Raw genomic sequence first — 1,153,433 nt, 5'->3', positions numbered from 1 at the left:
GCTACCATCCCACCACGGTGGCCGCCAAAACCCTCATTAATACTTTTAATTTGATACCCATATCGTACAAACAAATTCTTGGGTCACCCCTGGTCCACCTTTATGGAGATATCTCGAAACGGCGTCCACCTATGGAACTAAGGCCAACTCCCCTTTAAAATACTCATTAACACCTTTCATTTGATACCCATATTGTACAAACGTATTCTAGATTCACCCCTGGTCCACCTTTATGGCGATATCTCGAAAAGGCGAACACCTACACAACTACCACCACTTCCTTTTAAACCCCTCATTAATACTTTTAATTTGATACCCATATCGTACAAACAAATTCTAGAGTCAACCCTGATCCACCTAAATGGCGTCCACCTATAGAACTATGGCCCACTCCCTCATAAAATACTCTTTAATGCCTTTCATTTGATACACATGTCATACAAACATATTCCAGGGTTTCCCTCGGTTCATTTTCCTACATGGTGATTTTCCCTTATTTTGTCTCCATAGCTCTCATCTGAGTATGTACTGTTCGGTTACACCCGAACTTAACCTTCCTTACTTGTTTTTTTTTTTTAATTTCGAAACGGCGTCCACCTATAGAACTAAGGCCCACTCCCTGTTAAAATACTCATTAACACCTTTCGTTTGATACCCATATCGGCATATCTCATGCACTTTTTTTTTAATTTCCAATAGGTGGGAGCCGTGTGAAACATGCTGAGTGGCAACACCTAGGTAACAAACCTTCGAAGGTGATACATTATCTCTGTGCCAAATTTCATTTAAATCGGTTGAGCTGTTCCCCAGATCGTTCGGCTATACAAACAAACAAGAACTGCTCGTTTAAAGTTATAAGATATGTAATATATTCCATACAACTAAAAAGTTTCCTTTCTCACTCAAAAACCAAGTAACGAGCTTACCGTCGTGTAGAGTGCATTAGGAAGTGGCTGTCAAAACTACGCTAACCTGCAACCGGAACTAAATATGGAAAAGGAAAAACTGAGCAGTAGGCGGGTGGAATACTCCTGTAGCTTGCTTCGGTCATCATTATACCTTGGCATTTGAAATGCTTGTGGTCGTTTGAAAATAATAACAGAATCAGCAGACAGAATATTTGGAGGCACGAATGTAAAACAAAAAAAGATTGGACATTGATTAATAATGTTGGTAACATGACATACAAACACAGCCGCGTATGAAAAGAAGCAAACTAATACAAGTGTGCATAAATGTTCATATTATGTGTATGGGCCACTCCAAGTCAAAAAGGTCGGTGTTAAGAAGGTTTTCTAAATTTAAGTTTTCTATCCTTTAACAGTTTTTTAAATTACACAAAATTTTTGCCTCTGAAAATATAGTAACTAAAAGAATTGAATAAACTAAATAAAAAGAACTGAGTTATATATTATTAAAAATGTTTCTTAAAGTAATTCTTTTAAAATATTTTATAAAAAAAAATATTAGTTGATTAATACTTAAGATAGCGCGAAATACTTCAAATTTTGTGTATTCAAGAATTAAACTGTCTAGGAGCTAAAAAACTGTTTATTGTAATTTTTTCTAAGAATAAAAGCCGTAAAAAGTTATTAAAATTAAAAAATATTTTTGCTGTAAAAAATATTAATATAAATTTGTTTTTGAAAAAAATTATTTTTTTGTTATAAAATATATTAAAGATGAATAAGAAATTTAAAAATTCTTCGAACAATTATTGGAAACATCCGGTACAAAAAAATTTTAAATAATAAAAGAAAATAACTATCTTATTTAGCTGGCTCGAGGTCTGTGTTGTAAAATAAAACACCGTTGGTGATTTTTTCTTTTTTCTCAACCAATATATTTCGACTGCTCTGCGGCAATCGTCATCAGGGTTACAAAACTAATAAAAACAAAAATAATAATAAACAATTAACAAATTATCACAAAATTTTTTTATCATTTTACATCTGCACATACGTTTCATAGCACGTCTGCCCTGTGTGACGTGGAGTATGGTACTGTCTTCCTCTAAGCAAGTGTTTGTATATATGCGCGGATTTGTTCACGTCGCTCTTAAAGTTGAGTCGTATGTTAGTCGGTACGTTGTAACATTTCAAGAGTGAATCGTTTACTGTAGTTATGTTCTTGTTGCAGTATTTTGGTCTCGTCAAAGTTAGGTATATGCCCACTAGCTGCACAGTGTGCCATGAGTGCTGTTTTCTGGTTATTTTGTTGATGGCATTGTTTTAGATCGGATTTATGTTGTGATAGTCTTGTTTTTAGTTTGGACTTAGTTGTACCGACATAAATACTATTGCAAGCTTCCTCAACCTTGCCTTTACAGGGAATTTTATACACAACGTTGCTTTTGTCCATATTTGGTATAGTTGACTTCATTTTACTGAAAAATTGTTTTAAAGTATTAGACGGATTATGTGCTATTTTTGTGTTATCCTTGTTGTAACAATCAAATTTAGCCAAACGTTCTGATAATTGAGGTACATAGGCCAGCAACTTAAAATTTAATGGTTTTCCGGGTTTTTGTGTGTTATTTGGCAATTTAGCTTTTTTGATTAACCTTTTTATTGTGTGTTTAGGATAATCATTATTTCTTACCAATATGACTATTTCTTTCTTTATTTCCTTGTGGTACACTTCGTCTGAGGTAAGTAGCATTTTCCGTATACAGCCCAATGCTGTATTTACAATCATGGATTTGGGATGCTTAGAATTAAAATTTATAATTCGTCCTGAAGCTATTTCTTTCTTATCCCCTTAAGTTTTAGTCGACTGCCTTGTCTGTTTATTTCAGAGTCTAAATAAGATAAGAAAATAATTTTCCGTTATTTTCTACTTCTACAGTAAATTTTATATTCTTGTTAAAATTGTTGAGTGTGTCAAGTGTATTTTGTATCTCATTTTAACGTACTATGGCAAAGAAGTCAACGACGTATTTCGTAAGTATCCTAGTTTTATACCGCAATTTTTCCATACTACTATCCAAAAGTTTCTCCATTATTATATCCGCTATGATTGGGGATGTGGGCGCTCCCATCGGCATTCCTTTCAATTGCGTGTATATGGTATTATTAAACTTAAAATATCTGCTCTCTTTTATACAGAAAGTTGTTATCTCCATAAACAGCTGTTTGGGTATCTTTGTGTTATATATATAAAAATTATATATTTGACGACGAAAAACTTATTTCGTTCGACGTGTTATCACTTTTTCCGAGTATAACAATACAGCTGGTACTCGATACAATACAAGAAAAGTGGGTAATGATTAAAGAGTTCACAAAGATACCCAAACAGCTGTTTATGGAGATATAAGGTCGCCAAAAAATACAATTTAATGAAAGAAAATGTTTTAAATTGAAAAACAAAAAAAAAAACCAACAAAATTAATTTTCACTCAAAAAAAAATTATTACTATGGTAAAAAAAAATGTTTATTAGAAAAAACATTTTTTGTTTTTGAATTTGCCTTTCAACTTATATACATTTTAAAAAAATTTATTTCTTTTATAGGTAACGTTAAGAAAAAACAAATCGTTTGAATACCCCAAAATTAGCTTAAACTTTTCATGTTCTGGCTTCTGAAGGCTTCAAAAAACTTTTAAATTTTAGCAAAATAGTTTAATGAATCAAATAGACCTTCTTTTAAAAAAGGTTTTGGTATTATCTTAAAACCCATTGCAATTTCAAAAAGTTTAACTTAACTTACAACTCAAAACTTTGAATCATAAAAAAATTATAAAATAAAATATTTTTCAATTATCAAAATACATGTTACTTGTTTGTTTATTTATAATTTATTAAAAATACTTGAGAAAAAAAAAAATATGTATGTACTAAAGTCATGCTATAAAAATTTTAAAATTGTAAAGAAAAACAATTTTTTTGATTTGGCCCTTTTTTAGATAACTTTAAAAAAAAATAGACTAATCAGCATTGACAAAAAAACATAAGGAAATATGTTGAAACATTTGAAATGAATAAAATAAAAATAAATCACGATTTATAAAGCTACCAATTTTTTATACTCAGTTGAGCAGAGCTCACAGAGTATATTAAGTTTGATTGGATAACGGTTGGTTGTACATATATAAAGGAATCGAGATAGATATAGACTTCCATATATCAAAATAATCAGGATCGAAAAAAAATTTGATTGAGCCATGTCCGTCCGTCCGTCCGTCCGTCCGTTAACACGATAACTTGAGTAAATTTTGAGGTATCTTGATGAAATTTGGTATGTAGGTTCCTGAGGACTCATCTCAGATCGCTATTTAAAATGAACGATATCGGACTATAACCACGCCCACTTTTTCGATATCGAAAATTTCGAAAAACCGAAAAAATGCGATAATTCTTTGCCAAAGGCGGTTAAAGCGATGAAACTTGGTAGATGGGTTGACGTTACGACGCAGAATAGAAAACTAGTAAGATTTTGGACAATGGGCGTGGCACCGCCCACTTTTACAAGAAGGTAATTTAAAAGTTTTGCAAGCTGTAATTTGGCAGTCGTTGAAGATATCATGATGAAATTTGGCAGGAACGTTACTACTATTACTACATATGCGCTAAATAAAAATTAGCAAAATTGGATGAAGAACACGCCCACTTTTTAAAAAAAAAATTTTTTTAATTCAAATTTTAACAAAAAAGTTAATATCTTTACTGTATATAAGTAAATTAAGTCAAAATTCAACTCCAGTAATGATATGATGCAACAAAATCCAAAAATAAAAGAAAATTTCAAAATGGGCGTGGCTCCGCCCATTTTCATTTAGTTTGTCTAGAATACTTTTAATGCCATAAGTCGAACAAAAATATACCAATCCTTCTCAAATTTGGTAGGAGCATAGATTCTGTGACGGTAACTGTTCTCTGTGAAAATGGGCGAAATCGGTGGAAGCCACGCCCAGTTTTTATACACAGTCCACCGTCTGTCCTTCCGCTCGGCCGTTAACACAATAACTTGAGCAAAAATCGATATATCTTTACTAAACTTAGCCCACGTACTTACCTGAACTCACTTTATCTTGGTATAAAAAATGGCCGAAATCCGACCATAACCACGCCCACTTTATCGATATCGAAAATTACGAAAAATGAAAAAAATGCCATAATTCTATACCAACTACGAAAAAAGGGATGAAACATGGTAACTGGATTGGTTTATTGACGCAAAATATAACTTTGGAAAAAACTTTGTAAAATGGGTGTGACACCTACCATATTAAGTAGAAGAAAATGAAAAAGTTCTACAAGGCGAAATCAACAGCCCTTGGAATCTTGGCAGGAATACTGTTAGTGGTATTGCATATATAAATAAATTAGCAGTACCCGGCAGATGATTTTCTGGATCACCTGGTCCACATTTTGGTCGATATCGCGAGAACGCCTTCACATATACATCTAAGGGCCACTCGCTTTTAAAACCCTCATTAATACTTTTAATTTGATATCCATATCGTACAAACACATTCTAGAATCACCCTGGCCCACCCTAATGGCGATATCTCGAAAAGCCGTCCACCTATAGACCTAATGCCCACTCCCTCTTAAAATGCTCAGTAACACCTTTCGTTTGATACCCATATCGTACAAACATTCTAGAGTCACCCCTGGCCCACCCTAATGGCGATATCTCGAAAAGGCGACCACCTATATACCTAATGTCCACTCCCTCTTAAAATGCTCAGTAACACCTTTCGTTTGATACCCATATCGTACAAACATTCTAGAGTCACCCCTGGCCCACCCTAATGGCGATATCTCGAAAAGGCGTCCACCTATAGACCTAACGCCCACTCCCTCTTAAAATGCTCAGTAACACCTTTCGTTTGATACCCATATCGTACAAACATTCTAGAGTCACCCCTGGCCCACCCTAATGGCGATATCTCGAAAAGGCGTCCACATATAGACCTAATGCCCACTCCCTCTTAAAATGCTCAGTAACACCTTTCGTTTGATACCCATATCGTACAAGCATTCTAGAGTCACCCTTGGTCCACCTTTATGGCGATATCTCGAAAAGGCGTCCACCTATAGAACTAAGGATTACTCCCTTTTAAAATACTCATTACCACCTTTCATTTGATACCCATATCGTACATACACATTCTAGAGTCACCCTGGCCCACCCTAATGGCGATATCTCGAAAAGGCGTCCACCTATAGACCTAATGCCCACTCCCTCTTAAAATGCTCAGTAACACCTTTCGTTTGATACCCATATCGTACAAACATTCTAGAGTCACCCTGGCCCACCCTAATGGCGATATCTCGAAAAGGCGTCCACCTATAGACCTAATGCCCACTCCCTCTTAAAATGCTCAGTAACACCTTTCGCTTGATATCCATATCGTACAAACATTCTAGAGTCACCCTTGGTCCACCTTTATGGCGATATCTCGAAAAGGCGTCCACCTATAGAACTAAGGATTACTCCCTTTTAAAATACTCATTACCACCTTTCATTTGATACCCATATCGTACAAAAACATTCTAGAGTCACCCCTGGCCCACCCTAATGGCGATATCTCGAAAAGGCGTCCACCTATAGACCTAATGCCCACTCCCTCTTAAAATGATCAGTAGCACCTTTCGTTTGATACCCATATCGTACAAACATTCTAGAGTCACCCTTGGTCCACCTTTATGGCGATATCTCGAAAAGGCGTCCACCTATAGAACTAAGGATTACTCCCTTTTAAAATACTCATTACCATCTTTCATTTGATACCCATATCATACAAACACATTCTAGAGTCACCCCTGGCCCACCCTAATGGCGACATTTCGAAAAGGCGTGCACCTATAGACCTAATGCCCACTCCCTCTTAAAATGCTCAGTAACACCTTTCATTTGATTCACATATCGTACAACTAGAGACACCCCTGGTCCACCTTTATGGCGATATCTCGAAACGGCGTCCACCTATGGAACTAAGGATCACTGCTTTTCAAAATACTCATTAACAGCTTTCATTTGATACCCATATCGTACAAACATATTCTAGAGTCACCCCTGGTCCACCTTTATGGCGATATCCCTAAATGGCGTCCATCCATAGAACTATGGCCTACTCTCTCTTAAAATACTCTTTAATACCTTCCATTTGATACACATGTCATACAACCACATTCCAGGGTTACCCTAGGTTCATTTTCCTACATGGTGATTTTCCTTATTTTGTCTCCATAGCTCTCAACTGAGTATGTAATGTTCGGTTACACCCGAACTTAGCCTTCCTTACTTGTTTATATTAATTTTACTTTAGAATTAATGTTAAAAAATTATTGAAAAATATCTTATAAGCAGCTTAAATTTTTTTAGGGCATGGTTTACAAAAATTTGCAAAATTACTTGCTTACTTACTTAATTGGCCCTTAACCGTCTAAACGGTTATGGCCGTCCAACAAGGCGCGCCAGTCCACCTGGTCCTTCCAACGGAGTGGGGGCCGCCCTCTACCTCTGCTTCCATAGGCGGGTTCCGATAGAAACACTTTCTTGACCGGAGCATCATCCTTTATTCGCATAACATGGCCTAGCCAGCGCAGCCGCTGCGTGTTAATTCGCTGGACTGTGTTGATGTCTGCGTATAGCTCGTACAGCTCATCATTAAATCTTCTTCGGTACTCGCCATCGCCAATGCATAGAGGTTCATAAATCTTTCGAAGAACTTTTCTCTCGAACACTCCCAAAGCCGCTTCATCTGCTGTTGTCATGGTCCATGCTTCTGCCCCATACAGCACGACGGGTACGATAAGTGAATTGTAGAGTATGATTTTCGTTCGCCGAGAGAGGACTTTACTTTTCAATTGCCTACCTAGTCCAAAGTAGCATGTAATGGCAAGATTGATTCTTCGCTGGATTTCAGTGCTGATGTTGTGGCTAGTGTTGATGCTGGTTCCCAAATAAACGAAGTATTTTGCTATTTCGAAATTATGGCTGCCAACAGTAGCGTGGTTGCCAAGGCGCTTATGCGCTGACTCTTTGCTCGATGACAGCAGGCACTTCGTTTTGTCCTCATTCACCATCAAACCCATCCCATCCAATTTGCAAAATAGTTTAATAAATTAGTTCAAATAAATTATATAAAAAATAACTTACAAAGATAAAATAAATATGAAAAAAAAAAATATTAAAGTTAAGCTTAGCAAAAAAAAAAAAATCAATTGTATAAAAATATTTTTTTTTGTGATTTGCCAATTTCGTTTTGAGACGAAAATTAGCGAAAAGTTTCCACCGAAACTTGTCCAAATTGAAAGTGGTTGGTTTACGACCTTTATTTACTTACATGTATTTAAGAACATTCAGAATGATAAATTTATATCATGAGTACAGGCATTTAAAGCCCATTTGCTACTTTCTTTATCCTAATGTCTACGAACTTAGAGTTTTTTGTATTTCATTTCTCCATTTTCTAGTTCCTCATTTATTCTCTTTAATGCTTTTTGCAAATTTTTTGTTCGTCTATTTCGCTCGTTTTTTGTGCAATTTAAATTATTTTTGTTTATTTTGTGCCCAGCTTTTGTTTTCATATAAAGTTTTTTGTCTATAGAAACTTTCCGGCCCTTCCTTTGCGTTTTGTATGTTTCTCAACTGTTCTCTTCTTCCTTTCCACATACTTTTTACCTCTGCCTTCTCGTTTTTTGCTATGGCAAAGCAAATCTAAAAACTTAACATAAAATTAATTTCACAGCTATTTGCCATATTCTCGTTTGCCAACTTTTTGCATAAGGGGGCGTATGTTGGAAGAGCAAAGAAGTGAGTGTAATTTCGTTTTTCCAAAAAATGAAAAGGTTTACAAATAAATGTTTATTTCTTAATTGCATTTGTCTTTGCTTGGCAGTTAAATGCGAAAAATTTGACATTGGCAGCTTTGGCGAATGAGAAATAATACTCACTTCCGCTCTTACTACCGCTCTCTGCCTATTTAATGTTTCTGCTTGTGCATTTGTACCTTCCTATCATTTCGCATTAAAAGCGTTCGTCGCCTTTCATCATTTATTTTCTTTTTTAAGGAAACTACTTTTGATTGTTATTGTTGCTTTTTTCTTGCGAGTTACCAAAATATGAGAGATGAGTAAAAGCCTAGCGAGTACAGTGAAACCTCTCCGGACACACCGTCAGCCAAATTATGAAAGCCCGTGCTTCGGTTGATATCTTAGAGCATCAATGGAGTTGAAAGGGTATGGGAATGGGTGCCGAAATATAGAAAAATACGAAGCACTATACAAGCCCAAAAACAATCTAATTGAACCGAGATGGCCTATGCTCTACTGTACCGATCCGGTAGTAACAAGTTCGTACAAACTGGCAGAGATAATGGAAAAAACTACGCAAACTGCAGTCGTATGAACTTTTGTACTGAAAACCAGGCAGTCATTGGGGCAAAGAGGATAGTAACTGCTCACGATCAACCAAGTAGAAAAGTTGTGAAACCAAACGTAGGGCTGCAAGTTCACGCCAATCAAATTTTCATGTCTAGAAGCCGCTCTTGAGGTCGGAGGTAGATTCTAGTATTTTCCAAGAGGGCGGAGTTATTTCACAACATTGAGAGGAGTTTCCAGTTCGGTCATCGAAAAAGCTTCTGATGACTGTATGAACACATTCAGCTTATGTGAAGTCCCATAGGACCGAGCAGTTCAACCTAATCTAAATCTTACTTTTCATTAATATAAAAGCAATACTAAGTTGTCACAGACTAGCAAGGCAAGCACACATACATGCACACAGCAATAAAGAGGAGGCAACCGAAATATGAGATGCACAGCGTTTAATACTCTGACATATACACACATATACATACAAGGCAACAGTGAATATGAAATACAGAAACGAGAAATAATCAAGCAACTATTCGAGAAGGCTGTTCGTGAAAGGTATAGGCGAAGGAAAATAGGCAAACGAGGAGGAAAATGAGAGTATAAAGGCAGCGTAAGCTAAGAAATAATCAATTAGTTAAATTTTAGAACGCTGTAAGTGAAGTGCGCGCCTAGTTTAATTGTTAGCTACTACCACCACAGTAGTGTGGTAACTAAAGAACATTTTGCTATACAGAAAATCTGCGTTAATTTCATCAACAGTTCGGTGAATCTAAAGACGATGACATACGGCTCAGAATTATCGAGAATTAACTAAAATTCGTTACAGTATTTATTTGACACAAAATTGGTTTTATTCGGCGAGCTCCCTTTATTCATTTGGCCTGGTTGCCAACGTTTGCCGACATTTTTAAACGTAAACATTTTTGTTCATTCTTCCACTTTGTCCGCTTACGTGGAGTTTGATTGATTTGTTAGGAAAAAAGGTGTCAGTGTATACTGATAAGAGGCTCGTGCTAGCTCAGTTGAGGTTTTTCATTCCATTTTATAGCAAATAACTGTCCGCGTCCGGCCAAGAGAGCGTTTGCCTAGCGGAGGACAGTTTGTTCTTAAAAGTATACCTGAAACTTGGTGCATGAGAAACTGCGCGGCAAACGAAGTGTCCACCTAATAGAGATATCCATTAGAAGGGGGTTCTCTGTCTATAAAAATGTGATTTCATGCTGTGAATTAAGCAAAAAAAATAATGAAAAATATTAAATGAGCCAAAATAATAGTTTTTTTCACTTTCTATTGTATGTAATGATGAACCCAAATTTTTTACTCTTTGTCTATGTATGCGTGAATGTATGCTGTTTAACCCCCGCACCCACATAACAGCCACTACTGACAATATTATAATGCGAATTTTTTGTTATTTATTTAACTCTCGTAAAATTTCTGAACAACAAGCAAAATTAAAGAACTCAAGTGCGACAACAAAAGTAAATGCGTGCATACGAACTAACACAGCTTAATAAGAATATATGAATATGTGTATGTGCGTATTTACTCCTTTTCATGTACATATGTATTGTCTGTGAGTGTGCGTTGTTGTTTGTATGTGGGAATACTTGACGTATACGTAACAAGTAATTTTATGAGTAAACTTTTTTATGACCTCATTAGTGCTTAAATATGCTGGTTCATGTATGTTTTTATATATGTATGTGTATACGCATACATGTGCGTGCATATGATTGTGTTTGTTAAAGCTGTAAATATTTCACTTTCATAGTTTTAAACAAATACTTTTAAGTGTAAATATACCTTACTCACACGCATACATCGACACAACAATACAAAAGTGTGTGTATATGTACGTGTATGTGAGTAAACAAATTTGTGTAAACAGCTGTAACGGTAAATATGAACTCTGTCCTGGAGTTTTAATCGGCAACATTAACACAAAGTTTTGTAATCCAACAAAAAGCGCAAATTCTAGTTTTTAAAGAAAATTCGCAAAGAATTTTTTCAGATCCAAATGAATAGAAAATATATTAAACAACTATTTAAAAATAAGAAGAAATAAAAGATGTAATAATATGAATAACAAAATTAAAAAAATTTAATATTAAAAAAAATTTTGGAGAGCGGAGCCGTATGTACAAGTGGGGGAGTGATAGCGGCATCTGATCACCATAATGTGAGGCTGCATGCGACCGTCTATCATAGATCAAGCGGTTCGCTATATAAACGATACCCGCTAAGCGGATTGTGCGCTGTCCTCGCCTTGTAAAACTACACTTCAATTAAAATCTACGAAAATCTTCAGATAAAAAGACAACATCTTGCTGATGATGACCAATGCAAGTGTGGAGCGTTCGTTCCCTTTATGGGATTGACGCAGATGAACGGCTGGTTGATGTCCCTGTGATAGCAAAAGTCGACATCATCGCCACCAAAGAAATTCGGTGGACGAAACAAGGAAAAAAGCAATTAAAAATTGTTTACTGAAGTGCCAATGCAAATAAGAGCAGTTTCGGTGTCTGGTTCGTAGTGGGAAAGGTACATTGTCACCACGTACTGACTTTCACGCATATGGACAAACATCTCGCCGCTATCCAAATAAAAGCGAAATTTTTTAATAAATAATTCATCTACGCCCATGCGCCGACAGAGAAGAAAGACGATTATTTGAAAAACCTTTTATATGAACGCTTAGAGCGCTCCTACAATCGCCGTCCCCGCCATGATATGAAAGGCGTGCTAGGCGACTGGAAATGAAACCTTTCCTCATGGACTGAGGTTAACCAACTTCGCTGGTGCTCCCAACATTGCACGAGGTACATGCAGTACAACATTCATCAAGCTGCATGGCCATCACCCGATGAAATACACGCAATCTGATCGACCACGTGTGATAGTGTGATAGACGGTCGACAGTATTTTGTATGTGAGCACGATTGGAGGACCTAAGCGCTGCTAAAAATAAGGAACAAAAAATACAATAAAAGTTAAGCGACACAACAGAGGGAAGGTTTTAAGTCCGGGACAAACGCCTGTGAGAACGAAAACGGCGAACTTGTAACCGATGTCTAGAAAGTGCTTTCATTACAGAGGGAACACTTCTCTGCTCTCTTGAATGGAGACAGCGATGCACCGCACAGGGATGATGATGGAGTTTATACCCCCGACTATGTGGAGCTATTCAAATACGGCGGTGAAGAGCTGGTAATGCGCATACATCAGCTTCTTTTCAAAATATGGTCGGACGAGTGCATGACTGACGATTGGAACCTGTGTGCTCTTTGAGTAGTCCACAAGAAGGGGGATCTTGCAAACTGCACCAAATAGCGCGGAAACAGCCCTCTGAATATCGCATACAAGTCAAGCTTATTTTGCGACACATTGAAGTCCACAATGAATCGGCTGATTGGACTCTATCAGTGCGGCTTCAGACCTGATAAATCTATCACCGACCAGACTTACATTATGCGTGATTCGCCGAAAACAGCTGCGAAAAGGAAATTGCAACAGATCACCTATTCGTCAATTTCCAAGCCGCCTTCGTCCCTGCAAAACTTATATGCCTGTGCAAAATGACGTTGAGCAACACCATCGTGGCGTATGCTTACGACATTGGTAAGGGCCTGAAAGCTCGCGACGTAAATTCTGCTTACTCCAAACTGGAAAAAGAAGCAGAAAAGATGTGCTTGTTCCCAAATGAGGACAAATCAAAGAGTCATCGCATTTGCGCCTTGGCAACCACGCCACTGTTGGCAGCCATAATAGTACAAGACTGAGGGACCATTATTGACAACAAGGACAACATCAGCTTCGAAATCCAGCGAAGAATCATTCTTGCCAATAAATGCCACTTTGGTCTAGGTAGGCAATTTAAAAGTACGCATTCTGCTATATGGTGCAGAAGCATGACAACATCAGATGAGGCGGCTGTGAGAGAAAAGTCCTTCGAAAAAGATGGTCGAGCTTGTACTTTAATGGTGCTTGTTACCGGAACATAAATGATATATATGCGGCAAAGGACTACCAACAACGATGACACTCCCCACAACCTTCGGGGAGTGTCTTTATCGCTGCAACCAAACAACAAGAAGACTAAATAATGAGCTGTCTGAGCTTTACGTAGCCATCAACATAGTCAAGATACACATAGATAATAGCGCATGTTGATTTATTGGTAACCAACTTGTAGTTAGCTCGTAGTGAGTTTCCTTTCCTGCTGCTTATTCTAAAAAAAAAAAAAAAACAATAACAACTCAACTATCGTAGGAGTGCGGGTTCAAATCCCACTCTCGGGAGTAAAGGCTTTGAAAGTACTTACAAGGTATAATCGAAACAGCTGTCGCCTTGTCCGTCCTGATGTCATGTTGTTTAAATTTTTCTCAAATTATTAAATAAATTATAAAATTAAAAATTGCTTCAAATAAATTTTTTCATACATTTAAAAGCAATACGGGCAATACCCGATTAACTCATAAAAATACAAGATTTTTATTTAAAGCTAGCAGACCCGCCAAACGTTGTTCGGCCCTAAATTTGGCCTATCTGCATACATTTTAATAAGCTTTTTCCGTCTAACTCTGCCCTACCCCTCTACACTTTTTCCTAATCTTTTTATTCACTCCTCCCTCCGTCTTTTTCGCTTCATCTCCATCTTCGTCTCATTCTACCTCTTTCTCAGTCTCCTTCTCTCTTTTCTCTTCTCTCAAGTTTTTCTCCTTCTTCTTCATCGCTTATTGCCAGTCCCAGAGGGTGGTATGTATTTTGTTCCAGTCCCATTCCGAGTCTCAGTCCCAGTCTCACTCCGAGTCTCAGTCTCAGTCCCAGTTATAGTCCTAATCCCTGTCCCAGTCCGTCTCTGGTATACTTCCCGAAAAAAAAAACATCGTAAATATTAATATAGGCAAATTTATATAGGTAATTTCAGGCAAATCGAATAGGACGTATGTAAATAGGTATATGGGTATTATTAATTCTTGTCTTTATTTCGGCTTCGCATGCATATTTATCAGTTTTGCCAGGTTGATGCGACTAAATCGAATATCACAATGAACTTCAGAGCTCTCAGTAACAGCTTTCATTTGACATCTATAATACACACACATTCTAGGTGTATCCGGGTCCATGTTTTGGCCTATATCTCGAGACCCTAGTCACTCAGCGGTGTAAAACTTACTCTGTATTATAGCACACATCAACAGCTTTGATTTGTAATCCATATTATATAAACACATTCTAGGTGTATCCGGGTCCACGTTTTGGGCTATATCTCGAGACCCTAGCCTCCCAGTTGTATGAAAATTATCCTGTACTATAGCACCCATCAACAGCTTTCATTTGATATCCATATTGTATAAACACATTCTAGGGGTACTCGGGTCCACGTTTTGGGCTATATCTCGAGACCCTAGCCTCCCAGTTGTATGAAAATTATCCTGTACTATAGCACACATCAACAGCTTCAATTTGATACCTATAATGTAAAAACACATTCTAGGTGTATCCGGGTCCACGTTTTGGGCTATATCTCGAGACTCTGGCCTCCCAGTTGTATGAAAATTATCCTGTACTATAGCACTCATCAACAGCTTTCATTTGATATCCATATTGTATAAACACATTCTAGGTGTATCCGGGTCCACGTTTTGGGCTATATCTCGAGACGCTAGCCTCCCAGTTGTATGAAAATTATCCTGTACTATAGCACTCATCAACAGCTTTCATTTGATTTCCATATTGTGTAAACACATTCTAGGGGTATTCGGGTCCACGTTTTGGGCTATATCTCGAGACCCTAGCCTGCCAGTTGTATGAAAATTATCCTGTACTATAGCACTCATCAACAGCTTTCATTTGATATCCATATTGTATAAACACATTCTAGGGGTACCCGGGTACACGTTTTGATCTCAAGACCCTAGGCACGTAGCGAAAAAAGAGGTAGAAGTTGCCCGATTCTCAGACCTACCCAATATACTCACAAAATTTCATGAGCCGTTTTTTTCAGCCGTTTCGGAGGAGTTAAGTCTCTAACACCGCGACAGAAGAATTTTATATATTAGATTTCAGTAATAGAAATCAGACACTAACTAGCAGCTACTAGCTCTAACTAAGTAAAATATCAAGCCATAACGTACCAAGCAATTCGTGACAATTCTCTCTTCTAGCAACAGCAACAACTTTTCCCATCTTTTACTGTTAATCTTAGGCTCCAACTTTCCTTTTTCACTCCTGGTCTTGTTTCACAAAAGCTTCAAAAGCGGCACTTCCTATTTGGGGTACACAAAAATGTCCATCCTTTGAATTTCGCGCTGCCCCCAAAATACATGTCAAATCCTTTGTGTATACTAAACTGACTTTAATTGCGTTCCTTCCGTAAAAAGTTCGCCCAGGCGAATTTAACAAACCATATCAAATTTAAGAATCTAATTTTACGATTTGGTCACGAAAGTCAAAGCTTACTTAAATCTTTATCGTTTTGAACTTAAATTTACCTCTTTTTCAGCATTTCCTCTCGACTCTTATTTCCTTACCTTTAATTCATATTTTTCCAAAGTTACAATTACAATGTTTTGGGTCAAATTCTTAAATCAGTTGCAAATAAATACACAAATCCGTTCAAGCGAATTAATGACAACCCAATGACACAGCTCAAATTTGTATGACTCCACAAAACATTGGCCCACGTGATATGGATGGCCGCCGACCTCACAATGACCTAACCAAAAAGCAAAATTAAAATTGCGAGCCTTTCGCATTTATGTGTGTATGTATGTATATTCATTTGATATTATTATGTGTTAGTGTGCGTTTACTTGTGTGTGTGGATTTAAATGAATTTATTTGGTTGTATATGAGCTTAGTTCCGTTCGGTTGACATTGTCATTAAATAAAAGGATTTTCCACATACAAATACGGCTTTTTGCCTTTAATCTCATAAACCAATTAAAGTGCATCATTTGCTGAACGCGACTGTACTAAAGGGGGGGATTGAATATTTTTGATTGCCATTTAAGTGGAGTGGAGTAAAGAGTGATTTTGTTTTAGAGCGAGATATAATATTTACGATTGAAATATTCTTAAAGATTTCTTCCATATGGAAGAAGAGGGTGCAGCATTCGATAAATCGGCAGTAGACGTCCGAATTCGTATAGGAGGAATCAAAAGGAGAAAGAAAGTTGCATATGATCCATCAAGCAGGAAAGGCATGGACAGAAGTTCGGGGCTGCAAAATTTCTAAGATAATGTGCAAATCCTAACTGGACACTGCCTTCTTCCAGCAGATGCACGTTCTGCGATCGCTAGGACAAGGTTCCAGATACTAGGGAGCAATTAGACTAGGTCCTTGAGAACGTCTTGTATTTGCGAAGAGAACGAAGCTACTCATAAATAAATCCTAGTGCCTAATTGGGTTTTTTCTGTTTGGTCGTCAAAAAATTCTATTCACACTATAGACACATTCAGTCTATGCGGTGTCTTTATTTGACCTGCCAGTTCAAACTAACCTAACCGCATCCAGGTAAATATTTCGCGAAGGTTGCAAAACAAAACTTGAAGCAAGGAATATTAGATATATATCCGACGTTTGCCGGCCTATAAATTTAATATTTATTTTAGGTGAAACATATTTTTAAATTTGTGCTGGAGATTCAGCACCGATGGTCGCAGCACCTTTTCGAACATTTTTATTTTATTCAATTTTAAAATTTTGTTTGAAAGTTTTTCATAGCGGAAATGTAATCGGAATGCGTGCCAAGCACACTACCCTTACACAGCGAACTGTCCTAGGTTTTCGCAACATGAACTTTAAAGCTGGTTTTGTTTATCAGAGTAACTAGAGACCAGTTTGAGGAGGCTACGCACCTGTCAAAATACGAAATATGTTCTTATGACGCCAGAACATCATCTACATAATAAAGTGGGAATACTCTTAACAGACAACTGATTAGTGTGGCTCCGCCTCCCTATGATACAAAAGAGCATATCTTCAAACACTAAGAAGAGTTCCGACAAACAGAAGTTAGGCCGTTTGTACCAAGATAGCATGAAAAGGCCCTCAGTTTCAAAAGTTTACACGCGAGAAAAATTAAAGTGGCAATAATAATATAAAATTTGGAATTTAGCATTCAAATGTCGAGCTTTTTGATTTGCGGCGTTGCTCCTGACTTCTACACGTTTTCTTCTGATTTAAGTTAGCCCCTCAGAGTTTTCGAGGATCGCGTCTTTAGTCCCCGCGAAGTATTCGACTACTGAGAAATTATAAGTTTTTTCTACATAAAGTAGGCCTAGGGCGGTGTCAAACGGGATTGGCCGAGCAATTTATTTGTTTGTTCATTCTCTAGTATATGCATAGCCTTGTTTTGGTTTTTATGATCCACAATAAAGTAGTGAGACCGCCACTGGCTGTCTTTGTGTCGGCATCCTCGCTATAGTAAGGTGCCTCCTATCTGAAAGAAGTAAAAGATTTCCTGGAGTACCAAGAACTAGCTTAAAAAAATTGTCTCGGCATCCAATAGAGCGTTCAACAAATATCTGCCAGGGCCAAGAGCAACCGATAGATTACTCTTTAAAAGTAATATGGCACAGAACTGGAGCAGTTGAGTTAGATGAGCCCGATATTAAGATATAAATGGTTACAAACAAGGTACCGTGAAGGTTATTCTGCGTAGTGGTACTAATCGAGCTTCGGGTGCATTTGTGCCCTAGTAGGTGTCAAGTAGTTTCTGGGCATGGTCACTAAGTCGTCAGCATCATGCTGGTGGATTTTCCGCAAAACGGGACACGGTATTTGCAGATGTAGGCAGCGGATATCTTTTATTTCTGAAGAGGATCGTCCAAAATAACGCGAGGTCTCTCGAGAAGTATGGATTAGCTGTGTGGTGGGGGCACTTTTCTGTTACCAAGAGTACGAGGTAAACTGTATTTTTGATCAGCCAGATCACTGTAATGATCTCGTCAGTGTCATGCTGGTGGATTTTCTGCAAAACGGGACACGGTATTTGCAGATGTAAGCAGCGGACATCTTTTATTTCTGAAGAGGATCGTCCAAAATAACGCGAGGTCTCTCGAGAAGTATGGATTAGCTGTGTGGTGGGGGCACTTTTCTGTTACCAAGGTAAGAGGTAAGCCGTATTTTTGATCAGCCAGATCACTGTAATGATCGCACTGTGATCAACGCAATTATGGATGCTTTGGATGGTATGCTTTTCATTGCTCTTATGATTAGGGAATTTAATATTTACTTGGATATCCAAGCATCTATTTGAGATTCTGAGTTCAACATAGGTGCGGACGCAGATATTCTGGAAATGCCTAACAGCGTTCTCGATTTCCAGTTCCTATTTAAAAAAAAAAAAAAAAACTGGGAGGCCGTGTGCTTGTACCTGAGATTTTCGAGCAACTGACAATCGCTCAAGTCAACCTCTTTCGGTTCATGTAGTTTCAGTATTTAAAAATTGCATGCTTTTTTTGAACCACTCCTCATATTTACATTATAATTACGCACACACATGCAAAAGTTTTGTATATCCAAAATATAAATGTTATTTGAAAAGCGTAATAATACGAAAATTTTTTGATCGCATATTCTCGTGACAAATTTTTAGCTAAAGTTCAATGTAAATATAGATATGTATGTGCACAAGCCTGCGGAATTTAGCTTATTTACTGTTTATTGGCAGAAAATCTGAAATCTGTGTTTACATGCAATTCCGTTTTTAATTTAGTGAATATTTTGTAATTTTTATACCTTTCATGAAAATGAAATTGTATATTAATTTCGTCACGAAACCCAAAATTGTAAGTCCCTAAAGGAAAATAGATAGACCCACCATTAAGTATACCGAAATAATCAGCCTGAAGAGCTGAGTTGATTTAGCCATGTCCGTCTGTCCGTCTGTCTGTTTGTATGCAAACTAGTCCCTCAATTTTTGAGATATCTTGATAAAATTTGGTGAGCGCGTGTATTTGAGTGTCCGATTAGACATTTGTCGGAACCGGCCGGATCGGACCACTATAGCATATATCCTCCATACACCCGATTTTTCAGAAAAAGAGGATTTTTGTCATATCTTCCTCAATTTAACAGATTGAAGCTTCAAACTTCACCATATACTTTCGTATATTGCACATATTGTTGTATGAAAAAATTGATGAGATCGGTCGTATATATAGTATATATCCCCCACAACCGATTGTTCAGATAAGGCATTTTTCGCTATTACTGCCCTATTTTAGGAGCTAGAGGCTTCAAATTTCAGCGAATGCTTACGAATATAGCATATATTGTTGTCTGAAAAAATCATAGAGATCGGTTGTATATATATTATATACCCCTATAAACTGTAATTTTTGCGCCTTTTTTACGGCTAGAAGCTTCAAAATTCATCAAACTTCATTAAATAGTCACGTTTACGTCATATATTGTTGAAATACGTGATTCGTAGTCATAGTTTTTACACGCAGACCACAAAACACCTGAAACTTTGCATCCTCACACAAAGTACCTACCTATTTTTTATTTATCTTAAAAATCGTTTCGGTATGTACATCTGTTCACTATATATTTCTTATCTTATACATCCGATTATTTGGAGATTACGAACGGGATAAGATTATTGTTCAGCCCCATTCATGAAAGGTATGAAGTCTTGGTTTTTTTTAAATAAAGTTTTAGTTTCGGAGGCAATACGATTTAATGAAATAAAAATGTCAATGGAAAATTAAACGTTTAAGTAGAAAATTCAAATTGTATGACGGTATCTATATTTACTTCACGCTATGATCGCTCTTCTTTTAATACTAAGGAAAGGTGAGCATTGAAGTATTAGGGTGCTTAACTCTCATATATTGGCGCGCGCCAATTCCCATTCTGTAGACAAGCGACATCATAACACGCAAAGGTGATGTCCGCATACAGGTCTTGAATTTCTACCCAGAAGCTCATTACAACAAAAGCTATGCACCCACCTACCTTGACATTTTCAATATAAACTTTAACATCGAGCATACATTTTTACAGAAATTTTATAATATTCCGCAGTTTGCTCATTTAAGCGAGACTGACACAAATATCATGAAATATGAGTAAACTTTTACAATAGACCTTGCCACCGAATCCAAACTATTATACAAGAATGCAGCCGTAATCGAAGAACCCGAGGGCAGCAGCAATAAATGAATGTTTAGCGACAGCAGCGACTAGTAATGCCCTTCATTTTTTCAAATTACGATTAGACACACATACTTGTGCATAACATACAGGGTGATCCGAAATTACATTCAATACCTCGCACACGTATTCCTGGGATGCGGATCAACAAAATATATAAGATAAATTTTTTTGAGTTTAAACTAAATTTTTCGATAAATCGGTGCTCGCGGCTCTCACGTGATCCCCTGGTCACCCATCACATATCAGTCGATTGCCAGCGATCGTAGGAAGACCCCATTTGATATGCTGGAAAGGTATGAACTCCCATCTTTTCTTGTTTTTTTTTTAAGCTAGCATTTGACAATAAAAAGTTTCCCAAAACTTGAAAAAGTCTCGGTTTGTGAACTTTTTTGATATTCTAAACATTGGTTTTTCTCGAAGTTTGTGTATGCTTACCTATGCTTTTATATGTGGAATCAAAATGTTCGGAAAATTTTAGTGGGGTACACAAGTTTTGAGGCATACCAAGAATACGTGATTGATGTATTCAAATGTAATTTCGTGTCACCCTATATAGGAGTTTTCAATATGGAATAGCGATTCTGAAATGGAACGAAGTTGGGTGATGTGGGGAATATACGAAATTAAAGGCCCGTTGATGCTGCCGGGACCCAGCATAAACTACGACACCAAATTTATAAACTGATTAAGCCGTCAATACAAAGCTCCAGTTTACTGAATGTGCGCTATAACGAGGTCCAAATATTAACTCGTTACGCAATTTTTTTGGTAGCAAAGGCACGCAGATGCCTGTGTGGCGAAAAACATTGTCTTAGTTTCTCAAAAATGTCTTGCTTCGAGAAAAATAGTCTAAGAGAGCAGTGGGAGCCACATACTTCAGCTGACGACGTTATTGGATTCCGGTGCGCCAGACAGATTCATATTGCATATAGGTGCAATGCACAGATTAGGGGAACGTTATCATAAATGTATCAGAAAAGGAAACACTGCTAAGAAGAAGGAAGGAAAGTGTGACTTAAAAACATAAATGTGATGAATTCGGCACAAGGTTTAAAAAAACGGGCAGGGAGAGTAGAGAGCTTAATTCAGCAATGGGGGGTATGTTCCAATGACCAAATATGATTAACTGAATCATGAAGGGTGTCGAGAGACGATGAGAACTTTCTTGGAGCGTTCTGTCTTCGCGGTATGTATTGAAGGAAGTAAAATGATAAACTGAACCAGCTTTACGCAGGCATGAGTATAGGGCAATTATGAGATGTTTACTTCTTGAAGTACAAGCTAAAATTGATTGACTGCACTACAAGACGTGTAGGGGAACGCCGAACAGTTTTCCAAAGTTCTACGAAGCTCCCAAGTGCACCACTGCTTTTAAAGCTCTTCTGCTACCCAAATTGTGGTACCAATTGCACGGTAAATAATAATAATAATAATAATATAAAAAGCCTTTGCTTATGAAGGTTCTGAATACATAATTCGTACCTAATGAGCAACCCTTTATTCATAAAAATGTGCCACATGCCATCATATTTGAAGTTTCGCTTAGTAGTATGTAATGCTAAGGAACTTAGATGTGCTATAATATTTCGTTTTGTTTTTATTAAATTAAACTACATTTGGTTGTTGCTTTTGTTGTTATTCTTTTAGTTGCATATGAACGCAAAATATTTATTAATGTCAACGCTGAATTAAGCATAAACTTTATAACGTTTTGTATCGAACAAAACAGAGTTATTCTTTCAGAAGGACCGTTAGGACTTTCTACTTCCAGGAACCCTGGACGGACTGAGATCAACCCCGGCAAGTCAAGGAAAAGTCCGTCACATTTTGGCGCCCGAGCAGGTTAAACAAATCAAATTTTAAGATATACTTTCAGAGCATCAGAAACGAAGAGGGAAACAAGATCCACACACTTCTGGGTTAATACGACGAGGATATAAAGCATAACAATGGTAAAGGTATCGTGGGTATACTATCTCACTCGAGAGGATCTGGTAGCCTACAGCACGGAATTTGGGCTAGAGGATGGCGGAACGGTTGACGAGCTAAGAAAACGATTGGCGGCATTCATCCAAGAGGAGAAGGATAACGAGAATTTACGGGATCGATTCACACAGTTGGCAATTCGGCATGCGCGGCTAACAAATCCACAAGCGTCAAAGACAAGCAACGAACTAAATTCACCAAGAAATGATAAACAGGCAAATAGTGCACCCAATCAATTGGAGGACGGACAACCGCCGGTACATTTTATTCAGCAGCCTGGTATGTACGCAACGACAAATTATATTCAACAGCCTGGCACATATGCAACGACCATGGACAGAGTAAGGAAGTGGGGATTAAAGTACGACGGAGGCAAAGATCCCCTAGGATTCATCGAAAGAGTGGAGGAGCTAGCAGATGGGTATGAAATCAACCGCAACACAATTCCAAAAGCGCTGCCGGAGTTATTGAAGGACAAAGCATTGGTATGGTACAGGAATAACAACCGGCATTGGCAGGAGTGGGACGCCTTCAAGAAGGACTTCCTGAAGTTCTTCCTAAGCTCCCGATACTTAGAGCAATTGGAAGATGAAATTCGTATGCGCGTACAACGACAAGGTGAGCTATTTAAAGATTATGTCTTGGCACTACAAGGAATCATGCGTCACGCGGGCTACACCGAGGAGCAGAAATTAACCCGCATCTACAGAAATTCGCGCAGAGAGTACCAACTATACATAAAGCGAAGAGAGGTCAACAATCTTGAGGAGCTGGTAAGTTTAGCTCAAGACTATGAAAATATTATTCCTGACAGGGAACCAATGCGACCAACCACAAGGCCATTCATACCACGGCGGCAAGAAGGTCAGTACCAGTGTCTCCAGGCAGAACAAAGACAGGTAGAGCGAGCAGAGATCCAACAACAGCAGAGGTCAGAGCCACAACAAGAATATGTGGATACAAGAACGGCCTGCAGACGATGCGGAAGAGGTGGTCACTTCTCATACGGGTGCCGAGGCATAAGAAGAGAATTTTGCTGGATTTGTGGTAAGATAGGCGTGCTCACTCGTGATTGTTGTAGGAAGCCACAGGGAAACGACCAGAGACCACATTGGAACCGAGGGATGGGGTCTTCGGAAGTGCAACCTCGGAGAAGTTAAGCATGTTCAAATACACAAACGGCCGCATATTGGTAACAGCGTATGTGAACGGAGAAGAAGCAGTAGCAGCGATTGACACGGGAGCGACGAGGAGCTTTATAAGTGATGCAATGGCGAGAAGATTAAAAACTGGCAAATTCAAGGAAGTAAAGACACGAGTAAGAATGGGCGATGGCAGAGCAATAATAGTCAAAGAAGCGGTAGATGCGGAATTAAGAATGGGTGATAAAGTACAGAGGAACGAGATGCTAATCCTACCGGGACTGGGTGATGAGGTGGTAATTGGCACGGACTATCTGGCGAAGGTAAACTTTGAGATGAGATGTGGTGGTCAAGAAATAACGTTGAGAGTAGACGAACGGAAGCAAGAGGTAGTGACATGTACAACTATGGTCGAAACGAATAGCGAAGATTTCAGGGAACACGACCCAATGGCGGCGATAGCAACTAGCAAGACAGAAGATGCGGTGAGTAAATTTCTGAACCAAGAATTACAGGTGTTCGCAAACATGTCAGGAGTATCCAACGTGGCCACACACAAAATAGTTATGAGAGACGACCGTCCAATTAAGCAAAGGTACTATCCGAAGAATCCGAAAATGCAAGAAATTATCAACAAGGAAGTCGACGAGCTGATCGAAAAAGGTTGCATCGAACCATCGAATAGCCCGCACAGCGCACCCATAGTTTTGGCAAAGAAGAAGAATGGCAAATGGAGACTCTGCGTAGACTACCGTCAACTAAACGCAAGATCAGTACCAGACGCATACCCTTTACCTCGTATACAACATATCTTGGACAAATTAAGAAGCGCGAGATTTATCAGTAGCTTGGACTTGAAAAATGGATATTGGCAAATCCCTATGGAAGCAAGCAGCAAGCAATACACCGCATTCACAGTACCTGGGCGTGGACTATACCAATGGAGGGTGATGCCATTTGGCTTGCACTCAGCCCCAGCAACTTTTCAAAGAGCACTTGATCGTGTCATAGGACCAGAACTGGAGCCATACGCGTTTGCATACCTCGACGATATTATCATTACAAGCAAAACATTGGAAGAGCACATTGCACATTTAACAGAAGTATTTCGAAGGCTGCATAGAGCGAACCTGAGGATAAACCCGGAAAAATGTGAGTTTTTTAAGGAAAAGTTAAAATATCTAGGTCATGTCGTTAGCGAGGAAGGCATCCATACCGACCCAGACAAGATAGCAGCCATCAAAGAACTGCAACCACCGAAGAATATACGAGAGTTACGACGTTTTCTAGGAGTCGTGTCATGGTATAGAAGATTCGTGCCGGATTTTTCACAAGTATCACACCCGTTAACATCTATGCTTAAGAAAGGTAGTAAGTGGAGGTGGTCTGAAGAGCAACAATCAGCATTCGAAGCACTCAAGGCAGCACTGACGCAGGCACCGGTACTCGCTTGTCCAGATTTTTCCAGGAAGTTTAGTTTACAGACGGATGCAAGTGATTTTGGTCTTGGTGCAGTACTTACGCAAGGGTCAGGCGACGAAGAACGAGTAATAGCATACGCAAGCCGCAAGTTAAACAAGGCTGAGATGAACTACTCACCGACAGAAAAGGAGTGTTTGGCAATAGTCTGGGCAATACGAAAGATGAGGCCATACGTAGAAGGATACACGTTTACAGTAATTACAGATCACCTAGCGTTGAAATGGTTGAATGCGATAGAGAGTCCGACTGGTCGGATTGCGAGATGGGCGCTGGAACTACAGCAATACTCATTTGACGTACAGTATCGAAAAGGAAAGTTGAACGTTGTGGCAGATGCATTATCAAGACAACCGATGGACGAGCAGTTGGGTACGTTGACGATGGATGACGGAAAAGCCGAGTGTAAGTGGCTTAAAGCAAAGATGGAAGATGTAAGAAAGGCCCCGGAGAGATTCCCAGAGTACGTTATCGAGGAAGGAAAGTTGTACAGACGCATAGGAAGTCAGGTGGATGGCGAAGATGCAGTGCCATGGAAGCTGTGTGTCCCGACTTCACAGCGACGCAGAGTGCTAGAGGAGATTCACGACACACCGAGCGCAGGGCATATGGGCATCCGAAAATCGATAGCAAGAGCAACAACACGTTACTATTGGCCAGGAATGTTCAGGGATGTAAGAAAGTACGTACAGCAGTGTCACACATGTCAAATTTACAAACCGAGTCAACAGCCAGCCGCAGGTAAGATGCTAACGAAGATTGCAGAGGAGCCTTGGGCAACAGTCTGTGCAGACTTTGTTGGTCCAATGCCACGATCGAAGCATGGAAACACAATGGCACTAGTATTCTTAGACAAATTTTCAAAATGGGTAGAAGTAATACCAATCAGAAAGGCAACGACAGAATGTTTAATAAGAGGATTTCGAGAGAGGATTTTGGCACGGTTCGGCGTCCCAAAAGTATTTATTACGGACAACGGAGCACAGTTTATCAGCAGACGTTTTAAGAGATTTTTAGAGGAACTTGGCGTGAAACACCAATTAACGGCACCGTACACACCGCAGGAGAACCCGACAGAGAGGGCAAACAGGAACATCAAGAGGATGATAGCACAATTTACGGGAAAAGAGCAGAAGACATGGGATGAGTTGTTACCAGAGATAACGCTGGCATTGAATACAAGTGTATGTGAATCGACAGGTTACAGTCCAGCATACATAGTACAAGGGAGGGAACCGAGAATCCCCAACAGCCTTTACGATGAGCAGACATTTGGTACAGGTGAGAAATTAGCGAACCCAGGAGAGAAGTCAACGAGGATGAAAGAAATATTCGAGATGGTACGACGGAAGCAAGAGAGAGCATCCATGGAGCAAGCGAAATATTACAATTTAAGAAGAAGGCAATGGCGACCGGCGATAGGCGACCTAGTGCTGGTAAAGGAACATCAGCTGTCAAAAGCGGCAGATAACTTTGCAGCCAAACTAGCGCCAAGGTACAGTGGACCTCACCGGGTAATGAACTTTGTGTCACCAGTGATCGTAGAACTAGACAAAGTCTTCAGAGGAAGGAGGAGGACAGCCCACCTAAGTGAGCTGAAAGCATACCACGCAGCCGATGCCGCCGACAACAACGAATCCAGGAAGCAAAGTCATAAAGAGAGATACAAAAAGGACGCTAGTGAAGATCAAACCGCGTCAACATCGTCAAATCGAACAGCAAACAACAATCCCGAGGTACAACAACAGAGAAAGAACAGCGAGGTAGCCATTTGCGGTACGCTCACACGAGTCAGCGAAGAGACCGAGAGACAACAAGGAGAGAACCAAGAAAACAAATTACAGATCGCCAGAGAACCGGCGCATGGAACAAGATTACACCTGGGAAGGCAGTTCGCTATGGCAGCCTTAAACGAACACACACCCCGAGACAACTGCGGAATTACAGACTATTTTGTAAGATTCTACTTCAATCCGGATGAAATCGGTAGTAACGGACATGCCCAACCGAGACAGTGTCAAATTATACACGAAGAAATTTCATATCAAGAAGTACCCGGAAGTCGGATCAACGAATAAAAACTCGGTAAACTCTAACCACAATTACATAAATATCCCGTAAACATACTCTTTAACTATGCGCATGATATACCACGTTTTTTTTAAAAATCCACCACACATGGTGGGAACACCCTAAGGAAAATCCACCAGTTTTTCATTTATTTTATAGACTGGCATCATACATACCACCAACTGGAAGGGCAGCGACGAACAACAACATAGTTACAAAACCTAATTTGGTAAAAAGGATTGAGTGATACCCGCTGCCAGGAAAAGTACCGTCTAACGCGTCAGAAGGAAAACATATAAAAAACCGGGCCGCGGTAGGCCAAACAACAAAGTATCGTAAAGCGAGCAGTAATGAACACGCCAAATTATTCAAATTCTTCTGAAGAACAGAGTGAAGGGTGCGAGTGGGCCCCGTTGAGAATACGACTACGGCGAACGACACCAGCTGCCACATACGAGGACGGAAGTGGCGATGACAGCACCGAGGATTACAGGTCAGAGTCCGAGGAGTGGGCCATCGTTCGGGACCCTACCCCGATCCTCATCTCCTCGGAGAGCGAGGACGAAGACGACAATGAACCGCCACCAAAACGGCAGGGCGAGTTGTCGATACGTCAGGAAGACGAAGAGACTCAGGGCCGAGGGTTCGTGGAGTACACTCGGCGCGTCAATTTGAGAATGCGCATATATAACGCGCATGTCGAAACCGAACCCCCGGCCAAGCAAAGGATCGTAGAAGCAATATGCGAACCGCCAACAAGGAACGACGACGACACAGAAATATTAAGCCGCAAGGCCAGCGAGGTCAGCGGCAGCCTCAACCACAACGACGACATCAACGGCAGCCCCGAAGACATCAGCAGCGACGTGCTAAGCCTGACGGCAAGCAACAAAGACATCGACGACCACAACCATAACGACGGGGACGGCAGCAGTGTGGTACGCGAAATCCAACAATGGCTGAACAGCGCCCAAACCGACACGCCGGAGACGTGGGAGAACCGCTCCGGTATCCAGCCACTGCGAGAAGAACTCACCAAAGATATTCAACGACACCTACACCAGCCACAACAGCAGGCACAGAAACGACGACAGCGGTCTTTCAAACGTTTCATTGAGGGTCATCTCTACCGCGTACGCATTACGCGCACTGGGCTGGTCACGGTGAGTCTCATTGCAGAAGGTGAGGGGGGAGTGTGAGGACCCCAAAGCCGAGGACTTTGTATCCTCACAACATACACATATCTATATATTTTTGCAAATAACATACATTTGGAAATAACTTGGAATTTATACTTGAATTTTTATCACTTATATATTTTTTTGCATGAAGCACCAGAAATATACATATGTATACCTTTATGAATTATGCCCTAAATACATATATTCTGTTGTACATTGAATTTACAATTATTAAATTGAAGAATAAATTACACTTGCGCACTTTTGCACGCAAGCCAAATATTTACATTTTTCGCAAACATAAACTTTGAATATAGGATCACCCTAACATGCATTAAATATTTGGAAAGTAGATACGCACAAAACATAAAAATTCAGCGGTCGATCAACCCTTTGCACACTCAAAATCCAATGTACCCAGTTACAAATACAACATACATAATAACCTAAGTGAACGGAGATCAGCAGCAAGTCGTCAAAATAAGCGCCGCTACTAATTGAAATTTCGTTATACATATTTACGCACTAGCATACAACACACCAACGCACGCCATACAACAGAAGGCAGAAGCATTGGGCAAAGCAAAACACAACATTAAAATCAGGTGACCACAAACAAATATACAAACACACAATATATAAACCAAAGCCTGGAAGCACGGTATGAGCAAGTACAAAGGCATTGTATTCAATAAGGAGCATTATGGTGCATGGAAATTCATGGGAAGGAAATATTTACCGGAATAACAGTTGTTTTATATTGTTAATACTATTAGTTGAAAGTTGTTATTATAAAATAACCGTTTGCCTGCGTGCAAAAAATTAGTATATAAGGGCGACGAGTTCACATTGAAATTCAGAGATTAGGAGACAGGCATACGAGTCGGTAGGCTTTATCACTACCGACCAAGAGTACACCTGAAGGCTTTTTCACTTCATTTGTACTTAGAGTATACTCGTCTGGAGGCTTTATCACTCCATTCGACCGCAGAGGTTGGCCGAGGGCTTTATCACCTCCGTCACCTCTTATAGAGCAAGGAAATCAGCCTAGGAGTAGAAAGTAGAATTTTATCAAATAAATGATTTTTTATAACGTTTTGTATCGAACAAAACAGAGTTATTCTTTCAGAAGGACCGTTAGGACTTTCTACTTCCAGGAACCCTGGACGGACTGAGATCAACCCCGGCAAGTCAAGGAAAAGTCCGTCACAACTTTATTACCAATTCCATCACCCCACAATCACCCTCAAAACTATGTCACTCATCACCCTGTGGCGACTTTACAACTGAATGGTCATACGATAAATTTAATCGTGGTTCCTTTTTTTGTTGTTTCATGCAACTGACTGTTGCGACTATCTTTTGCCTAAAATCTTCATTTCAACGATATTTTATAGCTTCGTAGACCGCTGCTGCTTGTCAGTGTTTTTATTATTATTTTTTCTGTTTTTTATGACTTTTTTTAACTGTTATTTATTTGTGGTTTATTATTGTTGTTGTGATCATTTATTTTTTATTTTTTCATTTGGTAAAATCGAGTGCAGCGTTGCAATTTGCTGGTTCGGTGTAGCAGAAAAAATATTCAACTTGTGATATGTTTTTACTAGCGCAAATGTACTAGGGCGGTCCTTAAAATCAAGAAAATTTTGTATTATCTCTAGACTCACAGAGTTGGACCGAAGATATAAGAGTGTGAGAGGAGTTGGTTCCGAATTGCACTTGCATAGGTGGTTGGTGTCGTGTGACACGTTTGTAACGCGCATTGGGTATTCCGGGGCTGATTCTGGATAAGTAACTTTTAACCTATAACAGTAACAAGTATTTCAAAGTAACTTACTCTAAAATGGTTAAGCCTTTGGATACTTGCTATTGGTTGGCAGACTCGTGCGTTTCTGAGGTTAATGAAATTAAAGATCTTGGCGTGTATTTTGATAGTAAACTAAATTTTACTACTCATTTAAACTACATAATTACAAATTCTTTTGGAACACTTGCCTTTGTGAAACGCCACTCTTCTAATTTTTCAGACCCATATACGTATAAGCTTTTGTACTCGGCCTTTGTCCGTTCCAAACCATACCATTCAGTCCATATAAATCGTCTGGAGAAAGTCCAAAAGTGCTTTGTTCGTTTTGCTTTGCGCTCTCTTAACTTTACTGAACCGATTCCGTCCTACGTTGCTCGTTGTCGATTAATTAGTTTGGTATCGTTATCCGATAGGAGAACGCTTATTATCGGTTACATTTATTATTGATATTGTCTCTGGCAGGATAGATTGTCCTTCCTTACTTCAGCTAGTTAATTTTTATGTGCCCGGCAGAAATTTACGGAATTTTGTTGTTTTTCGTGTTGGACTTAACAGAACAGTCTATGGCGATAACGCTCCTTTGAATAGAATTATGTCTGATTACAACTATTTCTCAAATTTTCTGGATTTAGATTTAACGTATACTAAATCGGTTATACAGTTCAAACTAAAAACCTGTTTTTTAAGTAATACTTAATTTACATTAGTTGTACTATATTCTTAAGTGTCTGCTGTATATTAGACATACAAGTAAATGAATAAATAAATAAATAAATAACCACATCCAAGTGGAGTACAACTATGGGCGTCTCCCCAGGGAGGTTGCTTTCTTCATGTGCGAGCTAAAAGTATTTGACTTGGAGAGCAGGGTTCAGCGGACAATTTCCGGCAGAATATTCCAAAGATTTTATGTGGATGTCTCTGAAGTCCTATCGTACTCATTTGCTTCATACATCTGAGTTCTAGGGTGCTTACTTCATAGGACTTACGGAGATAACTTACTAAGTTCCTGGGAAGCGAGGTCTCTTCAATTTCAATCAAATGTCTTTTGGGCTGCCCAGGTATTTGAGAACTCTACAAAAACTGTACGTTAAGCAGTTAACGGCACTCCCTTATGGTGGGTGTAATCGCCTCAATGTGTAGATGATGTTCTGGAAGAAGGGCCTACAGTTTCCTTTAGTGTGAATCTTTTATGGTCAGCGAACATATTGGGACCGCGTAACATACAAGCGGAAGGCCAACTGCTTTTTAAGTGGTTATGAGCATTTCTTGATGTTTGGCCTAAGTGCTACAGATTTACGATTTTGTTGCGGCTCTGAACTTAAGATACAATTGCGGCTGCATACTCGCCAAAATGTAGATCTCGACTGAACGTCACACCCAGTATATTTGTACATAAGACTGTCGGTAGCGTAATGCCGTCGCATTGGAGATGTTCAGAAATAATAACGAGGTGAAAACAAGTTGTCTCTTGATTATCAAAAAGTTATCGACTTTTTATCGTCGAGTTATCCAATTTGTATCGAAAGTTTATCAATTATAGTTATCAAAAAAACTTCCGATTTGTTATAAAAGTGTTGCTAACTTATTATCAAAGAACTATCGATTTTATCTCAAAAAGTTTCTGATTTTCATTCAAAAAATTATCGATATGAAATCGAAAATTTCTCGATTTACCATCGAAAAGTTATTGAACTTTTATCGATATGTTATCCAAAGTAAACAATTTGTTATCGGAGTGTTTTATTTTTATTATCTGCGTGTTATCGATTGGCTAACAAAATTGTATCGTGTTGATACAGAAAAGCTATCAACTTCTTAGCGAAGTATTACCGATTTGTTATCGGCGTTTTATCGATTTATTTGAATGGCGATCACCGTGGTGTGATGGTAGCGTGCTCCGCCTACCACACCGTATGCCCTGGGTTCACACCCCGGGCAAAGCAACATCAAAATTTTAGAAATAAGGTTTTTCAATTAGAAGAAAATTTTTCTAAGTGGGGTCGCCCCTCGGCAGTGTTTGGCAAGCGCTCCGGGTGTATTTCTGCCATGAAAAGCTCTCAGTGAAAACTCATCTGCCTTGCAGATGCCGTTCGGAGTCGGCATAAACATGTAGGTCCCGTCCGACCAATTTGTAGGGAAAATCAAGAGGAGCACGACGCAAATTGGAAGAGAAGCTCGGCCTTAGATCTCTTCGGAGGTTATCGCGCCTTACATTTATTTTTTTCATTTATGAAACAGATACCGATGAAACTCCAATATAACATCGCTGTTAATGTTCAAACAGGGATCGTAACGGTTATAAATTTTTTTTAAAAATCGCTTTTCAGTAATAATTTTTTGAATTTTATTCTTCGCTCATCAAACAAGATTAACCCCTCAATCTTATAAGATTAATCCCTCAATCTTACTTGATGGGGCTTAGAAAATCTGTTATCAACATATCCTCCCCACATTTGAGGACCACCATAATGTTAAAAACTGCATACTTACATACATACACATCAACATATTCATGTAAACGAATATACATACAACTTAATGATATGCATTTTTTGTTAAACAAAGTCATATTCACTTTGTTGTTTTTTCCTTTTGTTGCATATTCTGCTCTCTGGGCATTTAGCAGTGGCGCGTTATTGCTCGTTGTTGTGACATATGTGAGCTTGGAACCCTTTTACTGTTACCTATTCTAGTATAGTTTAGCATATACTCTTTCATTGCTAATGCTACAAAATATTCATGTGCAACTGTAATTTTGCCATCGCCGTCACCTTTTGATATTTTGATGACATTTGAAAATTGCTTAATTTTCTTACCTGCCGCATAATCTAAGATAAACAAAAACAAATGCACATAAATTCACATTCCTTTTACATATTTATAACCACAACGTCATGCATTCACATATTTTGTATTTTTAAATTTTTGTCAAATGTCACTGCAATTTGTGTAGTCAGCAAAAAAAATTACTGCGATGACAGATAAGATTCGATATGCGGAAGTGAGCAAAGCGGAAAACGCAATAACAACAATTTCGATGGAAGGCAGATGCCATAAAAAATGTATTTTAGTGTACGCATAAGAAGTATTTAATTTAAATGAAAACAAACTTTAGTGGACCCCAAATGAAAAAAAGACAAAAAAATTAAATATTTGTCTAATTGTTGTTGAATGTTTATACGTTGCTATCTTTACTCAAGCCTCTTCCAAAGCTTACAATTGAATCTCGAACCTCTCTGTAAATGATAGACGTTGAGAATTGAGACCAAACTTTTCGACATACCCAATAAAACTACCCATTGTTTATTTATTTTAGTGAACGTAGAAATTACATAAAGGTGCTTTTAGCTGCACCTATGCAATAGAGCAAGCACGCCCAAGCAATGGCCCGTTTCGCTTCACGTGGCTGCCAACAACATCATTTTGGATCCGGCTGGCTCCCAGGTTAGGTCGAACTGGCCGGTCAATAAAGACCACACATAGACTGAATGTGTCCATTGTGTTAGCAGAATTTGTTTGATGACAAAACGGAAGAACCCCAATTAGATACCAGTACACCCATATGTTATAGAACAACTCCATTCTCTTTTCAAATAATAGCAGTTTTCTTAGCTAGCTTAATAGCTGCCTCGAGATCGGGGAACTTTGCCGCTCGTAGTAGCTACAGCCTTGAGCTGGGGAGCGCAGCACACAAACACAGAACGTACTCAACGCTTTATTCATGTAGCTCGCACTTCCCGTATCTGATGTTACTGAAGAGTTCTAACTTAGAAGCATGTGATGCCAGAAGCAGTGTCCAGTTAATATGCCCATCGTGAGCCTGAAGTCTTCTCGCTTTAGAGATATAAGCAAATTTGACAGTCTAGTGTCTGTCCTTCTTGATAGATAATATGCAACTCCTGTCTCATTTTGATTTTTCCCTAAGGAATTGCGACGTTTACCGCCGATTCATCGAGTACTGCACCCTCCTTTGCCAACTCATCGGCCTTTTCGTTTCCTTGTATCGCTTTATGGCCGGAGACCCAGTACAGATGAATAGTCCGGCCAGAGCGAGGTTTTTCCAATGCTTCTTTGCATTCTAAGACACTTCATGATGAAGTAATTTGTGAGATTATTATTAATATAATTCCTTGCAAAACTATTAATTTTGGACTTTTAATATATTTGGATCAAGATAAAAATTATTTTCGGATTTTTATTACCTGAGTCCGATAGAACTAGTTAAACTCGGACTTTTAAAAATAAAAATCAGGAAATAAAAGTTAAATCCGGAATTTTATTTTTGAAGGCCAAAATAAAAGTCCTGCTTGGAAGTCCCTTGAAGACGGTTACCGACGTGTAACCGAAATATATCGGAATTCAAAATAAAAAGTGGTGTTTTTATTAATAAATATATTGTGACGAATATTAGCATCAGTAATTGTCTTTCATCCCTAAGGTTATTAAATAAAGGCACAACAACAGAAACATTAAGCAAGCTCCATAAACACATTAATCATCCTGTACACACATACATACAAGCAGCAGAGAGATACTCACAAACCCATGTCATCATCAGCGAAGTAGTACTCACATATACGCACGCATATTTTTACACACTACAAATACACGCGCGTATGGCTGGTGACCAGGTAGTGGATTCTAGAAGAAGAATCGTCTAGACATTTGGGCAGAGAGTATAAAAGCGGCACAAGCTGAGTAATCAAAAAATCAGTTTGACTTAAGCACGCTATTGGCTGCGAACTATAAGTGTTATTGTGAAGTACTTTAAAAGTAGTCTAATAAAGACCATTTTGCATTATTGAATATTGGAGTTATTTATTCGACAAGAACGTTAGTAGAAGGTTTCAAATAAGCAGAAATACCCTAAATTCGTTACAATATATTGACCTCGAGCCAGCACACGCAAAACCAATATCTTTCTAGAAAAAGGTCGCCAAACTAATATTATATATATCTTGATGCGACTGCAGCCTAAGTCCGCCTCCGCCAAAATTTCTGCTGTTTTCTTCAGGACACCTGAAAGACATCGCAGTGATCTTTCAGCTTGTAGGATCTACTTATATCTGGATCGGCACAATAAACAGCAGTCCCAACCCCTTTGGTTAATTTGGAACCGTTACTCTGCCATTTCCGCATCGTTGAGCCTAACCTTTAACTCAAATTTAATCGTTTAATGCAACCATGGAATAACACTCATTGGCCAAAGCCTGCACGCTATCCTGTTAAATACATCAGAACCTGTGGTTTTTGGGATAGGAAGTAAGAATAGACCCTCCTTGAAGTATGCCGGTCTTAATGGTTACCTAAAATCTCAAACGAAGCTCGAAACCCGATCATAAATTCAGACAGCTGAAAGGTTTAATGAAGATTTTTATTGTGTATGGGAACTTCGACCTATAAGAAGTGTTTTTCAAAGGAGGCCATCTCTTCGGCTTTTTAAGTTGTGTCTACCTATCAACGCGACTTTGGTAGAATCAAAACTTCAGTGAAATCTGTGGAACTCTTGATCTGAGCTTTGTGTCGCATCGTTCTTGCTCTATATAATCATGCCTTATGTCTAATACATCGATGCAAAGCGGCATGTTGTTCCTAACTATTTTTTAGGAGAAATATACAGGGGATATATTTTGGAATGAATTCAAAAGTGGAATGTAAGCAATTGGCACACCTCACATTCACAAGGTGTTTCAAATTCCTTAAAATCTCAAATATCCTTCATACCAATTATTAGAAGCCTAGGATGCAAAACCTAGAATCGGGCAATTGAATCCAAAGTTCTAGTATTTGTTTGGCGTACTTCTCACGCCTCTGTGGCTCTCTTCAAAAAGGACGGCTTGTTTAATAACCGTCTGGTGGAGAGTACATTGCTAGATTTACACTTGAAACGTGAAGAAGTTGAAAAAATGTAAACCGTAAAAGAGGAGAGGAGACGCCAACACGAACGCCTACTTATCCCACTCATGAAAACGTCAGGATGAGAATGCGCTCACATCGTAAGTTATAAACCTTAACACTGCGCCAACTTCCTTACCACAAACCAAAAACTTTGCCGTCCCTAAAAGAGACAGTGTTGACAAGCGTACAGCGAGCGTATTTCTCTTTGGCTGAGTGTTAACTGTGCGCACTGTTGAAATATTAACTACACGTTGAGTGACATGTAAAACAAGCAAAATGACAAACAAACAAACAAACAAACAGGCAGACAGAATAGAAGTACATAAGCAGTAAGCATTTGGTACAACACCTACAACCAACTGAGAACGCTCGATGAAGTGGTTCTGGTACGTCGCTATATTTTACTGCGGCCATAAACAAATTCTCAAAGAAAAATCTGTTTCCTAGACGACAACGTTAAGAAAGACGACATTGCTACGTGACACACGAACTCCAGACGCGATCCTGCCGTGACTTAGCAGGCTAAGTCGCTGTATTACTTTTTAGCTGTTGCCTGTTTGCTTACTTCCTCTTGCATATTTTCATGTTTTATATTTAGCGTATATGTAAGTAGTACATGAATTGCCTGCCTTTTGCAATTGGGTTTTGGAGTTTGGGTATGCGGGGCGTGTTGTCAGATTTTACTGTTTGAAAAGTTGTGAAAAGCCAATTCCCATGTTTAATGTGCGTCATAAACTTCGTGTTACTGTCACTTCTTGTTGTCGCTCGCCGTCGTCATTTTGCAATAAGTGGACCAAGCATAAGAAAGCTGAACTGTCAAGAAGGCTATTTTTGAAACAACGCGTTTTGAATATTTATATAGCTAAAGGTCTTAAGTTTGTTTGAAACATATTTCAAGGCAAAAAAACACAAACTTAGTTGTACCACCTGCTTTTATATGATCTGTTGGCACGTTGGAAAAAACTCAATTAAGTTGAATAGTTTTAATATGACCTTTATTCAAGTGTGACCTCTTATCTTTCTTACTGCTATTCTCCTAGAGTCAGGGCTATCACAGCAGCACAAGGACTTATAGGACTAACTGCAACATTATCCCTTGCATCTTGCATCTTTCTTGATATTGTGTGGACCTTTTCTGGAGGGATAAGAATTTTCTCGAGAACGAGGAATCATTGCTCTCAGTTGAGAAGTTTGGAAAAAATTACTAAATCTGAACTACTTAGAGACAAGTAGCGTCGTTTCGCTAGATAAACGCTAACTTAAAGGAGGTCTAATACGAGCATGTGGTAGTTGGATAACGCCTAATGCTGTAACCAGAGTTTTTATTGTGCTATGGCGTCAGTGCACTCTACTGTACTACATGCCGTACTGTAGTGTACCGTATACTATTGCACCGTACCGTTATGTAGTGTACTGGACTGTGCCGTGCATACGGTACTGTACTGTTCCCTAAAGTACGGTACTGTACTTAACCGTAGTGTACTGTATCATCGTGAACTGTAGTCTTACATAGTGAATTATACTCTGCCGTAGTATACTGCACAGTAGTGAGCTGTTCTGTTGCATAGTGTACTGTACTGTACTATAAGTACCCTGGTATTCTAGCCTCCTTTCTGCTTCAACATCTTATGTCTGTGTCACTCCTAATAAGAAATATATCACTCGTAATGAAAAAATTCGCACATTTTATCAGGTATATCCATCGCCAGCGACGGGCTTATAAGCTGCTGATAATAGATCAGTGCTTATTCTTGAATCTGATCGCCTCATAATTAATCTACCATACCAATTCTTCTGCAGCTCTCCACAGCGAACCTACGTTACTTCAATAGGGCTAACTGGGCTTGCTTGCGTGAATTCACTTAGGAATCTTTCGCTGCCCTCTGCATTTCGTTTGAAAGACGACAGTTTCTGGCCACTTTATACCATTGAAGTGGGGAAACACCTCTAGTTACATATAATATTACAAAATTATTGATCTGAAAGTGGAAATCAGGGTATGGGTCTATCACCAAATTTTGAAGAGCACCTTAGTAAGAAATAATACGGAACCCTTGAATATGCATTGGCTTTCTTTGCAGAAAATTTATATTGCATACGAGCAACGATGCGCTTCTTCTTCCATCAATACAAGGGAAATTGAAGAATTCTTCAAAAAATCTCAAAGACTCTCCACCCGAAAGCCCTAGCGACATAGCTAGGCTGTTGACAAACCCCCTTCGAATTATGGGTTGTACCGAAACCATTGCCTTAGCGGTAATACCGGAGAATAGGTGTGTCAACGGTTGGCTTTTTTGTGCGGCTAGAGCGTCACTTCGACTTCAAAGCTATCGGCGCTTCATCCTATGGTTGAAGTGAGCGGTCAAAAAATAACTCAAATATACTAAATTAAAATAATAATAATATAAAGGCTCGGTATACCTAGGAGGAAAATGAAGTCCGACATTCTCGCCGAAATTGTGGTGTGCTGTTTTTAATTTTCGAACGGCATATTTGCTGAGAAGCTTTTCATAGCAGCAGGGCTTGCTGAACCGCTGCCGAGGGGCAACCATGTTTTTAGAAAATTATATAAAGTATTTTGATGTTGGCTGTCCCGTTATGTGAATCGAGTACGTTTCGATAGTTAGGCCAGCACATAAATGGTCTGTAATTATTTTAAAAAAATAATGTGTAAAGCGCGATAACCTCCGAAGAGATCTAAGGCTGAGCTTCTCTTCCAATTTGCGTCTTGCTCCTCTTGATTTTCCCTACAAATGGGCCGAACGGGACCTACATGTTTTATTCCGACTGAACGGCATCTGCAAGGCAGATGAGTTTTCACTGGAGCTTTTCATGGTAGAAATACACTCGGAGCGCTTGCCAAACACTGCCGAGGGGCGACCCCGCTTAGAAAAATTTTCTTCTAATTGAAAAACCTTATTTCTAAAATTTTGATGTTGCTTTGCCCGGGGTTCGAAACCAGAGCATGCGGTGTGGTAGGCGGAGCACGATACCATCACACTACGGTGGCCGCCATAATTATTTATTTAGATTAATTGCGCTTGAACTTTCAGCCTATTAGTGTATGTGAAGGCTTTCAATTAATCTATGTACCTCTTCGGGCTTTTCACACCATATCTCGGGAGGAAAAAGGGGCATGCTCCCTAGATGGGAGAGTTTATACCTTGGCAAGGCGACGCAATCGCAGAGAAAGTGAACAAAAGCGAGAAATTTGTATCGGATAGATTACTAAGGTGATATCGTTAACAAAAGTGACCCAGCGAGAGTTCATAGGTCCTCTCTGCTAAGATTAATGAGTTTGTCTGATAGTCTCGTTAGTGGGAGTATAGACAATTAGACTCCCTTTGACCTGAGCATGCAGTCTAGTGTTGTCTGAACGGTTTGTTTCTCTGTTACTTATGGTTTCGCTGTTGTTGGCTTTTGTGATTCCACAGAAGGGATTTGGAATAATGCTTTATCATGCTTGGCTGGGTAGTTTACCTGTTCATTATCTTCATGTCCATGATGCCCGAGAGCCCATCCCTACAAAACCTTGCTTTTGGCTCCCATGTCATTTTGAACTCGAACTTCATCACGAGCTAAAAAATATGAATGAAAGACTGCAAGGCACACAAAGTTATCTGGCGGTCTGACGTAATGATGATAATCTGCAAGGATAAGCTTTCAAGTAGACATTCTCAACCGCAGACTTCTATTGCATGGAAATCTTCCTGAAATATAATGTGGTAGCATCGCACTGGTATCGATTTCTAGAAGTTCGGACCATAGATACCCTTGCTTAGTAGCTTTACAAAATCCCAAATTTTTTTTATCTATTGTCAATTTCTAATTAACTTTTACTATTTGGCTATCAATTATTCTACCGACTTTCTTCCTGTCCTTACTCACCTGACAAACTATTCGTCCTACAAGCTTTTGCAAAGGCGTGAAAAAATTGAAGGAATATCAAAAAAAAAAAATGTATAGACCAAAAAGCGTTGAATGGGCCACATTCATAGGCATGACTAGCCTGACTAACCAATACCATTAGACAGCAAGTTGACCAAGCTATCCGGATTGAGACCAGTAGCTTTCGATTTCGGATTAGAACGGCATTAACACATGTTGACAAAGTAAACATGATATGAAACAAGCAATTTAGCAGAGTACGCGTTAAGCGCAAATGGAATGAAATTACCAGCTGAGGTCTTTGCTGTAGCCTGAAGCAAACGGTCTGTACAAAGCTTAATACCAACAAAAAACAAAAACAACGAAAAGAAGAAGTGCCAAATTGTAAGATTAGTTGCTGACATTTCGAAAATTAATGAAAGTGAGTACGCGTGTTGACAAATTAATGCACCCCCAGCCAGAAGACTCCTCTAAGCTTTGGGCAAAACGCTGATGCCAATAGACGCAAAAATAAACGATGGCAACTAATTGTGTACATTCTTGGGATGTTAAGGCAATGACCAGGCAAACTAAACTAGCTCAATTGTGGTAGGAGGTAGTAAATTTGGTAGCCAACGAAGCTCAAAGCAGAATGGAGGTGGCATTGAACAAGTATGCAAGCTCGATTTTTTCTTTCTTTATGTTAAGGGGAATTGATGCTCTTCGTAGGAATTTTGCAGCTTTGAATGACACATGGGAATTTCGTTTGATAAGCTTGTCACTTCAATACTTTTTTGTTTCTTACTGCCAAAGTATGAACATTTTGTAATATTGAGAACCTAATGGTACAGTGCTAGCCATGCAATTGTTGTTGCTAGTTGGTTGAGGTGTGATTGTTACGGTAGCAAGCGAGTATATATATAACATAATCATACATAAGTTCCTCCTATAGTATGATGCCTGAGCTTAAGAGAATTTAAGCGAACGAAGGCAAAGGACACGCTATGAATGAAATAATATGGAATTCATAATGGGATAGCATCTCTTAGGGAAGATTTGTTGCGCTGGACGATAGATCCAATCTGTAAGGCAAGGAAATATTATGATTATTGCTCTCTGCTCAAGTGAGCGATGCGTACTAAGATCTACTGTTCAACTGTGATACCAGTGGTAAACTCTGTGATCCACTACCTTTTCTTAAATAGGTACTCCCTCCTGTGTAATGAAGGTAAGCAAGCATTTCAGGCAACCAGGCTATTAGAGTATATGCAACTGTTTAATTATTGCCGTATAACACAAGTACCTTGAGTAAATCACGCACCAATATTAAAAAAGGAAATCTTATTTAGAAGGCTATAAGGTTCGAAAGATTGACTTAAAGAAACAGTGTGTAGAAGAAGGAACTGCACTTCGATGCAACTTAAGGTTCTATATCAGCATTTTATGATACACAGTCTTTCAATGGGCTCACCAAGGTACGTACGAGGGAATGCGTAAGAAACTGGGAAACACCGCAGTTCAAACAACACTCCATTGAATGCTCAAGGCAAAGACGGGCCCAGCACTGGTACCAAAACTTTTTAATCTAAGCAGGGAGAACCTCTCCCTCTGCCTCCAACTCTCACTGGGTACTATACGGAACACTGTAGTCTAAGATTTCACCTAAATAAGTTAAATCTATCCGATAAAAAAAATCTGAGGTTGAGCATGAAATGCCGGATCTCATTCTTTGCAAAAGCGTCGCTTGGCCAAGGCAAAGCGTAAATTGAATGGCTCTTAATGCCCTCGTGAATTCCAGTAAAAACCCGGAAGAGGTGCTTATAGATATTAAAAGCGTTCACATACAGCAATAGACTGAACGGTCAAGCACAATTGATTTAAATGAAGGTCGCAGTGTATTAAGGCGTAGTAATAATAATAAATTTCGGCCCTCCGATATCTTAAAGACCGGAAATAAAGCACGCCTCTTGTTAGAGGCGACTAGAAAACATACAGACCTGAAAGTTCTAAGCGCCTAGTAAATCGTTGCCGATGAAGTACGACAACGTGTTTATACCGCTTGATTCATATTTCGAAAAGTGATGCCAATATCCGTAACACTCTCCTAATCCTCCTCTTTTGCGGTTGCAACATCAACAACAACAGCACAAGATGAATTTTCCCCTTCTTTACTTTTTCAGTAAGGGCAGCGCTAATTAAATTACATATAACGTTTCGAAACGTGGATTATGGTAGTGGGATACTCAAACCATCCGATGTGAAAGTAAAACAGAAAAGCTTTTGATTTGTTCTGAAGCGTTGAGAGTGAGTTTACCCGCATACGAAGGAACAGGTCGAAAACAGTCACATATCCTGAAGATAAGCATCCGCTGGAGGCCAAAATACTGCGAATAAGAGGAGCTGCATTGTTTCACAAATATTTAGGCTTCCACTGTCATGTGAATCCAAAAAATTCAAGTGGTTGTGGCAAATCCTGTTGCTTTGGCAACGGGTGTTTGGCAACCCCAAGTTCCTCATGAAACTGAGATGACCTAAAAGGTTCAATGTGGTCATAATCAATCGTTATCGAAATATATAAATAAATACGTGTATATTCAATGAAATATGGAGTTATAACCTAAAATGGAGTGCCACTTGGAAAAGCCTTAATCATTTTTTCTAATGACTTACCTCTAAGCAACTTGCTTGCACTTATATTACTGGCTAATATGCTCCGCTGGAGAAATAATTATAGTCTGACATTACCATTAACATTAATTGGAGATTAACTACCTAAGCTGTTTCGGCCCCTTTGTAGCAACCCTACCGCGAATCGCAATAGTTCAGAACTAGAACATATCATTAAGAGATGGTGCTAGTACTTATTCTGTCACTTCGCAGTACTTTCAACTCACAATTTAAACATTTTCATGTCCTAAGAAATGGCAATTCCCTCCCTCTGCAGACCTTTTGAGCGCATTATTCACTGGTTTAGTCGTAGGCGGTTGTGAAATAGTCGGTGCATTTGAGTAATTAATTTAAATTCGTATAGCTCAGACTCAACCGATGTAGGTACAAGTAAGGCCACCTACTATCCCGGTCTGTATCCGATAATATCCAGTTAGGCGGTAGTCACCAGTAGTTCGAAACTTCGCCTTACGTTACTGTCACCCATTTTCCCTGCAGGTAATTCACGCCAATCGGGAACATCAAGCTGCATCTAGTTTTCCTCAACCTATCTCTCCGAACTACTAAAGGCTTTGCCCCTTACTCTGCTGCCGAATACTGCTTTCGGTAGGAACGCTTTGTGGTACATATTGTAATCTAATAGAGTTTGCTGACATCATTCTTTGTTTTTGCGTCCACGCTTCTACTTATTCTGAACAAAGTTTGAACTTTGAATGGCTTTTAAGTGAATAACGCTCCATCATTTTTCAAGCGCATTTCTTACAAAATTCAGAGAAACAGAGAAATAAGTTGACAAGTCCAGTTTTTGCATCAGCAGAAAGCGAATTTGGATTGCATGAGCCACGCATTATGCACAAAAAGTTTTAAAGCGATAGGTCTGCTTTAATAGAGCAGATGTTTTAACGATGCAACTACTATTTTGAAAAGGACTCAATACCACTATTTTTCAAACAATAAATAATAATAAGTACAAGCACCAATTCATATTCAAGCTCACATATTCGCTAAGCCTCCTGTCAACATATTAAATAGATTTTATGTGTAATTTTTCATATGCCATGAACTGCGTGAATTTCCTCATCCCCCGTTTAGGATAATTATATTTTCATTACGCTATTATGAATATGTACTGGACTAGCACCGCTGTTGTACACCACACGGATTGTGCACCCCTGTGGTTTATTATTATTACTTTTTTTTTTTTTTGATTCCGCCGCCAAGCCGTTTAAAATAGTTAATAAGCAAAACAGTTTTCAACTGAATGACTTATTTGTTGTTGATAAAAATAATTAAGGCGTTGGCATATATAACAATTTTGTGCATATTTACCTTTAAAAAGGCTCAGAGAAAAACAAAGGGAGCTCAGAATTCCGCAATGTTATATGATTTCAGAGAAACATACGATGCAATGGTGTCTCAACAAGCGTTCAGACTTGATGGTATCGATGCTATGACTAAGTGGAGGTTCGAAAATGCGAAAGGGAACCCTCACATTGTGTTCATGTGAAGTTGTGTTTCTACACTCAAAAATCGATTTCCTCAGAATATGTCGCCTTATACTATGTACAAACACACACCAAATTGGCAATTTATACCATTTGCGCAATATATTACGCAATTTATCATATAATAAATTGTAATAATAAATTTCCAATTAAAAAAAAATTGCGTAAGTAATTGTTTCAAACTGCAAATACAACCTTGTAATGTGTGTTTATTGAGTAGATTTAAATGTCAGTTACGCATGGCTCAACTATATGGCTGACTCATCTCAACAGCTGATTTTATTTTTTTCATTTCACTGCAGTAGGGATTGTCAAAAGAAGATGGCAAACTAAAAATGAAACCAAAACATTGAACACATTTTCTTACAACACACAAAAATTTCAAAGTTTTATATTTTCATTCCATTCGTCTAATACCAAGGCGCATATTTTGACAGTCTGAACAAAGGTATGTTGTTGCTGTATTGTGAGCCAACCAGCTATCAAATTAATACTGTGTAAGCTAAATTGAGTTGTATGAATACCACTCAATTTAAATCAGAAGTGTTCAATTTATTTTTCTGTTTGAACATAGTATTAGAAATTTTTTCCTCCATTTATTATACACATCGTTTAACATTTTCATGTCTGTACATTTACAGGACAGGTCTCTTTGTGTTTAGGAACATTTTTTGATTCAAGGTTCGATTCGAGCTCAAGGCCAGAACAAAAGTTTTTAATAATAACTAGCAGACCCGGCAGACATTGTTCTGCCCTAAATTTGGTCTATCTGCAACATCTTAATAAGCGTTTCCGTCTAACTCGGCCTCCCCCCTCTTATACTTTTCTTAATCTTTTATTCACTCCTCCCTCCGTCTTTTTCGATTCATCTATCTCTATTTCGTCTCACTCTATCTCTTTCTCAATCTCCTTCTTCCCTCTTTTCTCTTCTCTCAAGTTTTCTCATTCTTCTTCATCCCTAATTGCCAGTCCCAGAGGGTGGTATGTATTTTGTTCCAGTCCTATTCCGAGTCCCAGTCCAACTCCAAGTCTCAGCCCCAGTCCTAGTCTTAATCCCAGTCCCAGTCCGCCTCTGGTCTAGTTCCCGGAAAAAAGGATCGTAAATACTAATACAGGCAAATTAATACACCAAATTTCAGGCAAATCGAATAGGACGTACATATGTATATAGGTATGTGGGTATTATTAATTCATGTCTTTATTTCGGCTTCGCATGCTTATTTATCAGTTTTGCCAGGTTGATGCGACTAAATCGAATATGACAATGGAAATTAGTTTAAAGCTCTCACCAACAGCTTTTATTTGATATCCATATTACACACACATTGTATGGGTATCATGGTCCACGTTTGGCTCATATCTCAAGACCCTAGTCACCCAGCGATATAAAAATTACTCTGTACTAAAGCACACATCAACAGCTTTCATTTGCTATCCATATTCTATAAACATATTCTAGGGGTACCCGGGTCCACGTTTTGGCCTATATCTCGATACCCTAGTCACCCAGGAATATGAAAATTACCCTGTACTAAAGCACTCATCAACAGCCTTCATTTGATATCCATATTACACACACATTCTGGGGTTTCCGGGTCCACGTTTTTGCCTATATCTCGAGACCCTAGTCAGCAATAGGTATGAAAACTACCCTGTAGTAAAACACTCATCAACAGCTTTCATATGATATCCATATTGTATAAACACATTCTAGGGGTGCACGGGTCCACGTTTTGGCCTATATCTCGAGACCCTAGTCACCAATAGGTATGAAACTACCCTGTACTAAAGCACTCAACAACAGCTTTCATTTGATATCCATATTGTATAAATACATTCTAGGGGTGCCCGGGTCCACGTTTTGGCCTATATCTCGAGACCCTAGTCACCAATAGGTATGAAAACTACCCTGTACTAAAGCACACATCAACAGCTTTCATTTGATATCCATATTGTATAAACACATTCTAGGGGTGCCCGGGTCCACGTTATGGCCTATATCTCGATACCCTAGTCACCAATATGTATGAGAACTACCCTGTACTAAAGCACTCATCAACAGCTTTCATTTGATATGCATATCGTATAAACACATTCTAGGGGTGCCCGAGTCCACGTTTTGGCCTATATCTCGAGACCCTAGTCACCACTAGGTATGAAAATACCCTGTACTAAAGCACTCATCAACAGCTTTCATTCGATATCGATATTTTATAAACACATTCTAGGGGTGCCCGGGTCCGCGTTTTGGCCTATATCTCGAGACCCTAGTCACCAAAAGGTATGAAAACTACCCTGTACTACAGCACTCATCAATAGCTTTCATTTGATTTTCATATTGTATAAACACATTCTAGGGGTGCCCGGGTCCACGTTTTGGCCTATATCTCGAGACCCCAGTCACCCAGGGGTACGAAAAATACCCAGTATCAAAGTACTCATAAACAGAGCCTAGCCAGAATGGGATAAAAAGTATCCTTTGTCCGTTCCCTGGTTCTAAGATACCCCTCCACCAATCTTCAGCCAAATCGGCTCATCCGTTCTTGAGTTATGCGTAGTGTAACTTTCTTTTATATACTATATAGATTATTGTTTTTTTTTTTTTTTAATTTTTCTATATTTTTAATTTTTTTTTCTCGCCTTGAACTCGAATCCTTTATCAATAGGCCGATATAACAAAACCAATTGGAAAATTTTTTGTTTCAAGGAAGAAAATCTATTGTGAAAAATCATTCCAATTTGGAGGGAAACTTTTTTTTTATTTTAACGGCAAGTATCGCGAGAAGCTCTCTTGTTTGCTTAGAGGCTTAATCATTTACTCACCGTTATGCTCTGTTTTTTATTGCGAGTTTAAACTCCGATTAAAGTTTTCTGCAGTTTAACTTTGGCAATTTGTTCGATTTCATAAAATTTTGCTGCTCATTTCAGCTTAAGCGGCCCCAGTGGCAGGGTTAAACTCAAGTCAACTTTAACTGGATTTGAAACTTGCACTGAAAAACCGGGCATCAAATTACTTTTTTTACTTAATTCAAAACACAGAATTTGCATTATAAAAATTTTCATATCCCTGAAAAGTATAAAAATTATCTGAAAAATGGGCTAATTGGGCGTAATTTTACAGAACTTATTTCCAGAACCATTGAAAAGCTGGAACACAATTTTCTTCTAATTTTTTATTGAATGTTCGATTTTTGAAAAAGTGTAAATTACTTACTTAAAGTTTAAATATTGGACGTAAAATTGCAGATCTGTTTTCTCCTATTCAGGAACTCTAGAGGTAATCTTTTTATCATTTTCAGGAATTCAAAACTATTGAAAAGCTATCTTTTTATTTAAAATTTTGTTCCAAATTTTGAACTTTTAAACAAATGTTACCTCATTCGTGTAAATGCAGTTCGCAGTGATCTAAGGCCACTCTTAATGGCAGCAAACAGCTGTGTTTAGCTCTTTTGTCTACTTTTGTACTTAGAAAATCAGTTAAATGCTTCGGGAAACAAAAATTTAAATTTCGGACGGAAGTAATTTTGAAGCCAATGAAAACGCCCATTGAATCGCTATTAGGTTGATGTTGCTTTAATAAAGTTACTATTCCTCGATTCTTGCTTACCATAACGCTAGCATTTTCTGTTATTAAGCACCTCAAAGTTTTAACATCCACACCAAATTTATGCAAAGTTCTCAAAATTCAAACTACACCAAATTATTCATCTAGTAGGTTTTATACAATTTTTAAAAGAGGCTAAAAAGAGCTAAAAATATCTGAAAAAGCTTAAAGCTAAATCACAATTTTCCAAGCTAAACGAAGAAAAAAAGGTAAATCTAGCTTGAAAAAGGCTAAAATTGCAACACTGCTATCTACTTTAAACAGAGCTTACAACTTCGTTACAATATCCAAAAGCAAATAAGTGCTAAATTATAATGGAGTAACCTTACATGAACGGTTTTAGATGTAAGATGCAATTTTTTTTATTAGCTCAGAGGGATAGATATGATTTGATGGAAACTCCCATATGTCTTTAAAATATCTTCTAGGACAAAATTTTTCACATTTAAAAATATTGTTTCTAATTTCTAAAGAAAAAGGGAATATCAAACTTTTTTCCTGATTTAGATAATTAATGGTTATCCCGAAAACATTCCCACAATGATCCTCAGTTAGATAGTCTCGAAAAGTTAGCAATTAACTTCAAATGGTGCTGAATCTATCTAGGAAACAATCTGAAATGATGACAAAAACCATCCGGAAGTTGTTCTGAAATTGTACATAAGAAGTCCCGAAAAGATTCTCAAACAATACCGAAATGCTTCCGAATTGAGCCCGAAATGGTCACAAAATAGTCCAGAATACTTTAACACTGCTCTAGATAAAAAATCTTGAATATACCTATAAGACGCAATTTGTCTGAAGTTTTACTCGTTTCTTTTTCATACATATGTATGCATATACTCGTACGTACCTACATACTAGTTCACCTAACCGAGTAATTATGTACTAATGTATATATATACATATGTATGACTTCGTGCCGGCATAACTTTTGGCATGAATTCGTCACGAACTACGACAATTTTAATGAGATTTTTAATAGAGCCGAAGAAGCTATTACTATTTCCTGTCACCGATTATGCTAGCAAAACCAAACCTATTGCTATTAGAACGGTTTTCCAAATAAGTAACATACATATATATATAATAAAAAACTTGATTACTAAATTATATTAAATGATTCTCTTTTAATTTGCTAAATATTTCGGTACAACTGAAAGACAGTCCCAAATATTTTCCTCATAGCTAAACTTAACTGTGTGATTTTTTCTCTATACCCGATGTACATATGTATGTAAAATTAATTGACGAATATCTACTTACTTCGCTATATTCTACTATTTAATATGCAATCTTTCACTCTTATTATTCACTTTTTGCCTTTGCAACAACAATTTTTAGTAAAATACAACGTAAAACTAATTTTTTATTAAAAACGAACTAATTGAACCGCACTCAAATAAACTTTGCACTTCGGTAAATCACTTTGCCATTTGAACTGTTTTCCGTTCTGCAACAAGTGTTCTGTTCCGGTAAATGCAACACACACACTTCCGTTGAAATAAACGCTCAACAGCAGCAGAAGGCGTCAGTGGAGAGCCATTCCATATTTTTTATCTGGCAGCTATAAGCTAGGGTCTCTCAAATAATCATCGTAAGAAAAGTCACTCACTAATACAATGCCTCACTAGCAGTGACACGCCGCAATGAGATCTTACGAAGAGTGAAGTTTAAGCATGAATATTATTGAGGTAACTGGAAAAGGAGCATCAAGTGAGTACATACCTTAATTTTGCCAAAAAAGATATATGAAATTCGTATCTTTGTTATCCTATGTACAGTAGAGACATAAAATTGATTATGCAGAAAAATAACGAATTGATTATTTACCATGATATCAAAGAGCGTCTATCTATTCTCTTTGCTCATAAGTATATCTGCTTTAAACAAGAAATATTTGAATTTCACAAGTCTATGCAAATTTGATATGTATTTAAAACATCTGTAAGACTTATATACATTAATTGAGAGGATATTGGAAAATGTTGCATGAATAGGTATGCAATTTTTTTCGATTTAATTAATGACCATCCCGAAAACAATCCAATAATGATCCGCAGCTAATCTCGAAATAGTCGCAATTCAAATGGTGTTGAATCAATGTAGGAAACAATCTGAAATGATGATAAAAACCATCCCAAAATTATAACCAAGAAGTTCCGAAAAAATCTTCAGGCAATTCCGAAATAGCTCAGAATCGATTCCGAAATGGTCACAAAATAATCCCGAATACTTAAACACTGCTCTAGATAAATACTCTTGAATATATTTTTACTTTTTTATATCACTTTCGAATTATGCTGCATATTTCGCAAGATTCATTCGTCTCCGTTTCATACAGAGTACATAAGTATCTACTTGTACATACTAATTCGCCTAATCAGAGAATTTATACTAAATTGAGCATAAATTATCTGGCCTAGTAGAGTAATGATCATTGTTTACAATGGTAATGATGTAGTAATGTACATATATATAGGTATATACTCTATACACATGTTTGACTTCGTGGCGGCATAACTTTTGGCATGACTTCGTCAAACAACAAATTTAATGAGATCTTTAAATAGAGCCGAAGACGCCATTACTATTTCCTGTCACCGTTGGCCGACTCTTATAACGAGTAAATCAAATGCATGCAAAGCCAAACCTGTTGCTATTAGAATGGTTTTCCAAATATATTTAGCATATGTAGCTACATATGTACATATGTGTATCAAAAATTTGTATTACTAAACTATATTAATTTATTCTCTTTTAATTTGCTTAATATCTCGTTACAACTGAAACCAAGTTTTTTGCACATATGTAGCTAAATTTAACTGTGCAAGTGCTTCGTCATATTCTATGTTCATATGTATGTATAGATGTGTGTAAAATGAATTGACGAATATCTACTTACTTCGCTATATTCCACTATTTAACATGGAAACTTTCACTCTTATTGTTCACTTTTTACCTTTGCAACAACACATTTTAATAAAACACAACATAAAACAAATTTTTTTTTAAAAACGAACTAACTGAACCGCACTCAAATAAACTTTTCACTTCGGTAAATCACTTTGCCTTTTGAACTGTTTCCTTCCCTGTAACAAGTGTTCTGTTCCGGTAAATGCAAACACACACACTTTCGTTTAACACGACAGTGGAGAGCCATTCCATATTTTTTATCTGTCAGCTATAAGCTAAGGTCTCTCAAATAATCATCGTAAGAAAAGTCACTCATAATGCAATGCCTCACTAGCAGTGACACGTCGCAATGAGATCTTACGAAGAGTGACGTTTAAGTATGAATATTAATGAGGTAATTGGAAAAGGAGCATCAAGTGAGTGCATACTAGAGATATACGCCGCCGATTTCCGACGTTTTTTGCACGCCGCCGCCGAATGTCAAAAAAATAGGCGCGGCGGTGCCGGCGGCGGCGTCCTGCGCATTACTATATTTTCTCGTTTAAGACTGTTTAGGCCATTTATTTTTCATGTCGAAAATCGGTCTGATATGGTCGAAAGGGGTATCAAGGGATGCGCATCACTGCCAGTTATAAAAATCCAATTGCGAAATTTAACACTTTCTAATCGTTCAATAGTTATTTGGGAAAACAGGCGATTTCAATGCCAAGTTAACACGGATTTAGTATCACAGAATTCACCAAGTTATCAAAATAAAACACTTAAAGAAAAGTTATATAATAATTTTTGCAAAAAATTAATAAAGTAAAATGAATTTGAATAAAATGTCCCAAGTCGAACATATTTTCAAATTGTCCTCAAGTTGTTAAAAAAGCAAGTTACCCGAAAAAGGTGCCGAATTTTATATCGCGATTGGCTGAAAGAATAAGCGATATCAGTGATGCAAAATCCTTTAGTAGGCTCGAGTGGTTTAAATTCACCTTTGAAATGATTCTCAGCACATACTGAAGTTGCATATATCTTCAACACCTGTGAGAAGGGTTTGGAAAATCACTTTATTTGCTTAACTATAAAATAGCGTCTGAAATCTTAATTTTGATATTTACATTTCATTATTCAACACCCAAGTCTCCCGGTTTGACATTTCCTAAAGTTGGCGGCCCTATCCCCAACTAGTCCCTTGGAGTGAATCACATTGATGATAGTATATCAACCATGTTTAAATATGATCAACACGTTACGGCTCCTGTTACAAATGTGAATACGTAGGCACATTTTTTAACCAGGTTAGGCTTTGTCCTTCGCAAGAACACTAAAAGTGGTGAAGCAAAAGCTTTCTCAAGACAGTCGAACAAATTACCGCGTGCTCTACTACCCTAATGTCGGGGTAACTGAAGGCGGCCATCCATAATCATATCATAAGGCCGTAAACGAAGACTATTGAGGTCAATGTATCGAACACATACATCTGCAAATTTTGGTCTACGTTTTTAAACTTGTATCCACGCTTCTTGTAAAGTTTAAGTTATGCAGATGCGCCAAGGATTATACGATTTTCACCCATGAGTTACGTAATGATATCAACTTAGACTGCTTATGATTTCGAGGGCGGCATCCTTGACCGAATAGTTACTCGCTAACGTTTCAAGGTGTTTTTTTGTGGTGTAACTCGGAAGCATAGCGCGACAAAAACATCCGTCAGAAAGTCTTCGGAGCTACACATAGAGCTGCTAGGAAAGTGACGTCGACGAAGGTATGAGTGCGAAGTCGCAGTCCTATAGCTTCTGTGCTGGCATATGTTATAAGAGCCAGGATGCGTGGTAAGCGATTGGTGGTCGGGATTGCTACTGTTCGCACGTCGGGAATTGTAGCTCTTAAAAACAACCGAAAAAACTGACGGAGCCCTTTGGCGCGATCAAAAATAAGCCAGCATTGATGCTAATTGTTAAAACTGTACCACGAGAGTCATGACTATTAGTAGATAATTGATAGCCACCGTAAGTTGCCTTTGTGCGTTACCAGCATGTAGCCACAAATGATTTAAAGAAATAGTGGCGACGACGTGTATTAGAGTTAGCCCAGAACATTTCCTTCTGTGAAACTACGCTACAAAAGTGTGACCATTTTAAGTATTTCTCCCTCTCTCCGCAAGGAGCTACTCCCGAAATTTTTGAACGATCCACGAGATTTTGAGCAAAAACCGCTGATCTTTCCGAAATGGTCGAAACGTCGACTTCCTTAAATAGTACATATACACAATACTTTTATAAATATAATTTTTTTAAATTTTCGCTTTACAAGACTCCCAGATACTCATCCGCAAGTTAATGATATTGTCCCAGATCGTCAACCATACCATCAATGTCAGCAGTATGTTTCCATATTCATTAGTTGTAAACAATGTGATACTCTGATGTCCAGCTTTTCAATTCAGAGGTTTACGCCGATCAGTTTGTCGGCGCGTCGGCCACGCCGCCGCCGCCGATTAAGTGAACGGCGTAAACTTCTAACATACCTTAATTTTGCCAAAAAAGATATATGAAATTCGTATCTTTGTTATCCTATGTACAGTACAGACATAAAATTGATTATGCAGAAAAATAACGAATTGATTAATTATCAATGTATCAAAGAGCGTATATCTAGTTTCTTTGCTCAAAAGTATATCTGCTTTAAACGAAAGGTGCTTTAATTTCATAAGTGTATGCAAATTTGATATGTATTTAAAACATCTGTAAAGCCTTATATGGGCAAATCCCAAAAACTTTTACTTCTTTGGATATTCGGGTTTTACACACGGGCAAAAAACTTAAGGCCAGAAAAAAGTACAAGGACATAAAGCTTGACCTTTTGACCATCCGATCTGATGATTTTAAAAATCAAGAAAGTTATTAGTAAGTTTTTGCAGAACTTCGAAACGTAAAAAACGTCGATTTTTACACTTTATCAAGCGATACCCTTGATTTTTTTTTTCTTTTTTTGAATTTTTTCAATACCTCGGCTATACCTCGAAAAGGCGTCCACCTATAGAATTATGCCCCACTCCCTCTTAAAATACTCTTTAATACCTTCCATTTGACACACATGTCATACAAACACATTCCAGGGTTACCCTAGGTTCAGTTTCCTACATGGTTATTTTCCCTTATTTTGTCTCCATAGCTCCCAACTGAGTATGTAATGTTCGGTTAGACCCGAACTTAGCCTTCCTTACTTGTTTTTTCTCTACACCACAGTGGTATACCATCAATTGCCTCATCTTGGAATATTCACGCAAGGAAAGTTATTGTTGTTTGTACGTGGGGCAAATATACGAAATTTCCGACAAATATTGGCAATCGCCCAAAAGTTTAGAAAATTGTTTTTTTTTTTTAAACCAGATTTTATTTAAAAGTAAATGAAAAGAAACAAAAATTTGGTACAAAAATATAACAAAAAAAAATTTTTTTACACTTTTTGACGATTGCCAATTTTTGGCGTAAATTTCGTACATTTGCCCCATGTGCAAACATCAATAACTTTCCTTGCGTGAGTGCTCCAAGATGAGGCAATTAATGGTATACTACTGTGATGTAGAGAAAAAATTAACAAACGGGTATGAAATATTTGACGGTTACCCGGTTTCATATTTTTGCCGATATCTCTAAAACCGAGTTTCGGGTATCAACAAAATTTTACCTAAATATGCCCCACATAGATATGTATATCCTGATAAAATTTCAACACAATCGGTTAGAAGTGTTTAAATAAGTAAAAAAAAATTTAAGCTTTTCCGGGTTTACATTTTTATCAATATCTCCAAACAGGGATCTCGGGTATTAAAACTTTTTTACCTAAACATACTTCGTTCATATACATATCTATATGTTTTTAAAGTTTAAAAAGAATCGGTACAAAGGTGTTAAAATAAATGTGTTGCAAACTTTGCAGTAAAAAATATTTGGCGGTTATTCAGTTTTATATTTTTACCGATATCTACAAAACCGGGTCTCGTGCATCAAAAAAATTTTACATAGCTAACAGCTGCATATATTTCCATATTTTGTTAAAATTTCGATATAATCGGTATAGAAGTGTTTAAATAAATGTATATTTAGCATTGCGACCCCAATTTATATATATTTTGCTCGATCTTGTGACTATATCTTTTTGAGGCATTATATAAGACGAGTAACGGCGATGCACTATAGCTCCAATTTACTCCTCAATGTTCCTAACAAAGAGATTTGTGCGTGATACCATGTTTCAAAAAAAAAAAATTGTTTCTCCAAAAAAACCAAAGTTTGGCGGATTTCCTCATATACATTAATTGAGAGGATATTGGAAATGTTGCATGAATAGGTATGCAATTTTTTTCGATTTAATTAATGGCCATCCCGAAAACAATCCAATAATGTTTCGCAGCTAATCTCGAAATAGTCGCAATTCAAATGGTGTTGAATCAATGTAGGAAACAATCTGAAATGATGATAAAAACCATCCCAAAATTATAACCAAGAAGTTCCGAAAAAATCTTCAGGCAATTCCGAAATAGCTCAGAATCGATTCCGAAATGGTCACAAAATAATCCCGAATACTTAAACACTGCTCTAGATAAATACTCTTGAATATATTTTTACTTTTTTATATCACTTTCGAATTATGCTGCATATTTCGCAAGATTCATTCGTCTCCGTTTCATACAGAGTACATAAGTATCTACTTGTACATACTAATTCGCCTAATCAGAGAATTTATACTAAATTGAGCATAAATTCTCTGGCCTAAAAGAGTAATGATCATTGTTTACAATGGTAATGATGTAGTAATGTACATATATTGTATACACATGTTTGACTTCGTGGCGGCATAACTTTTGGCATGACTTCGTCAAACAACAAATTTAATGATACCTTTAAATAGAGCCGAAGACACCATTATTATTTCCTGTCACCGTTGGCCGACTCTTGTAACGAGTAAATAAAATGCATGCAAAACCAAACCTGTTGCTATTAGAATGGTTTTCCAAATATATTTAACATATGTAGCTACACATGTACATATATGTATCAAAAATTTGTATTACTAAACTATATTAATTTATTCTCTTTTAATTTGCTTAATATCTCGTTACAACTGAAACCAAGTTTTTTGCACATATGTAGCTAAATTTAACTGTGCAAGTGCTTCGTCATATTCTATGTTCATATGTACATTTATTTGTATAGATGGGTGTATATGAATTGACGAATATCTACTTACTTCGCTATATTCCACTATTTAACATGCAAACTTTCACTCTTATTATTCACTTTTTACCTTTGCAACAACACATTTTAATAAAACAACATTAAACAAATTTTTTATTAAAAACGAACTAACTGAACCGCACTCAAATAAAGTTTTCACTTCGGTAAATCACTTCGTAATTTGAACCGTCTTACGTTCTATAAGAAGTGTTCTCTTCCGTGTTCCGGTAAAGTGCTGCCAAGATTAATGCAAACTAAATGCTATTCGCGACATCTAGTGACGAAGGTTACACGTACAAGAAATGTCGGGAGACTGGATCGTCATTCAAATTGACAATAGCGGAGTTCCAATGAACACGGATCCAGATCGTGATAAAATCTAACTTGCAAATACAACAACAACGTTGTGTTCCTGCAACCGGAACCCGAACGTCGCTAAAACTCTATCTACATCGCCTTATTGCATTTTGGCGAAGTTTATGATAGCAATGGAAGAAAATCTCCTATACGAAACAAAGATGTTGCTAAAATAATGATTTGAAGGAAAATATTCGAAATTCAAATTGCTTTCATTGTAAACTTCTAAAATATATCAAATTTTTGCAATTAAATGGCCAATCTATATTTCTGTGCATAGCGGAGCCATATGAGGTGGCAGCACGGTGATATACGTACAACGATAAATACAAATTCCATGTACTTTGCTTTTGTAAGTCGATGAACTAATGTCAAAATCGTACTGTATCGGAAGTTGAAATGTCAAACCATATTAAAAAAGTATAAATCAGCTGATTTCCAGCTGCCGCTTGTTCCTGGTTCCGCTATGGTTTCTGTGAGGTATACACGAAAGGAATTAAGAAATTAGAAAAAAAAGAATTTGCTTGAAATTTGGTACATGTGTACCTTTTTGGTTAGGCTAAAATTTGAGAAACTGTAGAGGAAGATAGAGAGGTAGAAGAAAACCGTATTAAAAAAAGCTGGTCGGATTATTGTCTTATTCTCTTGAGAGAATGTGTATAACGACGTTTGACTGCTAAAACGTGTCCAAACATGCCGAGGGCTATAAAAAATCGCATTCTCTGTCCTCAGGCGATATTAGAAAAAAAAAAAACATGCAACACCTTCCTGCTTAAGTGTCTGTACAACAAAATAATCAAAAATCCAACAACAAAATGAAATTGCTACTGTGACTTGCAAATATCTATTAGTAGGAGTAACATTTTCATCTCTTGCTTAGATGTTATTAATATCGAGGCCATGCCAAATCTCTAGGTCCTTCGCCTGACAGTTTTGGACAAGTTTTAGCAGTCGAGAAATCATGTAAAGTTTTCCTCTTGATTACACAAAAATAACCATTTATGAATTGCTACTCCTTAAATTTGTGAGAAATATAACTAATATAAATATATGTATATTTTTTTATAACTCTAGCTGCAAACAAAGGCAGACAACCTGTCAAATCCAGCAATAGTTTGGACTATCTGCCAAATTTCTGTTTTTCGGACAAACTCAACATGAGCAAAAGATAACGTAGGATTTCAAGGTCGCAATTTAGCGAAATCTTCTAAAATTCTGAGAGTTAAATTGCTTTAGCATTTATGTGATAGCGCTTACTGAAATGGGGCTGCAGATATCTATCTGGATAATTTCGGATCTGTTAAGATATACGAATGTGTCGCTTTTGCCAGCTGTAGGATGAAACGCCAAATCGCGCTACCTGAGAATGCGTCGCCACACTTTAATTTTTCTTCGCTTTAAAGCGACTAGAGGCGGATATATATAAACGCTGGTGGCTTAAGCAAGGCGTTCTGTTGTTATCTTTAGGGAGATTTACATAAAAGCTTTTGCCGCTGCCATAGCCTTAAAGCGAGGAAAGCCAACCAAAGCGTTTATGGAAATTTGCCATAAGCAGACAGGGCTGTAGCGCTAAACTCGAATCAGCCTTGCTTGGAATTTAAACTCATACATATTAACCGAACCGTAATGATTTTTGATATCATACATACATGCATGTTATTTGAATATTTACTGTCCTTTTGATATATTTTTCCCCAAATGGCGTCCACCGGCAAGGCAGCAGCCACGGTCCATTAAAATAGCATTTTCTTAAAAAATCACAACTTCAAAATAATAAAAATTTCGGTGATTAAGCCAGTAATTAAAATGTATCAACTTTTTCGACAGCTTAACCAGAGAATTAAATTGCTTTAGCATTTGTGTGATGGCGCTTACTGAAATGGGGCTGCAGATATCTATCTGAATAATTTCGGATCTGTTAAGATATACGAATCTGTCGCTTTTGCCAGCTGTAGGATGAAACGCCAAATCGCGCTACCTGCGTCGCCATACTTTAATTTTTCTTCGCTTTGAAGCGACTAGAGGCGGATATAGATAAACGCTGGTGGCTTAAGCAAGGCGTTCTGTTGTTATCTTTAGGGAGATTTACATAAAAGCTTTTGTCGCTGCCATAGCCTAAAAGCGAGGAAAGCCAAGCAAAGCGTTTATGGAAATTTGCCATAATCAGCCAGGGCTGTAGCGCTAAACTCGAGTTAGCTTTGCCTGGAATTTAAACTCATATATATTAACCGAACCGTAATGATTTTTGATATTATACATATATGCATGTTATTTGAACATTTACTGTCCTTTTGATATATTTTTCCACCAAGGTCCATTAAAATCGCATTTTCTTAAAAAAATCACAACTTAAACTTCAAAATAATAATAATTTCGGTTATTAAGACAGTAATTAAAATGTATCAACGTTTTCGACAGCTTAACCACATCAACGAACACTACGATAAATTGCTAATTGTAAAAATTGACAACGATAACAGCTGGGTTAATTTTTTCGAGTTTTGGAGTAGACAAAAGTAAGTGAATAGCAGAATTGATAAAATTATTGCTAAGCTAATTTACGGCTGTCAAATTATGTTAGCGATCCTTACGTTAGGAAAAGAAAACCCTTTTTACAGCATTGGTGACGAAGTTATGAGGGCGTTATGTAGATAGGCTAGAATCAATTCAAAAACAGTTTTTATTTTTCACCTTGAGAAATCTTCATTGGGCTCTTCGTATAATCTCCCTTCTTACACTAATCGGTTAAAACTAATAAACCTTCCTAACCTTGCAAGTCGTGGAGAAATGCTAGGAGTAATATAAATATCAAACGGATCGTTTTCGAGCCCATTTCTTTTTAAAGCAGTTAACTTTAATGTTCCATACCGAGTCTCAAAGCATTATAAACCTATAATTCTTAAACAATGCAGAACCAATTTCCAACTAAACGAACCGTTTCTGTGTCTGTGTGAAGACTATAACTCTCACTCTAGAATATTTGATGTTTCGGACTCGCTCTTTGCCATGAAAAAAATAGTTCTATCCTCTCCTAATAAATTTAAAATCATATTTATACATTTGATCTATTTTATTTGTATATCTTTATTTCTCAGCTGATGAGTTTCTCTGTAGCTGAGCAGCCTTAGATCTCGTTGCTTAAGAAGCTACTGCCTCTCAAAAACATAAATAAAAATAAAAATAAAAATTATATATTATAAAAAAATTAACAGGATTTGCCTGGTTTCAGAGGCCCTATTGAGGGTAGTCAGTAAATAGCGCTACCAAACGGTGTTTGATACTACCAATAAATGGGCGCTTTCAGCAAACACATCTGTTGATCTGTCGTTGAGTGATAGCTTTCTGAACGCACCATTGAGTATTTTTGATCCAGTCAGCCGTTGGAATTTTATTTCAAAGTAATGAGCAGAATTTTTTTTCGTTACATCCGCTCAACCTTTTTTATATGGCTCTTAAAGTGTTGTTTGTATATAAAAATTTCCCTCTTATTATTATAGTGAAGTGTGAAAAAGAATTTAAGAAGTGCTTTTTCTTTAAATTTAAGGATTATTATTTCAATTGGCAGTTGGCTTAATTCGTCATTTATAAAAAACATTATCACTCAACTGACGGAAACATGTTTGCACCGTTTCAACTGAAAACACCCTATGGTTTCCTTCTTATTTTTACTTTGGCAGCACCTTACCGGAACAGAAACCGCGCTATAAAACGGGAAACTCTTCAAATTGCGCGAAGTGATTTGTCCGAGTGGAAAGTTTATTTGAGTAAGCGGTTTAATTAATTGTGTTGAATAGAAATTGCGATTTATATTGGGTTTTATTAAAGTGTGTTGCTAAAAAAGCAAAAATTGAATAATAGAAGTGAAGGTTTTGCATGCAAAATAGTAAAATATCAAAAAGTAAGTAAGATAGTCGTAAATTTTCAAAGTTGTTAGCATTCACATGGACATACACACATAGAATATAGCGAAACCATCTGTGTGTTAAGTTTAGCTATGTGTAAAAAAATTGGGACTCTCTTACAGTTGTACGGGATTATTTATCAAATTTGAAGAAAATTATTTAATATATTTTAGTAATCGAGTTTTTTTTTATTATATGGTTAATATACCTACTTGCATATTTGCAAATTCGTTTTAATAACCACTTGTTTGATCTTGCCTGAATATGATGAAATATAGTGCTCGTCGCAAGTCGGCTAACGGTGCCACGAAATAGACATGTATGTACATATATATGTGTATACCTTAGTAGATGAATACTCGATTGAGCGAATTAGTATGTAGGTATGTACATACATATGTACTCTTTATGAAAGGAACGAGCAAAACTTGTAAAAAAATGCATCATAAGCTGGAGTCATTGGTGCCGTATGTCGTATCGCTGTATCCGTATCCCTAACGTAATCAGCTGTTTATCGTTACGACGGTAAACCAAAACCCAATTGGTTGGCTACGATACGGTTACGACTTTAGCGGCACCAATAATCGATTGCATTGATTCTCATAAGGTTGGTCAAATCAGCTGTTAAAAGGTTACCGATACGGTTACCGATAAAGCACCAATGTCTCCAGCTTTAAGTTTGAAAGCGGTGTAAGGAGGTGGGGAATAGATGCAAGGTATTTTATTTAGAGCAGTGCAAAAGTAATACTTCGGTACCACGAATCATTCAAAGTGTTACATAGATTTCACTAAGTTAATCTCAGATTTTTGCTTATATAGATAAGTGTACAGATAATCTTGAGTAATTATGTAGGTAAACATATGTATGGAAAATATTCTGAATAATTAGGTACCTATCAGGAAAATAATTTTCGCTGCTAGAATTTAAAATGGCCTCGTGCTATTTGAAGTTGTCGATTAAAATATTAGGATACATACGGTTATGCGCGGGTGAAATATGTATTTATATGTAAATATGTATCTATGTATGTATGTATGTAGATATGTATGTTATCGGGCCTTACATTTTTTTTTATGTATGTACATATAAGCTTAATGGTATTTAATAGAGAATTCAATGAAATTTAATTAATTTAATTTTATATTTAAGTAAGATGACCATTAATTAAATGAGGGACAGAATTCCAAAGGCTTAGAAAAAAAAAACAATTTTCTTTTCATTATATCATCCAAGGATCATGTCGGGACTGTTTTTGGGATAACCTTGGAATTTAATTAAATTAGGAAAAAAGTTGCATATTCCCAAGTTCTTAGGAAATTAGAAACAATAATTTCAAAAGTAAAAAAAATCAATATCTTGCAAACTCAATTAATATACCAAACGTTCACTAATGTATGGTGTATTCTATGGTAAATAACTGAGAAAATTTTATTAAATTAAATTAAACTAAATTAGATTAAATGAACTTTAATCAAGTTAAATTAAATTAAATTGAAGTTCGCGGGTTCGAATCGAGCTCAAGGCCTAACAATAATTTTTTATCATTATTATTGTTATGATAAATTTTTTCTTATTTGAAAAATTTTTAAATTAGAATAGAAGAAAGAAAAAATTTAGACAACTGCCAAAGCTCGTTGTATAGATCCATTTCGGGAACTGCTAAATTCCTTCATCGGCAAACACAAACACCTAAGTTTTATCCATCTGTGAAGCCTTATAGCTCAACAAATCTAACAATTTAAATTAAATTAAATTAAACTGAATTAAATTAACGACAGTAGAAATAGGCTTTTTGACCATCATTTGCTTAGTGCAAAGTTAAATAAAACTCCACTACTTCGGCTCGACGTTTCGCTAAGCACCTTAGCTTCTTCAGAAGCGAAGCTGAGGAGAGAAGCTGAAGAAACTAAGGTGCTTAGCGAAACATCGAGCAGATATAGTGGAGTTTTATTTAACTTTGCACTAAGCAAATACTGGTCAAAAAGCCTATTTCTACTGTCGTAAACCATATAATTAACCGGCTAATATTCAATTAAATTAAATTAAATTGAATTAAATTATATTAAACTAAACTAAATTAAATCAAATTAAACTAAACTTAAATAAATTATATTAAAATAAATTAAATCAAATTAAATTAAATTAAACTTAAATAAATTAAATTAAATTAAACTAAATTAAATTAAATTTATGGGTTGAAAAGATTTGACCACGTATCTCAACATGCTGAAAGGTTGCTAAACATTTCTATCGAAAATCTTTTAAAAGTCAAAACACTGTCCTTCCTCCATAAATTGATACACACGAAGGAACCTGACTATCTATATCGTAAGCTTATTTTTCTGCAATCATCAAGATCGGTGCTTCTTCTTAAGCACATCAGATACCGCTCGCTAACCTCTGAGCTCAAATTCTTTGTTACTGCAATACGTCTTTGGAACTCGCTACCTACTAGTCTTCGGCTCTTAAGTAATGCTCTGCACTTCAGAAAAGAGCTAACATCATTTTTTAACGACTCTTAAACTGGATCTCAAATTGTTGTTGTTAAAATGTTCATTTCTATTCCTTTTCCTTTCTCTGTGTCTTCTTCCTTTATTTGTTAAATACTATTCAATCTATAACCAGCCAAAGGTTATCATCACTACTGCTGTCTTTTAATATTTATTAACTACTTTTCTTTAGTTTTAAGATTTACATTTACATACATAAATATTTCACTATTGTCCGCTATATTTAATTTAATTTGATTAATCTAATTTATTATTACAAATGTTCAATTTTTATAGCTCATGCTATTCATGACTAGCACTGTTAAATAATTTGTCAAAATTGTTGTGCTAGGAACAAATTTTCAAATAAATACATACATACATACATACATACATACATTAATATAAGTTCCAATTTCATGTACATATAATGATTAAATTCAGTTCAATTATATTAAATGAATTAAGTTAAATTAAATTAAATTGAATTAAATTAAGTTAAATTAAATTAAATTAATTTAACTGAATTAAATTGAAATAAATTAATTTAAATTAAATTAAAGTAAATTACATTAAATTAAATTAGTTTAAATTAAACTAAATTATATTATATTAAGTTAAATTAAATTAATTAAACTAAATTAAATTAAATTAAATTAAATTAAATGAAATTAATTTAACTTAAATTAAATTAAATTACATTAAATTAAATTAAATTAAATTAAATTAAATTAAATTAAATTAAATTAAATTAAATTAAAATTAATTTAAAATAAATTAAACTAGATTAAATTAAATTAAATGAAATGAAATTTAGTTAAATTAAATTTAATAAAATTAAATCGACTTTTGATCGAAAAGTTATATGCTTGCTATCGAAAGTATACGTTTTCGGAAACTTATAGATTTGTTATATGAGTGTTAGCAATTTTTTATAAAAAAATTATCGATTTTTTTTATCAAAAATATATCAATTTTTATTGAAAAATTACCAATTTATGTCAGCATGTTATCGATTTGTGTACATCGATTCGTTGGTTGGTTATGAAACACATACCTTCAATATAAAATCGATGACACATATATAACCCTCCGAGAGCAAACCATTAAGAAACCATTAATAAGACAATGACGAGCTGATAACAAATCGATAGCAATCTGATAATGCATGGAAATATCGATGATAGTAATTCGCTACCAATGATAAACCGATAGACAAACGATATTTTGTGGGTATCGTTCCCGATAAGAAGCCGACGTAGCTCGTATTAAAAAGTAATTTCTTTCTGGCAACCCTTTGGTGGGGTCTAGTTAATTTAAAAATATTAATTTCATAGACGTACAGCTGTATGTTTAGATATCAAACTTCACGAGTAAGCGTCAACTTTGAAACCCCTTTTTCTGAAGGGTACGATCGTACATATATATTTTTCTGAACAAATTAATAGTCCAGCTCTAATAAATTGCATTACAGTTTAGACAATATCTGGAGAGGATCGAGTTAGGGAGAATCATACATCAATATTGGGTCCCACGACATATGTGAATAGATAGGAGAAAAAAAGCGGATGATCAAGCTAAAAAGAGCGTATCCCTTGAAGCTTGCTCCGTAGATTTTCCAGTTAGATTGGGGGAGAGTAAGAGAAGGCAAAAGCTGCACATGATCGACCTAGCAGCAAAGCTTTGGAAAAGAAAGCACGTGGCTGCAAAGTGCCGTAGATGAGGTGCAGGTCTTACAACATTAAACTAACAAATTTACTCTTATCATCGAAAATTGGGGATTGTAAGGGTTAGATACCAGCTATTAGGAGTAATACAGCTATCCAATCTAGAAGCAACAATTGGCAATGGCCCTGTAAAATTTCAAGTATTTGCAATCAGGACGGAGTTATTTTATAAGATATGTACTGGTTACATCTAGGGTAACACTATGCACTTATTCAGTCTTTGTGACGTTCTCGCAGACTAGTTGAACCTAGCCTGACTAAAGGTTTCGTGCGACTTCTTAATCATCTTCTAGTGTACATAAAATAATCGCCCAGTTCTAATTTTGTTGGACTTAGTTATGGTGCAAAACAAGTTTCCTCATAACCCTTTATATCTACCGCAACTACAATAACAACATAAATAAACAAAGTAATTCTAAGTCTTCAAGTCAAACCTTAGTTTGGCCGAACATCGACACTCCTTTAGCGGTTTTACAATTTAAAGTGTTGCAGAGCTAAATTGAAAAGTCTGACTGGCCGAGTCTAAGTAAACCCTTTTGTAGCATTTTATTATCTTTAATGAAATTTCTCTAACCTTTCATATTATTATGTTTCACTCAACATTATTTAACATTTAAACATTTGCAGTTTGTCCTTTTGAGATAAATAAAAAAAAAAAGCTTTTTATCACTTACTTGCGACCCTTTTTCCACAATTTAACCAAAAATATTTTGTCCTTTCCATTTTCATTTAAAAAGCATACTACATCTGAGATACAAAACACTTCACAACTTATACGTTTTTTTCACACAAATGAGCTGTTCATGATGGTCACATGTGAGCTTAATGTTCTATCGGACTTTCAGACTTCATGTGTACTAGTCGTTAACTTACCATCAATGGTTTTGTACAAAAGTAAAAGGTCATAAAGCTTTAAGTGGTACGGGTTTTTTATGCGTTTGGGTGTTTAAAACTCTTGCAGAGTCAAATTAACATAAAATATATATTTTTTGCCCACCACTGCTTCGTTTATCTCTACGAGCGCAGTGAGAATTGCGTGTGTTTGGTGTGTGGTTAAAGGCGGCATTGTCCCATTTTTTAACTGCGCTGTCGTTGATGCAACATATGCACTTAATTGATATATGAATGATTGAATAAGTGAGAGATAAACTGAATTACTGGTTTTAAATGTTATTATAATTTTTTAGCGTATTGAAATTAAGTTCAGCAAGTTTTATGTATATTCGGGAGTCAACTGTCAATGAACTTCTGTTAACTTAAGCGAAAGTTGCATTCAATTCAATAATTTAATATCCAAGCTCCAATATTATTCGCGGCCACCGTGGTGTGATGGTAGCGTGCTCCGCCTACCACACCGTATGCCCTGGGTTCGCACCCCGGAAAAAGCAACATCAAAATTTTAGAAATAAAGTTTTTAAATTAGAAGAAAATTTTTCTAAGCGGGGTCGCCCCTCGGCAGTGGTTGGCAAGCGCTCCGGGTGTATTTCTGCCATGGAAAGCTCTCAGTGAAAACTAATCTGCCTTACAGATGCCGTTCGGAGTCGGCATAACACATGTAGGTCCCGTCCGGCCAATTTGTTGGGAAAATCAAGAGGAGAACGACGCAAATTGGAAGAGAAGCTCGGCCTTAGATCTTTTCGGAGGTTATCGCGCCTTACATTTATTTTTTTTTATTTATTTTAATATTATTCCAGAGTAGCTTTCTAGTTAGAGAACTTCAAGGTGCTTGACTGACATTGTAAGACCTACACATAATCTTGGACACTTTACAGCCACGTGCTTGAATCCACGCCTTTCCCGCTTGGTCGAACATGTGCACATTTCTCCTTCTCTTAATATCGCCCAATCTCATTGTGACGTCTACGAAGCAAGTTTTAAGGGATGCGCCCACTTTAGTTAGTTCTTCTGCTTTTTCATTCCCATCTTTTCACATATGCCCTGGGACCTAATATAGATGTATATTTCTCCCTGCACCAATTCTTTCAGATGCTGTGCTATGCGAAATTATTGCCTTAATTGCTGCTTGGCTGTCGATATAAAAGTTAAGAGGGTTTTAGTTTAAACAATTCTCTTCCAGTGTTTCTACCGCTTTGGTTACGGCTAATATTTCCATTTGGAAAACGCTACAGTAATCTGGCAGCCTGTAGGATCTGTTTATTTCCGGATCAGCACAGTATACCGCAGACCCTACTCCTTCCACCACTTTGGAACCATCTGTGTACACATGTATCGCCTCGTCCGCCATTTGAGCACCCTTTCGCCAACCAGCCACCTCTATTGTAGCTTTTTCGAGGGAGATCTTAAAGCCACAATAGGGAATCAGGTAGTCTGTTCGCCCTGTAATTGATTACGCTAAACTACTATGGCCGTATGGTCGGCGCTCAATCCAATTCTTAAGTCGAAAGAAAATTAGCATTGAATTCGATTACCTGGCATCTGGTTGAACCAAGGCTTTGCTTAGAAATCATCAAACAGAAGTAATCGGCTGATGGCATAACACTACCTAGTACTGATTTCGCCGTGCTTCTTGCATTCTACTCTTCAGAATCCTGGCATTTGCTTAACAATGTTTCTTGAGTTCAATGGGTTGCTAAGAAACCAAAGTTTGCTGATGAATCAGAGTGTGCAGAATGCCTTTGCTAGAACAACATGGTTCAGGATGCTTACCGAAGTCGAGTTTAACATATGACTATTCCAAGGATATTCAAAAAGATCTTAAAAGTATACGTAAGCTGCAGTAAAGCTATTAGTGTCCATCTCGTAAGTTCATTGTCGTCCATCTCGTACTTAAATACGACAAATTAATAATCCCTTTGCATTCAGGAGCGAACCCCAATGATTGTGAGTATAAAAGTTGAAAGTAGCAGCGGCAAAGGGCAGTTTCATTTTGTTTGATCCCCGTCTTTGTTTGATATTCTGCAGGAAATGCATTTAATCTGTAAGGAATGCGATTTAGAAACGCAATAATTTCCAACTCAAAATATCATAAATTTTCTGCTTTTCAACAAATAATTCCTCTTCCACCAAAAATCAAACGGGAGACTGCGCAAAGTGTGGAGGGAGACAAGACCAAGAGTCGCTTAAAGTACAGTGTAATTATTATTGTACGCCAAAGAAGTTATGAGTTGACTCAAGCGGCACGCAATTAATGCATACGGGGTACAAAAACACATAGAAAAAGAAAAAAATATACACAGAGGAAGGAAATTGAAAAGAAAAATTGCTTGCGTATGGAATGAGAGGGGAAAATGCTTAAAGGAAATGGTAAATGAAACACGCCACTAATCCTAATGGCATTGATAGCGCCTGCTCATAGGGGCGGACAAACATTAGACGCAGCAACAGCGTGAAGGGCGTCTCTTTGAATAACTTTCACTATCGAGCAGCGGAGGCAAAACAGTAAAACCGGATAATGCACGAACCAACTAAATTACGTTGCATGCCATATGTCCACTTACATTAATGCCAACACTCGTCAACAAAAATGGACATTAATAATAAATATGTATGTAGGTATGTGTGTTTGAGGATTATGAAAATATTCAAAGAGAGATGTTTAATAAGCGTAGACACGCTGTCGATGGCTTGTAGTCAAAGTCAGAATGCGTCTGTTTTAAATGACTATGAAAATACGATCATGTGAAAATTATGTGTTAGCAATTTACAAGTACAACAACGTCTATAGATACATAATTAGGGAGAGAGCTATGTTGAAGTTTTGAGCAACAGGATCAGATGTTTGCCTTGTATGCTATTCGTTAAAGTCATTGAACTTTTGTTGTTGAAAAGGGGCTGAACAAAAATTCGTAAGTTGCCGAGACCGTGATGAACTAACCCGAGGTGTTAGGGGGCGTAGAATATACCCGCAACATGCATGCCTGTCATAATATGCGACTAAAATACCCAATTAATTCAAGAGGGTTTTAACCCAAACCTTTCAATAGGTTGCTAGCTCAATTTAAAGCTTATCTAACCCAATGGAAGCCAAGGCTCTGGCGATCTCAAGTTTCATGGAACTAGGGTGTGAGGAGCGGAATGGCCTAGAAGGTTCAATCTGGTTCTATTAAAACGTTCCCGAGATGGTTAGGATCGTACCTTAATGGTGCTTCTTACCGATACGTACCAAAATTATATCCGGCAAAAGACCATCAACATCGATAATGCTCCCCAAAACTCTCGGGGAGTGTCTTTATCGCTACAACAACAATAACAACAGCGTAACCTGCTTAGCGTTTCTTAATGTTAAGAGAAAATATCTCGAAGCTGCGATTACTTAGTCGTCTACAACCTTGAAATTTCAAATGTAGTTCAGAAGCGATTAACACTTTTGAACATTTGACAAAAAGTTTCGCTATGTGTCTCTGATCTTGAAACCAACTTTTGGGAGACTGACAGTTGGTGTCAAGATATTTTGAAAAGTCGTAGCAAACGGCGAAATCTCACGATATATCTCTAAGAAATTTTCCACTAAGCTACAAATATGCAAACCAAAAACATAGTTCAGACTTAAGAGACAATGCACCAGATTGATAAACACCACTAGGTGGCGCACGGGTCGAGGCATTTAGAAAATGTTTAGAGTGGAGATTTCAATTTTTTTGTTATACCTAGTTTGGACGTGAAATATTAAACACATTTCAGACGCAACAGAGACCGCACAATATTTATCACAAACAGGTCTGCTAGAGGACGCGTGGAACTATTTATTAAGAAAAATTTAATAAAAGTTTGGCAATAACTTTTTAAAAGACTTTCCATAAGGCTGCATACTTAAACCTTCAAATTATTTTCGGGTTTTCAAGATGCTTTAACTTCTTATTTGAAAAAAACTTAAGTGCACATTGATTATCATCAAATCATAATATCAGTTCATACGGGCTATTCGTATACTGCAAACGAACATTTATGCGACCCCAACATATCTATGTACGCACAGGTGTGTTATAAATATGACCATTCTCTTCGTTTCACCTTAAACGATATAAAATTGAAATTTTCTGAAGACTATAAAAATGTCAACCTAACTTCTTTGTCAGTTTACATTGGTAAGGAGCAAATGCGTATATCAACGCTAATGGGAAAAGGGCACAATTTGGCGCTGGCGTGGTGCAAGTGCTTAAGATTTTGGTTCAGCTTTGATACACTTTTACATTAGCAGCAGCTCTAATATTTCTTGCATACATCAAATGTTGCCAAAAGTCATTGCCACTGATGACACATACCTACTTAGGTAGCTACACCAAATAAGAACGGTAAATGCATGTTGATGGCGACACGTGACCCAAACTGCAGCTATCAACAACAGCAATTTGTTTGTGCCACATATTTGAGTTGTTATTAAAATAAGATTGTTAAATTTTTCGCTCATTTTGTGTATGTGTGTGTGTGAATATTTAATGCTCATGTTGCAAAGTAAGCTTATAACTTAAAAAAGTTTGCTAAGACGAGGTGATATGCGTATGGCGTCCTTGAGTGCTTTCTCGCAAAATTAAGAATAAACTTTATTGAGCAAACTTTGGAATGAAACTTGTTTGATGTCACGTGACTCTTAAAACAACTAAAGCAGTAGATGTGCGAGGGAAGAAGTTGTAATAAATACCCAAAATTTGTTTTGCACTTTGTTCTCTCTGGCGACAAATATTGCGCATTAGCAGTCACAGTCACTGAGAAGTAAAAATGACACTCTATTAGACGTTTCACCCCATCTTTATAACACCACTGCTTCACTTAAATAGTGCTTAAACGTTTAACGGTTAAAGCCGTCAAACAAGGCGCACCAGTCCCTACTTCGCTGTGCCAACTGACGCCAATTGGTAACACCAAGTGAATTTAAGCCTGGTCCTTTCAGCGGAGTGGGCCGCACTCTTTCTTAGCCGGAGCATCATCTTTCATACACATACCATGGTCTAGACAGCACAGCCGCTGCCTGCATTTAAATTCGCTGGACTATGTTGATGTCTACCTAAAGCTCGTATATCCCATTATTACATTTTCTTCGGTACACGGATTCGCCAACGCGTAGAGGTCACCTAATCTTTCGAAAAACTTTTCTCTTGAACACTCCGAGAGCCGCCGCATGTCGTGTTGGCATGGCCCACGCTTCTGCGCCATATAGCAGGACGGGTACCTAAAGTCACTTGTAGAGCATGATTTTCGTTTGCCGTTTGCCGAGAGACTTTTCAATTACCTACCAAGTCCGAATTGGCAAGATTGATTCTTCGCTTGATTTCAAAGCTGATTTGTGTTAATGCTAATTCCAAAACAAAAGAAGAAGTCTTTTACTTTTTCGAAATTAGGGCCCAAGGCGTAAATACGCTGACTATTTCATGAGGCAAGTACTCCTTTTTGTCTTCATTCGCCGTCAAACTCATATTTTCCACCTCTTTTTCCAGGTTGGAATAAGCAGAACTCATCGTCGTCAGCATACACCAGTAATCTCACGCTTTTATTGAGCTGTTAAGTTCAGCAGCTAGTATAATTTTCTTGATCATCAAACTCAGACATAGCGGGATATAGGTAGTTCCTTTTTGTGCTGTCGATGGTGATGAGTGTCAATTCTTTTTCGCAGGTTATTTTTTGAAGCATATAAAGAAAATCTAGTCGATGGTATATTTACCAGTTCTAAAGCGGCACTGATAAGTTCCAATACAATACACTTGACAGGACCTTATATACGATACTTAAAAATCTTATTCCGCTATAGTTGGCGCAGCTTGCAGGATCCACCTTCTTGTAGACTGTGCAAAGAAAACTTAGATTCCAACAGTCAGCCGTGTACTCGTCCGACCATATTTTGCAAAGAAGCTAATGCATATGCCTTACCAACTCTTCGCCGCCATTTTGAATACCTCTGCAGGAAGGACGTCATCATTAGTTGCGAGCTGGGGTTATAATCCCTGTGGTCACATCGCTGTCTCCATCTAGGAGGGTAGAGCACTAACCCCTCCATGATCCAAATACTCTCGCTTAATGAGAAAAAAATATTAAATGCACCCTGCACAGCGGACAAAAGCAGAAAAAGCACTAGGAAATGAGACAAAAATTCGAAAAAGTTCCCTGAGCTATGGAAATCAATAAAGACGATTAACGCCAATGGCTATTTCCTTATCAGCTTATTGATAATCCTGCGGATTGTATAATTAAATGCGAATCGCAAACGCTGACAAGGGAAAAGAAAATTTATTTTAAATGCTGCTAGATGGCGGACGTAAATAAAAGAGTACTTAAGTGTTTTCTTTTACAAATTTACATTTATATACATATTTTCATAACAGCAATAATAACTTCGCTACCAAAAACAAGTAGAAACCAATCAAAAATATATTGATAATAATTTAAAATTCCATTTATAAATCCTTAAGCACAATTTATTATTCAACGTTTTTAATAAGCATTGTTGACGGAGGAGGTCAGTAAAATAACAAAAACAATACAAACATTGTAAGGACGTAGGCAAGTAACACTGTGCAACTACTTTTGTTGAGGTTGAAAAGGTTTCAAGTCCTCTTATAGGTTTGACATTTAACTAGTCACTTCTAATGGGGTTGAGTTAACGACGATCTTATAGGACCCATTGGCCCCAAACGACTTCTTATCAACCGGTTACGTGGACTGGTACGTTTCTATTTTTTGTTTGTTTTATCAAGTTAAGAAATTTTGGACAATGTTGGCGTATTTCAGTATTCACCTCGTAATGTCATTTATTGTTATGTAATTTGATATCATACGAAATTTAGCATGATCAAAGAGATATATAAACAGAGGCGTGCGAAAAATTTTTTAGTAATTATACTCAGTTGAGCAGAGCTCACAGAGTATATTAACTTTGATTGGACAACGGTTGGTTGTACAGGTATAAAGGAATCGAGATAGATATAGACTTCCATATATCAAAATCATCAGGATCGAAAAAAAATTTGATTGAGCCATGTCCGTCCGTCCGTTAACACGATAACTTGAGTAAATTTTGAGGTATCTTGATGAAATTTGGTACGTGGGTTCCTGAGCACTCATCTCAGATCGATATTTAAAATGAACAATATCGGACTATAACCACGCCCACTTTTTCCATATCGAAAATTTCGAAAAACCGAAAAAGTGCGATAATTCATTACCAAAGACAAATAAAGCGATGAAACTTGGTAGATGAGTTGAACTTATGACTCAGAATAGAAAATTAGTAAAATTTTGGACAATGGGCGTGGCACCGCCCACTTTTAAAAGAAGGTAATTTAAAAGTTTTACAAGCTGTAGTTTGGCAGTCGTTGAAGATATCATGATGAAATTTGGCAGGAATGTTACTCCTATTACTATATGTATGCTTAATAAAAATTAGCAAAATCGGAGAACGACCAAGCCCACTTTTAAAAAAAATGTTTTTTTAAAGTCAAATTTTAACAAAAAATTTAATATCTTTACAATATATAAGTAAATTATGTCAACATTCAACTCCAGTAATGATATGGTGAAACAAAATGCAAAAATAAAAGAAAATTTCAAAATGGGCGTGGCTCCGCCCTTTTTCATTTAATTTGTCTAGGATACTTTTAATGCCATAAGTCGAACAAAAATATACCAATCCTTGTGAAATTTGATAGGGGCTTAGATTTTGGGACGATAACTTATTTCTGTGAAAAAGGGCGAAATCGGTTGAAGCCACGCCCAGTTTTTATACACAGTCGACCGTCTGTCCTTCCGCTCGGCCGTTAACACGATAACTTGAGCAACAATCGAATATCTTTACTAAACTCAGTTCTGCAGGGCGAAATAAAAAACCCTTGAAATCTTGGCAGGAATACTGTTCGTGGTATTACATATATAAATAAATTAGCGGTATCCAACAGATGATGTTCTGGGTCACCCTGGTCCACATGTTGGCCGATATCTGGAAAACGCCTTCACATATACAACTACCACCACTCCCTTTTAAAACCCTCATTAATACCTTTAATTTGATACCCATATCGTACAAACACATTCTAGAGTCCCCCTGGTGCACCTTTATGGCGATATCTTGAAAAGGCGTCCACCTATAGAACTAAGCCCCACGCCCTTTTAAAATACTCATTGACACCTTTCGTTTGATACCCATATTGTACAAACGCATTCTAGAGTCACAATGGATCCACCTTTATGGCGATATCTCGAAAAGGCGACCACCTATACAACTACCACCACTCCCTTAAAACCTTCATTAATACCTTTAATTTGATACCCATATTGTACAAACAAATTCTAGAGTCAACCCTGATCCACCTTTATGGCGATATCCCTAAATGGAGTCCACCTGTAGAACTATGGCCCACTCCCTCTTTAAATACTCTTTAATACCTTTCATTTGATACACATGTTATACAAACACATTCCAGGGTTTCTCTCGGTTCATTTTCCTACATGGTTATTTTCCCTTATGTAGCCACTATTGCTCTCAACTGAGTATGTAATGTTCTGTTACACCCGAACTTAACCTTCCTTACTTGTTTTAATGTGATTTTACCTGATGCGATATTGATATGTTCCGATGTGATATTGGTTCAATGCGTTGTGAAATTGATACATTAGCAGACATGATATGGATTTCCAGAATCTAATTCACCTTATCAATATTTCTTTCAGGTGAACGGGTGATGCAATTTCTTTGGTTGGCAGCGTTACGCAGTCATATAATTTTGCGTGAGATTATTATTCTATATGATCGATTTCACTTTGATATGCTGAGAAATTCGACCTGATCTGGAGATTCGTAAGTACATACGTGAGAAATAATTTTGAGTAATCTTGGTTTGATTTAACATGATTTGATTAGATAAGATGTTTTCACAAGCTAAACTAAAGTGTGATGTTTTATGAGTTTGTTTTCAAATGAGAGAGCAGTAATAATTCTAATATTAAGAACTATTCGCTTACTGGTATATTTTTATTTGATATAATATAATATACGTTTGATATAATGTAATATGTTGGTTTAGGGAATTTGATTTGGCTGCATTATAAAGTGATATAGCTTTGCTTGAGATTATTGTTCCATATGATTGGGTGTTTTTCGGTTCCCCCCATAAATTCAGAAAACAAAAATTCGGAAGCACATTCTTTCAGAAAATATTAGTCAGAACCCTTTTTTCAGAAAGCCAAAATTCAGAAGTCAAAACTCAGAAACAAAAGTTCAGAAATCAAATTTCAGGAGTCAAAATTCGGAAGTTAAATTTCAGAAGTCAAATTTCAGAAGTCGAATTTCAGAAGTCAAAATTCTGAAAGAACTCAGACAGCAAAAAAAAACATTAAATTTTGCAACTTTTGAAATTTTGCTTCTGATTTTTTTTCAGCCTGGAACACAGCAACGTCGAAAGAAGGCGTTATATTCAATCGAATTATGGAATATGTATAATATCACCAAATTGGGTGGAGTCCGTACAAATAATTCCATCGACAGGTGGCACAACGTCACTCGAAGTGCGTTTGGGACGCACCTAACATATTTAATTCCATAAATAAAATAAAAAACGAACAGGCAATAATAGAAACAAAACTGCAGTAATTTTCAGCTGGAGGGGAGCCATATCGGAAACGCAAGAAAAAATATAAAGACTTTGTTTTTTTAATACTGTAAATTCAAAAGATCGCGGGTTCAAATCGAGCTCAAGGCCTAACAATACGTATTTGATCATTATTATTGTTATCATAAATTTTTTCTTAATTGAAACAACAAAAATTGTTAATACATCACAGAGCCCGGGGAAAAGTGTAAATAAATATTACACTATGGCATCATTGCCATGAAACAAGTCCAATTTTCACATCCATTCTGTAACAGATATCGCAGTGCTGTGAATATCAGTTGGCAAGAAACAGGGTAGAGGTAGAAATAATGGAGACAAACAAACAACCGCTGTCATAGCTGAATGGTTACAGCAGCTGCGCCTAAACGTTGCCGATGAACGCTTTTGCAGTTCCCGAAATGGATCTATACAAGGAGCTTTGGCATTTGTCTAAATTTGTTTCTTTCTTCTATTCTCATTTAAAATTTTCACAATTAAGAAAAAATTTATCATAACAATAATAATAAAATAATTATTGTTAGACCTTGAGCTCGATTCTAACCCGCGATCTTACAAATCAGTAGGCCGATATAACAACAAAAATTGTAAATTCATTTGAAAAAGGTAAACGCGAAAAAAATTAATTAATTACATGCTTGCTATTGCACACAATTCAAAATTTTAGATTGTACTACTTTTTCTTTATACATAATTCCTTCCAAATAAATAAACGTTTTTGAATTTTGAGAAAAATATACAGTTTTTTCTGTCGTCTGATTGCTTTCTGAATTTTGACTTCTGAAATTTGACTTCTGAAATTTGACTTCTGAGATTAGACTTCTGAGATTTGACCTCTGAATTTTGTCTTTCTGAAAAAAGGGTTCTGACTAATGTTTTCTGAAAAAATGTGTTTCTGAAATTTTTGTTTTCTGAATTTATGACGATATGACTTTGACATCATATGGTGGAACTAAAATGATTCTGATATCATTTCAGGTGATATGATATGAAAATGATATACTAACTAATGTACATATCAGGCATGCTTAACCAACGAAACGATATCATTTCATTACGATAATCAAAGTTAATAAACGAAACAAAGTCATTTCGTTAACGATAATTTGACGTTCTTAACGTTAATAAACGAAACGAAATGACTTTGTTTCGTTTATTAACGTTAATTATCGTAACGAAATGATATCGGTTCGTTGGTTAAGCATGCCTGGTACATATGATTAAGGCTTGGCGCGACGCGTCGTGATTTAGAGCTCGATTAAACAGAAATGATTACCATATCATATTATGTGATTAAAAGATTTTGGGATGTGATTTTATGACCACATCATGTGGGAAACTCTTGATACGACTTGAGATGATAAGGTGTGATATTGTCTTGGAGATAAGTGATGATGATTTTAAGTTGTTGTTGTTGTTGTAGCGATAAGAACACTCCCGAAGGCCTTGTCGATGTTGATGGTCCTTTGCCCAATGCAGTCTGGCACGTTCCGTTACCAAGCCCGACCATCTGGGGAACGATATGATTTTAAGTCATATCATGTCATGTCATTTGGATTTGCTTTTTGATGTAGGGGAAATATTAAAATTTTTCTTATAATATGATGCGATATCATTTTAATTTGAAGTGATATATTTGTGCTGAGGTGAAGCGATGATTTGTTATGATGCGATGTGATTTGATTTGGCAACATGTTAAAGATGAGGTTTCGAAATTGAATAGAGCAGTGAAGAACCATTATGCAATGTGAAGAATTCAGAACTCAGTGTTGTACAGTGTAATCAAACAAGCAAATGAAATATTTGATATTTTGCATGAATCGCCTATTGGGCTGCTAAAATACGATGCGTAAAATCCCCACGCTTCTTGTTGCTATGACAGCCGCAAGTAACACGCGAGCGTTTTAGCGTTTTGCATCTACTTAAGAGCCAATGATTTCTTTGCCACTGATTGTGGCATTCACAATTTGTCAGCAATTGAAATTCTCAAAACATATTTGGCATTAATCGTGGTAGCGCTGTTTGTCTTTCCTTTTTTTGTTGAAATTCTTTACTCACTCAGTTTGTATTATTAGCATGCCAGCAGCGTTTCTACAAATCAGCGTTTTTGCCACCGAAGAACAACAATAACCCGTACCAAAAGAGGCTTAAACATGATAACAACTCGGACCTCTCCTCCTTATAGGCATGGATGGCGTGCGTGTAAGCCTGCAGTGGAGCTTTTACTGATTTCTTTTTGTTGTTGTTGCTACTGTTGCTATTGTTTAGAATTTATAACTTGTCGTTGCTAATATATGACTCACATACAAACATAAACATAATTTGTGTGTGTTGTGACCGTATTCTCACTCGTAATCAGCCTCAATATCGCTACTGTCGCAGCGCAAACATCAACTCTACTCGGTTTCGCGGCAAGTTCATTTTTCTAGCTGATGAGGATGGTGTAGTTGCTTCGATTGTTGTTGTTTTTTGCTTTTCGATTTTTATCCCAACAGTGAATATGCAAATTCTGGTCCGTATGGAGCGTGAATATCGCGCTGGTTGGCAGCAGAAACAACAATCAACCAATCGATTGCTTGTACAGATGGTCGTGCGACTGTGTACTACAGGCAGTGGCGGCCGTTGCTGTATTGGTATTACGTAAGCAGATGGGGTTGTGACACGTACATAGATAAAATAAGAAAACCCAGTAAACTTATTGCGTTTTAGTGTTTTTTCGAAACTAGCTGGTTTTACTCTTGAAATCAAGCGATAAACCTCACCCTGATCTCTATGACTTCTTTCCGTAGCGGGTGAAGGATTGACCGGTGCTTTTATGGTAAACCCTTGACAGAGTTTGAACTACGGGCTCTGGCGCTTTCATAAAGCTCGAGTTTTAAGAAAATTCATCGAATACCCGGTGCTTTATTGGTATGATAAATCCAATGGTTTAGCATGGACCCACATCGAAATGGGATTGTTTGATCTAGCGAAATTAATATGAATATACTGAATGAAGACTTTACCCAAGTACAAACCCAGACCGTGAATATCACGCGATAAAAACGCCGCCAGGTTGACATGTAGGAACTGCTCGATCAGCATACAGTTTTTGAACTCCCATCTCAACACAATCGTTTGATCTAAAGAAGCAGAGTTTATAACTTGAGTTGAATGATAGTGAAGTTATAGCGATAGATTTCGACTGATTGTGAAGTGTTAGTGATAGTGAGAATGATAATTTTAGTGATAACGATAGTGGTGTAAAAGTAGTAGGCGTAGTGATAGTGATATTGATAGTATAAGTGACAGTGTTAGTAGTAGAGAAAGAGATAGTGATATACTATAATAATTATGATATACAGATTATTCCCGGTGGTGATAATTATAGTGATAGTCGTAGTGATAGTTGCGGTGATAGTTTGAACACTTAAGCTAACCTGGAGGAAATCAGAAGCACCAGTCCGCAAAATATAATTCTTTTATTTAAAGTTCAGTATTGCAAAGAACGCGATTTCAGTGGATTAAACACATCTCGGTCAATATTTGGTAAGACTTTGCCGAATGCAGATTTATCAGGAATGCTAGAAAAGAAGTAGTTCAGAGACTTTCAGAGCTAATATATAGGTGGGAGCTGAGATGATAGAAATAATTCCACTTAGTTTTTAGGCACTGTAAGTAGATATATCAAAGAATAGCGGTAAAGCTAGGGCAACACCACATAAAACTCAACATATAAAGATGGAACAAGTCTGGAGAGGATGAAATCTGAAGCAAGAGTAAAACCAGATTTATCAAAAGATTGAAGCATATATTAAGAGCGAAACTTTGTCCCACACAAGATCCCACCTCTCAGTGTTCGAATACAGGAATATTGCTCTCTGGCTAGAAAATTTTTGTTCACCAGAACTGATGGAGCTTGAACAGCAAAAAGCGGAAATACTGAGCGCAATATGGATCTATTCTCTTGGTTGTTGTAGTAAAAAATCCATCTTTCAAACTAAAGGAGGGATGTCGAATCCAGTGCACAGTCTTGATTGCAATGGTCACGATTTCTGGGCTAAAGGAGATAATTGCAGTGTGGTAGCAACATCACAGTCAATCCAATGTCTCTGAGTATCCAAAGCTGTCTCAAGTCTCGGTTGTTATACAACTATCGCGGTGTGATTATAAGTTTGGTTAAAGGTACGCCCACACGCCATTTCCAAGGGAGCTCGTTCTTGTTAACCGGACGGCCAAAAAAAAAAGTTGCTGATTTATCATAGCTATACATGTATCAAGTTTACATTTTAGTTTGTGGAGCTACTCAATGCAGTATTAATGTAGTTCTTACTTATCCTTCCAATATAGACCAATATCGGATTGAATTTCGAAAACCAGGTTTATTTGATCAGCTCAGTGCACTTCTGGATTTGGATGGTGACAATGAAAGACCTGCTTTTGCCTTAGACCCATCGAGTAAAAAGTAGTTCTATACTCTGAAGCAAATTTCTATTTTCCTCCAACAGGATTCAAGGGGTTGTGTGGCGCAATGGCAAATGTGTGCAGTGGCAAACGCCAGGGGTTTTGTAAATTTTTTAACACTAATTGAGCAGACGAGACTTAGGCGACCTCTTCTTTATAGAAGGAGCTGCGTAAAGGTCTAGAAGGTTAGATGTGTTTTAATCAAATAATTCTCGCTACAGTCGTATTAGTAGCAGCGTGTGATAACTTTAGAGTGTACGGTGTTTATACCGGAACTTTTGCATCTAACAGCTGTTCCTTCACTCATACTCCTCCCTTCAAAGAATATAGCCTCAATCATCAAACAAATGCTGAGCAGACTTTCCTTATCGCGTATCGTGAGGTACAACTTGTTCATCTTCCCATTTGGCAATGTCGATGAATCACTATTCTACACCGATAAGACCCAGACGAACCACCTTTAAAAAATCCTAAAAATTGTGTGCTGAATGAAAAAATGGCATAAATTTGTAAAAGTATATATGCATGAATTTATGCAAACAAAGTTAAAAACCTACAGAACCAATACTATTTGCAACTAAAAATCTATCCCAAGTGACTCTATTTCAGTTTAAACTATACGCCTTCGTTTATATTTTACCACAAACGTTAAAGATTTGTTGAAAGCTTCCCAGCAGCGTGTCCAAACGACAAGATCTTCTTCATACTTTGGTAAAGTCCCATTGCCTTAGCATCTCATTGCATGACTTGGTTTTGTTATTTCATTGTTTTCCTCTTTTTTTACTCACCCTTTTCCTATGTAGATACATAGTACACATTGAGTTAGAACAAGCGCCTAAGCGAAAAAGCTACCAATGCAATTGCATATTTCAGTTGCAAAATTACTTACCGATTTGCATATTATGACAACACACACATACATACATACTTGGATGGAAGCTGTCATAGTCTAAGAACGGTGGTATTGCCACCGATTGTGTTTTTCAAACTATTGGTTTGATTACCTCGGTGAGTAGCTAAGCACCTAATCGCCTTGCTTCAGTTTGCTATGACAGCACCCTCGTCTCTCTCCTGCATAAACTCTTCTGTTTAGTTTAGTAATACAGAGACTTGTGAGCTTCCATAGCAATTTACTGATTTTGGGAGTGCAACTATTCCCATTGTAGCTATTTTTGCTACTTCTTACAACAACAATTGTTGCTACTTCGTTCGGTAGTTTCGTTGCCTATCTCGTTGTCTGTCTGCACATACTGCCGCCTCTGTCTTCATGCAACAATTTGATAAATCTGCGACAAACCCGTTGCATGTTGCTCATACTTCTTTCAGCAACATGTTCCTAGGTTGCTTCACTGATTGTGTGTGAGATATGCTGCATGTTGCAGCGTTATACTTCAGACGTTTGTTTTTTTTATTGCTGTTGTTGCTACTCCTCTTTTTGTCGTTCCTCCTGTTTGTTGTAACGGCTGCTGCTTGTTGGACAGCTTCAGATAATAGTGATACAGCTTGTTGAAGTCCAAAAAAACATCTACTAAGATTTTGTGATTGTATTAAATTTATTTAAAACTATGCGCGTTTTTTTGTTGTTATTTGGCATTTGACATTCTTGAAAGGACAAAGAAAGGCATCGAAACGGCTTAGCTCTGGCAATGTCAGTATGTTCGAGATAAAGCAAGCATGTATTGGATTATTTGTATTGCATTGGAAACTATTATGCAAGCAACTCACATGAAGAGTACACCAACCCCCAGCGGGTTAGGAAGCCTAGAATATACCCACGGCTGGGATGCTTGTCATAAGAGGCGACCCAAATACCCAATTGAGCAGCGCAACTCTTTCTAGAGGATGCTAACGTAATTTATGGCTTATCCAACCCAAAACTCCCGAATGCTTCCCGAGATGATCGGGTTTAAACCTGAATAGTGCTTGTTACCGGAACGTACCGGATCTATATACGGTGTCTAAGCTTTGGTGATTCGGCGGGCGAATAGTTTTTTTTGCTATTATATTATTTAAGTGGACTGCGTATTATTTTAGAGAGGGAGGTTGCTATGCACCTGTTACACCTTGTATTTATTCATTGGGGGCGAGCACTGGAGGCCCCAAGGTATTGGCTGCGGGTTGAGCCACCTTGTTTTGCTTTGAAAAACCCCGCTTTGGGATAATAAACTTAAACTATGTCTTTAGAATATTTCACTAACCAGTTGAGAATTACAAGCACACTCAATGGCTAATGAAACAAACGAACGAAAAATGTTCATAGTTTAAGTCACTTAAACATACGGCAAAGGACCATCAACATCTAAAACACTCCCCAATACCTTCTTACTTACTTACTTAATTGGCGCTTAACAGTCTAAACGCTTATGGCCGTCCAACAAGGCGCGCCAGTCGCTCCTTCGCTCCGCCAACCGGTGCAAATTGGTCACACCAAGGGAGTTTATATCGCTTTCTACCTGGTCCTTCCAACGGAGTGGGGGCCGCCCTCTACCTCTGCTGGTTTCGATAGAAACACTTTCTTGGCCGGAGCATCATCTTCCATTCGCATAACATGACCTAGCCAGCGCAGCCGCTGCATTTTAATTCGCTGAACTATGTTTATGTCTGCGTATAGCTCGTACAGTTCATCATTAAATCTTCTTCTGTACTCGCCATCGCCAACGCGTAGAGGTCCATAAATCTTTGGAAGAACTTTTCTCTCGAAAACTTCCAAGGCCGCTTCATCTGCTGTTGTCATGGTCCATGCTTCTGGCCCATATAGCAGGACGGGTACGATAAGTGACTAGTAGAGTATGATTTTCGTTCGCCGAGAGAGGAATTTATTTTCAATTGCCTACCTAGTCCAAAGTAGCATTTATTGGCAAGATTGATTCTTCGATGGATTTCAGTGCTGATGTTGTTGCTAGTGTTGATGCTGGTTCCCAAAGTCTTTTACTATTTCGAAATTATGGCTGCCAACAGTGGAGCGTGGTTGCCAAGGCGCGTATGCACTGACTCTTTGTTGGATGACAGCAGGTACTTCGTTTTGTCCTCATTCAGCGTCAAACCCATCTTTACCGCTTCTCTTTCCAGTTTGGAGTAAGCAGAACTAACAGCGCGGGTGTTTAGGCCGATGATATCAATTTCATCAGCATATGCCAGTAATTGCACGCTTTTATAGAATATTGTTCCAGCGCTGATCAGGGATTATGTTTATCGCTACAACAACCATAACAACAAGAGTACACCAACCGAAACAGTTTTTTGACTCATTTCTTTGAGTCCATGTTTTTAATCGTTGGTTCAGTTGTCCTTCAACAGTTTAAAACTTTTCCAAAACCATTCCAAATGACAACCAAGTATTCCTTGTACAATATCACACTGGAATGTACACACTTTCTTTGCCCCAAGAAGATTGTTGCAGAGAGCACAGCTAACACAGTTCCCAAATACACCACTGCGACACGGGATTCACATTTTCATTGTGGTGCATCGAGAGGCTAGTTCGTAAAAAGACTAGAATGCAGAACTTTGGGGAAATGCTCCTGCCTTGAAGAGCGTGGAGCGCTGCTTGACTGGCAGATTAACGAACCTGAGGTTTTTTCAGTAGATAGTAACTTTCGGGCAGCCTCCTTATGGCAATGGCTCGGTAGCTTAATACTTAAGAAGAGTGAAAGATCTATTGCGTAGATATCAATTCCCACATTGTTATTCAGTTTGGAGCCATCCGTGATGACTTCTGAGGATTCTGGATTTGGTGTATATTGGATTTCAGATATCACGCTATGACGTGTCACTATGGGATTCTGATAAAGAGTTTATTGTCTAAAGGAAGGGCCGGAGTATTAGTTATAATCAAGTTGATGAAAGTTTTTCGAGATGATTTCCAGAATTGTGGTAAGACCAAATCAAATGTCGATCCAAGAATCCTTAGCCGCTAGAGTAATACATCCTCTCAATGGTCTGCTCCTTAACAAAATATTTATTACTAATCTTTTTTGATCACATTCAAATCGCACATTCAAAAATGGTCATTTTTAAGCTATTGCCTTGACTACGTTCTTATATCGGTTTTCAGTTAATAACGGTATCGGCAAACTACTAAACGCAGTTCTTCCTATCATTCAAGAAACAAATATCTTATATCCTTCATTGTTAATTGCCCACTCTCTATTAACTACTCTTCAATCGAATGCAACGCCTTTTTTATGCTTCCTGCAATAATAAATATTGGTTTACTCTTCTCAAAGTTGTATTGGCTAAGTGGTACAACGACTCAATGTAGCTGCTGATGCTCGTGTGGCACTTCCTTCTGCAAATTTCAAATTTCACACACATTGAATTGCCTCAGAAAGTACTTCATTTACTTCAACAATTTCTCGATAGTAAAATCGTTTGCGTGAAGAACAATTGAAGACTGATTGATTGTGTTTGGTGTGCTGACATGTCGTAATGCACACATATGCATGAATGGGTAATTCCATTTTATTCCAATTGTGCATTGATTGAACGTGACTTTTTTGTTTAAATCCGCAAAGGGAAGAACGTTCTGGACATGTGGCCTGCACTGGAGCTTGGTATCTTGTCAGGGTTGATTCTGGAGAGGTAAAAGTTTTACCTGTTACAGTATCCAGATCGAAGTTGAGCTAGAGTGACGCGCTTCTCCCCGGGGAGTTTGCTTTCCTCTGCTGCGATTTAAGGGTATTTGACTTTAAAACGTGGTTCGCCGAGCAATTCTTGGCTTAGAGGCTCGATTCCTTTTGGTGGATTACTCCGAGGACCTTGAGCTCATTGTCTTCATACGGCTGAGTTCTCAGGTGCTGGCGGATATGACTTCTAAATTCCCTGGAAGGCAGGGCTTTTTTAATCAGATAGTTTCTTTCAGTGAGTAATCATTAGGCTCGGCCACCATATCGGAGATGCATAGCACGCAAGCGGATGATAAATTGCTTTGTAAGTAGTCTTTTTCTTTACTCCAAGTGGCACAGGCAAGAGATTTTAGGATTTTATTACGGCGCTAGATTACAATTACGGATGTATGCTCGCCAAAATGTTGGTCCTGATCGAACCACACCCAGTATTTGTAAAACAGTCGGACGCACGCCAGCCGGTTCTATGTACAGGAGTGACTCGGGATTTTTCCCGACCAAGGGCTGCCATGTCAGTGTCTGAGCTCATGTAGTTTATGCGAGAGTACAAGACTCCTGAATTTAGACCATACTCTATTGGGAGAGTACAGCTGGTGCTATCTTGGAACTATTCTTGCACAGCAAGCTGCTATGGAAGTTTAATGCGGAGGACCAAGCTTCTGTTATCTTGTACTGTTGTGGGGGGGGGGGGGGGGGGGGGGGAGGGGCAATCGGAAAACGGTAAGAGCTCACTCCACTGACACATTTGCTGTACGATATGGTGGTCAAGCCGATTCATTTCTTTGGAATTCTGTTCTGGTGAAGAGCACTAGGCACTTCTTCCATGATAAAAATTTGGAAGCAGTACAGCGTGGAGTGGGGAATTACTACAGGACGAGTGGGGAATTACTACAGGACGAGAGTGTAGTAAACCTGTTTACGGATGGATCCATGCTGGACAGGAGGTTTAGCCAGAAATTTAGGCTGCGTGATCACCGCAGCGTATGTCGGGCGGTGGTCGCCGCTATAAAGGATGCGGTTGATGAGCTGCTATCCACCACTGTAACTGCTAGGGAATCTAACGCATGCGCGAGTTGAATGGTTTTGTCAGGTTAAGGTTAGCAAACGCTGAACTGTCAGCACCGTACCGTGTTTCGAAGCCTTTTTGGCTCGCTGCTGAATCCAAGCTCTCAGTGGAGCTTTAAGACTTGAACAAAGCTCATATATCAATGGTTATTTGAGTGTTAACAGGGCACTGCCAATGCGAGAACATGCGGAACGCCTTAATATACTGGATAGCCCCAGATGTGGTAGCTATATGGAGGACGACATCATCAGTCACTTTATGTGCAGCTGTACAGCCTTTGCGAGGATGAGACGAAGATAACTCGGTCAGAAGGTTTTCGTAGAAAATTTTCAAGAACGAAGTATGCCTTTTCCCAACCCAATCTAAACTAACCTAATCTCTTTCTCACTAACGAGCTTATTCTCCTTCACAGAAATAGAAGCTCCTGGGATTAAGATTTGTTGATGCTATAAGGTGAGGAGCTAATTATTGCCATAAACCAATACAAGCTTACAGATCTCAGTAATTTGAATAAATAAAATATTTGCCCAAAATATTCCCAAATCAAAAGGCTCTAATAATCAGACCACTTGACACGGAATGACTCTTTACTGTAAAAACGCAAAACTATTAATACTCAACTATATATGAACCTTCGTGCGTCAATATACGATTTCCTTGAATGTCCTTTATTTTAAGTTTTGATTGGACGTCAACTTTATGTCAGGGAAATGAGGGAAATCAATGAAATTGACAGGAGACAATGAGCTCACATCTACGTACGTATGTGTTTGTATTAGTGCATTGCGAAAATCAGCACACTAATAGCAATTTAATGTTGTTGCACATGGAGCGTGAAGCGAAAATCAAACAATAAAAACAATCACACGCATACAAGGAGAAACGTATTGTTTGCTCACAGAAACAATTGCAGCACAAAATTAATAAATTGCAATCGTGGAATGCAACACAATGCTGAAAAGGTGTAGGGGGTGAATTCAAGTTACTGCCAGCGACAGGCTCCCTTAAGCAACACCATGCAGCTAGTATGAGCGCCAAGCCGTGAGCCAGCGAGGCGAAAAGGCGAGAATGCATCGGAAACAATTAATCACTGGCTAACTTTTGTGTGCTGCCGTCGCCGCCGCCGTCATTGCTGCCAACTCGATGGTTTATCCGTTCATTTGTTTGTTCGTCCATAGCTGCCGGGCAGCGGCCGCAGTGAATTGAATCGAACACCTTGTCGCTTACAATTTATCTCGCATGTATGTAGTATTTCTTGTGCGAAGATAGTTGTGATTGTTTGCAATCGAATTGTTGGTCTCGAAATTATTGTTCGGGAACAGAAGACGTGGAAGGTGATTAAAGCTCATCTTAATAGAATGCGCTATAGAGTGCCGATTGGAAAGAAGCTTCGAAAATCCCTCTCTCCACCTCTTGCTTGGAAAAAGACACTATTCTTTGCTAAGCCACATATCAACTATAAACATTTAAAGTCTCTTAAAACATGCCTCATATTTTCATTCTGATAAAAAACTAGCACGCAATTAGCTCACCTAAGGCCAATCGAAGAAGTGGGAAAGTTCTTTTACTCCCTTTCCCTTGACAGACGGACATGGTTGAATCAAAATCTTTTTCGATTCTGATGATTTTGTTAAAGCAAGTCTATATCAGGGTGGAATACTCTTTTGTAGAAGTACATACATGCTTGGTATAAAAAATTGTTTTTCCGGGAGCTCGACCAGAGACCGATCTTTTCGAACAAATCATATTTATAGTAGGATAGAAATTTAGCTCCGCGACAGATTTTAGCTTAATTAAAAATTGGAAAACTTTTTTTTTCGGAAAGCATCGAACTGCATTTCAAATACTTTTCCTTGAACAGGTAGTCTCTCAAAGTATGGCAACAAGTCAAGCCTAACTTAGATCTAGGCACACGTTCCAAGTTTTTTTTCTCTGCTGGTTTTTCGAGTACAGCAAAATTTATGCCAACAAGAGCGCTGATGAGGTATTCAAGGAATGATCTGAAATACCATTAAAAATATATTGGCCAGATATATCATGAAAGAGAATCTGATCGACTCTACTAATTTTGTGTCGCCCTTCTTAATTTTCACTTAAAATTGGCGGGAAATACTGATGATGAGAGGGATATATTAAAAAAAATAGATATAAAATAATTTTCACGCCAGACAAATTTGATTTGGGGTAAGCAGGGGTGTTTCGATAAGTTTTCTGCCATGGAAAAAATTATCTTCAGTGTACCTTTTCGTTCTCTAAAGAGGATGGCGAACCAAGTTTCACACCCTGTCGGAAAATCAACTAAACAAACTGACTAAGTTGATGTAGGAGTAAACCAAAAAGCATTTAAATCTTCCTTCCTTCCCTGCAACGAAAAGGCAAATGCTAAAATAATCCCGAAATACCGGGATTAAAGTTCACTACTAATAAGCAATTCTTCCTTTGTTCTAACTTGACAGCAATGAGCTGCTATCAATGCTATCTTACGCTGAGAAAAGTAAAATTAAAATGCCGCTTTAGACGATTGCATAGATAAATATATAAATGATAGTTGCCCTATTTCTCCGAACATCCATAAATAGTTCACTGTTGGTCAATTGGAAAATGGATAAAGTGTATTTAGTAGTTCATTAATGAAAATAGGTATGTAGATACTTTGGAATTTATGGCTAGCACAATTAGATTTTATAACAACTGTGAATTTTCGCTGCCTGCCATTGTAGAGAACAACCCGCTGATAAGCGCCCGCAAGCCAAAGTTAATAGGAAGGAATGAACGAACAATTGAGGTCCCTTAAGCTAGCCCAACCTTTCCCGCTCAATCAAAAAACAAGACCGTACTAAATTGCACAATATTTAATGCTAATTTAATATGGGCTAAAAATATAGAGTGTTGGGCCATCTTAAATCTAAGCTAACTTAACCTTATGCCCAATCAAAAAATTAAAACGGTTTTAATTCCACCATATTTAATGCTAATTTTATACTGGTTAATTAAATTTAGTGCACTTGTTTTTTTTTTTAAATATAAGCTAGCCCAACCCAGATGCCAAATCAAAAAACGAAAACGTTTTTAATTACACCATATTTAATGCTAATTTAATACGGGTTAAAAAAATTTTTACATTTTTTTTTTTAAACATGTCGTGGGTTGGGCTAGCTTAAATCAAAGATAACACATCCCCAATCAAAAAATTAAAACGTATTTAATTACACCATATTTAATGCTAATTTAAGACGGGTTAATTAAATTTATTACATTTTTTGTTTAACATATCGAGAGTTGGGCTACCGTAAATCTAAGCTAACCCAACCCTTATGCCCAATCAAGAACTTAAAACGTATTTAATTACACCATATTTAATGCTAATTTATACGGGTTAAATAAATTTATCGCGCTTGTTTTTTTTTAAATATGATGGGCTAGCTTAAGTTTAAGATAGCCCAACCCCTATGCGAAATCAAAAACCCGCAAACGTATTTAATACCACAATATTTAATGCTAATTTAATACGGGTTAATTAAATTTATTAAACTTGTTTTTTTCAAATATCGAGAGTTTAAGCTTAAGTTTTATTATTTAAAAAAAAAACAAGTGTAATAAATTTAATTAACCCGTATTAAATTAGCATTAAATATTGTGCAATTTAGTACTGTCTCGTTTTTTGACTGGGCTGGAGGGGTTGGGCTAGCTTAAGAGACCCGAACAATGGGATGAGTGAATGAGTGAACTGAACGAATTGAAACTGATTGATTGAAATGCTTGCATAAATTCGTTCATCACCAACACCAGCAGTTTGAACAGGAAAATTTTATCGAATTGCCAGATGAAAAGCTGCGGAATACCTAATGGCTATCAGTTGATTGTTTGCCACTTGAACTCGTACAATCATTATTCAGTCTAAGTACTAAGAGAAAATTGCCACATGAAATTTATTGGCATTTAATGTTGTGCTGACTGCGCCGCTGAGAACTTTCACTTGCCAAACCAATTTCAAAGCGGATTTCAAGCAAAATGCGAATGTCGAACAACAAAAACTAGTTCACATGGTATTGCGGAGATTTTCTTGTTATTGTTTTTGTTTTTCGCTTTTGCTCTGAAATAAATTTAGTACAAAGCAATTGAATTGTATTGTAATGAATTGCAACGAATTGCAATGTACGTATATTAGAAAGCATTTTAGCATTTAAAAGTACTTAGTGGCAGTCAGTTAAAGGGCGATTGAAATGATAACAATCGCTTAACGAATGACTAAAAGTGATTTAAATGAATGTATGTATATCAGAGAAACACACATCACCATCATCATTAGTTGTGGCACGTCAACCATCCCTTCCAAATAAAAACTGACTTCTTATTTTGGAGAACAGCAATTCAAGGCAGAGTCATCTTAAGCAGTTCTTCTAAAGTAAATCAGACTGTATACGAACATCGCATAACATGCCTTAAGATGTGCTGATCTTAGAACCTTGATTCTAGCTGTGATTGGAGCCTCGAAACTCTAAAGGAAGACACCGAATAACGGCAATGTTCAAGCTGTTATGGGAGACTCAAATGCAGTAAAGAAACACCTATACTGGCAATAAAGCTAAAACACGAATCTCATTCATACTTAGGCTGCGTAGAGCGGCCTCAATATCAAACCAAGAAAGACAAACAACTCTCTTCAACATTCATACAACATACTCTTCACTAACATAACTAAATTGTCTCAGTTTCAACGTATCTCACGGCAGCCGGTTCTATGTACGAGACCGTTTCAAGTATTTTTGCAGATCAAGGTTGTCATCACATTTAATTTGTTGCGTCCCACTCACAAATTGTTATTTCGGTGCAGATTATTGCAGCGGGACTGCTCCATATTCTATTGTTCTGGGAAGGTGTTGAAGCTTACTCTGGCTGAAATAAATGGCTCTGCTGCGTGTGCCGGAAACTAATTTATTAAGGATGGGCACAATCATGTAGTTTCATTAAAACTTTTGTGGTAGCTTGCTGTTCCCGCCCCAGGGCGTGCCGTAATTTTCGTTTTAACGTCAAGCTGCACACCCAACCACACCGGGCACTTTTCCAGCGAGATCCTGTGCCAGGGACAAAATAGCACATGCGACCTTATATAATCAAAGCGCACTCACTTCAGAATTCTGTAAAATTTCGCGAGGTCAAAAAACTGGAAATACTATTGCTCATAAATGGAAGGGCCATGACCGCATGCATGCAGTCTTTTTGCGAAATTTGGTACTGCGTCCGACCAAATCTTAGGCTACCTTATTTACAACGTAGACGTAGCAAATGTTGACAATATTGAACATCTACGCCGATGGCATTACGCTACCGACTGTCCTGGATCTAAAAATACTGGGTGCGACGTTCGATCAGGAGCTACAATTTGGCGAGCACGCAGCCGCAGTCCTCAAGTCCTTCGCTGGAAGCACTTCTGGCAAAGACAAAGGAACGCTCATAGCTGCTATAAAGAAATTGGACAGCGGCTTGTATGCTACGCCTCTCCGATATAGTCGCCGGGTGTAAAACAAACACACTGGAGGATACTGCAAGCGGGCAAGGGGGTAAGAATATACCCGGGGTAGGTATGCCTGTCGTAAGAGGCGACTAAAATATCAGATTCAAGGGGTGTGTAGCGCAACCCTTTAGGTTGCCAGCGCAATATATAGCTTCTCCAAACCTAATTGTCAACCTCACCTATCCGCGGCGAATCCTGTTTCACTAACAGACGAGGCTCTGGCGACCCCAAGCTCCTCATGGATTTTGGGGGTGGGGAGGAAGGGGATGGCCTGAAGGTTTAATGTGGCCACATAAATCGTTGCCGAGATGGTCGGGCTAGCACCTTAATGGTGCTGTGGTACCGAAGCGTACCGGATCTGTATCCGGCAAAGGACCATCACATCGATAACACTCCCCAAAGCCTTCGAGGAGCAACCTTATCGCTACAACAACAACAACAACAAGCAGGCCTGTAAAAACTGCTCTCAGAACTGACACACAATATTTTCTTATGTCAGTAGAACAACATTTACACAGCGAGTCTAAACTATTCTAACGAAAAAAAAAAAAAACAGTATGTATGAATTAAAAAAAAACCAAAAACAGGATTAGCCTGGTTTCATCGGGCCACTTTGGGGCTATGCGCTGCCACAACGTACGAGAAAAAAAAAAATTGGGGGATTCCGATTATTTTAAACCTTTTCCTAACGTTCGAATCGATTAAATAACTCAAATATTCAGTATTACAAAATTGTATTTATGTAGACTACGTTGGAAGTAGTACTTTAGAGTTATACTTCACAACTAATAGCGTGTTTTCATCAAAACTGATTAGTTATTCCTCAGATTGCGTTGATTTTATACTCTCTGTTGCCTCGTTTGCATATTTCTCCAAAGGTCAGACTTTTCATGCGCATGGAACAGTTGTATCGCATATATTGTTATTTAGCTATATGAATGTGTATGTGTGAGTAACAACTTCTGATCTTAGCTGATAACTATATGTGTGTATGTGAGATATCTCTTAACTTCGAGCTGCCGGTTATGTGTGTGGAATATTCTTCGTTGCCTTGTTCATAAATGTGGCTGCTTGCTGTTTTTGTTGTTGTGATTATTTACTAACAGCATAATCATGCTGACATTCGCCACAATACAAATATCCCCGTAAGCACCTTCTTCGATTCACAAGCGCACGTAGGATAATGGTCCACGTCATAACGCAGACCTCTACAAGTACGCACATATAGAACGTTCATGTCGGCCGTTGACCATGATATAATCTGTGCGGCTTCGCATTTTTTGATCAGAAGACAGCTAAGTTACAGAGAGGTAAGTTTCAGTCCGCGACGAAGTCAAGTCATCTCTTTGTTTTAGCAGATATTTGAAAAGGCTGACTATTCCTACTATGACCGAATATTTCGGTCGAATAAAGGCATAAACGATAGTAGAACAGACTTCTTCTAATATCGCATCTGATATTAATCGTGGAAACGTCGCAATGCTCACTTCATACTTTTCGCTTACCATAAAGTTTGTTCTAGGGTGGGATTTTAAGCATTTATCTTTTCAATCAGTCGAGTAGAAATACCTTCCTATTACAAAACTACAACAGCTGGACAAAACGCTCCCAGACCGAAAGTCAGAATTTCAGTAAAAAACTTAATTCGTTCGAACCATTCAGCTACAAGCCTTCAAATCATAGTCCTTAAAAGTGTCGTAATGGTTGCCATCCAAATGCGAGTTACTGTTCTACCTTCCATTGACTTCGTTGAAAGTTGATTATATGTGGTGGCTCACTACTGGAACACAAAACCCAAAGGAAGTAAAGTGGTAGACCTTGACTTTGGCTTTGACTTGACCATCAAGTCCCCACTTGCTAAATGGAAATACATATACCGAAAAAAGGTTTGCATAATACTTAGTTTCGTAAATCCATGTCCTGATTTTAGAAAATATTCCACTACTGGCATCTTCCTTGCTATGATACTGGTTTCGCTAAGGCATATTAAATTCTCTAAAGTCGGTGTTTAACTTGCTAAAGAACCTTGCAATGCCACCAATATTTCCAGATTGTCAAAGGGGTATGAGGTTTGCAATTAGTACATGTAACATATGCAATGGAAAATCCGCTAATTAAGTTTGCAGCAAACAAAGAGATTACTCAACCCATATTTGCTAACTTTAACCCTTTGAAAACGTGTACCAGTTTGTCACTTAAACTCGTTCATCGTACCTCAAGATGTTTGTTTAGCGGATAAGGCTTTTAATTTAAAAATACCAAAACCTTAAAGTTTTGAGAATGCAACCCTCCCTTGCTACAGCTCATCCAGCACATAGTAGTGCAATCAAGTCACATCAAAAACCAACAAATCCTCATGTAAGTACATAAATCTCAAGCGCATGTAAACTTTTACATTCTAACTAATTGAAGTATTGATACGCGCCGTCATTGGAGAAGGAAGACAAGTTGTTTGAAAGGCCCAACAAATAGAAAGACAAGTAGGATTGCAAGCAATAATTGTCTTATATGTAGTACGTATAGTATTATTTGACAAATCAACTTTGTTGCATGTCAAGTGGCAATTCAAATCAACAACAAAAAACAACATGACTGTTAATATTGATATGACATTTGACTTCCCCACGAGTCCGAAATTAGTATGCCTGCAAAGGATGAAATATGCACATAGGTACGTATGTAACAGTAGTAGTGTTTACATATGAACATGCATAAGTACAGTATTGCGCAATATAATTGCAGCTTAACGTACTGTGCAGTTGGAACCACTTTTTAAATAAATTAAACAGCATTATCTGTACCCAGTTGAAAGTAGTCAATTGGATTCCTTGCCCTCCCTCATTCCTCAAAACTACTATTTAGAAAACGTGCCTCAAGGAAGATGCATCGGATATCCACAAAATTTACGCACTTAAGTGGTAAATGGCTAAACGCTAACATTGTGAAGCAATATAATTGCAGTTCCGCTTAGTTTTAAAAGAAAACCTATTTATTTCCAATTTTTTGCAGGCCGGACTTTTAAGGGTGGTTGCATTAATGACGTTAGAATAAAATAATCACCAAATCACTAATCATCAATGTAGACCTCAGCACCCCTACCGCCATGTAAGCTTTTCTCTCCACATTTGATTTAAGGGCTACTACCTATCCGAAAACGTGATCAACGGACTAAGGTTTTTAATGTTGAATTATGAACGTGCCTCCTTATGCATCTAATGCTATTCTGCTTTAGATAGCCGGATTTGCTGCCATTACAAATGAAACCATGTCATACTCCAACACCAAGCTTAGTATAATCTCAGAATTCAGTTATACAACAATGGCGCCCAACGTTGAGCCCGATGACACTAGCACTCTCACGCCCTTCTCGCTAAGCTAGCCAAACCTGCTGCCGTGCCATATCCCACCAGCGCCTTACTCCAATAGTCTTACTCAATAGCCAGTTGCACAATAATCGCGCCCAACGTGGGGCGCAAGCTTTCAATCCTGATTTTAGAGGCCTATTTCTCTATCGACTGAGCTAGCCGGCTTTGCCACCATGCCAGACGTTAGCTCAACAGCCAGAGCATTTTTTGTTTGTGTTTGTAAGGCCTGCTGAATAAGTAATCGAAATTGCACTCATAAGCTCTTCAGTAACGTGAAGAGTCGACAGAAGAAAAAGTAGCGTTGGACGTTGGCAGTCTAACCCATTGCGTTCCCTGTCACTTAGGGTATTTGACTTACAAAAAATAAATGTAGATTACAGCACCACTACTGCATCAGATGCTTGAGTTAGCCGGACTTGCTGCCATTCCAAATGAAAATATTGCAATACTCCAACACCAAGATTAGTTTTATCGCAGCATTTAGTTATACAACAATGGCGCCCTACATGTAGATGAAGACATATCATAGCACTCGTATGCCTTTCTGGCTATGGTAGCCAAATTTGCTGCCGTCGCCATACTCCAACAGCAAGCTTCGTTTTACTCACAAAGTAGCACAACAGTTGCGCCCAACACAGGGCGTAACCGTGTTTTCAACCATGCCAGACAGTTCTTGATAGTGACCCGCAGTGTGGTCTTGGTCTTATTATGTTTTAAGAAATCGAAATCGAATCTTCAAACATGCACAAAGACGAAGATTAAAGGGACAACCGCCAATATGTTCATCAATCCGTTTTCGGCTTACAGCATGCTAGATTATCTATGCCAGACTAGCAGTAACATTTTACCTCAATTTGCATTCAAGTTGCTATTTTATTGAACAACATTGTAGACTCTTACACTATTGACAGCGAGTGAAATGTACGCTTCACGCACGACTCACTTTGAAAGTCGCAGGCGAATATTTTGAACCCTGCCAAGCATTTGCGCTTACTTCCTTTCCTAAACTACCACTCCCACCACCTGCTTGTCCCTCTTCTGTAAGCAATTATTGCAACTGTTCTACATATAAAAAATTTTTTCTTTCAGTTTTTCTTTTCAATATTTTCATTCAATTTTAATAGCATGCTGATTTATTTATATATGAATGTGTGCGTGTTTGTGTATGTGCGCGCTTCGGTGCGTTTGTCGTTAAATTGATAGAATAAATGGGCATAAATTGAAATAGAAAAGCCAGTCATCCCCATGAGTATTCATTATGGCAAACTTAGATCTCATACAAGCTTTCATTCTAATGGGCAAATTGTGGCAGCAAATGTAGCTCCGCCATTCTGCTAGTCGTACTGCTAAGCAAAATAAAGCTGCCACAGTTTAGTTTATCGCTGCTTCAGCTGCACATATGGGCAATTATTTAGTACTTTGCTCAGCATTCCCCTCATCCACACTTTGCATTTGGCTTCACATCAAATATTATGAAGCACATGTCCTACATCACTCTCTTTCACCACCCCCTTTAACCGCACCCTGTGTCTATTTCATTACACTTACGCTGTTGCGGAATGAGTTGTTACTGCCACTGATTTTGTATGTTGCACGCCGAATTAGAATTGAAATAGTAAATTCTCATATTCGGTGCTGCACTTTCAAGCAAACTACTTGGAAATCTCCATTTAGATGTGAGCTTGGTTGTATGCCTTGTGTGCTTGTTTGCCCTCAAGGATATGTGAAATTTTACCAACAAACTCATTTCCTCCTCCCCTTCTGGCCCTGCTTACTTCATGTTGATCGATTTGAGGGTGAATAATTTTTTGATTTGTTAGCCACCCAATATTTTGCCTTGAAAAAGTCATGCACTTAGCTGCTCCATCCGCTTCTTCACTCGAGTGCACTTAGAATGTCCGATTCTCAACTTAGAATGACTGCGTTGTTGCCGGAGTCAATAAAATGGACAAAGTACTAATTTCTAATTAAGTATATTATCCTTTATTCAGAGTGCATCGGAATACACTCCTAATTTTGTTTTTAGGAAGCCTAATTACTTGAGCCATTTTGATACTTTTGAACCCCACATTTAAATCTTCGTTAAATAAGGTTTCAGTGTTTTGTATAACTGGCTATTGGGGTAAGGCCAGGTGGCTTACGGAATGTTGGCAAGTATTGCTAAAATATTAGAGTCTGAGCGTCGCCGAAGACTGCGTCGTGGTTTTCCCTAGAAGGGAAGGGTTAACACCTGATACGGACATACTTCCTTATTTTCACAATAACTCGTTAAATTTAAGGCACATGTGGCTTGCTGGCAAAGACTTTCCCTGTTCGGCCACCACAAAAGTTAGTTATAGAACAATGGCGCCCAACGTGCGGCGCAATCACACAATCATAGGTCTCTGAGGCTACTCTGCTTTAGCTGGCCGAACTCGCTGCCATTACAAACAAAAATAATGCCAAACTTGAACACCAAGCTTTCATTTTATCCTAGCATTAATTTATGCAACATATGCGTCCAACGTGCGGCCCGAACACAATATCCTAGTTCTCTGATTATATTCTGCTGGGCTACCTGGACTTCCTGCCATGCCAGGCGAAACTATTGCTTTACTTAGACACCAAGTTACGCTTTGTCCCAACTGTCAGTTATACCAGCAGTACGTTACACAACAATGGCTCCCAACATAGGCTCTTCATCTTACTCTCACAGTCAATTTTGGACGCCAACCATCCAAAACAGCGTGTGAGCATTCGACCCTGATTTAAAGGACCGCTTTTCTACTGACTGAGTTATAAAAATTTGAAAAATCAGAGTTAGACCTGGTGAATAATTGAAATTGCATTCATAGGTTCAAAATTTGGCGCCCAACATGGGTAACAAGCATTTGATCCTATTTTATGGGTCGTGTTCTCAACCTGCCTATCCAGGTTTTGTTCAAATCCGAGTTAAGCTTGCTAAATAATCGAAATACCAATCCTCTTAGACGTTATTAGGAATCGATAGAAGCTGCTTTAAAATATGAAAAACCGCGGGACTAGTACCGATGCCAACAAAATTACCGTTGAGCCGAGGAGCCCGCAGGTCGATATTTGTTTTCAATATATTACCATCTGAAAGAAGATAAGAAGTGACGAGCAGACTTGCTTAGCGTAATAATACTAAACCAGTTACCTCTGGATCCTATAGGGATAAAGTGCTCAAAACAAGTAGAAAAATAACTCGTTTGGGAAATTTCAGCTAAAGGTACTACATACAGAGAGCGCCTTGTAAGAATAGTTAGTAAGAGGGTGGTATTCGTACTATTTTAATAGCATTCATGGCTTCCTATTGTCGTACTCTTAACGTCGAAAGCAAGCAGTCAGTTGTTTAAATAGCACGCTCTCCTTCTTTCCTCCCGGAGGTCCCATGAAATACGCTACATCAAGATGAAGCTGGTGTTGGATGAGTTTGTTCCACAGGGCAGGTGAAGAGGTTGCTTATTTTGTGCGAAAGCTTGACACGTGCTTGACAAACAACTGGGAAATCAGACTTTAGTCTAGAAAGCTGAGAGTTTTGCCTTTATAGTATCAATATCGAAGTAGTGTCAGATTAGCGCGGATCTCTAGATTATCTGTTTTGCATTAGAAAGTGGTTGGGTAATAATTTCGTATCGGCTGAAGATTTCTTTGGATAATCCGCAGTTAAAGTTTTGGTCATTGCAGCTTTAGTGGAAAACACTCTTATCTTTTATCCGTAGTCTTCCCAACCACTGGCAACTTCTTACCAAACTGTGATCTTTCCTTAACTGCCCCACCTCTTCCTGTTGTTATTCTTATACATTTTGCTTGATTGCAATTGTTAAAATTTTGACATTCCCAACGCGTGGCTGCTAACTTCCTTAGCGAGTAGCAAACTTTTCGGCCAGCAAAACGAAGGAGACGCAAAGAATTTCCTTGAAATCAATGAGAGAGAGAAGGAGAGTGGTGGCAAGTCGAAGGGTATCAATAAATGAAGGAATGAAATGCACACAATCAAGTTTGTGACTTTCAAAATACAAACAAGCAAACAAATATGCCTATGCCCAGCTCCGCCTCTTATCTGCAGAACTGTGTGATTGCTTCTATGCCTTATGTTACCATAAATGATTGAGGCTACCATTCAAGCATACTCAGTTTATATTCATACTCGCTCAACCCTCACTCGCCAAACACTAATGCCTGTGCATAATAAATGAAGTCATTCAGAAAGAAGAAAAGGTGCATGGAATTGTTAAGCCCAGAGTTGTACCACCCCAAAGGTTTTCGCACACAATGCCCATTAAGAATTTTCTTGTATATATATGTCCACGTGTGTGTAAGTGCGTTTGCTTTTTGCCACATTTTGAAACAACTTCGTAAATGTATGCCTTTTGTAACGTTGACAGCAGCCGCCCCTCGCAGCAAACAAACACCAGCCGCACCATCTTCATCCCTTCAGCAGAAGCGAAAATGTGCATTGTAAAACTCTCGCGTGTTGGCAATTTGTCAGCACGTTTATTGACGGCGCCAAAGCTGAAGGCCGCCGACGGCATTTTATACGGCAACCAATTCGCTAAAGCTTCAGTTATGTTACGGAAGACGCTTTCAGCTTTCGGCTTGTTTTTGTTTGATGTATTTGTCAGCCCTATTGTTGATGTTATTATTATTATTATTATGTATCATGTATGTTTTTGTTTTAGCATTTCTTGTGTATTTAAAAAAAAGCGAACACGAGGGTGGGTTTATAAGTCCGTAAGAAAGGTTTCAAGTACATCACATATTTGCTCTACAACCTCGTCGGTAAAAGGGAAAGTCACGAATAAAGAGGATATTGTGACATGAGTTAATTCGGCACGCTCAGGTAGCAGCATATTCTGCCACTAGCCCGACTGCCAAGATAACAATTTGAGAGTTAGTTGCTTCGGATATGCTTCTCTGTTCTCAAAAAGGTTTTTGGATTTAATAGTGCCAACTAATAAAAATTTAAGCGGGATATCGACAGTGGGTCGATATGTATCTCCTTCGTTTGCGGAATCTAGTCTTCAACTTCTTCGTCCCAGTCTTTGTATTCTTTTTTTGTTTTTGTAATGGCAAGAGCAGTCACCAAAGGTTTAAGTTGAATAGTTTGGAAACAGAGGAAGGAGGAGATTCCCACTGAGTTGGGAGATACAGGTGGAGGAAGACTTGGTGTCTTGGTGTTCCCAATCAACGCCAGAGCGACTTGTTACGAATTGACCAAAATCGGTGGAGGTTAAGCGCAAATTAATGAATGATGATAAAAGGTTTATAAGAGCATTAAGGATACTAGCCCCACTGCCGCGAGATTTTAGTCAGCCGCTGTGACAAAAATATCTTCCGCTATAATATTCCAAACCTTTTAGCTCGATGTAGCGAGAATTCCGCTGACTGAAAGCCTTCGTCTTTTTTTTTTGCTGTCTCTGCCCTCATTTAATTTTTGCCTTTGTTTACGTCTAAGTCCAAATGCAAGTCTATGTTTAAGTCCAACCCAAAGACAAAGTCCAAAAACAAATCCAAGTCCCATTCCAAGTCAAATTCCAAGCCCGAGTCCAACTCCAAGTCCGAGTCCAAGTTCAAGTCCAAGTCCAAGTCCTAATCCAAGTCCAAGTCCATGTCCAAGTCCATGTCCAAGTCCAAGTTCAATTCCAAGTCCAAGCTCATGTCCAAGTCCAAATCCAAGTCCAAGTCCAAAGCCGAGTCCAAGTCCAAGTCCAAATCCAAGTCCATGTCCAAGTCCAAGTCCAAGCCAAGCTCGAGTCCAAGCCAAAGTCAAAGTCGAAAACAAGGTCCAAGTCCAATTGCAAGTCTTGTCCTTTTTTATATCTGTCTACGCCATCACCCTCATCATTCATGTCATTGTCTTCCTCTGGATTCCAATCTACATTATCGTCCCCATTTTCGTCTTCATCCTGGACTTGGTCTTGATATTAAATTGTATCTTTGGTTTGTCTTTCAATTATTCCCGTCTATACCTGCGGTTTTCCTTTCACTCTTTATATCTCCCCTAAATATATCTCCATACTCTAACCCGCTTCTGTTCCTCCGTCGTATATTGATTTTTCCTCTTCAGCGGATATATCGGTAAGATTGTCGCAATGACTATAACAACTTTTGCGGATACCGTGCGTCCAGGTCCAAGTCCATGTCCAAGTCCAAGTTCAAGTCCAAGTTCAAGCCCATGTCCAAGTCCAAGTCCAAGTCCAAAGCCGAGTCCAAGTCCAAGTCCAAATCCAAGTCCATGTCCAAGTCAAAGTCCAAGCCAAGCCCGAGTCAAAGCCAAAGTCAAAGTCGAAAACAAGGTCCAAGTCCAATTGCAAGTCTTGTCCTTTTTTTTATATCTGTCTACGCCATCATCCTCATCATTCATGTCATTGTCTTCCTCTGGATTCCAATCTACATTATCATCCCCATTTTCGTCTTCATCCTGGACTTGTTCTTGATATTAAATTGTATCTTTGGTTTGTCTTTCCCTTATTCCCGTCTCTACCTGCAGTTTTCCCTTCACTCTTTATATCTCCCCTAAATATATCTCCATACTCTAACCCGCTTCTGTTCCTCTGTCGTATATAGATTTTTCCTCTTCAGCGGATATATCGGTAAGATTATCGCAATGACTATAACAACTTTTGCGGATACCGTGCGACAAGCTGAAGCTATTTGCAGCCCCCATATGCATGGGACTGAGTTGATGGCGGTAATATATTTCATTGGATCCGCTCAAATTTCAGCACCGTATGAGAGTATAGAATCCGAGACAGATGCAAGCTGCTTCCCTGCCATTAGGTTTGAGTTTCCTGTGTTTGCCATTATTCTACAAATATTGGCAATAGTGTGTGCAGCCTTCTCGCAGGTTCCTAAAATGTGCTACAGAAAGGTTATTATACTGCCTAACCTCTGTTCCTATATTCTGGTCCCCAAACCGTCATATTCCTGATAATGGGAGTATTTCGATCTTCGTTATGACACAAATTTCGTTGCGAAAGTCTATGAAGCCCATATTCCTCTAGCGATTCGAATTTAGACATCACAGTTTCAGAAGGATTTTAAATTATCGACTCTTTCCAAAATCTTCTGCCTAATCAAACTCCCCTTGTTTCAAAACGCACTTACTTAAAAATATTTCTTTGGTTCATTCCAAATTGCTGTCATATTGTTTTGCTGTTGCTTTGTTACCTTGTTGTTTTTCTAACATATTTGTATACCGTTACTGGTGTTTGTTTGGTAACCAAATTTAAACGTAATTAAATGAAAATTGTTTATTTTAGACACACGCTCAGCGCTCGTCTGTGGGATGTTGATGGCTGGCAACGATGTCAATGCCACCTTCTCATTTTGGTAGCACAAACGGCTTGATTACTTGCTTTCAAACTTTGTTTCCTATAGTTGATTGTTACTAGAATATTTATAGCTGTTGTTGTTTTATTCATATCAAATACATAATATGTACACATGACGATTTGTTTTTTTTTTTTGCTTGAAAGCCATTCCGTCTTACCAACAGAATGTTTACTTTGGTTAGTAGCTTTAGCCTATGCTCTACACCCTGCACCCCGACCGTCGCTTGCCTTAGGTAATGTGAGTTTGTAAACAATCCTTTGTTGAAGTTCAAATTTAAACAGGTGTGACTACTGGCATCTCAACCTCCAGAGACTAAAGGCAAAACTGAAACCTTATAAACTTCGCTAAGGGGTGGAAATGCTCCGCTTACTCTGCATGTGTAAACTTTCCACGGAAATTGCTTAGATTGTAAGACCTTTTTACCTTCATTACAGCCTTACATATGCTTATAAGCTACTCCATTAAAGGCAGGAGAAGTTCTGATCCTATAATGCAGGCAAGTATATCATTTAAGAATCGATTTCCCATGGACAATTATGGCGACCATAATTTAAAGAAGAAGGCGTGGTAACCTGGGAAATATGCACTGATCTACCAGGAGGTATTTTCCAACAAAATATATCACAATGTCTGGGTGTTAGCTAGAGTACCCGAAGTACAAGATTTTTATTCAGGCAGCAGTGTTTGCAGACTTTGGACCGCACAGTGAACAACGCCAAACGTCGAGTGACCAGATAACGGAACCTAGCTTCAGGTGATCGATGGTTGGCGACGTTATCTGTGAAGCTAAATCTTTAGATATTTTGGCGAATATTAGCATCTCTATGTCGTCAGTAAATAATCACAACAACAAAGAAAACAGCAAGCATAAATAAAAAAAGTGTAAGGCGCGATAACCTCCGAAGTGATCTAAGGCCGAGCTTCTCTTCCAGTTTGCGTCGTGCTCCTCTTCATTTTCCCTACAAATTGGCCGGACGGTACCTACAAGTTTTATGTCGACTCCGAACGGCATCTACAAGGCAGATGAGTTTTCACTGAGAGCTTTTCATGGCAGAAATACACCCGGAGCGCTTGCCAAACACTGCCGAGGAACGACCCCGCTTAGAAAAATTGCTTTCTAATTGAAAAACCTTATTTCTAAAATTTTGATATTGCTTTGACCGGGGTGTGAACCCAGTGCATACGGTATGGTAGGTGGAGCACGCTACCATCGCACCGCGGTGACCGCCAGCAAGCAGCCACACTTATATACATGTACGCATTAAAGCAAGCAGAAAATGGACGGACGAGGTGCCCGAGAGTATAAAAGCAGCGCAAGCTGAGTTTATTCCTCAGCTCAGTTTGATTTAAACACGATATTAGTGAAGTATAATTGTAAAGTACTACCCCCAAAGTAGTCTAATAAAGACCATTTTGCAATACTGAATATTGGAGTTATTTATTCGACAATTCAGCTACTCGAACGTTAGCAGAAGGTATATAATTATCAGGAACTCTCCAAAATTCTTTGCAATATTTATAGGGATGCCGACTTACTATCGAACGTTTGTTATCTTACAAAGGTCTGGACATAATAATGGCCACTCATTTGATCGTGTTGCTTAAACCAGGGGAACCCAGTCAATAAATATAACTCTCATCGTATGTGGAGAACTAAGCCATATTTAATCTCCTCCATGGATGAGACAAGTCATGGATGACAGAGAGGTCATTTGCAAATCCTATCAAATTCAATGATTGGGTGATCACCAGTTAGCTCCACAAGCTAGATAAATTTACAAAGTTTGCATATTGCCTTTCCATTACGAACGGCCTTTGAAAACGCCAATTGTACTCTGATTGCGAATGCGGAAAGATATCAAGTTCAAGTTTTGGAGACCTACACTTAAAAACTTACGGTCTTTGCAGGATCTGACCATTGTACATTGATTCTTAGCCTGTTATTGACCATTCACATTATTGCCGAAATAAGAAAAGACCGAAGACCCAGACTAGCCATTTGCCGTTCGACAGCAGTCCTGACTGTCTTCAGTGTTGACTATCTTAGTGGTTGGCAATTGTTTCGTATTTCGGTGATCGGTGCCTTAGTCTAGCAAATAATACTAAGCGATCCCACTGATGATATTTCACAATTGAAGATCATGCTCCCTTCTTCAATGCAGACATCTGGTAATGCATAGACTTACTTACTTAATTGGCACTTAACCGTTTAAACGGTTATGGCCGTCCCACAAGGCACACCGGTCGCTTCTTCGCTCTGCCAACTGGCGCCAATTGGTCACACCAATGGAGTTTAAATCCAAGAGAGATTTATATTCGCTTACAGCAGTACCTGTTGCTGCACAGACGAGCGCGTTCTTCTTCTTCACTTCATACGTTTATCACGCATCCTAAAGTGTGCGTACAAGAAAGTACGAGTCCTCCAGACTTGTAGTTCAGAAGTACAAGCACATCCTATTACATACCAAAAGCATTCCTGAAACTTATGGTGCAACGTGTATTCCGGCGACCTAAACAAAATATCATCTAAGCCCATTCCACCTTCATGCTATGCTGCCCGAAAGCGTGCAGAGCTTCGAAGCATGCGTGGCATATTTCGAATCCTTGAGCATTTGCATTGGCTTAAATTTTTTTTTTTTTTTTTCGCTTCAACTGTTGTCACCGTGTTGTAATCGTTAATGAATTATTGTTACACCATGTGGCAATGTTGCGTTGCACGCTTGTCGAAATACATGCAAAAGGACATGCAAGCCAAATATTTTGCTATGACTTTACAAGTATGCATATGTTTAATAATAGAATTTTTTATAAAAAAAAGAATATTAATACGCGCTAGGATTTCTGTGGCACACATAAGGGTGTGTAGCCACATGCGTGTTAATATTTGGGTGAGGTTTTGAGTCCACGAAGTTAATGAATTTCTGTGCAGTAGCCGTTTGTCCCAAACTTATTTTCCTATTGCTCCCTTTGCGGCAAATGTCATACCCCATACCAAAAATTTTTCTAGGAAAATGTGTCCACCAACTTTCATTTCACGGACTTCACTTCACTACACATCACTAAGTTACTCCATTAACCATTAGTCATGCCTCACATATCAGTTGTGTCTCATCTGTGCTTGAGGTGCAATTCTAAATCAGTGGTGGCCAAAGCCGAAAGAGCTTCCAATATAAACGCCACTTTTTTCTTATAGTAGTATCCCTGCAAAAAATCTTGCGATAAATCACTAAAGAGAGCGGTCTACGATTGCTCTCTTTTGTCGACATTGCGGTATAATTGATCCCCTATAGTCCCTTTTGGGTATATTTGGCATCAGTCAGTTTGAAATTTATGTAGTCAATTGAAAAAAAAAAAAAACAATAAATAAAAAGATGATAAAAAAATTTTAAGGATATAAATCGACCAAAAAATAGAAGGCAATTTTTCCTTTAATACAGACATAGTCTTGTTGAATTTTGACTAAAAAACTTTAACAATAGCTCATGTAAAAGAATTTAGGGACTTAAAACTATAAAGGTGGAGCGCAATCTTTCAATTTAAGGCAAACCATGTACTTGGGATTAACTAATTGATTATTTAAAGTTTAAACACGCACTCTACCTTTATAATTTTAAATACCAAAATTCTTTTACAAGAGCTGTTGTTAAAGTTTTTTTATTCAAAAGTCTGCAAGACTATGTCTGTATTAAAGGAAAAATTGGCTTCTATTTTTTGGTCCATTTATATAAAGGTAGTTCTTAAAATTTTTTATCGTCTTTTTATTTTAAATTTTTTAGTACTGCCTACAAAAAGGTAATTGCAACTTTGATTAGTAATTTAAGTAATTCCTAAGTGAAAATTCTTACCTATATTATTTGTTCAAAATAGCAAGATTTAAGAGAATTAGTGGAATTTTCGCTGACAACATTAGCGAAAACAATAGAATTCCACCTCGCATCATAACAAGAGAATTCCACCTCGTTTGTCAGCTACTTAATTTGCACAGCTGAAAATCGTGGTGAAATTCGCATACGCCTGAAAGTCTAAAATAATCGTGGTGAAAGTCGCGTACGCCTAAAAGTATGCAAGGACGTGCATTGAGTTGGGCCTTCGATGAGGTGGAATTCTACAACGCCTGCAACACTCAGGAGGCTAGCCATGAAGGTATGACCTAATCTTCTAAATAGTTCGACTTATGCGTTACGTAGCTCAAATTTTTTTGATCAAACAGTGCACTGTCACCGAGTTTTAAACTATATTTCAGGTTCCAAGTATCTAGATATCCAGGAAGTTAGTTAAAAATCGATTGCAAGGTTCCCAATTTAAAAATAGTTTTCTCAATATCTCGATCCATGCGCCACCCAGCGGAATTTTTTTGATAAAATATTGCATTGTCACCGGGTTCTGACTTACGTCCCAAGTTTCATGTCTCTAGCTCATCGGGAAGCTACTCGAAAATCAATCGCAATATTCCCCCGTTTTTAAAGGATTTGCCGTTATCTTGACTAGCGCGCCACCTAGCGGAACTTTGTTTTCTATAAGTTGTATTGTCACCAGACCTCTAACTAAGTGCCAAGTTTCAAGCCTCTAGGTAACCGGGAAGTTAGTTAAAAATGGATTGAAAGATTCCCAAATTAAAATTAATTTTCCTAATATCTCGATCCATGCGCCTCCTATCGAAGTTTTTTTGATAAAATATTGCATCGTCACTAGGTTCTGACTTACGGCTCAAGTTTCATATCTCCAGCTTACCGGGAAGTTACTCAAAAATCGGTTGCAAGATTCCCCTCGTTTTTCAAGGATTTGTAGTTATCTCACTTACCGCGCCACCTAGCGGAATTGTATTGTCACCGGGTCTCTAACTATGTGCTAAGTTACCAGTCTCTAGGTAACCGGGAAGTTAGTTAAAAATGGATTGAAAGGTTCCCAAATTAAAATTAATTTTCCTAATATCTGGATCCATGCGCCACCTATCGGATTTTTTTTGATTAAATATTGCATTGTTACCGGGTTCTGACTTACGGCTCAAGTTTCATATCCCCAGCTCACCGGGAAGTTACTCAAAAATCGTTTGCAAGATTACCTGCGTTTTTCAGGGATTTTCAGGGATTTTCGTTTATCTCGATTCGTCTGCCACCTGGCGTCATTTTGTTTTCCACGAAATGTAGTGCTGTCGACTCGCAAACTATTTGCTAAGTTTCAAGTCTCTGGAGCAGCGAGAAGTTAGTTAAAAGTCGATCGCAAAATTTCCATTTTAAATTTTATTTTCTGTATATCTTGATCTATTTTCTAAGTATCAAGTATCTAGCTCAACAGGAAGTTACCGAAAAAGACTTTTCCGTGGGTCAAAAATTCATATGGAAATGAGGGGACAAACATGAAAGCGACTTAATATAAATGTAATAAAAAGGTAGCAAAAAAAAAAAACACCAACGAAATGAATAAAATAAAAAGATTAAATGTGATTGAATAGCATTATTTAAGAAAAATGTGGAGCTCTTTACCGAACTTAAAATACTAGGGCCATATGTTCCATTATCGTAATATTTGTTTTTTTTTGTTTTTTTTTTTATTATTCTACAACACCAAAACGAAAAAAATTAAGAATATTGTATTAGAGTTTAAAAAATTATAAAATTCGTAAGAATTGTCCTACAGTACCTACAGGGGAACAAAAGAGACTTGTGTAACTGTGGCTGTATGTAGAGGCACAAAGAGAATATGTCCGACGCTACCCGTATGGATGCAAAAAGGGCCTGTCGAACACTTTCCATGGGGGTACAAAGAGAAAGTGTCGAACATTGCAAAAAGGATCTGTCCGACAGTATCCGTAGGGGTATAAAGAGGTCCAGTCCTACACTACCCGTTCAGGCATAAACTGGTACAATTGGTCTCCCCTTAGGACATGATCAAACCAAAGTGAGCACTCCAACCCATATAAAGAGATCAGAACTGGCTATAGTCGCATACTCCATGGTGATTCATCCCGGATTCATCCTAGACTAGTCGCATTTTTTGCAGGGATGTGTTTACATTGAGAATATTTTATGCCTGAGATGTTTACTGCTTGAAGTATAAGCTAAAGTTGATTGACTGCTTGCTTTACTGAATCTTAGACGCTGCCGAATAGGTTTCCGAAGCTCTCGAGTGCACCACTGTTCTAAATGAAATGGAAAATATTTAATTCCTGCTCCTAATAGCTTTTATGCTTTTTCCTTTCTTATATCCCCTTTCTCGTATACCTCCGGTTTCATTTACACCTTGATCATCCCCATCATACCTCATTCCTTCAACTTGTTTTGTCTTGTTGTTCCTCTGGTTTTTGTTTACATAAATTGCTTGGAGTTTTCTCATTAATTGCTTTTATTAAAATGACAAATGTGCAAATGTCATGTGATTTCTGGCCACACGTTTTGATTTATTGGATTCGCGCCTTCATTCATAACTGTACTTTAGCATATTTTAATTACAAGCTCGAGGATAAAATGTTTTTATCTATTTTTTGTCTATAAAAATGTGACATAAATAGCCGTTGGATTTATATTTTGCAGATACATTTTTGTTTCGAAAACAAATTGCTTGCCGAGTGTCAAACTGGCTACGTACGGATGGCTTTTTATGGAACTTTGCAATAAATTTCATTATCACTTATTCATCTAAGCTCACGCCCCAGCTGGATAGGACGGCCGGTAGGCCAAGAAATCTTTCTATAAGCGCTAAGAAAAGAAATACCAGCACTGCCTCAGGCACTATAATTAAATTATGGCTAAGGAGAGAATCGTTGGTCTACAGTAGGAAAACTCAGCCTATATGAAGCAAAAGTACGCATTAGAAAGACGTTTGACTTTCAGAATACTTACACCAAGTTCAGCAAGTTCCAGCATGGAACTAACTAAAATATCAAATTGATTCAAGAGGTTGTGTAGCGCAACCCTCTCAATGGGTTCCCAGCAGCGCAATATATAGCTTCTCTAACCCAATTGTCATCCTCACCTACCCGTGGCAAATCCTGTTTCATTAACAGTTGAGGCTCTGGCGACTCCGAACTCCTTATGGATCTACGGACTGGCAGGGCTGTATGGCCTAGAAGGTTTCATGTGGTCATGCCAAATCGTTCCCGAGATGGTCGGGCTAGTGCCTTTATGGTGTTTAGGATAGGATAAGGAGGAAGAACCGTGGCCATTGCGGTAAATGAGAACAAGACTACTACTAGCTGTCAGCCAAAACAGAATGTCTTCTTCGATATAGGTGCGAACATTAAGAGCAAAAACAATGTCAGCTTAAAAATCAAACGGAGAGTAACTCTTGCCACCAAGTGGTGCTTTGGACTGAACAAAAATCACACTCAACAAATCGCTCATCATACCTGTCCAGATGTATGGCTTGGAATTATGGACGGTGTCGTGATATGAGAGAGATTGCTCTCGGAGTTTTCGGGAGTGAAGTCCTCCGGAATATTTATGGACCTGTCCGTAATGCTGACGGCACGTGTTGAAGGAGGTATAATAATGAGATGTATACGCTTTTAGCAGATATGACTATGGTGTAACGAATAAAATCCCAAATTCCAGCCAGAAATTATTTCAGTTGATACCGTAGTTTGGAAGCATAGGAAGGTGGCAACCTCTACTCAGTCAAGTGCTCCTCCACCAGCCGTTCCCAATTGCTGTCACTTATCGCGAAACAGGGATAGCTGACGTGACTTGTTATGAAACGGCCAATATAGCTTAGGCGCTTAACCGCCAATTAATGATAATGATGATCCTATTGTGGCGATTATGAGCATCACTATGCTGTTGATAAATAATCACAACACCAAAACCAGCAGGCAGTACTCTTATGTACATAGAAGGCGACGAAGAATATATCACATACACATATGTAGTCATCAGTTAAGAGAAGAAGTAGTTACTCACACATACACACGCATATGGAAGAGAAGATAAGCATAAACTACAAATATACATGTATATAGCTGGGTAACCAAGCATGAGATAAAAATGTTATCGAACCCATAAAAGCAGTATAAAAGCAGCGCAAGTTTGATTAAAAGACGCTTTTGTGAAGTACGTGATATTGAAGTATAATTGTACTACTCCTAAAATAGTCCATATAAAGACCATTTTGCAATACAGAATATTTGAGTCATTTATTCAACAGTTCAGCGAATCGAACGTTAGCAGAATGTTCCAAATAAGCAGAAATGCCCAGAATTCGTTGCACTATTTTATCTTTTTATGCTTAGTTGTACAGATTTTAATAGGACGAGGCCAAAGCACATCGGATTTTACGTTACTTCAGCTGTCACTCAAGCTAATGTAAACTAATCAGGTGCACCTTAATGTATATAAATTTACTAAGTCTCATAATGTTTATTAATTCATGTTTCTTTTCTGTCTAAAATCAAAATATATCTTTTACCTTAGCTCCCTAAAAAAATATTTGCTCGTTGCGTTGATACGTACATCTGTTATTTGTTGTAAGGATGAATGTTTTAATCCTCTTGACAAAGCTCTCAAACTGATGTGATTTAGTAAGTTTTATGAGAATAGCTTCAATAGTCTCCCACCCAACTTCCCTCCTTCCCCCTAATATGTTACCGTGCATAACATGCATTAAAGGAATGCAAAGGAATAACGGTATTTATAGTTTGAAAAATGGACACTCGAAATATGTTGACAATATGTCGTGGTATATATGTTGTTGTTGTCTTTTAGCATTAACACTAGATACGAACGGGTATGATTCATTTATTTATAATACATGTCAGAGTGACTGAGAGTTGCTGTAGAGCACAAAAAACATTTGTAGAATTTTATATGAATTAGGTATGTTTCATATTTATAAGCCAGCTGTAATGAAGAGAGCTAAACGCATCAGATTGAGTTTATGTTCCAGAACTCAAGAATTTTTATGCAGCCGGATTTAACGGAGTAAGATTGATAAGTGTCTCTGCAACACCGCCTCGGCACCGCCTGAGCTCCATGGTGTAGCCAGCTAATCCACTAATTTCAAATTTGCGCCGGTTACAATGCCCGCAATGTATATTGATCTCTCTGAATTTAAGCTTTTATAAGAAGCTTATAAGGCATTGCCAATTGACTTTAAGCAAGACCAAATGATTCGTAAGGACTGGGAGATCTCCAAGACATTTCAAATCAAACGAGCTTTCCGACAAGGCCACTCACAGGCTTGTGAACTCTGTAGCCTGATCATGGAGAAGATAATTATAGCAGAAGATCCTAACCACGTAGCTAAAATATATTATAAAAGCATAAAATTTTTGGCGTATGCTAAAGATACGGATACGACCAAGTACATTCTATCAAAGACAAAATCGGCGCATGGGCTCCTCGACAGCCGATTCACTTCAGACCTGCCCTAACGTATGGCTTGGAACAATGACAGTTGTCGAGGGAAAATAAGATGGCATTTGGAGTATTCTTGAGTAAAGTTTTATGGTTCTTTGCGTGATGACAATGACAAGTATCGAAGGAGGTCACGTTATGAGAATTGCAGAAAAACGCTGCGTTTCAGAAAATATTCCTATCGGCAATCAGAGTTGGTAGCCAAGGAAGAGGGAGCCCTACACTAAATTGGGAGGGGCCGCTGGAGGAGGAAGAATTGAATAACTTTGGTGCGCCCACTTGGCCTGAGCTGTAACGAAACAGCGGTGGCCGGCTGATTTGGATAATGGATCGGTTATAAATATGAAACGCAATTTCACTACGCATTGCTGTGGGTGGGTAGAAGAGTGATTACAAACAATATGCGAGCTGTTAGTTTACGGCTTAGGAATCAATGCAAAAATATGTGAAGAGAGATGGAGAGAGACAGGAAGAGGAGGGGTGTAATAGTGAGTTGGCAATAACTGGTGAGTTGCAAAGTACACAAAAACAAATAAGACCGAAGCATAAAATTATTAAAAGCGAAGAAGAGCGTGGAAAAGCGCCAGCATTGATGGAAGTATGTAGGGATAGTGGATGTTTATGCATTTGTGAATAAACAAAAGCTTACTAAATATAGCGGCTATGAGAGAGGATTTGAAAACACCGTTAAACATAAAGCCAAGCACACCTACATATATACATGTACCAACAACAACCAAAAGAATGTTATAAACATGCATGCATTCATTCATAAATGCATAGAGTTTATACCAGCCTGATGACACTCTTGACAAGAATCGCATGTTTATAAGCATAATCCGTACGCGAATGATGATAAATGGGCTGCAAAACGACAATCTACCAACAAATACTGAACGCTTCAGTGTCATAACAAAATGCCGCAATGGGATGTATGATGATGATGATGATAGTGATGTGGTATGTTTTAAGTGTAGTATTTTGAAAGCGCATAGATGGAAGCACCCACATCCAAACTACAGGAATAGCAATACGAGTACTAAGAAGAGTGTGGCTGAAGTCGAATCGTGGTGGGGGCGTGTTTGCATTATTTGAACGGGTGTTATGTGAATGCATAGCTAAATCCAAGATGAATGATGATATCTCATATTCAATTTCACAATAAACAAGTAAGGAAGGTTAAGTTCGGGTGTAACCGAACATTACATACTCAGTTGAGAGCTATGGTGGCAACATAAGGGAAAATAACCATGTAGGAAAATGAACCGAGGGAAACCCTGGAATGTGTTTGTATGACATGTGTATCAAATGAAAGGCATTAAAGAGTATTTTATGAAGGAGTGGGCCATAGTTCTATAGGTGGACGCCATTTAGCGATATCGCCATGAAGGTGGATCAGGGTTGACTCTAGAAATTGTTTGTACGATATGGGTATCAAATGAAAGGTGTTAATGAGTATTTTAAAAGGGAGTGATCCTTAGTTCCATAGGTGGACGCCGTTTCGAGATATCCATAAAGGTGGACCAGGGGTGACCCTAGAATTTGTTTGTACAATATGGGTATCAAAAAAAAAATTAAAAAAATTTTTTAAGTTAAACGGTTTTATTGAAAACAATAATTACATGAAATAATAATAATACGAAAAGCTAGAAAATAATTAGGTAGGTCCTAGGTACTAGTCATCACACTCCTTATCAATCTAGGGCGTTGATCAGACAATTAAATAAAAGCGTTGGACGCGTCATATTTCTATTGATAGTCATAAGTAAAATCAACTGAACCTTAATCAGGTTATGCTACGCCTCACATTTTTAGAAATTTCACGCGCCCAACGCTTTTATTTAATTGTCTGATCAACGCCCTAGATTGATAAGGAGTGTGATGACTAGTACCTAGGGCCTACCTAATTATTTTCTAGCTTTTCGTATTATTATTATTTCATGTAAGTATTGTTTTCAATAAAACCGTTTAACTTAAAATTTTTGTGTTAATTATTTTATTTTCAAGTTTTTAGTCTTTATTTAATTGCCTGTTATTTCTCATTCTATTTAGTTCATTTAGTGACTCATTATTACAAGGACTCTTTCCTGACATTTTGTTACAACCTAAGTCCTCAATACATAATCCTTCCAAAGACTTTACTCGACTGCGCCACGTATGCTTGTCCCTCCTCCAACTCCAAAATATTTTGATGTCACTTCTACTGGACTGTATGCAATATTTGTTCCAAATATGAGCCAAATCGGGCATCATAGGTCGCTTTCTATTCATGTATGTATTATGTGTTCCAAATATGGACCAAATCAAATCGGACCACAAATACGATTTTTGTGAATATCTCGATCCATGCGCCACCTAGCGGCGATTTTTTTCACAGGTCAATTTCTATTTTTGCATGTATTATGTGTTCCAAATATGAGCCAAATCGGACCACAAATGCGAATTTTGCGGATATCTAGATCCTTGCGCCACCTAGCGGAGATTTTTTTTCACAAGTCGATTTCTATTCTTGCATGTATTATTTGTTCCAAATATGAGCCAAATCGGACCACAAATGCGAATTTTGCGAACATCTCGATCCTTGCGCCACCTAGCGGCGATTTTTTTCACAGGTCGATTTCTATTCTTGCTGTATTATGTGTTCCAAATATGAGCCAAATCGGACCACAAATACGAATTTTGCGAATATCTCGATCCTTGCGCCACCTAGCGGCGATTTTTTTCTTATTATTGCATTGTCATCGGGTTCTGAACTATATTCCAAGTTTCAAGCTTGTAGCTTATCGGGAAGTTACTTAAATTTCAATTGCAAGATTCGTTCACAATGGCCGGCCTGTCAACTCAAGCTAAATAAAACCGTTTAAAAAAAGGAGCTAATGATTCTTTTAAAAGGGAGTGATCCTTAGTTCCATAGGTGGACGCCGTTTCGAGATATCGCCATAAAGGTGGACCAGGAGTGACCCTAGAATTTGTTTGTACGATATGGGTATCAAATTAAAGGTAATTATGAGGGTTTTAAAAGGGAGTGGTGGTAGTTGTATAGGTGGTCGCCTTTTCGAGATATCGCCATAATGGTGGACCAGGGGTGAATCTAGAATGCGTTTGTACAAACGAAAAGTGTTAAACGAAAGGTGTTAATGAGTATTTTAAAAGAGAGTGGGCCTTAGTTCTATAGGTGGACGCCGTTTCGAAATACCGCCATAAAGGTGGACCAGGGGTGACTCTAGAATGTGTTTGTACGATATGGGTATCAAATTAAAGGTATTAATGAGGGTTTTAAAAGGGAGTGGTGGTAGTTGTATAGGTAGCCGCCTTTTCGAGATATCGCCATAAAGGTGGACCAGGGGTGACTCTAGAATACGTTTGTACAATATGGGTATCAAACGAAAGGTGTTTATTTACTTATTTATTTATTTATTCAGTCTATGAAAATACAGGTCTTACAGACTGCCAATAATGGTAGATACAAAAAATATTAACACAAAGATAACAAAATATACATGAAAATATATGTTTACAATACATAATAAGTTCTTATGACACACAAATTAAAAGCAATTAAATAGCTAACTTTAAAATAGTTATAAAAGCGTCCCTACACATAGAAAAATCAAGCTCAATAGAAGATGAAATCCTATTGAATTCATTCAGGGCACGTGCAATTGGCGCATTCCTTCCATAATTGGTTCTAATATTGATACCATAAAACGGGCAAACATTACGAAGATCCCTCCTTGGAACATTAAAATTAATTTCCACAAGAATGTCAGTGCAGTCTACATCTCCGTGGATAATGCCAACCAAGAAAGTCAAGGAGAGAATAGTTCTCCTGGCTTCCAGGGATTTAAGATTCAAAAGGACTAAACGAGCAGTATATGGAGGAAGAGGGTATGTAAACCTTAATGACCGTAAAGCATACTTAAGAAAAACTTTTTGAACTCGCTCAAGCCTGTTGATTGAGAACTGTTGGAAAGGTCTCCAAATGATTGTAGCATACTCAAGATGGGAACGCACGAATGAGGATTAGAGTACTTTTAAAGTATACGGGTCAGAAAACTCTGAACTATTACGCCGAATGAAGCCTAGCATAGCATAGGCCTTGGCAACGATGCAATGAATATGGTTCACGAACATAAATTTTGTATCAAATACAACCCCAAGATCTTTGATTTTTTCAACAGTCTGCAACGTACTGTTAGCGATACTAAACGAACTGTTGAGATTTGAACGAGATTTTGAGTAGGTTACGTGGAAGCATTTATTTATATTTAATGAAAGATGAGATCTAATGCACCAGGAGTAAAGTTTATCAATATCAGCTTGAAGATTAATCATATCGTTGCGGAATTTACAACAGAGTAAACTTTGAGATCATCGGCGTACAACAGAAATCTAGCGTAAGAGAAGCATGAGCTAATGTCATTGATGAATAAGATAAAAAGTAATGGTCCCAAAATACTACCCTGCGGGACACCCGATGTTGCCAAAAAGGGATCTGATGATACCCCATTAATAGAGACGGCACACCATCTATTACTTAGATATGATTTTAGCCACTGCAAAAAGGTTGAATGAAAGCCAAGGCAGTACAGTTTGTGAATTAGAACATCATGCGATACCTTATCAAAAGCTTTGGAAAAGTTCGTGTAAATACAGTCGACCTGAAGACCAGATGAAAAGGCAGAGATACAATATTCACTGAACTCCACAAGATTGGAAACGGTAGAGCGACCAGAAACAAACCCATGCTGTCTCGGACAGATCAAGTGCTTCACTGAAAAATAAATCTTTTCCTTAACAACGCACTCAAATAGCTTAGAAACGGTGGAAAGCTTTGAAATTGGCCTGTAATTGCAGACATCAGTCTTACTGCCAGATTTATGAATAGGAGTTATCGAGGCGAATTTCCAAGCATCAATAAACTCACCAAAGCTAAGTGAAAAATTGAACATGATCTCTAACGGGACAACTAGTGAAGTGCATCCTTTTAACAAGCCAGCCGAGAGACCATCAATGTCAGCTTTAGTAGAGTTGCTCAGTTTCGAGATACCACTGAAGATATCCTCAGATGAAATTGACATTGAACCAAAATTTAGGGACGAATAAATTTCAGACGAGAAGTCAGACGAGGGACTAGTATCATGATAGCAAAATTAGAACTAAAAAATTCAGCAAACGCTTTAGCCACATTGTGGGGAGTGTTAGCAGGTCTGTCATTGTAGAAGACGGTGGCAGGCACAGAGGAGCGAGATTTCTTCGACTTAACGTAATTCCAGAATGCTTTCGGCTTTATATTCGTCTCAAAGCTTGTAATGTAGTTTCTGTAAAGAAACTTCTCTAGACAGTTGAAATCTTTCACATAATGTTTATATTTGGTAAGAAATAACGGGTTTTTGGTTCTTTTAAACTTTTTGAAGAACTTGTTTCTTAAATTCTTCAACTTTTTTAACCTTGTTGTGTACCATGTCAACCTATATGGTTTCCTTTTCGCAACTGGTACATGCCTCGTACACAGATCAAAGAGAGTCAACTTAAATATTTCAAAGCAATGACCAACATCAGAGATGGAAAGCAAATTGGCCCAGTCTATTTCAGCTAGATCCTGATCGAGTCTAGAAAAATCACACTTCGAAAAGTTAAATGAAAAATCATCAATTAAAGAGCGAGCTCCAAACTCATAAAATTCGAGTTTAAGAATTAGAGCAGAATGGTGCATATCCGTCAGAGCGAATGGCGCATGGCACTCAGAAAGATTAGAATGTCATTACTAATAAAAATTAATCTAATATTCTGTCGAGCCCGTTTTTGAAACTATTGATTTGATGCAAATTTAGACTTAAGATATTATCTATAACGTATACTCAAAATACTTAGAAATATTATTAGGTAACAGGCCTGACGCAGAGTAACTATGAGACCAAGAAATATCACAAAGGTTAAAATCCCCTAAAACACATAAGTGATTATCTCCTAATTTATTTAAAACTAGGGACGATATATTGTTAACATGAGCTTTGTAAATTTCTTCCAAGCTGTTCGGCGGTATGTATGATGCAACCAGATATAGAGATCCAGACTGTGGAGAACCACGGACATTGACGCAGATCTGGTCAAGGATGGTATCAGAGTTATCTAACATAATAAGGGAGGCATTATACTTGCGTTGGACAGCGATTAGTACGCCACCCCCTCTTGAACGCCCAGTTTTAGTACAATCCCTGTCCTTACGAAAAACGACGAATAGCTTGGATCGAAGAACTCAGCGTCGAAGAAATCCGAAGTAAGCCAGGATTCAACAATGACAAAAATATCGTACTCCAATTGGCAACTAAATGCTCTCAAAATGTGCGATTTAGTCCTGATACCAGAAGCATTTTGGAAATACACTTTAAGCAGTTTGTTAATTATGTTCTCATTACTGCTGGAAGCTAGGGGAACTGGAGTTGCTTTTCCACTTAAGGAAAAATGAGTAATGAGTATTTTAAAAGGGAGTGGGCTTAGTTCTATAGGTGGACGCCTTTTCGAGGTATCGCAATAAATGTGGACCAGGCGTTACTCTAGCCTTTGTTTGTACGATATGGGTATCAAATGAAAGGTGTTAATGAGTATTTTTAAAAGGGAGTGGGCCTTCGTTCTATAGGTGGTCACCTTTTCGAGATATCGCCATAAAGGTGGGCCAGGGGTAACTCTAGAATATGTTTGTACGATATGGGTATCAAATCAAAGGTGTTAATGAGTATTTTAAAAGGGCGTGGGGCTTAGTTCTATAGGTGGATGCCTTTTCGAGATAGCGCCATAAAGGTGGACCAGGGGTGACTCTAGAATGTGTTTGTACGATATTAGTATCAAATTAAAGTTATTAATAAGAGTTTTGAAAGGGTATTCCTAGTTGTAAAATTTGAAGGCGTTTTCCAGATATCGACCAAAATGTGGACCAGGGTGACCCAGAACATCATCTGTTTGATACCGCTAATTTATTTATATATGTAATACCTGGCAAGATTTCAAGGGTTTTTTATTTCGCCCTGCTGAACTTTTTCATTTTCTTCTACTTAATATGGTAGGCGTCACAACCATTTTACAAAGTTTTTTCTAGAGTTATATTTCGCGTTAATAAAACAATCCAATTACCTTACCATGTTTCATCCCTTTTTTCGTATTTGGTATAGAATTATGGCATTTTTTTCATTTTTCGTAATTTTCGATATCGAAAAAGTGGGCGTGGTTATAGTCGGATTTCGTTCATTTTTTATACTAAGATAAATTGCGTTCAGATAAGTACGTGAACTAAGTTCAGTAAAGATATGCCGATTTTTGCTCTAGTTATCGTGTTAACGGCCATGCGGAAGGACAGACGGACGACTGGGTATAAAAACTGGGCGTGGTTTCAGCCGATTTCGCCCATTTTCACAGAAAACAGTAAACGTCATAAAATCTATGCCCCTACCAAATTTCAAAAGGATTGGTAAATTTTTGTTCGACTTATAGCATTAAAAGTATCCTAGACAAATTAAATGAAAAAGGGCGGAGCCACGCCCATTATGAAATTTTCTTTTATTTTTGTATTTTGTTGCACCATAATACTATGTTCAAACAGAAAAATAAATTGAGGAAATTTCGATTTGAATTGAGTGCTGTTCATACAACTCGATTTAGCTTACACAATAGTAATTTGATAGCTGGTTGGCTCATCTCTACAGCAAGAACATACCTTTGTTCAGACTGTCAAAATGTGCGTGTTGGTATTAGGCGAATGAAATGGAATGAAAACATAAAACTTTGAAATTTTTGTGTGTTGTAAGAAAATGTGTTCAATGTTTTGGTTTCATTTTGAGTTTGCCATCTTCTTTTGACAATCCCTACTCCAGTGAAATAAAAGACATAAAATCAGCTGATGAGATGAGCCAACCATATAGTTCAGCCATGCGCAACTGACGTTGAAATCTACTCAATAAACACACTATACAAGGTTGCATTTGCAGTTTGAAACAATTTATTACGCAATTTTTTTTAAATTGGCAATTTGTTATTACAATTTATTATATGATAAATTGCGTAATAAATTGCCCAAATAGTATAAATTGCTAATTTGGTGTGTGTTTGAACCTAGTATTACTGGAGTTGAATGTTGACATAATTTACTTATATACTGTAAAGATATTAAATTTTTTGCTAAAAATACGATTTTGCTAATATTTATTAAGCGTACATATAGTAATAGCAGTAACGTTCCTGCCAAATTTCATCATGATATCTTCAACGACTGCCAAATTACGGCTTGCAAAACTTTTAAATTACCTTCTTTTAAAAGTGGGCGGTGCCACTCCCATTGTCCAAAATTTTAATAGCTTTCTATTCTGCGTCATAAGTTCAACTCACCTACCAAATTTCATCGCTTTATCTGTCTTTGGTAATGAATTATTGCACTTTTTCTGTTTTTCGAAATTTTCGATATCGAAAAAGTGGGCGTGGTTATAGTCCGATATCGTTCATTTTAAATAGCGATCTGAGATGAGTGCCCAGGAACCTACGTACCAAATTTCATCAAGATACCTCAAAATTTACTCAAGTTATCGTGTTAACGGACGGACGGACGGACGGACATGGCTCAATCAAATTTTTTTTCGATCCTGATGATTTTGATATATGGAAGTCTATATCTATCTCGATTCCTTTATACCTGTACAACCAACCGTTATCCAATCAAACTTAATATACTCTGTGAGCTCTGCTCAACTGAGTATAAAAATGCGTTAATATGTGTGTATATGTGACAGTGAAGTGTGGCTACTTGCATTGATCCTCTACTCATCGCATTTCAACTGATTTTAATGCTTTGGCAAAAATGATAACAAAGCGAAGGAGCAGAAATAAATGATGCAAGAAATAGCTAATAAAAAATTATGTAACATCAGAAGGTTGATACTAGGATAATAAAATAAATGAAAGGCGTGATAACCTCCGAACAGATTTAACCCATTAACGCCGGGGTACATAACCCGTGGACCGATTTTTATGATTTTTTATGCACAAGTTACTTTCGTCCCCTGTATGCAAAAAATGATTTAAAAAAATTTTTTATGACCACGCCCATTTCCCAGGCTGTACTTTTGAAAGTACAACCGGCATTAGTATATACTATTTTTCATGTAATCACATATTTGTTTATACAAAGCAAATGATTTTAGTTTTAATGAAATGAAAGTTCATAACATAAAAGTACACTTTCGACTTCAACATAGATTACAAAAAATCTCATAAACACAAAAAATAAGAGTAATATAAGAAAATTAGGTATGATATTGCGCGAAACAATGCAAAGCGTTTTTTTTTGCACATGGCACATGACCAAATACTCCGTTGATGGCACACGACGCAACGCAATTGTCCTGCATTTTTTTGTGGAATATGTCCATTAGTACTCCTTTCCACAGATGAAGATGGTGCACCTCTTTTTCTTGGGACTCGTGCCTTACTTTATACATTTTGTCTATGGAATTATTGATCTTGGTGTTGTCTGCTAGATGAAGGTATCTTTTTATTTCGATATAACGATCTCTAGTCATGGCTTCTGAGACTAAGGGCACACCAAGATCCTCGTCGAGCGACCAGTATGCACGTTCTGTTGGTAAGTTATGGTAACCAGTAAAAAACAAAATAGCTATAAAGACTCGCATCTCCTCAACGTCAATTCCAAACTTTGGATTATTTTTATCGGAGTGTGCATATAACATGGTTTGATCACACATGTATTGAACTATTTCGTCCGTTAAAAATTCTTTGAAAACCATAGTTGGTGTATACTCAGCAATACCCTCTTTAGTTGTATCAAATGCTTCAATATATATATTGTCATTGTATTGGATGGAGTATCTTGGACCTTTTTTAGCCATTTACAATTTCGTGTATCTATAAAAGAAAAGTAAGCAAGCAGTAAATGATTAGGGTACAAAATAGTCCATAACTAGCAAAAAGCATTGGTAACCAATTACCGATTGCTAGGTATTTCTCTGAAATGGAGTTCGATGAAGACGTTGAAGGTTGATCCTGCTTTTTTAACGGGGAGTTTATTACTGATGCTGAGCCCGTTGATTGATCACACTCAATCATATCCTCATCGATTTCGAGCTCAACACGTCCTGGCAAATCTGTTGGCAGCATGTTATCATCTAAATTGTCCTCATCAAATTCTTCGGAGTCAGTTAGTGGGTCTAGCTCGGGAGGAATGATGATAAAGTCGGGGTTTGCCACATCATTATTCTCACTATCATCACACAATAGTGCATTAACAGCTTCTGCAAGCCTTCTGAAATCATTTTTTTGCGTGGAAAGTATTTTTCGTTTTGTTGCAGACATTTCTAAATTCGGGGTGGAAAGAAGAAAATATGAGAAAAAAAAAAAAAAGTGAAAAGTTAAATATAATTCCACTTCACAAAAAACCTTCAATATAGGATGTCTACTCTTACCTTATGGAACATTTTTATAATTACCAAACTTATTCAAAACAAAACAATACACTTTTATATCACTTTATAGAAGCACATCTCTTGAAACACGGAATTTTTTTGTAATTGATTAGTTTTGACACTTCATAAATATCAAAATGTAAATCCAATGGCTTTCAAAAAATTATAAGGTGTACGTTAGACTGTCAACTAACTTTACAAAAATCGATAATTGTTTGTCCATGAAAATTTTCGGAAAGTACCCCAATTTTCTGTACTTTGTAAAGTACAGCCGGCGTTAATTGGTTAAGGCAGAGCTTCTCTTCCAATTTGCGTCGTGCTTCTTTTAATTTTTCCTACAAATTGGCGGGACTGGTTCTACTTGTTTCATGCCGACTACGAACGGCATCTGCAAGGCAGATGAGTTTTCACTGAGATCTTTTAATGGCAGAACTACACTCGGAGTGCTTGCCAAACATTGCTGAGAGGCGGCCCGCTTAGAAAAACTTCTTCTAATTGTAAAAACTTGTTTATAAAATTTTGATGTTGTTTTGCCTGGGTTGTGAACTCAGGATCTTTGGCGTGCTAGGCAGAACGCACTACCATCACACCACTGTGGTCGCTAGGATAAGTTATGTGAAATTTGAGCGCTCAGATTAAGAAAGATTAAATGCTGATGCTTAGTTGTGTCTAGAGCAGTGACCACCAAAATCAAAGCTGTCATCGTAGTAGTGGTGCTTTGGTCGTTGGTTAACGAGCAACGAGACAAGACGTATGCACGCATGTTTGTTAACACTCGTAAATATGCTATAAAAATTGTATTTCATTGCTTGAGTCTAAGAAAAAATTAAAACAAAATATATTGCTAACATTAAACAACATAAACATTCTCCACATGAGCATTTGTTTGCAAAACGTGTCTTTTGAAATGTTCAAACAAACAATGGACTATTTCAATGTTGCTACTCTGCTTGTTCGGCGACTACTAAGCGAAAAAGAATAATAATCTGTATCTGTCTCTCGTGACGACTGCCTATCCAAAATCAATTTTCGTACTTTTTGTAGCCCAGATCCGTTTCAAACCTTTTCAAACCTGCGCCGCTTTCCACTTCTTGCTGTTCATTATGGCGATCTTCAAATGCTATTTTACACTTTTGTATGACTCTGCTTCTACAAAAGCTTGTTCCACGCGTCTCGCCTTGTCTCTTTATACATTTATAACTTGGTGCACCGTTTGTGTTTGGACCGAACACACAATCTCCGTAACTTTAAGGAAGTATTTGAGATAGTTATATCGTATAGAGGCCGTTACATCCTAGAGAGGTCATCAAAGTAGCTAGTTGCGATCAGTGTCAAAGCGTTGGCCCTTAAACACTCGTCACCCGTAATATTGGATGCCACTGCACCAAAATCTCAGTCCCCCTTACGATAACAAGCTCTGAACTTCATTGTATTTGCAAACGCACGCACTCAAGGCATCATCAAACGATCGACACTAATTCACTGCTCTATTGCAGCATGTGTGACATGGTGTGTCATATTTCTACAACAAAATTTTAAAGATAGCGTTCTAAAGCCATTAACTCGTTTTTTAAAAGCTTTCACATGTGGCAAATAAATAAATAAAGGAATTTAAATGATATGTATTAAAATACTTAACGGTAAGCCTACAAAAAAAAATCACTTAACTTGAACCAAAAATTTAGTCAAATTTTGCAAGTGACAAATACATAAAAGCGCATAAATATTTACACCAACCTTCTTTGGCCTTCAATACGCACAAAAAAGTTACATAGTGACAATTTACAGTAAGTACGAGTAAAGTGCATAAAAAGCCGACGAATAACTTCCTAATTATAGTGGTAAATAAATAAAAGTCACGAGAAATTCCGCACATTCACGAAAGTTCTTCAACTACTTACTTTTAAATTACAACAACACGATAAAAGTGATGATTCAGAGCAGTGGTGCACTCGAGAGCTTCGGAATACGATACGGTGTACGCATATGTACATATCGTGTGAGCACAGCGACTGAGATGCAGCAAAGCAAGCACTCAGTCAGCTTTAGCTTGTGTGTACTTCAAGCAGTAAACATCCCATGCGTTCATTCTATGCTCAAGCATTCTCATTGTAAACATATACTACAAAAAAAAAAAAAAAATTGTGCTTGGACTTGAAAGTCTGTCGGCCTTGTGCACCACTGATTCAGAGCGTTCGATATTTTTGAGATCAATATTTGGCAGATTCATTGAAGTGCGCAAGAGATATATGTATAACTTAAAAGGAAAGATACCAAATACGACAAGCAAAGATTTGGGTGATGATGAGCACGAATTGAAATGCTTATCCAAGCTGTCGCTTGAAACGCCCATCAACATAAAGAAATGTCAAATACGGCGCAAAGCATGCGCTCTGTGTTGAGAGGGCTCGGAATGAGTTGTGTGCAATAAGAGCACGAAACAACGAACGGTTTATACTGGTTCTACTAAAGTGCCGCCAATGAATGACACTTATTTGTTAAAACAAAAAACAAAACCACAAAGCAAACAAAAAACACTAAGCCAAAGCACACAACGCTAAGCTGAGCTATATTATGAATCTTGGTTTGAGAGCTTGTTGATAAGCATTGAGGAGACTGGTTGGTTGTCAACAATACGACAAAGTGGCAAAAAGCGCAATGAAGTGTCAAACCAAAAGTGATTGTATAGAGGTGCTAGTGAATGTGGCGCGGGCGCACAGGAAAGGTAGGCTGCTAAGTGAGATGAGTTGAAGTGGTTGGCAGTTTGGTTGATGTGTCTATGTTGCCTTGATATTTCTGGGAATCACTTAAAAGCAATTTAGCATCAATGTGCCAGCCGATTACAAGCAAGAAGTAAGCAAACGATCGACAATTCACAGCAACTATGAAATAACTTAAATTTCTTGACTGGTTCATCAGTTGGCTTGGTTGAATTCTCGTCTGTACGGCTCCAGTGGTCCATTGGTTCGCTGCGTTGGCACCACCATGAGTTGGTACAAGCAATTAACACCACATACAATTTATGTTGTAAATTCAGAATAATGTTATTGTTTCTGTGGAATATTTGTACAACAACGATGACTACGACGTCGACTCATACGCAATGTATACCTCCGTTAAGCCTGTGAATTGTGTACAACATTTTCAAGTGGGCAATCAAACTCGCGCTTAATTGTATAATATTTTCAACTTTTATCTTAAATAAGCACAAAATATTAAAATCACTACGAAGAATTACTAAATTATGACAAGACTTATACACCTATGACACTGTGAGTTTAAGAGATAACGTCCTCGATAGCTCTGAATTCATATAGGTACATACAAGGTGTGTCGAAAGATGTTTTGGTGCTTATTGATTAACCTCCTGAGGGTCCTACAGTAAAATGCATACTACTCGTCAACTACAGCTAATTTTGCCAACGCTTAAGATTCAGTTACAAGTATTGTATCTCAGATTTGAGCTTTAAAGTCTCTTTCATCCTTCTGATCTACACTAAGCATTGCAGCGAAATTATGTTCTACTTAGCAGACCTGATAAGTAGGTGATGCTATCTTTTGTACGTGAGTGATCTAAAAATGCATTGAATAACGTTCTGTCTTAGGAGTGATACAGCTGTCAGATCTAGAAGCAGCAATTTGCTAGTTCTAGTATTTACCAACAGGACGGAGTTATTTTATAACATAGGTCCTGGTTTTTGATAGGGGTTTTCAGTTTTGTCGTTAAAATAAACTTCTGGTAAGACTACGGATTCATTCAGTCTATGTGAGGTCCTCATGTACCGGACAGTTCAACCTAACCTAACCTTAAGTTCGTTCTTTCACTTCTTTCACCCAGCTCCACTTTTACTTTTTCTCCCACTCCCTACCGATCTCTGCCTCGCTTTAGTTATGTACATACCTTTACCTATTCCTCTCACTTTCCCGTTCCCGAGGTGTTTCACTCTATTTTTGCCAAAACCTTTATATCCTCCCCTCTTTTTTCCTTTTTCTGTCCCTTTCGCTTTCTCTCTTCCGCACAATCTCTTCTACGCTTTCGCTCTTCCTTACCAGTACCAGTACCTTTTCACATACATTCCCTCGTCCTCTAACAATATCCGCATCTCTATCTCTGCTATACCTCTTTAAGTACCCCTCCCACTTTTCCCCTTCTTTGCTTCCACTCTCGTTTAAAAAATGTCAGCATTTAGCAATCTGTAAATAAAGTTCAATCACTTCGAACCATAAATACGATTTTTCGAAGATCTCAGTCATTGTTCAATTAAAAAAACATGTCGTAATTACTAAACTACGAAAACGCTGTCTATATCAAATCATGACATAAATAAGATTTCTTTAATTTATCGGTCTCTGCTTCACTTAACAGAAACAGTGTTCCAATTTCGATTGAACCTTTAGGTAAGGACCTAAACGCAACGCCTTTCCGTCAAAATAAGAAGAAACTGGAAGGCATAAGCGAAAAGTGAACTGAGGCAGGACTCAAAGCATCCGTCTTTAAATCCGTCTCACCTACAATCTGACTAACGCAGCGTCTTCCAAGCGGAGGTCTATGCAATAGAGAGAGCAGTCAGACTGCTGCATGACAGTACGGCCTCAGATACCAATGTAATGGTCTATGTCGACATCCAACGAGTCAGATTTCTCGCCACGTGGTTTTGCGACGGTCTTGATAGATATTGGAAATGTGGATCTTTTGTTCTTTTCAGAGGTAGCACGAGGTTCGTTTTATTAGGAAGTAATCTGGTTGGATGGTACTCACTGAGGGCATTCACAATGGACAAACATTTCTCCGAAAGGAAGTGTGGAAAACTCCCATGTACGCCCTCTTTTAACATAACCGAACCTACGACATAAGCGTGCAGACTTCAACCTACTGGCAGAGGAAATGCGTTTAAATTTTGTTTATTTAAAATGACGATTGATTTGATAGGCGAGAAGGATTGTTATTATTAACTCTATGGAGTAATTTTAAATAAAGATAGGAGATTAGCAGTAATAACTTCAGTACTAATAATTTTTTGCAAGACCCTGTATCTGATATTTATTACTGGAGCGCTTTCATTTGTGTTCTTTTTTTCATCGCTTCATCTTATCCGCCAAACCACAACCACCGCATTTTGATAGTTTAATAGATTATGCAAATAATATTTTTTAACTTAAATGTGCCTAGGTACCTCCTTACGTTTTTCTCTTTTTCGCTATAAATTCTTATCTTAATTGTCGCTCAATTTTATTTCTTGTGACATTATTTTGACAGCAAACGGACATACCAAAGATGCTTACGCATCATCTTACATGGACGACTGTCAAAGTGATGTTTGCCAAAAAAAAAAAAAACAACTGATTTTGTTCAATTCGTGTGAAAATTTAAAAAAATGTTAATCAATGGCAGAGTCGGAGTTTTTGTTTGCCTTAAGGCTCCCGATCCGTAAATTAAAAAAAAAAAATATTGTCACGGATATTAGCATCACTAAGCTATACCATCACTAAGGCGATGCTAAGGCCATGCCAAGCAGTATTTACGTCAATAATCAAATCATGTATACACATACATAAGGCAGTCGAAAGAGATGTCAGACACAGATGCATTTACTTGTACGCCTATGTGTACTCGAGAGACTATAAACTACAAACATTCACATCAATAATTCATATATCATTATGTATCTACATAAACGAATAAATAATTGCGTCTACACATATGTACGTATACGAGCATCGGAGCGGCAATGCACAAACACATGCATATATCTTATCTGAGTTGTCACAAGAGAGAGCAATAATTTGTGCACGTAGTTGTGGCTGGCGATTTTGTAGCCGAAACTAACTAGTAACTTCTGGAAATCGAAGAGCCTAGAAGTATGCAGCGTAAACTATAAAAGCGGGGCAGGCGAGTAAGAAGTAATTCAGTTTGAGTTGAGCAATCAATCAGTTATTGATTAAGCACGCAATCTGGCGGCCAATAGTAGAGTTTAATTTGAGTTATCAATCAGTTTGGTTATTAAGCCAGCGAGTAGCAAAGTATAAGTGTTATTGTGAAGTACTTAATAAAGGCCATTTTTCCATTATTCAATATTGGAGTTATTTATTCAACAGTTTAGTGATTCGAACTTAGCCGAGGATTGTAAATAAGAGGATTTGCAAGTAAATTCGATACAATATTTTAAAACATGTGCTCTCCTCTGTCGCCCTTGCGACTTTTTTGTTTGTCACTCAGCTAGCGAGCAAAGATGCGATGATTTGTAGGACTGACAGGTATGCTTAGGAACTGCACATACACTGAGTGCCCGATACTCAGTACCTTTATTTGAAGCCAAAATCGTATTTAATATGCACGAATACTTTAAAGATTTCTATGGATAAGCAGCCTTAATCAGCTTGAGCTCTTGAACGAATCTATATGTCCTAGCTACTTAGCTCTAATATCTGTTTATATATATGTCTCTCAAAATACTTGGACCCTCCAACAAAAAAGCAAATAGTATACATACCCTCTTTCCCGACTCTTTAATTAATCTTTCCTCTCGTGTGCTGGAGAATAAAATGTCGATTCTAATTCTCTGCGAATGCATCGCTCTAGTAAGGCAAATACTCTCCTAGTCAAGTGGCGCGATTCTTATATTTATTTATATGGAGTAAAATGCCTGCAGATGTACATATAAAGCCTCCACATTCAGTAACAGGCTGAAAGGTCAAGCGCAATAGATCTAAACGAAGGTCATAATGTATCAAGATATCCGAAGAGACTTAGACGGGGCTTCTCTTCCAAGGCAGATTAATTTTCACTGAGGAGGTTTTCATGGCGAAATACACTCGCTGTATTTGCGAAATTACTGCCTAGGGGAGAAACCGCTTAGAATATTTTTTTTTTTCAAAATTTTCGATGTTGCTTTGCTCGGTACTTGAAGTCAAGAAGTGCTTATAATACTGCCAATGCTGCGAGTATTCCAAGATTTGAGAGTCTCACGAGAAGTCGAGTTCATAAGTTTTCGAGTCTCGAAATACTCGCTTGTGTTTGAGAAGAAATCGTACGCTCTAGTAATAAAATTAAGCAAATTCTATCACCTAATCATAGGCACCGCGTCTATTTTTTCGTTTTTGAACTTCAGTCATATTCATATTTTAGATTTCCTCATATTTTTCCTTTATTTGCTCGTGCAACACACAAATCCCTAAATCTATGGCAAGTTGTTGCAACACCATGTTGTAACAAGTTCAACATCATGTCAGTCAGTTTTATATTTTTACGATTTTCGTCACTACTCACTGCTATTTGAATAGCTTGTTTTAATACCTTTGTCAAATATACGAGTGGAGGATGATAAGTGTTCATAGCTCTGGCTAAATAAGCGTTGATGTTTATATCTTCTGCATTTCGTTGGCAATGAAAGAAAGTAAAGCCACTATTGCGGGGCCGCTAAAACATACGCCCAATTCTGCAGTGCAAGTGAATATATCTGTTCAACCACCTATGAGATGGTTATTTACCTGCATCCTAGAGGTTTATCCATGATAGTTTTCATTCCTACATCACGTAAACCAATCAACTGACAACAAAAAGGTGACAGAACTGCTGCATCTCCTGGAAACTTTTACACGAAGCAGAGCAACGGCATTCCCTGAGGACTTAGTAATACTTTTAACTAGTAAACTCATTGCAACGTTTAGTAAGATCATAGAAACAACACTTTGGAAAAAGCTGCGGAAAGAAGACTTTGGAAAACCTTGGTATTAGAAATTGCTAGGTCACTATGGACCTTTTTTTTTTGATAGGAGTAGAAGGAGCTTCATTCTCAACTTACATTCTAATGCCACACTGATACTTCAACGATGGTATATACCAAAACGTCCCCTCTGCAAAAGCTGTCAGGATATGAATGAAGAGAAGTCGTTTCTTTCTTTCTTCCCTGATATTCATGATAGTATACGAATTCCTGAACGTACGTTTTCCGATAGTCTAGTGAAGGCAAGGGACATGGGTATTTTGCGTCTTGTAAATACGATATAGGAAAGTAGTGGTTTGTCTGATGCAAGCGATTTCAATCTAATTAGTCTAGGTATCACTGAAGGGTTAAATTAATATAATTGCAGAAGGGATATTTTTCGGTGAGGTGGCGTGTCCTCCAAATATAAACCTATTTGTCAGCCAACTGGGGTATGATTTAATTTTTTTTCTTTTTTCCTTGCGTCATTCCAACGTAAACCAAGTCTGAGTACGAGAATAACTCAGAAACAAACTTGGTCTAACGCTGTCACTCTGATAAAGGCTTCGGCGAGTATTTATGTAACAGCAACGACAACAGTGCTGTATGAAGCTCATACCGTAAAATGCATTTACTGTAGCTATTTCTCAAGTGGCTAGGAGACTTTATCATTTCGATGTCTTCATTCATACTGGTTTGTATGAAATCAGAACTGTCTCTTCGTGCGCGAAGAGTTTATGGGAGGAGCTTCATTCAAACATATCACAAATGGCCTCAGTTTAAAAGAAGCTGAGCACCTTACCCACTCGCTCCTAAAGTATGAGCGCGAGAAGCACTTGCCGTAGAGAGCTGTGTAGATGTGATAGCTCTTACTTATTTAGAATCGGGTATATAATGCCCTCTGAAGGCAAGCTCATGGTGACTTCTCTTCCAAGATTCAGTTAACTTATCAACCTCTCCCTGTTTACTTATTCATTTTGTGTGGCACAACAAATAGCAATATCGATGCTGGGAGGCAATAGCGCGGTAACATAAATGTGTTTGTGCCTTGAGGTGGAAAGAGGTGGCGAACAGATGGTTTTGTTAACCAATTTGAATTCAACTATTTTGAGAGATAATATGAAAGCTATTGTTTTTGTTGTATTTTTTTTGTAACACGCTGACACTTTGAATTTCAAAACATCAATTGTTTTTGAGCTTTATTTTTGTCAACATCTAATCCTCATGCTATTTGCAACAAAAACAACAATAAAACGAAATAAAATTGTATATATATAGGATTTAGGAGCCCTCCCGTCGGTCCTTTACTCCACTTGGTCAACGTTATTGACTTTTATTGTGGACTTTTGATATGCGATGCTTAACACAATGTATGTATGTATGTATGTAACCATGTAGGCTCATTTGAGGATATGCCTATGTAAACATGTCAGGTTTGTTGTTGCCGGGGCTTTAGCGTCCATTAACACTCGTCAAAGTGCATCAATAACACTGTTTGCAATATTTATTAGCGAATTTGTTAGCGATATGCGACTACGTTGGAACTTTGAAACATTTCACACATTGTGCCAATATTCGCACATTTAGTAATGAAATATTTTTAGTACACACATACATACATGTTTGTAAGTTTGATACATTGTGTAAATTGATATTTTTAGCATGTAAGATTGACATTTTGTGTTGAATTCGGTCTCATATATTTGATGTTGGGTATTTTGTCGATTTGTACAGTAGCAGATAGAAAGAAAGCGGCGGCCATTTTTGTAAAATTGCGGTAACTAAATTCTTCCTTTACTTTTATTCCATATATTACGAAAAAAAATTCTATAAATTTTGTAACTGAAACTATGCAAAACAATTTTAAACCCGTTTTTGAAAAAATTGTGCGAATATTCGAACTTTTTGCTTAGAGTTATCTGAATTTTTTTTAAGTATGCAGTTTTGTAGTCCAACTAATTTTGATCTTATAAAATGCAAGCTATAGATCTCCCAAAATTCGCACTGATTTTTGACAATTTTTCTTCCTGAACAAAAAAGAAAATGAAATTTTCCTAAATTCTTCTCGAATTTTAAAGTTTTTTCAAAAAAGGTTTTAAGATTGATTTGCATAGTTTCAGATTCAAAATGACCAACAGTTATTTCTGAAAATATCGAAATTAAAAAAAAAAATAAAGAAATTTAAAAAAATGGCACTGCTATTTTTCTGTGCGCTGCTGTACATGTATTATTGGCAAGACATTGCTATTATATAAATATTTGTAATCAATGTTACAGCGTAATTGATTTGAACCCATTTTACCTGGCCTTCAAACCTGAAATGGGTACATCAAAAGATTAGCTGAAATGGGCACCTCTTATTGAGTAGATACAAATATAGAGTCCTGATAGTCACAAGGTTTCTCGAGAGGTTCGTTCTCGATACTAAAATCAGAGAAATAATGTTTGAGTTATCCCAGTGGGAGAGTTTAAGGGAAAGGCCCCACGTGCATTCTAGGTTCCTCTTGGCAAGAAAGCTTTCTTCGCTCTCTATTCCATATGAAGTTTCCACGATAACTTAATTTCTAATATAATTCTTATTCGTAGGGCTGCGCCTCCAAACTTAGGCTAAGTCTAATTGAGGATAATATTATTCCCAGTAAATAATACTAGATCGGTTTTTTACGCGTTGGCGGTTAACCCGAATCCAGATGCGCACATCCCAAAGCGCCTGATCCATCAGAGAGCTGATTGTTGGTGATCTTCTCTCGAACCGCCTGAGCAATTTGTTGATAAAAAGCGTCCACAGTATAAGGATTATTCTATATCCTGTAGCGTTCCTCTGTTTACAGATTTTGCGACGATCTCATTCAGCAGCTTAATATGGAGCCGATCCAATTCGTTACGGCCGGATATACTTCAATCGAGCTGAGACTGCAATGCAGTATCGACTGACTTGCCTTTTGTGTAATCATGCTGCGCGGCAGAGAATAATGCTTCATTCTTACGCGGTTTTATATATACATCTATTAATCTCGCTAGGCTTTTGAACAGGAGAAATATATCCAACTAATTGGCCTGTAGTCTTTTGGGTGCAGTTGATTGGTTGTTTCCGCTTTCGGTATGAAGACTACTCGTGGCGTTGTTGCTGGACACGGTTCAGTTCTATGCAACTTTAAAAGTTTGTTCTAAGCCATTCATCTGCCATCTGCAAAATAGTAGGGAATATCCCAACTGGAACCGGCGAGTTTAGCTTTGCAGCATTTTTATCGCCCATTCGATTTTGGTATTTGTCACCAATCCTGGTACTGTACGCTCCATATTTAGGGTGTAGACGTCATTACACAAATCTTTCGCATCATCTTCTGACGGGAAGTGTGTGCTTAGTATCGCCTCAGGGGAGTCCCCTACTATTACTACTACTGTGTCACCATTCAACGTCGCCTTTTTATCACTCCCCGGACTGTGTTTCCTTTATATAGGACTTTGTTCAGTCTTGTCTCTTCGCTGGAGCATTCCATATCCGCACAGAAATTTTTCCATGAAACCATCTTTTATCTGTTGGTTTCACGTTTATAGATCCTCAACAGATCTGCATATTCTTCGCAGCACTTCATGCTCTCCGCAAGTTTTTCCAGCTTAAAAATCTCTTTTACCTGCCCTCTTAGAAGACTCAGCTCCGTACTCCACGATCGCGGCTTTCCCTTTAATCTTCTCAGTGTACAAGCTCTGTTGTACGCAGTTTTCAGTGCTTTTGATAAGAAGATTTTGTACTCCCTCAACTGCTCTATGGTGATAACCTCTTTAAGATGCCCCAGTCTTCCTGCTGAATACATCTGGAATTTGCAGCGACTTTTCATATAAAGATATCACCTCGGTAGAACCACAATTACTTAAAAAATTATCTATAGCTATTGCACCTTTCACGGTTAAGATTTAATCACCATAGTCACTTAAACGAAAATGCAACTTATTGACTTCTGACAACCCTCAAATGAATGCTTTGAGGTTGCAGCGAGTGCTCGTATCAAATTGATATATTTGGGAACTAATAAATAACCAAAATCAATTGCGTCCTTTTTTACGGTTGTTATAAAAAACTAACAAAGTTGGTTGCAAGTTGAGTATGGGAGTAGCTTTCGGAGTATGGTATGTTTAGAAATACTATTTTTTGTTGTTTTTCGATAACCATAAAATAGTCAATAAATTTTGCTAAAAAAATATGAAAAATAACTAAATTTGCTCCCTTCAATTCTGTTATTAAATGTTTCTCCCCTTCAAATTTCTCATTTGTTTTGTTAAGTAAATGCACCTTCAACTGAAATAGTCAGTTAACTGTGCATGTGTGTGAGCAATAAAATACATGTGCGACAATCCATTGCACGCTTCATAAATTTCTGTGAAAACTGCATCGGTTACAATGTCTTACACCAAATTGATTCCGCGGGGGTGTTATTTAGAAATATAGTGCACAGCGTCATGAATGCTGTTCATACAATCCCAACGTTTTCTGAGTACCGAAGGTCGTAGTAAGAGTTATGGACTTCGTCCAAGCTCGCAAACTATCCTTTAAATAAAACTGTCTGAAATTTGTATTTGTTTCTAGGAGGTAACGAAAAGGCCGATAAGTTATTGGATTTCGTCCGCCCAAAACATGCTTGGGTATCTGGAGTCGGGTTAACCGGTAGTATTATTTACTAGGTAACCCTACAATAAATGTTCAGCACAAAATATCTAGAAATCATACTAGATATCGTGCAAACTCCATGTGAAGAGAGAGCGAAGATAGCCTCCGTGGCACTGTAATTATCAAGAGGATGCTAGTATGCGGGTGGGCTATGCGGGTGGCCCAAACGCTCTCATTGGGTGTTTACGGCATTTGTGAAGCCTATACTTTAATATGGGATCCAAGTTTGGTTGACAGCCACACAAAAAAATACGTATACCAATTATACTTGAGGGGGTATGCAGATTATCCTTGATTAGCATATGGGAGCCCAAAAACTACACCGAAAGCAGCATTAAATGCACATCTCTCCTGAAGACCTAATGACCAAGAACATAGCGTTAATAACTTCAACAAAGCTTAAGACCACGGGGCAGCTTGAGCGCAGGCCGTATGTAAAAATATAGGACAAATGGAGTATGTGGTCCCAAGCCTGAGCTGCGAAAGCGATCCGGGAGCCAAAATAGACTTAAAAAATTGGCGCAGGGGTGCGGAAAAGGAATATCATGCCATGTTAATCCAGAAATAAGTAGATCTTACAGGTTGCTAGGCTACTGTAGTGATTTCAGGAGGAAATTATAGCCGTGAAGAAAGCAGCAGAAGTTTGTGAGGTTAGCGTTCTGAATCAGCAATTGTTGATAAGGACACTCCCCGAAGGCCCTGGGGAGTGTTATCGATGATGATGGTCCTTTGCCGGATGCAGATCCGGTATGTTCCGGTAACAAGCACCATTAAGGTACTAGCCCGACCATCTCGGGTAAGATTTGGTATGACCACATGACACCTTCTAGGCCAATCCGCCCTTCCACCTCCTAGATCCATGAGGAGCTTGTGGTCGCCAGAGCCTCGGCTGTTAAAGAAACAAGATTCGCCACGGGTAGGTGAGATTGACAATTGGGTTGGAGAAGCTACATATATATTACGCTGGCAACCCCTTGAGAGGAATGCGCTACACAACCTCTTGAATAAATTTGGTATTATAGTCGCCTCTTACGACAGGCATACCTACCGCGGGTATATTCTAAGCGCCCTAACCCGCTGGGCAGGGCTGCCTTCTAGCATCACATATTTATAAGTTAGGCATCGTCAGTAACAGCAGATATAGGAAGTGCGGGCTGCAGGCAGAAACGTTTGAGTACGTTCTGTGTTCGTGTCGCGCGAGTTAGTGCAACAGAAAATACACTACTGTACCGATAACATCATCCCATGTATGATATAGAATCAGTAGTTTACATAAAAAGTATGGTCCTCTTTAAACATTGTCTATCTATCTATTAACCATTATCAGAAACCAAAACATTGTAAGCAAAGATAAGATTTCTATTTAGACATAAACCAAATACAAACATAAACAAAACATAAACAAAACCAAATAAAATATTATCAGCGAACAAAAGATTCCTATTCAACCATTGTAAGCATAGATAAGATTTCTACTTAAACATTATCAGCAAGATCCTTTTTTTGAACATTATTAGCAGCCACTAAACAAAAGAAACCAGAGCATATAAATAGACGATTAAGCATAGAAATAAGTTAGTCTTCTATTACACTGAAGCATATGAACTTCAGTTTAGAATTCATTAAAGTACATATAGATACAAATAAAGTATATTGTTTTATTTAAAATCGAAAGTACATACTTAACTCGCGCTCTAGGAGTGTAGATTTGCCATATCTCGAGACAGCAATAGAGCTAGGACCTAGAAAACTTCTAGTAAATGCCAAGGGCGGTATGGCCTAGAAGGTCGCATGTGGTCATACCAAATCGTTCCCGAGATGGTCGGGGTTGGTACCGGAACGTACCGGATATGCATACGGCAAAGGACCATCAACATCGATAACACTCCCAAATGCCTTCGGGGAGTGTCCTTATCGCTACAACAACAACAACAACAACAACAGCAACATAGGATCTTATTGTGGTCTACAGAAAGAATGTTTCCATCAAGACCGCTATAGTTTTTAGGCTGAAGGCAGTCCATGATCGTAAGCAGGTGTACATTTTCTGCGGGTGTGTTTTCCTCATAAGTCAGCGGCTCTCACGGCTACTATCGCAACTCACTTAGATTACGGCTCACCCTCACAACTTTGTTCGAACTCATGTCTAATTCAAAGCTAACATTGGAAGTTCAATAATTGTTTGTATAAACAATTGTAATCGATTATACTGCGCGCTCTCTCTGTATAGATTTGTTGGTGTATTTTTCCTAACCATAAAAGTTTGTTTATCGTACTTGTCGCATTAGCAACGCATTCACCCACAAACAGTGAAACATAGTCAATATATTGTAATAACAACAAAATTAAAGAAAACAAAACTACAAAATATTTTACAAAAATAGCAAGGAAATGCAGGAACAAAGGTTCCACACGTTATTCACCCCGCAGGTTAAACGAGCTAAAAGGATATTCAAAGACTACGTTGGCAGTTGAGCTTGTGTCATGCACATAATTGCAGTTGTTATTACAACCGCACTTGTTTTCTTATATCTGTGTGTATTTATGTTATTGTTGCTTTTTTCATGTTTTTTGTTATTATTTCACTTTATTGTAATTGCAGCATAATGTGCGTATTTGTTGTTGCATTAGTAACAGTTTATTTTATTTGTGTTCACAATTGCTGTTGTTTTTTTTTTTTTGTGCGGCGGGTGTAACATGTGTGGTATGCATTATTGTTGTATCATGCAACATGGAAATGGAAACGGATATCGCGAACGAACATTTGCAATGCCCGTAGCGAATACAACAACACCTACTCCCCTCAAATATTTTACAGGGTGTCTAAGGTATGCGAGAGAATTGAGTGCTGATATGAAAGCTTTATGAATATGTTTCAAGTCGCAAGACCAAAAGAATATGTTGGAGAGATTACATGAGTCGATCATCCTATGTTCCTTTTGACCATATTGTGGACTTACACCAGTCGGCAGTAGGGTAACGAAGCTCATTATATACATTAGATCATCCCCGGTTGGTACAACTTCGTTTAATATCCTCTCATGCATGTTGTTGCTGTTGTAGCGATAAATACACTCTCCGAAGGTTCTAGCGTGTGTTATCGATGTTGATGGTCCTTTGCCCGATATAAATCTGGGACGTCTCGTTAACAAGCACGATTAAAGTACAAGTCCAACCGTATCGGGAACGATTTAATATGACCACATTAAATTTTTTAGACCATCGCGCCCTCTAACATTAGTTCCATTGGTAATTTGTGGTCGCCAGGACTTGTAAGAGAAACCCCTCGGGTAGATGAGAATGACAATGGAGTTGAAAATGCTGTGAAGTTAGTAGGCTTTGTATTGCGCCTATCAACCACTTCAGTCCGTCATCACTCATATAGCATGTCACTATGTAGGATTCAATGTCCAGTGAGTGAGCCGTACTTACCTCAGTCCTCACAGTTCCCTTTGCATCTCACCGTTGCGGCAATATGCCATCTACCACGGACGACTACCCCTGCAGAACTGAGTTTCGAAAAATTTAAAGCATTAACCTTTCTCTACAATTCCTCCGTCACCACCGATACTTCCATCACTCTAAGTCCGCTACTGGTTTGCGTTCCGTAGCACAGCTGTCGCAGTTGGTAAGCCTGCTGCTCCACTGTTGTCGCCCACTTTTATATTTCGCTTAGCTCTTGAGGGCCCGATACCCCCTCCTTCCCCTTCCATTCAAGTAGTCATCTAGAGGCTTCCTTTATGGCTGTAAATTCCAACTGAAAAGTGCGAGAGTGAGAAATCTTCGTAGTAGTTATCACTGCCCCACATTTCTATTGAGCGTTATGACGGTCGTTGACTCAAGGTTAAGAGCAGAAATACTGTCCCATTATCGCCTCCCTGGTCATCTAATAGAGAACTTATCTATTGTCTAATAATAACATCTCATTGTCTTTTCTCGAAATACCGGTCCTACTCGGCGGCCCTATGTGATTTAATAAAAGTTTTCACCACTCGAACCTAAAATCAGCTCTACCGCTGAAGCACCCTGTAAACACCATTCAAGCACCCCTTAGTAGCGTGGTACACACTACATAATCGACACACCATTACTGCATCCCCTTATATGATTAGGCATTTCCCTTTATCCGTAGGCCGTATTGCCACGTCATTCATTCGTTCGAAGGCGTTCAAGTTGTGCTTTTCTTTTGCCATTGCGTTTTGTTTCGCTACGGTTCGCTGCCACATGCCGCATTACAACCGCCCTTTGTCCAACTAGCCGCTGGTCTTCAAGCTACATATATTACGGGAGTCATTGTCGCTACCGTCTCCGTGCCATAGTCGACGCCGTCGTCATGTGACAGCGGACACACGCGATTTGTTATTTCCAGCGCTGTTTGTTCAGCTTTTCGTTCAGCGTAGTTGCTAGGTAGGTAGGTAGGTAGGCGGTCAACGAATGAATTGCACTTCTCATTCTTTGATTTTGGCAATTTTGCGCTGCGACTACATTCGTTGCGCTGTGGTTTTAATGGAGGCCTACCGGACACGCTTCATAATTGCATTCGCACGTATGTAAGTACATACAATTCACATACACTACCTTTATGAGCTCAAACTTATTTCTCACCTCTCTTCCCACTTCTTATTCACTTCTCATACACGTATTCATAACATGCGTTCTTGCTCGTATTTGCCATTTACAATTCAGTCTTTTCCAATAAAGTTGCAAAATCGCTTGTGATAACGTTGCGTAGCGCACGTGCACCGGCTGTCAGGATATCCCCCTTTATCGTTCTATAAAGTATTCGCAGCCTTCGTTCGCAATTCATCTCATTCAGCTGCCTTATCGAAGTAATTGCACGTTATGGTAAAATTAATTTCCGCAAAATCATTAAGAGTTAAAATACATATAACAATACAATATTATCAGTTATGAACGAATGTAAGATGGAAATGTATTAAATGAGGATATATAAACGACATTGCTGTATATAGATACAGTTATGTACAACGGTTGCGTCTGCAGATTACATCGCAAAGAGTATCACACTGATTGCCAAGGAACTCAATGTTCATATTAGTATCAGAGTATTTTAGGAAAAGGATCTTATGTGGGATGGGCTAAGTTGAATTTTTTACTCGAGATAACTCACTACTTTTTTCTTCATTGGCGCTTGTCTGTTTAAGCAGATATTTCCGTCCAACAAGACGCGCCAGTCGCTTACTCGCTGTGCAAACTGGCGCCAATTAGTAACACCAATGGAATTTAAATCGTTATCGTCCAGTAGCGCTTTCGCCAACGGGTTGAAGTTCGTAAATTTTTCGAACAACCACTATCTCGAAAACTCCCAGTGCCTTCTTTTCTATTATTATTCTGGTCCATGCTCTCGCACCATACAACATAACATGATTTTAAATTAGCCGAAAGAGGACTTTCTTTTCAATTGGCTAACAGCTCACGCTTCTCGCAATCACGCCTTTCTGCCTTTGCCTTTTCTTCCTGTAAAGGCGGCTCGCTTACCTTTTCAGATCGCGGAAGCGTTCACACACTTTTCTTATTGCGCTCCCGTTTACTGTAGACCTGTAGGCAGCGTCTTTATTTTCGTTTTCAACACGGCATACTTCATCTACCCGTTCGTTTTCCGCAGTCGCCGGTAGCTAATCTTTTCCTTGGCGGCGGTAAGAAATGCCTTAGAGAAATGCTCCCACTGCTCCTGCATTTCGTCGTGTTGACTTGTGCTCTCAGAGAGTAGGTGTAAGATTCGGGTTGCGAAATCATTCACAGTGTGTTGCGATTGCAGCCTTTTGAAATTTAGCTATCGATGTGTGTCTCATTCCATTTAGCCGCGCAGAGGCGTGCGCCTACTTTGTCTGCGACGTGATATTGACCCGAGTCGATGTTAAGTATCTAAAACACTGGAGCCATGTCGTTCGTCTATCACAGTATGGTGATCTAATTGCGTGTATTTCGATCGCGGGGACATCAATTTCCTTGATGTATATTTTTGTGCATATACCTTGTGCTTGATAAGACCATGTTCCGAGCACCCTACAAGCCGATCAGCCTCAGTCAATTAACAGAGGTTTCATTGCAGACCTAATGGTCAAAAATATGGCGCTAGCAACTGCAACAAGGCGGCGATCTAGGCAATAATCTCCGGCAGTACTTCGGTAAGAAGTGTTCGGGAGTACAAAGAAGCATTGGAAAGACTTTTCTCAGGTCGAAGCATACATTCTCCCGGTCACAAAAGGATAAGGGGTAATCAAAACGCCGAAATATTGGCAAAGAAGGGTGTCTAAGCTTTGGGCAATTGAGGGCGAGCAGTTTAATAAGAGTTATAAATGAGTAATTTTATGTGCTTGTAAGCGTATGAGTCGTGGCACAGTGGCTGACGTACCCGACCAAACGCCCGGGGTTGCGGGTTCAACTCCCACCAAGCATTACTTTTTTTAAATTTATAAATTATTATTATTAATGGACTGTATTGAGTTTATGGGGTTTTTGATTTAATGTATTCCATTTATTGAGTTGGGTAGTTTTAGTGTTATTGGTGTATTTAAGTCATGGGAGGATGCATAGCATCAGTACACCTTTATTTATTTAATTTGGGGGCGAGCACTGGGGGGCTCTGAGGCTTCGCTCTACTGAGCCACCTCATCCTCTATTTGAAGAACCCTTTAAAATGTGATATGCGAGGCGAGCACGGGACGGCTCTGAGGTATTGGCACCCTATTTTCTACAAGAAAAACCTCTATTTATTTAATTTGGGGCGAGCGTTGGGCACTCTGAGGTTTCGCTCTAATGAGCCACCTCATCTTCTATTTGAAGAACACCTTCAAAGTGTGATATGGAGGCGAGCACTGGGCTCTGATGTATTAGCACACCATCCGAAGAACCTCGATTTTAATTAAAAAACTCAAACTATGTCTTTAGAATATTTCACTAACCAGTTGAGAATTACAAGCACACTCAATGGCTACTGAAACAAACGAACGAAAAATGTTCATAGTTTAAGTCGCTTAAACATACTCCCCCCTTAGACGGCTTAGTCGTCTAATGAAACTTCCATACGAGCCAGTGATCCGGCTCGAAGGACCATGTCTAAGCTTTGGGCAATTGAGGGCGAGCAGTTTAATAAGAGTTATAAATGAGTAATTTTATGTGCTTGTAAGCGTATGAGTCGTGGCACAGTGGCTGACGTACCCGACCAAACGCCCGGGGTTGCGGGTTCAACTCCCACCAAGCATTACTTTTTTTAAATTTATAAATTATTATTATTAATGGACTGTATTGAGTTTATGGGGTTTTTGATTTAATGTATTCCATTTATTGAGTTGGGTAGTTTTAGTGTTATTGGTGTATTTAAGTCATGGGAGGATGCATAGCATCAGTACACCTTTATTTATTTAATTTGGGGGCGAGCACTGGGGGGCTCTGAGGCTTCGCTCTACTGAGCCACCTCATCCTCTATTTGAAGAACCCTTTAAAATGTGATATGGAGGCGAGCACGGGACGGCTCTGAGGTATTGGCACCCTATTTTCTACAAGAAAAACCTCTATTTATTTAATTTGGGGCGAGCGTTGGGCACTCTGAGGTTTCGCTCTAATGAGCCACCTCATCTTCTATTTGAAGAACACCTTCAAAGTGTGATATGGAGGCGAGCACTGGGCTCTGATGTATTAGCACACCATCCGAAGAACCTCGATTTTAATTAAAAAACTCAAACTATGTCTTTAGAATATTTCACTAACCAGTTGAGAATTACAAGCACACTCAATGGCTACTGAAACAAACGAACGAAAAATGTTCATAGTTTAAGTCGCTTAAACAAAGGGTGTAGCACTCTATGAATCGACGGCAGACGCCCCAATCCGTTTGGCAGAAATCAAAACGAGACAAGAGTTGCATAAGATCTTACAAACAGGAAATGCGTGGCAGAAGCGCGGAGTTGTAACATTTCTAAGATCATGTGCAAGTCATACGTCGTTAGACTAACAAAGTTGCAAACTGATTGATAGCTCAACTTAAACTGAATTACTTCTTACTTGCCTGCCCCGCTTTTATAGTTTATGCTGCATACTTCTAGGTTCCTCGATTTCCAGAACTTACTAGTTAGTTTCGCTACAAAATCGCCAGCCACAACTACGTGCACAAATTATTGCTCTCTCTTGTGACAACTCAGATAAGATATATGCATGTGTCTGTGCATTGCCGCTCCGCTGCTCGTATACGTACATATGTGTAGACGCAATTATTTATTCGTTTTATTTATTCGTAGATACATAATGATTGAATTATTGATGTGAATGTTTGTAGTTTACAGTCTCTCGCGCATACATAGGCGCATAAGTAAATGCATCTGTGTGTGACATCTTTATGTATATGTGTATACATGATTTGATTATTGACGTAAATACTGCTTATCGTGGCCTTAGCATCGCCTTAGTGATGGTATAACTTAGCGATGCTAATATCCGTGACAATATTAACTGGACACTGCCTCCTAGCGTTACATGTTTATAAGTTAGGCCTCAGTAACAGCACTTGTAGGAAGTGCGAGCTGTAGGATGAAAAAGTTCAGCACGTTCTGTGTTCATATCTTGCGCTCGCGAGGCCAAGCCTCCAGCCACTACAGGTGACAGAGTTGCCAGATATCAAAGAAACAATTAAGCTAGGTCTTAGAAAACTTCGAGTGTTTGCCATGAGGATGGAGTAGTTCTATAACATGAAGTCTTTCTACCTAATTGGTGGCTTTCCTTTGGTTGTCAAACAAATTCTGGTAACTCTATCGATGCATTCAGTCTATGTGAGGTCTTTATTGGCAGACCAGTTCAACCTAACCTAACCTGACTCACGCTTTTCAAAGTTCACGAACGAGAACTCAAGATTGCGTTGGCTTGACCAGCTGTAATAGTACATTCCATTAAGCTCTAGCGAGCCAACAAAGGAACCATATATACTGCAGGTTATATGATATGATATCCAACATAGTCTATAATAATTGTGGCATCACTTGCTCTACAATGTCACCGCTCATCCCATCTATGCAAACCTACTTACGAGGGTATATCAGAAATCGTTTAGATATGTAACATTTGATAAAAATAATTTATAAAATGAATCAACTTAATATTGTATTAAATACCTAACAAGCTAACCAACCAAGCAGAACATACTCAACAGCATGCTCACTTACAACAAAATAGCAAAAGCGCTGGCAGTGGTGGATTTGGTGGTGGTAGCTCAATATCCAACTAAGCATGAACTACATAGATAACAACATTCTCGCGCGCAGCATCCCTTTTCGAAAATTGATTATTTCGCAGTTTGGCTTTTGCACCATGTGGCATTCCCATAGGACTACCCTAACCGAGCATATCATATTGCAACATCTCAATGTTGCTACAATCGTCAACTACAATGGCGATGAATCAGAGAATAAAAAAATAATAATAAAAACAATAACAAACTCATCTAAGTACATCCGCAATCCGATGAGCGACGGGTGGTTAGGTGGGACGCCGTTGAACGCTTTGGCAGGCATCAGACATTCTTACGCATTGTCTATTAAATCGGATTTTAGTTTTACACTAATTTCTTTGGTCTAAGTCGGCTTCTCTTTTTTTGCTATTTTTGGGATATTGTATACCTTTTTTTTTGGCTGAGCTGGTATTCAGATTGTTACGCATATATTTAATACTTACAAAGAAATTCACATAAAAAAGGTATTAGCACGCTTCGATAAACTTTAATAGCAACACTGCACAAGCGAGCGCACGAGTTTGATTGAAAGTCTTTTTCGGTCTCCCTTTGAGTGCACCACATTTTTGATTAGTGTCTGCTGGTGCTTTGCTGGTTGTGCTGTGATAAAAGTTTGATCTATTCTCACTGTTTGGTATACATACGCTTACAGGGATGTAGTTTCGATTTTGCCAGGGATGGGATAAGGAGTGTGTATGGCCGAAAAATATATTGAATGTTGTGAGAAAGCTGGACCAAAGACAAAAATTTTCTTAAATAATGATAGTGAAAAATTTGTTAAATGTTACAATTATTATTATTTCCTTTAACTTTTACATATCGAAGCTCCATTTCCCAACAGAAGGATTAGCCATTGCGTCCTACGCCGATGAGTGCACGATAATGGAAACTAGTCCCGGCGCATCCATTGATATGTTATACTATTTCCCTACACTTTTCTGTGTTCATGCTCTGCCAACTTAAGGTCCCAGCTATTAGGGCGGCAGAATTTGCCAAGGGGACGGAGTTATGATGTATATTGGAGTTATTTTATAACATATGTCCTGGCATCCGATTAGGTGTTCTTCCGTTTGGTCGTAAACAATTTTCTGGTAACACTATGAACACATTCAGTCTATGTGAGGTCTTTATAGACCGGCCAGTTCAACCTAAACTAACCTTCCTACACTTTTCAGTTTTCTCACCTCGCGAAATTTGGCACTGTCATCGACTAAATCCTCGGCGACCTTATTTACAGCAAGGGCAAAGCAAATTTCGACCATATTTGACATCCACTGCGCAGGCAACATGCTACCGATTGACATACACACAAAGAAACTGGGTGTGATGTTCGTTCAGGATCTAAGAAATTTAATGTTGAACAAAGAGTTTCCGTTGAATACCCAGATTCATGGACATCCAAACACACATCTGATTGCAGAGGTTCCGCCTCCCAAAAACTTAAGAAGTCATCTTCGTGAGCACTATGAACCAATTCGGCATTAAAAAGTCAGCCGCATGATAAAAAATCAGCATGAAAAGGCCCTCGGAAACATCCGCAAAAAGTCATCGGATTACTATGCCAAAAATTTCCCGCTAAACGCCGTTCTCAAAGAGAAATGCCCTGAAATCATAGTTGAAGAAAGAAACCTCCTCAGAAAGACGTGCTCAACGTCGTTCTGTTTATTACTGTAATATGTTAAACTCTTACTTATCCAAAATCAACCCCGACATACCCAATGGAAATCCTACCTACAACGTGTCCTGACACAAACCAAATTTTCAATTGCAATGTGGAACAAACGCCTCTAACCTCATTCTTTCTGAGGTTCAACTCTTTTGAAACTGTAAGTTTCCTCGATCTTCCGTTAGAGAATATTGATGAAAATTTGGGAGTGATCGCACCGATTTAATGAGACAAACTGCTACAACAACAGCAACAATAACTTGTCGATATCGATTGTAGCCATCATGGTAAAATTACCTCTGTTGTGACTTTACTCCTCCAGCCTTGCGTCATTCAGACCCACACCGTCTCGGACAGAAAATCAGCTGTTCCGTCCTTCTACTTGCTTTGACCCGGCTTTTCATTCTCCAACTCACAAAAGCGACAGATTTGTTTGAGTGATAGAATTAACTTTCTCAGTTGATATCTTAGACCCCCCCATTATTGAGTTTGGCTAATACTCTCGTTGATTTGAGTACAAACAATTTGGCCTGTGTATGCCCTGGTGCTTTTTTGAACTTATACTTTTACTAGTAAGTGCCTTTGTGAGTTCACAGAAGGGATCTGGACCATAGAATGCTGCTATAGCACCATGCTTGGCTAGGTAGTGTAAATGTACATTACCTTCATGTCTCTGATGCCCCGGAACCCATCCTAATAAAACCTTGTTGGAGGCTCCCATATCATTTAGGGCTCCTCCGCATTCTTCCACCAGCTTAGAAGTTTTTGTGCAAGACTGCAAGGCACGGTACGGCTGCCTGGCTGTATGAAATAATGAGCAAAGCGCCCTTCTAAAACAATATCTACCGCAAACTTCTATTGCAAAGATTTCCGCCAGAAAAAAGTGGGGTAGCATCCCATAGCTATTTATTTCTTGAAATTCGGCCCATAGATTCCAGCTCCCGTTTTTCCACACAACAAATGCTTTTCCCGCAAGTCGACTTAATTAGATGCTATGATTTGGAGCAATAGGACAGCTAATTTTGATAATTTTGCATGAGATCTGGATGTCAGACATCCTCATTTCATAGGCACCTCCGGCCATTCTACCGGACTTAGGAGGTAGACTAAGTCCACCTCCGCAGCAAGGAAACATGTTGACCTACTCGATGTGCCTTCCAACTTTGCATGTGGCAGCACCATCACTCGCATAACCCCCTCTTGTTACGCCCATGCATGCGTTTTGTGTGACACTAATTCAAGCCACTTTGCCACATGCCTGGCTTTTTCTGGCTTTTTTTTCCATTGTATGTGCAACATTGATTACCGTTTTTTCTTCTTTGCGTTGTGTTTTGTCTAAAAAACCTAATTGGCTTAACATTATCCTTTGAGACATAAACTTTTTACGTAAACCATGGCTTTTATTTCATCTCGTTCAGTTTTCATTTTATTTTTTTCTCATTTGTGGTTTGGCTTTCTTTTTCCCATTTGCCAGTGTTGTTTGGTTGCGTGGCGTAGATGGGATTCTAGTCAGCTTAGAAATTGTGCAAAAATTAATTGTGTATATTTTATTGTCTACCGTTGTTTCAAATTAATCAGTATTAAGTATTTATCAGTCTCAACATAGGTTCTCACGTTTGAACAACGCTTAATGTACTTAAGACTAAGCTATTAAATTAAACGAAATTAATTTGCTAAACAATAGTTGGTAGAGAGCTTTTGAAGTTCTATGGGAACTCATGGTGAATAATTCATTTTAATTCTTTGTGATTAGGGTTTGAGGAGATCTTTCAACAATTTCTGTAATTTTTCTGTATAATTTAGAAAAAAACGCACGCATAGGACTCTTGTGATACCAAGAAGTGGATATCATTCTAATACTTACTTTGTAGTCACCGGTAGTTACATAGGTGGGAAGTTGGGAACAATGTGCATAGTCGACTTGATATGAGCGAAATCAGAAAGCAAATCGGTTAATGAAAATCAACGAGGGCAGATAAAAAATCTATGATACATATTTAAAGGAGAAAACGAAACAGCAAAGGAAACGAAGTAAATATAAATAAGAAGAAGAAACAGAAGTAGAGTGAGAAAAAGATTAGGTATGGTTGAACTGAACCGGTCCGTGAGGACCTCACATAGACTGAATAAGTCCATAGTGTTACCAAAAAAAAAAAGCAAAACCTATATTATGAAATAATTCCGTACTCTTGGCAAATACTAGAAACTTTCTAGGACCTTTGCCATTTCCTGCTTCAAGAACTGATAGCTGTATCTGTAGTCTTGGCCTGGCAAGCGCTTGGCACAAGCACAAAATATGCTCTATCGTTTCTCCATCCAATCCGCTAGAAAAAATAAAGTATAGTTGGTTGGTTGGTTGGAATGGCGCGTCCCAATTGACCCCAATTCGCGGCCGTTTTGATACCACAACTCGTCAGTTAACCAATGAAAGAGTGTTGTAAGAACACTAATAAGAATTTTCAAGCGCCTCAGGCAAACCCGTCCCCTATGTCCATCCCGTGGAGTTTATAAATTTGAGAAGCTCTTCCGGCCGGGATTTCTAAGAAACTTTATTCTGCTTCGATATTGTGCTGGGCATTCGTACAGCAGATGCTCAAGCGTTTTCTCCGCCTCCGGACACTTGCAGCTGCGACAGGAGGTGTTGCGTTCCAGTCCCATCCGTGCCGCGTGTACAATGCCCCATGAGCACCGCAACTACTCTGGATATATCCCTTCTGTTCATCTTAAGGACAGATATAGATCGTTTTTCGTTATATAATGGCCACATGCTTTTAGAAACTCTACAGGACCGCAACCGTGTCCACCCATTGTTGGCCTCGCTCAATCAGTGCTGAGGGATGCGACCCTTGATGAGTTCCAGGGACCTCCTTCACTCCTAAGATATCCAGAACCACTCCACGCTGTGCCAGCTCATCCGCCATCTCGTCACCCTGCATGTTTCGATGCCCCGGCACCCATATCAGAGTAACTATCTGCCAGCTCGCTAGAATCATTGCGCCCAACCAGATTTGATGTTATCGCCGCTGACCCGAGGGCCCCAAGAGCCGCCTGACTATCGGAGAAAATTGCTACCCTGTTACCGTTCCTATTGATATCCATTAACGCTTTACAACCCTCTTGGATAACGAAAATCTCAGCTTTAAACAAGCTTGCCGAGTCGGATAGCCGCATACATAAGGACGTGGGCGGGAGAGCCGCAAATACTCCGCTCCCACGCCGCAAGCCAATTTAGATCCGTTCGTGAAAACCTAGATGCCGAATCTATGAGCGATCCCCTCATCTTTCCAATCTTTCCTTGTAGGGAAGAGAATTGTGTAGTTTGTGTCGAAGAATGCCCTTGGTAATTTTTAGTCAGTTTTTGACGTGATGCGGTAGTCTTTAATATTGAACAGGATACGGCCGTGCCCGTATGTACGCTCCGTCCAAAGGTCCAACTCCCGAAGCCTTAGGACTCCTTGAGATGCCACTTCCTTGATAAAGAGATCTACCGGTGGGACATTGCATATCACGTTTAAAGCTTCCGAGGGGATGCTGAGGGATTATGTATTTCGCCTTTACCGCCTTCCACCATACGAGGGCCCCATATATATGAGAATTGGTCGAATAACTGCTTTATACATCCATGCCATGAGGTCTGGCCTCAGACCCTACTATAGTATAGTAAAAACCCACACCCCATGATAGTAGCGATGACAAACATCGCGGTTGCGAAGATAAAGAAAGGTAAGAAAAGACAAGAAATCGAAAGGCAAGGAACAGAAGGGAATGAAAAGGAAAAAATAAAAAATAAATGAAAAGATTTGTATTTAAAACCGAAATTGGAACCGAAACCAGGCGGCGTGTTATTAATTTTTTATCGAGGTATTAACGGTTTGTTACCGATGAGTTATCGGTTTATTTTCGACGGGAAATGAGCGTGCTATCCAAATTTTATCGATGAGTTTTCTGTTATTAACTTTCTATCTTTAACAAAGATTATGGATGAGCTATCGACTTTGCATAGAGGAGTTATCGGTTTTTAGGTGTGACAAGTTGTCGATTATTTTTACAATAATGACATAATTTTTTATCGAATAGTTTTCGAATGGTTACCGGAAAAGTATCGATTTGTTATCAAAAAGATATCGATTTATTGTCAGAAAGTTGTCTTTATGCTAATGAAAAGTTATCGACTTATTACCCGACGGTTATCGATTACTCAACGAAAAATTATGGATGTGTTATCAAAAAGTTATTGATTTACTATTAAAAACTTATCGATTTGTTATCAATTAGCCAGTTCCTTGTAGGCATGCTATCAAAAGGTTATCGATATGCTAACGAAAAGTTATCTATTTGTTATCAAAATGGTATCTATCTGTCACAAAAATTGCCAGTTTCTAACCGGAGTGCTACCAATTTATTATCAGCGCGTTATCAATTTGTTAACGACGGTCATAGGTTATAAACAGATACTGAAAGAATTTCAATATCAGATCGATGACATATGTATATGCAACCAGATATGAAACTAATTAGATGCCAAAAACTTAGCGATAATAAACCTATAACTCGATTACTATAATAAACCTCTAATAAACAGTAGAAGAAACTGATGAAGATCTCATCAATCTTGAATGTACTTGTTTCTAGTAAAGTTACATCTGTTATGGTTTAACTTTAACCTCTGGACGGGCTCTAGCTATCTTAAAAACTTTAGCTTTCTAGGCGACGAAGTTCACACATCGAACTTCACAAGCATTTGGCAACCATTCCTTTTTGTCATTATATCAACACGGAGACATTGATCTGTGTCCAAATAATTCCATAATCTTACGACACTTTCAATACAGATACTTACAGATGAAAGGCTTGAAAAGAAAGCTATGAACAAAAAAATGTAAGAAGACCACTGCAAAATCATAGAAGAAAAACTAAAATACTAGAAAAAATCTTTTAGTCAGAGAACCACAAAAAAAGGTGCTCGCTCACTCATAAAAGTAAATGAGTCAAGCATTAAAAGCAAACAAAAAGTTTGTAAATACACTGAAAAAAAGACTGGTAAAATCAACCGAAATACGGGTCAATTCAACCGAAATTTATGTCAATTTTTATCCATCGCAACAAGATGTTGAATCAACTGCGCACAAATCGTTGATTCGTAATTGACCGTTTTAGTAGCCAAAGGAACAAAAAAAGTTGTTGCGACAGTTTGCACGAAAGTACCTGTGTTGCAGCATCTGCAAGGCAGATGAGTTTTCACTGAGATTTTTTCATGACAGAGATACACTCGGAGTGCTTGCCGAACAGTGCCGAGGGGCGACCCCGCTTAGGAAAATTTTCTTCTAATTGAAAAACCTTATTTCTAGAATTTTTATGTTGCTTTGCCCGGAGTGTGAACCCAGGGTCTTCGGTGTGGTAGGCGGAGCACGCTACCATCACACCACGGCGGCCGCTATATACATACGTAAATATGTGCATACATATAGTACACAGCATACATAAGTACAAAGTAGAGAGCGCAGTGAGCGTAAAATTCTCTTTGAAGTTTGCACATGTTTTGACTGTTGATCGCTGTTGAAATGACCAGTGAGATCAGTAATGTTAACTAAGAAATCAGTTAGAATCTGTCAATTTTACGGAATTTTGTTAACTTAAGAGCGACAATTTCTCTTCTGTTGAAATGACTAATCTAATTTGTTCGCTTGACAAAGAACTCGGTCGAATTAACCATAATTCGATCAATTTCACCGAATCTCCGTTAAGTCAAGAACAACAGAACCGATTTGTTGATTTTACTAGCACCATTTCTTTCAGTGTAAGAATTGGAAAAATCAACATTGGACGCCAATCTCATCAAATACGGAGACGAATGCGGGCATCAAAAATTTGCGAGATACTTTCAATTTAAGACTGTGGTGAAGCTGTGGGTCTAATGGACGCCGCCTGAAAATGAATGAAGCATAAAAAGGTTAAATAGTAGTAAAATAGAAAGGGAGTATAAGAGATCTAAAAAGATAAAAAAGATATCCGCGCTGAGGGAGGTGAAATAAGTTTAACCCGATGTAGGTTTTATCAAAGTGGTTAAATTCATTTTAGAGCAAATTCAGTTATATAATAAAAATCGGTAAAAACATTTTCTAAAACTATCACGCTATGTGGGCCAAATTTTGGCACCAATTCCTGTGGTAGAAGGTAAAAAACGGCTAAGAAACGCTTCGCGGAACTTCATCAAACTATGGGGCCAATCGATTCAGGGGCAACATCTACGCCGTGCGTACATATAAGGGCGCCATTTTCAAGAACTGCCCACCGAATATCCAAGATGTTATACTAGCCATGCCTGTTAGATGATTTGCCGTCAGGCGGTATGTTCGGCTGTGTTTGAAAGGAGCCTTCCCATTACTGGGCCGCCTCGATAGGAAAGGATGGTCCTAATACAACAAGGACCGCTCCTATGGTGAACGGTTATTTCTAACCACATCTAACATTAAGGCGCTGAGCCCGCCTTGTCAGACAGGTAGTCGCACGGCTAAGATAAACTCAAAAACTTCACAACAAAAGAAGAATAAAAAGAAAAGGCAAAGCGTCGCGCGCTGTGAAAGAGGAAATCGCTATCACCAATGATTAACCCGACAAGCCTGCTTTTAAGATGCATAAGGGGAGCGCGAATGGGGATCCAGGATGCAAGCTAGCCGGAATAACGGAAACCACAACTCTTGGTATGCAAAGCAAAGCAAAGGGGGAAGTCTTAGCATTGAAAAGTGAGGGCGATAATGGTGCTAGAAAAAAAGACGTTGAGGTTTATACGCTAATGGGGGTTAGCGATGTGATTCAAGCTTACTCGTTGATACTAAAGGCAGCTAAGGCTGAGACCCCTGTTTCAGTGAGAAGACGATGAATGAATTTAGGAAGCAGTCCCAAATTGTGGCACAAAAGCTTGCGGCAACCCTAATGAGTGGATGTCTACTGAAAAGTGGAGTGGATATCTACTGAAAAGTTTGAGAATAGCTGCAGAGAGTTGCTCAAGAACAAGGCAAGGCAGTACAAGGCTGACGGTGGTTGAAAGAGCTCTGATCTCCATGATACGAAAGGCCAAGGTTTAGATGCCACGTGTGGTGAAGCCGAAGGATCCGCTAAATATATTGCAGCGTCAAAACCTGAACATACCAAAACGGCATTAGAACGTACTTCGTGTATTAGGACCTAAGGAAGGGGCCAGTATTACCATTTTAAAATTAATCTGGAATCTGAGAATGTGTTGCACTCGGCATCCTAAGGACAACACAGCAATACGTCAAAAGCAGGGTTAGTATAAAGGAACTTAGAGAGCTTGAAAGTGGGGGCAAATGACGAGGACATAGAAGAAGTGGGTAGTCAACTCAACCGTGCTGAGAGTCCTACAAATAACCAGAATATGCTACGGACAGAAGAGGTAGAAAGGCACCTCAAAAGCCCAAATTCAGTGGCGAAAACCATAGTCTGAGGGCAGATAAGGATACGATGAACACAGTTTTAAGAACACAATGGCGCTGCGAGTTTTACAGATAAACCTCCAACACAGTAAAGTAGCGGCGAGTGAGCTTCTCCTGATTCTTGATGTGGCGCAGGAGTCATGACTCCCATTTGGAAGAAAGGTCCATTATTACGGAATCCTGCCACTTATTCCATAACGTAGAAGCCACACTAGAATTGTATTCACTAACTGCTGCATTGAAGGTGGTGTTTCCTTTAAAGTCAGCGGATAGGCTGTGGGAGTAGATCACTATGAAGCAAAAGTTTTTTGAGATATAAATCAATTGTCAGGTTATTTTTTATGGAAAATAATTAACATCGGTCGCGATTTACTTCTGAGAGGACTTCGGCCGAGCTTCTCTCCATTTTTTACTACAAATTGGCACGGCTCGGAGCATTTTCCAAACCGTTTTCAAATGAAAACACGTTTTTTCCAAATATGCCCGGGACTTGAACCCAGAACCTTCGGTGTGGTAGGCGGTGCATGCTACCACCACAATACGGCGATCAGCTTCTTTTATAGCGACTATTTCGCCCTGTAAAGTACTGAAATTATTTGTTGCTTCGAAGTTACTCTCTCGTATATATTTCATGCCATCAGAAAATATGAGGTAAACCTGAGACTAGTTTCCTTTTGTAAGGATTTTTTTCTCTGCGCTCAAAGCTTGAAGATGCTGACCGATTAAGCTATGTCGGAATCGTAAGCAAAGGCCTGGAACCCAGTACATTACAATCTTAGATGTATAGTGCTTCCACCGGTTAGTAGGAGTAGCCTGGGTGGATGCAGAGATATGTCTCGGGGTTGTGGAGAAATATTTCCTATGTGGTTCAGAAGCTCTTTCCCTCCAAGATGACTTTCACTTCATGGGAAAAGTCATACAAAAATAATCAAAGCATGCAAGACTTGGGTTTACTAAACCGAAGGATATTAAATAGGAAAGAAAAAATAGCTGTCCCAAATCGACTGACTGCAATTTAAGTGACATCAGAAGGAAACGACAGGAACGAGCTGAGTACGACCAGCGAAAAGCTCTTGTTTACCACAAAATGGCCCATGAACAAACAAACACACATTTGTATTTTGCTGGTTCTTTATTTTGAACAGTGTGAGATTTGAAAAGGACACTAGACAATTCAGCAGGACGTAAACAAATAAATATAAATATCTAAATATGCGCTCGAAAATATTTAAGCGTTTCACCTTACGGTTAGGGCCACTTGATTGTGAATGGACGGTTGGTTAGAACAAGCACGACAACGACCGTGGTGACAGCAACAAACCGAGCCAGAAGTAATGGCAATAATAAAAAGGACAATTTTCACTCAGATGATGCATTTTTAATGAATATTTTTGTTGGTTTTTTTCACTTATTCTGTTTTTTATTGCCTGACTTCCCTGCCAGCGCCAAAAAGGGGGTCGTCCGAAAAAGTCAAAGCTCGCACACTCCAGTCATTGCTTCAATGAATCGCATGCGCTCCTTCCCTTTTCCAAAGCTACTTGATATGCTAAGAGTGCGTCTTATTTTCATTTGGCTGCACAATTATAATATTAACAAAGTTGAGTGGTGCACATTTAAATTCGTGCCTGACCAGAGACCAGGTAAGTGCGTCTTTGAACGTCATTTGGACGTGGTGGATACTTGGGCTCTTTGGTTACGCGTGTTTTATTTGAAAGTGGAGCAAATGAAGGGTTTACTACCTGTTATAAATATTTGATAGTATTGTTGTTGTCATTTGCTGTTTTGCGGCATAAAAAAAAAATAAATGTAAGGCGCGATAACCTCCGAAGAGATCTAAGGCCGAGCTTCTCTTACAATTTGCGTCGTGCTCCTCTTGATTTTCCCTACAAATTGGCCGGACGGGACCTACATGTTTTATGCCGACTCCGAACGGCACCTGCAAGGCAGATGAGTTTTCACTGAGAGCTTTTCATGGCAGAAATACACCCGGAGCGGTTGCCAAACACTGCCGATGAGCGACCCCGCTTAGAAAAATTTTCTTCTAATTTAAAAACCTTATTTCAAAAATTTTGATGTTGCTTTGCCCGGGGTGCGAACCCAGGGCATACGGTGTGGTAGGCGGAGAACGCTACCATCACACCACGGTGGCCGCCAATACTCATTTATTGTTGGGGGGTGCCAACACCAAAAAATCCTGTAGTTCGTATATAAATGCTTCTTAAGAAGTATGATTATTTCTCGATTACTTACTAGCTTTGTTTACCACCAGCACTATCTTATAGGTATAAAAGTGTTGTATAGCGCAATTTTTGGAAGCGATTGGTAGCACAATTTATATATTTTCTAACCCAGCTGTCAATCTCACCGGCGGTGAATCCTGTTTATTAAGCAATCGAGGCTCTAGCGATCCCAAGTTCCTCATTTAAGAAGGAGTTTGAATTATGTAGAAGATTCAACGTGGTCACATAAATTGTTCCCTTTACGGTGGGTATTTATTCTGGAACGTACCGAATCAATGTCCGGAAGGGAAACATCAACAGCGATAAAACTCTCTACCTTAAACCTTCGAGTGATTGAATAGCGTCGTTTGTACGCCACTTTCGTATTCTGGCAGTACTTCAGTTTCCGTTTCTCGCATCTTCTATCATGTAGTTGTCATAAAAAAAGATTCATTGAAATTAAAAAAGCTTCATTTGATTTCAAAAAGTTTCATTTGCTTTCAAAAAAGTTTAATTTATTTGAAATGGTTTAATTTAAAATAAAAAAAATTTAATTTGATTTGAAAGAAGTTTCATTTCAAAAAAGAGATAAGTTTTAAATTGATTAAAAAAAATTCATTTGATTTGAAGAAAAGCTTTTTTGCTGCACAGCGGCTGTTCCCTCAGGCGATGAAGATCTTGAAATCATAAGCATATACAAACCCCGTTACCTGCTACTCCAGGAGCTACAGCCCTGACATTAGTACTCTACACGCTGTCGAAAATCGCATAATTTAAGGCATTTCAAATACTCAGCATGAACTGTGGTAAACATTGCTGCAAGCAGACAGCAGGGGTGAGATTTTGGCGGAACAAATAGATGACAGGACGTTCTGCACTGTGAACTGAGACGACCCGACGGGTGTGGTCAGACATTTCAAAAGTCATCGAAGGATTCATCAATTGCGCTTGTTGGCAGCCGATGCTAACCCCTTCACCCGACCACCTGTCCATACTCTTCTCGTTGGAGAGATATGCGGATTGGTCACATCTGAGTGCCGCATCCTGGGCGAGAGAACGTTACCTTGTGAGACAAGAAGACTCTGGCGGCATAAACTTGCGCTTAGGATAGCTTATTATTGAACACTAGCGAGCAACACTAAATGAACTCTAACCTATCTGCCTGCACCACGGAATTCATTCCTCTGTTGAGAAATTTAAACGGCAGGCCTACAGATGCGCATATAAACATAAGCACAGCGGGTCTCTTGTACCAACACCGCCATAGAGCTTAAGGAAGACATCAATTATGAACTTTAGATGGGGCCACACTGAGGCGAGAATACTCCCCATCAGGGAGAGGCGAGTATACTCACCATCAGGGAGAGAAATGAGATGCTGACCAAACAGTTCCTGTTGAATACCCAGAAACCTGGGCATCCCAACAGACATCTGATTGATGAACCAGCACCGCCTAGGGGCTTAAGGAGTCATCTCCGTAAGCATTTTGAGGAAATACGGCACCTGAGAACCCAGCCGTATGAAGCGAAAAACACAAGCAGGTCCTTGGTGAACTCCATAAACAGGCGTCGGACCTTTATGCCAGGAATTGCCCGGTGAATCCGGTACTTAACGAAAATTATTCAAAACTCGCGGAAGAGGAACGCATACTCCCCAGGGAAACGCGTGTCACTCTTGCTCAATTTCGTTCTGGATACTGTAACATGTTAAACTCTTACCTATCCAGAATCAACTCCGACATATAAAATGTACGCCCCGCTTGCAATGTGTCCCACATGACACCAACCATCTCTTCAATTGTAATGTGGAACCAACGCCTCAAACACCCCTTTCCTTATGGTCCACCCCTGTTGAAACGGCAAGTTTCCTTGGACTCCCGTTAGGGGATATTGATGACAATTTGTGATCGGTCGCGGCTATTAGGTGGGGCGAGCATAGCTACAACAACAACAACAACATCAACTATGAACTAAGGAGATTTATTCGTCCAAGACGCGCCGTACTGCTCTCTTATATATCTGGCAAGCTTTTATCGACTTCTCATAAAAGTGATTATGTGGTACTTGAAAAATGTATATTTTGTTTTAATTTATTTTAACTATAAATATTGTAACAACTTTGGGGGGATCCTCATAATTATACACCTTCTGCTAACGTTCGAATCGCTGAACTGTCGAATCAATAACTCCAATATTCAGTATTGCATCTTTATTTAGACTACTTTGGGAGTAATATAATTACATTTCACTTAACAACTAATACCGTGTTTAAATCAAACTAATTCGTTATTCCTCAGCTTGCGCTGCTTTTTATACTCTCTGTTGCTTCGTTCCCATATTTCTCCTAAGGTCTAGACTTTTCACGAAGATGGAACAGTTGTATCGCGTAATTGGTTATTTAACTATATGCGTGTGTATGCGTTAGTAAGAACTTCGTCTCTTAGCTGATGACTACATATGTGTATGTGAGATAATTTCTTTGCTTTAAGCTGCTGGTTATGTGTGTGGAATGTTCTTCGTTGCCTTGTACATAATTGTGGCTGCTTTCCGTTTTTGTTTTTGTGATTATTTACTAACAGCATAGTGATGTCAACATTCGCCACAATATTCTATTTTTGTTATGGTTCATGGCAGCTTACGAACCATAACTTATGTATTGATATTCACTCTGGTAGCATAAAGTGTTATCAATCCAGCTAAGAGGCTAATTTGGCTGTCTAGATCAAAGAATGCTTTATACTTATACCATTGCTATATTAAAGATTGATTTGGCCGTCTCGGCGCTCGGCAATTTTTGGGTGGGGTTGCCCCTAAACTCGTACCCATCTGCTACGCCCATTCATTCCATTTTATTTGCAGGTACTTCGTCACAGTTTCTCACGCAATGCCATTTGCGCCGCTTAGAATTCCTTTCCACAAATGACCAACAGCACGTTAACTCCGTTGAAGTTCCCTACCTTTGTTTCTTCCCTTAGTAACCCCCCTGGTCACTTCATAATTTATGCATTAGAAATAATTGCTACACAATTTCCATGTTTGCTACAATTTTGCGTTGTCCATTCGGTATAATTTAAATTTCTGTGTAAAATAGTCGAGTTGTGTGTGGTTTTTTAGTTGACTATTCTTTGATCGCATTGCAAAAGGAATTTGACAAAGCTTTTTGTTCCCCTTCTGTCCAGTTTCAAACCCTTTTTCTGTTTACTTTGACTGTTTGGTGGTTGTAATTATCTTTAAGTATCTACATTAAAAATTTAATAAATAACAAATAGTACGTTAAATATGCAAATAATAAAATATTTGAAAGTTTTTGAATTTAAGTGAAGGTATCATTTCAGTTGGTGCTGTTTTTAATTGAAGATGTGAGGAATAGAATTTCTTTAAATTTTATGATGCGAAAATTTAGAAGGAATTTAATACTTCGAACGGGTAAAGAGGTCCTCAATATTAACGATATATAGATATATACAATACATATATTTTCGAGTGAAGCAGTCTTATTCTTGATATTGTAGCTTTGTCGTGCTAGTAGTAGACAGATTTCAGTCAGTAGTAGACATATTTCTGTGTCCGTAACCGTAAGGTGAAGCTTTTAAATATTTGTCCCCGAAATACTCCAAAGGATTGTTCTGAAAACGTTCGAAAGGATACTAGATATACATATACGTGAGCTTCTAGGCGAGGCTCCACTTTCCACGGCACAGCACGCATACCTGAGAGGGAAATCCACAGAAACTGCACTACATGAGGTAGTTCGAACGGTGGAAAAGTCCCTTCATCACATGCAGTTCACTCTGGCTGCGTTTGTTGTTGTAGAAGGCGCGTTTAACAATGTAAGAGCCGAAGCCATTGAGGCTGCACTCGGAAGGGCAGGGGTTGAAGAGCCACTACGGATTTTGATTTCAACCCTGCTTCGCAACCGCGAAATAACAGCAGAGCTAGGCGGAGCTAGTGTTCGCAAGCAGGTATGCAGAGGCACACCACAGGGGGGGGGGAGTGTTTTGACCTCTGCTTTGGTTGATCACCATAAATGAAATCCTAAGAAAACTTAACGCAGGAGGGGTAAAGATCGTGGGCTAAACTCAGCAGGTGGGCACAGGGATGCGGCCTTAGGTTAAATCCTGACAAGACGGACCTGCTTCTCTTCACGAGGAAGTACAAGCCACCTGCCTTCAGACTACCATTCTTAAAAGGCCAGCAACTAAATCTGTCATAGAGTACCAAGTATCTGGGACTAACAATTGACTGCAAGGTGAATTGGAAAGCATGAATCGAAGAGCGGGTACGGAAGGCCTGCATCGCCTTCTATGCCTGCAAATGCAATGTTTGGTAAGAAATGGGGACTCAAGCCAAGCATTGTACTTTGGATGTACGAGGCGGTGGTGCTACCGGATCTTACCTATGGTTCCATAGTCTGGTGGGAAGCTCTAAGTAAGAGCTACAATCTCACCAGCCTGCAAAAGGTTCAGCGCACTGCGTGCGTTGGTGCCATAGGGGCCGGACGCACTTGCACCACGGCTGCTTTAGACCCCATTTTGTACCTGCTTCCGATCGACTTGTATATACTTTGTACATCGTCACAAACCGCACTGTTGGGTGCTGGAAGGATACTCAGCAAAGGCATGGTAGTATCCTAAAGAAACTTCCGGATGGTACATGTAGTACCGAGACAGATTACTACCCTCGCAAACTGAAGTTTGAGTACGGGTGTAATACCGTCATTCCAAGCAGGAACGAGTGGAAGAGAAACCCAGGCATAAGGCTCGACGCAATCCAAATCTGCACTGATAGCTCCAAAAGGGTATCGGGAGTGGGGGCCGGAGTCTTCTCTGAGTCCCTAGATTTGTCTGCATCATTCAGACTCCCATCGCACTGCAGCGTGTTTCAAGCAGAAATCCTCGCGATTTGGCAAGCCTGCAAATCACTGGAGGGCTTGAATGTAGCTGGTAAAGTTTGCATCCTGTCGGATAGCCAAGCACCGATAAAAGTGCTTTCCTCGCCACACATTAACTCAAAATTAGTGTGGGCTTGTAAGCGACTCATATCCAGTTCATATCAGTTATCCACCAATCCAGAACTACGCGTTATCTGGGTCCCGGGTCATAGGGGGATAGAGGGTAACGAGAAGGCCGACGAGCTAGCACGCAGGGACTCATCGGAGATGAAGGAGGAAATAATCAGTGTCGAAGTAGGCATACCCTTAGCAGTAGCCAAGGGGAATATCCAAAGCTTCTACTTGAAGAAAGCACAAACAAAGTGGAATAACATCACCACCTATGCAATATCAAAATCCATTTGGCCAAACTATGATGGAAAGAGGACGAGAAGTCTTCTGAACAAATCCGAGGCTAACACACGCAAACTGATAGCAGTCTGCACCGGTAATTGGGCAGTAGGTACGCATGCGGAAAAGATGGGCATTCCGTATAACGACTACTGCAGAAGCTGCAAAAATCCAAATTCCAAGGAGACAGTAGAACACTTTATGTGTAAATGCGCGGCTCTAGCTAGAGCCCGGCTAAGGTTCCTTGGAACCCCGTTTATAGAAGACCTCAGAGGGTTATCTGTGATAGCAATCCCGAATATTCTTAATTTTGTCAACAACTCTGGCTGGTTGCAATACATTGACCGTAACATTCCGTAGGTTTTTAGACGAGTTACATGGCATCAAAACGGCTTTAAATAGCTACTTGGACGACTAGGGTCGCAGCCATTTCACCTACCTACATACCTACTCCAAAGGAAGATTTCAAATGGAAATCAACGAGTAGAGATATCACCTTCAGGATACTCACTTCAGATCAGAGCACATGTATGTATATCGACAGTAGAGGGTAGCATAGACTGGGTCGAAAAAAAAGTTGCTAATGTCGCATTCAAGTCAAGTGAATTAATTATCACTGTTGCTGACGATGCGAAATACAGGGCCGACCTAATTATAATTATGATAGCAGGAACTTAATTCGAAGACATGAATCTATGGGTAAGTAAAACTCCGATGACGTGGTTGATCAAATATTGACCGACGAAGTAGCCGCTTTTCACGCGTCATATACCGAAAGCGTTAAAGGGTGTTACAGAAAGTTTCATCAGCCTCAAACTGGAGCATTATATGAAGTACAAGGTAAGAGCAGATTGGGAATTGATATGTAAAAGGTTCCTCGAATAAAGGACAAAGTTAATGGAACATCAAAAACGTACGATTCTTCTCCTCTTCGTGTTGCTGCTGTGTATATATTTCTAGATAATTTTGGCCCCAAATTTTTAAAAACACTGCGGGGATTTGACGACAGCAAGCCTGAGGCTCTCCTGAATATGATTTAAACCAGTAAAACAAATAAAGGAACCGATAAAATATAGCGTCAGCATGTTTAGCTATTCTGAGATACAACTACTCCTAAGCAGCCATTCAGTAGTCAGCTAACCTACAAAAGACCTAACGATTGTTGCGCCCGCCTAACATGCTCCTCTACATCACAAGTGATCCGTCTGTCATTTAGCCGCAGACTACCAATGACCGGCTCGCTGTTGCGACAGAGCTTTAATAATCGATTGGCTGTTCGATTTGATATTGAACTCTTTGACAGTAAGAGCGCTGTCGAGCACTCCATAGGTCTAAATTTACGGCTAACTTCAAGTGCATGGAATAAGCGAAACACCAGCCCTACTTTCCAACTTCTAGACTTACAGTAGACAGGTTCACCATTTGAATTATCCAGCTGAGTTACTCACCACACTTCTCCAGAGGCTACGAAGCTAGTAAAGCGTAGTTTGCATATTAATTGTTTTGCTATGGCGCCGGAGTATGTACGTGGAGGTTAGGAGAATGAAACGTTCACGAAATCCCGAGCCATAAAATTTAAATTTATACACCTTCCCTGAAGCGAGGCTACCTAAACAGATACTTATCTTGATTGTTGTGTCTAAAAATGAACTACATTTCGCAGTTTCCTAGTATCTAGCTAGGTGTCTCACTCTACCAGTATTTCAATTTCTAGCACTTCTTTTTTTCGACTTCATTTATTATGCCTCTTGCTATCGCTCTCGTCTTTTATCTTTCACTCTCCTCTTCTTATTTCCCTTGCTGCTTTTTTTCTGTCATACATTTTTTTTTCTGATAATTTCTCCTATGTCTTACTCCAGCGTTTTGGAGTATATTTGGCCGGTTTCATTGATTCCCATTGAGTTGCTAAGGCAGAGTGGATACATAAGTTCAAAGATATGACTGTTTGTTGCAAATGCTGACTTCCTTGGGATGTCTCACGTACAATTTTGAAACCGTATTCCCGTTCATTTTAAAGTACGTCCAATTCTAAGCAATGCTTTTCTGTTTAATTTCATAATAAATAGCTAGTTGAGTCCTTCATCCATTTATAGGAATGCTATTGTATATTTTGTTTCATTGATATCGCTCTTATAAATTAGGATCTTCCTAAGCGAGTAGAAACCCAAACTTGTTTAAGAAACCCAACATAGTGTAACGAATTTTGGGGAATTCCTGATAATTATACACCTTCTACTAACGTTCGAATCGCTGAACTGTCGAATAAAAAAAAAATGTAAGGCGCAATAACCTCCGAAGAGATCTAAGGCCAAGCTTCTCTTCCAATTTGTGTCGTGCTCCTCTAGATTTTCCCTAAAAATTGGCCGGATGGGACCTACATGTTTTATGCCGACTCCGAACGGCATCTGCAAGGCAGATGAATTTTCACTGAGAGCTTTTCATGGCAGAAATACACCCGGAGCGCTTGCCAAACACTGCCGAGGGGCGACCCGGCTTGAAAAAATTTTCTTCTAATAGAAAAACCTTATTTCTAAAATTTTGATATTGCTTTACCCGGAGTGCGAACCCAGGGCATACGGTGTGGTAGGCGGAGCACGCTACCATCACACCACGGTGGCCGAACTGTCGAATAAATAACACCAATATTCAGTATTGCAAAATGGTCTATATTAGACTACCTTGGGAGTAGTACATCACAATTATACTTCAATAATAGCGTGTTTAAATCAAACTGATTACTGATTCCTCAGCTTTTATACTCCCGGTTACCTTGTTTGCTCATTTCTCCTTAGGTCTAGACGTTTCACGCACATGCCTTCTAGAACATTTGTATATCATGCTTGAGTATTTAGCTATATACATGTATATCTTTAATTTATGTATATGCTTGTGTATGTGTGAGTAAAACTTCTACACTTAGCTGCTGGCTACATATATGTATGTGAAATAATCTCTCAGCTTCAAGCTGCTGGTTATGTGAATTGAATATTCTTCATAGCCTGGTACATAAGTGTGGCTGCTTGCTATTTTTTTTGTTGTGATTATTTACTAACAGCATAGTGATGCTAATATTCGCCACATTAGAGTGGAGTACTCGAAGAATTTTTTGACAAAACTTCGTTCGATTCTGAACAGTAATGTCTTTAGCGAGATTTCGGACATATCTTCTACGTTTAGGATTATCAAGATTGACAAACTGATTCCAGGACTTCATATTTCAAGCCACTGTTTCAACAAATAGTTTTGATGTTGAGGTACACCACTTGAACTCTTAGTTGAGTATTACTTGCGCAATTTGGTCTAAAGCATTCTGTCAGCGATAATTCGGTATTCAATGCTTCGGTATTCATGATATCTTCTCGAGCTAAGATATCTGCCTGAGCGTTGGCTCTGTAATCTAGCATTTTCCTAATTGAAGTTTCCACACTTGCTAGAACTTTGATATAGTTAGGTTTGCTAAGCACTGTGACTCAGACTCTACTTCCTGCTGACTATATCTCAACAGCTGGAAGCAGCAAAACTCGTCTAAACCCTTTCAGCGCCAAGCATGGAAATATTTCAGAATAACACTTTACTACCAGCTCAATATAAAAACTAATATGACGTTACTTTTGCATAGAACGATATAATTAGTGTGTTTTTTATGACACGATTTCGAGTTTAATAGGTTTTCTCAGAAATGTTGACATATCAGTTGGTATCCATTTGCGACACTCAGACGTAAATATTAATTTTACAACAATGTTAAAGTAAATGTATGTGGATTTATGAGAAATTGTAAATAGCAAATACTACCAACTTAAATGTACAGAGTGTCATAAATATTATACCGAACGCAGCCCTTTCGTCGCGTGCACTCATTTAACCCTATACTTCTTCATGCAGCTAACATTTCCGTTGCTTTTATGTCACCGCGGGAATTGTTGGCAGTGCGAAAATTATTACTACTTCATTTAAAGTAGCAGATATGTACATACATATGTACATGGATATGTATGAATATGGACAAACTGATACGCACTCGTTTTTTAAAGGGTGGTCCATTAAGCAGTCTGTATTAATTAGCATTACTAGGGCAAACAAATGCTGTCTATTTGGAAATTCCGCAGCTGGGATTGACTTAGCTTTAATTTGCTAATTTTAACGAAAATTTATTCTACATAAACAGAGAGGAAGCCCAGCGGGACCTGATTAGCGCACTAAATAACCCTATAACCACAGGTTAATATAAAGTTTTTATAGGTAGTCAGATTAAGCAGCTTTCCACCAAGTTATAGAGTTAAGCTTCAACATTAGTCCCCCTATCGCTTCATACATCCGTTTCACTTACTGCGCGAGTCATAATTCCTTACCACACACAGCTGAGCTTCGAAATAGATCATGATGTCGGAGCCGGAGGGTTAGCGCAAGAGTGTGGAAATGGCAGAACATACTATATACGTGTATACAGACTTTTGCAAATTAACGGAAGGGGTCGGATCTGCTGTTAACTGTGTCGATTCAGAAACAAGTAGATCTTACAGACAGCTAGATCACTGCAGTGTATTTCAGGCCTGAATTGTAGCCGTGAAGAAAGCAGCAAAAATTCTGGAGGAAAGTGCTTAAGCTGTAGTGGTATCAATATATATATTTAGAGTCAGGCGGCGATCAAGACAATAATCTCAAACAGTATGTCATCAAGAAGTATCCTGGATGCATTGGAGTAACTTCGCTCAGGCCGGACCATATATCTTTACTGGGTTTTCCGTCACAGATGGATAGAAGGCAACAAAATGGCCGATCAGTTGGCAAAAGAGCGTGCGGCACTTGACAAATGGACGGTAGACTTCCACATTCGTTTTGGAGAAATCAAAAAGAGAGAGATGTGATTCATCAAGCAGGAAAGGTTTTTGTGGTTGTTGTTATTTCAACTATAAAGACACTCCCGAAGGTTTTTGGGAGTGTTATCGATGGTCCATTGCCGGACATAGAGCTATATCGGGTACGTTCCGGTAACAAGGCACCATTAAGGTACTTGTCCCACCATCTCGGTAACGATTAATATAACCTCACTAAACATCCTAGGCTATGCTTCTGGCATTCCATACTTAAAAATTAGGCTTCGTCAGTGACAGCAGATGTAGGAAGTTCGAGCTGCAGGAAGAAAGAAGAAAATGTGCACCTGTCATCGCAGCAATTAAGCTAGGTTCTAGATATCTTCTATATTTGCAATGAGGACGGAGTTATTCTATAACATAAGGTGCATAATTGGGGCTGTTACGTTTGGTCGTCAAACAAATTCTGGTAACCTGCCTACGTTACTTTCACATCAAGTCACTCATTACAGAAGTGCCAGAGACCGAGATCAGGATCACCACACGATCCCGTATGCCTAAATTTCTCTTTTTGTTCGTTGCTTAGTTTTTTTTTTGCTGCTTCTAACTTTTCTGCGCGGTTTAAAAGTATTGACGTGACCCCATCGGTTTCTCAAACTGTGCCCTTTCGAGCGATATCAGCGCAGAAATAACAGATAGGTAGAAACTTCGTAGCATTATGCAAATAAGTTGTCCACCTGAAAACTTTTTTTTAGAGACATAATTGGGTTGTTGTTGTAGCGATAAGGTTGCTCCCCGAAGGCTTTGGGGAGTGTTATCGATGTGATGGTCTTTTGCCGGATACAGATCCGGTACGCTCTGGTACCACAGCACCATTAAGGTGCTAGCCCGACCATCTCTGGAACGATTTATGTGGCCACATTAAACCTTCAGGCCATCCCTTCCCTCCCCACCCCAAAGTTCAATGAGGAGCTTGGGGTCGCCAGGGCCTCGTCTGTTAGTGAAGCAGGATTCGCCGCGGATAGGTGAGGCTGACAATTGGGTTTGGAGAAGCTATATATTGCGCTGGCAATCTGAAGGGTTGAGCTACTCAGCCCCTTAAATCTGGTATTTTGGTCGCCTCTTGCGACAGGCATACCTACCGCGGGTATATTCTGATCCCCCAACCCGCCGGGGGATTGGGTCTTCCAGACTGTTTGGACAATCTATTTTATTTTGCTTTTTGTAAAAATAAAAACACTCCCCGACAATTTTTAGAGAGTATTGATCTGATATGTCAACTAGCATCATTAATGTACTAAACTGAATATCTGGGAAACGATTTGATATAACTATCTTCGACGCCTGTGGATTTTGGTTGTTTCTTATGAAAGGCACACCTATCGTGCGAATGTGCTTAGCCTCATCACCCGCTGGTGCATTTGATTTATATAGATTTGGTTTCCATAGGGACTCTCACTAACTATCTCATCGAGTAGACTCCAAGACAAAACAGAATCGTGCTCCGGTCAGACAAAGATGATCTATTCGAAACTTCGATGATTCATAGCAGGGGGAGTCAGTTGCGGTTTTCACCACTTCGCCGAAATTTTCAAACACTAGGAATCAGCGGCGTCACCCTTTGCAGGGCCATAAGGTTTTCCGAGGCTGAAAGGAAATGCGCTCAAAGTCTAAGCTTATCAGACATTTTAAATTGGTAAATTTTTAACTAAAAGCAAAGCACTTTATGAACCACCCTTTATATAAACGCGATGAATTCACACACTGACACACATATCCACCTATTCTATATATCAACTATGGCGCGTATATAATTAAGCTGTCAGATTATTGTGACACATAGTACAAGTAATGGGAAAGAAAATTTAGAGCAAAAAAGGGGGATGCTAAAAGGAGCACGCAGAATAATACAGGCTGCAAGCAAAAAGTAAAAGCAGTTGAATGGAAGGCGGTACAAGGGGTGGGAGGGAATTGTAATGGGCGACCACAAAATCTGCGATACATTTTCGCAACGTAGTTTTTTGTTGTTATTATTTTTGTGGTGGTGAACCATAAAAAACCGAAATAAATTACAAAATAATAAAAAACGAAAATCAAAGAACTCTAACACATACATTCATAACAATAGTATTGCGGCACTCCCTTCCGCTTTAGGAAACATTAGAATTATACAAAAAAAGGGGTGCTAAACGAAGACTTTATAGAAATAAAGAGGGAAACTGCGTAGTTTCTGGAATGGGTAGGATGAGAAGGTATAACAAAAACTTGAGATGAGCAATGGAAAGGTGCACAAACATAAACTAATTACTTAGAACGTATTTTGGGAAGTATGTTTGAAATTGGACACAAGGTGATGCAAAAAGTTTATATTTTGTTGTGATTTGGAAACATAGGAGGAGCTCTTTTATTCTGCAGCTTAGTAAGCTTACATCGAGAAAGCTGAAAATATAAGCACTAATGCAAGGATATTCAAGGGATTTAAATAATGGATCCAAACGGCACCGAAATCAATTTGGTTGTTGTTGTAAGCCAGGTGGGGCTAAAGTAAATCAATGCCAATTAATTGTTTTACCGTTCGTTTGATTGTGCCACATGACGCAATTCAAAATTTGAAATTAAATTCAAAGTGATGTTGCTCGGAGCCATACAGAGCCAAAAGAGCCATTTCGTGCGCCCAAGGTCAATGATTTTTATATACCGGGCAGGAGTGTCCTCACTAATGAAACTTGGGAAACGAACAGACTAAGAAGACTCGCGAAGCCAACCATCTCTTTAATTGTAATGTGGAACCAACGCCTCTAACACCCCTTTCATTATGGTCCACCCGTGTTGAAACAGCAAGTTTCCTTGGACTCCTGTTGGAGGACATTGATGACAATTTGTGATCGGTCGCAACTATTATGTGGGGCGAACCACTGCTACAACAACAACAACAACTCGCGAAGCCACCTTCGCCCTTTACTGTAAACAAATTAAGGACCAGTAGCACATCAAAATTGTTTCCCTCAAATTCGCCAACATCGATTCCAGCACCTCATGCAGACGGATCTCGGACAGAACTATGTAACTTTGTGGAAAAACAAAGTTACATGTAGAAAAGCAGCGACTCATATCTGGCAAAGAAATCCAAAAGGTGATCTGACACTATATTGATCTCTTCTAGCATAGGTTAGATTGAAGTGGCCACCGTGGAGTTACCTAGACTAGTATCACTTTCTCTTTGAAGCATACTTACTTACTTACTTAATTGGCGCTTAACCGTCCAACAAGGCGCGCCAGTCGCTCCTTCGCTCCGCCAACAGGCGCCAATTGGTCACACCAAGGGAGTTTAAATCGTTTTCCACCTAGTCCTTCCAACGGAGTGGGGGCCGCCCTCTACCTCTGCTTCCATAGGCGGGTTCCGATAGAAACACTTTCTTGGCCGGATCATCATCATTCATTCGCATAACATGGCCTAGCCAGCGCAGCCGCTGCGTTTTAATTCGCTGGACTATGTTGATGTCTGCGTATAGCTCGTACAGCTCATCATTAAATCTTCTTCGGTATTTGCCATCGCCAACGCGTAGAGGTCCATAAATCTTTGGAAGAACTTTTCTCTCGAACACTCCCAAAGCCGCTTCATCTGCTGTTGTCATGGTCCATGCTTCTGCCCCATATAGCAGGACGGGTACGATAAGAGACTTGTAGAGTATGATTTTCGTTCGCCGAGAGAGGACTTTACTTTTCAATTGCCTACCTAGTCCAAAGTAGCATTTATTGGCAAGATTGATTCTTCGCTGGATTTCAGTGCTGATGTTGTTGCTAGTATTGAAGCATACTGAGGACCTGATAAACGCTATTAAGTCCATGGTATCATATTCCACCAAGTTTAGATAGATTATCTAGAAAGGGAGCTTACCGCTGAATAGTTGCAGATGAGGTGGTCCAACGTATCTGCCTTTTCGTATCCTTTACGATTCCTACAGCATCGACTATAGGGCACTCCTAGTATTTCTGCATGCCTCCCAATAAGGTAGCGCCTGGGTGGTACTCCTACAAATGAGGAAATTGTGTCTCTACTTAGGGTTTGGCGGAATCTCTTGTATTCCCTTTGGCCAGGTTTGCTTAGATATCCGCAAGCCTGGAGTTTGTAGATGTACTCTTTTAACGTTAAGGTGGCAATTTCCAAGGGGTATACTAAGCATTCTTTGTAGGGAAGAATTTGCTTTGTAAAGCCCAGGCTAACAATGTCGTCTTCTATATTGCGATCTGTGCTACGACGACGAAAACCTTTAATGTTTAGTTTGCTAACCAACTCTCCTAAACGCGCTACACTACTTCCTACTAAGTATGAGTGGAACTTAGACCTGAGGCCGAGCTTTTTTTTCGTTCGTTTTTACGCTCTTGTTATTACCACATTTAAAATTGCTACCAATTCCGTTGAGCGGACACCTCTCTTGGGCGAACAAAATTTGGCTGACGGGTGAGTGTCCGCCCAAGGGAGGTTTTACTGTATTACATCCTGATAAGGGAAAATGCTCGTAGATATATCAATGTGATGGCTGAAGTCCGATATTCCCATTACACTCTCCAAGCAACCTCTCTTATTCAGTTTTTAGCAATATGGCAACGCAACAAAATTTGGACGCGACTTTATTTAAAATTTTGAAATGAAAATTTTTGGGCGGATTAAAAATATTGCCTACAGCTAAGCTATTGCGCCGAAAAACATAAAATCGCTACCATTTAAAACGGGAAAGTAGTAGGGACAACACCAAAAAATACAAAAAAAGCTATTTTGAATACCCATTGCCTATGTGCGTTGTTGTTGCTGCTCTAGCAATTTTTATCCAATATTAATCACATCGACTGTTGTCCGCCAAATCCCCATAGGGGGTACAAACGAAAATTGAAAAGTAAAAGCGAATTGTGTGAAAAGTGAAAAGCAATGCGCTCTGCTGCATCGCTAAACTTTAAATCAGTAGCGCACAATGCCGGCGGAGCTTCGAATAGAAACATAGCTTCTGTGGTAGTAGTGCATATGTGTTTACATCAGGCATCGGCAAATTGGAAATGCAGATGTGTTAGTGAGAACGCGGTAATCGCGTACATCACTTGATGCATCGGTTTGCGTAGTTCATTCGCTCATTAGCAAGCAACAAGACAAGATCGTTTATTATATTTTTAATACGCACAACGGGAAGCAAATGGTTTATACAATTAAATACGTTGTATTTGCGCAAAAGGGTTGGTCAACATTAAACATTTTTACATTTACAAACGATCTTTGCTTGTTGCTTGCTAATAACATCGTCAACATTGCGAGCGACGCACACAATCGATGTTGCAGCGCCAAATGCTCAGTGACTACTAAACTAATGAGAATAAGAATACGCGTGAATTGAGTGTGCACAATTGTGCCACTAAATGCCGATGCCTGGTTTACATGGACAGCGGAGGACTTACGCGTGAGATGTTTACTGCTTGAAGTACACATTAAAGCAGATTGACTGCCTGTTTTACTAAATCCCTGTCGCTGCGCTCACACGACACGTAGGTGAACGCCGAAAAGTTTTCCGAAGCTCTACAAAGCTCTCGTGTGCAGCACCGCTTTAAATGACTGCGCTGAATGTCGTTGTGCGGTGCAGTTGGGTTGATCGCATTAATTTACCACTTTTTGATAGTGTGCAGTGACTGTGTGAATTGTGTGTGGAAGAGAGAGGGAGGATTTCCGCTGCTCTTATATAAAATGCGGACATTTTTCAGAACTCTTTGTGGATCAATTTTTGTTGTGTGTCATATTCTAGAAACGAATGTCTGACAAGACTTCTAACACAGTTAAAAAAGCATTTTAATGTGGCTTTTCACGGGACAATGTCTTTCGGTCCAGAGTGTGAATTCCTCCGTCTTCCTGTATTCAACCAGTCGAGTTTTATCACCCAAGATTCTTGTATGGCTTTATGCCCGTGAGTTCCAAGAGATCTTTCCCCAAGAATTTCAACCCACTTCGGCTCGTGGCGTGTCTCCTAATTTTTCTTCTCCCTTACGTCACAAAAGCACTCTTTACTACCTTAGTTCGACCGATACTAGAATACGCGTCAATTGTTTGGAACCCACGGTATCAGATTTATCGTGACAAGCTGTAATCGGATCAAAAACAGTTCCTGCTTTTTGGGTTAAGTCACTTTTCGTGGGATCCAACAAGGAATCTTCCATCCTATAATAGCCGGTTGAAGCTTATTAACCTTCCTTCCCTTGAGAGCCACAGGGAAATGTTGGGTGTATTGTTCATGGTGAAATTATTGGGGGGGGGGGGGTGGGGGGGGATTGTGAATAGCCCATTTTTACTTAGTGAGATAAAGATTAATGTCCCTTGAGGCCATCAAGACATTTTCAACCACTCTTCCTGAGTACATGCAGATCTAATTTTGAAATGCACGAAGCTTTTCATTGTTTGTGTCTGGATTTCAACAAGCACTACATCAATTTCGATATTTCAGACTCGCCTTTGTTAATAAAGAAAAGTATACTATTTAACCTAAATTAGAAAATGCTTATCTAATGCAAGCACAGGCAAATCAAAACACATAAAAGTGTGATAAGATCATACGCCTAAAAATACATTACAAAAACGTACTGGTCACTGCGTCATCTACAACATACATTTCATCTCACGAGAGCCCCCTACTGGGCAAGTAGCTCCCTCATGAGCATTTCGCGTTGGCTCCCTAAAGGGCACACAGCTCTTTTCTGAGCAACTCTCGTCCTTCAGAGATCCTCACGACGGCTGCCTGCTTGGGCATACGTATAAGAATTGATGCACAACAATCTATCCTTCTTATAAATTTATAGAATAAATATGTTATTTATATCGCATATAATACTTATTTTAAGTAAATTGAACATTTTAACTGTATAAATTTTTAAATTGTAGACTAATAAATAAATAAATAAAAAACAAGTAAGGACGGGATACCTTTTATGAATGGGGCTGAACAATAAATTTATCCCGTTCGTAATCTCCAAATAATCAGATGTATAAGATAAGAAATATATAGTGAACAGATGTACATACCTCCTTATCTTAACGATCGGTTGTATGGGATATATATTATATAGCTCCGATCGAAATGATTTTTACAGAAAATCTTCTATGATACGTTAGAATATATATCAGCAAGTTTAACGTTTTTATATTGAAAACTAAGGAATAAATGACCAAAAATATTTCTATCTGAACGATCGGTTGTATGGGATAGGTATATACTATATACGTATAGCTCCGATCAAAGTGATTTTTTCAGGATATCTTCTATGATATATTAGAATATATCACCGAGTTTCACGTTTATACTTTCTAAATTGCGACAGTAATGACCAAAATCGTCTTATCTGAACCATCGGTTGTATGGGAGATATACCGGAACCGACAAATGTCTAATATAATACAAAAATGCATCCTTGTGCCAAATTTCACTGAGATATTTCAAAATTTGAGGGAATAGTTTGCGTTCAAACAGACAGACGGACGGACAGACGGACATGGCCATATCAACTCAGTTCGTCGCCCTGATCAATTCGGTATACTTAATGGTGAGTCTATCTTCTATATTTCTCAACGTTACAAACACGGACCAAAGTTAATATACCATTTCATGTTCATGAAAGGTATAAAAAACAAAAACACTCCACGTAGATTTTATACAGTATTATCGATGACGATGGTAATATTACGGATATTGCTCCGGTGCTGCAAACAGTCAGCTCTCCGGTTTTGTATGCCGTTGAGACCGAAGCAATGACTGATGAAGCACTCCACACTTTCTTCCCATCTTCTAACCTTCAGCTGCGACAAAATTCATATCACGAAAATCATATGCGTTTTCTATGTACTCCCTAGCAAACAACGCCTCATTCCAACTAGCAGACTAATAGCCAGCTGACTTCATAGGGTGAATGACATAGTTTTGATTTAATCAATGCTTATATTTTTAGTAATCCTGCATATAAGCTTTTGTGCTCTTGGCGTGTTTGCTTGTGTATATCTAGCTTTTACGGACCGATGTCCTGTTGATACGTGGCTCATCTAGATAGATCGTCTGCTCGTCTGAGTAGAACTTCTGCGAAACCTCTGTGTCCGGAGACGCTTACCACATTCGTTGCACACGTCTAGCTTAGATAAATGATTTGATCTCAACATCACTTCCAGTTCAAAGTAGATAGTTATGAATAGCGCGAATCAAGAGAGTAAGTAAGCGGCGGGAGGGATAGCGCAGCAATAGCCAGACAGATTAATACCAATGGTAAGAAGTAGATTTTCCGCGTATAGTCTGCTGCCACTTAGCCATCCACTTTCGATACCTCGGTCAGTCGAGTCGAGTTATGGTTTGTGTTCCCAACATTTTCGCATTAATTGACCTTCCAGACTAGAATTGATAAACTGTTTTAAAATTATGAGATATAGCTGGCGAAAGTTGGGTGCTATGTTATCTCTAATTTAAGTGTGCAGGTAAATCATGCAACTCCACCGCGTTCTGCCTTATGACTTAGAATTTGAAAAAAAAGTCTATACCGTTGTCGCAGCTCTAGGATTTACATAACATTCTGTTCATATTTGCTATCGGGTTTCACAGTGAGACGTCCTGCGACGGTCCGATTAGTACCAATGGTACTCAACTTTTACAACATATATACTTACCTTAAACTTCGTGACTTCGTCAAAAACAACAACACTTCAATTCAATTTAGAGATTCATCTCCTGCTGCTTCAGCATTCTAAAACATGATATCTTTAAGTAAAGGGGTTTCGTGTGACCCAGATATCCCCTGCCTCAATATAAACTTTAAGCTTTGTTAGCTCTCTCTCCCCCCAACATGCACATTATGTGTTCTCCCTCTTTTTACTTCTATCACACGCTCTTTACTACTTTCCTTTGTCATTTACTTTTCTCTCTCTGTTTGGGTCACATAATTTTTAAATGTCGTATTTACGTATTTTGTGTGCTTTGTTGCGACCCGCAGTTTTATGTTCAATACCTACCATCCGTAGGGACATACACGAAGTAAAAAAAAATATCAAAGGATAGGAAAAAGCAAACGAGAGCTTGTGCACTTGCATTGTCCGTTTGGTAGAAAGCTCACTGAACTGAGGTGTATCCAGCTGCCGAGTATGGATATGTGATGTGGTATGAGGTGCGGGAAATTTCCTTGGGGGATTAATAAATTTGCAGTTGTCATTACAAATGGTGTCACTGTCCCTTTTAATAAAGTTGTTATATTCCCCTTTCGCTTTGGTCTACGCAAAGAAGCTTTTTGCCATTTTGTATACCTTTCATGAACATGAAATGGTATATTAACTTTGGTCCGATGTTTGTAACGTTGAGAAATATAGAAGATAGACTCACCATTAAGTATACCGAATTGATCAGGGCGACGAACTGAGTTGATATAGCCATGTCCGTCTGTCCGTCCGTCTGTCTGTTTGAACGCAAACTAGTCCCTAAAATTTTGAGATATCTCAATGAAATTTGGCACAAGGATGTATTTTTGTATTATATTAGACATTTGTCGGATCCGGTAGGATCGGACCACTATAACATATATCTCCCATACAACCGATCGTTCAGATAAGACGATTTTGGTCATTCCTGCCGCAATTTAGAAAGTATAAACGTGAAACTCGGTGATATAAATTCTAATATATCATAGAAGATATCCTGTAAAATCACTTTGATCGGAGCTATATATAGTATATATCCCATACAACCGATCGTTCAGATAGAAAGATTTTTGGCCATTTCTCCCTTAATTTCCAATATAAAAACGTTAAACTTGGTGATATTTGTTCTAATATATCATAGAAGATTTCATGAAAAAATCATTTCGATCGGAGCTATATATAATATATATCCCATACAACCGATCGTTCAGATAGAAAGATTTTTGGCCATTTCTCCCTTAATTTCCAATATAAAAACGTGAAACTTGGTGATATATATTCTAATATATCATAGAAGATTTCCTGTAAAAATCATGTCGATCGGAGCTATATATAATATATATCCCACACAACGGATCGTTCAGATAAGGGGGTTTTTTGCCATTTTTTTCTTTTATATTTATCTTAAAAATCGTTCAGGTAGGTACATCTATTCACTATATATTTCTTATCTTATACATCCGATCATTTGGAGATTATGAAAGGGATAAGATTATTGTTCATCCCCATTCATGAAAGGTATGAAGTCTTCTGCACAGCCGAAGACAGTCCCGTCTTTACTTGTTTCTTCTGCGATTTAGCAAAGCTCAGCTGCAGACATAAATTCGAGTGTATTTGAAAGCATTTTTTTTTAGCTATAAAAAGGACCTCTCTAAATTTTTAACTCTTTGTGATGTGAAGCTCACATTAAAGTAAGTTTTTTTCAAGATATTTTACATTAAATTAGTTTAAAAGTATTGAAATTAAAATTTCACATTATCCGTCCTAACTTCTCTCGGCCGTTCCATTTGATATGGAATGGTAATATAAAGGGCACTCCCCAGGGAAATATATGGATAAAGTGTATCTAAAAATTTCAGTGTACCCGTCCTTAGGTAACTTAACTCAACTTAAGTTTTTTTTTGTTTTTGTGGAAGGACGAAGTGCTTTATACCTTGACTGGGATATTTTAAGCGCATCACTGCGATACTCTCCTATTGTAGGAGTTCCATCTTCTTTGAAGTCCTACGCTCTACAACCTAACCTCTCATGGTACGAGCAATTTGCCGTACCTGGGACCGCAGTTAGTATTACTTTGAGTACGTGCGCGCGCTACGTGAGATCTATGGCTATTTTCACGCTAATGAGCTAGGCATGCATCTTCTCGTTTGCTGAGAAGTATATGTTTCATAAATCTGCTGACCGCGTGCCATTTATCGCTTCGGCAGGTTATATTATTGTTGACACTGTCCGGGGATTAGTCACCAAATATATCTACTATCCTTCTTCGCTATTGGATGAAGTGCAATCGCATTCGAAAGTGTGGTGAACATCATCTAAATTTTTGTAGTGCTGGCAGTTCGGGTTATCACCTTTTTCATTTCTATAGCGATATTTACGGAAGTAACTGTCCGGGTAGAAATTGGGTCAGGTTAAAGTCGACCTTTCCGTGTGGTCACTTCAGCCAGGGGTTCAGTTTATGAATCTGTTCCTTGGTCCACCTTCCTACGGTGTTGCTGCTTCATAGCATCCTTCTCGCACATCGGTGGCAACAGCTCTTTTTACTTGCTTCCTATCCGCTGTCGTATATTGATTTTCTTTCTTAAGCGTGAAAATATCGGGATAGCGATACCGAAGCTTTTCGGTTCTTTGCGTTTGACCGAGTTGAGGCCGGTTCGGTATTTCATTGCGTCCGCCCATATTTCTGCACCGTATACGAGTTTGAAAGCTGGGCTGATGCAAGGAGCTTCCTTGAACATGGCTTCGTACTGCCTGTATTTTCCATTAATCTATTTAGATTCGCTTTTGTGTGACACAGACTCCTCGATTGTACTCCGAAAAGGCCAACTTACTGTCTAGTTCAACCTCCATTGTTGAGGCGCGTTCCTGTTTGCTGGTCACCATCTTCATATTCCCCGAAGAATGTGCTCTATGTCGTGTCCAATCAACGAAACTGTCGTTAGTGATATTCCAGAGCGGTAATCTCTTAAGTTTCTAGTGGATATTACGGTACCTTGAAAAAGCGTTAAAATGCGTGAAGCATGTCGTTGCATCTGGCTGAGTTTGCAGTGAGATTAGTCTCTTGGATCCTGGCAATGCGGAAATGAAAAGAATCGCACAACTTTTGAAAAAAATGACGGGGCCAACGAGGGTATTGGTATCTGGCCCAGAAGGTACTCTTATCGACTTATCGCTGGGCAGTGTCATCAATTTAATGACATTCATAATAGATGGATGGGGTACAGTGAAAAATATACTTGTAACAATACGAGCACCGTACAGGTCACGTAAAACAATAACATGGGACACACCCAAATTCGCCTGTGCCATGTTCTCTGCATTGGCACTAAAGGATACGCGACGGATAGGCACGAAAACAGTACGACTGTAGCGTGACAGACGGGTGAACAGACAATGCATTGCCAATAAACATAGAGCGGAATAAAGCAGGTATACTGGTGAAAGAGTGAAATTGCAGGGCTTCGGAAAATATGCCACAGTATGCGAAGACAAAAATCCGCGCGTGTGGCAGACCTAGGGCTCTAGAAAAGTCGGGAGTACACAAACGAGCGAAGAAAGATATCGGCATTGTTTTCAAGCAAAATAAACTTACATGCTGGAGAGCGATTTGCGAGGTACTGAATAGAGAAACCTGGAAGAAGAAAAGTAATGAAGAAGATCCGTTCACCAAACGAGGCGATGAACGAGGACAAAATAAGAAATATTATGTACATTCTGTTTCCGACGCAACCACACAGGGAGGATGGTCACGCTTCACCGAACAATCGTAGAACCATTTCAGGAAGAAGATACTAAAACTCCCCTGCGCACTATGAAAACAAGTCCCAGGGCCCTGCTTTGTAGACCTGATCTGGCTATAATGTCCCTAGAATAGATCGAGCAAGAGGTTGTGAGCAGGACTCATTTTCATCACACATTACTCTGTGTAGTACAATCTACTTGATCCCGACATGGGCCGCGGGGATAGTTCCTGAAACGTCAAGGCATATCTGTGAAAAAAAGTTTCTTCTCCCTCCTGCTTCAGATATAACCGAAGTAATCGCATTCGAGATTCGAGAATTTCGCTTAGAAATATACTCACGAGATTATTATTTTTATACTCAGCTGATCAGAGCTCACAGAGTATATTAACTTTGTTCGCATAACGGTAAAACGTAACGGCATAAACTAATCGAGATAGATATAGACTTCTATATATCAAAATAATCTGGGCGAAAAAAGAAATTCATTTAGCCATGTCCGTCCGTCCGTCCGTAAACACGATAACTTGAGTAAATTTTGAGGTATGTTGATGAAATTTGGTATGTAGGTTCCTGGGTGCTCATCTCAGATGGCTGTTTAAAATGAACGAAGTCGGACTACAACCACGCCCACTTATTCGATATCGAAAATTTCGAAAAACGTAAAAAGTGCGATAATTCATTACCAAAGATGGATAAAGTGATGAAACTTGGTAGGTGCATTGATCTTATGACGCAAAATAGAAAATTAGTAAAATTTTGGACAATGGACGTGGCACCGCCCACTTTTAAAAGAAGGTAATTTAAAAGTTTTGCAAGCTGTAATTTCGCAGTAGTTCAAGATATCATGATGAAATTTGGCAGGCACGTTACTCCCATTACTGTACGTGCGCTAAATAAAAATTAACAAAATCGGATGACGAACACGCCCACTTTTGAACAAAAAATTTTTTTAAGTCAAATTTTAACAAAAGATTTAATATCTTTACAGTATATAAGTAAATTATGTCAAAATTCAACTCCAGTAATGATATGGTGCAACAAAATACAAAAATAAAAGAAAATTTGAAAATGGGCGTGGCTCCGCCCTTTTTCATTTAATTCATCTAGAATACTTTTAAGGCCATAAGTCGAACAAAAATTTACCAATCCTTGTGAAATTTGGTAGGTGGATAGACTCTATGACAATAACGGTTTTCTGTTATACTCAGTCTACCGTCTGTCCTTTCGCTCGGCCGTTAACACGATAACTTGAGCAAAAATCGATATATCTTTACTAAACTTAGTTCACGTACTTATCTGAACTCACTTTATCTGGGTATAAAAAATAGCCGAAATCCGACTATGACCACGCCCACTTTTTCGATATCGAAAATTCGAAAAATGAAAAAAGCCATAATTCTGTACCAAATATTAAAAGAGAGATGAAAAATGGTAATTGGATTGGTTTATTGACGCAAAATATAACTTTGAAAAAAAACAAAACAAATATAACTTTGGTAAAATGGGTGTGACACCTACCATATTAAGCAGAAGAAAATGAAATAGTTCTGCAGGACGAAATCAAAAGGCCTTGGAATCATGGCAGTAAATTAGCGGTACCCGACAGATGATGTTCTGGGTCACCCTTATCCACATTTTGGTCGATATCTCGAAAACGCCTTCACATATACAACTAAGGGCCACTCCCTTTTAAAACCCTATTTAATATCTTTAATTTGATGCCCATATCGTACAAAAACATTCTAGAGTCACCCCTGGTCCACCTTTATGGCGATAACCCGAAATGGCGTCCACCTATTGCACTATGGCGCACTTCCTTTCAAAATACTCTTTAATACCTTCCATTTGATACAAACACATTCCAGGGTTACCCTAGGATCATTTTGGTAAATGATGATTTTCCCTTATTTTGTCTCCAAAGCTCTCAGCTGAGTATGTAATGTTCGGTTACACCCGAACTTAGCCTTTCTGACTTGTTTCGTACGAAATCGTAAGCTGTACACAAAATATGCTATACTCAAGAGCACACTGTGTAGGCGACACTGACGTGGAATCACAATTTCCACTTCTATCTTCTTAAGAAATTGCGCAAATGTTTTCTATTATTCTAAGATAATATTTTATGTTTATTATCTTAAACTCGTCACAAAGTGAAGGTCCTTGCGCTTGTTTGCACAGTATTTTATATTTTATATATAAACAACACCATTCACATACACACACACTCGCTAGGATATTTCTAACAAATTCGTATTAGTATGTGGCATGAATCTCATTCAACTCGTCTTTGCAATTAGCGAACTTAACGCTTTGAGGCACCCGCCGGCGTCAACATCATTATAAATGAAAATTATTAACAATTTTCATCATTCTACGCAAACATAAACAAAAACAACAGCAATATCAACGACGAGAAATGAAAAATATGCAGCACGCTACTTAGGCATTTGTGCAGCTCTCAACTAACGCTTTCATTCTAAGCCACGCAAATAGCTCTTACCAGGTTGACGATTACCTGCTTGACTATGTTGAATGTGTTAGTAAAGGCTTGCGTGCGTGCATGAGTGATATAGCGCTGGACAATGTGTGTACTATTCACAAGGATATCATAATTATCCACTTTAATTGAGTATTTCCGTTGGTTTTGTGTGCTGCAAAGTTAGGTCTGTCGAAATTCAAGTACTGCTTGCCATCACTTAAGGGGTGTATGAATCTAAACCAATCTTTATACATCTCTTCCTCTCTTCCTCTACCTATCAATTTCAGTCCAACCTGTATCTCTCTATTTGCCTCTCCTTAGTCGTCTCACTCCTCTCTCTCATTCTTATTCCTATAAAATTCTTGTTTACTTACTTGCTTAATTGACACTTAACCATTTAAAAGGTTATGGCCGTTCAACAAGGCGCGCCAGTCCCTTCTTCGCTGTACTAACTGGCGCCTTCTTCCTCTGCTTCCGTAGGCGGTTTCCGATAAAATACTTTCATTCGCCTAGCCAGCGTAGCCGCTGCGTTTTAATTCGCTGGACTACGATGATGCATACTTTTTATTTGCTGAGAGAGGACTTTCCTTTTCAATTGCCTACTTAGTCCAAATTAGCATTTATTGGCAAGATTAACAGGTCGCTCCGCACCAAAACTGGTTCACAATCGACTAGTGTTGATTCCAAGGACTCACAAAAAATGCCCAGTTAGTTCGGTAAGACCTGTTTACTGTTTGCATCCTTCAAGTGGGTGTTTTTGTAAAACTAATTGTAGTAGCAAATGATGTTTGTAATGATTATTATGATGTTATTCACACAAACACACCTACTTATATTGACGCTGACATGCTCGCTGCTTTAGCACAACAGTGTACATCTTGAAGGCCTTGAGCTAAAAACGTGCGCTCTTATATAAGGGTATTAGGCTGTACCAAACAAAAACACACTTTTTTTATTTATAATAGAGTACCCAACAGACTTTGCCCGAAAATTGGTTTGCCTATATTTCTAAAGTGAGACTCGCCTCCCATCTACACTCTCCATACCATTCTCTTCAACTTGTTTCTTATTCTTGTCCATTCCTTATTCCATATAACTACCTCCCACTCCCAAAGCCGTTCCCGATTCCACTCCTCCTGCCTTTCCTACTCCAACTCCCCGTTTGTTGAAAGGGAACTATTGTACTAAGTTTCAAGCAACGTTTCTAGGCAAGAAAAGTTTTTCAAATATTAATTTGGTCAAAGACGTACTTCCTGACCAACTTTTAAGAAAAGCGCAACATAAATGCGATTTATTACTTTCCGGAAAGAAAAGTTTCTCAAATAATAAACCAGCCGAGGAGATACTCCTGTACCAAATTTCAAGTCAGGCACACCATAAATTTTTATATTTTAGCATTGGTCGGACCCTGGCTAATTTAATGGAAACTTAAGAAAGATAACGGATCAAACTGTGAATCTACAGAATGCCCAAATCCCACCGAGCATACACACAAAGATTTGTCAAAGTCGGTTCAGTCGTTTAAGAGTACGAATTGGAGTAGTAAGAATTGGAATTTTAACCAAGACGACTGTTGCTAGCTCCCATAAGAGACTGTCAGTCATCTATGTTCCTCGATATTTTCTGGAACATCGCAGGTTAACTAGTCGAGATTCACAGCTGCCGTCACATACATCAGTCTGTCTTTAGCTCTTCGGGAGACTTCTGTCTTTATAGCAGTGCATATCACAAGAATACTACAAAACAAGCAACTCAGCCCTGCTTATCTAATTATCCACTTTAGCATCAAGTTGATAAAATTTCGTGATGGGTTGTCGCTTTGACTAAAACTTGGATTCGCCCGAATGTGCTTGAGAAGTCCACTCGATTTTGGACGGAGCTGTAAATTCCGCCAAACGTCATTTGGCATAAGAGAAACATTTTTTTTTAGAGAAACTTAGTTCAGGCATTTAGGTAGGTTATCATCTTGATTTAGAAACTGCTTACGTACTTAATTAATTGACGTTTAACCGTTTAAATGGTTACGACAGTCCAACAAGGCGCGCCAGTTGCTTCTTTGCTGGGTTATTTTTTATCTTTTTCCACCTGGCCCTTCCATAGGCGGGTTCCGATAAAAAAAACCAACTTTTTTAACCGGAGCATCAACTTTCATTCGCATAAAATGACCTAGCCATAAGAGTCGCTGTGTTTTTATTCACTGGACTGTGTTGATGTCTGCATAGAGGTCGTACAGGTCATCTTTAAAACTTCTTGGTTACACACGATCACCGACGCGCAGACGCCCATAAATGGTTCGAAGAAATTATCTCACTTAGACTTCCAAAGACGCCTCAACTGAAGTTGTCATGGTCCCTGCTTCTGCACCATATGGTAGGATGGATAGCATGATTTTTGTTTGCCTTTCAATTGCCTACTTAGTCTGGAGTAGCATTTATTGGTAAAAGTGATTCTTCGCTGAAAGTTAGAGCTGATGTTTTTGTTTGAGTTAATGCTGATTCACAAATAAACGAGGTCCTTTGTCCTATTGTCAGGCATGCACCCCTCCGACCATATTTTGCGCAGAAGCTGATGCATGCGCTCCATCAACTCATCGGAGCCTTATTTGAATACATCCGCAGGCAGTCCATCAGCGCTAGCGGCTTTGTTGTGGGATCTGGTTCAACATTCTTGGTTAGTACATCGCTGTCTCTATTCTTCGCGCCATAATCTAAATACTTTCTGCACATCGGTTACAAGCTCACCGTTTGTGTTTTCCCCGGACTTAAAACCTCCTGTCTGTCGCCGTTTCCTTTTTTTTATGGTAATTTTTGCGAGCCTTATTTTTTCCGGCTAGGAGCTCAGGCTCCACTAGCTTTAAGCAAATAGCTTTGTGGTCGCTGTGTATGTAGACGTTACTGACGATCCACTTTGTTCATCTCTCTATTTCGCTACTATCAATGTATATTTCACCGGTTCATTTAGAAGATCTAGCTTCAGGGATGTAATCCTTTCGAGAAGAACTCTACCTCGATAGTTAGTTCAACTACTACTCCATACAGTTGACTATGCATTGAAGCCTCCTAAGCGGGTGTTTGCCCTGTGCTTCTATGGTATAGATGTGGCATACCAAGTTAAGAACCTTAAAAGTATTATCTTTAATCTTAAAGTATGCTGTTTATCATTTCCATCCCATTGCGATAATGTTCTGAACTTTTCTGCGATTTAAAAATAAATAAATGTAAGGCGCGATAACCTCCGAAGAGATCTAAGGCCGAGCTTCTCTTCCAATTTGCGTCGTGCTCCTCTTGATTTTCCCCTACAAATTGGCCGGACGGGACCTACATGTTTTATGCCGACTCCGAACGGCATCTGCAAAGCAGATGAGTTTTCACTGAGAGCTTTTCATGGCAGAAATACGCCCGGAGTGCTTGCCAAACACTGCCGAGGGGCGACCCCGCTTAGAAAAATTTTCTTCTAATTGAAAAATCTTATTTATAAAATTTTGATGTAGCTTTGCCCGGGAGTTGAACCCAGGGCATACGGTGTGATAGGCGGAGCACGCTACCATCACACCACGGTAGCCGCCTTCTGCGATTTGGGGACTAAAATATTTCCTTCATTGCCCGCACTGATCTTAAGTATCAAAGATTGATGTTCCTGTTTTCACTGCGAATAAAAATTCACTTCTGCAATTTCTTACGTGGGCCCCGTGGCAGACATTGACAGGCTATGAAATATCGTTAGCGGTTGTATGACTTTAGTATGAGTTATGTAAATAATTTTGGCTCCTTAGGAGTGTAGTGAGCATGTAGCATATTTAATCCCCTATAGATTACCAAGAATCCATTAGCATTTTCGATTATAATTATCCATCACTTCCCAACACACCAAAGTCAAAGTCGCACCTGAGCTTCATAATGTGGATATACAACGTATGTAAATAATTAAAACAAATTTAGAAAATATTCCAAGGCAATTACTTGTTGTTCACACCTCAACAATTTCACTACAACAATAGCAACTCCAATTGTCACATTCTTTATGGTGTCTTGCTCTCTTTTTTGTGTTGCCTGTTTTACTTATTTTCAAATAGTCAGCAACAACCAAAGACGGATTGCCGCAATACAGTGAAGCGTTTAGCGAGTCAAGGAAATAAAAAAAAACACATAAAACAACAACATCAAATGCAGTTTTTGTGAATTGTACTGAAACCGATCAAGCAGCGGAAAATTATTTCCAAGAAAATATTTATGAATGTGCATCAAACAAATCCAACAACAACAATATAACGAGAAAAACGTACGATTGAATTAACCGCAGAATGCAGACACACAAATACTACAAGAATAAGAACTATAATAACAACAGTAACAATAAAAATAACAACAACAAGTAATCAACAACAAACACAGTGGTTAAAAATAAGCAAATATGCGTAACGAGCGAAAAAGTGAAGAACATAAAATAAAAAGAATGAAAAAAACTTGGCCCAATGTAAACGAAAAAATGTTGGTAGGAAGGTAGTATGGGGGCGGTTGAATGAAAGTCTAAAAAAAAAGCTTCGGCATTCGCTGGGAAAATATTCCAAGTGTAATATGCAGCGAAGGGTGTAATTTTTTCAAGTTTCTAGTTCACAGTTTTTCTTCTGTTCTTGCTTTGATGCAATCATTTTGTTAGAACTTCTTCTACTTGCATTGTAGCACAGAGTACTTATTGTTAGGTTAGGTTAGGTTAGGTTAAACTGGCCAGTCCACGAGGACCTCACATATACTGAATGAGACCGTAGTGTTACCAGAAGTTTGTTTTAACGACCAAACTGAAAAACCCCTATCAAAAACCAAGACCTATGTTACAAAATAACTCCGTCCTCTTCGCGGGAGAATGCAGTGTTCAGTCAGTACACTCGTTCAGTGTCTACAGTCCTCTCTCTTTAATGATAAAAGCAACTTTGTTAGTCTAAGGTTGTAAGACATACACATAATTTTCGACACTTTACAGCACAGAACCCACGCCTTTCCCGCTTGGTCGATAATGTGCACCTATAGCCTTCGGTTAATCTCGCCCAGTCTAATTGGGACGTCTACGGAACAAGCTTCAAGGGATGCGCCTTTTTTAGCTAGTTCGTCCGCTTTTTCATTCCCATATGCACCTGGGACCCAATATATTGTGCTTATTGTTATTATGCGAAAATTTTGCATTTCTAAAATTGTTGATTTGTAAAAAATTTATTTGCACTTCTTGTGGGACGACATTTAGTGCACAAAGTTTGAAGCGATTATGATTTTTTAAGCTACAAGCGAGAAGTTTACAACAATGGATGGTTATAAATCTATGTCTTAAAATGCTGATTCACTGCAGTCTAACTGACTCTAGAGCAGTGATTATTTCATTTCCCAACTGTGAAAATGCGATTCACACGAAAAAAATTTAATTTTTATAGCATATTACCCATATAATTAATACTCCTATATTGCTAATAGAAAATGCTCGCAATGTGTTTTGGATGCGAAATCAAAGCAAGACAGCCTATAAAATTTTTGTGATTGTAGCAGCATAAGTGTGACAAGGAAAACTTAAATTTTGGTAAATTCGATTATTGAATACAAAAACAAAAACATGTAAACAGCAATATATCGGCACTCTGATGTTGGGGAATGTACTTAGCTTTTTCTAGCAATATAGAAGTATTACATACACACCTGCTCAAAATAATAAGTACACAGCAGTCCTTCAATTTCAAAACAAGAAAAATCCATTTTATTAAATCAATATTATGAAAATAAAACACACTTTATCCTTGTCCTATTTATTAATGAAAATAAGCAAACTTCACATTAAAGTAACGAAAAACATATTAGTTATTATTTAAAAACATTATTTGGCCGAAATTAACCTGCTCATAAAAATAGGTACAATTTTGATGAGATAGGAAATATAAAAAAAATATATGAAACAAAACTTTTCTTTTACACATTTAACATTGCTTAGTTAATAACCAGTATATCCACCTTCATTCTGAACTACTTTACCCATTCTTTTGACCATATTATTGATTAAAGTCTGGCAGGTTTCTACGGGTATATCAAACCAAGTTTTTTGAACACATTCCCATATCTGGTTTTTGTTGGAGAAAGTTTGACCTGCCAATTTCTTTCTTAAATCTCCCCACAGGTTTTCAATTGGATTTAAGTCCGGGGATTGACTAGGAAACTTCAAACATTAACGTCATGGTCCTCAAAGGATTTTTTGACCAGCCTAGATGTATGTTTTGGGTCGTTGTCTTCCTCATACACCCAGCGTAATGGCATGTTTTCCTCAGCATAGGGTAGCATGACATTTTCTAGTATGTCCTTGTAATCCACAGCTGTCGTTTTATTGGTTGTTCTGCATATAGGAACTACCCCATACCAAAAAAAAACACCCCCATACCATAACATTTCCACCTCTATGCTTCACAGTTTTTTTTGTGAAACGGATGCGGAACACGTTTCCTTTTGGGCGTCGTACATTTCTTTCCGCATCATTTCCAAACAAATTTATTTTTGTTTCGTCGTTCTAGAGTATATTTCTCCACTTTTTCGATCCTTCAGATCCGGACCAATCCAAATGTTAATCTTGTTTTTAAATTTTTTCTTCGCATTAGTGGAACTTTTCTGGCTATTCTTTCTGGTAGATTAGCCTTGCGTGAGCGGCTGCTAACCGTTTGTGCACTAACTACGTTGCTGCTATCACCTTTGATGTCTTAAAAGAAATCCTTTGAGGACCATGATGTTAGTGTTTTGAAGTGGCCTAGTCAATCCCCGGACTTAAATCCGATTGAGAACTAGTGGGGAGATTTAAGAAAGAAATTGGCAGGGGAAACTTTCTCCAACAAAAAGCAATTAAGGGAATGTGTTCAAAAAACTTGGTTTGATATACCCGTAGAAACCTGCCAGACTTTAATCAATAATATGGTCAAAAGAATGGGTAAAGTAGTTCAGAATGAAGGTGGATATACTGGTTATTAACTAAGCAATGTTAACTGTGTAAAAGAAAAGTTTTGTTTAATATATTTTTTTTATATTTCCTATCTCATCAAAATTGTACCTATTTTTATGAGCAGGTTAATTTCGGCCAAATAATGTTTTTAAATAATAACTAATATGTTTTTCGTTACTTTAGTGTGAAGTTTGCTTATTTTCATTAATAAATAGGACAAGGATAAAAGTGTGTTTTATTTTCATAATATTGATTTAATAAAATGGATTTTTCTTGTTTTGAAATTGAAGGACTGCTGTGTACCTATTATTTTGAGCAGGTGTGTATATGATATTACCAATATTAAATATTATTAGTGTTTACCACATGCGTACATACGACATGCCACGTTGCACGCTAAACAACGACTAAACCACTACAACTACGTTCATAATACTCTTACTAACACAGTCAAAATTTCAGTTTTGGAGAGCACTGCTCTAAACTTGCTACCATTGTGAATGATAACTAAGTGTGATATTTTCTGCATAGATGTCAAAATTCCAAAATGATTGGATCACCTGATTTGTAATTGACTATCGCTATCCCATTCTACATCTCTTTCTATCACCCGCTGAAGATATGCGCCGCCATATTGAACACCCTGTCAAAACGCTAAAAAGTAGCCATATTGAACATCCTGTCAGGCAGTTGACAGATAAGATATCACACTTAGTTATCAATTACAATGTTTGCTACTATTGCAAAAAATAGATCTTTGTATACATATTAAGCAGATGGTTTTCGAACAGATTTCGGGATCGCGTTGATTGGGCAGAGCACAGCACAGTCCCCTTACAATCTGAAAGAATATGCTCGTACGGCCATATTTTGAGTAATAGTTGAAGCATGTTTCTTACTCGCTCTTCGGGCATGTGTTTGAATAGTTCGTAGACTATCGTTATTGATGAAGTTGAGATATTTAAAATCTCTATTTCAGACAAGTTTCCAGGAACTTGCAGGATGGAAGTTCTTAAGTATATTAGACGTATTCTAGTAAGAGCTGAATGTTTATACAGAAAGCGATTGGCCACCTCTCCTTAAAGGCTTTAAACCGAACAGTTTGTCATCGTTCCGGTTTAAGACGTTGAAGTGCCCGATCATATTATACATGCTTCGTAGAGTTTCTCTTAAACGAATAGCTGCATTCGGGTTTAAAACTACACGTGCTTTGTAGAGTTTCTATTTAGCGAGTAGCTGCATTCGGTTTTCAAGCTCATAAAACAGTGACTCGAGCGCAAAAAGTTCGTACTGAGTGCTTTTCTTGACATGGAAGGCGCTTTCAAAAATGTCGTGCCTTTTGATATGGATAAGTTTTCAAGAGGATTGGAAATCAAGTCATCTGTGGTGCTTTTTCTCAAAATACTTTACGGTGGCGGAGGGTGAAGCAGTGGCCAAGCGAAGTGTGATAGAAGCGAATAGTCGCATTCGGTTTTCAAGCTAATAGAACAGCGTAAAAGGTTCAGAGTGCTTTTTTAACATGGAAGGCGCTTTCAATAATGTCCTGCTTTCTGCTATAGATAAGTTTTCAACAGCATTGGAAGTCAAATCATCTGTGGTGCTTTTTCGCAAAAGACTGCGGTGGCGGAGGTTGAAGTAGTGGCCAATAGAAGTGTGATAGGAGTATCACCGGTGCAGGTGGGTATTCTGTATATTCTAATTGCATGTCATGGTCGTAAAGAACTCGAATAATGGGCTGCAAACTGACGACCTAGCGCAACTAGTCAGGTGGAAAATGGGATACCTGGGTACGAGTTTAACGTCGTCTGCATCCTGAGAGCTAGCTGCAAATTTGAATAAAATTGAGCTAGTTCTATTTAACTCTAAACTAAAGAAATTTTATTCTCACCCAACGCACTTAAATAAATTTAACTTAACCGACATTTTTAACCAGCAGCAGAAGTTAAAACTTTAGTCAAATAATGGAGCGGGTAATCCCTTCTTAAAAAATAATTCCTTTCCTCCTACTCTTTTATACACCAAAATTTGCTAATTTGAAAGAATATAAAACTTTAAATATTTACGACCTTCAAGCAAACAATTTTAATCATTAGTCACAGATCTAACCAAAACGAATATAAACGAGTATTTCCAAGCGCGAACACATCAACGGATACCATCCGGATGCAAAAGAAGCAAATGAATTTCACGCTCTTCAGCACACACAACAACTGCACCGCGCGCTGTGTTGCTGCCAATGCATCTGTATTTGCCAATTCCTTCAACGAACTCGAGCAGCGATTCGCAACGCAAATACTCCAGTTTTTATTGCACCAAAGCACATTTGATGAGCTTTAGTTTGGTTCGCGCTTGGATCCTATTTTTTTTTGTATTTCTTCTGTTTTATTCTTTCCAATTTAACCACTTTTTTACAAATGTAGCTCAGCTTATTTCATCGTTATTTCTTGGTTGTATCTGATTTCCTTTCTTTTGAAGATATGTTGGTGCAACGTTCATCGCCTCTGGGTAAATTGCAGAAAATAGTGCGCAAAAAACGTATAGAGTAGAAAGAAAAAAACCTAGCCAACGACTATTCGCCGCTGAACTATTTACTATAGTTCTCACAGTTTTCTAGTGCAACTGAAAGGCAAAAAAAGGTAAAAAAAATGAGTCCTATCAGAGGCGTATGTAGATGGGTGTATCAAGTGGGGTCAGTGTCTCAAGCTAAACTGCCAATAATTTTGCACCTGGAGGGAACCTTAGGACCCTGCTAGGCCGTAAGCAACGTATCAAAGGAGATAATTCATACAGCTCGAACGTATCTCTTTTGCGGACGGTGATAGACATACGTGAATATTGATAGTACTCCTATTTGAAAAAGCAATTCTATCAGCCGCGTAGCAGAGGCCATTAGGTAAGGCAGGAAACAACTGATGGTATTGCGCTCTTTCCTATTATATGGGTAGTAAATGGCCACTTCAGGTTACTGACCTGATGCCAATATTTGGATAGTAGAAGTGCCTACGATAATGTAATTTCCAGTTTTCCTTAAATGGTTAAAAAGAGAACAATTTAGTGTTTTTTTGACTTCATCTCTTCTTAGAATAGCCACGTAGGGACAATCTTAGAACAAGAGTGTGTGGGCAATGGTTCGTTTGGCTCCGCATGGCTCCTAACAACATCACCTTAGCTCCGGCTGGATCTCAACAAAAATCAAACTGATTTCGTTTGAAGAAGAAAAAAAATAGTCAAAGCATGCATTGAAATTCAAATTTTGAATTGTGTCGGCATGCCACACAATCAAACGAACGGCAAGACAATCAATCGACATTAATTCACTTGAACACCGGCTGGCTCTCAATAAAAGCCAAATTAGTGTCGGTAGAAAAACACGTAAAATGATCATAGAGTGCTTAGGAGTTTCAAATTTTGAATTGCGTTGGTAACGGCATCACACATAATGAAAGGAACGGCCCGAAAATCGTTCGATAAGACTTTAAGTTCCGTCCTTTCTCCTCATCTTTTTGATGGTTGAAATCAAGAACATATCAGAGTACAAAACATATACTAGAGCAATTAAATTCGATGGTTAGAGTGAGAGGCCAATTACTTTGGAAAATCTCAGCAATAATATCGTAAACTATCGGCGCTTAAAAAGGTAACAACGCATGCCCCTATTTGGAATCAGGGTTTAATCGAAGCGAAGTGTGCATTTACTAGCTCTATCTAAAAAGGGCACTAGAATTCACATTTTAGAGAGACTAGGTAAGCCCCAGCATATCAAAAGCCGTGCGACTTTGAAATAATGGTAAGGTCACCCCATCAGACATAATCTTTAGCTCCTCCCGATGTTTCCCTTGCAGCAGCAAAAGACAGCCAAGGCTTTCCTATCCCTGCAGTACACCTGACTTCTCAGTACTGCTGAGTGCAGGTTGATTCCTCTAGTCTTCCGAAGGAATAGATATCTACCAGGTTCAGGTACTATTCTTTAAACATATAAAATTTAGTTCGTGGGCCGGCTACACCTCTGTACAGTAGTCAAGGAATAGAAGAAAACCACTTATAAACAAAAGCAGCACCAACAACAACACAAAAAGGTATTAATACAACAACATCAGTGTGGCATTGGCAAGCGCTATTGTAGAAGAAATTGCTAAGTGTCGGTCGGATTTCTTCTTCTGGGCTAGCAAAAACGGCGATCATTGCCGCTAGCAAATTGCAAAATTGCATACCAAACGTTCAGAGAATGGCCAAGATGCCGCTAGTGAATAGCTTGAAATTGTTGAAGACGATGGATGTGGTGGTGAGGGGCGAAAGAAGCTACGATATTTACCGGTGCAACCAGACTGCAGCTGTCGGATGTGGGATGCCTTTTGCCGCACCTTGGCTTTGCATTGCTTTGAAAACTTTTGCGCCGCTTTGGTTCAGCTTTTGGCCACATGCATAATAGGTGAGGAGTGTGAATATGAATTGTTGTTGTTGTTGTATTGTTTGTTTTTTCTTGCTCTACTTTCTTGTACGTTAAACAATTTTGTTTTTGTATTCTTTATACTTTTTTTAATCTCAATTCTTTTGTGTTTACGTTGTTTGTTCATTTCATTGCAAACTCAGCTTGAGCCTCTGAGCCTTGTAAAACTATTAGATTTTTACTTCTTTAATGATCAACATTCAGCGACAGAAGTGGGTTAATATGACTAATACGAGCCGCGAGGAGGGTGGAGAGTAATTGAGAGCAGCAAATCAGCTCCGTCATATGATTCCTTTTAAGACGGTTAGTAATAGGAGGAAAAACTTGGAAATATAAGAGGGTGCTTTCAGGTCTCGATTACATGGACTACAGTGACCCAGGCTGTTGGGTGCGCTACTTGTTTCTTTGTGTGCAGTACGCAAATTTAAGACTCTGCCCAATGTCTTACGTCTTCCGTCAGCGTAAACGATAGAGTCAAACAAAGCAAGAAAAGCGACAATTCTCATCTTAAATAAGGGACACCATGCTAGTTTGATCTTCAATATTTTGCAGTGCTGGAGACATAGGCTAGGAGACTTGTGATAACTTGCAATTGTCATTGATCGGTTGAGCTTGATAGCTTCGGGGGTTTGAATATATATAAAGCCATACTGGCTTATAAAGTGTCAAAGTTCTTACCTAAGAACTTGCATGCATTAATGAATGCTATACAATAACCAAAAAGGGTCTGGAAGCTCCCACCTTTAAGAGTAATATATTATTAGGATAACTAACTAAAGTTATTGACTCTAAGGTTAGTGTAATCTTCTATCTTTTCTAACGGCTTTTATGCGCGCTCGATCCGCCTGCTGTTTCGAATTCCATAATATTCTTTGAGGCGCTTATAAGTCGATGGAGATTGTTCCATTAATCACTTGTACAGCTGGTCCTAATACAGTGCGATAAGCGGGCTGCTCCCAGAGCTGCTGTTCGCTGTACAGCTGTTAGAACGTGTATAGGGTTATTTCCATCAGCAGTTTCATTTTGCTTTCTGTATATGCTATCATGTTTGCTATCAGATTGCCTAGCAACGATACACGTTTATATCTCAGTGACATTCCGGCTGTGTCGAGCATGCATAATGGCCGGTATACTGAAATTTAGATTGGAACCGATTGTCGGATGAAAGCACTTTGCGAAGAAATTACGCTATAATAAAAGAGGTACAATATACCACTTATGTACACATACTAGCAAAACTCGACACAAATGGAGTGAAGATTATGGCTTACGCTAATGATGTAGTGATTCTGATATAAGGTTCAATCCCTTGCGTAATAAGTCCAATAATAGGTCTTAAGGCACGTATGCGGAAAAGATGAAGATTCCCTAATTGACCACTGCAGAATTTGTAAAGGCGTATCTGCCAAAGGGGCTGATGTATAATGGAAAGATCTTCTATCATCCTTTGTCAAATTTGGTTTGGAGACAAGCCTGTTTCGGCGTAGTGCCATCTACATCATACATCCACTCTGTTGGAAAATGTACAAAATAAAATGAACCAAAGAGGATATTTGGCACTCTCTAATAAAATGCTCGGCTCTAGCTTAAACACGTCTAAGATCTGATATATATTGGAACAATTTTCCGTCATCCCTGGTCAAATTTGGTTTCGAGAAAACCCGGCTTCTGTGTTGTGTCATCATCAGTGTCAATTTTTATTCTGACCTGTTGTTGTCGTTTGTCTTGTATTTATAGTTCGTAGGTATATGAGCAGGTATTCTCAAAACTGATGCTTGTGCATATTTATGTGTATATGCTGTGTGTTCATTCAGAACCGAGAGTGGGTTTTACTGATCGATTTGTGTGGTTGACTGAGGCAGGTAAAAGTCAGTAATTCTAGCCGTTAGACCTTCTTTGTGGGTTTGTTGCAGGTAAAAGTCAGTAATTCTAGTGGTTTGACCTTCTTTGTGGGTTTGTTGCTTTGGTGCGTTTATTGTTTGGTGTTTATTTGTTTTTGTGTGTTTGTCTGTTGAACCTGTGTGATTACTTTGTATCTTGTAAACAAGTTTTAAAAGGACAAATATTGTGTCAGAAATTGTGTTTATCTGTTCGTTTGTTATTCTACCGTCGAATGTTCTCTGATTTTGTAGATTTCCATGTTTTCGAGTACGTGCAGACTTTGGCTTTTAGATTGCATGTGAAGGACCCTAACTGTTTTTTGATATTTGCTGGGGAACATTCACTAACATCCTTCGAAAGCCGCTCCCTGGAAAATCTGGGTAGATTATCGGGAATAGGTCTATCAAATGCTTTTTAATTTTATAAACTGCTAAGGCTGGTTGTTCACACAGTTGCTTCAGACGAGTTTTATGACATCAAAACGACTTTTCATTAGCTACTTGGTTGACCTGCTTCGCAGACTACCTTCCAACCTTCCACTAACATATCTTCTCTATTCCATTATCCTATGTATGTATGTCATTAGGTAGCCACACAAACCAAACTTCACTTAATTATTCTCAAGTGCCCAACTTAACTTCAAAGTCGCTTAGATTGCTGAATGGTCAAAGTCGGAGAATTTCATTAGCCTTTGCCGAAACTTCCCCTACAATATTAAACAATGTACGCAATTATCTTATGATATGGCTTTAAATGTATTATTAAAACTTCAAAGCTCCACTGATCAAATTATCAACTATGCGATCGCCGACACGAAGGAAGGTACAAAAGACCGAAAATAATCCGCACTAATTGCATAGCCATAAAATCTGACGCAAAAAAAGAAACAAAAATTTCGAATACCATTTCTCAAAGACATGACAATAAAAATGTTGATTTCAAAAGGGAGCTGACGATAAAGTAAATGCACGGTTGGATGATGAAGGACGACGACTACAGTCAGGTATGGATGAGCAATGGAAAAGTAAATGTCATCCCCATATTCATCACTCAACTTCACACAAAAATTGCATTAAAGCCGCAAACGGCTGTGGTGACGACCAAAAAGAGAGAAAAAGAGAGAAGAAGAGGGGAGAGCGAGACAAAGCAAGCGCGGATATAAAAGCAGTTTCAAACTAAGCTGATTAAGCTGCTACAGCTGAGTTTTGTCGCTTTGACAAAACTTCAGTTAAAGCAATTTCAAAAATACTAAAATATGTCTTAAAAAAATTGGAGCTGGAAGTAATAAAGTGAAGAGCAAAATATAAAGGCATAAAATCAGTGAAAAAAATATAAAAAAGAGGTTCCTGTCCCTTGAAAGTAGCGGGCAGAACGAAATACACAAAAATGGCAAATCAGCAAACTTTGCCGACGACGAGCATTTGAGTGGAGACGTCGAAAATTTTACGACACGTCGTCACGCTCTTTTGACATTTCATCTGCAATCAGCGCATTGTATGCCGTACGCTCGCACTCAACCTGCGGCAGTCACTTAAAAGTTACAGTTGGTACCAAAGAAATACAGGGTGGTCGCTTGGTACAGTTAGTGGCTGTGTTCTTTTATGAAACCCGTTATCTGTTAGGAGATCAAGGTTGTTTTCGAGGCCTGTTTTTACAATACAGGACAAAATATGTTGCACAACATATGTGAGAGGGGCAGTATTCCACGGGCTATTTGGTTACTACAGCTCCTGTAAGTTTGATGTTGGCGCCATTATCTATGCACTGGATGGGATGCTGGGAATGTTCGATAGAAAAGTTCTGCGGTAGATTTATATTCCGGCAGGTGTTGCTGTCGACGGTCCGACGGGCATGGAAGGAGCCATAATAATGAGCTGTATTAGCTCATTAAGATCCAAAGGTTTCGAAGACTAGGTCATGTTACGGGAGTGGACGAATACGCTCACTCCAAGAAAGTATTTCAGTCTACACCGCAGTTTGAAAGGCGAGGAAGGGCCTTCCACTCCCCCCTCCAATGAGTTGAGGAGGCCGATGGAAAAAATTCCGACCTCCGGTGGAGATCTGAATTGGCGTCAATTATCGCAAAACAGGGATAGCTGGCGTGAAATACATTTTCGATACCACCTTTAACCTTTTTCTGAGTTGTTATTGTTGTTGTTGAAATGGCATATATTAAGGCCGATTAGAGTGGTAACAATGTGTGTCATGTGGCGCGTATGAGTCCGGTATTAGCGGCTCCTGGAACAACGGCTCCTGGGAAACGATTTTTTTGCCACCATTGAACCATTTGCCCGTCGCGACTCCCTTATTTGTACCAGAAAGTTTGTTTTCTCTTACAACGGAAATTTCGAGCTAGTTTAGTATCAAAAGCAGCAGCGTGCAAGAGCTTAAAGGTATACCTGAGAACTGTGAATCACATATTTTGGTTCAGTTGAGTGCATTCGCAGCCCCAGAATACATCGGCATCGATCATGGAAGTCCACCAGTGGTACAAGACAAGTTCTCAATCGGGCTACGAAGGTTCACTGAGGCTCAGTCTGGGTAACCAATGCTGAGTTAGCTGTTAAGAAATTGGGCTAATCAAGTCTCTGCATCTTCAACAGTTCAGAATTTCTAAGAATAAGACGAAAATACCTCAATTTAGATCAAATTAAGTTCGTCATTAAAAAGTCATGCCAGCTATACCTGTTTCGCGATAACTGACGACAATCATTAGTACAAGAGAGGTATACCTTCCTCAGCCCGCCTCATAATTCGCATAAAATAACCTTGCCAGCGAAGCCATTGAGCCTTTATTCGCTGCACTATCTTCATATTTGCGTAAAGTTCAAAAAGCTCATAATAATACCTCAATACCCGGCGTCGGCATCATGGACAGTAGCATACATTTTCCGGAGAAATTTACTCTCGAACATTCCAATATCTCTCTCTATCTCATCTTTTCTCTACACCGTGATTCCGAGCAGAGCAAGATAGGTATAAATAGCGACTTGTAGAGCGTGATTTTTGTACGTCGAGAAAGGACTTTACCTTTCAATTGCCCACCCAGTCCAAAATAACACTTGTTGGCGAGAGTTATTCTCCGTTTAATTTCTATAGATCCAATCGAATCTTTAAAGTATTCATCTAAAGTTGATCTCTGCTCTATCCGCAAATATTTCGTTGCAAATCAAATACCAAAACCCACTGTTGCCTTTAGATATAACGTGGCACAATAGCAGATCTCCTTGAGCTTATTTAAAATATTATTCCTTAGAAAGGATGGTATCCAGATCGGTGACTTTAATACGATCAATGACCTCAATATACCTGACCGCTGTATGAATTAATCTCCGAGGGAGCTCTACATTGTATGAACAAAATGTGCAATTCAATGCCTTCTTCGTCTTCTTGTAGCACTGCTACGATCAATCCAATAGTTGCAATCACTCAAAAATTTTCATCAATATCCCATTTTGGAAGTCCAAGGAAGCAGGCAGTTTGGCCAAAGGGATATTTGTATTAGAGGCGTTCCATATTGCAATTGAAAGGATCTCGGGCTTGATTATAACTGAGAGTTTAACCTATTACAATATTCAGATCTATGTTGTACCAAATTGACACGCACTTCCCTGAGAAGTCTGCTTTTCTCAATTGCGAGTTCCGTGGATTTGACTTTAAGAACGAGGTACGCCGCGCGTTTATTCATTTCATTCATTTATTTATTTAATGCACATATAAGACATGGTCTTTTACAGTGTCATATTTGAAATGTTTACTTAATACTAGTACAAATTTATTACTTATTTATATATTTAATATTAGTTAATGACAGAGCAAGATTCGAAAAGTGAGATCAATTCAAAAAGTGAGATGAAGTAAGACAAAAGCATAGATATTTTTCATAAGTTGATTAACAAAAGATCTGGTGTACAGCTAACTTGAAGCGTTTAGGATTTAGTTCTGACTTTACTTTATTAGGCAACGCATTCCACAATTGCACAGCTTTAACGAAAAACATTCTGGATGTCACCGAGTACTTAAAGTGCGGTATAATAAGGTTGCAAGTACGAGTTGACCGCGCAAACGAAAGCTTCGAAAACAGACATTCTGGGGAATGCGAGTAAATAATATTATGTATAAAAAATAGTAGACGGCGATCAAAAAACGAAGATAAACTACATTCAAGAGTAGTTCTTGAGAAGCTGGAAATATGATCGTATTTCCTTTTAAGAAAAATATATCTGGCGCAATTATTAATTATAAGTTGATATTTCCTCATGGAACCTTTATCAAGGCAACGATATATCAGCTCATGGTACGATATTATTGGCAGTAATAGAGTTTTAACAAGTTTAAGCTTGGTATCTTCACTAATAAAATTGGCCGTTTTCCATAAATGTCTCAATATATAATATAACCTACTGATTGATGAATTTACATGATCAGCGCAAATAAGATGCTTATTTAGTATGAATCCAAGCGTTTTAACAGTCTTCTCAAATTTCACAACATTCCCATTAAGTATTATTGGGGAAACGTCATCCAACCAACAGCCATTCCAAGGAAGTGCAGATGCTTCAGTGGTTAAGTCTCTGATATTTATTTTCTTGAAGTCTCGACAATTTATGTAGTTTTCTGAAACATTAAATTCTGAGTGCATAACTAAATTATAGCTTAGAAAAATTAAGTCGTGGTCGCTAATACCACTCAGGGAAATTTGGTCAAAATGTAAGACATTAATCATATCAGAAACGCAAAAGACGTCTAGTAAACTACAATGGGGACCAAAACGAGTAGGAAGCTGGTTTACAACTTTAAGCCCTAAGCCTGACATATCTTCAAGCAAGTTTTCGGAAGGATCATTTTCAACAAGCAAATCTATATTTAAATCTCCCAACAGTAGTATATGTTCGTAAGTGGCACTTTATTTATGTATACATTGAAAGAGGTTATTTAAGTCATACGACTTATTTGGATTATACACGCATACAACAAGGCAACGCTCGTAATTATTGTAAAATTCCACCATCAAAAACTCTACAGGATCGGAATTATCTGATTTATTTATTATTTTACACTGCAACGTCCTCTTGTGGTATATCGCAATACCTCCACCTCGCTTAACGTGCTGTCTTTCATTTCTAATCAGACAATAGTCAAGAAACTGGTTATCGTTATCATTCATGTCATTTTGAAACCAAGTTTCAGTGACACACAGAACATCAACACTCACAGAGCTAAATATGTGGTTTATCGGCATAAGACTTTTCCGACTCTTTGCGGATGACTCTGAGGGCCTTTTTAGTATTATTTGAGTCAAACGGCTGTAGCCCCAAGGAATTAAAGATCAAGCGATAGTTTCAAACCGAAATCGGGTAAACCTTATCTTCTTGAAATATGTATTTCTTTTGTAACCGATTACTATTCATCCTGTACTTTTGACAAACCCTGTAATTATATTTGGAAGAAATTGATGGACGATATGCCAATTTTGGTTCATCACTCTTTTCTGGTTGTTGATTATGCAAAAAGCCGGCCAACAGTATGATCACGAATAACAACAATCGCCTCAACCCCACTCCCTCTACGCTTCCAGCAAAGTAATGCTATTGTCAAGGCTTTATGTATGACACACCAAATGTCAGCTGCAGCAATCGTCACAATCCAAATAACAATGGATGGATGAGTTTGTCGTAAGAAAAAAGTCTAGCCATAGCGCATAATTTCGTTAAGCGCGCAGCAAAAAACATGGTGACGATGGTGATGGCAAAAGCGGCCCACAGCAATCCTTTTACGGTTTTAATACGATTGATGGTCAGCGTGTTTGACAGGCGAACAAGAACGCAGATTGATGGATGCATATTAACAGGCATAGGTTTTTGTCTCCAACCAGCTAGGCAGACTGCCAAACAACCAGGCATCTTGATTTTTTTTTTTTTTTTTGTAAAAAGTACATCTTCTTCTGCGACTTTGAGCTCTTTTGCTGGCACTTTTTTGGGTTAACGCATTCTTCTTCTGCGTTTTTTTGTTACTGCTCACTCCCCCCTTGCAGAGCACAACAAATGTATCGACTGTATTTTTTGTTTTTACCTCCAACATTCATTCGTCTTCAATATTCAATTTGCGGCCTTCAACTTTTTCGTTGATCATTTCCTCCTTCTACCTCCCAACGTCTCCTGCTTTTGTTGTCGCTTCAGTTTCAGTTGGCACATCGTTGTTGGTCTACTTGAGCACTTCGTTTGTCTGTCATTCCAAAATGACGAAATGATCTACGGTTTTAGTTGACCAACTTAACGTTCGCTCATAATCATCGCCTGCGGGCATTCGCAGTTTTAGGGTCTCACACTCACATCGAAATATCAAACTCTAATCTGATCGATCGAAATGTTGAGAGGTTTGAAATTATTTTGTGAAGTTTTTTTCGCAACTAAGTCGAGCTTTTTGCACAGCAAAATCACTGCATCTTTAATAAAATCCATCATTAGAGAATAACTTGGTGTATCATTAGAGTTGGATCAAACGCATGACATTCATTTCCAAGAATATTTGTATTACCCTTTATGATAGTATTTTAGACATGCTTAAGTTTTTTTTTAATAAGAAATATCTTCTATAAAAAGCTTTGCCGGTAACAAAGTTTTGGCACCAAAGCTTGTGGGATTGATCGTTGGCATTCAGATGACTCAGTTTTGACCGTTAGCTCCAAATTAGTAATTTATTAAAATTCAATATAGAGTCACAATGATAACCCATTTCGAATATTCGTTTTCTCTCTTGCTTAGACACTAAATGATTCGGGGGGGGGGCTCCTCAGCCTCCACGCGCAGGTGTCGCTGAGAATACCTTCTTGGTCTTCCTCTTATATTCCTCTATATCTAATGTTAGTTTTCTGCCTGAAACATTGTTCAGTTCGCAATGGCTGGGAGTGATTCCTCCAAATTCCGAGTAACCTGGTGTGCTACACAACGTCTTTATGCACCGCCGTTTAAGTTTTACGTAGAAACCAAGTTCAGACAAAGCAACATATAAGGAGCAAATTTAAGTATTATCGAAAGCGGCTTTAAAATCGACCACGTGGTGCTTTGTGGTAAGGCGAAAATCTGCTCCGTTGTAGACCTACCAGGTCTGAAGGCACTCTTAAAGGTCCAATCGGTTGGCTTATGCCTGGGAAACCAGCTAACGTGGTACACCCTTGTCGCCCAAAATCTCTTCTATCGCCAGGAGCCAAAACATTTGAAGTCGTCCTGCTTCCTTCTTGCACCACAAACCTGCCACTCACTAAACATCGCATGGCTTTCAAAAATTTCATAGCACCTGCACCGCGCTAAACGCCATCAGCTCACAGATAAATTGTGTACTGAATAAAGAACCCCACAATAAGGCAGTTCTGGTTATAAAGAGTCTTTAATACAGTCAACCACAAGACGTTACTGCAAGAATCCCTCCCAGACACAAAAAGTGCACTGAAAATTATCTGTGTAGTCGGCAGGGATTAGTAAAGTTCAGAAACGTAAGAACAAAAGCTAGAAGATATGATTAAGAGGTGCCTTAGGGTGGTGTCAAATTCTCACTTTTGCTTAACTTATCGAAGCTGTTCTGCCCACCATAGGGAGTTACTATTGCGTCCTACACCGATGACTGCACGATAATGGCAACAGGTCCCGGCCCATCCATCGATGAGTTATGCTATAAAATGAGCGACTATCTCCCAAATCTTGCCTGTTTTTTCACGTCGCGAAGTCTGACATTGTCATCGACCAACTCCTCGGCGACCTTATTTAGAAGGACATGGCAAATGTCGACTATATAATACATCCACTGAATGTGACGTTAGAACAGGATCTACATTTCAGCGAGCCTAAATAAATACTGGAGGAAACTGCAGGTCTGCCAAAACACCGCGCTCATAGCTGTCACAGGATGTCTTCTTATGTCCCTAAAACTTCGATTTGGATACTTTAATAGGTTAAACTATTACTTGTCCAGAATCTACCCCGGTATACCCAATGTACATATGTACATATGTTTTGCTTGTAATGTGTCCCCACATGACACCAACCCTCTTTTCAGTTACAATGTGGTACCAACGCCTCTAACACCCTTATCTCCATGATCCAATCATGTTGAAACTGGAAGCTCTTTCGGACTCCCGTTAGGTGACACTGATTACAGGGCGAAGCATTCCTACAACAACAAGGCATCTTGATTTTTTTTTTTTTTTGTAAAAAGTACATCTTCTTCTGCGACTTTGAGCTCTTTTGCTGGCACTTTTTTGGGTTAACGCATTCTTCTTCTGCGTTTTTTTGTTACTGCTCACTCCCCCCTTGCAGAGCACAACAAATGTATCGACTGTATTTTTTGTTTTTACCTCCAACATTCATTCGTCTTCAATATTCAATTTGCGGCCTTCAACTTTTTCGTTGATCATTTCCTCCTTCTACCTCCCAACGTCTCCTGCTTTTGTTGTCGCTTCAGTTTCAGTTGGCACATCGTTGTTGGTCTACTTGAGCACTTCGTTTGTCTGTCATTCCAAAATGACGAAATGATCTACGGTTTTAGTTGACCAACTTAACGTTCGCTCATAATCATCGCCTGCGGGCATTCGCAGTTTTAGGGTCTCACACTCACATCGAAATATCAAACTCTAATCTGATCGATCGAAATGTTGAGAGGTTTGAAATTATTTTGTGAAGTTTTTTTCGCAACTAAGTCGAGCTTTTTGCACAGCAAAATCACTGCATCTTTAATAAAATCCATCATTAGAGAATAACTTGGTGTATCATTAGAGTTGGATCAAACGCATGACATTCATTTCCAAGAATATTTGTATTACCCTTTATGATAGTATTTTAGACATGCTTAAGTTTTTTTTTAATAAGAAATATCTTCTATAAAAAGCTTTGTCGGTAACAAAGTTTTGGCACCAAAGCTTGTGGGATTGATCGTTGGCATTCAGATGACTCAGTTTTGACCGTTAGCTCCAAATTAGTAATTTATTAAAATTCAATATAGAGTCACAATGATAACCCATTTCGAATATTCGTTTTCTCTCTTGCTTAGACACTAAATGATTCGGGGGGGGGGGGGGGCTCCTCTGCCTCCACGCGCAGGTGTCGCTGAGAATACCTTCTTGGTCTTCCTCTTATATTCCTCTATATCTAATGTTAGTTTTCTGCCTGAAACATTGTTCAGTTCGCAATGGCTGGGAGGGATTCCTCCAAATTCCGAGTAACCTGGTGTGCTACACAACGTCTTTATGCACCGCCGTTTAAGTTTTACGTAGAAACCAAGTTCAGACAAAGCAACATATAAGGAGCAAATTTAAGTATTATCGAAAGCGGCTTTAAAATCGACCACGTGGTGATTTGTGGTAAGGCGAAAATCTGCTCCGTTGTAGACCTACCAGGTCTGAAGGCACTCTTAAAGGTCCAATCGGTTGGCTTATGCCTGGGAAACCAGCTAACGTGGTACACCCTTGTCGCCCAAAATCTCTTCTATCGCCAGGAGCCAAAACATTTGAAGTCGTCCTGCTTCCTTCTTGCACCACAAACCTGCCACTCACTAAACATCGCATGGCTTTCAAAAATTTCATAGCACCTGCACCGCGCTAAACGCCATCAGCTCACAGATAAATTGTGTACTGAATAAAGAACCCCACAATAAGGCAGTTCTGGTTATAAAGAGTGTTTAATACAGTCAACCACAAGACGTTACTGCAAGAATCCCTCCCAGACACAAAAAGTGCACTGAAAATTATCTGTGTAGTCGGCAGGGATTAGTAAAGTTCAGAAACGTAAGAACAAAAGCTAGAAGATATGATTAAGAGGTGCCTTAGGGTGGTGTCAAATTCTCACTTTTGCTTAACTTATCGAAGCTGTTCTGCCCACCATAGGGAGTTACTATTGCGTCCTACACCGATGACTGCACGATAATGGCAACAGGTCCCGGCCCATCCATCGATGAGTTATGCTATAAAATGAGCGACTATCTCCCAAATCTTGCCTGTTTTTTCACGTCGCGAAGTCTGACATTGTCATCGACCAACTCCTCGGCGACCTTATTTAGAAGGACATGGCAAATGTCGACTATATAATACATCCCCTGAATGTGACGTTAGAACAGGATCTACATTTCAGCGAGCCTAAATAAATACTGGAGGAAACTGCAGGTCTGCCAAAACACCGCGCTCATAGCTGTCACAGGATGTCTTCTTATGTCCCTAAAACTTCGATTTGGATACTTTAATAGGTTAAACTATTACTTGTCCAGAATCTACCCCGGTATACCCAATGTACATATGTACATATGTTTTGCTTGTAATGTGTCCCCACATGACACCAACCCTCTTTTCAGTTACAATGTGGTACCAACGCCTCTAACACCCTTATCTCCATGATCCAATCATGTTGAAACTGGAAGCTCTTTCGGACTCCCGTTAGGTGACACTGATTACAGGGCGAAGCATTCCTACAACAACAACATCTCGTTAAGCTTTTCTTCATCCCAATTGATAATTTCCTCACATCAACATTTTTTGAAAAATTTTTATATCTGACGGCATTTACAAATGTTCTATACATATGTATGTATGTATGTCATTTACAGTTAAATACACTTCTCACTAAATATTTGTTTTATAAAAAAAATTGTATTTGTAGTAAAGTGGTTCAATTGACCAAAGTGGAATTTGATATGCGAAATATCTGACCTTTTGATATAAAATAGAAAAAATGCTTGGAATTTGTGTAAATATTTTATTTATGTTTATTTAAGCTTTTGTGCAACTATTTAAGTATGCGGTTAACATAACGAAATGTGTACATTTAGGTCGAAAAACTAAAAGCCCTACTTTTAATATTGCAACTACAGATGTGGTAAATTGGAATGTAAATATTTGTTTGGGTTTTTTACTTCTTGTATTTTATTTTTTATTTTTCTACCGGAATTCACTAAAAGCCTGGGAAGGTTAAAGGAAATATGAGAACCTGTTTAAACAAATATGCGATTAAAGTGCTTATGCTTATAAAGCACTGCTAAAAATCCAATATTATTAAGTTCTTGGAGCGCGCCTGTAAATATTCCACACAATTTGGACTAAAAACAAATAGTTTACATATGTACCAAAATTATGTATACAAGGAATAGCAACAAAAGGGCAATACTAAGAGACAATTTACAAAGCGTGCAGCGAGGCAGACGATTTCCCAATGTCTTAGCAGAAGTGTTGACTGATACCATATGTCTTCTCTGAGGCACCACTGTCCCTATAAACTCTAATTTCGGCCTTATATGTCAAACATTAGTATTTCAGATATAAAAAAATGTTGGAATAGCTAAACGGAAAATCACACAACAAATTAAGATTCTTGTGGAATAAGAAACAAAAAACACAAAAACAAGATTGAAAGCAAGTGCGTTGCATGTACAAATGGCTTCCTGGCATTTGGCCTCAGGGATTACGAAAGCGATATTATCTGCCATGGATATAAATATATAGGCTGTTGGGACGTAAAGATAGCGAGTTTTCCGGAACCGAATTACGAAACGGATTTTTTAAAATATGAATTTTAAGAGTCGGATTCGACTATAAAAGTGCTGATTTTCCAAGTTCCTGTTTTCAGAACGAAAGTTAAGAAATACCGGGAAAACTTGCGTTGGAAAGGCAGAAGTCGAACAGCAAAAAAAGGCACCTCTGTGGATGAATACTGACAGTTGCACTTGAAGCCTGAAGAAAAAAGCGATTGAAGGGATTGAGTAGCGCAACCCTTTTAAGGGCTATTTATGGCATCTCCCATCCAATGGTCAACTTCACGCCATGGGTAGTGAATATTATTTATTTAGCTTTTGATGCGACTTTAAAATCTTCACGAAAAGAGGATGTTAGATGACTTGGCAGGCCCAAGGTGGCCATATCATCAGTATCGAGCAAAGGACCATCAACATCAATAAAATTTCAGAAAACTTTTGAAGAGTCTCCTTATCCCCACAAGAAGAATTAAGAAGAAGAGTACTTGTCCCTATTCCAACTAACTAATTTTAATCAACGTTACATATGAACCAATCGGTTACTTCTACCATCGGATAGAGATCGCACCTCCATAACATCGCTAGTATGGATACTCAATGGTACATACATACTTACAATACCACATACTCATAGAATCATAATCCTGTAGTCCAAATGGTCGTATTGGGATCTGAAATTATTTGCAATACTAAGCTATGTATGTTTGTACGCAACCTCAGACGCTAATTTTTTGCTCTAAAGTACGTATATACAGCGATGAACACGAAAATAATAGCAGTGGTTGTTTTTATCAAATTTAGTCAATTATACTTATACCTTTCATGAACATGAAATGGTATATTAACTTTGGTCCAATGTTTGTAACGTTGAGAAACATAAAAGATAGACTCGCCATTAAGTATACCGAATTGATCAGGGCAACGAACTGAGTTGATATAGCCATGTCCGTCTGTCCGTCCGTCCGTCTGTCTGTTTGAACGCAAACTAGTCCCTCAAATTTTGAGATATCTCAATGAAATTTGGCAGAAGGATGTATTTTTGTATTATATTAGATATTTGTCGGATCCGGTAGGATCGGACCACTATAACATATATCTCCCATACAACCGATCGTTCAGATAAGACGATTTTGGTCATTCCTGCCACAATTTAGAAAGTATAAACGTGAAACTCGGTGATATATATTCTAATATATAATAGAAGATATCCTAAAAAAATTACTTTGATCGGAGCTATATATAGTTATATCACATACAACCGATCGTTCAGATAGAAAGATTTTTGGCCATTTCTCCCTAAATTTAGAAAGTATAAACGTGAAACTCGGTGATATATATTATAATATATCATAGAAGATATACTAAAAAAATCACTTTGATCGGAGCTATATATAGTTATATCACATACAACCGATCGTTCAGATAGAAAGATTTTTAGCCATTTCTCCCTTAATTTCCAATATAAAAACGTTAAACATGGTGATATAATAGAAGATTTCATGAAAAAATCATTTCGATCGGAGCTATATATAATATATATCCGATACAACCGATCGTTCAGATAGAAAGATTTTTAGCCATTTCTCCCTTAATTTCCAATATAAAAACGTTAAACTTGGTGATATTTATTCCAATATATCATAGAAGATTTCCTGAAAAAATTACTTTGATCGGAGCTATATGTATATAGTATATACCTATCCCATACAACGATCGTTCAGATAGAAAGATTTTTGGCACTTTCTCCCTTAATTTCCAATATAAAAACGTTAAACTTGGTGATATCATAGAAGATTTCATGAAAAACTCGTTTCGATCGGAGCTATATATAATATATATCCCATACAACCGATCGTTCAAATAGAAAGATTTTTAGCCATTTCTCCCTTAATTTCCAATATAAAAACGTTAAATTTGGTGATATCATAGAAGATTTCCAGTAAAAATAATTTCGATCGGAGCTATATTATATATATATATCCCATAAAACCGATCGTTCAGATAAGGGGGTTTTTTGCCATTTTTTTATATTTATCTTAAAATCGTTTAGATATGTACATCTGTTCACCACATATTTCTTATCTTATACATCGCATTATTTGGAGATTACGAATGGGATAAGATTATTGTTCAGCCCCATTCATGAAAGGTATGCAGTCTTCGGCACAGCCGAAGACAGTCCCGTCCTTACTTGTTTACATTTATTTATTTTCTAAAATTTATGAAAAAACTTCAAAGAATTTTGCTACGAAAATTCGAGTTTTCTGAATTTTTGACAATTTATTTCCACAGGGTGCTTCGATTTTCTTTCATACGGGGGCGCATGGCTTTATTTTTTCTATGAAAAATAAAAAAACTTAACATGCCTCTGAAAAAAATATTAAAAAGTCAATGCGAATTGAGAGACGCATGATTTGTACGTTGCTGGACTAACATATTTAATGGGCCACAAAACTGCGTACTCCAAAAAATGTTGAAATATCTAAATAATAATAAAAATTTCTTATGATCTCGAGTTATTTCGCAAACTTTTTGGGACTCATTTGCGGATTTTTAGCTGCGAAAATTATTGAGGCTTTTTAATTTTTTTCCGGAAATAGAAAAAAGAATTTAACTCACGAAATTTGATAAAAGTTGCCACTGCTATTTTTATGCCCGCTGCTGTATGTGTTCTATAAACACTTTCATATACATATTTTCATATGTGGCACACTACATGTTTGCTAAATCGCATGTGGCAAGCACGATTTCGAATTTTGCCTTAAATTATTTTATGGGAAATAGTAAATTTACAACTTGTTAGCGGGCGCTAGCTAAAGCTAGAAGGCGGCAAAACCACCAGCAGGGAATGGTCATATACACGTACTAAGTAGACGCTTCAATGGTCAATGGTGCAATGACAACAAGCAGAGCTCCCGGATAACACACAACCAATTGATAATGCTCCTTAAGAAGAATAAGAGGTTAAAGTCGTAAGACAAACCCAGCCCCTAAGGTATTCCTTTCGACAATCGAGTATGGCAGGAGAAGAGGGAACCTATTGATCTTCTTTGGTGTTTTTAAGTCACAAGTCTAATTATAGCATTGAGGCGATGACTGGAGCACTTTACTACACTCAAAGCCACCTAGATGAAGAAATGCTAACGGTTTTTCGGTTAACTCTTATTTTGGTTCCCCGACAACAAGTAATCTCATACCACATATGAGTCTTATGTACAAGGAATTAAGAGCTTCGATCAGAGATTGCATTTAACGTGTAAACAGAAAAAGCAATTCCGTTTTTAATGTATAACAATCGATACCCCAAAACAAAACAGACCTTTCTCAGTAAGATATATTTATTTTGAATTTTTTCTGTTTTTCTCTGTGATACATTTTTCATTTCAGTATAATCCTAACTCCTTTGCTGCATCCCTTCGAAAAATTTGTATCCCCGGAAAAGCTCCCTGCAGCTGAGCTACTCCATAAACTCCTGCACCCAAACCAGGTCTTAGGAAGTAGTTCTGTTGCATATTCCGGAAAGAATCCATCAAATTTGGTCATACTCTTGTCCGTGTGGCACATACATCGTTCGTCATGTTTTGGGCTAGAACACGACATTCGTTGACTTCGAAAATTTTACATAACTTTTATATTTCCCTGCTGTTCGCGCCCAAGGACTTCCCGCGGCTCATGCTTAACCGTTCTATCAAGTACGCTGTCCAGCAGGCCATTGCCAACTGTTGCTTGCTCTAAACGGCGTCTCCAGCTCAAACGCCACTTCAACCCATCAATACAATCTACTTATTATGGATAGAAGCAATGCCGAGAATCAGCCAAGGCCCCCGTATCGCCTTTCCTTTTTCGGCACACACACTGGCGTAAAACTGGTAACAAAAAAAAATGTTATTCCTCAACATTTTATCAGAAAAAAATAACACATTTCAATCATACATTTGTGGGGTTGTGAAGGGACAATGCTCAGGACCCGTTTTAGATAGTTTCTGGACTGTTCTAGCTTCTCAAAAGTGATCATTTGCAGATTTTTTTGCAGTAATGTTGGATTTATTCCGGTAATATTTTGAGATCACTTCGGTATTTTTTTAGATATTATTTAGGGATTAATTAGTGAATGTACTATGGATCATTTTAAGATTATTTGGAAGATAATTTGGGGATGATTTCAAAATAATTTAGGGATTTATTTATGATGATTGTGATCGTCATGGGATCATTTTAGATACATTGCAAAATAATTACTGGATGTTGTTAGCGACTGTTTCGGCATCATTTTGTTACTATTTTGGAGTAATTTAGCAGGGTTCGGAAATAATTTATGATTCGAAAATTTATCAGATTGTTTTCGTCTTAATATTGGTTTGTTATTGACAAGTTATCGGCTTGTTATCAATAAGAGCTGCCGGAATTTTATCGGTGTGAATTTACTACGGAAAAGTTATCGATACGTTGTCGAAAAGAATCGATTTCTTACTGGAACATTTCCTTTCATCTCCTTTCTTCCAATCTGTTCGTTCCTTTCCACCTTTTCACTCTTTTTCCCTTTTTTATCCTTTAATTTCCTTTTCATGTTCGTTGAACTGAACGTGACTTATATTTGTTCGGCAAACGTATTTTCTCTTTCACTGACCATTCCCTTGATTTGCTTCTCTCTGTGAAAACTGTAATAAGCAGTACCCCTGTTTAAAAGTTATTTAAGGAGGGGACACTAAAGAGCGGTTTTGATTGAAAATGTCAATTTCAGGAACTGTTATTTGCGATCTCTAGCTTAAATACATACTTACATCGAGTTTCCTACTGAAGCGCACATTTGTTACATCAATAAATTCCCTAAGATTAGCTCAACTCGCATATTTTATGTTAGCAAATTCCAAATCTTAGCTTTTCTTCATTTTTTATTACCCCCAGGAGCTCGTACTCACGTAAGTGTGGGTGGCAGGGTATTGAGTGTGCGTAAAGCACAAATTTTATGACCCAAACATATTTATAATAATATTTTTATTGTAATTGTAATAGTCGACTGGTAAACAGTTATTTGCGAAATTGCTTCTCGAAGTTTAGTTAAACCTTGATATTTATTAAGTAAGTGTCACATAAGAAGCACATTTGATTAGTGGCCAATTATGTTGGGATGTTCTTGAGTGCTTTTCAACATGAGCCTTTAATCCACGTGTGAGAAGAAAAGACATTTGGAGTCAGCACTGACTAAAGTAATTTCTTGCGTACATAAATATTCTACATCGATGATCCACGTAAGGGGCATAGCGCGTACTCCATAATCGAGCGCAGCTCTACAGAGAGAGAGAGAGAGAGGATACACATACCTCCGATGCACGGTGAGATACGCACCGCCGAACTGATGAAAATTTTTCATCCCTGCGACGTTCATTTTGCAGGGGGCAGTTCGCTGTATGAGCTTATTGAGCGATAATGGAGGGTCTCCGTATGTTGCCGCATCTCTGTATAACAACTCCTCCCAACTTCCTCCAAATTGTAAAGCTTGCCGGTTCTATGTATCCGTACCGTATCGGGAAACACAAAACTTGCCAGTGGAACGATTTATTTACACGCAGACTTACTGAACTACTTCTATCTATACGGTATCTAAAGCAACTGGAAGAGTTTATTTCATATCTAAAGGTCGATAAAAGCCCAAGAACTTTCCGAACATGTGCAACGTGAAAAACCTGGAAAGAAACTGCGGTGTAGTACCGCCATATTACAAATCGTAGCTAGTAAAAATTATTCAAGAGCTATTGTACCTACCCAAGGCCTGCGTTGTCCAGCGCGGAAGTCCTCAATAACACGAATCTTGTTAGCCACAATATCGCGTCTATCGTTACCGACTGCCCCTTGAGAAGCGGCAGTTGCAAAATCTAAAGTTGAAACGGATCTCCGCAACATCTTCGTGAGCAAAAATACTTACCTTCTTCTACCACCACCACTGGTATGCACTCCGTCGCCTATTGCGGCTCTTGCTCTCCCCGCTACTCAACTGTTGCTGACCCTTATCAGCTGTTGCCGTCCCGATACTTCCCTTCGCTACCACGGTTAATTTTTTCAGAAAAAGCATATCTCTGGACTGTTCAACACCTTTCCGGAGCAAGAAATCCAGGATCTTCTCCGAGGATGTCAATTTTTGGTAGAGATGCAACAAACTAAGTGGGGCTACATTGAAATGACAGCCCTTGGTAAGGAAAAATCCTCAGTCGCTCCTCTACATAGAACCAGTTGCCGTCGCTCTAGTTGTTTGGCTATCTCCGCAATCGTTCGCTCATCTGTCGCTCCCACTTTATTTATTGGCAAGCAAAGCTGCAGCCCTTCTAACCACTCTAACGGTGTGTGTATATATGTATCAGATCTAGGCGATCTGGGGGTTTGAGGGTTGTCTACTTGATCTTACCTCACAAATAAAGTTTTTGCTGTAGTGGGAATGAGAATACAGTGCATCATGCCCAGCTATGATCAGTATGCATCGGTAGCTACCCGCACTTATGTCGCTCGGCTTTACATTTTTTCCTACTAGTAAGGCATCTTCTTCGGTTAGTATAACAGATAGCCAGGGCTTTATTTTCCACGTCACCCTATATAACTCATCAGTACATGACATGAAGGGTTAAACTCATACTGCTGAAAAAATAGCTTGCCGTTCTGGAAATGATCTTAATGTAACGTTCTGCGATCACAAGAAAGTCACGTAACCTAGTATGTCTTTCTATGAGCGAACCTTGTAAGTGCTACACAAGACCCAATTGCTTATTTGGTTTACCTCGAAGAAGTCAGCCTTTGCATTCTTGTGGTGATCAACAAGGTGGATAGCCCTAAAGAAGGCCTGTATACTAAGGCCTACCTGCAGAACGGCAAGTTATTTTTTAGCTCAGAATTAATTTCTAAACTTTGTCAGAAATAAATGAGCTTATGTCTGGTTAACTCAGAGCTAAATAGAAACTTGGCATTCAAGCCATTGCAAGTGGGCCTAAGGGTATAACTTTGTGCCTTTAAAATTTAAATGTTAAGTGAAAACGTGGTAACAATTAAAAATTAAAAACATGTTCGTGTAGAGTTGAGCCGTGAAAGGGGCTCTACGACTAAGATCATCCATAATTTGGCAATCACCCAACTACGGGCACGCGGCGACATTAGATGACATGGCAATTGGATGTCTAAACGGGATCGTAACTGTCTTAAAGTCCGACACCGACCTTACCACTGTGGTTGTTGACTTCCTGGTGCAGAACATAAGATATCCCTCGATAGAGGAATGGAAGGAATGCCTTTACAATGGTAAGTAATGCCCCTATCAATGTACACACACAGCTTGAAAAAAGTGAGCGGGATATGGACTGTACTCAAAGCATCTGTAGGTAAAACAGCCATACTAATTTGTGTACTGTCTTACAGGCAGAGGTATATGCCTCAGAAAGGGAAGTCTGCCCAAGGCCAATATTGTCTCAAGCACCAATGTAGCGATTTTGTCGACAGTCAGGTCACTTTAAAGGCATTAGAATTCAATGTGGTAAAGTGGAATACCGTGTGGAGGCACCATGACGCCTATAATGCATCGTTTTTCTGTGTACCTGAGCACAGACATGTTGAAGGGAAAGATTGGCAGAGATTGAGAATGCGGATCTTTCTCTCCTATTTAAGTTCTTCAGAGAAAGCAACTGGTGCGCTGAGGATTTCTACGCAGTGGTCTGTTTGGATAAATGTGCCGCCATCATACTGAGAGCATTCGAGTGGAAGTGTGTGAACCTCCCACTCACGTCTCTTAACCTAACATTACTTAATTGCCTGCCAACAGTGTGCCTGCAACATCTGTGTCGAAAGATTTCTAAAAAAGAACTTAACAAAGGTCTGAGTTGGTGAAATATGATGATAAGATAACTGATTTCGCGCAGTCTCTTCTAAGGGAATAAGTTTTTGGTAGATGTTACGGCGATACGTTAAGGAAACATAGGCAAATGTGGACAAGTAGCAAAAGCAGCAACTAAACTAACAACAAGCAAAACGTCAACAGCAATGGCAACAAAAATCAGTACAAAGATTGCAGATGATCCAAAACCTCAATGAATAAACGGGCTACACGCCACTATCTCAGTAAGTCATTCTTTCAACAATCATAACCCAATCAATGTGTGGTAAACAACAACGTGCAACAGTAACACGTTACAAAAAAGTGACTCGTTTGGTGTTGCATTTCTGTGATTATTCGCTTGAAATGTTGCTACAGTTTCATCGTCGTTGGCGTCAGCGTTTGCAAGCAACAAGCAGATGCAAAAATCAACAAATCTTTACATATACAACAACAACAACAATAATGACAAAAGCAAAACTAGCAATTGTGCACAGCGTGACTGCCACTTGCTAAATGATCGTTAGTTATTGTTTTTGTTATTTTATTACCAACAACCAACCGACTTGCAACATGCCACCACACACACAACACTCGCATCACAGCATCTGAGGCAGCTAACAAACTGACATTGCATGCAATCCTATGAAACAATTGCAACTGTTCTTCAACTACTTGGTACTACTAGGCTAAATCTTTAGTCCATCAGCTGTGTTGCTATGTGCTAGTTGTTATTGTTTTTGTTGTTGTTGTTATTGTAGCACGTTTTCATATGTCAGCTTGTGTGAATTGTTGCATCTCCATCGGTCGAACGTACCACTCACTGCAATTTCATTTTGTTACCTCTTTCATTTGCTGTAGTTGTTAGTTGCTCTTTTCGTTGTTGTTGTTGTTGTTGCAGTCAATGTCTTTCTTGAAGAGGCGCCCTGCCAGCGGGTCATCACAGTTGTAAGGCGTTTTGTACGCCAAATGAACTATGCATCACCTTTTTAAAGTGTATACGAGTGCAAGTCAAGTTCAGTTGCATTTTATTTTGTTGACTCATCTAAATACATACATACATACTAGAGGTTTACGCCAATCATTTTATCGGCGGTGGCGGCGTATGCGCTATTATATACCGGCGACGGCGGCGTGGCCGTCGCGCCGGCATATGCCGCCTCTCTTACTTTACAAAGCTTGATTCCGGGGTTTTTGTCTCAAAGTCTAGCGGATCGTTCAAAAAATTTCAGGAGTAGCTCCTTGCGGATGGACTGTCCTTCGTTCACTTACTCCAGAGAGGCTCGAACCTAGCCCCGGTCTAAGAGACCCTTACTGCTGCGTCTACCGAAAAAAATTGAAGTACTTAAATGGTCACACTTTTATCTGTATGTCTCGTGCTAAGCGTAGTTTCACCGAAGGAGATGTTCTGGGCTAACTCCTAATACTCGTTGTGGACACGATTTTTTTAAATCTTTTGTGGTTCCTTGCTGGTCTCATACAAATGCGACTTACGGTTGCTATTATGGCTCTCGGTACAATTTAACGATTAGCACCAATGATGGCCTATTGTTGAGTGCGCTAAAGTGCGCCTCCAGTTTTTTCGGCTGTTATAAGAGCTATAATTTCCGATGTGCGAACAGTAACAATCCTGACGACCAGTCGTTACCACGCCTACTGACCTTCACACCACATGCCCGCACAGAAGCTGTAGGACTGCGACTTCGAACTCATACCTTCATCGACGTCACTCTCCTAGCAGCTCTAGGTGTAGCTCCGAAGAATTTCTAACGGACTTTTTTTCGCGCTGTGCTGCCGACCACTACCAGACACCTTTAAAAGTTAAGGATTAACTGTTCGGCCAAGGATGCCCCCTCGAAATGGTAGTCAGTCCAAGTATTAACTCATGGGTGAAAATAGGATAATCTTTGGCGCATCTACATAATTTTAATTTTACAAGGACCCTGGATTAAGTTTTTTTAAATGTAGACCAAAATTTACGAACGTTTGTGTTCGAAACATTGATTTCAATAGTCTTCGTTAAACCAAACCGACTTTTGGAATCTGGGTCGACCGATTTTAAGTTGAAAGATGTTAAGGTTGTATGCTTAGTCCGAACTATTGTTTTCCCGCCACTTGATGCAAGAGTTCATTATGAATAACCGCGTAGCTTCACTTTTAAGACTAGTTCGACTGTCCACTACGTTAGGGTAGTTGCATACGCGTCATTTGTTCGATTGTCTTGGGAAAGCTTTTACTTCATTACTTTGAGTGTTCCTACGTACTCACATATGTAGCAGGAGCCGTAACGTGTAGGTGATATTTAAATTTGGTTGATAGGCTATAATCAATGTTATTCACTCCAAGGCACAAGTTGGGATAGGGACGCCAACTTTAGGAAATGTCAAACCGGGAGACTTGTGTGTTGAAATATGATAGGTGAAAATCAAAATTAAAATTTCTGGCACTATTTTTAAGTTTCGCGAATAAACAACAGATGTTTGAATATAAGGCCAAGTTATTTTTCAAACCCTTCTCATACGTACATATATCCTCAACTTAAGTATGAGATAAGAAACATTTCAAAGGAGTGAACCCCTGGAACCTACTAAAGGATGTAGCATCACTGACTTCGCTTATTCTTTTAGCCAATCGGGCTATAGAATTTTCGAAAAAATCAGCACCTTTTTTAGGTAACTTGCTTCTTTTTAATAACTTGAGGACGATTTAAAGACATGTTCCACTTGGGTTTATTTGAATTCATTTATCCTCATACATTTTTTGGAAAAATTATGCAAAGTGAGCATTTAAAATTTTTAACTTTTCGTTTAGTGTTTGGTTTTAATAACTTGGTGAATGGGGTGATGCAAAGTCCGTGTAAAGATGGCATTGAATGCGCCTGTTTTTTAAATAACATTTGAACGGTTAGAAAGAGTTAAATTTCGCCCCCAGCGGGTTAGGCGGCTTAGAATATACCCGCGGTAGGTATGCCTGTCGTAAGAGGTGACTAAAATACCAAATTGATTCAAGGCGTTGTGTAGCGCAATATATAGCTTCTCCAACCGAATAGTCAACCTCACCTACCCGTGGCGAATCCTGTTTCTTTAACAGCCGAGGCTCTAGCGACCCCAAGTTCCTCATGGATGTAAGGGGTAGGTGGGCGGTATGGCCTATAAGGTTTCCTGTGGTCATACCAAATCGTTCCCGAGATTGTCCGGCTGGAACTTTAATGATGCTTGTTGCCGGAACGTATCGGATCTGCATCCGGCGAAGGACCATCAACATCCATAATACTCCCCAGGGCCTTCGGGGGGTGTCCTTATTGCTACAACAACAACAACAGTTAAATTTCGCAATTGGATTATTATAGCTGGCAGTGATGCGCAGCCGTTGATACCCCTCTAGACCATATCGGACCAATTTTCGACATGAACGATAAAAGGCCTAGACAGTCATAAATAAAATAGTAGAAAATATAGTACGGCGCCGAACACCGCCGCCACGCCGATATTTTTGACATTCGGCGGCGGCGTGCGAAAAACAACTAAAATCGGCGGCGGCGATATTTTGGAGGGGCTGAAGAGTGGTTCGCTACTTACTTGGCTTAATCTCCTTATAATTTCTTAATTTTCCGGATATTTTTTCCGTATTGGAGAGACATCAATAAAATATTTGATGCAGGTTTTAAATATTATCGAAGACCCACCTGCGTGACGCCGTGATGTTTGTTCAGACCCCGCATGAATAGCTCGTGACTTTGACCCTTCCCCTAGGCACGTCACGTTATTTATGGATCTCTGCCCTTAGTATTACTTTTTTCCTATCATTCTTCTTCCTAGTATTCTTCTCCAGTCATTTCTTGTCTTTTAAGGTTTATTTTTCCTTTTTGCTATATTTATCGTCACACTTGAATTTCTTTTACTTCTCTTCATATTTTCTTTTATATGTTTTCCTCCATAACTTATTTTGGTTTTTCTTATTCCCCCTATTTACCTTTTCCCTTTACTTTTCGTTTCCCTCTTTCTCTTACTTTTTGATATCATTTTACTTTTCTTTAACGTTTTCTCTCTCCTTTTCCCTTTTCTTTAATTTTTCCTTTTACTTATAATTATACTCAGCCGAGCAGAGGTCACGGAGTGTATTAATTTTGTTCGCATAACGCTAATCCGTAACGGCTTAAACTAATCGAGATAGATATAGACTTCTATATATCAAAATGATCTGGGCGAAAAAAGAAATTTATTTAGCCATGTCCGTCCGTCCGTCCGTCTGTTCGTCCGTCCGTAAACACGATAACTTGAGTAAATTTTGAGGTATCTTGATGAAATTTGGCATGTATGGGCACTCAGATCGGTATTTAAAATGAACGAAATCGGCCTATAATCACGCCCACTTTTTCGATATCGAAAATTTCGAACAACCGAAAAAGTGCGATAATTCATTATCAAAGACGAATAAAGAGATGAAACTTGGTGGGGGGGTTGAACTTATGACGCAGAATAGAAAATTTGTAAAATTTTGGACAATGGGCGTGGCACCGCCCACTTTTAAAAACAGGTAATATAAAAGTTTATCAAGCTGTAATTTGGCAGTCATTGAAGATATCATGATGAAATTTGGCAGGAACGTTACTCCTATTCCTATATGTGTAATAAATAAAAACAAGTAAGGAAGGCTAAGTTCGGGTGTAACCGAACATTACATACTCAGTTGAGAGCTATGGAGACAAAATAAGGAAAATCACCAAGTAGGAAAATGAACCTAGGGTAACCCTGGAATGTGGTTGTATGACATGTGTATCAAATGGAAGGTATTAAAGAGTATTTTAAGAGAGAGTAGGCCATAGTTCTATGAATGGACGCCATTTAGGGATATCGCCATAAAGGTGGACCAGGGCTGACTCTAGAATTTGTTTGTACGATATGGGTATCAATTGAAAGGTGTTACTGAGCATTTTAAGAGGGAGTGGGCCTTAGGTCTATCGGTGGACGCCTTTTCGAGATATCGCTATTAAGGTTGGCCAGGGGTGACTCTAGAATGGGTATGTACGATATGGGTATCAAATGAAAGGTGGTAATGACTATTTTAAAAGGGAGTAATCCTTGGTTCTATAGGTGGACGCCTTTTCGAGATATCGCCATTAGGGTGGGCCAGGGGTGTCTCTAGAATGTGTTTGTACGATATGGGTATCAAACGAAAGGTGTTACTGAGCATTTTAAGAGGGATTGGGCATTAGGTCTATAGGTGGACGCCTTTTCGAGATATCGCCATTAGGGTGGGCCAGGGGTGACTCTAGAATGTGTGTACGATATGGGTATCAAATGAAAGGTGTTACTGAGTATTTTAAAAGGGAGTGATCCTTAGTTCCATAGGTGGACGCCGTTTCGAGATATCGCCATAAAGGTGGACCAGGGGTGACTCTAGAATATGTTTGTACGATATGGGAATCAAATCAAAGGTGTTACTGAGTATTTTAAGAGGGAGTGGGCATTAGGTCTACAGGTGGACGCCTTTTCGAGATATCGCCATTAGGGTGGGCCAGGGGTGACTCTAGAATGTTTGTACGATATGGGTATCAAACGAAAGGTGTTACTGAGCATTTTAAGAGGGAGCGGGCATTAGGTCTATAGGTGGACGCCTTTTAGAAATATCGCCATTAGGGTGGGCCAGGGCTGACTCTAGAATGTGTTTGTACGATATGGGTATCAAATGAAAGGTGGTAATGAGTATTTTAAAAGGAAGTAATCCTTAGTTCTATAGGTGGACGCCTTTTCGAGATATCGCCATTAGGGTGGGCCAGGGCTGACTCTAGAATGTGTTTGTACGATATGGGTATCAAACGAAAGGTGTTACTGAGCATTTTAAGAGGGAGCGGGCATTAGGTCTATAGGTGGACGCCTTTTAGAAATATCGCCATTAGGGTGGGCCAGGGCTGACTCTAGAATGTGTTTGTACGATATGGGTATCAAACGAAAGGTGTTACTGAGCATTTTAAGAGGGAGTGGGCATTAGGTCTATAGGTGGACGCCTTTTCGAAATATCGCCATTAGGGTGGGCCAGGGGTGACTCTAGAATGTTTGTACGATATGGGTATCAAACGAAAGGTGTTACTGATCATTTTAAGAGGGAGTGGGCATTAGGTCTATAGGTGGACGCTTTTTCGAGATATCGCCATTAGGGTGGGCCAGGGGTGACTCTAGAATGTATTTGTACGATATGGGTATCAAATGAAAGGTGGTAATGAGTATTTTAAAAGGGAGTGATCCTTAGTTCCATAGGTGGACGCCGTTCCGAGATATCGCCATAAAGGTGGACCAGGGGTGAACCTAGAATTTGTTTGTACGATATGGGTATCAAATGAAAGGTGTTAATGAGTATTTTAAAAGGGAGAGGGCCTTAGTTCTATAGGTGGACGCCTTTTCGAGATATCGCCATAAAGGTGGACCAGGGGTGACTCTAGAATGCGTTTGTGTAATATGGGTATCAAACGAATGGTGTTAATGAGTATTTTAAAAGGGATAGGGCCTTAGTTCTATAGGTGGACGCCTTTTCGAGATATCGCCATAAAGGTGGACCAGGGGTGACCCTAGAATGTGTTTGTACGATATGGGTATCAAATTAAAGGTAATAATGAGGGTTTTAAAAGGGAGTGGGGGTAGTTGTATATGTGAAGGCGTTTTCCAGATATCGGCCAAAATGTGGACCAGGGTGACCCAGAACATCATCTGTTGGATACCGCTAATTTATTTATATGTATATGTAATACCACGAACAGTATTCCTGCCAAGATTTCAAGGGTTTTTTTATTTCGCCCTGCTTTTTCTTCTACTTAATATGGTAGGTGTCACACCCATTTTACAAAGTTTTTTCTAAAGTTATATTTTGCGTCAATAAACCAATCCAATTACCATGTTTCATCCCTTTTTTCGTATTTGGTATAGAATTATGGCATTTTTTCATTTTTCGTAATTTTCGATATCGATAAAGTGGGCGTGGTTATAGCCGGATTTCGGGCATTTTTCATACCAAGATAAAGTGAGTTCAGGTAAGTACGTGGACTAAGTTTAATAAAGATATATCGGTTTTTGCTCAAGTTATCGTGTTAACGGCCGAGCGGAAGGACAGACGGTGGACTGTGTATAAAAACTGGGCGTGGCTTCCACAGATTTCGCCCATTTTCACAGAAAACAGTTATCGTCATAGAATCTATGCCCCTACCAAATTTAAGAAGGATTGGGAAATTTTTGTTCGAATGAATCGAATGACGAACTCGCCCACTTTTTAAAAAAAATTTTTTTTTAAGTATAATTTTACCAAAAAATTTAATATCTTTACAGTATATAAGTAAATTATATCAACATTCGACTCCAGCAATGATATGGTGCAACAAAATACAAAAATAAAAGAAAATTTCAAAATGGGCGTGGCTCCGCCCTTTTTAATTTAATTTGTCTAGGATACTTTTAATGCCATAAGTCGAACAAAAATTCACCAATCCCTATGTAATTTGGTAGGCACATAGATTCTATGACGATAACTGTTTTCTGTGAAAACGGGTGAAAACGGTTTGAGGCCACACCCAGTTTCTATACGCAATCGACCGTCTCTCCTTCCGCTCGGCCGATAACACGATAACTTGAACAAAAATCGATATATCTTTACTAAACTTAGTTCACATACTCATCTGAACTCACTTTATTTTGGTATTAAAAATGGGCGAAATCAGACTATCACCACACCCACTTTTTCGATATCGAAATTTTCGAAAAATGAAAAAAATGCCATAATTCTATACCATATACGAAAAAAAGGGATGAAACATGACATTCCAGGGTTACCCTAGGTCCATTTTCCTACATGGTGATTTTCCCTTATTTGACAAAGGGTTAAGGAAAATCGTTACAAAAAACGTCGCCCTTGGTCTACAATTTGGTCATTATTTTTCAAACGTATGCGATATGGAATTAAAAACCACTTATAAACTATCTACGAAACCAACGCAGCTATAATTATTATGTATCCATGAAAATGACAATTTAGTCTTCAAACCTCTCAGCTGCGTTTGTAATGTTCGGTTACACCCGAAATCAGCCTTCCTTACTTTTTTTCAGTCAATCCATTTAACCTTGAGTAAATTTTTGGTTAGAAGTGCCTAATTAAAATTTCAATGCCTTTAATGATGAAAAATACAAAATATTTATACAGCTTTTTAAAATGGGCGCTATCTATACATAGTTGGGCCGTGTGAATAAAAAATAAGCAAAAAGATTTCCTCCTAGATTCCAGGAATGTGAACAATAAAAACACTTCCTCATTTAAATTAAAGCAATTTACAGAACGGAACATTTTTATTTTTTTTCACTCAACCCATATAACCTTGAGTCAATTTTTGATTAAAAGTGCCCAATTACAATTAAAATGTCCACCTATAGAACTAAGGCCCACTCCCTTTTAAAATACTCATTAAAACCTTTCATTTGATACCCATATCGTACAAACACATTCTAGAGGCACCCCTGGTCCACCTTTATGGCGATATCTCGAAAAGGGTTCTATCTATAGAACTAAGTCACATTCCCCTTTAAAATACTCATCAACCACTTTCATTTGATACCCATATCGTACAAACAAACTCTAGAGTCACCCCTGGTCCACCTTTATGGCGAAATCTCGAAAAGGCGTACACCTATGGAACTAAGGCCCACTCGCTTTTAAAATACCCTTTAATACCTTCCATTTGATACCCTTGTCATACAAACACATTTCAGGGTTACTCTAGGTTCATTTTCCTACATGGTGATTTTCCCTTATTTTGTCTCCAAAGCTCTCAGCTGAGTATGTAATGTTTGGTTACACCCGAACTTAGCCATTCTTACTTGTTCCAGTTAAGTTTTGCTTTTATTTTAAATTTCAATTTTACTTTTATTTTTATTTTACTTTTACTTTTATTTTTACTTTTACTTTTATTTTACTTTTACTTTTATTTTTACTTTACTTTTAATTTTATTTTTACTTTTACTTTTACTTTTACTTTTACTTTTACTTTTACTTTTACTTTTACTTTTACTTTTACTTTTACTTTTACTTTTACTTTTACTTATACTTATACTTTTGCTTTTACTTTTACTTTGACTTTTACTTTTACCTTCACCTTTACCTTTATTTTACTTTTACTTTTCCTTTTACTTTTTCTTAACTTTTACCTTTACTTTTACTTTTACCTTTACCGTTACCTTTACCTTTACCTTTACATTTACCTTTACCTTTACATTTACCTTTACTTTTACCTTTACCTTTACCTTTACCTTTACCTTTATCTTTACCTTTACCTTTACCTTTACTTTTACCTTTACCTTTACATTTACCTTTACCTTTACCTTTACCTTTACCTTTACCTGTACCTTTACCTTTACCTTTACCTTTACCTGTACCTTTACCTTTACCTTTACCTTTAACTTTACCTTTACCTTTACCTTTTTTACTTTTACTTTTACTTTTACTTTTACCTTCACCTTTACGTTTATTATACTCAGCTGAGCAGAGCTCACAGAGTATATTAACTTTGTTCGCATAACGGTAATCCGTAACGGCATAAACTAATCGAGATAGATATAGACTTCTATATATCAAAATGATCTGGGTGAAAAAAGAAATTCGTTTAGCCATGTCCGTCCGTCCGTCTGTAAACACGATAACTTGAGTAAATTTTTAGGTATCATGATGAAATTTGGTATGTAGGTTCCTGGGCGCTCATCTCAGATCGCTATTAAAAATGAACGAAATCGGACAACCACGCCCACTTTTTCGATATCGAAAATTTCGAAAAATCGAAAAAGTGCGATAATTCATTACCAAAGATGGATAAAGCGATGAAACTTGGTAGGTGCATTGAACTTATGACGGAAAATATAAAATAAGTAAAATTTTGAACAATGGGCGTGGCACTGCCCACTTTTAAAAGAAGGAAATTTAAAAGTTTTGCAAGCTGTAATTTGGCAGTCGTTGAAGGCATCATAATGAAATTTGGCAGGAACGTTACTACTATTACTATATGTATGCTTAATAAAAATTTTCAAAATCGGAGAACGACCACGCCCACTTTAAAAAAAAATTTTTTTTAAGTAAAATTTTAACAAAAAATGTAATATCTTTACAGTATATAAGTAAATTATGTCAACATTCGACTCCATTAATGATATGGTGCAACAAAAATAAGAAAAAATTTCAAAATGGGCGTGGCTCCGCCCTTTTTCCTTTCATTTGTCTAGGATACTTTTAATGCCATAAGTCGAACAAAAATTTACCACTCCTTGTGAAATTTGGTAGGGGCTTAGATTCTAGGACGGTAACTATTTTCTGTGAAAAGGGGCAAAATCTGGTGAAGCTATGCCCAGTTTTTATACACAGTCGACCGTCTGTCCTTCCGCTCGGCCGTTAACACGATAACTTGAGCAAAAATCGATGTATCTTTACTAAACTCAGTTCAGGTACTTATCTGAACTCACTTTGTATTGGTATAAAAAATCGTCGAAATCCGACTATAACCACGCCCACTTTTTCGATATCGAAAATTACGAAAAATGAAAAAATGCCATAATTATATACCAAAAACGAAAAAAGGGATGAAACATGGTAACTGGATTAGTTTATTGACGTAAAATATAACTTCAGAAAAAAACTTTGTAAAATGGGTGTGACACCTACCATATTAAGTAGATGAAAATGAAAAATTTCTGTAGGGCGAAATCAAAAGCCCATGGAATCTTGGCAGAAATACTATTCCATATATAAATAAATTAGCGGTACCCGACAGATGAAGTTCTGGGTCACCCCGGTCCACATTTTGGTCGATATCTCGAAAACGCCTTCACATATACAACTACCACCACTCCATTTTAAAACCCTTTATTCCTTTGATTTGATACCCATATCGTACAATCACATTCTAGAGTCAACCCTGGTCCACCTTTATAGCCATATCTCGAAAAGGCGTCCACATATAGAACTAAGGCCCACTCCTTTTTAAAATACTCATTAACAGATTTCATTTGATACCAATATCGTACAAATAAATTCTAGAGTCACCCCTGGTCCACCTCTATCGCGATATCTTGAAAAGGCGTCCACCTATAAAACTAAGGCCCACTCCCTTTTAAAATACTCATTAACACCTTTGGTTTGATAGCCATATTGTACAAACGCATTCTAGAGTCACCCCTGGTCCACATTTATGGCGATATCACGAAAAAGCGTTTACCTATAGAACTAAGGCCCACTCCCTTTTAAAATACTCACTAACACCTTTCGCTTGATACCCATATTGTACAAACGCATTCTAGAGTCACACCTGGTCCACCTTTATGGCGATATCTTGAAAAGGCGTCCACCTATAGAACTAAGGCCCACTCCCTTTTAAAATACTCATTAGCACCTTTCGTTTGATAACCATATTGTACAAATGCATTCTGGAGTCACCCCTGGTCCACCTTTATGGCGATATCTTGAAAAGGCGTCCACCTATAGAACTAAGGCCCAATCCCTTTTAAAATACTCATTAACACCTTTCGTTTGATACCCATATCGTACAAACAAATTCTAGATTCACCCCTGGTCCACATTTATGGCGATATCTTGAAAACGCGTCCACCTAGAGAACTAAGGCCCACTCCATTTTAAAATACTCATTAGCATCTTTCGTTTAATACCCATATCATATAAACAAATTCTAGAGTCACCCCTGGTCCACCTTTATGGCGATATCTTGAAAAGGCGTCCACCTATAGAACTAAGGCCCACTCCCTTTTAAAATACTCATTAACACCTTTCATTTGATACTCTTATCGTACAAACAAATTCTATAGTCACCCCTGGTCCACCTTTATGGATATATCTCGAAAAGGCGTCCACCTATAGAACTAAGGCCCACGCCCTTTTAAAATACTCATTAACACCTTTCATTTGGTACCCATATCGTACAACCAATTCTAGAGTCAGCCCTGGTCCACCTTTATGGATAAATCCCTAAATGGCTTCCATCTATAGAACTATGGCCCACTCCCTCTTTAAATACTCTTTAATACCTTCCATTTGATACACACGTCATACAAACACATTCCATGGTTATCCTAGGTTCATTTTCCTACATGGTGTTTTTGCCTTATTTTGTCTCCATAGCTCTCAACTGAGTGTGCAATGTTTGGCTACACCCGAACTAAGCCTTCATTACTTGTTTCCTATTCCTATTTCTTTTATTTCCATTTCAGTTCCCTTTTTCTCTTTATCTTTTTTCCTTTTTTTTTCCTTAAAATTTTCCTTTACCTTTCCCTTCTGGTTTAACTTTTCTTTAACCTTTTCCTTCTCCTTTCACTTTCACTTTTCCTTTTCTTTTTCCGTTGCCTTTTCCTAGGTTACCGGCATTCATTTTTTCATATACGCCAGTGACTTTCTTACTTAAGGGAAAACCCATTCTTATTTTTCTTTCTGCCTCACTTTTTATTTCTTACCTGTTTTTATTTTTCCTTGTAACTCCGTTTCCTTTTTCTTCTCCATCTCCATCTCCCTCTCGATCTCTATCCCCATTTCCATCTCCAATATTATCATCGCCATTTCTACCGCCATCCATATCCATCGTCAAATCCATTTTTATTTCTTCATCTCCAATAGCGTCTCCATCTCCATATCTATCTCCATTTCGATCTCTTCATCTCCATTGGTGTATGCATCTCCATTAGCGCCATCATCTACATTTCCATCTTCATCTCCAATAGCGTCTTTATAACCATTTCCATCTCCATTAGCGTCTCCTTCTCCATTTCGTTATATTCTTGTTGTTGTTGTAGAGATAAGGACACTCCCCTAAGGCCTTGGAGAGTGTTATCGGTGTTGATGGTCCTTTGCGGATGCAGATCCGATACGTTCCCGTACCAAGCACCATAAAGCCAGTACGACCATCTCGGGAACAATTTGGTATGACCACTTGAAACATTCTAGGCCATTCCCCCCTTCCCACCACCTAGATCCATCAGGAGTTCGGGGTCGCCAGAGCCTTGGCTGTTAATGAAACAGGATTCGCCACGGGTAGGTGAGGTTGACAATTGGGTTGGAGATGCGCTGGCAACATTTTGAGAGGGCTTTTTATATGAGCAGTATCCTACTTCGTTGTCTAATCTTTTTAAAAATAAAGTTTCAGCACTCAAAGATCTAGAGCTTGTGGCTTTGGGAACATTTTTGGGAAACGCATTGTGACTGTCAAAATCTTAGCTTCAATTCACAGGAATAACAAATCGTTGCAATATTTCTGGTAAAGCATTTTGCTCGAAGCGCTGTTTGGTTTCAACCTAAATGTTTTCAGAGCATTGATTTGCGAAACTGACTTGGAAAATATACTAATACTCATGACTCATACCTTTAATCAGATTAATTTCCATGCCACTAACAGCGAACTTTCGTTAGTTCCGATAACTTTGGTTTTGCTCAAAAACATAGCCTTGCATGTTTGTCTGCTCTATGTGCCCTGGACTTTTGACGCGCTAATAGTCTTATGCTAATACTTACTTACTTTTGTGGCAAGTACCAGCACGTAATTACAGGTTCACAATGGTTTGGTTTATTTATTCGCTGCTTGTTGGTTGGGGTCGTGCTGCTTAGTTAGTGATATCTACATATTTATGTTGTATGTTTGTTGTTTAAAGAACTTAGTATGTAATTTTATATTTATATTTGTACATTTGTAATCCATGATATAATTTCAAAGTCGATTTGTTGTTGTTCTTCCTCAAAGTTCTTCCATGCTATGTTGCATGTTAGTTTAAGCTGTTTTGATTTTTAACTGTTGCTTAAGTTTTGCGATTGTTCTAGAGGATTTATATTGACTACACTTTTGACTGTATATATTCAGTAATCTTATAAGAAATTTATGTTCGGCCACATGAGCGAATTTTAGTGTAAGTAATGTACGAGTATTACTTTAAAAGTTTTTGCTTGAGCTACAGTTTGGATAAAAATTATTGGGGATATTCTATATATACCATCACCGTATAAGCGTTAGTTCCTGCCTCTTGCAATATTGGCTTTTTTCCTAAATAGACAACCGCCAGGCTATAGGTAACGCCTACAGGAAACGCTATATTATATAAGCTTCACTTGTATGTATGCTTGTTTGTAACTCTCTAGGCTAGGCGCGCAAGGGAAACTTAGACCCATCTAGCGGAAATTATTGAAGACTCGCGAGATAAAACGAGTTGTGATTAATAGCGGAAACACGAACCTCTGTGCTGTGCTGCTATCAACATCAAATATCTAAGTGGATTTTAGATACTAAAACGGTATCATATTTGCCCTCAAGTGGCCCAATGAAACTAGGCTAATCCTGAATGTGTCTACACCCTTTCACCGTTAGGCATAAACGCCATCTTGCGCATAGCAGTCCAACAATAACACACAGATTGAGTTAAACACATCAGGCGAAATTAAATCCATCTGGAAGGTTCCTCTCAAAAAAGTCTGATAACAGCGAGTTTTTTCGGAGAAAACGTGAGCCATTGTGGATCCTCTCAATATCTGCAAGAGGTGATAGTTTAGTTCGACGTGCTGCCGCTTTAACCATTCCGTTATACTTCGAACTTAAGCTATGGTCCAACGCCCTTTTTTCGATTTCTATCGCCGTTCTTGCCACATTACTATTATTCCTGATCTTGTGCTTTTCATGGCATCATTGGATGGTCACCTGATTCCAATGTTATAAAGATCGAGCATTTTACTTGACAGCAGATCTACTGAGATTTTCCGTCGTCGGACACCTTCCGATAAGAGCTTGCTATTCTTTTAGAAGTTAGTGGCTAGGCTGTTAGTATATCTTTTGCGTGGGTCAGTTTAAATTTGTGTCACACTGGTGCTGCGCATAATATTGTCGCTCTAGTTACGTTAAACAAAAGCTGACGGGAAGCTTAGCCTGGGCCGCTGATGTTGAGCGTATTCGCATTAGGGCCCCGCCCACTTTAGAAACTTTAATTACCTTCTTTAGAAACTTTAACTACCTTGAAGTGCCCCTTAAAAGTAAGTTTTGAATCAATGTATACTTCAAAATATTTTAAGTAAGGCTTTGAATTTAGTCCTAACCGTAGTACACTTTGAGCTCACCAAGCCCACTTCTGTGCGTACATATCTAGTTCCATATTCGTTAGTTATTCCTTTATTCATTCTGTGGCGTCATTACATAGTGCTTTAAGCAGATCCATTTTCTTTACCATTGTTACGACGACAATATCATCAGCATAACCGACGATTTTCGAGCCTCCGGGAAGTTCGATTTGTAGCATACCGTCTAACATTACATTTCATAGCGTTGGCCCTAGAACAAATCCCTGAGGGATGCCGCCGGTGATGTTGTGCTTTCTTGGTCACTCATCCTTATAAAAGAGGAGTACACTAAAGCTCAAATAGCTAGCAATTACTCCGAACGTTGCCAAAGTTTCGTAGCGCTGTCATTACGCTGTCATAACCAGTGCACAGAGCTCATATTTAGTTTGACCTTCGGTCATGGCCTCAGCTGCTATACTGTTTTTATTGAATCTATCGTGGGTATTGATTTTCGTTATCCAAACTGACTATTTAATTTGCCACCGGGGCTTTCCAGGATCTACTGAAGACTAATAATACGCTCGATAATGTTTTTTTTTTTATCAATTTTTGTTGTTATATCGGCCTACTGATTTGTAATATCGCGAGTTAATATCGAGCTCAAGGCCTAACAATAATTATTTTTATCATTATTATTGTTATAATATATTTTTTCTTAATTGAAAAAATTTTAAATTAGAATAGAAGAAAGAAAAAATTTAGACAACTGCCAAAGCTCGTTGTATAGATCCATTTCGGGAACTGCTAAATTCCTTCATCGGCAACGTTTAGGCGCCGCTGCTATAACCATTCAGCCATCACAGCGGTTTTTTGTTTGTCTTCATTATTCCTACTTCAATTCTGGTTCTTGCCAATTGATATTCACAGCACTGCGACATCTGTTACAGAATAGTTGTGAAAATTGGACTTTGTTTATGGCGATGATGCCATAGTGTCATATTTTATTGACACTTTTTCCCCGTGCTCGCGATATTAACTCGCGATGTTTTTTTTTTATGGAATCCAACACACAAAGTGGTCTGTATGAATGGCTGGTCGAGCATCTTACCAGGTTTGAGCATAAAGGCAAGTCTCTCCTTCATGGATAAAAGCGTAGAAGGGATTCGTAAATACTGATGGTCTAGACTTATTCGCTGCTTAAAGGGTTATATTTGGCACTTCATCAGGATATGTGGACTTAGTATCGACAACTTTACAATTTTTCTTGTAGTCATTCCTACTTTCTTATTCGTAAGATTTCAATACCTTCGAGGACCTCGCTTTCAAAGATCCTGTAATCTTGTGTCGGAAAAAGTGTTTCGACGATTCTTCTCATTAGTATCGGGCATGTACATAGGTTGCGCTGATTTATGCCCTTTATTTTTAACCACTGCCGTTCTAAAAGCCAATACCCAAGGACTAAGATCAGCACTATCCACTAGTCTCTTGAAGCGCACTATTTAGGTGCTGTGTGGCTCATCATATTGTGGTGAGGGGCTCTACCACACGTGATTAGAAACACTCTGTGAAGCTGAATCCCAACCTATGATGCCATTAGCTTTTTTTTGACAGAAATACTTCAGGTCTTTGCAATCTGAACATTATTCAGGTTAATAGCTTTATAGCAACAACTTTGTATCTAAGGCCAATTGAATTGCTTTCATTTATGTATTTTAATTTTGGGTCGATAGTAAAACTTTTCTAACAAAAACATAATCAAAAGACAAACGGACATCCCGCCGTTACAGTGAATGAATGACATATTTACATTGTTTTTTTTTATGGACCAAATCAATGAAGAGTTAAATAAAAATTTTAAAGGTACTTAAAATATGAGTAAAATAATGAAGTGCACAATTCAACAGGCAAATAAAAAACTTGTGATCAATACAAGCAGTGACCGGGAAAAAGAGATATAAACGAAATCTTTAAGAACCCATACATGGACCGCAATCAAAGCACATAACCCGCATCATTTACATACGTTCAACATCATGTTTGATATGTAAACTTATGCAATCATCCATACAAACTAGCTCAAGTTATTATCCACCGATATCTGTGGCCTACAGATACGCAAAGGCGGCTTGAAACAAGCTAAAAGCTACAACGACTGGTGGTTGCTACAACAGGCGGCATGCATACATCAACCAGCAGCCGACCAGCTATCACAAACAGTTAATCATAATTTTATTGGAATCCAATGCAAAATACTCATACAAGCATGGCAAGTAGTAAAGTAGAATGGGCGTGGTGTTAAACATTTATTATAGAGTGTGATAAAATTAAATTGAGTGACAGATAAGATAAATTTAAGAACAAAAGGAGATGTGCTATAGGAGCGTCACCTCAGATTAGACCCATCTCAATATAGCCAATGCGCAGGTGCGCACAGATACGGTATGGTAAGGGTGAACTGGCCAGTCAATAAAGATCTTACATAGACCGAATGAGTTCATAGTGTAACCAGAATAAGTGTGATGACCAAGTGGAAAAAACCCAATTAAATGTCAGGACTTATGTTATACATTAACTTCATCCTCTCGTTGCCTCGATGTCTGGTAATTCTGCCGCCCTTAGTAGCTAGAGCCTTGGCCGCGAGCGCAGAACATGAAAAGAGAACATGCTCAACCGTTTCTTCCTAAATCTGTTGTCACTGCTTGGCAAATCTCCCATACACTAGATTTTCACTGTATGCCAAATCTTGGAAAAAAACGTGAAAAAAGCGCTGACACGCTTCACCTACGAGCTTTACGCAGCCATCAACATAGTCGATCGAATTCAAACACAACTGTTAGACCAGCATGACCAGTTTGAAGACGTTTTAAATTACCTTTGGTATACCGGTGGTTAAGCCCTAGTTAAGTGAGTTAGGCCGGCGCATCATGACTGCCTCAGAGCTGTCTTAACGATGCACCGGCCTTTTCCAGCTCAACCGCTTTTTATTGCCTACAATGTTCTTGTGAACGGGTACCCATCACAATGGGGGTTTGCTGCTTCGCTAATGAACTTTTACTCTTTTCGACCGCCTTAGAGAACGTATATTGTTAATCTAGTGCTTTGAGCGTTGCTTAGCTGTCCGATTATATGCAAATATCCTCGTCGCTTAACCGATTATCCAACAAGAAAAAACACCTCTACTTGGAAGATACTAGCTTAGTTTGGAAGACGAATGGATATTGCGACTTTTAGCTGTTAGGAGCAATTTTGGACCTTGCAGTGTAGAGTGAGGTTATACCCCCTTTGTAAAATTTATCGGCAGACCAATGCGTTCTTGAGGAAAGCTCTACCTTGAAACTCTTGTCAAAGCTCAATGCGGGTGACAGGTTATCTGTTGTCGCATCTACATTAGGGTGTATTCTTAATTTACCGCTGTGGCCATACAGCTTGTTTTTTCGGGCATTAGACACCCTAAGTCTAATGGTTGAGCTAGCAAGTAGCTGTCAGACGTATGTGAAGGTCTAATGGCAACTGGCTTAGAACAACCTAAGTGTTTCTCTTACCCCCGCGCATGCTGCGCACTAAATCTTGCTAAGTTTTTTGATGTTATATTGTTTTTCCCGTACTGGCCACTACATTAACACTCCTTATTCTATAATAGGTCTTATAACCCCTGTGTAAAGCCACGTCATAGGCTCCGACCTTCTAAATATTTTCATAGTTTCTAAGTAAATACATGCAAAACAAGTAAGGAAGGTTAAGTTCGCGTGTAACCGAACATTACATACTCAGTTGAGAGTTATGGTGACAACATAAGGGCAAATAACCATGTAGGAAAATGAACCGAGGGTAATCCTGGAATGTGCTTGTATGACATGCGTATTAAAGAGTATTTTATGAGGGAGTGAGTCATAGTTCTATAGGTGGACGCCATTTAGGGATATCGCCATAAAGGTGGATCAGGGTTGACTCTAGAATGTGTTTGTACGATATGGGTATCAAATTAAAGGTATTAATGAGGGTTTTAAAAGGGAGTGGTGGTAGTTGTATAGGTGATCGCCTTTTCGAGATATCGGCATAAAGGTGGACCCTGGGTGACTCTAGAATGCGTTTGTACAATATGGGTATCAAACGAAAGGTGTTAATGAGTATTTTAAAAGGGCGTGGGGCTTAGTTCTATAGGTGGACGCCTTTTCGAGATATCGCCATAAAGGTGGACCAGGGGTGACCCTAGAATTTGTTTGTACGATATGGGTATCAAATGAAAGGTGTTAATGAGTATTTTAAAAGGGAGTGATCCTTAGTTCCATAGGTGGACGCCGTTTCGAGATATCGCCATAAAGGTGGACCCGGGGTGCCCTAGAATTTGTTTGTACGATATGGGTATCAAATGAAAGGTGTTAATGAGCATTTTAAAAGGGAGTGGGCCTCAGTTCTATAGGTGGACGCCTTATCGAGATATCGCCATAAAGGTGGACCAGGGGGGACTCTAGAATGCGTTTGTACGATATGGGTATCAAATTAAAGGTATTAATGAGGGTTTTAAAAGGGAGTGGTGGTAGTTGTATAGGTGGTCGCCTTTTCGAGATATCGCCATAAAGGTGGACCAGGGGTGACTCTAGAATGTGTTTGTACGATATGGGTATCAAATTAAAGGTATTAATGAGGGTTTTAAAAGGGAGTGGTGGTAGTTGTATAGGTGGTCGCCTTTTCGGGATATCGGCATAAAGGTGGACCAGGGGTGACTCTAGAATGCGTTTGTACATTATGGGTATCAAACGAAAGGTGTTAATGAGTATTTTAAAAGGGCGTGGGGCTTAGCTCTATAGGTTAACGCCTTTTTGAGATATCGCCGTAAAGGTGGACCAGGGGTTAATGAGCATTTTAAAAGGGAGTGAGCCTTATTTCTATAGGTGGACGCCTTTTCGAGATATCGCCATAAAGGTGGACCAGGGGTGACCCTAGAATTTGTTTGTACGATATGGGTATCAAATGAAAGGTGTTAATGAGTATTTTAAAAGGGTGTGATCCTTCGTTCCATAGGTGGACGCCGTTTCGAGATATCGCCATAAAGGTGGACCCGGGGTGACCCTAGAATTTGTTTGTACGATATGGGTATCAAATGAAAGGTGTTAATGAGTATTTTAAAAGGGAGTGGGCCTTAGTTCCATAGGTGGACGCCGTTTCGAGATATCACCATAAAGGTGGACCAAGGGTGACCCTAGAATTTGTTTGTATGATATGGGTATAAAATGAAAGGGGTCAATGAGCATTTTAAAAGGGAGTGGGCCTCAGTTCTATAGGTGGACGCCTTTTCGAGATATCGCCATAAAGGTGAACCAGGGGTGACTCTAGAATGCGTTTGTACAATATGGGTATCAAACGAAAGGTGGTAATGAGTATTTTAAAAGGGAGTGGGCCTTAGTTCCATAGATGGACGCCGTTTCGAGATATCACCATAAAGGTGGACCAAGGGTGACCCTAGAATTTGTTTGTACGATATGGGTATCAAATGAAAGGTGCTAATGAGTATTTTAAAAGGGAGTGGGCCTTAGTTCCATAGGTGGAAGCCGTTTCGAGATATCCCATAAAGGTGGACCAGGGGTGACTCTAGAATATGTTTGTTCGATATGGGTATCAAATGAAAGGTACTAATGAGGCTTTTAAAAGGGAGTGGTGGTAGTTGTATATGTGAAGGCGTTTTCCAGATATCGACCAAAATGTGGACCAGGGTAACCCAGAACATCATCTGTTGGATACCGCTAATTTTTTTATATATATAATACCACGAACAGTATTCCTGCCAAGATTTCAAGGGTATTTTATTTCGCCCTGTAAAACTTTTTCATTTCATTCTACTTAATATGGTAGGTGTCACACCCATTTTACAAAGTTTTTTTCTAAAGTTATATTTTGCGTCAATAAACCAATCCAAATACCATGTTTCATCCCTTTTTTCGTATTTGGTATAGAATTATAGCATTTCGTTCGTTTTTGGTAATTTTCGATATCGAAAAAGTGGGCGTGGTCATAGTCGGATTTCTGCCATTTGTATGTAAATATTAAGTGAGTTCAGATAAGTACGTGAACTAAGTTTAGTAAAGATATATCGATTTTTGCTCAAGTTATCGTGTTAACGGCCGAGCGGGAGGAGAGACGGTCGATTGCGTATAGAAACTGGGCGTGGCCTCAACCGATTTCGTCCTTTTTCACAGAAATAAGTTACTGCCCCAGAGTCTATGCCTCCACCAAATTTCAAAAGGATTGGTAAATTTTTGTTCGACTTATGGCATTAAAAGTATGCTAGACAAATTAAATGAAAAGGGCTGAACTACGCCCATTTTGAAATTTTCTTTTATTTTTGCATTTTGTTGCACCATATCATTACTGGAGTTGAATGTTGACATAATTTACTTATATACTGTAAAGATATTCAATTTTTTGTTAAAATTTGACTTAAAAAAAAATTTTTTTTAAGTGGGCGTGGTCGTTCTCCGATTTTGCTAATTTTTTTTAAGCAACCATATAGTAATAGGAGCAACGTTCCTGCCAAATTTCATCATGATATCTTCAACGACTGCGAAATTACAGCTTGCAAAACTTTTAAATGACCTTCTTTTAAAAGTGGGCGGTGCCACGCCCATTGTCGAAAATTTTACTAATTTTCTATTCGGCGTCATCAGTTCAACTTACCTACCAAGTTTCATCGCTTTATGCGTCTTTGGTAATGAATTATCGCACTTTTTCGGTTTTTCGAAATTTTCGATATCGAAAAAGTGGGCGTCATTATAGTCCGATATTGTTCATTTTAAAAAGCGATCTGAGATGAGTGCTCAGGAACCTACATACCAAATTTCATCAAGATACCTCAAAATTTACTCCAGTTATTGTGTTAACGGGCAGACGGACATGGCTCAATCAAATTTTTTTTCGATCCTGATGATTTTGATATATGGAAGTCTATATCTATCTGGATTCCTTTATATCTGTACAACCAACCGTTATCCAATCAAAGTTAATATACTCTTTGAGCTCTGCTCAACTGAGTATAAAAAGCCTGTCTTACTGTTGCATTTAAAAACTTTTAATTTTTTGTACCGTCTTATGTAAGTTTCTCTACCTTTTTTAGTGTCTCTTGAAACTCTTCAAGCATTTGTCAAGTGATTAAAAAGTTCTACTCGATTATTTATTTGTTTCTCGCTAGTTAAGTCTGAAAGTTTGTGGTATGTGAAAACACCCTGTGGCGCATTACACTTGTCACAAAAAATTAAACGCGCGGCGAAGGGTACCATAGAAAAGTAAAAAAAGCCGCCAACACAGCCGTTTACAAATTGAGGTGCGAGAAATGAAACAATAAAGCGGCAATTGTAAATCAATAACAAAGCTGGCTAGGAAGGCTAACAATGAAAGTTGGATGCTAATGAATTTCATAGACGATTTATATACATTTTTTTTTTAAATTTTTTAAAGGAAGCAAAAGCACTAAATTATTATTGAAAAAATTAGTTCTTTTCATATTCAAAATATTTGGTATTTTTTGTTTTTTTTTTTTTTCTGAAAACGTTAGTGACAACATTAGCATCCACACTATGGGACATGTTTTCCAGAAGTACGCACACTAGGTGGCGCTCAGAAAAACACGCAAACAATAGTCGTAAATGACAACAAGCACACAAGTATGAGGTGAAGCAAGCAAAGCAAACAAAATAACAACACCTGGCAATCAATTGCTCTATAACAAATATTGGGAATGGTTGCAAGCGAACAAGAAAAACAGTAAAGCAACAACCAAACAAGACCAAGCAAACGAACAAACCAACAAACAAAGCAAATAGCTAACCAATTGACTAACCAATTCAACAATCATACTACAATCAGCCACATCACACTAAACGTTGGTATAGTAGCGGTCAAACAAATTTTCCTGGCAAACAATGGCAAGTGAAAATTGAAAACAATCAGCAAACTTATGTCGTGCACCGAATATGGGTGAGGCGCGGTTGGAGTCGGGTGGTGTTGCGCAATTGATGAGAGCTAAAAAAAAGTTAGCTTCATTCATTTAACAGCTTTTGTAGGCTAGGTTGAGGCGACAATGAAAGAAAAAATGTGATGCAGTTTCATGTATGTACTACTGTAAGTTGTGAGGGCCGAAATGCTAACGGCATACGATAGCCTGTGGCGATGCAATTAATTTGCGTAAAAAGAACATTTGAACTGAATAAAAACGTATGAAATACTGGCCATTGGTAAGCGACAACACAACAACTAGATTTACTATGCAAGCTTTACAAGCTTAGATGCAGTGGAGCTTTCATATGCACACATTTGGCATTCGCTCATACAATACAGGGTGCGAGTTGTGCAACTATTTTGAACTCAGCTAAATAGCGGTAGGTTACGTTACGTTAAGAGGGTGCGCGGGCATTACCCACATTTCCACTCGGAGACATATTTGTCCATTGTGAGTGCCCTCAGTAAGTGCAGGGTGGAGGCACATTCGTTTAACCTCATTACCTCCTAGTGGTCCTCAACGAACCACTTGTTTTCCCTGATGAACCCAAGAAGAAGCGAGACGTCCACTTTCCCAACCTCTGCCAGGCTGTCGAAAACCGTGAACCCAGAAATCTGAGCCTTCTTCTTTGAAGCGCCGGACATCGGCAGAGAAAGTGTTAGATCGAATCCTCTTCCTCCTCATCCTGACAGCTTCTACAGAGGGAGCTTGGTCGTATTCGCCACCTTCGGAGCATTGGTGCGATAGCACAATGACCTGTGATGATACGCGTAAGTACCCTCACCGCGGGTTTGTTCAGTTTGAGAAGGAAACTGGTACCTTTCCTATCCCAGCATGGCCGTAAGGACCTTGAGACTTCGCAGTCAACCCTTTTGGTTCATAGCAAGTCGGTTGTTCTCTTCTCATATTCCTCGATTCCGCCAGGAGATAACACTATGGTGGCTGTAAATCGGTACCTTTCCTAGCCATATCATCCGCGAGTTCATTCCATTCAATACTGCTGTGCCCAGGGACCCAGCAAAAGTAGAAATTGAGTTGACTTATAGAACTAGGGGTAACAAGAGGTGATTTCATTTAACACTTAAATCAAATGCTAAAAGATCATTTGCGATACAACAAAGATACAATAAGATAGGGGTTTGCCCTTGTATCAGCCTAGCTTTCTGGACATATGGATATTAAAGGTAAATGTAGACCGTTTGCGCTAGCCAGAAGGGTGTGACTGTACACTTTCTTTCATAAAATGAATCCTATGCATAACAATGGCCACTTTTAAATTTCACGAGGGCATGGTTCCCCACAAACCGGGAAATGTACTTGATCACCACTTGCAACTTGCAAGATATCAAGGCTACTTTGTGCTTCCAATAATAAAGTGAGCTCTAATATTATTGTTAGGGTGGAGCCGTGTGTAGAAGTCCACGAAAGTGGAGAAAGCTTATGATCGCCATTCACCAGTGCTATTGTTTTGCATGCGGTTCAAGCAGCTCACTACTTCCGGTCGCTTGGGGTCAAGTATCCTCTGGGTAGCCACTACATATCCGTTTAGTGGAGATCTAATGTGAGAAGGCGACAACCTGGCTAGGCCACTCTGACATAATCGGTTTAAGGGCTAGCCAGGGGATCTTTCATCAGCAGCGTCTGTCCACTACGAGGTGCGGCTGCAAGTGGGCGTCTGTCTTGGATCAAGCGGATTGCTATATAAACGTACAAGTATTATTTTCACCCCCGCTGAGCGGGTTGTGCGCTGGGCTTGGGACCCGCCACATCAAAACACACTCCAATGAAAAACAACGACAAGCTTCGGAAATAATCTTTTAAACGGTTAAGCGCCAATTAAGTAAGTAAGTAATATTATTTTGAACATAATGATAAGGGTTCTCACTGGAAATTCTGTGATAGCTATTCACGCCGCCAGGATAGGCATCGAACTCCACGATTACTGCCGCAGTTGTGTCAATGTCCGGCTCTAAGTAAGATGCAGTCAGCTACTCTCAGTCATGCAGATCTTACGGGAGTATCTAAGTTTGCTGTGTCTTTGTCTGGCTTTTAGTAAGAGGAAGTAAGCTAAGATAAGGGCTACAGGCCATTTAAGACATGACATTGAAGCCATGGGAAAATCATTTCCCTGCTCAGTACTTTCAAACTAAACTAGCCTCAGTATATGGTTTATTGGTGTCACCTAGATCATTTCATCCACCTTGTTTATGTATAGAGTAAACCGGGATAAGACACAATATTTGGTTGGCTTGTTTTCATATTAGTTCTTTAAGGAGCAGTTAAACGGAGATTTTCAAGCCACATCCAGGGAGAGAAGGAAAGGTAACCAGTGCTATTTTCAATGCTTTTAAAGTGTAAGTCGTTCGGACAGACTTGTGTGGGAAGAGATTGCCTCAGTTTTATATAAAAGCTCACCAAGCAATCTCTTGACAAGTATCAGCAATCATAATTTAGAAGTTTTTCTGATGTGTTTCATCTTTCTATACTCAGTTGAGCAGAGCTCACAGAGTATAATAACTTTGATTGGATAACGGTAGGTATAAAGGAATCGAGATAGATGTATACTATTGAACAAATATTTGATTGAGCCATGTCCGTCCGTCCGTCCGTCCTTCCGTTAACACGATAACTTGAACCAATTTTGACGTATCTTGATGAAATTTGGTACGTAGGTTCCTGGGCACTCATCTCAGATCGCTATTTAAAATGAATGATATCGGACTATAACCACGGCCACTTTTTCGATATCGAAAATTGGTAGGTGAGTTGAACCTATGACGCAGAATAGAAAATTAGTAAATTAGTAAAATTTAATTTAAAAGTTTTGCAGGCTGTAGTTTTTCAGTCGTTGAAGATATCATGATGAAATTTGACAGGAACGTTACTCCTATTACTATATGTATGCTTAATAAAAATTAGCCAAATCGGAAAATGGCCACGCCCACTTCAGTTAAATTTTAACAAAAAAGTTAATATCTTTACAGTATATAAGAAAATTATGTCAACATTCAATTCCAGTAATGAGATGGTGCAACAAAATACAAAAATAAAAGAAAATTTCAAAATGGGCGTGGCTCCGCCCTTTTTCATTTAATTAGTCTTGAATACTTTTAATGCCATAAGTCGAACAAAAATTCACCAATCCTTGTGAAACTTGGTAGGACGATAACTGTTTGCTGTGAAAATGGGCGAAATCGGTTGAAACCACGCCCAGTTTTTATACACAGTCTACCGTCTGTCCTTCCGCTCGGCCGTCAACACGATAACTTTAGCAAAATCGATATATCTTTACTAAACTTAGTTCTACTAACCACGCCCACTTTTTCGATATCGAAAATTACTAAAAATGAAAAAAATGCCATAATTCTATACCAAATACGAAAAAAGGGATGAAACATGGTAATTTGATTGGTTTATTGACGCAAAATATAACTTTAGAAAAAACTTTGTAAAATGGGTGTGATACATACCATATTAAGTAGAAGAATATGAAAAAGTTCTTCAGGGCGAAATCAAAAGCCCTTGGAATCTTGGCAGGAATACTGTTCGTGGTATTGCATATATAAATAAATTAGCGGTACCCGGCGGATGATGTTATGGGTCACCCTGGTCCACATTTTGGTCGATATCTCGAAAACGCCTTCACATATACAACTAAGGGCCCTCCCTTTTAAAATACCCATTAACACCTTTCGTTTGATACCCATATTGTACAAACGCATTCTAGAGTCACCCCTGGTCCACCTTTATGGCGATATCCCTAAACGGCGTCCATCTATAGAACTATGGCCCACTTCCTCTTAAAATACTCTTTAACACCTTCCATTTGATACACATGTCAGACAAACACATTCCAGAGTTACCCTAGGTTCATGGTGATTTTCCCTTATTTTGTCTCCATAGCTCTCAGCTGAGTATGTAATGTTCGGTAACACCCGAACTTAGCTTTCCTTACTTGTTCTTGGTTAGTTTCCAATAGCAGCTGCTCTATTAAGCAGATTCTTTTTAAAAGCTCTTCAAGCCTCATTATTCCCATATATCGCCCATTTGCTGCAACGTCGTCATAACTCAAAAAACACAATTTTCCAGGAGTGCCATTCAAAGATTTTAACTGCCATATATTGCGCATATAAAGGCGTATTTTTATAACACGTGCTAAATTTTTAACTGATCACGAAGAATTGTTTATACAACATAGATCATGATATTGGGTGCGTTTAATATGACGAGCGATATGATAGAATAAAAGTTTTTGTGAGACTTGAATTTAACATAGCCAGGTGCTCTCCCAAATTTAATACCTTGTTGTATTTTCCGTCCTACTACTAAAGATAAATCTATAAATGTAACGTTTCTGCTGTGGTAGAATCTGCCTAGAAAGCTTTGAAATGCAAGTCGTTGTAGTCTGTAGTCTGATGCTTTAAGAGCCCTCCTACACCCTTTATTGCTCAGATATTTAGACATGCATAACTCTATCGAAATTGCACACAAACTAGTTCTTTCGAATACTCATCTACGAAATCCCTCTGATGTCCATTTACATGGCTATCAACAATGAGGTGACTTTACATGTTTAGGTTTTGTCGAGCTGTCAATGCAATGAATTCACAAATTCGTAAATGACAATGCAATAAGATGCAAATGGTGATTCGAAGAGGAAAACTTTAGCTTAGGTAACATAAAAGTAGAGAAGATAAAAGGTAGTAGGTGAGGAATGGAATCTGAACGTTCTGTAAACTTTTCTAAAAGCAGACCCTTCCGTCCTCTTTTGCGTACTCTCGGGATCCCATTGCAGTAAAGAAAGTGCAGAACTGTCCCTCTTTTCAACTTAATGTGTTGGAACTTATTGGAAAAAGACACATAAGCCCCGTTGAATACGGGAAAATTAGCCTCTTGCTCAAGAATGCAATGCGTAAGATGACAATAGAGGGATTCAAATTGGGCTAAATATATTCCCTTCCAAGAATATAGTATGAGTATAGTATGAGTATAGTTTTCGGCTAGGATTAGCTTTTGAGCTTAAATAAGCATAAAATTTGTGTTTTGTTGCACTTGAGTCGTCTACTCCTTGCCGTCTGCTTTTCTTTTCTGATACCTCCTTATTTCTTTGTAAGTTTTTCCTTGGCCTGCTCCTTTGGTTTTCGCTCTCCTTTCTCTACACGCTCTCCATATTTTTTGTAAGAATTTGCTTTATGTACACTCCCTGGTATTTACTCGCGTTTCCTTTTATATTTGCATATAAAAGTAAGCTCCGTCAACATTATCGGGTATTCCGCTAGCTGTTTAAACTCAGTATAGTTCTCTCCCTATTGGAGCTTGGACGTTGTGGCAATGCATGAACCTCTCGTAGGCCAGTAAAACCAGGCTAATTCTGTTCATATATCCACACCCCGTGAGACCGCCGCTTGGCATCACGTTACGTGGAGGGGGAATTAAATCTCCCCTGCTTTTTGCAAGCGCTTTTATCTGTGCTCCTTCTTCGCATGCATCAGTCACGTCATACCCATAAGCGCCATTTCACTCTCAGTAGTCAAACAATCGATGTGTCTGCAGATAAGGCGAACTAAACTCCCCGTGGAAGGATCTTTCCTTCTATAACCCTGGACAGTGAGTCTTTCGCCGTAAGAAAGAGGGCAACTGAAACATTCGGTGTTCTGGCAGAGGGAAAATGTGGACATAAAGGATCCTTCTCAATCTTAAACTTGGTGGCGTGGTGGTAGTTTTATTTTTCGTACTTCCGCTCATGCCATTTCGATATGCTCTGGACCAACGTTAAAGTCAAAGCCCTTTCCTCGATTCCTTCCATCATTCTTGCTACTTAACTATTATTTGTGAGCATGTTGTTCTTGGAGTCTTCAGATGGTCGCTCAATCGAAATGCCATACAGATCGGCTATTTCCTTTAACAGCAGATCTGTTGGGACTTTCCGAGATCATGTGCCATCGGTGTTAAGCATTCTTCGCATAAGGGCTATACTAATTTTAGGAACTGTATCTCTCAGCACCCTGAAATGCTCTTTAAAAGTTAGTTTGTAGTCAAAGTTTTTTTCTAGATGTTTCAAGGTATGATTGGGTGGTTCTTGATAGACCATCCTTCTCCGACAATGCGTATATCAGCTTCAACATCCCCCTAAAGAGGGTAGAGAAGGGAGGAACCTTTAGAAACCCTAGGTCAACGAACTGGACTAAATTCCAGAAACATGTAGAAACAAAACTGGGACAACCCAAAGAGGTTGCTAATGTAGAGGAACTGGAGGAGTCGAATGAATTCCTAACAAGGACGCTTATGACTGCATATAACAAAGCTTGCCCTCTAAGAAGATTCAGACGAAAAGCAAAGCCGCCATGGTGGAGCAATGAGCTGAGTCTTCTAAGAAGACAGGTTAAAGAAATGTTTAAGCTCGCAAAGACCGCGGAAAGCGAAGCGTGTCGGGACGAGTACAGGGATCTACTGAGGATCTACAAGCGTGAAATTACCAGGGCGTAGAGAAACTCATGGAAAAGTTTCTGTACGGACATAGAGTACTCCAGCGAAACAGCACGGTTGAAAAAAGTCCTAGCAAAGGGAAACATAGTCCAGGGCCTAATAAAGAAAGAGAACGGGGAATGGTCACGTAATAGTGAGGAATCCCTTGAGGTGCTTCTCGATACACATTTCCCATCGGGAGACGGTTTAGAGGAGCCAGCAGATATCACTCACACTCCGATCACGGAGCTAGTAGTGCCGGGCTTGGTGCCCGATACCAAGATCGAGTGGGCAGTGAAGACGTTTTCTAAGTTTAAATCGCCGGGCCCAGATGGTATATTCCCGGCCATGCTACAAGTCTCAAGTAGGGCGGTCGTGGATGGATTAAAATAATATTCGATGGGTGCATACGACTGAATCATGTACCGCACTCTTGGAGAACTGCTCGTGTAGCTTTTCTACCAAAGGCGGGAAAGATCGGTCACATGTATTCCAAAGACTATAGACCCATTAGCTTAACATCATTTCTGCTCAAAACCTTTGAGAGGCTGATAGATGTGTACATAAAGTCCAACGTGGATGAAAAGCTGCTCTCCACAACACAGCATGCGTACACCAAAGGCAAGTCGGTAGACACCGCATTGCATAGGGTGGTAATAAGCATAGAGAAATCCCTGGAATATAAGGAGTATGCTCTAGGAGTCTTCTTGGACATTGCGGGGCTTTCAATAATGTTGAAAAATGGGCGATTATGGATGGTCTTAATTACATTAAAGTACATCCTACCTTAATCAGATGGATCGGCTGCATGTTAAATTGCAGAAAGATTACATCACAATGGGGATTGTAAAAGGCCACGAAATCAGCGGACAGGGGCACGCCGCAGGGAGGGGTGCTATCACCTCTGCTGTGGACGCTGGTCATCAACCAACTGCTCAGGCAATTCGATGAGGGACCCGTAAAACTTACGGCTTACGCAGATGACGTTGCAATTGTCATAAGTGGAAAGTGCCTTCCAGCGATTAGATCTTTGATGGATCGGGCGCTAATGTCGGGTTGAAAGTCAATGCGGAGAAGACGGATATGGTCTTGTTTACAAAGAGGTACAAGGTCCCAAATTGGACCAGGCCTAAGTTAGGAGGGGTGACCTTACAGGAGAAACGTTTCACAAAATATTTAGGAATCATCCTAGACAGTAAGCTGTCATGGAAGCTCAACGTGGATGAGAGGGTCAAGAAGGCCTCAACGGCACTCTACGCATGTAAAAGAATGCTGGGGTGTACGTGGGGCCTATCGCCCTCTCTTTCTCATTGGGTTTTTACAGCGATTGTAAGCCCTATTCTATACTATGGAGCTCTTGTTTGGTGGAAAGCCACACAAAAACAACATACCTCAAAAAATTAGAGGGGGTATGCAGACTATCAATGCTTAGGATTACGGGAGCCCTGAAAACAACCCCGACGGCTGCACTGTATGCCATTTTGCACATCCCACCTGTAGACCTGGTAGCAAAGAACAAATCGTTAACGACCGCAACCAGCTCGGTGCTTCGGGGCAGCTTGAGCGCCGACCATATGGCCATAGTAGTATAGCGTCATCAATCACAAGACGAACACACTACATGATTCCCTATCTGCGCTTCGAGGGAGATCTTAAGGCCACAATAGAGGTGGACGGTTGGTGCAAGGGTGCGCAAATGGCGGACGAGGCGATACATGTGTACACCGATGGTTCCAAAGTAGTGGAAGGAGTAGGGTCTGCGGTATACTGCGCTGATCCGGAAATAAGCAGATCCTGCAGGCTGCCGGATTACTGTAGCGTTTTCCAAGCGGAAATATTAGCCGTAACCAAAGCAGTAGAACCCCTGGAAGAGAATAGCTTAAGCTGCAACCGTGTTAACTTTTATATTGACAGTCAAGCAGCAATTAAGGCAATAATCTCGCATAGCACAGCATCTAAATGCGTGTTAAAGTGCAAGCAGTCTCTGGAGAGAATCGGGACAGGGAGAAGCATACATCTATATTGGGTCCCAGGGCATATGGGAATAGATGGGAATGAAAAAGCAGATGAACTAGCTAAAAAGGGCGCATCCCTTGAAGCTTGCTCCGCAGATGTCCCAATTAGATTGGGCGAGATTAAGCGAAGGCGAGAGGTGCACGTGATCGACCAAGCGGGAGAGGCGTGGGTTCAAGCGCGCGGCTGTAAAGTGTCGAAGATTATGTGTAGGTCTTACAACCTTAGATTAACACAGTTGCTCCTATCATTAAAAAGAGAGGACTGTAGACTCATGACGGGTACTTTGACTGAACACTGCCTTCTGGTGTCACATGCCTTTAAATTAGGCTTGGTCAGTAATAGCATATGCAGGAAGTGCGGGTTGGAGGAGGAAACAATCGAGCACGTTCTGTGCTCGTGCCCTGCATTTGCCAGGCTAAGACTCCAGCTATTAGGAGTGACACAGCTGTCAGATCTAGAAGCAGCAAGTGGCTTAAGTCCTAGGAAGCTTCTAGTATTTGCCAAGAGGACGGAGTTATTTTATAACATAGGTCCTGGTTTTTGATAGGATTTTTCAGTTTGGTCGTTAAAACAAACTTCTGGTAACACTACGGACTCAATCAGTCTATGTGAGGTCCTCATGGACCGGCCAGTTCAACCTACCTACCTTCAAGAAGGACTTTAAATTTATTTGTTAGTCACTGGTGGTGAGTACTAATTCATCCCAGTGCGCTTTGCGTCAACAATACGAATTATGTTTTATTGCTAGCCACCTTTATTCTTCCCACGAGGTCATTACATAAAGCTTAAAGCAGATACAGCTTCTTGGTCACTGCTTAGATCGCAATATCGCCTATATTGGCTCCGGGAAGGTCGATCCGTAGCCACCGGTATTGTTGTGCTTTCTTGGTCCCTATTAAGTAGGAGCAATCTGTCACTAAAACCCTCCCCGTTCCTATGGTGCGATATACGAGTGCCGATAGGAATACTTTCTGTGCCGAAAAGTCGAACCCCAATAATAAATGAAATCGAAATATTCTCTGCCCAGCCCACAATAAACCAATTACCGCGATCCATGTCACATTCACTTTAAATCCATTACTTCATAACCATCCATTGCATGGACTTGGCAACAAATTGCAACGTGACTTTAACTTGAATCTTTTATCTTGTTTAGTGCTGCTTATTTACTTCAAACAACCGGCCGACTGACCGATAAATGCTGCAACAACAACTTATAGCTGTCAACGACACTGCAATGATTTCTTCTTCATCTCCTTCTTCACCTTCACATTCCCTCATGTCCCAGCCTAACCTTAAGTAAGACTGCGAGGAATTGCGAACTTCGCTAAAAACTTGCATCTCGTCTCGTATCACAACTATCCATGTTTGACTCGAGTTCAGCAACTGTCCAGTTATAAAGACTGTTAGTGCGATGCGGCACGTTTGGGGACTAACAATTCACACGTTGAGTTAGTTTTATTTTTATTTTAACCCTCAACAGCAACCAAACCCTCGCTCCCCGCCTAAACTGAAGTGAGTGTGAATGGCATTTTGTTGCACATTATTGTGCAGTCAACAGTTTGTGATATTTCTTTCATTGTTCTTTCTCCTCGTTCTGCGTATCCTTCCTCTCTTTCTGCTTTGATCTGTTGCACTCGTAGTTAATTTTTTTAATTAAAAAGGTCAGGTCAAGTTTAATTCGCACAAAATATGCGCGCTAAAGTGTTACTGCTATCACTACCATGAGCTTCGCTAATTCCACACGCACTCGAGCTTAAAGTTCTCGTCCGTGTATCCGTTCTGCCTTCAAGCTTCTTCCTTAGAGAGGCACTTGTCCGAGTACTTCCTTTGCTGGCGCTCATTATTTTCCTCTTGTGACAGTCCTTCTCTTTTTATACTCACCGTGCTTTGCACACAGAGTATATAAACTTTGATTGGATAACGGTTGGTTGTACAGGTAAAGACTACCATATATGAAAATCATCAGTATCGAATTGGGCCATGTCCGTCAGTCCGTCCGTCTGTCCGTTAACACGATAACTTGGGTTATTTTGAGGTATCTTGATGAAATTCGGTATGTAAGTTCCTGGTCACTCATCTTAGATCGCTGTTTAAAATGAACGCCCACTTTTTCGATATCGAAAATTTCGAAAAACCGAAAAAATGCCATAATTCATTACCCAAGACGGATCAAGTGGTAGGTGGGTTGAGCTTATGACGCAGAATAGAAAATTTGTAAAATTTTGGACAATGGGCGTGGCAAAGCCCACTTTTAAAAGGAGGTAATTTAAAAGTTTTGCAAGCTGTAATTTGGCATTCGTTGAAGATGTCATGATGAAATTTGGCAGGAACGTTACTACTATTACTATATATGTGCTAAATAAAAGTTAGCAAAATCAGATGAAGAGCACGCCCACGTTTTAAAAAATAATTTTCTAAAAGTCAAATATAACAAAAAATTGAATATCTTTACAGTATATAAGTAAATTATGTCAACATTCAACTCCAGTAATGATACGGTGCAACAAAATACAACAATAAAAGAAAATTTCAAAATGGGCGTGATCCGCCCTTTTTCATTTAATTTGTCTAGAATACTTTTAATACCATAAGTCGAACAAAAATTTACCAGTCCTTGTGAAATTTGGCAGGGGCGTAGATCCTATGACGGTAACTATTGTCTGTGAAAAAAATTACCGAAATCCGACTATAACCACGCCCACTTTTTCGATATCGAAAATTACGAAAAGTGAAAAAAATGCCATAATTCTATACCAAATAGGAAAAAAGGGATGAAACATGATAATTTGATTGGTTTATTGACGCAAAATATAATTTTAGAAAAACTTTGTAAAATGGGTGTGATACATACCATATTAAGTAGTAGAAAATGAAAAAATTCTGCAGGGCGAAATCAAAAGCCCTTGGAATCTTGGCAGGAATACTGTTCGTGGTATTACATGTATAAATATTTGCGGTACCCGACAGATGATGTTCTGGGTCACCCTGGTCCACATTTTGGTCGATATCTCTAAAACGCCTTCACATATACAACAAAGTGCCACTCCCTTTTAAAACCCTCATTAATACCTTTAATTTGATACCCATATCGTACAAACACATTATAGAGTCACACCTGGTCCACCTTTATGGCGTTATCTCGAAAAGGTGTCCACCTATATAACTAAGGCCCTCTCCCTTTTAACACCTTCCATTTGATACCCATACCGTACAAACACATTCTAGAGTCACCCCTGGTCCACCTTTATGGCGATATCTCGAAAAGGCGTCCACCTATAGAACTATGGCGTACTCCCTTTTAAAATACTCTTTAATACTTTCCATTTGATACCCATGTCATACAAACACATTCCAGGGTTACCCTAGATTCATTTTCCTACATGGTGATTTTCCTTTATTTTCTCTTCAAAGCTTTCAGCTGAGTATGTAATGTTCGGTTGCACCCGAACTTAGCCTTCCTTACTTGTTTACTTTCAATTTTCTGCTATAACGCAGTTTATAACCCCTCTTAACTTCTTGGTTATTTTTTTTTATGATATCCAGAGTATTATTTAGCTCGTATGTGAAAAAGCGTGACCCCTTTGTAAAGTGAATCTTTATTAGTTAACAATAAAGTATCAAGGACTGATCTAAGTTTGCAAAACACCGCTACAATAGCAACAAGACGCTTAACTTACAAAAACTTTGGGGGATTATAATTTCTTACCGCACGTAAGTGTCGGCGTCAGCTCTGCTAAGTGAGCGTCGGTTTTGGAAAAGCTCTTCTCGAAGCCCTTAGAGAGTATTGTTGATGTGATAATCCTTTTCCAGATATGAATCGTACATGGTCGGCCACTAGCACCTTGAAAAAAACTGCAGTGCTCCATAATTCGCTTCACCTTTCTTTGCAGATGTTTGGAATAAAAGAAGACTAATTGGTTTGCACGTCACTCCACTGGAATTTTACTCTAGGTAAGGTCTTATCGCCTCCTATATTGGTTTTATAAGGGACTCATCGAAGCGCTGATACGGAATTATGTAGTTTGCTCGTCCAGTAACTGATGGCACTATACTACTATGGCCGTATGGTCCGCACTCAAGCTATCTCGAGGCACTGGGCCTAGGTACAGTTGTAACGCTTTGTTCTTTGCCACCAGATCCACAGGAGTTTGAAGAATGGTACAGAGTGCAGCCGTCGGGGTTGCTTTCAGCCGGCATACAACCTCTAATTTTTTGAGGTAGGTTCTCCTTTGTTGGCCTGTTCACCAAACAAGGACTCCATAGCATAGGACCGTCTTTAAAATTTCTGTAAATATTCAATTAGAAAGAGAGGGTCACCGATGTATTCATCACTCTCTCCTGCATTTCCTTCAACTGCAATTTCCACTATAACTTACTGTCTAGAATGTTTTTTTTTTGGTTATTTGTGCAAGGTTTCTCCTGTAGCGCCACCCCTCCTAGCTAAGTCTTGGTCCAATTCGTTACCTGCTACATCTTGGTAAACAAGACCATGCCCGTCTGCGTTGGTGGTCAACCCGACATAAGGTGACCGGGTATGCATATCTCGATCTATCAAAGAGTTTATTGTTGGAAGGCATTTTTCTCTTATGACAACTGCAATGCCATCGTGTACGCCGTAAGTTTGACGGGTCCCTCATCAAGCCGCCTGAGGAGTTGGTTAATGACCGGCGTTCATAGCATAGGTGATAAGTCTTACTGCGAGACACCGTTAGTTAGGGGCTGCCCATTAAAACCTAACCTCCCACAACCCACGAAATTCCCCATACCTTGGACCCCATTTGACTCTAAGTAGTATATGGATGCGCGCTATGTGAGCTCCATGGCTAATCTCACACTAATGGGCCAGTCAAACACCTTTTCGTTTGCTGAAAAGTATTTGCCTTACATATCTGCTGAACGTATTCCAGCTGTCATATCGGCATGTAATATTTTTGATGACACTGCCCGAGGATAGATCGCCAAATGTCTTTTCTACCCTCCTTCGTTCATAGACGAAGTGTTCGCCTTCGAAGAAGTCAGAGGAGTTTTTTCAACTTTGCTGCTACGGCAGGTGATTCTACAACCTAAGTCAAACTCCATCAACGACAATCAACCCAAGTGGCTATTTTCGCTTTTGATATAAGCAGAGCTGCTCAACCCCCGAAGTACTTAGTCACACATACACACGCATTGGCTATAAACTACAACTATACATGTACTTATATAGCTGGTAACTAACCAAACAGGAGATACAAAAGTTCTAGAAGGTGAAACGTCTAGACCTTAGGAGAAATATGCGAACGAAGCAACGGAGAGTATAAAAGCAGCGCAAGCTGAGTAATCAGTAATTCAATATGATTAACACACACTATTGTGAATTACGTGATATTGCAGTATAATTGTACTACTCCCAAAGTAATCTAAATAAAGACAGTTTGCAATACTGAATATTGGAGTGATTTATTCAACAGTTTAGCGATTCGAACGTTAGCAGAAGAGTTGAAATAAGCGGAATTTCACTAAACTCGTTACAGTATGTATGTAAATTTGAACAAAGATTTAAAACACACCACGCGGAACCCTCTAATTAAGTATTTCAAAAGTTTTGAAATTTTTAGTATTATTATTGAAACCCAAATTCTGACGATATACGCATATAGAATATGTTCCCACAAAACTTGATTCCAGAGGTCAATGTAATTTTTAGCTACTTTTAGAATTAAATTTATTGTATGTTGGTGATATAATTATTGACGTAATATTTTAAGCAAATATTTTGTAACATGAAATCAAATATTCAACTTTTTCCGACCTCAAACAATTAAAATTTTTTTAATATATTTTTTTAAATACAAAAAAAGTTTCAGTGCACATAGAATTTTGTAATTGTGATTTGCACTTCCATATACAAATTTTTCAGCAGCCCTGGAAATAAGCCTTGAACTGAGTTTGTTGATTGCTGATGGCCGTCAGTTATTTGTCCGCTTATGCTTTCGACCCCTTTGTGAATATTTTAACTCTAATTAGCTGTGATTCAATTAATTCTATCAAGAACAGATACAAGAAAATATTGCACTTCATCAGCTCCTCCACAATAATGGGAATGGAAGAATAGTAGAAAAGTGAATTTACAAAATATAGCCTAGAACAAGGCGAATTCATTATAGGTGGTGTTATCCCATCAGCTGATTGCTTCTTCTTGATAATTTTCCATACAAAGCCTTGTACAACAAAATGTCAGTTAATCGAAATCTATGAAAATTTTCTTTTGACTTGACATTCTTCTGCACGGCGAATTGGTTGAATTCGCTTTGCCACCACCTGGTATGGATTCGCCTTGGCGTAGAATATTAGAAAAGGAAAAAACAAATTGTGAAACTGAAGTACAGGCAATGACGTTGTATGGCAAGACTATTCAGAGAAATCAACAGTAGCTGTAGAAAATGGAGGACCACAGTGGGTTAACTAAAGTAAGGAAATTTAAAAACTGTTCGTGCGTGCGTCACTCTGTACTTACTCAATCGACTGCCCGATTGCCCTACTGCTGTCTGCTTTCGTTGCTATCTTAACGGCCCACAGCTATGATACTCGCACTTTTGCTATACACAACAATTTTCAACACCGTTTGACAGTAACTTCTCGCGCACACACACCCAAATGGAGTTCCACTGTCAAACTCCATTGCGTTGTGGTTTAAGGGGCCAGCCAAGTGGAAGAATCACCAACAGCTGAGCGCTCATTTTGGTAGTAGATAAGTACCTGGCACATTTCAAGTGGAAAATCTTTACACAACAACAAGAATAGTGCAAAGCAACGTGACGACAGAATAGTGAATAGAATTGAGCCAAAAATGCGGAAGCGCTCAAAAATGAAAACAAAAATAGGAAGCAAAGTGAAGAGACAACAATGAACTGCAACAGCAAGAAGGTGTCAGTTACTGGTTTAAAGCGCCTGTGGATGATCAACAGACAACAGTCGAGGTCTGACACAAAGGTAGAGAACAAAAATAGAAAATAAAAATCAGCGCGATTAAGTCTTGTACGCAGCCACGTGTAAAATGGCTTTAACAGTCACTGATCTTTAGGTAAATTGGAGTAATGAAGGAGTAGGTACATACTCGACAGAGTTTTTTCTCAAAAACTTTTGGTTACAAAGTTTGTGATTGAGGTGTGATGGAGGTGGCAACCAGCGGAAGAAAAAGGTTTGTCGAATGCTGCAAAGTAGCCTAGAGTAAACTCCGTTCATGATGGAGTATAATTTTTGTCATATTTCAAAGATTTCCCAACATCACGTGTTTGGCTTCAAATCATCGCCATTTCGCGGTGATAGCACTTGAGCTAGAGGAGGGAAGGATAAGGCTCTAATTCAAACATTCTGCAACATGATTTATAATGTTTAAGTCCTACCAGACAATGTCAGGCGGTTATTTGACGAACAGTTATAGAACATAGTCATTGCAGTAGATGTGATCGTCATACCACTCGTACAGCTATTCTCTCGTGGTATTACACGCGTATAAACCAGGTATTGAATAGAACGATCAGCAGGGGAAGTATGAACATGCGTTCTTTTACCACGTCCAGTCGAAATCTACCTCTGTTGGTATGACACATCTGGTACATAAGTTTAGATTCAAAGTACAGCCTATGGCTACTTACGGGAACATCCAAAAAGAATCGGCAAAGTTGACGCTCATAGACGATGCACGCCACATCTTTTTCGAATACGATCACTTCGCACAGCAACGGAGAAGGATGAAAGTAACATTAGCCCATCGATCCTCGGGCAGTGTCATTCATAAGATGACCTGCGGATGTTACTTGAGGGATACTCTCCTCGCAAACGGGAGAACCGCTGCTCAGTAGCGTGAGAGTAGCCAAAGAGCTCAACTAACATGCTTTCGTATCTGCAGTAATGCAAAACGCGGTCCCAGGTGCGATAAATGTGCACCTCGTTGAAGGTTAAGTCTTGGTGAGTAGCCCATCAAGGAGAAAGGGGATTTCTTTACTCGTAGAGGCTCGCTGCTACAGACCTACCCAGCCCAAAATACTTTAATTATAGGAGGTTCTCCAAAAAGGCTCTGTCATTTGTTCTGCCTATGTAAAGTTGCATCTGCAATCCCATCCATGTCATATGAACCCAATTCCCAAGTGACTAATATGAATATATGCCTTTTATTCGTTTTATGATTGACTGTAGATCTTACTTCGTGGTATAACAGTCGCATTCTCCTAACAGCTCTTTCGCTTCAAACTATTATTAGCATACATAAGCCAGTACTGAGACAAACAACCTTTGATGAGTCCGAGTGGTTTAAGGTCCTTTTTCGCAACTGTGACTTCAAGAGCAGATCCATGCCGTGCTGACTTATCAAACATCTCGTTTCCCTGTATGTTAAGATGCCCCGCACATAAATTAGAAAAACACTACGCCAACCTGCTAGTTTCATAGCCTATTCTTTAACTAACTTAACATAACTGATATTACCATTGCTGACCCGAAAGGTCAAAGAGTCATTTGATAGCAAAAATATCGAATTGAAACACGCTCGCCGAGTTTGTTAGACTCGTAGATAAGATTTTGGCCGAGAATATTGCAAAGTATCCTGCTTCTCGCCGCCATTGTGAGCTCAGAGCTAGATCGTTGAACCATCCCTAGATATTTATGTGGTTGGTTTCCGCACCGCTTGACCGCACCAGAGCTCCGTATCTTAGGGACGGGTCAGTCACCACTTTTTAAATCCTTGCGATGAGTTTTGTCCTCAGACTCCACTTTATCTCTAACGTTATTTTGCTTTGAACACCCATACGCACTTCTAGGGTCTTTGCACTATCGCATATTCTATGGTAAGTATTGACCAAGAAGAGCAAGTCATGAAAAAAATATTGATGAAGATCGCCCCTCCCGTTCTGTGTGTGATGTGCTAACGATGGATCCAGGTATCTCCGCTCATAAACTCAACTTCTTCAGTACAACCTGCAGACAGGAGTTTCATATGATCCATCACGAAGGAAAGGCGTGGACAGAAGCTCGGGACTGGATCTAGGATCAGGTGCAAATACCGTTACGCTAGACGCATAAATTTGCTTATAAATCAAAGAGAAGAGTTAAGGCGCACAATGGACATACTAACTGGACCCTGCCTTCTGGCGTCAACTGCTTATAAGTTAGGCGTCGCCTGTAACAGCAGAAGTGGGAAGTGCGATCTGCAGCAAAAACGGTTGATCACGTTCCCTATTCGCTTCTAAGAAGCTTCTAGTATTTACAAAGGGGCCGGAATTATTGTATAAGTCCGGGTACCTTACTGGGGGTTTTACCGTTTGGTCGTCAAACAAATTCTGGTAACATCTCGCACACATTCAGTCTAAGTGGGGTCTTTATTGACCGACGTGTTCAGCGTAACCTAACACTCACTCCGCAATTTCAATATATAGCCGTCTTCAGCTATGTATTCTGAACTTGCACAGCTCTGTCTTACAGCAGTCTGAATTGTAATTGGTTTATGCTGTTTGATTTAAATTTGTAATGGAATGGCTAAAAAAATAATCAGCTTTCCTTTAAATCGCCGACACTTCAACAAACGCATCACTCTAACACTCCAACATTCCAACACTTCAGCACTTCACTCACTTAACAACAACAAAAAACACTTCAAAATCAAATCTCCATATTTTGACCAGCTCAGAACTTGCTCATTTCGGAAGTTATTTTCCCAAATACTTGCAGTTGTTGCTGTTAAGCAGCGCAACTGTCTAGCGGTTCGCCTTGCAAAGTCGCCCCAACCGCGTTAGCTTGGTCGCTTTTGATGCCTTAGTTGGTTGGCTTAACTCCAGATTTGACCAGACTTCAATTGCTCACTTTGAAAACGTTTTTCTTTTTGTTTTATTTTTTCATGCTCCTTATTATTCATGTAGTTACATTCATTTAGATGCCGCTGCGAAAAGTTGTCTTAATGGAAATATTCAAATTAACGCCTGTTGCTTGCAATTAATTAATTGAAGGAGCAGGATTCAACCGCCACGCACTAACAAACAGAGCTGAGATATTGTTTCTCAAATAAAAGAAAATAAAAATGTTTTTCTTTTGCAGCAGAAGTCCTATCAAAAGTGAAGTTAATGAATTCTCTTAGTCTGAGTTGAGAAATGTGCAAATTTACTAACAAATAACGAATCGAAAGTAGCCGGAGCCAATTAATGGCTTTCCTTTGGTCTCAGGAAAGTCCTGGGACAGGCTGCTCCGCAGTCGCTTTACTTAGTGTACTTATGTATCGGAAGAAGTCATAATAGAGCGCTAGGCTCTTCATAGAAAGAGGTTTGCTATTGGAAGCTAAAAAGGGTTGCTATGGAAAGTTAAAGAACAACATTCCCGAGAACTGATAGTTGTTTCGCAAATCAAACTCACAGATGCTAACAAGGAGAAAGTAAAAATGATGAAAGTCGTAGAGGAATACAGAAAAACATTTAAGAATTAATGTGGCCTATAATTTGCAAGGATATCGATTCCTACGTGTGTTGGGTGCTTCAGGATAAAGCACAGAAGCTTATATTCCTTGAAAGGGAACCAGTAAGATGCAAGTATTGAGAGGTCCACTTTGCATGAGAAGATGGAATCGACTTTTTCATGAAATGGTTTGCGGGAATGGTTATAGATTGGAAATATGAGGAAAGAAGACTACGAAGGTGAAGCACATCAAAGCTCGAACTATATGAAGACAGTGGTTCCGTGTATTTATTTGACAAATCAATGATACGAACCTTTTATAATAAATCGTGAGAGTATCAAAGAGAGCAGCTACTTACTGGACACACATATTCCGGGTAACATGCCCGACGGACCTCAAGCAAGTGCAACAAACTGTAAATATACCCATTAGTGAGCAAAGGACTAGGTGCGCAGCTTAAACCTTTTAAGGCTTTCGGACCAGATGGGATTGTCGCTGCTCAGCTTATTTACTGTTATGAGATATCAGCTAACTGGAACTGAGGAAGGTTTATATAATACACTATGTCGCAAGGGGCACACCTGAATGTTGTGCTTCTATGAAACTTAACGGTAAACACGTTACCACGAACTCTCCTTCAAACTACCCGGAAACCGCAGTAAGGATAGGCAGGCACACAAAGGCAACGAAATCTGAATTTTCAAAGACAAATCTCTTGGGTTCACTCGCTAAATTCTGAACTAACACTAAACTGAATTCGATCTCTTCAATCCCAACAAAACCGTGTACACCTCACGTGGATTCTAAGGCACAGGGACATCGAGGAAAACTGCATTGCCGATGAACTCGCCAGGCAGGGAACGACCCCGATATCTAATGCTAAAGGAGCACATCCACCATCAAGCCGACGAAAGATGGCTACAAACACCGGGGTGTCGGACATCGAACGAAACTTGACCGAAATTGGATCCTAAAAGATGCCGTCAAACTTACACCCTAAGTAGGAATACAATTTTCACACTTCTACTAATACTAGCAGGGCACTGCCTTATAGAAAGCGTGCAGAAAGGTTATGAGCACCTTAGAAATAATATATATAAAGAGAATAATGAGGAGAAAACTCCCTTTCGCCATAATCTGCGCGAGATCGTGTAGTATGGCATCAAGGACTTGGTAGCCTATAACAGATTCTCAAAATGATTAGTGGTATGAACCAAACCTAATCTAATATGGATATGAGAGAGATGTGGGGTGCAGGGACGGGAGTTATCAAAAAAATTTTTTTGATAGTAGTTCGGAAGTACGGTTAGTTCGGAATCATTCCAGAGGTTTTTAATTTAAGACAGAGTAAAGATAACAAGAATTCGCACAACATGGTTTTGGTTCTGCTGAGGTGTGTTTACCACTGATCTGTTTCGGAAGCCTCTTTTAAGCCGTCCTAATTAATTCCTTAGTACGAATTTCTTTTTACAGTTTTCCTCGTCTTTCTCTCTTGCACCATATATTTTTGTAAATGCAACCCTAATGTACATACTGTAACGAATTTAGTGCAATTCCGCTTATTTTACACCTTCTACTAACGTTCGTATCGCTAAACTGTTGAATAAATCATTGTGAATGATGACTAAGTGTGTTATCTTATCTGTCAACTGCCTGACAGGCTGTTCAATATGGCTACTTTTCAGCGTTTTGACAGGCTGTTCAATATGGCGGCGCCTATCTTCAGCGGGTGATAGAAAGAGATACAGAATGAGACAGCGATAGTCATTTACAAATCAGGTGATCCAATCACTTTGGAATTTTGACGTTTATGCAGAAGATATCACACTTAGTCATCAATCACAATGGAATAAATAACTCTAATATTCAATAATGCAAAATGGCCTTTATTAAATTCAAACTGAATACGGACTACTCAGCTTCTGCTGCTATTATAGTCTCTGCCCAAATTTCTAAACGTTTCTTCTTTGAGAATCCTATACCTGGTCACTAGCCATACGCGCGTGTAATTGTAGTGTGTAACCATATGCGTGTGTATTTGTGAGCAAAGTAGTAACTGATGATGACATGCGTTTGTGAGAATCTCTCTGCTGCTTGTATGTATGTGTGTATATGATGATTGATTCGTTTATGTAGATACAAGTGACTGCCTGCTTTATTGTTTTTGTGGCTTCATTTACTTAGCATTGTGAATATCACTTAGTGTCACTAATATTCGTCACAATACTATTATTATACTCAGCGTGTTTTGCACACAGAATATATTAACTTTGATTGGATAACGGTAGGTTGTACAGGTATAAAGGGATCCAGATAGATATAGACTTCCATATATCAAAATCATCAGTATCGAAAAAAAATTTAATTGAGCCATGTCCGTCCATCCGTCCGTCTGCCCGTCTGTCCGTTAACACGATAACTTGATTAAATTTTGAGTTATCTAAATGAGATTTGGTATGTAAGTTCCTGGGCACTTATCTCAAATTGCTGTTTAAAATGAACGAAATCGGACTATAACCACGCCAACTTTTGCTATATCAAAAATTTCGAAAAACCGAAAAAGTGCGATAATTCCTTACCAAAGACGAATAAGGCGATGAAACTTGATAGGTGAGTTCACCTTATGACGCAGAATAGAAAATTAGTAAAATTTTGGACAATGGGCGTGGCACCGCCCACTTTTAAAGAAGCTAATTTAAAAGTATTGCAAGCTGTAATTTGGCAGTCGTTGAAGATATCACGATGAAATTTGGCAGGAACGTTACTCCTATTACTATATGTATTTCAAATAAAAATTAGGAAAATCGGACGGCGTACACGCCCACTTATAAAAAAAATTTTTTTAAGTCAAATTTTAACAAAAATTTTAATATATTTACAGTATATAAGTAACTTATATCACATTGAACTAAAGTAATTATGGTGCAACAAAATACAAAAATAAAAGAATATTTCAAATTAGGCGTGGCTCCGCCCCTTTCATTTAGTTCGTCTAGAATACTTTTAATGCCATATGTCGAACAAAAATTTACAAATCAATGTGAAATTTTGGTAAGGGAATAGCCACTATGACGATAACTGTTTTCTGTGAAAAAGGGCGAAATCGGTTGAAGCCACGCCCAGTTTTTATATACAGTCAACCGTCTGTCCTTCCGCTTCCGTTAAAACGATAACTTGAGCAAAAATCGATACATCTTTAGTAAAGTCAATTTACGTTCTTTACATACTTTATCTTGGTATTAAAAATGAAAACCGAATATGACTTAGCTTAATTCTATACCAAAGACGAAAAAAGGGATAAAACATGGTACTTGGATTGTTTTTTTGACGCAAAATATAACTTTAGAAAAAAACTTTGTAAAATGGGTGTGACGCATACCATATTAAGTACGAGAAAATGAAAAAGTTCTGCAGTGTGAAATCAAAAGCCCTTGGCAGAAATACTGTTCGTGGTACTACATATATAAATAAATTAGCGGTACCCGACAAATGATGTTCTGGGTCACCCTGGTCCACATTTTGGTCGATATGTCGAAAACGCCTTCACATATACAACTACCTACCACTCCCTTTTGTAACCCTCATTAATACCTTTAATTTGATTTTTTTGACAATCTAGAGTCACCCCTGATCCACCCTTATGGCGATGTCTCAAAAAGGCGTTTACCTATAGAACTAAAGGCCACTCCCTTTTAAAATACTCATTACCACCTTTCATTTGATACCCATATTGTACAAACACATTCTAGAGTCATCCCTGATCCACCTTGAAGGCGATTTCTCGAAAGGGCGTCCACCTATAGAACTAAGGCCACTCCCTTTTAAAATATTCATTACAACCTTTCATTTTTTACCCTGTCATACAAACACATTCCAGGGGGTAACCCTAGGCTCTACGTACTAACTTTTCTTTATTAAATTGGAAATATCAAATTTACTTGCTCGCATAAATTTTTTTTTTTTCGTTGTGTTATTTGTATATCTGTTTCTATTCGTTTTATAATATTGTAACGAATTTAGTGTAACTCCGCTTATTTTATACCTTCTACTGACGTTCGTATCTCTAACGTGTTGAATAAATAACTCTAATATTCAATAATGCAAAATGGCTTTTAATAAAGTCTTTCACAATAACACTGATACTTCACAACCAATAGCTTGCTTAAATCAAACTGATTGCCCATGCCTCAGCTGGTGCTGCTTTTATACTCTTCAGTTACCTCGTTTGCATATTTCTAGGCGTTTTTTCTTCTAGAATTTACTACTTGTTTACCAGCTATAAACTACAGATGCACGTTTATAGCTTCTCGCATAGCCAATATGCGCGATGATTGCATACTTTTATGAGTATCTCAGATATATGCATGTGTATGTGTGAGAACTACTTTGCTGATGATTGCATACTTTTGTGAGTATCTCTCCGCTGCTGCGTGTACATATGTTTAGCCATAATAATTCAATTGTTTATGTAGATTCAAGTGACTGCTTAGTATCTGCTTAGAGATGATAATATATCTTAGTGTTGCTAATATTCGTCACACTGCCTTCCACCGAAGTCTGATCGTCCTGGTCAGACAAGTTTCCTGATCTAAACGCCGCCAGACTTTCCAAAGGAACCACTTTCGTTTTGGTTCGTGGTTTACCAATGCTTTGTATGCGGTAAACTACATCGTTGATCCGTTTTACAACTTTGTATGGGCCTTCCCAGTTACACTGCAATTTCGGGGACAAACCTTCTTTCCGTTGTGGGTTGTATAACAGCACCAAATCTCTTTCCTGAAATCCTTCCGAATTACTTGCTTTATCGAATCTGGATTTCATCTTGTCACTCATAATCTTTGTTCGCTGCCTTATCAGATCGGGTATTTCTCTCAGCTCTTCTTCCAAAACACCAGTGGATTTCTTGACATTTCTCTCTGCATCGGCATCTATCCCAAACTTCAAAACAGCTGACAGTCGAAGGTCATTGCCAAAAATTACTTTTGCAAGGGTTTGGCCCGTTGTCTCATGTACATCGGTAAGTCATCAAGAATAATGGTATGCGGATATCCTACTCTTTATGCTACTTGTCCACTACTTTCCTTAAGTACTCCTCCAATGTTCTCTTGAATCGCCCACCATTCCATCGGACTGAGGACGCAATGCAGTTGTCCGTTTTTTTGGAATGCCCAACGATTTACACATTTCCTGGAACCCAGGTGATTCGAAATTCCTGCTTTGGTCAGAATGAAACTCCATTGGTACACCATACCTTGCAACCCAATTGTTTATAAACACCTCCCTCTGGTCATTTGCTGAAATAATCCATAACCACCAGTACATATTTGTTTCCGCAGTTGCCAGTAGGACATAGACCTCCGACATCCATAACGATCCTTTCAAATGGCGCACCTAAGTTATATTGCTTCATCTGGCCATGATTTCGGGTTTTGGACCCCTTCCCTCTGCTGGAAACCACACAGTTCGCAATCCACTCAGTGACCGACTGACGGCAACCAACCCAATAGAATCTCTGTTTAATCTTCTCGAGCGTCTTCGTGATTCCCAGATCACCTCCGCTTGGAATATTATGCAGCTCGATGAGCACGTCAGGAATCATTTAAAATTATCTTAATTGTTTTAATTTCTTTTTCTTTAGTTTCCTTTCTTTTCCCTTTCCCCTTTCCTTTTTTGCTTTCATTTCCTTTCGTTATACATAAATGGACAATATTTCTTCTCTAAGTTTGTTGTCACTCAACTCCTACTAAACGGCTAGACTGATTAAAAAAAATGTGTGTGTGTGTTCAAGCGGGTTTGAATATGTTTTAGATTCACAATTTGATTCAGGAACAGTTTATAGTGCGTTTCGCTTGAAATTTGGTATAGGTTTACTTTTTTGTTTTCGGAAAATGGACCAGGGTCTGATCTATTTAAAATAAATCTTATTTAAGTTGCGAACCCTGAGAGTCTTCCTGTAAAGTTTCTTTCTGGTAAGTGGGCCAGGGAGCGATCTACTCGATCAAATTCTATTCACTATTTGGTCTATTCCAACAAATTATATCCATGACTCGATTTGGCCTGAAATTTGGTATATATGTAGGTAGCCTTTTTCAACATAAGCCACTGATAGATAACTGAAGTATTCTACATAAGGGTAGACCAGGGGTCATTCTAGAATGTCTTTGTATGATATCGAAATCAAACGAAAGGGGTTAGTGAGTATTTTAAAAGGGAGTGGGCCTTAGTTCCACAGGGGGACGCCTTTTCGAGATATCAACATAAAGGTGGACCAGGGGTGATTTTAGAATGAGTTTGTACGATATGGAAATAAAAAGAAAGGGGTTAGTGAGTGTTTTAAAAGGGGTGGGCCTTAGTTCTACTGGTGGACGCCTTTTCGAGATATCGACATAAAGGTGGACCAGGGGTGATTCTAGAATGTGTTTGTACGATATGGAAATCAAACGAAAGGGGTTAGTGAGTTTTTAAAAGGGAGTGCGCCTTAGTTCCACAGGTGGACGCCTTTTCGAGATATCGACATAAAGGTGGACCAGGGGTGATTTTAGAATGTGTTTGTACGATATCGAAATCAAACGAAAGGGGTTAGTGAGTATTTTAAAAGGGAGTGGGCCTTAGTTCCACAGGTGGGCGCCTTTTCGAGATATCGACATAAATGTGGACCAGGGGTGATTCTAGAATGTGTTTGTACGATATCGAAATCGAACGAAAGGGGTTAGTGAGTATTTTAAAAGGGAGTGGGCCTTAGCTCCACAGGTGGGCGCCTTTTCGAGATATCTACATAAAGGTGGACCAGGGGTGATTCTAGAATGTGTTTGTACGATATGGAAATCAAACGAAAGGGGTTAGTGAGTATTTTAAAAGGGAGTGGGCCTTAGTTCCACAGGTGGGCGCCTTTTCGAGATATCGACATAAAGGTGGACCAGGGGTGATTCTAGAATGTGTTTGTACGATATCGAAATCAAACGAAAGGGGTTAGTGAGTATTTTAAAAGAGAGTGGGCCTTAGTTCCACAGGTGGGCGCCTTTTCGAGATATCGACATAAAGGTGGACCAGGGGTGATTCTAGAATGTGTTTGTACGATATGAAAATCAAATGAAAGGTGTTAATGAGTATTTTAAAAGGCAGTGGGCCTTAGTTCCACAGGTGGACGCCTTTTCGAGATATCGCCATAAAGATGAACCAGGGGTGATTCTAGAATGTGTTTGTACGATATGGAAATCAAACGAAAGGGGTTAGTGAGTATTTTAAAAGGGAGTGGGCCTTAGTTCTACTGGTGGACGCCTTTCGAGATATCGACATAAAGGTGGACCAGGGGTGATTCTAGAATGTGTTTGTACGATATGGAAATCAAATGAAAGGTGTTAGTGTGTATTTTAAAAGGGAGTGGGCCTTAGTTCTACAAGTGGACGCCTTTTCGAGATATCGCCATAAAGGTGGACCAGGGGTGACTCTAAAATGTGTTTGCACGATATAGGTATCAAATGAAAGGTGTTAATGAGGGGTTTAAAAGGGAGTGACCTTTAGTTTTATATGTGAAGGCATTTTCGAAATATCGATCAATATTAGGACCAGGGTGACCCAGAACATCATCTGACGGGTACAGCTAATTTATTTACATATGTAATGCCACGAACAGTATTCCTGCCAAGATTCCAAGGGCTTTTTATTTCGCCCTGCAGAACTTTTTCATTTTCTTCTACTTAATATGGTAGGTGTCACACCCATTTTACAAAATTTCTTCTAAAGTTATATTTTGCGTCAATAAACCAATCCAATTACCATTTTTTATCCTTTTTTTTGTATTTGGTACATAATTATGGCATTTTTTTTCATTTTTCGTAATTTTCGATATCGAAAAAGTGGTCGTGGTCATAGTCGGATTTCGGCCATTTTTTATACCAAGATAAAGTGAGTTCAGATAAGGACGTGAACTAAACTTAGTAAAGATACATCCATTTTTGCTCAAATTATTGTGCTAACGGCCTAGCAGAAGGACCGACGGTCGACTGGGTATAAAAACTGGGCGTGCTTCAACCGATTTCGCCCGTTTTCACAGAAAACAATTATCGTCATAGAATCTATACCCCCACCGAATTTCAAATGGATTGATAAATTTTTGTTCGATTTATGGCATTAAAAGTATTCTAGACGAATTAAATGAAAAAGAGCGGAGCCACGACCATTTTGAAATTTTTTATTTTTTTGTATTTTGTTGTACCATATCATTACTGGAGTTGAATGTTGACATGATTTACTAATATACTCTAAATTTATTAAATTTTTTGTTAAAATTTGACTTAAAAAAATTTTTTTTTAAGTGGCATGTTCGTCATCCGTTTTTTCTAATTTTTATTTAGTAATATTAAATATTAATATGAGTAACGTTTCTGCCAAATTTCATCATGATATCTTCAACGACTGCCAAATTACAGCTTGCAAAACCTTTAAAATACCATATTTTAAAAGTGGGCGGTGCCACGTCCGTTGTCCAAAATTTTACAAATTTTCTATTCTGCGTCATAAGTTCAACTCACCTACCAAGTTTCATCGCTTTATCCATCTTTGGTAATGAATTATCCCACTTTTTCGGTTTTTCGAAATTTTCGATATCGAAAAAAATGGGCGTGTTTATAGTCCTATATCGTGTATTTTAAATAGCGATTTAAGATGAGTGCCCAGGAACCTACATACCAAATTTCATCAAGATACCTCAAAATCTACTCAAGTTATCGTGTTAACGGACAGACGGACGGACGGACATGGCTCAATCAATTTTTTTTCGATACTGATGATTTTGATATATGGAAGTCTATATCTATCTCGATTTCTTTATACCTGTACAACCAACCGTTATCCAATCAAAGTTAATATACTCTGTGTGCAAAGCACGCGGAGTATAATAATAAAATTCGATTAATTCCCGAATTTAAGCTACACTTACTGTGAGAAAACAAATATATATAAATTAGATTTTTCAAATGTAAAATATTGTCCTTCTTGAAAGTCGTTTTAGAGTCCTCTTATTATTTTATCGAAATTAATTATGTGCATACAATTTAAAGCTATTGTTTAATAATGACAAAGAAGTATAACTTCTCATACGTAAGTACACGCACGCCTTTTATTATTTGTAGCGATGTAAACTTCCTGAATATTTTTAAGATAACAGACATTTAAATCGGATTAAGTTAACGTTCCATTAACACTGTTGCTCAAATTTTAGTGCACTGCCCCCAACTATGGTTCTGAAAACAGATAGAACTAATTAAGTACACGCTTTGTACTTTTCTCTATTTATTCATTAAAAATACAGCCATTGTACGCATATCACATGATCGTTTTCAAATTAACAAATCGGTTCAGTTGTGCAAATGCTTGTATATATGTATAAAAATAAACAACTACCAGGAAGTTTACTCTAGTTAGTTTGATAGAACAAAAGCTGTTTGTTCAATTTTTATTATTCTTGAAATTTTATCAAGGTATTTGCCCAAATATTTCCTCAAGCTATAATGAGCCGAGTGTATAAGTAAATTAGCATTTACTTCAATTCATTTAACCTTGATTAAAAAGTATTCTCATTCCTCAGAACTAGAGGAAAAAAACTTTTGTTTGTTTTTTATTCACACAACAAAATTTGTATAAATAGCGCCCAGAAAAATTAACTTGCTTCACTTTAAACTTAACAATCGACGGAAAGTCTTTTTAAATTGAAATAAATTTACACAGTTCTTTCGCGATCCTATTTTTCGTCCTTAACTGTCTTTTGACTAATTCACATTAGCAAAATCGCATTATAGGTGGCACTGATTGGTTAGTCCTTACATGGTATCAATACATTATAGCGACGCATATACATGCGTTGGTTCCTTAATCAATTTCGGCGTGCGTTTACAGCTACGGATTGTTTGATAAATTGAAACTGTCCATTTTGGTATATATCACGTAAATCGGATACGCCAGCTGAAACAGTGATGTAATTCGCGTGTAAATTTATCACACAATACGCAGCTGTAACCGCATGCCTAAATTGACTAAGGAACCAACGCATGTATATGATTCGCTATAATGTATTGATACCATCACTGCCACCTATAATGCGATTTTGCTAATTTGAATTAGTAAAAAGACAGCTAAGGACGAAAAACAGGATCGCGAAAGAACTGTGTAAATTCATTTCAATTTAAGACTTTTCGTCGATTTTTAAGTTAAAAGTGAAGCAAGCTAATTTTTCTGGGCGCTATTTATACAAATTTTTTTGTGTGAATTAAAAATAAGAAACATTTTTTTCCTCTAGCTCTGAGGAATAAGAATACTTTTTAATCAAGGTTAAATGAATTGAAGTAAATGCTAATTGTTTTATTCACTCGGCTCATTACAGCTTGAGGAAATTTTTGAGCAAATTACCTGATAAAATTTCAAGTAATAAAAATTGAACAAACAGCTTTTGTTCTATCATACCAACTAGAGTAAATTTCCTTGCAGTTGTTTACTATACTCAGCTGAGCAGAGCTCACAGAGTATATTAATTTTGTTCGCATCACGGTACCTTTTAACGGCATACACCAATCGAGATAGATATAGACTTCTATATATAAAAATGATCTGGGCGAAAAAAGAAATTCATTTAGCCATGTCCGTCCGTCCGTCCGTAAACACGATAACTTGAGTAAATTTTGAGGTATCTTGATGAAATTCGGTATGTAAGTTCAGGGCACCCATCTCAGATCGTTATTAAAAATTAACGAAATCGGACTATAACCACGCCCACTTTTTCGATATCGAAAATTTCGAAAAGCCGAAAAAGTACCATAATTCATTACCAAAGACGGCTAAAGCGATGAAACATGGTAGGTGGGTTGAACTTATGACACAGAATAGAAAATTAGCAAAATTTTTTACAATGGGCATGACAACGCCCACTTTTAAAAGAAGGTAATTTAAAAGTTTTGCAAGCTGTAATTTGGCACTCGTTGAAGATATCATGATGAAATTTGGCAGGAACGTTACTCATATTCCTATCGGATGACGAACACGCCCACTCTTTAAAAAAAAATTTGTTTAAGTCAAATTTTAACAAAAATTTAATATCTTTACAGTATATTATAGGTGCAACAAAATACAAAAATAAAAAAAAATGTCAAAATGGGCGTGATGGCTCCGCCCTTTTTCATTTAATAAAATACTTTTAATGCCCTAAGTCGAACAAAAATTTACCAATGCTCGTGAAATTTTGTAAGGGCATAGCTTCTACTACGAAAAATGAAATGTGAACGAAATCGCTTGAAGCCACGCCCAGTTTTTATACACAGTCGACCGTCTGTCCTTCCGCTCGGCCGTTAACACGATAACTTGGGCAAAAATCGATATATCTTTACTAAACTCAATTCACGTACCTATTTGAACTTACTTTATCTTGGTATTAAAAAAGGCCGAAATCCGATTATGACCACGCCCACTTTTTCGATATCGAAAATGACGAAAAATGAAAAAAATGCCATAATTCTATACCAAATACGATAAAAGGGATGAAACATGTTAAAAAAAAACTTTGTAAAATGGGTGTGACACCTACGATATTAAGTAGAAGGAAATGAAAAAGTTCTGCAGGGCGAAATCAAAAGACCCTTGGAATCTCGGCAGGAATACTGTTCGTGGTATTACATATATAAATAAATTAGCGGTACCAGACAGATGATGTTCTGGGTCACCCTGGTCTACAATTTGGTCGATATCTTGAAAACGCCTTCACATATGCAACTCCCTTTTAAAACCACCTCCCTTGGTCCACCTTTATGGCGATATCTGAAAAAGGCTCTACCTATAGAACTAAGGCTCACTGCCTTTTAAAATACTCATTAGCACCTTTTCTTTGATTCCCATATCATACAAACACATTCTAGAGTCACCCCTGGTCCACCGTTATGGCTATACGTCGAAAAGGCGTCCACCTATAGAACTAAGGCTCACTCCCTTTTAAAATACTCATTACCACCTTTCATTTGATACCCATATCATACAAACACTTGGTCCACCTTTATGGCGATATCCCGAAATGGCGTCCACCTATAGAACTAAGGCCCACTCCCTTTTAAAATACTCTTTAATACCTTCCATTCGATACCCATGTCATACAAACACATTCCAGGGTTACCCTAGGTTCATTTTCCTACATGGTGATTTTCCCTTATTTTGCCTCCAAAGCTCTCAGCTGAGTATGTAATGTTCAGTTACACCCGAACTTAGCCTTCCTTACTTGTTTGAATTAGAAAATATCAGCAGGTGTAAATGAAAGAAAAATTAGCGTTGATCGGTTTGTGGTTTGACTTTCACTGCGCATGCGCTTGGGCGATTTAAGTGCTTTGTGGAAATAGTGCACCGTTAGACACTTCAAATGTTGCATTTAAAATATGCATGCAGGTCGGAAAAATTAGTGCAAGTGGAATTATTATAAAACTAAATCATTTTTAATAGAAGGGCAACTTTCGAATCTACTAGATGTATGTGTTAATTTTTGTGGAAGTATGGATGTATGTATAACTGTATCCAAATGAAGTTGTTGAACAGCTTCCAGAAGATAATTGACACATTGCAAGAGTTTGAGGCGGAAATTGTAAGACTGGCTCACCTTACAAATGCGGATGTACCAGTGGAATATATGGGGAGAGTTAAAATCCAAATCATTACAAACGGATTTTGGGATTGTCGGAAAGTAATGCATACGCAAAACCCACATTCGCTGTAACGGTATCACGAGCACTAATTCAGGAAACAGCCTCGCTTTTGTGTAAGTAGCATTGAAAGTGCAATGTGGGAGGTATAAAGGCCAGACTGGAAGCGCCAAATGGATCGCAACGCCTGAGTGATATAATAATCAAATGTTTCAAACTCGGAAAGCAAGTTCACTTCGCACATCATCGGCCTTTGCGGCTCAAGGAGCAGGGCGGTCCTAGATGAAAGCTTAAGGAGATGAGCAAGAGCGAGCCAGATGCAGGGAGATTCGAGAACTTGCTTCAGCTATTGAATGCCAGATTATGTACAAAAGTCCTAACAAAATGAGGCAGTCTTACCGTCGGTGGATATGTGGATGGAGAGGAGCGTTTATTGACTGTAGACACAGGCGCATTTCATTCTATAATTTGGTTTGATTTGATCAACAGGAGAGTAGTAACATGCGTCGTTATTTGGAAGGTTGCGGTTCTTCGCAATTTCAAAGTATCAGTGTTTGTTGACTAAGTCATATTGGTAGTGGACATCTTAGTTGAGTAGTAGCATCAACATCGACGTGCAAAGAAAGATTATGCGATATACGAACAAGAATGTGCTACTCAACTTCAACTATGACAAGGGATACAGCAGTAAACGAGTGCTGGTGAAGGAATCGATCAATACCACAAAAGTCGTAGTCAGTAGACTGGGCAAAGATTGATGGAAATTCTTTTAAAGAACTAACAAACCAAAACCGCATTGACATGCGGTAAAAAGGCTGGCATTTACAAACCCACATCGATGCATCACAAGAAGAAAGGAACTTACCGAAAATAATGCATAGATGGTTTCAAGCCAGGACGCACTACTGTTGTGAAACATGAAATCGTCACTCATGATGTAAAGCTAATCCGACAAACTCTTTGAAGCATTCCATTTGCTAAACAATAGAGCATGATTTTCGTCAAAATTTCAGTGTAATTTGGAAGGTAAAACGGATCAGCGATATCTTTTACCGCGCACGAAAAATTAGGGAACCACGAAATAGAAGACGGTTGGTTCTTTTGGAAATTCTGGCCGCCTTTGGAACGGGAATATTTTCGATTAGACTTATGTGAAGGGATTCCGCTGACCACCTGTGGTTTGCTCCTGCATAGATGGGCCTCGAGTCAGCTCAGCAAACGTTGGGCGGACACCGCCTCTTGTAGGGTAGCAAGATTTTTCTGACCGGATTTGGATGACAGGAGGTCTGCCGAAATAATAGGGAATTTTACAGGACACTGCCCCATGGGAATCCATGCGATGTGCCTCAATATACTGGAAACCCTATCCTGCTGTAGCTGTATGGAGGATGATGAGGTGGAATCATCAAACCACTTTATGCTTGATTCCCCAGCTATTGCCACAACTAGACGAAAGTACTTCGGTCGCGACTACCTTGGATCTCCGGAGGATTTATTCAAGAGAGAGATCGGTATCATTCGGAACTTTATCGTTGCCACCCAACGATTTTCTAAGTAGCTATAGCTACGTCACCGTTATTTTATTGTATGTTGTATCACAACGAATCTTCATGTTGTCCAATTAAGCTTCCCCTATCAGGGCAGCTACCATCTAACCTAACCTAACCTAGGTGGAGTGGAGTTTGGCGAACATTACCAGTTTCGATACGTCACAAGCAGATGAAATAGAAAACAGCCACATACACATATACATCGAAGGCAACAGTGCAGATGAGATAAAGAGGTATAAGAGACGCAAGTAAGCAACTATATGGAAAGACTGGTCGCGAAAAGTCTGGACTGTGTCAGAAATAGGCAAATGAGGCAACTGAGAGCATAAAGGTAGCGCAGTCTAAGCAACTGCCAACCAGTTTGATTTACTCGCGCTATAAGTGAAATATCCGTTACATTTAATTGTGAAGATCTACTACCATAGTAGTTAATGAAGAGCATTTTATATGCTGAAAATTTACGTTTATTTGTTCGACACTTCAGTGATTTGAACAATAGTAGAAGAGGCCCAAGGTTTTTTTCTGAGTGTATGTATGCCAGCCCTATAAACCAAGCCAACTCCGCTCCACTCTCTTATAGTGTCCAATGAGAATAACATTAAACCTCTACACAACAGTCTGTGTTTTAATGATAAGATCTCAATTTTTAATTTTGGATTTAATGGACCTAGTTGAATTATATTTTGAGATAAACTGCAACTATACTTTTATATTATTTCCTGTTGTATACCTAAAACCTAGTAAAACTCAATCAAGTCCATAGAAGACCCCAATATTTTTTTTTTTTATTACCGTAGTGTATGCTTATGTAAATTTATATATTGAATTTTGCATAAATACACAATTTAATTTATATTACTTTCCAAAAACACAGTTATTAATTAAATCTTTGACTAAAATAAAAAACAAGAAACTTACTTGTGGCAAGGAGTGAGTGGCTTATCTTCAATCAAAAAACCTCATTTATGTGCATCATACGAGAATACCAAAGTTGAGCGCGCTAACTGGCCATCAGCTTAGCTAAGTATCTTCTTTTATGTTTAGAAAAACAAAAACGAATAGCTTTAGTATAAAATTATGCATATTTAGCTACTAAGTTTTGTTAGAAATGTGTTTTGTTGATGTTGCTACCTTTTTTACTAAATAAAACTTTCTTGCTTGTTTTTATACCTTTCATGAACATGAAATGGTATACTAACTTTGGTCCGATGTTTCTAACGTTGAGAAATATAGAAGATAGGCTCACCATTAAGTATACCGAATTGATCAGGGCGACGAACTGAGTTGATGTCCGTCTGTCCGTCCGTCCGTCTGTCTATTTGAACGCAAACTAGTCCCTCAAATTTGGAGATATCTCAATGAAATTTGGCACAAGGATGTATTTTTGTATTATATTAGACATTTGTCGGATCCGGTAGGAGCGGACCATAACATATATATCCCATACAACCGATCGTTCAGATAAGACGATTTTGGTCATTCCTGCCGCAATTTAGAAAGTATAAACGTGAAACTCAGTGGTATATATTCTAATATGTCATAAAAGATATCCTGAAAAAATCACTTTGATCGGAGCTATATATAGTATATATCCCATACAACCGATCGTTCAGATAGAAAAATTTTTGCAATTTTTCCCTTAATTTCCAATATAAAAACGTTAAACTTGGTGATATTTGTTCTAATATATCATAGAAGATTTCATGAAAAAATCACTTTGATCGTAGCTATATGTACATAGTATATACCTCTCCCATACAACCGATCGTTCAGATAGAAAGATTTTTGGCCATTTCTCCCTTAGTTTCCAATATAAAAACGTGAAACTTGGTGATATATATTCTAATATATCGCAGAAGATTTGCTGTAAAAATCATTTCAATCGGAGCTATATATAATATATATCCCATACAACCGATCGTTCAGATAAGGCGGTTTTTTGCCATTTTTTATTTTATATTTATCTTAAAAATCGTTTAGGTATGTAGATCTGTTCACTATATATTTCTTATTTTATACATCCGATTATTTGGAGATTACGAACGGGATAAGATTATTGTTCAGCCACATCAATGAAAGGTATGAAGTCCCGTCCTTACTTGTTTTTTTTATTGTGCTTTTTGTCATACTTATCTCTTCTTTCATGCACTGCTTAGCCTGTTCTTTGAATTTATTGCTACAATTTGTTAAATGAAAGGTCATCATAATATGCAACAACAACAGTTACGACATTTTTACAGAAATGGGACCCACTTGATTGTTTTACTAGCAAACAGTCAAAGGCTAACTATTTGGCACCAAATTTACGTGGGCTGCCTTTTGAGTTTCGCTGGAGTTTTGATTTTTGTTGGGGCATAAGTCTGAAGAATAGCAGTATATGCCCTAAGTTTGTTTTTGTAATAATATCTATTACATTCCTACTTCGGATATGACGAAGCTTCCATTCTCGTACCGAACTGTAATTTTGTAAAGATTAATTGTAAAATTTTGAATATGAAATGGAAATTCTGAATATGAGTTATAAGTTTCTAAATTTCAATCGCCACTTTCTGAATACATATCATTTGAAGTTTCTGAATATGAATTGCAAAATTAAGAACAGAAAATGGAAATTCTGAATATAAATGCAACTTTCGGAAAATGTTATGAAAATTCTGATAAGATTTGCAATTTTCTGAATATGAAATGGAAACTCTTTAAATGAAAAGAAAATTCTGAATATGAATTTCAACCTTCTCTATTTCAATTGCACTAAATGGCAAATTTTTTAACATAAAATGGAAATTTTGAATATAAAATGCTACTTTCTTAATATAAAATGGGGAATCTAAATATGAATTGCATTTTTATGAATATGAATTGCAACATTCTGAATATAAATTGAAAAGGCCCTTTTCTATCTTCTAAATTGTCTTCATTCTTATGCTCAGTGAATTGGATTGAATTCGTTTTGCCATCAACTTGTATGGATTCGCCTTGATTTGGCTGTGGATTTTCTGTGATATTTCTCGCAGCAGAGCAATAGCGAAATTCATTTAGGTACCCTGTGTATTAGAAGAGCCACAGAATGTATGGGATTTGCAAAAGTATCAAATTATTTCGCTCCCCACGCATTTTCTGAAAGAATGGCGATAAAAAATAAGATCTGTAAAAAAATCTGGCCATCTGTAGTGAAAAAATTCCATGGAAATTGCCCATATATTTTTTTTACCAGCGAATGTCCTTTTAAGGACTTTTCATAAGTGAAAGATTTTTTTTACGAATTCTTAAAAAATAATTTATTAAATAACCCATTTTTGAAAGTAAACCGGTACTAAATTGTCACAAAGGGCTTGGAAATATATATATAATAAACATGCATTTTAATTGTGAGCTCTAGGCGAAGCAATTTATAATTGTTCGTGACGGCAAGTTTTTGATAGTCGCTATTTAGGTAAAAAAGTCGCTATTTAGTCGCTTTAGGTAAAATTTCTATGGAATTTTTTCACTACAGATGGCCAGATTTTTTACAGACCTTATTTTTTATCCCCATTCTTTCAGAAAATGCGTGGGGAGCGAAGAAAATTAGCACTTTATTTCTGTGGGTGTTCTACTGTGTATGTACTCAGTATTTTCCGTTCATCTAGGTACATCCAACCCACTTTTTATTTAGCTCACTTACACTTACCTCCGACGGGGAGACGTCGACAAAGGATGGCACAGATCGACTTCCCTTCTTTCTCATACATACAGCTTCAGCAGAGAAGGAGAGTGTAGGTAATAATATGTCATATTTGAAACTTCGACATATTTGCCTTTTTAAGGATTCCTGTATGTACTACAATTGGTGCCTGCGTTTGGCGCGTTCTTATTGACTCCCTTTAGCCCGAAGCGGTTTTTGTAGCACAGCTCGTGAACTTAACATTAACTTCAAATTAAACCTCCTTCAATATTATATGTTTTATCGTTGGGCTTAAATGTTGGTAGAGCTCCCCTGAGTTCCAAGATCATATAGTATTTCGTCATATAAAGTCCAACGGCTGTATGACTACAACTGCTACCATATACTATGACACTCGTTATTCTCGTTCCGATACTGGGATATCAAATAACCAAGTTACCTTTAAAAACGATTTCTGCTGTTGTTGCTGTATTGTTGTAGCGATAAAGATATTGCCCGAAGGTTTTGGGGAGTGCTATTGATGTTGATGGTATTTTGCCGATTAAGATCCGCTACGCTCAGGTAAGAAACCCATTAACGTGCAAGCCTGAACATCTCGGAAACGATTTAATATGATCACATTGAACCTTCTAGTTGTGGTTGACAATTGGGTTGGAGAAGCTATAGACTGCGCTGGCAGCCCCTTCAATCATTTGGGTATTTTAGTCCCCTCTTATGACAGGCATACCAGCCGCGTATATATTTTAAGCCCTCTAATCTGCTGGGGTCCGATATAGGCTATGCTTGCAAAAATCAAAAAAAGTTAGACTACTAGACCCTCAAAAAAGAAGTTTCAAATTTAGTGGCGAAATTTTGCAACTTTTTTTCGACCCGCTTTATTTAATGCCCATTGCTACTAAGGCGCACATATTTCTATGGCATCCCACGTAAGAACCATTCACCTTACATGAGTGGTGGTTGAACGAAGCTACTCAGTCACTTGGAGGGTTGGGTAAAGCGCGCTACTCATTTCCTTTTTGTTGCTGTGGCAAGGTGAGCGCAATCGATGCATAATTAAGATTATAAAGTATTAATTCAAAATTTTTCACAAATTAATGCACATGTAATGGCTTAGAGTTACAAATAATAGTAACAAAGGTAGAAAGTATAAAAATATGCTTTGTATTAGTCGCATAGAATTTTTAGCATTTTTTTTTTTTCTCTATTTTTCTATGTAAGTACATAAATTCATTAGTATATATGAATGTATAATATACATTGTATATATTAAATTTCTCAAGCATACCCTTTGCTATTGAGCTATGTTTCTTTTTGTTTTATTTGTTTACGTAAGATACCGCCAAAAAGCAATGTTGTTGATAGGCACTTGTACAATTAATTAATTAATTAAAAATTCTCTCTAATGGTTAAATATATACGCAAATTTGTATACCTTCCATGAACATGAAATGGTATATTAACTTTGGTCCGATGTTTGTACCGTTGAGAAATATAGAAGATAGACTCATCATTAGTATACCGAATTGATCATGTCGACGAACTGAGTTGATATAGCCATGTCCGTCTGTCCGTCCGTCTGTCCGTCCGTCTGTCTGTTTGAACGCAAACTGGTCCCTCAAATTTTGATATATCTCAATGAAATTTGGCACAAGGATGCATTTTTGTATTATATTAGACATTTGTCGGATCCGGTAGGATCGCACCAGTATAACATATATCTCCCATACAACCGATCCTTCAGATAAGACGATTTTGGTCATTCCTGTCGCAATTAAGAAAGTACAAACGTGAACCTCGGTGATATATATTCTAATATATCATAGAAGCTTTTCTGAAAAAATCACTTTGATCGGAGCTATATATAATATATATCCCATACAACCGATCGTTCAGATAGAAAGGTTTTTGGCCATTTCTCCCTTAATTTCCAATATAAAAACGTTAAACTTGGTGATATTTATTCTAATATATCATAGAAGATTTCCTGAAGAAATTACTTTGATCGGAGCTGTATGCATATAGTATATACCTATCCCATACAACCGATCGTTCAGATAGAAAGATTTTTGGGCATTTCTCCCTTAATTTTGAAAGTATAAACGTGAAACTCGGTGGTATATATTTTAATATATCATAGAAGATTTTCTGAACAAATCACTTTGATCGGAGCTATATATAGTATATATCCCATACAACCGATCGTTCAGATAGAAAGGTTTTTGGCAATTTCTCCCTTAATTTCCAATATAAAAACGTTAAACTTGGTGATATTTATTCTAATATATCATAGAAGATTTCCTCTAAAAATCATTTCGATCGGAGCTATATATAATATATATCCCATACAACTGATCGTTCAGATAAGGGGGTTTTTTGCCATTTTTATACTCAGTTGAGCAGAGCTCACAGAGTATATTAACTTTGATTGGATAACGGTTGGTTGTACAGGTATAAAGGAATCGAGATAGATGAATATGAATTGCAACATTCTGAATATAAATTGAAAAGGCCCTTTTCTAGCTTCTAAATTGTCTTCATTCTTATGCTCAGTGAATTGGATTGAATTCGTTTTGCCATCAACTTGTATGGATTCGCCTTGATTTGTCTGTGGATTTTCTGTGATATTTCTCGCAGCAGAGCAATAGCGAAATTCATTTAGGTACCCTGTGTATTAGAACAGCCACAGAATGTAAGGGATTTGCAAAAGTATCAAATTATTTCGCTCCCCACGCATTTTCTGAAAGAATGGCGATAAAAAATAAGATCTGTAAAAAAATCTGGCCATCTGTAGTGAAAAAATTCCATGGAAATTGCCCATATATTTTTTTAACAGCGAATGTCCTTTTAAGGACTTTTCATAAGTGAAAGATTTTTTTTTACGAATTCTTAAAAAATAATTTATTGAATAACCCATTTTTGAAAGTAAACCGGTACTAAATTGTCACAAAGGGCTTGGAAATATATATATAATAAACATGCATTTTAATTGTGAGCTCTAGGCGAAGCAATTTATAATTGTTCGTGACGGCAAGTTTTTGATAGTCGCTATTTAGGTAAAAAAAGTCGCTATTTAGTCGCTTTAGGTAAAATTTCCATGGAATTTTTTCACTACAGATGGCTAGATTTTTTACAGACCTTAATTTTTATCCCAATTCTTTCAGAAAATGCGTGGAGAGCGAAGAAAATTAGCACTTTATTTCTGTGGGTGTTCTACTGTGTATGTACCCAATATTTTCCGTTCATCTAGGTACATCCAACCCACTTTTTATTTAGCTCACTTACACTTACCTCCGACGGAGAGACGTCGACAAAGGATGGCACAGATCGACTTCCCTTCTATCTCATACATACAGCTTCAGCAGAGAAGGAGAGTGTAGGTATGTCATATATATGTCATATTTGAAACTTCGACATATTTGCCTTTTTAAGGATTCCTGTATGTACTACAATTGGTGCCTGCGTTTGGCGCGTCCTTATTGACTCCCTTTAGCTCGAAGCCGTTTTTGTAGCACAGCTCGTGAACTTAACATTAACTTCAAATTAAACCTCCTTCAATATTATATGTTTTATCGTTGGGCTTAAATGTTTGTAGAGCTCCCCTGAGTTTCAAGATCATATAGTATTTCGTCATATAAAGTCTAACGGCTGTATGACTACAACTGCTACCATATACTATGACACTCGTGATTCTCGTTCCGATACTGGGATATCAAATAACCAAGTTACCTTTAAAAACGATTTCTGCTGTTGTTGCTGTATTGTTATAGCGATAAAGATATTGCCTGAAGGTTTTGGGGAGTGCTATTGATGTTGATGGTATTTTGCCGATTAAGATCCGCTACGCTCAGGTAAGAAACCCATTAAGGTGCAAGCCTGAACATCTCGGAAACGATTTAATGTGATCACATTGAACCTTCTAGTTGTGGTTGACAATTGGGTTGGAGAAGCTATATACTGCGCTGGCAGCCCCTTCAATCATTTGGGTATTTTAGTCCCCTCTTACGACAGGCATACCAGCCGCGTATATATTTTAAGCCCTCTAACCTGCTGGGGTCCGATATAGGCTGTGCTTGCAAAAATCAAAAAAAGTTAGACTACTAGACCCTCACAAAACAAGTTTCAAATTTAGTGGCGGAATTTTGCAACTTTTTTTTCGAACCGCTTTATTTAATGCCCATTGTTACTAAGGCGCACATATTTCTATGGCATCCCACGTAAGAACCATTCACCTTGCATGAGTGGTGGTTGAACGAAGCTACTCAGTCACTTGGAGGGTTGGGTAAAGCGCGCTACTCATTTCCTTTTTGTTGCTGTGGCAAGAAGGTGAGCGCAATCGATGCATAATTAAGATTATAAAGTATTAATTCAAAATTTTTCACAAATTAATGCACATGTAATGGCTTAGAAATACAAATAATATTAACAAAGGTAGAAAGGTATAAAAATATGCTTTGTATTAGTCGCATAGAATTTTTAGCATTTTTTTTCTCTATTTTTCTATGTAAGTACATAAATTCATTAGTATATATGAATGTATTATATACATTGTAAATATTAAATTTCTCAAGCATACCCTTTGCTATTGAGCTATGTTTGTTTTTGTTTTATTTTTTACGTAAGATACCGCCAAAAAGCAATGTTGTTGATAGGCACTTGTACAAATTAATTAATTAATTAAAAATTCTCTCTAATGGTTAAATAAATACGCAAATTTTTATACCTTTCTTGAACATGAAATGTATATTAACTTTGCTCCGATGTTTGTACCGTTGAGAAATATAGAAGATAGACTCACCATTAGTATACCGAATTAATCATGGCGACGAACTGAGTTGATATAGCCATGTCCGTCTGTCCGTCCGTCTGTCCGTCCGTCTGTCTGTTTGAACGCAAACTGGTCCCTCAAATTTTGATATATCTCAATGAAATTTGGCACAAGGATGCATTTTTGTATTATATTAGACATTTGTCGGATTCGGTAGGATCGGACGAGTATAACATATATCTCCCATACAACCGATCCTTCAGATAAGACGATTTTGGTCATTCCTGTCGCAATTTAGAAAGTACAAACGTGAACCTCGGTGATATATATTCCAATATATCATAGAAGATTTTCTGAAAAAATCACTTTGATCGGAGCTATATATAGTATATATCCCATACAACCGATCGTTCAGGTAGAAAGGTTTTTGGAAATTTCTCACTAAATTTCCAATATAAAAACGTTAAACTTGGTGATATTTATTCTAATATATCATAGAAGATTTCATGAAAAAATCATTTCGATCGGAGCTGTATATAATATATATCCCATACAATCGATCGTTCAGATAGGAAGATTTTTAGCCATTTCTCCCTTAATTTCCAATATAAAAACGTTAAACTTGGTGATATTTATTCTAATATATAATAGAAGACTTCCTGAAGAAATCACTTTGATCGGAGCTGTATGTATATAGTATATACCTATCCCATACAACCGATCGTTCAGATAGAAAGATTTTTGGCCATTTCTCCCTTAATTTTGAAAGTATAAACGTGAAACTCGGTGATATATATTTTAATATATCATATAATATTTTCTGAAAAAATCACGTTGATCGGAGCTATATATAGTATATATCCCATACAACCGATCGTTCAGACAGAAAGGTTTTTGGCAATTTCTCCCTTCATTTCCAATATAAAAACGTTAAACTTGGTGATATTTATTCTAATATATCATAGAAGATTTCCTGTAAAAATCATTTCGATCGGAGCTATATATAATATATATCCCATACAACTGATCGTTCAGATAAGGGGGTTTTTTGCCATTTTTTATTTTATATTTATCTTAAAAATCGTTTAGGTATGTACATCTCTTCACTATATATTTCTTTTTTTATACATCCGATTATTTTGAGATTACGAACGGGATAAGATTATTGTACAGCCCCATTCATGAAAGGTATGAAGTCTTCGGAACAGCCATAGACAGTCCCGTCCTTACTTGTTTCTACTGACTTACAAATTCTAGAAACGTTCTATAGCATTTTCTTGCTGAAATATCTACATACAAGTATAAGTGAAATATTACTACGTAACCATTAGTCTCACACACCCTACTAAGTTTTATTAATTTTACGCCTCTGCGCGACCCACTCTAGCAACGCACAGCCGCAAAATTGTTGTACCCGTTTTCCAAGAATGCGTTGTTGTATGTAGCTCTTAATTTGCACCGGTCAGCGCAGGTCGACACTACAATGAGTGGACAAATGTGCGTACCTCAGTTACATTGTTGGTTGGTTGTTGAGCTTTTGTTTTGCTTGGGGACGCGTAAAATGTCAATCAAATGCCACCAACTTGGTTTGCCTTTTTAGTAAAGTATGAAAGTGTGGCTAGTCTGTTTTTTTTTTACCTCCAGCTTTGTGGAGTTCACTCGAAATCTATTTACATTTTTTTGTTGTTATTTTTTAGGTCACATGCATTGCAATGTGTAGCAAAAAGTTGATTTTGTGGCAAACTTTTTTCAAATGAAAACCGAAAATCATTAATGTTTTGACGACTCAACGATGTTGTGCGGCGTACCTACGCCGATTACTGAAGGGAGCTCGAATTTTTCTCCACCTTTTGAAAATCTGCTTCTGAAGCATTTTCATCTGAGATGCAACTTAAATAGATAGATAGATTGTTGTGAGGCTATACACAGCGACCTAAAAGTATATTGTGCTCACATTCTCTTCACAGTACCTCGTCCAAGCCGAGTTTTCTGAGGAAATCCAGAATGGTGCCCGGCTTTAAAGAGTATATACGCTAATTTCTTATTACGGCGATCTAGTTATCCTTAATCTTCTTTTCGCGATGCATCGCATTCGAGAACGATGCAATATATTCACGCACTCATCGACTATTGATGATCTAATCTCAACTGAAGAAATTACCTTGAACGCGGCCTTATTGTCGGTAATTATAATGATTCTCTCATTAGCATATCCTCGTTGCTTAAGGCAATAACCTCGACCTAGAAAATGCTCAGATATTTTCCGAGTGGTACGCACATTTTGCCGCTGTTGTGCATGTGCGCATGGTTCTGCTAATGCAGACGCAATTCAAGCGTTTGAGCCTGGTGAGTGACCTTTGTACAGTCACCAGAGTTCCGCTTGATGCTACCACAGCTGCTCCATGCACCATGGTGGGTCTCACTATCATCGTGTACACCCATCTTAAGATCCTGCAATTCCCGAATTTTCCTGCAATGTGCCTACACACCATTCATCTACCACCAAGCTTCACAGTAGGGGTCTTGGGACTTCCACTAGTGATATCCCCTTGTGGTCCTAATCTGCAATTCCTCAAAATGAAGAATTTTTCCTATCTAAAGAAAGCTTCGGCAGAAATTTTTCTTGTAAAGAAATTTGTATATTCAAATTAACCACACCTTTTGCCCGCGACAGCCCACTGTGCGCTTTGTTAGCATAACTAACTTTGGCAACTCCTATTAATTACTACCGACACATTTATATACCTTTTATGAACATGATTTTTACAGAAGAAATATCAAGTGAGTACTGGTTTGGATAAGTTGGAGTTTATGTTTGCGGTAGCGTCTTTTACGTCACTCAAGTTAGGTCAAGTTGAGATCAATGCGATCGGTCACAATCAAAGAAACTCTTTCGCTAAGAAAAATTGAAGCTGTACAAAAGAACTTTTGTACCGAACTTGAGTGCAAACCCGGCAAAGGTGGCGAAGAACGATAAGCAGACTCTCCGATGGTTTTGGGGAGTTTTACCGATGTTGATGATGCTTTCTGGGATATTGTTCTAGATATTAAAACCATTAGCCCGACCATCGCAGGTTCTATTCGATATGAACACATTGAACCTTCTAGCTCATCATATCTCCTCCTTTCGTGAGGAGCATGTAGTCGATAGAGCCTCCTCTGCTAAATAAGCAGAATTCGTCATAGGTAGCTTAGGTTGACAATTGGATTGGGGAAATTATAAGGTTGCGTTACATAACCCTTTGAAAAGGTTGCCTTAGTGAACCTTTTGAACACCGCGAAGAGCTGCATCAGTTATATCGTTAAATCAAGTAAGCGGAAAAGTTGTTTAATCCCGTTAATAGCACCGCCTTTCACGTACGTACTAAGCCTACAATTATATCCTTGTCATCGTGTATGCGTTTTCCAAGTTCGGAGATTTATATTCGACAAGGAGTACCAGAGCAGAGCTTCTTTAAAAAATAGACGCGTTATACGGCGATCCGCCTAGAAGAAGAAAACGTGAGGCATCGGTGACTGGCTTTTCAGATCAAATCAAAAGAATACACCAGTTTATCATACCTATGGTCTTTAACCCATGTCAAAAGAGGCTAAGTCAGAGATATCGTCAAATTGGACGAGTCCAGCAAAACATAAATGAATTAACCTCTCCTTACTCATTTGCGATTACTGACTGGCGTCGAAATGAAATACCAAACAGATGAGAATTTCAAACTGTAGCTGTCGAGTAGCAGGAAAAGGACAGTCAACCGGTACGGAAAGAGGTTCAGGAAAATATGGCATGCATTATTCGAATTGGAATTGTCGGATTCTGCCTTACGACTGCTGCTTTAGTCCTAAGTTTACTCCTTTGTGAAGGTAGCAAAAACCATATCCCTGTCTGTAATCATGAAGTTTAGAGAACCGATGACTTTGAAGGGCCAAGACGTACCACCTGTATTGCCGAGTATTTGAAAACTAAAGACCTGTATTTGCTTACAGCAAAACAGTCAATCAACTAAGCCGATTTTCCTTATTCAAGTCTTCAAATGACATGTGTGTGCGCAAGATTTACAAAGGCGTATTTTTGAACCTGATTTGCTCAGATAAATTTTCTTTAAAATCTTGGTAGTGCTCTTTAAAATAATTTTTTTCTTTCTGAAAGGTATTATGTCTTTAGGCACAGCTGAAAACAGTTCCTCCCTTATTGGTTTTCTTTCTCTTTTGTTTTTTAATTTTCACTTTTATTATGCTTGAGTTTACCCATAAACAAAAAAAAACCGTTCGTATTGCTCCACTCATGCCATATTTCGTTTTGAATTTTATTTGGTTTTGTCATGCTCATGATGGATGGTTGGATGAATAGATTGGACGGTTGGCTGGTTTGCGCTGCCATTTAGATTTCTGAAAATTTCAAAAGTTACTTGTATTTTAATCAATTTTTTATTTACATAAATTAAATAAACCGTTTCAATTTCAAGAGAAATTTCACACAGCTAATTTATACTGGTGCTTTATAAATATTTTATTTATGTATTAACTATTGGGAGCGAAAAAAAATTTGAGTAATGTATGGAGATTTTCTTAATTTTATGCGTAGTTACGAGTAATAGTTTTCAAATAATTTGTATGGTAGGTATCATAGATTAGATTGATACGAATCTTTTGTTTACGCTCTCATATTTTCGCTCTCACGAGGGATTTATCTTCTAGTTGTTGCTGGCAACAATCACAGATAAATCCCTCGCGCCAGCTGAAGCGGGTGCCAGAACAAAAAATGTGCCAGCCAAAACGAAAAACATGCCAAACATTTTGGTAAACTTTAGTTTGACCTACAACTGTAGAATAGCGTTCAAAAATTATGGGAAAAAGGATAACAATACTTGTTTTAGTGTAAGCATTATTAGTTCGAAGGCGGAGGGTAAATATTATTTCACATTCAAAAGTTATCACTAAAAACAGGTTTTGTAAATATGAACTCCCGATGCAACCATCCATTTTGATCACAGAACCTGGAATGCCAGACATGTAGGATAAGCGCTATCCATTAAATAATGTTAACTATTATATCATAGGTCCGGTTTACTGAAATTTCAAAAGAATATATGGTTTTCACTGCGAGTTAAATGCGTTACAATATTTGACTAATTGATTTAATCGAAATGTTAGTTTTACTTAGATTTGTTTATATTTAACTCTAACTAGTCGTATTATTGTAAAATAACTTTAAGGAAATAAATATTTTATGGCTATCATTTTATTAAATGATTGAAACTATAATCGCCGAAATGTATGTCAAAAATCTCCATTTTCAGATCTATTCATTTTTGTTTGGAATGGCATCATTGATAAATGTTATAAAAAATGTGCATTTTGACAGCGCTCTGTCGAAACAAGGAGTTGCAAATCCATTAATCTATGGTACGTATGTTGATTAGTTTTAAAATCCAGTCCAGGTGAGAGAAAGATACAGAGCAAAAGGGCGATAATGTAGGTAATGTCGATGAAGCTTTTGCGATCCATAGACGGTGACGGTGTTTAAAAGAGAGAGAGAGATAGAGCACTAGCTAGCTGTGCTTTTAGTAACGGTGACACTCGAAGAGTAATGACTTAGTACTATTAGGAACGTTGATGATCGCAGAGGGATATTAACCACATTGGTTATCGACAGAGAGTGATGACGTCGGTAATGTTCTTAACTCAGGGATCGAGGATGGCTCTATGGTTTTTTTCTGTTCTCTTATATTCTCTGTTATTGTAACTGCCAAAATACTCTGAAAATTGCGGGGAGTGCTTGAGCTAGTGTGTTCTATAGTCCCAAAACAAAACCCGAAAACAAATATCAATATATTTTGAACTTTGTATGTAAAAACACTTTTTATCTTATCTGCTTAAAACTCAATCAATGCAGTCTGTATGTAATAACAAAAAAGCTAGTGACACACATTTTGTAAGCGAGATATTTGTAACAATTTGTTCGCAATCAAACTTTTTACTTTAACATATCCTCTAGGTGTAAGTTGTTTTCAACACGATATGGATTGTCAACTTTACATATGGGTAATTTAATATCAATTCGAACAATGGGAAACTTCGATTTGAATCACACTCTTCAATTTGTTAAAAGTAAATTATGATTACGGTGGATTCTTTTGCATGCGGTTCAGGCAGGTTGTTGTTATTGTTGTAGCGATAAGGTTGCTCCCCGAAGGCTTTGTGGAGTGTTATCGATGTGATGGTCCTTTGCCGGATACAGACCCGGTACGCTCCGGTAACACAGCACAATTAAGGTGCTAGCCTCACATTAAACCTTAAGGCCATCCCTCCCTCCCCACCCCAAAGTTCCATGAGGAGCTTGGCGTCGCCAGAGCCTCGTCTGTTAGTGCAGCAGGATTCGCCGCGGATAGGTGAGGTTGACAATTGAGTTTGGAGAAGTTATATATTGCGCTGGCAACCTGAAGGGTTGCGCTACACAGTCCCTTGAATCTGGTATTTTAGTCGCCTCTTAAGACAGGCATACCTACCGCGGGTATATTATGACCCCCTAACCCACTGGGGTGTTCACGCAGGTCACCACTGCCTGTGGCTTGCGGTAAAGTATCGTCTGAGTAGCCACTGTACATCCGTTAAGTGGTGAGCTAATGGAAAAAGGTGACATCCTGGCTAGACCATACCGTCATAATCGTTTTAAGGGCTAGCTTGGGGACTTCATCAGCAGCGTCTCATCACCATAAGGGGCAGCTGCAGTGGGCATATGTCTTGGCTCAAGCGGCTCGGTATATAAATGTCTATAGTAAATGGCTCAATCCAGCCGGGTTGTGCGCTGGACTTGTGATCCGCCACGTGAAATCCGACTCGAATGAAAATACCAATCAAACCTCGATAAAAAGTAACCGCCTTTTTAATGATGCCCTCGTATACCCTTTCAAGTCTTACGATTTAATGGAAAGCAGCTGGAATGTCCATTCCCTTAACGGGATTGTTGCCGATGCCCAGCTGGTTGATGTCCTTGTGAAACGATGAAAGTAAAAAGGAGAATTTAAAATTGTGAAATTTACTAGAGTGGCCATGCAAATAAGCACAGTGTAGTGGTATAGGATGTGTGGTAGCAGAGAGACTTTGTCGCCAAGTACTGTCATTCACGCCTGTGGACGAAAGTCTCACCGCTATCCGAATAAAAGCGACATTTTTTAATATCTCATTCATCTGCTCTCATGTAGCAATAGAGGAAAAAGACTAGCGCCTAGACGCACATACGAGTGCTTCCCCAAGTGCAAGCCAAGTTGCAAATGTCGTGATGGCGACTTTAACGCTAAGGTGAAAAGCTGCGTGTTTCGGCCTCACGGTCGGAAAGTTCAGCCTCCAAAACGAAACGTCCGCTAATGAACTGAGGCTAATCGACTTCACCGACTCGATACTTGGTCATAGCCAGCCTTACCCCCATCGCGAAATCAGACTTCTTATCATCCCATATAAGGTCTTGTCAACCATATTGTGCGAAAGATTAAAACCCTTCGTGAGTCGGCTGATTAGACGTTATCAGTGCGGCTTCAAACCTGGTAAATATACCATCGACCGAGCAGATTTTCCTTGGGCTGATAAGGTCCAATCATTAGATTCATAGCAGGCTTCAATCTTGCGCACAATACGCTTGACAGGGCCTTATATGCGGTACTAAGAAGGCGGGTTCCACGTTAGTTGGCCCAGTTCGCAGGATCCCCTTTCTGGGCAAAACACATTTATATTCCAATCGTGAGGCATGCACTCGTCCGACCATATTGTGCAAGGAAGATGATGCATGTGCCATACCAACATCTCGCCGCCGTATTTGAATAGGTTCACAGCCAATCCATAAGCACCTGCGGCCTTGTGGTTTTTTAATCTGGTTATCGCTATTCTGATTGCGTGATAGGATTCATCATCCCTGCGCTGTACATCGCTGTCTCCATTTAGGAGAGCAGGTTAATGTTCCCTCCATAATCTTAGTATTCCCTGGATATCGGTTGCAGTTTCGCAGTTTTCATGCTCACAAGAGTTTGTACCGGTCCTCGAGCCTTCCACCTGTTGCCTAATTTTCGGGTTAATTTTTGGGGCGTCATTTCCCGTACCTAACACCTCAACCTCCTCGAACTCACGCCTTGTTGCTTCTGCTTGTTTCTTTCTGTAAAAGCGTATCGCTTGCCTTTTTAACTTGCGGTAGCGTTCACTCAATATTCTTGCTGCGTTCGCTTTAAACGTAACCCTGTGGACAGCATTTTCTCTTTCGTTTTTCTTTCTTTGTCGCACCAGTTGTTTTTTCCTCGGTGACGTTACGAAGTCCTTTAGAGATATGCTCCCACTGCTCTTGCCTTTAGACGGGTTATCTTTCTGCAACAAAACCCTTTGTTACATAACCGTAACTGAACTTTCCTAGCAGTTCGTTGTTTTGACATGGAATGACCCATACATTATTTCGACAATTTTTCAATATGTTTTGGAAATAGTGAAAATCGAAAGAATTAAGAAGTGCATACGAGCTATGTAAGAAGAGTAACGACAATCAACACTGATAATTCGGCAAGTTTTCCACTTATGCCCACATATGCACACACACACACACTAACACACGCACACATCTACTTCGCAAAACAAGTACTTGCGCTTTTCACTTACAAAATGCGTAACTCAAAAATGTCAATATGTCATGAGGCTGTGCGTTTTTTACACGTCTGCTTTGCCTGTCATTTAACAACAACAAAAAATGCCGCTAAAATGAAATCAAAGACTTTTACAAAAAAAAAAAAAAAATAAACAACAGAAGCTTTAGCATCAAAACTTTTCCATAAACCGGAAAAAAGTTCGCACAACACAAAACAGCCAAAAGTATTACAAAACTCAGCCAAATTTGAGGATGCAGTTAAGCGGTGAACAAACACGACGAAAAAAGGACTAAAGTGAAGAGTTCCCGGTGGAGAAGGCGAGGTCTTAAGTTGGAAGCAATTCGGTAAAAAAGAGAGTGTAGAATGTAAAAGGGGGCATGCGAACCAATGATGTGATTTGATGAGAGCAAGTTAAGTGTTATGATGTTTGAAAAATGTATGCTGTCATGTGGGCAAAAGTTTAGCTCAACACATTTGCCAATGCACACAGCAACATCAACAACTAAAATGATGGTAATGGCAATAGCAATAAGAATAAAACAAGACGAGCTACGAAAAGCGCGCTTTGGAATTTTGCATGCATAAATAAAATGTTAAAGTTTGATTTGGGAAAAGGGAGTAGGAATCAGAGTGTGGCTACATGAATGTGCGGATGGAGCTGACGAGCGCAAAGTGTAAGCGAAGTCATATGTGATAGGACAGGAAGAACTAAGGGCCGCAGTGGTGAAAAATTTTGAAATGAAAGGTGAGATGTGAAATGTTTTAACAAATGAGAAATAAAGTTATTGCTGTTATAGATGTTGATGCGACAATCGTCTGAGCCCTTATTGAGTGGATTGGAAAGTCTAGCGTGCGTGATAATCCTTATTGGGTATGAATTCTATAAGTTTGGGAGTCTTGCCAAGACAAGTTCTTTTAAACGATTTGTGTTGACCAAGTTGAAGTTTCTCTTTGCAGTTCTCGAGGTCTAGGGCATACAGTCATGGCCACACCCAATTCCAAACATCCTCGCTCAAACACTAAAACATCGCCAGCAAGAGGTGTGCCTGATGTTCCTACCTTGGTTTACCGAAGAGAGAGAGAAAGTTTCGGTGATGCCTGTATTGCATAAGCTTAAAATATCGCTGATGTGGTCGCCAAGATGTGCAGCATCAAACTTGCGTCTACAGCAAGCGGTACAGATATTTCCTAAACCCGAAGTTCACGTTTTGCGCTGTTTTTGGTACACCGATTGGACTACTCTTTCAGGATGATCGTCATTTCCACCAATTTAAAAGACTACGGTTTAAATTTTTGGACACTTCATGGGGGAAGTAACGATGCCCAGCTGTTTCATCTCCTTGTGATTTCCTCCTTGCATATATTGTATTTCCAGGTCTATAGCAAAGTTGATAAACAGAGAAGGAATGAAGACCCTCAACCCCTCCGACGTACACTGCACCAAGAAATATTGCATATTGGGAGCCTAGGGAGTCCTTGTAACAAGTGAACGTTACTGAAAAGGATTGCGCCTATGATAGCATAAAAAGGTATACTTCACAACGATATAAAGTCACAATTAGTGACTATAGCGTATGCAAGTAAAAAATCGTCCATCTTTGGTCCAACAGTTGCAAAAGTATATATATTTCAATGGAAGGAACTAACAGACTCGTTCGCATAAAAGTCTTAGCCAAGCGAACGCGACCGGTGTTTAAGTATAGCAGATCATAATGCTTGGTCGGTGTTCCGAGCGGGTCCTTTCAGATCTGACTCGCACCTGTTCATGATTACAGCAAATTACAGCTTTAAATATAACTCTGCTGTGTGTCCGGACACCTACAAAATAGCGCGCCATTATTGAGTCGGTAGTGTCCAGAGAGCTTTTATCTATAATTAGTCTCAGAAGTTTCATTACAGGCGACAACCCTTGAAAAATGCATCCGTTGTCGAGGATTGAACTTAATCTCTTCCGTTAACACCGACTCTAGTATGACCAAAGTTCAGCTATTGGTGATCTCTCCGTCCTTCCAACGTTGTTGGACTCAATCGTCAGCTCTACGGCATCCACTGCTTCGTACACCAACTTAGCTGGGGTACAACTTTTATCGTTCGATAACTGTACTGTTGCTGCTACAATAATATGCCTTAGCAACTACGACCTTCAGTCGCATTTATTTGCTATGGTCTACTGCCGTTCAACTGTTGATCGCAACCCATCAGCTCATAGAAGTAAACTTCAGTACTATACGGTAAATACTACGGCAATCGGCCTAGAAATCCAGCAGGTTAAGAGGCCTTAAACCATTAGCAAGCCTCCTTGTAGGAGTATTTAGAACGACGGCATATCTGTGGTAAAAGGGAAGTAAAATCGACAGCCCTAAAAGATCGAGGGGTATAAAAAGTGGCTTTCGCCACAGCGAGCTATTACCATAGGGTAACGGTTGCTATGCATACCCGATTCACATCCGCCGAAAGACTGCCCATTTCCGACAGCTATGGAAATAAATGATCCCGCTTATCACGGCCTAGATAAGTATTTGGTAATTAGTGTCAATCATTATTTCTTCGCAATAACTGTCGCCAATTATGCTCTTTCACGCCGCTAATCGCTAGGAAGATATTACTAGTTTTCGTTGTTGTAAGGACAAGAATGCATCCCTGTTAAAGCTTGTCTCTTGATACCTCTGAAGGGCATTTCTCAATTGGCCTTGAAGCCCTCGACGAAACTGAGCTCCTCTCATAAAGTAGATCGCTGGCGCTAAATAATGAGTATTCATCTCCCATTACAGTAACCTTTGATCGCTTTCAAATATATTTTCAAATATTTACCAGATTGCAGTTCATGTCTCTTACTTTTTTGCTTACCATTCCTCTTTTTGCATGCTGTTCAGCGTTGCATAGAATTTCGCATAATTTAGTTTCAATTCAATAGCCAAGCTAAGTATGTAGCTTGAGCGTGCAAGTGGAACTAATCTAAGTCATTTCAACAGGCAAATGTTCGCCTTTCACATTCGCAAAAGTTGCTGCCAAAGCTTTGACACACAGAAAAAGTGGTTACCATACGCAGACACCAATGGCGACAACGACGACATCACTATAGAGTTGCATTTTTGCTTTGGAAGAAACGTACCAAATAACGAATTCGGTAGGTTGACTGCTCCATTGGACTGCTAGCCGTTGGGCGCACTTTTTACAATACGTTACACTTAAGTGCACAAGCTGCCAACGTTAAGAGCCAGCAGCATCACGAGTTGAGCTAGCAAACTTGAACTAGAAACGAAACTACATAGAGTTGCGCAAAGCAGTTATGTTAGCCACAAAATGTTGCATTCAACCACACTCGGTGTTCACACAAAGCACACCACAATACAGCAAACCAACTAGCAACTGGTTTTCTGCGAATGTTAGCGATAGCTCGACAATGTGCCTTTCTATATATTTTACCACAAAATGATTTTCGTTTTTTATGATTTTTATTTATTTTCTTTTCTTTGGTTTCCCTTACACATTCAACCTGCATGTTGCCATTTTCGTAATTGTAATAAATTGTGCACACTGACATTTAACTTTGAATTCTGAATTAACATTTTGTATTGTGTTGCAAATTATTATTTGAGTGCCATAATATTCTAAATATATTGTAAATTCGATGGTCCTCTCTTAGAGCAACAAATTGCATTGTAGTGTAGTTTGAGAAAATGTTGCATGCCACAGACATACCTTCACATTTCAAATTTACTTATTTGTTGTATTGTTGTGGCACATTGTTTCACCAACCAAACACCAACATCAACGGAACTGGCACAAAATGTTCGTAATTTGCCTATTCAGTTGGTGAAAGTTTGTAATTGCATTAAGAAAAAATTTGTATCGAACTAGTGTGGCTGTAAAATGAAAAATTATATTTATTTGGCACTAAATGTAAAGTGAAATTTTATTAAGATACTTACATACAACTGGGTGTATGAGAATGAGCAAGTCATAATGGATTTTTGATAATGATTTCGAGTACAGTGAATCCACATAGTCCGCTTAGCAAGTCGAGGTTTGGAGCTCTCTTTGCATTTGTCATAATTTTGTCATTGTCACTTTTTCTTTTTTCAATAAGCCTCCATCCGTGATCCAACAAAAAAAAAACTATTAAGCTCATCTATTGACAAAGAGAGATTTTGTTACAAGACCTCAACTGACTTACCGCTCCAAAAGTACTATTGCACAAGCATAGCAAAGCTTATTGTTTGTGTAAAAGTTGTAACAATTTTGTCATTATAATGTTTCTTTGTATGAATTAGAGTCTCTTAAGAACCGAGCATAGCTTAACCCTTTTCGTTTGGTATATTAACGCAGTCTAATCCTCGCTTTTTCTCTCTGGTCTGTTTTGACCGATCCAACAAATGTATTTGGACATAATTTCTATCATGAATAACACTTCTTTAAAGCTGTCCCAATTTTGTCATTATCTCTTGTTTTACTCATATGGTTCCGCTAAAAAAAAAATTCAGACGTGCTCGGTCTGCATTGAGCTTATCATTCTCACTTTCCTTCCTCTTTAATAATTAGATTTCTCAAAAAATATTAATTGACAAATTTGTTAACAACATTTTGCTAGCTATCAAATAGCCCAAATTCGAAGTACCGACATAGACCATACAAATTTATGGAAGCTTGAGTCAAAGTTTATTCTGGTTTTATTGACTGTTGTCACTATTTTGTCATTATTACTTTTCTCCCTCCTGATAAGATGGAGGAGTTATTAATTGACAATTGTCACAATTTTGTAATTTATATTGTTAGTCCTTTTAAATGCTCTAATTTGAGATTCCGGCTTTCAAAATTTGTTTAAGCATGAACGAAGTTTGATTATGCCCTCTTGTTGGCAACTGTCACCATTTTTTCATTGCTACTTTTCTTTCTCTTAATAAATTTCCATCTGAGTTCTTTATTGACAACTGTCACAATTTTGTCACTATTACCTTTCTTCTCCTTAATAAGCCTCCATTCGAAAGACCGTTATACAAATATTTTTAGAATTTGGCAGTTGTCAGTTGTCATGCTTTTGTCACTGTCACCTATCTTGTTACCTATTACAGGTTAAACTATCCCGCATCGACGAAACGCCTATAGTAATTTTTTAAGGCTTCGCGTGCCCTTGATTAAACAAGTCAAAGTACCCTCTTTGAAGTAGTCTTAATTTTGTCATTCTCACTCGTATTTTTCTTAAAATGTTGAGTTTAGCGATTGTCAATTTGGTTAGGCTTCTCCTTTTTAGTAACAGACTCCATAGACATAGACATAGAACTCGTCAAACCTTTTTATTTTTGAAACCATCAAGAGCAACTAAGGAAATCGAGAGTGCCTGGATTCTCTATTTCAGATAACTTTCTCAGATTTGCAAAAGGAACTTGTAAGAAATTTTGATTGTGCGTTAGAGCCATACATGTTCGCAAAAATTATCCACAGTCTCTCCCAGAGCTACGTCTTTACCTTGAACCCAGTATACTGAAATTTATCTAGGCTGCTGAGATTCTTGTGTAGTTCTGCCAAAACACTTCCCCACGACAATATAGCATATTACATCAGTACAGTATCTTACGGAAAAGTCATTCCTCAATCCTTCGAAATCCAAGGGAGTGTTTGCATATGTTAAGCCTGTTGAAAGTATTCGAAGCATATTCTACCTCAGCGCAATCCATTAGATTAACAAGTGCTTTCCCAGAGCACCGAATGTGGATTTTCAGGCGGTCAACTCATATACTATGGCAAAAGAGACCTGGCGCTGGATATGATCATGATTGGGATGCTTATCTCTGTCTTTATCTCTAAAGCGTTGTGTCTTCGTGATTTGTAGGGAAGGAAGAAGCGACAGCAAATCTCAATGTGGTTTGTATTTTACTACACATTTTTTCAGCCATACCCCTTACGTCTTAAAATTTTTTTGTTAGTTTCGAAAATTCAAAGGTTTCGGAGGCTGTGCGAGGACTACGGATAGCGGTGGCAGTGCTAGCAGACATTTCAAGAGGATTTCAGTCGTCCGCAAATTCTGGCAAAGCCAAGAACACATTCAGCTTATGTGAAGTCCTAATTGAGGACCAGCTCAACGTATTATTACATTGTTGTGGAAATAAAGAGTTTGAATTAGCCACCCAGTTATAACTAAGTGAATAATTCAACAAGTTGCTAGTCTTGCAACTCCGGTGTACTAGAAAAAGTTTGAAGATTGTAGTATAGTTTTCGGAAGTTAAGACTGCCCGCCTATAAAGAGGCACAAGATTGATGTGCTCAGCTAGCATTAGAGCTTCATCTTACAACTGCTTTGCATGCCATACACGCTTCACTAAATGATATTGGAAGCCGTAGGTTGGAAAAAAAAAACTAGCTAAAAGAAAAAAAGCCGACTCGTTTCTTTTCTCCAAATGAGTCATTCGGTCAAGAAGAAGTGCGAAATACCAAAGTCCCACATGACTACAAACACAAATTCGAAACCCATATAACCGAACACATTGAAAGCTATGGATGACTGAATGTCGATTTATTGTTAAGTTCTCCATTTATCTCTTCCCACTTAGCAGAGTTTACTGCAGCAGCTTCCTTTTTTGGTTCTTCCGTCAAATGATTGAAACATTCACATTCTCGTTTGCCTGCTGCCTGATGCTGCTACTCATCTGCTTATAATCGTCTAGATGACTGTTGCACTGTGTGTCTACCAATTTAACAACGTGCCAATAGCGTCAATAGCACAATTGAGACAATTCAAAATGAACCAAGAAAACCAACAAACACTAAAACTGCGTATGTTGCCTGCCGCTGGCGGCGACCTCGATTACTGCTTTGGTGGTGGTCTATTGGGACGGATTGTGAGAAACTGTTGCACACGCGCTGCACGACCAAACGTCTTTGGTAACACTGCCATCTCCATCTCTAGCACCATCTCCCTCCATCTGTCATACAATCTGCAGGCGCCTATTAAGGAATTTAGTGAGTAAGTACATATGGGCATGTACAGGTACTTAGAATGCGAATGCGAATGGAAAGGAATACAAAAATGGAAAGGTACTCTCGGATATCATTGCTAACATTTTGCACGCTTTGAAAAATGTTTAGATTTCGAAGAGTTGGCATTGATGGATAGATCACACGTACGCGTTATCGTAGCAGAGCTCAATGGGGTGATTGGTTGGACTTATGATGATTACAAGTTTTGGCGAAGTGTGCACTGTTTGGCGTCAATAAAATGACGTACTGCTCAAACGACAAATTGTTGGATTGTCTGTGTGTGCGAGCATGCATTTTGGTTGTCCCAGTCTCAGTCAGTCATTCAGGCACAAGCTGACATCTTTTCAAGTTTGACCATTGACGTCAACGATACATCAAATTAATGAACATGTTGTGACTGTGTTTGAAATATGATTAACGGTAATCAAGTGAAAGATTAAAATGTATTGTGATGAAGTAAGCCAAGTGTGGAAAGGGTAGTTGGGTGAAAGGCAAATTTTATTTTGCGTCTTCAGCAACAAATACGAAATTTGGAAGATTTGTTGGTTTATTAAAAAAAAGATGATAAACTCAGTTTATACGCAGCTTTTCAAGCTTATATTCCTGGACACTGATCTCAATGACCTCTTCCTCCTCATATTGAGAGCTCCTGCAGAGGGAGCTTGTTAATATGCACCGCCGTCGCAGTATCAGTACAATATCTCAATAAGCTCATATGGCACCTGTAAGTACTCGACCTGCAGATTTGCTTAGATTGAGATGACACCTAGTTCATTTCCTATCAAAACATGGATCTTTAAACCCACCAATCATCCAGGTCGGTCCACACGTGCCCGTAAGTACTCTCACTGCAGATTTGCTTAGATAGATTGAGAAGACATCTAGTTCATTTCCTATCAAAACATGGACCTTTAAACCCCCCAATCATTCAGATCGGTCCACACGGGCCCGTAAGTACTCTCACTGAAGATTTGCTGAGATAGATTGAAAAGACATCTAGTTCATTTCCTATCAAAAAATGGACCTTGAGACCCCACAATCATCCAGGTCGGTCCACACGGGTCCGTTGCACTAATCTCATATTCCTCTATTTTCCTCAGAAGATTACCCAGCGGTGGTCATGGGGAGCTCTCCGCCTTGCTAATGTTCATTTCAGGGACCCAGGAAAGGGAGATAATGAGATGCTTTATGAACGCAATGGAGGTTCGACACCTCTGCACGTTATCCGAATTTATAACGTTGGATTATAGATCCTTAAGACGGCCCGTCTGTCGACAAAGATCTTTATATTGGCGTCTGTAGTAGGACTGTTCTCGAACAGTCTGTCTGCTCACTCTACGGCACCTCTACCCGGAAGACACTGGATAAGTGAGGAAGTCAGTAGGACTTATTTAAGTACAGATGCCCTTAATTGCAGTCCAGATTCAGGCCTCTTTTTCCATTTTGAGTCATCTGGGTAGATTGTTATTCCCATACAACGGTATATGCCCTTTTCCTTTTCCTACGTCGAAGGATATATTATGTTCGGTTGTCGGACGTTAGCTCAGTTATGATCCCATTTAATCCTCCCTGACAGTTCTGTTAGGATATCGAATAATTATGAGGAGGATTTGGGCGAAAGCTGAGGTAGCACTTAGTTCAACACAGTGTTTAATGGCTAAGACCGAATACATACACAAAAACACATAAAGTGTTAAGCCAGCAGCTTTCCATGTCAAAAGACTGGAACGAATGTGGCGTGGTTTATCGATATGCGACGGACGAAATAGTTGTGAGCAGCAATGGTCAAGACGACGACAGTCCGGCACCAGCGGTCAGTGGTCGTAGTAGCAAGGAATCGATTGTTATCACCTGACACGACTTCCCAGGTGCATTTAAATTATAAATTCTATTAGAGCCCTATACGGCGCCATTGCGACTCAACGATAGAGCGCACATAAGCCCCAATGGATCTGTTTCATTTGGAGTCTGGAGAAGCTTTTGGTTTCAAACTTGACGGAGGTCTTAAAGACAATATTTGTGGGTGCTGAATATTTGCCAGGAGTCACAGAAAGAGGCCTTAAAACCTATCAAGCTACACTATAATTCAGTCAGAAACGCCACTCTCGGGGGAATTAAAATAAAAGAACAGACACTGGGTTTTAGGTGGTCTATATCCAAAATCGCAAGATGCTTATGACGATTACAGGCTGTAGAAAGCCACGGCACCCTTCTTATTTAAGAGGCTACATTTAAGCTTGCAGGATAGAAGCTTGGAGGCGACTGTCCGAAGGTTTTGGGTTTGATCGATGTGGATGGTCCTGTCCTTACATGTAGATTTTGGGGTCACCAAAGCCTAGGCTGATAGATGAATAGGATTCGACAAAATTAGGTGAGGCTGAAAATTTGTTTGGAAAATAAATAAATTGCGTTACAAGTCACTTCAAAGGGTTGCGCTAGGCAACATCTTGTATACCCTACATAAAACCTTGAATACCGAAAAGCGGCTTTATGGTCTTCGGTTTGAAACTTTCTTGCTCGTCAGCTAACTTCACACGACCTAGACTTTTGGTCAATTATGGGTTGCCACTACCGTTCCAGCTGTTTAAAGGGGGAGGGCGGCCAAAAGAAGTTATACGAAGTTATGAAGTTCTTGTCCTAGAACTGCATCAGCTATCTTTCTGCTAAAGTCAACCCCTTCTTCCAAGTTTTCAATCCGGTGGACTACCAGTTAATCTCTTAAAGACCTTCTACTTCAACTACCTTACAAAGAGAAACCTACAACCCCTGGTTAGTGAAAAAAACTTCTGTGTAATATTTAGCAAATTTTTATAACTTCAACGACTTTCCATAGTCTCCCTCTTCTACATTGCGCCGGATGTGACAACAGGTCAAAAGAAGGTCATCATCAACGAACCAACATCACATACGCTGTATAAAAAAAAAAAAAATGTAAGGCGCGATAACCTCCGAAGAGATCTAAGGCCGAGCTTCTCTTCCAATTTGCGTCGTGCTCCTCTTGATTTTTCCCTACAAATTGGCCGGACGGGACCTACATGTTTTATGCCGACTCCGAACGGCATCTGCAAGGCAGATGAGTTTTCACTGAGAGCTTTTCATGGCAGAAATACAATCGGAGCGCTTGCCAGACACTGCCGAGGGGCGACCCCGCTTAGAAAAATTTTCTTCTAATTGAAAAATCTTATTTCTAAAATTTTGATGTTGCTTTGCCCGGGAGTTGAACCCAGGGCATACGGTGTGATAGGCGGAGCACGCTACCATCACACCACGGTGGCCGCCATACGCTGTATGCTGTTGTTAATTATGCAACCTGCCAAGATTATGCCAACTATATCGTTCACACAAACAAGAAGTGCTCGAACTCGTGCTGGAATTAGAAAGAAGAAGAAAAGGAAAGATTAAAATAGCAAAAAGAAATTGAACTGCACGTCTCATTAAGAACTCGAACGTGCAGTTGCTTAAAGACGAGCTATGTACGTCCTTAGCAAGTGAATGAGTGAATAACGACTAAGTATCAGCAGGTCTTTGAGGGCGATGCGCTGGGCTGGCTGTTGTTAGCGATCCCTCACAAACATCATGCCATAGTTTGCTGGGCGTTTGTTTGATTGGTGGTAGGCTGCGAGGTTGAGGATTTCAGTGTGTACCCTCTACATTGTGGGTGTATAAGCCTACGCTGCTGTGCTGTTGATGTCCACGACAACTCGTTATCCTTGCCACATTATCTCATTGTATTTACTATAGGCTAAGTACTAAGTACATCTGTCGCATCTTTCGTGATGTACAGCCCGTGTGATGCTCTGCAATGAACAACGGCATGAGACAACTGTCGTGTGTTTGTAACTCAAGTTTTGTAGTATTCCAACAGCAAGTGCATGCAACATCATGTTCTCTATTTGCTTAAGTATTTTTGTAATATTAAACTGCTTATGAGCTCAAAGCTTGTTTAGTTGGCGTGGTGTGGTTGCACTTGAGCGCCATTGCATTGTGGACTTTTATGCACGCGCGCATGAGGCGTTTAAGGAGGTTCAACTATTTTTTAAGTACAACAAACATTCTGAAAAAAATCAAAGACTATTTCTATTACAGCTTATGTTGCCCTTTCCGAGCCGCTGCGTTTCCTCATTGAATTTTACCTTGTGCTTCACACACAACACCCAAGGCGGCCTTTTGGCATAACTCAAGCTATAGTACGTGGTGGATTGCCAACGACTTCAAACATGGGTCTGTATCGGTTGGTAGTCCGAGAAATAAGGTTGTCTTCACTGTTTGTCTTCTACGCTCAGTCTTAGCAAACAATTATTATTTTACACGATTTTGCGATTTTTATTTGTGCAAAAAACTGCAACATCGCTGGACGGTCATCCTAATTTAAATGTGTGCGGTTCAGGTGCAGTGTTCAACATCTGCCTCACTTCGAAACACAAGCCATGCGATCAATGTACTTAAGTTGTTGTTAGTGTGTTAGAATGCTTTCTCGCCAAGTTTGTGGTTTGCAAAGTAGCTGTTGTTCTTCGTTTCGACTGACCTTTCTTTCATTTCTTCATTTTAGCTTCAACTAATGATTTTATACCCAGTAGTGCTAGCTTACTATATAAGCATAAGTCGAGGAACCGTATTCGGTATATTGACATCTTGCCCTTATATATGTCTATTGGTCAGTATATTAAGCTTTTGTTTGTCTATTGTCTAGAATACCGTCATTGTCACCTCATCCGATATATTAATTATACCCAGCTGAGCAGAGCTCACAGAGTATATTAAGTTTGTTCGCATAACGGTACCCCCTAAGGGCATAAACTCTTCGAGAGAGGTATAGGCTTCTATATATCAAAATGATCTGGGCGAAAAAAGAAATTCATTTAGCCATTTAGTCCGTCCGCCCGTCTGTCCGTAAACACGATAACTTGAGTAAGTTTTGAGATATCTTAATGATGGTGTGTATGTTCCTGGGCAGTCATATCAGATCGCTACTTAAAATGAACGAAATCGGACTATAACCACGCCCACTTTTTCGATAACGAAAGTTTCGAAAAACCGAAAACTGCGATAATTCATGACCAAAGACGTATAAACTTTTAAAAGAAGGTAATTTAAAAGTTTTGCAAGCTGTAATTTGGCAGCTGAATATGAATGTTTGGTTACACCCGAACTTAGCCTTCCTTACTTGTTTTCCATTCTTTTAGTCCTTTAATATTTCTGTACGTCTGTCCTTCAGTCGCCTGTTTTACTTTATTTCATATATACATATGTGATAGTACCAGAAGCTTAGCTCCGGCTGTTCATAGTTTTTTCTTTGTTCTTCCCTTTGACCACTTATAAGGTGTTGTTCACTTAATCCAAGTAGATCTCCGACAACCCACCAGAGCTACTACAAACACGGATTGGTTGATAAAAGAGTGTGCTGTGACAGGTTAAGATGCTAGTTCCCACGCACACAACGTGCCTGCATGATAAGCCTGAACTTTAAGTTGTTCACCCGAAATTTTGTAGAGCATTTACGGCTGCAGCCAAATCAGTGGGAAACGGAGCGTGTTGTCATAATGGTAACTGGGCGTAATAAGCAAAAAAATTTCGTCACTGTCATTGTCGTAAGAGAAAAGCTGCTCGGCGCCATAACAGTACGTCGTGCACTCAGATAGCTAGTAGGAGTAGATCGGAAAGCCTCAAAGGAATCCACTACAACAGGCTCACATGTAGAAACTGATCTGAAATTAGTAATGGAAATTCAAACGAAATGCTATTTGCTTCTCGTTCACTGCAAGTAACAACTTATACTCGCTTGCTATTGGTCAGCTTGTCAGCTGCCCTTGATTAGGTTCAGTGAAGGCTGAGATGTTCTAACGTGTCCGTCATGCATTTTTTCCAGTAAATTTGCTTTTACTAGTTTTCTACCAAAAACTTTAAGGTTGGTACCACGTGGCAAAAATTAGCCCTAGGAGCTTGCTCCGTCTGTGTTAATGTGGAAGCTTCGAGAACAAAGTAGTGGTTGATATCCAAATGCGAAAAATGTGGAGTTACATTGCATCGGTCTGCCATGACCCATAGATTGGAAATAGGTTAAAGATAGGCCTTTAACTCTGTCCATTCCAATCACTTATTGGGACCAAAACTTTTTTTACTCTCATCCTCTGGTGCATCGTGAGGTTAATACAGCATCTGCAGACACTCACCTTATATCCTCCACTCGCGGTACATCGAACAGTACATTTGTCTCTGTAGTCGCCGGACTAAAGCTTTGTTCGTCTATCCATCTACATGTATCAAGACCGTCTGGTCCACCTCCTCACATGTAAATTTGTTAATCCAGCGTGGGGGATAAACAACTTTTGGCCGAGCTACACCTGCTTAACTGTCCATATGAAAATTTGTCGATTCTTAGCATTTTTTGCCCTATTTGTCCTATATGTCGTTTTGCTTATCCATCCGTTCGCATGACCTGTAGCTCCGTATTGGGTTTTCCAAATCACTTTGCATCCGCTACTCTTCACCCGTCACTTAATTGGATATTTTGTACAACGACTTATAACTGGTAAATATGCTCTCTGTCTTGTTTTAATATCTGGGCCCGTATTGCGTTATACGATTCGTGATCGAAATCAATATTTTAAATCGCAATAGCTTTGAAGTGGGAAATCAGATAAGAGAAACAAGTGAAATGGTGGCAACGAGTACTCAATAGTGTCAGCCGACATGGCAACTCTAACTAAGTAAAAGACGATTTGAGGAGAGAAATGAAATGAGCGAGACGAAGCAGTCTGTCTCGAACCTTGAGAACGAAACGTCGTATTTAACACAATCATAATTCGCTTATAATACATTAAAGTGTATATTCATTATTTCTAATAATAATACTTTCTTCATTTAACATTAAATAAACTAGCGTGCGTCTAATTAATTATTCGGAACTCTGACAAACGTAAGTAGATAGGCCCATCGTGTTAATATCAGAAGTGTGCGAAACCTATGCCACATAAGGATTGTCGCGTTAATAATAATTCGAGCATATTATAAAAAAATGTGAAAAATCTTTGCAACAATAAAAAGATACATAATAAACGGCATTAACGACCATGATCTCCGTAAAAAGATCTCGAACGATTACGAAAATTGCAATAAGTTGCTACGCGATATTCAAAATTATTCGGTGTACAATAACATAAAATACGAACCGCTGAACTATAAACAGAAAATCGACGAATATACGGCTACGTCCAAAAGCCAAACGAAAAATGTTGGTGAACGTGAAATACCAGCAAACGCTAAAGTAGGTGAACGCGAAACACCTAAATCGGTTAAATGCTATAATTGTTTAAAAACGGGACATATTTCAATAAATTGTTCAGAACCACAACGTGTCGAAAGATGTGAGACTTGTAAACGTACAGGTCATAAAGCAATAAACTGTAAACAAGTGAAAGCAAAACCTAAACCAAATACGACAGTGAATAAAATAAATGATGTAATTCAAGATACAAACTTGACAAAAGTAATCAAAGTAAACGATTTCGAAACAAAAGCTATCATCGACTCTGGTAGTACGTGTTCGCTAATCCGTCATTCTATAGCCGAAAAAGTGGGCAAACTTGTAGAATGTAAACGCGTCTTAAGAGGATTCGCAGGAGGCGAATATATGTGTAAAGCAAACATTTCAGTTGTACTTGAAATTGACAAAAATCATAACCAAGCCGTATTATTAGTGGTTAACGATGATCACATTGATGAAGATGTACTCCTCGGAAGAGATGTGTTTTGTAATAACAAAAATAGGCTGGTTATAGAAAACAACAAGTGTAGTTTCGAGAAATTAGAGAACGTGTCGAATATCTCAACGAATGAACGATCGGAATTGAAAGCTATTATTGAAGCAAACCGCGATATATTTTCTGAGTCTGTATCCGACCTAGGTACATGCACAGTCTCGAAAATGAATATCGAATTAACCAACGATAAGCCAATAACTTTAAAGCCATATAGAGTGCCGTTCGCTAAACGTAAAATAGTATCTGATATTGTATCTGAACTATTAACAAATCGAATAATTCGTCATTCGGAATCACCTTACGCGTCACCGGTCGTGTTAGTTGAAAAAGCCAATGGGGAATCGCGATTATGCGTGGACTATAGAGCGCTAAATAAAATTACGGTGAAACACCCATATCCCATGCCAATAATCGACGAACATTTCGCACAACTATCGGGAAATAGTTATTTTACGACATTGGACTTACGAATGGGATATCACCAAATAGAAATCGAAGAGTGTGCGAAAAAGTTTACTGCTTTCGTGACTACGGATGGTCACTATGAATACAATAGAATGCCATTTGGCCTGGTAAATGCGCCTTCTGTATTCCAACAAGTAATGAATAAAATAATTGCGAAAATGAGAGCGGGTGAAATACTCGTATACTTGGATGACGTCATAATTCCAAGTAAAACGGTTAAAGAAGGTTTATCACGTCTTACAAAATTCTTAAATATCTTACGAGAAAATGGTTTAACACTACGTTTTTCAAAATGTAATTTTCTGGCTGAAGAAATACACTATTTAGGCCACGTAATAAATAAAAATGGTATAAAACCGGGAGAAAAGAAAATAATCGCTATCAAAAACTTTAAAGTACCATCTAGTATAACGGAAACTAGACGATTTTTGGGTTTAACTGGGTTCTTCCGGAAATTCGTACAGGAATACGCGCTAATTTCGAAACCAATAACGAAACTTCTCGCGAAATCAAACGAATCTTTTGTATGGGGTCGTGAACAACAAGAAGCATTCGAAACCTTGATCGAACGTTTAAGCAACGCTCCAATTCTGGCGTTGTACGATAGGATGGCCGAGCATGAAGTACACACCGACGCATGTAGTGTTGGCCTTGCCGGTGTGCTACTTCAGTCAAACGACAATAAAACGTGGAAACCAGTATTTTATTTTAGTAGGCATTGCACGAGTGCAGAAAGTAATTATCATGCGTACGAACTCGAGGTACTCGCCGTAGTCGAATCCCTCGAACGCTTTCGAATGTATGTACTAGGCAAGCATTTTCGACTAGTAACGGACTGTTCTGCCATAGCTAAAGTCAAAACTAATAAAGAATTAAAATCTCGTATCGCGCGTTGGTGGATGAAACTTTTAGAATTTGATTTCGATATAATTCATCGCCAAGGCACACGTATGGCTCATGTCGACGCTTTGAGTCGCGCACCAGATCAGCCACCAAGCGACGTAGAACCGGCTGGGTTGGTAATGAAAGTTAATACTTCATCCGAAGACTGGCTCTTGACAATGCAGTTGCAAGACCCAACGTTATCATCGATAGTATCAGTACTTAAGCAAGAGAAGAAAACAGATCAAGACGCCCAAATTCGACAAGACTACGAAATTAAGGATCATCGATTATATCGCCGTACGAAAGATGGGTTACGATTCGTTGTACCAAAATCAGTTCGTTGGAGAGTAGTGCATTCTTGCCATGACGAAATGGGACATTTTGCACTCGACAAAACGATCCAACGAATTTCGACACATTTTTGGTTTCCTAAAATCCGCAAATACGTTAAAGATTATTTAGCAGCATGTCCAGATTGTTGCTACAACAAATCTCGTCACGGTGTGGCTGAAGGTAGGCTGCATTATAGTGAAACTGATCCCATGCCATTTCGGATCCTTCACGTCGATCACTTAGGACCTTTCGTCAAAAGTAATCGTGGAAATTGCTACGTTCTGGCAATATCCGATAGTTTTTCCAAATACCTGGTAGTGAAGCCAGTACGCAATACGAAAACCACCGCGGTAATCAACGCACTAAACGATATGACAAGCTACTTTGGACTGCCTGTCAAAATCATCACCGATAGAGGTACATGTTTTACCTCGAAGCAATTCGAACAGTTTTGTGAAAAAAATTCGATCCAACATATTAAAAACGCCGTACGTACACCTCGCGCCAACGGCCAGGTTGAGCGAGCTAACCAAACCATATTAAATTATCTTCGAACATCGACCGATAAACCGAAAGAGTGGGATTGTCATCTACGAAACGTGCAATGGTCAGTCAACTCACAGCGCAACGATACGTCAGGTTATTCGCCGAACGAACTAATTTTTAATTTTTTTTTAATTAAGCTAATTGCAGCTATTCACGATACAACCGATAATCCGAATCCGCTACCAATCGACGAAAAACGGCAACAAGCCCTTGAAAATATTAACCACGAACGAGAAAAATGGAAACGTAGGTTCGACGATAAGCACCGTACTCCGACAACATACACCGAAGGTAACCTCGTTGTTATTGAGAACGAGCCAGCAGCAACTGGCGAATCGAGAAAGCTGGAACCCAAGTTTCGCGGTCCATACGTTATTACCCGAAGCTTGGGAAACGACCGATACCTCATAGAAGATATTCCTGGTATAAAAATAACAAATCGCAAATTCTGCTCAATATTTAGTACCGACAAAATAAAGCCCTGGTGTCACAGTGCACCCGAGCTCGACGAATACGACGACGACGACGACGACCCTGGTCAAATCGAGGTCGATTTGGAGTCAGGAAAGGCCGAATTGTCAGCCGACATGGCAACTCTAACTAAGTAAAAAACGATTTGAGGAGAGAAATGAAATGAGCGAGACGAAGCAGTCTGTCTCGAACCTTGAGAACGAAACGTCGTATTTAACACAATCATAATTCGCTTATAATACATTAAAGTGTATATTCATTATTTCTAATAATAATACTTTCTTCATTTAACATTAAATAAACTAGCGTGCGTCTAATTAATTATTCGGAACTCTGACAAACGTAAGTAGATAGGCCCATCGTGTTAATAGTTTCTGATTTATCGCTTGAGTGGAATTGCTTTTCGATCACGGCTCGCGTATAACATGGTATGGGCCCTGGCATGGCTGGGAGTTAAAGGTACGCCGGTTCAATTTGACTGTTATATACTAAGCTTCAGAGCTACAGTGGTGATAAGTAATGTGCTGTCCCTCCAAAAGGAGGCCTCGAGAAACACACGTTGGAACGGTATCCCCTTTAGTTTGTGAAAGGTGGTTGTTACGAAGGTATATTGGAAAGATTTTCCGTCATCCTTTGTCAAATTTGGTTCGGCGCCAACTTATGATAGCGCAACAGGGAAAACGGTTTATCTCCAAACCAAATTTGACCAGGGATTATAGAAGATCAATCCAGTATATACCAAAAGGATGGATACAGTCGGAAAATTAACAACACGAAACGAATTAGTTGTTAAGAACCTTAAAATAAGTTGACGGTTGCTTTAGGTTGTTGCGAGTTTGTATTTATGCTAGTATAAAGTGGGGTCCGCTATTGGAAACTTGCTTTTTGCTTCAATTCCCGATTATCTGAAGTACTATATACTAGTTTAGGATTACCTTACATCGGCCTGTGCATCGGATAGATTAAACTTTTGTGTTTTTTTTTGGAGAGAACCAGCCTAGCCTAGCAGTGAATCCAATTCAACTTTTGATGAGTCACAACAATTTGAGCTGTCAGTTCATAACAGGTCTTATTTATCCTTTAAACCACATGCATCTCCATATAAAGAGATCTTAAGCATTCAATAGCCTATAAGAGTGAAGGAGGGTAGACAGTGTCAAAACTTTTGAGATATGGAATGAAGTGGTATGGAATGAAGTGGTATGGAAAAGAAATATGAAAAAGCATTCAGAGGAAGTGCAGATAGATTACAGGACGGTCCATGGTTACAGCAACAAGCGTCACAACCAGTATTCGAATGAATTCCGGGAGAAAACATTACACTGAAGCAGTACACCATAGAATTAAAACGAGGGGTGTACAGGACTTCATTAGAAAGCGAAATAAAAAAGAAGAATTCAAGTGGTTGTGTAGCGCAACCATTCCAATTTATTTTCAACCTCACCTACACGTTCCGAAACCTGATTATCTGGTAGGCGAGGCCCTTACAGTCCCAATTTCCACGCTTAGAGAGGGTTTGGATGATCTAGAAGGTTCGGAAAGTATCGAATCAATATCCGGTAAAGGACAATTACGTTAGAACTTCCCAAAACCTTCGGTGAACTAAATTGTCGCTTCAAGAAGGAGAAGAAACAAAAAATGCAAAACCAAATCAAAATCCAGGCGGCCACCGTGGTGTGATGGTAGCGTGCTCCGCCGACCACACCGTATGCCCTGGGTTCACACCCCGGGAAAAGCTACATCAAAATTTTAGAAATAAAGTTTTTCAATCAGAAGAAAAGTGAAGTGTTTGGCAAGCTCTCCGGGTGTATTTCTGCCATGAAAAGCTCTCAGTGAAAACGCATCTACCTTGCAGATGCCGTTCGGAGTCGGCATAAAACATGTAGGTCCCGTCCGGCCAAATTTAGGGAAAATCAAGAGGAGCACGACGCAAATTGGAAGGGAAGCTCGGTCTTAGATCTGTTCTGAGGTTATCGCGCCTTACACTTATTTGTTTTTTTAAATCAAAAGGCAATGTAGCACTACATGAAAAACACTAATTTCGCCAATAGCAATGAAGTTTTAACAGGGCTCTAACCCAGTACATTATTGGGCATGTCAAAAGCACTTTGTAAGAAATCTTCAGGAATTGAGAGACCAGACTAAGCGTGCTCCGCCTATCACACCGTATGCCCTGGGTTCAACTCCCGGGCAAAGCAACATCAAAATTTTAGAAATAAGATTTTTCAATTAGAAGAAAATTTTTCTAAGCGGGGTCGCCCCTCGGCAGTGTCTGGCAAGCGCTCCGATTGTATTTCTGCCATGAAAAGCTCTCAGTGAAAACTCATCTGCCTTGCAGATGCCGTTCGGAGTCGGCATAAAACATGTAGGTCCCGTCCGGCCAATTTGTAGGGAAAAATCAAGAGGAGCACGACGCAAATTGGAAGAGAAGCTCGGCCTTAGATCTCTTCGGAGGTTATCGCGCCTTACATTTATTTGTTATTAAAAGCGTCTTGAGAAGGTAAGATTAGATTGAACTGGCCGGTCAATAAAGATCTCACATAGACTGAATGTGTCCATAGTGCTACCAGAATTTGTTTGACCCCAAACGGAAGAACCCCAATCAGGACCAGGACATACGTTGTAGAATAATTCCCTCCTCTTTGCAAATACTAGCAGTTTTCTAGAACCCATCTTAATTACTGCCTCGACATCTGGCAACTCTGCCGCCCCTAATTGCTGGAGCTTTGACATGACGAGCGCAGGACACGAACTCAGAACATGCTCAGCCGTTCCTCCCTGCAGCTCACACTTCCTGCACTTGCTGTTACTGACAAGCTCAAGTTATAAGCATGTGACGCCAGAAGGCAGTGTCCAGTCAGTATGCCCAACGTGAGCCTAAAGTCTTCCCTCTTCAGAGGTATGCGCCACTTTGTGAGTCTTATGGCGTAGTCTTTGGACATAATCTTAGGAATTTTACAGCTCCGCGCTTTTGTCCAAGCCTTTCTTGGTTGATGGATCATATGCAACTCCTGTCTCCTTTTGATTGCTCTCATGCGGATTGGGATGCCTATGCACCCTCCTTTGCCAACACATCGGCCTTTTCGTTACCTTCTATCCCTTTATGACCGGGAACCCAGTAAAAATGTATTGTCCGGCCTAAGCGAAGTTTTTCCAATGCTTCTTTGCATTCCAGAACACTTCCTGATGAAGACTTGAAAAAGTATCTGTTACTTAACCAAACCTTATTGAAGCTCGCTACTGGTTATATTTCTTCATTTCCATACGCCCGTAGGCTTCCTTACTTCATTTTCATGTTTCTTATTTTAACCATAACACCATTACAATTTGTGTGCCCCAAAATTGCATTTACATCATCTATTTGCTAGATCGCCTGCAACACTGCTCTAGTTGGCCTCACGAAAATGAGGCCAACTACAATAACAAAGCATTCATGTATACTACGTAGCGGCCACATTGTTATGCCTCGCAGTTACTTTTGTTATGCCTAACAAATGCCGCTTTGTGGCAACTCTCAGTGCTTGACAGCCTCAGCCTGCACTTTTGCTGTGCGACGACCAAAACGTGTACATCGTCATTCGGCGTCAACCTCCTTGCAGCGTTGCTTGGTGACTTGCAAATGCAGGTGTTTCTCACGCTTTGCACCATTTGCATAGCATCATTTAAATATATAGACGGAGGTTGGTTGGATGTGTTTTTTTTTTTTATTGTAACTCTGCTCCATAAAAATAATAAAAATTTGCTCTCATTCACATCGTTAAAATGTGGCTATATAATGTGCGAAATGTAAATGTGCCTGTGAATTTGTAACACTTGACAAGTTTGCTTGAATGTGTTAAAGAATGCATAATTGAGCTCTGGGAATCTACCTTTTTTTTTTAGCACAGAATGCTTTGCTACTACCGATTTGATGCATGCGCATTGGGATGAAGATGGATAGTTCGCTATTCGGCCGGTAGGTATAATATCCACCAAAGGATTGAAGTTGAGTTTTCACGATAGACATTTCCTACTATGTAGCGAAAATTTCTAGTATTGAACTAGTGCATTCCGAACCAGTACTATTTCGCCTTTAATCTTTTATACTCAGTTGAGCAGAGCTTACAGAGTATATTAAGTTTGATTGGATAACGGTTGGTTGTACAGGTATAAAGGAATCGAGATAGATATAGACTTCCATATATCAAAATAATCAAGATCGAAAAAAAATTTGATTGAGCCCTGTCCGTCCGTTAACACGATAACTTGAGTAAATTTTGAGGTAAATTGATGAAATTTGGCATATAGGTTCCTGAGCACTCATCTCAGATCGCTATTTAAAATGAACGAAATCGGACGATAACCACGCCCACTTTTTCGATATCGAAAATTTCGAAAAACCGAAAAAGTGCGATAATTCATTACCAAAGAAAGCTAAAACGATGAAACTTGGTAGATGGGTTGGCCTTGTGACACAGAATAGAAAACTAGTAAAATTTTGGACAATGGACGTGGCACCGCCCACTTTTAAAAGAAGGTAATTTAAAACTTTTGCAAGCTGTAATTTGGCAGTCGTTGAAGATATCATGATGAAATTTCGCAGGAACGTTACTCCTATTACTATATGTACGCTTAATAAAAATTAGCAAAATCGGAGAAGGACCACGCCCACTTTAAAAAAAAATTTTTTTTTTAAGTAAAATTTTAACAAAAAATTTAATATCTTTACAGTATATAAGTAAATTATGTCAACATTCAACTCCAGTAATGATATGGTGCAACAAAATACAAAAATAAAAGAAAATTTCAAAAAGGGCGTGGCTCCGCCCATTTTCATTTAGTTTGTCTAGAATACTTTTATTGCCATAAGTCGAACAAAAATTTACCAATCCTTTTGAAATTTGGTAGGAGCATAGATATTATGAAGTTAACCATTTTCCTTGAAAATGGGCGAAATCGGTAGAAGCCACGCCCCGTTTTTATACACAGTCCTCCGTCTGTCCTTCCGCATGGCCGTTAACATGATAACTTGAGCAAAAATCGACATATCTTTACTGAACTTAGTTCACGTACTTATCTGAACTCACTTTATCTTGGTATAAAAAATGAACGAAATCCGACTATGACCACGGCCACTTTCTCGATATCGAAAACTACGAAAAATGAAAAAAAATGCCATAATTCTATACCAAATACGAAAAGAGGGATGAAACATGGTAATGGGATTGGTTTATTGACGCGAAATATAACTTTAGAAAAAACTTTGTAAAATGGTTGTGATACCTACCACATTAAGTAGAAGAATATGAAAATGTTCTGCAGGGCGAAATAAAGAACCCTTGAAATCTTGGCAGGTATTACATATATAAATAAATTAGCGGTATCCAACAGATGATGTTCTGGGTCACCCTGGTCCACATTTTGGTCGATATCTGGAAAACGCCTTCACATATACAACTACCACCAGTCCCTTTTAAAGCTCTCGTTAATACCTTTAATTTGATACCAATATCGTACAAACACATTCTAGAGTAACCCCTGGTCCACCTTTATGACGATATCTCGAAAAGGCGTCCACCTATAGAAGTAAGCCCCAAGCCCTTTTAAAATACTCAATAACACCTTTCATTTGATACCCATATCGTACAAACATATTCTAGAGTCACCCCTGGTCCACCTTTATGGCGATATTTCGAAAAGGCGACCACCTATAAAACTAGGGCCCACTCTCTTTTAAAAATACTCATTAACACCTTTCATTTGATACCCATATCGTACAAACAAATTCTAGAGTCAACCCTGGTCCACCTTAATGGCGATATCTTGAAAAGGCGACCACCTATACAACTACCACCACTCACTTTTAAACCCCTCAATACCTTAAATTTGATACCCATATCGTACAAACACATTCTAGAGTCACCCCTGGTCCACCTTTATGGCGATATTTCGAGACGGCGTCCACCTATAGAACTAAGGCCACTCCCTTTTAAAATACTCATTAACACCTTTCGTTTGATACCCATATCGTACAAACAAATTCTAGAGTCAACCCTGATCCACCTTTATGGCGATATCCCTAAATGGCGTCAACCTATAGAACTATGGCCCACTCCCTCATAGAATACTCTTTAATGCCTTTCATTTGATACTCATGTCATACAAACACATTCCAGGGTTTCCCTCGGTTCATTTTCCTACATGGTTATTTTCCCTTATGTTGTCACCATAGCTCTCAACTGAGTATGTAATGTTCGGGTACACCCGAACTTAACCTTCCTTACTTGTTTTATTTGCTGCCATTTGGCGAATTTTAGATGGAGATATCCAAAGCGGTAAAAATTGTCCCCTACTGTCATACTTTTGCTATAGTTCCGAACTAGTGAAAATCTAGCTATTATCGAACTTTTTCTTATTGTGTGCTTTAGTTCTAGTTCAGGACCAGACATTTATATCACTAGTTATTAAGCTTGTGGTGCTTGACCAGATACTATTATTAATGACTTCTACTATAAGAGATGTTATTCGTAAACTTTTTCTTCACGTGCTAGCAGCTTGTGGTTCTTGGCCAGTTACTTGGGTTCACGGGCTCAAAATTAAATGCGCGTTGGTACTCCAATTACATGTTGATTTCAATGGATATACGTAATGAGAGAGCTTAACGTTTTGAATGGTCTTCGTACGTTTTTTATTTTGACTTTTCTCGGTGTATTCGACCACAAATCTTTGACTAACAGAGAGTTTGTGCTTTTTTCTTTCCTTCCTTTCCTTTTTCCAAATTAGCGACCCGGGCCCGGAGAAATGACGCTGATAGCCCCTTGCTGGAGATAGATCCGATAAGTTTCGGTAACAAGCATCATATATTCTTAATTCCAACATTTCGATAACGATTTAATATGACCACATTGAACGTTCGAAAATTGGGTTGGGAAGTTTTAAAGCTTGGTATTGGGATTAGCAGCACCATGACACATCTTGTTTTAAAGTATATACTTCGGTATCTTTGAACGATATGAAACAGATTCATTAGCTTCTGTTTTTTTGTTGCACTCGCACCCTTATATTATAGGAGACACAAACTGACCCAGCGAACGTTTTTTGCCTGAGTTTTCGTTCGAAAACAAAGTGTTAAAAAATTTTTTTGTCTTGCAATTTCTCTTATTAACTTTTCTTTACTTTTATTCATTCTCTTCCCCATCCATTCCTATAGTTTTGATAGTCCTCTCCATTCTCATATTCTTCTCTTTTTCACTTTCCTTCCCCATTTCCTCTCTATCTCATTCCCTTAACACATCATTCTCTTCCTCTGTCTCATAGTTCGTTGAGCGACTCGTTACTTTTTTCCAATTCGGTTCTGGGCCCCTTGTATCGCAAACATTTCTTTATGTCTACTGCCCCGAAAGGGTGAACTGTGCACCTCCAAACACTTTTAAGCGGTTTTATTTAGCTTTACTTGACAGGCTGACCGCACGGCCGTTGTGAACGAATTTTGTATTTAAAATTTAAGTAACTTCCCGATAAGCTACAAGCTTGAAGCTTGGAATATAGTTCAGAACCCGATGACAATGCAATAATATGAAAACAATCCGATAGGTGGCGCATGGATCGAAATATTTCAAAAAATCGTATTTGTGGTCCGATTTGGCTCATATTTGGAGTACATAATACATACATGAATAGAAAGCGACACATTAAAAAAATCTCCGCCAAGTGGCGCAAGCATTGAGATATTCAAAAAAATCGTATTTGTGTTCCGAATAGGCTCACATTTGGAACACATTTTACAGACATGAATATAAAGCGACATATAAAAAAACGCCGCCAGGATCGAGATATTAAAAAAATCGTATTTTTGGTTCGATTTGGCTCATATTTGAAACAAATATTCTATACAGTCCGGTAGAAGTGACATCAAAATATTTTAGATTTCGAGGAAGGCCAAGAATTCGTGGCGCCGAGTAGAGTAGAGTCTTTGGAAGGATTATGTGACCTAGATTGTAACAAATTGTCAGGAAAGAGTCCTTGTAACCATGAGTTACCAAATTAACTAAATAGAATGAGAATCGGCAATTAAATAAAGACTAAAAACTTGAAAACAAAAGAATTAAAAAAAAATTTGTAAGTTAAACGGTATTATTGAAAACAATACTTACATGAAGTAATAATAATACTAAAAGCTAGGTCCTAGGTACACGTCAAATTTTTATTGATAGTCATATATTATGCCAACTGAAGCTTTATAAGGTTATGCTACGCCTCACATTTTTAGAAATTTCACGCCCCAACCCTTTTATTTAATTGTTTGACAATTGTTTTTGTTCGCTCGAATCGAACCTTGAATCATTTAATTGTTTGATCTATACCTAGATTGATGAGGAGTGTGATGACTAGTACCTAGGACCTACCTAATTATTTTCTAGCTTTTAGTATTATTATTACTTCATGTAAGTATTGTTTTCAATAAACCGTTTAATTTAAAATTATTATTTTTTGATTATTTTATTTAGGTACCACAAAACTCGATAAGGCAACGCCGACATTTCTTACTTACTGCATATCCTATAGAGTAAGAACCGTCTTTGTCCGCATGCACAACCTTTGCGCTTAACAGTGGAAGGCAGTTACCTAGTGCAAGATCTGCAATTGTCGTGATAACGCTAAAAGATATATTCCAAACCTCTCTTATTTTTGGAATGCTTACCTTTCAAATTAAAAAAGTAAGCCAAGTATCGGTGGCGTGCTGTGGAGTGTTATGTTATGTTATGTTAAGTTATGTCATGTTATGTTATTATTTTATATTATATTATTTTATGTAGTATTATGTTGTGATAATTTTTTTTCATGGCAATAAGGTATGCAATACTTATTACGTCATACTATGTAACGTTTGTTATGTTACGCTGCAATATTTTTTGTTACATTATGTAATGTTATGCCCTATTATGTTAGTTTTTTTGTGATGGGATACGGTCAGCACATATGTGAGGCATATACTTATGATGAAACGAGAAGACGGATGGCTAGCAAATTAGCGTGAAAGTAGCCATAGAGCTCACGTAGCGCGCACCCGTACCCGAAGTAATGCTAAACGCGCGGGCCGTGCGAAGTTAGGTTTTAGTGGGTAGCCTTTCATGGAAGAAGGGCGTCCTACACTCGGAGATCCTCGAAGTGAGGCGTAAATATCCCGGTAAGTGCATAAAGCATTTCCTCCTTCCACGCATCACAAAAAATAAATTTTGTTTTGTTAAGTCTCATGGCCACCGTGATGGGATGGTAGCGTGCTCCGCCTACCACACCGTATGCCCTGGGTTCACACCCAGGGCAAAGCAACATCAAAATTTTAGAAATAAGGTTTTTCAATTAGAAGAAAATTTTTCTAAGCGGGGTCGCCCCTCGGCAGTGTTTGGCAAGCGCTCCGGGTGTATTTCTGCCATGAAAATCTCTCAGTGAAAACTCCTTGCAGATGCCGTTCGGAGTTGGCATAAAACATGTAGGTCCCGTCCTGCCAATTTGTAGGAAAAAGCAAGAGGAGCACGACGCAAATTGGAAGAGAAGCTCGGCCTTAGATCTCTTCGGAGGTTATCGCGCCTTACATTTATTTTTATTTATAAGTCACGTTATATTAAGTTATATTATGTTGTGTTATGTTATATTATGTTATGTCATGCTATGTTATGCCATGTTATGTTGCTTTATTTTAAGTTATGTTACTTTATGTTGCATATGTTATGTATTGATTATCAATTTACTAATTCATTGATCCCGTTTAGTTAAACCAAATCAGAACCTTTCAATTTTAATTCCCTCCCCCTTCGAATTGCATTCCAATCACGTTCCAAAACAACAGCATATAGTTCAAAGTCCAAAGTCAAGCTATAATCTGAGTTTTATGTAACAAATAAGAAACCATTTTATTTCTCGTAAGTTGTAATGCGACACCTCAATGAGGGATCAACAACCTGTGTCAGTGAGACGCATCAACATCTACACCACACATTGATATGTTTATCTAACAACTTGCAGCGGCATATGAAATTTTACGAGAAAAACACAAAAAAATATAAATCAACACTTGCAATGCAGCTAATTGATTTTGATCCTTTCGATAACGAAGAGTGGCTTGGCTTTTATATAACAAATGCGACGAGTTTTGCTTTCATGCCACGCGCAGTGCAATTGTCACGTACATAAGCCTTCGCTTCATGTGTCCACGGCGAGGCAAAGGATTCGAAATTGGAAAGAAAAAAATTATGGAAATAGACTAGAAATAACGAATATTCTGCCTAATATAACGAAGAACAACATAACATAAATACACAAACAAATATGAAAGGGGAACACAACTGTTCCGTACAAATACATACATCCATAAGTCGGTGTATGTATTTGTGGCACGTGCTGCATGTCAAGTAACTCAATGCACTTTTCAATAAACAACAATTAAACGCATACCTTGCATAGGGACATGAACTCACACATACATACGTACAAATTCACTTGCATACATAAGCACACAAATACATATAAAGGCATATAGCCCTGTCGGAAACGATTATATAGATATTTGGTACAAGGTTTATGCTGCAGGTTTACACATCCTAGGTTAAACCTGGACCGATGGGGGAGGGACGCAACAAATTAAATGTGGTTACACTGAAATGATAGCCCTTGGTCGGGAAAAATTCCGAATCGCTCCGGTACATAGAACCGGCTGCCTTGGGAAGCGGTCTGGACCGATCGGCACCTTAAACCTCCTGGTAAGCAAGATCATATCCGTCTTTTCCGAGTTTGTGCTCAACCCAACATTATATGCTTAGGTATTTAAGCCGCAGCCCGATCCATCAAAGAGCTAATTGTTGGAAAGAACTTTCCGCTTATAACAACTGCAACGTCATCGCATGTAAATATTGTCTCCCAGAACATTTTGCCAAGCTGCGTGTACAATATATCCTAAACCTGCTTGTTTATTTGGAAGATGTAGAACTGACCTTCTTCGATAGGCCGAGATACAGTAAGTACCTTCCAATCCTGTGTCGGTGTGTTCGGATTCTGATTCTGCAGAAGTCGCAGTGTATCCTCCGACTTCATTACGCATGGTGTCCATACCTTAACTTTTGGTACGGTGGGGATTTGCGTTTTATCCACCACCTCAAACCGCGCGTTCGTGCCTTGCCTTTGGAGGTTTGGAACCACTTTCTCCAGCCACCGCAAGCTCGCGATTTTGTCGCACGCTATCATCTTCAAACCATTATACCATCCCCCCGAATCAAAGGTTGGAAGGGGGTTACTTGGTTGTTCCCGCATCATCTTAAGCTAATAAGCTCCCTTTCCACAGATCTCCACCTTTCAGTAGTCATTTGTCCGAAAGGACTGCTACGATCAACCAGCGCCACAGTCAGTGACTGCTTTGTCATATCACTCATCTTCTCGGGAAAATCCGAAGTCTTAGTGCTATCTCCCTTTGGCACCTCCGAGAATGCCGGAGTCTTAGCGTTACCTCCCTTTAGTACTTTCGAGAAAGCCGGAGTCTTAGTGTTATCTCCCTTTGGCTTATCTCCTACTTCCGTATTTGGCACTTCCCTCTGCCTCGCAGCTTTCGAGGTAGTTGCTACCTCGCTATTGGGGCCCATCTGTCTTACAGCTTTAGGCCTGCTTGTCTTGTATATGCAACTGCCCTAGCTCGCGGCTCTGCGACCGGGTCCTTTCTGCCTCTTGAAAGCAGGCTTGTCGCCTTCCGCCGAACGTTGCCTCTTCATTCTGCCATTCGACGCTTCTTCCTCCTCGTACCAGTTGCAGTACCGAGGGTTTTCTCGCAGCAAACCTTTTGAACTGCCTTCGACCTACTTCTACCACCTCATAACCCCGTTCCAAGCGCTCGATCTCTACTTCTGTTGGGTCGAACGCTGCTCCCAGGCGTTGGACAATTATTAGTGCTGCACGGTACTGCGAGAGAGCTCTCTTACTTCCTATGATCCGTATCGTTCTCCACTCTGCTACTCTCTTTTCATTTGTGTGATTTTCCAACACGGAGTTCCTTGAATAGCACTGCTCTCGCTCCCCTAGTCTGACGCATCGCTTAATGCAGAGTTTAATCGCGCCTATTTTTATAAGCTTTTATTTAGTTTCACTTTTGTTGTCTGTAATGGAATCTTGCAAGTTAAATTTGATACACTTCCCGGTGTCCGATTGAGCTGAAATTTTGCACACATGTATAACTCCGATGACAATGCAATATTACTTTGTTAGAATTCGATAAATTAATCGATAACACAGTTATCGGTAAAGATTTGTATTTACTTTAGCATAACAGCCTAAGTCCCATACAAACCCGCCGGTACCTATCCGTGGATTGTGATATTTGGACGTGGTGAATCACGCGTGTCACGCGTGGTGAATCTCAACGCTTGCGAAAAGCGGAGACACAACCCTTTGTGGTATTTCTGTGTATAACCAACATTGCTGAATTTTTAAGGAGTTTAACTCTGTAATCTTTTCTGTAATTTATTTTGCTTTTGGAAAAATTACCTATTTGAAAAAAGCTGGCTGAAAAATATTGGCATAACAGCTTAAGTTAAATCAAGAATGGAAAATCTTGGAAAATTTGAGCAGATGTGGCAACTACGCGCGTCCGTTGAACGAAATATTGACAATCTGCTGATCATCGCTAGGAAATTAGCGACATTCCATCAACTAAGCAGCACTTTAGCAATACTACTGTTATTATTTCGCCGCTCAAACACACACATATTAATTGTGCATTAAATCTAAAATATACAAATACACCATAATAATTTACACGGCCAAAGCCGTAATAATTTACACGGGTCATCACTTCTTTCTCTGATTCAAAATCTGAACTACCAGCGCTACCGTCAACAGCTCAGTGTCATCATTGCCAGTAGCGCCAATAACACCAAACTCGTGCCTGACACACAAAAGTCGTTTCACTCAATAGCGCAAGTAAAATGTACTACGCACTCACTACTAAGTAGCGTCAAAAATTCGCTTGGAGTAATTTCGTCAATGAGCTACCATTGAGCTGGCACCGCATTGGCGCTGGCGCCATGCAATTTACATCACTAAAATTGCGCGAATGCCCAGGCTCATGACTTTGTTAATCCAGATGGTGAAAACGAACACTCAAAGGAATGCAACCTTGCAAACAACAGCCGTCATTTTCAAAGTGTAAAAATTCTGTGATACAACGAACGCTAACGCGGTTAGGCTCTTATCGGTAAGTGTTGCATACTTTTCTGCGCACTTGATTTTGTTTTACAGATTTTTGGCGATGGAATTTTAGCTAAGCGAAAGTTGGAATATTAGCCGTGTTTTTTATACACGCGTATAGGTTAACGTTTGCGCGTGAAAAAAAAACGCCTATCCTACATAATGCTTAGGAGACCCATCTAGCTGTGTATAACATATAGCTAAATCAGTTGCGATGAATTGTGGACACACATAGAATACATAGAACAAAAACACATATTTCAGTTACATCTACGTATAATGCGTATTTGAATTTATTAGTACACATTTTATGCGCAGCAACTTCAGAGGTGTATTTAAAGTTAGGCGCTTAGCAGTCCATATAAATTATAAGCGTATAGACGTTTACGTGTAAAAAAAAAATACGGCTATTATTTTAAAACAGATTTAACACACAGAGCAGAGATCTGCAATGAGTAGTTGTAAACTGAACGCCACATAGGCCAAGTCACAATAAAATATGATTTTAAGTTAGTTAACACTGTTTGACACAATTTTATATGTGCTCTTTGTCTAAAGCCGAGTTAGGTCTTTAGCACGTATTCGAATCGAAGAACTTGACTGTTCAAAGTTGACTTCGAAGAAGCCCTGTAATGTTGATGCATTAAAAGAAATGGATAGAATGAGAAACGTTACAAATAACTAAGTAAAGTTTACGTAACTAATTTAAACAATATTTTACCCTACTAAAAATTAAAAAAAAAAATTCATATTTAAATTAAATTTAAGAAAAAGGCTTTTCTAAGAACAAGCTTCTATTACTTGTTAATAAAACGAACTAAAAAGTAAAAAATAAAATTAAAGAAAAAAAAACTTTTTTAAAAATAAGCTTTTATTATTTTGGTTAATAAAATTAACTAAAAAGTAAACAATAAATTGACTCTAAAGAAATATAACACTTTATAAGTTCATTGTAAGCTTAAACGATAATTAGGCTTTTTCGTCTGCGACAAAAAATTTCTATATTGTACATTATTATATATTTTTAACATTAAAACTTTACACCTAAATTATTAAAGCTTTCAGTTTATATCACAGTCCTAACTGTTCTAATAAAAGCGTGTTACATTGCGATAGCAAGAAAATGAGATCCTAAATGTTCTTAATTATACCATCAAAATTTAACACGTTTTTTATTAGAACAATTAGGACTGCGATATAAACTGTAAGATTTAATAATTTAGGTGTAAAGTTTTAATGTTAAAAATATATAATTATGTACAATATAGAATTTTTTTGTCGCAGACGAAAAAGCCTAATTATCGTTTAAGCTTACAATGAACTTATAAAGTGTTATATTTCTTTAGAGTCAATTTATTGTTTACTTTTTAGTTAATTTTATTAACCAAAATAATAAAAGCTTATTTTTAAAAAAGTTTTTTTTTCTTTAATTTTATTTATATCTAAATTTCCGACGGGTATATACAGACCACAACGTGCCACATGTGTGAACAAAGTGCTCACGGTTATTGGTTTGCTTTAACGAAAGCGAATTGTTGATTTTGAATTGGTCAAAAAAACATAAACCAGTACGCCCACTGAACTGACTGCAAACAAGTGAACCTAACACACACGCAGGTAGCTAGCTACAATTTGTAAACAAGCGCACATTCATATATTTGTTTTTGGTTGGCAGTGTCTCCGTATAAGCTCATGTTCACATGCCACAACACCGATGGCATTTGATGCGACTTAGTGACCCACAAAGCCAAAGTAGACGCCTACGCAACATTTGAAGTGAGTCTCGCTTTCGGTAGCAGCAGCAACTGTTAGCTTTAAGTTTTATTACAAAGCTTGCTCTTTGCCTCCCCGCCTCAAACATATATGTGCTCATTCGACCATGGTATACCTAATCCACACACTCATACAGCCAACGATGTTTCTTTCATTCATGTCATTTTTTGTTCTTACTTGAACTCATATTGCGTCCATGGCGTCAAAACGTGCATCCAATGAAAGCGATTAACGGCCAACGGCAATGTATCAACTTTTGGTGGCAAGCTTATGAACGCGTGCTGCATGTTTAATACGTACAACAAAACAAAATAACGAAAGTAATAATTGAATCAAAAGCCGACTTAAGAGCGTTGGTGGATAAGAATGCTACTTGAACTACAAATTTTCTATATATGACAAACAAGAAATACATAAAAATAAAATAATAAATGTAAGGCGCGATAACCTCCGAAGAGATCTAAGGCCGAGCTTCTCTTCCAATTTGCGTCGTGTTCCTCTTGATTTTCCCTACAAATTGGCCGGACGGGACCTACATGTTTTAAGCCGACTCCGAACGGCAGAGATGAGTTTTCACTGAGAGCTTTTCATGGCAGATATACACCCGGAGCGCTTGCCAAACACTGCAGAGGGGCGACCCCCTTAGAAAAATTTTCTTCTAATAGAAAAACCTTATTTCTAAAATTTTGATGTTGCTTTGCCCGGGGTGTGAACCGAGGGCATACGGTGTGGTAGGCGGAGCACGATACCATCACACCACGGTGGCAAACAAGAAACACATAAAAGCATAAAAAACCAATAAGAGCTTATTAAGTAAAGATAAGCTGGCGGTACTTGATTGGCAGTCGCTACTCTGTTGTTGTAGAGCTTTGTAAGTATCTGGGCACGAGCTGAAAATTAATTGTAATTGATTTTGAATTAAATTCATTCTGAACAACTGAGAACAGGTCTAAGCTTTATTGTTCTCATTGTTGTTGCATTCAACACTGGGCAGGCCATACAGGTGTATATATATATATAATCAAGGCGATCATCTAACGATAATTTGCAAAAATATGCTATCTTAACAGCGGAGGGCCAAGGGGAGGTGAAACCATGGTTTCTTGAAGAATTTGAATGAAATTATCCTTCATATGCAATACGTAACATGGATCGGATCCGAGTTTAATCTGTTTCTTCAAGGGTTTAGTGTTTTAATTAATGTTTCCACCTAGAATATGTATCAGAGTATGCCACGTCTTTCACCCGGTCACAGGATCATTAAAGGCAGTGAAAAAATAGATGAACTGATAACGGCCGGTGCATCATTAGATATCTCTGAGGCAGCCACGGTGCATCGATTATTTATCAATCTCAAGAAAACCGCAATTCGCAATTAGTGTTCTACGGGCAGCTGCAAAATTACGAAGTAAACTTGCCCTTATGTTGGGTTAGGTTGAACTGGCCGGTCCGTGAATGAGTCCATAGTTCTGCCAGAAGTTTTCTAGGACCTATGCTGATTCGAAATCTGACAGCTGTATCAATCCTAATAGCTGGAGTCTAAGTCTGGCAAGTTTTGGGTACGAGCACAAAACGTGCTCAATTGTTTCCTTTTCCAACCCGTACTTCTAACATCTGCTACAACTTACCAAGCCTAATTTAAAAGCATGTGACGCCGGAAGGCAGTGAGCAGTCACGAGTATATAGTCCTCTTTTTTTAATGATAGGAGCAACTTTGTTAGTCTAGGGTTGTAGTACCTCCACATGATCGTCGAAGCTTTACAGCCCCGTGCTTGGGTTCACGTCTTTTCCTTTTGGTCGATCATGTGCAATCTAATTGGGATGCCTTTGGCTATCCACCAAACATGGACTCCAAAGACTCCAAATTTGGCCTGACTACTGCCAGAAAAGAACAAAGATTCTACTGAATATGTCAATGCCAGGTACAGTAGCTGTATAGGGGGCGGTTGTAAGTATGCAGTCGACCATTTCCTTTGCGAGCACCCAGCCTTAGGTCCCGAATTTTAAGCGGTTCTGTACTGCCGGATTTAGGGACATTGTGAAAATGCTCCATTAAGACATCAGCAGGTATATTGATCTAACTAAATGATTTTAACTAACACTCACAGGCTACATTAAGTATTTGCTTCCATGAGAATGAACAAAAATGACTATGTACCCTCTGTCTGCCCAATAGCAGCCAATCAAGCATGATTTCTGAGAATTTATAGTGCTTCACGCTGATGGCTGCCTAACTGCACCGCAAATATCAAGGGTGGACAGAGACTTTTAGAGGACTTAAGATAGTTTAAGCTTCAACTCCACAGCATACCTCTGAGCCGTTCCGAACGGTCAACTCTACCAAGCCTGTAACACACAAAAGGCTTATTATAGACATCTGACCATACTTCCTCTACTTTAAAACATCTAACATCAGCATAGCTACATAGTAGATAGCTCGAGTACTCAAAAGTGTTTGCCTTACTTACTAATGGCTACCCTATACTTCATTGCAAGGAAAGATATATTGTTTTATTGGTTGGGCATTTTGGTTTTTTGTTGAAGCCGTGTCTAGACCAACGTGAGCTGCAGACCGTTGCTCAACCAGTCTCTTAACATTTACATTGTGATCCCAACTATGATATCGCACTGCGCGGCCATGGTTCTTAGCATGGAAATGCGTCAGTTCCGAGCCCAATATGAAGCATGATCTTTCGATACTTTAAGGGAATCTGTTGAGGTAAGAAGGTAGGAATCGTCCAAGTTAGCATTGTTGAAGTTGGAAATGGTTTAGAATTCGGTGGTAATGTTTTTGTTGTTGTTTTGAACACAAAAACAATGTTCGAATTTCTAGGCGAGTATCAAAAATATGAAGAGCCCATTCATTACCAGGCGCAGTATAAGCACTTGATAGTACCTGCAGACTTCAATGGGAACGCTTTGTTTGCCACCTTGAACCTTTAGGTCTGTAGATTTAAGTTCTATATTCTAATAGGTATGCCTTATCGCGTCATAAATTCTGAGCCGCTTAGCATGCTAGTTTAAGCCCCTTTTTCCCATTGTGGTAGCAGAACAAACCGAACTGCCCTGAATGGAATTTTGTGTTAATAAAGTCGGCTAGTCGCGGAGATTTGCTAGTTGCAAACCTCTGCCGCTCACGTACTCGTTCCTTGATACGCTTACTCGACTATCACCAGAACGAGTTAAAATGTAGCCGCTAATCCTTCAAAATCGCCACATCTCTACATGCTGTAGGAAGCTTTGAAGAGACATAAAAACTTAGAATGAAGTCGAATGAAAGATTCGACTGAGAGCTCAAAAAATGTCTCCTGAGATTAGTTCAAAAGCTCATCATAAGACATCCTTTGAACGGCTTTTTAAAAAACCTTTACATGTTACTGTATCGAGCGCTCTAGAACTAATCGGAGTGCTGAAAGGCAGCCTATTAAAAGGTTCATTGCATACGAAACCCTTCAAGCATACTCATCAAACCATTACAAAACGCATTACCACAATGCCAAAGTGCTCTTGTCAATACATTCGTACCATACGAATAAGTCAAAAACATTTACAAAATCATCAGGTTCGGATTACAAGTGACCTCCCGGTCGATCGAGTAGCAAATTGTTGTTATTTTAATACAACGCAAATCCAGCAGGAGCTCAACCGCAAACTGACAATAGCTGTTACTGATTGCAGCTACTCATACTGAAAGATGAATACGCAAACCAATAGGCACACCCTTTCCAAAATTAAACAAAATAACAGTTATTCGATACGTCAGTAGCTGAGTGGAGTTGCCAAAAAAAAAAAAAAAAAAAACAAGCAAAAAGAAAGTGGAGTAGTCAGCGAGAGAGTCTGCATTTGATGGCAATATAAAATGTTCAACGTAACACACGCCATTTCTCTACCAAATTGTGTATGATTTACATTGTCGACTGATGGGTCGGCTAGGTTGGGCACTTGCCAACGTCAAACTCAGCGCCCGCACATGAGTGCACATTTCTGCCATAAACGCACCACAATGTACCACATACTGGAGCAATAATACCAACGTGGATATGCCTCAGACGCAATCAAGTCAAGCTCAGCGAACTCCAGCTGTTAGAGTTGCGTTTGTTTTTGTGTTGCTGTTATTTTTTTTTTTTGTTGCGAGATACGGCCAGTATCATTTTGATTGTGTGAAATTCGATACGTTTCATAGTACAGTAGACGCTTACAAATTAGAAACACTTTGTTCTAATTTCTGAAAAATTCTTATTCCTGAAGGTTTTTTTATTTATATAAACCTTAAAAATTAAGTCAATTTGCATTAAAAAATTACAATGAAATTTTGTCTTATTCAATTTTATTCATAAAAACGAGAAAACATAAGATAACAAGTAAGGAAGGTTAAGTTCGGGTGTAACCGAACATTACATACTCAGTTGAGAGCTATGGTGACAACATAAGGGAAAATAACCATGTAGGAAAATGAACCGAGGGAAGCCCTGGAATGTGTTTGTATGACATGTGTATCAAATGAAAGGCATTAAAGAGTATTTTATGAGGGAGTGGACCATAGTTCTATAGGTGGACGCCATTTAGGGATATATCCATAAAGGTGGATCAGGGTTGACCCTAGAATGCGTTTGTACGATATGGATATCAAATGAAAGGTATTAATGAGTATTTTAAAAGGGCGTGGACCTAAGTTCTATAGATGGACGCCTTTTCGAGATATCGCCGTAAAGATGGACCAGGGGTGACTCTGGAATGCGTTTGCACAATATGGGCATCAAACGAAAGGTGTTAATGAGTATTTTAAAAGGGAGTGGGCCTTAGTTCTATAGGTGGACGCCGTTTCGAGATATCGTCATAAAGGTGGACCAGGGGTGACTCTAGAATGCGTTTGTACGATATGGATATCAAATTAAAGGTATTAATGAGTATTTTAAAAGGGAGTAATCCTTAGTTCCATAGGTGGACGCCGTTTCGAGATATCGCCATAAAGGTGGACCAGGGGTGACCCTAGAATTTGTTTGTACGATATGGGTATCAAAAGAAAGGTGTTAATGAGTATTTTAAAAGGGAGTGGGCCTTAGTTCTATAGGTGGTCGCCTTTTCGAAATATCGCCATAAATGTGGACCAGGGGTGACTCTAGAATGCGTTTGTACGATATGGATATCAAATTAAAGGTATTAATGATTATTTTAAAAGGGAGTAATCCTTAGTTCCATAGGTGGACGCCGTTTCGAGATATCGCCATAAAGGTGGACCAGGGGTGACCCTAGAATTTGTTTGTACGATATGGGTATCAAAAGAAAGGTGTTAATGAGTATTTTAAAAGGGTGTGGGGCTTAGTTCTATAGGTGGACACCTTTTCGGAATATCGCCATAAATGTGGACCAGGGGTGACTCTAGAATGCGTTTGTACGATATGGATATCAAATTAAAGGTATTAATGAGTATTTTAAAAGGGAGTAATCCTTAGTTCCATAGGTGGACGCCGTTTCGAGATATCGCCATAAAGGTGGACCAGGGGTGACCCTAGAATTTGTTTGTACGATATGGGTATCAAAAGAAAGGTGTTAATGGGTATTTTAAAAGGGAGTGGGCCTTAGTTCTATAGGTGGTCGCCTTTTCGAAATATCGCCATAAATGTGGACCAGGGGTGACTCTAGAATGCGTTTGTACGATATGGATATCAAATTAAAGGTATTAATGAGTATTTTAAAAGGGAGTAATCTTTAGTTCCATAGGTGGACGCCGTTTCGAGATATCGCCATAAAGGTGGACCAGGGGTGACCCTAGAATTTGTTTGTACAATATGGGTATCAAAAGAAAGGTGTTAATGAGTATTTTAAAAGGGTGTGGGGCTTAGTTCTATAGGTGGACACCTTTTCGGAATATCGCCACAAAGGTGGACCAGGGGTGACTCTAGAATGTGTTTGTACGATATGGGTATCAAATTAAAGGTATTAATGAGGGTTTTAAAAGGGAGTGGTGGTTGTTGTATAGGTGGTCGCATTTTCGAGATATCGCCATAAAGGTGGACCAGGGGTGACCCTAGAATTTGTTTGTACAATATGGGCATCAAAAGAAAGGTGATAATGAGTATTTTAAAAGGGAGTATTCCTTAGTTCCATAGGTGGACGCCGTTTCGAGATATCGCCATAAAGGTGGAGCAGGGGTGACCCTAGAATTTGTTTGTACAATATGGGTATCAAAAGAAAGGTGTTAATGAGTATTTTAAAAGGGTGTGGGGCTTAGTTCTATAGGTGGACGCCTTTTCGAGATATCGCCATAAAGGTGGACCAGGGGTGACTCTAGAATGAGTTTGTACGATTTGGGTATCAAATTAAAGGTATTAATGAGAGTTTTAAAAGGGAGTGGTGGTAGTTGTATATGTGAAGGCGTTTTCCAGATATCGACCAAAATGTGGACTAGGGTGACCCAGAACATTATCGGTTGGATACCGCTAATTTATTTATATATGTAATACCTGGCAAGATTTTAAGGGTGTTTTATTTCGCCCTGCAGAACTTTTTCATTTTCTTCTACTTAATATGGTAGGTGTCACAACCATTTTATAAAGTTTTTTCTAAAGTTATATTTCGCGTCAATAAAACAATCCAATTACCTTACCATGTTTCATCCCTTTTTTCGTATTTGGTATAGAATTATGGCATTTTTTTCATTTTTCGCAATTTTCGATATCGAAAAAGTGGGCGTGGTCATAGTCGGATTTCGTTAATTTTTCATACCAAGGTAAAGTGGGTTCAGATAAGTACGTGAACTGAGTTTAGTAAAGATATATCGATTTTTGCTCAAGTTATCGTGTTAACGGCCATGCGGAAGGACAGACGGACGACTGTGTATAAAAACTGGGCGTGGCATCAACCGATTTCGCCCATTTTCACAGAAAACAGTTAGCGCCATAAAATCTATGCCCCTACCAAATTTCAAAAGGATTGGTCAATTTTTTTTCGATTTATGGCATTAAAAGTATCCTAGACAAATTAAATGAAAAAGGGCGGAGCCACGCCCATTTTTAAATTTTCTTTTATTTTTGTATTTTGTTGCACCATATCATTACTGGAGTTGAATCTTGACATAATTTACTTATATACTGTAAAGATATTAAATTTTTTGTTAAAATTTTACTTTAAAAAATTTTTTTTTTTAAAAGTGGGCGTGGTCCTTCTCCGATTTTGCTAATTTTTATTAAGCGTACATGCAGTAATAAGAGTAACGTTCCTGCCAAATTTCATCATGATATCTTCAACGACTGCCAAATTACAGCTTGCAAAAGTTTTAAATTACCTTCTTTAAAAAGTGGGCGGTGCCACGCCCATTGTCCAAAATTTTACTAATTTTATATTTTGCGTCATAAGTTCAACTCATCTACCAAGTTTCGTCGCTTTATCGGTCTTTTGTAATGAATTATCGCACTTTTTCGGTTTTTCGAAATTTTCGATATCGAAAAAGTGGGCGTGGTTATAGTCCGATATCGTTCATTTTAAATAGCGATCTGAGATGAGTGCTCAGGAACCTACATACCAAATTTCATCAAGATACCTCAAAATTTACTCAAGTTATCGTGTTAACGGACGGACGGACGGACGGACGGACGGACGGACGGACATGGCTCAATCAAATTTTTTTTCGATCCTGATTATTTTGATATATGGAAGTCTATATCTATCTCGATTCCTTTATATATGTACAACCAACCGTTATCCAATCAAACTTAATATACTCTGTGAGCTCTGCTCAACTGAGTATAAAAATCCAGTACAATACATATCGCATGTTCTTTTTATTAAATATGTATACATATATGTATGTATATTAGAGCGGGTCAAATTTTTTGCCCATCAGCAGTAATCGTAATCTACAGATGATTCTAAGAATAATTGCTGAAGACATCATAGCTCTAAGTCCGATTTCGATGTCCCCACATTTTCAAAATAGATATTTTGCATTTGAATGTAGGGTTTGGCCAAAAAATCTTCATAGCTTCTGATAGAATTATAGGAAACATCATATTGGGCTTACTTTAAATGCATTTTACGTACATTTCAGAATCTGTATTAATATCTATAGTATTTTTGAATTTTAGTAGAGATATCAGGCTTAAATTATGAGAAATAAGCCTAAAATGAACTTTTAACTACTATATTATCATTTTTAACAAATTTCTTATGGACAATTTTTTTTCTTTACATCTAAAATAAGTTCAGAACATTTCAAAAAACTTTCATTCAGATAGTTTTGCTTTTTTCGAATTCATTTCAGTAGAAAAAAATTGTCAAAAAAAACCTATATTTTCAAGTAATAAGCAAAAATTGTTTTCTAGTAAAAAGAATTCGAAAAAAGAAAAACTGTCTGAATGAAAGTCCATTTTAGGCTAATTCCTCATAATTTAAGCCTGATAGCTCTACTAAAATTCAAAAACACTATAGATATTAATACAGATTCTGAAATGTACGTAGAATACCTTTGAAGTAAGCCCAATATGATATTTTTCCTATAATTCTATCAGAAGCTATGATGATTTTTTAGTCAAACCGTACATTCAAATGCAAAATATCTATTTTGAAAAAGTGGGGACCTCGAAATCGGACTTAGAGCTATGATGTCTTTAGCAATTTTTCTTAGAATCATCTGTAGATTACGCTTTTGCTATACTCCTGATGGGAAAAAATCCATCCATACAATTTGACCCACTCTAACGTATATATACGCTAAATCAAAACAGATCCAAAAAACAAAAACTCCAATTACAATAAATATATTTTTTCATTAAAAATACATAAAAGATCGATAGAAATACATTAAAAAAGCCAAAAATTAATCAACAACTTCATAACTAAATCCAGAGATGAGCAATGATTTTTTGTTAGCCTCATGATTCGTATTAGAAGCAGCGTTTAAAATTGATGATTTATTCAATTTGATTTGAGCTGATTCCAGATGGCGCCACATCAAATTCCAGGGCGAACCGCTTCCCTTTAACACCTTTGTCAAGCATTACCAAGCTCTGAATTTTGGTTCCTAAGGACAAAGTATTTTTTCTACGTTTATTTTGCATTTCAGCGAATTTTACTTTTAAACAAACAATGCCAAAACACGTGCACGTCTGTCGAATTTCACACAAAAACTGTACAGAGCCGTGACGAAAATCCAACGACTACCGAGCGTAACAGGAATAAATTGGTGATTTCCCTTTTTATACTCAGTTGAGCAGAGCTCACAGAGTATATTAAGTTTGATTGGATAACGGTTGGTTGTACATATATAAAGGAATCGAGATAGATATAGACTTCCATATATCAAAATAATCAGGATCGAAAAAAAATTTGATTGAGCCATGTCCGTCCGTCCGTCCGTCCGTCCGTCCGTCCGTCCGTCCGTCCGTCCGTCCGTCCGTCCGTTAACACGATAACTTGAGTAAATTTTGAGGTATCTTGATGAAATTTGGTATGTAGGTTCCTGAGCACTCATCTCAGATCGCTATTTAAAATGAACGATATCGGACTATAACCACGCCCACTTTTTCGATATCGAAAATTTCGAAAAACCGAAAAAATGCGATAATTCATTTCCAAAGGCGGTTAAAGCGCTGAAACTTGGTAGATGGGTTGACGTTATGACGCAGAATAGAAAACTAGTAAGATTTTGGACAATGGGCGTGGCACCGCCCACTTTTACAAGAAGGTAATTTAAAAGTTTTGCAAGCTGTAATTTGGCAGTCGTTGAAGATATCATGATGAAATTTGGCAGGAACGTTACTACTATTACTACATATGTGCTAAATAAAAATTAGCAAAATTGGATGAAGAACACGCCCACTTTTTAAAAAAAATTTTTTTTAAATTCAAATTTTAACAAAAAAGTTAATATCTTTACTGTATATAAGTAAATTAAGTCAAAATTCAACTCCAGTAATGATATGATGCAACAAAATCCAAAAATAAAAGAAAATTTCAAAATGGGTGTGGCTCCGCCCATTTTCATTTAGTTTGTCTAGAATACTTTTAATGCCATAAGTCGAACAAAAATATACCAATCCTTCTCAAATTTGGTAGGGGCATAGATTCTGTGACGGTAACTGTTCTCTGTGAAAATGGGCGAAATCGGTGGAAGCCACGCCCAGTTTTTATACACAGTCCACCGTCTGTCCTTCCGCTCGGCCGTTAACACAATAACTTGAGCAAAAATCGATATATCTTTACTAAACTTAGCCCACGTACTTACCTGAACTCACTTTATCTTGGTATAAAAAATGGCCGAAATCCGACCTTAACCACGCCCACTTTATCGATATCGAAAATTACGAAAAATGAAAAAAATGCCATAATTCTATACCAACTACGAAAAAAGGGATGAAACATGGTAACTGGATTGGTTTATTGACGCAAAATATAACTTTGGAAAAAACTTTGTAAAATGGGTGTGACACCTACCATATTAAGTAGAAGAAAATGAAAAAGTTCTACAAGGCGAAATCAACAGCCCTTGGAATCTTGGCAGGAATACTGTTAGTGGTATTGCATATATAAATAAATTAGCAGTACCCGACAGATGATTTTCTGGATCACCTGGTCCACATTTTGGTCGATATCGCGAGAACGCCTTCACATATACATCTAAGGGCCACTCGCTGTTAAAACCCTCATTAATACTTTTAGTTTGATATCCATATCGTACAAACACATTCTAGAATCACCCTGGCCCACCCTAATGGCGATATCTCGAAAAGGCGTCCACCTATAGACCTAATGCCCACTCCCTCTTAAAATGCTCAGTAACACCTTTCGTTTGATACCCATATCGTACAAAAATTCTAGAGTCACCCCTGGCCCACCCTAATGGCGATATCTCGAAAAGGCGTCCGCCTATAGAACTAAGGATTACTCCCTTTTAAAATACTCATTACCACCTTTCATTTGATACCCATATCGTACAAACACATTCTAGAGTCACCCTGGCCCACCCTAATGGCGATATCTCGAAAAGGCGTCCACCTATAGACCTAATGCCCACTCCCTCTTAAAATGCTCAGTAACACCTTTCGTTTGATACCCATATCGTACAAACATTCTAGAGTCACCCCTGGCCCACCCTAATGGCGATATATCGAAAAGGCGTCCACATATAGACCTAATGCCCACTCCCTCTTAAAATGCTCAGTAACCCTTGGTCCACCTTTATGGCGATATCTCGAAAAGGCGTCCACCTATAGAACTAAGGATTACTCCCTTTTAAAATACTCATTACCACCTTTCATTTGATACCCATATCGTGCAAACACATTCTAGAGTCACCCTGGCCCACCCTAATGGCGATATCTCGAAAAGGCGTCCACCTATAGACCTAATGCTCACTCCCTCTTAAAATGCTCAGTAACACCTTTCGTTTGATACCCATATCGTACAAACATTCTAGAGTCACCCTGGCCCACCCTAATGGCGATATCTCGAAAAGGCGTCCACCTATAGACCTAATGCCCACTCCCTCTTAAAATGCTCAGTAACACCTTTCGTTTGATATCCATATCGTACAAACATTCTAGAGTCACCCTTGGTCCACCTTTATGGCGATATCTCGAAAAGGCGTCCACCTATAGAACTAAGGATTACTCCCTTTTAAAATACTCATTACCACCTTTCATTTGATACCCATATCGTACAAAAACATTCTAGAGGCACCCCTGGCCCACCCTAATGGCGATATCTCGAAAAGGAGTCCACCTATAGACCTAATGCCCACTCCCTATTAAAATGATCAGTAACACCTTTCGTTTGATACCCATATCGTACAAACATTCTAGAGTCACCCCTGGCCCACCCTAATGGCGATATCTCGAAAAGGCGTCCACCTATAGACCTAATGCCCACTCCCTCTTAAAATGATCAGTAACACCTTTCGTTTGATACCCATATCGTACAAACACATTCTAGAGTCACCCCTGGCCCACCCTAATGACGATACCTCGAAAAGGCGTCCACCTATAGACCTAATGCCCACTTCCTCTTAAAATGCTCAGTAGCACCTTTCGTTTGATACCCATATCGTACAAACATTCTAGAGTCACCCTTGGTCCACCTTTATGGCGATATCTCGAAAAGGCGTCCACCTATAGAACTAAGGATTACTCCCTTTTAAAAAACTCATTACCATCTTTCATTTGATACCCATATCATACAAACACATTCTAGAGTCACCCCTGGCCCACCCTAATGGCGACATTTCGAAAAGGCGTGCACCTATAGACCTAATGCCCACTCCCTCTTAAAATGCTCAGTAACACCTTTCATTTGATTCCCATATCGTACAACTAGAGACACCCCTGGTCCACCTTTATGGCGATATCTCGAAACGGCGTCCACCTATGGAACTAAGGATCACTGCTTTTCAAAATACTCATTAACAGCTTTCATTTGATACCCATATCGTACAAACATATTCTAGAGTCACCCCTGGTCCACCTTTATGGCGATATCCCTAAATGGCGTCCATCCATAGAACTATGGCCTACTCTCTCTTAAAATACTCTTTAATACCTTCCATTTGATACACATGTCATACAACCACATTCCAGGGTTACCCTAGGTTCATTTTCCTACATGGTGATTTTCCTTATTTTGTCTCCATAGCTCTCAACTGAGTATGTAATGTTCGGTTACACCCGAACTTAGCCTTCCTTACTTGTTATATCTATTTTGTAACAAAAAAAAAAATTTGGATTCTAATGTCAGATCGTGTAATTTATTAAAAAAGTTGATTCTAATTTCTGGACATTCTAATTATTGAAGGTTCTAATTTGTGAGCGACTACTGTACCAACGGTAAATTGAGCTGGTGAGGACGTACGTAGTATTTAGTTGATGAGTAGAGAGAGATGAGGAGTTGATTGGCGTTTTAAGTAGAATCGCCTGCTGTTGTTGGTATTTGGTGAACGGATTTTGTGGAATTTACGGTTACAATAATGACAGATTTTCAATGTAAACAGTATACTTAGCACAGATACATGATTTCTTTTGGATGTGTTCACCGGGGTGTAACGAAAGTTCCACAGCGCCGCAGGCAACATTGGCAAGTGGTCTTCAATGGCACAGGTTGATTTCACAGTTGTTGAAGTAATTTTGATACCGTGAACCACTTTGTCTGCAACTTCTTCTTTATTGTATCAAATAACAGCAACAGAAGGACAATATCGGTTTAAAAAACCTTGAAAACAGCTGTTGTTTTTGTTAATTCACTTGATAATGTAGAGCTTTCAACTTGTAGCATATATTTTTCGAAAGCTTATGGAAAGAAGAATATGGTGCTATAAATCTCTGTAACAACACAAAAACAGTCTTCAGCTACTTTTAGCCCTGCTAATGGAGTTTAGAGGTCACTACGGATGTGGCGCATCTTCGGGCGCTCCAGAATGTTGAAGATTTCCCTAAAGTATGCGAGTTTTTTTTTGGCAAAGGTAAGGTGTATTCCCATCTTTTCAACAATGACATCGCGTTAAAATACATATGCTTCGAAGGCTCATGCAACCTGTCCCAATAACGAACATGTAGCCTATATTACTAGGTGATAAAGCCTGAATGTGCCCAAAGTGCTATCAAAATTGTTTTTTTGCCCGCGGGATGAATTGTCATTTTGATATTTACGCTTCCTTTTCAGCAACAAAGCCAGTCCTTATATTTATATTTGCCTGCATGGTATAAATGACCCTGGTACAAATTTTTCGTGGACTTTCTGAGTATGCTTGATCCGTACATAAACTAGCATGAATTACTCTGAATCCACTTTCCATGAATACGAGATCGATCGGTGGCATGTTGCATATGATCCAGAATATCTGTAGGTTGGCATTTTCTTGGACTTATCCTAGCCTGTTATATATTTAGTGCACTCCGACTTTCATCCATCCCATCGGTAATGGAAAGGTAAGGCTTCCTTCGGGCTATTAAGTTCGACTTCTTAAAGGTAACAACCGATGCGAACAAACTATTGTTTATTGAACGGCTTATTATCGATAACGAAATGATTGCCGTGTCATTGGTTTCTTATTGGTTTCTCTTTGGCCGAAGGGCTACAGTTGTGACATCGATTTCATATTTACGATGAATCATTGATAACAAATCGATAATATACCCAAAATGAGTTGATAACACTTTAACCACTTTTTTTAAACAAATCGATAAATTTTTGAGAGCATATCAATAACTTTTCCATAGTAAATTGCTTACAGATCAAAAAAAATCAACACCCTTTCAATAAAAACATCGATTACATGCCTATAACAATTCGGTAAACAAATTCGTTACATGTTTGATAACATACCGAAAACATTTCGATAAATAACTAACAATTCCTTTGCAATAAATCCTTAACACGATGGTAAAAAATCGACAAATCATCAATAGCCTTTGTTAGTGGTAACAAGCTTATAACACTTCGAAAACTCGCGTATACCTCATCGATAACATATCGACAACTAGCCGATAACACGATGATAACAAATTGATAACACGCCACCATGTTTCGGTTCCGACTTCGCTTTTGACTTCTTATCCTTACTTTCCTCTCTCCTTTTTCTTTATTTCCTTTCCTTTACATGCCTTGTTTAGGCTTCGCAGACGGTACGATAACCATTAACATTGTTATGGGGATTGATGAGCGCAATTTAAAGTTTCCGATTGTCTTCCAATTGTCAATCGCACATACATAAGCGGATCCTGTTACAAATATGAATGTATGTTGAATCATATGAATGTACACAAATCTATCCTGCTAGACTTTGACGTCCCCAAGCTCCTCATGGAATTAGAGGTGAGGCCGGGTTGGCCTAGAAGGTTCAATGTGGTCATATCAAATCGTTACAGAGAAAGTCGGGCTTGATGGTGCTTGTTACCGAAACGTACCGAATCTATATCCAGCAAAGGACCATCAATATCGAAAGCACTTCCCAAAACCTTCGCGAAGTGCTTTTATTACTACAACAAAAACATCGCTATGCCGTAAATGCGCTATTTTCCTCTAACAAATATTCGGTCTTTAATTTCTTATAAAAATAGGATAGAGGAGCACAGCCTTTTCATATTTACAGTGCAGATTGAGTAGATGACCCAAAAATGGTGTCAAAGTTTCAATTCTTAAGCTTCACCTTTGCATGATCTCGTAGAAAGCCGTAGAGTTCACATATGAAAATATCTTTACCAAATTTTCACTTTCTTTGCCGCCAGCCACACTGCATTCCCAAGCTTCCCTAAAGTAAATTGTGCGAAAGTTAAAACAATCTCAAAGTTTAATTTAAATACTACACACAACATAAACTTCACAACCTATTTATCACATTCGAAAAGTTAAATAAGGTCGATAAAAGAACAACAAACAAAAGCGCCAATACAAAAATTCCCTAAATCTTTACACCCAAAGCAGCACCAGCGCTTCAGTTAATATTTTCTTTCGAGTTGCTATAAAGAACTAGTGCAGGAATGTAGGTTGGTAGTAAAAAACACAAACTGCCAATAGATTCAATTGTATGGCGCTAGCACTAGACGTACGGTGAGCCACTAACACTGCGCTATCGCCCAACCTCCGCACAGCTTTGTTTGGGGTGTAGTCAGGTTACTTGAGGGACCCGTAATCTTGCTTGCTTTGAGATTCTCTACACACAGACAAACACTCACCGACTAGGAAAAGGATATAAATACGCACAAACTATAATAAATAACAACAGACGGAGTTTTAATAGTGATGGAGCGACAAGCTGGTACACAAAAGATTTTAGTACGACGCTCCACATAGTAGCTTAAGAGCAAGTTTTGAAGGAGGTAGCAACAGCACATGTGCTGCATGGGAATGGCTAAAGTAGTATGTGTTGATATACAATATTTACTGGAATTTTTGTGCTCTTTAGGTTTTTGGTTTCTTTATTTTGAAAAAAAAAAAGTATTTTCTATAGAAATGTGGGCTAGTAGGTTTTTTGATGTCCTTGCATCTTTATGTGGGGGTGAGTGTGTTTGTGCGGCGAAAGTAAATCAAGTTGAATGTGCGCACAGGCATTGTAAATGGCTGACGGCAGCAGCAGCATAGGATAAGCGAGGCTCGTAGACTTTCCCGTACAGGGTGTGAAGAAATTGAAGCTGTAATTGTTTTGCAGGGTCGACTGGGTGTTCGAACGAAACTCCGAAAAGGCATTGCTTTCTTGTGGCCACCCTTCTATTCAAATACCTCAGTACATTCCGTACATCAAAGAGGTTAGATTAAATTAGGTGAGGTTAGTTGGTGTGTATTGGAAAGATTTTGCGTCAAACTTTGTTGGTTTGGATACCAAGAGGTTTCGGCGTGACGCCATCGTTCGTGGTTCTGCGCCGAAAGCGGTTCGTCTTCAAACCCATTTTGATAAGAGCTTTCCGTAGAGCTCAGGCTCGTTTTCTTGCGAAAACTAAATAGTTAAGCGGAAAGTGACTTCCAACTCATCGTCTACAACTGACATACACGAAGAAGTGCTATACAGTATTCTGAGTTGTTAAGGCCCCTAAGGTTGTTGCCGGCAAATCCCAATTACGATATATGCTTAACGTGAGTACCTGTCAGTGGAAGACTCAACCTCAGGGTCTCAGACACGGATATAATTGCATGATCAGTCGCCCAACTATCGGTTCCATGTTGCTTTCCTCAATACTTCTTAACCGAATAATTGGTACCAACTTAGCTTTTAATCGGATGTTTCAATCACAAGTTCTTACCTTGGTATGATATGGAGTCTATCAAGCTCCCGCTATTTTAAGGGCAATGGCATCCGGTTGAAATGTAACTCCACCTTTTATTCCATTACTATTATATTCTATGTACAAGCAAATTACCGAACACCAAGTATAAAAGTGCCTATGTGTAAATGCGTTCTGCTAAACGCTTGCCATTTTGGTTGCCCAGTTGTACAGTTAAAAATGTTAAATTCAAGAAAACCCGCAATGTAAGGACTTCTTTAAACCAAATATCAATGTCAAAGGCCTTTTCGAGTTCACGATCTCTCATTTGATTTAAAATCACCAACACAGAGACTGCACAGGGATTTTAAGAGCAGGACTAATGTTTTATGATCCAACTATGTTCAAATTACGTATTCGAATGCCACACCCTGTACAGAGTTCCGCACAAGTAAGCATTCAGTTGAGCCACAGCATATCTGTGCCAAACTTTGTAATAGTTTTTGAGTTAAACTACTAGCCAACTAAATGTAAGCGAACTATGATGGTGTTTGTGTATGTACTTGCATATGTGTAAATAGCTTAAAGAAGAACAAAAGCAGGAGCAAGCTGGTATATGTACGTTTATATACCAATCAGCGATTTCAGGTAACTTTTATAAACCTTTGCTAGTATTTTAACTGAGAAAGAACTGTAAATGAGTCGGCGTGGCGTGTATGTGTGTATGTAAACTTTTTGTGTTAAACTTCTAAATAAAATAACTCATGGTCAGCATTGGTGTTGCTTGAGTTGGCATAAAAAACTTTTTTTAAGTTTACACAATATGCGCACTTAACGCTGGACACGATCTCTGGGCATAGCCCACATACTACATAGGCTAAGATGTTGAAGGCATTTTTATAGCCAGTAGCCACACCTGCGCTAAAGCTTTATCCGGCATCTTCGAAGTATGTGCGTATATCCTCTATAGCAATGCATTGTTCTTGCTTTCATGCAACTTAGCTATTTACACATCAACTTAGTTGAGAGTTAAGTTAAAATAGTTGTAGATTTTACGGTGATGAGGTTTTAAAATTCGCTAAGAAAATGTAATGCAAAAGAAAGAGAATTTCGAGGTAAAAAGTTAAAACGACTTCAAACTTTAAGTAGTCATTTCGCAATTGAGTTGAATTTATTTGAATTGCCCAAGATGATAATAAAGAAAAGTCGATGCTTAAGTAAGAAAAAGCGTTTAAACTGTTGGCCAAGCATCAGAAGGCGGCTAATATGAATGAAACAGAAATAAGGAAAGTAAGCATAAGAGTTGGATGAAAGCTTTTTCTTTTAAGAAAAGTTTTTTTAAATCCGAAATCGAATACTGCATTCATTGGCGTGACTGAGTAGATGGAATGACTTTTTTGTTGAACTTTTAAGATAAAAGCTCTAAAATTTTAGTTAGAATAAAATTTTGTTAAAATAAAATTCATTTTTTAGTGATAGAAATGTAATTGAGGTCTATAATGAAGCAAACACAGTTGTGTAAGGAAGATAAGTTAAAGCTTTTGACCAAGCTTTTTGAGTCTTGGAAAGAAAGCTTAAATATTTAGAGCATATATAAGATAGAAGTTGAATAGCGCAAAATAAATTTGAATTAGAGCTTTTTGGCAAGCTTTCAAAAAATCGTTGAGTTGCAAAATTAAGAAATTTAGTTGGATAAGCTCTGGGTGTGCTTTTGAAATTTCGCCAAAAAAAAAAAATTGTTCAAGCATGAAAAGAAAATTGAGCTGCAAACGGCACAAGTTTAAATGTCAAAGTAAAATTTTGTAAAGTTTTGTGGCAAGATTTACTATATCCGACCATCGCTTTTTGTGAGTAAAAAGAAAAATACGGTTCCATAGAGTAGAGAAATAAGTTGCTTAGTGAATACAAGCAAGAGCTTTTGAACAAGCTTTAAATGTTTCTAAAAAACTTCGTTTTAAAGAAACACAGGAATCTTGGGTAAAGTAACAAAAAAAAAAGCTAAGTTGTTGAAAAGAAATGAACTAAAGCTTTTGCTAAAAGCTTTTCCTATGGGACTCAGATGATGCAAATGCAAGCATTGGGGAGAAAATCATATGGTATAAGAAAGACGAAGCAAAAGTTTTTAGGAAAGCTTTTCAAATCTTTAATTTTTGGAAGCAAGGTAAACTCGGGATACTTATGCAGGAAATTAAAGTTCTTAAAGAAATAAAAGGAGAGCTTTTCAGCAGTCCCTTAAATTTTACAAAGCTTTCCAAGTTTTAAATATTTCTAAAAAACCTCTTTTTTAAGAAACAAAGGATGCTTGAATAAAGTTACAAACAAAGCAGAATTGTGGAGAATAGAACAACTCGTGCTTTTTGGCTTTTCAAACTTTAAAAAAAAAAATATCAGTTTTATGGGAGTCAGATGAAAGCAGGCCTGCATTGGGGAGAAAATTATGTTGAGTAAGAAAGATAAGTATGCTTTTCAAAAGTTCAAACGCTTAATTTTCGAAAGCAAAGTAAGATGTGGTTACATAAGAGGAAATTTCAGTTGTTGAAGAAAAATTATGTAGAGATGAACAGCAATCCTTTTAGTTTTCTAAAAAATAATTATTATTGATGCAACAAAGCGAAAATGCGTTGGATAAATAGAAATTTTCGGGGTTCTCGTGAAATTTTATCTGGAGCTTTTGGACAAGCTTTTAAAAGAAATGAAAAATTATAATTTATTCAAAGGAAAAGGCCATACGTCCATTTTTGGAGATGGGATGACCAGGGAAGATTCCGAAATGTACATTAGCGAGGCGGACATCTACGGACGACTAGCGCTGAGTTATCTCCTGAGGTAAGGTTGAACTGGCCGGTCCGTGACGACCTCACATAGACCGAATGGGTCCGTAGTGTTTATCTTCTGAGGAAAATCGAGAAGTATGAGATAAGTGCAACGGACTTGCTGTGTACCAACTGGGATGATTGCGAGGTCTCAAGGTTCTTATGTCAATTATTGAAGAGAAAAAGAACCAGCTTCTTTCGCAAGCTAAACAAAGCTGCAGTGATATTACTAATGGGTGCCATGAGAGGTCATTGTGCTATTGCACCAATGCTCTGAGGGTTCCGCATACTAACCAACTACCTTTGCAAAAGCCGTCAGGATGAGGAGGAAGAGGATGTGATGTCCAGTACGTTCTCTTAACCTTACCTAACCTATGGCAGTTCTAGGAATGGAGTTCTGGAGGCTATCAAGCGAGACCTCATCGGTTTAGCGCAAGTTTAATAAAACTTCGAAAAGCCATCGGCTTATGAGATGATTTTTTGTATGATTCTGAAATATTCCCACATTCCTTTACTTTTCTTCAGTAGAGCACAAAGTTTCCACGTTGAACCGCATCTCTATTTTTATGAGACTACATGATCTATTACCGATGCCCAACTGATCGCTGTTTCACTTGTGTACGAATATGTGAGAAATTCCACTTATCTAACCGTAAAAAATAGAAAATCCATTCGATCTCCTCGTAAAACGAGCATGGACAAATATTATTTATTGGGCATAATTAAATTTTCAACGCAGACATTGATCATGACGCCACAGACAGGCGTGAACAAGGGTGACAAAAAAGGCAGGCAGCGAAAACTAAATGTGTAAGAAAGAGAGAGAGAGAGAGAGAGTAATGAAGAGAAAGAGGATAGAAAATGTTCACAATACAAAGGATTAACCCAACAGAGAAGAATGATCAACGATCAGCTGGGGATCAACAAAAAATTGCTTTTCACAGCTACGAAAAAGATCTTGTAGCCCCCTGTGTACTTGGAAGCAGCACCAATATGCCGATGTGGAATTTGTTTGGGGACAAGTGCGTGTTGAAAATGCATTTTTTTCTTAATTCGTCTTTGTCTGTTTTCAAAATGCTGAGCACAACAACTTAATTGGTTGATTGCTTTGGAGACGACATCTGTCGCCCGTTTATTAGTTAGTTATCTTTGCGCTTAGCTGCTGCTGCTACATCCAACAAATTGTTACAAACTTAATTATAATTTATGGCTAGCGTTGTGGCGTTCTGGTGTGTTTGGTGATTAATTTTATATTATTTTGAGAATTTCCGAGAAATCTAAGCAAACAAAATTGTTCCCTAAAGAGTTGTGCAATGAACTGTGAACTTTAAAATATTTTGAAGTTGAAAATTTAGTTTTGATTTGAGTTTGCCTTCTGACTTTTTGCTCCGTCGGTCGCGATTACCACCTATGAGATGTTTGAAGCTTGCAACTGGGAGTTAATTTGGTATCTATCAAAACTAGAGAGATCACGATCGGTCTTTTAACATCTTTTTCCATTGCTTTATTCAGAGAGAACAGGGTTTCATTCCAAGATCTGCCTAGCCACCCTCAAGTTGTATGCATTAGCCCACCTACATTCCACTGCTTACGAAAAATCGATATAGGTCCTCCCCTCTCTACCCTCTTTTGCAGGGTGCCAGAAGTTGATATATTCGAGGTTTGAAGAGGATTGATTGGCCATTTTCATTGCTCTCAGAACTCAATGTTTGATTGTTGGTCCAACATAAGTAGAAACATTATTCTTGATCGCTGACGTATAAATATTTGAGTGTTTTCAACCTCAGATTATTGTATTCCGTGCGGCTTTGGAAAAATGTTAACGTTACCCCACCAGATGTAGAACCTAGTGCGCAGCCCACTTCCTGACAGAATACTTGACGGTTGTATTTGGGAGAGTGACACTTAAACGGTAGGAGGTTCAAGTTCCGGTTGGCACCTCAAGTCTCACACTGACTTTGAAAAATAAAACCCTGTTAACTTTCTGAAAGCAACATTTGCAGCGTCTTCTCCCTTCGCATTATGGTGCGCAGTCTAATCTGCGACTGTGATCAACCGACCTTTTGCGCCCTTTTCTTTCTACCATCCCCTTACACACAGGATAAGTTCCTGTCTCTTTTACCGCTTGATGGCATCTACAGCTAGATCCTCAGTACTATGGATAGCCTGCAAATATTTGTATAGACGTTCACATACATAATATCAGTTCTGATTCTGCCTTCCGATTTTGCGTCATAAACGTACAATCCATACACACTGAGCACAGAAATGCTTCCTTCCGATCAGAGCTATACTTCTGAGATCCCACGTCATACTCCTCAAGGCTTAAGAGGACTTAACTCGACGCGACCTGACTGTGTTTAACGTTTGTTGAATTGCTGAACCCGCTTCACAATTGGGCTGTCTGTATCCCTCAAACATCGCCGTAATAAAGTCTACGCCCTTTTCCCTTAGAACTTCTCCTTCTGAGACGTATATAAATTGCAAAAAAAAAAAAAAAATGAGAACGATGCAAATTGGAAATTAAAGTCAGCCTAAATCTCCGCCGAGGTAAATCGCGCCAAGTATTTATTTTTTAAGCTACTTTACCACAGATCACCAAACCACCGAATTAAAGGTTGGAAACGGTTAGGTTAGTTCGTTCCATATCATCTTGCTTATGACCAAAAGTGCTCTTCTTAAAAATCTCCAAATTTTGGTAGACATCTTTCTAAATGCATTGCTACGACCAATCAACGCCGCACTCAGGGAGTGCTTCTTATATTGCACATCCTCTTCGAAACAGCCGTAGTCTCAGTGTAATCATCCTTCAGCTTCTCCGGAGTCCCGCTGCCGCCCCATTTCCACATTCGCAGTCTCTGTTGTTGGCATATCACCCTAATTTCCTTATCTCCACTCTCTTATATACAATTTTCAAAAAAGTTGTTTCCACATATCTTGTCGAATCGGCAATAGTTCCTTACGCCCTGAGGCTGGGTCCTTGCTGCTTGTTGCAAGCAGGTTGAATGCCTCTAGATGATTGCAATCGCTGCATGGTAGTGCGGCAAGGCCCTTTTACTTTATGGACTCAGATACCGCTCCATAATGAAGCATATAAAAACCTTACCCTAGTTTCATCGCCCAAGTCTAACTCATCGCTTGGATGGCTTTTATCGTCCCCTGATTTTGGCTTACTTATTATTTTCTCCTTCTCCTTACCTACACCACATATAGGGAAGGCTCTGTTGAAATACTGCCGAAAATCCAATAGACAAGCTCTGCATAACAGCCTGCATTGGCAGTTATTCGTTACCGACATCACCCTGTCCTCCAGTGAGGTGAAAAGGGACAAATAATCGCTTCTTAATCACTAACGCATAGTCTTCCCAACTTTTAGGGGTACGAATCGAGCACTTCTTTATTGGTAAGCATGCATACAGGCTGCGAGGGCCCTGTCGTCGATGATGCAATACGAGTTGTACAGATATTGAAGAGAAATAAATAGTAAATTATCTTATCTGCAACTCCTCGCCGTTAAGTAGCTCTAAAAATCGCTATATGCGAGCTCTCTTTTTTTTACTCTACTAGAAGACCCGGCAGACGTTGTCCTGCCCTAAATTTGGCCTATCTGCATACATTTTAATAAGCTTTTTCCGTCTGACTCTGCCCTCCCCCCTCTTCACTTTTTCCTAATCCTTTTATTCACTGCTCCCTCGGTCTTTTTCGCTTCATCTATCTCCATCTTCGCCTCATTCTATCTCTTTCTCAATCTCCATCTCTCTTTTCTCTTCTCTCAATTCCTTCTCATTCTTCTGCATCCCTTATTGCCTGTCCGAAAGGGTGGTATGTATTTTATTCCAGTCCCAGTCCCAGTCCCACTCCGAGTCTCAGTCCCAGTCCCACTCCGAGTCTCAGTCCCAGTCCTAGTCCTAATCCCAGTAGTCCGTCTCTGGATAATATATTACTCTGTACTAAAGTACTCATCAACAGTTTTCATTTGATATCCATATTGTATAAACACTGTCTAGGCATTCACTGGCCCACGTTTTGGCCTATATCTCGAGACCCCAGTCACCCAGGGGTATAAAAATTACCCTCTACTAAAGCACTCATCAACAGCTTTCATTTGTTATCCATATTCTATAACACATTGTAGGGGTACTCGGGTCCACGTTTCGGCCTATATATCGAGACCCTGTACGTCGATCGCAACCACCGCGTGAGGTTTACGCAACTTGTGTGAAAGTTTGAACAAAATCGACCGACGCATCTCTTCAAACACCGGCGACCAACTAACACACATTTTAGCCTTTCTTTTTATATATATAAATTTTAATTTTTCAGACTTCACTATAATATTAAAACTAAATGCAGATTTTCGTTGCTTTTGAAATTCGGCTTAAAAATTGCACATGGAACAACTAAAGACTCTCCTGAATTACAAAAATGTCATAGTACCTCTAAATCGCGGGCCCCCTCAGAACCCCCCACCCTCTCGGCGGGCCTGGTGATGTGCTATACTTGATATAATTCGCTATAATATTTTTTATTGATAAGCACGTTTTTTAATTAAACACCAACCAATTACACGGAAGTATATCCGCACCACCTGAAAACTTTATTATTACGTATAAACAAATGAAAAAATTTGCAATAAAAGCATATTGCGACTATAAACTGAGATATAACCTATACTATCTCTCAAGTTAGATCAAACTACACACTGGTTGCAAAACAAATTCAAAATCGGTTCAGTAGTTTAGGAGTCCATTTGCGCCAAACATAGTGATACGTGATTTTTATATATTAAGATTTAACAAAGGGTTGGTAGCCTTTAGCAGGTTCGGGTTCAAAAACAAGGGTGGTGCCTTTTTGTAGTAGTTATAGCGCGCCTCCACGGCAGCCATTTCAATCTAATCTAACCTAATTGGTGGTGGGCAAACCAATATAGTGTTTCTTTATATCGATATTGGCACGTTTCACTTCCCACATAGTGAATTGTATTACTGGGATCTCACTGTCTACATATGCTGCTTTGTTCATTATCTCCGCGCCACAGCATATACGCTGACTGGGAAAGAACGACCAACACGAAAGTGTTTAAGTCATGTTTCCATTTAACAATTGTCAAGTCCGCGATATACCTAAGTAAATACATACCTCAAAAATATGCAAAATGACAAAACCATTCAACTTTATCATTATTTACTCCAATATCAATTAAGATAACAATAGCAACAATATTCTGTCAAAGTTCTTAAGCCCCGCAGGTTATTCGCCTCACTCAACTCAACTCGTTTTATGAGCAGATATTATCTTACACGCTTATCTCATACACAAATGAATTGTCATTTCATAATAAATTCTTTTACTCATATTTCCTACCTTTTGTTTTTGTTTTTAACTGTTATCCTGTTGTATATAGATAATTATCCACCAATTGATTGTTGGCATTTTTTGTTTGGATAACCGAATACCACACACAATTTTCAACTTGCAATAATGACACAATACAATTTATTATAAGCTTCAGTCATCATCATCATCATCGTCGTCAAGTGAGCCAATTCCAGAACCAGCTCGTAGTGTTTTGTAAGAAGAGGAAAAGGGTTAAAATGATTGTTTCGCTTCTACAACCTCTCTCCTTCATAGTCCTTCCCAGCGTATTTGCCACAGCGTATGCGCTCAATTGATTAATGATATCAAATTATACATAGTTGGACAATAATCTAGATAAGGTCAGACCAGATCATTCGCGAAAGAGGAGGAGTCGGCTACATTCCAACGATATCAATGAGATATGGGAATGCAACAAATATTTTGTTGGTACTGTTGGAATGACAGCATATTTTTCACGTAAAAAGTTTTGTGGTAATACAAACAAGAAATAGAGTTATGTTTATAGTATTGTTGTTGTTAATACATACGTGCTTATTTGTGTTTAAATACCTGCTTTGGTTATAATCCATCGATACACCACATTCAACGCGGATTCTCTTCCCTTTTTAGATGTCCTTAAAAGGAGGTGAGAAATTCTTTAGAACTGTGAATTTTCCTAATTGTAAGGCTTCAACAGCAGACCCTGTTCCAAAGACAATTAGAACCTGCAAAGGTTCTGAAACGCGTAAGCACGCTTTCGGTTTTCGTTAGTGTTAGCCCTTAATAAATACCACAACAAATAATCTCCGCAAGAATAATATTAGAGTAGGCTCCGAAGGTATATGTAAAAGCAAAATATGGGGACCATAACCCGCGTAAAGTCCCTCTCGAACGGCTAGGCCTTAGGTAATAAAGTGCTATTGGATGCGAAGTGCTTTCTGCCAGCAATATGTAATGCTTTGCTTGGTCGTTAAATCGAGACGGCAAGCCAGCAGACACGCACATAAGTTAATGCACTGCGCGTCTCCTATTACCATCACCACCAAAGAGATACACGCAGAGAGCCATCAAACTTGCTAAACAATATTAAGTATTTTGCTCGAACGGGATTTTATGCCGTTGCTTTAAAGCTTTGGCTATGAGTGATGAAAATATGTGGCGCTCGTCTTCAATCTATCTCTGTCCACTATCGTCTTCCCTGAAAATTGGAAAATAAAGAGGATGGTACAGCTACTAAATCCTGGGAAATCAACTAACGTAGGGGACTCATATCGTCCGATGACTTGCAAAATCTGGCACTGGCTCACATCAAATCCTCGGCGACCTTACAACGTGGACATGGCAAATGCCGACCCTATTGGACCTCCATGTCGATGGCATTACGCTACCGACTTTTCTCAACTTAACAATACTAGATGTGGTGTTCGATGGGAACATGCATTTTGGCGAGCATGCCGCCACAGTTGTGCCTAAAGTCCACATTCGCAAAAACTCATCAAGTCTCTTTCCGGCAGCACTTGGGTCAAAGAGAACGAAAACGAATTCTTAAAGAAACACAATGGAGGAAAATGCACGCCTGTCAAAACACAGCGCCCATAACAATCACGGGATGTCTTCTTATGCCTCTAGAGCAACATTTACAAAGTGATGCGACAATACTCCCTATAAATGAGAGAAATGAAATTCTGAACAAAGAGTTTCTCCGGAATACCCAGAAACCTCTGCATTCCATAACAAATTTGATTACCGTGGCTCCCCGGAACTTAATAAGTCATCTCCGTAACCATTTTGAAGGAATATAGCACTTAAAAAGTCAACCGCATATAGAAAAGGAGGATGAAAAGGCTCTCAGAGCAACAAGTGCTCGTTTTCAAAGACAAATACCTGGCAGAAAGCAACCTTCTCATGGGGATGTTTGTCTCTCTAGCTCAACTTCGATCTGGATAGTAATATAATTTGAGCTCTTACTTATCCAGAATAAACCCCGACATACCCAACGTAACTCAACATTTCACCAACTATATTTTCAATTGCAATGTGGAACCAACGCCTCTAACATCCTTATATATTCGGTCCTACCCTGTTAAAACAGCAAGTGATATCGGCTTCCTGTTAGAAGATATTGAAGACAATTTGTGGGTGCTCGCTCCTATTGGGTGAAGCACTGGTACAACAACAACAACAAGCCATGAAATAGCTCCCGCTCCTCTTGGTCTCGTACACCTTCAAACACAACAGATGCTAGGATGATAGTTTCTCTTATAATGAAGTAGCAAATTCCTAATGGTCAGGTGGTCCAGAGAGTTTCGCTTGCTTAATAGGTTAGAGCTCACGTACAGAATGTTTTAGTGGTTAAATGTCAGCAATATATTTTGTTTCAATTGTTTATTAGACTCAGACAATAAAATTTTATTTTTATGGCACATTTACGAAAATTTTTTTTTTTGTGTTAATAAATATGCGTACAAACTTACAGCCTAGTTGCTCGTTTACCAAAGACTAAACCACTACCACAACGTAGACTTTACTCTTACCAACACGGCCACAGTTTCAATTTTGGTGTCCACTGTTGTACATCTAACAAATCCAGCTGAACGCTGGTTCAACTGTCCAACAAAAGACTGCCACTATTTTTTTGAAAAAAGGTTTTTGCTTCAGAATTTTAATCGCTCAATTCAGAATTCTCTTTTGTTTTAGCTGCAATTGTTGTGGTTTCCAGCAATAACTTTGGTTCGTATAGCGCCTCCAGCCAAAATATATGTTTACCGCTATAGTAAGTTTACACACACACACAACTATACAACTCAATTCATAATTTGAATAATTTTTTGGAAACATTTTTTTTGAAAAAAATTGCAGTTGGATCCAAACTACCAAACAACAACTTTTTTGCGCATGTATTAGTCAAACCGTGTGAAATATTGCATAAAGGGATAGTTTTTGGTTTTTTATTTTCTTAGTAATGCGATTAATTACATATAATTAATTTGAATATTGAATAAGTGCGCAATTAATCGTTTGTAAAGCGACGTCAAACAAAGCAAAGCACAATCTCAAACAGAAACACACTCGTACACGGTACCTGACCAATCCACACAGTAGAGCAAGAGTCTTACACAACAACACTTGCTTAAACCAGCTTTGTTTGCACATATGTATTAGAGTTGATGGGAACCGGATACCCATTTGTTGATCTCCCTCAAAGAGTCAATGTTCACATAGCGCCACTAAATATATAAGCTTTTTTGAGGTCACGAAATATCATAAAAGATATGCCCGAACTTTCGTACTTCTTATAATATGCAAGTCTAAACGGAGGTTTTGTCAAATCTTGCACATTAGCTAGAGAGATAGTAAAAGCAAGCTTATAAGACGTATTTGTCAGAATCGTGCTCCACGTTGGGTGCCTGCTTTGTGTATCTGATTGTTGAGGTAAAAAGAATGTGGCATTTGATATGGTATCCAAGTCCAGCTAGCTCTGTCGACACAGCTTGGCATTCCTAATCGCAGGATATTGGATACTGGAATCAGGTCCCACGTTGGGCGTCAGTGTTTTGTATAAGGCTTGTGAGATAGTACTGACCTCACTCAATGCGCAAAGACCATCCACGATTTAATCATTCGAAGGAGACTGTGGTTTCATTCAAGAAATATTAGGCATATTTGCGCCTTTACAGACACGTCACTGTTAACGCATGTAAATTTGAAGGATTTCATCTATTTGGGAAGCGGTATAACAGCGAAATAATGTCAGCTTAACATACAGAGCGAGAACAACTCTTTGCAATAAGTGCTACTTTGGACTGAGTAGGTAACTGAAAAGTAAAGTTCTTCATGTCACTTATCATATCTGTCCTCATATATCGCTCGAAGTCATGGACGATGTTGAGAGAAGCTGAGATAGCACATGGAGTGTTCAAAAGAAAAGTTATCCGAAAGATCTGTGGAGGTATAATAATGAGCTGTATGAGCCGTACGAAGAAATAAATATAATGTCGCGAATAAAAGCCCATTGGTAAAATACTCGGTCATACGGCACCTAATTACCCGAGTCAAATTATCATCTCTATTACACATACACTCAAACAACCATTTGGTTAGAGAGTGTCAGTTTCTGACAGCTGTACAATGCAAATTATTCAAGTGCCATAATCCTCTCAAGCTTGTAACATTGATTCAAAAGCAAAGCACAAAAAAATTATTTTAAAAACCAAAAGCACAAAAAGAAGACAACAACAGCAAACAATAACAAATATAAAGCGACAAGTTTTTGTTGCTGTTAATGAACCCAAAGGTGTAGAGATTATTTGTCTGGCTGCCTTTTTGTTCTTTTTTGGTTTTGCGGGTTTTGTTGTTTTTGCATCCGTTTTTGTTTCTGTTTTACTCTTGGTGTTGTTATTGTTGCTGCTGTCACACATGCATTTTATATATGTACACATATAAATTGTTTTTGTTACCCACAAAAGTGTTGTGATTCATGCGTTTGGCGTTGGCCAGTCAAGTTTTTAATCCCCCAAAGCTTGTTGCATTTATGAATATAAATAAATTGCTCAGTTCTTCTCAACCCTTCTCTGGGATCAAAGTTGAAACAGAAATTTTGTGAAATTTTTGCAAATTATAGTTTTTTTTTTTGAAAAGTTTTGATGGCGTTATCTTATTTAAAATTAAAATTAACAAAAATTAGTTTTTTGTTTATCTAGGGTTAAGTCGGGCTTATCCAACTTGAAGCTTGACTTAAGGGCTGTCAATTCCTACTTAACCTCTCAATTTAAGTTAGAGTTTAAATGTAGTATAGCAATCATCCGTAAAGCTTCATTTGACGTTTTCGCTATCACCAACACAAGGTGACCCACCGCCAGTTAAATCGACAATTGTGAATATTTATGTACAAATCGCAAAAAGCTATTGTGAATACACGGAAATCAACAAAACAGCTGAACATGAAGAAGACAAAGATTTCATTAGCTTATTCTTATAGGCAGCCCGGCATCTCATCGTATCAGTTGTGCTTCCAAGGTCGGTGGCATGGCTTGAGTGGGAAGTAAGCTCCCACTGATCCGTTCTGCGGGGATTAGAGGATCAAATAGCTGTCTGTTGCATGAGTAGTTTCGCGGCAGCAAATATTTCTGGTCAAAATTGTTTTCGTCGCACATATGCCCGGGCTCACATGACCGGAAGTTGTTCCTGTTGTTGTGTTAACAATGTTTCACCATATTTAATGGGTGCGATCACTCGCAAATTGTCATCAAAGTCCAAAGAAACAAGCAATTTCAACCGGAGTGGGCAGTTGCTGTTGAGGCATAGGTTTCACATTAAAATTGAAAATACAACTTTAGAACATATGTATGTCGGGGTTGATTCTGGACAAGTATGAGTTTAACCTGTTACAGTATCCAAAACGAAGTTTGGCCAGGGTGACAGGTTTCTCCTTTGGTAGTCTGCTTTCTTCTGCAAGTGCGGGGTAATGTAGATTGATAACGGGGTTCATCGGGTGTGACCTTTCAAAGTTGTTTACCAATTTTATGTGGATTTTATTTTAGACTTCTGTATGCTTATTTGAATCAAACGACTCGTCATAGAGCTTACGGAGATTTTTCTCTATCCCTCTAGGAGGCGGGGCTAGATCAAGTAGTTTTTTGCTAGGGTATCCATGCTTGTGACTGTTCAGCAAAAGCTTTCTGTTCAGCATTTCGTAGTGCTCTTTAATGTTGAACTCTTTTTTCACACTAAAAAGACATCCCATGGCAGTTCTGAGTGCACCATTTTGACAGGCCTCGAGTCTTTTCCAGTGTGCGTTTTTAAAATCAGGCGATATGAGCGGAGGCCTGAGTCAATATTGGTTCGTGGCAAAGTGCTTGCAAGACGAACAAAGTCATCCATGTAGTTTTATGTTTTCGGATCTTAGGACATCAAGGAATCTTCGTAGATCTTTTTTTCTTTGAGGTTGGAAATGTGGTAATCTGTAGTAAGACAGATAACCAAATTTCGTATTTCTCTCCGTTCGACTCCGACTCTGGATCCCAAAAATATTTCCTTGCCTACCTTGGAGTTAATGTCATCGAGTACGATATTTAAATCGTGATGGCGGCGGCTATTATAATAATTTTCTAAACTCTCATAGATGCAGATGTGAACCGTCTCGAGAGACTTTTGTCAGAAGGTGGGATTGACTGTCCTTCGGGAAGCTTTAACTTTTTACATCACCCGTAAACTAAACGTTGCAATTTTCGAGCGGAAGTTGCAGCATTTGTGCTTACGAGTACCTCGAGCAGACTCCCTGTAGACCTTTCATTTTTAATGTCATAGCTTTGGCTACGTTAAGAGGGAGTGTGTGGGAATCTCTCACATTTCCACTCGGAGACATTTTTGTCCATTGTGTGTACTCTGAGCGAACGCCGGGTGGAGGCATATTCCTCCAACAAGATTCCTTCTTATTGGTCCTCAACGAGCCACTTTCTTTTTATGATAAACTTAAGTCGGAATGAAAGATCCACTTTCCCCACCTCTGTCAGACTGTTTTCTGTGCCCAGAAACCTGAGTCGTTTTGTTTGCAAATCCTGGACATCGACAGAGAAAGTGATTAATCGACTCTCCCTTAGCAAAAGTAGGGCCAGTACCTAGGCGCGGAAATAAATATTCAGTGAACACTACAAGGCGGTACCAAAATAAAATGCGAATTTAGGAGAATGACCATCAAAAGCAATGCAATTAAGTAATGAATGATATTCATACCTTTCATGGATGGGGCTGAACATTAATCTTATCCCGTTCGTAATCTCCATATAATCGGATGTATAAGATAAAAAATATATAGTGAACAGATGTACATACCTAAACGATTTTTAAGATAAATATAAAATAAAAAATGGCAAAAACCCCCTTATCTGAATGATCGGTTGTATGGGATATATATTATATATAGCTCCGATCGAAATGATTTTTACTGGAAATCTATGATATATTAAAATATATATCACCAAGTTGCACGTTTTTATATTGGAAACTAAGGGAGCAATTGCTAAAAATCATTCTATCTGAACGAACGGTTGTATGGGCTATATACTATATATAGCTCCGATCAAAGTGATTTTTTCAGAAAATCTTCTATGATACATTAGAATAAATATCAACAAGTTTAACGTTTTTATATTGGAAATTAAGGGAGAAATGGCTAAAAATCTTTCTATCTGAACGATCGGTTGCATGGGATATATATTATATATAGCTCCGATCGAAATGATTTTTACATGAAATCTGCTATGATATATTAGAATAAATATCACCGAGTTTCACGTTTATACTTTCTAAATTGCGGTAGGAATGGCCAAAATCGTCTTATCTGAACGATCGGTTGTATGGGAAATATATGTTATAGTGGTGCGATCCTACCGGAACCGACAAATGTCCAATATAATACAAAAATGCATCCTTGTGCCAAATTTCATTGAGATATCTCAAAATTTGAGGGACTAGTTTGCGTTCAAACAGACAGACGGACGGACAGACGGACATGGCTATATCAACTCAGTTCGTCGCCCTGATCAATTCGGTATACTTAATGGTGAGTCTATCTTCTATATTTCTCAACGCTACAAACATTGGACCAAAGTTAATATACCATTTCATGTTCATGAAAGGTATAAAAACTAAACAAATATGTTTGCTTTTGTGTAAGTCAAGTGTACTTGAGGTGAGTGATGGAAATCAGCTATGATACTCAAGTAAATGCCACGTTCATAAGGTTAGGATGCCAGCTGAGTGATTATTTGACTGAAAAGTGCATTGATCGCATTTGTGCGAAATATTGTGCGATTGACTAAGCCGAATATGATTGTCGAACAGCACTACAACCACCACTACCACTGAAAGAACAACCACCACCACTACAATTAACATCATAATCATGACATGCACAATTGCGAGTAAATCATTATCATTCTCATCTCCCCAGTGCTAACGAGTGGCTTGCTATACAAAATCGTTTTTATTACTTTCGTTGTCGCTTTTGTTGTCACTCAATCCGACCGGCAGCAGCTGGCAAAAGAAATCAGTTTGTACACATACATATGTAAAACTAGCTAGCGAATTTGTTAGAGAATGCAAATGTAGTGTTTGTAAACAAAAAAGTGCAACACACACACACACAGTTATGCAAGCACAAATGCTTATGGCCCATCGCCTGACAAGCCTGCGTGACATCTTACGGAAAAGCTAAGTAACTGGGGAGAGCATTCAGTGTGAAATAGAAAAGAGCGTGTAGCTCGCGAAAAACTGGGAGTGTGACGGAGAGTAATGCTTGAAAGTAGGAGAGGTTTATAAAATGGGCGTGAAAAGCAAAGAGATGCTGTGAGATTTGAGCGCTAACTTTAAAAAATTGAGGAAAATACTGGTGCAAGGAATTTGCATAGACGAAAATAAATTTTAGTAAATAATGAAATAAATGTAAAAAAATAATGCCAAACTAAATTTATCCTATGCAGGATCGGTTAGGAAGCTTATGTGCAGTGTTGGCGAAATATTCTGGACTAAATCTATCGGAAAGCAGACTTTAAAGGTCTCGGCAGATATAAGCGCTTAGTGGTCCCATTTCTTGGGCATATATGGCAAAAACGCAAATTCTGCCTGTGAAAATCACAATCATTTTTTACGGCACCAAGAGAAAATAGAATATCCTGAGAAGACCAAGCTGGTAAAAAAAAAAAACGGGAAAGCAAAGTAGAAGGCTAGACAGTCAATAGTCTGGATACCAAAACGACCCCATTTGGGCTGGCTGATTAGAAACTAATTAATGAGTACTGATTTCCTATATCGTAAGACTTATTAATGTAAGATACCCTTACAAGATTTCCCTACGATGCAGAAACCACAAACCAACACCAGAGTCTCTGTCTGATGGCGACAAATGGAAAATGTATAGAAGTCCCGATAAATAACTTCTACCGCTACTGCAGGAATATGAATTATATGAAGAGTATCAGAATCCGATTCGTAAGTAGCATGCATTCGAAAAAAATACAACATCGAAATCTAAATTAATATTTCTTAGATTGCTTAACAGGCCTTGGCGTAGAGGAGACGTACTTGGTGTTTTAAGACAGAAGCGACATTATCATGAACTGATAGTGTGAGCCTCTTTATGTTGACCGGAGCATATTCACCTGCATATTGATATCTGTAGGAATCTACCCGAAGGTTGCAATTTTAATTAAATTTTTGCGGGTCGCGGTTGCTAAGCTGTTTATAGAAAACCCATCTCACCCACCGCCTCAACGAATGCAGACAGAGGCAGACATAAACGCTCCAGGCAACTAAGACGTAATATAACGCCAGCAGGTTTTCCACAAGCTATTGGTCGGTCCACGGCAGACGGGATAACTAAGAATATCATACACTGTCACGGTCGAGCTTTCTAGCCAGGATCATTGAGTTTAGTATCAACTTTAGAAAAGAGAGAATGATGTACCGGTTATCTTTGTCAGAGTTTGATGTAGCTTCATAGTTTAATGTTAATTAACAGTTTGTTCTTAAGAATCTTTCTTTGGTTCCTGGAAGGGCTTTCAATAAAAGTATTTTGGAGCTTGACTTCCTTGCCTTTCGAAATAGCGTATCAAATCTGCCAGAATAATACCTTGACGTGCTGAAACAAATTCTATAAGATTACGCATAACTAAGTAAAAAACCTCAGCGCCCCTCATTATAGACTATTCCTACATTTGTGCTGAGAAATCCAAAATGCGGACTCTATCAGAGATTCGTTAGCGTCAAACACTGCTAGAATAACAACCGTGCAAAAAATACTGAATGTTATAAGGTTAACAAGTAGACACTCAATCGATCCCTTTAAAACCATTTTATGAGGCACTTCAAAGAACATAGGTCAATTATGTAAAAATCGCTTCATAAAGCAGCTAATTGCTTAAGCCAAGCTTAAATGGAAATTAAGTAAAATTTCTCACTGCATAAACTGTTAAGAACCATTAAAAGTTTATGCACTAACAACATGCAGCTTAATCACTTTCAATGCTCAATCAAAATGGTATTGCATTCTTTATCAATTGAATCGTAAACAGATAGCGTTAAAAGCTGAACACTTATCACATACACACACACGTACACAGACGAGCGCCGTTATAAGCCTATCGATAAGAAATAAACAGTTATGCGCCCGTTAGTCCACTATTTAGTCAAGTTCACAACCATTTTGTGAGCAAAGAGCGTGTGAGTATGAAAAACTTAATGTTTATCAGAGTGTGCAAACTCTCAACACATTTTGGCGCCCATGAGAAACTTGATTATGCTTTGTCTTTCTCTCTCTCTCTCTTGCTGTTTTCGTAGTGGGTATGCTCTCATATCAAATTAAACTCCCGCTGTGTTGCTCCATAACGTGGGGCTATCATTGCTGCTCCTATGGACGGTCGGTACCCACTGTTGCTAGCTGCTTGTAAAATTTGACTTTTGCTTTTAGTCAGCAGTGCTCTTATCATCTCACCAAATTGTACGAACAACTGCTGCTGTTGGTGAAGCGTTAGTGAATGCTTACGAGAACGACAATCATGGACGGACAGACAGACACGCAATGGTAATGCTAATGCTGGCAGTTGAGCGGTGTACGTGAACGTGAGTAGACGTTGAAAGTCACGCCGATTTTTATAACGTTCAAACGTGCATACGAGTAGAGATATATACGTATCTGTGACGACCGCGTATTTAACTCGTATGGCGAGTATTCGTCGCGTGTATATGTATATATAAATGAGTGAAGTGTGAATATACATGCTTAAAGGCATACATATGGATATGTACGTCTGTGTACAAAAAAATAAAAGAATTTCTCGTGGTCTGAGGGTGAAAAGCATAAAACTTGTTTGAATTGTTGACGGATGCTAAAGGAATAGAACGATTCATTTGTGTATGTATGTGTTTGTATGTACGTATATGTGTGTGCTCAAACTAACGCGTGCGTGTGTATGTGTATATATATCTTGATTATTGAAAAATTAATGTTAGATACAACAACAAAGTAAAGCATACGTAACAGAAAACGTGCGTTATATGCTTTCCCTTGTGCTTGTTCTAAGTATGTGAGGTAGGGAAGCAGCACATTGCTTTGCTGCTAGTGGGACATCATAAAATCTCGCAGATGTGCACTACGTTGATCCTCTGTCGTAAGTGCAGCCATTCGTTGTTGGCACGATTGCGGCTTGAAAATGGGGCGTAGACCCACAGCAATTTTTTTTGGAGTATCTATAAGATACTATTTTTCACATTTGCATATGCAAAGTTTTGCGATGCTAAATTGTATGAAGTGTTCAAATTTGCAATATAACTTTGCATATATTTTTGAGAAAGTGCATTTTGGAGTTCATACAGATACAAAAGTAGGTGGGTATCTGAAACATATTCAATTTAAAATTTGCATTTTGCATTTGTTGTGTATTTTGAAAAGAGCTCTTTGGGAGAGAGCGAATCCATATACAGATCCTAAATCAGACTTCTTTTATGACGGAAAGGCATATATGGAAGGAACTTCAAGGAATTGATACCAATGGATGCTACCCGACTATATTTCAAGCAGAAATCCGTGTAATAGAAATTTGTGGTAGAAAATGTCCACGGCGAAGCTTGTACTCGAGCGGTATCGTCATTATGTTGGACAGCCAGGTGGCGTGCCTTGCAGCCTTTCATAAGTATGCTAGTGGATGAATGCATTGGATTCATTAGTGATCTGGGGGCCAAAAGCAAGGTTTTTATAGGATTAGATTGCGGGCATTAGGAACATGAATGTAATAAACTAACAGACAGAACAACATTTTATGGTCTAGAGCCCTTCTGAGGAGACTGACGAACACTCATTGTTTACTATTTGGGACACTGTTAAATCTATCCGATGCACAAATCGGATGCTTTTGTGAGCTGCAGGAAGAAACGCCAGTTCACATTCTCTGCGAATGTGGTTCTCAAGCAGGGCGGGGACTCTATAGATGGCGTGACTCTTAATCTCTTCGTGAAATGGAGTAAAAATCTTGAAAAGGTACTTAAATACATTAAAAGTCTCCAGATATAGTAATAAGCTGAAAGGTCGGGCACAATGGATTTTAATAATAAATATTAATAATTATATTGATTGGTAGCCGCCGTGGTGTAGTGGTAGCGTGCTCTGACTACCACACCAAATATCCTAGGTTCAAGCCACTGGCTAAGCGGGGCTGCCCCTCGGCGGTGATATGGCAAGTGTATCTCTGCCAGGAAAAGCTGCTTAGTGAAAACTCGGCGTAAAAGACGTAGGTCCGCTCCTAGTTTGGGGTAGTCTTCGATACAAAATTTTTTTCCACGGCTCGTGTAAATTTTGGCTTTTATCCGGCATTTTATCTCCGATTCAGATCCCCTGTACCCCAAAATGATTGTACACGACGCTCGTTACTTCTAAGTTGGAATATTTTTGCTTTATTTGGAGTCCGTACGCAAAATCCCTGTTCGCTGCGTGTTGCTGAAATTCTCTGAATCGTTTCAGTATAAAATAACTATTCTTTAGCTTACTTTTGTCTTTGACATTTCTAATGGTGCAGTTGATGCACCATTAGTCCTGCAAAGCACCCGGTTCCATATCCTTATAAGGCTTCTTCGTAACAGAGATATTTTAGGGATTGTCTCTATGCCTCTCTATGCCTCTAACTCTTCTTTTTCGCGAGCAATTACGGACTTCAGTTCTTTCTCTAATTTTTCCGTATTTTCACATCAATTAATACTTAGTTAGGCCTTTGCTGTACGTGTCTATATCAAGGTAGTCTGCAAGTTTTTGTCCATACCTTGTTATTATTTATTTTATCACCTTTCCACTCTTTCTCTTTACTCTCTATCACATCTATTCTACTTCATCTTAAATTTCTCCCTCTTATTGTTGTCCACCCTTTATTTCATTTATCTCCCTCCCGCTGCCACTCTCACTCTTACTACTATTTTAATCTTTTTTAAACAAAATGATATTGCTATCTAAAATCAAATTTCAAGAAGTATCTGCAAGATGTGTTTTTTTAAGTGCTTACACAAGCGTTCTGGTGGTACCTTTCTATATCTCTAAGATATAAAAGTATCTGAAGGCCATTCAATGGAAATTTTCAACCCTAATGTCTTCTTATACTGAATAGCTAACAAAAGCGAAAGTTCAAGCAATATTTTAAAATTCTTGTAAAGGAATTTATAAGATACAGAAATGTCTAAAGCCCTTATTGCGACCACTTTCCGTTTGAAACTTAGCACAACAATGGTGTGTATAAGTTCTTAGTCCATATTCTAGATGTTTTGTAAAAGTAACTCTTAGATACAAAAGTATCTATAGCAGTTTTTACTTCAATCTTAAACTTAATAGCTGAAATGTAGCACTACAATAACTTAAGTGTGTAAGATGTTGAAATTTGGTATGTTACCATAATGTATCTATGAAATACAAAAGTATCTTATAGTACTCTGTATTGGAATTTTAAGAGGATAAGCTACAAATTCGTATTCTTATTGCTTAAAATAAAACTTTAGGAAATTTATATAAGTTCATAAGCGATATCTATATGTTTTGAAAAAGTATCTCTTGGATAAAAAATTACCTAGAGCAGTTTTTACTTGAAGCTTCATAGCTGTTGTTTAGTATACCAATTGCTTCAGTAAGTTGGAATCATAAAGTATCTTTGAGATACAGAAGTATCTTAAGAAGAATCGACTAAGGTGAATATCGCTGAGTTCGTATTCTAGTTGCTTAAAATAATATGCGAGTAGAGTAAGGGATTAATTCGTAAAGTATCTATAAGATACAAAAATATCTATAAGATACAAAAGTATTTATAGCTCTTTTCACAGCAAAATTGTTAAAAAAAATTGCTTAACTCATTCAGATGACTTAAAAGAACTATAGACGGAGATTTAACTTTACAAAAACACAAAGCAGCTTGACCACAAGACCTTCTACCTATGTCATGTACCGACTTCGTTTTATAAGAGCACATACACATATGTATATGTACATACCACATATATTCTAATCAAGTCGCGCGTGATTTTTGCCTATCACTAAGCAACAACAACAAATACAAAAAGTAATAAACAATTTCTTTTACAATTTTTAATTTATTTATTTTTTTCTCTAGCAAACTTTTCTTTTATTTTTGCTCGTAATTGCAGCGTCTAGCAACTTGTGTTGTCTGTATGTGCTTATAAAATCAAGAAATGTGTGCTTTCAATTTGATGCCAAACGCACGTGCTGAAAACGCACACGAGCTGACAAACACAAAATAAGCGCCAGCGAGAAATCAAACAAATAAAGACTGCGAAAGTTGCTTAAGCCCGAAAAAAAATCACAAGTTTTACGTGAACGGCGTCAGTGGAGTCATTGAAGCATTGTTGTTGTTAACTTTTGTTGTTTTCTTGCTGTTCTTACGCTGAACTTCTCCTCCACAACGCTTCCCACACAGCGGCAGAAGCAACATCATTAAAAGGTTTGCTGCATGCAAAGAGCGAACAAAAAAACAAACGAAAAATAATAACAACAAAAGCGCCGCCTTTTTATAACAGAAACTACAACAACAGTTGAACTTTAACAACAACAACACGATCAAGTCTTTGAAAGAAAAAAGAATTACACAAATAGCACGCATCCAAAGCGCATTGCGGCTAGAAAAAGTGCATAAAAAAGTGTTAATAAAAAAGTGAAAAGTAAAAACAAAAACAAAAAAATTTTAAATAAAAAAAAAAACAGCAACAAAAAGTGTACAAATTTAAGGCGAAGTTGCTTAAGTATCTAGCACTAGAAACCGCACCCGCGCGTACTAAACCAACAACATCAGCAAGCAGCAGCAGCAGTCAGCGTCTCATCAGCTGCTCGGCACCCATCACAGCACACAGCACCGCTACTTATGCGGCATGCACGCAGTATCTATTACTCAACATATCTACATTGCATTTTGCAGATAATTAGTGTAAGTTTTAATGAGCTTTTTCCACTGTCTATCATTTGATTTGAGTAGCGCAACGAATATCGTATTCTTACCCATAGCACCCCGTGGCACTTTGCACTCAACTAGCAACCCTCTTTTACCTTTACCACACTCTCCTGCGCACTGCTTCACTACGTTGCAATGAATTTTTATGATGTAATGCATATTTCAGTACTGGTATCTGCTGACTTTAAATTAAAGTTGAATTAATTTAATTTACTTTTTTTTTCATATTTATACCCAGCTGTACTTGTACACAGGGTATTATAACTTTGATTGGATAACGGTTGGTTGTACAGGTATAAAGTAATCGAGATAGATATAGACTTCTATCTATCAAAATCATCAGTATCGAAAAAAAATTTGAGCCATGTCCGTCCGTCCGTCTGTCCGTTAACACGATAACTTGAGTAAATATTGAAATATCTTCACCAAATTTGGTACACGAACTTACCTGAACCAAGAATAGATTGGTATTGAAAATGAGCGAAATCGGATGATAACCACGCCCACTTTTTATATATATAGCATTTTGGAAAACACAAAAACCTGATTATTTAGTAAATAATACACCTAGAATGTTGAAATTTGACGTGTGGGCTAATATTGAAACTCTCGATAAAAATTTGAAAAACAAAAATGTTCAAAATGGGCGTGGCACTGCCCACTTGTGATAAAATCAATTTTACAAATATTACTAGAAGACCCGGCAGACGTTATCCTGCCCTAAATTTGGCCTATCTGCATACATTTTAATAAGCTTTTTCCGTCTGACTCTGCCCTCCTCCCTCTTCACTTTTTCCTAATCCTTTTATTCTCTCCTCCCTTCGTCTTTTTCGCTTCATCTATCTCCATCTTAGTCTCATTCTATCTCTTTCTCAATCTCCTTCTCTCTTTTCTCTTCTCTCAATTTGTTCTCATTCTTCTGCATCCCTTAGGGTGGCATGTATTTTATTCCAGTCCTAGTCCCAGTCCCACTCCGAATCTCAGTCCCAGTCCTAGTCCTAATCCCAGTTCCAGTCCGTCTCTGGATAATATATTACTCTGTACTAAAGCACTCATCAACAGCTTTCATTTGATATCCATATTGTATAAACACTGTCTAGGCATTCACTGGCCCACGTTTTGGCCTATAAATCGAGACCCTAGTCACTCAGGGGTATGAAAATTACCCTCTACACAACTAAAGACTCTCCTGAATTAACAAAAATTTCATTCTAAATCGCGGGCCTCAGCAGGTTGTTTAATTAAACACCACGCAATTACGCGGAAGTATATCCGCACCACCTGAAAACATGGGTGCCACTACGTATACGTAAATTTTATTATTAGGTATAAACAAATAAAAAAATTTGCAATAAAATAATATTGCGACTATAAACTGAGATATAACCTATCCTATCTCTCAAGTTAGATCAAACTACACACGGCGTGCAAAACAAATTCAAAATCGGTTCAGTAGTTTAGGAGTCTATCGCAGCCGAAAATGTTGTGAGACGTGTTTTTATATATATATTAATTATAAATCAAAAATCGTTAAAACTATCGTAACAAAATTCTTCAGAGAGGTTGCCTTTACTATAAGGAATGCTTTGAAGAAAGATTAACGAAATCGGTTAAAGAGCTTTATATCAATGGTATTACATTTCCCAGGTAGATTTATAACAATAAATAGGAAAAACTTCAAATTTAAAAAAATGGGCGTGGCATATGTATTTGTATTATTGCGCAGCCTTGTAACACTATTAAGCACACAAAACAAACAACAACAGTATTTCAAGTGTACAGCTGGGTATGTAATGTTCGGTCTCACACGAACTTAGTCTTCCTTACTTGTTTTGTTTTTTTTTTTTTGTTCACTTTTACTTGAACTTTGCATTTTCGCATCATTGCCGCGTAAATCGAAATAATTTCGTATTTCTAATTAGCAAAGTTTCGGGATTTGTCAATATAACTTTTTTTTACATTTTTAATTATTTTTGTTTCTATTCTTTCTGCCGCTTTTCATGCCGTTTGTTTTAATGCTTTCGAATTTTTTAATTTGTTTTTTTTTTCTCTGTTTACATTTGCTCATTTGGCTTGTCAAGTGCTCGCCGCTTGTAGCTCAAGGTTAGCCTCTTATGAATGTATTTGCCGGGCGGTTAGATAGTGTTGTTGTTGTGTCGTATAAAAATAAAAATAATAATAAGTCTTATTAGCATGCAGATTACGCATTTTAGGTGTGTAGAGGGCGTTGAACTAGCTTTGTTTACGTAATTTGAGGGAAAATAAAAAAAATTCAGTAAATTATTTCTATTAAGCTTAGTTTAGGCTAGGTTGAACGGTCTGGTCTGTGGTGACCTCACTTAGACTGAGTGAGTGTTACCAGAAGTTTGCTCGATTTCCTAACTGAAAAGTACTATCCTAGGACCTATTTTATAAAATACCTCCGTCCTCCTCACATATATAAAAAGTTTTCTGGGACCTATGCGACGCGTTTCCTCCTTTAACCCGCTCTTTCCATATTAGTTATCTTTGAAAATGGGAATTGCTTAAAGCTGACGTCTCGCTGCAATACTGCTGCTCCATTTTCGTTACAAGCTTCTGTTCGATTCACCTAGAGCCTGTACGGTAATGGCATCTCAATTCGCCTCTACTCCAAAGTTGTGCATTCGTTTTAATCCTCCGCGATAAGATTTGTACTTATATCAGTATTGTGACCGCAATAATCAAGCTAGCGTTGACCGAGTGGAGGGCGGCTCGGCACTTCCGTTCAAATTTCTGCGTTGTATAAAAGCATAGAGCCCAAGTCTCATGCCAGCAGCTTCCTTTCCCACTGGTTTTTAACATTCGTATTTGCTAGTAGTGGACTCATCTTTGTCCATAGTCCACACAGCACATGCTCCGGAAAGGTAAGTTTTCACTCTAACCCTTACCTTCGGCAGAGCCGCATGCTTTCACTTGCCGGTCCTTAACCGTCTTACAAATGATAGGGGATAACCCTCATTTCCACTACCCCATCTGAGAAGGCGACATGTGAGGTGTTTTTTCGCATGTTTAAATAAGATTGGCGTACGTAGCTTTATAAGTACCTGGACTTAGCATCGATGCCTGTGCTGTTCTGCACGTTTTTCGACCGTCATTTCGAAAGAACGGTTTAGTTCGTCGAGTACGTCATCCCAAGCAGCGCAACTAATTGTTTGACCTCTAAGAAGACCAGTAAGAATTTTATTGCCTGGCGAGTCTTCATCGCGGCTTTAACTTCTGTGATGGCATATATTGGGGACACTCGATCGTCCAAATTAAAAAGAAATTGTGCTCTCTGAAAAATCTGCGTGTCTTATTAAATACCTATTGTATGCCAATCATATTACATTTCAGCTACTCTATTAAACTTTCTATCCTTCTCAGAAGAACCCTTCACACATTAAATTTGATAGCGAAACTGCTTGCCGTGTTACTCTGGGCGTCCTCTCTACTATTCATAACATTTTTTGTGATTGTTTTTTTTTTTTTTTTTTGTCGAAGCTCTTACTGTCTTCAAATTTATCCAGGTTGCTGCGCTCCGTCTCTCATCAAAACCGCATTAATGTGCCCCACGTTGGGCGCCATACTTACTTAATGTAACACTTTCGAAGGTACGCAAGCTAGGACTTCGAAAACAATCTGCCTATATTAGTTTGCACATGTCATGCCAGACTCGTGTCGACATAATTGGATTTATTCGTAAATCATATATACAGTTCAGTAGGTATTGTATTGTGAAGCCCGGAGGTACTCATAACTTCGAAATTTCAACCTATTGCATAGATTTTATCGCGGGCTTGGCGACTAAATCAAAAAAAAAAAACCGTAACGGATATTTGTCAAAAAAGATCCGAAAAGGCTCGAAAAGGTTCGAAAACGTTCGTAAAGGTTCGGTGTTAGCAACAGGCCAAATACATAAAATTGGATCTTTATCATAAACAGCGGTGGGCACCACTACATTTACACGGTTACCAAATTGAGAATGTGTTAGTAAACACGAACGCGTAGCGAGCACGAAAGCAAAATCAATTATTTATTTAGTTTGATTTCAATACTTGAACGTTGAACACGTGTCACATACACTCTTGGTACTCTGTTTTAAGCGCGCGTGCGACACTTCCTCACCATACGACCATCGAAATCAAACTAAAAGAGCTGTCGTTGATTTTCACGAAGTAGCCATTGTGCTATCGCTTATCATATACATATATGGTCGCTTACAAGCCAACCTAATAAAACCGCACTGCGTTTTTTTTAGCGCACGCAAACAAGCGGCGTTTTTTGCCCTAACCCAAATAAGCATGCGTTGCGACAATGTAAAGCACTTGCGTGCATTTATATTAGGTTGGCTTGTTAGCAGGTGCTAAGCTCACGCCCACCCCGGATCATAAAGTTAAAGTTAAAGTGAATGTTAAAGTTAAAGCGAAAGTTAAAGTTAAAAATAAAGTTAAAGTTAAAATAAAGTTAAAGTTAAAGTTAAAGTTAAAGTAAAGTTAAAGTTAAAATTTTTTTTTTTAAAGTTAAAATTAAAGTCAAAGTTAAAGTTAAAGTCAAAGTTAAAGTTAAAGTTAAGGTTATAGTTAAAGTTAAAGTTAAAGTTAAACTTAAAGTTAAAGTTAAAGTTAAAGTTAAAGTGAATGTTAAAGCTAAAGCGAAAATTAAAGTTAAAAATAAAGTTAAAGTTAAAATAAAGTTAAAGTTAAAGTTAAAGTTAAAGTTAAAGTTAAAGTTAAAGTAAAGTTAAAGTTAAAATTAAAGTCAAAGTTAAAGTTAAAGTCAAAGTTAAAGTTAAAGTTAAAGTTAAGGTTATAGTTAAAGTTAAAGTTAAAGTTAAACTTAAAGTTAAAGTTAAAGTTAAAGTTAAAGTGAATGTTAAAGCTAAAGCGAATGTTAAAGTTAAAAATAAAGTTAAAGTTAAATTTAAAGTTAAAGTTAAAGTGAATGTTAAAGTTAAAGAGAAAGTTAATGTTAAAAATAAAGTTAAAGTTAAAGTTAAAATGAAAGTTAAAGTTAAAGTCAAAGTCAAAGTTAAAGTTAAAGTTAAAGTTAAAGTTAAAGTTAAGGTCAAAGTTAAAGTTAAAGTTAAGGTTAAAGTTAAAGTTAAATTTAAAGTAAAGTTACAGTTAAAGTTAAAGTTACAGTTAAAGTTAAAGTTAAAATTAAAAATAAAGTTAAAGTTAAAGTGAATGTTAAAGTTAAAGTGAAAGTTAAAGTTAAAAATAAAGTTAAAGTTAAAGTGAAAGTTAAATATTAACTTCTCATTTATTCAATAAACGTAAAAAATTTGTTTTCTTATCGGTCATCACGCTTAAAAAGGTTAACTTGAATTAATATCAAAGACAAAACTTGAATTAATATCAAAGAAAAGAAAATGTTGCATAAATATTATAATTGCATAAGTTGATAATATGCAATAGCTTTACCGCGGCAGTCCCCGAGGGCCACACGTCCTTTTTTTATTTTAGAGTTGGCTGCCTATTGATCTTTGAGATGTGCCAGTCTGTGTTATAGCACTCTCAATTTATTCGTCATGATTTCCTTTCACTCCTATGAACAAGGCCAACTCCTCATTTGAACTCATTTCACCTCAAATCGGTACACAAAGCATTAATTTATCGAAGTAATAAAAATAAACGAGGGTGAGGTATAAAATTGTAAACAAATATTGGGAGTAAATATAAAAATACTTCATAAAGTTGCTCAATACATTTTTTTGTATATGTCGCATACGCTCGCATACAGTTTCTTATCTTATCGCACGTTGTGCTCATTTCTCACCTTTTCTTATCACAAAATGTATTTAATGATAATTAGATAATGCAATGCAGCAAGGCGTAGTATGAGTAATGTTCAATTAACTGTGAAGCGATAGATTAATAAGTAGAGGATATATATATATATTTTATTGTCAGGAAATGCGGGTATTTATGATAAGCGTCACTTGATAGGCTAGTGTTGTGTAAAAATTTATTATTGTTTACATTTTACTAGTGAGGGATAAAATTGTAAATTGTCAATATTAGTTAATATTGAAAAAAAAAAAAATTTTTTTTTTTGAAAGAAAGCAACTCTGGTTGTAAAAAAACTAGTTTATGATCGACCATAAATAAACAAATTGAAACAAACTGAATTCGATTTTTTAAAGTTTTAAATTCAAACTGAAAATTTTGTACCAAAAAAAAGCAATAAAAATGACAATAAGAAAATGATTGAAACAATTAGTAATGAAAATAAAAAAATATGCACAGAAATAAAGAGAAACAGCAATGTTGAAGCCAAGGCATCGTATGCAGCTGTAACAAAAGCGTTGCCAGAGATTAGAAAAGTTGTTCCCTTAATAGTTAAGCCAAATACAAAGCAAGGTGCTGAAAAAACCAAAAATGATCTAAACTTGAATGTCGATCCAAAGGAGCTACAAATTACAAATATAGTAGCAAGACAAAGCGGTGTAGTGATTGTAGAGAGTGCAAATGACCATGATCGTGAGAAAATAAAAAATGCTATTGAGAACAGCCTCGGAAATAACTACAATGTGAAGATTCCTATGAAAGTGAAACCAACCGTTATTGTAACTGGTATAAATTTCAAGTATGATAATGATGAGCTTACCCAGAGAATTAAACGTCAGAATAATTGTCTATCCGAAACAGATATAAAAATTGTCAAGCAGTATGAAGTTAAAAAAAATGAGAAAATTTACTATAATGCCGTACTTGAAGTGGAGGTTGAAGCTTTTATGAATATACTAGCCGGAGAAAGGCTCAATGTAGGCTGGGAGCGGTGCAGAGTATATGATGCAGTGCAAGTACTATGTTGTTTCAAATGCAAAGGCTTCAATCACAAAGCCAGTGACTGCAAAGAAAAAGAAGTATGCACGAAATGCTTGGGTGAGCACAAATATGTGGTATGCAATAAAGAAGCAATAAATAAATGCATCAACTGCATCAGGGCAAATAAAGAATTAAATTTGGGACTGGACGAAAATCACGATTCCATGGACAGAATGTGTCCTGTGTATCAACAAAAGCTCATAGCAAGGAAGAGGAAGATTGGCTATTAGCAACCAACGAGGGAATCTGTAACCACAAAGCACAAGTCAAAAACTAAAACAAACCTGCGTAACAAAGTGCTCAACTTGGACTGTATATATCTTAATATTAATAGTATTACAGCAAATAAGCTAGAGCTGGAACATCTTATAGAAATAAAAAAACCCAGCATTGTTTTATGCGCGGAAACATGTACAACAGATAAAATCATGGATTCTGAGCTATGCATTTCCACATATAAATTCATCCGCTGCGATTCCCACAGTAGACATACAGGTGGTGTTCTAATGTATGTACATGAAAATTTACAATATAGCATAGTGTGTAATAAAGCTATTGACAGGAATGTGTGGTGCATTGTCATAAAACTTAAAAAATATGCGTTAAAATGGCAAATTGGTGTACTCTATCACTCACCAAATAGCAATGATGCTGACTTCATGACATACTTAAACAATGTCATCAATGAACACCTCAGGGAATCTGACAACATTATAATAGTTGGAGATTTTAACATTAATATGAATATATCATCAACATACTCAAACCAGCTTATAAGTTTATTTGCACAAATGGCTATGGTACAAAGAATAAATTTCAACACAAGAATAACTGAGCACTCCTCTACGAAAATAGACTTACTCTTCAGCAATAATGAGCAAGTTAAAACTGAACATGTAAGTGGATATAAAATTTCCGATCATGAAACAATTCATTTCAAAGTACCAACAGCTAAATATTGCAAAATGAGAAAAGTTGCTACTGTCACCAACTGGGAGTACTATAGCGCAGAAAATCTTTTAAATCTGCTGCGAACGTGCGACTTTAGCTCTGTGTCTCATGTAGGAATAGAACGTAGAACTGAGATCCTGAACAATATTTTAACTGGAGCTATGCAAGCATTGACGTATGAGAAGAGGATCCAAATACAACTGAGGAATAAGTGGTATGACCGTGAGCTAAGGGAACTGCACAAAAGAAAAATTGAATTCTATAATACTGCTAGAAATACTGGCAACTGGGTGGATTATAATGGCATAAAAAAAAGATATAAAAAAACTGTTATGTATAAAAAGAAGAAATATATGGAAGATAAAGTGCTCGATAGTGCAGGAGACATGAAGCGGATGTGGAAGTCTTTAAAACATCTTGCTGAGCTCACCGATGACAGAAATGTCGTTAGCAAAATAGTAATTAACGGTGAATGCCTCGAGAAGGAATACGATATAGCCAATGCCCTAAATACATTTTTTATACAGAGCATAGCTGAAATTAATGATAGCATTGAAATAATTCCGATTGCGGCAGAAACAAGTGTAAATAATGCAATTGAAACTTTTCAATTCACCGACGTAGAGTTAGATGATATAATGAACATTTCTAAATCTTTTAGAAACAAATATGGTGGAAAAAAGCTTTTGTCGGAGGGGGTATTTAAAGATGCCATGATTTACATTGCTCACTTCTACAAAGATATAATAAATGAATCAATAAACAGTAGCATTGTTCCAAATTGCTGGAAAGTATCAACTATAGTACCTGCGGAAAAAGTCAAAAATACAGTAAGGCCAGAGGAACTGCGCCCAATTAATACGCTACCCGCAGATGAAAAAATTATGGAAACGGTGGTTAAAAATCAATTAGTGGCATATCTAGATAAATACCAAATTATTATACCTGAACAATCTGGGTTTAGGAAAAGCCATTCTTGCGAAACCGCACTGAATATGGTTATTGCGGAATGGAAAGAGGATATAACTGATAAGAAAGTTGTGATCTCAGTCTTTTTAGACTTAAAACGTGCTTTTGAAACTGTGGATAGAGAGGAACTGCTGAATGTTATGTTTAATAATGGGATAAGAGGAAAATCCTTGGAATGGTTCAGAAGCTATTTGAGTAATAGAAAACAGAAGACGATAATTGGAAGTGCAGTTTCACCGGTTGCTGATGTACATATTGGGCTACCGCAAGGTTCAGTATTGGCACCGCTATTGTTTACAATATATATTAACGATATTAAAGAATGCTTGAAATATTGCAATATTCGACTATTTGCGGATGATGCATTGATAACCATTAGTGAAAGAAGTGAGGGCTTTGCGGTATCGAAAATGCAAGAAGACTTAGACTCCCTTTACAAATGGCTATGCCATAGAAAGTTGAAAGTGAACGTGGATAAAACCAAAAGTATGATATTTTGCAAAAATCAAAGCATTATGGGTGCCAATACCCTTAGCAATATTACTCTGAAGATAAGAAATGTTGAAATTCAGCAAGTAGACAAGATCAAATACCTAGGAGTCTGGATCGACAAAAACCTTAGATTTGGAGAACACATAAATTATTTAGAAAACAAAATTGCAAAAAAAATTGGTTTTATGTACAGAACTTGTAAATATATTAGTCAACGACACAAATTATTAGTGTATCGATCAATTATTGAACCGCACTTTATCTATTGTCCCACAATCCTGCTATTAGCAAATGACACACAAATAAAAAAACTGCAGATACAACAAAACAAGGCAATGCGCTTAATTTTAAAATGTTCGCTTAGAACACCAAAAACTACAATGCTAAATATGTTAAACTGGCTCAGTGTAAAACAGTCGATATATTATTTCACATTGAAATTTATACATCATATGAAATTAGGAATAACACCGAATTATCTGAACGGGAGAATACATTTTAATCATGAAATACATAACTATGGAACTAGAAGCAGCGGAAATATAAGACTGCCTAGAGTAAGAACGGAGTTCGCGAAGAAGACTTTAGAATATATAGGTTATAAAATGTACAATGAATTACCAAATGCGATAAAAGACTGTGAAAATATTAATAAGTTTAAAGCAAAATTATTTTTATACTGTAAGTCATTAAGCATGTAATGTATACAATTTATTTATATATATATATATATATATATTTTTTTTTTTACCTTGAACTAGGTCTTAAAGACCGTAAATAAATAAATTATTATTATTATTATAAATTCGAATATGAGCCAAAAAAAAAATGTTCTGGATATTTAAGAACAATTCAAAATTTGCACACAGCGAGAGTTACTACGTAATATTTCTGAATTTCACTTCTTCATAAGCTAGCTTTTTGGGTGCTGAGCTTTAAACTCGAGTCCACCTGCATACATTCTGGTGTTAAGGCAGTTGCTTCTATGCACTCAGCTTTTAAAAGCCCCGCTGCACGATTTGTAATATGTCTCTTACTTTTGCTTTTTTGTTGCTCTTCCTTGCATTTGATACATACATATATAATATTCCCAAAATGTATGGGATATTTTTCGGCGTGCTCACTAAAACTTGATCAGTGAGATTAGATTTATAGCACTGCGTTATAAACAATGCTTTCGCTGTTCACCATTATTTCAATACTACATGTATATTTTTTTTTGTATGCACGCTCATATTGCTTTATACATTTTTTTTTTTTGTTATTGATATTAGCGTAAAATTAAAAAAAAATACACATCACGATGGTTACTAGGACATTTTCTGCATTTTACTTTTGCATCATCGTTTTTTTCATGTGCCGAATTGTAGTGTACCAATAATATTGGTTTTAAGGCAGAAATACCTCTATCCACTCAGAAATTTAAATGCTTCGCTGCCCATTTGCATTGCCAATAAAGCAGTGATTCAATCCAATATCACTGATCAAAGTCTGATGAGCGCGCCTAAAAATATTCCACATAATTTAGATTTAAAAACATATAGTAAATCTATGTATATCAAATTGTGTTTAAGACTCAACACCCAGTACTCGAAGTGCTAACTTATAAAGAAGTGAAATTCAGAAACATGTCCTAGTAACCATCTCATTGTGCAAATTTTGTAATTTTTCCCTAACATAAATAACAAAAAGAAAAATTAAGCAATATGAGCCTTTATCGATACTGAAATTCATAAAATAAATATGTTTTAAATAAATAGTATAACACGATATTTTATATTATAATATCAATCTAAAAAACAGATGTTAAAATCATGTTGTTAAATATTATTTTGCACTTCGTTTGAAATTATTTCATTTTCACTGCACATAATTAGAAGGAATTTTTCTATGAAAGTTATTCGATTTCTTACTCGTAATAATAACATTTGTGCCTACAAAAGGCTTACTCATTCAAATTTATTCAAAAGGTATTAGATTGCAAAACCAATTAAAACAAGTAAGAACGGGACTGTCTTCGGCTGTGCCGAAGACTTCATACCTTTCATGAATGGGGCTGAACAATAATCTTATCCCGTTCGTAATCTCCGAATAATCGGATGTATAAGATAAGAAATATATAATGAACAGAGCTACATACCTAAACGATTTTAAGATAAATATGAAATAAAAAATAGGTAGGTACTTTGTGTGAGGATGCAAAGTTTCTGGTTTTTTGTGGTCTGCGTGTAAAAACTATGACTACGAATCACGTATTTCAACAATATATGACGTAAACGTAACTATTTGATGAAATTTGATGAATTTTGAAGCTTCTAGCCGTAAAAAGGGGGCAAAAATTAGAGTTTATATGGGGTATATAATATATATACCACCGATCTCTATGATTTTTTCAGACAACAATATATGCTATATACGTAAGCATATGGTGAAATTTGAAGCGTCTAGCTGTTAAAAAGGGGCAGAAATTGCGCAAAGTTTCTTAACTGAACAATCGGTTGTATGAGATATATACTATATATACCATCGATCTCAATGATTTTTTCAGACAACAATATATGATATACACGTAAGCATTTGGTGAAATTTAAAGCTTCTAGCTGTTAAAATGGGGAAGAAATTGCGCAAATTTTCTTATCTAAACAATCGGTTGTATGGGATATATACTATATATACCACCGGTATCTATGATTTTCTCAGACAACAATATATGCTATACACGTAAGCATTTAGTGATATTTGAACATATCTAAACGATTTTTAAGATAAATATAAAATAAAAAATAGGTAGGTAATCTGTGTGAGGATGCAAAGCTTCACGTTTTTTGTGGTCTGCATGTAAAAACTATGACTACGAATCACGTATTTCAAAAATATATGACGTAAACGTAACTATTTGATGAAATTTGATGAATTTTGAAGCTTCTAGCCGTAAAAAAGGGGCAAAAATGAGAGTTTATATGAAGTATATAATATATATACCACCGATCTCTATGATTTTTTCAGACAACAATATATGCTATATATGTAAGCATATGGTGAAATTTGAAGCGTCTAGCTGTTAAAAAGGGGCAGAAATTGCGCAAAGTTTCTTAACTGAACAATCGGTTGTATGAGATATATACTATATATACCATCGATTTCAATGATTTTTTCAGACAACAATATAATCTATACACGTAAGCATTTGGTGAAAGTTGAAGCTTCTAGCTGTTAAAACGGGGAAGAAATTGCGCAAAGTTTTTTTATCTGAACAATCGGTTGTATGGGATATATACTATATATACCACCGGTATCATATCTAAACGATTTTTAAGATAAATATAAAATAAAAAATAGGTAGGTAATCTGTGTGAGGATGCAAAGCTTCACGTTTTTTGTGGTCTGCATATAAAAACTATGACTACGAATCACGTATTTCAAAAATATATGACGTAAACGTAACTATTTGATGAAATTTGATGAATTTTGAAGCTTCTAGCCGTAAAAAAGGGGCAAAAATGACAGTTTGTATGAAGTGTATAATATATATACCACCGATCTCTATAATTTTTTCAGACAACAATATATGCTATATCCGTAAGCATTTTGTGAAATTTGAAGCTTCTAGCTGTTAAAACGGGGCAGAAATTGCGCAAAGTTTTTTATCTGAACAATCGGTTGTATGAGATATATACTATATATACCACCGATCTCTATGATTTTTTCAGACAACAATATATGCTATATACGTAAGCATTTGGTGAAATTTGAAGCTTCTAGCTGTTAAAATGGGGTAGAAATTGCGAAAAGTTTCTTATCTGAACAATCGGTTGTATGAGATATATACTATATATACAACCGATCTCTATGATTTTTTCAGACAACAATATATGCTATATACGTAAGCAATCGGTGAAAATTGAAACTTATAGCTGTTAAAATGGGGTAGAAATTGCGAAAAGTTTCTTATCTGAACAATCGGTTGTATGAGATATATACTATATATACAACCGATGTCTATGATTTTTTCAGACAACAATATATGCTATATACGTAAGCAATCGGTGAAATTTGAAGCTTATAGCTGTTAAAATGGGGTAGAAATTGCGAAAAGTTTCTTATCTGAACAATCGGTTGTATGAGATATATACTATATACAACCGATCTCTATGATTTTTTCAGACAACAATATATGCTATATACGTAAGTATTCGGTGAAATTTGAAGCTTCTAGCTGTTAAAATGGGGCTAAAATTTGCGAAAAAATATATATATATACTCTATATATACTATATATACCACCATATATATACTATATATACCACCGATCTTTATGATTTTTTTCAGACAACAATATATGCTATATATGTAAGCATTCGTTGAAATTTGCAGCCTCTAGCTCTTAAAATAGGGCAGTAATTACGAAAAGTTCTTTATCTGAACAATCGGTTGTGGGGGATATATACTATATATACGACCGATCTCATAAATTTTTTCAGGCAGCAATATGTGCAATATACGAAAGTATATGGTGAAGTTTGAAGCTTCAATCTGTTAAATTGGGTAAGATATTACAAAAATCCTCTTTTTCTGAAAAATCGGTTGTATGGAGGATATATGCTATAGTGGTCCGATCCGGTCGGTTCCGACAAATGTCTAATCGGACACCCAAATACACCCGCTCACCAAATTTTATCAAGATATCTCAAAAATTGAGGGACTAGTTTGCATACAAACAGACAGACGGACAGACGGACATGGCTAAATCAACTCAGCTCTTCAACCTGATTATTTCGGTATACTTAATGGTGGGTCTATCTATTTTCCTTTAAGGACTTACAATTTTCGGTTTCGTGACGAAATTAATATACCATTTCATTTTCATGAAAGGTATAAAAATAGGTAGGTAATCTGTGTGAGGATGCAAAGCTTCACGTTTTTTGTGGTCTGCATGTAAAAACTATGACTACGAATCACATATTTCAAAAATATATGACGTAAACGTAACTATTTGATGAAATTTGATGAATTTTGAAGCTTCTAGCCGTAAAAAAGGGGCAAAAATGACAGTTTGTATGAAGTGTATAATATATATACCACCGATCTCTATAATTTTTTCAGACAACAATATATGCTATATCCGTAAGCATTTTGTAAAATTTGAAGCTTCTAGCTGTTAAAACGGGGCAGAAATTACGCAAAGTTTCTTATCTGAACAATCGGTTGTATGAGATATATACTATATATACCACCGATCTCTATGATTTTTTGAGACAACAATATATGCTATATACGTAAGCATTTGGTGAAATTTGAAGCTTCTAGCTGTTAAAATGGGCTAGAAATTGCGAAAAGTTTCTTATCTGAACAATCGGTTGTATGAGATATATACTATATATACAACCGATCTCTATGATTTTTTCAGACAACAATATATGCTATATACGTAAGCAATCGGTGAAATTTGAAGCTTATAGCTGTTAAAATGGGGTAGAAATTGCGAAAAGTTTCTTATCTGAACAATCGGTTGTATGAGATATATACTATATATATACAACCGATCTCTATGATTTTTCAGACAACAATATATGCTATATACGTAAGCATTCGGTGAAATTTGAAGCTTCTAGCTGTTAAAATGGGGCTAAAATTTGCCAAAAAAATATATATATATACTATATATACCACCATATATATACTATATATAGCACCGATCTTTATGATTTTTTCAGACAACAATATATGCTATATACCTAAGTATTCGTTGAAATTTGAAGCCTCTAGCTCTTAAAATGGGGCAGTAATTACGAAAAGTTCCTTATCTGAACAATCGGTTGTGTACTATATATACGACCGATCTCATCAATTTTTTCAGGCAACAATATGTGCAATATACGAAAGTATATGGTGAAGTTTGAAGCTTCAATCTGTTAAATTGGGTAAGATATTACAAAAATCCTCTTTTTCTGAAAAATCGGTTGTATGCAGGATATATGCTATAGTGGTCCGATCCGGTCGGTTCCGACAAATGTCTAATCGGACACCCAAATACACCCGCTCACCAAATTTTATCAAGATATCTCAAAAATTGAGGGACTAGTTTGCATACAAACAGACAGACGGACAGACAGACATGGCTAAATCAACTCAGCTCTTCAACCTGATTATTTCGGTATACTTAATGGTGGGTCTATCTATTTTCCTTTAAGGACTTACAATTTTCGGTTTCGTGACGAAATTAATATACCATTTCATTTTCATGAAAGGTATAAAAAGGCTTTAAAATATTTATCTTAAGTAAACAATAGAAACAAGTAGTAAACGAATCATGTTCTAAACAATGGAACACACAAACTTGACTCTAAGCCAGTGGTGCACAGAGCCAGCAGAACTTCGAATACAAACACTGAGTCACTGCTTGCTCTGGCGAATCTCTAACGCTGCGCTCACACGACAGTTGGATGAACGCCAAACAAATTTCCGTTGCTCTACGAAGCTCTTGAGGGCCTCTCTGCTTAGCTTTTTGTGTTCTGTTGTATAAAAACTCATATTGTTTAAAAAAAAATAAATAAAAAAAACTTAAAGGCGCGATAACCTCCGAAGAGATTTAAGGCCTTCTCTTCCAATTTTCGTTGGGCTCCTTTTTAATTTTTCCTCCAAATTGGCGGTACGTTAGGTCCCACTTGTTTTATGCCGACTCCGAACGGCATGTGCAATGCAGATGAGTTTTCACTGGGAGATTTTCATGGCAGAAATACACTCGGAGTGCTTGCCAAACACTTCCGAGGGCCGACACCGCTTAGACAATTTTCTTCTAATTGAAAAAACTTGTTTCTAAAATTTTGATGTTGCTTTGCACGAGGCGTGAGCCCAGGATCTTCGGTGTAGTAGGGAGAGCACGCTACCATCACACCACGGCGGCCGCCATTGAAGCCATTGAAATAATCAGTCAGGTTTTACCTAAAGATGCAGAGTCGTTAAGAACGCTTCAGGAGAAAGACTTTGGAGAACTTCATTAACGGAGAAAAATTTTATAATGAACTCTAGATAATCGATCCTATCTTAGTCGGCTATACGAAAATGTCTTCATCAGAATTTGCACATGAACTTTGAATTTGTTTTAAAAGTGCCATATACCATCAATTTATGATAGAATGGGGAATACTTAAACATATTCTGACATAAATAACTGTAATGAAGAAGCGTCCTACAAATATTTTGCAGAGATGGAGTGTTTTAAAAACGGAACTCGATACAGGATAAATTTTGGCTCCACGCGATGAAGATAGGGCCGAAAAGCTCTAACCATATGATTTTACTTTATTAGTGTGGCTTAAGACTAGAGTGCGTGGCTTAAGACCTATTAAGTTTATCCCCAGCGGGTTAGGGGGCAGAATATACCTGCGGTAGGTATGAGGGGACTAAAATACCAGATTCAAGGGGCTGTGTAGTGCAACCCATTCATGTTACCAGCGCAATATTTAGCTTCTCCAAACCCAATTGTCAACCTCACCTATCCACGGCGAATCCTGTTGCACTAACAGACGAGGCGACCCCAAGCTCCTCATGGAACTTGGGGCTGGGGAGGGAGGGATGGCCTGAAGGTTTAATGTGGCTATATAAATCGTTCCCGATATGGTCGGCGTAGTACCTTATGGTGCTGTGTTACCGGAGCGTAGCGGATCTGTATCCGTCAAATGACCATCACATCGATAATACTCCCCAAAGCCTTCGGGGAGAAACCTTATTGCTACAACAACAACAACAACCTATTAAGTTTACTGTACAACAGATGCTTACGAAACGCTAAATCCTGGGGAAGGCTTACAACAAGGGAAGAAAGGAATTGCGTGCATGCTGCTGTGTCTGAATAAGAGCATGCTGCAAAGCCTATAAGACCTTGCCAATTGACGTTAAGTAACGCCATTAGCTGCGCAAAGATCTAAAAAAATGATCTTTATTTTACCATGGTACAATGTATTAAAAGAGCATTCAAGTGTTTAAGACACCCGCCATGGTTATGTTCTGTATCCTCTTGATCGAATAAAGAGGCGAAATAAGTGGGTCTCTCTGTCATCGAAGAATGAAGGATGACGGATATAAATCGGAGACTTCGAAGGGTGCGTCGTCTTAAACCGTCAAACCGAGAATATCTCTTGCCAACAAGTGCTACTTTGCACTGAGTGCGCAAATTCAGGGTTAAGTCCTCTCTCGACAAAAAAAAAAAAATCACGCTCTACAAGCTGTTCATCATACCTGTCCCGATGTATAATTCTGAATAACGGACGGTGTCAAGAAAAGATAAGCGGCACTTTAAGTGTTCGAGAGAAAACTTTTCAAGAGGATTTATGCTCCGGCGGTGTGAATTCAAGTAAATGTAATGATGAGCCCCGATGGCTGTTTATACATATTTAGAAAATGAAAGCATTTCCGAGGGCACCTATGTATATTTGGAAGTAGAAGAGGGGGTATCCTTCCATTGAGTTAAGGCAAGAAGGTGCTTTTTGAAAGAGAGAGGAATATTTCATTCAGAGAGTTGCCGTTTGTTTTTATTTTAATAGATTATCGTTGTTGTTTGAACTTGCAAAAGAGGGAGCAAGAAAAAGGGCCCACACGTATTTACACGGCGTTTTAGTGATTAGAATAATTGTTGGTGTATTTAAAAAACAGAAATCCCATTTGATTGAGCATTCTCTGTTCAAAGAAGACTTTTAACGATATCAATTCACTACGAGCTTCCTTTGAGTTATCGATTCACACCTTTTAGATCTTAATTTTTAAGTACTTTTTAGCCAAATAAATTCTTATTCTTCATTCTTCACTCTGTCATCATCACATTTCTAACACAATTTTGTTTTGTTTACTTATCACTTGGTGTTACATAACATATTCAACATTAACTCGCACTTAGCCTTGAAGACGAAAATGGGACAAGTGTGTGTGTGTGAGTGTGCTCCGAACAACTACTTTTGTATGTGTGCGTATGTTGCTTACTTAGAGCGTAATTATCAACAGTAATCAGCCATATCATCAACGCTTAGCTGTGGGCCATAAAAATTTAAGTTATAACAACAACAAACACCCGTAGTGTTAGCAACATTTCTTACGCTTCATCTACACAACTTTAAGTAGGAACACCTCCATCAAAGAGACCTCAAAAGCACTAATTTCCGTATCTCGTTTGCTCACAAACTCAAACACAAATATTTGTTGGTAGCTTCAGCGCCACCCACAACAATGACAGCATCTAACTTTGTTTACTCACATTTTAGAGTTTTGGTTGTGTTTTTGTTGTTGTTAAATTTTTAATTGCCACCACCAGCACTTAGCTAATGTAATTTATGTTACATCTTAGGCTGCTCTCTAAAAGCTTTAAGTAGCTAGAATAACAGAAACTTTGTTTATGTTTGTCTAACATTGTACTTGAAATTGTGTTTACGTAAGAAAACAGTGTGTGTTAGTGTGTGTGTGTGAGCGGTGCATGCAAATAGGAAAGGCATATAAACCTAATAGACACAAAAACGTGGACTATATTATTCATTCGTTTGACTCGAATTGAACCGAGAGAGTTCAAAGAATTGAATAGCTCAAACCTTAATCAAAGAAGTAAAAAACTATACAGATTGTTGTGCGATAATGCGCTGTGACCTATAGGTCTATTGTACCCTCAATATCTTCACAGCACCTCAGTCAAGCCATGCTCTCGTAGAAAATCCTGGATGGTGTTCGGCTTTAGAGAGTGTATGGGCTTACTTTCTTGTCGTAGCGACCTAAGGATCCTTAGTCTTGTTCTGGCGACGGTATCAAACTCCAGAAGGATGTGTTTTGCAGTCTCATCTCCGCTGACGCAGAACCGATAGCGATTATTGGACCATATGGCTAGTTTGTGTATGTGGCTAATTAGTCTGCAGTGACCTACGAATATGCCTACTAGAACTCTAGACCGCTTATTGGTAGGCTAATCAGTGCTTTATATCGCTTTGTGCTCTATCCTCGTATCAATGCCCTTGCATGCCGGAGTTCTGAAATTACAGATCAGTATCGTTCTCTAGGGCGTGTCTACTGCTGCCTGAATTCTTAACTTATTGTGTGAGATCGTAGCGCCATGATGGGCTTGGGATTTATTGATTAGAGAAAGTACAAACAATTTTATCGCTATCCAGAAGGTTGGTTTCGTCGAAGGCAGAGTTGGCACTTAGTCAATCCAGAGTCAACAAGGCACCTATTTCCTTTCTAAAGTGATACACACTACTTTGTTGGTAGTATTTGGCTCAGTGGCTGAGAATTGTAACTTGTTGTGGTATTGAAGAGGAACTGTTACCAACCGCTGATTGATAGAGGGCATAGCAGGCATGATAGGATCGATGGACAGCGTGCTTATGCCGGTTGAATTGAAGGGCAGCCGGCGGAACATGGATGAACGGTGTATCGGTTGACGGACAGCTTACGATTGCTGCTGGAATCGATGATCGGGTATCGGTGAACGGTGTATCGGTTGATGATGTCGATCAGAAGAGGGGGTTACGATGGTTGAACATGACGAATCGCTGGTTGATGGAATCGATACCCAGCGTTTGCTGTTGACGAATTGGTGATTTGGTGGCTAGGCTACCGCAGGTAAGATAGCGTTAGACACACATGTGTCTGGGAGAAGTAGGGGCTAAGCACTAGGTTCCTTCACGACCAATTTCCGTACACCTCAAAAGAAGCGAACAACCGAGGTCACATACTAATCAAAAAGTCGTGGCCCTGTTCGCACTTTCTGTGATCTATCATATGTAAACTGTTTCTACTTATGTACAAGTCTATATAAACAGTTTCAGAAGTTTGCGTACTTGCTGTTAGGCGACTTTCGCTCGAAAGATTTTTGTAAGTTTCATAGTTACAGTGGTTGCAATATCAATTTTGCATGACTTTGAAATCAGTGAGTAGCCAACTAGTAATGAGGTTTTTAGCAACTGATACCTCTTTTGCAGGGGAACAAAAGGTGACATGTTGGCAATTCGCATTCTTCGCGCGCTATTTTTTCATCCGAGAAAGAGAGAGCACCTTGCATTGAAGAAGATGCCGCAATGTTTATTGGGTAAAGCGAAATTTTCCTAACACTTAGGTTGTTGCACAACAACAAGAAAATGCGTATCTCTTGACGCACTTTTTTTTATACGACTGTGTGTAAATGTTAGATTATTTGGGCTGCTACTATTTTGGTATCATCTTTGTTTCTAAATTGACTTCTATTTTGTCTATATTTCTAACCTCAAAGCGTTTAAATACAGTTTTATGAAAATTTAGAAAGATCTAAAAAAAGATTTTTTGGCTTATATAAGCCACAATATCAGTAAGTAGTCTCTGAAGAGAATCGGGACAGGGAGATGCATACATCTATATTGGGTCCCAGGGCATATGGGAATAGATGGGAATGAAAAAGCGGATGAACTAGCTAAAAAGGGCGCATCCCTTGAAGCTTGCTCCGTAGACGTCCCAATTAGACTGGGCGAGATTAAGCAAAGGCGAGAGGTGCACATGATCGACCAAGCGGGAAAGGCGTGGGTTCAAGCGCGGGGCTGTAAAGTGTCGAAGATTATGTGTAGGTCTTACAACCTTAGACTAACAAAGTTGCTTCTATCATTAAAAAGAGAGGAATGTAGACTCATGACGGGTATTCTGACTGGACACTGCCTTCTTGCGTCACATCCCTTTAAATTAGGCTTGGTCAGTGATAGCATATGTAAGAAGTGCGGGTTGGAGGAGGAAACGATCGAACACGTTACGTCCTCGTGGCCTGCACTTGTCAGGCTAAGACTCCAGCAGATCTAGAAGCAGCAAGTGGCTTAAGTCTTAGGAAGCTTCTAGTATTTGCCAAGAGGACGAAGTTATTTTATAACATACTAGGTCCTGGTTTTTTATAGGGTTTTTCAGTTTGGTCGTTAAAACAAACTTCTGGTAACATTACGTACTTAACCAGTCTATGTGTGGTCCTCATGGACCGGCCAGTTCAACCTAACCTAACCTAAGTCACAATATCACTTTCAATAAATTTAAATAAAATTTAAAATTTTAAATTACAAAAAAGCTAAATTAAAATTTCATATTAAAAACTAGAGAATTATAAAATCAGAAAGTGAACAATTTAAAAATAGCACAAAAAGTAAACTTGTATCCTAAAATTTTAGAAACATTTTATTGTTTTTGCATATAACTTAGTATGTATGCTTAGTATAAATGTTGCTCATTATTTATTGTTAAATATTTATGTATTTTTTTGCAAAAATATTTCAAAAACCGCAAACTACAAATAAAATACTTTTTGTGACACTTTTAATCGCCACAAACAATAAATTATAACAAAGCAATAAAAAAACGAACTTAAACAAAAAACTGAATTGCAAAGTCGCTATAAAAAGTTTGGCAATAGATGCATTTTTAGGCCGACATACGATAAATACAATATATGTATAGATGTAACTTTATATGTGTGCACTTGGGCTTTACACAATACACACACAGATATTTGAATACACCAAAGCTTACATTTTTGTTTTCTTTTGCCATTTGTTTAAATTGTTTTTTAGTTTTTTTTTTCCTCCCGCCAAAAAAGCATACGAATCGAGCCCAGCATGTTTACGCAAAAGCCATAGATCATAAAATTCAGATGACTGCATTTGTATGCGTGTGTAAATATGTTTACATGTTGTAGCTGGTGTAAATTTTAAACATACCATAGTAATTTATTACTTTAAACTTTAAACGGACGCACATTTCTTGTTATGCTTTATTTTATCAAGAAAATTTAAGACAATGTCGATAAGATGTCATGTGGTTAAACAAGTAGGACATTTTATTGTATATAAGCTGTTGGCAGCAACAGCCCTTTTGGTCTCATAAAAAGAGAGCATAACGTACTCTTCGTTTAAAAAGAGAAAGGAGCATGAGAGGACTCAGCGAAGTACCGTGTCGACAAACTTTCCCGGTTGCGATGGCACATCAGATAATTGGGTCCTTGTTACTCATGCTCTTTCCTCGGGCCGCGTTCTATACTAATTCATAGATAGATGGAATTCATTCATTCATTCATTTATTTAAATAAAAAATTATATATAATATGCGCAGTCAAGACATCTTTGTGCAATTATTTTATCTTCTTTTTCAAACCAAGAGGACGGCGACTGTCGACTCATAAGTCTCGCATCCATATCAACGGCGTAATATTCGTATATCAAGATAAGATCTAAAGAAACTGCCCTTCATGAACTCAGTGACATGATGAGTGGTTACATGTTAAATACAGAATTGTCAATTACTTCCGAGGGTCGAGAGTATATAGACACATCCGCAGATAGACGCAAGCAATGCTGGAGAACATGAGCATGTAAGTAGACATAGTATCGTTTCATTCCAGCAGGTTAATGGGTTTAAAATATACCAGCGGTAAGGTATGCCTGTCAGAAGAGGCGACTCAATGGTCCGAAGGTTAAAGCGGTCACACAAATCGCTCTTTCGGCAGTCGGTGTAGTCCTAGATGACACTAGTACCGGAGCTTACCTGATTCATATCCAGCAGAGGACTGCTCATATTCGCAATACTCTGCTAATTATACAGTGAGTATTCTCGCGGTTACACCAGCAGCAACAAAAAAGGTTTGCAGCGTCGATCGGCAACCAAAATAGCAGTGTAAGCGTCTTACGCCACCTATGTGGATTGGACCACTACTTGATCTTTAAGAATACGGGGTGTAGTTTGTAGCATGTAGGAACTTCACAAGGATGCAAGAAATTTTTACTCAACAATATGTGAAACCCCAAAAAGCGCCTGCTAAGTGAGAAGTCTGGACAATAAAAAGCTTAACAACTGAATACAAACCCGTGCAAAACTTTATAGATATTCAAAACAAAAAGTGCAACTAGTATAGCGATAGCATCCAGAGACTATATACATTGGTCAACACGGTCGAGCCTGTGTGTCCGCAATGTCGGCATAGCTCTCATTCTAGCTATACAATTTTGACTGTCTTTTTATGGATATGTGGGTATATGCCTGAGTAATTTGAGCTCTTTTGTTGCTGTGTGCATGTACATATTTTGACGAATATTAGCAACACTAAGGGATACTATCACTTCTAAGCCAAGACTAAGCAGTGACTTTTATGTACATCAATAAATCAATCATTATGTCTATACATATATCTGAGATACGCTCAAAAGTAGACAATAATTTGTGCAAGTATCACTCACATATACACGCGCATATGAGAAGCTATAAACGTAGTTATAGTTGGTAATTTTATAGCTGGTCACTAACTAGTAAATTCTAGAAATAGAACCGCCTAGAAATATGCCAACGAAACCAAACAGTATAAAAGCAGTTACAGTTGAGGCACAAAAAGTCAGCTTGATTTAAGCAAGCTATCAGTTGCGATGTATAAGTGTTATTGTGAAGTACTTTAATAAAGGCCATTTTGCATTATTGGATAGTGGAGTTATTTATTCAACAGTTTACTGATTAGAACGTTAGTGGCAGGTTGCAAATAAGCAGAATTGCACTGAATTCGTTACAATATGTATGGCTGTTTTCTGTCATCTGCTTGCTTTGCTGATGTTGTTGTCCACTGCTAATATTCGCCATAATATTTTCAGTTTTTTATTTACTTAAAAATTAAATTGCGTAGGGGCGTAGGGGGTCTCAAGTGTGCGCTATTTTCAAAAATGATTTAATCTCTCTATTAATGTTATCTGATTAATTTCAATAGCAACATACAAGGTAATATTAAATATAATATTGAAAACAATAAACAATCGTTATTAAGCGTAATTTATTTCACGAAGCAATGTTATTTTTTAACATTTACTTATATATATGGAAATTTATATACATATTTACATATGTATACATGTATATAGTTTATACCTTGCAAACATTTCACTTGTCTCGCTAGTCTGCGTTAAATCGTGCAATGGTGCTATGAATTTATGTCGCCACAATGTCTGATTTACTATATTTACTGAGCGCATCAGAACAAACACCCACACACACACGCAACCATAAATATAAATAATACAACAAACAAATAAATACCCATACGTTTGGGTGTATATATCAACATATTGTAAGTCAATTCCGTCGATGTCAAGCACATTAAAATAATATTTATGGTACACACTAATACAATTTCATTGTCATGAACAAAACATATATTTATTGGTAGTTTTAGTAGTTTATACATTAGGGTGTCCGATTTCAGTACCGATTTTTTGGTGCTTGCTACTGAACCTTAAGCTTTTTACCAAAGGATAACCATATATGTAGATATCTACTTAGTTAAAATAAATAATAATTTTCGTCAAGCCCTTTTACTCCAAAATATGATGTATTCGGATTAAGGTAGGATGTATGATTCTAAAAGAAATTAATATTACTAGATATGAAAATTTTTAGTTCCATGTGACCTGAAATACTTCCTGAGCACAGTAGTGTATTAAAAAGACATAAAGTACAAATCACTTGATGCTAATTCTTCGGTAGAAATTTGTTCTACGCTATTTTAGGAAAAGGGCAAATGTGTTGGCGACCGAGCAGGGTCATTTAAGTTCACTTCGGTCAGCAGCTATGGATGGAATTCTAAAGCGTTTAGTAACTTATAGATGTAGTAAGAGTTATAAGTTTGAGGTGATTTAAGGCAACTCTACAATGAATCTCATAAAAAATATTGTAGGACGAAGGCAGATCGTTCTAAAAAAAATTCTTCATTTAATAAATATTTTGTTAAAAATTGCAACAACGCGACATCGGGATGGACAACACACTGTAGCGGTGTGGCCTGGAATGTTCAACGTGGTCATATTAATCGTTCCCAAGATGGTCGAGCTTGCTATATCCTGCAAAGGACCATCAATATCGATAACACTCGCTAAAGCTTTCGGAGAGTGTCTTTATCGATACAAAAACAGAAACAAGAGTACTTACCGCTTAGCAACAACAATAACCTACATTCGTTGATTAGTTATGGTGTTTCTAAAAATATCACAGTTATTTATTAGCCATCATCCAGTGAGTTTTCTAGCTCCGGGAATGCTCTGGATCATTGAGACACAGAGTTCGTGATGTTTTCGTACATATGAGTTATGATAGGTAGATGTCGCCGTTGTGTTTCAGGCCAAGCAGCGACATATGTTTTTGAAAAAGTAGGTTTATCAAAGGCAGCGTTGCCAAAATTAACACAAGAAATTTACAAATTATCTGGCTCACAAATTGAACCAGACTTCTATCTGGATTTATCTGCCTCAAGATGTGTTTGCTGCATTTACATGCAAAGTTATTTATCTCGCTCAGGATCTTTGCAACGGGATTATGGCTATTATTGCAAAGATAGAACTAACTTGGGGAAAAAACGCACAGCCTTATGTAGACGCAAACTGCTGTCTACCCAGCACATGAACAAGAATCAAAATATAGAAAAAATCATCGAATAACATCAACAACAATTACAACAACATACAAACTTATTTCTTAGTACTTTTTTGTGCTGTTGTTGTTGCTGCTGAAGTAGCTGGGTTTCCTTGGCTAATTAAAATGCAGCGTTGATTCACAATGAATTTTTTTTATTAACAATTTCAATAAAATACTGTGCATTACCACAGGTAATTGAAAATTGTACTATACTCAAAGCTGTTGCATACCTTTGCACTTCCATACAAAGGCAGATACTTTTGTAACTATTTAAATTTGTATGTATTTATTCAATGCACGAGTGTTAAGAATTTATTAATATGCTTTTGAATAACTTTAAAGTGTTCACACTTTTGGTATAGTACGCTGTTTCATTTATAATAAAGTCATTACTTTTTTATTACATATTTTAACATGTTTTTATTATTGTAAATCAGTTTAATATACAATCATATCGGATAGATTGATAGCTTTCAATACCGAACTTGCGGGATTAAGTGCTGTTTTCTCGTGTAAACTTTAGGATTTATAGGTGTGATAAAAAATATTTTTCATATCAGGGAAGCATCATCGGCGGATGAAAAATCTGAGAGATCGGTATTTTGGCGCAAATAATGTGCTAGTTAGTTGCGCAACAAAAAAATTTGCCGCGCTTTTCTAAGTGCTTTTTTACGGGGATACTTTGCTAAGCTCACCAGAATATGCTAAGCATCTTTGTAAATACAGACTGGCACTTTTCTGATGCGACTTTTTTATTTTTCTTTTTGTGACTGTTGAACTTAGCGAACTACCCTCGTAAAAACAGACACCCTTCACAGATTAAGATGCGGCTTAGCTGGCGTTTTGTTGTACATTAGATGCTAATTAGTTGCGAAAAGAAGAATTTTGGAGGTATACTCCCCTTCGACGTGATTCATTAAGTTAGAAAATTTTGGTCCGGCAAAAGCTTGTAAATATCCTCAGAGTTGGCACATCATGTGTTCATTTTGGACTAAAATTTATCGAAAAAAGGACGCACTTAAAAAAAGGACTAACATTTCTTTCACACAACTTAGTCAGCATTATGTTGCTGATTGAAATAAACCCAAATTTTTAGCACAGTTTGCCGCTAAACCTACTCCGAGCAGATTTTCTCGGAGCTTCTCTTCTACTTTGCGCCGTTCTTTTTATCTAAAAAACCGTTAAAGGAAAGTTGGAGAAAAAACCCTAGAATAAGTATTTATTGAGTAAAAAATTTAACCCTTGTACTTTTACTCGCCTTTTACTCTCCTTCCTCAGATACAAAGTACAGATCCTGAACATTTTCAGAAAAATTGCCCTTACCATCATTGATCTGGAGTTCTTCATAACATTAGCATAATTAGGTACGATGGAGGCATATTTCGCATTTAATGAGCAGATCTGCGTCAGCTTTGTTGTTGTGACAGTTCTATATTTATAGAAAGTTATTATTTGTTCGAAAAACTCAGAGCAAATACAAGAGAAAGAGAAGTGAAAAATTAGGTGAGGTTTTTATTTTGAGGACGCAGTGTTTTGAAAAGTTAGCGCAGTGGTCGCCAAAATTGAAAATGTGGCTGTGTTAGTGAGAGTCAAATCATTGTAGTAATAGTAGTTTAGTCGTTCATTAACGACCAACGAGGCAAGACCTAGGTACGCATGTTGAGTCACCAGCACTCTCTGACCTCTGATTTAGCAAAACATATATATTAAGTGAGGTGTTGAAAATTATGCTTGCATATTTTGAAACTTCCAAAAATATTCAATTTTATTTTAACTTAAATTTTATTGAACTCTTTACTTTCATCAGTCATCTCTCTTCAAAAGCGTTATAAAACGCGCTATCAGTTGTAAATGACTTAGCCTTGTTATGGGCGCACACTCTTCGGTGTAGTCAAAGTACAATCACTTGCTTCATTGAATAATTAATTATCAGCTTATAGCGCACTCATATAAAACTCTAACTACGTATATTTTAAGTAGATTTGACTCAATAACTCAATTATAGCTTGGTGTGGGAAACTGTATGGAGCTACATATATGTACATTAGGGCGGGTCGATTTAAAAATCGCTCATTGCTCTGTGAAAATCGTATTCTAGGGATCAAAATAAGAAACTTTGCCGAAGGAACCATACCTCTAAAACGAATTCTGATGTCCCCCCCTTTGGGTCGAACTTTTTGGTAGGGGCAATTTCAATTCTACCTGCTGTGTCTTGTGGTGGCTTAAAAAAAACAACACAAGCAATTTTACGATCTGCTATTGTGTCACAGTGATACCTTCATTTTTTAAAACGGTTGAATAAAATCCCACACAACTATGTTTACGACATGCAAATGCATCACAGTGATGCCTTGGTTTTAAAAGGGGGTTGTAAAAACGCTAATTTTTAATAATTTTTTTTTAGTTTCTTTTCTATAACTAAGCTAAATTCATTTTTTCATTTACATATGTTCTGACTAAATAAATTTCTAAATTGAAAAATAAACTCCAAAAAGAAAAAACATAGGCATTTCAAAGTGGGATTTTTCAAAATTTGCCCCTACGACCCAAAGGGGGGACATCAGAGTTCGTTTTAGAGGTATGGTTCCTACGGAAAAGTTTCTTATTTTGATCCCTAGAATATGATTTTCATAGAGCAATGGGCGATTTTTTTGCCTCCCCACAAATCGACCCGACCTAATGTACATATATTATAGTATAATTAAAATTATAATCTCAAAAAAGAAAAACATAATTGAAAAAAATAAAAACTAAAAATTTGAAAAAATAACAATGACGTTATTCAGATTTTTAAGTCTATACACGCACTTGTCCAATTGTAAATGGAACTACTAATATAATATTTATAAATAAAATATTTTTTACACCGACTTCTATGGTCGTATTAGAAGAAATGATTATTTGGTTTCTAAATCAACAAACGCATTTTGTCGATCATTTGTGACCGAATGTCAAGTACGTGTAAACGAATGCTAAGCTCACCTTTACTCTCGCGTCATTTGAATTAATAATTACTTACTTCTACGACTTTGTTTTCACATTTCGTGCTCGTTTTGGCATTTTTTTATTAATATTTTTTTTCGCTTGGACTTGTTAAGTAGATTACTTGAAAAACTTGAAAAAAATCACGTTTTCATTAAGGCAAGGCGGCAGTGTGAGCGCAGGTATATTAGTTATGTTTGTATGCATATGAGATATACAATATATCCTGTAGGAAATTTTTTGTATGCATGCAATAGATGAATTTAGAATAGAACTCTTCAAAACTGAAACTGTGTTAGGGAGAGTATCATGATCGTAGTAGAAGTGGTAGTGGTTTAGTCGTTGGTTAACAAGCAAAGAAAATACAGGAATGCACGCATTGTTTGCTAAAATTAAAAAAATATTTCGTTAATATGCTATGAAAATATGTATGCAACTCACAAGGTCTCCTATTCGCTGTATCTGTTATGCTCTCTTCAAATTTTAAATTGGAAACCATGGTAGCAGCTTAAATCTTACAACTTTACATGAATACGACACTATTGTGAATTGCAACACGATTTTTACATGAGAGTATCAAATATTGAAATAAAATATAATGGTCACATTAAAAAGCTTACAATTATGTGATTGAGCTTTTGTTTTCCAATTATGTTATTTTGAAATGCATAAATCAACAACAGCCCCCTCCATAGTTGTTACTCCGCTGGTTCAGCGACGACTGACGCATTCAATACACGAAATAGCGAATCGCATTTGCACAATTGTTCTATTTTATATAAATATGTATAATTTGAATCGTGGAAATTGTGCAGAATGTTGAGTAAATTTTCATGAACCCTTTTAGAGCTAATTTCGAGACTTATTCTTAAATCCCAACTTAGACTTAAATCGGAAACGAATTTATTTAAAAAGAAAAAAGAAACAAACCCAAATGAGTTAGTTACAGACATCACAGCAGATATTGTTCTGTCCTTATTTTGCTTTATCTGGATAAGGTTTTTAACTCTTAGTCTCCTTTCCTATAACGCACGTTCACCTTTATCTTCTTCCTTTCCACACTCTTAACTCTCTCGGCGTACCTTTCTCCCTACCCGTCTTTTTATCTTCATCTCCATCTACATATCTGTAGCTCCCTCTCCCGATTACTCTATCACTCGCTCGTCATTCCCTTCCCTGTTCTTGTTGCCTCTATCAAAATTTCTAGCAATCTATTTCCTAAAAAATGTTTGCTTTGTTTTAACACTGTGATATGGTAGAAAGCTATTGCAGAATGCGCGTTGGAATGTTTGGTTCACAGCAAACACACACACAAACTGCTTTTTTTATAAACAAATGATTTACGTATAAAAAATGTTCGTAATATAAGAAATAAAGCAAGTTTTTTTTTAAATAGCACGAAAATCAATATTTCAATTTTAAAACCTCACCACTCACTTTCCCGCAGGGTATGTATATGCATACATATCATCATGGAAATATTGTTTTTTATCCAAATAATACTTTGGAATCGACTTAAATATGGGACATAAAAATATTTGCTAACAGGTACTTTAGCATGTGTGAAGATCATATGCAAATTGTTTTACTAGAAAATTTTTTAGTTGAGGGCAAATATTTGAAAATATTTCAATTAATATGGCAAACACTCATTAGATTTTGCGGTCGCTCTTTTGACCAAGCCAGGAATAGATATAAACGCTCTTACCAGCAAAAGGTATTTATATTGGGCAATGAATTTTTACCTCCAGCCACCTTAAAGGGGATATATCGATAGAGTTCTATGGGAAAGATCTTGCCAAGGTAGTTTAAGGACCAAAACATTTCTAATGAAAACCTATAGGATGAAATGAACAAATTAAGTTGGAGAAGTCTAGAAATTTTCAGTAGGAGCACTCAAATTTTTATTAATTATAAAAGCTTTGCATCAGCTTATTCAGGCAGCGTTCATTCTCTATTCCTTTGACTTATCAATCTTTCCCACCAGAGGAAAATTCCTTACTTTTCGAATCATATATTGTGACTCATAATATTTTTGAACGAAGTTAAGCTCTCTACTAAGTTATCAGTTAGGAGTAGAGAGATATTCGTGTAGAGATATATTTGAACGAAGTTAAGCTCTCTACTAAGTTATCAGTTAGGAGTAGAGAGATATTCGTATAGAGAGTAGATTTGTGTTCGAATCCGAGTGCGCCCAAGATTGGGCGCAATTTCTTAAGTTAGTATTCGCAAGTGAAAAGATTCAATGATTCTCTTAAGAAAACTCGCAAAACCCAGTACATACAAATTTTTACTTTCTTCTTATTTCCACCAAAAATTCTTTGGATAAACCTTTAAGCTTTAATGACATTGATGTGAGAACATGCTAACACGCAACTATGACCACAAACTATATAATTATTTACTTGTAACACTTGTACTAGATGGTATGTATGTTTGTAAATAATTACAGTTATTAGCAATATATCACATTTCCGTTACAGTAAGACTAAAGCTACATTCATTTATAACAAAACTAGCATTTATTTGGAATTCTTGTGGATTTTATGGCTTGGGCTTAAGAATTTATGCTGGCAGTCACGCAATCTTTCACCTTTGCTCTATATCAAATGTCCAAAAAACAAAAGTACAGCAAAACCCAAAAGAAAATGTAAAAGCAAATATGCATACAATAATCAAGAGTATAATTAAATACGAGAAAGTTTCTAATTATTGAACAAAAAACGACAGAGCTTGTCCTCTGCAAAGATTCAAGGAATAGCGCAACTGCCATGGTGGAGTAATGAGTTGAGTCTGCTTAGAGGGCAGGTAAAGGACGTTTTCAAGCTGGAAAAAGTTGCGGAATTTGACGCGTGCTGGGAAGAATATAGAGATCTGCTGTTTTTACCTTTATTGACAAAACAGCAGGTAGAAGAGGGTTTAATGAGAAAATTTCTGTGCGGACATAGAATGTCCACGAAACGGCATAACTGGGGTAAGTTCTATCTAAGAGAGATACAGTTCAGGGATTGACAAAAATTGGCAATGGGGGGAATGGTTACACAGTAGTCAAAAGTTCCTTGAGGGGTTACTTTGCACCTAATACACATTAGGAGGTCATGCGGAAGAATTGTGTTATAACGTATATACTCCTAGTATGAAGCGAGCAGTACCAGAATGGGTGACAAATACCTAAATTGAATGGACTAGAAACACTTTTGACAAGTTCAAATCGCCGGGTTCATATGGAATATTCCCTCCTACGGCTTGTTCACAACTAAACTACGTGCCGCAATCTTGGACAACGGCTCGAGTTGTCTCCATACCGAAACCGGGAAAACGAGTCATCTGCCCCCGAAAGACTACAGGCCCCTTAGCTTGACATATTTTCTGCTCAAAACCGTAGAGAGATTAATAGATTAATTTAAAACAAATATGAATGAAGCATTATTATCTCCAGCACAAAGTACATCCGACTTTAGCAAAATGGATTGTTTCCATGTTAAGTGTCCATGCGAGGCTAAAAGATCTATTATCTATTATCTTCAATGCTGTGGACGCTGGTCATCAACCAATTGCTTTGCCGGTTTAACAGACCCCCAACAATCAGCTCTCTGATGGATCAGGCACTTCGCGATGTACATGCCTGAGCATCTGGAGTCGGCTTAACCGCCATTACGGAAAACGCGGTCTAGTATAATTTGCTAGGAAATATAAGGTCTCTAATTGGACTAAGCCTAACCTTGACGTGGCAACCCTACAGGAAAATTACAACACCAAATATTTAGGCATTATACTCGATAGTAAGTTGTCGGGGCAATCATTTGTGGAAGAGAGGGCGAAGAAAGCCTCAATGTATGCATGCAAAAGGATGCTAATATGCAAGTTGAGCCTATCGCCAAAACTCGCTCAATGGGTATGAGTTTGGTATCCAGCCACAAAAAAAAACTACATAAATAATTCTACACACCCCTCTTACAGACCTAATGGCCACGAATATAGCGCTAGCAAATGCAGCAAGGCTTAAAGTCTTGGGGCAACTTGAGTGGGGGCCGTATGACCATAGCAGTATATTTCCATTAAATATAGGGCGAACCGAATACGTGGTCCTGTGCCTGAGCTTCGAAAGGGGTAAAGTTGGCGCAAGGGTTCGGAAATGGCAGAAAATGCTATGCACGTGCACACCGATGGCGGCAGGGGTCGATTCTTCCCTGAAAAAAGCTGCAGAAATTCTGGAGGAAGCGTGCTTAAGCTCCAGTCGAGTCAATATATGTAAATGTTGAGAGCCAGAGAAGTATTTGAGATAATTCGCTCAGGCCGAACCAAAAATTTACACTAGATTCCGGGTCATAAAGAGATATTAGATAACGAAAAGGCCGATGAGTTGGCAAAGGACGGTGCAGCACTCGATGAATTGACGTTAGACGTCCCACTCCGTTAGGGAGAAATCAAAAGAAGACACAAGTTGCATACGATCCATCAAGTAGGAAAGGCATGAACAAATGCGCGGGACTGCAAAATTTCGCAGATCATGTGTGTGTAATAGCTGCAGGAGGAAATGATAGAGCACATTGTGTGGTCGTGTCCTGCGCTCGCGAGGTCCGGCTTTCAGCTACTAGGGGCGGCAGAGCTACTACAACTTGAGGCAGCTATTAAACTAGGCCTTAGAAATGAGGTCTTTATTGATTGGTCATTTCAACCTAACGTAGCTTAAGTGGTTTCCGTGAATATTGCATGTTCTCCTCATTTAAAATTCCTCTAGTACATTTAAATTTTTTGCCCATTATTTTAATACGTACTTAATAAAAATTTCATATAGACAAAGTTGCTCCACTCAAACCCATAAATATGTATCACGCGCTTTCTTACCTTTTTCTATTTTAATTAAATTGACTTAGCACTTTATCACATTAAAAATTACAAAAAAACCTGTCCCACCATCATTACTTGTTTGTTGTTGCTTAATTATTGTTGACGTCTCTTATGAAGAGAAAAGTCATTTTAATATCTCAATTCCCAAAAAGCAAATGAAAAATATGTTATCAGTGGACAAACGACCTTTACAATACTTACTCTGCTCCTTCTTCATCTACTTTCCGAAAGTCTCAACAAGCACTGGCGCCACATAAAAGTCACACTGACACAAGTCACACAATATTAGTTATGTCTATCTCTATCTCTTTTATTTATTTATTTGTTAGTTACTATTCATGTTCTTAGGTCTATCCTTTTAAGCATATTATACATAGTAAGCTTATTTGGCCTCCAGTTTGTTCATATTTAAAATATTTAGTAGAATATGTATTTCTGTGAAATTGCTGTTGGTCAGCAGTAGGTGCTGTGTAATGTAGTGTTGCGTTGAGCGTTGCGCTGATTTGGAGACATAAGAATGTGGAAAATTCAGCGATTTATCACACTTGCCTGTAAATGCTACTTTGGACTAAGTAGGCAATTGAAAAGTAAAGTCCTCTCTCGCGCTTATCGTACCTGTCTTGCTTTATGATGGTACACAAACATGGTGAAAAGCAACATTGGATGAAGTGGCTTTGGGAGTGTTCGAGAGAAAATGTCTACCAATGATTTATGCAGACACCAAAGTACACCAGCAAATTGAAAGCCAACGAAAGATGATGCTTCGGCCAAAAAAGTATTCTTATCGTAACCCTCCAATGGAAGCAGAGAAAGAGGGCGGTCCCTGCTCCACCAAGTGGAAAACGATTTCAATTCCCTTGGTGTGACTTGTTTGCGCCATTACCCAACACTATTTGAGAGCCCGAACTATTGTATATTCATTTGCATTAGAATTTGTAAGTTTCAATGTAGCCTAATTTTTTTCGACCCACACATTGTTAATATTTTAAATATTTTAGAAGAATTTAATTATAACGTTCCTAGTAGAGTTTTAAAAATGTAGATATACAAAAACAATTTTTAATAGGTAAGCCACTGTGTTATTGCACTACCTTCTAAATTTCACTTGAAAATGTCTGTTTGCAGGTACTTGTTATTTGTTTTTGTTGTTTCACATGGAATTCAAAATTACTTGGTATAAAATTTGACATTTCTGTAAATTTTTTTAATTAGTGGTTAAATTTGTTTTGCTGCAATCCTTTGGTAGGTGAATGGGCGTGAGCTGTAAAAATAGAAAATTTACCTTTAGGCGTTCGAACGAGTTAACGTAAAATCTGCATGTAAACGATGTTTAAGGTCGTTTTCAGTGCGTTCATTTAGGAATTTATGTATCTAAAAATTATAAAAATTATCGTTTTCTCCATGCTAAGAAGTCGAGTATCATGACCAGATGGTCCGACTATGAGAATTAGCTGTCAACCGCTGGTGCTGTCTGGCAGGAGTACCTTGGAACTCTCCTTAACAGCAAGATGTCATGAAAGATGAATGTGCAGGATAGCGCTAGGGAAGAATCCGTTACCTTGTACTGCAGTCGATGGCCTTTCTAAAATTTCTGTACAATATCAATGTGGTGGTCAAAGCGATTATCTTCTATAGCGTTTTGTTCTGATTAAGAGCAATAGACGCTTCTTTCATTGACAAAAGATTGGAAGCAATTCAGTGTACAACACCTTTAAGGCCACTAAACGATATGCTGAAACTATACTCGGTTGAGAACGTAAGCAAGGTGACCGCAACGCGAGCGATAATACGGCAGAACGTAGTTCTGTGCGCCGGCTTCTGGTCCCGTTGCCACATTCACCATACATCTTCTCTCAAGGGATGAATGGAGCGTGGATCTTTTTTAAGGCCGAGATTCTGGTTAACCTGTTTATGGATAAATCCAGGCTAGATGAGGGGGTCTTGGAGGGTATTGGAATCAGGAACATCCACTTGCACTTCAGCCAGCTTGTAGTTAAATGCAGGCGGGAGAAATGGGAGGACTATCAAACGACGTGTCACTTCTTTTCCTTTAGGTAAACTTTGGTCAACTATAAAGGCTCTCTCAAAGCCGACTAAGCACAACGATAAAGTGTCCTCGGATGTAAAGAAGTGCGCGAGCTCTTTTTGCCTGTAATCTGTAATGCCTTTCTTGTTCGATTAAAACATCGCGCTCAGAGCTGCTGCGGGATGTTCCTTTATGTCTCCAGAACATCACAGTGCGGCAAGAATACTTCTCATAAAGGAGACAAATTAAATGCTGAGTAAACAGTTTCGTACGAAAAAGGGAGTATGATAAGGTCTTCAGAAACATCCATAAAAAGGCTTCGGACTACTATGATAAGGATTGCCTGGTAAGCCCAGTTTTTAAGGATAAATACCGTAAACTCGCAGTTGAGAAAAGCAACATCCCCAAGGAGATGCACGTCACTTTATTTCAACTTCGATCGGTATGCTGTAATAGGTTAAACTCTCGCTTTTGCAGAATGAACCACGATATGGGCAATGTATGTACCGCCTGTAATGTGTCCTTACATGACACCAAGCATATGTCTAAATGCAATATGGAACCAACACCTCTAACACACTAATAAAAAAATAAATAAATGTAAGGCGCGATAACCTCCGAAGAGATCTAAGGCCGAGCTTCTCTTCCAATTTGCGTCGTGCTCCTCTTGATTTTCCCTACAAATTGGCCAGACGGGACATACATGCTTTATGCCGACTCCGAACGGCATCTGAAAGGCAGATGAGTTTTCACTGAAAGCTTTTCATGGAAGAAATACACCCGGAGCGCTTGCCAAACACTGCCGAGGGGCGACCCCGCTTAGAAAAATTTTCTTGTAATTGAAAAACCTTATTTCTAAAATTTTGATGTTGCTTTGCCCGGAGTGCGAACCCAGGGCATACGGTGTGATAGGCGGAGCACGCTACCATCACACCACGGTGGCCGCCACACACTAATACCTCTGGTCCAAACCTGTTGAAACTGCAAGTCTTCGGAGGAGTAATAGTTGATATTGTGGGCAATTTGTGAGTGAGCGAATTTAATGGATGAGGCGAAGCAAGTGTAACTTCTTGCATAAAAAAGCTTTTTACATAAAAAAAGCACAAATTAAACCAACATTAAATCCCATTTGATTTTATAAAATGAGCTGCATTCAACCTTCTTTATCCCTATCACTTTTAGCTGCATAAAATGTTCTAGTCATTACAGCTCATAAATTTCATACCCACTTTACTGCCAACGTCTTCTTCTTACTCACGCCTTTTCCGTAAAACACGCCATCCCACTCAACTTGAAACGATCGAGATGCTCACTTTGAGCATATTTTATTTAATATTTACTATCATTTTCCAATATATTTAAACAAGTTTTCTGTGCGCCTTTCCAATTTCATTTGCACACTTGATTTTGACTTTCAGTTGCGGATTATTATTATTAATTTATTTGACTTCTAAACATTTTCGACTCATTTATTTCTTCATTCATTTTTTCGTATTAATAATTTAAATTTATTTTCGGTTTAAATATTTATTTTAAGCATTTATAGCTTAAATTTGAAAGCAAAATAATACAAATAACTTATTTGTATGCCCTCCACCTTTGATTTAACAACGATTCTGTAAATAAATAAATTTAATTTAAAAATTCAATTCAATAAATAAAACTAAACTCATTTCTCCACACCCTCCACACCAGTGGTGCACTCGAGAGCATCGGAAAACTATTCAGCGTTCACTTATGTACACGTCGTATGAGCGCAGCGACAGAGATTCCGTAAAGCAAGCAGTCAATCAGTGTTCGCTTCAGTGTTGCCAGGAAAAAAATTTCTTTGCGACTAGAATCTAGAAAAAAAGGGCTAGAAAGAGTTAAATTTCTTCAAGAAAATCCCAAACCCGTTGCAAAAAGAGCTAAAAGTATAAGTATATGTATGTATATTTTTCAATGTAAGATTTCACATTTATTTCAAATCAAACTTAAACAAAGTTATAAAAAAGGTACAGTAAACTCACAACAAAAAAATAAGGTACAATAGAGGTGCCTAAATAATACTGTTTTTATAGTTAATTTTCTATTTTTTAACAACAAAAATACGTTTTATTTTTTAACTCTTGTTTTGCCATTTGGCGTTAAGATATCATTAAAAAGTAAGAAGTATTTTTCACACTACTACAATGACGGCACGGCTATAAGTTCTCCAAAAATACGACTTGCCATAATGTTGGCCGATGAAAATTAGTTCAAATTTTTTCCAATTTTTTTATTAAATTTTTAAAGTCCTACGTGTGGTCGAATCACCATTAAAATACACGTGTGCGATATTCAAGTTTATGTTGGGACGAGATATCTTTGAAGGGCATTAGACTTCAAAATCTATGATTTTGTCCTCAGAAGATGAATTATTATTATTGCTACATTCATAAATATTTTTTGTGTTCATAAATTTTAAGAGATCGTTGTTTATTGCAAAGTCATGACAGCCTTTATTCAGCCGTTTAAGAACACTTCTTATTGTCAGAAGCGAAATCAACATAACTAAATTCATTTTGTTTCTGTGTTTGCTTTTAATTAAACTCATGTTTGAAAACGTTCTTTCAACTCCTGCATTACTTATTGGCAGCAAAAGAAATGTAAGCACAAAATCGGCAAGCTCTTGGAAAGCGTTTTTATTTAACGCGTTCTTAAACTCTTTAACCTCAAACCAAAAATTAAAGTTGAAGTCACATTTTTCCAATTTTGGAGATAGATATTTTTCCACTGCATTTCTAACCTAGTTATTTCATCAGTGCTATCCTTTTTTTTATTTGTGAAATATGAAAACAATTGAGGTTTCACAATTCTCAATGTGTCTTCAACTGAAAATAAATCTATTTTGCTAAGCGTTTCTATATTTTGCAGCAAGCGTTGCCTTAATTGCTCTATTAATTTAAGAAGTCGCGACATATATTACGTATCTTTCTTTCAATAAATTAGTCTATACATTTAGCTTCTTTTTTAGTTCGTATATATTCTTCAAAGGTACAATGAAAATAAGGTACGGGCGACAAAAATTTATTATAATCTGAAGTTAAAAGGTCGAAACTCTTAGAAGCTGACACTGTGCTGTTGCGCAAGCTCGAAAAGCAAATGTACAACCTCATGACACAGTTTATCGATTAAAGTTTTTATCAGTTGAGTACCGAGTTGCAATATCATACATAACGAAACAAATAAAACAAAACTTCGACACACATAAAACGCATTACAAATTTCACAATACGTATTGCCGAAATAGATTTGGAGCCAAAAAAGGGGCAAACATTTTAAAAAAAAAAAAAAAAGAGCTAGGAGCTAAACCGAAATTTTTGGAGCTAAACGCAAAAAAAGGGCTAGATCTGGCTCCAAAAGCGCCAAAATGGCAACACTGGTTCGCTTGTACTTCAAGCTGTAAACATCTCTTGCATGAATTTTATGCTCAAACCTTCTCCATGTAGACACATGCACACTTGTAATCGAAGCTCTTTCGGCGTTGTGCACCACTGCTCCACACGCTCAGTAATTGCCACTTCAATCTGTCTTTTTAGAGTGAAGAACTTTTCGTTTTGAATTTTCATTTTCGTAAAGCTTCATCTAATCAACCAAATAAATTCCTTTTAATTTGACATATTTGTGTGCTTTAAGTTAAATTCAAATTGACATTAAGACGCTATACAACAAGTGAAATGCTTTTTTTTTCTAGATTTAAATTTTCTTTATTTAAGTGGCAATTAAAAAAGAAAATATTCAATTTTATATTGGTTAAGATAAGCGCACGAATTTATTGCCACTCTTAATTTCACTAATTCACAGTTAGACTGCAGTTATGTGACAGCTTTTTTTATGAAAGCTTTCACGCGTTGCAGATAAGCTTATATAAATTAACTTTTTTTTGTTCGTAGAGAAATCTGGAGCAAAATGTTGTTAATTTGTATTTGGAAATGATAATTAGTTTTATCAGTAAATAATCTTTGAATTAGTTGTACAAAATTTGTATAAAAAGTCAATTATCTATTGCCTAGTTGAAATGAGGAAGCGAAATGAAATGAAAGGTAAGGGTAAGCCAATTCATTGACGTTTCTTAGCTGTGAACAACTCACATAGACTGAATGTGTCTATAGCGTTATCAGAATTTGTTTGACGACCAAACAGGAAAACCTAATTAATGGTTTTGTTATAAATTAATTCAATCCTCTTGGCAAACGCAAGAAGCTTTCTGGAACCACGAGATCTGGTAACTATGTCGACCATAGTAGCTGTAGACTTGAACTCGCGAGCACAGAACAAGAATACAGAGCGTGTTTCCTGCAACTGCTCTTACTGACACGAGCTAATTTATAAGCATTTGACTACAGAAGTCAGTATCCAGTTCGCTTTTTAGAAATATGAGCATCTTTGTAAGTCTTATACCTTTGAAATTTTACAGCCCCCTGTTCCCTTCTTTACGCCTTGATGAATCATATGCAACTCTTGTCTTCTTCTGGTTTCTTGCAAGCGCATTGAGACATCTACCGTAGATTAAAATAGTGCTGCACCTTGATTTGCCAACTCATCAGCTTTTCGTTACCTTCTATCCCTTCATGACCAGAAACCTTGTGTTGAGGTATTGTTCGGCATGAACGAAGTTGTTCATATATATTAATAAGTAAAGTAAATATTTAATTAACAATAAATTGTTGTAAAAGTCATAGCATATCCTCATAAACTAAGGCACACATAAATACAGCAAAGTTGCTTAAACATCTCTGATTTCATATAAGCAAGTACACCTACAGCAGCGAACACGAATTTAGCAGTATCAATTTTCATCCAATTTTTTCAATTAAATTGGTTTTTTTTTCAATAATTTTAGAAAAAATTTTGGTAAATTTGGTAATTTAAAAAAAAAAACATGCAAATCAATCTCAAAAACGTTTTGGAAAAAAATCAAAAATTCAGGAAAATTTTTCTGGATTTTTTTGAGGATGCAGTTTTGTAGCTCAATCAATTTCAGTCTCACGTAGGACAAGTTATATGTTTCTCAAAACTCGAATCGATTTTTGACAACTTTTTTGCCGGAGTGTGTTGTTTACACATTCGGTAAAGATGGCTGTACTTTTTTCGTACTATTCGGGAAAAAAATTGGAAAAAAATCAATGCGACTTTTGAGATACCTATAACTTACACTTTGTAGCACTAAAATTTATGGGGCAACAAAACTGCATATTTACAAAAATTCAAAAAACTTTAAAAAGAAAGTTTGAAATTTTCGTTAAATATCCGGAATTTTCGAATTTTACCGAAAACGTTTTTGAGACGGCTTTACATAGTTTTAGTTATATAACTGAAAAGTTTAATCGATGAAATTTGATAAAAGTTGCCACTGCTGTTTTCAAGTTCGCTACTATTTTCAAGTTTACTACTTACTAAATATGAGTCATTATGAGGCTTCACTAAGTTTTGTTTTTATATATATGTGTAAGTGCACTTGTTTATACAATTTCTTACAAGCAATAACAAATAATATTGTGTTAATTTGTCTACCAAATGTATGACTTCATTTGACTTATATTACACATGTAGTTCTTATATTTTGGTTCCAGTTTTGACGAGGGAAATTACTGCATCATTACAAAAACTTTTTTGAAAGCCAATTACCTATATAACATCAAGTCTGTGCCTATTTGCCATCACCATCGTATTCTTACAAATAATAAACCTAAATAATTTAGGCTCATTGGTTTTGACTAATCAAATTATCGACTTGGCCTGATTTGCCAAGAATTCGCACGCAGAAAATAGAGAAAATCGATATCGAAATTTCAACTTCTACCCGTCGTATGAGCACAACGACTGAGTCTCGACAAAGCAAGCAGTGAATCAGTTTTCGCTTGTACTCAAAGCAGTGGTGCACAACGCCGAATACAAATGGAACTTTTTTTGTAGTAGTTTGTTTTTAAAAGGCGAAAGTTTGAGCCTAGAATTCACGTGTCTGAGCTAAGCTAATACTTCAGTCTCAAACAATTACATAAACTCGAAAGAGGTAAGCATACAACTGTGAGAGCGTTTAAAGTAGAATGCAAAGCAATATTTGTTTTATTGATAGCTAGAGGGCTGTAATTCTCAACAAGTTTATGAGCAAATTATGTTTGCTTGAAAGCGACATTTTCTGCATGCTGTATACATACTCTGTACTTTAAAGTTCTGTAAATTTGCACAGAAAAACTGTCAAGACGAATTTACAGCTAAAAACTACCATCTCGGTATCTTCGGGATCCATTTGCTCTTTAATTTTTTCATCTGCGTACAATCAAATCTTTTGATACTGAAGTTTTTGCTATAAAAAAGTTTGACTCGTAGCTTTGAACTTTCTGAAATTTCATAACTCAGATCACAAATCCATTCCTTTTCAACAATTTGCTTCATGCTTCACAGCTCTAGCAGCCAGTGATTTTAGTATTTGCATTGACCACGACTTCAACCAGAAGGCCATATCCATTAAAAAGCTGTACGTCGTCAAATAAAGTTAAACATACGTTGCTTTTTCTTCAGATTTTTGGTGCAAATTGTTTTTGTGCGGCGAGTCCACAGTTCAGAACAAAGCCCAGACCACTGGATTTGAATAGATATTTATAAGTTATACGGAATAAAATAGACGCCAGTTTGAAGCTTCCTTTTATGCTGTACCCTAATTGCTGACCTTTAAAGGCGGTGCTCGGGCTAATACCAGAAGGTGCTAGTACCGAAAAGAACTGCACTCATATCCAGAAAAGTATCGGCCCTATCCGCAACACTATCCTAAACCTTCAGAGAGTTACAGCAGCAACGGCCCCAATTGGTTCAAACATAGGTACACGGACAATGGCATAATTAGTGATGATACCGGACTTTCATTTACCAGATAGGTAATGGCTCTTCTGCCAACTGTTTCGACTCCTTTTGTATGAGGTAATCAATAGAGCAATAACATCAAAAAATCTGTATGGGGGCTGTGCTCGAAAGTGCTACAAAAGGTCCGCAAAAGAATGCCCTCCTAACTAGTGGCTGCTGAGTTATCAAAATCATTAACGGTTTGCGATAGCCCTCTTCCCATCGCTTAACAAAGTTTGACGATGGATAACCCTTCCGACTGTTTAATATCGCTTTTCACCAATACTCACCCACTCCAGCATCGCTCTAATCGACACCAAAAGCTATTAGGTTGAACTGGCTGGTCCGTAATGACCTCTTATAGATTAAATGAGTCGATAGTATGTAGCTACTAGCCGCTTACAAATCCTACAAGGGATTTGAATTCTTAAGTTCAAGTGGACAGTTTTTATACATATGCCTCATTATACGCAAAGTATTTTGGAACAGTCTTATTTAAATGGGTTATTAGTCTAAGAGACGAAGTGATGTCACAGCGTGCTGCCATGAAGGGTGCAAAGGAATCCTCCTCATTTAAAAATGCTGCCAAATTTACCTTGCGATGCGCTATGGCAAGATTTCTCTCTTTACGGTTCGTAGTACTGAATTTCTTATTTTTTGAGTACCTCATTTAAAAGCTACGGTAGAATACTTTCCGAAAATATCTCAAAACTTATTTCATTTAGTACTCCCTAGCAAATCGAATGCTACATTAGTCAATCCATATTGGGGTTCCTATATGACAAAAATTTAATAAATGATCAAACGATTTTTGCAGGGTTGGATACAATAACAATATAGCTGGCATTGCTATGCCTGACTGCCGTGTTGGAAAGCATTTATCTTAAGATCACATCACTTAATAACGTTAAACATTTTTTCAGATCTTATCTGGATTCTCGTTCTAATACTTTGAGGTTCCGATACAGTTCCACAAAAAGACCAGCAAGTATGGCTTTGGAGGTATTAAAATCAACCTCTTGTTACTGCATGTGCTTCAAGTTATAGTGGTCTGTTGTCAGCAGCGAAAGTAGTATATCTGTCTCCAATCAATATCTTACTTTCCTGCATTTAAACCACAAACTTTGCTCAAAATCTATTACGTGTTAAATCTTTAAAGCTTTCATTAAATACCATTACTTCCTGCAATCACATTAAGGTAAACGGAAAGTATAAATGTTTGTAAACCTTAACTCATAAGCAAATTTATTTAACTTGAATGCTTAAGCAATTGTAGGTTTTGTTTTATATGCACAAATATTTGCTCATACCCAACGTCGGGCGCTTTCTTCTGTCACCGGCTACTCTATGCGTATATGCCAACTACAAGTGATGCGCGCCCTAAAGTGTGTAAGTCTGCTCTTATTTCTTCGACATTTACCGTTTGTTTAATGAGGAGAATGAAAAGCACTCAAAACATGTTTTATAACAAACACTAAAGTGCCAACTGACGGGATAAATAAATATCTACATGAATATATAAACATAATTGCATAAGGGCTCACATTAAGGGTATACAAATTTGAGTTTGCTAAAAGAAAATGCAAAAGAAGCAGAAAAATGTAAGTAGGGTGTGGTATGGAAAAGCTTTATATGTTTCTACATTTGTTTGTCTTTTGAAGAACTTGCAGCACAGAAAGAAAAAAAAAGAGATGTACAAAAGTATTTATTTAGCCCCACAGTAACTCGTAGTAAATAAACACTTGAAGTTTTATTTGCGTCGTCGTAAAGAGGCTGACGTGAGAATTTACTATTTGTAATTATAACTTCTTTCATACTTTTTGTGTAGTACAATACTTACTTTTTTTAGAAAATAGCGAAACTAATTATTTTATGCTTCACACAATTCGCACCTTTGCCTTCTAAACGTCTGTCCCTACCTATGTATGTTTGTATGTTGCATTTGCTTTTTAGCTAATTATTTCATTTGTCCATTTCTAAGCAAGCAAAACAATTAGCAGGTAAGGCACGTAAACACCGCCCAACGAAAATCACCTGTCCGTTTTGGCGTTATCATAATTTTACACTTCCACACCTTTTAAGCTGCCACCAATACAATTGCACTGCCTGCCTCTTGCCGACACGCAAAGTTTTCGGTGAGAGTTTGACTGAGGTGCTTCAACTCAGCCTCAAGCTCTTATATTGCCTTACGCACACATGTATGTACCTACGTGGAAATATATAGTTCTCCCTCGAAAGAAAATACTTAACTGCTGTGTGTTGGAACGATTTTTCTTCATACTGTGGCGAATGTTGACATCACTATGCTGTTAGTAAATAAACGCAATAACAAAACACAGCACGCACACACATTTAGTCACCAGCCGAAGTAGTTACTCACACACACACACGTATATGGCTAGTAGAAAAGCATAACCTAGAAATATACATGTATATAGCTGGTAACCAAACATGAGATACAACTGTTCGCGAAATTACTAGACTTTTAAGAGAAATGGGTGAACGAGAAAACCGAGAGTATAAAAGCAGCGCAAGCTGAGGAATCAGTAATCATTTTGATTTAAACACGCTTTTGTGAAGTACGTGATAGTGAAGTATAATTGTACTACTCCCAAATTAGTCTAAATAAAGACCATTTTGCAATATTGAATATTGGAGTTATTTATTCGACAGTTCAGCGATACGAACGTTAGCAGCAAGTGCAAAAATCATCGCAGTTAACCAGAATTTGTTACAATACATTTGATTTAAAGATAAAGTAGTTTGTGGTTTGGTGTTGTGCTGCCTTCAGTGTAATTTTTATTTTAGTACCAAAAATTGCACTGAAGATGGCACAACGCGCCAAGAAAATTGTTTGCTAGCGAAATTTTACAAGGGTTAATGAAAACTCGTTTCAACATAAAGCAACTACCCACCTGGTAGGAAAATCTTTAGTTAAGCTGATTATCGCTTGTATGAATAAACTAAAGACCAGAAAAGGGGCCGCTGTTGTGTGAAGATAGCGTTCTACGCTTAACATAACAAAGGTCCTGGGTTTCAAACCCAGGAAAGGCAACGCCGAAAACAGTTCCTTCGAATTAAAAAAATGTATCTAAGCGGGATCGCCCTCGGGCGGGGGTTTCACATAGAGACCGTGTGTACTTTTGCCATGAAAAAGGTTCAACGATTTTCTGAGATCGGCGGTATTTGAGATAGAGGTATATTGAAATTCAAGCGCAACCCTTTCAAGGGATTTTCAGCTCAATTTACTGCTTCTCCAATACAGTAGTTGGCCTAGTCTACCAGTGGCGAATCTCGTTTATTGAGCAGTTAAGGTGTTGGGCACTCCAAGGTCCTCATCTCTACAACTACGCATCTGCTTAGTCACCCGATCATCGAATATTTTTTCAATAATCAATTCGTTAAATGTATAACGATCTTTTCGAGCTTTGAACTTCCAAGTGAGGTCTCCCTCGGACGGCATTGGTTGAACGGTGTATACAAAGAGGCCATTATCTATCTTTACACAGCCGAGTTCAAAGCAGAATTCGATGTCAGAACTGGTATCTTCCGAGCATAGGTAAAAATCGCCCACCTCAGCCATCTTCCAAGCTGTGATACTAAAAATTGAACACTTGTGGCTTCCTATTGGAAAATTTTACTGGTAGTCAGCCTACATTCTAGCCCTCCTTTAAAATATTTCGTTTCTTCTCCTTAATATACATACTTACATATATTTTTATGCTTTGATGTACTTTGATGTACCTTTATTTAGATCTATTGCTGTGAGGGTTCATGGGTCCTCAGTGTTGTCTGAACTACTTGGTTTCTCAGTTACTTATGGTTTCCTATAGTGTTTGCCTTTGTGAGTCTAGAGAAGGTTTCCGGACCACAGAATGCTACGACAACACCCAGCTTGGCTGGATTGTCTACCTGTTCATTACCTTCATCCTCCTGACGCCCGGGAATCTATCCTAACAAAAAGCTTATTTTTGGCTCCCAGATCTACATTTGAAACTACAATTCATTCATCCATTATCTTAAAAGTAGGAGTGTGCGACTGCAAGGCGTCTAGATTGTTTGACATAATGAGGATACCTGTAGATGATAAAGCTCTTCCAAGACATTTACCACCTTAAACGGGTATTGCAAGGAAATCTGCCTGAAAAATATAGGCTAGCATCCTATTGGTATTGATTTCTTGCAGTTACGCCGTTAGATACCTGCTCCCGTTTTTTGCGTCATCAAATTTTGATCCATCCGTGAAACACTCCTCTGGGTCAGGGTCGGTATATGGATTTCGTATGAGTTCTATCCACAATGGGCTTTTCAAAGTTCCATCAGTTTCTGAGCGTAGGGGCCATAGCGTCACGTAGTTGCAATATGGAATTTTATTATAATTTCATTAGTAGGCTTGTTCCTACATTGGTTAAAAACAACGGCCGTTTTTGCAGATCAAATTACTACTGTCTCCGTCAGCCATGCATTTGTGCTTCCCTGAACGTTAGGTCTATCTTTGTGTTCTTTAGTTGATCGCTCCGTCCATCAATATGCCTTTCTGTATAGTCATCATTACACAAGTTCCCTGCTCACAAATTGAATCCACCTATGCATTCGTACTCCTCTGTTTCTTGAGCTGTCAACCTATTTCAAGGTTTTTATTTGCATTTCTCTGTTCATCCATTAATGCGCTCATCGCAATCGGCGTGTCCCGCTATTTTGCCCGTTCAAATACTCCTCTCTTTGTTCACAAAACCGTTCAAATATTTATTCATTTTTTTTTCCATCTTTCGGTCCATGAAACGTAAATGAGGTCATTCATTTACGGCTAAGTTTTCGCTGCGATTTACTGCGGTCTCTCAGTCACTGTCATAAAAGCACAAGTATATGGATATTTGAAAACTCAATTCGCTGATGGTGAGAAAGAATTTCTCAATTTCTTATGTCCTTATTTCTAAGAAGTCAAAATAATACATACTTCCGATTTGTGGTTTCAATAGGGGTTATCACATAATCAAGATTAATTATACGTAATTCGTGTGAAATAGTGAATTCAAGACGCACATCTTTGTAAATATTTTCTAACTGTGTGAAAGGTTCATTCCACTCAACCAAGATCCATGTAGAGCAACTAAGAATTTTCATATTTTTTATAATCATTATCTACATTTTAGTTTAAATCTGCACCTTGCTATATAATTTCCAACTCTAAACAGATTTATGTAGACCTTTTTTTAAGTTTTTCGCCATCATCGCTGTTATTATGCCCTGCCAGCTTATTCATAATCCCCCACCAAAACACAGCCTTATTAATAGCCCAGCTTAGCATACGAAAGCCTCAGCACTAGCACCAACAACAGTAAAATGATTTCGGTAATTTTTTTACACATTAGCTGACAGAATTTCATAAAGCGCCTATTTTTATCTGAGTCATTTTTTCGTGTTTCATTGGTGAGTGTGAATACGTACTAAGGCCTTTTGGTATGCCAATTTTTGTGTCAGGCATGCAAACAATTAACGTTGTAGTGTTAATTAATGCTGCGTGTTTATGTGGCCAAAATTAATTTCTAGCATTCGTTGGATCTACTCATTGCTTATTTGCTAAGCTGGGCAGCGTACAAGCGCTACACTTATCTAATGAAATGTGTTCATATTTTTATACCTTTCATGAACATGAAATGGTATATTAACTTTGGTCCGATGTTTGTAACGTTGAGAAATACAGAAGACAGACTCACCATTAAGTATACCGAATTGATCAGGGCGACGAACTGAGTTGATATAGCCATGTCCGTCTGTCCGTCCGTCCGTCTGTGTGTTTGAACGCAAACTAGTCCCTCAAATTTTGAGATATTTCAATGAAATTTGGCACAAGGATGTATTTTTGTATTATATTAGACATTTGTCGGATCCGTTAGGATCGGACCACTATAACATATATCTCCCATACAACCGATCGTTCAGATAAGACGATTTTGGTCATTCCTGCCGCAATTTAGAAAGTATAAACGTGAAACTCGGTGATATATATTCTAATATATCATAGAAGATATCCTGAAAAAACCACTTTGATCGGAGCTATATATAGTTATATCCCATACAACCGATCGTTCAGATAGAAAGATTTTTGGCCATTCCTGCCGCAATTTAGAAAGTATAAACGTGAAACTCAGTGACATATATTCTAATATATCATAGAAGATATCCTGAAAAAACCACTTTGATCGGAGCTATATATAGTTATATCCCATACAACTGATCGTTCAGATAGAAAGATTTTTGGCCATTTCTGCCTTAATTTAGAAAGTATAAATGTGAAACTCGGTGATATATATTCTAATATATCATAGAAGATATCCTGAAAAAAACACTTTGATCGGAGCTATATATAGTTATATCCCATACAACCGATCGTTCAGATAGAAAGATTTTTGGCCATTCCTGCCGCAATTTAGAAAGTATAAACGTGAAACTCGGTGATATATACTCTAATATATCATAGAAGATATCCTGAAAAAACCACTTTGATCGGAGCTATATATAGTTATATCCCATACAACCGACCGTTCAAATAGAAAGATTTTTGGCAATTTCTTCCTTAATTTCCAACATAAAAGCGTTAAACTTGGTGATATTTATACTAATATATCATAGAAGATTTCCTAAAAAAATCACTTTGATCGCAGCTATATGTATATAGTATATACCTATCCCATACAACCGATCGTTCAGATAAAGGGGTTTTTTGCCACTTTTTATTTTATATTTATCTTAAAAATCGTTTAGGTATGTACATCTATATATTTCATATTTTATACATCCGATTATTTGGAGATTACGAACGGATAAAATTTTTGTTCAGCCCCATTCGTGAAAGATATGAAGTCCCGTCCTTACTTGTTTTCAATTACTTTGTAGGTTCGTTCTTATGTAACTCGCAATGCTTTGGACTATGGTTGAACTGTCTGTCATTAGTAGGTAAACTTTAGTAATGAATTGTAAACCTTTTTAACCTGCTTATTAAGTAAATTGAATTTGAGTTAAACATATAATAAAGTTCTTAATTCATTTAATAGCATAATAGTAGTGATTTATGGTTGTTAGTGTGTGAGGTCAATGTGTTCATTAAATTAGCATTTAATATTTTGTTGAAAGCTTGTTATGTCAATATAGAATAGTAAGCGAGTTCTGTGAGTGGTGTTAATACGAGACAAAAAAAAAAGCCCTAAAGCTATTTAACACTAAAAGACCTAAACTTCACGTATGAGGAAGGTAGAGACGAGTTATCTGTTCGTTATCGAAAAACATCGATTCTTAATCGAAAAAGCTATTTAAGTACTAAAAGACCTAAAGTTCACTTATGAGGAAGGGAGAGACGTTTTATCCGTTCGTTATCGAAAAAGCATCGATTTTTAATCGAAAAAGCTATTTAAGTACTAAAAGATCTAAGCATCACTAATGAGACAGCGGCAGACAACTTTTCGATTCCGTATCGAAAAAGAATCGATTTTTAATTGAAAAATTATCGATTTATTATAAAAAGTTATCGATTAGCTATAATAAATTTATGAATTATTTTTCGACAAGTTATCGATACGTCATTAAAAAGTTATCGCTTTGTTTTAGAAAAATTATCCATTTGTACCGCCGTTTTATCGAATTCTTACAGAAAAGTTATTGATCGTCACAAAATTTTGTGTTGCCGTGTTATCGACCTAAAGCCATCGATTTTTATCGACAGTTATGAGTTTATTTAAAAAAAAATTCGATTTATCATCGGAAAGCTATCGATAATTTATCGAGAAATTACCAATATTATTACAAAAAAGTTATCGTTATGTTTTAAAAAACTTATCGTTTTGTTATCGAAAAGTTATCAGAGTATTATCAATAAGTTATCGGCGTGTTATCGATTTGTTATCGACAACGAGTCAGTTTGCTATGAAAAACATATCGATAAAACTTAAATATAAATTCGATGACAATTTCTAACTTGTTGATAGCAATCATCAAGTCACGCCAGCTTTCCCTGCTTCGACAATTGGGAGCACCAATGGAAGCCAAGTCTTCCTCCATCTGCCTCTTCCAATGCAGGTATCCCCTTCTAATGCTTCCAAACTGAAATGTGGAAGCGTCGAAGCGTCTTCGTTCATTGGCATAACTTGACATATCTGCGTAAAGCTCATACAGCTCATCATTGTACCTCCTTCGATACTCGCCGTCAACACCATTGACAGAATCAAAAATCTTCTGAAGAACTTTTCTCTCGAGCACTCCAAGAGCCATCTCACCTTCACTCGACACCGTCCACGATAGCGTACGATACATAAGAACAGCTATGTTGAGCGACTGGTAGAGCGTGATTTTTGTTCGTCGAGAGAGGACTTGACTTTTCAATTGCTTACTCTATTCAAAGGAGCACTTTTTGGAAAGAGTTATTCTGTTTTGCTGTTAATGCTGTTTCCCAAATGGACGAAATTCGTCAGCAGCGACGTGGTTGTCAAGGCACGAGTACGCTGATTCTTTCTTGGATGACAGCAAGTACTTCTTCTTGTACTCATTTATCGTAAGATCTCCTTTTCTTTCCCTTTATCGAATCCAAAGAAGGCAGAACTCACAGCCTTCATCACGGCGCTATCTTCTCCAGCATTATGTTAAAGAAATCGCACGAAAGGGAGTCGCTTTGTCTGAAGCCTCGTTTGGTTGGAATGGCAGGGAGAGGCCCTTAGCAGAGCCTTCATAACTTTTCAGGTAACTTGAATTCAGACATAGCAGCACACAAGCAACCTTCGGAACCCTGAAAGAAAGAGTTTAGGGTCCTGAATAATTTTTTTCTATTATCAGATATATTTAGTTTCCACTATAGTTTAATCACTTTTACACAACCACTCCAGACTAGAGCACAAATATTTGCTTAGCTTATCAAAATAATTAAATCTATTTCACTCAACCCGCCCCTCACTTTCAGACACTTGCTCGGCGCATTCGACTAAGTCCACAACATTTCACCACTTCAATACTTTCATCATACAATTATTTCGCACTCCTCCTACAAGTGTAATCTAATTTCACAAGAGAAAACAAATTTACAATTTAATTGTAAATAATGGCACAAAATAATCAACATTTAATTTTAAATTGAGGTCGAGCATCAAATGGAGACGGATGAGAGAAGAGTGACGAGTGAGACAACATTTGTGCATTATCATTGCCAGTGTTACTTAATTATTTAAATTTGATATTTGATTTGAAATTGGCTCATCGGTAGTGATGCACGTAAAGCGCAATGAGAAATCGCAGTAAACAACAACAAAAATAAAAACGGCAATAAGTCTGCGGTCAACAGTGATTTGGGATTAGAATAACAAACAGAAAAATAAAATACAGCGAAACTCTTTATAAGGGACAATTTTTTTATGACCGCGCAGCTTTAATTGTTAGACAAATTTCATACGCGTGTGTTTTATTTTTATGTTTCCATCCAAGCGGAGGCATCAGCGAAAAGAAAGAGCGCTTAGTAAGCTAGTTAGACTAATTGGAACTAGCACAGGCTCGGCGTATCGAGAAAAGGAAGTCGGCGAACATTTTTCCATATTTCATAAGCATTAATGTTGGCCGGTCCCTTGTTTTGTGGGGCACAACGTGATCTGTGATTGCGACTTCTCAGTCACAGCTGTTTTTCGCCGTGACTTTGACTGATTCAGATCAAATACCACGACGATTGCAATCAATTGTTTATATTTGCCTGCTGATTGTGCTGCAAATGGGAAGCACTGCATCTCGCAGTAAAAACCAACAGAACATTCTATGGAAACGCCCTCACTAACAGTAGATATGTACACAACATTACTGTTACTGCGACCATTAATTTTACACTGGAAATGTACTGTTTCACTGAAAGAAAAGACTGGTAAAATCAACCGAAATACGGGTCAATTCAACCGAAATTTCTGTCGATTTTTATCCATCGCAACAAGATGTTGAATCAACTGCGTATAAATCGTTGATTCGTAATTGACCGTTTTAGTAGTCAAATGAACAAAAAAAGTTGTTGCGACAGCTTTGTGTGAAAGTCCCTATGTTGCCATATAAATAAATAAATGTAAGGCGCGATAACCTCCGAAGAGATTATAGGCCGAACTTCTCTTCCAATTTGCGTCGTGCTCCTTTTAAGTTTTTCTTACAAATTGGCGGGACCCGACCAACATGTTTGATGCCGACTCCGAATGGCATCTGCCAGACATGAGTTTTCACTGAGAGCATTTCATGGCAGAAATACACTCGGAGTGCTTGCCGAACACTGCCGAGGGGCGACTCCGCTTAGAAAATTGTTCTTCTTGTTTCTAAAATTTTGATGTTGCTTTTCCCGGGGTGTGAACCCAGGGTCTTCGGTGTAGTAGGCGGAGAACGCTACATATACATACATATGAATATAGAAACGAAAATAGTAGTCACAAAACTCATTCTCAATTCTTTCAGTTGTAGCTCAGCTCATTCTCAATTTCTTCTCTCGCATGTAGTTGCCACACTTGATTGTCTCGAACAAAACTTATAGTATAAATGTTTGACGTAACATTTTAAGAAAAGAACTTGTAAGTTATAGAAAAGTAAAGGATCAAATCGCAAGAAGGTAATCCACCACTAGAGTAACTTAACATGTAATTCGGCAAGTTTAATTTTCGTAACACTTTAAGTTGAAACGATTCCAAAACAACTCAAACTTTTATTTTGTCGGAAACATTAACATTAAAAAAGAATGTTTTTTTATTATTTTATTAGATTCGTTCGCGTGAGTGAAAATTCATAAAAATTTGAACAAAATGTTACTAACTTTGGAAAAATCCTGTTCGTTCAAGCAAAACTTTTGCAACTAGAGAGTGCAATTTTGCATTTCGCTTGGACGAGAAGATGGGTTTTTTCGTTTTGTGTTGATAACTGAAAAACTAGTTTTTTATTTTTTTCCCATTTTGTGTGTTTTTTCGATTTGATGGTTTTCTTATTTTGGTGTGTTTTTTTGACAAGTGGCACCATCGTCATAAGTGCAAAGTAGAGAGCGCAGTGAGCATAAAATTCTCTTTGAAATTTGCTCATGTATTGACTGTTGATCGCCGTTGAAATGACCTGTAAGATCAGTTGCATTAACAGAAAAATCAGTTAGATTGATTAGGATTCTGTCATTTTTACAAAATTTTGTTAACTTAAGAGCGACAATTTCTCTTCTGTTGAACTGACTAAACTAATTTGCTAGCTTGACAGAGAACTCGGTCGAATTAACCATAATTCCATCAATTTCACCGAATATCCGTTAAGTCAAGAACAACAGAACCGCGTTGTTGATTTTACTAGCACCATTTCGTTCAGTGTAGCAACATATGGAATGTCTAGGCTCTAGAGTTATTGTGTCGCAACTTAATTAACTTGCCCATTGGTTCATAGAATATGTTTGAGCGTGATCAAGCTGTCACTGAAACTAACAAAGTCGCAGGTATCTACATGATTATCTGCCAACTCTAATAAACATATTACCAGCACTTTCGTATGAAGTGAGGAGTTTGTTGGCAATCACATTGGGAGTGCCGATCACATTGAATATGCTGATGATCCACAGTGCTGCAGTTCACCTTTAAGTTCATTGACTTGACAGTAGCTTCGCTGCAAGTTCAAGTTTACTTTTTAGACTGTCCCTACAGTATGAACTTACATCAGCGAACACGGGAATAGTAGTGCCAATTTTTATCAAATTTCGTCAATTTAGTTCTTTTTTTATTTAAGATAATTAAAGAGAAGATTTCAATTAATTCCGTAACTGAAATTATGCAATTTAATCTCAAAAACGTTTTCAAAAAAATTCGAAGATTTTTCGCAAATTTCGAACATTATATTTTGAGTTTTTCTGAGTATACAGTTTTGTAACCCAATCAATTTCAGTCTCCCAAAATTCGCATTGATTTTTGAAAATTTTTCCCCAAAAGGGTGTTTCACATTTTCCTCTATATAAAAAAAAATTACACTTCTTATGAAGGAAAATAAAAACCAACCTCCGAAAAAGGTTTGTCCAAAATAAATGCGAATTTCCAGGGACCTTTGTTACACTAAAATTGATCGGGCACCAAAACTGCATAGTCAAAAAAATTCAAAAAACTCTAAATCAAAATTCGAAATTTTCATAATTTTTTTTTGAGTTTCCGAATCTTTTCGAAAACTTGATATTTTTTTGCATAGTTTCATTATCGAAAATAAAAAAATATATAATCTCCGTAATTTGATAAAAAAAAAGCCATTCCCCTGTTCTCGTGTTCGCTGCTGTAGTTGTAAGCCTCACATTACTATAATCAGAAATCCTCTGCTCTGCAAATGCTTGATTTATCCGGTATCGTCTCGATCCCGTCAGTATAGAAAGTTGTCTCCATGGGCTCGTTTCACAAAAATACAAATCTTGTGATGCAATTAAATTTGTTCTGAGAATTTTTTCGATTCAGAAAAAGTTTACTTGTTTTATAAGAAACGGGCCACAGTTCTTCGAAGTTAGTGCATATGTGAACTGGAATTATGAAACGACCCTTTTTGCGAAAACAAGTTTTCGCGTAAAACGCGTTTAAAGTTTTTGTTTAGCTTGACTCTGTGTAGCGACCGGCCGTTGTGAACGAATTTTGTAATTAAAATTTAAGTAACTTCCCGATAAGCTACAAGCTTGAAAGTTGGAATATAGTTCAGAACCCTATGATAATGCAATAATAAGAAAAAAATCTCCGATAGGTGGCGAATGGATCGAAATATTTCAAAAAAATCGTATTTGTGGTCCGATTTGGCTCTAAATGCGATTTGTGAAAAAACTAAGAAAGATAGAAAACTGCGGTTTATTCCATTGGAAAGAGCGTTAATTTCCTATAAGAATCACTCAAAAAGTGAACAACGGTATTTTCGCACAATAGGGTCGTTTCATGATTCCAGGTCACATATTTGTAAAAATTTCTTTCTATATCATACTCGTTTTCGTAAACCTCGCTTAAGCGGACATTTCGCCTAAATCAAAATCACTGCGAACTTAGGTATCCGTTTTTGTGGCAATTGACTGTACATATACGAATGAAAGCAACATGCACGGGCCCTAAATTAAGAATAGTGTGTTTGGTGAGTAGAACAAACGAATGGTCGGTTGATAATTTGGAATGTGCGAACATTAAAAGGGTCGGGTTAAATACAGGGATGCACCTTAACGTTAAGCTAATCGTTTATCAAAAAATTTCCACCGTTTCCGTTGAAACACTTCGAAATATTATCGATAAAGAAATTATCAAAATAAATTGTATCTCGTTTTTAACTGAAACGAAAAGCTTTCGTTGACGTTAAAAACGTTAACAAAAACGTGATACTTTATGTTTGAATTGTGCTGGCAATGCTATAGCAATGGTGAAGCCGTAAGGTGGCAACAACGAGCGCACATACACACACAAACTCTATGTAATTTGTTTGTGTAATTCGTTGGTGGTAATGTCAAAAATACTTTGAGAAATGTTCGTACTGTCAAAATTCATGAGAAAAGTTGCAATCAGCTTGGCTAATGCTTTCACCTTTAATGACTCCGCCATCAATCAGCTTTGCCAGCATAGTTTGAAATTAATAATCAACATAAACGATTTGATTTCGTTTTGATATGGCAGAAAACGAAACGAAATCATTTCGTTAATTTGACGATCTTAACGTTAATAAACGAAACGAAATGACTTCGTTTCGTTTATTAACGTTGATTATCGTAACGAAATGATATCGTTTCGTTGGTTAAGCATGCCTGGTTAAATATTTACAGTGAAAGCAAGAAGGAGGAATAGGGCTAAAGCAAACGAGAAAGCGAAACGAATATTTGCTTAAGCGATTTGACAGCTAAGCCGTTAATGCTAACAAGCCCCAATAAAATTATGAGTTGTTAATGTTGTTGTTGTTTTTAGATAATTAGTTGACTGTTAAGTATACATTAAATAAATACCAGTACAAATATATCAAACCAAAACAACAACAACAATCATGCATGTAGGAAAAGAATATGAAAAATTTACGAAAAATAGGTAGCATGTCAATATGAGCTACACTCGCGGAAAAAAGTATTGGTACACGAAATTTTTACTGTTTTGGCTTAGTTCTTATTAAGAAAATTAATTTTCGTCAGTTTTTTTATAAAAGCATATACAAATATGTTATAAAAACAATGCAAACTAGAGTTCAAGATAGTGCGCAAAATACACTAAAATTCGAACTCCAAACACAAATCTTCAGTAAAATTTTAAACAGCAATTTTTCTTAGAATGCAGTTTTGTACCTCATTGAATTTTAGAGCAAGAAAATGCAAATATTAATCACTTAAAAAATTTCCTGATTATTGGCATTTTTTATGGAAGCTGCGTTGAACAATTTCTTGCAAATAAACTTTAGAGCGCGATTTCTTGATAAGAAAGAAGGGCTCAACTCAGCTGACATAAAAAATTGGCAAAAATCAGCAACTTTTTTCAGATGATTAAGATTTTTACTTTATTGTTCTAAAATTTAATGAGCTACAATTTTAAAATTTTACTGAAGATTCGTGTTTCGAATTTTCGTAAATTTTGCGTAGAATTTCGAAGTTTAGTTTATATTGATTTTATTACATAATTGTGCATACTTTTATAAAAAATTAGCGAAAATTATTGTTTTTAAGCAAAACTATGTGAAAACAGTAAAAAGTCAAGATGTAACAATACTTTTTTCCGTGAGTGTAAGTACGCAGTAAGGGAGTTTCAATGAAATGAGCCACGTTGGCTGCACCCCAACCCACAGTGTGAAATGTCTTTTACGTTGGGAGAGATAGCCGTCATTGACGGTCGATAGAACTGATTAGAGACGCGCTTATTTATGTTTGCTTGTAGACAGTCAGACGCGCAGACATCAAAATGAATATTTGCTTAACCCACTTTTGTGGTGTCGTAGGGGATTAATCGTTGGGCGAGTATTGCAATTGTTTGTATTGAATCGCGCAGATGTTTTAGTTTTTGGTGGTAATGAAGAGTCAGACCGTCGGATGCGTGAATTGGCACTTTTGTTCGTTGGTGCTCCATAAATGGATATTGACATATGTGCAGATTCGTGATGTGTTTAGCTGTTTATATAAAAATTTTGTCGGTACATTTTGACGGTAGAGATGAAAGAGTTATTAGGAAGTTACACATGTGAACATTAATCATATAAACAAAAGCTCAAAACCTCCGAAGACCAAGAGGGTTTTAGCTTTTCAAAAGATACATCAAGGCAGAACTATTTTGGGATGGCTTGGAGGACTAATATTACAGTTCGAAAATCAACACTGATGATGGAACAACTCCGAAATCGGTTTGTCTCGAAACCAAATTTGACAAGGGATGACGGAAATTCATTCTAATATACATCGACTAATATTTTAGTCACTTTGTGAATCGATCACTGTCGATTACTAGTTTTTATACCAGACATAGGAGCGCAATACAGACTAACATCCACCGATCATATTGTTTTAAAGACTTAGGAAGATTTCTTCAAGTCTGGTTTTAAGATTTGCTGTTGGATGAGCAGCTTGAAATACTAGCCTACCTATGTATACTGTGGCCTAGAAGGTCGCATGTGGTCGTTTTTTTGAGTATGCAGTTTTGTAGCCCATTTAATTTGAGTCCAACAAAGTTTAAGTTATAGGTTTCTTAAAATTCGCATTGATTAATAAAATTTTCTTTTCGGAGGGCGTTAGGAGATTTTCTACCATTTAAAAAATGTTCAAACTTTGTATTGGGGAAAATCTAAAACCCTCTTTGGAAATTGTCAATAATCAAAACCAACTTCGGGAGGCCTATTACATGCTCTCTGTTAGACTTAAATTGATCGGGCTACAAAACTGCATACTGAAAAGATCTGAGAACTTTCCATGAAATATACGAAATTTTTGGAAACGTCTTTGTGAGAAGCTTGCATAGTTATAGCCACGAAATCCTTAGAAATTTTTATTTCTAAACAAGTCGAAAAAAAAATTTATTTGGTTGACGAAATCTGTGCGTTATAGGTAAAATTTCGATTCCCTTTTACAACCAAACCATAACTCTAAGGTAAAAACATTCACGTATATATCGATAGATCTTCTCAAAAAGAAGTGCAGACCATTAAAAAAGTGCTAAAATATTGTACCAGAATTCTGCCAACGTTCGAATCGCTGAACTGTCGAATAAATAACTCCAATATACTTCATTTATTTAATTATACTTCAGCATCACATACTTCACAGAAGCGCGTTTTAATCAAACTTATTACATACTCCTCAGCTTGCGCTGCTTTTATACCTGTTGCTGCTGCTTCGTTCGCATATTTCTCCTAAGGTCTAAACTTTTCACGAAGATGGAGCAGTTGTATCGCATACTTGGTTATTTAGCTATATGTGTGTGTATGTTTGAGTAAGAACTTCCTCTCTTAACTGATGATTACATATGTGTATGTGAGATAATCGCGTTGCTTTAACGTGTACATGCACATAGATAAGAGTGGCTGCTTGCGGTTTTAGTTGTTGTGATTATTTCCTAACAGCATTGTGATGCTAATATTCGTCCCAATATTAATTTAAAAATAGCACCACTACCAATGTCAAACACGTATTTAAACTATGAGAATATTTACACTCACATGACGAGCGCAACATATGTTTGATGTTGCTGTGTTTAGAAAACCAGAAGAAAAGTGTGTACATAGTTGTTTTGTTGGAAGTATAGCACGAGAGTCAGCAAATATAAGTAAATGTGTAATTTGCTTTGCTGATTTTCAAAGAAATAAATAGAATGAGATGTAGGAAAAGTAAGGGAGAGGAAAAAAAAACAATGGATAGTGCGTCAAAAGAATGTGAACTTCAATTACTGGGCGAACTTTAGTTTGATTAAAAGTGGTATAGCTACTTCTTTGTTCGCTGCTGTATGTACATATAAATTGTATAAAGCTCGCATGTGAAATTTGCATAAAAAGCATATTTAAATTTTACAACCACAAAATCCATAAACATGCCATTTTAATTTATGATTTCGTGTTACTGAAATAGGAGTCGATTTGTAGTGTGGAGGACGAAAGTATGTAACCGATTCAAGTTTTATATTTAGCAAACGCTTTGAAGCATTAAAATGTCAAATGCAATGAGCTTTGCAATTCTTAGACAGAAAAAACATCTACAAAAATTTATTTAAAATTTAATTATAATTTTCATATTCCAAACACGTTTACAATTTAGCCTAGGATTACATTTCAACGTTATTAATGAATTGAGTTTAAGAAAGCATTTGAAAGGCAAAGCATATGTTCTAAATTATTTTAAGAATGTCAAAACAATAGAAATTTAGAGACTTAACCATGCATTAAAATTTACAACTAATTTCAAATAAATTATTCAGGCGAAATTTTGTGTGTGCAAATGCAATTTCAAAGGCGTTTCAATTAGGTGAGAATAACAACAAAATGCATGTAAATGGATTAAAGTGTATGTGTGTGTGTGTGTGTGTGTGTGTGTGTGAAAAGCGGCATTTGCATGAGACTTTGAAGTAACTAAAATGTACTAATAGCAGATATGTAAACTAGCTTATATTTTTATTAGGAAACCTTTGAAGCGTTTTTGAAATGAAAATGAATTTTCATTTGCTTCCATCAGCTCATTTTTTTATTTATTTTATTTGCTTATTTGACCATTTGCGTGCGTATGTAAACAATTGCGACTATTAGCTGACAACATACGCCTAAGCTCTATTGACAATGTGATTACATACATACACACATATGAGGAATAATCCCAGTCAGCATTTTAAGGTGGAAACGTATCGAAATTACAGCAAAAAAAAAAGCAAAAAAAAAGCAAAAAAAAAAACAAAGAACAACGCAGACAAGGTCGCTTGAAAATACTTCTAAACATAACATCTATAGGAAAGTCTATAGAGAATAGAAATGACTTAAACTTTTGGCAGAATTATCATGAAAGGTAACTCAAGAACTCTTCAAGCGACTTGAGCATGCCCAAAGTTGGGCGCTCAAAATGTTGACTGGGTACAAACACCTGCAGGTTGGGTGAGTCTTTTGAATTGCTTAAAGTAAACAGTGAGTGCACCATGAGGTACAATTTGAGCTCCCCAGCGAAAATCCGCCCATTGTAAACTTAGCTAACATTCGATTAAATATTTTAATAGCGTTCTATCGAAAATCAAAAATATTTGCCGATATTTCAATTGACCTTCGCAAGGGGAAATATAGTTCAGGAAGAAGTAGAGAAGAAGCCCTTGAGGTAAAGTCGGGCTTGGAGACTGATACAAAGACGGAATGATCAATGAGGATTTTCTATAAGTTTAAATCGCCGGACCCAGACGGTATATTGCCTGATGTGCTACAAACTTCGAGTAGAGCGATCGTGGAATAGCTTGGAATAATATCGAATGGCTGTAAGTCACTGAAATGTGTACCACACTATTGGAGAACCATGGAAGATAGGTCAAACGTAAAAAAAAGTATCGCAAAAATTTAGGGGAGGTATGCAGGCTATCAATGCTTAGCATTACGGAAGCGCTGAAAAAACCCCGACAGCTGCACTGTATGCAATCCTGCACATTCCACTTGTAGACCTGGTGGCGAAGAATATAGCGTTAGCAACTGCAAAGAGGATCAGTGCCCCGGGGCAGCTTAAGCGCAAATCATATACCTTTAGTAGTAAGGCGTTATCAGTTATTGGACAATCAAATCACCTTATATTATAAAGGGTAGACGGTTGGCGTAAGGCCGCTCAAATGTCAGACGAAGCGATAAACGTGTACACCGATGGTATACCATCATCTCCCCTACACGAGGGGAATCCTGTTACAAATATGAACGTATCATACACGCAGGCGAGGCTCTGGCGACGCCAAGTTCCTAGAATGCATGGCCTAGAAGGTTTGATGTGGCCATATTAATCGTTCCCGAGATGGTCGGGCTAGTACATCAATGGTGCTTGTTATCGGAACTTACCGGATCAACATCGATAACACACCCCAAGACCTTGGGGGAGTGTCTTTATCGTTAATATAACAACAACCGATGGTCCCAAAATAATGGAAGAAGTAGGGTCTACGCAATACTGTGAGGATTCGGAAATATAAAGATCCTACAAACTGCCAGATCACTGTGGTCTTTTTAGGTGAAAGTTATAACCAATATTATTAACAGCCAAACAGCAATTACAGAGCATAACACCTGGAATGCGTTAGAATGTAACCAATGCCTGGATAGAATCCTTATTGGGAGAAGCATACATCTATATTGGGTTCTTGTCGAATATCATGCGTAGGTCTTACAACCTTATAGCGTTTTCTTTTCTGAAGTAAATTGTTACCTAAGTAAATGGTAAAGCCTTAATAGAGTTACTCCTACCCCAGAAAATTGTCAATATTTATAGTGCATACAAAGAACATTTCAACTCACTATATTCACTCATATCACAAAGCGCACAAGAAGATTGCGCATTGCGCATGTAAACATTAGATCAGCTATTTTTTATGGGCAATTCTTACGTCATTTTCCTTTAGCTCTTCTTTTTCTCTCTCTTCCTTTCATTCGCTCAAACAGTCAACTGTGACGTAGATGCGCAGAACGAAGCAATTTTGAACTCGTGAATGCGCTATCTGGGTAGGTGATTTGTGTACTCATATTAACGGAGTATATGTGGAACTTAAGAGCGAATTGAGAGTTTCACAGAGTTGCACTGCCACACCGCCATTTTATACAGGGTAAAAGTGTAACGCTTTTGCGTTGCGAGCAGGCAACTATTTTCACAAAAGAACGAAATACCCCATAAAGGCGTTGCCTGTTTTTTAGAATGGAACACCAACCCTTGCTCTGCGTACAAAAAGCGTAACACTATAGCCAGAAAAGATAACGCTATTAGACTCACAAAATTGCTCCTATAATTAAAACGAAAGGACTGTAAGCTCATCGGCAGATCTGCTGATTAACTTAGGTATAGTTAGTCATAGCAGATGTAGAAAGTGCGGATTGGAGGAGGAAGCGATCGATCACGTTTTGTACTCGTGCCCTGCGCTTGAAAGGCTAAGAATACAGCTTTTGAAAGCTACTACTATTTGCTAAGAGGATTTAGTTCTTATATAACATAGGCCCATGTTTCTAATAGAGGGTTTCAGCTTGACTTGAGCAAACTTCTGGTGGACTCATTTGGTCAATGTGAGGTCCTCACAGACCAGCCAGTTCAACGTAAACTTCGGTCATCATTTTCACCAAAGTGAGTTGCACTGGCATTCTTGCCATGCATGTTTAGGTCAGGCCGATGGGCTAGGCTAAAAGAGACAACAAAAACCTTAAAAAGGCATTTAAAAGAACTGGTTTAATTTAGTATAACATAAAAATAATAACAAATTATACTATGCAGTTAGTTTTTCTATTCATCCGGCTCTGAATATGAACAGAGCAGAGCCGTAGAATAAAAGAGTGATAACATTTCATAGAATTTGCTATGAGCTACAAAGTTCTGCATAACAATGTCCAACAGAGCAAATAGCAAAAAAATTTTTATTAGAGCATAGCCTAAGAAATGCTATAACTTGCTTACGCTACGGCTCTGCTCTATGCTCAGTTCATGATCACAGCCGGAGCAGTAGCAGAGCATATTTTTCGTTGCTACTGCTACGCTGGAGTAACAAATGCAAACACTGGATAAAACCTCAAATTAATTTGGTGCAAAAATTTAATTATATATTTCTTTCTGGCTCTTTACAGTTTTACAAAAAATCTTCGTCAGCGTATAAATTGGTGGTAAGTGCATTTTTGTTTTAACTTAATTAAAAAATATTTTTCGACTTTTTTTTAACGAAATTTATCATTTTATTACCAACTCAATGCACCGCAGATATTTGCGTGTCAAAATTTGCAAATTGATTTTTTAATTTATTTCCAACAAACAGAAAAGGTGCATGGCAGGTTAAGAAAAAAAGTGACAAAAGCAACAAAAAATCTTTGCATAATAATTTTGCGCAACGTCAATACGTCAAGATAAGAAAATCCGAAACTAATGATAAAATAAAAAGAAAATATTATCAAAAGAAAATATGCAAAAAATGTTGGCAGGAAAAAAAACACAACAAGAAAAAAACTGCTTACATTTTACAGCAAATGGCCATACGTTTGTGCATTGTTGCTACATAGCATAGCATAATCATAACATATGTTTGTGCAGCATAGCATTTTCTTTGTAAAATGTTTTTAATGCTTATATAAACTTGTGCATGCACTTGCGCCTCTCCTACCCTCTGCTTATTGTATGTATGTCGCTACTAAACTGTCAATGTGACATGAAATTGATATGTGGTCACGCCGGAAATTTTGGTTATTGCTTACTACCAAAAGCGGCAGCAGCAGCCTGTACCGTGACCAACTTTGTTGAGGCTCTCTATTATGTACACAACAAAGTAAGCAACAATATGTGGAATTGCGAAAAAAAAACAAAATAACTTGCAAACTTGGATTACAAAATTTGCATAAAAAAGCAACAACATCAGTTTTTGCTCACGGTGTTGTAGCACATGTTGCACATTGGCCTAACAGGTTGCAAATCATTGCAATGCGTTTTGAAACTTTTTTTTTGTTTTTCATGTTTGCTACGCTTAGCAGCAGGTGACAGCAACTTGGGTTTTGTTGCTCAAGATAAAAAAAAAAAGTATGCACACTAGTGTGGGTCGATTTGTTTGGACGAAAGTTAACCGATATCGCGCCATCGATTTTTCGATAGGATTTGGGCTCAGGAAAAAAAGTTCCACTTTCATTTTTTTTACCTTTTTTCGACTTTTATTTTTAAGTTTTTTTCATAACCTACTTAAAATATTTTCATATGTATACCCTGTCCGACCCAAGAATGTCCGCTAAAAACATTGGCGGAAACAGTTTTTTGAAAAAAATTGAAATTTTTCTTAGTAAGTCATGAAAAAAACCTTAAAAATCAAAGTCGAAAAAAAGTAAAAAAAAGAAATTAAATTTCGCAGGCTCGAAAATTATTTTTTTGGGTATGCGTAGTGGAACTTTTTTTCCTGAGCCCAAATCCTATCGAAAAATCGATGGTGCGATATCGGTTAATAATTCGACCCACTCTAATGCACACACTTATTTTAAGAGATTTTTGTAACAGTGGTGTAGTCTGCGGAATATCCCTATTTAAGGGCCCTTAAGAATTTGTTTCTCCTACTGTTGGGCCAAAAATTTGCCAAGCTACCTTGCAGATTAGTCTTATTGCTGATCCCAACCAGTGTCCACTTGTAGCCCGAAGAATCTCATCTCACTAATGAATAATATTAATATTCGGTCTTATATCAATGAGTTTCGCTAATAGTCTCGTTGCTTGGCCTGTTTTTGTCCTGGGCAGCCTATCCAGTGTTGTCTGCTTTGTTTCCCAATTGCTTATAGTTTTCCTAGTTTGTGTCTTTGGTAGTCCATAGAAGGGCTCCAGACCATAGAATGCTGCTACAGCACCCAGCTTGGCTAGACAATTTGCCTGTTTATTAACTTAATGACCCTGATGCCCGAGAACCTATCATAAAAAAACTTGTCTTTGGCTCTCAGACCATTAAGGCCTCCAACGCATTCATCCACTTGTTTAGAAGCAGTTGTGAAAGACTGCAAGGCTTGCAAAACTGCCTGGCTGTCTGCCCTAATGAGGATAAGCCTCTCTGTAGACATTCGGTACCGGTGAACGTCTAAGTGAGGGTCAATATATGGACTCCCTATTTCGCAAAGAGTTATGTGCACAAAGGACATCTCGAAATTCCGTGAGATTCTGAGCGTGGGAACCATTGCGTCACTTAGTTTCTGGAGATCTTAGATATGCCACGCGCCATTAGGCCAGGTACATCAGAAATACAGCTTAATATTCAGCAACCACTTGTCCGAGTCTAAGGGTCACTACCACTTAAAAAATGCACTAAGTTCCAGATTCAACTGAGCCTTAAGTCCCATAGCTGGATTGCTGAGTGTTGACCGACCGTTAGACCGCTAGAAACTGCCCCCTTGGAAAAATCTTTACTGCTAAAGTTTGCTGCACAACGCCGCTTTGTTAAGATATTTGTGAATACCATTAAAAATTTTGTTAAATTCTCAAAAAATTCGCTGCAGAGGGAAAGTGTGGAGCTTTTTTTATCACTAATTAGGCGGGAGGACTTACGCAATATTTCGACGTACAAGATCAGCTCACTGAGCTTCAGGGGCACACTGGTCAGCAGTCTCGTCACTCAGACAGAACACAGCGAAATAGAAAAAAATCTCCCCTTTCTATATTGATGCGGCCCATTTCTCTTTCCAGTCAGGCAAAACCTAGGTCGAGCCGCTTTGCGAACTATTGGTTACTCCAATAATGCTAAACATAATATAGGGTATTTGATTTTCTGAAATGATTCCTGATTTTATCATTTTGAAGCTTATACTTTGTGTGTTCCATTTTTTTGAGCAAACAAGCCCACCTTCCTTGACGCCCCTATTACCGTTTCCACCGGTCATACAAGAAAGAGGTCTTCCTTTTCGCCTTGTAACTGAATGTTACCAAATGATGGCAGACGGTGACGAATAAGTGGTAACTCAAAGCGGATATGCGCAAGACATCGGCGACATAATCTATGTTGTTCTATGTGCTGGGATCAGTCGAAACTTAGCGCTGATAGATGTAACACATTTTTACGACACCATCTGCTGGTGTTCTCAGAAAATCTGCCGGGGGATGACACCAACGAAACTTAGAATATAGACGACTCTCTTTTTATAAATTATCTGAGGAAAAGAAGGTTTGATTGCGCAAGACACAAATCAAGTTTGTCTGGGTCTTGGAAGTTAGTGTATGCTGCTAGGGCTGAGGCAAAAACAATATTTCGAACGAAGTTTTGCTATAATAAGCCTGGTCTCTCGTAGTAGGCGTGGTTCCTCCTCTGCAAAGGTCTCGAGTTTTTCTGAGTCACGACATCACTGTACCTAGATTGACAAAGAAACTAACTGTATGCCTAGCTGACCTGTATATATATCGGCTGATGATCAGCCACCTTTTATCTTTATGCACATGGAGGAGGTGAGCCCTTATGTACCTGATAATTACTGCTGCATCTAAAATTTATCTATAGAGATGCAGCCTGAGTTGAAAATCTTTAGAAACCTCCACCTTTGTTATTTCCTTTGCTCGCTCTACGATTTAGTTAAGGACTTAGATCTCGCTTAACGTTTTCCACCATGTGTTTGGCACTGAGGTCGCCTTACTTAGCGCAGCGCTTTTGCTGCTGGTGCTGCATTAAAGCCTGCCGGTTATGGCTTGGACACATACGTACATATTATTGGCACGTATATCGTAACTTGACTTGAAACTTATTTCATTCTTTTGACATTTTATATTGAATGAACATTAAGCCAACAAAATGCCGACCAATTGGCTGCTTGACTGTGTGAGCGGAAATACAAAAAAGCCCAACGGCTAATGACATTGACAGCACCAGACATGACTTACCACCAATTTGTTGAGAATGCAGTTTTACGCAAAAACATTACACTGGATTATACATATGAAATTATTTTTAACTGTGGACTTGAAGTAGGCTGAAATTAAACTAGTAAATGTAGGCGATTCCATGTCGACTGTGATTCCATGACAATCGTTGATTTAAATGCATTTAAGGAAAAAATTTATGACAAAAAATTAAAAAAAAAAATGAAATAATAATAATAATTTAAAAAACAGCTCTTTGTAAAAAAATTAATTACGAGTAATTTTTAAATTACGAGTAATTTTTTTACCGAATACAAAAATAATTTTTAGCATAATTTTGTTTTTTTGTAATCCAAATATGTACATATTTGAGAATTTAAAATAAAAATTTGATTCTTAAAAATCAAATTTTATTTCAAATTGGCTTAGGTTTACACCATAAGAAATCAAAAATTTGCTCGTTAGGAGCAAAATTTTTCTTTTAGAATATTGACATTTAATAATTTAAAAAAAGACGGTCCTTTCTGTCCGCTAAATTCAGTACAAAAATGTTCAATAATTCGTTTTTTCTTCAATTGAATTCTTTTTGAATTTTACAATTCCACTCAAATATAAATTTTTATTTTAACCGAATGAGAAACTTGAGTAAAACAGTTTTTAAAAGCTTTAATATTAAACTTTTTTGAAAGTTTAAATTTTAAAACGTAGGAGAAAAGTTTTTTTCTATTTTTTAATATTTTAAGATTTTCAGAAATATACAAAATTTAAATTCAAAAAATTTGATATAAATAACGTGAGAATTTGAAAAAAGTGCAGATCTTTACTCTTTTTTCTCAAACTGCAAGATTTTAGTTTCGATAATTTTTTTTTTAAATTTCACAAATATAAAAAAAGTGTTGCTCTTCAAAATACATATTTATTTAAATTTTTTCAAAATTTGTATGATTAAAAAAAATAATAGTTCTAAATAATTTGAGAACATAGAGAACATAAAATATACTGATATTTAGGATTTGAGTTTAGTTAAAATAAAATCTTTTTTCTAAGCTCCAAAAATATTATTTTAATATATTTTTTTCTAATTTCACAAATTTATTTTACTTAAATAGAGTTTTGTGAGTTTTAGAAAAAAATTAAATATGAATAGTATGAATTTTTTAAATTTTTCTACAGATATAAAAGAAAAGAAAGTTTCCCGAACTATATTTTTCCTTTTTTATTTTTAAAAAATTTAAATATTGGGCAATTTTTAAGCAAACAATTTAAATTTTAAAAAGTATCTGATTTTGAAAATAGTTTTATTAATTAGTTCGAACTGTTATGATTTAAAAAAATGGTCAATTATACTTTCTCCAAAAAATAAACATAAAGCAATTTTTTAGCAAAAATTTAGAATTTTCAAAAGTATCTGATTTTGAAACAAATATTTTTATTCATTAAATCGAATTTTTATGATTTAAAAAATAATATTCTTACCCTAGTCGAATTTTTTGGCTCATAAAAAATTAAATAGAAAATAAAACTAAGAAATATCAGAAAATAGAAAATGTATAAATAATTGAAGTTTACTTTAAATTTAAGTTTTGTATCGAAGATCCATAAATTTTAATTTAATACATTTTTTAAATTTCTATAGAATTTTTTTGTTTTAATAAAAAAATAAGCTTTTAGAAAACTTAAAGCTGAAATAACACTGTAGTCTTAACACTTTTTTTACTCAATTTAAAAAAAAAAATTTATGTGAAATGCGGAATCGAAAATTTTTTTTTATATTTGTACAATTAAAAAAAATTTATTTAATTTTTGAATTAAAAAAAAAAGTTAGATATAAATCAATAATGGGAGAATTTGAAAAAATGTATAGTTTTAAAAATAAAACTAAGTACTCTTTTTATTTTCAAAACTCAAAAATTAAATATTTTTTTTTAATTGTACAAATATAATAAAAAAAATTTTCGATTCCGAATTTCACATTTATTTTTTTTTTCAAAATTTAGTAAAAAAGTGTCCAGACAACACTTTTATTTCAGTTTTGAGTTTTTATTTAATTTAAATTTTTTATTAAGCGAAAAAAACTTCATCTAATATATTCCAGCTCAAAATATGTTACATTTGTTGTGGAATTATCTACAAAAAAACCTGCAAGTAAATATGTTTATGTATCAATTTAACTCATTTTAAAACTCTATCTTTTTACAATGCAATGTCAATATACGCACGTACTTATGACAACCCATACATACATACATACATACCTGCTGAAGATATTCGAATAGTTATGCGCGCGCTTGACAATAAAATGCCAAAGATATGAGTTTCCACGCGCTCGAGATATGCATCTCTTTGCTCGAAACCTGTGCGTAACTAACATGACATTCTATGAGCGCGTACTGATCGCTTTTTTCCAGCAGCTCGTGTAGCAGCGTGTATACGTCCGCATCGTTCGTTACACAAAGCTTTAAAATTGTTAAATATAGTATCTGCTTAAAAAAAAAGAAACCAAAAAGTTTGCCATTCCACCGTCAAATCGCCGGTTGCTGTCAGCCATGTTAGTTAGCTGATTTCTTTATTGTTCGCTACTGGCCTATCTTCTTAATCTCCACTTGGCCATTTCAATTTTATTATTTCACGTACAAAATATACATATCTATTAGATACCAAATGAGTTGATTCTCTGATGGGCAGTGAATTCGTTATGCAGTAGCTGTGGTGTAATTGCTGATTGCTGATTTGCTTGTTTGACCAGTGTATAAAATGGATACTGGACCTGGTACAAGTATGCTGGTTTGCGTGTAAAAATATGTCTTAACACTCTGAAAAGGAATTTAAGTATAAGTAACAGTGCATTTGTCCCACCCTTCGGACATACTCACAACTGCAGGTAAATCGTCTTGGATTTCTGTGTAAAAATGGCTGATTGGACGCAAGTGTCTCTACCTAAATCTCACCGATAATATGTGCAGTGGCTTTATTAGTGTGAGCCGGAGTGAATGAGATATCAATATATGCCCTCTTCTCTAACCTAAACTAGCTAGCATAGACAGCAGTACAATCTTGGTCCTATTACTGCATCCAGCCATAAGGAAGACAATAAATCAACTTACTTAATTGGCGCTAAACCGTCTAAACAGTTATGGCCGTTCAACAAGGCGCGCCAGTCGCTCCTTCGCTCCGCCAACCGGCGCCAATTGGTCACACGAAGGGAGTTTAAATCGTTTTCCACCTGGTCCTTCCAACGGAGTGGTGGCCGCCCTCTACCTCTGCTTCCATAGGCGGGTTCCGATAGAAACACTTTCTTGGCCGGAGCATCCTCTTTCATTGGCATAACATGGCCTAGCCAGCGCAGCCGCTGCGTTTTAATTCGCTGGACTATGTTGTGACGGACTTTTCCTTGCGCCGGGGTATGCTCAGTCCGTCCAGGATCCCTGTGGAATTAGAGAAGAATCCCTATCGTCTCCTTTTAAAGAGAAAGATCCCGTTTTGTTGTTAAAAAGAAACGTTATAAACTCTTTATTCCGAAATATTCAAACTACCCTTAAAACTATGGCGACGGAGGTGGGAAACCACCGTCGGTTCTACGCCGATGGGGTTGGGAAAACCCCCACCGGGACTACGCTTAAACTAAAAATCTCAGACTACTTCGTAAAGAAAGTGGAGGTGGAGAACCACCACTTCCTCCCAGTCGGTGGAGTTGGTAAAACCCCCACCGAGTATATAGCTTAAGGATACCCTGCTCTTTCTGAAGGTTGCGGAGGTGGAAAAACCACCACAATCCCTCTAACGATGGGGTTGGAAAAACCCCCAAAGTCGCTAAAATAAAGAACTCGTGAGATGGAAAAATCCCAGGAGTCCCATTCACCGCTAAACAAGGCGTTAGCAGGCTACTATACCTAGCTGGCTACTGTCTCAATTCGCGAAATTTGTCGCCCTTTTATACTTATCCACGCGCAGGTGGACAGTTATCCTACAATAAATTTTACTTATTATACATATGTATTTACTTAAGGTATCTTACATTTAACTGTCTTATTCTACCCATATATCGCATTATAAGTATTTATCTCCAAATTGCGTATGTAAAAATGCCTCTTGTACTGCCCCCCCTAACATGTGAGTTCGTTGGTACGCATCTCCAGTTAGCTAGCATAGTTATTTTTGTTTTCCCTCTGCTGCTTGCTTATTGGGTCTTGTTGTTGTCGACGAGTTGGTTGCCCTTCGTAGGTAACTTGTGTCTAGTACCCACGCTGTGTTGTTGGTATGCTAACGTGACCGTTCCTAGTACATTGCATTTTTTCGTTTCTCTTTGTGCGATGTCCGCCCCGACGGTTCGCTTTAATGCCTGTTGTGCTTGGTCGCAATAGCTTGGTATACGTATGTTTGTATGTTTTTGGTGTTCTTGCAATGGGAGCTTATGTGCGTTGCTTATTGCATTGCTGTAATCCCAGCATTATTTGAAATTCCAGCCGGTTATGGGTTATCTGTGGAAATTATAATGTTCAACCAAAATATTTACCGTATGCGGGCAGAGACAATTATTTAAACGAAGAAATTAGATGTTGTCATGAATGTTTACATGTATATTAGGGTAATTCAAAAATGATTATTTTTTTATGTGTAAATTTAGTTCATATAATTCAGTTTTTATACATTTTACATGCTATATGTATAAATTCATTGTAATTCAAGTAGGATTTATACACGTTTTAATGAGTTTTGATAAATATTTGTAGGTTCGAATGTGTGGGCTCCAAAGCCGGTGGATTTGGGTCCTCACACTCTCCCCTCACCTGCCGTAAGCAGGGTTACCGTTACCAGGCCGGTCCTAGTGATTCTCACTCGATACGTGTGGCCGTCTATGTTCCGATGGAACGTTCTCTTCCGCCGCTTCGTCCGTACTACATGTACGTGCTCCCTGATGTCTCTCGCTAATTCCTCGGGGAGGGGTTCGATTCCGGTTCGGTTGGCCCATGTCTCGGTCGCCTCCGCTGTTGTCTTTTCGAGCCACCTCTCGATTTCTGTGAGCACATCCTCACCTTCGCCTATGTTGTCATCACTCGCGTTGAGACTTAGTACGTCGCTGTCGTTGAGGCTGCCGTTGACCTCGTTGGTCATACGGCTAAATATTTCGTTGTCGTCGTTGAGGCTGCCGTTGACCTCGTTGGTCAAACGGCTAAATACTTCGTCGTCGTCGTTGAGGCTGCCGTTGACCTCGTTGGTCAAACGGCTAAATACTTCGTCGTCGTCGTTGAGGCTGCCGTTGACCTCATTGGTCAAACGGCTAAATACTTCGTCGTCGTTGACGTTCGTTGGTGGTCCCACTGCTGCGGAATGATGATGTACCAATATACGAATGTAAATTCAAAGTTATACGTATATGTACATTAGGGTATTTCAAAAAAATTATGTCGGTAAATTTGAATATTGTAAAATTTGAAAAATGTGGTTTTGCGTGTGTGGCCCCAAGGCCGATGGATTTGGGTCCTCACGCTCTCTCCTCACCTGCCGTAATGTGACTTACTGTCACCATTGTAAAATTCAATTTCTCGTAGCGGTCAATACTTGCGTTATTTATAGGGTAATCTCTCGCGATCTGGGTCTTGTTCTAAAATGAAATGTTATGCAGAATTCCGTCACCAGGTTATAGCATTGGCTGGCTATGTGGTTGACGTAGTTCATCGTCGTCAGGATCCCGTTGTCTAGGGTTGGGGCTTGCGCTCGTGCTGTGTGCCACCCACTCCGGTCTTCATCTTCTACCTGTTGGTTGTTGATTATGTCTGCGCGTTCGATTCCGAAACCATTTGCACCTGAATTGGTGAGTGCTAGTGAACCACACGTCGCTACCGTGCTGTAATCCGTCTGATCTTCTTCCGTGACGTGGACTGTTTGCGATGTTGACGCGCGTGGCGTTGCTCTTACTACGGCCAGTTGCTCTGTGTGTTCCTCGATGGATATCTCGGTGGAACGTTGGTTCGGGGTTCTACTACACGTTGCTGATGATGGTGCGCGTTGTGTTGTTGCTATCGTCGTCGGTCGTCCCCTTTGTTCCCCGATGGGAACTTCGGTGAAGCCCCCATTCGGGGCTTGGCGGGGCGCTTTTGACTTACCACGTTAGCGGGGTGAACGTATTCTTCTTTCTGTTTCTGGACTTGCTTCTTCTTCGACTGTCGCTTGATGGTATGCTTTTAGCTCGCTTATGTGTGCCGTTCTCCTTTTACCGTTATGCACCTTGTCTAGCTCGACGATTACGGGCGATACGAAGTTCGTTACACGATGAGGCCCACTGTATCTTGGTGCTAACTTTGCTGCGAAATTGTCCACTGCTTTGGACAGCTGATGCTCTTTTACTAGTACCAAGTCGCCCACCGCCGGTTGCCATTGCCTCCTACGTAAATTATAATGCCTTGCCTGCTCCGCTGACGCTTGCTGTTGTCTACGACGTGCCATCTGATATACCTCTCGCATTTTCGCCATCTTTTCACTGAGAGCCACCTTCTCCTCGCCTGTGCCAAGTGTTTGCTCATCGTAGAGGGCGTTGGGGATCCTCGGTTCCCTACCCTGTACCACGAATGCTGGACTGTAGCCTGTTGACTCGCATACGCTCGTATTCAGTGCTAGTGCCATCTCTGGCAACAACTCATCCCATGTCTTATGCTCCTTCCCAGTGAATTGTGCTATCATCCTCTTGATGTTACGATTCGCTCTCTCCGTCGGGTTCTCTTGCGGTGTGTACGGTGCCGTTAGCTGGTGCTTTATGCCAGCTTCTTGTAAAAACTTCTTGAAATTCCTGCTTGTGAACTGTGCTCCATTGTCTGTGATTAGAATTTTTGGCGCGCCAAATCGGGCCAAAATCCTCTCCCTCATACCTCTGATCACATTCTCCGTCGTCGCCTTCCGTATTGCTATGATCTCTACCCATTTCGAGAATTTATCCACGAAAACTAATGCCATCGTATTACCATGCTTCGAACGAGGGAGTGGTCCAACGAAATCTGCACAAACGGTAGCAAAAGGTTCATCTGAAATCTGCGTTAGCATCTTACCTGCAGCTTGTTGCTGGCTGGGTTTGTAGGCTTGGCATGCGTGGCATTGTTGCACGTACTTCCGTACGTCCCTGAACATCCCAGGCCAGTAATACCGCATCATTGCACGCGCGATGGATTTCCGTATCCCCATGTGCCCCGCACTTGGTGTGTCGTGAATCTCGTTAAGCACTCTTCGCCTCTCCGATTTCGGTACGCATAACTTCCACGGTACCGCATCCTCACCATCCATTTGACTTCCAATTCGTCTGTATAGTCTTCCTTCCTCTATGACGTATTCGGGAAACTTCTCTGGTGTTCTCGTTACTTCAGCCATCTTTGACGTGTACCACTTGCAACTCAAACTTTCTTCATGTGTCGTAAGGCTACCCAGCTGTTCCTCCAGTGGCTGCCTCGACAGTGCATCTGCGACCACGTTCATCTTGCCCTTCCTATACTGCACGTCGAACGAATACTGCTGTAACTCGAGCGCCCATCGAGCGATCCGGCCTGATGGACTTTCGATCGCGTTCAACCATTTCAAAGCCAGGTGATCGGTGATAACCGTGAAATTGTACCCTTCTAAATACGGTCTCATTTTCCTTATTGCCCACACGATTGCTAAACATTCCTTCTCAGTTGGTGAGTAGTTCGTCTCGGCTTTATTCAGCCGGCGGCTAGCATACGCTATTACTCGCTCTTCGTCATCCAACCCCTGTGTGAGAACTGCTCCGAGACCATAATCGCTCGCGTCTGTCTGTAATCGAAATCTTTTCGTAAAATCTGGGCAAGCTAGTGCTGGTGCTTGTATTAGTGCATTCTTCAACGCTTCGAATGCTACCTGTTGTTCTTCGGACCATTTCCACCTACTTCCCTTCTTCAACATTGACGTCAGTGTGTGCGCAACTTGTGAAAAGTCGGGTACGAACCTCCGGTACCAAGAAACTATCCCCAGAAATCGCCTTAACTCTCGTATGTTGTGTGGTGGCGTCAGCTCCTTGATAGCCGCAACTTTGTCGGGATCCGTGTGTATTCCTTCCTCGCTGACGACGTGGCCTAGATATTTCAAACTTTTCTTAAAAAACTCACATTTCTCTGGGTTGATCTTCAGATTCGCCCTCCGTAGCCGCCGAAATACCTCTCCTAGGTGCTTTATATGCTCTTCCAAAGTTTTGCTGGTGATGATGATATCATCCAGGTAGGCAAACGCATTTGGTTCCAACTCTGGGCCAATAACACGGTCGAGTGCTCGCTGAAACGTAGCCGGGGCGGAATGTAGACCGAACGGCATCACTTTCCATTGATACAACCCTCGGCCGGGTACGGTAAATGCTGTATACTTCTTGCTATCTTCTTCCATCGGGATTTGCCAATAACCATTTTTGAGGTCCAGACTGCTGATAAAACGCGCGCTACGTAGCCTATCTAAGATATGCTGTATTCTTGGGAGTGGGTACGCATCTGGTACTGAGCGAGCGTTGAGCTGCCGATAGTCAACGCAGAGTCTCCATTTGCCGTTCTTCTTCCGGGCTAGAACTATTGGTGCACTGTGTGGGCTGTGGGATGGTTCGATGCATCCCTTCTCTATTAGCTCGTCTACCTCCTTGTTTATGATCTCCTGCATCTTTGGGTTCTTAGGGAAATACCGCTGTTTGATTGGACGGTCATCTCGCATCACTATCTTATGCGTGGCAATGTTGGATACTCCTGTCATCTCTTCGAAAATCTGTAATTCGCGCTTTAGAAACGTACTCACCGCAACGTCACTCCTCACGTCTTTCTCGATACTTGCGCTACCTTCGTCCTCCATCATGGTTGTACACGTCACCATCTCCTGCGCTCTCTCTTCTGCTCGTAACGTCATTGTTTCGTTGCCACACCTCAGCTCAAATTTAGCCTTTGCCAGATAATCTGTCCCGATCACCACGCTGTCGACTAACCCAGGCAGAACTAACAACTCACTCTGATGCACTTGATCCCCCAGTTTTACCTCTGCGTCCACTGCCTCCGCTATCCATGCTACGCTACCATCGCCCATCACCACTCGTGTCTGTATCTTCTTGAGCTTCCGTGCGTCTATTTTCGCCGCTGTCTTCTCGCTGATGAAACTTCGTGTCGCCCCCGTATCTACTGACGCCATGACTTCCTCTCCATCCAGGGTTACTGCAGCCAAGATTCGCCCTTGGGTCTGCCTAAATGTACTTAATGAGTACGAGGTTGGGTTTGTTGAGACGCCACCCCTCGATACCAATGGGGTCTCTGCCCGTTTCCCTGCTGTCCACGGCAGCAGTCACGCGTTAGTATACCTACTCGGCCACACTGCCAGCAGAAATCTCTTCGTTCGTTTCGACACCCATGTGCGTAGTGTCCGCTTTCCCCGCATCGCCTGCATGCGTTCCGTGGATCGATGGGCCCTTGGCGTGGTGTCGTCGCATGCTCTGGCGTGCTCGCTTGTCGTTGCGCCTCCGTTCTCCGATCTCCTTGCTTCTCATCTTCGTGTATATATTGATAATGCTCGGTTGGCCGTCGCGGCACAAAAGGTTTCGCCGCCGGCCTTAGCGGTTCTTTCTCCGGTAAGATGTTTTCGTAATCCTCGGCCATGCTTACCAGTTCCTCTAAGTTGGTGAACTCGCTCCGTTTGATGTAAAGTTGGTACTCTCGTCGACAATTTCTGTAAATCCGGTTCAGCTTCTGCTCGCCGTTGTAGTCAGCGTGACGCATGAGTGCCTGTAACGATAAAACGTAATCCTTAAACTGCTCACCTGCGCGCTGCATACGCTGACGGATCTCGTCCTCTAGCTTCTCGAAATACCTCGAGCTCAGGAAAAATTTTAGAAAGTCCTTCTTGAAAGCTTCCCACTCTTGCCACTGCCTGTTGTTGTTCCGGTACCACACCAAGGCCTTGTCCTTCAGCAACTCAGGTAGCGCTCGTGGGATGGAATCGCGACCAACTTCGTAACTGTCGGCCAGCTCCTCCACCCGTTCAATAAAACATAGCGGGTCCTTACCACCGTCATATTTCAGACCCCACTTACGTACTCGGTCCATTATATTTGTTTGTGATGCTGGTTGGTACATCGCGTATGGCGGTGTTTGTGAACCCTCTTCGTGCCTGGTTGTTTCGTTGACATTTTCCTGTGTGTTGCCGCCTGGCGGTGTTTGCTCGGCGTTTTCTATCGGAGTTGGTGGTCTTACCGTGATTACTGGTCGGACGTGCTGTAGGGCTAATTCCGTGAATCGTTCCTGGAATCTTGTGTCGGTACCTTTCGTCTGGATGAAGCCTGCTAGGCGCTTGCGTAGCTCTTCCACCGTTCCGCTGTCCTCCAGCCCAAACTCGGATGCGTATTTGAGAAGTTCCTCACGATTGAGGTAATACACCCAAGTTACCTTCACCATGCCTGCTAGCTATTTTGCTTTCTCTCCGTGCCTTACCTGTGGATGTTTTGTATCTCGCAATCCTCTGTGGTTTATGTCTCGAAATCCTCTGTGTGGTTATCCTCGTGTTGTTTCTTGTTTACCATGAGTCTATGTATTCAGAGTCCCTGCTCGGGCGCCATTTGTGACGGACTTTTCCTTGCGCCGGGGTATGCTCAGTCCGTCCAGGATCCCTGTGGAATTAGAGAAGAATCCCTATCGTCTCCTTTTAAAGAGAAAGATCCCGTTTTGTTGTTAAAAAGAAACGTTATAAACTCTTTATTCCGAAATATTCAAACTACCCTTAAAACTATGGCGACGGAGGTGGGAAACCACCGTCGGTTCTACGCCGATGGGGTTGGGAAAACCCCCACCGGGACTACGCTTAAACTAAAAATCTCAGACTACTTCGTAAAGAAAGTGGAGGTGGAGAACCACCACTTCCTCCCAGTCGGTGGAGTTGGTAAAACCCCCACCGAGTATATAGCTTAAGGATACCCTGCTCTTTCTGAAGGTTGCGGAGGTGGAAAAACCACCACAATCCCTCTAACGATGGGGTTGGAAAAACCCCCAAAGTCGCTAAAATAAAGAACTCGTGAGATGGAAAAATCCCAGGAGTCCCATTCACCGCTAAACAAGGCGTTAGCAGGCTACTATACCTAGCTGGCTACTGTCTCAATTCGCGAAATTTGTCGCCCTTTTATACTTATCCACGCGCAGGTGGACAGTTATCCTACAATAAATTTTACTTATTATACATATGTATTTACTTAAGGTATCTTACATTTAACTGTCTTATTCTACCCATATATCGCATTATAAGTATTTATCTCCAAATTGCGTATGTAAAAATGCCTCTTGTACTGCCCCCCCTAACATGTGAGTTCGTTGGTACGCATCTCCAGTTAGCTAGCATAGTTATTTTTGTTTTCCCTCTGCTGCTTGCTTATTGGGTCTTGTTGTTGTCGACGAGTTGGTTGCCCTTCGTAGGTAACTTGTGTCTAGTACCCACGCTGTGTTGTTGGTATGCTAACGTGACCGTTCCTAGTACATTGCATTTTTTCGTTTCTCTTTGTGCGATGTCCGCCCCGACGGTTCGCTTTAATGCCTGTTGTGCTTGGTCGCAATAGCTTGGTATACGTATGTTTGTATGTTTTTGGTGTTCTTGCAATGGGAGCTTATGTGCGTTGCTTATTGCATTGCTGTAATCCCAGCATTATTTGAAATTCCAGCCGGTTATGGGTTATCTGTGGAAATTATAATGTTCAACCAAAATATTTACCGTATGCGGGCAGAGACAATTATTTAAACGAAGAAATTAGATGTTGTCATGAATGTTTACATGTATATTAGGGTAATTCAAAAATGATTATTTTTTTATGTGTAAATTTAGTTCATATAATTCAGTTTTTATACATTTTACATGCTATATGTATAAATTCATTGTAATTCAAGTAGGATTTATACACGTTTTAATGAGTTTTGATAAATATTTGTAGGTTCGAATGTGTGGGCTCCAAAGCCGGTGGATTTGGGTCCTCACACTCTCCCCCACCCCTCGATACCACCTCCACTTTCTTTACGAAGTAGTCTGAGATTTTTAGTTTAAGCGTAGTCCCGGTGGGGGTTTTCCCAACCCCATCGGCGTAGAACCGACGGTGGTTTCCCACCTCCGTCGCCATAGTTTTAAGGGTAGTTTGAATATTTCGGAATAAAGAGTTTATAACGTTTCTTTTTAACAACAAAACGGGATCTTTCTCTTTAAAAGGAGACGATAGGGATTCTTCTCTAATTCCACAGGGATCCTGGACGGACTGAGCATACCCCGGCGCAAGGAAAAGTCCGTCCCAATGAGGTCAACGGCAGCCTCAACGACGACGACGAAGTATTTAGCCGTTTGACCAACGAGGTCAACGGCAGCCTCAACGACGACGACGAAGTATTTAGCCGTTTGACCAACGAGGTCAACGGCAGCCTCAACGACGACAACGAAATATTTAGCCGTTTGACCAACGAGGTCAACGGCAGCCTCAACGACAGCGACGTACTAAGTCTCAACGCGAGTGATGACAACATAGGCGAAGGTGAGGATGTGCTCACAGAAATCGAGAGGTGGCTCGAAAAGACAACAGCGGAGGCGACCGAGACATGGGCCAACCGAACCGGAATCGAACCCCTCCCCGAGGAATTAGCGAGAGACATCAGGGAGCACGTACATGTAGTACGGACGAAGCGGCGGAAGAGAACGTTCCATCGGAACATAGACGGCCACACGTATCGAGTGAGAATCACTAGGACCGGCCTGGTAACGGTAACCCTGCTTACGGCAGGTGAGGGGAGAGTGTGAGGACCCAAATCCACCGGCTTTGGAGCCCACACATTCGAACCTACAAATATTTATCAAAACTCATTAAAACGTGTATAAATCCTACTTGAATTACAATGAATTTATACATATAGCATGTAAAATGTATAAAAACTGAATTATATGAACTAAATTTACACATAAAAAAATAATCATTTTTGAATTACCCTAATATACATGTAAACATTCATGACAACATCTAATTTCTTCGTTTAAATAATTGTCTCTGCCCGCATACGGTAAATATTTTGGTTGAACATTATAATTTCCACAGATAACCCATAACCGGCTGGAATTTCAAATAATGCTGGGATTACAGCAATGCAATAAGCAACGCACATAAGCTCCCATTGCAAGAACACCAAAAACATACAAACATACGTATACCAAGCTATTGCGACCAAGCACAACAGGCATTAAAGCGAACCGTCGGGGCGGACATCGCACAAAGAGAAACGAAAAAATGCAATGTACTAGGAACGGTCACGTTAGCATACCAACAACACAGCGTGGGTACTAGACACAAGTTACCTACGAAGGGCAACCAACTCGTCGACAACAACAAGACCCAATAAGCAAGCAGCAGAGGGAAAACAAAAATAACTATGCTAGCTAACTGGAGATGCGTACCAACGAACTCACATGTTAGGGGGGGCAGTACAAGAGGCATTTTTACATACGCAATTTGGAGATAAATACTTATAATGCGATATATGGGTAGAATAAGACAGTTAAATGTAAGATACCTTAAGTAAATACATATGTATAATAAGTAAAATTTATTGTAGGATAACTGTCCACCTGCGCGTGGATAAGTATAAAAGGGCGACAAATTTCGCGAATTGAGACAGTAGCCAGCTAGGTATAGTAGCCTGCTAACGCCTTGTTTAGCGGTGAATGGGACTCCTGGGATTTTTCCATCTCACGAGTTCTTTATTTTAGCGACTTTGGGGGTTTTTCCAACCCCATCGTTAGAGGGATTGTGGTGGTTTTTCCACCTCCGCAACCTTCAGAAAGAGCAGGGTATCCTTAAGCTATATACTCGGTGGGGGTTTTACCAACTCAACCGACTGGGAGGAAGTGGTGGTTCTCCACCTCCACTTTCTTTACGAAGTAGTCTGAGATTTTTAGTTTAAGCGTAGTCCCGGTGGGGTTTTCTCAACCCCATCGGCGTAGAACCGACGGTGGTTTCCCACCTCCGTCGCCATAGTTTTAAGGGTAGTTTGAATATTTCGGAATAAAGAGTTTATAACGTTTCTTTTTAACAACAAAACGGGATCTTTCTCTTTAAAAGGAGACGATAGGGATTCTTCTCTAATTCCACAGGGATCCTGGACGGACTGAGCATACCCCGGCGCAAGGAAAAGTCCGTCACAATGTGGATGTCTGCGTAGAGCTCGTACAGCTCATCATTAAATCTTCTTCGGTACTCGCCATCACCAACGCGTAGAGGTCCATAAATCTTTCGAAGAACTTTTCTCTCGAACACTCCCAAAGCCGCTTCATCTGCTGTTGTCATGGTCCATGCCTCTGCCCCATATAGCAGGACGGGTACGATAAGTGCCTTGTAGAGTACGATTTTCGTTCGCCGAGAGAGGACTTTACTTTTCAATTGCCTACATAGTCCAAAGTAGCATTTATTGGCAAGATTGATTCTTCGCTGGATTTCAGTGCTGATGTTGTTGCTAGTGTTGATACTAGTTCCCAAATAAACGAAGTCTTTTACTATTTCGAAATTATGGCTGCCAACAGTAGCGTGGTTTCCATGGCGCATATGCGCTGACTCTTTGCTCGATGACAGCAGCTACTTCGTTTAGTCCTCATTCACCATGAAACCCATCTTTACCGCTTCTTTTTCCAGTTTGGAGTAGGCAGAACTAACAGCGCGGGTGTTTAGGCCGATGATATCAATGTCATCAGCATATGCCAGTAATTGCACGCTTTTGTAGTATATTGTTCCAGTGCGGTTAAGTTCTGCAGCTAGTATAATTTTCTCCAGCATCAAATTAAAGAAATCGCACGATAGGGTGTCACCCTGTCTGAAACCTCGTTTTGTTTCGAACGGCTCGGAGAGGTCCCTCCCAATTCTGACTGAGCTGATGGTGTTGCTCAACGTCATTTTACACAGCCGTATAAGTTTTGCGGGGAAACCAAATTCAGACATAGCGGCATATAGGCATCTCCTTTTCGTGCTGTCAAAGGCGGCGAAGACAATAACTCAAACCTCAGTTTTATTAACTGGGTCTTCAAAAGGCCCGCACTATAAGAGCAGAAACCATTAGTGTTAGTGATATGATGGTACTGAAAGCGAGACGAAGGGTGGAATCATTATCATCTATAGGCAACAACAAAAACCTCGAGCCTGATATAGTAATTTAGAGAGTGGTATGACCGACTGCGACTTAACATTGGACGGAAGTCTCAGCATTATTTTAACGAGATTAATCAAAGGGAAATACGTGTTCAAACTTGTAAAGGCTATGATATTAAAATAAAAAATAAAAAACCAGCTGTACTTACGTCGGATAGAGAAGAGAACTATGCCCGGTTGAATTGCGGTATTCCAGTGCATTAGACGTATTACATTCCCTCCCTACTCTTTATATTGTAACGAATTTACTGAAATTCCACTTATTTGCAACCTTCTACTAACGTTCGCTTCGCTAACTGTTGAATAAATAACTCCAATATTCAATAATGCAAAATGGTTTTTATTAGAGTACTTCACAATAACACTTATACTTCGCAACCAATAGCGTGCTTAAATCAAACTGATTGCTCGTGCCTCAGCTGGTGCTGCTTTTAAACTTTCGGTTTCCTCGTTGGCATATTTCTAGGCGTTTCTCCTTCTAGAATTTACAAGTTCGCTGAAGATTGCATACTTTTGTGAGTAACTCTCCGCTGCTGTATGTACATATGTGTAGACATAATGATTAATTTATTTATGTACATACAAGTGACTGCTTAGTATCGGCTTAGAGATGATAGTATGCCTTAGTGTTGCTAATATTCGTCACAATATGTAAATATTTAGGTAATATTTTATAGAGGAAACTGTGCTGTAGGCCACATGTTGCGGATAGGGCTAGGATGGGTTCCATCGCCATTTAGTGTTGTAGGGCTGGGTATCCAGTAGTAGTAAGAGCTGGGTATCCAGTATTCTCGCCAACTTTGACTTTATCCCATATTAAAGTGACTATTGCAAGCCGACAACTGGTCTCTGTGTAAGCTCCATTATTCATACCCTCGAATGGGGAGTGGGGAAATGGTCTTATAAAGCTCGATGTGAGCTGCTAGTTTTGGTATCACGCTACCCGCAGAGTCTTCTAGTTGTCGGGATTATTGATGCGGTAGATGGGATACCTATTTGGACGTGTAAACATCTTAGGGGTATGTAGTTTAGACGTAGTGTGTGGTGTAGGCGTTGTAAGTGATATTGGTATGCTGGAAAGGCATGGGAAAGAATATTTATTGGTTTATTTTTGTGATTGATAACAAAGGTTTATCTATGAGTTATCAATTTGTTATCAAAAGGAAATCGATTATTTATTAAATGGTGGTTGATATATTCTTGGCTCAATGCCCAGTGGGAGTCCATGCGATACATCTGAACGGTATCCCCACGGATCTCCATGTTATCTAAGTGAGTTTCACCGAACTTTTTCTGCTCGGGGTGACTTCCACTCAATCTTACCTAACAGTCTTTGGAGCTCACGAATCTCATATTTCTCATTGCAATCAAATTAGAATATAACTTATGAGCGAAATTTCCTTAGCAAACTCATCTGTAGTGATATAGTACGCAAATCAATATAATAAATTAACAGGATGATTGAGATGGATCAAGATTTCTTACGGCTGAGTTTATGACAACATACGGAAATGTTATCCCGAGACTTTTTGCGATATTTTTGAGAATATCGGTAGATGGACGCATCAATGAAACTGTAAGTCGCCATTTGGGACTCTCAAAAAACGTTTAATAACTCTTGGTGCCCTATTATAAAGCCAATCTGCAGAGCGCCTATACTAGACTAACACAGCTGGGATGTTGTTGTTGTTATTCTAGCGATAAATATACTTCCCGAAGGTTGCGGTGAGTGTTGCCGATGTTGATGGTCTTTTTTCGGATGTGCATACGGTACGTCCCGGTAAGGTACAAGCCCGACCAGCTCGGAAGCCATTAAGTCTACATTGAATCAGCTAGACCGACCCGACCCCCACCACCTAGTCCCACGAGGAACATGGGGTCGGCAGCGCTTCGCCTAATAAAGAAACAAGATTCGACAGGGATAGGGGAGGTTGACAATTGTGTTGGAGAAGCTATGAATTGCGCTAGTAATCCCTTGAAAGTGTTACGTTACACAATTCCGCTAATCATTTGGGTATTTAAATCAACTCGTACGACAGGTATACCTGCCGCGGGTACATTCTAAGCACCCTAACCAGCTAGTATCATTTCGATATGTAATCAGCAACATTTACTATTTTCATCGACCGTTCTTCCCATCACCTCACTCTCCTACCACGCGCCTACTGCACTTATGCCGATTATTGTAAAACGAATCTAAATTGTTACGTGACTAGAATTTCGACAACTTTTAATTGCAATGAATGAATGAACAGTGTAAACTCATAAATTATTTATTTGTGGGTACAAAAGGCGGCTGGTTTTATTAAAAAAAAAAAAAACAAATAAAATGTACGAAAAATTATTTGAATGCAAATAAATCAATGAATGGCAAAGGAAATGTTTCTCAAGAGAAAGGGAGGGGAAGATGAGCGATTTGCGTGTACTTTGGCAATGAATAAAATATAAAAAAGAAAAAACAAATTAAAAACCAAAAAATAAGAGATATTTGAGAAGCGTTAGTGAATGGTCTAGACAGAGAGAGAGGAAGGGAGAACGGTGGAGATATACAGAAATAAAACATCCTTTGAATACCGTCTACCGAATGCAGTGTTACGCATGTTTGGCAATTAAAGATCTTAACAATGGCGCCAAAACGCATTTGGGTGCTACAATTCCGTGCTCCATTGTACAATTTTTGTTTTTGTTGCGTTGACAAGCGCCATTTGTGGCCAGGTTTAGGACGTAGCTCGAGACGGCCGTATAAATGTGCTGCTCATGTTCATAACTTAATTGGAATTCATTTAATGTGGGACGTGCGCGACAACAATGGTAATAACAACAACAGACAGAGAAAAAAAATTTACAAAAATTTACAAAAACAAATAAAACATTTTATGTTTAGCAAAAAACAGTGTAAAACGCTGTTGTACGTAGAGAATACGGGCAGTGGAGCGATGAGCTACGCTACAAAGCACTTGTCAAGCGTTTGTAATTGTGAATGCACCACCTAAGCACGCGCAGAAAATTAACAAAAAGTAAACAGAAAAAACCAATGCAACAACAAAATTTTGTTGACTGCCTAACACTTACAAATTTATTATGTTGCTATTATTTAAAAAAAAAATTTTTTTTTTCAAATTTATTTTTTCGTTGTATTTGGTCGGTATCCTATATGCCACTGCACTATGGGTCAATATGACGCTTTTTTGTAAGAAATTTATACAATGCTTCTTGCAGTAATATTTCCAGACAACAAACCTTTGTTTGGTCTGATTAGAAGAATGAAAATAGCCCATTCTCAGCCCAGAAATCTTACTTACTTAATTCTTGCTTAAACGTTTAAACGGCTAAGGCCGTTGAGCAAAGCGCGCCAGTCGCTTTTCGGTGGGCTAACTCGCGCCAATTGGTTATATCAAGGAAATTTAAATCGTTTTTCATCTGGTGCTTCCAGCGGAGTTGGGGCCGCTCTTTTCCTCTGCTACCGTAGTCGGGTTCTTAGCATGAGCATTATCTTTCATACGCATATCATGGTCTAGCCAGCAAAGCCGCTGAGTTTTAATTCGCTGGACTATGTTGATGTCTGCGTAAAGCGCGTACAGCTCATCATTATATCTTCTTTGATACTCGTCGTCACCAACGCGTAGATAAAGCTTTCGAAGAACTCTACTTTCGAACACTCCCAGAACCGCGCCTCCTAATGTTGACATGGTCCATGCCTCTGCACTATAAAGCAAAACAGGTACGAAAACTGATTGTAGAGCATGATCTCTCGCCAAACGAGAGAGGACTTTACATTTCAATTACCTACCTAGTCCAAAGTTGCATTTATTGACAAGCGTGACTCTTCGCTGGATTTCTAGACTAACGTTGTTGTATATGTTAATACTGGTTCCCAAAAAAATATGTAGAAATATTTACATATAATGGCTACCAACAAGCGGTTAAGTTCTGCAGCGTGAACTATTCTTCAACATCAAATTATAGAAATTGAACGATAGGTGTTCACCCTGTCTGAGCGCCCGCTTGATTTCGAACGACTCGAAGAGATCCTCCCCAATTCTGACTGAACTAATAATGTTGTTCAACGTCATTTTGCATAGCCGTATAAGTCTTTCAGGCAAACCAAATGCAGACGTAGCGTCATTTGTGTCGGTTATTTGTTTTGCATGCAATCGTTTGACCATATTTTGCATATAAGTTGATTCATTAGTATTACCGACTCCTAGCTGCTGTATTTGAATAGCTCCACGCGAATGCATCAGCGCCCCGGCCTTGCTTTTTAATCTGGTTATCTCTATTCTTACTTCGCCATAGTCGGGCTTGGGATCATATATTTCATCATCATCGATTGCGGGCGCGGATGCATCATCCTCCTTAGGAGTTTCATCGTTTCATCTCTAGTTAAGAGCCCTCCAAAATATAAGCATCTTCGGTTACCAGGCCGTCGTCTTCGTTTTTACAGGAGCTCGCTGCGGACTTAAAACCTTCCATCTGTCGACAGATTTGCAGGCGTTATTCCTGGTGGCAATCGATTCAAGCTCCTCGCACCCACGCTTCTGCCTTGCTCTTCCTGTAAAGGCATTTCGATTCCCTCGCGGTAGCGTTCTTGTCGTTTTCCCTTTTAACGTAACCCTATATATAGACAGTGCCCTTTCTTTGGGTTTCAACGCGGCATTCTTCATCGCACAAGTCGTTTTTCCGTGATCACCGGTAAACATTTTTTTTCCTCGGCGGCGGTATGGAGTGTTTTAGAGAAATGCTGCCACTGCTCTCAGAGAGCAGATTTGAGTGTTGAGTCTGTTGGGATTGCAGCCTTCGACGTCCAGCTTTACTTGTGTTTTTGTTCCTTGCTTCTTACAGCGCAGAGGCGGGCGGGTATTTTGGCTGCAACGACATATTGATCCGAGTTAGGTCCTCGGATCCTGCGCACGTCATATGAAGGAAAATTATCTATAGTTTCAATTTGATGTGCTGATGTGACGTTTTTGCCCATTGTATATTGTACTGCTCTTTTATTCGTGTGTTGTGTGGGCCTGTGCGTTATTGTCGCACATTTAGTTGTGAGACTATTTTTTGCCATTGCAGCTTGGCTGTGCTCTCTCTACGTATCATTGTTGCTGCAATTGTTGGTATTTGTATGTTAACAATCGACAGCGTGAATGGCCACTATGATCAGCATTTACGCTACACTTGCTACTGTTAATGTGTATGTACATATGTAACTTTGATTTTCGGCTCTTTGTTGCTGTTGTTCTTTATACTCAGCTGAGCAGAGCTCACAGAGTATATTAACTTTGTTCACATAAAGGCAATCCGTAACAGCATAAAATAAGCGAGATAGATATAGACTTCTATATATCAAAATGATCTGGGCGAAAAAATAAATTCATTTAGCCATGTCCGTCCGTCCGTCTGTAAACACGATAACTTGAGTAAATTTTGAGATATCTTGATGAAATTTGGTATGTAGGTTCCTGGGCTCTCATCTTAGATCGCTATTTAAAATGAACGAAATCGGACAACAACCACGCTCACTTTTTCGATATCGAAAATTTCGAAAAACAGAAAAAGTGCGATAATTCATTACCAAAGACGAATAAAGCGATGAAACTTGGTAGGTGGGCTGACCTTATGACGCAGAATAGAAAATTAGTAAAATTTTGGACAACGGGCGTGGCACCGCCCACTTTTAAAATAAGGTAATTTAAAAGTTTTGCAAGCTGTAATTTGGCAGTCGTTGAAGATATCATGATGAAATTTGGCAGAAGAGTCACTCCTATTACTATTTGTGTGTTAAATAAAAATTAGCAAGGTCGGATGAGGAACACGCCAACTTTTAAAAAAAATTTTTTTGAAGTAAAATTTTAACAAAAAATTTGATATCTTTACAGTATATAAGTAAATTATGCCAACATTCAACTCCAGGAATGATATGGTGCAACAAAATACAAAAATAAAAGAAATTTTCAAAATGGGCGTGGCCCCGCCCTTTTTCAATTAATTCGTCTAGAATACTTTTAATGCAATAAGTCGAACAAAAATTTACCAATGCTTATGAAATTTGGTAGGGGCATAGACTCTATGACGATAATCCCTGTGAAAATGGGCAAAATCGGTTGAAGCCACGCCCAGTTTTTATACACAGTCAACCGCCTGTCCTTCCGCTTGGCCGTTAACATGATAACTTGAGCAAAAATCGATATATCTTTACTAAACTTAGTTCACGTACTTATCTGAACTCACTTTATCTTGTTATAAAAAATGGCCGAAATCGGACTATGACCACGCCCACTTTTTCGATATCAAAATTTTCGAAAAATTAAAAAACTTCCATTATTCTATACCAAATATGAAAAAAAGGATGAAACATGGTAATTGGATTGGTCTATTGACGCAAAATATAACTTTAGAAAAAACTTTGTAAAATGGGTGTGACACCTACCATATTAAGTAGAAGAAAATGGAAAAGTTATGCAGGGCAAAATGAAAAGCCCTTAGAATCTTGGCAGTAATACTGTTCGTGGTATAAATAAATTAGCGGTACCCAACAGATTATGTTCTGGGTCACCCTAGTCCAGATTTTGGTCGATATCTCGAAAACGCCTTCACATATAAAACTAAGGGCCACTCCCTCTTGAAACCCTCATTACCCTCATACCTTTAATTTGATACCCATAACGTACAAACACATTCTAGAGGCACCCACCTTTATGGCGATATCTCGAAAAGGCGTCCACCTATAGAACTAAGGCCCACTCCCTTTTAAAATACTCATTAACACCTTTCATTTGACACCCACATCGTACAAACTCATTCTAGAATCACCCCTGGTCCACCTTTTGGCGATAGCCCGAAATGGCGTCCACCTATAGAACTATGACCCACTCCCTTTTAAAATACTCTTTAATACCTTCCATTAAATACCCATGTCATACAAACACATTCCAGGGTTACACTAGGTTCATTTTCCTAAATGGTGATTTTCCCAAAGCTCTCAGCTAAGTATGTAATGTTCGGTTACACCCGAACTTAGCCTTCCTTACTTGTTTTCATACAATTTTTCCCCCGTTTTTTGTTAATTTAATTTTATTGCCCAAATTTGTAACCGTAGCTATGCAAAATAATTTCGCTGTTATTTCAACTTACCTACACAGCCGCTTTTACTAATAAAGCTTTTACTTTAGGAAAATTATGCCCGTATCGAATTGCAGGCATTTTGGCAATTTTTCATAAATTTTGCTTTGTTGTCAACGCCGTGAAGACATAAAAGATATATATTTTATGTACGCGGCAAGGCTTGCTCGTGTTTGAAAAATATAAAAAAAAATAAATATTTTCGTGCGAAAATTTGAAAAAGCTTTGTTGTTCATAAATCACTTAAAGCTATAATTATTGTGGGACATAATGTGTTAATTTTATGCTTAGATTGGGAAGGCGAAAATATGTCTCTATTAAAGGCGTGAAGCGTTTAGAGTACGGGTCAATCTTCACGAGGATTGCTTGTACTATAGAACACCACACGGTTTATAACCATATACATTCTTACGCCATAATTTGAATTGATGAAAAATTATTACCACCATACCAAAATTCTCATCTTGCGACATCGCAAAAACAGATTCCTATGGTAATTATCAGCAAAAAAAGTCCATGAATTTAGATTTATGACGCCTATTAGATTTGATGACTGTTGAAATCTGTGGTGCCATCAATATTAATATTTCACTAATAATTAATTTAACCTTCGTTAAATGACACCACAAATAATAGTTTAAGTGACGACTTGATTGATTTCAAATATACAAAAGTAGAGGCAATAGTTATAAAAGAGGAAGAAGAAACATGAAAACGAATTCAATTCAAAATGGCTTAATATCTTTGATGGTAGTTGGAAGAGTTAACTTGCCGCATTCAGCTAAACTTCCTCCGCTTTAAATAACGGTGGACCACAGTTCAAGTCCCTCCCCAGGTAAGGCTGCGCTGAAGTGGCCTATACGTGAGGGCTTCATTTTGACTGAATGAGTTCACAGCGTTACCACAAGTTCCTTTAGCGTCCTTACTGAAAAACTATATCAAAACCCAGAAGCTATGTTATAAAATAACTCCGTCCTCTTTCCAAATACCATAAGCTTTCTAGGACCTATGCCACTTGCTGCTTCTAGATCTGATAGCTGTATCAGTTCTTATAGCTATATAGTCGGGACATGAGCACAAATCGTACTCGTTCTCTATCTTCTACAACCTGGGTTCCTACATCTGCTATCACTGACAAAGCCTACTTTAAAAGCATGTAACGCCAGAAGACAGTATCCAGTCAGAATACCTGTCATGAATATCACTCCTTTCTTTTTAGTGATATGAGTAACTTTGTTAGTCTAAGATTGTAAGATCTACACATAATATTTGACACTTTACCATCCCGCACGATCATGTGCAAATCTCGCTTTCTATTAACCTCGCCAAATCTATTTGGGGCGTTTACAGAGCAAACTTCGAGGGATGCGCCACCTCATCCGTTTTTTTTTTTTTTCATTCGCATCTATTCCCATTTGCGTTAGGACCCAATATAACTGTAACTTCTCCCTAGTCCGATTCTTTTCAGAAATTGCTTACACTCTAAAACTCTTTAAGATAATGTGCTATGCGATATTGTTACCTAAATTGCTGTTTGGCTGTCAATACAAAAGCCGACGCGGCTGCAGTTTAGGCTATTTTCAGCTAGTGGTTTATGGCTAAAAGACAATAGGGTGAAAACTAACGGATCTACTTATTTCCGGACCAGCACAGTTTAAGTTTAGGGTCTGCTACTTCCATTACTTTGGAATAATCGGTGTATACGTTTTGTTTCGTCGGACCTTTGGCTCTCAACTGACTTTCGGAGTTCGGATTCTAAGCTGCTAGGAGTTATATTTTTCCAGGTTATTGTTGTCACCATTTGTAGCGAACTTTTTTTTGAACTCTCGTTCGGCGGGGCTACCTTATGGAGAATACTTCCGGCTGAAAATGTTCGGAAACTTTTCTGGAAAACTTCGCTCATGGTTGTGATTTTCACCCAGTTTACCGAAGTAGTGTCGGTACCCATTCAGCTTTTTTTATCTTTAACCGATTTTGCTGCACAAATATTTGTGATACCGAAACCAAAACGAACCGTTATGAATATGCATATATACATAGTTAGGCATGCTTGGAAATCCTGGGTTATTCAATATTTGATCTAATTCAATAAATTGATGTGATGAAATATAGCGTAACGTACATAGTTTGGTTCACACCGAACAAACACACAAATTTTTATAAAATTTTTTTTTGAAGAAATTTATATTGGTTTAAAGAATTTCAGCTACATATGTAAGAGAGGAATCAACCCTTTTTAGATGTAAATATATAAAAAAATTTACTATTTTTCTTTACTCTTTGGCAAATTACCACGACCTTTTATAGATTACTGATATTATATTGAAATAAAATAATAAAAAAAAATGTTTAAGTTGAACGGTTTTATTGAAAACAATATTCACATTAAGTAATAATAGTATTAAAAGCTGGAAAATTATTAGGTAGGTCCTAGGTACTATTCATCACACTTTTCTTAAATCTAGGGGGTTGATCAGAAAAATAAATAAAAGTGTTTGTTCCGTTGAATTTAGAAGGCTCGAACATTTTCACTATTTATAGTTGTATATAAAGTCGGAAAAAGGAGCTATAAGGGGATATCTCAGCTGATACCACAGCACAAATTTGGCCATTCACAACGCCCGAGGCACCAGAATCTCCCCAACATGTATCAGCTTCCTGAGTTAAAGAGTAAATCACTAATTCTGTTAAAAATATCGCTGCCCTCACATAACGGGCCATACATTCGTCCCTTTCTATTATATAAAAGACAGCAGTATAAACTAAAACTCCCCATTATATGGAGTTGTCCAACCGCATCCACTAACTCGCATTTCTGTGCCCGTGGTTAATGTACTACGGCAAAGTTCTATTGTTTTTATTGTATCACAGTCGACAAAGGACACACTCAGTTTAATTACAGTTATATCCATATCTAGAGTTTCCGAATTAAAATTAGATGGATAATATAGGACTGTAAACTCTTATTATTTAATTGAAATTAATTATTTGCATGCAATTTAAAGCTATATTTTAATGATGACAAAGAAGTATAACTTCTTATGCGCGTACCTAAGTACACGCACGCCTTTTTTTTTATTTGTAGCGATATAAACTTCCTGCCGTCTTAGGCTAATTAAATTTAACGAATATGTTAAATATTAACAGACGTTTAAATCGGATTAAATTAACGTCCCATGAACCCTTAATACAAGATCTTGTTTATGTCAACCAACTAAGCTTCGAGCAGTGTTGTTGCTCAAATTTTACTGCACTGCCCCCAACTATGGTTTTGAAAACAGATAGAACGAATTAAGTACTCGCTTTGTACTTTTCTCTATTTATTCATTAATAAAATAAAATTTTTTAAGTTAAACGATTTTATTGAAAACAATACTTACATGAAGTAATAATAATACGAAAAGCTAGAAAATAATTAGGTAGGTCCTAGACACTAGTCTCACACTCCTTATCAATCTATGGGGTTGATCAGACAATTAAATAAAAGCGTTGGGCGCGTGAAATTTCTAAAAATATGAGGCGTAGCATAACCTGATTAAGGTTCAGTTGGTTTTACTTATGACTATCAATAGAAATATGACGCGTCCAACGTTTTTATTTAATTGGCTGATCAACACCATAGATTGATAAGGAGTGTGATGACTAGTACCTAGGACCTACCTAATTATTTTCTAGCTTTTCGTATTATTATTACTTCATGTAAGTATTGTTTTCAATAAAACCGTTTAACTTAAAATTTTTTTTTTAATTATTTTATTTTCATGTTTTTAGTCTTTATTTAATTCCCTATTATTTCTCATTCTATTTAGTTCATTTAGTGACTCATTATTACAAGGACTCTTTCCTGACAATTTGTTACAACCTAAGTCCTCAATACATAATCCTTCCAAAGACTTTACTTGACTCTGAGCCACGTATGCTTGTCCCTCCTCCAACTCCAAAATATTTTGATGTCACTTCTACCGGACTGTATGCAATATTTGTTCCAAATATGACCCAAATCGGGCATCATAGGTCGCTTTCTATTCATGTATGTATTATGTGTTCCAAATATGGACCAAATCAAATCGGACCACAAATGCGAATTTTGTGAATATCTCGATCCTTGCGCCACCTAGCGGCGATTTTTTTTCACAGGTCGCTTTCTATTCTTATATGTATTATGTGTTCCATATATGAGCCAAATCGGGCTACAAATACGATTTTTGTGAATATCTCGATCTATGCGCCACCTAGCGGCGATTTTTTTTCACAGGTCGCTTTCTATTCTTATATGTATTATGTGTTCCATATATGAGCCAAATCGGGCTACAAATACGATTTTTGTGAATATCTCGATCTATGCGCCACCTAGCGGCGATTTTTTTTCACAGGTCGCTTTCTATTCTTATATGTATTATGTGTTCCATATATGAGCCAAATCGGGCTACAAATACGATTTTTGTGAATATCTCGATCTATGCGCCACCTAGCGGCGATTTTTTTGATATGTCGCTTTCTATTCTTATAGGTATTATGTGTTCCATATATGAGCCAAATCGGGCTACAAATACGATTTTTGTGAATATCTCGATCTATGCGCCACCAAGCGGCGATTTTTTTGATAGGTCGCTTTCTATTCTTATATGTATTATGTGTTCCAAATATGAGCCAAATCGGGCCACAAATGCGAATTTTGCGAATATCTCGATCTTTGCGCCACCTAGCGACGATTTTTTTCTTATTATTGCATTGTCATCGGGTTCTGAACTACATTCCAAGTTTCAAGCTTGTAGGTTATCGGGAAGTTACTTAAATTTTAATTACAAGATTCGTTCACAACGGCCGTGCATGCAGCCTGTCAAGTCAACCTAAATAAAACCGTTTAAAACTACAGCCATTGCACACATATCACATGATCGTTCTCAAAGTAACAAATCGGTTAAGTTGTGCAAATGTTTGCATATATAAAACCAAGTAAGGAAAGCTAAGTTCGGGTGTAACAGAACAGTACATACTCAGCTGAGAGCTTTGGAGACAAAATAAGAGGAAATCACCTCGTAGTAAAATGAACCTAGGGTAACCCTGGAATGTGTTTGTATGACAGGGGTATCAAATGGAAGTTAATAAAGAGTATTTTAAAAGGTAGTGGGTCATATTTCTATAGGTAGACGCCTTTTCTGGATATCGCCATAAAGGTGCACGGTGGTGACTCTAAAATGTGATTGTACGATATGGGTATCAAATGAAAGGTGGTAATGAGTAAATTAAAAGGGAGTGGCCAATAGCTCTGTAGGTGAACGCCTTTTCGAGATATCGCCATAACGGTGAACCGGGGGTGACTCTAGAATTTGTTTGTGAGATATGGGTATCAAATTAAAGGTATTAATGAGGGTTTTAAAAGGGAGTGGGCCATAGCTCTGTAGGTGGGCCCCTTTCGAGATATCGCCATAACGGTGGACCAGGGGTGACGCTAGAATGTGTTGGTACGATATGGGTATCAAATTAAAGGTATTAATGAGGGTTTTAAAAGGGAGTGGCCCTTAGTTGTATATGTGAAGGCGTTTTCTAGATATCGACCAAAATCGGGACCAGTGTGACCCAGAACATCATCTGTCGGGTATCGCTAATTTAGTTATATATGTAATACCACGAACAGTATTCCTGTCATGATTCCAATTAGCATTTACTTCAATTCATTTAGCCTTGATTAAAAAGAATTCTTATTCCTCAGAACTAAAGGAAAAAACCTTTGTTTGTTTTTTATTCCCACAACAAAATTTGTATAAATAGCGCCCAGAAAAATTAGCTTGCTTCACTTTAAGCTTAACAATCGACGAAAAATCTTTTTAAATTGAAATGAATTTACACAGTTCTTTCGCGATCCTATGTTTCGTCCTTAGCTGTCTTTTAGCTAATTAAAATTTCGCAATATCGCATTATAGGTGGCAGTGATAGGAATATATAGGATAGTCCTTACTTGGTATCAATCCATTATAGCGACGCATATAGTTGCGTTGGATCCTTAATCACTTTTGGGAAGGTGGTTACAGCTGCAGATTGTGTGATAAATTTACACGCGAATTACTGTTTCAGCTGGCGTATCCGATTTATGTGATATATACCAAAATGGACAAACTCGCGATGCACTGCGTATAGATCATCCACGTGATTTTAATTCGGAAACACTAAATATCGACATAGCTGTGATTAAAGTGAGTGAGCCCTTTGACGAGAGTGATACAATAAAAACAATAGGTCTTTGGCGTAGTACATTAACCTCGAGCACAGAAATGCGAGTTAGTGGATGGGGTTGCATAATTCCATACAATGTGGCCCTTTCGTATACGCTGTGCAATGCGAGTTTGTCCATTTTGATATATATCACGTAAATGGTATACGCCAGCTGAAATAGTGATGTAATTCGCGTGTAAATTTATCACACAATCTGCAGATGTAACCACCTTCCCAAAAGTGATTAAGGATCCAACGCAACTATATGAGCCGTCATAATATATTGATACCAAGTAAGGACTATCCTGTATATTCCCATCACTGCCAACTATAATGCGATATTGCGAAATTTTAATTAGCTAAAAGACAACTAAGGACGAAACATAGGATCGCGAAAGAACTGTGTAAATTCATTTCAATTTAAAAAGACTTTCCGTCGATTGTTAAGTTTAAAGTGAAGCAAGCTAATTTTTCTGGGCGCTATTTATACAAATTTTGTTGTGTGTATAAAAAACAAGAAAAATTTGTTTCCTCTAGCTCTGACGCATAAGAATACTTTTTAATCAAGGTTAGATGAATTGAAGTAAATGCTAATTGGTCTACTCACTCGGCTCATTATAGCTTGAGGAAATATTTGGGCAAATACCTTGATAACATTTCAAGTATAATAAAAATTGAACAAACAGCTTTTGTTCTATCAAACTAACTAGAGTAAACTTCCTGGTAGTTGCTTTTTTTTATACAAGCATTTGCACAGCTGAGAAGATTTTTCAATTTGAGAACGATCATGTGATATGCGTACAATGGCTGTATTTTTAATGAGTAAATAGAGAAAAGTACAAAGCGCGTACTTAATTCGTTCTATCTCTTTTCAAACCCATAGTTGGGAGTAGTACACTAAGATTTGAGCAACAACACTGCTCGGAGCTAAATGGGTTGACATAAACAAGATCTTCTATTAACTGTTAATGGAACATTAAATTAATCCGATTTAAACGGTTGTTAATCTTTAACATATTCGTTAATTTTAATTAGCCTAAGACGTCAGGAAGTTTACATCACTACAGATAAAAAAAAAGGCGTGCGTGTACTTACGTACACGCATGAGAAGTTACACTTCTTTGTCATCATTAAAAAATAGCTTTAAATTGTATGCAAATAATTAATTTCAATAAAATAATAAGAGGACTGTAAAACGACTTTCAAGAAGGACAATATGTTCAGTTTACATTTGAAAAATTTAATTTATAAATATTTGTTTTCTCACAGTAAGTGTAGCTTAAATTCGCGAATTAATCGAATTTTATTATTATACTCAGCGTGCTTTGCACACGGAGTATATTAACTTTGATTGGATAACGGTTGGTTGTACGGGTATAAAGGAATCGAGATAGGTATAGACGTCCATTAGGGCGGGTCGATTTAAAAATCGCTCATTGCTCTATGAAAATCGTATTCTAGGGATCAAAATAAGAAACTTTGCCGAAGGAACCATACCTCTAAAACGAATTCTGAACCCCCCCCCCCCCCCCCCCCACCCAATTTGGGTCGAAATTTTGGGTAGGGGCAAATTTTTAAAAATCCCACTTTGACCCATTTAGAGTGCTCCAATCGAGTCCATATGTATAACCGACCCCCACTAGCTTTGGAGGCCCGACCCACCGATGCCAGTGGCACACCCCCTGGAACCCCCCTGGGGGTTCACCATACAAACATTTATGGGTCAAAGTGGGATTTTTCAAAATTTGCCCCTACCCAAAGTTCGACCCAAATTGGGGGGGGGGGGGGGGGGGACATCAGCATTTGTTTTAGAGGTATGATTCCTTCGGCAAGGTTTCTTATTTTGATCCCTAGAAGATGATTTTCACAGAGAAATGTACGATTTTTTTGCCTCCCCACAAATCGACCCGCCCTAACGTCCATATATCAAAATCATCAGAATCGAGAAAAAAATCGATTGGGCCATGTCCGTTCGTCCGTCTGCCGTTAACACGATAACTTGAGTAAATTTTGAGGTATCTTGATGAAATTTGGGACGTAGGTTCCTGGGCACTCATCTCAGATCGCTATTTAAAATGCACGATAGCGGACTATAACCACGCCCAAATTTTCGATATCGAAAATTTCGAAAAACCGAAAAAGTGCGATAATTCATTACCAAAGACAGATAAAGCGATAAAACTTCGTAGGTGGGTTGAGCTTATAATGCAGAACAGACAATTAGTAAAATTTTGGACAACGGGCGTGGCACCGCCCACTTTTAAAAGAAGGTAATTTAAAAGTTTGGCAAGCTGTAATTTGGCAGTCGTTGAATATATCATGATGAAATTTGGCAGGACCGTTACTCCTATTGCTGTATGTACGCTAAATAAAAATTTGCCAAATCGCATGAAGAACACACCGTCTTTTAAAAAATTTTTTTTTTTTTAAGTCAAATTTTAACAAAAAATGGAATATCTTTACAGTACATAAGTAAATTATGTCAACATTAAACTCTTGTAATGATATGGTGCAACGAAAACGTGTTCGCCATCCAATTTTCCTAATTTTTATTTAGAACACATATGGTAATAGGAGTAACGCTCATGCCAATTTCATCGTTATATCTTCAACGACTGCCAAATTACAGCTTGCAAAACTTTTAAATTACCTTCTTTTAAAAGTGGGCGGTGCCACGCCCATTGTCCAAAATTTTAATAATTTTCTATTCTGCGTCATAAGATCAACCCACCTACACAGTTTCATCGCTTTATCTGTCTTTGGTAATGAGTTATCGCATTTTTTCGGTTTTTCGAAATTTTTGATATATCAAAAGTGGGCGGGCTTGTAGTTCGATTTCGTTCATTTTAAATAGCGATTTGAGATAAGTGCCCAGAAACTTACATACCAAACTTTAGATAACTCAAAATTGACTCAAGTTATCGTGTTTACGGACAGACGGACGGACATGGCTATATGAATTTCTTTTTTCGCCCAGATCACTTTGATATGTCTATATCTATTTCGATTAGTTTATGCCGTTACGGGGTACCGTTATGCGAACAAAATTAATACACTCTGTGAGCTCTACTCAGCTGAATATAAAAATGACTCAATATCTTTAATGGTAGTTGAAGAAGTTCCCTTGCCTAATTGAGCTAATTTTCCCCTGCTTTAAATATCGGAGGACCACAGTTCAAGTCCCTCACCAGGTAAGGCTGCGCTGAAGTGGCCTGTCCGTTAGGGCTTCACATTGACCAAATGAGTCCACAGTGTTGCCAGAAGTTCGTTTAGCGACCTTACTGAAAAACTATATCAAAAACCAGAAGATATGTTATAAATTAACTCTGTCCTCTTTCCAAATACAAGAAGCCCTCTAGGACCTATGCCACTTGCTGCTTCTAGATCTGATGGCTGTATCAGTTCTTATAGCTGAAGTCAGGACATGAGCACAAATCGTACTCGTTCATTTCCTTCTACAAACTGGGTTCCTACATCTGCTATCACTGACAAAGCCTACTTTAAAATCATGTAACGCCAGAGGGCATTATCCAGTCAGAATACCCGTCATGAGTATCACTCCATTCTTTTTAGTGATATGAGTAAATTTGCTAGTCTAAGATTGTAAGATCTACACATAATATTCGACACTTTACCATCCCGCGCGATCATGTGCAAATCTCGCTTTCTATTAACCTCGCCAAATTTATTTGGGGCGTTTACAGAGCAAACTTCGAGGGATGCGCCACCTCACCACCACACTCTAAAACACTTTAAGATGTTGTGCAATGCGAGATTGTTACCTAAATTGCAGTTTGGCTGTCAATACAAAAGCCGACGCGGCTATAGTTTACGCTATTTTCAGCTAGTGGTTTATGGCTAAAAGACAATAGAGTGATAACTAACCCATCTACTTAATTCCGGACCAGCACAGTTTAAATTTAGGGTCTGCTACTTCCATTACTTTGGATTAAGCTGTGTATACGTTTTGTTTCGTCTGACCTTTGGATCTCAACTGACTTTCGGAGTTCGGATCCAAAGCTGCTAGGAGTTATATTGTTCCAGGTTATTGTTGTCACCATTTGTAGCTGGCGAACTTTTTTTTAACTCTCGTTCGGCGGGGCTACCTTATGGAGAATACTTCCGGCTGAAAATGTTCGGAAACTTTTCTGGAAAACTTCGCTCATGGTTGTGATTTTCATCTAGTTTACCGAAGTAGTGTGTAAGTATGTAAGCACAACTTTCGTCTTCTTCAAACTTAACAGGAACATTGGCTGGGTACCCATTCAGCATTTTTTATCTTTAACCGATTTTGCTGCACAAATATATGACGCCGAACCCAAAACGAACCGTTATGAATATGCATACATATATAGTTAGGTATGCTTGCAAATCCTGGCCATTTTCTACATTTAATCTCATTCAATAAACTGATGTGATGAAATATTATCGCTAAGCTCGTTTTTGAATGTACAAACACACCAATTTTTATTGAATTTGGTTTTTTGAAGAAATTAATACTTTTTTAGATGCAAATATAAACAACCAATTTATGATTTTTCTTTACTCTTTGGCAAATGCCCACGACTTTTTATAGATTATTGAAATAAAATAATAAAAAAAAAAAAAATTTAAGTTCAACGGTTTTATTGAAAACAATATTTACATTAATTAATAATAGTATTAAAAGCTAGAAAATAATTAGGTAGGTCCTAGGTACTATTTATCACACTTTTCATAAATCTAGGGGGTTGATCAGAAAAATAAATAAAAGTGTTTGTTTCGTTGAATTTAGAAGGCTCGAACATTTTCACTATTTATAGTTGTATATAAAGTCGGAAAAAGGAGCTATAAGTTGATATCCCAGCTGCTATCACAGCACAAAGTTGTCCATTCACAACGACCTGGGCACCAGAATCCCCCCAATACGTATAAGCGCCTTCAGTTAGAAAACAAAATATCCCTGCCCTCACATAACGAGCCGGACATTCGTTCTTTTCTAATATATACAAGACAGCTGTATAAAAGAAAACTCCCCATTTGTCCAACCCCATCTACTAACTCGCATTTCTGTGCCCATGGTTAATGTACTACAGCAAAGTTCTATTGTTTTTATTGTATCACATTCGACAAAGGACACACTCAGTTTAATCACAGTTATATCCATATCTAGTGTTTCCGAATTAGAATTAGATGCATAATATAGGACTGTAAACTCTTATTATTTAATTGAAATTAATTATTTGCATGCAATTTAAAGCTATATTTTAAAGATGACAAAGAAATATAACTTCTCATGCGCGTACCTAAGTACACGCACGCCTTTTTTTATTTGTAGCGATATAAACTACCTGCCGTCTTAGGCTAATTAAATTTAACGAATAGGTTAAAGATTAACAGACGTTTAAATCGGATTAAATTAACGTCCCATGAACCCTTAATACGAGATCTTGATTATGTGTATATTAGCTTCAATCAATCAATTTTACTGCACTGCCCCCAACTATGGTTTTGAAAACACGCTTTGTAATTTTCTCTATTTATTCATTAATAAATAATAGTTTAAAAAAACTAAAAAAACACGCTTTTATAACAAACCGAACTAAAAAATAGAAAATAATTTTCAATTAAAAAGAGGTTATATAACAGTACTAGAAGGTCAAACAATCGTTTATAGTTAATCACCGCATAATAAAATTATAATAAAATTTAAGTTATTAGCAGAATAATTTAATTCAGATTTAAAAGCGTGGGGTGCATTTGACTACATTTCATATCTTTCCTCTCAGGTAGTTGCCAATAGAATGATTGTAACATTCAATATCAAGGACCACACGCTTTTTACTGTGAATTAAATTATTCTGCTAATAACTTAAATTTTATTATAATTTTATTTTGAGGTGATTAACTATAAATGATTGTTTGACCTTCTACTACTGTTATATAAACTCTTTTTAATTGAAAATTATTTTCTATTTTTTAGTTCGGTTTGCTATAAAAGTGTGTTTTTTTTAGTTTTTTTTTAACTATTATTTATTTTTAATTTTTTAGTTCAAGTAATTTTAATAGTTTTAGTCGAGAGTGATGAAACCTCGAAACGCCAGCGGTCCATGGATGAATCCAACCCCACGGCACCGAAAAGGGCCCAGACGCAGGGAGGCTGGACGCGGTCTTTCGCCGAAATTGCCAGGGTCGGCAGATCATTGGCATTATAGACGAGAGCAGCGAAGATGGCAGGATCCCGAAACAACAGTGGAAGTGGATCGAGGCCGCGCTCGCTACGGTGGCCGTTAAGTTTAAAAAGACAACCCTGGTCCACCGCCATCTTACACCGATGCAGGGTGGTTCCAGGGCAATGTTAAGCTAATTGCCTGTGACGACGCCAGGTCGTTCAACCTCTATAGGGCCGCCGTCACGCTGATAGGGGAGGTATATCCGGGCGCGTACCTCAAGGTAGTGGAGGCGCGTGATATCCAATGACGCCAACGGACCCAGCTGACATCGTGGAGCTGCTCCAGGGGTACAACCCGCCACAGGTTTGGAAGTCAACCCGGATAAAACCGAGCTTGTTCTCTTCATGAGGAGGTACAAAGTACCAAATCTTACATCGCCAAGAATTGGGGGTACGTTCTTAGCGTTTAGCGATCAAGTCAAGTATTTGGGAGTCATTCTGGATAGGAAGCTATTTGGAGTGACCATATAGTGGAGAAATCCAAGAAGGCAGCAGCAGAGCTGTTCACCGTGCAAGAGGGCAATTGGCACCTCCTGGTGATTCTCCCCTAAGGTGACCTAATATATTTACACAGCAACTGTGCGCCCGATTCTTCTTTATGGTGCCTTGGTCTGGTGACCTGCACTAGCTAAAAGTACCTATCTTAAAATCCTTCAAAAGGTGCAACGGAGTTCGAAGCTCTGCATTACCGGGGCTCTCGGCTCCACTCCAGATTCCGTTACATACATACATGGATACATAGATAGATAGAAGCCAAACTAATAAAAGCGTGTTAAACAGGGCTCCAGTATGCTCTTTCGTAGATGTGCCATGCATCCACTTCTATCATTAATAAAGGAATGTGTTTTTCGCATTTTGTGCAAGGTTTCAAATTTATGGCCATTTGGGGTGGTCACAAGTTCAATTAACCTTATGTCCGTTAACCTTATATGACCCCACCATCACATTATTGCATTGTCATCGAGACTTGATACTGGTGCAAAGTTTCAATCAAACTTATGGCCATTCAAAGTGGTAATAAGGCCAATTGGCCTTATGGCCGTTGACCTTATGTCACCACACCATCACATTAATGCATTGTCATCGACCCTTGACACGTGTGCATAGTTTCAATCAAACTTATGGCCATTCAAAGTGGTAATAGGGCCAATTGACCTTATGGCCGTTGACCTTGTGTCACCACACCATCGCACTAATGCATTGTCATCGAGCCTTGATATGTGTGCAAAGTTTCAATCAAACTTATGGCCATTCAAAGTGGTAATAAGGCCAATTGACCTTATGGCCGTTGACCTTACGTCACCACACCATCACATTAATGCATTGTCGTCGGTCCTTGATACATATGCAAAGTTTCAAATTAATCAGACTTCTAGAAACCGGTGAAAATTAAGCTCAAAGATTCCGTTACATACAGGCCAAGCTAATAAAAGCGTGTTAAAAACTAAAAAAACACGCCGCGCGCCTCAAGGTAGTGGAGGCGCGTGATATCCCCTCACAACCAAGGGCTAGAGCCTGGGTTCCAGTGACGCCAACGGACCCAGCTGACATCCTGGAGCTGCTCCAGGAGTACAACCCGCCACAGGTTTGGAAGTCAACCCGGATAAAACCGAGCTGGTTCTCTTCACGAGGAGGTACAAAGTACCAAATCTTACACCGCCAAGAATTGGGGGTACGTTCTTAGCGTTTAGCGATCAAGTCAAGTATTTGGGAGTCATTCTGTATAGGAAGTATTATGGAGTGACCATATAGTGGAGAAATCCAAGAAGGCAGCAGCAGAGCTGTTCACCTGCAAGACGGCAATTGGCACCTCCTGGGGATTCTCCCCTTAGTTGACCTACTGTATTTACACAGCCATTGTGCGCCCGATTCTTTTTTATAGTGCCTTGGTCTGGTGGCCTGCACTAGCTAAAAGTACCTATCTTAAAATGCTTCAAAAGGTGCAACGGAGTTCGGAGCTCTGCATTACCGGGGCTCTCGGCTCCACTCCAGATTCCGTTACATACATACATGGATACATAGATAGATAGAAGCCAAACTAATAAAAGCGTGTTAAACAGGGCTCCAGTATACTCTTTCCTAGATGTGTCATGCATCCACTTCTATCATTAATAAAGGAATGCTTTTTTCGCATTATGTGCAAGGTTTCAAACTTATGGCCATTTGGGGTGGTCACAAGTTCAATTAACCTTATGTCCGTTAACCTTATGTGACCCCACCATCACATTATTGCATTGTCATTGAGCCTTGATACGTGTGCAAAGTTTCAATCAAACTTATGGCCATTCAAAGTGGTAATAAGGCCAATTGACCTCATGGCCGTTGACATTATGTCACCACACCATCACATTAATGCATTGTCATCGAGCCTTGATACGTGAGCAAAGTTTCAATCAAACTTATGGCCATTCAAAGTGGTAATAGGGCCAATTGACCTTATGGCCGTTGACCTTACGTCACCACACCATCACATTAATGCATTGTCGTCGGTCCTTGATACATATGCAAAGTTTCAAATTAATCAGACTTCTAGAAACTGGTGAAAATTAAGCTCAAAGATTCCGTTACATACAGGCCAAGCTAATAAAAACATGTTAAACAAGTAAGGAAGGCTAAGTTCGGGTGTAACCGAACATTACATACTCAGCTGAGAGCTTTGGAGACAAAATAAGGGGAAATCACCACTTAGGAAAACGAACCTAGGGTAAACCTGGAATGTGTTTGTATGGCAGGGGTATCAAATGGAAGGTAATAAAGAGCATTTTAAAAGGGAGTGGGCCATAGTTCTATAGGTAGACGCATTTTCTGGATATCGCCATAAAGGTGCACGGGGGTGACTCTAAAATGTGATTGTACGATATGGGTATCAAGTGAAAGGTGTTAATGAGTATTTTAAAAGGGAGTGGGCTTTAGTTCTATAGTTGGACGCCTTTTAGAGATATCGCCATAAAGGTGGACGAGGGGTGACTCTAGAATGTGTTTGTGGGATATGGGTATCAAATGAAAGGTGCTAATGAGTATTTTAAGAGGGAGTGGGCTTTAGTTCTATAGTTGGACGCCTTTTAGAGATATCGCCATAAAGGTGGACGAGGGGTGAGTCTATAATGTGACCTAGGGTGACCCAGAGCATCATCTGTCGGGTATCGCTAATTTAGTTATGTATGTAGTACCACGAACAGTATTCCTGCCATGATTCCAATTAGCATTTACTTCAATTCATTTAGCCTTTATTAAAAAGTATTCTTATTCCTCAGAACTAAAGAAAAAAACTTTTGTTTGTTTTTTATTAACACAACAAAATTTGTATAAATAGCGCCCAGAAAAATTAATTTGCTTCACTTTAAACTTAAAAATCGACGGAAAGTCTTAGGCTGAAATGAATTTACACAGTTCTTTCGCGATCCTATTTTTCGTCCTTAGCTGTCTTTTAGCTAATTAAAATTTCGCAATATCGCATTATAGGTGGTAGTGATGGGAATATACAGGATAGCCCATACCTGGTATCAATCCATTATAGCGACGCATATAGTTGCCTTGGATCCTTAATCACTTTTGCGAAGGTGGTTACAGCTGCATATTGTGTGATAAATTTACACGCGAATTACATCACTGTTTCAGCTGGCGTATCCGATTTATGTGATATATACCAAAATGGACAAACTCGCGATGCACTGCGTATAGATCATCCACGTGATTTTAATTCGGAAACACTAAATATCGACATAGCTGTGATTAAAGTGAATGAGCCCTTTGACGAGAGTGATACAATAAAAACAATAGGTCTTTGGCGTAGTACATTAACCTCGAGCACAGAAATGCGAGTTAGTGGATGGGGTTGCATAACTTCATACAATGGGGCCCTTTCGTATACGCTGTGCAATTCGAGTTTGTCCATTTTGGTATATATCACATAAATCGGATACGCCAGCTGAAACAGTGATGTAATTCGCGTGTAAATTTATCACACAATACCCAGCTGTAACCGCACGCCCAAATTGGTTAAGGAACCAACGCATATATATGCGTCGCCATAATGTATTGATACCAGGTATAGGCTATCCTGTATATTCCCATCACTGCCACCTATAATGCGATTTTGCTAATTTGAATTAGTCAAAAGACAGTTAAGGACGAAAAATAGGATCGCGAAAGAACTGTGTAAATTCATTTCAATTTAAAAAGACTTTCCGTCGATTGTTAAGTTTAAGTGAAGCAAGTTAATTTTTCTGGGCGCTATTTATACAAATTTTGTTGTGTGAATAAAAAACAAACAAAAGTTTTTTTCCTCTGGTTCTGAGGAATGAGAATACTTTTTAATCAAGGTTAAATGAATTGAAGTAAATGCTAATTGTCTTATACACTCGGCTCATTATAGCTTGAGGCAATTTTTGGGCAAATTACCTGATATAATAAAAATTGAACAAACAGCTTTTGTTCTATCAAACTAACTAGAGTAAACTTCCTGGTAGTTGTTTATTTTTATACATATATATAATCATTTGCACAGCTGAAAAGATTTGTCAATTTAAGACGGATCATGTGATATGCGTACAATGGCTGTATTTTTAATGAATAAATAGAGAACAAGTAGGGAAGGCTAAGTTCGGGTGCAACCGAACATTACATACTCAGTTGAGAGCTATGGAGACAAAATAAGGAAAATCACCATGTAGGAAAATGAACCTAGAGAACCCTGGAATGTGGTTGTATGACATGTGTATCAAATGGAAGGTATTAAAGAGTATTCTAAGAGAGAGTAGGCCATAGTTCTATGGATGGACGCCATTTAGGGATATCGCCATAAAGGTGGACCAGGGCTGACTCTAGAATTTGTTTGTACGATATGGGTATCAAACGAAAAGTGTTACTGAGCATTTTAAGAGGGAGTGGGCAATAGGTCTATAGGTGGACGCCTTTTCGAAATGTCGCCATTAGGGTGGGCCAGGGGTGACTCTAGAATGTGTTTGTATGATATGGGTATCAAATGAAAGATGGTAATGAGTATTTTAAAAGGGAGTAATCCTTAGTTCTATAGGTGGACGCCTTTTCGAGATATCGCCATAAAGGTGGACCAAGGGTGACTCTAGAATGTTTGTACGATATGGGTATCAAACGAAAGGTGTTACTGAGCATTTTAAGAGGGAGTGGGCATTAGGTCTATAAGTGGACGCCTTTTCGAGATATCGTCATTAGGGTGGGCCAGGGGTGACTCTAGAATGTGTTTGTACGATATGGGTATCAAACGAAAGGTGTTACTGAGCATTTTAAGAGGGAGTGGGCATTAGGTCTATTGGTGGACGTCTTTTCGAGATATCGCCATTAGTGTGGGCCAGGGGTGACTCTATAATGTTTGTACGATATGGGTATCGAACGAAAGGTGTTACTGAGCATTTTAAGAGTGAGTGGGCATTAGGTCTATAGGTGGACGCCTTTTCGAGATATCGCCATTAGGGTGGGCCAGGGGTGACTCTAGAATGTGTTTGTACGATATGGGTATCAAATGAAAGGTGGTAATGAGTATTTTAAAAGGGATTAATCCTTAGTTCTATATGTGGACGCCATTTCGAGATATCGCCATAAAGGTGGACCAAGGGTGACTCTAGAATGTTTGTACGATATGGGTATCAAACGAAAGGTGTTACTGAGCATTTTAAGAGGGAGTGGGCATTAGGTCTATAGGTGGACACCTTTTAGAGATATCGCCATTAGGGTGGGCCAGGGTGACTCTAGAATGTGTTTGTACGATATGGGTATTAAATGAAAAGTGGTAATGAGTATTTTAAAAGGGAGTAATCCTTAGTTCTATAGGTGGACCAAGGGTGACTCTAGAATGTTTGTACGATATGGGTATCAAACGAAAGGTGTTACTGAGCATTTTAAGAGGGAGTGGGCATTAGGTCTATAGGTGGACGCCTTTTCGAGATATCGCCATTAGGGTGGGCCAGGGGTGACTCTAGAATATTTGTACGATATGGGTATCAAACGAATTGTGGTACTGAGCATTTTAAGAGGGAGTGGGCATTAGGTCTTAAGGTGGAGGCCTTTTCGAGACATCTCCAATAGGGTGGGCCAGGGGTGACTCTAGAATGTTTGTACGATATGGGTATCAAACGAAAGGTGTTACTGAGCATTTTAAGAGGGAGTGCACATTAGGTCTATAGGTGGACGCCTTTTCGAGATATTGCCATTAGGGTGGGCCTGAGGTGACTCTAGAATGTTTGTACGATATGGGTATCAAACGAAAGGTGTTACTGAGCATTTTAAGAGGGAGTGGGCATTAGGTCTATAGGTGGACGCCTTTTCGAGATATCGCCATTAGGGTGGGCCAGGGGTGACTCTAGAATGTGTTTGTACGATATGGATATCAAATTAAAGGTATTAATGAGGGTTTTAAAAGCGAGTGGCCCTTAGATGTATATGTGAAGGGGTTCTCGCGATATCGACCAAAATGTGGACCAGGTGATCCAGAAAATCATCTGTCGGGTACTGCTAATTTATTTATATATGCAATACCACTAACAGTATTCCTGCCAAGATTCCAAGGGCTGTTGATTTCGCCTTGTAGAACTTTTTCATTTTCTTCTACTTAATATGGTAGGTGTCACACCCATTTTACAAAGTTTTTTCCAAAGTTATATTTTGCGTCAATAAACCAATCCAGTTACCATTTTTCATCCCTTTTTTCGTATTTGGTATAGAATTATGGCATTTTTTTCATTTTTCGTAATTTTCGATATCGATAAAGTGGGCGTGGTTATGGTCGGATTTCGGCCATTTTTTATACCAAGATAAAGTGAGTTCAGGTAAGTAGGTGGGCTAAGTTTAGTAAAAATATATCGTTGTTTGCTCAAGTTATTGTGTTAACGGCCGAGCGGAAGGACAGACGGTGGACTGTGTATAAAAACTGGACGTGGCTTCCACCGATTTCGCCCATTTTCACAGAGAACAGTTACCGTCATAGAGTCTATGTCTCTACCAAATTTGAGAAGGATTGGTAAATTTTTGTTCGACTTATGGCATTAAAAGTATTTTAGACAAACTAAATGAAACTGGGCGGAGCCACGCCCATTTTGAAATTTTCTTTTATTTTTGTATTTTGTTGCATCATATCATTACTGGAGTTGAATTTTGACTTAATTTACTTATATACAGTAAAGATATTAAATTTTCTGTTAAAATTTGAATTAAAAAAAAAAATTTTAAAAAAGTGGGCGTGTTCTTCATCCAATTTTGCTAATTTTTATATAGCACATATATAGTAATAGTAGTAGCGTTCCTGCCAAAATTCATTAAGATATCTTCAACGACTGCCAAATTACAGCTTGCAAAACTTTTAAATTACCTTCTTGTAAAAGTGGGCGGTGCCACGCCCATTGTCCAAAATCTTACTAATTTTCTATTCTGTGTCATAACGTCAACCCATCTGCCAAGTTTCATCGCTTTAACCGCCTTTGGCAATGAATTATCGCGTTTTTTCGGTTTTTCGAAATTTTCGATATCGAAAAAGTGGGCGTGGTTATAGTCCGATATCGTTCATTTTAAATAGCGATCTGAGATGAGTGCCCAGGAATCTACATACCAAATTTCATCAAGATACCTCAAAATTTACTCAAGTTATCGTGTTAACGGACGGACGGACGGACGGACATGGCTCAATCAAATTTTTTTTCGATCCTGATTATTTTGATATATGGAAGTCTATATCTATCTCGATTCCTTTATATATGTACAACCAACCGTTATCCAATCAAACTTAATATACTCTGTGAGCTCTGCTCAACTGAGTATAAAAATAAAATAACTAAATAGAGAAAAGTAAAAATGGTGTACTTAATTCGGTCTATCTCTTTTCAAAACCATAGTTGTGGGTAGGGCACTAAGATTTGAGCAACAACACTGCTCGGAGCTAATTGGGTTGACATAATCAAGATCTTGTATTAACTGTTAATGGAACGCTAATTTAATCCGCTTTAAACGTCTGTTATCTTAAAAATATCCCAGCCAGCATTTTTTGAAAATTTTGACCAAAAAATATTCAAATAACATAACTCAAGATGATTAAAAACGTTCAAATTTAAAAGCATTTTCTGTTCGAAAATTAACGAATCGTCAGGAGAAAAATGTACCATAAATGTGATTATTCTTGAATAATCATTTATGATTCATATTTCGAAACGCTTTTTGTTCATATCTGATATCCTTGTAAAATTGGGCTTTAATTGTTTTAGAGTAATATTTGAATACTTTTCACAGTTATTTTCTGATCATATTCGTGAACATATTTCAATCATTTTGGTTGAGATTTTTGAATCATTTTTGAATGCGATTATCATGCATTTATTCTTCATATCTCAAACAAAATAAGATATTACATGCTAATCTTATTTCATCAGGGGAAGAAAGCATGTGGAAGTGAGCTATTTGAACGAAGGGTAATTCGCAAACAAACTAGACTAATATACACCAGCGACTGCAGCATCAGATATGATCGTCAACATCTTAAAATACGATATGGTGCGGAATGTTGAAGCAATATCCAGGTATATAAGTCAAGAGAGTTTCACTTACCTGGGGTTCAAATAGTTCACAACCTTTGTATTGTCTAATGCTTGGATTTGTATTTTCTGGGAAGCCGAAGGTGGAGAAATGGTTGGGGACATCTTTTGTTACGAGCAGTATATACATTATTTCTTGTTTTGAGGAATAAAAATAAAAATTATGATTCCAAAATATGACTGAAAAACTATATATAGTTTTTGATCATCAAAAGTATTCATATTTGATTATTTCTTTTGTTTAATTGTATGATAACTCATTTCTTAGTCAGAAGGAGTAATCAAATTGTATTGATATGTAGGGAAATTCAAAATCTTATCACCCAAATCCTGAGTGGGATTCGTTAATTTTTATTAGCCTAAGACTTCAGGAAGTTTACATCACTATAAATACTTACGTACTTACGTACGCGCATGAGAAGTTACACTTCTTTGTCATCATTAAAAAATAGCTTTAAATTGTATGCAAATAATTAATTTCAATAAAATAATAAGAGGACTGTAAAACGACTTTCAAGAAGGGCAATATTTTACATTTGAAAAATCTAATTTATAAATATTTGTTTTCTCACAGTAAGTGTAGCTTAAATTCGCGAATTAATTGAATTTTATTATTATACTCAGCGTGGAGTATATTAACTTTGATTGGATAACGGTTGGTTGTGCAGGTGTAAAGGAATCGAGATAGGTATAGACTTCCATATATCAAAATCATCAGTATCGAGAAAAAAATTGATTGGGCCATGTCCGTCCGTCCGTCTGCCATTAACACGATAACTTGAGTAAATTTTGAGGTATCTTGATGAAATTTGCGATGCAGGTTCCTGGGCACTCATCTCAGATCGCTATTTAAAATGCACGATATCGGACTATAACCACGCCCATTTGTTCGATATCGAAAATTTCGAAAAACCGAAAAAGTGCGATAATTCATTACCAAAGACAGATAAAGCGATGAAACTTCGTAGGTGGGTTGAGCTTATGACACAGAACAGACAGTTAGTAAAATTTTGGACAATGGGTGTGACACCGCCCACTTTTAAAAGAAGGTGATTTAAAAGTTTGGCAAGCTTTAATTTGGCAGTCGTTGAAGATATCATGATGAAATTTGGCAGGAACGTTACTTCTATTACTGTATGTGCGCTAAATAAAAATTAGCCAAATCGCACGGAGAACACACCCTCTTTAAAAAAAAATATTTTTTTAAGTCAAATTTTAACATAAAATTGAATATCTTTACAGTATATAAGTAAATTATGTCAACATTAAACTCTTATAATGATATGGTGTAACGAAATACAAAAATAAAAGAAAATTTCAAAATGGCCGTAGCTACGCCCTTTTTCATTTAATTTGTCTAGAATACTTTTAATGACATAAGTCGAACAAAAAATTATCAATCGTTTTGAAATTTGGTAGGGGCATAGATTCTATGACGATACCTGTTTTCTGTGAAAATGGGCGAAATCGGTTGAAGCCATGCCCAGTTTTTATACCCAGTCGACCGTTGGTCCTTCTGCTCGGCCGTTAACACGATAACTTGAGCAAAAATCTATATATCTTTACTAAACTTAGTTCACGTACTTATCTCAACTCACTTTATCTTGGTATAAAAAATGGCCGACATCCGACTATGACCACGCCCACTTTTTCGATACCGGAAATTACGAAAAATTCAAAAAATGCCATAATTCTATACTAAATACGAAAAAAGGGATGAAACGTGGTAATTGGATTGGTTTATTGACGCAAAATATAACTTTAGAAGAAGCTTTGTAAAATGGGTGTGGCGAAATCAAAAGTGCTTGGAATCTTGCCAGGAATACTGTTCGTGGTATTACATACATATATAAATAAATTAGCGGTACCCGACAGATGATGTTCTGAGTCACCCTGGTCCACATTTTCATCGATATTTCGAAAACGCTTTCACATATACAACTAAGGGCCACTCCCTTTTAAAACCCTAATTAATACCTTTAATTTATACCCATATCGTACAAATACATTCTAGAGTCACCCCTGGTCCACCTTTATGTCGATATCTCGAAAAGGCGTCCACCTATAGAACTAAGGTCCACTCCCTTTTAAAATACTCAATAACACCTTTAATTTGATTTCCATATCGTACAAACACATTTTAGAATCACCCCTGGTCCATCCTTATGTAGAATACTTCAGTTATCTATAATTGGGTTATGATGAAAAAGGCTACCTACATATATACCAAATTTCAGGCCAAATCGAGTCATGGATATAATTTGTTGGAATAGACCAAATAGTGAATAGTATTTGATCGAATAGATGGGTCCCTGGCCCACTTCCCAGAAAGAAACTTCACAGGAACACTCTCAGGGTTCGCAAAATAAATAAGATTTATTTTAAATAGATCAAACCCTGGTCCATTTTCCGAAAATAAAAAAGTAGCCCTATACCAAATTTCATGCGAAAGGAACTATAAACTATTTTATGTAGAACAGGTCGACCTTGGTCCACTTCCTGAATCAAATTGTGAATCTAAAACATACTCAAACCCGCTTGAACACACACACATTTTTTTTAATCAGTCTAGCCGTCTAGTAGGAGTTGAGTGACAAACAAACTTAGAGAAGAAATATTATCCATTTATGTATAACGAAAGGAAATGAAAGCAAAAAAGGAAAAGAGAAAGGGAAAAGAAAGGAAACTAAAGGAAAGGAAATTAAAACAGTTAATTAAGATAATTTTTCCTAAACTTTCATCCATGCAGTTTAATATTTTAATAATAATTTATTGTTACGATTTAAATAAGTTTTTTCATAATAAGCAAATAAAAGGAGTGGAAATTACAGGGGAGAAAAGAAAGGCAGAAGACAGAACCGGACAGCAAATGAAAGGATAGGATGTGAAAGAAAATTAAAGGAGACGAAAGAAAAGGGAAGGATAGGAGAAAAGAGGACAAGAAAGGAGGAGAAATTAAAGGGGAGGAAAGGAAATAAAAAAAAAGGAAGAAGGGAAAGGAGGAAAAAAAGGAAAGGGTAAGGAAAGGAAGGGAAGGGGAGGGAAAGGAAAGGAAAAAAGGAATAGAGAAAGGGAAAAGGAAGGAAAGGATATGAATTATCCTTATTTTTTAATTGAACCATTAATTCAAAATGCAACAACAAATTACCATTTTTAAATATTGCAACCTTTGTAAAACAAGGTGCGGGTTGGTAGTCTATATACATTAGACTGGGTCGATTTATTAACCTATATCGCACCATCGATTTTTCGATAGGATTTGGGCTCAGGAAAAAAAAGTTCCACTACGCATACCCAAAAAAATAATTTGCGAGCCTGCGAAAAAAAATTGCCAAAGGTAAATTTTTCGACCAAAACACTCCCAAAACCAAAAAAAAATTTTTTTTTTCAAAAAACTGTTATCGCCAACGTTTTTATCGCCATTTTTTTTTCGCAGGCTCGAAAATGATTTTTTTGAGGAATGCGTAGTCGAACATTTTTTCCTGAGCCCAAATCCTATCGATAAAGCGATGGCGCGATATCGGTTAACTTTCATCCATACAAATCGACTCAGGTTAATATCTATATATGTAAAAATTAACCGTGGTGAGTGTATATTCAGATGCTTAAAACTTGAAAACTACTGCACCGACTTTTATAAAATATTTTAGGTACCCGTATAGACTATAGGCTATATTTCATACCGCTGGGCTTGAGACCAAAACGTGGACCCGGTTACCACTAGAATGTGTTTATACAATATGGATACAAATGAAAGCTGTTGATAAGGGCATTCGTAAAGAATATTTTTTATACCGCTGGGTGACTAGAAGTAACAAGAAGGTTCAAAACATGCTATCAAACAATATTTCATGCCATTAATTCGCGGGTATGGGATTAACCATGCTATTTTATATGAGAAAAATTTCTTTCCACGAACAACAATAAAGCAGGCAGTCACTTGTATCTACATAATCGAATCAATCATTATGTCTACACATATGTACGTACACGCAGCGGAGAAGAGACGCACAAACACATGCATAAATCTTATCTGAGATGCCCCCAAAAGGAGGCAATTATCTGTGAAAGTGTCACACACATATACACGCGCAAATGAGAAGCTATACATGTGCATCTGTAGTTACAATTTTATAGCAGTGCCTAAGTTAATTCTGGAAACGCCTAGAAGTATGGAAGAAAGGCAATCGAAGAGTATAAAAGCGGCAACAGTAGAGGCACGACAATCAGTTTGATTTAAGCAAGCTATCAGTTGCGAAGTATAAGTGTTATTGTGAAGTACTTTAATAAAGGCCATTTTGAATTATTGAATAGTGGAGTTATTTATTCAATAGTTTGGTGATTCGAACGTTAGCAGAAGGTTGCAAATAAGCGCAATTTCAGTAAATTCGTAACAATATTTATGTACAATATGGCTATCAAATGAAAGTTGGTAATGAGTATTTTAAAAGGGAGTGGGCTTTAGTTCTATAGGTAAACGCCTTTTCGAGATATCGCCATAAAGGTGGACCAAGGGTGACTCTAAGATGTCTTTGCACTAAATGGGTATCAAATTAAAAGTGTTATTGAGAGGTTTAAAAGTGAGTGGCCTTTAGTTGTATATGTGAAGGCGTTTTCGAGATATCGACCAAAATATGCACCAGGGTGACCCAGAACATCATCTGTCGGGTACCGCTAATTTATTTATATATGTAATACCACCAAAATTATTCCTGTCATGATTCCAAGGGCTTTTGATTTCGTCCTGCAGAACTTTTTCATTTTCTTCTACTTAATATGGCAGGCGTTACACCCATTTTACAAAGTTTTTTTCTAAAGTTATATTTTGCGTCAAAAATCAATCCAATCACCATGTTTCATCCCTTTTTTCGTGTTTGGTATAGAATTATGGCATTTTTTCCATTTTTCGAAAATTTCAATCTCGAAAAAGTGGGCGTGGCCATATTCGGATTTCGCCCATTATTAATACCAAGATAAAGTGAGTTCACATAAGTACGTGAACTGAACTAAGTGTACTAAAGATGTATCGATTTTTGCTCATGTTATCATTTTAGCGGTCAAGCGGAAGGACAGACGGTCGATGTGTATAAAAACTGGGCGTGGCTTTAACCGATTTCGCCCATTTTCACAGAAAACAGTTACCGTCATAGGGGCTATGCCTTTATCAAATTTCACATGGATTGGTAAAGTTTTGTTCGACTTATGGCATTAAAAGTATTCTAGAAGAATTAAATGAAAAAGGGCGGAGTTACGTCCATTGTGAAATTTTATTTTATATTTGTATTTTGTTGCACCATATCATTACTGGAGTTGAATGTTGACATAATTTACTTATATACTGTAAAGATCTTAAATTTTTTGTTAAAATTTGACTTTTAAATTTTTTTTTAAAGTGGGCGTGTTTGCCATCCAATTTTCCTAATTTTTATTTAGAACACATATAGTAATAGGAGTAACGTTCCTGCCAATTTCATCGTGATATCTTCAACGACTGCCGAATTACAGCTTGAAAACTTTTAAATTACATTATTTTAAAAGTGGGCGGTGCCACGCCCATTGCTCAAAATTTTACCAATTTTCTATTCTGCGTCATAAGATCAACCCACCTACCCAGTTTCATCGCTTTATCTGTCTTTGGTAATGAGTTATCGTACTTTTTCGGTTTTTGAAAGTTTTGATATAGCAAAAGGGGGCGGGCTTGTAGTTCGATTTCGTTCATTTTAAATAGCGATTTGAGATAAGTGCCCAGGAACTTACATACCAAATTTTAGATAACTCAAAATTTACTCAAGTTATCGTGTTTACGGACAGACGGACGGACATGGCTACATTTTTTTTTTTTTTTTTTTTTTATAATTTGTTTATTTGTAATCTATTTTAAAATAATAAGCAAATTCTATAACTTATGACTAAGAAAAGTGACTTATATTATTGAACTCCATTGAGGTCAATAATAATATATGTGCTTACAATTATGCAACTTACATAAATGTGAGCTTATATTCAGACATCTAAGTTACATTTTAATATTTTAGTTTTACATTTAGTTATTAAATTCTAAAGGGAAGGTCTAATACATGATGCCTTTTAAGTCTAATAATTTCATTAGATTCATCAAGTAATGCAACTGCTAGCCCGTTATCATGATTACTTATTCTCTGTAAATATTTTGTACTAATTCTTTTAATTTCATTTTTTATAAAAGGAATTTCTAGATAAGAATGAATGGCTTTATTAGTAAGGAACCAGGGTGCACCAGTAATTAATCTTAAAGTTTTGGACTGGTATCTTTGTAGAATTTCTATGTTCGAATTACTAGCATTACCCCACAGTTGTACTCCGTAGGTCCATACTGGCTTTAGTATGGCCTTATATATTAAAATTTTATTTTTAAGATCTAGCGGTGATTTCGGGCCTAGTAGCCAGTAAAGTTTGTTGGTTTTTATCTTTAATTGTTTACTTTTGGCTTGAATATGGCATATCCAGGTTAACCGTTTGTCCAAATGTATACCAAGATATTTGACACTGTCATGTTTGGGAATTATATCACCATTTAGCTGCAGTGAAGGGCAGTCTTTCCTTCTAAGTGAAAACAAAACGTGTACAGATTTGTTTGTGTTTACTTTTATTTTCCATCGGTCCAGCCACGTCTGTATCTCGTTTAATTCTCTCTGAACTAGATTAGTTGCATCAATTGGAGACTAACTTGATGCTAGGATAGCGGTGTCATCAGCATATGTAGCAATTAGAATATTTTCGGTTTCGGGTATGTCAGATGTAAAAATGGTATATAGTATAGGGCCCAGTACGCTGCCCTGTGGTACTCCAGCTTTAATGTGTCCTATTTCAGATATTTCTTCATTCACTCTAACGTAAAATGATCTTTCGGCAAGGTAAGACTTTAGTGCCAGATAAAAAGGTGTAGGAAGTATATTTTTTTAATTTATATAACAGGCCTTGATGCCATACTTTGTCAAATGCTTGCTGTACGTCCAAAAATGCGGCAGAGCAGTATTCCTTTCTTTCAAAGGAATCCGTTATGAAATTAACAACGCGAGTTGTTCGGGTGTACCATGATATCGGCGAAAACCAAATTGATGTTCGGGTATTACCATATTTTCTTTCAGTATTGGGAATAATCTGCGCAAAAATAGTCTTTCAAATATTTTGGAGAATAGTGTCAATAAACTGATTGGCCTGTAAGAAGATATTCGATTTTCAGGTTTTGTCGCTTTAAGAACCATAACTATTTCGGCGCACTTCCATTGCGTGGGAAAATAGTTTAATCTTAATATTGAGTTATATATCAGAGTTAAGAACATGATTCCTTTTTTCGGTAAGCACTTGGCCACTTTGGCGTCAATTTTATCATACCCAGGAGATTTATTGTTACTCAAGTTTTTGATCTCAGAAGAATTTTCTTTCGGTGTAATATGTTTTATCGGTAGAGCTAATTGACATGGAGTATCCAGAGATGCAAGCACATCATAATCGTTGTTGCTTTGGTTTATAAACGGAGTAAGCGTTGTCTCTAGATACTTAGCATATGCATTAGCTTTACTCTTATCTGTCCTACACCAAACGTTGTTACTATCTTTTATAGGCGCATTTCTCTTTTTGGGACATTTGAGGTATTTCGTAGCATTCCAGATCTTATGGTCATCAACATTTCTATCATTTAAGCTGTGTATATAATCTGATACTGATTTATTTTTGAATTCTATTAGTTTTTCCTTAACCTGAGTTGTAGCTCTATTTAGTGCAGTTTTGTCTATTGGATTTCTGGTAGTTTGCAATTTTTTCCGAAGGCGTCTCTTATGCTTAATTAGTGTTCTTATCTCACCACTTACATGCATACAGCTACGAGATTTAAACTCATTACTCGTTTGGGGAGTAGAAACAAAGGCCGCTTCGTGAATTTGATTTGTGAAATATTCCACTGCATTATCTAGTTCAACTGAAGTTTTAATTGATATATTAAGTTTTAAATTTTTAGTTAACCAGTCTTGAAAAATATTAATTTGACTCTTACTGCTTAATGCTTTGTACTTCTGTTGTCTCAGGCTAGTTAGAGTGTCGTAAATAATAATGATAGGAGAATGATCGGAGCTTAGTTCTTCAGAACTGACTACTTCTAGTAATTGGGCTGGGATACCATTGTACACAGCGAAATCTAATAAATCTGGAATTTTCGATGAGTCACTGGGCCAATACGTAGGCTCACCAGTCGACAAAGTCATAAAATTATTTTTAACAACACATTTGTAAAGCTCTCTTCCCTTTGGGTTAGAAGTACGTGAGCCCCACCAGGGGTGCTTCGCGTTATAATCGCCTCCTACTAAAAATCTAGGTCCTAAAGAGTTAAACAAGTTTTCATATTCAGCAGTTTTGATTGTATGGCGTGGAGGTGTATACAATGCATAAATTTGTAGGTCGGAATTGTTTGCTTTTATTTTGATTCCAGCGGCTTGTATTGATGTGGTTTGTTTTGGTTCTAGCATTACATGTGACTAAATCGTAGTTTTTAATTTTGAAATAGGTTTTGGTAGTAAAATGAGTTTCTGAGACTTACATTATGTCAATAAAGTTTTCGTTTAAAAATAATTCTGTTTCATTTGCGTGACGGGTTAACCCATTGGCATTCCATATTGCTAAGCTTAGATTTACTTGCATAATTTATTTATGAGTAGAGACATCATATTAAGCAGCGTGTTTGTTAACTCTATTTGCTTAGTTAGTAGCTGCTCTATTTTTTCCATTGCATTTTCGCCATTCTTTTCATAGTTACCTTTTAAAACGTTTGAGTATGACTGTTTATTGTTGTTGAGTTCATTAGAATTATTTTCGGTATAATTTGCTTCATTGCCTAAATGAGCGTGATTTTCTGGGTTGATACTTGTACTCTCTTTAGCACGATTGTAATGTAGCGGATTTTTGCGAACAAGTTGTTGATATACAGCACAACCTTTATAATTTGCTGTGTGATGCTGGAGACAATGAACACATGTTGGCAGAGAGTATTTAGGTTTTGTGCACTCAATTGTTGGGTGCATTAAATTACATTTCACACATTTATAGGGTTTTTGACAATACGTTTTAGTATGTCCAAACTCTTGACACCTATGACATTGGACAATGTCACTTGTTTGACGAGGAGGTTCTACTTTAACTATTGCATTATTTAGATGTCTTAGCTCATATATTTCTTTGTTATTTTCATTCGGTTCCAAATCAACAAAGAACATTGACAAAGGTTGTTTATGTATTCTGCTTTTAACATTATAAATATTTCTAACTTTATGTCCTAGCTCTGTAATTTGATTGGTAATTTCTGTTGATTGGAGTGGAATAGTGAATTCCTTTTAACACTACTCTATATGATCGTTCTTGCTTTGGTTGATAGGTGTGATAACTGATTTTGCTTATATCTAAATTTGTGACAGTTTTTCTGTAAGCATCAATGTTTTTTACCATAAGTCTAATTTTTCCATCTGCTAGAGATTTATAACTAAAGTCTTTTTTATCAATCACACTAGAAATATAGTTTATCATTTCACTTATATTTACTACGCCTGGTATGATTAATGGTGGTGGCTTTGGAATAGTCGACTCTGCTTCCTTGCTCGCTGCTAGATTATCATCCTCTCCAGCTTCCATTTGATCGTCATCATCGCTGAGTAAATCGAATCGATTTGGATGTATAAGAATCTGCTTTTTATTTTGATATAGCTTGGGAGACTCCTCATTGACACGTTTTCCAATTTTAGTTGGCACATTTTGCCACATCAAAACAGTATTGTCATTTTCATCATCGTTCTCTCCTGTAGCATTCATATTGAGTGCTTTGTTTGTGATAAACAGAAGAAACAAAAACACTAAGATTTACTCTCACTTTCGTTGTCAATAGCTGAAATTTGATAAACACGTATGTTCGCTCGCACGGTCAATCAACGACTGGACATGGCTACATGAATTTCTTTTTTCGCCCAGATCATTTTGATATGTCTATATCTATTTCGATTAGTTTGTGCCGTTACGGGGTACCTTTATGCGAACAAAATTAATACACTCTGTGAGCACTACTCAGCTGAATATAAAAATGACTCAATATCTTTAATGGTAGTTGAAGAATTTCCTTTGCCTAATTCAGCTAATTTTCCCCTGCTTTAAATAACGGAGGACCACAGTTCAAGTCCCTCACCAGGTAGGGCTGCGCTGAAGTGGCCTGCCCGTTAGGGCTTCACATTGACCGAATGAGTCCACAGTATTACTAGAAGTTCGCTTAGCGACCTTAATAAAAAACTATATCAAAAACCAGAAGATATGTTATAAATTAACTCTGTCGTCTTTCCAAATATAAGAAGCTGTCTAGGACCTATGCCACTTGCTGCTTCTAAATCTGATGGCTGTATCAGTTCTTATAGCTGAAGTCAGGACATGAGCACAAATCGTACTCGTTCGCTTCCTTCAACAAACTGGGTTCCTACATCTGCTATCACTGACAAAGCCTACTTTAAAAGCATGTAACGCCAGAGGGCAGTATCCAGTCAGAATACCCGTCATGAGTATCACTCCATTCTTTTTAGTGATATGAGTAACTTTGTTAGTCTAAGATTGTAAGATCTACACATAATATTCGACACTTTACCATCCCTCGCGATCATGTGCAAATCTCGCTTTCTATTAACCTTGCCAAATCTATTTGGGGCGTTTACAAAGAAAACTTCGAGGGATGAGCCACCTCATCCGTTTTTTTTTTTCATTCGCATCTATTCCCATTTGCGTTAGGATCCAATATAACTGTAAACTCTTCTCCCTAGTCCGATTCTTTTCAGAAATTGCTTACACTCTAAAACACTTTAAGATGTTGTGCTATGCGATATTGTTACCTAAATTGCAGCTTGGCTGTCAATACAAAAGCTGATGCGGCTGTAGTTTACACTATTTTCAGCTAGTGGTTTATGGCTAAAAGACAATAGGGTGATAACTAACGGATCTACTTATTTCCGGACCAGCACAGTTTAAGTTTAGGGTCTGCTGCCTCCATTACTTTGGAATAATCTGTGTATACGCTTTGTTTCGTCTGACCTTTGGCTCTCAACTGACTTTCGGAGTTCGGATCCAAAGCTGCTAGGAGTTATATTGTTCCAGGTTATTGTTGTCACCATTTGTAGCAGGCGAACTTTTTTTGAACTCTCGTTCGGCGGGGCTACCTTATGGAGAATACTTCCGGATGAAAATGTTCGGAAACTTTTCTGGAAAACTTCGCTCATGGTTGTGATTTTCACCCAGTTTACCGAAGTAGTGTGTAAGTATGTAAGCACAACTTTCGTCTTCTTCAAACTTAACAGGAACATTGGCTGGGTACCCATTAAGCTTTTTTATCTTTAACCGATTTTGCTGCACAAATATATGTGACGCCGAAACCAAAACGAACCGTTATGAATATGCATACATACATAGTTAGGTATGCTTGCAAATCCTGGCCATTTTCTACATTTAATCTCATTCAATAAACTGATGTGATGAAATATTATCGCTAAGCTCGTTTTTGAATGTAGGTTTGGTTCACACCGAACAAACACACCAATTTTTATTGAATTTGGTTTTTTGAAGAAATTACTACTTTTTTAGATGCAAATATAAAAACCAATTTATGATTTTTCTTTACTCTTTGGCAAATGACCACGACTTTTTATAGATTATTGAAATAAAATAATAAAAAAAAAAAATTTTAAGTTCAACGGTTTTATTGAAAACAATATTTACATTAAGTAATAATAGTATTAAAAGCTAGAAAATAATTAGGTAGGTCCTAGGTACTATTTATCACACTTTTCATAAATCTAGGGGGTTGATCAGAAAAATAAATAAGTGTTTGTTCCGTTGAATTTAGAAGGCTCGAACATTTTCACTATTTTTAGTTGTATATAAAGTCGGAAAAAGGAGCTACAAGTTGATATCCCAGCTGCTATCACAGCACAAAGTTGTCCATTCACAACGACCTGGGCACCAGAATCTCCCCAATACGTATAAGCGCCTTCAGTTAGAAAACAAAATATCCCTGCCTTCACATAACGAGCCGCACATTCGTTCTTTTCTAATATATACAAGACAGCTGTATAAAAGAAAACTCCCCATTTGTCCAACCCCATCCACTAACTCGCATTTCTGTGCCCATGGTTAATGTACTACGGCAAAGTTCTATTGTTTTTATTGTATCACATTCGACAAAGGACACACTCAGTTTAATTACAGTTATATCCATATCTAGTGTTTCCGAATTAGAATTAGATGGATAATAAAGGACTGTAAACTCTTATTATTTAATTGAAATTAATTATTTGCATGCAATTTAAAGCTATATTTTAATGATGCCCAAGAAGTATAACTTCTCATGCGCGTACCTAAGTACACGCACGCCTTTTTTTATTTGTAGCGATATAAACTTTCTGCCGTCTTAGGCTAATTAAATTTAACGAATAGGTTAAAGATGAACAGACGTTTAAATCGGATTAAATTATCGTCCCATTAACACCTAATACAAGATCTTGATTATGTCAACCCACGAAGCTTCGAGCAGTGGTGTTGCGCAAATTTTAGTGCACTGCTCCCAACTATGGTTCTGAAAACAGGTAGAACTAATTAAGTACAGGCTTTGTATTTTTCTCTATTTATTCATTAAAAATACAGCCATTGTACGCATATCACATGATCGTTAATCACATGGTCGTTCTCAAATTGAGAAATCTGTTCTGCTGTGCAAATGCTTGTATAAAAAAAAAACAACTACCAGGAAGTTTACTCTAGTTAGTTTGATAGAACAAAAGCTGTTTGTTCAATTTTTATTACTTGAAATTTTATCAGGTAATTTGCCCAAAAATTTACTCAAGCTATAATAAGCCGAGTGAATAAAACAATTAGCATTTACTTCAATTCATTTAACCTTGATTAGAAAGTATTCTTATTCCTCAGATCCATGTAGATGAAACAACTTTTTTTTGTTTTTTATTCACACAACAAAATTTGTATAAATAGCGCCCAGAAAAATTAATTTGCTTCACTTTAAACTTAAAAATCGACGGAAAGTCTTAGGCTGAAATGAATTTACACAGTTCTTTCGCGATCCTATTTTTCGTCCTTAACTGTCTTTTGACTAATTCAAATTAGCAAAATCGCATTATAGGTGGCAGTGATGGGAATATACAGGATAGCCTATACCTGGTATCAATACATTATGGCGACGCATATATATGCGTTGGTTCCTTAACCAATTTGGGCGTGCGGTTACAGCTGCATATTGTGTGATACATTTACACGCGAATTACATCACTGTTTCAGCTGGCGTATCCGATTTATGTGATATATACCAAAATAGACAAACTCGCGATGCACTGCGTATAGATCATCCACGTGATTTTAATTCGGAAACACTAAATATCGACATAGCTGTGATTAAAGTGAGTGAGCCCTATGACAAGAGTGATACAATAAAAACAATAGGTCTTTGGCGTAGTACATTAACCTCGAGCACAGAAATGCGAGTTAGTGGATGGGGTTGCATAATTCCATACAATGGGGCCCTTTCGTATACGCTGTGCAATGCGAGTTTGTCCATTTTGGTATATATCACGTAAATGGTATACGCCAGCTGAAATAGTGATGTAATTCGCGTGTAAATTTATCACACAATCTGCAGCTGTAACCACCTTCCCAAAAGTGATTAAGGATCCAACGCAACTATATGAGCCGTCATAATATATTGATACTAAGTAAGGACTATCCTGTACATTCCCATTACTGTCTACTATAATGCGATATTGCGAAATTTTAATTAGCCAAAAGACAGCTAAGGACGAAAAACAGGATCGCGAAAGAACTGTGTAAATTCATTTCAGCTTAAGACTTTCCGTCGATTTTTAAATTTAAAGTGAAGCAAATTAATTTTTCTGGGCGCTATTTATACAAATTTTGTTGTGTGAATAAAAAACAAAAAAAAGTTGTTTCATCTACATGGATCTGAGGAATAAGAATACTTTCTAATCAAGGTTAAATGAATTGAAGTAAATGCTAATTGTTTTATTCACTCGGCTCAATATAGCTTGAGGAAATATTTGAGCAAATACCTTGATAAAATTTCAAGTATAATAAAAATTGAACAAACAGCTTTTGTTCTATCAAACTAACTAGAGTAAACTTCCTGGTAGTTGCTTTTTTTTATACAAGCATTTGCACAGCTGAGAAGATTTTTCAATTTGAGAACGATCATGTGATATGCGTACAATGGCTGTATTTTTAATGAATAAATAGAGAAAAGTACAAAGCGAGTACTTAATTCGTTCTATCTCTTTTCAAAACCATAGTTGGGGGTAGTGCACTAAGATTTGAGCAACAACACTGCTCGAAGCTAAGTGGGTTGACATAATTAAGATCTTGTATAAAGTGTTAATGGAACGTTAATTTAATCCGATTTAACCGTATGCTCATCTTAAACATATTAGTTAAATTTCATAAGATTACGACAGCATTTGTAGAAATATAGAATTTGAGTTTACATCGCTACCAATAAAACAAGCAAAGGTGTCTAATTTCGGGTGTAACCGAACATTATATACTCAGCGTGAATTTTAATTGTACATTTCATTTCAGATAAATTACTTTTCTACATAACACGTGGCACCGCCCGTTTGAAAAAAAATATCTCCACATTTCTTCTTAAAATAAAACTTGATAAGTGAAATATCATTGATTCAAAACTATTTTTTGCTAAGTTATAGCTTATTATTCTAGTCTACGACCTTTTTATACTCAGTTGAGCAGAGCTCACAGAGTATATTAAGTTTGATTGCAAACGATTGGTTGTACAGGTATAAATGAATCGGGATAGATATAGAGTTCCATATATCAAAATCATCAGGATCGAAAAAAAATTTGATTTAGCCATGTCCGTCCGTCCGTCCGTCCGTTAATACGATAACTTGAGTAAATTTTGAGGTATCTTGATGAAATTTGGTATGTAGGTTCCTGAGCACTCATCTCTGATCGCTATTTAAAATGAACGAAATCAGAATATAACCACGCCCACTTTTTCGATATCGAAAATTTCGAAAAACCGAGAAGGTGCAATAATTCATTCCCACAGACAGATAAAGCGATGAAATTTGGTAGGTGAGTTGAACTTATGACGCAGAATTGAAAATTAGTAAAATTTTGGACAATGGGCGTGGCACCGCCCACTTTTAAAAGAAGGTAATTTAAAAATTTTGCAAGCTGTAATTTGGCAGTCGTTGAAGATATCATGATGAAATTTGGCAGGAACGTTACTCCTATTACTATATGTACGCTTAATAAAAAGTAGCAAAATCGGAGAAGGACCACGCTCACTTTTAAAAAAAAATTTTTTAAGTCAAATTTTAACAAAAAATTTAATATCTTTACAGTATATAAGTAAATTATGTCAACATTCAACTCCAGTAATGATATGGTGCAACAAAATACAAAAATAAAAGAAACTTTCAAAATGGGCGTGGCTCCGCCCTTTTTCATTTAATTTGTCTAGGATACTTTTAATGCCATAAGTCGACCAAAAATTTACCAATCCTTTTGAAATTTGGTAGGGCATAGATTTTATGACGCTAACTGCTTTCTGTGAAAATGGGCGAAATCGGTTGAAGCCACGCCCAGTTTTTATACACGGTCGTCCGTCTGTCCTTCCGCATGGCCGTTAACACGATAACTACAGCAAAAATCGACATATCTTTACTGAACTTAGTTCACATACTTATCTGAACGCACTTTATCTTGGGGTAAAAAATTAACGAGATCCGACTATGACCACGCCCACTTTTTCGATATCGAAAATTCCGAAAAATGAAAAAAATGCCATAATTCTATACCAAATACGAAAAAAGGGATGAAACATGGTAATTGGATTGGTTTATTGACGCGAAATATAACTTTGGAAAAAACTTTGTAAAATGGTTGTGACACCTACCATATTAAGTAGAAGCAAATGAAAATGTTCTGCAGGGCGAAATAAAAAACCCTTGAAATCTTTGCAGGTATTACATATACAAATAAATTAGCGGTTTCCAACAGATGATGTTCTGGGTCACCCTGGTCCACATTTTGGACGATATCTGGAAAACGCCTTCACATATACAACTACCAACACTCCCTTTTAAAACTCTCATTAATACCTTTAATTTGATACCAATATCGTACAAACACATTCTAGAGTCACCCTGGTCCACCTTTATGGCGATATCTCGAAAAGGCGTCCACCTATAGAACTATGCCCACGCCCTTTTAAAATGCTCATTAACACCTTTCGTTTGATACCCATATTGTACAAACGCATTCTAGATTCACCCCTGGTCTACCTCTATGGCGATATCTCGAAAAAGCGACCACCTATACAACTACCACCACTCCCTTTTAAAACCCTCATTAATACATTTAATTTGATACCCATATCGTACAAACACATCCTAGAGTCATCCCTGGTCCACCTTTATGGCGATATTTCGAAACGGCGTCCACCTATAGAACTAAGGCCCACTCCTTTTTAAAATACTCATTAACACCTTTCGTTTGATACCCATATTGTACAAACGCATTCTAGATTCACCCCTGGTCCACCTCTATGGCGATATCTCGAAACGGCGTCCACCTATGGAACTAAGGATTACTCTCTTTTAAACTACTCATTAACATCTTTCTTTTGATACCCATATTGTACAAACAAATTCTGGTCCACATTTGTGGCGATATCTCGAAAAGGCGTCCACCTATAGAACAAAGGCCCACTCCCTTTTAAAATAATCATTAACCCCTTTCATGTGATACCCATATCGTACAAACAAATTCTAGGGTCACCCCTGGTCCACCTTTATGGCGATATCTCGCAAGGGCGTCCATCTATGGAACTAATGATCACTCCCCTTTAAAATTCTCATTACCATCTTTCATTTGATACCCATATCGTACAAACAAATTCTAGTCAGCCCTGGTCCACCTTTATGGCGATATCCCTAAATGGCGTCCACCTATAGAAATATGGCCCACTCCCTCATAAAATACTCTTTAATATCTTTCATTTGATACACATGTCATACAAACACATTTCAGGGTTACCCTCGGTTCATTTTCCTACATGGTTATTTTCCCTTATGTTGTCACCATAGCTCTCAACTGAGTACGTAATGTTCGGTTACACCCGAACTTTACCTTCCTTACTTGTTTTTGTTTAGTTTAAGACTTTCCGTCGATTGTTAAGTTTAAAGTAAAGCAAGTTAATTTTTCTGGGCGCTATTTATACAAATTTTGTTGTGTGAATAAAAAACAAACAAAAGTTTTTTCATCTACATGGATCTGAGGAATAAGAATACTTTTTAATCAAGGTTAAACGAATTGAAGTAAATGCTAATTGTTTTATTCACTCGGCTCATTATAGCTTGAGGAAATCTTTGGGCAAATTACCTGATAACATTTCAAGTAATACAAATTGAACAAACAGCTTTTGTTCTATCAAACTAACTAGATGAAATTTCCTTGTAGTTGTTTATTTTTATATATATACACATTTGCACAATTGAATATATTTGTTCAATTTGAGAACGATCATGTGATATAACGATCATGTGATATAAAATAAATAAAATCGTTGGGCGCGTGAAATTTCTTAAAATGTGAGGCGTTGCATAACCTAATTAAGGTTCAGTTGGTCGTACTTATGCAGATATTGAAATATCATTTATAAAGATAAAAGCGGTTGACTACCAATAGAATTTTAACGCGGCCCACGCTTTTATTTATTTTTCTGAACAACGCCCTAGATTTATGAAGAATGTGATGACTAGGGCCTAGGACCTGCCTAATTTTTTTCTAGATTTTAGTACTATTATTTCTTAATGTAAGTATTGTTTTAAATAAAACCGTTTAACTTAAAAATTTTTATTAAAAATTTTATCTACGTAAATTTCGCATACAAAATTTGAACTTATGTGTTGCAAGGTATTTTGATGTCACTTCTACCGGACTGTATTTAATATGTGTTGAATGAGGCAAACGGCCACCGTGGTGTGATGGTAGCGTGCTCCGCCTACCACACCGTATGCCCTGGGTTCACACCCCGGGCAAAGCAACATCAAAATTTTAGAAATAAGGTTTTTCAATTAGACAAAAAATTTTCTAAGCGGGGTCGCCCCTCGGCAGTGTTTGGAAAGCGCTCCGGGTATATTTTTGCCATGAAAAGCTCTCAGTGAAAACTCATCTGCCTTGCAGATGCCGTTCGGAGTCGGCATGATTTTCACTGAGAGCTTTTCATGGCAAAAATACACTCGGAGCGCTTGCCAAAACCTGCCGAGGGGCGAGCCTGCTTAGAAAATTTTTTGTCTAATTGAAAAAACTTGTTTCTAAAATTTTGATGTTGCTTTGCACGGGGCGCCCCTATTTGAGTTCTTATTGTAGCGAAAAGGGACTAGTGTTCATATGTTCCCATATGGGTAAAAAGGCGATTGGTCATATCGATTCGTTTCGGTAATAAATGGGTACAATAAATCTCTTCATAGGACATGCTTAAACAAAAGGGAACAGTTCAACTCATACAAATATATCCAAACTTGCAATGCTCGTATACTCCTTGGCGACTCATCCCGGATTCATCCTAAACTAAACGCATTGTTTGTAGGGTCGTGCGTATAAAAGGCATATCACACAATAAGTTGATATTCACGCAAACATATGTATGTACCCACATATGTGTGTTACACGATTGTAAATTCTCTAACAAAGCCACAAGCTCCCACTGGCATACAAACATTCCAAGTATTTATAAAACATATGTACGTACATTTTACATATCAGCGTTTGTTAAGAATTTCCATATGACATTCCCATACTACAACACATTGGCGTTATAAACATTATTATTGTTGCTGTTGTACTGTCACTAATACAAGCACCAGCATATCCCCACCACACTTTGCATTCAAGTTAAACATCCATCCATCCAAAATGATTAATCAACACATATTTAATAATGATTGACAGACAGAAGTTGTGTCAGATTTTGCTTCATGTTAATAATGCATGAAATAGTTACAACAAAAAAACAATAATAACAACAATTACAATAGGGCAAAATAAAATCAAAAAGTAAGCGGCAAAAGCGATAAGACAATGGGAAAATACTTACATCTTTTTGTTTTACCGCAATAATAATCATATTAGCGATAACGCACATAAATATCGATATTTAAATATAAAAACAACAATTTATGTATTCATTGGCAAACAGCTGCTCACCGTCATGTCTTGAATAAGTGATTTAATTGCTGTTTTTTGTTTAATGTTATATTTTGCTTATTGTTGTTGCACACATTTACATCAACGGATATGAATAATGCAGATTTTCTTATGACTGATATGAAATATGAGTAGGTGCGTCTGTTTAGAAAGGTGCGACTGTGTTTTGATAATTAATTGTACGGTGGGAAGATTTGTAGTTTTTGCAAACAAAAAAAACTGATATGTAAATATTTTTTCATAATTTTTTTATTATATTTTCCTTAAACAGAGCTGCTCAACACCTATAAACCTATAACACTTTGATTTTTGTGTTGCCCTTACAAATAGGCAAAAACAAGTAAGGAAGGATAAGTTGGGTTGTAACCGAACATTACATACTCAGCTGAGAGCTTAGCTGGGTTGGTTTCGTAGAGTTTCGTAGATGGTTTATAAGTGGGTTTTAATTCCATATCAAATACATTTTGGAAATATCGACCAAATTGTAGGCGGCGTTTTTGGAACGATTTTCCTTCATCCTTTGTGAAATAAGGGAAAATCACCATGTAGGAAAATGAACCTAAGGTAACCCTGGAATATGTTTGTATGACATGTGTATCAAATAAAAGGTATTAAAGAGTATTTTAAAAGGGAGTGTGCCTTAGTCCTATAGGTGGACGCCTTTTCGAGATATCGCCATAAAAGTGGACCAGGGGTGACTCTATAATGTGTTTGTACGATATGGGTATCAAATTAAAGATATTAATGATGGTTTTAAAAGAGAGTTGCCCTTAGTTGTATATGTGAAGGCGTTTTCGAGATATCGACTAAAATGTGGACCAGGGTGACCCAGAACATCATCTGTCGGGTACCGCTAATTTATTTATATATGTAATACCACGAACAGTATTCCTGCCATGATTCCAAGGGCTTTTTATTTCGCCCTGCAGAACTTTTTCATTTTCTTCTACTTAATATGGTAGGTGTCACACCCATTTTACAAAGTTCTTTTAAAGTTACATTTTGCGTCAAACAACCAATCCAATCACAATGTTTCATCCCTTTTTTCATATTTGGTATAGAATTATAGCATTTCTTTCGTTTTTCGAAATTTTCGATATCGAAAAAGTGGGCGTGATCATATTCGGATTTCGCCCATTTTTAATACCAAGATAAAGTGAGTGCATATAAGTACGTGAACTAAGTTTAGTAAAGATATATCGATTTTTGCCCAAGTTATCGTGTTAACGGCCGAGCGGAAGGACAGACGGTCGACTGTCTATCAAAACTGGACGTGACTTCAACCGATTTCGCCCATTTTCACAGAAAGCAGTTATCGTCATAGAAGCGATACCCTTCCAAAAACTTTCACAAGGATTCGTAAATTTTTGTTCGAATTATTTCATTAAAAGTATTCTAGACAAATTAAATTTAACAGGGCAGAGCCACGCCCATTTTGAAATTTTCTTTTATTTTTGTATTTTGTTGCACCATGTCATTATTGGAGTTGAATTTTAACATAATTTACTTATATACTGTAAAAATATAAATTATTTGTTAAAATCTGACTTTCAAATTTTATTTTATTTTTTTTTTGAAGTGGGTGTGTTCGTCATCCGATTTTGCTAATTTTTATTTAGAGCACATATAGTAATAGGAGTAACGTTGCTGACAAATTGCATCATGATATCTTCAACGACTGCCAAATTACAGCTTGCAAAACTTTTAAATTACTCTCTTTTAAAAGTGGGCGGTGCCACGCCCATTGTCCCAAATTTGACTAACTTTCTATTCTGCGTCATAAGGTCAACCGACCTACCAAGTTTCATCGCTTTATCCGTCTTTGGTAATGAATTATCGCTCTTTTTCGGTTTTTCGAAATTTTCGATATCGAAAAAGTGGGCGTGGTTATATTCCGATTTCGCTCATTTTAAATAACGATCTGAGATGAGTGCCCAGGAACTTACATACCAAATTTAATTATGATACCTCAAGATTTACTCAAGTTATCGTGTTTACGGACGGACTGACAGACTGACGGACGGACATGCTAAATGAATTTCTTTTTTCGCCCAGATCATTTTGATATATAGAAGTCCATATCTATCTCGATCAGTTTATGCCGTTACGGGGTAACGTTATGCGAACAAAATTAATATACTCTGTGAGCTCTGCTCAGCTGAGGGTAAAAATGTTGAGAATACAAAGACAAAAGTATTCCATAACAACAACGTGGCTAACAAGACGCTTAACGAACGATATCGTCTGAAGCTTGCGTTGTCGTTTATCCTCACGCTTTACGTTATTCGTCGACTGTTCGGAAGCAGTTATCAAATTTGATTTTGTCCTTTGTTTCTGGCACGTTGTTTTCGTTTTCACAGTAGGTATTCGTGAAAGAGAATTCCGAGATAACGTAGGTTAGTTAATGAAGCTGTAAACCCTCGCTCATTCAAAGATAATGCATTGCGTTGTTCCAACCCCGATAAACAGTTAGGCTTGAGTTACATTGCAGCTAAAGTTGCGAGCGAGCTAACTTCTCAAACCTCAAATATTGACATATAAGTCTGAGAACTATACATTTCTCACAATTTCCCTAGGATCGCTTTGCGAACGGGCAAAGACGCCCCGTTCCGCAGTTTTTGGCGCAGAGGAAAGTGGGGACCTCCACTGAGTGGGAACAGGCGTGTGGAGAAAGACTTAATCTCACTTTGTGCTCCCAATTGTCGTCAGTTATCGTGGAACATGGATGGCTGGCGTGATTTGTTGCAAAGTGGCCAAAATCGCTTATACTGTTTTCACGCAGAAACTTAATGATCTCATTTCACCTTCTAATGAAATCGTAAATTTTTTGTTTTCACACAGAAGTAACTGCTCGATGCGGCCACCTTGTATCGTTCCGCCATGCAGACAATGACATCTACTTTGACAAATGACATTTTTAAGCACTGAACACACCAAAAACTAAAGAGCGGAACGCTGCCAACAGAGTTGCATTGTGCTTTTGACTTCATTAGACATTCGATTAGCTACTAATGAAATAATTATATATTCGAATTTTGTAGGGAAGATTGAGCTCAATAAGCGTCTTAATGTAGAAAACTGCCTTTATTATTCAATAAGCCGTCTGTGTGAAAACAGTATAATGCGGTTAAGCGCTTATTAATGATGATGATACACGAATTACACACGCTCTTCACCCAAATACTGCTTTGTTTCCAATAGCTCGGTAAACATTCCTCTCTCCTATTCCTCTTTGGCTTCTTCTCAGCATGTTAGTCGGAAATCGAATACTTAATAAGCGGCATAAGCGCTGAATTTTTTGCTGCCAAGCTGCAAGCTTCCTAAACTCTCTGCCGTAATTTCTAAATTGAAAATTTCATCCTACCTTAAGTTCCATGTATCTGGTTAAAGAATCGAGCCACGTGAAGTCGTCGTATGACTTTGATGCTCAGCGGCCCCTTAGGTTTTCTTTATTGGACGAAATTTCTTCTTAAATAGCTTTTGATCACGCTCATAAACATAACGATTAAAAATCTCCTAATGTAAGTAGGCTGGTTGACTTCGCCGTGGCTCGAAATATGTTCAGATGAAAAAAAGCGCGCCATATTGCTCACGTAATGGCTACGACGCCGTAATATACATCGACTCAAACTACAATCTTATCACGCAATCCAATAAAAAAATAGCGGGAAATTCTTGCACTGAATGCACAAAATGTTCCACCTCTTCGACTTAGCAATCTAAACAAACAGGGGGAACGTATATCATACTTACAGCGAATCAGCGCTGAGGAAATTTTATTACTCTTCCTAGGAAAATTAGGACGCGGCTGATTTTGATCAAAATCGAGAGAAAACAATAACACGTACTTAGGAAAATAAGGTGAAGGTGCTGCCTATGGCTATCTACTAAGATTAAGTAAGAATGAAGGTTTTCCGTATACAAAATAAGAAAGAGCCAGGAAATGGAGGCATGCAGCAGCGCTTGTCATATTGGAAGCCTAAATGCCTGTATCAGTTTCTGTGCAAACTATGGTTGGAATACCTCATGCTTCGTGCTTCCTGTAAGCTGTACCAATTTCCTTGAAATTAGTCTTAATATGATATTTTCTGTGTAAATTAGGCTTTATCAGTATGGTCTCAGATTACGGAAGTTTACTGCCAAACAGATTCCTACAACATGTGAAACTCTGTATAACACAGGATAGACACGCAGGACATCTTCGGACAATTCAAGACGCCAAAAAGAACTGCTACCAGAGCGAAATCTAAATCTTAATTTATATTCTTTTTTGTCAGGCCGATCACACATACGTTTCAACGACTTAATCGGCTTCGATGCTTAATAGATCACAAAGGTGTTTTGAAGAAAACTAATTCCCAATTCGGTTTCTATGTGAAATACTTATATTAAATATTACGTGTTATACCACGTATGTATAAAGACTCTGACGTCTGTTTAAGCTCTATATTTGCATACATAACTGAAAGGAAAAACACACGATTTAACCATTTGTCAAAAGGTGATAAAAAAAAAACGGCGAGTCAACTTCGGATTTAATTTAAAAGAGTTGTACATAAAGAAATTAAAAAAAAGTTTAGACTCTTGCGAATAAAGTGTCATTAGAAGTAATCTTAGCAAAGCGAGTGTTCGCTTTCGAGGCGGTCGAGCTGGTTAATTGATTGTCTGACTTGGTTAGTTGGCAAATTATCAAATGCGATATGTGTGTATGTATGTACTTATGTATATATTCACAAATGTCTTGTTTTGTCGATGATGTCAGCCAAAGTGACGGCTAACGCAGCTAATCAAAACGCGCCACATAAGCACCCCTCTAGCACAAAACACATCAGCTTCAAGCTACGAACGTCTAACCGCACCTGGCCTCAAGTAAACAGGTATGAATAATTTTTATGATTGCACACTTATTAACGCTCTAACAGAACTTTAAAATGAATGAAGCTTGAATATGATAATACCCAGTAAGCGGTTTGACGATTTGCTGAGGGACTTAAGCAATGTTGTTGTTGTTGTAGCGATAAGGACACTCCTCGAAGGCCTTGGGGAGTATTATCGAAGTTGATGGTTCTTTGCCGGATGCAGATCCGGTACGTTCCGACGATTTGTTATGACCACATGCGACCTTATAATCCATAACGCCCTCCCACCCCTAGATCCATGAGGAGTTCGAGGTCGCCAGAGCCTCGGCTGTCAATGAAACAGCATTCGTCACGGGTAGGTGAGGTTGACAATTGGGTTTGAGAAGCTATATACTGCGCTGGCAAATCCTTGACAAGGCTGCGCTACACAACCCCTTGAATCTATTTGGTATTTTAGTCGCCTCATACGACAGGCATACCTACCGCGGGTATATTCTAACCCGCTGGGGTTGAGAGATTTGCCAAAAAATATTATAAATTATAGACACATTTCATAAGATGACGTCTCGTTACGAGGAGCATACGCAACAAGTTGAACAAGGTATACTCGTTATCTATACAAGTGTGTTTCAAACTGTTTACTGGGCATACGCATTTAACTTGACGCTAGAGGGCATGTTTGAGAGCACACATGCGATAGTGCGCCGAACTGCAATTCCGTGTTGGGGTCGCATGCAAATTAAAGTCTCAAGCGTAAAAGCACTAAACACATTCTTATGCACGCAGGTAAGTATAATAATGGAAACTGTTGGCAACTTGAATTTTGTGAAAAAGGTTGACACGCGAAAAGGTAAACACACACTTGCAATTGTACAAGAACGTATACAGCCACAGGGGAGTAAGAGAGTCAGAAGCATGACGGCCACTAATGCTGGACATGTATGACTTCGTTGACTTTGAGGAGTTATCAATATTTTTGGAGTCGAAGATGCCATAGATGAATTGGGGCAGCCGCTTGCAAGGAACTGGGTAATCGCCGCGAAATGCCTGCTGTGAAGTGGGAGTCTGATTAAAAACATGGTGCGCCCTGAACTAAGTAGTGTAAGAAGAGTTTCATCTGCGGTTCGGTAAAGCAGCAGCACTGTTTTCTTGGGGAGATTTTTGATTTTCTTTCAAATAGAATCTTTCGCTTTACATTTTCTTTCTGAAGAAGATTGCGGAGTAGATTGTAATGGGATCGTGGTCCTGACGCACCTGTCTAAGGACAAATAAAATTTGGACAGAAAATGGTGGAGTTGATCTTTCTGTCAAGAATTCTGCATAGCGCAAAAAAGACTTGCTAGCTTGAGAGTATTTGAGTTCGGCGTTGTTACGACTGGATCGAAATTAGATGAGATGCTGCTAGGAAAAAATTCTCAGTAGAGTACAAGAGGCAAATATTTTCACTAGGAATATGCCTTGTTGTTGTTGTTGTAACACAGCTTTTTCTTTCTTAGTCAGCATCTGAGTGCAAATACTTTTCATCAAAATCTGTAGCAATTTTCAAAGGATTTTAACAACCTAAGATGTTGTTGCTTGAAGAGTTCGTTCAATCAAGATAAAATGTATGCTGTAGGTATACCCCGGATGCAGAATGGAGGCATCAGGACGTCATCTATGTAGCCTTGAGTTTCTACTATAATAGTATGCATATTAAAGTTCAGCTTGAGTGATTCGATTCTAACTGGGCAAGACGTATTATTTTGCTACACGTGGTGACTGAGTAATGATTACGGCATTATCCAGACTTGCTAACGAAAATAGCGACAGCTTGTTGGTGTCATTGATGTCACGCAACCACGTCGTTAGATCGAACGGTGGCCTATGGGAGCTCTACGTTGTCTCCGTTGTGGTTGCTGCGGCGATAAAAGAATTGCTCGGAGGTTTCTTGAAGTCTTGAGAGCTCCTCTGAACCCAACCAGAGCTGCTAACTGCTCAAGATGAGGTTGGTATACTATTACATGCTAATCCTTGCTTCGAAACGGTCGTGATGGAATGTGGAAAATATCAATATGATGTACAACCCCTATGCTGCTCTTGAACAGTTTGGGGTTGATAGTTTTCTAGAAAGCTATCCAGTTGATGTCCATGTGCGACACAACATACTTTATGGTGATCTGCTTGGCTTTTTGTAGTACCTTCGAGTTGGGAACATCAATCATTAAGAGTTGTGGAACTCCAGTTGCTACTTTTGATCTTATGCGACCCTACTCAGCAAACACTAAGCAGTCAGTAGAAATTTCAACGTACTCACAACTTAAAATCTATCTCTGTTTCAATTCCACACTGTTCTATGAGTTTCCGTTTTCTTCACTCCCTCTGCACTCAAGCTAGCTACGCCCCTGTAGTCATATACGTTTTTAGCCGGACTCGTCAGTAACGGTCGCAGCCACATTAACATAGTGAAGTAGTTACAACACAGTAGGCACTTAAATTTAGAAGAAACTCTTCGTAAGTGTGGCAAATTGGCAAAAAATAGCCAGCAAAACACTAAAAACAGGGTGTTGGCCGGTGTATATAGCAAAATAACAACTTAAATTGCAAACGTTTACAACTTGCTTGTGTAAATGTGCGTGTATTTGTGTGCGTATTTAAGAAAAACATATTGAGCTACTTGAAATATGCGGTCATCAACTAGGCACATATGATGTTAAAACGAACTTAACTTAGGCCCTTATTAAACTCACAGCAAACACGCTTTTTGCTTGCACGATTTTCCGCCGTGTCACGCAATATCAAGTTGCTTAATAGCAAAATTTGTTAAGCAAATTTCAAAATAAAAAAACAAAAACACCCTAAAAATATTTAGGACTGGGCGTTACGTTATTATTGCTCAAATTAGGAACACAAGCACAAACAATTTAGAAAACTTTACTATATTTTAAATATTCACAATAAAAGTTTCTGCTATCGCCTTTCGTTTGATAGTGTGCCATTGCGGCACAAACGCGATTAGAAATTCTAATTTCAAAGCATGCTGTGATTATTTTCTCTCTTGTTCTTTCTCAATATATTTAGTTGTTATCGGGTGCCAGTCGGAGCCAAAGTGATGTTGTTGAGAGCCATACAGAGCCAAAAGAGCCATTGCCGAATATATTGCCCATGTATTACGCTGAGCCAGACCCGACTGTACTCGTATCCAAAATATCGAGCGCGTACGGCAATCTATCTGGATATATGCCTCCTATTAATTCACAGACTCTACAGAACTTCGACCTTTTCCAACAATTTTTCAGTAATTGCTTGTCAAAAATAATACTGAAGATGGCGCTGAAAATGTGAGCGATTCACTGTCATTTGATTTCTTTATAATAGAGAAGAAAATGTTTATAGATTCATTTAATCTAGATATTCCGACATAGAGGAAACTTGACGTATATTGTAACGATTTTTCGTGATCAAAGTATTACTAAAGATGGCACTGAAAATCCTTTACCTGTGTACCTAAAAAACAAGGAGTGATTGAAAATCGTTTCAATATGCCCTTTCATGGACTGTGTTAAACAAAACCGAGACCTTCACGGAATTTAGGGGCGTTCCTTTGTTACTTTTTTATTTCATATGTGAACCAACCCAGCCTACAAAGTACTTTAAATGAGTAGCAAGAAAGCTTCAAGTTGTTCCACAATATCAATAAATACCTCGTTCTTGTCCAAAACCGAGGGTAGGATCAAGTTCTAGATTTTGCTTTTAAGTGGTTTGGCCTTTTGGTTCGCTCTTCGTGGAGTTAATACTAGAACCAAAGGTTTCCGCCCCTGAAATCGATCCCATCAGTGCTCGAGAAAATATGTGCATTGAAACACCGTAAAAAATAATAATTTCTCAATTCAAGGACTAATGTAATATGTTGTCAGATTTTGCTAAAAAGTCGCAAAACACGTGAGAAAACTTTGAAAAGAAAATTGCTGCCATTTTTTAAAAATACTCAATTGATTTCGCTTTTGGGCCACACATGAATAGACAAACGTAAAACTGCATGAACATCTAACTATTGGATTTGAATGCAATTCAGATTGTTGCTACAGCACCTAACGGTAACTAATGTCACTTTTGTATAGAATACTCAATGGTAGTTGTTTTCTGAGAGATAATAAAAAAAAAATTCATCGCAACGGTAACAAATGTCAATACAATATACCGTTATACACAGCAACGACAACACGAAAAATTAAATCTGCAAAATACATAAAACAATTCAAAGTATAAAAAAAGGGAGGGAGAAAAACTTGAAAAGTAAAAATATGTTGACAAAGAGGATATTGAACATTGCAATGTTGGCGCAAGCTGTGCAAGTGTAGCACAAAAATGCGAATTGGAGGGGGGTATAAGCGGGTTTAAGATTGTGCAAATTTAGAGCAAAATATAGACAATTGCCAGCAACAGTAGCAACAGCGACAGCAACAACATAGGTGGTCGGTCGCTTGTCTAATATCTAACAGAGAAAGTCACAAAATGTGTGGCAGCAACAGTTGTGGCAGGGTTGTCATTGTTGCACATATCAATGTTTGTTCTGTTGTTGCATGCATGTCGCTACTACATATGTGTATGTGCAATGTATGTATGTTAGACATAACTGTATTAAATTGACCCAATTTAAATGGTCATAAAGTCGACAAAAAATCGCAGCAACATATAAAAGTACAATTTTTGTAAAGAAAAGCTTGCGAAAGGAAAAAAATTCTACAACTCAAACAAGTCTTCGGACAAATTCAAAAAAAAAATTGCTAAAATTACTTACATTTCACTCTATTGTTTTTACATTCCTTTTTACCTACATTTTAATTTAATTTCATATATAATTTGATTTGATTTGCGTTTATTTATTCTTTTGGTCGCTTTCTTTACCTTAGAGAAATTTGCCGAGCTTTTGTCTTGGCGAGCAATTTGCTGAAATTTAGTTATTTTATTTTCATTCAATATCTTAGCAAAGCCCATTCAAAAGTAATCAAATGACAATTCAACCTGACTGACCCCGTAACTTAAGCCATCATAAAAATAGTATAGGTAGATAATAAAGCTTTTAGTACAAGCCCACAGCGTTGCCAAAAGTAAAGAATTTTCTGAAAAATGAACTTTTTTTATGCAATTTATAGCAACTAAACTTCAAATATAGTTTCCTTAGATTTTCAAAAACTGCTTTAAAATATATTCAGAATCAAGCTTTTAATATACGGCAGCGAAAGAAAAATATTAGCGCCAATTTTTATCCAATTTCGTCGGTTAAATTCTGCTTTTTTGCACATTTTGGGAAAAAACATCTATGAATTTGGTAACCGAAACAGCTCTGACCAAACTTAAAAACGTGTTCGCAAACACTAAAACAGTTTAACTTCGCAAATTCGAAAAAAATTTACAAAAATTTCGAACTTTATATTTGGAGTTCTCTGAACTTTTTTGAACAATTTTTGTAATTAATGCTGATACCGAGATTTGATAAAAAGAAATTTAGGTCAGCCGCCTTTGATACGACCCTTTGATATGCTGCCTCCTTTGTGTTGAGGGGTAGCAATCAATCGAGGAGAATCTAATATAAATATACAGCAGCAAACAGAAAAATAGCAGCTGCCACTTATTTTTCAAATTTGCCAAGTAAATTTTTGATGTTTGATTTTTGATGTTCTAAAAAAACGTCTATGAATTTTTTAACTAAAACTTTTATGAATTTTTTAATTAAATTTATGCAAACCAGTCTCGAAAACTCGATAAAAATGTACGAAAATTTCGAACTTTCTATTTGGTGTTCTCCGAATATTTTTCGAGTATGAGGTTTTGTAACCTAATAAAGTTATGGTTATAGGTCTCTCAAAATTCGGAGTAATTATTACCGATTTTTTTCGAAGGGTGTTTAAGATTTTCCTCCATACAAAGTGTGAACAATTTTGCTTTTATATAGAAGATAATCTAAAACGTCTCCGATTTTTTTTTTAAATTAATTCGAATTGTGAGGGACCTATATCTTAAACTTTGTTAGATTAAAATTTATTGAGCTACAAAACAGCATACTTAAAAAAACAAATTCGTTATTTTCATCAAATTGAGACTGTTTTAGTTACGAAATTCATAAAAGAGCAAGAACCTAATTGATGAAATTGGATAAAAACTACCACTGCTATAAAAAAGAATTGAATTGACGAAATTTGATAAAAATTGCGGCTGCAATTTTTCTGTTCGCTACTGTATGTACAACAAAAATCTTTTTCGATTGATAGCTACAACTCAGCATAATAGAAGTAGCATAGCAAAGAGGCTCGCATCGGTCGGTCAAATGTCATTTTATCAGTTTTAGCTCCGTGAAGTCTTCGGTAAGGCTGAAATTGGCTTCTGCTCCTTTCGCAACCCTACAGCGGCGAGAAATATCATTCGTTGGGGTAAAAACTATTTTCTTAGGACGCTTATCCGTTAATATCCGAACCAAGAAATATACGGAGAGAGGATTTGGAATAATGAGAAACCTAGTTTGGTTGCGCGACAACGAAAAAATGGCTGATAATATTGGTATTGATATAAACACATCTTCATAGCATAAGCTACAGTGACGCGCGTTTCCCTATGGAGAGTGCGTTCCTCTTCTGCAAGTTCTGGGTATTTTCCTTAACCCCAAAGGACTGGATAGTTCCATCTTGTGCTTCCATACAGATACCGTTTCTAGATCTACCTGTAGGTAGGGAGCAAGCTGCCAGCAGCTACATCCAGCCCGAAAGTGCTGTGCTTGATAAGCCTAAATTTACGGCTGACCCCATGCTCCTTTCAGAATGCAGCATTCAGACTACTTAATCACGACATTAAGTCCCCACTTAGTAGCTCTACCCTCAAGGCCCTAAAGTAGGCCGTGTCCAACCAGAACCCAAAGCAGGAGTCAAAAAACACCTCCCTCCCCACTATTTCCTGAGCCGTCGCTCCTCTCAGTTCGCCGTCAACGTTTCGCCAGTAGTTTGCTGATGAATTCTATCAAAAAAGGCTTCCTTTAGAAAATTTTCACCCTCGAGTAACCGCTTTATCAGCTTGAAACTCAATGCAGAACCATCTTTTAGACAGACCTGTCCTTATAGTAGTCACTCTAAGAGAATTTGGTTCTCTAGGCACCAATTGACCTAAAATCTTTGACAGAGACTTCAGACGTCATTGAAATCAAAGATGGTGCTCGCATTAGGTCAGCAATCGCAGCCAATGAAGCTTGTTTTGCGCAACTCTGCCATCCGGATAGTAGGCGCCCATTAGAAGAGAGCCTATTTCAAATTATCAGCGTGAATGGATTGCAAAATTAGTGAACATTTTTATGTATAGAGATATTTTTGGTCAGTACTTTTTTCTAAAAAACTACTTTCTCTGGCAACACTGCATCGTATTGCCCCAAAATCGCTCATTGTCTGTCTGCAAATAAATATGTCAAGCTTAAGTTACCAGTAAATTTTCGCATAAAAATTCAACGGATTAAAAAAAAATAAAAGATTCAAATCAATGTGCATAGTAGAAAATGCCAAATTGAGGTCAGACGAATGGTAGTAAATGTACTACAACAATAGCAAAACAATATTGCCAATTTTAGCTGAAGAATGCTATTTCTGGTACATCAGACCAAATCAGGGCACATATACACACACATACATACATACCACCACCGTCCTTAATTGTGGCGCACACAAATTGGTTCAATAGAGAGTGTAAGTGGAGCAGACGAGAGCGGGAAATGAGACAAATCAGAATATATTAACAAGATACGTGAAAATTAGCAGAGAGGGCTAGGAAGATTTTTAATGATAGAGGTTCCAATAGCTTTGAAAGAATCAAAAGGAGACAGGAGCTGCATATAATCCGATAAACACGAAAGCAGTGGACAAAATGGGATCATGGGCAAATCCTACCACGTTAGACTCACAAAGTTGCTCTTATGTCTAAAGAAAGAAAAATGTAGACTGACGATTAGCCCACTAACTGGACACGCCTTTTGGCATCACATGCTTTTAAGTTAGGTATCTTCAGTAACAGCAGATGTAGGAATGCGAGGATACAGCTAAACGCGTTCTGTGCTCGTGTCCTGCGCACGCGAGGTCAATGCTAGCTAATAGGGGCGTCAGAGTTGCCATATCTGCAAGCAGAAATTAAGCTAGGCCCTAGAAAACTTCTTGTACTTGCCAAGAGGATGAAGTTATTCTATATCATACTTAAATACTGGTTCATAATTGGGATTTTTGCGTTTGGTCTTCCCACAAATTCTGGTAACACTTATCCTTTGACGTTGACACCGTTCTGTAACAATTTCAGTCAGTACTGCTACGTAATCAGTTAGGGTATACCGGTGAAGTCATCTCATATGAAATTCTGATTCTATTCGAAAATATGAGTACCTTAATCGTCTTGGAATTAGTTAAGGAATATTTAAGAGCCATATCGGGACCAATTCGTTACTATTTTGGGGCTTTGTGAGTACGATAACGAAAATATTTTTAGATTATTTTGGTATTATTTCTGGATTTTTTTGGAAACCATTTGAGCTCAACTCGGGCCCATTTCGGGACTACCTAAGGACGTTTTCGGTATTCGTTTCGATACTATTTTGTAATCTTTCCGATATGCATAATTTCGTAACTGTTTTCCGGGCCATTTGTGACTTTTTCTCGACCATTTCGAAAATGCTTTGTGAGTTTTTTGGAACTATGTTGGGTAAAATTTTCAACTCATGGTTGTCGATAACAAGCGATATTGACGCCTTGTCGTTTTATTATCGAAGTATTGTCGATTTTTTATCGATAACAACCTATATCGACGCCTCGCCGCTTTGGTATCCGTTTATTATTGCCTGTTTATCGATGATTTATCGGCTTATTGCTGATAAAATCCGATATCTGCTTGTTATTGACGTATTATTGATTTTTTATCGAAATTTTAACAGCTTGGTATTGAAGAAATATCGGCTCCGTTATAGTTGAGTTATCCGTAATCGACAAAAAAATTTCGGCTATATCGACAATAAGCCAAAAATAAAACTATAATAAAATAAATGTAAGGCGCGATTACCTCCGAAGAGATTTTAGGCCGAGCTTCTCTTCCAATTTGCGTCGTGCTCCTTTTTAATTTTTCCTACAAATTGGAATCTGCGAAGCAGATGAGTTTTCACTGAGAGCTTTTCATAGCAGAAATACACTCGGAGTGGTTGCCAAACACTGCCGGAGGGGCGACCCAGCTTAGAAAAATTTTCTTCTAGTTGAAAAACTTTATTTCTAAAGTTTTGATGTTGCTCGGGGTGTGAACCCAGAGCATTCGGTGTGGTAGGCTGAGCACGCTACCATCACACCACGGTGGCCGCCAATCAATATCTCATCAATACTGTTTGTTATCGATAACAAGCTAATAACAAACCGACAACTTATCAATATCGATTGGTATCATAAGTCTTTTCTCGTACACTTCCATGGTCTGTTATCTTTGCCGACTATGATAGCGAGTTTTAAAGAAACTTAAAGTTTTATAGAGTTAAATTTTTGTTCGACTTGATTTTTCAGTTCAAAGTTAGAAACTGTCATTAGACATGAGGGGACTAAAATCCACAGACCCTAAATCGTTTCCGAGGAAGTCGGGCTAGTACCAGAAGTTGAAAGTTCCGGAGCGTGCCGGATTCATAGCCGGCAAAGGACTACTCACATCCGCAATACTTCTCCTGACTTCGGAGAAGTCATCATCATCAATTCTAGCCAGCTATCCCTGTTTTGCGATAACTAACGCCAATTTGGAGCACTAAAAATTGATACTCCCTCAAATTTGATACTCCCATTCCACCCTATACATCCCGTATTATGCTTCTTGACCTACAATCTCTCGAAACCCGTAGGTCAATTTTATCTTTGACTTTCATGTTTAATGTTATTCATGGTACCATAGATTGTCCTTATCTTCTGGAAAGGATTACTTTTAACATTCCAAGGCGAAATCTTCGCGTCACCTATCCTTTTTACTGGAAAAAGGTCAAAACTAAATTTGCCAGTAATGCTCCTCTTCCAAGATCTATGCGCGAATTTAATATTCTATCTCAGAGTATTTCCCTTGATTTTTCCTTGGGAAAACAAGCTTTTTTGAATATTTTACTCTCTTATTTTAAGTAGGTATGTTTCATTTTGTAACCTACACCATTGTTATTAGTCTGTAAGAAATGTTCTTTCATAGACTGTATTGAATAAATATAAAATATAAATATAAAGGACGTCATGTCTTCCTCCACTTGCCTGTCCTCACTCGCTGAAAGTCTTCTCTCCCGCTGCTTCAAACTGTGGTGCTTGGTAGGAAGTGCTGTTGGATAACGATTCCACACTAGAAGAGATTTTCACGACTAGCTTTTAAAGTTTTTATTTATACTAAGCCATCTGCTCTTCCTTTAAGCACGGCATAGATTTCATAAAACCAAATACAAGTACATCAATCGAGGAAACATTAAAACAAAAAACCGACTCAAAACAAAAAAAGGCAATAACTCGGTTAAGTATTCACAGTGGCAGTGGCGTTAGCAGTAAAGCAAATGAACTCGGTAATCTGATGATCTTGAATACGCCATCGACCGACTTTGGCAATGTGACTGGAGCTTCGTGCATATGTAAGTAGAAGTGAGTCTATACGGGAAAGTAAGCAATAAAAAACTATAAAACTGCAAAACAATTCACTTGATAATGATGCTATAGAAAAATTGCTTATCCTGCATATATACCCACTTGCCACTATTAATATCTATGCAAGTACTTACTCAGCAGTGGTTTGTATGCACATGCACTTGAGCGCATGCGCGTAGGAGTTATCTCATATAACTCATCTCAAATAGCAAACGCGTCTAAAGCCCCCATTACTGATACTTAGCATAGACTTGACTTGACTTGGCGTAAACTTGGCAACTTAGCCACGATTATACTCCACTTGGCGCATAAAATCTGGCATCATAATCAGCGTTGAAATTTATTTCTAAATAAATGTCAATTTGTATGACAAAATGTCAAAATGAAATGGAAACAAACAAATGGCATCTCAAAATGTAAACGTCACTTAGAACTTACATAGAAAATCAAAATTCAACAGACTTCTAAGTCAAGTTAAGTTTTGAGTAATCAGTAACATGCAATGTTAATTTAACAGAACTGTAAGTGACAGTTCGCAAGCCAAGTCAAGTCTATGCTAAGTATCAGTAATGGAGCCTTAAGTGTGCCATCGATTTATGTAGTGTTGTATTTTTTTTCGTAAAATATGTGTTTTCTTATTTTCCTTTTTGTATTGGCAACATTGAGTTGGTTTAGCGTACAGTAGCTCAATTGCGTGATTGTTAGCAATATATGTGCCCATTTCCTTCCGACACATACATTTATCTAACATTGAGCTACTTTTTAGGTAGCGATTATTTTTAGTATTTTTTTTAGATCTCTATGAGCTTTTTCACATTTTCCTCTAGCTGTGCAGTGAGAGCATATGTATGTACATTAGGGTGTTCAACAAAAGTATAATTGGAGTTGATGCTGCCACACCCAACGGTTCTCCTAGCAAGTGAAAATAGTTGTAGCCATATCGATTGAAGACAAAAGTAGGAAATCATGCTCAAAAGATCGCTTTCCCCTACTCTAAAAGGAGCAAATGCATGTCGGCAATATTTCACGTAATTTTAAGGCTCTACTTTATTTGAATTAGCTTTTTCTAAGGTATTACACAATGAGCTTTACACGCCCTTTGGTACTTAGTTCCATGGAGTATCTTTTGATGTTCCGGAAACTGATTGGGGCTCCTTTCTGTCTCATTATTCAGGGGCGTTTAACAGTAGCTTCACATTTGCCTGCTTAATATGGCGCCCGATCAAACTTTCGTGACTAACTATACAAACAGTTGATACCGACGTATGCTATTTGAGAATTTGTGATTCGCGCTAATGATAATTCAGTCAAAATAGATCATAGTTACGCATAGTGCACTACATTCTCATTTCCACTACCAGCAAACTTTTCGGAATCATTCTTGACAAAAACTGTCGGAGAACAATATTTGAAGCAGTTGTCCAATCAAAAACCTACGAAACGCTAAGTCGTGCGATAATATGTGTACCTCAGCACGTTAGGGTGTCAAAATATACCAGCGGTAGGTATGCCTGTCGGGGCTGTGTAGCGCAACCCTTCAGGTTGTCAGAGCAATATATAGCTTCTCCAAACCCAACTGTCAACATCACCTATCCGCTGTTTCACTAACAGACGAGGCTCTGGTGACCCCAAGCTCCTCAAGGAACTTGGGGGTGGGGAGGGAGGGATGGCCTGAAGGTTTAATGTGGTCATATAAATCGTTCCCGAGATGGTCGGGCTAGCACATTAATGGCGTTACCGGAGCGTATCGGATCTATATCCGGCAAAGGACCATCACATCGATAACACTCCCCAAATCCTTCGGATTGCAACCGTAACAACAACAACAACAACATAGAATATGTGTAAACTCACTAGACAAAAGGTGTCAGCTGTATTCAATGATCAGATATCGAAGAAGATCCAACAAAAGAGTTTACAAATATACTGCGCTGATGACTGCTTCATTCCTGTGTCAGATATTGTTAATAAACACGAAATGAGTATAAACGAAAATAAGCAGACCGCTGACAGTGTGCAAGACCAAAGTACCAAATCTTATCTAAATACTTGAATTATTAGCGGTCGATTTTAATTACAGTGGCCCGACTTGGGTACAGGAAGAAAATCCTAGCTGCCAACATTCTGGTTCACTGAAGGTCTCTAGACGGTGAAATGAGCTCTGTATAATTGCAAAATGATCTACTTATTTTTTGATGACCCTAACGCCCATATTCTACTTTGCATAACTCATAGAATTTGTTTCAGTTAATGCTTACGATACTCAAAACACATTTGTAGTGGCGCTACTCACTAGCAACAACAAGTTTTGCAACAACCAGAACAAAGCATGAGTGACGAAAGTACGGAAGCTAAGCGAAAAAAGAAAAAGCTGTCACTATTCTCCATCCTCCTCCCCATATAAAGTTAAAAAATATTCGCTTATTATGCCACAGCTAAACGTCGAGCAATGACAACGTTTTGACGCTTGCGCCATGGGGCCAAACTTGTCAAGGTTTTGTGTTTTCGAAAATTGCCAAGCAAATTGTGTCATTTATTGCTTTTGTCATTTTCGACGATGCTCGCTGCTACCAGCCACCAATTCAAAGCATAGATACACACTCCTGCTGTAAGGTTAATTGATTGTGCTACTCTGCTGCTGCTGATACTTCAACGTATCGATTTCAAGTTGTTGTTGAAAGTGAATTTGGCATGCGAAAAAAAGTGTATGTTGCAACTTGACCATGATAATAATCAAAATAATTTTTTTTTTGGTACATCTTTTCGTTTTATTTTTTCTGTCATCATTCGCATTTATTAGCGTTTGACTTGTTTAAAATGCTGTTGAAATGCAAAAGCGGTGAAAGGGAAATTTAATTATCATTTTGATTGAGCTTGATTGAAATTGATCTTATAAATTCATTCTGAATCTCTTGTGTGAAACAGATGTTGATTTTAATTAATATTTGGTCAAAGTGAATGAGAAAGTTTGATTAAAAATTTACGCACGATTAATTCGCGTGCTACCTGAGAGTGAGTTGGGAGGAAACAATTGATGAATAAATCGAAGAAAATATAATAAAAAAATCTCAAAAATTGTTGTCATAAAATTTCTTTGAATAGTATCTAACCACAATTTTTCACAACACATGCAAAAATGTAAATATGTATGGAAATCGTTGTTTTTACATATGTATGTATGTAACTTTGGATTTATCCTCGACCAACTCAAACATTGCACCCTCTCGGTCTAATGTGAGGTCAATACGTACCAGTCAGTACAACCCACCTATTACTGGGCAATTCCTTTTTAAACGGTTTTATTTTTTATAATAAAAAAAATTTTTAAGTTAAACGGTTTTATTGAAAACAAAACTTACATGAAGTAATAATAATACTAAAAGCTAGAAACTAATTAGGTAGGTACTAGTCATCACACTCCTATCAATCTAGGGCGTTGATCAGACAATTAAATAAAAGCGTGGGACGCGTCAAATTTCTATTAATAGTCATATATAAGACCAACTGAACCTTAATCAGGTTAAGCTACGCCTCACAATTTTAGAAATTTCACGCGCCCAACGCTTTTATTTAATTGTCTGAGCAACGCCCTAGATTGATGAGGAGTGTGATGACTAGTACCTACATAATTATTTTCTAGCTTTTAGTGTTATTATTAATTCATGTTTTCAATAAAACCGTTTAAATTAAAAATTTTTTTTATTATTTTATTTTGTAATCTGCTTTATAAACATATGTTAAGTTAATTATAAAATATGTTAAATTAAGATTATACTTAAAGCATAGGAACTACATGCTTAAAAATTAATTTCGGATTTGATCCTGCTCGGGCGCCAGGTGTAAAAAATCGCGGAAATCGGTGTCTATAGCCAGGAGTATAAGTCGCTCGGTGGGTTCTTTTAGAAAATAAAAGTAAACGCTTTATTGATAACTTCGAACACAAAGTTAACCGTAGATCGTTTCGACGAAGGTTCAACAAGTCACGCCATTCGCTCACGCGGCAGTTGATATAGTAATGTGAAGTATGGGTTAATGTTCGGTAAATGACTGCAAATATACTTAACAGACCTAAGAACAAAGTAGTGATTACCGTGAGCGTAAATTTCGCTTTAAACAAAAAATAGGTGCATTGTTTGAGAATCTGTCATTTTTACAGAATACTTTTGACTTGAAAGCAAAGGTCTCTATTTTGCTGACATTACTAAACAGTTTTTATATCTTGACAGAAAAAACTCGGTTGAATTAATCTCAATGCTATAAATTTTACCGAATGTCTGTTAATTCTGGAACAACAAACTCGATTATAAAATATTGCCTGCTGTAACAAGTTTTAGAATTTAAATTGAGCTTAAACTTACAAGTTCATAGAATATTCTAAAACACTTAGAAACAGCAAACAATCTTCTTTTATGCTGATGACTTCACATTTCTTTACATGATTATAACGACTCATTTACTGTTGTTATATGAATACAAATTGTTTTGTTGCTGCTGGCGCTACTTTTTATTGTTTCACAGATTTGCTATGAGCATTGTTCCCTTTTTATTGCAGCTTTTTGTTGTCGTTATTTTTAATAACATTTTTTTATTGAATTTTTTTCGTTTGTTGATTTTGTTTGTGTTTTTTTTTTTCAGTTATTTTTATGTATTTTTGTCGATTTTGTTACACTTTAAATTCGTTTTATTTGCATTTCTTTTCATATTTATGTTTCTCTTTACCTTTGCTTGTTTTTTTTTTCTTTTTGTTACATTGCATTTTTCATTACCTAGACCTCCAGCTAAGTCTGCGCTGTCATTTAACAGCGACAAGCCAAATCACATTTCACGTAGAAAATAAAAAAACTAAACAAAAAAATATTATGCTCATTATATTTGCTTTTGTGTTAGTAAGAAGCTATTTCTTTCGCTGCTATTTTTTGTTTCTAACGTGTAAGACAATTTTGCCTCCATCATCATCTCCAGCAAACTTAATAGCCCGCTGCTTGCGCTTAAGAAAAATATGCAATAAAAATTAATGCCAAAAAAGTATAAAAATGTGAAATAATATTAAGTTATAAAAAATAATATGTGTTCGTCTGGCTTTTCGGTTTTTACATACCGTTTATCGTTTTTATGTACGCCTAAGTGTGATTTTGTTATTGTTATTTGCTTACTTTGATCCGTTGAAATATTTGCCATATAAAAACACAGTTAGTATTTTTTTCAATATTTTACATGATATTAACTTTTTTATTAACTTCCTTTACTCTTGAAATATCAAATAAAAATTTTTTTTCTACCTTTTTCCCCCTTAGCATCTACACCGAAAGAAATGAAGCGAGTAAAATCAGCAAATAAGGTTTGTTGTTCTTGAATTAACAGTAATTCAGTAAAATTCATCGCATTATGATAAATTCAATAGAGTTTGGCTGGCTATTGCTTAGCTTGTGCCGGTTTTATACTCTTAGTAGTCTCCTTGGCGTATTTCTGCCAGGGTCAAGACTTACCACGAACTGCCCTCTCGAATAGTTGCCTATTTATTGCTCGTTTCTGTATCTCATATTGAGTGTTGCCCTCTATATATATATGCGTTTAAAAGACTGAGTAATACGCGCTGCACCTCTCTGCATCTCGTATTTCATGTTGCCTTCTATGTATAAGCTACCATATTTTGCGAATGCATCAGCTAGTCTTAAAGGGAAACTTACGCTCACGGTGCTCACCACTTTGTTCTTGTGACTATTGTGCCACAGAAATATCTGTAATATCAACAGCCACTAGTATAGTTTAACAGTTTTTATTAGTATTTTAGGATAACATTAATAATTGTTAGTTAATACACCAGTGGTAGGGGGCCACGGTAGAGTACTACGCCTACCACACCGAAAATTCTGGAATCAAGACTAGAAAAAAGCAACACGAAAATATTAAAAACAAAAAGTTGGTTATTTTTTTTTTATTTTCACAGAAATGTGCGCAGAGCAGAATCAACAAGTTGATTCAACAGCTATTTGCGGTAGATAAAAAGTGACAGAATATCGGTTGAATTGACTTGTTATTCAGTTGATTTTACCAGTATTTTTTTCTGTGTAGTGGCAAATAAAATAGGTATCCATGTAGTCATGCCAACTGTAGTTAATCAAATTTCGCGTAAAGGTTAATTTTACAAAACAGGTACTTATATTGCTGATTAGTTATAGTAATACAATAAGTGAAACTTAGCAAATCTAAAATCGATGCCAAAAAAGGCTTAAAGGGTAAAGTGGCTGGAAACCATCAACATATTTTGAGCTGTAATTGTGGGGTTAAGTTACGAAATCATTTGTAGGTCAAAATTCAACAGTTTAGTTCTAAGACTCGAATAAGGAATTGAATTAAATTTGAAGCTGTATTTAATATGCAAGATAAAAGTCCAAAGACTTCGCTGGCTAGGTCGTCGTATGCGAATGGACAAAGTCTATTCCACACAAAAAATAATTCTCAATAGTCTTTTGCCTTTAGCTGTTTTCGAGATTCCAGCGTTAACGTCGAATGTACTGACTTTTACTTATAAAAAGCCGTTTTGACAAATCTACCCCACTTTCCTATACGCATTTTTTTATTTGACCACGCAATCTATGAAGTAAATTACAAACTAATATCTCTTGACATGCTCGTGAGGTTTAAAAGTTTTTTATAATAATTTTTGTCTGTTATTTTAATCAAATTCCTTAATGCGAACGGTACAACATTAAACAAAAACGTTCAAAATTAAAAAAAAAGATGTATTTTTATTTGAATTTTTTTAGTTTTTCTCTCTTTTGATACCTTGTTATAAGAAATATGTATGTACCCTCATCGTAGTTAATGGTTTTGCGTGTTTATTTTAATTATAAGTTAATGGGTCAACTTTGTTTTGTGTTTTTTCTGCAATTTTTCAACCGACCCTTTTTTGATTTTTGAAGTCATTTTATCAAGAAATGCCTGCCAAACAAATGCAAATGATATTTTTAAAGAGATCATCAATTTACGTCAAACTTATAAATGCTGAACAAATGCAGCATCACATTTGTAATGATGATTTGATATCGCTAGATCATAACATAAATGATGTCGCTAGACCATACAGCTGGCCAGAGCGTGTTCTATAGTAATGGTCATGAAAATTGAAACTGTGATTGTGTAAGTAAAGAAAACAAATTTAGTGGCATAGTCGTTGATTAACGAGTAACGAGACGCGACGTTGTGTTTTTTCGTTCAAATTAACGAGTATAGCTCAGTTTTTATAGCTTCTATCAGACATTAGATCTAGTTCACATAGTTCTCGATCCCATAGTTTTATACTACAGCGAAATGCCACCTATTATACTGGATGTATCTTTAAACGAGATATGCATCTTTGTTCTACAATGTAAGGCAGAAAAACCGCTAGGTGACGCGTAGGTCGAGTTATTTACGATGGGCGTGACACATTTTAAGTAACTTAGTTCCCTACTAGGTGCCTGAAAGAAAGTTCATACCCTGATAATAATATAATATAAAGTTTTTAGAAATTCGTAGAGATTGAAACTCTTTGCAAATTTGGACGATAATTTAACGAAAAATGGCACTAAAGACCAAGCCGAGTTTTCTTTAATCTAAATTCTACAATGGATTACTCTAAATAGTGCCAGTATACATGAAAACAAATTTTATTTCTAAATATTTTCTATCAATATATTCAGCTGATCAAACAAGAATCATGCGACTATTGCGTGCGCTCAAAAAAAAAAAAAACAAAAAACCAGTTGAATACTATTTGGCGACGGTACTAGCACCCGCTCAATATACAAACAATCTCCTGTCCACTTTCGGTGCTACTATGCAAAACATAGCAGTTTACTTACTTTTTTTGCAATACAGGATAGAAAAATTTGGCAAGCGTACTGCCGGAAAGACCATTATGACTTACGACGTTGCGTCTCTCATATGAGCGAATTACAGCCAAAAGTGTTTCACCTGCGTGCATAAGACCAGTAAAATTTAAAATGTGATTGTGTTGGTAAGAGTAAAATCATCGTAGTTGTAGCAGTTTGGTCATTGATTAACGAGCAACGAAAAAAGGCGTATGCACGCATGTTAGTTAACACTCAAAAAATAATTCGTAAATATACCATACTAAATTTAAGTTCCGAAGGGTTGTTTTCTAGTTTTTGCAACAAAAATGGTAAATGCCGTTAGTCAGTACTGACAAGCAAAAACAAATCAATGCCAGAAGAAAATCGGGGGAAAAATTTACCAGTTCTCAATGGCACCACTAAGAGTCAGTCGCGTTATCTGTTATAACACAGCGCCACTTATTTCAATATAAATAAATAAATACGTGGCGTGATTTACCTTCGGAAATATTTAGGCGGAGCTTCTTTTGAATTTTGGTAGTAATTTGTCCTACAAATTGGCGGGACGGGATCTACATTTTGTATGCCGACGCAAACGGCATCTGCAAGTCAACCTCGATTAGTAAAACTGTTTGCTAATTGAAAAAACGTGTTTCTAAATTTTTGCTGTTCGTTTTCCCTGGACTTGAAGCCAGAATCTTCGGTGTGATAGGCGGAGCACGGTACACCACATTACTGTAGACGTAGTGCCCCACGTTGTTCGCGCTTGTCATTACCTTGGACTTTAACCATAGCGAACACTAAACATTTTATGGAACGAGGCTTCTAGAAGTGAGACACCGCTTGAGGAAGTCCGTATTAATTGGGCTAAATAATTACAACTATTTGACTTCGAAAAAAAATTTAAAAGTAGCGTTGACAGTTCCTGCGTTTGCCGGTTTTGAAGTAGCCATTCATACTGAAATAAGTATTCTTACGGACGGCCTACTTCAAGCCAGTCAAACCTTGATAGTAGCTCGAAAATGGCGGCCACCGTGGTGTGATGGTAGCGTGCTCCGCCTATCACACCGTATGCCTCGGGTTCAACTCCCGGGCAAAGCAACATCAAAATTTTAGAAATAAGGTTTTTCAATTAGAAGAAAATTTTTCTAAACGGGGTCGCCCCTCGGCAGTGTTTGGCAAGCGCTCCTGGTGTATTTCTGCCATGAAAAGCTCTCAGTGAAAACTCATCTGCCTTGCAGATGCCGTTCGGAGTCGGCATAAAACATGTAGGTCCCGTCCGGCCAATTTGTAGGGAAAATTAAGAGGAGCACGACGCAAATTGGAAGAGAAGCTCGGCCTTAGATCTCTTCGGAGGTTATCGCGCCTTACATTTATTTTTTTTATTCTAATATCAACTCTTCTCACTATTGGGTGCGGCTAGAATTAAAAAAAAGTGTAAATGCCCAACTTGTCAATCTCAGTTGTAAAAGTGCCAGATTGAAAGGTTAACATATTTTACAAAAATCCGTAGCTGTATCATAACTTTCACAAATGCCAAAATGTGTATGGAACAACAAAGGCGACAGTAATGTTGACGCACAGGCGCTGCAACATGAGAAAGGGAGAGCGATGAGGGCTGGGCGCCAAACCTCCCTTTGTGTGCTAAACTTGTTTTTTTTTTTTTGCTGCGTTTGTTTTACTGTTTTTTGTTGTTTTTTTTGTTTATTTTATAGTTTTTAAAGTTGTAGCATGTTTATTGTTATTGTTAAGGTCTATTTTGTGGGCATTGTGCCGAAGCAATTGTTTGTAAATCTTTTACGTAAAATTTATAGTTTTTAAACATACGCTCCCTTACACATGCCTCAAATCAGGGTTGCAGCCAAAAGGGCGTTGAATTTTATTAAATATATGTAAAGTATCAAAATTACAATTTCTTTAGTTGCAAAAAATTACTTGACTGATCAATATTGTAATGCTGATGTTGCTTGATGGCGGTTGATATCTGAAAAATTTTCCTTAAATTTTGCACTATAGACTTGCAAACTTTTAACGGATTTAAGAGGTGACTAGCTTTAAGCAGAGTACTACTAGCTCTGTAGACCCCCTCCAGCCAGAGTATCACTGGGTCATCTAGCTTTTGAATCATCACCGCGGTGACGCCATCGAGTCCAGTCGATTCCAGGGCGGCTCTTTGACTTGTGTGAGATCGCATCCTGGGAAGCGCGTATAAATGAGAGTGTTCAAGAATTCCCTGCCGACTTCGTCCAAACTTCATGCTCTCTTATAAAGCGATAATCTATAGACAGAAATTTACCAGTCTCAAGGACTGCCGACTGATTTCTATTGAGGAGCAAAAAGATTGTCAAGACATCACCTTTGCTACCCGTGCCGCCTTTTTGTATTGCTTGATTGCATCCCTGTATGACTGCCAGATTTTGGTAGCGTGGCATTCATTGAATACTTTTCTTATTGCACTTCTAAATTTCTTACGATCCTGCGATTTAGGTGGATTTGTTGTATGAAGTTGTTACAACTAGCTCAAATTTATCTACTACCTCATCTTAATCTTGTGGGGAGGTGAAGTTTGAGTAGTCGCTCAAATTTAATGCTGGAGTTGTAAGCCTTAGAAATTTGTACCAATTAGTATTTTTAGGATTTCTGTAATGGAGAGGCTGGCCAGATCTGTAGATTAGGGCGAAGAAAATCCAGCGGTGGTCCAAAAGCACTCAGGCACTCTGCAGTTTTCAACCAACGCCGAATCAGCTTCAGTTGACAGAGTTAGATCTAGGACTTCTTTCCAGCCCTGAAACTTATGCGAACTAGAGATTATAAATGTTGGCGTAGTCCCGGTATTTCAGATACTTACATTAGAGTTGAGAATGTAGTGAAGAAGGATTCAAGCTCTTTCATTGGTTGAGGATCTTCCCTATAATGTTTAGCTTGCATTGGCATCAGTGTTGATTATTATATCTTGATCGCCATTGTGATTAGTGAAGTTAAACTCTACTCTTGCCTGAGACCTCCGTATTACTTATGCAACTTGAAGTTGAAGCTAAGATCTGAGCTAGTGAGCTGGTTCAACAGTTGTCATGCTTCATATATAGCGAAGTATACAGTGGGTCTGCGGACCCTTTTAAACCTCGTACCTGCATACGCCCACGTTTGAAAATTTACAAATGTAAGTTCTATGTTAATTTTATATTCACTGGTAACCCTTTTGGGCGTGTACGAGAATTCTTTCAACGGTCGGTTAGCTGCTGCGCTGGGCCTTTGTGCTTTGCTGGAACCCATTTGTGCTATCGCTATTTACCACCGACGACCGCAAGGTGCGTTTCTATAACAATAAAACTTTTTTTCTTCTGTTTGGCAACTTTATTTTATTTGTTTCTCTCACGCATTTTTATTAACTTTTTGTTCGAAATTTTTATGTTTTTTTATACTGCTACGCATATATGTAAAGCAGTGATGCACTCGAGAACTTCGTAGAGCGGCAGAGATTCAGTAAAACAAGCAGTCAATCAGTTTAAACTTGTATTTAGGGATGCAACATCGCCAAAAAACATCGATTTTTTCAACATCGATATTTTCACAATAAACATCGATGTTAAAAAACATCGGTCTAAACATCGATGTTTTTCCGATGTTTTCATTTTAAATCAAACAACCGATATAAGATATTACCAGAAGTTTTTTTTTTTAACTTTGAAAGTACGGGCTTTTCCATACTAGTTCGCGTTACACGAAAATAGGATTTGAATGGAAAAGCCCATTAGCGTAACGCAAATGTCGATGTAAAATTATAAATATTTACAAGCCAATGTGGTTAAAAACAACACACACATTCTTAATTAAATAGGAACGTTTTTATGTTCAAGGAACTTTAACATTAATTGCACTCATCAATATGATTGATTTTATATTCACTGGTAACCCTTTTGGGTATGTACGATAATTCTTTCAACGGTCGGTTAGCTGCTGCGCTGGGCCTTTGTGCACAGGTACAAACGTTACTTGTTTAATTACATAAAAAGTTTTGAGATCGAGTTTAGGAAAATAAGCTTTGACAATCTACTTCCCAAAAGCCTATTCCTATCCTGAGTGACGGTTTCGGCAGCTTCTGTGAACAGGCGTTCACTTGGCAGAGATGTGGAGACGATGGGGAAGTATATCCTTGCAATCTTCGCAAGTTTTGGGAACACGGATTTCATATCCTCCCAAATTTCAATTTTGTTGGTGTAACAGGAGACGAAAGGAACATATTAACTTCAGTTTCACCAGCATTTTTCGAAACAGAAGGTGAGTCATGTTTCATGTTCTTGCGAGTCAATTGTTTGTGATACTTCCAGATGTCAAATTCGGAGTCATCATTATCAGATCCAACAGATATTTCAAAATGAGCTATAGGTTCGCTGTATTCGCGCACATATTTATTTAAATAGTTAATTACTTTGGCTTTGGCCAAGACATTTTCGAAATGCATAAATTTGAATTTATGATCTAAAGCAGTTGAAATCGCAAGAACTGCAGAATGTTCCAAATTAGCAAATCTACTTCGTGACTTAAGAAAATTGAGGGAGCTAGGGGTCTAGTCAAATGTAGTGCTCCTACAATGTAAGAAGTAAAAGAACGAGTTCCAACGTGCGCGAACATCGAGTATAAATTTTTCGATTTGGCCTTATTTTAACCTCATTTCCTTTTGTCGTTTTCTTATTTCGTCGCTTGCACTTACACTCATTTGTATGAACATTACAATTTCTCGAACTATATTTATCAAATCGGCGCAGTCTCTTGACTCGTCAATAGATTTAGTTACGACTAAATTAATCGTGTGAGCAAAGCCAGGAATAATTCTTTTTTCTCCAAACATTTCACGGTTGACCTTCATCACCGTGTGGTCATTATCTTTAATGATTGCTGAAACTTTGTCTATAGAAATGTTCCACTCTGCGAAAATATCTGTAAGATTTTCTCATATATATGCAATTGTATGGCAGTTCAAATATTCTCAGGGTTCCACTGTGGAATCTAAACTTATCCAAAAAATATATTGTAACAGCTGCAAATGATTTATTCTGCATTGTCTCATTATCATAGGTAATGCAAAAGCGCGTTTTTTTCTATAAATAGTTAGGAATGGACGATGTCGATGTTTCTCGATTTTTTTATCCGATGTATCGTCTAGCAAAACATCGATGTTAACATCGATAATAATGGGGAAAACATCGATGTATCGTTTGCGTCCCTACTTGTACTGCACGCAGTAAACATCTCATGCGTGAATTTTATGCTCAAGCATTCTCCATGTAAACACATACTAATGCAAAAAATGTTGCGCGTGTATTTGAAACTCTGCCGGCGTTGTGCATCACTGATATAAAGTAAAACGGTATATATTTTATGGCATGCTTTTCATTAAGGCTACCGCTGCGTATCAATCACTTGTAATAAAATGTCATGCAAGTGTATTAAATTACAAAAAAAAAAAAAGGTTTTAAAACGGAAAAAGTTGCATGCAATAAAAAATGCAGTGAAATATTTAGAGCATTGGTCCATGTGGCGCACAGCAGCCGTTCAGCTTTTGCAAAAAAACTTGCAATCTTAACAGCGATCAACAAAAAGCCATCAATTTGTTTGGTTAACAGATTTGTTATATTGATAGTATGTTTACATATGTAAGTCAGAGATGGTCACTTTGTATTTGTTGTTAAAGTAATTCAAATTAGTTTGCATTAACAGTAAACATATTTTGATTACCAATAAGTCTTCAATGCCCATTGAAACATTTTAGCCAAAATCTATTGTTTTTTCGCAGTATCTTTCTTCGCAAAGGAAATTTGCTGGTAATGTAAAATTAATTGCATTTTTGTAAATATTTTACATGCAAAACTTCCACAAAGAAATGTTTTTATCGTTATTTCATTTTATTTGCGTCTTGCTAAGCGATTTCCCTTGCATTACCTAAGAAATTGCAATGGTAGTGTAAATGGAATTGCACTATCAGTAAGATTTGTATGCTTGCTGAGAGAATTGTAGCGTTAGAAATATTTGATTTGTAATACATTTCTTTCATTTTCAAAAAAATGTTTAAAGTAATGCAATTGAAGTTGCATTATCAGTAAAGTTTAGTTTCTTACTTAACATCAGCAAAATCGCTCTTATTAAAAAAGGCTTCCAGTAACTTGAGTGCCTACTGAAACATGAAAAAAACTGTATCTCAGTGCTGGTAATTTAACACAAATTGCATTATTGGTAGCATTATAAATTCGAACATTTTTAAAGAATTAACATTTTATTTGCATTTTGATTTGTGATCTCCCTCTAATTGACAAAAAAATTACCAAGTAATGTAACTGAAATCGCATAATCGGTCAAATTTTGATGATTACTTAAAGATCTAAAGTAGAAGTAAATTTTGAATCAAAATGTATATCTTTGATTTGATAATCAAAATATAAAAATAATGCAATTGAAGTTGCGTTATCCGTAAAATTGTGTTTCGTAATGAATATCAGTAAAAACGCAATTTTTTAAGAAGAGTAGCAGAAAACGATAGAGCTTACATCTGTCGGCTCACAAACTTAAAATTCACCTCATATTGCATTAAAAATAAAATTTAATTAATCCTAGGCAATGCAAAAGATATTGCACTACATAAAAAAAACTGCATTATATACAACATTTAAATAATTTGTAACAAATAACAGCTCAGTTTAAGTATTATCATATTATTTATTTGCAAACATAAATGTAATTGCAATCTAAACTAAGTTGCATTATTTGCATATAACTTTTATTGGTAATGTTAAATATGTTTCATTACTAATCAAATTAAAACAAATCATACAACCATTTCTTAAAAACCAATAAACTTTGCCCTACCACCAAAGTTTATAATCATTTAGCTACATACATGTAATGCACTAACTTTTTATTGCATCATGCCCATGTATGACATTTACATTTTTGTGCCGCATACATGCTCATAAAAATGTATAGGCATTTGTGTACATATTTATTTAATGGATGCCAACTTTCCGTAATGAATTCCGCAAAAGTTTAACCTACATTTTTATTACATTGGTCAGTGTTGTTGTATTGCTTTTATTAATGTTGCTATTTTATTGCACTTAATTTATTTTTTCTTTTACTATTTGTGATCTCTATGACAACGTTTATAGGTTGACCGTAATGGATAGCAAAAAGTCATATTGTCACAGTTCTGTAAATATCTTTTGATTGGATGTTGTCACTTTAAGAGTGAATATGAGCAAATATTGTTAAGTTATGAGAAGCTGAAACCAAGTAGGACCGCGCCAAAGAAAAAGGCTTATTAAAAGTGGCCAACATAATATTGTGGGTAGTATGCTTGCTTATTATAGTGAAGGTCTGGCGTCCAAGTCTGCTTCTGGACTCTCTTAGCTGGCTGGTTCATGAGGACCTTACATTGACTGGATCTCTTCGTAGTGATATCAGAACTTTGTTCGACGACATAACTGAAAAACCCCATTACCAAGGAACAATGCCAAAGAAACTTTCTTCATTTTCCGTCACATTAAGCTTCCACGACAACCTGTCCATAAAATGATTCCTAAATATTTTATACTGTAAGATAAACTATGTAATGTGAGGGCTTTAGCGACCGATCAGTTGAACTGCAGTGGGGGGGTGTAGGGGGCGACCGATCAGTTCAACTCCAGTAGGCGCTCTTTGCTTAGAATAACTGCAAAGCAAGACCATATCCATCTTCTCTGACAGTTTTTATCAAGCATAATCCAGTTTTATTACCGAAACTATTCCTTTTTACGCCGTGAAATTGACGTATCATTTGGCGAACCATCTGGATAGTGATTTGATGATCAGTGGTGTCCCATTTCTGTGTTCCATAGCCGTATTTCTGAAGAAGGCTTTCTATTTACAACTTAAAGTGTAGCCGACTCGAATTGTCCTCTTCTATTGCTGCGCAAGAGTTATTAATGGTATGCACCGTTCAAAGATTGCTGTATAAGTGAATCGTTGAGTAGCAATGATACACTTCCAAATGAGGCAAACATCCTCCAGGGACTTGTATACATCTCTACCTTTACACCTTTCCCTGGCAAGTGCAGCCACTATTGAGATATGGGCTTTAAAGAACCACAGAAATGGCGCTGATTGTTTGTTATCAACAACCGACATAAAGGGTCTCGATACCAAGCAAGAGATCCACATTTCTAGAATCAGAAAGTGGATAGTAGGGTACCAAAGTCTCCGGTGGCATTTACCTACAGTTTGCATGTACCAGCTCGGGTTAGGAGATCCGCGTGGCTGTTGCGAAGGATTCGATGGAAGCTAGTAAGAATGTTGGAGTGTTCCTTGTCACTAAGTCGAAATCCGGCATCTTGAAGACACGTTAGAGCAAAGTATGCGGCTGCCCTCCAAGAATATTCGCCGGATGTATATTTCACATTGAGTTCAAAGTCATAGTTGGCGTTGTGTGAAGGACCCTGCTAATTCCAATCAGGGCAATTCATTGTACGGTTTCTATCCCTTTTCAATTGCATCCAGTTTCCAGTTTTCCACCAGACCGACAGCCCATAGAAGAGAATGGGCTTGATCAGCATGTTTCAGTGTAATACATTTGGAGAGGAACGCAAGCGTTTTCCAATGGTTCCATGTCTGCAACACAATGCGAGTGAAGCTTTCCTAACTCTGCCCTCCATATTAAGCTTCCAGCACAGCTTGCTTTCAAGTATATTTGCCAGAAGGTAATAAAAAAATATCAAAAATATTAACCGCATGTTTTCTCGGGGGATAGATAGGTTCAGCGTGTCTTCAAGACCTTATCAAGGTTAATTGGGAAAAGCATTTCAATGGAGAAAGTGCTTTTATCGATTTATTATTATTTGTTTTGTAATAATTAATTAATTTCAGATAGCAAAAAAAAAAATTTACCAAATGCCAGCCATTAGTGAACCTTCTGAACTCTGTTCTTTTAGCTGAGGGCCATATTTGCAATTTCCAATTAAAAACATGCCACTCAGCGTGCGTAATTTATACGTATACAATTTTTTTTAACTAGCTTTTCATTAATGAATTTGTTTTCATTATCTAACGAAATATGCATATTTCTACTTGAAATTATTACGGGGATTCGCTTTGTCTTGCAAACGGTACACGGATTGCACAGATTGTGTGACTTTACAACAAAATACACCAAAAATGATATGCAATCACTGTAGTTCATGTTATGATTATATTATCGTTCAACGAATTGTAGGAAATGAAAATGCAACTCTGCTTCAACGGTATTCCTCCCAATACTCTCATTTCGCTCACAAAAAACGTAAGCAATTGTTTTAATGGTTTTTCGTGGAATTTTGTTATTTCTTATGCCAATAATTTGACGCTTGTTACTGATGCATTCCATAATTCCGTTAGGGATTGTTCTCGTAATATTGCATAAGATTCATACAATCCGTACAATCCATGCACCTTGCAACACAAAGCGAATCCCCCTATTATATTACACTTTGCGCTACAGCTCAAACAAACAAACTGCATTAACTATGAACTATAAGAGTGCGAGAGGAGACACAATTTAAAGCAAACAAAAACACCGAAAACAGCATAATTTCATTAAATAGCTGCAAAACAGACAAAAAACATATCTACACCAAAAACAACAACAGCGTAAAAATTTTAATTTCATAAATAAGCAAAAATTTAACGTTAAGCAAACAAATAAATAATGTTTGCAAACCGCAAATGAGTGCGCTCTATATTAATAGTGAGAGTGAGAGAGGAAAGAGAAAAGATGTGTAGTAGATGATTTGGAGCGTGAGGTACTCAAAGCAATTGTTGTTGCAAATAATGTTTTGCTGAAATAGCGCCAAGTGGAGCGCGCTCAGCAGAACCATGTGACATAGTTTTTGTTGTAATTGCGTTTGCGTTTTTTTGCTTTGTTGTTGCAGCTGATTGCGTAGCTATCGCATAACTACCATAATTATTCTCCTAGTGCATGCAGCACACGCACGCAAGTAATTGCATAATTATTACCAATTTAATTAGAGTGTAATGCAAAAGTTTTTGCAACAAGCAGATAGATATGCCTTTCATGAAATTAGGCGTGTGTTACAACTCGAGGGAGATCTCCTGTCTGTAAATCGCGTCTGAAGTTTTTTAACATGCAACAATGATGAACGGTGGCGACGATAGTCAGTAAGAAGAACACGCTTGTGGGATATTTTAGGCGCATATTATAACCGATATCCATTCAATAAATTTGCAGCAAAGATCGTACATAGCGTCTACCCTTTTGAAAAAGATCGACGATATATGCATACTGCATCACCATTCAATTCAAGTTATAAAAGGGAATGTATTGCAGTTAAAATATTTCTCCAGCTTCTCTTAACTATAATCGAATGACAAAGGAAGCGCGTCCCTTTTGTTGTATTAAGTATTAAGACAATAAAAACGCTTCTCCATACCAGATTGTTCACTGTCAATTCATCGGATCTGGCATTCTTTTAAGGAAGACTAACCTTTCTAATGATCTTAACACATTTTTCTTCACTCCGCGATCAGTGTTACAGCTTACAATATAAATCCTCTCTCGATGAACAAAATCACGCTCTACAAATCGCTCATCATACCTATGCTGATTTATAATCGGAATCGTATACGGTGTCGAAAGAAGAAGAGATGGACTTTGAAGTTGTCGAGTGTAAAGTTCTTCGGTAGATCTATGGTCCTGTCTGTGATGGCAGTTAAAATCTCTCCACATACTGCTGCATTTTTTAATTTGTTTCAGTTTAAGATGTTTTAAAAATCAAGATATACAAACTTGTTGACATTTCTGGTCTTGAAATAAAAAAAAAAAAAAAAAAAAAAATACAAAATCTAAAAATAAAAAAAAACCACAACATTTAAAAGGCTTAAAATTAAGAGCACAAAAAAGCTTTTATGCACTTCTGGCTTTAAAACAAAACTAGAAAGTTTAAAATGTAAAAAATGGAAACTTGTAGACACTTGTGGTTTCAAAACAAAACCAAAAGGTTTAGAACATTTTAAACAGAACTTGTAGAAACTTCTGGGGTTAAAACCAAACCAAAAAAGTTAACAAAATTTTAAAACGAGACTTAACTATACCTTTGGCTCTTAAGGAATATAAAAAACTTTTAAAAATAATAAAAATATAAACTTGTAGACACTTGGTTTTAAGACAAAACCTGAAACGTTTAAAAAATTTTAAAGAAGAAGCTTGTAGACTCTTCGGGACTTGAAGTAAAACCAAACAGTTTAAAAAAATCTAAAAAACAGAAACTTGTCTCCACTTCTGGTTAAAAAAAAAAACCAAGATATTTGAAAAATTTGAAAAAACTTGATAAAATTTAGAAACATCTGGTTTTAAAACAAAACTAAAAAGTTTTAAAAATATGAAAATAGAAACTTGTTTCCACTTCAGATATATGTGGTTATAAAACAAAATCAAAAAGGATTCCAGCTTTTTCGAGGTGATTTTTCGCAACATTTTATTTTATGTATCGCATAATTACAACAATAAGTGAAAAATCTGAAATTTGGAAGTAAAATTTAAAAACTACGTTGGCGCAAATGGGAAAGTCAGGCCGGTTTTTGTATTTCCTTAACATTGTGGGATGGTTGCCTTTAGAAAAAATCTATGGATTCGTCCGAGAAAATTAGGTTGAGATTGCATCGCGTCACTTTAAAACTTTTTCCTAAAAATTGGCGGGACGGGTTGTTGTAGCGATAAACACACTATCCGAAGGTTTTTGGGAGTATTTTCGATATTTATTGTGCTTTGCCGGATATACATAGACCCGATACGTTTTGGCAACAAGCATCATTAAGATATGAGCCCAACCATCTCGGGAACGATTTAGTATGACCACATTGAACTTTCGAGGCCATCCCGCCTCTAATCCCCTAGCATCATAATTAACTTGCGGTCGAAAGGGACTCGGGGAATAAGAAACAGGATCTGCCACAGGTAGTTAAAGTTGACAATTGGGTTGGAGAAGCTATAAATTGCGCCTGCATCCCACCGAAAGTGTTGCCCTAACAACCGCTTTGAATCATTTTGATATTTCAGTTGTCTGTTACGACAGGCATATCTGCCGCGGGTATATTCCCAGCCTCTTACCCCGCTGCAGATGTCGTGATGGGTCCTAAAGTTTCATGCCTACTACGAACGGCATGCATCTTCGAGATACCACCACTCTTAGAAATATTTTTTTTAAATTGCAAAACGGTCTTGAACATGGGACCTGTGGTGTGGTTGGCGAGTACACTACCCCCATACCGCGGCCTTTGCGCAAAATTACTATTGTATATATATTAAATTTTACACAATTTTGAAACAAAAACGATATTGCAATTTATTAAGATTAATTTACTGCCTTATCGATTCATTGACGGTATAAAGCCTTTGGCAACGCGGCATCACATCTATAAATTATTTTCTCCATAAATTTGGTAGTTTTGTATGTACGCACGTATGCCTGTATGTACTTTGCACATTGAGGCATAAATGCATCGCAATTAAACACATTTGCATATTAAATTAGCAACATGCTGAATGATGCCACATGCCACAGAAATAGGAAGAGAAAACAAATAAATGTTCAAAAAACAACGCACACACACTAACAGGCGAGGATGTGTGTATGTATGAATGTATGCGCCATTGTGCATAGAAAATGTGCGAAATTGTGAAATTTTAATTATTGTTTTAATATGCATGAAATTATGTGCGAATCTAATGCACACACACACAAACAAATAAATTCTGTAATGCGCATTCAAGCGCTTGTTTTTTGCTATACCATATGCACATATGCTGGTGTGTGTATGGGTGTGTGCAGTTTGGTGCTGCCACACCCATTGTCATTACAAATGTCGCTTGTGCTACTTTCACGCTCATTGTCAGTTGTAAATGCTTAACTAGATACTTGTAGTTGTTGTGATATACTTTGGCAGCGCTTTTTCCTATTCTATTGCGTTTTCTAACGAATTAAGGCCCCGTCACATAAACAGTTTTTCATATAGATGCGTTTAACTCAATCTTATGTATTATGAGTATATTGCCCGTATTTTTATGGAGAACGGTATGATTGAGAGACACTGGCGCCATCTGATATGAAAAAGTAGCCAACTTGCAACTTTTGTTGTAAGCAAAGCATAAGAACAAAAATTTGACATTTGCTTTGGCTAAGGGTGCTGGCACAATTTGCCAAAGAAATTATTTTTTCCACTCGTTGGTAACTTTTCTAACATTTTTCACAACAATCTGCAATATAACAAATAAATACTAGACACAAAATATGTTAGCAAGTATTTTTGTTGTCTAAGGAAAATGTTTATAACAGTGTGTCGCGAAATTTTGTGTGTGAATGAGCAAGGCGAAATAAGCTTCAATTGCCAAGTCTGAAGTTCCTTCATATTTACAAACGCAATATCTTGGGTGATTGTGGCGCTGCTACTGGAATGCATAAGATTGCGTTGAAAGCAGCTATATGAAAAACTACATTGTGTCTCATCCATAACATAAGTTTTATTTTTTTTTTTTTTTTGATTTTTTGTTCGAAAAAAGCGTCAGACATGGTCATCGTGCACTTAAGAACTGGAGCAGTGCAACTTCATTCATACTGTTATTCGATTTGCAATATCAAACAATTTTATTGGTACCCAAATAAAAACTGTTAATTTAATTCGCTTTACATTACTAGTAAAATGTCTCTCTGTAATGCAAAATAATTTGCATTACTTGTAGGAAATTTAAAAATTAGCAAAGCCGCATATAACAATTCAATTTCCTTTACATTGCTAGTAAAATTTCTCTCGATAATGCAACTACATTTGCATTACTTGTAAGCATTTTGCATTACCAGCACAATTTTCAGTGCTCAAAAACATATTAACGGATATTTCTAACTCAAAGTTACGTGACTTAGAATTTGGAAAAAACGGTTCAAATTTGTACTGTGACAAATAAGTATTTAGCAGTAATGCAACTAAATTTGCATCAGCTGCCTTTAATATTTCTTACTAGCACAAGCAGTGCAATTGCTTTGTAGCGACTTTTATCATATTGTACTGCTATTTTTCCCCGTAATTGACAATATTTTAATAGTTTCATAATGCCCATCTCTGATATGTTGTTGGCAATTACTATTGCAATCTGGTTGCAAATATTACTTTACCACAGCATAACGACCATGAAATGTTTTTCATATGTGATGACAATTTTCGTTGAGTTTAATAGTAGAAATGTATTTCAGCGACACGTAGTCGTACCATGTCAAGTACTTCTTACACGTTTTATCGAAAAATGCATTTATGCGTATGTAATAAAAGATTGTGATTTTTTTATTGAGGAAGCAGTATCGCTTAATCATACTTTTATCTTACAAAGTTGCACGTAACATGAAATAAAGAGACACCAAGATTTGCAACATCAAGGCGTACGCTATGATAGTGGGAATAGAATCACCTGTGTATAATTCCGTAAATGGCTGGCTTTAGGTTTCATCAACTCATGCACAATGTAGTGTTATCCTCTTGTTTCTAAGGTGCGGGTTTTTCTCGAAATATAGCCTTTAAATAGTTTTTCTATGTCCTTACACTTGGTACACTTTGAAATCCAATCCTCTGGCAGATCGTGAACTTCCAATCTAGTAGAACCACCGTGTGTTTTTCCTATAATATTTTTCTATACATGCAACTACCGTCTCGACACCTATGCGACTCCTTAGAAACACCTGAAACTCTTCAATTCAAAACATTTTTCAGTTGCCTGCTCTCTATTTGGCCGCTCGTAATTGTATACTCGTCCCCTCAATTGCTCACGATTTAGCGATATTTTTGCATTATACGCTTCCACTTGAGCCTAGTGTTCCTTTTGTTGGGCGAAGTTTTGAAATGAAACCCGTGCCAAAAGTTGAACTGACATTTCTATGGCACGAGTTTTCATTGATTGTAGCTTTACATCAATTCCATATGTGTCAATAGAGCTAGTATGGCGTTTGTGTTCTTGTTGCGTTAAGAAAATTCCCCGAAGAATTGGGGACTCTTATCGATAATGGGGGTTCTTTGCCGGATTTCTATCCGGTACGTTCTGGTGACATGTGCTATTAAGGTACAAGCCCGACCATCTCGGGAACGATTTAATATGCCCATGTTGAACCTTATAGGCGTTCCCGCATCCCTACGCCTATTCCGTGAAGAACTTGGGGTCGACAGAGTCTAGCCTTCTGAAATGACAGGATTCGTCACCGGTAATTGAAGATGAAAGTTGGGTTGAAGCAGCTATAAATTGGTCTGGCAACCACTTGAATTGGAGAACCACTAATTAGTCTTAAATACCAATCCGCGTTTAGGCCAATTTACGCATCAGCGCTCTGCAAAACCACAAACGTTTTCGGTACGTTCCCAGCTTAATAAAAAATTATTATTTCAATTTATTACGCTCTAATTTCCTATTGCACTTTTTCTCTTCTACTCATATTTCAACCTGCATTCCACTACTTTTTAAACAAATTTGAATAAATAAATTAGGTTGCATTTCAAGCTGCCAGCGGGTGACATAAAATTTTCGTTTGTTTTTTGTTTTTTGTGTGTCAAAATGCCTTGAAGAGGCGTTTTCTTAAACAAACTTTATCTAGAGAAAGTGCTTTTAGTATCGTATTACAATAATTTCCTTTTCTATAACTATTTTGTGTTATAGTTTAACATAGTTGTTGTAGATTTTTTGTTGGCTTGTAAACATTTTGTTGTCATATTTAGTGCTTTACTTGAGTGGAAGTGACACAGAATGCAAAAGTTAGCCGCAGACGCCAAACCATTTTGCTGCACATTTATTTTACAAAAAGCTTTCACACACCACCATCAGCCAGCCAGCCGCCTGCATTGTTAGTTGGGTATGGGTTATGATGCTCGGGCTGCGGTCTGTTCAGCTGTCGCATGCGTCAGGCAATACTTTTTGTTCAAGATTGTTTCTCTTTTTTTTTCGTATTATTTAAACTAATTTTAGTTAAAAGCACTTCTATTTTTTTTTTTTTTTTTGAGTGAAAAATGATCCGAGGAAAGTGAAACGAGCAGTTAATATTGACAACAGGCACACATTTTTTGAATGAAGCAAGTAAAGGGTGTTTAAATGGGTTTCATTATAAGTAAAAAAAATATCTCAGGTTAATTAAGAGACTATCAAACTAAGAGAAATATTCTATGTCTGACAGCAATTCTTGTAATTAGAAATGATATCTTTAAAACAGTGATTGAAAATGCTCCAATACTCCGGAGTTTTTTGTATTGCTCCGGCTCTGAACATAAACAGAGCATAGAGCAGAGCCGTAGCATAAAAAAGTGATAGCATTTCTCATGCTCTGCTACGAGCTTTTATAGCGGAGCAAATAGCAGAATAAAAACTCCAAACTAAATGCTATTTGTAGTGGAGTGGGAGAAAAAAAAATAAATGCTATTTGCTCTGCTAGAAGTTGTTATGCGGAACTTTGTATTTTCTCGCGCCACTTCTTATCTGCAACAACTTGCAATCACATCGTTTGTAGTTTTTGTTCTGCTATTTGCTCTGCTCTAAAATACGACGTAGCTCTAAGAAGAGCATAGCAAATGCTATTACGTTTTTATGCTATGGCTCTGCTCTATGCTCTGTTCTTGTTCAGAACCGAAGCGGTAGCAGAGCATATTTTATGTTCCTACTGCTGCTCCATAGTAGAAAATGCAAACGTTGCTTTCAAACGGGTTCTTCTTTTTGAAAAAATGAAACGTCTTAATTTTGCAGGATTGATTGTTTTTCATCCAAACATTTCAACTGGAAGTAAGAGAAAACACTTTTTTGAATGAAAATAAAACTTTTAAAATTTAGATGATTTTTAGACGAATCGCCTCGTAATGGTATCGTACTTCTTAAAAACGCAAGGTAACATAAGCTTGTGTGTCCCACACATGTTTTAAGCAGAGAGTCTCGTACGGTTCGCACGCCTCTCGTACTCGTAGAAATATTTTTGCTTCACTTGCGGATCAGCGTATCTTGATCGTTGGTAAATCAAAAATCCAAGTACGGAACGATGACGAGTCTAGTCTCCTGTGGAAGGCCTATTTCTCAAAAACATAAAACTATGCGTAATGTTGCCGAAATTTTCCAAAAAAGCATTGAAACTTCTCCTAAAGGTCAATCTGACTAAATTTTAGAAAATATTTCTGTGATTTTCGAAAAAGAGCAGATTTTTCATAAAAAAGTATGGATAAAATTATAGCCGCTCCAACTGTAACATCCTTTGCCACACTTCCAATGTAGTAAAAGTAAAAAAAAAACTCGTAGGTAAAATACAGTATCAACAAATGCCGAGGAGGCGTTCAAAGTGCAATGTTGCTGCCAGTAAAATCAACTTTGTCAATTTGGGGGCGCACAGCAAAAACAAAGAAACAGAAACCCAAACAAAAAAATCCATATTTTAGCCACCCCATTTACATAATGAAAGTGTGTGTGTGTGTGGGCAGTAGCTAAGCTGTAACTCAAATGTAACTCTTTGATTGTTGTTGTCTTTGCTGCATCAGCTGCTGCTGCTGCTGAAATGCATCTGTTGCAGTCATTTTCGTGCTGTCGCACGCCATCAAATGTCTAATGCTTTTGTCTCTCTTATTTATTTTAATAAATTTTTAAAGCAAATGTTTTCTGGTTGTTATGGCTTTTTGAGTTGTGTTTGATTTGTTGTTGTTAGTATGCATTTTAATAGCATGTTAGCGCGCAAACATTAATAACCAAATTATGAACATAATTCTTGATCGCTAAAAAATAAAAATAATTTTTTTCTAATAATAAAAATCTGTTCGTGATAGGTTCCTGCTTGCATTTTGTTGTTTCTTCATTTGTTTATTAGTAATTTTATTGTTCTTCAACGCACACGTCGTTTTCAATAAATTTTATTAAGTGCCAAGCGCATCGCAGTGTTTGGTTTTCTTCTTATTCTCTACATAAGTATATACAACACTGAAAGAAATGGTGCTAGTAAAACAACAAATTGGCTCTGTTGTTCTTGACTTTACGGAGAATCGGTGATCGAATTATGGTTAATTCGACCGAGTTCTTTGTCAAACGAACAAATTAGTTTAGTAATTTCAACAGTAGAGAAATTGTCGCTTTTACTTTACTTACTTACTTACTTAATTGGCGCTTAACCGTCTAAACGGTTATGGCCGTCCAACAAGGCGCGCCAGTCGCTCCTTCGCTCCGCCAACCGGCGCCAATTGGTCACACCAAGGGAGTTTAAATCGTTTTCCACCTGGTCCTTCCAACGGAGTGGGGGCCGCCCTCTACCTCTGCTTCCATAGGCGTGTTCCGATAGAAACACTTTCTTGGCCGGAGCATCATCTTTCATTCGCATAACATGGCCTAGCCAGCGCAGCCGCTGCGTTTTAATTCGCTGGACTATGTTGATGTCTGCGTATAACTCGTACAGCTCATCATTAAATCTTCTTCGGTACTCGCCATCGCCAACGCGTAGAGGTCCATAAATCTTTCGAAGAACTTTTCTCTCGAACACTCCCAAAGCCGCTTCATCTGCTGTTGTCATGGTCCATGCTTCTGCCCCATATAGCAGGACGGGTACGATAAGTGACTTGTAGAGTATGATTTTCGTTCGCCGAGAGAGGACTTTACTTTTCAATTGCCTACCTAGTCCAAAGTAGCATTTATTGGCAAGATTGATTCTTCGCTGGATTTCAGTGCTGATGTTGTTGCTAATGTTGATGCTGGTTCCCAAATAAACGAAGTCTTTTACTATTTCGAAATTATGGCTGCCAACAGTAGCGTGGTTGCCAAGGCGCATATGCGCTGACTCTTTGCTCGATGACAGCAGGTACTTCGTTTTGTCCTCATTCACCATCAAACCCATCTTTACCGCTTCTTTTTCCAGCTTGGAGTAAGCAGAACTAACAGCGCGGGTGTTTAGGCCGATGATATCAATGTCATCAGCATATGCCAGTAATTGCACGCTTTTATAGTATATTGTTCCAGTGCGGTTAAGTTCTGCAGCTAGTATAATTTTCTCCAGCATCAAATTAAAGAAATCGCACGATAGGGGGTCACCCTGTCTGAAACCTCGTTTAGTTTCGAACGGCTCGGAGAGGTCCTTCCCAATTCTGACTGAACTGATGGTGTTGCTCAACGTCATTTTGCACAGCCGTATAAGTTTTGCGGGGAAACCAAATTCAGACATAGCGGCATATAGGCAGCTCCTTTTCGTGCTGTCGAAGGCGGCTTTAAAGTCGACGAAGAGGTGGTGTGTGTCGATTCTCTTTTCACGGGTTTTTTTCCAAGATTTGGCGCATTGTGAAAATCTGGTCGATGGCAGATTTACCAGGTCTGAAGCCGCACTGATAAGGTCCAATCAGCCGGTTCACGGTGGGCTTCAATCTTTCGCACAATACACTTGAAAGGACCTTATATGCGATATTAAGAAGAAGAAGAATTGTCGCTTTTAAGTTAACAAAATTCTGTAAAATTTACAGATTCCTGGTCAATCTAACTGATTTTTCTGTAAACACAACTGATCTTACAGGTAATTTCAACGGCGATCAACTTTTAATACATCAGCAAATTTCAAAGAGAATTTTACGCTGACTGTGCTCTCTACTTTGTACTTATGACGATGGTGCCACTTGCTAAAAAAAAAACACCAAAATAAGAAAACCATCAAATGGAAAAAACACACAAAATGGTAAAACAACAAAAAACTAGTTTTTCGGTTATCAATACAAAACGAAAGAACACTTTTTTGAATTTACTGTGCAAAAAATTATGACATACCGGGACACCTATATATCGGGTACAATTTTGCAACTTCTCGTCCAAGCGACGTCCTAGTTTTGTTTGAACGAACAGGAGTTTTCCAAAGTCATTAATATTGTGTTCAAGTTTTCACGAGTTCTTATCGTAAACTCAGTGAGTGCGGTCATACACAGAGCGTTTTTACCCGTGTGAACTTAAAATTGCATTCTTGTAAACAAATAGTCGTGTGAACTAAAAACAAAAAAAAACAAAAACAAAAACAACCTTATGGGTGACGAAGACGCTGATTCGGGCGGTATGTGTGATGACAGCGGAGGCTGGCAAAGCATGTACCAGCATAAAGCATTTAAGCGCAAAATTATTGAATCTCCAGTTCTATCAAAAAAACAACAAAGACCAAACAATACACCAAATACGTCAAACCGGTTTTCTTTGCTAGACACAAACACCCAAACTGATGTCAGCAATGCTAACAACAATAGTAATGAACAAGAACCAGCAACAACTGAAAGTGTCACTCATAAACCTCCCCCAATTTTCAAATGTACAAGATATTAATAAAATTATCGCTAGCTTCTCAGTGCTAATTGGCAGAGAAAACTTTACGTACAAGTCCGGGAGAGATGGACAAGCTAGAGTGATGCCCACAAATAGTGAATCCTACAGAAAACTAGTGGCTTATCTTGACACTAATAACATTGTTTTCCACACTTATCAGCTAAAAGAGGACAAACCCTATAGAATAGTAATTAAAAACATTCATTTCTCTACACCTAAAGAAGACATAATACGTGATTTAGCTCAACAAGGCCACGCTGTACGAAATATTATAAACGCACGTAGCAAAACAACAAAAATGCCAATGTCAGTCTTCTTTGCTGACCTTGAACCATCAGCAAACAATAAAAGTGTTTTTGATATCAATCGGTTATGTAGTGCAGTGGTCAAAATTGAGCCGCCTCGAAAGTTTAACGATTTAGTACAATGCCATCGTTGTCAGGAGTTTGGCCATACCAAACGCTATTGCAAAAAGCCATTTAGATGTGTGAAGTGTGGGCTAGACCATCCGACCGTTCTTTGCGAAAAAGCCTATAATTCTCCACCAAAATGTGTACATTGCCTGCAAAACCATACCGCCAACTACAAGGGTTGTCGAGTTTATCAGGAACTTGTTTGTAAACAAGATACAGTCAGGCCGGTCAACAGCAGAACTAATGCCATGTATATGTCAAATGCTGAGCAACCACTTCCCAATAACAACATAAGCTACGCAGATATCACAAAAGGACAACAAAGCCCTACAACAACTAGCCATAACAATTTTGAAAAGCTAGAAGCACTGATCTCTAAGCAAATTGAGCTAACCTCAGCGCTCATGACAATGATGACGTCCCTTCTATCTAAATTATGCAGTTAAGCCTTAAGATGGCAATATGGAACGCCAACGGACTCAGTAATCATAAATTAGAAGTAGAACATTTTATGGTAACTAAAAACGTAGATATACTCATGATTTCTGAAACACACTTTACCAATAAATCCTCTTTCAAAATATATGGTTTTGATACCATTATCTGTAATCATCCCGATGGCAAAGCTCACGGGGGTGCTGCAATAATTATAAAGTCCACACTAAAATATAAAGTACTGGAGTCGGTATCACTGCCCTCTGTTCAAGCAGCATCTATCGAAATCACAAGCATTAGTGGTGAGATCGTCGTAACGGCACTATACCTACCTCCTCGTTTCAGCATAAGCAAGCAGACATTTAACACGTTTTTCAACAAACAGGGCCCCAGATTTCTGGCTGGTGGTGATTTCAACGCCAAACACCCGTGGTGGGGTTCACGTCTTACTAGTCCCAAAGGTCGCGAGCTATACAAAAGTATAACCGAAAATAGTTTCAACGTTCTGTCCACTGGCAGACCCACTTATTGGCCTACAGACCCTAACAAAATCCCTGACATAATTGACTTTGCCGTGTATTCTGGAATCGATCCAAGTCTTCTCGAGATAGACAACATTGATGACCTCAGCTCAGACCACTCTGCTCTCATCATAAATTTCAACATGCCTGCTTTCGTCAATAGTCCGAAGCAACGTATTTTACATAAAGGATCTAACATAAACTTGTTCAAAACTTGGCTAGAATCGAACATAAACCTTAATATGGAAATAAACTCAAAAAGAGACTTAGATGATGCTGTAGAGAACTTTACCCGCAAAATACATAAAGCCGCTTTCTTAGCTTCATCCCATGATACCAATAAAATTTTCCAACAATCGAGAAAAAAGCTACCCTACTCAGATATAGTCTCCGAGCTGGTAAAAAATAAAAGAAGGCTTCGTAGAATCTGGCAAAATACTAGGAACCCAAATGACAAAACAGCTCTTAACAAGGCAACCAAAGAGCTTAAATCCAAATTGGCTGAGTTGAAAGATGAGGCTATTGGAGAATATCTGAGGAATGTTGATCCAAATAAAAACGATGAGCACAGCATCTGGAAGGCCACTAAATACTTAAAACGACCTCCTGTGCGACAGATCCCCGTAAAAGACGTTAACAGTTCATGGTGCAGATCAAACGAAAGGAAAGCACAAGCCTTTGCCAATCATCTTAAAGCCACATTTCATCCATTTGATCTTAACAGTATCAGCCACCGTCAGAGTGTCGAAGCATTCATCGACTGCCCGTGTCCTATGGATACACCCATACCCTCCGTAAAAGTCGCGGAAGTTTAGGCAGAAATTTCAAGAATAAAATGTTCAAAATCTCCAGGACATGATAATATTGATGCATGGACAATTAAACAACTTCCAAAAAAATGCATACTGTTCTTAGTATTAATCTTTAACTGTAGCTTTAGGCTTAGCCATTTCCCCACTCAGTGGAAATGCGCTGAAATAATAATGATACCAAAGCCAAACAAGCCTGAAAACGAGTTATCCTCGTACAGACCAATAAGTTTGCTGACAATTTTCTCGAAAATACTCGAAAGAATATTTTTTCGAAGATTAATGCCAGAGTTGGAATGTCAATCGATTTTACCAGCTCATCAATTTGGTTTTAGGCAGATGCACGGAACTCCAGAACAATGCCATCGTGTGGTTAAAACTATTCTTAGTAGCTTTGAAGAAAAAAAAGTATTGTTGTGGTATCTTTCTAGACATTCAGCAAGCCTTTGACAGAGTCTGGCACTCAGGATTGCTGTACAAAATTAAAAAGATATTGCCCACCCCGCTCTATCTCTTTCTCAGATCCTACATAAGTTACAGACATTTCTATGTTAAAATTCAAGATGCGGTTTCAGAAATTTATGAGATAAAGGCTGGAGTTCCGCAAGGTAGTGTACTGGGTCCAACACTCTATAAAATTTTCACTGCAGACATGCCAATAAAAGAGGAAACTAATCTAACATTTGCCACTTACGCCGATGACACAGCTATACTATCTTCCTCTTACTCTGCTATCGAAGCTGCCGAAATTGCACAAACGCAGTTAAACAAATTACAATCTTGGCTTACAAATTGGAACATTTCAGTAAATGCTTCGAAATCAGTTCAAGTTACATTCACACTGAGGGAAGAAGAGTGCCCCACAGTCAGCCTTAATCAAACGATAATTCCTCGATCAACTAGTGCCAAGTACTTGGGCTTGCACTTAGATAAAAGACTTACTTGGCGTGAACACATTAAAGCCAAGAGTTTACAGCTCAAAATTAAAACAAGAAAGATGTACTGGTTGCTTGGCCCAAAATCTCAACTTAGTCTTCAAAATAAAATTCTGCTTTATAAAACAATGCTAAAACCCGTTTGGTCGTATGGCCTCCAAATCTGGGGCACTGCAAGTAAGTCCAGCATTGGTGTGATCCAAAGATACCAATCAAAAACGTTAAGACTAATAGCGCAAGCTCCCTGGTATATGAAAAATATTCATATACATAAAGATCTAAAAACAGCAATGGTTATAGACGAAATAAAAAGATACAGCACACGATATATCGAGAGACTACACAACCATCCAAACCCACAAGCCATTAACTTGCTAGACAACAGCGAAGAAACACGACGGCTGCAAAGACTGCACCCCTTAGATTTGCCTCTTAGATCCTAAGCAAAAATGGGGCCTTTCTCTCGTATAGCCTTTGAAATTTCTTCGCCCCGTAAATACAGCTGTCGGTCGCAACGAAGGTGTGTTTGCGGGGCGAACTAGTTTTGGGGGTTGTTTGGGAGGATGGCCTTAATGTAATGTATGTATATAAGTTAATGTATATATATAAGTAAATAAATATGTATGTTAACACATACTCCTAGTTGATTTACATAACTCGAGATTTACAGTTGTATATACATAGAAGTCACATAATAATCCTTTTTATAGGACAAATTGCACTTAATGCATCAATGTAAATGTAATGTTATAAAATTTGCTTATTGTCTAACGACAGATTGTAAATAAAGACGATAAAAAAAAAAAAAAAAAAAAATTTTCACGAATTTTCACTCACGCGAACGAATTTAATAAGATAATAAAAAACATCCTTTTTTAATGTTGATGTTTCTGACAACATAAAAGTTTAAGTTGTTTTGGAATCGTTTCAACTTAAAGTGTTACGAAAATTAAACTTGCCGAATTACATGTAAAGTTACTCCAGTGGTGAATTACCCTCCTGTGATTTGATTCTTTACTTATCTATAACATACAAGTTCTCTATTTAAAATGTTATGTCAAATATTTATACAAGTTTTGTTCGAAACAATCAAGTGTGGCAATTACATGCGAGAGAAGAAATTGAGAATGAGCTGAGCTGCAACTGAAAGAATTGAGAATCAGTTTTGTGAATATTATTTTCATTTCTATTTACAAAGCGAAGTTCAAGCTATAAATTAAAAAATTATAAAATATAAAATTTGGTGAAAGTGCGTTTAATAAAACAAAATAATAAAGTGTATAATGTTTAATGTGTGCCAGCATATTTGATGTAGCCCAATTGACGTTCGGTTAGTAAGTGGCACAGTGGTGTGATGGTAGCGTGCTCTGCTTACACAACGTATGCCCTGGGTTCGCACCGCGGGCAAAGCAACATCAAAATTTTAGAAATAAGGCTTTTCAATTAGAAGAAAATTTTTCTAAGCGGGGTCGCCCCTCTGGGAAGCGGTGTTTGGCAAGCGATCCGAGTGCACTTCTGCCATGAAAAGCTCTCAGTGAAAACTCATCTGCCTTGCAGATGCCGTTCGGAGTCGGCATAAAACATGTAGATCGCGTCCGGCCAATTTGTAGGGAAAATCAAGAGTACGACGCAAATTGGAAGAGAAGCTCGGCCTTAGATCTCTTCGCAGGTTATCGCGCCTTACATTTATTTATTTATATGGAAATATAGGTACTTTCGTACAAAGCTGTTGCAACAACTTTTTTGTTCATTTGACTACTAAAATGGTCAATTACGAATCAACGATTTGTGCGCACTTGATTCAACATCTTGTTGCGATGGATAAAAATTGACAGAAATTTCGGTTGAATTGACCCGTATTTCGGTTGATTTTACCAGTCTTCTTCTTTCAGTGTATTTATGTATCTACAACGTATATGTAACTTTTACAAATATAAACTTATATTTTTGAAAAATTTATATTCGCAAGCTGTAAGTTCTTAAAAAAAAAATAGCTTCAAAAACCGGAAGGTTCTTGTTTTTCACAAAAAAAAAAAAAAAAAATTAATAACTATTTAATTACTATTTAAAATTAATAAATTATTCCAATTCGTTTTTAATGCAAACAAAACAATAAATAAACGTATTTCAGTTAAAAAAAAAAACTGTATTTTTTTTTACTATTTTGAGATCACACGAAAAAGGGAAAAAGGAGATGGAAATTTGTAGTTGATTTTGAAAGCAAAAAAGAAATGGTAATAAAAATACTAAAACACCTTAATGTCTGAACTTAAAATAAGCATTACTAAATTTTAATCCCTCTGTTCAATGAAAAAAGAAAACATATTTTGATTTTTCTTATCTATTTATTTTGTATAGAAATTTGTTTTTGTAAAAAAACTTCTAAATATCAAAAAATCCTACATTCTGAATTTAAGCTAAGTTGTTTGACTTTTTAAGACAAATGTAGATAAAAAAATTTAAAAAAAAATAATTTTTTGTTTCCTTGTTTATTTGATAGCGCACAAAAAGAAAATAAATTTTATATGAGAATTCGTAGTTGATTTTGAAAGCAAAAAAATTATAAAAAGTTAAGGTCTTACTTAGAATAAATTTACTTTTTTATTTAATTTTATTCGTTTTGAAAACCCATGAAAAATAGAAATTTGTAGTCGGAAATAAATAATATAAAAAAATAGTACCCTCAACTTCCGAGCTTAAAAAAAATTTAAAAAGTGGTTGTTTTGAAAAAAAAAATATAATGATAGTTTAAATAAATACTAATAATGCCAAAAAAAAAACAAACTAACTTATTTATTCTTTTCCATTTTGAAAGCACAGGTAATTCACTAGCAATTATTAAAAGAAAAAGTAATATAAAATAAAAAGAGAAAAATTTAAATGGATGTAAGAAAGAAATAAAATTGAAGTTAATCGATATTGAAAACAAAAAAATTATAAAGTAACAAAAAATTTTAAATGAATCGATGTTGAAAACAAAAAAAAAAATAAATACAAGTAAAAAAATGCAGAAAACTTGAAATGAATCTATCTTAAAAACAAAAAATAAATTAAAAGAAATTTAAATGAACTGACTTTGAAAACAAAAAATTTTAAATAAATCTATTTCGAATAATAGAATCTAATTCGAGTAATTGAATAAAAATTATTATTTACTGGTGTTAAGCTCATTAATTCTTAGAAGAAAATCTATTTCGAAAACAAATAAATTAAAAAAATATAAAAAAAATGAATCGATTAAAAAAAAAAATAAAAAAATTAAAAAAACATTTTAATGAATCTATTTTGAAAACAAAAAAATTTAAAAAAATTAAAAAACATTTAAATCGACCGTTTTTTGAAAACAAAAAACTGTGAACATAAAAAAATGTTTGAAATATTTTATTTTCACCGATTTTAAAGACGAAAAATTTTGTAGAGTATAAATCAAATATTTATAATACTGAATTAATCGTTATAAAATCATCCCATCTTTTCTACCATCAACTGCAGCTAAATATAGATGCGCATATTTTATTAGCTTGAAGGCATATATTGTTGTTGAAACATCCATCACATCAGGCAACTAAAGACATTCATCTAATCGAATTGACTTAACAATTTATCAATGCACAGTGGGCACATACCTACACAAACACATACATATTTCTAAGTGCATACATTTATAACTAATATAATTTAGTCGGTCACTATGTCTATGTCCGCCTAAAATGTCATGCGATTATGCATTTTCGTGTTCAAGCGATTAGAGTGCAAGAAATATAAATTTGTTTTCTTAAATTAAAACAAAAGCTTTGTTGCATGCAATTGATATTGCCCATAAATAGCTGAATGTATCTAAGTGTGTAGGTGTGCGTGCGTGTGCGTGTGTGTGTCAAACGCCAGGCGCTTTTAACAAAACGAAAACGTGGACGCATTCGAGTATTTGAAATTATATTATTTATTTAGATTTATATTTTGTTTTTAGTTTTTTTTTTTTTTTGATTTCTTTGTATTATCATTCTCTGCGTTTCGGCTGCTTGAAAATGCACTCAATAATTATGCCATCGGAATGTGTCAAATGCGTTGCAGCTCACCTCACATTCATTCGGTTGCCATCCGTGAAAGCGGAGGCTGTCAGAGGCAGAAGATCAGCGATTAATCAGTGAATATTTCAGTTTTTCTACTTTTAAAAAATAATTCAGTTATTTGTGTTGTGTTGCAAGCAGCGACTGCTTGTTCTTCGCGCTCTTTCAAGTTCAACGCACGCGACACAGCACACACAATTCGGCACTCGGTGATCTTTCAAAGAAATGTGCGCATTCAGTTAATCTAAAATTCAAATAAATAAAGTGCAGTGTGAAGTTGTTTTGTTCGTATTAAAAGAAGCAAAGCAATTGAGAATGATGAAATGCTTGTAAAAGTTGTAGCAACGGCAAAGAAAGCAATTAAATAAAGCAACTTAAAATGAGTCATTTAGTGGAAAATTCGAAATATGTTGCTGCTGCATTTGACCCAAATTCGTTAGTTATGCTGTTGCTCGAATTAATCATAAAACAAAAAAATTGATAAAATTAATTACAATTTAAATCAAATATAAACTTCGTATGTCGAAAGAGAAAGGTGGCGTTTAGTTGGTGTATACGAGTTACAAGTTTAGATTAATGAGGGCATGGGCAGTGCTGAGTGAAATTATTACAAGAATTTTAATATAACATTTTATTTTATTTTTTTTTTTCAAAAAATATTACTTCATTCCTGGCCAAACATTTTTTGTTTTAATAAATTTTTTGTGGTCTTATATAAATAAAATAATCGTGAAAGAATGCATTTAAGTTGTGATGCTGAAAAATAAATATGGAATAAAGTAAAAAAATAATTCCCTAGGCAGCGAAATTCTTTGAGGTAATAAAAAATACCGTACTAGAATTTTAAATTTTCCCACATAGCATATGGAAGATTAATTAAAGTATAAATCACAACAATGAGACATTTTCGACTCCTTTTGACGACTAAAACCTGGTTAATCAATTCTGCGATCAAAAGAAGACTCGAAATCGACTCCCTCTTATGAGTGAAATATGAAAAAAAAAAAAAAAAAATTATGGTAAATATGACTCGAAAAAGAGTATGGAATTGCAAGTTTAATGTGGTCATATTAATCGTTCCCGAGATGGTCGGGCTAGTACCTTAATGGTGCTTTGTTACCAGAATGTACAAACAACAACAACAACATTGAGCCATGTCAGTCCGTCCATCCGTTAACACGACAAACTGTGTAAAGATTGAGATATCTTCACGAAAATTTATATACTTGAAAATCGAAGAGTAACCACGCCCAATTTGTCGATATGGAATATTTCGAAAATGGGAAATATTCGATAATTTAATACGAAAAATAGCTAAAGTGATAAAACTTTATATGTGGGTTGAACTGGTGATAAGAAAGAAAAATTTAGCAAATTGGCGTGGCACTGCTTACATTTAAACGAAGAAAATTTGAAAGTCTGCTAAGCCATAAATCCTAAGCTGTAGAAGAAATCATGTTGAAATTTAGCAGAAAGATTATCCTTGATCGGTATGTAACCACGATCACTTTAAAAAAATATAAAAAATCCATATCGAAATTTCGAAATGGAATAGAAATATCACAAACAATAATAATATAGTAAAATCTTGGAAAATGGGCATAGCACCGCCTACATTTAAATCAGAAGCCGGAAGTATCACTTTGAAATTTTGCAGAGTTATGATTCTTAGACTTGAAGAAAATTCGGTAACCCCTTCCCCAACCTTTTTTCTATCAGGAAATTGGCAATATATTTAATAAACAAAATATTAAAACTTAAAAAATATTGTAAATGGTTCTGGGGTGCAGACAAAACTTTCAATACTTTAGTGACTTAAGTTAAGTCGAATAAAACGTCGAAAAAATATTTTTCCTATGCAAAAATGGATTTATAGCATTTAATATTCCTGACATTGAACTATGTTATATATGTATATATCATGCGCGGTTCCAGGGGGGGGGGGGGGCGTTGGGGAACTGTATTTTGTATTGACTATAATAATAATAATAATAATAATAATAATAATAATAATAATAATAATAATAATAATAATAATTGAAATATATAATGGTAATCTATAAAAGTAGTTTCTTATCACAAAACGGATTTTTACTAATTTTTACTTTTTCTTGTTTTTTTACGTTATCACTATATATATTTAAAAAAAATATGATTATTTTGTTTACACAACTGATGTCACTGGTCATTTCAACGGCGATCAACAGTCAATACATGCGCAAATTTCAAAGAGAATTTTACGCTCACTGCGCTTTCTACTTTGCACTTATGTATGCACATATTTACGTATGTTTATGGCGGCCACCGTGGTGTGATGGTAGCGTGCTTCGCCTACCACACCGAAGACACTGGGTTCACATCCCGGGCAAAGCAACATACAAATTTTAGAAATAAGGTTTTTCAATTAGAAGAAAATTTTCCTAAGCGGGGTCGCCCCTCGGCACTGTTCGGCAAGCACTCCGAAGGTATTTCTGCCATGAAAAGGTCTCAGTGAAAACTCATCTGCATTGCAAATGCCGCAACATAGGTACTTTCGTACGAAGCTGTCGCAACAACTTTTTTTGTTCATTTGACTACTAAAACGGTCAATTACGATTCAACGATTTGTGCACAGTTGATTCAACATCTTGCTGCGATGGATAAAAATTGACAGAAATTTCGGTTGAATTGACCCGTATTTCGGTTGATTTTACCAGTCTTTTTCTCTCAGTATATATATATATATACAGGCGCGGATCCAGCAGCACTTCTAGGGGGGGGGGAGGGGGGAGTGAACATTTTTTCAATTCAATTCAACCCAATTCGCCGCGCAGAAGATTACCACGTCAAAAGAAAATAGATATTGATTTTGATTAACTGACATCTTATACCAAAGCGTTGTTTGGAAAATAGGAAGAAGAAGCAATCAGCTGATGGGATAGCATCACCTAGTACTGAATTCGCCTTGACTCGATTTTTTTAGAAATATTATTCTTGAAATTTTGACATGAATTAATTTTTCTTTTTTTCTCTCTTTACAGAGTACCTATGGATTTCATTGCTAGGAAGAAGATATGCGCATAATAAGCTGTAAGTGTTTCATATGAATCTCCTTTTTTTATTAAAAACTTGTCCCACTTAATGAGTGGTGAAAATTTGTTTATTTACTCTCTAGCTCTTTTTGCTATTGCTATGGCTCTGAATATGAACAGAGCATGGAGCAGAGCTTAACAGAGCAAATACTTAGCATACATTTGTTTGTTTTTTTTTTTTTGATGTGGGAATATTACAAATGACTTATCTTGTTTGGTTGATTTTACGATTTTATGATTTTATGATTATGATTACACAAATGTTATATTGTCCGAAGCTTTTATTCTGTTATATTCTAAGAAGTGCAGGGCCGCAGAGAGCCGAGGCGGGCCCCTGGGACAGTTCGCATTCACGGGCACCCCTAAAAAATAAACTCAATCCAGTAAAAAAAATAAAATAACATACATTTTTCAAGTCACATTTTCAGTTTTATTTCAAATAAAATAAGACTTACTGGAGCACTTACATATATAAATGAAATGTTAGATTTTATTGTTTGATTTGCTTACATTAACTTTTTCTAAATATGTACATTTTAAGAGCTTGAATCAGCCATGGAAAACCTTCCATGCTTTTGATCTGCGTATATGGAAATTACCAATTCAAAACTAATACTGCGAGCGAGGCTGGACTCCAACGCCAATGTTCCAAGGCTTGCCAAGCGATTTTGGCTCATAGTAGAACGTAAAAAATTTTTCAGGCGAGACAATAGACAAAAAGCTCCTCTTCAGCCACACTGACTGGAAGTGTGCAAAATATCCTTAATGCTATGCAGATGTTAGGAAATAATACTTCCATCTTCAAGTCATGAAATTTGTTCAGAAGTTGAAATGGTGGCAGCGAATCACATCGCAAATTTGCTAAGTGGATGGCTTTGAGATGAATGATTTCATCTATCAGATCCGTAGAAATATCGATGCAATAAATCGTGCAGAATGCCGCTGCCTTTTCTCTGAGCTCTTCTTCCATCAGATCCTGATCCTTCCACAAAAAACTAAATTTAGTCGCAATGTCATTTACGGCTTCGAAACGTCTTGTCATGTTACCAATCAAGCAGTCCAAAAGAACGTAAAAAACATGCTGTTTGAATTGAGTTTCGGAATCACACTCAGGTGATTCGCCAGGTAATTCATCGTACTGGCGCTTTCTTATCTTCCTTCTTTTCTCTGCGAAGGTATTCACAACTCCTATACTCCCTGCCAGAACCTTACATTCTAGAAGTATGATCGACCATTGATCCCTGAACTTCTTAAACTCATCAATGACCTATGTAAGCTTATCCACGGCACAAATTTGCGCTTCGCAAAACAAGTAAAGTGTACTAATTTTTTCTAACTAACGCTCTTATAGTCGAAAAAAAAATGTGATTTTAAGTTAGATACACGTTTTTGACACAATTTTATAAGCGCTATCTGTCAAAAATGCTTCAGCTATGACTATGACTATGCCGCAGAGTATTTGGTTGGATTATTATGATTTTAGTTTAGTGATTTTCAATTTTAAAACAATTTTTTGTAGCAACAAAATATGTACGTGTCTATGAAATCCTAGCTAGAGTACTGTCAATACTGATTTGCCTTGCCGGGCCCCCAAAAACCTTCGGGGCCCCAGGGCAATTGCCCTGGCTGCCCCCACCTCCCGCTCTCCACGGCCCTGAAGAAATGGTATCACTTTTTATGCTACGGCTCTGTTCATGCTCAGAGCCGGAGCAGTAGCTGAGCATATTTTTCGTTGCTATTGCTATTCTTGTCAACATTGTGGTCCCCTCATGTATATTCCAATATTCGTTTCTGTCAAGTATTTGAATACCTAGTTTTTGTTGTACTTAATTTATATAGATATATAGGTCTAAAAAATTAACGATGCTAGACTTTTCTTTACCTACTTTATTGCAAATAATTTGCAACTAAATAGCTTCGCTTATAATTCTTCATGGTAGTGTGACTAAATTAAAGTTTTAATAAAATTTAAAAAAATATAAAAAAAAAATAATTTCATTATCGACCAACGCGAAAAAAACCTCAACTAATTGTTATGACGAAAAAAAATTATTAGAAGCGCTGACAATTGCGAAGTTGCCATGAAAAATTGTTTGCAAATTGTCTTTTGTAACCGAGAGTGTTTTAAACGTGTTTTAATGATTGAAGATCAGTTGGGCAACTAAAAAAAAGCAGCAGAAAAAATATGAAGTATTACAAAACATATAATAAAACTAAATGAAAAATGCTATAAAGACAACATCAGGAAACGGAAATGTTTAAAACATAAAAATTTGTTTAGTTTTAGCAAATATGCGCTTAATTAACTGCAATTCGTTTTGCTGTCGCTGTTGTTACCTCTTTGTTGGCTTGGTTATCGGTAGCCGTTTTCACCAACTTTGAACGGCGCTATAATTGACATAATTCGATCGGTAATCTGTGAAAGAAAATGCTGTTTAGCGTTAATTTGAGGCAGCGCAGACAGTCCTTAGTACTTCAATAGACGTTGAACTTAATCCCGATCTTGATAGATAAGTAGTTGAGCGAATCAGTACCACATTTGCGACATACTTAGAACAACTGCGGGCAGACTCATCGTGATACCACACGTTATGTCACCCTAAGGAATAATACCTCTATCGACCTAGGAAAAACATTTACTGAATGATATCAAATCTTCACATGAACTGCGTAAATATTTGAATCGCTTAAGAGGTGATACCTCTGATTCTACTCAGTGCAGTATGTTTCTGTTAAAGATGTGGTATTGATACTTACTATTATTTCCTGATAGCATTCCAAACGAAAGCATCTCATATACATATATACATACTCTTTTGAGAAAGTGAATAAATCGAAAATCGATGTCTCCAACTGGCTTGTTTGAAAAGCAGCTTTACCTTTCACATGCTTCCGTTTCTTGCCTCACAGGTTCAACTGCCATGTAGTTTCTCTCGATGTCGATGTCTAATAGAGCTTAGACGCACAAAACATATAAACAGTCTGATATAGATCAGCGCGGGGTTTGAACAAGAATAAAAGGAACCAAGCAATTTCACTGCATTCTGGATATCACTTAGAGAAGAAATCTGTCTGTTTGAGAGTTCACCCTTACATGTTTACCGCTTCTATGAATCATCGCAGGCGCTACCGCAAGTAGCGCAGAGATGTCCATCACCAAGTACGGTGGAAGGAGTTTCTTCATTATTATTCTGTATTCTTGTTCACTGGGATATCGATCCACTTTCTTGCAAAGCGTTTTACAACATGCAAGTTTGCTTTGCTTGATGGAGGCGCCAAGAGGTCTCTTCGCTCTCTTGTTCGCTTCCGAGCTTCGGACCTGCTTCGTGCGGGGTTTCTAGTATTCACATTCTATGGCATATTTTCCGCAGCTTAATGGCTACACTGTTTCATAAGCACACTTGTTTCTTTTTTTTAAGAAAACACTTCCCCTTACCTGAGGTTAGCTAAGCAGATCTATATAAACCTTTAGTATTCGAATCCTGTACTACTGTAACCATCGCAACACATTTGTTCACGGCGACTATAGAAGATATACGATTTACGCTAATCTTCGGAACCTTATTTAACCGCATTAGTTTTACAAAAACAACCAGCTTCAATTACTGAGCACAAATGAAAATAAATATACAATATAGTTGTAATGAATACAACAAGAACACTGCACAGTCACAACAACAAAAACCATTAACAAAATACTTGCAATTTGCAACAATAAAAACTTTTGTATGCTCACGCGTTAATGACAAAAAAGAGAGGAAGTAAATAATTGTGTGAGCTGAGGTAAGCGGGTAGCGTTTCAGGTGGTGTTTCTATGGATTGGGAAAAAGCATTTCAAAAGCCCAAAACGTGTGCGCATTAAAATGCTGAGGTTGAGGTTTTGGCCTTAATGATACGTTTGCCTCGAAGCAATGGCTGCCACTGATATTGTTTTTGTTTGCAGATTGCAACAACGCAGGTATTTATGTCTAACTATAACTCACGTGCAACGGCTGTCACTCACCATTGCTTATATACATATGTACGTATTTAAATACATATAAACTTTTATACATACATATTTACGGCCGCTCGAGCTTGCTTTTTTTGCGCATATCACTTTTGCTGCTGCATTGTTTGTTGAGCTGCAGCATTATCCGCACAGATCCAATGCTTGGCACAACAATGAATTGTAGTCAAATGCAACATTGCCTATTATGTATATACAGTGAAAACTGCCTTGGGCGAACACTCACAGTCAACTTTTGTTGTTTGCCCAATAGAGGTGTCCGACCAACGGAATGGGTACTTTTTTTGATAATTAGTAGATTAAGTTTTATTGTTGTTGTAGCGATAAGAACCGAAAGGAGTGTTATCGATGTTCACAGTTATCTGTTTGATATATGTACGTACCGGGTTTGGGTAACAAGCAACATTGAGGTACGAGCCCAAACATCTCGGGAGCGATTTAATGTAACCACGTTGAACCATCTAGGCCATAGACCGAATTGGGGATTAAACTGGGAAATGCTGAGCCTTAGGCAGCAAGGAGTCTTTTTTTAAAAGGACGTAGTTATTTCATAACATAGATCATGGTTCTTGGGAAGGGTTTTCAGTTTGGTCTTCGAATAAGCTTCTGGTAACTCTGAGCATGATCAACCAATTAGGAAAGTTGAAAGAGTGGAACTAAACGTGAGGCTGCAAGGTATCCAAAAGGACACAGTTATTTCATAATATAGATCATGGTTCGGCCACCGTGGTGTGATGGTAGCGTGCTCCGCCTACCACACCGAATGCTCTGGGTTCACACCCCGGCCAACGCAACATCAAAATTTTAGAAACAAGGTTTTTCAATTAGAAGAAAATTTTTCTAAGCGGGGTCGCCCCTCGGCAGTATTTTGCAAGCACCCCGAGTGTATTTCTGCCATGAAAAGCTCTCAGTGAAAACTCATCTGCCTCGCAGATGCCGTTCGGAGTCGGCATACAACATGTAGGTCCCGTGCGGCCAATTTGTAGGAAAAATTAAAAAGGAGCACGACAAAAATTGGGGGAGAAGCTCGGCCTAAAATCTCTTCGGAGGTTATCGCGCCTCACATTTATTTTTTTTTATTTTTTAGGTCACCATTCTTGGGAAATTTCCAATTTGGTTGTCGAATAAGCTTATGGTAAATCTGTGGACACACTCAGCTTATGTGAAGTCCTTAAGAACCGACCAGTTCTACCTAACCTGACTTCAAACAAGTCTTACTATTCAATGGGACTCTTCGTATAATCTTCTACGACACTTCTTAAACTTAAGTACATATTTAGCTTAAACAAAATCGGCTTTATTCGGGGACCTTGTTTTATATATCGGCAACCAGTACGACTATATTCATTCTCTCATTTCGTTCGCTTGCGAGGAGTTCGCGTACGTCCAGAAGAGCTTTTGACTGATTTGTTATGAAAACACGCCTCAATGTCCACCGATAAGGGGTTCTAGTAATCGCAGGCAAGGTTTTTCATCCCATTTAATATCAAATAACTGCCCACGTCCACCAAGGAAGTACCCGCCTAACGGAGTGTAATTTGTTCTAAAAATTTTACCTAAAACGTGGTGCATGAAAAACTGCCCGCCCAAGGTAGTGGTGTTCTTTAGGAGGGGTTTATCTGTAAATGGTGAGGTATGTGAAAGCTTATGTAAATATGTGTGTTTATTTGTTTATTTTTGCATTGTTTTAAGCGCATATTTACAGGAGTGCAAAGTATTAAATTTTTGATGTTGCAACACTGTTTTGTTGTTTGTATTTGTGAGGCATTATTTTTTCCTTTTTATTTTTCTTGTTCTTGACTGCTCTTACTACTTTATAAATTTTGCGCTAATTTTTACATATTAAGCTCATGAAACCAACTCGAGTACGAAAATGTTACAAAAACCTTTTTGACTTTATTTTTATTTGTTCTTTGTTGGCTTTATTTCAACCCTCCGGGGAAGTGCGAAGAATAAAAAAAAAGAAGTTGAAATAAAAGGAACTTCACTTGAGTTCCAAGGGCTGTTTCAACTAGAAGGCATATATCTGCAAATTGGACCCTAATTTTACCTTTCTAGGAGTTCTTTCTTGCGGAAAGTCGTTAGCCGGACCCCAGTATTGGCTATTTCGGCTATAAATAAAGCTGTCTATATTATAGATATATCATCTGCTATAAACCCTAGAAAGATGCAACTGATACTGTTTACTAACAAGAAAAAAATATCGAAGCTTCGACTGGCCTCTTTAAATGGTACTGACTTCATACTCTCACGAGAGTCAAGTATCTGGATAGCAGGTGCACTAAGGTCGTGTCCAACATACACACAAGCTTCCACTGAACCTTCACATTCGTGAATCTGGAACTGTTGAACGCGAGGTTCAGAGCGTTACACTGAGAAGGTTCCACACACACGACATCAGGTGTAGTTCCCTTTAAGACGGACTAGTAGAGGGACAGGATTCAAAGAAAGAAGGGGTTCCGAAATGGACTGTGGCGTGGAAGCTGGTGTCTTATCTGAGAAACTGTCACTGTCAGTCCGTCTTCCCAACACGGCTATATAGAGGACCTTTACCCTCTGGTCGGAGGATTCGGCAAGAGTACGAGAGGTATGCATTTTCCCAGGTAGCCAAGCAGTGCCCAAGGCGCTAAACTCTCCCGTCACTTCGGCTTAGGGCGTCGGGAGCTGCAAGAGTTCGCTTCAAGTTGCAGCTAACTTCGCAAACATAACGCTATAATGGGTTCCTGGTTACAGGAACATTCAGAGCAACGAGAGGACAAATTTGGAAAGGCAGTGCCACTTCTGGATGCTGCGGAAGTAACTTATGTATATAGCATATTCCACGAGACAGAGGTCGGCAACTGGACAAATCTAGCAAACTTTGCCAAACTGCGGGAGTCGGAGAACAAAGGACCTGATAAAATGAAAAGAAATTTCATGGATCACTCCCACAATCAACGGTAACTGGCCACTGGGCTTGCACGGTGAGAGCATGGGGACCTATTTTAACAGGAGAAACACTGAATGTGCGCATGACCAGCTATAGCACACAATAGACCTGAAACTATGGACCGTTACGTACTGTGGGAAATTCAGGAAGATACGTAAGCTCAATCAAACTTTCGTTTGTTAACAAAGCGGATTCGCCGCTGTGCTAACTTCAGTGTTTTCTCTGTTTCCTCATATATTGTTTGGTGCTTCATGTGAAATAATTCCACGAAATAATTCCCTCGTTGCACAATGAAATGATTTGAAACAAAATTGAAAAAAAGGTTAGAAGAACAGATAATCGAGCCAAGCAATCCAAAGTTTTGAAGTAGTCGAGATCAAGTGGTAACACACCATACGGATTTTGGAACTAGGATCTTTAAAAAAATTGAAAAGCTCACCTCCAAAGTTATGGGACGAGGTCTATGTATAGCGCGTTGTACCTTAAATTTGTGATTTCTCCTTCTCAATAGAATTGTTATAGCTCTTAAAATTGCATAAGTTGAGTTTACGCTGGAACAACACAAATAAATTGAAGAAAGGAGAGCAAATTAACTATAGGCGACAGAAGAAGGGAAGGGAAACAATCAATACGAAAATCAAGTTTAGTACGAACAAAAAGACTAAAAGTAAGTGCTTGATAATATCAACGAAAAATCAGAAAAACAAGAAACGACAAAAACCAAAGCAGTTGTTAAAAAACCGCAAAGCCGTCGTTTGAATGGCGAACTTGATTTTCAACAAGTTCACGCCTCCAAAATTACGCTCAAGTGCAGTTTTATGTGGTATGAGGCAAGCACTGCTCTACTAGTGCAGCAGTGCACTCGAGAGCTTCGTAGAGCTTGGGAAAACGGCGTTCACTTACATGTCGGGTTAGCGCAGCTACAGAGATTCAGTTAAGCAAGCATTCAATCAGTTTTTGCTTGTACTTCAAACAATGAACATCTCATGCATGAATTCTGTGCTCAAAAATTCTCCAGGTAAACATATACTACTACAAAAAAAATTATGTTTGTATTCGAAGCTTTGGCGAAGTTGTACACCACTGCTCTAGTATACGCTTTTTTTCTTCTTTTTGTTTTTTTTTTTTTTATTTCTTATTTTTCGTTTGTGGGTCTATTAAGATTTCGTTTATGGATATGACTGCCATAATAAATCCAACAAGTGCGCTTAGCTGAGTTACATAAAATGAGAAAATGCGTGAAGTGCGCACAAGTTATATTGAACAAAAAAAAATTAACTTTTCGAAAAAGCATTCAACACTCTCACCGCAAAAGATTTTTTCCATTTTTTTTTTCAAAAGTTGCTTTTTTTCTGCTGCACATAGGTGAAACGCTTTTATACTACAAACAGTGGGGTATTTTGGAAAAATATTTCACAAAAGCAATAAGATATCTAAAACAATTACAATGTGTCTTAAGAACATTTTTTTTTTTTTTTTAAGAGAGTCTTGGCCCCAATAAATTCGTACGGAAAATTCACTACTAAAATTTCCGAGTTCATAGGTCTTTTTATTAAACTCTAAATAAGTGCAGACCAGTTCAGAGTAGAGCAGCTGTCAAAAACAAATGCAGCAAGCTAGTGTAACTCGGAGAAAACATCTCACGAAACGCTATAATGCTGACAAAATGCAAGTTTTCTCTTGCAAGCATTTCATTCGCGCGACAGTCGCCTAACCGCGAGTGCGCAAAATTCTCAAACTGGCTATAACGACTTATACTTAAGAAGACATAATTTGCATTTGATAGTGCATTAGACTGGGTTGGTCCCCATACAAAAAAAAGTTACTGGTGTCCGCCCCTAAATTTAACGATTATGTTGAGAGGGTTTCGGAAAAATTTTTTTTTAATTTTTTTTGATCCCTCAAAATGCAGCCGAAAACTTTTTTCATTGTAACTTGTTTATTTGACGTCCGATTTTTAAAATTGGTATGTCATTATTTTGGCCTTGAAAAGCTTCACATTTCCGTTTAATGTCCCTTTAACCTATGAAGTCGTTTTCACATGATTAGGTCAGCTAACAAAATTTTACCTACCATAATGTATCCGTTTTTCCTTACCAACCGAAAGTACTTAAAAATTCAAGAAAATTTTGCTTTGAAACTATATTACTAAAATAATAAACAAAGAAGTTTATATCACTTTCAATATTTATTGAAACTGTTATTTTACCTGATTCTTATTATACTTAGATCTGAAACTCATGATATTTTTGGAGGAAAAATTGCAGGGTTTGCATTGAAAAGTTAATAAAGATATGCCAAATATCATGAATAGGGGAAGTTAAAATAAATAAGTGAGTCAAACCTGTTGTTTCATATTTATAATAATAACATTATGAGACAAAATCAACTTTTTTTCTGGGTATTGGACAAAACCCACTTTTTCGTAGAGATTGAGGCTTAAGTAAACAAAGTACTATCTCCGTGTTTCGAACTTAGCCTCCAAAAAATAGATATCGGCTTTCGAAGTTCGAAATTCTACATTTCCAAATTTTATTTTTTTGTTAACGCATTCAGCAAATTGAAAAAGTATAAATGTGGGCGCGGTCCACTCTTTTCCCTTCAACATAATCTTTAAATTTAGGCGCGGACATTGGCAACTTTTTTTCGACCCAGTCTATAGTGCATTAAGGGCGTGAACTATGACGAGGGAAGTCTGTACCGCAAACACTTTGCGTGAACACATGTAATTTTCTTATCTTCCACACATTCTTGCCTTTTTGATCAGTAGGTAGCCTGGTTAGCTCACTAAATTTAGTGTATCCGGAGATTGGGCGTGAAGGAACAGACACGGGTATGTTCACCGTTCCCGTACTTTCGAAACAAGGCCATCATATAAATAACCTTGATATACATCCACCAATTAGTGAGCTGTGACTCGTCGGACATCGAGGTTGGTTGTGAATCGATTTACCGGTCCACACGCAGCCATCGATTTGTCATCTGCGATTCGTCGGGCATCCATTCCACAAAATATCGGTTTCTTGGGAATCGATCCACCTACTAGTCACCGAAAATTCAATAACTAAAATAATATTTGTCCAATTCTTCAATATTTGGTACCCGAATAAATTCCGCAAAGCATTCCACTGTGCGCTGCGGCGCCCAAATTTTATAGCTATGAAATGAGGCGAATGTGTAAGACAAGAAAATCGCAGCGTAATAGCTCATATCTGTATATCTAACCACAAAGGCAACAACAACACAGTATTGCAACCAAAAAAATTAAGCTGCTGCTAAAAAAGATTATTACTAATAATTTGTAGCAATAAACCGCCAATAAATTTATGTTTTCAATGGCAATGCTGAAGCAAAAATGTTGGAGCAACAAAAAAATATTGAAAAAAAAAATTAAGGAAAGTACACAAAAAAATTGGTAGAAAGTAGCACGCGGCCATAGTTATTGGCTTATTTAAAACAATGCTGACCAAAACTGAGAAAATTTTTTACTTGCATTAAGTTTTATTTTAAGGTATTGATAGAAAAAGTTGCTGACAAATATATGCCAACGCAGTTAAGTTTAAGTTTTACACTCAATGGACTTGCGAGCTTGTGGTTTGTCCAGTCGTTCAAATTAAATTGAAGACTATCCTGTGATCATCCCGCTTTTAAGGCTCTCAATTATTCAAAATGAAAAAATTGTAGTGAATTTCAAGTAATTCTCGATAATTCTGCGCTCTTTGCTATCGTTCGAATGACTGAACTGTCGAATAAATACACTTAAATGTTCCGTATATAATATGTTCTTTATTTACAGCACATACAATAAAACTGACTGAATTTTCCTTTTGAGCTGCTTTTATACTCTCAGTTGCCTCATGCGCCTGTTTCTTCCAGGTTCTAGACTTTTCGTGAGCCGCCTTCTTGATTCGTTGCATATTTACTTCTCTCATGTCTCTGCATCTCATATTCGCTGTTGTCTTCTATGCATATGTGGTGTAGCTTATCTAGTGTCATACACGCTCTTTGTTGCTGTTTACAAGTGCGCATAATGTTGCCTGCGCTCTATGCTACTGTGCACATGTGTGCGTAGCTGTCTTATCTGCTTACAGCGTTTATTTACTAGCGGCATAACAACAGTAAGCGGCGTCACTGCTTCTGTGTGCGTGCGGAAGCAACGCGGAAAATAAAATCCTGGCATGCGTTCCATTCAACTGTGTGTAGCTTATCTAGTGTCATACACGCTCTTTGTTGCTGTTTACAAGTGTGTGTAATGTCACCTACGCTCTTGACCTTATAATGTTGCCTGCGCTCTATGCTACTGTGCACATGTGTGCGTAGCTGTCTTATCTGCTTACAGCGTTTATTTACAAGCGGCATAACAATAGTAAGCAGCGTCACTGCTTCTGCGAACCTGAAGGTGCGGAAGCAACGCGGAAAATAAAATCCTGGCATTAACATTTAACTGTGCAGCACTGCTTTCAATGCTGGCTGCCTACTAGGTATGCTCTTATCATAACTTTTTAAGAGCATAAGCTTCATAAAGCGTGTAGGCACACTTTACTTGTTGAATAAGTATTCACTGCAGTACTTATAATTGAACTCATAACTGTGGTTAAATATGTAATTTGTTTATGCTTGCAATTACCTTTCGCTTTTTCAAATTCGGAACAACATTTATGTTCAAACTTGTAAAAAAAAGCAGAAACTCATATTTCGAAAGCCTTTTTAAAAATAAATAAAAAAAAAACACCGTAAAAATAAAAAATTAATTTCATATTTTAATATGCTTTCACAAGTAATTGAAATGTGTTGAACAATATTTATGAAATTCACCGAATTTTCGAGCTGGTTCGTAGTTGGAAAATATTTGGCATCACAAACCCCATGCTTAAATTATATTTTCTGCTTAAATAAGTATAATTTTTGAGGTAATAAAATCTGCGTTTAATACTCTTAAAAGCATTCACGCTTGAGTGATCTGCATATTACTGAGCTTTTCCAAAAAATTCATCGGAACTATATCCATTCTATACGTTTTGTTTTTGTAGTTATTGTAACAGGAGAAAAATTCCAGGATAATTGCCAATTCATCTATATACATATGCGGGCAGAGATGTCATCAGAATCAGATTGATAGATAGTGCGACAACTTTCTTTTTGGCTTTTTTTATGACAAAATAGTTTACAGCTTCCCAAAAGCAGCAGCACATAATTGAAATCCACATAGAAATCCTGGTCGTCGTGCTGCCCGGCCGAAGAGACTGGATCCAAGTAGCGCTCTTGTCGCCATTTTGATATACATTCTCCGGAACCAATTCATAATGTACCCTGTGCTTTTACTCAAACCATTTGGTGAGATCAATAAATCTTTTAATGTACTTTATAGAGAATTTTGACACCGCCCCTATGTCGGAGAGCACAAAACTGCCAGGGCTGGGTACTCGCAGAGGAAATGGGTGACTGTCTCCTTACAACCTTCCACACTACAGCTGCTGCATAAGTGGATAAAGTGGATTTCCATTTTCTCAGCGTGTGAGCCAGTATCCCGTAATGATGGATGTGATCATGCATGCCCCTTTCTTAGACATATTCAGTAGATACTCTGTTTTTCTCTGGTTGCTGTGAGGCAATATTTGTTTGGTTTTTTGCAAGTATCCGTAGAGTACCAATTGCGAATTGCGGTTTTATTGAGGTTGATAAAAATGTCACTCTTTATTGCGTAACTGCCTCAGAGGTGTCTTAGTATACATCGGCCTTGGCCAGTTCATCTGCTTTTCCATTGCCGTAAAATTTTCTGTGGCCAAGTGAGCGTGGTGATTGCAAGGTTTTCTGCTTCTTGTAAGGACCTCCAACAGCTTTTGAAGTCCTTTGAGAACATATCTGGTGAATCTATTACTTTGAGTGCAGCTTGGCTGTCCGCGTATATGCGTATCACACCGTGGCTTACACAGTTCTATAACAGGAAAAATAGATCTGGTCCCGTTCCTCGAGCATAAGTAACATATTTTTAGGCGACTCTACGCGAAGGTTTTTGGCCGAAATCTAAGTCTGCAATACCATTTAAGGCTCACCTTTTTAATCTTTACACAGGCACATTGGATCTACTACACTAATTTTTGAAGTACCTAACTCTACGTAGTACCAGTGCTGGCATCTGATGGCATATTTTATTTGAAAAGCATTGATTAGAAATTACTTACTACCTTAAGAGCTCTTCCAAAGTTGCTTTATTCTTTTCAGAAAATTTTTTAAATTTTTTTGCATTTTATTCATCTCAGAAAGCGAATGAATTCTAAGTATGTACTAAGAAATTTAATTTCGCCTTGAAGTATGCTTTATTACAACATTTCAGTTTATTAAAATATTGCCATACAGTTTTATTAAAAAACACTTTTTCGGAATTTCGAAAGCTTAAGCTCTGGTGCTTACTTTGTAATAAATTGCTTTTCATAAACTGCGAATTTTATAAGTTCTACGAAAATTCAATTTAAAAGACTTACGGAACTTTAAGCGCCTATAAGTAGACCTCGTTTGTAATTGAAATTTTTTAAGTAGGTTTCGAAACACATATGCATTTATATTGATTACATGTTTATGTTTGCACTTCTCAATTTCGTTATTGATATCTTTTGTGTGCAATTTTTTAGGCTTCTTCTTCTGTTTAAATATTATTTCATGCAATTTTTACAAACTCATCTCAAATTCAACTCTTTCTATTTAAAATTTAATGCTTTTAGCACAAGCTATATAATATATGAAAAATAAATATGTAATGAGCACACAAAAAATCTCTATATACTCGGCAGAAGCAATATTCCATTTCCTTGCAATTTTCATGAGACCGAATACTCCAGACGAAGAATGGATGCTTAGCAAAAATTTCAGGCTTTAGCTCATTTCAATTGTCATACATTTTGGGTGAGTAAAAAATTGAGGAAATAATAGCTGCAGTTAAGAAGTAAGGGAGGAAGTGGGGAAAGAGAACAAAAAGAAAGGTCGAAATAGAAAAATGAAGGAGAAAACAAGTAAGGAAGGCTAAGTTCGGGTGTAACCGAACATTAAATACTCAGTTGAGAGCTATGGAGACAAAGTAAGGGAAAATCACCATGTAGGAAAATGAACCTAGGGTAACCCTGGAATATGTTTGTATGACATGTGTATCAAATGGAAGGTATTAAAGAGTATTTTAAGAGGGCCATAGTTCTATAGGTGGACGCCATTTAGGGATATCGTCATAAAGGTGGACCAGGGCTGACTCTAGAATTTGTTGGTACGATATGGGTATCAAATGAAAGGTGTTTATGAGTTTTTTAAAAGGGGGTGGGCCCTAGTTCTATAGGTGGACGCCTTTTCGAGATATCGCCATAAAGGTGGACCAGCAGGGGTGACTCTAGAATTTGTTTGTACGATATGGCTATCAAATGAAAGGTGTTAATGAGTATTTAAAAAGGGAGTAATCCTTAGTTCCATAAGTGGACCCCGTTTCGAGATATCGCCATAAATGTGGACCAGGGGTGACCCTAGAATTTGTTTGTACGATATGGGTATCAAATTAAAGGTATTAATGAGGGCTTTAAAAGGGAGTGGTGGTAGTTGTATATGTGACGGCTTTTTCGAGATATCGACCAAAATGTGGACCAGGGTGACCCAGACCATCATCTGTCGGATACCGATAATTTATTTATATATGTAATACCACGAACAGTATTCCTGCCAAGATTCCAAGGGCTTTAGATTTCGCCCTGCATAACTTTTTCATTCTCTTCTACTTAATATGGTAGGTGTCACACCCATTTTACAAACTTTTTTCTAAAGTTATATTTTACGTCAATAAACCAATCCAATTACCATGTTTCATCCCTTTTTTCGTATTTTGTATAGAACTATGGATTTTTTTTCATTTTTCGTAATTCTCGATATCGAAAAAGTGGGCGTGGTCATAGTCGGATTTCGGCCATTTTTTACACCTATACAAAGTGAGTTCAGATAATTACGTGAACTGATTTTAGTAAAGATATATCGATTTTTGCTCAAGTTATCGTGTTAACGGCCGAGCGGAAGGACAGACGGTCGACTGTGGTGTATAAAAACTGGGCGTGGCTTTAACCGATTTCGCCCTTTTTCACAGAAAACAGTTATCGTCCTAGAATCTAAGCCCCTACCAAATTTCACAGGGAGTGGTAAATTTTTGTTCGACTTATGGCATTAAAAGTATCCTAGACAAATTAAATGAAAAAGGTCGGAGCCACGCCCATTTTGAAATTTTCTTTTATTTTTGTATTTTGTTGCACCATATCATTACTGGAGTTGAATGTTGACATAATTTACTTATATACTGTAAAGATATTAACTGTTTTTTTAAATTTGACTTAAAAAAAAATTTTTTTTTGCTAATTTTTAGTAAGCGTACATATAGAAATAGGAGTAACGTTCCTGCCAAATTTTGTTATGATATCTTCAACGACCGCCAAATTACAGCTTGCAAAACTTCTAAATTACCTTCTTTTAAAAGTGGGTGGTGCCACGCCCATTGTCCAATATTTTACTAATTTTCTATTCTGCGTCATAAGTTCAACTCATCTACCAAGTTTCATCACTTTATCCGTATTCGGTAATGAATTATCCACTTTTTCGATTTTTCGAAATTTTCATTATCGAAAAAGTGGGCGTGGTTATAGTCCGATATTGTTCATTTTAAATAGCGATCTGAGATGAGTGCCCAGGAACCTAAATACCAAATTTCATTAAGATACCTCAAAATTTACTCAAGTTATCGTGTTAACGGAGGGACGGACGGACGGGCATGGCTCAATCAATTTTTTTTTCGATACTGATGATTTTGATATACGGAAGCCTATATCTATCTCGATTCCTTTATACCTGTACAACCAACTGTTATCCAATCAAAGTTAATATACTCTGTGAGCTCTGCTCAACTGAGTATAATAAGCATAAGCAAAGAAGGGTGCACTAAGTAATAAACTCAATTTAATATAGAACAGCAAAAATGTGTAATACTTTGAAGTGTAGTTGGAAGAACCGCAAGAAAATCACGCGCAACGCCACAAGTCAGAGCAGAACAACAACAGTTGCACAGCGGCAATCAGCCTTACCAACCCGCTCCTCACAAAGACAATACACTCACCAGCTCAACCCAGCTCATTCTAACTAAATTGAACAGAACTTGAGCCCCAAGCGTCTGTGTTAAATTCCAACGCTATTGTCACCGTTGACATATGCGTCGCTACCTACCATCAGATATCACTAGATATCATACATCACATACTCCCCTTGGCAAATGTAAGTACATTGTCGTTTGCTCGTATACTCGTAGATCGTCGTAACACATACTACATATCTATCCAACTATCTATCGCTATATCTATCTATCTAACTGAAAAAAAAAAATCAGCTTGTTTAAGCACGTAACAGAAATGAAGCAGTAACCGGGCAGCTAGAAATATATTTGAGCGTGTAGGTGAATGAATGTGCACGTGTTTGTGTTAATATGGAACCATCCAACATCACCATCGCCAATGGCGGTCGATATGTTAAGGAGCATTGACATGCTTAGTGTATGTTTAGACGTGCTGCATGTTGCACGTACCAGTCAGTGTTGCGGGAAAGGGAAGGGAGGACAGGAAATTCTGCTTATACAGGGTTCGTCTTTAGTAGAGTGGACACTGAAAGAAATGGTGCTAGTAAAATCAACAAATCGGTTCTGTTGTTCTTGCCTTAACGGAGATTCGGTGAAATTGATCGAATTATGATTAATTCGACCGAGTTCTTTGTCAAACGAACAAATTAGTTTAGCCATTTCAACAGAAGAGAAATTGTCGCTCTTAAGTTAACAAAATTCTGTAAAATTGTCAGATTCCTGGTCAATCTTACTGATTTTTCTGTTAACACAACTGATCCCACTAGTAATTTCAACAGCGATAAACAATAAATACATGAGCAAATTTCGAAGAGAATTTTACGCTCGCTGCGCTCTCTACTTTGTACTTATGACGATGGTGCCACTTGTTAAAAAAAAAATACCAAAATAAGAAAACCACCAAATCGAAAACACACACAAAATGGGAAAACAACAAAAAACTAGTATTTCAGTTATCAATACAAAACGAAAAACCCTTTTTTGTATTTACTGTGAAAAAATTATGAGATACCGGGACACCTATTTATCGGGTACAATTTTGCAACTTCTCCTCCAAGCGAAATGTAAAATTGCGCCCTCTTGTTGCAAAAGTTTTCTTTGAACGAACAGGATTTTTCCAAAGCTAGTAACATTTTGTTCAAGTTTTTACGAATTTTCGCTCACGCTAATGAATTTAATAAGATAATAAAAAACATCCTTTTTTAATGTTGACGTTTCCGACAACATAAAATCGTTTCAACTTAAAGTCTTACGAAAATTAAACGTGCCGAATTACATGTAAAGTTACTCCAGTGGTGAATTACGTTCTACCGATTTGATTTTTTACTTTTCTATAACTTACAAGTTCTCTATTTAAAATGTTATGTCAAACATGTATACAAGTTTTGTTCAAAACAATCAAGTGTGGCGACTCTACATGCGAGAGAAGAAATTGAGAATGAGCTGAGCTGCAACTGAAAAAATTCAGAATCAGTTTTGTGACTACTATTTTAATTTCTATTTGCAAAGCGAAGTTCAAAACTATAAAATAAATAAATTATAAAATATAAAATTTGGTGAAAGTGCGTTTAATAAAACAAAATAATAAAGCGTATAATGTTTAATGTGTGCCAGCATATTTGATGTAAGCCCAACTGACGTTCGGTTAGTAAGTGCCACCGTGGTGTGACGGTAGCATGCTCCTCCTGCCACACCGTATGCCCTGGGTTCGCACCCCGGGCAAAGCAACATCAAAATTTTAAAAATACGGGTTTTCAATTAGAAGAAAAATTGTCTAAGCAGGATCGCCCCTCGGCAGTGTTTGGTAAGCGCTCCGAGTGTATTTCTGCCATGAAAAGCTCTCAGTGAAAACTCATCTGCCTTGCAGATGCCGTTCGGAGTCGGCATAAAACATGTATGTCCCGTCCGGCCAAATTGTAGGGAAATCAAGAGAAGCACGACGCAAATTGGAGAGAAGCTTGGCCTTAGATATCTTCGGAGGTTATCGCGACTTACATTTATTTATTTATTTATGTACATATATGGCAACATAGGTACTTTCGTACAAAGCTGTCGAAACAACTTTTTTGTGTTCATTTGACTACTAAAATGGTCAATTACGAATCAACGGTTTGGGCGCAGTTGATTCAACATCTTGTTGCGATGGATAAAAATTAACAGAAATTTCGGTTGAATTGACCCGTATTCCGGTTGATTTTACCAGTCTGTTTCTTTCAGTGGAGGTCAATATTTTCTAATAAAAGACAAGCTCGACTCTATCTTACGTTTCTTATTTCTGCTCCCGTCCTCTCCGTATTTCCATTATCTCCATAAACTTCTCATTCTTCTCCACCCTCCCACTCCCACTGCTATTCCCAATCCCACTCTTGCTTTTACTCTAACTCTCCCACTTCTCACCCAAGAATATTCTCATTCACACTCCCCTCTCAAGCCCACTCACACTCTAAACTCCTACTCCAACCACCAAACCCACTTAGTCCCACTCCAACTTTAAATAACACTCCCACCAACACTTTTTCATTTAGATAAGACTTTCCATTGGAGAACACAAAGAAGAACTGTAAAAGTGATGGGCGCTCCAGCAATTCATGAAAATACGCCTCCTGAGCCTTAATATAAGCTCTTCACGTTTCTTGTCTACTTTTCGATTCCCTTTATAGTAATTATGTACCTCAACTAACTTTGAGCACCCTGTATAAATAAGCTTACAGTTTGTTGAAATCTCCATTCGAAATGAGTGCCATTTTACCAGTAATATTTAAAGTGAGAAGCGCGCAGAAAAGACAAAAAATCCGGAAACGGACAAGATGCATACGAAATTGAGTAAGAAAATTGATGCAGAAAATGTTAACGAAACGTACAACCAGTTACTAAGATCTACATACACAGAAGCTTTTGGCTAAGATGTGTGGCAACGATGCGGAAGCTGTAACTTTGATAAAGCAAACATTGGCCTCAATGCTACTAGTTTAGCCAGCAGCAATGAACTTTCAGGCATAGATAGGAGTACATATATCAATATATTTTTATTTCAGCACACATATATTCTTCGTATATCGGTAGTGCATATTTTTCTCACTCGACATAGAATTGTTAAGCATGTAACGACATTTTACTGCACTATCTGTAAGCGCACATATTAAGCTTTAGCAGCCGGAGTACTTGTACTCCTGACTCAGTTGCGCTTAACCCTATTAATGTTCGAAATATTGTCGGATTATATTTGACGCACCTGAAAAAAAAAAATTATTTGTGCATATTTGTTTTGTAATTTTTACTTCAATAAGAGCCGGGTCAAATATGTCCCATTAAAAAAGCCGTAATACCGTCCTCTTAACATTGTTTACGTTAAAGCGTTTAACAGAAAAATTAATTTCATTATTAGCCTGCGTAAGGATATCAGGTCAAATATACCCTTTTTTCTGGAAAATTTTACACATAAAAAATACACACAAATGTCTCCCTTTGCTGGGTCCCAGGACATAGCGATATTGAATGAAATGAATTGGGCGATGATACAGTCAGGAGAGGTTCCGAAATAGACATAAGCTAGGCGGACAGATCCGTGCCACCACTGCTGTGTTATCTTCTGAGGAATATGAGATTATAGCAACGCACTTGCTGTGGAGCAACCGGGTTTATTGTGAGCATTCAAGATCCTTATGGACAGGAAAGCAACTAGCTTCCTTCTCATGCTAATCAAAACTGTAGTGAGCGTACTTGCACGCGCAAGTTAGGTTATTGTGCTATTGCACCAATGCTCCGACGGTGGCGCATTCCAGTAAGCTCCCCTTGCAGAAGCTGTCAGGATGTGAAGCCGATTCACCACTTTCTCTGTCTATGTTTAAGACTGCAAACAAGGCGACTCGGCTTTTCGATAGTCTGGTAGAGGTTGGGAAAGCCAATCTTTCACTCCTTACAAGGTTTATCAGAGAAAGCAAATGGTTCGTTAAGAACTACTAGGAAGTAAACTGGGTGGAAAAATGTGGCGCCATCTGGCAGTCACTGAGGCCACTCTAAATGGACAAACAATGTTCTCTATTGGAACGTGCGTCCTAAACCTTTATACTCATCCCGGCTCAAATTTGAGACACTTAGAAAACATGCTTTCATAATGGAATGGCTGGATCAAAATATTTTTTTTTATATGAGTAGATTTTGGTAACAAAATTTGTTAAAGCTTTAAGTCATGTAGAGTTATTTTGTTCTCTTTGCTCTCTCTCTCTTTTTCAAAGTGTGGTTCAAATCTGACACGTTGATTAGTTAAGGGTTAAAGTTATGTACCAACGCAAATAAATATGTAAGCAAGCAAGCCTGCAAACATATTTATCTAGAGCATTCAATTCATTCAATCCATTGTCCTCTTCAGCTCATAGTTCAAAAGCAAGTAATTTTTCATACAAGTTTCGATTCGTTGCTATAATGGATTTTGTTGTCAAATCATTGATAAAATTCGTGAGCTGCTGAATTTGAAGAAAGCTTATAATATATTCATGATAAATTTCTATGATCTCGAAAGTATAATCAATGTGCCAAAAATCAAATATCTCAATATAGTTTTTTGTTTTGTCGTTTTGGTTTCAACGTTTTTAGAAATTTTTTATTGAGCGTCCAATTACTTATTCATTGAGTGAGATGCAAGCGATAGGAAATTACACGAGCTCAAATGTATTAACTTAAAAGGATTGCATTTATATCGAAGCTCGTAAAGGGAGTTAGAAGAAATCAGCGGCCTCATAGCGGAGTTTGGCGAAATTTGAACACAATTTTCATTGACACATCTTCTGCTTATCTTTGCTTAGTGTTATATTACATTCTTCGTCAAACCCAACCTGGGTTGTGTGAAAACGAAGCCTGTCTTAATTCTCTCAAAGCTTTAACTTGAGTGCTGTGTGTCGGCAGCTCGGCATTCTTCATCGTACCAGTTGTTTTCTGTGGTCGCTTGTAGCCAATTTTCTCCCCACCGGGGCGATAAGAAGTGCTTTAGAGACTTGCTCCTACTGCTCCTGCATTGTATCGGGTTGACTTGTGCTCTCAGAGAGCAGGCGTGAGAGTCCACTTGCGAAGTCATTGGCAATATCTTGCAATTGCAGCGTTCAACGTCTAGCTTTCCTTGTTTTTTGTTGTTCATTGTTTTTAGCCGCGCAGGGGCAGGTGCATATTTCGGCTGTAACGAGATAGTGATCCGAGCCGATCTTAAATTTCGTTTGAATTGTATGACATTTTCATTACTTCTTCCAACCTTCACGAGTGTGATGTTGCCCTTGTGCTTTTTGTTCCCAGTTTTCGGTTGGTGAAACACTTTAATTTTATGAAATTCATATGGATAGATTGGTAATGAGAAACCCGGTCAACGTAAAATTACAGCGCTGCTTAAAACGACAATGAAATTAATGGATTTCCTTCATTATTCCGATCATCAACACGATGATATGGCTACAAATTGTTTAATATAGGATTTTTTTATTACTATAGGAACATAATTTTAGAGGACCAGCAGTTTGCATTGTGAAGAAAATAGTTTTTATTTTGAAATATGTTTCGATTTCCTGTGAGCGCTACTTCAAACGAGAACCAACTCAATACTTTCTATTCGATATCTGGCCCTAATAGGGTACTCACACGAATCTAAGCCCAGAGTAAGTTTTGATGTGTTTATGAAAATATTGTAGTACTTATTAGTTACACCAGCGTACACAGATGACTCGCGAGTCAGACGCGCCCTGTGTAGACCCCATTAAAGTCAAGATCTAACAGTTCCAGCATACTTTTTTAAATTTTTAAATTTTTTTTTTTATTTTAAGCTTTTAAAAACGTGCATAGCAGTGGAAAAGTGAGTCGCTTTTTTAATCCCTTCCATTATATGGCACACAGCATCAAAGCACTGCGGCACGTAGCAACTTGACTGCTTGGGACATTTTGTGGTGGCCATTCACTGACAAACAAATTGTGAAATGAACCACTATATATAAAATGAAACAAAAACAAATAACGTACTTAATATAAAAAGAAAACAACAATAGCTTTTGATGCTCGTTTACGAAGAAAACCAAGAAAACCATGCTTACGTTCTTAAAAGAGTATGTACACAATATAGCCGACGTAAGTATATTTACAGATTAAAGAAAGTGAGGAGACAAGTATAACAAATGATTTTGGTATTAGATTTGCCTACATATATCAACCAGGCTAGTGGGTACATAAGAAAACATGTATGGTATATATGTTTTGCGACTCAGACAACATATAGGTTATTACCATAGTATTCTCAATATATAAACCAGTCTACATGCTAAATCTATGTACACATATTGTAACCTGTAACGAATTTGTTAGCTTTGACTATGAACTTTGTATATTTGCGCTAAGATTGAAGTGACATGAGACATGAGGGCATGAGTAAGCGGTAAGAGCTCACAACAAAGCGAATCAAAGGAAATCGAAAAGTTAAATGGCAACACAGTCGCATAAACTATGGGAGACTTGTAAAAACACCACTAAAAAGCTACTGAGAATTGCGCCGTTGCGCAAGAAAACAGAAAAAGAAGAACAAAGTTAGTTAGTAAATAAAAGTATTAAAGCGTCAGTAGGCGTCTTGATTCGCATGGTTTCAAGAAAGTTTGTACGTCATATATAAAAACAGCACACAAACAATGCCCACGAAATTGATGAAACTAAATATAAACGAGAAATTGATGAAAATAGCAAGTTTACAAAACATGAAAGCTAGTAAACCAAACAAAAACAAGTAAGGAAGGCTAAGTTCGGGGCAACCGAACATTACATACTCAGCTGAGAGCTATGGAGACAAAATAAGGGAAAATCACCATGTAGGAAAATGGACCTAGGGTAACCCTGGAATGTGTTTGTATGACATGGGTATGAAATGGAAGGTATTAAAGAGTATTTTAAAAGGGAGTGGGCCATAGTTCTATAGGTGGATGCCTTTTCGAGATATCGCCATAAAGTTGAACCAGGGGTGACTCTGTAGTGTGTTTGTACGATATGGGTATCAAATTAAAGGTATTAATGCTGGTTTTAAAGGAATTGGCCCTTAGTTGTATATGTGAAGGCGTTTTCAAAAGTGGGTGTGGTTATAGTCCGACTTCGTTCATTTTAAACAGCGACCGGAGATGAGTGCCCAGGAACTTACATACCAAATTTCATTAAGATACCTCAAAATTAAATCAAGTTATCGTGTTTAAGGACAGACAGACGGACGGACAGCCATGGCTAAATGAATTTCTTTTTTCGCCCAGACCATTTTGATATATAAAAGTCTATATCTATCTCGATTAGTTTATGCCGTTACGGGGTACCGTTATGCGAACAAAATTAATATACTCTGTGAGCTCTGCTCAGCTGAGTATAAAAGGTCAAATCAGTTGGAAGCGCCCTACACGAGGTAGTCAGCGACAGCAATTATTGAACTGCAAAGAATATACCTTCACAGCCTTCCTGGACATTCAGGGTGCTTTCAAAAATATTCAAACGGAGGCTACCTGCGGAGCACTTACACTACATTGAACCCAAGGCTCTATAGTTGATTGGCTAGCAAAACCTCAGGAAACTCCTGCCAACCTCGGGTATTGCTTTTATCGCTACAACAACAACAACAACAGCATTAGCGAGCTCATGGATAAGGCACTTGGTGGCAAGCTCTGGCGGCGTACTATATCTGCAGAAGGGCTTTCGGGAGTATCTGAGGACTGGCATGCATATCATCACAGTCATCCAGCCGATACTAGCGTATGAAGCACTTATCTAATGGAAGCCGCTGGACAAGTAGAGCAATCGATATTTAGTTGGGAAGGTGTAAAGGCCAGCTTGCATGGGTGTGTCAGGCGCAGTGAGCAACGCAACTCGGGATGGTATAAACATTATTTTTAACTTGATGCCACGACAAGTATTCATGCAGGTATTGGTGTTTAAAAGGGATCTATGACTAAGAGAATCCAGCATGTGGAAACCAACCTTATACGCATTGATATTTAATTACATAAAAAGAGGACGATTAAACGGAATCACAACTGTCCTGATGCCCGACACCGACCACATCATTGCGTTTTTGACTTGCAGGTGTACAGCATAAGATATAATTCAATGGAGGAATGGGAGGAAGGCCTAGACAGTAGGAGGATTAAAATCTGCAAAGACGGCTCAAGAATTGGTTTATTCTATATATTTAACAAATATTTTGGGAGGAGTGGAATTATGTTAGTAATCCATATTCCTAATACAGGCACTCTAAACTGGCAACCTTTTGAGAAAAATTAGTACGGAAAATATCTTTGGATCAGCTGCCTTATTCGAGACCCAATTATAATCATGCGACTTGTAGTTTTTAAAATAAGAAGACATTTAAAAAAAGTCGTGGAAAAAAATATGAAACCTCATCTACCCATTTGAACCAAATTGTAAACGTTCATCCGCTAATTTGAAGGGAGCGCGGCCTGTCTTAGAGTTTGTATCACTTCCGATTTTAGCCGATTGCTTATTTGAAGTGATCAAGTTCAGAGTAGTCCATAATGCACTAAGCACTTCGCTGTCACTTTGCCTTTAATATAGTAAGAAAAAATTCCTCTAGTGACAGGAAGTCCCTAGCGGTAATGCTTACCAAGGAGGATGGCTTGAAGTGATTTCATCAACAATTTACTTCGTGAGCACCTTTTCGACGGCAAACTTTCCTGATGTCGCCGCGCGCATGATTTTTGGTGCACACAGGCGTGTATGTACCTTGTGCCCTGCGTGTGCCCTGATATTTGGACCTAATAGACTGCGCACATCCATGACACTTGAACTGCGCCTGCTCATGACGTGATCAATTTGATTTCGTGTTCTTCGATCAGGAGACATCCAATTTGCTTGGTGTATCTGTTTAGTGTTACTGCAGATGTTCACATTTCGTTCCACCTCGAAGTCAATTAGCCTGTTGGGAGATGTAACATCCAGGTGGCAAAATTATTACTACTGTAGGACCAAAACCGGTTTCTAGCCCATCAAAGCGTTACAGTCGCTCGATTTTAATTTTATGGTAGGCACAGACATCGTATGTTCTTTCAAGTTTATTATAAATGCACCCTTTTGCAAATTTCCAACTATATCTTATTGAGCATGTTTATCTCTCAATACTTTTCTAAAATCTATCACACACAAGAGTCGTCTTGTTAGCGCGTCCATCGACAAGTCAAACATGCTGCACGGTATCTAACGAAGTCACGTCTATATATTTGTCTCACGTACTGCCAAGTAATATCTTGGCCATCTAATGCTCTATCTAATCTATGTCTGTGTTAGTACATACACATATGCATGTATTTGTCGCACTAATAATCTTGTAAATAAAAAAAGAAAAAAAAAAATAGACACATATATATACTCACATATGAAGTACCTACTTGTATTCCAACTGTAAATATAGCCTAAAAGCTTTAACTAGAAAATGGTTTAAGTGCACAAAATGCTAACAAAAGTCAACTAGTTAGTACATAGTGGTTACGTTATCGTCTCAATGCTCAAGTTACATAAATCTATAAGAGTTGATATGAGCGAAATCACACAGCAACTGAAGGCAAAACCGTCACCTACATATAAATTTAAGTCACCGAACGTATACAAAATTTGTATGTATGCAAGTGCACGAAGAGCTGCTGAGCATGAGCAAACGAGTACTATTCTGACTTGCTCTTAACGCAAAAAGAGTGCTTCTTCACTTGTGTTCCTAAGCTTGTTGCTTGATGAGATCTCTATATAATCAAATATTTTTGGATATACCAATTTTTAAGATCTTTCTTGAACCTTTTAGTTAACAGTTTTCATACAGACAAAGTCTTTAAAATCTAAAATTTATTGTGAGTTTCCTTGGAAGCTTTCAAGCAGCGAACTTGAATAATCAGTCATGCTATTCTACTATATATATCTTTTTTCATTACTGAAGGAGGAAAGAGGGTCCCTTTCGAGCGCAGGTTCAAAATCACACTGTAAATTTGATCTGTCTTATGCAAATAAGTAAAGCCCTCAGCGATACAGGGGTCCCTGATGTTGAGAGTTCCTACACGGCACGAAGGAACTCTTTTACTTTCAAGCTGAAAGGCTATACCAACCGCCTCTGCTGAAAACTTGTCTTCGATATTTCGTGCACCGGAATTTCATTGCGTTCAAATAAAGCCACAGAGCTTCATTCAACGAAACTACGCATTTACTGTAACCTCATATACAAAAAGCTTGAAAGCTTGCGAAGCTTTTTGTGAAAATGCGCAGCAAGAAGAATCTTAAACACTTTTCTGTTTTAAAACATAGCTTTAGTTTCCAAGGCTATGTGAATAAGTACTGTAAACTGTTCTGCAAGATCTTAGCATAGCGATTTTGATATGTCTTACTAACCTATTGCACAGCAAATGCAAAGCTATGCTTATATTCATCAAGGAGTTACTTCTAAAAACACCAGGCTTAGCTTCTGAGCTTTTGAAAACTTTGGCGGAGCTTTTGATGATGGATATCTTGAGCATGATTAAGTATTAGCCATTATAATTAAGTGAGCACAACTCATTTTATGAAAAAGAAGTTTTTTTTTAAGCTTTAATTAAAAAATATTTTATTTCTTTGTTGGGAGAACTGGCGCCAATGGGCCACACCAAGAAAACTTAAATTGTTTCCGCCTGGTCCTTCTAGCGGAGTGGGGGCCGCCTTTTTTCTCCAATTCCATAGACGGGTTCCGATAAAAATACTTTCTAACCGGCCTAGACCGCGTAGCCGCTGTGATTTAATTCACTGGAATATGATGTCTGCGACAAGCTCGTACAGCTCGCCAACGCATAGAGGTCCGTAAATCTTTCGATGACCTTTTATCTCGAACACTCCCAGAGCCGCCTCATCAGATGTTATCGTGGTCCATGCCTCTGCACATATCAAGACCGGTACGATGAATGACTTGTAGAGCATGCTCTTTTTTTCTCGTAAAGTTTTTTCAACTACTTTTGACTAATGATTTTTAAATTACAAACTATAAAATGCGAAGCTCAGTTTGGGACGATATTTCAATAATTTAAAGTACCACATAGTAAAAAGAGACCTACCGATAATGCTTGGTGGTCCAGAAAAAGCTTTTAGTACACAACAGCTTACGCTCAACGCAAAAGTTTACTGGGTTTAATTTAACGGTATTTACTTTCGCATATATTCAAATGCTCTCACACACGCACGTACACATGGAAGTCGTAAATCATGTGCGACATGCGTGTGACTTGGCTTTTCAAAATTGCGGCCCAGCTGGTTTCACATGCAATAGACACTTTCTTGTTTATGGAATATGGACAACAAAAACAGTATAGTAGATGTAGATAAATGAACACAAACACCACGTCACAGAAGAAGTTGGTAGTTATTAGGGTGATCGACCCGGTTTATTCGAACCGGTTTTAATCCGAGTTTTTCTTAATTTTTGGCCGGTTTTTTTTTATCTTGAAATTTCGAATATCGAATAACCGGGTTTTTTTCGGTTAACCGTTTTTTATAAGGACTATAAAGGCCTTTGAAAGTTTATCTAAATACGGTAACATGTTAAATTTTTATCGCGATCTGGATCACTGTCCGTTGGAACGCGGGGTAATTTTATTATCATCTTGTTTTTATTGAAGCGGCAACCACAATATATATATATGTATGAGCTTATGTGTTTGTATGGTAGCATGGTTAATACGTTTGTTGGAAAAATAAAGCAAAAGTAAATTATTTTGGACGATTTTGTATTTTTGCCAAATGTTACATACGGACAGAAAATCTTGAAAAATTGTATAACGAATTACTGACAATAAGTCCTACTAGCACACTGAGTAAAAGAGCATTCTCTGTCTCAAGTTTCATAAAGACTAAAGCAAAGAATATAATGAGCCCGAAACATTAGAACTGTATTTAATTTTTAAAAGATTACTTTAATCGCAATAAGTAAAGTCTTCACACATGAGGACTTTTAGTTACCTTAAATGAATAATACCTGGGCGACCGAGCTTTGCTCGGCAAAGTTTCGTTGTGCGGAGAAATATTTCTAATAGTAATCTGTGAGAAATTGCAATTATTCATTTAAAAGAAAATTATTTAAAATTAAGTCGAATCTTGTGTATGATTTTTTACGAAGATTTTTAACTTTAATGTTCTCCTTTAAAGCCTTAATAGGATATGAGTAAGAAGAGTACTATTTCGTCTGGCTACCCCAATCCTAAACGGCAACCCTACACAAAAATGTCCCATGTACCCATATCGGCATATCTCATGCAATTTTTTTTAATTTCGAATAGGTGGCAATCCTAAATGGCAACCCTACTCAAAAATGTCCCTATTGTAATGCGGAGTGAAATATCCTTCGTTTGATAGCCATATCGGCATATCTCATGCAATTTTTTTTAAATTTCTAATAGACGGCAACCCTAAATTGCCGCCCTGCTTAAAAATGTCCCTATAGCAATGCGGAGTGAAATACCTTTCGTTTGATACCCATGTCGGCATATCTCATGCAATTTTTTTAAATTTCAAATAGGTGTCAACCTTGTGAAACATTCTGAGTGGCAACACCTTGGTAGAAAGTCTTAGAAGGTGATACATTATCTCTGTGCCAAATGTCATTTAAATCGGTTGAGCCGTTCCCGAGATCGTTCGGCTGTACACACAAACAAGAATTGCTCGTTTAAAGTTATAAGATTATGCTGTGAAATGAAAGAAGACCTAATATTCTTTTTTTATAACTGTATTAAATACACATAGATTTTTTTTGTTTTTAATAAACGATTTACCTATTGGTATGTTAACCTTTTATTTTCAGCTGAACGGAAATTTCATTAATTTGAGCAAGTACTATAAAGCGGTTTATCCGGTTTTCCCCCAGTTTAAAAACTTAAAACCGGTTTTTTTGTAATTACCATTTTTCGAATAGTCCGAAAACCGGTTTTGAAAAAAGTCGAATAATCAAACACCCTAGTAGTTATCCCGATTGATAGTAACATACGCACCTCAAACTGACATAAATATTTAGTTGGTTTTGAAGCACCTAACAACAAAAACCACAATAACAACATTACATACATTCATTACAACTACTTGCAAACTACAAACATACCTTTGTATTAGGGCGGGTCGATTTAAAAATCGCTCATTGCTCTGTGAAAATCGTATTCTAGGGATCAAAATAAGAAACTTTGCCGAAGGAACCATATCTCTAAAACGAATTCTGATGTCCCCCCTTTGGGTCGAACTTTTGGGTAGGGGCAATTTCAATTCTACCTGCTGTGTCTTGTGGTGGCTTAAAAAAAACAACACAAGCAATTTTACGATCTGCAATTGTGTCACAGTGATACCTTCATTTTTTAAAACGGTTGAATAAAAAACCCACACAACTATGTTTACGACATGCAAATGCATCACAGTGATGCCTTGGTTTTAAAAGGGGGTTGTAAAAACGCTAATTTCTAATAATTTTTTTTAATTTCTTTTCTATTACTAAGTTAAATTCATTTTTTCATTTACATATGTTCTGACTAAATAAATTTCTAAAGAGAAAAATAAACTCCAAAAAGAAAAAAAACATAGGCATTTCAAAGTGGGATTTTTCAAAATTTGCCCCTACGACCCAAAGAGGGGGCCATCAGAATTCGATTTAGAGGTATGGTTCCTTCGGCAAAGTTTCTTATTTTGATCCCTAGAATACGAATTTCACAGAGCAATGGCCGATTTTTTTGCCTCCCCACAAAACGACTCGGCCTATTATGTATGTATATTACTCAATGTGTAAGTTGTGAAAGGAGCGAGAGGCAAAAATTTACATAGGCTATGTTTTACAAGGATAAGTGGTAAAAAGCTTATTTAACCAATGCATAAGCGCACTAAATGATACTCGTCTACGTCTATGAATACGTGTAACTGTAAATACAAACAAACGCATTTGTATAAGCTTTTTGCACACAAATTGCTTTGAGTGGCGGTAAGGCCAAAAGCTAAAATTGCCTAATTTTTGGTTAATGAAGTTGTGCATAGTAAAAGAGGTTTTTAAGTGAGAGGGTGTAAAGTATGGGGCGTACAAAGGAGTTGTGATACGTGTAAAAGCTTTTGGGCTTTTTTTTTGTTTATGTCCTTAATTTTGCTTACCACTGCAGTGTAATTAATCTCAAAATGCATAAGATTTCATTTCAAAGTTAGTGATAAATATGTGTGTATATGTGCAATGAGAGCCTAATTATTAGTTGTTTGAAAAGCTTAAGCTTTATTGAGTCTAAAATGTGACAAGTCCGGTTCAACAAAGATATTATTGGATATAAGCTTTGGGTAGGAAATACGAAAGCCATTTAGTTTGAAATTAATGGAGTTTTATTTTAAATTGCGTTGAAATTTGTTTTATTTTTTTTATTGGTGCTCTATGCAGTTAGGTTAGGTTAGGTTAGAGTGGCCACCGGTGTCAGCACCAGCGCACTTAGGCCCAAAAAGGTCCCATTGTGATACCACGTGGATCTCTTCCCTACTCAAACCAACATATCGATACAGCAAACGTCAGGAGTTTCTTAGGTTCCAACTTAGCCAGATCACAAAGATCGTGAAAGAAGGGAGATCCCAGAGATTTCTTCCTCTTGTGCCAAAGCGCGGGAGAATCGCACGGAAAATTTTTTAATTGTTTCTATTTCCTCTTCGTCTTTGCGGCGCCTGCAGTAATCATTCTAGGGCGCACTCACCCGTTGTGACTGCCTCCCGATTGCTGTGTGGCCGGTTATAAGTCCAACCACCAGAGATATGCCCCCCTACTAAGAGGAAAGAGACTTCTTGTGCGTCTCGCGTCCCATTCAGGCCACACGAGCTTCGAGTGGTAGCAGGATTCAAGATTGCTCCATCTCACACCCGCTTCCCTAAGGAAAATCTCTTTCAAAATGAGCTTACAGGTAGCGAGCGGCATGCTCAATCCCTTCCAGGACGACGAAAGCGGAACGGATGTGCCCCCTCTTGCAAGTTCGTCAGCTATCTCATTGCCCGGTATATTCCAGTGTCCAGGCACCGATACCAGACTGAGGGAAGTTTGCTCAGCGATCTCGTTAAGAGATTTGCGAGAAGCAGTTAATCCAACGCAATTTTGAAATTTTAATATATCAGTTTTAGAACAATGTGGAAGATATGTAAATTAGGTAATCACAGCAATTAGCTGAACTGCAATACATACCTTCTGTAAAGTTTTGGCTGCAATTCTTTAAAAGGCACACTCTTTTGTCAGCATGTTGGAAATCAACTGCTGAGTGGAGAATCACCCTATCTCGGCACCCGTTTCGAAAACGCTTTTCTCAGAAAACTTTGAGTAACGCCCTGTATCATATTTGGTTCAAAAATGACCTATCTGAGGTTATTTAAGTTCAATACATTTTGATATTAGCCGGGTTAGGTTAGGTTGAACTCGTGGGTCAATAAACACGTCATATAGACTGAATGTGTCCGTTGTGTTAACAGCATTAGATTGAGGACCAAACGAAAAAAAAACGCCATTAGCTACCAAGTCTTATGTATTAGATTATCACCAACCTCTGGCAAACACTAGAAGTTTTCAAAGATATGGCATCAGCAACTAGATTCGAGATCTGGCAACTCTGTCGCCAATAGAGCTGGAGTCTTGACCTCGCTAACACAGAACCGTTTTTTCTTGCAGTTCGCACTTCCTACATTTGCTGTCACCTGCAAGGAACAACTTATTAGCATTTGACGCCAGAAGGCAATGTTTAATTAGTATGTGCCTAAATATTTTCTCTTAAGATAAATGAGCAACTTTGTGAGTATAACGTCGTTGGATTCGACAATGATCGTAGAAGTTCTGGGACGTCTACCACGGATTCATCGAGTGCCGCACCCTCCTTTGCCAACTTATAGGCCTTTTCATTACATTTATTCTCTTTATGACGGGGAACCCAGTATAGATTCAAGGTCCTTTCATAGTAAAATCTTGCAATGTTTTTTTGCATTCCAAGACACTTCGTGATGGAGTACTGTTTGAGACAATTTCCTTGATCGCCGCTTGATTAAACATATATATATGTTGCCCCAAATGCAGTTCAAGCAGGCCTCCTTCGGAATTTATGATACTTTATTCACGGCCATTTCCGCCGAAGATACTGCAGTGATCTGACAGCCTTTAGGATCTTCTTGTGTATGGATCGACACAGTAAATAGCAAACAAGATTCTTATTATCTAGTATAATTCCCAGATATTTTTGCTGTACTTTTCTTGTAGCATTACCCCTCCAAGCTTAGGCTTGGCTGCGTCTGGTCCACCTGAGAGGTGATTGTTGTTGAACATCTGCCGCCTGTGATGATGATGGAAACATCGTCTGCATACGTCCTGAGTTTAACTTTTCATTTGTTCGCCTCAGCAGTTGGTTCAGATCAGGGTCCACAACATTGATGACAATAAAACACCCTGCGGCGTTTCTCTGCCTAAAGACTTTGTGGCCTCGCATAGATCCTACTGCGACGTGGAAACTCAGTCGCTTAACATAAAGCCGATCCAATTTGTTAAGACCGAATGTGCTTAAATCGAGTGTAGGCTGCTCGTTTTGAGAAATTATTGAAAGCCCCTGTAATATACACGTTCATGGTGTTCCAGTCCTTTTTTTATATTCACGACCATCCTGCGCAATGCAATCTCAACTGACTCGCATCTTGTGCTTCATTCATATTCGACTTTATATATACATACATCTACTAATCTCTCAAGGGGTTTGAACAGAAAAGATGTCAAAACTAATAGCGCTGTAATCTTTCGAGAACAGATGAGTGTTTTTTTCTGCTTATGAAGATTACTCGAGCCGTTCTTCAAGTTTTCGAATCGTGGTTCAGTTTTATGCAACCATCAAAGATTGCAACAGGGTTATATCTGGACCCGCCGATTTCAACTTTGTAAACGTTTTTATCGCCCATTCAATTTTAGAATTTGTCACAAATCCTACTCTCGGTTTTTAGAGTGTGCGGGTTGTTACGCATCACCCCTAATGCGAAGTGTGTGCTAAGCTGGGCCTTAGGGGAGTATGCACTACTCTGTGACCTTTCCCCTTCGGCCTCTTCTATCAGTCGCTGAACTTTCTCCTCCGCAGTTTCGCCGTTTCGCTGCAGCTTTCTTTGTCTTCAATGAAACTTTCTTCGACCAACATATCAACAGATCTTTATATTCGTCTCAGCACATCTCGCTTCCCGTAACCTTTGCCAGATGTTGTGTGCCAATACATTAACATTTTCTAGACTTCACACCAAATTTACAAAACAGGTGTAAAGTTGTGGTTATTAATTAGCGAATCTACAACAGCGTAACTAATATCTTAATAACACTAGAACTATTATATTTTGGTTTTTACCTGAAGTGAAATAAATTTTTTTAAGCGCTATTTAGTCATAACTATAATTTATTACTCAGCTGATAATAACAAACAAAGAGTAAAACTGCTGAAATAAAACAAATGCAAATTAATACTTTGCGCAAGCGCGTTGGCATATCAAATATAGAAACCGCATTTTAAAAATAGTTACAAATTTATTGTTTAAATGCAATGTTAGTTAGGATCCAATTATCCATCTGCCCATTTTAATGTGTCTATCTCACTGTCAGCCAGTTTATTTGCTTAATATGAGGTCACGTTTGTTATATACCGACAGACCACCAGCTGTTTGTCTCATAGCGTGAATGCTAAAGTAAAATCCGATATTATATTTTCTTTTTTTATACTCACCTGAGCAGTGCTCACATAGTATATTAACTTTGTTCGCATAACGGTAATCTGTAAGGGCATAAACTAATCGAGATAGATATAGACTTCCATATATCAAAATATAAACGATAACTTGAGTGAATTTTGAGGTATCTTAATGAAATTTGGTATGTAGGTTCCTGGGCGCTCATCGCAGATCGCTATTAAAAATGAACGAAATCGGACTACAACCACGCCCATTTTTTCGATATCGAAAATTTCGAAAACCGAAAAAGTGCGATAATTCATTACAAAATACGGATAAAGCGATGAAACTTGGGAGGTGCGTTGACTTTATGACGCAAAATAGAAAATTAGTAACATTTTGGACAATGGGCGTGGCACCGCCCAATTTTAAAAGAAGGTGATTTAAAAGTTTTGCAAGCTGTAATTTGGCAGCCGTTGAAGATATCATGATGAAATTGGACAGGCACGTTACTGCTATTACTATATGTGTGTTAAATGAAAATTAGTAAAATCGGGTGACGAACACGTCCACTTAAAAAAAAAAATTTAAGTCAAATTTTAACAAAAATTTAATATCTTTACAGTATATAAGTAAATTATGTCACCATTCAACTCCAGTAATGATATGGTGAAACAAAATACCAAAATAAAAGAAAATTTCAAAATGGGCGTAGCTCCGCCCTTTTTCATTTAATTCGTCTAGAATACTTTTAATGCCATAAGTCGAACAAAAATTTACCGATCCTTGTGAAATTTGTTAGGGCCATAGACTCTATGACGATAACCGTTTTCCGTGAAAATGGGCGAAATCGGTTGAAGCCACGCCCAGTTTTTATACACAGTCGACCGTCTGTCCTTCCGCTCGGCCGTTAACACGATAACTTGAGCAAAAATCGACATATCTTTACTAAACTTAGTTCACGTACTTATCTGAACTCACTTTATCTTGGTATAAAAAATGGCCGAAATCCGACTATGGCCACACCCACTTTTTCGATATCGAAAATTACGAAAAATTAAAAAAATGCCATAATTCTATACCAAATATGAAAAAAGAGATGAAACATGATAATTGGATTGGGTTACTGGCGCAAAATATAACTTTAGAGAAAACTTTGTAAAATGGGTGCGACACCTACCATATTAAGTAGAAGAAAATTAAAAAGTTCTGCAGGGCGAAATCAAAAGCAGACAGATGATGTTCTGGGTCACCCTGGTCGACATTTTGGTCAATATCTTGAAAACGCCTTCACATATACAACTACCACCACTCCCTTTTAAAATACTCATTAACACCTTGCATTTGATACCCATATCGTAGAAACAAATTCTAGAGTCGCCCCTGGTCCACCTTTATGGCGATGTCCCTAAATGGCGTCCACCTATAGAACTATGGCCCACTCCCTCATAAAATACTCTTTAATACCTTCCATTTGATACACATGTCATACAAACACATTCCAGGGATACCCTAGGTTCATTTTCCTACCTGGTGATTTTCCCTTATTTTGCCTCCATAGCTCTCAGCTGAGTATGTAATGTTCGGCTAGACCCGAACTTAGCCTTCCTTACTTGTTTTTCTTTATAGACAATTGCTGTAAAAAATGTGGAAAAGGAAAACCACAAAATAAAAATGCAAGCATGCAAATAAATAAATTTATAAAAAAAAATTTAAGCAAAAAGGTAAATCTTTATAAAACAATTGTTTTTATTGTGCATTAGCTCTTTTACAGCTTTACATTTTTATGTCGTTCTTATTTTTTTGTGCATTATACTTTGTGTTTTATTTATTTAGTATTTCCTTTTATTGTTAAACACCTGTGAGATAACGCTCGCTCGCAAATCAATTCGTTGTCAACTTGGTGTTCCAGTTTTTGTATTTAGCCTTAAAAACAATTGCACATGTAAACTTCTTGTGCACTTTTTCTATGTCATGTGTGAGAAAAAGTCTTTTATGTAAAACTAGCAATTTACAGCATTTTGTTGTTGTTTGTTTGCTTAGATTTAATGTCATAGATTTTGGCGCGATAAAAATATACGAAAATTGCTGTGACTGAGAAAAACTAGGACAGGCAAATATTTACGGTGATTTTTATAAAAATATGTACATTAATAAGTTGTTACAAATGACAACTAAATTGTGTAAATTTTATATAAGTGCATATGTATAAAGTTATAAAATTTTAATTTACCGGAAACCGTAAATATTTATTTTTGTTTGCTAGAAGTCAGGCAAGACTAGTAAATTTCATGTGCACGTTAAAAAAAACTTGTTTTTCTTAAGTCTTCACAACATAAAGCATACCTCCTATCAAGGAGAGAAATTAAATGCTGAACAAATAGTTTCTGCTGAATACCCAGAAACCTAGGTATCCCAACAGACATTTGATTGAATAGGGCCCGCCCCCAGGTACTTAATAAGTCAAAACTGGACGGACCCGTGCGCATCTTGCCAAATATAAAAGTCAATATCAGAGAAATGAGCTGTTCTATCAATCAATCATCTATCAATAAAAACATACATGCGCTTGCGCTGCCACCTGACGAATGATAGCAACTGCCGGTAATGCAGTGTAATCAAATATTCACAATAGTGCCATAGTGCAATTAGATTTCTTTGTGTGCTGACAATAGTTTATTTTTAACAAATTATTTTAATAGCTTATAGCTAAACAAAAGCACTACGACCATTAAATCCCAAAGCTCGCTAATAGCACGAATCTCCATCTTTATAGATTTGGATTCCAAATAAGAGTGAAAAAGGGGCCTGCAGCTAAAAACAGCAATTGGAAATAATATATAAGATAATAGGGTTAACTCTTACTTATCCAGAATCAACCCCGAAATACCCAATATATGCCCTGTTCAATTGCAATATGGCACCAACGTCTCTTAAACTCTTATCACATTGGTCCAACCTTATTAAAACACCAAGTTTCCTCGGGCTACCATTGGAGGATATTGATGACATTTTGTTAGTGATTGCATCTATTGAATGGGGCGAAGCACTGTTACAACAACAAACTTTGTTTTTCTATATTTTATAACAAAACGACGTCCCAGCGGATTATCAGCCTTCTCGGCTGCCAATATCATATATGTAGAATTTTGTGCGTAGTTATAACACGTGTTTTCTACTGTATGATCAGATGAGAAGTGTTTTTTGCCGCTATGCGAATATGTTATTGAAGCTATAACTCGCTCTATGTGCAAAGTGAACAGCTAACTGAAAAACACTCTCATCGTCGTTTATTCATGTAACGGTGACTACAAGAAAATACAAACACAAGAGTTTATTCTTACAGTGGCCAAAGAAGAGCTAAACTTAAACTAAGAGAAATCAAAATGTAATGTTGTCTATTTGATGTAGAGCCACCACAGTACTCCCCGTTTAGAGAAAACGTACAGGTTTTCGTATATTGCGTTTTGGTCTGGAGTTTGCAGTTGGTGTTTGTTTGTTGAGTTCTGGTTGTGGTTGGCCGTTTTGTGTTGACTGCGTTGGTGATTCCAAAGGCGTATCTTCGTGCCAAATGTATGCAGGTTTCAAGCGATCGATGCTGATGTTGGTATGTTTTCCCCGGATCAACAATGTAAAAAATTTTGTTTGTCGATGTAGCACCTCAAATGGACCCTCGTATGGGGCCGTAAGTGACGGACGAATGCTGTCAGTGCGAACTAGAACGTGCGAGCATTTTGATAAATCTGGGTGCATGAAGCTCGCTGGTGATCCATGAAACTCTGATTGTGTTGGTCGCAATTTATCCATTGTCTGTCGCAAGTTTTTTAGGAATTCGTACGGTGTTATGACGGAGTCTGAATACTCAATAAATTCCCCAGGTATTTTGATAGTCGATCCGTATAGCAGTTCTGCTGGGGAAGCTTTTAATTCTTGTTTGTATGCAGCTCTTAGACCCAATAGCAAGAGGGGTAAGTTATCTGTCCATTGGTCCTTTCCGGTTGCCAAAACGGATGATTTAAAGGTTCGATGCCAACGCTCGATCATACCATTTGCTTGTGGGTGATATGGCGTGGTTCTTATGTGCTTGGTTCCTAGCATTTTGTATAGTTCCTTTAAGAGATGGGACTCGAACTGTCGTCCTTGATCGGTTGTTATGTACTGTGGACAACCAAATCTAGCGACCCAGGTTGCTACGAACGCGCGGGCAACGGTATCGGCCGTAATGTTAGGAATCGGTACGGCTTCCGGCCACCGCGTGAAGCGATCGATCATGGTTAGGCAGTATCGTTGGTCGTTATGTAGCGGGAGCGGTCCAATTATGTCGACATTGACATGAGCCAACCGACGATCCGGCAGGTCGTACTTTTGGATGGGCAATTTGGTATGTCGGTGTACTTTTGACCTCTGACACTGTATGCAATTCCGCACGAATGTGGCTGTTTGCTTGCGTATTCTAGGCCATACGAAGCGTTCAGTAACCAATCGAACTGTGGCTTTTGTACCAGGGTGCGACATGCAATGAACGTTGTTTATTATCTGTTCTCGAAAGCGCTTCGGTATGTACGGTCGTATGATTTTCGTGGATACGTCGCACCAAAGCTCGTATTCACCGTCAATTTTAATACGTTTTAGTTTTAGCGAGGTAGTATTACTTTTTCGCAATTCATCTATTTCGCCGTCGCTCTCTTGTTCTTTCGCTATTGCGTTGAAGTCGATATGTGATTTGATAGTAAGGACCCTTGATAGTAAATCTGCGATATTGTTGTTTGAGCCCTGTATGTGGCGGAGATCAGTTGAAAATTGGCTTATGAAATACAGGTGGCGTTGTTGACGTGGTGATGCTTTTTCGTTATTTTGGTTGAAGGCATACGTAAGTGGCTTGTGGTCGGTCAATATATAAAATTGTCGACCTTCCAGCATATATCTGAAATGTTTCACCGCTTTATACACGGCCAATAGTTCGCGGTCGTATGTGCTGTATTTCCTCTCGGTGTTGGTTAGTTTTTTTGAAAAGTATCCAAGAGGTTGTGGTCCGTCTGCGGTCATCTGATTTAGAGCGGCGCCCATCGCTACGTCAGATGCGTCGGTCGTTAGGAATAACGTTGCGTCAGCTCGTGGGTGTGCGAGTATTGCTGCTGATGCGAGCTCGTGCTTACATTTTTCGACGGCAGATGTTTGTTCGTCGTTCCACGATAGTTTGGTCTTATCATTTCGTTTGTTTCCTGGTATCATTTCGGTGAGAATTCGTTGATATTCAGCCGCTTTTGGTAAAAATTTTCGGTAAAAATTTACTGTTGCTATGAACTTTTTAGTTGATATGCCGCCCCAGGTTTTTCAAACTTTTTTATAGCTTCTACGCGTTCCGGCAGTGGTTGTATACCAGAAGCTGTGATCAGATGCCCAAGGTACTTAATCTGCCTTACACCGAATTCGCATTTGGCTGGGTTTATGGCCAGTCCGTACTCCCGTAACCGTGTGAATACATCTCGTAGATGTTGTCGGTGCTCCTCGTCATTTTGAGAGGCGACGAGTATGTCGTCGATGTAAGCGAAAACAAAGGTCAGACCTCGAAGAGCTTCGTGAATCCACCTTTGAAATGACTGAGCCGCGTTTCTTAGACCGAACGGCATATATAAATACTCGTAGAGACCGAACGGTGTCGTAATAGCTGTCTTGTGGACATCATCGGGGTGTATTGGCAACTGGTGGTAGGCTTTTTGCAGGTCTATTTTTCTGAAGATTTTTTTGTCTTCTAACATCGCTGTACAATCCTGCAAGTACGGGATTGGGTACCTGTCTGGTGTTGTCTGTGCATTCAACCTCCTGTAATCGCCGCGCGGGCGCCATGATCCGTCTGATTTTTTTACCATATGCAACGGGCTGGCATAGTTGCTGCTGGATGGACGTATAATACCCTGGCGCATGAGAAGTTCGAATTCGGATTTTGCTATCTTAAGTTTGTTGGGCTCAAGGCGTCGGGCACGTGAAAACACTGGTTGCCCTGTCGTCTCTATTCGATGTTGTGTCGTAAGGCCTCGTGATGGGCGAACTGATGATAAGGTAGTAATGTCTTTGAATTCCTGCAATATTTCGGCGTAGTTTCTGGTGCTATCGAATGTGCGGATTATTAACGCGCTTACCTGTTTTGGAAGGCACTTCGCTTTAATTTTCGTCAAGTTGTCAATTAAGTGATTGTTTTTCAAGTCGATTAGAAGACCGTGATGGCGTATGAAGTCTGCGCCAATTATTGGGATTTGGACATCTGCGATAGTAAATGCCCAGTCAAAGGTACGTCGAAGACCGAGATCGAGGCTGAGATTGCGTTGACCGAACGTGGCGATTGGAGTGCCGTTCGCAGCGTATAATTGTATGGTTGATTTGACACTAGAGGTTGCATATTTCCGAGGCAATACGGATATGTCTGCTCCGGTGTCGATTAAGAACGGGATGGCGGATTTTTGGTCGCTAATTGTTATGCGGTTAACACTGGCGACCGCCGCGTGTTTTGCGCCAGTGGCCGCTGATAATCATTTTTGATCGTTGTCGTTGTTACTTGACTTTTTGTACTTACATGGTTGTCGGCAGTTTCTGCTATCGGGGCCAAATTTCCTGTGGTACCAACACTCGTCGGGGTAGGCGGGCGTGCTGCTTCGAGCTCGTTCGGTAGACCGTTGTCGTGATCGTTGACGGGAGCGGTCGAATTGTCTATCACGTGCGCTATACATGCGATCAAACCTCTTTGATAGTTAGTTTATAGCACTGCGAAAATCGTCGTATTCCCCTTTGGGGTCGGTTGCTGGAGCTGGAGTCATCGGTTGTTTACCTAACGTGCCTTGTACAGCGGAAGCGCTATTTATTTGGAGGCTTATTGTGTCAACAATAGCGTCTGCTATTTTGAGATACTCCTCGGGTCGGCCTGTGCACGCGGCCACGGCTGCTTGGGCATAAATTGGTAAACGCTTTGCCCAAATGTTCTTGACGGCAGATTCATGCATAGCGTCGCCTGCTAACCTCATCATTTCGGAAAATAGTTGGCTCGGCTTTTAGTCCCCTAGCTGGGTTTCATTTAGCATTTGGTTCAGACGCTTTTGTTGGCTATCTGCACAGAAGGTAATAAGCCTTGTTTTTATGTACTCGTATTTACCTTGTTCGGGTATTTGGCCTGCCGTTGCTAAAAAATCTTGTAGCATACGTGGTCCTAACGCTGCCATGACTGTGTTGAACTTTTGAATTTCGCTTTTTATGCCCATTGCAGGGAACCAATAGTCCAAGCTAAGAAACCAGCCTTCAATATTTCGTCGGTCAATCGTCGGCATGTCAATTTTGACTGATACGGCGTTCACATCTTGTATTCCTACAAGAAAATACAAACACAAGAGTTTATTCTTACAGTGGCCAAAGAAGAGCTAAACTTAAACTAAGAGAAATCAAAATGTAATGTTGTCTATTTGATGTAGAGCCACCACATATATCACAAAACGAGTCACATTCACGTGTCACATACATACACGAGAAACCAATCTTTAGCCGAATAAACTAAGAGCAATTGCTTTTTTTTTTTTTTTTTAATTGCTTTACGACTCACACAATCGCACTCCATGCCGCTATAGCTCTGAATTTGCGTTTATTCGTAGAAATGCTGTAAGTTTCTAGGACTCAAATTGATTGGAATACAAAATTACATACTTGAAAAAATTTTTCTGTTAATAAATGAACTTATAAAAAAAATGTTTGCGGGAAGCTAAGTACTTTATGAGTTTATTTATTTGAAGATTATTAATTGATTTTTATAAAACTTTAGACTCTAAAAAAAAATTAACAGCTTTTTCGAAAATGTGTTTGAGACTGATTTGCACAGTTGCTGTTACAAAATTCAGCGAAAATTTCTTCAATTAGAAAAAAAAGAATTTTAAATACAAAATTTGATAAAACTTGCCGCTGCCAAATACGTAAGTAAAAAAACTCGTGCCTTTTTATCATCTAAGTAATATTCGTCTGACCTTGAAGTTTTTAGTTTCGTAATAAATCAGAATTAATGTCACCATTGTTAGAATTTCAAATTGCTAAGCACTCAGGTGCAGTTTTATATGCTTTGTGTATTTAATGGTTTTTTAAATTAAAGAAAATGTTTAAAAAGAAGTTGCTTAATCTTTTTAAAAGGTCAAGAGCGACATTAAAAAGCATTTTCGTCTATTCTGGCTTATTACTGCAACGCATAATAAATTTTCTTGTTTATTTTGTATATAAATACATACAGTATGTAACAATGTATGTACGTACCACTATTAAAGAACGAATACGCATAAATAATGCTCAAAACAGCTGCTTTCCATACTAAAAAAAATGCATTAACACTTGTTTAAATAACTTACACAACGTTGAAACAATTCAGAATTTTAGCATCAAGTTTATTTTTCTTTGGAAATATAATTAACATGTGGTTTTATAGATTAAGATAGGTCGTATTTTTAAAAGCGACAACAATTTTGCGCTGTGAGCGACCCACATCACGGTTGCGCTACTTGCAGCGATTTTAAAAGCATCCGCATGAAACTAAATCAGTGGTGCACAACGGCGGCAACGCTTCGAATACAAGCGCAGTATTTTTATACCTTTCATGAACATGAAATGGTATATTAACTTTGGTCCGATGTTTGTAACGTTGAGAAATATAGAAGATAGACTCGCCATTAAGTATACCGAATTGTTCAGGGCGACGAACTGAGTTAATAAAGGTATGAAGTCTTCGGCACAGCCGAAGACAGTCCCGTCCTTACTTGTTTATATTAGTATGTGTTTACATGGAGAATGCTTGAGCATAAAATTCACCCATGAGTTTACATACTGCTTGAAGTACAAGCTGAAATTGATTGATTGCTTGCTAAACTGAATCTCTGTCGCTGTGCTCACACGAAATGTAGATGAACCCCGAATGATTATCCGAAGCACTCGAATATATTTTTGCGATTTGTTCTACAAAATATGCATAATTATCGATTTAACCAGGGGTTGTCACCCTGTGTTGGCGAAAATTAAAATTTCAAATGAAGCAATTTTATAGTTTGCTATACTCCAGGTAAAATTTAACTTAACTGGAGATAGCGAAAACGATCATTAGGCAATTGTACATAAGTTATCGATATACTCGCTTTCGCCATGCCAACTGAATCATCGACTGTCAGTTTAAAAGCAAAAAAAAAGTGTAAAGAATTATGAGCTGTTTTATTGGTTATTGTGTATTTTCAATAATTGTTTTCGATTTGTTCTACAATATTTTAACAATTATTGATTTAACTGCGAGTTGGTCCCCATGTATTAGTGAATTGAATATGTGAACTATGAAAACGGACCTTAGTAAATTATAAATAAGTTATCGAAATAATCGCTTTTTCTATGCTAACTGAATCATCGATTTTCAGTTTAAAAGCAAGAAAAATTTGTAAAAAATGTCAGCTGTTTTATTGGTTTTCGTGTATTTACAATACATTTTTTCGGTTTGTTCGATAGTTGGTTATCTAACGACTTACTATACTCCAGATAAATCCTAACTTAACAAGAGATGGCGAAAACGAGCCTTACTCAGAAAATAGAGTCTGAGTTAAGACTTGCTTCACACCAGCGTCCCAACATTAATGTTTTTTCGATAAAAGTCGCTTATTAAGCCATAGTACTAACACTGAAAGAAACGGTGCTAGTAAAATCAACAAATCGGTTCTGTTGTTCTTGACTTAATGGAGATTCGGTGAAATTGATCGAATTATGGTTAATTCGACCGAGTTCTTTGTCAAGCGAACAAATTATTTTATTCATTTCAACAGAAGAGAAATTGTCGCTCTTAAGTTAACAAAATTCTGTAAAATTTACAGATTCTTAATCAATCTGAGTCTGATCTCACTGGTCATTTCAACAGCGATCAACATGAGCAAATTTCAAAGAGAATTTTACGCTCACTGCGCTCTGTACTTTGTACTTATGTATGCTGTGTACTATATGTATGCATATATTTACGTATGTATATGGCGGCCGCCGTGGTGTGATGGTAGCGTGTTCCGCCTACCACACCGAAGACCCTTGGTTCAATTAGAATAAAATTTTCCTAAGCGGGGTCGCCCCTCAGCACTGTTCGGCAAGCATTCCGAGTGTATTTCTGCCATGAAAACATCTCAGTGAAAACTCATCTGCCTTGCAAATTCCGCAACATAGGTACTTTCGTACAAAGCTGTCGCAATTTTTTGTTTACTTGACCACTAAAACGGTCAATTACGAATCAACGATTTGTGCGCAGTTGATTCAACATCTTGTTGCGATGGATAAAAATTGACAGACATTTCGGTTGATTTTACCAGTCTTTTTCTTTCAGTGCAGGCATTCACTATGCATGTATTCACTCCGCTATCGTTTCCGGTGCTTCTACTGTTAGTTCACTAAACTAGTTTTTTATTCATATTTCGAAAACCCCAGTACTGTATCAAGTCGAATGAAAAAATTAGTTGATATTGGTCCAAAATAAAGAGTCGTTTCCGAAACTATACCTCATTCTTTAGACTCTGAGGTCCACAGTGTCCACAATACTAAAGAGATGCCTCTGTTTTCTTGAGCTCTCCCCTACCTCCCAATATGTTTTCTTATTATGGCTTATAAGCATATACTTTAATGTTGGAAAAGTTGTGTCATGTGAGTTTTGTATCAATATTTTGACTATTATGAATTTTTAAAATGTCGATCTGCCTTAATAAGCAAACTTGTATGCAAGAATTTAGGTTTTTTTAATTTATTTACATTTATTTTACAATTTTTATTTTAAAATATTTACTTAGCCCACATTCCAGACGCTCATTAACACAGCAAATTGTGAATAAAGATAAAAATGGGAAAATATTTGCATACAATTCAACAGTGCAGTGTCTACCTACAATTTAGTGTCCGGACGAGAATTCGGGATTCGCTTGCCGAATCCGAAAAACGTGACAGTTTTGTATATCGCTGACAAATTTTCTTGTATGATTGAATAAATAGCGAACCGAAACTGCAATCCCTGAAATCGGTACCAATCGGTTTTGTAAAATAAATAAAAACTGGAACCACAGCAGCGAAACTAAATATAGCAGTGACCATTTTAAATAAATTTCGTAAATTTAATTCTTCTTTCTTTCGATATTTAATAGAAAAACTTTCATGAATTTTGTAACCGAAACTATGCAAACTAATCTCAAAACCGTGTTTGAAAAAATTCGAAAATTTCGAGGAAATATTACGAAAGTTTCGAAATCCTTATTTGAGTTCTCAGAATTTTTCTGAGTATGTAGTGTTGTGGCTCAATCAATTTTTCTTCACTTTGTTCACTCTTTATATAAATACCCTTCGGAGAAATTTCAAAAATCAATGCACTTTTTTACCGCACTAACCTAGGCACCTTGTCGATGATGTGAGGGCTCAGTCGAACTCCATATTGCCCGACTATGGCACCGAACGATTTAGGGGCTTGCATCTACGGTATTCTGGCGGCGGAACGTCGGTAACTAAGAACTGCCTACCCCCTTAATTCAGTCGAACTCCATAGCGCCCGACTATGGCACCGAACGATTTAGGGGCTTGCATCTACGTTATTCTGGCGGCGGGACGACGGTAACTAAGAACTGCCTGCCCCTTTAATTCAGGGTGTTATAAGGCCCATGACTACTATATGATAAGCAGCCCGGATATATATATATATTGCTCTACTTCAACGGAGCCTTTTCGATACCGGTGCACCTCAGAAGGTATTGAGTGGCATTACCACAGAGCGGCGCTGCTGTGGCGGTTTTCTTTCCTATATTTAATATTGGACCGCTGAACCCGTCTTGTCGGGTAGGTGGTCGATCAGATGAACAGCTCAAGATCTTATTTTAATAAGGAGGTTGAAAGAGAAAGAACGGCGTGGCAAGTCAAGGAGGACAAAAGCGATATAAGCGATGTGTCGGAATCGCGAGGGTTAACGAGCATACGAATCAAAAGAGAGAAGTAGAGTGGACAAAGGTAGGGTGCAGAGGGAGTAAAAGTTCTTTCTCTCAGAACCTTCAAGAATAATTTGCAAACGCTTGGGAGCAGTGGTCGACCCAACACACCTGCAGAATGAACGCTTGAAGTGGGCCTTGAAGCGGTAGAAATAAGTCGAAGGCACTTCCAGAGGTTTGCTGCGAAAAACAATCTGTACAGGGACCAGTATGAGAAGGAAGATGCTTCGAGCGGCAGAATGAAGAGGCAATAGTCATAAAGGAGCCATATACTAGACGAGTTGGTCTAAAGCTAAAAGACAGAGCGAAGTACTAACCAACTCGAAAGCAACAACCTCAAAATCTGAAAGTATGAAAGAAGACGTTAAAAGCGGCGTTGTGCCAACCATGAATGTAGAAGTAAGAGACAAACCAAAGGGATATCCCGCCAGGACTCCGGCTGTTCCCTAGGGGATGAGTGATGCTGCAAAGCAGCCACTCACTGTGGTGCTGGTTGATCGTAGCAATTCTTTCGTACAGATGACTAAATGATGCGGTAGAACCAAGTAACCCCTTTTCCAACCTTCGATTCGGTGGAGTGAAGATGATAGCGTGCGACAACACAGCGAGTTGCTTTGGGTGGAGTTAGTTTGTTCTGAACCACCAAACTCAAGGTACGAACGCGCGGTTTGAGGTGGTGTTTAGAGCGCAGATCCCAACGATACCAAAAGTTAAAGTATGGATACCATGCGAAATGAGTGAAGAGGACATGTCTCTGTTCAATAATATCCAAAAATACTTATTTAGCCTGTTTTAAAGTTCTCATAGCTGGTAGTAAACTAGAACAAGCTCCAATTTTACGGAATACGACTTCGAAAAACTGTCAATAATAGAAACCGAGTGATCTGTGTAGCGTGCAAAATTTTTTATTCAGAGCAATGGAATCTGAAGTATTCGGTTTGCGTTAGGTTTCGGCGAAAGGTTACAGCTCCACTGGACGTCAACATTAACTTGAGTATGTTTTTAAATAAAATATATTTAGGACAAAAATAAAGTACTCGGCTATAACAAGCATTGAAGGCCGTTTTCTATTGTGACGGCAAATATGTCAGCCACTTAAATGCAACTCTCCAACTGTTTGCCAGTCTATATACATACCATGCAAATATATTGTCTGTCTGTTTTTATGTCTGCCTGTCTGTCTTTTTGTCAAGCTGTCTGTTTTCATAGTTTTCTGCAGTTCAAATATAAATTTGTATGAATATGCCTTTTGTTTTGTTGTTTTTGTGCCAAAGTTCATTTGAGTGATTGCTTGCTTATTGAAATTCTTTATGATCTGAGTGTCCAGTTTCCAATGGTCACATATTTTACAGTTATTTGTTTATTTTTCACTGACAGCTTTTCATTACGGGAATGCGGTTAGAAAGAATTTTTGGAATTTTATTTAAACATATTTGATATATTTTTCGCAGTTAAATATGATTCAAGTTATAGTATCATACTCTTTTGAAACTTGAATTCTTTTCGTCTCCTCCTCTCCATCGCTCTGCCTCTCCCTCCACATTGCTCACTCCAACACGAGTAATCCATTCTTCCCTATATTTTCCTTATTCCAAGATTGATGTTTCCAAACCTTAACGAGCCCAAAAATTTACGCAAATAATATCAAACTTGTGAGTACCCTCAATGAGAGACGAAAAGTGTAGAGTAATCTAACAAATACTTCTTGCTTGTTTCCTAATAAACTACTTACTTTCTTAATAGAACTTCATTATTGAAGTCCCAAAACTATGAATATACTTCTAGCGGGATAACTCAGATAGTCTAGAAGGAAAAGTTGCTTTCTTCTTCAATGTCAAGAATGATTGGGCTCTACATTCATTATACCAAAACTAGGCAATCTGTTGTCTGCGTAGGAGTTCTTTGCCCACATAATCTGACCGTCGGTATAAAGGTGGTGTTGAAACGTCATACAGTCTTCTTATGAATGGTGTTTAACCACATTTTTTCTGCCGATTCCATTGGCTGAGAATATATGATCAAAATCAATTGATCAATCCTCAAAGATTGTTCTTTGGTATACAAGGATGTTGGTTAAATCCGAGTTAAACCTGGAAGGACTGGGACTGCATTTACGGGACTCATGCACATAATATAAAGGAATGGTATCGGCACTCTTTAAGTTGACGGTTTCGCAGCATTAACTGGATGTATTAATATAGCTTATTTCCATACTTTATGACCAATCAGAGTATACAGTGTTTAAAAATTTCATTAAGAAGTCTTCAGCCATCATTGACATCATTCATTTGCGCTTAACTCCTTGGCGATAGTTAGCGTTTCGTAAGTCACTTCAGCTTTTCCTGTCTCGCGATAACTGACGCCAACTGTGAGCACCAAGCGGAGTCAATCCGTCCTACCCACACCTCCACCTGCCTTCCCTAACCCAGTGGAGGGCTCCCTCTTTCTTTGGCTCCAACTGCATCTTCAAAGATTTAGCTAGCGAAGCCTTTGTACTTTTATTTACTGTATTATTTCATATCTGCCAAAAGTTCATTCGACTCATCAGTTTACTTCCTTCAATACTCGCTGTGACTTCAAGAATTCGGAAAACTTCTTCCCGAATACTCTAAGAGCCATTTTATCTTCTCTTGACACTGTCCATTCTTCTGAGTCATACATCAGGGCAGGTATTATGAGCAACCTGTAGAGCGTAATTTTTGTTCTTGGAGAGAGGAATTTACTTTTTAATAGCCTACTTTTTGGCGAGTGTGGTCGATGTCGATGGTCCTTTACCGGTAACAAGCACCATTAAGGCGCAAGCCCGACCAATTCGCGATCGATTATAAAGACGACATAGAACCTACTTTTCGGAGAGATACATAAGGCATTCCCCGTTGATTTTGTCCGGAAAATTCGTACTTGCTAATTCATACTAACTCATTGAGTTTCCTTCATGTTGGACAGAGTATTTAGCATTGACCATAACTCTACTCCAGTCGTGAAGCTCCTCCCAGCTGTTGCCGTCATAGTGACTAAACAGTCTGCTTACATTGAGGTCGTTAATTTCTCTTTATGAAGTTTGACAAAGAAATAAAAGCGACTTTCCTGCCAGAATTTCTTTGTCGTTCTGGAGAAAATGGTCTGTCTTCTGTTCTCTGTGTTGGTCGCAGATTCCACAGTTGATTTTATTTAACTTCACATACATAGAGGCATCCCTTATTTCTAATAGGTATTGTCGGGATATCAATCGGTACAATTCTCAACGGCCGACAAGTTCTTGAGTGAGCCCAATTGATTACACTTGCGTTGACTATGAAGATGTTTAGTGATCTGCTAGACCTACTCATAAGCAAGATAGAAGCATCTTCGTTCATATGTGTGTGTGTGCTATATCTTCGGCCGATGGCGATGTTAGCGTAGATTTGAATCGCGGATTGATAATATCCTATACCTTTTCAGCTTGTGATCTAGACAGAAGTCAGTAACGTCTATACACTGATCTGGCATACAATAAAGAGCCTTGAGCGGAAAAGAGCTGAAAACCGCCATTGGTCGGGTTAAATTCAATGCATTCCTGCAGACCTCCCAGTCTTGGAATAATGACTCTGCATCTTAACCCACCGTGGTGTGATGGTAGCGTGCTCCGCCTATCACACCGTATGCCCTGGCTTCAACTCCCGGGCAAAGCAACATCAAAATTTTAGAAATAAGATTTTTCAATTAGAAGAAAATTTTTCTAAGCGGGGTCGCCCCTCGGCAGTGTCTGGCAAGCGCTCCGATTGTATTCTGCCATGAAAAGCTCTCAGTGAAAACTCATCTGCCTTGCAGATGCCGTTCGGAGTCGGCATAAAACATGTAGGTCCCGTCCGGCCAATTTGTAGGGAAAAATCAAGAGGAGCACGACGCAAATTGGAAGAGAAGCTCGGCCTTAGATCTCTTCGGAGGTTATCGCGCCTTACATTTATTTTTTTTTTTATCTTAACCCTCCATACATATGTAAATATTTGAAATTGGCACTCAAGTCCAAGGAGAGTCAGCTACAAAACTCTGTCAAGATTCAATGAAGCCAAGTGCTGTGGCATTCAACCACATATGCATACACACCCACACATACTGATGCACTTTTGTGTTTCTTTAGAAATTCAAGTGCTCTTTGCAGTAAAATTGTAATGGTCAGTGACAATCCTTTGTTGCTTGACAATGAAATGAGCAATGGCATAACCGAAGAACAATGCCAACAGCAACAAAACAAAAAGATATATAAATTGTGCGACCACTTGAGCTTTACTCAATGTGCGCTTGATTGACTGAGTGACAGTAGCAATGATCTGAAACATATCACGCTTTTGCAGAAGATGAGCTCTAATCTTTTGTAATGGAGTTACGAAACCGCAAGAAACCTCATACAAATTGTATGCTAAGTTTACACCAACAATAACCCTGTATACTAGCACAAATTAGGCTACATAAAAGTGAAAGTTGATGGAAGGTTACTGTATTTACTAATAATTCAACAGAACCTCCCTGACTATTTTTTTAATTCTACTTACTCCAAAAACATATTGATGTTTTGTCTACTGTAGTCTCTATGATCTCTGTGATTAGCATTTCAGTAGTCTTCCGAGTGCTTTTTGCAAGTCGGTAACTATAGATTGCGTTCATACTTACGCATTATTATTGAATAAAGTCGCATACGTTCTTCTGAATTTTATTCCTCATAATTCTGGGATGGTGGTGCTCAACCATAGATTGAAGAAGATCAACCAGTTAACTGAAGTGCATACTTCCGAGTTTGCCGGCTATTCTTAAGAGGTCGAGTTTAATGTTTTGCTTTTATATATATTTGTGATGGATTACTGTATGGTTGAATTAGTAAGCTTATGCACTTGCAAGTAGCGCTAATATTTACTGAAGTGTGTTCTAATGATTGGTGTAATCAGCTTATAAGAAATATTCACATATTTAACGCAAGACACCGCCATGAAGATGACTTTTCCCTCCATGTAGTCTTAGGTTAGCAGTCACGGAAATCGCCTATGCCTTATTACAAGTAGGAAAGAATTTCGACAGATTTCCATGGGCCAGTTAATCCGAAGGCTGTATGCAGAAATTTGTGATCAGTAGGCACGTCTAGTTGTTGAACAAATATCTGTTATACGACAAGTGAATGAAAGTAATTTAGTTTACGTAAGTACCTTCAATCGTCGTCCCAACATCACAATGTCCAAAACATACGAAAACACAAATGTACCGGGGAAACGTTTGACCAGCGCCCTATACTCGCTTGGTTTTTTGCCAATTGATGATGTGGATGGACACATCGTGATACTGGTTGCCTATCCAAAACCTCTTTCTTTCTGTGGATCATGACAGCCATTATGCAATGCAACTCTACATTCGAGTTAAAAAACTCTACTGTAATTAAATATCATTGACAGCCAACACGGAACCCGAAGAACTTGTCCCAAATGAGCAGAAACGGAACAAGCTCAGTAGCTTATCAGGTTTACGTGGTACCAACTTTAAAATCTTTGGTCAGACTTTTACTACTTTCGGTTGAGTATCCACTTACTCCGCACGGACGGCGTATCCGACAGGTCAAGTGTGAGTCATTCCAATAATTGCGAACTCCTGCTTAACAAACAAATTTCTGTGAGATTGAAGCATTTTATCAACCACACCGTGATCTGGGCTATTCAGAAAATACCAGACTTCTAGCGTGAAGTAAGTATTGTTTATTATTAATAAACAAATTTCAAATTTTTCAACCCCGGAAACTTGTTATACAATTTTTGGGGTTTTCAAGTCGACCATGTGTTATTGAAAATTATTATTAAACACAGAGAGATCTGAGTGTTCCATTCTTTTCCGTAAAGGTACCAAGTTGAATAATTTTCTGCGAAACTTTTTTTTATTTATTGACTGTATTTGTTTTATTAGCATAGAAAGGAATTTCCAACATCAATACGGAGTGACCCAAGTTTTCCGAAATTTCCATATTATTTTGCAGATTAAAACTTAAATACTTATCTGCTCAGCCAACAAGGTTTAAGCGTCCAAGTTTTTTCATATTTTAAAGCTCTAAACCTATTCCTTAACATAGGCTTAATATTTGTGAGTGACAACAGAGTGATCTAGGTTAGGCTAGGTTGAACTGGCCGGTCCATGAAGACCTCACATAGGCTGACTGAGTCCGTAGTGTTACCAGAAGTTTGTTTTAAGGACCAAACTGAAAAGCCCTATCAAAAACCAGGACCTATGTTATAAAATAACTCCGTCCTCTTGGCAAATACTAGAAGCTTCGTAGGACTTAAGCCACTTGCTGCTTCTAGATCTGACAGCTGTATCACTCCTAATAGCTGGAGTCTTAGCCTGGCAAGTGCAGAGCATGAGCACAGAACGTGCTCGATCGTTTCCTCTTCCAACTCGCACTTCCTATATCCGCTATCACTGACCAAGCCTAATTTAAACGCATGTAACGCCAGAAGGCAGTGTCCAGTCAGAATACCCGTCATGAGTCTACAGTCCTCTCTTCTTAATGATAGATGTAACTTTGTTAGTTAAACGCATGTGACGCCAGAAAGCAGTGTCCAGTCAGAATACCCGTCATAAGTCTACAGTCCTCTCTTCTTAATGATAGATGCAACTTTGTTAGTCTAAGGTTGTAAGACCTACACATAATCTTCGACACTTAACAGCCCGCGCTTGAACCCATGCCTTTCCCGCTTCGTCGATCATGTGCACCTCTCGCCTTCGCTTAATCTCGCCCAGTCTAATTGGGACGTCTTCGGAGCAAGCTTCAAGGGATGCGCCCTTTTTAGCTAGTTCGTCCGCTTTTTCATTCCCATCTATTCCCATATGCCCTGGGACCCAATATAGATGTATGCTTCTCACTGTCCCGATTCTCTCCGGAGACTGCTTACACTCTAACATGCATTTATATGCTGTGCTATGCGAGATTATTGCCTTAATTGCTGCTTGACTGTCAATATAAAATTTAACACGATCGCAGCTTGAGCCATTTTCTTCCAGGGTTTCTACTGCTTTGGTTACGGCTACTATTATCGCTTGAAAAACGCTACAGTAATCCGGCAGCCTGTAGGATCTGCTTATTTCCGGATCTGCACAGTATGCCGCAGACCCTACTCCTTCCACTACTTTGGAACAATCTGTGTACACATGTATCGCCTCGTCCGCCATCTGCGCACCATTGCGCCAACCGTCCACCTGTTTTGTGGCCTTAAGATCTCCCTCGAAGCGCAGATAGGGAATCAGGTAGTCTGTTCGTCTAGTGATTGATGACGCTATACTACTATGGCCATATGGTCGGCGCTAAAGCTGCCCCGAGGCACCGAGCCTGGTTGCGGTTGTTAATGCTATGTTCTTTGCTACCAGGTCTACAGGTGGAATGTGCAGAATGGCATACAGTGCCGCCGTCGGGGTTGTTTTCAGGGCTCCCGTAATGCTAAGCATCGATAGTCTGCATACCCCTCTAATTTTTTGAGGTATGTTGTTTTTTGTGTGGCTTTCCACCAAGCAAGAACTCCATAGTATAGAATAGGGCTTACAATTGCTGTAAAAACCCAATGAGAAAGAGAGGGCGATAAGCCCCACGTACACCCCAGCATTCTTTTATATGTATAGAGTGCCGTTGAGGCCTTCTTGATCCTCTCCTCCACGTTGAGATTCCATGACAGCTTATTGTCTAGGATGATTCCTAGATATTTTGTGCAAGGTTTCTCCTGTTAGGTCACCCCTCCTAACTTAGGCCTGGTCCAATTTGTGACCTTGTACCTCTTTGTAAATAAGACCATATCCGTCTTCTCCGCATTGACTTTCAACGCGACATTAGATGCCCAGGTATGAGTATCCCGAAGCGCCCGATCCATCAAAGAACTAATCGTTGGAAGGAACTTTCCACTTATGAGAATTGAACGTCATCTGTGTAAGCCGAAAGTTTTACGGGTCCCTCATCGAATCGCCTGAGCAGTTTGTTTATGACCAGCGTCCAGAGCAGAGGTGATAGCACCGCTCCCTGCGGCGTGCGCCTTTCTGCTGATTTCGTGGCCTCGTACAATACCCATTGTGATGTAATCTTCCTGCAATTTAACATGCAGTCGATCCATCTGATTAAGGCCGGATGTACTTTAATCTAATTAAGACCATCCGTAATCGCCCACACAGAGTGATCTAAGTATTTCAGAAGCCTGTAGTCGTATATTGTAAAATATATTAAATCGAAATTGCAATTCTTGGGAGCTCAACTAACTAGCTTAAACTTTCAAATGTTTTGCTGCCTTAACTAACATTATATGGGATTTTTTACTTAAACACCGAGTAACTTGAGTATTTCAGAAACTTCCACATTTGTTTCGGTAAGGTACTGGAGTTCATATTTAAATAAACTCAGCTCAGCTAATAAAATGTGTATGTTCAAGATTCTTTGGTATCTTATTGTGAAATTTAAATTTGTTGTATAACACAAAGTGATGTAAGTGTTTCAGAAATCTGCTTCCTTGTATTAGAAAATAAATTTATGTTCTAACGCTTTTGAGCTCAACTCACATATTCTAAAATATCAGTCGCTTTCGGTCTAAAACTTACTGTTTTATAAAAATAAATATAATTTTTAAACACAGAAGGAGCAGCGTCATTCAGAAACTACAGTTATTGTATTGCAAAGCTACTCAAATTCAAATTTGAAAACTCGTCAGCCCAACATACAAGATTTAAAAGTTTCCGAAGCCCAAAGTATACAAATTTTAAACTTGCGATTGATGTTTCTTTATAAACACAGGGTGAGCTGAATGTTTCAAAATTATTCAACGGCATATATGTATGTATAGATCTTTTTGTACACATACATTCTAAATTTTTTTCTAGTGATTGAATTCAAATTAAATTTAATGCCGCCAGCGCTTAAGAGAATTGCCGTAAATATTAGCAATAATAATATTGTTTTCAATCAAATCACAAAATAAAAATTTATGTAGGCAGCCCATCAGAGAAGTTTGCATAAAGAGCGCAGTGGGACGTGGTAGATGGGCGGCAAGATAATATCTAAAACGCATATGCGGTTATATATGTCTTAACAAATAAATTGCGCAAAGTTATTCAATTTCTTGTTTACGTTGCAAATTTCTCATATATTCTTTGAATATTTTTGTTTGTGTTGCTTAAAAAATTTAGAACATATCATTTCATGCGATGATTGCCTGTTTTGTGAATCCTGCAAAAAATTAGCACAACCAGTCTCTAGCAAGAACCATTCCGACAACTCCTTATAAATTAGAGATCAACATTGAAAAGCAATTTCTCTGCCTTATATAGACAACTTAAAGTGAGTAGCTATCTACAGTGATTGAAAATGCTATTTTTTTGGCTCTGAACATGAACAGAGCATAGAGCAAAGCCGTAGCATAAAAAAGGTGAGAGCATTTCTTAGGCTCTGCTATGAGCTACGTTGTATTTAAAATTGGAGCAAATAGCAGTTTAAAAACAAGAAAGAAATGCTCTGTGGGCTTTGCTATGCAACACTGTCTTTTCACGCGCTATCACTTATTAATGCTTAGGCTCTGCTCTATGCTCTGTTCATGTGCAGAGCCGGAGCAGTAGCAGAGCATATTTTTTCTTGCTACTGCTACTCTGGAGTAGTCAATGGAAGCACGGGTTGTCTGTTAATAGCACAAGTGTTTTAAGAAGTTTCAATGTCAAACTTCTCGGCTCTCATCTCTCTTTTATATATATAAATATCTCCCAAGTATTGACAATCGATTTGTGCTTTCTTCACAAATATATTTACTACTTCGGTGGTTTTTATATATTTGCTTCCAACCACAGGCAAACATGTTATAATTATTTTTTCCGTGAAAATGTAATTTTATTTCTGCTTATTCAATTACATACACTTCTTTACATACTTACACACACATAAACCACACCGTACAAATCTCATTATATTTCCAGTGAACGCACCGCTAAAGCGTTTGTTGTGATTTTATTGCATGAAAAAATAAGTAAATAAGTAGAACAATCAAGTTATGTGAGATATAAAAATGTCCTACTGTTCATTGAACCGCTAATTAAGGCGTATTCGAAAACCAACTCGTGGTTAATGGGGTATTTTGTACAATTTTTTTCACGTAGCTGAAGTTTTAATTTTTATACCTTTCATGAATATGAAATGGTATATTAACTTCGGTCTGATGTTTGTAACGTTGAGAAATATAGAAGATAGACTCACCATTAAGTATAGTGAATTGATCAGGGCGACGAACTGAGTATAGCCATGTCCGTGTGTCCGTCCGTCCGTCTGTCTGTATGTTTGAACACAAACTAGTCCCTCAAATTTTGAGATATTTTAATGAAATTTGTCACAAGGATGTATTTTTGTATTATATTAGACATTTGTCGAATCCGGTAGGATCGGACCACTGTAACATATATCTCCCATACATCCGATCGTTCATATAAGACGATTTTGGTCATTCCTGCCGCAATTTAGAAAGTATAAACGTGAAACTCGGTGATATATATTCTAATATATCATAGAAGGTATCCTGAAAAAATCACTTTGATCGGAGCTATATATAGTTATATCCCATACAACCGATCGTTCAGATAGAAAGATTTTTGGCCATTTCTCCCTTAATTTAGAAAGTATAAACGTGAAACTCGGTGATATATATTTCAATATATCATAGAAGATTTTCTGCAAAAATCACTTTGATCGGAGAAATATATAGTATATATCCCATGCAACCAATCGTTCAGATAGAATTCCAATATAAAAACGTTAAACTTGATGATTTTTATTCTAATATATCATAGAAGATTTCAAGACAAAATCATTCCGATCGGAGATATATATAATACATATCCCATACAACCGATCGTTCAGATAGAAATATTTTTAGCCATTTCTCCCTTAATTTCAAATATAAAAACGTTAACCTTGGCGATATTTATTCTAATATAGCATAGAAGATTTCCTGAAAAAAAAACTTTGATCGGAATTATATGTATATAGTATATATTAGGGCGGGTCGATTTGTGGGGAGGCAAAAAAATTGCCCATTGCTCTGTGAAAATCATATTCTAGGGATCAAACTAAGAAACTTTGCCGAAGGAACCATACCTCTAAAACGAATTCTGATTTGGCCATTTCTCCTTTAGTTTCCAATATAAAAACGTGAAACTTGGTGATATATATTCTAATATATCGTAGAAGATTTCCTGTAAAAATCATTTTGATCGGAGCTATATATAATATATATCCCATACAACCGATCGTTCAGATAAGGGGGTTTTTTGCCATTTTTTATTTTATATTTATCTTAAAAATCGTTTAGGTATGTGCATCTGTTCACTATATATTTCTTACCTTATACATCTGTTTATTTGGAGATTACGAACGGAATAAGATTATTGTTCAGCCCCATTCATGAAAGGTATGCAGTCTTCGGCGCAGCCGAAGACAGCCCGTCCTTACTTGTTTTCAATTAAGTTTCTTCATATCATAACAACATTTTTTATAACAAAAAAATTTGTTTTATTTTTTTTAAAACAATTTTAAAAAAAATTTTTTTAAGTCCTTGTTGCTCAAACTTGTTGCTTAAACTTTTAAACTTGAAAAGTAACCCCCCTTTTTGATATTTCAATATTTCGCCAAAGACTAAAAATTCGGAAAACATTTTTAAGCAGGGTCGTCCCTTCGCAGTAATTTGCCAAACACTCCGAGTGTATTTCTGCCATGAAAAGCTTCTCAGTGAAAATTCATCTGCCTTGCAGATGACGTTCGGAGTCGGCATAAAACAAGTAGGTCCCATGCCGCCAATTTGTTAAAAGAGCACGACGCAAAATGGAAGAGAAGCTGGGCCTAAAATCTCTTCAGGGTATATTTGTTTTTATTTTTTATTTTTAAATATTTGGTTATCCTTCAAAGTTTCGAGAAAATTTTGGGAAAGTTTAAATCGGTTTTCTGAAATTGAAAAAAGTTTTGCATACTTTTTTTAAATTAAAGTTCTAAAATGTATAATACTATTTTTTTTTACAACTTAAGTTTTTTTGTAATTTTTTAAGCACAGTTTTCAAAAACATTTCCGAAATTTTTAATATTGTTTACAATTTCTTTTTTCAGATGCTTTTTTTTTAAGTTTAAAATTCTCAGAACCTTTTTCTAAAATTTTTGCATTTAAGGACTTTTTTTTTTGATATTTAAATATTAAGTTATTTCTCAAAGTAACGGGACAAGTTTTGAAAAATTTATATCGACCTTATTGAAATTGGTTCAGTATTTCCGCCTATGCTGCAGCCGCCTTGGTTGTCATTGGTTTGGAAACGTTATTGCATTGATGGTATTTACTAACCGTATCCAAACACTTTGGAATACAAACATAATTCACATTTCAACTTGAAATACAATTTGATGATAAATCATATTGCAAATGTATTTGTGTGTGTGTGTGTATAAAATAAATAAATATTGAAATTGAAAATGAAATTGAAATTGGAGCATATGCGAGATAAGAAAAAAATTTATAAAATAGCAAAACAGCGTAACGGTCGCTCAAACAAACAAACATGGATATTGATCGATTCAATATCTACGAGCATAAACACACACACATACATGTAAACGAACATACACATGCATTAAAAAATGTGGAAACAAATAAAAGTTGATGTATGCGTAGGAGCTACTTTGATATCAAATTCAATTGCCTGCAATTGAATCTATGTAGATATGGATGTATGTATGTAGGAGTGTGTATGTGTAGACATTAAATTGCCAACTCTGCGGTTTTGCGTTTATGCGATTTGTGATTGCTATCTTTCTATTTCCTTGGATTCGCGCAAATTTTTTTTTTACTGTTTTTCTTGCTTACTTCAGAGTCACTATCATAAATAATGCCTGTGCTGTGTTAACTTCCATATTTATTTGTTTATGTTTATTTACTCTTCAATGTTTGGGAATTTAAATGTAAACAATACTCACTAAGCGGATAAATCACTGACTGTTTATGTGCTATTGTTGTATGCATGTATGTCTGTGCTGGTGTGTATATAGAGAAAAAAAAGCCAGGCACTTATTGGCTTTATGGGTTGTTAAATTACGTTTACATTCACTTTTACCTGGAATAGCATTTGTTTGCTTAATTTTTTTTTTTAATGTTTTTAATGTGAAATGAAAAAATTATTGCCGTTAATTTTTGCAAAACTCGATTTCTGTTTGTATGTTTTGCAAAGAAGTTAAAAAAAACACGGAAATAAGAATGAGGTGAAATGTAATCAACTGCTTCTTTAACGCCTAAAATAGGGCTATGAATTAAGGTTAGGCTAGGTTGGAGTAGTTGACGGAGGACTCATTTTAGCCAGTGATATTAGGTTCGTTGTTATACCACGAAAAGAACTACTCACTGAAAGAAGTTACAAGGCTGCCAAAATACTGCTCTCAGAATCGGCACGGGCTGTCTTCTTATGTCCCTAGAGCACTATCTACATAATGAGGCGCGAATACTCCCCATCGGGGAGAGAAAAGAGATGCTAACCAAACAGTTCCTGTGGAATACCCAGAAACCTGGGCATCCCAAGAGATACCTGATTGATGAGCCAACACCGCCTAGGGCCTTAAGGTGTCATCTCCGTAAGCAATATGAGGAAATATGGCACCTGAGAACTTAGGCGAATGAAGCCAAAAAACACAAGCAGGTCCTCAGTGAACTCCACAAACACGCGTCGGACCTTCATGCCGGGAATCCAGTACTCAAAGAATAGTACCCAAAACTTGCGGAGGAGGAACACACACTCCCCAGGGAAACACGAGTCACTCTAGCTGAACTTCGATTTGGATACTGTAACAGGATAAACTCTTACCTATCCAGAATCAACCCCGACATACAAAATGTATGCCCCGCTTGCAATATGTCCCCACATGACACCAACCATCTCTTCAATTGTAATGTGGAATCAACGCCTCTAAGACCCCTCTCATTATGGTCCACCCCTGTTGAAACAGCAAGTTTCCTTTCACTCCCGTTAGAGGATATTGATGACAATTTGTGATCGGTCGCACCTTTTGGATGGGGCGAAGCACTGCTACAACAACAACAACAACAACATCATTTACCCTTCCCTTCGAACCATTTTGAGGACCTGGTAAAGGCTACCACGTCCGTGATCCACGATTTGGCGCAGATTATCCAGAAAGCGAGAACCCATAAAGCGGTGCCTTGCGCACCTTTGCGCCGCACAGTTTCAGATGAGGTGAACTGCCGTTGTCTTCTCTGGCAACTGCTGCAGCAACGCCGCTAAGGCGCTCCTAATCTTTCTGCATATCTCCCTATAAGACAGTGCTGAGTTAGTACTCCTTCAAGTGTGAAAATTTTATCCTAAATTGGGTTGTAAACGTGCCGGGATCTTTTTGAATCCCATTTTAGTCACGTTTCCTCAACACCCCGGTGTTTGTAGCCATCTTTCGTCGGTTTGACGGTGCATGTGTCCCACGTCCTTGATCCACGATCTGGCGCAGATTATCCAGAAAGCGAGAACCCAGAAAGCGGTGCTTTGCGCAACTTAGCGCCGTACAGTTGCAAATGAGGTGAACCGCCGTTGCCCTCTCTTCATCCTCATGACAACTGCAGCAGCAACGCCGTTTAGGCGCTCCTAATTTTTCTGCATATCTTCCTATAAGTCAGTGCCCAGTTAGTACTTCTTCAAGTGTGACAATTTTATCCTAAATTGGTGTGTAAACGTGCCGGGATCGTTTGGGATCCCATTTTGGCCAGTTTTCCTGGAAGACACTACAGTGACCGGATAGTGTGGATGAGAGTTGGAGGTCTAGGTGCTTTGGAATAAACTCCATCTCCCACTCTGCCGTTTAGCTTAGAACCGTTTGGGTAAATGGAAGTGCTGCCATCAACAGGAAGGTACCAATCCGGCTTCGCGCAAGGAGGAGAGGAGGAAAAAAACTGTATTCGCTTAGTATGCTGCAGTGTCCTATGGTTTTATTGGTCCCATGTGACAACTCTCTTAAACAAAGGAGTGATGTGAGCGCTACCTGATAACTAGCTAGATCCAATGGTAGGATATCAAGAATGGTCTGAAAAGCTTCGCTAGGCAATGTCCTCAGACCATCACTTTTGCTTATCATACTAAACCAACAAGTTTAGGTTTGACTATCACAGCAGTATAGGTCGGCTAATGGTGGGATGAATCCATGGGCGAGCTCCCGTTTTTTACCAATGGCCCTTTTATATGTGTATAAAGCATTGAACACTTTCCTTCGACACCAAATGACGCTGTATTTCAGTTCAGTTATAGAATATGAAAACTAAATATCAAGGGTAGTATTTAGATTAAGAAAACCTACTGCCCAATAAAATTTCACTTCATAAAGTATTTAAGTCCCTTAAAGTCGAAATTTAAGTCTATTTGGAATTATTCATAATGGGAAGATCGAAACCATATGCTGTTATGAGAGCTCACGACCTTGGAGCGTAAAAATTTAGAATATTTGTGATACAACTCTCAGAAAATTCCGCCTTCATCAACCCGAGGTCGACTTTTCTGCGACTCGTAAGTTTTACCATATAACGGTATTCGGCAGCAGAGACAGTGAGATACCACCACTGAGCAAAACAAAGGCAGGTGAAGTAAGATTCCCCTTGGTGTCCCCAATTGGTGCCAGTAACCGCGAAGCTTTGATAACTGGCGTCACTTGGTATGTGGTGCCCAAAATTGCCTAGGCTAGGTAAGGCGGAAATTAATTATGATAATGACAATAATCTCCAGATAAGCAAATGGTTGTACATTTTCATTTCTGTGCACTCAAAAAGATTATTTATTTTACAGCAAATAGGCATAAATCTTAATATATAAAAAACACGTGTCGCAACATTTTTGGGCGCGATGGACTCCTAAACTACTGAATCGATTTTGAATTTGTTTTGCGCCCCGTGTGTAGTTTGATCTAACTTGAGAGATAGGATAGGTTATATCTCAGTTTATAGTCGTAATATTATTTTATTGCAAATTTTTTTATTTGTTTATACGTAACAATAAAATGTTACGTATTCGCAGTGGCACTCATATTTTCAGGTGGTGCTGATTTACTTCCGTGTAATTGCTTGGTGTTTAATTAAACAACCTGCTAATCAATAAAAAATATTATAGCGAATGATATCAAGTATAGCACATCAGAGGTACTATGACATTTTTTTTAATTCAGGGGAGTCTTTAGTTGTGTAGAGGGTAATTTTCATACCCCTAGGAGACTAGGGTCTCGAGATATAGGCCAAAACGTGGGCCAGTGAATGCCTAGACAGTGTTTACACAATATGGATATCAAATGAAAGCTGTTGATGAGTGCTTTAGTACAGAGTAATATATTATCCAGAGACGGACTGGGACTGGGATTAGGACTAGGAATGGGACTGAGACTCGGAGTGGGATTGGGATTGAGACTCGGAGTGGGCCTGAGACTGGGACTGGAATAAAATAAATACCACCCACTGGGACAGGCAATAAGGGATGCAGAAGAATGAGAAGAAATTTAGAGAAGAGAAAAGAGGGAAGGAGAAGGAGATCGAGAAAGAGATAGAATGAGACGAAGATGGAGATAGATGAAGCGAAAAAGACGGAGGGAAGAGTGAATAAAAGGATTAGGAAAAATTGAAGAGAGGGGGAGGGCAGAGTCAGACGGAAAAAGCTTAATAAAATGTATGCAGATGGGCCAAATTTAGGGCAGGACAACATCTGCCGGGTCTTCTACTATAATTATGAATAAGTATTGCCCATAAGTTGGTGCAAGCAATATGAAACACAGCTGCAGCCAAGCGATAAAATCAATACAAGCAACAACAACAACAAGTTAAAAATAATTATTTTATGAAGATATGATTTGTTATTAAATATGCCACGAAGGCACTTGCAACTACAACAGCAACAAAACCAATGCTCGCGCTAAAAGGAGATGAAGTGAACTCAGAATAAATGCGAATATGAGCAGATATATCAATAAACAAAAATAACTAGCGCTGTTATATTCAAACATTTAACACAATTTATATTTCAACAGAAACTGAATATCATATACCCAGCAGTGCAGGACAAACAAATTTGGTTTCCTTAGAGAAGTTGTGCACTGCATCGGTAGAGCTACCAATATATTCGTTCTTTTTTAACACCCTTGAAAAAGTAATCCCTCTGATTTCAAAAAGTGCTCGATTCTAGAAAAGGGATCTAGTTCAAAAATGTATCAGGTTCTTAAAGAGTGCCCGGTTCAGAAATATATTCGCTTCGTTTCTAAAAAGCACCCAGTTTAAAAAGGGAACAGGTTTTAAAAAAAACTAGAAGTTCTTAAAGAGTATCCGGGTCTAGTAAAGTACCCGATTTTTAATAAGTACTTGGCTTCAAAAATGTATCCGACTTTAAAGAAGTACTCGGTTTTAAAAAAGTATCCTGTTTTGAAAAAGAACCCGGTGAAAAGTTTCCGGTTCAAAAAACTGCACGACTAAGAAGCTCGTTATGAAAAGTACCAGATTTTCTAAAAAAGTACCTGATTCTGAAAAGTACCAAGCATACTAACATAGAGTTGCTGACTATTTGTGAATGTATGCAACCACACAGATAATCTGTTAAAGTGGTACGAGATATGCCTGCGGACTGATTTGTGGTTCTACTTCACGAAATTTACCGCTACGTGGTATAAGCACTTATTTGAAACAGTTTTTGTTTATCGATACAGATCTATCCGTGTGTCGACACTGAAAGTGCAATGTGCGATTGGCTTTGCGTTGTGCCTACGTTTTATTGAGCGTAAAGTAATTTCAATAAATAAAAATGCTTTTGAACTGAAAAAGTTAAAAAAAAAAAACATTTAAACTTATATATGTACATCAGTGAACTGAAAAACAGTTGTGGTTCTTATTTTTATCAAATTTCCTCAACTAACTTCTTTTTTTATTTTGAATGTTTTAAGCAAAAACTTTTATGAATTCTGTGGTTAAAGTTATGCAAACTAATTTTAAAACCGTTTTCGAAAAAATTTCAAAAACTGAGAAAATTTTAGAAAAACTTCGAATTTTTTATTGCAAGTTCTCTGAATACTTTTAAGTATGAGGTTTTGTAGTGTAATCAATTTTAGTCTATTTAAGTAGAAATTATTAAAATAAAAAAATAAAAAATAAAAATTAAAAAATAACAATAGTTATCATTAGAAAAAAATTATTGTTCTGGCCTTGAGCTCGATTCTAACATTGAATGAATTATTTATTGGTCTCTCGAAATTCGAAATATTTTTTTTACAATTTTTTCCTAAGGCTGTTTCAGATTTTCTTATATACATACAAAAACAGTTTGTTTGCACTTTTGAAACACCCCAAGGAACAGAAATTTTCAAAAATCCAAGCGAATTCGAAGAGACCTATACTCACTTTCGCATACTCAAAAAAAACAAGTAAGGAAGGTTAAGTTCGGGTGTAACCGAACATTACATACTCAGTTGAGAGCTATGGTGACAACATAAGGGAAAATAACCATGTAGGAAAATGAACCGAGGGAAACCCTGGAATGTGTTTGTATGACATGTGTATCAAATGAAAGTCATTAAAGAGTATTTTATGAGGGAGTGCGCCATAGTTCTATAGGTGGACGCCATTTAGGGATATAGCCATAAAGGTGGATCAGGGTTGACTCTAGAATGCGTTTGTACGATATGGGTATCAAATGAAAGGTATTAATGAGTATTTTAAAATGGCGTAGACCTAAGTTCTATAGATGGACGCCTTTTCGAGATATCGCCGTAAAGATGGACCAGGGGTGACTCTAGAATGCGTTTGCACAATATGGGCATCAAACGAAAGGTGTTAATGAGTATTTTAAAAGGGAGTGGGCCGTAGTTCTATAGGTGGACGCCGTTTCGAGATATCGTCATAAAGGTGGACCAGGGGTGACTCTAGAATGCGTTTGTATGATATGGGTATCAAATGAAAGGTGTTAATGAGTATTTTAAAAGGGAGTAATCCTTAGTTCCATAGGTGGACGCCGTTTCGAGATATCGTCATAAAGGTGGACCAGGGGTGACCCTAGAATTTGTTTGTACAATATGGGTATCAAAGGAAAGGTGTTAATGAGTATTTTAAAAGGGAGTGGGCGTTAGTTCTATAGGTGGATGCCGTTTCGAAATATCGCCATAAAAGTGGACCAGGGGTGACTCTAGAATGTGTTTCTACGATATGGATATCAAATTAAAGGTATTAATGAGGATTTTAAAAGGGAGTGGTGGTTGTTGTATAGGTGGTCGCCTTTTCGAAATATCGCCATAAAGGTGGACCAGGGGTGACTCTAGAATGCGTTTGTACGATATGGATATCAAATTAAAGGTATTAATGAGTATTTTAAAAGGGAGTAATCCTTAGTTCCATAGGTGGACGCCGTTTCGAGATATCGCCATAAAGGTGGACCAGGGGTGACCCTAGAATTTGTTTGTACAATATGGGTATCAAAAGAAAGGTGTTAATGAGTATTTTAAAAGGGAGTAATCCTTAGTTCCATAGGTGGACGCCGTTTCGAGATATCGCCATAAAGGTGGACCAGGGGTGACCCTAGAATTTGTTTGTACAATATGGGTATCAAAAGAAAGGTGTTAATGAGTATTTTAAAAGGGTGTGGGGCTTAGTTCTATAGGTGGACACCTTTTCGGAATATCGCCACAAAGGTGGACCAGGGGTGACTCTAGAATGTGTTTGTACGATATGGGTATCAAATTAAAGGTATTAATGAGGGTTTTTAAAGGGAGTGGTGGTTGTTGTATAGGTGGTCGCATTTTCGAGATATCGCCATAAAGGTGGACCAGGGGTGACCCTAGAATTTGTTTGTACAATATGGCCATCAAAAGAAAGGTGATAATGAGTATTTTAAAAGGGAGTATTCCTTAGTTCCATAGGTGGACGCCGTTTCGAGATATCGCCATAAAGGTGGAGCAGGGGTGACCCTAGAATTTGTTTGTACAATATGGGTATCAAAAGAAAGGTGTTAATGAGTATTTTAAAAGGGTGTAGGGCATAGTTCTATAAGTGGACGCCTTTTCGAGATATCGCCATAAAGGTGGACCAGGGGTGACTCTAGAATGAGTTTGTACGATATGGGTATCAAATAAAGGTGTTAATGAGAGTTTTAAAAGGGAGTGGTGGTAGTTGTATATGTGAAGGCGTTTTCCAGATATCGACCAAAATGTGGACTAGGGTGACCCAGAACATTATCGGTTGGATACCGCTAATTTATTTATATATGTAATACCTGGCAAGATTTTAAGGGTGTTTTATTTCGCCCTGCAGAACTTTTTCATTTTCTTCTACTTAATATGGTAGGTGTCACAACCATTTTATAAAGTTTTTTCTAAAGTTATATTTCGCGTCAATAAAACAATCCAATTACCTTACCATGTTTCATCCCTTTTTTCGTATTTGGTATAGAATTATGGCATTTTTTTCATTTTTCGCAATTTTCGATATCGAAAAAGTGGGCGTGGTCATAGTCCGATATCGTTCATTTTTCATACCAAGGTAAAGTGGGTTCAGATAAGTACGTTAACTGAGTTTAGTAAAGATATATCGATTTTTGCTCAAGTTATCGTGTTAACGGCCATGCGGAAGGACAGACGGACGACTGTGTATAAAAACTGGGCGTGGCATCAACCGATTTCGCCCATTTTCACAGAAAGCCATAAAATCTATGCCCCTACCAAATTTCAAAAGGATTGGTTAATTTTTGTTCGATTTATGGCATTAAAAATATCATAGACAAATTAAATGAAAAAGGGCGGAGCCACGCCCATTTTTAAATTTTATTTTATTTTTGTATTTTGTTGCACCATATCATTACTGGAGTTGAATCTTGACATAATTTACTTATATACTGTAAAGATATTAAATTTTTTGTTAAAATTTTACTTTAAAAAAATTTTTTTTTTAAAAGTGGGCGTGGTCCTTCTCCGATTTTGCTAATTTTTATTAAGCGTACATACAGTAATAAGGGTAACGTTCCTGCCAAATTACATCATGATATCTTCAACGACTGCCAAATTACAGCTTGCAAAAGTTTTAAATTACCTTCTTTAAAAAGTGGGCGGTGCCACGCCCATTGTCCAAAATTTTACTAATTTTATATTTTGCGTCATAAGTTCAACTCATCTGCCAAGTTTCGTCGCTTTATCTGTCTTTTGTAATGAATTATCGCACTTTTTCGATTTTTCGAAATTTTCGATATCGAAAAAGTGGGCGTGGTTATAGTCCGATATCGTTCATTTTAAATAGCGATCTGAGATGAGTGCTCAGGAACCTACATACCAAATTTCATCAAGATACCTCAAAATTTACTCAAGTTATCGTGTTAACGGACGGACGGACGGACGGACGGACGGACGGACGGACGGACGGACGGACGGACATGGCTCAATCAAATTTTTTTTTGATCCTGATTATTTTGATATATGGAAGTCTATATCTATCTCGATTCCTTTATATATGTACAACCAACCGTTATCCAATCAAACTTAATATACTCTGTGAGCTCTGCTCAACTGAGTATAAAAATAATAGAACTCAAAATAAAAAATTCGAAATTTTAGAAAGATTTTGTCGAATTTTTTCGAAAACGCTTTGTAAATTGTTTTGCTCCAGGTACCAAATTTTTTCTTAAATTTTCGAAAATGAAAAAGAAGTATTTTGTTGATCAATTTACATAAAATTATCAGTGCTATTTTTCTGTTCGCTGCTGTATGTGTGTTAGACCTTAAATATTCCTGCAAAGATGCAATTTATCCCTGGGGAGAGTAGCGCGCAATTGATTCCTTTTGCTTATTGTATGCTATAATTGATACCAACTACTCCTATACGAGTATAGTTGAGAAAAGTCAATTATGTTTTTTTTTTTTGTATCCGAATCGGTATAGGGATTTGATATCGGTTTGTTAACCGTTTAGGGTCGAAAGAGGACGGGTCCCACAGTATGCGTAGCGGATACTGAGAACCTGTCCTAAAATAGCTGTAGGGTAGGTACAAGAGGAAGGGCCCAATAGCATCCCTGCAGGAAGTATGGTAGGATTAGTATATTTATCGGAATACAGCATGTCCAGGATATCGAAACTATCTTGCATGGTCCTTTGCGACTTATGCCGGAGTAATCTTGTCTTCATCGATTTTCTTTGCAGGATATATATTTCTTGTTTGTTTACAAATTAACTGGGTTAAATTTTAAATCATACCGTATGAAGTGAGATAACATTAGCACTAGAAACAACAACAAATCCAAAGCATTGATTAGAACTGCTGCTGCAATGACAGCTTCTACACCATAACCAGCAACGGCAACTACTAGATGACATTACTACAAGTATGACATCAATAAAACCAACCGATTTTGAATGACAATTTGCAATCTAAAAGTCAATACGAGTCATACTCGTATGTACCACAAATCACATTGGGAAATTGGAATGCAAAATTACAAACAAATATAAACCATTAAGTAGCGCGCTAAGTGTTTGCATATGCAAGTGTGTATGTGAGTGCGTTGTTATTGTAAATCAATGCATTTTATTACCTCCTGTGTCGATTCGTATGTAAGAGTGTATAGCCACTTTACATTGCCATTGACATTGCAAATATGCGCCGACGCAATTCAAAGCAAAAATGCAACGATGTTTTGTTGCTGAGCCTCTTTGCATTCTTTCTAGTTATGATGCGCTTCATCATTTTACAGTTCTAGTACATATGCAGAAGTGTGTACAAATAGACACAAATGATAATAAATTACCACAACGTCAATAGCAGCACTCGGTATTCTGCCATTGGATTCACAAGTTTACTTAGGGCAGTTCAATATATACACAACTATATGAATATGGAATGACCTGTAAGGTTGGCGTATGGTATCCCGGAAAAAAGTAAAAACAGTTTTCTGAGTATATTATCAAAAAATTTCGAGAGCAACGCCGTTGGTCATCAACCAATTGCTTAGGCGACTTAATAGATGAGAAGCCAAACTCACGTCGTATGCAGGTGACGTTTCAGTCAGCATAAGCGACAGATGTCTATCAACAATTAGCTCCCTGATGAATCAGACGCTTCGGGATGTATAGGCCTGGGCATCTGTAGTCGGGTTAATCGTCAACGTTAATGTCCCCAATTTGACTTAACCTAAGCATGGAGCGGTAACCGTACAAGCAAAGTACAGCAGAATTATACCTAAAGGTAAGTTGTTGTCGAAACTCCATGTAGAAGAGAGAGCAAATAAGCTTCTGTAGTACTGTATGAAAGCAAGAGGATACCAGGATGCACGTTGGACCTATCGCCTCAACTCTCTCATTAGGTATTTACGGAAATTTTCTGGCCCTTGCTTAATTATGGGGTCCTAGTTTGATGGGGTATGCAAACTATCAATGATCAGCATAACAGGGAGCCTTGAAAACTACCACAAAATCAGCTTTGCGTGCCATTTAATACATCCCACCTGCAGACCTAATGGCCAAAAATATAGCGCTAGCAACTGCAATAAGACTTAAGGCCCATATAAGTACAGCGCCAATAAATATATTGTAACGAATTTGCTTGCAAATCCTCTTATTTGCCTTTTTGCTAAGTTCGTATCACTAAACTGTTGAATAGATAACTCCAATATTGAATAATGGAAAAATGGCCTTTATTAAAGTACTTCACAATAACACTTATACTTTGCAATTAGCTGGCTTAATAACCAAACTGATAGCTTAAATGAAACTGACTTTCAAAATAATACTGCTATTGCTCGCTAGATATCGTCTTAATCGAAACTCAAATCAAACTGAATTACTTCTTACTCGCTTACGCCGCTTTTATAGTTTACGCTGCATACATCTAGGCTCTTCTAATTCCAGAACTTACCAACTATTTCGTGTGTTTATAGTTCTCATATAGTTTCTACTTGTTTACAATTGTCTACTTTTCAGCGTCTCCCAGATGTATGTGAGTTTGTAGTTTACAGTCTCTCGCACACACATAGGCGTATAAGTAAATGCATCTGTGTGTGACATCTCTCGGCTGCCTTATATATGTGTATACATGATTTGATTACTGACGTAAATACCGCTTAGCATGGCCTTAGCATCGCCTTAGTGATGTTATAGCTTAGTGATGCTAATATCCGTGACAATATTATGAACGGACTACATGGTACCGTACCTGAGCTTCGAAAGAGATCTCGCGGCCACAATAGAGCCGGAGGATTGGCGCAAGGCTGCGCAAATAGCAGAACATAATAAAAACGTGCATACCCGATGGTTTCCAATCAACGTAAGGGTTCGGATGTGCTGCTTACTGGGTCGATCCAAAAATAAAACAATCCTTCAGGCTGCCAGCTTACTGCATAGTCTTTCCGGCGAAAAATGTAGCCGTGAAGAAAGCAGCAGGAGGAAGCGTGCTTAAGCTGCAGTCGCGTCAATTTATATATCGATAGTCAGGTGGCGATCAAGTTAGTAATCTCAAACTGTACTTAATCAAGAAGTGTATTGGAATGTAAAGAAGCATTGGAGAGACCTGCATTATTTACATTTATAGTGGGTTCCTGGTCTCAAAGAGATATAAGGTAACGAAATATCCGACGCCTTAGCACAGCAGGGTGCAGCCCTCAATGAATCGACGATAGACGTCCCAATCCGTCTGATAGACGTCCCAATCAAAAGGTGACAGGAGTTGCATATGATCCATCAAGCAGAAAAGGCATGGCAGAACCGCGGGGCCGCAAAATTATTAATATCATGTGCAAATCCTACGACGATAGACTGAAAAAGTTGCTTATATATGTAAAGAGAAAATACTTAAGGATCACGATGGACATGGTAAGCAATCGCTGCCCTCTAGCGTCACATGCTTATAAGTAACGTCTCGTCAGTAACAGCAGATGTAAGAAGTGTAAGCTGCCAGCGTGGTTGAGCACGTTCAGTAGTCATGTCTCACGCTCGCGAGATCAAGGCTCCAGCTACTAGGGACAGCAGCGTTGCCAGATTTCGAGGCAACAATTAAGCTATAGGCACTACAAAACTTCTTTTATGTATAAAGAAAACGGAGTTAATCTATAACATGAGTCCTAGTACCTAAGTAAGTGAAGTTCGTTCGTCAAACAAATTCTGGTAACACTATGGACACGTTCAGTATATGTGAGGTCTTTTTTGATCGACCAGTTCAATCTTACCTACCTACACGTTTCTAAAATGAAAAATATTTACAAAAATTTATTAAATAAATCAAGCAGAAATAAACCAGATTCCTTGAAGAAAATGTATTAAAGCATAAAACGCCTAGGAGAAAAGAAAATACTGTAGATTTGGGTCTTCTTTATAGCGGCGAGAGAGCTCTCTATAGAATGAATAGTTGAAAATTATTCACAGGCCACAAATAATGAAAAATATAGAAAGAACACGTTCTGAGCAGCTTTTTCAATAGTTTTAGAATTCTTAAAGTGGAGAAAAAAAATCAGCAAAAATAGGTTGTATAAAATATTTTAAAAAAATTTTGAATATTCCCATATCAAGGCTTGGGTGATTCTACATAAGTTTCCTGATAGTATAACAAAAGTTGACACACCCTAATATGTATGTAAAATATAGTTAATAAATTGAAAGCATAAATAGGCGTTTCGCTTGTTTATGTGCGTGGAGCCAATGAATGCAGGCCTTGAACCAATCAATTGAGCATTGAAAATTGATATAAATGTTTTTGAGTAATTCAATAATTGAAATAGGAAAATGTTTATATGTAGATATTTGTAGAATTGCGTGCATTGGTAATCCTTGGCTTCTCTTAAAACATAAACATAGTGCGAATTTGTACTTCAAATTCGGATTCAAGGATGAAGTAGGTTTAAATATAACTGTGCTTTGTTGCCTTATTTGAAATAAATCCCTTATTCAAATGCTGTTGTTAAATATGAACTTAGTTTTCTTCAAGCTCTTGAATTTAAAACACACTTCACTGAAAATTTATGAATAGTTTGGAGTTTAAAATAGAAAGAGTGAAATATTAATCGCTTAACTGAAAGAAAAAGACTGGTAAAATCAACCGAAATGCGGGTCAATTCAACCGAAATTTCTGTCAATTTTTATCCATCGCAATAAGATGTTGAATCAACTGCGCACAAATCGTTGATTCGTAATTGACCGTTTTAGTAGTCAAATGAACAAAAAAAGTTGTAGCGACAGCTTTGTACGAAAGTACCTATGTTGCGGCATTTGGAAGGCAGATGAGTTTTCACTGAGATCTTTTCATGGCAGAAATACACTCGGATTGCTTGCCGAACAGTGCCGAGGTGCGAACCCGCTTAGGAAAATGTTCTTTTAATTGAAAAACCTAAATTTCTAAAATTTTTATGTTGCTTTGCTCGGGTTTTGAACCTAGGGTCTTCGGTGTGGTAGGCGGAGCACGCTACCATCATACCACGGCGGCCGCCACATACATACGTAAATATGTGCATACAGATAGTACACAGCATACATAAATACAAAGTAGAGAGCGCAGTGAGCGTAACATTCTCTGAAATTTGCTCACGTATTGACTGTTGATCGCTGTTGAAATGACCAGTGAGATCAGTTGTGTCAACAAAAAAATCAGTTAGATTGATCAGGTGTCTGTCAATTTTGCAGAATTTTTTTAACTTAAGAGCGACAATTTCTCTTCTGTTGAAATGACTAAACTAATTTGTTCGCTTGACAAAAGAACTCGATCGAATTAACCGTAATTCGATCAATTTCACCGAATCTCCGTTAAGTCAAGAACAACAGAATCGATTTGTTGATTTTACTAGCACCATTTCTTTCAGTGTTTAGCTAAATTCAGCCAACGAAAAAATATTATGCAAAAAGAAAGTATTCCATATCCCTCGAGCAAAAACTGCACCACGAACGAAATCATTATGACATCTTTTTCAATGAAGTTGCGATCGAATGCGTTCTTAAAAAATTTAATATTTAAAGCTCAAAAAATAGCATTGCCAGGATGTTAAAATAAAACTTTTCATTAGAAAATTCCTATATGCACACGCACTTCAAACGCTTTTTTGTGCGTTTTCAGAAAGTTTATAGCGCTCTAAGCACTTCCCGACAAAAACAAAACTAAGGAACTTTTATTATGCAACACAACGCGCCGCACTTAAGGTGACAACATTGTCATAAAAAATTTACATTAAAAAAAAAAAACGATATACTTTGTAGCAAAGTTGAATGCAATAAGTAATTGAAAAACACACGTAGCTGAACATATACCAAGTTTATATAACAAAAACACTTATACCGGCAGGCAAACCTGCAGACAAAGCAAGTAGGTGTAAAATACGCTAAATGTAGTTTAATTTCAAGTTCAACTAGTCAGAACATTTCCCCTACATATAAGAGACTCGTTGGTATTTTTAGCAAAGGTGCAAAGTAGAGAAATTTGAAGGCCTAGAAAGATCGACATGGGTATCTTCCAATCTGAACGGTAGAACACAAAATGTGGCGTGCGGTTAAGAAACAATTTTTGTCTTTCGCGACGATAGACTTACTGTTGGTGTTTTAGCGATAAAGACACTCCCCGAAAGTTTTGGAGATTGCTATCGATGTTGATTGGCCTTGCCTGCTACACACCGACGACTAATAAAACAAGGTCCACGGAAATGGTCACACAATGGTGAATTGTCCTTTGAGGCACTACTTGGCACACATTTTCCATCAGGAGGCTATATGGAAGAATTGTGTTACTACGTCTACATACCAAATACGCAGCGAGCAGTACTTGGGTTATAGAAAAATACCAAAATTAAATTTCCGACAAAAACTTTTGCCAGACTCAAATCACCTGCTGCAGACCATAAGTTCCCTGCTATGTTGCAGGTGGTATGATTTGTAGAACAGCTTAGAACGATCTTTGAGTATGGCATAAAACTGAGCGTACTTCCCACAATATTGGAGAACGCCTGAAATAGTTTTCATACTGAAAGCGGGAGGAACCAGTAATCTGCATCCAAACGACTACAGGATTACAGGTCTGTTATTAGATATGTATAAAAAATCAAATATGATTGAAGCAGTATTATCTTAGTCCAAAGCAAGTCAGTTGCTACTGCATTGCATAGACTGGTCATTAATATAGAAAAAGCTGTGTAACACCAGGTATATGCGCTAGATGCCGAGGCTTTCAAAATTGCCTCGAAACGAGGAATCATCATGGTGTCACACTGCGGACTGTCAGTCACCCAAAGATCTTAGGGGTAACGTTCTATAATACTCTAACCTTCAAGGCTCAGGCCACCGAAATTGTATCTAAAGAACAAAGTCGCAACAAAATCCTCAAGTCGCTTGCCGGCAGCACCTGGGGAAAAAGATAAAGAAACTTTACTAGCCTCGTACAACGTAATTGGTCGGTCGGTCATGAGCTACACGACACCAGTTTGTTCGCCTAGTCTTAAAAATACATACTGGAAAAAGCTACTGGCCTGTCAAAATGCTGCAATCACAACTGCCAACGGTTATCTCTTTATGACCCCCGAACACCACCTACATAGTGAGGCCAGAGAGCTTAATATTAAATAGCACAACCAAATAAATAAAATGTCAGCAGCGCCTCCACAGTGATTAAGGGAACATCTCCATAACTTAACAGGACTCGCCTCACATGGGTAGGTTTGACTATTGGGTTGTGGTATCTATGAATTGCGCTTATCAACCTCTTGAATCCCAAAGGCCTCCCCCTGGATAGATAACTGACAGAGAGAGGTTGGGTTTATTACTTATAATCAAACTAACAGTAGGTGTAGTGAATAGCCCTATTTAGCTTGGGGAGTTTATTTTTAATGCCGCCTTCAGACTGTGGGGAAATTTTCTGCCACTTTGCTTATGCACATGCAGATCATATTTTTAAATTCACAAACCTTTTCACACCTCCGACTAGCTTCTTCTGATTCAAATGCATATACTTATTGCCTTGAATAAACAAAAACAATTTTTTTCGAATTTGTGACAGTGCAATCATAATTGCTGTTCGAAATGATCTGCTGTTCGAAATCACGTCTATTCCGACAGCAGCATTAATATTTTTACAGCTATATATCAGAATTGTGTGATCAATAACATAAAAATGGAATAGAAAGTGTGCTTTCAAAGCTCCAATAAACTTCAACTGTTTCGCGATCACTTGTTTATGATCTTGTGTTGCTCAAAATCCCGTCCATTCCGACAACGTCACGCAACCACAATAGCATTTTTAACACAAGTATACAATAAATAGTTGCTGGTACATATTTGATCATTTTCGGAGTAGTTGCGGTTAGTAAGTTGTAATTGTGATTAGATTTTTTTTGGACTTCGACCTACCGGAAGTGGTAACGAAGTAAAGGTGCGCTAACAAAGCGTCGCCTGCTTCTGAAGAACTGACCTTTGCAGGGCATGCATAAAAAATCCAGCAAGGCCAAAAACGGCATGACACCAAGATAGGCACAGAACAAAAACGAAACGCCAACTGCAGTGCTTAACAATTCAAGGCGTGAGCAATTTTCTTTTCAGGAAAATTAAAAAAAAAAAAAAAAAAAGTGTACACAATAGATAAAAAGTGGAAGTGCGTGTGTCAAGCATATTTAGTGTGCGTACAAACGAGTGTACTCTGCGCATATTTAGCTATCATAGTCTAGCAAGCTATATGCAACATGCAACCTGATAGGTAGGTCTGCAAATTTATTTACTTTGCTTACACTCACTCACTCGTTAGGTATACGTTTTGATGAGTGCCACATACGAATTTTGGAGCAAAGTCCATAAAAAATAAAAAAACAATAAACAGCAATTATGTAATCGGAAAATGTGCGTGCTTGTGTCGAACGTGAACAAAATATGCAGAATGTAATTTTACTAAAATTTTAGAACCCAAATTTACGATGGTCAATAATAGACGCGCAATGTGAAAGCTAATGAGGCTAGCGCTCATATTTTTAGTTTCAAGAAAAATAAGGTAAGCCAACAGAATAAAAAACAGGAAGTATTTTAGTAAAAAGTTGCGTGTTGCAAATGACTTGGTTGTTGTATGCATTCTTATATTACGAAAATACAAAGTAACCAATTATTTACAATAGTAGTTTGAGGCACGTGTCGCTGTTTTGTGCAACCACTTTGTATGTAGATTTCGAGATACGAAAATGCATGCCACGCATGCGTACTATCGATTCAAGTAAGCACTCGATTGTAGAAGCAGTCCATGGGCATAATTAAGCTTTATCTTTTGTCAAAATAATGTAAAAACTCAAAACCTTACAAATTTTTTAATTATTTATAATTATTTCACGAAATGCATGTTGCTGTCGATTGAAATTCCGCTTTGACTGATAAGGAATTTAATAATTTGAAGCTGGTTTTAATTGATTTCCTAGTAAAAGCTAATTATCAGAATCTGAAATACGTCATAGAGCTATGTGATGTTATGAAACTTTGAAAATATGTTTAACTCTGTCAAGTAGAAAGTAACAAAAGGCCAAGGAAAGAAGGTACTATGATCTTTCTGTTATGTTATTGTAGAAAATTGTGACTTCTTGTCCAGAGCTTCCACTCAGATAAGAAAAGGCTTCATATCTAGGTTCAAAAGATGAGATCTATCAAAACGTAAAAGCTGCTTAATCAGCAAGTGAATCATATAATCATTTTGTGAACTCTTATCTGAAGAATACCTTTATTGCAGTCGAAACACGCACGTCCTGACTAAGCTGAGAACTACATGTTGTAATTTACTCACTTTTATACTCAGCTGAGCAGAGCTCACAGAGTATTTTGTTCGCATAACGGTACCCGTAACGGCATAAACTAATCGAGATAGATATAGACTTCTATATATCAAAATGATCTGAGCGAAAAAAGAAATTAATTTATCTCTGTCCGTCCCCTCTCTGTCTGTCCCTAAACACGATAACTTGAGTAAATTTAGAGGCATCTTAATGACATTTGGTATGTAAGTTCCTGGGCACTCATCTCAATCGCTATTTAAAATGAACGGAGTTGGAATATAACCACGCCCACTTTTCGATATAGAAAAGTTCGAAAAACAGAAAAAGCGCGATAATTCATTACCAAAGACGGATAAAGCGAAGAAACTCGGTAGGTGGGTTAACCTTATGACGCAGAATAGAAAATTAGTAAAATACTAAGTTATCTCTTATGTGATAATTTCAAAACATGGCGTTTTCTGAGTCGCCATAAGAAAGATATTGAGGACCATTCCAAACCTATACGTAAAACTCTTTTTAGAAACAAGAGAACTGTCGGCGAGAGTGAGAGAGATATTCGCTCTATTTTTCAATGAATTGATGGGCAGGTTTAAATCTGCTGAGCCTTAAGCAAAGTTTTCCGGCTGAACGTCATCTTAAATGAGTAGTCTGTTATTATAAGTACTTGCATCAATACAACATTATTTGTTATTAAATTCCACGAATTTTGAGAAGTGCAGAATCAACCAGCGTTGGTTGTCTCTAAATTTCTGTGCCATTACTTGAATGAGAGGGTTTTTTTGACTCGGTTTCGGTACAGATAGGCAAATCAATAGGCATTAATTTCCGTTTACAAATGTAGTCAGTTTGCAACCAACTACTCAAGCTTACGTAACGGAGATTGAGATAAGTCCATTTCCCTCTACAGCAACAGCAAATTGTTAGATTAACTAAAGTTAAAGCCTTTTCGCTGTCACTAGCTGAATAGCACAATATCTTGTTCACAATCACAAATACCATCACACCTCCCACCACTGAGGAAGAACTGACTGCTCCCTTTTAAGTCAATTAACTGGCTGCGACTAAGTAAGCTCCGAGCGAAGAGCGGTTATTGGTTCGCGTTGATTTTCTATCACTGTTCAGTCACAATCACGAATAAGAGTCACTGCGGCTGTGAAGTAGCAATCACAAAATCCCGTTTTTTCCCAAAAATCAAACATCCACTAAAGGAATTTTACTTGCCTGAACCATTAACCCCACGCACACCCAAAAACAGCGGAAAGTGTCTCTGTCGCTACAAGAAGAAGAAAAGCACTCGAACCAACAATAGTTTGAGATCCTAGCATAAGTCACTAATATACCTATTGGCCTTCGTATGCCAGTACAGTAGCAAGATCACAAAAAAAGTTGAAAAAAAATTTTCAAATTTTAAGATAGTACAAAGAGCTTAACTTTTATAAGCGAACCTGCAGAAAAAAGTACCAATAACGTGAAATTTATTTGAAGGGGTTTTGAAAAGTAACTAATTTCTTACTTACTACAAAAAATCAGCTTTTAACTAGTTAGAATGGTTAAGATTTAGATTTACCTCCAGACAATATGTGAACATTTTTTTTTTATGAACTCCTGAAACACCCTTCGGAAAAAACGGTTACAATTCAATGCAAATTTTGTGCAACCTATAACTTGAATTTTGTAAGAGTTAAATTGATTGGGCTAAAAAAATGCATACTTAAAAAAAATTCCGAGAAATCCAAAAAAAAAAAAAAAAAACTTAGAAATTTTCCCAAAACACTCTCGAATTTTCGATTAATTTCCGGAAACGTTTTTAATATTAGTTTGCATTGCTGCAGTTACAAAACTTAAAGATATTTTCCTTGAATATCGTTATTTATAAAATAGGCTGACTTATTTTTAGACGGTAAGTAGTTGACTAATACAAGTTGAAATGTAATGCAAAAATAATCACCTCAAACTATTTTGCGGCCATTGTAATTAATACAAAAGTAGCTAGGTCTTGGCGAAGAATATAAACAGATAATTATACACATTGCTTTATTGGAAGCCAACTTTAAGTTAGTTTGTAAAAAAAAAAAAAAATTTAAGGCGCGATAAACTCCGAAGAGATTTTAGGGCGAGCTTCTCTTTAAATTTGCGTCGTGCTCCCTTTTAATTTTTCCTACAAATTGGCCGGACGGGACCTACATGTTTTATGCCGACTCCGAACGGCATCTGCAAGGCAAATGAGTTTTCACTGAGAGCTTTTTATGGCAGAAATACACTCGGAGTGCTTGCCAAACACTGCCGAGGGGCGACCCCGCGTAGAAAAATTTTCTTCTAATTAAAAAAACTTGTTTCTAAAATTTTGATGTTACTTTTCCCTGTGCGTGAACCCAGGATCTTCGGTGTGGATAGCGGAGCACGCTACCATCACACCACGGCGGCCGCAAGTTAGCTTGTAGTTAGCTTTTTTCCTCCCAGGAGCTTCTTTTTATCTAAATAACTCACATCTATTATTGGCCTTGGCTTGATAACATTTAATTCCCTCTAGCGCTACGTTGTAGAATGGCTTTCTTATCGAGTTAAATAAGCTATATTTCATCTAATATTTAAAACTCATGAAATCAGTAGTTTCATATAATTAAAAACACATAAATTACTTGTTTGCCGAAAGTCATAAAAAAAAATTACAACAAAAATTTTTATATCTGCAAAACAATGCATCACGCAAACACGAATCAAGAAGACCTCACCCTTTTATTGTTTTGAAACAAAAGAATAAATATAAACATTTTTTTCTAATTAACAATGCATGTTTATATTGTGCGTCTATATGAATAATGAATTTTTCATATACATATCAAATAAAAAAATTTTTCGAAACATTTTAAATTTGAGTTTCATCATTGCTTCTGTGAATTTTGCCGCTTCTGCAACGTTTGTCGCTTAACGCTTCCTGCTTTAAATTTACTACTTTTCTAACTATACACACCAACTCATATACATATTTATATCAAAGCCATTTATTTACATTACTCACTGAAGCTTATGGCACTGACAGTTTCAATAATGAACTTTGTACGTACGGACGGACGGACCTTAATGAGTTGCCTTTTAGTTTAGCGCTTTAGTTAAATCGTTAACGCTTAGCAGCAGCGGTAGCTTCATTGGAGTTGTGCAGGTTAGACATTTGACGTACTGACCTCGACATTAGTCCAGGTGTGTATGCATACATACTTACATATTTATTTAAAGCTTAATTGGTAAGCAAGAAATGCATTAACTTAAATCGAAAAAAATAATTAATTAAAAACTTGTTTAGTTGAACTTGAAAATTTGTTAGAAATCGAGACGGTCTATAAAAATAATCAAATTCAAATGAAGAAGCTGATGGTTGTGATTTTTGGTTAATTCGAAGAATATTCAGCGAATCATTTAAAGATTTTTCTTTCATTTCATATTTTAATTAAGCGATGATAAGCGATGTCAGAATTTCAATGTCAGGTCACAAGGAAATATTCAAAAAAAACCAAAAAAAAAAAAATTAGTATAGACTTTAAAGCCACTATGGTTTCTTTAGCACAAATTTCGGGACTACTTTCAGACGTGTTCGGGATTGGTTTCGGGGCCATAACGAAATTATTTTAAAACCTTTAAGCAATTACTTTGGTGGTTTTTCGGAATTTTGGTGGGGATATTTGAGAGTTGTTTCAGTAAAATTTAGTGGACTATTTTAGGAAATTATTTACGGTTTGTTATCAATAACAGCCGATATTGACGTGTTACCGCCTTGTTGTCGCTTATTGTATATTAAAATTTGGCTTTTATTAATGAGGTAAACTGAATTCAAATGAAGACGCTAGCTGAATATGATTTTTAGTAGATTGAAAAAAAATCAGTGCCTTCTAAAGCCAATTGGGGGTATTTGAGAGGTTTTCGAGATTGATATAGACACAACCTCAAAATTATGCCGATAATATTTCGTAATTACTTTGGTTGTTTTTCAGAACCATGGCGAGAATACTTCATAGCTGTTTCGTTATGATTTCTGAACTATTAGAAAAACGAATCTATAAATTATTATCGATAATAACCTGTATTGGCGAGTTATAGGTTATTTTTAGCTATTTAATTCATAAGGAAAAAAGTCTGCTTGTTTCAATGAGTTACAGATTTATTAACGCTGTCCGTTTGTTTCCTACACATTATCGCAGGAATATTGGTAAATCATCGATAACAACCGACATCCAATCATCGGTTTGTTGTTTTCTGCCTTATTGGCTTGTTACTGACGAGTTATCGGTTTGTCATTGCCATTTTATCCGTTTGCTTAGGACTGTTTATCGTTTTTATTGAAGTCTTATCGGTTTGCATCGATAACGACAAAGTTTCTACGCTGACAGCACATTAAGCTACGGGCAGTAAGTTGCAAGCATTTAGCGCTGTTCAACTGTGGGTGGGAATATGCTTGAACTCAGCATAATTTTTTTTTTTTCACATTGCTGTAGTCGAGCTTAAATGAAAGCTTACTGGATCTTGGTGAAAACTCGCGTCTGGAAACAGCTCTTACTTCCAGTTAAAGATTTAGTATTAAATCGGTTGTAATCATGATGTTCATATCCCTCTAACTTCACAGTGAGTATGAAGGCATCTCCTGCCAAGCTTTCATACACGTCGTTGTTAGACATGAAAGCTCTTCCTCCTAAGCTTTCATTCACTCCTTTGTGAGCTTAAGAGGTAGCATGAAAGCTCTCCTTCCTTAGACTTCGCTCACCACTTAGCAAGCCAAAGATAAGCAAGATCCCGAGTAGAAAAGTTAGCATAAATGTTATTCCTTCTATACTTTCATTCGCTTATTCTGCAGAAGATTGAGCATGAAAGCCTTCTTAAGCTTTCATTCACTTCTTGGTGAGCAGAAGAATAAACGTGAAAGCTCTTTCCGGCTTAGCTTACATACATTGTCCAATGTGCATAATGTGTTTCGAATTTCCACTATACAAAATAGCCACTAAAATTTGCAACGCTTATTTTAAGTGTTTACATGTTGGCTGGCTGTGTGCATGCGTTCATGTGCCTCATGTGATAACTTTGCGAACATTTTCATAAGTCGCACATTTGTAGCAATGGAATTTGTCGTATCGGGTGTCGCGGTCAATGCTTTTCTAGCAAATAAAAACAGCAACAACAATAATACTAACAGTAAATATGTTTATGTGTGGATCGTTAAACACCCGTCACTCACTGCAGACCGCAACCGCGTGCAGCTTTGCGGCTTTAGCTTCCGCTAACTTCGCTAGCCGTTTTCATATTTAGCACAAATGCTGCACCCTACGCTAGTTGTGAACTCCATGCCTTCAATTTTATTTAGATTTGCACATCTAATGTTGCCACAAGGAGTGTAACTTTTTATGCATGTACACATGCCGTTACATTTACACATATTTGCACAGCACTACGATTGTTTCAGTGCCTGAGTGCCTGTGTGTTTGTGATTATTCCTTTTTGCGTTTGTTTTGCTTTTGTTGGACATTTAAGCGGTGACGATGTCTGCGCGCTTGCATAAATGCGTATTTAAGCGCGACACTTTGCATTACTTGCAACGCTCTGTATTTACTAAAGGGGGGAACCGATAGCCATAGCACCTAGTGATCTTTTTCTTGTTAGTCTTAAAATTGATTTTAAGCCTAAATATATAATAATAATAATATTTACTTAAGGGGTATGTAGATTTCAGACTTGCCACACGCCTCACATTGCTTGTGACGTTTGTTTATCGAAAATTGAAACAAAAAACTTGAGGTGGCTTTCGGTAATACGAAATCGAGCAAGAACGCGTTCGAAATTTTTGAAAATATAGGAATTTATTTTTCAAAAGGGAGTACAAATAGATATAGGGTGCACGAGGCACTTTATTATAATGCCAGTGTTTGTTTTAGATATCGTCATTATCCAAGAACAAATTTGTTGAATTTCAATTTCTTAATTGCAATAAAAAAAAAACATTACAATTATAATATTTGTTATCGATTGCTTTCAATAACAGAAAGAAACAATCTTAAGCAAAGAAACCATGCGTCCTTTTCTAAATCGAATTTTCGCAAACTCGGAAAGACCTCAATTTCGAAAAAAAAATCCGCTGTATAATACACATAAAACGAATTTTGCGAATTCGTTTGTCGCAAATGCCCCTTTGTCGAAGACATTTTCGTAACTGCAGCAAACTTTTAGATCAAATTTTCGACTTCGAACATTTTATCAAATCCATGAAAATTATTTTATTTTTGAAGCAAGCAAATACCAAATAAGTATTTGCTTTCCAAATAGGAAAGTATATTTATATTGGGAGCCCGTAGATAATATTATAAATGCCGTTCTTGGATATCGAAATTTTCAAAAATACAATTTTTGCAATTTTATATTCTTATTTGAAAAACTACTGTAGTTGAAATATTTGGTTGTGATGTCAGTCATGTTTACTTTTTATGTAAAAATAATAATTTCTTAGAATATATCTTATTGCTTTTAGTGTTGCTCATTCGTCCGATATCGAAAAATTTCAAAAACAACAAAAAACTTGATCCTTTGGAGGTAATAAGTATTGATAAAGGTCCTAAAATTTCATTAGGTTTTTAATAACAAAATTTTCGAAGACTAAAAATTTTTCGATATAGAAATGTTTGGAATAACAAATTTATTAACTTCGAATTCTTATCTAAAAACCTTCCTTGTTGAAATATTTGTTTTTGTTGGCAGTCTAGTTTACATTTTATACGAAAATGTTTCTTACAATAATTTCTTACAATTCATGATATTGATGACAGCATTCCTTCGATATCGAAAACATCTGGAATTACAAAAAACTAGAAAGTTTGAGAAAAACGATAATAATAGAATAAGATATATTTAAATAGCTTGATTTTTAGGGCAAAAAAATATAGACAAAGGTGATGACATTTTTTCAGGTTTCGATAACAAACTTTTCGAACACTAAAACTTTTTCGGTTTCGAAGTTTTCGAAGATTTTTTTAAATTTCGGTTTCTTGTATGAAAAAATTCTACTTTCCATATGTGGCAAGGCAGTTCACACAAAATGTCTAATAATAATTCATTTATCATTCTTTCGATATCGAAAAGTAAAGAAAAATTAGAAGTTCTCAAAAGAAAAAGTTATAAAATGCATTCAAATATGAAGCTTGGTCCTTTACGCTGACGGCAAAGTGCTCTCTATAAGCTATGTTAGGCGAGAGTCAATTATATTTTACAAGCTTCAAACGTTTCTGGCACTCTGGACATATTTTACAATTTTCCATGAGAAAAAAATTTCATAGCTTTGTGTCCTTATATTATGGCAATGCCACTCGCTTACCCTCTGTCGTCAGCCTTAGAATAAATAAATACAAAGTTGATAAAATTTCATTAAAACTTTAATATCGAAATTTTCTAAGACAACAAAATTTTTTTCCTGCGGCAAATAAGCCGGTGGTACATCCCATTGAGGCCCAAAATTTGAGCTTTTAGGCTTGTCAGGAGTGAAATTAGGTACAACAAGTAGGGAAGGTTAAGTTCGGGTGTAACCGAATATTACATACTCAGTTGAAAGTTATGGTGACAACATAAGGGAAAATAACCATGTAGGAAAATGAACCGAGGGTATCTAACCCTGGAATGTGTTTGTATGACATGGCTATCAAATGAAAGGTATTAAAGAGTATTTTATGAGGGAGTGGGCCATAGTTTTATAGGTGGACGCAATTTAGGGATATCGCCATAAAGGTGGACCAGGGGTGACTCTAGAATGCGTTTGTACAATATGGGTATCAAACGAAAGGTGTTAGTGGGTATTTTAAAAGGGCGTGGGGCTTAGTTCTATAGGTGGACGCCTTTTCGAGATATTGCCATAAAGGTGGACCAGGGGTGACTCTAGAATGTGTTTGTACAATATGGGTATCAAACGAAAGATGTTAATGTGTATTTTAAAAGGGAGTGGGCCTTAGTTCTATAGTTGGTCGCCTTTTCGAGATATCGCCTTAAAGGTGGACCAGGGGTGACTCTAGAATATGTTTGTACGATATGGGTATCAAATGAAAGGTGTTAGTATGTATTTTAAAAGGGAGTTGGCCTTAGTTCTATAGGTGGACGCCTTTTCGAGATATCGTCATAAAGGCGGACCAGGGGTGACTCTAGAATGTGTTTGTACGATATGGGTATCAAATTAAAGGTATTAATGCGGGCTTTAAAAGGGAGTGGTGGTAGTTGTATATGTGAGGGCGTTTCCCAGATATCGACCAAAATGTGGACCAGGGTGACCCAGAACATCATCTGTTGGATACCGCTAATTTATTTATATATGTATAGCCACGAACAGTATTCCTGTCAAGATTTCAAGGGTTTTTTATTTCGCCCTGCAGAACTTTTTCATTTTCTTCTACTTAATATGGTAGGTGTCACACCCATTTTACAAAGTTTTTTTCTAAAGTTATATTTTGCGTCAATAAACCAATCCAATTACCATGTTTCATCCCTTTTTAAACGCTTTTATTTAGCTTGAGTTGACAGGCAGGCCGCACGGCCGTTGTGAACGAATCTTGTAATTGAAATTTAAGTAACTTCCCGATAAGCTACAAGCTTGAAACTTGGAACATAGTTCAGAACCCGATGACAATGCAATAATAAGAAAAAAATCGCCGCTAGGTGGCGCAAGAATCGAGATATTCGCAAAATTCGTATTTGTGGTCCGATTTGGCTTATATTTGGAACACACAATATATGAAAGAATAGAAATCGACTTGTGAAAAAAAATCGCCGCTACGTGGCGCATGGATCGAGGTATTCACAAAAATCGTATTTGTGGTTCGATTTGGCTCATGCTTGGAACACATAATACATACAAGAATAGAAAGCGACCTATCAAAAAAATCGCCGCTAGGTAGCGCAAGGGTCGAGGTATTCACAAAAATCGTATTTGTGGTTCGATTTGATTTGGTACATATTTGGAACACATAATACATACATGAATAGAAAGCGACCTATGATGCCCGAGTTGGCTCATAATTGGAACAAATATTGCATACAGTCCAGTAGAAGTGACATCAAAATATTTTGGAGTTGGAGGAGGGACAAGCATACGTGGCGCAGAGTCGAGTAAATTCTTCGGAAGGATTATGTATTGAAGACTTAGGTTGTAACAAATTGTCAGGAAAGGGTCCTTGTAATAATGAGTCACTAAATGAACTAAATAGAATGAGAAATAATAGGCAATTAAATAAAAACTAAAAACTTGAAAATAAAATAATTAATGTATGTTTGTTTAATGGTGTGTTCAGTTTATACTTATATTTAAGAATTCAGTTTATACTTATATTTAAGAATTCATGAGCTTATAATAATTGAATTTCAATTATTATGTTTTTTTCTAAGAGAAACTGAAAAGAAAGAAACATTTACTGGCATATTGCGATGGACCATTTCGAAAACCGGCTGACGATGATTACGTTGGCGGTTTTCGAAATGGTCCATCGCAATATGCCAGTAAATGTTTCTTTCTTTTCAGTTTCTCTTAGAAAAAAACATAATAATTGAAATTCATGAATTCTTAAATATAAAATAATTAAAAAAAATTTTTAAGTTAAACGGTTTTATTGAAAACAATACTTACATGAAATAATAATAACACGAAAGCTAGAAAATAATTAGGTAGGTCCTAGGTACTAGTCATCACACTCCTTATCAATCTAGGTCGTTGATCAGACAATTAAATAAAAGCGTTGGACGCGTCATATTTCTATTGATAGTCATAGGTAAAACCAACTGAACCTTAATCAGGTTATGCTACGCCTCACATTTTTAGAAATTTCACGCGCCCAACGCTTTTATTTAATTGTCTGATCAACGACCTAGATTGATAAGGAGTGTGATGACTAGTACCTAGGACCTACCTAATTATTTTCTAGCTTTTCGTATTGTTATTATTTCATGTATTGTTTTCAATAAAACCGTTTAACTTAAAAATTTTTTTTTTATTATTTTATTTCGTATTTGGTTTAGAATTATGGCATTTTTTAACTTTTCGTAATTTTCGATATCGAAAAAGTGGGTGTGGTCATAGTCGGATTTCGGCCATTTTTTATACCAATACAAAGTGAGTTCAGATAAGTACGTGAACTGAGTTTAGTAAAGATATATCGATTTTTGCTCAAGTTATCGTGTTAACGGCCGAGCAGAAGGACAGACGGTCGACTGTGTATAAAAACAGGGCGTGTCTTCAACCGATTTCGCCCTTTTTCACAGAAATAAGTTATCGTCCTAGAATCTAAGCCCCTACGAAATTTCACAAGGATTGGTACATTTTTGTTAGACTTATGGCATTAAAAGTATCCTCGAAAAATTAAATTAAAAAGGGCGGAGCCACGGCCATTTTGAAATTTTCTTTTATTTTTGTATTTTGTTGCACCATATCATTACTGGAGTTGAATGTTAATATACTTTACTTATATACTGTAAAGATATTAAATTTTTTGTTAAAATTTTTCTTTAAAAAAAGTGGGCGTGGTCATTCTCCGATTTTGCTAATTTTTATTAAGCATACATATAGTAATAGGAATAACGTTCCTACCAAATTTCATCATGATATCTTCAACGACTGCCAAATTACAGCTTGCAGAAATTTTAAATTAGCATCTTTTAAAAGTGGGCGGTGCCACGCCCATTGTCCAAAATTTTACTAATTTTCTATTCTACGTCATAAGTTCAAGTACCTACCAAGTTTGATCGCTTTATCCGTCTTTGGTAATGAATTATCGCACTTTTTCGGTTTTTCGTAATTTTCGATATCGAAAAAGTGGGAGTGGTTATAGTCCGATATCGTTCATTTTAAATAGCGATCTGAGATGACTGCCCAGGAACCTACATACCAAATTTCATCAAGATACCTCAAAATGTACTCAAGTTATCGTGTTAACGGACAGACGGACGGACGGACGGACGGACGGACATGCCTCGATCAAATTTTTTTCGATCCTGATGATTTTGATATATGGAAGTCTATATCTATCTCGATTCCTTTATACCTGTACAACCAACCGTTATCCAATCAAAGTTAATATACTCTGTGAGCTCTGCTCAACTGAGTATAAAAATCGTTAGCGAAATTGACGTTATTCGAGAATAGCGCTTCCCTGGCCATAGACCTTAAAATATAGAATTGATCAAATATAATTGTGTCCAAGACCAGTTTTGCATAAAACGTCTAAGATGTTTTTAAGAATATGTTCGCGCAATTAAGCCACTTATGTCACTTGGACTTTGTACACCCACCATGATATGACCGGATACGTTTCGTAATGGCAAAAGTAAGCTTTGGAATAAAATGTTTATTATTCTAACTAGAAATCACTATATTGCTCACATAGATCAAAACAGCGTTCAAAATGCAAAATGCGTCGATGGAATTTTGAATTTTTATCAAGCCATCTCTGAGTGAATAGCTCGATAAATATTTAATAAAGTGTACATACAGTAGATATTGGATTATGGAAGCCGGTAGTATACATTACTTCAAAATTTCACTTTTTCGACTTATCACCCTTTTCATGTAGGTGTGCGTTATACCATGGATATAACACCCATTGCTTTGACACGAGCTTAGACTTTCTTGTTCCCCGTTGCAACACTTTGTTTATACTAAAATTTATTGCTCTTGCAATTTATTGTTGTTGCTTGACTTTGTTATTTTTCTAGTTGCCTATGTTGTTGTTATTTTAATATTGTTCAATACCAACGTCGTGACTCTGACCTGCCCTACTGCTGCTCACATATTCGCTGCAATGGTTTTATGTTGCTGTCTTTTGCCATCAAACCGCAAATGCAACAATATTTTACGTGTTGTTGCATTTCCAGTAACTTACACGCATACCGACAAGGACTTAACAAATATGTATATGTATACACATATTTCGTTTATGTGCATGTATGCCATAAGTTCAATGCAGTTCAGTTGACGACAACTCAAGTGGAACACTTTGGGTTGGGTCTCGACGTACCGCAATCAAGCTTTATTACTTAATTTTGCATATGCGTGTGTGTGTGTGTATAGTTATGAATTGATGTGTTTTTTCCATACCCAGACGCATACAAGCAGCGTTAGTAAATAGGTCATCAACATAAAAATGTCAAACTCATTCATTTATTAACAGACCCATTCTCAGTCTACTCACTCGCTTATTCTTCCCCCTCTACACCTCGCACGCGACGTTCACTTTCTTTTCAACTTTATACCGGTATTTTTTTGGCTCAAAAATTGCTTTTTATACAATGTATTGCTATATCAAAGGTCAAAAGTAGTTTTGCTCTCGTTTTTTTCTATTTTCACTTTTTATACAGGGTGTTGAGCGCTTACAAATTTGCTAAGTATTTTCAACTCATTTGCTTTACTCAATCCAATCGCACTATAAAAAAACAAAAAACAAAAAAATGTACCGATTAAAAACTACCGTCAGTCATTGACCCAAATATGCTTCCCTTTTTTTCCTCTATCAGCGCCACCTACATTGTGGTCGCTGTGCGCCTTTAAATATGCTACAAAAGCAAACCGCAAAGTTGAAATTGGTACAGACGAGAGTACCTACGTTCATATTTTCATTTATCGTTGCTTTGTTATTGCCAGTGCAGTTTGTATAAAATGCAAGTAAAATAAAGAGGATAAGTGGAAAAAGAAGAATAAAAAAAAAAGAATTTAGTAAGCGAGCAAAAGCAAATACTCAATAAAAAGAAATTCATATCGACCCGATTTCGGAAAGTTTTTCGTTTGTCAACTACTTTAAATAGTTATTTGACTAACTTGAATAGCTTTTTAAAGCAGTTTCAATAAAAAGGACCAAATCAAAACCGAAAGCTTAAGCTTGTATGAAAGTTAAATTGTGCGTTAAATTGGTTGTTTAGAATTTAGAAAATTGGATTACTGAAGTGGCCTGAAACGCTGTAAAGATTCCACTTGCTGCTTCGAATTACTTTTCCGCACAAAAAAATTAACTTTTTGTAGGTTGAAAGCTGAGCTGAAACAAGCGAGGATCAGTCCTTTAACGAGTGTTTGAATGGTTAGCTTAAATACATTTCAATTGTGTAGCACTTGTTGGTATGGTGAGGTAGTATATGGTAGGCTAATACGCAAAAACTGTTTTTTTCTAAATGCAAAGAACAAAAGAAAGGAACATTTTTATAATTTGATAATTTCATGCAACGAAAGAGCCCATCTAATGTGAAAAGAAGATTTAAAAAAAGGCTTAGGTAAGGTAAGGTTAAGGGAACGTATTTGGAAATTTCCCACGGCGGGCGGCACATTCGTCCAAACCAGATTACTTACTAATGGTACCTCCACGAACCACATGCTTATTTGATGAACTTAAAAAAAACTGAAACAGACACCTTCCCCACCTCTGGCGGACTGTTTTTTTTCCTGGAAATCGACAGAAAAGGTACTGAATGGACTCCTTTTCCTCTTCATTCTGAAAGCTTTTGCAGAGGGCGCTTTTTGTTAAGCGCCACAGTCAGAGCATTTGTGCGATAGCGCAATGACCTATGATGACACCGGTAATAACTCTCACTGCATATTTGTTTAGCTTGAGAAGGAAGCTAGTTGCTTTCCTATACAAGCATGGCCAAAAGGACCTTGAAACCTCGCAATAACTCCGGTTGGTCCACAGAAAGTCTGTTTCCCTAATCTTATATTCCTCGCTTTTCCTCGGGAGATAACACAACAGTCGTCGTACGAAGATGTCCGCGTCACTTGTGCTCATTTTGGAACCTTCCCTGCCCATCTGGAAATTCATAAACTTCAATATTACTGTACTCTGTGACCTAGTAAAGGGAGACATTTATCAGTAGTCTTATTGAAATCAGGCTCTACATCTCCGCGCAATATACGTTATAATGTTGGATTTCAATGCCTTTAACGCTGCCTGCCTATCGAAAAATATCGTTACATTGATGGGACCCTACTATCCTGGAGCAGTCTGGCTGCTCTCTCGGTGGTATACACCTCCACCTGGAAGACACTGCTTTTATAAATCATGTGAGCATACCTTGATTCGAGAAAAACTAAACCTTTTTTAAAGGCAATAGATCGTCTTAAAAGTCCTTATAACGAGCTTTTAAACTTTTTACAAGTAAAAATATTTTGTTTATAAATCATAATATATAAAAAACACGTATGCCACAATTGAGGCCAATGGACTCCTAAACTACTGAACCGATTTTGAATTTGTTTTGCACCCCGTGTGTAGTTTGATCTAACTTGAAATACAGGATAGGTGACTGGGTGACTAGGGTCTCGAGATATAGGCCAAAACGTGGACCCGGGTACCCCTAGAGTGTGTTTATAGAATATGGATATCAAATGAAAGCTGCTGATGAGTGCTTTAGTAGAGGGTAATTTTCATACCCCTGGGTGACTCGGGTCTCGAGATATAGGCTAAAATGTGGACCTGGGTACCCCTAGAATGTGTGTATTGAATATGGATATCAAATGAAAGCTGTTGATGAGTGCTTTAGTAGAGGGTACTTTTCATACCTCTGGGTGACTAGGGTCTCGAGCTATAGGCCAAAAAGTGAACCTGGGTACACCTAGAATGTGTTTATAGAATATTGATATCAAACGAAAGCAGTTGATGAGTGCTTTAGTAGAGGGTAATTTTCATACCCTGGGTGACTAGGGTCTCGAGATATAGGCCAAAACGGGGACCCGGGTACCCCTAGAATGTGGATATCAAATGAAAGCTGTTGATGAGTGCTTCATTAGAGGGAAATTTTCATACCCCTGGGTGACTTGGGTCTCGAGATATAGGCCAAAACGTGGACCCGGGTACCCCTAGAATGTGTTTATAGAATATGGATATCAAATGAAAGCTGTGGATGAGTGCTTTAGTGCAGGGTAATTTTCATACCTATGGGTGAATAGGGTCTCGAGATATAGGCCAAAACGTGGGCCAGTGAATGCCTCGACAGTGTTTATACAGTATGGATATCAAATGAAAGCTGTCGATGAGTGCTTTATTAGAGGGTAATTTTCATACCCCTGGGTGACTAGGGTCTCGAGATATAGGCCAAAACGTGGACCCGGGTACCCTAGAATGTGTTTATAGAACGTCTGCCGCGTCTTCTAGTTTTATATATAAAGTAAACACACTTATCTTATATTAGAAAAAAAAACATTTTTCTAAGGCAATTAGTCGTCCTAAAAACTCTTATACCGATCTTTTAAACTGTTTACAAGTAAAAATTATTTTTATACAAATTTATATTATATTATATATATATATATATTATTTGAAATAAATAAAACCGTTTAAAAACACACACACAGACACATTTTTGTAAGACTTACAATTGGTTACCTAAAAAGCTCTAATAATAAGCTTTTGTACTTTTAACTTCTAATTACCAAAATTTTAAGTATCATGTGAGTATACTTATGTTTAGTAACAAAAATATTTTCTCCAAGGTTATTTTAAAATCTTTTATAATGAGCTTTTAAACTTGTATGAAGTTTTGACAGACTTTAAATATTATTTTAACATAGTATCTCGCGCTATAAGAAATGAATTCATATTTCTTCGAAGCATTAAGTAGGTTATCTTAAAAGCTCTAAAAATAAGAGCTTTTTAATACTAAGTATGAAATTTTCACAAATTTTAAATATCATGAACATGCACACTTGCCATAGATAAGAAAAAATAAACTCCTATTTTTCCCAAGAATAAATATTTTTTATCTAAAAAGCTTTAAAAATGAGCCTTTAAACTTGTTATATATACATAAGTCTTCAGTTTTACTAAATTTTGTTTACCATGTAAGCATACTTAGCTTAGATAAGCAAAAAACGCAATTCTAAATAGAATACTACAATAACAAAAACAACAAAAAACTAAATGTAAACTTTTGATAAAATACAGCAATAAAAACCAAATCGGTAAAATTTAAAATAACCAACAAAACGTTTGATAAATGCAGCTGCGGTACATGAATGGAGCAAAATCAACGTGAAAGTGAACCGATAAGCAGCAATAAAAATAAACAAAGCAAATTAAAACAATTTTAACCAATCAAATTAAATCATTAAAATATTTATAAACCGTGAATATTTAACGCATGCAAACATTTAAATGTGTAATTGCTGAGAGCACTAATAAAGTGCATACATTCTTTGTCACTCATAAAAGTGGTAAATGGGTGAACAGTGGAGTGTTTCTGAAAAAAAATTAAAAGAAATATTAAGAAAAAATACACAGATTTACATTTTTTCTTTAACATGCAAATAATAACGTTAAACATTTACCTTGTTGCTATTACAAAAAAGAAAAAAACAACATGTGCTCTACATTTGAGGAAAGGGGTCATTTCACGTTAAATTGATTACTCTCAATTTGATAATACTTTCATCTCTCACATTTTAACAATTTTCTAACTCGCACATATACTTCCTTTATGAAATTTTAACTTAGATCCCAATTTTTTTATATTCTTCAGGCAGGTAATGTGTAGAATTAAAAATTATTATTCTCTAGAAAATAAAAAGAAAATACAAATATACTATGGGGTCTTATCTTAGGCGAATATTTTTCTTAATGAGATCTACGTAATCCGAGCCAGCTCTCCCATCTTTTCTGATTAAAGTTTAAAAAAATGTAAACTTCGAAGAAATATCTTTCTTGTAGAATTTGTTTTCTAGTGGAACGGCCCACATGTTTTTTATGTTTTTTCTGTGATATTAATATACCTACATTTTTTTGGTTATGAATTATTGATTTGGCTATAAACGTTTTTAATTGTACCCAACTCGTAGAATGCGGTCGCACACATTTAGAGAAATTAATGCGGTAAAAGCATGCGACAGCTGCAATGAGCGCGCATATTTAAAAACTGAAAAAAAAAGTTTTTTTTCGTTTTTATATTTATATATTTTTATTTTGCGCCTTAATACATATTTTATGCGTTGAAAAGTATGATAGTTGTGGGATTTGGTTTTTTTTTTTTTGTTATTATTTTAATGATTTTATAATAAAGTCCCCATAACTGTATTAAAGGCTGCGTAGTTTTTACTTTCAAATAAAAATTCTTTTGTGGTTGTTTCACTAATTAATTGCTTTCGAGAATTCATAGTATTTAATAGTGCGTCATGGTCTTCGATAAAGAGCAGCGCTGAGAGCTAAACGCAAAATAATCATCTAAATAACAATGGCGCCCAACGTGTGGCTCGAAACACATGCAGAATCTCTTATTCGACTGTAGGCGAGTTTGGTGGGAAAGTTCCATATCATGAACCCTGTAACTAAAACTATGCAAACCAATTAACCAAAGACGTTTTCGTAACAACTCCAAATACGAGAAAATTTTTCGAACATTTCGCACTATTTATTTGGAATTTTCTTAACTTTTTGAAGTATGCAGTTTGGTTTAGCAAAGTGCAAGTTGTAGGTCTACGAAAATTTGTATTGATTTTTGACAATATTTTTTCCGAAGGATGTTTTATACCAATGAAAAATAAATTATGCGTACCTTGAGTGCAAGAAAATTTTAAAGATCGTTCAGAAAAAAAATCGGCAAAAATCTATGCGAATTATGAGAGATTTGTAACTTGTACTTTGTTGGACTAAAATTGAGTGAGCTACAAAACTGCATACTTAAATAAATTCAGAGAATTCCAAATAAAAAGTTCGAAATTTTTTTGTTCGAAGTTTTTCTCGAATTTAAGAATTTTTCTTAAACAATTTTGAGATTGATGCATAGTTTCAGTTGCAAACTTGATGGAAGTTTTTTCTTAATTATCGAAAATAAAAAACGAAGAATTTAATTGAGAAAATTTTATAAAATATTGCCATTCCTTGCTTTACTCTGGATATTTAAACCTAATTATAGCGATAGTACCGTCATACTACTGTAATTAGTTAATTAAGTTCTTCTTTGGGAGTAAACAAAAACATGCATAGTGCTAATAAAAATCTTAAATTTTCCGCTTGTACGACATATCAAACATATCACTGGTATGAACTTCTTAAATACATACAAACTGGAATACTCCAACGCTATAAAATTTGCCGCGTTCATTTTTATACGTATATTCATGAAAGCATATTCTCTTGTGCATCATATTAAATTTATGAGCGCGTGAATTTTTTTTTCTCAAAGGCATAAAATTTTAATTTTAATTTATTGTTGTGAAGCAAATGACGACCAATTATGAGTTTTAAAAGGCAGAGGCGTCTACGGCAAGTTGTTCATTGCCTTAGTTGCAAGCAAATATCTGATAATTTTGGATGACTCGCACTGCAGCTATTTATAGGTGTGTTCCTTTTGTAGCCAGAAATTTAGCCGACGTCACCCACAAAGCGTATTTATAGAATATAAATATAATACTTCCTCGAAGCTCGTCAAGTAAATCCAAATTAAAAAGAAACCTAGAGGACAGTTCAGTTGTGTGGGCTATATTAATGAAGACCACTTCTCAGACCGAAGAATATCTGAAAAAATGTTTTTAAAAATGCATTCTGCTGCGACAATGCGCTACGAAGTCGAAAAGTGTGTGATTCGCTGTTTTCTTTGACCTTGGAAGATTGCAGCTGCGACGTGAGATACTGTGTTTCATTTCCACCCGTTTTGCATGTACCCCAATTGTAGTGCGCTCAGCGAGTACCGCAAGTAATATGGATATGTAACTTCATTTCATCCTAAGAACATAAAAGTATGTTTTTTTATATGATGGTTGAATGCTTCTAGAAATTCTATAGGTTTGCAGACGCTTCCACTTATTGGAGACCTAGTTGCGCCAATGCTGTGGACTTCCTGCACTCTTGCGACATCAAGAGTTGATCTTCGCCGTCCTCATTGGCAATCTTGTTATCAAGTATCAGTGGAACAGCTCCCAAATAACGGAAGTGTCATGCCAACTCGCTACATCTATGGTCCACACCCTAAACTGACCAACCCGACTTGATGCATTCATGGTTGGGCGTATTGTCCATAGAACGACCTGGCTAGCGGAGAAGACCGCTAATCTGTTATAGAATGCCTACTGGATAGCGAAAATCTGTAATTGAAACACGTTCGCTGAGTCAACAAAACGCAAAGACATGCACGTGGTTGAATGGGTTGCAAATACTACCTCTCCCCCTCAGCATTGTTGATCCATTTGTGAAAACAGAGGCAATAAAACTCTGAGTGAGCTCCCAATCTTTCAAGTTCTTGCTTTCGGAATAGAGGAGCGTAGAGGCTGTTTTCCGTTTGATCATCAAACAAATTCTTGTAACACTGTGGAAACATTCGATCTATGTGAGGCCTTTTTCTTTTCTTTGCATATTATTTGTGGGGTTCCTGCAGCCTTTCACGTAATGGTATTGAGAGTTGGATTGGAAGTGGGAGTGGGAGTGCCAGTGGACATGGGTTTTTGAGTTGAGTGGAGAAGCAGAATAAGAATGGCATTGCGATAAAGGGAAGGACAGGAATCGAGAGTGGAACCAAAATTTAAGTTTGCTATATCGCAGTACTTATTTGAGGGAGGTATCCAATATTTGGTTTATACATTCCGTATATGAGGAAGTTTAGGTGAGAGAGGGAGTGGAAGTGGGGGTGGGTTTTTGAATTGGACAGACACGTGTTGAATGAGAAGTGAATTGAGATAAAAGCAATAAGGTAAGAACACAAATAGGATGGAAAAATAAGTAGGGTAGTAGTGTGGGGAAGCGAGAACCAGCCTTAAAATTTAGGCGAAATCTTGTTATACTGGACTGACTGTTAAGGGGCGTTTGCGACGAAACCTTCGCATGCGATGAGCGGTAACCAAACGAACACTCTTTATTTAGGAGCCTACAAACGCACATATCTATGTATGTATATTAATGAGCGCAGCAACATCAACATAAAGTAATCGAATTAATAGGAAGCAAATGAATGAGTCGTGCGCATCTGTTGTTGCATTCACATAACTCCATATGATGAGCAGTGCGAATAGCTACTGCCAATGTACCAATAAACGTACATACAGAAATATGTATGCACATATTATAATTTGCACTTGCAACATGACTGCAACTATACAATTGGCGTTTTGGCGTGGCGACAGGCCGGTTGACTAGCGTAGCACATACGCTTGACAATTGCGTGACAATTATAATTGCTTGGCGCAGAGACGCCGTCGATGTTGCAAGTGTTGGTTAGTTGGTTGGTTGGCTTGTCTTTCCATAACTTTGCAACATGCATACATAAATTCATAACACTATATAAATATGTACTAAGTACATACATGGCTGAAAATCATCTATCCATAATAAGTGTGTATGTTTGTGTGTGTGCCACATATGTGTGTATGCCTTACGTTGCATGTTCATGCTCAAACCACGAATGCTATATTTCACTTGGCTTTCATTCCGTCACGCGTTCAAAATGTTCACTGTTGCATGCATTTAACAATTAAATGAGCAGTGTCTTCACGCATTGCATGTATATTTGTGTGTATGCATGATTGTATGTTGCACTAGCTATGTCAATAATTGTACCAGTTACACAATGCACACAAAACGACTCGTATGTGAGTCAGTCAGGCAGTGAGCGCCACCATCAACTCATTGCAGTTAAATACAGCATTTCTAGCTTCCATTTTTTTTAGTTATAGTGCCACAGAATTTAATTGAATGACAAATGCAGCAGCTTTAATGGCACAGCCTCTTGCAGTCTTTTTTTCTTATTGCAGTAATTAGCGCAAGTTTGTTTTTATTTTATATATTTTATTAGTTATGAGTGCAATAGCAGCTCCACGCATTAAAGGCGCTCTCTATCCTTATGTTTATTTTCTCCCAATGTGCTACTTCTGCTTGAGGTTTTTTTGCGAATCCCCCTTTCGCAATGCCTACCAAGAATCGGGATAGGTAGAAGTATCGTCTGTATTGGGTCCCTGTACATGCGGAAATAAATGGAGACGAAAAAGCGGATCAGCTGGTTAAAAAGGGCGTATCGCTCTAGCTTGTACTGAAGACGTTACAATCTGACTGAATGAAAACAAAAGGTCTGTAGTCAAGTGTGAGACTGCAAAGTACCGAGGTTCATGTGAAGTCTTACAACTTTAGCTTAACAAAGTTACTTTTATCAGCAAAAACAAAAGACTGTGCGCTGATGAAGAGGCCTCGTAAGTAATAGAATAGGAAGTGTGTGGTGGAAGAGTTTCGGTCCGAGCGCGTTTTTTTACGTACCGTGCATTTGCCAAGCTAAAACACCTGCTGGTAGGAGTGGGACAAATACCAGATCAGACATAAAATCTAGAAGAAAGCTTATAATGTTTTCCGGAAGACGAAATTATTGTTTATCATAGGTCCCACTTTGAAGTAAGGCTAATCAATTTGGCCACTGAATAATCTATGTAAGATCCTTGTCAGCATAAAAAGAAATCGATAAGATTATTGCAATGCTACAGTATTATTCCAAGTTTACACAAACTCGGTTACGGTGACTTCTATATACCGAATTTGGTCGCAAAAAGTTCAGAAACCTGAGCAAGGGTTCCAAAATAGAACTCATTTCGCCAATTTTTTGGGTTAAACTCGAAACTCTTAGCTAAATTTTTATAATTTTTGTGACTTACTTGCTGGATACGACCGCTTCCACATTCGCACGCAAATTGGTAGGTGTAGGTCGTAGCATAATTGTACCAACCAGCTGGACATCATAAGGCAATCAGTGGGATTGATAGAAGGCTTGACATCATAAAATCAAATCATTCCGCAGGTGGTAGGGTAAACCAATCAAAGCTGGATGATGCTGGTTTCCGGAGAGTGACGTATCGATATCCGGCAAAGGACCATCATCATCGATAACACTCCCAAAAATCCTCGGGGAGTGTATTTATGGCTACAAAAAGGAGTAGAAGAAGGGGGAATTCAGCCCTACAGGCACAGCTTTAGAGTCTTGGACGTGAAAAGCGGTGCTAGTTCCGCCGAAAGCATCAATTTCTGCGGACTGACTCAAGAAGATTCTGGGATATCTTGAGAGTACTGGCAGTACGTTGGCGGTGTACCAATTTTTTTGCTGAAAGATGGTTTAGGGGAGGTGGGAGTTGGTGTTATATCTAAGGCCTCCCCCTCCCCTCATTATGTAAATTTTTGATCAAACATGGAGGGGCCAGATATTTTATGCCGAAGCACTTTCACTTGACGGGTTAGGGGAGTTGTTACGTGCAAAGTTGTAATTTTCGACTGGCTCACCTAAGGAGACTGATTTTAAATCAAACAAATCTGTTTAGTTCTGTAATGCAGCTACATTCATAAACTATTTAAGAAGTATAGCACTATATTGAGCTTGCCTGTAAAGCTATTGGCTGTTCGTAGTCAGATGCTGTTTAATCACCTATTGCTCATCTGGGCTATGTTTCTTTGTTGTAGCATGGCTTTAGGCTCATGTGAAGTTACAGTCGGGGCCGCACTTTAAATATTCTAGGAAGTTCACTTTTGTATTCTAATAACAGATACCAGATAGAGCGATATTGGAAACAAGAACCAGATCAAAACTTCTTATTTGATATCGTGCCCTTAGGCTTTTAAGTCTTTGATCCCGATTTACCTTGAACTTCGACCCTGCTCGTCTTTTGCCACCACGTAATGGCGAATAGTTTACTATGAGGTACATCAATATCTTCCATTCGCTTAAACTGTTTTATCAATCTTCTTCACTCGCTTGCTTCTCACTTCCTAAGGCCAATTGAATGCATCACATGTCGCTTCATTCAAAAGCTTTTCCAAAAGTTGTTCGCTTTACCTCAAACAAGCGAGCTACAAGCGCTCTTCCGAATATATATATGCACAGCGTAATCAAAATACAACACAAACAGCATACAAATATAATTTGAAACGCTAATGCTTTGCAACATATGTAGAAATATATTTATAAGTGTGTAAATGTTTCACTGTAAGTAAATATATTTGATTGCAATGCTGCACACATATATGTACATGGAAATGTGTTGTCCACCATAAGACCAAATAGTGCATAAATGCTTTGTTGCATGCCACACATATTTACAAACACATTCACCTATGTTTGTATAAATAAAATAAATGTAAGGCGCGATAACCTCCGAAGAGATCTAAGGCCGAGCTTCTCTTCCAATTTGCGTCGTGCTCCTCTTCATTCTTCCCTACAAATTGGCCGGACGGGACCTACATGTTTTATGCCGACTCCGAACGGCATCTGCAAGGCAGATGAGTTTTCACTGAGAGCTTTTCATGGCAGAAATACAATCAGAGCGCTTGCCAGACACTGCCGAGGGGCGACCCCGCTTAGAAAAATTTTCTTCTAATTGAAAAATCTTATTTCTAAAATTTTGATGTTGCTTTGCCCGGGAGTTGAACCCAGGGCATACGGTGTGATAGGCGGAGCACGCTACCATCACACCACGGTGGCCATGTTTGTATGGATACAAATAATTTATGCTATTTAAGTATTAGGGTGTTTAATATTCGTCTTGTTTTCTAACAAGGGAATGAGAACGTTGGTTTTTGTTTTATTAAAATTAAGCCAATTACACGCAAACATATACGCACCACCTTAAAAGACGGGTACCGATGCGTATATGTAACACTTGGTATTAAAATGTAGAGTTACACACATACATACAAGTTAAGCTAATATAAGCGTATTAAAAAACCAAAAAAAGCTCCTAATTTCGCTTTATAAAATAGCACTGGTTTACAGCCAAAATGCACCAGAGACACCATTATGAAATTCCTATGTAAAATCACCCCCCCCCCCCCCCCCCCTGATTTCGAAAATCATGGTTATTTTTAATTCTATGGTAATATTTTTGAGATATTTACGAATAACGGTTTTTTCAAAAAAAAAAAATAATAATTGGGTCCACTTAATCATATATGTATGTCTCAAACACGAATTGAGCTATTCCAAAACGGTTTGAAGTTTTTTGAAGGTCGAGAAAGATCGAGATATTCAAAAAAATCGTATTTGTGGTCTGATTTGGCTCATATTTGGAAAACATAATACATACAAGAATAGAAAGCGACCTACAAAAAAAAATCGCCGCTAGGTGGCGCAAGGATCGAGATATTCACAAAAATCGTATTTGTGGTCCGATTTGGCTCATATTTGGAACACATAATACATACAAGAATAGAAAGCGACCTATGAAAAAAAAATCGCCGCTAGGTGGCGCAAGGATCGAGATATTCACAAAAATCGTATTTGTGGTCCGATTTGGCTCATATTTGGAACACATAATACATACAAGAATAGAAAGCGACCTATGAAAAAAAAATCGCCGCTAGGTGGCGCAAGGATCGAGATATTCACAAAAATCGTATTTGTGGTCCGATTTGGCTCATATTTGGAACACATAATACATACAAGAATAGAAAGCGACCTATGAAAAAAAAATCGCCGCTAGGTGGCGCAAGGATCGAGATATTCACAAAAATCGTATTTGTGGGCCGATTTGGTTCATATTGGGAACAAATAATACATACATGAATAGAAAGGGACCTATGATGTCCGATTTGGCTCATATTTGGAACAAATATTACATACAGTCCGGTAAGAGTGACATCAAAATATTTTGGAGTTCAAGGAGAGACAAGCATACGTGGCGCAGAGTCGAATAAAGTCTTTGGAAGCATTATGTATTGGGGACTTATATTGTAACAAATTGTCAGGAAAGTGTCATTGTAATAATGTGCCACTAAATGAACTAATTAGAATAATAAATAATAGGCAATTAAATAAAGACTAAAAAATTTAAAATAAAATAATTAAAAAAAAATTTTTTAGTTAAACGGTTTTATTGAAAACAATACTTACATGAAGTAATAATAATACTAAAAGCTAGAAAATAATTAGGTAGGTCCTAGGTACTAGTCATCACACTCCTCATCAATCTAGAGCGTTGATCAGACAATTAAATAAAATCGTTGTGCACCATTACCTTAATCTTCATGATAGCAGTCTGATCTGTGGCTACTCACGATGCTATTAAAACATTTTAAAGTGGCAACTTCCATTTTACTGTATACAAATTCCATTAACTTGGTTGATATCGCTACGCTAGGGGTTTCTACATGCCCTTGTTTATCTCTAATTTATTTGCAAGTATGCTGAAACGGCTGTATGCATGGTCTATGAAAGATGGTCATTCTAGGATCTTCCAACAAAAGTAGGAAACCCAGGGCTTCTCTATCAATGGCGATTGTGGTTTTGATGAGTCACTGTCCAATGGGAGTACATGCGGTACGTCACAACCATCTTGTTTAGTTTCCAAATCGGTCTTCTTTGAAATAACATGGTTATTATTTGGGTGTTGTCTAAATACCAATACCCAACGTCACCCTTATCTTATGTGGTATAATAACGGGTCTCCATTATGTCCAAGTAAGCGCGTAACGGTGCGTAGATGTGGCATATATATATTTTTTTTATTAATTACTTAATTGACGCTTAACCTTTTAACCGGTTATGGCCATCCAACAAGGCGTAGCTGTCGCCAGGGTTAACTGCCGCCAATCGGCCACACCAAGGGAGTTTAAATCGTTTACCTGCTACCATAGTCGGATTCCGATAAGAATACTTTTTTAGCCGCATCATCTATCATTCGCATAATAAGACCTAGCTCGCGTAGCCGCTGTGTTGCTATATTATTTGGTATAAAATGGTTACATACAAACATAAAAGTGAAGCTTATAGAAGCGGGTTAAAAAGTGGCTCTCTTCTAAACTTGTGCTACCACCTCACACTAAGTGTGGTGCGCATTCACAGCCATACCTATGACGAGCTACCATTTGTGCCTTTCATAATGCATGAGGCTCTTAAACTTTTGTTTGAAACAGCTTACTCTAGTCACATAAAAGTCAGATTTACCTCTCTTCCACTTCTGCGAGAAGGCCGAACTCACAGTGCCTTTTACCTTTTCAAATATTTCATACAGCCTCCTCTCAATTTTGAACATATTACGACTTTTAAACACACCCCTTTCTAAGTTGAAGCTTTCAAAGTAGTTGCTTCATTGCTTTCAGCCTTAGACCAACATGTCTTGGTGATGCGTTATTATTGCCTCGGCACCCAGTTACTGGGCATTTACTGCCCCTTCATTCCTCTCGAAGACACTTCCTTCCAAACCGGTTGCAGTATTAAGAGTTTCTTGTAGCAAACAATTTTTCAGTCAAATGTCTTTGTGCAGTCTTTCGGACACATTTGAAGGGTTCATTTTCGGTTGAGTCGCACACGGCTCCTTGCTGCTGAAAAAGGCTACTGTAAGAGTACTCCCTTACTTTCTCTGCTTCTTATCATTCTTTCTACCTACTGCTGCCTATGCCGCTTAAAAAGGTAGGTACAGGCAGCCAAGCCGCTCACTAGCAATTTAAATTGGCAGCGTGCGGAAAAAAAGTTACTTGGAAAAAAGGCACAGCCTAGTGTATATTTACTTGGCGCATTAATGTTTATACCATGCATACCCTAGTTATGCTGTTCGCTCTTAAAATATTGAATTATTGGCCATTTCAACTGAATAACGAATTGAAATAATGAAGTAAATGCATTTTCGGGCTTTTCCCAAAATTAACGGGAATATTAATAGCACAAATGAAAATTTAACGTTTTGTTCTTCATTTCTGTTTTTGTTGTACTATTTTAATATTTGGAAGCAGGAAATACAATTTTATACGTTGAATGAAAATAAAATTTAGTTTTTCCGTAAATGTTTGGTTTTGTTTTATGTTTAATATAAAAATCTTCGAACAATAGCATATTTTGCCCATTATAAATTATATTTTAACATTTAAATTATTTGTTTTTATAATTACGTCACCCTAAATGAGCTTAGTTAAAATTGATGTTAATTGAAGCGGACCAATTAGCAATTAGACTCAAGCAATAAATTATTTGTATAGCATATTTACAATTATTTTTGTGTTTACAAAACATGCGTGCAAACGACTTGTTTTGTTGCTCGTCAACTACTGATCTACTAACCCTACTGTGATTTTACTCTTACCAATAGAGGCACAGTTTCAATTTGGTAACCACTGGTATCACTTACAATTTCTGGAGATCCATGATCTAGAACCAAAACAATTTTATCGAATTTCGAACTAAAGATAAACAAATAAAGTGATGTTTGCTTCACTTGTGACGTATAAGTGCATAGCTATTGCATAAATCGGCTGTTTAACCGTTGAGAAATCATGCTGTTATGTGCTGGGCTTGGTATCCGCCTGATAGAAACCACTTCTAATTTAAAAGATAGCAAAGTCCCGGTTGAAATCTCTTTTCTTGCAAATGTTCAAAAGGTTACGTTTTAAAACATGCATGTTCCCGAAACAGCTGGCCTCTTTTGAGGACTTTTGCAAAATCTAGCACAGTAGCTAAAAGAAGAAAGTGCAGGGCCAGTGTTGGATTTGTATCGAGAACGAGCCTTCGTGTCTAAGTGCAACGAGCGTCTCGCTTCAGTCTGTGCCTAGGCAAGCATCTTCAACATAAAATGTTTATTGACGAGGATGCCTTTCACGTCAGGCTAAAAAAGAGATATGAATACTGCCACGGTCGTAATATCAAAGTCATGATTGGAGTCCTTAATGAAAGAGTGGGCAAAAACGGATTTTGGTGCCCTGGAGTTATTCTTGCCAGAGGGTTCTGCTTTGCACTGACAAAGCGATTGTAAAATTGAGACTTCTTTCGAGAGTTAAAAAACGGGCTCTGCAAGTCTGTCATAATGTCTGTCTTAATGTACGTCTTTGAATTATAAGCGCTGGCAATAGAAGATGTTATGACCCTTGCATTGATGGTAACTTCTTTTATTACACCAACAGATGGAAGCGCCCAGGCCCAGAAAATACATATTTATCTTGAAATCTATTTTGTGTGCTGAGAAGGGCAGAGGCAGGTGGTAGAAGATTTGACCTCCTTTGGTGTTCCCGAAAGAGAGATGACTGGTAAGCTTAACTTGCTTTCAACCTCAACAATGGTAACTTTACCAGAAACAAATCAGTTCCTACTATTTGAGAAAAGCTTCATTGATTACATATCGGACGCAATCGATGATACCGACATGTTTTTTGCTTTTATCGGCTTATTATAGAAAGCAAAATTATCGTCGAGTTATCATTTGGTTATCGATGGGTTCGAGAAGCTTTATATGTCTCATAACACACCGATAAATCGTCGATAAAAAACGATAACACGTAGATAATAAATTGTAGACACAATGATAACAAACGGATATATTTAAGATACCAAATTGATAATAAATCGATAGCTTTTCGATAACTAATCGATTACTTTTCTATAGTAAATGGAAAGAGCGTCGTGGTAAAACTCCGATAACAGTAAACGTCTGCACTTACATTCTGTTGTTGTTTTTATTGTAGCGATTAAGTTATTTCCCGGTCATTTCATTACTCTTTGCAATACTTTAGTTTGGAAGCTGTACTTAAATATAGAAAACTAGCTTAGACCAGCATCATGGTCATTTGTGAGATCAATACTTTCTATTCCATGCATAAAAAACTTAAGGGCGTTCTTTAAAATATTCAGCAAAAGTTTTATTTATGTGCTGTGTTTATAGTATTCTTTGCCTCTTGCAGCAAAAGACTTTACTATAAAACAAAATACATTTTTTTATAAATTAATAAAAACAAATTGTAACGAAATATTTACAGCTATTTGACTCTCGTACTGTTTTCGTAGTGTCATTTCTTGTCGATTGTTATTGTTACGCAAAAGTTATTTTACTTATACCACACGACCTTGAATTGGAAACTAACTTTTGAAATAGTTTCTGAACAATAACAAGAAAATGGTAAATAAAAATAAAACTTTCTTATTGGATTGTTTTAAATGGAAATCGCTTAAGTTAAGAACGCTGGTGCTTTGAGTGTTTTGAATACAATAACAAAGAAATAACTTAAAAATTCATAAAAGATTTCTTTGAAAGCGCTTTGATGACCTTTAAAAGTTTTCACATGTTAAGTAATGACAACTTGACAAATATGGAAATATCTCGTGGTGTGGGAATACGAAAAGCTTTTAAGCATTAAATTTTTTGTTTTCAAAATTTGTTATAATAAATAAAATAAAATTTGTATCCTTGATAGTTATGTGATATTATAATGAATGCAATTGAATATCCAAAATCAGTATGGAGTTTCATTTATCGCCATTAGCGACGCCAATTTCAATGAAAATCGGTTAGTCATAAATAAACTACCAAGTTAAGAGAGCAGTTAGAGCCTTTAGGTGGAGAAGATCATGGCCTGCCAAACTATAAAACGAAACAAGAGGCCAGACTAGGGACTCGTTTTGTTTTGTTGATTTTCCGACGGGATTTATAACTGATGTATATTTGAACGATGTTCCATCATCCATTTCGGGAACGAAAAATGACACTGGTGGTGGCGCACGGCCGAAACCGATTTGTCTTCAAACAAAATTTCACAGGCTAGGGTTCTCAACTCAATTTGAAATGTTACAAGTGAATTTGAAATGAAGTTGCACTGAAGTTTTTATTTATTATACAGTTGCTTGCGGTTAATAAAATTTCTGGGTATAAGTTATCAAAAAAAGTGTATTTCTAATAGAAGCGAGTTTTCTAAACAAAGTCGCCCGAAGTCGGCGGTGATCCGGCAAGCATTCCGAGTGCATTTCTGCCATGAAAAGCTTCTCAGGGAAAACTCATTTGCCTTGCAGGTACATTTCAAAACCGGCATAAAACATACGAACTACACTTTGTAGCAAAATTTGTAGGAAAAATTAAAAAGAAGAGGTAAATCGCACCAGGTATTTATTTTTAATAGGAGTAGAAATAGGAAAGGATTAGAAATAGGGGAAGAATATGAAAAGGAGTATGATTTTGAATGGAAAAGAGTATAGGAATAGAAATATGAATAGAAGTAGGAATGGGCATAGGAATTGGAAAAGGAATAGGAATAGAAAAAGGCATAGGAATAGCTAGAAATAAGAATTCAAATAGGTATAGGCTTATTTATAGGAAAAGGAGTAAGTATAGTAATAGGTATAGAAGCTGGACAGACAAATTGGTAGGAAAAGGATTAGGTATAGGGATAGGAATAGGAAACGCGCATACGAACTTTAATTTGTTATCGAAGTGTTTACAACTATTGTTTTCTTATTGACTAATAATCGATTTGTTATCGGTATGTTATAAATTTGCTTTCGTGAACAAAGTTTATCGTCAATTTATCGATATTTTTTCACCATTTTATCGGTTTGTTATCCAAAGTTTATTAATATGTTGTCAAAAAGTTATCAATATTTGATTTAAAAACGATCGCTTTGTTATCGGAGTGCACCAATTTGGTATCGGCGGGTTAAATAATTGTTATCGGAGAGTTATTATTGGAAGGTTACAGATTTGCTATTGGCATGCTATCGACTTATTTTCGAGAAGTTATTGATAAGCTTTCGCAAAGATATCGGATTTTTATCTAAAATTAATTGGTTGCTTATCGAAAAGCTTTCGATATGTTATCAAAAAACGACTAAGCTTTTATCTAGAAGTTACGATTTGTTATCGGAGAGCTTCCAAATTGTATTTGAAAAGTTATCGATTTATTATCACAAAATGAAAGATTCGTTTTGCGAAAAGTTATCGGAGTGTTACCAATTTAATATCGAATTGTTGACGGCGACTAATCGGTGTGTTGTGAAACAGTAACCGATCAAACTTCAATACAAAATCAATGACATTTTCGTACATCGTCAACAAGAAGCCAATAGGAAAAGAAACAAAAAAATCCAAAGAAGCCTATAACAAACTGTTGGCGATAATAGTTCTTTGTCGATAATAAGAAAGTGAAGCTCCTTTCTTTCATAAAGCCCGATATTATTATACCTTTCATGAACATGAAATGGTATATTAACTTTGGTCCGATGTTTGTAACGTTGAGAAATATAGAAGATAGACTCACCATTAAGTATACCGAATTGATCAGGGCGACGAACTGAGTTGATATAGCCATGTCCGTATGTCCGTCCGTCTGTCTGTTTGAACGCAAACTAGTCCCTCAAATTTTGAGATATCTCAATAAAATTTGGCACAAGGATGTATTTTTATATTATATTAGACATTTGTCGGATCCGGTAGGATCGGACCACTATAACATATAGCTCCCATACAACCGATCGTTCAGACAAGACGATTTTAGTCATTCCTGCCGCAATTTAGAAAGTAAGAACGTGAAACTAGGTGATATATATTCTAATATATCATAGAAGATATCCTGAAAAAATCCCTTTGATCGGAGCTATATATAGTTATACCCCATACAACCGATCATTCAGGTAGAAAGATTTTTGGCCATTTCTGCCTTAATTTAGAAAGTATAAACGTGAAACTCGGTGATATATATTTTAATATATCATAGAAGATTTTCTGAAAAAATCACTTTGATCGAACCTATATATAGTTTATATCCCATACAACCGATCGTTCAGATAGAAAGATTATTGGCAATTTCTCCCTTAATTTCCTATATAAAAACGTTAAACTTGGTGATATTTTTTCTACTATATCATATAAGATTTCATGAAAAAAACATTTCGATCGGAGCTATATATAATATATATCCCATACAACCGATCGTTCAGATAGAATGATTTTTAGCCATTTCTCCCTTAATTTCCAATATAAAAACGTTAAACTTGGTGATATTTGTTCCAATATATCTTAAAAGATTTCCTGAAAAAATCAATTTGATCGGAGCTATATGCATATAGTATATACCTATCCCATACAACCGATCGTTCAGATAGAACATTTTTGGCCATTTCTCCCTTAGTTTCCAATATAAAAACGTGAAACTTGGTGATATATATTCTAATATATCATAGAAGATTTCCTGTGAAAATTTTTTTTATTGGAGCTATATATAATATATATCCCATACAACCGATCGTTCAGATAAGGGGGTTTTTTGCATTTTTTATTTTATATTTATCTTAAAAATCCTTTAGGTATGTACATCTCTTGACTATATATTTCTTATCTTATACATCCGATTATTTGGAGATTACGAACGGGATAAGATTATTGTTCAGCCCCATTCATGAAAGGTATGAAGTCTTCGGCACAGGCGAAGACAGTCCCGTCCTTACTTGTTTGCCTTTGGTAATATGACCTCTGTTGTGGTTTAAATTTAACGCCTGGGCGATCCCTAATTCTTTTACATATTTTACTCATGTACACGTTCCGATCTCACAAGTACTCATGCCTTTTTAAGTTATTGCATAGATTTTATCGCGGGCTTGGCGACTAAATCAAAAAAACCGTAACGGATATTTGTCAAAAGAGGTTCGAAAAGGTTCGAAAAAGTTCGGTGTTAGCAACAGGCCAAATACATAAAATTGGATCTCTATCATAAAGTTAAAGTTAAAGCTAAAGTTAAAGTTAAAATTAAAGTTAAAGTTAAAATTTAAGGTAAAGTTTAAAGTTAAAGTTAATGTTTCCTATTTCAATTATCAATATTCCTGAATAACCTATGTATGTACATATCTTGTAAGATAATAATAGAAATTGTTTAACCAATATTAACTTCTCATTTAATCAATAAAATTAAAAAATTTGTTTTCTTATCGGTCACCACGCTTAAAAAGTGTAACTTGAATTAATATCAAAGAAAACAAAATGTTGCATAAATATTATAATTGCATAAGTTGATAATATGCAATAGCTTTACCGCGGCAGTCCCCGAGTGCCACACATCCTTTTTTTAAATGAACTGAAAAAAAGATTAAAGTTAATTTTACTCAACAAAACCGGTCCGGCGTTAATTCTCAGGTACACTTGCAACTGAACAAGACATAACCTTTTCTTTTTATATTCCGATCACCATATCATAAGTTAAGCCCATATGTGTACATTTGTAGAACACTGTAAGTTAAGTTTTATAGAGTTGCATATTAAATATTCAACATCTTCTGCTTTCCTCAAAATATCCTGCGAAGCAACAACAGCAGCAATGTGGGCACATGAAAAAGTTATTTGTGGCAAACCATTAGATGATACAAAAGTTCCAGTAGATACATATACATATATATAAACATATATGAGTATGTTTTTGGCAATTGCATATATATGTTAGTGGTATCTGTGCATTTTTACACATTCGGCATGCTTTTCTGAAACCACTTTATAACATTATTTCAAACCTTTTTTTCTTCATTTATCCATTTTGTAAGAGCAATTTTTAGTAGCATCGCTGCTGTTAATATGCCCATTGGCGCTTTAGTGCTCAGTGACTTTGGTCATTAGTCTGAATGTCGCTTGAGTTTTCTTTGTTTGATTTTTATATTATTTTTTATTTTTTTTTTTTTCATTATGGTTTGAATAGCAGTTGAATTTGCTTGTAGTTTGAAGTTAATGACTCTGTTGGAATTGCTATTTTTTTATTCAGGTATCCTGTTGTTCTCTTAATGTTATATATGGCATATGAGTTCATATACATAGTGATATTTATGTATATTCGAAGAAGAGTAGTTTAATAATGAAAGACAGTTGCCCTAGACTCATCAAATAATTTTGAGGAAATGGTTTCGTTTTTTCCTTAGTTTAGTAAATTTGTGTTATAGTTAAATTCTCTTTGTCTCATTCACATAATACTGGCGTTGTGAGTTTTATGTTAGTAAAAAGTTTACTCAAATAAACTTGAACTATAATTTAAAACAGGAAAAAATGTATGAATAGTTTTCAGCAAATATGTTACATATTTTAAGGCGCCAATTTTCTTTCCTTTACCATTTGCAAGAATTTCGTCCAAGTGCTCACTTGATGAAATTTGCGGGCGGATAATTTTCTAGAACATGTTTCGACTTCCAAAGTATCATTTTATTCGTAACTACTGTCCAGAAATGGAGTGTACCCCATGAGATCTCAAGGTCTAAAATGTCTATATGATGCTTTACTATCCAGTGCTTTTACAGTTTTGAAATTCAATATGCATTCGCAACAGTCATTAAAACGCTGAACTCCACAGAAGGATGGGCATCGAAATCATCCTGGCATACCTCTCATGTGTTTGAAATAATTTCAGTACGAGATCATCTGAGGCACATCATGTGGGGCCCTGATATCTTCGGTAACTCTCATACAGATGTTTTGAATGAAATGTGACTCACAACCAATGATGAGCAATCTTCGATATCTGATGAGTCTTCAATGGTCAGTTTTATGATTTAAAAATGTTGTACGGAGCCACCGTATCGCTCCCAACAACATCTTTTTGGCCCCGGCTGGCTCCCAATAACAACTATATCGATTTTGGTATATTAGGTTAGCTTACAGTGGCTGCCCCCCAGAAAAGCGAGGGACACACTTAGGCCGGCTGGCCCATTGTGATACCACTGTGTTGGCTATAGCCCTTCCTCATTTAGATGTGTAGGCATTTGAACCAATTTGACCTTCTGATGTAGCGTCGAATATTTTCGATTTCCGCAGAGCCAAGTTCTGCTAAGCACTCGATGAAATATTTATTCAGACACTCCATACGTATACTGGTCAGAGAAGGTCATCTACGGAGGAAGCGCTCGACGCTTTCTATCATCCCGGCAGCTCTGACAAAAATCGTTGATTGCAATTACCATGCATTCGCCATGTATTCCCATCAGGCAGTGACCCGTTATAACCCCTGAATAACATTGTTCTTGAGCATCTGTTCAGTGGAACAAGCGCTGAATTGACGCCCTTTGGTGAAATTCTTCTATTCCTAAATACTTATATAGGCCACGTGGGTTCGGTAAGGCCTAGTTATCTCTGGCGTTCTATGGCTTGGCAGAGCATTGTCTTGAGAATCAAGAGCAATAATCGTCTTGTCACTATATACTTACCTGTTCAGTTTTTTTCAAATTCGAAGGGCCCATCCAAAATCGAGCTCAGTCTTATGTGGACCACTCCCCATCTATATAAATCTTGAGATTATTACTTGTTAAATCACAACATTTAATGGCAGTTGATGCTACTACTTGACCATTATGCTGGTTAAAATAAATTTTCTTTATCAAGAGCAGCTGACACACAACCTAATTTTAGTCTAATTTTTATTCGAACAACAAAATCTGAGGCCTCACAACGAAATCGTTATATTCACACAAAAAACCCTACGGAATCCTTAGTGAAATATTTCCAATGCTGTGTTTTTTTCTAGAAACATGCACAATGAATCTACAGAACTCTTATAAGAATTCTTTAATATAATTTCATTTATGACTTGATTTAAAGTCGCCATGTTGTCCCAAGGTACTCGCAACACTCGACATGTGGAGCATAAAATGTGTGCTCAATAAAGTTGCTCGTAAATGCCATCATAATAATAAATGTTATCTGCGTACGTTAATATGTATATTAGGGTGCTGCTTATCAATCAAATGATTTTCCAGTCTCAAAACCTCAAATGGTCAATAACATTACATACAAATTTTGGTACGGATTGGAGAAAATTGCGGAGTCTCGCAGAGGAATTAACATTTTTCTATGGCGACTCAGAAAATTTAAGTTGCATATTTTTGTTTTCAAATATGCAATAATATAATATCGAAAAATAGAAAAAAAATTAGGAATAAGTTAAAAAAAAAAATGTAAAAAAAAACTTAGAAAAAAATTGGTTCCGGTTGGTAACAGTTAAGGCATGTTTCATAAAAAAAAATTACAAAAAAAAAATTACAAAAAAAAAATAATTAAAAAAATTTTCTCGATTAGAAACGGTTAAATTTTTTGGTTTTCTAATACTCAAAATAGATAATATGAATGGCGGTTTCATATATATATATATATATATATATATATATATACAAAACGAATAAAAAAATGAAATAAATAAAAACAAGTATAAGAAATTTCAAAAACATTGTTCCCGATTGGAAACGGTAAAATTTTTTTGGGTTTCTTATACTCATTGTCGATAATGTGGTTGGCGATGTCATAAACATATATATATATATCTATAAAACAAACGAAAAAAATTTCATTAAAAATAAAAAAAACATTGTTTTAATATTAAAAAAAAATTACAATAAAATTAGTCCGGGATCTGTACAGTGAAGGCGTGTATTCTGAAACGCTATAAAGATTCATTATATTATGATATAAGCTTTAACCACAGTGAATTACCTTTTAATCGCTTCCAAATATGACCAAAATTTATGCGTTATATCGCCTACTAAAGTGATATACATTTAGCAAACAAAAACTTGATATTAATTTTTTTACACTCCATGGAGGAATTTTCACTGTGATTCCTGTGGACAGCCTTTGGTCATCTCCAATCAGGAACAAAATTAATATGTGATATATTTTACCTAGATATTACCGTTTGAAGGGGTAATGCTGAAAAAATGTGAAATTTGGGCCACCCTAATGTGCATACATGCAAGCATATGTGTAGGAAACCAAAACATTAGTGTGAAAAACTTCTAAACTGTATATATTTTATAAGGTGGTCTACATAAAAATTCTCCTTTCAAGGCAAGCCAAGAGTCAACAAAATAGATGATGTTCCAACAATTTTTAAGTGAACCTATTTCATATATGGAGTGTATATATGTATGTGTGTGCAATATACATTCACTTAAATAAATTCACATGTGTTAAGCAGCTTTATAGCAAGTGGTCGAATTCTTAAGAAATTTCCCTCTACCTCCCACCTATTTCAAACTTTCAAAACTACGAAAACTCTGCTGTCTGCTCCTTGAAATGCTTATGACCTTGTCTGTTGTGTACTAACATATATATTAACAAACCCAATCCAGCCACATAACATACAAAGACAACTTTTGTTGCATGCCATACCATAGTGCAGCCAAATAAAATAAGAAAATTATTATTTTGGCACAGCAAGCGACTGGCGCGCAAAGTTGAAAAGTGTTTGCGTCGATGGTAGCTTAAATTTATGACAACTTTGAAAATTTTTATTTTGCACGCTAATAAGAGGCAACTATGTAGATATGTATGCACATTTTTATTAGTTCCATCACGTTTATGTGTGTGTCTGCATTTGTTTGTGTCTCCCTTTGTCTGTGAACAAGTTTTCATGCTCCACGCGCATTTTTGTGGTCGACGTTGGAAAACCAAAGACAACAATATCTTATTTTAATTTTTTTTCGGTTACAAAACCAAATTTACAGGCCTTGAAAAACGCAGCAATGTGTGGAGCAACAATGTTTGTACATACGTATATTTGTTTTAGTAAACTTAAGAAACTGCATAAGAATCAAAATATTTTAGGTTCTATGTACGTATAGTGGTTGCCAAAATAATATACCCAAAATGTTTAAAGGTTTTATATCTCCCAAATAATAGACACTAATTTTTTTTATTTACTCAAAAACCCCTATAAAAAACTGTTGTATTTGTATATTTTTTATTTACAAGCGATTCTTTTAAATGTATATGCCACAAGAGTACCCGAAGACTTGGTTCTGGCCGAAAATTCTTCTGCTCCATTCTCCATTATTCTAATTTTTTTTATTTACTCAAAAACCCCTATCCACTTTCATTTTCACCTCCACTGCCATTCTCACTCCTACATCCTACTCCCACTCCCCCTCTCAATCCAACATCCCACACCCATTCCCACTTCCAGTCCTAATCACACTCCCACTACAACTCCCACTCCCATTCGCACTCACTCTATTACCTCAATTCCCTCGTATATGTAACCTCGTTATCAAATATAGAGTACCTGCTTCACCTGATCAACTGATTCAAAAATCTATGTTTGTATAAATCACTACGAACCTGTATGAAATTAACGTAACTTTTAAAACCGCATTCATTTTTATATACATATAAGATATATTTAGATACAAAATTGACCTTTCTCCTTTCCTGAACCGGGTCCACTTCCCAGAAAGAAAAGCTTCTCAAATAACAAGCTAATCAATGAAGTACGTCTGTACCAAATTTCAAGGGAAACGCACCATACATTGTTTTTTCTTTTCAAAATAGGCCGGGCCCTGTAGAGATAGGAAACAACATGGACCAAATTGTGAATCAAAAGCATCCCAAAATCTACTTGAACACATACACAAATATTCCCAAAAATAGGTCCAGCCATTCAGGATTACGGTCACAAACACACATATAGAAGGAATATTCAGATTTCAGCTCTTAAATCGTTTTCCCTTAATGATAGTTATAGCTCCTTAAAGTATGTTTCTTGTTTCAAGAGACCGTTTCAATCTGTCACACACTGTTCTAATTGGTGTATTTGACTTCTCGAACAAAAATGTGACCCAAAACACTGCAATCATCAAATTTTAAAAGCTCCAAAATATGGTGAGGAATGTCGTATGTGTCTAAAAGTATGCAATATTTATTTAAACCTTTTCCATATAAACGGGAATTATTAAGCGTCCCTTGTGTGTTGCACACTTTTAGGCATCATAATATTTTTAAGGTATTTTTGATTGTTCAAGCACTAAAATCACTGTTCGAAAGTACATCGAACTTTTTCGATTGGCATCCCATGTATGGCGTCATTCACAACTTGATATAAGGAAAGTATGAAGGGATGACGAAAGGATAGCGGATGCAATTAATTCCACATTGACTGTGATGTAGAGTAGTAAGTACATCTAGATGCCATTAAGGCCACCTGTAGGATAAAAAGGAAAGAATGGTAGCATATTGCCGGGGGCTACGATACAGTCAACTTCCTCAGAATCCCTTGCCACCATTGCCTTTCTTGAATGTTAACTTCATCCCAGTACCAAACCTTGGCTCACAATACCAGCATTTTTTCAAAAGGCTCAAAAACTGAGTTCGGTTCAATAGAGAGCGTATTTGTTGAATGCCATGGTGACAAACTTCATTCAGCGAGTAAATTTATTGAAAATATGATTTTCTTTTGTTGCTTTATTTGAGAAACTAATGCAATTCTATGTGTTTCAACAAGCAGATACATTTTCTTGAAAATAAAACTTTTTTCTGCCCCCCTAAACCTTTCGATGCCGGTTGTACACATTCATCAGGGATTCTGATATGAATATTTATATAAATCAGTATCCGTGTTCAAAAATCTATTGTGGCATCAAAAGATTCTGGTAACAATAAAACTTCTAAGTTTTCTTCCACAATATACCGGCCCAAAATTCTCTTTAAAAAATAACATTTTTAACTTCCTTTGAAAATTGAGCTCTGTAGAGATTTTTAGCCACTAGTGTTACTACTCAAGAATAAACAATAAAGAGGCTGTTTATCGTTACCACAAAAAAAATTGCCACTAGTCCAATATGTTTTCTAGTAGCTTAACTAGAATTTGAAAGAAAAAATGTATTTTCTTGTAAAATTATACAACCGAAAAAGAACCACATTCAAGTACGAAAATCAGGGATGCACAACGCCGGTCGAGCTTTGAATAAAAACGTAACTTTTTTTATAGTAGACTAGAAGACCCGGCAGGCGTTGTTCTGCCCTAAATTTGGCCTGTCTGCATACATTTTAATAAGCTTTTTCCGTCTAACCCTGCCCTCTCCCCTCTTCACTTTTTCCCAATCGTTTTATTCACTCCTCCCTCCGTCGTTTTCGCTTCATCTATCTCCATCTTCGTCTCATTCTATCTCTTTCTCAATCTCCTTCTCCTTCCCTCTTTTCTCTTCTTCCCAGTCCGTCTCTGGATAATAAATTACTCTGTACTAAAGCACTCATCAACAGCTTTCATTTGATATCCATATTGTATAAACACTGTCTAGGCATTCACTGGGCCACGTTTTGGCCTATATCTCGGGACCCTAGTCACCCAGGGGTATGAAAATTACCCTCTACTAATGCAATCATCACCACGTTTCGGCCTATATCTCGACACCCTGTACGTCGATCGCAACCAGACCTATATAGTAACCACCGCGTGCGGTTTGCGCAACTTTTGTGAAAGTTTGAACAAAATCGACCGACGCATCTCTTCAAACACCGGCGACCAACTAACACACATTTTAGCCTTTCTTTTTATATATATAGATTTTTATTTTTCACTCTTCACAATAATATTAAAACGAAATGCAGATTTTCGTTGCTTTTAAAATTCGGCTTAAAAACTGCACATGGAACAACTAAAGACTCTCCTGAATTAAAAAAAATGTCATAGTACCTCTAAATCGCGGGCCCCCTCAAAAACCCCCACCACCCTCACGGCGGGTCTGGTGATGTGCTATACTTGATATCATTCGCTACAATATTTTTTATTGATAAGCACGTTGTTTAATTAACCACCAACCAATTACACGGAAGTATATCCGCACCACCTGAAAAGGTAAGTGCCGGTGCGTATACGTAACATCTTATTATTACGTATGTATAAACAAATAAAAAAAATTTGCAATAAAATAATATTGCGACTATAAACTGAGATATAACCTATCTGATATTTCAAGTTAGATCAAACTACACACGGGGTGCAAAACAAATTCGAAATCGGTTCAGTAGTTTAGTAGTCCCTTGGCCCCAAACATAGTGACACGTGATTTTTATATATAAAGATAATAAGTGTTTACATGAAGAATCTTTAAGCACAGAACTCACGCGTGATCTGTTAACTGCTTGAAGTATAAGCTAAAACTGAATGACTGCTCGCTTTAATGAATCTCTGTCGCTGCGCTCACACGATATATAGGTCAACGCCGAGTAGTTTTGCAAAGCTGTACGAAGCTCTCAAGTGCACCACTGACGTAAATACAAACATATAAAGCATACAATACAACAACAGTACAATAACGCACGCCATGTGTGTTGCATTATTTACAAGTTAAGTTGTTGCAAAGAAAATTTCGAGAAAATTGCAAATTTTAAAAACAAAAAAAAAAAAAACATCATAAAATGTGGAAAAGCGTTTGTAGGTGTGAATTTTTGTTGCATTTCTTGTCACTGCAGACTCACTGACGCTGTTGCACGAAAATCTTCATATGAAAAACTGCAACCATGTGATGCACATGAGAGCTTTTATAGATGTTTATGTGGATATCTAAACAAAAAAACAACTAAAATCTAAGTAGAACTCTTCACTGTTTTAAATTTAGACCCAAAAAATTCAACAAAAAAAATCTATTCACAAATTATTGCAGCTATTTGGCTAGTCCCACAACTTTCGCTTCATTATCGCGCGAGCTGAAAAAAAGACGAAAGTAAAACAATACATTTGAGAGGAAAACTATGCAATTGCGGTTGCTTATGATTTTTGTACACAAAAATTTCACATGAAATGTGTGGTTCGTATGAAAATCGAATTACTAAAAGCTGGCAAATGTTAAGGTGTAAGAAGGACAAAATACAAAGTGTAAGGAAACTAAGAAAGAAAACGATTTAAAAAATTTTGCAGCAAATTTAGTGCACTCGAAAATATAGTGCCTCACAAAGTGGCACAGTGGGACAAGCACGCTGACGTCGATTGTGAAAACTTCTTAGTCAATCCCTTTTAAATTTTATGCGAACCCGAGTCAAGTGGTCAGTTGGCTGCGACGATTCCAAAAAAACGTGTGAACGTGTGATTTTTTGGTTGCAATGATATTCGCGAACATCTTCTAAAAAAGAATTCCAATCGACTGTTGAGACTCCATTCATAAAAAAAATCTAGCCAGGAATGCCACGAATCGTTCTCAAACCTAACCCTAGGTAGTGCTTGCGTCCCATGAGGTATCTGGTGGCACATAATACATAGATGGCTTCAGAGTTCGATGCCATCGTTCCACTAACCCCTTGGCCTCTGAATGATATGTTGTAGTTCTGATTCGTGCAAAGGATATGAATAATGTAATTTCAAATTGCGTACCTTCGTCAGCAGTTTATAGCATCCTCCGAAGCGGGCGATCTGGAGCGAGTAGAGCGTGGGTGTTACATAAATGCAGCGGCCACTTCCCACTGGCACACGTCTGTGTTCATAAGCGGTCATACGAATTGGTGGGCAATGATTTTGACGATGTCTCGATCACTGGAGTGAGCCGTCTTGTAGATTTTACGACTTAGCTGAAGGCGTATGAAAGGCCTGATGTTATTTTTAAAGATGTCGCAGTATATTATGAGCCGACCGGTCCAAGATTGAGCATCTGAAGATGGAGTGAAGTCTCGTTTAATATTAATAGCTGCTACAGTTCGTTGTCTGAGTCTTGAGTGCGTGACAGCTCTTCGATTTTCTTCTTTGACTCCTTCCGGAAAATGTATGGTTTCGACACGGGAGATCGAGTCTGCTATGTCTTTGTCGTAACCAGAAATGCGCTGGATATTGGTAATGAGCTGGCTTATGAATCCCAATTATCTGACGTGGCGTGGTGATAGTTTGTCTTAATATTGGCGGAAAGCGCAGATCAGCGGTTAATGGTCGGTTCCAATAACGAATGCACATTCTTGGATTGCTGTTAATTAACTGTCATACGTTCTTAAATTTTGCTACGCAGACGTTACTTGAAAAAGAAATCGAGCGGTTGCCAGGCAATGGTATGATTTTTATCAAGCACAGCTCGCATTGTGGATGCCTCTTAGTTCGACAAATGCCTGGCGGTTGCAAGCTGTACTCTGATCGAAATAAAAGCTTTTTCTGAAGCGCGCGTCCACGGCAACGGTCTTCGCTCATATATATTCGACTCTTTTAATAACAAATTGAGTGGCGCCAAGACGTTGGTAGCGTTTTTAATGTAGCGCCGATAAAAGTTGATTGCTCCATTGAATCTTCTTAAATTCAGGATTGTCTTCGGCTTCGGAAAGTCGCCCAGTAACTTGAACCTATCTGCCAATGGTGCTCAACCATGTACTGTAAAACAGCATCCTAGCAAATCGACGGTGCTGTATTTGTGAAGCGTTGCAGGGACAGCGCTTGCGTTACGGAGACGGAATGCCATACTGACGGGGTGGTCATAGCTCTCTTGGAGACAGCTGAGTAAGTAAGTTCTACGATATACAAACTCCAGTCCAATTTTTAATGGCTTTATAAACAATTTTCCAGAAAACTTTTTTTCGCAAATGCATTGCTTTCTGCAAACCACAGTCAGCCAAAATGTCTTCCAACACTTTTAATGCATTTCCGTATGCATTTCATTTATGCCGCTAATGCTAGAGCCGCCATCACAAGTAGGGCCCTCTACGTTACCCGCACCTTTCACAGCATATTTTTATTTTACGTATTTTTGCTGCCGTTTTTTGTTGAATTGAACATGAAAAGAAATGGGCTTTTAAACACCGCCATCATGTTGTCGTTTGGATGCTATGCCCAATCTACACACACACACACACACACATACACTCGTAGTAAAGGATGCATATTTATGCAAGGAAAACTGCATAACTCACCATGCCGACGCAGAGATCATTTCAATGCAGAGTAAAGCACAAACCATTTATGCATGCCGAACATATGCACATCCAGAGCTATGCGCCACTTAAGCTCCAACAAATATACTGACGTTTAAAAGGGTGCTCTATTTGTACTGAATGATGCAATATCTTTTCAGATAAAGTTTTCGTATAGCTTCAGCTGACTTCGATGGGACAATTCAAAGTTTACCTTCATAATGATATTCCCGGTAGCCTCATTGTTGACTCGAAGATTTTTTTGGCTTTAAGCTAGATCTTTGGAAGAACAATGGAATTTTCGAGGGAGCTCTAAACGACCTGCACTAATTAAAGCGAATATTTAACAAGAGTAAACGGTTTTCGAATAAAAACTCTTTAAAGTCGTTTCTAAATTTAATTTAATTTAATTTAATTTTATTTATTTTTTCGAAAAGTCAAAAACAACAATGGTTCTTACTGACTAAAACGAATAACTAAGCCTAGCTACAAAACAGAGTTAAGTAAATTAAGAAAAATAGACTTTGGATAAGAAAAATCAAGCATAATAGAATTCGAGATCTCATTAAGTTCACGTAGAGAGCGCGACAATGGCGCATTTATCGCATAGTTGGTAGACTTATGTTTAATATAAAAGGGGTTATGAGAACGAGGAGACCTCGTTGGAATAAGAAAATGATACGCGTGCAGTAAAGAGGAGCAATCAATATCTCCATTAACAACTCCGAAAATGAATGACAAGGAAAGGGTTGACCTTCTGAGCTCTAATAGTTTCAAATTAATGAGCAGCAAGCGGGAATGATAAGAAGTGACTGGGTCTGAGAAATGTAAGGATCTTAGGCAAAATTTTAGGACTATCTTTTGTACTCGCTCAATCCTGTCGATTGCAAACTTGTGATAAGGTCTCCAAATAAATGCAGCATATTCCAGTTTTGAACGAACAAACGATGAGTATAGCAATTTCAAGGTATTGGGATCTGAGAAGTTGGTGCCATTACGCCTCACGAAATCTAAGGAAGCATACGCGCTTGAAATTACATAGTTAATATGGTTATTGAAAGAGAACGAGGAGTCAAAGATAACCCCTAAGTCTTTAATCTCATCAAGGAAGTGCAAGGGAGTACCCGAGATAGTATATATCGTTGGTAAAACATTGCGAATTTTGGAAAATGTGACGTGAAAGCACGTTTTGAGATTGAGAGATTGACGCGAATTACGGCATCAAATTGCTAATCTATCTAAGTCTTCTTGGAGACACTGAGCGTCATCACTATTTTTAATACTGGAGAAAACTTTTAGGTCATCAGCGTAAAGTAAGAACTCCGATGACATAAAACAATTTCCAATTTTTGTTGTTATATCGGCCTACTGATTTTAAGATCGCGGGTTCGAATCGAGCTCAAGGCCTAACAATAATTTTTTATCATTATTATTGTTATGATAAATTTTTTCTTAATTGAAAAAATTTTTAAATTAGAATAGAAGAAAGAAAAAATTTTAGACATCTGCCAAAGCTCGTTGTATAGATCCATTTCGGGAACTGCTAAATTCCTTCATCGGCAACGTTTAGGCTCCGCTGCTGTAACCATTCAGCCACCACAGCGGTTTTTTGTTTGTCTTCATTAATCCTACTTCTATTCTGGTTCGTGCCAGAATAGAAGTATGATTAATGAAGACAAACAAAAAACCGCTGTGGTGGCTGAATGGTTATAGCAGCGGAGCCTAAACGTTGCCGATGAAGGAATTTAGCAGTTCCCGAAATGGATCTATACAACGAGCTTTGGCAGTTGTCTAAAATTTTTTCTTTCTTCTATTCTAATTAAAAAATTTTTTCAATTAAGAATAAATTTATCATAACAATAATAATGATAAAAAATTATTGTTAGGCCTTGAGCTCGATTCGAACCCGCGATCTTAAAATCAGTAGGCCGATATAACAACAAAAATTGTTAATACATCCCAGAGCACGGGGGAAAAAAAAGTGTCAATAAAATATGACACTATGGCAGCATTGCCAACAAACAAGTCCAATTTTCACAGCCATTCTGCAACAGATGTCGCAGTGTTGTGAATATCAATTGGCACGAACCAGAATAGAAGTAGGATTAATGAAGACAAACAAAAAACCGCTGTGGTGGCTGAATGGTTATAGCAGCGGAGCCTAAACGTTGCCGATGAAGGAATTTAGCAGTTCCCGAAATGGATCTATACAACGAGCTTTGGCAGTTGTCTAAAATTTTTTCTTTCTTCTATTCTAATTTAAAAATTTTTTCAATTAAGAAAAAATTTATCATAACAATAATAATGATAAAAAATTATTGTTAGGCCTTGAGCTCGATTCGAACCCGCGATCTTAAAACAATTTCCTATATCATTGATGAATAAAATGAAAAGAAGAGGACTTAAATAACCGGCAGCAAGGACTATTTCCAGTTCGATCCAAAAGGAAACATAAGAAGGGATTCCCGCCCTCGTTTCAGAAGACTCAGGAAATTGTTTCTCTTAATATGTAGGCGAGATATTTCTTATAAATACCACTTTTTCTTATAGTGCCTTCTTTAGACGGAGATATTTTATTACTATTTAATGGTAGAGCTTTGTTTGCGAAGAGCGGGAAGAAATGGCTGAAACCTTTCAAGGAGTACATTGAAATAAAGGTTTGGTTGAGTTTGAGCTCTAATAGACCCTCTTAGAAATGTATTATTATAATGCATGGATTATGAGCTCTTATGAGCAAGAGATACTGAACCCATTACCCAAACTCCACCAGTAACACTATCTAACTTCTAGCGAAGATTTGAGAAAGGCGCAATGGAGATTTTTAAACTAGATTTCACAGCTCCCTATTTTTTAAAACTGCCAACGTGTTCTAAGAAATACAAGAAGTTGTCGACGAATCATGTTTGAAAGCGCGTACACTTTAACTTTAACTTTAACTCTAACTTCAACTTTAACTTTAACTTTAACTTTAACTTTGACTTTAACTTTAACTTTAACTTTAACTTTAAATTTAACTTTAACTTCAACTTCAACTTCAACTTTAACTTTAACCTTAACTTTAACTTTAACCTTAACTTTCACTTTAACTTTAACTTTATTTTTAGCTTTAAATTTCGCTTTAACTTTAACATTCAGTTTAACTTTAAATTTAACATTAACTTTAACTTTATGATCCGGGGTGGGCGTGAGCTTAGCACCTGCTAACAAGCCAACCTAATCTAAACGCACGCAAGTCATTTTCTGTCAAAAATGTCTGATGCAGATACAACTTGTATGAGAGCAACTCAAATTGAATTTGCTGCGTGAAAACCTCACTCGATTTCCAATTTTTGTTCTGCGTGACATTTAGATTTGACGTTTGCACACATGCTTTACATTGTCGCAACGCATGCTTATTTGGGTTAGGGCAAAAACGCCGGTTGTTTGCGTGCGCTAAAAAAAAATCCAGTGCGGTTTTATTAGGTTGGCTTGTAAGCGACCATATATGTATACGATAAGCGATAGCACAATGGCTACTTCGTGAAAATCAAGGGCAGCTCTTTTAGTTTGATTTCGATGGTCGTACGGTGAGGAAGTGTCGCATGCGCTCTTAAAACAGATTACCAAAGAGTGCGTGTGACACGTGTTCACCGTTCAAGCATTGAAATCAAACTAAATAAATAATTGATTTTGCTTTCGTGCTCGCTACGCGTTCGTGTTTACTAACACATTCTCAATTTGGTAACCGTGTATATGTAGTGGTGCCCACCGCTGTTTATGATAGAGATCCAATTTTATGTATTTGGCCGAACCTTTACGAACCTTTTCGAACCTTTTCGAGCGTTTTCGGATCTTTTTTGACAAATATCCGTTATGGTTTTTTTTGATTTAGTCGCCTAGCCCGCGATAAAAGTTGGTAGTTGTAGTTTTAACCGCAATGTGCCAATCCTACGACGTTGGACTGGCAAAGTTGTTAAATGAGACAACACTTAGTGCCTGCGATGGGCACATTAACTGAAGACTACCTCTCGGGCGTCACATGCTTATAACTTAGGCCTCATCAGTAACAGCAGATGTGAGAAGTGCGAGCTGCAGGAATAAACTGTTGGGCATGTTTTGTGTTCGTGTCCTGTGCTCGCGAGGTCAAGGCTCCAGCTACTAGGGGTGGCAGAGTTGCCAGATCTCGAGGCATCTATTAAGCCAGGTACTAGAAAACTTCTGGTATTCGCCAAAAATACGGAGTTATTTTATAACGTTAGTCCTGAAACATAATTGGGGTGCTTACGTTTGGTCGTCAAACAAATTCTGACAACACTTTATACACATTCAGTCTATGTGAGATCTTTATAGACCGACCAGTTCAACCTATGACACACCCTGTAATATTTCAATATGAAGCCTAGGCAAGAAGTATTAGTTCATCTTAGTTTGTAGGCGCATGCATATTTACCATTTGGTTGCGAGAGCCCATTTTCGCTAGACAACATTTAAGTTCGGCTGAAATTTATGCGCGGAATGCAACAGCAACAGGAAAATAGTGGAGCGCAGAAAAAAAGTAGCAACAATAATAATAAAAGCATTAAAAGGCACACTAACATGATGATGCAATGTGCGCAATTGCTGATTGAAGGATGAGCAAAGGAGGTGCAACATATTTATGCATGTGTATATGTATGTGTGCAAATATGTGTGTTTATAAATATTTAAATGTGCATGTGAGTCTCATTTACTTTTTTCGCTTCAAGCAGCATCGCTTTTCAGCTGCAAACGGCTGATAGTGAGGTTGTTGTTGCTGTCGGCTGTCGGTTTCTTGCCTGCAATCAGTTGTGCGGCTGTCGGCGGCTGGTTATGCCGGTTGTTGGTGGCTTGCGGCAGATGCCAGACAGCCTGTGGACGACCGTTGTGGTTTTACCGTTTATATGGTGAACATATCTACCTTTTTTCGTGCAATTTTCGCTTTGGCGCTGATTTAATTTGTTCGCTCATTTTTCCTGCATTAATATTTTGATACGCAGCTGTGGTGGTATGTAAAGTTTTGTAATTTCATTCGCTAGTGGGGGTTTTTAACGGGTTAAGCGATTCCAGCAAATAAAGCTATGTATTATTATGATAAGCGGCCTGCTCACAAGATGTCCCTCAAGGCCCTGCATGGAAATTGTGCTGCTTGCCTTTTAGGGGATGACCTGCAAGCGGTGGAAATTTCTTGAGAGGATCTGCAATTAATACTACTGTATTCAAAACCTTATAAATATCGCCTAGATGTTCTTCGTTGCAACTTGAATTACAGCCGACTTTTTTTTATTTATTTGTTCCTGAGAAGCACAAAAATTCTCCCTTGCAATCTTTGGAGCTCTGCGGTTGCTTAAATACAGTAAATTTTACATGCTTTGGTGAGAGGAGAACCATCTTTCAAGGGCCTATAATGTGGCTTGTAGATGAAATGGCATCAGAGCTCTAAATGACAGTAGTGGTTTTTCAAGGTGAAAATCAAACAGTGAAGTTATGATAAAATGATTTTCTTGCAGCATTTTAAAGTTTTTTTTCTACTAGTATACCAGTATACTCTACCTTACGTTTTAAGTAGTCATTGTAGGCATCCTGGTTCGCTCGTATTGGAGAAGTGTTCAGAAATGGCTTGACTCTTACAAGTTGTCAGGGGCGATTTGAAACCTTGTACGCCATTACGATTTTCAGCAGACCTCTCAGACTTCGACAGTGAAATGATTTAAAGGCTCGTATGTCAGAGTAAACTTACATAAGACAGATATTTCAAATAATAAGTCGTAACTGCCCGATATCGGGATCTCAAAAGAAAAGCATGAAAAAGCGAAGGCAACATAGTGTGTCTGCCGGAAAGCCGTAAGCTAACGCTGAGCCGTCAGATCAAGCAGTTGTGTTGGTCTTTTCCGATGCCTTTGTAAAGCTAAAGAAGTTCACAAAGACAGCCAGCTTTTGCTCTGCAGTTATAGCGAGGGTGTGTAACCCACCATTTTAATTCAAACGTTTAGCAAGAAGAAGAAGGTTCCACTTAAGGCGGCCATTTTGACTTAACCTTTGTTTGCAATATGCGCATAAGTGTCATATTATCGAAGTCAGTTACTAGTGAATGAATGCAAAAGAGTCCTTATTGATCAGAGAGTCAAAAAAAAGGTGTAGTAGGATGGATTCCCCGGCATCAGAGACATGAAGGTAATGATAAGGCGTCACAAACAAATAGCACAACTTTATCATTTTGCTTCTAATATCTAGATTAATAGCTTATGGACACATTTAAAATGCTTCGATAAGATGACTCTCTGAATAACTGACAATATACACCTTTAAATTTTGTTAGAGGCGAGGGCCCCAAACGCTGTTAAATGTATGTAAGATGTTAATACAACTTACTCCTTTAAATACAAATATTTTTTTCACCCAAACCTCTACTGCCATACTTTTTTACGGTGAACAATTTACGCCACGAGCGTAAATTTGCAAAGAACACAATATGATAAAATGAAAATGAAAACTTTTGTATGCAGACGAGTTAGCACAGCGTGTTTTCTCATGTGTGCCACTTTGTAAAGCGTGTTTCAAAACCTTGTTTGTGTGGAATATGTGATGCTGCGAATATGAAATTTTAGACATCTTGCATTTTAAAATTTTTTATTTGCATTCGAAAGCTATGTAATGTAAAGGAAGTTATTTGCCAAAATCTGAGAAAAAGTGATGAGAGTTTACACAGCTAGAAACCAAAAACCAATCAGTCGATAGAAATATTTGTTATTTACAGCTAAAATCTGATATATTAACTTTAGTTCTGTTTAAAAAAGGTACATTAAAATATAGCTAACATTACTTGCATTAAATTAAAATATTGAAAAAAAGTTTGCATGTTTGTTCGCTGTGAAACAAACTTTTGTGTTGAATTCGAGCAATTCATCGAATTGGTGAACGAGGCAAAGAAGTCTGTATATATGCATAAATATATGTAGTTATGTATGTACTTTGTTAATTTTTATACACTCGTGTTGCCAGGTTAATGCAAAGAAACCAATTAGGAACGCTTACATATTTTCAAACACAATCAACTGTTGAAACTTTTTAGCAAATGCTAAATGATTGCGTATGTTTGTATCTACTTATTTACTTACCTATTAATTTTATATATTTATGTATCTATCACGCGCATGGACTCCGAAATTACTCAGCTGATTTTGGTAAAAAATTTAAGGAGAGCTTCATGGAACCCGGAGATTGTTTCTATGAAGTTTTTTCCGCAAACTGGACCAGGGACATGATTTGCTTAAAATTTTGTACTTTGCTTGCTTCTTGCCTAGTTGATATATCTGAATTTTTTAGAATATCAAGTCCTCCAACTTCCAAAACGAATATTCGCTACAACACTAGCATGCACTCACATATGTTTGTAGCCGGTATTACCCGAACGCTCATTTCATTTGAATTTAGTTCGGTTTGCATACACTTTGTCTTGTGTATGTATGTATGCATGTCTGTCTTTTTACATATGCATATTGCATTATGGAATTTTAAAATTTTATAAAACAATTTTTTAATAATAAAATTTTAATTGAAGCGCAAGAATTTAATTACTTTAGCGAGCATATCATACAATTCTATAAATAATATACATTTGTGCAAATTCCCAGCTACGTTTCTTAGTTAGTTAGCGGCTCTTAGTAATTTGTAAAACTCACATATGTTGGAATGGAAAGTAGGTTGACGTCAAAAAAGAATATAAACAATTAAAATAAAACATTATGAAAAAATCCGCGTTTAATGACTATATCTGCCGTTAATTAGATTTTGCTCTCAATTAAAAGCAAATAACATTTTTTCCCAATGTGAGGTTAGCTTTTGTAAAAACGACTTTAATTCCAAAGCCGAAAGTCCGGTGGTTCGAAAAATTTGTTCCACTGTAGCCTGTCTGCAAACAAGAGATGCTAGATAGAGCTGAATGTTCCAGATCCACATCCGGCAAAACGCTACCTATAACCGTATTTATCAAATAAAAGACGTTCGTAAAATGTTTTAGCAGTGACAGCAATTACAAAAAGACTCATGTTCACACTGCGAAATGCGTTCATCTCTGTAGAACTTGCCACGAAAAAGTTCGCACAGCTAACTTACTAATTGTTATTGTTAGGGGCGAAGTGGACGAATAATTAATAATTTTTGTTAGAAAAGTGCAGTATAAAAATTTCCGAATTTTTAGTTTTTTTTTTATTTTGTGATCGAAAAACACGTTTGTTATAAAACACTGCCTTATGTTTAATCACTAATAATCTTTTCTAATTACATTCATTAAATTTTTCTTTACTTTTATTACAATTAACATTGTTGTTTCTTTTGATATTGACCCACTTTGTAATCTTTTTCTTTCTCTTTTAGGTAAGTGAAAACTTCTCGACAACCCAACGTTGGGCGCCAGTAAACGATATCAATGTGTACTTCAATATTTTAAATTTTCTGTCAATTGTATAGCTTAAGGTGAGTCCTAAAATAAATTGAATTATTCATTTAATTATTAATTAAACCCACGAAGCCAAACGAGTGCTGACAAAACAGCGCTGGTGATGTTGCCAGTGCCGCTGGTATATTGCACCTGCTAGTTCACTGGTACAGGCGAAGCGTTAACTACGTTATTTGGAGTTCATTTGGGAATATCTCCGAAGTAATTTGGGATAACTTCTGTATGATTTTGGGGAAATTCTCAGGGTCCTCCCAGGGTAATTCGAGAGCCATTTTGCAATCACTTTGAGGTCCCTACAATATGGTTTTGGGTACTCTCCCGGGGTCCTCCGAGGTCGTTTTGTATGGCTTTGGGAACTCTCTCGGGGTCCTCCCGGGGACAATTGAGGATAACTTCGGACTCATTTGGGGTTGATTTTGGTAGCTCCCCATATCATTTCGGGATGATGTCGTGGAATCTCTCGTGGTCTGTCCTGTAAAAACTGAGCCAAAACAATGTCTGGAAACAAAATGAAATCTTTTAAATCGGCTGAATGCAGTCGGTGAACATATGTATGTAAGCCAATACTTGTCTATACGAATCCGCTTAAAAATAAGGATAAAATTCAATTTGCATTTACACATACACACGTAAGAAAACATATTACTTTAGTTTAAAAAATTTATTAGAACAATATGTTTTAATAGATCTATGCGAGTGTTGTAAATTTTTTCCATATATGTGATCTGGAATCATGAAAGGGACCTATTGTGCGAAAACAATTTTTCGAGAAAAACGCTTTTAAAGTTTTTGTTTAGCTTGACTCTGTGTAGCGGCCGGCCGTTGTGAACGAATTTTGTACTTAAAATTTAAGTAGCTTCCCGATAAGCTACAAGTTTGAAACTTGATTCAAAACCCGATGGCAATGCAATAATAGGAAGAAAAATTTCGATAGGTGGCAAATGTATCGAAATATTTCAAAAAATCGTATTTGTGGTCCGATTTAGCTTTAAATGCAATTTTTGAAAAAACTAAGAAAGATAGTAAGTGAGGTTTGTTCCATTGGAAAGAGCGTTAAATTTCCTATAAGAATCACTCAAAAAGTGAACAACAGTATTTTCGTACAACAGGTCTCTTTCATGATTCCAGGTCACATATATGTACATATGTATATGACGAGGTCGTCAAAAAGAACGAAAAAAAGTGCTGGACTTTTTCATCATTTGATCTGATAATAGAAAATCTCTAGGTAAATGCATGGTAGTGGCAGAATGCTCCTGCTAAATCTGTTTTTGAACGGTTGGTTCACTGCGAACAAACAAATAAAATGTTTTTTCTTTGCTGCACTCAGTTATTATATTAAACACGTTCTTAGCAAATACTTTTCGTTGGTAGAATGCGCCCGCTGAACGCCCGTTTGAACGTTTTGTTCTTTGCGAACAAACACACAAAGTATTTTTTGTTCTTTAAGGAATTAAGAACGTATTTAGCGACTTTATTTGATAAGACGAATACCGTTGCAAGAGCCTACCTGTGTGGGACACAACCGTTAAGTACTCTAAAAAAGATTCAATTTCTCATTGTATGGATAAAGGCGATATGTTCACTGGACTTGGCTTCTTTTAAAAGCAGCGAAAATTCGAAACTTCTTGCAGATTGACCCTATGTACTCTTTTGAGCAGTGTCCTATGAATAATGGTTTCTAAGAAGGAATTTGTCAACGGTATAGCTCCATACTTAAATGTGTTTGTGTGGAAAACTTTTATTTGGCTTTTTGGCAATAAATTTCCGTACATCTCCAACAGAACTTTTACTCTTCACTTTTTTGTTTGCTCATTTGCCAGTTTAGTTGAATGAGTTTGAGAAACTGCCAAAAACGAACAGAGCTTTTCTATCTTTCGCTCAAATGATAGTCCAGCAAAGCGTTAGCCAACCAACTAAAGCATACGAACTTCTAGAATTTCAACTGCGTCGGTCGCAGTTTCGAGTTTTACTGTTTGTTTTATTACTTTTATTGACTTTTGCGAAATTTCATTTTGGTGTTGTTGTTTTGTTTTGCTGCATTTTTGGCAACCAAACGAAATTGCAAAATAAATGATTGTTTCTGATTTTATACATTTCTCAAACTTTTTGCAGTTTATTCAAAGAGCTAAAAATTGCTTTATCTTTATGTGGCATTGTATGTTTTTTGCATTGCGATAGCGCTATGAGTTTAAGCGGCAGTTGGAACTTCTCTGTTAGTTATCTATTTTTGTATGGGGCAGTCATGCGGTAAACGAGAGTTGTGTCTGTCTGGAGTTGCACACACATACATACACGTACATGTATTTGTCGGGTTTTGTTTTCATCAAGTCTAAACACATTTGGGGCGAGGCACCGAAACAAAGTTGGCGCGGAGTGGCGATTTTTGGAAAATTAAATGAAACTTATAATGAGAAAAATTTGTGGTTTTTGCTGAGTAGGAGATTTTTCGGAATTCAGTTTTTATTGCATTTGACGCAAAGTTGTTGGCAGGAGGCATCTTCGAATCCAATTGCTGAAATGGAGATTAAAATTAATACTTATTTGAAAAAAAAACTAATATTTATATAAAATCCAGCAAAAAACGAAATATTACTGCACAATGGGATTATATTTCCTGCGCCTTAACATCCTGGCCCTGTTTTTTGCTGTGTTAACTGTATGGAGGGTAGTGGATGAAATCATCATAGAAATGTAATTTAGGAGCTACTCAACTCTCCAAAATCGATGACTGCCTTATTTGCCATACAGCGATTCGTATAATAACTAAGAATGGGTAGAGAATGGGGTAACACATCAAACCAAAAAAAAGTATACAAGTTTTCTGTACCTTAACTGGGTAGCTGCCAGCCAACCTCACCTAGTCTAACTACGAGCTATCGATAGTCACGAAAACCGATTATACGTAACAGAACGACTCTTTCTTTTACTGGAGCAATCGATTTTATTTTCGCTCAGTATTTTTTGGTGCTTTAGATCCATGCCCAAAATGTTCATCTTTAAATCAATTGTGTACATATTAGTTGCTCCTTGCTCTCCTTTTTCTGGTAGATATGTCACAGAGACCAAAATTTTTCATAACAAGCTGACCTCAAAATCATCTCTTTTACTTTTACAACTTCAATAAAGCTACTGAAAAGGCTTTAAAGTGCAATCTTAGACTACTCCTTGCAGAAGTTCTTCGCTATATCCAAAAGGTTCGATCACACACAAACTTTAAATAGGGTTGGACCAAAAAGACAGGGGGCTTAGAGGAGTTAATTGCAAATTACAATAGCGTATATCGGCGTTAATTCTGGGTAAGGAAATGTTTAAATTATAACGGTATTCAAATCGAAGTTGGACTATACTCACGACCGTCTCCTTGGGAAATCTGCCTTCCTGCGTGTTCCTCGTATTGTACGCTCGAAACGAGGGTTTCCGGGCATCTGGTTCAAACGTATGGGTGCTGGTATGTCAGATGTCGTAGAAACTGCGGATATATCCTCTTTTATATTTTGGGAGTTGGGGTATCATTAATCAGTTGTTAGGATGCTCAGGTTTCTGAGCGCTTAACAGAAATGTTTGTTCAGCATTTCATTTCTTTCCTTTATGGCATTATTCACGCCTCATACGGTAGATGATATTCTGGCATCATCAAATGACATCCCTTGGCATTTCTGGTGTTTCGACAAGCTCGACGACCATATACGGCGACGCGTGGTACATAATTGGCCTTGCAATGGCTCTATAAGTCGCTATGAGCATTTCTTCGTCCTTCTCAAGTGCTGTTAGCGAGGGAATGCGGCATTTCTTTACCGCTCTGCAATTAGAGTGAATTTACGACTGCATGCTAGCCGAAATTGAAGACATTACAAATGTGATATTGAAAATGTTTGGATGCTGGACCGTCGGTGTCCATTATTGCGAAATTAGCAACGTCCGTCGTGGATAAGGTCACCGAAAACTTGGTCGTTCATAATGCCAAGTCACTCAAGCTGGCTTTACAATTACATCAGTTATAACTTCACTGCCATAGAAATTATGGAAGCCATGAAGAAGGAAGGAAACCAAATCCTGAGTCCATGCCAATGCTTATCCATCTTTGACTTGCAGGAGTACTTAAGCTATCTAACCAAGTTGCAGGCCTTTCAGAAAGTGGGTCTCAAAAAATTCGTAGGGTATAAAGCAAGCCGCCTGACTACGAACTGAACCGGAGCTAATCAATACCTCACATTCAATATATCCGCAAATCGTAGTCTTTTCTATAGCTCTCAAGTAGTTTTGACAGTCTGCAATTTCGTCACATATATATTTTGTTGTTGTTATTAAAATAACCTATCCCTCACAGCGTACCGAAAATTCATTTATTGGAACAAAAATGATTGCATCTCTGTGTTGTTTTTTTTTTTTTAATTTGCATTTAAATTATATTTTAATGGAACTTTTGATAACACCCCAAGGCCTGTCAGACCCTCAAATATAAGTACGTGATATGAACAAATAATTTAAAAATGTATAGGATGTAGGATGCCTACAGCAAAGCTAAATTTAAAAAGGATAATTACAAACGACTTTCGTTATTCAATAAAAAGTTTGTTTGGTGCGAGGGTTAAGTGGGAATATATGTAAATACATAAAAGTTGTTGCGCCCAGATGTAGGTAATAAATACAAGTTGTTGCGCCTAAGAGTAGGCGACAAATAGAGGTTGGTGCGCCTGAAAGTAGGCTACAAATTGAATTTGAAAGCTGAGTGTTGATATCAAAGGATTTATATTGTTGCGTGACTAAATATATTACCCTTTAGATATTATAAAATTGAAAAGATTTTCAAATTATGAATAAATATCAATAAAAGCTTATGATGATTGATAAGGAAATAAGGATTATTAAAAAAGCACTTTTTTATAAAAGTACATGAATTAAGCATGAAAACAATTACCAGCAGGATAGCCTAGTGGTTAAAGGCAACTGCAGTTTCACCATGTGATTCACGGTTCGAATCCCGGTGAAACATTTGATAACATTACAAAATTGCCTGATGATGATTACGTTGGCAGTTTTCGAAATGGTTCCATCGCAATATGCCAGTAAATGTTTCTTTCTTTTCAGTTTCTCTTAGAAAACATAATAATTGAAATTCAATTATTATAAGCCGCTGTTAAGCTCATGAATTCTTAAATATAAGTATAAACTGAACACACCATTAAACAAACATACAAAAATATGTCAAACTGAGCCCGAATTTACAAAGCTTCTCATTCGCAACGAAGAAGAACTTTACAAAAAACAAGTCTACAAATTAATATAGAGACAAAATGTCTCAATTGTGTTGTTAGTGTAGAAATGAGAAAAACTGAATTAAGCATGAAAACAAATACCAGCAGGATAGCCTAGTGGTTAAAGGCAACTGCAGTTTCACCATGTGATTCACGGTTCGAATCCCGGCGAAACCTTTGATAACATTACAAAATTGCCTGATGATGATTACGTTGGCAGTTTTCGAAATGGTTCCATCGCAATATGCCAGTAAATGTTTCTTTCTTTTCAGTTTCTCTTAGAAAACATAATAATTGAAATTCAATTATTATAAGCCTGTGTTAAGCTCGTGAATTTAAATATAAGTACATGGCAGGAAAAAACACAAAATTGTTGATAAATATAGGAACGTATGTACAAAAAATATTTTTTGATCTGAAAAAGGAAAAAAGTACATGCAGCAAGAAAGTAAAACCAATTGCGATCAAATATGCAACAAGCAACATGTGTATAACAAACGTCTGGCATGCATTTCATCATCAACTATGAGCATACATCGAAAAAGTGCACAGACGTAGATACTTATGCAGCTTTTCTTGTCACTAGCGATCCAATATAATCCATTGTCGGCATTCTTTATTCTGCTTCTCATCACTCGAAAAGTATTCAAACAGCGAGCGTCGACTCACTAACAGACAGAGAAGAGTCAAATTTTGCAGCGAATTATTACAAACAAATAAAGAATACGGCCAAAACCAACAGACAAGCTAGTAGACTAGTGGAGTCACTGACATACATACGCCACAGGTTCTGTAGGGAATTCAATTAAGTACAACCAATCTTTAAATGTCTGTTTTTGATTGTCGTGTGTGCTATGCATGCCTTCAGTTTACTACTTCAGAAGAAAGTATGTTGAAACTATCTGGAAACTAGTTTTTATAAGCTATTTTGTAGTTAGGTGATAACTTTCTGTATTAACATGAGCCAAGCTCTGCTAAAGAGCCCATAAAGTATTTTGTTAGACATTCCATTCCATCCTACAAAAGTCATCCGGTGGGACTACATGCGTTCGCCGTATACTTTCATCAGACAGTGTCCTGCTGGTGCAGCAGTTGTAGCAGTTCTTTGCCCCATCCAATATGTGCTCTCACACGCAATCTGCCATCGATATAACGGAAGACCTAGGAAACTTACTGTTTCAAAAGGGTTGGACCAAAGAGACAACGGTGTTAAATGCGTTGATTCCAAGTTACAATTACGTGTAACGGGGTTGATTCTTAGTAACTAAGAATTTAACTTATTACGGTTATCAGATCGACGTTGAACCAGGCCGACGCCGGTCTTCCTGGGAAATATGCTTTTCTCTACTGCGTGTTTCGAGCATTGGACGCTTGGAACTTTGTCAACTCTTTATGGTTGAAGCTGATCGCCGCTTCATCTGGTTCAAACGTCTTACTTCTGGTATGCCGGATGTCTTCGTAGTACCATGGACTCCCATCAGACAGTGTCCTGTTAGTGTCCCGGTCAATGGATCTAAGAAGAAACGATTGAAATATTCAGTTCTCATTTATGTGAGGTCAAAAATTTTGGAAACGCCATACAAGTGGTTTCCAGTGCACATCTGACATTTGCTTTCTCAGTGAATACATACATAAGGAAGTATTTGCACGAGGCAAAAGGAGGAGCGACGTGCCTCATGCCTTATCTTGGTCTGTTCCGTCACCTTCTTTGCTAGTACATTAACTGGGACCTAAATCACTATTTCGGTGTACCGAGAGGCTAGTTCGTTTTTAGAAAATCTTCGAAGATCTATTATAGCTGCTTGATTTTCGTAGCAGACTTCCACTGGCGTGAAATTCTTATATGATAACCATAGATCAGCCTCCTTTATGGCTCCTTGTTCTGCTTAAAAGACGCTGCAGTGGCTTGGCGTCCTTATACTTAAGTAGAGCCAAAGATATCTTGCCTAGATACCACTGCCTCCATCGCCATCAAGTTTGCAGTTGTGAGCACTGCTCTGGATTTTTGTTATGAAGTAGAGACATCATCCGATTCGTGTCGCTCTGCGAATCTGATGGAGAATATTTTGCAAGATAAAGTGTCGGAGCAAAACAGTCTAGCTAACGAAACTTTTCCGGAATGGTTTCTAGAATAGTGGTTTTGCCAAACTGATGTTGCTCGCCTTGGGCTTAGGTTGTTATAGATAAAGTGGGGTCTGACGCCAAAACTTTGAGTTCAGTTAGCAGTTTTCTGCTTATTGTCAGCCTTTTCGATGGAACGACGACGTGCTCACTCAGAGGCTCGACATTTAAGCTTCTGTGCACGGATCTAAAATAGTATCGAACATAGTTTTGTTGACCGCGTTTATGCGTCTCCTAGAATCACCGAACGTTTTCCAAACCAAAGTCGTCAATTTTCAAGAAACGTCAAAAACCCTGCGGTTTATAGATGGTGCTGGTAATATAAATAAAATAATAAATAGTCATTTTCTCGCATAGGTCGAAGAAGTTCGGCATGAATAGGCTTTTGATGTTGTTGATATCGACGAGATTCTTGCACCCAAGGGTCTAATTCATTGTCGCATTTCTCGTCAGTGGTCTAACGAAAAAAATAGCGAGTGTACACATTTGCAGTCGTCCAAAGTTTTTAAAAATTTGTGGTCCTCATACGACAAAATTTGATTCTTATCCTTCCCGTGCATGAATCTCATTTGTTAGGGCGTTCACATAATATAACGTCACTTTAGATAATCTGCCTTAAGGAATCTGCTGGTTTTGTAACATTTTTATATTTAAGACTTATGAAAGTCCGACGAACCCAAGATCTATCCAAGGACTATCCTCACAACAACAATTGCTTTTCTATTTTTACCAACCTGGCCACTTAAAGGCGGCGTTCTGATTACTAAATACTCCCGTCAAAAAGAAACCTCCTTTAATCTTCTTTTGTTATCTGCTATGGAATTTCCGTCTGGGATACCAAACCGAAATGAATTCATATATTCTGCAACTGCTTGGCTGTTTGTTGTTCTCATATTTTACATAGACTCAAACAAATGTGTTGAATTTGAATCCAGAAAATTGTTTTTTGTTTGTTGTTGCAGCAATTGGTGCGTTTTTGCCAGCTGGCTCTGGAAAGTCTTGAAAATGTATTGCTATGCTGCACAAAGCTAGATAGATTTCCTCCAGTTACATCACTGCTGTTGTGCTTGTCGCTTTGTTTTTTTTTTTTTGTTGTTTCTACAAAGCGTATTGCCACCATTATTTTCGTCGTTTCGCTTATGAACATTAATCTTTCGTGAGCTTGCAAGTTATTGCAAGCAATTTATTATCACGCTTAAATGAAATTGGTAGATAAATAAAATGCTTAGCATTTGCTGACTTTGCGTACAATCAGTTACGTAAAAAAGTTGAAGTTATGAAAGCATTGTGATAAAGATTTTTCTTTAAGTGATAAGCAAATAGATAACTTTTTGATGGCGAATCGAGTACACACCTACCACAAATTGTTTACACTCTGACAACAAATCGATAAAATTTGATAAGAAAACGATAATTTTTAATGAAAAATCGATAAATTTTCTATAATTAATAATTTACTTTTCGATAAAATATCGATAACTTTTTGTTTACAAATTGATATGTTTTCGATGGCAATTCAATAACACGAAAATAACAAATCAATAATTAATTGATAACATATCGATAATTCGTTGATCATTGATATCTCACCAATAACCTCTAGCATGTATAGAAAATACATACCACTTCGAAAGCAAATCCATAACTCGTCCACACCTTCCTGATAAAACAACTATAACAAACCGATAAATCGTCGATAAAAAATGGATAACACGCCCATAACCCGTCGATAACAAACAGATGACTCATCGATACATTGCTCCCAGCTGAGGCTACAGTGTAGTGAATAGTCTTGAGCTAACATCCTGTTTAAACCAATACTGCACACTAAACCTACACTAAGATTCTCTATTAGCCCTTACAGCATGCCACTTCCAAAGATTACGTCTACGCACACACTTACCATACGCTCACATTCTGGCTTCCCTCATACCGTGATCAAAGATGTTTACACATCAAAAAACTGCAATTACTCTTTAGGTTCCGGTAGAGCTAATGGTTACGGAATCATTATCTGGACTAAGTTGCGGTTACGATTTTGGCTACAGTTGCGGTTGTGGTTACTATTATGGCTACGGTTGTGGTAAGCGTTAAAAGAACGACTGTGGTTAAGGTTACAATTACTGCTACGCTTATGGTTATGGTTAAAGTTACGTTTATGGTTACGGGCTAGGTAATGGTTACAGTTAAGATTGAACTTTTTCACAAATCTTAGCCAGACGACTACGCCAGTGTAATTTTTTTGTAGCATTAATACCATCACACCTATAGTTATAATAAGGGTTAAGGTTAGTGCTAAGGTAACGGTTATGGCCAAAGTTGGGGTTATGGCTACGTTTACGTTTACATTTACATTTATGGTTACAAGATCGGATATACTTAGTTGCAAGTTATCCAGTTATAATGGAATATTCTTCCCAGTTTCGAATAGGTGAAATACTCAGGCTATTTTTAATCGTAGCTTCGGTGGTCGAAAAAGCGCTTTTGGTCGACCAGTTCCTAGTTAGTTAGGCAACAGTATTATTCTCAGCAGCTCTCTTTCTGAAATCGCATCCAACTCCGCTGTACGTAAAAATTGTGTTTACCTGACAAATCACTGAGTTAGCTTCATTCATATTTGTTTCCAGACATATAATCACACACACTTCCATGCAAGTATGCCTATGTGTTGTTGTTGTCGCTTTGTTATTTGTAAATATTTACATTTGTGTCGCGTCAACAAAACAACAAACAAAGCAACAGTCGTAGCAGCACCTCTGGCATACTTGCATATCCTTTGACTATACTCAAGCTGCAGATGCTGTTTCCTTCAAATGGTAGAGAGTTACTCCGAAGTGAAATTTTTGTTCTTCTCCTCAGCGTAGATGTACATCTATGCTGAACATTTAGTTAAAACGGGCTTACTCCCTCAAGAGCTTTTAGATATAACATAAATTTGTGTGTTGATTCTTATCAAGCAGACACATCTTCATTCAAACAAAATTTTACATAATAAATAAATACGACAACGCACACATGCACATGCACACATACGTGAACAGGCATTGCTCATATTGCGCTGATGCTAAGTAGTTTTAAAATATCTGCGAATGTTGCTTTGGTTTTTCTTTGAAATTACATCTTTCTTTGTACTTTTTTCATTACACACATACTCACACCAACACATGCGCAATCAGACAACATAACAGATATGCCTTTAAGGAAGAAAAAGTCAAATCTTCGTATGTATATAAAATGTTGATAATAATGAAGTAAAAAAAGAAAGCAAGAATGAAAAATTTTATAGAAATAAATAAAAAAAAAAACAACAAATGGTGAAAGGCCAAGAAGCAGCAAAATTTTGCAACGAATCAACTGCCTATGTGACACAACAACAGTGAGTGGGTTATATGGCAATATGGTAATAATGGAAGTCTGTGTAACATTAAAGACTCGCGAGAGGACTTTGGTTGTACATGGGAATACATAAAATAAAACTGAAATAAAATTTTTTTAATTTTAAAGGTATTTAATGCTAAGGAAATCACACAGATTTTGTTGGTATCAACGACGGGGCTTATTTGGTTCTTTCTTGAAAGGAGCTTTGTCGACTTCTTATCGCTAAAAAGCGATACGGACAAGTTCTTACTAAGAGACCGATCGTTTGTTGATATCAAATACATATATAATAATACAAAAACGATACAACCCCCCTGCAAGTTAGGGGGATTAGAATTAGAAGTTATGCTTTTCGTAACAGGTGACTAAAATACCCAATTGATTCAAGGGGTAGGGGTGAACTGGTGAGGCGCTGGCGAACCTAAGCTCCACATGAAACTAGGGTGTGGAGTGGTGCGTGATAGCCCAGAATATTCAATGTGCTCATATTAAATCGTTCCCAATATTCTACACTTGTACCTTAATGGTGCATGTTACCTGAATGCACCGGATCTATATCTGGCAAGGGACTATCAACATGAATAGCACTCCTCAAAACCTTCGGGAAGTGTATTTAACGCTACGACCACGCCAGTAAGAAATTGGTAACACACCCATGACAAATCGATAGCTTTTTGATAGTAAACCGATACCATTTCGATAATATGTCGATAGGTTAGTTTGAACTGGCCGGTCAATTAAGACCTCACATAGACTGAATGTATATATAGTGTTACCAGAGTTTGTTTGACGACCAAACGGAAGAACCGCAATCAGTGGCCAGGACCTATGTAAAAATAACTCAGTTCTCTTGGCAAACATAAAAAGTTGTCTAGGACCTAGCTTAATTGCTGCCTCGATGTTGGGCAACTCTTCCGCTCCTAATAGCGGAAGCCTTGATCTAACGTGCTTAAGACACGAACACAGAATGTGATCAACGGGTTTCTTCGTGCAGTTCGCACTTCCTACAACTGCTATAACTGACGCCGCATAACTTATGAGCATGTGACGTCAGAAGGCAGTGTCCAGTATCCAGTATATCTCTTCAGAGATATGAACCACTTTGTGAGTCTAATATAATATCGAAAACTTTTTGCTAAAATATCGATATTTTTCAATAACAAATTTATAATAAAGCGACAACTTTCCGGTGACAAATCGATAATTTTGGAAAATAAATCAATAGACTTGCTGCCGCCGTGATGTGCTCCACCTACCACAACGAATATCCTGAGTTCAAGTCCCGGGCAAAGAAACGCGAGACATATGGGAACAAGTACTTTCATTAAGAAAAAAGTTTGTACAAGGGGATCTCCCCTCGGCAGTAATTTGGCAAACATTTCGGGTATGCAGGCTATCAAATGGCAACATAGCGTTAACAACTGCAACGGAACTGAATGTTTTGGGGTAGCTTGAGCGCAATACAACCATAAGAGAATAACGTCATCAAATATTGGATGGACAGACTATCAAGTTCCCAACCTGCGCTACGATTGGTCTCTTAGTGCCACTATACAGTTGGAAGGTTGGCACAGGAGCGCTCGAGCGGCACATTCTTTTAAATTAGGCCTTGTTAGTGATACCAGATGTAAGATGCGGGTTACAGGAGGAAGCGATAGACCAAGTTTTGTGCTCGTAACCTGTGCTTGCCAGGCTAAGACTCCAGTGAGAGTAGCACAGCTGTTGCATTTCGAAGCAGCAGATAGCATAGGTTCTAGAAAGCTTCGAGCATTTGCCAAGAGGACAACGTGATTTTATAACACATGATAGAGTTTTTCAGTTTGGTTGTTGAGTAAACTTCTGGTAACACTAAGAGTTCATTCTGTCTGTATGTGGTCCTTACGGACTGGCGAGCACAACCTACCCTTTAGTTGTAAGCTTATTTTTGCATAGCAACTGAAAATATCAAAGCCTTGAGGCTTACTCAGATTGTGCTTATCATAATTTTTCCTTTTAGAGACACATTTTTTTGTTTTGTTTACTTTTATGATGGTATACGGCAATATGTAATAGTACTATTTTGTTTGTTGGCACTGTTATGACAGCTGTGTGTCTTAATTCCCCTTAAGGTGTAAGTAACTGGAACCCGAGTTGCTAATATGGATCTATACATTTTTTGCGAAGCAGCTGAGAAGAAAGAAAATAGCACAAACAAATTTTTAAATACGTCATATTCCAAGGTCTGCCTGCCCATTAAGTTGCCTTGTGCTGCGTCACATTTGTCACCAACCTCACACCCCCTACCACCCACTATTCTTACAAAAGCTCACACAACAATTTGCCACATTTCTTTTTTTTTGGTTATAATGTGTCATAAAATTCTTTGAATTGCTATGTGGAAGGGTTGCTTATTTCTACTTATCGCACCATAATATACAATGAAAGAAAGAGACGAAGGTAAAGCAACAAGACAATGGGATTGAGTCATTATTGAATGGAATGGAATAAAGGTTGACAGGAAGCAGCGGTAAAGAGATAGGCAGTTGACTGACTGCCATGTCAAGCAGAAGAAAGATTGTACATACGGCATGCTGTCACTTTAAAATGTTAATTGATATGAGGCAAATTTCTTACTTCCTTCCGGTAAATGGTCATATATATTTACATACGCATATATTTTAATACGCATGTGTGTAGGTGACTTTCTATATATATATGAAATATTTTGCCAACGAATGGCTGTTAAAATGCTTACTGCACGTCCATCAAGTTCTTTTGGTTATGGTAAATATATGATAATGCGTTATTTTTTCTTTCAGCCATATCGCAACTTATGACTTAAGGCGCAGCAGTTAATGTATACGCAATGGCGTACGGGGAGTTTAAAAAAAGTTCGACTAGTTAAGCAGTAGAAAGCACTTGATCATTTTTTACCACCAGTGAGTTAGGGGGCTTAAAATATAACCGCGGTAGGTATGATTGTCGTAAGAGGCGACTAAACTACCAAATTGATTCAAGGGGTTTTGTAGCGCAACCCTCTCATGGGCTTGCCAGCGCAATATATATGCAGCTTCTCTAAACCAATTTTCAACCTGACATATCCGAGGCGGATCCTGTTTCATTAACAGCCGAGGCTCTGGCGACCCCAAGTTCCTCATGGAACTAGGGGATGAGGAGGACAATATGGCCTAGAAGGTTTAATGTGGTCATATAAATCGTTCCCGAGATGGTCGGGCTAGTACCGTAATGGTGCTTTGTTACCGGAACTTACCGGATCTATATCCGGCAATGGACCATCAACATCGATAACACTCTCCAAAGCCTTCGGGGAGTGTCGTTATCGTTAATACAACAACAACACTTGATCATTTTTGTTCTTAGTCTACTGCGGTAACACTATCCATGACCCGTTCCCGTTGTTGTGTTCATCTTGCAGTACATTCGCAGTCGCGAGGAATAAGATACGCTCTTTAGCTTTAGATAAGCTGCTTTATTTCCATCCTCGCCAACTACATTTATAATTTGACTGATAATGGAAAGCTAAACATATTATAGAATTGTTTTTTAATTTATTTAAAGTTTTCTATTCAAAATTAATTTATTTTGCCAAGCACTACAAACATTTTAGGATCTGTGCCAGTTGCACAAAACGTGCTCGAGCGCTTCCTCCTCAAACGCGCACTTTCTATATCTGTTATCACTTACTAGACCCAATTTGAAAGCATAGGACGTCGGTAGGTAGTGGCTAGTCAGAATATTCGCCAAAACCCTACAGTCCTCTCTTTCTGATGTTAAAAGAAACTTTGTGAGTCTAAGTAGGAAGGTAAGAACTCCCTTCGACACTTTACAGGCCCGTTCTTGGGTCCACGCCAATCCGGCTTGGTCGATCATTTTCAACTCTCGCCTTCTCTTAATTTCGTCCAATCTTAATTTGGCTGGTTAAAAATTACATGTCTCCAATTCGTGCCTTCGATTATGAAGTGGGTGCAGCTAGTTCTTATTGTCTTAGTTGAATTTTTTTGAAGAGCTATTTCTCTGAAACGTTAGACGGCCCCGTGGTGTGGTGGTAACGTTCTCAACCGACCAAATCCAAGGTCCTGGGTGCAAGTCCAGGGAAAAGCAGCATAAAAAAGTTTAGACAACTTTTGCAATTACAAACCTGTTTTTCTAAGTTGATCAACTCTCGACAGTGGTTTGGCACAGTGAAAATTCGCTTGCCGTGCATCTGCCCTTTGGAGTCGGCAAAAAAAAACACGTAGGTCCCATCCCGCGAACTTGTGGAAAATATTAAAGTGGGGCACGTCGCAAAAAAGCAGAGAAGCTCAGTCTAAATCTCCTCGTACTTGAATACACAGTTCTTCAAGCGTTTGTTGTCGGCCGCACAAGTTTAATTCAAGGCCTTCCCCAAGTCAGAACAATCCCCAGTTCAGGCAGGGTCAAACCCAAAACCAAAGCCGTAACCCCCCGTAGAGCAGCAACTATACCCAAAATCGCACAAATGCTCATGTGGCCGAACATCAAAAAATCTACGCCTGCAGAATGTGCAAGCAGGCCTCCCACACGCTACAAAGCTGCTTGCATTACAAAAAGCTGGCAATCCCTGAACGGAAAAAATTCTTGAGAGAAAACAATATGTGGGAAAACTGCCTGTCCCAAACCCACCTCTTAAAAGATTGCACAAGCACAAGAACGTGCCTTCACTGCCAAGGTCGCCACAACTCCACCCTCCATGACGCCGGAGTATCTCATAAAACCAATGGCCCTCGGAAAACAACAGCTCAAGCAGCAACTAGTCAGGACGTTGCCAACACAGATCCCAACGAGAAACTTCCCACCACCTCAAACGCTGCCCGCATCCAATCTTTACATGCAGAAAATGATAGCAAGATCATTCTCCCCACAGCGATAGTGTCCATAGAACACCGAGGGGACTGCTTCAGGCTCAGAGCCTTAGTGGATCAAGGGTCAGAGCGTAGCTTCATCTCATCAAAAGCTCAAATCAAGCTAGGCCTCCCATATACCCACTCCCTATTTGAAATATCGGGCATGGGAGGCGGAGTAGTACAAACCTCCAACAAGTTATGCTCACTGAACCTAGTCTCAAAGGACCACAAGGTGAAAATAAAGGCCCAAGCAATAGTGCTACCTCGACTCACTAGGCAACTCCCAACACTCACGCTAAATAACGACCAAATACGTAAATGGTCACATGGTGTTAGGCAGCGATCACATCCCTCAAATCATGCTAAATGGCATAGAAAAGATCTCGCCCACACTGCTAGCACAAAGCACGATATTTGGCTGGATCACTTATTATCCAAACCCCCGAAAAGGTCGGATCACACTCCTCTGAAGCGTGGGAAGTGACGAATGTCTAGCTGAATGAACAGCTAAGACAATTCTGGGAAATCGAAGAAATACCCAGAGTGCGAGTGGAAACCCCAGAAGATAAAATGTGCGAAGACTTTTATCAAAGCACAACCACTCGCATGGATGACGGTCGATATATGGTTCGGCTCCCCTTTAAATCAGCATTCCCAAACGATATCAACCCGTACTGCAGCCCTACGACAGTTCCATAGCATGGAACGTACTCTCTCAAAAAAGGGCGATCTCAAGCAGCAATACGACCAGGTACTCGAAGAATATCTGTCCCTAAACCACATAGAAGAATGCAGTCCCAATGAAATAGAATCCCTGGGTAAATACTGCTCATTCTATCTCCCTCACCATGCAGTCGTAAGGCCAGACAAAAAGACAACACAAGTCAGAGTTGTGTTCAACGCTTCCAAAAATTCGGGTTCCGGTCACTCCCTCAACGATGTTTTATGTACCGGACTAACCCTCCAACCCGATCTCCGACTTATGTTGCTGAAATGGCGAACATATAAATATGTGTTTAATGGCGACGTCGAGAAAATGTACCGCCAAATTCTCTTGCACCCCGATGACCGAGACTACCAACGGATAATATTCCGAACCCCCGAACACAGTCCAATAAGAGACTACAAGTTGAAAACGGTCACCTTCGGGGTTAACTGCGCGCCTTTCCTGGCTATTCGCACCCTACATGAGCTGTCGAAAGATGTAGCCGATTCCCATCCACGCGCAGCCCCAATACTAAAATCCGAGACGTATGTTGACGATATTTTATCTGGCAGTCATGATCTCCAATCAGCCGAGCAATCACTAACAGAGACTATAGACGCTCTCAATTCAGCCGGCTTTCCCCTAAAAAAGATCACGGCAAACCATCCCGACATCCTCCAAAAAATATCAAAAACTGATCTGCTGGTAACAAACTTTCTCGAGTTCGAAAAGACTAGCACCGCCAAGATCCTGGGCATCCAGTGGAACGCCCTAACGGATACATTCTCGTATACCGTCGACTCAAATCCGACATCCACTGCAGCCACGAAGCGGCAAATTCTCTCCTCCATTGCGAAACTTTTCGATCCCGCAGGGTGGCTGACGCCCATAATGATCCAAGCGAAGATGCTCATGCAAGAATTGTGGTTAGACGGGACCGAATGGGACGAGAAGGTTAAACCCATCCGTCTAGCCAAATGGGCGCAGTTCTCTCAAAATCTTCCCTCTATCTCAGCCATCCAAATACCCCGATGGATGAATTTTACGCCCGATCAATATGTTGAGCTCCACGACGCCTCAGAAAAGGCTTATTGCGCAACCCTGTACCTAAGAAGTACCGTCGGTACTCAGGTCCACTCTCACCTTATAGTGCCCAAAGGCAAAGTGGCTCCTCTCAAAACTATTAGTTTGCCACGCCTGGAACTATGCGGAGCGTTTTTATTAGCAAAATTATTCGCAGTAGTCCAACCCCATCTCGGCCTAAGTCAAAAAAAATTAATCATGTGGTCCGATTCGGAAATCGTGCTAGCCTGGTTGGAAAAGCCACCCCACTCGTGGAAAACATACGTCTCTAACCGAACAGCGCAGATTATAGACCTCGTTGGAAATTTCCCTTGGCGACATGTGCGAAGCAAAGACGACCCCGCGGATCTTGGAACCAGAGGATGTAGCCCCGACGATCTCGCTAACTCATCGCTATGATGGAATGGTCCAGAGTGGCTTTCCCGACCCCCCGAGGACTGGCCAACACCAACGGCCAGAAATATTGTACCCCCGAACTTCGCCGAGTCGAAGCACTGCATGCAGCGGAAGAGTCAGAAGATGTCTTAGCACGGTTTCTTCGCTTCCGAAAGAACCTCCCTCGAAAATTCAAAACCAATCGGAAGGCGAAGTCCCCTACTGGCACATAACCCCTTCCTGGATACAAACGGGATTCTCCGTGCCAATGGAAGATTAGTAAACGCCGACATGACTTACAATGAATGTCATCCCATCATTCTCCCCGAAAAGGCTAGATTTACTACCCTTTATATAAGGTTTCTGCACGAGAGCTTCCTCCATGCGGAAGTCCGCCTCCTGCAACAAGCTATGAGACAGGAATTCTATACCCCCCGACTCAAACCTCAGCTGAAAAAATGTATTTTCCAATGTAAAGTCTGACCCATGCATAAGCGACAAACGCAATCCCAGATAATGGCAGCTTTACCACCCCGAACGATGTACTTTCGCGCCCCCCTTCACTACTACTGGCGTAGACTTCGCCGGCCCGTTTCAAATCAAAGCTTCGATGCTCCGATCTCCAACCCTCGTAAAAGGTTATGTGGCCGTTTTCGTTTGCTTCACTACCAAGGCGATCCACCTGGAATTGTGTTCGGATCTCACTAGTAAGGCTTTTCTCGCTGCCTTCGCCCGGTTTGTAGGGCGTCGAGGGTACCCGAAGCAAATGATGAGCGACAACGGCACAACCTTCATTGGTGCTAAGCGAGCTACCGAAGTAGAGTTCGTCACCTTCCTCAACGAAGTCTCGGCAGGTTGGTGGAGGGTGGATTATATCGGGGTTTGGCTGGTCGCCATTGATCCACTCTTTCCACTATCTCGTAGCGAGTAGTCAGAAACTGATCCATTTGGGACCAGTTCGGTAGGTCTCGTCTGGAGCTTAATGACTGTTCCCAAAGCGCAACAGTATTTTCTGGGAGCTTGGACGTTACTAAATAAATTAAAATAGCAACCCAACAAGTCTCGACAGAGAGTTGGGATCCTATTTTAATTTATTTAGTAACGTCCAAGCTCCCAGAAAATACTGTTGCGCTTTGGGAACAATCATTAAGCTCCAGACGAGACCTACCGAACTGATCCCAAATAGATCAGTTTCTGACTACTCGCTACGAGATAGTGGAAAGGGTGGATCAATGGCGACCAGCCAAACCCCGATATAATCCACCCTCCACCACTGTTTTTCTAAGTTGATCAACTCGCGGCAGTGGTTTGGCACAGTGAAAATTCGCTTGCCGTGCATCTGCCCTTTGGAGTCGGCAAACAAAAAACACGTAGGTCCCATCCCGCGAACTTGTGGAAAATATTAAAGTGGGGCACGTCGCAAAAAAGCAGAGAAGCTCAGTCTAAAACTCCTCGTACTTGAATACACAGTTCTTCAAGCATTTGCTGTCGCCCGCGCAAGTTTAATTCAGCCTGTATATGCATTCAGAATCAATTTCTTTTAAACTTTTCATGTAGCAAAACCTGCACTAAAAACACCTCAAGGATCTGCTTGCAGTAACGTATTCACTAAAACACACATGCACACAGGAAAATATTCAGGCCGGAAGGATAGCATTAGTTTAAAATATCCATTTACTCGCACTCGGTCACTTTTCTTACTCATAAAATATTAATATTTTCCCTGTGCTTAAATAAGATTCCACGAATGTTCGGCCAGGCAAGGAAAGAACGTGCAACGTTTGCGTGGACTACGATCTTATTTAAAGCAGACGCTTTGTATACAATTTTCGCACTTTCGTTTGAGCTCGTTTTTTCTTTGTCTCTTTAGCAATTTTTATTTTTGTTTTTTGAATCAAACTAGTACAATGACTTAATGGAAGCTTTGCATATATGTAGTTATGTAAATTTAATGGGTAAGTTGTGTGTAAGAAAATATACAGAAAATACTCAAATTACTTATACGCCATGGTAGATGCCCACAAGAGATCTGTGCCTTATACAACGCTGATAAAAAAGGTTATAACATGAGGCTTGAAATTTGTTCTGTGGCATCAGGCATAGTATAATGTATAGCATTTAATAGTTTCTCTGAACGCCATTCTCATAAGCGTTAAGGTGTTACCTTGGAACAATTTTTAATTGTTTATACGGCTCCCTACGTTGGGCGCAAACTAAACAAATTTTAAACTTGTGTGCAGTTAATTTAATATTTTGTTTCAAATATGTGAGTGTAATAGAGCATTATAATTTTAAAATCTTTATAAGGTACTCTCTCTCTCTCTTCCTCTTTCTCTCCCCCTCTCACTATGCCTGAATTGAATTGAATATGATAGGGATAGCTCATGTAATGCTAGTTTCACAAAAGGTCTATTGGAAACTTTTAGAAATTTCATACATTTACTGTGATGCTAATTATAAGATATTACGTATTGTGAAAGTATTTTCCAATTCTATGGCTTACCAGATATGATAGCTAGATGAATATGACCAATCATATGATTTTCTGCTGGGTATATACGAATGTATTTTCTATTAAGCAGACATCCCATACATTTATTTACCACTTGCTGCATAAAAAATGAGCAAACCGGAGATTGCTGTGCTCCGGTGAAGCTTTATTGCTTGCCTGCAGTGAAATTTTCGGGTGATAACGGTATAAATGTGGCAAGATACTAATGAGTTTAAGTAATATGTGGTCGAGAATATTTATTTACATGCATTAATGTTTTAAAGAATTCACAAAGTTCTTAAACGACAAAGGCTTTAAATAAACTTCGTTGGTTGCCTTGAAATTAACCATTTGGCAGGTTTAAGCAGGCTTAAGCTCAAAAATTCGTCAACTGTAAAATTTTATGTATGTCACTTCAGCTTTCGGCTCGACAAAAGGACGTCTATGAAGCGGAGATAAAATTTTGCGTATTAAAGATAAATTTAAACATATTTCTAAACAAAAAACCTACCACAAAAAATCACACTGACTGCGCATCTGTCTTTTGCATTGTCAACACCTACGTCATATTATAAAATTCTATTTTAAACAATAAACCTCAAGATACACAATTGAGCTGTGGTATTGGCCAATATAATGAAACGCTCGCAAGCTCACCAAACCATATCAAAATACAAAGAGAGGGGGAGAAAGAAAACACAATATAGTTATATGGAGAAAAAATTAAAGGCACGCATTGATTCCCGTCCAACCAAGGACTGTAGTTTTTATTATAACCAATGTATTATTGTTATGCCAAATTATGATAAAAAGAGGACATTTACACAGGTCTTCTGTTAAATGAAATTTTAGATTTGATATGAAGCAACCCATTGTACAGTAACTTTTTATTACTTCGTCATTCACTTGCTTTCTCTTCATATGTATCTGCCGCCCTTCCTCCATTTATTATTTCTCTTCCTGTTCTCTAAGGTCTTCCTCGTCCTATAGCACCTCTACGTATCTCATTTCAGCACTTATTCCACTTTCTCTCATTCTCAGTTCAGTTCTCTCAAACGTTTTTCTACTTCCCTCATTCAATAGAACACTGTCCTGTTCTGTCTCTGTCTATTATTGAATTTTTTCTTTCCGTCATATCTAGTGTTAGTATTTAAAATTATTAGATTCCAAACTAATCGAGAGAGGTGTTTATATATGAACATTTAAGGTATTGTTCTCAAATACCTTTTCCCGCCATTAATTTCTAACTCCATTTCCATCACACGTTCACCTAGCGTCATGTCCAAATAAAACTTCAAAGTTCCATTTCTATATCCATTCCGTTTCTAAATCTTTTAGCATCATTTCTTCCGCCCCTACAGTCCTATGCCAATATCCTTTACATACATTTCTTTTTCCCTTCAACTATGGAAATTCTAGGGATGCTTTTGTTATGAAATCAACAATGCTGAGCTTTTTTAAACAAATTTGAATGATATGCCTTCAGCAGAGTGTTTCTGAAGGGCCAGAACAATAGGCTTGTTCTGCTTTATAAAACAAATTACGAACAGCAACTCCTTTGGTTCTGTCCCAGCTTATAAAAAGGGACAATTTAAATCTTCCCAAATATGCTTTATATGTACTTCATTTTTAAACGGTTTTATTTAGCTTGACTTGACAGGCAGACCGCACGGCCGCATGCACGGCCGTTGTGAACGAATTTTGTAATTGAAATTTAAGTAAATTCCCGATAAGCTACAAGCTTGAAATTTGGAGTATAGTTCAGAACCCGATGACAATGCAATAATAAGAAAAAATCGCCGCTAGGTGGCGCAAGGGTCGATATATTCACAAAAATCGTATTTGTAGTCCGATTTGGCTCATATTTGGAACACATAATAAATACAAGAATTGAAAGCGACCTATGAAAAAAAATCGCCACTAGGTAACGCAAAGATCGAGATATTCAAAAAAATCGTATTTGTGGTCCGATTTGGTCCATATATGGAACACATAATACATACATGAATAGGAAGCGACCTATGATGTCCAATTTGGCTCATATTTGGAACAAATATTACATGTCCGGTAGAAGTGACATCAAAATATTTTGGAGGTGGAGGAGGGACAAGCACACGTGGCGCAGAGTCGAGTAAAGTCTTTGGAAGGATTATGTATTGAGGACTTAGATTGTAACAAATTGTTAGGAAAGAGCCCTTGTAATAATGAGACACTAAATGAACTAAATAGAATGAGATATAATAGGCAATTGAATAAAGACTAAAAAATTGAAAATAAAATAATAAAAAAAAATGTTTAAGTTAAACAGTTTTATTTGAAACAATACTTCCATGAAATAATAATAACACTAAAAGCTAGAAAATAATTAGGTAGATACTAGGTACTAGTCATCACACTCCTCACCAATCTAGGGCGTTGATCAGACAATTAAATAAAAGCGTTGGACGCGTTATATTTCTATTGATAGTCCTAAGTAAAACCAACTGAACCTTAATCAGGTTATGCTACGCCTCACATTTTTAGAAATTACACGCGCCCAACGCTTTAATTAATTGTCTGATCAACGCCCTAGATTGATGAGGAGTGTGATGACTAGTACCTAGAAACCTACCTAATTATTTTCTAGCTTTTAATATTATTATTATAAATAATAATAAACCGTTTAACTTAAAATTTTTTTAAAATTATTTTATTAATATGTACTTCAGACTCTTTTATTACTTGAAAGAACAAGGTGATTAAGGACTGATTTACTATTTAGGAATTAATAGTAATATATATTTATCGATTGACTTACACTTAACACAATAATATATAATTTATATCTTTATCGTTACAGCTATTAACAATTTGAGATTTCTGAACAAATTTTCGGAGTGAACAAGCAAGGAGTTAAGTCGATCACCAATACTTAAGGCAATTACCGAACGGATGCTTATCACAACACCATATTTGCTGAAAAATATTAGCAAAAGAGTCAACTTGCTCAAAGCATAGCAAATACTATAATTATGAAACTGCCAACAACAAAAATGTCAACGCAGGAAAACCAAATGAAAACAACAACCGCAGTAGCGCGCACGCGACAAAAACATGACACGCGCCTGCAAAACTTTAGCCAATTCACCATAAGCATATGCCTGATGACTCTCTATATGCTAGTAACACCCGCCGCAGCGCTAGCAAATTGTCCGAGTAGTTGTCAGTGTGATGACGACACATTGGTGGTAAAATGTGGCGAGGGTACGCTTGATGTGCTACCCATAACGCTCAATCCATTCTTACAGCGTTTAGTAATACAAAGTAATAAAATCAAAACTATTGATTCGTCGTTACAATTCTATGCAGAATTGCTATTTCTTGATCTCTCCTATAATGAATTGGTCACGCTACCAATGCGCACATTTCAATTTCAACGTAAACTGCAAGAATTGCATTTGAATCACAACAAAATTGGACAGATTAGCAATATGACATTTGTTGGATTGGGCGCGCTCACCGTACTCAATTTACGTGGTAATTTGTTGGCCGAGCTAGAACAGGGAACTTTTGCGAAGATGTCTAAAATCGAAGAGTTAAATTTGGGACAAAATCGCATCAATCGCATAGACCCGCGTGCTTTTGAAGGGTTATTGAATTTGCGTACGCTCTATTTGGATGATAATACGTTGACTACAGTTCCAGCGCCTACAATCTTTCAAGCGATGCCAAATTTAGCTGAGCTTTACCTGGGCACGAACTCATTCACAACCATACCTGGAAAAGCATTTATTGATTTGAAGGGCTTAACGCGCTTAGACTTACGCGGCGCTGGGTTGCACAATATATCCGCCGATGCTATGAAAGGTTTAGAGAATTTGCGTTATTTAGATTTAGCTGATAATCGATTGGAAGTGATACCCACAAATGCTTTGGGTCACTTGGAACGTTTAGAAGAACTGTTGTTGGGACAAAATGATTTTGAAATAATTGGCAGTGGCGCTTTTGCTGGCATGAAGCAATTGCGGAAGTTGGAAATCACAGGCGCCCAACGTTTACGCAGCGTACAAAATGGTGCATTTAATGCCAACACGAATCTAGAACATTTAAATCTTTCATCCAACAAAATGCTACAAGATGTACAAGAGCATGCCTTGAGTGGCTTACCGCATTTACGACACGTTATACTCAAAGAAAACGATTTGCGCACATTGGCTGAAGGACTCATACCATGGTCAGGTATGCAAACGCTTGATCTCTCTGATAATCCGATCATTTGTGATTGTCAAATGTTGTGGTTGCGTAATTTGCTTGTCTCAAAAAACTCTTCGAGCGATAAATTGGTTGATGTGATGTGCCTCTCACCAGAACCGATGCGCAAAGAACCGCTCTCACAATTTTCACCTGCCATGTTGGGTTGCTCGCATACCGATACTAGCCATCAAGCGCTGATTGTTGTGGTGGTTGTTGTTACAACTGCAACCATAACTGGGCTTGCACTACTCATTTACGGTTGTCGGCGACGTATACGTGAATCACTCAAAGGCGGCTGGGGTAATTCGGCACTAGGACGTAAAGAGCGCGAATATCACAAAACTTGTTCTGATGAGGAGTATATGACGCGTCAGCAGCACCCTTGTAGTTTGAGCATACAACCGACTGTGCCGTATACGAGCAGCAGCGGTTATAATATGCATCCGACGCAACCGTATATGGGCTCTCGATCCATACCAGTCACCGAACTATAGCTAGAAGCACCACCCCCACCTCCTCCACATCGAGGTTGGGGTGCCTCGACAGCGTCGGTGACTACTAATAACACTGCTGTAACTACTTTATCAACTGCAACTGCCACAAATACCCTACAACAATTGCAAGTACCAAATGGTGTGCATACTAATGGCGTCTTATCTGCTGCCGAACTACAATCACCATTCGCACAACTCAGTCAAATACATATGATGACCAATAATAATGTGCAAAATAGCAATACAAATAATAAGATATCAAATGGTAAGACGGCAGCGCCACCACCACCACCACCACATGCGCACGCACTCTCTTCATTGCCACGCTTTGGTAGCGCACGTCGTGAGAAAGTATCCGCAAATGAGCAAGCCGAAAGTTCACTCACACACGAGCCACCCTACAGTCAACATCTTGCCAATCAGAATAGACAGCGAGTCGGCACTACTACAACAGCTGATCGTTACGCCTTGCGTCTCACTCAAGATCATTTTAATCAAAATCATGGTCCTTATGGTAGCATCGGCCGTAACAACAAACATGCCAACACTTTGAGTGGCGGTGAACGTTCACTACGTGAGTTTGAAGGTAATTACATACATAATAATTCACATTATTCGTTACCATTGGATCATGCATTGTCTAGTGATACGTCGACACCAACACCGACGCCAACGCCACCTGCTTTGCCTATGCGCAATGGCCAAATAATGCATCAAATTAGCAACAACACAACCACTTTACAACATATACCAGCTTACAATAACAATAATTGCGGTAACGGTTATGCAACAATAGGCAATGGTAGCATCGCAATTGGTGTAGGTGGTGGTGGTGGTGCCACTATAAATAACAACAATAATGGTAGCTTAAGACGATATCACTGATATTCGCTAAAGGGTGGTTGGTGCGGCACAGGCCGTAGCGCCTATTACGAGAAATGCGATTTTGAGTATGAGAAACCGGCTGCGGCTTACAGAAACAGTTTTGAGATGTGTACATTTGTGAGGCCATAATGGGGTAGAAAATCAACAGGGAGAACGTAGGAAAAAGACAAGGAAACGAACTCTACGAGTAATAGCATAGAGAAAAGTAACTGGAAGGGAAGATCTATCTTAAAAGAAGCAGAGTTTTTTCGGGAACACGATATCGTACAATAACCTTTTGAAAAGATATTGAGTATACACTTATTAGCAATTTCCAGTGAGTTAGACGACATCTTGTGTTCATTATAATATCAAAGATGAAATATTGTGCCATTAACCAAATTAGCCGTAGGTTGGTTCTTTTAAAATGAGCTTATTCGAGGTGAACATTGGTTACCACAACATCTAAGCCGGTCCCTATATAGAATGCTATTACCTTCCACCTTGTAGCGGAATCGCCATCACAGTAGACGTTGTTAAGCCCGCCATAAACTCGTCGTCTCAAACAATTAATCACAAGACTAAAGTTAAAGAATCCAGCACACGTAATTTCGGCTTTGAAATTATTGATCTACAAAACTGACAGTAGCACCTCTTACTACAATATTGAAACAACTGTAGCAGACCATTTTACGAAATGAGATAGAGTTTATAAAGTGGAGCCTTAAAATGGAAGAAAGCATTTTCAAACCCCTAACTTAAGCTAATGAGGTTCTGTAAACGTTATCTAAATCGAGCAAGATATAAAGACATCCCAAATAGTAACAGTAGTACGGCATTTCTATTTCGACTGCTGAGTGGAATATCACACGTTTCGGAAACGCTCTATATCAAAAAACGTTTGAATATCGCCCTATTTCAGAATTTCTTTCAAAAACGAGCTATCTCAGAATTCGGTTGAAGAATGTCATATATCAGAATTTCGTCCATAGACGCTTCAGCTATTGTCAAAATTTTTTATATTTGCGCTCAGGCAGGGCGTTTTTCAAATCGAAATCTCAGATAGGACGCTTTTGAAACAAACTCTGAAATTGGGCATAATTCATATGGCTTCTGCGGAACGGTAGCTGAGATAGGGGAAATTCAACTCAATAATGTTGTTCATAGACGCTCCAGCTATTGTAAAAATGTATTTAATTTGCGCTCAGATAGGGCGTTTTTCAAATCGAATTCTTAGATAGGACGCTTTTGATATAAACTCTGAAATAGGGCATAATTCATAAGTCTTCTGCGGAACGGAAAATTACACTCAATATCTACTATAGCGGTTTTTAGTTTATTCGATACTATGTTTGTCTTCTGCACGGCGAATCGGATTGAACTCCCTTTGTTCCCAGCTGTTATAGATTCGCCTTGTACAAGGCATTTTATAGGAAATAATCAAGAAGAAGCAATAAGCTGTTGGGATAACAAAACCTGGTTCTTAGTTCATCTTGGATAGCACAAAACGAAAAACATAAACAGCAGTAATTTAAAAAACAAAAAACAGCGGAAATTTACAAAAGACGACTGTGAGAGCAAACATAACAAACTTAAAACAGCATAAAGCAACAACATTATAAGCGAAAACCGCTGGAAAACATGCCGACATATTAAAAATTATCAAATTAACAAAAAAAGGCAAAAGAAGAATAACCACAACAACAACTGGTGTGAGATTTTGTTTCAATGTTAGGTGCATAGCTATTTTCTTCCTTTGATAGATCATGCCTAATTGCGTGAGTAAATACTTCTCAAGCCTGAACAATGTCAGCCCAGTCGGTTTAAGCGTAAACGCCATTTCTTTTATAAAAAAAATATAGGCAGCTCTTTTCGTGATTATATATTAGTTATGTATATTTTGTGTAATCCTTATATATGGTGTAAGTATGTAGTACTATTTTCAATTAGCTTTAAAGCACACAAGAAAAAAAGAAAAGAAAAAACGTTTCGAATTGCCAGCAATTGTTAGTATATGAAAACAAAAATAAATATTATTTAAATGAGCCTGTAACCATATACTTATTATAAATATGTAATCATTTGTGCATTTAAACCAGTGGTGCACTCGAGAGCTACAGAAAACTATTCTGCGTTCACCTAAATGTCGTGTCAGCGCAGCGACAACGATTCAGTAAAGCGAGCAGTCAATCAGTTTTCGCTTGTACTTCAAGCAGTAAACATCTCATGCCGTAAATTTTATGCTCAAACATTATATGTGACCTGAAATCATGAAACGACGCTATTGTGCGAAAACAAGTTTTCGAGAAAAACGCGTTTAAAGTTTTTGTTTAGCTTGACTCTGTGTAGCGGCTGGCCGTTGTGAACGAATTTTTTAATTAAAATTTAAGTAACTTTCCGATAAGCTACAAGCTTTAAATTTGGCATATAGTTCATAACACAATGACAATGCAATAATAAGAAAGAAATCTCCGATAGGTTGCGCATGGATCGAAATATTTCAAAAGACCGTATTTGTGGTCCGATTTGGTTTTAAATGCGATTGGTAAAAAAACTAAGAAAGATAGAAAACTGCGGGTTCTTTCATTGGAAAGAGCGTTAAATTTCCTATAAGAATCACTAAAAAAGTGAAGAACGATATTTTCGCACAATAGGGTCGTTTCATGATTCCAGGCCACATATATGTAAACATATACTACTAAAAAAAAGCTGCGTTTGTACTCGAAGCTCTGCTGAAGTTGTGCATCACTGATATAATGTAATTTATGTAAGCTGTGCATGTAATTTTATGTAAGCTTTGTAAATTTACTTGTAAACTCGGAAAAATACGTGTATTCATCAAAAGCATTGTTTTTGTAAAAATAAATTGTAAATTTTTTAAAACTTATGTTAAGTAAATATAATTTTAATTGAATTTCATTTGTAAATAATATAATTATAATTATGTACTAAAAGCGGATAACTGAAATGCACAAACACCAAAATAACTACAAACATATACTATGATATGCAAAAACAAAAAAATATTGATAACAAAAAGCACATACATTAAATTTAAAAATTTGTTTAAATATTTAGTCAAGCGTAGCAATTAAAAATTGTTTATGCAATTTATTAATTGAAAAATATGCAACATTTTTACGCGTTTATCAAAGAACAGCGAAAATATAAAAAAAAAATCACGAAAAAAAATTTAAATATTTTTGTAAAATTTTTTTTTTTTTTTTACTGCTCGTTGTTTTAGTTACACATTTTACTATTTTTATAGTTTTTCAAATGTGTTTTTGTGTGCCGTGATTGTCGTCGAAAAACAAAATCTAAATAAAAAGACAAAAAATATGCGACTTTTGTTTCCAGTGATCTTAATTATAAGTTTGAGTTTAATTATTTGTAAATATTTCTTTCAAAAGCGTAAAAAATATTTATATTAAAAACAAATTATGATATATGAACGTATGCATGTACAAATGAATAAATATGTAGGCAGTAAGTGCGATATCTAAAAACAAAAATATCATGAATAAATTGAAACTATAAAGTCGCCCAAAATTTCGCGAAAAAATCAAATATTAAATTAGTTTTCAGCATATGCCTATGGATATTCATATGGGTTACTTAGACTTCGATATATTTGGGAACACAGACTTTTTCAGATCGTCTAAATTCAAATGTAGGCAAAACAGTATTTTTTAGCAATTTCAAATAAATAATAAAAAATTTGCTTTTTTCCTTTTCTTTCAAGTTTCAGTTTTAATTGTTTATTTTATTAAATAAATGAAATAATAATAAATAAAAACAGCAGAATTACAAGTGATAAATTTCAAGTTATTTCGCGACTTGACATGGAATGACCCATATGCATGCATCCGAATATGAATGAAATATTTTTGAAAACCGCACCAAGAAAGATAGAAAGCTCCACACATATATATGTATTAAACATTTGAAAAATGTTTATTAAAAAGCAATAATTGCATGTATTAAATATAATACATAAAACCAAAAACCACAAGCAAATATATGGTAAGGATTTATATTATTTTATAACAAAAAAAAAAAAAAAAAAACAATTCCAAAATAAGTTTTAAAAATTCTATCAGTGTACATTAATATATGCATCGTTTTCCGGTAGTATTGATTTTCACAAAAACTTAAAATGCATACAAAAAAAATTTAAATTTATTGAAGGCAGCATATAAATGTGTAGAGAATTTCAAGCATAAGCATAAGTCACTAAAATTAATGAAAAAAAAAAAATATATATACACATAAACAAGCAAAACAATTTAAAAAAATATCACATCTTTAATTTTTTTTTTGTATTATTTGTTGTTTTAATTTTACTTACTATATAAATTAATTATTGTTTTTAATTAATATATTTATTAAAATCTTAATACGAAATAAAAATACATACACAATGAACATTACAAAAAATTATATACAAAATATATTTTGGTTTTTATTTTTTAATCATGGAATGTTAATTTATGTTATGGTGAGTTCATTTATCATGTGAAGTATTACATTACAGTTCTCGTTAGAATCCCGCGAGAACGTGTAACAATCTAATGTTCAAGCCGCGAACGCTGCTAAAGTTACCACTATGACTAACTGCCCCAAATTCCAACAGTAAGACTCTGGAAGCCTTATTACGAACAGCTTGCAGTGAAAGACGTCACTAAATGCGTTCGCCATTGCCTTAGTACTCTATCTCCTATCTGTCTACTTCATTCGCGCTCAACTCACACGTAGTATTAATATTCTCTTTCGTTTAGTAGTCGCTGAACAAGCAGCATAGCAACATAGAAAGGGGCTATCGTTTAAGTATTTGCGCATTTGAAAAAAACATATTTTGCAAACATACGCTAATGCGCAGAAATTTTTTCATTGTATAATGTTAGCAGCATATTTTATTTAAATTTTTTATCAGAATGAAGCAATAAAATAAAATTTGTAAAGCATAATAGCGAATTGTTTTTTGGGTATTAACGAACATGCTTGCATACATCTTGAAACGTTGCCCGCTAATCAACGGCCTAACCACTGTAACTAAAATATTTTTATTCTTACTTACACAGTCACAGCTTCAATTAAACTGGTTTCTTATGCCGTCCAGATATATGGAACTGGCAGTCATAAATTGCAGCGTAAAATTGTGGTATTTTGGTGATAGTAAGCAGAGACGGGGACCATCCATTGAAGTCAAGAGAGAGTTTTTCTCTATTGAGTCGAGCTGTTATAACGGAAGTCTTGTAAGCTTGTTTTACTCCCATTTTGCAGAGTTGATTGTTTCCAGCTAAATGGAATGTAGGAATCTTTCTACGTTTAAAAAATGTATACAAATGTAATCATAATTCTTTGGTAAAGCTCATCAAAAACTAATTTGTGTCACATAATATGTACATACTATGCAAAATATGAAAGTATCATAATCGAAATTAGCTGATTTTCAGATTTTCATAAAAAGTTAATTTAAACAAGTAAGGACGGGGCTGTCTTCGGCTGTGCCGAAGACTTCATACCTTCCATGAATAGGGCTGAACAATAATCTTATCCCATTCGTAATCTCCAAATAATGCGTTGTATAAGATAAGAAATATATAGTGAACAGATGTACATACCTAAACGATTTTAAGATAAATATAAAAAATGGTAAAAAACCCCCTTATCTGAACGAGCGGTTGTATGGTATATATATTATATATAGCTCCGATCGAAATGATTTTTACAGGAAGTCTTCTATGATATATTGGAATATATATCACCAAGTGTCACGTTTTTATATTCAAAATTAAGGGCGAAATGGCCAAAAATCTTTCTATCTGAACGATCGAATGTATGGGATAGGTAGATAGATAGATCTATCATGAAATCTTCTATGATATATTATAATAAATATCACCAAGTTTAACGTTTTTATATTGGAAATTATCGGAGAAATTGCCAAAAATCTTTCTATCTGAACGATCGGTTGTATGGGTAGTATATAGTATATAGCTCCTATCAAAGTGATTTTTTTCAGAAAATCTTCTATGATATATTAAAATATGTATCACCTTCAAGTTCATACTTTCTAAATTAAGGGGGAAATGGCCAAAAATCTTTCTATCTGAACGATCGGTTGTATGGGATATAACTGTATATAGTGATTTTTTGGATATCTTCTATGATATATTAGAATATATACTTTCTAAATTGCGGCAGGAATGACCAAAATCGTCTTATCTGAACGATCGGTTGTATGGGAGATATATGTTATAGTGCTCCGATCCTACCGGATCCGACAAATGTCTAATATAATACAAAAATACATCCTTGTGCCCAATTTCATTGAGATATCTCAAAATTTGAGGTACTAGTTTGCGTTCAAACAGACAGACGGACGGACAGACGGACATGGCTATATCAACTCAGTTAGCCGCCCTGATCAATTCGGTATACTTAGTTGTGAGTCTATCTTCTATATTTCTCAACGTTACAAACATCGGACCAAAGTTAATATACTATTTCATGTTCATGAAAGGTATAATAAAAATTTGTTGTACTTATCTTCTGATTATTTTCGGCCTTAGATTTATAAATTTTAAATATTTAACGAGCGCGAGGCCATATACATATATATTCAGTTTTAATCAGAATATATATGTATATGGCCTCGAGCTCGTTAAATATTTAAAATTTTTTGTACTGTTAAATTAACCATTCATAAATTATTGAACACGTGTTAGCGCGTGTTACACTTATCCGTAATCACTGCATTGCAAATTCATATTTTATTATGCAAGAGTCTTCAATTTTTATTGTTAAAATTTTGTGTTTTTTTTTTTATTAAAAAAAAGTACATTATTTTGATTATCATATTTTTTCACATCAAAAATATTTATAAACTTCCATAGCCAATTTATGCAAATTTTTAATCCAGTTAATTTTCATATGTATTAAGTTCAATATCACAACTAACAAATTATTTTAATACAGCAAATACTCTCAAATTAGGGTGCGTTGAAATCCCTAGCTTCTGGAAACCAACGTTGCGAGTTCGATTTTCGGTCGGAGTGTGGATTGTTTATAATTTTAGTCAATGGCACATGCAAGACATTTTCTTGACGTTGGTGTAGTGAGTGAGTTTAAATCAGGGCTCTCAAAACTGAACCGTAACTGTGTTAGCAAGAGTTTTATGATCGTAGTAGTAGTGATTTAGTCGTTGACGAGCTATAAAGCAAGACGAATGCACGCATTTTTTGCCTACTTTCAAAGATTATTACGTTAGTATGCTATGACAATATTATTTTATTATTACGAAGCAATCCATTCGAATCAAATCTGCTTAGTTGTGCTATGAATGAGGACCCCTGGTTTAAATATACAAACATCACACAGAGTAGTACCTTTACTTCATTTAGTGGGTGAGAGCATACATGTCTCCGAAGCAGTGCTATACCAACGACATTTTCTTATAGCAAACCCCTAATTTCATAGGTTTATGTGTTGAGAGGACAAGTTTTATTTTAAAACAGTTGTCGGCGAATTGAAACGGGAGAGTTATTGTTTACTGTGGCATGATGAGCAAAATTTTCGTATCGGTAAAAATTTAAATACTCAGCTCTTGCAGCGCATTTTTTCAACTTTTAGGGCCCTTTTCACCACCTCCAGTTAACGCTATTTGGCATTTTATTGGACATAACACCGAACAATTTCGGTCAAATAAGGTGCGAGTTAATTTTAACTGGAGATAATGAAAACGACCCTTCGAAAAGATTTTATTAAGCCTAATCCATATTGGCTAGGGTTATGCATTTTCAATTACTATCCATGTTGGCTCGTTGCTGTCTGTAACGCGACTAACTTGAGAATTTTTTTCTTACACAACTGTAGTTCAATCGGTTAGTGAAATATTTTAAAGACAATGCTTTGGTTCATTATTCAAGTACAATACTCAGTTATCTTAGAATCATACACAAATTCTTACATATGAAAATATGTATGTCTAGAGATATATTAGAGAAGCTGTAAATGTTTATCATATTACTTCAAAATAACTTAAAAGTTCTACAAAATATGATGTATGGAAAAAAAAAACAAATTAAGGAAAACTATTTATAACAAATTAAAACCAATACAAGGGAGTTTATATACTAAATAATATTAAAATAAATTATTAATGAACCAAACCGAAATTAAGTCATTATGCATTTATGCCATTAAAAGATTAAGCATTTAAGTAGATAAGCATAAATCTTTAAAAATTATACATCTACAAGTAGCATAAGAAATTACAACAGACAAGGGAGTATCAAAAAAAAAATATAAATTTCGAAATAAAATAAAAAATTAGTATTATTAATGATATAAAAATATTATAAAGCAGCACAAGGGAATATTGAGGTAGAATAAGAAAATATTGGAGAAAGAAACAAAAAAAAATTAAGTATATAAGACTCACAAAACAAAACAAAACCTACAGTTAAACATGTATGGAAAGATGGTAACAAATAAGCATAACTTAAATAACGAAAAATAAATAAAATTTTAATCAGTGAGCAAAAGAACGAAGGAATCAACAACAGAAACTTAACGAATGAATAAATAATCAAGTAAATGTAAGTTGAGTGCTATACACGCATACATACAATAGCTATTAACTACAATAAAAAAAATATAAGATTCCCATACATACATACGTATTTAAAAGTAAATAAAAGTATTATAAATAAACAAAGCAAAACTTTTCGAATTTCAACTGAGTAAACAATATTTAAGCAGACAACAGAGTTATACAAGTTTAGTGTTATGTTAAAACGCCCTAAAGTAGGCTACACTAATGGTTAAGACAGCAACTGAAGCTACTGAATTTCAATTAGTCTACTTTTATGAGCTGAAAAAAACACGAACGCTGAATCTTTATATTTTAATTTTCTTTCAAAGCAAAGCGTGCAGCAATGATGCGCAAAGTAAACTCAAATTTTATTTGCTCATTTATTTGTTTTATAACAATCATATACATCATTACATAGACTAAAGAACTGCGAGTTTATAAAATTATATGTTTAAATATCTACATGCAAAAATAAATTAGCTAAATAAATCTTAAGCAAGCAAGTAAAAGAGTATAAACAGGTAATTGATGATTCGGCAATACGAAGACCAAAATAAATATTTGCAACAAATTTTTATATCACATACAAACAGAAGGCAATAGCAACCCAATAGTTAAAAGCAAGGAGCAGTTGTTCATTGTCTAGAGTGCTAATCGTCAAAGAGTTGGGTAACTACGGAGTAAGCAACCAAAGACTCAAACTCAGTGTGTGAATTAAACCTGCGCAAAAACTCTTATCGTCTAAGTAACATTTCACCCCGATACTACCGTCAAGCATTATGTCGAGAGGTCTGTTGGCATCATTTAGCAAAACTTTCATTGTCGCATGGCTTTTAATAAACTGTGGCTAAAGCCCGTATATGTATTGCTTACTAATGTAATTGGCACTTAACGGCTTTAACGGTTTAGACAGGCCAAGAAGTTGCGCCAGTCATTTCTTCATTAACTAGCACAAACTAATGCCACAAATAAAGTTGAAATCGTTTTCCACCTGGTCTTTCCGGCGTATTGGGGATCGCCCTCTTCCTCTGCCTCTGCTCCCGTAGGCGGGCTCCGATAAGAAAACCTTCCTTCCAGGCCGGAGCAACATTTTCCATTATAGGATTTTGTATGATACCGACAAACTTACTGTATCCATAGTATGTTCATTTCGGCAGGCTGAAGAGATTATGTCTTCAATCTATGCATTCGTTTCTTTATCCCCCGGTTGTGAAGTAGGAGCAGCGAAAGCATCCGGTATTGAAGGAACTTTTACCTAGAGCACATAAGTGGTAAAGCTGTCAACCCGGAAAAAAAGATAATCTGCTTTGCAAGTCGAAGCTTATTGGTATCACGCTTATCTTAGCCAAATTTTAAAGCAGGATGCAGTAATTTTGTCAACAAAGTCATCAGATGGTTATCCCGTAGCTTCTATTATATTCACGTAGCACCTCTTCACTTCACATAGGCATTTCTTTGAAGCACCGCCGAAGTTTATTGACACATATCTAAGCTACATTATAAGGTAGGATCGGTGGTTATGATGAGACCAACTTCTGCGCAATGATTATAAAATTTAAGGGAATCCTTATCACTTTTGGTCAGGCTCAGATTTATATCACACAACAACCCCTCCACTGAAGGTTTGCGTTCAATTATCAAATACTGGGAGATTTCTAGAACCTAGTATAATTACTGCCTCGAGATGTGGCATTCTGCCTCCCCTAAAAGCTGGAGCCTTCACCCCTCGAGCGCAGTATATGGACAAAGAACGTGCTCAATCGTTTCCTTTTGCAGCTAGTCCTACTTGTAGTTTCTTCTGCGGTTACTAAAAAGGCCTAAGTTATAACTAGAGAGGAGAAGTGCTTCGAATAAACACAACCGGACATCTCGCTGAATTCACATCGAGATAGACCGTTTTCGAAAGAAAATCTACGATGGAGTGTTTACCTAGAGCAGAAGTAGCCGAACATTTTTCAAAAGCTCGCGATCGTTGGGGCCATTTCGATTACGACAGCTATGTTGCAGTCAATGCTTGAACTATGAAATTTTCGTCAACTTTGCTCTTCATGCAAATTACAGAAAAATTCATTCAAAATTAAATTCACCAATGCATTTGAATACATAAATTAATTTGCAAGCAATTATTAAATAAGCAAAAATTACAACAAAAAAAAATAAAAATTAAGGACGAGTATTGTTAACCAAAAAGCAAAAACTTACGATATAAACAAAGAAACAAGGAAATAGTGTAGTACATGATTTAGTAAAATATTTTAAATAAAGAATATTTAAACTATCTAAATATATATGAATGCATTTTGATTCAAAATATTGGTAGTACAGAACAGTAAGTATGAAAACCTCAATGAATATGAATTGTAGCAGATTTTAGGAAATTCTCGATTACTCTGCCCTTTTGTGTAGTTCGATTCACTAAACATTCTAGTAAATAAACCCGAATGTTCTGTACATAAAATGCTCACTATTAAAAGCACAACTATGGTAGTAGATCTTTATTATGTTATGTATTTGAATACTTCACCTATAGCGTGTTAAAATATGTATTTTTTTTTTTTTTCAAAAAACTGTTATCGACAGCGTTTTTAGCGGACATTTTTGGTTCGGACAGGGTATACATATGAAAATTTTTTTAGTAGATCATGAAAAAAACCTTAAAAATCAAAGTCAAAAAAAAGTAAAAAAAAAAAAAAATGGAATTTTGCAGGCTCGGGTATGCGTAGTGGAACTTTTTTTCCTGAGCCCAAATCCTATCAAAAAATCGATGGCGCGATATCGGTTAATAAATCGACCTAGTCCAGTGTATATGGCTGCGTAATATGCCCTTTTTATTGTTCAGCATTTGTCACTCACGACATAGTGAAGTATCGAAGTTAAATATGGTATCTATATAGGTCGTGTCAAAATAAAAGCTCCATAATACTAGCTGTATTGTACTGAGCCCTTCTTATAGACTATAAGCACAACAATCTCCTCAATATTTACAAACATAAAAATTTACTGCAGTGATCACACTTTTCGCAGTTAGATTAAAACAAATTTTGGTGTGTTCTCAAATTTACTTTGACTAGGTAAAATTCGGCCACAAACTTGACCATATCAATGAAAAGACCTATTATACAATGTCAAATGCATTTGCCGTCCGTTTTGACTACAAAATGGCAATAAAATTGACCAAGAGCAGTTATACAACTTCTGCGTCTCAACAGGTTGACCGAAAATTACCTGTGTGGTCGGCAGATATCGGTGAAGTAGAATAGTTAAACAAGGGATGCCAACAGGTCCCAATTGAAAACAAGTAAGGAAGTTTAAGTTCGGGTGTAACCGAACATTACATACTCAGTTGAGAGCTATGCTGACAACATAAGGGAAAATAACCATGTGGGAAAATGAACCGGGGGTAATCCTGGAATGTATTTGTAGGATATGGGTATCAAATGAAAGGTGTTAATGAGTATTTTAAAAGGGAGTGATCCTTAGTTCCATAGGTGGACGCCGTTTCGAGATATCGCCATAAAGGTGGACCAGGGGTGACTCTAGAATTTGTTTGTACGATATGGGTATCAAACGAAAGGGGTTAATGAACATTTTAAAAGGGAGGGGGCCTTAGTTCTATACGTGGACGCCTTTTCCAGATATCGCCGTAAAGGTGGACCAGGGTTGACTCTAGAATGCGTTTGTACGATATGTGTATCAAATGAAAGGTGTTAATGAGTCTTTTTAAAAGGGTCTTTTCGAGATCGCCATAAAGGTGGACCAGGGGTGACTCTAGAATGTGTTTGTACGATATCGGTATCAAATTAAAGGTATTAATGAGGGTTTTAAAAGGGAGTGGTGGTAGTTGTATAGGTGGTCACCTTTTCGAGATATCGCCATAAAGGTGGACCAGGGGTGGCTCTAGAATATGTTTGTACGTTATGGGTATCAAATGAAAGGTGTTAATGAGTATTTTAAAAGGGCGTGGAGCTTAGTTCTATAGGTGGTCGCCTTTTCGATATATCGCCATAAAGGTGGACCCGGGGTGACTCTACAGTGTGTTTGCACGATATGGGTATCAAATTAAAGGTATTAATGAGGCTTTTAAAAGGGAGTGGTGGTAGTTGTATATGTGAAGGCGTTTTCCATACATCGACCAGAATGTGGACCAGGGTGACATAGAACATCATCTGTTGGATACCGCTAATTTATTTATATATATAACACCACGAACAGTTTTCCTGCCAAGATTTCAAGGGTTTTTTATTTCGCCCTGCAGAGCTTTTTCATTTCATTCTACTTAATATGGTAGGTGTCACACCCATTTTACAAAGTTTTTTTCTAAAGTTATATTTTGCGTTAATAAACCAATCCAAATACCATGTTTCATCCCTTTTTTCGTATTTGGTATATAATTATGGCATTTTTTTCATTTTTCGTAATTTTCGATATCGAAAAAGTGGGCGTGGTCATAGTCGGATTTCGGCCATTTTTTACACCAATACAAAGTGAGTTCAGATAAGTAAGTGAACTGAGTTTAGTAAAGATATACCGATTTTTGCTCAAGTTATCGTGTTAACGGCCGAGCGGAAGAACAGACGGTCGACTGTGTATAAAAACTGGGCGTGGCTTTAACCGATTTCGCCCTTTTTCACAGAAAACAGTTATCGTCCTAGAGTCTAAGCCTCTACCAAATTTCACAACGATTGGTAAATCTTTGTTCGACTTATGGCATTAAAAGTATCTTAGACAAATTAACTGAAAAAGGGCGGAGCCACGCCCATTTTAAAATTTTCTTTTATTTTTTTATTTTGTTGCAACATATCATTACTGGGGTTGAATGTTGACATAATTTACTTATATACTGTAAAGATATTAAATTTTTTGTTAAAATTTGACTTAAAAAAAAAATTTTTTTAAAAGTGGGCGTGGTCGTTCTCCGATTTTGCTAATTTTATTAAGCATACATATAGTAATAGGAGTAACGTTCCTGCCAAATTTCATCATGATATCTTCAACGACTGCCAAATTACAGCTTGCAAAATTTTAAATTACCTTCTTTTAAAAGTAGGCGGTGCCACGCCCTTTGTCCAAACTTTTACTAATTTTCTATTCAGCGGCATCAGTTCAACTCACCTACCAAGTTTCATTGCTTTATCCGTCTTTGGTAATGAATTATCGCACTTTTTCGGTTTTTCGAAATTTTCGATATCGAAAAAGTGGGCGTGGTTATAGTCCGATATCGTTCATTTTAAATAGCGATCTGAGATGAGTGCCCAGGAATCTACATACCCAATTTCGTCAAGACACCTCAAAATTTACTCAAGTTATCGTGTTAACGGACAGACGGACGGACGGACATGGCTCAATTAAATTTTTTTTCTATCATGATGATTTTGATATATGGAAGTCTATATCTATCTCGATTCCTTTATACCTGTACAACCAACCGTTATCCAATCAAAGTTAATATACTCTGTAAGCTCTGCTCAACTGAGTATAAAAGTATGCCTGAAAGTTCGCCAATTACTTTCTTTACTAAAACTTTTGCGAATTAAACCAAGCTAAGGGAAAGCCATTTGCTGTTTGTAAGAAAAGTCTTAGAAAAGAAGAAAATTGACACGTGTTACCACGCAGTTCACTTCTTAACACATTTAAAGGATTAATGAACCACAATGGAGAAGCTAATTAAGATTGACAGAAACAACAACAAAATGGGAAAAAATCAAGCAACAAAATGCCGTATTGTGATAAGTATTCAATATTCCATACCCAAAAATGACAACGAAGGCGAATTAAATCACTCAAAGCAGCCTTAACCTTGTTCCCTTGATAAAATATTTAATTGATCCTAAAAGTTTGCTACAATACTGTTTTAAAATTATTCGTGACACCTAGGATTTGTTTTTTGTTTTATTTGTTTCTACCATAAGTTGTTGTTGTGTTAGCCCCACATCACAATTGTTGTTGTCCTTTCTCTATTATTAACATTTTTTTCGTAACTCGTTATAACCAATTTATATGTTAATTTTCGTTGCGGTTATTTAAGTTTTAACTTTTCAATAATGCCAAAAGAGGGCCATTTTTCATAAACTGTGTTGGGTATTTTTAAATTGAGCTAATGAAAACATGACAACAACAGAGGCAATGTATCAGGCGTTATATATTTACGTTTCGCGCTTGATGTAGGTTTGGTTTAGTATTTCAGTAATGGCAACGAAAGGGTTAAGTACCATGTAGCGAAAATGACAGACAGACAAACAAAGCACCAGTTTTTCAGTACAGGTGAAATTAATACCTTCGAACTGGTGCTAAACCGATACAGGGTAGAACAGTTGGTAGCCGCATTTGTACCAACCGCGCTGTAGTCCGAGTTACATATGTGAATTTAAGTTAATTATTCAAAGGCAGGAACTATCTCAGAACCACCTATGATTGAACCCATGAGTTGAGAATACTATCCCATGGATTGCGCGGCGAACCCAGTTATTAAAGACAAATATGTGCTCGTTGCGCTAGACCTATCAAAAGCTTTTGATAAGGTCAACCATGGCACGTTACTGCAAGAGCTGGAAGGGTCTACCTTTCCTCCATGTCTTAAAAGGTGGACCACAAATTATCTGGGTGGTCAGCAGCGGTGCAATTTAGAAACGAAACATCAAAACCAAGGAGAATTAAACAAGGGGTGCCACAGGGTGGTGTCCTATCCCCACTTTTGTTTAATTTCTACATATCTAAGCTACCTTCACCACCGGAAGGAGTCACAATCGTTTCCTACGCCGATGACTGCACAATAATGGCCACAGGCCCAGGCCCAAAAATCGATGAGATATGAAACAGAATACGGCAAGAATACAGAGAACGGCTACCTCCCTGATTTCTCCAGATTTTTCGCCTCGCGAAACCTGGCATTATCAGCGACTAAATCCTCCGCGACCTTATTTACAACATGGACGTCCCAAATGTCGACCATTTTAAACATCCACGTCAATGGCACTACGCTACCGACTGTTTAACACCCCAAAATCTTGGGTGTGACGTCTGATCAGCGAACTCCACAATCAGGTGTCGGACCTTTATGCCAGGAATTGCCCGGTGAATCCAGTATGCAAAGAACAGTACCCAAAACTAGCGGAAGAGGAACGATTACTCCCCAGGGAAAGGCGAGTTACTCTAGCTTAACGTAGATCTGGATACTGTAACAGGTTAAACTCTGACCTATCCAGAATCAACCCCGACATACAAAATGTATGCCCCGCTTGCAATGTCTCCGCACATGACACCAACCATTTCTTTAATTGTAATGTGGAACCAACGCCTCTAACACCCCTCTCATTATGGTCCACCCCTGTTGAAACTGCAAGTTTCCTTGGACTCCCGGTAGAAGATATTGATGACAATTTGTGATCGGTCGCACCTATTGGATGGGGCGAAGCATTGTTACAACAACAACATGTACTCTAAACTCAGAGTTGAGGAAAGCAACCTTCCCAGGTAGACGCGCGTCGCTCTAGCTCAACTTCTATCGGAATACTGTAATAGGGTGACTCTTATTAATCTAGTATGAACTCCAATATACCCAATGTATGTGCTGTTTGTAACGTGTGCCCGCATGACACCAACAATCTTTTCAATTGCTATGTGTAACGAAAGCCTCTTACACCCTTATCTGGGCCAACCTCTTTGAAACAGCAAGTTTTCTTGGATTCCCTTTAGAGGATATCTATGACAATTTGTGAGTGGTCGTACCTATTGGATGGAGCGAAGCACTGCTTAGACAGCAACAAGCAGATTAGCAACATTGAGACAGGTCATTGTTTATTTGGGCGTTTCATAAAACATTTTTGCGAACAAACGCACATGCGGATAACGTTTTTATTGTGTAATGTTATATTTATATAGTATATATTTTTTTTTTTATATTTTACATTAAAATAAAATATTTTGAGCATATTTAAGATTCACTTTTTGAGTGTCAAAAAACATACGCGCATACGTCTTGCCTCGTTGCACGTTAATCAGCAACCAAACCAATCATACTACGATGATTTTACTCTTACCACTACAGCTTCAGTTACAATTTTGTTGACCACTGCTAGGTTCATCTCTTTCTTAGAAACAAGGATCTGCTTGAGTGCATATTTTTTTACTACTTAAGCTATTTGTACTTTAAAATTTTCCATTTAAACAAAAGCTGTAAGCTTCATGCTCCTGCACTTAATGCGGCGCAATACTTCAAGCATAAAAAATAATTTGCATAATTTCCCAAAGCGTGAAACCAACGCAATGTCTCATATATTTCGGTTGCTATATTTTTATAATTTTCGTAACTTTACAGTTTATTTCATTGTAATTAAAGGAAAGAGAAGGAAAAAACAGTGAAATGGAAGCGCTAAAGCATACGACCAAATGATTTCAATGCATTGGAATTGGTTATAATGGGCTTCTTTGTATTGCTTGGGAAAAATAAAAATACTTGAACCAGTGGTGCACTCGAGAGCTTCGGAGAGCTTCCGAAAAGCTTCTGAGAGAAAACTGTTCGGCGTTCACATACATGTCGTGTGAGCGTAGCGACAGAGATTCTGTAAAAGTTAGGTTAGGTTGAACTGGCCGGTCCATGAGGACTGAATTAGTCCGTAGTGTTACCAGAAGTTTGTTTTACCGACCCAACTGAAAACCCTATCAAAAACCAGGACCTATGTTATAAAATAACTCCGTCCTCTTGGCAAATACTAGAAGATTCCTAGGATTTAAGCCACTTGCTTCTTCTAGATCTGACAGCTGTATCACTCCTAATAGCTGGAGTCTTAGCCTTGCAAGCGCAGGGCAAGAGCACAGAACGTGCTCGAGCGTTTCCTCCTCCAGCCCACACTTCCTACGTCTGCTATCACTGAACAAGCCTAATTTAAAGGCATGTGACGCCAGAAGGCAGTGTCCAGTCAGAATACCCGTCATGAGTCTACAGCCCTCTCTTTTTAATGATAAAAGCAACTTTGTTAGTCTGAGGTTGTAAGACCTCCACATAATCTTCGATACTTTACAGCCCCGCGCTTAAACCGACGCCTGCTGGGTCGAACATGTGCACTTCTCACCTTCGCTTAATCTCGCCCATTCTAATTGGGACGTCTACGGAGCAAGCTTCAAAGGCTGCGCCCTTTTTAGCTACAGAGTTCATCCGCTTTTTCATTCCCATCTATTCCCCGTATGCCCTGGGACCCAATATAGATGTTTGCTTCTCCCTGTCCCGATTATCTCCAGGGACTGCTTACACTCTAACATGCATTTAGATGCTATGCTATGCGAGATTATTGCCTTAATTGCTGCTTGAACGTCAATATAAAAGTTAACACGATTGCAGCTTGGGCTATTTTCTTCCAGGGTTTCTACTGCTTTGGTTACGGCTACTATTTCCGCTTGGAAAACGCTACAGTAATTCGGCAGCCTGTAGGATCTGTTTATTTCCGGATCAGCACAGTATACCGCAGACCCTACACCTTCCACTACTTTGGAACCATCTGCGTACACATGTATCGCCTCGTCCGCCATTTGAGCACCCATGCGCCAACCGTCCACCTCTATTGTGGCCTTAAGATCGCCCTCGAAGCGTAGTTAGGGAATCAGGTAATCTGTTCGTCTTGTGATTGATGACGCTATACTACTATGGCCGTATGGTCGGCGCTCAAGCTGCCCCGAGGCACCGAGCCTGGTTGCAGTTGTTAACGTTATGTTCTTTGCTACCAGGTCTACAGGTGGAATGTGCAGAATGGCATGCAGTGCAGCTGTCGGGGTTGTTTTCAGGGCTCCCGTAATGCTAAGCATTGATAGTCTGCATACCCCCTCTAATTTTTGAGGTAGATTGTTTTTGTGTGGCTTTCCACCAAACAAGAACTCCATAGTATAGGATAGGGCTTACAATCGCTGTAAAATCCAATGAGGAAGAGAGGGCGATAAGCCCCGCCCCAGCATTCTTCTACACGCATAAAGTGACGTTGAAGTCTTCTTCACCCTCTACTCCACGTTGAGCTTCCATGACAGCTTACTGTCTAGGATGATTCCTAGATACTTTGTGCAAGGTTTCTCCTGTAGGGTCACCCCTCCTAACTTAGGCCTGATCCAATTTGGATTCTGTAAAACAAGCAGTCTATCAGTCTTAAATTGTACTTCAAGCAGTAATCTTCTCATTCTATGCTCAAACACGTTCCATGTAAACACATACTATTATAAAAAAAAACTGCGTTTGTATTCGAAGCTCTACCAGCGTTGTACTCTACTGACTTAAATTAAATATAAAAATAAATTTAGATGAAAACGAATAATAAAGTTTTTAGAGAAGCACAAGGACATCCTATTATTTTGTTATGTAAATGTTTTTTTTTTGCTATCACAGTCGAGCTTAAAATATTTTATTTACATTTTTTCACTTTTTGTTTCAATATAAGCACTCTTTTGTCTTCCCACACCTTACGCTCCCATATTTGTCCTTTCATTATCGCATAGCAATAAAACGCCGAGCAACTTATGATGAATGACAACAACAACGTTTTTTATAGCACACCGTGTGGCAAATGTAAAAAAGGAACAAATGACCAGTCGCTCCTCACACATTTTTCAATTGAAAAAGAAGAATCAAAAAAGTTTTTAATTGTAGGCACAAATTATGCAGACGTAATAGTCAGTGTGGTTATGAAAATAATAAAATACTCATACAAAAGGGATTTGAGCCATAGCCGGAGGGCTTAAGTGTACGTGATAAGGTTGAATAATGAACTGAAATATGAGTTTATATAAAAAAAGGTTGAAACGGTTGCAGAGCCGCAAAAATTGCTTTATAAAAAAGATTTTTTTTTTAATATTAAAGAATTGCATTTTTTTTAATTTATTTCACTATAAGATAAATGTTAGTCGTATCTTTAATTAAATATGGTATATTTATACTGAACAAATCCATGAGTTTGACAATATAGAGTACGCGGCCCGAGAAATGGATATGGTAGTCAAAGCAGATGAAATTAACTCGATAGGTATATAACTGAAAATGCCAATGGTTAAGCCAAGAGGAAAACGGATACTGAACAAAAAAAAAAAAAACGAAAAACGGTACAGCGACTAGGCTGTGGATAATAGTGTGGCACACCGACCACTTTCAGGTGGCCAGGCTGCGAAAAAAACACTACAGTACATCAGAAGTGGACAGTGCTTGAAGACTTTTTATTTCTTTCATATGTCAGTCGATTTATCGATAACTACTGTCAATTTGTGTATATCTCTAAAACCAAGCCAAATGACAAAGGTTTTGTTTTTGCAATATATATAATCTACAATTTTATAATTAATGAGGTCCTAGGAAACTTTTGGTATTTGCCAAGAGGACAGAGTTATTCCATAACATAAGTGCTGGCACCTAATTGAGGGCTTTCCGTTTGGTAGTCAAACAAAGTCTGGTAACACTATGGACAGTACATTCATGTGAGTTCTTTATTGACCGGCCAGTTCAACTTTACATGTTAGAAATTTTACTCCAGCCATTTGGGCTCTAGTAAAGTGCTGCTGTTCCTCGAGTTATACATAATAGACATGGTCGAAGGTAAGAAAAAATTAGTGTTCTTGGGAGCGGAGTTTTCAAAATAATTAGGGTGTGTTGCGCTTTTTGAAGTCTCATTAGTTCTGACTACTTTCTGTATTTTGCAAAGCCGCTGACGCATTAATATGAAGCAAACAACTCCTCTTCTAAGCGCTCCGTCTTAATACTCACATATATCTACTTTTTCTCATTTCTTTTAACAAATCTCTATTGGGCTCATGTTATTTCCATTACATCGTCTTACAGTCAAAAGCATTGTAAAACCAAGCAAACAAGTAAAGGCGTAAAAGGTCAATGATACTCTCGTGGCACATTTTCTGCTAATTGAAACAACAAATGAGTGCAGTGACTGAACGACATCTTGTTTACCAACTGCTAATAAAAGCGGTTACTTTTGTTAATCATCAACTAAATCCACAGTTCCTCTAAACTCAACTCCAATATAACACTTTTTTATTTTACTTAAACACGTTTCTGGCCGTTTGGTGGTTTTTGTTGTATGCGATGGTCGAAGCAAAGCAGAAAGGGTCAAAGAAGGATTGCAAAAAAAACCCTAACGTTTGGCAGGGTGTTGCTTGCATTAACCGGAAACTCAGTCAGCTTGGCTATCTTGGATTTCATGGCAGTAAAGACGTGACGACTTTCAAAACCTTTTGTTTTGGTTTAGCAACAGAAATCGAAATAAAAGGCCATGAATTAATCTACTTAAGCGACAAATATTTATTAATTTTGATTAATGCAAGTTTAACTCCTACCAAAAAAACAAAAACTTTTTTCAAGTTACGAACTCAGCATGTTTTGACAACTACCTCACTTGCAGTCTCTAGCCAGCCTCCTCCACTAGCCTAGTCCTCAAAAGCGTGAAAAATTGATATGAAGTCGTACAAAGCTAAAAAGATAAAACACGTTTTGAATAAAGTTAACTTTTTAAGTTCTTAACAACTAATTCACGCCCCCTGCTTACCGATTTGAAGCTATCCATTGAGATCTCGAAAAATCGAAAAGCTGTCAAATGTGCATACCGTTGAGATCTGGCTATTGGCAATACCAACATACGAACATATTTGTAGTTTCCGTTATACCATTCATGATTATAAAACGCATCACTTATGCCAGTGCTCTGAGAGAGAAAAAGTTTGCAAATTTCGATAAAAAAACTTTACTAAAAATTCCACTTATTACCAAATCAATAAGTTTGTCGCCAAAATAGGAAATGAAATACACATGAACCGTGGCTGCTATGAGAAAGGCGATAAATTTCAACACACTTACAAGCTCTGTACCCGTTACCAGTTGTAGACCGATTAGACAGAGAACCAAACCTGAGCCCATGTAGTTGAGAAGAATAGAGAGACTGAAGGTAGCGTCAATTTTTTCGGAGTAACTAAAATTAAAAAAAAAAAAACAGGAAAGAATAGTGCAGAGAAAATTTACATTTTTAGCTCAGAGCCAAGGCGAATTCAGTGCCAGTTGTTGTTATGCGGTCAGCTGATTGATTCTTCTTGATAATTTTGATAAATTTTGATACAATGCCTTAGTACAACAATATGACAGTTGATCGAAATCAATGCTAATTTACTTTTGACTTAATATCAAGGCGAATCCATAAAAGGTGATAGCGAGGGAGTTCGCCCAATTCGCCGTGCAGAAGAATGTCAGATCAGCATAAAATTAGCATTGACTTCGATTAACTGCCATATTTTTGTACCAAGGCATTGTATGGAAAATAATCAAGAAGAAGCAATCAGCTGTTTGGATAACAAAACCGGGTACTGAATTCTGCATGGTGAAATATAGGGAGATAACCAAGGTGACGTCGTTACAGGTGGTGTTATCCCATCAGCTGATTGCTTCTTCTTGATAATTTTCCATACAAAGCCTTGTACAACAAAATGTCAGTTAATCGAAATCTATGAAAATTTTCTTTTGACTTGACATTCATCTGCACGGCGAATTGATTGAATTCGCTTTGCCACCACCTGGTATAGATTCGCCTTGGAGATAGCATAAGCGGATTCAGCATGAAAGCCTTGCAAACATACTCACTTAAGCTACAACTACATGAGCGTATTTTCAGGCTTTGTCGCATGAAGACTTCCATCTCGTTTTTCAGCTGTGTAGATTAGAGGAAAGGGAAATGCTTGGTGGAATAATTATCACAAAACTACTAAATGGATTAATTTCAAGCCGATTACTTGTGAACGAAGTAAACTTTATTGTTCCCTCTCGAACTACGAGACATCACAAACTTCGTCTTTTAAAACAATTTAGAACGAAATTCGAATTAAACGATGTTGCGCCAGGATTATAACTCTAACTCATTTGGTGGCTCCGACTAACTTTTTTCTGTAAGAAAGGTTGTTTTCACCTTGCCTAATAAGTATACTACATTACTTAAATATATTAAATATAGTATATATGTCGGATCTGTCAATAAGTTTAGAGTATTTGGACATACTTTGATGAAGTGACGCGCACTGTTTCACAAAACACTTGTTGTAAGTTTATATACTAAAAATTAGTAGGCGAGAAAAACAATAATGAAAATATTTGAGTAGTAAAAAATATGAGGCAGAATAAAATTATTATTGATTGAAAGTGCCTGCGCGTCAATTCCTCTTAGACTTTTGATAATGACTTCGCATCCTGCGTCATATATATTGATTTAAGTATTACACTCAGCTCATGATATTTATTCTGTAGCTGAGTAGTTTTAGATCTTGACACTCCGCAAACCCTACCAACGACTCGACCAAACAAAAATGTATCATGAGCATGATTAGTAGAACACCCAGGAATGTATGGTATTTGCAAAAGTATCAAATTATTTCGCTCCCCACGCATTTTTTGAAAGAATGGGGATAAAAGATAAGATCTGTAAAAAAATCTGGCTATCTGCAATAAAGAAATTCCATGGAAATTTGACCTAAAAGCTAAAAATGCACTAGAAAATTGTGTATGTCTTTATTGGCTAATATCTCGTAAACCGGTAATTTTAGGAGAAATAATGACATAAGGACTTTTATTTAGATTGGATCAGGAGTAAATTGCCCATATAAATGTTGTACCTGTGAGTGCCCTTTCAAGGACTTTTAATAAGTCGAAGTTAATTTTTATTTTTTTGTAATGTTCAAATAAAATACATGCAAAATAATGGATTAGATATGGTATATACCGTTTGGTAGGATATTAAGCACAGTTTAATTTTAACAGAGCATTTTAATTTTAGTAACATTTTTGCAATGGTGGGATGGCGTAAAACTGAGCAAAACCTTTTTTAAATTTCTAAAAATATACAGAATGAGATAATTCAGGGGTAAAGTTCTTATCCCCTTCGCTCCACATAAAAGACAAGATCTGAAAAAAAATCTGTAGTGAAAATATTCCATGCGCTTTTGACCTAAAGTCTAAAAATGCAGTAAAAATTGTACATACGTTACTCACAAAAATAACTACACACTTGGTTTATGCTGAAAAAAACTCAAATGCAGTGGCTCACAGCTTAATTGATAATTTTCATCTAAAATATCGCAAATGCTCTAACAGAAACCACATCTAAAAAATGTCAAAGGTTATTCAAAGGTAAGGAGTATTAATCAAAATTTCAAAAATGACCATCAAAATTTTCAAATTTTGTTTCAAAATTTCTAGAAAATTTTTGAATATGCAGTTGTGTAGCCCAATATATTTTAGTATAATAATGTGCAAGTTAGAAAAAGCTCACAATTTCTCCTGAATTTTCAGAATTTTTTTCGGCGAGGATGTTGAGCAATTTCTTCCATGCATCGCATGAACAAAAATGCATTTTTGACTCCAATCTAATACTTACATATGTCATTATTTCTTCTAAAATTACTGGTTTACGAGATATTAGCCAATAAAGACATATACAATTTTCTAGTGTATTTTTAGCCTTTAGGTCAAATTTCCATGGAATTTTTTCACTACAGATGACCAGATTTTTTTACAGATCTTATTTTTTATCCCCATTCTTTCAGAAAATGCGTGGGACGCGAAAAAAAATTAGCACTTTATTTCTGTGGGTGTTCTAATGATTAGTCGGATTTCAATGTTCGAGGGCAGTGCGCTGGTACAAAGTAAAAGAAAAAAAAATTGCGGACGTATTGAAGGCCAAACTCTAAAGGCTAGTTATGGAGTTTGGCCTTAATTCAATCACTGATTTTCGCCATTTTTATATAAAAACAAGTAAGGAAAGTTAAGTTCGGGTGTAACCGAACATTACATACTCAGTTGAGAGCTATGGTGACAACATAAGGGAAAATAACCATGTAGGAAAATGAACCGAGGGAAACCCTGGAATGTGTTTGTATGACATGTGTATCAAACGAAAGGCATTAAAGAGTATTTTATGAGGGAGTGGGCCATAGTTCTATAGGTGGACGCCATTTAGGGATATAGCCATAAAGGTGGATCAGGGTTGCGTTTGTACAATATGGGCATCAAACGAATGGTGTTAATGAGTATTTTAAAAGGGAGTGGGCCTTAGTTCTATAGGTGGATGCCGTTTCGAAATATCGCCATAAAGGTGGACCAGGGTTGACTCTAGAATGTGTTTGTACGATAGGGGTATCGAATTAAAGGTATTAATGAGGGTTTTAAAATGGAGTGGTGGTTGTTGTATAGTTGGTCGCCTTTTCAAGATATCGCCATAAAGGTGGACCAGGGGTGACTCTAGAATGCGTTTGTACGATATGGGTATCAAATGAAAAGTGTTAATAAGTATTTTAAAAGGGAGTAATCCTTAGTTCCATAGGTGGACGCCGTTTCGAGATATCGCCATAAAGGTGGACCAGGGGTGACCCTAGAATTTGTTTGTTCAATATGGGCATCAAACGAAAGGTGTTAATGAGTATTTTAAAAGGGAGTGGGCCTTAGTTCTATAGTTGGACGCCGTTTCGAAGTATCGCCATAAAGGTGGACCAGGGGTGACTCTAGAATGTGTTTTTACGATATGGGTATCAAATTAAAGGTATTAATGAGGGTTTTAAAACGGAGTGGTGGTTGTTGTATAGGTGGTCGCATTTTCGAAATATCGCCACAAAGGTGGGCCAGGGGTGACTCTAGAATTCGCTTGTGCAATATGGGTATCAAAGGAAAGGAGTTAATGAGTATTTTAAAAGGGAGTGGGCTTTAGTTCTATAGGTGGACGCCTTTTCGAGGTATCGCAATAAAGGTGTGACCAGGGGTGACTCTAGACTTTGTGAGTACGATATGGGTATCAAATGAAAGGTGTTAATGAGTATTTTTAAAAGGGAGTGGGCCTTCGTTCTATAGGTTTTCCCCTTTTCGAGATATCGCCATAAAGGTGGACCAGGGGTGACTTTAGAATATGTTTGTACGATATGGGTATCAAATGAAAGGTGTTAATGAGTATTTTAAAAGGGAGTAATCCTTAGTTCCATATGTGGACGCCGTTTCGAGATATCGCCATAAAGGTGGGCCAGGGGTGACTCTAAAATTCGTTTGTGCAATATGGGTATCAAGCGAAATGAGTTAATGAGTATTTTAAAAGGAGTGGTGGTTGTTGTATAGGTGGTCGCATTTTCGAAATATCGCCATAAAGGTGGACCAGGGGTGACTCTAGAATTTGTTTGTACAATATCGGTATCAAAAGAAAGGTGTTAATAAGTATTTTAAAAGGGAGTAATCCTTAGTTCCATAGGTGGACGCCGTTTCGAGATATCGCCATAAAGGTGGGCCAGGGGTGACTCTAGAATTCGTTTGTGCAATATGGGTATCAAACGAAAGGAGTTAATGAGTATTTTAAAAGGGAGTGGGCCTTAGTTCTATAGGTGGACGCCTTTTCGAGATATCACCATAAAGGTGGACCAGGGGTGACTCTAGAATGAGTTTGTACGATATGGGTATCAAATTAAAGGTATTAATGAGAGTTTTAAAAGGGAGTGGTCGTAGTTGTATATGTGAAGGCGTTTTCCAGATATCGACCAAAATGTGGACCAGGGTGACCCAGAACATCATCTGTTGGATACCGCTAATTTATTTATATATGTAATACCTGCCAAGATTTTAAGGGTTTTTATTTCGCCCTGCAGAACTTTTTTATTTTCTTCTACTTAATATGGTAGGTGTCACAACCATTTTATAAAGTTTTTCTAAAGTTATATTTCGCTTCAATAAAACAATCCAATTACCTTACCATGTTTCATCCCTTTTTTCGTATTTGGTATAGAATTATGGCATTTTTTTCATTTTTCATAATTTTCGATATCGAAAAAGTGGTCGTGGTCATAGTCGGATTTCGTTCATTTTTCATACCAAGATAAAGTGAGTTCAAGTAAGCACGTGAACTAAGTTTATTAAAGATATGTCGATTTTTGCTCAAGTTATCGTGTTAACGGCCATGCGGAAGTACAGACGGACGACTGTGTATAAAAACTGGGCGTGGTATCAACCGATTTTCACAGAAAACAGTTAGCGTCATAAAATCTATGACCCTACCAAATTTCAAAAGGATTGGTTAATTTTTGTTCGACTTATGGCGTTAAAAGTATCCTAGACAAATTAAATGAAAAAGGGCGGAGCCACGCCCATTTTGAAATTTTCTTTTATTTTTGTATTTTGTTGCACCATATCATTACTGGAGTTGAATGTTGACATAATTTACTTATTTACTGTAAAGATATTAAATTTTTTGTAAAAATTTTATTTAAAAAAAAATTTTTTTAAAAGTTGGCGTGATCCTTCTCCGATTTTGCTAATTTTTATTAAGCGTACATATAGTAATAGGAGTAACGTTCCTGCCAAATTTCATCATGATATCTTCAACGACTGCCAAATTACAGCTTGCAAAACTTTTAAATTACCTTCTTTTAAAAGTGGGCGGTGCCACGCCCATTGTCCAAAATTTTACTAATTTTCTATTCTGCGTCATAAGTTCAACTCATCTACCAAGTTTCGTCGCTTTAGCTGTCTTTTGTAATGAATTGTCGCACTTTTTCTGTTTTTCGAAATTTTCGATATCGAAAAAGTGGGCGTGGTTATAGTCTGATATCGTTCATTTTAAATAGCGATCTTAGATGAGTGCTCAGGAACCTACATACCAAATTTCACCAAGATACCTCAAAATTTACTCAAGTTATCGTGTTAACGGACGGACGGACGGACGGACGGACATAGCTCAATCAAATTTTTTTTCGATCCTGATTATTTTGATATATGGAAGTCTATATCTATCTCGATTCCTTTATATATGTACAACCAACCGTTATCCAATCAAACTTAATATACTCTGTGAGCTCTGCTCAACTGAGTATAATAAAAAACAAGTAATAAAGTCTAAGTTCGAGTGAAACTGAACATTAGGTACCGAGCTTTGCCTTGAAACGCTATTGTTGTTTGCTTTGTGTGGTTAATAGTGTTATAAGGCTGCCCAATAATACATATATGGTTCTTTTATGAACTTATTTTCGTTCAAAAGAAGCAAAAATAATATAGAGCCCACCACTAATGAACTTCAATGCATTACCTTTAAGGGCTTTTGATTTACGGCTTGTTAAACTCCAAATTTTCTTCTTATAAATGTGGGTGGTGCTACGCCCATATTCCAAAATTTTTTGGAATTTATGTTTTGCGTCATAAAAGTAATCCACCTACCAAACTTTATTAGCCTAGCGGTATTCGTTTTTGAATTTTATAATTTTTCCTATTTTTCTGAATTTTCGATATCGAAAAAGTGGGCAGATAAGCTTGCGTACCGAATTTTCTTGAAGATATGTAAATATTTGCTCAAGTTATCGTGTTAACGGACGAACAGACGGATGGATGGACGGACGGACGGACATGGCTTAGTCAAATTTCGATTCCTTTATACCTGTACAACCAACCGTTATCCAATCAAAGTTGTAATACCCTGTTTAAAAGTACAACTGGGTATAATTAGATAAATTTATACTCACTCCAATATTTCATTATGATATGACAGCAAAGGGCCCAACAGCCTCATGTCTTCATCTTTACCAGTCAGCTGCAGTTGCTCAATTCGGCTTGCCAAATATTCTAAATGCATATTAACCAAATGTACCAAAGTTATTAGCAATAAATCGCCACCCAAAAATAAAAACGTCATATAAAACGATCCCATGAATTGTACTAGATATGATATCGAATAAAATAATGGTGTCTTGTCATTATATAAGTACCACATCGTATAAGGATATTTATAACTGAATTCCTGCTCATTGTTGTCACGTAACCAATATTCAAAAATTGAATGAGTTAAAGGATGTAAACTGAACATTAGCGTTGTAAACATATCCCATAGTGTTAAGTATTTATTACAGTTATAGATTTTTTTATAATATTCAACCACTTTATACGCTTGCCTCCCCTCAGCGGTTTTCGGATGCCTAGCAATCAGACCTTTTACAATGAATTCAATTTTATGCCGTCCCAGCCATAATGTAGCACCCTTCATCAATGAATTAAGGCCATAACCCCAATAAATGATTTGATCGGCATAATCTAATGAAGATTCCAAACTGTCAAATATGAAGAAGAGTCCCATACTTGAATAATTATATGAGACAAACGAGCTGAAGACGCAGAATGCAGTTTTAATATATTTTTTTGGTAACTCATCAGGTGTCCATTTGAAAAGTTGTTCACCATTAAGGTTTATTAGAAATAGTGGTATTTTGACAAAATCTTGTATAGTTGCAGCTGGTTCTTTAGTATTGTCTGATGAAAACATTGTTGCATCACAGAAGAAAAATATTTCACGTATAATTATAGAAATAAACTTGACAGCGACTATGGCTTGGACTGTGTGAGTTTGGGTTTTTATACAGAAGTTTTACACTATATACATGGGCGTCGTTAGATGAGAGGGCCGCCATTCATCATCATTAATCAGTCACACATTACCCTGTGTGTTAAGGGCTATAATGTGCCAACGGTTAGTATGCCGATCTTAAAAAGCGATTATAATAACATGGCTTACCCAATTCATGAGTGGTGTATTACTAGATTTGGAGCAATGTGGACGCAGCGTGCGCAACGCTAATATGGTCGTTATTCTAAACAGTACTCGCGGGGAGCAGGAAAAGCTGTTGTGATCTGTATATATTGTAACATTGATACTGGTTTAGAGCTGACATCCCCTGTCCTAGTTGGCGAATGGCGGAGGCTGTTGTTTCATCTTAAATGCGAGGAGAGTTAGTTCGCTTTTGGGAAAGTAGACAATAAAGTATTCTTAATAGCGCAATGCGGTCTGTTCTCCGCCGAAGTTGGCCATACAGCATTCTAATTGGAGCTATGTGGAATCTTCTCCGCTGAAGTGAACAATATAGCATTCTCTTCGGATTTATGTGATTTTTTCAGCTCCCGAAGTTAGCAATAAAGCATTCCCTTCGGAGCTATGGGTATCTTCTATGCCATTAAAGTTTTTCCTTGGAGGCTCTGTCAGCAAGGGTTAAGCGGCCTGTTTACCTATTCTAACTAATGTATAAATTTTTCAACTTTTCGTTTTGCGGAAGGTCAAAGAAAGGGTTGATCAAATGCATTAATTGATGAGTAAATGAAGACAAAGCAGATGCCCTTCGTTTGTGGATAACCGAAAGAGTAGGGTATGTGTTCTATTTTATTTTTGAAATGTTTGAAACTACGTTAGGCTCTGTTGAACGGGGGCATCGGATTTTGTAAATGTGATTAATAGATAAGTCGAAGACGCCATAGATGTGTGACGATAAGGTCAAAATCGCATTCCTTTATTGTGATGCAGTAGTATATAATTTCGTTTGTTACTCCTGGTGGCCAGAAAATTTGATTCAGATCCCTTAATTGTAGAACTCTCTCGAGGGCCAGAACATGATACGAATAACTTATGCTTTGCTTTGAATGGTATTGACACTCACGGTGGAGTTTCCGTGCAACCTGGGCCAATATAAAACGTTTTAATTAGATCTTGTACCTTAACAAGGTAAGACTTTGTAGTTGTAATTTGATACCAACGATCGTGCACTGAAGTGTGTGGCAGGGAGTTTGGAGCCTTCGTTCGCGGTCGGTCAGCTCCTGCTGGTAAAAGCGAAAATGTAAAATGAAGCTATCTGAAGGATTGGTATTCAATATATATAAATTATAACTTAACTAGAAATGGACCAAGGAGGAAAACTTGAACTTTTAACACACACCCCAAAGAACACACATCTCAAACAGTAATTTGACGTTAAATCCAAACCATGCTTTACAAAAGTGATCACTCAAGAGTTGTATTTGCTGGGAGCGCCCATAGATCTGCCACTCTTTAACTTCACACATCACGGAAAAAATGGACTACCAGTAAGGATCGTTATGTTGTCAGCCTGTGTGAAATTTTCTACCCTACTGACTAGGCTGTCACTTACAATGGTGATAACATAACAACACACACAGTAAGTGACAACATTCCTTTGAAGACTATATAAGCAGAGTGTGAAATAGACGCAAGAGCATAGTTGAACTTATATCAAGGACACCGCAAAAATATTGTGTGCCTAATAATAACGCATCCTACTCCTACGCGTTTCAACATTCGAACTACACCTCTGCAAAATAAAAATCTAAATTCACTACCTTTCTGTTTATTCACAAATAATTAGCAGAAATTATATCTTAATACATGCAAACTCTGTCAGTTGGCTATTTGCAATAATGTTTCATAAACGCAATAATGAAAATTAAATAATTATAATAATGGTAAATATATTTTAAGTGAAAGAGGGATGGAAAGAAGTCACATTAACTATTGACAGTAAATATTACGCATTCTATACGTTACTGGCGACAATCTTTACATGTACTAATAATAGAAGTTTAGAATAAAGACGTTGAGAAAAAGCACCTGGAATATTCGCGCCCTTAGTAATGAAAAAATCTATCTTGCGTGATTCATGCTCCCATGATAGAAAAAGCTCTACTTCAACATGATGTTAGACACGTGCTTAATAAACTTGGGGTTACGATGGGTAGGAAAACTTATCTGGGCTAAAGATTGGGAACGTTCATTCTCCAACCTTCATTTCAGATTTTCTGATTGGTTATACCTTATCCATAAATACGCGAGCTTGTAGTACCCGGTTCCAGCATAAAAATATACCCCTATCTGGCTGCTTTTTGATTATAAAACGTGAATTCAAATTGATCATGTGACGTTCAAGGGCCCACAAAGATCACAGTTCTTCTTTAGAATCAGAATCCCAATAAAAACAGCAAACATATAAGCAAGTGATTCGGATCAAGGTTAGGTTAGGTTGAACTGGCCGGTCCATGAGGACCTCATAGACTAAATGAGCCCGTAGTGTTACCAGACCGAAAAACCAAAATGAAAAACCCTATCAAAAACCAGGACCTATGTTATAGAATAACTCCGTCCTCTTGGCAAATACTAGAAGCTTCCTAGGACTTAAGCCACTTGCTGCTTCTAGATCTGACAGCTGTATCACTCCTAATAGCTGGAGTCTTAGCCTGGTAAGCGCAGGGCATGAGCACAGAACGTGCTCGATCGTTTCCTCCTCCAGCCCGCACTTCCTACATCTGCTGTCACTGACCAAGCCTAATTTAAAGGCATGTGACGCCAGAAGGTAGTGTCCAGTCATAATACGTGACATTAGTCTACAGTCCTCTCTTTTTAAAGATAGAAGCAACTTTGTTAGTCTAAGGTTTTAAGACCTACACATAATCTTCCCCACTTTACAGGCCCGCGCTTGAACCCACGCCTGCTTGGTCGATGATGTACACTTCTCGCCTTCGCTTAATCTCACCCAGTCTAATTGGGACGTCTACGGAGCAAGCTTCAAGGGATGCGCCCTTTTTAGCTATTTCATCTGCTTTTTCATTTCCATCTATTCCGATATGCCCTGGGACCCAATATATATGTATGCTTCTCCCTGTCCCGATTCTCTCCTGGGACTGCTTACACTCTAGCACGCATTTAGATGCTGTGCTATGCGAGATTATTGCTTTAATTGCTGCTTGACTGTCAATATAAAAGTTAACACGGTTGCGGCTTAAATTAGTCTCTTCCAGGGTTTCTACTGCTTTGGTTACGACTACTGTTTCCGCTGGGGAAAACGCTACAATAATCCGGCAGCCTGTAGGATCTGTTTATTTCCGGATCAGCACAGTATCCCGCAGACCCCACTCCTTCCACTACTTTGGAACCATCTGTGTACACATGTATCGCCTCGTCCGCCGTTTGAGCACCCTTGGCCTCTGTTGTGGCCTTAAGATCGCCCTCGTTTCGCAGATAGGGAATCAGATAGTCTGTTCGTCTTGTGATTGACGATGCTATACTACTATAGTTGGCGCCGCCCAAGCTGCCCGAAGCACCGAGCCTGGGTGCAGTTGTTAAATATTATTTAAGTACCCGTTAGTCTCATTTAGTAGTTACTTGAAGCAATATCACATAGTATGGGGGAATCATCCTATAAACAATATTTTGTAATAAATCACATTTTGTAAAGGAAAACAATCACATGACCCCACATAAGATCTTATATTCAGGGCAGAATATCAACAACAGAATGTAACAATGGCTTATCTATTCGAATTTAAAGATAGGAATCATATTTCACATTGTCACCTCAAATCAGTTGTAGAATTTGAAGAAGAATATACATATGTTTCGTTGGGTACCATGACAGTAAAAAATTAATTAAAATTTAAAAAATCTTACCATATGAAATAAATATATCACACTTGATCGCATCATATTATCATGTGATATGAAGTTTTGTGATGCACTTTATTTCCCGGTGATATAGAAAAAATGTACGCAAAATATATTGTAATATCAACACTACGTATCAATACAACATATCACATCATCTGATATTACATCATATATTGTTGTATAATTCTGAGGTTATTATAAAAAATCGTTACTTCATATTTTATTTCATGTTACAAAACATCAAGTTTTATAATTTAATTCAGGCATCTTAGTTCAGCATTATAATCTATTACAAACAAAATGAAAATTAAGGAACCTTTTATTATTGTGATTTCATCGTCACTTGATCGCATCACATGCGTTCACAAAACTTTATCTCATAATGCCATTAAAAACACTAACTTATAAAATCATGTGATCTAAATGCAAATTTTATCACTTGACATAAATTGCTCAGCTCAGGTTACTTCCATTTACATTACATCGTTTTACAATCAAGACCATTGTAAAACCAAGCAAGCAACTAAAAGCACAAAAGGACAATGATCCTCGAGTGACGCATTTTATGCTAATTGAAACAACAAACGGGTGCAGTGACTGAATGACATCTCGCTGACTAATGCATATAAAAGCGGTTAGTTTTGTTATTAGTCACCTAACCACAGCTTCGCTAAAGTAAAATCTAGTGTACATTTGCGCTTAGTTTACGTAAACATGTTTTTTGTTTGAGGAGTTTATTTTCTCACTTATATTATGGAAGTAGTGTACTGGGGTGTCGCTGCACTCTGGGCAGCGTTTGTACCTCATTCCTGAGGGCTCATCATCATAGGTGCTCAAAGTCCATGTTGAGGGCTTGAGCTAGGACCCGCAAAGTAAAAACCATTTCAAGTGAGTAAATTAAAAAAGCGTCTAATGGGACCTTACTTTTTCATCACGACCACAGCAAAGGCTCCAAGGACTATAGATTAACGTTTTGTTCATAGAACTACGGAACACTTCATAGAAAAGCCCGATAGTCGACGTTTTGGTATCATTTTTTGGTTGCTCTCGTCGAAATACGCTACATATAACTAGGTGGGAAGAATCACACCTTCTACTTAGTTGAATTAGCCGAGACTAAATGAGTCCATAGTGTCTTATACTTGGCAGCTATCAGGAGATTACGCCCCAGAATCTCTTCCAGCTATCCATGCATTGCTTTTATATATTTTTCCCACAACAACTTCAGCATAGAATATAAGTCTCCAAAAATTTAAATTGATTACCCTTTCGCATGCGCAATGAGAGCTTAACTGTGTGGAATGTATGTATAGAATGCAGACCTCCGCCCTAGAAGTATGGACGTTGACAACATCACACGGGGGGTCTCATGGAGTGTTGGAGAGAAAAATTCTGAGAAGGATTGACGGCTCGCAGAAGATAAATTAAGACTGGTTTGCATGTGATGTCATTTTCCCTTCAGGGATGAGTTCAATGTTCAATGCTTATCTTTTTACAGAGTGTAAAGCGAAGGGCAAATTTGGGATATTTTTAACATATGTGGGCTTATTACTCAAAGTCGAAGCGCTTATCTGTCAAAGTGGGAATGTGGGGTAATAGAGGAAGAAAAAAGAAATTGTATCGAAGTGTAAATGGTGTGTTATCGATAATAGCCACTGAATTATCGGCATGTTATCGACAAGGTATCGGGGTTTCATCGACGGGGTTTCTGCTATGGAAACGTTATACATTTGTTATCGAAATTCTATAGCATTGCTATCAAAATACTATCGATTTTCACCAAAAATTTATCAGTTTGTTACCAACGAGTTATCAGCGTTTTGTCGATTTGATAACGACGAGTTATTCTTGTGTTATCTAAGTGCTATCGACGCCTTATCGGTTGGTTATCGAAATGTTGCCTCTGTTGTGGTTTAGTATCTACCAGTGGGAAAGCTCTGATTAATTTAAAAACATTAGTGCATGGATTCGAGCTCAAGGCCAGAACAATAATTTTAATAGAAGTAGCAAATTTGCCAGTCAACCAAACCACCGCTGTATAGCTAAATGGTTAGCGCAGCATGCCTAAAGCATACTGATGATGAAGGCTTAGCACCCTTCGAAATGGATTTATATGCACAGTTATGGCAGGTTGTCTGAAAAATTTTCTACTTACTATTCCAAAAATAAAATACAATTTTTCAAATTTAGAAAAATTAAAAAATAACAATAATTATCATTAGAAAAAAAATTGCAAAAACTGCCGCTTAGCAGCGATAATGAAATATGCATTTCACTTCTAACAGAATGTACTTACTGCGTCGTCTTTTTTTGAATGCTTCGATGCCGCCGTTTACGAAAAATCTCATCGGACTATATCCCTGAGATCGGTTCTCATTATTTGACTGAAGGACTTTGAGAAAAAAAAAATACTGTGAGGTTTTCCTAAAGGGGCGTTGCTTACGTCAATCGGAAGCTCGATCACCTCGGATTTCATTACATTAAGGACGTGACAAAAAATAGTTAAAAACTCTATAATTTAACAAATTTTTGCGTTTGCCTAGCAGTTTTGTGCCATCAAAACGACATTAGCTTTCCACACACAACATTATCGAAGAAACAATTTCAAGCCTGTCTCGAATTTTGCTTGAGGGATAACAACTATTTCACCTATGATGGTACGTTCACCCACAACAGGTGTATGTCATTCCTATGGGGAATCCTCTATCGCCCACTGTAGCTGATATAGTCTTAGACAAAATAAATGACGACAGCATTTCTGAGCTTAAATTAAAGGACATATATATCAAATACATAAACAAATATGTAGATGATATATTCGCTATAATTAAAACTAAGGACGTGGAAGAAACACTTAAAACACTAAATAACCAACATACCAAAATAAAATTTACAGTAGAGAAAGAGAAAAACAACAAGCTGCCCTTCCTAGATATCGAAGTTATAAAATCGAACCAAACCCTAAAAATAATTGGTATGCTAAAGCCGTATCATCATCTAGAATAATAAACTACCATTCAAATCACCCATGGTTGCAAAAAAAGAACACGGCCATAAGCTTTATAAAGAAAATCTACAATTTAAGTGAACAGGAGTTCATGACCACAAATTTAAAAAAAATTAAAAATATTTTATATAAGAATGGCTACCCTAATACATTAATAGACGCATTGATAACAACAACAATTAGTCAAACCAACTGCGCGCAAAGCATCACTAAACAAAAGAATGTAAAAGAAAAGCAAATATATGCAGGCGTCAATTACATACCAGGATTAACGGACAACAAAACATTGTATAGCATCACACGCAACAACAATATAAAATTTGCGCATAAACCAAATCGAACTTTGAACACAATCTTTACACAAACAAAAGACAAAATCGACAAAGAACAACAACATAATGTGGTGTACGAAATAAAATGTAATGGGAGTGCAGGAGAAACTTGCAATCAAATATACATTGGAACGACGAAGCGATCGCTTAGTGTACGAATAAACGAACATAGACTAGACGCCAAAAAGAGAAAAACAACAACAGCACTATGCGAACATTTGACCAACAAAGGACACACAGCGGACTTCGAAAACGCGAAAATATTAGACGCTGAGGGGAAAGAACGAACACGAATGACGCCGAAAGCTCTACGAATACAACAAAAAATCAATACTGCAATGAATTTCAAAGAAGACGTCAACAATATAAACTGCGCTTATATGACGGCATTATCAGCCAATGGACGAAGCAGGAAACATGAATGGAGGCAGTGAATTAAATGTAAAGTTTTGTTTATTTATGTGTTAGATGTTGAAAGTTTCAATGTTATAAATTGAATGTAAGTATTATGTTAACAACAGAGTGATGTAAATTGTGTAATTCTAACTAAAGGGTTAATGTTGGTTTTGTTTTATATCATATTTTATGATAAATATACAGTCACCCTGATGAAGATGAAAAAATTTCATCGAAACGCGTAGGAGGAAAAGAGAAACCTTGTGTTTTGTCTTTAGTTTATCGGCCGAAAAGCTCCAAATAATTACAGTTAGCTTTCCATACCTACCTTCTAGAAGTAGAGTTCGAAATTAAAGCATATGAAGTAAACTGAATAAGGAAAGTATTTATTAAATTTGATTAACGCAAGTTCTACTCATACCAATAAATGCTGTCAAATCTTTTAACTTATAAACTCAGCACGTATTGATGACTTTTTCATTTCCAATCTCTAGTCAGCTCCCTCCACAAACCTAGTCCGTAAAAGTGTGAAGAACTGATATGAAGTGGGGCAAAGCTAAACGATAACACAAGTTTTGTATAAAGTTCATATTTTAATTTTATAGCAACGCATTCACGCTAAATTACCGACTTGAAGCTGCTCATTGAGATCTCGAAAAATTTAAAAGCTGTTAAATGTGCAGAACGTTGGGATCTGGCTATTGTCAAAACTAACATGCGCGAATATTTGTAGTTTCCTTTATACCATTCCTGTTTGTAGAAGGCATCGCTTATGCCAGAGTTCTGAGAGAAAAAGTTTATATATTTTATTTATATTATGTTAAATAAAATTCCACTTAATACCAAATCTATAAGATTATCTCCGAAATAGGAAACTAAATACACATGTATTGTGGCAGCTATAAGAAAAGCGAGAAATTTCAGCATACTTAAAAACCTTATACCAGCTACCAGTTGCAGACATATTAGACAGAGCACGAAACATGAGCCCATGTAGTTGAGAAGAATAGAAAGACTGAAGAAGAGTCTATATTTTCGACGTAACTGTAAAAAAAAATTAGATAAATTTTAAAGAGAAAATGAAAATATATCAGCGGAAGTGCGTACACCGAAAGAAAACAATTGGTAAAATTCACACTATTACGCATAAATTCAACAAAAATTTCTGTGTATTGTTCATTACTAAACGACCGTCTCAACAGTCTAATCAACAAAAAAATGTTATTACATATAAGCCATAATTTTAGCAATAAAGCTTTTAAAATAACAGATGTTCGTCAACGTAAGAATAACAGTGAGTGCTATGAATATGACAGAGATTAGCAAGCGCCGCGGGCGCAAGTTTTTATTACCCACGAATTCAGTTCTTTAATAAAAAAATCAGTGAGATTGATTGAGAACATGTCATTTTCACAGAATATTGTTCTGTTGAAATGACTAATAATAATATGATCTTTTCACAAACAAATCGGTTGAATTTACTATAATGCAATCAGTTTTACTATCTGTCTGTTATTTCTATAGAAACAAACCCGATTTGTTAATTTTACTAGCCGTATTTTCTTTTCTTTTTTTTTTTTTTTTTTTTTTTTTTTTGATTTTAAAAATGTTTTATTTGACTTGAAAAAAGTTTTATTTCATATGAAAAAAGCTTCATTTGAATTGAAGAAAGTTTTATTTTATATGAAAAAAGTTTCAAAATTTCACCTGAAAGTACTGCAGATAAGATAACATGTACTCACTCCAATATTTCCATATGATAGGACAGCAAAGGACAGACTAGCCTCAAATCTTCATCAGTACCAGTCAGCTACATTTGTTCAATTTGGCTTCCCAAATATTCGAAATGCATATTAACCAAATGTACCAAAGTTATTAGTAATAAATCGCCACCCAAAAATAAAAATGTAAAATAAAACGAGCCAATGAATTGCGTTACATATGTTAACGTATATGATATTGATGTCTTGTCAATGTAAAAATATCACAGCATAAAATGATATTTATAATCAAATTCTTGCTCTTTGTTCTCACGCAATAAATATTCAATATTTGAATAGGTCACAAAATGTAAATTAAACACTAGATGTGTAAACAAATCCCATATAGTTAAATATTTATTATAGGCATTAATTTTTTTGAAATATTTAATCAATTTAAACGCTTGCCTCCCCACAGCTGTTTTCGGATGCCTAGCAATCAGACCTTTTACAATGAATTCAATTCTATGTCGCCAAAACCATAATGTAGCACCCTTCACCAATGAATTGAGCTTGTAACCCCAATAAATAGTAAACAACGCGTAATCTATTACCGTTTCCAAATGATCAAATACGATAAAAAGTGCCATACATGAAAAATTAAATGTTAATAACACGAGAAAGACGCGTAAAGCAATTTTAATATATCTTTTTGGTTTCTCATCAGGTGAACATTTGAAAAGTTTTTCACCATTAAGACTTATTAAGAAGAGCGGCACTTTAACGAAATCTTGTATAGTTGCAGCTGGTTCGCTAGTATTGACTAATGAAAGCATTTCCTATGTAATAATAGAAACTTAAGAGCTTGACGGCGACTATGGTGTGGCCTTTGCGAGTTACGGTTTTTATACAAAAGTTAAACACTACATGAGCATCGTTAAATGAGAGGGCCGCCACGGTATGCCATAATCAGCCAGATCAAAAAAAAATTTATATATTTTGTGCAACGAATGTTACCACATCTACTGAGAATGCGCTGGTTAAATTTCGATAACTCCGTTGTTCCCTTTTCGTTAAAGTTTTTGTAGACTGTATAGACATTTCGAAAGATCCTTCTCACATCGGCATGAAAAGAGGAAGTGAGAGTTTTTAACCTAACTCAGCATTCTATATAAACATCTGGCCTTTAACAAATCAGATACTTCCCTTTTAAATAGAAACGAGAAAGATGGTAAAATCAATTCTACCTAAACCAATACTTTGAGATTGAATAGAATTTGAAATTTTATAAGAACTACACCTCTGCAAAAGAAAAATTTCAACCTCCCTGTTTTTTTCACAAATAATTAGCAGAAATGATAGATTAATACATGCAAACTTTGTCAATTGGCTACTCGAAACAATGTTTCATAAACGCATTAATAAAAATTAAATAATTATAATAATGATAATGGCGATGAATGCCGTGAAGGCTACGAGTAAATGAAACCCACGGTTAGTAATCGAAACAGTTTATTCACGTGCAAGCTTCATCGCAAGACTAAACTAACAAAATATTTAATACGAGTATGAACCCATTTGGGTATATACCAAAAATAATAACAGAACATTTAATACAATTACATATTTACATATATGCATACATATTTCCTACGTACCTATAATAATTACAATGAGAACAACTGGAAGGAAACTGTTACACATATAGAGAATGCCTAACTAAGTACAGAGACCGTAAACTGTATTCGTACAAATAAACTATATTTAATATATTCCGAAACTTCCCGGGGCACCCTGAAACGGTGTTTCAGAAAGTAGGTAGTACCACAATCTTCGTGACAGGTCGAATAAATTCTCCTGATGCTGTTTTTAACTTTGCAACACGAACCAGACCATCCTTACCCGGGTATGTCTCTATTACTTTTGCGAGTAACCATCGAGCAGGAGGTACGTTATTTTCCTTAACGACCACTATGCTTCCGATTGATATGTTTGAAGTCCCCTTTGTCCACTTGGGCCTTTGCTGTAATGAGGTTAAATACTCCATATGCCATCGCTGCCAAAACCCCTGCATCATGTTTTGAACGTGCTGCCAATAGTCGAGTTTATTTGGTTCAACATCAGACAACCTTCCTTCTGGTACCATAGTGTATGGACGACCTATTAAAAAATGGGAAGGAGATAAATAGTTAGTGTCAGTGTCCGGCGCTGCTCCAAGTGGCCGGGAGTTAACTACTGCTTCAATTTGAGCCAACAGTGTATGCATTTGTTCGAAGGTTAAAACATGGTTGCCAATAACGCGTCGTAGATGGAGTTTGACCGATCGAATTGCCGACTCCCATATTCCACCCCAATGCGGTGCCTGTGGTGGTATGTAATTCCATCGGATTCCGTCCTCTGCCAAGGATGCAGAAATGATTTCATTACGCTCTTGCGACATAAGTGCTTTATGCATTTCATCCAATTGACGAGATGCACCAAGAAAATTTCTGCCGTTGTCGCTAAATATTTGGGAGCACTTTCCACGACGTGACATGAATCGGCGTAATGCTGCTAGGAAACAATCGGTGCTTAAGTCCGTCAACAAGATTTTTAAGTGGTCGGTGCTTAAGTCCGTTGCCAGCTCCAAGTGAATAGCAGATGTTGCTAAGCAGACAAATAAACATATATATCCTTTTGATAATTTAGGCTTTCTGCCAGAAGTCACCTTTAATGCTAGCGGTCCCGCATAATCGCATCCACTGTTTTCGAACGGATATGCCTGCCGTACTCGAATCGCAGGGAGATCTGCCATCATTTGTTGCGTAGATATTTGCCGTTGACGAAAACATTTCATGCACTTGAAGGTAAGGCTGCGAATTAAGTTTCTGGCGCCCAAAACCCAATATTTTTGCCGGATAATTACAAAAAGTGCTGAGACCCCTGGATGCAAAGTTTTTATGTGTTCTTCCTGTAGAATCAGATACGTAATTCGGTGTGACTTCGGTAGAATGATCGGATGAACAGTTTTTCTATCTATCTCCGCGTAACGAATACGCCCTCCAACCCGCATCAAGCCACGCTCGTCAATAAAAGGATTAAATTTTAAGAGCTTGGAGTGCGAGTTAAGTTCTCTTCGATGCGCCAAGTTTTCTCGATCTTCCTTAAAGCAATCCTGTGCATATCGCAAAAGTATTCGTCTTGCATCTTCAAATTCATGATATTTCAAATATAGTTCAGTGGTCCCCCTGGTATGTGGTAGAAGTTTGATGAATCGCAGAACATAGGCAACAGTTCTAACAAGTTTGCTCCAAGAAGATGATTTTTCAACAAGATTTTTAAGTGGGTGGTTGCATTCTGGAGCAGTTACAACCAAGCTTACTGTGTTAGACTTAAGTTCTTTGTTTACGTCAGGGTCTGTAGTTGTTTTGCAAGGGGTCCTTTTCAGAAGTGCTTCTTGGAAGCCTGTTTCCTCGCGTAACCATGGTGGCCCGTTCCACCAAAGGTTGAAATTGAGCAGCTCGGTTGCAAGCATACCTCGACTAGCGCAATCGGCAGGATTTTCTTTGGGCACAACATGGTTCCAAACGCGGCGTGGCAAAATATCAATAATTTCCGACGTACGGTTCGCCACAAAGGTCTTAAGCTTTGCTGGGGATTGGGAAAGCCAAGCTAACACTATCGTAGAATCACACCATGCATTAACGGAAATAGCGCTTTGTGGTAAAATTTCCCTTATAACGCAAATGAGACGTGATAATAGCAATGCACCGCATAGCTCCAGGCGCGGCAACGATATTTGCTTTAGGGGAGCTACTCGCGCCTTAGCAGCAACGAGATGCACATGATATGCCCCATATCGATCCTTGGTGCGGCAGTATACTACAGCTGCATAGGCTTGCGTGGATGCATCACAAAAACCTTGTAGGTCTATAGCACCTGTTATTGACGTGGACACAAAGCGGGGTATAGAAACCCTTTTAATACTTTCCATATCGCTGCGATATTTTAGCCATAACCTTGCAGACGCACTGGGCAGCGGGGTATCCCAATCCAAGTTAAACAACCACAATTTCTGAAGCAGGATTTTGTACTGGACAATGACAGGCGCTAATAATCCCAGCGGATCAAATATGCGCTATAATTCCGACAACAACCTTCTTTTACTAACGCTAGCCGAATCCTCAACACATACCTTGTAAGCTAAATTATCTCCTACTGGATCCCAACGTAAACCTAGGACCTTTGCTGTTCCCTCTTCTGCACACTTCAATATATTTTGATCCTGCTGACTTGAATTTAGGCTTGGGCAGTTAGATACCCATTTACTTAGCTCTAGACCAGCACGTGACATTAGCTGACAAAGCTCATCCTTTATCTCAAGCAGATTTTCCTCAGTTTCAGCACCGGTCAACACGTCATCAACATAAAAATCTTCTGCTAATATTTTCGATGCTAGCGGATATTGCTCCGCATAGTCTTTAGAAAGCTGCTTCAAAACTCTTACGGCTAGAAAGGGCGCTGATGAGGTTCCATAGGTGACTGTCCAAAGTTGAAAATGACCAATCGGATCTTTCGGAGACTCGCGCCACAAAATGCGCTGATAATTTCGATGATCTTCGGCTACCCAAATTTGCCGAAACATTTTTACAATATCAGCGGAGAAAACAAATCTATGCATTCGAAAACGGAAGCAAACAGCGAATAGATTTCTTTGAATGTTTGGACCTGTGCAAAGAGCACTGTTGAGTGATACCCCATTCGTGTCCCTAAATGAACCATCGAAAACAACTCGCAGCTTTTGCCCCAGAACTGGCTGATGAGGCATGTAAAAGCATTTCCCATCATTAACTTCGATTTCATCTGAACCCAACTCCCTCATGTGCCCTTGCTTAATGTACTCTCGCATAAACTCCACGTACTGGTGGCTGAGTGAATTATCTCTCATTAAACGACGTTCAACTGTTAGAAAGCGTGCCAAGGCGCCGCTCATTGTGTCCGAAAACGTGAAGTTTGGTTGATGAAATGGTAATTCGACTACATACCTGCCATCGGGTGCTCTTAGATGCGTTGTAGTAAAATGATTTTCAGCATAGTCAATCTCCCCACTATCTACAGGTACTTGAGCCTCTTCAATCTCCCAAAACTGTTTTAAAGACTTCTCGATATCAGCTAGAGTGACTAGCGAAATTGAGTGAGGTATAGGATTTGGTGGCATGCTTGTAACAATCCACCCAAAAATTGATGATACGGCTATAACATTGCTATGCGTGTCGTAGATTTTATCCGCTGTGAAGATATCCCATACATACTGTGCGCCAAGTAGAATATCAATATGCGATGGCATATGGAACGACGGGTCCGCGAGGGGAAGCCCACTGAGCTGACTTATTGTAGTTGTTTTTATTGGTTCCCTTGGGAGTGGAGACGTAATCCTGCTAAGAACGTGAACGTTGACATCTAACATGTGACTGCTTACGCGAGATTTGATACGTAGAGTGCATTGTCCACGCGTAGTTTCGGCATTGACCGATGATATACCGGAAACAACTACACGAGAATAAGAGCGCGAGAGGGCTAGGCCTTGTGCGCAGCGCTCCGTAATATAAGAAAGTTCAGAGGCGCAATCCAATAATATGCGACAGGGCTTATATCGATTCGCTGCAGTCTGAATATAAGCAGTAGCTGTGGGCAAAATAAAATGATTGCTACTCCCTTGCGAGTTGTCAATTGTGCTTTTGTGCTCTGAACTATTTGTTGAGCATGAGCGAGCAACATGTGATATAGTTGACCATGGGGTCGATGATATTGTCGGAGAAATGGGAGAAGCGCTCGCTGCTTGCGCCGACAACGATGTCTCTGTAACAGGGTGTACCAAAGTGTGGTGACGTCGGTGACATTCCTTGCAACGGAATTTGCTTGAACATGAATACGATGTATGACCACCCCTTAAACAATTGAAGCAAAGAGATTTACCTTTAATAAAATTACGACGATTCTGGACATTTCGCGATACTATGTTCCTTGGAGCTACATTTTATACATGATGGGGTATTTGAGTCAGTGGTTACTAAGGCACGCGACTGCTGCTTGCTCAGTTTAGTACCCGCCTCAGATGGTTTCGACGAACTACTACTCCTGCGATCACCTAACTCCAACTCTTCGCAGCGGGGGTCTAAGAATCGTAGAAATTCTTCAATGAAAGGTGCAGATTTTGTTTTGCTGTCGTTTATCCAACGACGCCTAGACTCTTGACTTGTTGATACTAGTAGAAAAGCATAAACTACAAATATAAGTGTATATAGCTGGTAACCAAGCATGCGATTCAATTGTTCTCGAACACATTTTCGCAAAATGACTAGACCTTAACGGAAATGGGCGAACGAGAGAACCGAGAGCATAAAAGCAGCGCAAGATGAGGAATCAGTAATCAGTTTGATTTAACCACGCTATTGTGAAGTTAAGTATAATTGTACTACACTCTCTAACTCGCAATACTGAATATTGGAGTTATTTATTCGACAGTTCAGTGATAGGAACGTTAGTAGAAGGTGCATAATTATCAGAAACACCCAGAATTCGTTGCAATATGATATTACGGTGGGTAGAAAAGTGGCTTTTGGCTAAAGAGTCGAAATTTGCAGTATCCAACCTCTAATGCTTCGTTCTTTAATGAGGTCAGATATAGCGCATCTAGCATAAGTAGATTCACCAAATTACCCGGCTATATCTTGATTATAAAAAGAAAGCTCAAATTGATTACGTGATAATCAAGTTACGAGGTAGATTTTGCTTCCTAGAAGAGTCCACTTTTCTAGCTCCTTATATCGGGTCGTACTAACAGCCAAGCTGATATGCAAAATCGTATTGTTTCTAAAAGTTACACACAGGCTGTATGACTGATGCTTCATTCACTCGCAATACACTCGACAAATCCATGAAATCTAACAGTTAACTTAAATAGATGACCTTACGTCTGTTAGCGTTACTTTGGGTGAAAGTTGGCGTTGTTGTATAGCTGAAAGAGAAGATAGACAGCCGGTAATAGAGAAGTATAGAGAGACCTAAATATGTGAACCCGAAAAGTTTGGTTTTGTGGCTAATTGATAACAGGGTAAGAAGAGTAAGAGTTCTGACCGAAGTACTGTGATATACAACTGCCAAAGTCTCCTGGCGATCAGCCCCTACTCATTCATGGGATACTCTACTCAAATAATCCCAACATGCATGAAAATTCAATTTTCGAAACTAATTTTCGAATGGTCATAAAATGAGTTTTGCTATAAAAATTTGCCATAATAAAAAAAAATCAATTTCTTCACATTGGTGGAAAATCATTTGTGGCAGTTTTTCAAAGGGGCGCACTGGGAAATTAAATTTGATGCAGTGCACTTTAAATATCTCGTATACATATACGAATTTTATATGTATGTAAGTCACATAACATTACATTGCGCGACTTCCCAAATTGCTGGAATCGTCGTAAATAATTAATGGCTTTTGCAAAGCGCTACCACACATACGCGATCACGTGACTCCTTTAGAACGCATAGCAGTGAGTTCACATTTGTATGCGACCCTAGAAATGTTCGAGTTATAAAATAAAATTATTGACCATTTTGCTCAACAATAATTCAAAATATTACCAGAGTTAAATGGCAAATAAACGAATAAACGTACTAAACGAATGCAGATGTAAAAGTTTACGAACATAAATACACAGTTAGATAGTAAGTGTATAATGTTTGTGGTAAACGAATATGCACGCACTCATTTTCCATTGGTTTACTTATGTATATAGTAAGCAATCATTGAAGCGAGGGAGGTCAAGCGTATTCTGCCAAGCAATAATCAGAAGGCAATGAGTAGAAAGTTTATTGTTTGTGTATGTGTACGGTGCCATGGGTAGTTTACCCGCAGGACTTCTTCGGAATCAGAAAACCAACAACAACCATCAAGTAATAAGCAAGTCTGTGAACCTATGAGATGGCATGTAGTATATTCGAATACCCAGTAGTATGACTTAAGAGCTCGCTACATTTGTAAAAAATTACAGGATGATATCTTAAAATAACAACATCACATGATCTCATCATCTGATAGCGCATTACTTGGATTGAATATGTCAATATCCAAAATTATATTATCCCATACTAAATCCATATCACATGCGCTCATATAATATCGCATTACTTGAATTGAATACGTCAATATCCATGAATTATATGCCACATCATATGAACCAATATCATATGGTGTTAGTTCGCATCGCCCCAAAGCAACATAATGCCATAAATCATACTACGATAAACGATCGCCTGACTCCACATAATGTCAACATGTCTATTCAGCTATACAGAATAGCATGTGAATATCTTGTATCAAAATATCTCAGCACATCATATAAAACACTATATCGTATTGTATTTTTCAAAAACGCCTGCATATATGCATAAATAGCGCATTTTTCAAAAGTTTTTTTAGAAAGGGGTTTTTGAAACAGCTGCAGAGATAAGGAGATATTCTATTCAACAGTGGATAATATCCATCCACTGGATATATTCTTCCACTTCATATGAGCTTTTGATTTTCGAAATTTTTGTTTGTTTTTAATTGCTATGGAACATGAAAAATAGCATGTGATGTATATTGGTATTTACTTGGTATGCACACTTAACTAAGTGTGCTTATATTCTTCATCAAATTATACAACTTGATGCGATGTGACAATTTAAATTGATATGTTATTATTTTTAGGCTGTAACACTTAATACGATATGACATAGTGTTTTATATGATGTGATGAGTTTCTCAGAATTTGTTTCGAAAATCCCCTATCTAAATTCTGAGGTAGGGCGATATAGGGTGGTACTCCATGCAGCAGTCGATTTGACACTTGATGGCGTCATATAAGGTCACATCACATGAAACAATAATGTTGTCACGTATATTTATATTATATCTTACGTCACATCAAAGCGATTTGTATTATTTGAATAAGAGAATATGCAATTTGAGTTAAGTGTGCAAATCTACAGATAATCAAAATATGTATATCACATGACTTTTGTATATGCCCTAGCAAGTTGAAAAAAGGCGTGAGTACTAAGTACTGTGTAAACATACCGATAAGAAACCGACAACTTTTCGATTTCAAACCGATAGCTGTTTGATACCAAATCAAAGACTTTTCGATAGACAATAATAGTTTTTGATAGCAAATTTATGACTTTCAATAAAAAATCGATAATCTTTCGATAACACCCCGATAACAAACTTGTAACACACCTATAACAAATCGGTAACTTTTCGACAACAAATCTTTTCGAAAAACAATTTATAACATTTCGACTATAAATCGTTAATTTTCCGATAGCAAATTATTAACGCTCCAATAATAAGCCTATGACTTCCAATAATAAGCCTTTGACTTTCGATGCCAAATCGATAAATTTTTGATAACATATCTATAAGTTTTCCACGGATTATCAATATGCCAACTATGTTGGTAATTTCATATTAAAATATCAGTTATTATAAAATGCTAGTCAAACGAAATCAAATTTTATATAACATCATATGAAGTAATATAATATATTATCATATATCACATCAATTCAATTCATACTACAAGTTATAAAAATTTAGCACCACTGGTTATAGAACCAATTCAAAAACAATTTTCATAACATCATGTAAGTGTGTATGTATGTGCAGAGTTAGAACAAATTTCGGTGTGGTGTGGAAGTGTGAAATTGTGAAAGAAAAAAGTAAATTTACGAGCGCTTTAATGTTGTAGCTGTACAATTACGTGCACAAACACACACATTTTCCATACAAAACTAACGCAATGATTGCAACAATGTTGGTTTTTTGAGTTTTTTTGTTGAAAGCAATTGCTTGATTGTTTTTGTTGTAAGCACGCATAGCCAGTGTAATCAATCGAATCGGGCAATAATTTTAAATCGATTTCTGTGCGTTCATTATACTAATACACAGCAACATATCTCAGCAGATTGAATATATATTGCATATGTACATGCACTCAGAGAAATTTATTCAAAGGCACTCAGATATAGTCTTTCAAACTTTGATGAGAGATAAATATGCGTTTTGTTTCTTAGTTTTTGATATATGCTTTATTGTTTGTTATGTTTTGCTAAAAAGAAATGTAAACTGCGTTTTTCTGTATTTAACATTTAACTGAAAGTACCAATTTTTGTTGACATAATCTCCGCGATATTTTCGTAGTTTTTTTTAAGCTTGGCTGTCATCAAAAAAACATCATTGGAAGAGGTTACACCAACAAAAATCTTTAAGTAAAATGCCTACAAGAGGTTAAAACACCGCACAAACCCACTTTATTTGAAGTGTTGCTACAACAAAGCAATGTGTTTGAACTTTGCAGCCGTGCACGCGTTTCACCTTTTCCATGTCTTTTTCAGGGGTTATGTTTATTAATACTAATAATAGGCATGATTTTACATAATTTTACCACCAATACGAGGGCTTTTATCTCTGCACTGTGTTACTGTTTCATACATTGTTTCATTTACAAGGTCTGTTTAAAAATGATTACTCTCCTTAATCATATTTTAAGACTTGATAAAATCAGCTTTAGACTTGATAGAATCAGTTTATCACTTGATTAAATTATTCTACGACTTGATGAAATCATTAAAAGCTCAACAAAATCAGTCTCGAAATCAAAATTTTTACTTATTTTAGATTTTCAATATAAATATTAGCAAACTAGTTCTCATCCAAAACATTTAAAAGTAAATGAAGTCTGTAACTGAATTTCGCAGCGTGTACTCATAAATGCTAGTTCACTGAATGCAAACATACGCACACAAATGCATTTGTAAATATTTGCAATAAAGTTAGCCCATGCAAATTTAGTATTATGTGAAGAAGAAAAAAAAACGCATGATGCATTTGCTTTTTGTAGCAAAGGTTAAAAACGGTCAAGCTCCGTTGAAGTGAGGCACGCTTTTTTGCCTCATTTCATCATTTATTTGCTTCTCTTTTATTTGCTCTCTACGTTTATTTATGTAGGTTTTTTTTACAAAGCTTTTCACATGCCATTTTTATTTGATACGGAAGTTTAATATTTATTTATTATTGTTGGCATTTTTATGTTATTGTACACATAGTTGAAATAGTTAATAACTATGGTAAATTTTGCGTCCATTCAAGTGAAAAGTGCTTGTAAAAGTCATTGAAATAAATATTTTTAAATTGGTAATAATTTACTTTGAAGTGTTTTTTCATTAAAAGTGAATAAATTTTGAGCGCAATATTTATTTATGAGTGGATCATAAGTATAATGTAAAAATGTTTTATATGAGAATTTGCAGTGGAATTTATGCATAAATAGCTTGATTTGTAAAATAGCTTTATTAATGAATATTGAATTGCGTTGAACTGAAAAACAAATATTTACTACTTTTTTAAATTTTAATAACAAATTTTTTTTATAAGATACTTGTAAATACTTTCAAAAATAAGCAATTTCTGGTAGGTCGTATTGTGCGGTGTGAAAATTTATTTTGTCAATTAAAAGCAGCAAATAAAAGCATGTCATATGATAAATGATCACGCGCATCTCATGACATCACATCGCCTGAAATATTTACATTTTTAATATGATATCAAGCGAATTTCGTAAATATCGCAGTATTCCGTTCATTGTATATTATTTTCAAACAATTAGTTTGTGTTACTATAGCCGTATAGTCAACACTTCAGAGCTGATCTAAGCATACATAATATGCTGACTGTGATATCATCAAGACTGAATTACACCTCAAATGTGCTATGTTGGCAAAATAACAGAGCGCCACTTAACGACGACTATAATACAATGGAAGCTTTTTCCATGTGTTATCCCAAAGGGCATTAAATCAAGTTAGGCATTTACTCAAGTGATCACATACACGTACAAATTTCATCACTCACTTGAAATAGTTTGCATTATTTTTAAATCTCATCAAGGGCCTTCATACCGAACTATTATTATTATTTTTTTTTTGTATAAAGAGAAAACAGATTCTGATTTTTTAACAAATTTTTTAGTTCAATAAACCAAATGATTACATCGCGAGTACATCATGACACCATGTCACTTGAAAAAAGTTGAATTTTTTTATATAATCCACAACCTCCTTAATCGCGAACTACTCCTTTGTTGTAAAGTCTGCGCAAACAATGAGTATCTCGTACGATAGTCACAACGAATTGAATCTGATCTAATCATACGTTATATGCTGAATGTGATATCATATAACCTCGTCACATAAATCTGTGATGAACGATTTTTTTTAAGAGACCGCAAATATAGCACAAAGGCACTTAGTATGAGAGAACAGAGCATGAGTGATATTACTCAACGAAGTCGTTAAGCATACTCTGATAGTTAGCGTTTTTTCTTGCGACATGTTAACTCTTGCGATAAATTCGATGTTGATGACATCATACGGTGGGTTTATTATAATATAATGCGGTCAAATAACAACATCATAAACTAAAAGTGTATTCTTCTACAAGAGCTTATTTCATTTGAAGTAAATTCAGCTCAAGTAAAACTTATATGGTATATTCCAAAAGAAGTTTCATATCATGTGATATAAATATTAATTTCGCGTGATTGCAAGCTGTTTTTTAAAATGACGCCATATTACATCACATAAAATCATTCCATGTCACTTCATATTAAACAAAAACTGTTTTGTTAAGTAATGGAATTATATTAAAAAAAAACATGCTAACATCACATAATTTAATCAGGTGTGACATCAAGTAACATCACATCTAGAGTATATCATATAACACTTATAGACATTTTCATATTTTGCAATCGTCATTAAATATCATCAAATTATGAAAGAACTTAAACCCTTTTAGCAAAAATATCGCATCATTTGTTGTCAAAAGGCTTAAGTGATATCAAATAACAATTCACCATATCAAACGAGATAAGGCGTCTAATTTAAGTGATATAACTCGCATATTACTTTGGCTAATCAACTGAACAAAAACAAAGTCAATGCAAATTTGTTATTCTACTTTTTCACATAAATACCGTTAAATTCTGTTTACACACTTCTGAAGCAAAGAATAAAAAAATACTCTGCTGAATAATCACGGCCTTTGGAGTGCATTATTTACGTTCATTATTATCTATAGACACACATTTATATTTTTATTCACTTACAATCGTTAATCGAGCATATGCTGAAATCATTAATCAAAATTAAATACCAATTATTCTCGTATTCAAATATCGAAGTAAAAGCACAAAGTCAAAAAGATCACGAAATAAAAGCTTCACCAATTTAACGCCGATAAAAATCTGTTAAAAAATAAAAAAAATCAACATCACGCACATTCATTGTGGGAGTCAAAATAGCAATTAAAACGGACTGTAGTCAAGAGTAAAATACCAACAACAACAACAGGTTGCTGACTAGACTTGACTTTAAAGGGTCAAGCGCTTATGAGTCGCACAATTAACTTTTCGATATTCATGCCATAGCTGCTGTGAACAGAAGAAGTTGTAACGTGATAATTGAGATCTGATGATCTATAATTAAGTCTATCCTTTGAAATTTTTCTGATATGTTGTTGTAGTTGTTTCTGCTGAGGTTAATATAGCACGCAATATATTTATTTTATTGATTTCTATAACGTGAGCTTAGTATGTATTGGCTATTGAATCGAGGTCGTTTGTGTGAAAGTAAGCTTTAAAATACAAGCATGTATGTATGTATGCGTTATATGAACACTAAATGACAAATAAAACGTTACACAAAATAAACTAGGCATATTTGCAAAATGAAGAGATCTAGGTCATCTTACTGATCCAAGGGACATGTTTACACCACTTTCCACCTCACAGAGTTTTTGAGAATGCCCATTGAAAGTTTCGGCAATATAAGTTACGGATTACTTTTATTACTAAAAATAACACTTCCGCTCTAGTCTCGCTTCCGCACTGCACGGAAGATTGAAAAAACTATACTGCGCATCTTTTTTCAGCGGGTACGACTTCCTTGACCCCGTACAATCGAAAATAGTGTTTCAAATTGGGAGAACATATTGCTTAGTGGATCCTGGGGAACACTCAGAGAAGGTTGCCTACGTTCCTTGGCACATGCAACCAATCTCCACCAATTAAGTAAATGATTGGGCCAAGAAGTTAAAGATGAAGATAAGTTTGGGAGGGAAAAGCATGTAAAACGGATGAGTCACCCTATTCTTTACCACATACCATAATCTTAGTCGACTCTTAGATAAGGCTAGGTGTCTTTTATGCCATACCTCAAACAGAGGGGTGACTAGCAATTAATAAAAAAGGTTGTGTAACCTTTTAACCCCTTACAATTTTATCAACCCATTTCTCAACCTTACCTATCCATTGTGAATTCTGCTTCTTTAGCAAAGGGCCGTCAACATCGATAAAACTCAACAAAATCTTCAGAGAGTATGCTTATGGACGTTGTGACAGCGCTGAAAGATTTTATTTCACGAACTAATCATTTCCGCCTTGGCACTCAACCCGACGATGTCCGATCCATCAACGGATTAATTTTTATCCACGTTGAATTTTAATTTCTCATCTATCAGTCTCTCAAAAGTTTTGAGCGGAAATGGTGTTAATCTTATGGACCTGTAGTCTTTGGGATGTATATAAGCTATCAACTACGCCTTTGATAGGAAAGCTAAATGAGTAGTTTGACAAGAGCGCTTTCATTATTCACTCTTATGCACCCATTTAACATTATTTTAAGCCATACCAAGACCGCTCTACTCGAAATTTATGGCAAAGCTGGGAATATACCATCTGAACCGGAGATTTAAACTTAGAGAAAGTCTTTATCGCCCATTTAGTCTTGGTATCGGTCACCAAGCCCAGCACTGCCTGCTCCTATCTTCTTAAAAGAATCAGCTCTTTGCTTCAACATGGCGGCTTTGCTCTCCCTGAATCTTTTGTTATACGCAGTCATAAACGTCTTTGTTAGGAAATCATTGGACTCCTCCAGTTCCTCCATATTGGCAACCACTTTGGGTTGTCCAATTTTTGCTTCTACATGTTTCTGGAATTTTTCGCCAGTTCGCTGATCTAAATTTTCTAAATATTCCTTCTTTCTGTACCCTCTTTAGTGGTTTGCTTAAGCTGATATACGGATGGCCGGAGAAGGATGGTCTAGCTTACTTTGACTTACTTATTTGCAGTGAGAAAGAGGCTAAAGTTGTAGATACTTGGATATCTCCTATGATTTGATACAACTGTAGCTTAGCAAGTCATATTATGATGTGATCATAAATTGTATGTTTAGATATTGTAGCTCCCTTGTCATAAACAGTACTTTACTTCACTTTGATCCTAGACATTTTATACGCATTTTAAATGTCAAATGACTTCGACATTTTTATTTTCAAATCTGGAATACTAAAACTCATGATGCAATTACAAGGTGACTGACGTTGGCAGCTTCTCTTTCTAATCCCCCATCTTGAACTCCCACTTTGAAACTCGATTTGCCTGTTTGCGAAACTACTTTTTCATTCAGAGGAAAAATTGTAGTAAAAACCATACAAATTAATTTTCCTGGAAAAGTATGAAACGGCATCACTTTTTTTCTCCAACTCTATTATGTGTTGACTTTTTTTTGCCAAATTTTCAGCGTTAAATGATGGTAAGATGTTTTATAATTAATATAATACTGATAGATATTATTTTAAATAAGTTCTTATAACTTTATTTATAGGTTTTGTTGGCGGCGATGCAAGAAACCAGACGCAAAGTTGAATGCAGCTGATTTGATTGCCACCGATCCAAAATTGGCTTTCCGAAGAGGTAAAGAGCTGAGAGATTACCAAAGTAAGGATGAGCCAGAAAGGAAACACACCCTGTGAGTTTGCTCGAGTCGAAGCGAAAATAGTTACAGTCTCTAGCACTCCATCCATTACTTCATCGTCAGCGACAGAATGACGAAGATGTGAATCGCAGGACAGTAATGTACCTGCTCCGCATATAAATGGTGTCTACTGAGGAATATAATTCTTATATACTAACAATCGAGTTTTATTTTGCGTTATGCAATGCATATGTACTTTTTTATTATTTGGAAACGTTGCAAACCACTTGCAAATGAGGTATGTTGTTTTTGTTCCAAAGTTAAGTAAAACTAATTATTTGTAAACCGAGGGGCACATAAACGCAAACACGACGTGGGGCCCATTACCAAACGGTATAGCCATGCCAATGTTGACACACCTTGGTGATAAAAGGGTAAGCTATCCGATGCACATTTTCAATTTATCGTTGAGGTCCATCGTCATTCCCGAACAATGGAAAACGGCAAGCATACTTCCACTTTTAAAGCCTGTGAAACCAGGTAACGAAGGTGAGTTGTATCGACCGAAATCACTCCTTTCGCCAGTAGCGGAACATAAATTACGGACTGAACAAGGAAAAACCCCATCATAGGACGGTGCTCGTGGTACTTGACCTGCCGAAAGTTTTTGACACAGTCAACTACGGCACGCTACTCCAAGAAAACGAGTTTGTTTATCTATCTCCCCTGTGTTTCTCGTTTCTTCGCCTCGCGCGACCTGGCACTATCACCTACCATATCCAGGGCTACTCTGTTTAGGACGTGGAAGGAACAGATGACGCAAATATTGGACTTCACGTCGATGGTGTTACGTTATCGAATGTCAGTCACCTAAAGATCTTAGGGGTAACGTTCGATAACAAAATCACCTTCAAGTCGCATGTCACCCGAAATTATATCCAAAGTGCAATGCCGCAACAAAATTCTCAAGTTGCTTACCGGCAGTACTTGGGGAAAAGAAAAAGGAACGTTGCTAGCCACTTGCAAAGCAATTGGCCGGCCGCTCATCTACTACGCGGCATCAGTTTGGTTGCTAGTCTTAAAAACACACACGGGATGTCTTCTTATGACCCCTGACAGCATTGTATAGTAAGGAAAAAGATCTCAAAATTAAAGAGCATAACGAAATGCTGAAGGGACAGTTTTTGCTTAGTCACAAACCAGGAAATTCTAGCAAACCACTGCTTGATTTGGCCCCGCCTCCAAGAGGGTTAAGGAAGTATATCCATAAGATGAGATCAGGCACCTACATACCAAGGAGCCCTAAGCAAAATCCATACAGAATCAGTAAACGCTTTTGTTGGGTCGCGGCCGGTGAAGTACGTTATTAATATACACTATCTTATCTTCGCAGAAGAAGAAAGCATACCACCAAGGGAGACCCGAAGCTCCCTTTGGCTTTGGACCTCTCCCCACAGTTGGGCAATACACTGAAAGAAATGGTGCTAGTAAAATCAACAAATCGGTTCTGTTGTTCTCGACTTAACGGTGATTCGGTGAAATTGATCGAATTATGGTTAATTCGACCGAGTTCTTTGTCAAACGAACAAATTAGTTTAGTCATTTCAACAGAAGAGAACTTTTCGCTCTTAAGTTAACAAAATTCTGTAAAATTGACAGATTTCTGGCCAATCTAACTGATTTTTCTGTTAGCACAACTGATCTCACTGGTAGTTTCAACAGCGATCAACAATCAATACATGAGAAACTTTCAAAGAGAATTTTACGCTCGCTGTGCTCTCTACATTGTACTTATGATGATGGTGTCACTTCTTTAAAAAAAATACCAAAATAAGAAAACCACTAAAAAGAAAAAACACACAAAATGGGAAAACAACAAAAAACTAGTTTTTCAGTTATCAATATAAAGCGAAAAACCCTTTATTGAAATTACTGTGCAAACAATTATGAGATACCGGGACACCTATTTATCGGGTACAATTTTGCAACTTCTCCTCCAAGCGAAATGCAAAATTGCGCAAAACTAAACTTGCCGAATTACATGTAAAATTACTCCTACTTTTCCATAAATTACAAGTTCTATATTTAAAATGTTATGTTCAAGTTTTGCTCGAAACAATCAAGTGTGGCAACTCTACATGCGAGAGAAGAAATTGAGAATAAGATGAGCTGCAACTGAAAGAATTGAGAATCAGTTTAGTGACTACTATTTTCATTTCTATTTGCAAAGCGAAGTTCAAAACTATAAATTAAATAAATTATAAAATATAAAGTTTGGTGAAAGTGCGTTTAATAAAACAAAATAGTAAAGTATATAATGTTTAATGTGTGCCAGCATATTTGATGTAAGCCAAATTGATGTTCGGTTAGTCAGTGCCACCGTGGTGTGATGGTAGCATGCTCCACCTGCCACACCGTATGCCCTGAGTTCGCACCCCGGGCAAAGCAACATCAAAATTTTAGAAATATGGTTTTTCAATTAGAGGAAAATTTTCTAAGCGGGGTCGCCCCTCGGCAGTATTTGGCAAGCGCTCCGAGTGTATTTCTGCCATAAAAATCTCTCAGTGAAAACTCATCTGCCTTGCAAATGCCGTTCGGAGTCAGCATAAAATATGTGGTCGCGTCCCGCCAATTTGTAAGCAAAATTAAAAAGGAGCTCGACGCAAATTGGAAGAGAAGTTCGGCCTTAGATCTCTTCGGAGGTTATCGCGCCTTACATTTAATTATGTATATGGCAACATAGGTACTTTGGTACAAAGCTGTTGCAACAACTTTTTTTATTCATTTGACTACTATAACGGTCAATGACGAATCAACGATTTGTGCGCAGTTGATTCAACATCATGGTGCGATGGATCAAAATTAACAGAAATTTCGGTTGAATTGACTCGTATTTCGTTTGATTTTACCAGTCTTTTTCTTTCAGTATAAGCATATTGGTTGGAGGATAACCATCTTGATACCCCTTCTCGAAACAAAATTTGGCATAATCAAAAGTTGGTGGGACCTGTACTATAATTTTTTTTTTTTTTTTGTAATGTTTCTTTGGCAGAAATACACTCGAATCGCTTATCAAACCATTGTTGAAGGACGACACCGTTAATAAAGATACTAAACATTTGTTTCTAAAGTACTTTGAACTGGATACCAAATATTTCGTTATAGTAAATAGACACATTACCTATTTACCGCGGCAGTCGCTTTGGCCTATATTCATTTCTTTAATATACAAATTACAAAATATTAGTTTGGTGCTTTGCTAAAAAAAGTACTAGATTTAATACTATTTCACAAAACGGCCCCTGCCGCGAATATATCTTTTGACTTTCAATGTCCGAAATGTCATATCCTTTAAGCACCCATTGACAGCACAAAAGCCGCCACTTTGGTTTCTTTGTTTACATTTCCGCGTCTGACATAATAAATGTCAATAATTTATGTATTTTAGATAAAGAATGGAAACAAATCGATGAGAACTATGCAAAATTATTAAAAGGCATAGGGAATGTCGGAAATATCGAAGTGAGATTATTGTTCTACTTATAACAAAAAAATAAAAGTAAAGTAAATATATTTACTTGATTGCAGTAGAACTCAAAGGTAGAGTATTATTTTGTGGCAGCACTAAATTATAATAGTTGCGCAATTTATTATAACCTAAAAATATCATTTCGACATTCTTGCGATAAATTATTAGCCGCTAGCAGTGATGCTTATGTAAGCAAGCTTCGTCGCCGCATGCAACATGATTAGGGCTCTTCGCGCAAACAAAAAAAAAATGAGGTAAAGAAAGAGACGCAAACGAAGCAGCAAGTGAGTGGTGAAGCATACAACAAGAGTACTGGCAGTGGAAGATGAGACTCTGCAGCGCTGTGGAACTCTTAGCCACCAGCCAAATATACGCTTGATTGCTGTCACTTTATTACCCAGCTATTGTTGCAACATGCAACAGAGCGCAGCGTTGCGACAACAAAAATTGTTTGTCAATGCAAAAAATGCTAAAAAAAAGGGAGCAGAAGATGGCATTGTGCTGAGTGTGGGTAATAACTTTGCGGCCAAATTATGAAATTCGCGTAGCTCTTCTTCTTCACAACGCCATGTGGCCATGTGGCAAGTAAGCGCTGTTAGTATAGCCGCTATCGCATTGCCGCCAAAATCACAGCGAATTTTATGTAATATGCGCGTTTAATAAGTCATAATCTGAAATTTGTCGATTTTGGAACGCTGTGCCGCTGATTCGTGCCACAAGTCGTAAAATCGTACACAAGCTGAGTCAAGCGAGCCAGTCGCCTGAGCAGCGGTATACGAAAACGAAAAAAGTGTGGCAAAAGGGAAGCAAGCAAACAATGGTAATAGAACTGCCAGCGTTTAAAATAATAGAAAACAATAAACATTAAAAGTTTCAACTATAACAAAAGTCAACAAAAGCTAGCGCACGCTTTGTGGCAAGAATGCAATAAGCAATGTCGATGTTTAACGCAGCAGATGCACCACGGCATGTTGTAAGAGTTCGCGGCAACGTGAGCTCTACTTTTTTTCTACCAAATCACCGCATTTTCTTTGCGATCGCGTTTAGCAACCCCTTACTTCAGTTAGTTTGTAGACATCTGCTTGTGTTTTTTGTTTTGCTTTGAAGAAACGTGCAACTCGCTCAATGTTGCAACATTACTTGCCTCGTAGTCTGCTCTAACCACACTCTGTCATCTTCTAGCCACAGTACAGTTCATGACCTCTTCGCTACACTAAATGCTGTGCACAGCAAATTGTAGAAGCAGTAAAAACGAAAAGAAAAGAAAAAGCAGCGATATCACAAACGTTCCAATGATTTCTTACATCACCATAGCAAATCTCATTGATTGCAATCGTTCGCTTTTTTAGTATGCAATTTCAACTAAATTTATCTATTTCGTTGACGGAAATGACAATAAATATAATTGCTTCGTGAAATGCGGTATAACAATAAACATTTTGTTTAAGTAAAATTTTAAATTTGGACAATAGCGAGTAAGAAATTATTTATTCACATACATACTAACATTGTTACGGAGAGACGAGCTGGCGGCTTGGCATGACGGTAGCCGGGATGAGGCTCGGCGACTTTGAGGCGCAGTTTTTGCCACTTCCCGTCCTACGGAACACGAATTTATGCAATAATAGCGCCAAACGTGGGCCAAGAGCAAACGACCCTGAGATGAAAAACTTCATGCTCTACTGTCTGAGCTAGCCCAGCTACTACCACGCATAAGTAACAACATGCGTACTGGTATGATTAGAGGAATTTGGAATTTACAACACAAAAAGATCCACTATGCTACCCACGACATGAAACCAAAGGTTGAAATGCATCGTATTTCATGGTTGACATATCTCATTCATCCAAAAAGTGCGCACTCCATGTTCAGACGCTCTAGGCCACGAATAATGTGTGGACGGTAGCGCCAGGAAGGTTCGCCGTCGAAGAGATGCTCATGAAACAGACAGCTGATATCTTATTAGCATTACCACAAAGCCCAGATCAACGACAAATTCAATATACACCACACGACCGAAAAGTGCTCGTGGCATAGTCATAGTCACAACCCAGTAGAAAAACAAAAATGGCACGATTTGGCTCCGAAGAGATCTAGACCGAACTTCGCTTCCAATTTGCGTTGCTCTCCTTTTAGTTTTCCCTCGAATTGGTGGGACGGACTTCTTTCTAATTGAAAAAACTTTTTTCTACATTTTCGATGTTGCTTTGCCCGGACTTGACTACAAAACGCAACTCATCTCACGCACTGTTTAAGGCTTCAGGCATATCGTTCACAACGTAATACCCTAACAGCACATCCACATTGTTAACAGTCTCTGATTCAACTGAAGTACATGAGCGATTGCCTCCCAAGTTTTCAGTCGCCTATGTAATAAGCACGCTGACTGAGGGATTTGTAATTGTGACGAAAACAACACCCATTGCAAAAAACTACATGCCTGCCAAAGTTCCGCACTTGGAACATCATCTTAATAGCTCGGCGGAAGTACTCTCTGTTAAAGAGATTTGTGAGCTTCTGAAAAAGCAAATCCTGCTAACAGGTTTTCGATCGTGGCATCCCAGCAGATAATGTCTTGTATTGGCTGAACTTCCAAGATGAATAAGGGGTCCTACAAGTGAGCATTATGACGAGATCTTACCGCTAATTTCAGGAAACATTTCCAGGCCGAAAGAGTATCCATATAAGCCCACTTGAGTTTTTAATGACAATTTCTATGACCTTCATCCCAATGACGGTCGTTCTCCAATTTTCGGAAAAATTACGTAGCGGCATACATATCTACATACAATTGGAACTAAACTGCCGTTCATAGCAACAATGCAAGAGTTCGACACCCCGAAGGTTTTGGAGAGATCCGGTACATTCTAGTAACAAGTAATATAAAGGCACAAGCCCAACCATCTCGGGAACGAATTAATATGACCTCTCAACCTTCTAGCCAACCCTTGAAAGGGATGCGCTATACAACCCCTTGAATCATTTGGGTTTTTAAGTAGCCTCTAACGGCAAGAATATCTGTCCTGGGTATATTCCAAGCCCACTAACCCGCTAGGGATACATACCTTATGACACACTTTAGTCTCCAAGCCCATAATATGGGTTAAAGATGTTTCTAACTAAGTACATCGAAAAGAAATAACTCACTAAGCACTGAAGGAGCCTCGTTACATAAATCGATATCGTAGCACCAAATGTTACATACCCTGCAAAAATCGCGAGTACTCCATGCATGCATTTATGGAGTACTCGCTATGGACCAACCGAGTACTCCAAAATTAACCACAATTCATACAAAAAATATGGTCCAATTAACATTGCGATGTCCTAGGACGGGACTATATACTCCAGCTCCGCATTACATCAGAGTAATCCATGGAGTACCCACAGTCCAATAAACATCGTGTAGTGATCACAATCGTTAAAAACGAGCAATTATCGGCTTACAATATGTTCGTGTAGAAATATGAGTTGGTCCATTGCTGCATTACAATGGAGTACAATGGTAAGTACTCCAGTGGACCACATGATCCAACGATTTTTGCAGGGATACAACCGTTGCATCATTTACAACAGCAGCATCATACCTATTTTCTGCTATTGTTGCTGCTTGTTCGTTTTTCATATTCCAACGGTAAACTTAAGGCCAGAACACAACCAACGGTGCATATTTTTCGATGCGGTTCGTAGCGCATCAAATAAGAATGCAACGAAAACTTCAACACCAAATGTAAATTACGAAATTGCAAACATTTTTCGATCCTTATCATATTGCTTCGCTGCTCGTTACAGCCCCCGCTCAAATATGCTATGTTTTGCAAAACTTTTCGCTCTCATCGTTATTATGTTTCCACTATTATGCTTCAATTTCAATTACTGTACTTTAACGTTTTGCTGTAATCGCCTTTCAGTGGCATTACCGCCAACATCAACACCAATGCCATCACCATCTTCATCATCACCATTAGCATTATAGTCAAAGACTTACTTTGTCGTCATTGTATGACCATAAGACTAAAAGTACGAGCTAAATGCCGTCAAAGTGCATGCAAGTGCAATTGTGTTAGTGTTTCGAAGTTCTTTGGTTTTATTACCGTTGGAAAAACTTTTACTGAGAATTTACATCAACTTCAATAGCTTTTGCCGCAATGTACTTTGAATATATAAAATTAACATATCGGCGGTTACTTTGTTCGCATAACGGTACCCCGTAACGGAATAAACTAATCGAGATAGATATAGACTTCTATATATCAAAATGATCTGGGCGAAAAAAGAAATTCATTTAGCCATGTTCGTCCGTCCGTCCGTCCGTCAGTCTGTCCGTAAACACAATAACTTGAGTAAATTTTGAGGTATCTTAATGAAATTTGGTATGTAAGGTCCTGGGTACTCACATCAGATCGCTATTTAAAATGAGCGAAATCGGACTATAACCACGCCCACTTTTTCTATATCGAAAATTACGAAAAACCGAAAAAGTGCGATAAGCTATTACCAAAGACGGATAAAGCGATGAAACTTGGTAGGTTGGTTGACCTTATGACGCAGAATAGAAAGTTAGTAAAATTTTGGACAATGGGCGTGGCACCGCCCACTTCTAAGTGAAGTAATTTAAAATTTTTGCAAGCTGTAATTTGGCAGCTGAGTATGTAATGTTCGGTTACACCGGAACTTAGCCTGCCAACAAGTATGTTTTGACTTATCATTGATTTTTTTGTAATTAGAATCGAGCGCAAATTGACTTGCATTAGTGGTGTATACATAGGGGTAGCTAATGGGCCGATGGGGAATTGGTGGAAAAGTTTTAGCAATTTTGAAAGAAATGAAAAGAAAACTATTTTGCATGGACGATTTTGGCGTATTCCCTTTAAAAACTTATTAGCAAATATAGAAGCATATCACGGCGAAAGATGCAGCTTGCGGATGCGATTTTGGGTTATTTAAGCCCACGACAAATAATGTTTATACCGGGGATCAATTAGTGCCCGAAACGCTTTGGTTTAACGCGGAAGAGTACATATATATACTTCATAAAAACAATCGCTAGATCAGAAAGTTGGCATTACAAACAACTTTTATCATTAGAACTAAAGTCATATCATATGAATGAATTGCCTTTGTTACAAGCTAGCCAAAAGTATTCCACCAAACGAACCTCAAAACTTCGTATTAAAAAGACCGAATAAGAAACTGTTTTATTGCCCATTGAAAGCACTTTGACAACACATTTAAATATTTTAGGCGCTAGAAGTATCAGCTGTCTAAAGGACAAAGTAGTTTAATACAGGGACTAAGTATATGTATTAATGTAAGCAGGTACAGCAGCGAACGGAAAAATAGCAGTGGAAATTTTAACAAAATTTTGTCGCTTTAATTTTACTTTTTTTATTTTCGATAATTTAATAGACCAAAATTGCGTACTCAAAAAAATTCAGAAAATTCTAAATTAAAACTTCGAAATTTTCGCAAAATTTGCGTATTTTCGTATTTTTTCGAAAGCTGTTTTTGCGATTTGTTTACAGTTTCAGTTACAACTTCATGGCAGTATTGTCTTAAAAATACAAAAAGAATAGAATATACAGAATTTGATAGAAATTGCCACTGCTATTTTTCTGTTCGCTACTATGTAGATATGGATTGGAGTATTTGGATTTGAATAAGATGAAGTTGAGGTCACGAAAGACAGCGAAGGAATTCTCTAACACTTGAAAATGTGTTCATACATACAAGAACTTGTGTATGTATGTTAGTACCCACCAAAAAAATGCTATATTTTAGGTACCAAATAATTAAATTCGAAAGGAATAACAGAAAAATGTAAGAAATTACGAAAAAGCTGACATCCGACTCTCAAATACAGCCTAAATTTTTTCAAAAGAGCTGTTGTGTTTCGACGTAAAAACCATCAAGTCTACTCCTTTGCTTAATATGATACGTTCTGGCAACGCTGCAATATTACTAAAGCTAGCATTCCGTAATAATTATCCGTAGCCAAATGAACATGCACGTAAATGCATCAACAACAATTTCAGCCAGATAAAAGTCTGGTTCAATTTGTGAGCCAGTTAGTTTGTTAACTTCTTATCTTTAGTCTGGCAACACTGCCTTTAATAAACCTACTTTTTTTAAAAATAGATGTCACTGCTTGGCTTTAAATTAAATACATCAGGATCAGCGATATCTGCCAATCACAACTATTGTGTACAAAAATATCACGATCTCTGCTTCTTAAGTCTCTCAATGGTCAAGAGCATTCTCGTGAGAATTAAGCATGATACGAAGCTAGAAAACTCACTGAATGATGGCTTAGATGATTCTGCATACACTATCTCTTTAAGATGGCGGAAATAAAAAATCGTAGAGAATAAATTGCGGAGATTGAGTATAAAGGGTGTCCAATCTATCACTTCGCATGGTAAAATCTCTACAGAAAATTCGAATAGTTCCAAAGCAGCAAAGTCCTAAAACATTTGACAACAGAAGAAGTTGGAAATTGTTTCCCAGTGCATTGCTTCGCAACTCTTCATCAACCAGCCCAAACGTGTATAGTTTTACTATACTGTGCTGAATTAGATAACTTTTTGCATATTTGTTATCGGTGCGTCTCACGATTGCAAATAATAATATTACTCCAGTACTGTGTACAATAATGAGCTCTATTTCGTTTGAAAGAGCCTTTACAATGAATTAAATAAAATTGATCTATACTTCTTATAATTCATGCCTCGCATTCTCGAGCACCGTCATTTAGTTATTTATCCCTACAAAAATTGTTCTGTCTAGGATGAATCTGGGATGAGTCGAAAAGGAGCCTGGAACTATAACCAGTTTTGATATCTTTTTAAGGAGTGAAATGATCCCTTTTGTTTAAGCATGCCCGCCCTATATGGCTTCATACCTTGTTGAACTCATCTATATTATACTTTATACTTTTCGTTGTACCATTCTACAATGGTACTGTCGAACAAGGACTTGCTTACTTACTTCATTGGCGCTTATTCGTTTAAACGGGTTTGGCCTTCCAAAAAGGCATCAGTCGCTACTCCGTTGCGCTAATTAAAATTTAGGAATAGACCTTCTTGTTACGTAAACGAGTACGGTCGGACGAAAGTGATCAATCACGCCCCACTTTCTTAAGGGATTGATCTTAGATTTTTTTGCTCGGTCCTTCTTTTTGATTTGCGTATATGAATTTACAGTTTCTGTTACATTGTTGTGGTTGTTGTTTTCTTAATTTTTCATAGCAACATACTTACGTGATTATTTGGTTCCTTTTTTGTTTCACATCTTCAGACGTGTTTTCAGATACACATGAGAGATATTTTTAATAACACTTAAAATTATTGTGCCTGCAACATTGCATATGCAACATATTGAGGCAGTCCCTTGACATTGAAATGTATAACATTTGGGGATTATTAGAAGTATGTATGTATGTATGTGTATATGTAAATGCTTAAGTGTAAATGTAATCGCAAGCACATCATGTCTTGTTATTGAAAATGTCATTTAAAACAGCTCATTGACATTGTCGCAGCCAAAAACCATCAAATATGCATACTTGACAACAAAATAGCAATGACAATATAATTAATTACAAAACGAAAATAAAAACTCAATAAACATATGTACAATACACTTACAAGCATACATACATATCATAGCTTTAATGCATGTCGTAAATAAAATCAACAACATACAGTTAATCCAAGTATTTAATAAAAGATCATCAATAGACATTTTGTAGGAAACATGGCCATGCGGCAAATGCTATGTATGATAGTGTTGTTGTATTTAGATTTTGAAAAGTGCTTTGTAATATATTACAATACATTTCTTTAAGCGGTATTTTTGTTTGTTGCTGTTGTTTTGTTTTAAATGTAGATATGTACTTGGTGTTGGCCTTGGGGCATGTGCGCGCAGCAAATTTATTTATAAACTTAATATTTTTTGTTGTTTTTCGTAAGAAGTGCAGGCTTTATATTACTAATCCTTTGCATTATTAGCTTTGTTTCTTACTTTTTCTTTAGACGTTCGGTAAGCACTCGTCACGCGTTTTGATCTGTGGCATGTTGCTGTTATTTGTATGTACAGTGTGATCACATCATCAGCTCTATATAGAGGACCAAATTTTAGATGCTTGTGTTGAAGAATAGTTAGGTTAGGTTAGGTGGTAGCTTCCTTGATGGGGGAAGCTCACTTGGACAATATGAAGGTGCGTTGTACTACCACATACAAAAAAATAAAGGTGGCGTTGATATAGCTACTTAGAGAATCGTTGGGTAGCAACGATAAAGTTCCGAATGATACCAATCTCAACCTTGGATAAATGCTCGGGACATCCAAGTGAGTCGCGGCCGAAGTATTTTCGCCTAGTTCTGGCAAAAGCTGGGCAATGAAGCACAAATTTATTTGATGATTCCACCTTATCATCCTGGCAGGATGGAGTTGCCAGTATATTGAGACGTACCGCATGGATACCCATGGGGCAGTGCCCTGTCAACAACCCAATGACCATTGATAGTTGAGCCTTAGTGAACACAATTATTTCAGCAGACCTCCTGCCATCCACTTCCGGTCAGATAGATCTTGCTACCTGCAAGAGGCGGTGTCTGCTCAACGTCAAGCGAGGTCAGGCACTCCCGGACCACCCTCGATCGCGCTGTAGTTGAACTGAATGCCTTGATAGCCGCTTGGCTATCAGAGTAGATCTTAAGTTCTCTAACCGTAGTAGCATTGGATAGCATTTCATCCATCGCATCCTTAATTGCAGCAACTTCCGATTGTAATACATTGCAGTGATCATCTAACTTAAACTTGCAGCTTACATTTAGCTCTTGACAACCAACCCCCCCCCCCCCCCCCGTGGTCCCAGATGATTCCTCTTCTCTACTCCTCTCTCTGTAGAATGACTGGGGTGAAGGTTGTATAGGGAGCAGTTATCGGCATACAATATTCCGTCCTGTCCGCGATAAAGTTGAACCTGGTAAGAAGGCTAGAGTGTCCGAAGTCAGAAAGCTCATAGCCCATATCACGAAGCCTGACCAACGACCGGGCCATAACCGCCTTTCCCGCAATATCTACTGGATGTATGCTGAAGAATAGTGCCCATATATATTTGGTTTTTACATCGTATCACGATGGCATATCTACTTACGTTTGTCAGAGTTCCGAATAATTAATTAGACGCACGCTAGTTTATTTAATGTTAAATTAAGAAAGTATTATTATTAGAAATAATGAATATACACTTTAATGTATTTTAAGCGAATTATGATTTTGTTAAATACGACGTTTCGTTCTGAAGGTTCGAGACAGACTCCTTCGTCTCGCTCATTTGATTTCTCTCCTCAAATCGTCTTTTACTTAGTTAGAGTTGCCATGTCGGCTGACAATCGGAACTCCTCAACTTTTCGAAGCAAATATTGCTGCTATAAAAATGCAACAAATAAAGTAGATTCGAATAAGTTATATGCATTGGTGCAAATGAACTCATCGGTTCCTGCACTTTTTAAGCTACCACAAATCCACAAGCCGAACAATCCAATGAGGCCCATAAATAATTTTAAATCGGTACCATTTTATAAACTGTGCAACTATTTAAAAACCATATTGAAGGACACTCCGGAACTAAGCAACGAAAAAACAGTAAATCACGCCATAGAACTGGTAGAGAAACTTGCGACCGTAAAGCTGACAAAGAACAGCAAATTGGTATCTTTTGGCATAGTTAACTTAATATCTTTACCATCCATTGTTGATTCGCGCTTAACTGCCTATGCAATTTTGATCATTTCGTAACAAGACACGTCAGCTATCCCAGCACCGAGGGAGGTCAAGTCTTCCTACACCTGCCTCTGCCAACTTAGTGGTGGTCTCCCCTATTCTCTGCAGAACCGAACTGCGTTGTTGACTGAGAAAATTCGCATAACATCGGTTCCTCCATAGCCAGGGAAGCTTTTGGGTTTTTATTCGCTATATCGTCATATTGACGTAAAGTTCATACAGCTCATAATTATACCTCCTTCGATACTCGCCGTCGGCATAACGGATAGGACCATAAATCTTCCGGATAACTTTTTCCACGAACACAACAAGGTCCATTTCATCTTCTACTTTACCGTTTTATTACTAAACTGAAATTGTTTTTGATGTTAACGCTGGTTCCCACAGTCGCGTATTTATATCTGCCAAGTTGCGAATGCGCCGATTCTTTCTTGGATGACATCAAATAGATTGCACTGTTCTGTTAATTATGTTAAAGAAATCGCACGAAACCCTCGTTTGGTTACGAATAGCTCGCAGATGTCCTTCCCAATACTTACGCACCTGGTGGTGCTGCTCAACATGATTTGGCAGAGCCATATTAACTTTGCAGTGAGCTTAAGTTCAGACATAGCAGCATGCAGCATACAAGCAACTTTTTGCGCGCTGTCAAAGGCTGCTTTGAGGTCCACAAAAAGATAGTGCGGGTCGATTCTCTTATCGGGAATCTTCTCCAGAATCTGGCGCATCGTGAATATATGGTCGATAGTAGATTTACCAAGTCTGAAGCCGCACTGATTAGGTTCAATCAGTTGGTTGACTATGGGCTTCAGTCTGATATCGCGGTAATATGCGCGGTTTGCGGGATCGCCTATGGATAAGACAGAGCGCACTTAAATTCCAACCTACGCGCTCATCCGACGATATTTTGCATAGGATCGATGCATGGTTTTTCGCAACTCTTCGCGACCGTGTTTGGTTTAAAAATGCATACACCTTCCTTATTTTAATTGTATTTGCTTTTGCTTTTTGGCAAAATTATTTAAATTAACTTTTGTTGAGCGCCGTTTTTATGTCAAAATATTTAAAATTGTTTTTTCTTCAAACAACTCAGTTCTGCCACCAAATGTTGCAAGAAAATTAGCAATTAAGAAAGTTCCATTTCCAAATACAATATTTTTCGCTTTAAGTGCCGTTAAGGCATATAGAAAGGTATACACATATAAGTAATTAGTAAAAAACAAGAAACAGAAAAACAGGGGAGACAATACAATTTCAATTGCCACTCACTTGGACACTATAAGAGCAAAGGCCAACTAACAAACAAAATTAAAAAAGTGGCAACATTCAAAAGGAGATTAGGAACTTAAGTGAGCAGTTAAGTGGCGTTTGATATGAAAATATTTAGTTGGCTTCTTTACTTTCATTTCCTATTAGTTTTTAGATGCCTTAGATTTTGCTTTCATTGTTGTTTTGCTTGCTGTTGTTGTTGCCTTGATGTGACATGCCGCGCCTTTCACATCTTTAGGCGTTCTTTGCTGGTCAAAGTAAGTACATTTTAGTTTTCCATTTATTTGTGGTGTTGTTTTTTTTTCACATTTTTTCTCATGTAACTTAACAAATTTTCAATTTGTTGAACGGCGCTCGCTTTTCAAAGAAAACGATTTTTAAATGCACGAATAGAAAGTTTTGGCGTTACAATTTAAGGTCGATAAAAATTAAATGTTGTAAGCAATTGTTAGAGTAAAAAACAAACAAGCGCTAAAACGACAGCAAAAACAAAGTACAAATGCAACAATCAAAACTAACAACAACAAAAATAAAAACACGCTGGTCACATTTCAAGTTGCAAGCATTCAAAAAAACAAGAACAAAAGCAATTTCTTAGCTGAAAACGTGCAACATCGTCCCACACACACATGCACAGCCCGTGTTCGTGTTCAACTCGCTCGATTGCATTAGGCACAGTGAATGGCAACAGCTGGAAATTGCATCTAAACTATTTAAAGCTGGGTATTGGCACACATTTTCATGCGCTGAAACCTTGGCGACAGCGCCATGGCTGATATGTATGAGTGCTCTTGCGGCGGCGCTAGATAGTGCATTTGAAAAGAGGAGCCCCCTCCACATACTGAAACGAAATATTCGATTGGGGTCTTGAAACGCTTCCTTTTCATTTTATTATGAATCCCTCTATCAAAAAAAATTTTTAAGAGCTATTTTTACCATGCTCGTTTGTCGTTTATCTATAAGTTATTGAAATTCTCGTTTCTCGATGTAAACTGAAGCATCGACTGTAAGTAAAGCAAAAGTGTACACAAAAGACAGCTGTTCTCTTGGTTTCCGTGTGTCACAAAAGATTTTTTCTTTTTGTTCTACTAAAACAAAAAGGCATGAGTACCAAGTACTCGTGAACTTCGATGTGTAAAAAAACATACGTCGCGTCGAATTATTGTTACCGGTTAACGATTTTATATTGAAACTTTATCGGTATCTGTGTCAAAACAAACCGACGAGTCATCGTTAATAAATCGGTAACGCCGATATCGCAAACAAGGCACATAACTTTTAGATAACAAATCAATAAAGTTTTGGATAACTTTTCGATGAATTAACGATATCTTATTGATAGTCAATCGATATTGTTTTATAAAAAATCGATAAAATTTCGATAGCCCAGCAATCATTTTTCGGTAACAAATCGAAGAGATCGATAACATATCGACAGCTTTTCGATAAATAATCGATAGCTTTTGGATAAGAAATTTTCTAAAAACAAACGAATAACTCGTCGGTGAGAAAACGATAACTCGTTGGTAATCTTAGTAATCGAAACCAAATTTTCAACACTTCTGTAACAAGACGATAGCTCGTCTATACCTCATCGATAACACACCTATTACAAACCTTTTCATCTGCACTTTTCCTTACATTTTATATCCCACATATAGCATACCTCTTACGAAGGCAACGTTTACGCCTACACTTTACACATCAATGTACACAATTATCGGTTTAGTTGGGAGTTGCTCAAGATGTGTTAATTAAAAAAGACTGCTATCCTCCAGTTTAAATCTATCTTAACTAGAGATGGGGGAAACTGCCCTACGAAATAGTTTCCCCCTGCAATAACTTCATATTTACTTTATTGTTTTGAATACCCTCTCGAACCTACTTTATAATTTCATTTATCGTGATATTCAACCAGAAACAACCAATTTGCTTGACACCAGAATTACTAACGTCACTAGTGTGATTGGCGTCAAGAGGGCCATCACGTCAGAGTGTTGCGAAATAGTTTATTAGCTCGAGTAGCGCAACGCTAAAACGCAACGCTGCGCAGCATTACACAGACCTAATATAAACTAGTTCAATTTGTAATGCCAAGGCAGGCGGTAAGAAATTTAAAACATTGATTTGAACGTACCTATTTCTGATGCAATGAAAACGAAAAAATATATAAAAATCGAATTATATATAGGGTGTATAGAAATTCATTCCATGTTGATCATCCTAATCCTCAAAGGTCGATTCCCGGAAATCCTTCTTCAAGTCAGCTATGAAACGCCTTTAATGAGTTTAGGGGGAACGCCTTCCAATGCGTGCTTACGTCTGGGAAAATTGCATGTATACGCCAGATAGTGAACAACTTCCCACGATTGTAATAATGTGAGGATGGTCTCTCCAACACAGCCAAATCTAGATTTACCCTTTTTAAGGTTGGATGGTGTATTTCTGGCTAACCATGACTACTCCTAAACGATACACCTCACTTAATTAATATTTCTTTGCAGAACTGGATGCTGAGCAATCTTCTCGCATTGGGGTTGTTGAGCATGTGATAAACCATTAGATGAAGCGTAACTTTTACAAAATCATCTGGCAATTTGCCTGTACCTCTAAGGGTAGCAAACAGGCAACTATTTCAGGCAAAACCGGGTTTTAAATAGAGAAATAAACATCTCTATGAACGAAAAAGTGAGATGCTGCAATAAATAAATCTTTTGTTAGCTTTCTCCTATGACATGGAGCTCATTCGCCACATAAGGGAGTCAGTACATCACAAACTGTGAGAAGCTCAGCCTTAATCTCCACGGAAGAATATCGCTGCAAGTTATTGTTAATGTTCATTGCCACCGACGCTGCGTGCATAACGGGCTCGCCAACTTTAACCAAGAGTCAGACAAAATGATAAAAAAAAGGTATTAGTATTCAACCCGACCGCTTATGCGCGACAGATTGAGCATTATGCGGACATTAACATGGTCGCTACGCTGGCTAGGAAGCCATGCTATGTGAGTCAACGATCATGTTCCAGCAAAGAACTGGAACCCGTCTACGAAATTAGAAGAGGACGGCGGCCCAAACACAGCTGAAAATACCAGATTGAAAACGATTTAAATTTACTAGATATCACCAATTATCGCCTGTAAGCGCAACGAAGAAGCGACTGAATGACCAGAACCGTTTAAACTCTTTACAGCCTATTAGGAACGCTTATTTTCTCAAATGCACCCCACAACAACATGATGGAAACGTTCAGGGCCTGCGAATTTATTTGATTATTAAGAGTTTGAAAGCCACAAGCGTGGCTCCACAACAGAACAGGGGGTAACAATAATACAGACGGCATTGTTTTCTTAAATAGTAATCGATAGTGGACGGAAACTGCAAATCAAACACCACTTTAGAAACCAACGACCTACAATTCGCCGCTGTAATGGCTTTCCTGATGTGTTCAAATCTGTTTGTATTAGTCTTTCTTGATTGACTCAAGGCAAAACTTAGCATATGATTCGCCAAACGGATATGCAAAGTAATCCCAGCAAAGACGTCTCTAGACGGCAAAGACGAGGAGCTGCTTAATTTTACATGAGTTTTATAACTGGATCCTTCCGTTAAAACTCTCGAAATCCAAAGAGGCACGAAAGGCACACTCTCCGGCCTTTGTTCAGAACATGCCGATGAATGTCCCTACGCGAGGGGTTGGTCGTTGGCTCAGATAGGCACATTGAACATCAACGCGTCGATCAAAGGTGATTGGAACCCTACCTACCTTCATTGTGGGAGCCTTGTAATGTTTAATTTGCCGTGGCCGCTTCTAGTTCAAGTGCATTTTTTATTGCCATCGATATATATTTCACACGTTACACATATTAGCGTGATAGTGCCCTCAGCGGGTAAGGAGCTTAGAATATTCCCTTCCGCCTACTTATTCACAAATAAGAAGGCGCCTTTGATTTTAAATACTCCCGCTTACAGAATAAAAATTTGGTAAGTGTGACCTTTAGTTGTGATGCGAGTAAAGCTCTGTTCTAATATCACAATCCACTTTTGGGCTTCCTTCAGCAGAAGGGAGTTTCAATCCATATCTCATCTTCCCCTTATGGATATCTCTGTATCCTCCCCAGCTTTTCGTTGTTAAAAGACTATCACAGTTGTGGGAACGCGCGATAGTGAGGAGAGCACCATCTCAATTTTACTCCTTCTTACAATTCTCCAGTATTCAACAATCTGCCTGTTTGCTCAAGAAGAACTTATTCTTCCTCTATGTCTAGAATATTTGCACTGTTAAGAGGTTAGTGAGAACATGAGGAACTGTTTAGTTTCCTTAGGTTAGATGAACTCAGCCATCTCATGCACCCAGTATAGCACTTCACATGCTAGAAGACGTAGACAAGTACACCAAAAAGCTAAAAACCGCCAAACGCCTGCAAAAATGCTCCGTAGATACAACTTTTGCTACTTGGCTGCTCTCGTCATATCGAGGGCGTTTCATGAATATACTCACTCGCCTTTTGCTGGCAATGAAATCAAATATTGCATGCCCCACCCGCCACATACCAGAACACCTACCTTGGTATTTATGCATCTCGAAGCTCATTCCATACAGATTGTGCTAATATTGAGCCAATTTTTTTTTTTACTTTGCACACTTTTTCGATATCATTGCAATATGCATTTGTACGAGTCTCCAACAATGGCACGATTTCAACATACAAAAACAAACTGCAAAACGTTCCTCCAGCTCAACCGTGACTTCCAAGCAGTCGTTGAGTTTGTTGAGTTTTTGGCAATATGAAAACGCCACTAAATCAGGTCAACACATGCCAATATTTATATACATACATACAAATAGGTTGTATTTATTTACTCCATTTTTATTGCATTTAACTTTTAGATAAATTTGACTTGCCTCATTGTTGCACTTTACAAGTGCAATGTGCAACATCTCAAATTCTCGGCCCGTTGATAGCTGCACAGCAACAGAAAAAATAAATAAACAAAATTTCAATAAATCGAAAGAATCAACAATCGAAAATCAAATGCAGGTGCACGAAAAATTTACAATATTTTTTTTTTTACTTTTTCCCTTTAGCTGGAAATATTTTTAGTATGTTTACATTGGTTGTTAAATGTTGTTGGTTTCAGTTAACATTGCGAATATTTGCAGGAATGCAAAAGTAAATATAAACAAGGAATTGTTGTGATTTTAAGGTTGGCCTGGTCTGAATTTGAATTTATAAAATATGTGATTTTGGCGCCTAATAAAAAACTTTTAAAAATGCAGTTTCGAAATAATACTTTATAAGGTGGGCTTTGTCAAAGGTTGAGCCGATCCAGGGTCGGGTCGAGTTCTCACTTCCCACACCTTAAGAAATATACAGTAAATCAATGCATGGATTTCGAGTACATGCGCACAAGGCGGCTTTCAAACCAAAATCCCCACAACCTTAAGTCCAGTTGAGAGAGAGAGGAGGGCGTCTTGTCGTAGGTAATGTCGCTGATGTAGCTGTGATCCAAATACGGTGATGATTTTCCACAGAGAGAGATAGAGTACAAGCCAACGGTGGTTTCAGTAACGGTGTCGCTCAGAGCGTAATGACGGTATAATATTAGTAGAAGTGCCGATAGTAGAGCGATTACGTAGTACTATTAGTAACGATGTCGCTCGGAGAGAGGATATTACCGACTTTGGTTCCCACCAGAGATTAACGTCGACAAAATTAGTAACGGGCATGATCTAAATAGCTTCCGACTTGTTCAGTGTTTTCTAGATCGATGAAAACCATTACAAACTGATTTTGATCATATCGGCACTATCTCCGGATCATTCCGTGACCGTTGTCACTATGATTCCGAAGCTATTAGGAGATATTTTCATGACACATTCATCCTGAGTATTTGCTATCTGTGAGCCAATTTCTCTCGAAAGTAATCCACCCGATCTTGTGTGGTAGAGTCACAAAATAACATCTTTTCATTCTGACATAGAAGCAACCAGATATTCAAACATCCCAAGCTCCACATTCATCACATTGACGGTGTTCATGGTTCATAATAATTTTGAAAATATATTCAGTTTCGGGGATAATTTCGTAATCATTTCGGGAACATTTCCACATAATAGAGACTATCTGCGAATCATTTCATAACTTTTCCCTCATCTTTTTTTTGAAACAATTTTCGTTCTCTTTTGGGAGTCACATGGGAACTATTCCAGGGTGGCTTTTAAGATAAACTCAGGAGTATTTGGGGCCGTTTCGGGACTGAGTTCGAAATCATTTTGTAGCTGCTTTAAGAACACTTCAAGACTATTTAGCACAAGTTTTGTCGTTGTTCAAGGAACCTCTTCGAGTATTTTAGTACTGTTCAGGGTTTGTAATCAGATTGTTTTGGGGATTAGTTCTTGTTCTTAGTTGTTTTCGAAGCAACGACGATATTATCTATATTGTGAGTTTGTTGTTGCAATTATTTCGGGACAAATTCGGACCATTTGGGGACTCTTTTCGGAACCATTTCGATGCTGTTTGAGAATTATAATTCCTGCTTCGAAATATTTTAGAACTATCGACAGATCATTTCGTAAAAGAGTGCTCAGAGGTGAAGGACGGGATCCTCCTAAAAAACGAACGAATGCTATCTATCCTTTCATACAATAATCAATCTGAATGCGAAATTTCAATCGAGCTACAAAAGCAAACACCCAGTGTTCCAAACTTGCACATTATTAATTAAAACAGCTCATGCTTCATTAACATTTTCATCTAAGCAACTTCGAAAAAGTGAGCAGTACCACATAAACAAATGTCCTGGAATGCAAAGAAGCATTGCAGAGACTTCGCTCAGCCCGTGCCATACATCTATACTGAGCGCCGGTCATTAAGGGTTAGCAGGTAACGAAAATGCCGATGAGTCGGCAGAGGATGGTACAACACTCGAAGAATTTTGGGACAAATCAACAGGAGAAAGGAGTTGCATATGATCCATCAAGCAGGAAAGGCGTGGAAAAAATGCCGAGCTGCAAATTAATCATCACACTCCTCATCAATCTAGGGCGTTGATCAGACAATTAAAGAAAATCATTGGACGCGTCAAATTTCTATAGATAGTCATAATATAAGACCATACATGTTAAATTCCAAATAGAATTAGCAATTGATGCAATTGGTTTATATTCTCTAATTCATTAAACAATTAGAAAAAGTTCAACTAATTCCCATTAGATAATTGAAATTTTTATTCTAATGGTAAATCCAATTGCAATTAGTTGCCATTAGCAAAAAAAATTGGGTTATCTTTACAATTAGAAATCTAATTGACTTCTGCTAATGCAATTATATATTCAATTAGCTCGAATTAGAATCAATTATTTATATTTATTTACATCATTATTCGTTCACTTCAATAATTTAAAATTTATTTTTATCAAAATAATTGATTCTAATTCGAGCAAATTGAATATCTAATTGCATTAGCAGAAGTCAATTAGATTTCTAATTGTAAAGGTAACAAAATTTTTTTAGCTAATGGCACTAATTGCAATTAGATTTACCATTAGATTAAAAATTTCAATTAGCTAATGGGAATTAGTCGAACTAATTCTAATTATTTAATGAATTAGAGAATTTCGCATGTGAAGGTTAATTAGCAATCATTAGCATTATCTAATCATTACTTAACATCTATGTATAAGACCAACTGAACTTTAACAGGGTTTGCTACGCCTCACATTTTTAGAAATTTCACGCGCCCAATGCTTTTATTTAATTGTCTGATCAACGCCCTAGATTGATGAGAAGTGTGATGACTACTACCTAGGACCTACCTAATTACTTTCTAGCTTTTAGTATTATTATTACTTCATGTATGTATTGTTTGCAATAAAACCGTTTAACTCAAAAATTTTTTTATAATTTTATTTATTTGTAGCGATGTAAACTTCCTGCCGTCTTAGGCTAATTAAATTTCACGAATATATTAAAGGTGAACAGACGTTTAAATCGGATTAAATTAACGTCCCATTAACACTTAATAAAAGATCTTGTTTATGTCAACCAACTAAGCTTCGAGCAGTGTTGTAGCTCCAATTCTAGTGCACTGCCCCCAACTATGGTCTTTAAAACACGTGGAACTAATTAAGTACACGCTTTGTACTTTCCTCTATTTATTCATTAAAAATAGAGTCACTGTATATATATAAAAATAAACAACTGCAAGGAAATTTTCTCTTCTTAGTTTGATAGAACAAAAGCTGTTTGTTCAGTTTTTATTGTACTTGAAATTTTATCAAGTAATTTGCCCAAAAATTTCCTCAAGCTATAATGAGCCGAGTGAATAAAACAATTAGCAGGTACTTCAATACTTATTCCTCAGATCTATGTAGAGGAAAAAACTTTTGTTTGTTATTTATTCACACAACAAAATTTGTATAAATAGCGCCCAGAAAAATTAACTTGATTCACTTTAAACTTAACAATCGACGGAAAGTCTTAAACTGAAATTAATTTACACAGTTCTTTCGCGATCCTGTTTTTTGTCCTTAGCTGTCTTTTGACTAATTCAAATTCGAAATATCGCATTATAGGTGGCAGCGATAGTCCATATCTGGTATCAATACAATGCGCAATGCGGGTTTGTCCATTTTGGTGTATATCACCTAAATCGGATACACCAACTACAACATTGATGTAACTCGCGTTTAAATTTATCACCCAATGCGCAGTTGTGAGCACATTCCACAAAGTAATTAAAGAACCAACGCATCTATATAAGCCGTCATAATGTATTGATACCAGATATGGACTATCCTGTGTATTCCAATCACTGCCACCTATAATGCGATATTACGAGTTGGTATTAGTCAAAAGACAGCTAAGGACTACGAACAGGATCGCGAAAGAACTGTGTAAATTCATTTTAGTTTAAGACTTTCCGTCGATTGTTAAGTTTAAAGTAGGCAAGTTGACTTTTCTGGGCGCTATTTATACCAATTTTGTGGTGTAACTAAAAAACAAACAAACGTTTTTTCCTCTAGATCTGAAGAATAAGAATACTTTTTAATCAGGATTAAAGGAATTGAGTCAATGCTAATTGTTTTATTCACTCGGCTCATTATAGTTTGAGGAAATTTTTGGGCAAATTACCTGATAAAATTTCAAGTATAATATAAATTTAAGAAACAGCTTTTGTTCTATCAAACTAACTAGAGGAAATTTCCGTGTAGTTGTTTGTTTTTATATATGCAAGTATTTGCATATCCGAACCGATTTGTCAATTTGAAAACGATTATGTGATGACTGTATTTTAATAAATAAATAGAGAAAAGTACAAAGCGTGTACTTAATTAGTTCTGTCTGTTTTCAAAGCTATAGTTGGGGGCAGTGCACTACATTTTGAGCAACAACACTGCTGGAAGCTAAGTTGGTTGACATAATCGTATTTGTGGTCCGATTTGACTCATATTTGGAACACATATTACATACATGAATAGAAAGCGACATATGAAAAAAAAGCGCCGCCAGCTGGCGCAAGGATTGAGATATTAAAAGTACTCGTATTTTTGGCCCGATTTGGCTCATATTATTTGTAGATGGCAGCGCTTTTGCCACTGATCTAATACCAACTAATACCATGACATAATTTTTGTACTTTAGATATTGTGTTCAATCGTCGTCCATTTCAAAGTAGTTTTATGTATCGTGACGTCGAGTCATAAATGTAAATGCGTTCTATCAAAATGTGGCAGTTGTGGACTGGAATGATAGTTGGTTCTACAACTCTGTAGATGAAAAACTTAAAGCATTTAACAAAAATTTGACTGATTTATTTGAGAAGCATGTTCCTCTACGTATGGCTCGAGTAAACCGATCTTGCTCCTGGTTCAATAACAAAGTCAATACATCCTTAAAAATTCGGAATAATTTATATAGGAAATGGAGGATGACTATGTCAGATTTCGTTTTGTCTCAATATAAAGCTGCTCGAAATTATACTACGCTTGTCATAAGACAAGAAAAAAGAAGATATTGTAATGGTAAATTGAATCCATCACTTCCTTCTAAGAATCTATGGCGGAACTTAAAAAACTTAAAAGTTCATGGTGGTTTGCAGTCGGAATGTTACATAGACCCCAATATAATGAACGATTTCTTTACAGTAGGAAAAAGCAATGAACCTTCTCCCCATACCTTAAGGACTCTTGTAGCTTGTCCTGCTTTTGAACATGAATTTAAGTTTGAATGTGTAAGTGAGGGTGATGTCATACAAGCAATACTGATTATCAAATCTGACGCTGTTGGTGACGATCGCATTTCCCTAAAATTCGTTAAGCTTGTGCTGCCAATTATTCTGGGCAATATTTCCCCAATAATAAACCGTTGCTTTACAACATCTTCCTTTCCAGAGGAGTGGAAAAAAGCCGTCATACTACCAATAGCTAAGAAAAGTACGCCTACAACTCCTAGTGACTATAGGCCCATAAGTATATTACCAGAATTGGCGAAGGTATGCGAGTCGTTAATGGCAGCGCAAATCTCATCACATGTTCAGCGCTACAATTTATTATCCCGTCTACAATCTGCCTTTAAGCAAAAGCATGGTTGTTCTACTGCCATGTTGAAAGTAATTGATGATATAAGGAGACATTGTGATGATGGATCCTTAACACTTCTATGCCTCCTGGACTTTTCTAAAGCATTTGACATGGTTGATCATAATATTTTACACACTAAGAGTAAGCATTATTTTGGGTTTTCGAACAATTCCTTGAAACTTATGATGAGCTATCTTAAGTGCAGGGTACAAAAGGTGAAGTGAATGGAGTCGTATTATAATTTTAAGGATGTGTCAGCGGCCGTTCCGCAAGGGTCTGTCCTAGGACCTCTTTTGTTTAGTTTATTTTTGAATGATGTGTTCTCAGTTTGTAAATATGTTAATGTACACGCATATGCTGACGATATCCAAGTGTACTTGTCTAGTAGGATTGGTCTTGTTGAGGATTTATTTTTTAAAGTAAATAGTGATCTGTCAGCTATATCCCAGTGGGCAAGTGATAACAATTTACACCTTAATCCGTCTAAGTCATATGTGTTGCCCATATGTAATAGAGTAGTGCATGTTTATTGGTAATAGTGCTCTACAGTTTACAAAAAAATCTAAAAACTTAGGCTTTGTCGTCAAATCTTGGCTGACCTGCTGTGATCACATTAATAGTACTGTCAGTAAAGTGGATTGTATCTTCCGTAGATTGAGAATGTCTGCGTCGCTCACACCTTTGGAAACTAGGCGAAAATTAGCTAAACAGCTTATCATTCCCCACATAAACTAATGCTAAACTATACTAAACTTGTCCACAACAAGCTTGATTCAATTTCCGCACACAAAATTACTTACTTACTTACTTGCTTAATTGGCGCTTAACCGTCTAAACGGTTATGGCCGTCCACAAGGCGCGCCAGTCGCTCCTTCGCTCCGCCAACCGGCGCCAATTGGTCACACCAAGGGAGTTTAAATCGTTTTCCACCTGGTCCTTCCAACGGAGTGGGGGCCGCCCTCTACCTCTGCTTCCATAGGCGGGTTCCGATAGAAACACTTTCTTGGCCGGAGCATCATCTTTCATTCGCATAACATGGCCTAGCCAGCGCAGCCGCTGCGTTTTAATTCGCTGGACTATGTTGATGTCTGCGTATAGCTCGTACAGCTCATCATTAAATCTTCTTCGGTACTCGCCATCGCCAACGCGTAGAGGTCCATAAATCTTTCGAAGAACTTTTCTCTCGAACACTCCCAAAGCCGCTTCATCTGCTGTTGTCATGGTCCATGCTTCTGCCCCATATAGCAGGACGGGTACGATAAGTGACTTGTAGAGTATGATTTTCGTTCGCCGAGAGAGGACTTTACTTTTCAATTGCCTACCTAGTCCAAAGTAGCATTTACTGGCAAGATTGATTCTTCGCTGGATTTCAGTGCTGATGTTGTTGCTTATGTTGATGCTGGTTCCCAAATAAACGAAGTCTTTTACTATTTCGAAATTATGGCTGCCAACAGTAGCGTGGTTGCCAAGGCGCATATGCACTGACTCTTTGCTCGATGACAGCAGGTACTTCGTTTTGTCCTCATTCACCATCAAACCCATCTTTACCGCTTCTTTTTCCTGCTTGGAGTAAGCAGAACTAACAGCGCGGGTGTTTAAGCCGATGATATCAATGTCATCAGCATATGCCAGTAATTGCACGCTTTTATAGTATATTGTTCCAGTGCGGTTAAGTTCTGCAGCTAGTATAATTTTCTCCAGCATCAAATTAAAGAAATCGCACGATAGGGGGTCACCCTGTCTGAAACCTCGTTTAGTTTCGAACGGCTCGGATAGGTCCTTCCCAATTCTGACTGAACTGATGGTGTTGCTCAACGTCATTTTGCACAGCCGTATAAGTTTTGCGGGGAAACCAAATTCAGACATAGCGGCATATAGGCAGCTCCTTTTCGTGCTGTCGAAGGCGGCTTTAAAGTCGACGAAGAGGTGGTGTGTGTCGATTCTCTTTTCACGGGTTTTTTCCAAGATTTGGCGCATTGTGAAAATCTGGTCGATGGTAGATTTACCAGGTCTGAAGCCGCACTGATAAGGTCCAATCAGCCGGTTCACGGTGGGCTTCAATCTTTCGCACAATACACTTGAAAGGACCTTATATGCGATATTAAGAAGGCTGATTCCACGATAGTTGGTGCATTTTGCAGTATCCCCCTTCTTGTGGACTGGGCAAAGAACACTTAGATTCCAACCGTCGGGCATGCTTTCGTCCGCCCATATTTTGCTAAGAAGCTGCTGCATGCGCCTTACCAACTCCTCGCCGCCGAACTTGAATAGCTCCGCAGGAAATCCATCAGCGCCCACGGCCTTGTTGTTTTTCAATCTGGTTATTGCTATTCTAACTTCGTCATAATCGGGCGGGGGGACATATATTCCATCATCATCGATTGCGGGATCGGGTTCTTCATCTCTGCGCGGTGAATTGCTGCCTCCATTTAGGAGAGCAGAGAAGTGTTCCCTCCATAATCTAAGCACTCTCTGGACATCAGTTACAAGGTCGCCGGTTTCATTCCTACAGGAGTTTGCCCCGGTCTTAAAACCTTCCATCTGTCGCCGTATTTTTTGGTAGAATTTTCGGGCGTTATTCCTGGTGGCTAGCAGCTCAAGCTCCTCGCACTCACGCCTTTCTGCTTCTGCTTTTTTCTTCCTGAAAAGGCGTCTCGCTTCCCTTTTCAACTCACGATAGCGTTCACACACTCCTCTTGTCGCGCTCGCTTTTAACGTAGCCCTGTAGGCAGCGTCCTTTTTTTCGGTTGCAACGCGGCATTCTTCATCATACCAGTTGTTTTTTCGTGGCCGCCGGTAACCAATTTTTTCCTCGGCGGCAGTATGAAGTGCTTTGGAGATATGCTCCCACTGCTCCTGTATTCCTTCAGGATGAGATGTGCCCTCAGAGAGCAGGTGTGAGAGTCGAGTTGCGAAATCATTGGCAGTCTGTTGTGATTGAAGCTTTTCGACGTCTAGCTTTCCTTGTGTTTTTTGTTCCTTGTTTTTAGCCGCGTTGAGGCGGGTGCGTATTTTGGCTGCAACGAGATAATGGTCCGAATCGATGTTAGGTCCTCGGATCGTTCGCACATCTAAAACACTGGAGGCATGCCGTCCGTCTATCACAACGTGATCGATCTGATTGCGAGTATTTCGATCAGGAGACAGCCATGTAGCTTGATGTATCTTTTTATGCATGAACCTCGTGCTTGATATGACCATGTTTCGAGCACCGGCAAAGTCAATCAGCCTCAGTCCGTTAGGAGAAGTTTCATTGTGTAGGCTGAACTTTCCGACTGTAGGGCCAAAAACACCTTCTTTGCCCACCCTGGCGTTAAAGTCGCCAAGCACGACTTTTATATCATGACGGGGGCAGCGCTCGTATGTGCGTTCTAATTGTTCATAAAAAGTGTCTTTCACCTCATCGTCTTTCTCCTCTGTCGGCGCATGGGCGCAGATGAATGATATATTAAAAAATTTTGCTTTTATTCGAATAGCGGCGAGACGCTCGTCCACAGGCGTGAACGCCAGCACTTGGTGACAAAGTCTCTCTCCCACCACGAATCCGACGCCGAAACTGCGCTTATTCGCATGGCCACTCCAATATATGTCACAATTTTTGATCTTCTTTCTTCCTTGCTTCGTCCAACGCATTTCTTGGATGGCGGTGATGTCAGATTTTGCTTTGACGAGGACATCAACCAGCCGGGCATCTGCACCAATCCCATTCAGGGAGCGGACGTTCCAGGTGCATGCCCTCAATTCATTGTCCTTCAAACGTTTGCCATGGTCGTCATCAATAGAGAGTGTATTTATCCGAGGCTTGTTGTTATATTTCATTGGAGTATGGTTTTACGTGGCGGGTCCCAAGCCCAGCGCACAACCCGCTCAGCGGGGGTGAAAATATTACTTGGCACGTTTATATAGCGAGCCGCTTGCTCCAAGACAGACGCCCGCTTGCAGCCGCACCTAGAGGTGTACAGACGCTGCCGATGAAATCTCCCCCGGCTAGCCCTTAAACCGATTATGTCAGAGTGGCCTAGCCAGGTTGTCGCCTTCTCACATTAGCTCACCGCTAAACGGGTGTTTAGCGGCTACCCAGAGGATACTTGGCCGCAAGCGACCGGCAGTAGTGAGCTGCTTGAACCGCATGCAAAAGAATCGCACTGGCCATTCCCAGGTGAATGGCGGTCAGAAGCTTTCCCCACTTTCGTGGACTTCTACACACGGCCCCACCCTCCGCACACAAAATTAATGTCCTATTTAATAATGTTAGCCGTTATATTTATGGTCTAAAGAAATTAGATCACATATCCTAATGGAGGAACGATATTCTGGGTTGTAGTATTCATGACTACTTTGCTGCTAGAAACTGTATGTTTATATTCAAATTACTAGAATGGAAGTCACCAAACTATTTGTTTGAAAAGTTAAATCCAACAAAATCCGTTAGGGTTCATAATCTGGTTATACCGAAATACAACTACTTGATATCATCCAGACTAGGGCGGGTCGATTTAAAAATCGCTCATTGCTCTGTGAAAATCGTATTCTAGGGATCAAAATACGAAACTTTGCCGAAGGAACCATACCTCTAAAACGAATTCTGATGTCCCCCCCTTTGGGTCGAACTTTTGGGTAGGGGCAATTTCAATTCTACCTGCTGTGTCTTGTAGTTGCTTAAAAAAAAAAAAACACAAGCAATTTTACGATCTGCAATTGTGTCACAGTGATACCTTCCATTTTTAAAACGGTTGAATAAAAAACCCACACAACTATGTTTACGACATGCAAATGTATCACAGTGATGCCTTGGTTTTAAAAGGGGGTTGTAAAAACACTAATTTCTAATAATTTTTTTTAATTTCTTTTCTATTACTAAGTTAAATTCATTTTTTCATTTACATATGTTCTGACTAAATAAATTTCTAAAGAGAAAAATAAGCTCCAAAAAGAAAAAACATAGGCATTTCAAAGTGGGATATTTCAAAATTTGCCCCTACGACCCAAAGGGGGGGGGGGGGGGGGGGACATCGGAATTCGTTTTAGAGGTATGGTTCCTTCGGCAAAGTTTTTTATTTTGATCCCTAGAATATGATTTTCACAGAGCAATGGGCGATTTTTTTGCCTCCCCACAAATCGACCCGGCCTAATCCAGACTGTTCTTCATCAACGTTGTGATGCTCTGGAACAACATTCCAGAGTCTATTAAATCCGTGCTAAACAGGAATACCTACAAGAAAATTATATTTAACTACTTTAAATCGAATTAATGAGTGCGATTGTATATAACTGCTTCTTACTACACTCTCTACACTCTCTGTTTTTCGTCTTTTTATTGTTTGTTTTTATACTCAGTTGAGCATAGCTCACAGGTTCCTGGGCACTCATCTCAGATCGCTATTTAAAATGAACGATATCGGACTATAACCACGCCCACTTTTTCGATATCGAAAATTTCGAAAAACCGAAAAAGTGCGATAATGCATTACCAAAGACGGATAAAGCGATGAAATTTGGTAGATGAGTTGAACTTATGACACAGAATAGAAAATCAGTAAAATTTTGGACAATGGGCGTGGTACCGCCCACTTTTAAAAGAAGGTAATTTAAAAGTTTTGCAAGCTGTAATTTGGCAGTCGTTGAATATATCATGATGAAATTTGGCAAGAACGTTACTCCTATTACTATATGGATGCTTAATAAAAAATAGAAAAATCGGAGAATGACCACGCCCACTTAAAAAAAAAAATTTTAAGTCAAATTTTAACAAAAAATGTAATATTTTTACAGTATATAAATAAATTATGTCAACATACAACTCCGGTAATAATATGGTGCAACAAAATAGAAAAATAAAAGAAAACTTCAAGATGGGCGTGGCTCCGCCATTTTTCATTTAATTTGTCTAGGATACTTTTAATGCCATAAGTCGAACAAAAATTTACCAATCCTTGTGAAATTTGGTAGTGTCTTAGCCTCTAGGACGATAACTGTTTTCTGTGAAAAGGCGCGAAATCGGTTAAAGCCACACCCAGATTTTATACACAGCCGACCGTCTGTCCTTCCGCTCACCCGTTAACACGATAACTTGAACAAAAATCAATATATCTTTATTAAAATCAGTTCACGCACTTATCTGAACTCACTTTGTATTGGTAAAAAATAGTCGAAATCCGACTATGACCACGCCCACTTTTTCGATATCGAAAATTACGAAAAATGATAAAGATGTCATAATTCTATACCAAATACGAAAAAAGGGATGAAACGTGGTAATTGGATTGGGTTATTGACGCGAAATATAACTTTAGAAAATAACTTTGTAAATTGGCTGTGACAGCTACCATATTAAGTAGAAGAAAATGACAAAGTTCTGCAGGGCGAAATCAAAAGCCCTTGCAATCTTGGCAGGTATACTGTTCGTGGTATGACATATATAAATAAATTAGCGGTACCCGACAGAAGATGTTCTGGGTCACCCTGGTCCACATTTTGGTCGATATCTCGAAAACGCCTTCACATATACAACTAACACCACTCCCTTTTAAAACCCTCATTAATACCTTTAATTTGATACCCATATAGTACAAACAAATTCTAGAGTCACCCCTGGTTCACCTTTATGGCGATATCTCGAAAAGGCATCCACCTATAGAACTAAGGCCCACGCCCTTTTAAAGTACTCGTTAACATCTTTCGTTTGATACCCATATTGTACAAACGAATTCTAGGATGAACCCTGGTCCCCCTTTATAACGATATCTCGAAAAGGCGTCCACCTATAGAGTTAAGGCCCACCCCCTTTTAAAATACTCATTAACACCTTTCATTTGATACCCATTCCGCCCAAACAAATCCTAGAGTCACCCCTGGTCCACCTTTATGGCGATATCTCGAAAAGGCATTCACCTATAGAACTAACGCCCACGCCCTTTTAAAGTACCCATTAACACCTTTCGTTTGATACCCATATTGTACCAATGCATTCTAGCATGAACCCTGGTCCACCTTTATAACAAGATCTCGAAAAGGCGTCGACTTATAGAACTAAGGCCCACCCCTCTAAAATACTCATTAACACCTTTCATTTCATACCCATATCGTACAAACAAATTCTAGAGTCAGACCTGGTCCACCTTTATGGCGATATCTCGAAAAGGCGTCCACCTATAGAACTAAGGGCCACGCCCTTTTAAAATACTCATTAACACCTTTCGTTTGATACCCATATTGTACAAACACATTCCAGGGTTACCCTAGGTTCATTTTCCTACATGGTGATTTTCCCTTATTTTGTCTCCATAGCTCTCAGCTGAGTATGTAATGTTCGTTACACCCGAACTTAGCCTTCCTTACTTATTTTTTAATTATTTTATCTATTTGTAGCGATGTAAACTTCCTGCCGTCTTAGGCTATTTAAATTTAACGAATATATTAAAGATGGACAGATGTTTAAATCGGATTAAATTAACGTCCCATTAACACTTAATACAAGATCTTGTTTATGTCAACCAACTAAGCTTCGAGCAGTGTTGTAGCTCCAATTCTAGTGCACTGCCCCCAACTATGGTCTTTAAAACACGTGGAACTAATTAAGTACACGCTTTGTACTCTTCTCTATTTATTAATTAAAAATACAGTTATTGTATATATATAAAAATAAACAACTGCAAGGAAATTTCCTCTTCTTAGTTTGATAGAACAAAAGCTTTTTGTTCAGTTTTTATTATACTTGAAATTTTATCAGGTAATTTGCCCAAAAATTTCCTCAAGCTATAATGAGCCGAGTGAATAAAACAATTAGCAGGTACTTCTATTCTTATTCCTCAGATCTATGTAAGGGAAAAAACTTTTGTTTGTTATTTATTCATACAAAAAAATTTGTATAAATAGCGCCCAGAAAAATTAACTTGATTCACTTTAAACTTAACAATCGACGGTAAGTCTTAAACTGAAATTAATTTACACAGTTCTTTCGCGATCCTGTTTTTTGTCCTTATCTGTCTTTTGACTAATTCAAATTCGAAATATCGCATTATAGGTGGCAGTGATTGGAATACACAGGATAGTCCATATCTGGTATCAATACAATGCGCAATGCGGGTTTGTCCATTTTGGTGTATATCACCTAAATCGGATACACCAACTACAACATTGATGTAATTCGCGTTTAAATTTATCACCCAATGCGCAGTTGTAAGCACATTCAAAAAGTAATTAAAGAACCAACGCATCTATATAAGCCGTCATAATGTATTGATACCAGATATGGACTATCCTGTGTATTCCAATCACTGCCACCTATAATGCGATATTACGAGTTGGTATTAGTCAAAAGACAGCTAAGGATAAAAAACAGGATCGCGAAAGAACTGTGTAAATTCATTTTATTTTAAGACTTTCCGTCGATTGTTAAGTTTAAAGTAGGCAAGTTGACTTTTCTGGGCGCTATTTATAGCAATTTTGTGGTGTAACTAAAAAACAAACAAAACTTTTTTTCCTATAGATCTGAGGAATAAGAATACTTTTTAATCAGGATTAAAGGAATTGAGGTCAATGCTAATTGTTTTATTCACTCGGCTCATTATAGTTTGAGGAAATTTTTGGGCAAATTACATGATAAAATTTCAAGTATAATATAAATTTAACAAACAGCTTTTGTTCTATCAAACTAACTAGAGGAAATTTCCGTGTAGTTGTTTGTTTTTATATATGCAAGCATTTGCACATCTGAACCGATTTGTCAATTTGAGAACGATATGTGATGACTGTATTTTTAATGAATAAATAGAGAAAAGTATAAAGCGTGTACATAATTAGTTCTGTCTGTTTTCAAAGCCATAGTTGGGGGCAGTGCGCTAAATTTTGAGCAACAACACTGCTGGAAGCTAAGTTCATTGACATAATCGTATTTGTGGTCCGATTTGGCTCATATTTGGAACACATATTACATACATGAATAGCAAGCGACATATGAAAAAAAAGCGCCGCCAGGTGGCGCAAGGATTGAGATGTTAAAAATACTCGTATATTAAGTTTGATTGGATAACGGTTGGTTGTACATATATAAAGGAATCTGTTTTCTGTGAAAACGGGCGAAATCGGTTGATGCCACGCCCAGTTTTTATACACAGTCGTTCGTCTGTCCTTCCGCATGGCCGTTAACACGATAACTTGAGCAAAAATCGACATATCTTTAATGAACTTAGTTCACGTACTTACTTGAACTCACTTTATCTTGGTATGAAAAATGAACGAAATCCGACAATGACTTTTCGATATCGAAAATTACAAAAAATTAAAAAAATGCCATAATTCTATACCAAATACGAAAAAAGGGATGAAACATGGTGAGGTAATTGGTTTGGTTTATTGACGCGAAATATAACTTTAGAAAAAACTTTATAAAATGGTTGTGACACCTACCATATTAAGTAGAAGAAAATGAAAAAGTTCTGCAGGGCGAAATAAAAAACCCTTAAAATCGTGGCAGGTACTACATATATAAATAAATTAGCGGTATCCAACAGATGATATTCTGGGTCACCCTGGTCCACATTTTGGTCGATATCTGGAAAACGCCTTCACATATACAACTACCACCACTCCCTTTTAAAACTCTCATTAATACCTTTAATTTGATACCCATATCGTACAAACACTTTCTAGAGTCACCCCTGGTCCACCTTTATGGCGATATCTCGAAAAGGCGAACACCTATAAAACGAAGGCCCACTCCCTTTTAAAAGTACTCATTAACACTTTTCATTTGAAACCCATATCGTACAAACAAAGTCTAGAGTCACCCCTGGTCCACCTTTATGGCGATATCTCGAAAAGGGGAACACCTATAGAACGAAGGCCCACTCCCTTTTAAAAATACTCATTAACACCTTTCATTTGATACCCACATCGTACAAACAAAGTCTAGAGTCACCCCTGGTCCACCTTTATGGCGATATATCGAAAAGGGGAACACCTATAGAACGAAGGCCCAATCCCTTTTAAAAGTACTCATTAACACCTTTTATTTGATACCCATATCGTACAAACAAAGTCTAGAGTCATCCCTGGTCCACCTTTATGGCGATATCTCGAAAAGGGGAACACCTATAGAACGAAGTCCCACTCCCTTTTAAAAATACTCATTAACACCTTTCATTTGATACCCATATCGTACAAACAAAGTCTAGAGTCACCCCTGGTCCACCTTTATGGCGATATCTCGAAAAGGCGTCCACCTATAGAACTAAGGGCCACGCCCTTTTAAAATACTCATTAACACCTTTCGTTTGATACCCATATTGTACAAACACATTCCAGGGTTACCCTAGGTTCATTTTCCTACATGGTGATTTTCCCTTATTTTGTCTCCATAGCTCTCAGCTGAGTATGTAATGTTCGTTACACCCGAACTTAGCCTTCCTTACTTATTTTTTAATTATTTTATCTATTTGTAGCGATGTAAACTTCCTGCCGTCTTAGGCTATTTAAATTTAACGAATATATTAAAGATGGACATATGTTTGAATCGGATTAAATTAACGTCCCATTAACACTTAATACAAGATCTTGTTTATGTCAACCAACTAAGCTTCGAGCAGTGTTGTAGCTCCAATTCTAGTGCACTGCCCCCAACTATGGTTTTTAAAACACGTGGAACTAATTAGGTACACGCTTTGTACTCTTCTCTATTTATTAATTAAAAATACAGTTATTGTATATATATAAAAATAAACAACTGCAAGGAAATTTCCTCTTCTTAGTTTGATAGAACAAAAGCTGTTTGTTCAGTTTTTATTATACTTGAAATTTTATCAGGTAATTTGCCCAAAAATTTCCTCAAGCTATAATGAGCCGAGTGAATAAAACAATTAGCAGGTACTTCAATTCTTATTCCACAGATCTATGTAAGGGAAAAAACTTTTGTTTGTTATTTATTCATACAAAAAAATTTGTATAAATAGCGCCCAGAAAAATTAACTGGATTCACTTTAAACTTAACAATCGACGGTAAGTCTTAAACTGAAATTAATTTACACAGTTCTTTCGCGATCCTGTTTTTTGTCCTTATCTGTCTTTTGACTAATTCAAATTCGAAATATCGCATTATAGGTGGCAGTGATAGTCCATATCTGGTATCAATACAATGCGCAATGCGGGTTTGTCCATTTTGGTGTATATCACCTAAATCGGATACACCAACTACAACATTGATGTAATTCGCGTTTAAATTTATCACCCAATGCGCAGTTGTAAGCACATTCAAAAAGTAATTAAAGAACCAACGCATCTATATAAGCCGTCATAATGTATTGATACCAGATATGGACTATCCTGTGTATTCCAATCACTGCCACCTTTAATGCGATATTACGAGTTGGTATTAGTCAAAAGACAGCTAAGGACAAAAAACAGGATCGCGAAAGAACTGTGTAAATTCATTTTATTTTAAGACTTTCCGTCGATTGTTAAGTTTAAAGTAGGCAAGTTGACTTTTCTGGGCGCTATTTATAGCAATTTTGTGGTGTAACTAAAAAACAAACAAAACTTTTTTTCCTCTAGATCTGAGGAATAAGAATACTTTTTAATCAGGATTAAAGGAATTGAGGTCAATGCTAATTGTTTTATTCACTCGGCTCATTATAGTTTGAGGAAATTTTTGGGCAAACTGCATGATAAAATTTCAAGTATAATATAAATTTAACAAACAGCTTTTGTTCTATCAAACTAACAAGAGGAAATTTCCGTGTAGTTGTTTGTTTTTATATATGCAAGCATTTGCACATCTGAACCGATTTGTCAATTTGAGAACGATATGTGATGACTGTATTTTTAATGAATAAATAGAGAAAAGTATAAAGCGTGTACATAATTAGTTCTGTCTGTTTTCAAAGCCATAGTTGGGGGCAGTGCGCTAAATTTTGAGCAACAACACTGCTTGAAGCTAAGTTGATTGACATAATCGTATTTGTGGTCCGATTTGGCTCATATTTGGAACACATATTACATACATGAATAGCAAGCGACATATGAAAAAAAAGCACCGCCAGGTGGCGCAAGGATTGAGATATTAAAAATACTCGTATTTATACTCAGTTGAGCAGAGCTCACAGAGTATATTAAGTTTGATTGGATAACGGTTGGTTGTACATATATAAAGGAATCTGTTTTCTGTGAAAACGGGCGAAATCCGTTGATGCCACGCCCAGTTTTTATACACAGTCGTTCGTCTGTCCTTCCGCATGGCCGTTAACACGATAACTTGAGCAAAAATCGACATATCTTTAATGAAATTAGTTCACGTACTTACTTGAACTCACTTTATCTTGGTATGAAAAATGAACGAAATCCGACAATGACTTTTCGATATCGAAAATTACGAAAAATTAAAAAAATGCCATAATTCTATACCAAATACGAAAAAAGGGATGAAACATGGTGAGGTACTTGGATTGGTTTATTGACGCGAAATATAACTTTAGAAAAAACTTTATAAAATGGTTGTGACACCTACCATATTAAGTAGAAGAAAAAGAAAAAGTTCTGCAGGGCGAAATAAAAAACCCTTAAAATCGTGGCAGGTATTACATATATAAATAAATTAGCGGTATCCAACAGATGATATTCTGGGTCACCCTGGTCCACATTTTGGTCGATATCTAGAAAACGCCTTCACATATACAACTACCACCACTCCGTTTTAAAACTCTCATTAATACCTTTAATTTGATACCCATATCGTACAAACACTTTCTAGAGTCACCCCTGGTCCACCTTTATGGCGATATCTCGAAAAGGCGAACACCTATAAAACGAAGGCCCACTCCCTTTTAAAAGTACTCATTAACACTTTTCATTTGAAACCCATATCGTACAAACAAAGTCTAGAGTCACCCCTGGTCCACCTTTATGGCGATATCTCGAAAAGGGGAACACCTATAGAACGAAGGACCACTCCCTTTTAAAAATACTCATTAACACCTTTCATTTGATACCCATATCGTACAAACAAAGTCTAGAGTCACCCCTGGTCCACCTTTATGGCGATATATCGAAAAGGGGAACACCTATAGAACGAAGGCCCACTCCCTTTTAAAAGTACTCATTAACACCTTTCATTTGATACCCATATCGTACAAACAAAGTCTAGAGTCATCCCTGGTCCACCTTTATGGCGATATATCGAAAAGGGGAACACCTATAGAACGAAGTCCCACTCCCTTTTAAAAATACTCATTAACACCTTTCATTTGATACCCATATCGTACAAACAAAGTCTAGAGTCACCCCTGGTCCACCTTTATGGCGATATCTTGAAAAGGGGAACACCTATAGAACGAAGGCCCACTCCCTTTTAAAAGTGCTCATTAACACCTTTCATTTGATACCCATATCGTACAAAAAAAGTCTACAGTCACCCCTGGTCCACCTTTATGGCGATATCTCGAAAAGGGGAACACCTATAGAACTAAGGCCCCGTCCCTTTTATAATACTCATTAACACCTTTCGTTTGATACCCATATTGCACAAACGAATTCTAGAGTCACCCCTGGCCTACCTTTATGGCGGTATCTCGAAACGGCGTCCACCTATGGAACTAAGGATTACTCCCTTTTAAAATACTCATTAACACCTTTCTTTTGATACCCATATTGTACAAGCAAATTCTAGGGTCACCCCTGCTCCACCTTTATGGCGATATCTCGAAACGGCGTCCACCTATGGAACTAAGGATTACTCCCTTTTAAACTACTCATTAACACCTTTCTTTTGGTACCCATATTGTACAAACAAATTCTAGGGTCACCCCTGGTCCACCTTTATGGCGATATCTCGAAAATGCGAACACCTATACAACAACCACCACTCCCTTTTAAAACCCTAATTAATACCTTTAATTTGATACCCATATCATACAAACACATTCTAGAGTCACCCCTGGTCCACCTTTATGGCGATATCTCGAAACGGCGTCCACCTATGGAACTAAGGATTACTCCCTTTTAAAATACTCATTAACACCTTTCGTTTGATGCCCATATTGTACAAACAAATTCTAGGGTCACCCCTGGTGCACCTTTATGGCGATATCTCGAAACGGCGTCCACCTATGGAACTAAGGATTACTCCCTTTTAAAATACTCATTAACACCTTTAATTTGGTACCCATATCGTACAAACACATTCTAGAGTCAACCCTGGTCCACCTTTATGGCGATATTTCGAAACGGCGTCCAGCTATAGAATTAAGGCTCACTCCCTTTTAAAATACTCATTAACACCTTTCGTTTGATGCCCATATTGTACAAACAAATTCTAGGGTCACCCCTGGTCCACCTTTATGGCGATATCTCGAAACGGCGTCCACCTATGGAACTAAGGATTACTCCCTTTTAAAATACTCTTTACCACCTTTCTTTTGATACCCATATTGTACAAACAAATTCTAGGGTCACCCCTGGTGCACCTTTATGGCGATATCTCGAAACGGCGTCAACCTATGGAACTAAGGATTACTCCTTTTAAAATACTCATTAACACCTTTCTTTTGATACCCATATTGTACAAACAAATTCTAGGGTCACCTGGTCTACCTTTATGGCGACCACCTATACAACAACCACCACTCCCTTTTAAAACCCTTAATTTGATACCCATATTGTACAAACAAATTCTAGAGTCACCCCTGGTCCACTTTTATGGCGATATTTCGAAACGGCGTCCACCTATAGAACTAAGGCCCACTCCCTTTTAAAATACTCATTAACACCTTTCTTTTGATACCCATATTGTACAAACAAATTCTAGAGTCAACCCTGATCCACCTTTATGGCGATATCGCTAAATGGCGTCCACCTATAGAACTATGGCCCACTCCCTCATAAAATACTCTTTAATGTCTTTCATTTGATACACATGTCATACAAACACATTCCACGGTTTCCCTCGGTTCATTTTCCTATATGGTTATTTTCCCTTATGTTGTCACCATAGCTCTCAACTGAGTATGTAATGTTCGGTTACACCCGAACTTAACCTTCCTTACTTGTTTTGGTTCGATTTGGCTCATATTTCGATTAAATATTACATACAGTCCGGTAGAAGTGACATCAAAATATTTTGGAGTCGGAGGAGGGACAAGCATACGTGGCACAGAGTCGAGTGAAGTCTTTAGAAGGATTATGTATTGGGAACTCATATTGTAACAAATTGTCACGAAAGAGTTCTTGTAATTATGAGTCACTAAATGAACTAAATAGAATAAGAAATAATAGGCAATTAAATAAAGACTAAAAACTTGAGAATAAAATAATTTAAAAAAAATGTTTAAGTTAAACGGTTTTATAGAAAACAATACTTACATGAAGGAATAATAATACTAAAAGCTAGAAAATAATTAGGTAGGTCCTAGGTACTAGTCATCACATCCTCATCAATCTAGGGCGTTGGCCAGACAATGAAATAAAAGCGTTGGACGCGTCAATATTCTATTGATAGTCATAAGTAAGACCAACTGAACCTTAATATGGTTATGCTACGCCTCACATTTTTAGACATTTTGCGCGCCCAACGCTATAATTAGATTTCTGATCAAAACCCTACATTGAAGAGGAGTGTGATGACGTGTACCTATGACCTACCTAATTATTTTCTAAGTTTTAGTATTATTATTACTTCAAGTAGGTATTGTTTTCAATAACACCGTTTAACTTAAAAAATGTTGTTAAATTATTATATTACTATACTAGAAGGCCCAGCAGACGCTGTTCTGCCCTAAATTTGGCCTATCTACATACATTTTAATAAGCTTTTTCCGTCTGCCTCTGCCCTCCCCCCCTCTTCACTTTTTCCTAATCCTTTTATTCACTACTCCCTCCGTCTTTTTCGCTTCATCTATCTCCATCTTCGTCTTGTTCTCTCTTTCTCAATCTCCTTCTCTATTTTCTCTTCTCTCAATTTCTTCTCATTCTTCTGCATCCATTATTGTATGTTCCATAGGGTGGTATGTATTTTGTTCCAGTCCCAGTCCCAGTGCCACTCCGAGTCTCAGTCTCAGTCCTAGTCCTAATCCCAGTCCCACTCCGTCTCTGGATAATATATTACTCTGTACTAAAGCACTCATCAACAGCTTTCATTTCATATCCATATTGTATAAACACTGTTTAGGCATTCACTGGCCCACGTTTTGGCCTATATCTCGAAACCCTAGTCACCCAGGGGTATGAAAATTACCCTCTACTAAAGCACTCATCAACAGCTTTCATTTGTTATCCATATTCTATAAACACATTCTAGGGGTACTCGGGTCCACGTTTCGGCCTATATCTCGAGACACTGTACGTCGATCGCAACCAAGCCTATGTAGTAACCACCGCGTGGGGTTTACGCAACTTGTGTGAAAGTTTGAACAAAATCGACCGACGCATCTCTTCAAACACCGGCGACCAACTAACACACATTTTAGCATTTCTTTTTATATATATAGATTTTTATCTTTCACACTTCACTATAATATTAAAACGAAATGCAGATTTTCGTTGCTTTTGAAATTCGGCTTAAAAATTGCACATGGAACAACTGAAGACTCTCCTGAATTAAAAAAAATGTCATAGTACCTCTAAATCGCGGTCCCCCTCAGAAACCCCGGGCCCGGGGCTAATCCCACCCACCCTCTCGGCGGGCCTGGTGATGTGCTATACTTGATATCATTCACTATAATATTTTTTTTTATTGATAAGAACGTTGTTTAATTAAACACCAACCAATTACACGGAAGTATATCCGCACCGCCTGAAAATGTGAGTACCGGTGCGTATACGTAACATTTTATTATTACGTATAAAAATTAAAAAAATTTGCAATAAAATAATAATGCGATAAACTGAGATATTACCTATCCTATATTTCAAGTTAGATGAAACTATACACGGGGTGCAAAACAAGTTCAAAATCGGTTCAGTAGTTTAGGAGTCCATCGCGGACAAACATAGTGACACAAGATTTTTATATATTAAGATAAGGCTTTGCCGGCTCGTCTGAAATAAACTAGAAACACAACAATGTTGTAGGGGTTTTTCGTTTGGTCGTCAAAGAAATCTGATAACACTATGCACATATTCACTCTGTTGTCTTTATTGACCAGCCAATTCAACCTTACCTTACGAATATTGTACTGTGTATGTAAATATAAAAAAATTTAGTTCTCGTTCATTTTTAATAAAATTCAATTTATCCAAATAGGTAAGTGGCATTCAACATCATTAAAAAATTGTATAAATAGTACGTGTATTGCTTACAAATGTAAATATTCTTTAAAAAAATTTGCCTACAACATTTATTATGCTATTCGTAAATGCATACATACACACATATACATAGCTTTGTGTATATCAAATTCATAAATATTTGTATTTTTTAATCTAAACTCCAGCTTGGAAATTCAAATATGTTCCAGCCAAAGGGCATTGGACGTGGGCAGAGCGCTTTTAACTTATTTTAAATAAACTTAGTGTAAGTGTAATTGCAAATAGTACAAATCCAAAGAAAGGAGCAAACAAAAAAGCACATACATATACCTGTGTTTGTAACTACACACAAAAGTGTACACACACATATCCCTAAATTGAGTAGTTACCAAATTGGTTTGATCATACTCAGTGCGTATTGTATAGGTAAAGAATATAGTTTGAAAAGGAGGTCAAAATAGAATAAATAAATAAATGTAAGGCGCTATAACCTCCGAAGATATTTTAGGCCGAGCTTCTCTTCAAATTTTCGTCATGATGCTATTTAATTTTGCCTAAAAATTGGCGGGAAGGGACCTGCATGCTTTACGCCACTCCGAACAGCAACTGTAAGGCTCAGGAATTTTCACTGAGAAGCTTTTCATAGCAGAAATACGCTCAAAGTATTTTCCAAAGAACTACCGAGCTGCGACTCCGTTTAGAAAGACTTTCTTCCAATTTAAAAAAAACGTGTTTCTAAAATTTTGATGTGGTTTTGCCCGTGGCATGAACCAAGAATCTTCGGTGTGGTATTTGAATACCCTACCGCTCACTGTGTGGACAGTGGCACCAATATGAATGGAGGTGTACTCCAGTTCAAATCTCAGCACACGAAAGGTTATCTCATAAAGACGTGAAATTCAGAAACAAGACCTTTGTTGTTGTTCTTGGAGAAGCTATAAACTGCGCTGGAAACCCCTTGCTACACAACTCCTTGAATCAATTGGGTATTTAAGTAGTCTTTTACGACAGGCATACCTACTAATCCCATGTCCTAGTAACCATCGCTGGGTGCAAAAAAACGTCTCTAATATCAATAACAAATACAAAGATAAATTGTATAAAGCACTGAACCCGCCTCGCTAACCAAATGCATAACTGTTCTATTGTTACGCCAAAAGAAGGAAGAAAAGAAAAGCCAATTTCTTGTAAACGTTTTTCCGACAAAAGTGATATACTAAAACAATCGCATCGAGCTTAATAGCAACTAACCAACGTACATTCGTTAGGCTATTTCTTACAGTGTTCTACGATTACGATTAGTAGCTTAGTAGCAGAGTAACTGTTGGTCCCAAATTAACAATATTCTGTAAAAATTACAGCATTTCATTCAATCTATACCTATCCTTAAATTTCGTTTCTAAAAGCGGCCTTACCATATTTTCATTTTCCACATTTTTTTTTATTCCGAAAAATCGCTTCTTGAGAGTTCTTGGCCGGACCACCTGGTCCTTGACCGGCTCGCGAAGGAACGACTTTATGGTTCACCTAAACCTTTGGGTCTATGGAATTCAGTTGCTACTTACTAAGTGCATGCCATACCGCCGGTGAATTGTAAGCCTCTTAATCTGCTGAGAGAATTCGAGTCTTTCTTTCCGGCCATCAGATCGAACTAAACCTTATAGCGTTTTTTTCTTTTCTGAAAACAACGTCGTCCTCTTGGTTCTTCTCTCTCGTAAGTTGGTGTGTTTCTTTCATACAATATTTTAAGGGTGCGAAGGGCACGATAACTCAAAATAGTTCTCGGTATTCAGGTTAAGTAATTGGTTGGTTGGCGATCCTCCACTGGCTCTCATTAGCGGAAGAACTAAGATAGAAAGAGTGCTTCAAAAGTCTATTAAGTTGCAATGTTTAAGAATCTTCGCAGACCAAAAATCCTTGAGCCGCGAGAGGCTTTTAAAAATGGGATAACCAAAGCACTTCATTCATTAATCATTACTATTTGGCAGTACACTCTGTGCAGCTGCTTAGAGGTTTTATCCGGCTTCCAAAGCTTACAGCAGTGTCAAATAATATTGCAAGAGCATGAAGAAATTATGGTAAGACAGGGACAGAGAGGGTGAGTAAAAAAGAAACAAAAGACAGTAAGAGAGGGAGATAAGGATCGAGAGACGGAAGATAGAGGGAAAGGGAGTATACGCGGGGAAGAGTAAAGGAAGAGGGAGCGGCAGTTGGACAGAAAGAGTAAAAGGCCAAGCCAGGAAGGTATACGAAATCGAAGCAGAATTATTTAGCAAATGAAGGCAAGTTTTCGGCAAGAAATTCTCTATCCGTTACGCCAGTTCTTTCTAAAGTGGTCACATCACTTGTGAGAGCACGATTGCCTGCAATTAACTAGTCCCGAATTTCTATGTATTTGATCGAACGCGCTTTATGCTGGGTTGTATTTCAAACATACATAGGCACGGTAAAATATGCATTTAAATGCTGAGTTGTACAATAACATTACTTTGATATTTAAATAGCTCGAAATGCATTGAAATGTAGTAAGCACAACAACAACAATAATAACACTTTTTGCTAAACGCATTTTTATAATATGTTTTTTTTTTGTTGTTGTTGCATATATATGTATGTATGCTGACATTGCATATGATATATTTGTTGGCATTTTAAATGTAAATACATCTGCATACTTTCCCAAGCGTCCGCTTACTCTCACCCCGCATTCCTTTATACCCAACTATACTGGCTAGCTAAATGGACTAACTCTTTCCCTATTTGCAGTAATGGCCCAGCGAGCTTTTTTGCATAAGACTACTCATTTAATTTTATACAAACGAAAGTATGGAATTTGTGTTGATGCAGTTGGTGTTTTGTAATGAAAATTGCTGCAAGCAATTAACGCGCGAATAGCATTGCATTGCATTACATTGAATTACTGCTGCTTGTTACATTGTGGCTAAAGTACCTGCCGTTTGATGGAATGTGTGGTCAGTCGGTATGCCTGCAAATAATTTTACGCTTCTATTGCTGTATTTCTCTCTACAATACAGCGGTTAACGAAAGCATACATAGGTCCAACAGTTGGAGGGGTTTGGATTAGCTGCAAAGCTTACAGTGTTCTGCCAGCTCCACTAGGCCAAGACCCGAAGACTTTCGCCAAATTCTAAAAGAAGCTGAACCACCTATAACTGAAGAACTTTCGCTTATTTCAGGCTAATGCTGGGCCTTAAATTTAATAGATGAATCTACCCCTTCGTCATCCATGCAACTGCTGCAAAAAATATTTCCCATTATATTAAAACGCACAGTCCAGCTGTTCGAGCGGGGACAAATGAAGCCGGAATTCGTCGTGAATTCCGGAAACGTGGAAACTTTGGGGAGCCGGTTCTTGAAATACGCGAGAATGAAAAACTTACCAGCTGTACCTACATTGAAAGAAATGGTGCTAGTAAAATCAACAAATCGGTTCTGTTGTTCTTGACTTAACAGAGATTCGGTGAAATTTATCGAATTACGGTTAATTCGACCGAGTTCTTTGTCAAACGAACAACTTAGTTTAGTCATTTCAACAGAAGAGAAATTGTCGCTCTTAAGTTAACAAAATTCTGTAAAATTGACAGATTCCTGGTCAATCTAACTGAAATTTCTGTTAACACAACTGATCTAACTGGTCATTTCAACAGCGATCAGCAGTCAATACATGAGCAAATTTCAAAGAGAATTTTACGCTCACTGCGCTCTCTACTTTGTACTTATGACGATGGTGCCACTTGTTTAAAAAAAAATACCAAAATAAGAAAACCACCAAATCGAAATAAAAACAAAATGGGAAAACAACAAAAAACTAGTTTTACAGTTATCAATACAAAACGTAAAACCCTTTTTTAAATTTACTGTGCAAAAAATTATGAGATATCGGGGCATCTATTTATCGGGTACAATTTGGCAACTTCTCCTCCAAGCGAAATGCAAAATTGCGCCCTCTTGTTGCAAAAGTTTTGTTTGCACGAACAGGATTTTTCCAAAGTTAGTAACATTTTGTTCAAGTTTTTACGAATGTTCACTCACGCGAATGAATTTAATAAGATAATAAGAAACATCCTTTTTTAATGTTGATGTTTCCGACAATATAAAAGTTTGAGTTGTTTTGGAATCGTTTCAACTTAAAGTGTTCGAAAATTAAACTTGCCGAATTACATGTAAAGTTACTCCAGAGTTGAATCACCTTCTAGCGATTTGATTCTTTACTTTTCTATAACTTACAAGCTCTATATTTAAAATGTTATGTCAAACATACATTAACATACAAGTTTTGTTCGAAACAATCAAGTGTGGCAACTATATGCGAGAGAAGAAATTGAGAATGAGATGAGCTGCAACCGAAACAATTGAGAATCAGTTTTGTGACTACTATTTTCATTTCTATTTGCAAAACGAAATTCAAAACTATAAATTAAATAAATTATAAAATATAAAATTTGGTGAAACTGCGTTTAATAAAACAAAATAATAAAGTGTATAATGTTTAATGTGTGCCAGCATATTTGATGTAAGCCCAATTGACGTTCGGTTAGTAAATGTCACCGTGGTGTGATGGTAGCGTGCTCCGCCTGCCTTCGCACCCCGGGCAAAGCAACATCAAAATTTTAGAAATAAGGTTTCTCAATTAGAAGAAAATTTTTCTAAGCGGGATCGCCCCTCGTGTTTGGCAAGCGCTCCGAGCGTATTTCTGCCATGAAAAGATCTCAGTGAAAACTCATCTGCCTCGCATGTAGGTCCCGTCCGGCCAATTTGTAGGGAAAAACAAGAGGAGCACGACGCAAATTGGAAGAGAAGCTCGGCCTTAGATCTCTTCGGAGGTTATCGCGCCTTACATTTATTTATTTATATGGCAACATAGATATTTTCGTACAAAGCTGTCGCAACAACTTTTTTTGTTCATTTGACTACTAAACCGGTCAATTACGAATCAACGATTTGTGCGCAGTTGATTCAACATCTTATTGCGATGGATAAAAATTAACAGAAATTTCGGTTGAATTGACCCGTATTTCGGTTGATTTTACCAGTCTCTTTCTTTCAGTGTAGCTGCCCAACAACAAGTAGATAAATTAAATATGCAAATATGTAAGGTTGTAAGTATATGTATATATGCTAGCCTGTCGCACAGGCTATATTCAAAATAGTAAATGATGAAACAAATGTATGGTAAAAAACTCACCTGGTGGTCGCTGGTAAAAGAATAAGGAATAAGGGAGTGTCTATAGCTTTTCGTCCCTTTTATAGGCCACAATGAGCTGGCGCCATTTAATGGAACCGTTTTTCGTAGAGCAAAGTCCAAAAAAGGAAAATAAATGCGACGAGTGCTTGCAGCGAGTTTCTACCAGCGACCTCTCCAGGTGTGGTTTAGGGATGATAATGCAGGCTTTAACACCAGCGTTTGCGCAGCTGACTCGAGGTCCATCTGAGCATATGACCAGCGGAACCGACCCGCCTACATCCCCCCTAACCTGATTCAGTTGAACTAAAAGGTGCTTAGTGATTTGCGTGATAGTTCGGTGGGATACTGCTATAATCCGTGAATCAGATGATCCTTGTTTTAAAGAAGTTCGATCCAGAGGTTCCCAAGTGTGTTAGGCCTGGGGAACTTCTCAATTGTATAAATTCATCGGAATTTATATAATGGGACAGAATTCCCATATACTGACAAACCTATAAATATCAACGTAAAGGGACAAGAAAATTCTAAAGTTTATGCACATAAGAAGAGGGTCCTAAACTTACGAAAACATTCTCACAAGCAAAAAGCAATTAGAGTAATAATTTTGTTTATGTTCACATCCATATACTTATTGGATTGCGTACTAAAGCAAAAGGTGTCATGTGATCTAATCATAATTAGTATTAAAGCCAGTACCAAAGGCCGAAGGGTGATGAGCCGATGCTTTGCAAAAAACACAACATTCAACAAGGAAATTTACTCATTAAAGGCATCGCGAAGGTACATACATATATATATGTATGTCCTCATCAATCCATATTACAGTACAATTGCATTCATTGACAACAAAACCAGCGCTGACACTAGTGGATATGGTGAAAATTGTGTGAACAAAGCGCAAAGTTTTTCCTTGCATCCACTGCGTTCTTTTCTTGTTTAAGTTGCTATCTATGAGAGTATTATTTGTTAATTGTAGTTGTTGTTTCTCTTCTTCTTCTTTTGTTCCTATCAACAAAAGCCTGCTACAGTTGTTAATAGCCGGTAGTTAGCGCTGGATTTTGTTTGGCTGGCGCGTTACACCGTAAATAAAAAACGGAGTTGAATGTTGCACGTTACGAGTAACATGTTGCATGGCGCAATAACAGTGCGCAATTATATCAAGTACATTGTTTCGACAAAAAAATAAAACACAACAAAAGCTACAGCATAGCGCATCCAAGCGATTTGTTACTTAAGTACGCGATTGGAACTACAAACGTAGTGAGGAACAAAAAAAAAGCGTAGCAAAACCCTGAATTCCGTAGTAGACTTCCGAAAAATGCACTCAAAGAAACGTAGGTTTGCTTATGGGATTAATTGCTTATGCGGTTATAATTTTTAGTCTATTACAAAAACAAAATACGAGGAACAACAATAATTTTTAAACAGATAAAGTAATGATCATGAGGACGTGAGTAGAACAAATAATTTTATAAAAGAATTTGGATTATGAATATTTTCCCAGAAATAGATCATTTTTCTAGTGCGAATGTTTTTGATGTGTAATGGTATGTATGAAATGAAATTAAAGAGACAATGAATGGATACAAGAATAGAAGTAAATATAAAGAAGATGAAACAGAAGAAGAGGTGGAAAAAATGAGAGAGTAACAACAATGGGGATAATAATAGCGATGCTTATGATATTGTCACTGTTGCATAAATAAGGCAAATGGAAAGGTAAAGAAAGCAGAGGAACAAAAGTCAGAGTAAAACAAGTAAGGACGGTACTGTCTTCGGCTGTGCCGAAGACTTCATACCTTTCATGAATGGGGCTGAACAATAATCTTATCCCGTTCGTAATTTTCAAATAATCGGATGTATAAGATAAGTAATATATAGTGAACAGATGTACATACCTAAACGATTTTTAAGATAAATAAATATAAAATAAAAAATAGGTAGGTACTTTTTGTGAGGATGCAAAGTTTCACGTTTTTTGTGGTCTGCATGTAAAAACTATGACTACGATTCACGTATTTCAAAAATATATGACGTAAACGAACTATTTGATGAAATTTGATGAATTTTGAAGCTTCTAGCCGTAAAAAAGGGGCAAAAATGACAGTTTATATAAGGTATATAATATATACACCACCGATCTCTATGATTTTTTCAGACAACAATATATGCTATATACGTGAGCAATCGGTAAAATTTGAAGGTTATAGCTGTTAAAATGGGGTAGAAATTGCGAAAAGTTTCTTATCTGAACAATCGGTTGAATGAGATATATACTATATATACAACCGATCTCTATGATTTTTTCAGACAACAATATATGCTATATACGTAAGCATTCGTTGAAATTTGAAGCCTCTAGCTCTTAAAATAGGGCAGTAATTACGAAAAGTTTCTTATCTGAACAATTGGTTGAGGGGTATATAGACTATATATACGACCGATCTCATCAATTTTTTCAGACAACAATATGCGCAATATGCGAAAGTATATGGTGAAGTTTGAAGCTTCAATCTATTAAATTGGGGAAGATATGACAAAAATCCTCTTTTTCTGAAAAATCGGTTGTATGGAGGATATATGCTATAGTGGCCCGATCCTGGCGGTTCCAACAAATGTCTAATCGGAAACCCAAATACACCCGCTCACCAAATTTTATGAAGATATCTCAAAAACTGAGGGACTAGTTTGCAGACAGGCAGACAGACGGACATGGCTAAATCAACTCAGCTCTTCATCCTGATTATTTCGGTATTCTTAATGGTGGGTCTATCTATTTTCCTTTAAGGACTTACAATTTTGGGGTTCGTGACGAAATTAATATACCATTTCATTTTCATGAAAGTTATAAAAAGGAGAAGAAAAGGAGGAGAGAAGAATTGATAGGTAAGAGTCAAAACTGAAGCCGTAACCAAACCGGATGGCGTCTTATCCAATTGTTATTGAAGTGCTGTTGTTGTTGGTGTAGCAGAGTTTAGCCCCGCCCGCCTGCGAGCACTCTCTAGGTTGCATAAATATCCTCTAATTGGAGTCAGAGGAAACTTGCTGTTTCAACAGTGTTGCACGAGGTGTTAGGCGCGTTGGTTCACATTGCAATATATATGATGGTTGTTTTCATGTGGGGAAACATTAAAATCGTGATATATATTGGTTATGTCAGGGTTGATTCTGGATAAATAGGAGCTTCGCCTATTATAGTGTCCAAATTCAAGTTGGACTAGAGTGACGCGCTTTTCCCCGGAGATCTTGCTTTCCTCAACTGCGAGCTTGGAGTATTTGTCATTACCCTCCAGCGGATTAGCGGGCTTAGAATATACCCGCAATAGGTATGCCTGTCGTAAGAGGCGACTAAAATACCAAATTAATTCAAGGGGTTGTGTAGCGCAACCCTCTCAAGGAGTTGCCAGCGCAATATATATCTTCTCCAACCTAACCTACCCATCTTGAATTAACAACCTAGGCTCTGGCGAGTTCGGCTCCTGATGGATCTAGGGGGTGGGAGGGCGGTATGGCCTATAAGATTTCATGTGGTCATACCAAATCGTTCCCGAGATGGTCGAGCTAGCACGTTAATGGTGCCTGTTGCCGGAACGCACCGGATCTGCATCTGGCAATGGACTATCAACATCGACAACACTCCCCAATCAAACTTCACAAGTGCTTGCGTTTGCGTTAAATTTTTTTTAAAGAGATAAGGGCATAATACCATCCCCTCTCCCATTTCTCCCCAAATATGGTCATTCTTTTGTGTTCATGCATAATTCAACGTTTCTATCCAAACAAAGGGGTAAATTATGGCTTTAATATGGCGGCGTATTTTATTTTAAAAATTTTCGAAAAGCGTAGCAAATCTACTACAATCATAGTAAAGTTTTAACGCTGATGAATATCCTACATCTATGTGTCTGCACAAAACCTTGGCTTGGCATATTAGCTTTGCGAACAAGAACGCAATGGAATGTCGCTATTAACAACAACAATAACTACAACCACAATGTCAAAACTCAGCAGCTGGAACGGCAAAAACAACAATTGATATGGTAACGTGTAGGCCAATATGAACATCAACAATTTGCAAACTTCATATCTACTAGCAATTTAAATTAGTGCGTATGTACATGTGAATTTAAGACCCATATAATACCACGTGAATGCGCCTTAAATTAGATAGTAAATAATGTGCGAGTTTTAGCGCGCAGTAATACACTTTTGTTACTCTGAACAAAAGTGCAAGGGGCATTCTAATGCCGAATTTCAAGCAAATCGTTCCAAAAAGGAGAAAATGTCGGCCTTCGGTCAATTTCCAGGAAAAAAAATTTCTGAAATATTTACATAAAGAGGTCCCTGTACCAAATTTCAAACAAATCACACTATGAATAAGATTTATTATGAGTTTGTTCCTGGTCCACGGATCAATTAAATCTTCTTGAACACCTACGAAATTTTTCATCAAAATCGCTGCAGTTGCTTAGGAAGAGTTTGCCGACACACACACGCACACAAGAAATATATATGTAAAGATTAGGCTCACCCTTATGTATGAATAAATATCACCAAGTTTAACGTTTTTATAGTGGAAATTAAGGGAGAAATTGCCAAAAATCTTTCTATCGGAACGATCGGTTGTATGGAATATATACTAGATATAGCTCCGATCGAAATTATTTTTTCAGGTAATCTTCTATGATATATTAGAATAAATATCACCAAGTTTAACGTTTTAATATTGGAAATTAAGGGAGAAATTGCCAAAAATCTTTCTATCTGAACGATGGGTTGTATGGGATATATATTATATATAGCTCCGATCGAAATGATTTTTTCAGGTAATCTTCTATGATATATTAGAATAAATATCACCAAGTTTAACGTTTTAATATTGGAAATTAAGGGAGAAATTGCCAAAAATCTTTCTATCTGAACGATCGGTTGTATGGGATATATATTATATATAGCTCCGATCGAAATGATTTTTTTAGGTAATCTTCTATGATATATTAGAATAAATATCACCAAGTTTAACGTTTTAATATTGGAAATTAAGGGAGAAATTGCCAAAAATCTTTCTATCTGAACGATCGGTTGTATGGGATATATATTATATATAGCTCCGATCGAAATGATTTTTTCAGGTAATCTTCTATAATATATTAGAATAAATATTACCAAGTTTAACGTTTTAATATTGGAAATTAAGGGTGAAATTGCCAAAAATTTTTCTATCTGAACGATCGGTTGTATGGGATATATACTAGATATAGCTCCGATCGAAATGAATTTTTCATGAAATCTTCTATGATATATTAGAATAAATATCACCAAGTTTAACGTTTTCATATTGGAAATTAAGGGAGAAATGGCTAAAAATCTTTCTATCTGAACGATCGGTTGTATGGGATATATATTATATATAGCCCCGATCGAAATGATTTTTTTAGGTAATCTTCTATGATATATTAGAATAAATATCACCAAGTTTAACGTTTTAATATTGGAAATTAAGGGAGAAATTGTCAAAAATCTTTCTATCTGAACGATCGGTTGTATGGGATATATATTATATATAGCTCCGATCGAAATGAATTTTTCATGAAATCTTCTATGATATATTAGAATAAATATCACCAAGTTTAACGTTTTTATATTGGAAATTAAGGGAGAAATGGCTAAAAATCTTTCTATCAGAACTATCGGTGGTATGGGATATATATTATATATAGCTCCGGTCGAAATGATTTATTCAGGAAATCTTCTATGATATATTAGAATAAATATCACCAAGTTTAACATTTTTATATTGGAAATTAAGGGATACATTGCCAAAAATCTTTCTATCTGAACAATCGCTTGTATGGGATATATACTAGATATAGCTCCGATCAAAGTGATTTTTTCAGAAAATCTTCTATGATATATTAAAATATATATCATCGAGTTTCACGTGTAAATTAAGGGAGAAATGGCCAAAAATCTTTCTATCTGGACGATCGGTTGTGTGGGATATAACTATATATAGCTCCGATCAAAGTGATTTTTTCAGGATATCTTCTATGATATATTAGAATATATATCACCGAGTTTAACGTTTATACTTTCTAAATTGCGGCAGGAATGACCAAAATCGTGTTATCTGAACGTTCGGTTGTATGGGAGATATATGTTATAGTGGTCCGATCCTACCGGATCCAACAAATGTCTAATATAATACAAAAATACATCCTTGTGCCAAATTTTATTGAGATATATCAAAGTTTGAGGGACTAGTTTGCGTTCAAACAGACAGACGGACGGACATACGGGCATGGCTATATCAACTCATTTCGTCGCCCTGATCAATTCGGTATACTTAATGGTGAGTCTATTTTCTATATTTCTCAACTTTACAAACATCATACACATAAATTTTGGTCCTGATTGGATAAGATTTGGAGTTGTCACACAGGCTAAATTGAATATATTTCTATGGAGACACCAAAAAAATGTTAGCTTTTCTAATACCCGAAATCGATAAAATTGAAGTAAGCTGTATTATACAGAAATGCTGGTCCCTGATGGTACAGATTATACGGAAATGTTGGTCCTGATTGGAGCCTTTTAAGGGAAGTCGCACAGTGGTTAGAATTCACGTTTTTATATATTTTGAAACATGCCGTAATGTGAATTTTAAGCCCTCTCCCTCTACAATCGGAACCAAAATGTATATGTCAAACGACTGATCTTGAAGGTTTGAAGTGGTGAGACCAGAAATACGATTTTTTGATTAAAAAGGATCACCCTTATATATGTATAGATATATATAAATAGATAGACCTTGATCTTCAGGAGGTATATCACGAATTTCCTCCGTTCAAAATTGTAATCATGTAAATGAAACGATAACTTAGAGAGACATTTTGATTTTTTACCTGGCACTATGGTTCAGTGCCATTAATCCCAAATCCCCAAAAAAAAAATGTTCCGGACCTCGCGTGATTTACGTGCCTGCCAAATAGCGAAAACTCCTGCTTGAAACACACTTCAGTATGACGGCCGTTTGAATGACTTCCAAATCTCTAGAGAATGCTAATAGTTTCCTGTTACCACACCTGAATCCCTTTTAGAGCCATCGGCGTAGATAAGTATGCCTTTATTAACCGGTGTCGAGCCCCTATTCCACTTGAAATGGCAGTGTTCAAACTACCCTCCAACTGCAGTTTGCAGGGATAATAATCTATGTATATAGGAACTACTTAAAAGTTCCCGGTAGTGGTAAACTAAGGATACTAAGGATAGCAACCTTCCAGCACCCAAATTCCCTGAATCTCAGTTTGGTTTTTGCCAACGTGCACGTCAATGGGAAGCAGGTTTCAGATGTGGTCTAAAGCCGCCGTGGTGCGGATGCGGCAGGTTAAGGTTGCACCAGCGTAATTATTGCGCTAAAATTTCTGTCGGCTGGAGAGATTTTTATTCTTACTAAGAGCTTTCCGCTACACTATGGATCCACACGACGTACCCCTCCCTCATGCAGCCATAACATCATCTTTGGCTTGAGACCTCATTTCTTACCGAGCATCGCCTTGCAGGCGTACCAGTATATGGAAAGGACCATCGATAATACTCCCCAACACCTTCGAGGAGTATATTTATCCCTACAAAAAGAAGATAAGCATATTTTTGCTGAAGAATTTTTCGACGTCCGCAATGACATATGTATGTAGGTACTATGTATGTATGTATGTAGTTGCTTGTTAAACAAAAATATCTATTTTAGAGTATGGCCAGAAATATCAACACCTATTTAAGTCAATGTTACTTTTTATACTCAGCTGAGCAGAGCTCACAGAGTATATTAACTTTGTTCGCATAACGGCAATCCGTAACGACCTAAACTAATCGAGATAGATATAGACTTTTATATATCAAAATGATCTGGGTGAAAAAAGAAATTTATTTAGCCATGTCCGTCCGTCCGCCCGTCTGTCCGTCCGTCTCTAAACACGATAACTTGAGTCAATTTTGAGGTATCTTGATGAAATTTGGTACGTAGGTTCCTGGGCGATGAAACTTGGTAGATGCGTTGACCTTATGACGCAAAATAGAAAATTAGAAAAATTTTGGACAATGGGCTTGGCACCGCCCAATTTTAAAAGAAGGTAATTTAAAAGTTTTGCAAGCTGCAATTTGGCAGTCGTTGAAGATTTCATGATCAAATTTGGTAGGCACGTTACTCCTATTACTATATGTGTGCTAAATAAAAATTTGCGAAATCGGATGAGAAAAACGCCCACTTTTAAAAAATTTTTTTTTAAAGTAAAATTTTAACAAAAAATTTAATATATTTACAATATAAAAGTACATTATGTCAACATTCGACTCCAGTAATGATATGGTGCAACAAAATACAAAAATAAAAGAAAATTTCAAAATGGGCGTGGCTCCGCCCTTTTTCATTTAATTTGTCTAGGATACTTTTAATGCCATAAGTCGAACAAAAATGTACCAATCCTTATGAAATTTGGTAGGGGCTTAGATTCTAGGACGATAACTGTTTTCTGAGGAAAAGGGCGAAATCGGTTGAAGCCACGGCCAGTTTTTATATACAGTCGACCGTCTGTCCTTCCGCTCGGCCGTTAACACGATATCTTGAGCAAAAATCGATATATCTTTACTAAACTCAGTTCACGTTATTATCTGAACTCACTTTGTATTGGTATAAAAAATGGCCGAAATCCGACTAAGACCACGCCCACTATTTCGATATAGAAAATTACAAAAAATGAAAAAAATGCCATAATTCTATACCAAATACGAAAAAAGGGATGAAACATGGTAATTGGATTGGTTTATTGACGCAAAATATAACTTTAGAAAAAAACTTTGTAAAATGGGTATGACACCTCTCATATTAAGTAGAAGAAAATGAAAAAGTTCTGCAGGGCGAAATCAAAAGCCCTTGGAATCTTGACAGGAATACTGCTCGTGATATTACATATATAAATAAATTAGCGGTACCCGACAGATGATGGTCTGGGTCACCCTGGTCCACATTTTGCTCGGCATCTCGAAAACGCCTTCACATAAACAACTATCACCACTCCCTTTTAAAACCCTCATTAATACCTTTAATTTGATACCCATATCGTACAAACACATTCTAGAGTCACCCCTGGTCAACCTTTATGGCGATATCTCGAAATGGCGTCCACCTATAGAACTATGGCCCACTCCCTTTTGAAATACTCTTTAATCCCTTTCATTTGATACACATGTCACACAAACACATTCCAGGTTTACCCTAGGTTCATTTTCTTACATTGTGATTTTCCCTTATTTTGTCTCCAAAGCTCTCAGCTGAGTATGTAATGTTCGGTTACACCCGAACTTAGCCTTCCTTACTTGTTCCATCTGTTGATGTACATATAAAAAACTAATAAGACGTAGTTGTACATAAATTAAGTATATAAATAAATTTCGGCTTCACGTACCAAATACGGTTACTATTTAAGACTCAAAAAGATAATAAACAAGTAAGGAAGTCTAAGTTCGGGTGCAACCGAACATTACATACCTAACTGTACACTTGAAATGCTGTTGTTGTTTGTTGTGTGTGCTTAATAGTGTTACAAGGCTGCGCAATAATAAATATACAAATGGTTCTATTCTGAACTAATTGTTCTTCGAGTTATGGCTCCCGAAACATAGAAAATTGCTTAGTCGATTTCATTACATTTTCTTCAAAGCATTCCTTATAGTAAAGGGAACCTCTCTGCCGGGCGTGCTAACCATCCGATTTCGCTCATTTTCAATACTGGTTACAGATAAGCTCGTGTACCAAATTTGGTGAAGATATCTCAATATTTACTCAAGTTATCGTGTTAACGGACAGACGGGCGGACATGGCTCAATCAAATTTTTTTTAGATACTGATGATTTTGATATATGGAGGGCTATGTCTATCTCGATTCCTTTATACCTGTACAATCAACCGTTATCCAATCAAAGTTATAATACCCTGTGTACAAGTACAGCTGGGTATAAAAACGTACGTACATACATAAATGTACATATGAGGGGTTTGGCATAAATTGTTTACCTACAGCTAACAAAATAATATTGTATTTATTTTGTAGTTGAATGACTAATGATACTAAGTGATATTGTTTTATGTTGTTTTGTGTTTTAATGTAATTTTATGAAATTATATGTTATGTTATGTTGAGTTATGATACTTTGTGTTTTGTTATGTTTTTTATTTTATGATATGTTATGTCGTGTATGTTGTGTTATGTTCTGATATATTTTGGTATGTTATGTAATGTTTTGGTTTGTTATATTATGTTACTAGCTCCGAACTATCTCATTAAGTGATAGCATTAGTTGTAATTCTGTCCCCTCGCAGTTATTTCAACTAAAACGTTTAACATAGTGCTCTTCGACAAAATGGAAATTGGTTCCCTTTGTATACCTTTTGGACGTGTCCGTAACTGTATCAGCCATAGGTGGTTCTGATATAGTCACAGCCTTTGATTAAATAATTTAAAGATGTATTTTTATATAGAAATGTTGTTGAACAGGGATTTTAAGAGTGACCGTATCCTACCTACATAAAAAGAGGAATTACAGGCCATCTAGTATCTTTTCTTCCGCGTTCAAGATCCCGATTTGAAAATTGTATGGGTTGATCGCCTGCTCTCTCCAGAACAACGGCTTACACAATCAGTTCGATTGAATTTTCTTTATTCTACTTGCCAATATAAAGCTCGCCGAAGCTCTATCGCTGATTCTGCAGAATTCTCGTTAACCGTGTTCGTTACCAGATGGCACTTGGGGAACATTATCTCTAAATTGTCGTAAACCGTCTCATTCGATATTATTTAAGTTGACGTAAATGCAGTTTATCAGCCTTACCATGTTTTTATACAAAATTCAAATTCGTCATAGGCTATTGTTCCTATTAAGAGATAACAAGTGTAATATTAAACCATTTGTTCGGCTGGCGTGATCTTAAGCCGGCGGCCGAGGTAGAAATCTTCCACTTATCTGACGAAATGCGAGTATATAATAAATACAAGTTATAATCTTCTACCAACAACAAACCTAGAAATATGACACCATTCGCGGATAATTTGCCATACTTTGAATTTTGTTTAAGATGCATATACATTAAAAACCTTGATTCCCCGTAGTATCTTAAACGATGTCGGCAAATTTAGATAGGCTTGTAGCATTAGCGCTATTATTGTGCATTTCCACTGGCGCTGCCTTTGCAGCCGAGACTGTGGATTGGTGGGAAACGGCTTCGTACTATCAAATATTTCCACGTTCCTTTGCGGACAGTAATGGTGATGGTGTAGGCGATACAAAAGGCATTACGTCACATTTGAAATATTTAAAAGAAATAGGCATAACAGCTACTTGGATTATGCCAATGTACGAGTCACCAATGGTTGATGATGGTTTTGATATTTCTAACTATACCAGCTTCAATCCAGTTTTTGGTACAATGGCGGATTTCGATGAAATGGTGCAAACGGCACATAAGCTTGGTATAAAAATTCTTTTGGATTTTGTACCAAATATTTCGAGTAATAAAAATGTATGGTTTCAGAAATCAATACATCGTGAAGGTGGGTATAATGAATTTTATGTATGGGCTGATGGTAAAATGGATCCAGTAACCGGCGAACGTAAACCACCCAATAATTATGTGAGTAAATTAAATGAACATTCTAGTCATGTTGGTCGGGAAAATTTAGGATGCTTTTAGGAATTGTTTTTATTTTGCAAAATTCTATTTGCGCCTAGTGGACCAACGAAATTGAGGAGGTTGTAGTTATTATTATTGTTTTGTCGAATACTTCTCGTATAGATGGACTTCAGAAACAAAAATCATCATCATAGGATTGTAGTGATCAGAATACGGTTGTGACCAGCGTTGACTTCTTAACGTGACTAAGTTTTAATAAGTAAAATTTTCAGAAAGTGTAGAATGAGGTGATAATAAGTGAAAAATACAGTTAGATATTTCTTTCGAACGTGTATATTGCAACTGTTTAACTTTTTAAGCGGAGATCAAGGGAGTCGAAGATTGTTCTTCGCGCAGGAGCGCAGTTTATTACGGTTTGCTCAGCATTTAAGAAGAGTGGCAAGGATGAAATTGGATTTATTGAAATATGTACTTCCTTGCCCAGTTATGTTTACAGTTTTGTTCTATTTTTCGTTCCGTTCCCGTTCTATTCTGACTTAGGCTTCGTCCCGGGTTTCTGTTTTGATCCAATTTCGGTCCCGTTCCGATATCGGTTTCATTCCGCCTTCTTTTTTTGTTCCAATTGTGTTCAGTTATTAGTTTAGCTCCAATTTCGGTTTCGTTCCGAATTCTTAACATTTATTCCGGTTTCCTTAGTTTTTTCCCCGGTTTCGTTTATTTTGTTCCGGTTGCGGTCCGGTGGGAGTTTTGTTTTGGTTTTGTTTGGTTCCGGCTCCAGTTTTGTTCCACTTACAAATTCGTTCTGGTTTCGATCTCATTCTAGCTTAAGTTTTGTTTTGGTTTCGTTCCGGTATCGTTCTATCATTCAGTTTCGTTCCGCTTTCAGTTTGAGTTTCAATTTTGCTCCTGTATCATTTACAAAATCATTTTAATCAAAGATGGACACATGACATTCAGTCAAGGGGGATGTGTGTGCTTATCGAGCTAGATGGCACAATTGGCCGTTCATTATGCATTGGTGGACTTCAATCACGGTTTGAAGAGGATGGATTTACATCCTACATTCCTACATCATATATTCGGAAATATCTCGAGACTATTTTATGGTCAACTTGGAAAAATATTAATATCACTTGTTTTGTTGATCCTCATTTCGATACAAATTCGGCATCATTTTAGGACTGTTATAGGATCACTTCGGGATTATTTTCGGAATCACTTCGAGAATATTTTGAAATCTGGAGCAATATCAATATCACTTTGGAACTATTTTGAGACTATTTCGGAACCAATTGGAAAAATTTAGGGATCACTTCGGAATTATTTCAGGATCATTTTGGCACAACTTTGAGTACATTTGGTACGTTATAAGATTACTTCGGAACTAGTTACCAAATCATTTTAGGCCTGCTTCTTGATCATTTTGAAACTGTTTTAAAACCATTTTAGGACTGTTCTAGCATCACTTAAGGATTGTTTTAGGTATCACTTCTACACAACTTCTGCAGCGTTACGAAACTATTTCTCACTTCTTATACAGGAGTCTATGGAAAAAAATTCGCTTCTAATTGGTTCAGATATACAAGCTTCCGCTTATACTTTAAAACTACCTTTCGTTATAAGATAATCTACTTTTTATTTTTTGCTTATGCAGACTAGTATGTATGATTGTGCAACTCCTGGCTCTGCATGGACTTGGGTTGAGGAGCGTCAACAATACTATTTGCATCAATTCAATGTTGAGGAACCAGATTTTACTTTACGTAATCCTGAAGTACGTCAACGTTTAAGGGATATTATGCAATTTTGGTTAGATCATGGTGTCGGTGGTTTCCGCGTAGATGGGATCCCATATTTTATTGAGAAACAATCAGAAGATGGCACATGGCCCGATCAACCAGCAGGCGGACGCACTTATCAATTGGATCAACCTGAAAATTATGAATTACTTTATGAGTGGCGTGCGTTTTTAGATCATTATAAGCAGCGTAAAGGTGGTGACACAAGGTGAGGATTTGATTGCTGAAATCAGTTTCACTGTGGGAGTTTTACTGAAAACATAAATGTATCATCTTTATTTCAGAGTAATAATAGGCGAGGGTTACTCAAGCGTCCAAACCAAAAGAGCCGTAGCTGTAAGCAATGGCACCCATAACGGTCTACAAATGACAATGAATATCAATTTAATCAAAGTAAATGCAGCAACTAATGCCAGCACCTTTGAAGAATATTTAAATAAATGTTTTAAGGTATATTGGGAAAAATTTAAAATTGCAAATTACGTAACAAGTAATTTTGATAATGAGCGAGTAGCACAACGCCAAGGAGCAAATAAGGTGGACCTGATGACAATAATTGTGAATGTCTTACCTGGAGCAACTATCACATACTATGTAATATATTTTGACATATTTTGGCGTAAGAGCTAGAGAGAACCCGTTTTCTAATATAACATTACCGTAGTCGTATTTTAGGGTGAAGAGATTGGCATGACAGATGGTGTTGAATCGTGCAGTAATGGTGTCTGTGATGAACGCAATATGTACCATACGCCAAAGCAATGTGATACATACAAGAATGCGGGCTTTAGCGCAAGCGATGCAACGTGGTTGCCAGTCAATTCGAATTACGATTTACTCAATGTAGCAACGCAAAAGGGAACAGATCGCAGCACTCTGGAAATATTCAAGGAAGTGTTGTAACTAAAGCAAACACCGGCTTTTAGGGCCTACAAAAAGGAGGGTGGCTATGCATATGGCGCTGTGAGTGATCAAGTTTTCCAGGTTGTAAGGTTAGTTAGATATGACATATTCGAAATGCGATTTTCGATATACTTTCGTATTTTAAATATTTTAGAACTAATAATCTTAATGAGGAGTATCGTGTTTTGGCGAACTTTGGTGATCAGCTCGAATATGTCGAAAATTTGTCTGACAAAACTATGGAGTATGTCTTATTTTTTATTTATTTATTTATTTTATTTTATAAATTCCAAACACAACAACCATAAGTTTTATTTACAGTGTTTGGTGTTAAAGTAACATAATATTAAATGTGTTTATGTAAAAATTGTAGAGAGAAAAATATAAGATTTAAGATTTGAAAGGAGAGAAAAGTATTTCAACATGCTAAGCAAGATAACTCAATAGTTTCCTTTTGAAGTGCATTATGTTAGAAATGCTTCTGATCTCCAAAGGCAAAACATTCCAGAGACGTACTGTTATAACAAAAAATTGACGCTCAGAAATTCGTGAGCCAAATCTTGTGTGCAGTAGTTGAGTTGATCGCACGGACCGTGCTAGCTGAAGTCTTTCGTATAGATAGGCAGGCTCCTTAAACAACACTATTCTATGAAGGAGTGAAATGCATCTAAATTTAAGCAGATTGTCGAATGTTATATTGTATATCTTATGAGCATATTCGGAGATATGTTCATAAGGACGTATACCATAAATATAGCGGGCTATGTTATTGTAAATTACATTAAGTTTTTTAATACACTCACTGTCACAATAGGCAAAAACTTCGCAGCCATACAGTAATGATGGTATCAAGTAAGACTTTGCCAGAAGCAATCTGATTTTAATTGGTGTGAAGTGCTGTGTGGTCCATAGTGTTCGTAACCTGCCATATACTTTGCCTATTGTAGGAAGGATATGATTATTCCAAGTTAATGTTCTGTTAAAAATGACACCAAGATTTTTTGCCGTGTCGAAAAAGTTTATCGGAGCATTGTTAAGTGTTATTTTGGGGCACTGATCTATGTTAATAGTTTTTTTATAAATAGCGATGCATTTAGACTTACTTGGGTTTAAGACTAGCCCGTTATCACTAGCCCATTTATTTATGAGACATAGATCGGAATTTAAATTTCGTACGCAGTTATTAATGGAGGCTGAGGGCCCGCCTAAATATACTTGAACGTCATCTGCATAAACGTGCACTTTACTATATTTAAGAATTTCTGGCAGGTCATTTATATATAGAACGAATAACAAGGGTCCAAGTATAGATCCTTGGGGGACTCCCTTGGCTACACTTAGAAAGTTTGACATGGAGCTACCGACGCTTACTGCTTGATATCTCTCAAGAAGATACGTATTTACTAGCTCCAAGGCTGGAGCTGAGAAGTTGAAAAGCGTTTTAAGTTTTAAGCATAGTAAAGTATGGTCAACTGAGTCAAATGCCTTCGAGTGGTCCAAAAGTGTGAGAAACGTTACTTGTTCCATATCCATATTTCTTCTAATGTCATCTGAAACGCTTAATAGCGTTGTGATACAGCTCCTGCTTGTTCTGAATCCCGACTGATGTGGGCTTATCAGGGAGTTGTTATGGACAAAAATATTTATCTGTCGATGCATCATGCGTTCGAAAACCTTAGAAAGAAAAGGCAGAATAGCAATAGGTCGAAAGTCACCATTTGGTTTCTGGACAGGAATAATTTTAGCTTTTTTCCAGCATTCAGGATAAACTGATGTAGTAAAAATGGAGTTGAAAGCGTAAACGATATATGAAAGAATTTTTGGCAGGATGCATTTTACGAGTTTAGGATGGACACCATCAAGGCCAACGGCGCTTGACTTGATTGAGAGAATGGACTCGACCACATCGCATTCATCGACGCATTTAAAGGCAAAACCGGGTAAGGTAACACTTGGACCAGAACTATAACGATTATAGTTGATATTATGCAGAGAAGGTGGGGAATTTGCAAAGGTTGCGTTTAACTCATCTACATTAACCGATTCGGAAATATGTGTAGTTTTTTTCCCAATGCCAATGCCAATTTCGCGGATCTGCTTCCACGTCTTCTGTGAGCCAATGGCTGTACTGAACTGATATTCATAATATTTTCTTTTTTGCCTCTTGATTGTTTTAGTCACGTCTCTTCTCAGTTTCTTGTAACCATTATAAGCTCTATCTGATCGATTTTGTTTCCAACTCAGATAAGCTTTGTTGCGTTTTCCTATTAGCTGCTTTATAAAATTGTTAAACCATGGATGCCTCTTGGTCTCAGCTGACCTTGTTACAAGCGGAACAAATTGGTCAAAGAGGGTACTTATGTTCTTTTGAATAAAACTTATCTGATCATCGGCAGAAGTCATACTATGTATTGAGCTCCAATTTACAGCATTAACACCTGCACAGAGTTTACCGTAGTCTATACGATTGAAATCGCGATATGAAAAACTTGAGGTATCAGAAACAAAATGAAAATCATACGCTATAAAAATTAAATCGTGTTTGGAGAAGTTGGGAGAAAGTAGTTGGTCATATAATAGTACTTTCGATTTATCGCTTACAAGAAAGATATCTAATAGGGTGCTCGAAGTACGTGTAAAGTGCGTTGGTGCGGTGTAATTGACAAGGGAAAGGCCTAGATTTCCCACAAGTAGTGGAAATCTTACGTCATTAAGTATATTACAGTTGAAGTCCCCGGCTATAATTATATTGTTATAATCTATCATTAAATTTTCAAGGAAATCAACAAATTCCATGTATTCGATTTGTTTGTGCGGCCTGTAAACGCAGCCAATGAGTAGCCTGTCAAACCTGGTAAATATCTCTAGAAAAATGTACTCAATCGAACTTGATGGCGATGAGACACAGTTGAGCTTGCATGACAGCCCACTCCTAACATAAATTGCCACACCCCCACCATACCCCATTCTATCCAAACGAAAAAGTTTATACCCGCTTAAACAATAAATATTCACCTTACAAAAAGGGGTAAGTGAATTCGTTCAGCTTACCATATTTTATGAGGGGAAATTATTTAAATAAATTTTTTTTTTTCAGTGACAAAGTGGATTTGACCCAAGGACTTTATTTGAGGCCGTTCGAAGCCGTCGTTTTGCGTTGGGTGGCGTGAAGTGCAAAGAGATACGAGTAGGAGTTTTTAAAATTTAGGAAATTTTATCGTTATGTGTGTATTTTCCTTTTGCGATTATAAACTGCGATAGAAAAAGTTATTAAAAACATTTTTCAAAAGGAAACATTTTTGTTTTGTTGTGATTTTGCAGTCGCAAATTGAAATGCAGTGCTGCAAGTTTTGTTGCTGGTATTTCGTTTTTTAGATAACACTATCTGGGGAGAGATTGCTTAGTGATAGCATGCGAAAAAGCGGCATGCGTCGTCTATGAGCTCACAATATAGGCAGTTGAGATATTCAACCTTGAGCATTCTGTGGAAATATTGTCAGTTGTAGCCATGGCTTGCTAAACACTACATCAGGTATAAGTCAACTTCCCCATGTGGCCGATCAAACTAAGGACCGGCTCGGGAAGCAGTTTTCTGGTCCAGTTTCTAGCAGCATTGCAGCTGTTGCCAGCGTCTGAATGATCACTCTGGTACCTGTATGGCAGCAATATCTCTGCCTACTCCTACGAAAAGGTGCTAAATTAATTTATTTTTCTCCGCCAATATTACTGCAGGGTACAAAGGTAAAGAATCCAAAGCGGATGCAAGAAGCTTTCTTTTACTTCACCTTGGCCTGCCTCTGTTTACCCTATCGTCTGTAATTTCTTCTCGCAGACCTATTGAAATTCTTCTGCAAAGGGTAGCTTACTATCTACCCTCACCTCAAGGTATTACGTGGACCTACGTATTTCTAGTTGCTCTTCCTAACCATAATAATGATTATAGTAGGAATTTGTCTCCTCGTGAGCATCACGATCTCAGGCTGCCATACGTAGCAATCCAGAGGTCGGAATGGATGTCTAAACTGTCGCGTCTGCTTTTGTCACTTTTCTCTGACGTTGATTCGATACGTACGTTAGCCATAAATCTTTTTGCAGTCCCTTATTGTTGCAAGTATACAGAAGTGACCTTAATAAGTATAACAATGTGAATTGATAAAGTGATATCGGATGAATGCACTTTAGTTATGGAGGAACACAATTCTTTTCATTACTAAATATCAAGAGATATGACGTTGCAGATTTCCTTCAAGGTTCCAAGAATTGAAAATATACAAAAGTGACTTAAATTAAAAAAAAAAACCCCCGAAAAACGTCAAATTACTTCGCCGTGCTGTTCAACAAGAAAGTAAAAATTTGAAAACGAAAACAACGTAAGCTCGGTGGTACTTACTTATGCTTTCAATTGAGACTCTATTGTACTCTGCACAATTCATCAAACAGCGGTCATAAGGAAAAAAATTAGCTTCCAGGCAATCAGTATTCCTAATATCATAATGGATGTAATGAGCGCTGTTATAGATCTGGTGAATCTACCTTCGAACACATTTTCCTCATACGCAAAATTCTGGAGACGAACCATGAAGCCCAACATATTATTATTGACTTCAAAATAGCCACTCAAAAAACTTGATATCTCCAAATTTACCAACGTGCTTGAAAATGTTCTAATCATAGCTGGGGAATAATGATTAGTAATCCTAATGATTAGTAATCGGATTAGAAACTTTTATTTTGCAGAATAATTGATTATTTACGATTAGTTGGCTATACTAATCGATTACTTATTGATTAGATTAGAACTAATCAAAAAACTAATCACGGTTAGTGACGATTAGCATATCTAATCAAAACTAATCAAAAGTAATCAAAAAAAATTCGATTAGATTTCTCGATTAGTTTTGATTATATTTGATTAGATTAACTATTTTCATATATTTTTGTAAAAAAAATTTTTTTATTTTTGTATATCTATACTCTCGTTTTTTTTTTTTTTTTTGTCCTGAAATTTGGAATAAATATGGTGCACTGAAAGAAGCATGTCTAGCTTTCAATACCCCGCTTACGTCATCAGCGCCCGTCGAAAGACTGTTTTCATTTGCTGGAATAGTCAATACCCCAAGACGGAATTCACTGTCTGAATTTTCTTTTGAAAAGTTGGTAGTAATGAAGTCGAATATAAACTTTTTGTGATACATATAAGTTATCACACCCGTAATCCCAATACTAACTAATGGCGCACCATTTACTCACGTTGCCGTGCATGTGACTTCTTCATTGCCCCAAATAGCACTTTCGCAGTACACGCGCAAGCGATCGGTAACACAATACAACCAATAAGCCGTGAGAAGTGCAGCATAAGCAGTATTGGCCTATACGCGCAACTCATCGATTGTGAAATGTCGGTTGGTGGTGGGATCTGCAACGTAGGCATAAGTAAGTTAGACTTAAAAGTTATTTGGTAACAAAAGAATATGTTTTAGAGTAGTCGTATCAGTGAGTGCAACGAGTGCACAATAAATCAAGCTCAGTATCAACTTAATTTAATGTGTGTATTTCCTTTGGTCGGTGAACAGTGAGTTCACCGCAACTTTAATTTTTTAACAGTTCCCCTTTAGAGAACTGTAAGTTATATAATATAAATCAGCATACATTTAAAGCGTCGAGAATCTCATGTTTATTTTTCAGAACGTGCCTTTAATTTTTATACTACAACTAGTATTAGAAAAAGTGGAGATAGACCCACCAATAAATGTACCGAAATGACCAGGGCTATGAGCCGAAGACAACCCCGTACTTACTTGTTTAATAAGATTTATGTTTACAATGAAATTTTGAATAAAAGTTCTTTTATGTTTGTTACTTTATGAATTCAACGAAAAAAACAACAAAAATATTTCAAAATATTTGATCAAATCAAAATTAATCGAGAAATCTAATCGAATTTTTTTTTTCATTAGTTTTGATTAGTTTTGATTAGATATGCTAATCGTCGCTAATCGCCATTAGATTTTTGATTAGTTCTAATCTAATCAATTAGAAATCTAAAATATTAAAGGATCAAAAAAAAAACTAATGATTAGATTATTTCATTTTTCTAATCATAATGATTTCTAATTCTAATCGAAGTTCCCAAGCTCTGGTTCTAATTGTAGGGAACACGTCGTTATGGACTTAAAACCGCTGTGAAGAGTTCGTAACAAATTTTGGAGCTTTTCACATCAAGTATTCCCACTCGAAATCCTGAACATCTCCAAAATCCATCAAAGTACTTGAAAATGTTGTAATTGTAGGGTACAACCTAAGCAAAAGGAGTGGCCTAAATATGAACGGGTTGTGATGATACAGGTTGCCTGGAATTGCTTTGTAGATATCAAGTTTTCGAGTGAAAAAACTTGACGGCAAATGCCGCTCTTGTGCTACTACATCAGAAGTTCTTATTTTTTTGGGTGTACTATATCAACACCCTTTCTCACAACTACCAACATCTGTGCGCAATATTTTAAGCTCTGTAAAAGCTAAAGCTTGATGTGCTTAACGTTTAATTAATTGTTGCCGAGTTGTTGACGGTCTAGTGATAATTTGGCTACAGCGCCGATTTGCCTGCAAATCGAAAATCAAGAGCTACTCGCTTACATTGTTGCGCTTATATCTGATGCTCCCATACCATTAACAAAGAGAATATTTAAGTATGCAATAAAAATAGGGTTAGCCATAGTTACTGGCAGGCTGCTCCTCTAATGATATTTAACACCATTCGTTACGCTATTCAATAATGCCCATGTAGTTTTAGTTATGTAGGTATGCTTCGCTGAAAATGTCGCTTAAATATCACCAAAATATTAGTGAGATGCAGACTAGGTAGTGATCCACAAACAGCCAACGTACTAGGAATATTTTTCATCATTAGATCTACTAAAACTAAGGCAGACTACATGGTCACTCTTCTCAGCTTCGAAAGGGATCTTGGGACCACAAGAGGGCCGGAAGGTTGACGCACAGCGATGGTTCCAATTTAACGGAGGACTCGAATTGCTGTTTACTGTGCCGATGCGGAAATAAGTAGATCCTACAGGGTACCAGATCACTGTAGTCGTAAAGAAAGCAGCTGCAGCCTCGTCAATATATATATTGATAGACAGGCGGCGATCACGGATATAGAAGCATTGCAGTGACTGCACTCAGGCCGGACTATACATCTATACTACGTTCCCAGCCATAAATGCATAGAAGCTAACGAAAAGGCCGATTAGTTGGCGAAGAAGCGTGCAAAACTCGATAAATCGACGGTAGACTCCGTTTGGTAGAAATCAAAAGGAGAAATCAAATGCAAATCCATTACCATCAAGCAGGAAAGGTGTGGACAGAAGGTCGAACCTGCAAAATTTCTAAGATCATGTGAAAATCTGTTTACGTTAGACTAAGAAAGTTGCTCATATCTCTTAAGGGAGAAGACTTAAGGCTTACAATGAGCCCAACTAATTGGACACTGCCTTCTGCCTTGATATGTTTATAAGTTAGTACTCGACAGTCATAGCAGATGTAGGAGGTGCAATTTGCAGGGAGAACGAGTGAGCACGTTTCGTGCTCGCGAGGACAATGCTCAACTACTAGGGGAGCAAAGTTGCCACACCTCGGAGCAGAAATAAAGGTTGGTCCTAGAAAGCTTGTAGTCTTTTCCAAGTGAACGAAGTTATTCTGTAATATAAGTCCTGGTAACTAAGTCGTACAATATCTACTAACTGGCCAAAGACTCACATAAAACCGCCAAGGGTTATTTAAAAACTAGCGAGGACCACTTTTACCGCACACTGTTTATGTAAATAAAATATGCATAAGGGAACATTAAAAACTGTTATTGTGACAACATGCGAAATAACGGTACTTTAAGTGTTATTTCAAATAACAGCAACAACACTCCTTGTTCATGATGCTGTTCCAAATAATATCGTCGACGTTGGCTTTATACACTTCAACACCCATCAAGTAGGCCAACAGATATATATACAAGTAAAACAGCGGATAATTGAAGTAACGAATGTACAATACATGTACATATTTATATTGGGGTGGTACTTAAATAATCAAATGAACCATTTATCTCAATCTCTCCATTTAAACAGCCTTACTTAAGTTAGAGTTATAACATATACACTCTTTACTTAGATCATAATCCCCCAACAATGCTGAAGCAACAAAAAATTTGAAAATATTCGGAATAAATACCAAAATGATATATAGATGATCCCTAGATGATTTCGGAATAGCACCCACATTATACCAAAACACGTGATTTGTACATTGTTTTGATACTGTTTCGAAATAGTCCCAATATGAACCTTAAATTAGTTAAGACGAAAATCCGGAAGTTATCCCAAAATAGTCTCGAAATAAATAACTCAAAAACAGTTCAAAAATGATCTCGAAAAAGCCCCAAAATGGCCCTGAAATAATCCAGATATCGAGGCAGCAACTAAGCATGGCCCTAGTTAACTTCTAATATTTTCCAAGTGGACGGAGTTCGTGTTTGTTCGTTTGGTCTTGAAACGGATACATTCATTCTATGTGAGATCTTAAACTGGGCATTCCACGCCATCGTCCTCAGTACCGTTGGGGCGCACCGCATGGCTTCTATTGGGTAGTATCTTGTTAACACTCTATGAATAAGTGTGGGCCAGAAATACCTCGACACCAGGCAAAAAGTATGTTAGCCCAACGTTTGCTTAGCTGGCTCGAGGCTTACCTGACCAAAGGTAGAGAGAAATTGGTCGGCGAAATCCAAAATTCTCCGCTGGCAGATATGTTCACTTCACCAGATCCTACCCGAGCCAAGATATCAGCCGGGGTATCCTTATACCCTGCTACAAAAATAATTTTTATTAAAAGGCAGTTAGATTCAACCTCATTGCAGCCGACTTGAGCGCTTTGCTAGCCGCCTGATTATTAGAGCAGATATTAATTTCCCAAGCAGATAAGCGGCGGCATCCCGTCTACCACATCTTTTATAGCGGGGGCCTTTGCCTAGAAAACGCTGCAGTTATCGTGAGTGCTACACTCGGAGAGAATAGTAGTGTAGCTTTAAATATCCCGGTCATTGCATAAAGCATTTCTTCCTACCACGAAACTCAAAACAAAAGCACCTTAGATGAAGATTAAATTTGACAGTGGCCAAATATTTTGTTATTTATTTTGCAGGCTCCTCTGGTACGCTCTTGCAAGGTGAGCTTATGGTCTAGCCTCCAGATATATCGTTGAAGTGCGTGTTTCGAAGTAGTTGCAGGTCCCTAACAAACATATTTGGGAATCAACCCCTTTGTAGGAATGCCAGTCTCCGTTTTGCTCTATCGAGCTGAATATCGCTATCAGCCATCTCTCTATTTACAATATGCATGACGTTGGTTCAGCTCGCAGCTTCGTGCTGTTATCACAGCTGTAACATCGTCTGCAAAAGTGACGAGTTAGATGCTGCCAGGCATGTCCAATCGAAGAAGACTGTCATAAGTAAAATTGCGGAGATCGGGACATTATATCGAAGTGGGTCTATCCACCTGTTATCTTTGCCCTACTTTGGCCCTGAGTGGATTCACATTACATTACATTAGTATCCATCTCGCAGGCATTCCTTTAAGATATCCAGCAAATATTGCGGTACTTTAAAAGTGCCTTCTGGTGCCTCAAGCAAGTCGTCCCATATGGCTAAGTTAAAAGCGTTTTTTACGTCCAGCGTGACCAGCAAAACTATCGGTCTTGCTCTGTGACACACTACCTTGGTTTTCTTGACTGCGTTGGTCAATTCTGCTATTCCACGCTGTCGGGTTCTCCTTCGTTCTATAAAGCTCTCGTGTGGCGTTGCTTCAGAAGGCCCCCATCAATTTGCAATGCAGTGTACACATGCACAGTATGACGATGATGCGTTGGGGTTGGGGAAGTTAGCATTAGCTGTGCTGTCTTACATCTGATTGGGAAAGTTCTTCATTACCAATGTTCGAAAACTCTATTGCCGAAGATATTCCCCTGTAAGCCCTGGTTACCATATATGAGGTCGTTCTTTGGTTGCTGGGCATCCCGCATCAGCGGTATCCAATGGGTGCCAAAATTTAGATGTTTTGAATTTGTTACTTACTTACTTACTTAATTGGCGCTTAACCGTCTAAACGGTTATGGCCGTCCAAGAAGGCGCGCCAGTCGCTCCTTCGCTCCGCCAACCGGCGCCAATTGGTCACACAAAGGGAGTTTAAATCGTTTTCCACCTGGTCCTTCCAACGAAGTGGGGGCCGCCCTCTACCTCTGCTTCCATAGGCGGGTTCCGATAGAAACACTTTCGTGGCCGGAGCATCATCTTTCATTCGCATACCATGGCCTAGCTAGCGCAGCCGCTGCGTTTTAATTCGCTGGCCTATGTTGATGTCTGCGTATAGCTCGTACAGCTCATCATTAAATCTTCTTCGGTACTCGCCATCGCCAACGCGTAGCGGTCCATAAACAATGTGCATGACGAAGAACTTTTCTCTCGAACACTCCCAAAGCCGCTTCATCTGCTGTTGTCATGGTCCATGCTTCTGCCCCATATAGCAGGACGGGTACGATAAGTGACTTGTAGAGTATGATTTTCGTTCGCCGAGAGAGGACTTTACTTTTCAATTGCCTACCTAGTCCAAAGTAGCATTTATTGGCAAGTTTCATTCTTCGCTGGATTTCAGTGCTGATGTTGTTGCTAGTGTTGATGCTGGTTCTGAATTTGTAATGTAAGTGATATAGAACGAGGTTTAAGTAATTGTAGCAAATTTATCAATGGGTTACGGTCACTCCAACATTCTTACCTACGTTGACTACATCCCCACAAGAACAGAGTACTGTGCGCCGGTTTCCGTTGCAGCTTGCACCACTCACTTCATTTTTTTAAGGACACTCCTAAAGCATATGCACATATGTACATACATACACATGTACATGTGTTTGAAGCACAAAAATAAATATAAGGAAATCCTTCTAATAAAAATAACAACAACAAATATATGTATAACAATATTTGTAACATTTGTAAGTGCTGCTATATGCAGCTGTGTGCTTGAGTGTGTGTGTGTGCATGTGTGCTTTTCCCTGCACAAATTGCTTATAAAATGAATTGCATGTTACGTATACGCACCGGGTAACAATGAAACGAGCAACATCATCTAACATAAACTATGTGGTTATGTAGTGAGAAAAAGTGCTACAGCACATTGATTTGTCATGCGCTATGAAGCATAGTAAAGAAAATAAAAATAAGTTAAAGAAACATATATATGTACATAAAAAACAATAACTAAGTTATATTAAATAAATGCATAGATGCTGCAATAAAATGCAAAAATTTGTACATATCTAACTATGTGCATACAAACATACAACGCTGAAGCCTTTATATACTTTGTATGCACTTGAGGCTTTTCAGTAGAAAATTTGCTCGAATGCCAATCGAAGCGCAGCTTATAAAGTGTTACAAATATATTAGTTTGAGTGTGTGTATGTGCACTTTTATATATTTTATATGTATGTATGTATATTGAAGTTGCCTTTAGTATGTTTGTGCATATTTAAGTTGTTTTATTGAAAGCCTGATAATTTCATATGCGAAATTGCATATCAACCAGAAATTTTAATAGCTGACAGCAAAAGGCTTTACATATATACATACATATATACCTTAGACTGGGTTGGTCCCCATACAAAAAAAAAAGTTGCTAATGAAGATTATGTTGAGAGGGTTTCGGAAATTTTTTTTTAATTTTTTTTTTTTTTTTGATCCTTCGAAATACAGCCAAAAAGGTTTTTTCGTTGTAACTTGGTTATTTGACGTCCGATTTTTAAAATTGATATGTCATTATTTTGGCCTTGCGAAGCTTCACATTCCCCTTCCCCCCCTAATGTATGTTTTTTTCCTTACCAAACGAAAGTACTTAAAAATTCAAGAAAATTTTGCTTTGAAACCATATTACTAAAATAATAAACAAAGAAGTTATAGCACTTTCAATATTTATTGAAACTCTTATTTTACCTGATCCTTATTATACTTAGACCTGAAACTCATGATATTTTTGGAGGAAAAATTGCAGAGTTTGCATTGAAAAGTTAATAAAGATATGCCAGATATCAGGAATAGGGGAAGTCAAAGTAATATAAGTGAGTCAAACCTGTAGTTTCGTATTTATAATAATAACACTATGCGACAAAATCAACTTTTGTTCTTGGTATTGGACAAACCCACTTTTTCGTAGATATTGAGGCTTAAGTAAACAAAGTACTATCTCCGTTTTTCGAAGTTAGCCTCCAAAAAATAGATATCGGCTTACGAAGTTTGAAGTTCGAAATTCTACATTTCGAAATTTTATTTTATTTTTTTGTTAACGCGTTCAGCAAATTGAGCAAGTAAAAATGTGGGCGTGGTCCGCCCTTTTCCCTTATTAGAAGGGCTGGATTCTTTTTTTTGAGAAATTTAGTATAACAGCTGTTATACGAGGTGAAAAGTCAGACTCTGACTTCTGAATACGACTTCTGACTTCTAACTTTTCACCTTTACTTTTTCAATTTGCTGAACGCGTTAACAAAAAAATAAAATTTCGGTTCGAAAAACGGAGATAGTACTTTGTTTACTTAAGCCTCAATCTCTACAAAAATTTTGTTAGCTGACCTAATCATGTGAAAAAGACTTCATAGCTTAAAAGGACATTAAACGTAAATATGGAGCTTCTCAAGGCCTAAATAATGACATATCAATTTTAAAAATCGGTCGTCAAATAACCAAGTTACAACGAAAAAACCTTTTTGGCTGTATTTCGAAGGATCAAAAAAAATTTTAAAAAATTTTTCCGAAACCCTCTCAACATAATCTTCAAATTTAGAGGCGGATATTAGCAACTTTTTATTCGACCCAGTCTAATATACATATGCATATACATATATGAATCCTTATAATAAAAACTGGCAACACACACTGAGGCACACTAGCAGCTAACAAATAATCGTATCTTAAATGGCAGTAATGTTTGTAGAGCAGATTCAAGTTTGTTAAGCTTTTTGCTTGAGCACACTTCGACAAAGAGTAAACATGAAGAGGCTTTTGCCATTGTAAGTTGTTTAAGAAGAATTTTTATTTATTTTTCTTTTTTTGATGGGACTTACAAATGTATGTACATATGTTCTACTTATATTAAATTTAACTAAGTTGTAAATATGCGCTACTTTTTAAGAAAATTATAAGAGCTGCAGCCGCTGAGGCAGATCAATTTATTAAAAAGCCCCTTTTTTATGCTAAAGTGCTTCACGTGCTTTGCCTCGCAAAGACTTAAGCAAAGGATGTTATTATATAAACACTCGCATAATTGTATTAGCTTTAAAATGCACAAAGTTTATTAATTTCCAAGGAATTGACAACTTTTTTAAAATTTTCACAGGCTCTAAATTAGTTTTACACTCATGCATTAGCGTAATTATTTTCTTAGAATTTTATGTAGAGTCCGTACTTGAGAGGAAATATGTAACAAAAAATGCTTCATAAAAATTGGACCACCCTAACATAAACACTAGGTTGTGTCAAAAAGTTGTCGCAAAGCACCGCTCTCAAACTCAAAGCTTTGGTTGAAGTTTTTATAGTTTGTTATCGATAGGCTATCGATTTATTATAGGCGCATTTTGGTGTGTTGTAGGTATGTTATCGACGAGGTATAGGTATTTAAATAGAAGTGTTATAAATTCGCTTTCGATAACTAAAGTTAGCGATTTATCTATATGTTATCGAAATTTTATAAATTTGCTATTTGTAGTAAAAGTTAACGATGAATCTTCAAAGGGATACTACTTTGGTAATAAATTAATAATTTTTCAATTAAATATCGATAACATTTTCTTTCAAATAATCGATAACTTTTAAATAAAATTTCCATAACTATCGTTTACATGGCGACAATTGGCGTAAATTGGTGACCCTCAGACAAAAAATCGATAAATTTTCAAAAATTTTTGATAAAAAATAGATAAAACATGGTATAAAAAAGAAGGTAGTTCCACTCAAAATTTGTTGATGTATTTGGGGTTATTTGAAGTTTTATAATGTTTGTTGTTTTGCTAAAAGCATACCGTTACTGTTTAAGTCGAAATTGTGGTTTTCAGGGATTGAAATTTCCTTCAGGCTGAAAATGCAATGGTCATCTGAGACAATAATAATATGCTTAGCACGATTTATTTATACACGATCGATTGAGAATACAGTAAAACATGCAATTTTATTAAAAAAATAGTGGATAATGACTCATACATTGGTTAATGGCTCATATCTTTAAGGCAGCTTGTCCCCTAGATAGAAAAAATTCACGAAAAATTCTGTTGTTTTAGCATGGCCCCTTTTATCATGCCTCTACAGTGGATATTTCTCAAGGCATGTTGAGAAAAAGTCTACCGCCAAAGTCTGCAGTAAGTGGTAGGTGTTTAATTTGTTATGTTTGTGGGACACCATATCCTTGTCAATGCTAAAATGGCACAGAATATGTGTAGGCAAAAGAACTCTCATAACTAGTAGCTAACCTGCAGAGCTACAGGGCAATGTTCTCTCTAAAAAATGGTTTAACAATTCCCTCCTCAAGAGCTACGCTTGAATTATACAATAAATAAAAAATGTGTACTTGTAGCCAATTTACCACCATTCAATTTCATACAAATTGCGTTTAAGTATACTAAACTCTTTAGAAATTGCTGTGTCGGTTTATAAAGACCTCCTTTAGGCAACCAATTGACAAACGTGTATGTTTTGTTAACATGTTCTGAGCAAACGTACAGACACTTAAGAAGGCTATGTTCCCTTTCTTTGTATACTTTCACCCACAATAGATCTACACAAAGGTCGCAGTGCTTCCAGACCTAGTAATAATAATAATACTTCGACCCATGTTTCTTCCTCCAAAGCAATTTTCGGTAGCCCGAAAAACTTATTAAAAGCCTTCTTTTCTAGGCTGATATTTCTTATTAAAATATTTACTTACTTACTAATTGGCGCTTAACCGTCTAAACGGTTATGGCCATCCAACAAGGCGCGCCAGTCGCTCCTTCGCTCCGCCAACCGGCGCCAATTGGTCACACCAAGGGAGTTTAAATCGTTTTCCACCTGGTCCTTCCAACGGAGTAGAGGGGGCCGCCCTCTACCTCTGCTTCCATAAGCGGGTTCCGATAGAAACGCTTTCTTGGACGGAGCATCATATTTCATTCGCATAACATGGCCTAGCCAGCGCAGCCGCTGCGTTTTAATTCGTACAGCTCAACATTAAATCTTCTTCGGTACTCGCCATCGCCAACGCGTAGAGGTCCATAAATCTATCGAAGAACTTTTCTCTCGAACACTCGCAAAGCCGCTTCATCTGCTGTTGTCATGCTCCATGCCTCTGCCCCATATAGCAGGACGGGTACGATGAGTGACTTGAAGAGTATGATTTTCGTTCGCCGAGAGTGGACTTTACCTTTCATTTGCCTACCTAGTCCAAAGTAGCATTTATTGGCAAGATTGGTTCTTCGCTGGATGAAAGTAATTTAGTCGTATTCGTTAATATAAAATCCATCAAAATTAAAAAAAAATTCGTAACATTTTTCAATCTGGTAGCATGTTTTTGGTGAAATTGTCACACTAAATGGAACTACCTCTATTTTTTGTATCATGGATAAAAAGACGATAACAATAGTAACACTCCGAAACTTTTAAATTCGAAGTCAATAATTTTTTTTAACACACAAATATTTTTTCGATCAATAACCGATAACTTTTTGGTAATAAATCGATAACTTCTGTTTGTCCTGGTTTGGTGGACAGCTATACAAACGAATACGTATACCAAAAAACTTAAGGGGTATGGGGATTATCAATGATAAGCATATCGAAAGCCCCGAAAACTACCCCGACAGTGGCACTGAATGCCATTGTGTACATACCGCCTGCAGAACTATCGGCCAAAAATTTAGCGCTAGCAAGTGCAACAAGATTTCAAGCCTCGGGGCAGCTTGAGTGGTGGTCATATATCCATATCAGTATAGCGCTATTAAATATAGGGCCACCTACATTGACCCGAGCCGGAGCTGCGAAAGATATCTTGTGCCAACAGTAGAGCTGGCGGGTTGGCGCAAGGGCGCGAAAAAGGTAGAACACACTATACACGTGTATACGGATAGTTCCAAATTAATGGAAGTGGTGGGGTCTGCTGCGTGTTTCAGGCGGAAATTAAAGCCGTGAAGAAAGCAGTGGAAATTATAAAGGAAGCGTGCTGGAATGCAAAGAAGCTTTGGAAAAACTTTGCCCAAGCCGGACCATACATCTATTCTAGGTTACCGGTCATAAAGTGATAGTAGGTAATGAAAAGGCCAATGAGTTGACAAAGGAAGGTGCAACACTCTCTGAATCCATGGTAGACGATTGGCACATGATCCTTCAAGCAGGAAAGGCGTGGACAAAACCGCGGGGCTGCGAAATGTCTAAGATCATGCGCAACAAAGTGGCTCATATCTCTGAAGAGAGAAGACTTAAGGTTTACGATGGGTATAATAACTGGGCACTGCCTTCTGGCGTCACATGCTAATAAGTTAGCCCTCGTCAGTAACAGCATGTATAGGAAGTACGAGCTGCAGGAGGAAACGGTTGGGCACGTTCTGTGTTCATGTCCTTCGCTCTTCAGGTCTAAGTTTCAGCTACTAGTGGCGGCAGAGTTGCCAGATCTCGAAGTAGAAATTAAGTTAGGGTGATAACACTATGGATATACTGAGTCTATATGGGCTATTTGTTGACCGGCCAGTTCAACCTAACCTAGCCTACAGTCCTGAGAAATTTTTTATCCCATAAAGTGACCGATCCAGTCTAATAAATACTGTGACGCATATTAGCAACACTAAGGGATACTATCATCTTTAAGCCGATACTGAGCAGTGACTTGTATGCACATAACCATATTAATCATTATGTCTAGTATAGAGTATAGAAGAGTATAAAATAGCGCAATCTGAGATATCAGAATGAGTTTGATTTAAGCACGCTATCTGTTGGGCAGTAGAAGTGTTATTAATAAAGGCCATTTTGCATTATTGAATAGTGGAGTTATTTATTCAAAAGTCTAGTGGTTCGAACGTTAGTAGAAGGTTGCAAATAAGCAGAATTACACTAAATTCGTTACAATACTTTCCGATATCTTATATATTATTTGTAATTGCTATTTTTAAGTACAGGTCCTTTTTTCGCTCTTATTTGGAATTCAAATCTAGATATAAAGTTTTGACTGTAAAGATGGGGATTCGTGCCATTAGCGAACTGTGGGCATTATTAGTCGTAGTGCTTTTGTTTAACTATTTTATCAAAATAATTTGTTAAAAATAAACAATTGTGAGCACGCACAGATATCTATTTATACTATGGCACTATTGTGAATATTTGATTAGAACTAACACTGCATTACCGGCAGTTGCTAACATTCGCCAGATGACAGCGCAAGTGCAGGTAAGTTTATAGATGTTTGATAGATAGAACAGCTGGTTCCTATTGATATTTGATATGAGACTTTTATATTTGTTGCGCAAGATGCGCATGCGTACGGCTGGTATACACGTATTTAAGTAATTCGAACAATCGTTAACTTTTTATAAAATTCCAGTAATATCAATTAAAGGAATTAGTCTCGATGCGTATTTTTATTCTTAATATTAACTATCATTAAAATAACAAAATTTTTCAAAAATGTGCGACTTTTAGAAGTATTTGCATTTTTATGAAATTCTTTAATTATTTAAAATTTAGCAAATTAGTCTAAATACCGTAAATAAAAATATTACTCCTTAGAATTTATCAACTATACTTGAATTGTGGAAAAAATGCTGTTTTAACATTTAAACTGGCTTAAATGATTTCAAGAAATTAGGACAATCTAACCCTTCAGAAAGCTGCGCATTTATCCCAAACACCATCACAATGGTACAGTAGTTTCGTAGCGAATCCGAAATAATCATACAATAACTTGCGAACAATCCGGAGTTAACCGTGAAATGAACCGGAAATATAACGAAATATTTTTTCCGGGGTTGAAGAAGGACAGAGTTTGCAAACTTTTGCAGAATATGCTTTTCGTCAGTAGATCTTTTCACATTACTATCCATCTCCGTGTCAAATTTCATTCAAATCTGTTCAGCCGTCATGACGTCATTGACTAACAAAATGATTAAAAAATTATTCAATTATTAACTGTTCCCGTCGTGCGTAGGACCCCCCCTCTTTTCCAATAAAGAATAGCCAGTTGCTCCTTCCAAACATTGGCTACATTGGATACGTAATTGGGTCACAAAGACAAATTTCTGGACATCCATACTTTAGCATTATATTAATAACTAGAAGACCCGGCAGACGTTGTCCTGCCCTAAATTTGGCCTATCTGCATACACTCCCATCTGCCCTCCCCTCCTTATCACTTTTCCCAATCCTTTTATTCACTCCTCCATCCGTGTTTTTCGCTTCATCTTTCTGCATCTTCGCCTCATTCCATCTCTTTCTCAATCTCCTTCTCCCTTTTCTCTTCACTCAATTTCTTCTCATTCTTCTGCATCCCTTATTGCCTGTACCAGAGGGTAGTTTGTATTTTATTCCAGTCCCAGTCCCAGTCCCACTCCGAGTCTCAGTCCCAGTCCTAGTCTAATCCCAGTCCCAGTCCGTCTCTGGATAATATATTAATCTATTCTAAAGCACTCATCAACAGCTTGCATTTCATATCCATATTTTATAAGCACTGTCTACGCATTCACTGGCCCAACGTTTTGGCCTATATCTCGAGACCGTAGTCACCCAGGGGTATGAAAATTACCCTCTACACAACTAAAGACTCTCCTGAATTAAAAAAAATGTCATAGTACCTCTAAATCGCGGGCCCCCTCAGAACCCCCACCCTCTCGGCAGACCTGGTGATGTGCTATACTTGATATCATTCGCTATAATATTTTTTATTGATAAGCAGGTTGTTTAATTAGACACCAAGCAATTACACGGACGTATATCCCCACCACCTGAAAATATGAGTGCCACTGCGTATACGTAACATTTTTTAATTAGGTATAAACAAATAAAAAAAATTGCAATAAAATAATATTGCGACTACAAACTGAGATATAACCTATCCTATCTCTCAAGTTAGAGCAAACTATACACGGGGTGCAAAACAAATTCAAAATCGGTTCAGTAGTTTAGGAGTCCATCGCGCCCAAAAATGTTGTGATACGTGTTTTTTATATATTAAGATAAGATGAGAAATATTTCATATTTCCCAAGGAAAAGGACCTACTTTCTTCATGTGTGATGTTAAGTAATATAAAGTGTATATGTAAATGGCAAAAGACTATACACTTGTGTATAAAATATTTCCTCTATTATTGTTTTCCTTTTGTACCGAATTAAGGCTACGCAACCATTAATTGCTGTTGCTTCATTGCTAGAAAGGGAAATTTCAAAAAAAAAAAAACATGAGCTGAAAGTTTTGTAAGGCAAGCAACCTACACTTAGTAACACCGGCACACACACACACTCATAAATGTTGAAAACCATATTTGGGCCACTTTTGGCACGCAAAGTGCCATCATCCAATGCACAAAAGCCCAACGAAGGCAACTAAAAGCACTAAATAAAAGGAGAGCTCAAAGTGCAGAAAGGAAGGGGAATGATATAAAAGCTCCCTCAGCATATAGTTCAAAGAACGCATTATTGTTGTACATAAATTTACATGTGAATACGTACATATGTAGTGCGTGAGAAAGTCACGGCTGTCAAATAATTATTTCGCGTGCAAAAGCCCCACCCCGAAATGTGTGGTGTGGGTGGCTAAAGTAACAATTCACGCGAGTAGTTGAGCGAAAGGCGCGTTAAAGCTGTTTGAAGATTTTTTCAAAGGTGCTTGAAGCATATAAGCTTTGCTTGTCAATGTGCTTATGAGCTTCTCATATGAGGGAAGTAATTAAAGTTCGATTAAGTGGAAGGAAGTTTGGCTAAATGGAAAAGAGTTGGCCTTATTACTCATTTCTGAGTGAATAAAAAACCAACTTCATAGCCACGAAATGCAAAGCGTAGAAAACTTGAGATCTCATTTCAAGATTAAGATAAGAATTTGGAAGATCCATATGGACTGCCTATTGAAGATTTTTGCCTAAAAGTTTATATGGTTATATTGTATCCATCGGAGGAGGCTGAGATATTGGTTTAACTCAAACTTTTGCTTATATAGTACATCTATCAACTATCACTCTTACCGGCAAAATATTATTTTCTAAGGGTGGCGTCGCTTTGCATAGTTCTGGCAAGACGGTTTCCTCGATTTTTCCTAGGAGAAGACTCCTGAGAAGACTGCTGAGCACTTGCACACAACAGAGCCAGATATGCAGATATCCGAACAGCGCCAGAGATGTTATAAAGTTTGAAAATAATGCCTTTAGGATAGCCTGACTGCCAACAGAGATCATTAAATTGGCTGAGGCCTTACTATCCTGCACAATCATAGCTCCTCTCAATATGACTCGCGCTTCGCTTAGACCGGACCATACATCTATACTGGTTTGCTGGTAATAAAAGGATATAAGGCAACGTAGAGGCTAATGGGTGAAGCGACAGCAGACGTCTGAATACGCTTGAGAGAGATCAAGATGAGACATTACAGACATATCCGTCCCCCAGAAGGTAGGGGGTCAGAATATACCCGCGGTAGGTATTCCTGTCGTAAGAGGCGACTAAAATATCATATTCAAGGGGTTGCGTAGTGCAGCCCTTTCAGGTTGCCAGCGCAATATATATGTAGCTTCTCGAAACCCAATTGTCAACCTCACCTATTCGTGGCGAATCCAAGAAGCGGTATGGCCAAGAAGGTCGCATGTGATCATAACAAATCGTTCCCGAGATGGTCGGCCTTGATACTGGAACCTACCGGATCTGCATCCGGAAAAGTACCACCAACATCGATAACACTCCCCAAGGCCTTCGGAGAATGTCGTTATCGCTACAACAACAACAACAACTTGCAAATCCGTCAAGCAGAAAAGCGCGTGGATGGAAGAGCAGATCTACAAAGTTTCTATAAATCTACAAAATTTGTCTTACAAAGTTGCTCATATCTTTAAGCGGAGAAGACTTATAGGTTTAAGATGAACATGCTAATTGTACAAGACGCCAAAAGGTCACATCCTTCTTAATTAGATCTTGGCAGCAACAGAAATACCGGCTACTTGGGACGGCAGGTTTGCATGCTCTCGAGGCATCAATAAACCTGATCCTAGAAAGCTTCTAGCATTTGCCAAGAGGGCGGAACTACTTTACAAGATAAGTTCTAGTTAGGACTGGAAACGCATTCAGTCTATGCGAAATGTGTATTGACCGGCGAGTTGAAGCTAACCCAGCGCCTCAATGGCTTAAACCTTAGCCTGCAAAAAACTGAAACAGTCGGAAAGCAAGTAAGTAGTGACTGATCGCAGCTTCTGTTCCTTTTCCATTTGGAGTTTTTGTAGATTGTGAAATGCCTACATTTTTTAGGCCCACTTTTTATCCTTCCCTAAGAGGATATCTTAAGTTAATAAAAAAAAATTCCGTGATATAGTCCATGTCAGATGATAAGTTAGTCTGGATTTAATCGTTCTTCTGCCATGCCCTCTAATTTCGTAGCGTATCCGCGGTCTGCTAATTTCCACATCTTAGTCTGAGAGTTCCATTCACGGTCTTAATATCTTGTTCGTGCCATGGATGATGTACGGTGGCAGTGCCCAGTCTCTTTAGTAGTGCTTTTTCAAAAATAGCATAGCGCAAGATCTTCCTTTGATATCTCCTTAGCTTTTCCTTTCCAGTTTAATGTGCAGGCAAAAATTATACCAAGATATTTTACTTCAGAAGAGAGATCTATCGCTGTGTTGTTAAGACCTGGTTTACACATAACGATATCTTCTTCACTTTTTCTTCGATAATCGGTAATTATAAACAAGATTGAAGTGATCAGGATTTTTTTTCATTCGCCTCTAGAGTGTAATCTCTAACAAAATGAAAAAAAAAAAACATGCAAATTTGACAGAAAATAATTTAGTTCTCAGGGATGGAACATAGGTAAACGCGTAGATTATCTATTGATGATTTATTGTAGATTAAGGCATGTGTAAACGTGGTTTGAGTTTCGGCACGTTTGAAAAAGCGAAGTTTGACCATCTTGAGATGTCACATCCAAGCGTTTAGTGATCAGTATAACTAAGTCGTGAAAGTAAGCGGCAAGCCTCTTTCCTTGTGCTCTGAAAATTTCCGCGATTTCATTGACTACCAGCCTCGATAGCAGTGATGACAGCACGCCTCTCTGGTACACAGGGAAACGAACTTTTCCTAGGCCCCACCTTTGATAAGACAAACATGTTTTTCTTTAATGAAGAAATGTGTCTTAAAATGTATAGCAATGCCTTCGGGTTGGGACCACATAAGTTTGTTGCATGCATTCCACTTTGGCTTAATTATAAGTACATATGCACATACATACATATCTACATATGTAGCTAGGTGCATCTGCTCCCAAAAGACAAGGTAAGTACGCGCTCATAGATACTTAAATGTCTACATATATAGGTATGTATGTATATGGGGTACAAATCTACGTTAGAGGTTTACGCCGATCAATTTATCGGCGGCGGCGGCGTAGGCTCTATTATATACCGGCGTACGCCGGTCTTCTTGCTTCAAAAAGCTTGATTTTTCTATTCAAAAAATTAATATTTAGAAAAGGTTTTGTTTGTATGTATTTAAGAAAATCAACGTTTTGGCTCCTTGCGGAGGGATTGACCCTCGTTCATTTACTCCAGGGAGGCTTCGTACCTAACCCCGGTCTTTGGAATTGGTACTCCTGCGTTTGCTGAAAAGAAATAGAGATACATAAGATCGTCACACCTTTGTCTGTATATCTCGTGCAATGCGTAGTTTCACCTGGGGTTAACTCCTAATAATCGTCGCTGACACAATTTCTTTAAATCATTTGTGGCTCCTTGGGAACACGCACAAAGCCGACTTACGGTTGCTATTAATGGTCTATTAATACTCATGACTCTCGTGGCTCAGGGCGCCTCCAGTTTTTTCGGCTGTTTTAAGAGCTACAATTCCCGATGTGCAAACGTAGCAATCCTGACCACATCAACGTCACTTTCCTAGAAGCTCTGGGTGTGGCTCCGAAGAATTTCTAACGGATGTTTTTGTCGCGCTATGCTGCCGATATACACCAGAGAAACATCTTGAAACGTTAGGGAGTGACTATTCGGTCAAGGATGCCGCCCTCGAAATCATAAGCAGCCTAAGTGGATGTCATTTCATAACTCATGGGTGAAAATCGCATAATCCTCGGCGCATCTACATAGTTAAAATTTTACAAGGACCCCGGATAAAGTTTTTAAAATGTAGACCAAATTTTGCAGACGTTTGTGTTCACAACATTGATTTCAATAGTCTTCGTGAAATCAAAACGATATTTTAGAATGAAAGTCGACCGATTTTAAGTTGAAAGGTGTTAACTGCTGTTTTCCGGCCTTATGATATATGAGCTCATTATGGATGACCGCGCAGCTTCAGTTTTCAGACTAGTTCGACTGTCCACTACGTTAGGGTAGTAGCACACACGGTCATTATTTCGACTGTCTTGGGAAAGCTTTTGCTTCACCACTTTGAGTGTTCTTGTTAAGGACAAAGCCTCACCTGGTAAATATATGTGCCTACGTATTCACATTTGTAAAAGGAGCCGTAACGTGTTGGTTATATTTAAACTTCGTTGATAGGCTATAATCAATGTGATTCACTCCAAGGGACTAGTTTTGAATAGGGCCACCAACTTTATGTCAAGCCGCAATATAAAATTGAGGACAATTTGAAAACAATTTGAAACGCCTTGGGTAATTTTATTTGAATTCATTGTTCAACATTTTTTGGAAAAAATATGCAAAGTAAGCATATAAATTTATTATATTACTTTTCTTTTAGTGTTTTGTTTTAATAACTTGGTGAAATGGGTGATGCAAAGTCCGTATTAAGCTGACATAGAAAACGTCTGTTTTTTTTAAATAACTTTTGAACATTTAGAAAGAGTTTAATTTCGCAATTAGTTTCTTATAACTGGCGCAGTGATACGCATACGTTGATACAACTTTCGACCATATCCGACTAATTTTCGACATGAACAATAAAAGGCCTGAACAGTCTTTTTAAACGAGTAGAAAATATAGTAACGCGCCGATATTTTTGACATTCGGCGGCGGCGTGCGAAAAACGACCCTAATCGGCGGCGTATATCTCTAATCTACATAAATTTAACTACGCACTGTTTAACGCGAAACTGACAATTTTTTTAATGCAAAAATGTCTTTAACGGTAATTATGTTAAAACTTTGCCTTGCCATAACAAATTTTGTGCTTCTTATACATTTTGTATGTATTAAGGCTTTTAGATGCGAAATGCTGCACGCGGCATAAAACTTCTAGTAGACATACTAGCAACATATGTATCGTGCTTTTGCAATAAAAATTGTTGTTGCTATTTACGAGAAATATATTTGGCAGTAAAGTAGTTTTAAAGAATAATTTGAAAATTAAATACATTAAACAACTCAATGGAACTAAAAGCAGCTAAAAATAAGCTCATGTTGTTCCTGTGCCACTTTTAACGAGTCGTCAAGCTAAAAAGGTTAGTAAATATGATAAACTTATGAATATATACATATACTGATGTAGGTACATACATAAATATTTGAAAGTTTGTTTAATAAAATGCCAATTAAAGTGAATATGAAAATTTGCTTAATTATATTTAACTTAAAATCTCATTGAGCTTGAAGTGATGTTTTCGCTAACAAAATTCGAATAACTTTAGCAAAGAAAGTCGTTATGGTGAAGTAAGCAGGCTACTGAGAATAGAGTAATTTGGTTTAAAGCAGGGCTCTCCAAAACTGAAACTGTTGTAAGGTGGGTTTCGTCGAAGGCTGGGGTAGCACTCAGCCAATCCAGAGTCGAAAAAGGACACCTATTTCCTTTTGAAATGAACACACATCGATTTGTTGTTGGTATTTTGGTAAAACACGCACACACCGTTGCAGAGAGGTATACCTGGCCGAGGAATAGAAGGTGGACTGTAACCGAAGGTTCGTGAGTCGGTGGATCGATTTCCCCAAACGACCGGAGGTCGGTGGAATCGATGCACGTCACAAGTGGGCAGCTGGTGGATTGCAGCGGGCCGGTGGATATGGCTGGTGAATCGTTGGAGCAACCGAAGGTTGGTGAAACCGATACACGTCGTTGGTTGAGAATTTGGTGGATTCCGACGGATCGGTGAATACGGAAGGGGCTCGTTGGATCGATTTCCAAACAACCGAAGATTGGTGAAACCGGTACAAGCCCCGGGTTGACAAGTTGGCGGATTACGGCGGGTCGGTGAATACGGCCGGTGGATTCCGGTGAGTCGGTGGACACGGCAGGTGGATCGTTGGATCGATTTTCAAGCAACCGAAGGTTGGTGAAACCAATACAAGTCCCTGATTAACAAACTGGTGGATTCCGGTGAGTCGGTGGACACGGCAGGTGAATCGTTTTCCAAGCAACCGACGATTGGTGAAACCGATACAAGTCCCTGGTTGACAAGTTGGCGGATTACGGCGTGTCGGTGAATACGGCCGGTGGATTCCGGTGAGTCGGTGGACACGGCAGGTGGATCGTTGGATCGATTTTCAAGCAACCGAAGGTTGGTGAAACCGATACAAGTCCCAGATTAACAAACTGGTGGATTCCGGTGAGTCTGTGGACACGGCAGGTGGATCGTTGGATCGATTTCCAAGCAACCGACGGTTTGTGAAATCGATACAAGTCACTGGTTGAAAAGCTGGTGACTATGGTGAGCCGGATGGTGGATCGATTTCCGAGCAACCAAAGGTTGGTTAAACCGATACAAGTCACCAATTAATAAGGTGGTAACTTCCGGTGGACCGGGAGTTAATTACTGAACTCAATTTATTTGGTGGTATCTTCCCGTAGATGGGAAGATGACTCACCAGTGTCGGAGGGAGACTGTGAGGTGGAAATTAAATCTCCTCACTCACTACTTCCTGGACACACCAAAAGGAAGCGACCAAGGTCACTCATTTCAACCCCTGGACCACATTGTAAGCGAAAAAGGAGTTATCTGGGCAATCAAGTCCTTTAAACCCTTCAAATCTCCGGGAACGGATGGAATATTTCCCGCTGAATTGCAAGCTGCAAGCGATCTTATAAGCCCGCTGCTAGCTAAAATCTACAAGGCTTGCCTCAACCTGGCCTATATCCCCACGGAATGGACCAAGGCAAAGGTAGTCTTCATACCCAAAGGAGGCAGGATAGTGGGCAACAGTCCAAAGGATTTCGGACCAAAAAGTCTGACCTCCTTCCTCCTAGAAGTTCTAGAACGATTGCTGGACGCCTACATTAGACGATCGGCAAATAAGGCGCTAATCTCCAACAACCAACACGCCTACTCTAAGGGCAAATCCGTAGAGACAGCTCTACATGCTATCACTACTAAGATAGAGAAGGGTCTTGCCTTTAAGGAATTTACGCTGGGTATCTTTCTCGACATAGAAGGAGCCTTCAACAACGTTCTCCCAGCAGCGGTCACAAAATCTCTACGTTCAATAGGGGTGGAAGAGCCTCTTGTGAAATTCGTCGAGCTCCTCCTAAACAAGAGAATCATTACCTCTGAGCTGGGCAGCTCATCGTTAATAAGGTACACCAATAGAGGAACCCCCCAGGGGGCGTTCTTTCTCCTCTACTATGGAACCTGACGGTGAACGCTCTGTTATCTATACTACAGCCCACCGGATGCCAAGTCATTGCATATGCTGAAGACATAGCCTTGACAGTTACGGGCAAACACCTTCCGGTGCTTGGCGAACTCTTGCAAAATGCTCTTAATCTAACAAACACTTGGTCTATGGAATGCGGACTCAGCATCAGCAGTGAAAAAACTGAGATGGTGCTTTTTACCCGCAAACGCAGTATACCGGAATTTACCCTCCCGTCCCTAAACGGGAAAGAACTCAAACTCCATACCGAGGTTAAATATCTCGGAGTTATTCTAGACAGGAAGCTTGATTGGAAGCGAAATGTGGAGGAACGATCCAGGAAAGCCACAATGGCTCTCTACGCTTGTAAGTCGGCAATCGGAAAAAGATGGGGTCTCCAGCCACGCATAGTCCAGTGGATCTATACGGCAGTGGTGAGACCCATCATACTCTTCTACGCCGTCACCGTATGGTGGACGGCAATCGATATCGAATCTAACAAGAGTAAAGTAACGAGAGTGCAGAGGATGACGGCAATGCTCACCAGCGGTGCCCTTCCCTCCACTCCCACCAAAGCTCTTGAAACCATATTATTCCTTCTCCCAACTGATCTTTATGGTAGATACTGTGCCTCCTGCAACGCGGCAAGGCTCAACGCTATCGAACCATGGAGGGACTGCAGGTTTGGTCACACCCGGATCCTGAAGCAAGTCCCCGAAACCTTCTTCAAATTGGACCATACAACATCGACCCCTTGCTGGGACAACAAATTTTCCACAAAAATTCCAGAGAGAAACGAGTGGGCAAACGGCGTGGAGCCGGGATCACACGAAATCTCCGTTTTTACAGATGGCTCTAAACTAAACAACAGAGTCGGCAGCGGAATATTCTCGGAGAAGCTCAATCTAAACGAGAGCTTTCGCCTACCCGATCACTGCACTGTTTTTCAGGCTGAACTCATAGCTATATGGGAAGCAGCCCGCTTTCTTGCTAACCTGCAGGTAACCAATTCTATTTCAATTTTCTCTGACAGCCAAGCTGCCATAAAATCCCTGCAATTCAGTAACACCTCGTCACTAGTGGCATTGAAGTGCAGAGGAACCCTCAACAAACTAGCTGAAGATTGCAACCTAAGCATAATATGGGTTCCTGGCCACTGTGACATCACAGGAAACTGCGCCGCGGATGGTCTAGCTAGGGAAGGCACCAACTTGCAAACAATAACCTCCGCTGGTTGGGCCAGCCCTCCTCTAAACACTTGCAAATACCACCTGCGATCTCTTTTCACGGATCAGGCAAACGCCAGGTGGGCGAGGGAACCTACATGTAGTATATCCAAGCAAATCTGGCCTAAGCTGGATGAAAAGATATCGCGATCGGTGATATTGTTAAACCGTATCTCTATAAGCCCACTAGTGGGCCTCTTACAGGTCACTGTCTCATGGGCACTCACGGCGCCTATATGGGCCTGCAGACAAATGACTTCTGCCGCAGCTGTAGGGACGAGGAGGAGATAGAAAGCGTTGAGAACTACCTGTTCCACTGTCATGCACTGTCAAAAACCAGACACTCTTTTGGGTGCCTTGCGGAGCTTGAATCTACAAACCCAAACGACATCTTGCGTTTCATTAGGCAAACACGCTGGTTTAGCCTCACTGGGCTCTAAACTTTCTTCTTCTTCGAAGGTAGGGTAACAGAAAATAGGGCCCCACGCGTGGTAGCACAATGGGCCACAACGGCCCACGTGAGTCTCCGCTCGGACAGCGGCGGCAGCCACTCTAACCTAACCTAACCTAAGGTCACGCACTTCGCACAGGAGCGAAAGTACTAGACAAGGTAATGGTATCCGCTCACACGCATGGGGTGCGGATCTTACCTTGTTGAAGGTTGAGCTCTCGCTAATCATGAAACGCAGATTGATTGTACTTAAGTAGAAGTGGATATAAAAAGATTGAGAATTAAACACCGTCTTAACTAGACGATCGGTGCGCGAATGAAATGCTTGCCCATTATTACTTGCATTTGTCAGTGCCAGTCATTCGCTTGCAGCCAGCTGTTACAGTGGTGGCGTATGTAATAAGGACAGTGCATTGGTTACAGTGCGATGCATGTAGAAAATACTTGTAAAGCAGGTAAAACGGCATTACACTGTGACTGTATTAGTGAGAGTATCATGATCGTAGTGGCAGTTCATTAGTCATTAGCTATCATCCGGTGGCAAAATCCTGAGCCAGATAAATAATTTTGCATGTAAATGCAACAACAGCGATTTGAGCCAGATAAATCCAGATAGAAGTCTGGTTCAATTTGTGAGCCAGATAATTTGTTAACTACTTTTTTTTAGGTTGGCAAGGCGGCCTTTAATATACCTACTTTTTCAAAAATAGATGTCGCTGCTTAACCTTTCGCCGTATGAGTTAAATGAAAAACAGCGGCGACATCTGCCTATCACATTTCACGTGTGCGAAAATTTCACGACATATGCTTTTCAAGTCTCTCAATGATCCAGAGCATTCCCGTGAGAATTGAGCGTGAACCGGAGCTGTAAAACTAACTGAAAGACGGCAATTGATGAACAAACAATGGAGCAAGATAATTACACACCTTGTTTGCTAACATTCAAAAAATAATTCGTGAATATGCTATACAAATTTAATTTTATTACCTAAGAGGACCAAAGAATTGAAAAATTTTTTTTAACATTTTAAAGCTTAAAATTGCGCGCTTACGCTTTTGACTAACACATTCTTCGGTCCGTTCTTCCTCTTTCATCCTCCTTATTAAAATAAGATCTTGAGTCGTTCATCTTGGTGGAACGACACCCTGCCCAATAAAGTGGGCTCAGTGGTCTGATATAAAATTTGTAGAAAGTGCCTTCCACTACAGCAGCACCCCTTACTATGGTAAGGCCGTCAATACTTCCGAGGAGGCCAGGAATCGAGAAGACACCGTTGAAATACAGCCGAACATATCCTCTGGCTGCATGGCCCGCATAACACCCTGGAATAGAAAGGTTGACAGTTCTTGGTGACCGATATACTACCGCCCTCCTATGAGGCTAAGCCTTCACACCATTCAAAAGGTGCCTACCCTAGGGATGGTTTGGCACTGAGACTGGAACTCTTTTATGCTCTTTTCAACATACACCTCCGCTTGTTGCACACTGTTTTTTAGATCGATAGACCCTGCCTATACTTGGAGTATAGTACAGTGCTATATATATTTTTATGTAGTCCTTGTCGAATATTGCTATGCATAATTTATTACTGTTCGTTCTGCTATGATGATGTAATCGGAGAGAGTTTTTTGCATCTGAGTCTCAAACGAGTAAATGAAAGGGCATTGGGCGAAAAACAACACCTAATCCTTGAGTGCGCATGCAAAATTAGCCTAGGTAAAATCCCAATATACACTTTATCGCGCTGCTCCTCTAGCATTTTCCCTCAGTGTCCTTCTTGCTTTAGAATTTCACAGATTAAATTAACTACCAATAAACCAGTAACGGGCGATAGGACTTCGCTATTCATTTTGTAAGTAAAAATGGAGAAAAGGTAGCGTTACTTACTCCTAAATATTGAGTCAATCAAGTAGCCTGAAGACGGCTTCTGTTTCGAAATTATTGTAGAATGGGCGTTCCGGGGCGTTCATTCACATTTCTGATATTTTGCTTAGGAAGCGCTACGGATGTAGTCAATCCTTTGCCATGCTAACTGTGATACAAATAATATATACTACAGGCATGCTTAACGAACGAAACAATATCATTTCGTTACGATAATTAACGTTAATAAACGAAACGAAGTCATTTAACGTTAATTTGACGATCTTAACGTTAATAAACGAAACGAAGTGACTTCGTGTCGTTTATTAACGTTGATTATCGTAACGAAATGATATCGTTTCGTTCGTTAAGCATGCCTGATATACTAGCACCTTCTGGTGCTAGACCGACTCACAACGGGTCTATTCTAACCCTTGACATTGCTTGGGTGACATTATTGCCGCTGTAACATTCGAAGCCTCTTATCTCGTTGCGCATTATTTTGAGCACAGGCTTTGGATTTGTAATCCATCTGGACTTACATCGGTCTCAAGCACACGGAAACCGTGAACTACTTAATTCATGTAAAAAGTGAACGGTCTCTTCATTTCTCCTTTGGATGCATTTCCTCGCACAGAATCATTATTAATCTTCTAAAACAAGTGTCCAATGAATCCCGCTATAAAAATACTTTTAGCTAAATCAAATATTTTCCAATCCACTTAATTGCAAATATTTAATATACTTAAACGTCGTAGCTTAAATTGCAAGCAAATAATTTCAAACGCTTTTCCGTTTAATAATGCATTTTCAAAGCTCATTTGTAACTGACCTCTAGCATTTCTCCCTACTTTCAAACACACACACACATTCACATTTTCAAATCTCTATATTTCGCGCTTACAGATTTTTTACTTAGCCACTCCATATTTTCTTGGTTAAAATGTTACGTGAGCTTTTGCTCATTAAATTATTTATGGCATAGCAATCGGATACAATGAGCGCATATGTTGTTGTAACCCCAACAGTAGTAGCATGTGTTGGTCATCATATATTCGCAGGTTTTTTTTTTCTTTTTCCCATGGGTAGGATACGAAGATGAAGTGTGGGTTGTTTGCTTGCGCTTTTTCTTTGCAACACGTTTACAGCTATCTAAAGAGCTTTGAAGAGAAAAGAGAAAATGAGCAAAAAAGTATGCAATATTTGTATACTCAGCTGAGCAGAGCTCACAGAGTATATTAACTTTGTTCGCATAACGGCATAAACTAATCGAGATAGATATAGACATCTATATATCAAAATGATCTGGTCGAAAAAAGAAATTTATTTAGCCATGTCCGTCCGTCCGTCCATAAACACGATAACTTGAGTAAATTTTGAGGTATCTTGATGAAATTTGGTATGTATATTCCTGGGCACTCATCTCAGGCTGCTATTTAAAATGAACCAAATCGGACTATAACCACGATATCGAAAATTTCGAAAAATCAAAAAAGTGATATAATGCATTACCAAAGAAGGATAAAGCGATGAAACTTGTTAGGTGGGTTGACCTTATGACGTAGAATAGAAAATTAGTAAAGTTTTTGACAATGGGCGCGGCACCGCCTTCTTTTGAAAGAAGGTAATTTGAAAGTTTTGCAAGCCGTAATTTGACAGTCGTTGAAGATAACATGATGAAATTTGGCAGGAACGTTACTACTATTACTATATATGTGCTAAACAATTATTAGCTAAATCGGTTGAAGAACACACCCACTTAAAAAAAAATTTTTAAGTCAAATTTAAACAAAACAAGTAAGGAAGGTTAAGTTCGGGTGTAACCGAACATTACATACTCAGTTGAGAGCTATGGTGACAACATAAGGGAAAATAACCATGTAGGAAAATGAACCGAGGGAAACCCTGGAATGTGTTTGTATGACATGTGTATCAAATGAAAGGCATTATAGAGTATTTTATGAGGGAGTGGGCCATAGTTCTATAGGTGGACGCCATTTAGGGATATAGCCATAAAGGTGGACCAGGGTTGACTCTAGAATGCGTTTGTACAATATGGGTATCAAACGAAAGGTATTAATGAAGGCTTTAAAAGGGAGTGGTGGTAGTTGTATAGGTGGTCGCCTTTTCGAGATATCGCCATAAAGGTGGACCAGGGGTGACTCTAGAATGCATTTGTACAATATGGGTATCAAACGAAAGGTGTTAATGAGTATTTTAACAGGGCGTGGGGCTTAGTTCTATAGGTGGCCGCCTTTTAGATATATCGCCATAAAGGTGGACCAGGGGTGACTCTAAAATGCGTTTGTACGTTATGGGTATCAAATTAAAGGTATTAATGAGGGTTTTAAAAGGGAGTGGTGGCAGTTGTATAGGTGGTCGCCTTTTCGAGATATCGGCATAAAGGTGGACCAGGGGTGACTTTAGAATGCGTTTGTACAATATGGGTATCAAACGAAAGGTATTAATGAGTATTTTAAAAGGGAGTGGACCTTAGTTCTATAGGTGGTCGCCTTTTCGAAATATCGCCATAAAGGTGGACCAGGGGTGACTCTAGAATATGTTTGTACGATATGGGTATCAAATGAAAGGTGTTAATGAGTATTTTGAAAGGGCGTGGGGCTTAGTTCTATAGGTGGACGCCTTTTCGAGATATCGCCATAAAGGTGGACCAGGGGTGACGCTAGAATGTGTTTGTACGATATGGGTATCAAATTAAAGGTATTAATGAGGCTTTTAAAAGGGAGTGGTGGTAGTTGTATATGTGAAGCCGTTTTCCAGATATCGACCAAAATGTGGACCAAGGTGACCCAGAACATCATCTGTTGGATACCGCTAATTTATTTATATATGTAATTTTAAGGGTTTTTTATTTCGCCCTGCAGAACTTTTTCATTTTCTTCTACTTAATATGGTAGGTATCACAACCAATTTATAAAGTTTTTTCTAAAGTTATATTTTGCGTCAATAAACTAATCCAAATGCCATGTTTCATCCCTTTTTTCGTATTTGGTATAGAATTATGGCATTTTTTCGTAATTTTCGATATCGAAAAAGTGGGCATGGTCATAGTCTGATTTCGGCCATTTTTTATACCAATATAAAGTGAGTTCATATAAGTCCGTGAACTGAGTTTAGTAAAGATATATCGATTTTTGCTCAAGTTATCGTATTAACGGCCGAGCGGAAGGACAGACGGGCGACTGTGTATAAAAACTGGACGTGACTTCAACCGATTTCGCCCTTTTTCACAGAAATAAATTATTGCCCCAGAATCTAAGCCCCTACCAAATTTCACAAGGATTGGTAAATTTTTGTTCGACTTATGGCATTAAAAGTATCCTAGACAAATTAAATGAAAAAGGGTGGAGCCACGCCCATTTTGAAATTTTCTTTTATTTTTACATTTTATTTCACCATATCATTACTGGAGTTGAATGTTGACATAATTTACTTATATACTGTAAAGATATTAAATTTTTTGTTAAAATTTGACTTTAAAAAATTTTTTTTTAAAAGTGGGCGTGGTCGTTCTTCGATTTTGCTAATTTTTATTGAGCATACATATAGTAATAGCCAAATTACAGCTTGTAAAACTTTTAAATTACCTTCTTTTAAAAGTGGGCGGTGCTACGCCCATTGTCCAAAATTTTACTAATTTGCTATTCTGCGTCATAAGTTCAACTCACCTACCAGGTTTCATCGCTTTATTCGTCTTTGGTAATGAATTATCGCACTTTTTCGGTTTTTCGAAATTTTCGATATCGAAAAAGTGGGCGTGGTTATAGTCCGACATTGTTCATTTTAAATAGCGATCTGAGATGAGTGCTCAGGAATCTACATACCAAATATCATCAAGATACCTAAAAATTTACTCAAGTTATCGTGTTAACGGACAGACGGACGGACGGACGGACATGGTTCAATCCAATTTTTTTTCGATCCTGATTATTTTGATATATGGAAGTATATATCTATCTCGATTCCTTTATACCTGTACAACCAACCGTTATCCAATCAAAGTTAATATACTCTGTGAGCTCTGCTCAACTGAGTATAAAAAAATTTGTAAAATGGGTGTGACACCTCCCATATTAAGCAGAATAAAATGAAAAAGTTCTGCAGGGCGAAATCAAAAGCCCTTGGAATCTTCGCAGGAATAATGTTCGTGGTATTACATATATAAATAAATTTGCGGTACCCGACAGATGATGTTCTGGGTCACCTTGGTCCACATTTTGGTCGATATCTCGAAAACGCCTTCACTTGTACAACTAAGGTCACCCCTGGTCCACCTTTATGTCGGTATCTCGAAAAGGCGTCCACCTATAGAACTAAGGCCCACTCCATTTTAAAATACTCATTAACGCCTTTCATTTGATTCCCATATCGTACAAGCACATTCTAGAATCACTTCTGTTCCACCTTTATGATGATATCCCGAAATGGCGTCCACCTATAGGACTATGGCCTACTCCCTTTTAAAATACTCTTTAATACCGTCCATTTTATACCAATGTCATTCCAAGGTTACCTTAGGTTCATTTTCCTACATGGTGATTTTCCCTTTTTTGTCTCCAAAGCTCTCAGCTGAGTATGTAATGTTCGGTTACACCCGAACTTAGCGTTCCTTACTTTTTTTAAAGAAAATTTATAAATATGGCTGAGGGTGCTTTTTTGGTAGTCCTGTGGTTGTGTTTTATAAAACATTGAATCTATTAGGGAGATGGTGGGGGTGATTAAAATGGTAGAGCATCGGAAGAAGTTTTTTAGTTTTGATTTTTTTGATACATACAAGCGTCATATGTGGAAGGAGTATTATAATCCTGCCCGTGATGCCGACGGCAATTATCGAAGGAGGTAAAATGGTACGTAGATATACGTAGATATGAAGATAGAGCAGCGAATAGGAACCCAAAAGCTTTGCTGGCCAGGACAGCCGCTTCGGCAAAGAAAGTATTTCGTCGACACCGCAGCTTTCAAGCAGAGGAAGGGGAGACCTCCACTGATTCGGAAGATGCAGGTGAAGGAAAACTTCAACGCCGTTAGTGCTCCCGATTGGCGGCAGCTATCACGAAACAGTTTAAGCGCCAATTAATGATAATTCTTGATTAAAACCAAATCTTTCACTTATACGGGCAGTAAAGATTCTGCCAACAATTTGAAAATATAAATGCATTTATTGTTTGCTTATATAATTCTAATATTATTTATGCAAAGTGCTTTTTCGACGCCTTATCCGGTTTCAGAGATTCTGGGCAAAAAGTGGACCAAGGTAGGTCCAATAGGTTTGTACGTTATGGATCTCAAACAAAATCAGCTCAGTTAGAAGAAGCGAAAGAAAGAGGAATAGAGAGAATGAGAGGGAGAGGGAGATAAAGAGAAATAGATGTGGAGAGGAAATCGGAAGTAGGAAAGGAAGTAAAAAAAGGGAGGGAGTGGAATGGGAGGGGCAGTTAAAGAGATAAGAGAGAGGGAGAGGGCGTGGGATTAAAAGAAGAAGAGAAGCAGAACAAAGGAAAGAGAGCGCAGAGAGTAAATTTGTATAAAAACAAAAGTCAAGTCAAAGTTTTGATAGACCTACGTCTGCCCCACCTCCTAGCAATTTTAAAATTATCTCGAACTTATTCGACATTAAAAAAAATACAAGGCACGCTATACCTCCGAAGAGATTTTTGAGAAGCCTCTTTTCCAAGCGTCGTTCTGCTTTTCAGTTTTTTTACAAATTTACGGAATGGGCCTACATATATTATGCCGAGTCCGAACGGCAGCCATTCATGGCATAAATACACTCGGAGTATTTGCAAAATCTCTGCAGAGGGCTGAGCATAGAAATAGAATTTTTTTTCTAATTGATAAAACTTATTTGTTAATTTTTAAACTTGCTTTGTTCGGTACTTGAACATAGGACCTTTGGTGTGGTGAGCGGAGCACGCCGTTTTATTTTATTTTGTTTTTTTTACTTTATTTTGTTTCATTTAATTTTATATTATTTTATTTTATAATTGTTTTTGTTGCTCAAATTAAATCTGGAATTATTTTATTTTATTTCATTTTATTTATAATTTTTTTTTTTTTCATTTGTTTTTATTTAAAAAACCCTTAAAAGGAAAAAAATTTCAACTTAACTAACCACGTGCTTTCTTTTCGTAAGTACTTTGTATATCAGTAATAAAATTCACGCATTTGCTCATTTTCACCATTACTTCTCTGTCTCTTTATTTTCAACAAATCAGCAGTGTATACATCTTTTTGTGCACTTGCATGCTTAAAGTGTTTGTATATGCTCACAGACTTTTATTTAATTGTAAGTACACTCTCGCTCTCTCTTTTTCTGTGATACTTCATACAGTATGCCTATACCAATAATACATCAAAAACGAGGGTCCGTCCGATTTACCGCGAATTTCGTGTTGTTCGTTCAGACGACCATATTTCCAGCTTCGGCTTAGTCGACCAAACGCTGCATAATTTCTCACGTTAGATTATAAAGCAGTTAAATTTATCTTTTTACGTAAAATAATCACTGCATTGAATGTTCTCTTTCATACAAGCTCATTAGCACACTTTTAAATATACATATATACATATGGTCAAACACATACACATATACACAATCGTTTAAGAGTTCGCTAATGCTTTTAATCAAATCATATCCGCTCATAATTAAGACATTATTGCATCGCATGCAATTGCAGTTGATGGGGTAGAACAAATGTGCAATGGTTAAATGAGTACAACAACTACAACATGATAGAAGCTACTTACAGTTATACATGAATACATACATGCATAGATACATACATACATACGTTCATGTATTTATGTATGTGTAGGTGTGCAAGAGTAAACTCAACTAAATTTATTTTATTATAGCATATTTACTATTATCAGACATTTAGTATATATGTGTCAAATTGTGTGCATGCGCATGTGTGTGTGTGTGTACTAACAGCACACAAAACGGATATTTGCCCACAAATTTATAATCGCTTAATCGGAAGCCAGGTGTTACATCCGGTTGTTGGTCGACATGGACATAGACAGTCGAATAGACATGCTCATACTACACTAGATTTGCACCTACACTACATACTCAACGTAAAATGCATACAAACATATATTGTCATGGTTTAGTGTTGTTGTCACCCCTGCCCATTAGTTAGCTGTTGTATGCAGTTGTATCTGCATAGTTGTCGTTGTTGTGGTTTCATTTTGTTGTTGTTGCAAAATCTACGCCATGTCTACAGTTGTCGCCCACATTTGGCATTTGTTCAACAGCCATAACAATAACGATAACTACAAAAACAAAAAGGATAACAAGCATAACAAGTGAATAGATAAAGTAAAGTTGACACGTATGTATGTGTATGTGTATATGTATTAGTATAGTTGCGCCTGAAAGGAAAAACTAAAAGTCGTTTAACATTTGAAAAGGTCAGTCAATGGAGGGCACAGCAACGACACCGACATCAAATAGCCAATGGACAATAGGCGATAGAGAGGATATGGGGCAATTAATTGAGAAAAAATTTAAACAAAAAAATTGTAAAAGAAATAGAAAATCAGATCACTAATCAAAGGCGTAGAGGATGTGTAAAAGTTACTTACAGAGAAATAAAGAGGGAGAAGATGAAAAAAATAAAATAAAATTGAAAATAAAAAGTGATTTTATATAAGCGTAAACACTGGAAGAGTGCCCGTATGTATGTGTGAGTTTATATATCTGTATATGATGGTGAGAAAATCAAATTATGGGCATAAAGAGAAAAGAAAAACAGCTTTTGAAAATTGAGGTTAAAAGTGCGCAAAGAGCGAAGGGATACTAAATTGAGTTGCAATGAACACTGAAGGTGGCCGAAGTGGCTTCAAAACCATAAAAAAGTTAGCTTTTTAAATTTATATGCCATCAGCCAATTACGTAGGTTAAGTAAGGCGGCAGTGGCTCAGTTAATGCGGGAACGATTTGATCGACGCTTTAAAATTTCACTTCGCTCCACAAGACACTGCCGACTGCTCAAGCCCAGAGCTCTTTGAGGATTTTTCTTCTGAGTACTTACTCGAATTTTTTAACTAAGGTTGAGCTATGACTTAGAGACTTAGAATATTGTCGTCAAACACAGCTTTATTCACAAAGTCGCAAAAGCTTTCCCAACCATTTTAAATCAAACTGCTTATGTTCTTTCTAATAAATAATGTTCTTAAAATAAATCGCCAGAGTCTGTTTCCACGGTAGCGGCTACAGACTTTTTTTTACAGTTAGTAAAGTTAATAAGGGATCACTCGACGAACGACACTATCATAGCTCCTTTAGGATTTAGATGAACCTCGCGGAGCCATTGGAAACCAAATAAGGTTTTAGATAAAGTAACTCATTCTCATGCAACTACTTAAATCTAATGCTGGTAAAGATACTTCTAACAGCAGCTCAAACCTGTAATTGTACAATCTATTACAAGAGCGTATAATTGCTGACGTATTGTGATGATATCGATTGGTCTTAGCAAACTCGCTGTAATTTATGACTTCTCTGGATTGGATGAAGAGGCAAAAAAAGTGGACTTGTGGTATATGCAGGCCCGACGAGAGGGGTGGAGGGGATTTCCCCCGGACCCGGGGTTTCTCAGGGGGCCCGCGGTTTAGAGGTACTAAGATATTTTTTTTAATTCAGGAGAGTCTTTAGTTGTTCCATGTGCAAATTTTAAGCCGAATTTCAAAAGCAACGAATATTGATAATGATTTTTTGCCTGGGCCTGAGGAGACAATAAAAACATCAAACAAAAATGTGTGTTTACATGAATACGAAATCGTAAAGTTTTCGTGGTGACACTGATGAAGGTTCATCTTCAAAAAGTCTTCCAACAATACCACCAACTCTGTATCAAAGTCCAGATTATTTAAACGACTTCGATATCGGTACCCTGAATAATGAGTTTTTGCGATCTGAAGAAGTCAACGAAATAATTCGTCGAGTTCATCAAAAGTGTCCTGTTATTTTACCACGTGATCGTCATGACGAGGCATTTCCTACCTCGTTGTTAAACAGAATCTGGAGAGAAAGTTGAGCGTGTCTGGTTAGTGTGGAGTGCCAGTAGCAATGCTTTTTACTGCTTACCACGCCGTCTATTAAGCACCAATACTTTAAATCGACCTGAAGTTTTTTCTGCGGATATTCGAAATCCCAGGTATGGAAGAAGCTATACGATAAACTGCCCTCACACGAGAATAGTCAAGATCACATTAAATGTTATTTTCAATGGCGATCTCTACAAATTCTAATTCAAAAGTAGGATACAATTGATACACTTATCAATGACCAGCAGCTAATCACTGAAACTCAAAAGTGGAAAGAAATTTTATATAGAATTTTGGACACTATTTTATTTTTGGGTGAAAGAGGCCTATCTTTCAAAGGCGAAAGTATTGTAACGAATTTACTTGCAAATCCTCTTATTTGCCCTTCTGCTAAGTTCGAATCACTTAACTGTTGAATAAATAACTCCAACATTGAATAATGGAAAAAATGGCCTTTATTAAAGTACTTCACAATAACACTTATACTTTGCAACTAGCTGGCTTAATAACCAAACTGATTGATATCTCAAATGAAACTCACTCCTCGCCTCTACTGTTGTGCCTTTTATACTTTTTGATTTCTCATTGCATACTTCCAGGCTTTTCTATTCCAGAACTTACTAGTTAGTTTAAGCTACAAAATCGCCAGCCACAACTACGTTTATAACTTCTCATTTGAGTAATACTTGCACAAATTATTGCCCTTTCTTGTGAGCAATTCAAATAAGATATATGCATGTGTTTGTGCATTGCTTCTCCGCTGCTCGTATAGGTACATATGTGTAGACTCAATTATTGATTCGTTTATGTAGATACACAATGATTGATCTATGGATGTACATGATATCACTGTTTAGCATCGGCTTAGAGATGGCAGCACCCCTTTGTTTTGCTAATGTTCGTAACAGTATATATCTTGGTGTACGAAACAATGGACATTTTTTGGGCATCTAAGATCTCATAAGCCATTATAATCCAATACTTAGAAATCATTTGGAGAAAGTTAGGATTTCACAACAGCAGAACAAACGTTTACAAGTTCACTATCTTTCCCCAGACATTCAGAACGAGTTTATAGAAAATTGTGCAAAGCACGTGAGGGAAACTATATTAGATCGAGGCAAGAAATCCAAGTATTTTGCTATTAGCGTTGATGCTATGCCTGATGCTAGTCACGTTGACTACGTTCATTTTGCGCTAACTCAATTTCAATTCGAAAGCAACAAATTTTTTAATTCAAGAAAGGTTTTTGGCTTTTGCGAATTGTAACCAAGAAACCGATTTTCTGACAATTAGACCGCTGATCTAATTTGCCATACTCTAGGTAAACATGAAATCCCATTAAAAGATTGTCATGCACAAGGGTACGCTAACAGCTCCAATATGAAAAGAGCTTACGACGGATCACTACGTCATATTCTCGACAAAAACTCAAATGCTGATTACTCGCCTTGTGCTACCCACAGTCTCAATTTATGTAGTCTTGATGCTGCAGAATATTGTACGGCTGCAATTACTTTCTTCGGAATGAAGGGACATCCTCAAAAAAAATTTACCGAGCTCTCTTCATAGTCTTTCAGCCAAACGCCAAATTTGACTGCACAAGCATACGGCGATGTTACCGGTACAACAACAAGTTCGAAGGTATCTTGCTGCCCTCAATTTGGTTCAAAATACTGGCTACCATTAATGAAAGAAACGTGGATCTCGAAGCTAGAGACGCCGCCATAGATGTTGAGGTCCGACATGTAGATGCCTTATTATCTCATTTGAAGTTGATCAGGAACCAATGGGATACAATTTTAAACGAATGCAAAACAGCTGCTTTCAACTGAACATCTCGCCAAAGTTTCCGGACATTCGAAAAAGAAACCCCAAAAGACGTTCTGAAGATAATGGAAATGAGATGATTGCGGATGATCCAGAGTCTGATTTTAAAAACAATACATTCGTGGTGATCGTTGATTCGGTAAATACTGGCATCACTGAACGATTTGCAGCTATGAGAAGTTTGAACGAGACGTTTTCCTTTTTGTGGAAATTTGAAGACATGGCTGAAACTACGGTTCGGGCGAGCGCAGCAAAATTTGTCGAAAAATACAAGTAGGACGTTTCTCAAAGCTTAGAATGCGAAATAATTCACTTGAAAGACATTTACGAAGCAAATTTTGATAAAGATCTGTTACCATTGGAATTGCTAAATGCCACTCTGTAGCTAGTGCAGGACGTTCATTCAGCGCCCTTTCAAGTTTCAAAAACTTTCATAGATCGTGTTCATCTCAAGAGCGAGTTTCAGGAATTGCCACGCTTTATGTTGAATCCGTTTTGGCAAGACAGTTAAATTTTGATATTATTATAAAAAATTTTGCAGCGAAAAAGCAAGAAAAGCCACTCTTTTATATGCGAACTTTCTATATTGAATAATTAAAATTTATAATCATCATTAAATTTATCAGAAATGTATTAAAATGTTACCAAATTACTAGAAAAGATTATTTGAAACAATATGTGGCTGTTAAAAGAGAATCTTATTTCTACATTACAATAAAATAGTATAAATAGTAAATAATCTGTGTAATCCATCAATAATGATTTGTCATTAATTCAAATTAATCAAATGGATTAGTGGATTTTTTATATAGCGGGCCCGTAAATTGTTTAGTCCCGGGCCCAGATTTTCTCTCTACGGCCCTGGGTATATGAGGCTATACGGAGTAAGGCCAGAATTATGAACAGGTTTTAGAGAAGATTAGATAGCCCTGGCAGTGTTCGAGAGAAAAATGCTCATGAAAATGTTTATTCCTATCCATGATACCGATCACGAGTAACTGATTATTATGAGCTGTAGTAGCTTGACGCATATATGAAGATAGTGTAGTGAATAAAAGCCTAAAGGTTTTTCTGTCTTTATCATGTTATGCGAATCTAGGAAGACTCTCCGGCCAAGAAACTATTTCAATCGATACTCGTGTTTAATAAAAACAGAAAAACCTGAGTTGCGAAAAGCATGTGCAGGAGGACTTGATCTTCCTTGGGCTCCCTATTGGTGTCAGCAATTGCGAAACATGGAACGCTGGATGGCAAGTTTCGCTTAGGCGGTTAAGCGGCAGTTAATGATGATTATGAAGGAGTCACTCGGCAACAAAGAGCTTTTGAAAGCTGCCTTTTTTCCACACCAAGGCAGCTTTCTGCAATAAGCTGCTGGCGATATTTAAGCATTTTGAGTCGCACATAATATGGTGGAACTTGCATCAGAAAGTGAGAAGTGAAAAGCGAGATCAGGGTGTATTTTTCCATTCCCGTTGGCAGTGGTCCTGAACGACTAGCTACATGTCCTGGACGGTAGTAGATGAGATGCTTAGTGATGACATTTACTTAAAACCCAACAACCCTTGTCGACATACAGCACAGTGGATGATGTCTCAGAGAGCCAAGTATATTGAGAAACTCCGTATGGTAGAAGGGGACAGGAAAGCTCCTGATGCCTGTACTTCTGTCAGAGATAGAGCTCTCAACTTGTACGATGTGGTCGTGAAACTCGTGGTTAGCACTGTCTCCACGAGGTAACGCGTGGAGCTCTTTGAAAACAATTTAGTCAACGGGACCGCTTTTATTAAACCTGTGCGGGTGGTACACGAAATGTTGAATTTAGTGCCGATTTCAATAAGGCTTGAAGACGCTGAATATTACCGCGTTAATCATAAGCTAGCCTTACCACATATAGTCCATAAAAAAGGAATCGAGTCAAGAGCTAGTCTGCGGTGGAAGTGCGGGAACTTGTTTTCGAATAATTCATGCTGGATGGAAGTCATTATTTCGCCATGAGAGTTCAGCGGAATAGCTTCTTCATCTTCATTTTTTTCTTCTTCTTGTCCATTTAGCGATAAGAAGACTGCCCAAGGATTTTGGAAACTTGTATCGATGTTGATAGACCTTTGCCAAGTATTTATCCAGACTGTCCCGGAAAATGGTACCAATAATATATTAGCATGGCCATCTTGGGAACGATTTAGTATGACCACGTTGAATCTTCTAGGTCATCCAGAGTCTCTTTCTTCGTCAGAGCCTCTTCTGCTAAATGAACAGGATTCGCAAAGCTGTAAATTGTGCTGGCAAAACCCTTGAACGTGTTTTTCTGATGCTATCAACTACTTTGCAAAGCCACATTTTTACATTTTCTTAATAATTTAAACACTTTTTAGGTTATATTGAACTACGCCAATTAATCTGCGGCATTTAGCATGCAATAACATAAAATTGATCCACCTATCAATTAAGCGCTTCAAATGGCTGCACATACCTAGCTAAATCGATCAATTAAATGGGCTGGATTCAGGTTAACCAAATAAAGGGAAAGGAATAAACGGGCACGCATATACACATATCTTATCTGAATAGGTGCTTACTCGTATGCCCAGTAGGAAAAATGGAACGAAAGTTAGCATAAACAAAATGTCTTTGCTTCGTCTAGTGCCCATTAACTGCTATAAAAGTCTGATAAAAATATGCAATTCATTAGAGGCTCTCATACTCTAATGGCACCTTCTAGGTGGAGATAATTTTGAGCAATATTCTAATGTTGTGCCACATTTTAAAGAGTTTAGTTATTTGAAAAATTGGACACGAATTTTGTATTCTTAATATTCTCTTTCCTGTTCCCGCTCTCTCTTGCTCTTGTTTCCCCTCTCCCTATCTCTCTACAGATTTACTGTTTAACTATTTTTAGGGGCAAATTATGTATGACGTTATGAGTCATTTTTTTTTGTGGGAACAAACGTTCTTATCATATAACTGCATTCACTCACTTCAGTGAGTGACATTAAACAGGAATGCCTTTATGAAATGTTTCGTATTAAAATTTCTCTGCAATATTCTTTGATTGGTAGTGCTTTCCGACTTTAGATTATGTTATGGAAATGAAGTACCTCTAAAAGGCATGAAAGCGCACTCTGGTTGCCCGACCACCTACGACTCCAACGTCTCCTAGGTCTCCTACACTTCCTTATATGCCCCTTAAATACTTCACTTCCGTTCTTAATATATTTCAGATCCGCCGTCCTCTTGGCGAATACTAAAAGTTTTCTAGGACATAGCTTAATAACTGACTTGGGATCCGGCAATTATGCTGCACCTAGTAGCTGAAGCCTGACCTGGCCGTTTTTTTCCTGCAGCTCGCACTTCCTACATCTGTTGTTACTGACGAGGCTTAACTTATAAGAATTTAACCCCAGAAGGCAGTCTCCAATTAATATGCCCATCTCTCTTTAAAGATATGAGCAAACTTGTGAGTCTAACTTCGTAAGATTTGTACATTATCTTAGATCTGCAAGGCCGTCAATAAATTTGGATTAAAGAAGCGATGCAAGTGGTCAGAGCAGTAATTTAGGAATCATTCTACTTTTTAAGCTGCGAATTTTTTTTTTTCGATGTAGCCAAGCTAGAGGAGCTGGTGTTTTACTGAACAGGTTTGATAGAAGCGTTACTGGGAGAATAGATTATGGTAGAGGGTATATTTTGGAAGAAAAATATTATGAGTTGGGACTGCAATAACTGGCCGGCGTATAAAGCGTGTGGGAGGTGATCTTGTTAGCAACGAGGGGTTTTGCAACGAACACAGCTGGAAAGTGGTATTATAACGCATAGCATCAGTTGTGTAGTTGACCAACAAGAGCAGTTGAGCAGCGGAGCTTTTACCAGAAACAGAGCCAGGGAATGCAAGTGACCCTGATGATGCAGGGGATCAGTGGTATATGCTGACTATCTCGCCGAACACACCTTTACATAGAAGTTGCTTATTGTAGCCGGGGCTGTACCAGTCGAGTCTTCGTATACCGATACTTGTGGTGGCAAGTGCGCTCTAAGGGTACAGCGATATATACTGGTGCTCATGCATCAGTTAACGACCGGAACCAGAGCTGAGAAGAAGCTTCCCTTAATTGTACACTGAAGACAAACAAAAGAAATTTTGGCTCATCAGCGTGTCGCCATTAGTGGTTGGTCGTGAGTTGAAGCTTGATCTGCTCTTGTGCGCTCCCAGTTGCTCAGCTGGTCTATGATTGACGGGCTGCTGTATTGAAGGATAGTTTTAGGTGTAGGTGTAGTTACAGTGTGGATTGTACTAGTGTAACGCTATAAGAAGTGGACTAATCGAATTATAATAATTTTTTTAGCTCCACTTTGAGCAGCGCTTTGGCTTAAATAAGTCAAATCTATTCAAAAGCTTTCATCAAGCTGAAGTACTTATAATCGTAGTAGTCTTTCCACCTTAAAAAGTTGATTTAAGCCTGCTATCTCTTGGTTGCAGTCAGTGTACTAAGGGCTATATTTTATCCAAGACACGATTCTTTCTTGTTCTGTTATATTATGAGAACTCTTCGTTATACATAAAACAAAGAAGACATGGACCTTCCAGTCAATTAGGTTCATATCTTAGTTTTCCAGCAGGGCTCTTGAACAACCACTAACATACACCATACCTCTTGGTATTTAAATAAACTTTCACCTACGTAAACTATTCTAACCAAGCTTTATACCTGTAGAATTAAACAGTCTAGTGAGTAGAATCTAGTCCACAGGCATGTCTATACATACATATTCCATTGTGTCACACAAACACACTTACATGCGAATATCCAGTCAACATTAAGAAGTATGATGAGAATACCTTGAGATCATACTATCACGGAAGATTTGGATAAGAGAAGCAATTGCGTACCCTACGGGGAATACGTCCGTACGTATCTAGAATGCATAAAGGCAGTGAGAGTAGAATTACTTATACTAAATGTGTAAAGAGACGCTATTGAAGTGTTTATGGAGGGTATGCTTCTTTCAGTCCTCTTCTGCAACTTCATGGACAAACTACAAGATCTAGTGAAGAGTTGGACGAGATATGATATATTCTGGCATCATAATCTACTAGATGAAGATGGAAATGAGAAACACAACCTTTATTAAGTACTACTTACTTACTTACTTAATTGGCGCTTAACCGTCTAAACGGTTATGGCCGTCCAACAAGGCGCGCCAGTCGCTCCTTCGCTCCGCCAACCGGCGCCAATTGGTCACACCAAGGGAGTTTAAATCGTTTTCCACCTGGTCCTTCCAACGGAGTGGGGGCCGCCCTCTACCTCTGCTTCCATAGGCGGGTTCCGATAGAAACACTTTCTTGGCCGGAGCATCATCTTTCATTCGCATAACATGGCCTAGCCAGCGCAGCCGCTGCGGAGATGGAATCAGCCTGAAAAAGTAAAAGTAAGCTCGAAAGATTTTATAGGAGGTGTTATTGGTTGCAACTCCGCAGAATCAGCCAACACAGTTTTCCAACTTTGTACCCTTGACTCGGTTTAATACATGTTGTCCGTGATAATAAAACTTGTTGTTTTTGTAGTGTTTCTATTCGCAAAAACATTCCTCCATAGTTGAGGGAAGTATTGTGAATGTGAGCAGATCTGTTTTTCGGAATATAATCATGTACGCTTGGGTACTATAACCTTACGGTACTACCTCGTCATTTTCAGAAACGATTTGTTTTACCACTCTAGCATTTGGGTATGTGGATCTGGGTCGCTCTTACGGCTTGCATCTAGCATCATCTTAAGTCATCGTCGTTTTAGCAAAGTATTCTAACTTAGTAACGTGGATAAGACAAGGATAGTTCTAGTTTTCATAATCAATCTTATATGGGCACCTGAACTTAGGGATATTGTAAGCAACTGCAGAGAAAACGAGTTCACATTGTGTTAAAGGCAGTGATACAGAAGTGATTTATATTCAATTATTATACATTTATTGAATATTAACACTTAAAACTAACAGTAGAAATTAATGTATTCAATGTAGATTTAGACAAATGGTATTTGAAAGGTTTGAATCAAATATTTATAAAATTAATTTTATGAATCGAATCATGCCCTCTTCCGCGATTGAACGTATATGTTCCGATGACTATCCCGCAAGCATATTGGCAAATGTAAACGCAAGATGAACAAATGGTGCACCGCAAGTGCGTGAGTTGATTAGCATAAATTGGTAAACTTACGATAATGTTTGGAGATATTTCCTGGGTGGATTTGATTGCTGATATGTTGAATGGACTGAATCTTCTTGAAGATGGTTGCACTTTGTTGGTATACTTCTACTTTCTAGAAACTGATAATTGATTACAGTAACGATGTACGATATGTTCATCCGACTAGTTGATGATAACGAATAAGAAGAGAGCGAAATTACGGATTGCACTTGTATATATAGAAGATCACGTCATTGGAAGGCAACTCCAATGAGTGGTGATTGGAAGTAATGGATGGCAACTCCTGTCAACTTCACCTGCAGGGTTGTATGAGCGCAAGTCATACAACTGGCTAGGTGACCGAAAGTCAGTTAAGGAACGTATAGTGACCTACGGAACGGAATACTATTTATGTGAGCACAACTCACTTAAACACATTGAATAACTCATCGTTCACGATTACTTGGTTCTCACTAGACTTAACCCTCTTGATCAGGCAGAGTGAAATGTGATGCATATGGTATAACAGCCTGCAAATATCCCAGAGCACGGGGTAAAAAGGTATGGCAACAGTGATGTAAAAATAAGCCTAAAGTCAAAATGCTTCACCGGCAGATGTCGCAGTTTTGTATATATCAATAGGCAAGAAACATAATAGAACAAGTAAGGAAGGCTAAGTTCGGGTGTAACCGAACATTACATACTCAGTTGAGAGCTACGGAGACAAAATAAGGAAAATCACCATGTAGGAAAATGAACCTAGGGTAACCCTGGAATGTGGTTGTATGACATGTGTATCAAATGGAAGGTATTAAAGAGTATTTTAAGAGAGAGTAGGCCATAGTTCTATGGATGGACGCCATTTAGGGATATCGCCATAAAGGTGGACCAGGGCTGACTCTAGAATGTGTTTGTACGATATGGGTATCAAATGAAAGGTGATAATGAGTATTTTAAAAGGGAATGGGCTTTAGTTCTATAGGTGAACGCCTTTTCGAGAAATCGCCATAAAGGTGGACCAGGGGTGACTCTAGAATATGTTTGTACGATATGGGTATCAAATGAAAGCTGTTAATGAATATTTTGAAAAGCAGTGATCCTTAGTTCCATAGGTGGACGCCGTTTCGAGATATCGCCATAAAGGTGGACCAGGGGTGTCTCTAGTTGTACGATATGGGAATCAAATGAAAGGTGTTACTGAGCATTCTAAGAGGGAGTGGGCATTAGGTCTATAGGTGCACGCCTTTTCGAAATGTCGCCATTAGGGTGGGCCAGGGGTGACTCTAGAATGTGTTTGTATGATATGGGTATCAAATGAAAGATGGTAATGAGTATTTTAAAAGGGAGTAATCCTTAGTTCTATAGGTGGACGCCTTTTCGAGATATCGCCATAAAGGTGGACCAATGGTGACTCTAGAATGTTTGTACGATATGGGTATCAAACGAAAGGTGCTACTGAGCATTTTAAGAGGAAGTGGGCATGAGGTCTATAGGTGGACGCCTTTTCGAGGTATCGTCATTAGGGTGGGCCAGGGGTGACTCTAGAATGTGTTTGTACGATATGGGTATCAAACGAAAGGTGTTACTGAACATTTTAAGATGGAGTGGGCATTAGGTCTATAGGTGGACGCCTTTTCGAGATATCGCCATTAGGGTGAGCCAGGGGTGACTCTAGAATGTTTGTACAATATGGGTATTTAACGAAAGGTGTTACTGAGCATTTTAAGAGGGAGTGGGCATTAGGTCTATAGGTGGACGCCTTTTCGAGATATCGCCATTAGGGTGGGAAAGGGGTGACTCTAGAATGTTTTTGTACGATATGGGTATCAAATGAAAGGTGGTAATGAGTATTTTAAAAGGGAGTAATCCTTAGTTCTATAGGTGGACGCCTTTTCGAGATATCGCCATAAAGGTGGACCAAGGGTGACTCGACAATGTTTGTACGATATGGGTATCAAACGAAAGGTGTTACTGAGCATTTTAAGAGGGAGTGGGCATTAGGTCTATATGTGGACGCCTTTTCGAGATATCGCCATTAGGGTGGGCCAGGGGTGACTCTAGAATGTTTGTACGATATGGGTATCAAACGAAAGGTGTTACTGAGCATTTTAAGAGGGAGTGGGCATTAGGTCTATTGGTGGACGCCTTTTCGAGATATCGCCATTAGGGTGGGCCAGGGGTGACTCTAGAATGTTTGTACGATATGGGTATCAAACGAAAGGTGTTACTGAGCATTTTAAGAGGGAGTGGGCATTAGGTCTATAGGTGGACGCCTTTTCGAGATATCGCCATTAGGGTGGGTCAGGGTGATTCTAGAATGTGTTTGTACGATATGGATATCAAATTAAAAGTATTAATGAGGGTTTTAAAAGCGAGTGGCCCTTAGATGTATATGTGAAGGCGTTCTCGCGATATCGACCAAAATGTGGACCAGGTGATCCAGAAAATCATCTGTCGGGTACTGCTAATTTATTTATATATGCAATACCACTAACAGTATTCCTGCCAAGATTCCAAGGGCTGTTGATTTCGCCTTGTAGAACTTTTTCATTTTCTTCTACTTAATATGGTAGGTGTCACACCCATTTTACAAAGTTTTTTCCAAAGTTATATTTTGCGTCAATAAACCAATCCAGTTACCATGTTTCATCCCTTTTTTCGTAGTTGGTATAGAATTATGGCATTTTTTTCATTTTTCATAATTTTCGATATCGATAAAGTGGGCGTGGTTATGGTCGGATTTCGGCCATTTTTTATACCAGGATAAAGTGAGTTCAGATAAGTACGTGGACTAAGTTTAGTAAAGATATATCGGTTTTTGCTCAAGTTATTGTGTTAACGGCCGAGCGGAAGGACAGACGGTGGACTGTGTATAAAAACTGGGCGTGGCTTCCACCGATTTCGCCCATTTTCACAGAGAACAGTTACCGTCACAGAATCTATGCTCCTACCAAATTTGAGAAGGATTGGTAAATTTTTGTTCGACTTGTGGCATTAAAAGTATTCTAGACAAACTAAATGAAAATGGGCGGAGCCACGCCCATTTTGAATTTTTCTTTTATTTTTGGATTTTGTTGCATCATATCATTACTGGAGTTGAATTTTGACTTAATTTACTTATATACAGTAAAGATATTAACTTTTTTGTTAAAATTTGAATTTAAAAAAATTTTTTTTTAAAATGTGGGCGTGTTCTTCATCCAATTTTGCTAATTTTTATTTAGCGCATATATGGTAATAGTAGTAACGTTCCTGCCAAATTTCATCATGATATCTTCAACTACTGCCAAATTACAGCTTGCAAAACTTTTAAATTACCTTCTTGTAAAAGTGGGCGGTGCCACGCCCATTGTCCAAAATCTTACTAGTTTTCTATTCTGCGTCATAACGTCAACCCATCTACCAAGTTTCATCGCTTTAACCGCCTTTGGCAATGAATTATCGCATTTTTTCGGTTTTTCGAAATTTTCGATATCGAAAAAGTGGGCGTGGTTATAGTCCGATATCGTTCATTTTAAATAGCGATCTGAGATGAGCGCTCAGGAACCTACATACCAAATTTCATCAAGATACCTCAAAATTTACTCAAGTTATCGTGTTAACGGACGGACGGACGGACATGGCTCAATCAAATTTTTTTTCGATCCTGATTATTTTGATATATGGAAGTCTATATCTATCTCGATTCCTTTATATATGTACAACCAACCGTTATCCAATCAAACTTAATATACTCTGTGAGCTCTGCTCAACTGAGTATAAAAAGAAATCACGAAGCCAAACGAATCACCGCTGTAATAGTTATATGGTGCGAGCTGCGGTGCCAAAATGTTGCTGATGAAGGAGTCTAGTACCTCCCTATATCAATCTGCACCGCAAGCAAGCGGTATGTGAGCTCACAAATCCTTTAAAATCTATCAAACACGCCTCTATGCGATACACAACCTGCTCGATCAAACCGTTAACCTCGAACAATTTTCAAAATGCTTACTGGTTGTACGCATATAGACTAAACAAATGAACTCTTATGTGTTGGTCTATGAAGTTTGGCCGTTTTACTGGTCGATGATTGAATTGGCACGGACCATCATCCTGGTAGGCTAATCAGCCTTTGTCAACACTCTCATCATGCATAAATAAAAAGATGACCAAGGCTAAATAGAACACAGGCACATACAGGTATACATACACTCATTGATTACCTACAACAACGATTGCTTGGTTGGTTGGTCTATTCAAGCTGGTTGAGCTATTGGGGCTGGTCGAACAATTAAGAGCGGTAAATGGATTTTAGTTTGAATATCTATATCTATATCTATATGCAATTTCGCAGGTGTGTGAATTGTGTCGTTTAATCGACTTTTGTATGCTAAAATGGAGAGCTCAATTTGTTGATTCTATTCGCTTTATATTCATGAACACTTCAGAAAAAGGGTTCAAAAATTTGTTTTTGGTTTTTTTTTTGTTTTCTCTGCTTTATGAATTTTTCATTCATGACTGGCAGCGCTTTTCAAGAGGTCTTTATGATAAATGGGGAAATATGAAATCAATGTACAAATATGGGGATTAAGAACACTGCAAAGGCCTCACTAAAGAACTAGATCTTTGGAACTTCCTAAAGCACAGGATGGTTTATTACACGCCACGCTCTCATTTCCATATACCCAGAAAATTGGTAAGAGCTGGGAGATGACTGAGAAGTTTTCGGAAGCTTATTAAATTTCTGAAACTGGTATGATGTCGAATGCCTTTCATTTTCGGTAAATTTTCAGATACGTAAACATTTTAAGCTTCTCACACTTATCCTTGCTACGATATGGTAGTTCGTAGTAAATAAAAGACAAATTCCGACTGTGTTCCTACATATCTTAACACAGAGGGTATGATTAACCGTCTTAAAACCTATCCCAGGAAACCAGGCTAACAGCAAAGAATACCAGATGCCCGGCATCCTGAAGTATCTCTGGAAATTTAAGGTGCAAGCAGACTTCACTGGCAGTGAGAACCACATATATAATGTATCCGAGCAGGTTCAAGCTACCTCAATGGAAAGCAAAAACACTGTGGTTTACACGTGATCAAAAGATATAAGAGATATGAGACCAAGTGCCTAGAATAAGTAAGAGTATTTTCAAGGGCGAACCGTTTGATATTCTTACGGCCGCGGCATACAAAAAAAAAAATTTAAAAAAACCGGTGGCAAGAGGTGACCACCACAAACACCGAGAAGACACACTTCTTGAAACCGGTAGGAAAAAAACAGAGCAAGATGGCATGTTTAAAGAACCGTCAACTGTCATATATCACACCGGAGCCAGAAGTTTTAGCTGTAAAATAAATGATGACCCCAAAAATAGCACAGATGTGCGAAGAGAGCAAGGACAAAGGGAACTTAAACTCATCTGGCATTGTGATTACTTTGTGGAGCTCGACAACCTTTTCAAAGGCCCTTATTTCTGCCACTATCGACCAAGGATCATCACCCCGGCAGTTTGGCTTTCGGTCTGTAAAATGACATTCAGGTGTAGCCGAAAGATTATATTCAATTTATCTTAGAGGTGGTATCCCCGAATACGAAAAATCAATGTTTCCGCGGATTATGAAAGTCATATGACGAACAGCACAGGGTTCGCGGCTAGATGCTGCTCTGTGGAGCTTCAACTATGATAAAATCTTTAGACGGATAGATACGCCACAAAAAACGTAGCTAACTACTAAAGAGTACAATCCCACTTTACTCGGTAGAGAAAGCAGAGACAGGGGAAAGAAAAGATAGTGGCTAAAATCCAATTAATGATGAAGGATTCGAAGGCATCTAACGAAGTCTTGTTTTTAAGTAAGTTGAAGGCAAACACTAGAGGACCAAACGAAAGGAAATTACTGAAATAATTCAAGACACCTTTTATACGTTTTCGAACTGCAGCAAATACACTTAAGATGAATATTCGCTCTAAACTCCTAACAGAACAGCAGCTCTGAGAACACCTTCTGGTTTTGGTACAGTATCAGAACCATCAAGAGGTCTTCAGAACAACATCCCTCGACTTATCAGAGGTGGTAAGAATAATGTTTTTGTGTAGAAAATAGCAGCGCGTGAAGATCATTAATCAAGACGGGCAACTCAGGCCAACGCCAGACTTATGTGAAAATGACAAGCAACAAGGTAAGCTACCCCATACCTGGATACGCGTGCTTCGAGAAAAATCCAATCAGAATTATGGCAAAAACTTGGCCTTAGGAACCACACTCAGAGCAGAGCTGAAGCTGCATGCAAAGCTAACAGAAGGCTCTTATAAATAAAAAAACAAGTAAGTTCGGGTGTAACCGAACATTACATACTCAGTTGAGAGCTATGGTGGCAACATAAGGGAGAATAACCATGTAGGAAAATGAACCGAGGGTAACCCTGGAATGTGTTTGTATGACATGTGTATCAAATGAAAGGCATTAAAGAGTATTTTATGAGGGAGTGGGCCATAGTTCTATAGGTGGACGCCATTTAGGGATATAGCCATAAAGGTGGATCAGGGTTGACTCTAGAATGCGTTTGTACGTTATGGGTATCTAATGAAAGGTGTTAATGAGTATTTTAAAAGGGAGTAATCCTTAGTTCCATAGGTGGACGCCGTTTCGAGATATCGCCACAAAGGTGGACCAGGGGTGACCCTAGAATTTGTTTGTACAATATGGGCATCAAACGAATGGTGTTTATGAGTATTTTAAAAGGGAGTGGGCCTTAGTTCTATAGGTGGAAGGCGTTTCGAAATATCGCCATAAAGGTGGACCAGTGGTAACTCTAGAATGTGATTGTACGATATGGGTAACAAATTAAAGGTATTAATGAGGGGTTTGAAAGGGAGTGGTGGTTGTTGTATAGGTGGTCGCCTTTTCGAGATATCGCCATAAAGGTGGGCCAGGGGTGACTCAAGAATGCGTTTGTACGATATGGGTATCTACACACAGAAAAATTTCTTACAGTTTTAGTTAACATGAATCATGTTGAATCAACATGAACAGCTCTAGTACGTAAAGCAAAAACAATTCCGAAAAATCAACACGAACATTTTAACATGAATCTTATGGTTAAAATAACATGAACCATTTCTGCATTAGAATTACATTAGTGTGTATCCCTCACCATAAATTCGTTTTGATTTAACATGAACAAGTGTTGTGTTCGACCGCTATCTGTCCCCCATCAAAGGTTGTGAACAGAATTTTGATCTCAAAAGAACAGAAGTTAAGTCGTGGTCAGTGTTGCCAGTATTGGTAAGGTAAAATGGCCAAAAGTTCCAAAGTACCAAAGTTCTCTTATCGAAAAAGAGAAACATTATTGTTTGTGGCATATTGGAGAAACTTTACGAGAGAACATCACACTTTGGGAAAAGCTACTTTCTGGGAATGGTAGAGGGGGTCGTACAGATCACAACTGTGAAAGTAGAACCTAAAGGAAATTAATATTTTAGTGTGTATATATGTATATATGGGTACCTACCGAAAATCTGATAAAATATATCAAATAGGGGACCCAAATAGGCGTATTTACGTCTAGATTAGGAATCTGAAAACAGAAATTTAATATCTCAATTCGATCAAAAGTAATGCGCGAAAAACCGTGCAAACCCAAAAAAAAAAAAAAAAATTGAGAATATAATATTAAAGGTTTAATAAGTATGTAATAAATGAAAAATAAATTACAATGAAAAATCGGCGTACAAAAGTTTGAAGTAAAGACTGTTACGTTACAAACCACTTTTGGACAAGGTCTTAACTACAAACTCTACTAATATTATAGTTTATATGAAAAATAGACTTGGAATGCTCGAAGGAAATTGAATTTTTCTGGTTTGTGGACATGCTAGACTTTGGACAAAAAACTATTTTGAATTTTGGACTGTTACGTTACATGAAAAAATGCGATCGAATTCATTATGATCAAAAGTACTCAAAACATTTGTCTTCTCGAAATATTTCTAATTATTTTCAGTTAACCTAAATCAGCCTGAAAAAGGTAACTAGAGCGTTAGAAATAAGATTCCTGAAATGCAACGTACCTTTTCGATAGATAATGCAATTTTTAAAAATTTTGTTCATTAAGAAACACTACAGAAACTATCGTATATTTTCGAGGAAAACAAGAGGTTGCGCGATGTCTTCAAGCATAGGTTTCTTTGGCATGTGTGTAACCCCAAAATAATCAAAAGCACACAATATTTGAAAAGATCTCATTTTTTCTGTGGTTTCGGTTTTGGCGATGTTGGCCATATATGCAAAAATAGAGTACAAAAAACTAGCTTGACATTAGAAACTAACTTAGTAGTTAAACACGCCATTTTATTATTAATTTTACATTTTGGATAAAAAATCTCTCTGTGGCTACACTGTTCGTTCGTTTTTCAATGCTGCGCTGCATGGCGAAACAAAACTAGGTGGCGTCGGTAAACAGCTGATTGCTAGCTTTTCATAACATTGGACATAACATTCTCTAGCGTAGTGCGATTTTGACATTACACTAGAGAATTACAAAAACAAAACACATGGAACGTTTGTATGCATGTCGAGCCGCGGCCAGCTTGTACTGTTCCGCCATGGCTGCGCTGCCTCTTCCATTATTCCGATTTTAATGTGCAAGCGCATACGTGGCGAAAAATTTTGTGAATTTTTAATTATCTAAAACTTTATTTTGTGAAATTGTGCGAACAAATAGATTTCCTTATGCTTCATTTCGACCAAGAGTCGGATGTGTTATTTGTTGAGACTCCAGAGGAAATATTATTTGATTATTATCCTAATAAAGAAGTGGAAGCTTTACGCGAAATTATTTGCGGTAGGATGCAATTTGATGAACGAGTTTTACAAAGAGTTTTGGGTAAGTAATTTGTGTAATTTTTCGTGTTACGTCGGTATCAATAATCCCAAGGCGTATAAGGTATTTATGTGCAGAACAGAGTTTGGTATTTGTTTCCTTCTGTGAAGAGATATTTGCAATCAAAGTTGCAAGTTTTCACGTGGTTGTTGTAATCACATTAGGCAAAAAAGTAGTTTGCGCAGAAATACTGGGCATGGCGTCGTTTTATACCTATTCCGACATTTTTTGGACGTATTATAGCAGTTTTACAATTGCTTGGGCAATTTCGAAAGTTTTTAATGAAACGATTTTGGTTTAATTTTCAGATTGTGGCTTAGATGCTGGAAGCATGTGTCTTCTAAACGATGCTGACTTGGCACACATTTTCCCGAAGACAGAGATTGGGCTAAGAATAAAATTCAGGGAGCGGCTTTCACACTGGCGCCAAAACGAAGTAAGTTTCCCTTTTTATGTATTTGCCTTATTGTTATAAAGGGTATTCATGTTTAATTGCATATGGGTTATATATTTTTTATAAAAAAAACTTGTTAATGAATTATAAAAGTATTTTTTTTATACATAAGTTTTTTGTGTGCCTTATTTTTTTGTTATGCGAGAGCGCGTACACCGAGTTCCACTCAAAATGTCCATATTAGTATAAAAAAACAATCCTTAATTGAAAATGTCATAAATAAATAAAATTAATTTAAAAAACCAAAAGCCAGGTATTTTATTTTTATCATGTTAATTTAACAATAAAAACCATGTTAAAATAACATGATAGATCGTGTTAATTTAACAATAAAAACTGTTAAAATAACATGATAGATCGTGTTAATTTAACAATAAAAACCTGTTAAAATAACATGATAGATCGTGTTACTTTTACAATAAAACCCTGTTAAGTTAACGTGATATATCGTGTTAGTTTAACATGACATATCGTGTTATTTCAACGTAGTATAGTGTTAGTTTAACATGTCAGATCGTGTTAATTTAACAATAAAACCCTGTTAAGTTAACGTGATATATCGTGTTAGTTTAACATGACATATCGTGTTATTTCAACGTAGTATAGTGTTAGTTTAACATGTCAGATCGTGTTAGAGTAACATGAAATAGTGTTAATTTAACGAGACAAATAATTTTGTATTAACAGGAAGTCATGTTGATTCAAACTTTTGTGATCATGTTAAATTCACACTGTTCCTTCATGTTGATCTGACATGTAGGAACAGTGAAAAAGTAGATTCATGTTAAAACAACCTGAGCGATAGTGTTGAAAAATAATAATCTGAAAAAGTGTTAAAAAAGTGTTGATTCAACATGAAAATTTTTCTGCGTGTAATGAAAGGTGTTAATGAGTATTTTAAAAGGGAGTAATCCTTAGTTCCATAGGTGGACGCCATTTCGAGATATCGCCATAAAGATGGACCAGGGGTGACCCTAGAATTTGTTTGTACAATATGGGTATCAAAAGAGAGGTGTTAATGAATATTTTAAAAGTGAGTAATCCTTAGTTCCATAGGTGGACGCCGTTTCGAGATATCGCCATAAAGGTGGAACAGGGGTGACTCTAGAATGTGTTTGTACGATATGGGTATCAAATTAAAGGTATTAATGAGAGTTTTAAAAAGGAGTGGTGATTGGTGTATAGGTGGTCGTATTTTCGAGATATCGCCATAAAGGTGGACCAGGGGTGACCCTAGAATTTGTTTGTACAATATGGGTATCAAAAGAAAGGTGTTAATGAGTATTTTAAAAGGGAGTAATCCTTAGTTCCATAGGTAGACGCCGTTTCGAGATATCGCCATAAAGGTGGAGCAGGGGTGGCCCTAGAATTTGTTTATACAATATGAGTATCGAAATAAAGGTGTTAATGAGTATTTTAAAAGGGAGTAATCCTTAGTTCCATAGGTGGACGCCGTTTCGAGATATCGCCATAAAGATGGCCAGGGGTGACTCTAGAATTCGTTTGTTCAATATGGGTATCAAACGAAAGGAGTTAATGAGTATTTTAAAAGGGAGTGGGCCTTACTTCTATAGGTGGACGCCTTTTCGAGGTATCGCAATAAAGGTGGACCAGGGTGACTCTAGAATGAGTTTGTACGATATGGGTATCAAATTAAAGGTGCTAATGAGTATTTTTAAAAGGGAGTGGGCCTTCGTTCTATAGGTGTTCGCCTTTTCGAGATATCGCCATAAAGGTGGACCAGAGGTGACTTTAGAATATGTTTGTACGATATGGGTATCAAATGAAAGGTGTTAATGAGTATTTTAAAAGGGCGTGGGGCTTAGTTCTATAGGTGGACGCCTTTTCGAGATATCGCCATAAAGGTGGACCAGGGGTGACTCTAGAATGCGTTTGTACGATATGGGTATCAAATTAAAGGCATTAATGAGAGTTTTAAAAGGGAGTGGTGTGAAGGCGTTTTCCAGATATCGACCAAAATGTGGACCAGGGTGACCCAGAACATCATCTGTTGGATACCGCTAATTTATTTATACGACGACTGTGTATAAAAACTGGGCGTGGCATCAACCAATTTCGCCCATTTTCACAGAAAACAGTTAACGTTAAAATCTATGCCCCTACCAAATTTCAAAAGGATTGGTTAATTTTTGTTCGACTTATGGCGTTAAAAGTATCCTAAACAAATTAAATGAAAAAGGGCGGAGCCACGCCCATTTTGAAATTTTCTTTTATTTTTGTATTTTGTTGCACCATATCATTACTGGAGTTGAATGTTGACATAATTTACTTATATACTGTAAAGATATAAAATTTTTTGTTAAAATTTTACTTTAAAAAAAAATTTTTTTAAAAGTGGGCGTGGTCCTTCTCCGATTTTGCTAATTTTTATTAAGCGTACATATAGTAATAGGAGTAACTTTCCTGCCAAATTTTATCATGATATCTTCAACGACTGCCAAATTACAGCTTGCAAAATTTTAAATTACCTTCTTTTAAAAGTGGGCGGTGCCACGCCCATTGTCCAAAATTTTACTAATTTTCTATTCTTCGTCATAAGTTCAACTCATCTACCAAGTTTCGTCGCTTTAGCTGTCTTTTGTAATGAATTATCGCACTTTTTCGGTTTTTCGAAATTTTCGATATCGAAAAAGTGGGCGTGGTTATAATCCGATATCGTTCATTTTAAATAGCGATCTGAGATGAGTGCTCAGGAACCTACATACCAAATTTCATCAAGATACCTCAAAATTTACTCAAGTTATCGTGTTAACGGACGGACGGACGGACATGGCTCAATCAAATTTTTTTTCGATCCTGATTATTTTGATATATGGAAGTCTATATCTATCTCGATTCCTTTATATATGTACAACCAACCGTTATCCAATCAAACTTAATATACTTTGTGACCTCTGCTCAACTGAGTATAAAAATATTGGCTTGGAGATGGGAAATACTTCTGAAATCGGAGAAATTCTTTGGTCATCGAATACTATAAAATACAGTGTGACATTCGGGTCTCCAGATACCGAATTTATAGACCTGAAAAAATGTCCTACGAAAATAATCAAAAAGATTTAATCCCTTTAAATAATTGATGAAATTGCTAACAAAAAATAATTTAACTGATATTTGCACAAATCCTCAAAGAAGTTAACCGCAATATCTTTGCAGCAGGAGCATCTTGTCTCGCAAAACTGTAATTTGCATTCGTTAGATTTTAATTGTGACATAAAAAAAATTAATTCTTTTAATTGCCATGAACGCATAACTACAAGGAAGTCATCAATTTTAATTACGTAAAATATGCAACAAATTTTAAACTGCAAGACAATTGCAGCAGACAAACAACAACAAAAACAAAAGCAAATCAAGAACGAAAAATTGCTGTAAATTAAAGTGATGACTTAATCACATAGAGAGGAGCCGACGATGCCGCCACCACGCACAATGGGGTAGGTTGCCATTCTCATGACGTAATTTAAAAATGTCTTATGAGACTTTATACCGTTTTCACACAGAAACTTAATCGAATCACAATTCTATTTAATGAAATAATTAAGTTTCCCTTTTCATACAGGGCATTTTGCTTCATTTAGCGAACATCTGTCAGCAGCCCCAAAAAAATATTTCATTTTTACAAAAAATAGTTAAATATAAAGCAGCCGTTTCCTTCTTAACTATAAATTCAATCAAAATAAAATGCATGCGTAACTACGCACATATGTTGCACCTAACCAAATATGTGCCTATTTTCGAAAAAGCCATATTATCTTTGGCAGAAAATGCAATTAGGCCTTTAATGTAGAAAACTTGACTAATTATTTCATTAAGCGTCTATGAAACTGGCATTAATGTTATTAAGTGTTCATATATGCACATTGTGGCGAATGTTGACATCACTCTGCTGTAAATAATCGCAACAATAAAACACAGCAAGCAGCGACACTTAGGCAACGAAGACATATCTCACACACACACATGTAGTAATCAGCTGAAGTAGTTACTCACCATATACACGCATATCGCTAGTAGAAAAACATAAACTACAAATATAAATGTACATAGCTGGTAACCAAGCATGAGATACAACTGTTCGCGAAATTGTTAGACCTTAGGAGACATGGATGAACGAGAAAATCGAGAGTATAACAGCAGCGCAAGCTGAGGAATCAGTTATTCAATTTGATTTAAACATGCTTATGTAAAATACGTGATATTGAAGTATAATTGTACTACTCCCAAAGTAAACTAAATAAAGACCATATTGCAATACTGAATATTGGAGTTATTTATTCGACAGTTCAGCGATACGAACGTTAGCAGAAGGTGCAAAATAATAACCAGGATTTCCATAAATTTGTTACAATATGTTGTAACTTAGTGTGGCATTATGGCAGAAAAAGGGGTTTCAACGAGGCTAGTCCGAAGTACCCCGTTTAAAAGTTTTAGTGCGGGTGCTATGGAAGTTGAATAGCCTACCATCGGAGTACCCACAGAAATAAAAAGCAGCTCACATTTGGGATAAAGTTTCTCTATAGCATGACGTCGTTTGGTGGAGAGTGTTTGTCAACAAATCTTTCAAGGCAGAAGTGCAGGTTCAGATCCCACTCGCGTGGAGAAATCTTTGAAGAGATTTTAAAAGGTGAATCGAAAAAGTTGTCGTGGCATTCGTCCTGATGTTGCAATGTGTAAACTTTTCCCTAAATATTTAATAAATTTTAATTAACAATTACTAAAAAAATGATTCATACATTAAGCAATAGCAAAATAAAACAAGTTCTTCCATTTCCGCAAATGAAAATGGATTTCGCGACGAGAAAATAACTCCTCTCATTGGATTTAACGAATCTCATGGTCAACCGTTCAAATAGCTAGTTTATATTCTAGTGAAGACTGAGGCCGATAGCACCGCCTGATAGAGGTAAACAGAACTGACGAACGTCACGTTCATTTACAGAATACGAATTCAGTACGTTTGAATGCTACGGTTGGGCTTTTATTCGTTGTATTTCATGTCTGAGTAAAGCTCTTCTAGTAAAGCTCTTATCTCCTCATTTTTCTACACCTTCGAATTAATATGATAAGATTAGAACTATTCATAGAAATTTGATTTTTGTTCCTCCTGACATGACTTTACTATTCCATTGAATACTCAGTTAATGCTGTTTCCCATATTGACGAAGTAAGATGCGATTTCAGCTATTGTTTCTTTGCTGAAATAAGCTGGACGAATTCAGTACACGGTGCTATTTTCCCACTAGCTGATTGCTTGCTTGGGAAAAATTGGAACAGCAGGATGTCAGTTCAACATTTGACATTCGGCTCTACAGCGAATTTGATTTAATTCACCTTCTATAAATTCGCCTTGAATAAAAGGTACTTCATTTTGTCTTCGTTTTCTACCTTGAACATTCCTCAAGGGCAGCTTCTTGATGGCAAACATTCTTGCTTCCGCTGTGTGCTCTCTTTCAGTGCGCAGAATTTTGCGCGTATTTCAACTGTGCCAAGGCAGGGTTCCTCGGCGAAATACCAACCTTAGTATCACCAACAATTCTCGCCTAAAACTGTAATGAAGAACTTCTTTTGTCAACAAATGCTTCTTGGAACTCAAGAGGCTGATAAGTGAATTACTCTTTCGTTCATGCTCTAAAAGCAGTTTTCACCTTCTCAGTTAACGTTAACTATAACATTATCTGACAGATCCTGGAACAATTTCTGTCAGTTAAAGAATTAGTTAGGCTTAACCGAAGGTAGTGAAATTGGCCTTGTGTCGCTTATCGTATGTGTTGCAATGAGTGATACTGCTTTAGTAATATATGTGAGAAGGATGAGCTCGAAAAATGTTTCTTCTTCGGCGACGTTTAGTACCGATTTGGATCGAGGTAGCATTCAAGCGAAGACATAAAGCGAAGAATTGAAGAAAAAATAACGACGCAACTTATTAGGTTTGCTTGGTCACTAAATTGATATTTAATAGTTTGTATCAAGAAACCAAAATTCGCCCCAGTGTGCACAGCCATTGCAAAAGATCAGACTCAACTAACTACGCTGGTGATGATTGCCACAATTCAGGATAGAAGTTGGTAATTAAAATATTGATGCGCTCATCATAAAAAGTGTTACATAGAAAAGAGAATTGTGTGCGGTTTGCTTAGCTGATGAAGGAGAGAAGAGCAAGAAGAAAGTTTAAACTACGAGCAAGAAACGCGAAAAACTGCAAGTCAAAGTAAGAACGTTTGCGAAAATTAAGCGTTCTTGTGCTTATGTGGGACAAATGTTAATTCAATTAAGTCGACACTTCGAAGCGAAAGCACAAAAACAATGCAACAACAACAAACAAGTTAAATGAAACCGACATTTATATACTTGCACTTTCTGTGCACGCCTCAGTGAGCCACAACCGAAAAAGCAGTGAGAACAAGTGCGGGCTGTTGGAGAGCGTCGGCTGAGTGTGCGAATAAACAGGTGATAATTGGTTGCGCAGCCAAAAAAGCGTTGATGTGAAAGAAGTAGCCCTTGTAGCTATTGAAATACCGTTAGGTTGGCAAATTGATGAGCACGAACAACTAAAGCAAGTTTAAATTCGCATTCTCGCCTTCAATAAGCGCTCACTCTTCAGCGTTTTAATCACGCCCAGCTTCACGCTATCAAAATCACTTTTGCATTTCGCTTGAATGCGAAATCATTTACGCTTCGCTTACAATGAGCATTGAGAAGAATTGGCAAGGCGTGTGTTCGGCGAAATGTGAGATACAAAGCATAGCGTAACTTAAATAGCCATTAAGTGATGGGATGCTGTATTGATGGCGGCATCACCGCTGTTAACATCCCTGCTAATGGAATTAATATCAATTAACTGTAACTTGAGTTTGTTCCTTGGAAATTACACATTCAATAAAGTGCTTAATGAGTGTACGGCAGCTGCCAACACCATATTTACTAGCAATCAACGCCAGTTCAAAGAATGCAACCCACTTAAACTATACGAATGGCATATGGAAGCAGTTTGATTTGAGCGTCGTTTGAAGCTCTGAAACTTGACAATTTATGCTAAAATTATAAAGAAGATTTCAGTGCATAGGAGGCAGATGGTCTGAGGAACAGACAGAGGTTTCGGACAAATCTACCGACCATGGTGTGGAGTGAAGCAGGAAAAATGGGAACATCTTAAGGAAGAATGCAAAATGAGCAATGGTATTTTTGATGTCTATATGCGGCTAGAGTGGACACAGCCATGCCCTGTGTACGTATTATGGATCCACTGGTAGGGAAATCTGACGATTGACTGTAAAGTTTTCTCGAAACAGTTGATAGATGGATTTCCCTCTTCGTTTAAAAGCAATGTCACAAAAAACTATGTATTTGATATTTATATTTTTTGCGGGCAAATGTGGTTGACAATTAGGTTGGGGCAGCTTTGAACGTAGAAAGAGAGCAGCGAGTTCCTTGAATCTACCATGCTGCCAATAGGGGATATAACTCCGCTCTCTTATAGGCTTATCAAGCGATGAATATAATCTCTCAATAAAATGTACAGCATTCTAAGGAAGGAAGAAGATTTTTTGATTTTCGTTCTGTCTTGAATAAGCCTGAGTATACATTTAAAACGGTTTACAGCCGACTAGTGTCTTGTGATCAGTAAAGAGGGTTAGGATGGTTCGTCCGGCGATTCGAGGCGTTGATGCCTTAGTGTGGTGGCCACATCCGATGAAGCGGTTGATAAATTTTTAAGCAACCTATGGTTTGTGACAAACCGGTAGATTGGTGGATGCCGGTGAATCAGCGATGATGAAAAGTTTTTACTAGTCACAAGCAATAGCTAGTTTGTGAAATCGATATCCAGCGAAACGCAGATGGCGATTTGGTCGATTGATGGATGTCAGTGGATAGGATTGGTGAGACGCTGAAACGGCGATTACGAATCCGCGGATCGATTACCAAGCAACCGGGGGTTGTTGGAATCGATACCCTACAAATCGCTGAAGACGAGTACGTGTAGGTCAGGGAAACAGACTCTTAGTCCCTACCTCCGTTTGCACCGTTTGCCAGCACAGAATATATATGTTTGCGACATCCGCCCAATGCAGCTCCTGCCTTGGGTGGTGCCACTTTCCTAGATGTTCTTGTCTCCGCGACGGCAACCCCCCGACGGGTTTCATCGCGCCATGTTGCCAGGTCGCAAACCCAAATCATCCGGGTACCCCAATGCTTGCCCAAGGACGCCCAGTCCTAGGGCCACAACAGCAATTGCGTCCTGGCCTTCCCCAACCCAGGCGTAGTCACCCGTCACTTACTCCCAGAGTGGCGACGTCTCCCCTTATGCACTTAAGAATTCTGCAGTTAAACTGTAATGGACTAACTGGGAAGATTACGGAGATAGTCGATTTCATGAAGCGGCACAACATCCGCATTGCTGCCATTCAAGAGACTAAACTCCCAGCAAGATCTGCATTGCAGACCTGCTCTGGGTATAACGTCCACAGGAAAGACCGCGAGAGCGGAAATGGAGGCGGTCTCGCGTTTATCATACACCACTCTGTGCAATATTATATATTTGATCCTGGCATCGACCGCAGCGACAATGTCCTAGAACGTTAAGGCCTATCTGTCCGGTCAGGCGCTGCAAACCTCGAAATCATCAACATCTACATCCCTCCTTCCACCTGTTGCCCCAGTGGATACCGCCCTAATATCAGGGCCTTACTCACTGGCAACAATCGCATTATCTTAGGCGATTTCAATGCCCATCATGATCTATGGCATTCAAACTTGCGGGCGGACAGTAGGGGTGAGATGTTGGCGGATCAAATAGAAGAAACGACATTCTGCACAATAAACGGAGACGCCCCCACACGTATAGTAGGAAGCTGTCACAGCTCGCCAGATATCTCAATCGTGAGCGCAGAACTCGTAAACTGCGTCAACTGGCAGCCGATGGTAACATTGGCATCCGACCACATGCCCATACTTATTTCCCTTGAGCGTACCGCCGACTTCATCGTCACTGAAAAACGCACTTTCATAAACTTCAAAAAAGGAAAGTGGGAAGAATATAAATCATTTACAGACAGCCGCCTAGCTGTCATCCCTATCCCGACTGATGCCCGCCAAGGGGAGCGTGCCTTCCGTAAGGTCATTAAATCCGCCTCGGTACATTTCATTCCCGCCGGGAGAATTCCCGAAATCCGTCCCCACTTCCCGGCGGAGGCCGCAAACTTAGCGAGAGAACGTGACCTTATAAGACAGCTTGATCTAGGCGACCCCCAAATAAGGGATATAAACCAACGCATCAGATTGCTTGTGGATGAACACAAGCGGGCGAAATGGGAGGAGCACCTAAGAGGTTGTAACCTCTCTACCGGTGTGGGTAAACTTTGGTCCACCGTAAAGTCCCTATCGAATCCGACTAAGCACAAAGACAAAGTTTCCATCGCCTTTGGCGACAAAGTGCTGTCGGACGCGAAAAAATGCGCGAGCGCTTTCTGCCGACAATATATAATGCATCCTACGGTCGACAAAGATAGACGGAGAGCCAATAGACGCGCACATAAACACAAATTCAGCGCGTCACCAATCACCATCACCGCTAAAGAGGTTGAGGACGCCACTGGTCGTGATAAACCATCCAAAGCAGTGGGCCCAGACGGCATAGCCATGTCGATGCTTAAAAACCTAGTGAAAGAGGGTTTCAAATATTTAGCGCATGTCTTCAATCTGTCTCTTTCCACCTTTGTCATACCTGAGAAATGGAAAATGGCCAAGGTGGTCCCGCTACTAAAGCCTGGGAAACCAGTTAACATAGGTGAGTCGTATCGTCCGATATCTCTCCTATCGCCAGTGGCAAAGACGCTTGAAGCCATTTTGCTCCCTTATTTCCAAGCAAATTTGCAGCTAGCCCCTCATCAGCATGGCTTCAGAAAATTCCATAGCACTACCACCGCGCTAAATGCCATTAGCACCCAGATAAATTGCGGTTTAAATCAATACCCCCACCATAGGACAGTACTCGTAGCGCTAGACCTATCAAAAGCTTTTGATACGGTCAACCATGGCTCGTTACTGCAGGACCTGGAAGGGTCTACCCTTCCCCCATGTCTTAAAAGGTGGACCGCAAATTATCTGGGTGGTCGGCAGGCATCGGTGCAATTTAGAAACGAAACATCAAAACCAAGGAGAATTAAACAAGGGGTGCCACAGGGTGGTGTCCTATCCCCACTTTTGTTTAATTTCTACATATTTAAGCTACCTTCACCACCTTAAGGAGTCACAATCGTTTCCCACGCCGATGACTGCACAATAATGGCCACAGGCCCAGGCCCAAAGATCGATGCGCTATGCAATAAAATAAACGGCTACCTCCCTGATCTCTCCAGTTTTTTCGCCTCGCGAAACCTGGCATTATCACCGACTAAATCTTCCGCGACTTTATTTACAACATGGACACCCCAAATGTCGACCATTTTGAACATCTACGTCGATGGCACTACGCTACCGACTGTCCTACAGTCCAAAATCTTTGGTGTGACGTTTGATCAGGATCTACATTTTGGTGAGAACGCAGCCGCAATTGTTCCGAGAATTCAGAGCCGTAACAAAATCCTCAAATCCCTTGCTGGCAGTACTTGGGGAAAAGATAAAGAAACGCTCATGACTACATACAAAGCAATTAGCCAGCCGATTACGTGCTACGCGTCACCCATATGGTCGCCAAGCCTAAAAATCACCCACTGGAAGAAACTACAGGCCTGCCAAAATACTGCTCTCAGAATCGCCACGGGCTGTCTTCTTATGTCCCCAGAACACCATCTGCATAATGAGGCGAGAATACTCCCCATCAGGGAGAGAAATGAGATGCTGACCAAACAGTTCCTGTTGAATACCCAGAAACCTGGGCATCCCAACAGACATCTAATTTATGAACCAGTACCGCCTAGGGGCTTAAGGAGTCATCTCCGTAAGCATTTTGAGGAAATACGGCACCTGAGAACCCAGCCGTATGAAGTGAAAGGACACAAGCGGGTCCTTGGTGAACTCCATAAACAGGCGTCGGACCTTTATGCCGGGAATTGCCCGGTGAATCCAGTACTTAACGAAAATTATCCAAAACTTGCGGAAGAGGAACGCATACTCCCCAGGGAAACGCGTGTCACTCTTGCTCAACTTCGTTCTGGATACTGTAACAGGTTAAACTCTTACCTATCCAGAATCAACCCCGACATACAAAATGTATGCCCCGCTTGCAATGTGTCCCCACATGACACCAACCATCTCTTCAATTGTAATGTGGAACCAACGCCTCTAACACCCCTTTCCTTATGGTCCACCCCTGTTGAAACGGCAAGTTTCCTTGGACTCCCGTTAGAGTATATTGATGACAATTTGTGAGCGGTCGCGGCTCTTAGGTGGGGCGAGCATTGCTACAACAACAACAACAACAGCGAGTCCGCGGATGGGCTTAAATATTCCCAGGAATATTTTATGGTGTCCAGCTCCTACCAAATGCAAATCGTTTGTATAGTATAAGTTATTATAAACAGTTTGAGAAGTTTGCGCACTCGCTGTTAGGCGTCTGTAGCGCGAATGAAATTCTTGCAAGAGATCTCTTGCACTTGGTCTTTGGTGATCGTTGTTAGAGTGCGGCCATATGTAGTGGTAACTACATGACTGTGAGGTTGTGATGCTACTGCAAGTGACATAACAAGCTGCTGGGTGCATTTAATTTCCGGGGACTGGAAACTGGTGTTGGCTCCAATAGGAGACTGATTGTTGAACCCCGATTATCATTTTGGCTGTTCCCCTTTGATTCTGAAGGCGAGCTATATACTTGTGAATCAGTGTGAATCGTTCGAATTGAATCTATAAAACCACGAAACAAAGTTTTGCGTTTCTGGTTTTAAGTTTGCACAACTGCAATCACTTTCTCTCATACATCACTGCAATCTCGCCCTCTCCTCCAAATACATTTTTATTACAAAATGCGTGTACTACATGTGTTCATAGAACTACAACAATATAAATTCGCCAAAGGCTGATTGCAATCAATCAAAGTTAATTTCTAATTGACTACGTCAAATTTTGTTGCATTGAAATAATTTGATCTTAAAGTGTATGTATGTGTGTGATACGTAATGTAAAGTGACACACCAAGTAAACTGACAAAAGCATGACAATTTTGGTAACAAGTTCCGTGGTCATGTACCATTACTTGACCGTGAGTGTTGCTTGTGGCGTAAAGTGTGCTCATGGCAGAAGCGCAAATGTAAGTGCAACAAGAGGAGATTCCTCCTGTAGTGTACTGCATTGACCACAAGAAGTTGGGCGAACACGATGCTGAAGTGAGAAAATAAATATGAGAGAATAAATATGTGAAAATAAATATATACTAGCGAAAAGAAAAATAGCAGTGGCAATTTGTATTATATTTCGTTTGATAATCTTTTTTTATTTTAAATATTTTAAGATAAATTTCCTGTATATTTTATATCTGATATCAGGTAAACCAATCTCAAAAACGTGTTCGAAAAAGTTCCAAAATTTTCCGAATATTTCGAACTTTTTACTTGCAGTTTTCTGAATTTTTTGAGGAAGCAGTTTTGTAGTCAAATCAATTTTAGTCTGACAATGTACAAATTATAGGTCTCTCGAAATTCGCACTAGTTTTCGAATTTTTTTTTTTTTTTTTTTTTTTTTGCGAAAAGTTTTTTAGATTTTCTTCAATGCAAAGTGTGCACAAACTTTTTATGAGGTAGAAAATTTGAAACAGTGAGACCTTTTACTAGTACTTTGACAGACTAAAATTGATTGTGCTTTAAAACTGCATATTCAGAAAAATTTAGAATAAAAAAAAAATAAAAAGTTCGAAAATTTCGAAAAATTGATTTGCATAGTTTAAGTTACACAATTCATAGAAGTTTTTTTGTAAAATATCGAAAATAAGAACAAGATTTTAATTGACAAAGTTTGATAAAAATTGCTGGTGCTTTTTTCGGTCCGCTACTGTACTAATCTAGCGAAGCATAGAAATAATGTGAAAAACCAAGTAGAGCAATTGATGTCGGTAAAAAATCATTGAAAATCGAATTTAATATTGTCGATTGCGAATTGTATGACATAAAGGATCAATTAGGTGTGCATGCCATACACACTTACCTACACAAATATCTATATGTACATATAAAACTTTGCATACATCCAGCTTTAAATTTTTGTATGCGCTGAATATTCTCATGAGATAGATGCCAGCATCAATGCATCACACATACATACATTCATATATGACAAAAAAAGTATTTCCCCTGCCCTCTGTATACCACCTCCTGAAACTTTTTTAGAGGTGGTCAAAAATGTTAGATAGCGGAGCCACACAATAACAGTAATAACAAGTTCATTTTCTCCCGTATAGAGCTGTGCATGTGTTAAGCCACGTTTTGCTATTAGACCCAATATCACAACTATCTCTTGAGGTAGTTATCAGATTTCGAAGCTGAAGGTATGGCAATCTTTTAATATTCACCAAGTAAAAAAATCCTGGTTTTTATTTCGGCAAAGTTTCAGAAAGATTGAGAGAATTTTATGGGAATATTTGGGGAATGTTTTCGTTATCATTAGAGGACTAATTCGAGTAACTTCTGAATTTTTGCGGAATCTTATTGTGATAAATACAAAATTTTTTGATATCACTTCGTAATATTTTCGGAAATATTTGCAGAGGGGTTTTAGGACTATTTTTAATTTTGATATTATATATAAAGATCTTTATAGACTAATTTCAGAACGATTCCGAAATGAATTCTGGGCAATTCTGGAGTATATCAAAAATACTTTCGGGGTAATTTCAGGAAAGATTTGCACCGCTTTCAAATTGGTGCCTAGATTTCGCTGTCAGAATGATTTCGGGACTAATTTCGTGACAACTTCAGAACTATATCTTGATCCATTCGGTATAATGGTGGCGACCATTTCGCTCATTATTTCCGGAAACACACCCAACGATGAACACCGAAAACCAAATCATTCAGGGAAATATTGATAGTTGCCCCAGGCTTATTAAAGAGGTGAAAACGCATTTACTACTAGAACGACTCTAAATGTTACAGAGAGGGGTAGTTCACACCTTTTGCGGTCTTGTAGTGAGTCCTTTTCAACCAGTTGAGCTCTTAATCAACCCACTAGGAAACGAATGTTGATAGAACAATAACAGCAAGACAGGTGTATGGAACGAAGGTAATAGAGAGCAAATCCAGAGATGAGCAGAGACAAATATTTTTAAAAACTATTTATTGCGGACTTATGGCAGGCGGCGCAGTGCAAAGATTGAGATAAGTACGATTTTAACTCGATGTACAAATCGGCCGCCGCGGTGAGTCGGTGGCTTGCTCGTCTTCCGCGCCGAAGGTCTTGGGCTTAAGTCCCGGACAAAGCAACATCAAAAATTTTGAAAGAGTGGTTTAAAATACAAAATAGTGTTCTATGCGTGATCGCCCACACGGCAATGGTTTTTGCAAACACTTGGATTATATTTTTGAATTGAAAAGTTTCTCAGGAAAGATTTAACAGGGTCTGCAGGGTAGCCGTTCGCAGTCAGCATAAAACATGTATTTTGGTTTTTTTTATTAACAACCACATGCATCAAATTTCAGCAGTTGCTTATTCGCTTAGTTAACTGACGTGAATCGGAAAAGCTGAAGGAACTTTGATGGTTCTTACTTGGTCCCTCCAGCGAGTAGGTCGACCTGCTTCTATAGCTCGTTTACGTTAAAAATATTTTCTGAGCATGTTCTTCCATTCCCACACTGAAAGAAATGGTGCTAGTAAAATCAACAAATCAGTTTCAGAGAGAATTTTACGCTCACTGCACTCTCTACTTTGTACTTATGACGATGGTGCCACTTGTTAAAAAAAAAACACCAAAATAAGAAAACCACCAAATCGAAAAAACACACAAAATGGGAAAACAACAAAAAACTAGTTTTTCAGTTATCAATACAAAACGAAAAACCCTTTTTTGAATTTACTGTGCAAAAAATTATAAGATACCGGGACACCTATTTTTCGGGTACAATTTGGCAACTTCTCCTCCAAGCGAAATGTAAAATTGCTTCCTCTTATTGCAAAAGTTTTGTTTGAACGAACAGGATTTTTTTCAAGTTAGTAACATTTTGTTCAACTTTTTACTAATTTTTACTCACGCGAACGATTTTAATAAGATAATAAAAAAAATCCTTTTTTAATGTTGATGTTTCCGACAACATAAAAGTTTAAGTTGTTTTGGAATCGTTTCCACTTAAAGTGTTACGAAAATTAAACTTGCCGAATTACATGTAAAGTTACTCCAGTGGTGAATTACCTTCTAGCGATTTGATTCTTTACTTTTCTATAACTTACAAGTTCTCTATTTAAAATGTTATGTCAAACATTTATATAAGGTTTGTTCGAAACAATTAAGTGTGGCCACTGCATGCGAGAGAAGAAATTGAGAATTAGCTGAGCTGCAACTGAAAGAATTGAGAATCAGTTTTGTGACTACTATTTTCATTTCTATTTGCAAAGCGAAGTTCAAAACTATAAATTAAATAAATTATAAAATATAAAATTTGGTGAAAGTGCGTTTAATAAAACAAAATAATAAAGTGTATAATGTTTAATGTGCGCCAGCATATTTGATGTAGCCCAATTGACGTTCGGTTAGTAAGTGCCACCGTGGTGTTATGGTAGCGTGCTCCGCCTGCCACACCGTATGTCCTGGGTTCGCACCCCGGGCAAAGCAATATCAAAATTTTAGAAATAAGATTTTTCAATTAGAAGAAAATTTTTCTAAGCGGGGTCGCCCCTCGGCAGTGTTTGGCAAGCGCTCCGAGTGTACTTCTACCATGAAAAGCTCTCAGTGAAAACTCATCTGCCTTGCAGATGCCGTTCGGAGTCAGCATAAAACATGTAGGTCCCGTCCGGCCAATTTGTAGGGAAAATCAAGAGAAGCACGACGCAAATTGGAAGAGAAGCTCGGCCTAAAATCCCTTTGGAGGTTATCGCGCCTTACATTTATTTTTTTATTAATGAAACATTTTTGCCTGCGACTACCCATCTATCTATTACAATTACATCACCCAAAACTGTAAAAAAATGAACCACACGCTCTAGTCATTTCAATTCAACACAACACATTCAATGCTTTCGGCAGCTCAAACATCACAGAAACGGAAATACGGAAAGTTTTTGATACACACATAGCACAAAAAAAAAGTACAAGCACCAGCAAACCAACAACCACATGCCTCTGTAACCGCATCGACATCGTTACTGCTGATACTGGTGCTGCTGCGGGTGTTGGTAGCGGTGCGCTGATGCTGTAAAAGCTGATGATGCTTCAACGTTTGTAGGTGTTTAAAGACAAACCCGAAGTAACTGTCAGTATTTTTGTTTTTTCTTTCCATTTTCTTGTTTGCCTTACTACAACACATGCATCAGTTCACTTACTTAAATTGACATCCTTGTCTAGCTGTGTGTGTGTTTGCGTGTGGCTTTATTGCACCTGCTTGTTAGCAATTCATTCATTCCTTCTTTCGTTCGTTTACTCATACTGCAACATATGTATATCCGTTTTATAAAGTTTTCCATTTCATTTCTGTCTTGAATATCAATCAGTGATTGCTTTAATTGTTTCATTGTTGTATTTGTAGTTTGCCAAGTTGGCGTTGTTGTACAACTTAATCCAACTGCATTGATTGCACACTCACACTTCGATTGCGGTGGTAAAATCTGAGATACTCTGATAGTTTCGTAAGATGCATTTGACTTAAAAGTTTTTATATCACTTTTTGGATAAGACTTGTTAAGAGAGATTTCGACTTTGCATGATTTGTTCAAGTATTGAATATAAATTGATGCCCATTTTAAATGGAGCTGGTGTCAGAGGAGAGCATTTTCTTAACTTCTGATGTGTTGTTAAAGACTTTGGCTCTATTTGATGTTCGAGCATGCTTGAGTTGTTATTGATATCTGGATGTTTGAATGGCCAGATATTTGTCTTTGTAACTCAGTCATGCTAGCACAGCTAGACTGCTTTAGATTTAACTTGGCACACAAACACCGATTGCCTGAAAGGATCTATTGATACTTTTTTATAGCAGGCTGACGTAGTCTCACGTAGCCCAGATCAATTTTATAACTCGCAGTGTACCCGGCAGACTCTGGGAGTGTTCGAAAGAAAAGTTCTTGGAATAATATATGGACCTCTACGGGTTGGCGATGGCGAGTATCGAAGAAGATGTAACGACGGGCTCCACGCAGACAGCAACATAGCCCAGCGAATCAAGATGCAGCGGCTGCGCTGGCAAGGCCATGTTATGCGATTGAAAGATGATGCTCCAACTAAGAAAGTGTTTCTATCGGAACACGCCTATGGAAACAGAGGTAGAGGGTGGCCCCGACTGCGCTGGAATGACCAGGTGGAAAACTCCTTTAGTGTAACCAATTGGCACCGGTTGGCAGAGAGAAGAAGCGACTGGAGCACCTTGTTGGACGGTCATAACCGGTTAAGCGCCAATTAAGTAAGTAAGTGCCAGGTAGACGTTACACTGCTTTTCCTAGAATAAAGTAGTGGTTCTCCCATCCCCTATCACTCTCTATACCATCCTCGTCTATATTTTCTTCCCAGTCCCCAACGTTCACTCTCACTCTCAGGCTGTCTATAACTCTCACTCCCACCACAATTTCCTTATCTCTATACCAAATATATATTAAATAGAAGAGTTAAAGCGGGCCAAGCGGGAAATAAGCCCAACACCAAGCTGATTCTTAGAACCAATATCAAACACAGCTCTAGAAACCAGATGAACTGACAAACAAACCAAGAATAGTCATATATCTTTTCCTAATAATAAAAGCAATACAAAGCTGTGACCACACTGTGATTATGTGACTCGCCATACATGAGAATTTGACGAATATAAATGTCATAAAAACGCAAATCCTCTACAAACTTGAGCTTACCAATCAAAATATTTCATCTAATTTAACTACTCAGTGCGTAGGCTCTTACCGGTTCTGAATTGCAAGTCTCCGTAGGCGGAGGTCACTACCTAGTTTCAAAAAAGGAACAAAAAACCAATAAAAGTTAAATAAGAATTTGAATAAACAAAACTCATTTGCTATTCGCCTACCCAGCGCTGAATGAGATTTCTGTTTCGCAAAAGAGTTTGCTTCATTGTTTACCAAATCCCTTCTCCTCTCACCCACCCCTCACCAAGAAGATATTCACTGCACGAAAAGAGACTCAATATTACATTGCAGGGGTTTTGTAACGCAAATTTTTCAAGGGACTGTCAGTGCAATTTATAGCGTCTACAACGCATTTTTCAACTTCACCTACCCAGTGCAATTACTGTTTATTTAACAAGCGAAGGCTTTGGCGACCGTTAATTCCTTACGGAAGGAGAAGGTGGGATGACCTAGACGGTCAACGTGGTCATATCAAATCGTTTCTGCGATGGTTCGTATACTACCTTTATGATGTTATTTCCCGGAATGTGTCAGATCAATATCCGGCAAGCGACCATCAACATCGATTAAACCTTCCACACCGAGGAATGAATTGTGTCACTATAGTTTACTATAAAAACTATTTTATAAATCTTTATATTCATTTATTTTAAATGTTTATTCAACAAAAAAAAATAACTAAATATAGACCCTACAGTCACCAAAGTAAATAGATCAACCCTTTGGAAAGTGGATCCGTATGAGTTAAGATTACAACAGATATAACAAAATAATAAAGATGACTTTGAGTTTTAAACACGGATTAACCTGCTCTTTGGAAAACTCACGCTGTTATGAAACCTACAATGGTATCGATTTGAACAAAACGGCAGTAATAAAAAACAGAAATCAAATTCTGGTGTGCAACAAGCCGCAACAAGCATCAATTGCAATATAATTGCACATACAAGGATTCATCTCTTGCCGCACTAACGAAAACTTCAGCAAGGAGAAAACTATAAACTTTTTTGCCGCATTGCCTGACCACAGCGATAAAAGCTTTGCGTCACATACGAGTACAAAGTTTTTTTGCGGTATATCAAGTCATATAGCTACTGCCACAAATATCACCTACATACTTCTTTCAGCGTCAAATGGTTTGAAGTGAATCAATGTTACAACAACAAATGTTGCTAGGCAAAACTCAGTAAGTACGTGCAACGTATCGAAAAGGATTGCAAATGATAAGCAAGAAGCGAATGAAGAAGGAAATGCCAGGCGTACTGTAAGTTTATGTTGCCATTGAGGTTTGGCACACCACCTGAGCCAGAAACTAATGACTCGCATAGACTGTGAGCGTCATTGAAGTGTCATCCGAGCTAACGGCTATTTTTACATTCTTTATCTATTTGGTCTATCTACTGGTTCCTCAAACCAGCAACTCGTTCGTTCAACGCAGCTAAACTTTTCTTTAACTCTTCCTCACCAATCACATTAGTGATGGCCGGCTAGTCATTCAGTCTAGCAAGTAACCAGAATGGTTTGTAATTAAACTGGAAAAATTTTCAGTTTCGGTAAGTCACTATGCCGCTAGTTATAAATGCTGGACAACAACAGCACATATACACACATATACATAGAAGGCAAAAGTGAATATGTAGATAATGAAAAGGCGAATTCAGTACCAGGTGTTCTTATCCCAACACCTGATTGATTCTTGATTATTTTCCATACAACGCCTTGTATAACAATATGTCAGTTAATCGAAATCAATGAAAATTTTCTTTTACTTGACATTTTTCTGCCTGGCGAACTGATTGAATTCGCTTTGCCATCACCTTGTATGAATTCGCCTTGTGTGATGCAGAGGTATGAGAGAAGTACATAAGCAACTAATCGACAATCCTCTTTTTGACAATTCTAGACCATGGGAGAAATAGCCGAACAATGCAACTGAGAGTAAAGGGCAGCAAAAGCGAATCATTAGTCAGCACTGATGACCTGATACAAAACTTTCATTCTCTCTCAATTCGTTTCCAGGAATGGGGCTTGAAATCAGCTGTCTGTTCATTCAATTGTAAACAAAAGTTCATTCGATTCCAAGAATAGGGCTTGAAATCAGATGGCTATAGATTTGCCTAAAATACGCAACAAAAATTCTCCAAGAAATCCGTTCGGTTTCATTATTTTCAAATAAATCAGCAAGTAAGCTGATAAAAACTTATTAAAATTTATAAAAAAGGTAAAGTTTTGTAGAAATATTTTGTGGTAGATAAGTGATAAAATATGAAATAATATATTTCAATTGCGTTGCTTGCTTTGTTGTTCTGGCACCGCCATAAGATAACAATAAGCGGCTAGCCCCTTTTTTCACTTTCATGCGACCAAAACGTATATGTACATACATACATATGTATATCCACATACAATAAAAAACGCAAAAAATTTATAAGAAATTACGAAATTATATCACTTGGTGAAGTATCTGCGTTGTCGTCCGCAAAAGGTTATTAATTAAACATGTTGCGTTAACCTATACGTATACCTACAATTTATCTCAGCTGTCAAAAATGGAATGTCGCAACGCTCCACAAAAACATGGCCTTTATGCATCCATTTACATCAATGCGAAGACTACGAAGCTAACTTTTATATCAATCGAAAGTTGTTACCAAAACCCGTTTCGTGTGCAGCCCTTCGATGAAAGGTATTATCACTAATAAATTTTCCACAGGTGAAAAAGGGTTATTTTTCTCTTCGGATTTGTAATTCTGACAAAAATTCGAGTTTTTTGATATCCCATTTGACAATCTTGAGTAAATTTTCGGTGAAAATCATAAATTTAACCTTTACGATGCAAAATACCCCAAAGTTATTCTGAAATGCCCAAATTTGATTTTGAGTATGATGGCATCTATGGCCAATATTATAAAAAATGTACATTTTCACACGCTCTCAGAGAGCGAGAAGTTTCATATCAGGTCATCAGTGTTATACTATTTTCACACAGGCTTATTGAATCATAAAGGCAATTTTCAACATTAAGACGCTTATTGAGCTCAATCTTCCCTACAAAATTCGAATCTATTATTATTTCATTAGTAGCTAATCGAATGCCTAATGAAGTCAAAAGCACAATACAACTCTGTTGGCAGCGTTCCGCTTCCGTTTCCGCTTCTTAGTTTTTGGTGTGTTCAGTGCTTAAAAATGTCATTTGTCAAAGCAAATGTCATTGTCTGCATGGCGGAACGATACAAGGTGGCCGCATCGAACAGCTGATTATAACCTTTTTTATTTGATTTGATACATCAACTACCGGCGCAGTACGATTTTGACATTTGTCAATCGAATTTACAAGTACATGAAATTTTTTTGTTTTTAGGTATGTCACCATGCTCCCACCTCGTATCGTTCCGCCATGATTGTCTGTCTCATCCTTCATAATAATCGAGCAGTTACTTCTGTGTGAAAGCAAAAAATTTACGATTTCATTAGCAGGTGAAATGAGATCATTAAGTTTCTGTGTGAAAACAGTATTAGTCAGTTTGATTTTAACACGCTATAAGTGTAGTACGCGAATACATTGAATTGTGAAGATCTACTACCATAGTAGTGCTGTTAATAAAAAGCATTTAATGTACAGAACATTTGCGTTTATGATTCGAGCGACAACATAAGGCGCAGATTCATTGAGAATTCTCAAGATACGCTACGGTATATTCAAATAAGGAAGGAACTTTAAATTTGTTGTGAAACCGATAACAATAAAATGTTTAAAGTTGAAACCGAGCAGTATTAAACCAAGCCCCTTTGAGTGTAACAGATATCACTCAGTCTATGCTATAATTTAACTGCTTTGTGCTCAAAAGAGACCGTTGACTAAAGAAGAAGCGCCAACCTAATAATTTCTATCTCACCAAAGGAATGTACATTCTTAAAGTGAGACAGGTGCGCAAGGAAATCATAAAGTAAAATAGTTGTGTGTTTTAACTTCGTCAACTTTGAGGCGCTTCCAGATGAGCAGGCCAAGTGGGCTGAGCTTGTGCTTAGCCAATGGCAGCTGAAAAACTAGAATTGTAACATTGTTGAGAACAAATAAACGTATGTACTTCGTGAAAGGAGGGATGATCAGATAAACTGGTGCTATCTTACAGAACCAACGATGTGTGTAGGCTTTTAATTGCCATTGAGTTACACTTGGTTTAATCATTTTAATTATCCCAAGTATGTAAATTAGTTATGCAAATTGGTCTTATTTTACTAGCTACTAAGCATAAAGTTGGTTGCATTTAACTGTGATTAGAAATAATTTGCATAAATGATGCATGTACAAACTTAATAACTTAGATCCATACGAAGCTACTTTAATTTCGTCACAGATCATTTTTATTCATCTCATATTCTTCTAAGAAATAAGATTTCGTTTATATATTTTTGCCAAGTACTTTCATTTACTGTTATAGAAAGGAATCATAATATACTATAAAACAATTATGAATGGACTAACGCGAACCGAACTCACCGATGTCTGGCATATGTCCGTCTTAAGCAAAATATTGGAATATTAGAAAATACTGTTCCTGTTCCGCAAGTATCTTTCCATCATGCATCAAAACCTTGTCTGTCCAAGGACGTAGTGTAGTTTGAGGCCCGATAATGTTGACGCTACCGCATTCTGACTAACACGGCTCTGCCAACGAATATAGAGAGGAACCTAAAGTTAAACCACAAGACCGATGTATTTCTTATGCATTCCACTTCTCTGAAGGTTAATTGATGAAAATCGATCAGCCATGACAAGAATATTTAAAGCCAAAATGTCATCCGTTATAACTTTTTATGGAATGAGTCAAGGTTCGATTCGAGCTCAAGCCCGATAAAAACAAAAAGAAATTTTTATGGAAGTTACAATTTTTAGTTCTTCTAACTAACTTCTTCTGAAGCCTCTGAGAATACATTTAACTTAGTGGTTGGTAAAACGTGAACAACGGACTGTGCAATTTCAAGCACTACCTGGCCAGACTACAATTACTACTGGAAAAGGAGCCTTAAGAGTAGATGAAGGGCGGACACCCATAAACTTATAGTGGTCTGCACCAGTCATTCGCCTTTAGGTATGCTTGCGGATAAGGGTTCGATTACAATTCAAAATGTCAAATCTGAAACCGTCCTAGGCTGGAAGGAGTTTATGACACTTTCCATTGTGCTTTTGTCTAGCAATTTGCTAAAGTTGAATTCAATTTTTTCGAACCCTCCCAGAACTGAAGGATATAAACTCTGCACAGCTTCTTCGGTTTTGAAGCCTTGAGTTCAAAAAATGTATCAATTATTTACGTTGCGTATGTTGTGATTGATTCTGGATAAATAAGAACAAAACCTATTTCAGTATCCAGATCGAAATGATGCCAGAGTAATGCGCATCTCCCTGGGAAAACTGCCTTCTATGACTGCAAGTTTCGGTTATCGGACTCTGATTACGGCGATCGCTGGTTAAGTCACTAATTTGGTATCAAAATTGCTCATTTGGGCTGATTGGGGGACTCATCACACCAAGCAGGTGCATAGAGGGAGTCTGCAATTGTATTTAATTGTAAGACGGAAACCTTATTTCTCACTATTGGAAGACGAGATAGGAACCTGCTACTTATACTGCTTTTCCTTAGACGAAAGCAGTTTGTAAACATTCTCCTACAACTTTGTGTTCTTTTTTAAGTTTCTTATATTATACCACTTTTCCATTTTTGGATCTGTGATAGATTCGTTCATTCAAGAATTTAAGAACTACCAATGCGAAAAAGGTGAATGTGGCACAGAAGGACGTGTTGGCTTGGCTAGCCCGCAACGACAAACTTGTAGGCGCGGTCGTAAAGTCGAGCAGGGCCCGTAGGACCAACTGGATTACCTGGTACATAAGTGATGAGGAAGTAATGCGTCTTATTTTTTTAATGAAAATTAAATTTTTTTTAAATAAATTTTTAATAAATTGTAAAATATAGAACTTTGAAAATATACGATATTGAGCTTATTATTGTTATTCCAGCAGCCACTATTGCCAGTTTAAATAAGCTTCAAACATATATTAAACTTTGAGTTCACTTACATAGTAAACTTCAAATGGGATTATGAGCCTTTGCGTTCCTAGTTTTGATCAGCGTGTCATTTTCTTCTTCTTCTTGTAGAAGACTCAACAAAAGTTTTGAAAGTTGCATACAACAGAATGGAACCGAAGCTCTTACCAAGAACCCGTTATAGGCATAAGAATAGGTCGAAGGCCAGATAACCTGCTTCTGGTTCAAGCAATGAGTCCAACTTAACTCGTCCCAACAACCCGTTACAGGCATAAGAATAGGTCGAAGGCCAGATGACCTGCTTCTGGTTCAAGCAATGAGTCCAACTTAAAAAGCGATAGAAATCTGGTGTAAGTGGTCTCGTTAAAGGATCAGCAGCTGCTTTTTAGCCCGAACCAAAAAGTAAGATGGAATGGTTGCAATCAATACAATATCGGATAGCACTAAAACTTACTTAGCGCCTGCTAGTCTTGATCATCAAAACTACTGATGGCATGAAACTGCAAGACTTTGAAGAGTGTGTCCTCCTACCTGATGTCAAAAAAAAGATCGGAAACTATTTAAGTGGTCGGCAGGCATCGGTTCAGGTTAGAAATGTAACATTCAAACTAAAAATAGTTAAACAAGGGGTACCTAAGGAGTATGATCTATCCCTCTTTTTTTTTAATTTTTACCATCGAGGCACTTACTCACCAGAGGGAGTTTTCATTGTATCCAAGTCTGATGGCTACAAAATTGACAATTATCTCCCTAGTCGTCCCTCTTTATATGATATCAGAACATCATCTAGAAATGGAGGCGTGAAACGGTCAAATAAGGTTTACATATTGGAACGATTTTCCGTTATCCCTTGTCAAATTTGGTATGGAGACAAACTGGTTTCGGCGTTGTGCCATCATCAAATCAACACTGATGAGATGACGGAAAATTCTTTATCCACAATATCGGAGAATCAACAAAACCAAATAAGCCAGATAAAAGAGTGAAACAAAATACCGAAAAAACATTTTTTGTTAAATACTCAGAATCCTGGGCATCCTGAAAGACAACTGATTGATGAGGCCCTCCTCCCAGGAATAAAAGGGGATATCTCCGCACGCACTAAGAAGAGATCCGACAAAAAAGACATAAGTTCCCGGCGAATCCCGTTCTGGGTGTCCAGAAACTGAAAACAGAACAGATACTCGCGTTAGAAGAGAGCAGACTTCCCGGAGAGACGCGCCTCACTCTTTTGATAATTAAAGCTTTTAGATATAACATTAATATGTTTCTAGATTTCACGGTTTGTTTGCGAAAAAGAAATGCTGATCTGTGGAAATTGAAGATAAAGATCTACGAAGACGAGGCAACCCAGCTTTAATTAGCGTAGTTGGAATTGATTCTTCTACGCAATGAAAATTTAACTACAAACCAAAATCAGCTTAAAATTGATGCTTCCCTGATTTCTTGCTCATTTATTTCATTATCACAATAGACCATATTCGAGACGTGTAATCAATGACAGCATTTGAAAGTTTTGTTACCTCAAATTGTCGCTGTCACACTCTTCACTTAACAAACAAAGCAAAAATAGTTTATAGCTTGAATTGAAGCTGGCAACAAGTGGCTGACGACTTAATGAGCGACATAAGCAAGCAGCGCCAGCAATTTTTTGTGGTGGTGCATAAAACAGAGGCGTATCACGCTTTGAGGATAGGGTTAATTTTTATTGACAAATATGATTTCGATTTGTTATCGATTTATTATCGGTTTGTTATCGCAAAGTTATCGATTTATTTAAATTATATTTTGATTAAAAATAGCACTTCGATTAAAACCCGATAACTTGTCGATAACAAATCGATGTCTTTCTATAGGATATCAATAACTTTTCTTTAATAAAACAACAAATCTTCGATAACAATTATTATCGATTAGAAGTCGATAATAAATCCATAATGATCTCATAATTGTAGCGATGTTTTCAAGAAATACTCCAGAAATGTTCCCCAAAACACTTCAGAAGCTATCTCGAATAGTACCTGAAAGAATCGCACAAGAATTATAGTTTATAGGCGAATAAAGAAAACCTGTCCGATATTGGTTATAGGGGTACGAAGAGGAACTGTCAGGTAGTGCCTGTAGCGATAGAAAGCGGATCTATCCAACGCTACCCGTAGGGTACAAGGAGGACATGTCGAACAGTATCCATAGGGGTATAAAGCAGAGTACATATAAAGAGGATCTGTCCAACACTACCCGTAGATGAAAAATTACCACCCGTACGACATTGCCCGTTCAGGCATAAAGAGGTAGGAATGGTATCAGTATAGGACATGCTCAAATAAAAGGGGCTATTGCAAACCATATAAAGAGATCAAAATCGGCTCCCTTGCAACTTACTCCGGATTTATCCCAGACGAATCGCTTTCTGTTGCAGAGTATGAAATCACTCAGCCTATGTGAGATCCTCACGGGCCGTCAAGTTCAACCTAACCTTATCTCGAGTGCCTTTCAGAAGGGGCAACGAATTTATTTGAACTCCTTGTCTCACTATGCCCCTCTATTAAGAAATATTTCTCACATATTCAGGTTATAGTATGTGAAGTCTCATAAATTGAATTTAATGATCTCTCTTCAATTTATTCTTTACGCACACATACAAACAGGATGGGAATCAACTAGTTTCAGCGCTACCTTTTTAGTGCCTCGTTAAAAGTCACCTCATGTAATTTTTTACATCAAAGATCTCGCAACAACAACAACACCATCATAAGGCATGATTTTATGAATAGCGGAAATCGAGAATGCAATCAAATTGTCATATAATTGTAATTGTACTATGTTAACTAGATCGAATGACATTCGCGAAGGCTAAGAGTTGGATTAAGAGCGCATGGCATTCTTTGGTTTATAGCTTTGGCCATTCAAACAGAGTCGAAGCCAGCTTATCATCGCTTGCTGTCATAAAATGCGAACTAAAAACATTTACAAATTAATCGAAGCAGATCTAAAATTTACGAGCATTAACAATGTATTTCACCTGTTTTCGGCACACAACAAAAACAACAACAGGAACGATATCTTACGTGGTAATCAAAAAAGATGCTTTTAAAATTCATTGGACACTTGTTGCTGAAATGCCAAAAGTTGTCTTAATTTCATGCGCACATTTGTAAGGTGCACAGCGTGAACGTGACCTTTGTTGACCTTTAATGAATCAATGCAGTTGAATGCGTTTTATGTGGTGTTTTGGCTTAGGGCTGAATAATGAGCTCGAGAATAGATATTTAGTTGCTAGAAACATTTCATAAGATTCACATTTTTTGACCAAATCTCATTTATCTTCAGTATTCTGGTTCTGTGCCGCCCTGACACTGCCTTCTAGCTATTCGCAACTAAGCCATTCTAGTTCCTCTGTGAGGAACCGCACACGTTTTTATACTCAGTTGAGCAGAGCTCACAGAGTATATTAACTTTGATTGGATAACGGTTGGTTGTACAGGTATAAAGGAATCGAGATAGATATAGACTTACATATATCAAAATCATCAGTATCGAAAAAAAATTTGATTTAGCCATGTCCGTCCGTCCGTCCGTCCGTCCGTCTGTCCGTTAACACGATAACTTGAGTAAATTTTGAGTTATCTTGATGAAATTTGGTATGTAGATTCCTGGGCACTCTTCTCAGATCGCTATTTAAAATGAACGATATCGGACTATAACCACGCCCAATTTTTCGATATCGAAAATTTCGAAAAACCGAAAAAATGCGATAATTCATTGCCAAAGGCGGATAAAGCGATGAAACTTGGTAGATGGGTTGACGTTATGACGCAGAATAGAAAATTAGTAAGATTTTGGACAATGGGCGTGGCACCGCCCACTTTTACAAGAAGGTAATTTAAAAGTTTTGCAAGCTGTAATTTGGCAGTCGTTAAAGATATCATGATGAAATTTGGCAGGAACGTTTCTACTATTACTGTATATGTGCTAAATAAAAATTAGCAAAATTGGATGAAGAACACGCCCACTTTTTAAAAAAAAATTTTTGTTAATTCAAATTTTAACAAAAAATTTAATATCTTTACTGTATATATGTAGGTAAATTAAGTCAAAATTCAACTCCAGTAATGATATGATGCAACAAAATACAAAAATAAAAGAAAATTTCAAAATGGGCGTGGCTCCGCCCATTTTCATTTAGTTTGTCTAGAATACTTTTAATGCCATAAGTCGAACAAAAATTTACCAATTCTTCTTCAATTTGGTAGGGGCATAGATTCTATGACGGTAACTGTTTTCTGTGAAAATGGGCGAAATCGGTGGAAGCCACACCCAGTTTTTATACACAGTCCACCGTCTGACCTTCCGCTCGGCCGTTAACACAATAACTTGAGCAAAAATCGATATATCTTTACTAAACTTAGTCCACGTACTTATCTGAAATCACTTTATCTTGGTATAAAAAATGGCCGAAATCCGACCATAACCACGCCCACTTTATCGATATCGAAAATTACGAAAAATGAAAAAAATGCCATAATTCTATACCAAATACGAAAAAAGGGATGAAACATGGTAATTGGATTGGTTTATTGACGCAAAATATAACTTTGGAAAAAACTTTGTAAAATGGGTGTGACACCTACCATATTAAGTAGAAGAAAATGAAAAAGTTCTACAAGGCGAAATCAACAGCGTTTGGAATCTTGGCAGGAATACTGTTAGTGGTATTGCATATATAAATAAATTAGCAGTACCCGACAGATGATTTTCTGGACCACCTGATCCACATTTTGGTCGATATCGCGAAAACACCTTAACATATACATCTAAGGGCCAGTAGCTTTTAAAAACCTCATTAATACCTTTAATTTGATATCCATACCGTACAAACACATTCTAGAGTCACCCCTGGCCCACCCTAATGGCGATATCTCGAAAAGGCGTTCACCTATAGACCTAATGCCCACTCCCTCTTAAAATGCTCAGTAACACCTTTCGTTATTTACTCATATCGTACAAACATTCTAGAGTCACCCCTGGCCTACCCTAATGGTGATATCTCAAAAAGGCGTCCACCTATAGACCTAATGCCCACTCCCTCTTAAAATGCTCAGTAACACCTTTCGTTTGATACCCATATCGTACAAACATTTTAGAGTCACCCCTGGCCCACCCTAATGGCGATATCTCGAAAAGGCGTCCACCTATAGACCTAATGCCCACTCCCTCCTAAAATGCTCAGTAACACCTTTCGTTTGATACCCATATCGTACAAACATTCTATAGTCACCCCTGGCCCACCCTAATGGCGATATCTCGAAAAGGTGTCCACCTATAGACCCAATGCCCACTCCCTCTTAAAATGCTCAGTAACACTTTCGTTTGATACCCATATCGTACAAACATTCTAGAGTCACCCTTGGTCCACCTTTATGGCGATATCTCGAAAAGGCGTCCACCTATAGAACTAAGGATTACTCCCTTTTAAAATACTCATTACCACCTTTCATTTGATACCCATATCGTACAAACACATTCTAGAGTCACCCTGGTCCACCCTAATGGTGATATCTCGAAAAGGCGTTCACCTATAGACCTAATGCTCACTCCCTCTTAAAATGCTCAGTAACACCTTTCGTTTGATACCCATATCGTACAAACATTCTAGAGTCACCCCTGGTCCACCTTTATGGCGATATCTCGAAAAGGCGTCCACCTATAGAACTAAGGAATACTCCCTTTTAAAATACCCATTACCACCTTTTATTTGATACCCATATCGTACAAACACATTCTAGAGTCACCCCTGCCCACCCTAATGGCGATATCTCGAAAAGGCGTCCACCTATAGACCTAATGCCCACTCCCTCTTAAAATGCTCAGTAACACCTTTCGTTTGATACCCATATCGTACAAACATTCTAGAGTCACCCCTGGCCCACCCTAATGGCGATATCTCGAAAAGGCGTCCACCTATAGACCTAATGCCCACTCCCTCTTAAAATGCTCAGTAACACCTTGCGTTTGATACCCATATCGTACAAACACATTCTAGAGTCACCCCTGGCCCACCCTAATGGCGATATCTCGAAAAGGATTCCACCTATAGACCTAATGCCCACTCCCTCTTAAAATGCTCAGTAACACCTTTCGTTTGATACCCATATCGTACAAATATTCTAGAGTCACCCTTGGTCCACCTTTATGGCGATATCTCGAAAAGGCTTCCACCTATAGAACTAAGGATTACTCCCTTTTAAAATACTCATTACCACCTTTCATTTGATACCCATATCGTAAAAACACATTCTAGAGTCACCCCTGGCCCACCCTAATGGCGATATTTCGAAAAGGCGTCCACTTATAGACCTAATGCCCACTCCCTTTTAAAATACCTTTCGTTTGATACCCATATCGTACAAACATTCTAGAGTCACCCCTGGCCCACCCTAATGGCGACATCTCGAAAAGGCGTCCACCTATAGACCTAATGCCCACTCCCTCTTAAAATGCTCAGTAACACCTTTCATTTGATTCCCATATCGTACAAACACATTCTAGAGTCACCCCTGGCCCACCTTAATGGCGATATATCGAAAAGGAGTCCACCGATAGACCTAAGGCCCGCTCCTTCTTAAAATGCTCAGTAACACCTTTCATTTGATACCCATATCGTACAAACAAATTCTAGAGTCAGCCCTGGTCCACCTTTATGGCGATATCCCTAAATGGCGTCCATCCATAGAACTATGGCCTACTCTCTCTTAAAATACTCTTTAATACCTTCCATTTGATACACATGTCATACAACCACATTCCAGGGTTACCCTAGGCTCATTTTCCAACATGGTGATTTTCCTTATTTTGTCTCCATAGCTCTCAACTGAGTATGTAATGTTCGGTTACACCCGAACTTAGCCTTCCTTACTTGTTTTAGGCTAACTATTGGTGATGTGCAGAATACAAGACCGAAAGAAAAAGTGAGGCAACTTTTTATAAAATAAATAGAAAACATGAGTACTGATTGCCAGGAAATTTTAAGAGGAACTTCGACAAGAAGCAGAAACCCTCGAGAAGGACAATGATGGCGATCGACTTCACGTTATGTTGCAGTTGTAATGCTAGCCTCAATCGAATCGAAAAACATCTTTGCCAGCATCGCAGCTTCAACACAAACACCTTGCAACCTAGCTTGACTCCAAACTCTACTAAGCCTCTACGCCAGCATCGATGAGTCAACCTGTATGCCTAAATAAGGCGTGAGTATCAAGTGCTCGTAAAGTTCGATGTGTAAACAAGGAGATGTACGTCCAAGAAATGAATGTTTTTAGTTAACCAAAGCTCGCCCAGGAACTGAGGCTAAACTGAAAGAGAGGTCACTTTACGAGAAACTTCAGGCTTTTTGAGAAGACTTAGTTAGCTGGTGTATATTGGAATGATATTCCGTGATCCCTAGTGAAAAACGCAAAGCTGAAATTCTTTTACGGTAAACAAAATTTCTAAATTTGTTCAAGATTTTTTATTCTAATTTCATTATAAAAATGCTTCAATGTTCTTTCAAGTTAACAAGGATTAAAAGTATTTGGCTGGACAAAGCTGCAATGAGGCTAGTGGCTTCTAATATCGTTACGAAAACAATATATGAAAATAAGTCTTTATAAAATGATGAAGGTAAGGTCTATTTTTTCGCACGTTTTTTGCACGATATCTGCTAAAGCCACTATGACTCAAACTCCATGATACCCCAAAATTCCTACTTCAGTTGAAAGTATGCGCTGACGAAATTTTAGCTTTTATAAAATGACGAAGTTTTGGCAGTCACGGACTCTTGCTGTAGCAGGAGTGATCGGAAAACCGACTTACAAAATCCCGAAACACATATACCCGACATGACCAATTCCCGAAGATTCATAATCCCGAAAGACCCATACCCCGACCATTCATAATCCTGTCATAAAATCCTGAAAATTTAGAAATCACACATGAGGTCATAAAAAATATACATATTCGGTATTGTTCTATTATTTTAGACATGTTTGCACAACAAAAAACTTTACAGTATTTCTGAGGACACCATTCCGAGCAGGCGGCCTACAGGCGCGCTCCAAAAATTTTACATATAGCCGATCCAATACCGGCTACGCGTTCTAAAGTATTTCTGCGCAAGACACTTTTTTAGGTAAACGGCCCGACTAATCATATTAATCCTTAGACAATCCAACAACGCAATTCTGTACTAATTTGCTCATGTCCCTTGAATTTTTATTTCATAATCTGAATAAAATTGATGTAATACTGATAATTACCTATCTAAGTTCTAAAAATTTTAACAAAAACTTGTGTTATAACGAAATTTTAGTAAATTTGTATGGATCGATTTTTAATCATACGTTTTGTTGCATTTACATGCAAAATTATTTATCTGGCTCAGGATTTTGCCACCGGATGATAGCTTATATGTACATACATGATACTTACATTACAACTGTATGCACAGTAGAGATATACGCCGCCGATAAACGCCGCCGCCGCCGCCGATTTTGGACGTTTTTCGGACGCCGTCGCCGAATGTCAAAAATATCGGCGCGGCGGCGGCGGGGTCCGGCGCGTTGCTATATTTTCTACCCTTTTAAGACTGTTTAGGCCATTTCTTGTTCATTTCAAAAATTGGTCGGATATGGTCGAAAGTGGTATCAACGGATGCGCATCACTGCGAGTTATAAGAAACTAATTGGGAAATTTAACTCTTTCTAACTGTTCAAAAGTTATTTAAAAAAAACAGGCGCTTTCGATGTCAGCTTAACACGGACTTTCCATCACCCAATTCACCAAGTTATTAAAACAAAACACTAAAATAACAGTTATATAATAAATTTATATACTCACTTTGCATATATTTTTCAAAAAATTAATAATGAACAATGAATTGAAATAAAATGACCCAAGCGAACATGTTTTCAAATTGTCCTCATGTTGTTAAAAAGAGCAAATTACCCAAAAAAGGTATCGATTTAAAAAAAAAATTTACATTGCGATTGGATGAAAGAATAAGCGAAATCAGTGATACAAATTCCTTTAGTAGGTCCCAGGGGCATAAACACTCCTTTGAAATGATTCTTACCTCATACTTAAATTGAGGACATACATATGTACGTATGAGAAGGGTTTGAAAAATCACTTGGGCTTACATTCAAACATTTGTTGTTTATTTGCGAAACTATACAATAGCGTCTGAAATGTTAATTTGGATTTTCGCACTTCATCCTTCAACACCCAAGTCTCCCGGTTTGACATTTCTTAAAGTTGGCGGCCCTATCCAAAACTAGTCCCTTGGATTGAATCACATTGATTATAGCCTATCAACCAAGTTTAAATATCACCTAGACGTTACGGCTCCTTTTACAAATGTCAATACGTATGCACATGTATTTACCAGATGAGGATTTGTCCTTCGCAAGAACACTCATAGTGGTGAAGCAAAAGCTTTCCCAAGACAGTCGAACTAATGACTGTGTGTGCTACTACCCTAACGTAGTGGACAGTCGAACTAGTCATCCACAATGAGCTTTTATATCATAACGCAGGAAAACAGCAGTTAACATCTTTCAACTTAAAATCGGTCGACTTTCATTCTAAAATATCGTTTTGATTTAACGAAGACTATTGAAATCTATGCTGTGAACACAAACGTCTTCAACTTTGGTCTACATTTTAAAAATTGTATCTAGGGGCCTTGTAAAATTATGTAGATGCGCCGAGGATTATACGATTTTCACCCATGAGTTACGCAGTGACATCCACTTAGACTGCTTATGATTTCGAGGGCAGCATCCTTGGCCGAATAGTCACTCCCTACGGTTTCAAGGTGTTTATCTGATGTAGCTCGGCAGCATAGCGCGACAAAAACATCCGTTAGAAAATCTTCGGAGCTACACCTAGAGCTTCTAGGAAAGTGACGTCGACGAAGGTATGAGTTCGAAGTTGCAGTCCTATAGCTGCTGTGCTGGCATATGGTGTGAGGGTTAGGAGGCGTGGTAGCGACTGGTGGTCGGGATTGCTACTGATCGCACATCGGGAATTGTAGCTACTAAAAACAGCCGGAAAAACTGGAGGCGTCCTGTGCGACGAGAGTCATGAGTATTAATAGACCATTAATAGCGACCGCCAAGGAGCCACAAATGATTTAAAGAAATTGTGTTCGCGACGATTATTAGGAGTTAACCCCAGGTGAAACTACGCTTTGCACGAAATATACAGACAAATGTGTGGCCATTTTATATATCTATATTTCTTTTCAGCAGACGCAGCAGTACCAATTCCAAAGATCGGGCTAAGGTTCAAATCCTCTCTGGAGTAAGTGAACGAGGGACAATCCCTCCGCAAGGAGCTACTCCTGAAAATGTTTGAACGATTTGCGAGATTTTGAGGCAAAAACCCCGGATCTTTCCGAAATGTCCAAAACGTTGATTTTCTTAAATACATACATACAAAACCTTTCCTAAATATTATTTTTTTTTTAAATAGAAAAATCAAGCTTTTTAAAGTAAGAACATCGGCGTAAGCCGGCGCGCCGTCCACGCTGCCGCCGCTGGTACATAATAGAGCCTACGCCGTCGCCGCCGATAAAGTGATCGGCGTAAACCTCTAATGCACACTACCGTATCCTAATATTTTGAGAGACCATTTCAAATAGCACAAGGCCATATTAAACTCTGCCAGCGAAAACTCTTTTTCTGGTAATTACTCACCATATTTTCCTCTCCTGATTATCTGTACGCTTATGTATATTCTACATAAGCAAAACTCCTAACTTAGCTTCGTGAACTCTGTGTACTAATTTGAGTGCTTCGAGATACCTATGAATTTAACACTGCTCCACATAAAAAATTTTGAATATACATATGTAGATATGTATTTGTCACTTCCTTATACATATCACTTTCAACTTATGCTGCATTTTTTCGCAAGTTTTACTCGTTGCCGCTCCATAAAGAGTGCATACGTACATACCTACATACTAATTCTCCTACTCTAGTATTCATATACTAAAGTACCTACATAGTATGTGTATGTACATACATATATGTATGAATTCGTTGCGGTTAATTTTTGCCAAGACTTCGTCATGAACGACATTCAATTGGAAATTTTTAAATGAAGCTAAAATGCGCGGATTAAGAGCATTGCTTTCTTATAATAATTTTTACCGACTACTGAAGCCGAAGACGAAATTACATTTGGTGCTACCGCATGGCGGAACCATACAAGGTAGCAGTATGATGACATACATACCTACAAACATAAATAAAAGTTCCATGTACTTTGTTTTTGTAAATTCAATGGACTAATGTCAAAATCGTACTGCGCCGGAAGTTGATGTATCAAATCAAATTAAAAAAAGTACAAATCAGGTGTCCCGTGCTGCCACCTTGCATAGTTCCGCCTTGGTGCTACCGTTAGCACACTCTTCGGACGAGTACATCAAAAGCGGTAAATTTTACTTTGTAAAACCAAAAAAACCTGTCGTTATTAAAAAAGTTTTCTAAATATGCATGTATATTAAACATATATGTATTTATGTATATATACAAATTCGATTACTTACTTATATTAAATCATTTTAATTTGGTGAATATTTCTGTAAAACTGCAAGGCTCTCCTTAATATTTTGCACGTACATAGCTAAACTTAACTGTGCGATGGTTTCGTTATATTCGATGTATGTATGTAGGTTTGATAACTACTTTGAGAATATACGAATAGATACCATATCTACTTCTTTATATTTCACTATTTCATATGCCAAACTTTCACACTTAATAATCACTTTTTGCTTTCGTAGTAACACATTTTATTAAAACATAACATAGATAAAAATTTCTATTTAAACACAACTAATTAGACCGCGCAATCAACTAAACTTTTCACTTCGGCAAATCAGTTCGCGCAATTTGAACCGTTTTCCGTTCCATAGCGCGGTGTTCTCAACCGGTAAAGTGCTGCCAAAACAAATACAAAAGAAGACATTGGGCGCTTTCAGCGAACAGAATTTTTGTTGAAACGTTACAAACATGTTTCCTTCCGTCAGTTGAGTGATAAAATTTATTGCTATGAATGACGAGTTAAGCCGACTGCCAAACGACATAATAATCGTTAAATTTTAAGGAAAAGGACTTCTTAAATCATTTTTCACACTTCACTATAATAATAAGAAGAAACATTGTATTTATAAACAACACTTAAAAAGCCAAATAAGCAAGTTGAGCGGACGCAGCGAAAAAAATGTATGCTCATTATTTTGCCATAAAATTCCAATGGTTGAATAGATCAACAATACTCAACGGCGCATTCAAAAAGTTATCACTTAACGTTTGATCAATAGTTGTGTTTGCTGAAGGCGCTTATTTATTGATACTATCAAACACCATTCAGTAGCCCGATTGATTAACTTCTTTTATAATATTTGACAGTGGCAAATTAGCTCAACAATAATTTTAACAATGCAGCTATGTACTAACTTTTTTTTAACAATATTCGATAACAGTGAGTTAGCTTAACAATAATTTTAGGGATCAATTCCAAAACTCAAAAAAATAAATAAATGTAAGGCGCGATAACTTCCGAAGAGATTTCAATTTCGTCGTGCTCCGTTTAATTTTTCCTTCAAACTCACATAGGTCCCATGTACATGTTTTATGCCGACTCCGAACGGCATCTGTAAGGCAGATGAGTTTTCAATAAGAAGTTTTTCATATCAGGAATACACTTTGAGTGCCTGCCAAATCACTACCGTGGGGCGACCCCGCTAGAGAAGCTTTCAATTGGCAAAACTTGTTTCTAAAATTTTGATATTGCTTTGCCCGGGGAGTGAACCCAAGATCTTCGGCGTGGTAAGCGGAGCACGCTTCCATTACACCACGGCGGCCGTCACACAAACGACGACAAAATAAACACAGCTGTTATCGTTGTCGATTTTAATTATTGGCAACTTATCGCGGTCTTTGTTGATGTGATTATGCTGCCGAGTGAGTTGTTAAAATTTATTCCCTTTCTTAAAACCCCAAATTACTATTGTTTTGAATTTTTATTTGTGATGTTTTTTTAGAAAATGGGATTTGTGTTTGTGGCGTACATTTTTTCGCGTGACATAATTGCAAATAATGCAAGAGTGGTAGACCTTATCTGCAGCCTTGCAGACGGACGTCATTCTGCAAAAAAAAAATAAAAATAAAAAAGGGCAGTAAATGTTCAATTAATATTAAAAATACTTAACTTTGCACAAAGATTGTGGCGCGAACAAACTATTAGTTATTTCTTTTTAATTCCTCTGTGATCTTTTAGTATATTTGGAAATTTTATTACCAGAGGCACCACTTTTTTTTTTCAAATTAAGTAAATACTTAACAATTGTTGTTCAAACCAAGTTAGTGAAGCACCCAATCGACAATGCAACCAAAAATGGACTACGATAAAAATCGGGATCTGAGAAATGGCAAAAGTTTGTATCGCGCTACAGCTCTGAAGGGGAATTCTCTTACTGTGAAGAACTGAAAAATATGCATTGATTGAAAACTAATTTGCACGCAAAATTTATACTTTACATTTTCATGCGGTTCTGCACACTGTTTTGGTGAATGAGCGAAGAATGTAAAATGCCATGTCAGTGAGAAAATATTTCTACAAACGCCGTGAAAACAAAAAAAAAATTATTCTGCAACAGCACGTGTGAGTTTTGCATGTCACAATAGTGTACATTGGCTGTCAAAAAAACTCACGAAGTTTTTATTAGTTAGTCTTCTTGTTCACAGTTTAGCTTTGCAAAATCAGAATTTTAAAGTTTACACAATATCCAGTGTACACTTTAAAACTTAATGTTAGTAAATTCAGCCCATGGATCATGATTAAATCTCTCAGTGAAACGATTTGGAATAGTTCTATAAGAGTAGGCAACACTCAGCTCATGTATACACATACTTAATAGGGTACTAATTATTAACACACTTTTTTTCACGAGTCGCCCATAAAATTTTATTTTAAAACTTCAAACTAGTAACTAGTATTATTCGTTTTTTAAACCATGCCACAAATTCTATATATTTTTCATATAAAATTATAACGGAAAAAACTAGAATATTATTATCTATTAAAATCCGGTAGTTAGAACAGATTCAAAAATATCAGGAAAGGTATAAAAAGACGTGTTTCGTACGAAGCTTAACAATAATTTTAATAACTCTGCTGTTCACTAACTTTTATCAACCTCAAAACTCGTTGTCGATTTTGACTGTTGGCAATTAATAGTGGTGATGCAGTTAAGCTGTCGTAGTAATGTTCACACAACACAGATAATATCAAAAATACTTAACTTTGCTAAATCCTGCACAAAATATGTGGCCCGAGCATATGATTACTTGCCTTTTTTATCTTTCAATTCATCTATGCCGTTTTTGTAAATCTAAACTTTTCACTACCAGAGATACCACTTTTTCTCGAATTGAATAAATACTTACCAACCATTGTTAAAACCAAGTTAGTGAATCACCCAATCAAGAATGCTACCAAGAATTGACTACAACAAAAATTTAAAAAATCGGCAAAAGTTAGTGAAAAACGCTAGTGGCCGACTTTTTAGAAAGCCTAAGGAAGGAGGTACCTCTTTACCAAATTTCTCAAGTAAATCGCATCATAAATCAGATTTTTAAGAATAGGTCGACCGTAGAAAGAAAGAAAGAAAAGTTTCCCAAATTTTAACGTAGCCATAGCAGTATCTTTGTAGACAGTTTCAAAGAAATTGATCTATAAATAAGATTTTATTAATTTCTACATTATTCCTAAGAGTCTTTTAATTGAAAAATTTTGCTTTTACAATAAACGCCTTATAAATTTCGAATATTTTTCTTCAATTCATTATATTACCAACAACTTTATTTCAATATTTTAAGACATTTATTCAAGTGGGGGATTTTAAGCAACGACAAGTGCTGCAGAATCGCATTTTGAGCAAAATGTTATGCCAAACACAGCTGATTACTTTATCCAATTCATTTGCTCATTCATTCGTTAATCGATCAAATGTGCCAAAAATAAAATTGAGAGTTTAGGCGAATTGCATTAAGCGTTTTTAGACGATTGAAATGTAGCTTTAGCGACGGTCAGAATCCGGCTGCAGGTACACAACCTTGTTGTTGTATTTGCATGTTAAATTTTTATCAGGTTCTGGATCAGTGTTCATTGGATCACAGCTATTATCAATATGGATTACGATCTAATAGCAAGATATTTACTGCACGAGTAACGCTCGCCAATAGATGTCGTAATTAGCATTTAGTTTCCATTAATAGAGGCATAGAGGCAGCACTTTACCGGAACCATGGCGGAACTGTACAAGGTAGCAGCACGGTGAGAGCTGATTTGTACTTTTTTAATATGAAATAAAAAATCACTTCCGGCGCAGTACGATTTGGACATTAGTCCATCGATTTACAAAAACAAAGTACATGGAACTTTATATATGTTTGTAGGTATGTCACCCTGCTGCCACTTTGTATGGTTCCGCCATGACCGGAACAGAACACTTGTATAGAACGGAAAACAGTTCGATTCGGGAAGTGGTTTAACGAAGTGCAAAGTTTATTTGAGTGGGCGGTTTAGTTAGTTCGTTTTTTATAGAAATTGTATGTTGTGTTTTATTAAAATGTGTTATTACAAAAGCAAAAAGTGATTAATATGAGTGAAACTTTGGCATATGAACTAGTAAAATATGAAAAATTAAGTAAGTTATTCGTAAGTTTTCATAGTAGATAGGTACATACATATTTACATACATACACACATAGAATATAAAGAAGCCATCTGCGTGTTAACTGTTGCTATGTGCAAAATATTTGGGACTCTCACATTTGTACGGAATCATTTACAAAATTAAAAGAAAATGTTTAAATGTAGTTTGGTAATTAAGTTTTTATGTAATGGGTATATGTTTAATATATCTGCATATTTGGAAAACCGTTTTAATAGCAACAGGTTTGGTTTTGCACGCATTTGATAAGTAAAACTCGGTGGCACGAATTAGTAATGGCGTCTTCGGCTCTATTTAAAATTCACATTAAAATTGTAGTAGTTCGCGACGAAGTCAAGTCACAAGTTATGCCGCCGCGAAGTCATAAATGTACATACATATGTACATATGTACTCCTTAAGAAACGGAAACGAGTAAAACTTGCAAAAAAATGCAGCTTCACTTGCAAGTGATATAAGGAAGTGGCAAATACATACATATATTCAAGAGTTTTATTTAGAGCAGTTGTAACGTATTCGGCACTCTTTTGTGACCATTTCGGGATCGATGCGGAACTATTTCGGGATTGTTTGTGGATGTTTGCGGAACTTTTTGCGTATAAATTCAGAATAATTTCGGGATTGTTTTTGTCATCATTCCAGGTTGTTTCCTACATCGATTCAGAACAATTTCAAGATTGCGATCATTTCGAGATTATGAGCTGATCAATATGGAATTCTTTTCGGTATGAACATTAATTAAGTCAGGAAAAAAATGCATATCTATTCTTAAATTTATCAGAAATTAGAAACAATATCTACAAATGTAACAAATTTTCCAATGTCCTTGAAGCTATCACTAAATTAATGTTACTATACTTAAAAAATATTTTAAAGGCATATTAAATTTTCATAAACTTATGAAATTAATGTACCTTTTGTTCGCAGCGGATATACTTATGGGAAAAGAGAATAGATAAATGCTCTTTTAAATAATGAATATGTCAATAATTTCGTTATTCTTCTATATATGTAATCAATTTCATATCGGTACTGCACATAAGAGCTATAATCAGCGGATGAAAGAAAGAGACGCAAGATGAGAACACGACAGTCACTTTAAAACTCAAGTGATCGAATATTTTTGTTATTTTGGACAAAAATTAAGAAATCGGGCTCGGCAGTTCTTTTCTAAATCTCAAAATCTTTTTATAAAACCAAAATTTTCAAAATCGTTTCAAAACTACGTCTTGCAAATAGTAGTGGAAAAAAGTGCGTTGAATCGAAACCAAACCATCGTCCACTAGACTTTTCTTTTTATAACTGCAATTGTAGACTTTTCTAGTTTTATATTAATACCCAGCTCTGCGCACTAATTTTCGGCAAGTCCGATATAATGAAACTTTTTTTTACCTGTGCGGAAAATCGAATAATGCAAATTTTTAAAATTTTGGATCTTTTTTAATAATCTGCATTTCTAATTTTGGCGACGTCGTATATGCTCTCCAAAGCATAAATACGTTTTTACTTAGCCTTGTCCGCTGGTCTTGATGCCGGCGATCGAAAACTCACTTAGATCGAGAATAGGTTTGCTGTAGCTGCAGACCTACCATCAAAGATTTATTGAGCGTTTTTCCGGGTGATGTATTCATCGGTGCATTGAACATTCTCTGGACGGCCATGTAGCAAGTTTGACTTGATGCTGTACGCTCCAGAATCCAAGTTAGACATCGGTGAGATTTTGCATGAAGTTGAAGTTTTTTCGTTCTTAAAAAACGAGTGTTTAGCATAGTTCCAACTTAAAACATCCCGAAACACAAAATCTCGAAATACACAGTTCCGTGACGACTAAGTCATAATCACGGTAGGACCAAATCCCAACCATTCTTGATAACGCAAAGACCAAATTCCGCATATAAAATTCCGAAAAAAATCCGGATAACGTGTAAATTGAGATATCACATATGATACCATAAATAATATTTATATTCGGCATTCTCCTATTATTTTAGACATCAAAACAAATCTTAACCGACTCAACACCAGCTACGCGATCCAAAGTTTAAATTGGTCTGGCTTGTATGTTATTGGAGTTGTCGAGATTGTGCCTAATCGGGGTACTTTCTTGTCGGTATTTCGTTATGCCGGAATTTTGTTATGTATGGATTGTGTCTAGTCGGAATTTCTGAAATATTTTGTCGGGATGAGGTGCACCCGTCTAACAGGCTTCAAATCTCGAATATATAAGAAAAATTTACAAAAACATCATTCAAAATCAATAGTTCAAATGCCAAACGCTACACATTTTTAAAATCTAAATTCGTTAGTATTTATTTAATAGGTAAAACATGCTATCAGAAATTACTTTTGCGAATCATCTTACATTGTCTTGTGGCTAATGAATTGACATCACTAAATTCAACACCAAATATTATAGAACTATTAATGTAGACTTTAACTAAAAACCATTTATACCTTTTTTGAGGATTTTCTGCTTGACGGATATCTGATTTTGCAACGCTCTTTCACGCAGGAGTGCTTTATATATGTTTTTTCACTAACCGTTGGTACGTCTCTTATAGGAAGTTGTGACTATTTTCAGCATATTTTTGTTTCTATAGTTTTTTAGACGGTTCAAGGCTCTTGAACCAAGAACAAGGTTGTGAAGAAATTTGTTTATGTATGTGTGTGTTACATGCAAAACTCAATGTAAATTTTTCCACTTAAAACACTAATTCGCCTCATTACGTTTTCGATATTGTTTCAAAAACAGTTGAAATTTCTATGCCTCATTGACAAGAGCATTGGGACTCAAACAACCAACAAAACGTATAAAGTCTTTCCATGCCAACACTAACCAATTAGCTTAGGTTAGGACAATAATGAAGCTGTACGGGAAGTACTAAAATGCACATAAACTTTGCATAATTAAAAATTTGCTTACTGTACATTTTTTCTTTTTCAAGCTTGATGCTAACATTTCCGTTTTTCTGAGCAGCTAAATAAAATTAGCAAACTGTGAACGATTTGCTTTGACAAAAAAAAAAAAAAACAAAAAGAAAGAAATGAGTAAACCAACTAAAAAAAACATGAAGAAGCATAAAGCGAAAACAACGCAATAATGGTAAATAGCATAGCTCTAGTTACAGCTAAGTCCTTCAAGTATGTGCAGGTTAAGAGAGTACAGTGCAGTTCATTATGTGCGATAAAGTACAGTACAAGATGTGTGTATTGTGCAGTATAGTACAGTGCGAAAAATTCATTAAACTGTAAAAGTGATGTACTCTACGATAGGTACGTTATTTGCATTTAATATACTGCTCGGTACAGTACAGTAAATTTAAAAAGTAAATTAAATTAATTTTCTGGATTGCTTTTCAATAACTCTAGAGACCATGAAAAATCTGCAAAATAACGCAAAATATTAAAAAAGGTAAAAAAAGTGTTATTCTTTAAATATTTTGCGTAATTTCGCAGATCTTTTTCCTCCTTTTCACGAGCTTCTCAAACCAACCGCTTGAAATTTTTTAGGACCTTTTTTTTGAAGATTGGGCTATCAAAAATAGAGACTGAACTGGACTTTCCTTGGGCGAGCGAACTATAGCTTTTAATAAATTATTCGCATTTCGTGATGCCAGCTTCACACAGCTTAAACTTTTTTCCGATGGCGGGCTAGCGAAAAAAGGGTGGGATATCTGGGCTAACCTCGTGCAAACGAAGTGCAGTGAGAAAACAATCATTTTGTATTTTTGTTTTGTTTTAGGGCTAGGTAGGTAGGTTGAACTGGCCGGTCCATGAGGATCTCACATAGACTGATTGAGTCCGTAGTGTTACCAGAAGTTTGTTTTAACGACCAAACTGAAAAACCCTATCAAAAACCAGGACCTATGTTATAAAATAACTCCGTCCTCTTGGCAAATACTAGAAGCTTCCTAGGACTTAAGCCACTTGCTGCTTCTAGATCTGACAGCTGTATCACTCCTAATAGCTGGAGTCTTAGGCTGGCAAGTGCAGGGCACGAGCACAGAACGTGCTCGGTCGTGTCCTCCTCCAACCCGCACTTCCTACATCTGCTATCACTGACCAAGCCTAGTTTAAAGGCATGTGACGCCAGAAGGCAGTGTCCAGTCAGAATACCCGTCATGAGTCTACAGTCCTCTCTTTTTAATGATATGAGCAACTGTGTTAGTCTAAAGTTGTAAGACCTACACATAATCTTCGACACTTTACAGCCCCGCGCTTGAACCCACGCCTTTCCCGCTTGGTCGATCATGTGCACCTCTCGACTTCGCTTAATCTCGCCCAAGCTAATTGGGACATCTACGGAGCAAGCTTCAAGGGATGCGCCCTTTTTAGCTAGTTCTTCCGCTTTTTCATTCCCATCTATTCCCATATGCCCTGGGACCCAATATAGATGTATGCTTCTCCCTGTCCCGATTCCCTCCAGGGGTCTCTTAGGGGTATTTCAACTTGAAAATTTTTTTTCCTAAAGGTGGCCTAACGAAAGATGAGGTTGGGCTATCCTAGACTAGCCCTGGCAAAGGAATCAAATAGTTTTTATTAAAAAAAATTGCATTTCGGTGTGTCAGATTCACACAGCTTGAACAATTTAGTCCGATAATTTCAACGAAAAAAAGAGTGGACTCTTCTGGGCTAACCTGTGACAAGGGGTTCACTGTGTTAAAACCATAATTTTCCATTTTTCTGATTTTAAAGGGTTTTCAACTTGGTTTTTTTTTAGATATTATTTTTTCAAGTTTGGGCTAACGAAAAAAGAGGTTGGGCAATCCTAGGCTAACCTTGGGAAAAGGAAACATATAAAAATTCGTTCTTCTGGACGCCAGAAAAAAATGGCGGGGCTATCCTGAGCTAATCTTGTGCAAACTCACTACCATGAGAAAACATTTATTTTAAGCTCGAAATATTTTTTAAATAATTTTTGTTTTAAGGACGGGCGACCACAAAAATGGGAGGAGGGGCTATCCTGTGGTAATCTTGGAAAACGCACCACACTCACACACACACAATCATTTTGTATTTTTTTTTTTATTTTGGGGTTTTCAAAATTGTTTACTATAACTTTTTTTCAAGGGTGGGCTAACGAAAACAGAAGATGAGCTAAAGTAAGCTTACCTTTGGTAAACGAACCACGCAGTTTTTATTAAAAAAATATCGCATTTCTGGGTGCTAGCTAAACACAGCCTTCAATTAGCTCTAAATCATGGCACTCCGAAAATTTAAAAGGATTGTCTCTACGCAGACCCCTGCTCCAAACAAATATCGGCTGCAGAGCTTTGTAAAATTTTTCTCAGAGGAAACTTTTGAAGTCAAGAAAATAGTTCAAGACCAGGCGAAGAACTAATTTTTAAGTCAACTACCAGAGTTAGCTTAATTGTAACGTATCCGCTTCCACAACTGCGGAAATTAAGCAACAAACACATTCATGGCGACGTTCGCTTACATAGCATAGTGCTCAACATTCGAACTCAACTGAAGTTACCAATGCTCCACCCAATGGGCGTACTTTTCATTCAGTGGTAATTTGAAAAAAAAATAATAATACTCGTACAATTTCCAAATGAATGGAATGGAAATTGTAAGAAAATGCAAACAACAACAAACATATACAAAAATAGAATAATTGAAAAGAGAAAATTCTTCACGTTGTGGTAAGAGAAGATCCTTGGGTTTTATTTAAAGCACGTTAATGCAAATAGCAGTCGCACAGAAAAAAAGGAAAAGTATATATAAAAAAGGGAAATCCCAAAAAAAAAACGAAAACATTGTTTCCACAGAATTTTTCACTTTTCTCTCAGTTGGACGTGACTAACCGTGGTCAGAATAGCTGATATGATTATTATCGTGCACGCGAAAAACGGCAAGTGAGCTCACAGACGACCAGTGTTGTAAGCCAACTTGAAACAGACATTAAACTAACTATAGCGGGAAATGGGAAATGAAATAAGTAAGTAAAACAGAAAAACTAAAACAACAATTTCGCGCCTTACTTCCGCTAAATTAGTGTTGATTGTGGTCGTTGTGTCGCCGCGGACGCGCAACGTTACCAACGTAACGCCGGACATCATGCTGCAAACACAAGCTAGTCGGCGAACTATTTGTGGCGAGGTGACCAACGGTCGATTATACGTAGGCGAGAACTGCTTCTGTGTGAATGGGCGTTTTAGCTGTGTTGTGTGTATATATAGTATTGTTGTTATTTCTCCTTGCCACTGCTGTTGTTGTTGTTGTCATCGTTCAGTTGTTATCCTTAATTTATGCTCACGCTGTTGTTTGTTTGCCACAAAGCGTCACTGTACGTACGCTGGCTCCTCGCTAACCTGCTGTGCCGCAAAAGCTTTTGAACAAACATTCATTGTTGCATGGAAATTTCTATAAAATTCTCCGAATCTGGGTTAAACGACACTTTTCATAATTTTTAGTGTCATTACAAAAAGCGATGGCAATTACATGAGCCTTTGACATACGGAAATTTATTGTACGCTCTCATAGCAGGCAGGAGGTAGGCAAGCATTGAACGCCAGCAAGGATATAAAAGGATTTTTATTGCGCTGATTTGCGATAATTTGTCGTAGTTTATCGTTGGTGTACTTAGATTGTTATTGTAGCGCATATTTATGTGATTATTTATTAATTTCTTAATAGGCGAATGATTTGCTTATCCACTTAAGCTGGGTGTAAGGATAAAGTTTCGTCGGAAGGACATTGAACTTTTGGTAACAATGAAATCGGAATTTGATTGAATTTTATTGGTAAGAGTGTAAGAGTGAAGGGTTCGTGCCCTATGTTACTATACTGACTACGGTAGCGAGGAGCAGCGTTAAGTAGGCATACTTGTTAACCTACACTAGTTCGTCGGTTGGGAGGGGAAAGGGGAGGAGTTTCCTCTCCCACCGTACCCTTAAATAAAAATATTAGAAATCATGCCTATTAGACTGGGTCGATTTATTAACCGATATCGCGCCATCGATTTTTAGATAGGGTTTGGGCTCAGGAAAAAAGTTCCACTACGCGTAAAAAAAAATTTCATTTGATTTTAAAATTTTCATATATACCCTGTCCGACCCAAAAATGTGCGCTAAAATTTTTTTTTTTTTTAATTTTTTTGATTTTATTTTATTTATTTTTTTAAGCTGTTATCGCCAACTTTTTTAGCGGACGTTTGTGGGTCGGACAGGGTATACATATGAACATTTTTTTAGTAGGTCATGAAAAAAACCTTATAAATCAAAGTTGAAAAAAGTAAAAAAAAAATTAAATTTCGCAGGCTCGAATATATCGAAATCTTACCGAAAAATCGATGGCGCGATATCGGTTAACTTTCGTCCATACAAATCGACCCACCCTAGTGCCTATGCCATCAAGCATAGGTAGGAGTTATGTAAGAAAAGAGAAATGAGAAGGACGAAAGGAAATAAGAGAATGGCTGAGGAAATCGCCAAAGCATGTTGCTCTTAACCTCCGAAGGAAATATGCGTGAGGAGCAAGATAAAGGCGAAAAGTAAAGATGGGGAGAAGAAAGATGAAACCAGTCATTTCAGCTGAAGTTGTTGTTGTTGTTTTCCCGACCAAAAGCTGTCATTTCAGTGTAACCCCATTTACGTTGTCTGCTGAAGTCATCCCACCCTCTTCAGGGCACCTTTGCGTATGCCTTTTTTTGGAAGATAACGAAGTCAGACACTCGACAAAACTACCTTACCTCCAGTCTTAATGCGCTTTTGCATTTATGAGCTGTTTTTCTATCACTGAGAGGAGGGTTTTTAGTTACACTAGCATTAGCACGTCCCCAACCTTCAAGTGGTTGTTTTTGTTGTTTTTAACGGTAGATGCCCTAAAGTAGGGCTGCTAAAAACATAATTTTAGTTTTTGTGCCCCAGCTCTGTGCTTGCCTAACCTACCTAAAGTTGGCGATGAGATATATACGAGTTATCGATTTTTTATCAAAATTTTACAAATTCGCCAAAAATAACGAGGGTTACCGAACGAGATTTTTATCGATGAGTTATCGGGTTTTTATTAAAAAATATCAATATATTAACGAAAAATTATCGGTTATTTTTCGTAAAGTCATCGACATGTTACCCAAACTTTATCAATTTGGTATTGAAAAGTTACCAGTTTGTTATAAGTATATTTCCAATTTCTTATCGGCTCGATATCAATTTGTTATCGAAATTTAACCGATACGTTATCTCTTTGCTATCGAAAAGTTATCGATTATTTATCAAAAGGCTATCTATTTTAAATCGGCGTGCTTCAATTTGTTACTGTTGTCGTAAATTTATCAAAAAGTTATTGAAGATTTATTGAGTTGTTAACGGCAGAGTTGGAGGTCTAGGTCTCTTGATTAGACTCCACCTCCAAGTCTCCTTCAGAGAATCCGATCAATGTAATGTCATTTAGGCATAAGCATCAATCATCACGGAAGCTACAGTTAGGATAGGGTATGCCCCTTGCTACAAGCAAGCTAACGCTTAAAGAGCACATCCACCGTCAATCCAACAAAAGATGGCTGCTAACACCGGGGTGTCAGATGTCTTAAGAAACCTGGCCAAAATGGGATCCTGAAAGATTCCTAACCTTCATGAGGTCTTTGTTCAAAATTTTTCGTAGAGCACAGTTAGTGGTGTTTTTACGTGGTATCAAAACGTGCCTAATTTCAGTGGCCTATGAGTGCCAACTGGCAGCCACTTCAACCTAATCTAACCTACATAAACCAATGACGACATCGATTTGTTATGAAACAGATACCGGTATAACATCAGCATCAAGTCAACGACACATTTACAGCTAAATTTATAGGAGAACCCAATAGGAAGCACACAAAAATTGGTGGTCTCGGGTATGCCTTCAACGACAGATTTTGAACCTTATCGTTTCTTAGCCAATTTTCGCTAAATCAAATATTAGCAAGGAGGTTGTGCCACAAGAATCTTAGTCACACTCTCCACCTTGCTCTATTTGAATGTTATTTCACACATCGCTACATAGCCCCAAAACTTTTGAAAGAACTTGTAATTGCTACACTGTCTATTTCCTGCAGCCTAATAGCGCATTAGCTCGTAAGAAGTTTATAGCTTGTGCGCACAATGGAGTTTTCCAAAAGACGTCTTTCAGTTTCATTCATTCATTTGGCCATTTAATTTGGACATGAGTTCCGCATTTACAATAATAATAATAATGATTCACAGACGCCACATTGAGCGCCGACTCCAAAAGTCTGCCTATTTTACATACAAACTTGAGCATCGTATGAAAGATATTTTTATTATTTCATTTTATTTTATTTCTGAGTTCATTTTATTCCGTTTATTTTAATCTCATTTTTTTGTGTAAATTTTCATACATTCGCTATTTCTTAGCCATTTAAGTATGCAGACATCTTTTGAGCTTTTGTTAAACATTCTCATCTTTATGAATGTTCATTGATAACTATGTACACATTTATGTATGTATGTAAAGACTTATGTTATGTCTGCATTGTGTACGGGTAGTGGCTATGTGTTAGAATTGAATTTTTTTAGCTACTTGTACTGCTAAACCCAACTTTAGCCTTCATCTTTGCAATTTTTCACTTTACATGTACGTGTATTACGTCTATAGGCCCTTGGCTATGTAAGCTGTCTGTCTGTCATTCATTCACACACAAAAGTCGCATTTATAAGCCATAAATATATGTAGGCTATCAGCCGAAAATTCGTACTTTTTGGGTAATTACGTTAAGTGGTAAAGTGCCTGGGAATCACCAGCACATGCTGCATATCCCTGCAAGAAATTTAACTGTTCTGTCGTTAGCTAAACAAATACAGCTCTCAGGTCATATACACAGTGACGAACTCAGAGAGTGAGAAAAGAAAGGAAAGCCAAGTTGAAGGGAGGTTAGTTAGTTTAATATGTAAACATATTTGCTCATGCTATAAGGACACCCACAATGTAAGAGTAAGATAAAAGTGTAAATGTAAAGACTACGCTGTCTTTTGAAGCGACTTGCTACATATATGTGGCAATACAGAATGTAAGCGAAAAATTGGGACTCTATCTTTGGTCGCATCGAATGATATTCGAGAAAGGGTTTGCTATCGATGCATTATCGATTTTTTGTCGACAAGTTAGCGGCTATGTTATCTAAAAGTTAGGTGAGTGGTGTCTATTTCTTATCGATGACTTATCGGTTTGTTGAAGGTGTTTTATCGACGAGATACACATGGGTTATCGATTTGTTATCGAAGTGGTGCAAACGACAAAAAATGCTATTGATGAGCTTTCAACTCTTTATCGCTGAGTTAGCGGCTTGTTATAGAAAAATTAAAGATTTATTATAGAAAGGTTATCTAAAAGTTATCGGTACGTGCCCAAAAGGTTATTGAGTTTTTATCTAAAGCCATCGAGTTTTACTAATTTGGTTATCGATTTTTTTTTGATAATGTTATGGATTTTTTAACGACAAGTTAGCTGCTATGTTATCGAAAAGTTATGAGAGTGACGTCCATTTCTTATCGACAAGTTATCGGTATGTTGAAGGTGTTTTATCAACGAGATGCACATGGGTTACCGATTTGTTATCGAAGGGGTGTAAATTTGCTAACGACAAAGCAGGCTATCGAGTTTTCTACTCTTTATCGATGAGTTGGCGACTTGCTATAGAAAAATTAAAGATTTATTACAAAAAAGTAATTGAATATTAATCTAAGAGTTATCGATATGTAACTAAAAGTTTATTGATTTTTTATCGAAAGCGATTTCTATTTGCTTTCAGAGTTTTACTTATTTGGTTATCGATTTTTTAGGGAAAATGTATCGATTTTTTATCAAATACCATTCGACATGTTATTGTGATAGATTATTATTCGAAAAGCTATAGATATATTATCTGAAATTTGTTGCATTTTATTGAAAATCTATGAATTTGTTATCAGAAAGTTACCAATTTGTCATCGGTGCATTATCGATTTGTTATCTAAAAGTTATCGATATGTAATTAAAAAGTTTTCTATTTAATATCGGAAAGTTATCGATTCCATCTTGATGATGTGGACGACTCATCGGTTCGTTATAGAGACCAATAACGCTTCAATAAAAGAAACCAATTGCCGATAAGAAACATATAAGGAGCCGATAATAAACCGATAGCTCGACGGTAATATTTCGTAACTGTATGTTTTGGTTGTCATAAATAGCCAAAGAAGCTCGTCTCAAAATAGCAAAAATAGAACCCAAAAGTTTAAACTTGGCTGTTTCGTTTAATGTAAAAACTACTGCATGTCATAAAATATTTAAGACTGCGTCGACGTGGTGCAAAATTTGCGTCTGTTTTCAGACTTTTTACACCCAGCTTGTACAGAGGGTATTATTATTTTGATTGGATAACCGTTAGTTGTACAGGTATAAAGGAATCGAGATAGATATAGACTTCAATATATCAAAATCATCAGTATCGAAAAAAAAATTTTAGTGAGCCATGTCCGTCCAACCGTCCGTCCGTCCGTCTGCCCGTTAACACGATAACTTGAGTAAATATCGAGATATATTCACCAAATTTGGTACACGAGCTTATCTGGATCCAGAATAGATCGGTATTGAAAATGAGCGAAGTCGGATGATAACCACGCCCACTTTTTATATATATACCATTTTGGAAAACACAAAAAACCCGATTGTTTAGTATATAATACACCTAGTATGGTGAAATTTTACGTGTGGACTGATACTGAGACTCTTGATAAAAATTCGAAAAAAATTTTTTTAAATGGGCGTGGCACCACCCACATGTTATGAAATCAATTTTACAAATATTATTAATCATAAATCAAAAATCGTAAAACCTATCGCAACAAAATTCGGCAGAGAGGTTGCCTTTACTATAATGAATGCTTTGAAGAAATATTAACGAAATCGGTTAAGGACCACGCCCACTTTTATATGAAATATTTTTAAAAGGGTCGTGGACGAATAAATTAAGCTATATCTTTGCAAAAAAGAGCTTAATATCAATGGTATTTCATTTCCCAAGTGGTTTTATAACAATAAATAGGAAAAACTTCAAATTTAAAAAAATTGGCGTGGCACCGCCCTTTTATGACTAAGCAATTTTCTATGTTTCTGGAGCCATAGATCGAAGAAAAATTAGTTCAGAATAGAACCAAATGTATATGTATTATTGCGCAGCCATGTAACACTATTAAGTACACAAAACAAACAACAACAGCATTTCAAGTGTACAACTGGGTATGTAATGTTCGGTTTCACCCGAACTTAGAATTCCTTATTTGTTTTTTTTTTTTTTAATTGTAAGCCGAGTCTTCTGTGGTTTATAATATGCACACATTTTATTCTGACTTATACTCAAATATGCTTGATATATGCTTGTCAACTTATGATTGATAAATTTGGTTAAGCACTTGTGTGGTTAGTCATTCTATTTGTAGAGGCAAGCCAAATTCGGTTCGTAGTCCGATCCTCTGCAAGGCTTTTAGCGCAATTGTATCTACGGGCCAAAACCTTCGAATGCATTTGATATTGTTATAGTTTATACAGCCACATTTGTACTCCACCATTTCAGAGCCATTCTGGTATTAGTTGCTGGGCTGACTTCAATTGCCTATTTGACTCCAATCGACTACTGTTCGTTTCATCATCTTTCTGTAGACCATCCACCTTTCACCTTCAGCCATACACTCTCCAACATTCATTATGAACCATTCACCGGTTCATCGTTAGCTTACTCTGCCATTTTATTTATTCTGGCAATTTCGACACCGAACGACCACTTTCAGCCCCAGAATGCACAAGCGACCATCTAAAATAGCTTTTATGAACTAATTTTACTTCTTTTTCCGGCTGGGTGTTCACGTACTTAACAGAAAGAGCTACTCCTTCTTTGTATCGCGTGTGTATTTATGTGCGAAGTAACGCAGAAGCCTGACAAAAACATAATATTATTACATAAGTAAATTTTGTAAATAGTATTCTTAAATGGAACTCATTTAAATGAACATTTAATTTGCTAAAGGAAATATAGTTAACGATAAAACAACTTTAGTTGTACAGAAGGCGAAAAGGAATGAATATACTAAAGAGGTAATTTAGTTTATTAAATAACTAGCTGAACAAGTATGGTCAAACCTTCGCAAGGCAAACCGGATGTGAAGTTGTTAAGAAGAAACTTTGCTACTGGGTACCGTCATCTCTATCAAATTGACCTTTTCCAACAAAACGTTTGTTTCTCTATTAAAAACTCGGTAGATCATACGACCTCAGATGTCAAACAGCAAACAAATAGGCAAACATAGTGTTCATAATTTACCAGAAGTTTGTTTAACGATGTAACTTATCGAAAACCAGGAGCTTTGTTATAAAATAACTCCGTTCTCTTGGTAAATGCTAGACGTTTTCTAAGACTGATAACTATATCACTCCTAATAGCTGGAGTCATAGCTTGGCAAGCGGAGATCACGAGCACTAAACTTTCTCGATCCTTTACTCCTCCATCCCGTTCTTCCTACATCTGTAATGGCTGATAGCTATATCACTCCTAGTAGCTGGAGTCATAGCGTGGCAAGCCGAGAGCACGAGCACTAAACTTTCTCGATCGTTTACTCCTCCACCCCGCTCTTCCTACATCTGTAATGGCTAAATAGGTATTATTTAAAAGCTGTGTAATGCCAGAAGGCAGTATCCAGTCAGAGTACCCGTCATGAGTTTACAGTCTTCTCTTTTTATGATAAGACCAACTAAGTCAGTCTAAAATTGTTAGTAATCTTCGACACTTTATGGCCCGCGTTTGAGTCCACATTCAACTTTAGCCTTCTCTTAATCTCGCCCAATCTGATTGGGACGTCTACGGAGCAAGCTTCATTCCCATCTATTCCCGTACGCTCTGGCACCCTATATATGTACATATATGCGTATCCTTATCCCGATTCTTGCTAGGGACTGCTTAGAGTCAAAGACACCTTTAGATGTTGTGCTACGCGAGATTATTGTCTTAATTGCTGCTTCTCCAACTGTTTATTTCCAGATCAGATACAGGTTACCAGCGACCCAACTCCGCCCGTTACTTTGGAACCATCGATAAGCACATGTATGCCCTCGACCGCCATTTGGGCACACTTGCGCCAACCATCCACCTCTATTGTGGCTCTGAGAGCCCCTTAAAAGCGCAGGTACGCAATCAGGTATTCTGTCCGTCCAGTATTTAGTGACGCTATACTACTGTGGTCGTACGGCCTGCGCTCAAGCTGCCCCGAAGCACAACTCTCGGAATTATTTTCAGGGCTCTCCTAAAGCTAGAACCTTCTAGTTCTTTGATAAATTTTTTATTGTGTGGTGTCCACCAAAGATGCTGAGCTCAACTCCGGGGCAAAGCAACATTAAACATTTAGAAACAACTTTCTTCAATTAGAAAATATTTTTCTATGCAGGGACGCCACTCGGCACTGACTTGGCAAACACTGCGAGTGTATTTCTGCCATGAAAAGCTTCTCAGTGAAAATTCATCTGTCCTGCGGATGGCGTTCGGAGTCGGTATAAGACAAGTAGGTCCCCTCCTGCCCATTTTTAGCAAAAGTTAGCACGACGCCAATTGGAAGAGAAGCTCGGCCCACAATCTCTTCAGATGTTATCGCGCCTTGAATACATTTTTCTAATATTTCTATGTTACTCTGTGGCAGAAATTTGTCATTTTAAGACTTGAATTAGAAAAATCGGCCCAGTAGGCTGCGGCTGCAGCGGCTGTTTCGCTCTAAGAATTAATAATGATAATATTCAAATAGACACCGTTATCATTATAATGATGGTTGCAATTACGGTATTTATTGTAAAATGATGCCAACGAGATACGATCCGAAATTGTGTACAGAGCCCAACTAACGAATGCCCCAAGATGATTTCTTAGTTTTCGTGTAACGAATATTTTTTGTTATTGGCATTTTATTTTTATTTTTTTTAAGTTTTGTTACTAAAAAATTACATAATCGCCAGTCAAATTTCGTGTTTTAGGCAAATTTTCCGATTACGAAATAAATAGCCACAGCTTAGTTATTGTCGAAGAGCGCACATCGTGTCGTGGCAGCGAGTTGTTGCATGCAACAAACGGCACAAATGAAATGAAAATCCAAAACATGCAAAGCTGTAAAGCAACAAAGTTAAGAGCTGCATTGCGTCTAGAAAACTTTCGCGTTATTTTTCAAGCAAACGAAATCAAGTAAAGAAGGCTAAATTCGGGTGTAACGGACATGACATACTCAGCTGAGAGCTTTGGAGACAAAATAAGGGAAAATCACCATATAGGAAAATGAACCTAGGGTAACCTTGGAATGTGTTTGTATGACATGGGTATCAAATGAAAGGTGTTAATGAGTATTTTAAAAGGGAGTGGGCCTTAGTTCTATAGGCGGATGCCTTTTCGAGATATCGCCATAAAGGTGGACCAGGGGTGACTCTAGAATCTCTTTGTACGATATGGGTATCAAATGAAAGGTGTTAATGAGTATTTTAAAAGGGAGTGGGCCTTAGTTCTATAGGTGGACGCCTTTTCGAGATATCGCCATAAAGGTAGACCAGGGGTGACTCTAGAATCTCTTTGTACGATATGGGTATCAAATGAAAGGCGCTAATGAGTATTTTAAAAGGGAGTGGGCCTTAGTTAAATAGGTGGACGCCTTTTCGAGATATCGCCATAAAGGTGCACCAGGGGTGACTCTAGAATGCATTTGTACAATATGGGTATCAAATGAAAGGTGTTAATGAGTATTTTAAAAGGGACTGGGCCTTAGTTCTATAGGTGGATGCCTTTTCGAGATATCGCCATAAAGGTCGACCAGGGGTGACTCTAGAATCTCTTTGTACGATATGGGTATCAAATGAAAGGTGTTAATGAGTATTTTAAAAGGGAGTGGGCCTTAGTTCTATAGGTGGACGCCTTTTCGAGATATCGCCATAAAGGTAGACCAGGGGTGACTCTAGAATCTCTTTGTACGATATGGGTATCAAATGAAAGGTGTTAATGAGTATTTTAAAAGGGAGTGGGCCTTAGTTCTATAGGTGGACGCCTTTTCGAGATATCGCCATAAAGGTGGACCAGGGGTGACTCTAGAATCTCTTTGTACGATATGGGTATCAAATGAAAAGCGTTAATGAGTATTTTAAAAGGGAGTGGGCCTTAGTTCTATAGGTGGACGCCTTTTCGAGACATCGCCATAAAGGTGGACCAGGGGTGACTCTAGAATCTCTCTGTACGATATGGGTATCAAATGAAAGGTGTTAATGAGTATTTTAAAAGGGAGTGGGCCTTAGTTCTATAGGTGGACGCCTTTTCAAGATATCGCCATAAAGGTGGACCAGGGGTGACTCTAGAATCTCTTTGTACGATATGGGTATCAAATGAAAGGTGTTAATGAGTATTTTAAAAGGGAGTGGGCCTTAGTTCGATAGGTGGACGCCTTTTCGAGATATCGCCATAAAGGTGGACCAGAGGTGGCTCTAGAATCTCTCTGTACGATATGGGTATCAAATGAAAGGTGTTAATGAGTATTTTAAAAGGGAGTGGGCCTTAGTTCTATAGGTGGACGCCTTTTCGAGATATCGCCATAAAGGTAGACCAGGGGTGACTCTAGAATCTCTTTGTACGATATGGGTATCAAATGAAAGGTGTTAATGAGTATTTTAAAAGGGAGTGGGCCTTAGTTCTATAGGTGGACGCCTTTTCGAGATATAGCCATAAAGGTGGACCAGGGGTGACTCTAGAATATCTCTGTACGATATGGGTATCAAATGAAAGGTGTTAATGAGTATTTTAAAAGGGAGTGGGCCTTAGTTCTATAGGTGGACGCCTTTTCGAGATATCGCCATAAAGGTGGACCAGGGGTGACTCTAGAATCTCTTTGTACAATATGGGTATCAAATGAAAGGCGTTAATGAGTATTTTAAAAGGGAGTAGGCCTTAGTTAAATAGGTGGACGCCTTTTCGAGATATCGCCATAAAGGTGGACCAGGGGTGACTCTAGAATCTCTTTGTACGATATCGGTATCAAATGAAAGGTGTTAATGAGTATTTTAAAAGGGAGTGGGCCTTAGTTTTATAGGTCGACGCCTTTTCGAGATATCGCCATAAAGGTGGACCAGGGGTGACTCTAAAATCTCTTTGTACGATATGCGTATCAAATGAAAGGTGTTAATGAGTATTTTAAGAGGGAGTGGGCCTTAGTTCTATAGGTGGACGCCTTTTCGAGATATCGCCATAAAGGTGGACCCGAGGTGACTCTAGAATCTCTTTGTACGATATGGGTATCAAATGAAAGGTGTTAATGAGTATTTTAAAAGGGAGTGCGCCTTAGTTCTATAGGTGGACGCCTTTTCGAGATATCGCCATAAAGGTGGACCAGGGGTGACTCTAGAATCTCTTTGTACGATATGGGTATCAAATGAAAGGTGTTAATGAGTATTTTAAAAGGGAGTGGGCCTTAGTTCTATAGGTGGACGCCTTTTCGAGATATCGCCATAAAGGTGGACCAGGGGTTACTCTAGAATCTCTCTGTACGATATGGGTATCAAATGAAAGGTGTTAATGAGTATTTTAAAAGGGAGTGGGCCTTAGTTCTATAGGGGACACCTTTTCGAGATATCGCCATAAAGGTAGAGCAGGGGTGACTCTATAATCTCTTTGTACGATATGGGTATAAATGAAAGCTGTTAATGAGTATTTTAAAATGGAGTGGGCCTTAGTTCAATAGGTGGACGCCTTTTCGAGATATCGCCATAAAGGTGGACCAGGGGTGACTCTAGAATCTCTTTGTACGATATGGGTATCAAGTGAAAGGTGTTAATGAGTATTTTAAAAGAGAGTGGGCCTTATTTCTATAGGTGGACGCCTTTTCGAGCTATCGCCATAAAGGTGGACCAGGGGTGACTCTAGAATATCTTTGTACGATATGAGTATCAAATGAAAGGTGTTAATGAGTATTTTAAAAGGGAGTGTGCCTTAGTTCTATAGGTGGACGCCTTTTCGAGATATCGCCATAAATGTTGACCAAGGGTGACTCTAGAATCTCTTTGTACGATATGGGTATCAAATGAAAGGTGTTAATGAGTATTTTAAAAGGGAGTGGGCCTTAGTTCTATAGGTGGACGCCTTTTCGAGATATCGCCATAAAGGTGGACCAGAGGTGACTCTAGAATCTCTCTGTACGATATGGGTATCAAATGAAAGGTGTTAATGAGTATTTTAAAAGGGAGTGGGCCTTAGTTCTATAGGTGGACGCCTTTTCGAGATGTCGCCATAAGGGTAGACCAGGGGAGACTGTAGAATCTCTTTGTACGATATGGGTATCAAATGAAAGGTGTTAATGAGTATTTTAAACGGGAGTGGGCCTTAGTTCTATAGGTGGACGCCTTTTCGAGATAACTCCATAAAGGTAGACCAGAGGTGACTCTAGAATCTCTCTGTACGATATGGGTATCAAATGAAAGGTGTTAATGAGTATTTTAAAAGGGAGTGGGCCTTAGTTCTACAGGTGGACGCCTTTTCGAGATATCGCCATAAAGATGGACCAGGGGTGACCCTAGAAATTGTTTGCACAAGAATGGTGTTAATGAGTATTTTAAAGGGAGTGATCCTTAGTTCCATAGGTGGACGCCGTTTCGAGATATCGTGGATAAAGGTGGACCAGGGGTGACTCTAGAATGTGTTTGTACGATATGGCTATAAAATTAAAGGTATTAATGAGGGGTTTAAAAGGGAGTGGTGGTAGTTGTATAGCTGGTCGCCTTTTCGAGATATCGCCATAAAGGTGGACCAGGGGTGACTATAGAATGCGTTTGTACAATATGTGTATCAAAAGAAAGGTGTTAATGAGTATTTTAAAAAGGAGTGGGCCTTAGTTCTATAGGTGGTCGCCATTTCGAGACATCGCCACAAAGGTGGACCAGAGGTGACCCTAGAATGTGTTTGTACGATATTGGTATCAAATTAAAAGTATTAATAAGAGTTTTAAAAGGGAGTGGTGGTAGTTGTATATGTGAAGGCGTTTTCCAGATATCGACCAAAATGTTGGATACCGCTAATTTATTTATATATGTAATACCACGAACAGTATTCCTACGAAGATTCCAAGGGCTTTTGATTTCGCCCTGCATAACTTTTTCATTTTCGTCTACTTACTATAGTAGGTGTCACGCCCATTTTACAAAGTTATTTCTAAAGTCCAATTACCATGTTTCATCCCTTTTTCGTATTTGGTATAGAATTGTGGCATTTTTTTCATTTTTTGTAATTTCGATATCGAAAAGTTGGGTGGGTCATAGTCGGATGTCGGCCATTTTTTACACCAAGATAAAGTAAGTTAAGATAAGCACGTGAACTAAGTTTAGAAAAGATATATCGATTTTGCTCAAGTTAGCGTGTTAAGGACCGAGCGGAAGAACAGACGGTCGACTGTGTATAAAAACTGGGCGTGTCTTCAACCGATTTCGCCCTTTTTCATAGAAAACAGTTATCGTCATAGAATCTAAAACCCCTACCAAATTTCACAAGGATTGGTAAATTTTTGTTCGACTTATGGCATTAAAAGTATCCTAGACAAATTAAATGAAAAAGGGCGGAGCCACGCCCATTTTGAAAATGTCTTTTATTTTTGTATTTTGGTACACCATATCATTACTGGAGTTGAATGTCGACATAATTTACTTATATACTGTAAAGATATTCAATTTTTTGTTAAAATTTTACTTAAAAAAAATTTGTGGTTTAAGTGGGCGTGGTCTTTCTCCGATTTTGCTAATTTTTATTAAGCATAGATATAGTAATAGGAGGAAGGTTCCTGCCAAATTTCATCATGATATGTTCAACGACTGCCAAATTACAGCTTGCAAAATTTTTAAATTGCCTTCTTTTAAAAGTGGGCGGTGTCACGCCCATTGGCCAAAAGTTGCATCGCTTTATCCGTCTTTGGTAATAAATTATCGCACTTTTTCGGTTTTTGAAATTTTCGATATCGAAAAAGTGTGCGTGGTTATAGTCCGATATCGTTCATTTTAAATAGCAACCTGAGATGAGTGCGCAGGAACCTACATACCAAATTTTATTAACATACCTCAAAATTTACTCAAGTTATCGTGTTTACGGACAGACGGACATGGCTAAATGAATTTTTTTTGCGCCCAGATCATTTTGATATATAGAAGTCTATATCTATCGCGATTAGTTTATGCCGTTACGTGGTACCGTTATGCGAATAAAGTTAATATACTATGTGAGCTCTGCTCAGCTGAGTATAAAAAAGCGACAAAAATTTGGGAAAACAAACTTTAACCCACCAAACGAGCGTGGAATGACCGCAGCGACCGGCGAATGGTATGATAAAAAATTATTTAGTTAAACTAGCGCTGAATCGCAGCCAAAAAAGACTGAAAAAATTGAAGTTATGCAGAAATGTAACGTTGTTACAAAATTTGCTTGTTTCTTGCTGCTGCCACTGCTGCGAATGGCAAGTTGCGCCTGCGCATTTGCAGGCTGCGTGTGACCAACGTTAAATGAGTATTCGCTTCATAGTAGCACCTTTAACGACTCTTTAACGTTCTAGGTAGCAGGCGGATGAATTCATGGCAATTGGAATCTACTAATTCCGCAAAAAGCGCGGCTTAAATGTTGCCTTCGCCTTCCACTTGGCTCTTGTGCGCTGAAACGCGCTGTGCATGAGTATGCTGGGACACGCAAACTAGTCAAACGGGTGGTCAAGTCAGTCAATGCAGTGTCATCTCGTTAAAACAAAACAAGTAAAAACGGGACTGTCTTCGGCTGTGCCGAAGACTTCATACCTTTCATGAATCGGGCTGAACAATAATCTTATCCCGCTCGTAATCTCCGAATAATCGGATGTAAAAGATAAGAAATATATAGTGAACAGATCTACATACCTTAACGATTTTTAAGATAAATATAAAATAAAAAACAGGTAGGTACTTTGTGTGAGGATGCAAATTTTCAGGTTTTTTGTGGTCTGCGTGTAAAAACTATGACTACGAATCACGTATTTCAACAATATATGACGTAAACGTAATTATTTGACGAAATTTGATTAATTTTGAAGCTTCTAGCCGTAAAAAGGGGGCAAAAATTAGAGTTTATATGGGGTATATAATATATATACCACCGATCTCTATGATTTTTTCAGACAACAATATATGCTATATACGTAAGCATATGGTGAAATATGAAGCGTCTAGCTGTTAATAAAATTAAAGAAAAAAAAACTTTTTTAAAAATAAGCTTTTATTATTTTGGTTAATAAAATTAACTAAAAAGTAAACAATAAATTGACTCTAAAGAAATATAACACTTTATAAGTTCATTGTAAGCTTAAACGATAATTAGGCTTTTTCGTCTGCGACAAAAAAATTCTATATTGTACATAATTATATATTTTTAACATTAAAACTTTACACCTAAATTATTAAATCTTACAGTTTATATCACAGTCCTAATTGTTCTAATAAAAAACGTGTTAAATTTTGATGGTATAATTAAGAACATTTAGGATCTCCTTTTCTTGCTATCGCAATGTAACACGCTTTTATTAGAACAATTAGGACTGTGATATAAACTGTAAGATTTAATAATTTAGGTGTAAAGTTTTAATGTTAAAAATATATAATTATGTACAATATAGAATTTTTTTGTCGCAGACGAAAAAGCCTAATTATCGTTTAAGCTTACAATGAACTTATAAAGTGTTATATTTCTTTAGAGTCAATTTATTGTTTACTTTTTAGTTAATTTTATTAACCAAAATAATAAAAGCTTATTTTTAAAAAAGTTTTTTTTTCTTTAATTTTATTTTTTACTTTTTAGTTCGTTTTATTAACAAGTAATAGAAGCTTGTTCTTATAAAAGCTTTAAATATAAGTATAGGGGGTGAAACAAAAACACATATATCAGTTACATCTGCGTATAATGCGTATTGGAATTTATTAGTACACATTTTATGCGCAGCAACTTCAGAGGTGTATTTAAAGTTTAAAGCATTGTAAATATAAGTATTGAAGTCATGAGCCTGGGCATTCGCGCAATTTTAGTGATGTAAATTGCATGGCGCCAGCGCCAATGCGGTGCCAGCTCAATGGTAGCTCATTGACGAAATTACTCCAAGCGAATTTTTGACGCTTCTTAGTAGTGAGTGCGTAGTACATTTTACTTGCGCTATTGAGTGAAACGACTTTTGTGTGTCAGGCACGAGTTTGGTGTTATTGGCGCTACTGGCAGTGATGACACTGAGCTGTTGACGGTAGCGCTGGTAGTTCAGATTTTGAATCAGAGAAAGAATTGATGACCCGTGTGAATTATTATGGCTTTGGCCGTGTAAATTATTATGGTGTATTTGTATATTTTAGATTTAATGCACAATTAATATTTGTGTGTTTGAGCGGCCAAATAATAACAGTAGTATTGCTAAAGTGCTGCTTAGTTGATGGAATGTCGCTAATTTCTTAGCGATGATCAGCAGATTGTCAATATTTCGTTCAACGGACGCGCGAAATTGCCACATCTGCTCAAATTTTCCAAAGATTTTCCATTCTTGATTTAACTTAAGCTGTTATGCCAATATTTTTCAGCCAGCTTTTTTCAAATAGGTAATTTTTCCAAAAGCAAAATAAATTACAGAAAAGATTACAGGGTTAAACAGCCTTAAAAATTCAGCTATGTTGGTTATACACAGAAATACAACAGAGGGTTGTGTCTCCGCTTTTCGCAAGCGATGAGATTCACCACGCGTGACACGTGATTCACCACGTCCAAATATCACAATCCACGGATAGGTACCGGCGTGTTTGTATGGGACTTAGGCTGTAATGCCAAAGTATATACAAATCTTTACCGATAACTGTGTTATCGATTAATTTATCGAATTCTAACAAAGTAATATTGCATTGTCATCGGAGTTATTTATGTGTGCAAAATTTCAGCTCAATCGGACACCGGGAAGTGTATCAAATTTAACTTGCAAGATTCCATTACAGACAACAAAAGTGAAAGTAAATAAAAGCTTATAATAATAAAAAGGGGCAGAAATTGCGCACAGTTTCTTATCTGAACAATCGGTTGTATGGATATATACTATATATACCACCGATCTCAATAATTTTTTCAGACAACAATATATGCTATACACGTAAGCATTTGGTGAAATTTGAAGCTTCTAGCTGTTAAAATGGGGAAGAAATTGCGCAAAGTTTCTTATCTGAACAATCGGTTGTATGAGAAATACACTATATATACCACCGGTATCTGTGATTTTCGCAGACAACAATATATGCTATACACGTAAGCATTTGGTGAAATTTGAAGCTTATAGCTGTTAAAATGAGGCCGAAATCGCAAAAAAAAATATATATACTATATATATATACTATATATAACATCATATATATATTATATATATCACCGATCTCTATGATATTTTGACACAACAATACATACTATATACGTAAGCAATCGGTGAAATTTGAAGCTTATAGCTGTTAAAATGGGGTAGAAATTGCGAAAAGTTTCTTATCTGAACAATCGGTTGTATGAGATATATACTATATATACAACCGATATCTATGATTTTTTCAGACAACAATATATGCTATATACGTAAGCAATCGGTGAAATGTGAAGCTTATAGCTGTTAAAATGGGGTAGAAATTGCGAAAAGTTTCTTATCTGATCAATCGGTTGTATGAGATATATACTATATATACAACCGATCTCTATGATTTTTTCAGACAACAATATATGCTATATACGTAAGCAATCGGTGAAATTTGAAGCTTATAGCTGTTAAAATGGGGTAGAAATTGCGAAAAGTTTCTTATCTGAACAATCGGTTGTATGAGATATATACTATATATACAACCGATCTCTATGATTTTTTCACACAACAATATATGCTATATACGTAAGTATTCTGTGAAATTTGAAGCTTCTAGCTGTTAAAATGGGGCTAAAATTTGCAAAAAAAAAAATATATATATATATACTATATATATATACTATATATACCACCATATATAAACTATATATACCACCGATCTTTATGATTTTTTCAGACAACAATATATGCTATATACGTAAGCATTCGTTGAAATTTGAAGCCTCTAGCTCTTAAAATAGGGCAGTAATTACGAAAAGTTCCTTATCTGAACAATCGGTTGTATGGGATATATACTATATATAAGACCGATCTCATCAATTTTTTCAGGCAACAATACGTGCAATATACGAAAGTATATGGCGAAGTTTGAAGCTTCAATCTGTTAAATTGGGTAAGATATTACAAAAATCCTCTTTTTCTGAAAAATCGGTTGTATGGAGGATATATGCTATAGTGGTCCGATCCGGTCGGTTCCGACAAATGTCTAATCGGACACCCAAATACACCCGCTCACCAAATTTTATCAAGATATCTCAAAAATTGAGGGACTAGTTTGCATACAAACAGACAGACGGACAGACGGACATGGCTAAATCAACTCAGCTCTTCAACCTGATTATTTCGGTATACTTAATGGTGGGTCTATCTATTTTCCTTTAAGGACTTACAATTTTCGGTTTCGTGACGAAATTAATATACCATTTCATTTTCATGAAAGGTATAAACAATGAGCAAATATGTAGTTAATCCGTCTGGTTTTAGCGTGATGAATACAATGAACTCGATTAACAACATGAAGCCGACAACAAACTTCTAGTGTTATAGCATGCAATTAGCTTTTTTTCTATTTAGCATAGTCTGCAAATATCAAAAAAAGAAAAAAAAACTAAAAAAAAAAACATTGAGAAACTACAATATCCATAATTACTCCAATCTCGCACCCTCCGCCTTCAATGCGCTGAATTCGGACTTTTTTTTGCATTTACACTTCGAACATAAAAGCGCATGCGCGATTACCTTGGATAATTGTCGCTGTTTTATGTACTTTTTATCGTTTTTAATTCAATTTCATGCTGAACAACATGCTAATTATGACTATTTAGAGACAGAGTGTATCTAAAGGGATTTGGTATATTAAACTTTTTAATTATTTAAAAGATCGCTACTTAGTTGTTGTTGTTGAAACAGCCAGCGTACTATATTACAAAAGACTGCAACATAACTGTCGTGGACCAACTGACAAGATTACAGATGAAACTGACTACATGAGTAGTTGAACGCTTACTTTTACAGCGGGCCATTCCATGATCGTAAAAAGTTTCGCCAGACTTACGCGGGATTAACCAAACAACTGAGACGGTTGAAAGGTAGTTGTTAGCAGCAGAATGTGTCAGGATGGCAACATCTAGGCGGTGGTATCAAAAGCGTGTGGTCGTTAGCCTTAGTACCGGCAGTGGTTGAGCAGGAGCTGATCGGCGGTATGAAAGCGGTTGTTCAATGATCGGAGGAGGAATCTTGCAACAAAAAGAATTTGGCGACAAACAGCAGTTTGGTAAAGCGGCCGACAACAGTTAACTATCGTGCAAAATTCACCGCAGGTAAGGCGAAGGCGCGAATCAGTAGCCGAGCCGGAATGATGGGAGCGGCGGTTTTAACGGACAGTTCATGCAGATCGATGGTTTGCCTTTATCGTTACTGCTTTTCTCAGGGTACGGTAGTCACCTGAAGGCAAACAATTAAAAATACAAAGGAGACTCATCTTAGGTGGCTGGCTACCTTGCGGGAAACCATCTTATGCAGACTCAACCTGCCTTAAAAGGCTTGTGCTACATAATCACTGCTCGCCTGGGTCAATGCCGAACGAGCAGGATCTTTCATGCCCTTAACCCGGCCAGCCGGTGCGGTTACAGTAAACCTACTTCGCTGACTGAGCCATTTCGATTGATGTACCCGATAAAGGAAACGGGGTTTCTCAACATCAGCGATTTTATTCACCATGCTTCATAAACTATGTCGGACACAAAAAATTTACTGTGGCAATGAGAAAGTTAATTATCTAATGCATCTTTTTAACCATTCTCTGGAAACTAGTACAGCAAAGCAAATAATATCGATCAATATTTTCTCATATTTTGGTGAACGTACCTTTGAGGCCGGTATTCGTTAAGCCTTATTCGCCGGGATAGTCCACCCTCCAAAGATCAACAAATAGTTCATGAATATATCTGGGCTACCAACAGCTTGCCCATCTCCGCTCCACAAAAACTGCGCTGTATGAAGTGGCCTACAAGTTGGACTCATCTATGGACATAGTGAGAACCTTCAACAGTGATAGGCTGGAACCAATTAAATACGCCATTTATGTCCCTATAAACTATATAGGGCCGGCTCTGTTGTCCAGAATGATAAGCGCTAAACTAGGTGCAGAGGGGTTTCATCCGTGCGGACGGACTACGTAGTCTCCACTCTTGATTAAAGTGATGGCCTGCGTAGGTGATATAGGATCAATACAGAAGTAGCGACGATAACATCATGTCATTCTTGTCAGTATAGGAAGTTGACCTAACATCTAGGATGTCAACATAGCCTCTCCCAGATTTGGATGCCATAGCATAATAGTTTACAGGACGACGAGAAGGAGGATTAGTTAGTACGACGTGAATCAGCTCTTGATGTCGCATAGCCTAAGGAAATAAACACAACCCGGCGAATCGCTTTCGTGGCTCGGCGAGGCTTATAATAGCTGGAAGAGTTTGCACCTCTGTAGAATTTCCAAGGAGATTTGGGCACCATACAACGTCGAGCGCAAAGCAGATGCTGAATGAAGTTTTTGGAAACTCCTGTATTATTCGCTGTAGAGCGACGGAGGGCTAATAGAGTGAACAAGTCGGTGTATGAAACTGAAGCAAAGCCTGCCAATGATCAATTTGGTTTCGAGTTATTTTATCGGAGGACAGCATTGATCCATCGTACCCTCCTTGGAGTTTAATGTCCTCAGTCACAATTGTGATGCCTTGGCATTGTAGAGGTCGTAATTCCGGTCCTGTTCATTATAGAAGTAGTTAATATAGGAGTCAACCGTTCCCACTGACGTCGCCTAAGTTCATCGAAAAACGCGTCTGCCAGCGTGTGTGTAAGAACACGTCAATAATTCTGCTCTTACATGATAATAATTATAGATAGGCAAAGTTCTTCGCACAATGACTGAAGTAGATTCCACAAGGTTCGATTGTGTAAATTCCTTTGTTTTTTTTTTGCAGGGCAGTGATGTCAGCCTTTACACTCAAGAGGACGAGAAGAAGGTGGACAGCGGAACCTTTATAAAAAAATAAAAATAAATGCAAGGCGCGATAACCTCCGAAGAGATCTAAGGCCGAGCTTCTCTTCCAATTTGCGCTGTGCTCCTCTTGATTTTCCCTACAAATTGGCCGGACGGGACCTACATGTTTTATGCCGACTCCGAACGGCATCTGAGAGTGATGAGTTTTAACTGAGAGCTTTTCATGGCAGAAATACACCCGGAGCGCTTGCCAAACACTGCCGAGGGGCGACCCCGCTTAGAAAAATTTTCTTCTAATTGAAAAACTTTATTTCTAAAATTTTTGATGTTGCTTTGTCCGGGGTGTGAACCGTGGTGGTAGCTACGGAGCACGCTACCATCACACCACGGTGGTCGCCAAGAAGCGGAACCTTTGCTTAGAAATATTTAGAAAGGATAAGCCTAAGAAAGGATAAGCCTTAGAATCTGAGTGCTTTATACGTTTAACATAGCTGTCATGAGGAAAGAAAGTTTCATCAGTAGCCTCGCATGTGAAGTACTCCTGCGTTGACAAATGATTTAACATTTCAAATATTGCTATTCAACCATTCAATGTAGTCAAACAACACAGTCAATTGAATATGTAAATGTCGTAGTGTTCCTTTGACTACCCATTTTGCAGCCATGGAAAACAATCAGAGCTGAATAAATATTTTTGAATATAAAATTACAGCATTTATTTACACTTAATCAAGATTTGTACCCAATTGACAAAAACTTACAGAATTTGAAATATTTATTTACACAATAATATATTTAAATAATGAAGACGATTCCAGCATAATGCAAAAACAACTCCCCACACATATTACATACTCACACACACACTCTTAACATTGCATAAATTACGCAAAATAAACAACGACAATTGCGGATACTAATGATTGTGGTATCAATTGACAAACGGGCTGAGAGGCGTTTTGGGCTACAAAGAGAAGGATCTGAATAAAGTCAGTAGTGTGTGCCATACACGCAATCATTCACTTATTTCCATATTCATTTATTCACATAAAATTGAAATTTCACATTAATTCAAAAGCGGAAATCAAATTACAGGAACTTAAATGGAATTTGTCAGGGAACATTTTAGCAAGACATTGACAAGCCTAGAGGCGTCAAATTGCGAATATAAGTTGAAGGAGGTCACAAATCTACATGAACAGACGTTAAAAAAATATCGAAGGTCTGGTGAAGGCATAAGTATAGGATATAACTACTAAGGGAATGAGATGATATTTCAGTTGAGTACCAAAAGCCGCAAGCCATCAATGCTTTTATTAGGTTAACAAAATGCCGCCATCAACAAATTTCACTGCTACTATCATGCGATCAATAAAATGACATTAGATATTGGGTGAGCTGAAAAGTATGTGAAAATACTAAGACAAATTTTGGGGCAGCAATTGTGTTCCAGCGGGTTTGGGGGCTTAGAATATACCCGCGGTAGGTATGCCTGTCGTAAGAGGTGACTAAAATACCAAATTTATTCAAGGGGTTGCGTAGCGCAAACCTCTCAAGGAGTTGCCATCATCTGCTCCTCCAACCCAATTTTCAACCTCACCTACCCGTGGTGAATCCTGTTTCATTAACAGCCGAGGCTCTGGCGACCCCGAACTCCTGATGGATCTAAGGGGTTGGAGGGCGACATGGCATAGAAGGTTGCATGTGGTCATACCAAATCGTTCCCGAGATGGTCGGGCTAGTACCTTTATGGTGGTTGTTAGCGGAACGTACTGGATCTGCATCCGGCAAAGGACCATCAACATCGATAACACTCCCCAAGGCCTTCGGGGAGTGTCCTTTTCGTTACAACAGCCAGTGTTCTGGAGTATCAAACATCGCGAGAACCATTTGGTATGACCACCTTGTAAATTCTAGGTCATCCACCTTATATCTTCCCAGTCATCATAAAACTGAACCATGTCTGGCAATCTTGGAGAACGTCTCGAGTACTGAAAGCGGGAAGATCTGTTCATCTGCACCCAAAAGACTATATGCCAATTAGCTTGACATATTTTATGCTCAAAACTATAGAGAGGTTAATAGATGTTCTCTCTCTCTTCAGCACAACAGTATATCACCAACACTGTTGACAATAGTCATCAACTAATAATGCTCACGGAGTATGCAGATGACGTTTCAGTTATAATAAGCGGCAGATGTTTACTAACAATCAGCTCTCTTATGGATCAGGGCGCTTCGGAATGTGCATGCTTGGGTATCTGGAGTCGGGCAAATCGTCAACGCGAAAAAACCGATGTAGTACTATTTACTAGAAAATATAAGGTCTAAGGACTAAGCCTAATCTTAGAGGGGTATACCTACAACTAATGTAGAAAAAAATATATAAGAACTAGAAGACCCGGCAGACGTTGTCCTGCCCTAAATTTGGCCTATCTGCATACATTTTAATAAGCTTTTTCCGTCTGACTCTGCCCTCCCCCCCCCCCTCTTCACTTTTTCCTAATCCTTTTATTCACTCCTCCCTCCGTCTTTCTCTCCGTCTTTCTCTCTTTTCTCTTCTCTCAATTTCTTCTCATTCTTACCCTCTACACAACTAAAGACCCTCCCGAATTAATACGGCGGGCCTGGTGATGTAGTATACTTGATATCATTCGCTATAATATTTTTTATTGATAAGCAGGTTGTTTACTTAAACACCAAGCAATTACACGGAAGTATATCTGCAACACCTGAATATATGAGTGCCACTGCGTATACGTAAGATTTTATTATTACGTATAAACAAATAAAAAATTTGCAAGAAAATAATATTGCGACTATAAACTGAGATATAACCTATCCTATCTGTCAAGTCAGATCAAACTACACACGGGGTGCAAAACAAATTCAAAATCGGTTCAGTAGTTTAGGAGTCAATCGCGGCCAAAAATGTTGTGGCACGTGTTTTTTATATATTAAGATTAAACTAGACAGTAAATTGTAATGGGTACTCCATGTGGAAAAGGAGCGAAGAAAAGCTCCGTGGCGCTGTATGCATGCAAGAAGATGCTAGGATGCACATCGGGCCGTACGACCAAAATTTCTCATTGGGTATTTACGGCAAATTTTCAAACCCGTAGTTTACATAAAAGAGTACGTTTACCAAAAAACTTTAAGGGACATTCAAATTATCAATGATTGGCATAACGGGAGTATTTCATGATATTTTTCACATCCCGCCTGCAGACCTAATGGCCAAAAATATAGCGTGAGCAGCTGCAAGAAGTCCTAAGGCCTCGGGGTATCTTCAATGTCGGCCGTATGACCTCTAATATATAACGAAGGGGCTACATGGTCCCGTGCCTGAGCTTTGAAAGGCATCTCGGGGCCACAATAGAGCCGAAGAGTTTGGGCAAGAATGCGAAACATACTACGGCTGCTGTTTACTGTGTTGATCCAGAAATAGGTAGTCGCGTAAATATATAGATTTGTAGAGAATAATGGCAAGCAGTCCTGCATCAAGAAGTGTACTACAGTGCAAAAAGGCATTGGAGAGACTTTGATCAGACGGGATCATACATCTATACTGGGTTCCCCAAAATAAAGGAACATAAGGTAACGAAAAGGCCGATTCGTTGGCAATGAAGGTTGCAGTATTCTATGAATCGAAGGTAGACGTGCCAATCCGTTTGGGAAAAATCAAAAGGAGACAGGAGTTGCATATGATCCATCAAGCAGGAAAGGCGTGGAAAAAAGCGCGGGGCGGCAAAATTTTTAAGATAATGTACGAATCCTACGATCTTAGACTCACAAAGTTGTTCCCCTCTCTAAAGAGTCTTCTTAAGGCTAATGATGGGCATACTAACTGTATACTGCCTTTTGTGTCACATGTTTATAAGTAAGGCTTCGTCAGTGACACCATATGCAGCAAGTGCGAGCTACAGGGAGAAACTATTGAACACGTTCTGTTTTCGTGTCCTACGTTCGCAAGGTCAAAGCTCTAGCTACTAGAGGCGGCATAGCTGCCACATCTCGAGGAATCAATCAAGCTAGGTCGTTGAAAACGTCTAATATTTGTCAAAGTTATTTATAACGTAAGTTATGGTACCTAATTGGGGGTTTGATCGTCAAACTAATTCTGGTAACACAATGGACACATTCAATCTCTGTGATGTTCTTTTAACTGGCCATTTCAATCTAATCAAACCTAAACTAGGGCATCCATTCCCCTTCTTCCTTCATGAAGCAGTTACCGTCCCAAGAGCATCGCTTACTGAATAAACAGGATTCGCCACAGACAGGTCACTGCCAAAGGTTGGAGAAACTATTAATTTCGCTGGCAATCTTTTGTATCCCACATTTTTAACTGCGACTTTGTAGGTACTGCGAAATCTCTTTACTAAACTCAACTCTGAGTCTCAAACCTAAATTCGACACAACTTTTTCGATTACCCACTGTTTAAATGTGAAACGTCTTACATATGCCCATTTCAGTAGCATACTTTTAGGATGTCAATTGTCTACAGTAGCTATAGAACTAACCATGAGATTAAGTATGTACTTAAAACGGTAGATATTAGAATGAGAGGAGGTAACACACAAATTCTCTTCAATTTATATCATTTTGATAGCTAATAAAATACCAAATTTCGGTAATAATTCAAACACCATAAAAGATGCTTACAACAACAACAAAAGCTTCGAGCATTTCAATAATAATAAAGCTCGATATGAAAGTGGATTCATATTTAAGTGAATACCCAAATTCATACATATAAAAATATCATCTCTGCTTACTTTTGTTGAGTCTCTAAGCAATGACAACACAGTTGATGAGAATAGCAAAGATTTCTACAAACAACAACAAAGTAATAGCTAATATTTTCTTAGTGTTTACATACTCACTCGAGTATACTACATAGTTACATTCATACATACTTTCATATAGATAGAACGATAATTCCCGTCATCACTCAAACACACTCAAACAACATGACATAAATCCTTGCCAGCCGCTTTTGTATGTGTATATGTGTAAGTGTGTGTGACTGAAGCGTTAAAGCTTTCTTGTAGTATATTTTGAATGAAGATGTCATGAAATTTTCGCAAGCTTCAGCTGTGTTGTTTTTTATATTGAAGAGGCGTTGGTAGAGGCGTTTATTCCAAAACTCTTGCAAGGTTAAATTTAAGTAGGCGTTTCATTGGTTATGGATCATGTCAATTTGCTGCATATTTGGCAACAATTTACTTACAAGATATTTACGCGACAATCAAATAACAATATACTCTAGTGAATATATTAATTTGTAAGGTTAGGTTTTGTGCATATATTAACAAAAGGGGCAATGATTATGTACTTAAGTATAGCTGAGGATAATTTAGGAAGTAGAAAAGCTTTGATTTCCGTAAATTGATATTCTATCTCAAGTCAGTTTATGATTGAAGTTTGAGCTAAAAGTTGATTTTCGGGCACAGGAAGATCACTGTTGGTAGCTTTGTCTTTGAGAAGAGCCGTTGGTTGCTTTTGATCTCTTGTAGAGGGAGTTCCAATGTGCAGCGAATTAAGTAGAAAGCCTATGTTTGCTGCAAAATCGGGAGATGTGGACACTTGTGGTTGCATCAAATGAAGGATAGCCGCATTAACGCCAACCTAAGCCAAAGGTAAATGACATGGAGGGTTCAACTCGTTCATATCAAATCATTTCCATCAAAGTCGGGGGTACGTGATGGCTCTAATTCATGAGCGTATCTGATGTACGTATATACGAATTAATAGCGAGTATTTAGACAGCTATATAATTGTTGAGTATTGCACTACGACAATTGGTCTATAGTGCCCTTATCTCCTTAACAGCACTTCATTCAAGCCGGCTTCCCTAGTATTTCCCAGTGCTAGAGGATTCGAATGTGGGAATGCTCTAGCAATTGCGAACCCAGAAACATAGTTCTACATCTTGAGATTGCGTCGCATTGCAGGAGGATATGTTGTACCGTCTCCGCTGATCGATTACAGAACCAGAAGATATAACTCAATTGTATGCCCAATTTATGCATGTGGCTGTTGAGACTGCAATTTCCACACACTTCATGACTAAAAAAAAAAAAAATAAATGTAAGGCCCGATAACCTCCGAAGAGATCTAAGGCCGAGCTTCTCTTCCAATTTGCGTCGTGCTCCTCTTAATTTTCCCTACAAATTGACCGGACGGGACCTACATGTTTTTATGTCGACTCCGAATGGCATCTGCAAGGCAGATGAGTTTTCACTGAGAGCTTTTCATGGCAGAAATACACCCGGAGCGCTTGCCAAACACTGCCGAGGGGCGACCCCGCTTAGAAAATTTTCTTCTAATTTAAAAACCTTATTTCTAAAATTTTGATGTTGCTTTGCCCGGGGTGCGAACCCAGGGCATACGGTGTGGTAGGCGGAGCACGCTACCATCACACCACGGTAGCCGCCACTCCATGACTAGTGTTGTTTTTATTTCAGATGCTCGGTTATTCTCAAAAAAGGCACTGATATTTTGCTTCAGGTTCCTACAACACCAGCTCCAATAACCTATGGCGTTTTCGAGCCACTCTTGTTCCATACGATCTTGTAAAGGTATTGGCTACATACCGTGTAATCTTGTCTCTCATGCTCATGTTTTAACTTTTTTGAAAGGCTATCTGCACATTCTTTGGGAGTTGAGAGATTGGGGTATTCCCTCTTAGCTCTGCCATATTTCAAGATGAAATAACATTTACTTTTCGCGAGCCCAAGGACTTTACTTTGGTTCATTATTCCAATGCTACGCCATCTATGGTCATTATTCTTAGAGCTAGTAGGACCTGATATTCTAGGAATATTTACATCGCTACCACCATCTCTAAATCGGCTAGTTATCGTGTAGCTAATCTTAAAAAAAGCTCCGACATATTCCGGTTCTGTAACTTTCCAAATTAAGGAAAGAACAAATGGGAATAAAAAAAATAACCTTCCAAAGCTAATGGTGCAGCTCATCACAAGAATGCGTTCGACCGGTGGAGGATGAGTGAAGCGCTCATTATCTGTTTACATGGAGAATGTTTGGGCACAGAATTCATGCATGAGATGTTTACGGCTTGGAGCATAGTACAGGTTTACAAGTATGATATGTATGAGAGGGAAACAATTCCTTTCTCTTTCTAACATACTGCCGTTTGACACTTCGGTCAGTGTCAAACTATTGTGGAACTCAGTGGAACCTGCGTGGAACAAGCGTTTGACACTGAACGAAGTGTCAAAATTACCGGGGTTGCTGTCGTGAAAGTTACGCAGGGAAACAAAAAAGGGAGCGGAATATCAGATATGGGTTGCTGTGATGGTGAATTTTTTTGACCGAATTTAGTATGAAAATCTAGTGCACCTATATGGGTCCTACAGAAAATTATAAAAAAGTCTTGAATTGGGGATCTGAGGGGGCGTAGTTATTCCAGTATTAAGAATACAAACACGGGTGCTAAGTTTTTCTGCCCGTTCAAAAGTTCTACGCGAAAAATAGTTTGAAACCGAGGGCGACTGCAATAACCCATCCAAAAATGTAGAAAGAGAAATGAAAAGACGCGTTTTGTCCTGCTATCAATAGTCCAAAGGCGAAAAAGTATTCGAATTATTGGAAGCGAGGCAAAAACGCGTATATTAATACTTCCCCCAACGGTTTGGGTCATGTTTTAGCAATCGTCCCGGTAATAAAGTATCACAATTTGCTAATTAAAATTGTCCAAAACATATGGATTTTAAAGAGAGATGTAATTAAGTGCTCGTTTGAAAGTAAATAAAGATATTTCTTTGTAATTTGACATTAAAAATTTTACGCAGTTTTCGTTAGCTGCTACTACACTTTTCTTGGACCTAAGCAGTACAACAGTGCCAAATAGCTTCCACAAAAAAAACGAACGATAACAAGCATTTTATCAGGTGAGCGTGGCTGTGTATGTGCATTCTGCTACATCTCCTACTTGTAGACCTGTACTATGGCTTGGAGTACAAGTCAAAACTGATTGATCGTTTCCTTTTCTGAATCTCCGTCGCTGCGCTCACATGACTTGTAGGTGGACGCCGAATGCTTTTCCGAAGCTTTCGCTGGCACCTCTGCTCCAAACACGCGTATTTGCAGCTGTATATTACACTGTCCCTGTTAGGAACTGTGTGGGTTTCCTAATGCAGTAGGGATCGAAAACCTGAACTGTTCGATAAAATTTCCAGAGGACTTTAATCATCTAGTTAACGGAAATCGAAATTTAATCCGAATGAATGCCGAAATAATGAAATCCGTATTAAAATATTAAAAAAATGTACCTCAGCCTCAAGCGAGTCAAAGAATACGTCCGTGTTTGCATCTCAATCAATTTAATGTACTTTTATATTAAAAACTCCAAAACTTGTACTAATATCCATCTTCCGGTTCATTGATTTCGCCATTGTTTCAAAGCCTTTTAATGGTTCAATGTCCTGCCGCAGAATATCTCAGACGAGTTCTATTAAACTAAAAGCATTTTGTTACAAAAAAAAAAAACAAAAAACAGCAAAAATGTAATGTAACGGATTCATTGTGGCCGAGCTGTAAGAGTGTATGTAAATATCAGAGATATGCAATGTGCGTCGCAACTGCAAGAGCATTGAGCTTCTGCAAGCTGCGAAATGCCACGGGCATAAAAAAAGCAATTCTTATAAAAAATGTTGTATCTAGCTGTCATTTCTATATGAAGTGTGGGACCGCCTTGTTTGCTGAAAATGTGAACACCGGTCGAATCGCTATGTATGGCGAGAACGTAAATAATACTGTATTATTATAATTGATGTTAGTTTTGAAGCGTTACAAGAGTTAAATATGATAAATCAAGGCCTAGAGAATTAAATCAAAGTGCTGGGCTGCAAAATATCTCAGATCATGTGCATTTCCTGTGATATTAGGCTGACAAAATTGATCATATATCTAAAGAGAGAAGACCTAAGACTGATAACGGCCATACTAATTGGACATTGCCTTCTTGCGTCACATGCCTATAAGTTCGGCCTCGTCGGTAACAGCAGATGTAGAAAGTGCATACTGCAGGATGAAACGAGTGAGCACTCGATACGTTCGTGTATCTTATGGCATATTGTTCTGTTCAAGGATCCAGCTTCCACAATTTTAAACAATTCGAGCTTTAAATCTTTGAAAAACAATATTCGATGTACTACAAATTAATGGAGTATACCTGACAGGTATTAAAGGTTTTGGACTGAGCATTTTTTGCAGGTTGGAATGGAATATGCTTAAAGCACCATATTTTTTTTCGTCATGTGTGTGCAATCCGTAGTGTGCCGGCAACCGTGTGTCCGTGGACTGAAAACCACCCCTTGTTGCAAACCCCATTTTAGACCCGTCGCCCATTACCGAACCGCTTTGGCATAACTTCAGAGTGGTGTGCCATATTTATAAATTTTTAAGAGCCTTCTGTCATTCCTGCATCCAGTAAACGCAGTAAACGAAGTCGCTGATCTACAGACTACGATTTGGCTGACTCTTTAATCAAGAATTTGTCTTTTATGGCTCGTTCTTGATACAGACTAAAAGTTTCTTGCTTGAAGTCTTTGCTAAAGACTTTCATGAGCTCATGACTCGTCTGATTTTTTGCTTCCCATAGGCACTGTTCCGGTAATCACTTGTACAACTGGTCCTGATACAGTGCGAAGCGTGAGCTACACTCAGAGCTGCCGTTCGCTATGCAGATTTTAGAAGTTCACTGCGATTCTTCTGCTGATTTGTGTTTGCTCACAGTTTGGAGCAGTGCAGTGAAATTGGTAGGATGATGTCAATTAGCAGCTTCCTTTTGCTTTCTGTTGGTTTGGGTAGGGTTTCCATTTCAATAATTTAGATCTTTCAAGTCCAGGAAAACTCCAGGTGCGCCCTTATCCAATTGTCGATGCTCACTATGTGCAACCGAACAGAATTTTGCTATACCGCAAGCCCAGCTAAAAAAATTAATTTTCTTGCAGTCCACAGGAGCATTTGAAATCAACTTATTCGGCATCAAAGTCGCCGATATTTTTATGCTTTGACACCCTGTTGATCAGACAATCCCTGACGGCACTCCACCAAGGTTAGTTTAGGACGTTGACTGCCGTCTGACTGCAAATATGAAATTTGTACCGCAGTCATACCAGCGGTTGAATCCGCCTATAAACCCGTTCGTAAAGGGTGAAATTAATAAAGTGTCTGGCAGAGCACAACCCTTCCCTCTCCCCATCCAACCTTGAATCCCTCAGCAACAGTTGGCTGCACAGAACCCTCAGTGGAAAGTCTAGCATGATGAGAGTTGTTTTGGTTGGCGGGTTGGGGTGGCGAGTCCCAATTGACTCCAATAAGCGCTCATGCGCCGTTTTGATACCACAAACTCGTGAGTTAACCAATGAAAGGTTGTTGTAAGAAGACTAATAAATATTTGCACGCGCCTAAGGGGAAAACCCGTCCCCCTATATCCCTCCCGTGGAGTTTATAACTTTGAGAAGCTCTCCCGGCCTAACATTCTTGATTTCTGGGAGGCTTTCGAAAAAGGGCTTTCCAAGAAACTTTATTGTACTTCGACAGTGTGCTGGGTATTCGCACAACAGATGCTCAACCGTTACCTCCGCCTCCGGACGCTTGTAGCTTCGACAGGAAGTATTGTGCTCCAGTCCCATCCGTGCCGCATGTACCCCAATTGTCCAATACCCCGTGAGCACCGCAACTACTCTGGAGCTGTTTTACATTTCAAACTTTTTTGGCTGAAACTCTCGATGCAGGAAGTATAAACAGTTTGACCTGTCTTTGCCCTTTGCATTCAATCCAATGTTGTCTGAACGGCTTTGTTCCTTAGTTGCTTATGGTTTTTTTTTTGCCTTTGTAAGTCCACAGAAGGGCTCTAGTCCATAGAATGCTTCTATAGCACCTTGCTTGGAAGTCATTTACCTTCAAATCCCTGATACCCGAGAACCTATCTTCACAAACCTTGTTTTTGACTGCAATATCATATAGAACTCCTATAAATTCATCCACTTACTAAGGTGTAATTGTGTAAGATTGCAAGGCAGGCAATGCTGCCTGGTTGTCTGACATAATAAGGAATACTCCTCGAGATAACTCTATTCGTAGACATTGTGTACCGCAAACTTCTATCGCATGGATTTCTGCCTAAGAAATAGTGGGGTAGCATCCCATTGGTGACGATTTCTTGAAGTTCGGCCCATAGCTGCCAGCTCACGTTTATCTGTATTCAAATTTTGATCCATTCGTGAACCACACATCTGAGTCAGGGTGATTACATGAATCCCCTCTTTTCGAAAGAGTTATGCACACAATGGACACATTAAAATTCGGTGAGATACTGAGCATGGCGGCTATCAAGAAAAGTGGTAGGTGGGATAAATGTACTTAATTTAGCTGAGATATCTGAGATATGGATCTCAAACAAGGTCTGCTGGGTTTTCGAAATGGCAACCAAGATAGGATGTACTTCCATTTAGCCACAGGTTTGTGCCATGAAAACAGAGGTAGTCATGCGGTTCTCTGATAGATACAAATATATACAGATGCAAGGGTTAAAAAACGGCTACTGTACATACTTATTTCACCATAACTTTGTGTGTGTTTGTATAAAAATAAGTTAGGATTTAAGTAAACCAACGAATATAAAATGCAGTGAAGTGCAATATTACATTGAGATGAAATACTCGAACAAATTAATGTATGTTTGTGTGTGCAATATATTTGAATACCCTTGTGTGTGTCTAGCTTACGTTACTATGCGTGCACATACACATACATACATATATTTGATGCGTTACGAAAATAGTGCAACGAACTATGAAATTCATTTTTTATTAGAAATGCAACACTGTAACAGAAACCTTTTACTGCCCCTTCCTTCGGTCCCTACTCAAACCCGCACACACAAAGCTAAAACTCTTTGACTAGCCAGTTGCATAGTTGCTTTTGTTACATAAAAATGGCAACAACAAAGCGGGAGCAATGCTGAAAAAGAAAGAAGTGTTGACAGTGATGGTAAAAGCAATAAAGGCATAATAAAAGCTTTCAACAGCCAGCACAATCATAACAAAAGTTTCTAAAAAACAAAAAATAAAAAAAATTTTAGTAGCAAACGTGACTACAAAAACAAATACCTTAACAATGCTAACAATTGCAAGAATCGCCAACTAACAGCGATAACATTGCGTTATATGGGGATGGAATCAGCGTTGCCAGAAAAATTTGTCTAGAAATTTTTAAAAGAAGCGCCCAACGTTGGGCGAAACAACTTTTATTTAGCTGTGCAGTGCGACAGCTTATCGATAATTCCTCCAAGACGAGAAGAACCATCGAAATTCTTTTTCAGACACAAGATTACTGTACCTATCAAAGCGAGGGCCTTGGAGGTAAAGAAATGCTTCGAGTAACAGAGCAGGCGGCACTAGATGCTACACAGGGTTTCCAAAATAAGTCTACAGGTCCCATTGGAGTGTTAAATATACCTTAAAGTAGCAATAAGATCTAGAACATCCCTATTTACGAATCTTCCCAACGCCTGTAACCAGAAATGTATCTTTCCCCGCTCATGGAAATGTCAAAGTCTGGGCCTTTTACTGAAACTTGATAAGATGCCTAACAAGCCATCCGCATAGAGGCCACTTTGTATGTAGAATTTGATAGGAAGTGTATTTTTAGTAAGAATCTAAAGCAGACCCTGTAAAGCCCAGATAGCTTGTCAAATAGTCAGTTTGGGTTTCGAAAATCAAGCTCCACGATAGATACAATCCAAAAAGTTGTCAATATAGCCCGTAAAGCCATAACCGGAGGTCAAACTAAAAGGAAGCTATGTGCGCTGATTACTTTGGTTATTAAAAATGCTTTTAACTCTGCGAACTGTATGCAGATAATGACAGAATAATCGGCAGCTATTTTACCGACAGAGTATTCCTCTTTGATACGGATGAGGGACCAATGGAGCCAAACATCACCGGCGGTATCTCTCAGGGATCTATTTTAGGGCCAGCGCTATGGAATGGGTAGTTGTGCTACAAATCTACCATCCCGGAGGTACGCAAATTGTCGACTGCGCAAAAAGTATTGTCGTAGTAGCAGTGGCCAAGAAACTGGATCTACTCCAAGCATTATAAAATAATGCGCATAAAGAAAAGAAGTGCCGATGAATGTGGGGCTTGAGATGACTAGCAATAAGACACATTTTGGTGAGCTCAAAGTGTCATCTATACGGATAGTAAGTGCTTATCGAAGGGTGTCCGACGACGTTATCCTTGTTTTATCTCAGAAAATCGCAGTTGATCTACTGTTAAGAGAACATCTGTACCATCTGTGTGCCATTGAAATCGAGCGACCATCTGAAAATGCCAAGAGAAGCGCAAAGTCACGAGCAATAGTTAGGTGCGAAGAATCGAGGAAAGGGTGCTGGATCTTCACGTTAGTTCGAAATTTAGGGGAATGGTATGAGTGGAAGCATAGCATTCCACGTAGACACTAGTGGTCATGGCGTAAGAGCTTTTACAAAAGCGTAGTATAAAGGAGGATTCCTTCTGTCCACACTGCCCCACAAAGTTGGAAAACGTAGAGTACGCAATATTTCATTGTCCTTGCTTTCTCGACGAAAGACTCTGGGAGACACAGAGTTTATAAAAAGGAAGGAATTTAGTGCAGACACATAGGTTGTTGGACTGCTGTGAGCAAAATGGCATTTCCAATTATGAAGCGACTGACGCAAGCAGAATGGGAGCGCAGAGAAATGCACATGCGAAGCAGTGGCGATTAAATTGCTTTTTCCCCGCGTGGCGCTACACCTAACGCCGGTTCTACGGGATGTGGACACATGAACAGTATTAGCCTGGTTTTGTTCGGCTACTTGAAGGTAGTACGCTGCCCCAACGTCCAAGAAAGTAAAACAGGTACATCAAAAGGGATAAACATTAGAAAGAAGCTTTCTCTATCAATATTTATATTTAAGGAATCTTAGTTTTGAGATTTGAAAATTAATCTAGAGCTATGGCAACACTAGCAAACACATAGATGACAACAAAAAGCGCAAAAGTAACAATAGCAATAATAGCACAAGGCATAACAACTAAACGCGTAAAACAAACCTCGCCAGAAAAAAAAACCTAATCGAAAGCGAAATATTACGCAAATACGCCAACAATAGAAGCTACCAATGTAAGGCAATTGTTGTACAAAAATAAGGCATAAATCAGCGATGTCACTAACAAAAATATTGTACAAGTATGCTACAAATAGCAGTAGTGTATAAATATGTATGAAGAAGAGTGCAAAACAAATTTGCAATACAATGTTGAAATCAAAAGAGAATTTCTAAAGCAAATGTTTTGGAGCAAAGTGAAACTAGAAAATGGTTAATGGGAAGAGACATAAAAGATTTATATGCTAACCATATATATATTAGACTGTATCAAAAAACTTTACTTAATAATAGAACCTCCAATACGACGATTGACGCAAGAAAGCTTCGTTCTCTGAGACTGGGACTTGTTAAGTGAAAAGCCGTGTGAAAGGTGAAAAGTCTGATATCATTGGGTAAGGCAGAAAACTATCAGTTCGGATGACGTCTACTACATTGATAATTCGACGGGATCGAAAACCAGTTGCAAGACGGACTTATGTTGGGAGGGTCTGGGAAAAAAATGTATTTAATTTTTTCATTTTATTTTAACTGTCGAAAATCTCTCCAAATTGTTCTTTGTGCTCAACGATGTTAGTATGCTACGCTTGCTTACGGTATTATCATCATAGCTAAATAGGACGGCAGGATGACGTGAAGGTTTCACCAACCTATCATGAGGAACAAAGAATGAGAGTGTGTCTTTCGATCTAGAAAGCCTACGATTTGCCAAATCCTACTTAAGTTGCACTATAAGAGAATCCACGCGCATTCCAAAGCACGTCACGATAGCAAAGAAAATAGAAGATAGATAAAGGAACATCAAAATAGGGAAAGACCTCTCCGAGCTGTTCAAGATCAAGCTGTACTTCGATTTCTTCATTCCTGTAGTTCTACATTTCTGTAGTTCGATTTGTTCAAATTTCCGATCATTTAAAATAGAAGAGAAGATAGAGACTTACCACTCGGTAGCGAATGTCGGCACCAATTGCTTACTGATTGTTTTGACTCTGCCAACGTATAAGATTGATTTAAAGGTGCCACGTATGTGGGACATGACACCGCTATTTAAAACAAAACTATAGTTTTAGCAAGTTCTAATGGAGATAAACTTGTGAGGGTTCATTCAATACTAAGCTCTATGAGGAAGAGGGTTGTTGTGTGGGCTCTGGAGTTGTTCTTTCACCTTCGGCGACGCAAGCATACAAAACAGTGATACGCCTTAAGTAGTTGCGATTTCATCATTTTAAGGAGGCTCTAATCGATCGTAAAGGGAAGGGTGACATAGGGGCAACGATCAAAACGTCTATCGAATTTATGACCATTTCAAATGGCCACAAAATCTCTTGAATTTGTGATCACAAGAAATGGTGTCAACGTGCAATTGCAAATGGTTAGAATATCAAATACATTGGCATTATGACCATCCTGCCCGTATGAATTGGTCATAAGGTCAATTATTTTGTTTCGCACCTTCACGTATTAAAGTGTCAACAATTTTTAAATTACATTTACGTTTTATTGTGTTTGCTATGTTTTTTGTATAGTCGAATGAAAAGTTGATTTTTTTCACATTTTCGGATCGACGCACTTTTTTTTATATTTTGGCCCCTTTCTTGCGATTTTGCGTTCCGAATTTTCATCTGTGGTGCTGATTGCCCTAAAGCTGGTACGGCGAGAATCCCTTTGAAATAAGAAGAACATATTCAACTAAACATCTCACCGATACGGAAGTATTTGGCTTTTCTGCTAATCTTAAGTTGCTGCGTATGCTTATGGTCTTTTTCCCGAAATGGCCGCTAGGTCAAACGCCAAGAAGTTAAACTGAGAAAGGTCATAGGGTCATTTGGTCAAAGGACCTAATGACCATTTGCAGTGGTCAAAAATGCAACTAATCTTAACCTCATTTAAAGTGGTCAGTTGACTTTTTGACCGTTGACCTTATTTCACCCACCTTGTAAAGATTAGCATAAAGCCTGGTCTGGAAGGTTCAATGGAGTCATACCAAGTATGTTCCGAGATGGTTGGGCTAGTACCTTAATAGTGTTTCTTACCAGAGCGTACCGGATCTATATACGGCAAAGGGCCATCAATATTAGTAACACTCTCCAAAAGTATTGAGACGGTATTTATCGCTACAACAACAACTATTAAATATTTACATTTTTCTTTTAGTTTATTGAAATTTTTTTATGTGCAAAACTTTTATCTTAATATATAAAAAACAAGTGTCACAACATTTTTGGCCGCGATGGACTCCTAAACTACTGACCCGATTTTGAATTTGTTTTGCACCCCGTGTGTAGTTTGATCTATCTTGTGAGATAGGATAGGTTATATCTCAGTTTATGGTCGCAATATTATTTTATTGCAAATTTTTTTATTTGTTTATACGTAATAATAAAATGTTACGTATACGCAGTGGCACTCATATTTTCAGGTGATACTGATATAATTCCGTGTAATTGCTTGGTGCTTTAGTACAGAGTAATATATTATCCAGAGACGGACTGGGACTGGGATTAGGACTAGGACTGGGACTGAGACTCGGAGTGGGACTGGGACTGGGACTGGAATAAAATACATACCACTCTCTGGGACAGGCAATAAGGGATGCAGAAGAATGAGCAGAAATTGAGGGAAGATAAAAGAGAGAAGGAGAGTGAGAAAGAGATAGAATGAGACGAAGATGGAGATAGATGAAGCGAAAAAGACGGAGGGAGGAGTGAATAAAAGGATTTGGAAAAAGTGGAGGGGGGAGGGCAGATTCAGATGGAAAAAGCTTATTAAACTTTATGCAGATAGGCCAAATTTAGGGCAGGACAACGTCTACCGTGTCTTCTAGTATATATAAAAACCAACCAATTACACGCAAACATAACCGTAGCATTGTAAAACACGGGAACCGGTGCTTATGTGTAATATTATTATTTAGTATACAAAGAGCTACAAACATACAAATTAAGCTAATATGAGCGTGTTAGAAATTTAAATAAATCGAAAATTTCTTACCCAGAACTTATAAAAACTCTCATTTGGTACACTAAAACAACAAAAAAAAAAATAATCAAACATTTACCACCAACAAATTATTTCTCCATTTCGTATTTGATCCAATCAATATAAGCGCTAACACGTGTGTAAATACCACGAGTGCCACGCTGTCCACAATCACCAGTGCCAAACGAAACCAAACCAATCAAATAATATGAAGTTTGATTATTACGTGTATCGAGCAGCATGAGTGGACCACCTGAATCACCATTACACGAATCTGTGCCATCATCACCCGTTGCGCATATTTGTTTATCAATTTCTATTACTAACCTTTTGCGTAAATTACGACTTTGACATTCAGCTATGCCCAATATTTTTACTTTTGCTTTCAATTTAATTTGACTACTTTGCTGCTTCTCAGTTACACCCCAACCAGCAATATCCGCAAAGCTACCGTCGTACGCATTCATTTGTTGCTCCAACGCCAATGGCAGGCATATGGGACTTATAAATTGTGTATATTCAACTTTTTTGGCCAAACCTAGTAAAGCTATGTCATTTGCCTTTGTCCTAAGATTGTATTGAGAATGTATTATAATTTTATTGACATCGTAGTCTCTATGATTATCAGCACAAACGCGTTGCCCATTTATGGTATTTGTACAATCTTCGGATGTGCTATGATCCCATTCACCTAAACGCACTGCTGTGAGAAACCAACCTTCTGTGAGCTCATCATCGTGTACGCAATGAGCTGCAGTGAGTACGTAATAATTGTTGATAAGCGAACCACCGCACGTAAATGCTAGTTCATCGTCGTCTGGAAGAGGGATTTTTTTTAGTTTTTTTATATATAAAGTTTGCTTTAACAAAAACTTACTGTTAGTATATACAAGCAAAGCTGTCCAGCTATACTCATCAATACCCGCTTCGTTTCCACCAAATATCCGATACGACATCGTAATATTAAAACGCCCGCATTGTGCTGGTAGTGTGGCTTTATCAATAGCAGTCGAGTTTTTCTATAAAGAAAATAAGCACAGTATTTTATTAAAATCCACACCATTATACGCAAACATATCCGTGATGTAGGGTGTAAGATGATAATCATTGTTATTGGCTTTTAGCCACGTTAGCGATTTGGCCATTTCGCAGCAAGTCTCGCTAGTTTTCACTTTTTCGCAATAGCTGACTCCATTTGGGGGCGCAAGGGAAGATCAAGTCTTCTTCTGCCTCTCCCAACTCAGTGGAGGTCTCCCCTACCTCTTTTCCAAACTGCGTTGTCGATGAAGTAAATACTTTCTTGGCCGGAGCGCCTTCATCCATCCGCATAACATGATCTAGCCAGCGTTTTGCAGCTCATCATTATATCTCTCTCGCTACATGTCATCGGCATCAAGAACCATACATCTTCTGGAGATATTTTCTCTCGAACACTCCATGAGCCATCTCATCTTCGGTCGACACAAGGCTACTTGTAGAGCGTGATTTTTGTTTGTTGTTGTTGTCGTACCGATAAGGATACTCCCCAAAGGCCTTGGAGAGTGTTATCGATGTTGATGGTCCTTTGCCGGATACAGATCCGGTACGTTTCTGTAGCAAGCACCATAAAGGTACTAGCCAGACTATCTCGAGAACGATTTGGTATGACAACATGAAAACTTCTAGGCCATAATACCCTAGATCCAGCAGGAGTTCGGGGTCGCCAGAGCCTCGGCTGTTAATGAAAGAGGATTCGCCACGGATATGTGAGGTTGACAATTGGGTCGGAGAAGCTATATATTGCGGTGGCTGTGGCGCTACACAACCCCTTGAATCAATTTGGTATTTTTGTCGCTTACGACAGGCATATCTACCGCGGGTATATTACAAGCCCCCTAACCCGCTGGGGGTTTATTGTTCCTCGAGTAGCTACTTTATTTTTCCGATTGTTGGCAAGAGTTACTCTCCGTTTGATTTCTAAGCTGTCACTGTTTTTGCTGTTAATGCTTGTTCACAGTCTCGAATTTATATTCGTCAACAGTGACATGGCCAACAAGCCGCGAATGCGCAGATTCTCTTTTGGAAGACTACAAGTATTTCGCCTTGTCCTCATTTACCAATCAACAGATCCTCAGGCTGCCGAATTACTGTAGCGTTTTCCAATCGGAAATATTAGCCGTAACCAAAGCAGTAGAAACCCTGGCAGAGAATAGCGTAAGCTGCAACCGTGTTAACTTTTATATTGACAGTCAAGCAGCAATTAAGATAATAATCTCGCATAGCACAGCATCTAAATGCGTGTTAGAGTGTAAGCAGTCTCTGTAGAGAATCGGGACAGGGAGAAGCATACATCTATATTGGGTCCCATAGCATTTGGGAATAAAAAAAAAGCATATGGGAATAGGTGGGAATGAAAAAGCGGATAAACTAGCTCAAAAGGGTGCATCCCTTGAAGCTCGTTCAATAGACGTCCCAATTAGACTGGGCGAGATTAAGCGAAGGCGAGAGGTGCACATGATCGACCAAGCGGGAAAGGCGTGGGTTCAACTCGGGGTTCTAATGTGTCGAACATTATGTATAGGTCGTACAACCTTAGACTAACTAAGTTGCTTCTATCATTAAAAAGAGAGGACTGTAGACTCATGACGGGTATTCTGACTGGCCACTGCCTTCTGGCATCACATGCCTTTAAATTAGGCTTGGTCAGTGAAAGCAGATGTAGGAAGTGCGGGTTGGAGGAGGAAACAATCGAGCACGTTCTGTGTTCGTGCCTTGCGCTTGCCAGGCTAAGACTCCAGCTACTAGGAGTGATATAGCTGCCAGATCTAGAAGCAGCAAGTGGCTTAAGTCATAGGAAGCTTCTAGTATTTGCCAAGAGGAGGAAGTTATTTTATAACATAGGTCCTGGTTTTTGATAGGGTTTTTCAGTTTGGTCGTTAAAGCAAACTTCTGGTAACACTACGGACTCATTCAGTCTATGTGAGGTCCTCACGGATTGGCCAGTTCAACCTTACCTAACCTCATTTATCGCAAAATCAATTCTTGTCCAAAGAAGGAGTCACAGCTCCTTTGTTAAGGCCAATAATGTCAATATCATCAGCATTTGTCAATAATTGAACGCTTTTATTATAGATTGTACCATTACGGTTTAGTTGTGCTGCAAGAATTATCTTCTACAGGATTATGTTAAAGAAATCGCGCGCAAGGGAGTCGCCTTATCTGAAGCCTCTTTTGGTTTCGAATGGCTCGGAGAAGTCCTTCCTTATCCTCACAGAGCTGCTGGCGTTGTTCAACGTGATTTGGCAGAGCCTTATTAACTTTGCAGGGGCCTTAAATTCGGATAAAGCAGCACACAAGCAGTTTCTTTTCGCGCTGTAAAATTCTGCTTTGAAGTCGATTCTCTTATCGAGTGTCTTCTCTAAGATCTGGCGCAGATCTGGTCGATAGTAGATTTACCAGGTCTGAAGCCGCACTGATAAGATTCAATTAGTTCGTGGACTATGGGCTTCAGTTTGTCGCACAAATATTAAGCAGTTGTGGATTGCGGGATTGCCTTTCTTGTGGATTAGGCAGAGCCCACTTAATTACCAATTTGGAGGCATAGGCTCATCCGACCATATTTTGTGTAGAAATTAACGATTGCTCTTTACTGCCAATCTCACGTCATACGGGTGCCGGAACGTGTTATCAACATCGGCGATTAGGGTATAAGTTCGTCTGCCCGTCTGCTCGTCTGCTCGCTTGCTAGCAAGCAAAGTGAAGTGAAGTGTTCCCTCCTCAATTTAAGCACGATCAGCAGGTCGCGATTGTCACTTGCAACAATCTGCACCGGTCTTGAAACATTCCGTCATCCGCCGGTTTTTTTGGTCGAACTTTCGGGCATTATTTCTATCAGCCAAAGTCTGAAGCTCATCACACTCACGTCGTTCTGCCTCACGTTTTTTCTTCTTAATAGGTGTATCTCTTCTCTCTTCGCCTCACGATAACGCTCCAATATACCACGCGTTGCCGCACACCGTGGACCTATAGGCACCGCCTTCTTTTCCGAGGCAGCACTACATTTCTCATCGTACCAGTGGTGTCAGCAACGCCGGTAGAGAAATGTGCCGAGAGAGAAATATGCTCCCATTGCTCGGCCACATCGTCAGGTCGAAGATTGCTCTCAGTGAGCAGGTGTGAGAGCCTAGTGGAGTAATCATCAGCTGTCTGTTACATGAGCAGCTTCCCTTGTGTCACTGCGTGCACTTTTATTGTGCGTATCTTGGCTGTCACAATATAATGGTTCGTTGGTAACTAAAGATGGGCGCTTGAAATAAGGAGTTATTAGGTCAGGACTTTAAATAGTCATGTTCTGTAAGTAAATTGAAAGACACGTCCTATATATGCGACTTAATGAAGATGCGATAAATTGGACACCAAAGGCCTTTTTCTTAAAGTCTGGTTCTTCAATAACTATATGCAACATTGTCTGTTAGGAATATGGTTTTTACCTCTGCAATAACATGTTTTGGGTCTGTGTTGGTAACTGCAACGATTTTGGCGGATTTCGGTTCACTTTCTACTACAGCATATCTCTGTGTGGTTGGAGTTTCCACTTCAATTCTGGTTTCCGGGCAGCAAACCTTAAAATAATTGAGATTTAATTAACTAGAGTTTCGCTTAAGTTGTGAAATAAACTTACATAAATAGGTTTGTTGGCAGAACCACACATACTTTTTTGTAGAAATGTGGTTTCTTCATTGGTTAGATCTTTATTCAAAGCGATATTTAGTAAAAAGCTACAATTACGTGTTGGAACACAGTCACCATATGCGCCGCTTGGTGTTTGGCAGCTCTCAGTTTTTAGCGGAGCTGGTCAAAATAAATAAAGACATATATGTATAACACATTAAGTAGAACGAGTCATGCTTCTAGTTTAAGGGTTTGTTTGTTCCCAGTGGTTACTACTCACTCGTTGGTAAACTTGTAGCGTCTGTTTCCTTAGTTCGTGCACTATTTAAGGCAGATCTTTGCGTGGTTGAATTTTCTATTGGAAGCTCACGCTGAATTTTCGGTTTTGGACAGCAGACCTTAAAATTGTATAATTTTTGTTAACTGAAAATGTAGTATCCACTAGTTGCGACTAAAGTTGTTCTTAGTGCAATTAAATACTTACCCAAATATTCTTGTCAACAATCCTACATTTACTTTGTAGTAAAAAGCTTGTTTCCTCAATGGTAGGATCAGTCTTCATAGCAAGATCGAACAATAAGCTACAAGTTTCAATAGGTATACAGTCACCTAGATAGCTGAGTATTTGGCAACTCTCAGTTGTTATTGGAACTGATTGAAGAAAAATATATATAGATGACGGGTTTGACTGATTGCGACTAAAGTTTTAAGCCTTATTTTTTTAAAACACAGTTTTTAAGACTTTCAGCTTTGGCGTCAATATATATATATGCACGTGGAAACCGAGAGGGAAAGGACGAGGGAACGGAAGAGACCTAGTGCTAGAGAGAGAAAGCTAAGTCGTATTAACGGAGAAAGGGAGAAACAAAGGAAGTGATACGAAAAAGGGATACAATATGGGGGTTGAAGGGGAAGACGAGATTGGTGAAAGGATATGAAGAGTGAGATAACCTCGGGCAGGGCACTACTTTTCAAAGCTGTCGTATGTGTGACAATGCAGCAAGATAGGGAAAAAGAGAGCAATCTGAAGATAAAGAGGAAAAGGAAACTTAAGAAGAGAAGAGGGAGGAGAAAAAATCGAACAACGAAAAAGAAAAAAAAGAGAAAAGAGGAAAAGGTACAGAAAAAAGAGAAAGAAGAAAAACTGAATATGAATAGCAAAATGGAACTGGAAGGAGAACTGAAATTGACACCGAAACTTAAGAAGAGAAGAGGGAGGAGAAAAAATCGAACAACGAAAAAGAAAAAAAAGAGAAAAGAGGAAAAGGTACAGAAAAAAGAGAAAGGAGAAAAACTGAATATGAATAGCAAAATGGAACTGGAAGGAGAACTGAAATTGACACCGAAACCGACAACTGAACAAAAACTAAAACCAGGACGACAACTGAAAATAGAAGCAATCAAAGCTGTGCTCGGAATCGGTACCGAAACCGGAACCACGCTCGCAACTTATACCATTGCCGAAAGTAGATCTCGACCAAAATCTTGAATTTTTCTGTTAAAGCGGTGTCAAAGCAGGAACTTTACCGAATCTGAACCCTAATTCGGACTCAAAACCGGAAGGGAATCTGGAATTATAACTGGAACTGGAGAAGAAATCAGAGTGAAAATCGAAATCCATTTCAGACCCGAGTCCTCAATCAGAACTGAAGCCAATACATGCACTGAAACCAGATCGAATATCTTTACCGGAATGGAATATGGAAATAAAACTGGCTTCAGAGATGAACTCGTGAGCACAATCCGAAACTGAAACAGAGGCATAAGCCGAAAATAGAACTGAACGAAACCCGCAACCTAAACTGGAACTTAAGTGTGATATTTAACCGAATATGTATTACAGTACTAAAAACAAGCCGCAAACTAAGCTACATCCGGATACCGAAGCGGAACAAAATCAACCTTATTTGCTAAAGATAAACAAGATCTTACATAAAAACAGCAATTAAAGCTAAAACACATGCAGAAATCTAAAGAGGAATCTAACCTAGATATGCAACCGAAACCCGAACCGTATTGGGAACTGTATTTTCTAAACTGAAACTCGAATCGGAGCTGAACTAAATACACATACCGAACAACAACTAAAATCCAAACTGAATTAAAAGCAGAAAGTGAACAGAATCTGTATTCCGCACCGAAACTGGAACCAAAACTAAAACCGCATCACAATCTGGAACACAAGTTGGAATCAATCTGAAATTTACACAAACTCTAAATATAAACTGGAACTAAGTCGACTAAGACGGATAAGGTCTTGTTTACACAGAGGTGCAAAGTCCCAAATTGGACCAGGCCTAAGTTAGGAGGGGTGACCATACAGGAGAAACCTTGCACAAAATATCTAGGAATCATCCTAGACAGTCATGGAAGTTCAACGTGGAGGAGAGGATGAAGATGGCCTCAACGGCACTTTATGCATATAAAAGAATGCTGGGGTGTACGTGGGGCCCTCTCTTTCTTATTGTAAGCCCTATTATATACTATGAAGTTCTTGTTTGGTGGAAAGCCACATAAAAAACAACATACCTCAAAAAATTAGAGGGTGTATGCAGACTACCGATGATTAGCATTACGGGAGCCCTAAAAACAACCCCGACGGCTGCACTGTATGCCATTCTGCACATTCCACCCGTAGACCTGGTAGCAAAGAACATAGCATTAACAACCGCAACCAGGCTCGGTGCCTCGGGGCAGCATGAGCGCCGACCGTATGGCCATATTAGTATAGCGTCATCAATCACAATACGAACAGACTACCTGATTCCCTATCTGCGCTTCGAGGGAGATCATAAGGCCACAATAGAGGTGGACGGTTGGCGCAAGTGTGCGCAAATGGCGGACGAGGCGATACATGTGTAAACAGATGGTTGCAAAGTAGTGGAGGGAGTAGGGTCTGCGGTATACTGCGCTGATCGGGAAATAAGCAGATCCAGGGCATATGGGAATAGATGGGAATGAAAAAGCGGATGAACTTGCTAAAAAGGGTGCATCCCTAGAAGCTTGCTCCGTAGATGTCCCAATTAGACTGGGGGAGATTAAGCGAAGGCGAGAGGTGCCCATGATCGACCAACCGGGAAAGGCGTGGGTTCAAGTGCGGGGCTGTAAAGTGTCGAAGATTATGTGTAGATCTTACAACCTTAGACTAACAAAGTTGATTCTATCATTAAAAAGAGAGGACTGTAGACTCATTACGGGTATTTTGACTGGACACTGCACTTGCCAGGCTAAGACTCCAGCTATTAGGAGTGATACAGCTGTCAGATCTAGAAGCAGCAAGTGGCTTAAGTCCTAGGAAGCTTCTAGTATTTGCCAAGAGGACGGAGTTATTTTATAACATAGGTCCTGGTTTTTGATAGGGTTTTTCAGTTTGGTCGTTAAAACGAACTTCTGGTAACACTACGGACTCAATCAATCTATGTGAGGTGCTCACGGACCGGCGAGCTCAACCTGACCTAACTTAAGTCGACTTACAAGCACCTGATGAATTTAAAATCTAAGCCTGATGAATTTAAAATCTAAGCCGAAATCTGCATAGTAGTCGAACTTGAACATGATATATCTATTTATACCGAATTTAAAATCGTACTTGAGATATATAAGCTATCGCCAGGAAAACTTGAACCGAAAATATTGTGGGCTATATTGAAAAAAAAGTGGTAGCTACCTCTGAGTTCCTTAACTACTAAAAATTAATTTTAAATGCTAAATACTCACACGCCGTTGTACTCGTTGTTTCGATTAGTTCTGTGGTTTCAGCTACAGCCGTTGGACAGCAGACCTAAATATTTTAATTTTTTATATGTAAAATTACTCAAATATGAAGCAAAAATTTTGAGAGAGCATTACCAAATAATGTTTATTTGCGTAACCACATTGGCTGCTTCTTAGGTAATTGGTTTGGCTTAGAGTTCTGTTTGGTTGTGTAACCAGAAACAATAAGGAGCTGCATGTCTCAATGGGTCTGCAGTCTCCAGTCAGACCATTTGGTGTCTTACAAGTTGTATCTAAAGAATAAGGAAAAGATTTATTATACATGTATGTTTTTTTTTAAGTATTCATATGCGGACATTTCGGAACACTATTTAAAGACCCTGAAATATACAGAAAAATTCTCATTGTGAGTAATACAATGTTCACGGGCCTTAAAGAATCTACCCTATATACAGCAGAGAACATAAAAATAGAAGTGGTAATTTATAAGAAATTTCGTGAAATAAATTCTTGTTTCTATTATTTTTCAAGAGAAAAACTTCTGTTTATTTTGTAATTATGCAAACCAATCTTAAAATCATTTTCGAAAAATTTCGAGAAAAATTCAAACTTTTTATTTGTAGTTCTCTGAATTTGTTTGAGTATTGCTTAATAAATTTTAGTCTCATAAATCACAAGTTACAGGTCTTTAAAAGTTTGCATTGAGTTTTGAAATTTTTTCTCTAGAGAGTGTTCCATATCTTCCTCCATGTAAGGTGTGAACTTTTTTTATATGAAAGCAAATCTGAGACCCCATTCGTAAAAAAATTGTCAAAAATCAATGCAAATTTTGAGAGACCTATAACTTTTACTTTGCCAGACTAAAATTGATTGGACTTTAAAGCAGAATACTCTAAAAATTTTGCATAGCTCCAAAAAAAAGTTCGAAATTTTCGTAAAATTTTAAAATTTTTCCGAAGACGTTATCGCAAAACATCGAAAATAAAAAAGAACTTACTTCCCCAAACTTAAATTTGCTCCTGTATTTGGCTTTAAGTTCACCTATATTGTCTCATAATAGATTTTGAGTTGAACCATCCTAATTGGAAGGCCTGTAGTCCTTGCAATTCATGTAACTAATTTTGCAAGCTATTCGCTGGAAGAAGGCGGAAGCAATGCTCCATATCCTGTTCAATTTTCCATTTACTTATATTCTGCTTTATGTGTGCTTTGATGAGCCTACAAAAACTCTGTGGAAAATATATAGCACCCTGTTCGCCTTGGCAATCCATCTCTTATGCCGGGAAACTCATCATAACAAATCATTGAGTACTTTAATCCATTAATAAAGCTTAGAACTATTTATGAAAGGCGTCAAAACATACTGGGTTATCTTACTTCTGTGTTTCCTAGTAAAAGTTAGATAGATAGTCGGGTATATCTCCACTGATATCGATTGTTGTACCATCAACTAGTTCTGATCCATGCGTGTACTATGCTGAGACAAGTTAATGTATAATAATAATAGAATTAGTTCGATCCATATTAAGAGTATTTATACTACGTCTCTTCGAAATCGCTTGTTGTTGTTGTATTAACGACAAAGTGCTTGGCCATCTCGGGAGCGAAATCGCTTCCCGATTGGAAATCTCCTTGCAAAACCATATTGAATTACTTTCCTGCCTGGATCCTTTCTCTCCTAAACAGAGCATCATAACAAATCATTGAGTACTTTAATCCATTAATAAAGCTTGGAACTATTTATGAAAGGCGTCAAAACATACTGGGTTATCTTACTTCTGTGTTTCCTAGTAAAAGTTAGATAGATAGTCGGGTATATCTCCACTGATATCGATTGTTGTACCATCAACTAGTTCTGATCCATGCGTGTACTATGCTGAGACAAGTTAATGTATAATAATAATAGAATTAGTTCGATCCATATTAAGAGTATTTATACTACGTCTCTTCGAAATCGCTTGTTGTTGTTGTATTAACGACAAAGTGCTTGGCCATCTCGGGAGCGAAATCGCTTCCCGATTGGAAATCTCCTTGCAAAACCATATTGAATTACTTTCCTGCCTGGATCCTTTCTCTCCTAAACAGAGCTTTATTCAACTTCGCTGTATACAGAGAAGTATTTTTATAGGGACTCTCTTTTGTTCGTTCATTGTATTTTAAAATATAGGAAATCAACAGTTTTTTAAAAAATAAACAGGAGGCCGCATAACATTCAATTCATGGCGGAACCAGAAACGGAAATCAGCTGATTGGCACTTTTTTAATATAATTTGACAATTCAACTTCCGGCGCGGTACGATTTTGACATTATTCCATCGATTTCAAAAAACAAAGTACATAGAACTTGTATTTATATTTGTATGTATGTCACCGCTTCTGCTTTCTGGAGAGAGTTCTAGTTCCAAAACATTATGTCATCTACTTCAGATTCCGTTGCTCCGCTATCATTAATACTAAAACTTCTACTTTGCAACTTAATGCTTGGTTTTCATTTGATCAAAACGACTGACATCAAAAACTGCCTCACGATAACCCACTGGACAGTTGTGGTCGAGGGCGTTTCCAATATGTCACATAACTAACTCAAGGTCGATAAAGCAGTGTGTTGTCAAAAATCAAGCCTGAATTTCGAAACAAATTTATTTATTCTTATTTCGTGACACATACATTTAAAAATTAATGGGACGTCTGTCCCAACAATGTTGACAATGAAGTTTTAATATCAAATTTGCCATACCTTTTAGTAAGAACCGTTTTCACTTTTTGGTCAATTTAATTGTCATTTTGTAGTCAAAACGAACAGCAGACGCATAAGACGTTAAATGATAAGCCGTTTTCATTGATACGACTAATTTTGATGTCAATTTAGAACTAGTGAAAACCAAGCATTTGTACGATATCGCAATAAATTACATCAGTATAATGCAGCAGACCCCCATATCAGAGGATCGAATATATATACTCTTATTGAGATTCCGGTAAATATTCCCAACCCGGCCGGGGATGAACTTAAGGACCTGCAACCTCTTATAGGGGTTGAGAAAATTATAGTCAATAGTAGAACCTCTCTTCAATCCAACAAAGCACAAAGATATCAATCGTTAATGATGATGATAATAGTCGACCGCAACTTTTTTTTTAACTGGTTTGAATCGTATTTTTTTGGGTTTTACTAGCACCCCATTAAGTTCTTCGTACACGTCAAAACTAATACTAAATGTATTAAGGAATACGATTTTTGAATATGGAAAGCACTTGCACGAATTTTTACACTATTATGCAGTACTTTTTTGAGTTTAAAAATTTAATCATTAATCATAAGTATGTAAATATTTCTATTTTAGTAAATTTTAGTGAGTACTCACAGCCGTTAATTTTTGAGAGGCATAAACTCACAACAAAAAGGTGATAAATTGTGATTTTGAATAATTCCATTAGCTAAACGTTTTGCGCTGCAAAAGTAAAATAATTTATTCAAATAAAATTATTTGACAACCACGTTGTTTCGCGAATGCAATTAAACTGATAAGAAATTTATTTTAAAATGTGTACTAAAATGTGTACTAAGCCCTCGTTTATTCAACTCAAATGATTACTCACAAATATTTTGCATTTTTTGAGAATATCAAAAAAAAAAATGAATCACTACACTTGACAATGAATAAAAAGTTCTCCCGATAGCCAGCCATCCATAGTAAGCTGTGTTAGTAGTCATTTACATAGAGCTGTTTCCGAGCTCTTATCTGAGGTCATATAATCTCTAAAATGTTTCTAATAAATTCGAAGTTAATCAGTCTCAGCAAGTAATTCAGGTGGCTTATGAAATAACAAAGATTATCGGGAAATCCGGAAATGTTGCTAGAATGTACCAATATAATGAGCAGATCTTGGACTTAAACTTGTTATGACTGAAGTCAGCAAAAGACGTATGCATTTAAAGAAAAGAATATCGAAAAGAATCGCTACTTCGTTAAAGCCGATTTACATAGCACGGAAAGAAGCTGCCACCAGCTCAGTCGGCATTAGGAAAAACCTCTCATTGTGGCTCAGATTTATCCGATTTTTACAATTTAATTGTGAGCCTTCCACCAGTACTCCCCTATGAATCCCTTGTAGTGGTAGGTTAGAATTATGAACCGTCATATAAAGTGATATAATAACGAATAAATTTTAGGCGATTAAAGTCGTCGCCTAACAAGTTAGGCCATCCCTTCTGTACCTAATTGGGGTCTTCAAGGGGATCAAGTTTTCCTATACATACATGTTTTTTCCAACTAAGTGCAGGTGTCTTTTTTCTGCTACCAAAGTTGGATGTTAATAGGGTGCTTTCTGAGGCAAAGCTTATTATTCGTACGCATGTCATGATCTTTGAATTTTAATTCGTTGCGTTATATTCATATCGGACCCAATCATTAAACTCCCAGCGATCCACGCCGTTGGTATCACAGGAATCACTCTAAAATAAATAAGTATTTTATATTTAACCGCTACCTATCGCTTCTTCACCAACATCCTTTATTTTTTTTATTTTTTTATTTATTTATTTCAGTCTACTGATTACAAATCTTATAGACTACAATAATTAATAGTTTAATAATATTTTTGGTTCCGAATTTATGAATTTAACATTTTCAACTAAATATTGTAAATAAAACAAGTTTGAACATATAACAACTCATATTTCAATATATCACCTCGGAGTATTTGTTACAAAGACGAACACATCTTGTAATGGGCTCATTCATCGAGTAATTGGTTCTACTAACTGAGTCGACAAACAGACGATTATTTCGTAAACTACGCTGGGTAAATATACGTTAAATAAAATCTTTAAATCATCACAGTCAATGTTGTGGTTCACCACATTATACACAAATATTAATGAATTACAAATTCGTCGGTCATGCAAAGATTGCAATCCTAGAAGCTTTTTTATACTTATATAAGTTGGAGGACCATCTTCATAGTTGACTCTGTATAAGGCGAATTTTGGGATTACTTTCTCCAATCTTTCAATTTTGTCGGAATATATATTGTAACGAATTTACTTGCAAATCCTCTTATTTGCCCTTTTGCTAAGTTCGAATCACTAAACTGTTGAATAAATAACTCCAATATTGAATAATGGAAAAATGGCCTTTATTAAAGTACTTCACAATAACACTTATACTTTGCAACGAATAGCTTGCTTAATAACCAAACTGATTGATAGCTGAAATGAAACTCTACTATTGCCCGACAGATTGCGTGCTTAATCAATAACTGCCTGATAGCTCAAATCAAACTGAACTGAATTCCAGCGCCTCTACATTTCAACGTTCGCATCTTCTAGGCGCTTCAATTTCCAGAATCTACTAGTTGTCATCAGCTCTCAAATTTCTCAGCTGTAACTACAATTGCACGATTTTATAGCTTCTCTCATTGCATACTTTCAGGAGTATCTCAGATATATGCATGTGTTTGTGCATTGATTCTCCGCTGCTCGTATACGTACATGGTACATATGTGTAGAAGCAATTATTGTTTCGTTTATGTAGATGTGCATATTATCACTGTTTAGCATCGGCTTAGAGATAGCAGCACCCCTTAGTTTTGCTAATATTCGTAACAATATATATATTGGCAAATATACCGTAATAAAAAAATTCAAAGTCCGAACACTGAATAGAAGTACTAAAGATCTAATATTACGCCTGAGTGTATGCATTACTTTTCGCTATCACTTTCTGTGGTGTTTTAGAAAACTCTTTTATCGACCGGAAGTGATGCATTCATAGTATCGGGATAGCAATTCAACGAACTCACAGTATAGCGTTACTATATAAACTGTGTCCAAAAAGTAGTTGCACATTCTAAGATTTCGCTACTTTCTCTTAATTTGGTTTAGAAATAAGTTTTGAAATATAGTGGAAAATCCAAAAAAAGACAAGGAAGAATCGTTCTATTTTTTTAACGGGCGAAAATAGAGATTTGATTTTAATGAAATTCAGTACAATACTACGTACTCTAAAATTCCAAATACAAAAATTGTTTAAGACTAGGTTAGGTTGAACTGGCCAGTCCATGAGGACTCACATAGACTGAATGAGTTTAAAGTGTTACCAGAAGTATATTTAACGACTAAACTGAAAAACTGAAAAACCTTATCAAAAACCAGGACCTATGTTATAAAATAACTCCGTCCTCTTGGCAAATACTAGAAGCTTTCTAGGACTAAAGCCACTTCCTGTTTCTTGATCTGACAGCTGTATTACTCTTAATAGCTGGAGTCTTAGCCAGCAAGCGCAGGGCACGAGCACAAATCGTGCTCGATCGTTCCTCCTCCAACCCGCACTTCCTACATCCTATGTCACGGACCAAGCTAAATTTAAAGGCATGTGGTGCCAGAAGGTAGTATTTGAGACCAAGTTAAAGCTACATTCTAATAATAATTTAAATAAGTGGCACACCTTACGCAGATTTATTCACCAATGAGTTGCGATAATATTGTCCTTATGTATATTATTGTCTGTGTCCTTATGTCTGTTGCGCATTGTCCTTATTACTTTTGTAACATGATTTTTAGCGATAAATGATCGCAAAGGATAAAGTCGCCATAACAATAACAGCCAAAAAAAAAAAAACAAAGGTGTTGCAAATGCGTGTGCTGAGTTCGTTCTAAAGAAGACAAAAACTACATCAACAAAAACAAATTTTATAATATACCAACTAAAACAACAAAAAAATGTCGCACAAAAGGATTTCCTACCATGACTGAGTATTTATATATACAAACCTATGTACATACATATATGTCAGAATATATTAGGGTGGGACGATTTCATTCACAGCGAACTTATTTTTAATATCTTTTTAAGAAAATTCGGATTCTTCATACAATGCAACGAAACAAAGTTCATTGCAAAACAGCCCATCTCGTATAACACCTCCGCAGTTCTAGACACTTTCATGTCCTATACGCTCCAATAGTGCCCGTTTAGTATTGCAGCTTATCGTAACATCTAATTAATTTAAGAATGATTGAAGATAGGTTCTTGCCACAGCTTTCAAACAAATATTATAATACTCATATATCCATTGCTGAAAATTAGGGTTAAAAGAACTTTCTCTACTTTTGCGGCATTCAGGCTAACCATAAACCATATCATTTCTATGAAGTTGCGACCAAAAATTTCAAAAGCAGCACACCATACAAAGGCAGTGTATAGATAGGGACGGTGCAGGGAGTATTGCAAAGATTTCAACTCAACAAACCAATTTGAATGCTTATAAGAGTACTTAAAAATTTTGATTCGCTGAATGGATAGTCCATCTTTTCCATCTTCGAAACAAGAGCTTATGTAGTATTTTTCGTTTTGATAAGGAGTCATTGACATGCAGAATTTTTAAATTCTTCGCCTCGAAGGTACCTTCAAGCTTTCAGGTTTCCTGCTGCTGGTGACTCTCCCACCACGTATATGCTGTAACCCTCTCCCCTTTCAAGCGGATTAAGTGACTCAGAATATCCCCATGGTAAGCGAAGTTTCGAGAGGTAAACAATTTTTCCCGAGTCAATCGATACCAGATGGTGTTTAAATCGGATTACAATCGTATCGGCATTCGTATTCTGCGCCACCCCCCTTACCTTTCGTGAGAGCTTTTGCGTCTACAACAAGCAACAGTTTTAAGAAAACTGGGATTTATCATAGAATTCAACGAGACAAAGTTCATTGGAAAACAGCCTATCTTGTATAACACCTTCGCAGTTCTAGACACTTTCATGTCCTATACGCTTATCGGAACATCTATTTAATTTAAGAATGATTAAAGATCGCTTCTTGGCACAACTTTCAAACAAATATTATAATACTCGTACAGCCATTGCTGATAATTATGATTAAAAGAACTTTCTTTACTTTTGCGGCATCCAAGCTAACCATAAACCATATCGTTTCTATGAAGTTGCGGCCGAAAATCCCAAAAGACCTTTAAGCAGCACTATGCAAGGGCAGTATATAGATAAGAGCGGTGCAGGGAATATTGCGAACATTCCAACTCCTGCGTAGCCTTTCAATTTCAAGTTCTTCAATCTTAGATGTTATTTGTGACGTTTGTGCAGATCATATTCAAGTCTTCGTATTATGTTCAAGTCTACGTTCCCCATTAACTGCGGTGTTTCGTTTTATATTCAATTTTTCTTGTTGCCTCTTCCCAATCAGGATGTAAGACATACTCCTCCACATTAGTTCCCCCCCCCCCCCCCCCCCGTCTCCATAACCCCTTGAAGTCGTGCCAAAAGTTTATTGGCGGTTGTATTCAATCCATGGCTCTCCAACTTCTTTTTCAGCTGCTGGATTTTCAATTTACCTATCTTGGGCATGTCCCTCTTGTCCCCTTGTTTGGACATATCCTTCTTTTTCTTGTCCGAAAAGTATTCAGCAATTCCTCTCCTGACGTAAATTGTTGCGAATTTTATAAATTCTCGATTATTATATGTTGTCCATTATTGCTGAAACCACAGCACTGTGGAACAAATAAATACCAAACTTAAGTATGTAATAAAATAATTAAAAAAAATTCATTAAAAAAATTTTATCGAAAACAATATTTACATTAAGTAATAATAATACTAAAAGCAAAAAAATAATTAGGTAGGTCATAGGTACTAGTCATCACACTCCTCATCAATCCAGGGCGTTGATCAGACAATTAAATAAAAGCGTTAAGCGCGTGAAATTTCTAAAAATGTGAGGCGTAGCATAACCTTATTAAAGTTTAGTTGGACATATATGACTATCAATAGAAATTTGACGCGTCCAACGCTTTTATCTAATTGTCTGATCAACGCTCTAGATTGATGAGGAGTGTGATGACTAGTACCTAGGACCTAACTAATTATTTTCTTGCTTTTAGTATTATTATTACTTCATGTAAATATCGTTTTCAATAAAACCGTTTAACTTAAAAAATTTTTTTTTATTATTTTATTTTCAAGTTTTTTGTCTTTATTTAATTGTCTATTATTTCTCATTCTATTTAGTTCATTTAGTGACGCATTATTACAAGGACTCTCCTGACAATTTGTTACAACCTAAGTCCTCCATACATATTCCTTCCAAAGGCTTTATTCTACTCTGCGCCACGTATGCTTGTCTCTCCTCGAACTCCAAAATATTTTGATGCCACTTCTACCGGACGGTATGTAATATTTGTTCCAAATATGACCAAATATGGACCAAATCGGACCACAAATACGAAAATTTTGAATATCTCGATCTTTCCGCCACCTAGCGGCGATTTTTTTTACAGGCCGTTTTCTATTTATGCATGTATTATGTGTTGCAAATATGAGCTAAATCGGACCACAAATACGATTTTTTGAATATCTCGATCCTTGCGCCACGTAGCGGCGATTTTTTCATGTGTCGCTTTCTATTCATGCATGTATTATGTGTTCCAAATATGAGCCAAATCGGACTACAAATACGATTTTTGTGAATATCTCGATCGTTGCGCCACCTAGCGGCGATTTTTTTCATAGGTCGCTTTTTAACCTTGTACGTATTTTGTGCTCTAAATATGAGCCAAATCGGACCACAAATACGATATTTGTGAATATCTTGACCCTTGCGCCACCTAGCGGCGATTTTTTTCACAGGTCGCTTTCTATTCTTGTATATATTATGTGTTCCAAATATGATCCAAATCGGACCACAAAAACGATCTTTGTGAATATCTTGACCCTTGCGCCACCTAGAGGCGATTTTTTTCATATGTCGCTTTCTATTCTTGTATGTATTATCTTTTCCAGATATGAGCCAAATCGGACTACCAATACGGTTTTTGTGAATATCACCATCCTTGCGCTACCTAGCGGGGATTTTTTCTTATTATTGCATTGTCATCGTGTTCTGAATTATATTCCAAGTTTCAAGCTTGTAGCTTATCGGGAAATTACTTAAATTCCAATTACAAAATTCGTTCACAACGGCCGAGCAGCCTGTCAAGTCAAGCTAAATAAAACCATTTAAAAATGTTCTTTATTTATAGTACTACTTCACAGTTGGAACTACTTGCGAACTTCACTAACAAACTGACTGAGAATTCCTTTTTTTGCTACTTTTATACTCCCAATTGGCCGGTCATTATTTTCTTCCAGGGTCTCGACTTTTCACGAACACCCTTCTCGATCAGAAACTTATTTCTCGTTTCTGTATCTCATATTGGCTTTCGCTATATACATGTATATCAGTCGTTTATGTAAGTATATATTGCCTTGTACATGTGTAATCAATGCTCTTTGTTAATGTGTATAGGTGTGCGTAATCTCGTTTGCGCTCTTTGTCACGTCATCTGCTTACTTAGCAGTTGTGCAGCATTTATTTACCAGCGGTAAAGTGATGAGTCGAAATTGCCAATATCAATGGGTGAGCGCACACTTGTAATAGGTGCCTATTTGACCAAAACTGAGTTAACTGCACTTTCTGAAACTTCAGCATCATGCCTACCTAGTGCGCATTTTTTGTAAGCGAGTTAACAATAATGACGGCTCAGAAGCCAGTGCAAATATATCTTAAGTTCCTTATATTTCACATTGAAAATAAATTTAATATGCGGATCTGGCAATGCGATACATGCCTTCGCATAGATTTTCCCAATATCTCGATCCTAGCAACACCTAAGAGCGAAATTTGGTTTGATATTTTTATTCTGGCGGCCACCGTGATGTGATGGTAGCGTGCTCCGCCTACCACACCGTATGCCCTGAGTTCGCACCCCGGGCAAAGCAACATCAAAAATTTTAGAAATAAGGTTTTTAAATTAGAAGAAAATTTTTCTAAGCGGGGTCGCCCCTCGGCAGTGTTTGGCAAGCGCTTCGGGTGTATTTCTGCCATGAAAAGCCCTCAGTGAAAACTCATCTGCCTTGCAGATGCCGTTCGGAGTCGGCATAAAACATGTAGGTCCCGACCGGCCAATTTGTAGGGAAAATCAAGAGGAGCACGACGCAAATTGGAAGAGAAGCTCGGCCTTAGATCTCTTCGGAGGTTATCGCGCCTTACATTTATTTATTTTTTATTTTTATTCTTCCGGTAAAGGTTATACATGAATATGATCGGTTCCTAACTACGAGTTTTTCCAATATCTTGACCGCTGCACTGCCAAAGCAATATTGTTTTTTTTTGTTTGCGCTGTAGGGTCCACTGCCCTAGCCAAAGCCATCAATATTTTTTTAGCATATTTAGATTCAGCCTGAATCAATTCATCATCGGGAATCATAATATCCCACAAAAAAATTTACGTTTACAGGCAATCGCCTCTATCGCTCCCCTGAAAACCTTGAAATTTGTCACTTATCACAAGTGTGCGCTCGATATCCGCTACAATATCTAATCTGTGTGGGTTATTCCTATGAATTAGGGTATATTATGCTAGAGCAGGTTTAGAGTAGCAACGTAAATGTGTACTTGGTCAGTTGGTTGCTTCTAAGCAGACCCCTAATATACATATTCCTACACACATACATATCTCTTTGTGCATATATTCATGCAAATTTGTATAAGTAAATTGTGGCAATGCATCGGCCGACAAATATTGCTACTACACATTACAACTATTGTTACTATTGTTGTCATTATCCTTTTTGTCGTTGTCGTTGTCTCCTGTCTTTATTTTGTTATTGTTGCATTTTTAGTTTTGTTATTTGTTGTTTTTAAGTCGTTGTCGCAATACTGTTACAGTAACAGTTATCAACATTATTACGCTTATTGTTCCCACTCACAAGCGTTTTTGTTGTTGCAACTAATTTGTTGCATTTGTAAAATGCTTCTGTTTTTGTTCCTGCATCTGCTTTATTGTATTGCACAAAGTAATGATACATATTATTTGTTGTAAGTGAGAAATTGTTATTCTTTTATGTTGTGGTTGGTTATTCATCCTGACGCCTCTACTTCGTTGTGTGTATTGTAGTTAAATCTTCTATAGTCTGGCAACTCTAAGGTATACCATTTACCAACTGTTTTTTTTTTTTTTTTTTGTATGAGATGCATGTACTGGACCATAGATCCTATTTAATATTACTTTGCAGAGTCGTACGCGTAACAAGGAATTAATTGGGGGTGGGGTGGCAATAAGTCTCTTCCTATGACATGCACAAACATAAGGGGGTATAAGTAGAATCTATCGGACGATATTCGTAGGGATACAAATAGGTTTTATACGACAGTAAACATAAGGGTATAGAGAAAAGAAGGAAAAAGTCCTGTCATCGACAGTCCCCGAAGGGGCACAAAGAGGGTCTATTGTAAAGTACTCACGAGAAGAGAAGTGTAGAAAGAGAATCTGTCCGACAGTATCCATAGGGGTACAAAGAGGATCCATCGACAGTAGCCATAACGGTACAAAAAAGCGTAAAACGAAGACCAGTCCTATAATACCCAATCAGCCAGAAACAATTTAATTAATCCCTCCATAGAACATGCTCAGACAAACGCGAAAAATATAAAAAACTGGCTATAGTCGCATGCTACTTTCCTACTCCTCCCAAATTTTGCGGCGTATATTTCTTCCTGATTCTGTTGTAGATATATTCATATTTAGGAAAAGACTATTCGGTGCTAAAATACGATCTGCCCATTTTCGATCGGCCCTGGGTTAGCTTTTTTTTTTTTAGTTTCTTATTATTCCTGCATTCCCATTATTACGTTTCTGACACCTGGACTTTGTTGGACGTGTTTTAGCAGCGGACGCCAATCGTCAGGATGATGCCCTTATTATTCCTCCCCCCTTTTTTTATACTTTATCTTTTTTTTGTGTTCCCCTTCCTCTAACCGTAAGTACCAATTGCTGTTTCCCTTACTCTCTCTATCATATCCACTTTTCCCTTTATTTCTCTCTTTGTTTTCCAAAAAATTGGTAGGACGGGATCTGTATGTTTTACCCTGACTCCAAACGGCATCTGGAAGGCAAATGGGTTTTCACTAAGAAGCTTTTATGGTAGAAAAACACTCGGAGTGTTTGCCAAATCAATGCCGAGAAGCGAACCCGCTTAGAAAAAACGTTTGTTCTAATTGAAAAGACTTGTTTCTAAATTTTTTGTTGATGTTGCTTTGCCCAATAATCGAACCGAGGTTCTTCGCTGTAGTAGGCTGAGCACGCTAACACCAAACCACGGCGGTCGCAACGATTTCTTTGAATAGATCGATTAATATCGAATATTTTACGATTACCTACCGTACAGTGGTCGATTTTTATGAAGAAGTTATCAATTTGTTCTCAGAAAATTAGCGATATTTTATCGTAGTTTTATGGATTGGTTATCGAAAACTTATCGAATTTCAATCGCTTTATTATGGAAAACTTATAGATTATTGATTCGAAAGTTATCAATTATTTGTCGAAAAGCTATCGATTTCTTAAAGAAAAGTTAACGGTTTACTACTGAAAATTTATTCAGCTATTATCAAAAAGCTATCGATTTGTTATCGAAGCGTTATCGATTTCTAATTAGAGTGTTATAAACTTGTTATTGGCGCGTTGTTGATTTGTTAATGATGACTCATCGCTTTTTTATGAAATAGATATCGATAAAACCTCAATATAAATCTGTAACCCAGCAAATGATTCCCCGATAGCAAGCCAAAACCAATCAACGATGACGATGATTTCGCTTTCGTTTATAAGTCGATAATAAAACAATAATTTGCCGCTGTCGGTTGCAACCAATAAGAAGCGGACGAAGCTCTTCTCAAATAGTCTGAAATTATTTGTTTCTGATAAAGGTACCACTGCTGGTTTACCTTCAAACTCTTGGGCGAGCCCTAGTTTATTTAAAAACACAAGTTTTATAGATGTACACATGTTTGTACATAAATCAAGCTTCACGGGTACTTCATACGGAGCTGCGGGTTACACTTATGCCTTTCAGCAAAGCTTTATAGAAACATGCAATAAACAATTGTATGCTTTTCCTTTTATGCTTCCCTAAATCCTTCTACTTTTTTGCTCCCTATCGCATTACCATTTTCATTGCTATGCATGCATGCGAATGCGAATGTGTGTGCGTGTTTGTGTAGCAGGGTTTATTATCTCCACCACATCACAAAATCCATAGTCTGTGCGTTGTTACATATCCTTTTTTTCTTTTTTGTTATCAAAATTAGCAACATAAAACACTTGTCGCTCTTTATAACTCCTTTCTCTCGACTTAAAGCTTATGCTACAGTTTTATTCGCACGCACACAGATACAAATACACACATATGTGGTGTGCGTGCTGCTGATCCCTACGCGACATTTAGCTCCTCCATTTTTGCTTTTTACTTGTTATACCTTGGAACTGCAATTGTGTTGTTGTTGTTGCTGCTGCCGTACTGTACTGTGACTCTTGACGGAAATTATTCACATTATTCATTCACAATTCACTGTGACAATCTGTTGTTGAAGGGCTTGAGACAACAACAATAAAAACCAAGTTTTCACACAGAAACCTATTAACACAGTTGGCAGATGATGATATGGGTGAGGGGAATGGGGGAATGAACGAACGTACCAACTAGTGTTTATTATTACAAATATTATTGTTTTAAATTGTTTTCTTATTTCAATTACTAACTTAAACAATAGCAATTTGCTTTTGTTGATTTATTTGTTTTAAGTTTTCGCAAGTATTTAAGCAACAATTTATGTTTATTGCTGTAAGCTGTCATAAGAATTTCAATAAAATATATTCCCATGAGAGACTCAAGAGGAGGTGAGCAATAAATTTGAGGAGTGATTTGTAAATGGATAGTATTTATTCTTTTTCTTATCCTTCTTATTTGTGCAGCGAAAAGGAGACTCATCGAAGAAGAATAACGCCAGTATGGCTTTGATAGAACTGCAATAGAAAGAACCCGGAAAGGATCTTATCAATGTTAGAAACTAGGCATGCCTTACGAATATTGCATGTTGTGGAGTTATGTACTCTGCTCAGACATATTTACCGATGACTCTTGAATTGACAGACCTCTTTTCGCCTACCCACCAATGGTTTAGCGTCTTTATCCTGTCAAGCAGCTAATTTACACTTAAAGCCGAGATCTCGTGGCCCGACAGCAAACAGTTGTTCACTGGGTTTGGCCGATCTCTCGATAAAATGGTCCCATATTTCATTATCGCCATTATATGGGTACGTGATCACTGAAGATCACAAGGGCGAAATTGTTTTCTAAATGTCTGCCTGATAACTAAATCGGGCCCAGACCTTTCAACTTAACCTAAGCTATGGCACTGCTTTCACAGAAGATGTAGGAAGTGTGAGCTGAATGAAGAAACGGTTGAGCACGTTCTGTGTTCGTCTCCTGTGCTTGCCAGGTGAAAGCCTCCAGCTATAAGGGCGGCAGAGCTGCCAGATCTCGAGGCAGCAAAGAATCTGGGTGCTAAAAAATTTCTAGTGTGTGTCAAGAGGAGGTATTCTATAACATATATCCTGGAACCTGATTGGGGTTCTTACGTTTGTTCTTCAAACAAATTCTATTAACACTATGGATACATTCTTCAAATGTGAGGTCTTTATTGAACGCACTAGTAAGTTACTAGCTAGAACATCGTGGGAATGATTTGGTTCGACCACGTCGAACCTTCTGGTTCATTCCAGGCTCTCCTTCCGTGGCAAATTCGTCTATACCAGTCAAAAGGTACTTGGATTTGGAAAGAAGACAAATTTTTCCAAGATTTTTTCCACCAAAATTGCAAAAGTTCAGGAAGCGGAACTAAAGTGAAAAGAAACATATTGATGTGCCGTCGCAACTGTAGTACTTCGGTCTGCTTAGTCGGCACATCATCCCGGCGAAGGACGTGACGCATTAAACTGGTTAGATCACAGTATTGTCTAAAATTTTTAGCACTGCTCGGAATTGTCTCGCTTGAACACACGAGGTCAACTTTCCATCTTCTAGGGGCGACATATTAGCCAAATCTCTGTGCAGGAGTAAAGCTTGGTCCTTGAAAGCTGCTGTCATTTGCTAAGAGAACGCAATTACTTTATGCCATAAGTTCTAGCACCAAATATGGTTTTCCATTTGGTCGTTTAACATATCCGGTGACACTATGGACTTATTCAGTCTATGTAAAGTATTTGCGGGCCAGCCAGTTCAAAATATAGACTCATTCACTTAATGTGAGGTCTTTATAGGCCGGCCAGTTCAACCTAACGAAGCCTTGGAAAGCTTGGTCACTTAACCACCACAACCTCTGCCAAACTACATTTTAACTGAAATCCCCAATTGACGTTGATCTATGATGATAAGTTCTTAAGTTCTCTAACCGAAGTTGCACTGGAAAGCGTAACATTCTACATCCTTAATCCAAAACCTTTACCTTTACCTTTACCTTTAACTTTACCTTTACCTTTACTTTTTCCTTTACCTTTACCTTTACCTTTACATTTACATTTATTTTTCCCTTTACCTTTACCTTTACCTTTACCTTTACCTTTACTTTACCTTTACCTTTACCTTTACCTTTACCTTTACCTTTACCTTTACCTTTACCTTTACCTTTACCTTTACATTTACCTTTACCTTTACCTTTACCTTTACCTGTATCTTTACCCCTTTTGCCACTTTTACTTTTATGTCAACCTCTAATTCTACCTTTATTCCTTCCTTTACATCTACTTCTACCTCGGAAAAGCTCTGAATTCAAACACATCCTTTGATTATCCTTTGTTGTAATTTGCAATTAGAAAAACAAAAAAATAGTTCATTTGCATGTGGACCATGCAGCTTAGATATGTAGCTGTGTAACCACATTTCTCTCCTTGAAGAATTTTTGGCATATTTAGCTGAGAAGCTGATTCCGTAAGACCAAAGAAGATCTTTTAGAAGAGCAAGCAAATATTTTGCTAGATCAAGGCTTTTCAACATACTTAAATACATGCAGTTACTTACTTACGCAGCTTTACATATATATATAGTATATCTAAACAGAAGCATATACAAGGCAGTGACAAGAACGCAAATGAAATCATTATTTACACAATCTGCAATGACAAATCCAAAACACAAACGAAAGGACTAAAGCAGTTTTACACATACACACATATATATTTAATATTTTCATTTTCCTTTTCTTCCATTAACAATACATATACATTTTGATTTACATGCATACAGCAACAGAATTAAATATTTGTGAAAACATTTCCGATGCAAAGCGTTGCAAACAAAATAAACAAAGCCTACTTCTAGGCGCATACACATGTTATATATAAGAAATAGCAACAAACATTGCAATGCAGTACTTTATCGGTCAAGATAAAGGCATAGTTAGAGCAAATTGTTGAAATTCGGTTATTTACAATACATACAACATGAAAATTTACAAATACACACACACACGCAAGCAACTTTGGAGACAATTTGTCTATTGATGAAATTGAAAAGATCTAAAGCAAACAAAGCTGAAACAGCAAACGAAAAGGTGCACTATATGCAATACGATTTGCACTTTGGCAATTTTACAAAATACGATATATTTTGCATTGAACTACAAATTTGAAATTCTCTTACCGCAATCCCTTACTGTAAATACCAGATGAACTATGAACTAAGGAAAATAATGCCATGTTTTTTATGGATGAAAAGCAATACCTTTAAATTGTGTGAACAACAAGCGCTACAACAAAAATTACAAAACTGTAAAAGCAGATTTGAAATGTTGATATTTTTATAAGTCGATGAGCTTACTCGTATTTGCATGTATTAGATATGTATGAATGTATGTGTGTAAGCGTTTGGCGCACTTAAAATGTAAAGTGAATGCAAATATATGTAAATGCATACACGCATACTTGCACACATACATATGTACTTATCAAGACCTTATACTGTTAAGCGCAGTATTATTTATACGTGTATGTATGTGTGTGTGGTAGTTATCCATTCGTTGAGTGCACGTGCACTTACGCCGAGACACAGCTTAATATTGTGCTGAAATTGCATCCGGTGCCGTAAAAGTAAATCAAATATCTGAATAGGCATACACACACTTGTATATTTACATACTATAAGTAAGAGCTGCAAGTAAATAACACAGAGAATTCAATTGTCAATTGTATGGAGTAACATCGTATAAGCCAAGAATAATATGACACAAGAATAATATATGAATATATGAAATCGCGTAGCAAATTTATTTACAATTCAATAAGCAGATATAATATTTGAACAAAGCTTACTTGAATACCCATTTATCGATGAATATGTGTATGTATGCATGTGTGTGATTCTAACATGAATGCATTTAGAATGTGCATAAATAATATGATAATGACACTCATTTTGTAAGAAGGCATATATTTAATATTTATAGCGTAAAAAGTAGATGTAAGATGCAAAATGATAAATAAAAGATAAGAGGCGAAAGTTCGACGAGTAAACATACAGGTGTACATCTAGAAAACTAATGTTAATAAGTTGACGAGAGCTGTCCAAGGACTTAATGTTAGGTTAGGTAAGGTGGTAGATGCGCTGGTAGGGGAAGCTCACTTGGCCAGGAGGAAGGCCCATTGTGATACCACATAAAATAATGTTGACGTAAGCTATAGCTACTTAGAGAGTCGTTGCATAGAAACGATATAGCTTCGAATGAGGTAAATTCTCCGGAAATCCAAGAGAGGCGAGACCAAAATAATTACGCCTAGTTCCGACAAAAGCTTGCCATCCAAGCATAAGGTGACTAGATGATTCCACCTTCACTCGATGATTCCTTCCTTCATACAGTTGCAGCAGGATGGGGTTTCCAGTGTATTGAGACGTACCGCATGGATTACCATTGAATAGAGTCCTGGCAAACCCCCAATGACTATTGATAGATAAGCCTTAGTAAACCCAATCATTTCGGCAGACCTCCTGCCATCCATTTACGCCAGAAGGATCTCGCTACACTCCAGGAGGTGGTGCCTCTCAAACTTGAGGCCCATCGAAGCAGGAGCAGACCACAGGTGGCCATCGGAATCCAGAAATCTCTTCAGCCATCTTTATTCGATTCATTTGTACCGATGCAGGCTAAGAGATCCGTATGGTAGTTGCTCGGGACATCACTATGGCCCGGAAACAGATAATCGAGACGTACCGCATGGATTACATTGAATAGAGTCCTGGCAAAATCCCAATGACTACTGATAGATCAGCCTTAGTAAACCCTATCATTTCGGCAGACCTCCTGCCATCCATTTACGCCCAGAAGGATCTTGCTACCCTCCAGGAGGTGGTGCCTCCCAAACTCGAAGCCCATCGAAGCAAGAGCAGACCACAGGTGGCCAGCGGAATCCAGAAATCTCTTCAGCCATCCTTATTCGATTCATTTGTACCGATGCAGGCTAAGAGATCCGTATGGTAGTTGCTCGGGACATCACTATGGCCCGGAAACAGATAACCGTAATCATAAAAGAATTTTTATTCAAGTGGATTGTTAAGTGCAATACAAAGCTTTATAGCTTTAGAGCTTTTGCAAACCAATCGTCAACCGCACCTGCGTGAGGGAATGCTGTTACAAATATGAATGTATCATAAACATGATTTGCAGGAGAGGCTCAAGTTTTTCATGGAAATATGGGTGAGGGGCGTTATGGCCTAGAAGGTTTAATTTGGTCATATTATTCTTTCCCGAGATGTGACCGGAAAGTACAAGATCTATATCCAGCAAAGGACCATCCGCACCGCAACAACAACAACATGCAATCGCAAGCTGGGTCAGGCACTCCCAGACCACCCTCGATCGCAGTATAATTGAACTCAACGCCTTAATAACTGTTTGGTTGTCACATAAATTCCCTCACCGTAGTTGCACTGAATAGTATTTCATCCAACGAATCCTTATTCGCGGCAATTCACGCTTGGAAGACGCTGCAGTGATCAGACAACTTGAACTTGCTGCTTACATTTAGCTATTGACAAAATACTCCCCCCCCCCCCTCCAACCAACCTTTCCGACCAACTTCGACATATCCGCGAACAAGTTAACTAGCCCCCTGCTTCCGATGAGTCGCTTTCCCCATTCCCCACTAGGGGGAATGACTGGGGTGAGGGTTGTACAGGGAACAGTTAACGACACACAATAGTCCGATCTGTCAGAGATAAAGTCGAACCTACAGAAGTAAGAAGGCTACAGTGCCCGAAATCATAGCCCATCTCATAAAGCCAGTGTACGAGCACCGAGAGCCCTCATCCCTTTCCGATAGCCGATAGGTAGATACCTACAGCAGTACAAGGAAACCACGGCCTGCTTAACCCTATTTTCCACATTGGGTCCCCAGAATAGTTTCTTGTGCAAAATAATGTATAAATATTCAACCCTATCAGAAAGTAACAACAATACCAGTGGTACAACCAGGGTAGAGAATCGATAGTTTTTCGGTAATAAATAGATCACTTTTCAATAACAAATCGATAACACGAAGATAAAAAATGGTAACACAGCGATAGCAAATTGACAACTTTAAGAAAAAAATCGAAAACCTTTTGGTAAATTATGAATATTAAATCGATAATTTTTAGAAAAAATATCGATAAAAAATCTATACGTTTTCAGCAACAAATCGATAGCACGCTGATAACAAATTGATAACGCTTCAGTAACAAATCGATAACTACTCGGTAACAAATTGAAAACTTTTCTATATTACATTATTGGACCGGTATCATATTACCGCGAGCGAACATGTTTACAAATGAAAATTTTTTGTAAGAGATATAAGGCAAGAGGAAAGTTGCTTGCAAAAACCCCGAAGCTTTGGCTGGTTTAGAAAAAACAAGAATCGTGTCATCATTTGTGTATTCCACAACGTGAATAGGAGAGCTATCAGTGTGGATACGATTGCATCACAATACAACAATAACAGCGATTTGATCAATAAAGATGGTGCAACCATTGCAGCAAGCTGAGGCGTGCATAACAACTGACGAAAGCAACAACGTGTGAAGTCCTAGTTGGGACTTGCTTTTAGTTTTAATAGTATATGTAAATGTGTTGATTTCAAATTTATTGCTGTTATTTAATACATACATATGTATAACTAAACAATTAATGTATGCAAATAATTATATTCCGATTTTTTGGCATATTTCTTCATTAAATCATTAATTGCTTTATTTGCGGTCAAAAGAGATCTCACCTAATTGCTAACAAAAACCACAAAAGACTGCATTTAAAATATGTTGATGATATCTATTAGTGAGCTGTTATGAATAACTGTGCAAATTGACGAGTCCCAGCATGTAGATACACACACATGTATACATATAATAAATGTGTTAATAAAATGTAGTCAATAAAATTACAACAACAAATGCATTAGAGAATAATTATAAACTATTGACCAACCATAAGTATTTAACCATTAAATAAATACTAATAAAACACAAACACGTATTAAATACATAAACATTTCAACAGATACATACATATATCGAAGTAAACATATTTACAAAGGGTGATTATAATTAATTATTTGCAATTAAATAGGGAAGCTTATAACGTTATATAAGTACTAATTGATACTTTTCGTACCGCTATATGCAAAATCATTCACAGATGTCGTGCTTATACCCTGCACAAAATTTGATTAGCCCTAGGATGAGTCTGGTATGCTGCGCAAAGGAAGCAGGACTATAACCAATTTTGATATCTTTATACGAGTTGAAGTCCTCCCGTCCGTTTGAGCATAACCTATAGAGAGAACAACTTTATGTCCCCGTAGGGGTAATGTCGGCCAGGTAAATTTTATACTCTCCTTTTGTACCCTTACTGATCAACACGTCCTCTTTGTACGCATACGGGTGCTGTCGGACAGATCTGCTTCGTAAACCTACTCATACTCTCGGAGAGATCCTTTCTGGTCGCCTATGAATACGATCGAACAGATATCTTTCTACCTGGAGTACTTACAGATTAATGACTTTTGAAAATTATAGCAAAAAATTTTTATTATTCCCGAATCAATCCAAAAATAATCTTCACAAAGTCCTAAAAAGATCCCGTTATTATAACGCAAACAATCGTAAATTAGTCTAGAGATAAATCCAAAAGGATCCATAAATTTTTCCGAAATGATCTCAAAATAATACGAAATTATTAAGAAAACAATCGTAAAACGTCTCCGAACACAGCCTCGAAAACGTCCCGAATAAACACAGAATTATTCTAGAAATATCCCCGAAATGATTACGAGCGCTGTCCCGAAAAGACCCCAAAGAGTCTCGAGCTTGTAACAAATATGTTTTCAAACAAAGTCCGAAAATTACCCCGAAGTGATCAAAAAAATACCCAGAACTAGCCCCAAATAGTCATGATTTTATACCGAAATAGGCGCGCCATGATTCCAAACACAATATGAAAATTACGCCGAAATGCTACAAAAATTATCCAAAGCTAGCCCAAAACTGACTTTCTAACAATTAGAAAAATGTCGTGAAATGATCCGAGGATAACATCGAAATAATATGAAAATGGTCCTCTAAATATCCCGGTAACTAACCATTTGCCCAAAATTAGTTATACAAAACCGTATATGAACTATGAACCGTATGGATGGCAGTGGCACCTGAACTTATCAGAAAATAGGCTCGAAAAAAATTCTGTATTTATGCAGATATAGTCCGGAAATGTTGGAATCCATCTCGAAATATTCCTGAATCGGTCAAAAAACAATCGAAAATCATGACGAAAACAATCCCGAAATAGTTCTGTATTGATTTCTATAGCAATCTCGAAATATTCCTCAGCTCAGTTGAAAAATTATCCCGAAATGTAATATATACAAGAAATTTTCAATGTAGGGAACACATTACGAATAGGTTTGAAGTATTGTCCAAATAATCCTAAAAGCAACCCGGACTTGAAACTGCTCACTTTTCCATAATGCCAATGCAGAAAGGTCTTGTGCGCAAAAAAGTAATAATTTGTAAAAGATATCGACTGTAATACACGTCCAAAAATTTCTGGCATCTCCGAAGGCGGAAAAGAAAAAAGTGAGGTCTGTCATAAATTTTAAACTACTGATCTCGACTGTAAACAAAAGGGACTAAAGGGGACTAATTATACCTGTAGAGTGCAATCACAGACTACTCTCTTTAGAGATCAATCTCACGATTTATTGCAGGGTAGCTACACTCATTTTACAAACTTGTATATCTAGTTACAAATATATATCTATTTGAGTATATTTATATTCAAGTATTTACAGCTAGGCACACTTATTTGCAAAGTTAAATGTTGCAAACTCTTAATGAAAACGGAGCATGAATAAATGGTGTTACAGACAGGCCATGCAAATAATTACATATATCATTAAACCAATTACTTATACAATTAAAAACACACGCATGTAAACATACTCCAACTCGAATGTATATAGAAATGCATACGCTTGAAATAATGTCTAAATAATAATAAATGAAATAAAGTTTAGGTTAGGTTGAACTGGCCGGTCAATAAAGATCTCACATATACTGAATGTGTCCATAGTGTTATCAGAATTTGTTTAACGAAGAAAAGGAAGAACCCCAATCAGGTACCAGGACTAATGTTATATAATAACTCCGTCCTCTTGGCAAATACTAGAAGCTTTCTAGGACCTAGCTTAATTGCTGATTCGATGTATGGCAACTCTGCCGCCTTTAGTAGCTGAAGCCTTAATCTTGCGAGCGTAAGATAATGTGGCGAATATAAACATCAGTATGCTATTAGTAAATCATCACGACAACAAAAACAGCAAGCAGCCACACATGTGTACATGAACACATCACAGTAATCCATTTACACACGTACATAGAAGGCGACGAAGAATATCTCTCATACACATACATATGTAGTCATTAGCTCAGAGCAGAAGTTATTACTCACACATACACACGCATTTAGCTAAATAACCAAGTATACGATATACATAACTGTTCCATGTTCGTGAAAAGTATAGACTTTAGGAGAAATATGCGAACGTGGCAACAGAGAGTATAAAAGTAGCGCAAGCGCAGGAATAAGTTTGATTTAAAAACGCTAGTAGTGAAGTATAATTGAATTTGTGAAGCACTACTGCCAAAGTAGTCTAAATAAAAACCATTTTGCAATACAGAATATTGGAGTTATTTATTCGACAGTTCAGCGATTCGAACGTTAGCAGATGATGCATAATTATCAGAAATCCCCAGAAATCGGTACAATACGAACAAACAGTCTACCGTCGATACATCGAGTGATGCACCCTCTTTTGCCAACTCATCGACCGTTTTGTTAGCTTCTATTCCTTTATGATCGGGAGCTTATTATAGATGTATGGTCCTACGGCCTGAGCAAAATCTGTCCGATTGTTCTTTGCATTCCAGAATGCTTCTTGATAAACTACTGTGTGAGTTTAGATAGATACGAACGTATATTACATACAATTGCACATTCCACATTCTGTACAAATAAACTGTTTTTCTGTTTAATCAAGCAGTAAATGGTACTACTAAACAACATTGTAAGCTGCACTTACAACAATAACAAAAATACTATTTATAATCAGTTGTAAATACAAGAAATCATTAGAGCTTAAAACAACAATTACATTAGTCCCCAATATATATGTTTAGAGTAAATGAATTTCATATGTCTTTGTTTGTATGCATGTGTACTTGTAAGCGTACATCCGTTTTACATGTCGTTCACTATGTAGAGTATACCTAACGAAGCATAAAAGCAACATACCAAGTGTAATGTTGCAGCAACAATGTTGCATCAGCAGAATATTTAATTTGCATTCGTTTGTTTTGTTGTGCAATGAAGAAGGTTTATGACTTTTGTGGTAAAATGCAAATGCGAAATGCAAACTGCATTATTGTTATAGCGTGTGTGTGTGTTTGCATATCTAATATTTACAAACAATAAATGCTAACACAAACCAAAGGATATTATTACATTTTATTAATATAGCCTTGGCTTATCTGTGTGCGAGTAAATGCGCTGCATGCAATTTAAAAAAAAAAAAAACAAAAAAAAGTCAGGGAAGGATCTGTCACCAGTGTTACCAGAACTTTTTCTGAAGGCTAAACACGAAAATAAAAAGCTAAATAAAATTTCTTAAGGCTAAGAAAAGAAGCTAAAAGTTTGAGGCAACTTTCCATTCGTTTTATTAATTTTTTTCATATAAGACATAACAAAATAAAAAATTAAAACTATTTATACCTTTCATGAACATGAAATGGCATATTCACCTTGGTCCGATGTGTGTAACGTTGAGAAATATAGAAGATAGACTCACCATTAAGTATACCGAATTGATCAGGGCGACGAACTGAGTTGATATAGCCATGCCCGTCTGTCCGTCCGTCTGTCTGTTTGAACGCAAACTAGTCCAAATCAAATTTTGAGATATCTCAATGAAATTTGGCACAAGGATGTATTTTTGTATTATATTAGATATTTGTCGGATCCGGTACGATCGGACCACTACAACATATATCTCCCATACAACCGATCGTTCAGATAAGACGATTTTGGTCATTCTTGCCGCAATTTAGAAAGTATACACGTGAAACTCGATGATATATTTTAATATATCATAGAAGATTTTTCGAAAAAATCACTTTGATCGGAGCTATATATAGTATATATCCCATACAACCGATCGTTCAGATAGGAAGATTTTTGGCCATTTCTCCCTGAATTTAGAAAGTATAAACGTGAAACTCGGTGATATATATTTTAATATATCATAGAAGATTTTCCGAAAAAATCAGTTTGATCGGAGCTATATATAGTATATATCCCATACAACCGATCGTTCAGATAGGAAGTTTTTTGGACATTTCTCCCTGAATTTAGAAAGTATAAACGTGAAACTCGGTGATATATATTTTAATATATCATAGAAGATTTTATGAAAAAATCACTTTGGTCGGAGCTATATATAGTATATATCCCATACAACCGATCGTTCAGATAGAAAGATTTTTGGCCATTTCTTCCTGAATTTAGAAAGTATAAACGTGAAACTTGGTGATATATATTTTAGTATATCATAGAAGATTTTTCGAAAAAATCAGTTTGATCGGAGCTATATATAGTATATATCCCGTAAAACCGATCGTTCAATTAGGAAGATTTTTGGAAACTCGGTGATATATATTTTAATATATCGTAGAAGATTTTCAGAAAAAATCAGTTTGATCGGAGCTATATATAGTATATATCCCATACAACCGATCGTTCAGATAGGAAGATTTTTGGCCATTTCTCCCTGAATTTAGAAAGTATAAACGTGAAACTCGGTGATATATATTTTAATACATCATAGAAAATTTTTCGAAAAAATCACTTTGATCGGAGCTATATATAGTATATATCCCATACAACCGATCGTTCAGATAGGAAGATTTTTGGCCATTTCTCCCTGAATTTAGAAAGTATAAACGTGAAACTCGGTGATACTTATTCTAATATATCGTAGAAGATTTCCTGAAAAAATCACTTTTACCGGATCTATATGAATTTAGTATATACCTATCGCATACAACCGATCGTTCAGATAGAAAGATTTTTGGCCATTTCTCCCTTAGTTTCCAATATAAAAACGTGAAACTTGGTGATATATATTCTAGTATATCATAGAAGATTTCACGTAAAAATCATTTCGATCGAAGCTATATATAATATATATCCCATGCAACCAATCGTTCAGATAAGGGGGTTTTTTGCCATTTTTATACTCAGTTGAGCAGAGCTCACAGAGTATATTAAGTTTGATTGGATAACGGTTGGTTGTACATATATAAAGGAATCGAGATAGATATAGACTTCCATATATCAAAATAATCAGGATCGAAAAAAAATTTGATTGAGCCATGTCCGTCCGTCCGTCCGTCCGTTAACACGATAACTTGAGTAAATTTTGAGGTATCTTGATGAAATTTGGTACGTATATTCCTGAGCACTCATCTCAGATCGCTATTTAAAATGAACGATATCGGACTATAACCACGCCCACTTTTTCGATATCGAAAATTTCGAAAAACCGAAAAAGTGCGATAATTCATTACAAAAGACAGATAAAGCGACGAAACTTGGTAGATGGGTTTAACTTATGACGCACAATAGAAAATTAGTAAAATTTTGGACAATGGGCGTGGCACCGCCCACTTTTAAAAGAAGGTAATTTAAAACTTTTGCAAGCTGTAATTTGGCAGTCGTTGAAGATATCATGATGAAATTTGGCAGGAGCGTTACTCCTATTACTATATGTACGCTTAATAAAAATTAGCAAAATCGGATAAGGACCACGCCCACTTTAAACAAATTTTTTTTTTTAAGTAAAATTTTAACAAAAAATTTAATATCTTTACAGTATATAAGTAAATTATGTCAACATTCAACTCCAGTAATGATATGGTGCAACAAAATACAAAAATAAAAGAAAATATCAAAATGGGCGTGGCTCCGCCCTTTTTCATTTAATTTGTCTAGGATACTTTTAACGCCATAAGTCGAACAAAAATTAACCAATCCATTTGAAATTTGGTGGGGGCATAGATTTTATGACGTTAACTGTTTTCTGTGAAAATGGGCGAAATCGGTTGATGCCACGCCCAGTTTTTATACACAGTCGTCCGTCTGTCCTTCCGCATGGCCGTTAACACGATAACTTGAGAAAAAATCAACATATCTTTAATGAACTTAGTTCACGTGCTTACTTGAACTCACTTTATCTTGGTATGAAAAATGAACGAAATCCGACTATGACCACGCCCACTTTTTCGATATCGAAAATTACGAAAAATGAAAAAAATGCCATAATTCTATACCAAATACGAAAAAAGGATGAAACATGGTAAGGTAATTGGATTGTTTTATTGACGCGAAATATAACTTTAGAAAAAACTTTATAAAATGGTTGTAACACCTACCTACCATATTAAGTAGAAGAAAATGAAAAAGTTCTGCAGGACGAAATAAAAAACCCTTAAAATCTTGGCAGATATTACATATATAAATAAATTAGCGGTATCCAACAGATGATGTTCTGGGTCACCCTGGTCCACATTTTGGTCGATATCTGGAAAACGCCTTCATATATACAACTACCACCACTCCCTTTTAAAACTCTCATTAGTACCTTTAATTTTATACCCGTATCGTACAAACTCATCCTAGAGTCACCCCTGGTCCACCTTTATGGCGATATCTCGAAAAGGATTCCACCTATAGAACTAAGCCCCACGCCCTTTTAAAATACTCATTAACACCTTTCATTTGATACCCATATCGTACAAACATATTCTAAAGTCACCCCTGGCCCACCTTTATGCCGATATCTCGAAAAGGCGAACACCTATAGAACGAAGGCCCACTCTCTTTTAAAAATACTCATTATCACCTTTCATTTGATACCCATATCGTACCAACAAAGTCTAGAGTCACCCCTGGTCCACCTTTATTGCGATACCTCGAAAATGCGTCCACCTATAGAACTAAGGCCCACTCCCTTTTAACTCATTAACTCCTTTCGTTTGATACCCATATTGCACAAACGAATTCTAGAGTCACCCCTGGCCCACCTATATGGCGATATCTCGAAACGGCGTCCACCTATGGAACTAATGATTACTCCCTTTTAGAATACTCATTAACACCATTCATTTGACACCCATATCGTACAAACGCATTCTAGAGTCACCCCTGGTTCACCTTTATGGCGATATCTCGAAAAGGCGACCACCTATAGAACTAAGGCCCACTCCCTTTTAAAATACTCATTAACACCATTCGTTTGATGCCAATATTGTACAAACAAATTCTAGGGTCACCCCTGGTCCACCTTTGTGGCAATATCTCGAAACGGCGTCCACCTATGGAACTAAGGATTACTCCCTTTTCAAATACTCATTAACACCTTTCATTTGATACCCACATCGTACAAACACATTCTAGAGTCAACCCTGATCCACCTTTATGGCTATATCACTAAATGGCGTCCACCTATAGAACTATGGCCCACTCCCTCATAAAATACTCTTTGATGCCTTTCATTTGATACACATGTCATATAAACACATTCCAGGGTTTCCCTCGGTTCATTTTCCTACATGGTTATTTTCCCTTATGTTGTCACCATAGCTCTCAACTGAGTATGTAATGTTCGGTTACACCCGAACTTAACCTTCCTTACTTGTTTATTTTATATTTATCTTAAAAATCGTTTAGGTATGTACATCTGTTCAATATATATTTCTTATCTTATACATCAGATTATTTGGAGATTACGAACGGGATAAGATTATTGTTCAGCCCATTCATGAAAGGTATGAAGTCTTCGGCACCGTCGAAGACAGTCCCGTCCTTACTTGTTTTTACTTTTATTTCATAAAAAATATAAAAAGATAATTTAAAGATGCTACATATGTTTTAACTTAAAAGGGATGCTTGATTAAAAAAACTCCATTATAATCCATTAGTTTTCGTAATATTTTTGAGAAAACTGGTTTTTTTATTTGTAAAAAAAAAACCGCCGATAAAACTGAGGAAATGAGGAAATCTACTTTTTTCCCTTTCAAAAAACCCATGAAAGATGTTAATTCTACGTTTCACAATGGCTAAGAATCCATTTCTCAAGTTTTTGGTATGTGTTTTACACCGACATATTTTCGTGGCACTTTCGGGGCTGTCGAACCAATGCCGATGTGTGATCCCCAGTTAATAAAGTTTTGAAATAGGCGGCCGCCGTGGTGTGATGGTAGCGTGCTCCGCCTACCACACCAAAGCCCTGGGTTCACACCACGTGCAAAGCAACATCAACATTTTAGAAACAAGCTTTTTCAATTAAAAGAAAATTTTCCTAAGCGGGGTCGCCCCTCAGCAGTGTTCAGTAAGCACTCCGAGTATATTTCTGCCATGAAAGGCTCTCAGTGAAAAGAAAGTATTATCTTTTAATAAGGCCTAGGGTAAGTAAGCCTTATTTTCTTTGCTCCATAAGCCTTATAATAAATTTGTTATATTTTACTTTATGGCTTATAATAATTCCTTAAGTTAGTCTTATTTCATATTGGCTTTAAATCTTACACATCACAGCATAGCTCTTTTGTCTACATACGGACTTAGAAACCCAGTAAAATGTTTCTGAAATGAAACATTCAATTTCGCTCTGAAGGAGAGTTTCGAAGCAGATGAAACAATCGAATCGAGTGGCAAACAAGCGGAACGAAAACGATATCAGGTTGATGTTACTTTGATAAGATTACCAAGCTTTGGTTTCTGCTTCTGAGCTAAGCAATTTCTGAAAAAACTGAAAAAAAACTTAAAGTTAAATCACAATTTCTCAAGCTAAACGGAGAAAAAAAGCTAAATCTAGCTTGAAAAAAGCTAATATAGCAACACTGTTTTTCACATGCCAATAAATCTCCTTTTCTCTCTCTCTCTCAGTCATATTATGAAGTGAAGATTAAATGTTGCTTACAATAATATTTAATTGCTATGCAGTTGATAAATTGAATCAAAGTGATAAAAGTTGTGTTTTAATTTAATTGAGTCGATTAAACAAACTTACACTAGCCAAACGAAATCCTTACATACATTCATACATATTGCCTTGTACTCGTTAAAATATTTACTACAATTTTTTTGAGTTATGTTTTTTTTCAATTTTCATTACTTGCTTTATTGAATTGTTATGCTTCAGTGGCAAACAAATTTGCATAATGAAATTATACTACATTGTTTAAATTGAAAAAATTCAATTAACTGAAAAACGTATTACCGCTTCAAATTTCGGGTAATCTAAAAGTTTCATGTGGGCTTTGAAAAAAATATACTCTAACTTGCTATATGAGGAGTTCAGCGAGATATGCATTACTTTGTACTTACTTACGTTTAAAAGGTTATGACCATCCAAAAAACCCGCCAGTCGCTTCTTCGCTGTGCTAACTGGCGCCAATTATTAACAACAATGGCATTTAAATAGTTTTCCACCTGGTCTTCCTCTGCTTCCATGGGTGGTTTCCGATAGAAACACTTTCTGGGCCGGAGCGTCATCTTTCATTCGCATATCATGGCCTAACCAGCATAGCCGCTGCGTTTTAATTTGCTGGACTAAATCTTCTTCGGCACTCGACGTCGCCAACGTGTAGAGGTCCATACATTTTTCAAAGAATTTTATTACCAGAGCCGCCTCATCTGATGTTGTCATGGTCCATTCTTCTTCACCATATACAAAGACGGGTATGATAAGTGACTTAAAGAGCATGAGTTTCGTTTGCCAAATGAAGTCTTAACTTTTCAATTGCCTACTCAGTCTAAATCAGCATTTGTTCGAAAGAGTGATTCTTCGTTGGCTTTTGGACTGACGCTATTGTTGGTTCCTAAATAAATAAAGTCTTTTACTATTTCAAAATTTTCGCTGCCAACAATTGCTATATTTCCAAGGTGCAAATCCACTGACTCTTTGCTTGACGATAGCACCGAGTACATCCACATTCGCTATCATACCCTTCTTTTTTGCTCCCTTTCTGGTTTGGAGTAAGCAGAACTTACTCTGCGGGTGTTCAGGCCGATGATATCAATTTCGATAGCAGGTTAGGCGGTCGCTGTGTTTTAAACTTTATTTAGTTTCGAAGGGCTTGGAGAGATCTTTTCCAATTCTGACTGAGCCGATAAGTCTTGCCGGGAAACAAAATTCAGACATAGCGGCATTAAGAAACTCCTCTTCGTGCTACTAAGGGCGGCTTTAAAATCGACGCATGTGAAAACCTGGTGAAGGGTAGATTAACCAAGTCTGAAGCCGCGCTGATTACGTACAATCAGCCGATTTAGGGTGGTTTTCAATATTTCTCACAGTATGCTTGCCGGTACATTATATGCGATATTAAAAGCCTGATAGTTGGTGCAGTTTGCAGCATCCCCCTTTTTATGAACTGGTCAAAGAACACTTTTTGATTCCCATCGTCAAGCATGCACTCGTACGACCATATTTCGTAAAGAAGCTGATGCATGCCCCTTATCAACTCCTCCCGCCGTATTTGAACAGATCCGCAGGTAATCCATCACCGCACGCGTCTTTGTTGTTTTTTTAGACTGATTATATTATTGCGCGGCCACCGTGGTGTGATGGTAGCGTGCTCCGCGTACCACACCGTATGCCCTGGGTTCGTACCCCGGGCAAAGCAACATCAAAATTTTAGAAATAAAGTTTTTAAATTAGAAGAAAATTTTTCTAAGCCGGGTGGCCCCTCGGCAGTGTTTGGCAAGCGCTCCGAGTGTATTTCTGCCATGAAAAGCTCTCAGTGATAAACTCATCTTTCTTGCAGATGCCGTTCGGAGTCGGCATAAAACATGTAGGTCCCGTCCGGCCAATTTGTAGGGAAAATCAAGAGGAGCACGACGCAAATTGGAAGAGAAGCTCGGCCTTTCATCTCTTTGGAGGCTATCGCGCCTTACATTTATTTTTTTTAATTTTATTTATATTATTGCTGTACTTACTTCGTCATAATCGGGTGGGGGAATTCTGTCATCATCGATTGCGAGCTCGGGTTCATCATTCCTGGGTGGAACATCGCTGTCTCAGAGGCAGAGAAGGGCAGATAAGTGATCCATTCGTAACTCGAGTACTCTTTGGACATTGTCCAGTGCTTTTTGCTTCCTGTAAAGGCGTCTTGCTTCTTGCTTTGAAGAAAATTTTTTATACAACAAAACACCCTAATGTAAAGCAATGTATTTCCTTACATTCAAAAACATTTTTTTCTTCAAATTTGCAGCACTTTCTCCCATAACCATTATCTGTATTGCAATCAATTAACAGGGATAATTGCATTTGCACCGATATTTGCATATCATTTCATAGGTTTATGAGTAATTAATTTATGAAGTTTATCTCATATCAATTTAATAACATTTGGATTACATTATTGTCAATTGGTAACGAATTATATTTATAAACTAAATTAACTTCGCGATCTATATCGCATAATTTTTCATTTCGTTATACTAATTTATATATAAAAAATAATTATTTTGAAATGTAGGCCAAATGAGTCAAAAACAGCGGAGGCGTTGGTAATAATGCACTGCTAGAAAATCCAATATCACGTTTAAGGTCTGTTGAACGAGCCTTAAAATATTCCACATAATTGGTATTGACAATAGATGGCATACTTATGAACTTAATGGGGTATAAAAGGAAAAGCAAAAAAAGGCTATACTTAGAGACAAATGGCAAAGTGAGAGGATGGAGGCCTTTCCAGCAATATGAGTGCAAGAGATTTCAAGTCCAAAATTTGGCATCCAAAAAGCAAAGGAGATGAAGAAGTGAAGTACAGAAACATATGAAAAAATCGTCTCCCTAATTAAGTACATGAGTTAAGAAAGTTAAAAAATTGCTGATAATTACCAATAGAAAGAGAGAAGATAGGTTAGATCTCCAAGATTTGGGAACATTTTGTACCTATGCCGCATAATTTATATTGTTTTCAACCGAATATCGGCGTTTGTTTCTACTTACTAATGTAAGAAATTCATTCCTATTGGTGAAAAGCACCCCCTTTCACTTTTCTTAAAAATTTTACCTTCACAGTATATTCTCTGCATTAGTAACCACATGCAAATGCACAGAAGAATTGCCGCTTTACATTATTTTTTTCTTTCAAAGCATTTCTGGAAAATACTTGCGGGTGCTACAGTGCGTATGAGTAACTTCATTTCAAGCGAAAGTGAAATATGGCAGAAATGTGCATACTTACGAGCACATGTAAAGGCAACCGCACAGATTTATTTCTTAGTTTAAAGTAACCACAGCAGCAACAAAATAGTAAGAATTATAGGGAAAATGTATAAGGAACACATACTCGTGGCACTTCCTTTGCTAGCTTGTGGAATATTTCTTAGTTTTTCCTCATATGCGACTTTCATTCATTTCCTGTCTATGAAATATATGAATATGAAATAAAAAGGCACATATGAATATATATCAAAATATTGTAGTTATTTTGCCATGTATGTATGTGTGTATAAACAGTTGTAAACTGTGTGTATATAAAAACGTCTATGTTGCATATTTCACTGCAAGTAAAAGCGGCATTAAAACGGAAGTTGAAGCATGCCTAATGCAAAAGTCATATTTATATATATATATATATATATAACAAAACCCTGCAAATGTAAAAGAAAAATACGTCATTACGCTCTAATAACACGCTGTCGCATGTGGAGTTCTGTGATGGAGGTAGCGAAAAACGATCTCTGTTTGCCAGCCAGTGTACAGTGTCGATTTGGCACCGCTAGTGGCAAAAATGAATAACTTCGAAAGAAAACTTGATATTTAATTCATGTTCAATTTTGTTTTTTTTTTTTTTTTTTTTTTTGGGATTAGGAAAAATCTCAAAATTAATATAATTGTTTTGAGAAAACAAAAAAACATTTCTTAATGATAAAAGCTTTTCTCAATAAAAACACATTTTTTTTAAAGTTAAATATTTTCAATAGTTATTTTTTTTTTTTTTTTTTGAAATTGTGAAAAAAAACTAAAAATTTATATAATATTTTAGGAAGCAAAAATGTGTTAATGAAAAAGAATTTTCTCAAGGTCAATGTGATCTATTACTTGGTAATATAAATATTTTCAATCGTTTTTTTTTTTTTTTTTGAAATTGGGAAAAATCTAAAAAATATTAAAATGTTTTACGAAAAAAAACGTTTTTTATGAGAAAAGCTTTTCTCAATAAAAAAAACATTTTTTCCTAGAGGTCATATCTACATTTTCAATAGTTTTTTTTTTTTTTTTTTTGAAATTGTGAAAAAAACTAAAAATGTATAAAACATTTTAAGAAACAGGAAAATGTGTTAACGAAAAAGAATTTTCTCAATGAAAAAAAAAAATTTTGTTTTTAATGAAATGTTTAGATCAGTTCAATATGAACTATTACTAGGTAATATCAATATTTAGATTTTTTGGTTTGAAATTTGGAAAAAACTTAAAATTAGTAGAATATTTAATATTTTACGAACACAAAAAATATGTCTTATAAAAAAAAAGTTCAACAAAAAAAAAAAATTCTTTTCCAAAAAGAATATTAAATGAAATAAATGTCCATTTATTAATTATTCAATTTTTTTTTTTTTTGCGTAAATCGGGAAAAAACTAAAAATTAATAAAATATTTTGCGAAAAACAGAAGACAGAAATGTAGATATTTAAATTTTTTTTTTTGAGTTTTGAAAAAAAAAACTAAAAAATGATAAGAAACAAAAAACGTCTAATTAAAAAAAAATTCAATAAAAAAATGTTTCTCAATCAAAGAAAAATTTAGTTTTTTATAAACATGGTAAGATTAAATTAATATGAGCCATTACTAAGTAATATCGATATTTTCAATCGTTTGTGTTTGGAACTTGCAAAAAAAGCTTAGTAATAAAATATTTTACGAAAGTATGAAAAATTGTTATAAAACAAAATTCTCACAAACACATCTCCAAGCGCTGGAATTGTATATCGTGCGAAGCTTTCAAGCCTCGTTGGTGTCCATAAGTCTCGTTTTGCTGGGTGCCGGGGCACAGCGATATTGAAGGGAATAAATTTGATTTGATTAGAGTAACGGACTAGCTGTGAACCAATCGGGATGATTGCGAGATCAGAAGAACTTAACAAATCTAAAGTGAGAGAACTTACGGATGCCATCACAGGTCATTACGCTATTTCTTCATTGCCCCGATGGTGGCGCACACTAACAAGCTATTCATCACTGTCTGATAAATCAAGTTTTTCCATAAGTTTTCAGCAAGCCTTTAATTAAAATTTCAAAATTGTTTACCAAACTTTGTGTTTATTATAATTTCTTCCTTTTTATTATTTAGAACTACTTCAAATCCATTTTCAGAAATTACTAGAAACTTCGTCATAGATATTTCTTTATCGCTGTTATTGATAAGTAACAAGAAAACATGCTTTAACTTTAAAAATTGAATTTCCCTCAGCTATCGACGATAAATCGAACACTGTGCAGCTCCACGGTGCCAAACAAAGAACTTTCATGAATATCCTTACCTACACACATACATACATGCACGTATCTAAGCTCGATTAGTTATTTTTGCTCCTTTTAATCCTGTGGTTGACTTTAGTAATGCCGTCAAAATTTGCGCCACCACCGCCGCTGGCGTTAAGATGGCGTTAAGGCACGCAATCGCACTTCATGTCGCATTTACATTCACTTTGCGTTTCCTGCCTTACTAACTATTTCCTTGCCTTCATATTTAAACATATATTCTGTGCCAACTTGGTTGTATATTTCCTTGCCTTGCTCGCACTTAGTGACTGTGGCTGTTATTTTCGCATTTAAAAAATATAAATTGTTTATTTGTCTTTCGTGGGTTGTTGACTCAAAGTGACATAACTGTCGCGACTGACCCATAATTATAGGGATAGGCAAGCTAAAGCATTAAATTATGTTGCTTTAAAAAAGTCTACACTCAAATGGAAATGTGTATGTATATGTTTTACCAAAGAACATATATGTCGACCGCTATGCAGATTTGGATTTTATTCCCAACGATCAGTCCAATTTCCCTGGAAACCATGCGATAATAGAAAGCAAGACGTAGCACTCCTTTTTGTTAGAAAAAGCTTCCTACCTGGCCTTGCCACTAAATATTTCATAGAGCTACATGTTGCTCCTTCTAAGCTTCTAACTGTCAAATAACTGATAGTGGAGATCCGGCGGGGATGCTGACTACCTTCAAGCTATTAACTTAAATTTCTCTTGCCAAAAAATGCCAAAAAAATACGAAATCAAAAAATTTGGCACGAAGGGCCTGACAACACCAGAATTTCAAAAGTTTGTGCACAATCGCACAAATTTGTGTTGTTCTCAATCCCGAAAGAATTCTCATAACAATCCTAAATTGTTCTACAAAATATCTTGAAATAGTACTACAAATAAATCCAAAAACAAATAAAACAATCTTGAGATGATTGCAGACGACCTTAAATGATCCATACTGTAGTCGTTGGAGGTATTTCCAAAAATATTAGTGAAATTATACCTAAAAAAAAATTATTTCGGTACAGCCCTTAAGACAACCCCAAAATGTTTCAAAATATTCACGAAATATACCCAAATATTATCCTGAAATAACATCAAAACAGACTTCGATTGATCCCGCAACGATGCTTAAACATTTGCAAAATGATTCCGAAATAGTCGCTAAAACAATATCGCTTTAATTAATAAATAGTTCAGAAATAGTTCCAAAAAATCGCAAAATATTCTCAAAATTGCGCCGAAATGATACCTAAATAGTCCAAAACAAATAATGAGATAGCCCCGAAATTATCTCAAAGTAGTCACCAAATTTTTTTTTTTTTTTAGTCACCAAATGATCTAGAAATGATTTGAAAATAATTCTACAATGATCCTGAAATAGTTCAGAAAATAATGACGAAACAATTCCTAAAACAATCCCAAAATTATTCAAATTTGTCACGAATTAACTCCAAATATATTCTTGAAATGATCTCAAAATAAAATTTGATTGATCTTAAAATGATTACAAAATAGTCTCGAAAATAATCCGAGAACGCTCTTCAAAGATTTAGAAATCCTGAAATTGTCAATAAAATAATTCAAAAATAATACGGAAAAAAGAGCGAAATAATCTTAAAATTGTCGCGAAATGATGCCTAAATAGTGCAGAACATATAAGGAAATAGTCCCAAAACGATATCGAAATGGTCACCAAATCATTTAGAAGTGATTCCAAAATAGTTCCGAAATAATACAGAAAATAATGGCGAAACAACTCCTAGAGAAATCCTAAAGCTATATCAAAATAGTCCTCAAACCAAAATGGAAATAATTCTAAAATAGGCCCGAAATGATCCTAAATCAGCCCAAAAATAATACCTAAATAGTCTCAAAATGGTATCAAATTAGTCCCGCTATGATTCCAAAATAAAACCAAAATTGTTTCGAAATGATCCTGAAACAGTCCAAAAATAATACTTAAATAGTTTCATAATGATCTCAAATTAGGCCCGCAATGATTTCGAAATAGTCACGAAATAGTACAAAACCAATCCAGAAATATTCTCGAAATATTATCAAATTAGTACCGGAATGATCTCAAAATGCTTACCAAATTATACTGAAATGATGCCGGCATTGTCCAAAAATAATCCCGAAACGATTTCTAAAACATTCGCAAATTTATCTATAAAATAGTGCTTAAAACAATATCGATATATTTCCAAAATAATCTCGAAATAGTAACGAAATCACGAAATTATTTCAAAATAGTTCGGGAATTATAATAAAACAGTCCCGAAATGCTTCCAAAACAGTACCGAAGTGGTCTGAAAATGATGTAAATAGTCCCTTAATGATCCCAAAAATATACAGACAAATCTAGAGTATTATTTTTTTCAGATTCTGATAATAACATGCGATATTAATTTCACTAATATCACGCGATAAAAAACACTATTGGCTGCACGCCATATCTGCATACCAGAGATCTGGTTTGAGTACTAATAAAATTAGTGCACTTAGTCATGAGCCAAAAAATTGTGTCTAAATGTGTACTTACTTAGTCAAGTAAAGACAAATACTAAGAGTGACTAGCACATAAAATAGAAAATACATACGAGTGCCCCGCAACACATATGTCCCATACATATATGACATTGTTGAGTATAAACTGAAATCATAGTCGCGTTAACTCAGTAGCATGTTGGTTTCGTGTGTAATACACTGTATATTTCGTTTATTATCGGTTTTTCTTTAGCGCTGTTTCAGTTTAGTTTCGTGTACATCGTTGTGTTGCTAGCGTCAGAAGACTGATATGACTATATTAATTTTATTGTACTGTTAGTCATACTGATTCAAATTAGTGTTTCCGTATAACACAGTTGACTTTCTTGCTCAATAAGACAATTGAGTACTGAACTGCTTCGTGGCTTATGAGCGGTTATTCATTTCACGAAGCATGACTATGTAAATGTGTTTTAGTGGATATAAGTGCTTGATATTCTTTGTTTGTGTACGCACTAATACTCATTTTTTGGTTAGTCCACTAATAACCTTAAAAGAAGAATAATTGCAGCTCACTGCTGCATACTTAAGAGGATCAATACTTAAAAAGTATCATTGATTTTTTTATTGAGATATATTTCATGTGTAAAAGTACACTCATAAATCATGCAATGAGCCACTATTAATTGAAATATATTATACCAAAGGGATTCAAAAAAAGAGGTAACTGTCAATAAAGAAATATGATTTGGGTAAAATAAGTAGAACGGAATGAAAACAAATTTTCAGTTGGTGCAGCACGCAAGCCGTGGTAACAAAAACTTACAATCAAGATATAACATTATTTATGACAAACATTTTAATGTGTCAAAGAAAAATTTAAGTATGTAGTGTAATAAAAACAACATTAGCAAATCTCATGCCAATTTCATATTAAATCAAAATGTGTACCGGTTAGTACGAATGAAAGGTGTGGAGTATAGAAGAAAGTCAGCTGGAGCCAATACAAGGTATATTCAGTTGGATTGGTTATAGTACAACTGAAAAAATTCTTTAAAATATGGGTCAGACATTAACAAAAGTCGTATAAATGAAAGACGCATAAATAAGCATACATACAATATACTTCCAGTGCACATATCTTATATAAGTACATATGAGTGTATTCATAAAGCACGTCACATTAAGTTAATTTGTATGTGGCTCTATATTATATACAGTACAGTCAGAAAGTATTAGAACAAGATGAAAATAGTTGTTTTTGTCAGTTTATCGTATAATTTATTAAAATATTATTCACACATTTGCACAGTAGAGATTTTTAATTAATTTTACTGAAAGTTCCATCAAAATGTATCAGATAACAGTGAGTATGTTACTTAAACGATTTTCTTGAAAATGGTCACCTTTTTCTTTGATGATTGCAGCGCACAATTTCGGCATTCTATCGATGAGTTTTTGAAGTGTTTGATATGATTCCACGCTTCATTCAAACAACCCGAGAGGTCAGGAAGTCTTGTCGGCTTTAGATCTCTCACACGTCGATCCAATTCTTCCCAAAATAGCTTGATGGGATTTAAATCGGGGGATTTTGGTGACCACTCCATTGTATCAAGGTCACCTACATCTTTTTTTCGTTCTAAATAAGAAGTACTATGTTTTGATGTATGTATCTGATCGTTATCTTCTTCGTAAATGATTCCACGACCAACCAAATTAATTACAGATGGTATGGCATGGCGTTGAAGTATACTGTGATACTGCTCTTTTTTTATAATTCCTTCATTTTTTTTTTTTTTTTGTTGGCCAACGCCAGCCCCAAACCATCACTGAGCCACCACCATATTTCACAGTTGGCACAATGCAATCTGCTTTGACTCTTTTATTGACTTTTCTGCGAACATATTGACGCCCGTGGCTACCAAAAAGTTCGAATTTTAATTCGTCTGACCATAAAACTGATTTTGACTGATCAAACGTCCAGTCAATATGTTCTTGAGCGATCTTCTGTCTTTTCTGTTTATTTACTGGCCATAGAAATGGCTTTCTCACAGCAATGCGTCCAATCATACCTTTTTCTTTAAGCCGGCTTTTGACTGTCGTTAGCAATATTGGTGAATCCAAGTCTTCATTGATTTCAGCACGAATTGCTGATGCAGATATCAATCGATTTGCCTTACTTATTGCATGTATTTTGTTGTCTATTCTCTGATTTGTCTTTCTTGGTCTACCAGATCGTTTCTGTTAGTATTTTGTCCAGTTTCCCGATATTTTCTAATGGCCGTATGAACTGAACACATCGATATTTTCAAACGTTTTTTATTTCTTCATAGTTTTTCCCTGTTTTTTGCAAAATAACGATTTGGGCTTGTATTTCGACGGGTATTTCCTTTCGCTTGATCATTTTCCATCTGCAAAAATACAATTCTGAGGCTATTTCAACATCAACATCTTTTTTATCTTGTTCTAATATTTTCCTTCTGTACTGTAAGGTTTGTATTAGAAATACAATACAATTATTTCGTGCGAAGTCAGCCACCTATATTTAGCCCCTCACCAATACAGATATTAGCAAAGATATATGGTAACAGCGTTGCCGAAGTAAGATGTCTAAAAACCCTGAATTTTTTTAGAAAATAATCACCAGTTGAAGTTTGAGGCATAAAAATTTGTTTTTTATACCCAAAACTGTCCTCTTATTGTGCTCAAGTAGAGTATTTTACGATATTGAGGTTTTCACATTTGTACATAGTAAAACTACCTTTTTTGGTATTCCACATAGTCTCTCGTAATCAACACGTTTTCGTTTTTAATTTCCATCGGGCTCCGTTTCGAAATTTCAAAAATTTTCAGGCTAAAAGTGGCACCTAGTATGGCACACTAATGGAGCTTTAATAACGGATTTAGGTTTATATCCAATAATTTATATTTAAGCAAACTATATATACCTTGGTTTGCAATCTGTTGTAGTTGTTTATCTGTTATACCTTCAAAAATTTACGAATTTAAAATAGCGCCGCATGTGGGGCATTCTAATGTAGCTTTATGAGTGTGACTTGTTCCACATTCCCTGGTACAATTGTGCTATCATTGCGTATTCGAACATGCAATCACTTCCGATCTATAGTCAAGACCCTATGTGCTATAAAAACGACCCAGTCCAAGTGATGGTCGTTCAGTTTGATTTTAACGCATTGCAAATGAAGAATGCGGATAATTCAAATTAAAAAATGTACTACCATAGTAGTGCTGTTAACTAAGAGCATTTTTATGTACCAAATATTTGAATTTATTTATTCGATATTTCGTTGATACGAAAATTAGCATAAGACAAGAATAATCGAAAATTCTTAAGATTCGCTACGATATGAAAATACTAAAATTGATGAATTTTTAAATGAAATTCAATACAGCTAAAAAACCTTCCTACATAATCTTGTCCGGCAAGGCTGTATGGCAGTAACACTAACTTCCTGTTGCAGTGCTTATGTGCTTGGTCCCTTTTCTTAAATATATTTATATTGTTGTTGGCGTAGACGGCAAGTCATTAACCTTATCACATGCTGGCGTCTTATGCAAATTCTCTAGCCACCAACTGATTTCGGGTCACCAATGAACTTATCGTGTGCACACATTGTCGTATATGGTATACTCATATACTGTAAATAAGCGTTTACTGTATGCTTAACTAGATTGTGTGTTAGTTAGAATTTTATGTCAATATATGATTTGTGATAGTGCACATCAGGCGGTCAGAACTGCTTTCAACATTTATTATTTTATTTTGAAAACGAACTAAAAAGGGACACATAGGAAGCTTTGTATATAAGTAAAATAAGTTAAGGCAGCATTGGACAAAATAGTTGGGGCAAAAATTTATACATTCTTACATGTATGCTTACATATATCATATATCAATAAGGGTTGTTCCGGGAATTAAACTTACAGCATTTTGATTTTCTACCCGCAGTGGCCTCACATACGACTATATGCTTGTGTTGCCTTATTTTCACTTTTTCTCTGTTATACCTGCAATACAAATGAGGAGTCCTTTCAGTATATACACCCCCTTATGTGAAGTATATTTTGCGAACCTATACAGATGAATGATAGCTTAGGTTAGCTGGTATATATCCGATAAGACATTTTTCAGAACCGAACAGATCGGACTACTATAGCATATATATTTATATCTCTCATGCAACCGATTTTTCAGATAAGAAGTTTTTTCCCATTTCTGCCTTATTTTGATTATAATTATTATTATTAGGCCTGGAAGCACTGCGACCTTTGTGCAGATCTATTGTGCATGACCTTTCAGCCCAATTTTGTATGTGGAGGCTTTTGATATATCTAAATACCTCTTCAGGCTTTTTACTACATATCACATAGGGATTAAGAGTCACACCACTTAGATGGGAGAGTATCTGCCTTGCCAGAGCGACGCATTCGCAGAGAATGTGAAACGGCGTTTCATCCTCCAGCTCACAGAAACGACAAATTTTAATATCGGATAAATTTAACTTATTTAGGTAATATCGTCGACTACAGAGTCCCGTATAGTACCCAGTGAGAGTTCTTAGGTCCTCCCTGCTTAGAGTTTGGCTGATACTTTCGTTACCGGAAGTATAATCAATTTGGCCTGCCTTTGCCCTGACCAGTCAATCCAGTGACGTCTGAATTGTTTTGTTTTCAAATTACTTATGGTGGTGTGTGCTTTTGTAAGTCCACAAACGGGCTCTAGACCATAAAATGCTGATATAACACCCTGCTTTTCTAGGTAATCTGCATGTTCATTACCTTCATGTCCCTGATGTCCGGGAACCCATCCTAACAAAACCTTGTTTTTGGCTCCCAGATCATTCAGGATTTCAATGCAGTCATCCACTAGCTTAGATGTAACTGTGTATGATTGCAAAGCACACAGCCTCTTAGAAGCTGAAATTTTCAACAAATGCTTGTCTGAAAAATTTTTTAAGATTGGTTGATATATAAAATATATCCCATACAACCAATTGTTCAGGTTAGTATAAAGGGTTTTTGTCATTTCTGACCCATTTTAAATAATTTTTGCGTGTCATAGTTCCGAAATCAATTCGGTTTTTCTTGGGAGCCAGCCAGATCCAAATCGAATGAATTTTGATAGACTTTCTTATTATATGGAATTTCAGGATCAACGCAATTCAAAATTTAAAATTCCTTTGACATTTTTTCTTAAAGCATGCCGCAATTATTTTCTGCGTTATTCTAATGATATCGATAAGGTTCTCGTTGGGAGCCATCCAGAGCCAAAAGGAATGTATATTGAAAGATTGTCTTGATACGCGGCAATTCGGCACCAACATTATACAAAATTTGACTTTTAAAGCATGCTGTGATTAACTTCTGCGTTATTCTGCCAATATTGAATTGGTTTTTGCTGGGAGCCAGCCGGAGCCAAGGTGATGTTTTGGGAGCTAATCCACCCAATGGCTTAAAACGGAATCGAGATTCTTCAATCATTTAGAGAATCATTGTGCTTAAAGTGTGCCGAACACTCGGCTATACACATCCATTAGATGCGGGAATTTACAATATAAGAATCTCAGTAAAAGTTTTGAGCTTTTCATGAATCTTCTGACTTCTTTTTTGTCACCGAAACTCTATAAGCTTCATCTATCAAAACCGCATTATTGAAAAATATATTCAAACTTTCCCATAAAACTTTAATTTGCATGCTCTTTTAGATAAAGTTAAGTAAATGAAACAACGAGACGTAATAAATTAATTAATGAATGTGGAATTAAGAGCACGAAAAAAGCGCTCAATTAATGAGATTATGCGACGTTGGCAGGTAACAGAAAAGACAACGAAATTTAAAACTATGAATAAACGAGAATAATTGCATGCAAGAACAAAAGGGGACAGCTATGCAAGGATAACGATAATAATAATGACAAAAAGAATGATGATGATGATTATGAAATGAATACTTTCGAACCAACTAAGTATTTGCAATTAATAAACTTATGCGCCCTACATATAGATGAACCAAAGTGTGTGAGTTTGTGTGTGTGTGTGTGTAAGCTAAGAAAGAAGTTTGTATGAAAATTTTAAAAAGAGGGAGTGAGTAAATAGCAAAAGGGATAATAATCAGGCACATTACTAGCGGTTACTAACAATTTACGCTCTTAATAACGTAACTGTTACTTAACTTTAATTACAATATTCACAGTTGAAAGGTACAATTACGGATATGTGAGACAAGGTGCAGGTAAACACACAGACAAGCCAAACAAACAGCATACACACACACTTAGATATAAACTACTTTTAAAGCAGCCAACATAGCAATCATTTCTCGCACTTAGGTAGATCACCTGTCTAATGTGTTTGTAAGTATGTGTGTGCTAAAATTCTTTTGTATTTCGTACATTTTTTTTTTTTTTTTTTTTTTTTTTTTTTGTCATGCCATAGACGTGCTAATATTTAGTATTTTGTGAGACGACACCTCAACAAATTAACTACTTTACGTTAGTGGACATTGTCTGCAAATTAAAATGGAAATTAAAATGTGGCATTTTCATAGTAACGTCAGACAAAATGACAAAAATAAACGTCAAGTCGATGCCGCAACAATAACAACTTAATTGGAAGTGTATGCGTGAACTTTCTGCCATGTAGGAAAAATATTTAATTTTTATGGCATTACGAAAGGCCTGAATCTCGGCAAGCATTTGACATACTAAACTCTTTATGCTCTTACTAACTTTGAGCTGGCACGAGACGACCTGGCACTTTTATTTTTGATGGCCAAAAGGTAAATTGACGTTAAGACCACTTCTAATGCCCAAAATATCAATTGGTCATAAGGTCAATTGAGTTTATTATCTTTATTAATTTGAATTTATGGCCACTTTAGAAATTTCTGGTTGAGCTATGATATGCAGAAATTTATAATTAGTTCAAAAGCAAACAAAACTTTGCAGGACTGGTTAGACTTAAATGTGTATAAGTTCTTCTCATTTTCCGGTGAGGACGGCCAAGCTTTTAATCCAAATTTCCACCTTAATGAAACCAGAATTAGAAAAAGAAGTGCCGCTGACAAAAATTTGAAGTTAAAAATCGAGCCATTTTTTATGTCAGACTTTCTTATCCCAGAGGGGACCTCACTTGGCCAGTTTTTATTCGATTTTTCACTACAAGGGGAATATAGGAAAAGAGACATCGTATGTGAAAATTTCAAATACAAAACTTGCTCTCTTTATTTGACTGAACAAAGATAAAGCGCAAACAAATAATTGACCTTACGGCCAATTGAGAAACACTAGACTTGACTTTTTGAACTTTTGAGAAAAGCACGATGGTCAAAGTGTCAATATGGTTGACTATGTAAGGAAGTAACCATTTGAAATTTTACATTGTGGCCAAATTTGACACTATGGCTACTTCAACCAATGCAATCTAATCGTCCACTAGTTGGGAACGGTCTATGGAGTGAGTGTAATATTTTTTCTATATTCCGTGAACCTGGAGGAGAGCTTAAGCTATACTATTCACTTCGGGTAGGCGAACATACTTGAATTACAAAGGCCATAGACCAAAACACCTTACATACATCATACCGAATCTCGGATATAAAAAATTAACATAACAAAGCATAACAAAGCGTAAAAATTTGACGAGAGATAACGAGCTGCATGTATCTCCACATTAACATTACCGCACCTCTTTAAGAGTTTTCCTACGGGGTAGGTGTGAGCAACGTTAGGTCTTCCACTGTAGGTGCTCGCCTACTGTCGCAATGATTTCACCTGGCTCCTCTTATTGGAATATCCTGTCATGCTGGCATATCATAAGGAATTTGTGAAAATCTCGGCTGACGGTTGCATAGCATTTTTGCTTTGTTTTAGAATAAAAGCCTAGGTAATAGTGGTTGTTGCACAGTGGTGAGATGCCTACCTAATACTAAACAAATTTAAAATGATTAATAAATTTCAAATGATGTTTAAATATGTTAAAAACTAAATTTCCCCTGAGGAAGGCAGAAAGAACTAGGCATATCAAATCAAAGTATCGCCTTAGGACCACCTCTATGAGCTTCGTTGCGCCTAAAATCACACTATGGTAATTAGCTCTTCCGGTGTTCACTTACCAATGCGAACTACAAGTATCCGTATCGCAGTAGGCAAAAGCTGAAGCGCAGAATGAACTCTACAATTCTTAACGAGTTCATAATTTTTATACTCAGCGTGCTTCGCACACAGAGTATATTAACTTTGGATAACGATTGGTTGTACAGGTATAAAGGAATCAAGATAGATATAGACTTCCTTATATCAAAATAATCGGTATCGAAAAAAAAATTTGATTGAGCAATGTCCGTCCATCCGTCCGTTAACACGATAACTTAAGTAAATATTGAGATATCTTCACCAAATTTGGTACATGATCTTATCTGGACCCAGAATAGATTGGTATTGAAATGAGCGAAATCGGATGATAACTTATATATATATATAACTTTATATATATATAACATTTTGGAAAAAACAAAAAACCTGATTATTTAGTAAATAATACACCTAGGATGTTGAAAAATTGACAGGGGGACTGATATTGAGACGCTTGATACAAATTTGAAAAAAAAAAATTTTAAATGGGCGCGGCACCGCCCCACTTGTGATAAAATCAATTTTACAAATATTATTAATCATAAATCAGAAATCGTTAAACATATCGTAACAAAAATCGGCAGAGAGGCTGCCTGTACTATAGGAAATGCTTTGAAGAAAAATTAACGAAATCAGTTAAGGACCACGCCCACTTTTATATAAAAGATTTTTAAAAGGGTTGTGGACGAATAAAATAAGCTATATCTTTACAAAAAAGAGCTTTATATCAATGGTATTTCATTTCCCAAGTGGATTTATAACAATAAATAGGAAAAACCTTAAATTAAAAAAAATGGGCGTGGCATCGCCCCTTTTACGACTAAGCAATTTTTTATGTTTCGGGAGCCACAACTCGAAGAAAAATTAACGGATCATAATGAAATTGTGTACACATATTTTCCTTATAGCAGAAAATATTTCTAGTAAAAATGGACGGGATCGGTTAATGACCACAGCAACTTAGATATAAAATAAGTTTAAATGGGTCGTAGACTAGAATAATAAGCTATAACTTAGCAAAAAATGGTTTTGAATCAATGATATTTCACTTATCAAATTTTATTGTAAAAGGTAATGGGGAGACATTTTTTTTTAAACGGGCGGTGCCACGTGTTATGTAGAAAAGTAATTTATCTTACATGAAATGTACAATTGAAGCTCACGCTGAGTATATAATGGTCGGTTACACCCGAACTTAGACACCTTTACTTGTTTATATATAAAGATGCAAACTTCGCATATCTTACAGGTTTGTCAGTTCTACAAAATAATGACTCATACTGTTCTTTAAAAATTGAAAGTGTAAATGGCTTCCCTATAAGATTATCGTCTCAACTTACATTATAAGTCGCACTGTACTTTGCTACTCCGTCATTTAGTCGTTTCTAAATTTTATGCCTTTCTCCGAAAACTTGAATACTGCCGCCCAACAGTTCCCGCCAATCAAAAGCACGTTAGCAAGCATTATCCAAAATAATCCGCCCTTTCCGTCACGTTCACATCAAGGAACTACCATGGACATCTTCTTGTATCTTCCTATCTGCTCGTCAAGTTGCTGATTTATTTATAAGGTAATCTTTGGGCTCGTATTTTCCATCGTGACACGTAAACCTTGGACCGTCGATGGCCACATCGGTTGCAAACATTTTTTTTAATTGAAAAAACTTTTGATATTGCCTTATCCAGTGTTTCGACCCAGTACCTTGGGCCGCCGCAAGACTTTTCAGTCAGTAAAAATATTTAGTAGGAAATCTACATCGTTCAATAAATCTTAATCCAGGGAGATGCTCAGCTTAACTCCACTAAACAATGCTCCTCCTCCCTTCCTTTCCTCTCCTCTCCTTCACCTTCCTTTTCTCCTATCACAACCCTAACTTCCATATCGTTCCCTTACGTCACCCTCTCCTTCGCTTTCCCCTCACTTTTCGCGCCCTCTGTCTCATCTTTCTGGACCTTTCCCTTACTTTCAAACTCATCTGCTTTTCCTTTCCTCCCTTCACCTTCTCTTCTTCATCTGGCTTCCTCCGTTTCTTTTCCTTTTTTTCCTTCTCCTTAAACTTCCCCTTCTTCTCTTCCACCTCCTCTTTCTCTTTTCACCCTTCTTGTCCTCTCTTTCCCTATTCTTCTCCCTACTCTATTTCCTCGTCCAATGGTTTCCATTTTATATATTCCCTTTTCCACCACCTCTCTTTTCCCCATATCAGCATTTTTTCCCTTTGCTTATCTCCCCACCTCCTTTTACTGTCCTTAATCTTCTGTCTTCCCTGTCCTGCTCTATCTCCTTAACCACCTCTCCTTCCTTCCTTACCTTCATTTCTTCAAATTTATAGCTCTCCCTTCTTTTCGTATTTTTTGCTTGCTAACCCTTCTTTTTCGATCTCTGGCTCTCCCTTGTCACATCTATGAGCCTCTACCCCTGCCCATCCTTGTACCTTACCTTTTCTTTTTCTTCTATTTGCCTTTCTCCCTCCCCCCTCTCTTGTCGTCCCTCCCCTTCTTTATCACGCTCAACTTTTCTCTTTTCCTCGCTAGATAGAGAAGATAGAGTAGAGAAGAACCTTCACCCTCTCCTTCATCCATTTATTCTCCCTATCCTTTTCCATCTTCCTCTTTCGCCCCTTGATTCTTATACATATTAGTTTAGAAGATTTACAAATATCACCAGATTACTTCAGAATTTCAGCTTTAGCCCCACTGTAAATTTCCACCTTTGTTTTGTCACTCTGTTATGCACTTTGCTTTCTCATTGCTTTGTTAGCATTTTATTGCCTATGCTTTCTATAGTCATACCGTACCACATACACACATACACATACATAAATACATACTCATATAGCTACTCAAAGTCATATGCTATATAGTCGAACGTGTATATATTCATCGCGCATAGGTGACATTCATTATCCTGTCAGTTGAACGTTGAGGTGGTCTTAAAAGTGTCACTCTAGCCACTTTTCAACTTGGGTTTGCTTTTAAGTTGTACTCGTAGTTTGTAATAGCACCGTTTTACCGCTCCTCCCACATTTTTTTTTTTTTTTTGTAATTTCTCGCTTTTGTGTTCCCGCAGCGCTCCTTTTTCAAGGGATTTTTTTTCTCATTTTGCACGTTGGAATTGTGCTTTTGGTGGCTTGTGGCGGGTGGTGCGCTTGGCTGCGGTCTCTTTTTTTCACGGGAACTTTTCCCGTGTAATTAAGTTTTCATTTAATAAAGTGAATTTGCTTGTTAAGCTCTTTCTAGTATTTGTTTTTTTTCTTCATTTTTTTTACTTGTTTTGATCAATTACTCGAAATTTTTTGTTTCATTTTACCGTAACTTTCACTTAATGGCTTCTTTATTCTGGCACATATCACACTCATTACTAATATATCTTCAGGTTGGTAGTTTTCTGTAGAACTTGATATTATAATGTTCCTGGGCATCATTTTTAAAGAAAATAGTTTTATGAGAACGGAGGTTTGAATTGAAAAAGCAGCAGATTCCTTACAGTGTATGAAGTAGGAAGACTGTCGTAGTTCTCATGCGGTCCTACACAGGGGTTTGGATATAACAAAGCCATTACCCTACGAGATTGGTGACATTCTCATGATACATGATCTAGAATACGATAACCGACTGTTGAACAATGAGATAATACACAACACCTCATTTAAGCTCAGTTTGTGTACTGGAACTTTCAATAATCACTTCCAGCTTCACATGACTTAACAGAGCGGTGATCCATGAAAGTTGAGGTGACGTTTGGCTTATCTAGTGTGAGGTGCAGGACCAAACCTCCTTTCGTTAAGCTTTCTTATTTTTTCTCTTCTCCTAACAACAAATTTTTGGAGCTATTTTTTTTTTTATTTCGGGCGCCATTTGTATCTCTGTGCCTATAACAGAGTTTATCTCGGTTGAGTTCGCTAGCTATATCTATGAATATGTATGAACTCAATGCTTTAGATGACGTTGCTGCTTTAATATCGATTAAGACATCCATTAAAGACTCGATAGCCCCACAATGTTGGAAACAACTTGATAAGATCAGCACGAAACTTCTAGTCATACCAGCAATCGTCCGCTAGAGCTTAGCCCACAAAACATGTGCTCATATACATTCAAATTTGAAACACGACTCGCCTCGCGTAGGTTAAGTTTGTAAGATCTCGCCGAAGGTCATTCTAGTTTCGGTGATAACCCAAAATTACCGGCGTAAAGTGTGATCGGTGGGTAGTTGGTTTATGTTCAGATCGGTCGATGAAGTTAAATGATGCTAACAACTTTGCTGATCGGTTTGTGATAAATGGTGAGCAGCTGAGTGGTTGATTGTGATTGGTAATTGCTGACGAGTGACTGGTGTGAGGTAAATTATTGGGTAGTAAGCTGTGGATGGTTTACGTTGGAATGGATCCATAATTACCTGTGGAGGCAGCTCAGTAGCTGATGCCACAACACGCAGTGGAGCGAATGATAAGTTAAAACAACTCGCACATCGAGGAGTAATAAATTAATTTCCAAAACAACCAAGGGATAACCGAACACAAAACGAAAACGCATTTGGTGCCTGCCCGCATTTTCATGGTAGCAGTAGACCACCAGTATCTTGAAGACGAGAAGATTGAGATCTGAAAGGTAACCTACTACTTTTATTCTCTTCACACATCAAAATACTTGGCAACATAAGACAGCAACATAAATATGTAGGATCATAGCATTACATGTGAGGTAAATCAGGTGTCAGATGTATTTTAAGAGATTGGGGCCTTTGCAAAGCACTCAACTTGCTCACGGCCAAAGGGCTTCAGCTGGGATAGTTGTTTGGAGCTTTAGCAGGCTTAGGTTTTTCTTTTCACCTGTTCCCTTTTAGAGAGGCCAAGGAGTGCACCAACTACAGGCTTATGTTAACTTCTATCTTCATGTTTTCCCTCTCCATTGTGTGATTGAAGGCAATAAGTTTTGAGGTAAGCTACATTTATAGAATCCCGTGCGCATCCAGCTTTTAAGTATGTGCTTGTCCTATATAATTCGTCTATGTAACCTCTGCATTACTGTGAGCGGCATATTTATAATGCATTCTAAGGAAATGCTAAAGGATTTCTCCGCAAAGGTTAGGATCTTGGCAAATACTTGAAGTTTTGTAGAACTTGCTGCCGTTAAATCCGACAGCTCTGCCGCTGGAGCCTTGACCTCGCGAGCGCAGGATACGAACACAGAACGTGCTCAACCGTTTCCTCTTGCAGCCGATACTAACGAGCCGTAACTTATAAGCATATTACGTCAGAGCGTAGTGCCAGTTATTTTGCCTACCGTAAGCCTTGAGTTTTCTCTCTTTAGAGATGTGAGCAACTTTGTGGTTATAACGTCGGAGGATTTGCTTTTGATGCTAGAAATTTTGCAGCCTCGTACTTCTGTCCATGCCTTACCTGCTAGTAGCTGTAGCCTTGACCTCGCGATGAATGTGCTCAGCCGTTTCTTGCAGCAGTTTGCACTTGCTACATCTGCTGTTACTGACGAGGCACAACTTGAAAGCATATGACGCCAGAAGGCAGATATCAGTTAGCATACCCATCGTGAGAGCCCCATGCTTCTATCCACGCCTTTCCTGCTTGTTGGATCCTATACAAATTCTGTCACCTTTTGTCTTCACACAAATAAATTGGGACGTAAGCCAACTCATCCTTCTTCTTGGTATTCTAGGAGACTTCTTGGTGAAGTGCTATGTGCGATTAAGGTGCTAGTTGAACTCTGATTGTTACTCTGATTTACTATTCTCAACTGAAATACTGCAAATTAGCCATTTTAAAGCAACTTTACAATAAGCTCTAGCACGCATATAACCAATGCTTAATGTCACGTCTCATTTTCACTCATACTCACACATACAATCACCTACATCTGTTATTTCTTAAGTTGCACGCACACACTTATACATTAGCAATTTAATTCATACGTTCCCTACAATTGCTTTGTTTGGCTTACGTGCCTTTTCTTCTTACCTAGTTCAATAATATACTGTCATGTTTTGTATGTATGTGTGTGAACGTGTTCTAGGTTAAATATGCCAATCACTTTCGAATGGTTTTCTTTCTTCTTTTCTTTCTCTTTTATACCATTTTCATTTCAACATTTGGCCCTGCAGCTGAGCTAATCAACGAAATTGTGGTAAAATTGTAGCACCTCAAAAATACTATTTCTATGTATAAATGAATGTATATATGTAAGCACGTATGCGTGTTGGTGTCAAAAAAACTCTATGCAATCGTTTCATTTCCAACCACACATGATCAAGTCACTTTTCCACTTTTTTAATGAACCGTGTAAGGTGGCGTGAATGCGTTCATTAGTACATATATCCATTCATGCATACATATGTACATACATACACATAACATATGTATGCCTAGTTATGTCAAATGGTTTAAGCTCCATATATGTACATATGAAAGTTACGTGATTAAGTACATATTTAGTATATAAGAAGGTGTGTAGCATACTTTACTGTCGGAAGCGTAGATCTTTACAAGAATAATAGATACTAACTCGAGTAGAAGATTTTTTCGGGGCTACACGTCGTATGAGTAACTTTTATTAACCCAGATATGCCTGAAGTATTATACAAAGTACAGTTACAAACATCTGCCCCTGAGCAAGCCACGAATACAAACAAACGTTTTTTAATTCAAATGTTAATGCCAATGTATCAACTGATATTAAATTGTATTCACTTTGTAGTTCACACATATAGTGTGGTCAGGGGCAATGGCCCTTTCGTAGGACATCAATGTAAGTGTCAGTTGAAAGCACTGCGAGGCGACATAACTAGAACTACCACTGTCTCTTAATTCGATAATGCTGAATAAGATCGAAACTAGTGTGATTCGTTGCATTTTAATAGGTATATAGGGGGCTATCATCACAGGCAATCGACACCTATAGAATATGCTCTAAAGATAAGATTTCAATATGTGCGACGGACAAGGATGTCCTAAATGAAGGGGTAAACCGTGCTTTCTACTATGTTCAGAAGATGTAAAATTCAAACCTGGACTTCGCCTTGGGCATACAAATAGCCATAAACGACAAATTTTACTAAGATTTAGAGGTAACTCAAGACCAATGGTTACTTATAAGAGCCAAGTAGATGGATCGCTGCTGTTAACGAAGAAGTAGCTGTGACCCCTGCCGGTCAAATGGTCCAGAATATTCCCGAAGGAGGTATGCCTGTCATAAGACGCGCATAAAATCAAACAACAGATCATGAGGTTCGAGGTCAAAAGAATAGTTTCAGTGGTGAAATATTTTGTGTACTTCCAAGGGGATCTGAGACTAATTTAGGTTTACAATTTGGTATTTTTTAGAACCAGGTACTTTTTTGGACCCGACTACTTTTTCAGAACCGGGTATTTTTTCAGATACGAGTACTTTTTTAGAACTGATTATTTTTTGAAACAATGACTTTTTTAGAACGTCGTAAATTGTTAGACCGGGTACTTTTTCGGATCTCGGGTAGTTTTTAGGCGGCGGGTACTTTTTCTGAACCGAAAACTTTGTTAAAACCAGGTGCTCTTCCAGACCCGGATGATCATTACATTTTTACAATTTTATTCAACATTCTCCTTGCCTTTAACTAGATGTATAAGTGTCTCTTGTATCCTGCGGGGACCTGATTAATGGGTCTGTTGGTTGCTGTGCCGCCCGTTTACCTATGATCCGTGCCCATGTAGCGCACGAAACGCCATTTTGATGCATATTTCTCTTGGAACCAAAAGCTGCTGTTTAAATAAAGCTAATAGGTACTCCTTTCGAAACATTTGGTGTTGACAATAAACCTTTTTATATCTTTTACAGAGCAAGTAGCTACTTTGTTAAGTTCCGGCTGTATATAACAACCCATTGTTAGAAATCTAGTGTGCGCTAGAGCTGGGCATTCACACAGGTAGTATGCGACAGTTTCTTTGCTGCTCTCCATGCCACAGCTGCTGAAAATGCTGTTAAAAGGGATCGCCACTCAATCAGCAATCAGCGTGTCGTTAGTTAGTACGTCCTCTGTTCTCCTACTATCAAGGTTCGACCAGGTTTGCTTGGTAATCGTACGTGTGCCCAAGAAATACCAGTTAAAGACTGCTGACCTCTGTGCGCAATTATTTATTATGCCTGACACATGAGACATGGCTAAGTGCTCTTAATTACTTATATGCTTAACAGTAAATAGGCATATATGTTACAAGGAACCAGCTGTTTTATACATTTTTATACTCAGTTGAGCAGAGCTCACAGAGTATATTAAGTTTGATTAGATAACGGTTGGTTGTACAGGTATAAAGGAATCGAGATAGATATAGACTTCCATATATCAAAATCATCAGGATCGAAAAAAAATTTGATTGAGCCATGTCCGTCCGTCTGTCCGTTAACACGATAACTTGAGTAAATTTTGAGTTATCTCGATGAAATTTGGTACGTAGGTTCCTGGGCACTCATCTTAGATTGCTATTTAAAATGAACGATATCGGACAATAACCACGCCCACTTTTTCGATATCGAAAATTTCGAAAAATTGAAAAAGTGCGATAATTCATTACCAAATACGCATTAAGCGATGAAACTTGGTGGGTGAGTTGAGCTTATGACGCAGAATAGAAAACTAGTAAAATTTTGGAGAATGGGCGTGGCACCGCCCACTTTTAAATGAAGGTAATTTAGAAGTTTTGCAAGCTGTAATTTGGCAGTCGTTGAAGATATCATGATGAAATTGGGCAGGAACGTTACTCTTATTACTTTATGTCTGCTTAATAAAAATTAGCAAAATCGGAAAACGACCACGCCCACTTTTTAAAAAAAAAATTTTTTTTAATTCAAATTTTAAAAGAAAAGTTAATATCTTTACAGCATATAAGTAAATTATGCCAACATTCAACTCCAGTAATGATATGGTGCAACAAAATACAAAAATAAAAGAAAATTTCAAAATGGGCGTGGCTCCGCCCTTTTTCATTTAATTTGTCTAGGATGCTCTTAATGCCATAAGTCGAACTAAAATTAACCAATCCTTGTGAAATTTGGTAGAGGCTTAGCTCCTAGGACGATAACTGTTTTCTGTGAAAAAGGGCGAAATCGGTTGAAGCTACGCCCAGTTTTTATACACAGTCGACCGTCTGTCCTTCCGCTCGGCCGTTAACAAGATAACTTGAGCAAAAATCGATATATATTTACTAAATTCAGTTCATGCACTTATCTGAACTCACTTTGTATTGGTGTAAAAAATGGCCGAAATCCGACTATGACCACGCCCACTTTTCGATATCGAAAATTACAAAAAATGAAAAAATGCCATAATTCTATAAAATACGAAAAAAGGAATGAAACATGGTAATTGTATTGGTCTATTGACGCAAAATATAACTTTAGAAAAAAACTTGGTAAAATGGATGTGACACCTACCATATTAAGTAGAAGAAAATGAAAAAGTTTTGCAGGGCGAAATCAAAAGCCCTTGGAATCTTGAAAGGAATAATGTACGTGATATTACACATATAAATGAATTAGCGGCACCCGACAGATGATGTTCTGGATCACCCTGGTCCACATTTTGGTAGATATCTCGAAAACGCCTTCACATATACAACTAAGGGCCACTCCCTTATAAAACCCTCATTAATACCTTTAATTTGATACCAATATCGTACAAACACATTATAGAGTCACCCCTGGTCCACGTTTATGGCGATATCTCGAAAAGGCGTCCACATATAGAACTAAGGCCCACTCCTTTTTAAAATACTCATTAACACCTTTCATTTGATACCCATATCGTACAAACAAATTCTAGAATCACCCCTGGTCCACCTTCATGTCGATATCTCGCAAAGGCGTCCACCTATAGAACTAAGGCCCACGCCTTTTTAAAATACTCATTAACACCTTCCATTTGATACTTATATCGTACAAACAACTTCTGGAGTCACCCCTGGTCTACCTTTATGGGGATATCTCGAAAAGGCGTCCACCTATAGAACTAAGACCCGCGCCCTTTTAAAATACTCATTAACACCTTTCATTTGATACCCATATCGTACACAAAAATTCTAGAGTCACCCCTGGCCCACCTTTATGGCTATATCTCGAAAGGGTATTCACCTATAGAACTAATGCCCACTCCCTTTTAAAATACTCATTAACACCTTTCATTTGATACCCATATCGTACAAACAAATTCTAGAGTAACCCCTGGTCCACCTTTATGGCGATATCTCGAAAAGGCGTCCGCCTATAGAACTTAGGCCCACTCCCTTTTAAAATACTAATTAACACGTTTCATTTGATACCCATATCGTACAAAATAAATTCTAGAGTCACCCCTGGTCCACCTTTATGGCGATATCTCGAAAAGACGTCCACCTATATAACTTAGGCCCACTCCCTTTTAAAATTATCATTAACACATTTCATTTGATACCCATATCGTACAAACAAATTCTCGAGTCAGGCCTGGTCCACCTTTATGGCGATATCCCTAAATGGCGTCCATCTGTAGATCTATGGCCCACTTCCTCTTAAAATACTCTTTAGTACCTTCCATTTGATACACGTGTCATACAAACACATTCCAGGTTTACCCTAGGTTCCCTTTACAACATGGTGATTTCCCTTACTTTGTCTCTACAGCTCTCAACTGAGTATGTAATGTTCGGTTACACCCGAACTTAGCCTTCCTTACTTGTTCATATTATACTTTGTTAAAATTTTAAACAAAATAGCTCAGCTCTTTGATCCTTTGTTGCTGTAGCATGTTACATGCATACAGAATAACGAAGACAACACCTTTCTAAGAAATAAACTCCGCCTACCTTTGCCTGTGCTTCGCTTACGCTATTATCAAGTCGAATTGATATGCCATCATTATATGGGATAATACAGATCCATACCTTCCGGTGGGGTGTTAATCGCAAAGGAAGTCATTATATAGATTTCTTCCATCGGCTGCCAGTTGACGCACTTTACGAGCATACAAATGCAATTAGACTTACATGTAAACAAAATATGTCAGTTAATGACGCAAAGATGGACCTACTTACAATAGAACAGTTCAATAGTTCAGTGGATATCTTTCGAAGATACCTGTACACTGTGTGCAACTGAAAAATACAAGGCAGAGATGTGTGCTACTAAGTTCCGTTTGACAGTCTTACAAGCATTAGTTGCAGTTATGTTGGACCGATCTCATTGATTTTTGGACTATAGATTCAAAGACGTAATCAGGGTTATAACGAATATTTTCTTTACCTTATGGAAACCTTAAATCTGCTACACAGTTCGATTATATCAATTACGCACCTATTAATAGATACATTATTTTAAATGCACGTTGTGGCAGCGTGCTGCCCTCAAGTGGCCCCCTGAAACCAGGCTAATCCTGTTCATGCGATCGAATTACATATATATATATATTAGGGCTGGTCAAATTTTTATGGGGAAAAAAAGTTCAGGTGCACATCCAGTTTCTGAATCTATGGGTCATACTGAGTAATATTGTCCATGGGACCATAGGTCTGAAATGAATTTCGAGCCGCCCTAATTTTGTAAAGAAAATTTTTTATCCCAATCCGAATCCGAAATTGATATTTAGGGAGGTTCAAAATTCATTTCAGACCTATGGTCACAATGGACAGTATTACTCAGTATGACCCATAGATTCAGAAACTGGATGTGCCATTCAACAATAAATTTGACCCGGCCTAATATACATAATAACTTTTTTTTTTGCCGAGTCTTTGATGGACAGCGGTTTGTCAAGCTTCGCGATCTGAGACTGCTCAGCTACAGGTGAGATATCATTATAAAGTGTAAGGCTAAGACGAAAGCGGAAAAAAAGTCGAAAGGGTACGAGCGAAAGAGTTTGTGAGTGTACGCAAACCAAAATAAAACAAGTAAGGACGGAACTGTCTTCGGCTGTGCCGAAGAATTCATACCTCTTCTGAATGGGGCTGAACAATAATCTTATCCCGTTCGTAATCTCCAAATAATCGGATGTATAAGATAAGAATTATATAGTGAACAGATGTACATACCTTAACGATTTTTAAGATAAATATAAAATAAAAAATGAATCTGAATGATCGGTTATATGGTATATATAATATATATAGCTCCGATCAAAGTGCTTTTTTCAGAAAATCGTCTATGGTATATTAAAATGTATATCACCGAGTTTCACGTTTATACTTTCTAAATTGCTGCAGGAGTGACCAAAATCGTCTTATCTGAACGATCGGTTGTATGGGAGATATATGTTATAGTGGTCCGATTCTACCGGATCCGACAAATGTGTAATATAATACAAAAATACATCCTTGTGCCAAATGTCATTGAGATATCCCAACATTTGAGGGACTAGTTTGCGTCCAAACAGACAGACGGACGGACAGACGGACATGCCTATATCAACTCAGTTCGTGGCCCTGATCAATTCGGTTTACTTAATGGTGAGTCTATCTTCTATATTTCTCAACGTTATAAACATCGGAACAAAGTTAAAATACCATTTCATGTTCATGAAAGGCACAAAAAGTAAGTTAGATTTTTAAGTACAAGCAAAAAGCTGACGAAGGAGTACGAGAATCAGACAAAGAAAATAGTGAACAAGAATACGGAAATCGTAGAAACGAAAAATTAATTGAGTTTACATATACCAAAACAAAAAATAATAAGTTAGATTTATAAGTAAAAGCAAAAAGGTAACGAAGGCGACAAGATGAAGGAGTGTACATAAACCAAATGATGAAAAATATAAAATGAGATGTTCAAGCAAAAGAGTACGAAGACAACAAGACGGAGGAGTACAAGAAGAAAGCAAATACGAAAATGGGAGTGTACATAAACCAAGTCAAAAAGCAATATAGTTAGATTTATAAGTAGAAGCAAAAGAGTGACGAAGATGACAATACGTAGGCGAACGAGAAGAAGGCAAAAGAAAAAGCGACAAAGAATACGGGAATCGTATAAGCGAAAGATTTGGTGAGTGTACATAAACCAAATGAAACAAAATTAGAAATTAGTCTTACAAGTACAATGAAAAGGATAACGTCGACAAGGTATATAAGTACGAGAAGGAGTCTCAGTCGAAAGCGAAAATGGAATTCGAAAATGGTAGGAGCGAAAGAAAACGTCTATAATGGACTCAAGCAAGCGTCACAACTCGTTTCGCAAGGGTGAGGAGGATTGATCGCCCTTTAGACGATAAAACCAAAATTGAACTACATTTCATCAAAAAAGATGTTGAAAATAATGAAAAAGGTACAAGGAACAAAGTAAATAAAGTCGGTTATTGTAAAGGAATCCGATAATGTCTATAAGTACCGTTTCTCTTAAAGAATTACCAACAAAAATTGCCCTTAAAATTATTCATAGCTCAAACGCATTGATGAAGACGATGAGCTTATTGCCGAACTATGATTGCAATGTAGGCATCGGTTACACGTTGACGAGATGACTTAATACCACAGAGTCTTTCCCAGTTATATCAAAGACGCTTACTTAGCATTGTCAAATCTTGTAGGTATGTAAAAAAAATGCTAAAATTTTTAGAAAATCTTATAGGAACGCAGTGCTTTAACAAACCAGCCTCGTATTTAATATATTTGAAATCGAATAATATATTGTCCATAAATGCTTGTACCATTTCATTCAGGCATATTTAGGCCGGAACAAAGTAACATATTCACACACCAGCTTATAGTCATAGTAATAAATTCAGTCATAACCCAAGAAACATTTGATTCCTGAATCACAATTTGAGACAAATTTAAAAGTAAGCAGTGTGATCAATTCTAAAATATTAGCTCCCAATACTTCTTAAGAAATAGCTGACAGAATCGTTCGATAGCTCTCTTAGAAATGAACGCAACAAAACGGAATCAAAACAGCATTTTCAAATACTTTTTACCTCGTATTCAAAATGAAACGATAACTTTCTATTGTCAGTCAACTGATGGTGTCTGCGAAAGATCCTCCTCGAAGAGAACGACCATAAAACTTCGCTTCGCCAACAAAACGTAATTGGAAAAGGTGAGTCAGAACCAATTCCAAATTTTCCTGCCGAGTATACTATTTTCAATCTATATCGGTTCTAGAGAGGCTCTTTCACAACTTTAACGCCGCGCTATGCATTTGGTTGACTGGGACATACCATTGCAATGCCATGTACAATTTGTCAATGAGAAACACATATGTACATATGTAGGTGCTGTGGTGACACTTCTAATCACCGTAAAAGACCAAAATACAAACAGATAAGCTGCATATTTGACACTACCGGCCTTCGTCTCTGTACGCTGTTGGTACCATCATTTCAATAATCGATATGCACATTGGTCATTGTCCCTCTGCGTGCGCTACGCCACTATGATATAGAGTGCTCTACTGAAATTGGAAACGTTTTGTTACGAATAGCAATAAACATAACTGTCTTTGATTGGCATGTTGAATAATGTCCTTTATGCGTATAATTACATTTGGATAATTTCCATTATCCACAAACATCTTACAGACGCAAAGCAGGAAAACAAAGAAGCGCCAACAATGAAGGTGTGTACATGAAGGGTATTCAAGCAATTGTATGTAATTAGTGAGCCGCATTATGTGTAACTACGTATGACCAGCGGGTGTGAAGATTTTGTGACAGCCCACACACACCAATTCCGTTTATCGTTATCATCTAACTTCAGCTTACCTTAATTGTAATAGCGATAATATTGTGGGGTAGTTAACTTGCGGACAGTTCAATGAGCTCATGGCGGAAATTCCTTTGCTAGTTGCTGTGGTCAATAAATGCTTAAGCGGTACTGTTTTACACTGGCTGAGTGCGCTTAATTGTGTGCGTTAAAATTGTTTAGCAGTGGAAAATATTATACTAAACTATTTTGTTTCTATTTCGCACTGTTCTTCTGAAATAAGTTTGTTCGTGTCTTGAACATGAAAGTACATACGCTTTACCTGTAACTAAAGCCACTTAAAAACACTAAGAGAAGCGAAGTCTCTATCCATTTGTTTCCTCCAATTATGCGCGGAAATCGCTTATTTTCCTAGAGTCTGCACTAATTTTTAGTGGGTTTCTCGTGCGCCATATGGTAGGATGGGACGCCAGGTCAATTTAATATGATGTATATATATGTATTGCGGTAAAAATTTGGAATAGATAATTCAATTTGCAGTGTGCCTGCTATGGTGCCATATAACAGGATGGGACGCTAGGTCAATTTAATATGATGACTATAGATGTATGGCAGGTAATGATTTAGAATAGGTAATTCAATTATAAGTGTCCCTGCTCGGGCGCCATACAGCAGGATGGGACGCTAGGTCAATTTTATTTAATGATTATATATGTATGATAGGTAATGATTTAAAATATGCAATTCTGTGGGCAGCTCATGGTCCAATCTGGATTAACAAAAACTGAGCTTGTGACTAAGCAAAAAAAATTAACTTGAGCCAGAGTAGAGCTAATCGTTCAGTTCAGATTAATTCGTTCTCTTCAGCAGGTGCAACTTAACCAGTAACAATATTACATATCGGACGAAAATCTACAGACTGCCAGTTTCTGGGATGCGTTTTTATACACTTTGGAGAAAAAATCGTCTATGAGCAAATGTTGTTGTACCCCATGCGGTGACTATCCATCACAATCTATTCGTTAAGTACGCGTGGCTGATGATATCTCTTCTGTAGCTGAGCAGTATCAGATCTTGATCATTAAGAAGATGTTGTTTTGGAATCACCAAAGGTTTAACCCCGGAAGTTCTGAAAGGCCTTCTATTTCGCTCACAGTTGACTTTATCCCTGGTGACCATATTGGCAGCACATAGATCAAAATTTAATGATTTATTGGCTTCATTTTTTTGCGTACTCTTGCCTTTACGGGCGGTACCTTTTCCCAGCTTCGTGTTGTACGACGAGTTTGAATTTATTTAGAAAATTAGTCCCCAGCACGATAATGTACTAGTCTGTAGCTACAATAATGACTGTCCTTGCGTACTTCCTAAAATTAGTACCAACGTGAGCAGTCAAGCCCATCTGTGAGAGAACGTTCGCATTCAGAAGAAATTCGCAACTGTAATAAACATTTTTCCTGAATGAAGTCGATGCTAGTGTGGCCAATCAAATAACCATGGTTTCGACGTTATATGATACAATTATGCAAGGAAATTTCCTCGCAATGCAAGACTGTAGGGAGAGACAGCGCTCACCATCATTCATCATTAATTTACGCTTAATATCCCAAGTGACTTCGTAAGAAATCACGACTGCCATCCCTATTTCGCGATAACTAATGCCACTGTGGAGCACCAAGGCAAGTCAAGTCTCAGTCCACTTGCAACTCCAAACTTAGTTGAAATACTTCCTAGCGAGTGAAGCCGCTAAACTTGCCCATCGTTTCGTCTTAAGCTGACAGTTGCTGCTAAAGATGTTTCGTCATGCCTTAGAATACACCCGCGGTAGGTACGCCTGTCGTAAGAGGCGACTGAAATACCAAGTTGTTTAAGGGTTTGTGTAGCGCAACCCTCTCAAGAGGTTTCCAGCTCAATATATAGCTTATCCAACCCTATTGTCAACCTCACCTACCATTGGCGAATCTTGTTTCTTTAACAGCTGAGCCTCTGGCGACCCCAAACTTCTGATGGTGGGCGGCCGGTATGGCCAAGAAGGTTGCACGTGCTCATACCAAATCGTTCCCAAGATGGTCGGGCCAGCAATTTATGGTGCTTGTTACCGGAACGTACTGGATCTGCATCCGGCAAAACACCATACACATCGATAACTCTCCCCAAGGCCTTCGGGGAGTGCCCATATCGCTATAACAACAACAACAACAACAACATCAGAGGATCTTCCAAATATATTAAGAAAAACATCTTTGAAATAACTGCTACAATCACGGGACACTGCCCGCTAAGCCTCTGCGCTGAGAGAGTGGAGTCCCTTGCAGTAGCATTCGACAAAGTTGCGACAAGGAGGATGGTAAAGGAACAACCACGCAACATTAGTGCGAATGGCTCTAGCAGCTTGACACCTCTTCCCGCTTGCAGCTGTAGAATGCAATAATTTATTCCAGTAGCAGAACTCTAAAGGCTGCACAGTTCGAGTGTTCTTGTAAAGACCTTTCCTCCTAGAACATGTCTTAAGAAATTGAGCACATTTCAATCGTCTTAACGTTACGCCTTAAATTTTGCACAAGCAACACCACAATTACATACAACTTTAGCTGCTCACATGAGACGCGATTTGCACGAAAAGAAGATACAAAGGGCAGGTAATTGCAAATACAAAATCCTTTACAGAATACATACGAATATAACCATATCCATATGTACATATTTGTTACTGTAAGCATAAATTTATTGCGAATTACCACCGCCTCTTTACCATCCTACTTAGCTACATTTGTGATTATATGCTTGTGCGTATGAGATGTGAGCACATTTCGCTTAAATTGCAGTATTTTATTTCAACGGCACCACGACTTGTATTGGGAGTGACACTTGGAGTCTTCTACTGAAATCCTTGAAGTGTCTTGAAAGCGAAAATATTACCATCAGAGTCAGATAAAAAGTGGGAATGAGAGAGAGTAAGGAGGAACGCAGCAGGTCTTGGCTTTATATCCAGTAAAAGTAGCGAAAGAGTTCAAAGGCGTTTCGTACATCCATAACACTCTCACACATGCTGGCGCTTACGCATGCAGACATTGCTACGTTGACACTGACAGGCGAAAATTAATCACTAGTAACCAAAATCTTTGGTTAGTAACTACTTCCTTGAGCAGCTTATTGCGGATATGAATTCGAAAATCGGCGCCGATGGATGAATAAGCCACAAATGAATATTGAACTTCGGATACCGATGGATGCACTCCGATGCCCCGGCAAGATTGCTTGTATGTTTGTCTGTTTAACGCATGCCGGCTCGAACTCTTTTCAGTCAAAACATAGACCAACAATGGGTTGTAATAACAAGCAACAAAATCAAGGGAAACCAACACAGGTAACACTGTAAGCTCATGTCCATGTTACGCGCTAGTGACATATTGTGACTAACTGTTATATAGAAGGGAGAGGAACAAGTATTGGGTAGAGAGGGAGAAGGATAAGGGCACCATCTTAAAATATTGGGTGACTTATGTGGTATTAGGTTTGTGTATGTCTTAAGGATAAAGTAATACGCAATTTTGGGAAAGTAGGCAGTCCCAAACCTTTTTGTATCGAAAATTCGAATTCGATATACATATGTCCGCAGCTAGTTCAAGCAGATCTTTTAAACCTGAAAATGGCATTCTCTATAAGTACGGCAAGAGTAAGAGAGCGTATAGGGAAAGGGGGTGGACTCAGTGTTAGGGAAAGACGCAGTACAGAAAGTAGGAGTGAATTACGAAGAAGCAGGGCAAGGGAGTAAAAGAAGAGAGATCGACCAAATTATTGGAAGAGGAAGAGGATATAGAAAGGAGTCGGGCGTGAAAACTAGGAGGTATAGGGAGGGAGAAATAGATTGAAGTTAAGGTGGAGAGCTAACGAAGGGAAGAGATTTGAAAGGGGAAAAGATGCAGGAGTTTGGAAAAACTTGTAAGGGAAGTGAATGGGTTATATACAGAGGAAAGAGAAGAAACAAGGTAAGTAACCGAAAAACGAGAGGATAGAGGCAAAAAAGAAGCGAACAGGAAAAGAAACAAAAGCAGTGCATTGAACGAAACAGGAGAGGAAAGGGAAGTAGGACTTCGAAATATAGATAAATGGGAGTAGAAGAAAGAAGACAGGATGAGGAGAACACAATCCCCCCAGCGGGTTAGGGGCTTAGAATATATCCGCGGTAGGTATGCTTGTCGTAAGTGGCGACTAAAATACCAAATTGATTCAAGGGGTTGTGTAGCGCAACCCTCTCAAGGAGTTGCCAGCGCAATATACAGCTTCTCCGACCCAATTGTCAACCTTACCTACCCGTGGCGAATCCTGTTTCATTAACAGCCGAGGCTCTGGCCACCCCGAACTCCTGTGCATTGGCTTGCCTAATAGATTAACGGACTAGCCCATATTTGAAACTAAAAAATTAATTAAAAAACAAGGCGAGAATACCAATCCTCGTGAAATTCGATTTATAGCTCGAAAGCGGATTATTTTCGTTAAACGATTTGTTATTGCATCGTTATCGACTTCTTATTAGTTACTTATCGGCTTGCTAAACGACGGATTACAGTTGTTTCATCGATTTTATATTGAAGTTTTATCTTTATCTGTTTCATAGCAATCCGATAAGTCGTTGATAACAAATCGCTAACACGCCGATAACAAACTGGTAACATTCCTATAGGAAATCGATAACTTTTCGATATTAAATTAATACCTTTCTGACAAGAAATCGATCAATATTTGATAATCAAATCGGTGCGTTTCCGATAACAAATCGATAACTTTGTGATAATATAAAGTTAGCTTTTTGATATAAAAACAATAACTTTTCAAACAATTTTTGATAATATAACAATTATTTTTGCTAAAAATCTATAATATTTAATAGCAAATATACAATTTTTTTTTTTAATTAAGCGATACCTTTTGATAGCAAATCGACAAATTTTTGAAAGCATATCCATAAATAATCGATAACTTTTCTACAACAAAATTATAACTCGCCGATACAAAATCGGTAACTCATTGATATTAACGCCCTCAATTCAACTCTACAACATGGGTAAATTTCTCATTCAAAGTAGATCGCCGTGTTTAATTTTATAGTTGTTTGAATGCTTAAGAGATTTGCGTGGAACCAGTTGACTCCCTTCCAAGAGTTCGTTTTGAACTACAGATTTTCGCTACTGGTGATGCCGTATTTAACTATAAACAATCTGGCATTTTAATGCAGTAAAGAGTGAAAGGCTTCACATATTCACATGCATATGTGTGAGTGTGTCTGTGTGTATACGTGTGATATTGGTGCAAAAAGCTGGGTGCTTTTAAAGTGCACAACGAAGTGAATGCAGACAGGTGGAAACGAAATGCATTATCCACTTAACGAGCAGACGAATAGAGAGCAACAGAAAATCAGCTAATAAAAATACCGACAAACCCCGACACATGCACAAACATGTATAAGAACTTTTTATCTGCACCTCTATCAGTTAAGCCAATGCTTATGTGAATTTTACTTAAAGTGAGAAGATACGGCTGCCAAACTAACGGACACTGACGAATGCGTGCAATGTTGCGTTCTTAGCCATTGGTCGAGAGAAAATATTTTTATAGAATTAAAAGAATTCATATGAGCAGAACGTACTCACACGTAAGATAAAATGTTTTTATGTGCATTCAATTGGTTAAAGGTAAAACCTTTTGAAATTTAATGAGAATAGCATCGAAATAGCCACGTCCTGTTTTTCTTCAATTGAGATAGCAAATTGTTTGCACTTAAGCATCGCATATACTCCTTAGATGAAACGTTTTTCCTATTTGTTGTGAATATCCGTGAAGAAATAGTAAATTGTTTACAATACTTAAATTAAAATAAGAACACAAGTAGAGTAAGAATATTGTAACGAATTTTGGGAAATTAAGCTTATTTGAAAACTTCTGCTAACGTTCAAATCGCTAAACTGAATAAATCACTCTAATATTCTGTATTACAAAATGGTCTTTATTAGACTACTTTGGGCGTAGTACTTAACAATTATACTTCACTTCGCAACTGATAGCGTGCTCAAATCAAACTGATTTGTTATTACTCAGCTTGCGCTTCTTTTATACTCCCTGTTGCCTCATCCGCATATTTCTCCAAAGGTCTAGACGTGTCACCTTCTAGAACTCTTGTAGCTCATGCTTGGTTACCTATATACGTGTATATTTGTACTTTGTAGCCATATGCGTCTGTATGTGTGAGTAAATACTTCGGCTGATGACTTCATGTATGTGTGTCGTCACCTTCTACATAATTGTTGCTAGCTTTAATGTGGAAATGTATATAAAGTGGCTGCTTTATGTCTTTGTTGTTGCGTGATTATTTACTAACAGCCTAGTGATATCAACATTCGCCACAATGCGATATATATGTATACTAGCAGAGTACCCGACGTCGTTCGGGTATAAATAAAAGCAGTACTATATAGACTAATATATTATACTAGTCCCAACCCCCATTTGTATGGAAGATGCCACGCCCCTTTTTCGCTATCCCCAATTTTTCCCGAGGGGGTAGGGATTAGTCTTATATACCTCCTCACCTAATTTCAGTCGTCTAGCTTTTATACTTGCAGATGAATTGACAACGAAAAATTCCAGTTGTATGGGAGGTACCACGCCCCCTTGTCGAAAACTTTTTTATATAGCCTACCATAGATTGACGCACTCAGGGTATGTCGTGGCAAAATTTCGTTCGATTCCATTCTGTGGTTTAGGCTGCAAGTCCAAACATACATACAGACATACTTTCACAAATATATAGTAGAATTAGGCTGGGTCGATTTATTAACCGATATCGCGCCATCGATTTTTGGATAATATTTGGGCTCAGGAAAAAGAGTTCCACTACGCATACCGAAAAAAATAATTTTCGAGCCTGCGAAAAAAAATGGCGTAAGGGTTAATTTTTCGACCACACCACTCCCCAAAACCCAAAAAATTTTCAAAAAACTGTTATCGCCAACGTTTTTACCACAATTTTTTTGAAAAAAAAAATATTTTTTGGGTTTTGGGAGTGTTTTGGTCGAAAAATTTACCCTTTCGTTTTAGATAACAAGTCGCTAAAAATCGATAACAAATCCAAAACACACTGATAAGAGTTTGCTAACACTTAGAAAGTAAAACGATAACTTTTGGATAACAAGTCGCTAAAAATCGATAACAAATCGAAGACACGCTGATAAGATTTTGCTAACACTTCGATAGTAAATCGATAACTTTTTGGATAAAACATCGATACTTTTTTGATAAGAACTCGATAAGTATTCGATAACGAATTGCAGGTACTCAAGGCTCTATAGTTTTATGGATCATTTCCATGCTCAAGAGTAAGGTCGTTAACATAGCTTTAGGTGCTGGCACAGTATATGAAATAGCAGCGTGCTATCGCCTGTCTTATAACTATTGGTAGTTAATGAATTTCTGGAAATCTTCAAGGTAAAAGAAACGATGGAAGCACATACGCATAGGCAAATTTGCAATCGAGCTCATAGAGATGGCACTTCTCGGCATTTTGTGATGAGCAGGACGAACCGGGCTGTGGGTTGATCCAACAAGAACGGAATTTGTACTGTTTACAAAAAATAAGTCCATCCTTCAATTAAAAGGGCTAAACGGCACAGCCAGCTATCTTGGAATTATTCTCGACTCCAAATTAAGCTAGAAAAGGAATGTTGAGGTGATATCAAAGAAAGCTCTGAGACATACGTATTACACCTGCAAAAGGAATTTCGGGAGGAACTGGGAGCTGTCACCGCAAATCATCAATAGCATGAGCAACATGGTCTTTCGACCGATATTAATGTAGGGAGCTGCTATCTGGTGAAAAGTGCTATACAAGAAGAACAATCAAGAGATGGTTAGGAAGTTGCTTGCGTACCTCTAAATATCAGGCGCGGTGAGCAGGGCACCTCAGGATGGGTAAAATAAAATGTTTCGCTTGATGCCTTCACAATACCGCAAAGGGGGTTCTACGACTAAGAGAATCACATATGTGGAAATTAACGAAATACGCCACGAGATAACCTGGCATGGCAAGGAGACGACTAATATAATTTTAGCTGACGTTGCGTTTGGCATGGACTATGGCACGGCATTTGTTGACTTCCGGGTGCAGAATATAATATATACTTAGAGGATAGAATGGGAGGAAAGCTTAGACAGTAGTAGGGGTATTTTCGGGGTTCGAAAATTTTAAAAGGAACTGGATCTGGTAATAAATGGAATACTGGCAGGCGCAGCAATTAGATGCCATGACAAGGGGATGACTAAACGGGATCATAACTTACCTGATATCATGCCACTTGTTGAAATAGGAATAGAGGAAAAGCCTAGACAGTATGATAGGGGTATGATAATCTACACAGAGAGCTCAAAAATGGAAAAGAGATTTGGAGCAGACTGTACTCAAAGCCTCTGCAGGTAAATGAGTTGTACTGACTTTCTAACTAATGCAGTGTCTTTCATATGTCTTGGCTATAGAAAGAGGTCTCAGACACCGATGTAACGCTCTTTGTTGACCGCCAGGTCGCTTTGATAATTTCGGATGCCGTGCGGAGGAGTTGAAGCTCGCTGGCATCCATAAGTTATCTCAGTACCTTCCTTTGGTGGACCCATATCCATATGGCATAGCGGTATTGAAAGAGATAAATTAGCAAATAAGAATCTTCGAGTGGAAGTTGGGAAGTTTTCATGCCGCCCTTGATTTTGAATTTCCTCTCTTCCGTGGTGAGTGGTATCATCAAAAACTTGTATGCACGTGGGCACAGCAATGTGGCCTTGAACTTTATTTTATGTGCACAAAACGTATTAACTACTCTTCACAGGCCACCTGCTTATGACTATCAAGACCAAATAAGCGGTAACAAACCCTATCACGTGGTTCAACATACAAGCGAGCAACAAACGATTTCAAATTAAATTGAGCAACGTGCATCCACGAGGGGATGTGGAAAGTCTGCATTGCTTTCTACCCTTCTAAACGGATAGTTGAGGGAGCGCTTTTGAAGATGACAACTCCGTGAGGAAACTAAGGAAATTTAAGACTACCAACGACATTCACAAATCCGTTGTCTACTTTAGATCGATGAGAGCCGAAAATGGAGTCCAATTTCAGTATTGAGACGGTATAAAGTTAAATTCTTACTTTCCCAGACTGAATTTTGGCATATCCAAAGCAAGCTATGCGTCTCTACATAGACTACTCGGCCAAGCTGTACACGTTCTTGTTTCTAGCGCCAACATTCGATGATCGCTATAAAAATCTAACAAAAGATATATCGACCGACCAGTGCTACATTCTGTCACCAACAACATTCAAAACTATTCGTTTTCCCCATGCTATAACATCAAATGCTCTTTAAAACGACAATCACCTCAATCATTTCAAAACGCCAAATAACTTATTTTTCGAAAAAAAAAAAAATATTGCAACAATTTGCTAAAGTAAATATTTTTCGAAAGGAAATTTATGAACCCCAATGACTGCGCCATCGAAACATACATACGTATGTACATCCCACTTATAAATTGTTAATTTATCACAAATTATCCGCAACAAATCCTGGCATAGTAAAAAAAGGGAAAGCGCTCATACATAAATATTAGATGAAAATCGAAAGATGAAATAGCCATTGGCAAAATTATTACCAAACACAAACAGAAGCGCCAGCTGCTACATTCATATTTATTTACTTAGCAAAGAATGATCGGGTTAATGGACAAAAGAGTAAACGTGCAGACATACACGTATATTGAAGTACTAGATATGCCCTTTGACCCTGACAAGTAGTCAATACTTACTTACTTACTTGATGCAGCTTCGGTTGTATTTCTTGTTGTCTACTTAATGAATGTTGCCACATTGCAGAAACATCTTAAGTTATTGTTATCTTCAAGCATTTGCTGCCTCTTAACGCCAATACGTGATATCGTTAAGCTCTTAGATATGTAGTTATACACAGTTATTCGAAGTGAAAAAGGGCCTTTTTAGTTTACTTCAAATTGCTTTTCGAGAAAATTAACAGCTAAAAAATTTCAAATTTGAAAGAATTTTGTTAAAATTAAAAAAAAAAAACAAGTAAGGAAGTCTATGTTCGGGTGAAACCGAACTTTACATACCCAGCTGTATACTTGAAATGCTGTTGTTGTTTGTTTTGTGTGCTTAATAGTGTTACAAGGCTGCGCAATAATACATATTGTTACGAATATAAGCAACACTAAGGGGTACTGCCATCTCTAGGCCGATGCTAAGCAGTGACGTGAATTCACACCAATAATTAAAACATTATGTCTACACATACGCATGCACGCGGCGGAGAAGCAACGCACAAGCACATGCAGATATCTTAGAAAAGCCTTGAAATATGCAACGAGGAGGTCGGACAGTATAAAAGGGCGACAACAGTGGAGGCGAGAGTCAGTTTCATTTGAGCTATCAATCAGTTTGGTTATTAAGCAAGCTATTCGTTGCAAAGTATAAGTGTTATTGTGAAGTACTTTAATAAAGCCCATTTTTCCATTATTCAATATTGGAGTTATTTATTCAACAGTTTAGCGATACGAACATTGGCAGAAGATTGCAAATAAGGGGAATTGCAGTAAGCAATAAGATCGAACTTCAAGCACGGCTACGAGAGGTAATGGAGTCGCAAGGAATTGATGCGGACGAGTATGTCTTTTATCCTGATGGGGACGAGACAACAACAAAAATTTAAGAGAAAAACGAAACATCGCAAACAGTTACGAGCACAGACTTGAACACGATTTTGGCTGCAATATCTGCACAAACATCGACAGTAACATCAATGTCGTCGGAAATGTCAGAAATGTCGACACAGATTACATCCAAGATGGAAATTCAACTGGAAGAACAGAAGACATATATGGCATCCCAACTGGAATCGCAGGAGACACGCATAACATCCAAGATGGAAGAACAAGAGGAGCGCTTATCATTGAAGGTGGCATAAATGTCTTCGCAGTTAGAAGTACAGGAAGCAAGGGTAACATCAAAGCTGGAAGCGCAGGACGCAAAAAGGGCTCAATTTCAGGCAGAATTTGATGATTTGAAGGGTCGTATGGAGCAGTTACAACTAAATCGCCCAGCTGTTTCAGCGAGTAATCCAAAGGTAAAAATACCATCCTTTGACCGTTCTGTTCCTTTTCAGGTGTTTCAGATTCAATTTGAGAAGACCGCAGCAGTGAACAACTGGAGTGCTGAAGATAAAGTTGATGCACTATTCGTGGCATTGAAAGGATCTGCTGCTGAAATCCTACAGACTATTCCTGAGGGAGAGCGAAACAACTACGAAACATTGATGAGCGCCCTAGAGAGGCGATACGGAAGCGAACACAGGAAGCAGATACACCAAATAGAGTTGCAAAACCGCTACCAAAAAGGTAATGAGACTTTGCAGGAGTTTTCGTCAGATGTCGCAAGGTTTGCACATTTGGCAAATGCGGACGCATCCGGGGAATACACTGAAAGGGTAAAAATCCAGAGTTTCATAAATGGCATACGAGATGTGGAAACGAAGCGGGCTACATATGCGAATCCAAAACTAACATTTGCTGACATGGTATCGCATGCACCGACATAGGAAACAGCCTCACTTTTGAGTAAGCCAGCGTACAAAGCTCGCCGTGTGGAAGTAGAAAGGCCAGAGTGGGTAGACGCAATATTGGAGGCGCTGAAAGGATCGCAAAAGCGGAGTGGAAGAGTTATCAAATGCTTCAAATGCGAGAAGCCCGGTCACATTGCACGTCATTGCGATCTTGGTCTTAATAGTTCCAACAATGTGGGTGGCCGTAAACGCAAAGCTGGAGGAGATGAGCAAGAGCGAGTAAGATGTAGAGATCGAGAGCTAGATCCAGCTATTGAATGCCCTGTGATATCTGTGTTGCAAATTGGTAGAAATCGAGCAGTCTTACCGTCAGAGGGAATGTGGATGGTAAAGAACATGTACTGAATGTAGATACGGGCGCATCTCATTCCTTGATTCGATCTGATTTGGGCTACAGGAGAGTAAAACCGTTATCTGGAGCAAGGTTGCGTACGGTCACTGGCGAGTATATCCAAGTCCGCGGAGAAGTGATCTGTGAAGTCTTAATTGGGAAGGTCATGGTTTTACACAAATTCGTTGTGGCGGAGATTGTTGATGAAGTTATATTGGGAGTGGATTTCTTGGTTGACCATGACATCAAGATCGATATGCAGAAAAGGGTAAGCGAGTGCTGGTGGAGGAGATTCGACAGAGACCACGAAAGTCAACGAAAGTAGATCGAGCAAAGGTTGATGGATCGAATGGGCCAAATAAAGCGAAATCAAAGGTACCTGCGAGAAAAACACTGGCATTGACAAGCCCTAATGGACGCACTAAAACGAATGAAAGAATTTTCCAGAAAGAATGCAAGGGTGGTCTCAAGCCAGCGCGCACTACTGTTGTTAAACGTCAAGACGATACTGATGATACAAAGTCAATCCGTCAAGATGAAGCTCTGCGAAGTAGTTCTTCATTGGCCAAGCAACAAAGTGTGAGGGAACGGCCCAGGGTAATGAGAAGTAATATGAAACACAGGTATGACAAGAACTTTAATTCGGAAGGTTTCTTGGAGGGAGATTTGGTACTGATATACAACCCTCACCGGTGGAAAGGTGTTCCATCCAAATTTCGGTGCAGCTGGGAAGGCCCGTACAGAGTTGTGAAGAGGATCAGTGATATCATCTATCGCATACAAACAATTGGAAAACGACGAAGTAGAAGGGTGGTTCATTTGGAGATGCTAGCAGCGTTTAGATCGAGAGATTTGTCTGATCGGGACGATCAGACTTAGGTGGAGGGCAGTGTTACGAATATAAGCAACACTAAGGGGTACTGCCATCTCTAGGCCGAGGCTAAACAGTGACGTGAATTCACATCAATAATTCAATCATTATGTCTACACGTACGCGTGCACACGGCGGAGAAGCAACGCACAAGCAAATGCAGATATCTTATCTGAAATGCTCCTAAATGTATGCAATTGTGATTGTGGAAGTGTCGCTCACACATACAAGCGAATGGGGTATGAGAAAAGCTATAAAAATTATACATCTGTAGTTGTAGCTGAGAAATTTATAACTAACTGGTAAGTTCTGGAATTAGAAAAGCCTAGAAATATGCAACGAGGAGGTCGGACAGCATAAAAGGGCGACAACAATGGATGCGAGAGTCAGTTTCATTTGAGCTATCAATCAGTTTGGTTATTAAGCAAGCTACTCGTTGCAAAGTATAAGTGTTATTGTGAAGTACTTTAATAAAGGCCATTTTTCCGTTATTCAATATTGGAGTTATTTATTCAACAGTTTAGCGATACGAACGTTGGCAGAAGATTGCAAATAAGGGGAATTGCAGTAAATTCGTTACAATATACATATGGTTCTATTCTGAACTAATTTTTTTCGAGTTATGGCCCCGAAACAGAATATTTCTTAGTATTAAAAGTGGCGGTGACACGCACATTTTTTAAAATTTGAAGTTTTTCCTATTTATTGTTATTAATCCACTTGGGAAATGAAATACCATTGATATATAGCTCCTTTTTGCAAAGATATAGCTTCTTTTTTTGGCCACGACCCTTTTAAAAATCTCTTATATAAAAGAGCCTTAACCGATTTCGTAATTTTTTTTTTTTTTAAAGCATTCCTTATAGTAAAGGCAATAATATTTGTAAAATTGATTTTATCACAAGTGGGCGGTGCCACGCCCATTTTAAAAAGTTTTTTCAAATTTTTATCAATAGTCTCAATATCAGTCCACACGTCAAATTTCAATATTCTAGGTGTATTATTTACTAAATAATCATTTTTTTTTGTGTTTTCCAAAATGTTATATATATAAAAAGTGGGCGTGGTTATAGTCCGATTTCGCTCTTTTTCAATACCAATCTATTTTGGTTCCAGATAAGCTCGTGTAGCAAATTTGGTGAAGATATCTCAATATTTACTAAAGTTATCGTGTTAACGAACAGACGGACGGACGGACGGACATGGCTCAATCAAATTTTGTTTTCGATACTGAGGATTTTGATATATGGAAGTCTATATCTATCTCGATTCCTTTATACCTGTACAACCAACCGTTATCCAATCATAGTTATAATACCTTGTGTACAAGTACACCTGGGTATACAAATGGCTATGCGACTCCACGAAGAAATGGCATCGCATTTGTGTGAAATCAAAAAATTTTTTAAATATAACTTTTTAAATATAAACGTGCTCTAGGCCAAATATTTGTATATTCTTAATAAAACACAATACGTGAATTTTTGATATACAATTATATTATTTAATTTGTCGATATTTCGACTTCAGTCTGAAGTCATCATCAGGAATTTTTGAATGCAATATGTCGACTCGAAATATCGACAAATTAAATAATATAATTGTATATCAAAAATTCACGTATTGTGTTTTATTAAGAATATACAAATATTTGGCCTAGAGCTCGTTTATATTTAAAAAGTTATAATTCAAAGGCCGTAAACAGCAAAAATAATTTTTTAAATATATTTTAATGTAAAAAAATTTGTGAAAATTTTTAATACAAACAAAAATTTTGGAAATTTCCAAATTAAAATTAAAAAGAAATTTTAATGTTATAAAGTTTGCTATTGCTCGAGGGATATTTGGTAAATTTTAGGAAATCAGTCAAAAATATTTATTTATAAATTTTTTTTACTTCCTCATTATACTTTATTCTTGACAGGAAAAGAAAGTTTATAACACTTTGTAGTTCACACAAATTTTGCAATTTTTAATTGAAACTCAAAATATTTATAAAATTATTATATAAAATTGTAGCTACCAACAATTCACCAGCCGAAAATTGTGAAATATCTCAAAATGTCTATAAATATTTGTGCCTGCCATTTAGTCTAAATTAAATGAAGCTTTTAAAATTTCGAAATTTTCAAACGAAAAAACTTATTAAATGTTTAAAAAGTTAGGTTTTTAGAATCGAATCGATATACAAAAATCAATATAAAATTTTAAAAAGTTTGCGGTTTTCTGCGTGACATTTGTAAAATTTAAAGAACGAGCTTTAAAAACCGAAAAAACTCAGGCAAAAATTTTAAATTTTTTAAAAGTTTTTTTAAAAACTCTTTAATAGTTTTTTTTATAAATTTGTAGCAATCAACTTATACACCTGAAGAAAACTGTCTACTATATTTTTCAATTTATTTAAAAAACTTAACTTTAAGACAAGCCATATAAATTATTTTATAAGAATTTTTAACACTAAAAAAACAGTTAAAAATTTTTAAATTTTTAAGTTCAAAAAATTTGCAAATTAATTGACACAAAAATATTTTGGCTGTGAAATTAAATAAGAACTTAAAAATTGCTTACAAAATATTGCAAATTATTTTATAAGAGTTCTAAACACTAAAAAAAAATCATTATAAAGATTTTAAAATATTCTGACTACAAAATTAAAAAAAAAATTTATAATAATAACTATTTTAACCACAAAAAAATATTATAAAAATGTTAAAATTTTCAAGCTAAAAAAAGTTCAAAATGTTTAGAAAAATGCTTATAAAATCTTGGCTGCCAAATAATATGAACTTAAAAATTGCTCCAATATTGAAAAGATTTTCTATCACGTTCAAAAAAAAACATTGAACAAAACTTCAAAATTGAAAAAAAGTTCTGCACATGTGACCCGGCCTATGAAAAGGTGGCTTATGAATCAAAAAAAATAATGCAAACCAAAAACCACTAAGAAACTGAAGAAATGCATTGTTTATCTTTAACAGCTGTTTCTTTGTTGAGTCATAAGCCACCTTTTCATAGGCCGAGTCACATATGTTCTTCAAAATATTTCAAAGGTTTATGCTCTATTGAATGGAGCAACAGAAATTGAAAAAAAAATATATATTAATTTATTTAAGTTGACTCAGCTTAAATTTGCTAACAATTTGTTTGTAATATGCAACAAATTTATAAAAAATTGTTTACCTCGTTTTAGAAGAAAACTATCAAGGAAAATTTTTCGACAAAATCTTTAAGTTATAAAAAAAAAAGTACCATTTCTTTCTACCGTCCCTTGCAACTATGACTGACTGTATTTTCGTGTATATGATATGTTCAATAACATTAGTACAACAGACTGGTGGGCGAACCGACACAAGAGCGCCCAACTGAGAAAGACCAGCTGTTGTAATCAATTTATGGTATACAAGTGTTTTGACAAAACGTTTCACACACAATTAAAAGAGCATTCAACAAATTGATTGACCATTGACTGCGGCAGGACGCGCACAACGAAAGACTTGCGAGTGAATGGAGGCGAGGAGGTGAAGAGAAGCAAGTCAAAACGCTATCAGCAAATGGAGAAATCGCATCTCTATACTGCGCTGCAAGAGAGATGCTACAAAAACCGCTAGTGGTCATCGTATATGCTTAAGTGTGGAGAGGGTGAAAGAGTGGAAAGAACAGTTAAGGCTATTTGCAGATAGTCTGTGAGAATTATGACTGCTGTTGTGTGACCACTTTAAAAATAATGCTTCATTAAATGCCAAAAAGAAAAAAAAAAGCGCATATGCTGCAACACAAACTTTTGGTATATTTATTTTTTTTATTGTTTTTGTTGTTATTCATTTACCGCAATAGATATAGACACAAGCAGCTAGCTCTTGTTCCTACGCCGCAAATTATGCTTTTGATGAAAGTGGGAAGTAAAGTCGCCGAGCGCAACTTCTTGAAGTAATGGACAAAGGTTTGCTGCTTTTTACAGGGTGATTCACACGAAGGGCAGTTAGTATTGAAATTCAAACGTTTTTGCTCTGTCTTTGTCCCCTTTTGTAGTAACAGATATTTTCACTAGTGATGAGCGATTTTCAATAATATTAGCTGCAATGGACAATAATCCACGACTCGATAAAAATTTAACTTGAAAATACAAAAACAAATTGATTCATATGGATCATTCTTATCGAAGACTGCTCATGACTAATGAGAAGTTTTGCTACAGCTAAAGAGAACAAAAAGCAGAAACCGCAGGTAGAAAAGAGATGGATATAGTATCAGCTAACAAGACGCGAAGACTTCTTAGCTCTCATGAAGCTTCCAGAGGGAAAATATATCGATCAGCTTATAAAAGCTTTGCAGGGATTCCATGGAACACCCTGTTTTTGTCTGAAGAGAAGTTCTTCATTCCTTCACCTTGATTTTAACTTCTTTGAAAAGGTTTGTTCTTCCAACAAAACTCAATTGCTTGTCGTCTTCTATTTTTTTTTTTTTTTTTGTAAAATTTGTTTTGTATTTTTTTTATGACACGTAAAAATAAATATACACTCAATAAATACAATAAATCTTCGAATGTGAGCAGACTCTTGAGACCGACGCCACATTTGTTGTTCAACAATGCCACTGTCATTATCAATTGTGGAGCAGCCATGTCGTAGCAACTGACAATGATGGCAACCATATCTAATGGCAATACTTTAATGTACACACAAATGTAACCCAAAGAAAGGAAAACTAAATAATGGTGGAGCTGTGCACGCTGGAGCTGTTGGTTCTAACGACAATTTGAAATTTAAGGATGTAACACATACATATACTGTGATATGTACATCTTGACTTTTGGTGTTCCCATGGTAGACGAGTTCGATCACCATAACACGAGTAAAGTTTGATTTAGCAAGCTGTCATCCTGTATTACCCAACATGTAACCCTTAGGGATCCCACGACAAATCACTGATATCAAAAACTGCTACTTTCGTCTAGTAAGTTAGTCCATTGAAAAGTCTTCCCTCGAAATAACGCACGCTTCGGTTAGAAGGTCTGATGGTCCCTGTAGTATTGGAGAGAAAGGTGGTCAAAAAGGTCAATGCTCGCTCACATAGACGTCTATAGAAGAAAACCTAACAAAATTGATACAAGGTTCAAAATATTTTTAACAAAACTGAAATTTTCGAAAATTCTTGTAAGATTTTCCGAAATATTTAAAAAAGTTTTTTTTTTTTTTTAATTTTCAATATCACAATTTAAAGCTTTTTACATACTGAATAACAGTACATTTTTCGAAAATATTTCAGAACTCTATACTTATACATATAAGTATTTTTATTACAGCTTTCTTTCGAAAAATTCATTATTTCTACATACCCCGAGCTATTTGAAAATATTTCAAACTTTTTATGAGAATCTTTTTTTTTTTGTTTTTAAATAAAGATACATTTGCACAAAAATTTAGACATATCTTAAGTTTTCGAACATTTTTCAAAAATGACTCCCAAATATTTGCAAATGCTTTTTGAAATACAGTGAATTTCGCAAAAAGTTACAAAGCTTTTTTATACTTACGCACAACTTTTCGAAAATACTTGAACATTTTTGTTTTGAAGCGTTTTGAAGTATAAAAATAAGCAAAGGTTTTTCAAGAAATATCGAAACTTTTTTTTTAAATTTAAAAAACTTATAATTTTTTTCTTTTTTTTGAATTTTAAAAAATTGTTTTTTTTTTGCAAATTTAATGAACTTTTGCAAGTTTCAATAAAACGTACACATATTTTGTACATTTTATATTATTTTCGAAAAGTTTAGAAAAATGTTTGGAAATACTTTTAGGAGTTTTTGAAATAAAGAAAATCTTGGCAATTTCGAACAATGTTTCTTATATTACATTTCAGAATTTCCTAAAACGCACATATATTGTTTAGATTTGGAAATGAGGTGAATACTAGCATTCTCTGAAATTTTCGAAAATGCCTGCAAAGGTTTTAATCTATTCATATGCGAATTTTTCAAAAAGGTTTTTGAAGCAACGTAAATGTTTTGGCTGTTTGGTATTTTTCAAAAATATATAAATATTTGAAATTATTGAAATATAATAGTTTTTGAAGTACAGTTGAATTTCGCAAATGCCTAGAATATTTTTCGAACTTCGAAACTTGAAATTGTACAAAACTATTTTGAAAGATAAATAAAGCTTTTATGAAATATATTCGATTTTTGCAAATTTTGCACAGTTGTTGAAATTTTTTTATTTTTCAAATCTCGCACAAGTATGAAAATATTTTTACAAACTTCGAATTTTTTAGCGCTTTTTTAATCATAGTCAAATTACTCTAGTTTCGCACAGGTTTTAATGTTTTTTATAAAGTTTGAGTGTTTCAAAAATGCTTGTTAAATGCTTATAGAGGCTTTTCTTTTTTTGGGGAATTTAGCGAATTTTCTCAAAAAACTTGTATCGTATATCTATGAACTTTCGCAAAATTGTGATAAAATGTTCACAATCCGTGGATATTTTTGAAAATGCTAATCATTTCGAAATATTCGGAAATGTTAGAGTTCTTTTGAAGCGTAGTGAACTTACGCAAGTTTGAAAGAAGTTTCATACTGTTTTTACAAACTTCAAAATTTCAAAATGTTTTTGGAAATATTGGATTCGCACAGTTTTATAAAAGTTTAGTTTTTGGAAACGCATCAAAATGTTTTAAAGTGCTGATATAAGTTTTATGAAAACATAGTGAACTTCTCAAAATTGTGACATAAGTTTTACACTTTTTTTGTGTGCGTGAAAATTTTCGAAAATGCCTGAAATTTCGACATATTTAAACACTTTCGAGTTTTATTTTAAGTGTATTGAATTTAGCAATTTTCGCACTAGTTTCAAAATTCTTTCTCATACTTCGAATTTTTCAATATTGTTTACAAATATCTTTTGAAATGTTCATATGAGGTTTTTCGAAAAATAGTGAATTTTAGCACATTCCGTACGATTTTCAAACATTTTTGTGAACTCATCAGTTTTTGAGAATGCTTCCATAATGCTTACAATTTTCCAAGTTTTATTCGAAGTATAGTGAGTTTATGCAAATTCCGCACACGTTTCGAAAACATTTGCGAAAATTTTCGAATTTTTCGAATAAGGTAAGAAGTATTCTTTTAAATAGTTATTTGGTGGTTTTTGGATTTCAGTAATTTTTCGAAAGTTTAGCACGATTTTCAAAATATTTCTGTCAACTTTCGAATATGAACTACGAAGTTTTCGAAAATGTTAATAAATATTTTTTGAACTAGTTAAATGGCGTTTTTTAAAATAGAGTTAATTTCGAAAACTCAGGCTTTCACTTACTTTTCTTTCGAGAAAATTTTCGAAAATGCTTGAAACCGTTTAATGTGTTTTTTAATTTTATATACATCTGAGTGGGGCTTGAACGCCCGAGCTTATGTCAAAATGTTTTTGAAGCGCAATCTGGGATCGAACCTTCTTCAACCGAATAGAGCGTTATTCAAACGTTTTCTGAGATAGGTCGTTTTTGAAACGGGGCCCGACATAGGGTGATATTAAACACAGCAGTAGAAATATCTGTGTCCAGAAGCAATATGGTTTATAAAGTAAACTTAGAAAATTTCCACAAACTCTGAGCATCATTTCAAACCCGTTTTCAAGTACCTAAAAAAAATTTAAAAATGCTTCTAGCTCTGCCTTTTGGAAATTCTCTCCCACCTCTAATTGCAGTAGCGCCACAAAAGCAAAAAAAAAATCGAAATGTGTTAACAGCGTTGAAAGTAATGGCGCTACTGCGGCACTCAACAACTCTCAAAGCGGTGAGCATACACGCCTTATTACCTTCATCATATTTACCACCTTGCAACGCCGCCGCAAACAGACAGACGACGAGGACTAAAAAATGTATATGGTAGCGCAAGAAAAATGAGACAAAGCACCGCATAGATATAAATGGTATACCCAATTTTTTTTTTTTTTTTCTAAAAAAGTATCTTCATTCTACAAATACTCGCACGTGCAAGCTATAGACTGGTAGATCCTTATAGTGTGCAAGTATTGGTGTGCATTAGTAACATCAACCAAGCAATAACTCAAACACAAATCGATTTTCTATGACTGTGTCTCTCCAGCTACCTTCGTATGTAGTGCTTGGCCTGATTGGAAGATGGGAAAAAAATTTTGTAGAAAAAAGCATATTTTTTCTCTTTCTTTTTCTGTAACTCACTTTCGTTATAGAGTACCATTGAAGATAATGATATATGAACGCGTCGCAAGAACTTTTGCAACTTGTATATGAACGTAGCAGGCGAGACAGTCAAGAGTTACGAGCGTACAGACAAATCGAAATTTTGCCCATAAGGGCTAGCGGCCTCAACGGAGGAGGTGGTAGGAGCAGCCACATTTGTGGTTCGTTGCCATTCCAAAGGCGTTTTGCACATATGAAACGGAAACGGCATTACTAAATCAAATGCTGTTTGCCGAAAAGTTCAACCTATTATGGTCGGCAGTATGGTTGTGTGTCTAAAGACCAAATTTACACTTATAGCAGAAACTGCAAAAAAAATCAATATGTGTGCATGTATTAATACGTTTGTGTGTATGTAAATAAAGATTGGTGTTTTTGAAACGAATGCTAGAATATTAAGAGGAAACATACAATATAATATCCTGTTCGGCTTTCCGGTATTTTCCAATTTTCGAAATCGGACCGACTCCCATATGTTAAGTACGAATTGCGCTCACTTACTGAGAAGTGTTTGTATGTATATGAGAAGAATTTCTAATGCAAAACCTGTGGTGGCACGCCGGCATTTGTGGTATGTTTTGGCCTAAGCACACACACACACATATATTTGTGGGCTAAGCCTACTCATCCTTTGGCAGTAGCCTGGGCGTTGCGCTTAAACGGAAAACAAGGTACAAATAAATCCTCTCCATATATTATGTTACTTACAATGCTCGTAACTTGAAGTATACAAGCAAAGTAGTTAAGCGTTGAGCTAAATATGTCTAAGAAGGCGCTACAGACTATAAGCTAAACTGGAAATAAATAACTGAAAAAGTGGTACAAAAGCCAAAGTCAGCTTAGAAATGAACGTGAAATACCCACATGTGGGAATTGAAAAGAAAAGAGCATAAGATAGATAGAAGCGAGAGTGGGAGATATGATGGATGCACTAATAGACGGATATAACATACTAAGTAGACGAAAAAGAAGGGGCGGAGTGTCCAAGAAAAAGTAAAAGTCATCAAATCTCGGGATGACGGGAGGTTCACGAAATCGCCCACCTCTTCAAAACCGCCCTGTCCCAATAAAAAATAGCTTGAGTTTATATCGCGATACGGCGATTAAGAGGTGGATTTTGTAAAAAGATGAGATAGCACTCACTCAATCTAGAGCCAAGTAGTGACCCACAAGCCTCCATTTACTAAAAATACAGTATTTAAGGACGAGCGCGCACACACACGTGGGTCCAAGATTAAGTAGGGCAGCAAACAATAGTTAGAGAGAGAGAGAGAGAGAGAGGTGGCTCCCCTGTTGATCGACAGACAACTTCAGAGGGATAGTTGACTGAAACTAGACTAAGGAGACTGATGCGTTTGAAAAATCTGCAAATATATATAACGACGCTCATTAGCACATAGTGATCAGACCGTTATTTACGCGGCTGTTTTTCGTGGATGGAAGAACAGACTAATTGGGTCGCTTAAAACAAATGAACGAAGTAACAGGAGCCACAAACTCCTCAACCATGGACGATTGATCTGGACAAATATGGACATATGTACTAGTTAGAGCTGGAGTTGTTGTTGTTGTATTTGTTTTGTTGTTGTTATTGTATTAACGATTAAGACACCCCCCGAGGGCTTTGGAGAGTGTTATCGATGTTGATGGTCGTCTGCTAGCCCGACCATCTCGGGAATGAATTATATGACCGCATTTAACCTTCTAGGCCATCCCGCCCTCCCCACCCCCTAGCTCCATGAGGAACTTGGGGTCGCCAGACCCTCGGCTGTTAATGAAACGGGATTTGCCACGGGTTGGTGAGGTTGACAATTGGGTTGGAGAAGCTATATATTGCGCGGGCAACCCCTTGAGAGGGTTGCGCTACACAACCCCTTACCCCTTTCCACCCGATGGTAGTGGAAATTGTAGTTCAGCGCCGTAAAAAAATCCTTAAGTCCCTCGCTGCCAGCAATTGAGGCAAAGACAAAGAAACGTTCATAGCTACCTATAAAGGAAATTGGCAGTCGCTTGCATGCTACGCCCCTACGATGCGATTAAAAGAAACACACTGGAAAACATTACAAACGCGCTCTAATACGGCCAGGAATTGTCTTCTTATATCACCGGGATACCCCCTACAAAGTGAGGCGATAATACTCCCCATACTCCTCATACTAACAGACATCTGGCTGACGAGGCCCCGCGTCCCAGGAACATAAGGAGTAATCTGCGCAAGCACTACCGAGAAATTCGACACAAACGTATTCAGCCATTTGAACGAAAAGAGCATAAAAGGGGCCCCAGAGTAAGCCAAAATGAGTCGGCAAAGTCCTATGCCAATAAATTTGCCCTGAATCACGTTCTTATAGTTCAACCGAAACTCGCAGTTGAGAAAGTAGACTTCTCGAGGAGACACGCGTCACATCTTCGTTTTCGATACTGTAATATCGGACCGAAATGTATTTCATGCAAGTAATGCGTCTCCACATGACACCAACCATCTTTTCAATTGTAATCTGGAACCCACGCCTCTTAAACCGATGTCTCTTTGGTCCTACCCTTTTGAAACTGCAAGCTTTCTTGAACAATTTGTGAGTTATTGCAACTTTTGTATGGAATCTAAGCACGGCTACAACAACAATATTGTAGGGAGCGATATATGTATATGGAGAATCCCTAGAGTGGTCATAAGTTGGAACATAGATGATACTTACTGCCAGCGCAACTGGTTATAAAAATTAGGAAATTTGTTTCTAGTCTGAAATACCAGCCAAAATATAAACTAAAACAAATGAATGAAAATCGAAAAAAAAATCTGAAGTAAAAGTGTTTCCGTTACAAAATTATTAGCAAATAAATAGGCAAAATCCCTTCTGGCAGCAATAAATTACCTTTATTTCCGTATGGCGCACCAAAAGACGCCGGACAGTAACACACAAACGAACGGCCACACACACACACACTAACTAAGCAAGTATATAAATAAACTTATATTTAAGTATGTGGGTCTATAAATAAACAAGCATTAAAAAGTATGTATGTATGTATGTATATAAGTATGTACATGTGTACTTACATCTCATAAAGTTAAATCCTTCTTTGTGCTTAATGTTTGTTAGCTTCTTTAATAGGCTTTTATTTTAAGCCGATAATTGACATGGCCTACAAAGTTGTTCCTAGACGATTTGAGAGCAGCAGCTTTTTGGGATTTTTCGTCTCCGTTACATTTGGTCATTTATTATATTTTTTTTTCTTGTTTTTTTTTTTCTTTTTGCTTTTTAATGGCTCTTGAGAATTCGATATGTTTGCAATTCGATTAAATTTCAAGGTTAGTCATTTATAAACTTACAAAACATACATGACCATATTCGTATGTTGTATGTATGTATGTACGTATCTACGAAAATTGTATATGAACATATCAGATTGGGTGTGCGTAGCGATTTTAGCAAATATTTGCTCCAAATTTCAACTCTTACGTACTTGAAATGAAAGGGAATACTAACTTTGGTAAAACGTAATTGGAATTTTTTTTTGGCTTAAATTCAATGAATAAAGCTTTCATTGTGTAAGGATATGTTACAGATTTATTAAATTCTCATTAAATTTACTTTCTTTAAATAACTTGAATATTTAAATCCCTTTAAGTCAATATTGTATGTCTATTTTTAAGCCGCAGCACTCTTTAATGAAATTTTTAGATAGTGTATGTAGACATTTTTTGTTGCTGTTGTTGTATTAGCGATAAAGATACTCCCAGAAGGTTTTAGGGAGTGTTGTCGATGTTGAGGGTCCTTTGCCGAATATAGATGCGGTACGTTTTGGTAGCAAGCACCATTAAGTTGCAAACCCGACCATACCAAGAACGATTTAAAATGACTACACTGAACCTTCTAGGCCATACCGCTACCCACACCCTACTTCCAAGAGAAATTTGGGGTTGCCAGAGCCTCGCCTGCTAAATATATGTATGATTCATACATATTTGTAAAAGGATTCCCCTCGCGTAGGTGAGGTTGAGAATTGGGTTGCGGAAGCTCTGAAGCTATAAAGCTATACGCTTCTAAAGCCCTTGAATCCCATAGAAATTTGTTCAAATTGAGTAAAAAAGTTATGCTAATCGAAGTAAAATCCAACAAACTTCTTTATCGGTTTTAATATCCAACTGTACTGGTTCATAAGGTATTATTGCTTTAGCCGGATGACGGAGGGTTGTAATGTTATTAAGATCGGCATCGAAGGAGCTTTTAAAAGACCTGCAGATTGTATCACCATGAAAGTCACAGCATCTCAGAACCTGTAACTGATGCACAAGATTTGATGAACGCTATGTCAACTCGCAAGTTTTTTGGCCCACTGCCTACATCAACCAACCAATATCAATGCCATCGTTCCTCACACGAAAGTTCGAACATCTGCGTGGCTCGAGAGGCTGAAACAAAATACAAGGCACGATTTTACTTGCTTCTATAATTTTTGACGTTCCCTTTTCCAGTAATTTGAGTTTGGTAGGGAACCATCATACATTCGATCATACAAGCGAAGTTAAACAGAAAACTAAAGCAAGCTAAGGAACTTAAAGGAAGGGTAAAGACACGAAAAAAGTGGAATAGGAAAGTAAAGTTTAGAAGTAAAATCGGAGGTCAAAATCGAAGTCAGAACTGAAACTGAAATCATGTTACCAATTTATTAACGACTGGTTTTGGACGTGTTATCGATTTCTTATCGCTGATTAGTCGGTTTATTATAGGAAATGTTATCGGTTTTTAAGTGAAAATGTATGTATTTTTTACGAAAAGCTATCAATTATTTATCGACAAGTTCTCGATAGGTTTTAAAAAATTTTTTTATCAATATGTTATCAAAAATTTATCGGTAAGTTATCGTACATTTATGTATTTGGTATCGCAGTGTTGCCAATTTGTTTTTGTCGTGTTATCGATTTGTTATCGAAAAGTTATAAATTTCATATCGAAAAGTAAACGATATGTTATCAAAAGTGTATCGATTTCTTATGGGAAAGTTATCCACATCTTAACCAAGTTTTAGCAATATATTTTCGGCGTGTTATCGATTTCATTGAAAAATTATCGATTCCATATCCGAATGGTACCCATTTGTTATCGGCGTGCTGTCGATGGGTCATGGATTACCGACAAAACTTCATATACAATTCATGAGACATCTATAACCCGCCGATAAGAAATCAATAAGATATAGCTGATTATAAGTCGATAACTTGGCGATAGTAACTCGCTATAGACAATAAAAGGATAATAAAACTGCACCGGCAAGAAGCCGACGAAGCTCTTCTCAAAAAGCGCGAATTATTTCTTTCTGGTAGAGTTATGTACCTCTCTGGTGGCTTTTGGAAACGAAAAATATTAGTTTCGTGGACGTAAACCTGCAATTTTACACATCCGTCTCAACGAGTACTTAATAGTATTAAGTTAATACTCACACCATTTTTTTATAACTTACTCCTGTACGTCAAATCAATAAATTCAGATGTGAACTATCACGTTAGTGAGATGAGTCTGATGAGTCATAGTGTCGAGTAATGACTTGAACACATCCAGTGAATCCCGTTATCAATATATACTATCCTACCCATGCAGAAGAAGAAAGCATACTGGCAAGAGAGACAAGAGTCACCCTGGCCCAACAACGTTCCGGATACTGGAACAGGTGAAACTCTTACTTGTCCAGCTATAACAGGTTAAACTCATGTGTCATGTGTTTTCGTCGGTAATCTGGAACGTACGCCTCTAACATCAACTTTCCTATGGTCCACCCCTGTTATAAACTGCTAGTGAGCTTTGTGAGTGGTCGCACCCATTGAATGGGGCGAAGCACTGGTAACAGAAAGAAAAACAGTAATGATTCATGATCGTATTTTTGGCTGGATTTAAGTCAAATTCGAGATACGTATTCCTTAACTTACCAACAGAGTTTAAAAATGTGTGTGAACAGATTTCGCCATCGTGCCATCTTCAGTGTATTTTTTTAACTATGCCGATATCTCTCCACTGGACCAATTTTCCATAATAACACGCATACACTTAACATTTGAAGCTTTTTAGAACATTGTTGAAATTAAATATGCAAATTCGTCAATGCGACTCTCCTGCCATGCAAATTTGTTAATTGCAAAACTTTCTTAAATGCTAACAACTGCAACCAATTGATATTCATGAGTCAACTCATACCCAAACACTTGTACGCTTAAATCCATTAATATTTACTAAGACATATGAGCGTAGAGTATTTTTTAAATAATATATGCTAAAATTAATTAAACTCAATTTCTGTTTTGAGTGTTGCTAAAATCGTCATTAAAATAATTATTCGAAAAGCATACGATTTTAAATGTTTGAGTTAAATCAAGGAACTCGACTTTCAATTAAGGGAATTATGATTTGTAAGTTGCTACTTTGCCGTTAAAATAACGGCAGGATCCCCTGCAACGAGTCGCACTAGTTCCGGATTAGCTCAGCACTTTTAAATTAAGAGTCGATACTAGTTCTTATTCTGTCCCCTCGTAGTGCTCTCAACTAACAGCATTTGAATGCGATCCCCAAGTAATCCTATACTGGCATACTTTTGTCCAGTTCTGTATAATGCTACAGAGTATAGCATTCTCCATGCATCTGCTACATGAACTCTCATTCGATATTGAAGTTCGAAAATGATGAATCTATTCCCAATTTATGACTAAGTCGAATCCAATAAATTCATCAGAATACATGCAATCCACTTCCGGCGAGGTTGATTTCGAAGCCTTCACGAGATAGTATTAGTCACCCGAGTCCCAATTGTCTAAGAGCTGATTACAGGTTGAAAGCGGAACTCCGAATTCCATATAGTCCACTTCACCCAGTTAAAGTGTAGATATTAGGGCTACGCGACTCTTACTCGGGCCCGAATATATTAATATTTGATAAATATCAAGACAATCTACAGTAAGGCTTGGCATTGCTAGACTAGCCCTTATCTCATCACTGTTAAACTAAGAGCCCTAATGTTTCTCCGAACTGTTTGAATGAGCCAACTGTATTGGCACTAGATAGCATACCATCTAATACACCTTTAATTAATGCGGCTTCCGTTTATAAGACGCTGTAGTGTCGGTCAGCGTATTCTATACACCAAATTTACCCTCCGATTTCGCACTTTTAAAATTAAGTGCAGTGATATATTCAGATTATTTACGTTACTTATCATACACTGGCATATTACGGCGTGGAAGGCGATGAAACTCTATTCGTCATGCAACTCACGTCTAACACAAATTACATACGGCTCCGCGGTGTGTTGATAACATGCTCCGCCCATCTCCAAGAGGATCCTGGGTTCAAGTTCCGGGCAAACAACATCAAAGATTTAGAACCAAGTTTTTTTCAATTAGGAAAAAATTTTTTCTAAGCGAGGTGCCATGAAAAGCTTCTCAGTAAAAACTCATCATCAGATGCCGTTCGAAATCAGCGTAAAATATGTAGGGCCCGTCCCGCAAAATTTGTAGAAAATATCGAAAGGCGCACGACACAAATGGAATAACAAGCACGGCCTAAATCTGCTCGGAGGTTAATCCCGCCAAATTTAGTTTTTTTGGTGGCACTGAATAGTGTTACATCTACTTATTCCATTATTTAGGCGATTTTTTTCTTGGAAGACGCTGCAGTTTTGGTCAGCTTACATCGGGCTTCTGAAATTAATCGTAGCCACCAACAACCGCTTTTAATTTCGCAATGTTAAAGAAATTCAAGGGATTTTTCACTCACCTATCCAGCCAACTAATCTGAATCAACTCACCTGACTGTTTTTGGCGTCGAATTTAAAACGCCAAACAACTAGCATAAACTTGAACTAAGGATCATATGAGCTAATCACATACCAATTACATTGGTAAGTTACGAGCCCTTGCCTTCACTCTTACAGGCCTATAGGGCACGCGGTTGAATTGAGAAATCACCACTTCTTGCATTCAGTAAGACCTGCTTTTAAAATTAATTTGTAGATATGGGTGAGCTGACTTAAGGTTAGTGGCCAAAATGTCAATTGACGTTATGGTCATTTCATAACGGTATAAGGTCAATCGACCTTGTGGCCATTTCAAATTGTTATAAGGTGATTTTGTGTTCCAAATTTTCTATAAGCTTTTAGTTGAATACATACAAGGTGCGAGCTTCTGTTCCAATTTGCGTCGTAATCCTTAAGTTTTTCCTACAAACCAATGAAACGGGCCATACATGTTTTATGCCGTCTCTGAGCGTCATCTGCAAGGCAGATGAGGCTTGATTGAGAAGCTTTTCATTGAAGTTGCATAAGTTCTTATCTCAAAGAGAACCTCATTGGGCCAGTATTTTAGCCGATTTTTAACTAGAATGGGACAAAACTATAAGAAGGTTCGAAACAAAATAGTTTACCTTAAGTCCAATTTAGAAAAAAAGTTGACTTTATGACCATTTCGGAGTGGGATGGTAATAATATCAAAATCGTTGACATTGTAACCATTTGAATTCAATTGACTTTGTGGTTATTTGAAGTGGTCATTAGGTCAAATTACGTTATGACCATTGATTTTATGTCACCCCTCTGGATATATCAGTAGAAGCTATTCACTATTATTCGGTTCTTTTCAATTGGAAGCTTCTCCCATCTTGCAGTCAAGCTTTTTAACATATCGCACACTAACTACTAAAGTGCCACAACTTGAAAAACGTCAATGTTCAGGAGAGAATAAAAACGGTTTATGTGAAAACGTCTGTAATGTTATACTGAAATTCAGTTTTACAAAGAAGGAGATCTTCATTATAAAATGAATTGACGAAATTTTTTTTTGTTTACGGACAAAATATATAGCAATTTTGAATTATAACTATTTATGACAATTATTTATGACAATTATATCATTCAAAAAGGCACATTTCCCAATAATACAAACAAATTTACTTACTCTTTACGTATAAAAAGGCACAATTTTAATTAATACACAACAAAGTTAAAACTTTTTTGCAACAAGATAGTCAGAATTTAAAATAATACGTTTTATGCGTAAAAAAACTGTTCACTTGTTCTTAAGCACATTGACTCAACTAAAAATAGTACTCATTAGTTGATACAGCGCAAGCGATACAATCAACACCAAAACTGGCATAACGGTAATTTTCCAGTTAAATAAGAAAATAATGACAACGGAATTTAAGGTGCAATTAGAGATATGTACTGTGAATTGGTTTATGGAAAAACCCGATTTTGAAAAATTTTAAGTTATGACTCTTTTATAGTTAGTGTGCGATATGTTGAGAGTCTGAACCTAACATATACCTTCACAAACAAGTCCAAGCTTACTTCAGAACTAGATCTGTACTCAGCAGACGCAGCCATAACTATTTGAAAACCGAATCCCCCTCTGCATTTGCATTTATTATTAACCTTCATGTGAATAGAAGTGCTTCATCAAACTTGCACGATTGAAATCTGATTAACTTAATGCAAAATTAAAAATAAAAGCAGCACATCGTTTTATCCATTAAAACTTCACTTAAGTACGTGCATGAGACGAGATTTGTTTGAAAGTGCACTGAAACATGTCACCATTTATGAAACGTCAAAAGTGTGTGACACCACCAAAATATGCTCCTTTGCGTTGTACGAAGTTCATAGAGTGTGCATAGTCGATTTTGTGAATAAGTGATGACAGATAAGGATATTGGTTGACTTGATATGGTTGATTTTGAGGAGGGATACACTAACACTTACATATTAGAAAGTTCGACAGATTTAACAAGCTGCATTATATATGCAAGTAAATATGTATGTATGTACGTATGTATGTTAGTTAATATCTGCACCCTTGTGTCATAAAATTTAAGTTTTCTATTGTATTTTTTTTTTTCTATTTCATACTGCATTAATAATAGCTTCTGAGTGCATTCAGTGCAAAGTGGAGTTACTTGCAAAGAACGCTACTACCAGTATTGGTAATATGAAAATAAGAGCACAGATGCACATATACATATGCACTTGAACACTTCTAAAGCTTTTACTACTATAGTTCTGTCAATTAAAGTTACTTCAATACAGTTCTGACTATGTTGAATGAACTAATGGAATCGTCATAACCAAATAACTTTTTGCACTTTTCTCGAACGATTAAATAATGCCATTGGCATTTGGAATAAGCTCATTAAGAAATCTTATTTCGTTTTGTGTGGTTTTTTACAATTTCTTTGTGTACTTTACTTTAGTTTTACAGCGCATGTTGTAGCAAGGTTAATGTATAGGTATTTCTCTGTGCACGTATACCGAAAGAAATGACGCTATTAAAACACAAATCGGGTGTATGTTAATTCAACCGATTTTTTTGTCAAAAGAGCTCTGCACTTGTTTACTCATTTAAACAGAAAATAAAATGTAATTTTCATTGTTAAGTTAACAGAGTTACTGCTCAAGTATGATAGAGTTCTTATTTGTTGATTTTACTGTTTAACGGTCAATTTAGAATCAGCAATTTATGCGAAGTTGATTCAACAGCTGTTTGAGATGTATTAAAAATTTAGAGAAACGATTGAATTGGCCCTTAACTCGGTTGATTTACCAGCTTTTTTTTCAGTGTAACATACGAAAATAGGTTTTAATATCTCTTTCTTATTGACACGTAGAAGGCAATGTCATTTCAGATATAGTTATGAACTTGAATATGCACAGCCCAAGGAAGCTGTGGCATATCGCGTGGAAAAATGTTCACGAATGCCGAGATAGCTGGTTCGAAGGACCAGAAGTAGCATTTGAAGAAACCCGTATGTTAAGATAGGTTAGGTTTTAGGAACAAATTCTGAGACAAAAAGCTTTTCAGATTTTGTTATCGGTCGTTTTTGAGACAAATTCTGTGAATACTCTCTCACAGCCTATGTGTACAGGGTGATCCCAAAGTATATTTCAACACTTTTCCCAAGTATTTCTGAGACCAAGATGAATAGCAAATATTGGATAAAGTTTTTCAGTTCCATACAACCTTTTCGATAAAGCGGTACCGAAAGCTCTGCTGTCAGTTGATCATCGATCAATAACTCTTCGATATCAAACCGATAGGTAGTCGATTGAAAATTGGTAACTCATTGATAACCTTTGTTAATGAAATGAATGTTAGCAAATTTACAATTTGACAACAAATCTATAACTTGTCTATAACTTGTCTATACCATCAAAAAAACCGAAAATATTTTGGCATCGGTTTTGAGTTTTAATCTTCCCTTTCTTTTCACTTCTTTTCCTTTCCACTTTTGCACGTATAATTTAAGTATGATTAATTCAATTTACAAAAAATGCGATACCGCAAACCATTCCAAAAGTACGGCAGAATCGGCCTGGTTAATATCGCATGAATCTTCTCATATAGCTTATTGCGGCAATACCCGAAACTTAAAGCTATCAAATTTTATTTGGCCCTGTCAGTACCGCCTAGTTAATCTGCTAACGACCAATTTTCGTCATAGCACCAAATCCTGGCGAAGACTTACGCTGATTTCTTTACTGAAATCAGCTTCATAAGTTCGAAAAGGAGTTGTCTACATGCTGATACGTCAGAGTTTCAGTTTCCGGCAAAATTAAAGGTTCCTTACTAAATGACGGCACTCAACATCATCAACTCGATTAAATGTAGGAGGGCGCTTTCCTAACCATTCGCAACCAAATAGGGATTCAGACAAGGAGACTTCCAATCGTCCAATTTCTTCAACCTGATGCTTGAGTAGAAAATGTTAGCAATAAATGACAACCCCAGAATCAAGAGCAATAATAAAAATTGGAGACGGTGAACAATTTCTTCAAGCTTTAGCACATCGCCTTTTTCAGAGGAATAACTCGGAATAAAAGGAGATGTCGAGAGAATATTCGATAGCTCTAGAAAACGGTAAGAAAAATGCCTTATTTATCCTTTATTGTCGCCGCCGCCGCAAACATGTTTCTGTGGACTTTAAAACACCCATTTGGGAAATTGGGGCCGCTTTCGCATTACCACATGGTGGCGTTGCATAGTTCTTCTTTTTTAAGACCATTCTGTTGTTTCAGCACGCAGGCCCCACCTTTTTTGCTCTGAGTATGCTTTCTACGAAGTTTCTTATTTGCCGTCACTCTTCTGGGCCGGTCAGCATATTTGCTATAAAGTTTTTGACATTAATTTGGCCGAGTTTTTTTCGCCAGAATTTATAACCGATAAATGGCTCATCTGAAGAAGATATGTTTGGCATCATACTCGTCTGCATCCACAAAACACACGTCCATGCCCAAAGACCATGTGGGAACGTAGTTATTTACATCACCAAAGCTTCTGGTGCTCCATGCTTCAATATCTTTAATTAGGTTCGCTGTCCATCTGCCTCGCTTTTAGTTCTCCCAGCCACAGCCTTAATTTTCCTTCCCTGTTCTCGTTCTATGGTGCCAGTTGGAGTCGATCCGAATCTAGCCACTCCTTTTGTGCATGTGATGACCTGATTGAGGAGTGTGCTACCTGGTCTGCATTTCAATTTCCACAGATCAGGATCGATAATTGATCCCTATACTGCTCCGCACGTCACATTCATGGTCCACAGATCTCTATCACTTTTTAAGTCCAATTTAAAGTTTCTTGGAGTATTGGATCAACGCAAAACTGCTTTTATTTTACCACTTCCAAACGGTTGGGGGTTTCTTGGATACATAAATGTCATATCCGTTGGTACTTCGCGTTATATGTATATATTCAATCTCATTTCATGTTGTTGGTTCGGAAGTATGTGCCTCTCGTGTTTTCTTATTCACATATTCGTGCATTCCCAAAAATCTAACACCGTCTCTCAAAGCTATTAATTTCGAAGAACATATTTTACATTTAACATTACCTTGTTTATCCATTTAAAAATTTTGCAACATATTTTCACCTCCGGCATTAGCTGCGCCCCCACCTTATTTTTGCGCCGTCTAATGTAGCTATTTGGTAGCATAGCATACGACGACGGTGGCGACCATATTAAATCGAAATTGTTTAACTTTCATTTGCTGTGGTAAAGCTTCCAACGTCTGTCCCATAAACGTGAATTATACTTTCCGCTCCTAGTTTCGTGCTGGAATAGCACATTGAGGTTGTTTGGTATGCGCTGTTACAATCCATATTTTATGTACACCTACATATGTGTGTAGTAAGTACCTAATAGAGCAACCACATAAATTCCATATAACTTATCACATACATATCTCTTCTCTATCCACTGTGGGATGCACTCTAATGTGGGAGTCGCAATGGATATTACCTTTAGTGCTCTAGCATTCCCTTTAATATTTCTATATTTTTTTCTCATATTTTTTTCGGTTTAGCTCTTTGATATGTTTTTGTTTGAACCTCCGGGAATCTTTGTTTATGTATGCAGTTATATGTTTTCCATAGGATTTGGCGTTACTACGCATAGCTTAACTTATGGCGAATATAGCAACTTTGCAAGCCAACACCACAGGAATGATGTTGTTATGGCTAGAATGTTAGGTAAAGACTTAGCTATCATATGCACAAATACATATACACGGCGAAAATCATATTTTGTAATATGGTTGTATATCCATATGAAGTAGAGGTGTGTGATACCGCAATTTTTCATGCGTTGTTGCATTAGCGCAACCGCAGCGTGAAACTTTAAGTAAATTACGCATGCTAGCAGTTGGCGAGTTATCGTTTGATATCCTCGCGTCGATGTGATTGCAGCTCTGTTTGATAATTTTGACTCGGCAAGGTAGACTCTCGACGTAAAACTAAATTCTTCTTTTTTCTTTGGCAATGCATCGATTCATCCAATAGGTGCGATCATTCACAAATTGTCATTGATATTCACTAACAGAAGTCCCGGAAAACTTGCAGCTTGCACAGAGCTGGATCAAAGAGACATGGCTATTAGAGGCGTTAGTTCCATATGACAATTGAAAAGATGGCTGATGACATGTGTGCGGGGTTGATTATGTATAGGTAAGGGTGTAAGCTATTACATTATCCAGATCGAAGTTGTGACAGAGCGACAAGCGTCTCCCTGGGTAATCTGTTTTACTAAACTGCAGTTTCCGATTGAGAACGAACCCCCGGCATATATCGTCAGAGGACTATGCCGACTGTATTATGACTCTGAGGGCCTATTTATGCTCTACTGATTCAAGAGGCTGAATTATTGTGCGCTAACTTTCTTCATACTTACGATTATGACTCCTCAAGCAGGAGGGAAATGAAACCTGGATATCCTTACAGATATCTAATTGAAAGAAGCTCCGCCAATATCCCTGGGTTCAATCAGATGTCTGATAGGGTGCTCAAGGTTTCTGAGTATTTAACAGAGACATGCGTAAAACCCGTTTTTCAGTTTCTGTTTCCCTTTTTTAAGGGAAATGTTCTCGCCTCAATGCATTAATATTGTTTCAGGGACGTGAGTAGACATCCCCTTGCAGTTCTGAGGGTGGGGTTTTGACAGACCTACAATTTCCTCAGTGTATTTCTTTTAATCTCACCGAACATATCGGAGACGTATAGCATACAACCGACTGTTAATTTTTTTTAATTCGTCGTTTTTGTCTTCGTCCTAACCAGCGAGGCTCTGAAGTCTGGATGTAATTGCAGCAACATGCTCGCAAAAATGCGGGTCATTACTGGACGTTACACTTAGTATTTTCGGATAGAGTACAGGCGGTAGCGTAATGTCATCGATGTATGCCACATATTTCCAACACTTTTGATCGTCCACGTCGTGAATATGGTCGCTGAAAACTTAATCAGTTACTGTTCCATTCAATTATATTTCGCAATGACTGACGCCTCAATTTCAAGCTGTCGTACTAAAAAAATAACAATAACAAATAACACAAAATCCTTCTAAGGCTGAACATGCGGGACGTTTGGAGAGTTATCCAGTTTATTTAACAGTAACGTGTTGACGAAAATGAGAGTTTCGCTATTTTAAAAGATAGTTAGGTCATAGAATCATAGCTTTTGAGAAGTCCATATAACCTGAAATCGTCCGAGCAATGATGTTTCAACGATCAATGACTTAAGATATGAAGAAAAGTGGCGACGGTTTCAAACCACATAATTGCAACAGGCAATCGCTTATGTCTGCGGACTTCACAAGCGATTTTCGCAGAAAGGTTTTGGTAGTCGTATCAATTCATACGCTTTGTTGTTCGCATCTATACAGGAAATGAATATCCGACAAAAAACTGAAAACCTACTGATAAAGCTTTCCCTTTATGACAACAAAATGGTCACTGATTAACTCCATCATCATAACTTCTATGGATTATTTGTTCAGCGCAGCTTTCGCAATTTTGACTATTGGCGCAATAACGCAACGCAAAGCAGTGACAGCCTACTCATATATTAATGGCATCCGATTCGTTAAGCTTGTCTTGTTTTTGAATTTTCGCTGGATTGCAGACAAAAATGTTGGGGATGTTGTTAGAATTTTAGTTATTTGTATTAAGTTGCTTTGAAAACTAAATATGTGACCACCCAAAATCGAAATAAATGAACAAAGCAATTTGTCTTCTTTCTCGGTATCCCCTAATTCTTCTTTCTTATCGGTTTAACTATGCGTTTGTTTCATCGATTTGTTAAGATTTGACAGCATACCGGAGGTGATTAGTTCACGAAAGGGAGGTGGTAGTACAAACGGGAAAAAAATAAAGAGATGTGGTTTTTTAAAGTATTTTATTATTGAAGTCAAAATGTATTAAAATAACTTGAAAATGTATTTCGACGTTGCAGATTTGGGACATTCATTCAACGTTGTCCAATATTAATGACCAGGGCAACCAAAAATATGCGTTAAAAAATGTGTTTTATGCGCATAAAAAAGTCCTTAAAAACAGCATAATATGCTCTTAAAATATGCGCTAAGCATTTTTTTTTTTCAATTAAACCTCGACTTCAAAAGATTTTCTTAAAATGAAACGTCTATTTTTCTTTTATCAAAGGAAAAAACATAATATGAACAGAACATAACGAAATAATAAATTTTAAAATTGGTAGCCCAGGCGAGGAAGACGGAAAATCTACTGAATACGGAAGTGATTCGGACAATATGTTTTTTGGGTTATCTTTCTGCCCTACTAGAGAAAATGAAAGGGTAAAAAAATAATATAAAAATATACAGATCGTTCCTTTCCGCAGACAATTAAAATGCATTTTTTCGTTTTTAATTACTTGGGCAATGGTAACAGCTAGATAAACTAAAAAAACCCATGGTCCGCGCCACTTCCTTGTTGAATTCCTGTCCCATGAACTATGGTGGAAAAGTTCATTTTAAACATTTGATTAATTTTGTACTTATGTATGTATGTTGCTGTTAAAATAAACAATAAACATTTTTGCTAAGTTTTCGAACAAAAAACTGCGTCTATTAGAACGATAAGCTGCGTTATATATGGAAAAACTTCTCTCTACCTCAACTGAGGTGCATATTTAAAGGCAGCAATTTCTGATATTGAGAATTTTTCAAGAGGCTCCGTTTCATTTGAATGTTGCTCAGAAATTTGACTAGCTATTTGTTTTAAGATATTAAATCCTTGATTTTTTTTTTAAAACATTTGCAAATTTTAGTTTTACAGAGTCGGAGTCACATTTATCAATAGCTTCTTTTACATCTTGAACTATTTTAATTTGATTAACTAGACTTAAGTTACTTGTTTGAAGTTGCTATATGGCTTCAACTAAATCAGAAAAGTTAGATTTTATATAAATAAGTTGCAAACTCAAATCGTGATTTTTGAATAATTTTTGCATATCTTTCACAGATTGTGAATCCTCTGCATCCATCATATTAGCGATCCATTCTATTTGTTGATAGCTCTCTGCATAATAAACTGCGGCTTGTATCCATGTTCCCCACCGCGTAATGACTGGTTGTGGCGGCAAGGGTATTTCGGGTTCTATTTTTTTAACAATTGCCAACCGTGAGCAGTGATTTACTGCCTCTAATAAAGCTGCTTTTATCAAAAATTTTTGCTTTGCGACTTGCTCATCGTTTGATAATACACCTATTACCACAATTGCAACATATCGGCTTGACGCGTCAGTAGTTTCGTCCATTGAGATCCATAGGAATTGGTTTTTATAGCGTTTTTTATATTATTTATTGTAAGCTCATATAAACTGCTGACTGTAGATCTCAAAGTGGTTTCTGATGGCAAGTTTATAGCAATATATTTCTTAAAAAATGATTTCAGGTGGGCATTTCTTATTTTATGCAAAGGCATATCGGACGAAACGAAAGCTTCACACAAATCTTTAGCGAATTCTGCACTTTTCGATGTATATTCTGTTAATAACTGTTGCGATTGGACTTGTAAGCTGGAATGCAGGCTGGTTTTTTCTTTGTGCCCGGCGCTTTGCAAATGCTGCATCACACAGGATCTGCGATCTGCATTCACCATTTTATCACAAAGGTTGCAATACAATATGCTTCCATCACTCAGACACATACCTTGCCAATTTAGAATATAGCGTTTCTTTTACCTTTGGCATTATGTAAAGAAAGATTAGTTCATATTAATATAAACATTTAATTGTTTCCAGAAACTAGTGCTTACTTTTAACTTTAAATTTGCAAACACATTCTTTATATCAACTCAAGAAAATGTTCAGGGGTTTTTAACAAGTGCAAACAACTGTTCGAATTCCACGAACTGACAAATTAAAGTTCAAAGCCAACGAATATTTACAATTGATGGCACTCAGACATACATACGTACATATTTGGTAATGCTGGAGGTTAAATGTCAAAATCATCATTCGCATTCTTTAAGAATTTGAACTCGCGTTGAATTTGATATTAGGTTAGGTTGAACTGGCCGGTCCATGAGGACATCACATAGACTGATTGAGTCCGTAGTGTTACAAGAAGTTTGTTTTAACGACCAAACTGAAAAATCCTATCAAAAACCAGGACCTATGTTATAAAATAACTCCGTCCTCTCGGCAAATACTAGAAGCTTCCTAGGACTTAAGCCACTTGCTGCTTCTAGATCTGACAGCTGTATCACTCCTAATAGCTGGAGTCTTAGCCTGGCAAGTGCAGAGCACGAGCACAGAACGTGTTCCATCGTTTCCTCCTCCAACCCGCACTTCTTATATCTGTTATCACTGACCAAGCCTAATTTAATTTAATGTGACGCCAGAAGGCAGTGTCCAGCCAGAATACCCATCACGAGTCTACAGTCCTCTCTTTTTAATGATAGAATCAACTTTGTTAGTCTAAGTTTGTAAGAGCTACACATAATCTTCGACACTTTACAGCCCCGCGCTTGAACCCACGCTTTTCCCGCTTGGTCGATCATGTGCACCTCTCGCCTTCGCTTAATCTCGCCCTGTCTAATTGGGACGTCTACGGAGCAAGCTTGAAGGGATGCGCCCTTTTTAGCCAATTCATCCGCTTTTTCATTCCCATCTATTCCCATATGCCCTGGGACCCAATATGGATGTATGCTTCTCCCTGTCCCGATTCTCTCCAGAGGCTGCTAACACTCTAACACGAATTTGACATTACTCACATACTTTCCTTTACCACCACTTGTATTAACTCGCCTTTTTCAAAACGAGCAAGAACAAAAACGAAATTAAGTGTTTTTCTCTTTCTAGCTCACATGTATGCTTATAATAAGAAGTAACACAAAAATACCAATTTTACATTTGCTCATTTTTAGCTTTCGACAAGTGTTGGGAAGCCCAAAAGTTAAAGGCGATTTTAATTTTTATCCCAGCTGGAAATAAATTTAAAATTATAAAAAACCTTTCAAATTCAAATATATGAATTTATTACGAAATATGCAAAAATATGCGCTAACAAATTTAGCTTAAACTCTTTCTATGTATGTAAATCGCATAGTTTTGGTTGCTCTGTTAATGGCAATAGGATCGGATGTTCAATCCGTTTAAATTTCGTATCCTTTGTTTTTGTGTCTAACAGCGCAAAAAGTGTTATAATTTTTTCTGAACTGCTTTCAGCAGAGAAAATGAAAGTCAAACGAAGCCTGATTTCAACTTCTTTGCTTCTTGACATCCTCAGCACCGGCCCAAGTTATAGTAGTTGTATACAGTATAGGCATAGTAGCGAGCCGCTACTCCTACAACGCAAAACCATTTTCCATATATTTCTTCGATCTTCGCTTTAGAACTTTCGAATTAATCTACCTTTGCTTTCGCTTAAAACGCATACAGAGTGGCCGCTGAAGCAAAGTGTATTGTTAGTAAAACATTTTTAACATTTTCTTCGCCTACGCCCTCGTTTCCCCTGCTTTACATTTTTTAACATCAACAGAATCATCACCATCCACATTACATTCTTTATCGTTACAATTTCTTTTCTTCTTACACCATTCATTCTCTTCCATCAGTTTTTTTCTCATTTTGGTCTTACTTCACTTTTTTCTCTTTTTGTTAAACTTTTAGATGCTACATATTTACCATCACCTATTATTTTTTCGACTTTATCTAATTTTGTAAATTATGTCATTGTTTCTTTGGCGTCTGCCTAAACTCTCTCCTACTCTTACTTACAACCAATACCCTCATCGGTCCACGGTAACAAAAAATTACGTTTAATCTACACCAGAGCTATTCAAAACTGAAATTGTGACTGTGTTGGTAAGTGATCTATGATCGTAGTTGTAGTTGCAGTAGTTAATCGCTAATTAACAAGCAAAGAAACAAGACGAGTTCACGCATTGTTCAGGTTAGGTTAGGTTGAAGTGGCGGCCCGGGGGCACACTCAAGCCTGTGACATTGGGCCTGTTGTGATTCCACGAAAATACGCCATTAACTTTCCTCTTCGAACCATTTTGATGACCTAATAAAGGCTACCAATTCCTTGATGCAGAACTCCAGGACCTGCTACAGATTATCCAAAAAGGGAGCTCCAAGAGATCGTTTCCTTACGCCGTTTAACATGAGGCAGTTGCACATGAAATAAAACACCGTTTCCTACTTCTCGTTCTCACGAAGATAAGGCGTTATCTGCATGTCTACTTATAAGGCAGTGCCCAATTTAATACTCTTAATAGTGTGGAAATTTTAACCCTACATAGGCCTACTTGCAGAACGGTCAGCAATCTTTTTAACTCCGAGTTAATTTTAAAATTTGTCAAAATTGTATGAATTTAACTCTACATTTAAATCTAGATCTGAGTTTAAAATATAGCATACCATTCTATAAGTGTGACTTAGGGTGTAAACGCGTGGCAACGGTAATACCAAAGAGTTCGTGGTCAGGAAGAATTTGGCTGGTTGTACCCTACCTGGTACTGTTACGTACTTTGCCCCATACAATAGTTGCGACCGATCACAAATTGCCATCAATATCCTCTAACGGGAGTCTAATTAAACTTGCAGTTTCAATAGCGGTGGACCATAGTGATAGGGGTGTTAGAGGCGTTGGCTCTACATTACAATTGAAGAGATGGTTGGTGTCATATGGGCCACATTGCAAGCAGGACATACATTTTGTATGTCAGGGTTGATTATGGATAGGTAAGAGTGTAACCTGTTACAGTATCCAGATTGAAGTTGAGCTAGAGTGACGCGCGTTTCCCTAGGGAGAGTGCATTCCTATTCTGCAAGTTCTGGGAATTTTTCTTTTAGAACTGGATTCCCCAAGCAATTGCCGACATAGAGGTCAGACGCCTATTTGTGGATATCACTTAGGACCTACTTCTGCTTTTTTTCTTTATACTTTCTATTTCCTCATAAGGCTTACGAAGGTGACCCCTTAAGCCCCTGGGAGGTGTAGCCTCAACAATCAAATGCTGCTGGGATCCCAATCTTCTGGGTATTCAACAGAAACTGTTTGTTCAGCATTTCATTTCTCTCCCTAATGGGGAGTACTCTCGCCTCATTATGTAGATGGTGTTCTGGGGGCATAAGAATACAGCGGGCAGTATTTTGGCAAGCCTGTGTTTTCTTCCAGTGAGTAACCTTTAGGCTTGGCGACCATATCGGGGACGGACGCGTAGCATGCAATCGGCCGACCAATTGCTTTGTAATTGGTAAAGCGCGTTTCTTTGTCTTTACCTCAAGTGGTGCCGGCAAGAAATTTGAATATTATTACGGCCCTTGATTTTAGAAACAATTAAGGCTGCATGCTCTTAGATCCTGATGAAACGTCACATCCAAGATTTTTGGGTGTAAGACAGCCGGTAGCGTGGTTCCCCCCATAAATTCAGAAAACAAAAATTCAGAAACACATTTTTTCAGAAAAAATTAGTCAGAACTCTTTTTTCAGAAAGCAAAAATTCAGAAGTCAAAACTCAGAAACAAAAATTCAGAAATCAAAATTGCAGAAGTCAATTTTCAGAAGTCAAATTTCAGAAGTCAAACTTCAGAAGTCAAAATTCAGAAGTTAAATTTCAGAAGTCAAAATTCAGAAAGTAATCAGACAGCGAAAAAACACTAAATTTTGCGCAAAATTTAATGTTTTTTTGCTGTCTGATTACTTTCTGAATTTTGACTTCTGAAATTTAACTTCTGAATTTCTTTTTAGCAGTGTGGTTATTTTCCAAATTTAAAGTTTAAGTCTTTCTGCTTTCTGATTACTTAAATGTTTGGTTTTTCATTTTTGATATATTTTCAATATAAACTACTAATCCATTTTTATACCTTTCATGAAAATGAAATGGTATATTAATTTCGTCACGAAACCGAAAATTGTAAGTCCTTAAAGGAAAATAGATAGACCCACCATTAAGTACACCGAAATAATCAGGTTGAAGAGCTGAGTTGATTTAGCCATGTCCGTCTGTCTGTTTGTATGCAAACTAGTCCCTCAATTTTTGAGATATCTTGATAAAATTTGGTGAGCGGGTGTATTTGGGTGTCCGATTAGACATTTGTCGGAACCGACCGGATCGGACCACTATAGCATATATCCTCCATACAACCGATTTTTCAGAAAAAGAGGATTTTTGTAATATCTTACCCAATTTAACAGATTGAAGCTTCAAACTTCACCATATACTTTCGTATATTGCACATATTGTTGCCTGAAAAAATTGATGAGATCGGTCGTATATATAGTATATATCCCCCACAACCGATTGTTCAGATAAGGAACTTTTCGTAATTACTGCCCTATTTTAACAGCTAGAGGCTTCGAATTTCAACGAATGCTTACGTATATAGTATATATTATTGTCTGAAAAAATCATAAAGATCGGTGGTATATAAAGTATATATATGGTGGTATATATAGTATATATATATAGTATATATATATATTTTCGCAAATTTTAGCCCCATTTTAACAGCTAGTAGCTTCAAATTTCACCGATTACTTACGTATATAGCATATATTGTTGTCTGAAAAAATCATAGAGATCGGTGAGATATATAGTATATATCTCATTCAACCGATTGTTCAGATAAGAAACTTTTCGCAATTTCTACCCCATTTTAACAGCTATAAGCTCAAAATTTCACCGATTGCTTACGTATATAGCATATATTGTTGTCTGAAAAAATCATAGAGATCAGTTGTATATATAGTATATATCTCATACAACCGATTGTTCAGATAAGAAACTTTTCGCAATTTCTACCCCATTTTAACAGCTATAAGCTTAAAATTTCACCGAATACTTACGTATATAGCATATATTGTTGTCTGAAAAAATCATTGAGATCGGTGGTATATATAGTATATATCTCAAATAACCGATTGTTCAGATAAAAAACTTTGCGCAATTTCTGCCCCGTTTTAACAGCTAGAAGCTTCAAATTTCACCAAATGCTTACGTATATAGCATATATTGTTCTCTGAAAAAATCATAGAGATCGGTGGTATATATATTATATACCCCATATAAACTGTATTTTTTTGCCCCTTTTTTACGGCTAGAAGCTTCAAAATTCAAAACATTTCATCAAATAGCTACGTTTACGTCATATATTGTTGAAATACGTGATTCGTAGTCATAGTTTTTACATGCAGACCACAAAAAACCTGAAACTTTGCATCCTCACACAAAGTACCTACCTATTTTTTATTTTATATTTATCTTAAAAATCGTTTAGGTATGTAGATCTGTTCACTAGATATTTCTTATCTTATACATCCGATTATTCGGAGATTACGAACGGGATAAGTTTATTGTTCAGCCCCATTCATGAAAGGTATGAAGTCTTCGGCATAGCCGTAGACAGTCCCGTCCTTACTTTCATTTCATTTCATTTATTTTTAGTCTATATTGTTTATATATAATCACTGACTTTATTTTTTGTCATCACTTTTTCGTGTTATTGTAATTTTTATACCCATATGGATATACATTCTTGCATGCATACGTAAGAATGTATGTAAACATTTACTTGGTTTTAGTCTACACTCCCCCCGGTGCTTAATTTGATCAGTGCATAAATTTTGTTTACCATTGCTTTCCATTCATTATTGTACGTATGTGAATACATATGTATGTACGCTGGCATAAAAACATGAATTGCTTTTTTTTGCAAACGAGCTTGAAAACACGCTTCAACTAGGTAAACAGTCTCATCATAGCGGAACCCTAAAGGTGGAAGTTTATCAGCTAACAGGTACGTTTTTTAGCTGCTTTGACATTTCTACTTCTGGAACAGTACGTTTTAGACACCCAACCAAACCGCTTAGCCAACTGAACTAGCTTACTTTGTTTTGTTGCTTTCTATGCTTACTTACTTACTTACTTAATTGGCGCCTAACCGTCTAAACGGTTATGGCCGTCCAACAAGGCGCGCCCGTCGCTCCTTCGCCCCGCCAACCGGCGCCAATTGGTCACACCAAGGGAGTTTAATCGTTTTCCACCTGGTCCTTCCAACGGAGTAGGGGTCGCGCTCTAGCTCTGCTTCCATAGGCGGGTTCCGATAGAAACACTTTCTTGGCCGGAGCATCATATTTCATTCGCATAACATGGTCTAGCCAGCGCATCCGCTGCGTTTTAATTCGCTGGACTATGTTGATGTCTGCGTATTGCTCGTACAGCTCATCATTAAATCTGCTTCGGTACTCGCCATCGCCAACGCGTAGAAGTCCATAAATCTTTCGAAGAACTTTTCTCTCGAACACTCCCAAAGCCGCTTCATCTGCTGTTGTCATGGTCCATGCTTCTGCCCCATATAGCAGGACGGGTACGATAAGTGACTTGTAGAGTATGATTTTCGTTCGCCGAGAGAGGACTTTACTTTTCAATTGCCTACCTTGGGTGTGGAGAAGACGAGGGCAAAGCTTAATAGATTTTTTTTAATTCGTCTTCGAATAACTCTCACCTACTCTATTTTACAGTTTTCGAGAACAATTATTGTTGCGTATTTTTCTCATAATCGACCCATTACGATATTTCTTTACTGCGAGCTCGAATTCATATCAATGTGATTTAAAATTAGTTAACACGTATTATCAGAATGGACAGCACTATAAGTCATAAGAACAAACATCCTAAAATTTTCTTAGATGGATTTGAATATACATTCGATAGGTCGTATAATGAAACAGATTATTGTTTCTGTAGAAAGTAAGAGCTTAATTCTAATTCACAAAATTTGAAGTTTTTTCACTCTCGTGAATATGTTTTAGTAAAAAACGTGAATAGAATTGTGGTATGAGATTAATTCGATATAACAACGTGGAACCAGGTGAAAATAATGACAACATGAAGATAGCAGGCATACATTTACATGTACCAGATGCTAGGAAAGTGGAATGTTATCGATTGGCAAAAGACTTAAAACGAAAGGCTGCTGAAGAGTGTAGTACCTCGAGAGATATTGTAGGACAGATTATATCAAATGCAAATACAGCTGTTAGACCGATTCTCCCTTCAGTCGATCAAATGATGCGCACCGTCAGGCGAACACGTGCTTTAAATTTCGTTCCGAAAAATCCTAATAATCTCAAAGAACTCGTTCTTGAAAATGAGTTTATCAAAACAATAGATGGAAAACAATTTTTGCTATATGATAGTGGGCCAAATGATCAAAGGCTAATCATTTTTTCCACAGAAGAAAATTTTAAATTTTTAGCAAATTGCTCCCCGATTCATATGGACGGCACATTTTCTATTGTTCCTCCACTTTTTTCCCAATTATACACATTGCATGGCAAGTGTTTCGTTTATATGTATATATTTGAATACAGTTCTCGATTCTATTGAAATTCTATTATTTGCAGGAGGTTTAAATGGTTTAATAGTTCCCTTGGTATATGTACTAGCATGTAAAAAAAAACAAGAAACATATAATATCATAATGAAGACTTTATTAGAACAAAGAAACTAATTTAAACCTAAATATGTGATGTTGGATTTCGAGAAGGCGGCAATTAATTCAGTAAAAAACTCGTTTCCCGAAGCATTGGTTCACGGATGTTTTTTCCACTTTTCCAAAAACATTTGGAGACATATCCAATCAATAGGGCTGCAAACGAGTTATAAAAATTGTTCAATTTTCGCGATGAACTTAAAATAGGTATTACCACTTGCATTTGTTCCAAAGTAAATGGTGATCGATGCATTCGGATTGATATCTGAACTAGAATTTTATGTGGATAACGACGATAAGGAATACAATTCCGAAATACAAAACTTATTAAATTATTTCGAGGTAACTTATATTGGATTGCCACTTCCTGGAACACAGCAACGTCGGAAGAAGTCGTTATATCCCATCGAATTATGGATTATGTGTAATATCACCAAATTGGGTGAAGCCCGAACAAATAATTCTATCGAAGGGTGGCACAACGCCATTCGAAATGCATTTGAGACACACCCTAACATATTTAGTTTCATAAATAAAATAAAAAACGAACAGGCAATAACAGAAACAAAACTACAGCAATTTTCAGCTGGAGGTGAGCCATATCGAAAACGCAAGAAAAAATATGAAGGCCAGCGTTTGTTTAATATTGTAAATTCATTTGAAAAAGCTGAACGCGAAAATGATTTAATTAATTACATGCTTGCCATTGCACACAATTTAAAATTTTATATTGTACTACTTTTACTTTATACATAATACCTGAATTTTTATAAAAATTTAATGTTTTTTCTGTATTCTGATTACTTTGTGAATTTTGACTTCTGAATTTTGACTTCAGAATTTTATCTTTCTGAAAAAAGGGTTCTGACTAATGTTTTCTGAAAAAGTGTGCTTCTGAATTTTTTGTTTTCTGAATTTATGGGGGGAACCAGGTAGCGTAATGCCATCGACGTAAATATTCAATATGGTAGACATTTGGCGCGTCCATGTTGTAAATAAGCTCGCCGGTGATTTGGTCGGTAACAATTTCAGGTTTCGAGAGGCGAACAAACTGGAGAGATCAGGGAGATGGCTGTTTATTTTATTACAAAGCTCATCGATGTGTGAGCCTGGGCCTGTGGCCATTATTGTGCAGTCATCGGCATAGGAAACGATTTTCACTCCTTCTGATGGTGAAGGTAGCTTCGATATGTAATTCAATTTCCTCCAATTTCTCTGTGCTCAGGGAGGTGTATACGGGTTTATTGGGATATCTCTTCAAGAAAATATATTTTTTTTGCATGCGAGTACCTACCAAAGAATTAAAAAAAAAATTGAATGTTAACTATAAATATTCCGCGCTTGAGCTTTTGTTTCCAAAATATTTAATTTTGAAATGCGTAAATAGGCAATAGCCTCCACCGATGTTGCTATTCCGCTTATTCATCGACGACTTTTACATTCAACAAATCAGTCCCGCAACCTCACACCAACGCCGTTGAGTTTTCTACTGAGTTTTCTACTGAAATAAAAACCACCCTGTATTTGCAAACATCTTAAGCTGACTTCAGTTATGCTCGTGAAATGTGTTACATTTATTGTAAAGCTTAGTTATTTTTAAAAGGATTTCTATTTGCCAGCATAAATGGCATGTGAAATAATGCGTAACGCTAAATGTGTCTCAGATAATTTACGTACGTTTTAATGGCGTTTCAAAAGTCGTGTGCACAACAACAATTGATTGCTTGTTTGTTTAAACCTGCTGTTTGCTAGGATGTGGGTGCAACTGACACCCGCACACCCTCGTCTTTCTAATGTATTGTGTCTGATCCTAGGTAAATTTGCCTTTTCATAGACCCGTCATTGCCTACGTCTACTTGAATATTGCGCGTTTGTGGTTGCTTTACAAGCACGCACACATTCACATCTCACATTCCGTTAAGTCAACACTAAATCCGGTGATATATCTTCGCCACTTGTCTGACTCCATTCATTTGCATTTCAACAAACCTAAATTGTTAAATACTCCATTTTTTTGTTTTTTTTTTGGTTTTTCAATCGGTAGTCGCTCTACACTTCCTCTTATTTTGGTCTAAAAAGTAGGTACGAGTTTTCGCACCAGTGACAGCAGACAAGTTGTTAGTTTCTCGCTGACACACAGCCGCACATATTGGCTTCATTCTTGTCAAATAAAATATATCGACAGTTGCTCTAAAGCCTTTATACAGCTTTCCATAGTCTGCCATAGCAAATCAATTTCCCTAATTGTTTAGTAATGAATTTAATTCAATTTAACTCTCAGCTTTTTCGCTATTCATGCCGTTTCTCGTCTTTAAGGCTTGATTTGCACGCATCCGTTTTGCCTTCGCAAACTTAAACTTTCACTTACTTTTCCGAAGGCTCATAATGAGAGAAGGATAACTAGGCTATAGACCCCGAGCTAGAAGTATGATCAGTTCAAAACACGTGTACTGACCATAAATCTAAGAAATGTAGAGTATGACCTCTTCAATAGCAAACCCATGATATATGTAAATCATTCCTCGCCTTTTTATCAGTGTTCTCTTAATTGCCCAGGCGAGTTTGAATCAGTCAGAAATAACAAAATAAACCGTTCCAGTCTCCAACTGATCTTCAAAGCACAATGATGGCCTCATTTTGCTTCCACATTCCAAGCCGGTGTGATCTTATACATTCCCATAACTTTCCCTGGAAATACATTTTTAATAGTTAAATTACCTTGGTCTCTGTGTAGAGCTGGTGGTGGTTGTTGTAGTACATATAAACACACCCCTTCACAGTTTTTGTGAGTATTATTCAATACGCTCAGTACCTGGCAGCTGAAGATACTAGGAACGACTTTATATATAAACCTCCTATTTTGTATTTCATTCCATTCTTCAGTAAAGAGCTCGGAACCAGACTCATGCGTACGTGAGGTTGAAATTGCCTTAGCTAAGCTACGAAGCATGAAACTGAATATTTCGCCGACGAAATTTTCTCACGAATACTTCGCAAACCGAGTCATAATGTTGTTATCTGATTGGCTCTGGTTCTTCTGGGTACAGAAAAACAGGCCAAATTGTATAAAGCTTTACGAAGCTAACTTCAAAGCCTAGTGCAGAAAACTAGAGCTTCAAGAACCTAGCTTTTAGCTTCGGCACCACTCCTTTTCCGAATCCAATGGAGAATATACGGCTCAGAGCTCGGGTACATCTATTTAGGACAATATCGAAGCTAAATGTGAAAGGAGGCATTTTATGCCAAGAGCTTTCCATTTACAATGACTTTAAGGTACCTACCACTTTCAAATGACTGTTTTTCGTCCTCATAGTAGCAGCCCCCGCAGATACAGCTTATTTAGATATAATGAAGCAGTCTATGTGCGGTTCTTCTTATGAACCGGCCTGCTCAACACTTACAGCTTATTGGAGAAGGAAGCTCCTTTCTCATGCTACTACATTTAGACATAGAAACTTTTACCTAGATGTAACCCCAGTTGATTTATAGCAAGCTGCCCTAAAATTTGGTTCATCCATTTCCCCTTAAAAAATCATCCTCTCTTTAAATCCATACCCGAAGTTTCTTTGGACGGAGGTCACCCAATGACTATAGACCAGCTGGTAGTCAACTGACCGCTATTTTGTGTCCTGGAAATGTATTCTTCTATAGTAGTATTATTTTTCTTCTTATAGCGATAAGAAGACTTCCCGAAGGTTTTGTGGAGTTTTATCGATACTGCTGGCCACTTTCTCAATATTGATCCAAGATAATAGCAACGTTAATGTATTAGCCCGAACATCGTGGAAACTATTTAGTATGACCATTTTTAACCTTCTAGATCATCAGACCCCATCCATTCTTGTGGAAATTGCACAAGAGACCAGTATAGATTGTAATGTCACTGGCTAAGTCCTTTTCCCCTTCTTCGCTAGAAAGTTTCTTTATGATCAAAAATTGGCATGACTTTAGCCAATCCTCTCATGCTTGTGAGACGGCAGTCCCTGTTCTTCTCTATGGTTTTTTTATCTCTCTTCAATAATCCTTGAAGAAGTTTATTTGGCGTCGAAAAATATTGCTTCGGAGGGGGTTTATTTGGGAGTGCCGTTCAGTTTCGGCAAGTTGAAGGAGGGTACGTTTCTTTGTCTAATTATCAGAATTAGATCCATTTCACTGGAGTTCAAAAATGCTGATTTTGCTCTGTCTAGCATGCAATATCGAAAAGTGCTGTTCCCATTAACTCCCTAATCCTAACCGAGTATTCTTAAAAGATTTTGTTAACTAAAGCCGAGGCGATAGGATTGAGTTTCATAGTGGTGGTAGGAGCTGTACATACAGAACCCGTTCTCAAGCTTTCGTTGATAATCCTCCACTTAAGCACACTATCAATCTAAGCAACTATAGAGCCCTGAAGATAACCCCATCTTACAAATATTGCAACCAACTTCAATGGCAAGTTAGGAGCTGTCACTTGCAACGGTGGGAGGCTCTTCTGGTCGTTGGGTTCCCAAAACTCAGTTTGAATTTTAATAAGTCCTAGTCTCCTTCATAGAAACTCATTCTAATATGGAAATGGAGAAACAGAAGCACTGTCAAAGCAATCTTCTTGTACAACTGAGGCTCACATTGAAGAACTGTTCAATATTGTTTTGTACTCCAGCCCTGCTCACAGCTATTCTACGCCTCTGCTTTCGGTCAACGTTTTTCAGCCCACCTTTTTCAAAATCATTAAAACTCTTAACTGAAACAAATTTTCAACCCTCGCAAAAAAACAAAAAAATTTTAAGTGAATCTTTAATTTGTTTGCTGTCCAGAATTCTCATTTTTTGATTACATTTTCAATTGCGCCAATGTCTACGTTAATAAATTTGTTTCAATTTGAATACTCCACCGGTTCATTGGCACTTCGTAAGCGAACATCCCCAATATACGTTGGTGTATTTACGTGTGAAACTCTAATGTCTGGCTCAGTTGGCTCAAAGGCTTTAGGTTGCTAAAACCTAATGAAATTAGTGTATCTAAATATAGCAATTGTGGTGCGAAGTGGGATTTAATGAAGCTCAGGAATTTAAATTTAATGTCAGATACTTGAGTGTGGGGAAAGGAAGCACATATTTTAACTTAAATTTAGCTTCAGCTAACGCATTTTCCAATTAGTTTTACTTTTTTAATATAGCGGCTGTATAAAAATAGAATCCTTTTAGATTTATACCGCAGACCAGCTGAGGATAAATCAGAGCTGAAATAGTTGTGTGGGTTTTATTAAATTCGATTTTCGATGTAATTTGTCTTCAGTTTTAACGCATAATTTTAGGCTGGTATAACGCATCCCATTAATTTTTTTACAACAATTTTGAGCATATATCAGTATAATTTTTAAAATAGGCTAAGAGCAGTATTCTGACTACTATGACTGAGTCTACAAAGAATCAATAAACACACCAATGCAACGTAAGTAGCATAATTTTAGGCGCTACTTACCTTTAGGTTGATGACTTCCCTTTCCGAGGCGGATACAAATATTGTCTTTGCCCCAGGATGTTATCCCACGTTCTCTGTGCAGCATATTCTATGGCTTGTTGTTTATTTGCGAAGTTTCTTCCAATCCCGTATTGGTATATTACAGCTCTGATGCTGCAAAGAGTTCATTGCATTCTTCGACTCCCCCACAAATGGTATCCATTTATTGTTCTCTGGTATAGTAGGATCACTGTTGTATCCACCACCTTTTTTAAATTGTAGCGATAAGAAGACTTTCCCTTAGGTTTTCGGCAACTTGACCTTCTCCGTAGTGATTTGATATGATTGCGTTGAATATTTTATGGTATCTAACTCCATAAGGAGCCCTTGGGCCACAAAACTCCAGCTGCTTGATAAACAAGATTCGCCATACCCATTGCGATTCAAAATTGGGTTAGAGAAGCTGTAAACTTTGCTCGCAACATTTTGAACCGGTTGTACTACACAATCTTTTGACACCCTCTCAAACTGTGTGCACTGGCCTCACTTTTATCAGATGCGGAACATTCCCCGTCGGCCATTTGAAGCATGCTTCCGACTTATTTGGTTCATCGCACATCATTTTGTCATGATACTAGTCAGCTTGCCTTCTACACACCTCTACCATCGGCAATCAACTGCACATGGGGATTCCGGAGACGTTTTCGACAGCCAGGAACTGAGACAACCGGAGTTGCGGAGTTAGGTCTTTTTAGAATCTACGAGTTATCTTCCCTTTAGCTTATCAATCACTTCGCCTTATTTGCTCTGCAGCTTCTGAGGTGCATGGCTTTTTGTTACTAAAATTCCCCCATTCGCTCAGCTCTTCTGATTTAGACTTGCGAGTTTCGCCACTGCGGCTAATTTCCCTCATGATCGTGTAATTGGGCGTTTTTCCTCGCGCTTCCTCTCCATACATGCAGACATGTCACATTCAGCCACCAAATCTTCGTATTTTTTCTTTATGTTTCTTCCACCTCAATCCAGATACAGAATCCTCATAGCTCGTAGCTCACGCACTGCACACCTTCTTCGATATCCGCCATCCGAATTATTGCATATAGGGCTTTCCTCTCAACCTTAGCTTTAAATGTGCGAACAAATATCCGTATCCTCATATTCAAGTGTCCGAACAAAACGTACAAAATAAAAAAATACTTGGTACCCGCAAAAACAATACATGAAGGCTTAGGGAGGGTTATGGCTATGAGAACTCCTTTGCATGATTGAAATAGTTACACTCCGGTACTAGCATCCTCTAGTTCTTACTCTGCTGCCTCAGGCGGGCGTCTTCGAAAGCCCTTAAATCGGCTCCCTATTTTGCTTCCGGTTGGCGTGAACATCTAGACATCGCATTAGAATACTTATATTAGCTTCATTTGTATGTTTGTATGTATGTAACTCTCCTAATAATAAAAAATGTTACGTATAAGCAACAGTACCCGTGTTTTCAGTTGGTACGGATATGCTTGCTGTGTAATTCTTAGTTTTTGATAGAGCAACGTGTTCATTTGATTTTTTTTTTTATACTCAGTTGAGCAGAGCTCACAGAGTATATTAATTTTGATTGGATAACGGTTGATTGTACAGGTATAAAGGAATCGATATAGATATAGACTTCCATATATCAAAATCATCAGTATCGAAAAAAAATTTGATTGAGCCATGTCCGTCCGTCCGTCTGTCCGTTAACACGATAACTTGAGTAAATTTTGAGGTATCTTAATAAAATTTGGTATGTACGTTTCGGGGCACTCATCTCAGATCGCTATTTAAAATGAACGATATCGGACTATAACCACGCCCACTTTTTCGATATCGAAAATTTCGAAAAACCGAAAAAGTGCGATAATTCATACATTGGTAGGTGAGTTGAACTTATGACGCAGAATAGAGAATTAGTAAAATTTTGGACAATGGTCGTGTCACCGCCCACTTTTAAAAGAAGGTAATTTAAAAGTTTCGGAAGCTGTAATTTGGCAGTCGTTGAAGATATCATGATGGAATTTGGCAGGAACGTTACTCCTATTACTATATGTATGCTTAATAAAAATTACCAAAATCGGAGAACGACCACGCCCAATTAAAAAAAAAATTTTTTAAGTCAAATTTTAACAAAAAATGTAATATCTTTACAGTATATAAGTAAATTATGTCAACATTCGACTCCAGTAATGATATGGTGCAATAAAATACAAAAATAAAAGAAAATTTCAAAATGGGCGTGGCTCCGCCCTTTGCATTTAATTGGTCCAGGGTAATTTTTGTGTCATAAGTAGCACAAAAATTTACCAATCCTTGTGAAATTTGGTAGGGGCTTAGATTATAGGACGATAATTATTTTCCGTGAAAATGGACAAAATCGGTTGAAGCTACGCCCAGTTTTTATACACAGTCCACCGTCTGTCCTTCCGCTCGGCCCTTAACACGACAACTTGAGCAAAAATCGATATATCTTTACTAACCTCAGTTCACGTACTTATATAAACTCACTTTGTATTTGTGTAAAAAATGGAAGAAATCCGACTATGACCACGCCCACTTTTTCGATATAGAAAGTTACGAAAATTTAAAATATTCCATAATTCTATACCAAATACGAAAAAAGGGATGAAGCATGGTATTTGGATTGGTCTATTGACGCAAAATATAACTTTAGAAAAAAACTTTGCAAAATGGGTGTAACACCTACCATATTAAGTAGAAGAAAATGAAAATTCTGCAGGGCGAAATCAAAAGCCCTTGGAATCTTGGCAGGAATAATGTTCGTGGTATTACATATATAAATAAATTAGCGGTACCCGACAGATGATGTTCTGGGTCACCCTGGTCCACATTTTGGTCGATATCTCGAAAACGCCTTCACATATACAACTACCACCACTTCCTTTTAAAACCCTTATTAATACCTTTAATTTTATACCCATATCGTACAAACAAATTCTAGAGTCACCCCTGGCCCACCTTTATGGCGATATCTAGAAAAGGCGTCCACCTATAGAACTAAGTCCCACGCCCTTTTAAAATACTCGTTAACACCTTTCATTTGAAACCCATATCGTATAAACAAATTCTAGAGTCACGCTGGTCCACCTTTATGGCGATATCCCTAAAGCCGTCCACCCATAGAACTATGGCCTACTCCCTCTTAAAATACTCTTTAATACCTTCCATTTGATACACATGTCATACAAACACATTCCAGGGTTACCCTAGGTTCATTTTCCTACATGGTGATTTTTCCCTTATTTTGTCTCCATAGCTCTCAGCTGAGTATGTAAATTTCGGGTACACCGGAACTTAGCTTTCCTTATTTGTTTAAATTGGTTTCTTCTGATGTAGTGTTAATGCCATGAAACGAATAATGTTGATGATATGGTCTAAGTTTCTTGCCCCACACTTCTTCCTAAAAAATAATCTCAATTAAAACTTAATTATCTTCTTTCAACTTTAAAGTCTTTAATTGGTATCCTAAGTAATAATCATAAATATATTTATACATACAAATCTACATACCGGTTAGCAAAATTATGTTACTCATTATGAACGCTCATCCATAACAGCGTAAACATGGGCCTTGCGGTAAACATATGTCACACGGTCATGTTAATGCTAAATTGTATGTTTATGTGTGAAAAGCTATGCAATTTGTATGACTAAAATTGCAAGGATATATTTGTATGTTTGTATTGCTACATGATGACATATCCCTTTAACTGCCACACCTTGTCGATTTGTAAAGCACACCGTTTAACCACATGCCGTTATTAGTATTAATGTGATGTGGCTTTTGTTGTTGTTGCTGTGGTTGTGGTTGTTTTTGCACGTTATTATGACAACATATTGGCAGCATTGACACTCAGTAATTAAACGCTGAAGTTACACTAAACGAAATTTTTGAGTATACTGGGTTTTAAAAGAAGGCACTGTGGTGCAATAAATGAAGCTAGTAAAATTCACATTTGTGGTCTGTTTTACAATTAACAGACATTCGGTGAAATTAAACACAGTGTTGTTAATTCAACCGAGTTTTTTGTCAAGAGAACTAATTTGTTTTGTTATTTCAATGGAAGAACAACTGATAGTTTCAAGTTAATAATGTATCGAATTGTGGGAATTTCTGATTATTATGCACCTTCTGTTAACGTTCGAATCGCTGAACTGTCGAAAACTCCAATATTCAGTATGAAAAAATTGTCTTTATTTACAACTCCACAATCACAATTATCACGTACTTAGCAAAATCGTGTTTAAATCAAACTGAACATTATCCTTTTTACTCTTTGTTGCCTCGTTCGCATATTTATCATAAGGGCGTTTCACGCCTTCTAGAACAGTTGTATCTCATGCTTTTTTATTTAGCTATATACATGTGTATCTGTAGATATGTTTTTCTTCTAGCCATATGCATATGTATGTGTGAGTATCGACTTCTGCTCTTAGCTACCGGCTACATATATGTATGTGGAATCATCTCTCTGCTTCAAGCTGCTTGTTATGTGGAAGGAATAATCTTCGTTGCGTTGTACATAATTGTGGCTGCTTGCTGTAATGTGTACATATACATAAGCGTGGCTGCTTGCTGTTTTTGTTGTTGAGATTATTTACTAACATCATAGTGATGCTAATATTCGCCACAATAATATTCTGCAAAAATAATAGGTTCTCAATAAATGGAACTGATTTTGCTGTTGAAATAACTGACTTCATTGGTTATGTCAACAGCCAACAACTGTTAATATTATGGAAATGCATAAGCTCGATTTAAAAAGAAACTTACGCTCACAGCGCTCACCACTTTGTTCTTATGACCTCGGTGCCACAGCAAACTCTGTCACATCAACAGCTTTCACTGTAATTCTTATGTTGACGGAATTGGTAATTTTTACAATTTTCGTGCGTATTCTTAGGTGTCCATTATTAACTGTTTACTTACGTTTAATGAAATTAGCTTAGGTATAGTGAAATTTTTTTTGTTGATTTGATTGTTGAAACGTTCCATACAGAATCAACTATTTGTGCAAAGTTGATTTAACAGCAATTTGCGATGGACGAAAATTGAGAAAAATCTTGGCTTTTCCTTTAAGTATTTTTAATATGCAACAAATTAGACCAAAAATACGAAATTTCTAAATATTACGAAATTGCGCCATCTAGCGGAAAATTTTTATTTTGGTTGTGACGTTAATTTTTCTTCACCTTTTGAAACATACTTAGCGTGGCTAAGAGCAGGTTGATTACCACCAAATCTATGGCAAAATTAACTTCCTTCCATTATCATCGGGTTCTGAATTATAAGACCTCGGGAATTATTTTGTTTCGTAAGGCACCAAAGAAGAAAAGAAGAGGGTCAGCTCTCTGTAGTGCTTTAGATATATATGTATAATGCTGTAAAGCTATGCACTTCGACCTGTTGTTATTGTTGTTGTTGTAGCCATAAGGTTGCTCCCCGAAGGCTTTGGGGAGTGTTATCGATATAATGGTCCTTTGTCAGATACAGATCCGGTACGCTCCGGTACCACAGCACCATTAAGGTGCTAGCCCGACCATCTCGGGAACGATTTATGTGGCCACATTAAACCTTCAGGCCATTCCCTTCTTCCCTATCCCCGAGTTCCATGAGGAGCTTGGGGTCGCCAGAGCCTCGTCTGTTAGTGAAACAGGCTCTGCCGCGGATAGGTGAGGCTGACAATTAGGTTTGGAGAAGCTATATATTGCGCTGGCAACCTGAAGGGTTGCGCTACACAGCCCCTTGAATGTGGTATTTTAGTCGCCTCTTACGACAGGCATACCTACCGCGGGAATATTCTGACCCCGTAACCCGCTGGGGTTAGACCTATTGATATATTGTACCCCCTTTCTCTACACAGCAACTCGTATTAACCGAGTTATTTGAGAAAATTCAGAATTATGCTCGGCTTTAGAGAGTGTATGTGTCTACTTTCTAATTTTAGCGATTCAAGGAACCTTAGCGTTCTTCTCGAGACTGCATCGCATTAAATTAGGATGTGTTCTGTAGTCTCATATTCGCTATCACAGACCCGACAGAGGCTATTTGACCATATATCTAGTTTGAAATCCTAAGGCTGCGGTTTCTATGGTTAATCATGACTTTTTAACGTTTTGAGTCATATCCTCCTCTTAGTGCCTTTGCCTGCCGACGTTCGGGACTTTCGCGCCAGTGTTGTTGTCTTAGGCATACCTCCTTTTGTCTGAGCTTTCCCCCTATAGTGTTGAGCCTATCGATATTATGGGTTCCAGTCCTATTGGCTTTTCGGTCACTGCAATACTAGCCAGCCCATCCGCTTGCTTATTGCCATCCACCCTCTGCGGACAGGAAGCCAATGGTGTTGTTAGCCCCTAAACTGTTTAACCTCGATTCTAGATTACAAAAACTGCCTAAGTTTGGTTGAAATTGCACTATTGGTATAAGAGTGATTCCATCACACTAACAAGGGGCTAACTTTTTTGCAGTCTACTATAAATTTCTTTGAATTCCGCAATTAATATTTATAAGCGTAACGATTTTGCTTGGAATTACAATAAACAAAAACGGGGGTAGATGATAGTCCCTTAACAATACCACTGTAGTGAAAAGCTATAGTTTCGACTAGCCTCCCAAATGTTACTTCCCTCCTCCCTGTCTGCGAGACTCAAGTATTTAGGCATCAAGACAGAGAGCGAGAAAGTCTTACATCGCATTCTACTTCTTTAAAGCAATCGTCAACAGTAACTGTGGATTAAAATCCAACCTTTGGAGTGGCTATATACGTGGTCAGAACCACACTAACATACGAAACTGGTGCGCTTCCCAAGGCAGTCGGTTCTATGTACCGGAGCGACTCGGGATTTTTCCCGACCAAGGACTGTCATTTCAGTGTGACCCCATCTAATTTGTTTCGTCCCTCCCACAAATTGTCATCCTCCCAGCAGCTCCTTGCAGCAGGACTGCTCCATATTCTCTTACTCCGGGAAGGCATCGAATCCAATCCGGGTCCGTCTCCTGACCCCGGTCCTGAGAAATGGTTTTGCTGCATCTGCCGGAAAAGAATCGTTTTAGGACGGTCATACTCTGTTCAGTGTGTCTCGTGCAAGGGATGGTTGCATTGGACAGGTTGTTCTGGGCTTGATCCCAAAACCCGACGTCCACGTAACTTTTATAAATCTTTTGTGGCTCCTTGCTGTTCACGCCCAAGGGCGTCCCGTAGTCTACGCTTTAGCGCCCACAGTACCTTCCAGCAGCCCCGCTGCTCAGCAAGCCACAACAAGTACCCGCTGCTGCTCGCGCCCCACGGCGCCAACAACTCAAACAGCTGATACCACTCATAACTACTACCTTCGTAGTAGAGTTGGTAGCAATGCTGAGCATCAGCCCCTGCCCCCGTCTTCTTCCCCGCTCTTTTCCGGCAGCAATCGTGCAGGTCAGGGAAACAGACTCTTAGTCCCTAACTCCGTTTGCACCGTCTGCCAGCACAGAATATATAGGTTTGCGACATCCGCCCAATGCAGCTCCTGCCTTGGGTGGTGCCACTTTCCCAGATGTTCTGGTCTCCGCGACGGCATCCCCCCGACGGTTTTCATTACGCCATGTTGCCAGGTCGCAAACCCAAATCATCCGGGTACCACAATGCTTGCCCAAGGACGCCCAGTCCCAGGGCCACAACAGCAATTGCGTCCTGGCCTTCCACAACCCAGGCGTAGTCACCCGTCGCTTACCCCCAGAGTGGCGACGTCTCCCCTTATGCGCTTCAGAATCCTGCAGTTAAACTGTAATGGACTAACTGGGAAGATTACGGAGATAGTCGATTTCATGAAGCGGCACAACATCCGCATTGCTGCGATTCAAGAGACTAAACTCACAGCAAGATCTGCATTGCAGACCTGCTCTGGGTATAACGTCCACAGGAAAGACCGCGAGAGCGGAAATGGAGGCGGTCTCGCGTTTATCATACACCACTCTGTGCAATATTATATATTTGATCCTGGCATCGACCGCAGGGACAATGTCTTAGAACGTCAAGGCCTATCTGTCCGGTCAGGCGATGCAAACCTAGAAATCATCAACATCTACATCCCTCCTGCCACCTGTTGCCCCAGTGGATACCGCCCTAATATCAGGGCCTTACTCACTGGCAACAATCGCATTATCTTAAGTGATTTCAATGCCCATCATGATCTATGGCATTCAAACTTGCGGGCGGACAGTAGGGGTGAGATGTTGGCGGATCAAATAGAAGAAGCGGCGTTCTGCACAATAAACGGAGACGCCCCCACACGTATGGTAGGAAGCTGTCACAGCTCGCCAGATATCTCAATCGTTAGCGCAGAACTCGTAAACTGCGTCAACTGGCAGCCGATGGTAACATTGGCATCCGACCACCTGCCCATACTTATTTCGCTTGACCGTACCGCCGACTTCATCGTCACTGAAAAACGCACTTTCATAAACTTCAAAAAAGAAAAGTGGGAGGAATATAAATCCTTTACAGACAGCCGCTTTGTTGCCCTCCCTATCCCGACTGATGCCCGCCAAGGGGAGCGTGCCTTCCGTAAGGTCATTAAATCCGCCTCGGCACATTTCATTCCCGCCGGGAGAATTTCCGAAATCCGGCCCACTTCCCGGCGGAGGCCGCAAACTTAGCGAGAGAACGTGACCTTATAAGACAGCTTGATCCAGGCGACCCCCAAATAAGGGATATAAACCAACGCATCAGATTGCTTGTGGATGAACACAAGCGGGCGAAATGGAAGGAGCACCTAAGAGGTTGTAACCTCTCTACCGGTGTGGGTAAACTTTGGTCCACCGTAAAGTCCCTATCGAATCCGACTAAGCACAAAGACAAAGTTTCCATCGCCTTTGGCGACAAAGTGCTGTCGGATGCGAAAAAATGCGCGAGCGCTTTCTGCCGACAATATATAATGCATCCTACGGTCGACAAAGATAGACGGAGAGCCAATAGACACGCACATAAACACAAATTCAGCGCGTCACCAATCACCATCACCGCTAAAGAGGTTGAGGACGCCATTGGTCGTGCTAAACCATCCAAAGCAGTGGGCCCAGACGGCATAGCCATGCCGATGCTTAAAAGCCTAGGGAAAGAGGGTTTCAAATATTTAGCGCATGTCTTCACTCTGTCTTTTTCCACCTTTGTCATACCTGAGAAATGGAAAATGGCCAAGGTGGTCCCGCTACTAAAGCCTGGGAAACCAGCTAACATAGGTGAGTCGTATCGTCCGATATCTCTCCTATCGCCAGTGGCAAAGACGCTTGAAGCCATTTTGCTCCCTTATTTCCAAGCAAATTTGCAGCTAGCCCCTCATCAGCATGGCTTCAGAAAACTCCATAGCACTACCACCGCGCTAAATGCCATTAGCACCCAGATAAATTGCGGTTTAAATCAATACCCCCACCATAGAACAGTACTCGTAGCGCTAGACCTATCAAAAGCTTTCGATACGGTCAACCATGGCTCGTTACTGCAGGACCTGGAAGGGTCTACCCTTCCTCCATGTCTTAAAAGGTGGACCGCAAATTATCTGGGTGGTCGGCAGGCATCGGTGCAAGTTAGAAACGAAGCATCAAAACCAAGGAGAATTAAACAAGGGGTGCCACAGGGTGGTGTCCTATCCACTTTTGTTTAACTTCTACATATCTAAGCTACCTTCACCACCGGAAGGAGTCACAATCGTTTCCTACGCCGATGACTGCACAATAATATCCACAGGCCCAGGCCCAAAGATCGATGCGCTACGCTACCGACTGTCCTACACCCCAAAATCTTGGGTGTGACGTTTGAACAGGGTCTAAATTTTGGTGAGCACGCTGCCGCAATTTTCCGAGAATTCAGAGCCGTAACAAAATCCTCAAATCCCTCGCTGGCAGTACTTGGGGAAAAGATAAAGAAACGCTCATGACTACACACAAAGCAATTAGCCAGCCGATTACGTGCTACGCGTCACCCATATGGTCGCCAAGCCTAAAAATCACCCACTGGAAGAAACTACAGGCCTGCCAAAATACTGCTCTCAGAATCGCCACGGGCTGTCTTCTTATGTCCCCAAAACACCATCTGCATAATGAGGCGAGAATACTCCCCATCAGGGAGAGAAATGAGATGCTGACCAAACAGTTCCTGTTGAATACCCAGAAACCTGGGCATCACAACAGACATCTGATTGATGAACCAGCACCGCTGGAGGAACGCATACTCCCCAGGGAAACGCGTGTCACTCTTGCTCAACTTCGTTCTGGATACTGTAACAGGTTAAACTCTTACCTATCCAGAATCAACCCCGACATACAAAATGTATGCCCCGCTTGCAACGTGTCCCCACATGACACCAACCATCTCTTCAATTGTAATGTGGAACCAACGCCTCTAACACCCCTTTCCTTATGGTCCACCCCTATTGAAACGGCAAGTTTCCTTGGACTCCCGTTAGAGGATATTGCTGACAATTTGTGATCGGTCGCGGCTATTAGGTGGGGCGAGCATTGCTACAACAACAACAACAACGAAGCTGGTGCATGTTGGGCGGCCATGAACAAACAGATAGAGTTCAGCGGGCAGCCTTCGGAGTGTTCACAGCTGCACTAAGGTGGTGTCCAATAGACGTACTAAATATACTCCTAAGCCATCCACATCGGGACCTTCACGTAAATGAGACTGCAACTTGTTCGGCAGTAAGGCTGCGTGAGTATGACTGTTGGAACTCTAGGCAGTATGGCCAAAGTAGTATCTACAGAAGGCTCGGTGTGGCTCTGTCATCAGTTTATCATACGCCATCACTAAGTTTTAACAAGTTTCATTAAGTTAAGTTCCCCTTAAGTAGGGACGCGGTGCAATTTCATTCTACAAAGATGGACTCAAAATGAACTGCAGCGTGTGAGTAGGTATCTTTTGTGCAGGTTTCGCTGCCAGTTCGTCGTGAAGGCGTGCGAGGTATGCATACACTCAGTTAGCCAAGCAGCGCTCATGGCGCTCAACCCCCACATGACTTCGTCTGAAAGACACACTAAATATTCTCCTAAACCAGCGACATCTGGGCCTTCACGTAATTGAAACTGAAACTTGTTCGGCAGTACGGCTTCGTAAGTATGACTGTTGGAACTCTTGGCAGTGTGGCCAAAGTAGTATATTCAGAAGACCTCACGGTGTGGCTCCGTCATCAGTTTATCACACGTCATCACTAAGTTTTAACAAACTTCATAAAGTTAAGTTCCCTTAAGTGGGGACGGGGTACAATTTAATTATTCACCGATGGATTCGAAATGAACAGCAGCATGAGAGTGGGTGTCTTCTGTGCACATCTGCACTTTTCGCTCCAAGTCAGCCCTCACAACTTTGCTAGTATCTTCCAAGCGAAATCTCTGGATATAGAGAGCGCCTCTACGATCGGAGGACTTGGTGAGCGGGTGCGAGTATGCATACATTCAGTTAGCCAAGCAGCGCTCATGGCGCTTAACCCTCATATGACTTAGTCTAAGACCGTCAGCAGCTGCAAAAGGTCGCTTCAGGTCGCATCTAATTTCGCAAGCATAACTCTTATATGGGTATCTGCTCGCAGAACATTGAGGGCAATAAGAAGGCAGACAAGCCTGCAAAAGCAGCGTGCTGCTGTATGCTGTGGAGGCGGTCTGCATAGATGCCTCAGCCACTTACATCTAACAAAGAAACATACATATCAGATTCAAAGAAGGACACACGGTACTGGTACTCTTCGGACACCTGCCGGATAACCAAGCAATCCTGGACGAATAATGATAGAAAAACAATAGGGGGCCTACCAAATAGGTCAAGGAAAGACATGTTTATATTCACTGCCACATTTACGGTACACTGGCCGCTTATCCTATCTGCTGAGCGAAAGGAGATCCCTTTAAACAGCATTTGCAGCAGCTGCGGCGGGATAGGCAGCGAAGAAACAGCCGCGCACGACATGTGTGAATGCTTAGCTCTAGCACACATTAGGTTTCTAACTATGAAGAGTTATGTATTGTCAAAACTTCCGGAAGTAGCAAAATGATCTGTAAAAGATATTAGTAGATTCATTGTCTGCGCCAAATAGTTTGAACGGAGCACCGACTAGCCATACTAAAGCAGCAGCAATTTGTACCAGAAGAATTGTGATTCGGTTTTAGGTATCGGATCGGCATAGCTAACAACCAACCAAGTACTAGTTAGAGATCGCTCAAAAATCGCATTGATTATTGTAAATTTTCTTCCGAAGGAGGTCTCAACATTTTTTAAACTTTTTGTGAAAATTAAAATAAATTTAATTTCTTTCGAAACAAATAGCCTAATCCACTCCGGTACGCACCTTTGTGCCTTCTTTGTATTAACTGCAAACATCTTCGTCCGTTTCAGCTTTGTTTATACATTAAAATTTTAACTTGCGGGCAAAACGCTAGCGTATCATTTGTGTGGCTAAATTTCACGCCAACATAATTCAAACCGCACATATGTAGGTATGTTAGTACAAACGAATAAATACAAAGGAAGGATAACCAACCAACCAGTCTACCAAAGCGCGTATGTTAACTGAAGCGCGTGCAAAGCTGGATTCTAAGCGCGCAAGTGAGCCAACAAAATTACTGAAATCCCTAATGTAAGAGTTAAAGCTAAATTGCACTAAGTACAAGTTAATATGTGTGAATGCATGTTTGTGTGAAGCTGTTTGTTAAAATCCTTATAGGACTTCCTGTGTGTGTGTGCGTGTAAGTGTGTGTGATAGAGCATTAAGATGCTTTGAAAGCGCAAGCAACCTTGTTTTTTTCTTTGATTATGCTTTATTGTTTATACATTGTTACTATGATTAGCATTGTTGTTGTTTTACTATTAGAGCTTATTTCTTTGGTGCTTAATTCGTTCTTGTTTGTGTAGATATTGCTGTTCTTATAGTTTTCGGTTCCAGGAGCGTGGTTGTGGAGGGTGAGGGGCCATTGTGGTGTCATATCTCAAAGGAGATCTTTCAGCCTAAGAAATAAGCGGGCCAAAATTTAAGTCGTTGGGTAATATTTCTCAGACAACAGATCCTTTTAGTAGATTTCCAAACAGAGTTCTCATTTATGTGGTTGGTCATATGGATATTGATTGCGGTGACGAGCTCCCGCTGACTCTAAGTAGCACTAAAGCGCCGTCTTCATACTACGATTAGTGAATCTCGAAGCCAAGAAATTTAGAAATTGAGAAGCGTATATTTGAAGTCCTTGGTGAAACTCCTGTTCTAGTATAACCACTCCGACAATTTAAAATGTTTGAAAGTTCACGAGGGCCACTTTCATTGAGTTCTAATTTCGGCAAAGTTATTTCCAAGGAATTTAAATCCACGTTCTACACCTTCCATTCATATTAATAATAGTTGAGGATCCTGTTTGGCTATATGAAGGCCATATATTCCTACACTGAAGTAAGAATCTTGTAATCTTTGCAAGAATTTTTCATCCGCTCAATGCTTCGTTAGTGAATATAATCCTATTGTGACGCGATATACCTCCAGGTAACGGTTTTACTCTCCTGTTGACCAAGTCAGATCGGATTAAGGAATGAGATGCGCCCGTATCTACAGTCAATACACGTTCTTTGCCATCCATATTCCCTCTGACGGTAAGATTGCTTGATTTCCTATCAATTTTCGGCACAGATATAACAGGACAACCAATATCTGGAGCTAGCTCTCGATCCCTACATCTTACTCGCTCTTGCTCATCCCCTCCAGCTTTGTTATTAAGGCCACCCATGCTGTTAAAACCACTAGAATCAAGATCGCAATGACATGCAATGTGACCGGGCTTCCTGCCTTTGAAGCATTTGATAACTCTTTCACTCCGCTTTTGCGATCCTTTCAGCGCCTCCAATATTGTGTTCACCCAGTCTGGCCTTTCTACCTCCACACGGCGTGCTCTGAACACTGGCTTACACAGAAGCGATGCTGTTTCCTGAGTAAGAGCATTTGATACCGTTTCTGTGAATGTAGCTTTTGGGTTTGCGTATGTCGCTCGCTTCGTTTCCACGTCCCATATGCCATTTATAAAGCTCTGGATTTTTACCCTTTCGGTGTATTCCACGGGTGCGTCCGCATTCGCTAGATGTGCCAGCCTTTCAGCATCCGACGCAAACTCTTGCAATGTTTCAGCAGCCCTCTGGAAGCGGTTCAGTAACTCCATTTGGTATATCTGTATCCTATGCTCGGTTCCGTATCATCTCTCTAGAGCGCCGATCAATGATTCATAATTGCTTCGTTCTCCCTCTGATATGGTCTGTAAGATTTCCGCAGCAGGTCCTTTTAAAGCCACGAACAATGGAGCAACTTTATCTTCAGCATTCCAGTTTTTCACTGTTGCGGTCTTCTCAAACAGTAGCTTAAAGATCTGGAAAGGAACAGAACCATCAAAAGATGGCGTTTTTACCTTCGTATTACTCGCTGAAGCAACCGGGCGATTAAGTTGCAATTCCTGTATACGACCTATCAAAGCATCCACCTCTGCCTCGAATTTTTCTTCAAACTGCATTATTTTTTCGTCCATGCGCGCTTCGAGTTTTGATGATATACGCGCCTCTTGTGCTTCTAGTTGTATTGTTATGCATATCTCTTGTTCTTTCAGTTGAGTTGCCATATATGTCTTTTGTTCTTCCAGCTGTGATGAAATTTGTGTTTCCTGTGCTTCAGTCTTGGCTGTTAGCTGTGTCGACATTTCTGAAATACGCGTTTCTTTTGCTTCAATCTTGGACGTTATGCGTATCTCCTGCGATTCCATATATGTCTTCTGTTCTGCTAGTTGAGGTATTATATTTGTCTTTTTTTCTTCCAGTTGAGATGACACTGTCGATGTTTGAGCAGATATTGCAGCCAAAATCATGTTCAAGGCTGTGCTCGTAACTGTCTGCGATGTTTCATTTTTCTCTTCAATTTTTGTTGTTGTCTCGTCCCCATCAGGATCAAAGACATCATCGTCCACATTTATTCCTGCCGAGTCCATAGAGTCTCGTAGTCGTGCCTGAAGTTCGAGTTTATTGCCTGTTGTATTCAATCCACGGCTCTCCAATTCCTTTTTCAGTTGCTGGATCCTTAATTCACTTAACTTTACCATGTACAAGTTGTATTCGCAATCTCCGGAATTTATTCAACAATTCCTCTTCTGCACCAATTGTAACGATTTTAGTGCAATTCCTCTTATTTGCAACCTTCTACTAACGTTCGTATCGCTAAACTGTTGAATAAATAACTCCAATATTCAATAATGCAAAATGGCCTTTATTAAAGTATTTCACAATAACACTTCAACTTCTCGACAGATAGCATGCTGAAATCAAACTGATTCCATGATTGCTCAGATTGCGCTCTTTTATACTTTTCCAATTCCTCGTTCAATACTTCTAGGGGTTTCCAGAATTTACTTAGTTACCAGCCATAAAATTATAACTACAGATGCACGTGTATAGCTTCTCATATGCGCGTGTATATATGAGTGATACATGCACAAATAATTCCCTACTTTTGGGAGTATATCAGATATATGCATGTGTTTGTGCGTTGCTCTCCGCTGCTTGTATGGACATATGTGTAGACATAATGATTAATTTGGTTATGTGCATACAAGTCACTGCTCAGTATCGGCTTAGAGATGATAGTATCCCTTAGTGTTGCTAGTATTCGTCACAATATTAATCGTATCCCCGCTAAGCGCTAGCTTCATTGTTGCTCAGCTATGACTTCTCCGCTCCTGCCTTAATAAATGCCTTACACGGGCTTATAGCAGCTAAAGTATAGAACCTAATTACATTCGTTGGGATTTCTTCTAATTTTTAAAAACACAATTTTTTGTCTACGTAAATGGACTCCCGATTTCCTATACTAGCCTTCTGGTGTGAGGCTTTCCACACTTCCCCTCGTACATATTAATGGTGATTGTTACTACCGGGTGCGATCGAATCACAAAGGAGAGAATCTAATTATGACAGCCATAGGTACTCTTACTACAGACTTTTTGTTTTAATTTGAGAAAGCAACTCTTCTTCCTTTCAAGCATAGCCGGGCATATATTCAGTTGTCATAATCATTCCAGTCGGCCTATAGCAAGTTTGTAGCCCTAAAATTGTGTTATCCTAGTTAATTTTCAAATCTCGAGGCTGCAAGTATCTTAGCTGTGTCCCAGAAACTTTTACTATACAGTCCAGATTTTTGTTCATCAGCCAATTCAATTTACTTTGATTCGTTTAATTTGTATGCGCCAGAGAATGGTTAGCCGAGAGTTGAAAGTAGCACTTTTTGGCAAAAGTGACTTCCGTGAAATTTTTAAGCAAAAGCCGAAGTCCTTGTATTCTCTCTTCGAAATAACTGACGCAATTTAGACAAACCAACCCCCTTACCTACGGTGTTATAGCGACCGCGCATATTTGATGGTTTGCTTTCAATTCAAAATTTGACTGCATTTCAATCAATCCTTCCCGATGGCAACATTGCAAAGCGAGCGCCTTATTGGAAAGGTGGTCTAACAGCTAAGATGGATCACTGAAAATAACATGAAGATAAGAATGGTCGAAGTCCAGGAAAGATTATATAGCTAGAAAAGAAGACTCGGGCATGTAGAGTGAAAGTAGCGGAAAGTCAATTAGCTCGGTAAGGGGACGGCAGGATTTAATGGGATTGTGTGGCACGATTTTCTCAAGAAGGAACCAGCGCAATTTAAAATTTCTCCAATCCAATTGTCAACCTCACGCAGCCGCTGCAAATCCTATTTGTTTAGTGGACAAGGCTCTGTCGATCGCAATTTTCTCACGGAAGGAGGGGTTGGATGATTTACAACGCTCAGCATCTACACACTCTTGGTTCTAATGCTATAAGAAGGCAACCTGGCTAGGGCGTTTTTCAGCTACGCCCATGATTGTAGCCCGTACTTTTGCTGACTACCTTAGAACATGCACTTGGATTTGTTATACCAACTCATAGGTTTGGCTGTTTTATTAGCTGTTGTTGTTGTTGTTATTGTAAGGACAAACAAACAGCAATACAAACACCAGCAAAAACCAAAACCACACTAAGGTTTCCCTTACACATTTATTTACCATCAAAAACATTGAAAAGTTAAAAGCATAAATGGTTAGCTGCGAAGCCAACTAAAGCTTACACGCTCGTGCATTTTTGAATTTATTAGTACGTATGTGTGTATATGTGTACGCATGCATTTGTATGTACGTCTTAATGTTTATTTGCTTGCGCTTTCATAAATGTGGAAAATAGCTGGCCGCAAAAGGAATTTTCTGTGTGTTTTCGGTGATGCAAAATGCGAGTTGTTAATTAGGAAAATGCATTTGGAAAATCCTATGGATTCTATAGCAAACCGCTAAGCTATTTTTAACGAAACGAAATATGAGAAAGAAAAAATAAACAAATTTTTAGAAAAAAGTGTTATAAAATAAAAAAATTACAAAACTGAAATCTAAATAAATGCAAAATGAAAGCAAACCAACAGCTGCATTTATATCTATTCAATGGCTTTGAACACATATGAATGCATACACACACGAATACACGCACACATACACACACGAACAAACACACATGTGCCTTTGTTTATATTTGCATGTAAACACTAATTTGCTTTCTTTTTATACGCTGAACCATATGCTAATTTTTGCGCTTAACTTCATGCGTATGTGTGTGTGAGTTTATTCCGCACACGCATTTGTGTATTAAAATTTCGCTTTGAAACCACGTTGGTCTTCGCATATTTAATACTTTTGCCATACAACTTGTATGGATATTTATACCCAGCTGTACTTGTACACAGGGTATTATAACTTTGATTGCATAACAGTTGGTTGTACAGATATAAAGAAATCGAGATAGATATAGACTTCCATATATCAAAATTCTCAGTATCGAAAACAAAATTTGATTGAGCCATGTCCGTCCGTCCGTCCGTCCGTCCGTCCGTCTCTCCGTTAACACGATAACTTGAGTAAATATTGAGATATCTTCACCAAATTTGGTACACGAGCTTATCTGGGACCATAATAGATTGGTATTGAAAATGAGCGAAAACGGATGATAACCACGCCCACTTTTTATATATATAACATTTTGGAAAACACATAAAACCTGATTATTTAGTAAATAATACACCTAGAACGTTGAACTTTTACGTGTCGACTGATATTGAGACTCTTGATAAAAATTAAAAAAAAAAATGTTTAAATGGACGTGGCACCGCCCACTTGTGATAAAATCAATTTTACAAATATTATTAATCATAAATCAAAAATCGTTAAACCTATCGTAACAAAATTTGGCGAAGAGGTTGCCTTTACTATAACGAATGCTTCGAAGAAAAATTAACGAAATCGGTTAAGGGCCACGCCCACTTGTATATAAAAGATTTTTAAAAGGACCGTGGACGAATAAAATAAGCTTTATCTTTGCAAAAAAGAGCTTCATAACAATGGCATTTCATTTCCCAAGTGGATTTACAACAATAAATAGGAAAAACTTCATTTTAAAAAATTGGCGTGGCACCGCCCCTTTTATGACTAAGCAATTTTCTATATTTCGGGAGCCATAACTCGAAGAAAAATTAGTTCAGAATAGAACCATCTTAATATATAAAAACACGTGTCAAAACATTTTAGGCCGCGATGGGCTCCTAAACTACTGAACCGATTTTGAAATTGTTTTGCACTCCGTGTGTAGTATGATCTAACTTGAGAGATAGGATAGGTTATATCTCAGTTTATAGTCGCAATATTATTTTATTGCAAATTTTTTTATTTTGTTATACGTAATAATAAAATGTTACGCATACGCAGTGGCACTCATATTTTCAGGTGGTGCGGATATACTTCCGTGTAATTGCTTGGTGTTTAATTAAACAACGTGCTTATAAATAAAAAATATTATAGCGAATGATATCAAGTATAGCACATCACCAGGCCCGCCGAGTTGGTGGAGGGGGGGAGGGGTTTCTGAGGGGGCCCACGATTTAGATGTACTATGACATTTTTTTTTAATCAGGAGAGTCTTTAGTTGGGTAGAGGGTAATTTTCATACCCATGGGTGACTAGGGTCTCGAGATACAGGCCAAAACGTGGGCCAGTGAATGCCTAGACAGTGTTTATACAATATGGATGTCAAATGAAAGCTGTTGATGAGTGCTTTAGTACAGAGTAATATATTATCCAGAGACGGACTGGGACTGGGATTAGGACTAGGACTAGGACTGAGACTCGGAGTGGGACTGGGACTGTGACTGGAATAAAATACATACCACCCTCTGGGACAGGAAATAAGGGATGCAGACGAAATTGAGAGAAGAGAAAAGAGAGAAGGAGAATGAGATTGAGAAAGAATAAAAGGATAAGGAAAATGTGAAAAGGAGGGAGGGCAGAGTCAGACGGAAAAAGCTTATTAAAATATATGCAAATAGGCCAAATTTAGGGCAGAACAACGTCTGCCGGGTCTTCTAGTACGTACATATATTATTGCGCAGCCTTGTAACACTATTAAGCGCACAAAACAAACAACAACAGCATTTCAAGTGTACAGCTGGGTATGTAATGTTCGGTTTCACCCGAACTTAGACTTCATTACTTGTTTTTAATTCAATTTATACTTGTTTTATTCTATTATTTATAATTATTCTTTAATTAAGAAAAACAACGCAATTTATACTTAAAATAAAATTAACCAAAAATTCGTTGCATACTTACAGGCGCTCAGCGCAGGTATTGCTTTTATATGCCTGCAAATGTTATGGCTGCTTAATGCCGCTTGTACAACTGCCTGGTTGTTTGTTGTTGCTTGCTTTAAATACACTTTTGAAATATGTTGTGTTGTTGGCATTCTTTATCGACGAGCATTTAATTAAATTAAAGTATTTATTAATTGGCAATGATAAATTTATTGACAAACTCCGTTCTGTGACAATGCGGGCATTTTTTAATAAAGTGCATACTGACGCGCTTGAAATTACTTTTAATATGAGTTGTTGCCATTTTGAAGAACTGTGCGCGCTTGAAAAATGGATTTACCGCCATTCATGAGGAAACACAGGCAGCCTCTTCCTTTTTGAACGACCAGTATAAACGGCAAATAAACCTATATTCTAAAACCGAAAAAATCCATTGCAGATGAAATTGAAGAGCGGGCATTGACAAGGGGATGTGGAAAGCCTGCATTGCTTTGTACGCTTTTAAATAAATAGATGGAAATCTTTCATTCCGTTTTATACGTGCTTCTGCTATTCCTACTCCTATTCCCACTCCTTGTTCTCATTCCTATTCATTTTCTTACTGCTACTACTCTTATTCTCATTCTTACTATTGTTATTATTGTTACTCTTATTCTTAGTCCTATTCCCATTCTTTTTATGTGCCCCTTCCTATTCATAATTCTAATCTTATTTATATTCCTTTTCATGCACCCATTCCATTTCTTATTCCTATTCCTATTGTTACTTCTATTCCTACTCTAATTCCTTCTCAAAACCGAATTCATATTCCTAATTTTTATTCATATTCCTTTTCTTTTTCCTATGCCAAACCATATGCCCATTTCTGTTTCCATTCTTTTGCCTATGCCTATTCCTACTGATATTCATATTGTAGCGAATTTTAAAAGTTCTCGATTATTCGTTCCCTTCTGTTGTGAATTCGAATGACTGAACTATCAATATAAACAGCCGTCCCAAATAGAGAGTTGGGGTTCGAGTGAGAGTAGGGAAGTAGAGGGGCAGAAGGAGTGAGTGGGAGAGAGAATAGGAGTGGAGTTGGAGTGGAAGTATTAGGAAGATAAATATAAAAAGGATAGACAAGAGCAAGAAGAAAAATGAAGGATAAAGAAGACGAGAACAGTTTAGAGAGGAAAGAGGAAGGAAGGCTCACAATCTGCCGGCAAGGTAAAGTCTGCCGCATACACTGGGATTTAACAAAATTAAAACATATTATTTTTAATAAGTAATTACTCAGTCTTTCGAAGTTAAATTAATTATTCACTAACTAACTTTCTTAATCTGTGCTTCAATAAATTTTAAGGGAATTACTGATAAACGAATTCAATATAAACTGCAATGCAATTTATTCTTATCAATTAAATTGAATTGCGTACATAAATTTCCACCAACCCCACCGCTTAGCGCCAACAGCGTTACCGGAAATGTGAGCGTTGCAGTGATGACTTAGCAGTGATTAACTTGACGCTACTTTCCTGTTCAATTGACCGCATACTACAAACATATACAAGGACTTGAATATTACATATATGTATTAGTTTGCTTATATGTATGACTGTGTTAAATAGGAAAAGCTTGAACATAAAGAATTGGGTGTCATTAGTGAGAGCATAATTTGCGAGTACCGCTCTTTTTAGGATGGAAAAATATCAGTTTTTGTTGCTTAGCTTGTACCTACTTGAACAGGTATAAAGCACTCAATATATGGTGACATCAACATCACACACGAAAACCACATCATTAGCTGAATAAAGGAAGGGAAATTGATTTACGACTCACCCAATCACACTACTTGCTGTTGCGCGTAGTGTAAACATTTTTTAAAAATTTAATTTTAAATATTTCAGAAATTGAGTGACTGATTTTTCTTTAAATAGCTATTTTTGTAGAGCTAAATGTAGAAATTTATTTTAAAATAGTTGCAGCCCAAAACGTTCAGTAATGTCCGAACATAGCGCTACCCGAAACTTAAGGCTATGATTTTTAAAATATGAATATAGATCAGGAGAGTACTTGTCCTCTAAGAAGTATGAGAGTACGTAATTTTCCTTCTGCATTAATTCTAATTTTTAATTTAATTTCTTATACTCCCTTTAAACTAACTAGCAAAGGTGAAATAGCTTCGATTTTCCTGCAGGGTATAATGCATTTTAAAATTAAGTACTTGATTGCGCATGCATTTGATTGAAATGCTTTTAATGTCAATTTAATTCGATATAAAACCCATTGAATAAGCATTAACCATAAAATCCAAACTATTTGTCGATGAAACTAATGCACGATTGCTTTTGGATTCATCAGAAGTTATATATAAGTAAGTATTGATAAATGGTTATCTATGCATAAAGGTATAAATACAGTTTTTAACACAAAAATAGCAGTGACAATTTTAATAAAACTTCGCCAACTAAATTTTTATAATTTTTTTGTTTTTTTTTTTTGATAATTTTTGAAAAAATGTGCATGAGTTTTATAACTGAAACTATGTCAACCCATCACAAAAATGTTTTTGAAAATTTTCAAAACTTCAAAAAATTCGAGAAAATTTTTACGAAAATTTCAAATTTTTTATTTAGAGTACAAAATTTTTTTGAGTATGCACAAGTTATGTCTCCCAAAACTCGCATTGATTTTTGACAATTTTTTTTGGAAGGCTGTTTCCCTCTTTCTTCCAATATAAATTGTAAAGCTATGTCTCTGCCTTTCTCTTGGAATAAAATCTAAAACAAGCTTTGAAAAAAAAATTTTCAAAAATTAACGCAAATTTTGGAGGGCTTATAACTTGTACACTGCTAGACTAAAATTGACGGGGCTACAAAACTGCATACTCGAAAAATGTTTCAAAGTTCTAAACAAAATATTCGAAATTTTCATAAAATATCCGAATTATTTCGAAAACGTATTTGATGGTTTCAGTTACAAAATTCATGCAAATTCTTTCTCAAATTAGCAAAAATAAATAGAATTTCTTTAACGAAATGTTTTAGAAATTGTCATTGCTATTTTCTTAATACAAGAAATAAAAATTTCGAAACTTTCGTAAACTTTTCTTGGATTTTCGAATTTTTTCGAAAACGCTTGTAAGGTTGGTTTACATAGTTTCAATTAGAAAAAATCGTTTGGAAATTTTTCTAAAATAAAATAAATTGCCGCCGCCTTTATCTAAAATTCTGGAAACTCGCACACGTTTTTGAGATTAATTTTCATAGTTTCAATTCAAAGAAAACTCATGGAATTTTCTTCTAAAATTGCCGAGGGGTGACCTCGCTTAGAAACATTTTCTTCTAATTGAAAAAACTTGTTTCTAAAACTTTGATGTTGCTTTGACTGGGGCGTGAACCCAGGATCTTCGGTGTGGCAGGCAGAGCACGCTTCCATCACATCACGGCGGCCGTCATTTCGATTATACCTTGTAAATCTCTTCAAAGCCTTTTCTTCCGGGAGTGGGATAAGTTTACAACAACAAAGGCATGGCGTGGCTGAAAGCGTTTATAACACTTCAACCATAGTGGGAGCGCGGGTTCAAATCCCACCCCCAGGAGAAAAGGATTTGAAGAGATTTACAAGGTATAATCAAAGCAGCTATAGCCTTGTACGTCCTGATGTCACTTTATTTGAGTTTTTCCCCAGTAATTAGCTAAATTAAAAATTTATTCAAATAAATATGTTCAAACATTCATAAGCAATGAGAGCAATCCCCGCTTAATTCAAACAAATAAAAAAGTAGAATTTACGACATTTGATCAAAATTAGCACTGCTATTTTCGTGCTCGCAACTGCATGTGTATATTATATCTGTATGTTAGTTTTCACATTACTTTGTATATCTTTGATTTAAATGTCATTTAATGAAATTGCTACAACAACAAATATAAGTAAAAACTGCACAAACGACAACATTTATCGCCGGAAATGGTACAAACAGCCCTACGTGCAGAGCAGAGCAAAGCATTAAACATATTTAACTAAGAAATAGATGAGAATGCAGAAAGGGTATATAAAATATATTAAGTGTATAGATATGTTTATTTATATATATATTTTGTAAAGAAGCGAAGGGGAAAAAGTCAAGTGCATAGCTTATGGTACTTGCCACACAGCATGTGTCCACTCATAAAAATTGCAATTTAAAATTGAGATTGAATCTTAGCTTCTGCTGCTGCTGCTGCATATTGATGTGACTACGACACTGTGCAACATTTACCTAAGCATTTTTGCTCCTGGTGAAAGAAAGGTCTTTGTTCTTAAGTCAAGTAGCTCAATAATAAGCTTTCATGGAAATATCCTTTAAGCAGCTGAAAATATTTTGCCTAATTTTGGGTATTGGCCTGGAGCTCTGTCAGCAACGTCTAACCCTCACCAGGGTCAGCTGCAAGCTTGCGTAAGCTTTTGATAAAGCCGATTTTTTTACGACCGCGTGATTTTATCAAGCTGCTTATTCTTTGTAGAGCTTGTAGCCTGTCAAATAATTCCTTTGAGTGGTTCTATTCGCTCAAATTCCCGCCCAGTTTGGACGCTTCCATCCCGACTTCATAGCCAAGCTTTTTCAGCTGGTGAGCTATACGTTGATGATTCGATAGATTTTGCTTCTAGTTACACAAATGCACCTGCTTAGGTTTACCGCTGGTTTACAAAGCCTGGCAACCCAGGCTATAAATTGTCTATATTTCAGGGTGATCTTTTTATCTTAATTTGTTTGAATTCCTTCCTTTTTGCAATAAAGACATATCAAACAAGTAAGGAAGGCTAATTTCGGGTGTAACCGAACATTACATACTCAGCTGAGAGCTTTGGAGACAAATGTTGGAATTGAATGTTGACATAATTTACTTATATACTGTAAAGATATTCAATTTTTTGTTAAAATTTTACTTAAACAAAATTTTTTTAAAGTTGGCGTGTTCTCCATCTCATTTTGCTAATTTTTATTTACAACATATATAGTAATAGGGGTACCGTTCCTGCCAAATTACAGTTTGCAAAACTTTTAAATTACCTTCTTTTAAAAGTGGGGGGTGCCACGCTCATTGTCCAAAGTTTTACTAATTTTCTATTATGCGTCATAAGTTCAACCCAGCTACCAAGCTTAATCGCTTTATCCCTCTTTGGTAATGAATTATCGCACTTTTTCGGTTTTTCGAAAATTTCGATATCGAAAAACTGGACGTAGTTATAGTCCGATTTCCTTCATTTTAAACAGCGATCTGAGATGAGTTTCCAGGAACCTACGTACCAAATTTCATTAGGATACCTCAAAATTTACTCGAGTTAACGTGTTTACAGACGAACGGACGGACGAACGGACATGGTTAAATGAATTTCTTTTTTCGCCCAGATCATTTTGATATATATAAGTCTATATCTATCTCGATTATTTTATGCCGTTACTGGGTACTGTTATGCGAACAAAATTAATATACTCAGTGGGCTCTGCTCAGCTGAGTATAATAAAGATAGTACCTCCGAGGAGAATTAGGCCGAGCTTCTTTTCCGATTTACATCGCGCTCCTTTTATATCTTTTCTGCAAATTGAAGATATGGGACCTATATGACCCGAACGGCATCTGCAAGGCATATGAATATTCGCTGAGAATATTTTCAAGACAGAAACACACTTGGAGTGTTTGCCAAACATCTGCCGAGTGACGACCCTGTTGAAAAACATTGTCCCGTGACCTGAACTTAGGACCTTCTTTGCATACTTAACAAAGGGCACCTAATCAAAATAATTGTGCAGCGCAAGCATCGCGGCTTTAACTTTTACTTGGGTCAGCAAACATGGGGTCAGGTTAGCATTGGTTATGCATTTCTGCTTTGGTTGTACAAATGTTTTTGCTGCGATGAGTATTTGAGGTCACTACTCTATATCAACTCCTATAAGTCTGATCGGCTCTGTTTTTGGGTTTTACGTAGATCAAATTAAGCTCTACGAAACCCAATTGTACATTTTACGCTGTGGCCCTACCCAGTTTCAAAGACGAATTTGATATTGTAACGAATTTTAGGGACTTCTTATAATTATGCACCTTCTTTTAACGTTCGAATCGCTGAACTGTCGGATATATAACTCAATATTCAGTATTGCAAAATGGTATTTATTTAGACTACTTTGGGTGTAGTACAATTATACTTCAATATCACGTACTTCACAATAGCGTGTTTAAACAAACTGATTATGATTCCTCAGCTTGCGCTACTTTTATACTCTCGGTTTTCTCGTTCACCCATTTCTCCTAAGGTCTAGTCATTTCTTGAAATTGTGTTCGAAAACAGTTGTATCTCATGCTTGGTTACCAGCTATATACATGTATATTTGTAGTTTATGCTTTTCTACTAGCCATGTGCGTGTGTATGTGTGAGTATTAACTTCTACGCTTTGCTGATGACTACATATGTGTATGTGAGATATTCTTCGTCGCCTTCTATGTAAATAAAATACCAAAATCATTTCACTACCAGAGACTGACTCTAAAAGTGTTGCACAGTGTAGTAAACACTTACCAATGCACATTTTCATACAGCTATATGTCTGCATAAATATTTTTTAGATGATAGAAATGTTGCTGATTTAATTCCATTAAATGTTTATCAAATTTAAATGTGTACGATGATGTCGATGATGATGAGTGGAGCGGCGCGCCGTGCTGCTGCTGATGGTAGCGAATATGAAAACGATGAAGTCGAAGAAAAAGTTTTCGTTGTTTATTTATGTTATGTGACGATAATCTTGTTGAATTCAATCTGAGCAATGAAGCATTAAAAGACCTGCAACAGCCACGCTTGTGCTCAAGTTTGTGGCAAGCAAAGCTACTAACTGAAGGGTAAAGTGCAAAGGCGTGGCAAGGCGGTTTGCCTTGATTTCATCACTTTGAATTTTGAGATGGACTTCTTGTTGCCCTATCATTTGGCATACAAATGCAAGAACACAAATACAGATACACACGCAAATACATACTCACACATACATATATGTTCACACACAAATAGCTGTAAACTGTTGCAAGCGTAGTCAAATTGGAAATCGTTGTAATAACTGAAATTGATTTTTGATTTGTGATTTAATTTTGTGTGCAAAGCGATTGGAACGAGAAATATATAAAGCAACAACGGCAATCGCAGCAGCGTTATAAGTGTTAGAAGCGAAAGTAGAGCAAAGTAAGTGTCTAAGCAACATGCAACATGCCTTATCGTCATACAAAATCTCCTTTACAGCTGAGCATGCTGAGTTTGCTATTGAGTCAGCATTTTAATTTTGAAAACGATTTCATACGCTTCTGATTTGGTTGGTATGGCAAGCGAGCAAGCAAATGTGGCACGTAAACGCACACTAACTTATGTGTGGACCAGCTGGTATAAATATTATAACGATATGCGCTACTTTTTTTTTTTGATAACGTAATCATATAAGACACCAATAATTTGAAGATTTTTCCACGCTTATCTATAAAAGCGGAATACGCAATGAATGCTGGGAGGTAGAGACAAAGTGAGCATAAGTGTGTAATACCGCTAAGACTCTTACATACAATATTTCGATTGAAACGCTTCTTTGACCAGCACAGGTGTACAAAAGCTTATACAAATCTACATATGTATAAACAGTGTGTGCCATAAGTTCAATGACGGTATAAACTTCTCCATTTAGAGGCAAGAATGTATACTCTTAGGATCTCCCTGCGGTCTTAGGTTAGGTTGAACTGGTCGGTCAATAAAGACCTCACATTGACTGAATGTGTCCATAATGTTACCAGAATTTGTTTGACGACCAAACGGAAGAACCCCATTCAGGTGCCAGGACATATGTTATAGAATAACTCCGCCCTCTTGGCAAATACTAGCAGTTTTCTAGGACCCAGCTTAATTTCTGCCTCGAGATCTTCCAACTCGGCGCCACTAATAGCTGGAGCCTTGACCTGGCGAGCGCAGGACATGAAATACAGAACGTGCTCAACCGTTTCTTCCTGCATCTCACACTTCCTACACTTGCAGTTACTGACGAGACCTAACTTATACATGTGACGCCAGAAGGCAGTGTCCAGCCAGTATGCCCACCGTGAGCCTTAATTCTTCTCTCTTCAGAGATATGAGCCACTTTGTGAGTCTAATATCGTAGCCTTTGCACATTATCTTAGAAATTTTGCAGGCCCGCGCTTTTGTCCACGCCTTTCCTGCTTAATGGATGATATGCAACTCCTGTCCCCTTTTGATTTCTGCCAAACGGATTGGGACGTCTATCGTCGACTCAGCGAGTGTTGCACCCTCCTTTGCCATCTCATCGGCCTTTCGTTACCTTCTATCTCTTATATTATTGCCTCAATCGCATCCCAACTATATATAAATTGACGCGACTGCAGTTTAAGCACGCTTCCTCCAGAATTTCTGCTGCTTTTTTCACTGCTATAATTTCCGCTTGAAAAATGCTGCAGTAATCTGTCAGCCTGTAGGATCTATTTATTTCTGGGTCGACACAGTAAACAGCAGACCCAACTTCCATTAATTTGGAACCTTCCGTATACACGTGTATAGCATGTTCTTCCATTTCTGCACCCCGGCACCCACCCTCCAGCTCAATTGTGGCCCCAATATCTCTTTGGAAGCTCAGGCACCCTGCGATCTTGACTTTCAAGGAATTTTTAGAGTTTAAGTGAGAATCCCTAAATATGGGTCCGTTTTCGAATATTATGTCGAATTCTTATTTCTAATTGACATGCAATGATCTCCTTTTTGGCACTGAAGTACAAATGAAGATTCGGTAGAATACTGACACCAAGAAGCTTGTGATATGTCATAATCTTTGCTCACGGAATTGCTAGATTTCACTTCGTAGTCTTGGCAATTCCTAAAAGTTCTAGCGCTTATGTTAATTGCTAACAGCTGTGCCGCTTCTATCAGATGTAATCTTGACTTCACGATCTTGGCGCTGTCCTACATGCCTGCGGTGTGGAGAAGAGCACAAGTGTTATCTATAACCAAATAAGGAAAAAGAGGCTACACTAAAGCGAAGTCTTTGAAACCAATAAGCCAAATGACCTTTGCCTTGAAGGCCGAATTCAGACGGCGTTCTATTTCGAGGAGGCAGTATCCTTGTCTTGATATCAAAAGAGCGTTCGACAATAGGTATCATGAAAGCGTAAATATAGCACTGCAGAGAAGAGGAATTTAGAGGCGTATGCAAAGATGGATAAATGCTTTACTTCGTACAAAAATTGCTAAAACCCTGGGAGGGAAGAACGTAGTTTAGGTCACGAGGGCTGTCTTCTCACCACTTCTATAGAGTATAGTAGTGGATGAACTCCTGCAAATTCTGCGAATGATATTATTATTATTGCAAGGTACGAAATCAAGAGCACGCTATCTGACGACATAAGAAAGAGATGGTGCGCCAAAATGTGCCACAACAACAACCCATTAAAGACGGTCATCATCCAACAGAATAACCCTACAATAACCACAAATGACGAGGCACTGGAATTTGGAACCGAAATAAAGAACTTGAGGGTCACCTTTAGCACCAAGCTGCTAAGGAAGCAACCCTTTGATGTTGTGACAACTAGCGCCAAGAAGTCCATAATGGCATGCAAACGTCTTTCATCTACATGCCCTGAGGTGGACTTATACTATGAGAGTAAAACCCATTAAAACACATGGCTCGGTATACTGGGTCTCAAGGACAACGCAATTGGCCAAACGCCAACTAGTGTAATGCGTATGCATCACGGGCCCATGCGTACATGAGTCACAACAGCGTTGAAGTCTATTCTCGACCTAACATCGCTACATGTAGCGACAGAGGAGATGGCTAACAGACCTCTCTTGAATATCGCAAAAGGGGACTCAGACATAAGAAAATTTATTTCATCCCCTGAGAGAGAACATCGCAACCCTTCAACTTCCCGAGGGGCAACATCCTCAAGCAGCTGGTGTTTCAGAAAAAAAAAAGGTAGAATGGGTACACAAGATAACATGTAATGGAGGCAGTGTAGAGAGGATTAGCCGCCTACACAAAATCGTATGATACACAAGTGGCTCGAAAATACCGAATTGGATTGAAGCATGAGTCAGGGTACCAGTGCTTCTGGAAATATACCCACAGGACATAAAAAAGAATACTGGCGGTTTATTGGACCAACTTAAGACAATCTCAGTTATTGCCACAAAACAATCTTAGGCTACTCTATAAATAAACTAAAAGTTTTAACATGCATAAATTGTGAATGCAATCGAGTGATACTTTCTGGTTCTTTGATCGAGCATCCGAGACGGCTGAACATATCCTGTTGGACTCCGGCGCAATCCCAACACATAATGCTAACCTAAGCATTCGCATTGCATACCATCCAGTCTAAAGAATTACTAGACTTCATCAGGGAAGAAGATGATATCTATGGAGTTGAAGACAAACTGAACATCGTCTATATCATCTACAAAGTGAGATCAAAGAGGTGCATAAAAAAATGCTGAAGATGCAGTTTAGATAAATTGTTACAAATCAGGACACCCTAGAAAACAACTGCTTGATCTATCCCCGCTTTCAGGAGGTTTAAGGGAACATCTTCATAACCGCTATGATGAGATCCGCCACCTGCCAGCACAGTCGCGTGATCCAGACAAGCATAATGAGGCTCTAGGTGAAATCCATACAGAATCGGTAAACGCCTTTGCCAGGACGCGCCCGATGAACGCTCTTCTCAATACACAATACCCAACTCTTACAGAAGAAGAAAGTACACTACCCAGGCAGACACGAGTTATCCTGTCCCAACGTCGTTCTGGACACTGTAACAGGTTAAACTCGTACTTGTACAGAATCAGCCGCGACATACTTAATGTACTTCCTACGTGTGATGTTCCCCCACATGACTCCAACCATCTTTCCAATTGTAATGTGAAACCTACGCCTCGAACACCAATCTCCCTATGGTCCGCCCCAGTTTCCTTGGACTTCCATTATTCGACTTTGATGACAATTTGTGAGTGGTCGCACCTATTGAATGGGGCGAAGCACTGTTAACACAACAACAACAACAACAACATGAGAGGGAATTTCCCGTGAAAAATTATTTAGTACTTGCTTTTATTTCACTATTCGTTTCAGCGTTCATATACTTATTGCGTACACGTTCCCTAAATTTATTCAACAAACGAACACGTTCCTTCTTTGTCTAGTGGGGATGTATCAGCGACAAATGTATGAATTATAACTCCTAAGGGAGTCAATTGATATGCGTTTAGAATATTTGATGCTAATAAGAGATTATTTAACTAAGCTACTTTGGGATATTCACATGCAGAACTGTAAGTTTAACAACACTTGCAATAAATATGTGATTTGAGCTGACTTAAATAAAGGAAGAAAAGGAATTACACATATGTCTCACTTAAGCCGAAAATTATCAGCTTATCTATCCATAATAGTGGTGCGCGGTCTCATTAGTTCTAGATAGATATAATATGAGATATTAAGACTTGTATTTGAGTCCTGATTTCTTATTTAAGATTTGCGTCTCACATTTAGTTCAGGCTTATTAGATTTATAAGATTGAAAGTTAGATCCCCCCTAGATTAGACGAAATTAGAGCATCAGTATATTAAATATAGATGGTGATGGGACTCCGACACAACTTTTTGCTCTCCGAATAAGATCGAGTACTTCTAAGTTCGAATACTTCTTGGGGCGGACTTTCCAGCAGCTGCATCATCAGCATCAACCAATATTTTTCTAACTAAATCTATTCCATTTTTCTTTCAAAGACTCATTCCACAATATCACTTACAGCATTTTTCATCTTCATGAATACTAAATTACATAATTTCCCATATACTAACTTATCGTATCTACTCCTCCCACCATCACTGCTTCTGACAAATTGAAATTACCATTACCATGTACCATAACCATATCCCTCAGCCATACATAGAGTCGTATGTTTGTAATCGGGCAAACAAAGTGATAGTAATTGCTATGCGTGCAAAGTAAATTTCCCAAAACAACAAAGATCCAGAACATAGCGCCGCTTAGTGCTATGGGAGTAGATTAACTGTGCAGCGGTCGTTAAAAGCACACACCCATTTTAATATGCAGCCGTACAATATGTGATTAAAAGAAGCAAAACTATTACACTGTGTAACAGTGGAAATTATTCTTGCGGGTTATGTTTATAAAGGCTACAGATCGGACAGGTCAGGTCTTAAAATACCAACACTACCATAAGAGCCCTTTTCTGTTATATTTACCCTCTCATTCCCGGCCCAACTCAAAGCTCAGCCCAGTTTGTCTTCAATGTTGTTGTGGCGTCGCTGTGCTGTCGATAAGTGGGGAGTTCAGTATATGCCGCACGGCCTCCGGGTCACTTTCGCATTTGCAATAGCGCCTACCCGCATCTATCAGCCACCTCTTTATGTCGTTCTACGGCAGGAAGCTTAGGCATGCCCGGTATACAAAGTGCTAGTCGCAGAAGCGCATGCACTTTGCGTTCGGCGGAAGTGGTTGTCCTTGGGCCGGTTCTTTTGGCTAAGTTCGTTCATAATATCGTGCCAAGCAGCGTAGAGATGATGCGCCTGGCATCCCCTTGATCGGCAACTGTTAAATTATAATCGGTCGGTCGGCCACACTACACCTAGAACTCCCACTTTGATGAAGACGATATCCAGCGTTGTCTTCTCTTCCAAGTAATTCTAACCGATAGCTTCTGCGATTGCGACTAGTAGTTTGCGAGGCCAGATTAGTGAGTCAAGTCTGATTCGTTGAATAGATATCTCACCATATCTATATGGCAATGGGGCATTTATCTGGTCCTTTTTCATTCTTTATGGGGCGGCAAAAAGACTCGACTGTCTTTTTTATGAATTTTTCGGTCTCGTTTAAATATGTTTTATCCACGTCTACTTCTCGCCAGATAGGTTCTAACCGTGGCAATAAGAAGGTTTCCATAGAATCCATATTTTGCCACGGCGCTAGTCCCGACCGGCCGAGCACTCACACGTCCCTTAGCAACCTTGCTATGGGAAGCCATTGGGTATTCTTAGGTGGTCAGAATGTTCTTCTGACTACAATGCCTGCACAGCCTATTCTTGAACTTGGAAATGTCTAGGTCCACCCTCCCAACCTCTGACACACTTTCGAAAACCGTCTACCCAGAAATCTGAGCCATCTTGTTTGCAGTTCTGGACATCCACAGATAATGTAATGAATCCACTCCTCTTCCTCCTCATTCTAATAGCTTCTGCAGATGAAACTTTTTGGTATGCTCCACCGTCGGAGCATTGATGCAATAGCGCAATGTACTGTGAGAATTTGTTTAACTTTAGGAAAAAGCTAGTCCATTTCTTATGCAGACTTGGCCATAAGTATCTTCAGATCTCGCAATTAATTCAGTTGAATCACAGCAAGCCCGTTGTCCTAATCAAATACTCATCGCTTTTACTCAAGAGCTGTCCGCCTGTCCATTTTGAAACCGTTCCTACCCATCTCATCTGCAAATCTTCAAGGATATAGCTGTGTTCAAAACACCCCACAAATTGAAAATACTTTTTCCTGATGCTTTTCTACATTTCTTGTCCATCACCAGTTTTCTAAGCTGTTCGATAGCGTATTAGCAAACGCCTCCAATCCCATGCCCCCTAGGGAAGTGGTTTACCTGTTCACAGTTGACTTTCACAACCAAAACTTCCTCACTCCAGCATGGATGGCTGTTACACATCCTTACATGTTCCTTCCATTTGGTCAGTTTGTGTTATTCTATCAGTCTTTTTATACGCCATTGAAATCCCTTGGGTATCTACGGAATATTACTGATGTTCTTTATCACGTAATTCGGCTATTTCAGAAGGCGTAATCTTTTGAAACATTCGTTTTCCATATTGCTTTCCTAAAGCTTGATCTTAATGTTTTGTTGCACAGTGTAATAGGCATCCCTCTATTCACTATCTGCATCCAATTGAGAAGCTCCTATCAGCAACAAATTAGTCAGTAAGTAAATAATGACTACAAAAAAATAATAGTGGAACTACAATAGTACCGTTAATTTATAAAGTTAAGAGTGAAATAACCGTTTTGTTTGGTCAGTGAAGAATGAGTGGAAAAAGGACACACCTACATACGCGTATACATCCTTATATGAATTGAACTGAGAAGCGAACTGCTGAGTGTATGACTGAAAGTATAACAAAAGCATTCACAATTAAAATGCAAAAATTACAGTTTATAGCGCATAACAAAACGACCGCTGACTATTACGTCGACCATCAAAGAGTTGTCATTTATTTGCACAAACTCAATCTGAAGCATACATCCTTACACGCTATTGTTCTGGTCGTCGTCGTCGTTATCGTCGTCAACCATAGATATGTAGCAGTATTCACTGCTTGTTTCCCTATCTCCTTAGAAGCTTTGAACACACTGTCGGTGAATGTGTCTGAAAGTTGTGCGCAAACTTTTCAATATAATTGCCTAACGGTTATGTTAAACTTACAATCCGACAAATTTAGTGTTATTACAGTGTCGTGTTGGACCAAGTTGCAAAGTGGCATTCAACTGCGTCCCACTTTCACCGCTACAGCATTACAGCCCACTCTAGCCTTCCTTGCATTTCATTGTTATTTTAGCCCTTTAACAATAACCATTACCCAGCTAAATGTCTGTGTGAGTACGTAAATTCGTTTGCGGTACCCTTAGGGCACCCACCCACCGTCACTTCTCGGCTCCCTTCAACCACTGCTCCCCACTCGGAAGTGCAACAGCGTCTATTGTGGTGTACAGTCGAAGCTCAGTTACCGTAAGGCATACAAAACTGAAATTAGCACTATTCTATACTCATCAGCTTGAAGCGTTAACTCCGTTGAGCCGCACGGTGCTTAGCTAGAGGCGGAGCTAAGCGTCAACGTTGGATGCTGCTGTGAAATTAGCGCCAAGCATTAAATACAAACGGAAAGAGTGGGCAAGTATAAGCGGAAATGTTATTGGTAACTATTTAAATTGTATAAGAGTTGGCTTCTATGCTTATAATTGCTGTAAGCATGAGGGACTATGTAGTGGCATGCTATTGTATGTAGGGAGACTTACTGGGTTGTTTCATAAATGTTCAAGTTAACTTTGGTTAGGTTATGTTGAACTGGCCGGACCTCACATAGACTGAATGTGTCCATAGTGTTACCAGAATTTGTTTGACGACCAAACGGAGGAACCCCAATCAGGTGCCAGGACATATGTTATAGAATAACTTCGTCCTCTTGGCAAATACTAGCAGTTTTTTAGTACCCAGCTTAATTGCTGCCTCAAGATCTGGCAACTCTGCCACCCCCCCCCCTCCCTTAATAGCTGAAGCCTTCACCGAACACAGAACGTGCTCAACCATTTCTTCCTGCAGCTCACACTTCCTACACTAAATAACTTTGGTTAGCTTAAAATAGTAGCTTGATATAGTAGTAAATTGATTTTATATGAGCAATCTCTCTAACAGACAACATTGAATCGTTGTTATAGTACTCAGCACTACTTAGTTCTAGGTGCTCTAATTGAAAGAAAGCGATGGATAAAAACAGTTAAACCTAAATTACAACCCGGTCGCTAGAGTCGCTTTGGCTAAGCTTCCCTTTGAGTGAAACCCCTTTCGTTGGGCAAAAGAGTTTTCACTTCTATTGCTTACTGGGGACGTTAGTTTTCCAAGTACTGTCCACCAAACCAGATAAGTATATAAAGACGCTAGAATGGCTAAAGTGGAGAATGACGTGGTGCATTAGACTAAGTAGCCAATTGAAACGAGAAGTCCTTTCTCGACAAACAAAACCAACGCTCTCTAACTTTCTCATTATACCTATCAAGATGTATGAGTCGGAATCATGGATAGTGTTGACAGACGACACCAGGGAAGTTGAGCGTCTATCAATGATTAATGGTCATAGTAAAGAGGACAATCTCCATCTTTAGTGGCGTCAGCTCAAAGACACAATTTTTTCCCAACTTGCATATTGTCTTTATTATATTGCAGAGAGGTTGAGTTATTTTTCCAAAGAGGCTCGGTAAAGGTAATGGAGTGGACGGAAAAACCTTTCTGTAGAATAAGTTATTGTGTAGTTTAGTACCTTTCGTTGGTGAGCTTGTGAAGTGAGAGATAGGAGTGTCCATTATTGATGTAAGCTCTAACTCTCATAAAGGAGCCCCTCTAGGAAGGTACTGAATATGGCGACGACGATGCCCGCTGACAGTGTCGATGACGAAAACGTAGACAATGACAGTGACAATGGCCATGACAGCGACAGTGACTGTGAAAATAGCAAGGACAGAAAGAATGCAACGACAACGACAATGGCAATGTCACGAAAGTGACAAAGATAGTGACAATGGAAATATCAGTGACAGCGAGAATGATAATTACCATGACAATGACACACAGTGAAAGTAACAATGACAGTGACAATGACAATCACAATTACAATGACCGTGACAATGACAGTGACTATGATAATAACAATGGCAATGACAATGACAACGACAATGACAATGACAATAACAATGACAGTGACTATGACAATGACAATGACAAGGACGCTGACAATGACAATGACAATGGCAATGACAACGACTATGGCAATGATAATGATAATGATGATGACGATGTCAATGCCGAGGACGAATCGATTTTTCAAATCAGACATGAAACCCAAATCAAACGTAAAGTAATTTATGAGAATTTATATAATAAAGTTGATGAGTCCTCTTTGGACTTTTCTCGCAGTATCTATAACCGATGATATAAAGGACTAACTCTATCCCAAGTCGGTTCATGCTAGAAAGACGTTTTCAATTTCTTTTCAATTCAACTAATTTCCTCTATTATAAAAATGAGTCGGATAACAAAATCGTTGGCCCAATACAATCAATTTTGAATCACTTACATACATACTCTCACTCCTGCTTGCCACCCAACTTTTATTTTAGAGTCCTGTGTGATTTTATATTGTAAGTAGAACTTTTTGCAGAATGCGGTAAATTTGGTATTTCATTAAAAAAACAAGCTGAAACACATGCGTAGGTACTTAAAAATATATACTCACATAGTATACATCGTCATACGCACATATAAGATGTGTGTATATGTAAGTATAGTATGTTAGTATGTAAATACAATTAACTGGAATTTTACAATTAAATTCACTTTTTGTACCAGACAAAGCATTCTATTGTCAACGAAACTTATCAGCTCAATAAAATTAAAATTATCGTTTTTGGAAATCTCAGTAGTTTCTAAACAAAATGACTTTTGAAATTAAAGCAGTAAGACCTCTGGCAAAAACTTCATCAAATAATTTGCTTCAACTGCTTGCAATAGGAAATATGTAAAACCAATGCGATTTTATATTTCGAATATGAAGTTAGTTCTCTTGAATAGCGCAGTAAAACAAAATAGTTTTTAAATTTTATTGCATTTTTTATAAAAATTTGAAAAGCCTGGAGCAAGCAATTATGCCTCCAAGTTGTTGGATAATGGTTAAGCCACTCCATTTTGCTTTAAAACCACCGACTTTGCATATTTTGATCTTTAAAATATTTCTTAAACCTGTTGCGAATTTTAAGCACATTCAAGCGCTAATGAAAGAAACAAAAGAAAGTTCATAGCTCAAGTAATTTCAGTATGAATAAGTAAAAGAATGCATGTTATGCGATCACCTGCTCTGAAACTTCGTCAGGCCTAGAACAGCTTGCGATCCCGAGGCAGGCAAACCCATGAAGGATAGAGTCGTTGTAGTGGAGTTATGGAGTAGATGCCTCCAACGTGATTGATTTCGTTTGGAATTTGCTATCAGGAGCCAGGCAGGTTGCTTGGTAGATCTACGTATGTAATTCGGATGCTTAATAGGGCCGCAGTTTCTGCCCTTTGAGAAATTTGACAAAGTAGAAACTAAGTTTTCCAACTGCAGAAGCTTTTGTCTTCTTCACCCTAGGGTTAATGTGAGCCCTTATTTCAGGTCGTGTCTCTTGGCTTTTTCCGGAAAATCGTTGGTAAAGGCAATTACGGAAGATGTTCTAGCGAACCCATGCACCTTACATAAGGAGGGTTTGAATGACCTATAAAGTTTTATGTGCTCATATCGAAATGTTCCCGAGATGTTCGGGCTAGTATTTTAATGGTGCTATTTGCTGGAATGTCCCAGATGTTTATTCGGCAAAGTACTATCGACATCGATAATCGGAGTCTCTTTAACTATACAAGAAGCAGAAGAAACAAGTGCAGTTTGTAGCTCCTTGGACGGTATTGAAAGCGCTTATCGGCCCGCGGTTGATATTAAGGTATATGTCTTCCTCTAAGTGGAGGAGCTTATAGAAAATACTGCGATAAAAGATTTCGACGCTGTGCGAACGGAAGATCGCAAGGATATGCCGAAGTTTAGCAGAAATATTGGGAGTCTTTCGTTAAAAATTGGATGAAGATAGTAAAGTAAAAATTAGATGCGATCGACATCAAAAGGAAATTTTTAGACCCTTACAAAAGAGCTACGGTCCGAGGTCTGTAAAGTAGAGGACCGCGAAGGTTTGGTCGTACAACTACCGTAGCCGAGTATATGAAAAAGGGAGTCTGTAATCGAGTAACGTCACGTCAACGAGGTCAGCATCCAAACTGAATCACGAGAATGCCAGAGCTAGAACGGTAAAAGGTATACAAGCCACAGAGGAAGAATTGTATAAGGGGAAAGCTGCTAAGAGAAAGCCTGCTGGCCCATAGTGATACCACTGAATGGGCCAATTGTTGAAAATATGAACCAATTTGTTCGTCTAATGTAACAAAAGATGCCTGTAATATCAGCAGAACCAAGCTTTACTAACAGCCGATATTGTTTAGACATTCCATAAGTCTCCTGGCTAGAGACGGGCATCTGAAGAGAATTTCTTCAAAACTGTATATCTCTTCCTCATCACTATATTGTAACAGAAGTACTTTGTTGGGATAGCTTTGCGTTCGCCGGATACTCCAAGCAGACAGAGTTCCGTTAATATCCCGATCAATGAATTGGTTTTCTCGGTAAATATACACATGGGGAAGTGTTTGCATGTGGAAAGGGGAATATAGTCAAACGGATCTACTGAGCTAACTCGGTCTTTACAGTAGCAACACAGTTCCCAGGTACACCAGTGTGAACCAGAACCCAAATCATCGAAAGATTAGTTCGTTTAGCGACTTTCTGCTATCTATTACTCTCGTTTGAGAACGTTATCTTACCTTGGAGAGTTTTGATCGCTGCTTGACTGTGGAAATGGATTGCAACAGATGTGAGATTTTAGATTGTAGCCATCGAGCAGCCACCTTTATGCCAGTTCGTTCTGTCTTAAATATGCTACAATAGCTCGTTACCCTAACACTTAAGGAGGGCTTCAGATATTTTGAGTATATATGTACATCTGTCCGCCATCAAATTTGGAATACGCCGTGTAGACTGCTGTAGTTTCTGGCTGTCGAGTGGATGTATCATCCCATTTGTGTCGCTCTGAGATACTGATAGATAACGATCGGAGTAGCATAATCAAGTTGACGCAAGCTTTCCGTAATGGTTCCCCGAATAGTGGTATGGTGAAATCTTACATCGCTGCAGGACAGACGTACAGGCATACTAGCGCTACAAATGCATTTGCAATGAAGTTCGACTTCAACTTCAAAAGGAAAACGCTATTTAACAATAATGCTGGAATGGATAGCTTTAATAATTCCGCAACAAATTTCGAAATTTTTCAAAAAATAACATATCATTTATCATTAACTTTAGCTAATAGCATATTTAAAAATTTTGCCTTGAAGTATGCTATGAAACTCTTGCAATCACACAAACGCATACACACGTCCTTACTAACACTTACACAGCCAATCAAAGTCATTTTGAAAACGTGGTTGCCTCAGATATGGGTGAATGGCGAACAGATAGCGCTAAGACCACTTAAGATGAAATGAAAATTTTGCGTGACATTTTATACGAATGTGACAAACGTTTATAGCGAGACAATGAATTCAATGTCGAGTCGTCGTCGTCGTCGTATTCGTCTTTACTGTCGAATGGATGGACCACAAGAAAATGGTGCTTCTTGGCACGCATTCAAAGACATATTAAAATTCCAAGAAAAAAGTATGTACGAGTTAAGTGAAGAGCATAAAAGCGAATTGAAAGTGAAATGAAAATACTCAGCAAATCGTGCTAATGTAGAGCGACAGACTGAAAGTGGAGAAGACAGGGAGCTTGTGAAAAAGAAGATGGGTGCGAGCGTAAATGCAATTCTTGATATTTATCCCATCTTATTGTAAATAACAATTTTTCATCAGCGCTTACAACGCAATTTATCAAGTTGCCACTGCAAATATTGTACATAAAACAAACGAATATTTACGCATACAAACACAAAAGTCTCCGCACTCAACCTTAGATGAATGTGCGCGCCAGTGACGTCTTATGTTTAAGACTAACGAAATTACTTTAAGGCGAAGCTTCATTTAAAGTTTTCATGGCAGGGCCATACAAGCAGGGAACAACCGTTAAGCTTCCATAGTCTTTGATTAAATCCTCCTCAGATATGGCGCCCGAGCAGGCACCCAAACCTACTGCGTAAAACCTGACATAATCGCAAAAGTATCACCAAACACAATCATTCAACTTTCAAAATATGTTTACTCATATAAATCTTCGTAACCTTTCCAAAGCATACTTTTCTCAGGCGGAGGTATATGCCTGCCAACTATATTTTGCTTGCAGCTCCAAATTACGTACTCGACAGTTATTCAACGGGGCACGTGCCAGTAGCGCATCCTAAGGGAAGGAAATATCGATAATGTCGCAGGGTGCTATAGACGTTGATACTTTACTTTTTCTCACTGGCTGATCCTCCATGCGTAGCTGAAGTAAGTGCTCGTTCTGCGCAATCGTTAACGAAAATGAGAACTACGAGGTCTGGTGGTCGTGTTATCTTACACGCTGGATACCAACGCTCGCATAACTGCACACTATTTGAAAGGTGACATAAAGGAAGGCAGAGTTGTAGCAGCCGAAAAACAAAAGCTTGGCTCACTTTTGGCTTCTACGACCAGAGCTGAAGCAATCCTCCCTCTCTCCTCACAAAAGCAGAGGACGAGGTTGATAATCTGGAAGGCTACACCCTGTCATCTCGCAAAGGAAAAAGTAGTCCAGTTAAGGGTATAAAGTAATACCGGCTCACTCGCTGGACATAATCTATCCCGTGTTCTCATACTTATATCGGTTGACAGGACTGTGATGCGCTAGCCCTGAACACATCAAGGGCAGCGCATGCCGATAAGACATACCTGTTCGCTAACCGTTCTTTTTGTACGAAAAGCTACTGCCCTCCTCAAACCTTAAGCTATATATATATGTGTGTGTAATCGATGTTAGTACACAAAGACTTTTTTTTTATTCAGTGGAGGTTTGTGGGCTTCTACTTGTCGCTGGTCTTCGAAGACCTCACATGCACTGAAAGTCCATAGTGGTACTAGAAGCTTGCTTAACGACCAAATTAAAAAAACATTTTCAGAAACCAGGACCTGTGTTATAAAATATATCCGTCCTCTTGGCAAAACCTAGAAGCTTTCTAGGGCCTTTGCTACTTTCTGCTTCTATATCTGATGATCGTTCTCGCACTATGACTTGGATCAAAAGGGCTGACTTGACTAAGTGCTACCTTAAACATCAACCAAACCCCACTAACAGCTTTTTGAGCTGGTGGGGGTTAAAGAAAAAAAAATATTTTTATGCTCCTAAGCGTTTCGTCACGTGTTGTACTTTCTTCAGGGATATCTGTTATTTATTGAAATGAATCAAACAGCCCCAAAATAGAACGCAAGGAAATTTCATATTAATAAGAAAAAACTATTCTCCCATTAAAGGCTCAACTAGAATAGTCATGAAATTTGTCGAGTGCTTGCCAAACGTGTAAAATATTGTACCACAAATCTAGTCTTATTGCTTCTCAATTTGAAGCCTAGTTATATATTTGACTGACCTAATATGCACTTACGGCTTCAGAATGGCATCAGCTCCCAAGAGAGCTCTCTGAATGCTGGTTAAATAAGCTAAGTTGGTTGCCCTGCGCGAACAGATTCTAAAAGATCTTACAAATATCGCTGATATATTTCAGGTCCTGGTTACGGAAAGGGATTTCTGAAAACTAGTAATGGTTCAGTTGTTGCCTTGGAGCTATTTAACCCAACCTATACTTAATCACAACAGAAGAAAATGTAGCTCAAAGTATCTTGTATATAAGCTCTACGGCGCCCCTGGTGGCTCACTTTGGGTGTATGTGTGTGTATGCATAGCCGTTATAATCATTGTTTATGTTTCCATTTATTTGTTTTTGTCTCGTGTTGGTATATTTAACCTTGTAACATTTAATATTGTCAACAACCAAATATTGGTGCTACGCTTGCAGATATATGCACATATACATATATATACAAACATATTTATTTTACTTTTAACGAACTTTGTTGCATGCAACTTCAATTTCAACACGTCCTGACTTAGACAAAACTTAGCGCACTCATAGAAAAGTGTGAGTAGCAGACAAAACAAATAAATTTTTCATATGTATCTTCATATACACACATATTTACTCCTCCATATGTATGTGACTTATTGCATATACTCGTAGTAGTTCATTCCAAAACTTTATTTTGTGACAACCATAAAACACATTCGTTTGAGTCGTTGATTCGTATATTTATTGTATTTAGTAAGTGGAGTTACTCCCACAACCACATACTTGGCATCTCTCCACTCTACTCACCATAGCTTTGTTTGTTTTACTATTTTTTGCGCCTGAAAATATGCAAATTTTGCACTTACGATTTATTTTTGCGCGTGCAATAAATTTCATTTATTTCGATGAAATATGACTTTGTTGTATGGAAAATGTTTTGAACGCGTTGCAATACACACAACGCCTTCCATAGAAGAACACATACACACACACGCACATGTAATTGCGTATAAACACACACAAGCTTATAAACTTATATGTTTTACCAAAGAGGATCTTGCAAGATAAAGCATTCAGAGCACGCACAAACTTTTCAAGGCATGACGGCAAATTTAGTGCAACAATTGAGATAGATAGTACTCTGTAGTTTCCTTTATTTAACATGAAAAATATACAAATTTTTGAAATTGGTGTGCAGTGATTACGAAATGGATTATGTGTTGAGCTTAGAGCCGGCCATGTAACCACCACTTTCGCTGAAATAAATGGCATAGCCTAGTATAAAAACGCTTTTTCTAACGAATACCAAAGAAAGTTAGTGTAAGGCAACGTCAGTCCCGTCGAAGGGGGGGGGGGGGGGGGGGGGGGGGGCTGAGGGGGTGATTTACCCCCCGGGCTTTGAGGGGCCCAGGAATCTCAAAATGCTATCCAAGATTTTTGCTTACAGAAAATAAACAAACCACACCTTTAATCACCTTTCGTAGATAGCAATCATATTAAATTCCAACAAATTTTAAAAATCGCTTAACGTGTCTGCACCCCGCATAAAGTGTTGTTGGTTTTTGGTGTCGGCTTTGTAGCATAAAGTTGAATTCGTTTTCTGGTGCAGCAGAAAAATTCGGTATGATGCAAATTCTTATACAGTGATATACATGTATGTATGTATGTATGTAAAAACGTTGGCGATAACAGTTTTTTGGAAAAAAAACAGATATCTTTTGGGTTTTGGGGAGTGTTTTGGTCGAAAAATTGACCCTTTCGCTATTTTTTTTCCGCAGGCTCGAAAATTATTTTTTTGGGTATGCGTAGTGGAGTTTTTTCTTCCTGATCCCAAATACTATCGAAAAATCGATGGCGCGATATCGGTTAATAAATCGACCCTGCCTAATACGTATACATGTATACGCTGAAATAAAGATGTAAATACAAATGCATATAAATATGTAAAAGATGGTAATTTGGATTTTGAGAATTCGTTCTTTTTAGAATGGGGCCCGTATTTTTTTTGCCCCCGGGCCCGGATTTTCTCTCGGCGGCCCTGGGCAACGTGTCCTATATATACGAACCCTTTTTAAGGAGGGCTCCCATATCCGGCTCGGTAATGTTCGCATAAATGCAAGGACTGGCTTCACCACCATACAGAAAACGTAATTGACAGAGAAAAGCAGGAGAATAACTGAGCATAGCGACATATAAAATAGCGGTCAGAGGGAATGAAGCGTGAGATGAGCCCACGGTTGGGTGCGAAGCGGAAAAGAGACTTTCCCATCAAGTATTGTAGTTCACGCTTGCTTACGAAAGTCTTACCGTGGCCACCTTTAATGATAGACCAGGAAAAAAATTGCTGTCTCGCCGAAACATGTTTTTGGTGCATTCAGCGCTCCTACAGCGCAAGTTTTGCCTTTACGATGTAATGATTCAAGGTTCGATTCGAGCTCAAGGCCAGAACAATAATTTTTTTTATTTTTACGATAATTATTGTTATTTTTTAATTTTTCTAAATTTGAAAAATTGTGTCAAACAAACCACCGCTGTATAGCTAAATGGTTAGCGCAGCGTGCCTAAAGCGTACTGATGATGAAGACTTAGCATCCTTCGAAATGGATCTATCTGCGCAGCTATGGCAGGTTGTCTGAAGAATTGTCTACTTACTATTCCAAAAACAAAATACAATTTTTCAAATTTAGAAAAATTAAAAAATAACAATAATTATCATTTGAAAAAAAATTATTGTTCTGGCCTTGAGCTCGAATCGAACTTTGAATCATTTATCAATAGGCCAATAAAAACAAAAACAATTATTTACGATGTAATATCTTCCAACAGGTGAAGGAATGGAAATAAGAAGCACGGTGCGTACGGATGCAGCTGCACGTTGTATGTGAATGTTGTCATAAGGCAAATACTTCCGAAGAGATTTTAGGCCGAGCTTCTCTTCTAATTTGCATCGTGCTCCTTTGAATTTTTTCTACAAATTAGCGGAATGGGACCTACTCGTTTTATGCCAATTCCGAACGGCATCTGCCACGCAGATGAGTTTTCACCGAGAACTATTCATGGCAGAAATACACTCGGAGTGCTTGCCAAACACTGCCGATTGGTGACCTCGCTTAGAAAAATGTTGTTCTAATTGAAAAAGCTTGTTTCTAAAACTTTGGTGTTGATTTGCCGGGGCGTGAACCCAAGATCTTCGGTGTGGTAGGAGGAGCACGCTACTATCACACCACGGCGACCAAGAATGTTCAGAAAAACAAAGAGACGGCGTTACAAAGTGCTGCATGTGCGATTATGGCGACCAGATAAGCTGTATATAGAGTGTGATCATATAAGAAAGGATGGCGAGTGAGGTGACAAACACAAACTCCAATGCCTGACGATGGAAGATATGTTCCAAATCCGCAGATTACAGAGTGAGAATGATAATATGCCAGCTGAAAACGGCAAGGCGCCGGACTACCAGTCTTCATACCCTGAGGTAGTGAAATGGTATAGAGGTTGTGTCCACAAAATGCAATAATCGGACGAGCGCATGCCTGTAGACTGTCTGACAACTTAGGAAAATTTTCACTACACGCAATTTTTAACAATACTTATATTAGGTGGAGTTTGCCGAGTGCCAAATTAAAGTCCCACAAATTCCTATCGAATAGAAGCACAGTATTTGTGGCCTAAGTACGAATACAAATACACACCTGTCGCCGATTGAGTTGCAAGGATGGCTGCAGAGCGATAGAGCGATGTGGCCTCTCTTAGCAGTATGCACTGGACGGAATATCTGAGAACGAACGGTGTGTAATATTGAAGAGATGATCGACGGTTGGCTTAAAGACATTAAAATGACGGAATATCACTACGCAAAAACTGGGCATCGGTATGGCACTTAGTAGCGTCGTTATGATTGGCGGTATGCTGGTCGACCCTGTGAGCTCAGTTACCACATTCAAATTCCGTTTTAATGTAAAGTCTTCCCTGTTTCATGTAATCTTTTCACTATCCTTATTTTGATTCGCTTTTGCTTCGCTCTCGTCTTTTTCCGCTCACGCTCCATTTCTGTATATTCGCTCTCCATTTCTGTCTATTCTGCTTAAACCCTCTTTATTCCCAGCGACCGCTTTTTTTCACACCTCTCCTACTATTTCCCTCTCTTCCTTATTTCCTCCTCTTGCTCATGTCTAACACATTTCCTACTCTGCTGAGAAGACCGCATACTCACTCAATATTAATGTGAGTAATCCTATCAATTATCAACTCTTGGTAAACCCCTTAAATTCAATTAACAGGTTTTTTTGACTTGGATTAAAATCAATATATTTATTTAGCATTCCGTCTACGCATTTATTTGAATCTATACATATAAGGCATTTGTTGGTTTTCGTAACAAGACGAACCAGAAACTGATTAGTATTTTGGATCTACCAATTAATAAAAGCTAAATGGATTATAATCATGGACGAGTGCATGGAATTTCCATGTTATAAATGTGGGCGATTGAAAATTAGTTACTTACAAAAAACCTTAACTGAACCAAATATCTGGGTCTGCTTGAAACTGAACTCCACATAATCGGTTGTTAAAATACCCATATAAATCCTATGACTATCATCTGACTGGGTTGCAAAAGCATACCAACTACACATTTAAAGCCATTGGAAGAACTCAAGTGTCCACAAACTTGACTCAATTTTCGCAAGCTTACTTACTCCCGGAATTCCATTTCAGATAACCTAACTCAAAATATGTCATAATGACGAAACTTGCATTTCACATAATCGGTTCCTAGGTTACGTTGGATTCTACTGGCTAGTCCGCGAGGACCTCACTTATGTAGATTGAATGAGTCCATAGTGTTACCAGAAGTTTGACCAACGACCAAACTGAAACAAGCGAAATACAACAAGCTTTCTACGATCTATGCTATTTGCTTCTTCTAGAAACGATAGCCATACCATACTTAATAGCTGGAGTCTTAGCCTTGCAAGCGCAGGTCACGAGCACAAAACGTGCTCGATCGTGCTTCACTAATTTAAAAGATTTAAAATAAAGGAGGCTTTACTGATGGAAGCGGGATATAGGTGGAAGCATCATGATGGATACCACACGGCAAAACTCACATGGCCGGAATGTAATGAGAAGAGATCGCGTGAGCTTCACACCCTCCGTAAGAGGGATCTTTCCTTAGTTATGGATCTTCTCACTCGTCACGTCTGTGTTGGACCGCATGCGGAAAGGATTGGCGCCCCAATTAATGATTATTGTAGAAGCTGCGGCAACGAAGAAGAGCCTGAAACTGTTAGGCATCTACTTTGCGAATGTCCAGCGCTCGATAGAAGAAGGCAACGTTTCATGGGCAAGATGTTTCTCTTAGATCTGACTGATATAGCTGAGGTCAATACACGACGCGTGGTTAGCTTCACAAACTCAACGAAGTGGTTTGGTTAGAAGAGTAGGAACAAATCCCTGTGGTTTCACAATAAGCTCATAAAGGCCCAGGTGCACCGCTCCGATGAGGACGGCAGCCACATGAACCTAACCTAACCTAATTTAAAAGCACTTTCCGCCAGAAGCAGTGTCCAGTAAGATATCAGTCATGAGTCCACCGTCCTCTCTTTTCAATGAAAAGAGTAACTTTGTTAATCTAAGGTAGTAAGACCTGCACCGCTCTGGGCTCTACGCCTTTACTGCTTGGTTAATAATGTGCAGCTCTCGCCTACTCTTAATCTCGCCCAATGTTATTAGAATATCTACGGTACGAGTTTTGCGCTCAGTTGAGCTAGCTTATCTCCTTTTTCATTTCATATGCCCAGGGATCAAATAAAGATGAATATTTCACCCTATCCCGATTCTCCAGGGATTGTTTGCACTCTAACTTTTTGATGCTGTGCTATGAGAGATTGAAGCCCTAATTTCTGCTTGGCTGTCAATGAAAAAATTACGAGGATGCAGTTTAAGCTATTTTTCTCTAGTGGCTCTTCTGCTTTAAAAATACGAGAAATATTACAGTATTCTGGCAGCTTGCAGGAGTATACCGCAGACCCTACTCCTTTCATACACTTGTCCCCCCGCTGCCATTTGAGCGCCCTTGTCGCTCTAAGAGATCGATCGTGTCACAGGTCGCGAACTAGGTAGTCTGTCCGTCCAGAATTCGATGCGGCTGTACTACTTTGGGTGTACGTTCAGCGCTCAAACTGTCTCGAGGCTTTGAGTCTCGTTGCAGTTGTTAATGCTATGTTCCTCATCACCAGGTCTACAGGTGGACTGTGCAGAACAGCATACAGTGCAGCAGTCGGGTTGATTTTAGGGCTCCCGTTATGCTTAGGACGTTTCAGGTGCGCTCTTTGTTGAGTACCCGTCCACCAAACAATGTGTGTTCAATAAGAGAAATAGGACGATAGACTCCAAGTACATTCAAGCATACTTTTACATAAAGTGCCGTCGAGGCCTTCTTCACTCTCTCTTTCACTTTGAGCTTCCACCACAATTTACTATTGGAATGAATTCTAGATATTTGGTACAAGCTTTCTTCTGCGAGGTTACACCTCCTAGCTTAGGTCCAGTCCAATCTGCAGTAAACAAGACCATACCCGCGTTTTCCGCATTGGCGCTTCACCCGACTTTAGATGGCCAAGTAATGTCATCTCGATGTGCCCATTCCATCAAATATCTAACTGTTGGAAGGCTTCCACTTATGGCAATGGCAACGTAATCTTCGTACGCTTCAATCGGTTCCTAAAGTACAAAAAACCGAACAGCACTAACACATATGCAAGCAATACATTTTTAAAATATTCCATGTGCTAACAAATACGCATTATTTTCAATTATCTTTTCGTCTGAAAGAATGAAACTAATTAACAGCTTTCATCTCTTTTGTGTGTGTGTGTGTAAGTATGTGTGTGCGTGTGATATCGAACGTTTTTGCTCATAAAAGAGTCAGTTAAATAATGGCACACAAAACTGCTATCTAAAAAGCCTAAAGCCAACGTATTTCATAAACATACAACCATGCGCCTACATTTTTTTCTAGATGTGTATGTGTGTGTGTGTATGTGATGGCCACAAGGCACTAAAGAATTTTCGCTCAATAAAGCTTAAATCAATTTTATGCAATTCGCCGTAAACGTTGTGTAGGAGTCAAAAGCAAAGCATTTCATCCAATTTCCATGAAAAGCAATAAACGAATATTTATACAATACATGAATGTATGCCTCTGCATGTGTGCGTGTGTGTATGTACGTGACGGTAGTGAATTTTTTGATTTCACATCTAACTAACATACAAAAGAATTCATTTAACGGGCATTTATTCGTATGAAACGCATACAAAACCAAAGCGCAAAAATGTTAAATTGCAAGAGAGAGAGCTGCAGAGCAAACTAAAAAAAAATGTGTTAAAAGGTCTGACGATAGACATTTAGACATACATACATCAAACATAACTGTAACGCAATGGTGCATGAAAAATTATCTAAATTAAAAATCAACACACCGTATAACCGCAATATGATCCCTATGAACTTAAGCGCGAGACATACCAGCTCTATACTAACTGCGGAAATTCAAATCTCATACGTATCCTGTAATAGTGTGCGTGTGGGTGCTTGTGATTGTGCGGGCGTACCTACCGTAACACGAGCTTCATTGTAGCAAAGAAATTAGCACAAAAAATTTTGTTTATACCTTTCATGGAAAGTGTATTGGTTATTATATGTTGTTTAAGGTAAGATTATGTGGCATTATGTTATGTCTACTAATATTATGTTATGCTATGTTGTATTACGGCTGCCTTGGTGTGATGGTAGCGTGCTCCGCCTATCACACCGAAGCTCCTGGATGCACGCCCCGGGCAAAGCAACATCGAAATTTTAGAAACAAGTTTTTTCAATTAGAAGAACATTTTTCTAAGCCCCTCGGCAGTATTTGGCATGAACTCCGAGTGTATCTATGCCATTGAAAGCTCTCAGTGCAAACTCATCTGCCTTGCAGATGTCATTCGGAGCCGCCATAAAACAAGTAGGTCCCGTCCGGCCAATTTGTAGAAAAAATTAAAAGGAGCACGACGCAAATTGGAAGAGAAGCTCGACCTTAAATATCTTCGGAGGTTATCGCGCCTTACATATTTTTATGTTGTATTATTTAATGTTGTATAATGCCATGTTATGTTATGCTAATATAGTTTATTTTGATATGTCACGACAGCTTACGCTATATTTTAATATATGAGGTTGAGTAGTGTCACGATTTCCTTTGGTATCATAACCATAACTAAGCCGTTCGATCTTCACCTGTGTATATCCCTATGTTAAGCTAAATTATCTTATGTAATGCTATGTCCTTTCATAATTTAAAGTGCTAGGTTTTTCATGACTATATTTATGGTTTTATATACATTTGTGTTATAGCTCACTTTGTCATGTGATGATGACATCACGTTATGTTATCTTGCACAATAAACGTTGTGGTATGTAATGTTGTATTATGCTATGTAATACAATTCATGATACTATAAGTCTATGCTATTTTTGTTGTTTTGTATAATGTTATGATATGTTGTGCTATTTATAACATTTTGTTATTCTATGCTACGTAATGTTACATTAATTTATTTTATGTCACATATTATTTAATGCTGTACTATATTTAAAATTATTTTCGCATGTTGGGTTTTGTTTTATTGTGCCACGCCATGAAATACTGTGTTATGTTGTGTTTTGTTATATTATTTTGTGCTATGTTATGTTGTGCTATGTTATGTTGTGATATGTTACGTTTTTTTTTTTTTTTTTTTTTGTTATTTTATGCTAAATTATGTAATCGCCATGTATGTTGAAGTTTGTTATATTATAAGCTAAATTCACTACAATTTATGGAAGGTATAAAATCGTCCTACTTCAGAAGACAGCGAGAACAGTGGGAGTAGCTCACTGAGCTTTTCTCAATTTTTTCAAATTTACTGCAAATTTCTAGCTAAATGAAATTCTATTAAATGAGTAAAAGGCCGGTTTTAGGCATTTGTACGCTGCATGAAACGGTGCTAGGCTAACAACAACTGCGCCTATGGGGAATGTGCTGAAAAACGCAGAAGCATATATACACTCATATATACACTCATATCTACATAAGTCAATTGCAGGTATGTTGGTTTATTCAATGGTGATATAGAAGATATAGCTTACTCACACATGCATATCTGCACGCGCTGCGTTAGCCTAATTTTCCGCTACAAAACGAGAATTAAATCCAGTCTCTACTTGTAACCCACATAAATAGACCACTATAGGTTGTTGTGTTCATTCCGAATTTTCATTACATACATACGTTTCTTTATACCTTTGAAAATTTTGAGGGTCGCTTGATAAATATGCAAAATGTAGTAACCCACCAATCGATACCCGTGATTACCATATCGGGTGACTCGGGTAACAACCTTAGGGCGCGCTGAGATTTAAAGCGCTTTTATATCATGAGGTGCAGCTTTTAATTGGTGTCTGGTTTTGTGAACGCAGCATGCAAAATTGTCTTCTCAGTAAAATAGCTTGCAAATAAAAAAGTCTCCGAATTACATTCTTTTTATGTGTCAACCGCGAAAATACTCCTCGAAAGATTGGTAGAGTGTTTCGAATATGGGCAGTCCTTTGCAGGTTATGATTCCTTTTTCTCCGTCGATAACTGTAAGAGGGCGTTACTCCAGCAGTGGACCTCACGCCAACACACTCACAGGGGCATTGACGCCAATGAGAACCCGTATGAACTGGCAAAGATCATTCACCCATTGTCTTTGTGAATGCCCAGGGCTATCTAACAAGGGATCCCTAACTCTAGGCAGTTTTATGCTGCCAGGCTTAGGGGCAGTATCAAATTGTTCCAAAAAAGACATCAGCATGTTTGTTGTTTTAACCAAATGATTAAAATGAACAAACACAGAGCATATTAAGTAATTATATCTAGGAGGCTGTGCATTGAAATGGTCCTAGCATGCTACTCGGGCCCAGTCTCTCCGGCCGAGCTGCGTAGCAACCTACCAAAAAGGCTCTCCAACTATTTTTTACCTCTTCTGCCTTAGAGTTTGTACATGTTATTCGCCTCTTACAAGAAAGATGTCTTTCCACGATTATATTTTTACACGCAGAGGTAAAGGGCGTCCTCTTTAGTCACGATGAATATACCTTCGTATGGAACACGATTAGTGTGTCAAAAATGCGAAACTTTTAATGAAGAAAGTATGATTCCCAGCACAGGGCGTCTATGTCCCAAAAAATAAATAATATCGCGACAACCTCCGAAGAGATTTGAGGCAGAGTTTCTTTTCCAATTTGCATCGTGCTCTTATTTATTTTTCCTACGAATTGGCGGGACGGGACCTACGTGTTTTATGCCGACTCCGAACGGCATTTGCAAAGCAGATGAGTTTTCACCGAAAACTTTTCAAAGCAGAAATACATTCGGAGTGCTTTCCAAACATTGCCGAGGGGCAACCCAGCGTAGACATTTTTTTGTCTAATTGAAAAACTACTTTCTAAAATTTTGATGTTGCTTTGCCTGGGGCGTACAGACAGGATCTTCTGTGTGATAGGCGGAGCACGCTACCATCACACCACGGCAGCCGTAATACAACATAGCATAACATAACATAACATGCAGAAATACACTCGGAGTGCTTGCCAAATCATTGCCGAGGGGCGACCTCGCTTAGAAAAACTTTTTTCTAAATTTTCGATGTTACTTTTTCTGGGGTGTGAACCCAGGATCTTCGGTGTGATAGGCGGAGCACGCTACCACCACACTACGGCGGTCTCGAAATACCCTTATATTTAGGGTAAACTTTCAAAAAAAGTATTCCATATCTGCTTGCATGCTCACTTAAGTAGTGGTGGTCTGTTCAATTTGCCCTAATGCTACATCATCAAAAACCTAGAACCAAACCATTCATATCAAGAGCAATGAATTTTAGCAAAATATGTAGTCGAAGCGTGGAAGCATATGTTGCGTTGACTTCGTGCCACTGTTGGGGTCACTATAGGACCCCAGATACCAAAGCTGGTTTCTTTTCTTTTAGTTTTTGTACTTCCGTCTGACAGTTATTGTCATCATCATCATTAATTGGTGCTTAATCGACTAAGCGCTTGTAGCCGTTTCAAAATAAGCCGCTCTAGCTATACTAGTTTCGCGATAGCTGACGCTAAATGGAAGCACCAAATGAGATCAAGTCTTCCTCCATCTGCCTCGTCAACGCAGTGAACGTCTTCCCTCTTCCTCTGCTTCCCAAAAAGGAGTACCCATTGAAATACGTTTATGGCAGTAGCGTCATCATTCACTCGCAAAACATGCCATATTTACGTTAAGGTCATTCAAAGACTTCTCGCTCGAACACTTCAATAGGGGACTTTGCTTTTCAATTCCTTACCCCACATTCACTCCAGAAAATTTTCAGAAGATTAGTCTCAGTTCTAGTTGTGTTTGATAACATTGCTTGTGAATCTTTGAATCAGTAACCAACTCAAATGCAATATCGAAGATGTGCCAACTTATCGCGCTTCCTCTGTCTGGTATATATTTGCTATTTCAAACCATCACTATTGCCAATACAGACAGCATTTATCTTGCTCCAGTCGATTACGTTTCGCTTGTTTGCATTTATTGCCTTGTGCAAAAGCCAATAAGATTTGGTTCATTTCACGGCTTCAATGCGATGGCGGCACAAAGCTTTCATTTCGAACAGATCTGTCGTTTGGTTAAGTCCCAATCCGTATATTACGCATACGCCATGGCAGGCAAAGGAGGAATTGCGTATCACAATTTTCGTTCAGGCTAAAAAAAGTCATGTATTTAAGTAGATCCCAACAAATTTGTATATGTTGATTTGCAATTTTTATCTTGTCTTCATATGTAGAGGTATGTGTGCCTGATAATACAAACAACTACACTACGTACACTTGTATTTGCTATTTGCATATTCCTTTTTTGCTAAAATATTAAGTAATTCTACTCATGGGAACGAAACATTGCTTATCTCTATCAGCGCTGTCGCTCTGTATATGTGCTTGCGGTTGTTGTTGTCATAAAATATTGGTTTAGGTTCGACATACTTGATTAAATATTATAGCATACTTTTATTTATGTATATGTTTTGCTGCTACTGCCGCCGCGGCATCAATGTTTGCGCTATTAAAACCAATTGAGCTGATAAGTCGCTATTTAATGGGAATATCAACGAAATCATAAACATCAATTTTATTATTTTTAAGCTATTGCATAGATTTTATCGCGGGCTTGGCGACTAAATCAAAAAAAACCGTAACGGATATTTGTCAAAAAAGATCCGAAAAGGCTCGAAAAGGTTCGAAAAGGTTCGGTGTTAGCAATAGGCCAAATACATAAAATTGGATCTCTATCATAAACAGCGGCGGGCACCACTACATTTACACGGTTACCAAATTGAGAATGTGTTAGTAAACACGAACGCGTAGCGAGCACGAAAGCAAACTCATTTATTTATTTAGTTTGATTTCAATGCTTGAACGGTGAACACGTGCCACACGCCCTCTTTGGTACTCTGTTTTAAGCGCGCGTGCGACACTTCCTCACCGTACGACCATCGAAATCAAACTAAAAGAGCTTTCGTTGATTTTCACGAAGTAGCCATTGTGCTATCGCATATCGTATACATATATGGTCGCTTACAAGCCAACCTAATAAAACCGCACTGCTATTTTTAGCGCACGCAAACAACCGGCGTTTTTTGCCCTAACCCAAATAAGCATGCGTTGCGACAATGTAAAGCATGTGTGCAAACGTCAAATCTAAATGTCACGCAGAACAAAAATTGGAAATCGAGTTAGGTTTTCACGTAGCAAATTCAATTTGAGTTGCTCTCATACAAATTGTATGTGCATGAGATATTTTTGGCAGAAAATTACTTGCGTACGTTTATATTAGGTTGGCTTGTTAGCAGGTGCTAAGTTCACGCCCACCCCGGATCATAAAGTTAAAGTTAAAGTTAAAGTGAATGTTAAAGTTAAAGCGAAAGTTAAAGTTAAAGTTAAAGTTAAGGTTAAAGTTAAAGTTAAAGTTAAAGTTAAAGTTAAAGTTAAAGTTAAAGTTAAAGTAGAAGTTAAAGTTAAAGTTAAAGTTAAAGTTAAAGTTAAAATTAAAGTTAAAGTTAAAGTTAAAGTTGAAGTTAAAGTTAAAGTTATATTAAAGTTAAAGTAAAAGTTAAAGTTAAAGTTAAAATTAAAGTTAAAGTCAAAGTGAATGTTAAAGTTAAAGTGAAAGTTAAAGTTAAAAATAAAGTTAAAGTTAAAATGAAAGTCAAAGTTAAAGTTAAAGTCAAAGTCAAAGTTAAATTTAATGTTAAAGTTAAAGTTAAATTAAAGTTAAAGTCAAAGTTAAAGTTAAGTTAAAGTTAAAGTTAAAATGAAAGTTAAAGTTAAAGTCAAAGTTAAAGTTAAATTTAAGGTTAAAGTTAAAGTTAAAATGAAAGTTAAAGTTAAAGTCAAAGTTAAAGTTAAGGTTAAAGTTAAAGTTAAAATCAAAGTTAAAGTTAAAGCAAAAGTTAAAGTTAAAGTTAAAGTGAATGTTAAAGTTAAAGCGAAAGTTAAAGTTAAAATTAAAAATAAAGTTAAAGTTAATTTTAAAATGAAAGGTAAAGTTAAAGTTAAAGTCAAAGTTAAAGTTAAGGTTAAAGTTAAAGTTAAAGTTAAGGTTAAAGTAAAGTTAAAGTTAAAATGAATGTTAAAGTTAAAGTTAAGGTTAAAAATAAAGTTAAAGTTAAAGTTAAAGTTAATGTTAAAGTTAAAGTTAAAAACAAAGTTAAAGTTAAAGTTAAAGTGAATGTTAAAGTTAAAGTGAAAGTTAAAGTTAAAGTGAATGTTAAAGTTAAAGCGAAAGTTAAAGTTAAAGTTAAAAATAAAGTTAAAGTTAAAGGCAAAGTCAAAGTTAAAGTTAAAGTTAAAGTTAAAGTTAATGTTAAAGTTAAAGTTAAAGTTAAAGTTAAAGTTAAAGTTAAAATTAAAGTTAAAGTTAAAGTCAAAGTTAAAGTTAAAGTTAAGTTAAAGTTAAAATGAAAGTTAAAGTTAAAATCAAAGTTAAAGTTAAAGTTAAGGTTAAAGTTAAAGTTAAAATTAAAATTAAAGTTAAAGTTGAAGTTAAAATGAAAGTTAAAGTCAAAGTTAAAGTTAAAGTTAAGGTTAAAGTTAAAGTTAAAGTTAAAGTTAAAGTTAAAGTCAAAGTTAAAGTTAAAGCAAAGGTTAAAGTTAAAGTCAAAGTTAAAGTTAAGGTTAAAGTTAAAGTTAAAGTCAAAGTTAAAGTTAAAGCAAAGGTTTAAGTTAAAGTTAAAGTTAAAGTTAAAGTTAAAGTGAATGTTAAAGTTAAAGCGAAAGTTAAAGTTAAAGTTAAAAATAAAGTTAAAGTTAAAATGAAAGTTAAAGTTAAAGTCAAAGTTAAAGTTAAGGTTAAAGTTAAAGGTAAAGTTAAAGTTAAAGTTAAAGTTAAAGTTAAAGTTAAAGTTAGGGTTAAAGTTAAAGTTAAAGTTAAAGTGAATGTTAAAGTTAAAGTTAAAATTAAAAATAAAGTTAAAGTTAAAGTTAAAGTAAAGTGAAAGTTAAAGTTAAAGTTAAAAACAAAAGTTAAAGTTAAAGTGAAAGCTAAATATTAACTTCTCATTTATTCAATGAAAGTAAAAAATTTGTTTTCTTATCGGTCACCACGCTTAAAAAGGTTAACTTGAATTAATATTAAAGAAAACAAAATGTTGCATAAACATTATAAGTGCATAAGTTGATAATATGCAATAGCTTTACCGCGACAATCCCCGAGTGCCACACGTCCTTTTTTTTTATTTTATAGAAATAAATATTTATTTAAACGCTCTAATTCTAACTTTGAAGACCCAGAAATATGTTTGCGATATATTCTCATTTTTGGCCTAAATTAAATTTGTAATTTAGTTTGAAATGTGGGACGAGGAAATGAAGGCACCTGCTCCTAATTCTTTGTGTAACTTAACACGCGTAACCACATGGTACAGTTGATATAAGCACAACCAGACACTGAATAAACAGGTAAGGAAGTCTAAGTTCGGGTGAAACCGAACATTACATACCCAGCTGCACACTTGGAATGCTGTTGTTGTTTGTTTTGTGTGCTTAGTAGTGTTACAAGGCTGCACAATAATACATATACATATGTTTCTATTCTGAACTAATTTTTCTTCGAGTTATGGCTCCCGAAACATAGAAAATTGCTTAGTTATAAATAGGGCGGTATCACGCCCAATTTTTAAAATTTCAAGTTTTTCTTATTTATTGTTATAAATCCACTTGGGAAATGAAATACCATCGATATTAAGCTCTTTTTTGCAAAGATATAGCTTATTTTATTCGTCCACGACCCTTTTAAAATTTTTTTATATAAAAGTGGGCGTGGTCCTTAACCGATTTCGTTAATTTTTCCTCAAAGCATTCCTTATAGTAAAGGCAACCTCTCTGCCGAATTTTGTTACGATAGGTTTAACAATTTTTGATTTATGATTAATAATATTTGTAAAATTGATTTTATCACAGTGGGCGGTGCCACGCCCATTTTAAAGAAATTTTTATCAAGAGTCCCAATATCAGTCCACACGTCAAATTTCAACATTTTAGGTGTATTATTGACTTAATTATCAGGTTTTTTGTGTTTCCCAAAATATTATATATATATATATATATATATAAAGTGGGCATGGTTATCAACCGATTTTGCTCATTTTCAATACCAATCTATTCTCGGTCCATATAAGCTCGTGTACCGAATTTGGTGAAGATAACTGAATTTTTCTACAGTTATCGTGTTAACGGACGGACGGACGAACGGACGGACATAGCTCAATCAAATTTTTTTTTCAATACTGATGATTTTGATACATGGAAGTCTATATTTATCTCGATTCCTTTATACCGTTATCCAATCAGAGTTATAATACCCTGCGTACAAGTGCGGCTGGGTATAAAAAGACTCAGAGAGTGTACATAAACCAAATCAAGACTGATACAGAAAGTTCTGCAAGTTTAAAACTATCTAAAATTTTTAAGTAATAGCGAAGAAAGTGTTAACATAAACTATTTTTGAATTGATGTTTCAAGATATTTTAAAAATATATTAGCTTCTGAAGTCAAGCCTTCAACAACGAGAAAAATGCATACTTACGAAGAGCTACGTGAAAGAATCGTGTACATTTGGACAAATAATCCCAATGTAAATTGCAAAACGTTGGCGAATGTCAAAGGATCAGCCTATGATACTACCCTAAAAACGACTTTATGCTTTAAAAAAGGTGGGTTACTGAGTACAAACCAAGAGGTGGCCGCTCAAAGCAATCAGCATGATGCACAGTTGGAAAATAATGTTCTATCCTTGATTAGGAAAAATCGATCCATCTCAACAAGTGATGTTGAGCTTTATGCAGATATGACATCTGTGGTCAAAACCCCAAAGGTCATGTTATGCGTATGTACGAAGATGGTCCGGCCAAGAAAGTCGACACCGCAGCTTTGAAGCATGGGAAGGGGGAGACCTCCACTGTGAAGGGAGAGGCAGGTGAAGGCATTGAAAAGTAAATTTCTCTCTCGACGAACAAAATGCTCGCTCTACAAATCACTCATCATACCTGTCCTGATGTATGTTTCGGAATAATGGAAGGTGTCGAGAGAAGATGAGATGTCTCTTGGTGTATTCCAGAGAAAAGTTCTCCGGAATATTTATAGTCCTATCCGTGATGTCGACGGCGAGTACCGAAGGAGGTATAATAATGAGTGATATGAGCTTTTTGCAGATATGACGATAGTTTAGCGCATAAAACAGAAAGCTTCGCTAGCTAGGTCATGTTATGCGGATGAACGAATACGCTCCGACAGTTTGTAAACATTGGAAATAGAAGACCTTCAGAGAGTTGAGAGACAGTTGGAGGAAGCTTTAACCTCGCTTGGTGCTCCCAATTGACGACTGTTATCACAAAATAGGGTTAGCTATCCTCACTGACTCAACGTACTTCATTTCTATATAAAATTTCAAGAAGTGCTATATGTCGAATTTAGGCAGGATTTACAGATCGCGTCCGGACACATTTTTTGCTTACATTTTAGTCTTTCTATTCTCATTCCGTAGGAAAAAAGTACAAAAACTGTGAGTAAAATGTGAACAAACATGTCCTAAGGCACGAACAATGAATAGAATTGAATACTATTTAGTTTTCAACTCGACCCAAATAAACCTTTGAGATAAAAAATGTTGTAGGAAGTAAAAGCGGAGCAAAATACTCCGATTGAAATAAAGTCTGAACACTGTGTCAGAAATGAAGGTATGCTGTCAAAAGCGTGACGGCAAGCCGAGAAAATTTATTTTCTAACCAACTATGATTTCTTTGCTCTCTCATTTTTTTAATGCTGGATAGGTTTTTTGGTTCATGCTTAAGACCTTAGGGAAGAAATTAAGAAACCCTGATACGTCTGATCTCATTGTGCTTCACGTGAGCTCAGAATTAGATTCTTTGATTCTCCTAACTATCACTAAAGCCTTTTGCAGTAGCTCGTAGCTCATAACAGATGTAGCTCATTGGTCACGCCAGCGACCTATTCTAGTTTTTAAATGAGTCTCGCAATTAGTAAATATTTACCTTAATTTATGTATAGAAAGCTAAAATATGGCCAACAGCTTTTTTAGGTATGTTTTATTTCCTAATGTCGCAAGCTTAGCCAAAATCTAGCCAAACGCCCGTTCATATGAAAGGAATGATATTGTTACCTTAGCACCACCCTCTTTACATTCTGCTAAGTTTTTTGTGGTGAAACAATAAAGCAACGTATAAGAAAAGCTACAGCAAAATGTAGGTTACTCGTAAAACAAACAAACTTGAAATAAAAGCCAGAAACAGAAAAAATGCGAACAAAAGTAAATAAAACTTACAAAATTTTCTTACAAATAAATTTAAGGTATTTATGTAGTTGTTAACGCAGAAGACAATATTCTCATGGTGAGCAATGCCATGTTACATTAACAGTTAATTGTCGCCCATAGCGACCAACATTTTCTTCTTCTCTGCAGCCGACAATTTGTTGTTGAAGTCATACTGGGCAGAAAATTTGCATATTTTCATCGCATTTCATATTTATATTTATACATATTTAGTTATGTAAAAAATATATTAATATGACTGAGGCAGACCCAAGGCGCGATGATGCGGGAACGCCATTTTTAAAGGGCCGCTGTTTCAGTTATCTATTGCAAAAAATATTAATTTATATATTAGAACAAAAATATATATATATATTAAAAGCTTCATTAGCATCATCAAATCATATTGGATCATAGCTTATCCTGAAATATCACCTACTTAAAATCGCATTAAGTCATCCTCACCAGTCACATCATCTAAATTTTTGTGTTGAATCAATCTACTAGCTCTAATTCAAGTTTGAGGATGACATGTTTGTGCCAAAAAAGGTTAGGGGTATTTTAAGCAAGTGTAAAACTAATTGTCATTCAAGCGATTTTTATTGAAGAGCATCAGCAATCAAATGCTTATCACCTATCTTTTAATGTATAGCTAGCACAGCCACAAATATGCACGCTTTGTAAATCTGTTGGCTTTTCAAGTGTTTGTTTATGAGTTCAAACAAACAAATTTCAAAATTTCTGTACGCGACTTTTCATCTCAGTGTTAGTGTTTGAGTTTGACGAATAAAAACGTATTTTGCTTTTTTCATTTCCTTTCTTTGGACATCTTTTAGAGAATTTTTATGACAAGACTTGAATCCACAAGCCTATTCAAAGGGGTCAAGCATCCAAATGAAACAATTTTTGCATATCACATCAAAAGTTCAAAATTTCTGTACGCGACTTTTAATCTCAGTGTTAGTGTTTGAGTTTGGCGAATAAAAACGTATTTTGATTTTTTCATTTCCTTTCTTTGAACATCTTTTAGAGAATTTTCATGACAAGACTTGAATCCACAAGCCTATTCAAAGAGGTCAAGCATCCAAATGAAACAATTTTTGCATATCACATCGCAAAATTTAAGGCAGACACTAGAATCTGCTTGAAGTGTACGCCTTGGTAAAATTAGAATTTTAACTTCCTTCTGAGCTATTTAGTCAAATACTGAACTAAATTTAAAATAGTTTTGTTAGATAAAAATGGCCATATGATCCTACATCATTAATACGATATCAATTATTTGCAGTATTATTTGACCAACAATTATATGATATCATATCATATCACGTAGTTTCATCTTATTGGTTTGCGCGTATTCGGGGATGAACTTAATTCATAGGAAGTAATACGGTAATGATGGTTTGGCTAATAAGAGATCAAATCTGGATAGATTAAATAAGGTCATATGACAACACTTCTTTGATATGATCTCAGTGATTTTGCAGAAATCAAAGACCATCAATTATATGATATGACGTCATATCAAGTATTGTTATCTTAGTGTTTTTGGGTAATCATAGATGAAAGCAGCTCATATTATATCATATTATGCCAATTACTGGGGTAGTAGGGATTTTGGATAATAGGAGAACAAATCTGGATAAATTAAATATAATCCTACCATATCACATCATATTAAGGCGATATTGATTTCGGTGTTATGATTTGATAACTAAATCAGATAAAATAGCATTTACTTTGATTTTATCATATCAACACACAACATCATAACTGATCATATTAATAAGATATCACGTCATATGAAGTCATGGTACTTTAAACTAATTTTAAGTTAAGGCCGCTTTGTTTTGACCGATTGACATTATCCCTTCCTATAAGTATAGCTTGAAAAAAAGACGTCTGGAATGTGAAAACCTCTTTAGTACAATGCTGACCTATATGTGCGATAGCTTTTCTACATTAAATAAGGTCATATGATATATCATCATATCAACTATCGTCATCTTATTGATTTTCGGTTAAACGAAGATGAAAACAATTGATATGATATCACATAAGCAAGTATCGGGGAGCAGGAGACCAAATCTGTGTAGATTAAGCAGGGCATAACGTATTACATCGTAGCTGGCCGATAATGATTTTAGTGTTGTTATTGTTGAACTAAATTAAAATCAATATGTTGATATAGGAGCAGATCGCTACGCCGTTTGATATCATATCATTATATCCCAACTACAGCTAACCGGCTTATCATTACAGCCTAAATAAAATCACATGACACCCAATACTATGTTATTATATTAATGAACAACATACTTATTGATATTAATTTATTTTAATTTTATCACATTATATGCATACGATATCACGTCATATGATGTCAGCGTACTTTAAATTACCTTCATATTAAGCCGCTCCGCTTGACCGATTTGTTGTAAGATGAGTAACATAATATCTTTGTGATAAAAAATCATAGAAACCAGCTATGAAATCGTAACATATGATCACAGATCGAAAAATAGTTCACATAATCCATTAATCCGATGCACCATTTCGGAGCTATTGTTATATAAAAAACAGCATTCGATCACGGATCGAGGAAGAAAATTGGTAATTATATAGTAAATTATTGTATTTAGTAATTGATTAACAACTCATCAAGTTCATTAATTGATGCGCCCTATTTTGTCCTCACCTCATTTCGAGCTCGCAAATCCTTCCCTGATTTTTGTGTGCATTTAATTCACAACGACAAGGACGCTAAGACGTGCCTGCGGGCAATAAAAGAAAACGTATACCTACAAACAAATGTAAATATATTTTATAACGTCATGTACATTTACATCTTGCAAAGTCACCAAGCAGATTGCCAAAAAAAACATAAAATAAGGTGAAACAAAATGTAAAGCTTAAAAAAGTAAATGAGTTGTGTGGGACAGCATTTAGCAGCAAAATAAATTTACAAGGACGAAGTCAAATTAACGTGTAAATAAGTATGTATGCTCGTTAATGTGTTGCTCAAGAGTAATTAGAAGCTTTCGATTTACTTTTTTGTTTTCATTTTTAACATTTTCAGAAACAATTTTTTTATAGGAAACCCAGATTAAAAAAAAAATATTTCAGAAGCAATGAATATTTTAATTATTAATGGGATATATGTAGGTACTAAATGCCTCCCGTTTCCTTACTTGAATGTATATCTAATGTTTTATCTTAAGATAGACAATACGGCAGTTGTGCTAGCTTTGCTAAGTTTAGCGTATTAAACCCGATGTCCTGGTTGAAAATTATTACCATGGAGACCTTTAAAGAGGTTCAGACTATACATATCTTATGTATATTGACGACAGCTGAAGATAACCCTTCGATACACGAAATGAACATACAATAGAAGAGTCATTGCTTATCTTGGTAAACCTCATGGATTTAGAAAGGTCCGTTGTCTACCACTGTATGTTGAGACGTTCCGGGATCGTTACTACAGCAACACGGTAACTGCGCTAACTCTACAGATCAATTACTGAAAGTTCTTTCCGCTTTCAAAATGAAGTTATTTATCAAAGAGTGTGTAGATTCGATTGAAAACATCAAAAGTTCTTGCAATCCTTTTAAACAAAGATCACTTCAGAAAACGGAAACGTTAGCTCCTAGATTTATTCGGGTTCACAAAAGTTACCTCGCCATTGCGTAGGAACTTACTCAAGTCATCCCTTAAAGATGTATAAACATCTTTGCTCACGGTATGGTTAAAGCCAAAATATGAGCGTAGGTTAAGTGTATGCGTAGTGTGTAAGATTGGTATGCTGTATAGAGAAGTCCAGAATGTAAACGTAAGTGTAGTGTGAATACAATGTACGTATTAGAGTTGATATGAGCGAAATCAAACAGAAACTTTAAGCCAGGCAGTAACTGTCAACGGTGCGTTATCGGTTTGTTATCAACGTATTATAATTTGCCATAGAAAACAAAAGTTACCATTGAGCTACCGATTTTTTTATCGACGAGCTATCAGTTGGTTATATAAGAGTTATCGACTTATTAAAGAAAAGACTTTTTATCGAAAAGTTGTCGATATGTGTTATCGGTTTTTATAGAGTAGTTAGCGATTTGTTAATAAAAAGTAATTGATCAGTTAGCTTTTTTCTACCTAAAACTAAAGTCAATTTCAAACACCAAACGAGATGCGAGGGCTGCATCATTCACACTCATATATTCCTATGTAGAGCGAGTATTTAAAATGAATCTTCTTCTTTGTTAAAGCAGAGAGTATTCTGCAAATCGGTTAGTCGTTTAGTTGCCAGAATATTCATAGACAGCCATTACGTTGGCGATTTGACTTAACAGCTACAGTCTTTGCAAAGCTCTAACGTTATGTTCCTGCTTAAATTCTGTCAAACGCTCTGTACTTGTAGACTTTTGTAATTTCCGAAATGTCAAACCATATCAGAGTACCCCCCGAATTGAAGAGTGGGAATCTAAATAAACAAAGAAAGTTATAACACCAGGCTAAATTTCGTACGCGCTAAATAAATTTCGGAGTAAGCCAAAACCTCCTATTGGAAGCTTTTTCAAACATGTGGACCACGAATGTTATCAGAATGGTCGACAATCATCTTGAGAATTCAGTATCGGCGCATAAAAATTAAGAAGTGCTGTTGCTTTATTCTCTGCCTAGGAAATCGAAGAGATATTAGCTTGGTATGGCTTAGTGTAAGTCTTTAACTGTCTATTCCAACATTTATTCAATAATGATCCTCCAAAGCCTCCATCGTCAGCTGCGCTCTCCATAGCCTTCGGCCAGATTTTTATAGAGTTCGTAAGACAGAACCATGATAAAGTTTGATCGATCAGAAATTAGATTAACTCCTATGAGCAGCACCTTCCAAAGTTTTGTTAAAGGGATCCTCCCTCTGATTTTACAACGGCAATAATTGCCATGTGACCTAAATTTGGTCTTCTTCTTTTACGGATAAGCAGACTCTAATGGTCCTTTGATGGGTATTGATCTGATTCTTTTCGGGAAATAGCACAATTATTAGTACTTTAAAAAGTTCTCGGGAATGATTTTATATGACCACATTAATGTTTGTTTGTTTCGGAATAGCGCTGATTGAATGTCGGGGTCACTATATTCATTTTCTTTGGCTGTGCATGCTTATGTAGGTTACTATATATCTAATGCATTGAGTGCGTTGGCTCACTGCACAACAGTTTTCTCAACTCAAAAACGATATCCTTCTTCCTCTACTATCAAATTCGGAATCGATTACCGGAAAAGCTCACTTAAACTGTTGTAACCCAAAGTGAGATCTTTTAAATGGAATTTCGAAGAGGTGCTCGCACCCACCTGCTTTTAATGATTTAGATTCATACAAAATAAAAGGTATAAAAGAAATTTATAGAAGGGGATATACAATTTTTTTTCTTATACAGAGTCCAGCTATCTTGTGAAATAGTTAATATTCAATTAAGATGTAATACGATGAAAGTAAACTCATCCATCCAGAGCTATCACAATTTATGCAAGGATATCGGTTTCGTCTATTTTGGTTTTGATATTTTTCTGTATTTTGAAAATAAAATGCCCCAGCCAGTTAGGAGCACCCACTTTCAACAAACCTTTTCTAAATTTCCAGTCCAATTGATTTGTAACAGTACCTAATAGGCCGCCTATGCTGTCCCGTTATTTCATTCTGCGTTTCGCACAGTAAAAAATGTGTTGCTTTGCCTCTCCTCTCTCATGTCAATTGCTGTATTTTCTTCCCTTTTTTGTACTTGTTCTTAGAAAGTCTTCTTTTGTATCATACATTTTTGGTACCTCATGCACCATATTATGCATATCTTTGTTTGTAATTTTTAACAAAACGAGTTTACTTTTGCTTTGCTTACACTATTTTCGAGTCCATCAAGTTTTCTAGTCCACTCAACTGTCATCGGCAATAATTTTCAAATTCTCGACTGCATTTTACACGTAAGAACTTCAGCAATGCGCTTTTTTCACTTTTATCTTGCCTTGTAGTTTAACTGCATTTGTTTATTATTGCAGTTACTCAGTTCCAGAAGTCTTTAGAGGTGTGAATTGTCGAAACTGTAAACAAAAGACTTTTCTCAAATTACCGCTTTCTTTCTTTTCTCGAGTTTTTTTCGTTCCTTTTTTACCGTATTTTTCTTTTCTTACTGCATTACAACTTTTCCAACTATTTATATTTTATTTTGTATTCTCTCAACTCTTTTCTGTATTTTGTATTCATTGCAAATTTTTCCATTGTTTCTATTATATTTAGTTTTGTTACTTTTCAGTTTTAACTCCACTCTCCCCTACTAAATACTCAGTTTTGTGTAGTGCACGTTTCAGCAACGGCATACATACATAGAGTGGCATACTGCTCACGCTGCTGCACCATTCTCGCCCTTCTCACTGCTTGCCTTTGTTTACAATACTCAACCGTGTTCTGGGCCGTGCAAAGCACACTGAATTTGTAATTGCAATGTCGGTTAATTAAATACTGTTTTACTTTATTTTCTGTTGTTTCAGTTGCTTCCGCAAATAGTCGCCAACTTGGACCAACTAACAAACATATAAACATCTTTAGTAGAGCGAATCTTTGTTTGTACCGCTAAAACTCTTCAACTCTTCTTGGCAATTATGCCACTACATATCAGTAGGGTTGCCGTTTAGTTAATTTTATTTTGTGCCGAATTTAGATAAATTGTCTTTTAGCGATTATTGACAAGGGAGAATAAAAGATATCACCTCATTGCACGAAAATTTATTTAGGTTAGATTGAGCCCATATGATGTGATATAATATCAAAAAGATGTGAAGTGATGTGATTTGGTGTTATACAATTTTTAAGTCTATTTTTAACGTTGGAGCATATAAACCTCAATTCATAACAGCAAATTCATTTATTAGAACATATTCCAATATGATGTGATATGATATCAATTTGATATTATGTTATATAACTTGGTATTGAGGTATTTGATGTGATTATGTGATTTTGGTTGTGTTCGGATCGAAGCATCCGTAATTTTAGGTCGCATAGCTTCATTCGATTTGATATTATACTTACTTTATCTGACATCTATTTCATGTTCAAAGGTCTGATCAGACCTTGGCAACGAACTAGCAGTTCCAACCTGATGTGACATTTTGTTGTCTTATCACATAACGTTATTTGGAGCGATATGATCTTACTAAGTTTTATAGACTAGCACATAATACGAACAGATTTTCTTGTAGCACGCATTTATTGATATCAACTGAATCATCGATTTGATTTTACAACATTTAATTTAAGTTCGCGTCGCTTTATATGATGATGTATAGCATACGTTTACTCTGATATATGCATATATTAATATCATACCAAGCTTGATTAAGTAGCTTTGTTTAGTTCACCGGCTTCTATAATCTTATTTCATTGCGTTTAACATATTGTGATATGAAGTGCTTTTATTAGAGTTTATTTAAGTTAGCACACTTTCATATGTTGTGCTGCACAAATGGGTGTATCCAACCAACCAATAATACTCTGAGTTTATAAACAATATGACCAATTTGATATGATTTGACTTCCTATATTTCATGTGATGCCATTTGGTGGGTAAATCGAATTACCAATCTGATTTTAACAGTCTTAATTTAAGGCAGCATTTGTACATACGATGTCAATCGTAATGATGAGATATAATTTGTTATCACTTTATTTTATGTGATGTTGGTTGGTGATATCAATCATTGTTTCGATCTGGTTTTAACAGTCGTATATTAAGGTATCCTGCGGTATCATATGTTACATGATGTGGTTTGGTGGTCCCTAATTGGATGTGATGTTGATTGGTGCGATATGATTTAGGTTGATGGGCTGTTGAATTACATGATCTGATTTGCTTGTAGTTGAGATTTGATTCTATGTGATATCGTAAGAATTGATTTTGTAATGCTTTAAATAATATGTTAGATAGTATGGTATTATGATATGATATAAATTGAATTTAGTTGAGTGCTATTGTGGTATTGCTATACTGCGTACTACAAAGCTATCTGCATAAGCTCCTGAATGAGATTCCTTGTACAAAGAAAGTTTCTTTTATATCATTTGGAGAAAATACCGGAAGGTAATTGGCCAACTCAGTGAAGATATCGGCCGTTCACTCATTTAGACTCCTTTGATAACTTTTTATCGGATTATGTGTCTTGTCTGATCTCCTCTGTATCGGTCTAATCTGAGCTGAATTAATCTACCTAATTTTGAACTGATATGATACTTTAGGTTTAATATTTTATCATATGACCCCCTCACTAGGGTAGACACCTTGTCGTTGGTGTGAGGGCTTAGCCGAATTCCATAGCGCCCGACTATGAGGCGGAGCTGTTTATGACTGACATCTACGCCGTTTCGCCTCATACGAGGGCGGCGGGATGTCGGTGACCAAGAACTGCCAACCCCCTAATCCAGGGTGTTATGCGGACCGTGCCTATTGGACGATTTGCAGCCAGGGGATAAATTCGGCTGTATTCGAACGGAGCCTTCCCGATACCGGGTCACCTCGGGAAGTATTAATGGCCTTACCATAGTAAGGAGCGCTGCTGTGGCGGACGGTTCTTTCCCCGTATATAATACTGGACCGCTGAGCCCGCCTTGTCGGGCAGGTGGTCATACGACCAAAATGAACGACTCATTACCTGACTGTAATAAGGACGTAAGTAAGTAAGTAAGTAAGTAATAAGGACGATGTAAAGAGGAGGACTGAGTCGCAATCCAAGGACGACAAATACGAATTAAGCGATGCGTCGGACTCGGGGAGCGATAGTAGTACTGATTCAATGAACTCCGTGTTGGAGAAGCACACAAATGAAAACGGAGTAGAATAGTGGAGAAGGGTACGGAGCAGAGGAAGTAAAAGAGCTCTCTCGCAGTACCGTGCAGCACTAAGAATTGTACAACGCTTGGGAGCAGTGGTCGACCCAACAGAAGTGGAGATCGAGCGCTTAGAATGGGCCCGTGAGGCGGTAGAAGTAGGTCGAAGGCAGTTCAAAAGGTTTGCTGCGAGAAACCCTCGGTTCTGCAATCGGTACGAGGAGGAAGCAGCGTCGAATGGCAGAATGAAAAGGCAACGTTCGGCGGAAGGCGACAAGCCTGCTTTCAAGAGGCAGAAAGGACCCAGTCCTAGAGCCGCGAGGCAGGGCAGTCGCATAGACAAGACAAGTAGGCCCAAAGCTGTAAGACAGATGGGCTCCAATAGCGAGGTAGCAACTACTTCGAAAGCTGCGAGTCAGAGGGAAGTTCCAATTAAGGAAGTAGGAGATAAGCCAAAGGGAGATAACGCTAAGACTCCGGCTTTCTCGGAGGCACTAAAGGGAGTTAACGCTAAGACTCCGGCTTTCTCGGAGGTGCCAAAGGGAGATAACACTAAGACTCCTGCTTTTCCCGAGAGCTTGCGGTGGCTGGAGGAAGTGGTTCCAAACCTCCAAAGGCATTGCACGAACGCGCGGTTTGAGGTGGTGGATAAAGCGCAAATCCCCACGGTACCAAAAGTTAAGGTATGGATACCATGCGTGATGAAGTCGGAGGATACACTGCGACTTCTGCAGAATCAGAATCCGAACATACCGACACAGGATTGGAAAGTACTTACTGTATCTCGGCCTACCGAGGATGGTCAGTTCTACATTTCCAAATAAACAAGCAGGCGGAGGATATTTTGTACACGCAGCTTGGTAAAATGTCCTTTGGCACTGGCAAAATTTACATGCGACTCAGGAAAAGAAGTCCCGAGGATAAAAACCCTAACACGCTAGAGGTGGGTGAAGTCGAAAAGGACCTCAAAAGCCTAAGGGAAAAAGACAGGTGGTGGTCCCCGACGTCACCACGAACGTGCTAGAAGAGGACCAGCCGCTAAATAGTGCTGTGACTCGCACAGAGGAACACCCTGCACAACAGTCACGAGAGGCTTAAGGGGACCTCGAATACTCTAAACCAAAAGGGCAAGAGGAGGACGACGACGTCAAGACGAAGGTGCTGGAGGGGGACAAACAGCCAAATGGTGCTGCGAGTCCTACAGATAAACGTCCAACACAGTAAAGTGGCATCGAGCGAACTCCTCCTAACCCTTGAGGAGGGTTCGTTTGACGTGGCGCTGATCCAGGAGCCGTGGCTTTCATCGGGAGGAAAGGTTTCTGGACTTAGCGCGCGCGGGTTTGGCGTTTACTACGCGCAAACGGAAGGACGGGTGCGAGCTGTAGTAATGGTAAGGAAACAGCTGCATTCATATATGCTGCCTAATTACACCACTGAGGATCTCGTAGCGGTGGCCGTTGAGCAAAAGAATAAGCAGGCATTTATCCTGGCATCCTGCTACATGGCCCATGCTGCGGAGGTCCCACCGATGGAGTGCAAAAGGCTAGTACAGGAGGAAGGGCGCAAAGGGCGGTTGGTCATAGGCGCAGATGCAAATGCGCACCACAATGCGTCGGGAGCAGATACGAACGAGAGAGGCGAATCTCTGTTTTGTTACATCCTGCAAACCAATTTGCAGATAGCCAACAGGGGAAATGTCCCTACATACATTGGTCCAACATCCAGCAATGTTCTGGATATTACATTGAGCTCCGAGCGTGATATATCTAGGTATGATTGGATGGTTCTTGATAGACCATCCTTCTCCGACCATGCGTATATCAGCTTCAACATCCCCCTAAAGAGGGTAGAGAAGGGAGGAACCTTTAGAAACCCTAGGTCAACGAACTGGACTAAATTCCAGGAACTTACTTACTTACTTAATTGGCGCTTAACCGTCTAAACGGTTATGGCCGTCCAACAAGGCGCGCCAGTCGCTCCTTCGCTCCGCCAACCGGCGCCAATTGGTCACACCAAGGGAGTTTAAATCGTTTTCCACCTGGTCCTTCCAACGGAGTGGGGGCCGCCCTCTACCTCTGCTTCCATAGGCGGGTTCCGATAGAAACACTTTCTTGGCCGGAGCATCATCTTTCATTCGCATAACATGGCCTAGCCAGCGCAGCCGCTGCGTTTTAATTCGCTGGACTATGTTGATGTCTGCGTATAGCTCGTACAGCTCATCATTAAATCTTCTTCGGTACTCGCCATCGCCAACGCGTAGAGGTCCATAAACCTTTCGAAGAACTTTTCTCTCGAACACTCCCAAAGCCGCTTCATCTGCTGTTGTCATGGTCCATGCTTCTGCCCCATATAGCAGGACGGGTACGATAAGTGACTTGTAGAGTATGATTTTCGTTCGCCGAGAGAGGACTTTACTTTTCAATTGCCTACCTAGTCCAAAGTAGCATTTATTGGCAAGATTGACTCTTCGCTGGATTTCAGTGCTGATGTTGTTGCTAGTGTTGATGCTGGTTCCCAAATAAACGAAGTCTTTTACTATTTCGAAATTATGGCTGCCAACAGTAGCGTGGTTGCCAAGGCGCATATGCGCTGACTCTTTGCTCGATGACAGCAGGTACTTCGTTTTGTCCTCATTCACCATCAAACCCATCTTTACCGCTTCTTTTTCCAGCTTGGAGTAAGCAGAACTAACAGCGCGGGTGTTTAGGCCGATGATATCAATGTCATCAGCATATGCCAGTAATTGCACGCTTTTATAGTATATTGCTCCAGTGCGGTTAAGTTCTGCAGTTAGTATAATTTTCTCCAGCATCAAATTAAAGAAATCGCACGATAGGGGGAAACCCTGTCTGAAACCTCGTTTAGTTTCGAACGGCTCGGAGAGGTCCTTCCCAATTCTGACTGAGCTGATGGTGTTGCTCAACGTCATTTTGCACAGCCGTATAAGTTTTGCGGGGAAACCAAATTCAGACATAGCGGCATATAGGCAGCTCCTTTTCGTGCTGTCGAAGGCGGCTTTAAAGTCGACGAAGAGGTGATGTGTGTCGATTCTCTTTTCACGGGTTTTTTCCAAGATTTGGCGCATTGTGAAAATCTGGTCGATGATAGATTTACCAGGTCTGAAGCCGCACTGATAAGGTCCAATCAGCCGGTTCACGGTGGGCTTCAATCTTTCGCACAATACACTTGAAAGGACCTTATATGCGATATTAAGAAGGCTGATTCCACGATAGTTGGTGCATTTTGCAGTATCCCCCTTCTTGTGGACTGGGCAAAGAACACTTAGATTCCAACCGTCGGGCATGCTTTCGTCCGCCCATATTTTGCTAAGAAGCTGCTGCATGCGCCTTACCAACTCCTCGCCGCCGAACTTGAATAGCTCCGCAGGCAATCCATCAGCGCCCACGGCCTTGTTGTTTTTCAATCTGGTTATTGCTATTCTAACTTCGTCATAATCGGGCGGGGGGACATATATTCCATCATCATCGATTGCGGGATCGGGTTCTTCATCTCTGCGCGGTGAATTGCTGCCTCCATTTAGGAGAGCAGAGAAGTGTTCCCTCCATAATCTAAGCACTCTCTGGACATCAGTTACAAAGTCGCCGTTTTCATTCCTACAGGAGTTTGCCCCGGTCTTAAAACCTTCCGTCTGTCGCCGTATTTTTTGGTAGAATTTTCGGGCGTTATTCCTGGTGGCTAGCAGCTCAAGCTCCTCGCACTCACGCCTTTCTGCTTCTGCTTTTTTCTTCCTGAAAAGGCGTCTCGCTTCCCTTTTCAACTCACGATAGCGTTCACACACTCCTCTTGTCGCGCTCGCTTTTAACGTAGCCCTGTAGGCAGCGTCTTTTCTTTCGGTTGCAACGCGGCATTCTTCATCATACCAGTTGTTTTTTCGTGCCCGCCGGTAACCAATTTTTTCCTCGGCGGCAGTATGAAGTGCTTTGGAGATATGCTCCCACTGCTCCTGTATTCCTTCAGGATGAGTTGTGCCCTCAGAGAGCAGGTGTGAGAGTCGAGTTGCGAAAATTCCAGGAACATGTAGAAACAAAACTGGGACAACCCAAAGAGGTTGCTAATGTAGAGGAACTGGAGGAGTCGAATGAATTCCTAACAAGGATGCTTATGACTGCGTATAACAAAGCTTGCCCTCTAAGAAGATTCAGAGGAAAAGCAAAGCCGCCATGGTGGAGCAATGAGCTGAGTCTTCTAAGAAGACAGGTAAAAGAAATGTTTAAGCTCGCAAAGACCGCGGAAAGCGAAGCGTGTCGGGACGAGTACAGGGATCTACTGAGGATCTACAAGCGTGAAATTACCAGGGCGAAGAGAAACTCATGGAAAAGTTTCTGTGCGGACATAGAGTGCTCCAGCGAAACAGCACGGTTGAAAAAAGTCCTAGCAAAGGGAAACATAGTACAGGGACTAATAAAGAAAGAGAACGGGGAATAGTCACGTAATAGTGAGGAATCCCTTGAGGTGCTTCCCGATACACATTTCCCATCGGGAGATGGTTTAGAGGATCCAGCAGACATCACTCACACTTCGATCACGGAGCTAGTAGTGCCGGGCTTGGTGACCTATTCCCGGCAATGCTACAAGTCTCAAGTAGGGCGGTCGTGAAATGGCTTAAAATAATATTCGATGGGTGCATACGACTGAATCATGTACCGCACTCTTGGAAAACTGCTCGTGTAGCTTTTCTACCAAAGGCGGGGAATATCGGTCACGTGTATCCCAAAGACTATAGACCCATTAGCTTAACATCATTTCTGCTCAAAACCTTTTGAGAAAAGCTGCTCTCCACAACACAGGATGCGTACACGAAAGGCAAGTCGGTAGACACCGCATTGCATAGGGTGGTAATAATCATAGAGAAATCCCTGGAATATAAGGAGTATGCTCTAGGAGTATTCTTGGGCATTGCCGGGGCTTTCAATAATGTTGCAAAATGGGCGATTATGGATGGTCTTAATTACATTAAAGTACATCCTGCCTTAATCAGATGGATCGGCTGCATGTTAAATTGCAGAAAGATTACATCACAATGGGGATTGTACGAGGCCACGAAATCAGTGGACAGGGGCACGCCGCAGGGAGGGGTGCTATCACCTCTGCTGTGGACGCTAGTCATCAACCAACTGCTCAGGCAATTCGATGAGGGACCCGTAAAACTTACGGCTTACGCAGATGACGTTGCAATTGTCAAAAGTGGAAAGTGCCTTCCAACGATTAGTTCTTTGATGGATCGGGCGCTTCGCGATATTCATACTTGGGCATCTAATGTCGGGTTGAAAGTCAATGCGGAGAAGACGGATATGGTCTTGTTTACAAAGAGGTACAAGGTCCCAAATAGGACCAGGCCTAAGTTAGGAGGGGTGACCTTACAGGAGAAACCTTGCACAAAATATTTAGGAATCATCCTAGACAGTAAGCTGTCATGGAAGCTCAACGTGGAGGAGAGGGTCAAGCAGGCCTTAACGGCACTCTATGCATGTAAAAGAATACTGGGGTGTACGTGGGGCCTATCGCCCTCTCTTTCTCATTGGGTTTTTACAGCGATTGTAAGCCCTATTCTATACTATGGAGTTCTTGTTTGGTGGAAAGCCACACAAAAAATAACATACCTCAAAAAATTAGAGGGGGTATGCAGACTATCGATGCTTAGCATTACGGAAGCCCTGAAAACAACCCCGACGGCTGCACTGTATGCCATTTTGCACATCCCACCTGTAGACCTGGTAGCAAAGAACAAAGCGTTAACGACCGCAACCAGGCTCGGTGCTTCGGGGCAGCTTGAGCGCCGACCATATGGCCATAGCAGTATAGCGTCATCAATCACAAGACGAACAGACTACATGATTCCCTATCTGCGCTTCGAGGGAGATCTTAAGGCCACAATAGAGGGGGACGGTTGGCGCAAGGGTGTGCAAATGGCGGACGAGGCGATACATGTGTACACCGATGGTTCCAAAGTAGTGGAAGGAGTAGGGTCTGCGGTATACTGCGCTGATCCGGAAATAAGCAGATCCTACAGGCTGCCGGATTACTGTAACGTTTTCCAAGCGGAAATATTAGCCGTAACCAAAGCAGTAGAAACCCTGGAAGAGAATAGCTTAAGCTGCAACCGTGCTAACTTTTATATTGACAGTCAAGCAGCAATTAAGGTAATAATCTCGCATAGCACAGCATCTAAATGCGTGTTAGAGTGTAAGCAGTCTCTGGAGAGAATCGGGACAGGGAGAAGCATACATCTATATTGGGTCCCAGGTCATATGGGAATAGATGGGAATGAAAAAGCGGACGAACTAGCTAAAAGGGGCTCCTCCCTTGAAGCTTGCTCCGTAGATGTCCCAATTAGATTAGGCGAGATTTAGCGAAGTAGAGAGGTGCACATGATCGACCAAGCGGGAAAGGCATGGGTTCAAGCGCGGGGCTGTAAAGTGTCGAAGATTATGTGTAGGTCTTACAACCTTAGACTAACACAGTTGCTCCTATCATTAAAAAGAGAGGACAGTAGACTCATGACGGGTATTCTGACTGGACACTGCCTTCTGGCGTCACATGCCTTTAAACTAGGATTGGTCAATGATAGCAGATGTAGGAAGTGCGGGTTGGAGGAGGAAACGATCGAGCACGTTCTGTGCTCTTGCCCTGCACTTGCCAGGCTAAGACTCCAGCTATTAGGAGTGATACAGCTGTCAGATCTAGAAGCAGCAAGTGGCTTAAGTCCTAGGAAGATTCTAGTATTTGCCAAGAGGACGGAGTTATTTTATAACATAGGTCCTGGTTTTTGATAGGATTTTTCAGTTTGGTCGTTAAAACAAACTTCTGGTAACACTACGGACTCAATCAGTCTATGTGAGGTCCTCATGGACCGGCCAGTTCAACCTACCTAACTTATCATATGACATGACTTGATGCCATTTTATTCGCTAAAGGTGATGTTTTTACTAGATGTGATACAAACTAGTTAGTAGTACTCTATTGATATGATACTTTCATATGATTCGATGGGTTTTCTTTCACTTTAAAAACATTTGACATGATATGGCAAAGCGTCAGTTGTTCGCACTCACTTAGACTCGTTTGCCAAATTATTAATTATTTGGTGCAGCAATGTTCTGATCTCATTTGTATCGATCTGACATTGTATATTGTGACATGATCTGATGTCACTTTATTTGATATAGGAGATATTTTGGTATCATCTATTTGCGTTTTTTGAGACTAGTTCTAATCTTAAGATAACATTTTGATATTTACTATGGATTTATATTTGTAATATGATATGATCTGACTAAATGTAATCCAAACTATTTGATAATGTGCTTCTTTCAATCTGAAGTGAATCAAAAGGGGTAATGCAATATCATATGATATTATCCAACTTGATGTGATTTCAAATAGGTAATATTTTGGGGAATTTTGTCATCAGCTCTCATTCACTTCATAAGAGCTTCTCTATGAGCTTATTTGACTTGATTTGATAAAACTATTCAATATAACGCCGGAGTCTCTTATGTGAGCTTAGTTGACTTGATTTGATGAAATTATTCAATAAACCTTTTTTGGTTTGATGTTTTATTTTTTGTTTTATGCAACGTTTCTTAGAAGGATCTCATTCAATTTCCAACGTTTGAATTATATTTATCCACTTCATGAACGCTAGAATATCTACCGAATTCGGCATAATTTTACCCAAACGGCAACACTGCACAACCAACCTGACTTGAGTAATTCTCGAAGACAATCCCAGTTATGAAGTTTTATGTTGTACAATATTTTTGGTGTTTCAATTCTCGGTCCTACGGTATTTTATTGTCTTAATGCAAGACTAAATGCCAGCACAGCTACCGACATAATAACACAATAGCTTAACGGTAACAACACTAACGGACTTGTATGTCTTTCCATTTACAGTAGAACAATTTAATAAAGAAATTCTTGCCTCTAACTTCACGCTTCCTTTAGCAAAGATGGCATAGTACAGGGCTTCATAATCGTTGTATGGAAGCGAAGTTATTTAATATTTTTCACTCTGCTTAAGGTGATTTAATGTTCATTTGTATTATGACTGAGTTAATTTTTGTTAAGCTATAGCATATTTACTTTGTAGCTCATTAAGTGAATGATAAGTTTAGATAAGGGTCATTGCAAGGATTTGGGTTAATAAGGTTTAAATATTCATAAATTTATTTTTCATCGCTGTTTTACTCCAACTGCTGCAATAATGAAATGGAGGAAGGGTCAAGTACCGGGGTGACATAAGGTCAACGGCCAAAAGGTCAATTGACGTTATGACCATTTCAAATGATCAATTGACTTTATGACCTTTCTTTGTTTGACGATTTTTATACCCAATTTCCACTACACTTTTATTTGAAGAGGTTCTTATCTCAGAGAGGACCTCATTGGGCCAGTTTCTTATACAATTTTTCACTAGAGTGGAACCAAAGTATATACAAATAATTGACCTTATGGCCATTTAAAAAAATTGAGTTGACTTTATGGCCATTCCGGAATGGCAGGATGATCTTAATGTCATATTGTAACCATTTCAAATTTGACGTATTGACAATTTCATAGGGCCATAACTACAATTGAATTTGTCGCCATTTGAAGTGGTCATAAATTCAATTAACGTTATGGCGGTTGACCTTATGTCAACTCTGTCCAAGTAAGACAGAACAGGAGTCGTGCTGTAACCAGGGCTGGTCAAAAGAAATATGGACAAATGTTAAGAGGTCTAGCTCAGTTTTTTCGAGCTACGGTTTGAGAGGGTTTGACGGAATTTTTCACAACGGTTATCACTTTGTGATATCACATGATTTTCAACTTATATGTAGTAGTAAGTGCTCAATGATCTGATCAGACAATAAGTAATAAGTACTTTGAGTTGATGTGATTTGACGTTTTCTCATTTCATGTGATGCTATTTGGGCGATACGTGAACAGTCCAAAGTAAAGTACTTTAAAGTTACAAATAGTATCTGACGAGATTTGATGTCCCTTATTTGTTGTGATATTGTTTGGTGTGATATGATTCAGCCTCATGGGCTGATCTATATAAAAACCGAAATAATGAATAAGGTTCGATGTGATATCATGTGATGTGGTATGATACGATATGATGCCATGTTGTTTAAATTAGAATTGATACAACAAGTTTTCAGTGGTGCGCTAAATGGTACGAACAAGTTCGGTTGTAAATGTTATATTATGTTAGTTAAAACATTTTTAAATTTACACTCCAAAAAAATGTTTAATGCTATCGCCATCTTCTTTGTAATTGAAACATACAAAGAACTCTTAATCTTGCGCATTTAATCTTCATCACACATATACGAGTGTGTATGAGAATGTTCAATTACACATATGTGTGAATTCAATTCCTTATGTGGATGTGTGTACACGTCCTGAATCTCTTAATGGTGCCACTACATTTGGAAATCCCTTATTACACTTATTGCATTATTTAGTTGAGTACAACTAAAGTCACTGCAAGAAGAACTAAAAAGCACAGAGACAATTTACTTTTATACAATCTTTATTACCACTACATATTTACTGTCTATATATTTAAGTCATTACTCCCATATATGAGTATGTTTGTTAACCGATAATAAAACGAGTTATTACTATGAGACAATGAGGGCAAATGGGCATCCTCTGTGGCACCGAACTCTCGACGCATTGCGCTTTGGCTTTCACTTCTTGTCTTGTACAATTATCTTGAACAATTAAAATTGTATGTGTGCATTGCTTATCCTTGTGCAGTTGCACTTCGAGTGTACTCATACATGTACACAATTGTATAAGTAATATATCTGATATAGCACTTTGTTATCTTGTAATTTCTTATGTCATATTCTAGCAAATTATGTATATGTTTAATTTTTTCCTTTTGTTTTTCTTTCTTTATTATTTTTTGGTTTCTTGTTTTATTTCGCTTGATTTTATTCAATTTCCTTATTTCATTTATTTTTATAGTTTTTTAAATACACAAAAAGCGGATAGCAGTACCGACTTGAGCAAAATTTCGTATACGACCTAAAATTTATAAAAAGTGTGAGACAGCTCCCTCGTTAGACTCAAACATTATTGACAAATTTTTTAAGTTATCTCTGAGTTAAAAAATAACTTGCCCTTCTGCAAGTACGCCTAACATTATAAAGTATTGAGAATTAGATCGAACGTTTTTCAGTTATTGGTCATTTTAACCCACAAAACACACCAGAGCACTATTGCTAAGAATAATTGTAGAGCTGGAGAGCTGGTTCATTTTTTCAAAGCAGCTTGTCTCAAATATTTGCCTATGGCAGTTGTTTAAATATGTATATTAGCTAAGTAATTTTAAAGAACCAGTATTAAAAACTAATTTGCTTTAGAGTATTTTAAATTTGCTAATTTTTCTATATTTGTATTTTGTTAAAAATATATATATAATCCTTCCTGTTAAAGGCTTGTTTTATTAAATACTAGCTTTACTCGGCGTACGTTGCAACGCCCGAGATCGAATGAAAGTTGCGTTATTTTTTTCTGTTTTGATTGTTGATAATTTAGTTTATTGTTCTGTAAATTGAATTGAATTATGTACGCATATACTCAGAGAAAAAATCGTTCTAAAACGTACGAAACAAGTTCAAAATTAAGAACATTCCTTGACAAAAGTCTGTTAAGTACGTTTTTTCTTAACTCGTGACCGATGGGCTTGTTTTAAGAACAGTTTTTCCAAGCACACCGTTCGTATTTTATGACCACTTTGGTATTGATGTGTGAACTTTCTGTGCTCATTTCAAGCACTACTTGGGCTTGATTTAAGATTTTGTGTTCTCACGCTTCGAGAACAATTTGTGGTCGATTTAACATTTTTCGGTGTCAGTTCAAGAACGGTTTGTTATTGATCTTTGGGGGGAGTGGGGAAGGTAATTTTTTCAAGTAGGTACACATTATTTATTTTTTTATTAATAAATAATTTATTTGTCATTAATAAAAAATATTAATAACAAAACAAATTATTATTAAAATTCCAAAAATGTTTGAAAAAACGCATAATATGCATTTTTTCATATATTTCTCCTATCGAGAAATTTTTCTTATTTGATGATGCAACTTGAATATATATTTAAAACATTTCATAACAAGTTTGAGAATTAGCTGTGCATATGTGAATGGAGCTGAACGAAAAATAAGAGTGAAAAAAATAGAATATAAAAAAATTGTTTTAAAAAACCTCAGAGTTTGACGGCGATCGAACTCTCGTCACACGATCGCAACCGCAACATCATAGGCGCTGGGCCACTACAACTGCTTGGTAGCTTGTCCCAAATGTTGTATATATTTTTGTAGTGCACACAAATTATACCGTTTCTTTTTTCTTGAACTTAATTTAAGAACATTGTTCTTAATTTAAGAACATTGTTCTCATTAATAGAACATTTGTTCATATTTTAAGACCAGCCGTTCTCTTTTCAAGAAAATGGTTGTCAGTTCAAAAACAAGGTTGTTGTTTTGAGAACAGGTTTTTCAAGAACAGAAAAGTAAGAACATGAAAAGCTTGAATCAAGTCCGGTAGTGCTGGATTTTAGAACGGCGTTTTTCTCTGAATGTATTTAGTGAAATTTTCGTTTAAAACATTTTATGATTGTGTCTTATTGTAATGCAAGTGGGTACACAATATTTTTGGTTTTTTCTTTCGGTGCAAAGATAAACAAATTATTTGGCGTTCCAACTCTAGAGCAAGCAGCTGGCCATGGGAAAAGCATGGACTCTCTAAATTTA

At 37.7% G+C, this 1,153,433-nt stretch overlaps 3 protein-coding genes, 1 long non-coding RNA gene and 1 pseudogene across 9 annotated transcripts; 4 read left to right on the top strand and 1 right to left on the bottom strand.

Moving 5' to 3' along the window:
* The first annotated feature begins 285,028 nt into the window (after positions 1-285,028).
* LOC137254578 (uncharacterized) lies at positions 285,029-286,370 on the top strand. The gene is made up of 3 exons (XR_010954036.1): positions 285,029-285,618; positions 285,671-285,744; positions 285,831-286,370. It is a non-coding gene; the product is annotated as an uncharacterized lncRNA (long non-coding RNA).
* Positions 286,371-352,749: 66,379 nt separating this feature from the next.
* Positions 352,750-693,749, top strand: caps (capricious). 3 transcript variants are annotated; one of them, XM_067787604.1, is made up of 5 exons: positions 352,750-353,049; positions 356,276-357,103; positions 420,266-420,298; positions 668,657-668,755; positions 691,852-693,749. In XM_067787604.1, exon 5 carries the CDS (start codon positions 692,024-692,026, stop codon positions 693,737-693,739), a length of 1,716 nt encoding a protein of 571 aa, XP_067643705.1. In that variant the 5' UTR covers positions 352,750-353,049; positions 356,276-357,103; positions 420,266-420,298; positions 668,657-668,755; positions 691,852-692,023; the 3' UTR covers positions 693,740-693,749. The 3 variants fall into 3 exon arrangements, with proteins under 3 accessions (XP_067643705.1, XP_067643706.1, XP_067643704.1); XM_067787605.1 differs by lacking the exon at positions 668,657-668,755 and having other exon boundaries at positions 352,750-352,939; XM_067787603.1 differs by lacking the exon at positions 668,657-668,755 and having other exon boundaries at positions 352,751-353,049.
* On the bottom strand, positions 623,717-963,537 carry LOC137252206 (serine protease easter-like). Of its 4 annotated transcripts, XM_067787600.1 has the most exons (12): positions 963,401-963,537; positions 960,171-960,328; positions 960,039-960,102; positions 956,806-956,972; positions 956,602-956,719; positions 956,332-956,501; positions 956,141-956,272; positions 952,549-952,690; positions 951,999-952,488; positions 715,942-716,143; positions 715,724-715,879; positions 715,516-715,648 (listed from the first exon to the last, which is right to left on the bottom strand). In XM_067787600.1, exons 1-12 carry the CDS (start codon positions 963,468-963,470, stop codon positions 715,583-715,585), a joined length of 1,935 nt encoding a protein of 644 aa, XP_067643701.1. In that variant the 5' UTR covers positions 963,471-963,537; the 3' UTR covers positions 715,516-715,582. The 4 variants fall into 4 exon arrangements, 3 of the variants coding, with proteins under 3 accessions (XP_067643702.1, XP_067643701.1, XP_067643703.1); XM_067787601.1 differs by lacking the exons at positions 715,516-715,648; positions 715,724-715,879; positions 715,942-716,143 and adding an exon at positions 623,717-623,821; XR_010953467.1 differs by lacking the exons at positions 715,516-715,648; positions 715,724-715,879; positions 715,942-716,143 and adding an exon at positions 768,162-768,278 and having other exon boundaries at positions 951,684-952,488.
* LOC137252209 (uncharacterized) lies at positions 693,943-699,570 on the top strand. The gene has a single exon (XM_067787606.1). The coding sequence runs from the start codon at positions 693,950-693,952 to the stop codon at positions 694,622-694,624; it is 675 nt and encodes a 224-aa protein (XP_067643707.1). The 5' UTR covers positions 693,943-693,949; the 3' UTR covers positions 694,625-699,570.
* On the top strand, positions 807,512-813,893 carry LOC137252690 (maltase A2-like; annotated as a pseudogene).
* Positions 963,538-1,153,433: the final 189,896 nt, after the last annotated feature.

The sequence above is a fragment of the Eurosta solidaginis genome, chromosome 5, assembly GCF_040869045.1.
Source record: "Eurosta solidaginis isolate ZX-2024a chromosome 5, ASM4086904v1, whole genome shotgun sequence".
NCBI lineage: Eukaryota > Metazoa > Arthropoda > Insecta > Diptera > Tephritidae > Eurosta > Eurosta solidaginis.
This window is presented reverse-complemented; position numbering and strand designations above follow the sequence as displayed.

Excerpts from the sequence above, each read along its gene's own strand:
- LOC137252209 (XM_067787606.1), top strand. The coding sequence starts at position 693,950 with ATGATGACCAATAATAATGTGCAAAATAGCAATACAAATAATAAGATA.
- LOC137252206 (XM_067787600.1), bottom strand. The coding sequence starts at position 963,470 with ATGGAATTATTCAAAATCACAATTTATCACCTTTTTGTTGTGAGTTTA. Across the intron at positions 956,973-960,038 it reads AACAACGAGTACAACGGCGT|TTCCAATAACAACTGAGAGT; the intron begins GTGAGTATTTAG and ends TTCTTCAATCAG. Across the intron at positions 956,273-956,331 it reads CTGCCAACAAACCTATTTAT|GTTTGCTGCCCGGAAACCAG; the intron begins GTAAGTTTATTT and ends AATTATTTTAAG.
- caps (XM_067787605.1), top strand. The coding sequence starts at position 692,024 with ATGAAACTGCCAACAACAAAAATGTCAACGCAGGAAAACCAAATGAAA.